We start from the raw sequence: 1,153,433 nt of genomic DNA, 5'->3' as shown, positions 1-1,153,433 counted from the left end.
TCTGAAATACGGGAGCTGCACCGGCAGGGAAGGCAGGAGGATGTGGCTGAGCTGAAAGCCTTCAGGGAGGCCGAGGGGAAGCTCTCTAAGGAGCTGCACCAAGGCACAATCGGTGCAAGGACAGCATATGGACTTGCTCTGCAGACAGACCCAGAAGGAAATACATAATTCCCCGTGTTTGCACAGTGCTATGGAGGGCCAACTTCATCCCCTGGCGCTGGAAAGAGCTAATCGTACCTGCTGGAGCTTCTATTGGTCCTTCAGGGGCTTGGACTTCTTCCTCCCTATGACATTCCAGTGAGCATTTCCATGGAAATGCTTTGAAAAAAAAAAAAAAGGAAAACAGGAAATTGTGATGTGCTTAGCTGTTAATATAGGCACAGACCCATCTTCCTTCTCTGCTACTGTATTTGTTGCACATTTTTGACATGAATAATCAAGACAAAACTTGGAGCCTTCCAGACTCCCACTGCAAAGAAATGCTAGGGAGAGGGCAAGCATTTTTTCTTATCTACCCTATCCCATCCTTCTCAAACATCCCTTTTGGGAAGCCTTTAGCTACGCCAGCATCCTCTTTGGCAACCAGGGAAGACCAAGAGATGTTTGGCCTTCCCCAGCTGGTAGGGAGAAAGGAGACACTTTTCTCCCTTCCTGGGATGCTCTGACCCTCTGCTGCACCCAGCCCCCAACCTCCTGGCGTTGGCTGAGATGCAGACAGCATGTTGAGTTTTAAATGATACTATAGGAATACCAGACTTGTCCAGTCTGCCAAAAATGCAAGTTTGTCCTCTGTATAAATCGGGTGAAAACACCGGTGCCTTTAACTGCTGTCACAAACTCCTCTGGCACGATACACCTCCGAAGAACTCCAGTTTTGCAGTGCTCAGCACCGTCTGGGTCCTTAGCGTGCATCTGCCAACATCCCTCCCAAGCACCCGAGTCCAACGAGTGCTTCAGGGCATCAGCAGGCCAGGGTAGGAGTTGCTACAAGAGCGTCCCTTTCACCCTCCTCATGCCAAAAAGAGGTCCTGTGCTGAAGCCTAGACCACCCTTCTTTCCCCCTACCCATCCAGCCGCCCTGCAACAGACACCAGGAGCCCCGAGCAGACCTGCCTTGCCTCCACTCTTGTTTGCTCCTCACTGACTGAGGGCCCCAGGTGAATTATTTCTCCCACTCCCAGTTCTTTGACTTCAATTTCATGTGGGGACCTTACATATATCACATCCTCTGTCGCCAATGAATCTCTCCTGTTCAAACAGTTCAGTGTGCCCCGGGATCAATATATTTTAGCAGTGTGCAAGGACACTGTGTTATTGCCAATTTCCTGGGTTGTACAGAACAAAAGGTATCACTTTCTTAAAGCCACTGAAAAACGCTCTGGGCCAACTAAGATTACTTCTCTGCCATTAAACAGCTGCATTCAGGACTCTTCCTGTTCACTGTCTCTTCTTACTAGTGATGACATTTTCTCCCAGCCTTCAAGGACAGGAGATCCCAACCCATGGGCCATCCTCACCCTTCCTTGCTCTCATTGTGAATGTTCTGACCTGTGTTTCCCTGCTCCGACGTGTTGGGCACGTCAGTAACACAGTCTGATTTCTCCCGGTTGTCCTCACTGGTGACTAATGAAAATGTAAGATGCTTTACAAATTGGGGTGCCTTTGTGAAGCTGTAGGCACAGAGCATGAACCGTGCAACACAAATGACGAGAAATCCCCTTCCTGCTCATCCTTTCATTTGTAGGATAATTGGGAAATAAACCAAATGAGCATCACAGGGAGCCTCGGCTGAGCTGGGATTAGGTGACCTCTCCCCTCTGTGGATTATGGGTGGAGAGGGAGAGAAAAGTCATGCAAATGTCCTCTCCCCTGAAGGTGTCTGCAAGGCTCGGCTCCCCAGCAGCATCACTGGCGCCCACCCTGGCCCATGACCACTGCATTTCCACAGCTGCTTGCATTCCTCTGCCCTCGCTGAGGCTCACATCTCTGCCCGCAAGGTCCAGGCTGGCCGGAGCTGGCCCATCCTTCCCCCTTTCCCCGGAAAGCTCTGCCACGTGTTGGTGGCCACCCAGGAGCCACTTTGACCAGCTCTGCTGGGCAGTGCTGTCAGGGGGCTTTGCAGGCCCCAGCAGCTGAGTTTCTCCCCATGAGCCCTGGGCATCCCCCTGGACATCCCAAGAGATTCAGGCATTGCATTGGTGCAGCCCTACCCAGTTCCCAAGCCACGATGCTTCCTGGGGTGCTGGGCTGTAAGCTGAGCTGCTCCGGGCCCCTTCGCTCCAGCAGCCCTCCTCTCCCTCTCTTTCTGCCTCCCCAGCCTCAGGTTCAGCCATGCCCTTGGCTCTCCAGGTCCTCCTCCAGCTCTCTGTTGCAGGCCCTCGTCGCAGGTGATGCCAGGGGCTGGAGTTTGGGGTGGAGGCAGCTATTGTTCCAGCTATCTGCAGTGCAATGTTCCTTATGACTGTATTAAATGAAGGGCGGAGGTCACACAGCCCTATTTTAAATTAGGTTTAGGCTGACCTTTAACAATATTACACTCGTGGATCCTCTCATAACTCACGGAATAAACTCCCAGAGGGTTTTACCACCTCCCTCCTTTCTTCCTACTGTAAGGATGCCCGAGGCTTAATGCGCTTCTCTCCAATTTCGCTTTGATTTCTAATCCTATCCCCTTCTCCCCCTTCGCCCCCCCAAATACAGATATATTCACTCCTTTAAAGGTGGGGGGAAAGAACCTGTTCCTTTTCTCTTCTGGGCGACAGCTCTTTCTTTTGTGTCTTTTTCTTCCCTACCCCGCCCCCCTCCTCTTTCTTGACACAATGCACTATTTATTTGCACTGAAGGATAACTAAGAAGCAATTAAAAGATCAAAAGGCACAAGCACAAGTAGACCCAACTTGGCAACTTGTGGGGTGTATTTTGCTGCTGTCGCCGAAGCTGCACCAAAATGCTGGCTTGTTTTTTCCCCCGGCCAGAGGGACACCTCTCTTATTGGGTCGCCTCTTCCTCAGAGCAGACTTTTTTATGATCGCTATTTTTCACCCCCATTGTTTGCTATTGCAGTTGTTTACTGGAAAATCACTTGTTTTTCTCAGGGAGATTAACCCCCTCCAAGCTTTCTTTTGTCTCCTCTCAGGAGGTCCTTGTGGTGAGCTGGGGGAAGGGAAGGGAGCTGGCTCCTTCAGCTATTACTCGCAGCCTGCTTACAGCCCTGCTCACCCCCCTGCTCACTGAGTCCTTTCCTTTGATGGGGTTCTGCTTGCGGTGGGGAGAGGCGCTTGATCTTCCTTAAGGATACCAGCTCTGATGAGCAGTTCAGGCTGGACAGAAGGCGAGACCCCATGGTGTGGATTTTCTAAGTCCTGGGCATCTTGGAGAAACTCCTAAAGCCAATGGAGATGCCTTTCCATGGAGAAGCCTGGAGTTCCAGGATGTACCAGTGGGGCTCCTCAAGTGCTCACTCTCTTTGACAGCCAGGCCACTTTACATACTTAGCTATGGATGTAGGAGCTGAGATTTGATGCCTACGTTTGAGTACGATGGGCACACCGATGCTTTCTCAACATCACATCCCTCCCCCAGGTGTGCCGGCGCTTGCTGCCCTGACCCCAGGTTGCCTGCTGGGTGTGCTATGCAGTGACACAGCCCAGGGGACAGCCCAGAGACGAGCAGGATGCTGGGCAGGGCAGGACCTCCAGAGCCCAGTAGGAAAGGACCAGTCCTGCTCACACCTCACATTTTCTTTGGCACGTTTATGGCAATTCCAGACGTCCAGAGAGGCACCAAGCCCCCATTCTTGAAAGAAACAGGTGCAAACTTGAAAAGAACTTTAAAAAAGTTTCCTTAGCGTGCATCAGAGTGAGGGCTGCTGAGCCCTTGCCCTACCACGCCAACACCACTTGAGATGCAACAACCCGCGGCGCGATTTTGGGCAGCTCTGCCCCTCTCGGCGCCACAGCGGGTGCATGCCTTGCAGTGCAACTTGAGCTGTGCATCCCTGCAAGCAGACGCTCACCCGGGCAGCGGCGAGGATGCGGGCACTCCGGCGCTGCCTTTGCTGCTGGTGGAAAGCAAGGAGGGTCCTTACAGCCCACCTCTGAGGCAGCTGCTTCCCCAGCAGGGCAGGTTTTTGGGAGAAGGGGAGTTTTGCTGGGCGCAGCACGGAGTGACTGCTATGCAGCACCAGCGGAGTGGCGACTGCAACGGGCGTGCGTTCGGATCGCGCACTGCTTCATGGTGAAGCCTGGGAAAAGTCCCCTTGGCTTAAAGGCAACAGCTTGCACAAGCTCAAGCGGAGCGGGGGCAACCCAGAGAGCAGCCACTGATTTCGGGAGGTGCCCTTTGGGGTGCAAAACCTGAGCACCCGTGCCCCACGGAGCGGTACCATCCATGTTGTCCCCAGGGATGCGCACGGGCAGAGTGGGGGGCTCACATCTGATGATGCGGGGGTACTGTAATGCAGGGCATGGCCACAGCTTGAGGCCGGGGGTGGCCGTGCTGCCAGCACCCCCACATCTGCACCTTCAGTGGGGAGCCCTCAGGAGAGGTTTTGGGGTCCAGTGCGGGGTGGGAGGGGTGGCATGGCCACCTGCGCCCTGTGCGCACCTGGAGCGAGACCCAAAAGCTGGCGCTGCAAATCCTGCTGCTCCCTCTGCCTCCCCCCCCCCCCGGGATTTTCTGCTCTCTGGAGGGCGGGAGGGGCGCGCAGGGGGTGCCCCAGCACCTCGGGCAGGGGCTGGCGGCGCAGGCCCCCATCTCCTCCCCTCACCTGCGGGGCGAGGCGGAGGATGCGCGCAGCCCCCGGACACCCCCAGGCCGGGGGCCGGCCGGGGTGGGGTAAAGACCCCTCCCGGGCGGGGAAAGCCTGCGGCTGGAACTTCCCGTCGCTCCCCGAGCTGGACTTCGCAGGGTTACGAAGAAGGGAGGGAGAAAGAGGGAGGGATCGCTCTGCAACATTATTGGCTGCGTGGCCGGGCTGGTGTTCGCTGGGGAAGTCAGAGCATGCCCATTGGGGGGGTATAAAAGGGGGGCAGCCGGAGCGCTTTGCCTGTCTCCTCGCTCGTGGGGCAGCCAGCCGGGAGCAGCGGGCAGCCAGGCAGCCGGCCCCTCCGCCCCGGCCAGGGGGACGCAGTCAGTAAACACCACCACAACAAAAAGTGAGAGCCACCCAAGGGGCAGCCAAAGCAGGAGGAGAGAAAGACGAGGAGGAAAAAAAAAGGCAAAAAAAAAGGGGGAACAAGGAGAAAAAATAACAAAAGAAAAAAAGGAAAAAGAAAAGGAAAAAAAAAAGAAAAGAAAAAAAAGGAAAAAATAGGAGAAGGAAGGAAAGCGCTCGCTTGCTCTCTAGAATAACAAAATACCTAATCGTAACAAAATAACATCCTCCAGACAAATTCAAGCAGGGACTTGACATACCAAAAAGGCAAAGCGAGGAGAGCAAGCCAGGGCGCGGGGAAGGCGAGCCAAAGCCGCGATCGCTGCCAGGGCCGGACAGCAGCATGGCAAGCGCCGGGGCACACACGGATGAGCGCTGCCGGCAGCCTGCCTTCCTCCCCGGCCCGCCGCCGCCAGAAGTTGAGAGTAGCAGCGGCAGCGCCAAGGTAAGCGCCGCTCCGAGCCGCTCCGAGCCGTGCCGAGCTGTGCCACGCCGCGCCCAGCCGTGCCACGCCGCGCGATGCTTGTGCCGCGGGATGCTTGTGCCGCGCCGAGCCGAGCCGTGCCGGCTCCGCTGCCCGCCCTCCCCACGCGTGTCACTAGAGGGACCCCGAGAGCCGGCCCAGCCCGGGCTGCCCGCGGCCAACTTGCGGGCTGTGCGCTGCGGGGGGTGCGGTGCGGTGCGGGGACCCCCCGGGCACCCCCAGGGTACCCGCGCGCCTTTTGGCGATGGGCGTTTTTCCGCCTTTTTTTTTTTTTAAATAATTATTTATTTTTTATTTGCTTAAAAAAATACTATTATTATTATTATTATTATTATTTTTGCGTGGGTGGGGGGCGCGCAGCGCTGCCCGCATCCCCCTGCGAGGCTCCTGCGCGCCCCTTGCGCGGGGCGTGCGCGGAGAGGATGCGGAGAGGGCGGGGGGCGGGGGGAGAGAGGCGTGGAGGGGGCGTGGGGCAGTCCCGGGTGGGCTGGGGGGGCCGGGGGCAGCACGGCGCGTGTGCGGGCAGCCGCGATCGTGCGTGGGCCGGGCTGGCCCCGGCGGCGGGGCCGGGGCTATGCGAGGTCACGGCGGCCCCTGGCTGCCCGGCGCGCTGCGCTCCGCGCCCGGGCTTTGGGAGCGGGGACCCGGCGGGGAGCAGTGTGGAGCTGCTGGGCTCTCATCCGAAAGAACACCGCGGCGTGTTGGGTCCCGGAGGGATAAAAATACAGAGAGGGAAAAACAAGAGAGTGAAGCCAAAATGGAGTGAGAGTTAATGGTTGGCACCGAGCCTTCGACTTTGTGTGATTTTTTTTTGCTTCCTTCCCAATTGCTTTTCCCTACAGTAATTATTTTAAGAGAGCAACTTGGAAGGGTTTTAGCACTCTGTTGAGCAGTGGGGAATTGGGGCACATGAGGAAACTCAGACTTAGCGTAACTGTACCAGCAGATGTGGCTGCCTTGCCTCCAGCCAGCGGTGCCTCGGCAGCGCTTCTGGCCTGCCGGGGCTCGCGCCGGCACCACGGGGCCACCCCACGTGAAAATCAGGTTGGTGGGGGATGTTTCAAGCAAGACACCTCGGGAAAAGCTCTGCTTTAACCCTCAGGTTCAGGCTTCCTACGTGAAGCCTGCAGTTCTCTTCCCAATGCCAGGGTGTGCTTGGGATAGCTCAGTTTTCTTTGTTTTTATTTGTTGTCAGGTTGTGTGTGTGTGTGTGTGTGTGTGGCTTCTTTCGCTTAGCAGGGTTCAGCGTGTTGGGTTTATTTCTCCTCCTCCTGGCTTGATTTACAGTGGAGTTGAGGAGCCTGGGTTGTGAGTTCTGTAGGGGTGACTTTGTGCTAAGGACATCTGGAGGAATAAAACTGACTGACACTCCTGATTTGAGCTCCGCTGAACTGTTTTGGACCCAACTTGACAATTTCGGTGGGGGTGAGCGGGTCAGAGCTGTAAATCTTGCTCCACGTTGTCAACACCCACACGAGTTCACTCAGCCTTTCAAAGGGGCTATCCCAGCTCCTGTGAAAATTCATTAAGGGATAAAAGATTTGACACCGCAGGTCCCCTCCCACCGCCGCATGAAACCGGAGAGCCAAAATGCGTCTGCGTGTGTGTCCCGGCGCTGCTCCTGACAGGTGATCCTTTTTGCAGCCTGCCTGCAAGGCTGCTGCTTTGACCAAGCAACCCAGAGGTGTCGGTGCGTGTCTTGCCATTGATTCCTATAGGCTTTGGAGCAAGCCCTACTTGCCTCGCAGAGCAAAGCACTTCTGTACGTCTTTTCTTTTTTTAAATAAAGCAAACACAGCAGGTGAGGTCTTATTTTTAGAGGGACGGAGGAGCTAGTGCGCTTCCAGAATTGCATACGAGCACTGGAAGTGGCCCACCCTCTCCCGCTCGTGTCCTGGGACTGACCTCTCGGCTCCGTTTTCGGGCTGGCTTCGCTTTTCGAGGCTGCTGTGTCCAAGGGGGCGAAGAGATGCAAAAGGAGGGAGTCAGGGGGGCATGGGGGGAGGGAATCTGTGCTGGAGCCACAGCCTGGCACCGGCAGGGTTAACACAGCTCTGCCAAGGCATAAAGCAAGCTGAATGTGTTGTGGGAATATCACTTGTCAGTAAACTCCAGTCACCACAATTTCTGATTTAACAGCTTAACTTGCTGTTAACTTTCCCTGCTACGCTCCAGGTTTCGGCCGTGGAGGGAGAAAGGCGAGAGGAACAATAAAGAAAGGAGTTAAGTGAGGCTACTAAATCGGACTTAAATCCCTTCCCTGGGTCCTGCCAGCTGTCTTTAGAAGAGTTAAGCAAGATTGCATTTCCCTTTTTTTTTTTTTTTTTTTTTCTGCCGTAAATCAACTGTTTCTGGGCCGCCTACCAAAATTTGTGCAATACTCCCCGGTGGGGTGAGTAAATGGGACTGAATACCCCATTCACCTTTCTGAGCTTGGTTTTTCCGCAGCTCCGGGAGCCCTTGCTGCAGCGCTGCGGGGTGCAGGACGGGAGGAAAGGTGACCCTCGGCACGGGGCTGCTGATGGGGACGAGCGGCGAAGACAAAAAAGCAAGGGCTAAAAATAGAAGCGGCGCTGCCAACCTCAGCCATATAAGTGTCATGCGAGCCAGGTGCCAAGAATCGGGAGGTTTTTTTTTATTGCTGTCAAGCCCAGAGATCAGAGCTGAGCAATGAAACCCCTGGTCCTGGGTGGATTTTATTCACCTCGATGGTCAAAAGTTTTGCAGTTTGAAGCCTGCTTCCTCCAAGACGAGGCTCCGAGGTCGCATCCTTTCTCCTTTAAAAAAAAGTGGAGGCTCTTCTGCAGCCAGGAGCCTCCAGGGATAAGGATTTGGGGAGGGAACACGTGGCCAGGGTGGCAGGAGTGATGTGGGGTGCCCCCGACAGAGGTACGGCACGCGACGGCTGCTCTCCATCGGGTACCACTGGGCGCCTCCCCCCAGCTCCTCCACCCAGGGGGGGATTTTGGCTGCCAAAGGCGCCTGCCAAGGGCTGTCTGTGCATCCCTCTCCGCTCTCAGGAGGAATAACACAGCAATACGCTCCGTCTCGCAGTTGTTGGCAATGTCTGTGTGCTCCCCATGCACATGGGTGCACGGATTTTGGGATGCAAGGGATGCCTTGGCTCCAGCCCCAGTGCTGGGATGAGGATGCTCTCTCTGGGAGTGGGTGCTGCTCACCGCACGAGCACTGGGCATCTCCTGCAGCAGCAATACACCAATCTGCCTGCTTTTTTGGCGGGGTGATGGAGGCTGGGCTGCAAAAATGTGGATTTCCACCCCCCACCCCCCCAGCCCACAGCACTCGTTTAGGCTGACAACTTTCTTGCCCTTTTAGACGCTGCACTGCTCCACAAACTGCAAGATTTGTAATTTATTTATTTATTTTGTTCTGTCCAAATCCAAATTTTGCAGACTGGGCCATCTGTCAATTCCCTCCTACGTTGTTCTGTTCATATTAAATTGTAATGAAGGCCAGACTGAAGGAGGAATTAGGTCAGACAGGAGGTTCAGTATCCGTTTTTTGGGAGATGTTGCCCAAGAGAGGCACCGTGGTTTGGTTGGCTCTGCGCAAGCCTGGATGCAAGGGATGCCTGAGCCTTCCTCTGAGATTTGGCAACCGGGCCTTTTTAGCACATTGTGGCCTCTTGGCCTCCGAATCCCCAGCAGCTGGACAGAAATTGCCTCTCCAGCTGATCATGCAGCAAATCCTTAAAAAATCCTCCAGGCAGCCTTGCGCGGGAGGGCGGCTCCGCTCCGCTGCAGACCTGCCTTCGGGCTCGCTCCCATCACGCTGGTGCTGGTCCAAGGGGACTTTCTCCGTTGGCATGCCACCACCAGTGATCTGGCTGTCACCGGGCTGTGGAGAGGTGCTCGGGGTTCCCTGAGTGCACGGAGCATCCTTCACGTAGCAGCCCCATGGTGAGGGAGCATCTCCACCCACCCAGGGCAGTTTTCTGGTCCCACACGTACTGGTGTGGAGAAGGGAAGGAGAAAGAGCCTTGCATCTGCACAGGAGATTATTTTCTAATTTTTCCTTGTTTTCTGCCCTGGTTCAAACCGCACCCTGAGATGTTTGACCTCTCCCCATGCACATGCCTGGGGGTGGCAGTCAGTATGACCAATTCAGCCCTGTTTTACAAGGGTGAAACTCTGGTGGGCATAGCATCTCCCCTAGTCCTTTAGGAAAACACTGTCACCACATCGTTCCTGTTACCTGTTGCACAAGGGAGGCTCTGCAGTACAAATGAAGGCTCCGAGGGTTTCAACGTGCGATGCTGGGCAGGGATTAAGCCATGGTGACTGAAGCCACATGCAGAGTGTTGGGTACCCGATGGTTGAATTGGGAGGGAAGAGCTTACAGGGTTGTGCTGGGTGTCTTCAGAGTGGTGACAGCATTTGGACCATCCTCATCCTCATGGCTTTGGCCCACATGGCTTCAGGAGGGTTTCCCACTCAGTATTTTGGGCTTGGACACCCTAAAAGAGCTTGCACCTGGAGGCAGGCAAGGCTTGCACCTGCAGCTCGGCTTTTGCAGTAGCCAGTGCTTTGCAAAGGAGAAGTTGTTGTTTTTTTTTTAACCCTGCAGACCATATCAGATCTTCCCAGCACCATATAGTGCATCTATAGCATGATGCTGCCATGCCTCAAGCAACACAGGTGATGCTGTGGTGATGATACCTGCTGCTCGGAAGAGCTCACAGCTCATGAGCACGGCAGCTTTCCAGCACTACTGGTGCGCCGTGCCCATAGAAATTGGTGATAAGGGTGGCTTTGTTGCTGGCAGGACCATAGTGGGGCCCCCGGGGACCTGGGCTAATTTCCTGGCTGCGCTGCAGACTTCCCCTGTGACCTTGGGCGAGTCATTTAATCTATCCCAGGCTTCGGCTCCATCTCCGAGCATCCCGCGGGGGTGAGGTAATATTCATTAACTGATATTATTCTCGAGTTGCTCAGATGCTATGGTGATGAAAGCTGGAGGTGAAACCCAGCACCTCGGCTGAGTGTTAGCGCGGAGAAGGGCTGCTCTGCTGGAGATTTAGCACTTGCCTGCGGGGGCTGCTGTTTTGACACAATTCCCCCCTTCATTTTGAGCTGAGCTCTTGGCCACCACCATTGCTTGTAGCCATGCAGCGATGCTCGTCGCTGAGGGATGACACAGGGATGTTGCATCACCCAGTGGGGCAACAGCATCCCTGTGTTGACACCCCCATGGTCCCCAGCCGCATCTCCCCAGGGACCGCTGTGCTCCCGAGGGATGTCTTTCTGGTCCTGTCCCTCCCAGGCAAACACGGATTGTGCAATCAGCCCCCTGATTGCCTGAGCAGTGCCTTTTGGATGCCTAGGGGCAAAGGCCACTACTCCCTGGCAGAAGCCAGCTTTCCTCAAAAGCGGAAAGTTCATTCGCTCTGGCTTTGGGGAAGTGTGCATTCAGGTAGGGCACGGGAAGCTTTCATCGAAAGCGAAAACAAGCCACCTCCTGACAATCACTTGAATGATTTCCCATTTATAAGGGAAGAAAAATAAATAATGAGGGTGGCGGTGGTGGTGGCAGAGGGGGGGTCTCTGGCGCCACTCTAACACTGTGCCTCCATCCCCAGGTGCAGAGGATGTGCGCGGCCCGGCGGCTGCTGCTGCTGCTGCTGGCCTTCCTGGCCTACGCGTTGGATTCGGCCGCGGCGTACGGCACAGCGGAGACCCTCTGTGGCGGGGAGCTGGTGGACACGCTGCAGTTTGTCTGCGGGGACAGGGGCTTCTACTTCAGTAAGTTTCACGTGCTTATGCGGGATGCTCGGTGCCCGCGCCGTGCGGTGCTGGGACATCCACGCCAGGTGCAGAATGTGCTGGGGGAGGTGGGGTGAGATGGAAAGGACAGGTTCTCCACCCTGCTGCTTTTCGTAATGGCATTGTGCATGGTGAGGAGAGGATTGAGACAAGCGACAAGCTCAGGTGATGCTGAGCACTGTTTTGGGGGACTTGGTCCCGTGGGGAAACGGGGTGCTGAAGTCAGATATCGCTGGGGAGCGGCGATAGGTGGTTGGTTCACTGGTAATGGGAGCAAGTCATCAAAATAATGAAGGTTTCTGCTGAGCTTGGGCTCTGGATTCTTTTAAAACCCAGGCAGGCTGTATCCACAGCTTCTGGTTGCTCCCCAAATACTCCTGGTGGCCTCCTGACTACCTACTGATGACAGTGATGGTGCACCCTTTTCCAGCACAGCTAGTGCCAAAAACCGTGGTGTTGCTGTCATCTGCAGAGTGCAGTGACCTTGAGGACAGTTGCCTGGAGCACACTTTCCCTTGTGGTGTTTTGGGGGTCTGGACCGTCCACATGGGCTGCACAAGAGCTCAGCTGGTGGGCGGGGAGGAGGGGGAGTAAGGCAGCAGCGATGGATGCTCGGCAGTACATGAGCAGGGGAGGGTGCCTTCAGCGTGACGATGGCATTATAGCGGCCCTGAGAGTGAAGACCCCATGTCCTGCAGCCTGCTGGGGACTGAACCCTGTAACAAACTACAGGAGTGATGTGAAGGCAAGCAGCAGGGAAAGGATGCACGCAGCAGCTGCACGGGGTACCATGTGCTTGGCAGGCTTGCCTCTGCTCTGGTTGGCGGAAAATGAATTAAAGCGATGTGCAAGGTCACTCTTGAGTAATGTGGCGAGTTGTTTTTTGGAACAGTGGTACTGAGAGCCACCCTCCCTCTCCTCCCAGTCTGGCCTTTGCAGTGAAAGGGGTGCTGCATGGTCAGGAGAAGATCCTGGGTGCCAGTGCCCAACCAGGCTGGGCTGAGCCCGGCTGAGGTCTGCCCCATCCAGAGGCTGGGCAGGGGGCTGCCAGGTCCAGCTGCCACCAGGGCTCAGCCCGTGTGATGTCCCAAGGGTGGTGGCACTGCAGGTGGCTTTTCCACTAGCCAGGTCCCCTACAAGATGCTTTTGGGCAGGTGGCGATGCTTTTGGGGACACCGTTCCTTTCTCTGTGAGCCCAGCTGGGGGGTCTGCACCATAACTGCCCTTCCTCTCATCTCGCCCTCCACATTTTCTAAAACCACTGAGCGCACACCAGAGCTCAGCTGGGGCAAGGGACACAGGTTTCTCCCTCCCATCTGTGGCAAGTTCCTCTCGTGCTCTCACGCCTCTTCCTCTCCCTCTCTATATAGAGGAGCATCCGTCTCCCTCCCCGTGTCTCTATTCCCTCCTCCCCCTCTCTGGGGATGAAATGGAATGGGGCTTTTGTTTTACAGATAAATTGACCTCCTTTCACCTCGAATAACCCGGCCTCCCAGTCCAAATAAAAACACTTTTGAAGGCAGACAAGTAGCTTCATGCCAAGTGGCCAGTCTGGTGCTTGCAAGAGGATTCTCACTCTTTTTTATTTTTATTTTTCACCTGTCCCCTCCCTTCTAGTTGAATATTTCTGGAGAGCTCAGGTGCCGAGGGATGAAGGAAGCCCCACCAGTCCCATATTTTAACCTCTTCAGCCTTTGGCCAGTCAGCACTGAACACGTATTTGGGTACCAGCTCTACTTGACGAGGGCATGGGCATCCCCAGTTCACCTCTTTCTTCCCTCTAACTCCATCAGTTGATCCAGTAAAGAGATTAATTCTTCTGCCTACATTAGTCTTCACTTCTAGATCCTCATGGCTAACACTATTGCCCCTGCGTAGGCTCTATGGGGCATGCTTATGTTGCATGATCGTGGTTCACGTCCTGAAACTGGGTATGGGATTGTCCTGAGCACTTCTTGGCCTGCTGTTGGTGTCAGAAGTGCAGCCTGACGAGCAACCTGTGCTAACAGCATGGTTCATATGGGAGGTAGATGGCTTTGATGGCCTCATCCTACAGATATGGGTGACCCCACGTGCTGGAAAGGGCTTGCTTCGAACAGCCGCCTGGTAGTCTTGGGAAAAAAAAAAGGAAATGGCATGAAAATCCACCAGAGTTTTTCTGCTGCGGTGGTGATTTTAGCTAAGGCATGCCTTCCCTGCTCTGAGCTGCAGCAGTTTGCATCCAGCTCCAGCACATAAGCGGTGTTTCACACCCCTGGTGTCCCATGGTGGGGACATAGGCAGCCTGGACCCAGGAGGGTGCACCCCAAGGACCATGATGTCCGTCTGTCCATTGGCACAGAGAGGTGCCCCTGGAGGTACCGTGATGGCAGATGCTTGGGACTGAGGATGTTGAAGCTGCCTCCCAAATCCCCTAACTCGGGTACTTCATTGGCTTTATTTGGCATCCCACTACCAGGCTTTTACCATTTCCACTCCTTTTTTTGAGGGATGTAGCAACCATCTGGAGATACATTGCTTTACCTGATCTGTTTGTGAAAGGGACAACACTTTGCATGGCACATCCTTGGGGACGAGTGCCACCGGTCCCATGGCAAGCACTTGGCATGTCCCTGGTGCACCTGAGACCTGCGGCAGTGATGCCGCCAAGAGCTGGGGCTGCAAAGGAGCAGCTCCAACGGGACTGGAGCCTGCAGCTGCGGTCGCTGCCTTGCTCTCCTCTTTCTGCTGCGATCCCCTTCCATGACTGAAGGCTTTTGGGGCTGGCACGCAGGTGTCGGCAAGGTGATGCTGTCCCACAGCATGGCCTCAAGGAGGGAAAAAAAATAAAAAAAAAGAGAGAAAAAAAGGAAAAGGTCAAGAGGAAGCCCCGGTGGTGAATTTGCTGTCATGCACCGCCGGCGGGGAGGGGAGAAGGGGCTGCGGGGGGAGAGGTGTCCGACTTCTCTGTAAACAACAGCTCCTGTTTCCTCCTTTCCAACAGCTGATAAGAATTTAGCTCTTTGCGGCCGCTTGTGCTGACGGGGCACATTCTTGTGCGCCGCTGCTCCTGCGAATAATACTAGGAAAAAGCAGGGGGGAAAGCGCAGTGCCGGGGCCGGGGGAGGGCCAGGCTGGGGGCACTGGGACGGGGCCGGAGCTGCACAAAGGCCCCCTTGTTGCTCCCAACATTCCTGCGTCAGGGGCGCGGGTACTGTTTGCACCCAAAGTCCCCTTCCACTCGGCTTGCCGCCTGATGGACCGGAGGAGAGGGGAGCTGAGGGTGTGGAGGCGCCTTGGTGCAGTGATGCCGGGGAAGGGAGCCTCCTGTCCCCACCCCGGGTGCCACCACCTCTGAGCTGCAGGTATGCAGCTACCACCCCCAGGCTGTCCTGGGAACGCCGTTAGGATGCTCAGCAATCCCTGTCGGGATGCCTGGCAATCGCTGTCGGGATAGCGCGATGCCGCCCAGCACCAGCTGGCAGAGGCTTTTGGTGGAGCATGGGTTGGGGAAAAAGGGAGAATAGCCGTTTTCCGAGTCCCCTGAGAAGGCCGGAAGTACGTTTCCTTGGGAGAAGGTGACAATTGCCGAAATGGGAAGTGGAAGGGGAGTGTGGGAGGAGAAGCGCTTCACCTCCTGCTTTGCCATGTCCCTGGCTTTGGTGGTGACATTAAAGCGAGATGCCACTGATGGGCGAACGCCAGGAAAATCAACCTTTAGTCCATGCGTAAATCGCAGTACGGAACAAACCCCTTTTCCTAATCCAGGTCAGCGGCCATATCGCTGTAAACTAGAAATTTCCTGGCATCTTTTCCCCTGGTTGTTAATCTCCAGGTGCTTTCTGGGGCTAAATCCCAGCTTGTTGTTTGCCAGCTTTTGTTGTTCTTGTTGTTTTCCCTGCAGCAGCACTCCCCTAGAGGATGGGGTTGGCATTTGGTGCTGTGGGCATGGACAATTATGTAATGGGAGATCTGCCCCCCCAGCCCCTCGCCACGATGCTGGCGGCAAGCAAGGGGAACAGCACGTAGGGACTTCATGCAACACACAAAGGGCAGTGCTTGAGGGCTGGGGATGTGTCCATAAGGTGGGCAAAGCAAGGGGCATGGATAGCTGAGGGCTGGCTCTCCCAAAAAGTACCCTTTATGGTGGGCTGTTTGCATGGGTTTAGATGCTCTGGTCCATATGTATATGTGCTTAAATATATATTGCATATATATATTGCATATACGTACAAAGAATATATGCATGTGTCCCCCTTCTCCACTGGGCATCACCACCTGGATTGCCTGCACTGAGGTCACTTATATGGCAGCAGGCAACCAATTCATCCACATGCCTATACGAGGAGGGCCCAATCCAGCATACTTGTGGCCACGAGCATTTTAAAGACAGAAAAACAAACTCCCAGCAGTGCTCCCTTCACTGAGCCTTGGCTGAGACTGAGCTATCCTTCTCACCTTCCCATATAGCTGGCTAAGGGTCATCTCTGAATCTTTCCCAGAGAAAAAGAAAAAAAAATAGGAGGGGGGTGATGCAAGGAGGAAGAATATGGAAAATGAAGCATTTGAGCTGCCTCCCAAAGGTGGGCTGCATGTTATGAGTCAGCCGTCCCATCGTGGTGCACCCGATGCCGCGCTTGCTCTCACGACCTCAGAGCACGGTGGTGATGCTCCAGCGTTGAGCAGAGGGCTCACTGCAAACGGGGCGAGTTTGACAGCTAGCAGGTGCTGTGCTGCCAGGGGCTTTGCTATTGCAGGGTGTGTGTTGAGGTTGGGTCACGGCATTTTGCATGCCAGCGTTGTGCACGCAGTGCTGCACTGCAAATCCGTGCCTGCATTGTGTATTTGGGGTTGCTTTGCACACGCGGGGCTGCGTTGGATGTGCATGGCTTCATTGCAACGTGGGGGGCTGCACTGCAATGTGTGGGGCTGCAATGCACATGCAGAAAGCTGCTGGGCTTTGCATGTTGTCCCGGGGCACTTTGGGTGGGCACCCAGGTGGGGTACCCCTTAGGGAAATCAGCCGGACCCATAAGATCTAAACAGGACAAATATTTGAGTGCCTGCTTCATCTGGAGCGTGTGTGGGGGGACCATGGGTCATGCACGGGGCCAAAGCAGTGTCTCCCTGGCTGGATCCCATCTGCAAACCTCACATGTGCTGCTCTGCCTCTGAGTAGGCTGTGCTCCCCTCTACCTGAGCCCTTCACCTCACCACTCTGTACATGAAAGCACAGAGAAAACCCTCTAGTTTGGGGCCACTATACATTTAGGAAATTGCAGTTCCCGAGCAAATTTGTTTTGCATCTGAAATCCAAATTTGCTCCTCTCTTCTATTTCAAGAGGGGGAGGCACAAAGCAAAACTGGTGTGAGCCTTCCCCCCGGAGTGGTTTGGCTGTGATTAAACACTGGCGCAAGATGCGCTTGGTTGTTGCCGCGCTGGACACTGGCTTTCACATCCTTCTGCAGGGAGAAACGGGAGAGGAACCGTTATTAAAAGATTAAGTTTAATAGCTATTCTTGGCGTGCCGTTGCGAGCCTGTATTCTTTCTGCAGCTGTCTCTGAGCTGTCCCATCTGGTAAAATTTAGCCGCGTTGGTTCGCTTCACCTGCCTGAGCGTCAACACGGCAGAGGGAGGCTGGCAGCCGCAGCGCTGCACTGCTTCTTTCTAATAAAACGCGCTTGCCAGGATCAACATCACAGACGTTCGTGGTAATCGGTGCGGCGTCTGCATCCGGACTGCCGTCCGTGCCGGGCTCGCTAAGGAGCAATAGGAAGGGAATAAATTACAGCAATAGAAAGTGCCCTTAATTAGCATCGTGTGCACGCGGGGAGCCCCGTCAGCATTGAGAGCACTTGTCTGGGGAAGGCTTCATGTGAAGCTCAGGCGTTTTGTAGGCATGTGTTGAAGGAGTTGAGTGTTTTAGGGGAAATGCTGCTGGTTTGGAAGTGTGCGTGCAGCGAGTGGGGGGTGATGGAGCTGGTGGACGTGCTGGTGGGGGTCACCAGTCTGGTCACAGCTGGAGGGATGCCTTCAAGGCAGAGGCTAGAGGGTGACAAGGTCTGGTCTGTATTGATGGCTAACACCGAGGCCTCTGCCCTTGCAGGTAGGCCAGTGGGACGAAATAACAGGAGGATCAACCGCGGCATTGTGGAGGAGTGCTGCTTTCGGAGCTGCGACCTGGCTCTGCTGGAAACCTACTGCGCCAAGTCCGTCAAGTCTGAGCGTGACCTCTCCGCCACCTCCCTCATGGGCCTCCCAGCACTCAACAAGGTAGGGATGGCCCCGGGTTTGGCGTCTCTCCGAAACAAGGAGAGGAAAAGATAGGAAGGCCTTGGAGGGGAGAGGAGAATTGGCTCTAAGATCTGCTGCTTCTGCAGACAAGGCAGCATGCAGAGCCTTCAAGAGTTTATGGCCACGGGGGAGTCAAATAACTTGCAGAAAACAAACTTTTAATCACAGATTGGTTTGTGTTGGATGGGAACCCCGAGGAGCATCTAGTCCAACCCCCCGGCCATGGGCAGGGACATCTTTCACTAGATCACATTGCCCAAAGCCCCATGCAACCCAACTTTGAACACCTCCAAGGATGGGGCATCCACAGCTTCTCTGGGCAACCTGTGCCAGTGCCTCACCACCCTCGTTGTGAAGAAATTCTTCCTTATATCCAATCTTTTCTGGTCTGAAACCATTGCCCCTTCTCCTCTCCCCACAGGCCCTGCTAAAGTCTTTCTCCAGCTGCATTATATATTGACAGGCATTATATATTGACAGGGCAAGGAGCCCCTGGAGCCCTCTCCAGGCTGAAGAGCCCCCAATGCTCTCAGTCTTTCCTCACAGGAGAGGTTCTCCAGCCCCTGATCATTCTCACGGCCGTCCTCCAGACCCAGTCTACCAGGCCCGAGTCCTTCTTGTGCTGCGGGCCCCATAAAACCAGTAATGTGGGGTGGGGCAGACAGAGCTCATGGGCAGGGTCAGCCAGCCATGTTCCTCACGCTGACGCTGACGTTGCTCTTCCCCTCTCCAGGAGAGCCTCCAGAAGCCCTCGCATGCCAAGTACTCCAAGTACGACGTGTGGCAGAAGAAGAGCTCCCAGCGGCTGCAGCGGGAGGTGCCCGGCATCCTACGTGCTCGCCGGTACCGGTGGCAGGCCGAGGGGCTGCAAGCAGCCGAGGAAGCCAGGGCGCTGCATCGCCCCCTCATCTCCTTGCCCAGCCAGCGGCCCCCGGCGCCGCGAGCATCCCCCGAAGCCACCGGCCCCCAGGAATGAACCATGACCGGCCGGCTCCATTTGTGATCTCCCGGGGAGAGACTGGCGAGACCCGGCCCCCCCCGAGCCCCTCCGTCCCCGAGCCGAGGAGCGGGGCGGTGGGGCGCCATCACGCCGCTCCGGCCCCAACCAAACAACTGACACAAGCAAGGAGGGGATGGCGGCGGCGGCGGCGCGCGGCGTCCTCCTTTCGGGGTGGGGGGGAGGGTTGTTTCGTTTCCCAGGCCTGTCTCGTTTCCCCCACGCACCCAGTATTTTTCAAGCCTTGTACTTGCAAAGGGACAGTTGGGCACTTGAACTTTTTTTTGCTGCCGGGCGCTGCGTGACATCCCCGGTGCCAACACCAGAAGACAAAAGAAAGAGCAAGAGGGAAAAAGGATATGAAGTTAACTTTTTTTTTTTTTTTTCTCGAGAAGAGGAGTCCATTCCGTGTCTTTCTTGACAATAAAGTGAAAAACAGAAACAAATGGGGAGAAATGTTGAGGGATGTAACTTTTTTGCCTCATTCCCACCCCACTTTTTTTTTTCCTTTTATTTTGTTTTTGTTGGTAACTTTTCTTAATTTTTATAACTTTCTTTTGCACCTTTAAAAAGAAAACGTAACTGAGACGAAGTTCCGAGGAGACCCATCTGCATTTTTTGTGTGTGCTTAATTACAAGATTCCAAATCGACTTGCACCTTTTTGAAATCATCGCTGACGGGAGAAAGAGAGGAAGAGGAGAGAGAGAGAGAGAGAGAGAAAGAGAGAGAGAAGAAAAAGGAAAGGGGAGAAAGAAAAAAAAAAAAGAAAAAAGTGAGCTGATGCTCACTTTAAATGGAGGAGGCGTCTGCATTGCACATTTGCCACGGATTTAGTTGATTTATATATATAATATATTATATAACTTTTTTGGCAAAAAAAGCACTATTTTTATGGGACATTTTGTGTAGTATCTGAAGAGGGATTGTAATGTTTAAAATGTGTTATGGTGCTAAAGTAAGTTGGAAGGGAAAAAACCCAGAAATAGAAAGGGAGGGTGGGGAGGGAAGGACAAGATAGCGAATACTGAACTTGAAATTTTAGCTTTTCGTTTTAGGAAAAGTGTGATAAATGTGTTTCTTTTCTCTTCTGAAATATAGCTTGGTCATGACCATATGAGCTAGTTGGCTGTCACTCATGTACACAGATGCACGCACACACAGAAATACATCTACACGCATCCTTTACTTTTTTTTGTAGAAAAAACAAAACAAAACAAAACACAACACAACGATTTAGTCTAAAAGGGAACTGTTCTAGAGACAAACTGCTTTGAATGGTGAAGGTATTGCCAGGTTACAACTCCAGGCCCTGCTTCTGCGTGGAGCTCGGCTCCTCCATCCTCCTGACCCTGGCAGCTTGCTTGCGCGAGCCGAGGCCCTGCCGAAGCGCCAGCCCCACCATCTCCTTTTCCTCCTCTTGCCCTTCACGTCCTTCTCGCAGAACCCCCTTGCCCTCCTCCCCTTGCCCCAACGAGCTGGGGCCGTGGAGGATGGCAGCCGGGACTGATGGGGACCCCCCCAACATGGGGCAGCCTCCCCCCCGGCACAGTGGCCTCCGTCAGCACGGTGGCCTCCACCCGCCGGGTGGCTGGGATGGGTTGACGGGAGGGAGGAGAGGCAACTCTCTGGCTTTGAGGCTCAGGACTTGACGAGCAGATGGGTTGGAGAGGTGGGCAGAGGGCTGTAAAATAGGTTGGTTTTTAAAATATATATTATCTGTCTAGGAACCGTAAAGAGGGGGGAATCAATTACATCTCCCTGTGATATACTCTCACTTGCTAATAAAATGGGGACACTCTGTTAACCAGTTCTGTACTTGCTTTGTCTTATATATCCATACATTTAAAACATAAAAAAAAAGACTACTTGAATTGTATTCTATCTCGTGGTTTTGAGGGGAGGGCTAGGGGGAGTCTCGAGAGGGGGAGGATTTTAATGTATAATCCTTTTGTTTGTTATTACCTTGCAATGTTGAGCCATGAAGCCTTTGTTTAAAAAAATGGCACTGCAATACACGACAAAGAAAATCCTTTATTTATTTTATTAAATATATATGGAAAAGAATGAAAATTGGTCCAAATCAAAGGGGGGGGGGGGGGGGGGGAGGGAAGGGAAGCGGGTGGGGTGGGGAAGGCAGAATAAAAAAAGAGCAATTGCAAATAATTGACTTTTTTTTTTTCCTTTTCATGTGTCTTTTTTTAAAAGAAACCTAGTTTTTATTTTTTAAAAAGAGAAGTAAAAGCTTTCCTGGATGCTTTGTACCAAAAAAAAGAAAAATGAAAAAAAAAAAAAAAAAAGAAAATCTGTTAAGCAAATAAATATCCATCCAGAATACGGAGCCTGACTTTTTCCTTTATTTTGGTTTATTTTTGCTCTTGGGGTTGGAGTTGGGTGTGGAGAAGGCCACACCAAGCGACAAGGGACCTTCATCACAAGACGTTTCTAGATTCAGATTTCCTGTTTTCTCTGCTTTCTCGAGGCAGATATCGCCTCTCAATTTTTAGCTGTCCCGCTCAGCTGCTTTTCATCACTTAAAACCATCACGCACCAGTGCAAACGGGAGGTAAAATGCTGTGATATTCTACTTGGTAGTAATTCCCACTGATGTAGAGCGATGGCTGGGCAAAGTAGTGCCAAGGCATCCCCCAAATCCTCAAATTTGGCCAGATGTCATGCCGTCTGTGCAGTCCCACAGGCACAGCCAAAATCCCGGTCCTGTTGTGGGACCTGGCTGGATCCAAGCTCCCCCCACCCCAGACAACCTGGGTTGGAAAAGCTTTACCACCTTGAAAACAGAGTCAAAGATTTAGGCACTTGAAAATGCATATATTAAACCAGTATTTTTTTAAGTTTACAGTAAGCCAAACAGCAGATTTTTTTCTCAGAAAGCTTTTGTATTTTTTTTTTATGGTTAGTCGAGAGGGTTTTCGCACAGATACGGGGCTGGCTGCTTGCTTTGGGCATTTAGAGACGGTTTTAAAAAGAGGTTAAACCTCAGTGACATCTCTTGCCTGCTTCTTCCAGGGAGCAAAGCAAAGCAGCTGGGAGCACTGTAAGGATGCTAATACCGTTTCCAAGCACCACATTGATGCTGCTGGAAGTGGCCTCAGTTCTGGGCAAAGCACTAAAAGTCCTCTCTGTTGGGCAAAATAAAATAAATTATGGACTTTGGTGCTTGCATGGGTGTGCTGAGTTCTCTTCCTTCCTGGGGTGTTGACATGCTTGACACCTTCTGCATCCCCCCATTTGCAGTGGGATTGTTGCATCGGTGGGACAAAAATGCAGAACCATGGTGGGGTTTAGGTAGCCAGGCCAGGGATGCTGGCAAGAGGAGCATGAGCACTTCATGCCCCTGCACAGGAGAAAGTGGCTCATTTTTACCTCTCCTCTCCACCTCATCCTGCCATGGGGCCAGAGCAGAGTGGTGATTTGGGGGCCATTTGTTGGATAACCAGGAAGTTGTTCAAAATGTGCCTTCTTTGGCTTGGTGAGGAGCTGACTGGCTTGCAAGGAGAGATCCAAGCAGCCACAGGGAGCTCTGAGCCTGATCCTGGCCAGCAAGGACCCTTGGGTGGGTGAGACTGGGTGAGATGGGACCTTCACTTCAGCTCAAGTTCCTCCTACTGCTATTGTGGGTCAGCAGATAAATCTCAGGCACAGCTTGGAAATCCCTGGGGAGGAACAGCTTGGTGTAGGTCCGGACACCCAGCAAACCTCCACGTCCATCCCAGGTGGTCCAGCAACCTCCTGCTCTGCTGGCACACGAGAAGACGAGGGGGCAAAGGAAAACACCAGCAGAAAAGTCTGAAATGTTGAGTGCCCCAGGGAGGACTGGGAAAGTCACCCCCTTGGTCTCAGGGTTAGCAGGTAGCTCTGCAGGAGGCAACACTTCACAGGGCATTTTTCCAGTGGGATACATGGTGAGATATGGGGAAAGAGGGAGTGTGCAGCTTGCTGTATCGAGGTGGCCACAGCCTTTGCAAGGTGCATAAATCACTGTCTTGGCTTTATCTGGATATGAGTAGATACAGGGAGAAAAAAACAAACACACACACACACAAAACACCAACCAACACGTACTGTTTATTGTTATTATTTCAATCCAGAAGCAGCTGAGCTGTTTTCCTAGCATTCAATGAGTAGTGCTAGTGCCATCGGGACAGGCTCAGCCTCCAAGCTGCTTCCTCCACCTCCATATCCCCTAAAAATTTCATTCATTTCACTCTTTGGCTCTCAAAAGCTCATCGTTTGTTTGCTTGTTTGTTTTTGGTGATGTACCTAGCTGCACTAAATGAAGGAAAGAACTGCGTTTGTTTGTTTGTTTGAAATAATTTTCTTGTATGTTATTGTCCACTGATGTTTTACATGGCTGTGGGGAAGCCTGGGCAAGGTGTTGATGCATCACGGATTATTTCACTTGTCTGCACTCAGCAATAGGCAAGGCTCAGGCTGCCCGGTTTCTGCACCTATTGTACTTCCCATTTGTAATGCATTATCAATAAAGAAAATCAGTTACAATAAGCTCCTGGCACCTGGTATCTTTTTCTCCCTCTTGCCTTGTTTCTGTGCTCCCAGCTGTGCTCACCCCGAGGAATGCACTTGCTCATTAAGATCAGGTCAGCCTTTGCAGGGAGTCCTGTGAGAGCCTCTTTCCCTGCCTTGTATCTGCCAACAGCAAACCTCTCCTGGGTTTCAGAGCCCTGTGTTTCCTGAGGTGTGGTGAGGACCTCTGGGTAGCAAACTCAAGCCCAGCTTTGCTTTCTTTGTGCACTGCTCATTGACCCTGTTGAAGAAGCTCATAGATTTCTTTGTGTTCATGGACGGTAAGCTGAAATATCAAAGTTTTTATTTTTCTAGAAGCATAAACCAACAAGAGAGTCAATTATTTCCTGTTTCAGGGGAGGAACAAGGTGGGATGGTAGAACTGGGAAGAAGGCATGAACTCAGTGGCCATATTTTTGGCTTGTCATGGTTTGGTCTATGAAGCAGCTACTCAGCCTGCAGTAACGAAGTGAGGGAAGCAGATTCACAGTGAGGCATGCCTGGAAACATCCCCGGCTCCTTAAGCAGACCCCAAAACCGTGAACCGTATGTGCATTTTGGGTACAATTGTCTTAAGCTCCATGACAGGAGCATGGGCACCTGTGGGAGTACACCCCAGCTTCTAGGCCAGAGTATCTCCCCATCATCCCTCCCTAAATATTTCTGGAATAGGAATTTTTGACACTTGATTATCCTGTCCCAAGCCAGAAGGGCACACTGATAATGGCAATCTTTGTTTTCTTCACAGCTGGGGCAGAGCTGCAAAGGGAGGGAGGCGATTAGGAGAATATTAAGACTTCATCTTCCAAGATGTTGTTGCTTCTGTTCCTCCTCCCTCTCCCCTCCATTCCCCATGCTTAGCAAAGAAAGCTGCAGGAGTATTATTTCTTAAGGCCTACAGTGACGTCAATATGCAGGGTATTTATTTATGAAATTGAATCTAACAGTGGGGGAGAGAGGAGCAGAGGAAGATGGACGCGCAGGGCCAGCAGCTGCCAAGTTATAACAGAGCTGTAGCCTCCCAGTATTTTCCTACCCTCTTTCTGGGGGAGGGATGCGGTGCCTACAGCTCCAGAGGCCCAGGAAAAGCAAGGAGAAAAAAGAAAAACAGGAAAGGCCGACTTAGCAGGAAAGGTGCAGTAAGAGGATGGCCTAAAGGAGGTAAATAGCCCCCTTCTGGTGCTGGGGTATTCAGCTTTAGTCCTTCCCCAGGGAGGGCAGCGCTGCAGGCACTGGCCTCCAGGCAGGCTGTGACCAGGTTCGAGCAGCCCTTTGCTCGCAACCTGTTTGATCTTTATAGAGGAAAGTCAGGAAGGGTTGAAACGCCAGCCCAAGAACTAATTTCTCCTTTTTATGCCCCTTCTTCATTCACTGTTTCAGGCCTAGGCAGCAAAAACTCCAATGAGCATCAGGAGAAGATGCCTTTGGGCATCTCCCTCTTTGCGCAGGTGGAAGCTTGGCCAGCAGGGCCCAGGTTTTGGTTTCCTCGGTGGGGTTTGTCCCCAAAAGAGGGGAAGAGGCAGACTGAACACCATCCTCTGCGAGCAGGTGGTCCCTTGCTGGCTTGGAAGAAATGCTCACAGATGGAAGTAGGGGAGGATGGCTTTTGCCTTTCCCAGTAGCATAGACTAGGGTTGGGAAATGAGGAGAGGGAAAGGCAAGCACACAAATATGAGCATGGAAATCAAAATGTGCTAAAGGAGCACCGCAGATCTCCAGGTCTGTTGTCAAAGCCCCGGGTTTCCTGGAATTCCCCTCCTGACTTCCTATAGCCGTGCATGGGGAGGAGGCGATGCCCTGGCAAGCTGCCCCCTGCGAAGGCTTCGCTCAGCTCTGCCACTGCTTTCCGTGCCCTTGCAGACGGCATCAAGGTGTCAGCCAGCCCGGAGCTTATTGTTTATCCAAAATAAGGCAAGACGGACATGTTCTGGGGATCTGTTTACAAGTCAGGCTATCTCCAGTTATATAATGACACAAGCCTTGCTGCCAGCAAATTGTTGCTGCGAGCCGGGGAAGACAATTAGATCGCCTCTCTGGGCGGCGAGCGTGGACAATGCAGGCTTTGTGCCACCCGGCCACCAGCCCCGGCATCCGCGGCATGTCTTCGGAGGAAGAGGTGGCCATGGGGAAGTGGCGCGGGAGGGCTCGGGGGCGCCGGGGCCGGAGCCGGTCTGCGAGCGCCTTCCTGTCCGGGCGGCGAGGGGCTGACGGTAAATTGGCCGTCACGACATGGGGCGAAAGCAGCTCTGACCCCTCGGCTGCAAAATGGGATGGGGAAGTTTTCAGTGTCTGGCTTCCTGCGCTTCCTCCTGGTGTGCTGATGGGTTTGGGTGCTCGCTGAGGCTCTTGGCGCTGCTTGTGGAGTCAGTGGAAAAAATGTGGTAGCTGGAGATGGGAAATACCAAACCTGCTCAGAAATGCACTCGCTTACAAGGGAAAGGTGGTTTCCAGGTGAACTTGTATTCCTGTCATCTGTGGAAATTCAGGAGTGCTGCAATGAAACCTGCAAGGAACGATAGCTGGGATAGCTTCTGACCTCTCAGAAATGGGCCACAACCAGCTTCTAGCAGGGGTCCGGACATGGTCCTGGGCAACCTGATGTCGTCAACAGCCTTAGATTAATTCAGTGAAATTGCTCATTGCATCAAGAAGAAGCTAGGGAAAGAAAAACACTCGAAAAAGAATGCTGCCTGCATGATAAATAAGGGTATGTGTAGCTGAGTTTTCAGGGAAGTGCCAATAAACATCACTAAATCCTCGTGCTTCGAGGAGCTGAGGGCTGGTGGCCTGAGGGCAGAGGACACTTCTGCTGGCAGCTTGCTAGGACCTGTGCTGAGCCCTTTCACTCCATCCTCTGCAGTGCTGCCCACTGGCTTCATGGGAAGCAGAGTGTTTAATTAAATATGCTCCTGCTCTGAACCACTTGGGAGGTTCCTGATCTCCTGGACAAACGTAGATTTACTTTCTGCTGAGAGCATAGTCATGCTGGCTGCAAAAGCTACGTGTGAAGCCATGCTGCACATAACTAGATGCATCGTCTGTTTGCAGAGCTCACTCAGGGCTAGCAAAGCACACCTGATGTGCTTGCCCATTGCACAGTTTCTTGGACCTCCGGTCCATCCAGGTGGCAGGCAGAAGTTACCGGTCGCAGTAGCAACCACGAACCTGCCTGAGACACAATGCTCATCTCGGCCCAGCCCAGAGAAATAATTCCTTCTGGAAGTGAGTCATGTTTCTTCGTCTTTTGAGCCACTTCAAGCAATTTATCTTGCAGACTTTCTGGCTACATTTACATAAAATGCATCCTTCCTTTCTTTCTATTCCTGGTTGCATGCGTGGGGTTATTTTAGATGGTCTGTGCAGAGGTCATAGTGACACCGACACAGCATGGTGAGCACACTAGGCTTTTGGTAGGTGCTCTGCAAGGCCAGGGCAGGTGGCAGCTCCTGGTTTCCCTGGGCACTTGCAATGGATTTACATGTCAGCACAACGAGAAATAAGGCTAAGCTGCTGCTTGCTGCCAGAAACTCCATGAGTTAGCCTACAAAGAGCAAGTTGCAGAGATGAATAACCTCACAAGACCTCTGGAAGTGAAGGGAGTACGGGTTACTGGCAAAGTTAGGGAGGTGTAAGGGAGGATGGGAAAGCGAAGAGGCTTCCAGGAATGGCTTGTGCATGAGTACGGCATGGTTAGGAACTGTTCCTCCCTGAGCTCTGAGTGCAGGCTATTATTTATATCCCCATAGGTCTGCCAAGGCTCGATGCCTGCAGCGTTGGAGCTGGAACTCCAGCTCTGAGCAAGCTGGAGGCTTTCATTCATGCCTACGAGATGCAATCAGACCCTTCGGATTCTGAGGGCAAGCAAGGCTGAGAATAAAAATAGTGCAAGGCCTTCATAAGATCCACCTTACGGCTTGGTTTCCATGCCAAGTAAAGCAGGTATCTTCAGGGTGGAGAAGAAATGACTGGGAGGTGGATGAGAGGCCTGTGAGCAGCGTGGGAGCAGGGATGTGGCAGCCTTTGCAGTCTCGTCCTGTGCAAGAACAGGCAGAGCTACCTGAAGCCAGCTACCTGAGAAACCAACAAAGGGAGATAGCTCTCCATGCACCAGGTAGCAGGTCTGGGGACCTTCTTACCAAAGGGTGTTGTGGATAGAAGTTTACATGGATTCAAGGAGAGTTCACGGAAAAGGAATCCACTGAGAGTTACTAAATACATAGAAGCCATATCTGGCTCAGGAAGTTCCTGAGCTGAAAATAGTTGGAGGCTGGGGAAGTATATGTTTGCCCTTGTTCTTACTTCTCCCTACCACTCGTGGGCTCTGATGGAGGCCGGATGTTAGGTTGGATAGACCTTTGGTCTGACCTAGCGTGGCTGTTTTTATGTCCTTATGTACCTTCATACTCACGAGGGATGGCTTTATCCTGTTCTTGCATGACCACCTCCAAAAGGTCATCGTCTTCAAGCATCCTCACCCACCACATTCACTGCAGCTCAGGCACCGAGTCCACCCTTATTCAGGTCACAGTTGACTGAGATGCTGACTGGTGGCAGAAAAAATCTGCGGGACAGTTTAAGATTTGCAAAGCCTGCTTTATGCATCATTCCCCAGTAGTCCATCACTCTTTGGGTCTGATGTTACCAAGTGTTTGGCAACAAGATTGCTTTCGGACGTTGCCACCCCTCTTGCATCCTTGCTGTCCCATTTGTTTCCACTCCAGCAGACAATGCTGAAAATGCTCTAGACCCAGATGTTTGCATTAAGTTATAATTCTGCTCTAGTCATCGGTTTGCCCACTTCCACTTGGTTTCTGAATCCCTATTGCCACCTGTGCAAGAAAATCCTGAAGCTGCCGAGGCAGCAGGTAGCTCAGATGAACTGCTTTGGCTTCCCAGCAAACACAAGCACTTGGGATTTTATTCATCCTACTTGGTATGTGTTTTAAAGGGTTTATTTGTAGCGATAACAGTTAGAGTCTTTCTCAGCCTTTCTCAGCCTTCTCTTCCCTGGAAAACAGTATTTGAAAGATGAGTCTCCGAATAACAACTGAGCAGCCTTGTTAGCCTTCCCTTTGCATCTTTCCAGCTGGTCCTTTGATGTCTCCTGTCCTGGGTCTCTCACTCTGGCTTTGAGAAACTGCTGAAAACCAAGAGCTATCAGGATGCCAGTGACCCCTGAAAGTTAGGAAGAAAAAAAACCACAACACAACACGAAAAAACCCTTGTCTGGAAAAAAAAAAAAAAAAAAAAAAACAGAAAGGAAAAGAAGGAAAGATGTATATCCTGAGCTCCTTCATCCTGTTCTCTCCTCCAGCTAGAGGGCAAAGCATGCATGGCTACACCAAGAGCTACCTTCTGAAATATTCATCAGTTGAAGATTTTGGGTACTTTACAGCAAGCCATCTCAAAACACCTAGCTCTGTCAATGTTCAAAGCTCTCTGGGGTTGGTGACCTTGGATTATCAGCCTGTTTGCAGTACCAGAGGCATTACTTGGTGCAGGATGCTTACCCTCGCTTTGCTATCCCTTTTGTCACACCAACAGTGGGTCCCACTGAGGAAGCTGCAAAATGAGCCAAGCGCCACCCAAAGACCTCCAGAAGTGGACTGCTGTCGCGACGGGTGGAGTGGGACTTTTGCCTCCGCTGACATTCACATTGTTGATGCTCTTTTTTTTACTTTTTGTCACTGCTCACATAACCGTGGAAGTTATTCTTAGCTGCAGGGAGCCTAATCTTTAAGAAAAAAAAATAAAATAGCCCTCTGTGAGCCATTTCCACAACAATAACTTGTGGCAGGGAGGAAAAAAGGTTGGCCAAAATATGTAGCCCTCTTCACCAAATAAGGACCCTTGTCAAGGCAGCCCTGAGTGCTGCAAGGTTTAGGAAGTACAGGGAGGGCTTTGGAGTGCAAGAATGAATCAGCACAGCCATCACGTCACACCCACATGAATAATACCTCTCACTTCCCTTGAATTGTACATTGTGATAAAGACCTAGCTGCCTTTTTCAGTATTCCAGTGTCTGCTTGAGAAGAGTCAGATATGAAATTAGGTTTCCTGTACCTTAATAGATTAATTTAGTTTGATCTAAAAATGAGGGCACGTGTACTGTCAGGAGCTAAGAAGCCTCAAATGACATATGTTTCCTTTTTTTTCTCCCTTCTTTTGTGCTTGGCTAGTCTAAATGTCAATTAAAATTGATTTTCACCAAATTTTACTACTGTTCCGTCTTCTTTTGGGAAGGCAAGTTATGCTAAGTGAAGGATGCCTACTGCTCTTGCATTTCAGCAAAGTTGGATCCTGCAAAGTCGTGCACGTTAGCTTCAAGTTTAACACTACAAGCAACCCTGCTGGTTTTGCTCCACATAGTGCAGTGAGCGCATGCAAAACTTGGGGTTTTGGGACCCCTTGGAGGTGATTCTGTGGCATTGGAGAAATATTACCTTCTTTTTTGTTGTTCTTGAAGTGTTTTAATTGCTGTGGTTGTCCAGAATTCATCAGCTCTCCTGACTGATTCCTGGCTATCAGAAGGAGAACACTCTGGCTCGTGGTATTCATCCAGTGTGCCTCATGGTAGGAAGGACGCAAACTCTACACCTTATCTGCTGGTGGCTATTACAGCAGAGAGCATGGGTGACAACAGACAAATAGAACCAAGGACAAAACCGTGCTTCCAGTAGGGAATGCATGCACATTGCAAAATCATCACATTTAAATGTTTTGTTTTCCTTCAGAGACCCATAACACGCTTCCCTCTCACACAAAGGACATGGATGGGAATTTCCATGGTGACTGTGAAGACAGAATCCTTATCTCGGGGTAACTCGAGATAAAACGTGCGGAAAAAAGTCTGTGACCTGCTGAAGGCTGCTAAGCATCTCGGACAGTTCTGCACAAACTTTCTCAAACTTTGAAGCCCTGTGCTGTTAAAAGAAGCCTTTGCATTTTTACCACTAGATTAGCACTCCCCCTTTAGTGCTACAGATATAGGACTGCTGTGCCCAGTTCAAAATGAAAACCCAATACTGCTCATTTCACTCAGAGGATGCCAACTAGAGTTTTTAGGACAAGATATAATGACAGAAAGGGGGAAAAATGGTAATAGGGGCACTGAGGGCAAAGGAAAGGGATCGTGTCAAAATCTTCTTCAGGTCTGGATGCCTTATTGTCTTTCTATTTTAAAACAATCACTCCTAGACAATTTCAAGTCAAAATTGGTACAAAACTGATTCATGGACAAGAGACTATGCCATAAGGTCCTCCTGGAGTTTCCATACTTAAAGGATATAGAAACTAGTATCTGTGATATTCTGACGATTCCCTCAAATACCAGAAGGAGTCACAGAGCTTGTCGCCAATTTTTCTGCCATCTCCTTTTTCACCTGTAAATCCCTACCACATTTAGCAACTTGGTGGTATGTTTGGGAGCTGACAGAAGGCTCTTTTCTTGCCAAGTAGAGTCCTGTAATCTCGCAAATTAAACACAAACCTTGTTCATCCCGCCAGCTCTACATTTTGGGAGGTGGAACTGGGTAACCCATCAGGCCTTATGGCACAGGTTTTCCTGCATGGGCTCTCAGATTGCAGTCATAAAACCCTTCCATTCATGCTCATATTATGTGTAGTGGCACAAGTCACCTCGTGCCACAGGTAAAGGCTACACAAGCAAATGGTAGAGCACTCACCAAGGAAGCATCCCGAGACTTCTCAGGGCCCTGCTGTACTTTTATGTACTGGCGTTATCTCCCAAGAGGCTCAAAACTCAAAACTGTGGCTTTCAATAAAATGTGATTCCATGCTGCTATGAAATGCACTGCCACGCTGTATCAACTAGTCCTAACAAAAGATAAAACGTCCTAGCTCTTCGACTGCCTGTGGCTTGCGCTGGCCTTGGTTATCTCCCCTGGTTTCCTCGCCCATGATCAATGCATGTTTGTGGTCACCCGCAGGTGGAGGTGCTAAGCCCCTGGGGCAAGGGTCCTGCACCTCCGGGACCCCTGCCCAGTGCCACGCTCCTCGCCACCACCTCCTCCTCCTCCCCGCCGGCTGGAAGGAGCCAAGCGTTTCCAGCTCTCTTGTCCTTCTTCCTTCTTAAAGTGGAATTTGAAGCGACTATGTCAAGTCAACAGTCTGGGACAAAGACAATAATAATAAAAAAAAAAGCACATCAGGAACACCCTGGAATTTCCTAGTGATTGCTGATAGCAGATGAAAGCCGCTGAAGAACAGCGTCAATGATTACGATGATTAATGTTTCTTTCCATGTGAATACTACTGAAGGAGGAGAGCTCGTGTGCCTTGAGAGAGCAACATTCCTTTGTCTTGCTCATCTGCCCCTCTCACAGACCTTTTCCTTTTCTTACATCCAAAAATGGCTCATAAGAAAATAAGTCCTCCCAGCCTCACAGCTTGTGTCGCTATTCTAAGCCTGTCCTCTGAAGGCTGGTCAAAGTTAAACCGACAGTTTTTCAGGTCTTTTCCCTCCCCTTTATTTCCCCCCTCCTCTAAGGGGACCCCATTTTAATTATTATTTAGGAAAAGACAGCTGCTTCCTGTTTGTATCATTAATTTATTTTGTTTCCTGAAGGGAAGCTTCGGTGAAAAGAATCTGTGGATAGCTGGAACGTCTCGCAAAATATCACTGGCTGCACGGGCCAAGGTTAAATACAATAGCTAGGTTTATTTTTAAATGATTATTATTTTTCTAAGTTCATGCCAAAGCAGAGACTAAAATTCTAGCACACGTAACTAAGCTTTTACAGTAAATTCTGCCTTTTATACATAACTCCCCAGAAGGGAGACAGGCATTCTTAGTTACAACAAAAGCCCAAATGCTAATTTCCCTCCAACTATTATGAAAACCAAGGCCTGAGGGAGATAAGGTGCAGTTCCCTTTCTCCGATTTCTCAAAACCTCACACTCTGGTAAGCTCGGTGTGCTAAAATCATGCCTGACCATCATGCCAGCCTTCTGCAATGAGCTGACTGGCGCAGTGGATGAGGGAAGAGCAGTTGATGTTTATGCCAGTTTTAACAAAACAAGGCTTTCAACACTGTCTCCCATAGCATCCTCATAGAGGAACTGATGAAATATAGATGACATAAATGAGCAGTGAGGTGGCTTGAAAGCTGGCTGAACTATTGAGCTCAAATGGTTGTGATCAGTAGCACGAAGCCCATCTGGAGACCATTCACTGGTGGTGCACCCCAGGGGTTGATACTGGGGCCAGAACTGTTTGACATCTTCATTAATAACTTGGATCATGGAACTGAGGACACCCTCAGCAAATTCACTGCTGAACAGCACTGGGAGGAATGGTTAATAGAGCAGATGGCTGTGGTGGTGCCATTCAGAGGGACCTCGGCAGGCTGGAGGGATGGTGCGAGAGGAACCCCACAAAGTTCAAAGGGAAACACAACGCCCTTTGCCTGGCTAGGAATAACCCCAGGCACCAGTATGAGCTTGGGGCCAACTGCCTGACTGGAGTGTAGCTCTAATAGCTCAGATGGACCTTGCTGTCCTGGTGGACAACGAGCTGACTGTGAACTAGCAATGTGTCCTTATGGCAAAGAAGGCCAAGAGCGTCCTGGGCTGCATTAGGAAGAGCATTAACAGCAGGTACAAGGAGGTGATCCTTCCCCTCTCCTTGGCCCAGAGAGCTGGGTTCAGATTTGGGTGTCCCAATGAAAAACACAGATGTGCTGCAATGACGCAGAAAGATGATTAAGAGATTGCAATATCTGTCATATGAAGAGAGGCTGAGAGAGCTGAGACTGTTCAACCTGGAGAAGAAAGGGCTCAGGAATGGTCTTACCCCTATGCATAAATAAATACCTTACTGGAGGAAGAAAGATGGAGTCAGACTCCTCCCAGTGATGCTCAGTGGCAGGATGAGAGGTGGTGGGCACAACTGGAAAGAAAGGAACTTCCATTTAAATATTAAAAACATCTATTTGTGCTGTGAGGGTGGTTGAACCCCAACACAGGTTGCACAAAGTGGTGCTGAGTCTTCATTCCTGAGATACTCAAAACCCAGCAGGACAGGGTCCTGCATGACCTGATCCTGCTTGAACAGGGCTGTAGGAACATAAGGTCTCATGAAGTGTCTTCCAAACTGAGCTATTCTGAACCCAAGGCTGTGACAAGAGGCCCAGGAACAAATGAGGTTCCAGAGCTCCTCCAGTCTGGTCTCAGACACAAGTCCCATGGCCGATGCCAACAATGACTACACAAGGAGCTGTGAGCCCCACCTCACGCAGAGGTCTGTTACAGCACTTGAAAGCTGCTAACACAGGCCATTCCCAAGCCACTCAGACCCCAAATCAATTTCTCACCATTTTGGCAGTCTGGTTCTTTCCATTCACTTCAGGAGAGAGGCGCCCACCGGCCTCACAGCCTCACTGCCGTCCAGTGTTCCCGCAGCGAGGAGTTATTTGGCACCAGCCCTGCTGACCTTTTCACGAGACCGAAGATTACAGGAGGTTTTATTTATTGCACATGAAGTAACCCCTTGTCCCCCACCCCGTTTTTCCTGGTTTCCTTTCTTACGTTTGGTTCTCTCCTTCTCTAGGAACTTTCACGTGCCAAGTCGCTTTGATGGAAACCACTACTTGAGAAAGAAAAATTGCACAAGCCCTTGCTTCTACTCCCTATTCCTATACTGTGTATAGCTTAAAATTGAATAATGAGCTTTTTTTTTTTTCTTATAAAGAGTATTTAAGGCTGCGAAGTCACCCACGAGGGGTTGGATATGCTAAGATATGCTCCAAAGAATGGAGTAGAAGCTAAACAATAAAATGGGCAAGGTTTTAAATGTAGGGAAAGCTACGCATTATTCCTTACCCTTTCATTGACTGAAATGACTGAAATTTTTCTGCACCTTTCCCTTGGAAAATAAGTTCTTCTTGAACACTTAGCCTGGAAAAGCTGAAAACTACTGAAAAGCAATTAAAAAAAAAAAAAAAACAACCTTATAACCTTTGTTCTAAGCCGACTTTGCTGACAGCAAGCTAGTGCAGGATTTTCGGCAGAAAATCACTGCTGCAAACAGACTTGTGCTAAAGACAGGTGGGATGAGCAATGTGCTTGGGGCCTGAGAAAGCATGTCATCCTGTGCCTCGGAAATGTGGTACCCCTTGGCCCCGTGTGATGAGTAGAATGAATGAGCGAGCACTGCAACCACATGCAGAATTAATAATTCCGCTGCATCCCGGGAAATGCTATTTTTTCCCCAGGAAAGAAATAATATTACAATGTGCACTAATGAGCAGGCAAAGAACCGCCATTTGAAATGGGGATTGAATTTGAGGTTCACCCCCTGGGGCTAAGTGCAACCAGCTGAGATGGTTTCGCAGCTCGTGTCCCGCCGGTTAACACATGCACCGCTGCTCAGCCACTTCCCACCAGCACACGAGTCCGAGGCTGGGCTCCCGCTGTACGGCTGCGGCTGTGTGAGACACAGCCCTTGAATTATAAAAGACTTGAACTTCCTTTTCATCCAGGAGATGGGTGGGAGGCTTTTGATGGTACCATTTCCTGCCAGAGGGACAGAATTGGGAAGAAAAATAAAACTTTAACCTCTTCACTCAACTATGGAGGAGATAGTCTCGCCATTGGGCAAGGTTTATTCTGCTGGGAAGCTTGGGCTATTCCCATCCCGGGTATAGCACAAGGTCAACAGCAGCAGTCTCCAGGAATATTAATCTTTCACCCCTCAGACCGTGCCATGGGTAATTAATCACTTGATTGCATAACTTCTTGTAAGACAGGAAAAATAAGTTGTCTTTGCCAGCTTTTTGGACAAGTTATTTCGCATACATTTGAACTTTCTTCCAGTACTTGTTGGGTTTTGATTGCAATGAATGAATCGCATCCAAACCCTTTCCCAGCCGTGGAGGAGCCAGACAGCGAGGAGGCGCACGATGTCCCAGGGTGATGCCGGGGAGAGGGACACCCCCACGGTTTTGGGGGGATCCCTCCAAGCTCCCAGCAGGTGTGGAGGCCCAGCATTCAACCAAGCAGCTCGGCCTGGGGGGAATAGCAGAGCACAGGGCTTACCCTGCCTTTTACATCTGCATGTAATTGAAAGCAGGATCTGGCCAAGCTGCTGTTAACTCCGGAGAGCTGGAACTCGCTTAGGAGTGGAGAAATCCTGGAGTTTAATCCTAGAAAGTGAAGTTTCGTTGTGCTGTGAGCACCTGGGACATACTGCTGCGATGGGCCCAGCTGCGGGAGACCTTCAGGCGCGGGAGCTCACGGAAAGCTGCAAGGGGTGTTGAGCCAAGCACATTGCTGGAGGGGCTGAGCATCGGCTAAACCCACCTCCCCCTCCATGCTGCGGGACACGTTCTCTCTTTCTTTGTTAAAGAGGGGTGAAAAAGCATGATTTTCTTTAAAAACGTTGTATGGCATACCATGTAATGAAATGGGAAATAAGGTGTCCAGAATCTTCCTCGCTCCTCAGCCCACGTGGACACCAGCCAACCCATTTCCAACCCTGTGTCTCTGACCTCAGGCAGAGGAGGAGGCATCCCTGTGGTCCCTGATGCTGGTGAGCCCTGTGGCAGCCCCAAGCTAAGAGTCCTTAGGCTCTTTGGATTGCCCCAGCTAAATATTTGGTGAAGCTTCACCGTCTCCTTGCATCAGCTCAGATCTCCCAAAGTGGGTCAGCCTGAGACTGGTGGTGATGCGAAGGGACTAAACCCTCAAAAGAAGTCTTGAGTTAGGGCAGTGCCCTCCCAGGTCCTAAAGTGGAGGGCCCTTGGTGATGCATGGAGACAGGGAAGCTGGAAAAAAGTCTGGCGGCCACAGGAATCAGAACTGGTGAGGGCTGATGGATGAAAGCGCTATCCTTTAACAGCTCTTGGAAAAGCAGTCAGGAAGCTTGGTTTGAAAGCATTCCTGCGAAGATCACTTTATCCTTTGGCACTACATAGTCCTTTGGTAAAAACAGAGAAATGTTTCCCTGTTTTAAGTGTTTTGAGATCCTTGCAAGGAAGATGCTAACAAAGCAGATGGTGTAGCCCTGTGTGTTATTAAGTGTTTCTGCATGTTACAGTGTTAGGAGTGACACACGGGGGATCAACACAGTGAAATGCAGTTTTCCAAAACCACATTGACTGAGCGGGGACATGAGAGCAGAGTGGAAATCCCATGAACATATGGTCACACCCACTGCTATATAGGGGTTTTGCTTGTGTCTCTTCTGCTTGACCCGAGGCTCCTTGGTGCTCCCCCCAGCAACCCCATCCCTCTCTGGAAGGAAGGAGGCACTGAGCAGCTCCTCACCTGCCCAGGGTGTTGGAGACCACCAAGAAACAGCCTATACCTTTTCAGCTGGATGCTCTGGCTTGTGCTTTGTGGAGTAAAAGCATCCATCAAGCTTGCTGTGAAGAGAGCTCTGACGTCTTCCCGGCTGTACATGCTAACATGTGCTCCTTGCCATGCAATGTGTGGCCACAGGCGGCTCACGCTCCATCTGGCCATAGTTAAAGGGCTATCAAGAACAGGTCATCCAGATGAATTTCCTCCAAATCTGGTATTGCACCAATGTAATGACATGACGCTGCTGAAACACAGGAAAATTAAAAACAAGGCCAGACGCAGCTATTCCCCAGGTACCATTCACATGAATAAACAAGATAAAGTCTGGGAAGAAAAGCGCAGGAAATGGTTCTATTTACGGCTTGATCACACATCTTCCAAAAGCAAGTGAGCCAGCTGGACAACTTACTATCTTCAACCACTCTCCTGCTGCAGGATGCTGCCCCTCCAGATTGGTTGGCAACGAACTGAAAGTAGCTGAGAAAGCAACCGCCCAGGCAGTTCAGACAGCAGAGCAAAAAAGATAACAGCTTCCAATGGGCGATGGTGAGATGCAGGTAAGTGCAGACTGGAGGGGCTGGTGTCTTCCGCTGAAGGGCAAGTAACAGCAGGCGAGGAGACAGTTTGGAGGAAGCAGCAAGAGAACCAGTAGGAACCAGTTCACCCAAATATCTCGCAGCTCGTGGACCATGAAGTATTCCAGCTTCCATCTGTGGAATCCATGTTGCCAGCTCAGCTTCCTGGAAGGAGAATCTGCTTAAACCAAAGTTTAGCTAGTCCCATGAGAGGCAATGCAGAACCAGCTTAGGTCAGAAGTTAGGAGGCTCAAAGCAGCTGTAAAACTTCTCAAGAAATACTTCCGGTCTGCCTGGTCAGTTCAAGAAAGGTTTTTATGTCCTCTTCCTCACTTCTTTCTCTTGCTCCACATTTAATGGAGGAGAAGGGAAGAGAAGCAGCAGAGTCTAACATGTTGGGGCATCCCCTTATCATGACCGGCTATGGAAAGTTTGGGACAATCATCTGCCAGAGATGCATTTGGGGTGCTCCAACATTTGCACTTGGAGCATTAAAGCTGAGCAAGCCAATGACTGTGTTTTCTTGAGTAAAATTCAAATAGACACCTGATGATGCAGTTGCTGGTCCCTGATGAGTGACGCCCCCCCCCCCCCCTTATCTTGACTCTTGTGCACTGATGGGCAAGGGTGGTTTTCAGCAAGGTGCCCACCATCATCACATCCCTTTGCCTCTTCTACAAGAGGCTGCATGTCAAAGCTCCATGATCTTGGTTTGAATGAATTGCCTTGCTATGATCAGAAACTGTTACCTTCTTCCCCTAAGTGACTGCAAATCAAACATTCCATTCTGATAACATAAAGGTTAAATCACCCTGGATTTTGCACGCACTTGTAAGAGTGTGAGGATGTGCAAGTGTGGGCAGGAATTGTTGAGGACAGCATAATTAGGAAAGCTTCAGGTTGCATAATGTCTGGAGTCTGCAAGCTAATAGGGGAGACTGCTGATGCCTCATGCATTACAAATTTTCCTGAGAAACTTTGTAAGGCATTGGTGCGGTCAAGGAAGATTTTGCTTTTCCTTTTTACAGAGCAGTATAACAAATGAGGCAACTAAACCACCGGCTTTGGTGGGACACCCGCTGCACATAGCAGTGTCCCAGAAATAAAAATGTCTCTGCAGCCCCTTTTGGAAATGACATGAGAGACTAATGAGTGCACTGTAATGCTTGCTTGTGGCTGATGATGAAGATAAAAGGTTGACTTTGTCCCCTCTTCAAGATGGTTGCAAAGAAATTCCAAACTCTGTTAATTATAAATTTCTAAATACCTGTCAAATATTTTAATTGCTACCTGTTTAGAAGAAATATCTCAAGTTTATTTCCAACTCAGACAAAATGAATTTGGATATCTGCTATGAAGATAATATTTTAGTTATGTCTTCATATTTTATTTACTTTCTACTCTTACTTGTTTGCTTTGTGTAAGTTTCTAACATGGTACTTTTTCTATTCTTCCTAGAATTTTCCTTCTCTTGAAGATTTTGATATAGAAACTAGGAAGGATATGAAGAATCATCCGCTACCTGGTAGTACTAGATTGCACGGCATCATAATGGTTTTGCACTTCAGTGGAGAAGGGCACTCTACGATTTCAAGAAAGTGAATGTGTCCATCAAGCCAACATGAACATCATTTAAAAGAGCAAAATAAATAGTTCCTTGAGCAAGGCCTTCAAGGTGTACCAGAAAAGTGATGTTTTGGTCATGATTCTCATTGCCATTCCTAAAGCAAAACCTACTACTAGCAAAGGAATTCATGAAGGGAGAAGAGGATTTCCAGGAATACATGCATCTTTCCAGGGACACCTAGCAGTTATCTTAGCTCCTCTATATTCTAGGCCAGACAGTTGGAAATAATATGAAACAAACCCTGAAGGAGCTTTGCTCAAAACGAGCCAGTCGCTGTGAAGCCGTGAATGCATTGGGCTGGATGGGCGAGCTGAGAATTTGGCTGAGTAACCAAGAAGAACCAATATTGTGGTTGGGAAAACTTCCGATTGCTGGCTTGGTTGGAAGCACTAGACATCCAGAGTTTCTGCCAGGTACCATCAACCCTCTCACCCACCACACCCCAGGCTACGCCCGCTTTCAACCGGAGACCCAGGGCTTTTGCTATTTGTATGACAAAGTTGGTCATAAAATTGTTGCAACGTCAATCAAGGGGAGTCTTGGAGCTAACCCTAACCTTGGCACCATGCTCCTGCCATAATATCCCCCACCGCTCCAGGGTGCGGTGCCTCTGCTTCCACTCCTTGCATGCCAGGAAAAGTGGAGGCATGAGTAAAAATAGGCATTAAACACAGGACAGCTGTTGCCATTGCGTGATAGCAAGCTCACCTCTCTGCTGCTGCAGAAATGGTGCACAGAGGGGACCTGGGTTGTCTCGCAGCCTTTCTTGGTTCGCTTTGTGGGCTAGGTGTACTTTCATTGGAGCGATACACATGGTTTTCCAAGAAAGTTTTGTTTGCAAAAATGTTTCTGGAGCCTGTGCAAATCTTCCTGTCAACCCAAGGGCTTATGAACATGCTCGCGTTGCTGTTCATGCTATCTTGTAGTCAATGCAGCTCCCATAGCACCAAGGGGAGCTTGGTGTGCTAGCTTTCACACCCCAAACCCAACCCGAGCGGTCTGTGTGCCAGCAGCTCATCTTCAGCTCAAATGATCGTGGGGTTGTCCTTCTCCATCAGTCAATGTCATCTTCTAGCCATCAGAGCACAATCACCACATCTGCAAACACACATGGGAAAAGAAATTTTCAATGCTTTTTGGCTCCCACAAGAACCTGAAAAGTGACCAGCAAAAGAGGAAAACTCCACTTGGTCATTAATTTTTATTTTATTTTTGAACTTTTTACAAACCATGTGTTAAAAATGCTTTCCTGCCCAAGGAGACTTCATGCAAGGGAAAAGTAAAGCTAAGTTACAACTTCCTAAAAATAGGACTTAGTGTTTTATAATTCCTTCCCTCCCCCCATGGCTGTGCAGAGCCACCCCACCCACATGAAGTGCTGTCTGACTCACTCCTCTGTCTCGCTTGGAGAGAGAGGCTTTCCACCGACAGGGGCACCTGGTCAAGAACACAACATTCAGGGTGGTGTTGCCTCTTTACACGTCGAACCATTTTAAGTATCTTTACATCTATGACTACAGGGACCTTCACATAGACATAAGCATTACCAGTGGAGGAGACGTTGTCATATCCTTGCTGTAAGGAAAGAGATCAGGTCTTCTGGAAAATTAGCCATCTTTGGCCAAGCTGACTCAATGGCTTGGACAATAAGACATCTCTTCTGTATCAGTTCATTTGCAGTGCTGTGTTCCTCAGGCAGCATTACCCTCTGCTATTCTGGGAACACACATTTGACCTCTATTACACGGGCTTATTGTCAACATGTGTCCACTGGGAGCCTCAGCAACTTCTCCCATTGTCTATTGTCTTATAAACAGGCTTATAAAAGCACTACAGGAAAGCCAATAACACGCCAAAGTGGAAATTGCTGGTAACTCAAAGGCTTTACTTTCAACTTCTGTGTCTTGCAGTGGTAGAAGAGGTGAGGCTCAGGGAAGGGACACAGCCTGCTCTCCTCCGTGTCTCGAAGCCTCAAAACCTAGCTGTGTTGGGATGTAGTGTGGCCCCACAGCTTTAAGCTTGCTAGATGCATCGTGAGAAGGAGCCTGCTGGATGAACTGGGGTTACTGGTCTCCAACGGCTTCAAGGGGAAAATAACAAAAAGAAGAGAGAAAAGCTGGTGGCAAAGAAACTTTGCCGGCTGATCCTAAAGTGAAGTGTAATTTTTTCTTTACCAAAACTCCCTGTTTGTGGCTGGGCTATTGTGGTAAGCTCAGAAAATATGCCTTTTTACAGTTAACAGCACTGAAGTGGCTCCTCTTAAGACAAGAATGACACAAACCCATGGGAGCATCTTCACCCACGGGAAGGCTGGCAGCATCCTTAGGAAATATCCCCATGAGACCAGTTTAGTCATCCTCGGTTTCATAACGTTCAATGTCCGAACTGGGATGTGCAGAGGCAGAATCCCCTCTGATTTAGGGACGGTCCCACTGCTCCCCATTTGCTGCTGTGGCCAAGCAGACGGGGCATTTTGGAAGAGTCATGTTTCCTCCCCGTGGAGAGTGGGGCAGCTCCCACCACCCGAGCAAAAGGCAAGGATGGTCCAGCATCTAACATTAATGGCTTTTCTTGGGCAACCAGGCCTGGCAGAGGGGGCAGGAGCAGAGAAAAATGGGACAACAGAGACCTAAATCAGTGCTGCTGCTAAAGACACCCTGCTCCCTTTGGTGGCAAGGGCAGGGAAAGGGGACACTGCATCCCTCAACAGCCATCAGTAGGTTCCAGAGCCAACGGGACCCCAGCTGGTGGGCTATGCTGTGCTGCCAACTGGCAGTGTTCAGTCAGGATGAGGAGAAGCTGTCAGTGTGGCTAAGGCCAAACAAGCTTGAAGGTAGCAAGATTAAAAAAAATAATTGCAGGAGGCAAACAGAGGAGGGATGCAAAAGAGACACTGGGCTCTGCTGGCAACCTCTGCCACATCTTTCCCCATGTCCCACGGAGGATGGGACATGGAAGGGTCATGGAAGAGTTTTGAGCTTCTCCCTGTATTTTTAATGCTCTCCTGCCCTCAGTGCAACCTTTGCCTTCCTCAGTGGCTCCCCCCAAGCGCTACAGTAGGCACCCTCACTGGATGGGGTCCTGAGCTGTGCTCAGCATTGCAATTTCCCCAGGAAAGCAAAGGCTCCCATCCCAACAGGGACCATTTAAAAGTTGCTTAAGAGGCTGCAAAGGTTGTGTTGCTTTGTTCTCTGAAGGGAAAGCTGCTTTAGCTGGATGAGAAAGAAAACACCCAACAGCAGCAGCACCAAGAAAACAAACCAACCCTGGCGTTTGTTTACAAGAGCACATTCATTGGTGTCTGGAGGGTTGACTCAGTCTGAAATGAAAAGGGGTGGCAGCAGGCGAGCTGTGCTGATACACAAGTCCACCTCCTGCCGGCGGGTGGCCCCCGAGCTGGCTTTCCCCAACTTCGTGGGCATCTTTGCATACTGCAGCCTGGTTCAGCGAACAAAGGGAGCTGGAAAAAGCACCAGGGCACATGCTAGGATGGGTACAGCACACCTACAAGGAAGACTACAGCATAAAAGCATTTGCAGGCACCCGAGGTCTCAGAAATGGCATTAGTAATTGACCGTCCACCCCAACATACAGAAAATCTCTCAAGTGCCACTCACCCCGCAGATGGACAATTGCTTCTGCATTCAGAACACCTTCAAAAGATTAACACGATTAACACCCAGGCGCTTTCTAAAGTCCTTCTTTTTAGCCACTATTAATATTTGAATTTGGGTGTACGAATTGCCCATTCTTTACCCATCAAAATATTATGTCGCTTCACAAAAATGGAGTCGACTTCCTTAAAGTGGTCATTACCATATTAAGGCCAATGCCCTGAGCAGTGAGGAGAACCACCAGTAAAGCTGTGAAGTTGTAATGCTGAAAAAAAAATCCAAAGGAAGGATCAACTCTAGAGAAATCAGCATCTTCATGCCTCAGTGTACCTACAAAGAGAGAGGACTTCACTTTCTCCCTAAGCCCAGACAGTGTGAAGCACACCTTGCTGGTGCGTCTTCTCTAGAAAAATGTCTTCTTCACATCCGACTCGCCAGGAGCTGTGTCTGTGCTGAGACAAGGTGAGGAGAAGAGACATGGGTATTGGGAAGGGAGGTACTGCCTGGCTTTGGGACTGCCCCCATCTTCATGACCACCCTTTCACCCTCCCTTAAGTGGGTATCCAGCTTTGGTCCTACAACTGCCTTGTTCAGCTGATCCTCTCTCGGCTCTGATTTCACTTCTTCAAGCTGCATTACTATTGAAACAAGGAAGTAAAGCAGCTGTTTGGACCCTAAAACTTAAAAACCTCAAGAGTCACAAATCTTCCATTTATGCCTTTCTTTTGTGGTCCAGACACATTTTTCAGGCTTGTAGCATCGTCTGAGCCCTGTTTTCCTTTATTTTGTCTCTGAAATTGGCAGCGAAGTCTGTTTGCACTATGTAACCAAAAGGTATATTTGTCGCTGCAGCAGTACATCTCACATGGAAAATGGTCTCTCTCATTTCTTCCCCCTGTAATTCTTGGAGTGGCTTGGCACTGCCGCGGACAGGTGTTTAAGACATGCTGATATATGGCAATTTCACGTTACTGCGTGAAGCTGAAACTTGTTTGCATACTAATATAACAGAGGACTACTACTGTGCTTCAACTAAATCTTGGATTTATTAACATCATGCAGGCTGGGACTGTGAATGGCTGGCAAACCTGCACGCTCAAGCATCTGTAGAAAGACACTATGAATTAAAAACCCTTATTCCATTAAGAAATGGTTTCAGAAATCCGGAGTACAGGGGGAAAGTGCTGGTTGGCTATTGGTGATGTCAGACGCATGTCAATAATATTACTTAATGGGTTTTCCTTCTTCTTATTCATAAGTTCCATTTCATACAGCTATTGCCCCGAAGGGTAATTATTACACTTTTTGGGTGGTTTTGCTCTTTTGGCCTTTGGACCCATGCCTCAGAAAACCACCCAGGGTATCCAATCTCATAGAAAGGCTTTGTGGCCAGTCGTGTTTTCTGGAGTAAGGGCTTTTTTTCTTTTCTTTCTTTTCTTTTTTTTTTTTTTTTTTCCTAACTTAACTAGGCCACGTAAACGTTTCAAAGTATCTTTGGTTTCCATCGGTCCTAAGACGTCATTGCCCACCCGAAGGGACAGCTACGCCCCACATCTCTGGCAGCACCGGGAGGACGCTCATTTTTCTTGGAGGGAAACAACACATACGAGATCATCTTTTAGGCGAAAGGACATTTTGGAGAAACTGCTTTACTTAACATTGCATATTTACTCAGTTCTCGCATCTTCAACCGTATGGTGCCGTTAGGAGCTTCAGATTGTCCCTGGTGCTGATATTTACCCATTTTAATACGTTTCAGTATTCATTTCATTTATTTATTTATTTATTTATTTATTTATTTTTCCGAAGCTGAACAACAAGACTCTACACGTGCAATTTCAGTTTGCTTCAGATTTGAAGTTGATTTTTATGCCATATTATAACCATATTTATTTAGGTTCCCACATTCTGTCAAAGTCTGTTTACACAAAGAACATTTGTTTTCACTACTGCTTGCGAGGAATGAATATAATAAGTGCCAAGGGATTTTGAGAAGTTGAGAGAATTAGTATTTGGAAACAATACATTCGGCTGTTTCTTAGGGGAAGATTCATGGAGCACAGACACATTCTCCACTAAATCTATCAGGATGAAGTAGTTCTCATGGAGACAAAGCATATTCAGTCTCTTCTCAAGTTTCAAACATTTTATAAAATCAAGAGAGTTTCTGGAAACAACAACAGTGTTTCTTTCTCAGAGAAAAATGGATAAAGTAGGTTAAGATAATTTTCCTTGTTGAAATCAAAATCCAAAGCCTGGCACTGAAAGCCAGGGTCTGCTTGCTGCTGAGCAGCATCCGTTCCCCTTACACTGCATCGCCATGATGTGTGCTGAAGCCAGAGTTACGAGCAAATTACTTGTCAGAGGCTGTTTGCAGTACTTTTAATGCATTCCCATAAATTTCAGCACATACTAGACCTGGCAATTCTGATTTTAAGACTATCATAAAGTATATTTTAGCTCATTGAATGCTGGTCATAGCTCTGAATATGTAGGGATTTGCCTCAACGCTTCTGTCTCGAAGGCTGACGTAATGAAATATCAGGAGTAATTCCGAAGCTTTGGTTTTGCAAATAAAGAAAGGTAAAAAAATAAAATAAAATCCACCTATACCTTATATTGTGGTATTATTTAGAAAATGAATAGATCAGCTTCTTGTAAGGAAATACTTGTGTCATTTGCTATAGAGGTACAGTTTGAGTAATGCTCCTCCAAAATCAACATTAGCATTACTAGTTGCAAGGTCTGACACATCATCAAAATTCATGCTATTTGATTTTAGGTATTGTAATACCCTTTACATTTCAAATATTCCTCAGAGATTTTCTCTGCTATCTGGAAAATAATGAAGTACGTAATGGGTTATTCCCTTCTTGACAGTGTCCTAACAAGCTAGAAACATGCAGCTATTTCCATAGAAGCATAATTAAAATAAAATAAAAAGATAAGCCCTTTTCACTAAGTCTTCAATGGCAATTTATTTTGATGTAAATGCACAGTTGAATTGTTATATTTAAGGTATGAGTGACTACAGGAAAACACTCATATATTCTGTGATCTGTATTAATGTCTTCTAACATTTCTGCAGTACACAGTGGCACATTTGTGTGCTTTCTGATCTTGGTTGTTTTAATTTTTAAAGTCCCTAAGCACCAATGAAACACAAAGTGTTTCTAGAGGTTTGTTGCTGGAAGCTAAGCTAGAATACATTTGCAATCCATTTTGTTTCTCTGCCATCCATTAAACCTGGCCATCCTTAACAAGCCAACGTTTTTTTTTTTTTTTTTTTCCCTGCAGAAACTACCTGAAGCTTTGTGGCATTTACCATCGCCTTTACTCATCAGTGAAAAATTAATTCCCTATTTATTCCAAAGCACAAATCTCCAACTTTCTGGTTGTGGTATTGCTTTAACTCACAACCACCATCACTACCAAGGTCACCAGCTGCATACAGAGGTGAGTTCAGCAATGAAAACCACCAAGATTTTCAGTGTGAATGGCTGGATGCGGCTGGCCAAAAGACCACAGGTACTGCACCCTGTATAAGCAGTTCCTATCCACGTACACTAATTCCTACCACCTCATGCAGTGCCAGATTACCCACGAAAAGTGATTTTTGCATTGCATTGACCATTAAACATGAGACATTGCAGGAAACAGGCAATGCCTCCCAATAAAGGCGTCTGCAAATGACTAAATGATTTTTACGTTGCCATTTTACGAAATTTCTGCCCCTGCCCTCCAGCACTGAGGAGAAGTGTGGAAAAAACAACAACAACAACAACAAAAAAATACACCAGCTCCTCCCTTTCTTCTCCACAGATCATCTTCCAGGAAGGCTCCCTTGCATTTCAAAACTAAGGGCACATAAGGTCCTCTCAGGACCCTTGCACTCAGTTCAGAAGAAGATGTTTTATTTTTCCCCTGGAACAATGTGTTCCTACAATAAAGCAGCCTTTGATTCACAGCCTTGCTTGGTTGGAGAAGCACTGTGACTCGTTCCCTGTGTGTCAGGGAGGCGAGCTTTTCCCAGAGCAGCCCCAAACACCTGTAATTACCATCACTTCTTACCCATGGAAAAACCAAAGTCTTTCCCGCTTAGTAGCCTGCAGGAAAATAGGAACTGTCAGGGATTTTTGCAAAGCAATGTGACAACGAGAGACTTCAGTGGCCCAGACAAAGTTATTAGAGAGAGGACCACGTCCCGTGTCAGCTCGGCATCGCCTGCAATATTCTGCTACCATTTCTGTGGCTCCTCCCTGTGCTCCAGCTCAAGACTTGGCCTCTCTCCTAATCCCACTTGTTTGGGCAATAAATCAGTGACAGTGCACACCTAACTCATTTCTAATGTACAAAGAACACGTGCATTTTAAAGGTTTCCTCCTTCAGTTGCATGGTAAGATGTGAGAGGAGGCTTGCTAACAGGTTGGCCAAGGTGTCTTGTGGAGCTTAGAGATGAACTCGCTCCATCACTGCTGCTTTTTGTGCTCATCTCACCCTGACAAACTCTTGCTCCACAGTTTATTTGCTGGAAACCAGCTCCCAAGGGCCCTAGGCAGGTACCTCTGATGTTTTCCTCCTCCACACTTGCAACACAAGACACATGAGGTAGGAAGCCTTTACAGTACAGATGATGCACAGAAAAATAATGCAACTTGCCTGATGTGTCAACTGCATTGAAACTTATGTGAAAGCGATCACGACCGTGTGGAAAGCGAGCTAAGAGCCTGGTCACTTAAGCCAAGTCACACAACACATTTGTCTCATGACTAGATTGACATGAGCCCAATTCAGGGCTGTTTTTCCAGGCCACAAGCTGGTGCAAAGCAAATTTAATTGTTCTAGGGACATTCTCCTGCATTTGTTTACAGTTTGTCATTTCCACAGGGTTCTCGTTAATAAACAAGTATGCAGGAATACTCGCATAATGTGAACAGCCAGAGGGCATTTGCTGGAAAAACCTGAAAACCAAATCGTTTGATGTCTTTCTATGGATTGAGTCACCAGCCCGCTTGCTCTGTGCTGCTGCTCAGGTTTGCTGGGCTGTCGTGCCAATTTGCAGAGGACAAACAAGGATGGAGCCGCTACCAGAGTGTACTGCGTGGCTTTTTGTGACCCCTGCTCCAGGGATTGTATTTTGGGAGGTTTTAGTAGGAAAACAGCCTGGCAAGGCTGCCACCATTGCTGCCGCAGCCCCCTCTCAGCTGCTGGTTCTGCATCCTAGCCAGGGCGCAGGAGCAGCCCGAAGAGCCCTGTTGGGGGAAAGCACAGCACCAAGCTAAAATAAGAAAAGCTAGTCTCGGTGAGGAGGGAAGAGAGGCAGACTCCTCTAGGTAATAATTCTCAGCATGGCCTAGAATAAGCTAAATCGGGGCGGTCAGGAGTGTCCCCAGAGGTCTGTGCTGCCTCGCTCTGCTGGCATGCAGAGGCAGGAGCAGCAGCCGAGAGCTTTTACAACCAGGCAGACCCAGCCTTCACTTCGGTACATGCCCTACACTGCCTTTCCCTGGCAATAAAAGGGGAAGAAATTTGGGAAATCCCCTGATGGTGCACACTCCAACCATTTGCATCAGTCCCAAAATGTGGCAGGGATGCGCTGAGTTTTCTTTCTCTGCAGGAGTCCGTTCCCAGTTGCAATCGCTTTGGTTATTTAGAATGTAAAGAATAAAATAAAATAAAATAAAATAAAATAAAATAAAATAATAAAAAATAAAATAGTGCAGGAGCAGGTGAAAAGCAGCCCAAGGACTAAGGAAGGTGAGAGCGAGGCGCCCCCCCTGACGGTGCTGTTCCTCGAAATTGGAGGCAGCCACACCTCTTCCCGCACGCGGCTGGGGCCAGGGCGGGCAGCGTGCAGCTTCCCTGGCTTCCTGTTATTAGAAAACCCCGGGATGCTGCAGCAAGAGGCGGTCTTATTAGAGAGGAATCGGGAGAAAAGAAAATAAAGAGAAAAAAAAAAAAAAAGCATGTAAAATGCAATCTTGCTGGTTCTCTGGAAATCCAGGGCTACCTGTCAGCTCTGGTGCCTCAGACTTGTGGGCAGGGCTATGGGGCAACCCACGCTGGGGTTGTTGTGTTGAATACAGCACACAGATGTTGGGGAGCCAATCTGGAATTGGGAATTTTGCGTTTTCATCCTTTTTCTCTCTCCTTGGATTTGGAGCAGACCCAAACAGCCAAGGGATGGGGACGGGGATGGGCTTGCAATGGCCCGGCACTGCGTTGCTGAGGTTGCTGCTGTGCTTAAGGGCTCATCCCTAAATAAACCAAGGGGTTTATTATAAAGCAGTGCTGATGAGATGGTTTGGCTGGGGATCGGGGGCAGAATGACAGTGTGAGACATGATTGCACCCATCACCTGCCCTCCAGTGGGGCAGCAGGCTGAAACCGCCCGACTCATCTCACTTGTGGGCTCACCCAGATGGGTGCCCAAGGAGGCTGGGTGGTGGGAAGGGAGGGAGCGAAATATCTGACTGCACAAACCCGTCAGAAATTTGCAAGAATAACAGGAAACCCAGCTGCTAATTTTCCATCTCGCTTGTTTTCGGGTAGGCACACACCCTGCGGAGTCCGGAGCCAGTGAGCCCTGCAGAGGTGGGGAGGGGTGTGAGATAACTGCAAGTTGCAAAAATTATATTATTATTATTATTATTGCTATTATTATTATTGCTATTATTTCTATTATTACTATTATCTTTAAATAACGATGATGTTGTTGAAGAAGGGGCCGCCCTGGTGTCAGTGGGAGCCCCGATGCTTTTTGCTGCGAGGCGAACAACAACGGTGATGCTGAGAGCCCCTGCAGCCACTGCGGGGAGGGGGGACCCCAGCCCCATTTCACCCCCCCAGGGATGTGGCCGGGGGAGGCAGCCGAGTCCCCAGGCTCCTGCCACGCTCGCTCGGTCGCTCTCCAAGTGTCTGCTGTGCCCGCTCCTCCCTGCGGCCACGCATTATCATCATTTATTCATTCCGTGACCTTGAAATCCCTCTCTCTCACCAGCAAAACAACGAATCCCCATCAGAAGGGTGGGCTTGACAAAAGAGAGGGGAATAAAATAAAATAAAATAAAAATCGTGCAACCTCCCATGTTGCTTGTATTAGGTCAGATGGGAGAACTTATTTAATTAGTGACTTTTATAGGGCTTTATTTTTCGATGCCCAGTGGAGTAGTTAAGATTGGTAATAAGAAAGAAGTCTGGTCCCGTGCCAGCCCTCCTAAGACAATGGTGCAGGGAGGAAAGAGCCAAGCAATATATTTGAATGTTTTCAATGCCTTGGGTTTTCTTTTTTTTTTTTTTTTAAAAACTTTATTTTTCAGTGCCGTATTCTAAAACCATTTGAAGGGTGTACATGGAGGGGAGGGGAAGGAAATTGTTCGGGGCGGCCCGAGGGGAGGCTAACAATGAATAATGGAACGGCGAAGCGGGGAAACTGCAGCTCTCTTGCTCTCTCCCATTTCTCCATGGCCAGAGAAGTTTCCCCCGAATGAGACCTGCTCCAGCACAGGAATAGGATGTCTGGGTGATGGCCAAGTGCCAGGTTTTTGGCATAGATGATGGTGGATTGCTCAGGTGCACAGTGAGGATGGATAACCGTGGGTTTGGATTTCTCAGCTTGCCCAGGGAATTGGGTGCAGGGGGACCTTCCCTGATGGCCCTGGACCACGCACCCCGCATCCCGAGCGGCTCAGGGCTGCTCTCCCGGGATGACATGCAGTGCACATAAAGCGTAAAGCAAACCAGATGCTTCATTAGAAATTGCACAGCTGCGGGGTTCTGCTCTCCTTGGGCCCACGAGTTGTGCTACCCGCTTGCTGCCCATTGATAGGGAAACTCCGCTGCCAAAGGTCTTTGATGCCAAGCGTTTGAAAGACGTCCACAGGCCACCAGCTAAGACAGTAGCCTCACCAGTGGCCAAAAAGCCCCATGCAGCCTGATTGCTCAGTAGCCAAACTTTACTACTTGGGAGAGGAGTCAGCCTGTTTCCTGACAGCAAGAAGAATAATGTAACATCGTTCAATAAATTCCTAGCAAAAGCAAAAAAAAAAAAAAAGGAAGAAGAAGGAAAAAAAAAAAAAAGCAAAAAGCCCCGTTGAGCTTTGTCCTTTGCAAAATGAAAAATATGGTTGTTTTGCTCCGCTGGAGGAAAAGCAGAATCAGCTTTAAAATCGACGGCGGAGTTGGCCAGGTGCCACAGCCCTTTTGGCTTCAGCTTCCTTCCAATCGCCGTCTCCCTGCCAATTCGGAGCGCGCAGGACATGGCTACACACCTGATGATACTCTGAGTAATGGCCTTGGCTTGCGGCTATCTGCTCCATGCAGCAGGGAAGTGGGAGGGTGTTCATTTATCAAAGGCGCTCATCTGAGCAGTTGTGGCCTGCCTGGCACGGGGGCCGGCGCTGCTTCATGCGGGAGGGGATGAGTCTGTTGGAGCCCAGGGGATGCGCGGTGGCCCCCGGGGCTCGGCAGGTGACTGGTGCCAGAAGACACCCCCGAAGATCAAGGCTCTGCCTTGTCCTACTCATGCACAGGCTCAAGAGAGGCCAGAAGGGCCCCCGTGCTGCAGGAGAAACTCTAGGAGCATGGCCTGGTGTCTACATTTATTTGTACCAGGGCACTGACAAGAAGAAGCCTTGGGTCACAGTATTTGGTTCCTTGCTATTCCTGCCTTGGCATCAGCAAGAGACCCGGATCTCCGCAAGGGCATCATAAGATAGGAAAGACAATTAGAAGTTAGAAGGGGAAGGACATGCCATAAAAGCTGTTACCAACCCTTCCCTTCATTCCCTCCACATTTTTCACGGGGAAAAAAGTTCCCTCTGCAAAAACCGATTTGGAAAATTTCCACCTGTTCTACTGGCTGCATCCATGAGAGTATTTCTGCCTCTGGCAATAGCTTCTGCTTGCGGCTTGCTGCGCCGATGAGACATACGGCTCCAACGTATGGCTCCGGTATCTTTCTTGGGCAAGGACTGGTGTGAGCAATACAGCAGGAGGTGCTACAAATAGGCAGAAAGTTTTGCAAAAACATAGAGTGGGAAGACTGTGCTGTTGCAGCTGAAACCCATGCACGCTACATCTAACGCAAACAGTCCCCTGCTTCCCAAATCGCACAAAGCCGGAAGCTAAAATAACTGCTTTTTGACCTTTTTGACTTCTCCCATCTCCTTGCCAGTCCCCTTCTGCCTGCCCCAGCCACCTGCCTTTGTCGTTACGATAATCAGCAGCAATAAACAGGTGGCAGTTTGGTGTTGTGGAAGCCACCTGAGATATTTCAGGCCACGCCAGCCTGGTGGCTTCAGACAAGCCATCGGTAAAGTCACCTTGCCACCCAGCCTGGAAGCTGGCCAGGCTGGAGACAAGCCCCTCTTGGCAGTGGCACCTGAATCAAGAAAAGAAGGGAGAAAAAAAACAGAGGAACCATGGCTGGGACCATGGACAGAGGAGCTGAGCCCGGTGAGGTGCCTGCCGCCCCCCAGCTCCAGGCGAGCTCTCTGCAGAGGCACCTTTAAGGCTCTGGGCCTCGCGTGCTTTAGTCACGTTTTAAAAATAGGACGGGAGGCTTCTACTCCGCTTAGGTATTTTGGAAAATTTTACTCAGCCTTTCTGCAGCTCCTGTCAATCCTTCTCAGCACGTGCTGAGACGCACCCGTGGCATGGACACAAATAGCACGTGTCCCTAGGCCCTCTCAGCCGTATCCGGAGACACCTCGATGGGCTTCCCTGGCTGCCTCTCTAACCTCTGTTACAGGAACACAATGGGGGTAAGGCTCGGGGAGGTATAAATCTGCAAACCAGCCCAAACTGACCCAGCGCTCTGCTCGTTTGACGAGGTGGGATAGGGGTCCCGGCCCAGCAGGATGCGCCTTCAGCCCCAGGGTCACCACAGGAACCCTTCGTCACGAGGGCTGTGGTGGTACACGGCCATGAGCAACCCCAGCAACCCCACACGTGGCTTTCAGTCTGAGCACATCCAAGTGCTTCAGCTCCTGACCCTTGTCCCGGCCATGAACGCTGTCAGTAGGCCAGGCCACGTCATGTCACCTCCTGTGTCACAGGGATGCCTTCTGCATCACAGGGCCTGTGGCAGGGGAGGGGAACCAGAGACAAAAGCATTCTGAAGCTGGTGGATTGAGCGGCCTGATGAAGAGGCAGGACGCTTACGGGATCTTTTCCCCTCATAAAACAATTTCTATTACATTTCCTGAGATGACAACCACGCAGACTTCCCAAGCTTTCTCTTCCATTTATGGTTTACCTGCAAACCAAGAGCAGGAGGGGCTCTTGAGCAAACACAAGCCCCATTCTCCATCCACGGGGAATTTTACCTTGCTATAAACTCCTGCACCCACTGTCTCTGACTACGTATCACCCTTCAGGCAGCCAAATGTAAGATGGCAGATAAGAAAGAAAAGGAGAATGATTTTGAGACTTGAGTCATCATCTCTGATCTGGGGCTTCAACTCCCTTTGACAGATTTGTTAATGACAGGAATTTAAGAAAACCATGTATGTTTTCTTTCTGTGTGTTTTCATTGCTGGGGTGACCATGCTGGGACAACCCATGGTGCAGCCCTTACCTGCTGGCCAGCAGGACGCTTTGGTAGGACATGGAGGCACACTGCATGTCCGAAGCCTCCCATAATAGCACTTTTGCCTCAAGTAGAGGCAGAATGGGCTGCTTAACACTGCTGGGAGCCCCCCCAGCCTGCCCTGCAGACAGGTCACTGCCAGCCCGTCTGCTTCATTTCTCTGATTTCTTGATTTCTGCAGTTTGATTTCTCTGATTGCATTTCCACGTCCCTCTTCTCCATCATTGCCGCAGCATCTGCCCCAGCACTGCAAGCTGCTGGGAGTTAGTGGGGGGAAGGATGTTTCCTACTTGGGCTTTTTCAGATCAGAAAGCTCTGCAAAGTTCAGCTCAGACAGTCCTATCCAGATTGTAGGGACTGTTTGTTCCCAGTTTTGGCAGGGTTGTGAATGATGCATGAATAACAGCATCCCTTAATTAGTGTAATATGCTGTACCAGGTTAGAAAGCACTCTCTGGTTTTGTTTTTCCTTGGTGTGTGTGTGTGTATTTCTCTTTAAAGAAGAAGGGAATGAACAGAAAACATTGCAGTTGTGTTTTTGTTGGTTGGGGCACAGATAAACCCTGTTCTGATCGGGCTGGTTATGAATCACTGGAGAGCCATATCCACACCAAACAGCGCCGTGGCCAACCTGATGTCTGCTTGGCAGTTGTGCTGAGCATAAGCTCCTTAATTACTGTTTTTGCTGTCTGAATCTTGGTGGAATAAAGAGAGAAAAAAAACACCCTTTGTTTCCTTTGAATTTCAGAGGCTGGATGCATCAGCGCGCATACACGTGCATGCGCACCTGCGTGTGCATGCATGCACCGACGCACACGTGGTCTGCTTCGACTTTGGGGAGCGAGGAGGAAGCTCCATCACCAGCTTTATTTCCCTTTGTTTTTCTGCCTCCCTTTCTTCCCTCCCCTGGCTGTTGTTCTTTGGGGTGTTTGCAACGTGCCCATCACATCCCAGCTGTCAGGAATGATGTTTTCATTGTTGTGACCACAAAGGACGTCGCCAGCCCTCCCACCCTTCCTCCCATGGCATTTTTCCCCCAGCACTGCTTCTGCGTACCCAGGAGCTGTGATTCCAGCCCTCGGGCACTGCCTCCACCCTGGTTTCGGGAGGGGCGGCGTGGGGGGGGTGGGAGGGAAACGGACTCTTCCCTTCCCTTCTCTTCCTTTCCCTTCCTATGGGTGCCTTCGGTAGCCGGTGGCACCCATCCCTCACCCTCGTGCCGCCACCACCTGAGCATCCTCCTGCTCCTGCGCCAGGATGAGCGCCGCTGCCCACCCGGGATGCTGGGGTCAGCCCCTTCTCTGACTCATGCTTCTTCCCTGATTTGATGACTCCAAGTCTCCCTCCTTTTTCCCCTTTCCTCCTTCCCAGCAGAAAGGTGCCCTGGCTCGGCATCGCCGCTGCTTTTTCCCTGCGGGAGCGTGGGGGACATCTCCCAAAACCTCGCCTTGCATGGGGACGTCTCCGGCACCGGAGGCTGAGGAGCAGAGCAGCACCGGGGTCCCGGACCGGTGCGGAAAGAGAAAGCTCTCTCCCACTGGGTAACCCGGCAGCAACTGCTATTTCAGTAAACATATCATTTTGTGCTCAGTAAACACACATTCCAGAGGAATGCTCTCATTGTTTTTTTGCTCTGTAATGCATTAATGAAGAAATAAAGTTTAGGTTGTGTAATGGTGACAGCTTGAAGTCATTTTGCCTAGTGTTATTTCTCAGCGAAGGCTCAGCTCTCCCTGGAACGGGAGGAAGAAAAGAAGACCAGATTTCGCTTCAAACTCACCAACATGTGCAAAAAAAATCAAAACACAACAGCAATTAACTTCCCTCCACATGCCCCAATAAAACTACCTCTCTCGCTCGCTCTGAGCTTTGTCACGTATGGGGCTGTTTATGGAGGAGACAATACAAAGTGGGTTTATACAAGGCTCTTGTTTTAATTTTTGTTTTATGTCCACTGGAACCCTCAAGTAGTGAATTCATTTCCTGATATAGTAAACATTTCTGATGGCCAGGATTCTTTCTCTTTTCCCAAATGAACACAAACCCCTGGTCTAACTCACCAGCAGCGCAGTCTATACAAACAGACGTATCAGCTACATTTTCAAAGAATGCATCTTAAGCACGCAGCTATGAAAATAAACAAACAGCAACGCTTTAACGAGAGCCTGCCCGACCCCGCTGCAAGGAGGAAGCAGGGACACTCTTCTCCCTGAAATTTGCTCAACTCCTCAATGGCATGTGGAAAAACTATCAGCTTTTCACTATATTCCAGGAAAAAAAAATCCCGTTCTTGCATTTGCACACCGATGGCTGCCTGCTCCCTGCTAACTAATCTACACATCCCCTCTGATTTGTGACCCTATTTGCACTATGCAAATGTCTTCTGACAGCTCTCTTTTCCTGTCATTAAAACAAACAATGGCCCCTGTAACCAAAAAGGAAATCAGTAACAGGCGAAAGCTGTTCTCTCTAGTTCTTTTCTTTCTTTTTCTTTTTTTTCCTTTTTCTCCCCCCACCCTTTTTTTTCTTTTCTTCTATTTTTTTCATTTTTTCTCCTCTGGTTCTGTGACTAACTGTTAGTAATTACCCTGAAATATTCACAAACTTTTTTGTCTCCCAAACAGCTTTACTCATCCTAGTGGCCAACGCAGCATTTCCAATAAAATCCCTCTTCTAAAAAAACTGAAAATAGGGAAAAAAATAATGTCCTTCTGCTCAACCTTGTAAAAAACACCTTCTGCCTTTTCTTTTATATATATGTAAGTATATATGTATAGATTATATATATATATGTATATAATGACTGGTTTGGGGACCATTGGAATTAGTTCCTAGTCTGCCAGGAATATTTTAAATATTCTGGAGAAACATTAAGGATTTAGAAGGTATTGGTGGCTTGGAGATGATGCGCGTAGGGAGGATGACACACCTGTCTCTCCTCATCCATCCATTCTCCAGTGTTCATCTTATCCTGATCTACATATCCAGCCAAAAAAGAGCATTGCTGGTGGCTGTGCCGTGCCCAGCAACGGCTGGAGGTACCTGGCTCCAACACCTGCTCTGCCTTTGGTTTCCCAGGGAAAAGGGTTGTTTTCAGAGACTTCAGGGTGCTTACCCCCGGGAGCTGCTTCTCTGTCCTTTAAATAATACGATACACATAATCATAAAGTGGGCCAGTTTTCCAGCCCATCACACAAGCCTTGTGCCTGTAGGGCTCGGCTGAAGCCAGTGGTGTTAATGTTGACATAAGACCATGATGACCAAGTGGGAAATTAGTCCCGTAACACTTGATTGTCTTTTACAAAAATTTACTAAACAGTCTTAATGGTTTTGTTTGTGGTACGTGTTGCTCACTCCTGATTGTACTTCTGCCAAGTTGTATTTTCAACTGTAAACACTGGCCTCTCAGAAAATCTGAAGTAAAGCAAAACAGAAAAGATGTTCAAAATAACGTTGCAACCTAATTTAATTTATCCCTTGGTAATTGCATTTGTAGGAAATGAACAACGCAAACAAAACAGAACCCAAGTCTTTCCAGCCATCCCAATTGCTTTCACATGCTGCTGCACCGGGTGCAGCCAGCACACGGTTAACTCTCCGGCTGCGTCGGGGGATGCACGACCGGGGGTTAAAAGCCTTAGTGCAGGGACCCCCAGGTTTGTGCTCACCTCCCAGACCCTGCTCTGGGTCCCTGCCCGTGGCTACCACCTTCTGAAGGCGAGTCCATGGGTGCAGCTCCCCACCAGGCAGCTCTGCCATCGCTCTGCCCTTCCACACCATCCCCATCCCTCGTTCCTTCAGTACCAGTCCCTCTGCTTCACACGTCGGTCCCGAGGACATGCAGCTGGATGACCACTCACCAAGCGCCATGAGCCATGCAGCTGAAATCCCCCCTCACTAAGACATTTACACACTCGCTAATTTTAGTCATATCTGAGAAAACCTTGTTGAGCTTGGGCCTCTGCTTGCAAGGCTGCAGGATCTTGACGAAGGGGGCTGACATTCAGCAAGTGCACGCATGGTTTCTGCAGCCATTTCTACATCTTGGGGTTGCTTGTAAACCACACAGCCTGACCACATTTCAAGTATTTGATATTTGCCTTTTTTTTAATTTGTGCTCTCTTGGTGATCTCAAGCGTGTGCCACTGTTTGCCTCTACCACGTGGCATTGCTTCTCCATTTTGATTCAAGCGGTCCCAGACCCACAATCAACTCTCGGAGCTGTCATGCAAACCCCTCTGTTCACAGACACATGGACAAAGATTTGCACAAGCATTTGTCGGATGGTTCATATTTGCACAAGTATCTGCACCACGACCCCATCCCGTGAATATTTCAGCAAATGTTGTTGTACCTGCCTGATCGCTGGCCAGCGGCAATCACTAGGAGAATCACTGCTGCTGCCAAAATAAACTCATGGTTTTTATTCGCGGGAGTACTTGTAAACAGCATTTTTCTAGTGTTCACCCAGTTCTAAGTGGAACTCCCTGTGTGATGAATGCTGTTTACAGTGCAGCTCTTTGTTGTGAAACGGGGAAAAAAGGCAGTTTCTTGTGCTTCTCCGCAGCACACCAGTGCCGCAGAGGAAGGTACAGCCCCTCCTGCTGTCCTCTTGCACAAAAAGCCATGCCCCACATCTTGCTTGACCTCACGCTAAAAACCCATGCGGGTTTCCGTGTCCTCAGATCAGCAAATCGTACGAAAGATGAATGGGGAAAGTCCTGATTTGGGTGGAGAAGCTTTGACACTTTCCCTACAAGTCTCCCCATGGCTTCACCACTCACGGAGCGTTTAACGGAGAGCTGTGATACGCTCTGCGAGGATCGATGAGCCACATGTGCTGGTGGATTCACAGGCAGGGAAAGCTCATTCCCCACGCAGGGGAAAAGCCGAGGGTTGAATAGGATCACGCAGGAATGCCAGCTCAATTAAGGCCAATGCCATTAGAAATCCGGAGTGACTCCCACAGTGCGAACGGCGTCACTCCAGATTTCTGAGACCCGAACCTGCCTTTGCTCCTTTGCTCCTGTGTTTGATGCAGCCCCAAGGTTTAATTGCTCCCCCCTCAACGCTCGTGGATTAACTGAGATTTGGGAGCCGCACGCTCCTGCTGCTCTGGGAGCCCTTTGGGCTCCAGCCTGGGAAGCTCCTTCTGGCTTTCGAGACGCTCTAACCCTCCCTTTCCATTTGAAGCATGTCCTCTCATCACCCTCACCATTTTTTTTTTTTGATTCCCATATTACAAGGTGATTACTTTGCCTGCTACATTAACCATTCACCTGTTCCTGCAACTGAGGAATGGCTTAAACACTCTTTTGACACAATCCCTTGAAAATGGGTTGCTCTACTGCAGTCAATGAACATAGCGTGGGAAAAACACATTAATACTTCCAGCGGTGACACTGAGGATGGCTATAAATAACCCCCCTATTACAGTATTTATATATTATTACATCATATAGCCACTTAAAACTGAGAGCAATTGGAAGCGTTGAATAATGTAAAGGCAATCGCCTCTACATTAGTTCCACTGTCATGGGCATTACGTGCTGCTTGGTAACATTGCCGTGCTCGTTCTGTCACGCAGCGTTGCGTGACATTGGCGGTGGTGTCGGAGCATCAGCGGGCCCTCTGCAAATGGCACACAGCGCTCCGCAGGGTGCGTGTAGCTCAGCGTTATATAACGAGGGTGCTTCCCTGGAGGGTTTTGTCGGTGCGTGCTTTTTTCCTGGTGATTTCATTCGAATGAGGTGTCCAATTCCAGGTTTGCTTTAAAGTAGCTGTCTAGATGTGCCCACCACACCAGGTTTCAGCACCCTCATACATGGAGAAGGAAGGTTTGCAGTGTGGTGGCCAACCAACCCTCTTATGAATCATATCACAGTGTCCTGGGTGGCTCCTGCCTGCTTCAGTGACTTCTCCAGCCAGAGACATGGCTGAGAAAGTCTGGAAAATGAGCTGCTCAGAGCTTGGCAAGGATGCATTTGAGTATTGAGCCTCAAACTCATGGTTGCCTGAATCTGGTTCTGGGCCACAGGCAAGACTTCATCTTGAAACAAATCAGATTACTTAAAAATGCTATTAAACCATACAACAGTGTCATAATTCATGTTGTTGTTGTTGTTGTTGCGGCTCTTCCTTTTTTGGGGGAAAGGAGAGAGGAGGAGAGCAGTTGGATAGATGCTTGGTGTGACCATGCCCATACCATGGCTTGGTTTCTTGCTAACTATGGATTTCAATTTCCTCAGTTTTGATGAGCTTCCCTTGAAAAGAACCCAGCAAAACAAAAACTCTTTCTCTCCGCTTGAATGTCTCACTACTGGTTTTCATGGCAGGGATGCCCATCTGAATTACAGTGTGGTCAGCAGCGCTCAGTGCCTCATTGATCGTCACTTGTCAAACGAGCTCCTGTGTGGCATTTAGGACCCAGTCTGGAGGAGGATCTCCACCACAGTGGAGCTTGGAAGGGGCTGTTCCAAAAAGCAGTCATTGCAGATGTTGAGAAATCACTTCTCTGAACCTTGTCCTCACATGACATATGACCAATTTCTGCACAAAGATCTGCAGTCAACTTTTATTACAGCTCAGATTCAGCTGCTTCTTTGATTTATCGCAACAATGCACATTCAATATCTTTCTTCTGATCTGGAGGCCAGAAATATAACTCCACTCATATGTTTGTATTCTTAGGATTTGGGATTTCACAGATTCAGAAACTCATTCATAGATTCACAGAGTTTAAGGCCAGAAGAAACCATGAGAACATCTGGTATGACTTCCTATATTTCAAAGCCATTCAATTGCAGCCAGTTAGCCCAGTATTGAGCCCAGTAGTTTTGCTACATCTTCCAGAAAAACATCCAGCTCCAGACATACCGAGATAAGGGGATATGAACATATAAAAAGCTGGAGACTCACCACCTTACTTGATTTAGAAGCTCACAGTAATTAAATGTGCCTTGTTTCTAATGCATTTTTGTTTGGCTTCCCATCTAGCAGTCAGTTCTTCATCTTCTCCCACTTTATAACTGATCAGCATTGCCTGGCAAGCTACAGTCCTCAAACTTTGAAGGGTTTTTGCCTGTCATCTGGACAAAAGGCCAATCTATCTAAAGTATTTGTTAGTCAACTTTAGCCAACTAGTTTTTGCTATTTCATTTTATTTTATTTTATTTTTTGTTTTGTTTTATTTTATTTTATTTTATTTTATTTTATTTATTTCTATTTTATTGCACCAGTGTTTGTGTTATTATTTCTTCCTAAGTAACACAGAGGACATTCACTCCATATTAGAAAACAGAAGTTTGCCTTTAAGAAAATGTTGGTGTGAGAACTTGGGATATTTTAAAAAATATTGTTCAGAATACTTTCATTTTATAAATGAACAGAAATTGAACTTGCTGATTGAATTTGCTGATGTGAAACACAAACTGACATTTCTTGCTGAAACAAGGGTAGTGACTTGCCTTGCCAATGGGCTCACCCATCTCTCTGTACACGCGCTGTATGGCATTACTCTCTCCCCATGCCATTCTGACATGCAGATGGAGCTAGATCTGTCTCTCACACCAAGAAGGCATGTGTGCCAACTTTGAAATTAGTTGTGCAATCTTATTCTGCATCTTTTCTGGTTTTCAGCAGCTATACCATTCTCTGGGACTCCTGATCCAAAAGGGCTTAATCATTGTCACCGTTTGTCCTTCTGGCTATGTGTGAAGGACAGACTTTTCTCACCATTGACTATTTACACCAGAAGCTTTTTTTCTCTCTTTTTTTTCTTTCTTTTTTTTTTAATTCCTTTTTTTTTTTTCCTTTTTCCTTTTTTCTTTTTTTCCCCAGTGTTATCCTTCCTTCTTTCTGAATGGGCAGACATTTTAATGCTACATTAATGGCCTTCTGAAATAGGCTCATTTCAATTTAATTTTTCTGAACTCTATGACTTTCTCCTCTCCATCTATTGGAATCCGTTGGGATTCGTTATTTTTAATGCGCTTAATAAATAACAGCAGCAGAGCTGGGAAGAAGCAAATGTTTCTCTCACATTGATCTCTCCATCTTTTACAGTATATGAAATCCAAGAAAAAATATCCTCCATTTGTCCCTGAATACGTGCCATGACTGCGTGCCTCTGCCAGTAACCACCACCTCAAGGCACAGGTTTCTACCACCTCCGATGAAGGATGCTTTTGAGCTAGAATAGGTGTTAACATCTGAAGCATGTGTATTTACCATTGGCCTTTTGACATGCAGATAATCACTCCGACTTCACCAGTAAAACTTATTGTTAGCTTTGCAAAGAGTGGTTAGATAGGTAGCCACCCACTTATTCCTCCCATCTCCATTCACAGGCAGATGCTTTTTCATGACTGCCTCTTTCTGCATCCACGAATGGCAAGCAGTGCCAAGAAGAGTGATGCGAATAGGTGATGCGGGGCAGAGGCACCCAGGAGGATTTGGCATTACCAGGCTTATTTTGTATACACACCTGTGGCAATCAGAGCTGGAGGGGAAGCCCCTGGCGTTCCTCACGTAACAGATGTCCAGAGGCTGACTTCTAATGGGATTTCCTCAAGATGGAAAGGAAACGTGGCCAGCCTGAGACAGCAAGGGAGGGAGTGACTTTTGAGTCCTTCCCCACCAAGGAGCTTACGCTTATGACTTTGAGACACAAGAAAGCACCCTTGTGCTGCAGAATTTCACTGACAAACTTGCATTGGGTTCCTCCGTTCAAATCCCCTTCTTTCTCCCAAGGAACAGAAGGTGTGGCTTCAAGCCTCTGGGGGCAAAGGAAGGACCTGAGTTGGCATCTCTTGGCTGATGCTGTTGGGCTCCCCGCTAAGAGGCCAGCCTGGGAAGCACCCGCAGCTCTGCATCACCTGGCCTAGGCGAGCCGGCTGTATGGGGTGCTTACATCCAGATATTCTCATTTGGAGAGCCAGGCTTAGGGCTGCAACCATCTCCTCACTGTATTCTTGCGGAAAGCATGGTCTGCTCCATGCAGACCTATCAGCCTGAAAGCAGAGGCAGTGGAAACAGTTTGCAGCTGCTGCTCGGGCGAGGGATGCAGCAGGTGCGTGCTGGCAGGCAAAAACACAGGTAGCACCTAGCCGTTGTGCTGTAGCACTCCTGGCTTTCATTTCATGCTCACACGCTTCCTGAAACGAGCTGTCTCCAGGTTCTCCTGTAGGTTCATTTCATGAACTGAGGGTACCCAAACCCAAGGCTATGAAAAACCAGGCTTTGCTTGAGCCCCTGCTTTTGCTGGTGGGAGGAGAGCACTCGGACAGAGGCAGCCTGCCTGTGAAACCGGACAGGACTTGAAGTCCGGGGCAAAGCCTGTCATTTCTGGAAAATTCTGACCTCCTTCTTGCTAGCTATTTCTGCAGATCCACCACTTATGAAATAGTTGCATGTCCCATGCTGCTAATATACGATCCCCACACGGCCCCTACCAGTTTTACAGGCGGGGAGCTGGTGTACAAAAGTGAAAGAGAAGAGCTGAGGGTTTCAGCCACAGGGGAAGCCTCTGGTGAAGGGAGGAATTTGTTCGCTTCCCCCAGGCCATGCTTGCTTTCTCTTCTAGTCTTGCAACAGCCATGGGGGAGAAATAGCCAAGAAGAACTGCGACCCACTGCTGCGGATCTAGGCTCAGAGGTCTCCAAATGTCGAAAGCATTTTGGTGTGGGTGTGCAGGCTCAACCTCCTCTTCAAAAAATAATAATTTTAAAAAAATGGATAAAAAACTGCTGCGAGGGAGCCAAAAGGGATTTTTTTTTTTTCTTGGCCCTCTTGCTACTTCTGTGGGAACCCAGCAGTATTGTTTCCAGAAGGCTCAGTCTCTGTCACCCAAGTCTTTGGCGTGTTTGGGGACACCCTTACTACTTCCCTTTCCTCCCCTGCAGAAGAGTCCAACGCAGCTTTGACCACAAAGCCCAGGAGGCCTTAGAGTTTGTCTGAAACAAAAGAAAAAGATTGCGAAAGGCGGTGGTGTCAAATAATGCTTCCATTTAGTAGGAATTTTGCTCCCCTTGCATTCCCAGGCAGCACCTGCTGTGTGAGGCTCTTGGCCAGCTCCTCTGAGCCTCTGTGGTAAAACAAACAAAAACAGCAGGGAAAAAAATTCCTCTTTATAACGCCTGTTATCCTCAGGCTACCTTCCAAGACTGCCTCGCCTCCCCATGTCGATGGTAACTCTCCAGGGAAATGCGATACGGCGGGGCCAGAAAGCCTTGTGCAAATGGGCGGTTGAGCAATGGAGGAAGAGACCCTGTCTTATTGAAAACAAGACTGTTTTCCTTCTCTTCCTTCACGTCTAAATGCAGAAAGATCCTTATTGATGTCCCAGCCAGAAAAAAAAAAGGGAGGGGGGGGAGGGGGAGAAAAGAAAAAGTGACATGTTGTTACTTGCATGGCAAAAGCAATCGGGAATTATCCTGCACTATGGGAATATAAAAAAAGGGTTGGGAAGGATAGGGATGGGCTGTCTGTCCAGAAGGCCTGGGGGAAGTGGTCTTTGGAGATGTGAATAATGTGCTGCTCAGCCCTCGCATCGCAAATAGTTACACACTGTTCCTTCTCATGTGCCTTGCTGTTTCAGGATGGTTTGGAAGGTATTTTGTGTTTCAGAGCCTGGTGGAACTGGCTGTGCTGGGGGTCGTCCACATTTAGCTGGTGTCTGGCCAAAATGACCCATCTGCCTGTTACCTGCTCAGCCCCCAGCGCTGCAAAGCTGATGGGCACCTTCCAGCGTGTGGCCTTTGGGAGATGGGCTGGTCTCTCGTGGGAGATAGCAACACCTCACATGCCCCCTCTGACCTCTGCCTGCTCTGCACATGCTCGGCTGAGAAAGAAAAAGCCTTTCAGGACCTTGGTTTTGAGCCCACCTTTTGGCAACACATTCCAGACAGCTGTCCTGAGGCCAAATGGCACGAGGGGTGGTACAGACACAGACTCCCAGGCTCTTCTGGTCACCCAGCTTGACCTTTATAGTACAGCCTGCTGAATAACTGTTGGCATCCAGAGCAGGTACAAGGAGCCTGTAATCCCTGCTCTGTTCAAGCACATTGCCTTGATCTCACCGCAGACAGAGCCTTCTCAATGAGCCTTCAAGTCTGTGCTTTGACCAACTCTCCTTCTCTTTTTTCCTTCTTATTGCATTCCCAACTCAGGGTGAAGGGAAGAAAAGCAAAGATGCAGGAAGATGGAGGCATGTGCTGGGAAATCACGAGTTTTAGAAGTGATGGTAGCTGAACATGGGACTTTCCACTTCCCTTTCACCAGAGCTTTCCCAAGGTGTTGGCCAACACCTGTGTACAACCAGCCAGGGAGCAAGTTCAGGAGTCAGCTCAGCTCCTCACTTCCTCGGAAGCATTTTGGCTCTACAGGCTACCTGTGTGTCTGCCAAGATGCCCCTGCACCTTTCAGGTGGAAGATGCTCTATAAAGGGCTCCTGCTCCTTCTGAGCAGCTGTGCTTGGTGTTCAATGTGCATATCCTCATTTTCCAATGTGCTACTAAAAACATCACAGAAGAAATTCAGGTGTCACCCAGAGACCCTTAACCATCCAAGAGTGAGACATTGCTTCCCTGTGTGAGAGAGTCTGCCTTGGTAGAAGCGGAAATGACTTTTCAAAACCAGCACTGACCTGCAGCCAGGAGTTTTAGGCTTGGTAAGGACACCACTGAATGCCGGCGAGCTGCCCGTGTGAGTCCCAACAGCCCTGTTTGCCTGTAGCAACCCAGACATTATTCCTGTTACACTTCACTAGCACTGTCTGCTTACATCCCCTTGAAACTCTCCTGCCCTGTGAACACAATCCTAATGATTTTGGTGCACGTTGCGTTGATTGTCTATCACTTCATTTTCCTTAGCAGAAAGCTTAACACTAGTCTTAGCACCGGAATTACCATGAGTGCCACTGCCGAAGAAGGTCCCAAGCCACCTGCCATAGTCCTCTCCTCATGCTTGCAGAAGCAAACCTCCTAAGGCTATCCTAGCACGTCCTACATGCAGGGACCTTCACTAAACAAGCATTATCCGGTTGCAATTCCTTTTCCTGACCCCCTTCCTTCCCTCCACACCCCTAAACCCAGCCACGGCACAGTCACTTTGCTCTGCAGCTCAGTAATTTCAGGCTAGAGTTAGCATTTAACCAGTCAGAATGGTGCAAGCCCGCATAATTACTGCTGGGATTGTGCTGCGTCGGCCCCGTGTAACGAACTCTCCTCAAATAACCCAGCTTGAATGTCAGAGCCCGTGCTGTATTGTATTTCACATTCTGGCTGTGGGAGCCTTTCCCCAGCAGGAGTCAGGGTAACAAATCCCTTGCTCTCACAGGAGGGCCCCATAAAATGAATGGTGCTGGATCTCACGCTCCTGAGGAGGTCTCGCTTACTTCAGCCCTCACTGCTCGTAGCAGGAGCGACCATAGGGGACGGAGGGAGGCAAGGGTGGGCTGGCAAGCTTCTCCCCACCATCGCCCCTGTGTTACAGTATTGGGACTCTGCTCTCCCCTTGAATCTATATTTTCATATAAATGTTTAACCAGAAAAAAAGAAAAAGAGAGGATAACCACTGAGGCTGAGCTTGCATTGAATGCGTCTTATGGAAATTCTGCATGAGAACTCCCAGCTCAGCTGCGAGGAGCACTCATGTCAGTATGTTTATGGGGTGGTACCAAACGAGATGGTTCCCCTGCGCTCCACACGTGCTGGTGCCAAAAAATCCCCCATTCCCTCCTGGAGCAGCTGGCAGCATCCCCTCCACCAAGCCCTGCGGCCGCCTCTCCATCCGTGTCAGAAACCTGAACTCCCCCACTTCTCCTTGGGAGAGGGAGGCTGTTCCCTGAACTATCTCCCGTCTCTTGTTATCTTCTTTTCCTCGTCAGCCAGTGAACTGTGAAGCGGCAGCGGAGAGAAAAAATGAACTCTGACCTCATTTTTCCCCCTTACAATTAGCTAGAACCATGCTTTTTATTTTTATTTTTATTTTCCCCTCCCCACTTTCTAAATGATTAATAAGACAATTTGGTCCCTAGCTTCTGCAGTGAGGCGAGTGTGCTGACAAAGCACTGCGATGCTTCTTCCAGGTCACCCGGCAGCAGGCCATGTCTTTATGAAAACATAAAAATTGGAGGGACTTATTTGAGGAATTTGGAGACTGAGACGCAGGAATTTCGCCCTTCAGACCCTGGCAACTGTCTGTCTGCAGTGGTCTCTGAGCACCAGCGCCTGCCATGGAAAGGAGCAGCTGCTTAACAGCAACCTGTGAGCTTTGAAAAACAGATTTTTTCTCTTACATTGTTGTATTTATTTTGAATACTCAGCCACTGCCCTTAACCTGCTTCGTGTGGTGTGCAGCAAGCTGGATCCAATGGCAAAAGACAGACCTCTAAGCACCCTTGATGGCAATGCACCAGGACTCCTCACTCCTGGTTGCTCTTCCACCTCTGCTCATCCCTCTCTTGACTCTCCTAAGCTCCTATTAGGGTGGGAAGAAGGGAATTAAGGTCAGGTGCTGTCTCTTCTCTTGGCTAGTCCTTTCTGTGTCTGTGCCTGCTTTGTGCCACCTGGTGCATGGGGAGAATGAAGAAGCTTGTGTATGCTTTGCTGGGGTGGGGAGGACTGGTGCTGCTCCCAGCAGACCCCACCATATCACTGGGGCTGATGTGTAATATGTTCCTGCATCCTGGTGCCTTTGCTGTGTCACTATCTTGTCCAAGGGACAGCACTGGGGGGACTCACTGAGAGGAGAAGCCAGCATGGAGCCACCTACAGAGCCTCCGAGGCAACAGTGAGCCTTTTATCCCATCCACACGGTTATGTGGCTTTCCAGGCTTGGAAGAGTCTATGTGTGGGGAGCAAAGCTCTCCTGGCTTCACCCATGGAGTGTCAGCCCCGTAGGGTTTCGGTGGGCTTGGTTTCATCCGCCCCCACCTGACCTGCAGGGGACAGGGGCCGCACAGCCTGCTTGGCCTCTCGCAGCCCTCCTGCCCTGTGCTCCAGCCGAGCGCTCCCCTGCCCATCCCAGGAGGCCTGCCGTGCTCCGTGCATCCTTCTGCGAAGAGCTGTTATCTGTCCCGATGTTCAGGACGGGGAGGACTCCATGAGGAGCCTCCTCTGACACCTCCTCCAACACCTCCAACAAGAACCTCTCCTTTCCCCGGCAGATGCTTCCCACTCCTCCCACCATGCAGATGGCGGTGCCCGTGGGGCTGAGGGCCACGGCCTTGTGAGTGGCCATGGCGAGGGGAAGGAGCCACCGCTGCCGCCCCCCGAGCTGTGAAGCGCCGGAGATGCCCTGCTAATCCATGGATGCCACTCAATAATTAAAAGCTCACGTGCAGTTGTTTACTAAATGCTAGTTTTCAGTCACCGTGATGAATTTTTTACTGCAGTGCCTCCCAGGAGCGAGGCCGGTTGGGCTCCCGTCGTGCTCTGCAAGCCGCAAGCAGCCAGGGAGGCTGAATTCCTTTCTCTAGGAGTTGACAGTCCAAATAAACAAGGCAGACAAAAGAGAGGAGGGGAAACAGAAGCTCAGGGGAGGTGAAGTGAGTTGTCCAAGGTCATGCAGCAGGTCAGTGCCAAAGCTGGGAGCAGAACCCACGCTGCCAGCTCCTGCTCTCAGGCCCTATCTCCCCGGGGAAGACGGGGTGAAAATAATTTATGAGACAAAGAGCTTCTATCACATTCCTCCTGGCACCATGAAGTTCTTCAGCTTGTGCAAATAAAACACAGCCAGATAAAGAGGCAACTGGGCACCAGTTGTATTTTGGTTTGCTAGGTCTTTGTTCACATTAGTAATGTTAACTTTACTAATTCTTTAACTAATTCTTTACCAGCTAAACTAACCCATCAGCTGGGCAGAGGTACCAGAGTGGAGAGAGAGCATTGCTTCGGGTTGCTGATCTGGTGGGGTGCTGAGCATGGATGCTATCTGCTGCAAGGAAAGCACTGCTCTCCAGCTCCCAGCCAGCATGGCTTGGAGGTCACAGAATTGTAGGATGGTTTGGGTTGGAAGAGAACTTAAAAATTGTCTAGTTCCAAGCCCCTGCTCATGGAGATAAACTTCCTCCTGCTGCTCACTGGCACCAAGGCTACCGTGGAGGTGCTGAGAAGCAGCTTGGGCTGCTGTGAGGGGAGAGAGGGAAGAGTGCAGTGAGTCAAGTAACCAACCCTGCTCCATCATCCTTCAAAAAGACAGGAACAAACTGGTAAGGCCCAAGCAAGGAGCTTCGTGTGAGTGAGACCAGGCATCGCACCATCTCAATCTGGTTTCAGAGCCTGGTGGAGGTGGCATGGCTGCTGCTCGCAGGGAAAAGGTCCTCTCGGGAACCCCTGTCTCCCCTGAGAAGCAGGAAACACCAGCAAGGAAGCAAAGCAGCTTCCTGAAGGACTGGAGCAGAACTGTTGCACGTGGTGCGCTCTCAGTACCAGTGGAGGCATTGTTGCTTTCACGTTCCATAATTCATGTTTCATCTCTTGCTAGGGAAAATGAGGATCCTGCTGTACACTGCAGCCATCCGAGTGCACACACCTCACCATGAAAATAGTATCAGCCAGCTCTCCCTTTACTCCTTCAGACCACAAGATGTTACATAATCCTTACGTGCATTTTTTTTTCAACTATCTTTTATTAGACTGGGGGTGGTTTGTTCTTACGCTGCCGCGGTGGGGAGGGCTGGAGGCTGGATGAGGACTTCTGACGTGCACATGAGGGGCCATCAAGTTCAGGGCTCAAGCCCCTGAACCGTTGCCTCACCTGCGCAATGAGGCAATAACCTTCCCGAAACCAGACCACCCTCCTGTCCCCGCGCTGCCATCCTTCAGGGAGCATGCTTCTGAGAAGAGCTGCAGCATCACGCAAACACCTGTTTGGGAAGCTGGAGAAATGACTGTTCTTGGTTGTTTTTCTTTCTTTCTTTCTTTATTTTTTTTTCAGTGGATTGGATGATCTTTCCTTAGCAGAAGTTAAACACAGGACCTTCCAGCTCCCCTTCTCCTTCTGCCCCCAGTTAATTTCCTTGCAGAGCAAGGAGGGCCTGATCTGCTTGATGGCAGGGCTAGGCAGCGGGAGCCACTCAAGCCATCCTGGCTGGCTGAAATGTCACCGACTGCTGTTGTTAATTATCTGCAAAAGGTTCATTATCTCCCGCGTAAGGTTTTATTGCTCAGCTGCTTCGAGGACATGTGCCACTTGTGCCCTGGGGTGGCCCTGATGTCCTCAGACCTCCCTCACCCAATCCAAGGCTCAGGAGGTTCTCAGGGCAAGACAAGGAGCACAGCAGCATCTGCATGAGCATATGGTAGCAAATCATTGGAATAGGAAAGATAGCCCACAAGTCCCCAGTTATGCTCTGTGGTATGTCTTTGTGGAAGAGCACTTGTATCAGCTCCCAGCATACTGCCATGTGACTGCCTGACTGATAAAAGAGCAAGGAAAAAAAAAAAGGCAAGCAGAAAGTTAACTAAGTAGCACAGCAGTTCAGCAATGGAGTCCCAGAAAGCCTCGAGGTTTTCCTGGAGGCTGGGCCATCAGGTGTCCCATCTACTGAGGGGCTGCAACAACACTGCCTGGCCACCGGGAAGGCTCAGACAGAGACAGAAGTTGGCAGGAACCATTCATTTCATCCTATGACAGCCTTTGGAAGTCCAATATTTTCCCTCAGCCCAAAATGTGAACGTGAAGCACAGATCCCAGCATCTTTCATGAATCAAAGAGACAGAAAGAAAAAAATAATCCCATCCTAGCAAAAGCTCAGGTTTTGATAAATTGATTATCTGACTGTAAGAGAGAAAAACACATGAAAATTGGACTGGAAAATCCACACAGCTCTGTAAAGAGTCCTGAAGCACGTGGTGACCCTCTGTGTTCTGAGGTCAGATCTGAGCGTACCTAAAGGTTTTTGGTTTAGTTCTGGATTAGCCTGTGAAGTTCCCGGGCCCCGTTAGCTCATCTCTGACAGCAGTGCCAAGAGCACTGTGAGTATGTGGTTAATGTGCAACGTGAACGTTCAGCTACGTGGTGTAAACAGGCAATGGAGAGTGCTGGGGCCATAATCTTCTGTCAGCACAAACTGGCCTGGTGCCACCCAGGTCATCAGAGACGTTTTTGACTGATCACCTGTGAATGAGAGCTCCTGGTCCGGACGCCTGTTTGAACCTTGCCCAAGTGCTTCTTTGGCCTGGAAATGGCAAGAGTTAACCAGAATTGGAAAAACTGGTTTCAGCAGGGTCAGGCATACTGCAAGACAGCATTCCTCAGGGTATTTTGGTTTCTCTACCTCCAGTCAAATCCCAAAGAGGGCAGAGGAATGTGAAAGTTGAAAAAAATGTTGACTGAACTTTACAAACTCAACAGAAGGGTCAAGTGTAGTTTGGTTCAAGTCTCAAGCGAAGAACGGATATGGATCTTCACCTACCGGAGCAGGTTCACACATCCCTGGTTCAAACACAACATCATGACCATCGGCCAGAGGGACGGTGAGGCAGTGGCCTGAACTAAATCCTCACTCAACATCTGACAGCAACAGGAAAAAATGCTTGGTTTAACAAATGCATCCCTCTCAGCACTTTCAGTTCAATGAAGGGCTGAGACAGGGCACAAGATACCTTTCTGCAGCCCCATGGCCAAGCAAAGCCCCCGTGATGCCAGCAGCATCGTGCATGGGTGCCCATGGGGCTGGTACGGCTGCTCCTCCCCTGTGCTAGAAGAAGGGCAGGTGCCCAAGGCCAAAGGGCTGTCCTGAGATTTGGGGAGCTCCAGAAAGTCTCTGTGGCCACCCAACAGCCGCACGCAGGGCACATGTGGGGCATCTGAGAGCTTCAGCTCAATCTCCCGTGCTGCCACCAGTTTCTTGTGAGGTTTGGGGCAAGTCAGTGAGATGTCATTTTTTAAGAAGTCCTCAGGAGACCGTAGGGATAAATAAGAGGCTCTGAGATACCATGGAGGGCAGGGAAGGGTGCCACATAGGCATGAAGGATGGAAGTTATGCACAGATTCACCATTCACCCATTTTGAGGCAAGGCTAAGGACTCTGCTCATTCCTGCACTTCCGAATTCATATAAAAATCCCTTAGCAGGAAGGCCAGTGCCACTTAGAGGTAACCTGGGGTTCTGTTTTAAACAGATGTCTGGAGGAATACAAGCAGAACTTTGGGGTTGTTTTCTCTCCCTTCCTCACTCACCCTCTCACTTCAGAGACTCTGAATTGGCTAGAAACAGCAAGCAAAGTCAGAAAGAGAGCTTAACTATTAGTAAGGGTGGACAGTGGTTAGGGAGGTAGCTAAGTCCTCTGGTTATAGCTAACCAGCCGGCTTCTTGTCTCTGTGTCATTGAGTTTGGGGTTGTTTTCTGGCAAGCTGGCCCTGGCTAAAGTCTTTTGGGGAGTTAATGAGCCAGGAGAGTCATCTCCTCCATGGCCGTGTTTTGAGCCCGCAGTTTTTGCAGTACTCATGGCATATGAGGGTCTCATCTTTGGCTGCCTGGCCATGGCCACATGGGGCAGAAGACTACCAGCAAGGCTGCTCACAGGAAAACCATCCATGGAACTCCCTCCACTTCTCAAAGAAACCTATTTTGTAACATCACAAGATCCATACAACAGCACACATTGGCACCAAAACCTGGCTTCGTTCTTCAGCCGTCTGTTTAGGATCCTCAGAGGGTTATAAAAGAAATAAAAAAGGTGCTCTGATATGCCTCTGGATTGTGTTTGAGATGCTAGTTGTCATACGGTAACAAAAGCAGAGAGAATGTCGGATTCATTGACCTAAAAAAGAAGAAGAAAAGCCAGAATATCTAACACTTAGTGATAACCAGGGATAAGGGTTGGGGCAGCAGCCGGGCAGCTCTTTTGGGGTTGTCACTAAAAATTGGCATTGGGAGGGTGGGTCAGAGTTTGTGGTCAGAGAAATGACTTTAACCAGTTGGGATCTACCGCCTCTGTGCCCCTGGAGTAACATGCAGGTGGCTTTGAGCACTGACAAAAACAAGTTTTCACTCACATCAGCACTCCCAAGCTTGTGCAATGTTAAAAGAGGGAACCACAGGCCCACCAGCAAGGCCACCAGCTGAATCCTCATCTCAGCATCTTTTTTTAGGTGACAGCTTAAAGGCAGGAAGGACAAGCAAAGGAGTATGCATGCACCAAGAGCCACCTGAATCCTCCTCTCAGACGCGAGCTGAAACCCATAATCAACCGTTTCAGAAATTCCAGCAAAGTTCAGAGCTCTGACACGGTCCATATAGTCTGGAAACTTTTAAATAAACATCCTGACTTCTGAATTGCATAGAAGACTGGAAGCAACCTTACTGCTTGCTCAGATACCACGTGAGACTTGCAGCATTACCAGGCAGGGGAAAAATCCACCTTGGCTTAAACTATAAACAGTGTGCTACTTGGTAAAAGGCAGGAGGAATATGGGAACATGTATTTTGAAGGAAATATATCTGGGACTTAAAGCAGTTTTGCTGATTATTGATTCTGGCCTCCTGCTGTGAAGGATGCTGTAGACAGTGGCCCATCAGTTGCTGTCAGAATTGTTTTCCTGTCTTCCAAGCTTTTGAAGCTTTTGTGTGATCCCTGGATCTGCTCACTGTTGATGGACATGGTCGTATCCTCATGAACTGATAGAACTGGGGATGTTGGACTTAAAATGCAAAGGGCCTGGTAGGAATTATCTCAAACTGAGCTCAGAAAGAAAAGGAGTGCGCAAGCCCTGCTGCATTGACAGACTGCTGGTCTTGCTTTGGGAGGGTATCTGCAGAACTCAAGAAAGGAATATGCAGAGGGTTTATTATTACAGAAAACAGCCTCAAGCTCTTTCCCCCCACACCCCAAAATACAACTGCATTTTAAAAACACTTATCAGCATGGAGACGATCTTCATGCCTTGCGTAAAATCTAGCGTTTCCCAAGCGGCATCTGCAAACATGCCCTATTTTCGTCCCACAGGTCTCAGCCTGCTTAGCAGCTGGATCTTGGGGGAAAACGACTGCAGCTTAGAGCCAGACTTCGGTCCCCACGTCTCTGTGTGTGCACTGCTACAGTGCAATGCAAAGAGCCTTGCTGCTTGGAGAATAATCAGTAGACTAAGTGAGAAGCTCAGCTTTTCAATTCTGTGAAAATCACCAGAACCAGAAATGGTGGTGTTTTTTTCTTTCTTCTTCTTTGTTTGTTTTGCTTTCCTGAATCAGGACAAAACCAGGACTCGTATAACTTTATCGAAGTCTGAGTCACAATGAATATGTGAAAAAATCAACAGCAACAAAATGTTGTGTGTCAGCGTTGACCTTTCCCAACTTGTTTTATCTTTTTTGACTCCACATTCACTCTGTTTATAATACTATTACTGAACCTAAAATACTTTCGGTGCAGGATTCCCCAGAGCTGAAACAACTGAGAATGTTTGCATTCACTGCTATTGAAGCTCAGCATTTTTTCCACCAGTAGTTTGGCTTTGGGGTAACTGGCATTTTCAGGCTCCAAAAATTAAACTGTTTTGAAGAACTCCTCACTGCATTGAAGAATGAGACCGACCAAGGGTCCTGTAGCTTGTACACTGAAATAGCCTGCAAGGAGGAGCTCAGCTGCCTGTACAAGAGCATTTTGCCATGCCCCATCACCATCCCTATGACTTACTCAAACCCCCAATGGAGGGACCCCTTCCTTGGCCACAGCAGACAGGTTTTGTGCTGCATGCACGAAGCACACGCAAGACAGGAGGCATACGCAAGTCCCTTCGGACGTGAAGCACCTGCAGATGGATGCTCTGGGATGCAGGATGTGCTTGCTGCAGAGTCTCGGGGTTCACCCTCTGTCTTCACTAAGCGTGCTCCATGCCAGGGGGGAGAAGCCAGGGAATGAGCTGAAACACTGCTTTTTCCCCCAAACCATGCCGTTTGCTGCTGCTGTTTGCTCTGATCTTGATAAACAAAATGCAAACAGCACGAGCCGCTCAGATCGCTTCCTCCCTCTGACGGGGGAATGAGCTCAGCGAGCCCTGATGCCTCAGCCAAATCCCGCAGGGGTAATTTAATCGCATTCCTGCTCTGTCTGCCTCAGTTCCCCCACTTGGCCGTGTTACGTCTCTGCGCTTCCTGTTGTGGCATCCTTGGCATTCCCCACGGCGCTCGCAGCCGCATTGCTTCTCCCCGTACGTCACTGCCCAGCTCTCCTGGCCCCGCACACATGCACTGTCAGAGGCAGGGGGATGCGTTCCTGGGATGGATAGGTAAAAACTCGTTTGGACCTATTCAGCCCAGGAGGTCTGGGCAGGGAATTAATCGTGCATTGGCGTCATCTTGGGAGAAGGGAGCCCCAGGGTGACATTTGCATATAGGTCTGATTTTAGGGGATGGACGGGATCTACACCCCAGGAGGGCGATTTCCTCCTGGTGAAGGCTGCTATTGGAAATTTCGTGAGAGTTTGAGAAAGAGCACAAAACTCACAGGTGCTGAAGGCACACCTCCTAATGAACAAATTAACAGCAGATTCCCAGACCTCATCAGCAAGGGTTCTGCATGCAACCCCAAATGATGGAAAATCTATTTTAGGAATGTTCAGGGAACTTCTCTGGATGTGATTTTTATTATTATTATTTGTGCACCGAAATATAATATTTTGTGCGTTGCTGCAAGTACTATGTCTGCTCAGTGCCCAGGGTCTGGACACAGTAGGCTCTGAAAGACGGTGGGTAGGGGACTTTTGTGGAGTTGTAAGAGATGAGAACCACTTTGGAAGCATCCACCTGCAACCATTATCGGTGTCTTGTCTCATAGGTGGAAATACATTGAACACAAAAGGCTTAATTTTCAAGGTACAACTGATTTGTGCTCTTGTCCACCTAAATACATGGGTGAACGAGGGAGTAATTCATGAGTGACTGGGATAAGAGGTGGAAGATGCTCCACATAAGGGCACAGGACAGAGTGCCAAAAACACCATCAGTTATGTGATACCACTGCCCGTCTTGCCTGAAAAGTCGCATAGGCAAAGTGCATTGTTAGTGTTGCTAATTGGCAAACTGGCAAATGTTTTCTCCATCAAAATTTCCAAAGCTCTTCAAATCTTCATCAATCGTTGGCTGTTGCTTGCACAGTTGCCTCTGGTCCTGCAGCCGCATCCTGCAGGTGTTATTCAAGCTCTTTGGGGCTTCACATGTCATTTGTTGCTCCAGACCGTGCCAGTTCTGGCTGTTCCTCCAACTGCTGGACAGGAGGAGAAGACCCACAAGGTGGGATACTACCCCCTGGGAATCCCGGTGCAAGCACTGGAGGGAAGGTATGTTTGCTGGTGAGGGGAGAAAAGATGGTATGTTTTCTGGTATGTTTTTTCACAGAGAGACAGGATTTTAGATGATACAACTTGCCTTGAGTTTGGCTGAGTCCTATGAAACAATTAAATATTACTGCACGTGGTCAAGCCAGCCCTGGGTTTCTTCCTGACACAATTCATCCACTCTATAATTTCTAATTATCACTCTTGGGGCGAGATTTTTCAGATTCAATCTCTTCCAAAAATTTTTTGTTCTGGAAAGCTTGAGGTCCCAGCAATGTACTTCAGAAGATCCTCTGCATTAGGGAGCCCTTCTAATGATGGATGTGGTGGAGGGAGGCAACCCTACACGAAGAAAGAAGCTGACCTACTGTTTGGATGTAGCTTCAAAAAGCAATGGAAATGTTGAGAAGGTCGACATTGATCCCAGGAGATTTCAGGATATGGATCCCTGGGAAAGCCAGAAAAATAATGCCTCTGATGGATGCAGACCAGGAGAAGTCTTTAAGAACCCGGTGGACTTTACTGACCTGGGCTGCAGCACCCACATGCTTCCTCACTGCAAATAAACTCCAAAAGAGGAAATAAAGGTTCCCACATCCATGTTACGGGGATACATTGGAGCAGTCAGTGCAGGGTTCTTGGGAAGGGAAACACAGGCATACTTTGGTCTGAGATTTGTTTGATATTCTCAGTTATTACAAATCTAGCAAGACTTGTGTAATGGTCCAATCAGCCTTGCCACCGGAGTCTTCAAAAATAAAGGGCAGATCAGTGATGATGCCAGCTTTATGCTGAACATAAACATAACCTGAACAACTATGGTATGAACAGAGGTATCCGGACACCGAGAAGGCAATATCAAGCACTGACAGGTTAGGGAGTTGGAAAGTTGAGACGTAGTCTGTTTATCCCTCATTTCAAGTTGCCAAGTGCAAGATAACAGAGATTGGATGTGTAGCAGTTGTCAGCCTTTGGGACTGGACCTGGAGCCTGCTAAGACCATGCTGAAGATGTGTAAAGAGCTACAAAGAAGCTAAAGAGGAAAATTAAAATGTGGATGACTCATGCTTGGTATTAAAACGAGTGGTTACACTTTGCTGATAATCTCTTGGTACCTCATTTCCCCCACTACGAAATTAGGATAAGAGATTGCCCTTATCTCGCAGGTAAACCACAAAGGCATACTCATTAAAGGCCAGGTAATATTTGTAAAGCCCGCAGACAGCATGTTGAGAGCATCGTGGAAACACCCAGAAACTAAAGCCTGAGTTAAGACAACATTTTCTAAGTGGGAGCCATCACTCTTGTGACAATGTTTACTTACAATGACTTTTATCTCTGCCATGCCAGTCAAGTCACTTAATCATTGCATTTGATAGATGCTGGGGCAGCACGGGCACAATTGCTCATTGTCAGGCTGATACAGGGGTCACAGGCTTTGTGAGGCTGGGGCTCAAAATCCAAAAGCCCCCCTGTCATGTCTGTCAGGAGAAGAATCATAAATTTACTCATTTAGCTTTGGTGTGGGGTAGTAGCTGGTGCCGCCTTTATCTGTTTCTGCTGAAAAAATAAACCCGGCACCACCATCCCCATTGCAGCACGGCAGAGCTGCAAGGCACTGTTAATCTTCCCAGTGCAGGACGGAGCCTTTAGGGGTGACGAGGGAGGGCACAGAGCCGTGGGGTGAGCCAAAATGCCTCCACAGTATTGCCCGGGGCAGGCTGTGGGGCTGGTGGGAGCTGCCAGGTGATGCTGGGGGACCGCAGCCTGCCACTGCTGTTATTTCAAGGACGGAAAGGAAGGAGCTGACGCACTGCTGCTCACCTTTTACAATTTAGTATCCTGTCTGCAGCACTAAGTAGCCCACATAGTTCAGGAAGCATCCAGGAGGGATGCTCAAGAAAGGGGTAAGGAGGATCAGAGGTAGAACAGCTCTGATGCTAGCTGTTAATGCCCAAATATCTTTTTCATTTTTTGGCCATAAAAACATCCCTTTTCCAACTTCTGTTAATGTGCTCTCACAAAGCTGTTAACACCACTGTTACCCACACAGGCACCCATCCTTCATGCACCCAGCTGCACCCCTGGCTCCAGCTCGGTGCTGCTAGCACCACCATTACTGCGGCACTTTTATCTGCCCCACCGCCCCACGTGAGGCACAGGGGAGAGGTCTCAGGGGGCTCCTCGCCCTGGTGACAGCAGCACCAACCTGCAGGAGTGCAGGGCGACTGCTGGACCGCAGCTTGGAGGCAGGTGGGTGGGGGCGAGGGCAAGCAGGAGAAGGAGCAGAAGGGATGGGGCACTGGGTGAGCAGAGGCAGAGGGAGCACCGTGGACTTTATTCTCTGGCTGCCGGAACATGAACATTGACATCTCTGCTTGGATCTGGATTTGTTGACACAAAATCAACTGCCTGGATGCGGGGGGATGGAAGCAATTTATTTACCTGCTACATTCCCAGTGCTGCCTGTCTCAGGAACATAACTCCACGGAGCAGTTGTATTGTATCTGCCTGTCTCTTATCTAATGTGTAACCTCCTGGACTGAAGACATAATGTACTGTCTATCCTTTCTAAGATAAAAATAAAGCATATAAAAACACACACACACACACACAAACCAAGGCCAAAAATTCCCTTCGGGGAACATACTGTGACTAGATAAGAAGGTACTAGCTGGCACGTAGTTACCTCTTCTTTTCCTAACTGGGACACCCAGGGAAAGGGTGGAGTTGGGGCTTCTGGGCTTGCAGTGAAGCAAAAGAACCCAGACTGGCCTCCCAGGGCCACCGAAACCAACCCACTGCTTAGCTTTTCACTCCTCCCAGCTTCTTTGTATTTCCAAAGCAATATAATTGACAGGGGAGAATGGCATCCCTTGGGATCAATACTTAGAGCCAGTATTTGCACAGGAGCTTAGAAACAGTAAGAGCCACACTGGTGCTTCTTATCAACATCTTCTGTTGGCTCCACGGTTTGGCAACAAGCGAGGCAGCAGCAGTCCCCCAGCCATGCTCTTGTACTGCCCTGCCTCCCCTGGGAGACGTGCTGCATTACCTATCTGCCACGTCTGACACCTGGGAGGAACTGGATGATCCAAATCTGTCCCCAGAACACCACCAACAACATCAGAAGCAGCTCCTCAACGCCCCACACCTTAGCCATAATCCCTACGTCACCCCATGTGCTTCTACAGTAGCAGCAAAAACCCTAAAATTCCTTCCTCCCTCAGCTCTTCTGGCCCTTGAGCACTTTCAGGGAGAACAGTACTTAGGAATCCAGCAAAGCCTGACTATATTTTTGATTTATCTCGCTTTCAGACATGATGTGACAACCTGGGTTGTAGCCTGTTTTGCCTCGACACTTCGGTACCCTGCTAAAGATACACGGCACGTGCATGGCTCAGCTGGAAGGAGACTCAAAACAGCCCAAAATATCACAAGCCATGGATAGAGCTCTTTGGAAACATCTTCAGAACTAACCAGGTTAGCCAATGGCTAACACGTGTGTCTCAAAAGAGGGTATCTCATTGCCTCTTAGGTGGTGAACGGGCTAAAGTCCCAAGCTGGAGTAAAAAGCTAAAAGCTTTGGAAACCCCAAGTACTTTAGAAGAACTTAGAACTTCTTTTCCAGGTAGTCTCCTTTTAGTAGGTCTATGAAAAAGTTAATTTCAATTTTAAGAAATGTGCTAGAATGAAGTAGTAAAACATTTGGTTCTGAAAATGTCAATATTACATATTTGGACATTTTCTATGTTGTTGTTGTGCTTTTTTTTTTTTTAACAAACAAAACAAAACACTGGAATTTACATTGGCTTTGCCAAAAAATGTCAGTTTCATCAAAATGACATTTTGCAGTGGGAAACTGTTTTATGCTGTTTTTTTCTATCTCCCTTTCACTGACTGCTTGCGCTGAACTCTTCAGAAAAAAAAGTGGCCATGAGTTACAATGGAAACAACACGTGGTGTGCACGCACAGGTGTTTGCATGTGCAAAAACACCTTCGGTTTTTGCACTGGGAAAAGTTGCTGCACACAGCGGAGCCTTCACCTGCAGTTTGCTCAGGTTGACACTGATGATGCTGGCTCCAGCACTGGTGCTTGTGATAAAGCAACCCAGCTGGTGGATGTGATAAAACAACCCAGCTTGTGGATGGCCCCTCTGGCACAGCCAAACCTGCGCTCGCCCCGTGCGCTCCAGCAGCAGGCGGTGAGAAGGGACAGTGCAGGGACAATCATTAACACAGGTTGCACTGCGAACGCCAGTCTTCAGAGCATTGACTCAGTGAAGCGTACTTCCCACGGGAACTCTTAGTCCTGGCTAACTTGAGGCAGGACCGATTACAGCAGGCAGTAAATATACTTAGCATGCTCAGGAACATACATCTAAAGCTGTTTATACACATTCCTTTGGACCAGCCAGCAACAAAAATGTCCTTACAGCTGTTCCTCCTTCCCTTCTTCCTTCTCTCCCCATGCTGCTTCAAAAATAAAACTCGCTGGCCTCACCTAACCCTTGCTGAATTTACTCCTCTTCATCCCCAAGCCCATCAGGTCTCGTGTCCTACCAGCTCCCCAGCTCCCTGCAGGCTCCCAGCTGTAGCACTTCTGGCTCCCCTGAGGCATTAATAATGCAATAGGAGCCAAGAGGAAAAGGGCTTGCATGTTTCCTTATTGTTGAGGAACTGATAGCTGCTACCAAGTCACCTTCGTCACCACTGGCCACCTTCGTCATCAGGCTGGGGCTTTGCGTACATAGAGCGTTTAATCGGGATGAATGGCATGTTGAAAGCCATTACCCAGGCAATTAGAGCAGTGGGGGACCGCTATCTAACAAGGATGGTCTCAGGGGATCGGGCTGTGGCCACAGGGACAGCTTGTAGGCAACAGAGACCCCAGATGTCACGTCCCAGAGCACTGCCCTACGCACAGGATCGTTCCTCTTCCAAACCAACACCACACTCGATTTGGTCTGTATCGCGTGACAGGTCACATTAGCTACACGGCACGTTTCCTGTTTTCCAGACAGGGGACTGATCCTTTTGTACCCACACCACACTGAATGACAGCAGTTACAATGCAGCAATAGGGCTTAGTCCTAAAGCAAAATCTTCCCACTAAGTTCCACAGTGGACCCAGACATTGTTTTACCAGAAGAAGCAAGGACTCACACCGTAATTTGGACTCACTCAAGATCAGAAGGACTTTTTCTTCAAAGTCAGGACAAAACCCAAATATGACTAAATTCTCTACGAAAAAACAATTCTTCATTTCAAATCTGGTCAAGACACGTTGAACATCTTTACTTTGTATTTTAGATTATCTAATGCTCCACATTTTTAAAAGTTATTCCAGGTTATAAAAAGGAGGACTTTTCATCCTAAAAATGTTTCAGGACATTTGGAGTTTTAACAGAACTGCATTCTCTAAAGGAAGACCTGGTCTTCCTGTGCTTCTGGTACCGACCCTTCTGTGATTCAGTGCACAGCACAAGAGAGATGCCGGCGTGAAGCACCAAGCACCCCAAGGTTCACACCACCCAAAACCAATGCGTGCAGCCAATTACTAGTGCCGGTCACAGGGACGTGGACACGTGAGATTGGAAGAGGACATGGACCTGAAGACACGCTGGTCATCTCTACTTTTGGTACATCCAGTCTCTGTTATCTGGTTTACGGCCCTGTAGCCACTTGAGTCAAGCCACTTTGGAGGTACTGGAGACCAGAAGACAGCTGATGGTCAGGTACCCCAGGACAACAAGGAGCTCTGGGGACAACCAGCCACACAGCACATAGAGCCGAGGAGCAGCATGAAGGAGGTTTTTTGTTCCTTGAGGCCTGCACCTCCAGAACCGGGCAGGCAAAATAATCTGGAAGATGGAGAGAAGACGGAGAGCTGCATTTCCCAGAGCCGAAAGGTCCAGGGAAGGCTTTTGGGTTTCCAAAGCTTTCTCCTGCTGTAGCAGCTGCTCCCAGCGCTGTAAAACCACTGGCTGCCCTCTGCCAGCCGAGCTGGAGAGCAGCTCAGAGAAAGCTACTAGGTGCTGGAGCCACGGGTCCAAGTTTCTGGAAAGAGCTCTCTGCCAAGCTCAAGGAGGCTGAGCCAGAGCATCTGGCTAAAACACACACACACACAAACACACACAAAGGCAATTCTCAGAACTGGTCTAGGACAATATTTGCTCAGAATATTTTAAAGCTTAATTCCAGTGATCCCAGAGGCTTTGTGAGCACGTCTCGCTAATGGAGCAGTTCCAGGCTTTATCTGATCAGCCCTCCTCACCTTCCCTCATGCTTGTGCAGCGCCTCAGGAGCTGGAGGTGATGCAAGGCCTCCCGTTCTGGTCCATGAAGATGGAAGCCCACGGCCTGGATAAGAAAAGGACACGCTCCGGGGTGTGGGGTGTGTTTGTGACTGGAAGTGTAACAGCGGGCAAGGGCTTGAAGGGAGCGGGAGGCAGGAGCAGATGTGCTTGGATGAGCAAGAACGGATGACTTTGTGGTCAGAGTGCAAGACCAGTCACCTGCATTCGCTTCTGGGCTTTGGCACAGGTTGCTGCACATCTCCAGAGCAAGTGAAGTGTCTGTGCAGCCTCTTCAGGGGGGGACTTGGTCTCTCTGAGCTGAGGGCCCAAGTGCCATGGAGGGTTCCCTCTGCATTCAGTGTCTCGCAAACACAACGGAGTGACGAATCCGGCCATGGCTTACATGACCAGAGCACAGTCCACACTGGAAGAAGGAGATGGCAGCCTGATCAAGGTCTTTGCGGAGAAGAAGTTAAGCCCTGCAATTCCACCTGTCTTCCAGATAGATAACACCCCTTCTGAAACAGTGCTTGAAGGCCATGCAGATGATCAGCCAGCCAGGAAACCCCATCCAGGAGGGAGGCTGCTTTCATCTGTGTGAAGTGCAAAGAGATGGAAGAAGGAAGGCAGAGAGGAGAGGCGAATAGAAGAAGCAGTGACCATTTGAGATGACTTGATACAGCAAGAAGGGAATTTTGGATGAGACAGCCAGCAATAATGGACAACAACAAGTCCTGAGGGGGTGGCAAGAGGTAACCAACACTGCCCAGAAGAGGAGATGGCATGCACGGCACAGCAGATCTTACAGCCATCCTGCAGGAGCACCTTCGGGATAAGAAAACCATTCTGTCACTAGCGAATGTGAGCAAAGAGCAGACTTGATGGGAAACAGGTCATTCAGTAAAATCCATGGATTCACAGTGATTGTTGACCTTCCTTGAAAATTTTTCATTATTTTTCTTCTATTGGAAATCTGAAAAGCCTTAAAGTGAAAGATCTTCAACAGCTGAAAACACATCTCTCACTTTCCGATGAAACCTGTAAATTTCCATGGAAAAAGTCAATAAAAACATTTTATCATTGACATCAACATTTTCCAGGGAGGAGGGAGAGGAGAAGGGGAAACATTATTTTTGACAAGGTCTACTGATTGGCAGAGCTCTTTAAAAAATAGATCAGGCCAGAGTGCAGGACTCCAGTACACATGGCAGAACTGCTGGTCCTTGAAAGGCTGATAGAGATCTTGTTGGCTGAGTTTCCCCCTGTGGTTGACAGAGCATTAGCTAAAGACAGGATACAGGCAACCAGTCCTGCTGAGAAGGACTGGATGCCAAACCAATGGCTGGCAAGATCTTTAAAGGCTTAATGACAGAAGGCAAATGCTCACATAGAGACTTGACCAGTAGAGAATTTGTTAGCTGGGGAATGGCAGGCTAGCCACATACCATAACACTAGTTTGCTCTCAAGGAGTAAGAAAAAAAAAAAAGAAAAAAAATACAAAAAAAAAAAAGAAAAAAGAAAGAAAAGAAAAAAGAAGAGTAGTTCTGCTGTGTAAATATTTCCAAGGTGGCTATAACCTTCCTCCAAAGAGGCAAATCCAACATTAAACATCAGGAGAATAAATCAACTACAGAGACTGGCAAAAGGCTGCGAGTCTAAATTACAGCAAGGTCAAGAGGAAGCAGGGGGCTGCTCAGAGAGAGGCAGAGTGAGAAATTCAGCACATCTGGTAGGTACAAAGCAATGCCCTTCGGGCAAACTCGACCCCCAGCCCACCCCTACGCGGTGCCTAGAGCTTGGCGCAGACGGGTCCGAGGGAAATCCGGCTGGTAGACAGGGGGAAAACAAAAGCAGGTGAATAAATGAGAGGCAGCAGTGTAAGGGCGTGCAGCTGCTGCCTCCGCTGGTTTTTAGGGGATGCTCGCTCGCATCCATGCCCGCTCTGGAGCGGGAGCAGGCGCATTCCCAGCCCAGCAAGCAATCCCGCAGAGCTCGCGTGAGAGCGCTGGAGCAGTTCTTCATAAGGCTCAATGCACTTCGACAGTGCTCAACTTTGCAGGGCTCCCTGGGACCTAAAATCAATGTGGGGCATCCTTAAAGCTCCCCTAAATGTCCGTGGGGAGGGAGCAGGTCTGAGCATTGGCTCGGAGAACAGGAGTCCGAGCGGATCTCTGAAGAAGAGAATAAAAGAGGAGCGTGCAGTCGATTTTCCTGTTGATTTGGAGAGACTTCCAGTCAAGCGTCCTTTGGAGGCATAACGGGGTGGGTTGCAGCCAAAAAACATTTACAAGAAAATGTCCATAAAAAGAGTATAGTGCCTGAATGCACATGCAGAGACATGGCATGGAAAGCAAACAGAAAACCAGGGCAAGGAGCTGGAAAAAGAAGAATAGGAAAGGTTTTGTTTAAAAGGAGTTGGAGACAAAAGTAGGTCAGGGACTGATAGCGCTTTGTGGGGATGTATGGCGGCACAAGTCACTGGCATCGTAGCGCCAGTAGCTGTGCTGAGCCCACCTGGGTGGCAGGGCCACCAGAATCCATACCGTCAGGCTCCCCTGTAAGCATCACAGAGGTCTGGATGTCGGTGGGGTTCATGCAAGCAATTTATTGGGGTTCAGTTGGGTGCCTCGCTGGAAGGCTTCTCAGCACTGTATCACCTCAATTTGCTTCGAGCTTTGTACGGTCCCAGACCAATACTTTGACCTCTGCCCGGGTTTAGGCTTGAGTTTGTCACTAATATAAAACAAGAGAAATCCAAACATGGATTCCAAGTGCACCACGTTTGGGAAAATGTTATCAACACTTCAAAGTACTCCACCAACATTTGAATACTTTATAGTGTAAGTTCCTTTTAACATTGCGTTTATCATTTTGTGCTACATTATGTTTTGCTGTTATTGATCACAGTACCATATACAAAGAGGTTGCTATTTGTAATTTAATATAAAAGAGGGGAAGGGAAGTATGCTTTGAGAGGAACATGGATAGGACAGGAAAAAGGGATATACATTCAAGCTAGATCAAAGCTGGAGTTCTGCTTAATGCAGTAGCTTCTACCTGATGGTAGCTAGGAAGGTGCAGGACCCCTGGGGAAAGTCTTTTCCTGAACCCCAAGAGAGCAAACTGATGTTTAGCATCCCTTCCACTGCTCCCCAAAGCACGTGCTGGTACAGTGACAAGCCTCTGTCTCCCAGGCAGGTGGCACCCATCACAGACTGACACCAGGAATGGGTTCTTTCTCCCCAGCTCTTCAGGTCAGCTTTAAACTTATTTGAAGTATATGAACTCTAGGATAAGAATAACACAAGTATTTAAATATACAGAAACATATACAAATCCATCTTATTTAAATATGAATATATCTTTTTAGATCCCCCCCTTTTTTTTCCACTTGTAGCTCACACTGCCAACCTCCCCATCCCACCTGACTCATTGAAACACCACTGAAGCAGCAGCTAACGTCAACATTGTGCTAACGGGTTTAGAGGAAGAGCAGAGGTGCTCCCGCACCAGGAGCATCCTTGCGTTGCCCATGGTGGTCCCCGCTGCAGCCCCAGGGCTGCTGCTGCCCCCCTGGTGCTGGTCCATGCCGGGAAAGGGGAGCAAGGAGGAAGGCTGAGGCACTTAGCACCGCCAGGACGAAGCCAGTCAGGGTCAGAGTCCAGCTTGAAAAGCTCATAAAGAAGCATTTATAAGTTCTCCAGAGTGGATTTAAAGCTGGCTGTGGATACAGTGACTAAGGCTGCGATCCTCAAAGGTATTTAGGCATTTGACTCCCCAGTCAAGCCAAACCTTTGAGGATCTGGGCTCCAGCACAAGGGCTTTCTACCTAGACAAGCATGAATAATAGTTTGGGCAACAGCACTGGCCACGTGGCCCTAGGGCTGAAACCCCAAAGGACATGGGCCTAATTAACAGCTTAGATGCTCCAGGCAGGTGGGTTTGGATTCTCCAAAGCCTCTCCGAGCTGCATGACTTTCCTACGCATCCCAACATTTGCTCATCTCTGCCTTTCTGGGAAGATGAGAAAACGCCGGGAAACCCAGAGACTAATAAAAGACCAAGTTCAGCTGAGGGACCTGATCGAGGAGCTGTTTCAACGCAGGGCTGGAGGTGCATCGTGGGGATGGGAAGAGTCATTAAAGTCCAGGGGCAATGGAAACATTTTAATTAGAGGTGGCTACTGCCTCATCTAGTCAAATGTACCGTTTGGCTAAAGTTGACACATCCCTGTGGAACATTTCAGCTTCAACCAGTTTTATCAGGAAGCTTTTCTTGGGGAAAAGGACTGACTGATGCTGTTTTGCTGGTGTTTAGGACGTTGGCCACGCTTCAAATCCCTGCTCTGCCTGATTCAGAATGATCTCAAAAACCTCTGTGAGCAGGAAAAAAATGAGGCTGGGAGGTGATGGTTTAAAAACACTGCACTGGAATGTTTAAAATATGTCAAAACCTTTTCTTTTTTTCTTTTTTCTTTCTTTTCTTTCCTTTTTTTTTTTTTTTTTTTTAAATGGGAAATTCATCAAACCTGACACTTCCCATGAAGAGCTCTGGCTCCAATGAATCGGTGTATTTGGACGCCCCCTGACCCCCCTCCCTCCCTTCCAGCACCATTTCAGCCAAATATTCTTGGCTGGTTCTAATTATACAGCCATATATTTTTATATACACATACACCCAGCGCGTACACGGGAAGGCTCAGCAATCACAGCTCGGACAGGGAGGGAAGTGTTGATAAGACCTTAGCTGCTCCACAGCACGAAGAAAGAAAAAAATTAAAGTCTGAAAACTTTTTTTTTTTTCTCCCCCATCCTTTACCTCGGCCTCCCAGGAAAGCCCAGCGCCGGGAGTTGGGGGCTCTGCAGATTGCAGCCATATGCAGTGGCTCCCGGGGCCCCCTCTCACCATTTCTGCGCTTTTCTAGTGCCCTCCTCAGGTTTTGCAGAAGTTCACCTGCCTCCACATCTGGTCCTGCTGTCTGGCTGCCAGGCACCCAGCACCCTTGTGGCAAGGTGAGAATTGATCCTCTTCTCATCTGACAGGAGGAGAGGGAGCCCCAAAACCCAGGGAAGGTGATTTACTCAACGATGGATTTCATCGTCAAGACCTTCAGGCTGCAGGAGATGCTTCAGGGTGGGTGCGTGACCCTGAAGAAGGCTGAGAGCCCCCGTGAAATGCAACATGCTTCAGGTCCCGGGACCACCAGTGAGAGCTGAGGGTGCTCAGCACCCAGTAGGATGTGCCCAGCGCCTCTTAGGATCAACCCATCGGATCAGGACTGGTAGGGAGTGCTACCTGAGCCCGACGCTGTAGGTAGGGTTTTGCTGGGGCTTCCTATACCACGTGCACCTTTGAAGGAAGGGGAGTAGGGGAAAGGGTTTCCTCTGCAAATGATGAAACGGTTAAAGTCGAGAGCAAACAGGCCACTCAGCTCTGCCTTTAACCCTACTGCATCAGGAGAGACCTGAGGGCCAGCCAAATCTACCAGTTCTAGGAAATTATTTAAAAAAAAAAAAACAACAACAAAAAAAACCCCAACACAACAACACATACAGAGGGAGGTGGAGGGCAAAAGACCAACCTATTTTCACAAGAATCTGTCCTTGATTAGAGCAGAAATATGGCAGTGAGGAAAGAACCGATTATTCAGCAGCGAGTGCAGAAGAACAAATAAAAAAAAAAAAGGCATATTTGTTCAGGGTGTGATAGAGAGCCTTCCAAAGCGCATGGAGACAATTGGAAATTAGGACTATTGAAGGGGAGGCATTTGCCACTCGGGGTGAGGAATCAAAGGGCAGTCCCCGGGAGGGAGGTGGGTGGGGTGGCCACCCCCGGGTGGCCAGTGACAGGCAGGCTCCAGTCTGTGACCTCTCCTAAAATCCTTCCAGGGGGCTTTCACATATTGTCTAGAGCACAAGCTGATTTCTACACAAGGGGGCTCCTAATGAAGATGTCCTTCAGGAGGCGAGGGGAGGAGACAGGGTAATGAAACCAGCCTGTTTGCCAAGCAGACATTTCCCCCCCCAGCCAAAGGTGGCACGGACGGATAAGGGGGAAACAGATGGAAAAACGGACAGTTCTTCTAACTAAAGGACTGCCACACCACATGCATTAATTCCAAACTCCCCAAAAAGCTAGGGGCCAGAGGGAAGGTCAAGGGTCCGCACGTCCCCGGGTTCTTACTGCAGAGCAGCCCTGGACAGCCTCCCCTGGCTGCTTCACCTCTGGTTAAGCAGCAGTCATCATTTGCCTCGGACTGACCTGGCCAGAGTTTGAACCAGCCCAAGCAGAGATTTATTAACCCTCGCAGCTGGAGATCAATAAATAGCTTCCTCTCAAGCAGGCCAACTGCCTGGAACACAAAAACATGAAACGAGCCCACCACCAATCTGCTCCCCCCCCCCAGTAAAAGGATGCTCTAATTCCCCAACAGACAGCAATTTCTAATTTCTATATCGTTTCGAAGCCAACTGTAATATTCGCATCTAATTACATGGCTCTGGATAGCTGCCACGTAAAGTATGGCTGTTAACAACATGATTTCTACACTTCTCTGGGGTCACTTGGAAACTATCTGGACTTGCAGCCTCCCTTCTCTTCTGCTGGTCACTCAGCTGCACCATACTGCCGAGGGCAAGGTGCACCCATGAGGTTTCTGTATGGGAGCAGAAGGAGCAGATGATGTTCTCGAGGGGCAAAGACACACTGAATTTCATCCATTCAACCCCGCTGTGGTTAAAAGGGAGGCTAAATGGATGATTAAAAGCTGCAGCTGGTGATTATTTTGGTTGAAACTTTGGTGGAAGAAAGGGTGAATGTTTACTTGAAAAAAATAATCTTTTTTTTTTTCAGTCAAAAGTCAAAACCGAGGCTGGCATGTTTGGTCTGGAAGGCAAGCTGGGCATCAGAGAAAGGCAGGGAGAAGCAGGACGATACTGTAACAAACAACATGCCACAGGACATTGTAGGCAGCCTGTAGCTCCAGTAGGCAGCTCCACTTGACTCCGAGCAAGTCACAAACATAAGCTTTTTATCTGTTTATCTGCAATCAGTGTTTTTTCAGATTTGCTAGCATGCCTTCAAACAAGAGGTGCCACTTCTGGCTCACGAAGTCCCTGAGCTGCAAACCTCCGGAGGCTGGGCTCTGCACCACTCACCCTCTGCTTCAAAATGCCCCGGGCACTTGCTGCTGGCCACAGCCAAGTGCTCAGCATGGACCTTCCCACTGAGCCATCCCTAGCTCTTAATTTCCCAATCTTTTCCTCCACGGTGTTCTTCTTCTTCTTTGCTGACTCCCATCTCACATAATTCTGTTTACAAATCCTCCTGGCTGACTCGGAGCTCCTCGCACGTCTCCCTCTCCAAAATATGATGGGCTTTATTTTAGAGAGGTTTAAGAGCTCACGCAGGTGGCAAGCATCAGGAATAGCTCCCTGTTACTCCCTCTTCAGAGGCTATGCAGGGGTGTGACAACATAAGAAAACCCTCCCTGGTAAATCAGATCGCAGCTTTTGACAGTTAGTGTTTTAAGACATACTCTAGCCATAGCTAGAGCTTGGCAGGAAAGACTTTCCCTTTCTCATAAAAGATTTTGAAATTTCAAGCAACGTTCCTTTCCACATCAGAAAGAAATTGGAAGGAAATGCTGAAAATGCTCACAGACCACTAGGCAAAAACAAAAACAAAGCAAAACAAAAATTGGTACAGATAAAAATAATTTCCATATATTTGACCTGGACCTTTTTCTCTATCTTTGTTTAATCTCTTTTCTAGTAAAAATTAACTTAAATTTAAAAATGAGATGGTATTTCAATATTAAAAAAACAAAAACAAAAACCCACAACAAACCTCTAATCATTAAAAAATAAAAAAATGAAAATTGTTTTAGAAGACTTGTAACCTTTTCGTAAGCTGGAAAATCTGTTAAAACCATCCCCTTTCCCACAAACAATTTCAGTTTGAATATATTTGCCTTTTGTGGCAGAAAAAAAACATGTAAAATAATTTTTCCAACCAGTTCTAGCAATGACTTCATGTTTTGCAACACTTTTCAAGGTGAGAGATGCACCAAAATAAACTCCTGACCTTGCCCAGCCCCTGAAACCGGTGGGATTTGGGGATGTTGGCTGGCCCCAAGGAACTGGTGGTCCCAAGGGGGTTGACTGGGGAAAAATTGGTGCTCTGATCTGAACCTGAGCAAAAATGCATGAGTCAGTGAGGGAGATTCACCCTTTCTTTTCTTATCCTGGCTGGTCCAACAGCAAAGGAACGCAGCACAGAGTGGGGAGCCGAGAGTGGCCAAGCTGACATCGGGCAAGCACCCGATGGACGTTGGGAAAGCACCAGATTCGGCAGGGGCTCAGAGGCCAGCAGGGGAGCCAGGAGCCTTGCCCTGCCACTGGCCGTGGCGTGTTTTTCCAGTGGATAAATAACGCTGCTTTCGAGCAATTTCCACCAGCTTTCCAGCGGTTTTCATCTGTGTTCAGTTCTCGATGGGACATCTGACACTTCGTAAATTCTACAAATTGATCCATTTGGGGCAGAAGGGCTCAGAGAAAGAAAATGGTCAGCAGATAGCATGCAAGCCAGCTGTAGTGTTGATGTAAAGGGGAGGTTGCCAAATAGCTGCCGGGGGATGGGACAGTGGTGTGGCAGTCACTTCTCCTTCAGCAGAGCTGGCAAACGGAGACAGAACATATCCGGACTTGCACACGAGGGCTTCCAGGATTCGTTGGCCCTGACATCTTCTGCCAGAAATAGAGGGAGACGTTCTGGAAACCACATCCCTGTTGCTGGGCCGTTGCTGTACCACCCCAGCTCTAAAGCCTGCTGCTCCCCTCTCCCCTTCCCTCTTCTTTGCCAGAGACCCGTACCTACCTCCTGACCCTTGCGGAGGAGGTATCCACATATCCCCTCCAACACAAGCACAAGTGGCTGGGATCAAAGCAACAATTAGCAGAAGAAATTTGGAGGTCTATTTTAACATGGAAGATCCGATTCTGTGATTGTAGCAGCTCCTTTTGGCCACCAAAAGCGATCGGGATGATTTCAGAGTCTGCCGTGTTTCACTTGCACAACTCATAATTACACTAGCAAGCCTTGCAACTCTCCGCTGAATTCACAACACGTACCTAGCAGACACGTTTTGGGTGGGTGGTAGAGTGCTCAGTCAACTGCCAACCCTGCTGAAGGCAGGATTTCATGGAAGAGAAAGTGTTTAAGAGACACATTTGGCAGAAACGCCAAATTTGCTGGGGTCATTTTGCATGTTGACTGCTCAGTGGAGACCACAATGAAAAACAGGAAAGTTCCAAAACCTCATAAGACCATAAATGCCATATTACATAAGACCAAATGTCCAAGTAGTGCAGTGTTTTGGGTCTGACAGTAGCCAGTAACGGGTATGTAAGGAAGAACATAAAGATCAGGAAACGGACAGATTTTCAGCTTCTAGGAAACAGCAATACAGAGACAAAGCAGAAATGGTTGCAGAGTCCCTCAGAGAAATCAGGATCCATTCAGCAACCTCCTCTTCCCCCACAAAACAAGTCACCCAGGGAAATGTGCCCAGTGGCAGCGAAGAAAACATTACAGAAAAGTTGGAGCCTGACTCTAGCTAACCACGGGGCAAGGCGCTTCATCTAGCCCGTGTCTCAGTTCCCACAGCGAGATAAGACGTTGCATCACCACAGGACAGAGACAATAAAACCATGTCATGACTGAAAAGTCCTGAGGTGCGAGGGATGAGGACCAGATGGGCCAGCTCTGGATGGGCAGGCTGCATGGGTGTCCCCTTTCAGTCACTTTCCCTTCAGCATCTGGATTTTAGCCCCAGTGATGTGGAAGCATTGCAAAGACATTGTTCATTACACAAATAACTCGTGACTGCCATCCATTGTACATTATTTCCTCTCCCCTAGTCATCATTTTTTCTTTTTAAGAAAGATAAAAACAGCTGCCCTCGTCCAGACAAGAGAAGGACACAAGACTTTCAGCATCCAGTCAAAACGAGTGAATCATGTTGGCACCCAAGTCGCTAATAATCTGGGGCTGAAACTTGTCTGAAGGGATGATTCGACCAAGTTGTTGCACAGTGGGCAAATTTAGGAAGTTCCTCAAAGCATATGAAGGCCTAAAGGGGAAAGACATCTAATAAATGGATCCCTGTAAATGTTTCACCCAGCTCTAATATCAAATGTTATTAAGTAATACAAGAGCCTGAGCTTGCCTCCTTGTTTGTCAGGTGACGAGTTAGGTGTGCTGCAGATGGGAAAAGTGGATTTTTCACCTTCCCAGCCCAGGCTCACTAAGACCAGGGGATAGGGCTTTTCTTAGTCTACCTTATTGCTCTCAAGCATCTTACACAGAAGTGCAATACCCAAGGAGTGAGAACCAGCCCCTGCCCAAATCGATTACATGCTGAATAAGTAAGAGGCCAAGGGAGCAGTGTTTTCAAGAGAGGAGCTGAGGTGCACCCAGGGGTTCAGTGCTTTGAGCATCACTGCTAGACCCCTTTTCCCTAAAGTAAAAGAGGCTCTAGATTAAATTTGTCCAGGTATCAGAGGAATCTCAGATCTGCTATAGATAAAACCGAACATCGCTTTCTGTTTATAGGTGGACTATTCTAAGCGCTCCTAAACCAGCATGCCTCAGCATCCCAAAATGCATCCTCTCTCCCAAGCATGCCAAGGTTAGCAAGCCAACTTTGTAGTGGCTGTGCAGGGAAGGAGTGGAGCCAAGACCCCCTGAAAACAACCAGACAATAGCTTCACTGTCTGAAACTACTGCACTCAAGATTTGAACTTCAGCCTCTGTGGAAGATACTGTGGACAATCTCACTGCATTTGGCTCAGTAGAGCTGCATCAGAAGTTTGCAGGTTGGCATAGAAGAGGTCAGACTGTCTAGTGAGGTCTTCCGGTTTTAAAAAGTATGAAATTATATGAAGTGGGTATGAAGAAACTGAAGAGAACACACTGCTGTCTGTTCCCTTGCTCTTGATAGGATATGCTCAGAAGGAAAAAATATTAGTCTTTACTTCTTGTTTTCATGTGCCTCTTTTCTTGATTTTTCCATGAGGTTCTGTGTGTCTGAACATATATAGTGACAATGCTGGAAGAGAGCAGAGTTAAGGTTATTTTCAGAGTGTAGCATGAACCTCTACATTTCCCACTTTTCAGAAGTTTAAATTTGCATTAATTTCTCATTTCCTGCTCGGAATAAATCCTTTATGCATTCTGGAACAATACGAGACACCATTAGGCAACATTAACTTCGTGCTGAAGGTTTTGGCATACAATGCTGTATGCTCTAATCTATTTGCAAATCAAAAGCCAATGCTTTGCACACTTCAGTGAAAAGCCAGAGGCAGCCTGCCCCACTAGAAAGGTCACCAGATTAGGACTCAAGGGAACTCTTCGAAGTTCTGCCACTGATTTACTGCTCAGTCATCTTGGCCAAGTCATCTCTCTTCTTTCTGCCTCTAGTTTTGCTCCCATTCTTTGTGTTTTCTATTCAGGCTGCAAGTTCTTCAGGGCAGGAGCAGCCCTCTCGTTACGTGCTGGTCCTGTGCCTCGCACAGCAGGCCCCCCTCCTAGCTGGAGCGCGCCTACTGGATGCTACTGCAACACAAAGAATTCAGAGCCTCAGCAGTTAGGCTTTCACTCCCAGGATCTTCAGTCCCTCTTGCTTGCTTCCTCGACATAAAGCTGTACAGAAGAGGCACCGGTCACCAAGTAAGCGACCAAGTTCCCAGTCAAAGGGTTAAAATAGCCAAGTCCGTTAGATAAAAAAGAGAAAGCTGTAGGAGGAACTCAGATCATATGGCAAGCTAGGTATTAGTTAATCAATAGTATTCAAAGGTGAAGGCCATATGGTGGAGCCAGGAACCATTGCACAAGTTAAGCAAAGTTTAGTGAACAGCAAGCCTGATAAAGCAAAGCTTTAACTATTTTCTGTGAAAAGTTCCACCTTTCCTTTAACCTGGCTCTGGACCAGGGACCACATACGCCAATCTTCTCTGTTACTGACTCATGCACTAGAGGGTTCAGTGGAAGTTTTGAGACCAACCCATGGACAATACCTCTTTATTGCCGTGACAGTTCATATAGTACGTGTTACATATAATTCTCCTATTCACTGGACTCTTGATCCAAACTCTTCTGGTAAAAGGGCTTGTGGGCAGTTTACTTTCTGTCCAATGATTTCATTGCAAAGGATTTTTTTTCTCTCTCTGTTGAGCTTGCCATGTGCAAGCTTTCCTTCCTCTTGTTTCCCTCCTCTTGTTTCCCAGTTTCTGGAAATAATTTGTGGTTTGGAAATGGAAATGCCCTCATAGGCTTCAAAAAGCTTAAAGCCTGCCATGCCAAATCAGTCCACTGGATCCATCTAATCTGCTCTCCTCTTTCCAGCCACGACCAATACCTGGTGCTTCAGAAGACAACACAACTTCATAATGGCAACAGGACACTTCAGTTTTAGACACAGTCCCTGCTCTGAATAGATGAGGAGCTGCTAAAGCATCCTCCCACTTCCACCCTCGACTGCCCTAGATTTTCTGGGAGGGTTCCTCAAGGAATCAACTAAAGGGCAAGCAGAGACCCCCCACAAGGATAAAGAGACTTAAGGGGGCAAAGTACATCGACACATATCAGAAGAGGGCTTCCCAAAACATAGCACAACAAACACAGCTCAGCCCCTTCCAGGACTGGTTTGGCTTCCTTCCCCTGCTCAAAGAAGTTGGCAAGCAAATCTTTATTGTAAGAGACAGAACAGAAGCCGTAAGGGAGGTACTAAAATCTGGGGATAATTCACAAAATCCTGGCCTGTGGTGCAGAAGGAAGCTAATGTTATGTATCTTTCATTTGTACTTTTTGTTATTACTACTAGATTTAAACAGATAAAAGTAACCTATTGATGATCACATCTCATTTTCAGCTAACATTTTTCCTGTCTGCTTTTAAATTAATAGGACACAGGTATAAGCTAAAGCAGACATTTTCTGGCATGTTTATTCATGTCACGGTGGTCTTGTGCTTCACAGATGTCCTATATACTGCAGCAGGATAATTTGTTCAATAAAGTACAACTTAGCATTACAAAGGTAACAGATTCTGTCTCTTAAAAGGCTACCATTTGCCCTAAAGAGCACCACCACCCTTTTGCAGGCCTGGTGACTCCATATGGCCATGGCAGGTCTTTTTCCATGGCCAACCAGGAGTGGCAAAGCCACACAACGGGACTTTGCTCTCTCTCTGGAGACTTGATATCCCCTTGGCCGAGAGCCATCAGGCAGAGCATCCGCATTCACCTCAGTCTGAGCCAGGCTTGCGTTCCCACCTACGATGAGTGTGTGTACCCAAGGACACCGCTCTTGGGATGAGGGAAACTCCAACCAGAGGACATCTTCCAGAAGAGACGACAGAATGCGTGGTGTTACATTGCCACCTTGTGGAGAGCTCCCACTGGAAACGAACAAAGAAAGATGGCTGACTAGCAAGTAGTGGCTCTCCTGCACCATCGTGGGCTGCACGGACACTTCCCCGTTGTTGCAAGCCCATCATCGGCTAAGGGCTTGTACCCTTGCTGCAACTGAATGGGCCGCTACACATTGCTGTTGTTTCTCCTCTAAGTGGTGGAGTGTGGGAGCTCCATGAAAGGCCAATGAGTAGGCAACATCATCCCATTGCTTCAGCGCCTGGATTTGCAGACTCTGTATTACAGTTGGGTACAGATGCAGCCAATGTGAAGCAAGAGGCTGGTCCTAGGCCAGCCTTCAGGGGGTAGGAGGCTGTGTTATCGCAGTTGCCACTAGTTCTTGCAGTGCTGCTATCCACAGCATGGCTCAGCTCTGTGAATCCAGGCCTCCACACGCTCAAGGAGAGAATGAAGGAAAATGTATTTCCTTTCGTTAAGTGCAGAAGATGCCTCTGATGGCAATGCTTTTTATATTAGTGGTGTCCCCAGAGAGGTTCAAATATACAAACAGCATGCTCCTCCTATTTGTGTGACGGAGTGCTGTGCTGACAGACTGGAGGAGAATTACTGACAAGTGCTACCATGTGGTCTCTAGCAGTGATGCCATGCATCGATTCCCATCTGGTGATGATGTGCACTTTTGCGATTGCATTGACACTAAGCTTGCTCTTAAGAATCTGCAGGCTGCATTTTTGGAATGAAGAGTATTAGCATTGTTTGTTATTTATTCAGTGCTACGGAGGTCTGTGACTTTACAGGCCTTTACAATTACAAAGACGGGAAAAAAAAAAAGGCAAAAAGAGAAATCACAGGTCCCTGCTCCACGGCCCTTAGCAAGAGAAGCTAAATGTGACACAGCAAGGAAGACAAACCCAGAGAAAATGGGCTGGTGGGTTCCAGAAGCAGCAACACATGGTGTGAGACATGGATAACTACTTAGTACCTGTGCATCACGTTGGAGAACAGTAATGTCTCCGGAGGAGGGAAAATACATCCAGCACTGATTAGAGGGAGGAAGCTGCCCTTCCAGGTCATCCACTGCCAACCCAATTCTCCGTTGGCTATCTGAAAGTAAATAAGCCTAAACCCTCAGAATTGGGGAATGTGGCAGATTGTACTTACAAGCATCTGAAGTGTGGACTGAAGTTTTCAAGACCATGAGAGAGGAATAGTCTTTGATTTCAAAGAAATCTGATACCTCCTCAAAGAAAGGGTCACATTCTTTGAAATGCAAGATATGGACAACTACAGAGATGCTGGCCAATAACAACAGGAAATGAATGCCAACATCTCTTGATGGGAGTAAAGGCAGTAAATCTGAGCTCCACAGATTTGTGATGGGACTTTTGCTAAATCCTGGTTGCCAGTAATTTCAATGTCTCTCAGAAACAGACCTATTGAGATGTGAAACTGCTCTGCTACTCAGGAGAAGCACAGATTACTACCTTTGTTTGGACAAAGGTCTATCTGATAAAGGTGAAGGCACTAGCAGAGTATATTTGTTTTTCTCCAAGGCATATAATTTGATATCCCATGAGATCTTAGTTAAGAAACAAATACTTTGCACTGTGTGGAAATAGGCATGTATTAGACTAAACAAAATTTATTTCAGTGACAGATCTCAGCTACAAATAATGCAGCTATTAGTGGGGAGGCATTATAATAAATGGGAGTCATTATTAGCAAGATGCTTTGGTAAACTACTTGTTAGTCTAATAAAGCTTAGAATTTTCAGCAACAATTTAGAGAATACAAAATCTGTGATAGTGGGATTTGCAGATGACGTATAGATTACTAAGACAGTAAGGGACAAAAAGGACAGGCTGCATTAGGGGGATACATGAATTACCCACTTGAATTACCACAATCCAACATGTGCATTGCACTGTAGGTAAGTGAACTGTATCGCACCTGGCAATAAAGGCTGAGATCCCACCCTACCCATCTCTTGCCCCTAATGGAGGCATCTAAACTAAGAGCCTAGTTGGCTTAGGCTTCCTCAGGGAAGAAAAGGTGACACCACTGGGGGAAAATCTGGCTGAAGTTTGAAGGGCTGTAGGCAAGGACCTACATTCCAGGTGTAAACCTCTTTCTTGGAAAGCATATATTGAGCAAAGGGCATAAAGAACATCAAAACAGCCCATCTCAGCATGAGATCTCAGAGCAGTGTTTTGATGACTAATACTATCCTCAGGTGTATAAAAAATTGAATTATTGAGTAGAAACAGGAAATTGGTTTTGTCCCTGGGTCAGCCACTATTAAAATCATTAGAAGAATTGTATCTTCAGCCTTGGCATCCCCAATTCAGGCAGCTTATGGATGTCTTCAAGTTCAAAGTCAAGCCACAAAAATGATCTTGTGAGAAATAATAAGTCTTGCAATGCAATGAGTGAAAGCTTTTAACTGAGTTTAGTCAAAACATGACTTGATACTTTTAAATATAGGTACTTTTGTATGGAAAAGACGTCTTACCAAACTTTCCAGTCTTTTAGGCAGAGACATAGAAAGATTCAGAAAGACTTTAAGTTGATGTCAGACAAATGAACTACTTTGAAGGAGAATATGATTTCCTAGCTGTGTCTATAGTTTAACATCAGAAATATAACAAAATCACAAGCCATTTCGAGTTTGTCAGGTGCAAATGGACATTTCAGCACTTTGACAGATATAACGCAGGACTGCTAAGGTTTAAGAGCACGTGCCTGGACAGTCACTCCAGAGCAGCTGATGCATGGTAAGTCATCATCTTAAGGTAACCTGCTCTTGAATCAATATACATCATGAAACATTCACTTTGTAGTAGCTCCTAAGAAAAATTCTTCAATCTATCTATATATCAGAGGAGAAAAACACAGAGGCTCACCATAGTCTATTCTCACCAAGGGATCAAAGAAAAAGAAGTCTAAATTGGAAATAGTGGAGTATCAGGAAAAGAGAAAAAAAAAAAAAGCTGCACATCTTTATATCAAAGCAGTAAGAGCCACTCACAGAGGGTGAGGATGGACAGCTCCGTTACTAGAGGCTTAAAGGCTTCTGCACCTCAAGAGCTCCACGCTGTCCTGAAAAACCCTCCTGGGTTGCCAAACTTTGATTTGGGATCAAAGATACCTCATAAATAGTTGAATACCATTTGTCTGAAGAAGCAGCTCTGAGGGATGACAACTGTCCTTCGTCTGAACTAAGTCTGGCAAAATCTAAGGGCACTGATTTTGATGGCAATTGGGGTGCCCTTACAATTACCCCAGCAAAAAAAATGGCAGTTTTGTATCCTTTCCTTTGCTTTTCTGCTGTTTCTTAAGCCTCCCAAGCCCTTCCTATTCTCTTCTGCCATGGCTGAGCCTCCAGCTTTCTTCCAGATAATCTCTACAAAACAGTTCCACATTCACTACACATAAATCTGTGTGACCCTGCAAGTCGATCATGCGGGGACAACATGAAATAAATGGAATTGAATACCAAGACGACACAGAGGAGATTGTACTTGAGTGTATTATTCATTTCCATATTTAATTCATTACGTTTCTCCTCTTCCTCTTCCCCCCCCCCCCAAATTTATATGGAGCTGCAACACATTTTCCAGCCTGCTGTGCTGGAACGCTGCAGCGTCAAGGGATTTTGCGGTTAAATGTAAGACCTTGTTGTCATATTGTGCACTGGGCCTTTGTCCTCAGGAAACCGACAGCTCCAAGTTAGATAACAACTGGTAAATCATCATCTTTGCTAAGCATTTGCAAAGGCAGGTAGGGGGGCAGGAAGAAGGATTTTTTTTTAGAGCAGGAAAAGAAAGAAACCTTTCTTCCAAGAGATTAACAACTTCTCTGACCACCCATCTTTGAAGTCTCCTCCTAAATCTCTGTCCTTCCCGATACTGCCATTTTTGACCTGCTTTTCAAGTCAGAAGAGAATATTTGTCTAGGGGCTCTCAGTAGGGTGTGAAGGACAGAGGAGAGTGGCTCAGAAAGAGGAAAAGATGCCTTTTCTGGCGGGAAAAAGAAAAAAAAGTGTGTGTGTGTGTGGGGGGGGGGGGGCAAAACAACCACAAGCCAACTTGATTTAGTACTTCAACAATGGTCAGTCATTATTCTCTAAGGGTTAAACCTGCTTGGAAAGCCGATGGGAGGAAGCCTACACTAGTTGGTTGCAGGGACCGGATAAGATGACTTAATACAACATGTTTTCTTTTCCAGCCCTGATTCCCATGATTTTTTAATAAGCCAACCTTTAATCAGCTAGTGAAATTTCCCTTCCCTATTCTTTAAGTCTTCTCTAAATTTATCCTCACACCTCTGGAATGATCCATAATTTTACATTTACTCCTTGAATGAAAAGCATCTGACTTCCCCCCCTGCCTGGGAGTCAGTGCTGTGCTCCTCACACCTCTGCTTCAGCCCTGAGCAGTTTCTACATCAACCCAGCTAAGGCTCCACTTGTACACTGGTAACTTATTATTCATATTTTTGATCATCTGTGTATGAAGTAATAAAGTCCCATGGTGGCATGTTGATGCATGTAGAAGAGAAAAACAAAATACTTAATCCTAGCCAGATGAAAGAGAGAAAAAAGAAAAAAAATCCAAAAAACAAAAACACCCTGAGTTCCTCCACACTCTTGCCTGGTAAATTTTTCTTCTGAAGCCAGCTGTTTGACAGATGGCTTCAAAGTGAAGTTGTGTTCACTACTCTTAGATAGTCTGAGGGTCCTGTTTTGCTCACTCTTTTTTTTTTTTTTTTGGAAAAGATTGGAGTCACTACTCTCCAGCTTCACAACTTCACTGTACAGAGGGAAAAAAAAAAAAAAAGAAAAGCAACAAAACCAACTGCAGTGACTTAAGTCATACTCAGGATACAGCAGTCTGGATCCGAAAGCAGATTAGGCTGGGGAGGAGAGGCAAGTCTGAACAGAGCCTTTCGATTCACTTCCTGCTCTTGAAGTGTCCACAGGCTTGACATGGTAGGAACTGTGTGACAAAGATTTCTGTCACCTTAAACACGATGTTATGCTCTGATATCAGTGGATTTTTTCTTTTTCCATCTCTGATGTTTTTTCAGTGGAGAAAGAGAGATGTGCTAAATCTCCAAACATTTTGCAAGCCAGCAAATTCTAGTTAGATCAGTTGCAATATTTCATTTCAATAACTCCAGGATGTTCTGCTTTGTTCTTGGAACGTAATCTCACCATGGTTCCAGACATTGTCAGCATGTTCTCTGGCCCTTCCATTACTTCTGTACACTTGGTCAGGCTCGCCACCATCTTTGCAGCATCCACCCATTCCTACACATCCTCCTAATGGTTTCACTTCTTAGTCCAAAAAACACCTCTCTGTGCTTTCCCATGGCCTCCTTCTCTTCAACAGATTCCCATAATTTTGTATGAAAGAAAAATTAACCCAAACCTATCTGCTCTTTCAAGCTCCTGAAGGCTGCCCTGCTGCCCATCCAAGCAGCTATGGTTCACCTGATCAGACCACCAGCTATCAGCAGGACTGTCAGATGTGTCCAACACACTGTGAAGATGCAAGGTGCTGGCCCTGGAGGTCAGGATCCATTAAATTCCTATTTCTACCCAGCATAGTAAAGTGAGCTACCACTTGGGTAATAGTAAAACAGGGGGACCGAGAAGAAAGCAGGATGATGCAATTTAGCTCCTGTGATAAGAAAAAAGGTTTTAGTGGGTTTGGATATTCATCCACAAACAAGTACCTTTGTGCATCTGATGTGTCTTCTCCCCATTTCTGGTCTTTTCAGGGCAAGTGTTGTCTATTATTGTATACTTGTATATCATCTGTGCAACCCAAAAGGCATTTCTGAGTCTGGAAATGTTACTGTAGTACTGGTGTTCATCATGGAGAAGGGAAGGACAGAAAGTAGAAGAGGGAACAAAGAGGGCACAGATAGCACGTCTGAAATGAAGCACGGACAAAGGCAGAGAAGAGAGAAAACAAGCAGAACAGAAAAGGGGTGGTGGAAAACTCTCTCGGGACAGCCTGAACGGGTCTGTTTGTACAGCTTGTGTGAGTGTCATACAGGGGCAGGTGAGAGCTGCCATATGGCCAGCCAACAGCGATCGCTATCCGCCGAGGAAAGATGACACCTGGTATGATGTTAGAATATGGATCTGACTTCTCTTGGGCTTTCTCTGCCCACAGCATTTTTTAAATTGTGAGATATGCTTTACTTACTAGCATCTGGAATCAAGAAAATATTCAAGAGACACATCACCATCACACGCTTATTTTTGTTATAATTCCATATCCTATTTCCAGAACTGTCTCGTAACTATGTGGAAAGATACTACAAAGCACTTTGAGAATATTACATGACAGTAAGAGTTACAACACAAGACCGGTTTCTAAATGGAATCATCACATTTTTCTACATGTCCTCAGTATTAATAAACAATGTATTTTCTTGCATGTTCTTACAGAGCAAACGTGGAGCCAACCTGATCAGTGAATCTTGTTTATCCTTTAATCGACACACGCACAATTTACTGTCCGAAAGTCTATCACGAAGCACTACAAACATTACATGGGATCTGCCGTGCTTAAAAGCTTTGTGAAAGAAGTATATTTTGCAGGAAGTACTTGAAAGATGAGATAGAGATTGTTTAGTGTGCAAGGGATTTGCTCCAAAGCCCACTGAGGCTGATGGAATGACTTCAATTGATTCCAATGGTCTTTGGAGCAGAACCAAGGAGGGAAGAACTAGCGCCAAGCATAAAGGGCAACATAAAAGAAGGCGCAAAAAATAAAATTCAAATTCAAGATTAACTATGATGGAAGAAGTCCTGGCCGTACTGAAGTCAAAGACCATTTTTTCCATTAACTTCAAAGAATGAGGACTTCTTCAAGCAATTTGTTAAAAGATACTGTTATGGATCTGTTGTTCAAATGGTCTGCAGTGGTGAAAGGTCCTAGATCCAAACCTTCTCCGTCACCATGATTCATACACTGATACTACAAGTCACTGCACATATTCCTTTAGCGGGAGATAAGGAACCATGCCTAATAAGAAAAATCATCTCCTGTGCCTATGAGGTGGTGACTCTGGTGAGATAGCCCATGTGTGCCAGCTGTTGTGTTTTTCATCTGTCCCATTACACCGACATACTTATTTAATACAGACCACTGCCATCAGATGCCAACAGCTGCAGCTAATCGGTACACGGTTGTTTCTGATGAAATGCTTTTCAGATCAGAATATGCCAATCCATCAAACCCAAGACTTTTGATGGGGGACATATTTCAACCAACTCCCCCCAGTTTTAAATTCCACTTTTGTTTTCAAAATTAAACCACTGGCAGTAAAAGAGTAAAATACAAAGAAGTCAATATCAAAATCAAATGTTTTAGCTGATGCTAGAGAAAAAAAAAAAAAAAAATCAAAACCTGGGTTTTTCATTTTGCAGAAATTTTTGAAATTTTGGCTGTTGGCCCAAGTTTAAAACCCAGGTTCGGTTAAAAAAAATTGTTGAAAATGTTCACAGGATAGGAAAGCCGTTTCCTGCCAACTCTATATTGGCTTACAGTTCTGACGCATGCAAGCTGGGTTTGAATTAGCAGATTAGGCCCAGATCCAAAAAGGGACCTAGGCACTTAAAGTGGGACTGAGGTATGCAAGTCCCAGACAAAGGTCCTCAGTCCCTGGAAACCACCAAGTTTCCAAAATTACTAATTCTGCTTTGGAGCACACCCCAGAGCACCTCAGCCCTGAGAGGCAGCTCCATGCCCACCTCTGTCTTCACCCCACGCTGGCCCTTCCCAGGCTCCCCTGGTGCATGCCCACCAAAACCATGGCCCTTATGATACGCAACATGTCCGTTTTCCTCCAAAAATACAAACAGAGGAAGAGGTGGTGCCACCTTATCGTACAATAGCTCGGTGCTTGGAGCACACACCCAGGCAGAGCTGGGCTGATTTCCCTTCTCCAAAGGGCCTGGTCAAAGCCCTCCCTCTCCTCCTCGCCGCACTGCACTGGCATGCAAGAGAGAACCGGGAGGTGTCCTTCAGTGCCCCTTGCCAAGCTTTGTTTCAACACCTGATCTCATTATTTTCAACATGGAAACACATAAAGCATTCTCAGAAATCCTGGAGCCATGTTTTCTCTTCATGTCTTTGGATTTAAGACAGCTTTGTGCCCTCAGTATTGCCTTTTGCCTGTCTTGGGCAGCTCCACAACCAGCATTGGCCTCTCTGTTTCCTATCTTTCCCCGTTTCAGTGGGTCAGCATGAGGCCCTGTGGGGCTCAGCCCTTGCACTCCACAGCACACACAAGGGCAGTTCAGCTCTCCATCGTGTTTGCTGGCTGGTAAGCCTAGGGAGAGGACACAGCCTGCTGCTAGGCCGTGGAGGCACCCAGCCCCACCGCGCCACTATCCCTGCCTGCACGTATACGGAGCTGGGAATTAGGCTTCCTTGTTTACATCTCCTCCTCTTTTTATCTTTTCCACCCCCCTGCTCTTTCCCTGCTCTTAGTGAAGAATGTTTTTCAAAACAAGTGCCTGCATTCGAGCTGCTGCAAACTCCAGTTTCCTTGGAGAAATGTTTGTGCTCTTTAACTTAAAGAATTTCCGAAACATATAGCAAAGGAATTTCATAAACTGCTCATTGAAAAACATTCCATACATTCCCCTCTCATCCAGAGACACCCGTGTGTGGTCTCCGACAAGGTCAGGTTTGGGGCTACGTAACGGGGACAGAGATTCCAGCACTCGGAAAACAACAGATACCACAGACCGTGAGGCGGGGGGGAAAGACCTCGTGACTCCCCTCGCTGGAGGCTGGGAGACCACCGGAAAAGCTACAGACAGTAAACACTATGCGTTTATCCCGGGGAGGAAAATCCCAGTGAGAACCTCCTGCATATCTGTGAAAGAGTGACATCAGGCTCTGCGCTGCTAAGGAATGGAAAGAAAGGAGAGGAAGCCAGGGGCTCCTGGCTATTACTTCATCTAAGGAAGGTGAAGGCACACAAGGAGGTCCTTTAGAGGTGGACTGGATGCCTAGTGCAAACAGTGGGCAACCAGAGAGGGAGAAAGTTACAGATGGACGCTGGGGTGGCAGTGGGATGAGCACCCTTGTTGCAGATGGCCTCCTCCCTGTGTTGAAATCTGGGAGACACGTCTGCTGGCCCTTCCATCCCTTGGGGTGCTCTGAAGCTCTAGGAATGAGCACTCTGCACATCTTCAGTTTACACTGTTTGCAGAAACCATAACATTGTTATTTCCAAACCGAGTACTCTGAAACACGCCAAAGGCACCGTTCCTAATCCACTATGATGGACATGACTCACGGCAGGTCTTAAAACAGAATTACCCAAAGTGAAGGAAGAAAAAAAACCCAACACATCAGGAAAATAGCCTCTTGGAGAAAGTCCTTCTCTAGTACCTGATGCAATGTCGCAAGAAGTGTTTAATTACACATTTTTCCACTGAAGTTCTCATGCTAGAATTGATTTCTGAATTTAGATCAGCTGGAGACCTGTCAACTCACAGGGGATGTTCTAAGGAAGTCTGATATACAAATAAGTCTGAGCTGAAAGCTGAGGTTTTGTGGAAATTGATAACAAGTCCATAAATATGCACATCAGCACAGATCACATATGACTGGTGGTGCTCTAAAGTAAGAGCGTTTCAATTTGGTAAGGTATTGCTACTTTCTTAGGGCTCATTAATGACCACAAGACATACTGAATGCAATCATGATCCAAACCTTTTCACTTGCTCCCCATGTCACTCATGTAATTAACCAAATCCTTCATCCTCAGCCATGAGTCTCCCTTCAGGGAGACTGGAGCCTAGGCTATGCATTCTTAGACTTAGCTCCATTTGTAAGCACGTGAGCAAAAAAAGGAAGCTTAGGCTGGAGATGTCAGATCTTTAGTCACCTTCACAGAAATATCACATTGCAATAAATTGACTACAAACAATAGCCTGTCTAGGATTCTGTAGTGAATGACAAGGAATGAGAAATAGCTGAGACAACAAACATGCACTCACAACATTACAGTTGCTAAACCCTTTAAATCTGGGATCCTGAGTCAGGAGAAAGGAAGCATGAGGAATAACTCCAAATATCCAACTTCATCTTGTGCATCATCGTGATTGGATGAAACAGCTGGTACAAAGAAAGTCCTGCTAGTGAAACACCATGGATTGCCCTCATTGCTGCTGCTGAAGGTTGTCTCTGCTCTCCTGTTTGTTCTCTCCTAGCTCTTTATAAATTCAATCCAGCTATTAACAATATCCATTAGCTTCTCCAGAAGATTATCTCAGCTTTAGCAACTGGAATGCAGGGATTAGAAAAAAACATTCGGTTTTGTTTTTAATAAAAGTATATGTTGATTTAAACTGATGGCTTTTAACATCTGTTGTGCAAGTCTTTGTGGTAATAACCCTCAGAGATTGTTGGAGAGGGAGATAATTTAGTAGGTAATAAACATCAGTGACTTCATTAATAAAATATTTTAGCATAGACATTACAAATGGGAAGAAACAAGGCTTCCACCTGCTTGATAAGTGCATTGCTGAGGCTAGAACTCTGGCTGTTGTTGGCACAGCAGGAGACGACCCAGTAGCTCTCACCCCAGCTATGGCCATGGCTACTTCAAGAAACACGCGGTGCAAGAGGTGCTGCATCCAGGGACCATCAAGAAGTTTCTGACTATCACCACATGAGGCACTGATTTCGAAATGCTTTACCAATAAGGGGTTGTTCTTAGTTCCTGACATTGCTTTAACCCAGCTGACAACACTTTCTTGGAGCGCTGGATGCCTGTTAGCTGGAAAATGGTGACACAGATTGAGCAGGGAGTACAGAAAGCTGCACTGCCAGCTGCTGGGTCACTCAAGCGGGTCCAAAGAACCACATTTACTGGCAGAAGAGTTAAAAACCTTCCATAGGAATCTTTTTGTCTTCCTCCATGGGGAAAGCTTTTGAATGCAATTTCCAGCCAAAACCAAATTTCTTCTGGAAGTCTTTTTATTGATCATTTGCGTGTGTGAAACAGGGGGGGACCCTTGAGGGAGACGAGCTTTTAAAAACAGAAAAAGAAGTTGAAATCTTCAAAGTTAAAAACTGTAAAGGGGGGAGGAGGGAAAACTGTATCATGGATGGGGCTATCCTGCAGGCATTCGGAGATCCAGACAGTGACTGTGTGATGGGGACATGCCCCACACCACGTGAGGGTGCACGCTGTGGTGTCCGTTCACACCAGCTCTCCTTCCCCTGCACAGCAACGATGATGAGGGCACGAGGGAGGAGTGCTGTGCATTTGGATCCCAATCCAATATGGGACCCAGGACTGCATCCCAGCAGCTAGACACAGACAAGGAGGAGTGGTAAGTTTTCTCCCTTTCCTCCTAGTTCATATAACTGAACCAGCAATCAGGAACAAGTGAGCTGGCGCCTGCTCCTGTCCTACCTGGGATATTTGTCTTATCTCAAGCAAATTAGTGCTGTCCTTTGCCAAGCAAGCATTCAGTCCATTTTTGTATCCTATTCGTTCCTCAGGGAGCAGGACAGGGGCTCTGGGGTGCCCTTCTCCAGCCTTGGCACTGCCACAGAGGTCAGTCCTGCATGTGCAGCACTGCGGCAGGCTCTACATGCTGGGGAGAAGCATCCAAGCCCAATGCTCCCCTGCAAAAAAAATAGATGAAGGGAGCGTGGTTTGTGCCAGAGTGTGCTGAATCAAAAGCATCTGAAAGGTTGTCCTCCCCCGTGGCTTTGCGGCGAGCGTAAACATAACAGCTTGGGAAACTCTTTTCGGGCTGCGCTGAAGGATCCCTTTGAGACTTCCCGCCCGCAGCCGTTTCCTCCCCAGCAAAAAGCTGAGAGGGGCCTCTTGATGCTGGCTCACCCTCCAAGACATTGATTGCTCTCTGCTATCTGGGGTCAGGGAGGGATGGGGTAGCAGGGTGGGGGTTTTCCCTCTCCTTGGTGACCAGGAGCTGACCCAGGTTCCTCTACAAACCTACGGCCACGCAGAAGAAAGAGCTGTGCAGGTCCGCAGGCAGGAGCACGGTCTCTCTGGCTGTCACTTCCAGCCAGGAAGACAGAAAACATTGGTCTTTAGTAGGAAAAAAAAGAGAATTCCCTCAGATTAATGAAAACCTGTTAGTTAGCATGGGTGAGACCAAGTAAATGCCTTGGGAGGACAGAATGGTGTATACATTTTCAGATGAGCTCTCAGGCCAACCTAAAGGCAGCACTATCTTGATGGGGGAAAATTAGGCAAAGCCAGCTCTAGCCATCAAGGCTACAGCTAGGGAGGGGACAAGAAAGAGAGACAGATCACTTATTTTCTTTGTTTAATAAGATGTGACAAACTGTGAGTGGTCCCAGCCCTTAAAGAAACTGTTACCCAACATGTTTCATTCATGCGCTGAGTCTTTGCCTCTTTTGTCATGCAGTGCTCAGAAAGAACAGGCTGTCCCTTGACTCAGAGCTGGCTGTTTTGAGGCTGCAGCTGAACGCCATAGCAGGCTCGTGCTGTGATGCATCCTGAAGTCATGGTGACTGCAGACATGCGGGACAGAACACGGCTGGAGGAGACCCAGCTTATGTGCCCAGGTTTCCATCCCGTGACCACGAGGTCACGTGGAAGAGAAGAGATGGTGCGTGCCTTGACAGGGGGCTCAGGCACAGACCCCATCCACCAGCTAGGACAGAGTTTATCTGGATGTACCATTTACATGCAGCACCTTCTCAAGGGTCACTCATGACCTCCCTGCCCATCCTACCCAAGTTCTGGGCTTCCCAGATGGCACCACAGAGCACCCTGTCCTAATACTGTCTGCTTTCCATGAAAGGGCACTACTAGCACATATCAACTAGCAGAAGTGTTCTTTATCCATCAAAGCTAGATCCATTTGAGGATAGACCCTGTGTTACCCATAAAGTTGTCAAGGATTTTCTGCAGGTTTTATCAGGTATTCTAAGCAGAAGGAATCACTCCTGAAGCTGTTTGGGAATGGATCAGGGAAGGAAACCCCCGTTTTTCTGACTATAGGGAGTTTACACATTTCAAGATGCCACCACTTTAAAAAACAACAACCAAATCCAATGTCATTTAAAAGATATGATTCCTGTCTGTTGGTTTGGAAAATTGTTTTGGTTCTCTCTACAAGACTAAACAATTATTTAGGCATCTAGACCACAAATAAAATGTTGGTAAATATAGGAAAGATTAACTCATTTAGAGCTACTGGTGCCAGTAGCTAACTGCAACGTCAGTTTTCACTGTGGATGCTTTTGCTATGTGGGTGCCTCATTGCTCCTGCTAGCCTCTGCACTCAGCAGCACAGGAAGTAATGGCACAAAATTCAACATTTGCCATTTTAACAAGCCACTGAGAGGAGTCACGGAAATGCAGTGTTGTATGCCTCAAATATTCAAGTCACAACCAAGCTGCTGATTTCCTTTCTTGATACCTTTTGCTTAGCAATTGTAGCTTCGTTCCTGTTTCCACACTTCACAGCAAGGAACCTACATCTGAGAAACATGTTTGCGGCTCAGTCCCTTACGAACCACACACAGGAGGACAATGAAGTGAAATGGTGAAAAAGTGGCCAGTGACAAAGGGAGATACACAAAAAAACCTCTTTGTTCTTGCACATGGGCTGGCCAGAGCTCTTTGATCCAATCACAGCTTTAGTGAGAAGGATGCCTCAGCTGTCCCCAGGCATACAACACCACTGGTGCTGGTGGACTCAGATGCCTGGGGACCCACACCACAAAAGAGAGAAGGAACCTCAGCAAACAGCAGTTGAGGAGGACATACAGTTTTGCTGCTTCTTTTTATCTCCTCTTAACAGCCTAATTGGAGTGTAATGAATTTGGGGTTGGTGCTCACTGCCAGACTTGCTTCTTTGATGTGTTTTTGGCCTCTGCGCTATAAAAATGTGATGGAAACCAAAACCAAGATATTACACCTCCATAAAGTGTCTCTGGGTTTACCATAAGATTCCACCGTTTGTTCCAAATGGCCAAAGCCACTAACAGGCCCCTGCTAGCCAAGATGTTTGGGTAATGAATAAGAAGCAGAGAGAGATGCCACTGTGAATCACAGCTAGGAATGTGTGTTAATGGCAACAGAGGCGGGTCCTGGGCTGTAATGTGGAACAGAAGAGCACTGTGCTTGTGTTCCTCTGCAACCATGTCCAGCAGGAGCTGCTGGTGATGTCTGAAAGCCCCAGTGGGACAGGAGGATTTGGGAAGATAGGTGGCATACCTAGGACATGCTGATGCAGCACCTTGAGCTGGTCATGCCACCAACAGCCAGGCCGCTTCTGTGCCTAAGCACTTTTCCTTGTTGCACTTGGAGGTTGGATTGGAACAATGTTAGATGGTCAGGGCTGTGCAGAGCCCAGAGCTCTCAGTGCCCTTTTCCCACATCTAGGCCTCCTGGCCACGTGGGCCTGGTAAAGGCCCTAGCAAGGAACCTGCCAGAGACACCAGCTTGGAGGGACAGAGGGCTTCTGCAGCTCCAGCTGGACCAAGCACCGGCTGGCTCCACTCCTCTCCATCTATCCACCTCAGTTTCTGTCCAGTTTTGGCCTTCTTCGCACCTGCCACATGCCCCTTTTCCAGCTTTCCTTGGCTTTCTAAGCTGCTGAGCTCGTTCCTCACTGAACCCATATGTGCACACACTCAAAGCGTAGACACACACAGTGGCAGCCAGCAACACAGAGCCCTTCAGTTATGCAAGTCTTTCTTCTACCCTGTGTTTATTGCTCCTCCTTAGCCTATGAGCTTTTTCCAGCCACATCTCTTTCCTACACTGTGACAGCACAAGCCCACCATGCCTTTTTTGTCTCTCAGGGGCCTTTCCCACTGGCACATGGACTCCAGCACATGGACTGCCCCAGTTTGAAGTCAAGACCACCACAAGCTGTACCCCTCTGCCAGGGTCACCATCCTCCCAGTGAGGAGGGCACAAGCACATGAGGCTCTGAAGGGCCTTCCAGGAACACACCTGCAGGTGGGTCCCCACCACCTCACTTGGACTCCTCAGGCCCATGATAACCTCCCCTGGGCACACCTGAGAAACCAGGTGATGCTTAATGACCAAAACATCAAAGGGTCCCACATACAATTCATCTCTGGGGACACAGACAGATCATGAAAAGTTGGTACTGAAACACCTCCACTAAGTACAGATGCTCACCTGTTTCTATTCAAAAATCAACCAAGCAAGCTCACGTTCGATGAACCAACTCATGCGCCCAAAACTCATGGAGACCAGAGAAAAAAAATCCAACTGTGTATCTCTTCGCCTGTCTTCAGTGATCTTGCTCACAATAAAAAACGATGTGCTTGCTTGGAAAAATTCTAGACATCAATAGTTCACATACTTGCAGAGCATCCAGGGCTAAACCCTATTTAAATCAATACAGCTACATCCATTTTAGGGAAGCTACCCCCAATTGACAGATGCCTGGAAACTGGCCCTGAGTCTGCCTCTTCCTAAAACAGCACTTACCCTGTGACTGCATGCTTGAGCCACAGGCTGCTGATAAGATACACTTCTAGCTAAATGCAGCTCTCGTTCAGCTATGATTCACATTTAAGAACAGTTAGCTGGTGCAGCTGTTCTGGACAGAAGCCTGCTTTTTGCAAGAAAAGCACTTTCTGGAATAGGTATACTTGTGCAGCTTCACCGATAAGCAAGTTACATCCCGAAATCCCAGGACGAACTGTGTTCCCGGAGCCTGACACTAGAGGCAGGGACAGTCCCTCTTTTTGCCTTGCAGCGACTACTTTCACCTTAGCTCCATCGGATGCAAGCAGAGAGGTACTTTCTGCCTTGCTCATTACTGAGGAGGGAGTCAGTGAAGAATACAAGAGGCTACAGCTGAATATTAGCCCCGTGGCTCCCCTGAGTCCCAGTGCCCTGCCTGCTGCTCCTGGGGACCATCACTCACCCAGGGCCACAAGCACACCAGACCATACACGTGCAGGCAGACGTACACAGCTGAAGGGCTGGAACAGCTCCTTTTACTGAACATCTGGACTTACACATATAAACTACTCAACACTCTCGTCCAGAATTACAGAGTCTTTCATATCTTATCTCTCAAAAGCCACTTATCAGCCCACGGCTTTCAGACTGCAGTCTCTCCCGTCTGCCAAAGTGGAACCCAGCCATGCACAAACATGAACAACAGCAGCCCCTCTCTCCTCTCCCACGCTGATGGCTGCAGCTCCTCTGATGGGGGCTTGAACTTCAGGAGCAGCGGGAATAGCTCCGTCTACCCTGCTGCCATGGGCTTGTGGAAGAAGTTGAGCAAAGTTTAGCCACAGGGCAACATGAATGCCTCCTCGCAACCCAGGCCAGGGAAGGTGGCAAGCTAAATGCCTGTACTTATGCCCTGCATTATGGTGATAAGCAATAAGGAAATATCTGTAAGCAAACATTGAAGTGTGTTATCCACATTGCTACAGCATCCAGAGGCTTGAAGCATGCCCTGGAACCTCCATGTCCTAGATGCTGTTCAAAGATGGACCGAAAAGACAGGTTTGGGCCCATAAACAAACTTTCAGTAACAGGAACTAGTCTGGATTTTTGTTTAATAGACGTTTCTAATAAAACATCCTTTTTGTTTTTAACTCTAGCAAAATGCTCAAAACAAAACTTCATTAATGGGTTGACATTTTGCAATCTTTGTAAAGGATGGAATACCTTTTTTTTTTTTCTCCATTTTCACTCTCCCTTCATCTTTTAAAGGAAAAAAGGAGCAGAGGATGAAATGCAGGAAAAACTTTTCAGCTTCAGAGCTGTGAAAATACTCTAGGTTTCAAGTTCATTGGGCAAAACATACTTCTTCAAAAAACCTTTTCAATCTTTCCATGAAAATTCTGAAATTAAATGGAAAATTCCTTCTCTGTGTTGTAAGAGGAGACTTACATCACTAGACTTCAACTAAAAACCATGTATTACGACTTACTAGAGCACAAGATACGAGCCTAGACGTCGCAGCAGTAAGAACCCCAGCGGTCCTCCTCTTCGCAAGGAAATGGGGTCGGTGCCATGGCAGACAGGGGGCAGACAGGAACGGGGAGGAGAAAAGCCCTGACATGCTAGCAGGGAGAAGTTTAACATAAACCAGGATTGTTGCTAGCTCCGGACTCGCTGAGCTAACATCGTATTTCTCGGCTGTATGGACCGCACATGGGCCGTACATGGTTTTGTTCAATCCAAGAGAGGTCTGTCGCAAGAACAACCGTCTCTGCATTTGTTATGAAACCGAAGTTCAGGCACAAATCACAGCCGATGGGTCTCGTTCCAGCAGCCGACAATACAGCCCAGGGAATGAAGATAAACTCAATAACTGGGCACCCTTGGGGAAACAGGGGGAATACCATCCCTAATAGTGGTGGCTGGAGGAGAGGGTACAGGTGCCATGCCTTCCCTGCCCTGAGTGTCCCCCAAGCCCACATGCACTTCAGCCCCCATCAGCCAGTCCTTCTCTGGCAAAAAAACATGCTTTCAGATGCTGCTGCCAAACCTCAGAAATGTATATTGCTGTTCTGGCTATGTTCAGGAGGAAGGGGAAGGGAAAGCAGTGTGCAATTTTCAACAGTTTCTCCTTGGAGAGGGGCCCCCTAATTTTCTGAAAGGGGCCATGGAGGAGGGGGAGAAAAAGAGAGAGGCTCTGTCCCGCTTTAATCCCTTTTCCCAAATTAGTTATACATGGGGAATTCATGATGGAGTTCCCCCTTTGGGCTTTTAGCCTTGAATCATTTCAAAACACACAGAGCCCATCTGAAACCTTTTGATCACGTCACTTCTGAGGCTGCCGTGTCTGTGCGTGTGGCTGCACACAGAGGCGGATGGGAAAGGGGAAGACGGGGAGCAGAGGCTCCAGGCACACGCAGCAGGCTCACAAGGGGATACCAGCACTGTGCCAAAGGGGAAAAAACAGAAATAAACAACAACAAAACCAAAACAAAACATCTGCAGGACAAAGACCTGATACTGCTAATTTCTGCAACGAGAGCTCAGCAACATCAGCTGCAAGTCTCCTCTGTGCTGCTGTCAGGATGGAGCTACCTGGACCCTTGTGGGACTGCAAGTGCTGTTTATTCAGCTGGAAATCACCCAGACTACACTGAAACAAGCCAAATTCAGGGCCTTTGCTCAACCCAATGGGCCGCTTTGACTTGAACAGGTCTCACATCACAAATGCGACTCAGCCCCAAGCGGGTGCGCAAGGACATGGTTTCCAAGAGTCCACAATGCCAGTGACAGCATGGCACAAAACCCTCTTTGCTGTGAGGGAATTGAAAAGTTTGGGATTTCGGCTACTCTGTGGCTTCAATTCCCCAAAAATACCATGAATTGCTACCGCGCTTCAATCATTTAGGATCCCACAGCTCTGTCAAAATTATTCAGCCGACCAAGAAGGGTAGAAACCTCCCCTCAGGTTAATAGGAATGAGGTCTGCAAGCCAAGATCCTCAAAGTCATTAGATCCTCTTAGAAATCAGTAGTATTTAGACATTTTAATAAGTGTCTCAAGGCTCTGGACCTAAACACCAATGCCTTAAAGAAAAATTAAGTGTCCAGGAAAGTTTACAAAGGTGACAGAGAGGTGACTGTGCATTGCTGGGAGTCTAAGCAGGGATGTCAGTGTTTTGGCAATTTTTACTCACCACTGGTTATTAAAACAAGAGCTCAACTGGTTTAATTAAAACTCATGGTAAATAGATTTACTTTCTCCAGTGCCAGTGCTCTATATGGACATATTTAAATGCATTTACTTCCATTTAGCTAAACTTGGTAACTGACTCTTCTAAATGTTTCCACATGGTGGCTTGGATTTTTTTTTCTTCAAACTAAATCAATTTTAAACCAATTTTCGTTACATTGGTGGTTTTGCATGTCCACAAGGCCTGCGGGCCTCTTGGATTGGAAAACTTGGCGTGAAATTCAGCCCAAAAGGCCAAGTGCTGAAACCCAATGAAAATGAAACCGCTGTGAGCTATAGAGGAAGCTGTCTGCCCGGGCTGCGAGCACGTTCCTGGGGCACCAGCCCTGCATGGACCAGGGCGCAGGCATGGTTGAAACTTGCCTCTGGACATTGCCACCATGCAGCCCCCAGCAGGTTTGAGATCTGGCAGCAGTGAGCCCAAATCCTGGCTGGTGGGAATCACTTGAAGCACAGCCTGTAGGAAGATCAAAATCTGATCAGGAGCCCTTTTTTTTTTTTTAAAAAAAAAAAGTGGCTTCAAGCTAACTGGAAACCTGGCCCTGGGCTTCTTCAAAAGCTGGCCCAGGGCTTTCCTGCAATTCAGCCCAGGTTTGCAAACTTGGCTGGTGTTAGGTTTATTGCACCTAGTTTGGGGCTTTGCTGTGAACATTTTGCGGAGATCCAGCTCTTGAAATTAAATGGACTCTGCTGTTCTGAGCCTGGACCAGTGTCCCTAACATCCACAAACTCTGCACCAATCTATTTATTGCCATGTAGAAAGTAACTGGGGGTCAGTTACTTTATTGTCAAGGGAGAGGTCATTGCTGTGTATGATCAGTAAATCAAATGACTAAATTCAAAAGCATGAACGGATGAGATGAAGACTACTTAGTGCAGGGCTTTGACTTATCAAAGCAACCTTCTACATAGGTGAGAAGCCAGGTTTGTTACGGTCCTGCTTCTCCACCATGGTGTCTGTAGCGAGCAAACCTCAAGAAGTCTTGGGGGAGCACCGAGCACCTGGCATCCTTCAAAAACAGAAGCAGCAGCTTCAGAAGAAACATTTCTCTTAAAAGATACCAGCCAAGATGGAGATTTTCTGCCTCCTGGTAGGTTTGGGGCAACGAAGAAAGCCAACAATACTTTTGGTTTCCCAACATCAGTGCTTTTAGTACCTCTGCTTCTGTGTGAAGCTAGAAAAGAATGGGTTTATTTACTGTTCAACTGGTATTTTTTCCCCAAAAAACCTCAAAAATGGTGACCATTCAGAGCAGAGCCAAGCTGGCTCTTGGCAAAGGCTCAGCGTGGCTCCTGTTACCGAGCTGAGTGTGGTCATGTTGCTAAGATAGTGGCCTGGGAGTCGGGCCACTGTTCTTGGCTACCCTGCTGCCCCACCGTGTAACCTCAGAAAGTCACGTCTCCCCACTGCAGCTCCACGTTCCTCGCCGTCCCGCGCCTCACGGCTATTGAGGCTGCCAGCTTTATGGTTCAAGGTCTGTCTCTTACTATGCTAGCTACCATCGTAATTATGAGAATTTGATACATGCTGCTTTCCAGCACCCCTTCCCACACAGCTTTGTTAGAGCAGCTCCCTTTGTTTTCATGAGCAGCAGGGCAGAGACACGAGCTCAGACATTTTCTCCACAGAGGATCCTCACCCCCTTCTCAGCAGGCCCCTGCATTCACCCCACACCTGGGGACATCCTCATCTTGTCACCGTTACTCTCATTCCCATCCAACACCCCTCAGGGTCATTTGCAGTCTCATAGCTTCATCGTTGAGTGTGCTCACACTGCTTCCTCCTTGTTCACGTGTGCACCCAGCTGGGAGCAGCTCTCTGCCATCCCTTCCTGGGACATGCATGTGCTATAGGGGACAACCTGGCCCCATCACCCAGCAGAAACACCCCAACATCCTGCCCTAAAGGGACTACAGTCTGGGGAAGCATGGTTTAATGGGGACAAGCAATGCAAAGGCACACACTTGAAGCACAAAGAGCCCACAGCCTCAGCAGAGGAGTCAGAGAAGGGGAAAAAAAAGTGGTATAATGCTGGAGAGATAAGCCTGCAGGGAACTGGGGGAGCTGGGATTCAAACTCAGAGAGCACCAACTACACTGGGACACTCTGCCTTCACTCTTTTAAATGGTACTTCGATGCATTTACATAGATATACATGCATACATTACATATATAAAGATTATCTAACACCAGGACACATGCATACTAGGCAGACCAAGCATGAGTGTGCAAGCACATGCACGTCACCTCTGTAAGTGGCATGCAATTACTTGCTCCTCACTCCCTTCCAAGTGCTCACAGCCACTTACAGAGCACCCGTCCCAGTCTAACCACCAGAATATGTGCCCAGTTTCAGCTCCTACGGGTTAAGCCAGCACAACAAGCTGGGATTTCTGAAGGTGCAGGCGGGACAGGCAGACAATCACACTGAGATGCTATCTCTGCTCCTTCTCAGAGTTTGGCGTTGTGTTTTATCAACAAATAACATGTCTTTACTGCCAGCCCTGCTGAACCACTATAGCTGCAGACAAGCAAGCTGTGTTTGCTTCTCTTTCATTTGTCATCAACACAATGGCCAGCCAAGTTCTCATTCCAGCATCTTACTTGGTAACAAACACGGGCAAAAGAGAAAAAACTGAATTTCAGCTGGCTGCATTGATACAGAAGCACAGGTGAAGTGAAAAAAGCCCAATATAGGGAAAATAAAAACAAACAAAAAAACCACTATTGTAGGGAAGTAAGAGTTTAAAGACAACATAGCTGGCTTGTTCAGGTTCCCAGTCATTGGGGCAGAGCTGTGTACACATGCTCTTCCTTCACCAGCACCCAGTCAGGTCCAGTTTGACACGAGATGTGCAAGCAGTGCTGAAGATGTGCTCCAGCGTATTCTCAGACAGCAGTAACCCTCCCCTCTTACTGAGGAGCAGCGAGGAGGAAGCCCACATCACATCCAGGACTGCCCTGAGGTTTGTTGACACTTGTGAAGCAAACGATATTCAGATAGAAAAGGACCAGACAACTTCACCTCTACACCAAAACCACCCGCTGAGCTGTCCAGAGCACCACAGCTTTCTCCCCCAGCAAGCTGAGTGAAGGCAGGGAGACCTGGGCAAAGCTGGGGAAGCATAAGAAGGAAAGGGCAGTTGTGTGCAGACTGCTCCATTTCCCTTGTCCTGCTTACCCAAGTCCTGCTCGTGCACCCAGCCAGGCTCCTGCTTGCAATTGTGGAACAGAGCAGGCACCATCATCCCGTGCACAGGTGGTACCTGATAGACCAGGGAGCTCTGCACCAAAGCAGCAGATGATAGCCAGGAGAAATGAGTTCCTGAGACAAGAAACTTCTCTACACCATGTCTCTGGACAGGCCGGGTCTCCTGCGTGCACAGCACTACAAAACAAGGTGGGAACAAAGCACACACAGAACATCTCCCCATCCCTCGTGCAGGCTGCGCTTTGCCAGGTGCTTTACCTGGCACCAGCAGGAAGAAGGGCAGCCGAACGGAGTGCTACAGACACCAGAGAGACAGAGCACACAGCATGGATGTAATAATTCCGCTCAGTGTGTTATTGAGTACTTCGGGGCCAGCGCAAGAATAGCACCTACAGTACAGCATGAGGATAGAAGAGGGCTTGACTTGAGATGACAACGTGGCTGAAAGGAGACCAAGAAGCCCTCTGCAAGCATTTGACTCCCCAAGGGCTGTGCTCGGGGGCCATTTCAGGTCTAGATCAAATTCCCCCTGTTCACAGAGCCCAGGGCAGATGGTGAGGGAAAAGGCAGGGAAGGAAGATGAGAGAAAGCTCCGACAGGAAGATCTCCGGAGTATGTTAGTAGGTTGCTGAAAGGGAGGAGCAGTTTTGAAACACGAGCACAGAGATAAAATCTATTCTAAGGTGAGGATGAGCTAAATATGTCAGAGGCCTTTCAGCACAAGCCGGGCACATGTGAAGCGATCTAAGTAGTAAACAACACATTTACTAACGGCCTCCTAATTTATTTATGGAGCCACATTGCCTAGCCAATCTCTGTCATCTGCTCCACACACGAATGGCCCAGGCACCAGGGGAGTGGTGCAGGAGCCCTGCCCTGGTTTCACTACCTGCTTTCAGAGATAACTGCCAAATAACCCAGCCCTGCCAAGCGCCATAAGGCCCACGCTTCAAGATAGTTGACTGAAAATATTCTTTTTCCCAACTGGGGAATGCTTCACAAGCCATCTTAGTGCCTCAGAGCACCTTGGAGCGCGTAGAGTCGGGGAAGGAAGAGGAAATACAACCACAGAAGCATGCAGAAGCCAACACAATCAACCCCGGGGTTGGGGAATCCCTCCTTGTATATATACATCCACATATGTATATATATCCACGCTAGTCACTGCTATGGCAACTAACACAACAAAGATATCCTTTTAAAGGCCCTGCGGTAAGGAGGAAAAATATTTTGCTATATATATCGTCGCCTATTGACGTCAAAATCATTTGAAATAAACTAACCTTTAAGCTCAGATGGCTCCGGTCGTCATTTCTCCTCTGCAGATATTGAAATTACATTCACGTCACAATGAGCATCTGTTACCTTTCACGGAAAAAGTAACCAAAGAGAGCCAGACTAGAAAGTTTTCTATCAAACCCTCCCTCACACCCTCATCAAAGCAAGAGAAAAAAGAAAAAACACCAAACAAACAGCAACAAAAAAACTTCCTAAAACCTCTGAGAGGCCAACTCCTGAGGGTCTCATTTAGTCACTCCTCAGGCAACACCCATGCTGACGTCAGAGGGAAATTGCTAATTTGGGTAATTAGTGAAAATGAAGAACCTGGAGTCGGCTGTGACAATTTAATTCAGCTGAGCATCCGAAGAGTTCACTGGAAAAAGGCAAGCTGACAGGGCTGAGTCTGGGCTGAGCTGTAAAAATAAAGCACTCCATATGAGAGCGATTTGCTTTCCCAGCCAAAAGCTTGTAGATCAGAGCAGCTCTACCTCCGTGCGTGTGTATGTAATACCCCGAGCCTTCAACAAGATTTGCACTAATGTCATCGGTGCAATGCTTCTGATAACGACACTAAGGAATTAGCTGCTGCTATGTACCAAAAAAATACAGGTAAAGGGAGTTAGGAGGCAGAGGGGAAGGTAGGGAATTTAGGATGTCAGTTTGCACTGGGCTGTATGAATACATCTCTACTAAAGTCAAGGTCCAAAAAGCACAGACAATGCAGTGGCATGGCAGCCCCTCAAGGGAAGAGGCTGGATGTTGGTGATATGGGTGGGGCAGGGGACAGCTTGGTGGCTTCCTCCTCAATGCCCAGGATCAATAAATGCAGCATCTCCTGCACTCTGGCTAGTGGGAGAAAGTGAGAAATCCACCTTACCTGGCTATGCTCCTACCCCAAATCATCTGCCTAGCTCCTGCTGGGAAGAGCTACTTCAAACCACCCGTGGCTCAGTAAGGTTTCCGGCTGGCTTGAAGGAGGCTCACTTGCCTGCATGTCCTACCGCAGCCCCGTGGAGTGGGCTGAGGTCACTGCAGAGCACAAGCTAGGCCATGCTTCTCTTGCTAGCAGCAGGGTTATTTCAAAGAAACAGAATTTATTGGATTTTTTTGGTGGTAAATCTCTCTGACTCGACATGGTGAGCTTGAACAGATATACAGATATAGCAAAGGCGGCGAGTCACTTGAGCATTGTGGGCTATTCTACATTATTAAGTCCTCTGCAATCCCATGGTAAACTCATTTGGGATGTGCTATTACATGGCCACTTGAAGCACTATGGATTTGGGTCAGTTCCTTCCCCAACCCTTTTTTCAGGTAGGTCAAGTAGAGCTTACAAACCAAGAAGATTTGGATTGGTCTCATGGAGAAGAACCAGCAACCCCATATGTTTTCAGATGCTTAGAAGTTTCCCTTCTCCCAGGTCACTTGTTCTCCAGAACTTGTAGAGCTGCTGCAATTCTCAACCTTCCTGCCCGTCTGCCAAGTTTGCCTCTAAGCGCGGGGAATCAGACAGCTCAATTTACCCCTGAGCTGATGAGAAGCACTGGGAGCCCAGCTCCAGCACTGCTTCCCCAGGCAGATACAGTCAGGTGCCTCCATAGCATCCTCCTAGTGCTTAGCTCCTAACTGTAGTGTATTAAGATACACACCCTACTTTTCTCACATCTCCTGTTATTCCCCAAATTCTCCTACAGGCTCTCATGCCACCAGCCACTTCAGCTCTCCCCTACAAAAGCCTCCCGAAGTATTTTGCCCACGGATCTCCTGCTGTGGCTCAGCCTGAAGCCTAGACTCACACTGATCAGACACCACAGAAGAGCCCCTGCTTCCAATTCTCTACATCTTCCAGCCTCCCTCTATATCTTCTCTCATCTAATTGAAAAAAACAGACATCTTTCTGAAGACCTCATCCACCCTCCCCTTTACTCATATAGCTTAGGAAGACAACATTCTGCTACTAACTACAGCCTTCTTCAGCACTGATTCATGGATGCTTTCAGAAAAGCTCCTCTGCTATAGCACCATACCTCAGCCTTTTCCTGGAAAACATCTGCTTCTATCGCTACCTCCCTCCTTTATTAGAGGTCATGCAGGTATCCAAAGACCCTTCTCCCTGCTCCTTTCTCCTTTTATTAATACCAGGTGTGAACCCTCCACAGCACCCTAACCAGGTCCAGATGGGATGTGTCCCTGCACCTACATTTTCAAAAGAAGAGCTGTTGTTCCTCTTGGAAGCAGGTGTATCTGAGGCAGGTTTCTCTAAAGCCTGTGCAAGTGTTGGGTGGTTGCTGAACACCAGAATAGGAAAAAAAAAAAAAAAAGAAGAAGTTATAGTTGGTGGCTGAACAAAGCAGTTGGATATTTTACCAGCAATGAAGTACTAAAAATATAGAAAGCTTTTATAGTACTCCATGCTCTACCTAGAAAGCTATAGGATATCTGTAGGACGAGTCAGACAGACAGCCTTATGTCTGACAGCTGCTAGTCCTGAGGTGCTACTTGGCAGGGAGAAAAGCTAGCACTGATACCGCAGGCCAGAAATCAGAGGAATGCCTTTTTCTCTATCCACAAAGAAGAAACATATAAGTGATGTGCTCTAGAGCAGAGATTGCACAAAGAAGGCTAGCCACAGAATAACTTACAACCGATCTCAAGCTGAAGACCAAAACAGGTTGCTTTGAAGATGTCTGTCAAAGCTCCTGGTTGCAGCCCAAAGCGTGGTTAAGATCCAAGAGGGAAAGAAACAGAGAGGGGCTATGGGTAGGCACGGATCTAACAGAGCCATTTGTCAAGAGAATCGAAGTCAAAAGGCAACGTGGAGTTCAAAGCCAGCATCCAGCAAAAAAAAAAAACAAAAAACAACATAGTGTGTGCAGCTGCAAACACGGCCAAAACAAGCCAGAACAAAGACTTGGAGGGACAAACACTAGAGCACAGCCCAGGCCGCACGTGCTTGGGGTGGACAGCAGAGCCCTGCGGGGCTGCAGAGGAGCCAGGCAGGCCCAGGTGGGACGGTGATGAGAAGCCAGCCATGTACATAGCTGACATGCACAGCCTAATACCCCCTCAAACTTGGGAGAGTCCCGAATGTGTGGATTTGGGGTGGCTCCCCACCTTTGGGGTGAACCTCAGCTTGGCTCTGGGTGTTATCCTTATTCGTCTTACTCTAATTTCCAGCCCTACAACAGAGCACGGGCTTGCTCGTCTAAAAGCAGATGGAGTTTGTGTTACCTGAAGCTGGCAACACAGTTAGTTTAGACACTGGTGTCCCGAAAAGAATGGGTTATCCTAACAAGGGGATATCTTTTAGAGATGTCCACAGACATACGCAAATACAAGCTGGCTGCACTGGGGAAGGGAGTGCTGAATGAGGGACAAGACAAAACCAAATGGTAGGCAGAAGGACTAACTTGTTCCTCAAGGAACAGAAAAAGATGGAACTCTCTGCTTGTGCACTCTGAAGCATTAAACATGCTAGAAGAGGATTATCCAGAAACCTCTCAGGATATAGCGTATGCTGCTTCTTTTTTTATGCTGGATGTGTCAGCAAGGTCTTGGCAGGCTGTGGGGAAAAAACAGTGTCTATAGAATTTCAAGGTTGTCACAGATCAGTAACCTCAGTCAAGGTCTGTTATAGTCATTCAGAAATGACCCCATCTCTTCTTTCAACTTAGGGATTCTTCTCCTTTCATCCATTTGCTCCCTTGTCTTCCTTTCCGTGTTTGTCCTGCAAAACAGAACACTGCTGCTGTGCTCCTTCGGTGCAGCTTCTCCAGCCTGCTCCCTTGCAGTGGAGCTTTGCCACGCTGGGGGTGTTCAAGGAAAGGTTGGATGTGGAGCTTAGGGATATGGTTTAGTGGGTGACATTGGTAGTAGGGGGGCGGTTGGACCAGATGATCTTGGAGGTCTTTCCAACCTTATTGATTCTATGTCACAAAGTCACCAGGTAGCAATGCATTGCCATGGAGAGAAGTGGCATGGATGCTAAGGGTGACATAAAGGTGGGACATTTTAGCCATTCCTCCAGGTTGGTTTATAAGATATGGGGAAAGCTCTGCAAAACCAAGTCCTCCCGGGTGGGTGTCAGTCGGGTTGGCTAGATCCTCAGCGGATATAAATTGTCATAGTTCCATACAAATCATCTGGAAAACGATACCACGGTTGGCAAGCTGCTAAGGTAACAAGTATACCACAGGGCAATGCCAACTAACGCTGGCTGTGGATCTGGTCCATTAGCTGTACTGGTAGTATCAGCTTATGTGAACATATTTGCGGCTCTGGTAGACCTGGAAAAAATGACATTTCCATGCGTTTGATGAGAAGTGAAACATTTGATGCTTTGGTCTCAAATTTTCTGCTGTCTTCCACAAGAAACAAAGGACAATGTTTCACGAATGGCCTTCTCTTTTTCCCCCTTTTGGGGCAAATGTAGGAAAATGTGTTATCTGTGGAATTTCAGAGCTTGTTCTTTAATGCAGAACACCAAAACCACCAGAAATAACATTCTCCTGGAAAAACTAAGATTTAACGTTGCCCTAAGCCAAAATAACATACTGATCACTATTCATCATTCTGCCCTCCTGCAGAGGGCATTCTATACATCTCCAAAAGCCTTCCTACGGCAGTCAAGGTTCAAAGACTAGCTGGAAGCAGTCACTTCTTCTGGAGTAGGTAATTCCCCAGGTCCGTGTTCACAATCATCCTTCCCTAGAAGAGACTGGACAGCTGCTCTTTGTTGATACCCAGTCTCCCAGGACTTTCAGCAAACACATTCGGGAACCTGGATTTGGGCTAGGATAACATTTCCTGCCAGACTTGTCAGGATATGCCAGTGTTTTTTTCCAAGTTACCAATGCATGCATGCAACCTGAAGTCCAAAGCACAACTCTGCAGCCCTTGTGCTGTTTGTTGAGCCCTTGGCCTTCCACACCTACACAGCTGCAGAAGAGCCCACTGCAGGATGATGGTCCAGTATTGGAGGGTATCAGAGGAAGGAAGGCAGGCAGGAGATGAGACAGGATGAAGATAAGATGCCAACCACGCACGTAAGACTGTGAAAGCCTCTACAGGTCTTGGGGAAATCCAGAATGTGAGCAGCTTCCCCTCATCCCAGCGGTGGGAGACTTCAAAGGGCTGGTGTGCATTATGGCTTTCTCCACCACCAATACTTTTATTACTCTCTCTCCTTCTATTTTAATGTTGGTAAAATGGGAACAGGAGTTCCCCCTTCAAGGGGGCTAGATTCAGGCTTATTCATCCATGTGAAAGGATTCCTGCAGGTGCCAGTTTAGCTCAGGTCTCAAAGAAGAGCCATGCACATTATTGTAGGTGTGCTCCGTATCACCATTACGTACCCAAGGAGGTCTGAAAGTGGTCTTTGTTGAGGTGTGCCTACAAGAGATGGCATGGGTATGTATTCTCTGCATAAGAGCACAGCACGCAGGGCTGCCAGGTCCGACTCATTTGGAGCAGATTATCTCAGCACATCCTCTGGGCTGCAGCATGTTCATGAGGAGATGGAGCCTTCGGCATTGCACGGGGCTCAGCTAACGCTCTCAGTTCTCAGCCCCAGCTGAGGACAGATGTAGGCACCGCTTTGCTCTCCCCTCCTGGTCCTTGCTCCTGAGCCAACCCCCAGTCTTTGTACCTGAGGCTGTGGCAGAGGATTTAGCAGATCACCTATGACAGGGGACCCTTATTTTTGAGCTAGAGGTGAACTGAAGATATGAGCCTGCCAGCTCATCTGTACAACATGCTGGTGGCAGATGGTATATAAACATGTGTTTTCTTATTACTCAAGAAGGGAAAACAGTTGGGAAAGCAAAAGTTTCTTCATTTTTTTGCAAAAATTTAAGTTAATGAATGGAAAAAAAACCAACAAACTTCTGAAATTCTTTTTGATAAACAGGATTTTGTCTTAAAAAAAAAAAAGGAGGAACTTGGCAGGGCTGAAGGCTGCTACTTCTCATTAGGACAAGATGATGGTATGGCAGGAATGCAGGACAGAGGGGTGCAGATGTGTGAAAGCATTTAGGAAAAGACACCCAGGGATTAGAGAAGTGCCTGTTCCCAAAATGGGTTGATCTGAGGTAAAGGAAACCTTTGGGTTAGGAAGATAGTAACCCTCAACACCCCCCCCCCCCCCCCCCCCCTTTAATAGTGGATATAAACAGTTTTACGGTATTTCCACCAAACAGAAGAATAAGAGAGAGAAAAAAAAAATAAAAAAAAGGTTTCTGCAACACACACATGTTCCCCATTAATTAGGAGGACTGCTGTTAACAACACGTTGCGCCAGAGCTGCCAAGAACTGTCAGACAAAGGACAGGGAAGCCCACGGCGGAGGCTCTGCTGCCTCCCGGGGGGGACCCGCAACCGAGTCCCTGCGGGGCCAGCCCCACACCGTGGCAGGGTGGTGGGGCATGGGGGGCAGCAGGGCTGGGGGCACAGTGAAACACCCGGGCAGCCCCTGTTTGAATCCCTGCCCCCTGCCCCCTCCAGCTACAGACATTTTCCACAGAAATCCTGGCTATGCTCTATTTTGGTTGAGACTTTGGGACTATTTTTGGCTTTTTTAAACCACGCTTAGGGGAGGCGCCTTCTGCTTTTATTCACATAAAGGATCTTTATTTTTATGTATTAAGGGACATTAAAGGAGGAGGGGAGGCAGGGCAAGGGGAGAGCAGCGTTATGCTTTGATTCAACTGTAAAACACCACAAATCTACGCCTAGGCTGCCTTTTCCCCTTTGCCGGCTCCAAATAACGTGCACTTTGCTGCAGCAGAGACCACCCCCTGCATCCCGGTTCTCTCTGGCAGGGCCAGTGCTGGGACAAAGCACTGAGTTCGGGCTCAGCATCTCCCACCTTCGCACCTCCTCGTGGCCACTTAAAGGGCTGGGGGCAGCTCTATCCTGCTACCACATCTTCTTGGCTCCCCCTGTGCCAGTGTGGATGCCCTGCTGGATGTGACCAAGGCTGCATGCTGTTGTGTACACACAGCACTGACTCACATCGGGATGGAAGCAGGGTCCTGAACTATTTTTTCCTCGTTAAACTGGTGTTGGAAATAATGTTGCAATGATGCGGCGAAGTTCAATGTGGGGCCTTATAGGCAGGAGAGAAGATCTTATTTTAGAATCAAAACAATTTCCCTTGCGCTCACATACCCCGAATACTCACAGGCACCAAGATGCTTGTCTCCAGGTGGCCGGCCCAGGATCCTTTTTGAGGATGCTGAGAATGAGACGCCAGCTATCGAGGTCTCCTCACGTCTCCTGGACTCCTCGGAGGTTGGTGATGATGTGCTTGTTTTGGACGTGCCTTTTTGTGCTCTGTAGGAGCTGAGAGGGATTAGCCTCTCCATCCTGTCCCACCTCGGTGAGTCATCTGAATTTACTCACCGTCCTTTGTCTCCCATTTTGGGCATCCTGCGGAGCTGCACGTAGATGTGCAGAGATGCCGACGACCTGCTAGTCTAGGGGCTTTCTTGCAGCCCCCTTCTGCTGTTGCTGTCACTGTGCCAGACAGCCCCTTCAGCCTCGCTCAGGCCAGGGAGCACCTCCGTCACAAGCCTCCACGGAAGGAGCAGAGGGGAAGGCTGAAAACCATTGCTCCTTCCAACAACCGCCCTGCAGATGCCCACGAGCTGATGTCATTTCTTTCCAAACTCTATCCATCCCAGTGCTGGGACGCAGGACTCTACGGTGGTATACACACAGTTCACAAACTAGCAGAACAGCAAAAGCACAACACTGGCATCCATGGTGCAAAGTTTTGGATGCTAAGACACTTTGATGTTCTACCCTTCCTTTCGGATCCCTAAAATGTCACTGCTGAGAACCTCAACCCTGAGGTTTTGTGAGGCTTTATAGCTGCAATGATGCACATGTAAATTAAACACATTCAACTTCATCTCTGCAATGATGCACATGTAAAATCATTTCAACTTCGTCTCTACAAGTATCACACAAGGAAATCCTTGAAGCAGTTGTCCAAAGCATTGCTGTTTTCTTCTTGGAAGGCAAGTCCTTTCAAATATGCTGTGAAATACCCCGGTCTGCATTTTCAAGAGTAGCTAGTGATACAGGTGGGTTCACTGTGACACATCCAAGGCAAGGACATCTGAAGGGCTTTATTTCCAGGTTATGCTACGAGTGCCTTTCTGCTAATGGCCTTCCTGGTAGGTGTCTTGAACAAAGAGTGGAGAAAGACCAGAAGCATCAGGAGTCCTGAATGACTACAGCATACTGGACGTTTTCTTTCTGGGGCTTACATCAAGAGGAGCCCTTTGACGGTGTTAATATAGCACTGCTGGGTCTTGGGGCGTGCTGGGATTGCTCCTCGCATCACCTGCTCTGATCCATGTGAAAGAAGGGGAAGGCTCAACCCAAACTCCTAACAGGCATCACAGTGCTGTTTTGCAGAACACATACCAAGGCTTTCAGTTAAAACACTTCAGTTTGGGATAGTTTATCTTTTGGAAAATGTAAAGGATTTTTAGATAAAGCAGAATTTTTTTCTCTTATGGACACCCAATCCTTTCATTAAAAACTTTTTTTTGGTGGGGAGAAAAAGCAGCCTACGTGAAAACTTAAAACCATGTCTTCAGATAACCCTTCTAATGACATCTGTGAATCTAATTTACCAGTTGGGCCATGCTGCAAGAATCGACGATAGTAACAGTTTGACGTCTGCCTCATTTCGGTGCTGTGGGGAGGAGGGAGGTTTGGCAGAGAGCACTGCTGTCATGTGGGAGTCTCCGCAATGAGTCTTCTCCTGGCGAATGCTCTTGCACTGCGACGGCAAGTCAGACGGCTAGTAGCCACGGCAACAGCCCTGAATCCCTAGCCATTGCCATGGTTATTTCACATCACTTCAGGGCTACCCCAGTTCATCCTGCTATCTATTGCTCAGGGCATTATTTCGTAGTGATTTCACTAAACAAGTGCAATTTGATATATCGATTACACCCACATTTGTTTTATCAGGGATGGTGTCAACTGCACATCTGCCTGTAAATGTAGTCAAGATAAAGCAAGGTCATGCTTTTAAAATACAAGCAGGGGGACAGACGATAGCCCAGAACTGCTCTCTCCTTTATCCCACCTGCAGAACCCATCCTCCTAAGGAAGTATTGGGAAGCAAGTGGGGGCTACGGCATCCTTAACCCCACATCTGTCATGGAGAAATCATTATGACACTATCAACCCTAAGCAAACACGTAGTTTTAGGAACCCTGTCTCTCCCTGGTGAGACGGTGCAAATGAAGGGCAGAGGTAACCATGGCTCTGGAGGACTGGAGCAACTTGACCACAGGCAGAGAAGAAACGAGGAGCAAAAGTACAAAAAGAGCCCAAATTTCCAGGCTACCACATTGCAATGGGTCAGCATGGATTTGCACTGCCTCCTGCATGAAGCCAAGAGTCCTCCTCATAGCTCTTCTTGGGGATGCTTCCAACCAGCGTTTGCTTTCCTGTCTGACTGCACCAATGCCCAAAAAAACTACGACACCCCTGAACTGGCGCTGCATTCCAGCACTGCACAGCTTATTAGAGAACAGGAGATTTCTGCTTTGTCTCCTATGCCCATTTTTATTGCCATTTACTACTCTTTAAAAATGTTGACCAGGTTTCCCAGAGCCAACCCTTGGAGGACCAGGTCCCCCTCCAGCACCAAATTACATAATTTGAGTGTAATATCTGCGCCTGCTCTGACCAAGAAATAGAAGAAAAAAATAAACAAAAAACCCCACACAATAGACAACAGCAATTTCAAAAGATGAGGAACCAGACCCATGTTTCAGAGAATTGAATAATGATGTATTCTGCAAAGTCAAACCCTTTAAAGCATTTCTGGTTTCAGAAATATTCAAAAGAAAAAAAAAAATACAGCATTCCTGGTGCTTTCCAGAGTTATCTGAATTCCTTCAAAAACCCACTCAAGGTTAAAGAAGAAAAACGTTATTCTAATTGTACAAAGCATTACTTTTTTTTTTACTACAAGGTTGGACATACAGTAGTCATAAAAGAGCAAGAAAACCAGAAGTCTCATGTTCAGAATTTATCTTGCGTTAACCTCTTGCTCTTCTTTCCCTTGGGATTTTTTCTCAGGTGTTCATCCACCACAGAGGTGCTTCCAAGCAGCTACTGAAAAAAACCCATCTTCTCTTTACTACCGTAGGAGACCCCATTTTATTCTGCAGCCTCACTTTAGCAGTTGGAGAACCTGCAGGGCAGTGATATCTCTACCTAAGCCCATCATTTCTCTTAGGAAGGTGCAGAACTTGCAGCTAGCAGCCCACATTATAAATATCCCGTGCCTTAAGACCATTTCTGCGTGCAAACAATTTCAGCTCAGTTTCAATGCCGCTCACAACTTCTCACGTTTGTGTCCACCTCCAACGATAAAGCTCACTGGGGCACAGCACAGGGTCCTGGTTATTTACCCATTCGAACAACCCAAACAACCCATCCCAGCTATTTTCGAAAGGCTGATTTCTCGGCAGCTCGAAGGCATAGCTTTTCGCCGTTCCTTGCCCTTCTTTCCCCAGCCGCCTGCTCCTTAGTGGAGATGTTAACACAGAGCAGAGCTGGCAGCAGTCCCCCTGACACCCCAGGGGGTTCCTCCTAGCAGTATGCAGCCAGTCATTAGTCTCCGACTATAGTCTGTCAGCCCAGCCAAGTCACTGGAGCCTCGTCCAAGCCAAATGGGTATGCCACCTCATGCCAAGTCATGCCATAAAATAACAGTAGAAATAACTTACATTTTAAATCCCCAAGGGCAGCTACCGCATCAGACGGACTGATTAGAAAATAGATGCTAAAGCATCAGGAACAGGGCTTTGGGCTCCTGTTTGCACTGCAGTAAAACGGTTTGCCACCAAACAAATGAACAAAAGAAGTGCCTGAGCCAGGTTCAGTCTCAGTCATCCCAGGTACCTAAGTGTTCTGCCTAATTCAGGGCCTTGTTTAAGTAGGAGAATAATATCTTGCCTCAGCTGCCATGATGTGAGGCAACTACAGGTGAGGTTCACTTGGATCTCGGGTGGGATGAACCACCTCCTTGAGCACCCATCTCTTTTGTGTGACTATATGAACCTCTGGGCATTTAGGGGCAGGAGGAACAAGTCTGGGGTGAATGTGTACTAATTAGAGCAGTAGGCATTTTAATGGACTGGAAAAACCACCTGCGGCTAGCACAACGACATGCCACGTAAGCTTCAGATGATACTGCCATGAGGAGCATCCCACGGAAAGATGTACCCATTGGAAAAAGAATACATGATAGTAAGAAGGAAAAAAGGAAAAGAAATGTAACTTGGAACACAAAAAAAAAATCCAATAAAATTATACTTTTCCCTCAAATTGAAATATATTTCCATATTTTTTAATGGGAAGTTTTCCCAAAGTCTATAGGGTTTCAATAGCAAAGCGGGTACTCTTGAGAAGGGATTTTCTGGTAGCAAACTGTTTCTATAAAAATGTGTACATAGCTCTCCCAGGGATCAGTATGATTCAGTGCTGTTGGAAATCTTTAGTAGTTATCTGTAGTGAGATGGCAATATTTGGGTTATTTAGACTTCTTGCGAATATGGATCATTACAAATAGCTCATTATGGAGCATATAAAATGAAGTGGTAACTGGATAACTTGACAACAAATTATTTTCACTATACACGAGTGAAAGACAATCTATATTGGAAAATGATAAATTAAACCATTCATACGCCCTGAATTCACTGTAATCTCTTGGGGGGGGGGGGGGGGGGGGGCGGGTAGGATATCTAGGTTAAATAATGGGCAACTAAACAAAGACATATGTTCAACGTGCATCACAGATCACAAAGGCAATGAGATGCTGGAAATACTGTAACAATAGCTTCCCTCAAGCTGGAGCTGCCAGCCGAAACCGAGGACAGATGAGTGTCTGTCTTTTCCCCTGATAAACCCTTGTAAAGATCCACCTCTCCTTCCCCTCTGGTTCGGCACCAAGAGTGGTGTGCCCCATGGGAGGATGCGCCGCTCCGGTTGCCGTAGGGCAGCGGAGGCAGTCAGGCTCACCAACGCTGGAGGCCGGTAATCAGGCTGGGCCTCCCCCAGCAAGAAGCGAGGCTAGCAGCAGGCCTCCGGCTCCCACCACCGTGCCTTCCCGCTGGGTGCCGGCTGGGCTCGGGACAGAGGGATGCGGAGCAGGCAGAGGTGGCCGGGCAGCCCGGGGCCGGGGCGAGCTGTCCCCATCTCCAAGATGCATGCGTGGCTCTGGCCCGGCTCTTTGTCTGCACAGGAGGGGGGCCGGCGGAGGGCGAGCCAAGTCAGAGCATAGCCAAGCGAGAATGTTCTGGCAGCCCTTTCTGGCGGCCTGAGCAAAGTTATTTATCACTTTGTGCATTTTCCTTCTCATCTGTGTACAGCCGGCTCCAATGGCTCAGCTTGCGTTTGCCTTCCAGAGCCAAGCCAGTCCCTTGGCTGCGCTCTGTCTTGGCTGTCCATTCACACCTTCTGTCTCCTCCAGCTCTGCCTGGAGCAGAGCAGGATCCCGAATTAGGGCTAGGTATCTATAGCCAAGCGAGAGACCGAAGCATCAGCACCCGACACCGATGGCAAAGAGCTCACCTCTCCCCGAGCGCCGCCGTGCTGCTGTTTTCCCTGGCCAAGGGAGTCGCGCGCGGTTGCCGCCGTGCTCCCAACGCAGCCTCCGCTGGGGAGTTCCAGCGCCTGCTGACGGCTACGAGACATTTTCTGCCATTTTTTTCAGGGATCGCGCCTTCGTGCTGGGTTTTCCAAATCAGTGGATGTAACAACAGCAAATTTACAGCAGTTTTTTTCCAGTTCTACAGACTTTTTTTCCATACTGCTTGCGTATTTTGCCAAAACGTCTAACATGGGTGTCTAAATCAGGCTTGAAAAGAATACCAACTGCATTCAGATGCTCATACGGCTGACGTTTGCTCTTGGTAAGGACACCGCACTCCACCAAACACTGAATACTGCAAAAACAAATCAATGCCAACTCTGCCAAGTCTTGTATCAAAGGTCCAGGCTACGGCCTGTCCTAGGTCACAAGACTTTGCCAAAGACAGGACCCCTGAATTCGGATGTCATTCCTCTCCTCCTTCCTGAGCCTCCCCTGCAGCTTTGTCTGGGGCTGATAGGTTCAGCCACAAATCCCTCCGAATAAATGGGAAGTCTGGGTTTCACCTTGCCATGCTTTGGGTAACACAAAGATTACATTTTTCCACTGAACATTGCACTCTAGCAGCTGGTAGATAACTCCCATCTACACAAGGCTGGATCTTGCCTATCTACCTCTATCCATCTCGGTCCCAAGAGGGCAAAACCTCCCATCATTTTGGTCAGGCACTTTTTCTGATTGACAGATAGGAACCAGGAGGAATCGGGGCTGAGGGGGGCACCTGGTCTGCAGTGGCTTCCCAGAAGCGCTCCTGACAGCAAAGTGTGTTGACGAGCAGCTTCCCATCATGAGCCCCTATTTGCACATGCTGAGAACTTTCCAAAATTGGGCTGCAATTTCTCAGATTTGGTCTCTGCCTGAAGGAAGAAGAGGAAGTTGAGTAAAATCCCTTCAGACCTTCTGAAACGAGGAGAGAATGAAAAATTGCATTTTCTTATTGTAATAAAAATTCTAACCATTTCTTTTTCTCTGTAAAAGGCCACATCAAACTGCTTGAAATTTGAAGCATGGTGTGACTATAGCTCTCATTGCAGGCCAGATCCAAAGAAAGCTGAGGTCAACAACTCATTGTTGACTCCCCTTAATTCTGCCTGGCTCTGGCAAACACCCTACAGGTAGGCAAACAATTTGTAGAAAAGAACTGTTTGGAACAGTTGTGCCTATTTTCTACTTGGGAGTTGCTTGGGAACAGGCTCAGATTGTTTGCAATGTATCTAGGGTTTGGATGTATTCACCAAAGCCCAGCTTTGCTCCATCCTCCTCAATTTTTATTTTAGAACCTTGCTCCATGAATAATCTCCTCAGAGAAAATATTCACGAGCAGACGAAAGGACATCTTTAGGTAAAGAATTTGTAACTAAATCATTTCTACACTTTTTTTTTTTTTTTTTATAGCTGGGTCACAAGCAGATGATTTATCAGTATTATGCATCTCTTATACATATCCTGGTGCATCGGAGGTCCTCAAAGCTGTTAATCTCTCAGTGTCCTGCAATGTAGAGCGCTCCTCCATGAGGTACAGCACCACTGACTTCCCACTCAAAGAAGCTTTTGGTGGGGCCGTGGCCTGGCCTCCCCCTCTCCCTGCCGCTCCAGCCTCCGGGCCATCCTCTCTCTTGGTACCGGACCTCCAAGGTCTATCCTTGGTCCTAGAGCTTTGTTAAATTCTACTTCAAGTGCTTTAATTCTGTTTTCTTGCTGGAGTAGGGTTTAGAAAAACAAACAAAACATATTACCAATGTGAATATTCACCATTAATGACAAAACTCTAAAACAGGAAGGTCATTTCTCTGGGAGGGAGACTGGTGTTATTTTGAATGAAGGAAAGAGTGCAAAGATCTTGCAATATTTGCTGTAAATGGGTTGTTATGGTGAACATTCCTGTCAACAAGTTCATTAGCTCAGAGATCCACGAGTGAACAGAGACCAAAAAATGTGTTTAAAAATTCAAGAACAGATTAATGGACAATATTTTGCAATCTTTGTCTAGCTCTGCTTCTCACTGAGAATTAGTAACTTTACTCCAGGCCAGATTCAAAGAGTCTTACTCATGCAGAGCAGTACCATGTTTTATGAGTAACCCCGGTGATATTTAGGGTTGTTTTTTGGAATAAGACTGGAGTCCAAGTAAGACAGTGGGAGGCATGGGCTGAATCACCTTGATTAATCAAGCGTAAGATTATTGTTTTTATACGTGTATATATAAATAAACATAACAGGAGTAAGGAGGCATGCCTGGATTGACAGGCATGTCAGGGAATTTATAACATCTTTTTGAAGCATACAGCAGACTCCTTTTTTTTAGCAGAAGACGACAACACCCAAAAGTTACTTAACATCAGGAAAAAGGGAATTCACACCTTCAGAAACAATAGAAGATCAGGCCATTTTGCGGGTTTTACTCTCAACAGTTCTGGCTGCCTTCTGTAATATTACATAAGGTCTACGCTGCTCTTCATAGAAATGATGGATGAAGTTTTCAGAGCTGCCTGAACGCCTTGAAAGCATATGGCCCATTTTCCAAAATAATAGGGTCCCTGGGATTCTAATCCCATTGAATTTCAGCACTTCTGGGAACGTTCTCATTAGCTTCTAAATCAGTACGCGTTTTTTTCCGTATGTAATGTTCCCTGTTTCGTTTTATCTCAGGACTCCAGCCATCACAATATATCAACAACAAGATAGGCGAAACGTGGTGTTAAAATCCAAAGCACAGTTGTGATCAACTGCTCTGTGAAAAAGCCGCTGAGACGCGCTGTGGACTACTGACATAACCAGCAAGTGAGGAAGGAACCAATTCAAAGCTCACTGATGTAAAGGAAAGTCCACTCATTTCTATGGGCTTCAGTTGGACTTGGATCAGGCCATGGAAGAATAAGGATGACATAAAAATAACATGACGTGTGCCAGATTCACCAATATGCTCTGATGTTTTGCCCGGCCCAATGATGCAAAGCAGATGGAGCGTACTGACAATCCTGGCCCACTTCAATCAGTTATTCTGTCTCTCGTATTAGTTTTCATCAGGCGTTTTATTCATGGTATAAATACATTTATCTCATTAGTGCTTCTGCTACAGTATGTCAGGATAAAGATCACCACTTTTTAGCCTCATCAGAGGAAAAACTTTCCATATTTTATCACCTGTTCACAATGGTTTTTCAATGGGGTTTCTAAGATGCCCATTAGCATGTCTCCGAGTTTTGCTGTACTTACCTGGGGCTTGTAATTAACTGTGTTTAGCTGTCATTAACTGCTGTACTTCTTTGGCACATAACATTTCACAATTGCACAGTTTCACGGTTGCACCCTCAAACAAGGCATTAAGAAAATTATTTTGCAAAAGTACTTATGCTTACCTTTAAGTTTAAGCAGATGCTTAAATCACATCAAAGCTACCCCAAATAAGCATTTGTACATTTTACTGAATCATAGCCACATTTAAAAAGACATATTTAAAAGAACCTGTCCCTCTACAAAAATTACCCTGCTATGTCTCTACCATGCCTATTACTCAAAAAAAAAAAAAAAAAAAAAAAAAAAGGGCTAAAATCCACAGGGAATATTTATACATGACATGTTTGTGCACTCAGTGGTTCAGAAAACAGAAAAGGCATGCCTTGTCTAACACTGTGTGTCAGCAACAGGGACCTCATACCAGCTGTTTTTTTAGTTTGTATGGTTATTTTAAATATAGGCATTAATATACATTAAAAAGTTGCTGAATGACTGAGAACTTAAGTAGATTGGATGATGTCCCTCAAAACGAAATAATCTATATTTGGCTGGTAATTCATTTCTTCTGAGAGGGTTTTTGCTTGACTCTGCACATATTCCTCATTGCAGAATAACTCGGGTGATTGCTGCCTGGCTCTAACCTCCAGCCAGCTAACCCAGGAGTGAGCCTTAGTGCTGAAAGGGCCAGATCTGAGTTTCCATATCCCCACTGGATGCATCTCCAAGAAAATGTCCCAAACAACCTGGATAACAGCTGCACCGTTCAGAGCCTGCTCACTGGCACAGGGACCTGGCTGTATCCAAATTCTCCCCCTGAAGAGAAAGGATTATAATACTTGTCATATCTCACTTGTCATCCGTCCGGACTGCAAATGGATTTGAGGCAGCAACTGTCTCTCTCTGACTACAACAGCCCCACCACAGTCAAGTCCTAGCCATGGCTCAAATGTTACACATCATAACTCTTCCTTCAGACTGAAGTGCAGTTTTGCCATGGTTAATTTTGTGCTATTGCTCCCAGTGTTATAGCAGTTGGCCATACTTCCTCTCCCCTCCATTCTGTTTATTTGTAGAAAGGAAGAAATGCCACAGGATAATGGGTTTGTGCTGCGTGTGAAGGCCAAGGCAGAGTCAAGATGTTGCTGGAAACCAAATACTGAGACAAAGCTGAGACGTTTATTTTCCTGTCGGGGTGCAGTGATGCTGAGTGCATGTCCTAGCATGGTGCATTTTAACTCTCCTACACCAGTACCACATCTAGACCCAATCAACCAGTGGGAATCCAGCTCCCCAAGTCTGAAAGAACTGGACTTAGGTGTTCATATAAGGTGTAATATAGGTGCAGTGAATAAATGGTTGATACTCAATGGAGCTGCCCTAAACAGACCAGCAGAAAGTCCAACTCTGCTTTCCTTTACTACATGAAGGAGCAGACCATTGGCAAGGGAGCAGGAGGTGGTGCCTCCATGCAAGCTAGCAGCACGATCTCTACCTCTAGGAGCTCACTGGTTCTGAGGGAATCCATCCACGAGAGCCATTTCCCATCCAATCTGAACAGAAGTCCCTCTTCTGGTTTCCACCGCGCCTGGTCCCGCTCCTGGGCACTATGGAGAAACAAGAACAAATTGAAGAAAATATCTCTGAGCTAGAAGCAGGCTATGCTGCCAACTCTGCTCAGTTTGAGAGCAAATCCCCGCCCCAGGCACTTCATTGATTCCTGCCTTGCTCCACGGCCCAGCCATATTTATTTATCTTGTTTATTTGTGGAGGCAGAATGTATTTTACACGTTTTGCACGACCTTGGGTGAAGCAGCCTCCTCCAAGGCTCCCCATCCAGACAGGCCAATAAAACAAGTGTCTGCAGTTTCCATGAAGCCTCTGCCCAGCAGCAAGAAAAGCGCTATCAGGAGGTTGTTCAAAAGTTCCCAGAAACAGCCACTGGGGGAGACTTAAGAGGATGCGAGGTAGGGACTGTAAAACATGTTTGATGGAGCATTTTACACTGCTTTAAATTTGGAATTCTTTGGAGAGCATCTGAGGATTTTCAAGAAACAAACACAAGCCTCTTCCCCCATGCACTTCTACACACACACAAAAAGCTCCTTCATCACACGGGGAGCCAGCATCCCGAGGCACTGACCTCAGCTCACTCCTCAACTTTATCAATCATGTTATATAATCGTCGCAGACTGAGCAGCATTTGGAAGGTGGGCTGGGCTTTTTTTCTTTTCTTTCCTTTTTCCCCCATCTAGGGTATTCAAGGAAGAAAGTCTAGAGCTGGGACGTGGCTTGGGAAAGATCTAAGAAGAGCTCTCAGCTTGCGAAAATGAGGTGCTGTGGTGGTATCTTAATAGGAGATTTGGAGTTCCTTCCCCTGGGGTAGATTCTCAGAATATTTTGAGGTTGTCTTTTGGGAAATATAAATAAAAAGTATTTTTGCTGCTTCACAGATTCTTCGCATCCTTGCTTGTCAGTAATCAAGTAAGAACTAAACCACCAGGCAGGATAAAACCCCAAAGAGATGGGCCAAGCTGCAATAGCACAAACAGGCGAGATGTTCGGTGTCAGCAAAGCAGCCTAGCTCCCTGGCAAGGACAACCCTCCCTGAGTCCTTCAGCCACCCCCTGTTCACCTCCGGCTCCAGGCATCACCAGACCCCCAAACAAACCTCTGTGCTCCTTGCAGGGCGAGCCAGCAGCCAAATGTCCTCTCTCTACCCCAGGACTTTTTCACCGGCAAATCAAAACAAACTGCCTGAAGACAAGAGATGTTTTGACTAATTTTCCCAGCTCACCCTCACTTAGTTCTTCCCCTGCATAGCCATTCATAGCCACTCCGAAGTCTTCCCGAGCCTCATAACTCAGCTTTCTCTGCTTTCCACATTCAAGCGTTGGTACGTTTCCTGCACACTGTGTACTCCCAAACATGCTTTGCTTGAAGTCCACACTCAAGGCTTGTCAATGGCAAGGTGACTAGTTGCATCTCAGTGCTCAACACATTACTATCTGCTTTCCTGACCCAGGGATCCCCTTGACCTCAAACAAAGCGCTTCCAGTTATAATCTGGTGGCAGCTGCCTCTAATGACGTACCCCTGCATTAAAGTGACGGCAGGTTGATTGCTCTGCTTAGCTCAATTTACTGCACATGAACATGCAAATTAGCAGCCGGTACTCAGAGCCATGCCCTCTCCTTGCAGCCACGTTAGCTGCTCAGCAAAGCCATTCCTGTCACTGCCAGTGTGCGCAGCGGGACCAATGCACACTGCAGAGCAAACTAGACCTCCAGCAATCCTGCTTAGGTCTTGTCATTTATTATACAGTTAGATATATGCGCACTACTTCAGACAAAACAAAATCAGAGCCAAAACTTCACTTAAAATCTCCAAAAATCCAAATCTTTATTATGAGTCAAAGAAGTTTGACTAATTCCATTGATTTTAAACACATTCTTTGTTGCTTCCTCTCAGCTGGAAGCAGATACACAAAGGGAAAAACCCTTCTGATGTTCTCACAGCCTGACCTAAGTTGTTCTTACAAGATTTCCAATTTCTGTTCTGGATCAAAGACGTGTATTATCCATGAGCCATCAGCAGGGACAGAAACCAAGACTTCGAGCAATGAAAACCACAGGGTCGGGTTGGGTTGTTTGTTTTTTTTTTTTTTGCTTTTGGAGTTAAAGGGCTAAAAAATGGGGTAAATCCTTTCAGCTTCCTTTAACTGCTAGAAATGAGACTCTTAACCACCACAGAGACTAATGATTATAGGGCAACCCAACATATTTGACTAGCGGATTTGGTCACATTACATCAGTCATCAACAAATGGACTTTTCGCTTAGGTCATTGGGAGAGTTCTCATGTGTATGTATGGAATTGGACCCTTAAAACATACATGGTCCCTGGGAGGTCAGGTGATTGTGCCCATTTTACAGGTGAGGAAATGCAGGCACACACTTGCAATTTGTTTTGGATTCTCCTTTGGACCAAGGTGAAATTCACACCTTGCCAGTATAGCTCGTCACCACGAAACCCCCAGCAAGGTGTCCTTTTTGTCTTGTTCTGCTGATTTCTGTCTTGGCACGCTGTTGCTCCCCAGAAGCACCACCTTCATCCCCAGTACAGCACCCACCCAGGAGGACTTGAGCCCATTTCTCCTGGCTGCCATTTCCCTCTCCTGGGTGGCCACCAATGGCACTGCCTTGCTCCAGCTGTGTGGACCAGACAGTCCTTCACTTCTCCCAGTTTTTGTGTCACACATCTAGACAACAAACTCTTCTCCTCCCCTCTTTTGTACAGCAAGGGATGAAAAAAAAAAAAAAAAAAACAACTTTAATGTCAGCTGGAGCCCCTTGGTGCTATTAATAAAAAAAACGATAATAACAAGGGAGGTTTGCAAATTAGCAACCCTTGCTACAAGCAGAGATACACCCATTTAGCACAAATCATTGCAGGCTCTTGCCTGCTTAGTGGCTATTTTAATCACTGGTGACTAATGCCTGTGAGGGCTATTCCAGGGTTTGACGTGCCTCAAACACAAGAAAAAAGGGAAATCTTGTGGGGAGAGAGGGGAGAGGAAGAGGGCGAGGGAAGAAATTGGCCGAAGCCAAAGGTTCATCTCCCAAAAGCGGTCAGTTCGTACCACCCATTTCGCTGCTGCTGCTGCTGCTTTCACTGGGGTCACTGGCTAATTCCTCTCTGAATAACAGCATCCTTTCTCTTCTTTTGGTGTGAATCTAAGAAAAACAGTCATGCTCTGGAACACAAACAAAGGCTACCTGTCCCTTCCTTGGTTATGGAAATGGGGGTCAGCCTTTTTATTTTCAAAGGGGGCAGAGTAAAGGAGCTGGAATGCTGCTTGGCACACCACCAGAAAGGAAATCTCTGCTTAAATATTTGACAGGAAGAGAAAAAAACGAGAGGACAGGAAACAATGCAAACGGGGGGTGGGGAGAGGGAACTTTTGTTTCATGTGAGCACTGCACGGGCAGGAGGAAAAGGGCTGCATAGCACACGAAATGAGGGTCACTTCTGCATGGGGCAGAGCAGCCCTTGCCTTCACTGAGAACCTTTGGGTCAGACCAGTCCTCTTCCTTCTTCTCTCCCAGCTTTCGAAGGACTAAAGGAGTTTGCCTTTCAAGTAAAGCTGAACAAAGAGCCACCAAAACCCAAGTCCCTCAGACAAGGCAAGCGTGTTTACCTAAGCCACGCTGCTCCTCTTCCCAGAGCAGGTTAAGGCTTACAAGCACTTGCTCCCACCTGACGACATCTGGGCCGTATCATTTTGCAACACTGGAAAAAAAATTCCTTTTTGAAAAAGCTTTGGGAAAAATAGATTTTTGAATTTTATTTTTTTGTAGGGAGCGAAAAAAAAAGGCATTCGGTTGGAGTTAAAGGGCAAAACAGTGTTTGATAACATGAGCGACGCAAGCAGGATTTGGTCTAGAGCATCCAACCATCATCATTACATGAAGTCCATCAGATTTGTAATGACCATGGGCAACCAGGACTTCTGCTTTCTCTTTTTGCACTGCATTCGACCAACCAGCAGCATAAAAGCCCTTTACTCAGGTCATACCTGGATAGAAAGCCACCCCTGAGTACTAACACTCCTTCCTCCAGCACCTGCTCATTTCACGACGGCTGAGGAACCCCAGGAACTCTCCTGGACTAAGGTGGTGGAGATGCAACCAAGTAAAAAGACCCTCTCCCCTGGCAGACAAATATTGCAAACAGTAGGTCGAAAAAATAATAAAAATGGTAACTTAGCTTTCAAACAGAAAATGTGGGGAGGATGATTCAAGTCCTCTAGTTGGCTTCTCTATATTACAGCATTGCAAACACACATATACCTTGCAGCCCTGTGAAACCTTTACATTCACTCAGGTCACTGCAGCTTTAGTTTTACAATGCTGGAGGCTCCCAACAGTCCTGATCATAAACAGCTACTTCTGTTTCTTGCTTGTTTGTTTTAAAGAGGGAACACTTTTTGGTTTATTGCTGTTGTGGCTACTGGATATTAGCACTGGAAAGCTAGTTGTCTAAGTTGCCTTGGACCTCTCTCTCAGAGCCTTTTTTTCACTATGTGTTTGTTTACCAACATGGCTCCAGATTGTTGGCTAAGATTTGTAGACCCCTGGTGTGGCTACAGGAAATATTTCTAAAGTGTTCCTCTTCTGAGAAGTCTGCAGCATAATAACCATCTCTTTCCAAGAGGCTTCTGCAACAGCTCATTGCACCAGAAGTGCTTTCCCTGTCTTTTCCCTCCTCTCCACCTCTGTCCTCCCCAGAGGCATATTTTGGAGGTAGCAAAAGTATCACCTCTGTAGGAGGCTGGTAGCTAGGAGCTGTCTCAATCCATCATCTGGTGGAGCCAAAGAGCAAGGCCAACTTTCACTCTTGCAGTTCTGGAGTTATTTCACTTGGCTCTTCCAGTTGTTGCTCTCCCTGTGTTTTCCCTCAAACAACAGAGATGACGGGCTGCCTATATATACTTGTTCTTCACGGATCAGGCAAGAACCTCCTAAGGAGACGAGAGGAGGAACTGGAAGTTCTGTGAGCGGCCATGGCTGGGACAGTACAGACATTCACTAAGTGTGACTTTTGCAGGTGCTACGAGCTCCAGTTTCTCTTCCATTGAGTCCTGTGCACTGCAAGGTGATGACAAAAACTTGAATTTCCCTTTTTTGTCATCCAGAGATGCAGGGGTTCCACGTGCAGAATTGCATCAAAACCAGGAGGTTCCAGCTCTAAGTCAGCTGAACTTTCAAAGATGCCTAAATGATTTGGAAACCTAATTCACATTAAACTTTATGGGAACTGGACATCCAAATTCCCTAGGTGGCTTTGCAAAACACAGCTGTAACTAATTGCTGCACAGAAAGGTTTGGGGGAAAGATTCTGATCTAGAAAAGGAGAGAGATTTCAATGCCAAAAAAGCTTTTGCAATAGATCCTCACATGGTATCCACAGAGCTGATTCTGGGCTACCTCTTCAATGAAGTAAATGGAGCCATTTTACAACAGCTAATCCTCTCTCTGTAACTCTTTACGTGCCTGCAGAGGTTATAAACTAAGTGGGAGAAGGAATTTCTTCTGCAGAGTTTCTAGTAATCCCTGCCACTGCAAACTACAGGGCTGAAAGGTTGAATAAATCAAAACGACTGATGAACAATTCACGCCCAACTCATTCCCATTGAAGAAATTGTCACATTCCATCAGTGAGGCTGGTAAAATCTGTGACCATCTCAACCCTTATCAAGCCTTAATTTCTTCTTCCTGTTTTGGCAATAATTTAACGTTAAAGGTCACAGAGTGAAATGCTCAGAGTCAGGAAGCGGAGGAGCTCTGATTTGATAACAACATTATTTAGCCCCACGAAGCCCCACTTGGTATTTTCTCCTCCTTTGTTCCTTTTCAAGATCACGATCCATCTTCCACTGAAGACAATGGGAGTGTTTCCACTGAATTTAATGAGACTTGGATCAGGCCCTAAATGTCAGTATTACTCTATTAATATTTATGCTGTTGGAAGTATGTCAGAAAATATACAGGATGTGCAGAGTGGCTGAGCGTGCTATGAGAATCATAAATTTTCCTGACTTAGTCATTTCTTCACAAATCCTTAACATTTCTAATCTAACCATGGTAATAATAAAATAGCAGGATTCGAACCTTCTCTTCTTACTGTACGAACTGTAATCTGAGTTGGCTCTGGAGCCGAAAAATCAGCTGCATTGCAACTCCCTATCTAGCTCATGTCCAGTCTCTATCAAACACACACACATGCATATATTCATAAATGTTATTTTAGAAGTTGCACATTAAGTGGCCCAAATTAAAAGACTCAAAACCGACAGGCTGCATGATTTACAGTGTTTAAAGAACCTTAGCTTAGCAGCCTTCAAAGAGGAGATGAAGAGCTAAACCTGTTATTGCAAGGCACCCACAAACATGACAAGTGGCAACCACTCTGAAGAAGGTTTCTCCAGGCTGTTTTCCTTGGGGTTTCCTCTTGACATGAAGAAAGAGCCAGCAGTGTGGCAACAAGGGGAGCCTGCTGGCTTGCTCTGGGAATGCCTGTCAGAGCAGGGTGTGTGGCAACCGCAGCGGTCAGACCCTCTTCATGTAGCTGCTCCAACCTCCCCGTCGCTGGAGAAGTGATGGACAAAACAGTCCCAAAGGCCTGGCATTTCTGGTTCCCTTGAATAAGTCCCCAGACGGGTGGATTCCTCCCTGCCTCACCGCCCCTTCCCAGCGGGCAGAGCTTGCCTGAGTGGGTGGAGGAATGTGGACAAGCTCGCAGCATAACAGCCAACTGACCACCAGAGCTGTAGAGTAAGGTCACTGGGGAAAAACAGTCATTGAAGAATGCGGCTGAGCTATGCCCAAGCTATGTGGGAGGAGGCTTTGTCTCCTTTGGCATGCTGAGCCCGGCCAGGGCCACAAACAGGGTGGCAAGGGGCAGGCAGGCAACGAGGGATGGACAGGAGCTGCTCCGGAGACAACCTGGAAGGGGTGGGCACCAGGTACATCACCTCCTAGCCCTGCTTCGCTACCCACAGGTTGGTCTAGACCGAAGCACAGTGTGAGAGAACATTGAAATTACGTACAAATGGGCTAGGTAGAACATCTAAAGATTAATACAAGCCACTTCTGCAGTCCCGCTGGAGATACACTGCTTCCAGGATCCAGATTAACCCACCGCAGGCTCAGAAACACATTCCGGGCTAAGAGGGCAACAGGGGCACTGCCATGTGTTTGAAGAGCATGGAAGAAGTCAGAAGGGAAAAAAGGCTCTCCCTAACCTCCTCTCAATGGTCTCAGAAGTAGAACACAAGCACATTTCTACACTCCAACTTGACACTTCAACCCCCTTCATCATTTCTTGAGATTTCCCCATTTGTTGCCTCTCCAAACCTTTAGCTATCCAACCCCCAACACATGATCCTAAGAACACAGGCTAGGTGGGGAAAGGTGTCAATGCAGGAAAAGCAACCAGCAAATGTCTTTGCACTTTACTACATTCACACCTTGCTGATTAACCCCCCCCTGTCCCCCCCCCCGCCTCAAATCAGCACCCTTACACTCAAGACTACCAGATATCACCACCAGGACAGCCTCTTTCTCTCCCTACCCAGTGTTCAGCAGCTTGAAAATTACATGTCTCCTTATGTGAGCTGAAACATGTACACCAAGCTTTTTTTTTCCAGGCTCAGCATTATTTGTTGTTTAGCTTGCCCTAGGAGTATCTTGGTTTATTAAGCGAGGCAAGGTTTGAAGGCAAAGGTAGCATCTTTTTTAGACCAGTTGATACTGCTGACCTCGATACAAACCTCTCCACATAGTCAATCACAGCCACAGTAACAATTCCAGGACAATTTGGCTTATCAAAGCACTCCCAAGTTTGGCTGTGAGCAGAAATATCGCACAAAACTTTTCCTACTGGATCCAAAAAAGAGCACTACCTAAGGAATCCAGGACTTAAGGGAACATAAAAACAACCAGACTTGTATCTCTCTCACCCAATATCCTGCCTCCAACAGTGATCAACATCAGATGCTTCAAAAATGCCAGAAAATCCACAGCTGGGTAGATTTTCATTTGTATCTGGGGGGTGATCTGTTCCTGGGGCAGTTTCCTCTTCTCCTGTGAAGTCAGCGGTCCAATCTCTCAGCTTGAGGCTATCAATCCAAAACCCCAAATCTGAGTGACCCGTTCCTTGAAGAGCATTTTTGTTGGGAAAAACATGACATTTCTCATGTTGCTAAATAGCAGCCTATGCAAAAACAAAATCTAAGGACTGAAGCTGAGACTTTCAACCGAGCACAAAAGATTTCAGAAACTGAAACCCTCGAGATGCTGGGCAGCTTACATCAATATGGCCCCTTTGAAATTCCCATTCCATAGTAGCAGCAAGCAAAACCAGCTTCTGTAATATTACTTTTTATTTTTCAAAATAATAGCAGGGTAATTAGTTCCGCAATGCCTTCAGATGGGTGTTTTATCTGTCTAATGATGGGTGAAAGGGCAGGAAGCAGAGGGACAGGATGGAATTTGGAGCATGACCCAAGTCCTGCCAGGACACAGGGGAGGGACGCTTTCCAAAAAAGGGAAAGCTTTGCCATGGGGGAAGTGGGCTGCCTTGCCTCCATATCCTGTGGATCCAAACTTCCCCCTGAGCATGACATCTCTAATGAAAATATGCATGCAGACTTCTCTGACACGCTTCCCACTCCACTCTGGCAGAAAAGTCCATCCATGACAATCTGAGTCGTGGCAAAAATAGGTGTACCCCTGCTGCTCAGGCAGTATTAGTGCAGTGGAAGTTAGGGAAGAATCACACAGCGTTATGGTTTGGCAGGAAGAAGAAAAAGTATTTGATGAGATAAGACAGATCACAGAAATGACCAGCTCTCCTGACTGCTAGAAACTGAAGGTTCAAATAATGGCCCAAAATTCAGTGGGTCATATCAGTTAGGCATTAAGTTTTTCCTTCTTTCTTCTATAGAGTCAACATTTCATCAGGAGAAAAATCCCAGACCAGCCCTCCGTGGTGTGTATCTGTTAAAAGACACTGGTGCTTCACAAAAGCATTCTTTGGTCTTTTCCTCCGTGTTTTTTCTTGGAAAAATCTGATTTTATGTATCTCACTTTGGAGCATCTAACAAGAGATAAGCATTAAACATGTTTCAGAAGTCTTGGCTGGAACTAAGTCAAAGTTTGAGAAGTGGCTTATACGACTTGGGTTAGTATTTCAGTTCCTACGAGTTTATTGAGTATGAAAAATAGCATTCTCCTTCAAGTGTTCTATTTAAATAAAACTGCCATTTTCAGCAATAACAGTTTGGAATAATCTGCATTGAAGGCCAGGCTATTAAATAAGTCATTTCTTTCTTAGTTGTTTTGGAGCTCTTCCACCCCAGCCATTCACTAAGTATTCAATGAACCTCCTTGAAGTTCTTATCAGGCCTTAAACTATAACAAAACTTGGGGAATTTTGCCTAGATTTCAGGCCTGTGTTGAGACGAACTCAATGCTCACAGTCACTCTGGACCACCAGTAGTTCTTTCAGGCACTTTTCTGGTTAGAAAACATAATATGCTAGGAATTTAAACAAAGGTGATGTATCAGCAAATGACCCTCAGACAGTGTGATCTCATCTCTCAGCCACTCAACATTTGGCAAGAGGAATGAAGTTTGTTGCCCTTTAGCAACAGCCCAACAAAGCAGACAACAGCTAAAATACCCATACCATTTGAAACACAAACAAATCTTCTCAAAACTGCCACTTCCCTTCCTCTCCTGCCCCACAGAAGAGAGAAATAGACCATTTGCCATTATTTCTAATAACGCCACTATTATTTCTAATACTTCTGGCAAGCAAGAGGAGGGACATAAGCAGTCATTTCCTGGTTTAGCCATGGAGGCAAACAGTCAACACCTAATTTTGCAGGCACTAACCGCAGCATCGAAGGAGGCTATCTCCAGCATCACCACCAGCTCAGTTACAACCTGGGCCAGCCTTTGGGAGTTCTTAAGAGGCAGCTGGAAGCACATGGCCCCAAAGATGCTTGCTCAGGAGAGAACGAGCTGCAAGCCCTCGAGCCTGGCTGCTAACCTGGCGCATGAACCAGTGACCCAGTTTCCCTTCTCAGCCTGCATTTGATGCTTTAAGCACTTCATATCAGGGATTGTCTATTATGGTCTGTCAAATGGAAAGCACCCAAGACAGCAGGATCCTGATCTCTGTTTGGGCATCTAAACCTATTGCAATACAAATCAAAAATTAATGTTCTCTTGCTGTCACTGAGACTCTGCTTCCATTCCAGGCTTGAACCTGGATGAGCAGGGGTCCCTGGAAATAGAACAAATAAAGAAACGTAGTAAAAGAAAACAAGCAGAAAAAAACTAACAGAACTTGGTATCTGACATATGTGCTGTGTCCAAGAAGCTTCTCCCATGGCTGGGGATATTCCTAAGATGATATCCCTGTGTGACTTTTGGTTACGAAGTACTCAGATTGATGCCCACTAATGGCAAATGTCTCCTTATCAGCTCTAAATTTTGCATGGTATGTGTAAGAACTGGATTATCTTTGAGATTTGTACCCATTTCCCATATTAGGTTGAAAACAGCTAAAATGTCCTGAGGAAGGAGATGGAGGGACAGATACACAAAGCAGGAGCACAAATTCATACACAGAGCACATTTGCATAAAGCTCATTTCTTTAGGAAACCAGCTAAGAAAATATGCAGAAATCCTTTCTCAGCTCTAGGATGCTGGAATTACATCTGGCCTAGCGTGCCTACATCCACCAGCCAAGGTAGCAGGGTTGTGAACATGCCCACTAACACACACAACGAGAAGCTGTCTTTTTTTCTCCTTCAGAGATGAGATCAGGCCACCAAAAGCTGAGGGACATGTAGAAAATGAAGAGTGGCCTTACCAAATCAGGTTGAAAGTTCATAACCCAGTATCTTGTCTCCAACAGCAGCCACAATAGATAGTATTTAGGAGGAATAAAATTCAGTGAACGTATTTGATACTTTCCTCCAGTGTCCTCTTCCAACAATTTTTATTCAAAAAATTCTGAAGCAGAATGCAATCACTATGCACTTAATCTCTATGGCTTTCTCTACAATAAACGTCTCCCCTTGAACTTGTGTATACTTGGAAGTCGCAAATTTTTTGGGATCCAAGGTTTTGCTTGGGCTTGCTGAAGATATGGAAGGTCTTCTGAAGCCTCAGCGAGGAGACAACAGCCACCACACTGTGTCCCACCTTGCTCCTGCTCGCTGGAGGCGTACTGGAGGAGAGCGACTGAGGGTGAACAATCCTTGAGCCGGACTGGGCCAGGAAGAACTGGGCTGGAAGAACGAAACACAAAGCCCTGGAGACTCTGGACTTATTTAGACAACAAGAGGGCTTGCCCTTTGGTGCTTTAACTGCCTCCAAGATAAAACTAAGCTGATTAAAGGACTCCCATCACAGCGCAGGCCCCATTTATGGAGGGTTTCCTGGCACAACCAAGGCAGTCAAGAGCTCGATTCCCTGCAGTTCTGGCACTTGTCTAATGGTGCGAGCAAACCCGACACGCAGAGCTCTGGCTGCGATTCGGCCTCCAGGCCAATGTCAGCTCTGAGCTGGCCACCAAACACCTGCGTTAGCTTTCTGCTGGTTTTCCACAATCTCTCCCCAGCTGGGCCCTGCCCCAACTTCCACCGAAGTCCACGTGGGCGGCTGACCTGCCGTAGGAACCGGGTGGCACCCAGGGTGGCTGAGGGGACTGCCACCAGCTGTCCCACAGCCCCAGGCCTGCCCAGCTCCCAGCCGCCAGGACTTCTGCATTCCCTTCCAGCTTAGCGGGATGACCAGCACCAGCCCTGGCACAAACACAGCCACTCAAATCAGATGTCACCATTCAAGCAAGGCGTGATTGTCATTGTCCCCTGGCACCCCGACCTCTCCCTCCCACCGAGCCGCAAGAGCATGCCGCATCTTGTGCCCACATTTTCTTTCCCAATAAAGCCCCGAGGGGCTTCTTTGGCACAGCTCACGTTGCTGGTGAACAGCTCCCTTCGTCTTCCATGTTTACATCGTTGTGGTTGTTAATTTGAGAGAAGCCTTTTATTTTAGACACCCCTCTCCCCACCCCCTCTCCCTCCGCAGGGGGGAAAAAATGTGACCTTTAGGATTGTTTATACCAATCAACAAGAAGCCCTTGCGCTGCCGGATTCCAAGAAACACGAGACAGTCCTGGAGCTGGAAGAGGGAGGGGAGCCAGGGAAGGAGAGGGAGCAATCAAGGTCAGGAGTTCACAGACAGGATAAAGCCAAGGCAGGCCGAGGAGACAGGGTGGCAGGGCATGCCCTTTCCGTTCGGGGAGGCACCGCCAGCCTTGGCAGCGCGGCAGTGGGTGTGCAGCAGACCAGAACACCGCTCCTGTGTCCCAAGGTGATGGGAGGAAGGAGCTGGTTGCGAAGGGAGGCCTCAAAGGATGAGGGTGTGCGCTTCTTCCCAGCAAAACCCTCGTGGGTCTTCTCCCAGCGTCTGCCGGAGGACCGAGAGGCACCCAAGACAGAGCAGAAATCATCACAGGCCTGTTTTGCAAGCCAGTGCCCGCTGTGATGAAGAAAGTGGTTTGAAAAGACAAGGAGGAAGATGAAAATATTTTCCCACTGTTGAATGCAGAAGTAAATAAATAAGTAAACAGACAAGCATTCAAATCCAGGAATTTCCCTTCATTGCCAGCATTAGCCTTCAAGGGAGTAGCACCACAGATTTTTTCCTACCACTGTGCTGAGCCAAACGAGCAAAGGTTGTGGCTTTGGGGATCCAAACTTCAAGTGGCTAACAAGCAGAGGATGCACGGTTTGCTAACATGTTCCACGGGCAGCTCCGGACTGGTGTGAAGGCCGGGGGTGCCTTGTGCACCAAACGCACTGACAGCAGGGAGAATGCCTTTCAAGTTCAAAGGTGGCCCCAGCCCCAGCCCAGTAGGTTCAAGCCTGGGTGAGAACCGAGGCGTTGAGGGGAGGAAGAAAAGGGGCGAAGGATCAAGAAGAACCGCAGGGGGACAAATGTGGCGGGGCAGCCAGATGCTGCGATACAGCACAGCACTTTTGGGCAGCTGGCCTGGTTCAAGGCAGGGGTTTTCAGGACAGAGGTATGTTTCTTCCTTTGAGCCCGCTCCCCGAACAACACATCACAGTGGCTGTGAAGCTCAGCCCCAAGGTATCTGGCACAGAGCAAGCAGCTTGACAGCTTCAGTCACTTTCTTGTGGTCAAAGCTCTCTATGAATCTATATATTTACAATTATAGGACTAAGTCTTGTTCTCATTTACACTTATCTTCGCCATTGGCTTACACAATATAACCAGAGGTGGTATTTGGCCTATGCATTGCTTTTATTTCTTATGTTGTCTGCCCAGATATATTATTTATGACCCATTAGATACATTTGTTTGTTAACTAATAAACCTCAGAAAATATTTTTAATGAAAGACTGTATTTTTAAACAGCCATGTCGCCACTCCTCTATTAGCACTCGAGGATTAAATAAGACTGTGAGTAGTTGTTAAATAACAATTGGTTACTGAAACACATGTACTGAGGTTTTGGTCTTCCCATTACTGAGGCTAAAGAAACGATGCTTCTACAACCACACTGATGTTGCCCAGCTGAATTCTCATTTCAAAGCACATTTCAAATGCTGAATTTTAAACCACCACATGGATTTCTCGCCCATACCTTCAGCAGCACTGGATATGCTGTGAAGGAGAAAAGCAGATGGATGTCACAGCTGGTCATGCAGAAGTCAAATCTGATTCTCTTTAAATACAATTAGATGGTTTTTCTTTGGGTTTAGGGCTTTTTTCTCTCTCTTTCTATTCTTTCTCTTTTTAAAGCAGTGCTACCACACACTAATTTTTCTGCTGGGTAAAGCAGGGCTTTGATAGCATCTAGGATTTGCAGGCTAGGACAATTACCCCATGCAAGCTGTGCACAGCTGCACTGCTGCTGGAGTGACAGTTGTACTCACTTTCCTTGCTGTACCAAACTGCCAGAAGTCTACTCGTGAAAGTGAGCCTGGAGTAACATTTGTGGGCTGAGATTGGCCACGTCATCTGTGATACCTACATCCACTCATCTGCCAACATGCTGTCTGCAATCCGAAACGTGCTCCCGTTTTATTCCTACATTGTATGGGCGATGAAAGAAAATGCCAGGAGAGAGAGACGGCTAACACAGCCAGCAGTTACTTGTTCTTCCCTGGGTCCTGGTTTCAATATAAGTGCTTGGTTTAGGTTATTGTTTCTCCTTTTTCCTCTTCATTCATTCTGGCATTCCATCTTGCCATGCAATTGGAGCTATTCAACTCAAAGATAAAAAGGATTCATGAAAACGCTCAAAGACCAAGCTGGGTTGCTCACTGACACGGACTGTGTGTCCTGTTTTATATGACTTAGGGAATAGTAGTTCCTCTGAGAAATTATTCTCCATTCAGATCCTCAGCAAATGTGTCCTGATTGGATACAAATGAGAAAAATGAAATGCAGATGATCCCTTTTTAGCTGCAGCTCCGAGGAGTCCTACGCAGCATGTATATCTTTGGTCAGCTATCTCCTGGTTTCTGCCAACAAAAGTGTTGTTCCTACCTGCTCACATCTGCAAGCATCACACCTGTTTTCTGTGACTACCACACCAGCAAGAACACCAAGAGAAGGAAACCATCTCTGCCTCGCCGCTTTTCAAGGTCTTAATTTTGTCAAAAGCTTCTGAAAGTCAAAGTAGCCCAGTTCCAGGAGTCAGCTCGTCCTTACAAATGGAAATGCAGACTCAGCCCTGCCTACCTATTGCCAAACTCCACGTACACTGTTTCCCGTTTGCTGGCACTGGCTCTTCAGAAGTGCCTATGCAGTAAGAAATACTGGGCACAGAGATCTTAGCTGGAAATCAGCAGTGGTCTCGTGAACTGCCACTTCTGCTTCTCTTGCTATTTTGACTTCTCTCGCAGCATTGTCAAGTCAGGAGGAAGCCACGTAAAAGGAAAGAACGCTCAAAAAAACACAGACATTGACACAGCAAGAATTGGGTTCCTCCTTGTTCCCCTAGGCACTAAGATACCAAACCCTAAAGCATACTCCTGCTGTTTCAAGGCAAACATTCACTGGGAATTTTTTCTTTGTTCTATGGCACTTGTCTGTCATACCACAAGACCGTGCATACCTGCACTGGAGAAAAGATTGTGACAGAAAGGCCAAGCACTATCTTCTGTTTCACTTATCACCTCATCCTATCAGCCTAATTTGGTGATCAGTAGAAAACACCAGGAAAAACTTCCTTGTTCAATGAACCTTTCTGTTGTAAGAACAGGGATGCCCTCTTCACACTCCCCCTCTATCCAAAAAAAAAAAAAAGCCAAACAATCTTCAAAAGGCCCCCTGAAATAAATTAGCCTATAGAGGACATAAGATAAACATTTAAATAAATAAATAAATAAATAAATCAGCCTAATAACGAAACTATTCCCAAAACAGAGAGTTTGAAATGTACAAAAGCAGGAGAAAGGATTCCACGGGCTCTAACGTGGGGTTTGCCCCACTGTTGAGTTTGAAAGCATCTCGCACACCACAAAGATGGATAGTAGCATAAAACTAGTGTAAAGGTAGATACATCAGCAGTCTGGTCCATGGCCAAAATCTCATTCCACCCCTGGAAACCCAAAACCGCAAAGGACTGAAGTAAAACTCTAATGATATATCAGAGCTACCTGATACCTCCCGAGCTCTCCGACTCAACAGTCTTTACAGCCAGTGAAGGGGCTCCGAGCTGTACTTTATTTGTGACCATACTCTTAAATGTCCAGTTTAGGTAAAAGAGTTTATGATTCCCAGGCTATGATGGATATCCTTGCTGCAACCACAGCTGTAAAGACACAGTCAGGATTATTTTGAGCATCCATCACCCACCCGACTTGAGCCTTGTGTCTCATCTGTCATCTAAGTAGGGGGTGCAAATCTCATTATAACCACCAGAGCGAGTCATGTGTTACAACTTCTGTGCATGTCCATTACATTCAAGAATAACCTCCCAGCTCCTCCAGTGGGGATGGCAGAGATGGATGGAGATCCCCCTTTGATCTGGGGAGTTCTTCCTCTACCTCCAGTTTGTCTCCAATTGCCTCCAAGGTCATGCTGTCAGGACAGGGACGGCACCCTCCCTTGCATATGAATCCCATCTCCCCTCCTCCAAAACCACAGTCTACACGTGTTTGCTGTTACTTCCAGATGTGTCCACAACTTGAAAGCGGTGATTTGAGAGGAAAAAAAAAAAAACAAAAAAAAAAAACATTTAGAGCTGGAGGAGCTGAATCCCCCTTCCCCTCCCTCCTTTTCCTTCAGCATCTGCCTGGGCTGTCTACACAGTCAACACCAAATCGTTCAAGGGGACTCTATATTCACCACATGTGGAAGGATTAGAGACATAAAGCGACTTTTCCTCTCCCCATTATACTTAAACCCTCTCCTTCACCTCACTGTCTCAGAATTCACTCCTAGAGATCTCTGGCTAAAGCTCCACCAGCAGATATCTAACAAGAAACTCGTTTGGTGTCCTTCCCCGTGCTGGAATGAAACGGATGTCTGCGAAACAATGGAAATGATGGCACTCACTAGGGCTAGATTGCCTGGATGGATGCAACAGCACGTACAACATTAATATATCTTAATCCTACTGTTCTCACTCACGCAACCCTGGCAAAAGGCTCGAGCTCTGTCCTGCAGACATCTCCAACTCTTCAATAGCCAGAGCGGGGGTCCCTTTCAGTGGCTGATCAAGGGGATCGGGATCAGCAGGAGCACAATGTTACTTCTGTGGGGTACTGCAAGCTTTGGATTTTCGCTTGAAGAGGACAGAAAGGGGAGGGAGAAAGGAGCCAGCCTGGCTCATGTGAGCATCTGGAGCACTTGCTCCATCGCCTGAGCACCTCCGACACAAGAAGGGCTCACCCCTGGTTTAGGGAGTCATTTTCAGAGTGGCTCTCTTCCCCATCAGCTGGTGAAGGGCCACCCCCTCCACACTCTGTGCTGTGGGAAGCTAATTTAGAAGCCAGCTTTGCCATCTGTGGACTACCCCATGCTGGGAAAAGCCTCAGCTGGGGAGATGTGCAGACTTTCCAGAGCAGCGCAAAGAAATGGGAGCGTGGGAGAGAGCATGGACTCAAGAATCTTCCTAAGTCCCTAGCAAACTTCTCTGTGCTTCCCCCAGACTCCACCTCTTCCACCAGAAGTACCTAAACGTGTCCCTATAGTGATGGCTGCTGTTGACATCGGAGCAGACTCACAGCAGCACTCCTGCTGCTGCCCTCAGCTGAGTCATGACTCACGAACAAAGGGGATTTTGACCATTGTTATTTTATTATTTTCATTATTTCATTCATCATCTTAATTTCCCTCTCTCACTCCTGGTCAAAAGAGAAAGACATACAAACACATATACACACACAAAAGAAAAAGAGAAGGAAAAAAAGAATGAAAAACTGCCAACATGGTCAACATCTGGAAACTGATTTCCCAACCCCAGAACAAAGAGCTCTGAAACTGTGGCTCCAAGTCTCCTGTTTGTGTTCTCCCATTATGTAAAAAGTCCTATAATAAAATCTAATAGAGAAGAAACCCAAGAGTCGGCAAGAATAATTTGGAATTTATTAGCAAATGAGATCCATTTGGAAGTTCTCGTAGAACTGTACATTGGGCTTACAAAGCTATTAAATCATACACCAGGGCTTGAAAATGCTGCAGGAGTAGGACAGCCTTCAGTTCCAGAAAACCTATCCTTATAGATCAGGCTTGGCTTAAATCACTTCTTTAATCCCGTCTAAAATATTTGTGCCATTTCTGTTACTTCCCATGTTCAGAAATATCATTCTTACCAACGTTTAGTACTGTGCACGGGTGGGGAAAAATTATGGAGACACAGAGAACGCCAGGGGGAGAAAAGGGGAGAAACAGAATTTTGAGATCACCATTCTTCAGCAAGGGAAGGGGAGAGATGCAGTTCCTAAAAGGGTTTAGGACACTAGTCCTTTTTACCAGGAGGAAGTTTCTTAGAACGGGTTAAAAATCTACTACTGACACTTAACAGAAAAGGATTTTGCAAGTCACCAGAAATGTTCGTGTGGGAAAAATATTTTCAAAAACATTCAGTTTTTAATTTAAAAAACTGAAACCCCATACTATTTCAATAGAAAAAAAAAATCATGCATTGTTGAGAAACGGCACAGTGCACCCCACTGGGACAGAAAGAAAAGCGTTATTAGTTGAGAATTGTTGAAGAGAAGACAATTATTTGAGGGCCTCAGAAGATGCTCCTTTGAGCGGCTTGATCACATACAGATATGCCCAAGAGCCGTGTGTACTTCAGCTTCTCTTTCCCCTGATCCTGAAATTTGGGTGCCCTGAAGAGCAGCCCACCACGCTGGCACCACATGGAAAGCCCAGGCTCACGGACAGCAGGATTCATCCTTCACCTCCAAGCCAAAGCGATCTAGGAAGAGACACCACAGCTAGATGCACATAAATGAGTCCACACTGTCCAATAGTCTCCTGGTCACAGCCCTTCCCCCCCCCCTCCCCCCCCGATGTTACTTTGCTGTGCTTATGTGAATCATTGGACCTAGCCTTTCATCTGGGCCCTTGGGATGTGTTACAAGGATGGAAAGAGAAAGGCACTACTTCATAACGCCTTCCAAGTATGAGGGAGAGGAGATTCCTGGAAAATCTGGTTAAAACGGTCCAAAAACCTTCTTCGAAGAAATGTGGCAAACTGTATATAGCTATTTATGGTGGAGATCGAAGTTAGACTACCCTTGAAGACAAGTGGCTGCTGCCCAGAGGTCTTAATCATCATTCCAGTTAGTCATTGAAAATTAAACACGTCATAAGGAGGTGGAGGGAAAGGGCTACTCCAAATAAATAGCCTCATTATTCTGCAGGAACTGTTCTAGCTCATACATGTTTACCTACACTCGCGTTCAAAAAAGAAGGCACCGAGCCAAACCATGGATCCAGAACTTGAATTCTGAAACCAGACTTCTTTCTTCATGCGTGGAATTGCTCAAACAAGAACAGAATTGGTCAAAGCAATGTTTTTCTTTAAACAAAAAGTGGTTTTTCTTCAAAAGAAAATTAATTTATGAGCATTTTCTTCTCCCCTCCCTCAAATTTTTCTAATTTTTCAGTAGAAAAAACAGAAAACAAGAAACATTTTCAGCTTTGGTTTTAGCCTTGTTTTTCTTCATTCCTCCTCTGTTGCCTCCCTTTTCATGGCAAAACAGAATAAAAACAGATGAGAAGGTGAGGGGGATAATAAAGAATTCCACATGTTCATTTATATCTTGAAAACTGAAGTTCTGAGACTTTTTCTATTTCTTTGAGATCAATTCCAATTTTTTCCCTGCTTGCATTTTTACTGTCAAATCAGTAAAGTGAACGTTTTGGGAGTGCTGCTTAAAAGCATCTTCCAAACACTTCCAGGAGATGCTCTTAGGATGTGATCTGTACTGCTCCTGCCTTCCTTCATGCATCCTATCCACGCAATAAGCATTCTTGCTGTCTGCGGGCACGCACAGCTCTCAGATGCAGCCAGGTGAAGCACAATAGCTCAGCACACCGGCCACCACACACTAGCTGCTTTTCTGGGAAAGCAGATGGCAGAGGAACTGCAAGTAACACGTGGCCGCAACCTCTCATTACCAGACCTGCCTCTGCCGTAGCTACCCAGGGTAAAACATCAGCAGCAGAGCACATTCGTAGCCTCGAGCCTCCAGTCCGCAGCCTCCTCAGCTCCACAGTCATCGCTGCTTTCACTTATGAGCAGCAGAAATAGAGCCTGTGGACCTCGACTTCACCAGCTGAAGACAAGGTATTGCATTCCCCATCACTTCCCTGCACTATTTATAACCCAATCAAAATGAAATGTATAATTGTTATTAATAAAAATGTTTCCTAGCCTCTATGCTTGCACAGGAAAACCTGAAGGCAACACCTGAAGGTAGTTACAGGCCCACAAAGTGGTAAAAGAAAAACAGGTACGTATTCCAGCCTCGTGGCTTTTAATCCAGAGTCATGGTTTGTCGACAATTGACTCATGATTTTTGAACGCCGCTGAGGCTGGCAATCCTGACAGTGAACTTGGAGAGGTTTTGCCAGTTTACTGAAAGGGAACTGGGGACTCGAGCTCGTGATGCTGACGCTTTTCAGCGCTGCAAGTCAAGTCTGTCGTGCATCTTGGCTGCATCCTGTCCCATGGAGACAGCACGCACAAGTCTCGTCTTACCCGCTCTTGCCCAAGCCAGACCTCTCCCTCGAGGACACACACGGTGTAGGGCAATCCTCTGTGGGTGCAGAAGCAAGGTCCAGTCCTCCGCTTCACAGGAATTAATGAGAATTTCTGCCTTTGGTGTATTCAGGGAGACAGGGTCTTGCCCAAAGCACATACCAAGGGAATGATTCTTCCAGAAATATGAATTCTCTTTGCCTCATACCAAAACATTCATAGTAAGAGCAGGCAGCGCTCCACAGCGAAATATTGGCAAGAGGAAACGCTAATAAAAGACTAAGACACTAAAAAACACCAAGAAAAACCTCCCAGAAGAAACAAACATAAGAATATGCTGCCCATTCAATAAAAAAAATGCTAACAAATTAATGCTGTCTCATGATGATATTGAACTATTTACAGGAAGAGAGCGCAGAATTTTGGCTGGCGAAGGAGAAAACTATCCATCACAATTATTTTCTGTGCAGAACAAAACAGGGAGGAAACAGAGGAGGAAAAGTGGGGGAGTAAGGGAATGGTGAAAGAGAAGGGACACAAAAACAGAGAGTACAGATTAAGAAATTGATGCAAAAAAAGGAAGAAATGAGGAAGAATGAGAGGGGGACAGAGCAGAGTTAACACTAGGTCTTGCTGCTCACTATTTATCTGCCTGGAGCTAGAGTCATTGGCATCTCCCTTATGGGGCACAGACTCATGCACTTACTCCTCAAAAGCAGTGGCTCCCTAACAGTGCCATCAGCACGAGCAAAACACTCGTGGGCCAGCTGGGGCAAAGTGAGTACAAAGCATATGCCAGTTCCCATTATTAATTTGTTTTATATCCACATCGTTATAGATGATTACATGAGTTGATTTCACAGCCTGGGCCTTTCCCGGCCGGTAGCCCCAGTGATTCACGACACTTTCTGTTAGTGACTTAACCACGTTGCATGGAAAATGCTCCAGAGCTGCACGCGTGTGCTCGCAGTGACTCACTGACTCCTTGGGACGGCATTTAGCAACCTGACCCAAGTCTGCCAGCAAGACAAAGCCACTTCTTGTGCGGCTTCCAAGCTGTATGGGTGGGCACCAAACACCGGAGCACGTGGGAGAAGTCAGGAAAAGGTCATCCTCAAGTATTTAGTTTGTACAGGTAACAGCTGAGAGTGCTGGCACAAGAACTTACTCAAGGCACAGGTTGGCTCTTCCCATCTCTGCCAACAGCCAGCAATGGCAGCGCAGGTCGCAAGGCACGTAGTCCTTTGGGATGCAAGAAGCACCTCAAAGAAAGCAGAAGTGCTCCATGCAGCCCTTGACACCCACGAGGAGGACCGTCCCATGAAGCTCTCAGGAACCACCAAGGCCTTCTCATTCAGAGAGAGGGAGGTATTTCTGCATCAAGAGTCAGCAGGGATGGCAAAACGCTGCAGAACAGCCTGAATTAGAAGATGAAACATCTCACAATATAGCAGTCCGACATTACTCAGGAAGAACACGCAAGCTATGCTGTAAACCCGTGCACATTGGATACGGGAACCTTCAGGGCCAGGCACCAGAGCAGCTCCCTCACAGCCAAACCACCTCCACTCTGCAGGCACCTTAGAAATGGAAGCTCTAACCGAAAGGTTAAATAGATGTTTTCTCCTCCCTTTTGGAGGAAGTGAGGCTGAGAGGGTGCTCAGATTTCCCAACTCCTTCTGCAGTCTTTGGCTAATACTTTGTTTTAAAAAAAATTCAAAAATAAAAGCAGCAGCTTGGAAACAGGGTGTACCATGAACCCAGTCATACCTCCTGCATGAAGAGTGGTGTGCTCAGATGCCCAGAATGGATGCAAAAGGAAAGGTGTCAAGGAAACACTTTCAGCAAGCAATGCTTTTTTTTAGAGGGGATGAAAACAATCATCACACTCCTGCTGGGTTTAGCGCTTTGGTTCTTTCTGACAGAATATAAAGAAGAGTGGGCAAAACTCAAGCCATTTTGTTTTGCCGAAGAAAACCTGAGTTTTTGGTTTGAAATGAGATTCTATCGTGATAGAGACCTGTTGGTTAAAGTATTGACCTCAAGTGCTTCATTCAACACAGAAAAAGAAATCCTCCATTTTTAATTCAGCAAGGAAGCCAGGATTCATCCCACCTTCCCTGCCATTTCAGTAATGCACCAAACACAACCTCCACTTATTTCTGAAGAGGTTATGCCTGCTTCCCACACATCCTGGAACTAAGGCACCCCCAGGGGTCTGTTGGCCACGAGATAAAAACCCTCTAACAAAAGCCTAAGGGGCTGCGGGCAGCTCCAGGACCTCTCAGAAACCAGAGTTAATGCTACGAAGACAGGAACAAGCAAGGTTTCTTGTAGCTACCACAAACTGCTGCTGCTCTGGTTGTATCAATCCATAGGTGCTCTCCATCAGCTCAGAGGGAACAAGGTGCTGAAAGATGTGCATCCCCAAACCAAGGGTTTCCGAGGAGCAGGTAAGGACCCCACTGTTCTCCTGTAGGCCTGTGATGGGCAGCAGCTGAACTGGCAGTTGTTCTCACCTCGTTGGGTCAAGGCTCTGGGGAAATGTGTTTTCCCATCTGACTTTGAACTCTTCCAAGCTGGTCTTGACCCCATGGTGAGAAAAGTCACAGCTGCTGGGCACAGCACCTAATTGTTCACATTTTGCCAAGCTAACAATGCACCAAGGGCAAAGCTCTGTCACTTGAAGGAAGCCCTGGATAGCACTTTAACACTCTCACACCTTCACAAGGGCAGAGGAGAAGGCGTGACAGAGCCAGACCTCCCCGCTGGCCCCCAGGGAACTCTACTCACCACAGCCATGCCCATTTCTTCCCGCATCCCTCTGGCCCTGCTGCAATAAGTGACACCCATTCCCATGGCAGGCACACCACGCTGCTGCTCCCCTGACTGGCGCTACTTGCTACCCTACATCAATACCAAAAAAAAAAATTAAAACATCTCCCTTGGGCATTGGGCAGTGCATTCCAGCTCTTCTCCGGTCACTGTTTGTGCAGTGTTTTAAATACATGAAGCATTATACAAATGCTAACTATTATTATAATGTTCCCCTCCTTCCAATCAACTCCCCCCACAGACCCACAGACGCATTCCCCACCTCCCGTTTTAGCACGTCCACGGCCCCAGAAGTTACCCTGTTTTCATTTACCCTGCCCTTTGCCATCCGATCCCAGCCCTCAGCAGCTTTAAATAGTCTGCATTATTATGAAGGCTTGTTAGAACTTGTCCCTAATCACTCCAGGAATAATCCTTGATGGCTTGTTTCGGGCCGTGTGCGGATGGCTGTGCGACAACAGGGCTCTGGCCAGCCGAGGGCCCTCCTGGAGAGGGAGGCAGAGGCCGGGGCGTGATGCAGGATGAACAGACCCCTGAAATGGAAGCCTACTTTTCAGAAAAGAAGGGGCTGACCGTGTTACATGTTGATAGACGCCAAGCAGCAGAAGCCAACCTGCCCTTTAAAAACAAGGGCATTGGAAACGGTGCCGTCGGTGCCTCCCCAAACTGCGCTCGCTCCTCCTGGTTCTGGGGCTTGCACTGTTTGCCCAGCACACATGAATTCCTCTGCTATATACCTAAATATAAGCTCTTGCTCTGCCAGGGCTACAACCCAATTCCGTGACGGTGATAGATAGAATCATAGAATATCCCGAGTTGGAAGGGACCCATAAGGATCATCAAGTCCAACTCCCGGCACCGCACAGGTCTGCCCAAAAGTTTAGACCATGTGACTAAGTGCACAGTCCAACCTCTTCTTAAATTCAGACAGGCTTGGTGCAGTGACTACTTCACTGGGGAGCCTGTTCCAGTGTGCGACCACCCTCTCGGTGAAGAACCTCTTCCTGATGTCCAGCCTAAACTTCCCCTGCCTCAGCTTCACACCGTTCCCACGGGTCCTGTCACTGGTGATAACAGAGAATAGGTCATCTGCCTCTCCACTCCCTCTCGCGAGGAAGTTGTAGACTGCGATGAGGTCCCCCCTCAGCCTCCTCTTCTCCAGGCTGAACAGGCCCAGTGCCCTCAGCCGCTCCTCATACGTCTTACCCTCTAGGCCCTTCACCATCTTCGTCGCCCTCCTCTGGACACTCTCCAACAGTTTTATGTCCTTTTTGTACTGTGGTGCCCAGAACTGCACATGGTACTCGAGGTGAGGCCACACCAGCGCAGAGTAGAGCGGGACAATCACTTCCCTCAACCGACTAGCAATGCCGTGCTTGATGCACCCCAGGATACGGTTGGTGATAGAGATAACGAAAAGGAAGACAGATCTGGTGCTTAATAAATCTGTTTCTCTAAGTTGGCAATGGTGATTTCAATGTCATTCACAGGAGAAAATCCAAGGCAGAGATAAATCTGCTTTTTTTGGTTTAGGTTCCAGCTGCAAGCTTAGAGGAAAACAAATTACACAGTCCTATGACACCACTGAGACTCTATCCCAAAGCAGGAGTATCTGGCAGGGCAAACAGACAACCAGATAAATGTTTGCCTGGGGTCACGTTAGCCCACCAAGATGAAGCCTCTGGTGTTCACAAATTCTTGTGTTCATATTATGCATAGCCAACATCTCACCGGTTATGTTCTCAAGACACCGTATGCACTAAAGTAGGAAGCAAGAAGCAGCTGAAAAGCACCTGCTGGAATAATACCATGACAAAACGCCTCTGCACCATGGTTCAGCATAGTGCTTGCCCAAACACATGACCATCATGTTTTAGGATGATCTCAGAACACATTGCTGTGCATCTCACCACCTGTAGGACACTAGATGTACCTGAAGGAGCTAAGAAGAACAGAAAGGGTTTGGGGGCTTGTCTTTCATTTCCCAAAAGCTTCACAGGTATCAAAAAAAAAAAAAAAGAAAAAAAAAAAAAGAGACTATTCACAGCCTTTTGGAATCAAGAGGTATTGATCATTGCATCAGATGATGCAAAGCAGATGGTTTGGGGATTTCAGCTGAAATGAGTATCCTGTAACCTAATGCTGGGTCAAAAAGAAAAAGAAAAAAAAAAGTGCAGAGCTTTTACAGCAATTCTGTTTATTATGGGGGCTACAAAGAAGAAATCAGTGCTTGACAAAAAGCTGCCTAAATGGCTGGGTGGAAAAAGGGCAGCAAACTGCAGGATGTATGGTGTGAAGCCATGTGGACTGCAACAGAGATGGGTGTTAAACCTCAAGGTGCTGGGCTCCAGGGGCCCCACACAGTGGCAGTATTGAGGGGACCGCAAGCTGCTAAAAGAAGACACTTGAAAAAGCTTCTGGCCATGCTGGAGCAGGTCCATTTTCTTTACATGGAATTAGCCCACTCACAGGAGTGCTCACCTTCTAATATGGACACAGCAGGAAAAGCTAAGAAATAATATTAAAGAAAACTCTTTAAAGGGAAAATCCTTACATTGCTGTAGTCCACAGAGAATTTTGCAAAGAAAGTTCCATTGTTTTGCACTGCAGACACGCACACAGAGACAGGGAGAGGTGAGTACGTTTTATTTAAAAGCACCCAGCCAAATCAGTGATGGAGCCAAGTATTGAAGAGCTTTGATATTTGGTCATGGAGCAAGATGTGGCTATTCAGTCCCATTTCATGCTTTGCATCCTAGCCCACAAATTCTGGGTCACAGGAGGGTGGACACTCAACACAGGCTCTTTAGAAACCCAGGAACATGTTCTGTTACTCAGCTGGGCTCAAACCAAGTTACAGCAGAAGATGGAGCTGGCTTCATGACGGGCAGAACCACCTGGGAGCCAGCACTGACTGCCCTCCTCAAGGGGCCAGCAAGCAGGGAGGGATCTAAAGCACAAAGGATGTTCTCTGAGGTGCCAAGTCCAGTTACAAACCCAGGGCAGAGACCAGTGAAGCTTGGAGGTCAGGCTCCCAGCAGTGCTGCAGCGGGCAGGCACTCACAGGAACTACAGCAGTGACATGCACACAGTAAAGTTTTCTTCAACACGCACAAGGACACCAAACGTGAAGACGAGACAGAAAAGAGGTCTCCCTAAAAATATCTGCCAAAGTCAGTCCTACCTTGGGTTGGACTGCCAGAAACGCAGTAAGCAGCAGCCATTCCTTGAGAAGCTCTCCTCGAAGAAGAGCCTGAGGACACTGGGAGCAGAGCCTTACTCTAATGGATGTTCAAGTAAACACTTGGGGGGGCTCACACTATTTCACCATGTGGACCTCACTAAGATGTCCACATCAGAAACTGAGACTCCCTGCAAGCTCTAGAGACGGGCACACGTTTTTTGAACATGATTCAGAGCCCAGAGGGTAGGAACCTAGCTCCTGTTCTACTTATGTGGTCCAAACCACTGCCCTGAGGTGCCTTCCCCTCTTCTTAGTCCACCCAGTGCTTAGGCAGGCTGCTATGCTAAATGGCAAATATTACACAATGACAGAAATCCCTGACATCTCCTCTATGTAGCAAGCATGGTATGAGCCCAGGGAAGCTACCTGAGATGGGGAACCTGAGGCTGCCTCGCATGCTGGAATGACAGAGCTGGGGCAAGCTCTACATTTTATTTATTTATTAGTACATTGGTGAAGTCTGGCACATGAAAAATGGAAGAATGATAACCAACTATCACTAGACATGCATACAAAACAGTGCTGCTCTTGGTGGGAGAGACAGTAAAAGCCAGCTAGGACAGAATAAAATCAGATCTTCTATAGAGGTGCTACAGAGAGCATCAGTAACTGGAAATGAGGAACAAAACAATTTACTGATCACTGAAAGACTAAAAGTTGACTAAAGCCATACAAACAGTTGAGGTAGTCCTGGTCGAAACTGAACTTACAAAAAAAAGCAGTTTGGATGCAATGAGCATCACTTGCCACCGCCATGCAGCTCATTAGTTATTTAGCCATAGTTAACTATTGTGTTCCTGACAGGTTATCAGCCAGGAAAGCCTCATTCTCTGCAAGCATAAAAAACCCGCACAGGAACAGCAGAAGTAAAACTGCCGAGCGGGATTTTGTACATGGGACATTGTAACATCTTATCAGGCCCCAGACACATGAGATCAGAAATGCCATCTGGAACCCACAGGGCTTATCTGGGCACTCAGAAGTGTAGGAAGAACGAGAGCCAGAGGAGTTTTATTCTATATGAATCCATGAATGCTGCCATTGTAGATAAGGAGTGAAGTCCCAGGTTCCTCTAAGTCAATGACAAATCTCAGTTTGACTTCATTTGGGCTGGGATTTCCTGCTCAGCATCCAAGTGTAAAAACCATGCTAAACACAGGAAACAGACAGCAGAAAGTCCCAAACCCCCCCACGGCTCCCAACTGCGCTGCTTTCAAGGCCGGCATAAGCCTACCTGCTAGCTGAGAAGGATGGCTGTTTGTGCTCGGCTCGGGCTAGTTTTCTGGGGTTTAGGGTCAGGCTTTTGGGGGGCTGAAGGCCAGTTTTGGTAAGCCAGGATGTTCTCCTGTGCATGAAGTGATGAAGCTGAACCCCAAGTCACAGCTCATCTGCTGTCCAAGGGGCCCTGGGATGACCCAGGCTCTCCAGCCCTGGGGGCAGGAATCCCCAGGGTGTAAATGAAGGCAGTGTCCAACCCCAGAGATACACCAAGAGGAAAGAGCTGTTAAACCGTGAAAAAAAGAAGAAAACAAGCCGAAGCCTGCCATCTTCCACAAGGCACTGGCTTGCTGGAAGGAAGACGAAGGCTTGCAGCAAACAGGATCAGACCGTAGCCCTGCACCCTGCAGGTGGAGGCTCTGCCACCACGCAGCCAGGGACAACCTTCTGCCCCACAGCAACAGAGGAGTTCCCACAGGAATGAGGACAACCTCCTTGTCCTTTCAGCATGTCCAAAACACCACAAGCTATGCTTGATGGCAGTAGGATGCCAACCCCAGAGACAGCAGGAGAAATTCTATAGGTACCGTGCTGTCAGTACTAAAGTAAAAAATCCACCTCTTTTCAATACTAACATCCTACCCTGTTAGGGGGGCCCTAGCTACTGCCAGATGAGACAATAAATAAAATTTAACCTGCAGCAGGCTTTGGGGCTGCTTTTCAGAACAGCCCACATCTCAAGAGAAGGAGAGGCAAGCACTTCTGATGCTCCCATTGCAGCTGTGACATTACAGGAGGGAGGGAGGGACCCCACTAGGGTGCTGCAGGCGCTGGCCCACAAGCTGCCAGCAGAATCCACACCAGGGCCAACAGTGACTCGGAGAACCTCTGCCACCTCTCACCAGCCACCCTGGTGACCTTCATCCCGCTCCAGCCATCCCAACCCCATGCCAGCCAGGAAGGGGGGTCTCCACTGGCCACCTTGGAGCCACCCACAGGGATGCTAGGCATCCCCTGCAGATACCCAGTGCCACCTAAAGATGGGGGCAGGGGCTTGTTTTTGCCCTTCCTCAGTGCCCCCCTGGCTCATACCAGGTGTGTGGGCTTTTCCCGGTGCCAATTAAGTGCAGGCCAGGGCAGAGGGGTTGCACACCGAGGCCCCGTCTCACCGCCTCCGTACTGTCACCTTCCATTAGGCAGCTGGCAGCAGTGACAAGGGGAGGGAAAAGCCAGCAGCATGTTTGGTTTTGCTGTTTTTGTGGGCACTTTACAACTTCAAAGGCTTCCCCCTGGTTCACAGGGGGCAAGGGGCAGAGGTCAGTAGGCACGGTTTGACCTCCCTTTCACCTCCTCCCCAAAAGGGAGAGACACATACACACAGAGGAAGGAGAAGAAAAGGAAGACGAGATCCTGGCAAACACTTTTATCCTCTAATCTTTCTTCGCCTTGGAGCTGCAGAGGCTTTGTCCAGCAGACAAAGTGCCCTTCAGAGGCTGACACTTCCACGGTGGGCTCTTCCTCCTCTCCGAGGAAGTAAAACAAAACCAGCAGCACCACAAAACGAAGAAAGGGAAAAACACTTTATTTTGATACATTATTTCCAGCTAGATATCCATCCATCTATATATAAGCCCTGTGACTGCACACAAGGGAGGGAAGCAAACAGGCACGATTGTTCGAGCCCCAGCCTGGGATGTTGAAAAATGCATTTTCTTGTCGTTAAAGATGAGCATTGCTGCATTTCTTTATTTATTTCTAACGGCGAGGTCACTAGCCCGGGGGCACCGAGGAAGAAGTTGGAGTTTCAGAAAGCTCCCAACAGCTGGTGATTATATCCCTCGCAGTGCCTACAAAGGCATTGGGAAAGCAGCAGAGAAAGTAAACAGTATCACTTCTGGGGTTGGAGGGGGAGACGAGCAGGGGGGCAGAGGAGGAGGAGGAGAGGAGAGTCAGATGAAATTTAAACTGGCGCCCAGCCCAGCCACCAACTTAAAACAATACAGCAAGAGGAAGCCAAAAAGGAAAGAAAAAGAGGGGTGTGTGCGGAGACACGCTGTGTGTGCGCGCGCATGTCAGACAGCGGCAGAGAGCGCGCGAAGGGCTGAGGTCGCAGGCAGAGGTTTCGGGAGCCATCTCCGGGGGTCCGCCGGGGAGCAAAACAGCTTGCAGCAGGCACAGTCATTGTCCCCAGCGTAAATGCAGCTACAGGCATTTCTCATCAAGCTGGCAAAGCACAGCTGTTTACCTCAGGAATGATGAGAGGAGAAAAACCCACAGGGTCCAGAAACAGTCCAGCCTTGTCACCTCCTGGCATCCTCAAAACCAAGAGGAACGAGCAAGGAGCAGGGAGGTCCGGACAGATCTAGTGACCGATGCTCTCTGGGTTGGCACAACTCAGATTTGGGCTACGCTTGGCTTTTGGCTGGCTCTGGGAATCACACTCAGCTCGAGGCAGTTTCATGCTAAGCCGGTGCCTTTCTCGAGCGTTTTGCTTTGACAGTATGGGAGAAAATGCAGAGTCACGGCTGGGTGGTGCTTGGTGTTTACAGCACAGGGCACAAGCTAGATGCTGTTCGGGCCCAGCCTGCACATGCGTGTGGAAGCCCTCCTCGCGCAGACGGGCCCTGGATGCCGACTGAGGCCCTGTCCTCACCTTCCAGAATAGGTCTGGCTATGTTCGATCTTCTCTGGTCACGTTGACCGTGATCTCACTGGAATGAGGTTAGTCATCTTTGCATGGGGAAGGGAGATGCAAGCTTTTTGGAACAGGGAAAGGCTAACAAGCCCTCCTTTACAGATGTCTATATGTGGACCTTGGCAGACGTGCATTTGGAAAGTCTCTGGAGAGAGGCAGTGTACCTTAAAAGGACCAGGCCAGGCTGTTCTTTGGGTTGCCCATCCAGCTTTCTGCTACCTTGCCCACCAGAAGGAGTCAGGCATCCTACAGGTTGACATGTCCTCTGAAGTGCTCCAGTGATACCCTCCTCTTCCAGAAACAACCCAAACTTTAAAGCAGCAGCTGTAGGCCCCTCACAGGGGTGAGAAGCCCCGCAGCTGGCTCTGGCTGAGCTTCAGCATGTTTGGTGGGACAGGTCGGTTAAGTGCCATAAACCTGGGGTGCTTACTGCTTCATGTGCTGTTCCTCTGAAGTGAGGCAATGTGTATCTTGTCTGCAAAGCTTTCCTCAGTTCCCTTTGCCCTGAGTCCTCATGAAGATTTGGTATGGATACCACTGCTCTGGCAGCTTCTTCAAGGACTTCTTACCCCCTCTTCGAGGCAAGGTACAATAAAATAGACATCAAATCTGCTACCTGCAAAAATTTCAGGAGCTATAAACAACCTCTCCAAGTACAGGCTGATGAGGAATGAGATCCTTAGCATCCTATTTGGAACAGCCACCAGCTTAACATTCCCTCTAGAAATAACTGACTGATGGTACTGAGATACCAGTTCGCTGCCATACACCCTCCATTGATCATGCACGGGTTACTCACAGGTAGTTTTGGGCTTGAATGATGCAAGCTACAACAGGGGAAAAATCTGGTTAGATACTAGGAAAAAAATTACATTTATGGTTAGCCAAACACCAGAACTGGCAGTTCAGGGAGGCCAAGGTCTCCATCCCCAGGGGGAGTCAAAATTGGACTGGACAAGGCCCTGAACAGCCTGAACTTGTTTGGCCCTGCTCTGAAGGGGCTTGAACCAGACAGCCTGCGGAGGTCCTTCCCACCTGACATGAGCCTGACCCCAAGGCCACGTCAGAACCTGCCCAGGACCTCACATCCAAGTACAAACATTAGCATGGAGGCCCCCCCGTTGTGGGGTTTCCAATACAAATGTTGCCGTGGTTACCTTTTGATTAAAACAAACCCAGTGCTACTTGTCTGCTGCCCAAGGGTAACCACACAGCCAAGCTGAAATGAGGGATCTGAGTGCACTAAGCCTCCAGGTGTTGAACCTGTGAGCCCACAGCCCCATCCTTATCCCCATCCTGACCCTGCAGAGGGGAGCCCCAATGGCTGAGCCCCGCAGACAGGCACCAGCATGCTTCAGGTGGCCCTGCCACCCCAAACAGGTGCAGGCATGCAGACGAAAGACAAGATTACCAGTCTCCTCTTCACCCAAGCCTTGACCAAAGGCAATCTCACTTTCTCAATGACAACTCCGTTCCTACAGTAAGAGCAAATTGCTTCAGTCCCAACCAAGTGGACCCACACTCACCTTTGCTGGAAGGTCTCTTTGGGAAGGAGGGGGGTAGGGGGAAGTTTTATAGAAAAAAAGTGGTGTCTTCACCTACCTGGGCATGTGGCTAATATATATATATATATATATATATAAAGATCACCATCTAGTGGCTTATAGGCATGATACCATCTGTTATATGTCCGCAACTCTGATGACCAATAAAGTTGTTGTTACAACATATTACTAATGACACCCGCATTCATCTCTTCAGCTAGCTAGGTATGTATGCAGACACAGACATGGACAAGTTTCTGGCTCACAGAAAGCTGACATTCATCCATCCCCCCCAGAACAAACCCTGACCCCCTCCCCCATCACCATTTTCCTCAACTTCCCCTAAATAGGACCTGGGCACACAGTAAGGGGGATACATCTTACTTGAAGGCACAAAAGTTAGGTATCTAGTGTAAACTAGTCAAATTCCATAAAATAGTTAATACAATGAGTCAGATACAACCAGAGGTTGATGCACCCCATCCTTTTGTGTGGGACAAAGCACACTGAGACAACCCCACTGACTACAGATGGGCTTCAGACAATTAGTTTAGGCTAGATGCCAAACACCTGAGGGGGAAAGGCAGATAGGATGAATCCTGTTTATGAAATTCCACAGCCTGGAAAAAGTTACCTAGCAAGCACAGAAGGCTTGGCTGGTGAGCTGCCCATGGGATGGGATAACTTATGCCAGCCCTTTTCCATTTGCCTCTCTGTGAAATCCTTCAGGTCAAAATATTCCCTTGCAGGAAGGAAGATCTGTGACTCCTGACAAAACTTGTTTCACTGAAAGAGTCCTAATGAGCTCTGCTCCCTGTTCTTTGAGAAAAGATGGGGACAGCCATCATTATAGTTGCCTCTCTAAAGCCCTGCTGGGCTCAGGGAGGGTTTTACATTAACATGACTGATGGTCCTAGTACATGAGCTAGCCCAAATGTTTCTTCACATCTCCAGTTGGCCATGCAGACATTTACTTCAGGAACACATCTGAAGGATTAAGTACTACACATGCACAGACCATTTGTTTTTGTAACACTGACGGCCACCAGACAAGGCCAGATTTGAAGCTAACAGAGGTCACAGCTTGGTTCTAGACTGCGTCCTCCAAGGCCTCCCCAGAAGTGGCCCACTATGTTCTTGCTATGCCAATACAGTTGCTTAGTACTAGTGTCAAGTGATATAACTGAAGTGCCATTTTGGCACACCTTCTTACCATGTTCCCAATTTTCCAGGTTACACATGTCAAAAACCATGCTGCTTTGCTCTGGTGAGAATAGAAATTCTCTAAACAGACAATCTGGAGCACGAGCTATAGACTTATACACACTTCTTTATACAGTTTCAGTTATACTTCACATTTCTAATGGCTTCCTTTAAAGCTTTAAGCCTACTTGAAGCCTCAGCGTGAGCAGCTGGCATCGATCCACTGACTTTGTATGGCCCAAGATGAAAATCCAGCCACACATTACACAAATCTGTGGTTAGCTGGAGATAAAGGAGACGGAGTTTCAAAATCCATATTCCTTTGTCAACATACAAGATAAGGAGACCTGCGATCTGTAAAATACAAGAGAAACCCACTTACAGAAGCCACCACATTTGTAAGGCATTCCTGATATCTATCTGTAGCTGACAGAAGTACACATTAATGCTAGTCAGCTAGTCTCCTTTATAACCTCTGGAGAAATTACAGTCCTATGGAAGGAAGTTATCTTGGACACTTTGTGTAAGCTGGGGCAAATGAACCTCTGGGGATACCCATTCCCTTCTCCTTAGGGGGCAGAGAGCTTATATAAACAGCTTCAAAGGTTGAGGTTAGAGAAGAACTCCACACTTTTTGTTTTGGAAGGGATCTGGTATCTCTTCATGGTCTTGGGATCTGAACAGCAATCAGCATGAACAAGAGGGTTATGCCACAGTTCATCAGCATTTCTAGTGGCTACAGTGGCCTCCAGGGGGCTTTGCATCCGGCCCAAACGATGGACAATTTTCCATAGTCTCAGCAATAGCTTTTGTGGGACCTAAAGGCAGGTCCCCTGCAGACCAGAAGTAAGACTTAACTCAGTAAGCCAAGAAACCACTGCATGCCTTTAGCTAAATTTGGCTGCTGAAGGACAGCTCTAGTGGGGTAAGGCAAAGAAGTGTTATTTTCCCTCAAGAAAGCTAGCTTTATTTTCTAAAGGTTAATGAGAAATAGAAGAAAATTAGGCTAGCCAAAAGAATGAAAATAAATGTTTTTTTTTCCCTTCTTCTTTCCCCCTCGTTTTTCAAAAAAAATGCATGGCTTTGGTTTTTCTGCAGGCAGTTGCTTCATATCAATGTACCATGTGGTGACTCAGACATTTTGTTATTATAATCCAAGCCAAAGGGGAGATATATTTTATGAGATCCATGTCTCCCCCTTGTCTGTCCATACTGTATGTTTTCCTGAGTGAGGAGAAACAGTCAAAACTCTGAAGACAGCTCACACTGTCTCTTGGCAGGTTGTAGACTGCCTTTTCCTTCATCTAGCAAAGCTAAAAAGAGTCTCAGGTTTGCAGTGAACTGACATGTAGCATCAGTGTCAGAGTTTCTCAGTCCCATAAAGCAAGGGAACCAGATAGGAGCTCTAACACCTTCCCAGCCTAGTGCAGAGCTGCAGAGGACTATGAGGAAAGGGACTTTGGTGGGAGCTAAGCTAATGCACACATCCTCGCAGCTGGGGTTCAGCTACCTTTGCTCCGCCGACAAGCAGTGAAGTGTTTGGATGCAGTAACTCCAGCGTACTCCAAATTCATGTCCAGAAGAACCAAGAGCACTTGTAAATCAGAGTGCTCCTCTTATATTTCCCCCCTTCTACAAAAACCCTGTGTTCCAGTCGCGCAATCAGGTAAGAACACCAAAAAGCAGTTATGTCTCCTGAAAACACTCCACAAGGCAATTCTTAGTGATGCGAGTGCAAAGGCCAAAAGGTTCCCCAAACCCAGCCCTCCAGCATAAACCCATGGCAAGGGACTACCGTGCAAAACTGATCTAAGGCAGGGGAAAATCCTGGTTCCAGCTAACAAGTTTGTTTCCTAGACACAGGTCTGCCTTTTGAACTCTGAAACCTTTGACCAGCATGAAGCCCAAGGGCACATGGAATAAAAACAGACGACTTGAGGCGCATCTGGTAGAGGCAGTGGTTTCAGAGAGAAACTAAAGAGAAAAAGGGTTGACTGTGCTTGAATGCTGCACAAACCAAAAGTGGTTAACAACCTCCCATCCCTCGCACACAGGTGGAATATCAGAGCTTTTAAAGACCCAAACAGATCAGAAGAGATATCAGATGGCTCCAAGTAACAAAGACATATTCCTTTGAATCAAGTTATGAGAAGTATTTCCTAAGAGAATGCCATAGGAACCATCTGATCTACTAGCTGCTTGTGGCACTTACCACGTGCTTTATGTTCCTTCCCAGAGACAATGTTTCCCTGGCACCGAGAACATCAGCCTGTTCTGCTCAGCCTATTTTGAGAGCCCAGATGTATGCTGCTAAAAAGAAAGTTCAGTAAAATTTCAATTCCCAGCCTTAGATGCCCAAGTTCTGTGAGTGGGAGGAGGGAAGAGGAGAATAATTCCCATTGCATTTCAAGAGGGTTGGGTATTCAAGCATATACCCACATGGGCCAAAGATGCAGGATAAAGAACAAAGGAAAAGTTTTGAATTATTCCAGAAGTCCTTCCACTACCTCACTTCCAGACAGATATGGAGGAGTGACAACACCCTGAAACAAAGAAACACAAACGAAGAGAACATTATCAGATTATTCAGAACAATTGCCATTTTTAGTGGCCTAGAATTAGTGACTTAGAACAACCTAGAATTCAGATCTCAGTGAGTTCTCAAAGCTGCTTAACTCTTTCAGCGGTGTCCCACGTAGTACCACAACAGAGTAGCTTTATTAAACAGGAACTTAAAATGAAAGCATCTCTTTCATCACAACTGAAGACAGATTTACAGGAGGCAGTAGGTGACTTTTACTCCATGTAGCACATTCTCCAAGCAGCATCACTATAACCTGAGAGTGAAGAAAAGCCAGGGATTCCAGACCTGCCAAGCTATTTGGGATTGAATCAGATCCCACATCATGACAATGAGTGATAGTATAAAGCTCAAAGACAGAAAGAAATATTGTATGTTTTAAGTAACTGGCAGGAGCAGATTCCACATTTCAGTGTTTTGGCAGAACACAGTCTGTTCTGGGACTTTATACTCAAACCCTCATTGTTGAAAGCAGAGTATTGCTCACACAGCCTCAGCACGAGGAGAACAGTTAGCAAGTTTATCGATAATATCTTTTGCTGTCTTTTGTATAAGTATACATACCCACTTTTTTCAACTGCTAACTTTCGGGTAAAATTCAATTAAGGGGAAAAAGAAACACTGAGAAAATTATTTATTAGTGTAAAAAGTGCCAAGCAGTAATGTGACATCCTACAAAGACCATGAAAATTGCAAACTTGATGTTATTCAAAGCCAAAGCTGAAAAGCAAGAAGAGAACTGCATCAAAAGCAGCCTGTAGTGACCTGGAAGGAAAATGCCCAAAATAATCTGGTTTGGAGAACACCACTCTATGTGTGTAAGAGGGGGGACCAGAAGCATGCTCCTGTGACTTGCTGCTGACCTGGTGAGAAGCAGCAGGTTTTGGAATTCCCACCAGCATGCCTGGATTTCAGCACTGTGATATGCATTAGGAATGACCACTGTCCCAAAAAAAAAAAATAGGGCATATGATCATATCTCTTTGGAGACCAACAGCATAAAAGCTAAGTTCCCTTGAAACCTCAAGCCATTGGAGATAATCAAGACCTACTTGTAGGCAACGCAGTCCCAGCTGTTAGCTGAACAAGCCTGTAGAACACCCCATGTCTTCTGCTGCATCTTTTTGGTTCCTTGGTACTGAGATACTCGGTGCATATTTCAAGCCAGTAGGTCCTGCCCTATCTCAGTGCATGTGCTTGAGAACACCCTCCTCACTTGAGGCTAAGCCAGAAATCCACAACAGCTTTAGGTACAGTAGGAAAATTACATAGCAGCCCCTCTCAGCCCATCAGCGATAACTGACAGAGTTGGATACTTGGCACATGTGCTTTCTGTCCACCTTCAAAGCGGTTTCCAGCAGAAGAGAAGGCTGACCATGAACCAAGCACTCATGCCAAGATAGACTCTGATGAATCGACGTGGGGATATAATAATGCTGCAAGACAATCACAAGTGATGCAATGCTACAAGCTGAGCTCAGGAAAACCCCCAAAAGATGGATGCTCCCACGAAATGTCTTCCCCTTGCCATAACTCTTTAGGACATGTTAATGAGCGGTTTGACTGTCACTCAAGTATGCAGAAGACACATTCACAATAGACACAGATGCACAAAGACAGCAGAACAAGCACTTGATCCAAGCCATGGCAGCCACCAGCACCAGCTGCCAGGAGCATACCAGTCCACTGTGACAGACATCTTCATCACACTCCACACTAACAGTCCATGAGGAATGAAGGCCTCCATGGAGAGCAGCCAGAGTCACTCTATCTAGGACTGACTCTGGGTCATGCATTTTATTAAAGCCGTTCCTCGAGAAACCAGAAAACGGAGCAGAGAAGAATAGAAACCTCTTAAGAAAAATTAGTGCAAGAAGTTAAAATGCAAACACAGTACAAACATAGCAGACCACTCCTTGGTCGGAGCATGCTGCACTCGCATGAGTGAGATCTCTCTTCACCCCAAATGAGTTGATATGTGAATAAACAATGACATCAACATGGACCACAAGCCCAAAAAGTGACTTGCTAATGGCTCCCTCTAGCATTCTGCCTGCCGACATTATGCATCGCACTGAAGCAAAGACCTTCCTCAACAAAACCCAGAAGATACCACAAGTGCCAGACACCTTGCCCCCAATTCCCCCAGCAGGGACTGCTTTCCTAGACCCCTCCCCAAGGGAAAGTCCCACTGCAGTGAGCTGAGGGGGAACAAAGCGCTCTCTGTAAGAAGTGCCTTCATCTTCGTATGACCTGATGAGACCAACTTCAAAGAGCCGCTACATGTTGGGAGCACGTACAGCCATCTCAGATGTGGGGTACCAAGTCACACAGCAAACCGAGACAAACAGGGGCTTGAGAAGAGCTACAGTAGAGCTGCAGGCCCCGCGTATTTACAAAACAGCTGCTAGCCAGAGACACTTCTGAGCTTGCCCCGCTGCCTGAGGCTAGGGAATGACTGCAGCATGCAACATTTAGCCAAGCCCCCCCCAGCAGATTTTAGTTATACATCTCTGCTTTCATCTCCCCCATCATACACAGCAGTATGAATGCTGCCTCCATCCTCACCATACAACTTGCACAGCTGCAAACATCTCATCTTAGGGCCATGAGACCAGCAGCTTGCTCTTGGATCATTAAATTCCATCTCATTGTATGAGCCTAACACCATATGATTCCCCACCACACCAAAAAACAAACAAACAAAAAACACAACTGATTTTTGCTGTTAACAGCTCCAGAAGCTGACTGCTTGACTGTTTAGGAAATCCATGCATATCCTTCAGTCTTAGGCCTTCACACCTACCCAGCAGAGGTACATCTGAGCTACAGGTATATATTTATTTATCCTCCTGTTTCATTTAAAAATTTACCAACTAGGATCACCAGCCCTTCTACAGCTTGCTGGTTTCTTCTGAAGAAGAAGTAATGCTAAAAGTGACTGAAGTAGGAAGTACCATCTGAAACAACAATCCATCAGCCACTGTTACTAATGTTTTCTGGAGGTTTTTTGATCTATACCTGAGAAATCAAAGCCACTACAACACATTAAATGAGTCTGGGGAGCCTATGGAAGAGCCCCACTGCTAGAAACTCATAACCAAGATTATTTTGGCTATCACACATTCTATTTTGACCCATGTTACCCTTACCAATTTCTTAAGAGAAATGCAGTAAGATTTCTACATGTATAGACAAAGTTATGTTCCAGCCCCTTCCTGAGCAGCTGGTCACATTCAACAACACTTATGTTTTGCTGTTCTTTCAGTTCCCCCAAGATGCTCACTTCCACACCCAGCATGATTAACTGAAACTCCTACATCTTGTTAACCAGGCTCATGATATTTTACATAGGTATTTTTCAAATATACCAATCCAGCTTCATACCCCAGACTAGGTGCTACCTTACAACTAACATATCATCCACACAAATACACTTTCACAGCATCAACATTTTCTTTCTCCTACCCATCCATCTACCCACTGATGTTTATCCATCATTACATGATTATTTACCTGACTTTCCATACCTTTTCAGTGTAGACATTCTCCTGTATATACTGTCCAACTTCCTCTCTGTCATTGCTCCTTCTTAAGCTCCACCTCTCTTCCTGCAGGGACTAATTACTCTTTTCTTTTATGAGATCTCTTTTGTTTCCTTCTTTACTTCACCAAAGCTAACCTTTACTTTCAGGTCCCATCCACTAGCAACTCCCTTCCTCCATTCTGCCCTCATAGGCACACAAACTCAGATCCTTTTCCCCTAGCTGGGCATCTGCCCTTTGTAGTCTTCTGCTTGTTAGGAGAACTCCACCACACCTGTGCCCTCCCTCTGCTCAAGCACACCTGCTGAAGTGGCCTCAGCTGCAGCTCCAGGCTTCAAATCTCTTCCAGACACACAAGCTGTTTCTGGCCTACGTGGCATGTAATATGGGCACCTCCTCTACAGCCTCTCCGGGTTTCTGAGCAAACAGACACAGCTCTGGTGCATGCCAAGTCTCTACATGGGTTTCAGAGCTGGTTCTCTGAATGAACAAGGGCAAGTGACAGCAGCTCTACCTCTGCTAGCAGCTGCTCTATGTGGACCAGAGAATACAGCACCTTTATCCAGCACAGTCATCAGCTCAGGTCCCTTCCACCATCCAGAAGTTCAGTTAGCTGGACCTTCTTTATAGGGATGAAGGGAAATGACTTCTCCCAGCTCCATGGTCTTGACTTACATTCAGAATTCAATACCATGATCACAGTCAGCACTTCTTCCCTCTTCTTACCTCCAGCTGTAAAAGGAGAAAGAAGATATCCTGGGTCCAGACTCCTGGAATGGCCCACCATGGTCAGCAGGCCTCTTCAAAGCTGAGACTTGATTAAGGGTATCAGTAGGTGTCAGAGGGACAAAAATACATTTAAAAAAAAGATGGCAGTTCAGAAACAATGTAGGAGTTAACAAAACCAAGGCAGTTTTTAGGAGGAAGTTCACTGCCATGCTGCCATCAAAGGGATGCACCCGAAGGTCAGACTCCACTGATACTGCTTCACTGACTCCACAAACTGTAACAATTTGCACTCCTGCTGAGATTATACCTGGCCCTATACCTACCTACCTCTTCTTATGATCTAAGATTTACTGGCTAAGCTCTGCCAAAAGCAGTAGGGCTGTGCAGCTATACATTTACAGGAGGATCCAGCTCAAATCTTTCCCTCTTTATCTGGAAAGTCCAGAAAATGTGCCACTGCTTATGGGGAAGGGAAGATGTGAGGAAATTTCCTCTCTTCTGGTACGGTTATGCCTGTTCTCTTCTCTACATTAGGGTAATTGCATTTCAAGCAAAGGCTTTCTAGCCAGCAAAAGGAGGCCCTGCAAAATGAGTTAGAGAAAACCACAAGTTTGGCATCAGAGCCAGCATCCTTCTCTGAATCCTCACGCCGAGTCTGGCTGTCTGAAAAGCTCGGCTTGAAAAGTAGCGTAAGATTTCTTCACATGCCTATGACAACAGCTGTAAATATTTCCCTTTGGTCTATCACATGCACACAAATCCAAGCTCTGGTGAACCCCCAGCAACATGGAAATAGAAGCCATGGTAAGAGCTGCAACAAGCACCTGGGCACCGAGGTGGGCAGGTCCACAGCACCTCCCTGCGAAGACATGCACCCATGGACAGACACAGCTTTCGCCTTGCATCCAGCTGGCAGTCGACTAGGTGTGCTCGCACGCAGTGTTTGTGGATGCCAGGCTGGATGTCAGCCCGGTGAGCTGTGTTGCAGCATGACGTGCAGCGCCCAGGTGGGGCGCGCATCCTTCCAAGCGGTGCAGGGGTGCGCTACCAAGCTGCCACTGCTGTCACGGAAAGGGACTGCAGCTCCTAGCTCTGACAATGGAGGCTTGTCCTTTCGGCTCCAGGTTCAGCTCCCACAGATGATCCACCCAGAGTGGTTGTCAGAGCAACCCTGGCCTTCGAGGCAGGGACTTACTGGAAATGACTTGGTAATTATTTGAGCTCACCCCGGGGAGCAGCCTGAAGTTGTGCACACACAGCCCTCTTCAGTGCGGAGTTGGATGATCTGAAATTCCACCTGGCCACCTATCTGTGCAAGCTTTTTCACAGATCAGAGCCAGAACCGAGCCCTGCGTGATCCCAACACAAAGAAATCTTGACTTGGCACCTTCCACCTCCTTCCCCCTGCCTCCCCGCAGTTACTTCGCAAGGAGTGCCATGCTAGTGGATGCTGCCAGCCCAGCAGCACTGAGGTCTTGTGCTGATCCTTGCTATGGGGAGGACGTCATCCTCTTCTACAAGCATCGCTCTGACCTGCTTGAGTGGGGAGAAAGCTCAGCAACCTCAAGGACTAGCCTCTGTGGTAGCCACTCGGCTACCCTAAAACCCATGGAAGGAGCTGCAGGAGGCAAATTCAGCTGGTTTAGGGCACCACTGGGCAGTCTCTCAAGGGAAAACAAAGAAGAAACAACAGAATCACAGATCAAGAGAGAAAAGGCTGGGGTTAAAATCAGCACAAAAACATGAAACTGCTAGTGCTAAGCATGCTGTGAATTTGTTTACCATGTATTTTAATCATGTAACTGATTGGTCCACTGTAACATACACCACATGTTAAGATAGACGCAGCAGATAAAAAATCAGTCTGATTTCACACAGGAAAAATGTGTACATGAAAACAAATACATTAAATGCATTTCATACAAAGCATTTCTTCTTATCATTTTAAATACATATCCCGATTGTTCAGACCAGTTTGGAGCCCACTTGAACATTCTGGGACTGTCCCAAATCCCATACGGGTCAAGAGCTTGCTGACTCCAGTGGGTGTTGGATCTGATCCTACGAGATCAAAATTCCTGTAAGGACTAGTGTTTCAGTGTGGTCGGGGCTGCATTCCAGCCAGAATACACTGTAGTTACAGCATCCTTACAGTGTAGCTACAGTGTAATGCTAGAGCCCAACGTCTCCAAACACGGGCTGGGGGCGAATTTAGCAGCCTGGATAACAAGCGAGTACAAAATAGGATACAGTCGGTGTCCACCTCTGCTGAGGTTCCTGCGAAGCATCACCAGTGAATATTCAGCTAGTGTATTTTGGCCCCTTCTTCCCCATTCGAGTCATTAATCATTCATCCTAATTATCTCGGTGGTATTTTGTGCTCCTCCCCCACCCACGCCGCCTGTCTGTTTGCGGTATCCATCTGTTATTCCTAATCATATACTTGGACTGCGAGATCTCGGGAGAGAGGGCCATTCGCTGTGACGTGTACTTCGGGCACTCCAGCCTCAGCCACCAGTCGAGACCTCACACTGTGTGTCCCCCCAAATAACGAGCAGCACCTAATGATAATGGTCAGACACACCGCGCACGCACGGCTGCAGATGCACAGATGTGTACGGGTGCAGCACCTGTACCCGTACGTGTATCAGAAATGCACAGGCACATACGAGTCTCCTGGGGATGGAGATATACCTGTAAGCAAGGCAGGTGGCCGTGGGATCAGGGGAAGGAGAAGAGACGGGGGCAAAATGAAAAGTTTCAGATGTGGACTTTTTGCTGCAACCATCTTCTGCCTGCTCACCCCCTCTAGCTGCAGCCCGCAGCCTTGCAGCGCAGGAGCCGGTCACCACACTTTGGCTACAAGGCAGCTGCCCGGGGCAGGAGAAGTACCCTTCTGCCATTGCGCATGATGCAGGGGGACAGCTGACGCTTTCCAGAGTCTGGGGACAAACAGCAAAACTTGCCTGGGCTTCCACGTGAGCAGCGTTAAGGGAACACGTGCTTTTGCAAGGCTCGCCACGTGTGCTGTGGCACGGGAAGGAACAGCAATGGCAGCGAGACTGAGCGAGTGCAAGAAAGTCTCCCCTGGCTTTAAGCTACTTGTCCTTTCAAAAGTTCTTGTCTGGCTTGTTGGACCTAGAAAAAATGGTTTGATATGGTTCTGAGACACATTTCTGCAGGAACTGTACCTGAAATGGAACGTTCGGTGGGACCTGGCCTGAATGGAGGATCAGAAGATTTCCAGCTCCAGCTGTCTTCCACTCGTACCATTTTCCTTTGTGTTTAGCTTGCTGAGGTGCACTCCTGGTTTCCCATAATCAGACTCAGAGATGATAATTCAGGCAAAGACAAAGCAATCTTCTCTCCCTTCTTCCCCATCCTGCAGATGAAGCTCACCTGTGCATCACCTGCCAACCCCAAGATTTAAACCCACTCCTATGTTCAAGCAAAGACAGGCAAAGTCTAGGAGGAGGCACAGAGCAGCAGCAGAGTTTAAGCCCTCGTGTAAACCCATTTACATCCACACAGTAAAGAGGAGACAATCTCACAGGTCAGGCTGGCTGTGCCGTCTCCCTCCAAAACCCCGTGCTCCACGGCAGCAGCATTTGGGACGTGCATGCTCAGAGCTGGCGAGACAGGCGGTGGTTCTGGGCACACAGCCCGTGCCAGCAGCCCAGCCTGAGGGGTCTTGTCCCCTGGCAGGATGTGGAGCACCTCCAACACCTGTGGCACCATCTCCTGCGATGGAAAAGACAACTGGGGAATCTGTTGGCAGGGACAAAGAATTGGTTTGTCCATGAAGAGCCCCTCTGTGTGTTCTGGGAACAAAAGCCTTTGCTCCGAAGAGCTGTCATTCTCCCTCCAACGCTGAAGTCACTTCAGCAGAGATGGACCCAGGGATATAAAAAAAATAATAAAAAAAAAAGCATCAGAACAAGGCATATACAATGGCCCTGTCTGGTACACTGCTAATGACTATCATCTGGGTGCAACAACGGTAGGATGAGAAACTATTTCTTAATGTACACAGAGCAAAGGAAACCCCTTAAGCAAACATACCAGCAGAACAATTAGATGGTTAATCACAACGTTGGCCATGAGAGGTTTTCTCCATTTTCCCACTTCAAAGGAGCAGTAATTAATAAACAGTGTTGCCTCTTCTGGAGAGATGAGTCAGCCCCCTGCCCACGCTGGGGTTATCCTCACACTGCTGCTGCTGCTGCTCAGAGCATGTGAGTGCTCCCCAGGGAGGAGAAAGGCTTCGTTCAGCTTGCCGTGCTCCACGCCAGATCACACAGCATTGCTCCGCACGGCCTCCCTCCTACTGCCGCCCGGGGGGCGCCTTGCCCGTGGGTGGGGAGGAATCTCCAGAGGGGTTCTCCCACATATTCTCAAGCTCCAGGTGAGGACGGTAGAAGAAAAGCTGCTGGATGGATCAGAGGAGCTGTGGTAGGGCTGAGATTTTGCTGTCTGTATCCAACTCTGAGGTAGGACAGCGGCAGGTTGAAAGGCATCGGCATTTACCACGGTCTGTGAGACGAGCTGATCTGCTTCACCCCGAGGAGCAAGGGCAGGTCTGTGCTCCACAGCACTCTCCACCTTCCCCTCAAGGAAAGGTGGGCGTGTGGGCAGAGCGACAGCAGAGAGGCCCGGGCAGCGGCAGGAGACGAACACACGGTGCTGCTGTTGCCTGTCTCAGGAGAGACACCAAAGAGCTGAGAGATGGCTGGGGAAGAATTCCAGACCAAGACGGGGAGGAATTTAACAGAGGATGGGCTTCCACAGAGCTAACCCTCTTCTCCCTTCGCTTCATGGTCTCACACAAGCAGTAGTTACAGAATCCTCCCACCCGGGAGTTGATATCGATGTAAGCTGCTCCGCTGGTGTACAGCCATTCCCCATCTTAATGTGGATTTAGGTTGGATATAACGAAGACGTTTTTCACATTGAGGGTGGTGAGACGCTGGAACAGGTTGCCAATGAGGTTGTGGATGCCCCACTGGAAGCGTTCAAACTCAGGTTGGATGGGGCTTTGAGCATTCTGATCCAGAGAAAGGTGTCCCTGCCCACGGCAGGGGTTGGAAATGGATGGGATTCAGGGGTCCCTTCCAACCCAGACTGTTCTGTGGTCCTATAGTCTTCATAAAACCACACCACTCACCATCCATGGTGCCAAAGGCATGGCCACTGGGATGGCAGGCCCTTCTCAGCCCTGTTCCTCCATCGTCTGTGCTCAGGGCCTCCCACCAGGCCTGAGGTGCTCTGCAGCACTCTGCCAACAAGCCAGGTCCTCATCAAGCCTCTCCCACCACAGAACTACCAAAACTGGTTGAGAACCACCAATTCACACCAGCTGCAAAACAACCCTGATGCTTTAACACTCTCTGAGCCTATTGCTACCCACAGTAGCTGTGAGATAGACATTGGGTCTGCTGCAAAATTTCCTCCTCACCTCTGCTGTGCGCACCCTCAGCTTCCAGGGGCATTGCTGCCCGAAGCACACCATCCCAGCAGCTCCCTGGCTCTCCAGAAGACACCGCACTGAGATGACACTTGTTCCCTTCAGCTGCTCTAATTCTCTTAGCAGGGTTTTTCTTTCTCTGCTGGAGCTCCAGGCGGGAAGAAACAGCCACAGAAGAGCTGGCTTTGCTTAGCAGGGCCTCTGCTCATTTCCTGAGCACTTTTTGACGCGTTCCGTTTGTGACCAAACTTGGGCTGGGATCCCAGCTGATATTTTAACTTCAGCCTCAATAGATTTCAAACTTCAGCCACTGTAAATAATTCCCCGACATGCGCTCCGCCTGCATTTTGGCACTTTCGCTTGTGTACAGTATATTTGACTTTATTTTTTAAAATGTTTCTTAGACTTCTCCATGGAAGCTGTCAAGAGGAGGACGGCATCTTGGTGAAACTGCCTGATCCTTGGTGAAGTCTGGAGACACCAGATTGGTTTGACAACTCCGTGCATAATAATAATCACATTCTCTGCTTAACGAGAGACAGATGAAGTGGTGTGCCATGTTCTAGGAGATGTTTACAGGACAGAGAATATTGGAACAACCACATGGCTTCAAACCAGGGAGTGATCTCCACAAGGAACCTGGTTTCAGCAGCCACCAGGACCAGAAAAAAAGCAGTCTGCAAACAAAAAGGATGCAAAAATTCTCTGGTTGTGGTAGTTAAGAGAAAATTTGACCCACACAGGCTGTTTATTTCTAAGTCTTCTCAGAGTTGTCTTGTGCTTAAGACATCAGTTCCTCATTCAGCCTAGCAAAGCTCTTACCAAGATTATGGTTAATTTTACATATACAGCCAGCTCCAACTGCAGCATTAGCATGCTGAAACGTTTATCGATTCATTGCTAAGGAATCACCCAGGCTGGATTTTACTTAATACAAGTGAGAGAGCTTTTGCACTTTGCTTTGCTTCTGTCATGCCTGTTAGATGAGAAGTAATCCTCTCCTATGACGTATGGAGTGCTGGGTCTCAGCCTGCAGGCTCTCCTGTGATGCAGGTGACAACCATCATTTGGGAACACAGCACTGAAGAGGTTAACAGAGACTGGCCTTCCCCTGGTGACTGCCTTTCCCAGCCATCGCAATGGGGGTTAAACTCTCTGGAAACAAGGATTCTACAGCAAAAAGCCATCGAAAGTGTTGTACACGCCTCTCTTTGGGTGCCGTCCATCCCACTGCTACAGCCTTTCATCAGGGTTCCTTTCACAGCATTTAAGAGCTGCACAGACATCTGAGGCCTCATTCCAGACTCCCCCTTCTTCTGGAGCTTGATCTGAGGGCAAAGAGTGGAAATTCAAAACAAATAGTAAACAAAAGCAAGCTCTCCTAAGTGTAACCCACACGTTTGTTTGGAAGTTCCTCAGCTAATTTTACTCCCTGTCTTATTCTCACTCTGGAATTTCTTTTTTCTTCTTTTTTTTTTCTTTTTTCTTTTTTTCCCTGCCTCAGAAGAACAAGAAGAACAAAGTGTCAGGAAAAAAAAAAAAAGAGAGAAAGGGAAGAAAATTACTCCACAGAGAATGTTTTGTCCTGTGTGAGGGACCTGTCCGGCCCCCCAAATGCATGATTCCATGGATGAGGCAGGCTGGTCTTGTCTCCTACTAGATGCCCATCAGGTGTCCGATGGGAAACCACCTTAAATACTGCTGCTCACTCCAGATTCAATAAGTATTTCTGTTATTGGATGGCCCAAACCAAAGCCCCAAACATCTGGAGAGTTTGGCTCCAAGTCAAGCTGTGATCTGAGCTATCCTAGAAATTCCAGTTTTGCCTGGCCCAGGACTTGTTGGCTATCTGCAGCATGGAAATAGGAGCTGAAACCTGTCATCAAAACACGGGGAAGAAGAGGGTGAATTCTAGGCAAGCTCCTTTAAGTTCTTCAGGCTGGTTTCCCTAATGGAAGAAACCTAGCTTAGCTGCAAGACAGTCAGTGCAACCGCAGGGATTCACACCAACCAAGGATCTAGCCTTTAAAAAACAAACAAAGAAAAAAAACATGGAACTCCAAGTTTTAATGGGCAGCTGATAGAAAACTTGTCATTGACTGAAATGCAATGGCTCTAGGCCTTCAGCTTAGGGTGGGAGGACATTTCCAGTACCCATCAGAGAAGTCCGAGGAGTCCCCCAGCAAGCTGAGGTTCCTGACACCTGCATTGCTCGGTGCAGCACGTCATCTGGGAACACGACCCCTGTTGGGCCTGGGATGGCTCAGGCAGATGGCAAAAAGGTGATCTTCTCCTGCAGAGAGTTCCTAGTTTTCTGAACCCCAGTTTTCTGGTCATTTTCTTGTTCATCCTAAAGGAGCAAAGTACCACAGGTGTGGTACTTGAGAGCCTATCAGACAGTCTTTGCCCAAGGTATTAAACCATTCCCTCTTATGGGGAATGTGGAAAGAAAAGGAAGGTTTGGAGGCTGCTATCCTTATGCCAGTACAGTGCTCCGTCACACCACATTGCTTCCAGTTGCAGTCAGAGGTTGAAGCGTTTTGATGCCACTTTTTTTTTTCACATCCCCTGAAGTTTGTGCTGTCCCAGATGAGACTGTCACAGCTTCCATGTCTCCTAGCCCACACTAGTCCATGATGTGCAGGATTATTTGAATGTGGATTCCAAAAAGCTGAAGAAAATCTCTAAGGTTTGACTTCTTTTTAAAAAGCAGAACTATGCGAGGTGACTCTCCTTATGTGTTACAGTTGTTTGTGTCGGTTAAGAAATCATTAATGTACAGAGCCAGGAAGCAAAGACACCTGGCACTGAGCTGTCATTGAAACGAAAAGCACAGACTGAGCCAGCAGGGTTGAAAATGAAGGGGAATGGAGTGTGCAATATTTTTTTCAAGGAGTAACGGGTGAGCCAGCAACATATCAGTGCCACCACCATATGTCTTCCAGAATGCCCTTTACTACAGATTTCTGTGTCAATAGCTTCTCAAGGTCTGGTCACCAACCAAGAGCTGCAAATATTTGGTCTGCTTTAGAATTATATTGCTCAAGGACTCTGGAGGAAAGTCCTTACTGAGATCCTTAAAGTAACGAAGCCTTGCAGAAGTTATCATGAGCTATTTTTCATTACTCCTGATTCACCAGCAGGGAAACTGAGGCAGCAGGAGGTACTACACAATGCAGCGGTAGAGGAGAAGAGAACACCTCGCCCCAGACATCCAGCCATTTGTCTCTGCCTACCAGACAATGTTGCCTCCTAGGTAAATAATGGAGCTGTCCCACCCAAATGTTATTTATAAACCACGGGGCTGGGTTTGGCACAAACTCCGGCAAAGCACAGCACGACCAAGGGAGTCCTGAGGAACACGCGCCCTACACAGACGGAGCCGCTTTGGGGAACCCTTGTTGTTCTGCTGGGTTTATGCAATTGGTTGAATGGGAGCCCAGACCCCAACCTATCCAGCTGCACAAGAGCACGGGGAGAGCCTGAACGAGGAGGACACGAGGGGCCAGTGGAGCTCCCCCAGCCACCACCTCCTCCACCCTGGTGCCCTGGCCCAAGCCGCGCCGGTCAAATCCATAGGGGGGCAGCAAACCCTTTGCAGTCCTGGGATTTCCTTCCCCAAATGATCCTCTTCCAACCTCTGTCCCTGGGCAGCCAGAGCCCCACACGTACACAGCACCCTTGGGAAGGTCAGCATGGATGCTGCAAGCTCAGGGGAGGGTAGACAGACCTGCGAAGCCTCTTCCAGCCAGCCATGGGTGGCCCGTTCGTCTCAGCTTCTCGGCCAGGGGGGACATTGTGTGCGTGAGACCACTGGTAGGGCTAGCAGGGCGTTGGGAAAGCAAGGGGAGTTGTGCAACACACCTCGGGGGGCGGCTTTGGGTATTAAAACCCACACTTCCACGTCAGGCTGCCAGAACTCTTCAATGGCTGTGGGCTCCCTCTGAGAGATTTGGGGCAAACAGGGTCGAAGATGCTCAGGACTTTCACAGCTGCATCGCTACAGTGGCAATACAAGGATGGCCAGACCGGCTCACAGTAAAGGTCCATCCGCCTCCTTATCCAGCTCCTGCGGTGGCCAGCAAGAGAAGCGGAGGAAAGAGAGTAAGGACAGAGAACAGGAGACACTTCTCCTTTGCGGGCCGCTGCCCTGCCTGCAGCCAGCCTGGTGGTACCCCATCCGTACGCTCCCCTCGCCCAGCTGCAGCTCAGGCACAGAGCGCTCAAGACAGGGAGCCAGGACTTGTATTTAATCTCTTAATGCGGACAGAGCTTGGGTGCAAGGAGCAGGTGAAACTGCACAAAAATGACCGCGACCCCCTGGCCAATTAGAACTAATTAGTCCCCATGTGACCCCGAACCTCAGGGCACAGGCTCTGCTTTAAGGTCTGCACCAACTGCGTCCTCCTCTCCCCCAGCACACCAAGGGCTGCGTCCCCGGCCAGGCACCTCCAGAAGCCCCCCACCGTTGCATGGACACCACCAAGGGCAGGCAGGTGCTGCTACCGCTCTTGGCATCGTGGTGCTGCCAAAAGCCTCGGCGCAGGGGCGTTTGCAGCACAGCCCAAAGCCAGCCTAAAGGACCAGCATACAGAAAAGCCCAAAGCACCCAGCAACACTCGGAGCAGAATTTGCTCTGCTGGCAGGCAAGGGAGGAGAGGCTAGGAAGGCACACAGGTGACTTACCCAATATCCCCCAGGCAGCCAGTGGTGGAGCTGGGGTCAGCTCACAGCTTGCCTGCTTCTCTCCTCCCAAGCTCCGGCCCCGCTGTCTCTGCCCTGCTTGATTCTGCTTCTCTCCACCCAGCTGTCCTTACTGAGCAGGCTGCCTGCCCTGCCTTTGAGGCAGCTGGCAGGTCTGGATGAGTGTCTCCACTCCATGGAATGGGCTGTTCCTCCCTGTGCTGTCCCCGGGTGTGCTGTTAACCCTCATTTCCCACCAAAGTGGCTACGGACCGAGCAAGGCAGAGAGCTCCGTGGCAGCCCCATGGGAGCTCTTCTCGATGGGAGACACGTCGCTCCCCCTTTTCCCCTCTCCACTGAGATCCTTTTGCCTTCAGCTACCTCCCAGGGGAAAAAAAAATCCTCAGTAATCCAGACTAAACAACCCTATTACCCCCCTTCCCCGGCTCACCTGCCTGTGCTGGCCCCTGCCCGCCTGAGCACAGAGCGGAGGCACGGCCGCTGCACTGGCTCCTAAAGCTGTAACGGGCTACCAGGGAGGGGAGGAGAAACAATGCCGTGGGGGGAAGAGAAAGGAAAAGGGAGAGGCTTTGGGAGCAGGTTAAGAAATGAGCCGGCGAAGCAGGGAGACGCACCCCTAGGAGAAGGCAGCATTGGGAAAAGCCCTCACTGTGCCGATGCTGGAGTGGGGAGCCGTCTGCTGTCCCTAGAGTCATCTCAGCCCCTCTGCAGCAGCACCCTACCCAGCCATGTCCCCCAGCTCCCTTCACCTTACCACAGCACAGCATCCTTCCCCCAGCACCCCAGACAGGGATGTTTTTCTGCCTGGCCCCGCTGTGCAGATGCCGAGGACAAACAGAGGAAGAGACTGCGTGACCCCTGTGGAGATGTGCCTTGCTCTGTGCTCAGTGCCGCGCTGCATCAGACCAAGTGACTTTCCTGGCTGCTTCTGGCCACAAGCATCTAAAGGTCTGGGCAGCACCAAGGTTAATGATGGGAGCTTGTGCAGGAGGCTTGCAAAGCCTGAAGATAACTGACTTGCAATTCCCCGAGACTTCACAGGCAGAAAACCACCCTGAGAAATCCTCAAATACCAAATCCCTTGCTCTGCAGGTCAAACAACAAAGGTAGGGCTAGATAAAATTTCCCTCAGCGTTGCTCCCAGTGGTGGAGAACGAGGCTAGATACCTGGCAGATGCAGGGGAAAACAGTCTTCAAGCATTTTTGACTGCGACAAAACCTGGGGTTTGATCCAAGAAGGGGACAGTGCAGAGTACTCTGCGGGCAAAAGAGGTATATCAAGGTCTTTTCTGCCTCTCCTGAAGCTGGTTTTGATTAAAGAAGGAATTACCACCAGTTCCCTTGCCCCAGTTACACATCACACACCATCCCCATCTCCTTCACTGCCAGTTTGTTCTAATAAAAAGCAAAACAACACCTGAAAAGCACGTTGCACAAAGACAGACCCGGCGAGCAGTCACACCAATGCCAGCATGTAGTCAGATGCATGCATGCACAAATCCCTTGCCTGTAAACAAGGCAGATCGCTTTCTCAGCTGCCACATGTGAATCCCAAGCTGCTGGGGAAGAAACCTCTCTCCTCCCGTGTCCTAGCGCCGTATGCAAGGTGATCTGGAAGGGCATACTTGCAGAGCTTTTGTGCCTTTGCAGATCCCAAGTCCTGATGCCTCTTGGCCTGTGAAAGCTCTTCATGGACATCAGGATTTCAGTTCCAGCCTCTGACATTTGAATGGACTTTGCCCGAGCGCCCCCGCAGCTACGGCAGCATCAAGCCCAGGTAGCTTCACTGGCATCCACGTGGCGCCTGGAAGTCACCCCGAAAGGTGCAGCCAGACCTTGCCAGTGCTTTAAGTGGGCTTAGTTGGGTTCAGCACTTACCACATTGTGCTTCTCAGGCCCCAGTTAGCCAACATTTTTATTATACACAAATACAAAGGGCCTGAAAGGAAAGTAAGGGATGGTTTCCTCCACAGCTCTCCTGAGTAACTACCAGTGGAAGAGCTTTGACAGTCAGAGAGACTAAAAACCTTGACAACAGCCATTTCCACCACGCTACAAGTCTGTAGCAAGGGTGTAACTTCTGAAAGCTGTCCGGCAGCATCTACCAGGGGAGAGGAGAGGAACAAAACCCACTGAATGCAGACCCTCTGCCACTGCAAGGCACGGCAGTGAACCAGCGAGGCAGAGAACAGCCTCTGAATTCTTTGTAACACCACGGCACGCCAACGAGGAACAAGAGAGCCAAGTGGCACGAGACCTCCCTCGCAGACAGCGGCAAGTAGCAGGGAAACTTGGCAGCAGCAGCAGTGCTCCTAGGCACCGCTGGCAGCCCAAGGCTGTTTGTTCTCTCCTGTCACTAACGGGGGTAGAGCAACACAAGGGAGATGCTCCTGAGGCAAATGCCAGCTGCACGGGGACAGACTCATGGACAGAGGAGGAGGAAGGAGCTGTGTCTTCTTGTTCAGCCTGCGGTTCCTTGTCCTCGAGTGCCACCAGCAGAGAAGTAGGTGCCCATGGCGTGGAGGTGGGAATGGTAGCCAGAAGGGGCAGCGACTTGTGTGCACGATAATGGCAGTGCCAAACAGCACCAAATCCAGCCTAAAGTCATAGAATTATAGGACGGTTTGGGTTGGAAGGGACCTTAAAGATCATCTAGTCCAGCCCCCTGCCATGGGCAGGGACACCTCCCACCAGCCCAGGCTGCTCAAAGCCCCATCCAGCCTGGTCTTGGGCACTTCCATGATGGAGCACCCACAGCTCCTCTGGGCAGCCTGTTCCAGCACCACCCTCATCATGAAACAGTTCTTCCTGACATACAAAGAGTCCAGAATCTCTGGAAATTAAACTAAACTACCTCCATCTATCTAAACTTCTCTTCTTAAATATGTACCAGGCAATTTGCTCTGATGCTGTGGGCACAGTCCAGCCATGGCTGGCAGAGGCTGAGAGAGGAAGGTTGGGGCAGCCCGACCACAGAGGCTGTGGGGAGCCTGGGCACCACCAGAAAACCATCACAGCCTTCCCTCTCTTCCTTCCCATCCTTTTCTGCTTCTCTTCCCCCATCTCTTCCCCCTCCGCACCAACAAGCAAATCCCAGCAGCTGCGAACCAAACCAAATCCTCCAACCAGCTTCTCATCCTGTGGGACAAGCCTTGAGACACACTGGAAATGGCATTTCCCCCCCTCTAGTCCCCCTTTTTCTGCAGACACACAGAAATGCAGGGTCTTCCCTCTTTTTATCAGTTCCCAGTTTGTTTTCCTCACTCTAGTTCTTAGAGCTCGTTTGGATGCCCATGCAGAAGTCAGTGGATGGGGCACTGAAAGAGAGGGAGATCAAACCACAGCAGTGCATGAATAACTCCATGGCAAGAGTCCCTCGTGGAAAGCACGACTTGAATGTAACAGAAAGGGGTCTTTTTGGAGAGATTTTTGAACCTTGCTATGAAAGGTAGCTGAGAGTCATACCCCAGGTTTTATTAAATTGCCTATAGCGAGGGCTGTGCTAGGGAGCGTTCCAGGCATTTTATAGGTGCCTGGTTGGCCTTGCCAGCTCCACGCACCCAAAGATCATGAGGCATGCTCAAAATATTGAGAGACCAGTTTTACATAATCACAAGCCTTTTATTATTAAAAAACCCAACAGACAGACCTTCCTTTCTTTGCCCTCTGTTTTTCTGAGGTTTTCAGGTTTATGCCATCAAACTGCATGTATAAGGGTGGGGCTTGGTGTGTTTTCTTCGGCTCAGACTTACAGGTCTTATATAAATCCCATGACTCCAGGAGTTCAGTCTTTGGAGAAAAGAAACACCAAACATGAGAAAATTACCCTGAAACTGTCAACCCTGAATTTCCCAAGAAACTATTTTGCATCTTTCTGATGGCAGGTCACAGGTTGCTCAAACCCTATGGCCAGAGGCACCTAAAAGGGACAAGTATTTGGGACAGGGCTTTGAAGAGGAACACTCATGCACATACATCAGAATAACAAAGTGGACATGTTCACCCAAGACTGTCTCTCCTTCCCCTTCTTTTAGCTACATAATGCATGATTAAGAGCACGGACACTGCATCCATTCGTGGTACCTGACTGCGACTAATTTCCACTAGCACTGCAATTGCACCACTGATAAGAGGAACATCAGGCCAGGGTCTCCTGTCCCTCTGGGTACTGTCCTACCAGCCAGCTCCACCTGGTAGAGTAGAACTGTCCTGCCATACACTGGCATAACGAGCATCAAATCCATCCTGCCCTAGGAAACTCTGCTAAACACTGTGGGCCACAAACAGGACCCCAGAGTGCCTTAAACAGGATTAACGTTGTTTGAACTTTGCAGCCCATCTTCAGAAACGTAGAGGCAGAGTGTTGGAACAAGCCCCTGGCAGCATGAAACAGCCAGGCGAGGCTGTCTTACATCACAGGTGAAGGATCTTCCCCAGGAAAAGCAACCATATTGGCACGGAGCCACCACAGTGACACCTAACCTTAGCATCAGCTGCAAAAAAAAGGGAAAGGAGCTGGGGCTGGGCTGTTTGTATTCTCCTTTGATCCTTGCCTGACTCCCCAGGAGTCACTGAGAAGCAGGAGTAATTTATAATAAGCTTTAGGCTGCTCTGATTTATTCCGGGAGCTGAAGCCAGGTGCAAGGAAGTTAAATAGCCAGCATTTCTTGGCTTTCTCTGGGGGAGTGACACGCTAAACATTACAAATCCCCCGTGTGGCATTTTTTAGGCTTTGTCTGCAATGGGCAAAGGGAGCACGACTTAACATTAAGACAGCATGTAAAAAGGAATCAGTCTTTTTGCAGGTAGGATGCACCAATCACTAGTGGTGAACCTTTTATCTAGCTGCAAACACTGACCCTGGAACAGCACTCAAATCATGCCGAGTCTTCAGTAACAGAAATATAAAAAGTACAGGAAAAAAAAATAAAGACAGAAAAGAATTAATTTTTGACTTGCAAACTGAAGCAAATGAGGGTTTTTTTTCCCCCATGTATTTTCAATTTCCTGAAATGACACGCCACGAAATGGACAACACCAAGTTTGTTTCAAAAAGCAGAACTGCAGAAGTTATTCATTATCAGTAGGACTGATTGGAAATTCAGCCGCCGGCTTGGTTGTTTTTTTTTTTTTCCTTCCACTTACAAATTGTTCACAAACGGATCCTAATTTTTCCCAAGTGAATCTACAACTTTCAAAAGTACACCCCTGCGGGCGAGGAAGTCCACAAGCATAATGGGTCAGCAGTACCTAACTCCCTTTGACTTCTTTGAATAACTCAGCCTTCACCAGCCCATTGAACAAAACCAGCTGCTCTCTTGGAGCTCCTCGCATGCTTCCCACTTGGATTTTCACTTTTAGTTGTTCAAGGCACGTCACTGCTCATCTGCACTACACGGTTTGATCCTACATCTCAACTGATGACCAAAGGCTTTTAAAGAAGGAGGATAAGCAAGGCTGAATAATGAAGAAGTCGCTTACAGTTCACATTTTTTTGGACAAAACAAGCTTTTGTGCTAAAGTTTGTGAAGCTTTTAGATTCATAAACATTTTCCCCACTGCTCAAAGGTCATCTGAATACTCATAAATAACCAATAATATCACTCTTTGGAGACCAGCGAAGCCAAGTCAAACTGAGAGTCTGCCAGCATGTCCACAATACTGTTTATTCCGTTAATGCACCAGACCCTGCACTGGAGCACTTGACTCTGCTCCTTCGAAACGAAAGGAGAGAAAAGTCAAACAGAAATCAAACCCCCTCAGAACGAGACGGAGCCCCGCGTGATGACTGTCCCCCTGCAGCCACTCTGCAGCACGCGCTCCCATCACTCTGCACAGGAGATGTCAAGCCAGGCAGCCTGCAAACCCCGCTGTATTATAAATCCCAGCATCCTGTCTCAGTGGATTTGAGGATTTATTTTTTTTTTTAACTGATGTTTTAATTCAAGCCTTACTCCATCAAAACAGCAATGTTACTGGCTGTTTCAGAAGCGAGTGGGTTTGATTCCAAGCATGCCAAAAGGCAGAGGGAGGGAGATAGTAACGGGGAACAGCTTAAATCTTTTAGCTTTCTCTCCTCAGCACCATTGCGAAACATTTCTCTGAAACATAAGATTTGAGTTGCCATGTTTTAAACAAACCATGGTGTGTTATTGCACTCTGCTTCTGAAACGGCGAATGCAGGTCAAGAACTCTTGGACCTCTCAGATTTTAAGGTATACAAGCTCTGGATCATTGCTATCCGGGCCTTTTCTTTTTCTTTTTCATTTCTTTTCTCCCCTTTTCTTTTCCCTTCCTTCCCTTTTTACTTTCCTCTCCTCTCCCTCTCCACTCCACTTTTTTCCCCCTCCCTTTCTCTTTTTTCTTCCTTTCCATTTCTTCTTCCCCATTCCCCTTGCTTTCCCATTTACCTTCCCTCTTCCATTCCCTATCCTGTCCTAACACTGGAAAGCAGCTGCAAGCTGAAACGTCAAATAAAACATTCTGAAAAGCTCCCTTATGTTTATCGACGCATTTTCCATTCTCAGCTTTTCACCCAGTAGGACACAAAACAAGTATTCAAAAAACGTGTGTATTTGCAGATGAGCGTGCATAAATACACCCGTGCACACACAGCATGTGAAAACACATGGAAAAGGTGTTTGCACGCATGTGCTTATGCTTGCGCACAGCTTTTTCTTTGACAGCCTCAGGGAAATTTGCAAGCTGGCTCCCGCAGGTTAGCTCTGTCTGTTACAGACCGTGTCAGGATGAATAATGGGGGCAGACGGTTCTGCCAGAGGGTCACGGAACAGCAAGTGCGTAAAAAGGCGAGGTTGTCCAAGAGCTACATGTGGTATCAGCCCAGCTTTGAAAGGCGGTGCCGGATAGAGACAAAAATCAAGTTATAGACTCGGAGGCCAGCAGAAGCACAAGGCCACTTTCTGCCCAGCTCTTGCAGAGGGCACAGGAATTAGAGAATCCCACAGTTGTGGAATTACAGAATCCCACCCAGAAATACCTCCTGTGGAGGGAGGACTTCCTCTGCAACTGAAAGCACAACAGCACTTAGGCAGGTGTTGGTGGTTGGCTCCCTCAGACCTTAAAACAGACTGTTCTTGGTCTCACTGAGCTAGAAGATCAGGGACGGACCTTCTACTGTTGAAGCCCCCTATATTTTAACTGTTTGCTGGATTATCATGGAGACAAAGATCCAGGCATGATGCGGATACGCAATTCAGTGGCTAGCAGCCAGGAGGGAACGACTATGTCGTGGTAAACAGATGATAGGCTATTCCTCAGACGTAAGGGTATTTTTCCTGGAAACCTCCTTCTTCTGTATCTTTACTCCAGCTAGTGAAAGATGAACACATTTCACTTGATATTTCAAACCGCTCGAACAGCATATGTTTGGGAGTTCAGCAAAAACCTTCTTGGGCCCAAATCTCCACATGAAAGGCTGGAAAAAGCAGCAGAGAAAAAAACACCAAGGAAAGGTTAGCACAAGAAATAGAGCAGAGAGAAAAATCCAGATGAAAAAATACATTCACTCCATACAGTGTTATACCCACAAAGGATGTTATATGCCAGGAGCTGGAAGCCCTGCCAGTGCCAAAATCCAGGTCATTCATGCAGCAATAACTGCTTCCCCTGAACATGCTCATTGTGACACAGCCAGTTTTTTCCACAGGACATCCCAGATCATTCTTCCCTGGTCCCCATCCAAGCCTGAAGTTTTCTGCCCGTCTCCCAAAGCCTGTCCTTGTTCTGCTTCCTTCTGCGCTGCTGCCTCCACAAGTGACTTCCAGTCCTCTTGTGCTTGGTCTTTCCTGAATTTTGAACCTCTTCCGAGCAGCCCGATGTCTCTTGCCCCACCAGCCACCTGATTGTGTATCTCCTCTCTGCCTCCTAGACACCAGCCAAACTGGAGCCACCAAGATCAGCGGAGGGTCAGACAGCCTTTTAACCTCCTCTCTGGCTTCACAGGACCGTGAGCATTGCTGGGAAGGTTCATGGATGAAATGCACCCTCCTGCTTTTGGGACAAGCACTGCAACAATCACAATTCGAATGGACCCAACAGAGAATTTACCAAACTCATCACCACAAACAAACCAAGATCTCTTTTTTTTTTTTTTTTTCCTTTAAAACATATAACATGGCTGAACACAGTCGTGTCTTCACAGGAATAGCAGCAGGTTCCTCCTTAGCCCTACGAATGAGGAGTCCTCTTCAACCAACTTTTCTAAACTCTGTCATGGGTGCAATTCATTTCACCTCCATTGGGTACGTACGTTTTGAATGAACTGATTGAACATGGAACATTCTCTGGAACATGATTGAACATGAACATTCTCTGGAGAGGATGGAGGAAGCTCATCTCAGACAAAAACAAACAAACAAACCTATTTTCTCCTATTTCATTCTTGTGAATGGCTGAGCCGTTTCAGCTGACACCATCCTCCCCAAAATTCACATGCATAGCACCAACAAGAAGGGTTAGAGGCTGGCAAAGTCATAAGAAACGGAACACGGGGTTTTAGGAAATGCTGAAAAACTTCCGAGCATTACTCGTCCTATTTACACCTCAGCCAGGATGCGAGGAGGCAACTCCACCTTGCCTTGACTTGCTTTTGCTCTTCAAGGCGCAGTATGCCACCTCCCTTTCCCTTTAAGAGGGGAATGTGGCATGAAGACAAGTGTGTTTTTTTGTCAAAATGACCGTCCCTCTTGAGGAGAAAGAGTGAGGGAGGAAGGGAGTCGCTAGCTAACTTGGAATTGGGTTACAAGGAAAAATGTGCCTGAAAAGCGGCTTTCTGAAGCCAAGAGCTTTGCAGGAACTCCACCAAGCCTTCCAGCACTATAGGACACACAGATACGTATCCCTCACTGTAACATTCTGCAGGCTCCAGGCCTGGCTTTCCCATAAATATCGAGGGGGCTGTCAAGTGGTTAAAACAGATCACAGCGACTCCTTCCAGGGCAGCCCACGGAGATGCACATCTGCAGACTTGGGTGTGGGGAGGAGAGTGAGCTTTGAGCTGTGTAGGAAAACAATAAGACCAGGGAAATGACATTCCCCTACCCTTTGGCACATCTACACCACAGGGACGAGCCAGGGGGAACCTACTACTAAAGGCAATGTGAAAAAAAAGTGCAAGGAAGCCTACTTTGGTGCCATTTTACACATGGAGAAGGCATCAGGGACAGCACAGTAAACACCTAGCTGTGGTGGTGAGTCCCATCTGGGTCCTCACTGGGGGCAACCAGTGCCTGTCTATTATCAGCAGGATGCAGAGCACAAGAAGCTGTACATAACCTGGGAAGCCCACAACACGCTGTACGCTTCCGGATGCTCCCAAACCACACCGGCTGGCGTTACGAACACCTCGCCAAGCTGAGACAGCCCAGGTCTTCAGGAGAAGATGCCCAAGAGCTGCTCCCAGCCTGCCTACCCCATGCAGCAGCCATGGTTGGTCTCATTTGGTAGGAAATCCTCCTCGGTAAGAAGGGATGCCCCACAGTGCCATTCCAGGGGAAGCTGAAGAGGCCAGGCAACCCTGGCCTCTTCTCTTATGAAAAAGCTTTGGATATAGGCTGCAGCTGTTGCCAGGAAATCTCCTTTGGAGAAATAAGCCTGTTCTGTTAGCAGCCTCCATGCAGCAGCCTCGGCTCTACCTTCCTCGGCTGCTCCGAGGCGTTCCCCTTTTGGAAGATGTGGCCTTTGACAATCAAAATACCAGACACTTCAGGATTTATTGCAAGCCCTCCTGCCCTGGAAAGAGCTGATGAAGGTCCCATTGTGCTCCTAGGCCTGCGAGCTCCAAAACCTCATGCCTGTGGCTTAGCGGTACATAGGCCTGCCTATAGCAGCCACACTCCTCCACCTCTCCCCACAATCCCACAGCCCCCCGGAGGAGCCCTCTGACTCACGGCAGACACTTTTTTTTCCCCCTCTATTTTTCCCTGCATAGTTCGCTTGCTGACGTCCAGAAAGGATTTTTACCTCCTGGAAAACAAACGAGGCAGCTCCTGAGGGCAGAGGGGGGCAGAGCTGCCAAGGGGCCGGGCAGGAGGTGGGAGGCAGGACTGCCCCATCCCATTCCCCATGGGATTCGCCCCCTGACTTTGGGAGAGATACACAAGGGCTAGATCACACTACCATGCCCAAAGACAGTGTTTAATCACCCACATCTTCCTTCACCCTGCTGCAGGAGTTGCCTGGAAGGCACAACAGCTGTCTGCTACATCTGTGTCCTACTCTTTGACACCTTCAAGCCTTCCAGGCCCGGTCCTGCTCTGGTTTTCACCTCCTCCTACTCTTTCCTGCAAGGAATTCCCATTACCCATGACCGGAGGGGCTGTGCAAAAAGACAGCGAGCTCATTTTTAAAGGGAAGAGCAACGTCTAAGTCCATTATTTTTTTTGCAATCGCTCCAAACTCCCCTTTGGACAAACCCTGGGTCAGGGCCTCCCTCCTTCGCAGTGCTGAGGGCAGGGGACCCTCGTCACCCCTCCGCAGCTGCGGCGCTGGCCCCTCACACCTGCTGTGGGGTCCTTGCCCAGTTCAGCAGGCAAAAATTCAGCAAGGTCACAAAGCACGGGCACTGCCACGAGTAGCACGGGGCAGGTCACAGCCCTGAAGGTCTCCTGCAGGTTCTGCCCTGCCATGAGCGTATGACGGGCTAGAGATGGAAGGAGGGCTCTCTCCTTATCTTTAGGGGGGCTTCACCCCAGCCTCTGCCTTGCCCACCTGGAGGAGCACGGCCTCCACGCGGGAGGCTAACGGCTGAGTGCTGGCACCCCAGCCCCGTGCTGCGGGCACCCGTACCACGGGGAGGCTGTCGAGGCCGTCCCATCCCTACAACAATAAAAAAAGGGTCACTTTTCTTCTCCTGCTCCTCTCCTCTCCCTCCCTTCCAGAAAGCCTTGGTTTCATCCCACCGTGGAACGAAAACAAATGTTCTCAACCGCAACATTTTTCACGAACCGGAATTTCTTGCAGTCTGGCCAGCCCTGGTGGATCAATACCAGGCATTTCTTTCCTCCTCTGCTCTGGCCGTTCCCTTCCAGCCTCCTCCCCCCGCCCCACTCACCGAGGGGAATAAGGGAGCCAGAGGTGTCGAACGGAGGAGTCGGGAACGCTCCAGCTCGCTTTTAAAAGGGACAGAAAAAACACTGGCGTCAGCCGGAGCACCAGGGCAGGCGCTGAGACCTTGTTTTGGATTTCGCAGAGACTGTCCCTCGGGAGAGCTGTCTTTCTTTTTTTTTTTTTCTTTCTTTCTCTCTCTCTCTCTTTTTTTTTTTTCTAATGCATGGTTTTGTTTGTAAGTTAAAAGTCTCAGGATTTGCAGCCTTTGAAGCGTGGTCAGCCTGCCAGATGGAATTAGTCAGTGCCTTTCAGTCGGAAATCCCAGGCAGATGAAGCGGGATGGAAGGACAGTGTTTTTCTCATTTACCAGGAAACCCTCTGCCTTGACCCCCACAAATTCAGCCAGAGTGCTCCATGGGACCCCAAAAGCAGGCAGGGCTGAAAGCAGGGAAGCAAGCAGAGGGCTGAACCTTTCACATGCGTAAATCGGTGTGGCACTGCTGAAGCCAGTGGCCCCTGAGCAGATTTATACCGATCAAGATCCAGCCCAGATGTTTTTGCTGGTACTTGCCTGAAGCTATAAGATGTCAGCGGAGTTTCCTCTGCTTAAAAGCAGTGCCGAATTTGGCTCTCCTCACCCCTGACTCATACCAGCTTTCCACCTCTTCCCACCATGGCCTCTCTTGAATCTTCCTGTTGGTGGACTCCTCAAGGTGTGCACTCCTCCCAGGTGAACAGCCTGCTTCTCCCGTATTCCTGAGCGAGTCTTTGCCTTCCTTCACATGCACCCTCAGTTCCACGTCCAAGCCCAGGAACCCAAGTGCCATCTTTGAAGCTTTACCAATCTATTTTCTCCTCTCTTCTGTGTTTTTCTCTTTCCTGAGCCTACCCTTCACCGCTCCCCGTGGCTCTGCTAAAAGCTTTGGGTCATTCCTCAGGCAGTCCCCTGACAAAATCACACTTGGAGAACATCCACTTATTTCCACATCATCCAAACCACCACCCAGGAGGAGAGTTAGGACCGCTTGTTCCAAACATGCGATGTATGGATGACAGCTCACCATAAACACGGAGTGACATCAGTCGATGTGGGAAGAGCACACAAGTGTCAGACTGGAGCTGACGGCTGCCGTGCAAGAGCCTGGCGCTAATCGCTCACCAGCTGGGAGCTCGGCTCATTTCTCCCAAGGCTGGAAGGGGCAGAGAGGCTTGCTGTCGAGCTGCTGCTACCCAAAGCAACCAGTCAGACCCATTCACAGGATTTCTATTTCACCCTGGGGCTCTCCAAATTTCTCAGCAGCACGGTGGTTACCTGGACAGGGAGGTCCAGAGCAGCATCCCTTTAAAGTGACCGTGGTGCTCAAATACTTGAGGAAGGGACTAACCAAGGGGCAATGCATCTCTGAGTGAGTTCTTGTTTTAATAACGCAACAGGAGATAGCTCAAGAGCAACAAGCATGAGGCAACAAGCATCTGCGATAGCTATTGGCACTGTATTAGTAAGTGAGCAAGCAAAGTCAAGGCCAGTTCTTGAAGCCTCTCTCAAATATCTTGCACTCTGCAAAGGTAGATGGAGAGGCAGAGAGGGGACATGACGATCCCGATGATCTTATTGCAGGTGGGTCCTAGTGCCAAGAGCCCGGGCTGCACCCTACTGCCCTAGGGCAGCATAAGCGAGGGGCAGCAGCAGGAGCTGGGGAGAGCATTCAGCAGCGGGATGCAAGGAGCATCCCACATCTGGCCTGGCAGAAAATTAGTGTTGCAGTCTGAGTCAACATAGCATAAAACGAGTCCAAAAGGACTAGCACTTCAGACTGATAGCAGTACAAGGAGAGGGATGTGAAGGCCAGCCGTCACCTGTGACAACTGCAGGGAGGCCGGTTTGCAAGCACGTTTGCAAGCACACATGCCTGTGTTCATCCAAGGCCGAGCAGGGCCCAGCAATTGCAGAACACTTTGCCAGATGAAGCTACAGAGGGATCCTTCCTAATGCTGTAAAACCAATGAGGAAATTGGGCGTTCCCTTCCTAGAGACACCCCTGCCCGTTAGTTATCCCATTTACACACATCTGTGTGTGCTCTGGGCACAACCAAGGCTGGGGACCCCTTACCCCACAGGTCACACTTCTTCACTGCAAACCAAAAGGGAGGAGCAGAGGTGATTTCATACACTGGAGACCTGGAGCCGTTATTTCGTGCACGCCTAAGGGATGCCACCAAGCTGCCAGCAGGGCCCAGAGCTGGGCACAGTGTGAGTAACTCTGTTTTAGAGGAAGAAGCAACAAAAAAAAGAACCTGAGAGGTATGAAAGCAGGAAAACAGGCTTGTTTATGAAGCCAAAAAGAGAATGCAGCGTATTCCGAGGCCAAAGGGAATTTTTCTCGCAACGTTGCTTTGCCTTGGCTACCTGGCCACTTTCACATAAACAATGGAGACACACCAAGAAGGCAAGGAGACTTCACAGAGGTTATAAAAATATCACTTGTGTAATTAGACTGAATCAAAACTCATGACTTTCTGGTTGGAAGGAATGCTTGTGTTTCCCCTCTCATTTCTTTTTCTCTCTCTTTTTTTTTTCCTCGTAAAAATCTAGATAAATAAAAGCCCTAGGATACTGGATGGTTCCTTGCATATTGTTTTAAATGCAGAAACAACAACAACAGCAACCACCATGGTCAGGGGGAGTGTCTGTGACTGGCGTTGCCTAGCCCCTGTTTTTCTGTTTGCAGGAGCTCTTCTCACCCTTGCTCTACCCCACACGACACCCGTCTGGGCTTGCTGTCCGACGCGCAGGGTACCATCGTATCATTAAATGCCTCGCTGCTTCTCCCACCGCCGCAGTGCTGCTCTGTAGGTGGGTCATGGGAAGAGCTGCAGCAAATTGGATTTAAATTCCTGCCTCTCTCCTGCACTTCACAGGCAATTCACTCCCTCCCTTCCTTATAGATGGGTAACAGAAAACAGAAGAGGGGAAAGCAGTGCTGCAGAATCCTATCATGCCTGGTTCATGAACTCTGCGAGGCAGGGGCTGTGTGCTGCCTTGCCCAAGAAGTCCACAGGCCTGCAAGGGGCTACTTGCAATATTACCCCCCCACGCCCACATTCACAATAGCCACTAAAATTGACGAACTTTGTAAAATCCCTTGGATAAAAAGCATGAGTGTTGCCAGTTTTAATCTTTCAAAAATGTTGTGTGTGGCCCTAGAACAGAATGATATAGCCTTCAAAATAATAAGACTTAACCAACCCAAAAGTATTTGGAGTATTTTTCATCTGTTTTCTTATTTGGACCCTCGAGGCTTCATATTTTCAAGTGAAGTTGTTTTCTTCCAGGATCAAGAGAGCTGGAAATGCTAGTCTAAAAAAAATAAAAATAAATAGAAAGCTGAGAATCTCATTCAGCCTCTTGATTCCAGGAGCTCAAATAAAGACCACAAGTCTCAAATAAAATCCACAAACATCACAAGCTTCATGTTGACATTCAACAAGAGATGGCAACGTTCAGTGAGCACAAAATGATAATTCCCACCTTGCTGGATCTGGTTTTATTTTCTTTTTCTCACCTCAGCTCATGTAGCTATTTTTCTCTTCCTATAGGGACTCCATTTCTGGGCGAATAAAATGATTTCCTACCATACAGCAGAGGGTGTAACCCTATCTATCTGTCAATTGCTTTTAAAATTCTTCAGTCCTGGAAGTTACATGAAAACCAATGGTTCAACAGAGAGGGGGAAAAAAGGGAAATAAAAAAACACAAGTAATGATCTTAATGAGAAAAGCTGCATCGCAAGTCCTACATTTATCCTTTCTGTTAGTTTGCTACTGGTCAGGCAGTTCTAGTTTGCCCCCAGGTTGCTTTTTCCTCAGCCAGAGGGTGATGGATATGGGGCCAGAGCTCTGGGGGGCAGACCCACAGGAGCTGAATGTCCCCCTGACCAAACCAGAGACCCTGGGAGGGAGGGACCGCAGGCTCAGTGCCACCTTTGGGGGTTTGAAACAAGACAGTGAGTGGGTTTAACAGGAAGTCTCAGGAAGATTAGCTCTCAGAGGAGCTCTTCTGACTTTTTTTTTTTTTTCATTTTATTTCATGCCAGGCCATCACAGATAAGGAAAAAAGAAACACATTTAGAACAATTTTTTACTTTGCTTCTGTAATCACAGCAGCAAAACCTCTTCTCCCTTAGAAGAGAGCAGGGCTTAACAAATGGCAATCCCTACCTCCTTTATGCATGTGCCCTAAACACATTATAAAATCATGCTATGTTGCTTTAGGGTGCATCTGGCAGTATACAGGGACTTACTGGTAAAGCAAACCCACGGAGAGGGCCACAGAGACACACACTTCGTTTGGGTGACTGCATATAGACATATCATCGCTGCCTTCTAGAGGTGAAATCAAGAAAAGATAGCAGAGTGACACACTGTCGCCAAGTATTCAAATACAAGCAGCTTTAACTGCTCTCAAAAGGTGTCGATCCAACAAAAACATGAAATAGAAGTCAATGGATCCGAGTGGAAAATATTATAGCAGTCAAATAGGCTGCTCCAATAACACCACCTCTACCCACAGGTATGCTTGAAGGAGATGGGGAGAGAAGGGGAAAAGAGAGAAGGTTCTGTGCTGAACATCTGAGAAGTCTGGGCCTGTTTGGGGGTGAGGGGGTCTTTTTTTTTCAGAAATCCCACCCACTGCTAGGGAGCTGCGCGAGACCCAGAATGCCAGAGACTGATGGGTGATGGAAATATCCACCATGAACCCCCACAGGTAACTACAGGGCCTCCCCAGAAATCACTGCAAACTCAAATTAGGGTCAGGAACGTGACAGTAATGGCCCAGCCCTTTCTCCATGCCCATGGCAGAGCGGTGAGGAGTAACACATGACACCTTGCTGTAGGTTATGTATGCCCACCAGCTCCCAGAACAGCCCCAGCTTTCCATAAAGGGACAACACTCTATGGAAAACAGTCACCATGTGCAAAACCCCACACTGTTCCCCACGGGAATAAAAATGAGTTTTCGGCCTAAAAACTTGATTTATGGGCTCTCTCACTCCAAGAAACAGCAACAATCAGTTTGGCAGGTTGCAGCGGTCCCTTTCTAGCCCTGCACACACACATCCACGTCGAGCTCGAGAAGCCCCGGCACACATCGTGTGACTGCAAGAAGACAGCCAAAGACCCCTGCAATGACCTGCTGGATGCAGCAGGGATGGCCAAGAAGAATAGCTCTGTGCAAGGAAGCACAAGTTGCTGTGACGATGGCACAAAAGCAAGGCACAATCTCACCTCCAGCCATCCTTGCCCTGAGGGTTAGCCGTTGATGAGACCTCGAGCTACAGTAGTTATCCAGCACTCCTGTTATCTCTCCGCATGGACAGCTCCTGCTAGTACGATCCATCCCTTATTTTTCCAGGCACCAAAATACACCAAATTCCTTCCTTCTCCCTTAGAAATCTAGCGCTGGCCTAGCTCGCCGCCTCCCTGTTGGACAGCTCAGTCATGCCGAGCTCGTCCCCGCCAATGCTGGTGAGAGACGAAACCAGATCCTGGGGCTCGACAGCCGAAAGCTGGTCGCCCTCCAGGTCCCCGAGAAATCCTTTGCGGTCGCAGAGACGTCACCGCTGAGGTGGGCTCTACCTCAGACCGAGGAGGGCTGCCTCTGGTTGTTATTAGCTGTACTGAGGATTCGAAGGACAAGGAGGCACCAAGCCAGAGCCTACTACAAAATGCAGCGATCTTGCATTTGCAGAACATGCATCTGGCCTTCATTAATGCTTAAATGGTCCAACGTGGGTAGAGGAATCGGAGTGACGGAGGGAGGGGAGCTGAAGTGCTGCAGACTGAATGGGGCAGTCACGGGAGATGCTCAGGCTTTTTTATTTTGAAGATGTTTCTGATTTCAGGGATCGTTTTATCCAACATGCGCACATCATAGCATCAGCAGGACCGTGCGTAGGCCTACACGCATTTGTGGGACAGATGGCCTCCAACAAGGGCTTGGCCTCAAAATTTCTTAGGGTGGCCATCCCAAACATTAGGATGAGAGTCAGGCAGGGACGGGCCAAGGAAGGGCACTGGGAATTCAGCCATGAAATGACGTTGAGAAAGTCTTTCACCCCACCAAAAGGAGGCAACTGCGTTCGGCACGCCAGCATCCTTCCATAGCAGACCTCGGAGCATGTGTGGGCTGGAGAAATGACGTGGTGACATTCACCAGTTCTCACCACAGGGCTGCAGGCATCATCCTCTTCTCCCTATAGCCCTGAACTAACACAAGGCTTGGTTGTGGCTGATCAAACACGCTGCGAGGGCCTATGTTTCATCCAGGATGGAAGAGCTTCCCCCTGCCTTGAGGACATGGGGATGGCAGATTGGAAGAGAACTTCAGGCTGGCTCACGAGGATCAGAGTCCATCTGTGAGCGTGGCTATGAGTGTACACCGAAGGGTGATTCAGCTGCATGAGTATCTCGATAGGTGGGTCGCTGAGCACGCAGCTGAGTGTGCTTGTGTGGGCAGCACAGCACATGGCAGAACGGGGCGCAGGCAGCCCGTGGATAAACAAGCATGGCAGGAGTGAAAGGACATGGCAGGGCAGGGGGCTTGCTTAGAGAAGTGAGTCAAGGGCCGTGCCAAATTCTGGCTTCCATTAAACCTGGCACACCCATTGCTCTGGCATGACAGCACCAAGGTACCGGAGGGGGCAGTGGCCCACAGCCTGTTTCTCCTGGGTGGCATCTGGTGGAGACACTTGCACTGACCTGGTGTTCAGAAACAGGGTAGGCCTCCTGTTGACCTGACCTCCACATGAGCAGAATGGGAGCTGCTGGAAATGACGCTGTAAACAGGAAGGCATGAGATAAATAAGAGACGGTGAGGAAAGAGAGCCATTTAAAGTGGCAGCTGCGTTTTAGCTCTGGTTCCCCTCTTCTGCTCAGCTAGAAATGAAGGCCCCCACCCTTTTCTGCTTGCCTGCCAAGACAGCATATGCTTACTACTTACAACTCTTTCCTAGCCGATGCAAAACTTGCAGCAGACGACTGTTAACCCCACTGCTGAGGCTGCCCAGGAAACTGGGGAGAATGTGTCTACATGCTCCAACAACCTGAAAGAGAAGATGAGCTCGTGCCTTAGGTGAGCCAAAGCTGTTGTATGCAACATCACGATGCCCAGTGATCTGCCCCCCTAAGTGGAGGTTTGTTGAGCTAGATGCTGCACAAGCAGGCGATGCAAATACTTAAGTATTTTGGCTGTTTAGGGACAACGAAGCACATCAGGGAGAGGTGACCAGCTCTATGTGATGTTGCACAGTGGAACAGAGGGGATGAGAGGAAACAGGCCCTCTTCCAGCTCCATCCAGGATCCAGTAACTCTAGGAACTGAACTTTGGAGCTGATCAGTCTGACCTCAACTTCTGCAAACTCAGATCTACGTCCCCTGAGGGCATTATTCTGCCCTGGTGACCTCAGGACACGGATCAGTTTCTAACTTCTGCAGCCTGCTGCAGCTCTAATTTCAAGCCATTTTAAACACAGCAAATCTACATTTAGATATTCAGCATCCAGTTTTGCGCTCCCATTCCCAAACACATGCTTTTCTGATGCACTAGCAATTGGTAAAATAAAACAAAGGGGGGGGCGAGGGGATTCTTTCGGTCAGCGTAAGCGTTTCTGTTGCATTCTCAGAACTGGATGTTCCCCGCCTAGAATGAGATTTCAGCACCGCAATTTCTGATCACTCCTGTTGGCAACTGCTTTCCTTTCACTCAGCTCTCTCCTGATCTCTTCCACGGCAGGGCAAGAGGCAGAAGGTTGTGCCCTGCACTTCCAGGGCAAAACACAGACCAGTCCCACGACAGTTCCCATGTAGAAGAAGAGATCAGTCCCGTTTCTCTGGAAAGACACACAGACAATACACAAAACCTACCCAGCCTTATTACAGCAACCCAGCTAAATAGGCAAGCTAAACAAAATACAATTAGGTTTCCTTTGGCCAGCCTGGAACATATGGTATTCGTCAGCCAGTCGTGTTCCTCTCTCGATTCTGGCAGGAGATAGGTAACTTGTTCCAAGCACTAAGAAAGCTCCTGGAAAGTCAGCATGCTGAGCAAACTTTTGGAGGGGGCTAGCTGGGGATATAATAGCTCCCACAGACACAGATTTGACAGCATTTCTTCCACATTGTTCAGCTAGGCTCTAGGTTACAATGCCTCTGGCTTTAGTACATTCCTGGTTCACATTGTTCCCTGTGGTATTGCATCTGTGAGCCCTCATTTGCTAAGCACACACACACGGCTCTGAGGCCGAGGGCCCCCACCAAAGTAGGCAGGCAAAGGTGCATAAGGAAGAAAGGCTCCTGTGGATTTGGGTTCAGAAAGAAATCCTAAAAAGGCAAATTGCATCAACGATGAGTGCACCAAATCCTTCACTACGTTACCTTTTTGATGCAGATGGGAAATGGCTGCTGCCACCCCACTGTGGATGAGTGGGCAGTGTCCAGCAAGAAAACAGCCATAAATATCACAGTGTTGATTGCTCCAGAAAAGAATAGCCTCTGAATTTGGTTATCTACCAAAAAAAATGCATGAGTCTAGCTCTGCACTAGGAATATTTTGCTCAATTGCAGTTTACAAAGAAGTTGGGAAAGAGCTGATTCACAGAGAAACAAGGCCATGTTTTAACAGGGGGAAGAGGAAACCTTGCTCTGGTAGAGTAATATCTGTGAAACAACTGCCCCAGCAAAATCAGTTACGTCTTATGGGAAAGGGAAGGCTGATAAAGGACTATTGATTTATTCCAGTAACAACAGAGACTTCAGACTGGAAGCAAGAGGAGTGCTTCCCACCACACACTGCAGGCCTGAATAAGAGTTTCAGCTGTGTGACCCCACATAGTTCAGCCTCATCACTGCCAGGGCTGGTCTGACATCTCCTGCAAAGGTTTGCTTGGTCTGCTATAGGCCTTTTTTTTGCAGCAAGGAAGCCAATTTATTCCCTCCAGTGCAGTTCCAAGCCAGCACTGACTCCAAGTTTCTGCACTGCCTTTTATCTTCCCACATACAGTTGGCCTTACTGCGTATCTGTTCCTCCCCTATCCCTGACGACGGACAGCCTGGCTGGCGTGGGGCACTGGAACCTTAGCCCAGTTTTCCTTGGGCAGCGAAAAAGTGGGAAATGTGACTGTAAAAATAGTGCAAGAGGAGTTCTGCTGCATGTTCCTGTGTTCTCTGGTCCTCCTGCTTGTTGCCAAAGCCAGGCTCCCTCCTTCCTTTACCTGCCAGGCACAGTCACTCTTGTTCCTTCCTTGCAGAAGGCTGGGGTATCTCAAACTCTCTAGTATGGCTCTTCAGCAACTTGCCACATCACTAACACTTCAGAATACCTTGACCTTCTCTACCCCCTCCTTGTAATCCTATACCCTTTGTAGCAGGAGGCATTCGCCTGCTTTTTTTTTTCTGCCCCATTTCCTGCTTTTTGACGTCCAAGACTTGGCACGGGTAATAGGCTTCTGTTCGTCCTCACGGCACCCACCACAGACCCTCCTGTCAGGTTTACCAGCAGTAAGCGCACTGGGAAAGCATTTCCCACTCTTCTTGGTTGCTGTTATGAATCAGCAGAACTTGCTGCAATCCCCAGCAATGTGCCGGAGCACCCTGAGGACTGAAGTGCTTGCAGAAACCCTTGCATCTGCTTCTGCTTCGCTTAGCCCCATTGAAATGCTCGGCTGCATCGCACAGCCCTGCCATGGCACTGCTTTGCTTATGTGTACTCACAAGGCCAGCTCACCTCCTTCGCACACTGCCCTATCAGACGTGCTGCTGTTGCTCTAGCTGAAGATTAATGGGCGAGGTTCTCCACCGAGGTTAATGGGCGTAGCATGCTGCTCCCAATCATTTTTGGCACGAGCTGCACTGATGCAGCCAGCCAAGCTGCCTGTCCTTAGCTGGGAGGAACCAGCTGAGTTTTCCTCTCAGGAACCGAAGAATCTACTGTGGCTTCGTCCTTCGAGAACACCATCCATCACCCACCCAGGAGCTCCGCTGAGTGAGGCAACAGCACATCATCATCCCCTCCCCGCCACGCAGAACCGAGTGGGGCTCGCTTTTGTTCTTACCCACATCACAAGGCTTTTGGTGGGCCCTGGTCATCGAGGGCCATTCATCTATTTTGCTCTCAGGTCCTGCTCAGCAGTACCCTCCTGGGCTTTCCTCATCCATCATTCCTGGCAATTTCATCTGTTTCTTGCTGGGCACTTCCTCCCCGTGCCTTTGAATTGGAGTTTTTCTTCTCCCTCAAAGGAGCTTGTAACATTTACTGCATGGTATTGGAATCTCTGGACTGAACTGAGTCATAGTTCAGCAAAATTCGACTGGTTTCATCTTCCTCGCAGTAGGAAACTGGACATACTGCAGCTGTCTTTCTGTTTTCCTGTTTAAACAGTCCCATCTTCCTGCAGCTCTGCCCTCAGTGGCAGCGTAGCTGAGGCACATGGCTTCCAAAACAGGAGATAAAATGGCTGTTGCCAAAGGTTGTGTGCGAAGCTGTTCAAAGCAAGATGGGACTTCACAAAGTTTCCAGTCATTAAGCAGAGTTAACAGCATTTGGCTCCTTCCTGCAGGCTCCCAGTATCTCTCATTAACACCGGTTTACTACTGCTCTTCTGGGAATCGAGAGCGAAATTTCCACCAGCTTCCAGGACGGAGGATGGAGCTTTCTAATGCAAACCCTGTGCAACGTCCCTGCGTGTCCCATTCCCTGCTATGTGACATCCCCAGACACCACAGCACCCCTTGGGAGTGCCGCTTTTAGCTCCGCAGGACTCCACGCATCACTTTGGTTACTTCACAGGTCGGAAAGTATCGTGCAATATTTTAAAGATCTTCAAACCCACGCGAAGGATAAACAATGAAACCGCACGGACAGAAACCTCAAAGTGCACCGTTATGTTGCCCGAGCCTGCGCCAAGCGTTTTCCACCTGCTGTGCACCTGGGATCCCTCCCCTTCGCTGGTAGTTCATTGCAGCCACGCGATTTTATGCAGAAGAGCCCAGGGCCAAATAAATCCTGAGGACATGCTGCCCGCTGGCACAGAGCAGAAGGGCACGCTACACAAGCTGCTCTTTCATGCAGGGACCCGCGTCTCTCTGCAGCTTGCTGTCAAAGACGGGCATGTGCAAACACATGCCACGTTTGTTTGTTTTCTTCCGCAGGCAATACTCAGTAATATCTGCTGCGGGAAAAGCATTTATATGCTGTGAAAACACCTAAGCACAAACATTACATTTGTGTACATGAGCAGAAGAATTTGAGAGCCTGCGTTAGCCACTTGTAAATGACTGCCCACCTCGCTTTAAAAACTGGCCCAGCATGCAAGTAAATGTAAGCATAATAAAAAATAATAGGAAACAGACAGGCAATAGAATTAAGAGCAGCAGCCAGCTGGGATCTTCTAACCAGTGACATCAAGGGATTGCTGAGGTAATACACTGATGGGTTTTAAATTAACTGTAACCACTCAGGAAAAAGATCTAGGCGTCACTGCGGACAGCTCAATGAAAACATCTGCTCCACGCACAGAGGCCATCAAAAAAAAACGAGCCCCAGAATGTTAGGTTGAATAGGATAAAGAACAATACCAACAATGTTATAAATGCCACCACATAAATCAGGGACGTGTTCACACTTTGAGAAGTGAGCTGAAGGCTGCTCACCCTATTTCAGAGTGGGGAGAGCAAAAACGGAGTCCAGAGGGGGTTGCCAAAAATCGTTAGAGGCACAGAAAGGTTTCCAAGGTCATCAGGAGGAGAGATTAAAGTACCATTGGTTCAAAGTAGGTTATGCTAGAAGTGCACAAAACAAATAACGCAGCAAAGGTTTTCCTTTGAAAGAAACGGCGTCCACTTAAGACATCCCCCAAAATATTATTAAAACAGGAAGAAAAGGTGGCCGGTGTTCTGCAGTTTGCCCAGCCACCACGTGGACCTTGCTGCCACAAGATGCCAGGCTGATTTCAGCTGGCACCGAGGGAGGGATCTGCCATCTCTTGCCCTGCTGCCATGCCATGAAACCAAACAAAAGGTGTGCGATACACATGTGCCTGGGCAGTCACTGAACACCTGGGGCCAGGAAGAGGTGATGATGGGCAACCAAAGGCAATGAAGAAAGGCAGGGGGACCAGCAAGGCTGCAGGGAGAGGTTAAAGGAAGAAAACGTGCTTTTCAAGAAAATGTGCTTTTCAAGACCAACCGTATAGGCAAGGTTGGCATAAACACCCTTATGGCCACCGAAATTAAGAATTTTTTCCTTAGCGTTCAGGGATTGTCCCCAAGTTCTCCCCAGCTGCAACAGAGAGTGGTCCCGGCGATCCTATGAACACATGGGAAGCATTAAAGCGTGACACCACACAGCACTTAGCCCCAGCCACCCTGCCCATACATATAACAGAGCACAAGGCTGTCTGCTCCTCTGCCCATCAGCGTGCCTGCGGGATGCTCGTTGCAGGGCTTCCCTGAGCTCATGTGGGGGGCTGGCACTGGCCTTTCTGCTTCACTGGTGATGTGGATGTCCACACAGGCGCACCTGAACTCAAGATGTGCCACCAGGCATGCCACCACAGTGACACGTGGCAGTGGATTTACAAGGATGTGCACATCAAGCAATGGTCCTGGTCCTTGGGTGAGATAATGCCACCAGAGTGGTGCCTCTCATCCATCCCTCCCCTTCAAGGGAACTTGCTGCACAGGCCAGGGACAGCAGACTATAGGTCTTTTTCCTTCTTCCCTCCACCTACCCAACTCCCAAGAAACACAGAGTGCTGCGACCAGCAAAAATAATGGGGAAAAAAAACCAACAGTGACACAAACCCCCCAAACAACCCCACAGCCACCAACACGTGGACAACCTCCACCATCAGGCCGCCTGCTTGCAGCCGATCCCCAGCCCGGGAAGCACAGCGACCCTCTCCTTGCCCGCCACCCAAACCGCTCCGCTCCACACCCCCAAGCCCCCAAACCCCACCTGCCCTCCTTCCCCCAAAACTTCTGCCAGCGGGGAACCCCGCCACCACCATATGCGCAGGCACCATCATAAAGCCACAGGGGCCAGCGTTAAGTAGGGCTTTCATGTGCGTCCAGCATTTCCAAAGGCACAGTACATGCTGTATGCTCGGTGCTGTCGGGCTCTGGGGCTGAATTCTCCAGTGTTTTAGGAAAAAGGTAGGGCGGGGGGAAAGTGTGAGAGGGGGGAACAGACCAAGCTTTGTAGAATTCTTTTTAAGAGCGTATGTATGACTGTATAAAAGAACATTTTTTTTCCTGACCTCAAAAAGACAATATTATTTCACACAGAGCTATTTCCAAGAGTGGCCAAGCTATTTCTACATGAACTGGTGCCTGCTTGAGGCAAAGGCTGTGAAGGGGAAACCCTCTCTCCAAGTACGACATGGAAATTCCTTGACCTCAGCTGCGAAGCCGATCAACACGCGTGCGATGGGCCAATGAAAAAAAAACCTAAAATACCGAAGTGGCCAACGCAGATGAGGGCAGGTGTGTAAGGGAGAAGGCACAGCCTGCTTTTTCCAGGCAGAGAGCCTGACAAAAAAAAAAAAAAAAAAAGGAGACGTGCAGGGGTGGGAAGAAGACGAAAGCAGGGCAAAAGCAAAGGTAACGAGACACTGGTCAGAAAAGCAAAGACTTAAATGCCAGGCAAACAGGTTCTGATTCATACTCTACGGCCTGAAGGTAAAAAGGCAGGGTGAACAGGCAGGGAAGTCAGAAAAAAATATTTATTTTAGGCCACGCTATCATTTGGTGTGTTTCATGGAAAAGGTTGGGTGTTCACTACGAGCCCAGACGGAGGCAAATAGGTTCACCATTAGTCTAGACCTGGTAAAAGTGAGCAGTGACTCCACCACAGACCTGTACCCAACGCTGAACCTGTGTTTGCTCCCTTGGGAGGCCACCGGGGAAAACAGCACCAGAGTGAACCTACTGTTCCTGTCCAGCACTAAGGCCGTGCCAACCTGCTATCTCCATCACCAGACCCCCAAAAAAGCCACCAGAGGATACAAAGCTGCCCAGCATCAACCCACCAGCATTAACTTTCCAAGTCCAGGGGGACAGAGCCCTTCCATTCCCTTCTTGGAGGCCTGGATATCTGCAATTAATGCAGCTGAGCCCTAAAAAAATTGAAAACCCCTACCTTATGATGAGGGCTGAACCTTTTGGTTAGGTGAACCCTGTAAGTTCTCCCTGTGGCAGAAAACTGGCGCGGACCTCACGGACGCTCCGTGCCGGGACTGAATGTGCTGGCGGCCGGGTCATTCGGTGCGTACATGAACTCGGGGCACTTCCCCAGCGCACCAGATGCGCAGTCTGCTCTCTCCCCGGGCTAGATGTCAGTCAGGAGGGATCTCCCACTGCCAGAATCATTTGTCTTGTTCATGGCCTGTTCCCAAGCTAACAGCAGGAGAGAAGACTGCGGGGTCTGGGCCACAGGCCTTCCCAAACTCCAAGCAACCCGCACGAAGCAGAACGGCAAATGCAAAGGGCTCTAATGGCATCTGTAGGTCAGTTTAGGTGTGCACACCGGGACGGGGATGCCAAGCCTTGTCAGGGATGCAAGCTTCGTAAGCTCAGCCTCGGCTGCAAGCCACAGCTACAAACCTTATTACAATGGTGCCCATGTTTAGGATAAGCAGCAAGTAACAGCAGTCTGTATACTTCCATCATTTTCAGCATCCCCAGAAACCCCACGTAAGAATCAGAGTGACATGCACTGCAAGGAATGTTTGCTGGTGCTCAAATGCTCTGCATTAAGAATAAAAGCACCCAGGCCCAATGCAAACTAGATCTGTGCTCCGACACCTAAAATCAGGTCAAAACTTAGCCCACCTTCAACAAGTTCTCAGAAGCCCCACCAGACCTCTCTGCTGCTCATTCAGATACCTCCTGGATTTCTCCAGGAAAAGGCAAGCCCTTGAAAAACAAGAGTGACATCCAAGGAACTTCGCTGTTACTGAATCTCCAGCACAGGCTTCTCGAAGTGCAACACCTGCGTGGGACATATGGCCTTTCCTAACATCCATCGGGATATATCACAGACATCGATCCAGTCTCTCCTCTTCTCCCCTGGTCACCTGCCCCTCTTCTGCTAACGTCAAACTTTCCAAGGTCCCCCAGTGTTCCTAGTCCAGGACAGAAATGTATTTATTAGGGCAAAATGAACAGAGTGTGTATGAATTAGAAAGTGAGTCCAGTCTGTTCAACTAGGGTTGGGCAAGCTTGTTTTGCCTAATTTAGAGGCCATTCAAACATTGTGGGTTTGAACATTACTGCATTAGTGTTTCACTTAGGAAAAACTGTGAAAAAAAAAAAAAGGTGAAGAGAAGGAAAAAAATCCAGCGGAAACATAAATAGAGTATAACGTATATGGGGCACCCACTTGTGCCAGCACAGACCTTCTAAGCCCTAACACATTGCACAGACTTCCCTTCAGCTACAAGTTCCTTTAAATTACTTCAAAGAAAAATTTTTAAAAAAAAATGAATCACCAAAGAGAGGTGGAACAGGTCAGAAGAGATGGGCACACATGCCAGTGACACCTGCCCTGTGTCCATTTACACTCTTAAATCAGGGCTGTGTAGCTGAAGAACAGAGCTACCTTGCAAAGCTCCAAGCCCTCCAGACCACCTCGGGTGCCACATGGCATCAGGACACGTCGCTAATTCCCCATGGGTCCCGCCAGTGGTTCATTAGCTTTATCCATCCCCAGCTGCACGCAGGACTCCCGACCACCCAGCTTCCTGGAGATAATTAGCATCTTTCGTTTTACATCCCTCTTTTCCTTCTTTTGTGTCTCGGGCACAATAATTTGTGTTTGGCTGAAAACTAATGAATTGGGGGCCCCTTCCTCAGGCAGGGTAAATCATTCATTTTAGTGATGTCCACCAAAAAAGCCAAGAGAGCCACAAGAAACGAGGTGGAACCCCGGCCTCTAAGGGGATTTCCTCTCCTCATGCTAGAGATTGTTCTAGGTAAAAATGGAGACCAGAAACAAAGAGATGGAGTGGGCAACAGACTTTGCTTACCTGCCCGTGAGCAAGCTCCGAGGGCAGAGCATGACCTGACCAAGCAGCTCTCACCATGACATCTGCCAGCCCAGGGAAGCCTCATCCAAGGACCAGCTCCCCATAAAACACCGCTCCTCCTCCCCAGGCGCCTGGCTGTGCTCATCCCCTGCGCCCTCTCCCACCTGCGAGCACCCTCCTCACCACCAGGCCCTCAGGCCTTGGGCCCTGCGTGGCCACGATCCCGCACCAGAGGAATCCCTTTCTTTCTCCATACCATCTCCGACCCCCCCACCTAATCTCTGTTTTTTTTCCGGCCCCATGTATACTTTCCAGCTCGTTTCCTCTTGCGGTTCTCATTTCCCGCTCCTAGGAGGTGAGCTCATGCGTTTCTCAATTACCAGCCAAAGAAAGGGAGAGGGAGAAAGCAATCTTATGGAAACAGATGAAGTCATGCCTGTACAATGCCACATTAGGGCTCGTGCTCGTGGAACCATGATGCAGACAGAGCTGGCAGAGATGCCCGGCCTCCCGCTCCCCTTCGTGGCCTCGGGCTCGACTCCTTCGAGAAGGAAGGCACGCCGCCGACACGCGGGGACAGCGGAGCGCCCTCGCCTTCCCCCTCGTCCCCCCCTTCCATCCCTGCGGATCCTTGAGTCACTCGCAGCACGCCACTGAGTCAACAGCGAGCCCACAGAGCACGTGCGAGGCTGCCGGCGCTGCCTGCTCTGCCTACAGCTCTGTGGCCGCCGGAGAAGTCACACAAGGGAAATCTAAAGGCAATTAAAAGCATAATGCGAGTGGTTGTTTAGAAAAGGTGGCGGGGAGGAGAGAATGAAATTAAAATAAATAAAGGAATGTTTTAACGAGGGCAGCAGTGAAAGCGGGATTAGAGGTGCCTGAATGGCATCTCTATATTTCCCGTATGGAAGGGAGGGCCGCCCAGCGCAACCAGAGCTAACGAAAAAAATTAGCTGGGCCTCAGGCTCAGAGAAACATTTGGCGAGAAAGGAAAGAGGGTAATTGCTGCAAATGGAGGCTAAGTGAGGAAGCAGCCAGCCCTACATGGGGCTGGTTTGGTTGCTGTCAGAAGGTTGCGGACGCTTGGTGAAGGCTGGTTGAAAGGGCAGAAAAAAAGCACAGGGAAAGCTTGGGGGGGGGGGGGGGGTGTGAGAAAAAAGAGAGACAAACAAGAAATGGCTCCTTCACATGGTTCGCACATGTTTAGCGGTTCCTCTCCCTCATTCCTCGCTCCACAAGGATGCTTAGGAGCTGCTGGCGCTGCGATGGCCAAGGAGGGAGCCGAGGGCATGTCCCTCCCACCCCACTTCCCCAGGAGAGGAGCTGCCTGCAAGGTGAGGCGCAGGGCACGGAGGATGTGTTTACTCTCATAACACCCCTGTGAGGTGGGGAAGTCAGAGCCCCATCTGACAGATGAGGAACAGAGGCAAAGCGAGATTAAAGGATTAGCCCAAGGTCACGCAGGAAAAGTTTGTAGCAGAAGTGGAAATTAAACCCAGGTCTCTCGGTCCAAGATCAGTGCCTTAAGCGCAAGACCAGACTTTCCTAGAGCTAGTCAACCTTTTATATTTGATAGTTTGTTTTATTTTCAAACAGAAAAACAGTTTATTTTCTAAATATACATTTTCATAGAAAAGGGAGATGGAGGAGCTCATTTCCTGGAGGGAGGAGACGCTTAAGATCTTATTTATTTCTTTTTCACTTAACTTCTTTCAGGTCTTAATGTTCTGATAGGGGGAAAAAAGACCTGCAGAAATTTCAAAGCACAGGAATGTTTCTTTTCATTTATAATTCATCGTGGGCAATACTTTCCACTTTCCAACCAGTTCTGGCTGGCAAAGACATTATTATTATTATTATTATTATTTTTCGTAGCCTCTGTTGGCTTAGAAATCCTGCACCTTCTAAACAGAGGCCTTTGATGGACAACACTACCATCACCAAAAAGCCAGGTACCTTACAAATGATTACAGGACAGGCAACAAGTCCCTGCCTCAACACGAGTAAGCTGCAGGCCCAAACTCAAGTTAGATTCAGCTGCTCCAGGTTCTGCTCATCTAGCCCCTGCCCAGACCATGCCTCCGTCTGCGGCTGCTGGCTCTGTCACTCCCGTTTTGTTCTATTTATTGTGCCACCATGCCCCATCCTTTCTGAAACACATTTCTCTTTCGGCTCTGGAAGCCCCGTTGTCCCACTCCCCTTCACACATGGCCCAGGTGTGGTCTATGGAGGAGTAACTGTGTGTCCATGATCAACCAAGATGCTGGCAGCAGCATCGTGCTGAGAGCTCTGCATCTCCTTGACACAGAGCCTCTCTGCACTTAGACGTGCGCAATTCAGCCCTCACGGAGGCCCCTAGGAATTTACCATCACTATCCAAAATGGGAGGTTTTCACCCCGAGACACTAAGCAGAGAGAAAGTCATACAAAGCAAATGCGGTCTGAGGTTGGCGTATTTAAAGGTGAATTCTGGATGCAGACACCCAAATCTCATGAAAACAAATGGGAATCAGTAGGCAGAAGTGGGCTGGCTTATATTCATGCCAACCAAATGGTTAAAATTAGCCACCATCGGTAAAGTGTTTTGTAGAAAATGTGGAATACATATAAAAGCTGACTGTAGCTCACAAAGATCTCTTTTCCTGTAATTGTTTAATGATCTCTGAAGAACTAGAGAACAATCCACAAGCATGACTACCACCATCACACATGTTCCTGTGACAATGAAGGAATTGGACCGAAACAAAGACTAATACTCTATCCTTACAAGGCAGTTTTCACTCCCACTTTGCTCCTCCCTTTACTTAAAGACTTACACAAGCAGGAAAACTCCTTCTATCAACGAAGTATTTCACCAGTAGGAAAAAAAAAAAAAATACAAAACCACCCATTTTAAGCTACCAGCCCAGCCCATTCCATGTCCTGGAGATACATATCCACTCACCCACCACACACACAATGGTTTTGATCCCCTCCCCAGCTCCCAGCACGTCTGAGGGTACTGGGCTGTGTCTGGCCCACAACAGCTACCCACCACTCTCCCTTGGGCTGGGGAAGGCTAATGTCCAAGCAGAGCTCGGCCAGCAGCACAAGGACACGGAGGCTCTCTTTACTGACCCTCGGGCACTGAGGAGCACAGTAAGGGCTCCAACGAACCCCACCGGTCCAGGGAGGCAAGTTGGTGTTAACGCACAATTCTTCATCTTATTTTGCAGGTCAGGTCTGGATCTAGGACAGAAATAGATGGAGGGAAAGTTCTCAAGCCTGGAGCTAGCGCTATAAAGGCTGAATGCAGTTTTCACTTCTTTGTCCCAAGTTCTGGGTAAGATGAAGTGAATTCCTGGAAACTGAAGGGCTTGGACACTATAGCTGTAGACTTGGAAAAATACTACTTCTAGCTATGATGATTTATTTATAGTTGCAATTAGGGACAAAAAGGCTCTTCAGAGAGGGAGGATGAAGTGGAAACAAGGCCAGGCCTAGAAACCTAAGACTATGGGGATTCCCAGAGCAAAATGAATCAGGGGACTGAGTTGTTTTCTGTTTATTTTTTTTTCCTAAATTGTTATCTCTTTTTATTGGCTTATCTGGCCCGGGGCTTTGCAACAGCTACACTTGTGGTCCCTCCCCATGGGGCCTGAAGCTGGGCCAAAAACTGGAAGTGAGACTGGGGACGGATCTCAAATTCCCAAGAACAGCTCTGTGAGATGGCAGCCCAAGAAAGGCTGCCCTACACCTTACAGCTGGAGCCGCTCTCCGCTTGGCCGCAGCACAGGTAGTGATGGCTTTGGGACGTGGTGGTGGACGGAAAGAGTGTGGCCAGGAATCACCAACTGGCCTGAAGAGTAAGAAAGTGTGAGAAGGCAAGAAGGAAGCCAGAAGTCCTTACATCAACAAAGAGAAATGGACAGCGCGCAGCAGGATTCTCTCCGTGCAGGACTCTGATTTGCAGCCTGCCAGGCTATATATTATTGCAGCTCCTAAAAGAGTGGGTGCGGTGCAAACTCCCAGACAACCTTTTGAGCTGGAACTCTGTAGACATCTCCTTGTCTCTTTTAGATCCAGTTTTTGGCCCTGCAAGTATCCCTTGTTGAATAAAAGCTCTGGCTCCAGTTAACATGACCTGGGTAACAAAGGCAGGGGGGAACTGCAGGCAAATTGGGATGGCAAGACAATTCAAAGAGGTGATCTTTGCTGCCCCAGTGGTTAACAATCCCTTCCTTTGCATGAACCAAGACCCCCAGGCTGGACAGGACCTCTGACCACTGCAGCTCTCAAAAAAGTTCTCAGGGACAATCTTTTCCCTGGGGAAAGTTTCAGAAAAGCCATTACAGCTTTACTACAAGAGACATCAAAGTCACCTCTGTTGGTCCATCCCCCCCATCTGGACTCACCTTCCTTCTCTGGACTGCAGCAAGAACCCTAGACAGCCTCTTGGGTCATTAGCATGTCCAAGTGCATTCAGCTAAAAGACTGCTGCAGGTTGCCTGTTTAACCTGACTTTCCTTTGTTTACTTACTACATTCCAGCCTGGAAGAAGAGGCCGCTACTCACTGTTTATATACACTTTCTCCACGAGAGGTTTTTCAGTCCATTATTGCTGTCTGACTTCTGCGCTGTGACAAGGAGCTGCACTGCGCTGTCTCAACGCTATTTTTCATGCAGCTGATCTCCTCCACAAGTCCAAGGCTCGTGTCTTTAAATGCTCAGCTGCTGCTCACGCATGAAGCACTAACACTGACTTTGATTCAGCTTTTCTATGCGTGGAAACCCACTTGGTTCTTCAGCTGCCCAGGGCTGAAAATGGGAGTGCAACTGAGCGTGGGTGATGTATAGCCACTGGGGACACAGACAAAGGCGTTACTCTCTTCTCCTCATCCATGAGACACTGAAACACGCATGACCTTCTAGCAGCAGTTATCACAAGAAGCACAGCTAAAACCAAAATACTTGAGGGGTATCTCAACCTAAAATGGGGAAGGAGCATGACCTGATGAACTTTAGCTTACAATATTTACAGAATTGGCTGAAACTATGAGGAATTACCTGTCAGCATGGCTGAGGTGCACAGAGAGAACAAAGCAACCTTCGTGCCTAAATTAAGCTAGCTTTTGGATTGCAGGAGGAAGAAAAGTCAGGTTAGCTACAATTCCCAGAAAAAAAAAAGTCTGCAACATAAATAAAAAATGAATAAATACCACAAACATTCGTAAGCACAGAAGATAACAAAGCAAAGACTTAGGCTAATATGGATTTAATCAGAAACAACTTGCATCCAACCAAGCTAATTTCCCTCTGTGACAGGCCTCGTGGATAGCAGAGAGGCTGTTGATGTTACATGCCTTGACTTGTAAAGCTTCAAATGCAAAACATCCTCATAAGACATCAAATAAATGGGCTCAAACAAACCCTCACAGAGTAGATGCAAAACTGACTGGAAATATAATACTTGGACACTAAATATCAATGGGTCAGTGTCAAAACGGAGGGATTAACCCCGTGGAGTTGCACTGTGTTTGTTGTGAATCCAGCTTTCTTCAAAGTTTTCTCTAACAACATGGGCCATGAGATAGATCACATGCTTGTAAAATATGCAGCTGCTATGGAGCTGGGAAGGACTGCCTGAAGACAGGTTTAAATTCTCATCTTGGCAAAGTCGGGAAATTGTCTGAAAAAAATTGGATCACATTCAGTAGAGATAAGGACTGTCCACAATCCTTCAGAAAAATATGGAGGGAGTTGAGATGGACATGAGTCAGCTACAGCTTATTACTACAAAAAAAGGGTGGATATTGTGCTAGGTTGTACAAACATGAGACCAACCTGTAAACCATATGGAGCAACCCTTCTGCTCTGGTCAGCGCGGAAAGGCCTTATCTAGAGCATCCCACCTAGTCTTGGGGCAGTGAACTTCAGAAAAGATGTGGGCCACCTGGAAATAGTCAGGATGAAAGCTACAGGAACTATCAAAGAAAACCCAACCTGCAAGAGCTTTGGACAAACTGGGGTTGTTCATCTTAAAAGAGAAACTCCTCAGGAGGCAGGACACAGCAACAGTCCTTGGATTTGTGAAAGTCACACCTGCCTTTCCTGGGTACTGGACAACCTCATCCTCGGAAACATGCAGGTCATCAGCATGAGCTTCGGGAGAGTGGTTCAGTAGAGACCACAGCATGAACAAGAACTTTTGGCAGCTGCTGGCAAAGAGCATGAGCTACTGATAGCCTTTGCCTTCCCCAGCCCATCCAGAAGTCCCAGTGGAAGGCAGGCTCTGCATCCTGCGAGAGCAGCCAGGCCTGAGTGCGTGTGAGACCTTGATTGGAAACAGGCCGCTCTTCGCATTTCAGCTCTGCTTCTGGCAACGTGAGAGAGCTTCCTCATTCCTGGATGGTCTCCTCATCCCAGATGAGGGAGCTGGTGTCTGGGGAAGACCTTTAGTATTCACTACAAAAATGTTTCCATCCCATCCCCTCATTGGTCTCTTCTCGTTTCACCAAGGCACACGGACAATCCTGTTTGTGAGAAGCACCCACCGACCGTCCCCGGCTCTGGCACGGCTCCGCAGCTGCCTGACTCAACGCCCATCGCCATCAGCGCAAGAGGCTGCCATTGACGGAGAGCTGGTTTTATTGGGGCCCGAAGAGGACCTCAGACAACGCAATGGGAACGACACGTGAGGAGCCCATGGCTTCCACAAGTGACTCACCGGACTTTGGAGCAGGGGGAAAACCCTGAAACACGAGTGGAGGGACGTTACACTGTAAGCCACGCAGAAGGCACAGCGGACCGAACTACAGTGCTCTGTGGGTTTGGGACCCACCTCCCCTCCCCAGACACCCTGAAGAGCCGGCTGCCCTCCTGGGGACGGGATGAAATGCCAGGCCTCGGCAGAGCTGTGACTTCCTCTCCGCAGCGGCAGCAGATGGGGCATGCCACGCTCCCAGCTGGAGGGAGTGAAATGTCTCCAAACACAGAGAGAGGGGCGTCTCCAGTGCTCGCAAAGCCTAGAGGAAGGCCCAGGCAACGAGAACAACAAGCAGCAACCAAAACCCCGTGGAATATGAAAGGGAGAAATAAGTAAAAGCAGATGGAGTTGTGTCACAGAGGGCTCTTCCCTCACATTCCAAGCATACCAGGAACGGTCACCTCCCCTGCCCACAACGTCTCTGTCCTCGCTGAACTGGGCCGCACCGCTCCCAGCTCTGTCTGGCAGCCCTGGGCCGCAGGGAACGCTGAGCTTCGCAGCCCCACACACACGTTGCAGCCCGAATTCAACCGCCGCCCTTGCTCCAAAGCAAAGCCACCGGTGCTGAAGGCCCAGCGTGGCAAATGCACAGCAGGCAAAAAAACAGAGGGGTCGAAAACCTTTGGAAATCTGCATCGTACCACGTTTTCTTCATCGCTTTTCCAACCAGGTTCAAACCTGGTCACACACACGCTGGTCTAGCCATCAATTTAAATATTATTTAATGCAGAATTTTATGTGAATTCACTTAAACCGGGGCAAAAACCTATCTGAACAGGGTCAGTTTGGCCTGAGCTACCTCACCATTTGCTCACATCATATCGCACACTGACTTAACCAAATTTTTAATTTTTTTAAAACAATAACTTCCATTTAACAAATGCATCTTTGTGTGTACATCAATCCTAATTCATGCTTGGTCTGGACTAGATAGATATCTTGTATATTGCACGAGCTGGTATGGATGCATTTCCAGTATAATGATGACATCCCAAGCACAGATCACATCCTTACCCTCACAGAGATACCCATGTTACTTCATCACGACGAGGAGCTGTATGGCTTTAAAAGCAGTAGCCTAAATACAGTGCTGTAATTTTTTTTTTTCCACAAACTCTCAGAAAGCAGGGGACAGTGGTTACATTTGAACTAAGACAACCATACACCAGCGGCACTGGATGATTTCACTTTGCTTTCTGGAAAATGCTGCATTCAAGCTAGGCCAGTAAAGGCAATCCAGTACCTAGGGCATTTTTACCATTTGTTAAAAATGCCAAATTGTCTTTCCAGTTAATTTAATGACAAAAAAACCAGCATATTTTCATTGCTGAGTAATTAGCAAAAATTTAATGGGCCTGTTCTGTAGGTCTGCTCTGAAGCAGGAAACTAACAAAAATGTCTTGGGAAGGCCAGCAAGGCCTTTGCAGATTCAGAACTGCAGCCACCATGGAAAGACTTCACCAGCCTGAGAAGCGTGGCTTTATAGGAGTCCACAAAGAAGCAAATGCACTCATAAATGTAACTTCATACAGTCCTTACCTAGCTGAAAGTGGGGAAGCTTTGCTGTGGTCTGCACAGCAGAGGGTCTACTTCAAAGAGATTATTCCCCAACATAGAACCTATTATGCACGACTTTGTGTTTGCAAAGTCCCAGCATTATGATTTGGTACCAGTAAAAGGAATGGCTTCTGAGGGATAGACACTCAGCCCAGGCTCATCTCAAAAAACTAAGCACATGTGCTTGTCTGTTAATCACCTTGCACAGATACCATGGAAATATAGGCAAAATAATTTTAAGAGATTTTAGGTGACTTGAATGCTTACCCACTAGCTACACTTCGTGACTTAACACATGCATTTTACCCAATGTCTGACTAGGGGCAATTGGTGCTGTTCCATCATCACTGGTGCCGACCTCCATCAACAGGAGATCCCAGGAGTTGGACTTGATGATCCCTGTGGGTCCCTTCCAGCTCGGATATTCTATGATTCTATGGACAGAGGCTATCTGTATTCTGTACAAGTAGCTGCTTGAGACTGCGCAGCAGAGTAAGCTCAGGTATGTTTTATAGTGACTGTAAGGATAAAGAGGGCATCCCCTTCTGATGTTGCTCCCTGTCATGCAGATGCAGCAAAGATGGGCCCAGGTGTGTGACACCTAGCACGGACCTGTGTCTGGAAGCCTGAGCTGAGAAACAGACAGCCCAGGAAGAGCATTTACCACCTCCTGGAGACCGCAGGTTCCTGTGCTCAGCTCACAGGAGCACCAGTTCTTCCCAGAGGTTCCCTGAGCTGACTCCACACAAGCTGGGACATCCAGCCGGCGCTTTGCAGAGCCAAAAAGAGAGGCTAGATTATTCTGAAGAACAGGATAGCCACATCAGCATGGCCCACAGCCAAGCCCAGCCAGCTGCCTGAGCTACTTGGCTCAGCTGCAGACTCACACTGACATAACCACGTCCCCCCAAGCACTGGAGCCACCTTGGGCATCTCCGCGGGGTGCTGCATCACGCCGGGCAGGCGCGCTCCAAGGGAGCACAGTCTAAACAGAGAAAGGACAGGAAAGGGAAGAGAGACATGAAGTAATTCGCCTGAGGTTACACAGCTGGTCCGCTGCGGAGCCAGGTACTGCACCCGACTCAAGCGCGCTGTCCACTTGACCACACGGTCAGCCTGCCAGCAGGGAGCTCAATACACAGCCTAAGCCACTCGCACACATATGGTTGCTGGCACGTTGCTCAGGAGGAGGAGGACAATAACAGACCATCTAAGGATAACGTAATACTGTATATCAGATAATGCCGAGAGGGGCCCGAGCCAAGTATGCTTTTCTTCCCCCCCCCCCCTTCAATGGAATTTTCTTGTGTATGCGTGTTTTATTCTGAAGACGACATTTGTTTGCCTAGGAGAGAAGATAATTCTGCAGACCATTTTGTTTAAAAAAAAAAAAGAGAACCTTCCAGATCACTAAAAAAAAAATTTACAAGTTTTTGAAAAAGAGAAGTCAAATGCAAGAAGAGCACTCAGTGAGAACAAAGTGAAACAACAGAAATAATATCAGAATAATAACAGAAACTCATCTTAAGGTCTGCAGATTAACCCTGCATTTTCTCAGCCACACTACATTCATGGACACTTTCATAACCTGCTTCTCTGCTGCCTCCAGGACCACCCGTTCCTGTCCAGGAAGTCCTTTCACACTTCCCTACCACTAAAGCAACACCTGAAGAGAAACATGGATGAATCTCATCAATAAGATAAATAGTAAAAAATACACGAGTCTCACCTACAAGTCTCACCTACAGCCCTGAGCAGTTTTAATGAGTTTTATGTTTCCAGCTAATGTCATCTCTCCTACTGCTTCATCTCCAATGTCTGTTCCTATAGTCAAACCACAGACTAAGGACAGGCCAGGAAGAGAAATTTTCAGGGAGTAGGACCTTTTCTCTTCTTTCTGTGTCAGTATTTTTCATTACTTTCAGCAAAGGAAAGCTGAAAGCTAGAAGGACAGTGCAAAAGAATCCCGAACCAGAAGCTGGTGAAGTAGCAGGGAGCATTCCCATCACAGTCAACAAGCTTTGAACTGAATCCAGGAAGTGGACAGATGCCACTGTAAGAGGTCTAGAGATGCATTTTCATAGCAGCTTAAGGCAAACAGTTTTTAAAATTTGTCCCTTCACGCATGGATTGTGTAGTGGATCCTTTTCTAATTCCTACTTGCAAATACAACAGCAGAAATCTCACAGAAATATCATTTGGTACTCAAAGAATGCTTGGCGTAAGTTGAGGAGGATATGGTATAATTTTTCACAAGTAATAAATGTTTAAGTCATGCTTGAAGTGCAAAATTCAATTCAACTTTAATTATAGAGGCGTCACTAAAGCTCTTATTATGATTTTATAGGCCACAGAGGAGATCGGATCAAATTCTCAAGTTACGTTGAATGGGGAAGAAAAGGCAAAGAACAGATCATGTGATCACAAGGACAATTCACTTAACCAGCACTGCTAATTTTTGTGCTACCGTTCTAGGGGTGGAGATGAAGGAATGAGAGGAGACGAGACAGGACGTTAATTGAGCTGATCCAGAGATGACTGCTCTTTAAGGATGCCTGGTACAAGCTGCAGGACTACACACACGAGGGCATTGAAGACACTGTTGCTTGTCCTGTACTTTGCCACAGAATAAATATTTTGGCAGAGCTGAGGCACTTTGAGCTAGCTCTGCTAGGATTTTAGCCCACATATGATCAGCCACTTTGCCAGCTGCCGCAGCCCAGCTTTCCTATAGTCTAAGGCTGTTGGTACACGTGCTTTTTTTCCTCAAAAAAAAATAAAACAGACATGCCTGCATTAGCATCAATACGCAAAAATGCACACATCAACCTCCACAGGCGCCACGACAAACTGGATCTCCAGGCATAACCCAGCGAGGGTAAAACAATCCAGGTGGTCCTTCAATGCACAGTGCCAGAGCTCCAGCAACTGCAGCCAAGGGAAAGATACGGTAATCACATCATAACGCACTGCCTGGATTGTTTTATCGAGATTAGGAAATAATAATTCTAATTAAAAATAAAGAGCTGGTCCACGAGGACATGGCCGCGTATATGACATCACTGGTAACCCCCTGAGCATGCGCGTTACAGGGAGACAAGGTTCCTCCATGTTTCACTTCATCTGACACTTAAGGCAATAATTCATTTCTTAACTCTGGCTGAAGACACACAATTTTATGGGAACCACAAATCAAGGCTCTGCATGTTTTAAAGGCTGACAGGATTATTATTTTTTCTAATAAGATTTCTTCTTTGATTAAATAGTCTTCATTTGCAAAAAAAAGTGAAGGAACCATCATGTCTGCAGCAAAATGGTTACGTAGTCACAGCGAGTCCCTACAATAATACTTGACAGTTGTGCACTTTTTTTTTGCATGTGTTGCAAGAATAGTTGGAGAAAACGGGAAAAAAAGAAACCAAAGAAATGTACAGTAAGCCATAGAAAACAGGAGAAAAATGATGTTACAGAAAAATACTAGTCAGAGGAAACATTTGGACAGCCAGAAAAATGTCATCACGCAGTAATGGCATCAGCCTACAAGTGTTTTGCAGCAATGTTATAGCAGTAGGTGTAACAGTGACCCACTTAGGCCAAATGACGATAGGAAACCGTACCTTGGAGAGGTCCCATTGTAAATTGAGAGGTTTGCGTTGCACAGGACTGGTCTGGAATTCTTGACAAGACAAGCAGCAAAAACAGACTCTCCCAGGCTCCTGGGCTCCAAGTGACACCGAATGACATGTGATAGGAGGGTTGAAAAAAAAGTCAGGATAAATGGAATGAAGATTGGAGCAAACAAATTTTTAAAAGCCTTCTGGAAAAACAGAGGTCCGCACAGGGCTTTCCAAAGTATCTGCCCATTCATGCAAATCAAGAGGACGTCAGGGTCTGTTCTACGGCTTCTTTAATCCAGTTATATCAACTTGTCTAATAAAAAAAAAGTCTCTCCTCAGAGCCTTGCCAAGGAAGAAGAAAGGTAAGCTCCCCACAGCTATTTCTGAAGTGCTTTTAAAGCCTCTAGTAACCTCAGGCTACTTGGTACAGCTACCTGGCACGTAACATATTCTGCACAAAAATATCTGCCCTCTAGAAATTGCATCTCCCCCCCAGAATACAAAGCTACTAGTACTTGAAGTGAAAGCACAGCATCCTTTGAGACTGAGTCAAAGCTAAGACACCCAGCCTGCAACCACAGCGCTTGAGCTTCTGAGAAGGGTCCCGAGTACAAGGGGCAGCTGGAGCGGCCAGAGAAAGGCACCCTGGTAAAGCAGTTAGCACTCAGCCAGCCCAGAACAAGTTTTGTGGCACGTGGACAGGGCTCAGACACTGCAGACATGGTAGAAAATGCAAAATAGGCCATACAGAAAGGCGTAGAAGCAGAAAAGAAAACACTAAGCCAAGGGCACTGAAACACTACCTGGAGCATGCAGGAGGTGGGAAAGATCAGACATCTGAACAACAACATGAACCTTTGGAAAACATTTGCGTGTGTAGGGTTTGGGCAAGGAGAACAAGAGGTCCACTGAAAGCAGACCTGCAGCAGAAGCCAAGTGCCTGCCAGCCTGAAACACACAGCAGAATATCAGCCCCTTTTCTGTGTTGTGGCTGTGCAAACACACCCAAACCAAGGAGGTACCAGCCACGGTATTCACATACAGCTGCCACAGGCACAAGGGGGAGATGCAAAGTTCTGGTGATGCTCACCAAGTAAGGACATGAATTGGATCGGAGAAGGGCAAGCTTGTGTGGGTTGGAAAGAAGCTCTTTGCTGCTAATGTCCTCCAAGATACTATATGGAAATATCCTCAGGAAAATTCAGGAAATTACAAATTTAATCCTTTCCCTTCATGGTCAGTTACGGCAGACTCTTTGTTAGCAGTAGCAACACCAGCCTATGGTTATTTGTAGTCTAGACAGAAAGGCAATGGGACGGGATATAAGCAACCTATCTTGCACGCAAACTCTGAAGAAGCCATCTTCAAGGAGAAGACACTGCAGGGCATTACTGTAGCAGGAAGGACAAAAGCCGTGAGCTGTTTCCTTTCATTACTCATCCTTTCTCACCACGTGCCACCGCAGTTACAATTTTCCCTGTGGCAGAATTCCTGGCCAGTGCTGGCAGTGACGTAGAGCAGGGTGGTTATAGCCACACAGATTTACTCTGAAAGAAGGCAGCTGCTGTGCTGTGCTGGAGAGCCTCGTACCATTCCACACGGATGTCACTATGGATGTTCAGCACATTCCCTTGTCTACAGCAGAACAGGTACAAAGGCACCAGACACTCCCAGGACCAGAAGAGCCAGGACAAGAACTCAGTGCTTTGATTTGTCCCACCCCTCCAGATCCCAATGACACATACCACACTTTGTGATGCCTTCCTTCCCACAGAACATCCCATTTTCTGCTTGGTTGCACGCTCTGCTGCTGCATGCCCTCTCTTGCTTGGCTAGACAAGGAACCAATTAGTTAAAGCAATGAGCTGAAACAATTAGGCAACTTGTTCACCTAACCCAAGAGCCCCGACCAGTACAACGGAATGAGCTGAAAACTTTGAAGACAGACAGAGATGTAAGAAAGATCACAGCATTTCTTACCCAACCTTTCTCCTGGGATCAGAGGGGACAGTTGTGAAACATATCAGAATTGTTTTCTTCTTTCCTTCTGTCTGAGGGCTTAATTTTTATTGGGATGGTGTTGCAAACAAGCCAGCTAGGGGCTTCAGGAAATGTCTCTATCCCTTATCCCTCACAAACAAGCCCAAACATTCTTCAGTTGGTCTTTGGAAGTTATCTGAAGCAAAGGGACTTGAACTCTGATGCGGACATGGTTAAAAGCTGTAAGAAGCTTCCTAGACTGGAATGGCACCTACAGGCTTAACGTATTTACATTAATCAAGATTCAATCAAAGGCTTATTGGCACTCTAGGTCTGTGCTCCTGCATTACAAATAGCAATCGAGATTTCTGGGAAGGTTTAGCCAAGGCCTTAGCATAACTTGCAGCTACAGTACAAAAATACATAAACCATATAAGGTTACATACTTCATTAAATGTTAGCAATATGCTTAAGACTAAAGCTATGGCATGCACTTTATATACAATTTTGATTGTCTATAATCCGTGTCAACACAGCTGTGCTACAGACCTCCTAAGTCACTGTTAGCAAGTCCATCTGCTTCACTGAACTGTGTCTAGTTTTCAAATAATGGCAATTTCTTTAACATTTTATGATTCCTGACTGTGAAAACTGCCTCTTGCGTGAGCCGGTGTCAAAATCTGAGTAATGTTGCAAACCGTGTGGTGCAATGTGATTTTGTTGGCAGTTGGAGAAACATAAAAATGTTAAGACACTTTGCAAAAGTTTCAAAAAGGAGTCACTGAATAAATCTTTTAATCTCAAGTAGCACGTACTTCATTACATCAGCATTTTTCAAGGAATGTTCCTATTGTCAATGAAAATTAGCTCCAAGAATTTGAAAGCATGAGGACTTAACAAGGGAACCCAAATCCCAGAATTATGGCTTTTGTGTCAAGCAATCTGTAAAATACCAGACTTCTGAAAAACTGGCTCTTCCTCTCTACAAACACAAGCCTTTACTACCCCAGTATGACCAAAGCAGATAATCTTTACAGGACGATTTTTGATAGCTCTTAGAAAAATGTCATCACGCCCATCTGTTTTGCTCTGTACTATATCCACAGAAACTCCAGTGGAAGAAGGAAGACGGCACAACATCCCAACACTAGTAAGAGGACTGAGGCTTTGGACCTTAATTCCCATGCTAGGCTCCCTACACACCCTACAACAATCAGCGCTTATTCAAGGTTAGCAGAAAGCTGTAACGGAACACTGCACAAAGCAGGTTGCGACTTGCCTTATAGAAAAGTCAGCATTTCTCCATAACAACAAGAACTTCAAATAACTCAGTCACATAAGACAAGAGGCCATGTAGCTGTTGCCTCTTAAAATCACCCTTTATTTTACAAGCTGGAGAACAAATCCAGCACATTTGCAGACTCAGCAATGACCGTGGCCACTTGCCCTGCCTGATATATGGGCACTAGCTAGTGGTGTAGGCGTGCTCCTGGAGACATTCTGCTGCATGACTTACTGTGTGCTTTTTGGACTTTGCTCTGCTCCTTACAGGAAGCCTAGACATTTGTACCTTCAATAGACACTTTCTCGGTTATTATTTCAAGTCGAATGAATAATATCTGGCCAGCTCACTGCTCAGCCGAGAGAACCAAGCAAAGTGATGGGGGTGAGTCAGCAGCTCGGGCTATTGCTCATAAGTGGATACCGAGCTTACATCTCAGACCAGCGTAACACATGCACGGAGGTCTGTCTTCCTGTGCCACGTGCACAGTGGGCTGATCATTACTAAAGAGGCCTTTTTCCTCGCCAAGAACTAACCTTCAGGGTGACCTAAGTTCTCCTCTCTGTGTGAAGGCCAAGGCAAAGCTGCAAGCTTCACAGCCTGGGAGGAGGTCGGGATACATGGGGACCGTCACCCATAGAGCATTCGCTGGGGTGCTTCAGTCACCTCTCTGCTCTCTATTTCCTCGTGCCAAGCAGAAAGGATGAAGCGAGGAGCACTCCATGCACAACTAAACCTCCACAGCCCTTCGCTGCTCTCCTTGGAAAAACGGGGCAGAGCAGAGGCCCTCTTCTCTCCTTCACCCTGCTGACTCACCACGGGGAGACATCCCAGCCTCCGAGCCGTGCCGGGACCGATGTTGTGCTCGGAGCAGGAAAGCAGAGGCCATTGCTCACACTTGCTTCCCAGCACAGCTGTCAGGTGTGCCGATACGGTCCATCGCCACATCTGCTCCATCGCACTCGGAGCTCCGCTGAAGGCACAAAGAGCCAAACTAGACCATTCAAAAGTGGTAATTCAGGAAATAAACTATTTAAAAGAGCCCACTTCTCTCCCATTCTGTTCTTCTAGTTTCTTTACCCCCCTCCCATGGTAATAAATCCATCTGTAATTTTCCTCGCACTGATACTTTGGATACCCAAGGCAGACGTTTCCTGCTCCCGTCAAAGGTGAAAGCACCCAAATCTCCTGCAAGCCATAAAGCCACCTCACCTAAATGCTTTTGCAGTTCTCAGAAAGCCAATGTACTTGGAGTAACTGGAAAGACCTTGACCTGGATGCAAGGGCCCAGTGGTACTGCTCAGGCTGGGATCAGAGAGAGGCAGAGGCAGCGCTCCAAGAGGACTACGCCGTGAGCCAAGATACACACTGAGACTTGGGACCTGTTTTAATTATTGTTTCATTTCTTTCACTGCTCAGGAACATGTAACAAGCTGAAATGTGCGTTGTGCCTGTAAACATTTACTTTCTTTCAGTCTTGTGCAATGCTATGTCTCATTCTCTTGGATGGTGCCTGGAATGCAGGAATAGCCATAACACAGCGGCCGAGCAACCAGCAACTGAGCTGTCCGTCTCCGACAGTGACCAGCACAAGCTGCTTTGAAGGAAGTTGCTAGAAACCCCACACTGGGCAATTGTGCATTAGGTGGCCTCTGAGGGAAGTTTCTTCTTTCTGCCACGCAATTTGTGCTTGACTCACACCCTAAAAATCAGCAAAGGCTGTCTGTCCGTCCTCCAATTCTTTTCCCATGCCGATTCATGCACTAGGGGTGCTTTCTGCTTGCGCACTTGCCAAGAGGAAAAAATTCTGGTGGTGTGCTACATGGAGTTGCACAGGTTAAGCGTGCCCTGCACGGATTACCACGTACCTTGCACAGTCAGCCACGTGGGGCTGCAGTTGCTGTAAGCCTGATGGCACACAGACACAGAAATCTGAGTCAGTCCCAGAGCGCTCCGAGGTCTCTTCGCCAGACCAGCTCACAGATGCACTCTGGCCCTTTGTACCCACAGCCTGTGAGCACGAGGCGTTTGGGGATCCTGCCCCTCTCGCTTACCAGAACGGCTGTTTTCAAGCAGCACAGGGGCATGCACGCCATCAGTGACTTGTGATCTTCTCCAGGCCTTCGGCAGAGAAATTATCTCGCAATTTGGCAAACCTCACCAGAGGCACAAGAGGCTGGCTGGGGCCACAGCAAAGAGCCGACCGGTCCGGGAGCACGGGGGCCTCCCCCATCCCTCCGGCAAGGCCGTCTGCCTCGAGCTGAAAAGGAAGGGAACCTTTGCCCCTTCCTCTCAGTCTGAAGGAGCATCTGCAGGACCGAAACCAATCAAAGCCAGCTGTGTAAAACGAAGGGGGGGCAGGGAAACACTGATTATTATGACTAGGAAAAACGCTATTAAAAAAAATAAAGAAAAGGGAAAAACTGATCCCATATGGGAGGCAAATGAAACACAAATGCAAAACAGGCCATTACGCAGTGTCTGTTGTAAGGCTGCTGCGTCGGGCGCCGCGTTCACGTGTCGGGACGCGGTGCCCCTGGGACCTCCGGAGATGCCCCTCTGCTCTGCGGCGGGGAGAGCGATAGCTTGGAGCATCCTGGGCTGTGACCAGCACGGGGGCTGCGGATTAGCAGCCCTTGCAGGCTGACCGAGAAGCTGTTCGACTCCCCCGCAGACACTCATGGAGAATAACCTCAGGTCTGCCAGACCTCATCATTCCACCAGCCCTCTTCTGCCTTAGCCAGCTATTCCAGGCAATTTCACTGCTGGCCTCTCGCTCCTCTTGAGATGAGTTATTGCCCTCCTCCACTCCCACTGGGTCGCCCACACGGCTGCCCTTTTGTCATTCCCCTTCTCACTCCGCACTTCCCCTTCTTCAGCAGATCATCTCCATCACCCGCTCCATCTGCCCACCCAACATGTGCCCTTCAAGCTGTTCCTGAGCTACAGCCAAGCCCCTGCAGGCTCTCTGGGGCAGCCTTCAGCAACAAGGAGGCTTTAGGGGTGCAGGCAGCAAGCGCAGTCCAATCTCAGCCCCCTTTTATGCTCCCAGGAGGGAATGAAATGCCCACCCTGTGCCAGCCATAATCCCAGACTCACAACGTTACCAAACCAAGGTGCCTGAAAGCCAGCTCTCTTTTCCTTCTTGTTCCTCAGCTGTTTCTTCTGCTGATCTTGAGGCACGAGGACAGTCAGAGCAATGGGGGCTCGCTTCTTTGGTGGTGCTGGTGATCATTGATCCACAGGAAGAAAAACTGGAGGGCAGCAACATGACTTCTCGTGCCTGTGCCCTGTGCTCCCCAGAGAAAAAAAGACTCTCCAGATCTCAAGGGACAGATGGTTGAAGGGTGGCTCAGTCTGCCCTGCTCTTGTGATTCTGTCAAAGACTCACAATATTTGGTACTTTTTTTTTTTTTTTTTTCAAGAGGCCCATGCCCATATGCGAATCTCAGCATCTATTTAAAAGACAAAGAAAGTAATTTCTTGTCTGTAGTGGAGAGAAAATATACAAAAATCTGAACCTCAGAGTTCAATCCACAGAAAAAGAAAAGAAGCTCTAAGAAAATCCATAGGAAACTCTCCCTTAACAAGCCAATCTCACATTTTTGAGTCCAACTCAGCTACACTACAATCCTGCTATGTGAGGGCAGAAGACACTTTGGCCACCCAGATGCCCCGCTCTAAAGACATTCCCAAGCCTGGCTTCTTCACGCACCCTGGGCCAGGGACTGGGCAACCTGTACCTGCTTTTTGAGCACCATCAAAGCTCTTCTCTCACGTGTGCGTCTGGGGAAGAAGCAGGAAAAGCGAGGGCCCTGAAGACATGACACTTCTCAGTACTAGCGTATTCCACAACACGCCCAGGGCCACAGCCAAACGCATTAGACCGCAGCACTCCCAGATCCTACTCAAGAGTCTTCATAATTCCTCTTTTCAAGCCAAGAAAAACAGAGCAAGCAGAAAGCAAATAACAGTGGGCAAGCAGGAGTATTTGTCCCTTACTACAATGGCCTTAAGCAATCAGAGAGGTAGGGCTGATGAACCTTTAATTACTTGTGCAATAACGACCTCTGTTTCCAGCATTCCTTGGCAGGCAGGAAGTGGCTGGAGCAGTCAGGGACCTGTTATGTTCTCCTCTCCACAGGCCTGAAATCGATACGAAGGCCCCTCACCCAGCTGGTTGCGAGTTTCAAGATACACCCTGCACAGAGGTTGTTTATAGCTATTAAAAGCAGCGAAAAGAAAATGCAATAAAAATAAACAGCTTGTCTATTGAGGAGCTATTACTGAACCGCATGTCTCCACAGCTAAGGTGTTCAAAGCTCCGACACTACTTGTTCCAGACAGTTCAAAGAGTGATAGAAAAAGCAAACTAGAAAACCAGACCTCAACCTCAGTTTATTGGTATTTTGTGTACTGCCTCATGCTCAAACATAGAGGGAATGGAGGGGGCACTTTCCACTGCAGACCCCTAAGTGGTTCCCAGACAGACAGAGCAGGGGCACTGGGGAAGTGACTACCCGTAAATAATTTCTACAACAGTAAACCAAGGCAGCAAGGGAGGTTAAGGAATTGATCCAAGCTCAGCCGAGTAGTCTGGATGTGAAGTTGACTCTTCTGATTCATAAGCCACTGAAGTGACCTCTCCTTTGAGGGAAACCTAGGTGACACAACAGAAGGCACTACACCTTCCCACAGGGTCCAACACACAACTTAGACGTACCATAGGCAAGCCAGCTGCCAAACTTGCCAACCTTCCCAAGCTCCATCTTGGCTGGGATTCTGCAACGCGTCAGGCTGACCCAAAGGTCAGAAAAAGAAACACTGCAAAAGACAGCTCACAGGCTATTTTGCTTCCCGAGGAAATAAGTCTCTTCCTATCCCCACCTCCATCTGCTGGAGTCAGCTTATGCCTTGACGCATGTGGCACTGACGACTTCCCAAAGCTCTTGTTCTTTTAGTATTACCATTAGCTCTTTGATATCTTGGTTATCCACAGAAACAGCCAGAGTGTGTCGGCATCCAGCAAAGTTCTTGGCCCTGAAATTCTGTGGCAAGGAATTGCACAACACTAACCTAACCCAGTGTCGAGTGAAAATATTTCTGTGACAGTTTCTATCTTGCCCTCTTTTTTGTTTCTCTGACAGTCCCCATTCACATACATTGTAAAGGGAGGTACTTCTGGATAGCTCACCTCTATTCACGTTCCCTCTACTTCTAGAATGAGCACTTACAGGGTTTTCAATCACTTTGCACAAGAGGTCTTTTTTTCTTTCCTCAACTACAGTCACAGCTGGTTCCTCAGCTCTCCCTCCATTTGGAAACAGAGTTGGCAAGATAACATGGTGTGGCCCAGTATGAAAGGGATCCTTTACAACACAGAAAGATGTCCCAGGACTGTTGAGCAATTTTCTTATTGGTTACAACAGGAAACGGATAAAAGCACTCAGCTCCTACCAGTCAAAGTTTCTCCTTTCTGCTGTGCACCAAGGCCATACAGAAGAACAAAGCAGTGCTACAAAAGAGCTGCTTTGAGAACAAGACTAAGGTTATAGGCAGACCCATCAGTTTCTGGCATCTTACAAGCCAAAAGGGTAAAGAAAGGTAAGAAAACTACAAATGGCAGAACGCTGCGTTGCTCTCGAGTCTGTTCCAACTGAATTATCCATCACTTTCATCAGGCACATTTCTTTCTACTGCACACGGCAGTAAGCTGCCCGCTGCATGCCGTCACTCTCAGCGCTCAGAAACGAGAACACGTGAAAGAAGCACCCCAAGGGATATGCCTGGTTGTTAACCTAAAGACATTCACCTCCCTTGCTCAGCACCCTTAGTTTTCTCCCTGCTGTTTGAGCTCCTAGACTTGTAAGACACAAGGAAGGGCAGCTAGACAAAACTGCCTCACCCCCTGAGATGCCAGCTGAAAGGAAGGGAACAGTAACACAGATCCCCACTCCCCTCGTGCAGTTGGGACACGATCTCTAGCAATAATGGCACAGGTGAAGCCACCTCAAGCTCCAGGCCCAATTCATTCAGAAGGGTTAATGGCGAGGGGGTTGGAGAGAGCTGCACGTCTGGCTTGAAAGCAACCCACCAGAGGATCCTGCAGGCAGAGGGGGGATTAGTAGTGTTAGGTAACTGCTCAGAGCCCCAATGCCAGGTAGGCCCAAGGGCTTCTCAGGCCTCCTCATGCTCCCCCTGTCGAGGTTTGCCTGAGCAGCCCTTAACAGTGGGGCCCACCTTGGAAGTCCATGGCACAACTATGCCTGCACAAGCAGTAGCAGTATCAGGCCCAACATGGGGGCAAAGCAGCAAACAAAACGGTCCACAAGCTCTTGCAGCTCTGTTTCATAAGGGCCTGGAAAGCTCCTCCCCTTCTCTTCCCCTAGCCCCTCCATAAAAGCTTTGCATGCAGAGCTGCGTCTCTTGGGTCCCTCATTCTCTTGAGCAAAGTAAACAGACCTCCCGTGCAGCGACAAATGAACAACAAACAAACAGAGGGGGAAGAAAGAAAGAAAAAAATCTCACTGCCAACTTGGAGATTTTTTTTTGGCATGTTTAATTTTTCAAAAAAAAAAATAAATGTGCAAGCTATGCCCTGGGGGTGACCCTGCACAGAGCTTCCTCCAGTCCCCCTCGCACTGCTGCAGCCACCCCGTCCTTCCCCGGACGCAGGCGCACGCACACAGAGCCCGAAGAGTCCTGGCACCCAGACGGCTTTTTCTTTTTCAGGCATGCCAAAACAAGCTAAGCTCCTAAATCCCTTTTAGAATCTGGCCTTGTGTGGAAATCTGTTTGCCTCCATCCTCTGTTTATTTTCTTTTGTTTTCAGGTTTGTTAGCCCAAGGGCAAATGTTGTTCCTAGCACCAGTTTTGGTTGTTGGGTGTTTTTTTTTTTTTTGGTATTTATCTTTCAATCAAGTGTTCCTCCTTGCAGGGATAAACAGGATGTTTAGAGACTCTGGGTATGACGACCGGTCTCTGACAGCTGTTGTGACACACCACACACTGGGTTTGCCATGTGTGCGAGCATTGGCACAGCCCCGTCCGCAGCAGCCTGCCTGAGGAGATGGACTGCATGACCTAAGAGGCCTTCACCAGCTCTCCATTTCCAGCACAGGCTCATCGCAAACGCACCACCCGACCCAGAGCAACTCCCTGCCCTCTCCCTCCACTTGCCAACCCCACGGCCATCCCACTCCTAGAAGACTCATTTCGCTTCCTTTGCTGCACCTTTACTTGCTACGCTGAATTACGTTTTGCCTCTCAGGCATTTTTTATTTCCAGGTACGTACACATGGACAATAGTCCAAGTGCTTCTAAACCACACCGATTCAACAGAGGGAGTTTCCCCAGCCTTTTTTTAGGAAAGGAACTTTTCCAAACCCTGAATCACTGACATTGGTCTGACTCCTAAGCCCAAAACTTTGCAAAAATGAAGCACAGACAGCATTAAGTAAGGGCCAGATCCCAAGCAAGACCTACCTACCTAGAATACCACGTGTGGCCTAAAGATGCTTTCTGAAGTCCCAGTCACCACAGAAGAAAATGAAATGCCTAATTGCGGACTGCGCGAATACTCCAAAATGGTAATTACTTTCCATTCATTGCCCTTAGAACAGCTGAAGGCAGGAAAGGTTAAGAGACTGATAATTACTTATGTTTTGTAATTACAACAACCAGTTTTGCACCAGGCCCCGGTTCCAGTGTTCTCAGGCCCCAGAATAAATGAAGATGAGGTATCTCCTGCGTTCTGCAAGCTGGGTGTGCCCACATCAGCGCACACTTTGATAAGCCGTACTGTATACAAAGAGCTAAAATCTGTCTAAACAGCCATAAGTCACTCTAAAAGAGATGGCTCGGCAAGGATGTCATCTTAGCTACTCTAAAGCCTTTCACATTTAGAGGAAATATTTATAAAAATTACCTCTCTTCTCCACAAACACATGAATCCTAAACAGCAATGCTCATTTTTCCCCATTACAACCACTTTAAGAAATTCACAGGTCAGATGACAACACGTTGCTGACTTTCGGGCTGCTTGGGCCCAGCTTGTTCAAGAAACTTGGTCCTGCAACACTTGTCAAGTTCAAGCACTGAAATCCATTCCAGGTAACATTCAACCGCAAGCTTCTGGCCTACGCACAGAAACTACGGCATGAAATTTTATGGTCTGTGTTATTCAGGAGGTCAAAAAGGATTATCACAATGTTCCTTTTTACCCATGGTGTCTGTGAGCCTTGGCACATAAGCAAAGGCTCATGTCTGGAAAGCCATTCTCAGACAACTGTTTTAAATTGGACTCCGAGCAGTCCTTGAACTCCACTTTAGTAGAAAGCAGCACTGTCAAGATAACGGTTTTATGGCTTTCAGTCCTTCTAGCAAAAATAGTGCTTGCTTTGTGTACCTTGCCCTGTTTCACACAGTAAGCAGATGTCCTCTACCCAGCCCTTTCCACTCTCTGCAAGCCATTCCACAAACAGGCCAGCGCTGAAGAAGCAATAGTCTCTTACAACCTGAAAACTAAAACAAGTAAAATTATTTTCTTCATTTTTTTTTTTTATTTTTCTTCATTTTTTTTTTTTTTTTTTAATAATTGGGATAACCTGGATGGACCAGAAATTTTCCAGCCATGAACAGTTTCCACAGCAAGACCACTTCGGATAAAGTAAGCATAATTTTCCCACTGTTCCATTGATTCAGAAGTGCTACCAACGGTGGGCCCAATAGACTGTTGAATACCTTTCTGTCAGCAGATCCATACTTAGGGAGTCCCAGTATGGAAGCAGGTATCTGAAGCTCTAAATTATCCATTCTCAGTCATATTCACCCTCAAAAGAGGGTCACTTACCCTCTCAGCGATGTGGCTTTCCATTATACAGAGCAGGAATATTTGCTAAATAGATTACAATATCCCTTCCCTGGAATACACCACAAGGTTGTATTTACTTTTTTCCCCATCATTTATTTTATTTAGCCTTTTCTCTTCTCTTAGCCACCCAGTAGCCTACCATAGGGGGAATGATGCGTAAGACTGAACTGCAGGATATACACCATTTCTGACACGGGGTGCTTATACACAAAAGATGAAACTTTGTGACTTACCAGCTGAGCTGCACTATATGTCTTCCTACTTCAAGTTAGCTGTGAAAATAATCAATTTGCGCTCTCTGAGGTCATATGGTAAGGCTCAGGTGACAAGAGGTTAGAAGACATGGGAATTTTGTCACCTGTACACACCCACATGTTCTTAACATGATCCACAAGGAACCTATCAGCAGGACCTGAGCAGGAACTACAAAGGAAAACTCATTTCAAAACTGTAATACTTATAAAACCAGTTTATGAAGTCACGGTTTCTGTAACTCATTTCAGTTTGATTTAAAAAATAATAAATACAAGCAAACAAAAAAGCAACTGCATGTTCCCTCTGAAGCATACTGGTATTGCTGAGACAACCCTCATCATAGCTGGGTGCCTTTCTCCGCTGGAGTGGCCTACGCAGACAACTGCGCATCTGCTGACTGTTCCAGCACATTGCTCTCTTAGGGGGGTTGCACACGTACAGAGGGGAATGAAACTGCGCTCAGCACCTCCCCTGCACGTCACTGCAGCCAGCAGCTGCAGAGCCGTGCATGCCAAGTGCAGGACGTGGCTTCTCCTGCATCACAGTGAACATCAGCCTCTTCAACCAAGTCATTACTTTGGTCCTTGGAGAAGTTACTCATACGTCTATATGAACCCCCAGCCCGCAGGTACGGCTGTGGACATTGCCAAGGACAGCTCGACACCTCTGAAGCGGGGCTACTCGCAGGATCTGCCGAACCCTTGCATCACCCAAAACAACGGGATGTGCTGGAATGAGCATGATTCAGTCAACACAGCTACAGAACGTGATCCCTTGTTCTCCTCGCTTCGTCACTCATCTGCTGTGCTTCTCTAGTATGTGACACAAACACTGACTCCATATTCAAGCATTGTTTGCATTATCTTCTAACCTACCTGTACAGGTTGGGGGACAGGACCGGTGAAGCGCCATATTATAATAACTGGAACTTCCTCTAAAATACCGGCCAACAAGGGACTGGAAGGAGTTGGCATCTTCATAATCCTGCTTCCATGGAAATGTGGAGCATCAAAGCAAATAGGGCTTTGAATTTTCTTTTTTAAATCTTACCTTTATTTCACAGGTATACTAGCTTAGAGGTAGCTGGTAACAAAAGTTCTCTCTGAAGTAGCTTGAATATCTGCCAGAATTTGGTTGCAGCAACTTCATATAGATACGGGTACACTCATCTCTCTATTTCTTTCCTTTTGTGTCACTCCAGTCAGAAACCTGTTTTGAACATGAGCTAAACATTAATCACCCATGGAGAAATCAGAGCAGCAAAGCATGGTAGACCTGCCCTGTGACTTTTGATACTCACTCAGCCTAGCGCATATTTGGTACTGCAAATAAACTCCTCTCAGCTTGGGTTCTCAATGCCAGTACAGGAGCTGGTGACTCCAACCTCTCCTGAGGACCACAACAGGGAAGGCAGAGAGGCTGATGGTTAATATATTACTTGCTGTTACACCTACCACATGGAGCACAGCCTCATTCATCCAGAACTATCACATACCTGACTGTTTGCTTGCTCAAGGCTGACCAGCCAGCTAGGAAGATATATGGCAGCACTAGATGAATTCTTTTCATTTTATCATCACCATGGTGAAGATGGAGTTACCTATATTGGAAGTCACCACAAAGGAAAGTGATGAAAAAATATCAAACTCTGTAATATTATACCGTAGGAGCAAAGCCCGAGACCCATTACTCTAAACTGAGGTGGGAGTTTGAAAAACAACCTCATTAAAAATGAAAAACAAAAATAAAGGAAGGAGGTTTGGGGGGAAAGCTGTGTACCGCAGGAGAGAAACCCTTTTATCTAGACAAGTTCAGTCCTCCTGCTTTAAAACTGCCGGTCAGCTCCTGATTTAACCTGGAGTTTTACATGTCGCTACAAAACTCTGGAAGTGTTGGCTTTGCAGATATGCCAAACACACAGACTGTTTTCAGGGAACTCAGTATTTTTCCACATCTACTATTGTAACTCTGCTGGCAGGCTAGGAGTAGCAAATCCTCCCTTATCTCCCTCCTCTCTGAGAGCATCTCTCTGTTTAAGCACCAGCTAACTTACACAGATCATCATGCAGATCCCCCCTGGAAGCTGGACAAAGAGGGGGGTGGGAGAATCACTGAAGCTGTAAGCAACAAACCGCAGAAGGAGATGGACTGTCGCGCAGAGGGGAAGTAGCAGGAGGAAAGAGGCGACTAATGAACAGAAGGGGGTGCGTAAAATCCTACTTGGATTGCCTCTCTGGGGAACAGCTGTTTCCTTGTAAACATCTTGCTAGCTGTCCAAACAAGAAGTTCAGACACAGAACAATAATGGAGAGCACCCGGTAGAAGCATTCAAGGCAAGGCTAGGGCTCATTCACTACCCTGCCAATTGAGTGGCAGCATTCAGAAGCAAGGGAAACTTCAGCTGTGTGTTTAACCCTGCACATACTGGCACTGTGGCCAATGGCCTGCAGAAACGCACCCTTCCTTCTATCCACAGCAAAGTCCTCCCTAGCCCTCCTTCCCCCCCCACCCCCCCCACTGTTTCTGACACACTGGCAAAGCACGTTCCTTGACAAAGGCAAAGAGGAAATATCCTCATCAAAGCAAGGAAAAACAGCTGCAGAGCCAAGAAACAAAAAACCTAAACGTGGCAGCCCTGAAGGCCTAGAAAAGTTCTACCACTGCCCTGGCATCAGCAACTTGGAAGTAAAGGGAGTTGCACCAGAAGTAAAAAGAGTCTTTTTACTAGTCCGGAGCACAAAACAGTCTACACTTGCAGAAGCATTTTTATGCCAATACAACTGTGTCTACACAGGACTCTTGCCAGCACTGCAAGGTAGCTGTGGGCAGGGGAAGGAATACTAGCACAACTGTGCCCTGAAACGTTCCTGGGGCAGAGCAGTCACAAAAGGCAACTACCTGCATTCCACAACAGCCAGCAGAGACTGCACTATGTCTGTCCATTCCCTGAAGCTTCTGGGGATCACACACATGCCCAGCCACAAGCCTATCCAATAAAACCTGCCCCAAAATGCCACATGGCCATTAACAAAGGAGTAAAGTCAGGCTACATACACATCCTCAGGAAAGGGGGTCACTTTGGAAGGAAGGCAATGCACAGGACAGTAAAAGACACCATAACTGATAATAAGGGAACCCTACATCCTGAGCCTACAGTCTAATAACCTACAAGTTCTTGTCCACCTCTAGCTGTCTTATCCTGATGTTTTTACGTAACATTCAATGCCAACCACACTTAAGCTGAGAAACGAAATGCCTCTTACTTCCACTCAAATGACCTGTAGAAGCAGGAACAAGGTAAGCACAGTGACACTCTCATTCAGAAACAAGAAGCAATTCCACATTTCAGAAATAGTCCACAAGTTCACAGGGAAGATCTGATGTAGTCAGATTTATTTTACCTTTTTATTTCTTTAGGGCCATTTTGTTGTAGTCGTGCATAAATAGCCAGGAAAATAGACACTCTAGCAAGGGCTGCTCAAGAATAAACCCTTGGTCATTACAAGAAGAGAAGAGTTCAAGTTCTGCTGACCAAAATTCCTCTAAGGCTACAGAAAGGCAGCTGGCTTGTTGCATCAAAGTCCGAACCAATCGGGAACTCCACCTCGTCTGGGGTCACCCTTCTGGATCTGCTGCTCTTTCTCTAGATATTTCTTCCTGAAGTCATCAAAAGAGCGAGCTTCTTCATCTTGTTCTTTCTCTGGAAACAGGTTGGGAAACTGAAAGGTTTGTCCTTTGCCCTAAAGAGAAAACAAATGGTCAAAATGATGCCTCTTAACTCCCAAGATCTCTTTCCACTGCTCTCCCCAAGATACACATATAACCCTCCTCCACAAGCTAACTTTCAGCCTCTTCTCTTCTGTGTGCAAATTAAGACACTGGCATCTTTCTTTACAGAACGAATGGTCAGGAGATGGACACCTCTTCAAGATGCTGAACCACCTCAGAGATGTTGTAGGAGCCACACCGTAAAAGCAAGATGAGCAAAGTAAGTGATTTTGTTAAAGTCACAGCATCGGAGAAAATGCAGGCAGGGCACGCATTCATTATGTTAATACTTAGGATATGAATCGCAGCTATAGCTGTTTAAATCTTGTCTAAGGATCAGAAAGAACATACCTAGCAGCTGTTATTATGGGGTGTAATGTGGGAATACATAGTAACAGATATCAGAGGTCTCTTATCAACAGAAATAAAGTCTGCAGTGTAAAATAATTAGTGGGAACAATCTGTCTAATACATCACTGATGAGATTAAAGTGATTACATCTGCATCAGTCATTCTGCCTAACAGACAAGTCATTTTAGTATAACATCATCATCAGATCTATGTCTCCCACTTGGAAAATAAACATTTGCTTGGTCTCTGGTTTTTATCTAACAGCAGGAAACCATTATTCTGTGGAAATGTTCTATCCCATTAACATTATCTACTTACTTTTTAGTGGTGTTTGCACTAAGCACAACTTCATTACACTCAACAGTATCAGCCCCTTCCATTCCTTTGCATTCCATATGGGACTCTGCATAATAAAACTCATAACTGATAGCTCATAACTCTTAAAATTATTCTCCAGAATAGTTACAAATCTTATCATACATTAACTTTTCTGGCAGAATACTACATATAGAAATCTCAACAAAAGCATGTAATTGCTTCAGATTAAAACAGTTTTTTCAGGTCAGCCACTCTTTCTATTTGTGCAATAAAAATAACTGAACCAGAGGCCCAGTTACAAAATGGTTCTGCAAAAGAGATAAAATAAGCCTTCTACAACACGGCTACCTATACTGCATTTTGAGATAAGAAATGTGACATAATTAAATAAAGAAAAAAAACCCTGCCACCACGTCCCTAACCCAGCTGAATGTGTGCTATGTTCCATTTAGCCATATACACTCAACAGGGTCATTTACAGGTGTGAAAGAATTTAAACCTCAAGCATACACTTTGGAAAGAAAAACCATGACTTATCCCAGTTGAGCTTATCCAGACTAGAATCTAGGAAATATCAACTCATACCCAGCAATGCTCCGGTTGTTTTTGTAGTGCATACTTCTTGGGGGTTTCCTAAGAGCCTGACCATACTACAAAAACAACAAGGGAGCTGCTGTGTACATTGCGCTTTCCTAGATTCTAGTTTGGATAAGATCAAGTGGAACAAATCATGGTTTTCCTTTCCACACCATACACTCGGGGGTTTCAACTCTTTTGTACCTTTAAATTACCACCAGGTATGCTTATAATAGCTGTCCTATGACAACTGAAGCATAGCTCCATTTTGAGGCACAGCAACAGGCCTTATCAATGGCCTTGAACAATCCCAACACCGTAGCCTACTGATGCTCTTCCTGTAGTAGGATCAGCAGCAAGCACCCTTGAGGCAAAGGGCTGCCCAAGAGTTTGGCACGCTGAAGCATTTGGAAAATAATTTGTTTACATTACAAAAAATTACTGCATTTTAACTGCACTGCAGGCAGGTCGCTCCGCCCTGTGGGACCCATAGGACAGAGGAGGCTGATTCTAAGGACTCATCCATCCTGGAGAGGAAGCCATTTTAGTTAAACAAGTTGGAAAACAATTCAGGCTAACATGGTAGGCATACCACCTACGCTGAAAATTTGAGAACTATTTATATTGGTAACAGTGTAGTAAGGGGCTGTTCTTGTTATGCAGCACTTCCATTCTGGTATGCTTCCAGCACCAAAGCACTTCTCTTACTGGAGAGTGAAGGAAAGCTGTCCCTAAAGCATACTAACAACGTTCATGGTTAATTCACTAAGCATTGCAAAACAGTTATTATTTTTAAAAGAGGAAAAAAATTAAAAGGATATGCATAGAAACTGTAGTGAAACCAGGCAAACCTTTCAGCTGTTTATCAAAGTGCTCACAGTTCCCATTTCAAGGCTGGTGAAAGTCAAATATTGAGCTGAAAATGTCAATCTGTATCTGGAGTCTTTTAATAAATCAAAATCAGCACAGACAAGTTGGCTTTTTCCAGCTCTTGTTTTGTGAAGAAATTCTGATTTTGGCTGGCAGCCAGACACGATTCGAAACAGCCAAGACATTACACCCTGAGAACTGAAGGTTGATAAATCTTAAGTAACAATACTATGCAGTAACACTGCACTGTAAGACTCTGGAGTGATGAAAGCTGTATGAAAAATAGCTGTTGTGCATGCTCAGTAGCTAGTTTTCATCTTGGGTATTTCAAAATTTCAGAAATACCAAAAGGCATCGACTTACATAAAAGGCTGAGAGTCTATCCAGGCATATTTACATTCGGTGCATCTTCAACATGATGCCAGAGGCTACCAGTGTTTTAGCTCCTATGCCACCTTCTTAAAACAATGCCTACCAAAGGAATAGAGGGATCATCACTCCCTTATGCAGTCCTGCTTAAAGTAGACTTTTTTCCTTTGTAAAAGTTTTCCCTTCTCTACAGCAACCATCTGCCAGCTAAGATAAATGCCTCCTTCAAATGAAATCCTAACCAAAATAAAGCAAACAACTGAATTTCTACTTTGTTCATCAGTGTGTTTTACCTGGTTTCCAAACTGCTAGAGCATGAACTACTAGCATATTCAACTAGGAAGCAAAATTTTGCATTCTTATTCCTAAACCTTACATTTATTCAGTGTTTTACCTTTTGCAAGCCGTTTAACCAGTCTCCCCTTTCATCGCTGATTTATCGAAATTCATAAGCTGAAATGGCCTCTAAAAAAACTAGGATTTGGTCTTTGTTTAGAACTTCTGCCAGCACAGTTACCTTAGTCAGAAGCACAGAGAAAAGTGGAGAAGATGAGAACAGCCTCCTATCTGACAGTTGTGCTAAAAGAAAGCACCGTAAAAAAAGACAGATGCTGGCAAAAAAAAAAAAAAAGGCTATTTTGCTCAGATAATTTAGTCTGTCTTGGAATTGGATGGTGAAAAAGTTGTCTTACTGGCAGTACCGCAACACGAGGTGATACCTCTGGAGTTTGTCAGGATAAGCTCTACCTCCATATCCTCTAATATCTAAATGAGCTTTTATAATGTTAGACAAAGAAAGATAAATAAATAAATGGAGCAATGAAGTCATAGAAGCATTATTAAAGCACCTAAAAATAAAGTCATTGTGATGATTTTACATGTTGGTATTCTAAATTTAGGGCCTTCCCAGAGACCTCCCCTCTTTCTACAAATTCTAAGGTTATGTATAAGATGTGTGGTCCAGTGTTTAGATTACAGAAATGGGAGCCATTAAACTTCTACTCCTGCACAAATCTAATCCTCGTTTCAGCCTTACCCAAATGTAAAGCTGATTTATATACATGGTCTTATGAGGATTCCTTTATTAAATACTAAAATCCTTCAAGATAACAAGAGACCTAAGCACCAAACATATATTTTCATCTTAGATGTCAAATCTTTTTGGTTATAAAGGTTGAAAACACACCTTGTTTCTTTGAGTTTGCAGAAGGAGTTACAACATGAAGTGGTACAAATTGCCTCCATTCATTTTAATGGGAGGTTAAGTGACCACAATTAGGCCTATGAAGTCAAGTGTTAGCCTTTCCACTGCTGAGCCTCATGTCAGAAAACTTCTAGGAGGATTATCCAGCACAAACTCACTTGTACTTTCTGACCTTTGCGTCCTCTGAAAAGTTTAGGAATGGAAGGTCAGCACAGATATTATTGTGTAGGAATGACGCAGCAAACACTGATCATGTAAACAACTGTGAGGTCTTCTGATTATTTAGATAATTGAAGCACTTACTACTGTCCTTCAGAATTAGGAGAAAAGTGATGTTTATAGTATAGTTAACTAAAAAAATGTTGGACTCCCAACAGCACGGGATTCAGTCCAGCAGTAGCAGCAAATGCAGCTAAGTTTAATAATCCAGTGCATTTCAACAATTCTCCTCCTATTGCACTTGGTAACATCTGATGTTAAAACGTATGACAGAACAGCACAGAAAGCAACTGCAAAACCCACACAGGAATGACACAGCACACAGGGCATCCAAGTTTCCTCTGAATTCATTACATGTCAAACGAAAACTGCTGTCACATCTGATGTGCAAATGGGTTAATTAATATGAACATACAGGACACGCTAAGCAGGGTTTGAGGAGAAAACATTTGCAAAAATGTTCCCAGCGGTGCCATCATTCATGCAGCTAAATAGGTGTTAGTCCTAATGTTGACAAGGTCAGACTCCTTTTTACAGCCATCTCCATTAGATTTCTCAAAACAGGTTTAATTAAAAATAGGTCTGGATTCCAGAGGCTTGTCTACAGTTGGGCTCCCACGGGTGCTAACACCTGTTGAGCTAAAGAGTGAGAACAGTGAAGGAGGAGGAGGGGATGTTGTTGTTTTTTTTAATTTCCCTGATGTTGATGCAACTGTAAAGTTTCCCACTGGCTTTTTTTTTTTTTTTAGTAATATTAGGATAATTACAATTCTATCCGAGTAAAGAGAAAAGCTGCTTTATTACTTTCATTTTAGTTACTTGGAAAAGATACATACTTTTGCTTTTAATTAAAAAATCAAATAGCATTAAAAAGTAGCATTTGATAAGCCTCAAACTTAAACCTTTCTCACCACATTCCAGAAGGGGAAAAAAGGCAGGCAGACTCTGGAATGGTAAGATATTGTTGATCCACAGCCTTCTATGATTTGAGGTATTTTTTTAGTGTGAAAATATTATGCTTGGACTGGTCATGTATTTGTCCAGTTACAGCCTGAGAATAAAGTAAACAGCTCTGAATCTCCAAGAAATAGTATTTGGAAAAGAAAGGACAACAATTCTTACATATGGAGCAGCTGAGGCACTGACACCTAAGGGTGTATTGGCTATGACTTCACGTACCTTCCACCTTTGAGACACTTGCGTTAAGTTATGGATATGTATGTTGTGCTGGGACACATAAGATGATGTTTTATGAAGGAGGCCAGCATAACTAGTCATAAGAAATACACTCAATTTCATTCAGGTAAACCACACCAGGACTGCTTCCAAGTCGCACTGGGAAGAGCAATACTTCCACCTAGTGGGCAAGAGAAAGATCAACCCAAGACCTTCCAAAAACACACACTTATTTTTCCAGCCATAAGCAGTTTTAACTTGAAACTGGATTAATGAGGGAAAACACAGCTGGTAAAAATGGTGGGAAAGCCCTGCTACTCTGACTCACGGCAGATGCAAAATAATTCTAATGAAAAATGGTTTTTACAGTGGTTACCAAACTTTCCTAAATTAGGCAGATATTAACAATGGACTACATGGGGCCTGTTTTGGCCTGAATCACACCATGAATGAAGGGAAAACCTTCAGTTTCAGAAATGACACTGGGTTTCTGGCCTCACCCACTGTTTAAAGCTGGTGTGAACACAGAACTGGGAGCTCATTGTCTGAGACAACAGAACCAGTGATGAAAAGCAAAGAACAAAAGAGGAAAAAAAAAAGACAAACCTAAATGTTAGAGCTCACAGACAGCAACAGTAAGAGAACAGAGAGCAAAGAGGCACAGGATGAGGTGAAAGGAAAACAGGCACACCAAGTTTCACTGACGAAATCTAGATAAATGGTCAGAATTCCCTCACTTGGGATGCTGTACAACGAAAACTAAAATGCAGTCCCCTGACCCCATTCATGGGAGAGATGAAAACGTGGCATTCTTTAGAAATTGAGGATGATATCACTGGATAGGACAACACAGTAAGAGACACCTGCTCTCTCAGGTACCAGAAACACTCCACAGCCACAGTACCACAGGGCTTTGTGCATTTTCCATTCCACTGCAGTTACCCACAAGGTGATGGCAACTATTCTAGGTTCAGAAGTTCGATTTGAAATAAACATTCAAAGGCACTGCCTTAAATGAGTGGCTTCCTCCATAGAATACCACTGAATTTCTCCGTGGGTTGCAGACTGCTTCCCTTCGCAACTCAGCAGACACAGAAACAAGACTGCATTAAACGTAGTAAAATAGAAGTTGAGAACTGACCGAGGTTCACTAGAGATGCATGTCTGCTTCTATCTTGGGAAAAAAGTCTCCAAAAGCAAAGCCATCACCAGCAAGAGGCTATGGCATTGTAAAGTGCCTGCAATTACCTACTAAGGAACAACACCCAGAGAAAGCAACTTGTACAATACAAAATCACTCCTGACATTCAATTCTTCAGCTGTGTTCTTAATAAGTCAGTCATACCTGAACTTTCGCAGACAAAAACACTGCACAGGCAATAGCATTCCCTCCACCAAGGAGAATCTGTCTACCGAAACAGTGCCTATTCCTTGAAAAAGGCATACAATTTTTTGCTATCATAATGTAAATCCTTGTGAAGATGACGTTTTCTTTAACTTCAGCACACTGAATCAAGCTTAGTCCTCATCTAAATATAAAACTGTTATTTCTTATTAACACTGTATTTTATATCGTTCTTTTAAAGATAAGGGCTGTCTACAAAAACAGAGTCCTCACTTTTCTTTCCACTCCCTTCCCTAGAAAGGGCTTAAAGAAAATTTTTCTAAGCTCATTTAAAATCGAAAATTAAAAAAAAATAAATCAGATTTCCCATTGTCTACGCATCTTTAATTTGACCCCAAGTCCTTACAAATTCTTACGCAATCTTTATACTATAAGATCATGCAATGTTCCCTCACACTGACTCCTTGTCCCGGGACAGAGTAACATTGAGCTTGTGTTGCCAACAGCAATTTTGAACTTTTGGTTTTACAACCATAAATAGCATTCCTTTAAAGTCATTTTGGTACCTGAAGGGCTTTTCTATCACTGGTGGTATTTCTTTCTTACTTGTAGACAGGTAAGCCCAAGAGAAGACCGAACTATAATGTGCTCCTGTTATGAAAGAAACTTGTAAGAACATGAAGCACCTTTTCCACTGGGCAACCAATATACATTTCAGAACCCAGTTTAGCCACAAAGCACACTTGTTAGACATGACTAAAAGCTCTCCAGGGAATACGCCTTAAGTCTTCTTGGAGATCCAAAGAGCTTTAATAAGAAGTTCCCCACCCTTACAATATATTCTTTCACTTACTGGACATTTCAGCAATCAACCACACAAGCCGTGAACCTTCCAGCACAGACAGTACAGGGTCAGCATGAAATTCGCTGACAAAGCAGCACCATATGACATGAGGCCCTAACTTACATACAGGCCTCAGACACAAATGGTACTAGAAAACTAACAATTTGCTTAAATTTGTTTTTCAAACTAAGTCATTTAAATTAGTGATTTCCTTTATATGTTCTGGAACGTATTAAAGAAAATGCCTTCATTAGAGGAGTGGAAGATACAGTCAGCTAATTGGACAGTTCACCAAGCATTACTTGTACCTTGGCTGACAAACAGCCCCTTCTTTCCCTGCAAGCATCCGTATTAACTCACCAGCTGTACATAGGCAACCTTGTAATCTGGCTTCTTCACCCTCTGATTCTTGTGGTTCTTCTTGTTGTTCGCACCTGCAGAAATGAACAGTCCAATTTTTAACTTCACAGGACTTCCAAGTACCCCAAAGCAAGGCCAAGCTGAAGGGGGGGAGGGGGGGGGGGGGGCTCACCAGTTTTGATTTATTGTTAAGATGATTACTTCTTCAGTACAAACATAGATACCACACAGCAGTACCAAAATTACTAAAATGTACTGAAGTTGGTAAACTGCTTACATGTAAGGAGAGGAGGCATCACCAGACGCAGGCTGCTGACAGCTGTTGTGCCTTCAAGGTCACAACACAAATTTTGCAAAGAAGCAAGGAGGCAAGACTTCTGAGTAGGGGGGCAGGAGAAATAAACTGTCCTGCCAACATTAACTGCTTCAGAAAGACAAGGAGGGAATGACCACTAAGCAGCTTCAAACTTGTCAATTTTTACTGCTCAGCTAATGAGCAGGCTCTACGCTTTATATATCAGAAAATTACACTCTACACCCCAAAAAAATCAAAGCACCTTCACTTCCTGCAAGTATGCTGGGCACAACTGAGTGGAAGTTCAATTTACTCCTTGCATGTTAGGCAAACATTAAAACTCTTGAATTATAAGACGTTCTAAGCCCCTTTCCTCTTTTATTCCCTGACTATACATATTCTACCACCACTTCCTTAAGTACTGAGGGACTGGACAGTTTTAAGGACAAAAGCAATTATTTTTCAGTGCTGTATGAAATAACGTGTTTGCTCTTAGGATTTCATTTAATTTTATTTTTACATAGACACATTGCAGATGATGTTTTCTTTCTCTTCTTTTATATGCTCTGACTTTTACAACCTTCTCTTGAAGTTTTTTCTTTCATTCTCCATTTTTCACTATGACAGCTCTTTTTCCCTATGCCCTTTCAAATTTGTCACTACTCTTACCATTATAAACACATCAATCGATTCCTTTGCTAGAATCAGTACACGAAAAAGAGGAATCCAACCAAAGATGTCCCAACAAACAAGTCACTCTCCATTTGATTAATGCACTGCCTGGTGATCAAAAACGTACATAATGTAAAAATATATTCCTGACTTTGCACTACATCCAAAATACAGTCAGAGAAACTCTGGGAAGGGAGGCATTCACACGTAAATGTGACTTTGTAGAATTCTAGCCTAGTTCAATCAGAGATGGGTCCCTCTGTTCCAAGTCTGGGTTCAACATAACTTCAATTAAGAATGATTTTTTAATGATTCTTTTGGTGGTGGTGTGAGGTTTTTTGCGCAAGGGTAGTGCAAGGAAGAAACACAGTAAGTGGAAGCATACGAGTCTGTAGCAGAAACGTAGTAACTACAGGTTATGAAAAACTGAAAGTTTGTCAAGATGTGTTTCTGATATTTTGTACTTGTCTAATTAAATAATTTGTTCTCTCTACAAATTTTGACTTCAGTTAGACCATAACACCTCCTCTCTGTGCATGCTAGGTAATCTCAACTCTTATTAGTTCATAAACTTAAAAAATAAGTTTTATTACTAATTTTATTAAAATACATGAAGTAGTTCCTTTTGAAGAGAGGCATCCACCGGTCTTCAAGGAGAAATGGTACCAGCTACCAAAGCATTTGGCATGGGTTAGATACGGGTCAAGATTTTAAGACTTTTTTAATTCATTTTTTTATTTTTAAAAATAAACTTATGTTGTAATCTAATGAAAGTATTCAAATATGAAGCAGTACATACAAAGTGGTACATACTTGTTTTAAGGAACAATAATAAAAAGAACTGAGCTGAAGTTGCCACCAGCAACAAACCTGGAACTAAAGTTTGTAGAAAGCTACCGGACCTTTTGACATGAAAAGCCTCTTCTGGCTGAAAAGATAAACTGCATTTATCCCTTTGAATTACTCAACTGCACTTACCATACTGTATTCTGGTCCTCACAGCAGCTACTGGCACATTATATATTTTTTCAAGGTAATTCTTGATATCCACTTTTGTCATTCTACGCAACAAGAAAACATTTCAGGGAAAGAAAGAAGGAAAAGTAGAAATATTTAACTAAGTTCAGAACAGAGCCACAGTATTTACAGGCAGGTTGATAGTCTGGAATAGATACGTCTTCCCCTTTCAAACAAGGTAGCTTCACCGCACAAATGTATAAACCCAACATAGATCATATGCTGTTACAGCAATTCATAGCCCATAAATTGAAATAATGTTAAACATTTTATTCTCTGGCACCTCAGCAGTCAAAACATGAGGTATCTACTGTACTCAGAGAGCCAGGGTCGGCTTTCTGACTGCCCATGCTGAGAATCCTTTCTAAGCTTCTGAATCTAATTTCTAATGTTTTTGGGACCTGCTGCAGGCATGTGGGCCTTTATGTGTAAAAGCAGAGCAGACAGGACGAGGGAGTCCTGCAAAACTAGCACCTGGACACCACCTCTTTTCCTCCTGGCCACCTCCACCACCTCTCCCTTCTTCCTAACCCCACCTCGGGGCAGGCAGAGCCTCACAGCACCCCGAGAGGAGCCAAGCACAGCTCCTACTTAAACCAGCGCCCTGAAAGCTCTCCCTGGTGAACAATACCCTTCCTTCAGCCACGGGGAGGGCCTTTGAGCACAGGGGGATGCTCCAGAAGCGACGGGGACCCCTGGGCACCCCGCGGCCAGGCTCCGGCCGCCCTCCCCGTGCACTCACTCCATGGAGACGCGGAACTGCACCGTGTCCTCGGGCTGTGGCACGCCGGGCCGCACCGCCAGCATGAAGAAGTTGGGGCGGAAGATCCGCAGCTGGGGGCCGCCCAACTGGAACAGCGGGTACCTGCGGGGAGAGGACGCCCGTAAACCACCGATCGGCGGCCCGACGACCACCGACCCCGACCCCGTCCCTTCCCGGACGCCCATCCCTGCTCACACAGCCCGCCTGCCGCCCACCGCCATGGCCGCAGCCCGGTCCGGAAGCGCCGCCGCCATGGAGGGGCTCCCGCTCTCGCCCTCTGCTGGAGCGGAGGGGTGACGAGGGTGGTTTTTGTGTGTTTTTTTTTGGGGGGTGGTGGTCTCCACCTCATTGGCCCCTGGAGGGGGCAGCGAGGTCTGGCCGTCGCCACAGAGGGGATGTGGTGCTTGGGGTGCGCTAGGCACTGGGCAGGGGTGGGGAATCGTGGCTGCGAAATGGCGTCGTTGAGGGAGTTAGGGAAACGCAGCCCCAAAGTGTGGGACAGCGACAAGCCAGGGGTGGGAGGGACAGGAGGTGTCAGGGGCAGCTCTGCAAGAGCTGTGGAAGCCATCTCTGAGCACCTGACTGCCTGTCCTGCCATCTTGACTTCATGTTGTGGGGTGGGACGCCACCATGATTCTCTTTTCCTCATTGACTGGTGAACCAGAGTGTGTAAGCTGGCACCAGGAAAGGCCAGAAGTTTGGTAGGAAGCCTGGTGGGAAGCCTCCAGTAGGCTTCTTTCCAACCAGGGGCTTCTAAGGTCAGCAAAGTGAACAGCAGGCCTCATGCAACCAACAGCTCACAGCCTGAGTTTGGTGGCAGCCATTTTGTGTCCCTGGCCCCGTTTGACATCTACATAGAAATAACAGAGTAATTCAGGCTTCGCATTGGATTTTAATACTATATGTAGGTTAAGTGTTTCAATAAACATTTTAGTGTAATATTTGAATTAACGGTGCTTTGTGTTGTGCTGTGACATCTGCTTTTAAGAAATGTTGCATACTGAAAACTATGCCACCTGTGAATTCATTCCTTTATACCCAATTCTTTGATTCCATTCATCACTCGATCTTCTAAGTTTGTTTCAAGTACTTTTGGCGTCCAGACTGTCCCACAGATTATGAGATCCCCCAGAACAGAGTTGGCTTTCCTTATTTGCCTGTATGGGGCCTGTAAAACTGGCCTCCAGTCCTGTTTTTTGTTAATGATGCCAAACCTCATTTCCACTTGTAGGGCTGCATTAAATATTAAATAAGGATAGCTAAGGTCCAACTCCCAAATGCCATTTAAAAAAAAATTTTCAAAACACCATTCCAGAAAGCTGTCATTGAAGTAGGTACTGGTTGCGCTTTATTTACAAAATCCAGAGATTTGTACACAGCAATCTACAGGACAGCATAGGGCTGGTATCAGGAGGGTAAAGGACATGCTCAGCAGGAATTGAAGATGCCAGCAAGGAGTCACCTCAGTTCCGCAGGGAACCTGCTTCCTTTTGGCTGAGGAAGCCACCAGACCCCTCCAGGAAGAAAAGGAAGAAAAGCAGCAGCAATAGCCAACCCAGGCTGATGTTGCAATTTTTGTTATCGCTGAGGCACGGGAACACAAGTGGTTTGTGAAGGAAGAAAGAGGAGACCAGCAGCGTTTCGGCATGTCGCTAGGGGCCATCCTGCCTGGTTCTTTACTTCCAGCGCCCACCGACTTTCCCCTTGGCTCCTGCCTTCTTGCTGCTACAATACAAAATGAAAGAAAAACATGTCAGTGTGAAAGAATTGGTCCACTGTGACCACTACTCATTTCTGACTCTCATCTTAGCATCAAGCTTTTACTTTTCACATGTTGGGCATACCCATTATAGAGCACATCCTGAGAAAAACACTGCAGATGTTGTAGAAAGAGGTTCCACCTCAGGCTCTTAGCGAAAGGCTAGGATGTGCATTCCTGAAAGGTAGACCCTTCCAAATTCCTGCATTAACAGGAGACAGGTCTGTGTGATCTCAAAACTAAGTGACAAGCCTATCCAAGCACAGATTTGATGTTTCCTGAATTCAAATTTGCTCTGATCTGGATTTTAGGATTTAGATCTGTTTCTGGAGAAAACTTCCTCCTCATCAGAGAGCTTTAGTCAAGTCCCCTGGATGCCCTAGTCAGAAAAGTGAATGTGGAGACAAAACGCTGAACAGTAATTTATATACAACTAAGAACTGCTTTGCTCTAGCACACCCAGAGTGACTACTTCCTTGCGTCATGACAGCAAGAGTCGCCAAAACTGTGTGGACTTTTTAGGTCACCCCTCACATCAATATTCCCATCTTGCTTATAGCGTGTGTGGGAGCAGTCCAGCTACAGTCCCCACGCAAAGCAAACTCTCTCCAAACAGTATCTTCTTGCACACAGAAGGGCAATCCTGCATGCAAGCCACTTACCTTCTGTCTGAGAAACTGGCACGCCTGGAGCCAGAGAGGGGCCAGGCGTGAAGTTAGTCAGGTTAGATTCTGAACTGGCTCCCATAGGTAAAACCTTGGCACAGCACACCACCAAACCCTTCCATCTCACACATAGGATGAAGAGGCTGCTTCTTGAACAAAAGCGCATGCAAACTGCGGGCACGTCTTTGACACAGAAGAGCATGGGGTTGGGGGGACAGGCATGACATGTTGGGGCCTTGCCATCAACAGGGAGGCCTGCTTTGGAACCAGTGATTCCTCCAGAGGGCAGAGAAAGATGACGAAGACACATCTGGGGAGGTTTTTGTAGTGCTGCCCTATTTGTTCAAGAGCACTAGCCATGTTTATGCGAGGATGTAACACAGTGACACAGACGTACACATAGTGGATACTTTACCTTTTGACCAAGTTAGACTTGATCTATTTGAAAAATTGACCCTTTGCATTAGAGATGGTCGAATGTTTTCTGCTTATTTAAAATTCACCTCAGTGTCCCTTTTTGGCAGACTTCCCACAAGTTCAAAATCCAGTAGAGGAACTGTATAGCTCCTCAAACGAAGGCGGAGTCTTTTTATCTCCACAAACGCCTGTGATGTTTGATGTTATGCCTAACCTTTAGAGTGTGCTTAAGGAGACTTAATAACAGTGTGAAGCAAAAGGATCACTTGATCCTTGTATAACACATCAGCAGACGTTGCTTTGGAATGCTACAGTCTGTTTTGGATAGAAATGCAAATACGCAGAAATCTCATGAGCTGCGGGCTTCCCAGTGCAACCTTTTCAAATGTTCTCCTATTGCACTAAGACTGCGCCATGTCTTTTGGGGGAACAAATACACATTAATGGTACAGCTTTTTGTGGGTGGTGTGGCAGTGCCCCTCAAAAGAGCAGCAACACCCATACAAACCATGACACCACCCAAGTTCACTGCAAAGATGTGGAATAGTTAAAGATATAAGACTCGGAAAAAAAACTAATTAAATAGAAGTCATATGGAGAAGGAAAGTGGGAGAAGAGAGATGAGTGAAAAGAACTCACAACATGATGTTAGTCTTGTTACACACCATTCTCAGCAACCACTTGTTTACCCTTCATAAACAAGGGTTGTCTCCCCTTGTGTTTTCAAAGCACCTCAGTCAGGTGTTTGAAAACCCCAGCAATTAGCAGATGGAGATTTTGCAGACATGGTGTGAAGAAACACAATTTTTCTTTACTAGCTGTTATGTTCACTTCATTTTCCCCTTCATTTTCTCAACATGAGGCAGGATGGGAGTTACCCTTCTATCTTTAGCCTCATTTCATTGCAGCAAGAAAATGTTGGTGTTGAGGCTGAAGTGACTACTTTAAACACTGAGAAGATATCCCCAGCCAGGAGCTAGGAGGGGATATGGGTACTTACTGTTTCTGAGCCTGATCAATCCGGTTCCTGAGGGTGACAATCTGAAAACAACATACATGACCAGGGTTTTTAGAGATAAAGAAACCTTGTTCCCTCACGGAGAGAAGAGTTTTACCTGCTGTAGAGCTGGAAACAGGTGCCTGTGATAGGAATTTATCCTTCCTTTGAAATAAAAGCTCACCCTTGCTTGAAGGAGAAAAATGTTGCTCCTTGGCAATAAATCTTCAAACTAATTTCACATTTCAAGGGAAAGTGAGCTAGAATTTTATAACCCTTATTAGTAGAATCCCAATCCATATGAATTAATTTACTGTGAACTCACATGTCAAACTGCAGACAAGTGAACTCAAATGACTCTCACCTTGGCCAGCTGGAAAGCTGTTGGATGGCCTCATCTCCCCATATGCATTGACCTCATCTTACTTTTCCCCTACTACACATTAGGAAAAGTTTAAGCTTAAAGAGCTTCGGTGGACTTTGGATGGGGACCTCAAGAATGCAGGTCACACATTCTGCCAGAGTGCCTTTGTTGGCTGTCAGAGCAGGAGGTGAGGAGCTTGCAGCAGTCACCATCTTCCTAGCCACTCATCTAATATGAGAGGAAGACTTTTAAAGGGGCTGAAGATGGCAATATTCAAGGAGAGCTTCAGCAACCACAGAGGAAAAGGTTGGAGTGGGGGCTCTGAACATCTTCTCAAGCTCTGGTGGTGACTTCCAGCCACTATGCTCCTGACAAGATGAAGCAAAGATGTGGCTTACCATGGATAAACTGTAGCTTTCAACCTGAAGCATGGAAAAGCAAACACCTACCTTTCACTGCATATTGTGGCCTGACTTAGCGTCTCGATCCTGACCCATAGCCCTGGACTCCCTCCTGAAATCCCAGGACTTCCAGTGCAGATAGCAGACAAGCCCCAAAGAACTAGGGTTCTTTTTCCCTTCACCTTCTTGTTTGTATCCAAGTGAAGGCTCTATCTAGGTTCTACCTAGTTTTCCTTGGGTGAGAAAATGCACTTGCCAAAACATATGCTTTGCTTCTGCTGTTGGTGTAATTCAAAATTCTTCACTGCCTCTGCATGTCCAAGAACTGATGACCCAATATTTCAATATTTTAAGTGGCATTTGACATTCCCCACATGTGAAATGAGAAAAAAAAGTCATACACCCAGGCTGGCCCAACAGTCGGTATTTCCTATCTCATGTCTTTCCATGGCAAACAGAAACAAGAGACTGAAACATTAGCAGGAACAAGACAACACAAGGAAGGAAAGATCAGCAGATCAGTTGCTTTTGTACTTACTTGTGGAAGTTTTATCTGCTGCAGCAGTTTTAAATTGTTTATTGCAACTCAGTATTTTTCCCAGGTGTGGAGGAGAAACAGCTGTGTCTTCAGCTTGACCCAGAGACTTAAGACTTACCTTCACTGACAACCTTGCCATAGTGACCATAACACACTCTCCAAGGAAGCACCAAAGAGCAGCAGACACTAGAGCTGAAGAACAGCTCCATTCCTGCGTGTCCCAATTCCTTCCTTTGTCTCTCCCTTGTGTCCTTGCTTGTCTCCTTCATTCCCTTTGCTGCTTGCACTTACCTTTCCCCTCACTTTCCTTTCCTGCTGTCATCTTCCCTTTGTTCTCCAATTTTTCTTCTCACATCTCAGCTGTGCATTTTCCTTCTACTTTGCAATTCTTTGCACTTTGTGTCCTTGATTCTCTTCATCAGCCACCAATCTCTTTGTCTGTATAGAGGCCTCATGCCACAGCACGTATGTTTCCCCTGCCACTGCCTTAATTCCTGCTGTGCCTCATGTTATCCTTAAACTAGCCTTCTCCAGTATTTTGGGTCTGAGTTAGCACGTGGCCACAAGGTGGAGAATCTTCCACACCCCATACTATTCTTTTCTGTGGAGCCCAAGATGCTACTTGTGCATCCCTAAGCTTCTGCATGTGTCTCAGGTGCATCAGGGTGGCTCTCCTATGCAAATGGAACTGGACATTTGGACAGAGAATTATTTTCAGTGGTGGCCTGCGTGGGTTGCATTTCTTTACCTGCATCCCTGTTGGACCCTGACTCTTCTCCTAAATCACTTCATCTCTTTTCAAAGAACAGAAAGGGAGAGAAAAAGGAAGTGAGGGGAGACATACAAGATTCATTTTCTCTTTTCCCTCTGCACTTGGAGCCAAGTGCCAGTTTCTCTCTGGCACCTGGCCTCCGACCATGCGGCAGGCTCATGCATTTGGTAGCCTTTGCTGCTGCTGTTACACAGGCAAGTTCATTGTACTTACAACTTGGAAAGCTCCTGCAGCCTGCAACGCATTGTTAAAATCTAAGAGAGATTGAGATAGTTACGTTGGTGTTGCTCATTCCCTGTCAATGTGTCTGTGGGATTGGGAATTGAACGGAGAGTAAGATGGAGAGAGATCCAGTAGGATTTCTCAGCCACTGGAACCTGGTGTAGAGGATTGCAGACTGTGACTGTGAAGGAAAGCCATCCACTTTGTGTTACCCTATGACACTGCAGTCAGGTGCTCCTGTCTGGAGACAGGTTTCAGTAACTCCAGAGAGCTCAGTCCACAGGGAATCTGTCTGGGACAGGAATAAAACTTAAAACGTTCAAGTGTGAAGTCGAAGATGGGTTTAAAAATATTACTTTGCAATGGAGATGAACAAATTGAGAGTGTGATTTTTTTTTTAATTTTTTTTTTTGTAACACGGTTACCTATAGATAAACAAGAATGAGCAAGAAGTGTTTGAGTGGGTTCATTTTCCATAAGGATTGGCTTTCTATGAAGGACTGAAAGCCTTGAGAGTGGTCTATACAATTTCAGCCTAAAACGTGAAATCCAGACCAAGTACATTAGGGAAACTGTAGTTCCAGGTGCCTTCTGCTTAAATATTCCAAAAGGTGCACTTGAGAACCAAATCGTATTGCCATTGCATGGCTTTTGCCAGAACAGTCTCAGAGATTCTTACGTTTTGGACCTAGTGCCACTAGAAAAATGGCTTTTTAACTCACCTCATATTTTTTCCTCTTGATCTGCTCTGTAAAGTCATACTTTTCAGTCTCCAGCTGGTATAACCAGTCCCACAGTTCCTTAGCCTTGTCCCTGTGTGTTTATGGGGAGAAGGCAATAGGAGAAACACATCACATCCTGTATTTTCTAGTTTTCACGTCACTTTTTACATTTTATTCAGTGCAGTTCACACGTTATCCTGCAAACCTCTTCTGTCCTCTGAAAGCTACTGACCTCTGAAAGCTAGTCAAGGGCACGTTTCTCACCTTCTCACCTGAGAACCTTTTAGCCTTGCACTCTTGCATGTACCACGCACTAATGTATTTCTGACAGATTTATTTTTCCCCCTAATTCTTAATGAAAGAAAGAGTCCAGGGGAATTAGATGAGAAGGAATAAAGGCTGAATGCCCCAGAGATGAGCAGAGCAGCTGCCATTGTGTAATCTCATCCAATCCAGGGACAAGGTGAGCCAGCCTGGTCCTTCAGTCACATGTAAACTCCAGGGTGTAGAGTCCAGGCCGTCATCTGAAGACTGCTCTGCACCAGATCACTTGGCCCCCAAGCCTTCAGCCTCAGTGGATATCTGTACCAGTACCTTAGCAGCTCTAACTCACTGTGGGAATGCTGTTGTAATACAGATCCCAGTCTGAGGGTTTGTTCAGCTATCTTAGAGCTGGGTTTAGAGTTTGTACCTAGTCCAGTAGATGGCTTCTCTTAATTAGCAGGAGAGGTTAATGGAGCTATACCAACAGCATGGCTAGATGGCTACCAAGCCATTTCAATAATACCCCGTCCCATTTCCCTCTGTTCTCCCGATCAAAGAAAGGCAGAACTTAATGTTGTCCCTTGATGAATTTCAAGGAAGGCCCCCTCCTCTCCCTCGTTCTTTCACTAGAGAAAACCCCAGGACAGTAAGAGCAAATTTCAGTGGATTACATTACAGTGAGTGCGTTTAGGCATGTTACCTCAGCTTGTCTTCATTCAGGTGATCGATGTTCAAGGGCTTGCGCCTCTCCGCCAGGACCTTCTTCTTCGTCTCTCTAGCTGTTTGCTTCTTCCCTCTCTTCTGGTCAGCCTGTTCTCAGAACATAATTAATGTCAGACTGCATTCAGGCTGAATGAAGTAAGTTCAGTGATGGAGAATGTAAGACAAGCCACTAGGGATCCAGAAGAAGGAAAGTCAAGCTTTTTTCTTGACTTGTAATAAAGACAGTCCCCTGTCAACACGGTGGTTTAACGCTTTCATATTTCTTCCACTGATCTGATCCATGCTTTTTACCTTTGCCAGATAGCTGCTGTATGTGGCACCCATGGAGGACAGAGCCTTCTTCTTCTTGAGATCATCCTCGGCCTTTCTCTTGGCATCTTCCTCCTCTCTGCGTGCCTTTTCCTCCTGTGGAGTGCAGCACACAGAAGCACATTACTCGAGGGGAGACCCACAGCCCCTCCAGCAACCAGAGTCACTTCAGGGAACGTGATCGGATAAGGTGTTGAGGGGAACTGGCAACTCCCATGTCCCACCCTTGCTTTAAGAGGGTGGTCATTTCTTCTCTGAGATGCAGATCTCAGCATCAGATCTCCTCCAGTGTGATGCTGAGACAAAGAGACAGACACAAAGACACTTACCGCAAGCCTCGCCTGACGCTCCTTCTCCTTCTCAGCCCGGATTCTCTGTTGCTCTGCTCTTTCAGCTCTGCGCTTCTCCTGCAAGAAGTGGTGACAGAGGCATGGAGCCATCACTGTGGCTTCATATACCTCCCATATTACCCCACCAGCACCGAGAGTTTTGGTATGCAGGGAGTGAGCCACTTGCTCCCCTGCCAGGACGTGGAGGATGGGGCTAACCTGCAATTCCCAGCTGTAAAACTGGGCAGAGAGAGGAGGCAGAGGTGGGAAGAAACCATTTAGGGATGGCATGAACTATCATTTGTATGCATGACAACTCAGTTTTCTACCGAAGTGACTGGATTAATGGATTCAACTTCTCATCCAGATCTCTCAGTCTAGCACAGTGAACAAGCAGTACAAGAACTCACAATTCTCTCCTTGAGGGCAACCAGCTCTTCCTCTTCTTTTCTCCTGGCTTCAAAGTGGCTGTCGATCAAGGCCTGCAGTTCAATCAGATCTTTGTTCTGCCTTTTCTTTTGGATGTCCTAGAAGAGCAGGAGAAAGCTTTAGGCAAGCCCATATTGCTCCAGGATTGTGCCCTGGAGACTCCCAGCACCCCACCTTCCTGCACAGAAACAAAGGCAGGAAGTGTCTGTGGTTATCCATGGATTAGCTTAAGTGGCTCTTGATGCAGGTCAGAGACAGAGACTCATCCAAGTGACAGTCAGGAGACCAGCAGGGAGCAGGATCCACATCTTCTATTTCCCTACACTGAATTTTATCCCTGGCTTTGCTTAGCTGCCTCCTCTTTGCAGGTACAGAGCTCAGCTTGAGGGCTGGGATATGAATCTTACCTAGAAAACATCCCTGCATTTTGGGTACAACAGACATTTCTGCAGAGACTTTTGACACCAGAAGTTCTTCATTTTTCTATCAGCTTTCTATAAAATCATTTGGATCTCTGTTTATTGTTAACTTTTGTTGTCATTTCAGGTAGAGTTTCTCAGCAACAGCTAAGCATAGACCTGCTTTATTTCAATCTGCCCTGTAAGTCTCAAACCATTTACAGTAGTGGGACAGGGGATATGAGAGCTCCTAAAACTCTTTCTCTGTTTTTCATGTGTTAGCTTCAAAGATTTGAGGAGGGAAAAATAAATAAATAAATAAATAGTATTTTAGCTTGATCCTATTAACAAATATATCCAGAGGGCTTCAGGAAGCAGAGGGTAGCCTTTCACTGAAAACAGGCAGCAAAGTATCCATCTTTCTGTCCTTGGCTTTATCCTCAGCTATATCTAATACAGGAGGAGTTATGTGGGTTTCCACACGTGTATGACAGGTATGGACAGACAAACACACGCAGCCTCAGGAATACTTACATCAAAATCTACTTTCTCACCCTCGGGTATTTTAGGAGCAGTTAGTCTGCAGAGAGACAAGGAAAAAAAAAAGAATTTTCTTGTTAAAAAATAGTCAGCTTTTTAAAGAGCAGGTTCTGAACTGATCTGCCCTTGGGAATGATGCTGACAAGGAGAAATGTTAATGGAGATGCAGAGGTGTGAATCAGCAAGTCAACTGAAAACTACTCCAGAAAGCACTAGGGACCTGTGAACTTCATGGAAGGTTGTGCAGGACAGGGAGATGCCCCTAAAAACCCTTTCCATTCCCAAAATCTGTGGTCATTCCCTACCACACAGGTACATGGTGGCCCCCAAGGCTGTCGGTGCAGTGCTGCACGCTTAGTTCTGGGCATTTAGTGCAGTGGGAAAGGAAGGTCCTTAGGAAACCTCCGTTAAGCTCTAGCCAGCCCTGCCTAACATTTGCCATCCTTCCTGTTGTCCACAGCCCTGGATGGATGGGCAGCTTCCCAGCCATGGGCTCTCACAAAGAATTTACTGCAGAGCCACCTCCTTTCCATACAAAGCTGTGAGACTTGGACAATTTCACCAACTCCATCAGGAATTGATCTTAAGACCCTGGCCAGTAACTACTGCTAAGGCATCCTCTGGCAGGAGCAGACAGCCTGGAAAGGCATTCAGGAACGCCTGGATGTTGCACGAGGGAGGGTTGCACAAAGGTTAATGGCCATTTGCCTAACAGACACCGTACGGGCTTCTGCTAGATCAGAAAAAAACTATCCCAGGGTTTTGAAACCCCCTGCCCTTCATACTTACTTTATTCTGGGCTTCTCCTCTGTATTTGGAAGCATGGAGCAAAACAGGAAGGGAAAAAGAGGGAGAACAGTTAGAACAACAGAGATCATGCCAGCTGCTAAAGTAAAAGGAGGGAAGGGAAATTCAATCTTAGGGGAAACATCCCAGAGAAACTGGTTAAATCGCACATACTTCCAAAAGAAACACACACACTCACACAACCCTTTCTGCTAGGAGAGATTGTCTTTTTTACCCTTAAAACAGAATTAGGCAGAAAAGAATCAAGAGATTGTATAAAAATCCCAAACGTAGCATCTGGTAGGCAATGGTTTCATGTAAATGCTAAATTATTTTTCTCAAACCGTCCTGACCAAAGCTCCAAGGAGGACAGATGGGCTGGAGGGTGGAAGAAAACATTGCCTTTTTCAATCAGCACTTCCCCCGCTGAAGTTAACCTGAATTCAGAGTGGCGTCAACGATAAATAGGTTTGGCTTAAATGCCTCAGTTGGGGGCCAGGAGGGAAAAAGCCTGATGCCACACATTTTCTCTATGCCCACTGGCTCATAAGATAGCTTAGGGCACGTAACCCTCAGATATCTTGGTGCCACAGGGAGGATGTTTCTTCTGCACAGTGTGGTGGCCCTCAAACCCAGCCTGCCAAGACCATCCTCTCTTAGTGAGCATCCTCTCCTGCTGAGGTACATGCCAAATTCCTGTAAATGTTAATCATGATGCTCTCCGCATCTCCAGGAAAGGTATAATGGCCTGGTAGGAAGGCTAAACCATCATGGGCTGCCAGCTCTGGGCCCAGCAGCAGTCAGAGGTGTCCCCCTGCCACAAGTGACCTTTCCCTGGCTCTCAGAAATGTGCTGCCCTATGAGCTACTTGCTTAACATTTGTGCTTGCGATCAGTCCCCCTCCCTGCTCTGCTTTTTGAACTTCAGCTGTTAGCCTCAGTGTAATGCCGCTAAGTTCAGCACTGTTGGTCTCACAAATAGAAGTGAATTAAACCTACGTGTTTATTCTGGCCCCGTCTCACAGGGACCCAGGTCGACTTTCATAACCACACGGTACATTTGAACTTTCAGAGATGCTGGATTTTGCTGTACAAGACTCTCCCTGTGTTGGTTCGGTGGGAGGAACTGAAACAAAAAGCTCACAGCCTATTGAATCTGGTAAAAACAGGCAGCTTAGTAAAGGAAAATTAAAACCAGCCTCCCTCAGGAGCGGCTGCATGAGCCTGGTTATCCGTATCATGATACAGAAAGCTATTAGATTTTTTCAAGTGCTTATTTGCATCCATCTATTTTGGGACTGATGGAGGAAATTGGGAATAGCAAGTGGAACGGAGTAGAATAAAATAAAATCAAATATTATAAGGGAATAAACAGAAAAACTGGAACTGAAAAATATTTAGGGGAGATGCTTGCAAGGATGTTGGATAATCAAAACTGGAGGAGATGACTGGAAATAGGCAACTGGAATAATTAAGAGAAAAGATGTGAGAGTTGAATAAAAGATATCAGAAACCAAGCTTTCCTTTCTCTCACACTTTCCCATATCAATTTCAGTAATGAAATTTTGGAAGTAGACACTTTCCTCATTTACTGCAAGAACACTGCCTACCAAAACATATCTCAGCTGAGGCCTCTAAATGCCAAAGCAATGCTAATAAAATAAACAGCAAGTAATTAGAAAAGTGTTTTGGAGCACTCATATAAAGGAAACCACAAATCGCTCCTGAAGAAAAATACTATTAGGCAAAAATGCACTTCTATATTTCTCTGGTTATTTTTTTAATTGTTTTGCTTTTCAAAATAACCAGTGAGCTTCTTAAAATATAAGTTGAATTGTTTTGTTTTAGATCTGGAAAGAGGAAAAGTAGTCACGATTAACCAGTCTACCAGGGATGTTATTCACACAGGATTCCCTTCCCTCATGCCATACCCAGATAATTTTCAGAAACGCTCCTGTTTAACTTAAAGCTGTCAATTAGTAACACTTCACAGAGAGAAAAAGAACAGAGGAAATGACGGATTTTGTTTGTTGACCTTGGCTGCCAGGATTGACACCTGTCTGTCAATGACTGGGTGAATTTGGCTTCAGCCACTAACAAATCAGCATTTTACACATAATTAAACCAACAAACAATTGCCAAAACAATATTAAGATTAGTTAGTTTTCTTGAGAAAAAAAATTGTAGTTATGATATTTAGAGGTACCTCCAGAAAACCAGAAAAGGGGATAACAAAGAAACAGAAGCATTTATTAAAAAAAAGGAGAAGTAATAAACCTGTCCTTTGCAGTGCATGATCCAGCATAGTCCATACTGTATGCACCAAAAGGAGCCCAGGGAAGTGATTTGTTTTGAGATGCCCCATCTTTCAAGACACTGAGTCAAGGAACTGTGCCAAAATTTGTTGACACACAGGAATTGTTGTAGCAAATTCCTGCTCCTGTTGGTGGATTTTGACTGATATTCTGCGCATTCTGCCCATGAAGCACGGGGCTGTGACAAAATCCCCACATACAACCCTGCCAAAAGAAGGCAAGAACCACTGGAAATCCAAGTTCACTGACACGGCGATTAGAGAGAGTCTCTTGGTTTCTGGTTTCCGAAAGGGTTGGCTCCTGGAGAACACACACCACCAAAAATATACCCACTTCTCCTGCCCAGTCTGTGAGACATTCCCACAAATGCTCCCCTTTCTATGAATCCATCTGACCTGCCTTTGCTTCATTCAGAAATCCCTAAACACCCTCCTTCTCCATCCCACTTCTGAGAAGCAGCTTCTCTAACTCACAGTCTGTCCTTGAAAATCAATACGCTAGTGAAAAAAATAAAAGGAAAGAAAGAGAAAAACAAGAGAAAGAAAGAGAGGGAAAGATCCCATTCTGAAGTGAAAATTGCATCAGGGTCTCTGAAAGGTCCTCAGAGGATTTCCCTAAAATTGAAAAAGGAAAAAAAAAAAAAAAAAAAGCCTGAAAATACAGAAAAAGCAAGGTAGTTTCAAGGGATGTTGGGCTTCGTCTTTGGAAACAGCTGGCCAGGTGTTCTAGGGGTTGGGGTCATCTGAACGCAACTGAGCTACCTCAAAGCCTTCAAAGTCCACGAGAGCTTTCTATACCTTGAAAATGATTTTGGATTTGGCCCAGGGACAGTAAGTTATCTGCCCACACACCAGAGCAAAACTGACCCCGTATACATTTAGATTCAGTCCTTCCACAAGTCTTGTTCCCACCTGTGTGCTCCAGGGCCTATTTGACCCAGTGTTGAAGAGCACACTCTTTTAAGCAAAACTTAAAAATTACGACACATCAGTCTGAATAAATTTATTCAGATGCTCCATGTTAAGCCCAATTTTAAGTGCATGGCTGGAGCAGAAGTTTAAATATCTGCAAATTCAAGCCTGGAGAGCATGACTTTCCAGGCTGGGTGGGAAAGGCATGTCCACACAGTGCCCAGCTTCTGTTTTTAATCATGCCTCTGGGATTTGAGAGACTTTCCTGGTTATTTGGATAGGGACATTTTGCTAATGAAAAGTATGATACAACAGGATCTATCTACAAAAAAAAAAAGAAGAACAAGCTTCTAGAGCTGGGTTTTCACAATCTGCCCTCCTAGTGGGGATGTGTAGGCTTCTCAACATGACAGGGATCCCCCCAGGAGTGACTGGATATACACAGTGAGCGATTCTTTGCGGCAGAGATGTTTTGGCCCAGTTCCTGAGTTTAAAATGAGGTGAGGAGCAAAAACAAACAAACAAAGAAAAAGAGTGAGATGTTAGAAAGATGACTCTGTTGTCCTACGACAACACCGAGCTACCATCGTAGTATCCGCCTTCTTCATCAGCTGTAGGTTGAAGGACGAAAGCAAAAGAAAAGAAGCACAGTAGTCAATCCACAACCAGCGCTGTTGTCCTGAGAGCAACTGTCCTCACTCCCTCCCCGCTACGCTCTCTGGAGATGGGATAATGGGGAGGAATATAAAGAAAAGGGTGTCTAGCTCCTTACAACAGCAACGCAACAATATGAAGGAGTGATAAGAGGCGGTACATTTGCCAGCTGTGAAGTTTTAGCTGGAAATGAGTGGACTTAAAACACTGTCACATCCTGATACGAAAATGCCAGATCATGAACCATCAAAATCATGAAATTTGGGTAGGTCCAGAGCTGAATTACAGGTCTACCAGTTTGCAGCAGGTAAAAGTGTGTCCTATAATTTACACCATCCCACATTGCCCAGCACACATGGGCATATCAAGTTATAAGCCAAACTCAGCTTTGTACCTGACAAAAGTTTTGATTTTCTAGCTGATTCTGAAGTTCTGCACTTCTGATCACTAAAATCATCCTGTGAGGAGCTCAATAGCAGGTTTTATGAGAACCTGATAAAAATTAACCATCCTTCCGAAGACTTTCCTGAATGTCTGCTATGAAAGCTGCAGCTTTAGTTATGTGGAAATAATAACAAAGCAATAGATGCAGATTCAGCCTCATAACCAAATCCCAAACTGTCTGGACTTGCGTATCCAAAGAGCAAAACTCTCATGTGTGTGGGAACAAAGCATTCATGTCCCTCAGCCATCAGCTAGGGACTCTCACTTCTCTTTGTCGCTCACTTCTGTCTGTCCATGACAACAAACTACATCAGCCCTTTCTGAAAACAGCCTAGAACACACAACAGAAGGAGATCTGAGCCCTTCTCAACCACACGTTGTGGGCTGTTATCTAGTCAGGACCACCATATAACCCAAGGGACGTACTGACCCACAAGCTTCCAACAACAAAAAGCCTGAGGGCACTGCAGCGAGGCTGAGACCTGCAGCATCTGCAGTGCCCTGCCTGTTTCATGAAGCTCCCGTGCATTTTGGAGGTTCGATTTGGCTAGCAGACAACCCTTTTCTCCATGTTCACCCAAAGCCATCCAGAGAGGCCATTTCCCTCCCGTGCTATCTGTGCTCTTGAAAAAGGTCGGTGTTTTTAACACGGGTTCCCCAGCACTGAAAGAGAAGAAGGGTGAGGGTCTTTAGAGGCATCACGTACCTTCTTCAGGGGCTTCCTCTGCAGGTGTCGAGGCGTGAGCAGTGATGGAAAGACAGGAGATAGGAAGAAGAAGAAAAAAGAACAGATATTTAAAGCTCTTGGAAGCCTGAGGAAGAGACCAGGGAATGCGTGAAGGGGGGGAAAAATAAAGGAATTAGTGAATTAAGCCAAGGAGAAGAGGTATCTGGAGAGGCTGTCGGGAGTTAAAGGTGCTGTAAGGTTAAAGTAGTAGTAAGCGTGGAGATTAAAGGAGAAGAGGGCTGCAAGTGATCATTGTGGTTAATATTTGTTTCTCTTGTTTTGTTCTCTTCTACCAACCCAGGACTCCTGTTCAACACGCACACACTCATGTTGCAACTACACGCAGTAAATCAGAAGTCATATCACATACCTGGCTCATGAACTTCAGGTGTGAAGTGTCATGGAACAAGGTGCGATGGAAAATAAGAGAATGAGAACGAGAAACCTGTTATTTCACACAGCAAGAGAGCTTTCGAGCCAAAGGGGAGGAGGGGTAGAGAGGAAAAGGGGAGAGGGGAACGAGGTTGAGAAGTAAACCTGAGATGAAATAAATCGATTACATTTGAAACAGCATATAAACAGAAGTCACAGGGTGGGATTAGAATTCAGTCGGGTGAAACAGGCAGCTTCATGATAATAGTGCGGTGGTTAAAAAAAATAAATAAATACATAAAACAGCTTAGGAGCATTATATGCGTAAAGCACAACTTGGCAGCACAATGTGCCAAGGTCTACCTCGATTTGAAATATGCACATGAACATTGTCAGCACTCTCAAAGCATTGGATCCATCCTTTTCTACAGCAGCATTCCAGCCATTTGAGATAAACGTGATGTGGTCTGGAAACCTCCTGAAATACCTGCTGTAACTCAGCAGCAGCAGCAGCTAACTTCTAGAGAAGCTCGGTTCTCTTTTCTGGATCTATGGCTCGTGCCATTTTCTTCCTTGAAGACAATCTGGATGTCTGTATAAATCTATTGCTCGTCTTCACATCCATTTGCAATGTAGATTTATAAATGGATTACTTCAGAGGAAGAAAATGTTGATTAAAAGTCTGTGCAGGCCTGCATTTCATTCTTCTGGTTTTGGCAAAGCAAGAATCGATTAGCAGTGCAGATTTGAGGGACAGATTTTGCTTTTCAGCCGTACACACGCTGCTGAATATTTTGCAAAGCAGCCATAAAAATAATGCAAAATTGCACTGTATTTATATTCACTGTGTATAGTCAATGGGTCAAATTCTGCCCCAAGATTTGAAACGAAGCTTTTGCTGTAGGAAAAAATACTCCTTCACTTACTACGGCACAGGATTTAACCCATTCCACACGGATGCATTCTGCTGATCTGCTCTTTCACAATAGTATACGTGTTCCGTGGCTTTTAGTAACATTTTCAAAGAAGAAACTAAAACAATGCAAAACAAGGAGAGAAATCCACAACCCCAAATGTATGCGAGGCACAAGCTCTGATTAACAGCTTGCTCATGATCTCCTGTCAGCGTGTATTTGGCTCCATGCAGGCTGTCCCAGCAGACAGACAGTGGGGAGTTTAGAAGTTAAATCACATACCTGGAGGGGGGGCTTCATTTAGTAGGAAGTGTCAGGGGAAAAGCATCCGAAAGGAAGATAAGAGAATTAGAAGTTATTCAGGGGGGGATCACCTCAAACTTTGGTAAGACCAGGCTGAAGGGGGTGTCATTTGCATACTAGATTATGGGGAGGGGACGTTAATAAGAGGGGAAGAGGAGAACAGTGACAGTGGAGTGTGAAGTAAACAGGGAGGGGATGCCAGAGAGAGGAAGATGAAAGGAATTTGAATGCTTTCTACCCAAGCTGCTCTGTAGTCACAACCCTAAAATCTTGCACGGGCACTAAAACGTCTCTTCTAAGCTTCCTACAAGGTGCCACCCCAGTTACAAATAGTTATCTGTGTTTCCTACAGGGAGAATACATTTTAGGGAATCGTAAGAATGGATTGATTCTTTGTGACTCTGGTTTTCTTCAATATCTTCAAATTCCTATGCACAGGAACACTTCAGATTAATACATAGGAAATTAGATGTCACACACGTGCATTTGGTTAGGTGGAAAGTGTCAGCAAAGAAAAGTAAAGGAATTAGAGGAAGAAACACAACAGCAATAGCTCTGACCTTGTGCAGGACCAGGCTGGGACTCACGAGATGCATTAGACAAAGACAGCATTAACAGCACAGAAACTAAATAATAACAAGGCAGCGTGAAGAGCTGCGAGAGGTTCTCCTTCTGCTTACATCTTTATAAACCTTCCTTTTTGCTCGTGTTGCAGACAGATGGTTACAGGGAAAAGAAAGCATGGGAAGGCTGTAGGTATGGCTTGACTGTTAATTGGATTTCGTTATTAATTTGCACAAATTTCAAGCCGATACATGTGCCCGAGCTTGAGACCAACGCCCAGGACTTTGGAAGGCATGCAGGGGGCAGAGACATACGGGGTGGCTGGGATGGCAGCAAGGAGCTCCAGCTCGTGCAAACCCAGCTCAGGAATGACGTAGCCACAGGTAACGAGGAATTGATATCATTAACGTGGGAAGGGCAGTATGGGAAGCAAGAAGCTGTGCAAGCAGTGTTGAAGTGTTGAAGCATTAAGTCACACCAAATCAATCCCTGCCTGCCGCAGGAGCAGTGCTGCTCTGCTCGAAACCAAGAGGCTGGTCTCCCTCTGCGGACCGCGGAGAGGAACAGCTGGGGTGGACGGCTCTGAGAGATGGCTGATTTAAGAAAGCTGCCCAAAATGGCACAAAACCATTTTCACAGCTCAGAGGGTGCTGCGAGTTCGATTTCTGCTTTTCCACACAATAAACATCCTAACGTTCCCACTCTCAGCATGAGGACGGCTCTGAGGCCACTCAGCAGCTGTCATCACAGTGCACGCACGGAAACATTTGTTCACAAAAACGTTATTACATCTTTCATGCAACAGTTAGCTCATCCTCATTATTATGCACCACAGGGCAGAGGAAAGTATTATTGATGGAAGGTGTAAGGAAGCTGCAAGTTACAGTTTATCGTTAATGTTTTGTATTTTTATCTAGTTCCTTCCACCATCTTCGAATTCCTGAGTATAATATTAGAGTTACTGGTATCGTTTTGTGTCCAAAATCACAGCTCCAAATACATTTCAATATTTCAAAACTCATGTAAATTCAGCTAAGATTTTGGTTAAAAAAAAAAAAAAAAAAAAAATTGAAACAGTTTCACAACCAAAGCTTGCATTGATATTAACATTCTGAAGCAAAATCATCTCATTTTTTTTGCCTTGTGACAATCTCTCATTCCAAATTCATGTTCTTGTGTTGCACTATATATAGTCCACGTTATCCATAAAGCCAATGCTTCAGAACTATTTCCAAATGAATTTTCATTTCAAAAGTTGGAACTCTTCCCAAGAGGAAAGAAAAAAAAAAATCTAAAATGTTGGATCAAAATGTTTAGTTTCACCCAAATAAAAATGAATTTCAATATCTGCCAAAGAAGGCTTTCATTTTCTTCGTTTTTTTTTGTTTGTTTGTTTGTTTGTTTTTAAAGTTTTGGTTTTTGTTTGCAAATTTTCCACTTAGTCCCAACTGAGAATAAAACCCAATTGTGAAATTGCCAAACTGTATTTCCAGCACACAATAACCCTTCAGATTGACGCAGAGGAATTCAGAAGTCACATACCTGGTTCATGGACTTCTTTAAGAGGGAAGTAGCAGGGAAGGAGATGCAAAGAAAGATAATAGAATTAGAGCAAGAAAGAGAGGATCATTGAAAAAACAAACAAAAAAATGCACTTTTTTAGCTAGGGTAGAGGGGTTAAAGGGATAAAAAAACATTAATAAGATTAAAAGAGAAGTCGAGGGGAAAATGGATGTCAATCAAAATCATGGAAAGGAAGGAGAGAGGGTGCTGGGAGATGAGAAATGCAGGAGAATGACGTATACTCATGTTATAAACCACTACCATCAGCGGACATAAAGAATAACTTGTGTTTAAATCAGGTCCACAGGTTTGAACATGTAAAAAGGGCCTAGGCAACCTGTCCTTATTCATGTGCATAGAAATCCCAGCCGCTGCAGAAACCAGCGGGCTCAGGGGAGTGGGTGTTGATTTCCCCAGCAGCCAGGATTTCCACCCTGGTGCGTGGAGCACACACAGGGATGGGAAGGAGAGCACGAGCACCTTTCTGCTCCCTGATCCATGGGGTCACAGCCTAGCTGGGCATGCAAGGAAGGGCTGGGAGGGCAGTTTAAAGGTAAGGTGTTTTTGGGTGGTGGGAGGATGCTCAGGTAAGCATGTTGTACTATTTTGCTAATCGCACAGACCGCCTTGCCAGATCTGGGATTTAATGCACATTGTAAATCAAGAAGAACTGCAACCCTGCTATCCCCATATTTGCATAATGCACATTAAACCAGAAAAAAAAAAAAAAAGAAAAAAAAAGAAAAAAAAAACTCCAGGTCAGCACACGCTTCTGCAAAACTGGGTGTTGTCTCCATGCAGTGACGGGGTGGGAGGCCGAGGGACGTGGCACTGGGGCCAGCTGGGAGGAGATGCTTTGGGGAGCATTATCCCCGTACCAACCGGTACCCCTACGGACAGTCTGGCCGGGAAAATGAGAGCACGGGGGGAAATAAAAGTGCTGCATGCAGCAGGGAAGGCCAACTGGAGCCGCATCGAGAGCAGCAGTGGGAACTGATGCAGCCCATCACCGAGCGAAGCAGCTCTCAGCAAGCGCCCAGAGGATGCTTTCACATCCTCTCCTCTTCGGCCACCGCCAGGACTCCTGCGCACATTACCGCTCTGGACAGAGCTAGAGGGATTTGCAAATGATGGCACATACCTTCCTCATGAGCTTTGGCGGGTGGGAAGAGTCACAGAGCAAAATGCAAAGGAAGACAAGAGCGTTAGAGACATCAGAACAACCTTGCACTTGTACCAAATAGCGGGGAGGGAAGTCTGAGGATATATTGCAGGGAAATAAAATGAACACAGATACAGAAAGCACTACTGAAAGGGAGGGCGCAGATAGTTTGAGGTATTAAGAACATAAAACTTATTTAAGTGGCCATATCAGTGGCATTTGTCTTAAACTCACACTGCTGCTGTTCTGGATGAAGCGTGCACCCTCACAGGGCTGCTGTCTGCCCAGGCTTGGAGCAGATTTACAGCCTGAGGCCAGCACCCTCCTGGTGGCACACGGCTGCACTTGCCACCATGACACAGCAGCCTAGAAATGCCATTGCACGAACATGAAGAAAGCCGTCTTTAACCATTTGCAAAGCTAAAACACAGAATCATCACCTGTTGCTTTACACAGCAGGCTTTAACCTTAGCCGTGGGCACATGGGGAGGCTGCTGTAAGAACAGCACACCCAGCGGGGCACACCTGCAGGTTGCCTGGAGGCCCGACCCTCCCCAAATGGAGGACCAGGACAAGCCTCCCAGCCAGATCCAACCCATCTCAAAGCAGAGGCTTTTCAATCCTTGCAAGAGGTTTACATTTCCCTTCTGTAAACTACTTTACAGAAGTTTCTTTTTAATTTTTCGTGCAGCAATTTCCATGTAGCATCACCAGGACATCAAACATCAGGACAGAACATGAAGGAAGAGAGTACAAAAACCAACACAGTGGCAAGTGCAATTCCACACTGAGGTGCCTGGCTTTAACTCCTGCTTCTTTTACTACCTTACGACCTCATGGCCACAGCAGAGCTTACTCTGAACAATGGGGATTCAGGGGTCATCTCACATACCTTCCTCATGAACTTCTTTAGGTGGGAGGTGCCACAGGACAGGATGCAAAGGAACATTGGGAGAGACACGTTAATACGTAGGCTGATATTGCACAGGCTGAAAACTCTGTCAGGCCAGAGAGAAAAGTTTAATCCCAGTAAGGGATGCACTAATGGCCAGGAAGAGCAGGAATTTGAGATGTAGGTGAGTGGAAAATAACTGCACCGTGTGAAATGAATGGACAAAAACATATTGCTTGGGTGCTCAGGTACAGGCTGGACTTTTCCTCTGAGTTCAGTTTCATGGGAACAGCCTTCTGCCATCATGCAGATTGGCTTTATGGCAGACTGTGCATGGGGTGAGAGGGCAGAGCCTGGGGTGCCAGCAGTGCAGCACCCACGCCAATGTCCAGGGCCTTGTGCCCGGAGCTTTGCCTGCTCTGGTCAGAAAGGGAGCTTGCTACGGCAGCAGACAGCTCCTCCAAAGCACAGATGGGGGAAAAACTGAAGGTCCAGCATCTGGCTTCCGGAGACACGGACCAGAGCAGATTTGCAACTTAAAGTGGGCATTCAGGCAGTTAGGTTTGGTCAGGCAGGAATGTGTTAGCCTACAAAGGAGGAGGTTATGGAGGAAATGTGGAAAGCAAAGGCAACGCCACGTAATCACATCTTGCTTCTCTTGCACCACCCTCGAATTCCTCCCAGTGCTAAGGGGAGGACGGGGAGGATTCAGGAAGGTCACAGCACGTACCTGCTTCATGAACTTCAGCAGCTGGGATGCAGCAGGGAGCAAGAGCAATGAGATGGAAAACGAGAAGTGTTAGACTAAAGGGTGTGTGAACACAACAGGGGAGTCTAAAAAACACAGGGGGGATGAAATAGAGTAACAGAGATGAAATGGAGACAGGCAACCAAAGCACGCACAGACAGAAGAAATGTAAATCCTTCTGGACCTGTGTTCTGCAAAAAACCTGCCAACTGCTACCCCCATTATAAACAGGATTACTGGGGTTTCAAATATGCCCATAGCAGAAAACTTTGCAAATGTGAAGGGAACCGACACACCCTTTGGCTCCTCATACTCGGAGCACCAAGGCCCAAACCTCTCACGTGCAATGGGTGGGTTTCTGTTCCAGCCCCTCTTGTGCCCTGCAAATACCGTGCGCAATGCGGGGAGCCAGCTGGGGTTGCTTGCCAGCCTCTGTATAGGTATGATTAATAACACCTGCATTCTGCAGTGTTATTATTTATATTATATATAATATTATATATTATAGTCTATAACTCATAATATATACAGTATACTATATATAATATTACATATTATCACATATGTACTGTGCAACATGGCTACAAGCATACCTTACCCCAGATGGATTTTGGTTTTAAAATCCATCCGATCATTATCTGCCAAGCTATGCAGGAGAAACCAGTGGACGTGGGATATAAACCTTTATAGCCAGACCCCCCCACAGCGGGCATTACAAACACCCAGGGCTCAAAATCAGCCTGGGAGCTCACTGTGGCCTGCAGGAGGGGATGGTGCCCTCATTTCCCATGCTGCTACCTCCCCAAAACCGCATGGATACGAGTAGGTATGGGGCACCCGCGATGGAGTCCCCAAACTTCTGCAGACACCCTGCTAAACCAGCAGTTTAGGGAAGCAAATGTTGTCAGGTGAGGAATCCTTTGCCACAGCATCCTTCTCTTGCCTCTTGTTTTCTTCTACCACCTTGCAAAACGAGGCGAGCATCAGCTCTGAGCCCTGCTGCAGGAAAGAGCGGGGCTGAGAAGTGCTTTCACCTACCTTCCTCTTGGACCTCTTCTGTGGGTGGGAAACGGCAGGCGGCGAAGGGAACGGGAGAAGAAAATTAAAACAAGAAATATCTTATTTAAACATTCTTGAGGTTTCCCAAGCTCCCAGGCCGTTATGGGTAGAAATACACAATGATGGAATTACAGGATGAGAGAGAAATAAAAATAACATTTTTATGGGCATATTATGGGGTTATAAATGTTACTGAAATATGGGAATATGACCACAAATGAAAACCACATTAAAAAGTCATCCACTACTTCATTCTTTATTAGAGCTGGTTGAAATTTCCTAAAGCTGTCTTTTGATGAAATTTTAATCAAAAATAAAATTGCTCCATTCTTTTTTTTTTTTTTTTTTTTTTTTTTTTAATCTGTGTTTCTTGAATGGGTAAAAATTTTGGCCAACAGTCATCAAATTTTGAAATGTCACAGAAATTCATTCCTGAACACCAAGAGATGGATATCAACTTTGCAGGGTCGACCCCCACATCCCTTTTTTTAAAATCTAATTTTAGGGAGTGAAAGGAGGGGATTTAACACCTTTGTGACAAGAAAGTCTCAGTTTAGTGGAAAAGGTACGCCCAAACAAACATGTTTGTTTCCATACAGATATATAAACACACACATGTATATGCATGCTATAGATGTGTAGTTATATATGGATCTTCTACCCAAAAATGGGTCCAATTTCCTACCAGCTCAATAAGTGACATCAATGGCTGTCATTGCATTGATGTCTGCGGCTCAGGACCGACTTCTGGCCACCAAGTGTGAACTGTTTGCTCTGGATTTCTTCACCCACATTCTTCCTCTGCACCCAGAGAAAGAAAGCAGAAGCCATGTCACATACCTTCTTCCTGAGCTTCAGGGGGCAAGTGTCATGGAACAAGAAGCAGCAGCAAACAGGAAAATGAAAACAGAAAACTGTTAGAAAGTGGTAATTGAGTGAGCTAAGGCCTGGAGAAGTTGTTAGAAAGTGATGGAGAGAAGTTATGTGAAAGGAGATGGGTGGCTTTGGAAGATAACACAGAGGTCAAGCAAAAGTGGAGAGCAATGAGAAGATACAACTTAGAGGAGATGAGCATGCAGATTTATTTTTTTTTAAAAAAAAGCAAAATAGCCACCTGCCTTTTAATTTCATATCATCCTTGAAACCCAAAAGGAGACAGTCAGAGAAGGAAGGAGAGGGGAAAGAAGAAACACTTCTCCTTTTAGGAAGGTTTGTCTGTAGGAATGACGCCCTTTGCTCACTCTTTGGATGTTTGACAAGATGTGAAGAAGGATGGAGCATGAGCAGCACCTTCACCTCCCCGGCTCTGCCCCTCCAGGCAGGTGGCCACTATAGACCTGGAGGCACCTCTGCAATGCATTTGGCTTTTTTTGAGTCCTTGATGCCCCTGGCAGCAATACTGGGAGCATCAGAGACACGAGACACTGGTGTGTCTTAGGGCTGAAACTATTCTGAGCAAGCCCATATTCTCACCTCTGTTCCCATTACCACTGATGGGAATTGGTTGCAGCAATTTGGGGGAACCCATGGCAAATAAAAAGCTGCTGCTGCATATGAAATGGTCAGGTGGGACATTTCTGCACAGGGGAAACATCAGAGCTGGTCTCACACCTTCAGTGGGCAAACATCCTTCCTCCCAGGCAAGGCTTCATTTCCTGGCCCTTTAGAAGGTCTCTCAGACACTAAGGTCAGATCCTGGGAGAAAGCAAAGCTCCTGTGGATGTACCCCAGAGCTTGACCCTCACTTCAGTTCCAGATACCTTGGGAAAACGAAGGACGACAACTGAGAGCTACGCTTGCATGAACGTGTCAAAGGTGCCCAGGAAGGACACTGGTACAGCTCCAAATCCTTCCCCTCCCTGCTCTGAAGCAACTCAGGTGAAAAAACTGAGAGGTATGAAGGGCTTTTCATCCTCCATCTTTCCAAAAATCTCCTCTGTGTCTCCAGCAGCTTGTCAAATCACCGCTTGCCAGCTAAAGGCATGCTAAAAAAACTTCATCTTTGCCAGCCAGTCCCCTGCCTCCCCTTCTCCATCCCTCTCAGCACCCTGTCTGGTGCTAGACAACCCACTCTCCAATTCCAAATTTCAGCTACCAGCTTTATACCCAGCCCCTGTGGCTCCTACAAATCCCATGCTTCACTGTAACGTGAAGTCTCTGCAGGTCATGGTCCCAGTTTGGCTGGTTTTCTTGTTTCAACTGGTGATCGATCAAGTGTTTCAGCTCACCTTTAGCGGCAAGCACCAAAGAGAAGGGTCAAATACAGACAAGGGAAAGGCAGGACCAAGAATCCAGGAAAGATAAACTACGTTCTAAGTGTTTTGTTACCTTCTTCTTCGTATTCCTCTGCATTGATATAGAGGGGAGGAAAAAAAAGGCAGACAAATCAACCACCAGCCTCAGCGCCCAGCACACAGCCTGCGATGGGTGGCACATCAGTAGGACATCACCCACGACAGAGCCCTTTACACTCACATGGACTTGGGGCAAGATGCCCTCAGAGCAGCCACTTCCAAATCAGCAAGAAAAATAGCAAACCACATGACTTTGAGAAAAAAATAAAGAGGTATAAAAGGGAAGGAAGACTATATTATATTGGATATTTTCTTGGGCAACAGGGGCTCAGGCATACAAGCACGTTAGAAAGAAAGGTGGCAAATGAGCATAAGGAAGAACAACAAAGAAAAAATATGTTCGTTTCTACATACATTGCTTGTATGCATTGTGTTTTTATGTTTAAAAACAGAAATTATGTATATGAAACCTTCAATATAAATTGCCAGCAGATGGCAGTGCCCCTACAAAAACTGGCAGCGTCCCCTGCAAACAGGACATCAGTTTTGGGCTGAAATCCCAAAGGCTGCCCACAGCACAAAGACAGCCCCGGTGCTACAAATAGCGTACAGATACCAGAAGCTGGTGACAGGTAGGCAGACAGACAGACACACAAGGAGATAGGTGCACTGACATCTATTTATCCATCAAACAAGGCTAACTGTGCCAGCACATTTTGTTAGCAGACCAACAACAGGCAGACAGGAGAAGATGCACATGGCCAGTGAATGCTGCAGACTGGCGTGGAAGCAATTAGAGACAGATTTCAGACTTACCCTCTCCTTGCTCCCTGCGAGAGAGGGAAAAAGGTTATTGAGACTAAATAAATATTTCTTCCACTCTGTATTATGGCCAGACTATACTGAAGTAACCCAATGTAATTTTGTTTAAAATCTGTGTTGTTTCTTCTTTCCTCCCTGCTCTTGGAAGAGTCATCTGGTTTTTAGATTAGTAAAGTAGCTGCTTTGGATATTTAACGTTTATTTTTAATGATGTTCCTGGTTGCAAATGGAATCTCAGCCAGGAATAATCCTACCACCCCGTGATACTTAGAAGCCAGCACTGTGCAGGGCTGGTGAAGCTGGACCCCATCCCTGGTGCACGGGGCAAGCCTGTGACGATGTCCAGCCATGCTGCAGGCTCCCTGGCCCCTAGAAGTGTTTATCCCATGGCTGTAACACCTTTAACTTTATGCTCAGTTCCCGTTCCTCACCCCTCCTTGCCAGCCTCTCCTGCTCTGCCACCACCTCGCACAAAACCCAAGCCCTGGAGCAGCCACAGGCTGCAGAGCAGGGCAAGGCACAGCACAGAGAGACAGAGCAAGGGACGTGTTATTTTGAGATTGGCCAAAAATGTGCTGAATCTCAACTTTGGATTTTTTGTTTTGTTTTGTGTAAGGGTTAACTGGACAGAATGTCATTTAGCCTCCTCCTCATAACAGGAGAGGAGGGTAAATGACCTTTGCAGGTCTGTCCTTAATGCCTCTGATCCTGTGACTGCCCTAAATCTCCCTCTGTACTTCCTGGTGTATAAGTGCCAAATGAGTTTGGCCACATTTCTCTGGATTTGTTAAAAAGGGAAGAAAGTGTCTCCTCCACTCCACCGGTTTTTATTCAGCCCCTACCACGTGTGGCACCGTGACTACCGAGGACAAGCTGAGCTGGGTCGAGGCGTCAGGAGGACTTCCCTAGTCGGATGAACTTTGATGGGCCCTGTGGCACCCAAAGGCCCTTCTGCAGTGCCCCGGGGGGCTTGGGGCTGTGCACGAGGTGGCACCCATCTCCTCAGCCCCGCGGGGATGCCCTCGGGCGCTGCGTGGAGCCCAGCAAACAGATGAACGTGCAGGCAGCTCCCTCTACTTACACTTCCTCGGTATCAGACATGTTGGCAGCGAGTTTCTAGACAAAAGATGAAAAGAAGAAGAAGAAGAAAAAAAAAAAAGAAAAAAGTGTTATTAGTGAGAGAGCCCGCTAAAAAATGCCAAGGCAGGAGCAGATGGGTTGACATTTGAAGACAAAAAAAGGCAGGCGCCTGCTTCCCCGACACAGCAGCCAATCCCCCACCAACACTGCCATTTTCGGAGCAGCGCTGCCCCCTGCCAGCCGGGTCAGATGAGAAGGAGAGGTGGAAAAAGGAAAAGATCGGCTGGCAAGGCGTGCCCCGTCAACTCAGCCGCTTAGCGCAGATGACCCCAGGGGGTGAAGCCTGGACCTGGCTTTGGGTTACCAAAGCGCCAAAGCTCAGGGAGACGGGCAGAGGCCAGGGTGTCCTTTCTCACCCTGCTGACATTTCCATCACTCCAGCGAGACCAGGGAAATCTCAGAATTGTAGGGGTTGGAAGGGACCTCAGGAGATCATCGGGACCAAACCCCTGCCAAAGCAAGTTCCCTAGAGATATGTTTCCTATGTTTCCTTCTTTTATGCTACTAGAAGTGGGAAGATGCCAGCTCCAAAGCATTAGTCAGAGCTAAATAAAATAAAATAAAATCTCTGCAGATATACCCAGAGATAACTATTTACTTGTCAGCACACAGAAACTGTCACTGAGTACCTTAAGTAATAGCGTCTGGCTTACACAGCTGATTAATAAATGAACAATGGTCTGCTGATTAATTCAGGATGAAAACTGGCCAAATGCATAGTGAGGCAATTCACATCAATACAACCAGTTGTATTTATTACAACACATCCTCGCAGCGCGTGGCAGAGATAACTGCCTTCGCGGCACTTTTTTGGCTTGCGTTTCTGAGCTCGAACGGGTCCAGAGATGGCAGCGGTGCAGGGCTACAGCTCTCCTAAAAGCCTTGTCTGCCCCAAGAGCAGGGGGCAGAGGTGGGGAAGGGCCCCCCAAACTTCCTCCAAACCAGCAGCAGGTCTTAAATTAGAAAGCCAGGCTCCTCCTGGCTGGGAAACCCAAAGCATGGCTTTCAGGACTTCATTACTCAGCTGATATATGAGAGATGTCTTGAAGGAGCAGGTGGACCGATTTAGGTTCAAAAGGAACAACTGCAGCTCAGAGGCTTTCTATTTCAGAGGAAGGCAGTAATCCCAGAGGCTCCAGCTCTGCCCTATAAGGGATCCTCTCCATTCCCCAGCAGTGACCCTGGACACCACGCGTTAGCACCAGCAAGGTTTTAAAAACCCACGTTCTAAACAGGCTGTGCTTTTAGTCTCCTTATTTATCCTTTTTTTGTAACTCAGCATTGCCCAGGGAGTTCTGCCAGCAATGACCACGTTACAGACAGGAGGTAGATCTCTTGCTAGGACACACGAGGTCTGGGTCCTGTGGTCGCTTAGTCTGGGGCTGCCTTTAACTGGGTACCTGTGATCGCCCACACCTCCCCGTGCAGGAGGAAAGGCAGGATTCCTGTTTGTGAGCAGCAGAAAGCTTTGCAAAAAACTTTTCTGCTGCTTGTTTGGATGTAACACCTCTCATCTCTCTCCCCTCATCTTTATCTAGATCATCAAATCCTCAGTATGAAGGCTTCCACTCGCTGTCTGCTCGTGGCTAGCAGTACAAGAGCTTTGCCACCTCATCCCAGCCTCCAAAAACTGCTCAAGCTAATGGCACTAAAGCTTGACAGCATGTTGTTTTATGCAGTGGGACAGCAGAGCTTGTCCTGGCAGAAGCCCACAGAGGGAAGATTCCAGATGCCCAGCTCCTGCCTCCTTCCAAAACCCTTAATCTGTGAGACTGGGGGCAGTGGCCAAACCCTCGTGTGGTTTCTGCCCTTAATTTGTAAAGCCAGATTTCATCCTTCCCAAGGTGAAGCCAAGACTAGAGGACTTTTAAAGGGCTCAGGGTTAACTCTCGATTTCACCCCCCCCCCCCCCGACAGGAAGAGTAATGCTGCTCCGTGCTGGAGAAGAAAATAGCCTGAGAGCCCTCCATGAGCACGCAGAGCCCAGCGCCTGCCTGGTACAGGGCGGGCACGTAACGCGGGGCGTGCTGCTCTTTGCAGGGCAGCTGAAGCCAACGGGAGCCTTGGCAATCAGGCTTGCCATTAACAGCTATTGGAATGAGCTCATCCAGCCTCCAATTTAGCTCTAAGGACATCTTGCCTAGGGTTGTCACATTGGCTGCTCCCCTGCGCCCTTCCATATTTGTTAATCCGAGCGCGGTGAAAGCGAGGGGGGTTTTGCAAGGAATCTGCCCGCCTGCTGGAGGAGCTGGGCAAGAATGCCAAAATCTCTGACACCCAGCGACCCCAGCCCAGAGGAGCTTTCTGAGCCCTGGATAAAGTGAGTCAATAACAAGCCAGATGGTGCCTTGAAGCCAAGGGCAAAACCAGATAGTGACAGAAAGACCCCAGGCCACCCGAGAGCAAAACTGGCTCCTCGATTCCTGCACTGGCCACATAGCTAATCCTGTCGTCAAAGAAGCAAATAAAACCATTTTTGCCTCCAAGAGGTGCTGAAGAAAGCAATCCACTAAGAGCAATTTATTTATTTATTTATTTTTGTTCACTGAAGGCAATGGAAAGTCTCCAGCTGGCTCAGGATTGCCCTTTGGTGGAAATTGCATTACACACAGCAAACGCAGCCTGAGATTAAGGCTGTTAGCACCTTGAGGCAATAACTGGCTTTTGTTCGTACAGTGCCAGAAAAAAAAAAGGGCGTCTGGTCTTGACTGAGGTTTAAGGATGTAATAAAATCAATTAGTTAATAACGCCCACCATTCGGGAGGAAGTCAAAACACAGTATTGCCAGCCCAAGCTTCCTGCCTCCTCCCACCCTTCAGGTAAAGGCAAAGGTTATTTTCCGCATTTAATTCAAGCTAAAAACCTCAAACTCTTTCATTTCTGATTTTATTTGCTGAAGATCCTCAAGTCCTGGTTCTTGTTCCATCCAGAAATGAAATAAAGCCACGCACGCTCGCTTCCCTTTCCAACAAGGGCAGGGATGTGGCAGTTTTATTGCATGCCCTCTTGGCTGGTGGGGCAAATACCCTCTTCCTCATCAACCCCAAATAGCCAGGGGCCGCCACGATGTTGGGCACATTGTCAGCTCATCCCCTTCGACCTCAAACACTTCTGTCCTTGGCTGGAGGCGCGGAGCCCTCACGCCCCAAGAAGCATCTTAGCAGCTGAGAATGCGTCCGCCCAGAGGGGGAACAGGCTGCCTCGTGCCCTGGGACCAGCCCTGGAAATTACCCACCCACCGGCCGGCCCCTCCTGCGCCAGGCTCTGCAGCCATACAAGGGAGGGGAGCTGGCAAGAGCCCTATGGAAAGTGGGGAGGAAGAAAGCGGTGGGAGCCGGCAGGGACGGTGATCGGGCAAGGGGCACGGGTTCCATGCACCAAGCCCCAGATGGCTGTGCATTCCTAGCAGGAGCTGCTGCAAGCCCAACACATATATAAATATATATATATATATATATGAATTATATAAGGCATATTTCTTCCATCCCTCTGCCTCCTCCCTTTGTTTCTGAACTGCTCGGTATTTTCCAGCAGAAAGTGTTTCTCGCTGCAGTGGGGTAGTGGGACTCAATTGCTACCGCACACTCCACCAACACAAAGCAAAATGTCAGTTCTTTGCCCCAAAATGTGCCCTTTAACCCTGTCTTTGGGTCTTGTTGGATCCCTGTGTGGAGTTGGCTGAGAGAAAGAAGTGGACTAAGAGGTAGCAGCCTGCTTGGCGTATACCCCCTGCCTCTTCTCATCCCGTGCCGGCAGGCCGCCAGCCCTGGCCATCGCTTACAGCCTCCCCAGCACACCGCAGCTCCTCCATGTCACTGCACTGGGGGTCAGGCCAGCGATGCACAGGGGTTTGAAGCCACGCATGTGGGGAGCATCCCATAGCCCCAATGAATCCCCCGCCCCCTTCCTCCTGGAGGGGTTCCTTCCCTAATTTTCTTCTTTTCCCATGGGAGGGGGGCAATTTTCCATTACTGTGTCGGTGTTTCTCAGCCCCACACCTCCTTGCCTGGTTGTCCTGCCCTTCATCCCTCCCATCGTGGCCACCCCTTTTTCCCATCAGGGGTTTTCCTGAGCACGACGTATGCCTCCTTGACCCTAAGAGACACTGCTTCATCCCCAGCCTTGGGCTTTAGAAGGATCTTCTCCCCCCCCCCCAGCTGATCCTTGCAAGTCCACAGCACCCAAATCTCCACAGGTGACAGTAGCCTTGTACGATGCCCAACCAAATGGAGGAAGGAGAAGTGCCTTGTCCTCAGCAGAGATGCTCAGAGCTGTGCAGGAACCCAGATCCCACAAAACCCCAGCCCTCCCCTTGATCCTCCTCCATTCAAACCTGCTGCTTACCTGGGAGGAGAGGAGAGAAGCACCGAGCTTCCTTCAGCACGGGCTGGAATCTGCAAGAGTCCCAAGGTGATGCAGCCCTCAAGTTATAGTGACATTCGATCGTCTGGAGGAGCCGATTGGCCCTGGGACCCCACCATGGGCAGGGAAGGGAAGGGAGCGGGGCTTGAGAGGGGAGAGGAGCAAGGGGAAGGGGGGAAGAAAAAGGTCATACCATGTATAGGAGCAGCTGGAGGACTCGCACAGATGATGCTTAGGTGGGAGGGACATGTTTGGTGAAAAAAAAACACAGGGCTTGTGTTTCTATATTTACACTGCCACTAGGCAAGCGAAGCTTGAAGAGGGGTATCTGAGGCAAAGGCAGCTCGGAAACGAAATGTGGGGCCTCCGGAGCTCCATGGTATTGCTTAAAACACAGTCCTGGCACGCTGCTTCCCCTGGTATGAACGCGCAGCAGCTGCCTCCACTCTTCTGGCCGGGCAGGGATCTCCCCTGCTGCTCTCAAAATGCAATCGGCTGTGTTTGCATGTTGTGCTGGAGCTCATGGACCTGCTGCTGCTGCCCAATGCTCTTTAAAATGGATTGCCAAAGGGTGTGCAAGAAGTCAGCAGCACGGGATTTGTGTGCGTGTTGTGTGCGGCGTGGGGCCACCTCTTGCTAAGATGCAAGAGCAGGGCAGGAGCACAGCAAGACAGCGTGCCCAACCTTGAGCCACACTCAGAGCCCTTCTCAGTGTGACAAGAAAGCCCTGTTTAAGCAAGGACATCCCAGAGAGGGCAAGCCCCAGGTGGCTGAACCCCCCCCCCCGCAGTCACCTGAACGCCTGGTCAGGAACCTTTTGGTGCGCGGGGGGACCCACGCAGGCAGCTGCAGAGCCCGGGAGGCTTTCATCCCTCAGCCACCCTCGGCAGTTGCAGGGCTGTGCCGGCAGAGGATCACAGCAGATCACAGTTCCCATTTCACCAGACCTCGCAGGCTTCATCTCCCTGTCCCCTCCCTCCGTCCCCCTTTGGCAGGCATCCCGTGCTGCAGAGCGTGCCCGCCGGTGTGCCTGGCAGCTCGGGCACCCCCTTTCTCCCAGCCTGTAGGAGCAGAGGAAACTTTTAGGAGCTGCAGGGCAGGCGGTATTTTTGGCCCGGGTCGCAGATCGATTCCCGTCCTCTCTTTCCCTGCCACTTGCAGGAAAGGGTCCCCCAGCGAGGATGTAGAGAAGAGCTTTAAAAGACGTGGAGCACGGTGCTGCAGCCTCCCATGCACCAGGTAATGTGCATGAGCAAAAATCCCCTTCTGCAGCTTGTGCTTTCTGGCTGGCCGGCAGCTTATCCCCTCACCTGCCTCCTCAAACCCGGCTTGAGGCAATGCTCTTGTTACTCACTGGGTGGGAAGAGGATGGTGCAGCCAGGTTTGCACCATCCTAGAGCTGGATAGGTGGAAGAGCCACTCTGGGTGCCAGGGAACACGCGGCTGGACCAGGCATCACAGCCTTTTCTCTCCCCAGCCCCAGCTCCCTGAAAGTACCAGCAGAGCAGAGCAGCTTTCAGGCTGCATTTTGGGCATCATTCAGCATTTTTGCCATCTTCCACTGGCTAGGTTTCATCAGCACTCCACCAGCTGGGTACATCTCCAAGAAATACTGTATTTGCCCAAATGAGTAGCAGAGTGGAAATGTGCCAGAGGGGAGTCCCCTGCCTATTTCCCCTTTTATGTTTACCTTCAAGTCTGTTTGGCAGAGGTCTTCCCCAGCCTCCTTCACCTGCCTGTCCTTCATAGATTGTCCCATCAGGAGCAAGGACATCTCAGCTCAGATGCCCCACACCAACAGGTGTTGGCAGAGCCATGCAAAGGGCAAAATAGATGTTGACACAGGCTACAGGAGGGACAGACAGGTAGCCAGCTCTTTTGACCTGCTGCAGCTCTTTGCTTTCCATGGTATTGCTCATGTGTAGGCATCTGGTCTCGGTGCCCTGTTTTATAGGGCACAGCATCCTGGGGATGGAGATGCAGGAGACAGTCTGCTGCCTCTGACAGAAAATAAATCAGATGCAAACATTGCTCCCTGCAGCATCCCCTTAGCTCCCACATGCACGTCTGTGCTGAGCTCCATTCCTGATCTGGACAAGCTGCTCCGGACTAACTCCCATCGTGGTGTAACACAGCATCTCCATGACCTGTCTTTCCCCCCACCTGGCTGCTCAGTACCGTCCTCGGGTTGCCTCCATTGGGAGCAGTCATGTCCACGTCCCATGTCTCGTTCAGGCTGTTCTGAGCTGGGCGTTGTGTTTCCAGTCCCAACTGTTCTGGCTCTCTCTTCCCACTGGAGCAGGGGACCTGTGCCATCCCTCCGAAAGGTGTCTCGTCTGATGCACACATCCTTCCTTTGCTTTGCCATCATCTGCCTCACAAGCAAGGCTTGTTCCCCATAGCCCGCTCCAATGCTTTGTCTTTTCTTCCCTTTGTGGGTCTCTCCATCAGCTTTAGCGTGTAACCATAATCCTCTCCAGCATTTGCTTCATGCCTTAGCCACACACCCCATGCTACCCACACAAACCATATACGCCACATCCTTTACTCACCTCTTGATGCCATACACCAGTTCCACCCACAGCCCATGACATTTCCATTGCCAGCTTTGCCTCAGTTTACTGCAGATCCTCCTGCCCCAGGATATGCACTTCACACATCATCTCTGAGCATCTTCTCCCTGCACCAGCAGCAAAAAGCATGTGTGCCTTTGAGCTGCTGCCATGCAGCCACACCAGCAAAGAAACCACCACCACCTGCCTCGTGTTCCCTACTCTCAGCATCAACCCAACAAGGGAGAGATGACTGCTCGAGTCCAGCTGTGGCCTCATTTCTACCCAAACCTACTGATGTTGCTGGGTGAGGGTACAGTGAGCACCTCTTTAGAGAACCCCCTCTCACCCACCAGGCAGCACCCAGGCTAGGAGACAGCACCGAGGCCACACAGAGCAGGTCACAGGCATGAACCAAGAGCTCAAAGCTCACCAAATCCATCAACCTGCTGACCACAAGCCACAGCCTGACGTGCTTTTACAGTGACAGCATCTCCACCTGGGAGAGGATACAGAAAAACAGCGTTCCTCCTCAGGTAGGGACCAGAGGCTGGGACAGAGACCTGGAGAAGTTTCCACAAGGAAACCTACCCAAATATCACATTTCTTTTGGGTAGGTAGGAGCACCCAGGCTGGTTACTTGAGACAGGCCACAGGAATACGCAGCATAGCAGGGCCGCTTGCACAGGAGCTGAAATCAGCCCTTCTCATCTTTTGTGGCTGTTGGCTGACCTATTGCAGTGGCCCCAGGCACTCAGAGGGGGGAGAGATCCCAGGGCCCCTCATACACTTCAACACGCTCGTGCATGCACATTAGCCCCGATAATTTTACAGCTCTCAGAAAGCTCAGAAAGGCTCATGGCTCAGCCAAACGCTTGCATCTTTCCTTAATCCTGCCAGCCCCCGTGCTCCTTGCGCATTGGTCAATGGGCAGCTGCACGTTCATTAGGGACTGCAGAGTTTGCAAATAAAGTCAGCCACATCCTTCCTATGAAACAGGTAATTACACAGGAGAGACCTAACTCGTGAAATTAATCTCTTATTCACCGGCTGCTGACCCTGAGCAAAGTGATCCAGTATCAAAGCTGATCCCGCTTGGCCAAAGGATCTCCCGAGGTCCTTCCCAAGCCAAGCTGGCCCCTGATTCTGCACTTGCACCCTCACGCTGCAGCTGCAGAGGACCTTGCAGGGACACGTTCGTTCATCTGAAATGGGTTGTTACCGAAAGTGAAACTGCTTGCAAGGAAAATGGGTTTTACTTGCATGCTTCTATCATTTGCAGTCTGAATGTTTCTTTGGTGGGTTTAGTTTTCCCCGCTGAAGTCCTATCTGAATATTTTCAAACCAAAATATTTAGATTTTTTTCTTCCATTTTTGGCACACTCATCTACTTACACAGACACTGTAGCACCTGAAGTTATCCAGGAAAACCCATAGATCTGACTGGGGAAGGGGTGAGAAGTTTTTCTGGTTGGTGACACTTGCAATTATCAACCTTTTACCATGGTTTAAGGCAGGTGAGAAACGGGAGTCAGAAAAGTGGGACAGAAAACTAAATTCTTATCCAGGTTTCCTCCCTTTCTTCTTTCTCACACCCTCAAGAAAGCATTTCTGCACGGGGCTTTGATCAGCAGCTCAAGGTTACAGTAGGTGCCCTGTATGCATGAAACACTCTTTCCAATTTAATTGAAGTAGCTGCCAATAAAAAAAGGCAGATCAGATAGAGACTAAGTAAGTAGCCTCAGAGGAAGGACAGAATATATATAATTAATTATTTTCTGTTCCTGGGTAAAACCCAGTAACCTGTTTTGTGCAGGAGGTCAAGCAGAGATCAGAATAGCCTTAAACTTTAAAATTGCCTCCTCTATTTAAGTCTCAGCAGACCGCTGCCATTTTACTGGTGATGACAGGATCCTGGGGAATGTGAAACACAACTCAGAGGGAATAAACAAAGACCAGGCTCCCCTGGGCTCCTCTAACACCCATGCTTGGTGTTTGGGGTCGGGACCTCAGTAGTTGATGTTTGGTTGCTTGTCTCTCCTTTATCCTAGCCAGAAAGGCCTTGGGGCAGTGCTTGTGACTCTTGAGGAATCCATTCCAATACCCAGCCCTTTCCACAGCCATGCCCAAACCCCATCCCAAGTGTCTCAGAGAGGAGTCATTCAGATCTGTTTTTGCAGGAGAAGCGAAAGGGAAGATAGAGCTGAGAGCAGAGATCCAGAGGCCAGCCCCCAAATCCCACCTGATACTTTCATCTATGAGGAGTGACTGTAGCAGTCAGGAAAGCACAAGGATGAGGGCAGCATCTTTATGTGGTGTGAGGGAGGTTTCAGGCTACAGGAACTCATGAGTGTTCACACAAAACAAGGGCCTTCCTTAAGAGAAGATGGAACAAGTATTTGCAATGGCATGGGTTCACCTACCTGAATCCTGGACTGGAGGGTGGCTGCAGGCTGCCAACACCTTCTCCTGATGGTAGCTCCATAACATCTCTACATCTCCAGGGTATGAAAAGGAGAGTAAAAGGCAAAAAAAAACTAGTTCATATTAGAGAGCAAACTACCTATGTATGTCTGCATCCATCTTCCTGATACCACGGTTTTCCCTGCTGCATCAGGAGAGAGAGATTCAACCAACACTTCCGTAGAGGACACCAGCGTGTCATCCCCTCTGCAAAACCCCATCAGTAGGAGAATGTGCCCCATCTTATCCCCCTCTAAGCCTGCCAGAGAGGGAAAATCTGCAGGCTTGCAAAATAAATAGGGATGAATCCAAAGACCTCTTACTTCAGCATCAGATGCAAATGCAAACCAACCTTGCGCATTGTTCATATGGCGCCTGCTGTGAATGCACTCATTAGGGTCATCTGGTTTCAGTGATGACAGTAGCAGAGCACAGTACAATATGTCCTTAGGCGTTTTTAAATTCTATTTAAGTTCTCCTATTCATAAAGTGTTTTTTGTTGATTTTTTTGTTGTTGTTTTGTTTGTTTTCCTAAGTTTCCAGTTGGATTGCCTCTGCTTGTTATTGGTTTTCTCATTTGTTTGTTTTTCCCAGCAATGTTTTCAGTGTTAGAGATGCACAAAGTCATTAGCATTCCTAAAAGACAGCGGCAGTTTTGAGATGTTAAAGTCATCAGCCAAGGAGGAATTAAGTGCATTAGGGTATTTGCATACAGGACTGAGCATCCACCCCAAATCCTTCCATGGGTCAGCACAGAGCCAGACACGATTTCACCGTTCATTAGAGAGGTAGAGATGGAAAAAGCAAATGGAGAGCTCACCTCCAATAAGAGAGGAGCCAGCCTGGGCCACAGCTTTCCCAGTCCATGTGATGTTTGAACCTATTCACCAACAAGCACCTTCAACACCTGCAGAAGAGTCAGGGTTGAAAGTGACTCTTAAGGACTGGTTTAACCCCAAATCTGTGTTGATACAGCTGATACAAGTGACAGAAAAGCTCCCCTGGTCCTCCAACCAAAATTCACTGCTGCCTGCCCAATCCACCAACTCCAAACCACCTCTCCTCCGCTCCCAGCAGTACACTTTCCATGCTTGCATCCCTGAATACAGCACAAATCATGCCAGGATCAAGGGCGGACATAGCCACGATTCATGCTCTCCCTCTCCAGGCATGGTAACAATCAAAGCACAGCTTCAAATTTGCATTTTGCAACCCTGACTTTTGCAAAACTGTAAATCTGACCAGCAAACTTGAAAAACCTCCAACTGGTTTCACTGCCTGGAGCTATCCTGCTAGAATATCTAACCTGGCACCATCACCATCATCTGCCCTTCACCTCTCTGGTGCCTCAGATGCCAAATTTTGCAGATCCAAAGCTGGAAGCATGCAATGGTGTTACTCGATAGCCCATCTTCATGCTTATTATAGGCAATGGAACCTTTCATGCTTTCAAAAAGGACTAATTTTATTTTTGAGAAACCTCCTGTACTTATTGGCTACTGTAAATACTCTTTTCATATGATGTTTTGAACTTACTTACAGGGCTCTGAAAATCGCAAGAAGACAGCACCTGAAATGACCTTGAAGGAACGATGACCTGTTAGTCCTGTACACCAAACATGAGGCACCCAACATGCAAATGATTGCAGATGGAAAAGAGTTACACATCAGTAAGTACTGAACTTCATCTCTCCTCACTTGATGTTGATTCCCAATTTTTGCAGCAACCTGTTGTTCCATCACTCAGCTGTTTGCTCTGGGAGGTATGCTCGCTCCATCTGCTTTGGACACCCCTGTTGGATTCAGTAGATCCTCCGTGCATGCCCTAAAGCCAGGCTAGATGTCTTTCTGAAGGTAAAGAAAGAGGCTGGGCAATTTGAGACATATCCAGGGTCTTGGTTTCAGGATATTTACCCTTAAGTGGAGGAGGCAGTCTGATAGCAAGGATGAGGCCCAAGCAGCAGGGTGAGGGCCAGGACCAGCGCCTGCAGCTGCTGTTTTGGGCCATCCCTAGAGGAGGCAAGTGAGGCTCCCAGCCCAGCCAAGCACCTTCAGTTTAGTAATTACACTCACACTTTGCTGCTTTCATGCTTTAAAGTGCTTACTCACAGAAATCCCAATTAAATTTTCACCTGAGGTATTTCCAGCCTCCCTCTGTCCTTCCCCTCACTCCTGAAAGCCCCAAGTCTTTCTTTGAAGGACAAAAAGTGCACATCATTAGCATCACTAAACCACTGTCACTTCAAGTTATGAAGAGATTAAGCACCTTCCAGCACCTTTCCGAAATTTATGATCTAAAACTGCTCCGCTACAACCAAAACCCTCTGGGGACCCAATGCAAAAATCACAGGGAAATCACCCGTGGTCTGTCTTGTTAACATCATCAGGATCCTTGTAGGAGGTCCATCATTTTTAAGCAAGTGCTAAATCTAATTAATTTTGTCACTGTCAGATCCATTCTTTATTTACTTAAAAAAAAAAAAAAGGCATTAGGGAAAGTGTGTTGAGCTGGCAAGAGATAGGAATAAGCCACCTCAGAGTCTTGTTCCACAGCCGATCAGCTGCCACCTCATTATTTATAGACGCACTGCTCTTCGGGCTTGTTTATTTCCCTTCCTCAAGGTGGTGGTGGTGGGAGGCAAAGCTCTGACATTCAGGCCCAGGTGCCTCGGACCCTGACCTTTCCTTCAGAGAGCAGGCACATTTCAAGGAAACTTTAGACCCTGGTGTCCACCACCTCACCGGGAGCCTAATGCAGAGCTGCAAGCAAGCAGTGAGCAGGGATCTGTTAACTAGCCAGCATATACTCTTAAGGACAGTCATAAAACGGGCCTATGATTATCTTATACCTGGAAAGTGAAGCAGAAGTAGTCAAGCCCCCGGTTTCGAGGCAGAACAAGCACAATGAAGACATTACATCCAAAAGAGACTTCAGTTTTCCATCAGCTAAGCTTTCCCCAAGTTCAAATGCTGCAGGAAATAGGCATTGCAATAGTTATGGGTAGTGCTTTTCAGTCCCATCTCTCATGCAGAATCATCTGGTAAAGCAAACTGAAAAAAAGCAGCCCTGAAGCCTGCTGCAGAACAAGACAAGTAGTACATTGCTGCAGCTTCATTTGAAGCGATCTCACACAAGCACACTCCAGGGCTTTTCCACACTCTCCACACTGGCAGGAAAATCAGTTTCTGGCTGTTCTTCCCTCCTGCCAGCTGCAGGATGGAGTCAAAACAAAATGCTATGAGCCTTTTGCACCCCAGCAGGCCGCACAGGGCTTTCACCTCAGGCAGGGACGTCTTCATACCCCACACTGCTACTGCTCTGGCCTCGCTTGGAAATCACAGCTCAGCAGAGGATGTGTGGAAGGAACGAAGATGTGGCCAGACACTGGCCGTAGCTCCTCAAATTTCTGCCTCCCCAAGGAGCTGAAGCAGAGGACAGAGGGGGATGGGGGATATCAGTAGGCAACAAGGTGGCAGCAAGAGGAAAGCTTTCTTGTATGGAAAAAAAAAGTAAGGTGAAGTCAGGGAGCTTTCCTGCTCCGAACACTTTCAGAAAGCACAGGCAAGGGTAGCGCAGGCTACGCACTGTCCCTACATGACAGAAGTGCTATTACCTAGAAGGTCACCTCCGTAAAAGGTTTTTCATTAGACGGTTGCAGATAGGGCAGACAGCTCACTGAAGGGCTGCGCGCCCACGCAGACAGCTACATTGGCCACATCTCAGCTGTGTGAGCAGGCTGTAGAGGATTTTTATAGCTGACATCTCCGGTGACTTTGGTTGAAGCCTGATTTCTCAGGTCTATTAGCTGGGCAGCTGAGCTTTCTGCTTCTCCTTGCTGATGGCTCTGGAAAGCCTTCGGCATGCCGCTCCACCTCTCACCCAAACACCACTCATCACATCCTAAGTCATCCCCCCCAGTAACAGGGAAAACAGCAAGACAAGAATCCCTTAAACAGAGCAGGCCTAGGAAAAGCATGTTTTTCCAGCATATATCAAGCTCATTTCATCTTGTTACTCAGCCTGATGTTTCTTTTCCTCCAATTTCTGCTCAGGCAGGGAGTTGCAGGGGTTTTGAGACCAGCTTTGCTGCAGGAATTCCTACATCAACAAAATCCTCAGAGTTACCATTGTTACAACATCTTCCTCAAATTTTATTAAATGCTTACAAAAAAAATAATCCAGGACACGCCATAAATTTAAGCAGAAAGCAAACTGATGCAGGAGGAGAGAGAGGCTGCCCTTCCTCCAGGAGGGCAGAAGCAAATTGCAAAGTTATGTTGAGAGCCTTTGTGAGAAGAGGACAGGAATAAGACTTTAAAGAAGGGGTCAGGGGCATGCTAACACCATGAAGTATGAAGACATGGGAGAGCTCAGGAGCTGGCTTACAGAGCTGAGGCCTGGAAATCAGACTGCCATGCTTCAGGGGCTTGTTTTCCCCATGTCTACAGCAAGCCCTGACCTCTGCCAACAACTCGCGAGGGTGCCATTTCACCTTGGTGGCCCCCAGCATAAGAGAAGCTGTCATTTCCCATATCTCCTGCCCTCCCACAGGAGGGCAACATGCAGGTTATCAGTGTGCCTGACACCTTTGACATTCAGAAGAAAGATTTCAATTGTTTGTTCCCTAACTTGGGGGCTCAAGGAAATCCTTTTCCGAGAGGAGGGAGATGATGCCAGCAACCAACGCTCCTCACCTGGACAAGGAGACCTCACACCCATGATAGACATGGAGAGAAGGCTCAGCTTTTTGAGACAAAGCTGCTATTGCCACTGTTGAGGTGGAAAAGTGGCAGGAACATTGCAGCATGGCTACTTAACTGTGATTAAAGAACAATCTAAAAAAAAGGAGTAAGTCAAATATAATTTGACATACACACAGAGATGGAAGATCTTCGAAGCAGGTGTTGCAGAGGCTGTGCTGTAAACGGGGGAAAGCTTCACCCATGGGGTGACATGGGGTCCTCACCCATCAAAAGCCTTTCAAGCACCAGTTCTCACTGGGTTTCTCGTGAGCTCCCCCCTCTCCCAGCACCCAGCCACCAAGAGTCAGAAGTGGTTCACCATGCAGCAGGAGCCTTGCCGGCTGGGCAGGACAGCAGATCCTCCTCTTCCAGGATGTGAGAAAGAGGGAGCAGAGCCACAGCCTCCTTTCTCCATAGGGGAGCCAGATTTAACAATAACAAAAATAAAAAAAAGCCAAAGAGTCACGTAGGAGGTTAAAACAGGGATTGGTTTTGCCAGCTGATCTCGTTCCTTGCACCCAGCCGGAGGCAGCACAGGGCATTGATCACACCCCAAGAGGAGAGTCAGGCTATACCGAGGCAGACTGACATCAGGCAGGAGGAGAAGAGAAACATCCTTCATTATCTTCTGTGGAGCAGAGGAAATAGTGGCATTGAGGATTGCATCGAGCCAGGACCAAGCTCAGCTGTAAGACAAGAGAAAAAAAAGTTTAAGCATACTTGTAGCAGGGCAAGTAGTAATACCCTGGGCTGTGTTTTGTCTAGCAATTAAAAGTGGCTTTCTCCCACTTGTTTTCAGAGCCCTGTGAACCACTTTGCTGCCCATAACAAGCTTTTGCACTGCAGGGCAGCCAGCTGTACTACATGGCAGGGCAGGAGCTGAGCAGGGTGGCAGAGCTGCAGCCCTGAGCATCCCTGCATCCAGGGCTTGGCCTGATGCCCGGCAGAGGTCACAACTGCCCAGGCAGAGGGAAGGACACGCTCCCACCAGCCTCCTCCACCCCAGGAGGCCATTAGCAGGTTCCCTTCCAAGCCCAAAGCCACTGGAGCACGGAGCATGTTCCTGCAGCCCCTGGCAGCCGCAGCTCCGCCCAGGACCATCTGTGGCCATATCGGGTTCCTGCAGCTCCCGGTCTGCTCCGGGTGGGACAGCTGGCGCTGCCGAGGGACCCGGCACACAAATGCCTTGTCTGCCAGTGACGGATGGCTCCTCCGCTCTGAGACACTCCCTTCTGGTCCCAAGTTGGGGTCCCAGGGTTGGCGACCAAGAGCAGACCAGCTTAACCCTTTAAAAGCCTCTTGACTCAGTTTCCAGTTCTGTTTCTTCCCAGCTCATCACAAGCCCACCCAAGCAGTATGTTTCCCCTCCGTCCCCAGGTTTTCAGCTCCGACCTTCCTGCTGGCAAGAAAGCAAAGCTGTCTTTCCCTTCGCATTTGCTTCATTGTGCAGCCAGGGGGAAGCCGCTCACAAGCCTTGCTGGTTGCAGGATTTCTCCCTAGCGCACAAAGCTCTGAAGGAGCCTCAGACAAAGCCAACCATGACAGGAGAGGCAAACAAATTAAGAGCTGGCTTACTTCTGCTGCCTCATCACATCTCGCTGCTTCTCTATCCAAACACACAGACATGCCATGGATGTTACCAACCATTAGGGCACTCTAATACCCACAGCACAGCAGGTGCCAAGCCAGAGGGATGCTGAGACAGGAGCAAGAGTGATCTTGAGAGCACAGACCACAGATTCTGAGGTCACAGGGCACAAACCAATCTAACTTCTAACAGAGGAAGAGTTTTCCCGGTGCATGCGGACTATGCCTAAATTTCTCTACAACCTTCCCCCCCACACCCCATGCCTTCCTCTGTAGGATCTGGCACAGTTTGCAGCAAGACCCAGATCCTACCCTTTTACCCACGTGAGAAGCCACGTTTTTTCTGGGATGCAGCAGTCCATAGGACAAGAGCACTCAGAGCTGATTAGTCATTGGAACTTCATTGCCCTACCTCTTTAGTATTCACAACACAATGAGCCTGAGCAGTTCAACCTTAAAATTCTGGCTTAGCAATGCTGCTAGACCACAGATCATCTTGTAATGTATGCTGTTCATGGGACCACATTAACCTGGGATGGATGAAATCATTCCACAATCAATCCTAACATCAGGCAAGTATACTAGTTCACACTGCAGCAGATAAAAATGACCCAAGCAGTTTCCAATTCCTGTGCAAACAGAACCAGAATAGCATTGAACAGCAAGTACATCCTCTCCAACTGAGGCTTTTTGGCTTTCTGATCCAGAAAAAGACATATCTACAGTGCTGGGGAAAACAGCAGGTATATGATGGAGTGGGCTCTCAGCCTTTTTTTGGGGCCATCACACACTTGTTTCCAGGAGAAGCTCTTGGAATAGAGCAGGTCCTAATCCCAGCCTTGTGCCTAAGGCACGAAGCTGATAAGCTGCTGGGAATGCTCAACAGTTGTCACCCCAGCTCGCCCAAATCCCCTCGAGCCCCCTCGCCAAAATGCTGGGAGGTTTCTCATAGCTGCAGCTGAAATAAACACACCAGCTGGGAGCGGTGCACCACTTGCTAGGCACTGCCCAGATCATGCCCAGCACAACTTCTGCTTTGGAGGGCAGCTCACCCACATGACAACTCTTTGGTGCTTCTTCCCCTTTTTTCCCCTCCCTCATTCTTTTCTTTTTTGGAAGAGTCATCCTCCTTTCACCTCCTCCATGAACAGTTTTGGCAAATACACTGTCTGCTCAGTGTGGACGAGCTTCCATGAGCCCAACAGCAATGCCAGGTGCTCAAGCACAAATATCCATTCTGCTCTTCTGAGAGCTTTATTTAGGGGTAGTTCTCCTGCACTGTGGTATCACGCTACACCCCTTGCCTCCGGATTGATGCTCGGGCTGGAATCCCACTAAGCAGAGCACATGCAATAGCCCCTCTGGGCAACCCTGACATGACCCTGTCTCCTCTTCCTCATTTCACGATGCTCGGCTGCATCCAGCACTGGGGATTAGGGTGCTCTGTGATTTATGCCTCATTTCATAGCAAAACTCAGCAACTCTGCACTGAGCGAGAGCCAAGGCAGAGTCACATTTCTTTCTGGGAGCTGCCAAATAGTTGTGGCTGGGTGGTTGGTGTTCCCCAGCCTTGCTGAGGAGGAGAAAGAGGAGAACGGGGACTAGGTTTACCTTGCTGCCCCCGGCACAGGGAGTCTGCACAGGGCTCAGCAGAAAGGGATTGGTGGCAGCAGCAAAGTGCTGCTCCAGTGAGCTGGTGGCAGAGAGCTGGGAGAGCCGCTGTGCATCCTGCCACGAGCAGCAGTTTCAGCTGAAGGGGTTCCAGGTGTGATTGCCACTGGAAAGGAGACCCTGTCCAGACCACAGCCTATTTCTGTTTTGCTAGAGAATGTGGGGACTGCTGGGACAACAGCAGCAGTGCTCCTTACCAGAAATGGAAAACTAGGTTTTGTCTTAAAGACTAACGAGTGCAAATAAAGGAGGCTGCCACTGAGCTCGACACAGAAAGGCAACACCAGAGCTAGCATTGTGCTTATCTGGTGGGAAAGTGCCTTGTCATAGCTTTTTAAATCCTGCCTTTCACAGGGATGCCCTTCTGCCAGCTGAAATCAAAGCCAGTATTGACTTGGCCTCAAGTGACACAAGCAGTTTATGGCTGCCCTGCTGCACACAGCACCGTGTCAGAGTATTAATAGCTGGAATTTGGAAAACTATGAGACATTCCTAACTTGCACCCCGGGAAGCGTTAGCCCAGGGGTGAGCCCACGTCTACCCTAAGCTTTGTGCTTCCTTCCAGGAGATGACAATGCTGATCACGGTCTCATCCTCCGTCCACCCCGCTCCCACCCACCACCACCTCTCCCCCCCTCCCACACTCCCAAAGCCCCGCAAGGACAACCTGAGGCTCCAACAGCTGCTGAAGAAGGCAGCCAAGAAGAACACCGTGCTAGCTGCAGAGCAAGCCAAGTCCTTTCGGTCCAGCCTCTCCCCCGTGAACGAGGCCAGCTCTGACCTGGAACACAATGAGAGCCTTCCCCCCACAGAGACCCCCAAAGCTGCAGCTCCCGCCTGTGCCAGCCTCACAGGCCACCTCTCTGTCAGGCCCATCACCCAGCACCGCGTCCCCTCCCCGATCCGGAGGGGCAAGCCTTTCGCCCTGAAGGTCACCGAGCAGAGGCGCATCGCTGAGCACCTCAGGTTCACAACCCTGCCAGCTGAGCCCCCTCCACACAGGCCAGGTGCCCTCAAGACCCCACAGCAGCCCGGAGGCCCAGATGCCCACCTTCCTGCCCCAGAAAACCCTTCAATACTCATTGTCCCCCAGCCTCCTCCTTCCAGTACGCCCAGCGAAGAAAGGGCACCGGAGGTTACCTACATCACCAAGGTGCACACTTATTTCCGCAGCGTCAAGGCGCCCAGGGCCAAGACACCAACAAGCCAGACCCAAGCAACCACCAGCAGTGAAGAAAAAAGATCTTCTCCAGCGCCTGAACCATCTCCAGGGCAGATACCTGCACTGCTTGATGACAGCAAGGCCCCGGCTCCCACACCGGAGCCTCCCTTCCTGCTGCTGCAGAGACAGAGCCCCCTAACCACACTCCCAGGCCTGCCTCTCCTCAAGAGCCCACCACAGCCCCCTTGCCCAAACCCAGCACCTCTGATGCCCACTCCCATAAAGTTACAGCCCATGGAAGTGACACAGAAATACCCGGATCAGAGAGAGCTCCTGAATTGCCCGAGGCAGATGGTGAGAGCTTAAAACCACCAACACCCAGCACTCCCTGGAGGCCAGCACACCCAGAAACAGCAAGCCCTGCCCGAGCTGACAGCACAGGGGCCACGTCTGCAGACATGAAGGCAGAACACATCATGCACCCTCAGCCAGCCCCCAGCTTACCAAACGCCAGCCCTCCCCTCAAAACAGAGCCAGCAGTAGCGTCAGGGGAAGCAGCAAGACCTGGGGCTGATGGCTGGCATCGCCTCAGGAAGCACTTGATGGTGCAGCCAGAAACACCCAGCTTCCCTGAGCCTGAGCCAGAAAAGCAGGGGCAGGACGAAGGGAACAAGAAGGACAGCTCTCAAGAAGTCATCAGTCGAGACATCAGACCATTTAAATCAAGGGCCACAAGGATGTGGGATGCTATTTTATACCAGATGACAGTCAACAAGGAGAGGAAGCAGCAAGCAGAAGAGAAGAAAGCGCAGAAGGAATCAAGCTTCTTCCTTCCCCGCCGCCTGCCCATCCTTCTACACAAACCACGCTTCGATGCCCGGAAACTGAGAGAGCTGGCTGCCAAACCCATGGCGAGGATCAGCACCGTGTTTGAGGTGGGCCGGTATGGACCCCGAGCAGCCAAGGAGCACACCAGGAGCTTTAACCGAACGGCATCGGGGTGGTCAGTCAACTGAAGCAAGCTGCTTGACCAGAGCCATCCTCCAGAGGTTCCTGCGGGGCACCAAGCACAAGAGCACCTACCAGTAAAGAGAGCACCTACCACTAGGTTTTCTGCCTGACAGAGCCTAGTGTCAGGAAAAAAATAAAAATAAAATAAAACCCCTCCAAGCCAGCAGCCTCACACTGAGGGTTTAAGGGTTATTCTGTATATGTACATAAGCTAAATGCCTAACATACCACATCCACAGGTCATGAGTCAGGAAAATAAACACACTTGGTTTAGAAAGAGACAACAAACACTAAGCAGTAATATGTGGCAGGGAGAGGTGACACAGCAAAGAGGAGGAATTGCCTGTAGAAAAAGTCTGTTTTAGAGGAGGAGGATGGAATCTAAATTATTTTACTCTGCTTAAGAGCAAGAGAAATCCTAGAACACAAAGTTGTGGTAGATAAGATGACATGAAGGAATCTGCATTGCTCCACATCTTGTCTAGGGAGTCTTAGAAACTGAACTTTAAGAGCAAACACCTCCTTAGCCTCTCTACTACAAACACTGCACCCTGCAGCAATGCACTAAAGCAAGGTAGAAAACACAACCTTCACCTGAGGACACAAGAAAGGGACAGCATGAAGTCTAATACATCCTACTCTCACACAGCAGTTCCACTGCAAAAATAATTGGGCATTATCATTTCACACCCTTCTAGGTCAGTTCTAGTAAGTTGCAGCACAGAAGACCAGCTTCTTTGCAATAATTAAGTTCTGCTATGTATTTTACTTTTTTTTTTTTTTTAAAGTACTGCTGGGTTTGGTGTTTTCATGACAATCAGCAAGAGCCTGCTTCAGCATGTGAGTATCCAAGTTGGTGTATTTAACAAGGTGCTGTTTTCTGGGGGATCCTGCTAAGCCCATGTAGTCTCGTTTTCAGGGGCCACATTATGACAGTTGCAAACTTACTCGTGCCTGATGTCCTGAAAAAGAGCTAATTAAAACAAATTCCCTGACACCAGCCATCCACAGAGACAACTGTCCTATCCAGCATTATAGCCACCCCTTTGCATCTCCATCACCACCAGGCTTATAAGCAAGAAAGCTGGTGACCAGCTATTTCTGTCTCTCAAGGAACTTTGTCATATGCTGGGATGTTCCTACACAGCTGATATAGGATTGCTATGTTTAGCCCTATAGGAAATTGGATACAGGGCTCTTGACATTCTCTTCACGTACAGAGGATATGGAACTGAGCACAATTTCCCCAAGCCTAACTGGAAATAGACGTGGGGGGAGGGGAGGGGGAACAAAAGCCCTTTTTACTGCTTTGCAGACTTCCAATTTTGTGATGATGCTACCAGGAGAGCTCAGTGAAGTTTCCACTCTGCTAGTCTTATCCTCTGTTTTGTATCCTCTTCCTTATTTCAAGATTCAAGAGGAAAAATAGAGGAAAGCAAAAGCCCAGGTATCTAAAGCTTAGATTTCTCCTCCCTCTGACCTCCAGTTTCAGAAGAAAAAGCTGAAGAGGTAGTTTGGAAACACCTCTGTAATCACAAGTGGATCCTAGGTCAGCTTTGCAGGATAATTCAACATGCTGCAAGACAAGATTATAGAGAAAGATTCACATAGGAACAGAAATCAAACAGACTTCAGCTTAAAACATGTAAAATGCTTAACATTAAAGGCAGATAAAGATGACCTTAGAGTGATGAAGTGGCACCTTGCTGTAGCACAAATAGATGGACACCTATGCACAAGTCTGCATTCAAAGGCAAAACAAAACATTGATTAGAGTTGGGAGATTAACTGTATTGGGACAGAGAACACTATTTCAGAAGCATCTATGCTTTAACCCACTTTATCCTACAGTACCAGTGACCCAGAACAATCCAGAACAATGAGCAGCTCTCACACAAGGCAAAGAGGAGAGGCTTATGCCCTACATCTGCTGGGCTTCCCACCAGGCTGCATCTGCAGCCCAACCCCGGTGCACAGGGATGGAGAACCTTGCCTTCCTCTAATTCCCTGTAGAAGCAAAGTCTGATTCCTGAACATTTGGCCCTTCCTCCCCAAGAGAAAAGGGCCCTGCAGAGACAAACCCTGGCACAAGAGCATTGCAGACAGGAGAACAGATGCCCAGAGGCAACAGGAGATTGCAACCAACACCTCCTATTTCAGAGCCTTTGCAGCACATCACAGCCTGAGCTGCCGTGATGAGCGAGGGAAGGGGAGCACCACTGGGCATGAAGTTCAGCGTCAATGTCAAACAGCCTCAGGCAGTTGGTAAGAGCCCAGATTGCCACTTAGAGAAAACCTCTTACTCGGCAGCCGGCTCAGAGGTCCCGCAGCTCAGGAGGAGGAGAGGAAAAACTGTACCTGCACTCAAGTGACTAGGAAGCTGATGAGATAGTGTTGAGTGAGGGATATGCGGGTAGGACAGAAAGGTTTGGGAGCAGAAGGACATGAGGGGATCATGCAGTAGGGAAAAGGATGAACATAGTCATGGGGAAGAGAATCTGAGGAGCAGGGACCTCTTAGCACATAAAATAACCAGCTAAAAGCTCAAGAATATCAACTAGCCAAGATCCTTCAGCTGCTGCAGTCCTTTTGCCTATTCATAGAGAAGAAAAAACAAAAAAAACACACACATTTATGCAAGTAAGCCCATAGGACAGCAGTGCTGCTCAGTGGCTGTTCAAATGGATCCTAGAGGACTTCCCAAGACAGTCACCAACCTTTTAAGAAATGCTGCTGGAAGAAAGTGAACCTGAGGGCACCTTCCTTTGAACTGCTTGCAGAAACTCAGGTGGGGCAAACAAAACCTGCCAAGATGTTGCTGTTAAAAACTGAAGCCCAGTAGGATCTACCTGGTGCATCAAAAGAGACTTCGGGAGAAAGACGACAACAGATCAAAGAGGAGACCTTAATGGGTTTCTGGAAGCCACGGGCAGAGAAGCAAGTAGAGGACACAAGCCCTGTGGGCTCCTTCTCCCTTATAAAGGAAAAGGTAGCTATGGGAAGGCCTGGGTTTGTACTACTGCCCACCTCAAATTGGCATTCAAGAGAGGTTCTCTTCTAAACGGGCACCACAAAAGCAAGGAAAAACCACAAAAGTAGGGGAAAAAAGCAACATTCAGAAGTCAGCTCCTTGAAGAAGGAAAAAAATAGCAAACCCCCCAGGAGAACTCAGAAACAAAGGTGTTTTGTAGCAGACAGCGCTATTTATAAGCTTGGCTATGAAATAAAGCTTCTTTTTTTATAGTAGAAGGAAAAATGAGCTTGTTTTCACCCCCAGCAACATCCTCTCCATTCAATGCCAGATGCTGCCTGGTTGGATCCAGCCAGTTATCACTTCCCTCTGTGCCATCCCTCCTTATTGCCACATCCCTCTACCATCATCCACTCAAGATAACACCAGGAGATCTATTACCAAACACAACATGAGCATGAGATCCTGAGCTGCAAACACCATTTCAAGAGGTCACACATCCCAGCTTTGCCTCCCCTGCTTGCTGCATACCCAAGGACAGTCTGCTCTGTTGGTCTACCCAGCACAGCAGATGTTCATGTCCTCCCCACCACACCCTACCATGGGCTGGTTCCAAGAGGTCACTGAAATCATTGCAAGTTCCCCCACCCCACCCCACCAAATAACTGGAATTAAAGCCCAGAATCATTTGAATTATTTGAATCTCAGGACTATATCAGTCCCCATGCTCAGCCAGAGTGACCTCCAGCTATGTATTTCTCCTTGCAACATAAGAAGCGTAAATAAGTCCAGCAGAGATACTCCATTTGAGCTTGCAAAGGCAAACACCTTCACCAGAACAACAAATAGCTAAGAGACTTGTTTTGCAGGTTAAACACAGGTACCCAGCTCCCTAGAAGCATCAGGAAAAATCAGAAAACAAGCACACTCTCCTGCTGTGCTCCTTCCAGCCCAAAGCCAGGCATTTGCCCAAGAAGCAAGGCTCCAGCTGTTATTGCATTTTATCTTCCAACTTGCCCAAAGTTTAGCTGGCAGAAATAACCCAAGTGTCCCACCAAAGCAGCGCCAGGAGTTGGTTGTGCAGAGCAAGGTCACACCCCGCCTACCTGGTTAAGGAGTCCTCCAGGCATGCTATTGCTCTGCAGCATCGTCTATCAACACCTTCTTGTACTGGCCATGGCCTGTTGCAACAAATTTGTACTTCTTGCCAGAAGGAGTGGACTGGACAGGAGAGAAGAAATAGCCAAAGTCAGCAGCTTTCTCCCTCAAATAACCAAAGCTAGAGGAACGTGATAGCTGCCTGTAATCCCAGAAGGCTTGGGGATCCTGGTGCTCTGCTGGGTTGGTTTCACCCATGGCAAAAGCCATTTTCATTCCCTGCACACTGGCAGCAATACAGATCCAGGAACAGACAATGTACTTCCATCTTCTCTCAGGCTGGACAGTTTGAACAGCAGCTGCTTGCTGAATTTAATAGCCATTCCACAGAGGTACCAGTAGGCACAACACCCCAGATCCATCTAGAAGCATTGATACTACTTTAGGCCTAACTGCAGATGTTTTTCTTTACTCTCAGGACTAAAAAGCATAACAAGAGCTAAGTAACTCATGTTTGCAGTTCAATTTTAGCTTAGAAGGCTTGGGCTACCAGTCCATTGTCTGAGAAGAACAAGCCATTCAGAAGACCCTTCAGTATTACTGGTTATGTGGATTTGCTGGTTACTGTGGATTTTTTGCCCACATTTTTGCTAGGACTGGAGCTATAAGAGCTCTTCCTAACAGTGACCTCGTGCATGCAATTGCATTGATTAGTTACAGGCAGCCCTTGTCTCTCTATGTCACTGTCTTCTCAGTGCTTCCAACCCAGCTAAGAGCCCTTTCCCTGCTGTGAAAAGTAAAGGACTCCTGCCCCCACACAGCTACCAACTTACCTTGATATTGGTCTCAGGTTTGGGATTGCCCTTCTGTTCCCAAAGGCTTCTTTTACTCACGATGTCCCCAGCCACGATATCCTGAGAAGATGAGGTTCTCATTACCCTCCACCACCAGTGGTGCTGGACGTGCCTCTGTTCACATCTCCAGCCCCATGCATCTGACCTCCTTTTACAGCTACAATATCACATTGTCTGACCTACAGCAGCTGCAGCTAAAACCCAAGACTATGAAAACTTCTTCCTATTCCCTGTATATCCTGTGTTTTCCTCTCTCTCGCTGTCTCCAACAAGAGTCTGGACCAGAGATCCCAGATGTTTATTTTCTTAAGTTTGTTAACTATTTAAGACATGTTAACATCAAGGCTTTTTTGGGCGGAAGGAATTTTACTCATATAAACACAGGCTTACAACCCATGTGTTACAGAACCACCCTTGCTCACAACAACCAAGAAGGTTAAGACCAATCCATAATATCCATTGCATTTTCCAAATTTACAAGATTTATCATCATGGTGATAGACCCAATATTGCTCTCAACAACCGGAGTTGAGCCCTATCTCCTGCAGGATAGATGTATGGTTTCCCCACCAGTGAATTTACCCCTATTTCAAAGGAGGGTCTCAACCAGCATCACAGAGGCTTTCCTAGCTGCACCACTGAGGAACAATTCGGCACCCTAGCAGAGTTTCTCTCCTGCACAAAGCACGACACATCCCACAGTTGCCTTACCTTACAGGCCGGGGTCTTCACAGCAGACTGAGCTGCAACCTCTCCAGTCTCCCAGAGGCTTTTTGTGCTGGCCACCATCATGCTGGTGGTGGGAAGGTCGAGAGAGGGCTGTCGGACGGGCTTTGGAGCCTTTGTGGATGTCTAGAAGAGAGATGGAAAGAGATCACCATTGGGGAACTTAACAGCTCTTAGCATGTTGTTTTTGTTTTTTCCCCTCTAATTGGACGTTCTCAGGGATGATGGGCTTTAAAAGTAGATGTTGGTGGTTCCTGCCGGAGGCTCTCACCCCACAAGCAGGGAACACGAGGAAACAAGGATAGGGCAACTCACTAAAGAAGCTTTCATGCTTTGGAAGGAGACAAAGACAGGAGAAACAGCTGCTCCCATCCAAGGGGAGATGTCTCAGTTGCCACCTCCCAGAAGGTGAGGCTGAGACATGGTGGTAGAGCTACACCCTGCATGGGGGCTCCCTGTAGGCCACAGACAGAGAGCGCAGCACCTCACCTCAATGGCTTGCGTATACTGCTCCAGCCTGTCGTCAATCTTCGACACGGGGAGGGGAGGCTGGCTCTTCTTGATGCTGTTACTGGGGAGAGGAGAAGAGGAATGAGGCGATGCCCTGGTGCCTCAGGGCGGCGGGAGGAGACGAGGGCCACGAGCAGCCTGCTCCTGCCCATCCTGGCAGCATGGCCCTCTGGCACCCCCCAAGCAGAGCAGGGGTCTGCTTCACCCTGAGCCTCACACAACCCTAGAAGTACCTTTTCTTTATCGAGCGGTTCAGAGATTCAGTTCTGTCCGTTATCTAAAGGGGGAGAGAACAGACAAATATTAGGTTTCTGTATGGGCCTCAGGTGGATGTAGGTCACCTTGGCTGACCGTATTTCAAACATTCCCCTTCCCTGCTCTCTCCCCCAGATTTGGGGCACTCAAGCCCACATTCTCATGATGCTCAGAAACAAACATCCCTTCTCCTTACTCCCTCAGCTTGAGGCTGAGGCACTTTGTTTCCTTGCCAGGAAAGAGAGTGGCAAGCACAGAAAGAGAGGGGGAAATTGCAGTTATCGCCAGCCACTGCTGCAGAAGAGGAGCCAAGCACCAGAGCAGCATAGCCACAAGTGACACTAGCTCATCCATACCAGAGGAGCACAGACAGGGCAGTTCAGCACGTGGAGCCACCTGCAAGGCAACCCTTCAGGTCAGGCCACCAGGGAAGAGAGCTTTGCACAAGAGCCTCCTGTGCAAGAGCGCTTTGGCTAAGACAGGAAGGCAAGCAAACACTTCAGACATGGAATAAAGGAAAAGACCAAAGCGTTGCTAAACTTCCCAGCTCTTTTGCGCCACAGAAAACAAGAATGGAGACAATCACTCTCAAGTCAAAGGGTAGTTCTTACAGCAAGGAGCAGCAACCAGATAACAAGAAGCCAAACCCTGTATGCTGCTGTAGGAAACATCACCTACCAAGGCAGCAGGTAAAAAGCAGCATTAAGTGCTTGCTTCAAAGATACGAGTGCTAAATTTTAACTAACCAGAAGACATTATCACAGGAAGGACACACTTAACACCCATACCGAAGAGCTCAAGGCCCGTTAGAGAAGAGCACAGCCACCAATAAATAGCACAACCCTTGCTAATAGAGATGTACCGAAGAGTCACCCTGCAGGGTTCCAGCACAGCAGCATGACAAATATCCCAGCAGCTCCTTCTGGGCAGGCTGTCCGCTTGCTGCCAGCTTGCTTCTCAGCTCAGTGCTGGAGGAATTGAAGCTTGCCTCCAAGCCACGGCTTCAAAAGATTGTCTTGCCCATCCCTCTGGGACACTGGTAGGCAAGGTGGCACCTCATGGGGCACAACAGCACCTAAATGGGCACTCAGATTCCCTGCCCATGTCTCAGCTTCTTGATCACAAGTATTTATCAGCAGGAAAAACCCAGCCAGCCCTTCCACAGAGGAGCTGTACATGTGCAAGTCATCCACAGGTCAAAACCAAGCACCAACCTAAACACAGAGGGGCCAAGGAACAGGCTGCAGGTGACAGGAGATCTCAGCATGACAGATGAGGGAAGGCTTGTTTCCATCTAGACTATTTGCAGACTATCTCCCTCTGCCCATTCAGGCAATTCCTTGCAACAAGAGCCGTGCATTTCTCTAGTTTCAATCACTTTCTAAAGGCCAGAAGAAACCACACTTGCTTACTTACCAACCTCAAAATTCAGCTCACAAGCAGCCTGGGGCTAAATGGTGCTGGTACACGGCTTCCACCTTGCTCCCACATACCCACTTCAGCCCTCTGAGCCCCAAACACCCCATTATACTGCACCCCAACATCCAGCTGTCCCAGACTTGCCCCTGGCCACCACCAGCCACTGCCGGCAGGGGAGCTCCCAGCCCACTGGGAATGTTCTCATCCTATAACCAGGATCTCTGCTGAGCAACCCTATGCCAAACACCTTCTTGGTGGTCAATCTGTGCAATTCTTAGGATTCACATAAAACCCTGCTAGCTGGGGTGTAAAGATCCTCCTTCCTTTGGAAAGATCCCAAGCTCTTATTTTTCCCAAACAGCTTTACTTTCAGCTTTGTGTATTGGTGAGCTCTGACATCACCAATATAAAAAACAGCAACTAGATTTCTAAACCTTTCCCTGGGCTAATCCTAGCAACAGCAGTGAAGCTCGGGTCAGGAAGCTGCGTGTGTTTGGAGGTTGCAGAGAGAGGACTTTCAGCACGTAACAGGCACTGAAGTGCTTCTCACATTTCCCCACTGGTCCCACTCTTGGTATCCACCTAGGCCACCCCCAGCCCACTTTTCAAACCTGACGTTATCACATGGCCTGCACCGAAACCCACTTTTCCTCCTTTTTTTTTGTTTGATTTTAAAAGGTTTCTCTGCAAACAGCAAGAATCTGATGATTGTAGGTGATGAAATCTTCCTCTTGCTGCTATTTACTGTTGCAAGAGGAAGTGCTCGTACAATCCTCCCTGCCCAGGAAATATTGACTAAGAAGCAAACAGCACAGATCTGAATGCAAACAGAAAAGCAAGGATAACACCAACAGCAGGTTAATAGGCTACCCAGGCTCCCCACCACTTCCTTAAGAGCCATATCAGCAAGCCAGGCTTAGAGAGACAAAAAGCCCATTGCTACAGAAACCTTATCTGTGTCTATTGTAAGAGCCACACACCAAAACTGAGGATTTGTGCTAAATGCAACACAGCCACGAGATCGATTCGAGTGGCATTAGAAATGGAAGTTTCACAAGAGCATCATCACATGTAAACGGGCAAGGCAAGGTGTTTCAGAGATCAGGAATCCCGATTGCTTTAAAGAGTTAATTAGAACGGTTAAGCGATATTTTCTATTTTATTGAAGATAGGGAAATTCCATGCTTCATGCTTTAAGTTTCCCTTTTTTTTTTTTAAACGGAAATTTTATTTTCTGATTAAGTTCACGTGTCATTTTTAACCAAAACTTAAAAGACCTTTTATTTGTTTTACTCTGTTCCCTGGCATACTCAATGAAGACTTAAAGATTCACACTGATTGGCAAAGCATACACAGGAAGGCACGGTTACAGCCTCCAACAGCATAAGCAGACAAAGCAGGAGGTCAACAACCAAAGATGAGGGAAACAGATTGATTTGCCCCAGCCTGTAGCAGGATTCACACCCTGTTTTGCCATAAGCCCTGGGACATTTTTCCCTGTCACTAGGTGCCAGAGGGGTCCCCAAACATAGACCTTGGTGGAGCACACTGCGGTGTGGTCAGAGCACAGCTCCTCCTCCTCCAGGCTGGTGGGGCTTGGGGCCTTCTGGCGTTTTTCTGGTGCTTCTTCCTCTTCATTTCTCCTTCTCTTCTTTTCCTGAGTGCAGAAAATGAACAAGCCAGGAAGCGAGCTGGTCAAAATGCTTAGAATGCAAAAAAGAGATTTTTTCCCACCACCCCCCGTCTCCCAGGCTTCCTGCTTTACACTAAATGAATACTCTGACACAGAAACTATGTTAACATTACCTCATTCTGGAACATCCAGGAAGAAGCTTGTGTGCATTTGAAAAAAATAATAAATTCAGAGGACTTTTGCAGGTTTAAGGTTCCAGAATGATGCAAAAGGGGCCCTTGCATCAGTTAAGGGTTCTTACCACTACTGAGATGGGAAAACAGGAGTTTCTCATTTCAGGCCATCAGGAGGAGAGCATCTGCCTTTATTCTAAATGGCAATTCTCAGGCCCCAGGAAGGCAACTTGGCAATGGCAGCTCCATCCCACGTTGTGCCAGGCCAGCACCACCTACATGGGCTGGCACAGGACAAGGCCTGGCACAGACTACCCAGAGGCTGCTGAGTTTCCCTCTTTGGGGATCTTCAAAGCCACGTGGACGTGGCCCTGGGCACCCTGTTGGAGCAGGGCTGGGACCAGATGGACCCAGGGGTCCCTCCCCACCTCAGCCATCCCATCAGAGCCAAGCTCCTCCTGATCTCACCTCCTGCTCAACTCTCTCCTCCTCATGCTGCTCTCGACATGTTCTTCCTCCTGGCACAGCCTCTCTTCCTCCCTAATAGCCACATTCTCCTCCTGGGTCTCCTCCAGGCTTTCCCGGTCCAGCTGGATCTGCTCCAGTTTGACCTCTGCTTCCCTCACACCACTGTCCTCTTCTTCATACGACTGCCGCGGGACCTAGGGGCAGGAGGAGAGGTTAAAGGACCAACATGTTGTTACGAGCCTACAGACACCATCAGGCACCTTCACAGGCAGCGGTAAATCTGTGTCAGTCCCAAACCTCACTTTTACCCAAGCGAATAAATGACACCTCTACTTACGTCCCTAAGGAGAGCCCAGAACCAAAGCAGTCCCAAAGCAACCAGGGTTAAAAAAATAAAAATAGTAAATAAAACAAAATCATAGCAGTTTCACGTGAGGATTCCTACAGCTCTCAGGGGCTGCAAGAAGAGACCCAGCAGTGTTTGAGCAACCCATTTTGCCAAAGCAGAGCAGCCCACGGTGAGTGTACAGAGCCAGCAGGAGCACTTAAACCCCTGAGCCCTCACAGACACACGCCAAGGTGCTATTGCCGTCTTATGGCCCCGGGCTGGAGGCCAACTTTCTCCTCCCACCTATTTCTTAGAAAATTGCCTGGGTTGCTGGCTAGAGAGCTGGCTAGCAGGCTGCTGCCAGAGCCCAGGGTGACTCACTGCTCCTGCCTCACTGGCCAGCAGCTCCAGCTCGGCTTTTCCACCCACCTCCCTGCAGCTGGGAAGGCAGCTTGCAGAACAGCCACCTTCCAGCCCTCCTCGCTGACCCCTCTGGAAAAAAGGCTGATGCATATGCTGGCTCGCTACTGATCATCCTCCCACAACTGCACGGTCACCACCAACAAACAGGCTCTAAAGGTTTTGCAGCCCAGGCGACTAGTTTTTAGCCAAGATGCCTCAGCCAACAACAGCTCCAGCTAAAGAGCAAGCTCGTTTTAAGAATTTTATGCCACTAGACACAATGCAGCATACTGGATGCTTCTTACATAGAGCAATTTTGTATGGGAGGCAGCGAGCCTGACCCCACTGCATCACAGCAGAGGGGCATCCAGCTCCCACCCTCCTGTATGGCTGGCTAGGGCACACATCTCCCCTGCAAAGTGGGAAACCTGACCCCAAAAGAAACTATGGGCTTGCACAAGCTCTCAGGGCACACAAGCTGTTTAGCTCCATCCACCGAGAGCAACCATCTCCCCTCCCTTGTTTGGGGACCAGAGCCTAAATATTCTTCAGATGGAAAAATAGGGCTTGCTCCATGTTCAGTTAAGAAAAAGGGGGTTCGGGAAACCCCACAGCACCACTTGACTCAGCACAGGGCATTCTGGCCAGACACACCTCCTACCTTCACTTGCACTGCAAGCCTGTCCTCAGGCAAGGCAGACAACCCAGGAGGAAAGACAAAGCAGCTGAACAGACTTTATAGGGCACAGCCACCAGCTGGGAAGCCCACCTTTTACAGAGACCCCCTCCAGCCAACAGCAGCAACCTCTCCCGGGGACAAACTCTTTACAAGGGGGGGAAAAATAGAGAGGGGAGGGTGCAGAAAAGCAGCTGGGGCTGATTTCTCATTGCTCCCCCAGCTGTGATCATCAGCTCTGCTGGGAGGTGCTCATGGGGCTGCGAAGGGGAAGGTGCAGCTTGCAGTGTTTGGGTAAAGGAAGAGGTGATTTGTTTGCGCAGCAGTAAATATTAATATTATGCCTTTTTTTTTTTTTCAATCCCACGGGTAAAGAAGGGGTTGTGTCATCGGGGGACAAAGTTCCCCATAAAGCCACGCTGCTGGGACAGCTGAGTCACAGAGTTCACGTGCAGGTACATGGTGTCCAGGGCAGGAGTTAATCAGGAGCACTGCTCAGCTCAGTCAGGGGAGAGGGATGGAAGATGGATCTGGCCCTCGGCTCTTGGGCAGGGACACAAGCGTCCATCTGGGCTCTGTTTTCCACCACTGAGAGAGCAGTCGAGCACGAGGTGGGCTGGGGCCACGACACCCACTCGGCTGACATAAGCCAGGAAGCAGCAATAACTTAGAGCAGCTTTTTTAGGCTGCCTGCATTATGTTATGGGCCGTTTCAGCCCCTGCAGCAGCTCAGGTGGCTTAGATCCGCTGTTGTCACTCCTCCAAGCCCAGGCGTCCTGGCTGGCTGCCATTGCTTGGAGCGCAAAACTGAAGCCAAACATCCGCAAAGTCCGGGGCAGCCCTGCGTCCCTTCCTCCCAGGTACCCAAATCGCAGGCAGAGCGTCTGTCCCCATCCCACCAATGCTCCAGCCTCCCGTCTTGGCATGTACGGCAGGACCTGGCCTTGGTCACCTCATCCTGGGGATGTTGGTGGCTCCAGCTCTGCCCTACCCACCTCTGTTTGCGCTGCTCAAGCTTCTGGGACCAGTCGCTGAACCCCTCGTCCTCCTCCAGCTCTGAGGGCCCGGAGGGCTTAAAGTCATAGCTGAAACATAGCAAGGAGGAAAATTAGGATGAAAGTGACACAAAGGACCCGGCTAGCTCAGTGTGTCCAGCAGAAGCACCCTGCTGCCCAGTCTCTGGGACAGGTGAGCAGAAATAAGAGGCACAGCAAAATGAAGAAGTCTCATGGTTTTCTTCTGCACTGGAGCTCATTTAGACCAGAGGTGTTTCAGGTGTGGTTTCTGCTTGCCCTGTGCCTGCACGCGGCCCCCAGCAAAAGGAACCAGCAGGAGGCAGCCTGAGCAGAGCGCTGCATTAGGAGGGCAGGAAAACTCAAGTGTTCGGGCACAGGCTCGAGTCCTGGGCAGATCCTCACGTTCCCATAGAGCTTTGAAGCAGTCAAATGTGCTTCCAAGATGCTGGCTCCCCATCTGTGAATACCAGTGCTGGTCCTGCCCCATCTGAAAGCGGCATGAAATAAAGGGTGAGGATGAGTGCTGCAGGCGTGGCTTTGAAACTGGGGCCCTGCCTTGCCGCACAGCCAAATATCTACATGGGCATTCCTCATGCTGATGATTCGGGGTTGAGCAGGGGACCACAGCCCAGCCTTGCTCCACCTCACGTCCTCCCCAGCCCCTCTCTGCTGGCTGCAGTTCAAGCTATCAGCATGCTCAGCAGCCCCCCATGGGCCAGGCTGAAACCCAACTGCATCAAAAGCCGCTTTGCTCCCAGCTCAGAGGGAATGGCTCTGTGTGCTGGAGGGGAAAACTACCCCCATCTTTCCTAAATAGGAAAGGAGAGAGGAGGAAACATGTCCATCCTGCAGCACGCTGCCCTCCGGCCCTGGGAGCGCGTTCCCAGGCTGTGATGACAGCCCTCTGCTAGCACATGGCCCCGGCCCACAGACAGACAGACAGATGGAGCAGCAGCCCTCTGGGGTCACACAGCTGCCAGCACCAGCTGGGCACGGGGATTGTTGGGGTTTCCCTATTTCTTTCCTTGCATTCACAACAAGAACTGCCACCCAGGTGGGGCTGCAGGTGGGCGCCCATGTAGCAAGCATCAGCTGGAGGAGGTGGCTTCACGGACACAGGGCGGTCACATCCCCTGGGAACGGCAAGTAGGGTGTGGAGCCCATGGATTAGTCTAAAATTCGCAGATTTGAAATAAGCATGAACAAGCCTTTATTACTATTATTTTCTTTGCCTTTCTGGGCTTTTAGGAGGTGTCAGGAGATGCTTTGCCTTCTCCATAACCCTGGTGGCTAGAGACGCGTGTCATTAGTGGTGGGACTCGGTAGGTCAGGCTGGTGATCCTGAAGGCCTTTCCCAACCCCAAAGCTCCTATGATTCTGTGATTTCTGTGGGATTCAGGAGTCAACTGACCACAGGAACTGAAGGTCTCCAAAAAACACGCACCCTCACCAGGCTCACCCAGAAGGGTAGCAGGGAGTGGGCACCCAAAACTGCTGCTCAGCCACAGCAGTTTGCTGGTTATTTCCTTTTATTTTATTTTTTAACGGGGGAAGGGAAGAGAGCAGCGATGCAGATAGGGTGAGTCCCAGTGCGGGAAGCTCCAGAGGAAGGAGGGGACGGTGTTTACATGGGAGAGAGCACAGATTGCCAGCAGGCTGACCCCGGCTGCCTGAGCGAGCCCAGGTGGCTGTCAGCAGCTGCAGAAGGAACCAGGGGACAGCCGGAGAGGCAGCAGCATCCTTCCCACTGACACCAAAGGTACACGTGCGGCTAAGGCAGGCGCTCCGGCACTCAATTAAATTCAGGCACTGCCAGCACTTTTGTGTCTGGGGCCGCTCACAGCACCCCCCAGTAAATCAGAGCATCTTATCAGCTGCTTCAAAGACCTCCACAAACTGTTTTCCAGCCCCTGTGTGAAAGGGGCCGGGGCGGGGGGGGAGGGTGAATAATAATTATTACTTTCCAGATATGCTGTTTGCTTTTAGGGCAGATCACAGTGGTTTTGTCTGCAGAACATCACTGGGTGCATTGCCATAAAATTTTGAAGCTTCTGTACAACAACAACAAAAAGTCCTGAATAATTTGCAAAATACCTGAGGAAAAAAGAAAACAACAAATCTTTTCATGGGAAAAAAAAATGTGCTTTTTTACTGGTTTCCTAGTGAAATTAAGTTGTTGCTCCTCTTTGGTGGGTGCTTTGCGATCACAAACCCTGCCGTCTTGCAGATGCTCTCCCACTGCTGGTGCAGCATCCTCGATGGAAGAGCAGGGAGCCCAGCCAGGGGAGGCCCTTGCCCCCAGCCCATGAGCTACCGAGGGGCTGTGCATCACACCTTCAGCCATTTGGCTTTCGCTGCCCAAACTGGAAGCATGATCCTTGTTTAACCTGGGTTAAATCCCCCCAGACCTGCTCAGGAGCCCCTCCACCCCCCAAACTGCTTCGAACAACAGATGCCCACCCCGTGGCTGGAGGGTTTTGCTGCCGGGATGTATATATGGGGGTATTTCTTACTGGTTTTCCTGTGCTGAGCCTGCGCTCTCTGAGCAGGAGCCGGTGCCGTTGAAGCCTTCCTCTGCCTGGGACCTCAGCTGCTTCTCCCGCTCCCGCCGCCGCCGCTCTCTCTGCTGCTTCCTCCTCGTCTTCCACGCTCCACTGCGCTGTCAGCCTTGCCAAAACAGAGGGAAACCCATCTCAGTGCCACTGTGAGAGCTTGAACATACTGGTGATAGCCCCCCGAGCTGCTCAGACACCCCTCCGTGCGGGCCGGGGCTCCGCTGGGTGAGTGCTCCCAGCACGGCTGTGACGGTGGCCATCCCGCTGCAGCCTTTGTGCTCCTTTTCCAAGGACAGCAATTCCAGGAGCACGCCAGACCCTTGGTGGAAAGGACTGGTTGCCTGGGACAGACTGGTGTGCAAGTTATGGGATGCACAGGAAGAGACAGCATCGTCCCTATGGGCAGCAGCCTTGGTGTGGGGCACTGCAAAACAATGCCTGCGAGCGGCAGGTCTGTGCCAGGGTACCCGCTGCTGATGCTGCTCACCCCATCCCACTCACCCAGGTCCACAGCAGACTGGGAGGGCTATTTCCCTGTGTCTGCAAGCCTGCTTGCTAAGATGCTCCTGTACAAGGTGTGCAGACGGCAGCAAGGACAGAGATCTGCAGCCTTCTGCCCGGTGCGGGCACACCAGGGGGCTGCTCTCCCTGTAGGACAAACCCATTCGGGAGGACACAAGATGCAATGTCAATTCGGACCGGGCAAAAATCTAATGGAAAGGAATTTATTTTTTTTAAAGGCCCATCTTGAGTGAGTGTGGGGCATTTTCCAGCTGAGCCCAGCTCTGACAGCCTGAGCAGGGCAGCGTGATGGGGGGAACACAGTGAGGATGCCACGGTTGCCCCTCGAGAGCAGAAAACTTGCCCTTGCGTCACTCATCTTGGGTGGGTCTTCTCCTAAATGCCATCAGGTGCCTCTGGCCACACTTTCCTCTCCCCCCACATTGTCCCTCTCCCTCGATGGGAACAAAGAGCCGAAGCCACCCGAGGGGCGGCCAGGTCCCCTCTGCCCCTCCTCATCCCCCACTCATATTTATTGTTTTCCCCCTCTGTTCCCATAGAAACCCTTGTCTGTGGGCCTGGCAGGAAGCCACCGTGTTGTTGTTTTATTTTTTGTGTGCACGCTTTTTTTTTTTTAATATCTAAATGAAGTCATTCATTAAACTCTGCCACGATCTCCCTCCCCTGTATGACAGCTCCAGAGAGTCTCCGATTCCGAAAGGCCCTTAACCCCCTCTCGCCTGGATCGCCCCTCTTACAAGAGCGAGGCCCACATTTCTCCCGAGCAAACCAGATTTTCTTGCAATTCCAACTCCCCAGAAAGCTGTTGTAGGGGACTGTGGTGACCTGGGGGGGTCCCATCTGCATCATGCCAGCTTCCCACACCAGCATTGGTCTGCAGCCCTCTGAGTTTCCCACTTGGATGTGACTAATTCTCTCCCCATGACCTCACCGGCTTGCTATTCTGTCGCTGCATCTTCTGAACGGGCCAAGGACAGCGCCGGGGCGACTGTTTCGGGGAGATGCAGTTTTCTGCAGGGTGGGGGAATGTCTCAGCTCCCAGTGCCAAAGCAAGCTGGCATCCGAGTGCCCGCGGCCATAAGGCACGCGGCTCGGACATGAGGACAGTGGGTGCTTCTCATACACTTTGGGCACAAACAAGTCCCCACCGAGCCCCTCCTTGCCCTGGGTTCAGAAATGCCAGCAAACACCTAAAACCACTTTATCAGCAGATTCAGAGCTCTCTTTTGTGCTCAGACAGGCTGGCACCAGAGCAAGGTTTAGAAAGTGATGCTCTGGGGCTCAGTGCTCAAGCCGACAAGGAGAGGGAAAGTGATTACTCCTTTCCAACTGACCTAGCAGCACAAATATTTGTTTTCAATTAAAAAATAAGCAAACAAGTTAACAAACAAAACCTTGGCAAAGTGCTCACGTTCGGGTCAGCTACAGCGGTTTGCTGAGCTGCAAACTGACCGTGCCATCTCAGCTTGGACAAGCCCAAGCCTTCATCAGCCCCCTCTGTGTGGAGGGGTTGGCTGTGAAATTTCCTCTCAAAGCAAGAAGGTGGAGAGATTTCATTTCAAAACGGTTCGGTTTTCTTCACAAGGAGGCATGGTCTCCTGTTTTTTTCTCCTTGTTGCACAACCATTTTTGCCATTTCTAGAAGCCATCACCCAGTGCTTCGGGAGGCCTGGACAGGCTGGTGGCGCGTAGCTCTGCTCCAGATGGCATTTCCCCAAAATTGGGCGGATATGGGAAGAACCAGGCTCATAGCTGCTGGTGGGACCAAGAGCTGCCCTTGTCATTTAACCCAACACGGGACAAGGAAACCCACAGTGCTGGGCTCACAAGGTGAATTTACAGTGTGCTCCAACCCAAGCAAACTGCCTAAATAGAGGGGGATTTCTCTTCCTGGGGAGGCGAGGAAAGCCTGCAGACCTAGGGCCGGGCTCAAAGCACCCAGGTCCAGATCTGGCTACGCAGCCACAGCTGGCCAAACCTCTGGGATGCTCAGAGTCCTCTGCCTGGGGCTGGCTGCCCGGTTCAGATCCAGCTCTTGACCTCACCTCCCGCTGGACCCCCAGCCCAGGGAGGAGTTTTGTTTCCATTCACCCTACCAAACACCTCCTGCAGAACAGATATGGGCATCCATGCTCCACGTGGCCACTAACGCCTGCTCCAGACAAGCCAGCATCTCTAGGAAGGTCACATTTCCTCTGGGCCATTCCTCATGGGCACTCGAGGAGCTGATAATACACAGGCGAGGGAAATTTCTGGCACCAGCCAAGCTGTGTTTAAGGGAAATGCTGCAGACTCGAGGAGTCTTTTGCACGGCTCGCAGCTCAGAGGAAGTTTTGCTGGCCCCAAACCAACCTTCAACACTAAAGCTAATTCCAGAAAGGAAAGCGAAATGCCTCCCGGAGCCTTTAGGCTTTGCAGACCTGTGCCAGAACCCAGCAACCCTCCACCAGCACACTCGACATTCCTGTCTCCTGAGCTCGCTGGGTCCCAGGCCAGGCCACTGTTGACTTTGGTGGGTGCCCCTGTCGCGCCGGCTGCCCCCGCATACCCAGGGTTCGTGGGGAAAGAGGCTTTGGGAACGGGATTTAGGAGGAGTCATGTTCAACCCCTGGCACTTCTCAAAGGGCAACTTGGTGCAAGCCCTACTGCTGCCAAGGGTAACACCACCATCACCTGCAAAAGCTGCTGTGCTTTCACCTCTGGAAATGTCCCGTGTGAGAAACAGGGCTGCATTAAGGGGAGAAGGTGCCCTGCGTCCCCCAGCAGCCATCACATCATCCTCTTCTGTTGAATTTCAAGGAAAGGGAGAGGAAGATGCAGAAACCTATGCAAGGGCCCTTTCCCTTCCCACATCATCTATTTCAGCCCCTGTTGCCTTGTCACGGGGCCAGCCACAACCTCGGTGCCCTGTGGCCCATCATGGAGAGAGGATGGCATGCTCAAAGCAAAACTACTTCACTACCATCCGGCAAACACCTACAGAAGCTGCCCACCCTTATAAAACTGAACATGTGCTAGGACTGTCCCCAGGTTCATCCTGCTGCCAGGTAGAGCTGCTGGGCTTTATTTCATACCACATTTATCTGCAGTTTGTAAAGCATCCAGGCGTGACTGCAGGGGTCCCAAAGTGTACAGCTCACCCTTGTCACCTGAAATGGAAGAGGACACCCTCAAGAGGCTACAGAGGAGCACCACAGAGTTCAGCATCTCTACCCTTTCCAAAGACCTAGGACCCAGGTCTATTTCCACGTACCAAGACACCTTCAGAAATCTGTCCCCAAGCCCAAGGGCTCATCCAAGGTTGCCACGAAGATGCTGGTAACTCAGCAGAGGTCCAAGCAGCATCCTGACCTCCCCTCCAAGGGCTGCTGCTGATCACCCGAAAGCACAAGTGGCCTCTGTGACACAAGGCTCACTTTCAGGCTGGCCAAATGTCTGTGATGTGGAAATCCCCGAGTCAGATGGCAAACCAGTTCGGTTTCTTGATGGACATGTTTCTGGGGCTTAGAGGTAATGTGGCTTGATAGCAAAAAGGGGTAATCATCCATCCGCCTGGGTAAGGAAGGGGTGTGGATATCGGCACGATACGAGGGACTGGGAAAGAAATAAAACCAGAAGCTATGATGTCACAGCCTGTAGTTTATTTCAGCCCAGTCTCAGGGGATATGGTGATTCCATCTCTGAAGGATCGCCGTGTCATTTGAAGGCAGCCCGCGACGCTGCATGAGCCTCTCCCTCCCAAACATTCATGTAATTCCTCAGCTGCATCGCTCCGGCCAGAGCCCAGGCTGCAGGGTTTGAGCAAGAAAGGGGGTGCAGCGAGGGGAGAAGAAAGGCAAAAAATGCATAGATGCTTCACCCTAAGCCTTTTTCTCATACCAAACCTCCCCGCCCCATCCACAACCCTGCAGCCTCAGTGCTTCCCACTCCTGTAAATCGCGGCAGGCAGCTCGGCTCCCGTCCCCGCTGACCCGCGGAGCTGGGGTGCGGAAAGGCGTCACGCAGGGGCTGATAAGGACACGCCAAGGCATCTGAGCCGAGTAAGATACAGCCTGCGCTTTCATGAAGCAGAAATGGAAGAAAACCCTAGCCAGCATGGCAGAGACCTAGCTTCCCCTTGAAAATTAAAGCAACTCTTTTTTTTTTTTTTTTTTTAAGTGAATCCGGATCTTTCCTTGCAGCAGCATACCTGTTTTCTGCCCAAAGTAAAAAATGCAGCTACACAGCCACACGTGCCAGGTATTCCTGGCACCACCCAGAAGGTGCAGGTGGGACCAGCCCCAGCGTGCAAGGTCCCTGGGAGGGGAAAAGCCTGCACAAAGATGGACCATACAGAAGACAGGAGCAGAAATAGATGCTGCTGTTGGAGTTACAGCATCTCATCACCAACACCCCAAACCTGGACACAAACTCACGCCACGGAGAAGCAGTGGGTCCCTCCCCTACCTATGCCACGGGCTGGGAAGCATCCCACCAGCAGCACTCCAAGCCTGATGGAGCAAGCCTGAGGCCAGCGCCTTTAATAACCCATTTTTCTGTATTTTTTAATCATTTTTAACCACAGCAGACAGACTCCCAACAACTCCTTTACAAGATGATGGATTGCACCCCCAGGACCGTGGGTCCTTAGCACACAGATATGCTGGTGCGGTAATGCATTAACATCACCGGTCTGGAATTTGGAGGCAGAGGGGGGAGAGAAAGGGCTGGGGCTGGAGCCCTCCCAGCACCCTGCGCAGGCTGCAGCGCTCAGGAGGTGTGAGAAATCGGTGCCGCATACGACCCCGAACCATGGCCTTTTCTCACGCTCCCTCTATCTCCGCTGCAAGGTTCGAGAAATCGGCGTCTGCCTAAAGAGGAGGAAGTCTGGGCTCTGTTTTTGGAAGGGAGAGGCACGCCAGAGGAGAAAGCAGGCTTGTCAGGGAGGGTCAGATTGGCTTACTTAGCCTGTGTATTTTTTTTGTCTCTCGATGAGGAAAGCAAGCCTCCCCAGCCTCGCTGCCTTGGCTACCTCCTCGATACACTCATGCTGCAAAGGATGGAGGATAACAATGCTTTGCCCCTGCTTGAAACTGTGATTTCAAGCAAGATTCATATCAGGCGTGCTGCTGCTTACAGCGGGGCTGAGCCTCGAGGACCCACTGGTTCGACCACAAGGCATTTGTTGTAAGGTCCTCGGGGATGCGATTCCCTCGAAGCCCTGCCGCCCAGAGCAGCAGGAGGGAGTTTCCTGACGGAACAGTGACAGGAGACAGCAGGGAGGCCGTGGGAACGCGCTGTGCAGTTCCCTGGGAGAGCTGAGGCTCAATTTGTTTATGGCTAGTGCTGATGAGTTGAGCTGCAACAGGAACCAGGGCCCTCAACAAGCCCTCAGCCTCTGCTGTGCCTTCGAGAAAAAACAACAGGTTTTGCCCCAAAATACTGATTGCAACTCTTGTTCTTAGCCAAGTCACGAAAGGTGGGAAAGGGGGAAAAAAAGCCTCGGGAAGCGGGAAGCCTGTTGTCACACAGCACCCCAGCATCCTGTCCATGGCCCTTGCTGGCCAAACCACCTGCAGATATGCATGGTGGAGCTTCACCCCACCTTCACCCCCTGCAGCTCCCCAAAATTTCCATCACCTCAAGGTCAGGCCCTAAACATCCACTTGCTTTTGGGTGAGTAGAAGCCAGAGACAAGTGAGGCACAATTGGTCTAAAAAGAAGCAAAAAGCATCAGCTGGGCTGCCAAGCTCCTCTTTCCTTCCAGAAAAGGAACATTACACCGCATGGCAGTTGTGGTGCTCCTGGCAAAGCAAGCCCCAGGGCAAGGAAAAGCTGGGAAAGCATCCCCATGGTATGCAGGGGGCTGGCTCAGCCACTGCCATGGGGAGGGAAGGATCTGCTCCCCGCATCTACCCAGGGAACACAGAGGTGAACATGAGCCCAGAGAAGCTGCAATAGCCCCCATGATACCACCACCTCCCTTTCAATGAACTGTGGCCTGGCATCAACCCCCCCAAAAAAATCTCCTTCCCCTTCAAAGCGCCATCCAGCCCTTGCTCTTTCCCAAGCAATTCGAGCTCCTCATTCCCAGCTCGGCCCCAGGCAGATCCTTGCTCTGGAGGTCAAGCAGAAATAGACACCAGAGCAGCATCTTCCCTGCTGAGACACATCCTGGCCACCTCCAGGAGACATCATGCACGGACAGAAGGGAAAGCAAACGCCCGGATTCCCATTGCACCGAGCATTACAGTCACGACATACATGGAAATTCAGGGAGCTGAGGGTATTTTAAAGCTGCCCCACCCCGGCGTGGCTATGGGATCGTGACCACGTCCAGCACGCTGCACGCACGGAGCCTCCATCACCCAGTTTCAGGGAGTGGCGCAGCCGCCAACGCCCGATTTACAAAGAGGCTGATTTGTGGGTTAATTAAACAGCCATCTTCTTTTGTGAAACACTTGAGACTCGATAAATAGAGGGAGAGAAATTCCGGCAGGAACTGATAATGAACTGAATGGATCGACATGACAGGCGCTGGATCCCTATCTTATTTATAGGAATTCATTAGAAGGATAAGGGGAGAACAGACCGCGATAACGAGATAGGGAGGCTTGTGTTTGTAGAGGACTTCAAAAATACAAAGTCTCTGGCGAGCGCAAGGGGTTGGTGCCGTTACCTTGCTACAAAGGGACAAATATTTCCCCAGGGAGGTCCCAGCAGAGAGATTACATCCGAGGGGGGACGTGCAGGGGAAGGAGGGAGGCAGATAGCGCTGCATGGCCCATCCCTGCCGAGCACCCCCCGCAAAGCCACCCGTGCCCTGTGCCTGGGGGAAGCGAGGCACAGAACGGGTTCATTTTTTTTTCCAGCCTGCCGAGAGGTGAAGGATGCTCCCAGGGTGCTGTCACAGCACTTTGTCCCGCTTGGCTCTCCAGCACATCGACCCACCCCAAAGCAAGCCTCAGGGAAGGCAAGTCCCTGGTTAGCCCTGACAGACCCACGGCTCCCTGTAAGCAACACAAAAGGTATATCCTCCCGAATTTCGGTGAGCACAGTGCAAGCCAACAGGTCACCCCAGCAAAGATGCTGGAGAGCCTCGCACCAGGCTCAGAAGGGAGCACGATGCTTGGCATGGAGGAGCGAAGGGTACATCTGGCACCGCAGGGAAATCCCTGATGCTCCAAACAGCCTTTTGTACTCATCTCCAGGTCAGCTACGCACTCCTGCACGTCAGAAGAGCTTCAGACCTATGAAGCATAACCACGCAGCCTGCGGTCACCTTGGGACAGATAAAAGCAGAGCAGAGCACAGTCTTCACAGGGATGTATCTTGAAGCCAGGAGCCTCGAGGCAATCACAGACTGAAGGAGCTTGCACAAGGTTGCAAGCTCCCTGGACAGCTTAAGAGGGAGAAAATACAGCTGCAAGACAGGCTGTGAGCGGAGCAGAGCCTGCCTGCTCTCCTGTTGATTCCTGCGAGTGTTAGTGGAGTTATTTGGGCATAAACAGCGGGTTAAATCCCTTGCACATCTTCACGCCCTAGCTCCTTCCTCCTTCTCTATAAACAGGGATGGAATACACAGCCCCAGAGCCAGACCTAGCCAGATGAAATAGAAACCCCGCTCACGACAAAAGCCATCCCAAAGTTCCTCTGGTAAAAGCCCCTGCACATCTCCGGGACACAAAAAAGTCCCTACTTGAAGCAGGAGGAACTCGGGGACACGGTTACGGAGGGGAAAACACCTCTGGTTGGGCTGTGCCAACTTTGGATGCCACTTGTGCATGTACGAAGCATGCATGCCTCCCTCCTCATGCCCCTTCCCCACCCCAGGGGGCTGTGCCCAGACCAGGAGGTGGCAGGGATGGGGTGCAGTGGCTCTTGGTCCCAACCTCCCCCACCCAGCAAGGAATTCACTGGGGTGAGGTTTGCAGCCTGCATTACCAGGGAAATCCCAAACCGCCTGGGAACATCTGTCCCACCAACCCCGTCTTCCACCACCAGCAGCACGAGGGAGCCTGGAGGTGCCCAGCACGCGGGATGTGAGCCCGGCGCTCCCTAATTCCACCCTCCCCTCGCTCGGGGGCTCAGTTAAATATAAAGAGGGGAGCAGCTTGTCTCTCCTGCCAGGGAAGGACACAAGGGACAGCACGAGCTGCCCCAGCACCAGCTGCTGCTGGTCTCAGGGGGGTATTTCCAGCCCCGGCTCAAAACCAGAGTGAGCGCATGAGAGGGAATCCCAGCACCAGCAGACAATGTGGCCATGCTCCTCTGCTCAGCCTGGGCTGAGAAAAGGAAAAAAACCCAACCCTGCCATCCTCCTCCCTGCCCCGGTAAGGAAGAAAGGTTCCAAGCACTATCGCGATTAATTGAATCAAGGGCACAGCGCCAGCTCGCAGCCCCAGGAGGACCTGGCCCCTCACAGAATTAAGAACGCACATCACAGCAGGCACGGCACAATGCACATTTCGGGGGCTGGGGGGTAAAAAAAGGAAAAAAAAAAGCAGCCGGCTCAGGTGAGTGTCACAGCCCGGCCGTGCTTAGTTATTCCAGTTGTGTGCTCCTGGAAAAGCCATCAGTAAGTTCAGATCTGCTTTTCTCATATTGCTCGGGAAGGGGGGGGATCCATTTGCCTTCCCTCCAGCGCACCGCGAGCGGTCGGGCTGGGGACCAAATCCAGCTGATTTCAAGGGGCGCGGAGCCGGCTCCCGGCACAGGCGTCCCCTCCGTCCCCTCCGTCCTCCCCGCGCCCACCCGGCCCCCGGGGCCGCGGGGCCGGGGGCAGGTGGGCGCTCACCTGATGAGGTTCTGCAGGCCCTGCTTGCTGGAGTTCCTCCTCAGGATCGCGCTGGTCATGGTGGCCAAGGCTGGCGGCTCCCCTTCCCGCAGCTCCCGCCCGGCGCCGCACGCCCTCGCTTCTCCCCCCGGCCCCGTCTTCAGGAAGTTCTGCAGCTGGTTTCCTTTTGTTTCTGCGAGCCCCCCCCGGCCCACCCCCTCTTGTCTCCTCCACCTCCACCTCCTCCTCCTCTGCCTGCTGGAAATGTCAGGGAGAAAGCTTGCCGAGAGCAGCGCTGGATACGAGGCTGGATGCTGCCTGCGAGCGCAGCACAAAGCCCAGCGTCCCCCCCCCGGGCTGCTTCCCTCTCACTTCTATCCCTCCCTCGTTCGTCTTCTCCAGCTCTTCTCCCTCCCCATTTACCCCTTTTTCCTTTTCTTTCTTTTTCTTTTTTTTCTTTTTTTTCCCTTTTTTCCTTTTCCTTTTTTTCCTTTTCCATTTCCTTTTCCTTTTTTTTTCCTTTTCCTTTTTTTCTTTTCATTTTTTCCTTTTCATTTTTTTCCTTCCCCCCCACCTTACCTCCAGCTTTCCCTCCTGCTTTCCCTATTACAAAAACTGGGAACAAAGCCAGCCTGGGTTTGTGCCCTCGGGTTGCAGCTTGCACTCAGGCAGCCCTGCTCTGTTCACATCGGGAGAAGTCTCACCTCCCCACCGTCCCCGTGTGCCCAAAGACAAACCCAGAGCCAGGTTAATGCCGGAGGGGCTTTAGCACTGGGAAACCCTGCGCCAGGGGAAGCTCTTCTCAGGAGATGAGGCTAGCAGCTGGATTTTGGGGGCTACCATCAGGCAGCAGGAGGCACGCACCCTGCTTCTGCACTCACCACTCCTTGCCTGCTCAAGTGACCGACTCTGCCGTGCCTCAGTTTCCCCAAGCATTAAACAGAGGGAGAGCAAAAAATAACCTGGCTTGCCTTCACGAAGCACCAGCACTTCAGGAGGATAAAGAAGCACGTGAGTGGCCGGTGAAGGACTGGGAACGATGTCACCTGCCAACACCGCCTGCCCGCCTGCCATGCTGTCAGATACAGGTGACCGCTCTCGCCTTAATGCTGCCTCATCATGGGAGCGATGTTGGAAAAAATAACAAAATCAGTCTTTCCTCCCTCACCTGCATCCCCTGGTCCACGTGTGACTTTGGGGGGAAGTTTCTTCCATACCAGAGCAGCGGGTACCTGGACTGCACCTACCAAGTCCCAGCCCTATGTTAGCCCCACAGGCAGCGGTGCACATGGCACAGCCTGCCCACCTCCTCCTCATCATGTCTGTCAGGGGGGACCCCCCTGCTCTCACCCTCACCTTCCTTCTGCTCTCAGCCCCCTCTCACCTTACTTACACATTTCAATCACTTCTGCAGAAGTGCTTCTTGAAATGGGGAAGCTGCCCGTGAAATACACCCAGAAATCTCAATAAAAGGAAGTGCGTTGAGCCCAGATCAGAAGGATGTGCCTCTCCTCGGCTTCATTTCGAAACAGTTCATTATTTTTTTCTGCAGGTATTTACCAAACTTCCCCTAAGCGATCACAAACCAAGTGAGCACAGACACTGATCCCGGCCTCGCTCTGTGGCCCCTCTGACGCTGTCACACTGCGTTTGCTGAGCTCGGGGCTGGGGAGACGATGCAAGAGATTCACCACAAAAGGCCTCTGTTGCTCAAAAGGAGCACGTCCCAGCCCTACAAGTACTTACAGAGTAGTTAGGTTCAAGCCAGAGGACGTTCCTCTGGGCTTCATCGCCACTGTCCCCATGCTCCGAATGGCACATGCACCTACAGGGCTTTACTTTTCAGGACAGGACCCGTCTGCTGGGAAACACCAGGAGGGAAGCAAGGAAGAGCCCCCCACATCGCAGCTGGAGGAAAAGCAGTCCCACAGCACCATCCTGCAGAACAGAGGCACTTCTGTCCTCTCTCCTCCCGCGCTCGCCGCCCAGCCCAGGTGCAGCAGCCTGTATCTCACCACACCGCCAAGAACAGCCCCAACCCCACAGCTGCACGCCTCCTTTCGCAGCAGCAAACCTCCTGGTCCCACCAGGAAGCGGGCAGGAGCGCAGCGGACACAGGAAGAAAAACAAAGAATTAATTCATCTCCTTTTTTATTACTTTTCGGTGGGGGTGCGTGGCACGCGCTTAGGAGAACCACCACAAATCCCCGCAGCAAACCCGCACCCCGATACGGGAGCTGGGATGCCCCAAGCACCCCGACAGCCGCTGACAGCCACCGGGGAGCTTCCCAGGGCTGCTCCCAGCAGCAGGGTCAGCGGAGAGGTGAGAGGCCAGGAGGGAGCAAGGCGGGCCGGGCTGCTGCGGGAAGGAGGCGGGAGTCCCCGGGAGATAGGGCCACACCAGTTCCCGTTAATTACACAACCCTCTGCTATGTAGGGCTGGTTGCAAAATCAGTCAGAGGATAACACATGGTCTGGTGGGGGGGGAGGAAAAACTAGGAGAAAAGACTCCATTGCTAACAAAGAAATGCATCCGAAGCAGTTTTCCCCAAATACTCGGCGATGCAAGCAGTACCAGCCAGGCCAAGCAGCAGCATGGGCTCCAACAGGCAGCCGTGCTGAGGATTGGCCCTTTGTAGGGCCAGCGTGGTCTCCAGAAGCCGTGCCCGCATGTCAGAGGGGGGATCCCACCCAGAGCAGACCCCCCCTTGCAGGAACAGCCTCTGCTGCTCCAGCGTGGGCCAAGCCCTGCCCAGCAAGGGCGGCTTTAGGGCCAGAAACCCCGCAGCCTTCTCCCTGCCACCCAACCCTCTCTGCCCATCCTGACACATCCCAGACCTCTTCACCATGGGCAAGCCCCACTTCGAAACCAGCACCTGCCCAGCCTCCCAGGAGCCCCATTTCAGCGGAGAAGGGGCCACCAGCTGGCGCAGGCAGCCCAACAGCCTGATGAAGAGGGTTGCCTGTGTCCCCTCCGTCCCCAGTTCCCACTCGGCACGCTCCGTCAGCACTCGTTTTCGGGCAGCCAAGCGCAAAAGCCAGAACAGGCAGGCAGAGATAATCCAAGGAAATTGGGCGTCTAGCAGCCAAGAGCAGCACAGTATCTCCTTCTCAGCAGAGCAGCCAGTTGCAAGCTCCAGAAGCGTGCTGTCAAGAGGGCCGTGCGTCTCGTCGGCACGGTTAGCTGGGGTGCTGCGATTTCTGGGGAGGGAAGAGCAGGGTCGGAGCGCTGAGGACCTGCCAGGTCTGGCGACACTAGAAAACACCTGGGGTGAAGCAGGGGATGTACAGCCATGCAGAGGTGCCACCAGAAGGCAGAGCAAGCCCTTGGAGGTGGGATCAACCTGCCCTGCCTGCACCCGCAGCTGCCTCTGGCAGCGGCACGAGGATGCTCCCGAGCCAAGGAGTGACCCCAGGGCAGGCAGGGAGGGGATGCAGTGGGCAGGGGCTGCCCTGGCAGGGGCTTTCTCCCAGCCCACGTACCCCAAGGGGCAGCAGGGCAGAGGAGGCGGGAGGTGCTCGGGAAGGGCTCCGCAGCAGGGCGCCTGGCCCTGTGCTCACCCTGCAGCCACGTGGGGCGGCACCACAGGCGAGAGATGTCGGGGGCTGCAGGGGGTCTGGCTCCCAGGAGGAGCACGTATGATTGTGGGCCGAGTCCAAAGAGTCAACAAACACCATGTCAGGAGTCTGAGGAGCTTGGCTCGGGAACAACGATGACTTTCTTCCTATGACATCCAGAGAAGCAGAAACAAAAAGGAGAGAGAGCTGGAGCTGGAAGGAGCAGCCCTCATCCCTCATCCCACCCGCTGCCCTCTCACCCACATGCAGGACAGAGGAGGGACCCATCCTGTTCTGTCCCCTTGGAGCATTTTATGGGCAGATCATAAGCCCAAAATCCCACGGCGTTTGCTTCATCTGCCAGTGAGAGGGGATATGGGAGCCTGCAAGCATGGTGAGAGACGGTGTTGGTGCTCCAGGAGCAATACAATGAGGAAAAGGAATGAGGGGACCGAGGGAGAAGGGAGCAAAAGGAAAATGAAAGATGGGTTTTAAAAAGGGAGAAGGAGGGCAGCAAGCACTGGGGGTGCAAGCATGAGCCAGTGCAGCACCATTAAGAGCAGAGGTGGCCAAGCGACTCTCCCATGGTGTGGCGCTGCCCCATGCAACGCAGGCACTTCTAGCAGCCGCTAATCCCTGCCTCACACTGCCAGGCTGGTTCTCCTGCTAGGGTTAGGTGGGCTAAGGGATAGGAAGGAAGCCCCAGGCATCATCTGGCAATTCCACTTCCAAGCCTCACGGGAAGACAGCTTATCCCAGCTCGCAGAAAGCCAGCATCCATCCATGCCTCCCCTGCTGGAGCCGGGCAAAAAGATGGAGCCACCATGGAGGGGCAGGGAAAAGTGCTGGGGTGCATCCAAAAAGCCTGAAGGCCAGCACATGCCTCCACCAAGTGGGAAAATGGTGATTAATTCTGCAGAGCCAGACCTCATACGGAGCTGGAAGGAGCCTTTCTGCCATTAAAGGTGGATGGATCCAGAAAGATGGATTGGGGCAAACACAAGCAGAAGCTGCATGCAGGACCACGTCAACTGGAGAGGAAAAGAGGAGCGAGAAATGCCGGCCTGAGGAAGGAGAAGCCCCTCAGAGCAGGGGAGCACACAGTGGATAACACATGAGCCTTTCCTCAGGCATAGCTGAGCTCGGGCCCCGCTGCTGTCAGCTCCCTTACGGAAGTTAAGTGGCAACTGCAAGGAGGCGCCTGCTTTGAAACCGTTCCAGCAGCTGGTTTCAATTATTGCTTCCGATTTTATTGCAGGGGGGGAGGAACTTTGCCCTTCACAAATGGATGGCAGTTGTGGTTGCTTGGGATGTGTCAATAGCTCAGGGTTTGTCAATGTTAATGGCTCCAGAGCAACCTTTCGTTGGAAAGGAAACTGCTTTTGCAGCGAGAAAAAAGCACATGCATGCGCATGCACCGAAGGAGAGATCATATTTTCCACCCCGTCTGGCAGGAGCTTGATAAAACAAATTGCACATAGTGTCTATTTAGCAGCAGCAAGCAACAGATACCTAGGGCTGGGAGAGGGGTTGCTTGGTAATGCAGAAAAAATCCCTAGCAAAGGGTTCGTTTGCAAAATGAGCTTGTAAGGGAAAGAACCAAAGACTTCCAGCTGATGCAAACTGGCACAGCTTCACCACAGAGAGTGGGGTGGTGCTGATACACGCTAACCAAAACATCGGGCCTGTATTTCCATGCAATAACAAGAGAAATCCAAATAAATCCAGCTCCAAGTGAACCAACCCTTGCACATCTCAGACCAGGTGCTCCTGGGTGGCTGCAAGCTTTCAGCCCCCCGGTGCCAGTGGGTCACCAGTCCCTGCATGGGGTTCCCTTTGGGTTCGTTAATAAATTCAGCCCACGTGTTTCTCTGCCCATGTAGTCCCTGGACAGCTCTCAGACACGGGGCTGGTGTGAAGCTCCTCTGCGGCAGGGCAAATCCACGTAGCTCCGTCTCCAGACGCCGCTGCTCATCCCATACAACCCAATATTGCACCGTCAGCACCAGCCCTGCCTCCACGCCAGCAGCACACCCCGCAGGTGACTGAACGCAGCCGATAGCAGAAGATGCCCAGCCCGGCAGAGGATGAGGATGGGTGCTGCCAGCCACCCTGCCTGCGTGCTGCGAGCCCCCAGAGACCCCGCTGCAGACCTGCCCGTGAGAAAGGCAGCCCCGAGTGCTGAAACCTGGGATTAAGGCACTCCGGCAGCTGCCTCGCACATCTGGTGCGTGTTAGGAGAGATACATGGCAAGGAAAGCACACACGGGCGCCAAGCAGAGCTAGTTAACCCCTTGGTAGCTGAGCCTCCTCGGAGCACCCAGGCAGCCCGAGGACAGGGATACCTGCTAAGCCTCAACCCAGATCTCAGCAGTGGTCCATGCTCGCTAGGTGATTTGGGAACTCAGCAATTCAGGTGCCTAAACATATGTGCAGTGCCATTGGAGATGCCTCAATCTGTGTAAAACACCTGCTCAAGGCCTGGCAGGTGTCACACAGGTCCGATAAGAACTACCTGTAGCTGGCACCCAACAGAGGGCAAATATCATGGTTAAGGCACCTCTTTCCCTTCGCAAACAAATGGCATCCTTCCAAAGGATGCTGAAACACCTCCCCAGGGGGTCCAAAGCCTCAGTCCTGGGAGGAGCATGTCAGACTCGGGTTAAGAGAGCAGAAACCTCAGCCACAGCTATGGGAGGCCAAAGCTCAGTCCAGACTCCTGGTACTCCTTGTGGCACGGAGGGACATGCTTTAGTGATGCTGGACAAAGGCCGAGCAGAGCTCACCCCCTCCTGGGGTGCGGCCAAAGGATGCTGGAGGGGCTGGGTGACCCCATGGCATGGGCTCCAGCAGTAGGGGGGCTGGCAAAACCTCCTGGATTGGCCCCAGGACACCCAGCCCCACAGCAAGCTGTCTCCAGAACCCACAGAGAAGGGAATCCCACAGGCTTCAGAGCCAGATTTCACCCCAAGTGTTTTTAAACCATTTTAAAATACACAGTTGTGTTTTTTTGTTTGGTTGGTTTTGGTAGTCCATGCTCAGCTAACCCCTCTGGCTAGCACATCCTTCAGTGATTAAAAAAAATCAAATAAAAGCTCCTGGGCAATCCCCTATTAACACTCACCACCCCTAAACCCCCAGCTTTACATTGCAAAATAGGCAAGACAAGCCAGGGTTTCCTGCAAGGAGAAAGGGGCAGCAAAGGCACCTGATACGTCCCTATATTTAGAGGCAGCTCTTCATCCCTTATGCCCCTGCCAGAGCACCTACATCTAATATGGAATGCTGCAATATTGCCCAGCTTCATTAGAGCTTCCAGCTGGAGTCTGCTGGCCCTCCCCTGTGTGTTCCCCCACTCTTCTTCACTCCGATGCTCCCAGCTGGGTCAAACTCGGAGCGGTCACCCCGTGCGGGGCTCAGCCATCCCTCCCCAAGGAATCCCATGTGCCGAGGGCTCTCCCCATATCAGCTTTCCTGGCCACCTCCTTCCAGCCACGGGTATACTTAGCAACAAGACTCATCTTCGCAGGGACCCTCGAGACTCCTCTAAGGATCTGGAGAATTCAAGACAGCTGGGGACAGGACGTGGCTGAGCAAAGCCTGGGGCTTGCTGGTGCGGTGGAGCCCTTCCCTGGGTGCTGACCATACAAGGGCTGCTGAGGGCTTCCTGCAGCTCCCGGGAGGGCAACCCCACAGGGAAGGTAGCAGGGACTCGGGAGAAGCTGGCTTCTCATCTCTGAGCTCCTTGCTCTGCAGCTGGACCTGCTTCGTGAGCCACGCTCAGGTGGCCATGTCCTGCAGGGCAGGCTTCACGTCAGGTGCACAGCCCCGAGCCTCCCCAGAGAGCAAGGGCAGCTCGTGGAAAAGTGTAACTCCAGCTGGTTTTTGGTGGCGTTACACCAGCACAAGCAAGGTTCTGCCAGCATGCCTCCAGTCACACGGGGACAAGGGGTAAGCTGCATCCAGGCTGGGATTGCCTTAACAGTTATACAAGTGTAAGCCTTCCCTACTGTAAATTCCTCCTCTATATACGCTGGGCAGATTTCAAGGCTCATTAAGCAAACCCAACTCCTTTTTTCCTCCCCCATATCTCCAATGTATGCATACATTGCCACCAGAGAGCCTTGGGATTGGCTTCCCTGGCAGCTCCATCCCACTGCTCCCTCCTCCAGCACTCCTCACACTGTCTTAGGTGCACTGCCCTGACTCCATCTATCCATCCATACACTGATGGCCTTGAGAAGAGCTCCTGCCTGAGGTGAGGAGAGCAGAGAGCTGAGCTAACCACAGGCATAGAAGAGGTAGCCCCAGGCAGCAAACACAGACTTCCTTCCTCCCTTTGCGGGGTGGAAATTTTGAGAGCTTGGCAAACATGTAAATAGCGCAAGCAAAAGGAGGAGTTCAGAGCTGCACATGAAACCAGTACACAAATCAGGAGGGAAAGCAATTCTCCATTTTCTTAAACCAAAAAACCAAAAACTACTTTTGTTCTCTATTTTTTTTCCATCCATTAATATTTCATTAAAATTCATCTGAAGGGAAAGGGCTGCACCACCTTTAATCAACATCCATGCACACACTTTATCAGCAAGTTTCAAAAAGACTTTCAATGCTATAAAACAGGTGCCTTCCTATCTGTTTATCTGAAGCTCCAGGAGAAAACAGAGAAAGGAAACACCTAGCCCTGCCCCACCAGGGACTCCTGCTGCATGGCCCTGGTTGAGCCAATATACATGCACCCATTGAAGGGGCTCAGCCACCCCAAAAAGGCTCCTTCCCCCTGCAAGGCAATGAGCACTGCCTGGAATTACACCTCAGCACCCCCCCCCCAGCAGTAAAGCTTTCCCCTTTGTTTCTGCAGGCAGCTATGCACTGAGGCTCCAGCACCTTTTTGAAGCCTCCAGTCAAGCCTTCAGCCAGGGCTAATTGCTGTCAGGTGTCAGCCCAAACACTCAGTGCAGCCGTTAGCAATAGGAGATGACACACCTTTCCCCTCTCCTTGTCACTCAGGGCTGTTTTTTTTCTCTCGACGTGAAGTGTGCTGCCTTTCAGCAGCCTTACGGAGAAATGCTAATGTGAGCTTTGAAGTTGGAGGAGAAAATCAGGCAACCCCCAAGCTCCAAGGATGCTCAGCCTGACCTGGCTGCGTCCAAATCTGAATATTTCTGTAGGATTCCTCGGCCAAGACTATCACTGCCTCCCCCTATTGCAGACAGCTGCAGTTTGGTCTCTGCTGCTGGTCTTTTTCCCCTTAACCCCAATGTAAAACTGCCTGCTGTGGAGTGAACAGAGTACGAATTTTACAATCTGTTGATAAAGCAACAAAGCAGACCGGAGGAATGGGGAGATGTGTAAGCTGACAAAAGACAGCAGCCAGCCTGAAAAATGTCCAGGTTAATTCAGTTTAGAGGTGTAGTGGACACAAAAGAAATCAGACTGCCAAGGCAGCGCCACCTCCCAGCCCCATCCCACAGCCACGTTAGCTCCTGGTGTCACAGATCCTGAGCATGGTCCTCCAAGCAGCAGCAAAGGCAGCAGGTGAGAGCAAAAGGGGTCTGGATATCCCTCCTGCGAGGGGTCTGGCTTCCTCCCGCCTCCCATCTCCTTCCCACCAAAGTCACCACCTGTGCACGCACAGAGAGGACACATCCTGCAGCAGGGTCTGCCCCAATTCACCTTAAAGATAGGGCTAATTTCAACTCTGGAGCACCACGCAGGCCCAGGTCTTGGAGCCAGACCCCTTGCTGGACTTGCATGGGGCTGGAGTCCAGGTTCCCTGCTGGATCAACCCCCCCCAGTGGCTTTGAAGTTTGAAGGAGATGGGTAGGACCTTTAAGAAATCTAAGGCTCTCCCTAGCTGGAGGGCCTCACCAACGCCCTGCCAGGGCATCTGATCACCTTCATGTCCCATGGATCCTCTTCATACCGGCCCCGCTATCCTTCTTCCCCCCCAACACCTCCCCTCCCAGCTCCCCATCCTCCCAGATTCATTGCCACTGGGCTCCCCAGTCCCCAGGCTTCACCTCTCGCTCTCCTGGTGGGATTCATCTCCCACTTGGTCCTCTCCTCCTGCACCCTGGTGGCACTCCTCCGAGTCCGACATCTCCCTCCCAGACAGCACAGTGTCCCCGGGGATGGCTAGGGGCTGGGGGCACAGCGCGCGAGGGTGCCGCCACCGCCGCCGCTTCGCTCTTCCTGCGCTGGGCAGAAGTGAGCTGTGCCGGAAACTTTGTGGGTTTTAGGGGGGATGGGAGAAGGCAAATTATTATTTTTTTTTAAAAAGTTCAGATTATTTTAAGGTTTTTGCCTCTGTCGGCAGCCTCGAAAGAGGGAAGCGCTAAGAAAAAACTGAAGGGAAAGGGAGGAGCATGGACATCCCCCCAGCAGGGAGAAGGGTAACCCACCGCTCCCCATGGCCACCCCTGGTGCTGGCACGGCTCATATGGGGACATCCTGCAGCCCTGAACCACAGCATCCTGTGGTGCATGGGGCATCATCGTCATGGCACGGAGGTGGTCTGGATTCGACACCTCTCACAGCAATAGCCTGCTCCTCTCCGGGTGCTGAGTGTCTGCTGCCCCTCCTGAGGCCTGCAGCCCTGGGGATGACTGCTTTGCACCACCAATGCAGGCTGCATGCCCCCGGTGCCTGGGCATAAAGCTCCTGCCCCCCATCCATCACCCCACATGGAGAGGAGCCACAGCACAGCACCACAGGCATGAACACCAGTTCAAGGACTGACCAGAGCCACCAAGAGGCCACCAAGAAGCACCCAGCACAGGGCTACCACCTCCTGACCCCCACTCGGCCCCCGCTGGGGAAGCAGCAGAAGCAGGAGGAGGTAGAGCAGGCAATGATATCATGCTGTGGCCTCACCCGCTTCCTTCCTCTGGCAGATGGTTCCTCACCACCCCCAAAATCTCCAGCCCTCCTCTGCCTGCCCAAGCAGTGCCCAGGCATGGCAGCTCCTGTGACGGGGCAGGCCGCGGGTCAGAGGATGGAGCTTAGAAGAGAGAAAATGTCCCTTCCTACCCCATCACCACGAGATGGAGGCCAAGAGGAGGGTGGCAGGGGAGCATCCCATGCTGCTGCCCACCGAGCACACCAGGCCAAGGCAGCCCTCCTGCTGGAGATGAGCATCCCCAGGGTGGTCCACCATCACCACAGCACAGAGCCTCCCTGTCCCTAGCATGGCAGGCGACATCCCCTCTCCCACCAAAGCTTTATTTACACCGCTGCTTCCAGACTGCAGCTCTGCACAAACCAGGGAAACAGCACCCGGCCAGTGGGCTCGATGCGTGGCAAGGACTGGTTGGGGCCGGGGGTAGGGGAAGGGTGGCCATGGCCATGGCCGTGTCAGGAGGGGATGGAGGAGGGTGGGAACAGCAGGTGTGAGAGAGAGCGTGCTTAGGACTCGCCGGCCTCGAACATCTTCTTCCTGCCCTCCATGCCAGACTTCTCCTCGATGTTCTCCTCAGTCGCCCACATCGCGGAGGTCCTTCTCCGCAGGAGGGGATGGGCACGTGGTGGGATGGCTCCGCGGGGTGAAATATCCCCCAAGCACAGCCCCTTCACCCCTCCGGCCATGGAAACCTCACCACAGGTTCTCTAACATTTCATCTCCCCTGGACAACCCCATGTCAGCTAGAGGAGCCCAATTCCACCCCTTCTGTATGTCTTTTGGGGCTGCATGCCACATTTTTACACTGGGAGCTGGAGGAGGAATTATGGAGCAGGAAGGACCCTCACCCCCCACCTTGTCTATCACACAGGGAGGCGTCAGTCCCCAGAATCAGGGGCTGATGCCTGTGTGGGAGAGGGAAGGGGTACCTTCTCCGTGTCCTCCTTCTTGACTTGCTTGAGGTTGGCCCGGAGGTCCATGCAGACCTTGTGCTTGGAGCCCAGCAGGGCGCGCAGCATGGCGTCTGCCGACATGCGCACCCGACGCAGGGGTGGCCTCTTGAACTTGCCCCTCAGGTCGAACAGCTTCTGGCTCAAGTCCTCCAGCTGTGGGGAGGAGAAGAAGGGGCAGAGACAGCCCGGTGTGAGTTTCATGCACCGGCAAGAGGCACGGGGAGGAACAAAGGATGAGCCGGAGGCTCTGCCAAGGCAGCTACGGGATGGCCCCGGGGGACGCTCACCTCCTTGGTAGTCTTCTGTAGCTTCACCTCTGTGTCGTACCTTTCCTCATCCACTGACTCTATCTTGGCATGCAGCTTTTTGCACAGGTCCTGGGAGGAAAAACAGAGAGGGATGTTGAGTACTAGGACATGCAGGTTGTTCCTCTCCCCAGACCTCTTCCTTCTCCTCTGTCTCTGAAAGACCCCTCTGCCTCCGAAAATCCCAAAAGCTGGAGGAGGACCAGGCCATCATTCAAGACCATCTGATCCTGGGTGGTGAAGGGTGGCCTGCAGGTGTAAGGATGAAAGAGGTGTTTACCTGAAGTTCCTGCATGGATCCTGGGAGGGACAGAGGAGGGCAATGCTCTGCCAGGTAGTTTTGCTTTTCCACTTCCTTAGCAGCTGCTTCTTTTTCTATTTCAGTGGCAGCGAGCTGGAGCATAGCACTCTGCAAAGCAGCGGGAAGGAGGTCAGCATGGGGGTGGGGCAAAAGGGAGCTCCCCATGGCCAAACCACCTGCATCTCCATGCAGTGGGGATTTAGGGGGACTTCTGAGAAGTTCGGGGGGATGCTGGCTCCAGCCTCCCCCAGCACCAGAGTCCCACTGTGCAGAAGGCTCCCTGTTAAGGGCAGAAAAGTGCACAGGGGACCCCACGTCGTGCACCATGGCCTTTCCTAGGCAGGAGAGTGCTAAGGGGAGCTGGCTTAGGGTAAGAGATGGGACAGTCAGGACACAGCTCGCCCAGCTCAGCAGTGTCACCTACCTTCAGGTGCTGCCGCCGGGCAGTGGCTGCCCTCCTCTTTTTCTGCGGGAGGGAAAAATGATAGAAAAGAAGGTTACAGTGCGTACATTCCCCCATGAGTTTCCTTTCCCCATACAACCCCGCAGCTTGACACACATTTGGTCCCCAAACCAGCTTCATCTTCCCTGTGATGCCAGGTAAGAAATACAGTGCACTCTCAGCTGCATGAAACCCTCACAATTTGGCAAGCCTGGGAGAGCTCTCCTGCCTTTCTGCACCCGCGGTGCACTAGATCAGCATCAGCAGGTCTCCTGCTCAGAGAAGAAACCACAGCCTCGGTCCACCACGGCACTGCAGCTGTGTCCTCAGCCCTTCAGCCAGAGGACAGCGAGCCTGAGTGTGGCTGGGGCAGGGAAACGCACCCTGCATCCGACATGCAGATGTGGGCGAGTAGAAAGCAGCGCTTGGGTGTCAGTCTGCTACGTACAGGAGGAAGTGGATAAGGATCTGTGGAGCGAACTGTAACCAAATCTGACAGATTTTGCATGTACAGATGGTGCTAAGGCCCTCCTGACAGAAGCCAAGGGCTCTGCAGATAAAAGGCATCCAGTGCAGAGAGGCAATGTACCACTGACAGCAGGACCTTGCTCAAAAGGTTCTGGACGTGGGCCACAGGAGATCAGAGCCCTTGAGGACTCCAAGCGCAGGCCTTATATTCCATCTGAAAAGTGCTACCTTAGCAAAGAGTGCCCTCCTGGCCTTCCCACTGGGCTTAGTGGGCAATCAGAGCACCTGCTGGACATCAGCACTGTGGCACAGGGTTTGTGTGCTGCCCTGAAATCCTCTTCTCTAGGTGAGGACAAGCTCTACCTCGTGCTGTTTTGGATGTGTGGGGAGATGGAGGATGGGGCAGCTTGCTCAGAGGAGTTATGGAGCCACGCTGGGTGACTCAGCACCTGATCTTCATTGCTATGGCTCCTGCAGTGACCTGAGGGGAGTTTGGGGTCTAGTGCTGACTTGGAGGCAGCCCAGTGCAGGATCCCCTACTTCTGCCATGACAAAGCCCTTGCCCTGCGTTCCCACGGCCATCCCCGGACTTCAAGGCCATCCCTGCCCCAGTGTCCCCTCGGCATCCTCCTGCTGGCGGAGGAGTTGCAGCTGCCTTCCCGGTGGAGGATCTGTGAGGCAAGGGCTGCAGGGGAGCACCGCTGAAGGCAAAGCCCGCAGGATGCACTTACCTCTTCACTGGTCAGGTAGGGTGGGCAGACAAGGACGGGGAGGAAGAGAAAGGGGAGAAAAGGCAGTTAGCATCCCAATCAGAAACAAGCAGAGGAATCTTAACAAGTGTAAAAAGCTAGCAGCTGGATGAAAGTGTTTAAAGGCCAGCGACATAGTAGAGAGAGAAAATGGGAACTTACTCAGACATCTTGCTTTAGATGGTTGTGAGCCTGCAACGAAAACCGAAAAATAATTTACAATTATTCATGCTGGTGTTGGCTCTCTTGGGTTGAGAAACAAAGCAAGATTACCCGAGACAAAGAAAGAAAAAGAGGAAGGGGTTTGCTCGCATGTCCCAACTTCTCCAAATTCCCATCTCAAGGGGAACTAGGCTGAGGTTTGTAGACGAGAGGCAAGCACGTGCCAGCTCACGGCCACATTTGCACTGGGACAAATGGTGCCAGGCCAGAAAAAGAGATTGTGACAGCGAGCCCTGCAGGGGTGATTCTTCCTTGGACCCCAAGATGCCACTTTATGCAATGAAGGAAGAGGGGGAAAAACTATTTTATATCTGCCACTTGACTCTGTCATACAGTTCTCATCGCATAGGGCTGTAGCAAACTAAATGCAAATATTTTGAGCTTCAACCTCCCTGTCTACAAATGGGGAAAACAGCACTGCCACGCTTCATGGAGGAGACATACCCCAAAGACCATGAAGGCTTTGGGCACTGGGAATGAAACCGGGCAGCAGCCGCAGGTGACAAGGACGTTGGAGGATGCTACTGCCAGCGCACATATGCACTGGATGATGAAACATGCACAGATAATGGGACACAGGGCTGAGAGCTCTTGCTGAGCTGGTGAAGGTATGAACAGCTTCATCAGAGGATTTTTGCATTTGCTGGAAGTGGAAATTTTACAGGCACAACTCAGCATCTTAGGAAGAGAGGGGAAAGCACCTTTGAACGTCGTGCTGTCATTTCCCCATAAATGCAATCGTGCCTTTCTATCAGGGCAATATTTCCTGCTTGTGTCTGCTGATGGAAGGGCGCAGGAGCATTGGCCAAGCCCAAACGAAGCTGCTCCCTTGCAGAGGAGACAATCCCCCAAAACACTGCAATCTGCAGGCCTGGGAGGTGAAGCGTTAATGGGGTCGGTGCCCGAGGGAGGAGGTACAGGCTGCAGGGCCAAGCTCCCCCAGGAAACTTTATCCTGGAAAATGTGCGGGCCCATCACATTACTGGGAAGGGGCGGAGGGGGGAAGAAAAGTGCTTCTAAAAATGGCTGGGGAGCTGCACAAGGAGCTGCAGCTGTCTCCTCAGACGGCAGCCTGGCCCTGGTGCCAGGCCCCGTGACTTGGGGTCGGGGCGACGCAGGGCGACAGCCACCACCGCAGGTGGACGAGGAGCAGGAGCTATTTTTGCCGGTGTTCCTGCACCCCACACTGTGAGCGCCAAGGACGGGAGGAGCAATGCCAGGCTGGGCTGAAATCACCCCCATGACGCTGCCAGTCTGGATGATGGTCCTTGTTTTGGGGTCTCCTGGTGGCGAGGGTGATTTTTGGGGAGAAAAGGGCTGCACAGAGCGGAGGGGTGTGAGTGGGGATTGTTGCGGGGTGCCGCAGCCGAGGATGCTTTTTCCTATGGTCCCATGGAAGTCAGCATTAGGGGGCTTAGGGCAGAGAGCAAAACCAAGTGAGGATGAAAGCAAAAAGAAAATGCAGCTGGGAAAGACAGAGGGAGGCCCCCCGCTGCCAGACCCTCTCCAACAGGCAGAGGACGGAGGTGGCTTTGTCAGCACCCCTAATCCCCCCAGCAGGTCACCCCACCCGGCCTTCACCTCCCCAAAACTCAGGTGAGTGAACCTGCTTCCCCATCACCCCCTGAAGAGCAAGCCAGTCAGTAAGAGACATGCAAAGCAGCTCACCCAAATCCGCAGGAGAAAGACAGAGAGCCCCGCTGGCCGGCCAGGACTGACTGGCGAGCCGAAGCAGCTGGCTGAGTAAGGAGGTATAAAAGGGCTTCTCGGGTGGCTCAGCAGAAAATCCACCTTCTCTTTAAGGGCATGGAGACCTTCTCAGACCAATGATGTGCAAGAGTCCCTGGTGCACCTCCCTTGGCTGGGGCAGGCGAGGCAGCCCCGCAGGAGAGGAGCAGCAGCTCTGCCTGCCCTTGGGGAACGTCGCAGGAAGGAGCTGCGGATCGTGCATCGCCCGCCCCCCCCAAAAACCAACCAGTGGCAGTGTGTGGAAGAGCCATCCCTGAGGGAGCCATCCAGCACTGGCATCTTTTTAGACTCAGTTACCACACAGGGAAACATTTGCAGCTCCTCCCCGTGAGAAATATTTCAACACAACTATATATTTATTTAAAAACAAAACCCAAAATCTGCTGCTGGCTCACTGCAGCACGTGGGGAGCACCTCATGCTACCAGCAAGAAAGGCAACCCCAAGTCTGCTGAGGGGTGCCCCACACCCACATCTCCATGGCCCAAGCAAGAGGCAGATGGAAATGGCACTGGAAATATTCACCAGCCCCATCCAGAGCACATGTAGTGTGTGTGCACGCGTGTGTGTAGGGGATCCCATGGAGACAAGAGCCCAAACAGCTCCTGCCCTCCTCCCACAGACCAGGCGCTCCCTCCCCTGTAGCCAAGGGATTTTGAGCTGATTCAGACACGGTCAGGACAAATTTTCCTCTCACATCATACAAATATCAGCAAATCTGCTGCTGCAGCCTTCCGGTAGCATCACGCGAGCAGTGCTGCAGATGCTGCCAAAGACGACGAAGTTCTTGAGATGGGGCTGGGGTCTTGCTTCGGGGTCCTGTGTGGGCAAGGATGGGTCTGCTCAGGATTAGTCCCTCAAACATCGAGAGCTAGATGGCTCAGGTAGTGAAATCATCACAACCCTCCCACGGGGCAGGAGTCTCGGTATCACTTGGTGCTGGCCTGTAGCTGGGAGATACCCACAAGCACTCCTGGGGTGTCTGCTTGGCCCAGCTAAAGCCGGCTTCTCAGAAAAATAAAGAACGGAGACTACAGTGAGTGCATTTGGGAACAGACAGCAGCCACCCCCAAACGGTCAGCTGCAGAGGTCACCCAGTGAGGCACAGCTTAGCCACTTCACTTTTCCTTCATACTCACTCCAGGAGAGCCACGCTTGACCCTAAAGTTAAACCAACTCTTTATTACTCTTTCCAAAGTGTCTGCAGCCATTTTCTTCAGCTCCCCATGGAACTACACCCGTTCGGGCCCCTGCTGGCTTAACAGACAGCTCTTGAAGGAGAGATTGAAACCAGGGGGTGATGGGTTCAAGAAGTCCCCAGGCCCAAGGAGCTGGGTTGTCTCCTCTTCAGCACCCTGGTAGCATCAAGTGGGCAGGGGCCATGCGGTGACTTCTCCGGCACGACACCAGGTGACATTAAGCCTTGTTTCCAAGGATGATATTGTCAGGAAAAAAAAAAGAAAAAAGAAAAAAACCACAAGCAGCCCAACAGCAGTAGTGCTCACGGTAAAAGCTCAGCAGGATGACTGAGGAATGGGGTGGCTGACTGCCTTTTCCCCAGATCACATCAGACCAAGGCACATAGCTCCCACCCTGCCCAGGACGTCCCCTCCCCTGGCGTGTCCCCAGGAGCTCCCCAAGCTCTACTTCTGCCACAGCACCCTAGGAGCTGCTGCAAAGCAAAGCCATCACCTTTGCATCCTGTGCCAGCACTGTCCTACACACACCCCAGCTACAGTTTTCTCTTTCCGCATGAGATGGGGTTCAGGTTATTTTCCTTTTGGCTCTTCTTCTTCAGGGCTGCTGGCAAACAGCACAGCCACCATGTCCCATTTAGCTCCATGCCATCTTCCTTGACAGGGAGTGCTTCAGGCACACCAAGCTGGCAGTGCCAGGCTGCAGGGACATCTCCAAAGCCACCAGCAGGTCCTGATGGTGCTCCTGGATGTTCAACGGGTACCGTGCCCTCACAAACCCGTAGGCTGCCAGGAGTCCCATGCTGTGCTTGACCATCAGGTACTGGATGACACAAGTAGGACCTAAAGAGTAACCATCCCTGCAGTGGATGAGGACACGCTTCCCTTTCTCCATCGAGGCTTCGATGCACTCATTGATGTCCAGGAAGCAGGGCTGCCCTATTTCGTGATGACCCCCGTGCAGGGAAGCCCTGATATCGACCCTGAGCCGTGGCCAGCTGTGCCTGAAGCCTGCCCGGCCACAGGTGCAGGGGATTGCTCAGGCTGCGGTCCCTGGGCAGGGAGCTCACATCGATGATGCTGTCGATGCCATTCGTGCACAGCGCCCGCCCACTGTAGGCGGCGTTGATGTTCCCCAGGTAGATGCAGTCAGTTATCCGACTGATGATGGGTCCTGCGAAAGGGAAACATGCAGGCTCCTCTGGGTTGGGGCCAGGGTGCTCTTCGGGATTCAGGTTCTTCTTCTTCCAGCTCCCTCTCTGAGGTTTCTTGGGGCCAGCGCAGGGCAGAGGGATGGAGCCAGGCTCGGAGCCCTGTGACAGCAGTGAGAAGAGGGGGAAGCAGCTGGCAAGCTTGGCCTCAGAAGGAGAGGGTGATGGATGAGGCAGGAGAGGAGGAGGAGAGGGACCAGGTCTGAGGGCACAAGGAAGGGATACCAACACTGGGGAGCCCAAGCTGTGCGCTGGTCCTCTGTTGTCAGCCTCCTCCACCTGCAGGACAGGGAAGGACCGGTGAGAGTGCAGAAACTCAGCTCTCGGCTGCTCGAGCGAGGAGACGCGCAGGCATTGGGACCCCAACCCACCCACAGATACTAGAGCCCCCGAGGGCCTTGCACGTCCCCAGTACCCAAACACCCACTCCATTGCCCCGCACAGAGGTACAGGTGTGCGGCAGGTGCCCACCTGGACCCCCAGACCACTCTGCCAGCCCTGGTATGCTGTGCTTTTGGGGCCATCCCTTCCTGCTGACAGTGACCAGCGGGGTGACCGGGGCATCCTGCCAGACTGTGGGGCTGCAGACACCTCCTCCCCGGGCTTCTCTCCTCGTGCCTCACTGCTACTCGTCATCAGGTTTGGGCAAGAGCCTGGAGGAACAGAACAAGTCAGCACAGGCACACAAGTACTGACACACAAGGGCTTTCATGAGCAGCAGCGACATCTGCCCTCTGAACCTGCCTCCAGCGATGGAGAGGACACATTGAGAGCCAAAGCGAGGGGCCCTGAGCTCAGGGCTCACTCCTCGCTGGAGCTTTTCCCACTGCCAACACGTGCACTTCGGCAGAAGGTGCCTTAGCCCCTGCCCTTGAAAAAGCCAACAGCCAACCCCTCGGACTAGCGCTAGTGTACCCAGGAGGTGATCCATCCAGCATTCCCACCAAGCCTGCCCTGGGGTAGAATTACTGCAGTGACCTGACACCTGGGCACGGTCCTCCGTGTGTCTGCACAACCTCAGACCCTGCTAGAGACCAGAGCAGGAGCCAGGACGTGTCTGGAGAGCAGACTGAGACCTCCGTATGATTAAATGAGTACGGTTTCAGCATGCCTCTGCACCCAAAATGTTTTTCAGGCTCTCCGTGCCAAAATGAGGCTGCAGAGAGAATACTTTTTTAGAGTGAAAATAACATAATGAGAAGTGGCAACTGAGATCAAAACAAAGGCGATAAAGCGCTAAGTACTTCCCTCCCCAAGGTTTGCAACTGCCCTGCAAGCCAGTGGCCACATCGGTTATGATCCTTTAGAAATTATCCATTTCAACCCCACTGTTGTTTTTTACATGTAGTTTTGTTATTGTTTGGTGTTTTTTATTTTTTTCCCCCAAGTACCACGTGAGCCAAGAAATCACATTTTAGAAAAACCAGCAGTGGTGAAGCCCCTTGGCGGCCTCACCCACCTGTGCAGCACTGCGGGAGAGCCACGGGAGAAGTCAGCCGCCAGGAGATGGGCCTCTGCAAGGTCCTCTGGAGGTGCTCCATGATTCGGCCTGGGGAGGGAAAGGATGAGCACAGACTGCTGAAAAACTCCGCACCCAGCTGAGTGCCCAGCTGAGCAATGCCCACCCTGCTGGCCTGCGAGAAGTCTCCTGAGGCAGGCACCCACTCACCCGTGACGCCCTTCTTCTTCGGGGGGCACTTTGTGCCCTCCAGCACGACAGCCACAAAGTCTTTGTGCTGGTTCTCCGGCGGCTCCATGCTGCCAAGCCTGAAATATGGAGAAGCAGGAGGTTTGGGTTTCTTTCTGTCTGCCTACAAAACTGAGATAGAAGGAGCTTCTGAGGAGCTGGGGTTATCTCTGCACCCCCGTTATCAGCCCTGGGGTGTTCAGGATGGAGTCATCCTGTGGTGGAAGTGCTCCTGGGGATACCTCCATGCCATGAGTGATCCAGGAGCAACGTGAGCCCAGGCTGGGGCAGGAATAGCCCCAGATACCAGAGCCCCAGCAGCAGGTAGTAAGAGTGGGAAAAAGAGTGGGAGTAGGGATAGGAGAAGGGGCAGGGGACAGGAGACTTAAAAACCTTCATTATCTGCAATTTAAAAGCAAGTATTTCTGTAAGTGGGATGAGAAGGTGACAGCTTACAGAAGCGAGCAGAATAGTGATTATTCAGCACCTCCAAAGAGGTTAGTTTTATTAACACAAATATTTGATGTCCCGGCACTCAGTCTTTTAATTCCCTTGAATGTAGAACCTTAGAGAAACCTTTGCACATTAGTCAAGCTAGCTCTCCCCCAGAATCTGGGCGTAAAACCTTTACAGCTCACAGATCCTTGCATCCCTTTCTTCAGATACCTGCTTGCCTCGAGGCACAAACTACGAGCCACAACAGGGTGCTGGCAGCACAGCACCCAGCTATCGGAGGCACCCAGAAGGGAAGGGGATGAGGAAATGGCAGAGGATGGGAAAAAGTGAAGGGGGTCAGGAAAGGGCTCCTTGCCCCTCTGAGAAACCAGCAGCCTCACCCACGGCAGGCCCACTCCCCCCGGTCGCAGTCCAGCACAAAGACCCCCGCCCCTTCCCGTGCCCCTCGGCGCTTCCCAATCCCCCTTCCCCACAGCAACCGCCCCCACACAGCTTGGGACCCTGCCCTAAAACATCCCCCCACCCAGGCCCGGGGATTTACCGTGGGCAGGGGCACAATGTCAGCGCCTGTGGGGCCGGACCCCCGTCTCGCACCGCAGGGAGCAGCAGCAGCGGGGCAGCCTGGGAGATGTAGTTTGGGGAAGCATCCCGCTCTCAGCACTTTCATTTATTTATTTTTAAATCAACTTTCTTTTCCTCTGAAACCACATAAAAAATGTACACTATAAAAGAAGAAAAGCTACAGCCTGCATAAGGCCCTGTAAACCCAGGAGCTCAGGAGTTTTAGAAGAGGAACGCTTTGCGTGGCAAAAGTTTCACCATAGGATTGTGAGATAAATATTCATTAAGTAACATCATTATAAAATGGGCACACTTACTCCTTGTGAGAGAAGCTTAGATAGTCTCCAGTGCTCAAAAACTGTGAGACCAGCCAAAAAAAATCTGAGGCTGGAGGACAGCCAGCACATAGCCAGGCTGAACGATGACAGCCCATGATCATTTTTGTCTCATGGCAGACGAATGGTGACAAGCATGTATAATGCTCAACATTCACCTGGTGCAGCTCTCCAGGCTGGTTTCCTGAAGCACAGGGACAAGTAATCATAAAATCACTGAGCGAGAGTATAATTCACTTGGGAGGGACTCCTGGAGGTTGCCTGCTGCAGCCCCAGCCCAGGGCAGGGCCACCAGTGGGGTTAGATCCGGAGCGAGGTCCTGCTCAGAGCCAGGGGCAGCATCTCATTGAGGTGTGAACATCCTGGGGGATGGAGATGCCACACCCCTCCCGAGGTTTGGCCCCTCGGGGTGATTGCCGCCTCATAACTAATTGTATGTCCTTTATAATTTGGGTCCACAGCCTCCCGACCTGCCACCCCACAGGCTGAGCCTCCTGGCTTCGGATCTCTTCCTTCCTCGCCCAAACCCACCAGCAAAACCCCCTTTGCCCCGGCAGTACAGGACCAGGCCTTTCTGCCTCGCACCTGTGCTCGTTTGTAGAGGAAGGAGACCTCATGAGGAGGCAGAGCTCTGGCTGGCAGCACAGATGATACAGAGACCCAGATCACAGCACGTACCTGCCCTGCCCTCTAGATGCAGACACGGGAATCCAGCGCAGACATGAGCTGAGGTTGGTTTCCCTCTCACCCAACAGCGCTTCCCATTGCATCTTCCACCAGGGCACCCTCCTCATGAGACTCATTTCCACACTCAGCCCTCCAAGGAACATCGCTTGGACAGGAGACACGGGGCGAGCAGGGGGACAACGGGCCGTGGGGACGTGCTGGTAGGGATACGAGGAGAGGGAAAAGCAACACCAGAGCTAGAAAGCAGCCCTGGCAGGGCATTAAAAGCCAGAGCTGGGTGGATACTATCCCCACCCAGGCACCTTTCCCTCTTGAGCAAACACCTCAGCCAGCGGCCTCTATACCTCCCCGAGGCTCACCTGGGGCAGCATGGAGCCTGCCCAGCTGGGTGCTCACTCCTGGGGTCCCCAGCTGTCCCAAAAATCTCCCACTAGAGCTGCTCCCTTTTGCGCAGCCCCTCCTAGCTTGGTTTAAGGCTGAGGGTTTAATTCACCCAGCGTCCTTTTGCAAGCATTTCTCAGGTGACTTGATTTCCTCCTCTATTTCCTTAAGGGCAGCCAGCTGATGCTGTTTTCCCAGAAGAAGCCCCAGTCTCCTGTCATAGCCATCCCAAAACAGCCCTGTCATTTCTCCCCTCACCACGGCCACAGCGAAGCCCGGGTAACATTTATTAAACAGCAGACATGGCGGCTTTTTATAGTTAAGCTCAGGTCATTAATCTCTATTAAGAGCTTCCATAATCTTCTCCAAGCTTCACCGTATTTGTTTAACTCTCTCATAGTCACTCTGTGGAGCTGGGGATAATTGCAGATTAACCGCTTTTCAATATTAATGGCTCTTCATTAATGCTTGGGGCTCTCCCCCTCCCGAGCCCACGGCTTCCCACAGGCTGCCCGGTGCAAATTACTTTCCTTTTGTCTTTTGAGGCCACATACGGTGATACAAGCCCAAATCTCCACCGTGCTGTGGCTGCTTTGATGCAGAAGGCCAGGAGAAAGGAGGTTTTTTCCAAGCGCATTTCAGAGCAGGAGCAATCCCCTCCGGTGTGCTGGTGCTCAAGTGGGAACAGGAAGGGTCAGGCAGTATCTGAGCCAATCTGGCGTAACTCTTCTCATCTGAAGCAAAGAGGCTCTTCCTTATTAGCTCCTTGAATACTAATTCGGGGAACTAGGAGGCTCCTGGGCTTTGGAGTTAGGCCAACGCAGGGAGCTTCTACCTGCACAGGGCTCGGAGGAGCCACCCTGTCCCAGGAGGGATCTTTCCTTCCGTATCCACCATGTATCTCAAGGCCCCACAAGGCAGGACAGGGGGGCACGAGCGGACTATGTGAACCCACCCTGAACTGAGATGAGGGCTGCAGCCCAGCCTTCATCAGTGTAGGGTGCTCAAAGCATGAAAGCAAGAGGACAAGGTGCACGCTCAGCACCACCCCACCCCAGCAGTGCCTCCAGGTTTGGGTTAAAACCCCATGGACTTGGCTCTGTAGGACTACATGGGGTGGATGGAGCCAGCACTGCAGCTTCATCTGCAGGGTCCATAGGGATGGTTGCTGGTGAGTCCCACCCCCTGGGACACATCTCAGGGTGCACAACCCAGCACGGGCCAAAATGAGGCCAGGAAGAGGCTAAGAGTGAAGCTGTATGGACAACTAGGGGCTGATTTTGCTGTTTCTTTTAGCTTCTTGCCAGGACACAAAGTGTGCTTATCACAGAATCAGTAAAGAGTTAGTCCCGTGTCTCCAATGCTTTCCTCACCAGCCCATCCTCTTCCTCTCCCCCCAAGCCTCTTAGGGTGCTTCAAGATCTTGGTCTCAGTTAAAAACCCTCAAAAATTAAGTTAAAAGCTTCAAAAATACCAGGGACTCAGTGTTTTTCCATGAGTCTTTCTGTATTTGTCCCCCTACCTGCGAGGGGCTGGGATTAGCCAGATCTGCGTCCACACCATCCCCTCCAGCATCCCCCCGGTGCAGATCTGCCCTGCTCTGCATTGCCCAGGGCACGAGCTGCACCAGCAGCCAGCTCCCCTCTTGGCCAAGAAGAGCCCTCAACCCATTTGGGGCTCTCAGCCCCTCTATCTGGTGGCCAGGGGCAGCTTGAGGTGGGACTTCAGCCCCAGGGCTTTGTCCACCACGTCGGCGGGCTGCAGGCTGTGCCACTGGGCCAGGGGCCGGCGCGGGTTGGCCAGCATGTCGGACCAGTGCCGCAGCTGGTTGCCCGTGGCCCGGCAGCCCAGGAAGAGTTTGCCGATGGGCTCGTTCTTGGTCACTCTGTCGTAGTCCCAGATGGAGATGACAACATCCACATTCTGGTGGGGACAGAAGAAAGAGCATCAGTTGGACCCGCATCTGCCCAGGGACCTGCTCAGAGATGGGCGCTGCAGGGAAACCCACCTGAATCTGATTGAAAGGCACCTCAAAGACAAACACCTCGTTGAAGTAAGGGCTCAAGGTGTTTTTCTTCACACTTGTTGTCTTCTTCTTCCATTTCTTCCTGTTCAGGATGAGATGCACCTTGACAAAGGGATCTGAGGAGAGAGAGGACACAGTTCCACACCAAGATCTGCAAAGCCCTGAGAGCTCTCGGTGCTATCATTAGCACCAGGTAGGGAGCCATGAGCATGAGCAGCTCCTGCCAACCTGCCAGCCCATGGGAGTCCATCCGTTTCAGCTTCTTGGCTTCCAGTATGAGCACCGTCAGCTTGCCGGTGCTGGGGACATAGCGCAGCGAGAAGCAGATGTCTCCCAGCTGCTCTTGCTGATGGAGACGTGGGCAATGAGTGGGGGTAGCGGGCACAGGAGGTGCCCTCGAGGCAGACGAGACCCAAGCTTTACCTCTTTAGAGGTTGGCAAGAGGAACTACAACGTGTCCCTCCCGGGGGCTTTTCCCACCAACCTTGACTTTGCTGGCCACTGCCAGGTCGCTCCACTGCTCGATGACGTGCTGCAGGTTGACACTGGCCAGTGGCAGGCGGACCTCACCAATGGTGTCGTGCTTGGCAAAGCGGTTGAAGTCGTGGATCTGCATCACCAGTGTGGACTCGGACACCTCCGCCTGGGGCAGCTGCAGGGGAGGACCCACGCAGGATGGGGTGACAGACACAATGACAGCAAAGGTATCTCCCTGCCTGGAGAGCAGCACCCATGCACTGCTCCCGATGGGATGAAGGAACCATCATCAGCCAGGGCATCCTACCTGGAAAGTGAAGCTCTCATTGAAGACAGGGCTCAGGGTCTTGCGGTAAACCTTGGTCTCATACTTCTTCCTCATATCAGACGTCAGGTAGACGATAACATAAGGGTCAGACGTGCCCCTGTTGTCCATGGCCTTCAGATCAGCTGCTTGCTTCACGCCGACCTTCAGCTTGAAAGGAACGATGCATGAGGTCACCACGCGGAGGAGGATGGGGACAGGTGAAAAGCAAGCAAGCGCACAGGGAAGATGTCACCATGCCATGTCAGCATGAAAGCCAGCAGGGTAGGGACAGGAGGTACAGCAGGGATGGATGTCTGGGTCCTGATGGGCCACGGAGGTACCATGCAAGAGCCCAGCCTCACAGCAGCCCCACCTCCTGCGCGTGGAAGTTGTACTCCAGCGAGTACTGCAGCTTTCCTCGCCCCATCTGCTCCGGGCCCAGCTCCAGGTCCTCCATCTCGGGCTGGACCTGCAGCAGAGAGCAGCACAACCCTCAGGGTGGGGGTCCCAAATGCTCAGGTGTGTCCCCATGCATGGATGGGACCCCCAGCTCTGTTCCCAGCCCATGGGGACCAGGCTGAGTGCTTACGTCCCCGCTGTCTGTCCAGGCACAATGCACTGTGCAGACCAAGATGCTCCAAAGATGAGGTTTTAAAGAGCCATCCCCCAGGAAATCCCATCTACAACCAGTCCACTGCTCTGGGGACCAGGGGGAGAGACGGGCAGCGCAGGGCAAACCACCCTGCTAGGAGGGTGGTGGGGGAAGAAGGGAAAGCAGGACGCACAAGGCTGGCTGTGGTGGAGCTGCTGAGGGTATGCAGGGTGACTTTCTCCTTCTTCTTAGGCTTCTTCTTGGCACAGCAGCACCTGATGATGCAGATGAGGAAGAGGAGGAGGAGAACAGCCACCACCAGCGCCACGGCAATGAGCGCCCATCTGGGTACTGGTGCAACGAGGTGGACAGAAGAGTTTAAAACCAAACAAAAACATGCAGAGTGCATTTATATTCCCCTCCTGGTGTTACAGCACTACAAAGTTGCATTTGGGGGGCTTGACCCTAAAATCCTGAAAAGGCCCAGTGCTAGGAAGCTGCAGGTAGAGACCATGCCTGACACGGGTAACAAGGATCTCTCTTGGGAGGTGTGGGGCTGCTCTGCAGCATGCCTGGCCATAGTTAGCTTCACACCCCTTTGGAAAAAAGGATTTGGAATGGGGGAGAAGAAGGGATGAAACCTGGGACAGAGGCAGGGCCCCTAGGATAACACTTCCGAAGGAGCAGGGCAAGAGCAGCCCCAGCTGTACTCACATGGGATGCGGCCAGCGAAGCCACTGAGGAAGCCCGGCGGAGCCGTGGTGGTCACGGGGCTACCGGGGAGTGGGGAGGCTGTGGCCCCACTGATCCTTGATGCCTTGGCATGGAGAAGTGCAGGTGACCTGGGGAGGCAAACAAAATGAACAGGGTGGGGATTTCCTTTCCAGAAGCACATGTGCTGCTGGTGGCGCAGAGATTTAATGAGTAAACACAATTAAAATCCTAAGATAAAGACCAGAGTAAGCATTTAGGGCTCGGCTGCTTTGGAAATGAGGTGTGAAATGGAGCAGAGCGGTTTCCACAGGCAGGACGGTCTCTGCTCGAGCTGGTTTTTCATTTAATCCCCATCTCCCCTCCGTGGCCAATTCCTTTACTTCAATGCAGCCCTTCCCTCCCCTCTCGCAGGGCTTGGGGTTTGCTCCATCGCTTGCAGCTGGTGGCCACATGATGGGTGCCAGCAGTGCCACCATGCCAGCTCGGAAACTGCGTCAGCCTGGCTGGTGCACATGGCAACGCTGACGTGCATTAAGGGCAGGCTTCACGTTTAAACCAGAACTGGTGTTGTTTTTTTATTATTATTACTTTAATTGATGGGCTCTCCTTGCATGAACGTTTCATTGTAACCTAAGCTTTCTTCTCTCCCTGCTTTGGATGATGAGCAGCAGCAGGGCTGCTATGACTTGGGGTTGAAGGAGCCAGCAGAAGAGCACATCTCATGCTAGAAGCCTCCAAAGGGACCAGAAAACACTCTCCACAGCCTCCTGGAGGCCAGCCTCTAAGGAACCGTGGCCCGGGGCGTGTTCCTCCCAGCACGGTGACGAGGGCCGGCAAGTATGCATGTGTTTACCTTGGCCACACCAGCACTGCAGGGCTCCTTGCACAGGGATGCTCTTTAATTTTATTTTATTATTTTTTAAGACAATAGGGCTCAAAGAAGAGCTCTTTATCCCTGCTGGGGCAGCAGGATGCAGGTTAAATGACTTGCCCAGGGCCATCTGGGACATCGGTGTCATTGGAAACTCACACTCAGCTCACAGCCTCCCCATCAAGTTTTAGTGGTCTTTTTCTCCTGTCCCCACATGCAGAAAGTAGCAGCAGCCTGGTGATGTACCTTCGTTATTCAGGAGGCTCCAGCTTTGGGTAGTGGCAGCTTGGGCAAGCAGATGCCCACCCCGCATGGGTTGAGATGTCTCATCACGTTTTTCCCACCAGAGCCCCATGCTGTCTGGTTTCAGTCCCAGTTAAAAGGAAAAAGCTCAGCCCAGCCCTGTGAGGTGACCTAAGCCACCGTTTTGGGGACAATCGGGACAACCCAGCCACCCCCTGGGAGCACCAAGCATCCCTGCTTCTGCAAAAGGACTTGGGGAGCCCTGCCCTTCTCCCCCATCCCATGCTGACCAGGGTCCCAAAACCAAACTTACCGCAGCGTCTCCTTCCCAGCCTCAGTCTCCCTTCCCTCTGCTTGACCTCCTGGTCCAGCCACGGCACGTGGCAGGGACATGCTGTGGGACAAGACGGGTCCCCAACGGGCACGGGGCTGGGGGCACAGCAGGGACGGTGACTTCCCCATGCACAGCACAGCCGAAACTGGAAAGTCTGCTTTGCCAGCCCCACCTTGCCGCTGACCCAAGCGGTGCTCACGCAGGCGAAAAGCCAGCGGGGAACTCCCTGCCCGAGCAGGAAGCACAACCTGCGCTCCTGGCTGCAGCGAGCTGACCAGCGTCACTGCTGGGGAAAAATCTGAACCTCCAGGCCAGCCTGGCAGCAGTGCCAGGACAGGGCACAGCACGAGGCTCTGTGCACTTAGTGCAAGGGGATGGGTCAGGGGTGATTTCAGCAGCATCCACCCCTCAAACTGATCCTCGTTTCTTCCCCAGCTGTCAATTCAGCCTAAAAACTGCCTTGTCCCTGCAGACATTTAGGGCTGCTGTTGGAAGTGGGGAGCAACATCATGAGCGCCCGATGCCCAAAAGCAGCAGCACACCCAAAAAGTAAGGAGAGGCCCCAGAAACCATGCTGGGTCACCCGTCCCTCCGGATTTTCCTGAAGCCACCAAGGCATTGCCACACCCTAGAGAGGTGCCAGGGATGTCCTTAGCCCCTACAACACAACCCTGCTCACAAGCGCCCTGCCATCCTGCTCCATGGAGAAACATCATCTCCAGGAGCAAGAGATGCTGCAGGAGTGATGCTGCAGCAAGATTTTGGAGAGGGGACACACAGATGCCAAAATACTTTTTTTCCTGAATTGGCAGACCTGGAGGATGTACAGGAGAAACATATAGGGGAAACTGAGGGGGGGAAAAGGGAACACATCCAATAAAATTACTCAGGGAAAGGGGGTTCACACACGCATGCTGAATGCTGAGCTCATCGCCAGCACTTTCAGCTGGCTGTCTGCTGAAGTCAAGCATCTCAGAGAAACAGCTGCATGGCAGCAGGACCCTGCTTGCAGCCTGTGATGTGGGAGGAGATCTGGTAATGCATGGCAATAACCCCAGCTTTCAGAAAAGAAAGGAAAAAGGACCTAAAATGGGTGCAGTAAACTTACAAATGTGAAGAGGCTGCCCTGTGCACACTCTTGAAGAGGTACTCCTGTATTTTGGTCAAAAGCATGACAGCTATGCAAGCGAGGGCTAGGAAATGAGAGGTCCAGAGGCACATTTCAAATAACCCACCTACAAAAATAAACTGAATTACAGTGCTTGTAAGTAGAAGTTGAGAAAAAAAGCTCCCCGGGAGGCCGTCCGGGGCTGATTCGGGAAACGCCGCCCAGGCTGGGCACGAAGCCAGCCCGCAGGGCTGCCTACAAATCCCAGCACGCCGGCAGCAGGGCTGAGCCCCAGCACAGCTCCTGCCTGCTTCCTGCCAGCTCCAGGGAGATATCAACAGCAGCATCTTGGGCGAAGCTGGGCAGAGGTTTGGACACCACACCGGGGAAGGGAGGCAGCGCTAGAGGTGAGTTCGGGCTTTTGTCTCTAGCAAAGCCTCAACACTCTTTCCCAGCTGGAGGTATGCGGTGCACACTCTTTGCTAAGCTGTGGGGTCCAGCAAGCATCTGCCTTAACTATTTGTGTGTGTGGAATTGCGTGCATGTGTGGTGCTTGCAGGAGCTTTGTGCACATGTAAGTGTATGTGTTACATACATATCTGTGTAAGGGCTGTATGTAAACAACGCTTCAATTACTATAGGAAGAGAGAGGGGGGAGAATCAGGCTTGGTTTGCCAGGTTTCAAGGGACAGAGCAGAAATTAGAGAGGTTGCTCTCCCTCTGCGATGTGGATCTCAACTCCTGTCACCTCTTTCACTTTCGCTTTAAGAAAAGAGGCCCCAAAACATTACATATTTTAAGCGCTCCTGCCCGGGTGAAATCCCTTCAGGGGAATTCTCCCTGGTCAGACAGGCTGGCAGCTGTCACCGTGAGGGCTTGGCAGGATGAGACCCTTCCCCACACAGGGTGCAAGTGGAAGAAGCATGGAGATACTCAGCATCTCCTAGGGGAGCAGCCCTGCCGACGGGGCTTTTCACCCCAGGGAGGAATGGGGGAGCACACGTGCAAGAGTATGCCCCTATTTAGATTATATATGAAGTCCTTTCATCCATACATCCAAAGGGACCACTAGATGAGTATCTGAAGTCCTCCAGCAGCAGGCATGGCAGGACAGTAAGGAGGGTGAAGTCCCTGGCAATAAGACATTTGTCAGTGAGATTTTCCCCGTGCAGACCCTGACTCTTCACCCTGTATGCTCTTTCTGGTGTATGCTAGCACAGCCTCTCACCCCATTAATCAGGCAGCACATTAAAGGGGGAAACAAGGTTTTAATTCCCTTGCCATTCCCAGCACTTCCAGGCAGAGCCGTCCTCGCCTCCTCTGCTCTCCAGAGAAACCCCACAGCACATTTTTAGGAGCTGTGGGGTGGAAATAACCCCTGTGGGAACAGGAGCCAGCCCCATCCCACAGGCTGAATCCCGATGTCCACTTATAGCACTAACTAGTACAGAGAGATGAAGTGTACAGCAAGGTGGTTATGGAAACCACAGGACCTGGGCACGCAAAAGTGGAATTTCTTCCTTGGCTACTAGGCACAGGCAGACCATGCAACTCCCCAGGACTTTGGTCTGCCTGCACATATGCCTGTGGCTTATGCATCCTGCACCCAAGCATTCACCACGCATCTCGACTTACTTGGGCCTTTTATACCCACAAAGGAGCTCCTCATGCAGTGAATTTGCTTATCCGGGGATAGAAATTCTCCATTCAGACAAAAAGTAGCAAGAATTGCAGTAAGAATGCAAGCTAGAAGCCTACCTGTAAGATCTTTTACAGGCTTTTAGATTCACTCAATCCCCAAGCCTCATTTAGGGTACATAAAGATTTAGTTTGCTGCGAAAAAAAGTTTGCTGAGAAAAAAGCTTCACAAACTCCTTCAGAAATTCCCAAAGGAAAAATATTCTTTGGGAGGGGGGAAAAGATGATCACTGCTTGAAAAGCCACTCTTCCATTATATTTAATTAGAGCTCTCAGGCCAGGTTTTCTCACAGCAAAGCTGTTGTCAGCAGAAGCAGGCTCATTTTGTTTGGGCAGGATACTCAACCCTCTTTGCCATTTTCTTCTCTATTCTTCCCCCTTTAGACTGGTTGTATTATAATGCATCGATTTAATTGTACATTTTCTCTTGTTTGATGCTGAAACTGGAAGATGGCAGAGCCTGAAAGCACGGTTATAAACCCCAGTGTGAAACAGGTAAGAGTTGCTTGTTACAAAATGCAGATCCTCAGTCTCAAGTACATTTCGAAATGTCACTGTAGGAGATGACACCACAGCCTGAAACTGTGGTGGCCCAAATTGTTGGTGCTTCAGTTGCATGGACAGGACTGATGCATTTGCTCACACTTAATTTTGGAGTGGCCAAGGAGAAAGCAGCAGTTTCTACTTCATCAGTCTCTCCAGAAGAGAGATAAAGTAAGAATAAAGACACCAGGACATGCCCAGCTCAGCCCAAGCAGTTGACTGCAGCTGTGCTGTGCCCACAGATGCACAAATGATGAAGCAATCCCCTCCCGTGTGGGCTGTCCTCAGAGCATACTGTGCTTACCAAACAGGTTGGGGTTTCACAACTGCCTGCTTCCATCCTCGGTGACCTGAAGATGAAGATCAAGTTTGATACCTCTCCTTCAAAGGCTCTCTGGCATCAGCAGAGCCAAGAAGCATGACGCATGGGTGATGCCTCCAATGTCCAGCCCCACTACCCCATGCTTACCCCACCACCCCAAGCTCCTCCGTTGTGTTCCCCCAACCCTTCTTTTCCTCCTTCCCCTGCAGAAAGACCCCAGCAAGGCACTGGTCATTGCTGTGACCACCAGAGCCATCTTCAACCTGGAGGAGGAGCACCAACTCTACCTGGAGAAGGGCAAGGAGGAGTATGTGAGGCATCAGCAGGCCAACCAGGACAGGCCCCTGTCACCAGGCACAGCCTTTGCCTTCATCCAGGTGAGCCCCACGCCAGGCTGGGGGCATATGTCAGCACTCACAGGCCAGGCTGAAGGCTCAGCCTTCCTGGCTGTAGGTCTCAAACCCTACACCAGGGTGCAGGTACAACACTCCTGAGACCTGCTCCTCACCAGTCCCACATCTCCACCTCCTTGCTGGTGCCCTGCTCCCTGCCCTCCCAACTGTGCTTTGCACAGGATGGCTGCTCTCCACCCCATGCTTGTACTGCCATAGGTGGCAGCTGCAGTGCAATGTCCATACTGCTCACATCCTCCCCCCAGCCACTAACCACAGGATTGCAGAATAACCCTCACAGTCATGCCCCTTGCAGAAGGGTCTCGTCTGTTCCTCCCAGGCAGTGCAGTATGTGAACAAGAAGATCCTGGAGAGCAACCCAGCAGAGGAGGACCTCTTTGACATCCTGCTGCTCTCCAACAACAGCCCAGAGAGCGGTGTGCGCATCATTAACAGTGCTAAGCACTACGGTAAGGGGGCACACCCCTGAGGGTGGGTATCTTCTCCCCACGGGGGCTGAGGAGCAGATAAGGCAGTAGTGGTGCATCAGGAGCAGAGACAGGGCCAGGGGAAAGCACACAAAACCTGGGGAGGTGAAAGGGGTTCATAAAGACAAATTAGCCCTGTAACAGACTTTGCTTACATTCCCTGACCCAAAGGCCTGGAGATTTCCAAGTTCTGCTTCGTCAGTGATGAGGACTCCACGCAGTACCTGAAGTCCCATGGGGTCAAGCTCTTCCTCTCAGCTGACAGGACAGACGTCTGCAATGCCCTCCGGAGAGGTGCGTCTCCCCCTCCATCCCACCTCCCCAAGCACAACACACTTTTCCCAAGCAGCAGTGCCAGAGCTCATTCTGTCATGGGTGAGAGGGGATGAATGGCACCCTGGCCACCACCGTAGTCCTGAATGCTGCTTCTGTCCCCACCAGTAGCCCTCAAAGAGCAGGGGTTTACAGACTGCTTCACAACGGAATGTTTTATGTGTAAATCTGGCTGCAGCTCTGCTATGCACAGGTCCTTTCCTGCAGAACATTTAAACCTTTCTAACCCAAATGCTGCTCCCTGGATCAGTGAGGGGAGCATCATCAACTTCCAGGGCTTTGTGAGGATGCTGTGGATACTTGCTTTCTTGGTACATGCAGAGTCCTTAATGATAAATGTAAGCACATGGTTGACCTGGATTTGAGTGCATGCAGCCCCTGACAGTTCTAATGGGGTTAATCTCCTCCTTATTAATTTGCTTGGGTATGAGCACATCAGCTGGCCAAGGTCCTTCAGGTCAGGAGCAAGCCAGCCACAGCCCAGACTTCCCTCAGCTACAAAGCCCAATCCTGAAGTCTCCCTGAAGATCATTACTGCTCTAACAAGTGTCTCATCTGGGGGCCCCAACCCATGGATGAGAGCAGGCAGGGAGCAGCTTGTAGGAAAAGACCTGTAATTAAGCCATTTACCCCAGTCAAGCAGAGGTGCCAGGCCCTATTACTCACAGCACAGAGTGCTAAGTCTGGGCATTAACACCAGGCTTGGCAGAGGGACCGGGCACCAGGAAGAGTGCTGCCCATGCATTAACAACAACCCAGCAGTTCTCCTAGCAGCCCTCAGTGTCCATCCAGTCCCTGATCAGCAGCATTGCCTTGTGCTCCCCAAACAATCCGGCCTTGGAAAGGCCGGGATGACCTCCATGGAAACCCTCCTTGCTTGGAGAGCCCAACCACAGACAGTGCCTTTTCTGGAGACTTTTTTTTTCTGAAGATATTTGTAGCGTTGGATGGGGCCGTGGAGGCATGGAGAGGAGCTGCCCATGCACAAGGTGCCCCCAGGACATGGTGGTTCCCTCATTCCCCCACCAAACCCATCTTGTTCCATCCCACAGGGGTCTCGGCAGCGCTCGTCTTCCAGCAGGAGGTGCAGGCCCCCAGCACCCCGCTGCGCGTGGCCTTCGATGGGGACGCCGTGCTCTTCTCCGATGAGACCGACCAGGTCTTCCGGGAGCAGGGCCTGGAGGGAGCGATGCAGTACGAGCGGGCGATGGAGGCCGTGCCCATGGGAGAGGTGAGCGAGGCGGCCACAGGCCCCATGCCCACCATCAGCATTGCCCCTGCTAGGGCTTTGCTGTGCGTGGCCAAAAAAGCACAAGTTTTTATGGGTTCCCTTTGCATTCAGCACTGCTCTGTCCCAGTGGGGGCTGATCTGGAGTCCCTCCGGAGATGGACCTGGCATGCTGTCTTCTGTAAGCAAGCATCTGCTCCCAAAATTTGGGGCTACGGTTACCCAGAGTGTTCCTGTGGCCTTTTGTAGGCTGGGACAGCTTGCTGTGCCGATCCCCTCACCCAGGGGTGCTGCACCTTCTTGGTTCCCTCAGAATTAGCATGAGCACCAAAAGGCTCACTCACCTTCCTGCTGAGCACCCCAGGGCATGTGTGTGGCCAGTACATAGCACCAGTCCCAGCACTGCCCAAACCTACACCCAACAGGCATTTCTGTGCACTGCAGAGGCCTAAAAGACCTTGAAAGGGGAAAAAGTGGATTGAACAGATGCTTCCTTCCTTCCTACCCACTCTCAAGTGTCTTGCTGTGCTTCCAGGGTCCCATGAAAGCCTTTGCCATGCACCTGGGGAAGATACACAAGAAGTTCAACCGTGAGGAGTGCCCCATCCGCACCTACCTGGTGACTGCCCGCAGCGGCCGGGACATGGGCATCCGAGCCATCAAGACACTCCGGGAATGGGGTCTGGCCATTGACGAGGCCTTCTTCATGGATGGGGCTCCCAAAGGCCCCATCCTCGCCCAGATCCAGCCCCATATTTTCTTTGATGATGGTCTTCATAACATCCAGGGGGCTCAAGATGTGGGGGTACCCTCTGCCTGGGTCCCCTCATGCTGCTGATGGACTAAGGACCAGCAGCTCTCAGGACTGGTCCAGCTGAAGGCCAGCTTGGTGGAATAGGAAAGATTTATTAACCTACAGCAAGCAAACCTCAGGGAAACGGGGTGGGAGCATTGCCTGAGAGCACATACCACCAAGCAAGACTGAATGCTTCTGAGACAAGGTCCTTTAGACCAGAGATGCAGCTGCTCCAGGAAAGACAGACACCTCTGCTGTGACTCCAGGGACTGCCACCTACCTGTCTTGTAGGGCCTGGGGGCTTCCTTCTTCTACAAGGATAAACAAAGCTACTGCCCCACACATGCGGGGAAGGAAGCATGAAAGTAAGCACTAAAAAAGCAAAGTTCAGTGGTACTTAGCCTCCAAGATTTAATCTCAGGAGCTCTGCTCAAAGCAAGTCCCCAAGACCCTGCCTTGGTGGACACACTCAGTGCAGCTTCCTAAGAAGAATGATGCATCACCAAGCCCTCATGCAGCTCTGACCAACAAATTCAGCACAAGGATAGACCCCAAAGCTGTAAAGCACCTATAAGCTTTTAGAAACCAATGAGTAGGTTGAGGAAAGAAGCCCAAACTGTAGCCCCATATGTATTAGAGCACAAATACCCTTTTTTAGGCATTGCTCACAGAGAGTGCCCTTAGGAGGCCCAGACCTGTAGGACACAGCTCCTGGAGCAGCAGGAGATGGACCAGGGACGAGGACAAGGCTGCAAGATAGGTCCATCCAGGAGACCGATGTAGCTCTGTGGTTCCTCCAGGTGAGGGCACTAGAGGCAGCCACCTGCGGCACAAGCTATGCAGGGGGATAGGGCTCAGGGCTGCAGACCATCACCCAAACATCTAAACAGCCCTAGGTGCCAAAGCCTGAGCTTAAATAGGGCTGAGAGTGGAGGGCGTGGGTGGGGGCCCCAGGTGAAGCTGCTCAGGGCAGATGTGGTCCTGGGCAAGCCCAGGACCACCGTGCCTACCCAGTACAAAGCCACCCCTATGCAGGGATGCCTCTCCTCTGGCCCTTTTGACTCTGCTCCTAATTTTACCAGGCAGAAAACAGCCCCAAAACTTCACTTGGAGGTTTCTCTCCCCAGGGCTGGATGTCAGTGATTGCCACTAGAGGCCACTGTGCTGCCCTGCTGCCACCCATGCTGTGGGGGAACAGGACCATTCCCCCAAATCTAACACGTAAAAGCAGCCATGAAAACCACCCTGGTCCCCAGCCCATCCTGAAACTACAAGTTCCCTTTGCTGCATTAATTTTCCATTTTTTTTAATTAAAAAAAAAAAAAGAAAAAAAAGAATGAAATGCAAATTTTATGGCAGAAAGAGAGAAATAATCAGATTTTTTTTAAGGTTTCATCACTCTCACCAATGCTTTTTCCCCCAATAAATAAGTAAACGACACTTGGTGTGATTTGCTGGTGCCCCTGGTTGAGTGTGCTTGGGAAGAGGGGTGCAATATCTTGGAGCTGCTTTGCAGACATGGAGGTTTTTTATCCAGGCCTTACCCAGACGTGTGCACGTGGAGCATGTCAGGCTGGGCTTGATGCTGCTGCGAGCACAGGAAACCTTCAGTGGGTTTTGGATTAGCTCCTTGCAGAGCAAAGGCCATCAAAATCCACACACAAACCTCAGAAAATGCCAAAATCTTTAATTTAAAGCAGTTTTCCCCCCACCCCACGTACCTCCATGCTAGCTCCCACACGCACCTACCCAGGGGATTTTCTCCACCCAGAGCATGGGACCATGGGCAAGGCAGCTGTCCCCATTGTGGGACATGGGGTGGGTGCCGTGTTCCCATCTATGTCCCTACTGTCCCGGTTTTGGGGCAGGTCTCACTCCGGCAAGGGGATCTTCCAGAGGGAACCACCTCCAAAAAAAAACCTTTCTGCCAAGTCCAGATGCTGAAATGAGATGTCTAAAAGCAGTGACATCAACAACATCAGCTCCTAATGATTTGCTAATAATGTTAAGTACTTGTCAGCCTCAATCACTGAGCAAACATTAATTATGGGATGCTCCAAACAAGCGGGGGCAGATGTTCGTCCCACTTGTATGGAGGTCAGATATTTTTGGGCTTGGCAGCTGAGTGCCTGCATCCGGCCTGGTGGCACCTCACGGTGGGGACCTGCAGGTGGTCGCAGATATCCCGGCCACCCTGAGCTGCTCTGACCTTTGCCAATGGCCATGAGGCAATCCCTCACCCCGAGATGAAGCTAAATTTAAGGCTGGCTCGGTCAATGCCTTGGGTGAGGGGGATTAGCTGAGTCAAGACGGCTGGGGACGGGAGCACGTGAGCGGTGGCAGGCCGCGAGGTGCTGAGGCAAGGGGAACAGGCCGCGTGCCTTCCTCCAGCACTGTCAGCACGGCAGGAGGGGGGTGACAAGGCAACATGTGCCCAAAATGGGGAAAAAAGGAAGGAAGCACGGGGTTCAGGGGATTGCTTCACGCAGAACCAAGTGCTGCTGCTTCAGGCTTGTCACCCTATGGCTTTCCCTGCCCTGCTCCGAAGGTGGAGCGTCAGAAACAGCTTCCAGCAAGCACTGCTGCAGCTTAGCCACCTGTCGTGTGGGGAAACTTCTTGCTTCCATCTTACAGACACCTGCAATAAATTCATTAAAGGTTGGGACAATAACGCCATCATCATTGCTTGGGACATTCCTTGGGTCTTGACTTTCCAAGGCATTTGCAAGGGTGCAAGGGGTGCAGAGGGGTGCAGAAGGAGGTTCCTGCTCTTAATTTTGGCTGTTGCTTTCCAGCAAGTGCTTTGGCACCCCACATAGCCCCAGCCAGAGCTGCTTCATGTTACTGTCCCCCCAGTCATTGACCCAACGCTGCTTGGGACACCCCTGGGACCCTAACTCTAAGCCAACAACTCAGCTCCAATCAGCCACGCAAACCCCCAGAAAAGGAGAAAGCTATCAACAGCGTCTTCCACTTCTTTTATTTCCACCCGTATCCCTCCCAAGTGACCCTCACCCTTCCAAGCCAACCCTCCTCCCCAAACCAAAGGGATTTAGTGTTTTGTCACATGGAGGTGCTCTAATTGCATAACCTATGGGCTTTTGGGGGACTGACTGGGTTAGAAATTAAAGGAAATCATTAAAAATAATGCTGGTGAGAAAAATCAGAGGGATAACCCTCGTTATGCCTGCTTGGAGGCACGTCTCATTTGGGTTGGGGCTTCCTGTCTGGGGTCAGGGGGTGCCCATGCTGATTGCACCCCTGCCCGGCTCTGTCCCACGGCAGCTTTTCTCACTGGGTGCCCGCAGGGGCATTGCTCAAGGTATGCAATGCGGGCGCATGGGGTGCCCATCGCTTCCTGGCGTGGGAGGCAATGAATCGACTCTATCATTGCCACTGCCACCCATCCCGTCAGCTGCCTGCCGGGCTTCTTGTCACCCGTACACACACGCAGCTCCTGCCAAAATAAATAAATAAAAAAAATCGGGGCGAGGCAAATACAGCGAGCTCCCTGCCCCGAGGAGAGGATGCGTCCCCATGGTGGGTGCCAGGCGTGGCCCCGGAGCTGGTGGCTGCGGGGGCGGTGGGACAGGGGTGGGGAAGGATGCTCGAGCCCCCATGGGGGTGGAGGGGCTTTGGGCAGGGCCACGGACACGGAGGAAATGGGGACAGGAGATGCGAGGCTTGGCTGCAGCCCAGCGTGGGTGAAGACACCAGGGTCGCTCATGGGCTCAAAGACAGACATTTCCCTAAGCATTTTGCTACATAAAACCATTTTTTCAGGGGAAATAACTCAGGGAAGGCATGCAAAAGCTCAAGTCTCCCAGCTGTGGCCACTAGTGAACTATCCTCGCCTACCACCAGGATTAGGGTTTGCAGCAAGACACCAAAGGAACAACTGCCACCCAGGCTAGCTCAGTGGCAGCCATACTTAGCGTCTCCCCTGGGTCACCACAGCCCCTGCTGGCAGCAGAAGGGTGTTAATGTGTGTGCCCTGCATCCAAAGCAGCCCCAGTCAGTTGGCACCGATGGCACAGGACCGATACCCATCAGCCAGCTCCATCATGGGTGGCTCTTCCTCAACCCTTCTCCCTCGCCTTTGTGTCAAAAAGTGAATTTTTGTGAGTTTCCCACAGGTTTAGGAGATGGCGCTGGGGACGGGCAAGGTCCTGGCACCACGCCAGGAAAAAGTTATCATGGCTTCTCTCTGTGCTTGGGGCTGGTGAATCAGGCGCTGCTAATTAGCTGCATCCATTAACATTGGCACCCGCTGATGTGGAGTCACGGTGTTTTTAACCGTTTCGCCCCACGCCTGCCCAAAGCACAGGACCCACCCGGTCTTGCCGGTGTCACCTGTGGAGGGGACCCCGGTGCGCAGGAGAAGGCGCTCCTTCATCCCGCGCCGGGGCTGAGTCATTTGACTGGGGAATCGCAAGAGGTTGCAAAATGGTGGCCCACTGCCAGGGGCGCGTCACCTGCCACCCACATCCCGCGGCGGTGCCTGCACACCGCTCGCTTTCGGACGGCATCGAGAAGGGAAACGTCGCGGGGGGAGCAAAACCTTTCGCATTTGCATCCCTCGTAGAGATGCTGAGTGGCACCAAAGTGACACCGGGGACAGGTGCATGTGGGTGCAGCCGTGGCAACTCTGAACCCATGGATGCCGAGGCCTGGAGCTGGATTAAACACCACGGGGACACCCCAAAAAAACTTTGGTGCAGCCCCAGCATCGTTGTACACCCAGTCCACGGCCACGCGATGCAGGGCCGGGCCGGTTGGATGGGAAACGCATGCAGAGGAGCATGCGGGGCGCCAGCACCTTTCCCCTCCAGCTCCAGAGGAGGGTTTGTGCCTCTCCCACTCGTCACAAGACGCTGGGAGCACCCCAAGGGGCTGCAGCCCAGTGCCACCCCTGTGTCGTGAGCGATCAGGATCAGACCCTTCACCCACCCACCCCGTGACAGGCAGCAGGCCGTGGGGGGCAGGCGCGACACCTCCTGCTGCCTCAGGACCCACGCAACAGGGACCGGGGCCACCGGGACCCTCAGCCCCAGGTCCCCAAATCCTATCTGAGCAGGGTTTGCTGAGTCACGGGTGCTGGCTCTGCTGACTCATGGTCAGCCGCTCGCCCCGGCCACGTGCCCGCGGGGCAAGAGGGAAGCGGGCCCTGGCCAGCGCCCGGGCAGGACTAACGGGACCTCGTGGCCGGGCTCGCGGGAGGATTTGCTGGGAGCAGCTTTGTTTTATTTTTGGCCCCGAGACGCCGTCCTGGCCCCTTTTGTTTTCTCCAAAAGGAGCTTATGGAGTTTTGGGTTGTTTTTTTTTTTTGTTTATTTGTTTTGGGGGGGGGGCAGGCAATAGTGTGATTTAGTGCCCCAAAAAGTTAAGCCGGCTGGGTGCGGGGCTGCGGTGGGTGCTCCTGGATGAGAAGCTTTTGGTGGCACTTGTGGCACAGACCCAAACTGGGGATGGCGGTGGTGGGGAGGGAGAGCAGGAGGGGTCCCAGGGGGGCACTTCCCAAAATCGCTTCCCAAAAGGGGCACGGAGCGATGGGGGCAAGCTGGGGATGGGGCACCCGGCACAAAGCCCAGGGGGGAGGCAGCGTTTTGGGGAGGAACACGCAAATTTGGGGGGTTTCTTTCTGGGTGGGTGATCCAGGGCGTGAAAGGACCCCATGAGCCCCTGTCTGAACTAAAACAAAGTAAAATGAAATTAAGTAAAACAACATAAGATGAAGTAAAAAAAGAAAAGTAAAATGAAGTAAAACGAAACGGAATGAAGTAAAGCTAAACATGACAAAATGAAGTAAAACAAAGCAAAATAAAAATAAAAGAAAATAAAAGCAAAATAAAATAAAAACAAAATAAAAACTAATAAATGAAAATAAAAACAAATAAATGAAAATAAATCAGAACATAATGTAAAATTAAAATATTAAAAAAAAAAAAAATTAAATCAGCCTGGAGGGATGGACCCACCCAGTGCAAGGTGTCAGGGGGTGCTCTGTATGCTGGGGGACGGGGTGGGGGGGTCAGCAGCAAAAACACGGAAGGAAAATAAAAACTGGGGGAAAAAAATAGAAAAATGGGGGTAAAAAAGAAAAAAAGGGAAAAAAAAAAAGCACTAAAGCCAAGATCAGGCCGCTCGTGACAGCCTCCCGGTGTTTATTCCCCTTTTCCGTGCGGGCTGAGTCACGGGGTGGGATCAGAGAGCGAGGAGGGGGCCGGGGCTGTGCCCCCCCCCCGTCACGTGACAGGTGCGCAGCCCCTCCCCGTCAGCTGACCGGGCCCAGGGCCGCGGCTACAAAGGGGGGGGCGCGGGCGGGGTGGGGCGGGTGCCGCGGCTCTGTGAGGGGACGGGTCCGTGCTGTGGCCGCCATGGGGCCCCGCGTCCTGCTGCTGCTCCTCGCCGCCCTGCTAGGGCCCTGCGCTGCCCTCATACGGTGAGGGGCCGCGGGGGGCTGCGGGAAGGGGGCTGCGAGGGGGTGGAGGGCTGCGGAGTGCTTCCGTGAGGGGGGGCACGCGTGGGGCGGGGGGTGCTGGTTCGTGTTGTAATGGGGTGGGGGCCCTGGTCCGTGCTGTTGCGGGATGGGGATGGGAGTCGGGGTCCTGCCTGGGCTTGTGCTGGGGGATCCAAGTAGTAGAGCTGGGGCTGCTGCTATTTGGGGTTTCTGCCCCCTGGGGGGTGCCCCCATTTGGGATTTTACCCCCCCCACGTGTATCTGGTTGTGAGGGGGATTTTAGGGCTCCCCACCTCCCCTCTGGTTTTCGGGTGGGTGAGGGAGGAGAGGGCTGTAGGGGCTTGGGGGTCCCTGTGTTGTGCGTGCACCCTGCGCTTGGGTGGTGTTCCCAAGGGGGTTATAGGGAGGGAGGCAGTGTGAGTGTGTAAATCCCATAATCACCCCCCTATAGAAGCTCCTGTTAACCAGCTGTCTCATCCTGCAGGATCCCCCTGACCAAATTCCCCTCCATGCGCCGTGTCCTGACTGAGGTGGGCAGTGAGATCCCTGACATGAACGCTGTCACCCAGTTCCTCAAGTTCAAGCTGGGCTTTGCTGACCTGGCTGAGCCCACACCAGAGATCCTGAAGAACTACATGGATGTGAGTACCCCAGCAGGGCACCCGGCCTTGCCGAAAGCTGAAGGAGGGAGAGAAACTTTGTGCACAGAGCTTTGACCTCTTGCTTTCACTTGTAGGGCTACTCCAAGCCTTTTGCAGTTGCTTAACATCATTAAGAAGTTAAAAATAATAAGCTTGGTGCCATGGAGCTGCTGTGTTTGCATCTCCTGTGACCTATTTTCTTTTCCTTTCTCCCTAATTGCTGTGTATAATGGTTGTAAGTAGGGGCCTGTGTGCTTGCTGGTGTTCTTAACCTCTTCTGGCTGGTTTTGGCAATGCCACGCTGTGCTTTGTCACGTGGAGGTGTAAAATTTGTCCCCCCCCATCCTCTTCTGCATGGAAAATCATCCATCCCATAATACCCAGGTAATAAAGATGAGATTTTCCCCATGGCGCAGGTGCTGCTGCCTGGGCAGGTGTCCCATGCACAGCCCTTGCCCGGGGAAAGGGAAGGTGCTGGCCCTGCTCCTTGTGCTTGTCATGTGGCTGGCCCTGTCCCCACCGGGCACCTTGCTGGGGAAGGGCTGTGAGTGTTTAACCAGCGATGTCGAAAGCCTGTAGCACCATGGCATGGGGCTGCCGAGCCCTGTGCTGTTGGAGCTGGGATGTTTGCCTTGCACTCTGGCGTGCTGGAGATGCTCCAGGTGAGGGCTGCTGGGGAACCTTGCCAAAAATTCAGGTGCTGCCCCAGAGCATGCCCAGCAAAAATGCTGTCTTGAGTGTAGGAGGGATGGGAAAGCTCCCATGCTGAAGTGGGGCATCCTGAAACGTTGCTGGCAACAAAGTGAGCCTGTGGCATGAGATAAGGGGCTGCTGGGACCATGCACATCCAGCAAAGCCTGAGGAGCCCTCCTAGCTAGAGAAAAGGCACAGCTACACCTTGCCCACCCCATATGTTCCCCAGCAGGTCTGTATATGGGATTTATGGGGTCACTGCAGCCTTGTCATGCAGTGGTTTGGCCATTTTGTTTGGCAGCAGCCTGTGAGTTTAAACATCCCGTCACTTGGAAGGGGTTTGACCTTGGTGGTAGCTGGTGGTGGTGGAGTGGAAACTTGTAGCGGGTTATTTTTAGGTGGGGTGACTCCAGAGGTAGTGGAAGCAAGCGCTGGCTCCCTGTTGTGGTTAATGGCAATGGGTTATTAATTACTCAGGGAGCAACCCCAAAGGGCTAACTGTTCAGGAGGTGAGCTCAGAGCAGGCAGCTCTGATAATCCTGTCTTGGGATTTTTCCCTTCTAACTGAGTACACCCAGACAAAAACTCAGTTCCCACACACCCCAGGGGCTCACCAGCCAGCACTGAAAACCCCTGTGGCTGTGGCAGGCCCAGCTGCTTGTGACTTGCAGTTCTTCCCCCAGACTTGCCAGCACAGCAGCTTCCCAGCAAGCTTGTGCTGTTCTGGCTTTTCAACAATGCAGGTGCTTTGCCCTGGCCTCCTCCTGTCTTGTTCTTCCCTGCTGTGAACCATGTTTCTGCCTGCCCACCTTCCTGTTTCTGCTGTGTCTTCATGCCCTAAAAGTGCTCCCTACAAATGCCTGTCCTGCTTCTCCCTGATTATCCTTTTCCCACCTGCTGTAATTACATTTGAACATCTGAGGGAGCCTCCCTTATGGAGCATGTCACTGCCACGGGTGAGAGGAGGACAATGTTTATGTAAGAAGCAATCCCCATTTTTGTTCCAAAAAGCTCTGGGAAAGACATTTGTGATTTTTTTCCCCTTGCTGTTACATGCTTTTGTGTTCCCTGGAAGCCTCCAAACCACCAGGACACCCACCACCCTTGTGTGTGGGTACTGGCCGGGGCTCCTGGTGCCTGTCCCTTGCCACTGCAGCGGTTATCTCCGTAGCTCAGAGCAGCTCTGCAGGGCATGCCCTGTTATCAGTGGGCACCTCTGCTCACAGGCCCCTTTCTCTTTTTTGCAGGCCCAGTATTATGGCGAGATTGGTATCGGGACCCCTCCGCAGAAGTTCACTGTGGTCTTTGACACTGGCTCCTCCAACCTGTGGGTGCCATCTGTGCACTGTCACCTGCTGGACATCGCCTGCTGTAAGTGGGATGGCTTATCCTTCCACGCACGATGTAGGCATCAACATCAGGACCAAAATGCAGATCCCACACCCCAATGATTAGCTGAAAGCCCCTGGCTTGCATTGTTATCATGCCTGCCTGTTGAGGGGACAGTTTGGCTAATGCAGAGTAGTTTGTGCAGATGGTAGACCCTGCTGATCCACCTGGAGGGAGGATCTGTACTGGGAGGAGAGGTTTGAGATGGTGCCAAGCCCTCCTTGTCTCTCCGGTTCACGCCCTGTCTCCAAAAGCTTCTCTTCTCCTCTCATCATCACCCACGCACAAGCTCCAGCCTTCCTGAGCAGCCGCAGTCCTGCAGCCAGGAACCAATGAGCACTTCCACAGGTCGCAGGGTTTCTCCCCAAATTATAGACTGTTGTCCCATTGCGCAATGCTGGGGGAAAAAAAAATCAGCTTCTTGCCAGATCTGATAGAAACTGTCCTAGTTTCTGTTTTATTGCTGCATGGAGCATGTGCCTACATGTTCATGGATTTTATAATTAATGAGAACCAGGTAAATGCTGTTTTCTGGGATGAGAATGTCTAAGGAATCACATGCTTTCTCTTTTTTCCTCTTCTGTGGTGTTACTATGTGATAAACCTCCACAGATGCAGGTGTCAAATGTGGCTATGGCAAAGTGCCCCTTAAAAGCCCCAGCTGTGCAGCTTAAGCAGAGTGGAGGACCCTGTGGAGCCAACAAATGTGAGCAGGAGAGGTGACCTCTGGTGGCTGTCAAGGGCAGGGAGGAAACCTGGACCTGTGCCCTCCTCGTACAGCTCTATCATGCCTTGCCAGGCTCCAAAGCAGCGATATGTTACAGTTTCCACCCCCTTCACAGGGACAGGCAGGCTGGGCAGGGGGAAGCCCCAGTTCTGAGAAAATATTTTGTGTTACGTGCAGAAAAGCAATGACTGTAGAAAAATTCTAGCTAGCCTTAGCCAAAAAAAAAAATACAAATACATAAACAGAAGATGTTTGTGTGTGGAGCAGACTGTTTGAAGCTCCCCAGCTCTCCATGGTGTTGTGGGCAGCCATGGGGACATCTGCCTCTCTGCTGCCTAATGTGCCCTGATGCACTAGCCACATATACTCCAAGCTCTTAACGTGCTGTGGCCAAATCCTATTGAAGTGCCAAATTGGATCTCCCCTCCTGATTCCCAGACCTTCTCGTTGCAGACAAACCTGCTTTCTTATTGCTAAGCCTCTGCTTGTCTTGGTGCCCCAGGCGGGTTGTGGGGCTGGGTACTGAGGAGCAGAGGTTTTGTGGCTGGTGTGGAGAAGGCAAACAGCAGTGCAGGTGTTTCCAGTGTTACTTTGGGGGTTGGCTTTCACTTGTGACTGACGCTCGTTTGATGTGTAAAGGAGAATTAATGCCATATGTCCATCTTTCCCACTCCTGGGTTGCAGTGCTACACCACAAGTACGATGCCTCCAAATCCAGCACCTACGTGGAGAACGGCACAGAGTTTGCCATCCACTATGGGACAGGGAGCCTCTCGGGATACCTGAGCCAGGACACGGTCACGGTGAGTAATGGCTGCATTTCTCCCAGCTGCCCCGGCCAGCTTTCGGTAAAAGCACTCAAAGCAGTTTGACTTCAATGGGTCTCACTTCTGGAGTGCCCCACTCCTATCAAGTATGCTTCAGCCCTGTGTTTCTAAGTGCTTTGAAGTGAGGAGGTGACTACAGCAAAGGCAGGCAGGGAAGGGATTAACCGGAGGGTCAGAAAAAGCAGAACTGAGCCTGAGCCATACATACAGTGTTACTGCAGATGTGCTCTGGCTGTCCTCTTCTTCCTGACCCTGGAAAGTTCCCAGCCTCAGTGCATGTCAACCCTGTGGGTTGCTGGGGATGCCCACCTTGCTGCTGGCTGCTGTCATGGCAGCAGACATCCCTGTGGGCAGCTGATGGCCACACCAAGCAGAAATGGGCTCTGCCACCATGGAGCCAGCCCCATCCTCGTTCCACGTGGAGTGGTGCTCATATGTTCAGATGTCTTGGGCATTCTCTTTGCTGGCCTGGCTGGTGGTAAGCTGGTTTGCTAGTAGTTTCTTGTCTCAGTTTCCTTTTCAGTGAGCAAAGGCTGAACTTTCTGCCCTGTGAAGAGTGGGTGCCCTGCCCGAGGGACTCTGGGTATTCCCAGGGACAAGTGAACTCAAGTGTGTCAGCTGCTGAAAGTGCATGGCATGTGCTCCAAGGTTACTTGGCTCTCCTTGCTGGGATAATAAAAGCATATGTTTGTTTAGGGTGGGGAGACCAAGCATTATGAGTAGGCACAGAAATCTAGGTATTTCTGGTTTTGTTAGTTTCAGCTGGAAAGTGTAGGCTTACCAATTTCATAAGGATCGGAGAAAAAGCATCCAAGCTAAAGAAGAGCCTGGAGCTGGGGGCAAGCAAGGAGCAAGCACTCTATAGCTTGTCCTTAGGGCAGGAAAACTTGAAGCTAGCCTTGAAACACCGGATGTGGCTCGTGTGTTGCATATGAAGTTGCCACCAGCTCAAAAGTTACCACCTTTGGGGCAGGTCCATCTCTGGGGGAGAGGATTTTTCATGGGCTCACTGAATCTTGAAAATCAGTGGGGGCTGTGAGGGAGAGCCATGGGGACCACCAGCAGCTTTTTACGCCTGCTCTCTACCTCCTGCCCTTCAAGCCCTCCCAGCTTGAAACCCTTTCAGTTTCACTTTGTGCAATTAGTTTCCTGCATTTTTTGTTTGACTGAGGAAAAAACAAGACAATGGCCTCCTGCCCAAGCTTTTCCATGCCTCTTGCTGCACAAAGACATCTTGCAAGTAGCAGTAATGGTTTCTTATGCCAGCCTTATAAAACACAGGCAGAGATGTTGCCCTGGGCCCTGTGCTGCTGGCTGTTGCCAGCAGGGTTGGTGGCAGAGTGGCTGGGTGCTCTGGGACAAGGTCTGGAAGTTGCTCCTGTGGTCATGGAGTGGGGCAGCGAGGCGAACAGCAGGCTTTATTGTCCTGTGAAAGTGTGGGCTGGTTTAGGCGCTTTCCGGCTTAATGCAGGGGCTGAAGTGAGTCAGAAGGAAAATTGCAGCTTTTTTCTGTAATTATCACCCTAATGCCTGCCTGCTAATTAGCTCTCTGCTTCCCAGCAGCACAGAGGAAGGATTTTGTGCCTGAGCTTGTTAGGGGGAGTGGGGATGGCTGTCGGCAAACAGCGTGGCTGGTAGCATTTGGTTTCTGTCTGGGCAGGAGCAAAAGAAATCTCTTGCATGGGTCATGGGCGGCATCACTCTTCTGGTGCAGGGGAGCAAGGTGGGTTCAGGGACCTTCAGCTTGGATGCCAAGATGTTTCCAGTGCTGGCTCCTTGCTTTCCTTTCCATAGGCAAGTTCACAGTCTGGTGTAGTTCTGAAGTGCAGACACTTTGAAACAACCTTTGGGGTTGCTGTCCAGATGGGTGGAAAGAGCTGCAGAAGCATGTGGTAGCACTGCCACCCTACTGAAAGGCACTGCTTGGTGGGTGGCCCTGAGTCCCTCTGCCACTCAGCCCTGACTTTTGTTCAAAGATGGTGCTGAGCTCCAGCTCTGTGGAGGAGTGATGCTCCATGGCACTGCTCTGCTTGCCCCCCGACAAAGAGCAGGTCCAGTCAGACCTCTGCTGATGGGGAGTCTTGGCTGTGATTGAAGCCCAACCTTAGGGTGTCCTTCAAGGACAGCAGAGGTAACACCCATGGGTGCAGGAGGAGCCCTCTCCACCTCTCTTAGTGCCCTCTCTTAGTGCCTCTGGGTGCCTTCACCTTCATCTGTCTTCACTGCGCACCTCATGCTTCAACTGATAAAAACTTGTGGCTACTCTGTGTCTGGCTGAGAGCCAGCTGAGCGATGGAGACAGCAGATCTGTCATCTGGCATCAGCGCTCCACTTATTATGCACTTGGATTTCAGTCCTGCTCAGGACTGAGCATGGGCAGAGTTTAAACAAGCCTGCTGAGACCCCACTGCCAGGCTGTTATTTGCCTCTTCAATTTCTCTGCATTCTTGAGGAGGACTTCAAACAAACCCAGTCTTATCAGTCTATTTTCCTTCAGTAGAAGCCTTATTGAGCTTTCTGAGCTGCTGCAGGACCAGCTTTGGGTGGCTGCCCTAGGTAGAGAGTGGTCTCTCTGCATTTCTGCTTCAAGAGGCAGAACCTTTTGAAACAGCTTTTGAGATCTCTAGGACTTGTGAGCGGATGTATTACTGTGAGCTGTTCTGGACCACATCCTGCTGTGTGGCTTTAGCTATTGCAAGGCTGAATTGCCCTTTCGAAGCTGCAGATACCATTAAAGCCAGTGCTGCCTGCCTGGTCACAGGCTGTCAAACCCTGAGGGGATGTTTGTCATTTACAGGGATCGTTATCTGCCATCAGGTGGGAGAGACCAAGCTTTTCAGTCCAGCCTTGTTTACTACAGGGCCAATTGCTGGAATCCTAGCACAGACACTAAAATTGCCTGTGGTGAGCCAGAAGCTGGGTGGCTTCGCCAACAGGACAGTTTTCTGCAATTTCCTTCTTCCTGGGGATCTGCCCCCAGTGAGGGGGGAGAGGTGTTTCAGCTTTCCAGTGGAGAACATCAGTCCTTCTCATGGCTGGTGACAGACACGACCTTTGCATTCACCTTGCTCTGACTACTGCTTTTGTGCCAACCTCACTTTCTGGGCTGGGTCTTCCCTTGCCATGGGAGGTGTCTGCAAGTTGGTCATCATTCTGGAAATAAAGTAATACCCTGAGAATATTTATTATACTGGGATGGTTGTGAGTCTGGCAGAGGTGAGGAGAATTTGTGGTCCCAACTAGGTATGGATGTGGCACCCAAGGAGGTGGGACACAGATGAGTTAGAAAAAGCCCAGGTTGAGGAATGATGCAGCACAAGAGCTGCTCAAATTAGGGGGAAAGGATGCAGTAGGCAATAAGGGAAGGGCTGTAGGGGAACGTGAGGTGATACGGTGCCATCTGTGCAATGAGGAAGAGCTGCAAAATGGCATGGCCAATGCCAGGACCCAGCAGGAGGCTGGAAGGGCTGAGGTGGACAGTGAGCAGAGTTTCTGCCTGTGGGGACACGCTGGACTTTGCAGGGACTCAAGGTGCCACTGGGTGACCAGAGTGGACTCTCCCCACCAAGCAGAGTGGCACCAGGATGTCTGATTTTGATGCAAGGGCATCAAATGCAAGGGCAAAAGCATGGTGGTGTGTTGAGCTTGTGTTCAGCAAGACCCCATTTCCACCCTGGTCCTGTGGATCAGTTTTCTTCATGTTTCTTTTTCTTCTGTCCCCACCTCCATACAGCTCGGGAACTTGAAAATCAAGAACCAGATCTTTGGGGAGGCCGTGAAGCAGCCGGGCATCACCTTCATTGCTGCCAAGTTCGATGGTATCCTGGGCATGGCATTCCCCAGGATCTCTGTGGACAAGGTCACTCCTTTTTTCGATAATGTCATGCAGCAGAAGCTGATTGAGAAAAACATCTTCTCCTTCTACCTGAACAGGTACTGTTGGGTTTGGTTGCACTACATCCCATTGCCAGGACAAGCCCCACCTGTGCCAGCACTGCTGGGGAGGTGTCAGTCAGTTCTCCTCGCTGGAGCAGGAGGGCCAAACCCTTTTCTGTGTCAGTGTGAAGTAAGGAAAAGGAGCAGAAAAGCAGCCATTCTACTGATCAAAAAGCTGGGTAGATCTGCTACCTGATTGCTGCTTCTGATGAAGAGAGGGAGGATCTTTCCAGAGGAAATAAAAACAAAGAGGGTTGTGATCACAAGATTGCGTGCAGCTAAAGCAGCACGAGTTAGAGGGTTGAATGCAGCCCTAGCCTGCAGCCAAAATCCACAAGCAACATGGCCTTGCCTTCTTATACAAACACTGTTGATGGGGCTGATTCTTCTTCCTGCCCTGGGAAAGCTATGTAGTGCCTTCCCCCTAGTGCTGCCCACCCCAGGGCACTCTGAGCCAAAAAAGTAGCAGATCTGGAGAGGGGAGGACAGAGGGCTGCTTTTGGCAGCTCCAGCGCCATCGCTCCCCCATCACCATATTTCTTCCCATCTGCTCAGCAGCAACCTTTTATCTGACAGCAACCTTGAGGATCAGGCTCTGAGGCCGCCGGTTGCAACAGAGTTGGGCACAGTTAACCTATGCAGCGTGCTTTGGAAAATATTCCAGTTTCCCCTTCCTCACCTCAGCCTATCTCAGAGTACCTGTCCTTACACTGATATAATATAGTTCAATACCAGTTGTCTCTCTCCAACACTATGAACATGGTGCTATAAACCCCCGAATGTCCTGCTGTGTATTTCAGGGACACCTGGAGGGGTTTTCATCACCTTGCCTCTGTTGGTGATTTTTTGGTTTTTCTTTCAGAGACCCCACAGCTCAGCCAGGCGGCGAGCTGCTGCTTGGGGGCACTGACCCCAAATACTACAGCGGTGACTTCAGCTGGGTGAACGTCACACGCAAAGCCTACTGGCAGGTCCACATGGATGCGTAAGTCCTGTTGTGTGTGCAGACAGCACTGCGTTCCTCATGCCTGGTGCAGGGCTGAAGGCCTCCCATGTGTTAAATGTTGCTGAGCTGCTTGCCAGCAGCTGCGGAGGAGCAGGATGAGGCCCCAGGAAGGCAGCCCTTGCCTGAAGGGCACGGCGCAGCAATCAGCATGCATTGTTGGAGGCAGGGGGAAGGGGAGCGGGCTGCCGGCCGGCGAGCCCCGCTGTCTATTCTGAGCTCTCCCACGTGATGGGAGCTGAGAAGCAGCCTGTGATCAGTGCGTGCCTCTTTCCCAAGGACTGCTGCCCTTCCTGGCGCAGGGTCTTAGTTCTCATCTTCCCCAAGCCATGCTGCGTTGGCAATGCCTGCAGAGATCAAGGCTGGAGGGCTTTATCTGTCTGCACTGCTGTGAAATGTGATGCAGGCAAGGAAGCCAAGCAGCTTCTCTCCTGCCTTTTTAATGTATGTGAATCCTTCCCTTGCCCACAACCCCCCAAGCTGTCTCAGCACCTGGTTAACCCTTTTCTTTTAGCAGTAGCACAAACTTATGAGAAGCACCAGGATTTGAGAGCCCCTAATGCATCACCCTTAGCTTGTCCGTGTGCCCATCAGCTGCGGTGCTTTGCACCAGCATGCAGATAGCAGTCCAGGGTGTCTGCAGAAACACAGTCATGCAGCAAGGCCTCTGTTTAATTGGAGGCATGGAGGGGCTGTGTAGGGTAGAGAAACAAATGTGCTGCATCAAAATTCTGAGCACTCATCCTTCCCAAGGACCTTCCATAAGTGTCTGGTGCAGCCTTCTATGTGTGTCCCTTCTGCCCAGGCTCAGTTTTTGCCTTTTCAGCTCTTCTTTTGCTGTCGCTTTTGCTGGGACATCTCTAAGGGTTGTCTCCTCTCTGGGCATCTCTCCCTAGGGTGGATGTTGCCAATGGGCTGACTCTGTGTAAGGGGGGCTGCGAGGCCATTGTGGACACAGGCACCTCGCTCATCACCGGCCCCACCAAGGAAGTGAAGGAGCTGCAGACAGCAATTGGTGCGAAACCACTCATCAAGGGCCAGGTGAGGCTGGGGAGGGGCACAGCACGAGTCTGTGGCTGTTGTGGCATCTGCAAACTCCCTGCTTTGGGTGTGTTGCACCCAGATGCTTCTAGAGACACTGGTCTCCTGCTTCCCCTGTTCTCTGATCCCAGCCTGTGCTCCTGGAAAAGCTCCCTGCATAGCAGGGACTCCTCTGTCCTTTGGGATGGAAATAAGACAAATAGCAGGGCCTGGGTCTTGTGAACCTTGGGAGGCTTTGGGTCACCTCTGCCATCCCTCTGGAAGGTGGGGGAGAGGGGTGCAAGTTGTGGCTGAGGCCAAGGATTCAAGGATTCATGTTAATGAGAGTCCGGAGGCACTTTAATACAAATGCATTTAATGCAAATGACAGCCCTTCCCTGCCAAGTTTTTAACTGTCGTACTTAATCTCCCAAGGTCGTCTCTCCTCCCTGAAATCCTGGAGGGACAGGGAGCCCCTAGGAAGGATCCTAGGGACTCAGCAGAGCTGGGAACTGAACCTGGCATCCTATGGCTCCATCCCCACAGCCCTGAACTGTCCTTAAAACCCTCTGTCCCCTGTTTGGAGCCTGGAGTGGGAGCAGTGTGCTTGCCCTGGCTCAAGGTTTTTCTGCACCCTGAGATGAGTATTTGGGGAGGATGGGAAAAATGTGGTTCTGCCTGGGGAAGATCTTTCTGTTTCCTGAGGACTTGGGAGCTGCCATCTGAAGCCTTTGCTGTTTCTATTTCAGTATGTGATCCCCTGTGAGAAGGTGTCATCTCTGCCTGTTGTCACCCTCACGCTAGGAGGGAAGCCCTACCAGCTCACCGGAGAGCAGTACGTCTTCAAGGTGCGTCCAGGGCAAATTCTGCCAGCCTGTTCTTCTCCCCAGGGCCTAACTTTTGCCTTCTTTGCTTGGAGCTAAACCAAGAAATCTAAAACCCAAAAGCAAAGCCAGAACAGGCACTTGGTGGCAGGGAGGGGAAAGCATGAAAGATTGTGGTTGTGGCAGTGGCTGCTGGGTCCAGGAAACCTATGTAAGGTCCTGCAGGAACAAGATCCCCTGCACAATGCTCTCTCTGTTGCGGGGAGGAAAGAAGGGCAGGCAGTTATGGAGCTTTCTACAAACCCTCTGCCCTCTTCTGTTGAGTTCTGGTAGCATTAGGCCAGCCTTCTCACAGGGGCTACTGGTCTGGCATGTCAGCCATCCCATGATATGGGATTGACTTCTAGCGCAGAACTTCAGCAGTCTCTCTTAGATTTCACAGCTTTCACAAGGTACAGATCCTGGGCTGTGCAGCTGAAAAGCAGCTGGGGTTGGCAGGTGTTATTGCCAAGCTCCTGAGGTTGGGGAGAGGTGGGGATCTTTGGCTGAAGCTCTCATTTTTCTCCCTAGGTTTCTGTACAAGGAGAGACCATCTGTCTGAGTGGGTTTTCAGGCCTGGACGTCCCACCCCCTGGTGGCCCGCTCTGGATCCTGGGGGATGTCTTCATTGGTCCCTACTACACTGTCTTTGACCGTGATAATGACTCTGTTGGCTTCGCCAAATGTGTCTAAGCGCCTGACCCCCCCCCCACTGCCTCCGCCATACACACACTTGCACACACAGGAGCTGTAGAGAAAGCTTACCAGGATTAGAAACCCAGTCAGTGGAAGAGAAAAAATTGAACTAGATTTAAAGTTATCAGGAAAATAGTCATTGTTAGTGCCCTGCTAGCTACTTTTCCCCCTCTGAATAAGTGGTGCTGGGACATCTTGAGTTGATAATGCCAGCTGGAGTAGCCCCTCTCCTTACTGTTGTATCTCCCGGTATTTAAGATTGAGAAAAATTGTTCAGCTCTAAGAATCAATGTCTCCCAGCACTGGTCTTGCTCCTGGGGAGGCAGCTGGCTGGCCCTGCTCCTGCAGAGGAGCTGTGGGGCTTCTTCACTGGGGGAGAAGGATGGAGACAGCTATCCCACATGTTAGGTTGTACTTCTGGTTTGTCACTGAAGTGGGGGAGTGGAAGGGGAAGGAGTCCCTCACCCCTCTGATGGGTGAGGAAGCAGTTGCTAGACCTCTTCTCAATGAGTTGGTGCTGGCTTGGTCCTGAGAGAGCATGTCCTGGGCTGGAGCAGTGGGGAATCATGTAGCATGCACAGGAGTTGAGTTTTGGAGTCCAAGGGCTCTGTTAGTGTGTCTTTTGTGTTGTGATGACACTAGCGAGAGCTGGGGATGTGATGCGAGCATGCCTGGCTCGAGCCTATTAGACCTAACAGGGCAGGGATTTGTAGGGGGGCTCCAGCCAATGGGACTCTTCAGGGAGTAAGAATATAAGGGGGGGGGGGTCACAATAGTATTTAATAAAAGTCACTTGATTTCATGTCCCTGAAAGCCCAGCTTTCTTCTGGAGGCTGAGCAAAGCCACTTGACCCAAGTTCTCTTGGGTCTGGTGAATTTCTTCCAGTTTTTCCTCCTTAACTTCATCTGGAGCCAGCGAGCTGAAGGTAATGTTTCCCAAAGCAGCTAAGTGATCTACAAGCTTAAATCACATGAGACTTGGAAACATTATCCTCAGTGTTTTGAACTGCCCCGGACTTGAGAGACAGTTGGCAGAGGCAGTGAGGCTTCCAGGCAGGAGGGTGCCATGGAGGCTGTGGGCTTGCATTTGCTCCTTCCACTGCCCAGTTCCAAAACCCAGGGTTTAACACCCCCATACCTGGTATGTCATTCCCATGTAATTAATAGTGAGAGCTCTGTTCATTTACCTTCTGTGCTGCAGACCAAGTGAGGTGCGTTCCTGCTTTGGAGAGGTGGGAGCTGAAGCTGTGCTCACGTTCATGCCTTCCTCCTGGAGATCCAAAATCTGCATGTACAGAGCGGCTTGCTTCACAGGGCTGGCATCAGTAGGCATACATTGGGTGAGCAAGGAGACAAGTAGCTGTGAAGATGGTCAGGTGTCCTAAGTCACAGAGCAGAACAGAGTTTCACAAGGCTCCCAGTCCATGCTGAGGGAGAGAATGTAGTCACGTTGGTTTCCCAGTGTTTTGGATCAGGTCCTGAGGTTAGGGAGGTGAGAGAAAGCTGAGGGTTGCAAGAGAACCAGATCACCACAAGAGGTGACCCCAGACTGGACAGAACAGCTGGTGAAATCCCAGCTAGGGGTTTCCTAGGGGCACCTAGCCTGCAGATGTCTCTTGTCCCCACCTGCTGCAGCTGGTTGGTTTGGCTTTATAACCAGAGCTCATGCCGTGGAGGGGTCTGGCATGGGCAGTAGCGACAGACCTGAGCACACTTCTAATGCATCCGTTGTCCAATGTAACCCTGGGTGTGATTGCTGCTTCCAAAGCTTGCTTTTGCCTGCTCTTAGACCTGTAACCCGGATCTGGATGCCTGAGGACATCTGTTGCAGACTGAGAACAGCATGCTACTGGAAAAAAAAAATAGATGCTGTAAAATCAACAGCTATTCTGGCACCTCTCCAGAGAGCACACTCTTCACATTAAGTGCACTGAGCACCTCGAGGTCCTGCTGAATAAACCCCGAGCTGCAGGATTTATCCAGCACAGTGAGATGGCATCCGCGTACCTGTTAATCAGAGCTGATGTGGTGTGGGTGGTGGGTTTGGGATGTGTTCCGCATCAGATCCTAGTGGGAAGTGCAGAACGTGCCATCATCCAGCAGTCCTGGGGGCTGTGCAATGCCTCGTGCTGCCCATGGGGTAGCCTCCAGGGGAACCTGGCTCTGGGCTGGTGTCTGTCCTCAGCCACAGTGACTGCCTGAGGGAGGAGCGTGGCCCAAAACCATGCCCGAAAACCATGCCCGGGGTGGCATATCATAGGGTAGGCTGGAGGAGCAGTTTATTTGATGTGACTGCGACTGCGTTTGCTGTACAAATCATAACCTTCACTGAGCTGGGTCTCCTCCCCTTGTTCTTTTATCTGCATTTTAAAACCAAACTCTAACTGTGTGACTTTTTTTTAATCTAATTTGCTGTCAGAATTACTGTCTCATCCTAGGAAATTGAAAAGGAAATACAGTATTTTTCCCCCTTAACTGAGTCTGGTCTTTCCTTGAGCAGTTTGAGGGGCTGAATCCTTTCTTGATGTCAGGGGCCTGCCTCCCCCATTCTGTTGGGTCAGTATGTCTGGTGCCTCTCCTGAGTGGACTTCTACATATCCTTTCCTTCCCTTTGACCAGGGAACATGCTGGGAGGCTGTTGGAGTTCTCTGTTTCAAAGTAATGAAAGCAGCCCAGCATCTGTAGGATGATGTGACAGCTCCACTGGCTGGTTCCCTGGTCGTCCGGGCCTGCTAGGACAAGCTCCTGCTGGGCTTGGGACAACGTGTGGCCCTAAAGGGGGCAAAGCAGGAACCCAGTTTCTGATTCCAGCCTGAAACACACTAGGATGTGGAGTTCACACTGAGTCTGGGATGACAAACAGGGTTGTTTTGTGTTTTTTTTTTCAAAACACAGCAAAAATCCCTTTCTCTTGTCTGACTGAGTGATTTTTGAGTCCTAGCGCTGCTGTCCTAGTGCTGGGATCTGGAGTCTCCTATGCAGAACGAAGGCCCCATATGCCAGGTGCAAGATAAGAGCTAATCCCTACTCTGAAAAAAAACATCATCTACATAAGCAAGGCAGATGCAGCCAAGTACCATCCTATTTTCTGAGCGCAGATCTAAGCATGCGGAGAGCTTAACTGATTTCCTTACTGGCAGTCCCAAGCCTCTATTCCCCCAGGATGCCTTAATACCCCAATCAGTCATTGCCCTATGTTAAAGGGATGGATCTAACCCCAAAGGGGCTAGCTGGGTCCCAAAAACCAATCGTGCTGTCTGATGTTCCTCAGTAGCCCAAGGGGTGGAGATGTCACTGATAGAAATAGGAGGATGGGGATTGTGCCTATGCCTTTAAACACACCGTGAGTGTTGAATGTTGCACCTCAGCAGGAACAATCACAGGCTCGATCTTGGCCAAGAGCTGGAGAAGCAGACAGCCAGGACTGTCCTCCTGTGCTTTTCCAGCAGGGCACACAACCCCACAGGCAGCCTGGCCTCAGCCCTGTGTTATCTTGCCCAGCCAACACTCGGGTTTTCATCAGCCACCCTCGGTTACTGCAACATCCCTGCAGAAACTCATCTCTGACAACTTGATAGCCTGCTCCCACGGGACCTGCCCTCACCGCAGGCCATGAGGAAAGGAAGGATCGGGCCCCTTGTTGGTGGAGGTAATGTGCTCCTCTGGCTGGCACATCAATTTGTTGCTTTTAGAAACTATTTTAATAACTGCGAATGACTAAGCACGTTGTTTGGGGCTGGTGACTTTTCCTTTTTATGCTCTTTTTTTTTGATCTGTTTATTTTTAGGTTCCTTTAGGAGGGGAAAAGGAATGCAGCACAGACTGAAACCAGAGGACAGGAGAGAGAAATCAAGGGAGAGCAGGGAGATGGGATTCACCCTCCCAGGCTGCAGACCGCCTTGCTGCTGATGAGGCTCAGCAACCCACTGAGGAATTTCCTAGGGAGGGTAGGAATGAGCCCTGAGGGGCTCGATTACAGGAGAATTATTTTGGGGACAGGAAATATCTTTCTGTTGCAGAGCCCTTAAGGTGGAGGGCTTGTACATGTGAACTTTAAAGACCCACAGAAAATAGGAGCAGTGTTCAAATAATGCAGAATTATATATATATATATTTATTCTTCACATCATTTTTTTAAAGCATCCCATTCACATCAGGACATGCCACATTCCCCAGCACCACCCTGCCACCTCCTCCCACCTCCTCCAGGTCCCCTCTTTGACGTCTCCTCCTGTCCTCGCCCTCCGTCCCTGCCTGACGCTAAGAAGAGGAGCACTACACAACGCTGGCAAGACAAATAAACAACAGGCTCATCTTCAGCTGATGCAAACCTGTTGTTTGCAGGTGGAGGAGCCGATGAGGGAGGAGGACCGGACACACAGGTGGGGCTGTGCCCCATCTGGGCCGGCAGTCCTGCCAGTGGCGCTGCACACTTCAGGGGAAAGCCATGAATGGAATTTGAGGTTCGGGGGATCACAGAGCGAAAGGAAGCTTTGTTCCCTCCTTCTGATCAATGCTGGGAGTCACCCACGCTGAGGTCCTGCCCCTTAGCCACCTGGCTTTGACCTCGCTGATGTCCCCACAGCCTTCTCCAGGCTTGACTACACCAAATAAATGCCATCCGCTGATGTTTTCCGTTCATCATTTACCTTATTTTCGAGTTCATTAGTGACTGTTAAAGATGCTAATTTTCTGGGGGACCACATGGCTCCCTGATGATCATTTTTCACCATGCTGAAGATTGACTTTTCACTCTGGGGCCCTGAATGGTTAGCCAATACCCAGGACCTTGCAATTCATTACCATTAGGAGGGGAATTAATGGTACAATCCGAAATTCAGTGCAATCCCGCTCATTTAAAGGGTTTATCCCCAAGTTCACAGCCAGGACTGCTTCTCAGGATGTTGGCTTTCCAGCTGGTTTCTCCTCTGACACACACACAGAGCAGCGTGGTGTTTAGGACCTTCTGCTTGCTTGCATGGGGCAGCAGCATCTCCTTGGGCAGTCAGCAATCTGCCTACCAGGGGTTTCACTGTTCCTCCTGGGGGAAGGATGCTTTGCACAGCTGCGGGTTGCAAAAAGCCAAGTGAATCAGTCACTATTTCTTAGCTCAGCACTTTGAGGGTAGGCTTAAAGCACTTACAGAGGATTTCCCTTCGCCTGCAGGTAATGCTCGTGTAGACTTTTATTTTACCCGGCTTCTTTACAAGCCTTGCAAAGTCCTGCAAAAAAAAAAAAAAATCCATTTGTAGGATTTCTCTGGTATTTCTCTGCCGCCCTTCCCTGGCACCCTAGCTGCCACCGCAAAGCCGCCTGCATGGGGCTGGGCTGTGGGGTGGCATGTTGTGTCCCTGTGCCACCGCCACATCCTCCCGATGTCCTGCATGCCGTCCCTGCGCCGCACCCGCTGCTCTCCGACACCACATCCCCAGGGGAAGCAGCCTCAGCACCCCAGGTTTTGGCTCCTGGGACGGTTGACAACTGGAGGCAGAAACCCTTTTGCTGATCCCGTGCCAAGCCCGGGCATAGCCAGGTCCTCCTGGGCAACTCCGGCCTTCGTGGCATCCCCACCGCCCTCCCCTAACACAGCCACACGCCCTGCATCCCGCAGCCAACACCATGAGGTGCTCGGTGCCTGCAGGATTTATCCCTTCTCCATCCACCCAAGAGCACGGATGGCACTTCTTGCCCCACCTCGCTTCTGCCACGCCATGTCCTCGTCGCCCTACCACATGGAGCACATTTGGGGGTGCTGCCCATTGACCCCCCCCACCCCCTTGCTGGGGAACCCCCCGGCGCTGCCGTCCCCTCCTCCCCTGACTCCAGCAGCGAGGAAGAGGCAGTGCTGAGCCGGATATGCTGCGGCTCCCCGCATCCCTCCCCGTGAGTATCCCTGCCTCTCCTCCCCATGCCTTCCGAGGAGGCGGATGGATGGACAGACGGGTGGCGAGAGGTGGACTGCTCTCTCCTAATTGCACGGCTACAAGGGGGCTTAGAGGGGCGGGTAACCTCTTCCCACCCCCCCTTCCCCATTCTCTGTCCTCGTCCCCTCTTCCCCTTCTTCCTCCTCCTCTTCCTCCTCGTCTCCGGCCACGATATTCTCCAAAAGGGAGGGGGGGGGAACTGCTGGCAGGTGAAAGGGATTGGGAAACGCAACCCCGTCAGGAATCCCACAGAGATGAGGGCTCAGCAAATAATAATAATAATTAATAGTAATAATAATAATAAAACCAAAGCAGGAGAGAGCGAGGGGGAGCAGGGAGGACGCGGCTGCTGTGCCGCACCGAGCCAGCTCCACCGCACAGCCCGGCAAAGCCCCACGGCGGCCTCCAGCAACCCGCTCCCATCCCAGCATGGGACGGGGAGCAGAAGGCCTGGACGGACGGACGGACAGACAGCCGGACAGCTGGAGGGCTGCAGGCAGGAGCGGGGGGCTGCGCGGCTGTCTGGCAACTCTCCCTGCAGCACCGCCGCCCCCCCACTCTTCCCAAGCGCTTCCCCGCGCCTCGATTTGTTCCTTTCTTTCTGTGCTGCCCCGTAATTTCCCCCTCTCCCCCCACCGATTTCTCCCTTTCCGAGATGCAGCCACGGCTCTGTGGTCCCCTGCTCTCCCCTCCCCTTCCTCCTGCCCTCCCCATCCTCTCCTCTGCCCGCTCCCTCGCTCCTCTGCCCGCTCTCTCCTCTGCCACCCGCTCCCTCTCTCTGCCTCCCGCCTCCCCCCCACATCCCCCCTTTCTGTCCCCCCCCCCGCTCTGCCCCCTGCACCCCGTCACCCCGTCTCCCCTTCCCCTCACCCCCCTTTTTCCCTCCGCCAGGGCAGAGCGCGGTGACGCCGCGGTGGCCGCCACCACGGAGAGGACGCAGGACCCCCCCCTGGGCCCCTCGTGCCCCTTTGAGGGGGCGGCCTGGCCCCCCCGGCCCCCCCAGGGTCCCCCCCAGGGCTGCTTCGCCTGCATCGCCAAGCCCCCGGCTCTCCGGCAGGCATCCCCCGTCCTGTCCCCTTCGTCCGCCGCGCAGCTGATGGAGAGCAAGGGCTGCAAAGGGGACAGCCTGCGGCCGGCGGTCCCGTGCAAGCACTCGGTGGAGAAGAAGACCATGACCAACCCCACCACCGTCATCGAGATCTACCCCGACACCACCGAGGTCAACGACTACTATCTCTGGTCCATCTTCAACTTTGTGTACCTCAACTTCTGCTGCCTCGGCTTCATCGCCCTGGCCTATTCGCTCAAAGTGAGTGCCGAGCGCCCCGGGGAGGGGGGACAGGGACGGGGGGGGGAGCGCTTTGGGATGTCCCTCACATCCCTGCCACCAACGGGAGGGGATGCTCCCTCTGGGTGCTGGGATGGGGACGTGTGTTGGAGCTGGGGGTGTTGGTTTGGGTGGGGAAGGGGTGTTTGGGCTGGCCCCGGTGTCCCCAGGGGCACCTAAAGCAGCAGGGGGCTCCCTGCAGGGGGGCTCAGCTCGTGCTGGATGTGCTCTGGTGCTCGGTCCCCTCTTGGGGGGGGTCAGAGAGCTCAGCAGGATGGGCCCCGGTCCGGCAGCATTGTGTCGTGGGGCAGGAGCGAGGGGAAGCCGCCGGCCAGCATCACCCAGCTGCCGGCAAGCGGGAGGGGGACAGGTTGGCAAAGCACAGAGTAACCCTGCCTCGTTGCTTCCTGCCCTTTCTCTTGTTACAAAACCCCAAAAGAGGAAAGCTGCAGGGGGAGCAGCCCGGCTGGGATGTGGGATTGGGGCACCAGAGCACCTGGTGGCTATGGGAAAGGGCCTGGGGCTGCTCTTCCCTGCCCTGCCCTGCCCCAAACCACCCGAATGTGCACACAGAGAGCCCGGGGGCTGAGGGGCGGCCCCGCTCATGTCAGCTCAGGGACAGCGGCTAGCCGGTGCCTGCTGGCAGCAGCACTTAGTGGGAGGCCAGCGTGCAGGGCGGCCTCGCCACGGAATCAGATTGATTCACCCCAAAGTGAGACCAGAAGTAACCTGGGGCTGGAGCATCGCGCCGGGACAGAGCATCAGTATGCAAAAAGTCTAGAGGGCATAAAATCTGGTGTGAAAAAAAATAACTGGTGAAAGGGAACAGAAATGGGCAAGTTTGCCCTGAAACGGGGAGAGAAAAATAGAAGATGGCTGTGGCAGGCTCTTTTGGGAAGCGGTAACTGCGGGGTGGACGTGGTGGTCCCCGCACGGACATGGCACGGAGCCGAGCTGAGCATGTAGAAGCTGTTCTGCTCTGCTCTGGGAGCTCTCCAGCAGCTGGGACTCCTTGCCAGAGGGGAAAACACCAGGCAAATGTCCCTTGGGGACACAGGTCAGAGCTGGCACATGGCAGGAGGGCTGGCGAGAGCTTGGTGCCTCTCAGGCTGCTGCGGGGCTGGGACGAAACAGGGACACGGAGGTGGCAGCAAAAGGTTTGGGCTAGGGAGCCCCTGGGGTGCTGGGGAAGGCATCAGGGACCTTCTCATAACGCTGTCCCCACCAGGTGGGATGTTAGGGCCACTTGTCCTGAAGCCTGTTTTCATCTCTTCTGCACCCAGCCAGGCTTTGCAGGTACCTCTGCAGCCAGGTGCGAGGGCGGTGGGGCAGCAGCGAGCTGCACCCCAGCTCCTGGGGGATTTCTGTGCTTCGTAGGGCCCGAGCAGTGTGCTGGTAGGGCTTCCCCTCCCCGAGCCCTCCCTGGGACCTCTGAAGGCAGAGCCCTTGGCTGGCAAAGCCCAGGTTTCCTGGTCGAGCTGCAGTCTGTACTCTGGTGGCACCGCACGGCTCCCCGGTGAGGGCTTTTCCATTTCCTTTAAATAACTCACACATCTAGAGACCTCAGAAAGGACTGCTTTTGTTATCACAAACAGCACGCTGCCATGAACGTCACCTGCTCTTGCCAGGCTGATGCTGCTAATAAATCAGGGGCTCCTCTGTGCCCCAGGCCCCGGAGGTGTTCCAGCCGGCACCTCAGCACGCAGCCACCTTCCCACCCGTTTCAGCACTCTCTGGAAGCAGATCAGGGAGCTTCGCTTGGGCTGTGAGGAGATCAAGGCAGCGAGAAGCTCCCGTGGCTCCTTCAGCCCGTGAGGCTGCTCTTGGAGCTTTCCTGCCACCAGGAGACACAGGGTGGCCCGGCACAGCCACCTGAGCTCTCCTTGCCTGCCCCTCAGCACCCTGCCTTGGGTGCTGCTGTTTGCTGTCCCCTCTTGCTGCCCGCTGACCTTCCTGAGTGGAAGCGGACCGGCAGAAATCCCTGGTGTTTATTAACCCTGATGAGCAGGGAGTGCCTCCCAGGCGGGCTCTCAGTCTGCTCTTCAGGAGGAGCAAAGGTTTTTGAGGGGGGAGAAACTGATGGCAACAGCCAGGTGATGGATGGCACAAGGGTGAAACGTGGGCTGGAGAGGTCCCAGGCAATCCACGGAGCAAATAAACCCGAGGATGCCCTCCGGAGCAAGAAGCTCCTGATGCAGAGAGAAGCAGAGCCCTGCTTGTGAATGGGTTTACAGGCAAACCAGCCTCTTCCCAAAGCATCCATCCAACCAGCTGCTGGCTGAATACTAAGCACCAGGCTGCCTTAAATATGGCCTCTTTAGACTCGTTATCAACAAACCATTTGTCTCCTTTGGGAAGCTGACGCAGCACTTTGCACCCACCCGGCAAGCTCTCAGCTCCTAAAAATGAGAGGGGCTGAGCCTGGGAGCAGGGAAAGGAGGTGGAAAGGGAGCGGGAAGCAGCAGGGATGGAAAAGGGGGCTTGCACATCACGTGCGGTGGAAGAGAGGTGGGTGGGTGCAGGCATGGAGTGGGGTTGAAGGAGCTGAGGTGAGGAGCGGGGCGGTGGGAGCCGAGGAGAGCGCTTGAAGAGGAAGGTGATGACAAAACTCCAAGGGGATGAAGGGCAGGGGATGCAGGTGGGAAAGTGGAGAGAAAGAGCCCTTGGGGACCAGCCTGCTGGAGGTGGAGGAAGAGAAGGTGAGCAGCAGGGAGGTGGTAGGCGAGCAGGGGTGGAGGAAAGGCCACTGCCACCTTGTGCTGGTGACATGGAGGAGGGAAGTAGAAATTGCCAAGCTGGGTCAGAGCTAAGCTCTACCTTGGCGGTGTCTCCAGAAAGCCACTGTGCAGTGCTCTGGGGGAGCCCCGCGGTCAGCAGGTGCAGGATAACCATCCCAAGCCTTCTCCGAAATTATTATTATTATTATGTGGGCCAAAATCCCCTAATAATTTCTGGCAAGGTGGTAAGGTCAAAATGACGATGAGAAAAGTAACTGTGACTAAGGAAACACCACATCTGGGCTCAGAGAGGGGGGGGTTGTGACCCTGGGGACCTGTCCCCACCTTGGGAAGGAAGGAGACAGCTTCCAGGCTTTGACCACGAGCAATTTGGAGCAAGAAACACCTCTTCTTTATGCTCGTGTGCTGCAGGGGCTCTGGCACTCGTCTGGAGCTGGTAGGAGGAGCTGGTCCCACAGCAAGGGGGCCAGCAGCAGGCACCAGCCGCACCACTTCACGGGGTTTGTCTTTGGGTTCCCCGGCGGGATGCAGAGCAAGGTTCCCCGAGGCTGCCCTGCACCACTAAGGGCATGCTGCCCCGAGGCAGAGCTCCACATCTCCCAGCATCTCCCCAGGTTTCCAGGAGGATGCGAAATCCCCAGAAATGTTCCCAAGGCGAGTCACGCCGGACACACAGCTGCCAAAAAGGGGCCGCCACGGGCTTGCTGCTGTCCCTTGGGCCATCTCCATCACTGGAAGCACCGTCTTGAGGACTCGGTCCCTCGAACCAGCACGGCCCAGCGGGACTGAGGGGCTCTGCTGCCCGTCCCCATGCTGGGCAAGCGGCACCAGGCTTTCAGGACAGCACTGCGGGAGGGAGGGAGAAAAAAAAAAAAAAAGTGGCTGAGACGTGGTCTGAATGCATCGCAGGATGTTTTCAGAAAGCTCCCGGTCGATAAAAGGCTTTCAGTGTTTCTAGGAGGACTCTGGGGCTGGCTGCGGGATTTCACAGCCTGCCACCGACATCTAGCGTTCAGCTCGCTCCTGCTCCACAGCAAGTGCGGGGTGTGAGAGCAGCACGGCCCTGGGGCCTCTGAGCACGCAGCGAGGCACAGCCCTGCACAATCCTGAGGATGCTCCCACCCTGCTGCGGGAAAGGCAAAAAGGGTCAAAAGGCCCTGGTCCTTCCACCCCACGGCCTCTGGGCTCCAGCTGCCGAGGGCCGGCTGCGGGTTTGGAGAGGGGCACAGAGCCCTGCTAGGAAGGGATGGACAGCACCCCCTGGTCTGGGGTCTGCTGCTGGGCATCTCCATCCCCTGCCTGGTGACACTATCCCCTGCCTGGTGACGCCGTCCACTGCCTGGTGACACCGTCCCCTGCCTGGTGACACTATCCCCTGCCTGGCAGTGCCACCTGCTGCCTGCTGGTGCCACTGCTGCTGCCTGGCAGCCCGGAGGAGGTGTGGACACACGCAAACTCCTGACCCAGCTGGAGACCCACCCCAAGGTGAGCCCACGGGTGTCCCAGCATGCAGGATAACAAGACAGCACCTGTGCTTTAGGGCTGGAAGTCAACAGTGGAGATGCCCCCAGCTGCAGGAGAGCTGCAGAAGGAGCTTGGTACCCCAGGGCTGCCAGCCCAGCCCTCAAGCTGTGGTCGGATCCTGCACCGGCTTTGCACACTGGGTGCCTTGGTGCAGCAGGAGGCACCCAAACACCCCAAGACACCAGCCTTATGGCCCAGATGATGCAAGTCCCAGAGCTGCTAGGATGGCATGGCACGATGAGGAGGATGCAGCAGCACCCAGCTCTCCCTGGGGATGCACTATTATTTTTTAGTACTTTAATTCATGTATTACATAGTAGCACAATACATCTCCCAATTACTTCTCTTTTTTTTTCTGTCTCAGGTCCGGGATAAGAAGCTCCTCAATGACTTAAACGGGGCAGTGGAAGATGCCAAGACTGCCCGGCTTTTTAACATCACCAGCTCAGCCCTCGCCACCTTCTGCATCATCCTCATCTTCATCTTCCTGCGGTACCCCCTCACTGACTACTAGCGCCAGGCCAGCAGCAGCGGCCGCCGCCAGGATGCCTCTATGCCAGAAGTGTCTGCAGTTGTTTCCTGTAGCAAGGACGCAAAAAAATAAAACAACTCCACTTTGATTTAAAAAAAAAAAAAAAAGTAAACACATAAATAAAAGTTAAATGAGTTTATCAGCCCAGCTGAGCCTACTCTTCCTGGCCGTAGACAGTATTTGGGCTGCTGTAGGAAAGGGTTTCACTTGTACAGCAGTGCAGGGAGGAAGGCAGACCAAGAAAAGCTTATTTTATGGCAAATAAAGCTGTGTGACGAGGGCATGCGGAGCTGAGAGCTGAGTGTGACTTGCAGCTGCAAGTATGGCCCTGGGGGTCTGTGGGGTGCAGCGGGGGCTGGGGGCACGGTTGGGGTGCGAGGTGGTGGGAGGAAGGCAATGTGCCTGAGACCCTGAGGCCAGTGGTATGGCAAGGCTCAGAGCACGTCAGGCGTGCTCAGGCTGCCCACCACCTTTCCACACACCTTTTATTTTCCTTTTCTGATGCATTTCTGTTGAATTTCACCTGCCAGTTGAAATAACTTACTGTCCCTGGAGAGCCCCAAAGCCTCCAGATGAACCCCAGTGTGTTAAAGGGCAGATTTCTCCTTGGGATGGCCCAGCAGTGCTGAGAAGGAAGGCGCCTTCTGGGGAAGTCACACACATCCCCCCTAAACCGAGTGCTGCTGTATTTCTGTAAGACGGTCAATAAAGATACCTCTGATGTCTGGTCTGCTGCGCTGACTCTTCAGGTTGTCCTCCCCTCTCCCACTCTGTGCATGAAGAGAAAGAGAAAAATGCCTCAAATGAATGGCAAGAATTGGCCTAAAACCCAAAATGTGTGGGGCAGATTTAGATGTCACCGCAGGACTGAAGTGGGAGGCACCTCCTGAACTACCAAAAATCCGGGAAGCGCATCACCCTCTGTGAGCCCGCACGCCCCGTGGCCACCCTGCGGGTGGTCTTCCAGGGAGCCAGCCCCAACTTCTCACCCTGCTCAGAACACGCAAAAAAAAAAAAAAAAGGAAAAAAAAAAAAGGTAAAATCAGAGCTGGCAAAAATCAGGAGCAACCCAAAGGCAGCCTCTCCTGCCTTTAACCGGCGTGACAAATGGGCTGCCAGCATCTTCCCCCGACGGACAGCCTCTTTAATGAACCAGGGGGAACACTGCACTGACTCCGCAGCATTTCTGCATGCACAAACTGTCAGGGACAGACAGGGTGGACTATTATCAGCAACCCTCACGTTTATTATTTGTTGCTGGCAACACCCACCTTGTACGAGGCATCTCCATGCCAAGGCTGAAGTGTGCTGTGGAGGGGCTGAGGTGCACAGCAACCCTGCAAATTGATTTGGCACATCTCTATTTTATTATATTATATTTATTTATATATTTTATAATAAAATATTATATATTTTATTTTATTTTATTTCATGATTTTATTTTATTTTAATCTTTGAGGGAACAAAGGAAAGAAAAGCAGCAGCCAAATACAACAGGTATTCTCATCGCTTTTTTTTTTTTTTCCTTTTTTCCCAATTGTACAGGAAAATTCTGGAATTTCAGGGTTTGCCAAGGCTGCCACCCAACATAACAGAAGGGAGGATTTCAAGGGCTGCTTCTCTGCCTTTTCACTTCTGCCACTCACAACTTCACTGGGCGCTCTCCAGCTCGCACCTTTTTTTGGCTGCGAAGCCGCAGCCTCTGTTGCATTCAGCAGCAGGAGCGAAAACCAAGCGGAGGGGGTGGAAGAGAGGAACCGTCAGATGCTTGGGAAGCCATTTGATATTGGAAAGGAGTGATGGTCGCATTGCCACATGGAGATTTAATTGTATTCCTCCAGGAAATTTAGCTTGGCAGGTTGATGAGGATTTCTTTTTTTTTTTATTTTTCTTTAGCTCCAGAGGGGGGAAACTGGAAGGGGGGGGGGGGGGGGATTATTTGCCACTAGTCAGTATCGTTAGGTGGTGTCTAAAATATTGCTCCTGGTTTGGGGCCCCCATACATGACAGGCTTTTGGTGGGGGCTCAGGAAAGGCTGCCAAGGCTGGTGATGGGAGGAGAGGCTGAGCCTGGTGAAGAAACTGCTTCAGGGGGGACCTCGGAGCATCAGCAGGGGCTGATGGAGACACGGAGCTGAATTTTTACACATCACGAGGTCCTTCCCGGACCAACATCTGCTCTTCGTGGTCTCTGCAGGCCGACAGCCCCGCCAGCAGTTCGAGGAGCTGCAGCTCCCGCCTGCCTGCAGCCGTGCTGCGGGATGCAGGCAGAGGGCCCCCGCACACCGCTCCGCCGTGGTCCCTGCTGCCCAGCACCACCAGCAAGCCGAGGAGGACAAGAAGGTGGCTTTGGGCACCAGGAACCTCTCGAAATCGCCTTGCAAGGCCGTGCAGAGCAGAGGGGTGTGGGTGCCCTGGCGTGTGAGCAAACACCGCTGCGCTTACGCAAGCCCCGGGCTGGGTGATGCCACCTTCGTGCGAAGGCTGCCGAGCCAGTTTGCAGGCAAATCCCAGCTGGGTTAAACTGGTTTGGATTTCCTCCCGGCAGCAAACGTGACCCCGTGGCTCTCCTACGTCTACACGGGTTGGCTGTGATAAATAGGGCAAGCTGCAGCGCGGCGCTGGCGGCTAATTCGGGTAGCAACCTCCCAGCCCGGCCCAGCAGCTCTGCGTTCCCACGGGGGAAGAGCTGCCAGCCCCCGATTTTGCATCGATACCCAAATTACAGTACAAAGGGGGGCCTTCCCAAAGTCCCTTCACCACCGTATTTTCAAAGCTGTCTCATCGGGCTTCACGGAGCTGCAGCCTTGCCAAGTGCCACTGGGTCCTGGTCTGGCATGGGAGCTGGGCACCGCAGCACCGCTGCAGCTGCAGACCTGCAGATGCAGGGGGAGAAGTGGGGTGCTGATGGAGCTGCCTCTGCCCCCCTCTCCGTGCCGGTATTTGGGGCAGGATAGGGCTGCACAGATCCTGCGGCGCCCAGCTCGCCGCCCGGACCGGTGCGGGGAAGGAGGGGGAGGCACAGATGGCAGCAGATGCTCTCATCAGTGAAAACGATTTAAGCGACATAGGAAACAACAACAACAAAATCCTAGCAACTGGTGAGCAGCTGAACAAAAACCTGCAGAGGGGCAGGGAAAAAGGGTCTGGAGCTGACAGAGCCCTCACCCCTGCACCGAGCCGGGCTGGTTCATATGCAGCAAGGAGCAGTGGGAGAAGAAAGAGGGAAGACCATGCCTTGCCCCCAAGAAGCATGGGGCAAGGATCCTTTTTTAAGGCCTGGCTGTACAGAAACCAAACCGTTTAGCACCTCTCTCCTTCCCCTGGCCCCATCCTCTCCCTCCTGCTGCCCTCAGAGGTGTGAGCATGACCCCAGGCAGCTTCTGGCACACCAAAAAGTGAATTCCTCACTCAGCCTCGCTTTCCAGGGCAAAGCCATGTGCATGACCACAGCATTTCAGCCCGCAGGGAGAAGGGCCAGCCGTGCTAAGGGTTGTCACTGCAAAGCCTCTAGGAGAGTTAGCTGCCACCACCGGCTTTGCATCCTGCAGTGTGCTCACTCCGTGCCCAGTACAAAGGTCCCGCTCCTCCCATCCACTGCCTTTGACCTGTGCTCCGTGCCAAGGGAATTTACTCAACGCATGACTTTGTGCTGCTTTCCCCTTCTCCCTTTGGCAGGAACGCCTGGCAGCACAGAGCCAGGGCTGCAGAAGGAGCGCTGCTGCAGCACGAAGAGGAGCGGCACGGCGTGCAGACCCCCAGCCTCGCACTGCTGCAGTCAACCCGCTGCGCGCTCGCTGCTTCTGCTACATGCACGCGCTGCAGCTGGAAGTGCTGAGCCACGCCGGGCGCATGCAGATATTTTTCTTCTCGGGGAAACCAAGAAAGATAGATACGCTGTGCAGCCCTCCCTGCGAGAAACGAGGCTGCCTCGTGATGCTGCTCGGGGCTTTCTCCTGCTCATGCACTCTGCAGAGCGCGGTGACACCATTTGGGGCTTTGCAGGAGGCAGGCAGCGAGCAGGGCTCCCCCAGGCAGCGCTCCTCCACGCAGGCTGCGCCGATAGCCCGGCACAGAGCACCAGCCGAGAGTAAAAAATACACATATTTGTGCATTTAAAGCAATTGCAGGTTGGTGAACAAGTCTCTCCTTTTTGATGGACTCGTCGGTTTGGCAGCAGTTTCTTTCTCTTGGTTTTTAGTTTCGCACTTGGCCTGCGATGGCAATTACGGGTCTTGGAAAACGTTTTAGCAAAAACTATTACGTGTGCTAGCGCAACTTGCATTCAAACCACGTAGCTGGGATGCAATCAATCTTCAGATGCGCCTGAAATCTGGGGAAGAGGAAAAAGCAGAGTGAGGCGAAGAGGGCGAATTCTTTTTGAAGTGCTTTTTATCTGAAATAAAGCACTCCCCGTGAGCAATGAGCAACTGGCCACAGTGTTTTTGCTCATTCTGAGTGTGCCGGGGAGGGGGGACCCAGCCCCTGGCGGTGACAATGGCTTCACATCTGGTACATGGGAGCCGGGAGCACGACGCTGCTTTGTTCTGCCCGTGTGTGACCATCACAGCACCATCCCAGCTCTCCCTGCTTCATTTCCCCTGTGTAACATAGGGATGCTGAGGGTCTGGTGAGCGTGGATGAGCACCCACGAGCCCTGTCCTCAGCTGAATGCCACGCTGATAGCATCGCAGAGAGTGGGGAGCCCTTCTCGGCTTATCCAGAACCACGACTTTCAGGTCGGATGGGGTCGGGATCTAAATCGGGTTTGCTTGAGGCTTTGAGAGTCAGGTGAAGTTTTGCAAGCCTCCCTCGCCACCTGCTCCTGGCCCCTGCAATCCTGGCAGTGGTTTAGTGCCCGTGAATCATTTGTTTTGCTTTCTCCCCCCAGCCAGGCACAGCAGCAGTGTGTGTGGGAGAGCTGCCCAGCCGTGGGCCTGAGCATCCCATGAGAGCCACGTCCCCAACATCCACTGGCCGGAGGAGCATCTCCCACTCTCCTCCTGTTTGCTGCTTGCTCTGCGGGTCAGACCTCAGCAGGAGTTAGCAGCTCAACCTGTCCCTTCTTTTTCCTTCTTTTGCCCCTGAAAAGGGGTCTTTCTTATTTTTTTTAACCCACGAGTGCTCCAGAGCAGGTAGAGAAGCAAGGCCCCGTGCTAGCACAGCACCTTCCCACCAGTTATGCTACCAGGACCTAAACCCACACAGATTAGAGGCACGTGGTGGAGTAACCCTGGTTTTGCAGAATTTTCCCCACCAACATGCTTTGGACTGATTTTTGTGCCAGCAGAAGAGAAGACAGCGAGATTTTTAGCATCACGGTGTGTCCCAGCAGCCGGGGCTCTACACCCTTGGTGCTCTACAAAAAAAAAAAAAACGACATCGTGTGTTTGGAGAGAAGAGAGTTAATTCCAAAACACCCAGCATCCATATCAGCAGCGGGGAGGAAGGTTCCCTTGATTTCCTAAGCGCCAGCAAAGCTTCTAAACCCTAATCCCTCGCTAAGCTGGAGCTGCCGGGCCACGTCCAAGGACAAACCGCCAGCTCCGTCCTCCACCTGCATGCACATGGGCGGCGTGGCCTCCACGTCCTGCTGAGGTGTGGGATGACGGAGGCCAGGCTGAGGCCAAGCCTTCACACCATATCGGCCTTCATCCTCGTGCCTCCATCGGCCTCATGTTGTGTTGGTCTCCATCGAGTCCGCCTTTGGTGGCCACCAGCGGAGTGCTGGGTGAGGCTGGCAGCGGGGACCGGAGGCCGGACCCCGAAAAAGCCTCCAGGGTGGATGTTAACACCCAGATTTCGGCAGCGGGAAGGCCGGCCTCCCTCAAAGCACCTCCACCTGCCCTCCACTTTGGGGGGTGGGGGCACCCCACCTCTGCGCACCCCCCTTAGCATCCTCTCCGCGCCTCTCCGCGCCCGCGGGGCTGCCGTCACCCTGCCCAGCTCCTCCCGCGCTGATTGGCTGCGGGTGACGTCAACGCTTTTTTTTTTCTTTTTTTTTTTTTCCGTTTTTTTTTTTTTTTCCTTCTCCCCCCCCCCCCCCCTCCTCCTCCCTCCCTCCCGAGGCATGACCTCATCGCCGGCGCATTCCCGGCGGCGCGGAGCGGCGCGGAGCAGCGCGGAGCTGTGCGCACCCGGTGCGCGCCCCGGTGCGGGATGCGGGCCCCGCGGCACCGCCAGCGGCCGCGCCAGCGGAAAACCCGCGGAGCGGCGCGGCTGGCCCCGCCAGGGTCAGTGCGGGCCGGGGGGGGCGGCCGGGGGGGGGCTCTCCATCCCCTCTGGGTGCCCGGAGGGGAAAAACGGGGCGCAAGGAAAAAAAAGAATGAGGTCGGAAAGCATCGAAATGGGGAGTTTGGCGGGGGTTGGGGGGCAGTATTGTAGGGGGAGAGGGTGGGGAGGTGGGGAGGTGGGTGTCCCCAAGGGTATGGGGTGGGTGGGGAGGTGTAGGGTGGCATGGGGTGGGAGGGGATGGGGTGGGAAGGTGTTTCTGCTTGGTGCTGGGGGGAACGTTTGGGTTTGGGGAGGATGAAGGAGCTCGGAGGGGCACTCCGTGTCCTTGGCTTTGAAACGCGGCCGGCGTGGGTTCGGCACCGCTTCGCTGCTGCGGCTCCGAGCGACTGACGAGTTGAGCTGCCCCTTGGAAATCATCCCCTTGACCTCCCCTGATGTGCGGGGAGCAGTTGACCTTCCCCCCAAGTTATCACATAGTGATAAACGTTGGTTTCTGTGTGCAGCGCTGGTCGTTTTTACAAGATCCGTGATTATTTCCCTTATTGATAAATAAGTTCCTTCTCCTTCCTGCTCTGCCCCCCACCCCTTTCTCCTCCCCCAGAATTAAATTCCTGAGCAACAGCAAAAGCTGATGTCAGTGCTTCAGCTCACATTGGGGGAGCTCTGTGCACAGGTCAGTAATTTGCGGTTTTGGTGGAGGGAAGGACGCGGTGCGGTGCTGTTTTGTTAAGGATATTTGGATTTTCAGGGCACGGATGTGTTTGTCGTTTGCACTGCGGCGGTGTCAGCAGCTCCCCGGTGGGCAGCGCAGCTCTGCATGAGCATGTGTCAAAGAGCCCGTCCCTGTCCCAAGCAGCTAGCAGGGACGAGTGACCCCCTCTAACTTGGGGTGCAAAGACAGGGACCCCCCAAGGAATGGTCGAGAAGCCTAGGGAGCAGCAGGCGATGCTGAGGCTCGTGCCTGGCAGCCCAGGGGCCATGTTAACCTTGAAAGCAGGCTGTCCCTGGAGCGGTGTCTGAGGCTGGCTAGTATTGTCTGGTCCTCTGTGAGGGCGAAAGGCTCAGGGCATGGCAGAAGCGGGGCCGCAGGGAGCTTTGTTTTCCAAAGGGCTGGATGCTTGGGGGCTGGATGCTTGGGGGCTGGCGCGTACGGGTTCGGCCTCTGTCAGCTGGCGGAGGGCGGCTGTGCCGGGAGGATGCTCTGCGCTGCAGAAGAGGTTTTGTTGGCTTTGGCTTGCTTTGTTTTTCCTTGCGATGGCTCCCAAAGCAAAATGAGCTGCTGCAGCAAGAAAACCCACCTACCTATAGCTCGATGGATGGGGGATTTCTGGCTAGAATAGCCACGAGGGCTATGCGGACGTCTTCTCCCCGGCTGTGACGGGCACAGCCATGCTGGCAGGGTGTGTTTGGGGAGGGCTGCCCGAGTGGCCGGGACCGGAGGGGACATTTGGGGCTGCCAAGCAGCAGCTGGATGCTGGGATGCCTCTCTGCAATGGCAGAGCCTCGGAATCGCTCTTGAATTGTGCTGCTTGCATCGCTCGGAATTGGTTCGAACAGCACAAACCTGGCTGCGGGTGGTCTGCGAGCGCTGCTGCCGAGATGGCAGCGGTGCACACCAAAGGGGTTTTCACGCGGAGCTTCAGCCCACCCTGGTTTGCGGCTGTCCCTGCCTTGACGCAAGGTAAGGGAACAGGGGAGGAAGCCCTGGATCCAGCACTGCTTTTTGGAATCCAGCTTCAGCTAGGATTGGGAGACCCGAGCAAGGTGGCCGAGCTCCTCAGAAGCATTCACAGCGGGAGACTCACTGCATGGAGATTATGGCAAATATAGCACAGGGTTTGTATGCCCTGCATGTTTTTGCTGGGTGCCAGGCACCTTGCCGAGAAAGCCACTGAGGTGCCCGCATTTGGAGAGTTTGCCCTCTAAAATTCAGCACAATGCAATTATGATTGCCCAAACGCCTGAGAGGGCCGGGTAAGGCTTCTCATAGCGTGTGGCCCACAGAAAACCGGGGTTCCCCCTGTGACCTCCTGCCCAAAAAACCTCCCCAAAGGGGGCTGCGGCTCAGCAGGATTTCTCCAAATGACTTCTCTCAGCACGGGGATGGATTGAGCAAGGTCCTACTCCATCCATCCCACCCCTTTCCCCTGCACCAGCTGTGTTAATCCACGTAACAAACATGGGGTGTGCTAAAGGTGCCTTCCTCTTCTGCTTTGTTCCATTGCCTGTAAGTGAGGCTGCTGGTAGGGATCAGAGGTTAGTTTCTCTGTGGCGCAGCTCTGTTCAGGCTCGGATCCCAAAGCCCTGGCTGTGCGCAGGTGCAGAGCACGTTCACAGTATCTGGGATGGGAGCAGGAAAAGGAGGTGCTCCAGTGCTTGGCAGCCTTGATTTATGGCCCTGGTTTGTAGGACACCGCCGTCATCCTCAAACAGCTTCAGCAAACTCAATCTGCTCGGGTGATAAAAGAAAAGCAGCTTGCAAATGCTGGCACCTCTGCCTGGCGGGGCAGCTGGAAGACCAGCCTAGGAGGTGTGGGTCCTTTTGCCCTCCGCCATGGGATGAATGGCAGCATTTGGGAGAGCTGGCTGCAGGGACCTGCTCCCGTTCCTCTTCTCACCCTGCTCCTCTCCTTGCTGCTATGCAGAGGGAACTCCTGCAGCCAGACCTTCAGCGCCGTCCTCACCCAGCGGGGAAAGCTGGCGAGCGCTCCTCGGCATCCTGCTGCCCTCTGGGTTTTAAAACCTGTTTTTCAAGCCTTAAAATTTCGTCTCTGAAGATACACCTGTCCCACCTGATGCCGAGTGGGAAGGAGGCACCTGACATGCTTGGGGAAGGCAGGCGAGTGGCCTGGGATTGTTCATCAGATAAGGAGCTAAACAAGCTCTCTGCTCAAGATTTTTCTCAAGCTTGCTCAGGGAGCCCTGCGCATGCCTGGCAAGCAGGCTTACAGCACAGCCGAGGGAACGGGGGGGGGCTGTAAAACCCACCGTGCCAATGGGAAATGGAGTCCGAGGCTGCCCGCAGAGCCAGGCAGAGCAGGGAGAGGAGAATCCCCTGCATGGAGGGAGCCTGTGGGTGCTGCAAGGAATGCTCCCGGGGGTTTTGCTGCTGCTCAGGACCTCTGGTTTCCAGCAGTGCCAAGTGGTGCTTGTTTGTAGGACTGGCATTTCAGCAGATAGGTGCAGTGAGAGCCCAGGGACTGGGGGAGAACCTGGAGGTGCTCACGGGAAACTGGTTCCCTGCATGCAGAGTCTGGTAGTGCAAGCAGTGGTGCAGGGGCTGTGCTGTATGAAATAAGCGATGTGCTTTGCACTGACTTCATTTAATTAAGAGCATACCAGCAATGTATATGGGGCAAGAAACCCTTCCTCGACTCTCTTTTTTCGTCCCATTCCTCTCATGCCTTTAATCCATGCTGCTTGCTGTGCATGGAAAGCCCTCGTGATCCCCGTTCGCCCACCTCGGTGTGCATGTGCACGACTTGCCTGCATTCGTTGTAACTTTCCTTTTAAACCAAGCCTTCAGGTTTCTCAGGGCAGAGACCTCGTGTCGTTCAGGAATTTCTCTGGAGCACTTCAGGGTGCCCTCGCAATTTGCAGAGGAGGTTCCCCGGGTGGCATTTCTGTAGGGTGAGTTATGGGGAGCCTCCTTTCTGAGCCTGCTGATGACTGGGAACATGTCATTTGGTGACCAGAAGGACAAGACGACCCATTCTGGTGTTGAAGTCAGGCCTGCTTTGAGGGACAGAGGTTGGACTGGGTTTGCTCCTGAGGCCTTTTCCAACCTAAATGATGCTATGACTGTTCCGTAGCTGCCTTCCTTCCTGCTGCTCCCAGGCTGTTGTAAAATGCCTGTGGTTAGGCAGCGATGGCAAGGGGACCTGAAACGTGGCAGACCACTGCTTTGATCCCGTATGGAGATTGCAGTGACAGCATGGCCCTGGCATCCAGCCCCTATAGCCCGTCCTCCCGCGCTGCTAAAGCTGCGCTACGTCCTTCTGCTCTGTCCCTGCCTCCCGGCCTTACTCAGCTGGCACATAGGTGCGCGGTGTGCCCACATCCACAGCTTTTCATCTGCCTGTTGTTGTGTGGTTTTTTTTGTTTTGTTTTGTTTTGTTTTTTTATAGCAGAGGATTTAGTTCTTTGAGGAGCATTGCTGTCTAAAGCGAGCAAGCGGTAATTCAGCTGATGCTGTAGAAGCCCTGGTGGGAATTTCAGCCTGCTTATTAGGTGCTTGTAGGCTTTTTTCTTCAAGCAAGTCAAGCCGTCCCCACGCATTAAACCTGTATCTGCTTCAATTACACACCTCCCCTTGAAATCCAGCCTCTGCTGGGTAAATCCAGGCCATCTTTGCTCCAAACACCGAGGGTCCCTCGCTCTCCTTCTTTTGAAATGCAGCATCCTCAACTGTTTTCACCTTGCCACCAACAACCCCAGACTCAGAGCTTGTGATGGCAGCCTGGTCCTGCTCGAGCTGTATCTCAAGTGGAGTTATTCATGCCATCTCCTGCTGCTTGGCTGCGAGCCCTGCGTGGGGAGCAGGCGGGCGCATCCCCAGCCTCGCTTGGCACAGGCGGCTGATGAGCGGAGAGCTGGTGCTGAGAGGGTGCCAGCACTGCTGACAGGCGAGCTGGCCCATGGAAAATACATTCACTGCATCTACGTGGGGCAGGAAAGCTGAGCAGTGAATGGCCATCCCCATCTAACACCCCATCTAATGCTCAGCGGACCCTGTAGGGATGTCCCAGGTGGCACTCCGAATTATTCTGCGGGGTGCTAGAGGGACAAAGCGCCTCCAGCACGCCGAGTGGAGTTGGCTGATGGAAAAAAAGAAAAAAAAATGAGGGGGGAAAAAAAAAGAATGCAAATCTCTGACCAGGCAGAATCTCCCTAGACACATCCTTTTGTCGAGCATTTGCATTGTACCATTAAAAATAGATCGGTGCATTCTCCGCTTGCTTGCTGAATGCTGATGCCTGTAATTCTGTGTCATCCTCGCAATCCCTCCTGCTTTGAGCTTGGCTGCCTCTTTGTCTGGCACCTGAGCAGGGTTCATTCAGCAGTAACTGATACAGAGATAAGTGCGAGCTCCGCTGGAGTCGTGCCGGGCAGGTGGGAAGGTGAGGAGGGCTGATCTGGTGGCACCTCGCTGGGGTCAGCCCTACGGGGGCAAGGCTGGGTGTGCTCACACACACTTACAGTCGTGGGGGCCCCACCAGTGATCACTTGGGTCTTCTAGTGTGGAAGCTGGCAGGAGGATGGGGAAGCTTTGGGTTTATGTCCTGATGCACCACTTTATTTATTTATTCATTTTGAAACTGAGAAAATCCCGTGGTACACAACACCGTGATGCCCAGCCAACAGGCTGGCCTGCGGGACTTCTCACACCAGGAGCTGTAGGGGCTGCAGGGCAGCGTGGTCACTAGTCTCGTGCTTGTCTGGTGTGGTGAGGATGGAGGGAGAGCTGCCAAACCCTTTGTCTGACCCCCGTGTCACCTCAGATTAAACAAACGAAACCAGCTGGTGACAAACCACAGCCCCCAGGGCAGGAGGAGGGAGTGGGGTAGGGATGCTAGCTTGGTCATTGCCTGTCCTGGGTGTCTTTTCTTGATAAAGGTAATCCTTTGCAACCCCAAGTTTGTGCTTTCTCATTGTGTCTTGACAAGAGGTAGAGCCCCAGCTGACAAGTGCTAATTCATACCAAACAATTCAGCTATTGTGTGCGTGTAGGAAATTTAGCAAGCCTTGGGCCAGGTCAGGAAAGCCTTGCAAAGCACGTGTTACCGCCCTAGTGGATGTGTCACCCCATGGAAAATCAGCATTTTGGTTGAATTTTGGGCCTCCTAAGAAAAGCCAGAGTTTCAGTGGGCACAGAGTGGCGTAGCTGCTGATGTTTTGAGCTGCTGCCTTGAAGAACCAGAGCCCAACCCTGTCTTTCTTCCCCTCAGCATGTAGGGGTCGTGGGAAATAGTGGGAAGCCTTTCTCCAGGAAACCCAACCTGTACCCAGCAGGTATTTATGGTGTCTGCTGTCCTGGGACAAGGCAGCCAGACCAGCCCTCCTGAAGCATCCAGCTGCATACCTTTCTGGGCTGCCTCTGTCCATTCTTATTGCAAAAAGGCAAACAAACTACTGGAGATCCCAAGATAAGCCCACGGAGCAGTCTCTGCTGGCCCTATCCAGCGGAGATGCAGCGAAGGTGGGGATATCAGGCGGTGGGGATCGAGGGCCCTTAAAGCATCAGTGGGACTGGGTTCCCCTCATCCTACACCTCGTGTCCTCCGCCTTCCAGCCTGCCGTGATGTGTGCCAGGCTGCTCAAAGGGGAAGGTGCTTTCGGCTCGGAGGCATGAGCCTGGCTGCCTCTCAGCTTGGCAGGAGGAGGGTGGAAATGGGATAGCTTTGGTATTAGAAAGCAGCTTGCCTGGGCACTCCGTCCTCAGCATGGGCAAATGGCTGGCTGGTCAGGGATAACCTTCAGTCCTGGCTGTTGTAGGCTTTAAAATGGAAGCTTGTGCTTATGCTATGGGGGAAAAACATAAAAATCATCTTAAAAGTACGAGTCTAAGAGGAGGAGATGGTGGCTTTGTCACCTAGACTCGGGCAGTTTAGCCTGCTGTGCTTCCCCATTGGCTTTTCCTGACCCAGCGGCACTAAGATCTCCAGAAATTGTTCTGGGAGCAGAACCCAAGCCCACCCAAGGTTGCTGGTGCAACCTTCAGCCACATCCTCCGATGGAGGGACTCCTTCCTTCCAGCATCCTCCGTGCAGAGGCTGCCCCTTCCCAAAGCTGCTCTGCACGGAGGGGTTGTGCAGGGACTCTACTCCGGGGAGGGCCTCTTGTCCTGGGGAGAAGGCGCCCGTGGTGTGTAAGAAGTGGAGAATGGGGAAGCGAGATGAGCGTCGATGAGGCTGTGTGGTGCTGGTCTGTCCTGGGAAAGCCACTGTGGGTCTTGGAGGGTGAGAAGAGGGCAGCAGCCACGGACGGACAACCCAGTGCTGCTGTCTCGTCTTCGTGCTCCTTGGGGGTCATGAAATGTCCTTCCTCCCCACCCTTTAGCTTCTCCGGGGAGAGGTGGGCAAGCAGACTTTGTGTCTGGCTTAGTGAATGTGGTTAGTGGTGTTTTTTAACCTCGTTTGGAGGAGGAGGAGGAAAAAAACACTCCATTTTCCCATCTCCAGCAGAGAAATCTTTTGTGCTGCTTTTTAAAGGGATCTTGATCAGCTGCTAAGGGATTGGCAGTTGTTACATCACTTCCAATGCGGCTACTGCAGGCACCTCACAGCTTCGTCCCGCTGCCACCCCAGGGGATCATTCGTGCTCCAAATCCCCCTCGTGCGGAGAAATCCCGCACCCCTCGCTAGGAGGGAGAGGCGGCTGCACCGTTCAGGATGCGCTGTGCGAAGCAGAAGGGGGTCAGTGGATGGGCCGAGCTTAGAAGCAGATGGGATGGAGCAAGGGGAGGCACCCCGGGGTTTCCTAAAGGTTGGTCGTGCCCCGTCCCGCTGAGCTGGAGGCACACGGAGCGAGCATCCCTCTGGGGCTGGGACAGAGCCGAAGGCACCGCGGTGGCATTGCCTCGGGCCGGAGCCGCAGCCGTTGCCTGGCAGCTGCGGGTTTCCAGGGAAACCAGAGGTGCTAACTTGTTAATGAGCCCCGCGTCCCTGATTGCTGCTGCGAAATAATAATAATTAGCCGTAGGCCCGTGATTTAGGAATCCCTCAAATGGCACGAGTCTGCCGAGGGGAGCTTGCTAAGTGCCGAAGGACTTGGAAGAAATGGGGATGGGGATGGAGAAAGGGTGGAGAGCTTGGCAGAGGTGCCACGTTTCACACTGGAAATGGGATTGAGAAGGGTTTGGGTTGGAAGGGACCTTACAGCCCACCCAGTCCCAACCCCCTGCCACGGGCAGAGACACCTACCGTCAGCCCAGGCTGCACCCAGCCCCATCCAGCCTGGCCTTGGGCACCTCCAGGCATGGGGCACTCACAGCTCCTTGGGAGGTTGGTGGGCTCACAGCTGCCTGTCCCCAGGGCATCACTGATCCCTTAGCTCTGTGCTCAGGCACGTGGGTGCTTCTTCCACCACCCCCGTTGCCAGATTTGACCCTTCCCATGTCTTCATGTCTGTGCAGCCCGGCTCGTGGGGCAGATCGCAGCACCTCTGCATCCTCCACCAGCAGTCAGCCCTACCCTACTTCTGCTCTTCAGCTTCTTCATTTTGCAAGTTCTTCTTTGCTAGAAGCAGGTCTGAGTCTCCAAAATGCCTTGGGAGATGAGCAGCAGTGCATCTGAGGTCCTTTGCTGCATGTCCCTGCAGGCTGGGAAGCACCGCTGAATTGTTGTCTGCACTGTGGCTGTTCTCCTGGAGGTGTTTTTCCCTTTCCTCTTCACCTTGGTCACTTCTGCCCCTATTTATTTTGAATGGAAATGCGAAACAGCAGTGAAAAGAAGTGGGAAAGGGCTAGGAGAAGAGGAAAGCATGGAGGAGTAGGAAGCTAGGAGCAGCTCCTGAACTGGACCACGGGTGGAGGGTAGAGATCTCCAGGACACAGCTATGAGCTTGGTGAGATGAGTAGACGCACTGGTTGGTGAGGTTTATGGTTGCTTCAGAAATGTACTGGCCTTCCTGTTAACATCTCTGGTACAAGAGAAACCAGATCCGTGCCCATCCCATAACCACGTACCTCTGCTGGGGCCTTATGCAAGAGAAGTAATTGAGGAAGTGGCCTCCCCCTGGTGACTGCTGGGCCGGCGCAGGGCCGAGCTCCCGTGGTCCGTCCTGCCACGGGGACAGACTCAGGTCAGGGTGTGTTTGGGGTTTTCTTCCTTCTGGCTGACCAGAAGAGGATGGAGAGGGCGTTTGCCCTTAGCCTGGCTCACAGCACCCATCTGTGCCAGGCTCCTGGTGGCACCCTTCACAAAGCACATGTGTCCGTGGAGGTAACAGCAGGGACAGAGTGCCGGTGGTTGCCCAGGCTGTGTGTTAGGCTCTCTGCCCATCTTTCCATCCAGCGTGGCCCCTCCTGCCTTGCTGTCCCCACTCAGCTAAGCCTTGCGCCCATCTCCCTCATTACAGGCACTCCAGGGAGAGGTGGGATTAAAGGATTATGGTAATGTTCTTCGGGAACACTCAAGAAGATTAAGATGGCTTTAATAAACTGATAAGCGAGGGACACAGCTATACTTCTGAAACCCCAATTTAGGTCCCAGGTTAACCTTTTCCCCTGTGCTGGAGACAAGTCCCTGGTCACTGTGGTGGGGTGGCAGGAGACCTCTTACTTTGTGATGCTCCCTGTCTGTGCCTCCTCCTTCCCAATCCCTTGGCATTTGCATTTGGGTTGGCATACAAAAGGGTGACGTGCAAACTTGGAAGGACCCGGTTCCTTCTCAGTCTTGGGTCTACCACCAAGGTTACAGCTGCCTATGGCCACACTCTGTCGGACATCTCCCTCCCTGGGAAAGGCTCCAGGAAGTGGGGGGGGCAGCATGGGCCTGCCTTGCTCTGCATCTCCCTGCTGGAGCTGGGTGTCAGAGCAGGCTTGCTTGTGTCGCCTGTCTCTGCCACCAGCTCTAACTGGCCGTGCTGGAGCAAATGGACGTCTGTCCAGTTGTTTGGGTGGCTGTTAGCGGAGGTGGGGAACCTCTTGTGCCTTCCCTGACTTCACCCCCCTGATCTCCTGGTCACCTGTCAGAACTCGGTGCGTGGAAAGCCTCTTCCAAACAAGCTTCTCCCAGACCTGTTGGGAGATAGGGATCTTCTGGCTTTCCCAAGCCCCTCTAATTGTGTCTGGCCCCCCCAAGGTTCACCCTCACTCGTTATCTGGGGAGCAGATATCCTGTTATCTCGCAGATACTGTGCGACGTGTTCGATGCATCAGATCACTCCTTCCTCCCACTTCAGCCTCGCATTCTTATCCCTCTGCCTCGGCATGATCCCCATCTTTTTGTCTGTCACCTCCCTCTGCTCCCTTTTATTTCTTGGATGTAATTGGAAGAGCTGAGAAGAATTCGCAGCCTGCTGTCCTGATGGGGATGGGAAGCAGAAAGTGATTTGGGGAGTGGGGTGTGAAAGAAAGACGGAGGGGAAAAGCTGGCTAATTTGCATCCTTTCTGAGTGCCCTGGCTCTATAGCCAAGGTACAGCAGGGGGTCTTCTGGCAAGGCGGCAGCGACGTAATGAGGTGTGTCATATCCCAGCAGGAGCCAGCCTCGCTCCCCCTATCACCCCCTAATTAGAACTGTTTCAATTTTAAGCCCCCCCTGGAGGAGTGCTGCAGGGAGGGGAGAGGCGAGGGGGGACCGCGAGCTGCCCGCCGTGGGGCCGGGGGCAGCGGCGCCGCCATGCAACGGGGCTGTGAAGGACTTTGTGCCAGGAGGGGCCAGCGCTGTCGCAGCATTTAGGGGATTTTTTTTTCCCCTTAAGTTGAATAGATGTGCTAACAGCATGCGTGTGATGCAGGGACATCTACCCCCTGCTTTGGGGAGCTGCCCAGGGACGTGGTGGGGCTACTAATGCCAGGGTTGTGGGCCAGAGACCTGCGGATGCTGAAGCCCCCATCCTCATATTCTGCAGCCCCATGTCCTTTCCCTGCGAGCTGGCTGAGTCCTCCAGGTCTGGTGATGGGGAGCAGAGGTCCCTGTCATTTCACCCAGAGATATGGTGCAGTAGAAATGAGTGTTGGGCTTGGTGTAAGGACCTTTTGTTTCCTTGGTGTAAAAGTCCTCATGAGGCTGAGGCATGCAGCACCTTTCCCTGTGCAAGAGGGACAGCACCAGGCACCGTGTAGCCTTGTTGCTGCAGTACCGTGCCCTCCCCAGGCATCTCCGTGGCCTCCTTCGGGGCCTGCACCACGAGGGCTAACGGTGTGGGAGCTTCCAAGAACTGCTGGCTTATCCTGATCAGGGTGCCTCATAAGCCTCCTCCAGTCCATAGACCAAATCCCAGTCCTGCAGAAGCTAATGAAGGTCTTTACGCTGGCCTTTTCAGGCACGGTAGTCATAGTCCTCCTAATTCAGATGCATTAAAGCTCCCATGCAACAGCTTGTGGGTTTGCTCTAAAACACCGTCTGGCAGGAACAAGAGAAGCCTGGTAATAGCCCTGCTTATTTTCTGAATGGCCGCCACAGCATTAAAACCTAATGCCATTAAAACTGTCCTGCAATGATGCGTGCCATTAAAACTTAAGGACTGCCAAAAGGTGCCTGTGTGAGGAGCGGCTCTGCGGGTGCTGTGACCCAAGGGGCTTCCGAGTTGTGAGGTGCACAGGGAGGGCAAACACGGGGCAGGCATGGGTGGCTTCTCCCAGCAGAAGAAACCAGGGTCCCCTGGAGGAGCCCTGAGCCAGCAGGCTTGGGGAAAAACAGGGAAAAGGCTGCTCCCTGCCTGTTAAATCTGACATGGCTTCTAGAAGCTATTAGACAAATTCTTGGAAGAAAGCTCCACTGAGGGCTATTAAACACAAAGAGAAAACCTTTGGCCTGGGAAGCTCTTGAGCCACAGATGCGAGGACATGCCTGGGAAGTGTGTCTGCATCCTTGTGCCCTCCTGAGGTCCTCCTCGAGGACTCAGCCCCAGGTGAGCACCTGGTTTTCCTGCCACCTGACAGCCGTTTTCCCACTTCCCTCTCCCTCCAGGTTCAGCACAATGAGTCGGCACCCTGGGCATTAGCAGCGTGAAGAGCCCGGGACAGGAGCTGCCCTGCTCGCACCTCGCCCCACCGCTGCTTCCCCTCGGGGAGACGGGTGCCGGCCCCTGCCCTGCCCTCGCGCCCCTTGCCCCCGCTCACCACAGAGGGGACGGGCCCGGTATGGCCGGGGACAGGCTCCCACGCAAAGTGATGGATCCGAAGAAGCTGGCCAGCCTCCTGAGGAACGGGGCAGAGGGCACCCTGGTCATCGACAGCCGCTCCTTCGTGGAGTACAACTCCTGGCACGTCCTCAGCTCTGTCAACATCTGCTGCTCCAAGCTGGTCAAGAGGCGGCTCCAGCAGGACAAGGTCTCCATCACGGAGCTCATCCAGCCCGCCTCCAAGATGAAGGTACGGGGTCTGGCCCTCGCCTGTCCTTGTGGAAACCTCTCCCCCAGTAGAAAGATGCAGGGTGGGGGGATGCATTTCCATCCGGCCATGCCTGGCTCATGCGACCCACTCCTCCCTCCCTGCACCCCGTTACCTGCTGGCTTCCCTCTGGCACCCCATCCACCCCTCTGGGAGCTGGAGCACGAGCCCACAGGGCTGTCCTCGGGGATCTGCTCATTGCCCCCACCCCAGTGATGCAAGACCCCCCTCCCCAGGCCAGTCGAACAGGTATGTCAGCCTCAGGGCTTGCCCTGCACTGGCAGACAGCCCCCCAAAGCCTTCCTGGAGCTGTAAGCTTAATCCCTTGCTAAAAACTCTTCCCCTCCCCTCTGTCATCTCTAACTCCATTCAGGGACATGTAATCCTCCTCCCTTGTGACGCCAGGAGCTCTTATCCGGTGTCATGGCATATTATCTCTCCCGGGCTCCTCTCTCTATCTCTCCTGGTTAAATAATAGAGGTGGCTCCGAGCCACGACTGGCTGGCCGAAATAGTGCTGGGTGCCCCTGCGGAGGCTCAGGCAGGGTCCTGCCCTCTGTCAGTGACCAGGGGGAGGGTAGCCTGGCCCCTCTCCTCTCCTGGCTCCCCAGGGACCCGTCACCCCATCCGCCAAGCATCCCCAAAGTGTCACATCCCCTCCGCAGCATGGTTTTGGCAAGGGGACCCCCTGCCTACCCCTGCCCCGCATTTTGGGGTGCTGCACCCCTGCGGCAGCCCGCTCCTTTGCCGATACGCTCCTGCTTTTACCATTCCCCGGCACCCCTCCCATCCCCATAATTTTACGGCAAAACGAGGGTAATTCAGGCGATTAATCAAATGCTGGGCCCAGCTGGAGCCATCTGCGGCATGTCCCCCCCCCCCGCCACCCCGCGAAGCCACCGCGGCCCGCATTGGCTGCCAGTGACATCACCCTGCCAGGATCAAGGAGCCGGGGAGGGGGGGCCCAGCCTTGCTCCAAGCTGCTCCAGCCATGCTGCGGGCTGGGCGCTTCGGAGGGGATTGCGGGGAACGATTCCCCAGTGGCTTGAGCCCTTCGTCAATCCCCTGAGTGAATACAGCAAAGAATAATCAGTTTTGGCGAGCCGGGAGCCGGCGCAGCACGGCCGCCCTCCTCCCGGCCAGGGTCACCTCTGCAGTGGCCGCCGTCACGTGGAGCAGCAGCAGCAGCAGCAGCACAAGCGATGCGACTTTGGGGTGGGGGGAGGAAGAGGAGGATGGGGAGCGCCAAGAGTTAACATCAGCTGATGCAGGTCCGCCTGCAGCGCTGCAGCTCGCAGCCGCAGAGATGCCGCAGCGGGCGGCAGCGGCTCCCAAAGGATGCTCCTGCGCCAGCACAGGTGGCTCCCGCCCCTGCTCTGCCCTGCTAAAGGTTGTCCCCAACCTTCATGGTCACCCGGGGGCTGCTGGTGTCCCCGTGCAGGGAGCAGCCACCTCCTCCTGGTCCTGCATCATTAAGCAGTGCTCCGGGTACCAAGCAGGGATGCGACGCAAACCCCGTAGGTGTTTTGGGGACACTCAGCCCAGGAATTAATTAAGCTTCAGGGTGTTCTTATGAGGTTAAGCCAATTGCCCCCCGGGAAGCTGGGGGGAAAAGGAGGGGGGGGTCACAGCCTTATCCTCAGCTGGCACAAAGCAGGGTGCTGGCTGTGGTTTGGGGTGTTCAAGCCTTTTGTGCCACTGTCCCCATGTGGTGGGTGGCAGGAGGCTGAGCGGTGGCAGCAGGAGGACGGAGACATGGGCACATCCCCTGGGGCAAGAGGGCGGGTCAGGATCTGGGGAAAAACGTGCTGCTTTGGGCAACGTGGAGAGAGGGAGCCTTTATTTTCAGGGCTCGCCGGTGCACCTGCCAAAGGGTGATCAGCAAAGTGGTGGGGACAGGGAGGGACAGGGGCACGGCTGGCGCTAGGAGCAGATGGCAGGAAGGGTGACATCAGTGGCGCAATTGTCCAGCCCCATTATTCCTCCTGACGGGCCTCCCGCCCTCCTCCCGCTTCCTGCTCCCAGCCGGGGCTGCCGAGACAAAGGCGGCCAGGAGCACCACGGTGCTGCCCAGAAGGAAGGGGCACTGCTGGCAGCCCACCTCGACGCACTCCCACCTCGCTTGCATAGCCCAGAAAACCCCAAACCTGCGCATCCCGGCCCCCACCAGGCACCGGTCGTGTTTTGCCCTTTGCCTGGCTGGGCAGAGGGTAACGCAGGGCAGTTTTCGGTCCCGATGTGAAGGGAGGGCACCACTGGCAACCCTCCTAGGTGCACTGCTTTGGGGCAATGCTGCAGGATAACAGCAAGTCTTGGGCAAGGACCTTTTGCTAGGAAAGAAGAAATGGGGAAAAATATATCACCCTTTCTTCTTTCGTCGCAATCTGCCTTTCATCTGCCCTGGAAATGTGGGCACAGATAAAACCACCTCTCCCCGAGCCCTCTTGTGCACTGCACCCCGCTGGGCAGAGATGCTGAACTCCATCGCTGCCCATGGTCCGGGCTAGGAAACTGCAGCAGTAATCCATTTTCCAACAGATTGCTTTTATTTTATTCCCAGGAATTCCAATTATTACAGCAATAGTTGCCCTCAGCACAAAAATGTGCTGTGCTACCTGCTCTGTTTTTGTTTTTAAACCTTTCTCCCGCTATCAGCTGGAATAATTCAGCTCCTTGGTGCCGTTTCAGGGGAAGAGGTTGTGGGAAATTCCTGCTTGGGGGTTTATTTTGATTTCTGGAGGGAAATGCTGAGAAGCTCACTTTTTTAAGATCTCTTTGGAAAGTCTTCCCACATCTTGACCTGTTCTCATTTCCTGAAATGCAGCTGTCTCTGGGAATGGCTACAGCAGCAGCTAGAGGCATGACAACGTTCTACCGGGGCTGTGGGGACATTTATTTATTTACTGGAGGAGCCTGGCCCTGGAAGCAGCTGCCTTGATCAAGGGAAAGCCGGGGCTTAGTTCTGAGCCATGTGCCCGGCTGCTCTTGATGTTTATGGAAGCGGTGTTATTTCAGTGGGGTGATTCACCATGTTTTGAAACAAAATGTGGCTGCGATGTCCGGGGTAATTGGGAAAATAAGAATACTTCACTCTTGTCTTATCCCAGATCACCTGGAGGGCTCAGAGCACTTCACACAAGTGGCATCATCCCTGCTTAGCAGCCAGGGAGCGCGGAGAAGGCAGAGCCAACACCGGGGTGTATCAAACCACCCGGTGCCCAGGACAAAATGTCCATGGGGAGATACCTCCAGGGGAGGTGATGGGCTCCCCAGCAATGTCCCATGGGCTCCCCAAGGATGCTCCTGCAAGGCTTGGGGGCAGAGACATGGGTGTCTTGGTGGGACCATAGCACCTGAAGCAGAATCCTCTAGGTTGGAAAAGACTTTCAAGATCATCAAGTCCAAAGTAGCACCATCAAGGCCAGCTGTGCCTCGTGGCAAGCTGTGTGTCATCCTTTCCAAATGCTGCATCCCACCAGCAACCCTTCAGCATCCTTCCTTTCTTGTGCAGTGGCTCATGGAGGTGTTCACAGGTGGGGCTCGGGCAGCAGAGGAGGGAAATGTTTGGGGATGGGACTTGATGATTGGACTTGGCGATGGTTGGACTTGATGATGTTGGTTGGACTTTATGATGATGGTTGGACTTCACATTGGTTGGACTTGATGATGAGTGGTTGGACTTGATGATGGTTGGACTTATGATGATGGTTGGGCTGAATGATCTTGAAGGTCTTTTCCAACCAAGGTGATTCTAGGGTTGGATGAAATCCCTGTTGTCCCTGCTCCATCTGACCCATGGGACTGGGAATGCCAGCACTGCCACGTGTGATGTGCCACTAGAAAAATGAACCCTTCCCATGCAAAGTGTATTTTTCTTCAAGCTTGTCTCTCCTCTCAGCCCATTTCCGCAGCCCATGCCCCACCGAGCAGGATATTTATTTTCTACAGTCGGGCCACGCAAGGCCAGTGCTTGTTTGGCATTTACATCGAGTGAAACCTTATAACTTTAATAAGATGTAAACCGTGTCACACATATCTGCCGTTGCTCAGCAACCGTGCAGTAATGGCCAAAACAAAGCCTCCCCGTGCAGAGGGAACACTAAATCCTATTGTGGGATAATTCTGCTTGGCCAGAACTGTTATCTCCCCTGCTTGCCCCTCTGCCGGGGGTGCGAGTCCCTGCTCAGTCTTGCCTTGCTTTTGGGGAGATGCTTCAGGCTGGGTTTTCAGGATGCTGTGCTGCTCTGGATGGCAGGAGCAGAGGTTTTCTTGGGATGAGATGTTCCTAAAGGTATGTTCTTGGCTGGTTCACCCCCAGGTGGCTTCCCCGGGTCACCTCTGCTTCTTGTGAGGAGTTTCACCCACGCTGAGCTACCCTTATAAAAACAGCATGGCTTATTATTAATAATGTAAAGAATATTGATGACGCTTAGAGAAACGGCCGCTGATTTTACCCAGGGCACCTTAGGCAATTTTCAATGCCTTATTTTAAAATTCCCCCATCCTTTCCTCCTCCCTCTCCTCCTGCCGCTTCCTTTTCTTCCCTCCGTTCATCCCACTGACCTGCATGGCCAAACTCACTTCCCAGTGCCCTGTGAAGGCAGCGGTGACTTTCGAGGGCACGAAGCTGTCCTCAGCCCTGCGGTGAGCGGCCGCAATGAGCTCAGCTAAATCTGTGCGCGCTGCAGTTTTATTGGGATGTGGCTCATGTTTCAGAGCAGGGAAGCACCTGCAGCAGGGTGTCAAAGCAGCCCAGCTGCTGCTTCACTGTGCCTTGGGCTGGATCTGCCTTGGAAAGACATCTGCACACCTCTGGGTGCTGCAGAAACCTTCTCAAGGGATGGGGGGATTGATTCCAAGCGTTGCGTTTGTGGTTGCTTTAATATCTGTAGTAACCCAAGAGTGGTGAGATAGGGCATGCAAGTGATGGAGCAAAAGGAGGAGAGTGTCTGTGAGTGGTGCTTAGCTTGAGGAGTCTCCTAACGAGGTTTCAGTCCCTGCTGATCAGGTATGCATGGGAAAGGTTGCACTGATCACCACGATGGGAGGCAGCAGCTCCAACCCTCACATTTTAATGGGAGCACAGCACGTGGCAGGGCATTGCACCAGAAGGACTCCCCGTGCCCACAGGGCTGGGCATTATCCAGCTGCTGGATCCCCCTGGCTTTCCAGCCACTGCCCACTCCTCCCACAGTGTGATGGACGTGTTTGCCATCCGTCAGGCTGCTCAGCGGGTGTGCTGAGCCGCGCCTCCCCGGGGGGGGTCTTTTCTTCTCCTGCATGGACCTGCCCATCGGACAGGATGGTGGATGAGCACGGCTGATGGGATGGCTGCACAGGGTGGGGGCATGGGTGACTTCTGGATAAATAATGGCAAACCGATGGTGGGCACTGTGGGGGAGCAGGATTTTAGGTAAGGCACTCAGATTTGCTCGCTGTTGGCATGGCTGCTGCAACTGGCGTTGGTGCTGAAATACCCATTTGTACCTGCGGGGCAGTCTCGGCCATGTAGTACCCCAACCAGTGGGGCTGTCCTCTGGCTGTGGTCGATGTAAATGCTCCATGGGCAGAAGCGAGTCCTCAGTTTCTCCAGCGCCCGTTTTTTTTGCCATTCCCTGCAGGTGGAGGCAGAGGAGCACCAGGACGTGGTGGTCTACGACCAGAGCACGCGGGACGTGACCGGCTTGGCCGCCGACAGCTTCCTCTCCATCCTCCTGGGCAAGCTGGACAGCTGTTTCCACAGCGTCTCCATCCTCACAGGTAGGAGCGGAGCTGCTCGAGGGCAGGCAGTGGTGACGATGATGGTGGTGGTGATGGTGATGATGACTGTGGTGGTGATGGTGCTGCTGCTGGCACCAGAAACGTTGTAGGGTGATGGGCCCCGTGGTGCATCCAGACCACTTCCTACATCTGTCTGGGGCTCTGGGTTACCATTTCACTTGATGCTTGTGCAATTATTCTGGATTTATAGTGTTGTGGCCATGCAGCATGTGTGATGAGCACATCACCTTGAAGGGAAAGTGAAAGCTGCTTTTAATTCCCGGCAGCTGGGATGGCTGCCTGGCCAGCTGTCCACCTCCCAGCTTTGAACTGGAGCTGTGATGGGGAGAGCAGAGAAATAATGGGAATAAAGCACCCAGGTCTGACAGGGTGAGGGTTTCAAAAGCAAGCAAGGACTACTTGAAGTCATGATAAAGAGAACTAGCGTGGAGTTCTGCTGAGGCCACTGCTTGGGGAAGATGCAGTGAGCTTGCCCAAGGTCTTCATGGCATAACCAAGGGCACAGCTTGGTGCATGATGCCGAAAAGGTGAAGGCAGATTGGGTCACCGGGACGGGTCAGAAAGCAGCCATTGCAGTGGACCTGAAAAAAAACCCACACTCTCGTGTGTTGTTAGGATGGTGTCACCGTCACTGCCACCAATGCCCAGCCCATGCAAGCAAACAAGCACTCTCATTTTTTGGCTACCATCTCCATCCTCCCCAGCCGCTGCACCAAAGACCCCCAAGCAGGAGCACATCTGCCTGCACAAGGTGCTAGGTGATGTTTTAAACCCCCCAATTAAAACCTGTTAACAGGTTTCTCAGCCCTTCCCTTCCACCCTGCCTTTCCCCTGCAGAAGCCCTCAAAGAGCCGCGTTCCCAGCTGGTAATTGCTGAGGTTTTGGCAAAGCATCCCCTGCTCCTTGTGCCGCGGCATCGTGAGCCGCGTGGCCCGGAGCCTGCTAATGGGGAACACAGGCTGCTAATGCGTGGAGAGAAAAAAAAAAAAAGGGAACTGAAATGTAGCACACTGGGTCATGGCTGCTGAGTTTTATATGGAAATCATGACTCAAAAACACTGCTGAAAGCATCCAGAGGGAGGCTGGGTGCGCTTTCTGACACACGCAGTTTCCTCCTTCCTGTAATGTGGGCAGCAGCCGGGTTATTTTTGACCCGAGTTTGTGGCGCTTGGGAGGTCTGAGGAGAGGATGTGTACACGGGGCTGGATCCCAATCCCTTGCCAGGACCCTCCCTGCCTCACGAGCACGGTGCGCCAGCCTGGGAGGGTTTGCTGAGGACCCCAGCACCCCACCAGGGCATCAGGTCCGATCTCAACCCGACCCATCCTGGCCCAGGCACCTCATCCTGCCCAGGTTGCTCCCAGTGCCACCCTTTCTGCCCCATCCCCTCCATGGCATCAGGTGTGATGTACGTGCACATGGAGGAATCCAGAGACCTCTTCATTGCTCTGGGTCCAATGCAAGCGGACTATGTATTTATGGGCTAACGAGCTGATCTCTGTCCCTCACTTCATGCTGTGGTTTTAGACCATTAGCGCAAATTTTGTTGCTAAAAATCAACCTTAAGTTTGGCTTCACTCCTTTTCCGCATACAAATGTTAGATCTGCTACCTACAAGCCTTCATTACCCCCACAGATGGGGTTCCCACTGCTAAAAGGTGCTGGGAACTGACTGCTGAGCATCCCCAGACCAGTGTGCCCACCCCAATCACCCTCAAAACAGAGCCATTCAGGTCCCCATCTCACATCATCCCCAGCAGGGTCAGGACCTAGGAGTCCCAACCAGCTTGCTTTAGGCGCATTGTTTTTAGTTTTTCATGCCTCAGTGTCCCCAAACTTCATGCTTGGCCCTTGCTCATTTCTGCGCCGTTTTTCAGATGAACCCGCCTCAGAACAGTTGGTGGAGGCTGGAGGCCAGAGCCCGGGTTGCTGGGGGTGGCAGAAGCGAGGGCAGGGGCTCCTCAAGGGTTAACAACCCCAGAGCAGCAATTCCAGCAGGGGCTCGGAAGGAGGAATCTGAGTCAATTATTCCCAGTCTTGCAAATCATCATCATCTCTCCCCCCCCTTACATTTTTTTTTTAATCGTGTAAGTATAAATAGTGATGCTTGCTGCCCTCCATCCGTGGGAGCAGAAAGCCTGTTGATTTATATGGTTTTCCTGACATCACATGAAGTGGTGGAAAACTGAATGGAGCCAACATTTTTCCTGCATTACGTAATGCCCCCTCCCTCCCTCCAGCCCAGCTTTGCTATTCCTTCAGGAGCCTGACTGTTCTTTAACCTTTGTTTATTTCAGCACAAACCCTTGCTTTTTTTTTTTCCTTTTTTTTTTTTTTTTGCTTTGCTTTTTTTTTTTTTTCCCTTTGCGAGCTCCCACTTTGTTTTTATTAACAGCCATTATCTGTTTATGAAGCGGCAGCAGTCTGGCTCCATCGGCCACTGATGGCTCCAGAGATGCCAGCTCTTGTGCTGGAGCCCGGCCAGAGCCGCGGCACGGTGCTGAGCTGCCGGGTGCTGAGCATCCCCAGCTCCTTGCTGAATGGCAGCAAGCAGAGCCAAATCTCCCTGACCTCCTCCACAGCCGAGTGAAGCGGTGGGTGAGGGACGCTCCTCGGGATGATGCTGGGACCAAGCAGGGCTCTGGGGATGGTGGTGCTCTTCGCTGTGCTGCTTAGCCACGTGCAGCCACTGGTCCCAGTACGGAGCAAGGAGGAAACCGGTGGGGAGCCCTCGGCAGCTCACCTGGAGGGTGGGGGCAGTACCGGTCCCACCACATTGCGCGGGCTCTCTTCGGTCCAGGTTTATCCGTGCTTTATCCATGCAGTGTCGCACACCGACCTGAAACAGGCCCCTTGCTTGCTTTCTGAGCTCCAGTCATGAGCTTTTCATCTGGCTCGGGAGCGCGTGTGAGATCATCTTCAGCCCCCCGCCCCCCTCGCCGTTTGTACCAATTCTTCAAGGAATGTTTAAATTTTCCAGCCCTGTTCTTTCTAAATTTGGAGCGGCTGTTTACTCCCAGGATTCGGAAAGAATGTAACAATATCATCAGTGAGAAATCCCTCCCAGCCCTCCGCTCTCCATCCTCCTCCCACCAGGCTCCTTGGCCATGCTGGCCCTGGCCCAGGTCTTCTCCAGCCCAGCAGTGCCATGGCCAGGAACAGTGGTGGTGTTTGGTTTCAACCCGTTGGTCTTCCCTGCTTGAGGAGGTCTCTTGAAGAACCTCTCCAGTGGAGCTAAAAGCTTGTGGGTGTCCGATTTTTGCCTAAGGTTGGGGAGATGGCTCAACTGGGAGAAGCAGTTGGAAATTGGAAATTTTGGTGTCAGGGAGACAGTGGAGTTGGGAGCATGATGGGATGAGTTATACTGGAAACTCCATCTGCTTTTTGGTGAGGTCCCTCCTCTTCCTATGGGGTAAGCCCTGCCCTCCCCAGGAAGCTGGGGAGCAGAGAGGAGAGAAGGCTCACTCCCATCATCATCATCATCATCATCATCAACAACAACAACAACAACATCATCATCAAGACTGGAGGGCAACAGTGGCAACAGAGTTGTAACCATTCAGTGGGCTTGATCTGGAGGGGGCTGATCTCATTTGCAAGCCTGGAGCAGTTATTTAGGAGATTTGAGAATCGGGGAATTTCAAGGGAATCTTCCAAAGCCAGGTGACTTCAGAGCAGATGAAACAAGTAGTGAAAAAGAAAAGGGAATTTCCATTGCAAGAGCTGAGCTGCTCAGCGCTGACTGGGCTCAGTGCTGGCTAGAATTACTCTAGGAACAAAGACGTGGGGGAAGATGATTAAAAAGAAAAAAAAACACACTTCTTTATTCTTTTTTTTTTTTTTCTGCATAGGGACAGTCCTAAAAGGAGCTCGAAAAACATAGTCTAAAACCCAAAGAAAAAAAGTACCCCAAACACCCATACTTTTGAGTTTAGTTCAGATGACAAAATGTGGCAGGAGCAGCTCCCTGCTGTGGAAAGTGCTTTATTCCGTGCTAGCTGATGGATTTGGTCCTTGGGCTCCAGCAGAGCCTCTGCAGGGTACACAGGCCTGAGGATGCTCGTGGAGGTGAAGTAGGAGGCTGTCTGTAAATGCCCAGATACTCAGAGGGATGCACGTAGAGTGTGATCCGTGGGGGACCGCGGTGGCCGGGGCAGGACAGGGATGCTGCAGTGCTGGCTGCCTTTGGGATGCTGCCACACCGCGCTCTCGCCCTCCAGCCCCATCCCGGTGGGTACCGGTGTCCAGCCCTCGCCACCCAGCCCAGATGTGGCCCTGCATCCCTGCAGAGGAGCGAGGTGGCCTCTTCCCACACCTCTACCATGGCCAGGAGATGTCTGCGAGGGTTTCAGCCCCAGAGGAACCAGCGGCTGCATCCCTGGGAGGGGTTAAGCCAGGTCATGTATGTGTGAGCTGATTGTATTCCAGACCTATGCTCTAAACCTCCCTGTTTAGCAACGCTGTCGTCAGACAACTTGTTTTCCCGATTCTATAATTACCCCGTGGAGCTTCCCTTCCCCCTCCCCGGCCGCGTTTTTAACAATCGGACCCAGAAAAGGCGAGCGAAACGGCACAGAGGAATGGGGCAGAGGGAGGAGATGGGGGCCGTGGAAGAGCAGCCTGCCGGTTGCCAAGGCTTCAAAAGTCATCGTGTAATTTAATTTCCCATTTCTGGAAAGCAGGAGGGAGGGAGGAAGGAAACTTCCCCAGGAGGAGATCGTGATGGGCAGGAACCCATGCCCAGTTATGATTTCCTTCCTTTGGAGAAACCTGCCTCCCCTTTTCCTGAGGCCCTGGCCTACCACGTGTGAAGGCCAGCGATCGCGATTCTGGCAAAGTCCTGGTGCTGGGTGGGGAGAGGAAACGCTGGCCACTGCCCAGAAGACCATAGGCAAGAGGGAACAGGGAGGAGGGCTCTGCCTGGGGAAAGGTGGCTGCAGGTGGCATCTCCACGTGGTTGACCACCTCCTCCTGGAAGTGCCATGCTCAGTTCCCTGGCTGGGGCTCCCAGCAGCTCTGTGCAGAAAACTGGGTCCAAACACAACCTGAAGGTATCTGCCTGTACCAAAATAACTTGTGCCTTGGGCTTCTGCAAGCCTGAGTGAGTCAGTCCCCACCGGCAACCAGAGGGGAGCAAGGGAAGGCAGATACATGCCTGTGGGCTGCTGGGGGGTCAGGTTGAGGACGACACTCCCGATTTCACCACCTGCTTCCTGCATCACCTCCCCTGCGTGGTCTGCTGATGGTTTCCACCCCAGAAGAGCTCCAAAAGCAATGGGTCAGAGCCAAACTGCCCACCGGCATGGAGGTGCCAGTGGAGATGGTAATGGAGATGGCGATGGAGATGGCGATGGAGATGGTGGTGGAGATGGTGATGGAGATGGCAATGGAGATGATGGTGGAGATGGTGATGGAAATAGTGGTGGGGTTGGCAATGGAGTTGTCGATGGAGATGATGATGGAAATGGTGATGGAGATGGCAACGGAGTTGACTTTGGAGATGGCGATGGAGTTGGCAATGGAGATGGCGATGGAGATGGTGATGGAGTTCGCTATGGAGAAGGTGATGGTGATTGTGACAGAAAGGCCTCCACTGCTGTGGCCCAGCAGTAACAAAGGCATCTCCAGCACCGGCAGCCATCCACACTGCCCACCAGCATCTCACATTGCCCTCTGCATCCTCCACTGCGAGGACGGGGGTGGCATACACGGGGCCACCACCGAGAGTGGTGGCACCCTGCACACCCAGGGGAGCTGTGGCAGGAGCCGATCACCCAGTGTTGCTTTGGGGGGAACGCGGCTCCCCTCTCTCCCAGTCCTGCTGGAGCACGCTTCGAATTTTCCCCAACCTCTGCCCCACATCTGATAATCATCAAACCGTATTTGTTACAACAACAAGGCTCATTAGGAGGCTGGCTCCGCGCAGGGTGGGAAGGCGGGTTGGGGGGAGGGGAGAGCTCTTAGTTAATGCCGATGACCTCATCTCATGTGATGTCATTCAAAGGAAAAACACTGAAGTCACTCACATATGGCTCAGCCTGGGCTTTTTCAGCCCGTAAAGCTGCAGATTTTCAAAGGCACAATGCGTGCCCCCCCGCCTCCTCTGCTTACTATAATCCTGAATGATTTTCTGGAGGCCTGGGCTCAGACCCATAAACTTGCAAGGAGCAGCCTGGAGACATATTAAGGAGTCCCACAGGTGGGAAAAGCGGGTGTAAGCAATTTTCCCCCTGTACACGTGCAGAGCAGAGCACTCACCAGCCCTCACCTGCTTCTGAAGTCGCCATGCGGGGACAGACCCCAGTGCGACTGGGGAAGGCCATTCATAAATGCCTCCTCTCGTACTTTTGGATGGGAGGATGCATCTGCTCCAACCCATGCTCTTGCTCCTCCAGGACCAGGCAGATAGATCTGGGTGGGATGGAGCCATGAGCAACCCATCGCAAGAACCTTTCACCTCCAGTTGTTGAGGCTCGAGGGTCTCCAGCTGTTTGAGACCACTCCAGGACTGGTGTCCACCGAGGGTGCCACGCTTGGTGGAGACACCACCAAGGTCTGAGGATAAGGATGAGCTGACGGTCAGGTCCCAGGCTGTGTACTGCTCCATCTCCTGGTATACACCGGAGAAGTAGTTTTAACCTTTCTGCCTCAGTTTCCCCCTTGGTACGGAGGTGGGAGCATTTTTGTTCCTTGTGTTGGGGTTCAGAGCTGACTGCCCCTGTGGGACCATGTTGTGCCCGCAGCATGGGGAAGGGGCACAGCCATGGGGTGCCCATCACCTGCGGGGTCCCGCAGGGATGCTGAGGGGCAGCACGGCCACCCTGGTGACATGTCCCTTTTGTCACTAGCCCCAGCGCTTCCTCCCTCCAACCCCCTGTCCCCAGATTAACCCGACGGGACCGAATCCAGCGGGACGCACAGGTCCTCCTGCAGCAGCAGGGGGCGGAGGGGGGGGGAAACATGGCCGCATCCTTCCGCTCTCCATCAGTCTTTCCATCAGCCAGGGCAGGAGGGAAAAGAGCTGTTGCGCCTTTAAGCAGCGAGCGAAGCATATGTCAGGCGCGCAGCCCCTGAGTTATCCTGCGTGTCTGTGTGCTGAGTAAGGAATGCGGTTGCATGCCTGACCCGTTAGCTATGAGCCGCCGTGGTGGATGGATCAGCAGGGCTGCTGCTCATGTGCTGAGCTCATTCAGGCTGGAGCGGGAGCCGCACACGCAGGGAGCCAGCGCAGAGCAGGCAGGGGAAGGGGCAAAGCCGTCCCCCCCCCAGCCCCACTCCCATCTTTTTAGTTTTTTTGTGTGTTTTTTTTTTTTTTTTCCCGAAAGCTGGCGCAGGGGGGAGGCTTTCAGTGCTTTGCTGCGGGGGCTGCTTTTTTGGCGAGGTGGCTTCAGGGTTTTTTTTGCCCGCCAGCTGTTGTTTTGCTAGGGCGAGAGGTGCCCCCGCGAGCCGCAGCCCAGCTGCCTGGATGCCTGTGGACGTAATGCTCGCCCCGGCCGAGGACCAGTTCTGGACAGACATGCACGAGGGGCAGATGAAGCTGAAAATAAGGGTGCGGAGGATGAAGGAGAGCAGGGACATGCGAGGTTTGTCAGCCGGCCGGCTCCTTTCCTTCCGATGGGGATGGAGGGGGAAGAGGGGGGACACACAGCCTGTCCCTGCTTCACCCGGGGGACGGAGAGCGGCTGACGGGGAGCGGAGCGCGATGGCTGGCCATACAAAGAGAGCAGGCGGCCAGCGAGCAGGGAGATGGAGGCGATCGGCGAGCGTTCGGAGGGGGCGAGAGCATGCACTTCCAGCCACGGGCGATGAGCAGGAGCCATTTGGGAGGCAGCTGGAGGCGAGCAGGCACCACGTCCGGGCGCTGCGCGGTGCTGCTCTGCGGGCACCGGAGCAGACTCTGTCCCGCGGCACCTCCTCAGCAGGGCTCACCAAGGGTGCTGCATCCTCATCCCCAGAGGAGGGCACTGGTGCGAGGGGAGCGCGCGGGGACGAGGATGGGCGAGGGCAGAGAGGTGTGCAAGGAGCAATTGAATAAAACGGCGCTGCAGCACTGCAGCTGCCCGACGGAGCCATTTCGCTTCACTAGCGCGTTTGCTGCATGCCCAGCTGCAGAGGGATTGCTTTCACAGGCAGGCTCGGCAACGTTTTTCAGTGCCAGGGTGAAGGGCAAGCGGAGGAAGGAGATATTAACTGGAGTGGCTTAAAAATACGCTGAGCCTGGGATGACCTAGATTACCGAATGGTTGAATCAAGAAACTTCCCCTCCATCACCACTTAAAATGGGAGCCTGCTAAAAGTGCTTGACAGGTTTTTGTGGCACGAACCACATAACCCAGTGATGGTGTCATTAGTAATAAGTCACTCCTGGAAATGACATGTTTTCCTTTACTTAGAACGAGTAAGGCTGGTCCAAAGCAGACACAGTCACCGGAGGAAAATCAAGCCCAGCAGCTCTGGGAGCGTGTCTGTGTTTGTGTGGGTGGAGGGCTTCCTTTCTGCCTTTCTGCCATTTTTCCTTTTTTTTTTAAGGAAGTTCTCCACTCGTTTGGGAGCAGGGAGAGGGACAGGCAGTGGGAGCAGGCAGGGTGGGGGTCTGGGACCGGTCTGTGAGGTCACCCCAAAGCTGCTGGGGGTGACGCTTCGGGAAATGGGGAATTCACGTGAATCAGGAACAGGGCTGATTCATCGGCTCTCTCATCCCAACCGCTTGGGGAAAAAAAAAAGAAAAAAAAAAAAAAGGAAAAAGAAAGAAGGAGCTGGCAATGGGGGTGATGAAATTCAGTGCCAAATGAAGGGAGGGTGAAAGCAGAGCCCAGGCACAAAGGCTGAGCAGGATGGAGAGGAGGAAGCAGGGGGATGCAGTGTGAGCAGGGAGATGGATGAGCAGGGGGTGTCTCCCTCCATTGCATGGAGATGGGTGGAAGCAGAAAAAACAGGAGAGGGCCCATGCTCATGGCTGGCTGGGGTAGACATAGGGGGACGTTGCAGAATTTGGCTTAGCAGTGATTAGTGCAGAAAGCCTGCTTTGCACTGATGGAGGGCGTAACAGGGAGGCAGTTTATCCCTTGCTGCAGCCAGGAGAGCATCAGCCAGGAGAGGGCGAGTTGACCAGGCTGCAGAACACCGGGATTTCACCCGGTGGGACCGCACTGGGCATCGCCAGTGGGGGAAACAGCAAGAGGACGGCAGAGGGAAAACTCAGTATTTCCTAAGCATTGGGAAGCTCTGAGAAAACCCAGGAGCTTCCTGGAGTGCGGTGAGTAAGGGTGACAGTAAGCAGCATTGCATCATGCTGCCGGCGTGAGCAGGCTCCCACCCAGCACGAGAGGCAGGGAGCCGGCGTTTTGCAGAGAGGGATTTTCCCAGCAGCTCTGGGGATGACGTGTGCAGTGCCTGGCCCCGCCACCACCCTTCCTTCCATTTAACCTGCCGCCAAGATGCCGGGCACAACACGGTCAAGGGCTGGGGTTTTGCATTCCCCCCCCAGTCCTCATCATCCCCTGCCATGCCTCGGTCCAGCGAGGCACGTTAATGCATCACTTTAGGCGCACGTCCTCGCCTTCAGGAGCAGTCACGGCAGCTGAACAAAAACCATGGAGGAGAACAGCCACCTCCATGTCGCTCCAGAAATCCTTAATGCCCCCAGCTCTTGGAAACCCTCTCCAGCACCCCCCTGCCCACCTCTGGGGCTGCTCAGCAGCTCAGCAGCCCGGCTGCCGAGCCGGCACGGCCGGGGGGGAGCCGGCGCCGCTGGAGCAGCCGAGACGCGTGCTGGCTCGCGTGCCCGCTGCCCCTCGCCACGTGCCGCCCTGGCAGCGGCTGCCAGCCACCGCAGGCATTTTAATGAGAGCCGGGCAGAGGCCAGCCTCTCTCAGCCTCCTCTCAGGAGGTTTAAGGGGGACAAGCTGGCGGGGGTGGGGGGGCTCCAGCATGGGGACGGCAGCATCCCTGGACTTGCTGGGCTTTTATCTGGCAGGCTCTTGGGGCTGTGCCAGGCTGCTGAGAAAGCTCCAGCACCTGCCCGGGAAGCCTCATGCAGCTTCTTAACACCCGTTGAGGGAACAACGAGGGTGGGCTATAAAGCACCTCTTTAATGGGGTTTGCGGCTCTGGCTGTGCCTGCTTCCCTCCTCCTTGCTGATGAAGGCTGGTGGCACAGTGGGGTGACGTGTCACCTCTCCCCCTTCCTTATGGGGAGCCTTCAGGCTGGCCGTGTGCACGGGAGGCTGGTGGCAAAGACATGTCCCAGCGGCTCAGTGGGGCACTGCGCATGCAAAGCTTGCTCTCTGAGAGGTATTGAGGAGACTTGTGGGGCTGGGGACACTCCACGGGGCTGGGGACACTCCATGGGGCTGGGCACCTGCAGGTGAGGGGCAATGTCTGTGGCGTTGCCCATTACATGAGCTGGATATCCCCAGAGACCACAAGAAGGTGACAGACAAGGCAGCGGAGGGGTCCCCAGTGCCTCTCCCACCTTCTGGTCACCTTCCATGTCCCAGGCAGGTCCCCAACCAATCCGGTTTCATCACTGATGTGCTCTGGGGGGAGCCTGGTGAAGAGGAGGATGTAAGTGGGAAGATGGGTTTTTTCCCCTCCTCTGTTTGCCACCAGGGACCACCTCATCCCCAGGGCTGTGCAGAGCAAGGCTGGGGGTGATGCTGCTAAGGGTTATTTCTCCAGGGGCTTTGCTGAATGAGCCCCCAAAATTTTGGGGGTTGTTTTCATCCCCCAGCCTTCCCCAGCACCTGCCTAATGCTGTTTTTTGGCTCCTTCCTTCATCTCCAGCAGGAGCATCTGCACCCAGACATCTCCCACTTGTCCTATTGTCCCCATCCCTCACCTCCACCTGACACATGTGACTGTAGGAGACACAGAAATGCCGAGTTTTGCCAAGAAAACACTGTTTTTTTTTGCTGGGAATTGTTTTGAAAGCCCTGAGGAGCCACCAGCAGCCTGTGTGTCCATGCTGCACTGGAAGCAGCTCCTCACCAGCAAGCCAGGCTGGAGGGGAGCATCAGGAAGGTACTGGAGACCCTTAAGCACTCACTTCACCTCTGGAAATCCTTCCTGAGCCTAATTCCCGATGTGCCCAGAGAAAGGAAGACCTCTGGGCGCTGCTGCTCTCTCCGAACAAAGCCATGGCCCAGGGTATGGAGGGGAAAGCCCAGGTATCGGTGGGAGCCCTGCCAGGAACACTCACTGCCTTTGGGATTGTTTGGGAGAGCTGCTTCGCTTTCTAAAAATGCGAGGCATGCTGGAGCAGCCGGCGCGGGTGGGGTGAGAGCCGCGGCGAGGTCGGACTGGTGGCGGGCGCCCGACTCTAGGGTTTCCCCCAAGCAGCTGCCAGCAGCAGGGTGGTGAGTGTGGGGGAAATGAGGACAGGAGGGACGGGGGCACGGCCCGGGGAGGTTTGCTTGGGGCCAGCGAGCTCCCTGTGCCCCTGCTGGTGCTTCCCCGGGCAGAGGCGGGCAAGGGGGAGACAGCGACGCCAGCAAGCGGCAGCATGTCCTGGCCTGCTGCAGCTATGATGTCACCCCACTCCTGGCTTTGGAAGAGGGATTTGAAGCCGTAGGCAGCCCCAGGCGGCTCTTGATGGGTATGAACGAGGGCGAGAGGCTGGGGAACAGAGGAGACACCGTTCTCAGGCTGTACGTGCACCCCGCTCCCCATGAGCACGTTGGATTTCTTTTCCAAACCCTCCACGTTGTTGTGCGCAAGTCAAATGTGCATCCCATTAGACCCCTTCCCCACCATGCAAACCTTCCTGCCCCCACTTCCCCATCCTGCAGTCTGCCCCAGCAGCTCCACATGTGGCAGCTCGAGCCGGGGGTGTCACCCAAATGTGTGCGGGGTGGTGATTTTCGCTCCTCGGCCACGGGGACGCGGCACAGGGGTGAGCGGTAACCGGAGCTGCACTGCACCTGCGCTGGGCCTCCTTCCTTTGCTCTGATTTAATGCCCCAGTTGAGAGGTGATGTCATTTCGGAGGGAGCCAGGGAAAAGGAAGTGCTGGAGAAGATGATAAGGTGCTTTAACTCTTTGCCGGCTGGCTGGGCCAGGTTTGGATGTTGCGGCTGGTGCTAGCCACCAGGAAGATGTAAGCGAGGGAGGAAGAGGTCAGTTGGAGGACGTCTTCTCCTGAGGCTGACACAGGAGCTGCTCCCCTGGAGGAGGCTGTGGCTTGCAAGATGCAAAGAGATTGTGATGGAGGATGACATGAGCATGATTTCGTGCACTGCTCTGGCCTCCCCATCACCTTCACCTCCCAAATGTGGCGGGTGGGTTGTCTGCAGGGCCAGACCCTGCCTGAGCCTGGGCGCCAAGCAGCAGCCAGGGAGGTGCTCCAAGAGGGTCAGCAGAAATGCTGCAAGGGCCTGGAGAAGGTAAACTGAGTGTGCCAAGGCTCCCCTGTCTCCAAGGGGAGAGACTGAATGGAAAGGTCATTAGTGAAGGATTGTTAAAAGGTCTTGTTCAGCTGCAGAGATGGGCAGGGATTCCTGTGGTGCTGGATCCTGAGGCTGGGACTTTCAGAAGGATCTCACGGAGGTGTCCAGGTCCCTATAACAGCTGAAGGCAGTCAAACCCCAAAGTCTTCTCTGGCCTCTGTCCAGCTGCATCTACTCACCTGCATGACAGGGAAAACCTCTGGGGAGGCTGCCTGGGCTGATACAACCCAGGTGCTCTCCATTGCACCAAGCTGCCACCCACTGCTTGTTGCAGTACATTGGGTGAGGCTTGCTGTCACGTTCGGTAAGGTCAGACCATGAAAAATGACAAGGAAATCTGTTTAAGAAAAATTAAATTTCTCCCCTTCTGGCAAAACCTACGCCGCGTCCCCCTCTCCGGTTTTTCAGGCTTCCTTTTCTAATTAGCACCGCTGTACAAAGCAGGCCAGCATTTGGCCATTAGAAAGGCAGGAAATCTGTGAGTGGTGTCGCTGCCAGATTGCGTGAGGATGATGTTCCCAGCTCGAGTGCAATGGCCTGCAGGTCCCCATGTGGTGGTCTGCTCAGAAGTCCCAGGCTTGGGCTTGCTCAGCACAAGCTCACCAAGTCATCCTGTCTCGGTGGGTTTTGCTATCCAAAAGTGATCCTCATTGTCCTCAAGGACTTTCTGTCTTTGTCATTTGTCTGGATGAAGTCATGAAGAGCAGAAGGTGGTACAAGACAGCCCCAAGTTGCACCAGGGGAGGTTTTAACGGGGCATGAGGAAGAAATTTTTCATGGAGAGGTTGGCCAAGCATTGGAATGGAGTGCCTATCAAAGTGGTGGAGTCCCCAGGGTAATGATGGTTGTTGGCTTTTTGCTCTGCAAAGCTCTGCTCTCATTGTCGGGGATTATCACCATTTCACCCCCAGCCCTCTGGGTGCAGGTCCTGATGGTCCCAGCCTGGCTGCTGTGAGCTCAATGTCCCTGTTTTCTTTGCAGGAGGCTTTGCCACCTTCTCGTCCTGCTTCCCGGGGCTCTGCGAGGGGAAGCCTGCTGCCATCCTGCCGATGAGCATCTCCCAGCCGTGCTTGCCCGTGGCCAATGTCGGCCCCACGCGCATCCTGCCGCATCTCTACCTGGGCTCCCAGAAGGACGTCCTGAACAAGGTACAGCCCCACTGAGGGGACACGTCTGGGAGAGGGCTCTGTTCGGGGACCCAAAAGTGGGCAACGTTTGGCCACGGGGAGAGAGAAGAAGAGAGGGACGCTGCCCTTCTAACAGTGCTGGAAGGGCAGCGCCGTGATGGCATGGCAGGGAAGGAATTTTGTTTGGAGGGAAAATAGTAACAGTGAGAAGAAAGGAGAAATCATAGTTAAAATGCCACTGGGCACCTACTGCAGGCAGGAGGGAGCCAGGCAGGCGTCCTCACCCCAGGCAGGAGCAGGGAGAGGGACCGGGGCAATGGAGGGGGGTAGAAAGAGAAAGGAGGGAGAGAGAAATCATATACAGGGAGCAAAGGAAATGAAAGAGAAAAATGCCAAGAATGTGAGCCTGGGAACTGGGCTGGCTCCATCGAGCTGAGTTTGGGCTCTTCAGAGCCTGCTGGGGACGGCCCCACCGCGAGCTGGGGCGGGCAGGGACTGGCCACCAGAGAGCCGCAGCCAAAATGTCCTGAGGTGCCAACGTCAGGCAAGAAAATTGATGGTTTCCTTTCCTCCCCAACTCCTCAGAGGGTTCTGTTCATCTTTTGGAGCCGTGTTTTCTGCCAGCATGGCAGTGAGGTGGCCAGAAGATGATCCGTCAATAGGCAGCAGACCAGGGTCAAGTGCAGATGGTGACATGGGTGACGCTTCTCCTCTCCAGCATGTCGCAAGGCAGAGGTCCCAGGTGGCGGCTCCATGCACTCCCCTGATGTGTGGAAGGACTCCTTTATCCCCATATTTCTTTCCTCCTCCTGTTTAATTCTGGGTCTTCCCTGAAGTAGTGCAGGCCAGGCAGCTGGCACAGATGTTCCCCATTTTTATGTGCAACCTGCCCTTGATTATACAGGTGATAAGTGATCTGATGGGAAGGGGGAGAACAGCTATGAATTTTCTGTCAGCAACACATACAGGCAAAGCTGGCTTTGCCCCAGGAGGGAAGGAACTGAGTTTGGTGTGGATGCAGCACCCCGCAAGTCAGTTCCCTGAGGGGTGGTCCGTGGGTCACCCCCTCTTTGCAATTTTTCGTCTGATCCTCATTATCTAACATCTCGCCTGTGCCATGGCGTTTTATTGAGGCAGAAACAAGGGAAGTGATGGTGGCCATTGAGTGGTTGAAGCAGAAAAATCACAGAAAACGGGTCCGGGTTCACTCCAGAGTCAGAAAGAGGGAAAAGTCGGTTCCTCCTGTGAACCAGAGAAGAGCGTGTGTTCTGAGTTATTGGTGGCTAGAGCCTGAAGTCAGTGGTTTATGTGAGCCTCTTCTGAGCTGAATTCAGCACGAGCTAGTGAAGAACTGTGAACATCTAGCAAACCTGTGAGAACTCCCAATATGTTTTTATACGGGTCAACATTTTTTAACATAGGGTGCCACCGATAACTCGCCCCACTCTGCTGGTGAGGTGCCTCCTCTCTCTCTGAACTGGTACTTTCTGAGCTTTCAGTGAGAGTTTTCATTGGTTCTTTCTCTCATACTGGGGTGCTTGGGCTTTCCCCTCCAGGACCCTCTTCCAAGGCTCTTTGGTCATGCCAATGGGCCAAAGTAAAGATCTACTGAGTTTCAAATGTGTCATCTAAATGGGCACATCCTTCTTAGCCAGTCTGTGCTGAGCATCAGCCAGGTAGCAACAACGGGCTGATGCTGCTTCACGTAGGCCAAGAAGCAGCAGGAGACATGGGGAAAAAATATTCAATGGGTAACATGTGGGAGTGTGTGGAGAGACAGATCTGCAGCACTCTGTGGCAGCTGAACTCAGCCAATTGTTCAATCCTCTCTTTCTCACCAGGACCTGATGACGCAGAACGGGATAAGCTACGTCCTCAACGCCAGCAACTCCTGTCCCAAGCCAGACTTCATCTGTGATAGTCACTTCATGCGCATTCCTGTCAATGACAACTACTGTGAGAAGCTGCTTCCCTGGCTGGACAAATCCATTGAATTCATTGGTGAGCTTTCATTATAATGCTTACAGACCCTTCAGTTGGCCCTCAAAACCTGGGCTTTTCTTCTGGCCTCTTCCACAGTCTTATTCCCAGCAACCCTTGTCCTTTCACACACGGGGGGTTGAGGGCTGGGAAGAGAGGCTAGAGCCATTTTGCTCACCTCATCAACAATTTTCTCTCTGCTTCCTCTACCTTGCTCCAGACAAGGCCAAGGTGTCGAGCTGCCAGGTGATTGTGCACTGCTTGGCAGGGATCTCCCGGTCAGCCACCATTGCCATCGCCTACATCATGAAGACCATGGGTATGTCGTCAGACGATGCTTACAGGTGAGCGTTCCCTGGAGGATGGGGAGGGGTTGTGCTGGTGTGCTTCAGCCCAGGAAAGGAAAGCCATCTCAGCCCAGAAGAAGAGGGTGGGAGCTCTCTGAAGTTTTGTCTTGCCTTGGCTGTGTCCTGGTGAAACCAAACCAAACCTTCCCTTCACATAGTGCATGCATGGAGGAAGGTTGGGAGCAGTAAAATGAGGTGGGAAGGAGTAAAACCCCCAGAGTCTGAGCGGTGCCAGCTTTACGCTAGATCATCCCGAGGCCCAAGGGGTAAAGGTTCCCCAAAACTCCTTTCTTCGGGGGGTCTGGTAGAAGGTCCTGGATGATGCCCCAAAGAGACCGAGAGGGTAGGGGTGACCCACTGAAGGACCAAACACCAAACAGGGTTGTCTGCACCTCTTGGCAGGTTCGTTAAGGACCGCCGCCCATCGATCTCACCCAACTTTAACTTCCTGGGCCAGCTCCTGGAGTACGAGAGGAGCCTGAAGCTCCTCAAGGCCCTGAAAGCCCAGGGCGACCGGGGCGACGGAGAGACCCTGCAGGACCCAGCCGAGGTGTCTGAGGGCGGCAGGCACCCCGCACCGTCTACCTCAGAGAAGGTCGAGGAGGCACCAAGAAGCACAACCTCCGCATCCCCACCCAGCGACCCCGAGAGGCAAGGTGGGCCTCCCAAGATCTTGTCACCCACGGCGCTGCAGCAGGGACTCAACGGCTTGCACCTCTCCTCGGAGCGCATTCAGGACACCAACCGCCTGAAACGCTCCTTCTCCCTGGACATCAAATCTGCCTACTCCCCCGGCCTGCGGCAGGACCCCCCGGGCCCTCCCAGCACCGGGGAGGCCCCCAAGCTCTGCAAGCTGGACAGCCCCTCGGGGCCAAACGGCCAGTTCTCCCCGGTGCCCGACAGCCCCGACCGGCCCAGCGGACCCGACCTCCTGCTGGAGGCCAAGGTGAGGCAGCGGCGCAAACACCGGCACGCGGCGGGCTCACCGGCCCACGGGCTCAGCCTCAACGTCGGCACGGCCCGCAAGAGCCCTGGGACAGAGGACAGCCTCCAGCAGCCACCAAGGCTCAGCCTTCCCGGCCCACCGCCATCTTCCAATGGCTCCTGGGGGGGTGTCCACCTGGAGTCCCCCAGCACCCCGTCCTCCGAGGGAGGCTGGTACTTTGGCACGGACTCAGCCGGTGGTGGCGGCAGTGGTGGTGGCGGTAGCACCAACGGTGGGACGTTGTTCACTGGCGCCAGCCCGTATCCCCCGTTCGGGTGCAACGGGGTGCCGGGGGGCTGCGAGATCAGACTGAGGGACAAGCAGCGGGCAGAGGCACGGGACGGGAGGCACAGCTGGCACGAGGAGGCCAGCGCCGAGAAGCAGTTCAAGAGGAGGAGCTGCCAGATGGAGTTCGAGGAGACCATGTCTGAGGGCAGGTCCCGGGAAGAGCTGGGCAAAATAGGCAAACAGTCAAGCTTTTCGGGCAGCATGGAGATCATCGAGGTGTCCTGACACCCATCACGGGTGCTTGGAGAGCAACGGGGGGCGGGGGGGGGGCATATTTAAGATGGGGAGAGATGTGGGGAGGGCGGGTGGGGAGTATTTATACCCGTGTGTGCATTTTCGGGAGCGCACATGCCAAAACGAAAGCAAAGAGGAATGAATCCACAGTCAGGAAACATCATGGTGAATGCTTAGTGTCCCCCCCATGCCCATCCTGGTCCCTCTCCCCTGCCCCAGCCCTTGGGGACATCACCCTGGGCTTTTGCACATGGAGCGGTGACAGGAGAGCAGCCCTCAGAGCCCCGTGCTCAAATTTGGGGCGTAAAATTCAAGAGGGAAGGGGCAGGAATTACAATTTGGGGTTGGGAGGGTGAGCAGAGCCTGCTCCTGACTTGGGGGGGGGACGTGGTCCCATGGGGACGGGGCACAGCACCGCTCCGTCGAGGTGGGGAAGGGGAACCCCAGCCACCCCCTCCCTGCACCCTGGTGCACTAAGCATGCGCCCCTGTGTTTCTCTGGCTGAGTATCCTAAAGATGCTGCACTAGAGCAGCCCTATACATATATAAATATATATTATATATAATATAAAGAAAACACACACACACAAAGAAAAAAAAAAGGTAAATGGTTTTACTGCGATTTTTATTGAGACGTAAATAATATTTCAATTTTTTTGTTTTGTTTTTAATTTATTGAAGCTGTTTCATTCTGGCAATGATTTGCAGACAATGTGGGGCGGTACTTTCAGCTCTATTTTTACTGTGTATGGTATTTAAATCTGAAATACGAGTTTCTAAGCAATATCTGAGGCCTGTGGCTCCTTCTATAGCTCATGTCGACGACAAAGATTTTCCCCCATTCCCTCCGGGTGCAGCGAAAAGGGGACAGAAAACTCTTCCGAGCACTTTTTCTAGAAATGAACAAGTGAACAAGCAAGCCGTAAAATCTTCTTGTAACACAAACTGAGCCAGAAAATGTCCCTTTCTGGAAGCTGCTGCCGCTTCTTCCGCTCTCCTTAGTCCCTGTTTGCTTCTCCCCATCCCCATCCCGGCCATCGTTCCCATCCCAGACATTGTTCCCATCCTGACCATCGTCCCCATCCCGGCCATCGTCCCCATCCCAGCTGCCACCCCCTTCCCTCCCCTGGGCTGCCCTTCCTGGCAGGAGAGGAAGAGGAGGGAGTCACCCGAAATGGAGGGAAGGGCACTGGGCATCCCTGGGGATGCACAGGGAAGGGGAAGGCATCTGATGCCACCGCAACATCAGGAGGGGAGGTCACTGATGGTTGGGATTTCTTGGTGGGGGTGTTTTGCCTGCTGTCCCCAGCCCTGAAACTCCTGGTCTGAGTTTTTCTTGGGGAATGTGTTTGCGGGTGCTTCCCCCCTTCCCAGCTGCCCATACCCGTGGGGAGCCAAGCCCTTGCCCCTCCAAAGCCCGACTTCAGGCTTGCTGAGAAGCTGCTTGCTGGAGCTGTAGGCACTGAGCTGCCTCTGCTGCAAAGCACATCTCTCCCTGTGGCTGTCTTTGCTTTCTCCCTTGTCTCGCGCTAGTTTGCAAAGCTAATACCTCAGGGGTCTCCGTTCGTGCGTGTCTGTGTCCTGTGTCATCCTTTGAGCAATTTTTCTTTTCTGCATCCGCACAGTTTTTTTTCTCCCTTCCCCTCATTCCTCCTCTCGTTGTTCATTTCTCTCTCTAGATCAAACTACACATGACAAAAACAAGCAATCTCAGGTTTAAAAGTGAACACAGCCCAGAGGCGCACGGGGCTGCGATGATGTGCAGAGGGGCAGCTCGCCCCAGCTGTCTGCTCCCCGACCTCCTCTGCCTCTGTGTGCATGTCCACAGCTGAGGTGAGCCTCCCTGGAGGCTCCTTGCTGTCCTCGGCTTGGCTTTATTTTTCCTGTTTTTTTCAATGGGGCTGTGCTGGGGAGCCCCTGTGTGCTCCCGCCTGGTCCCCCGAGCTCCCTTGAGAGCACACCACCATCCACCATTGCCTCCAGCAAACGCCTCAAACCAGCTCAGTCTTGCTGACCTGAACCTTGGAGTAGGTAGAAAGAGCGTTCCTCCTCCTGGCCGTGTGGCCACAAGTTAACCTGATGGCTTGAGAGAATGACGATGCTGGAAATGTAGCGCCAGGGCTTTTCAGCCTTCGCCTGCTCAGTTTTCAGCCCCTCACACCCTGCTAGTTGTTGCCTGCTCTGCCAACCTCATCCTGACGACAACCTCATCAACCTCATTTACAATCTACCCTTTCTGCCCGTCATTTGTGCTGTGTTCTCATTGGAACTTGAAAAATTTCTCCCTCCTGGCCACAAAAGGTAGACGAAGTCATTCTCGGCCCATCACCTCCTGCTGCCCTGGGTGGTGGCACCTCTTCCCAAGCACAGTGGGGCTGTTGCTTGCTGCTCTGCATCGCCCAGTTCCTGCCCATCCCGTGGTCCTTGAGGGTCGGTACCAGCTCAGGTCAGACAAATTGTTGGCAGGAATCCGTTAGGTGGAGCTTTGGCTGGTGAAGGAAGGAGTAAGGGACTTCTCAAGTGATTTAATAGGAAAAGGAGGACAGGTTGGCACGGCCAGGTGGGAGGATGACAGGAGGCAGCAGCAACTCATCCCGTTAGCAGACGTGGTGTGCTACAGGAGCAAAAAAGCAGCTGGACTAAGTCAAGGAGGAAGGGGAGAGTGCTGTAAATGAGACACTAAATGTCTGCAAAGAAGCAGATATGTGGTTTGCGTTTTGTCATCTCCACCCTGCAGTGCCCCTGGATGCTCCTCAGCTCCGTTTGAGGCTTTGGGCACTGTGGGCTGCTCTCTCCTCTGAAACCAGAGCACAGAGAAACCTTTTAAGACTCATAGATAGATCATAGCTGCCAGGAGACATTCACCACCCACCTCTGCAGCCTTCCTTTGACGTATTTCATATTCATTCTTCCCCTTGATGCTGGGTGTGTGCGCCAGAAGCCCTCTCATGTGCAATATTTTAAGGCTGCATCCAGAAAACACCCCTTGAAGGGGCAGCTCTGCCTGATCATCTAGTGCCAGTGCTGACCCAAAGCCATGAGGGTCACCAAGGGGCTTGCAATTAACTTCAATGTTTTTTTAAATCAGGCTCTGCCTGGTGGACCACTTTGTCCATGAACCAGAGAGTTACCGTGAGGATGGACATGCGGGCTGGTCGCCCGCCCCATCATCTTGTGGCCAAGCCTTTTTACGGGCGCTCCACCCCAATCCGATGAGGGAAGATGCCCTTGCGGTGGCAGGAGGGCAGAGGAGAGGAAAGGTCCCTCCAGACCAACCCTCAGCTTTCCTTTAGGCTAGGAGGGACATGGCGCCCTTCCCTCCAGCCCCAGCCTGCCCCTGGGGCTGAGCCCCATGGCAGGACCCTTCCCACCCGCAGCTTGAAGGCTGAGCACAGATGGAGGGAGGGCAGAGACCAGGTCGGCAACACCGAGCCAGAGGCTTGGGTTGGAGCAGGCTTGTCCCTAGCCTCGGCAGCAGCGTCCCCAGCCCCTGCTGCCTTCCCAGCCCTTCTCTTTTTTTCTTTGGACCTTCATCCCCGTTACGTCTGCCCCTTAGGAGACTGTGCCCCACAGAACCCCCTCCCACTGTCCTGTTCCCCCTACCACTCTTAATACTAATGATAATAAGCTATCAGTGTTGTCATTGCAATCTATGAATGATAGATTTGAGTATTTATGATTATTATTATGATTATTACGGTTATGATTCTGTACTTTTTTGCTTCTTACTCTTTGTATGTTGCTCCTTGTTTCTCTGTTGTGAATAAACGCAAGGCCCCATCACACCTTCTCTCTGCTCCCGAGCCAGAGGAGGCAAACGCTGCCCCGACAGACCCTTGTCGGAGGGTTTGGAGCAGGATGCGTCCCAAGGGTATACAGACATCCAAACCCAGGGCAGACCCATTCTCTTAACTTTTCCCTTCCCTCCCGCGACTCCTCTCCCTCACTCTGCTGCCTGTCTGGAAGGGGCAGGAACCCACCGGCACCAAGGATGGGGAGTTACATGGTGAAACGGTTCAAGTGTTAGCTTCGAGGAGCATCCAGCTCACCAAGGCAGCTCCCTCCAGCTCGTGGTCCTCTCGCCTTCTTCTCTGGCTGCACCTCAAGGCTGCAGCTTCACCCAGAGGGGTGCGGGGTGTGGGTCAGAGGGTTTCCAAGGCCCTGCTCAGCCCTGGTGCTCTGTCCCAGCAAGGTGCCCTGGGTTTTTCTGTCTCAAGTGGCCTCCCTCCACCTGGGACTGATAAACCAGGGTGCCACAAGCAGGCAGAGCCCAGTCCTTGTTTTTTTATCCCCATCCTTACACAGCTCAGAGATTTTGGGGTGACTGGAAGGGGAATATTGTGCCAGGAGGAGACATGAGGGGAAAGGAAGAGGAACCCCATCTGCACCATGGTGTGAAACACGCCCTGCACCATGCACCCCGGGAGGGTCAGCCTAGTCCCAGGGGCTTAACGCTGCCCTTCCCCAGGAGCCCAGACACCGTCTGCTGCCTCCGTCGCGACTTCGCCTCGTCGTGGGCTGGGCTCCTTCCCATCACCCCGTGCTGGACTCATTCCTGGGGCTGCTCCAAGACCATGCCAGAGCTCAGGTCTCGCCCCACTCTCCGGATCCCATGGGGAACCCCTGGGGTCCCACTCCGGCATCACCGTTCCTACCTCACCCGCGCTCGGGGCGGACGGGGAGGGAGCGGGAAGGTGCCCCTCAGGCTTAGCTCCCGCCAGCATCCCCGCAGGATCGGGCCCTTCCTCAGAGAGCACAGCATGGGGACGGGGTCTCCATCCACTGCAGGGGTCCTGAGCAGGGAAGAGATGCTCTGGCCACCAGCCACACCATGTTCCCTCCGTCACTGTTGGTGTGACCAAAGGTGGCTCCGTTCTGCCCCCTCGGACCCAGAGAGACACCCGGCCCCTGCCCCCTCTCTATTTTATTTATTTCCAGCATCTGCTAGCAGCAGGGCTTTTCTACCCTCTCTTTCTTTTCCTTTCTTTTTGTATTTTGGAACAGCGTGTTGTAATAAATACCCAAATAGGTGTTTTAACAGCTGGTGTCGGCCTTGGTTTGTGGGGGGGCTTTTTGGGATGGGGTTGGAGGGTCTTGTTTTGGGGAGGGCGAGAGATTTTTGGCTGCATCCACCAGACCCGGTGGAGAGCTGGACACACAGCCAGACCCACACATATTTATAGGGCCCCATGGCTGGAGCTGGATTAATTCAAAGCAGAAATAAGCGTCACGGCTGAGCGAGCAGGGGGATAAAAACTAATTGGGGCATTTGTGGACCCACAGACAGGCGAACAACCAGGCTGAGGGTGTATAATGGTCTGTGGCTCCCACCATGCTGGTGGCACCGTTTCAGCAGAGGCTCGCAAGAGCGTTTCCTCGCGTCCCCTGCCAGGAGTTTACGTTGGAGGGAGGCAAAGCCGTGAGCAGGCTCCCCGCAGCGCTGGCTCCAGAAAGCTGCAGCACTCATTGAGCCACACGATTATTATTATTGAGCACAGAGGGGATACTCAGCCCCCAGCAGATGCCGAGGCTGCACCCCAGCTAGATCCCCTTGCCTCCTACGAACCCACTCCCCTCACCCTGCTGCAGCCGCTGAGCACTTTCCTCCCCCTGCCTCTCCTTGCGGTTTGCACGGCACAAACCATTACTGCAACAAGAAACCCAGGAACGTCCTTTTTCCAGCTCTCGGGCTTTTATTGACTCGGAGTGGCTGCCAAGCCTATAAATAAATGTTCCTTGCACTAAATATAGCAGCCACTGAAATAGGGCTGCCGTCTATTTATTTAGCTTGTGGCCTCTTTGAAAGCTCGCCAGCCAGCGCTGCCTCTACCTTCGCTGCGTCCCACCCGGGGCTGCGGCCACCCACTGCGGGGGCATGGCTGAGTCAGCATGGGCAGAAGGGGTCACCCAAAGCCAGTGCTGTCCCCAAAGGTCCCTGCGGCTGGGATGTCCCCAGTGTGGCAGCAGAGGGTGCAGCGGACCCCCTAGCCCTTCCCATAGTGCTGGGGTTAACAGGGTGTTTGCTGGGGCTGAACCACAAGGCGTTTTCATCTCCTGGGAGGACTCAGGACCTCAGACGTGAGGACTGCTCTTGCGCTGCAGACACTGCCCCAGCAGCAGAAGAATGACACTTACCTTGGGCTGCGATGATTCCCTTGCAGCCCCATGCCAGCAAAGGGGAAAAAAAACATCACTCCCTGGAAAGCCACATTTGCTCCTGCAGCAATCCAAGACATTAATAATGCTTAGCACTTAGAGCAAGTTTTGCTAAACATGAGCTAATCCTTACAACACCCATGGGAAGGAGAAAAGTAATTATTGTTGTTGGGCTTGATTTTTCCTTTCCCATGTACCCCTGCAGATGAGGATCGGCTCTACCAGTCCCAGATTGCTCTGCAAATCAGAGGAGGATCACACTCAGCCCAGTTTTTGCAAATAGGAAACCTGGAGCAAAGACGGCAGGCTATTTGCCAGAGGCCACACAAGAAGGCAGTGTGCCTGGGGGAAGTCCCGGCCCCTAATCCCGTCCTGTCAAAGGGTCCTGGTCCCCTTGCAGGTCCTCTCCTGTGGGATGCCAGAGGGATGCTTTGTATGGCTGCTTGCCTTCCTCTCCTCCACAGTGCCACGGCACGAGGTGGTGAGACACCCTGCTCTCAGCGGCAGCAGATGCAGATAACATTCATGATGCACCACGCTGCCTGGTTTTAACCCTGGCAGAGCTGAGACGCTGCCGGGGTCCCTGCTGGGTGCAGAGGGCTTGGGTTTGGTTGGGGATCCCCAGGTAAGAGTGGAGGTAGGCACCCAAGTGATGGGCATCACCCTATGAGGGTGGCTTGAGGGCAGAAAAGGGGAGAGGAGGCAAGACAAGCTTGGGGACAGCATTGAGGTGGACTGCAGGCACAGGCAGCTTGGGCCAGCGTCCTGGGGAACACCAGCCTGACCGGGAGAGGGGTGCAAGCTGCTTCCCACCACATACCAAGCAGAAGGCACCCCGGCACGAGGGATGTCCCTACCATTTGGAGGGGCCATTTTATGGACACAGGTGGCATGAGAGAAAGGAGGGGATGCCCCTTTCGCTAATGGCTCTGCAGTAACAGGGGGCACCCCAAAACTGGAGATGTTTTTCAACGCCTTCATTTTGCTCCCCAGCCACGCTCTTCTCTTTGGCTGAGAGCCCTGCGCTCGGTGTCTGAGTGGAAATACCGTCTGTCAGCGGTACCCAGATGATGTCATTTAGTTTTCCAGGCTTCTGGGCTGAGCCAGCAGCTCGAGCCAGTATGACTGGATGGCCTTTATTTAGCAGGAGCCCAAGTGCAGCCGAGCCCGGGTCTTGGCGGCACCTGGCAGCGGGTTGCGCCCTCCACTGCGTCTCCACCGCTGATGCAACTCTGGCTGCGGCAGGGATGGCAGAGTGCCCTGAGAAGGTCGCTTTGGGGAGGCTCAGCCTGGGACCAGGGAGCTGGGCGGGTGGCAGGGGGATGCTCTGGGGAGCAGGGAGGGGCACCGCTCAGTCGTGCTGCCCACCGGCCCCGGGACCCGACCTGCAGTGGGGTGGGAGGCGCGATGGGCACCCACCAGGCATTCTTCTCCCCCTTCAGCTGTGCCCTGCCAACCTGCAGGTCCCTCTGGGCAATGTGTGTGACCGAGGAGCTATCAGAGCCCTGGGTGCTTTATTTCCCTTGAGAAACTCCATCAGAGCGTGGCAGCATCCTCATCCCCGCATTTGCCATCTCCGGGCTGGGTTGCCGTAAACAAGCAAGCAGACTGGCCCTGGGTGCTTTTTAGCTGGAAAGCAAATGGTTTCACCCCTCCTCCTTCCACTAACACCCCCTAACCTGCCTCTTCTCCCTCAGCAGCAGCTCCTGACAGGCGAGTGGCTAAGAATAGCCCTGCTGCTGGCTCCAGGCTGGTGCTGTTTGCTCAGTGACTCAGAGCTGGCCAGGCAGGCACTTACTCAAAGGGCCCCATTACTCATCCGTCTGCATCGCCCCAAGGATGGGGTTTGTGTCTCTCGCTCGCCTCTCCTTTAAAGATGCTTTATTTATTTCTTTTTAATCAAGCTGTCTTCTGCAAAGAGAGGTCATTACCCTGCCATGGATTTACCGCTAAATATGTTTGCCCCGATCCCAAACGCTGCAACCCCCATTTATCATGTTCCCACGCTGACGGCCCCACGGTGTTGCTCCTGCTCAGTGGCCTGTCAGGGGGAAGCTGTGTGGGCAAGAGAAAATGCCTCCCAAAAATCACATTTTGGGGCATCCGTGCTGAATGCTGGCATGGAGCTGGCCGTGCCCAAATCCAGCCAGACCCTTGGATGTTCCCATCCTGCCACAGCCCCCGCTAATTGCAACCCTCCCTCCTCTCCGCCTCACTGTCCAGGGGATGCTGTTGCGTCTGCAGAACACCTTGGCGAATTACAACAGGCCTCCTCCACTTCAAAAAGTGGCTCCAGTGACCAGAACCGAAAAAGACACCATCTTCCCCATCTGGTTTGCTCCCCCGAGGCGCTCTCTGAGTCACAGCCAGCTGTGCTGGGAACAGAGCTGCATACTGCCCGGCTGGCGTGCGCCTGCCGTGACGTGATGGCCATCATTTTCTTCTCCTGCCGCTGTTTCACCCCCATGGTCTCCACTTTTTTTTTTTTTCTCTCCTCCAGGCTCTAGCCCTCTCCCTACCCTATTGCTTCACGGCATCGCTCTTCCCCCATTCCACTGTCGGGGCAGGACCTACTGCACGCACTGGCTCCTCGGCATGCGTAATGGGCTGACATTATCTCCCCGGGTCACTTCGCTTTGGAGGATTACCTCACTGAGAAAACAGGCACCGGCATGCACACTCGTGCACACCCATCTCATGCAAACAGACCCACCCGCACGGGAACAGGCAGCAGCAGAGGAAGGTGCACCAAAGGCCAGGCAATAAAAGGGGTGAACCGGACCAGGTGAGGACTTTGTGGCCCCCATGGGCTGATGGCAGGGAGGTGGTGGCACAGGGTGGTGAAGAAAGAGGCTGCTTTAATTCACAGGTAAGAGAGAAGTGCTAAGATCTGCCCCAGCTACAGTCTTATGGCTCCGTGCAGCCCTGTTGGGTGGAGTTTGTGGTCCCCAGCATCCCTGGGCCGGGTGGGTCTCTGCAAGCAGTCTGGCTGGATTTAGGATGGGGTACCTCTCCTCACCGCCCTGCCCTCTACACAGATGCTAAGAGCCTGATCCTGTGCTGCTAATGTGGGGAGAGCTTCTCCATCCATCCATCCATCCATCCATCCATCCATCCATCCATCCATCCATCCATCCATCCAAAATGAGCTAGCCACCCCACAAAGCCCTGCACGGGAGAGCTGGGGGCTTGTGCCCCGGTGTCCCCAGCTCTGCAGCACCAAGCCCAGCAGCTGGGGACATGTGACAGAGGGAAGCAGGACCCCAGAGCCCTCCGGGACAGTTTTCCCCAGCACCTGCCTCAAAGCTGGGCCCCTAGCGGGGTCCCAGCCGTGCCAGGAGCTGTGTTCTCACCCTGCAGAGCCCCGCAGCCCTGGCAGGGACCAGCCTGCGAGCAGCCTCTAGTGGCAGCTCCTGACAGCTCTCAGGGTTCGTTAAACCACCAAAATTTTGTCTGTGCAACACCAGGTGATGGGAAAGGAAGTTCACCCTCATTTCGGATCCTCCAGGAGCGCTGCTCAGTGTCTCACTGTGCATGCGTCCCAGCCTGTCCCCTTCATTGTCCCCATGGGGTGGAGGGTCCCCGTTGCTTTCCAGATCCAAGCACCAGGAGCTCAGCAGTCCTCCCTGGCTCAGCCCATCATTTATGGTGTGACCCATAATGCTGCAGCCTTCAGCACCCACAGACCTGGCTTCAAGGCTTGGCTTCAGCTTCATGTACATCACAAAGTCAAAGCACTGCCTCTTGCTGCGGTGTGACCCCGGGGAACAGTGGGTTCAGCCCTGGGTGCTGTGAGGGGAGGGAAAAGCTGCTTCCCCCAGTGCCTTGCACCCCTCCAAAGCCAGGCAGCCAGGAATCAGCACTGAGATCTCTTAGGTAGCAGAATAACCTCTTATGGCATGGGAAATCTCCTCCTTCTGGTTATTTAATGGGGTGTTTTAACAGCTATTTAAGAGACAGAGTTATTTAAGAGGCATGAATGTGGCCCTAAAGGACATGGTTTAGTCCTGGAACTCATCAGGTCAGGCTGATGGTTGGACTTGGTGATCTCGAAGGTCTTTTCCAACCTAACTGATTTTATGATTTTATATCAGAGTGGATTGAAAGGGAGGCAGCCAGCAAGATAACCCAGGGAACTGCAAGGAGTCATCTGGCTCGCGTAACCTCTGTGCTTTCACCTGCTCCACCCCTGACAGCTGCTCAGCTGCGCGTCTGACAGCACCTGGCCAAAGACCAAGCCTTGATCCCCCTCCTCACTAGAAAATTGCTCCATGTGCTGAGAAGTGAGGAAAAAGGATCCTTCTGGCCCTGCGCTCCGCCTCGCCACCTCCCAGGGCTGCGCCAGGCAGACCTGCTGACAGATGCAGAGACAGCATCAAGTCTTCCTCCTGCCCAGACTGCCTGCCCTTGGCTCTTGCACCCACCAAAGCTCTTAGCAATGAGCTCACTCCTCTATTATCGCTGATCCAGGAGTCTGGAGGCTCTCGGAAGCGCGGTATCGATCCCTGCCTCTTGCATGGCCCCCCCCAGGGCTGCAGTTTCAGGAAAGCTCTTTGCCTCTCCCTGCTCTGCCTCTCCTTCGTGGCCTCCAGGAATGCGCTTCCAGGGTGAGCTTGGAGCCGGGGGCCAGGACTGCGGTGAGAAGGATGGGGGCTAAGCCTGGCCTCTGTGCTTTGGCTGTCCATGTGCTGGGAAAAGCCACAGTGGGCATTTCACAAACTCAAAGGAAGGTGCAATCTCCCCCTTCCCAGGGGGTTACGGGTGGAGGACCCCTGGTGCCCTGCATGGGACCCAGCCCCGTGTGGTCTCTGCACATCCACGGCACGGACTTTGTGAAGGCAATGTGCCCAAGGCCTCTTCTCTGTCCTCCCTCTCCCAAGCTTGCAGAGGTGCTGGCATGTCTTGTGCCAGCCGGGAAGCAGGTAACAGCAGCGTCCCTGTGCAAACTCACCTGGCGGCGCTCACAGATAAGCCAGCTCATCTGCCAGGCAGCACTCGCTTATGGTAATGGTCAACTCAGCAGCATTCTACTGCCTCTGAAGGGAAACCCTTCTGAGGTGAGGGGGAGGCAGCAGGGCAGGGGATGCTGGTACTTCTCATCCTACCTGGGTACTCTCCCTTGGAGGACAGACAGGGGCCCAGCCTTGCCCTGTTTGCGGGGACTTTTGCCTTGCACACGGGAGTTTTGTGAATGCTGCCAGCACTGTGCCAGAGTAAATAACCCCACTCCACACCCCAAAGGCTGCTTCTCCCATCTGTTCAGGTCCACCTTGCACAAGCAGCCAGGTGGCACCATGAGGAACTGCAAGGCGGTCAAAAGGGGCTGGTAGAGCTGCAGCCAGGAACCAGGGCTCCTTGCCTTGGTATGACACAAACAGTTTGCAGCCCGGCCCCTTACCAAATCCCCAGGAAGGCTTTCAGGTGCCTGGGTATGCTTCATAAATGACTAATGAGCCTTGCAAACATTAGTGCTCTGCAAGCTGCCAGAAGCAGACCGAGATCAAGCCCTCCCTTGCGTCCATCAGCTCCACCCAGGAAGCAGACTTTGACAACAACCACAATAAGAAGCAGGCGGCCAAAGAAGCCCACAGTGCCCTGAGCAGGAGAGCTGTGATGCTTGCATCACAGGAAGGGGCAACTGCTCACAAGGGAGAAAACCTCCCAGGAAGGGGTGACTGTCCACGAGGGAGAAAACTTTGTACCTGGCACCAGTCACCTTCACACTGCTCCTTGAATCACAGCTGTGGTTTCTCCCTGGAGGCAGGTTTGGGCTCGCATGGGGAAGTCTCTCATTTTTGGGGTGGACTTGTAGACAACAGCCTGCGGAGTGGACAGAGGAAATCTCCATGCTCAAAACCAGAGTTTTTCCTTTAAAAATTGCTCCCACGGCTCTGGTTTGCAGATGGGATGCAGGAGCAGATGCTTGATCTTCTAGAAGGACCAACAGGTGGATTTCTGTACCCCTGTGAAGATAAACTCCAAGGACTTATTTCAGCTGATCTCACACGTACAAATGATAGCCCTAAGGCAATGACCCGTGGCATCTGCTCTAGGTGGCAATTCTCTCATGGCACCACTGGATCCCATTACATCTGAGGAACTTGCCCTGGACAAAGAGGTCTTGCCGTCATCCCACCCGCCTGCATTTCATGCACATTAGCACATTATTGCGTGCGGGGGCCAGAATTTAGCTGACTCCTGGCACTTATTGCCCTCACAGCTCTGAGTCAAAGGAGGAAGAGGACAGGTCACCTTCCATTGCTGATGCTACAAACTAGACATGAAATAAACCCGACCTTCATGTACTGCATTTGCTGGAGAAATCAACACTTCCTATACATAGAAAAATCAATGAAATGTGACTTACCAAATGAATCCCTGCCGGTCTTGGCCCAGGACAAAACCACCTGCATGAAGAGGGCCTCACACTGCCACCTTCCAAACACCAAACCCTCCTCACCCCTCCCAAAGCCTGAACTTCCCTCTGTCAGGCCCACCACCCCATCTGCCCCAGCTAGAAACCGTGCTATTGCTTGAGAGCGACCCTGGCAGAAATCTTCCTCCCGTGGCTGCAGGAAGGGCTCCTGCTGTTCTGATGGCCATCAGATGGTGCCATTGAGTCTTCTGTGGAAGCCAAGCCCTGAGGAGCACAGGTTTGCACCAGGGACCGTGCTGTCTTCTTGCTCCATCTCGCCCACTTCCAAAAAAGACCAAGCGAAGAGATTTTTCTAGCATAGTAAAACAAATGTGGTTTTTCTGTTGTTGCCAATGATGTTACCAAGCACCCGTGTCACTGTTTTTAGTGGATTTTGCACCAGTCTTGCAAGACAGGGTGTATTTTTGCAGCTGGACTCCAGTAATACCAGTATAGGAGCAAGTGATAGTAGTTTAGGAGCATTTCGGCCTCATTTTCCCCAAAACAGGTGTGTTTGCTACTGGAAAGATTTAGAAAAGAGGAACCGAGATCAAGCCGGGCAGAAATGAAAGAGCAGCTGCGTTAGCAAAAGCTCCCTTTCTCAGCGATGTGGGATGCGGGACGTGCTCAGGCAGTCCTAGAGAGCTCCCGTTTCGGGCGAGCTCCCAGCCACCTCCCCCTGCTTCTTCCCTTTTTGTTTTTAGCACGGCATACAGTACAAGGAGAGGAGGGTTGTGCATCAGGGCACGCTGCTCGCAACGCTCTCATCACGTCTGACATCTCCCCTCCAGACATGGGGCCAGCATGTCCCAGGGTTTTGAATTAATAATTCTCTTTGAGGCAGGCTGTGGTTTGCAATGGCTAGAGCCTGGCACTGCCGTCCAGCTGAGGTCTTTACCTGGCATTGCAAATATGCACAGATAATAACTGATTACTGCTTTTCCTGGGTTGGCTTTGGGTTTTAATTGCGCAAGATGAGAGAGGAGAAAAATGCCGGCAAGATGAGGAAGGCTGGGGAGGAGGGCAAGGAGAAATCATTACAATTGCATTTAGTCAGTGATACGTGTGGCTGCTGAGCCGGTCTGGGTGCTTTCCAAGCACGGTGGGAGCCAGCTTCAATTTCACAGCATAATCTTTCCTGCGGCCTTAAAATAACTTCTCCCTGCCCCCAGGGTGTCACAGGAGCTGAAGAGCCATGTGTGCCCCTTCCCTGAGCAGTCCCATGCTCAGCGCTGCCTTATCATCACCTGGGGGCTGCGTTGAGAACGATCACATCACACATGTCACACTGAGGCACCGAGCTCTGGAGCAGAAAGGGGACATTTTGCAGACCTATGGTCTCCCCAGGAGGGTGGCAGGCTGGGGACAGTCGGCTGTTTGAGCTCGTCTTCGGTGCCAGCAAAAGAGCAGCTTCCCCGAACCGCTCGGCAGAGATGGGACCTCGTCACTGTCAGGGCTAATTGCTCATGTGAGACGTATTTACAGAAGCAACTGTTTGTGCAGAGCAAGGCAGACAAACAGACTCCTGTTCTGCCAGGCACCCTTTGTAATCGCTGGGGGATGGGAATCTTTCCATGCGAGCATGGGAGGCCTCGTTTGTACCACAGGCACCAATCCTGCACCGGGCTGGATGGCACTGGCAGGATGCTGAGCCCCCATCCTGACTACCAGGAACGAAGGCCAGGTTCTGGCACAGGAGCTTTGCTGTCCCCACAGCTTGCAAATCTGGGGTTTCTGCAGGGATAAATCCTGCCCTGCAGAAGAAGCAGGTGCAGATGGGGGGTGTGGGGGGGACACAGCACCAGCCCTCGCACCGTGCTCCTTCGAGGAGCCAGAAAGTTGTCCTGTGCCTCTGCAAATAATAGCTAAGGATGCTTGCTAAAAAGCATCCAAATAACAGACTTAAATAAATTCTTCAGCCCATTCCTCTGCTGCCTGCTGGGTTTGTTTTGTTGTGTTCATGGTTTTTTGGTTGGTTGGTTGGTTGGTTTTTATGAGGTAGAGGCCTAGTGGGAATTTTGCCATGTGGGAGAGAGATGCAGCATTAGGAAAGTAATGCGATTTTTGGCACCGTCTCCATCTTCCTGCATAACCAGTGGGGATGGGTGATCCCTGCCTTCCACTTCTGTGCACCACCTTGTCCTTGCAGGCAGCCCACAAGTGGATATTCTCCTCCCAGTATGAAAACGGATCCCCTGTTCCCCTCCTCCTGCCCCTTTCTCTGCCCTGCGACAGGCAGGTGGTTAGGATACACTTAGGGAAGAGCTTATCAGTGAGTAAAAGCAACATCACCTACAGCGAGATGTATGGGATCTGATGTGCCAATCCTGCTGCTCCTTTCGGAGTGAATATTCAATTTGGTTAATGCTGGTCGGGCTAAATGAGAGCGTGGCTTTGGGCATGGTTTGCCCACAACGCCGTGGTAGCACCAGCACAGGGCCAAGAGGAAACCTGTGCTCATCAGGTTTACAGAGCTCTCCCCAAACCGTGGTCCAGAGCAGCCTCATGGTGGGCATCGGGATTTACCAAGCTTCATAGCTGTAATTCAAACTTTTAGCTACCATTCACTTCAACATAATTTTGTTTTCTCACAAATGGCCATTATCCCTCAGTAGGAAGAACAGTGACACCTACTTAATTTTGAGCACTCCTAAGCAATGAAGGTTTCAGAGCATTTACCATCATTTCTCACAAGACTTTTGATGTAGAGGGAAGTATTTCTTTTATTTTCCAGATGTGGAAACTGAGGCATGAGGAAGGTATTGCTCAATAATACTCAATTAGTGTGTGTGTGGGGAAATAAAGCTCAGTCACCACTAGTCTCGTGCTTTAACATCCACTCATAAGTTATTCAGTAAAAGAGGAAACATCCAATATTTCTTTTCTCCTGTGACTGGGAGATTGAGAACATTTTTATCTGGAGATTTACTCTCGTCAGCGTCTCTGGAAATGCAGACACCCAAGCACAGATTTTCAGCACGCCTCCCCAGAGTTTCAGCCCTCTCTTAGGCATCTAAACACAAGCTGTATTTCCTAGCTAGTTGTGTTCAATATACCTTTTTTTTTTTTTTTTTTTTTTTTCAGTCTGGTCCTCAGCATGGTTGATAGCCTAGTCGCAAGACAATATCTAAAATGTCTTACTATTATTGGCAGCAATCAATATTTATAACCACTCACGGTGTTTATTTATGAAAAAAATCAAATGTTCCAACCAAGAAGAGATGCTGTTATTAATATCCAGCATGATTAACGATCACATTGCAGGCAGGCCCACGCTGTCAGACTCATGCACTTTGCTTTTTCTAGTGGCTCTGCAGGAATTTGAACCATAACATGTTTCATGCACAGGGACAAAGACGTTTTGTTCCAGGGAAGGAATATGTGGATGTTTTTGACTTAAAGAGCCAGTGCTGCATTCAGAACTTCACAAACACACCATTTTGATCCCAAGTCCATCGGTCTGTCACATCTTTCACTGGATGTGTAGTTCCTTCTGTAGCTGAAGGTCTGGATCTGAGCAGCAGATTTCCAGCCTGCTGAAGGATGCTTTGCTCCCTCTGTGTCAGGGCAGCCACCACCTTCTCTGATTCTCTTCTGCACAGCATCCCTGTGCACTAGAAACCCTTCGGCCAGGCAAATCAATTCACATTTTTCTGCTTGCCGAGGCTTCTCAGCTGCCCAGAATAAGCTGAGCTCCCTGGGAATGATGTTGCCTCAAATCAAGAAGAGAAAAACTGATACATCAATGCTTTCTCCTGCTCCTTAACCATAACCACAGGCACACTTAGGGAGAGAAAAGGGACCGTGCAAAACTCCTGAAACCATTTGGCTTCTTTGCTCTGTTACTCTTGTCGAGGTATCAGCTCTGAGGCCCCTTGGCCCCACACCAAATAGTGGGATGTGGAGGAGGGACAGGTGTTTCTGATGCAATATGCCAGCAAGGGAGCAAAGTTCACTTCCACTCCTTAGTGCTCTGCAGCCTAAGTCGATGTTTGCCCACCTGTGCCTTGCGCTGTTCCTGCTGCAGGAGGCAATGTCAATAAAATCCGAGGCAGTAAAGACAGTTGCAGAGAGCCTGGTGCCTTGATTACTTCCTCATAGCCACTTGTCCCTTGCAGCACCGCTTTATTACCGGCTGGGCAAAGAAGCCAACTGGAAAGCCAATATGAATATCGGCTATATATGACAGACTTTGCACTACTATCAGATGTCCTGTTTTGTACAAATTTGGTCATGAGAACTGCGTGAGTGAAAAATAAGGAAGGAAACGTTCAGGGTGGCTATTCCAAGGCAGCTCTCAGACACCCAGAGCCAGCTTGGGGACTGCAGGACCTCTCTTCAGGGGTTATGGGACCTAAAAGAGCTCTCTGGTAGACCGGGATAGCCCTACATCCATGCTATCCTGTAACTTCCCTTCCTACCACATCTGTATGTCAAGCATTTTCTCTTGTAAAGCATCTTATATTCAAGTCATGCAGACTCCTGCAAGCCTGTTGCCCTGAAAAGGACCAACCTTTTGCTAAGACGTGCATAGGGTCTGGCACAAAAGAGCCCTACAGCCTGCTAGGCTTGCTATTGTCAAACAAATAAAGGCTGCAATGCATTTTTCAGAGGGTTTAGAAACAGAAGGAGAATTACAGAACAACCACTGGAGACTGCTATTGGATTGACACATCCTCTGCTCTTCAGAGATGCTGATGGAGAGATGTCTCAGCAGGGAAGAATGTGAAATAGTGGCTCTGCCAGAGGGATTTCTAAGGTTTCCAATGGCTGAGGGGAGAAGGCAAAAAGCAGTAGCTATATTGTCTGCAGTATCAACTTGACAACTGAAAAGAAATTATAAAATAATCATTTTAAGAGAGATATACATAAATGCCTTGTGACACTGCAAAGTACGTTACAAAATATTAATAAAATAGCTGTCAGTTTCCTGAGTTGCTTTTGCACCAGTAATTCTCCCAGTGCCAGTTGCTGTATGTTTTTCTTGATACAATCAGGAGGAAAACAGCTAATGTGACATGACAAACTCATTGTATTAGAAGTCATCTCTGCTTTAAAATGTGTGTCATATGACTGAACACCCTACCCTGGGTACAATGCACCCCACAGTAAAATTGGATAGAGCTCATCCTTAAATGCCCTGCCAAAAGTGCTCCTAACAAAGGGCAACAAGAAAACATAATTCAAATGAGGGACATCTGTTCTCTAATGTTTGCAGATAATGACTGGATCAAGTGTCTGCATAAAGGATAATTATTTTCTGCAGATGGTTTGATCTGGTGTTTTAAACATTGTAAAAAATCTTTGTCCCAAAAACTCCATAAAGTGTGTGGGCTTTGCTAGTGTGAGACCTCTTTCCTGCTCTCTCGTACATTCTGTATGTGCAAGGGTAGCTAAAAGTATGAAGGATTAAAAAGTGTAGGTGTTAAAGAAAAATATTCAACCTGAACACATACAACACATAATTTTAAGTTCTGGTCTTCCGTTTTCTTTTATATTACATTACTGGATACCCAAATAATTCTCAGTGTGAAGTTTTATTACAGGAGAGTGGCAAAATAAAACACGTATGTGCTGCAAAAAGGGATTCCCGGCAAATTTCACTGGGGAGTTCACTCCAAAATACAATGTCACAGTATTGTTGATCCTCAAGCAGCCTCCAGAAGATGGTGCTTCCCTCAGAAACCTGGTGATCTCAAGCAAGAATGAGCTTACAGAGTCCTAGGATGTAACTATCAACCATCCATAACACAGTTTTTTGGTAATAGGTGTCCAAAGCTTGTGGACACTCCCAGCAGATCTTTCCAGAGGAGGACATCCTTCCCATTTTGCAAATGGCTTGGGGGGGGGGGAGCGGGACTACATTTCCCAGCGTGCCCTCGGGGGGGGCGGGCTGGAGGCAAAAAATGGAGGAGGGGGCGCTTCCGGGTTGGCGGCTGCGGGGCGGTGCCAGCGCCGTGTGTTTACTTCCGGCCGCCCCGGTGCGCGAGTGGCGGCGCGGAGGGGACGCGGGCGACGCGGGACGGAGCCGGAGCCGGAGCCGGAGCGTGGCCGGGAGCGGCCCCGAGCCGCGGCCAGGCCCCGCGGGGACCTCATGAGCCGGCGGTGAGAGGGAGGCGGCGGCCCAGGGGAGCCTCCCGGGGCGGCGGGACCCAGCCATGGACTGGCTCATGGGGTGAGTGGGGCGAGGGCGAGGCGCGGGGGGATCCCTCTCCGTTTTGGGGTACACCCCTCTTTTTTTTTGGGGGGGGGGGCGCCGCCATTTAGGGGCACCCCCCATTTAGAGGCACCCCCTTTGGGGACGGCCCCTTTTTGGGCACCCCATTTTGGGCACCCCCTTCGGGGAAACCCGCTTTTTGGGGCACCCCCCACTTGGGACCGCTTTTGGGGGGGCACCCCGTTTGGGAGCCCCTTTTGGAGACACCCCCCTTTCGGGCTTCCCCTTTGGGGACGGCCCCCCCCCCTTTGGGCTCCCCCTCTGGGGACACCCTCGCCGTGCACCTCCTCTGGACAAGCCCCTCAGGAGGCTGCCAGGAGGCACGGCGGGGCGTGGAGCGGAGCGGCTGCCGGGCGGGCTGTGTGCACTGGAGGTGGCAACCGGGGCTGCATCCTGCCGGGGCACGGGGAGGAAGCGTTAGAAGGCGCCGCCGGAGCAGAGGCAGGACGGCTTCTCCGGGGTAGCCCCGCGGAGCTTGAGGGGAGGCAGAGGTGTGGAGGAGACCTCACCTCGTCTCTCGAGTGGTTGCTGGCTGAAAAAGTGACTTTTCATCCCTTTTTTTGGGGAGTAGGAAGGCCAGGCGTCGCGGGTCTCCCCGCTTCCTACTGGTTCAGCGATTGCCGCAGCACAAGGTTGTTTTCAACCTAGAGGCTTGCCAAGGTTTAAGTGGCTTTCTGTGGGGAGGAAGAAGAGACCTCAGCAGAGATTAAAGCCAAATCAGAGCCACGCCAGGGGGCTCGGATGGCCTGGGATTAATGGTGCTAATTGCTTAGAGACAGGAGGTAGAAAGCACTTTGCTGCGGGTTTTAGGATTGAAAACCTCAGTACGGGAGAGGGTGGTGCAGCTGATGAGAGTGACCTGATGCACTATCGGCGTATAAGGGAGGATAAACTTGGTTGCTGGCAACCTGTGCTTGGGTGAACCGTGAATAATTTCGCTCCAAAATTGCATGAGCAGCGAGTTTATGCTTCAGCAAAACTAGTATTTCGGCGGTGCTCACTGCCCTTCGTTCTTTCTTTACGGTAGTTTGGTCCTGTGCCCGAAAGTGACCTTTATCACCTAGGTTATGTGATGTGCCTGCAATATGAGGTAAAAATCTATTTTGTCACAGTTGCTAGGCCTGGCGTGTTAAGAAGATGGTGTGTGTTGCCTCTTGCCTGCAGCTGAACACCAGTGAAAGTACGGCACTCGTTAATTACCTTCAAACGAGATGCGACCGGCTCTTGAGGCAGCAATACCAGCTAGGCTTTACTGGAAGTGCGTTCCCCCAGTTTAATGGGGTGAGCGCTCGGTGTCAGCGGGGTAGATGTTGATGGCAGGGCTGTCCTCCAGCCCGCAGAGCAGCAGAAATGCAGCATTTGGGATGTGTGAGAGGCTCGGCGTGCCATACACCGCAGCGCTTGTGTCGCGGCCCTCTGGCCTATGCTATTTTTACATGGTCTTAGTGAAAATATTCGTGTAAACGACAAGCTTGTGTTGATATTTTTGATAACTACCACACGGCACAGGTGGTCTGTTTCATTTACTTTGTAAAAGTAAAAGCTGAAGTGTCAAAGGTCCGCTGCAATTACAGAGGAGTTGAACGCAGTACTTGTGCAAGACGTTTAGACGACTCAAACCGTCTCAGTTACGCGGTCTACTTACTTTGTGTCAATTACATTGTAAAGCAGAAAAGAATCAAAACTGACTTGAGCCAAACTGTCAATAAAATGTTTCCTTATGAGAAATACTGTGGGCTTCTTGAAGCTGCTGTGAAAAAAATGGCATTCATGCTGTGTTGTTTTTTTTTTACCCGGAGTGGGTGGATCCATCCACGTGTGGAAAAAGGCTCGCCTGTTTTCCCCATTGTAATGGGAATGGATCCTGAGTCATTTGTACATTACGCGCTTGTTCTCAGCTATTTCCTGGTATGTTTCTTGCCTGACCAAAGCAAGTGCAGTGCTTGAGGTTTTCTCCTTTAAATCTGGGATGTATTTCTGGGGATTTTTTAGGGAGGGACATGGCAGGAAAGCAGAGCCTTGATATTTTGAAGGGGAGAGGGGAGGGAGGCCTGACAGACCTTTTCTTACCCTGCCCAAATTAGTGCTGCTGGTAGCATGTGTGTCTAAATGCAAACATCCTTTTGTTGTTTGTGGAGAAAAACTGAGGGCATTACTCTATCCCGGCTGAAGCTTGAGTCATGTTGCTCGCTCAGCCTTTCTTCAGCGAAAACTTCAGCTGTTCCTGGCCCTTGCGTAGGAAGGGAAGGGCTGCAGAAAAACCTGCAGGGATGGCAGGAAAACAGGTTGCTCCCAGTAACCTCTCAGTCTGTGGCCGTTTCTTGCTGTTCCTCTGTAGAGCAAATTGCATTGGTCTGCTCCTTGGACTTGTCACTCTCTCCTGGATGAGTATTGTCACTAACGAAGTACCTTGATCTTTATTGTTTGGTACTGCTCTGGTAACGTGCTGCTTTGTGATTACAGCTTCATGTGTGCTTGCTCACAAGAACCCTCCTTGTATGCCTCACGTTACCAGCTGGGCTTTCTTAGCATTCAGTATGAGAAACACCCGCTGTATTTTAGCTGCATATTACTGAGATGCTAACCTCCAAGTGCAAGTGTGTTAAATTAGGCAACAGTAACAGTTGCTTCTGTTCTAGATCTCTACCCTTCAAGCTCGTGTCACATTTATCCTATAGAAGATTTAGAGTGCGATCTGCTTTAGTCCTTGCTGGTCCTCCCCTTCGCTTGTGCCCTCTTGGAGAGGGGGAAGGGTAAGTCCTAATCATACTGCTAAGGGCAGCAGCCCAAGTGTCTCTGATCGCCTCCGAGTGCTTAATACACAAAAACGGAAGCTGGAGCTTATGAACAATGGTGAATTTATTGGGGATTAACAAACAGCTATAGGCTTACGTGGTCACACAGCAAAACTTCTCTGGGTGCTGCCTTCTGCTCGGCCAATTGCTTCAAAATCCAGTCAAGTTGTAGGGAAGGAAGCTGAACAAACTGAGCCATTGGCACGTCACAGTACGTCCTCAGCTTAGCATCAAAATAAACCCCAAATCTTCTCCGTGGTTGGTTGGTGTCTTTTACCCTTCTCCTGAGCATGGCCTTAATACTGCTGCTGAGGAAAGCCCATGGTCTCTTCAGTGCATTCTCAATTGAAAAAAAAAAAAAGCCTCTTTTTATTTTTCTACTTTTGTTGTACATAGAAAATATTTTCTAATGCAATTTAGCCTGAAAATCACTGTTGCTTGGTTGTTTCGGTCACCAGCATCTGACAGGTCTATGTTACACTTTGAGATTCCAAACTTTGTGTTACAAATAGCATTGATCTGCTCTTGAAGTTCACTGGAGCAACAAAGACAGGCATTGTTCCTTCAGTTATGAAACTGAAATCTCATAATTTGGTTTTAAATTTGACAATTACAAGGGAAAAGTATATTAATGGTACTAGTAAACCTGATGTGGCCTCAGTTAATCTTCAACTGTTATGTCTAATGCTATAACATGCTTTTCCTAATCAAAGAAAGATTGTGTACTGTAGTCTTTTTTTTTGAACTTTTATAACAGGGGAGAGAGGCAAAGTATTTTACTAACAATTGCCTGTTAAACACGAGACATTTTGGGCTACATCTGTACTATAACTGCAACCATGAGAACTGTAAGAGGTCAGTGTAGTTGTGATGGCAAAAGACTTTAATAGATGCATCTTAAACTTCAGAAGACGCTCTCTTCCAGTTTAGGCTACTGGAAAAGCCTTCAGCATTTAGACTAGCCCTATGGAAAGGGACTGTTGGTGAAGAAAATGTGGAGGGGAGAATGATCTTGCATTTTTTGCTTTGCAAGCCAGCTTCTGTTTCAAAAAGCTGATGGCATTCCTTCTCAATCCTTACCTGAACACATCTGAGCACAAGGAAACCTGTGCATCCTCCAGAAGTGAAATGTTGCCTCTCTGAACTCTTTAGTGAAGGTTATTTTATGTTGTTGGTATATCACTATTTCATCTGCATCAGAGGACTGTGTTATTCTGGGATCAGAGTAAGATCTTTTGTACTTGTGGGCTGCAGTGTCCAGTGCTTTTGCAGGTGGTTCTGGTACCAGTAAATGTCAGCACCTTCATCCGCATGGCTTGGTTTCGCTGTGGTACTCAAGACTTTCTGAGGTAGCTGCAGCACCTAGCAGCTTACTAAAAATAGCTGAACTTCTATTGTATAGCAACTATTTTAACAATAACTTTTTTTCTTTTGGACAGCAGGGTGTCCAGCTCTGGGGGAAGGGGATTTAAGACACTAAGAAAATAAATTGTGGGAGCACGCTAACTTTACTCCAGTGCATTATCTCTCTGCCTTTCTGTGCTTTACGGTGACTTGACAAAGACCCACAGCTCCTTCCCCCTTACTTAGTGGGGAGTGGAGTAAAAGGGAAGGGGCTGTATGCAACAGGGATTTGTCCTGTCTTTGGTTTTCAAGCTGTAGCCCTTGCTGCCCATGCTGTCAGCTACCCATAGTGTCATACCATTCACTGCAGTTATCTGTTTCTCCATATGTTGTCCTGGTGACTTGGAAAGGAGGGCTTAAAAATGATTGAGGGTTATCTTTTTCTCATATCCTGGCCAAACTGCTCCCATATCTTCAGCTTTGAGCACAGTAAGAAAAGCAACGGCCTAGGAAGATCAGAAAAATGCAGATGGAAGAAGAAAGAAGCAAACTCCTGGTGGGAATATTTGTGCCTGAAGACAACACAAGCATCTTCAGTCTGCTCAGGTGCCCTGTCCAGCGAATGGATGCAGCTGTTTACTGAAAAATGTTTAATTCAATATAATAATGGCCTCCACACTTGCAAATTTATGTTGTCACGTCAATCAATCCATTGCAAACGCCACAGATATGCTACCTAGTATAGTCTTCGTCTCACCGGGACAGGTAACTGGGAAGTGTGTTGTGTAGGGACTGTACCATAGCTATGCAAATTGAATCTTTTAGAGTATGTGCTATGCTAAAGATTTTTAACAACACGAGAACTTGTTTAGGTCTGCATACTGGCAGATTCTTCTTGTACAGAAGGCCTGTGTGTCATTGCATTTATTTCATTTAGGTGTAATTGTCAGGTCCCTAAAATAAAACTAGGAGATTTTCCACTCTTTTTTTGGATACAGGATTTTGCAGCATTATCCCAACAATGATTTTGAAGGATAGAAGAAAAACAACACGAACACTGCTGTTTTGCTGTCTCCCATACTGCTTTTATGGCAGTGTCTTTAAGAAACTTCCTCATAAGGCCTTAGGACGCTGTCCAGTTCAAGACACACGCTGGTGAAATATGAGTGATACTGTTATGCAGAGAAGTCCTAGCACTGAGCTGAAACAGCTGAGGACTAGAGGAGAAAAAACACACTAGTGTTGTAGTTCTGAGACAGAAAAAAAAAATCCCATATGCTAATTTACAGCTGTTAGGCTAAATTTTTTATTTAGGCTAAATATTAATTGTAAGGAATGAATCTTGTAGCAGGAGCAGTGAGAAATTAGGCTGTTTGCTTAGCTGCCAGCTTGGCTGCTACGTAATGCAGTTGAAGCAAGAAGAGTGCTGCTGTCTGTGCCTAACGGACCTTTATATATGAAGGTAGCTGATCATTTTCATTCTAGGTACTGCTTGAAACTTCCTAATTATAGCAAATGTTGCTATAAAAAGGAAGAATGCTGGAAGTTCTTCAGCTGCTGCAGCCATGAGGAATGCTTCCCCCTTCGGTCCTCTCCAGTAAGAAGGTCTCCTGCCTTTATAAGGCAGTCTTTTCTCCTAGAAACTCTGCTGCAAACTCCCACCTATCCCAGCTGCACTGTGTAAAGCTATTCTGCTGTTCCACTGACCTCATGACAGGTGTTTCCCCTGCTTTGCATGCCCTGCAAATTCCTGGCTTTGTGGGCTGTTTTCCCTGCTTTGAAAGAGCTGAAAGTAGCTCGGAACCAGTAAAACAGACGTGTCCAGTCCCATTGGGCAGGAAATGTTTACATGTTCCTTATTTACTCCTATTTATAGGTGTAACCTCGTTACCTGTGGGATTCCAGGTTGTTTTCCCTAGATAAGTCTTAGGTCTGTCTGAGCAATTCATGCTCAGCTCACTGTTTGCCAATGAGACTTCAATATTATTTCATGTACTCTTATCAGCCATGAGCCATACGTCTGCTAAACCAGCAGTTACCTGTCAAAACAACTAGCATAACATAGTCCACAGGTAAAAGAGTTTCTCTGTTAAATATTAACCTGTCAGATTCATACAGTGTATGTATAGTAGTGGAAAGGTGCTGTTTGTTTGATATCCCTGGAGACTCATATTCTTCGGTTGTAGAAGAGGCATCAGTACTGGCCAAGAGCCATTAAAACTGCTCACATCTGTTGCACCCTTATGGGTCTCTGGTTCTGAAAGGGCTTTGGTGTATTACCAAGAGTGTTGCTTTTCTGCCATGGTTATCTTTTGGTATTTGTTTTATGCTGCAGAGCCCTATTTGTGGAAGTGTCCTAGCATAATTAATTATTGAAATCTTGCATTTGTTGGAGAAAATGCCAAAGAAATCCTGTATTTTGAAACCTGTGTTATTTTAGCAAACCACAGAACTTGCATCAGTTAGGCAGTTACTTGCCTTTGGTCAGTACAACACACATAAATCCTGGTTTGATTTTGAGAGCATCCTTTTTCCAGCAAGGGTTTTATTTAGGGGGAAGAAGAATAGATCAGTCTCAAGGTTCCTAAAGTAAAATAAACAATTGATTTCCTTGGAAAAAGAGTTGAGTGTTCACAAAGGGTAGCAGTAGTTCTTCCTTATATTTATCTCCATGTTACCTTCTCTGATTTTATGCTGGCATCATTATTCATGAAGGCTGGTAGGGTAAGATGCTCATCAGTCTGAAAACTAATCTGTTTTGTTTTTTTTCCTCTTCCCGTTTTTCCTCTCCAGATTAGTTTTCAGCTAAATGAGTTCCTGTAGCCTGTTTGTGTAGCTGCGTGAGTAATGTTAATGGCACTAGGGAGCTGGTGGGAGCACAAACCTTTGGGAAGAAGAGGGACACTCTTCTGGTGACGGCAAGGCTTTAAATTAATTGAATGTAATCATGAAGTAATGTGATTATTAGTGGTAATTACTCTAAATAAGTAGTGATTTTCTGATGTATCCTTCTGCTTGAACTGTATGGAGGAACTGCAGAATATGTGAAGATGAGATGCTCTGCCTATGCTGGTGCCTTGGAGCAAGCAAGGAGCTCAGAGCTCTATCGGAGTGGCAGTCCTACTTTGGCACATTCACTTTATGGCTAAATTATAAAGACAGTGAACTGGATAGTTATATATAACTCAGCATTTATTATCTACTCCTCAGGTGGAAGAACCCCAATTTGAAGAGCACTGGCTCTCCCACGTGGTGAAGGTAGTGGAAGTTTGGGTGTCGGGCTGAATCCAGCAGTCTGCTTCAAGGCAATTTTCGGGAAGCCTGGTTCTCACACGCAGGCCTATGTAGCTTTGCCATATTTCACTGGTAGCTTCCATCTGTTACATCTACTGGATGTGGGCCCGGAGCAAGCATACTTGAAAGAGTAATAATAAGGGGCTGCAGTTTTTAGATAGCTGTGTATACAAGTTTGAACTCGGTCTTGTCAGATCTGCATATTCTGCAGTCACTGCTGACCTATTAAAGAACTTTAATGCGGGTCTCTGCTCGTGGAATGCTGTTGAAGGAATCTCGTGCATCGCTTTTAACCCATGTTCTGCCTTCTAAAAACAGGGATAAGGCTGCGAAATCTGCTTACTGGGTTCAGTTTCTAAATGCCTGCCTTAGCAGTTTTTCCACCGATCTTATTCTGCAATAAAAATGAAATTTCGCCTGTCTCCTTCAACGTAGGAAACTTTATAATGAATTATTTTATTTGTTTTTGCAATCATGTTGTTGATAGCATTACTGAAGGCTGTTATATCAATGGGGCTACTTAAGGAAGAGCTGTTGTTTCATCACTGGCTGCTTCAGAAAGTTGCACTCTAGGAGCTTTCCTGCTCCTGAGGCTACGTGTGATAATTTAAAGTAATTTAATTTTGGAGTTAGAATGATGAGTGTAACTGTAAATGGCTGAACAGCAGTGCTATTATTTTAGCATTTGGAGGAAAAAAAATGGAAGTTCTGTCTGAAGTCTTTTTTTTATTCTGTCAACCAAGAAAAACCAGTCACGGTGTGAGTTCTTCATCCAATTCACAAAACTGTTCATGACTGTGGAAAAAGAGGGACTACGTGAGCATTGGGCACACTGAAAAATATGAAATGTATAAATTCTGATGCCTATAATTTGTCAAGCACCTGAAGAATGTCAGTCTTTCAACTGGAATCAAGACAGGGATGACTGTCATAGATCAAATTCTTCCTCTGCACACTGAGTACATCCATTAAGCTAAAAGACAAGCATGCAGAAGAGTGTGTTTTTAACAACTGTCCCATGGCTTTGGGGGATAGGGCAGAGGCAGAGGGAGCCAAGCGCCTGAACTCAAGCTCTTTAGAAGTTCTGCTGCATATTTTCACTGCGCAGGTTAGAAAGGTGTGTGCTGAGAATTGTTGGCTTTGGTGGATCGCTGCTCTTTCTTCTCTGTTCTGAAATGTATAGATAGCTGGCACTTTCACCTGGGAAGTTTCCTGGTTATTTATACATAGAGCACAGATTGTGTGTGAAGTAGGCTGTGTAGAGGCAGCCTTGAGATTGATTTTAAGGTTTTGTGTGCTTTTTTTTTTTGAACTCCATAATTTCACAATTTTAATCCTCCAGTATAGAATTCCTTTTGTATTGTGCTTCCTAAACCAGCAGAGAGTTGTTCAGGAAAGACATTGTTTGGTAGAATGAATCTTAGCAGGCTATATAAAACTGGAGAGAGTTGGTTTTTTGCAACAAGATGTTTTGTCTGCTTTTCGGATGAGACTACTTGGGCTCAGGTTGCAGGGTTAACTCCACGGTTTCAAGTTTGTGTCAGGTGTGATAAATAAGTAGCTCTCTTTCCAGTCAATCTTGTCTCTGATGATATGCAGGTGTTGCTGGGACTCTGGTCTGTAGCCTTCATGATTGCTGGGGCTTACAGAGTGCTAGTGTGCAACTGCTTCTCATGGCTTATAAGAGGAACAAGCCCATATTGAGGGTTAGGAACTTCTGTTAGACCAGGAGATGTCCTGGGGGAAGGAAGAAGCAGCATCGGGGTATGCTTGTATTGTTTCTTTATGTTAATAGACTGTCTCGAGCAAAACCAGGTTAATGCTAAGCTCTGTGTTGGCTGGGGAAGTCTTGCCTGCTGATGTAGCAAGGACTGGTATCTTTAAGGAGCTGACCAGCCTACAGTCAGAAAGCCACAGGTGGGCTCTGCCCTTGCCACTGCTAAGGTCATGTAAATCTCTTCTGGGATAGCAAGGAGATTAGAAATTGGAGTATTTGCATGTTCTGGTTTGTTATCTAGAATCCTCAGATATGCCTTATCCCTCCTATGTCTTAGTTTTTGTTCTGCGAGCCACCCTTTCTTGGTTTATTTGTAATCTCTGGCTGGGGTGCATGTGCTAACCTGAAGCTCTGGCACGCTTACTGGTCTCGCTGTGTCTCCTTTTTGTTTGTCAAGGCAGTGACGTTTTCTTAAACCAGCATCAAGCTGATCTTGAAGGTTTGAAAGAAGTTTGGCTGGTAAAAGATGAAAAGAAGAAGCAAAGATGATAGGAAAGCCTAATTGCACTTGCTGGATTTTGCCCAATTGTAGTCTTAATCTTGCAAGGCAGAGGGTTTGTTGGGTGCCCCTATGCTGCTGGCTTTTCAGGCATGAAGTATTGTTTCTTCCTGCAGTGTTCCTCTTATGGATGGGCATGTAGCAGTAGTTCTTATTCTGCTCCTTTCTCACTTGGTTATCATGATGTTGTTGATTTTGAGCAATTTTTGAAGGCCACCCTGACATTTCAGTTATTTCTGATACATTTATTAATGTTTCTCTTTAGGTATACGATGGGCTTTTACTACAAGGTCTGGCAGAGGACAGGCTTTTGCTTAGATTCATGGGTGCTATTCAAAATGCTGCCTTGGGTTTGCATTCTGATAGCCCCAGAGTGTCTGCAGTGTGGGTTTCTCTCCTGCCCCACCCTGCTGAGTGTGGCACGAGTCGCTTGAGCCTGTTGAGGCTTGAGCGGGTGGTGTGAACTGCGATGGAAACTCCTCTTTGAAAGGGGAGATGCTCTGTTAGAGCCTGTAATGCTCTGCTAGGTATTTGGCTTCAAGCTTATAGGCAGTGTGATTGGCTTACTTTTTAGAAGGGTGGCCTTCTGGTTTTTGCATTGCTCTGTAAGGGTATTTTTGTTGTTTTTAAAATGTTTGTGTTTTCCAGCTTGTGTTTCAGGCAGGATGTGCCTAGTCATCTACTGAAATGCACACAGCTGTTGCTGTATGAGGTATAACCTTCCAGGTGGGCACAATATTATTCACATGTGCACAGACTTGCTTTTTCTCCTCATTGTTAAGAGAATCAAGGCTCTTGTTTAAGTCAAGTACATCTTGGTTTCAGGTGGAGTGAAAGCTTATTAGGTTGGTTGGTTAGGAATACTTAAAATTAATTAATCAGCTTGTTAAGGGAGGCTTATTTTCTGTAGTTCTTGAAACACAGGCAGTAAAACCACTGCCTTGCAGGATGAAGTCACTTGCTGGTTTGCTTTTTCAGCAGAAATGTGAGTAGTCTTTTTTTTTTTTTTTTAAGTAAATAGAATAAGAAACATTCTTACTTAGATGTGTTAAATTCCTATTTTCATACATTGTGTTCTAAAAAATGGTCTCTTATTTTCCAGTTGACAAAAATGTCCTGAGAAGGAAGTATCTTTATAACAAAACCAGCCTCAATGCAACACGTTGGTTCTACTTGTTAAGGGTGTGGTGGCTATCCTGAGTGTTTCTGAGCCAAGTCAGAAAAGTCAAATAAAAGGATGTTGAATATTTCTTTGGGCATCGCAAATTAAGCTAATATGGAGGTTGCTTAACTTCTGAATTACAACTTCCGTGAAGGTTTTAATGTGTTTTAACAGCTACAGTTCAAATTCATTCTTTTAACTTAATTTAACTTTCTGTATAGAAGAGCATTTGTACAACCAGAAACAGTAAAAAGGAAGCAAACCTGAGAGTGCATGAGGGATATCAGCAGAGTAATGGTTCAAGGTGTGAAGAACAACAGCGCTTGCTTTTAGAGCAAGCACATAGAATCTGAGTAAAGAGGAAGCAAAAGTGCTTGTGTGTATAAGGCTTTGCTAGCATGCACATCATCACTTCTTAGATGGGTATAATAAAGGAATAGTAATGAGTTTCTATTATCACAAAGACCTTGATAGTTTTGCAAAAATGCTGTGTACAGTAGCATCGTACACAGAATCATTACCTGTAATTCAACTGTAGCACAAAACTTGGATCCTGGGAATTCATACATGCCTGGATCGCTGACCTAAAGGAGCAATTTATCGTTCCTCTAGATAAATGTCTGTGTCCAGATTTGTCACAGGTGCCCATTTTAGAATTGATGCTTGCAGCATGCTACCTGAGTTTCACAGAGTGCTGTCTGCATTGGTGTCTGGTGTGGCTCCTTAGTTGCCCTTGGCGGTGAACTTTATTGCCTTCCCTTTAATCCCAATGCCAATAGTTCCTGTCCCATGGTTTGTATATAATGCATTAGTCTAATCATGGGCTTAGTGTGCTTTTATTTTAACATGTGGATATGGTTTCAGCCTGTTGCTTTACAGACAAAGGTTCTAGTCCTAGGTGTGCTAAAAATCAATATATGCAATTTGATGGAATCACAAGTCTGGCTGAGAGATATTGCTGATCAGTCTCAAGAGCTAAGAAAGATGGAGAAACACAGTTGTCTCGTAAATGATGTGAGATTTGAACCTGAGGGCACCCAACCACCAAGTCAGTCAACGTGCCCTTTGTTGACTGCACGATATGTGAGAGGGGAATAAAGCTTTTATTTTTTTTTCCTCGAGGGCTTGATTTGATAGTGTGATGGAAAAGTAAACGTGATTGAGCTGAAGTGTGCAACTTTGTGCTGAATTGTACTCTGCTGTTTCCTTGGAAGTTAGAATTTAGTAACTGCTCCATGCTTGCTCTTATTCTTATGTTGACTGTAGAATGATTTGGGTTGGAAAGGACCTTACAGCCCATCTAATTCCAGCCCCCTGCCATGGGCAGGGACACCTCCCACCAGCGCAGGCTGCTCCCAGCCCCATCGAGCCTGGCCTTGGGCACATTCAGGGATGGGGCACCCACAGCTTCCCTGGGCAATCTGTGTCAGAGCCTCACTGCCCTCTGAGTGAAGAACTTCCTCCTAACATCCAATCTAAATCTGATAAAGTACTCTAGAAATCAAGCTATGTGTCTGTTAAATGAGCTATGGAATAGTACATGAGGCTTGAAGGAGGTCAGAGGCTCTTGTAATGGAGGAGCCAGGCTGCATGTGCAAACCAAACTACCTGCAGCTTTCTGTTCCTAGCAGAGGGAAATGTGAAGGTGCAATTCTTTTTCCTTAATCCTCTTAATTCTGCTATCCACTATTCTAAATCCCGTACTTTTAAAAAATGGTGCATGCAATGTTACTAGCTAGATGGGGGGGATAGTTAACTTTGCCTGCTTGGTATTGCTGAACAAACAAAGTAGATTCTGTATTAGCTAAAATAAGAAGGATAATGCGTCTTTGCTTTGGTGTTAGATGCAAAATATTGCATTGTCGCAAAAGGATGTTGCCAAGATAAAGTTTCTCGGAGTCAGAGGCTGACTTTCCCCTTGTTCTTTTGCTAGCGTATGCCCAAGTATATACACTTTTTATATCGAAAAAAAAAAAAAGGCAGGACCAAACAACTGTGGGAACAAGTAATCCAAACTGTATCCGTGTTTCCACTGAAATAATAATGTGGCTGCTTACAGGAACTATCCCCTGGCTCTTTTCTCTACAATCCCTGGAGACTAGTGAAGTGGGTGGAGTGCACAGGACACGAAGCAAAAATATTGTAAGATAAACCTGTCCAAAAAGAAGCTTAATCTCCAAGGAAGACAATGGTTATCATAGAGTCATGGGCTACTCATTAACTGGGGGTTGCTAAAACAAATATTATTCTAAGGTGACAGCCAGCCACAGACTTGAAACTGTTACTTTCCTTTTTAATCTCACTTTGGATTTGTTTCTCTGCACCAAGATTTTGGAGTCTAGGAGAAGAATGACAGTGTGAGTATCACAGCAGGCACTGTCTCAGACCTCTAAAGAAAGAATGAATTCTCCAATATGCTCTGGTTACAAAATCAAATCCAGAAGAACTTTAGTTTAACTAGGTTCCAAATAAATACTTGTTCTGCTTCATCATGTGGAAAAGCAAGTTCAAAAATGGGGGGAGAATCAAGGCAGAAGTGACTTTACAAGGCAATTGACTTGGCAGCATACTTTTACAATAAAGAGCAATTTTGATGTCTTGCATAACAATAGAAGGTCGGAATACTAATGCTAAGAGGAATTCTTGTGTACAGCGCCTTGTTACACTGCAGGATTTAAATTATGAGATTGAGGTAAGTAGTACAGCTCTGTAAAGATTAACGACATTAGCAAGGGTATCAGGAGCTGTACGAGCTAGGACAATACTGGTTTTTAGTCTATGCATCAAAACTGAGCAGTCAAGAGCTGGGAAGAAATTTCTCTTGGGATATGGTGTTGGGCAATTAGCTTTGTTTTGAGAGATTTATAGAGTCTTCTGAATCACTCCAGTGTTGGCCGTTGTCAGAAATGGAATACTGGGCTTGCGAGGATGTTGTTTTGCATTATGTATGGTGCTGCGATGCAGAGGTGGATAACCAGAACGTATTGACAAAATAGCATGGTAAAGATTTATCTGTTCTTCTGTTTGCAAATACCTCCCTTCAGCTTCAACAGGAAGTTGAAATGCTTCATAAAAATCTGATCGTTACAAAGGAACAAAAAATAAAACTTCCTTTTACAATAAGTTCTCTAACGCTCATTTCTAATACCTGTTCTTTCTACAGAAATACTAAATATGTTAATTGGTGATTTGATCTTAAGTTTGAAAAACTTCAGGAGGTACAAGTGGAATGCTTTTGCTCCTCCTTTTTCAGTCTGCTTTTTGCATTTGTACTTCCATGTTACCTCTTACAGAAAGATGAAGAAATTGATCCCTTTTTTTTTTTTAAGCGAATACTCTTTGGTCTAAAGTGAATGTTGTCCGATTTATTTTTCATGAAGTCAGCCATCTCTTCAGCATGTTTCATCCTTGTGTTTATTTAGAGGCCCTTGCTTGCAGCATCTGGTTCCTAAGGATGCTGAAGTCGCTCTCTTTCTGGTATTTACTGTTCCCTATTGTTGAAATGTCACCTTTGGGACCTTGGCTGTCATTAGACATATGTTAATTGTTGTACTGACTTATTATCACTGCATTATCAATATCATTATGAGGGGAAAAAGACAAAATTGGTTCTTGGGGGGAAAAGACATGAAATTCTACAGAATGAGAAGCATCCCAGGATGCTAACGTTGAATCGCTGTGGTGCTCTCCCTTTATTACTAGCTTTTTAGAGGTGAAAACACACCAGCTTTTTTCCTCCTGCCAGAGAAAGAAGCAAGAATTAAGACAGAGTCTGTTTTTAACATAGGCAAGAATAGAATGTAAACACAGAAACAAGACCACTTGGATATACATATATATGTGAGCTACATTATCGATCTGCTGTTTTTTTTCTAATCTGTAACTGCATGCTTTTTTATTATAGCTCTTTCTGAAAAGCACGGCTGCTTGGATTGGGGTTGTGTTTTCAGAGATGCCAGATGGTACATTGACCTTCGTCTTCCCCACTTGAATCTGTAGTGCTTCCTGAACAGTTGAAATACTTAAAGCTTGTATGCTCCTCTTGGGTATTCTGAGCTGAAGCTTTAATAAACTTGTGTCAGAATTTGAAGGGTTGAATTCAGTCTACAGTAATTTTCTGGGATTTTTATTTAAGATTTCAATATAACATTAATGTTTAAGCAGAGTTTCTAATTTTAATCCTTCGGTAGGAATTACTTTAGCATCTGGAAACATGGAACAAAAAGGTCGTGGATTGAAGGTGCTTTTCCTAAATATAATTGCCGCTTAAAATTCACTTTTAAACACTAAAGTGAATTTTCTCCCCCACAGAAGGGGAGGATCCATGGTAGAAAAGAATCATAATTGCTGTTTTTTTTGTCTTATTAGGTGCATGTTTTACTTTTTTTTTTTGCGTATGTGCAAGAGAAATGTAAGCATGTGATCTAAATATACCTTGTATTTTTAAAGCTTTATGGCTAGTAACTTGCTGGTTTAGTAATTCCAGCTTTATTTTATTTATGTGACATTAATGCAGGAGAAAAGTCTTGTTTGGAAGACATAAATAGTATCTAAGTAGATGAAGAAAATACAATTCTGCTGGGTACTCCAAAGAGTGATTGATAACAAAGCCAGTTCAAACAGCTGATCAGCCGAACATTACATCTGATTTGTTGGTACCATGCTGAGGATAAATCAGGTTTGTTTAGTGGCTGGAAATGACCTTTTTGTGTTCCTTGGAACCATTTTCACTCAAGGCTTTTGAAAAACCACTGCTCTTCCTGGGCTTCGTTCTTTAGTTTTAAATCAAAATGTTGCAAAACCATTGTGTACACATTAGTGTATGCATAGGTTTTAGGAGAATTTGCATCAGATTAGCTAACTCTGTTCAAAATGTAACTGCAAAGTATGACGGTGGCCAACACTCATCTTACACTGCAGCTCTGTCCGGTGGGGTCCCTTTTTCTTAATAATACAGCAGAACTTGACTAGTTTAGGTATTGTATTCTCCAAAATCTCTTGGAGAAGATTAAGCGCTTTATCTTGCAATTAGATTCTTCTAAAGAATGACCTCATCATATGCCACAGGAGCAAATGAGGCTGTAGCAGCTCGTCCGAGCCTGTATTATGAGAAGCTGCACAGCTTTTATAAGTGCTGCTCTCCTTCATCCTTTTTCTTCTAGCAAGTTTAACTTCTACCAAAACAAGTCAACGAAGAAGTTGCTGATAAATTCTTTGGATAATTTGGAAAACAGTTTACATGTGGGAATGGAAGGAAAAAAAAAATAAAGTTGAAAATAGTGCCTGCTTCCTCAGATGCGCTGTGGCAGCAACATGTTTGTAACCTCCATGACAGATTTCAGTGTGATACATTCTGTTAAAAGAAAAATAAGATTATCTGGATTTTTAGCACAGCTATGTCAAAGGAAGGGAATGTGACTTTTCATGGGGGAGAACTATAGCTTTCTATTGCTCCAGTTTCTTCCTCCAGTAAGTTTACTGAGGACAACACTTTTCTCTCTACACAATGCAATATTTAAAAAGTATAGCTGATGTTTCTATGGGCTGTGAGCCTTTCTAAAGGCTGATCTTAAAACAAAAAGTTGATATCTCATGTCTATCTGCGTTAAATTATAGCTGAGTGTTCTTAGTGTCTTAGGTGCTGCAGTAATTAAATTTTTGTGTTAAAGTTGGTATGATTGTGCATATGCCACAGTAGCCTCTGGTTCCTTCAGTTCTTGTTACTCTACCTGTGAGGGAGATATTTTTACCCTGTGTCTGACAAGCAAATACAAATTTATTTTGTGTGTGTCATTGTCATAGCTTCTTTGTCAAAGCTTGTTATGAGGAGAACAAAAGAAAGCTAGGGACCCTAGTGAGAATGCTAGAGAGGGATTAGCAGAGCCTTGTAGCTATGGAGTTAAGCTGGGCTTCTGTTTTCACTGCCAATGACATCTTGATTTATGCATACTGGGGATGTTTTTAAACAGAGAAGCAGTGGGAAATAAGGCAGTCTGCTTCTAGCCCTTGTTTCCTGTGGGGCTTCTTGGCTTTGCCTTCCGGTTAGACAACAGCATCAGGAGCATACTGTTGTCATTCTTCCTCTTACTGCTGGTTGTTTGGTTTGGCAGTTATGTAAAGCTCCAGGCTTGTGCCTGCTCTCCCCTTTCCCAAATCTTCCTTGAAGATGGAAGTTGGGAATGTACCTGCAAAAAAACCTCCTGTGCACATCCTGTTTGCAAGTGGGGGTGTTTCCTTTGCTCTTGCGCACCTGATGGAGTTGGAGGGTAGACTTGTGCATCTTCAGAAATGGCACAAGAGGTTAGCAACCAGCAAGATAATTCCATCTCAGCTATGAATGTGTAGCTCTCTAGAAGTGTTTTGTGTTATATCTAAGTTATCTCAGTTGTGGGTCTGTGTCCTGTCGTTCCCCCCAGATGCATATTTAGAGAAAAGCAGTCCGAAAGTGGTTTGAATATTCAAGCTGTCATTATGAAAAACTCTAACCACCGATCAATTTGCACAAACACAGAGAGCAAGCAGCAGTCTGGAACAGAAATTTAAATTTCTCCCTTCCTCCTGCTTTGCTTCAGTGTTTGAAATGTGCAGCTGGCCGAGGTGAGCTGCCCGGCCGAGCTGAGAAGGGTTGGCCTTGCTACTTGGTGCATCTAATGTGAAGGCAAGGCAGCTTCCAGCACCGAGGGAGCATTTCTGAGCAGCCTCTGCCTGGTCACCTGCTAAAACAGGGGTGTACTTTGTGATTGTAATAGCATAGCAGCCCTTTGCTGACACGCTGAAAGAGGTTTCAAGTATTTCAACATCTGTTTGCTAAAAATATATTCATGATTTTACTTATGGGTTCAATACGAAAGCGGAATGATTGATGGAAGTGAAGTATTACAAAAGAAGGAGCTTTTAAGCTGTATTGATGGTGTTTTACTAGGAAGATGACTACAATTAACATCTAGCCCAGTTTCAGTGGTCTCTGGTAGTAAATTGCTAATACAAGCTACTGATTAGGATCTTCCTTTTCAGCAAAACAGTATTGCTTCATCTTCTTTAGTAGACTACTGTAAAACAACCTGTTAGCCTAGTGTAGTTCCAGTGCTGATAAAAAGTAAAAAATGCTTTCATCTGTGGAAAAAGCATGCGAGCATAGAAGCTTTCCTGGCCCTAAAGTGGTCTAAAACAAGGTTATTTTTTGCTGAATCTAGCTGCAGTACTGCAGTGAAGTATGGATTTCATCATTTGGCCCTTCCATGGTGTTTGTGTTGCACATTTTTAATACTTTACCTCAAATTTGTTCTGTATCGCCAGGAAGCTGTGGTCTCTGTTCTGGTTGAGATATGCTGAAATTTAGATAGTATTTTTTCCTTCAACAGGGCTTGAGGTTGGATGTACTGAATTATATTGCGAATTTATAACGTTGCCTATTTTTTTGCTTAACTGCCTTATTTTTTTTTCCTATTAGAAGATCCTATTGAGAATATTTTCCATCATTACACAGAAGTGGTGCTAATGTTTGTTTTGTCACATAATGAATAACTCTGCTTTAGAAAGTTCCTCTCCCTAATTCCCATCTTTAAAGCCTTTGTTATGGTTCTAATTAGTAGGTATTAGCATATGTATCAAAATGCAGGATGTTCAAGTACTTATTTGGAAAATTAAATGCTAGGTTTAGCTCGTCATTCTGTATCATTTGGATTTATATTGAACAAAACATTAGCATGCTGAATTATGAAAGCTATAAAATTATGGCATCAAGTCAACATCAGTAAAAACCTGTCTCCTACATGGCTATTCCTCTCATAGTATCCATGAAACTGGGCAAAAAAAAAAAAAGAGTAATATAACAGATCCATTGCTATTCTTCATGACTGAGGGTGGAGGAGGTAAATGTGGAATTATCAGTGTGGAGTTGGAAGTGTGAAAACACCCAAGTGCTCCTGAGGTGTTGAGAGGGAGGAGATGGGTTCCCAGAGATGTGCTCTTCTCACTGCCCCAGCTGCCTGCTCCCCTCTGTTTGGGCAGCTCACATGCTTGAGGGCTCTCATTAGGATCCCGGGATTGATGCAGGTTACAACGAATGGGAAGAAAATAGCATTGAGGTTTAACTGGGATGTGTTCCTGATCCAGTTCGTGGCGGTGCTGCACAAATCCCTCTGCCTGGTGGAGGGGATGGTGTCGGGGGGACCGAGTGACTGGGGTGGTGCACAAAGAGGGCTTGCCTAATGGCTGGGTGGGTTACAATTTTCCTTTTTTGTTAATATGGCCACCCTGCTTGGGTAAGTAGAGTAAAAGTGCCAGGGTAATTCCTGAAGCAAAGCCGGCTGTCGGCTTGCCAGGTATCCCATTAATTGCTGCAGGTCCCGTGTGGGTTTGTGGTGGTGATTTGTACGTACGTGTGTGAAATTTTTTTCTGGAACTGCTAATTAGGTTAATATGTTTTAACAGATGCTATAGCACACTTTCCATAAATGTAGTTTTTAGCTGAGATCTGGCCTTTATAACCTGATTATCATTGTTGGAGCTGTCGTTTGTATGTCAGCTTATTTTCTGCTAAAATTAGACTAGCTCTCTTTTATGTTCAAGTTGCTTTGCTACAGTAAAATGAATGCAAATCAGACACATTCTGTATCGTGTCTTTTGTGTTCCGTCACCCTCTGTGGTAACAGCCAGCAAAGAGCTCAGCTCCAAGTTATGTCTCTCTTGTTAATTTTTCTGCTGGCATAACATTTCCGAACTGGGATGTGTGTATCCTGGGAGTGGACAGGAATGGGTTCCCTTTGTGGGTAGTCAGATGCTATCTTTTGGTAAAGGACTGACTTTGATAAACAATGTGCACAGCCCATTGCTGAATGCAGCTGTTAAGCACAAAATTTGGTTTATTAAATATGTGATTATAGAAGAATAATGCTAAATGTCCTCCCTCTCTGAGCCACAGATGGCAAATCCATGCTGGTCTGGGGACTGAAGAGAAGTTAGAATGGGCATCGCTTTCTACCTATTACCACGTGCTCCCAGCCAGGCGTTTTGTGATATGAAAATCCAGCACGGAACTTACAAACCAAAAATGCCCTTTACTGATAGAAAATGACACACAGTTCTTAACTAAAACCAATTATACCAGAAAGTTATCAATTCGCTTTCTTTGTCAGTTATACTTTGGTTCGTGTGTGACTCACTGAGGATGACTATCACTGCGTTCAACCTGAAGTTACCTAGCTGCTATTCAGCGTATATTCGCTCCTGTGACTCAGTGACTCTATTCACTTTTAAAACTTCTGGTTTTGCTTGCCGTTTTTGGTAATGCTCGCTCTTGCAGGGCGCGAGAGGCAGTGTGTCGATACCCTTGTTACAGGAGCAGCCACGCAGTGCCTGGCCCCAGTGCTTTAAGGTCCCTGCGAAATGCAGCCGTGCAGGTTTATCAGCAGCAGCTGCTTTTGTGCCCTGGACGGATCCATCTCGGGTGGGGGGAGAGAGCGGGTGGCTTTTAGAGATTAGCTGGTGACAGTTTTGCCTGGGAAGTGTACCAAGTGCCAGCAGAGCTGCTGCAACAGAGATAGGAGGGGGAAAGGGACGGGTGCGAAAAACACGAGCTCTACTAATCTTTGTGTCGTAAGAAGCCTTCAGGATTTGGTTATCTGTGTGTGGGTCTAATTGCAGCCTTGATTAGAGGAGTGCCTAACACTTCCTACTGCTGTAAAGATCTGGCTGAGCTGTTACAGCTGTTTGGACGTGGAAGGCCTAGATGAGGAGTCAGAGCAGCTGTGCCCTTGTGGCTGTGAGAGGGAGGCTGTCTGCTTTATTGGATTACCTCTTGTCAGATCATGGCCATGCATGCTTCTTAAATCCCTTGGGATATGGAGGGAGTGCCATAGAAGGGATGGCTTATTTTGGGTAAACTGATTTAGACGACAGTCCGTTTGCATCATGGCTTTTCTGCTGAGAAATGGTGGCACGCTTCACGAGAGGGTAGCATGAAACGGTCACGTCAGGCGTTGGGGTTTTTTGTGGGCAGATGCTGCGTGGCAGGTATGAGGTGGGCAGGGGGCCTCCAACAGCTTGGCTACCTTCTTCACCTGTTTAACTTCAGGAGTGGTGGGGGAGCGCTCCCTTCTGCTGCTGTTCCCACTCCTGCCTCTCCACTTGTCCTTTTTCCTAAGCTGGTGCTAAGGGTTGACAGTCGGCCTTCGTTCAGCTCGCTAATTCCCTTTGTAGTAAAGGGTAACTGGGAAACCTCTCCATGGCAAAAGAGCAGTGAAAGGCTTTTGGCTTTAATTCTTGACTCTTTGAACCTTATGTTTTTGTAGAAAGTGGTACAGGTTTTCTGGGTCTTCATCTTCTGTTGTCTATTACAGAACCACTAGCTGCTCAGGCCTTGTATCAGTTCCTTAATGCATTAAGGCAAACACTTTGGTCTCCAGTTGAGCAGGAGGGACTTGAGAATAATGCCTTTCAAACAAGTACCGCATCGTGGTTGATTATCTTTGTCTTGGAAGGGACAGGCAGGCTCCTGTGCTTCAGGCTGAAGTTCTCTATGGTCTCGTGCTGTGCTTGGAGAACTTCCAGTTGCTGCACAGGGACAGATTCCTCTTCCCTGGCGAGGAAGGTCTCCTGCCTCTTGCAGTTTAGACCCTGGTGATAAAGCACAGGCTGCTCTGAGAGGTGGGGGAATGATAGATATTCCTCAGGACTGTAAGTTAGACATAAGCGGCAATTCAGCAAAGGTAATCTCTGCAGAGGAAAGCATGCAATGCTTGAATTGCTTGGTAGATGTAGTTTGTGTGTTGCAAATGAATAAGAACCTGTTTGCAAATACACTGTGTGGCCATGCCAGTCAGCTTTGTGTCCAGAGTTGTGCAGGTGTTGCAACTGGAGCTCTTAATCTCGTCTTTTAAACACAACAGGCACTTGCTTGGAACTGTTATTAAGCATGACTTGTCACCCCTTTAGAGCACAGTCATAAAAAGGTTGATTTAGGCTGTGATACCGCTGAGGGAAAGGAGGATAGCATTCTTCTGAATCAGCTCTGCCACTAGCGGAGTGTTGCTGCTCAGTCAGATTATCGTCTGCAGGAGGCTGCGAGATGCCACGCCAACAATTTGTGTGACTGTACACGGTGGCTGGGGGACAAGGGCACTGTGGGACGAGAGAGAGAAGAGTTGATGGGGACAAAGAGATCCAGGCGTGCCTTTTAATGTTTGTGGTAACAAACAGCCGTCATTTGTAGATGCTGATAATTAATAATCAGCTATGACTGAGTAGTCCCAGATGTAAACAAACTGTAGAGTTTTAGAAGCTGCTCGAAATGGGTTTGAAGATCATCGCTAATGAAGAGGTCGGTAGCATTTTGATGACTTTTTCATTTAACAAAAAAGTCATTGAAAAACTTGGAAGAAATATTTTGAACTGATCTGTGTGGATTTGAGCTCTTAGGAGCAATGTGCTCTATTCAACTGTCTCACCTACTTCCTAAAACGAAGGCTCACGAAGTCCTGTAGCTTAATTGCAAACTTTGCTTTCTTCTTCCTCCTCCTCACCGTACAGCGCGCTGCCCGCTGTAATTTGGAACGTTTTATAATGGTAATGAACTTGGCAAGGGGAGAGCCCTTTGCCTGCTGCCAAAGTAAAGCAAACAAACAAAATACAGACAACAAAAGCAGCTCCCTCCCAGTCCCTTCGCAGGCTGACCGGCGCGGCTGGCACTGCTGGCTGTGCCGCGGAGGGATGGGAGGGATGTCCTGCTGGCCATGCCTTGCAGCTGGCCTGGAACCCGGCCACCCCAGCGGAGCAGCCAGTGCCCAGCTCTCATCTCAGCCGGGCCACTCGTGATTTAATTGGAAGCTGAGCGGACTTAAAAGTGTAGCGCACCGTAAACTCACACCGTGTTTCCAAACTTTATACAATGGGTTGGGTCTCCTGAGGATTGGCTCTGACCTGTTGTTTGCTCAGGAGAAGGTGAATTTTTCTGCCAGACAAGCCTTAGTTATCTTAACACCTTTCCTCTTTGGGGAATCTTCTAAGAAAGGCTCAGTATCCCCATTGGAAGGGAGCACAGACAAGAGTGTCATTCTGCAGTCACCTCTTCAGACTCTTGCTGAGTGACCTTCTGTTTTCAGGGATGATGAAACGATGCTTCCCTTGTGGCAGATACCAGCTTTGTTTCTTGGGAGCATTCGGGACAGCTGATTGTACTGCCAGGTGGATTTGTATTTATAGCTGTGATACCAATACTCACTGCTGCTATAAAATACTCAGATCCCAGTTCAGAGTTTGTGACTGCAAGTTTCTGCAAGAGTACTGCCAGCTGCGTTCACTTCTGTTTTGTGTGTGAAGATGGACTGCAGAAGTAAGGTGCTGATTTGTGCAAGAGCAGCTTCTCATCCGTGTGTGTCTCGCACGTGGCTCTCAATACCACTGACTTCAATAACAGCTTTGTATCATTAATCACATCTGCAGGTAGCATGAGAGGAGCGGCTCCCTTCCTGTAGCCTACATATTGTTTGGTCAGTCACCATGAAGGAAGCTAAAGCACCGTAACCTTAATTAAAGGATGCAATAATGGTGCTTTGTAGTTATTTAGCAGGCAAAATCCAATGCCATTAAGGAAGTAAAACACCCTGACCTTAACTGAGGGATATGCTAATGATGCTTTGTAGATATTTAATAGGCAAAATCTGTGATTAGTGTCACGTATTGTTTCAGAATCTGGAGAAAGCGTACATCATGTGTTTGTGGAATTAAATAATTTTAGGAAGAAGGTGGAAAATGACATCACCTAATTATACAGTGCTGTGAAATGCTGGCTGGTAGTTTTGTGCTTCCTGATGCTCAGTAAGAAACTGTTCCTCACAACTGGCGGAAATATAAAGCTGGGGCAGGGCTTCCCCCCACAGCTTAACAGCTGGGAAGACAGCACTGTTTAGAAAAGTAAGTTCAAGTCTGTTTCTTGTAAAATATGTCAAGAATGCTATGCAAATCTGTATGTTAGAATAACAAAGCACAAATCAGTTTGTTTTGCTAGAGGTCAATGGCAGCTTAAGGCTAATGCTACCTAGACAGCCAAAGAAAGCCTTGTGAAGCAGGGATGCAGGGGGAAAGGTTAAACTTCTCCAGTATTCTTTGGCTTGCAAGATTGCACAGTGGCCTGATGTTTGTGGGGACTGCAGATTTGAAAGAATGTACCTATGAGCTGGAAGCATTCCCTCGTGATTTAAAAAAAAAAAAAAGCCAGCAACTGTTGGACCTCTCTCTTCAGTGTCTCTACCTGAGCTTGATCCAAGTTTGAGCATCACAGCATGGACCAGTTGGCAATCTCGGCATTGTACTGGGACGTTTCTGGGTTGCAGATGAGTGCCTTGCAATTACTGCTGCGTTACTGTCATGCTGAAGATGAAAATGAAGAAACTCTGCAAAACCAGCAGTATATAAGACATGAATTTGGTTGCTTTTCCAATATTCTTACTACAACCTGAAGTTACAAAGTTAGTTTTGATGGCCTTTTACAAACCTTCACATGAGTGACTGTTGCATAGATCCATTTGCTTTGCTTTTGCATAAACGTGTTTTAATTGCACAAGTTTCGTGCTGGTGTTGTTGGCTATGACTATGCTAGGTTTCTAATTTAATATGAAATGTCTTTTCATCAGTTTAACATTGCTTTCAGATGCAGACAGGAGGATAACTTATTTGCATTGCCAGATAAATGTGTACTTGGCTGCCTGATGAAAAGCTGTATTTTTCACATTTTTCTTCTGTATATATTTCATAATGTGGTGTTCAAAAGTCTCCAAAATGCAATTACCAAAAAGAAATTAATGCTGGATAATTATAAGAGAAATGTATTGCCTGGAGCCCCTTATTCTAATATCACCTTCCTGCTAACTACAGTTAAAAGAAAAAGATTACATTAATCACTTGAAAAGGGCAGCAATCGTGTTTAGCAAACCATGTAGCTTTTTCCACTGTTCTCAGCATCCTGCTCAGTGAAGGAAAGAAGGAAACCTAAAAGCACACTGCACGTTGTGTCGTGAGTCACTGCGTCTTCGTTTGCCAGACTTCTTCCCAGGATTTGCAATCATGGTGTGCTGAATCTATTGAATGATGAGCTTTAATATCTTAAGTTTAGCTGTTCTTCTTGATGATGAATCAATTCGTCTGCCTGCATGGTTTCGAGGAACATCTGTGCCCCTACACCTTCAAGGCCCCCCAATACAAACCAGAGTCCTCCTTCCCAGGCCCAATACCTGCTGGGTGAAGGATGCTTCATCCCCCAGCTTCAGGCTGGCCAGTGGAGAGCATGTGCACACCTGTATTTGAGAGGGCGTAGCTTGCTTCAAAATATGTCTTAAGTTTTCAATAGTCTTCTATTATAAAATTTAACAATTCATTTTCCTGACAAGTGAAGGGTCTGAGTTCTTGAAGCAGCTCCTCTGTGTGAATTAACTAAGTGGAGGGTATTCCAGAAGAGTGTTTTCATTAGGGTTGTGTTATAAAAATCTGTAAAATGAGTAGTAACATAAAATAGGGAAGATTTGGGTTTGGCTTTTTTTTTTTTTTTACTTCTGAAGTGCAGGTTTCTTCTTTCAGCCCTCTTCTTAAATAGCTAAGCATAACTTGTAGAGTAGGAAATGCGTGCAGGCAGGACTCCAGCAATGTGTGGTATGTCTGCTGGGGATGAAATACTGAATAAGAGAAGGTAACAAAGTATTTTGTAGAATATTGTATAGAATTTAAGTAGTTTGTTCAGCATGATTAAAACAGCAACAACAAACTTTGTTCTTGGAAGTTCTTAAATAGCCTGAATCAGGTACAAAGCAGGTACTGTGTAGGTAGCAAAAAATGCCACACATCCTAACACGCCACACATACTAATGCTAACAAGTCCTCCACTAAGCCATATCACTAAGCTCTACATCTAAACATCTTTTAAAGACCTCCAGGGATGGCGACTCAACCACTTCCCTGGGCAGCCCCTTCCAATGCCTAACAACCAAGAATTTTTTTCTAATATCCAACCTAAACTTCCCCTGGCGCAACTTTAGCCCATTCCCCCTCGTCCTGTCACCAGGCACGTGGGAGAACAGACCAACCCTCACCTCCCTACAGCCCTCTTTAAGGTACCTGTAGAGAGCAATAAGGTTGCCCCTGAGCCTTCTCCAGACTGAACAACCACAGTTCCCCCAGTACTTGAGGTGTGGCCTACAGGGGGACAAACACTTCCCTAGACCTGCTGGCCACACTGCTTCTTATACAAGCCAGGATGCTGTTGGCCTTCTTGGCCACCTGAGCACACTGCTGGCTCGTGTTCAGCCGGCTATCAACCAATACTCCCAGGTCCTTCTCTGCCAGGCAGCTTTCTAACCACTCATCTCCCAGCCTGTAGCACTGCTTGGGGTTGTTGTGCCCCAGGTGCAGGACCCAGCACTTGGCCTTGTTGAACTTCATACAGTTGGCCTCAGCCCATCGGTCCAGCCTATCCAGATCCTCCTGCAGAGCCTTCTTGAGCAGATTGACACACGCACGTAACGTGGTGTCGTCTACAAACTTACTGAAGGTGCACTTGATCCCCTCATCCAGATCATCCATAAAGATATTAAAGAGAACTGGCCCGAGTACTGGGCCCTGGGGGACTCCACTAGCGACTGGCCTCCAACTGGATTTGACTCCATTCACCACGACTCTTTGGGCCTGGCTACCCAGCCAGTTTCTAACCCAATGAAGCATAAGCCAGTCCAAGCCAAGAGCAGCCAGTTTCTTGAGGAGAGTGCTGTGGGAAACGGTGTCAAAAGCCTTACTGAAGTCAAGGTAGACCACATCCACAGCCTTTCCCTCATCCACTAAGCATGTCACTTTGTCATAGAAGGAGATCAGGTTTGTCAAGCAGGATATGCCTTTCATAAACCCATGTTGACTGGGCCTGATCGCCTGGTTGCCCTGCAAGTGCTGCGTTATGACACTCAAGATAATCTGTTCCATGAGCTTCCCTGGCACTGAGGTCAAACTAACAGGACTATAGTTTCCTGGGTCTACCTTCTGGCCCTTCTTGTAGATGGGCGTCACATTTGCTAGCTGCCAGTTGACTGGGACCTCTCCTGATAGCCAGGACTCCTGATAAATGGTGGAAAGCGGCTCGGCCAGCTCCTCCGCCAGTTCTCAGTACCCTCGGGTGGATCCCATCTGGCCCCATCCACTTGCGTACATCTAAGTACTGTAGCAGGTTGCCAGCCATTTCCTCGTGGGTTGTGAGGGCCACATCCTGCTCTGCATCCCCTTCCACTAGCTGAGGGTACTGGGTGTCCAGAGAACAACTGGTCTTGCTGCTAAAGACTGAGACAAAGAAGGCATTAAGCACCTCAGCCTTTTCCTCATCTCTCGTCACTAAGCTTCCCCCAGCATCCAGTAAAGGATGGAGATTCTCCTTAGTCCTTCTTTTTGTGTTTATAAAAATGTTTTTTGTTATCTTTAACAGCAGTAGCCAGATTGAGCTCCAGATGAGCTCCCATGTAAGCCTTAGAGATCTTCAGTAAAATTACTAATGCAAGACTTGGATATGACTATGTCCTTGAAATATTTAGTCTGTGTTTTATTAAGCTGGTAAGAAGGCTGGAACACTAGTGGCTATGATAAATCTAGATAAGGAGAGGGACAAAAGAGCTTTTTTTTCCTCCCAGGATGACATTTAGATTAACATGGACCGTGGTACCAATAAATGCAGCACGCCTTTCCTGTTGGGAAAGTGATGTAAAAGTCAGCCCAGCCTGTGGTAGAATGAATGCAGAACAGGCTGAAAGTGATTTGCAGGCTCAAGAAGACCTTTACCAAATGGCAATCTTACAGCAAATAAGTGGTCTTGTGTTGAAAACTACACCTTCTTCAAGAAACAAGCATAATTCTGTCCTCTGCGTGTTGAATTTTGTACCGTGCATCTTCCCTGCCCAGTTCAAGACCAGGCTACATGGGTTGCAGTTTATTTTCAAAGGGTCGGTGTGGGTATAGTTATCTATATGAACTTTGCTCTTACCTATTGATTTTGAAGGAACTTTGTGAGTGCTGGTTTCTTCAAATCTTGGTTACTATATCGCTGAAAGACAGCTTTTCCTCCCCTCTTCCCTTTCATGCTGGCAGGGTTGTGACCTTCATTCTACTAATATCGAGGAGCACGCAACCTACTCTGACCTGTATGGACATACAGACCTGTGCACCACAAGACTGTGAAACTAATTTGCCTTCTTTCAAAGCTAGAACTGGACTCAGGTTCAGGAATAGTAACTTCTGGCTTTTGGTATTTCATGTATGAGATCATTTTGTATTTAGCCTTCTCTTCTACTTAGTGCATGCTGTTTTTTAATGGTGATGATGAATCTAATTTAGATTGGCTTTGTGGTTGATGTCTTTCTGTTGGCCTGTGAAGCTCTCACTCAGTGAGCTCCTGAAAAGATTTATTTGCAAGTTGTTCCTTAGTGCTTCACTTTAAATATTTGTTCAGTAGGCACGACTTGTTTACATCTGTAAGATATGCTTGAGAACATGCAGAAGACAAAAATTACTTCCTATCAGCACTTTGTTTATGTCAACATTTGGGTTGCTTTTCATTTGTTCTGAATTAGCTTGCTATCCACCTGCTCTGTGTTTTACTGATCCATTCCACCCATCGGTTACCAGTAGATCTAGAGAAACTCCAGGCAAAATGGTCCTGGAGGAAGAACCAAGGCTCACCATCTGAAGTATGCTGAAACTGGCCCCGTGCATCTCCAGCAAGCTTGTTCGATGGCTGTCCACTAAACACCTATTTATTGAGGATGGTCACACATACCTACCCAGCGTATGTATTCATTCTCTCTCTAGCATCTGGGCTTCGCAGAAATACTTTGAGCCTATTTCTGACAGATGGACGTCAGTTAAAAAAAAATATTAATCAGCACAATGTGTTGAGATAATTCCGGTCTGTATTTAAACGGGGCGGGGGGGGGGGGGGGGGGGGGGAACAAAGCCTGAAGTTTATTTTGTGCAAACACTGCCTGTAGAGGGAGAAAGGCGTTCTTTTGTTCTTCTGGTTTAATAGAGGAACAATGAACTCAAATCTCCCAGTGACTGCTAGCAGAACACCTGAGTGATGGGTATTAACCTGCATGTACCTTTCCGGCAGCACTTCCGAAGAAGGAGCAGAAGTCAACAGATAGAACTTCTCACCTGCTAGAATCTTGCAAGTAGAATGAAAAGGATATTTTAAAGGTGGCTATTCTGTGTACATCTTGTACTCTTCAGTCTAATAGACCATTTTGCTAAGGTGATGGTTTAATTTGCAGAAGCAATACTGTACATAGTAATGAAGAATCCAAGCACTCTTTGATTCCACCTAAGAAAAAAAAAGTCAGCAAACCATTAGAAGAAACAAGCTGAAATTTGTATGCTCTACATACAAATGTAGATACATATGTAGATACATATCTACATATATGTAGATAAATGTACATACAAATGTCTCTGAGTGGGTTTCTGGAAAACTGGACTTGTACAAATGGAATCTTTTCCCTGTAATCATGAAATTGACTTTCTTGTAAGCCACCCTGTCAAAAATGCTTATTTTGATTAACTGAGTAATAAGAAATAACTGTTCTGTTGTAGCCCATGGAATAACTGATAGTGAGGAAGATGTTTTGAAACATAATGATTTCAATTCAGCTTGGCTTGTTTATTCACTAAAAAAGTAAGTAAGAGTTGGCAATAGAGGTAGTGTTGTATTTTGTTTCTAAGTTATCTGTGAAACACTACCAGGAATTTAAGGTACATCTGGCATTACAATAAGCTGAATGAGTTCTGGCAGCATTTACAGTTGAAAGCTCTAAACAGTGTTTTGAGGACCCTGCTTTTCAGGGTAGATAAATCTCCTCTTTGCACCACATTTTCAAGGCAGCCTCGGAAAAGGCAGTGATGTAGCAGGTTTGTCAAGGAAGTGTACTTTACCATCTTGGCTGTTGTTTTTTGTTTGTTTGTTTGTTTGTTTTTGCCTAGAATATCTCCAGGCCTGAGACAGAGGGAAGGAAATGTGACACTCCCAGGTTCTGTGGCTTCAGCTTAGATTTCCATCTAAGTTGTTACTCAGGTTTTGTGTTTCTTATTGCTGCTTTGCTGGTAACACAGTAACAATGAGCACATTTTTCACTAATAATTTTTCCACCATGGTGTGGGTGATGGCTCTCTGACAAGAGTATAACAGCAAACACCTTCTTTAAAAGTTAGTTTGATGTTGCTTGTATTTAGTTATCTTCAGAAAACTTTCCTTATTAGTAGGTTGGTTTTCATTTTTTAAAAAAATGCATCTTCTCTATCAACTTCTAAATCTGCAATGCACATTAGCCTGTTAGATAACACATGATTTAAAAAAGCTGAGGGCTTCCAAGGGTGATTTCCCTCTGCTGTGGACTGCTGAATCTTTGCAAAGCTTTTTTGCAGTTCCCGAGAAGGTATTTCTTTGAAAGATTCTAGTATCTAAAGAAACAGTTTTTCAGAAAGAAAATAATTTCACGCCGGAAACTTTCTTTACGTGAAATATTGCTACTGACAGGAAGGATCTGAAATATTAATCCATCTCTTCCTGACTTCTAGGTTAATTGTACTTTGCTTTTCAAACTTAGAGCCACATTTCTGCGTGCCATGTGAGAGCAGCACCTGATGTACGAGGTGCATCTCATTAGAAAGTGAGATTTCTGTGAGATCTGAGACCTTTACGGAGTGGAAACTCTTCTCTTGCCTTTTGCTTTGCCGCTGCCCTGTCTTTAAGCTGCTGCCCTAAATTAATAGCCATGCAGATCTGTACAGCTACTTAAGCTTACCAAGTTATAAATGGTGTTCCTCCTAACAACCCCGGGGGGGTGAATGTGGTGGTTCCTGGACATGCACCGAGAGATGGAAAGTGTTGTGCTTTCGTCTCCTTGTGGGTAGGTGTCAGCTTTGGTTTTGTAAATCAGAAACATAAACCTTAGTGCATATTTCCAAAGGAGTAGTATGCAGCCCCAAGCACATGAAGAAGATGCATGTTTACACGCAGGATGTTGCTGCTTCTATCGCTAGTTTAATTCTGGAAGTGTAATGAGAAGGAGAGGAAGTGGAGGACTTCCTGCATTAGTTTTTGTGGTTGCGCGAAGGGGCTCTGTAAACTGCAGCTGAGTTACACAACCGATAAAAGTTTTGTTGGACTGAGATAAGTCTTGAGATGTGAGCTAATATACCTCGTCATGCTGCATGCATCGTGGTTAAATTTGGAAGTGGTTAAAATGGAAGTCAGAAGAGCAGTTATAATGGCTGAGTATGCTGTCTGTCATCTTTTTTTTTTTTCATGATGTACATTACTTTCCCACAAATGTATTCATGGTAGGCTGTGTCCTTAAAATATGACTCACCCTTTTGGGAAAAGCTTCCTGTGTAAACCAAGTACAAGAATGCAAGTAGGTCTGTGTAAGGTGGGAGAAAGAAGGGATTAATGGGGAACCTTTAAGATGGTGATCTATTCCCCTTACAAGTCTCTGAATGAGAAAGGGATAAACACTAAATGGGAAAGGATTCACAGGTTTGGGGAGAAGCTCAGGATGGATGTGATGTGGTGTGCTAGAGAGAATCTCAGTTACTTACTATCCTTGAAACACCCAAGCTACTTTCATGGATCTGATTTCCACATTTTGGGTTGCACTTGTGCAATGCTGTGCTAGATCAGATTTCCTGAATAATGATTGCATTTGACTTGTACACTGTGGGTTTATAAACTGAGTTGATGAAATGTTAGTAAATGTCACTACCAAAAAAATTAGACAACTGTTAAAGTGTTAATTGTGTTTGTTCAATATTTGGTTTTACAATATCTTTGCAGTGGCTTTCATGGATATTTTTCTATTTACTCAACATAGTGTTATGAATTTCTTTGTGCACTTATAAGTTTGTCTGTGTGACTCTCCTTTAATAAAAGGCCTAGGACCTCGACAAACTTCACTGTAGGGCTGAATGGTGATTTTGAGGCCAGTGCGAGACATTTATTTAAGGTACAAGGAGAAATGGAGACCATTTCTCTTCTGCTTTTGACCTCGGTGCTTTTGTGGGGGTGTGCTTTTGTAGCACGTACAGAACAGGGGAAGTGCTTGCAGGTTTTGGAAAGTGCTTTTTTATGTATGTGGATGAGAAGTACACTGTGCTGGTCAGTGAGAGCTTTGCAGAAACAGCAAAGCATGCCAGACATAATTAGCTTAGCCTCGCTGTCTGACATTGATTTTTTTGTTGTTGTTGTTGAATGTTCATAATGGTCACTCAAATGAAATAATTCACAGAATCAAATATTCTGTAGTCATGGTAGGAAAAAAATGTGGGTGAAAATGGCTTGTTGCTGTAGGTGTTTTTTTCAGGGAAAATAGTACCTTCTGCAAATGGACTAGATTTTCCTGTAATTGTGTTCGGTGGATATCCCAGATTAAACCGGGCAAAGCAGAACAGTACAGGTTGCTGTCTTCCCAAAACCCAAGGGCTGTGTGTTTACCTGCAGTAACAGCACTTTAACATCGCATGACCCAAGATAACTGGGATGGGGTCCTCTGCTTTCACTGCAGACTGGCTGGATTAGGTCGTTTTCTGTTAAGGATGTAGTGCTGACGTTGCCAATTAGCTAGACATGAAAGATTTTATGATGAGATAATGATCTAGTGTTTTAGATTATTGTAATAAAAAAATATTAAAGTGGAGACTAAAGACAAGGATGGCAGTTGCACTGGAAATGCTCATCCAATATGAAGAAACATAAGCCGAAAATCAGCAGGAGAAGCTGAATTTGTGGAGTCCAACTGCTTTCCCATGTGCAATCCTGCAGATAATGCAGGAGATAAGATAAATGTGTGTTCAAAACAGTGCTTAAATTTCCAGGTGCATAAAAAGGCTGGACATTTTAACTTCTCTATATGCTTTGCAGGCCAAATGTTTATTTTTTCCCTGTTGATGTCTTTCTCAACAGTTTCATGCAGAGAACCAAAACACAGATTTTTCTCTTAAGAGGCTCATTCGGGAGTTGACCCTTCCCCACAGACTGTATCAGGTGGGACAACTAAGTTTGCTATTGGTTCTTCTTTGGATGGGTTTTGAGTTTTAGTTATTTTAGCTGTGAAGGTGTGGAAATTCAAAACTAGTCTGCCAGCTCAACTGCAAGTGTTATAATTCTTTGGTAGCATTGGGGGAAGACAATGTTCCAGAAAATGTTGGTCTTTTTAGGCTTCAGAAAACAGTATCTCTATGGTCAGGTGGAGTGAATGTGCTAATTAGGAAGATAAATTCATATATCCCCAGTAAATTTTAAAATTTTCATCACTTTTATTGTCATTTCTATTTATTGCACCAATACCACTTTCCAAGAAAGTGACTGAAATTATTTAGTATTTTCTGCAGAGTTTTTTTTCTTTATGAGGAACCTTATGCTAGTTGGATATTTTAAACTGTAGTGGTCAGATGTTGTCACAGTATTGCAAACAAGGGTTTGTTCTTTTTAACTGCTTAACCTCTTCTGCCAGAGTGGTCTTTGGTTCACATCTTCATCCTTTTTTTTATAGCTGAGGGCTGCAGGCACAATAAGCATAACTGCACTTTGTGTGAAGTTTCAGGCAAGGACAGTCAGGATACTGGCAGTAGAATAGTGAAGCATCTTTGGTTATTAAATAGAAAAAAAAATATGTAGGGAAATATATAGGAGAACTAGTCAGTGAGCCATGTAATCTGTCATTGCAGTCCACACTTCTAACCTAACTCCATTTTAAACATAGAGGAGAGGCTTACATGGATTAAAGGTCACGGTACGTATTGCTGTCAGAGTGCATCACTATGGCAAACTGATGCATTTTAGTCTGTGCCCTCGGTCGCTATAGGTTGTAATTTGTATGAAAGCTGGAGACAAATATATGTTTCTTTTTGTTATTGTAGGGTAAAACAAGCATGAGTTTTCTGTGGTTCCCAGCTTTCTGGCCAATTCTTGTAGTTTGAGTGAATTATCTGTCTGTTCTTGTAATAATACTGTTTGCATGTGGCGCTCTGTGCAGCCCAGCAGTCCGAGTTCAACCTTCTATTTATAAAGTTTTGCTCTTTAACTTTTCATGATGGAGAGGACATGCTCAAAAGTGGATTTGGAATATGCTTCTGTTCACAAACATCTCTCTCCTGCGGGTTCCTCGGAAGGATCTTGGGAATTTAATGAATTCTTATTCCTTAGGATAGTAAATCTAATAGAACATTGAGAAGCTGTAGGTTTAAAAATCACACATCGGTTCCTGCTAGCCCTTTCACACGATGGATGCTTTCCTTACGTGTGCAGACTAAGTGGTTCAGCAGGCATAATATCTCCCAGCTGAAGAAACTAAGCATCTGGCAGCTGAAGTAAGAGTGATAAAGCGTAGTGAGGCTGCCAAGCAGAAAGATACCGCTATAGGGACAAAGCATGTGGCAGCACTCAGGCCTTTCAGATACATAATCTAGCTACGACGCTTCTAATTTCTGAGGAAGAAATTGTTAAAACGTTCCTTACTCTACTCTTATCTCACCAATATGGACTTGCTAGGACTAGCTAGGTATGTTGATGCTTCTACTGCTGCAGGAACAATTTGGCTGCATCTGTTTTTAAAAGTGCAATTTACATACCTCCATCCTTCCCTTGTAATAAATACTACAAAAGTTGCTTCTTTCTTTTTCAGCTTTTACACGTTCCTTCAATTTCATTGTGGTGAGACATACCTTTCCACGGATGACGTGGTCTGTCTAGTTTTGAGTGAAGTGATTTGTACTGCAAGTAAACTAAGGCAAAAAAAAAACAAAACAAATTTGTGTGCATATGAGCATAGCCGGAGGAAAGCAGGGGGCAAAAGGAGTTGATCCTTTAAAAACCAGTAGTTTGAGTAGCCTTTTTATTGGGTTCATATGGGGGTCAGAGAGAACAGTGACTTTGAAACTCATGGATTAGATGTCATTTTTGGACTGAAGCTTTGATTTCATGACAAAGAATTATCAAAGTGTGGTTTAAACGAGGGATTTTCACATTCTAGGGATGACTGATACTTTTACTTTGGCATGCCATTTTTTAAAGTCTTTACTGTGTCAGTGTTAAGACACAAAGAGGCTTTTGACCTCCATCCATACACAGTTTTTATATTGTCAATGATTTTGGTCCTGCTCTGTGAACTATAAAAGCTAAGACAAGCTTTTATACTTTGCAGTAAACTGTTTGAGGTAGGGTGTTTTGTGTGTGTGTGGTTTGCTTTGGTTTTGTTTTGAATAAAGACTTTGTAGTTTCGTATTAAAAACTATAGTGTGGGAAGGTAAATTGCTTCACTTTATGTGCTAGGATATATTTAATCTCCAATTGCTTTTTTTTTAAATTGATCATAAATTTCCAGCACTCTGTCATCCTCGCAGTAAAGAAGTGTGTTCTCATATTCAGCTTGGAACATCCTGTGTTTCGGTTTGTGCCCCTTGCCTCTTGTCCTGTCACTGGACAGGACAATGTAGTTACTGCTAATATTCAATTACTAATTATGACATATTTATTAACGCAAACTATTAAATCAATATGGATGTATGTTCTTTAAGTGTCTTGGTTTTACTGCACAAAAATCTCATGACACTCTCATGACTGTTGTATTGCAGAAGATAAAGGAAAGGTTTGAATTAGTTTTTCTGGGGTTATTTTTCTACACCTCAATTTGGTTTTCTTTATTTGCTCTTACACTGTTTGAAAACAGGAACTGCGTGTGCAGTGCTTTAGTACAGCATCTCTTTGATCTCCAGAGTCTATACGTGCTGACATGGTATTGTAGTATGTAGGCTTGTAAACCGATTTGTAGTCTTCATAGCCCTCATGGGGAGGAAGAAGCAGTGTAAAAAAAAAAAAAAAAAAGAACATGATAAAACAGAATGCTGAGTAATGTAAAGGCTTACAGAGAAGAAGAAAAAACAAGGTATGTACGTGAAACAAAACTAGAATGGTATGAAAGTTGCTATAGTTTTCACGTGCAGGGTCCTTTTTCAGCAGAGGGCAGTACTGGTTCAGTTTCTTTCCAAGTCGGGGAGATGCACAGTCATGGGGAAACACTAGCTTTTAGGAATAGCTGGATGTGGATGTTATAATTTAAGTTTGTTCCTAATAGGTGGCTGGAGAAGGCTTGGGAATAGCTTTCGGAATACCTATGTAAAACCAGGGTCAATGTAGTACCAGATTAAGCTCTGTTAATCATTTGTGTGTTCTTAACAGCAGGGTTGCTCCGTTCTTTGGTCATCGACCCATCAGCCAGGTAACTGCAGCAGATCGGTCTGTGGCTGCCTGCTTTCCTGCTCACAGGCAGGTAAGTCCAGAGCCAGCGTATATGGTGAAAGTAAGACCTGCTCTGGACTGCTGCATGTGCTGTCTGCTGGTAAATACAGCCTGACTGCTCTATGTCCACAGAGAGCTTTTTATTTTATTTGTAATCCTCCACTGCTTGTTTTCGTGCTGGAGTAGAATGTATTTAAGAGACTATGGTACTGCTTGGCTGGTGACAAAGTAAGTGTCAAACATATTATTAATTGCAAGTCCTGTTTTTCCTCTGGAGCCCGTTGGTATATCTATTATAAGCATCTTCCACAAGGTGGAGCTTTAAAGCTCTGCAGCTGGGAATTTTTCTCTTTGACTAATAAACAGCAGGATGAATGGAGTTTATGAAATCTTTTAGAGCAGGTATAAAGTGACCGTTTCATTTCTTTTCAAGAAAGTGGGTGGGTTTTAGAAAAACAAAACAAAACAAAAACAGACTCAAAAGATATTTTGGGCTTGGTAACATGAGTCTCTGAAATTAATGTTGTAAAAGAGGATAGGAAGGACTGGAAAAAATTGCTTCATTACCATTATTTATTTATTCTTTTGGAATTACTCTTTTCTTCCAAGCTGATTTGAGAAGTAGCAGAACTAGATAGAGAAAAGCACTAGCAAAAGACTTGCTAAATCTTCTTTTATTGGGAGGAGTGTTTTTCTTTTCTTTTTTTTTTTTTTTTTTTTGGACAGTCCTACCCTAAAAGAAGAGGAGGAAACTTTAGATAACAGCTATTCTGACAGATAAAAGAAAGGCAGAAAACAATTTCTTTCGGACAGCTGTCTTTTTGAGAATGAGCCGTGCGTGCATACACTTTCTCTGGAGGAGAACCTTTTTTGTTTCCCACTGTACTTGCTAGAAGTTGCATCTTGCTGAATTCTGGAGAAGTGCTACCAACATTTCAGGCTGTACTTCAGTAATCAGCTATCTTGTGCATCCCGTATTTCTTTGAGTATCCTAACTGTGTTTTACTCTGCCATCTTGTTGGAAATCCCCCGCTGTTAATTTTGCTGGAATGGAATTCATCATCTGCTCATTGTGCTGCTGTTGGTAAGACAATTTTGTACATTAACTAGCGCAGGCATGTGTGAACATGAGGTGGTACTCTGTGCAGGCAAAAGCTGGAAGAGAACTTACTGGTGGCGAGGAAGAAGCACTGGATGGGTAGCAGCAGAGAGGGAGAAACTCAAGTCTTGTGTGTCTCCTGCCTGGCTTTTCTGTCTCAAGCTAACACTTGTTATTATCAGAAAAGGTTAATAATGTACCTCTGCCATAACTATCTGTATGACACAAAACTTGAAGCAATTTACAGAGTACTCTACAAATACTCTTTCCCTGTCAACTTTATTCAGTAAATTCCTCTGTTACTCAATATGTTTGAACCAATTGATTAGTGTTTTCTGCAGGGTCTCTGCTGTTGCTTCATGCTTGACCTGAGGAGTTGCAGTTGAAAGTTGAAAAACGTTTTCTCAAAGTAAATTATTTGTGTTGTTTCTTTATCCTTTGCAGGTGGCAAGCTAGTGAGCAAGAGATAAGAAATTGGTTATGACTTCATTTGGTGTTTCAGAGAGGCTGCCTAGGTTAACAAGTAGAACCCTGAAGAACTTGGAACAGGAACTGCACGTCAGAAATCCACTTTCTCCTTTTCTAAAATTGCTACCCCCTACTTGATGGCCCTTCCATCTCCAATTTTAAGCACAGGAAATAGCATATGGCAAATGCAATGAAAAGCAGGGGTTCTTATGCCTAATTACAGTGAGTTGAGAGGCTCTCCAGACAGACTGACTACTACTGATTTAGGCTTCATCGAGGTCGATGGCTGGACCAGTTTGTAATGCTACTGGATCTGCTGCAGATCCAAGATAAGAACTCTTCTTTAAAATTCAGTTTCCTTCAGATGCTATGTTTAGAACTATAATTTTTTTCTTTTAGTTCCACCTCTTATTTCTTTGAAACATCCTTGTCATGCAAATTTGTTTAAATGCCAGTCCATTGCTAGCTGATGAGATGTATCTGTTGGTATGGAAGATGTGGTAGGCAATTTGGACAGTTTTATGAAGAGCTCTGCCCTGTAATATAATGTTAGGTTAGATTTCTGAACCACAACCTCAGAATAGAAATCTAGCATGTGTAAAAAAAAAAAAAAAAAAAAAATATAAGTAGGGTGGTGGAGCGAGCTTGAAATTATGATTTTTTTGTTTTATGGGAAGTGTGGTTGTGTACGGGCAAGAATTTTTGCCCTTCCCTCCCACTGCTGCTGCCAACGTGGATGTCCAGTACTCTCAGAGTACTCCACCCGTCTTGATTTCTAGCACTAACGGCAAATTCTGTTCTTTTCTGAAAGCAATAGTAATGTCAATTACCTAAAAAATATTCCAGATACAACCTTTTGCATGATTCTTAAGTTTTGTAACAGTGAGTGGTTCTATCGCAGTCCATTCCAAATTGCAATGGCTGTCTACAGAGTTGGATAAAGCATTACTCATTTTTCACACAGACTTACAGAAGCTGGGTGATTTTGGCAGGAAGCTTTGTGGTGACTGGAGATAATGAAGCTAAGGATACTGAAGGTATGTTTTCTAGGGATAAATATGTATTTTTTCTATTACTCAGGCCAGTGCACTGTTGACAAAAATGCTTTCAGCAGGCAGTTTGGAGGCATTCCTCTGTTGGTAATAGAATACAGTTGTCTTGGAGCAAAGACTTTCTTAACACTTCTTAGCCAAGCTTAATTTAAACAAACTTTGGTATGAAGATATCAAAATAGCAACCCTAAAACATGCTTCCACAGAGTGTGTGTAGAGAGGGGCTAAGCATAGCATAACCAGCCTTTGGATTTGAATAGGCAGTTGGTGACTATTTAGCTGGATTTCTTTATTGTCCCTTTTCTTTGCAAGACACATATTCAGAACAGAAGGTGAAAGAACTGCTGCATAGTCACTTATTTAGCTTCAAATCAGTGTGAAAATCCCTCTGCAAATTACAAAGAGAGAAGGGTGACACAGTAAGTTTTTAGAATAATAGTGGAAGGTGTGATTGGGAAGATAGATGCTGGCCATAATAAAGCCACCTGTGCCTTCAGCATCTGCTTTTTTCAAATATTCCAGTCTATAGCATTACTGCCCCATCGTCTGGATGATTGTTGCCTTATTTCTCGTGTCACTGGTAGACCTAGATGCTTGTAAAACTGAGCAACTATGTAAATTTCACACTTCTGTTCCTGCTCTTGTGTGTTCTTGTCCTGGTCAGTGAAACAGCTGCTGTTAAAGCTGTACGTGTTGAACGCAAAGATAATTTGTTGAAGTGATGCAAGGAGAGTGGCCCTTACGTATGAAGTGGGAACACCCATTGCTAGGCTGATCTTAGCCTTAAAACCAGAGCGAAATACAGGTATGTGGAAGTAATGCTTAAATTCCAGTGCAGCAAACTCTTGTCTCTGCTGCTACTGTGCCAAAAATAGTTGCTGCAAAATCATTGGTCTATACACTCACTGCTAAGGCTATTACAGCCTAGCTGTAATTGCTTGACCCAGCACGTGCACTTCCCTCCCTACTTTAAAAGCAGCACCATGTAGAATTTAAAGGTAAAACAGTTGTCACTTCCATTAATCATAATACGTTTTCATTCATATTTGTTCTTTCTCTCTGTTGATGTATCCTGATATATGATTAAGCGTCTTTTCAGGTATTACTGAAGTCTTTTTGCACCCACTTTCCCTCAGTCATTTTGCTTGGCCTTCTTTATGTACTTAACTGTATTTTTTTTTTTCAAGCTTTTTTTTCAAAGCATGTCTAACTGCAAAAGTTTTAAAACGATTATCATCTCTCTTTTACCATTCATCTCTTTTATAATCTTAGCAAGTTTTTCAAACACGTCCTGGCTAGGGAGCCAACAAGTGAAAGGTCTCTATGAAAGCTCAGCAGCATGGGCATTATCAGATGGCATGGCTTTGGATCGGATGCCACACTTCTCATGCCGTACTTGCTGGATTTGTCAGTTTTCTTTCTGTGAACAGCACTGGGAAGTCTCTAGCTTTCACCTAAGTCTCTGGGTAGCAAACTGTTGACTTAAGAGAGCCCATCTTTCCTGTGGTAAGGGGATGGTGTCTCAAATCACAAAGGGATGGTTTACTCTGTTTATGCAGTAGGACTCTGTAGTTGATGGACTTAATTTTCTGTGATTTTAGTACCTGGCTCACTCGGCCTATTTTTTATTAGATAGCTACTATTAACTGAAGTTTGTAAGTGGTCTGTAACTGATTTCAGTTTCAAATACCATAACTTCTGTATTGAATTTTCTGTTCCTGATATTAGGTAATGTTCTAATAGGAGATACCTATTGGTTGTGGATGTATAGTTAGACTGAGAAATCATTTCTGCTGATGCTACACCTCTTATAATCAGTTGAGAAACTTAAAAAGGGAGGAGATAAAACAGGAACTTAAAACCAGTTTATCAGCTACAGCTATTAGACAGTAAATGACTGTAAATCACACAGTAGACATTTCATAAGAGCAGATAAATCCCAATTAGACAATCCCAAATGTTTTTGGGAGGAGCTATGGGTGCTATCATGTAGTTAGTATATTACCCTAATCAGCAAATAGATCACACCCCTTAAATGAAGGAGTTATCTGAGAAGTGTTTGAGTTTGAACTATCTGAAATTAGTTACGAGTCTTTTATGTGTCTCTCTGATATCTCTTTGTCAGAGAGGATTGAATGGTAAAGATTGCTTTCTAACAATGTACAAATTTTAAGGAAGATAAAAAAGTGGTATACATGATTTAAAAAAAAAAATGGCCAGAGTTTCTAATAGCATTAATAGCATCTGTTTTACAAGCTGTCCCAAGTGATAGATTTTCTTCAGCATACTCCTTGTATGATTTTTGGTCAAAATGAGTCTGAAGATATCCTCACTGTGTTATGATAAATGTAAATGATAAGAGATAGAAGGAGGTAGTGTTTTTTAGCCAAAATCTTGTTCCTTAGACTTGTCATTGATTTTTAAGAGGTAGTCAATGTCTGAAGAAAAACAAGTGCGATAGTGGCATTGCAGTACATAATATTGCCTCTAGATTGTATTGATTTTTTCTGCAGGGGAAAACAGATGTTTTTGGTATTGTTTTCTTTAACTTTCAAAGGACAAGGCCATGTTTTGCCTGATTTTCCTATTGCTTCACTCTTTTCATCAATTTCTTTGAGATGCTGGGTTTTTAAAGTTCTATCTGAAACTGGGAAATTTTCTATCCTGGGGCAGTTTCTGTGATGTCTCCTTTCCTACTCCAACCTTAGGTGGGTTTTGTTCTGCAGCGTGTTCTTTCCCTTGCAGTTTTTTTCTTAAATTAATTTTTCTAGCCAAGAGCTACATCAGAGTCCTCTGATGACTCTAGTCTTTAAATAGGGAACTGGCTTTGCTTACTGCATTTGATTTTAGAATAGTTTATTTAAATGTATTCTCCTCTATAGCATCCAGGTTTGTTTATTTGGGGTTTAAACCTTCTTAGATCTTGGAAGCATTGTTTCATTTATATCTATAATAAGTCAGATAATGTCAGGGCCTTTGATTTGAACAGAGTTAAAAGAATCCTGAGTAAATCTTACTAAAACTTTTTTTTTTTTTTGCAACCATTGTTCAGTGGAGCTTTTGCTGTACCTAAAGGAGTTTTTTGGTGAGAATTTGGACACTTTCAAACAAGATTTATATAGAAGTCATTCCCTGAAGCTTGTATGTGAACATATAGTGTCGGTCGTAACTGGAGGCATCTCTGTCAGTGGTAACGAGGACCAGGGCAGTCCATGGCAGGGGGATGATGATTCAGGCCTTGCTGAATCTGACTGCAAACTGCTGCGTTCCTATCCCATTTCAGAACACCTTCTGCAGATGACAGGGATCAAGAAGACAGAAACCTATCACCTACCTTCGTATTCTGCATCTGCTTGTCAGAATAGCGTCTGCTTTGTGTGTAGTAAAAGCTGAGACTCTGGTTGTCCATTATAGTGTTGTTTAAGGCCCCCTTCCATTGCCTTTTTATTGGCTTTCTGCAGCTTTGTAGGGAGTAGATTGTATAAATCATGCCCCTGGAAAGCAGAGGCCGCTAAAAGGTTTAAGGCAAATTTGTTTGGGGACAAAGAGGGCATTGAGGAGAACTTGAGAGAGAGATTGAAGGGCTTCTGCAGCGCAACAGAGCCTTGTCTGTGCAAGACTCAGCCTGCCTCTAAGTTCCAGCAGGCTGCTGAGAAGCAGGCCAAGAAAAGACTCTCCAAGACCCCGTTCCCTTCATCTGAAGTCTGCCATCTGGACAGAGGATGGCTAGAGGGTTCCTGGAACATATAGAAAGGAATCTTGAGGGCTGAAAATAAATGCTAGTGGAGACAGGAAGCGTCTGAGACATAGGGTTGGAGGAGGGGAGCTGCTTAGCATGACTGCTTCATGGGTCACAGTGGTGGCGAGGAGGAGAGGGGTGAGTAAAGCCTCTGTGCTCAGGCCTTCCTCCGAGGCCTAAACCTGCCCTCCGCTCACCGCTCTGTGCGAGGGCATTTCAGTTGTTTGCTGCAGAAGTTCATCCGAGTGATTTGGACTTTTCCCTTGTAGGAAGGGGTGCGTACGTTGGTAGCTCTTGGCACACCAGGCATTTTAAGATAGACGGGTACCAGCTCTGAGACAAGTTTTCTCTCAGCGCTGCCATGCCTGAGTTGTCACAAGGCTGTGTGTGGTGGCATTGAGGCAGGTGATGTTCTGAGCAGACTATGCTGCTCTTGGTAATTTCTCTCACCTGGAAAAGCTAATGAGCAGGGGTATTTTATTCCTTTGATGTGCTTTAATAAGTGTTATATTACTGGAGAACAGTAGCCTTCCTTTGTGGGTTATGAAGATGGTACAGTCTTTGTACTCCTCTTGGAGCAGAAATGTCAGCTAATCACATCACCCATCTCTTCTTCCTATAAGAGCCTCTTATATGTCCAGAGAAACCTTACACTGAACTTCTTTTTTGCATCACCTGTTGTGCATTTTGAAGGATAACCAGCTGAATAATGATGAATGTTTTTGCTCTGTGGGCTGTCCTGTAAGTATTAAGTTGGAATAAGGTAAGTTCATTTCTCAAGCTATTTCAAAGAATGTGGTCATGAAACAGCTTGTATCCTACTAGTAGGCTTCTCAGTGCCTGCCATAAGCAATCCTACACAAGATTTCTGGGCTATTATCATATAAGGAATGGAGGTAGCTGGCTCTTAGAAGGCCAAGGCGTTGATTCTTGAGAAAGTTAGACTGTAAAAAACAGAGCTCTTTTCCTTCACTTAATGCTTCTGACAAAAAAAAAAAAGTGTTCTCAGTTAGTGTATATCCCATGTGAAGTTGGTGGTACATTTCTTATTCCCGATCTTGCAATTGGAGTGTGCATTAAGAGGCAGCAACACTGGCCTACTTGAATTGAGCAGCAACAGAAAGTGGTTTTGGTGTGAGAAAAAACATTTCCAGAGCAATTATTTTATCAGGCACATTGTAGTCGCAGCCTTCTCAGTGAGATCACTAAGGGTCGTTTATGGTTTGATTGTAACTAAATGTGGTAATAAGGGCATGATATACAAGAGTAGAAGGCACGAGTTTGGAATGAGGATCCTTAAATGTCTTAGGATTGAACAGCAGTAAGCTGGATTTATAGATAACTTTTAGGGGAGTGTCTCATGTTTTTCTTTCTTCCAAGCTTTTTCCTGAATTTCATTAGTCCTTTATTAGAGCATTAGCTTGCCAGAAGAGAAATTTCACTAATTTGCTGGTGTTTAAATGAGTCATCACTGATTCTTTGCTGAAAGTCTTCATTTTTTGTATTGTGACCATTTTTTTTGGCTGCTGTTGCTGTAAATTACCAGCATTTTAGATTGCTGTCACTTCTGCAGCAGTAACTTCAGAAGTTCTGTAATCTCTCTTGGCTTGTGGTGTGTGTAATTGGAGCACAGTGCAGTGTGACAGCAAGGACCAGGCAAATCTCTCTTCGCATATGAGGAAATAGCATGGAAGTAGTTTAGTATAATTTTGAGCTAGGCTTGGAAAATATCCTGTCTTAAGGAGCTTGTTGAATTCATGGCAGTTGTTTTCACTTTTCTGTCATGACAAAAAAATATGGAAAAGACCTTTTAAATTGAATGTCTTTGCACTGTCTACGGAAAGGGACAAACCAAAGCTTAAAGAGATTGTGACAGTTGTTTCTATGACGATTGTTTCTAATACACTTAGCCAGTCTCTTTTCCTCTTTGAACATTTGCTGTTGTTTTTTCATGGAGTTTGTGAAATTTGTCACAAATTTCTTGTGGCACAGAATTGTAGGATTTTAAAATAGCTGCAGGTGAAGGATGGAATTTTGTATTAAAATATTCATGTAGAAATACATGCATGTGCTCTCCTTGTGGCACGTGGTTGCTTTGTGCTCACCCCTAGCATGAACCATCTTTGTCATGGACTCTGCGATAAGCAGGATTGCTGCTCAGTAGCTACAGATAAGGGAAGCAATTCTTTTGTGTGGGATTGTGGTCGACGTGCATTGGGAGTGGAAAAGATGGCCTTTAAAGTAAGCTTGTGTCAAATGTGTGCGGGGGGGAAAACTTGCAATATGTAAACTTGAAGTAATCTTGGTCAATAATGTAGTCAGAAATGGTGACCCATATTAACAAATGTTCAAGTGTTGCAGTGACATTCACTAAATGCAGCTGTGAATATAAAATATCACCCTTTAGGAGACGGGGGGGGGGGGGGGGGGGGGGGGGGGGGGAAGCTGAAAGAGAGAGATTGAAGGGATGGGGCAAGGACTCTGGCCCTGGCTTTGTGCTGTTTGTAGGTGCTTGCATAATTGTTCGTTGGGCATTTGCAGCTTCAGAGGTAGAGATAAGGCAACTTGCGCATGATTATCCAAATTCTTTGGTATATAGTGCTGCATAAGGGTGGTGTATGAGGAGGGTGAAGTGCTGTCACCCTGTAACAAAGCTTTGTAAGAACTCCAACTCCTTACCTCTGGTATAGGATGAAAACTGGCTAGTGCTCTGGTAATGATTCACAAATAACTGAAAATACTCAGTTTTTCAACACAGAAGTTTTTTGTCATTTAAATTTGAAATGAGTATGTTTATGAAGGTCAACAGCAAATGTGCAATAATATCCCTCTCTAGCTTCCACTGCTCAGAGCTGAGCTTTATCATACATTATGGCAATGTGTTGAGGTTTTTTGTTTCTAAAACAAGCAGATAATTCAATGCTGTACTAGGATGTGGGGAGTCCAGTGGTATTTATCAACAGAGTATAATTTTTCCATTGAACTAGTTGTCAGAAGGAAAAGAAATGAAACAGGAATGATCTTCTGAATGACAATCTAGATGGAGTTTTAAAATAAGAAACGGGGTTTGGGGTTGTTGGTGTGCAAGGTGATTTGTAAATAGTGTGTGGGGTTAAAGCACGATGCTTATAGGTGCTCTCAGTACAAACGTGAATAGCCTTGCTGGGAATGCAGTGGTCACTGCTATGGTGACTCTTTGGGGTCTGAATTGAATCAGAAGTAGAGGGCTGTGCTGAGCTTTTTCAGGATTTTTCTTAAGACGTTTGGAGTAGCTGGAAAAAAAGATGAGGATCTGTACGTGCTCTGTTGGAGACAGACAGATTTCCACTTAGAGCATTCCTCCTTTCATCACCTGGAGCTGAACCCAGCAGTCCTCTTTGCCTAGCTTGCTTGTCGAGGCTAGCACAGCAAATGCCATGGCAAAGATGCTGGCATTTCACACTGAAACAGTGTAGTAGCAGTGCCAGCTCAGGTGGCAGGGGTCCATCATAGATCACTAAATTGTGTGTGCTCCCAGGATTTGTGGACATTAGGGTTTTGCAACACAGAATTTACTTTTCAATGTGACTCACAGGAAACATACCAAATCTCTCTTTTGGAGGGAAGAAAATGGTATGATAACGTAGCATGGAAAAACTGGCTCACAATCTGTATGTTCAGCAAGGCTGACTTAAAGGCTGCGGTCTAACTGTTGCATTTTGGAACTTGAGCTGCTTGATGGTGCATGCTCAAAATATGTTTAACGTACATCTTTTTGGATGTATAACGTGGCTGAAAATGCAGGGAAAAGTCTTAGTTATTACACTGGTGATACCCCTTAAAAGTTGTTCTGACTACTACAGTAAACATACTGTTTAAGATTTTGTGAATTGAATTAGAAGAGAATTAGGACAGCTTCTGTGTGTATTTTTTTTGGTTTTGCTTCCAGACATGACAGGTATAGCTGGTGATTATGCATTTACTTATTTTTAAATGATGTGAATGCCAAGATCCAGCCATATACATTCTGTTAATTGGTCTTTTACTTTTCTTTTAAAGGTAAAGAGAGGAGATGTAGTCACAGTATATGTAAATGCTGATATTTCTTGGTGGAGAAGCTTGTTCTGTCTCCTTAAACATCTGACAAGTTAAGTATCAGCTGGGCAAGGGCAGTGTGGAAACGCTCCATTAGGAGCTGCTCAGGCTTCTGCCCAACTAAACTCTTATTCAGCAAGACACTGTGCTATGTGGCCTCAAGCAATTTAATCCATTTTTATCCCTTTTCACTTTCTAAACTTGGAGAATATTCCACATTGCAGAGATGTAAATGGCTTTGCTAATGATGAGATAATTGACCTTTGAAAATCGTTTGCTAATTAGTGTAGCTTTTGCTTTTATCCTGTTCGCAGCAGTATAGGCAAGACTGTGATTATTACTGTAGTTTAATAACTTTAATTACAAAACAATAAACTAAAAAAAGAAAGCCTAATAAATAATAGCAAAAAAACCACTAGATAAGTGGTAGATATTCCAGAATAGCATATAAGGATAATTTTTTCCCTCTTACCTTCTCTCAATTTGCTGGCCAGGCTTTCTTTTGCCCTTTTTTGACCATATCAAGAAATTCTGTTTAGAGTAGGTTTAATGACTGGCTTTTGAATTCATTCTTCTGCTAAACTATGAATGCAAACTAATAGCTCTGTTCCTGTGACCCTAACAGTGCGCTTTATAAAGCCAAAATCTAGGTTAAATCTCCAGTGTGCAAGCTGAAATCCTTATACAAGGGCACGTGCATGGCAGGAACTGCTCACCCAGGTACTGGTCCTCATCGTCAAAGTATGTGCCTAGTCAGGTCTGTGTTTCACCCGCAGTCATTAATGAAGCTGTGTTATAGTCGTGTTTTAGTTCCTCTGTTTTTTTGTTTTTGTTTTTTTGTTTTGTTTTGTTTTGTTTTTGTTTGTTTTTGCCAAAAACTAGTTCTCTCATCTAACCTGGGTCTTTGCAGGAAGCTCAGCCACTCTTAAGTTGCTGACGGCTGTTGTCCTTCTGGGCAGTGGTGCAGTAAAAGCATAAAAAATTCTGGTGGTAGTTTAGAATTTCTGCTTTTCCCATTAGAGTTGCTTTATCTTTTGCCAGGAAGAAAGTATTTTATTTGCCAAAGAGGATTACTTTTCTTTCTTCTCCCAGATCAACTGTTGGCTACTGAAGTAGTGTGCTGTCATATCTTCAAAGACACGTAAGGTCTAGATTCTGAGACATAAGATGTGTGTAGGGATGTGATGCTATGTTACTAAAGACTGAGGGATTGCTTTGTGTTACAGGTTTTCCTGCTGCATAAAATAGGTGGGCTACTTCTCAGGGGAAGTCTATAAAACCAGAAATGTGACCAGGCAGCAGCTGTGCAGTTTCGATGGAATTTAGTGGTGACAGTACAATTCTTATATTTTACCATTCTCGTGTCTCAAAATAAAAAGCAAGAATCTAGTGATAAGGCTATGAATTTGTGTCCCCAACTGAGTTCCTTGATCAATGAAATCTTTAAAGAAAGTACATGCCTGTGCACAGATGACAGAAGGGCGGCTGTTCATAACTGACGTGTGGCTTCTGCCATGTACGAGGTGTTTTGAAAGGCACCAGGCCTAAGCAGTGAGGTTTGAATCGGGAGCTGAGGTCTTCTGAATTATGTTATTCTTTCATTTGGTGCTTGGCTGTCCATGAATCGCTTCAACTAGTAAAACTTTGTGTCTTTTCAGTTCCTGGCTGTCAGAGTGGTTCCCAAAGCATAGTTATTGCTGTTTTATATGTTGGGAATCTGCAATGCCAAAGCTGATGACTGTCTTTCACTGAAATCTTCTGTAAAATGTCGTCCCCCTGGAATCTGACCTCGTGTGGAAGATAAAGCAGCTTTGACCTGATTTAGATGCAGGCAGACTCTTAATTCATGGTCTTGACCTGTATGTTGGGGAGCATTGCATTTAAAGCTCCCAGGCCTCTGAAGCTGAAACTCCAGTATTGTATTCTCGTCTTACTAGTTTTATTTCACATTCACTGCTGTGCCTTAGCTAATACGATGAAAATGCACAGTACAGATGGTACCCTGCGTGTCTTGTCCTTGGTAATGTAGAAGGACAGAAACAGCAATGAGATTTTCATTCCCTTTCCAAACTGTTTCCTTTTATTTGCTCCACTTTTTAGCTGTTTCCTCCTGTTTTTGTCCGATCTTATGGCTGTAACAATCACTGAGGGGACCCAGGTAACAGGGATTGAACACTTTTCCAACGTGCTATGTAGATCTTAGTTAATGCTCAGATATCCTCAGCTATGAGGTAAGACTGTCTTGAGTAAAGTAGTCTTTCCTTTCCCTGACGGATGGATCTCTAAGGTTATGCGTATGTCTACAAGGACTCTTTTTGTTGAACATTTAGGATCTTGTGAAAGTATGAATAATAGCAGCTGAAGTCCATTTTGGCCAGGACTTTGCTAGTATTGCCTAAAAAGCCAGTGTTTAAGTGATTTATGTTGCTGACTTCACCATTGACATGCGGGTTATTTTTTCACTGTGCATGTAATTTCAGAGAGGCCGTTTCAGTACGTGCATTAATTTAGAAGTACAGAAGAATCTGAACACAAAGCTGCTTTTATTTGTTCTGAGGTGGTCGATTAATTCTCTACTCTCTGAAAGTATGTCATCTAAAGCGTGTCTGATAAGTGGTAATGCAGGATGATGTTTTTTATGATCAGAATTTATTCTGCAATGCTTGGTTTTCCACTTCTCTTTTCTTTCCATACCAGTCAGTAACTGAAGGATTAGCTTAAAGCTTCTGGTCATAGTTGTCTCCTGTGCTATGTGTTTGGCTTTACAGTTTTTGGGGTTTATCTTTGGTTCCCTGTTTTGGGGGAGCACATGCTCACGTTTGGCCAACGCTGAGTATATCGCATGGTTTCAGAGGCGTTCATTTGTTTAGGTTTGTGCTCGATAACCTGTTTTTCCTGAGAAAGACACAAATTCTAATCTCTGTGAGTTCTAAAGTAATGCTTTCAGTGTTTTCAGGTTTAAATGAGTTTACTGCAAGTTTGTGAGTAAGCACAAACTCAGAGCTAGACTGTTGGATTCACTTAAATAATAGCGAAGTCTGAAATGTCAGTGGTGACAATGGGATTAACATTCTGCTGGTGCTGGTAGAAGCACCTTCCCTGCAGGAACCTACCTCCAGCACACAATTTAGAACAGGTATGGCCATTGTCTTTGGTATTTGATGCAGCTCAAATGCCATTCTAGATCCTATTAGTCCACGAAGCAGCAAGGACAGTAATAAAAGAGAAGAATGACTCTTTGAGGACACTGGGGAGGATGTGCAAAGCAAGTTCGTAATCAAATTTAAAATGAGATTCGGAGAGAAAGGGCCTGATAATTTTGATTTGTTTCAAATAAACATTTCAGTGCCTGAGCATATAACTGTGTACATACCTGTTGTACTCACTAATCCATGCGTGGCACGCGGTGTCTCTAATAAATTTTGTCCCTGTTATTTGATTGTAGTTCCTGATAACTCTTACTTATAATTGTTCTATATTTGATGAAAATTACAGCCCTTTCCTAATATTTAAAGAATTTTACTTCCTTTCCTGTGTTAAAGGATCTATGTACTAATAGTGTTACTTGTGAAATAGCAGCCGTTTGTATTGGAATCTGGGTAGTTTCATTATTAACAAAAACAATCCAGTGTTAAACTTCTTTTAATAGAAAAATTGTTTGCAGAGTTTAGCACCTTAGTGTGAGACCACTTAGCTAAATTAAAGAGAAAAAGAAAAGGAAAGAAGTGAGGAATGCAGTAGAAAACTTACTATTTTTCTTTCTGCTTGTTTTATAGGCTTCAGGGATTCGTACGTGTCTGATCTGGTGTAGTTAATTTTAGCTAAAGCCTCTTTCTCAGAAATTTCTCTCCTGTTCTCCCTCTGTGGTGCTTCCAGACTTCTCCTGGATTGTATCATTAGCTAAATTTTGCAGCAGAGGCTTTTATACCGGCTGGGACTTCTTGGGTGGGGCGTTTGGTAAGTCACACAGTTGTTTCCTGTTCTTGGGCTGAAGGGGCAGTGCCTGCTCTAAATTACCTGCTCACGGCTTTTGCCAAGAACATCAATCTTCTTGTGCTATTTATTTTGCTCCATGAGCCTTTCTTTGAGATGGACGAGGTCTGTGGACTGATCTGAATGGGGGTCTTCATGCTCTCAAGCCATTTGCCACAGTTGTATAAATGGCTCTTGTCCCTGTGGCTGGTCTTCATGCCCATCTGCACAAAGCAGGGCAACTTTCACTCAAAAATTCATTTGGCCACGGTATTTTATGATAACCCGGTGCAAGGACCTCTCATTAACACAAACTTATTATTAAATTCTATTAAGCTGCATCCGTTTTTAAAAACCAGGTATCATTTAAAAGGTTAAAAACAATGCAATTAAGCACCGTGCAGTCTGATACCAAACTTGCATTTCATTAACTCTTCTGGACAGCCCTTCCAAAGAGTGCTGTGTCCATGTTCATTTGCTCCAAACCTGCCTCCAGGAAACTGCCCAAAAGGGGGATCAAAGCAGGCGGCGTGCCAAAGGTTTGTGTTTCAGACAGTTTGGCACATGCTGAAAGCTTGTTCTTTCCTGTATTAAGCCATGGGCAGATGTCCATTAAGAATGATTAGGCAAAATTTATATAAAAGCCTTGTAAAATGTCTTTTTTTTTATCCTCTCACTTGAGAGGTTTTGTGTGGGCGTGTATTTTTTCTAAATTTATAAACCCTGGCTTTTGCCCTTGTCCGGTAGAGACTGTTCACCCACCCTTTTCCGTTTCCAGGCGGATTGCTTTTCTGTTATTTCAGTTCTGTAACTTTCTCCAACACTGTCCTGTTGTTTGGCATATTATGAAGGGCTTGCAATAACCCTTTCAGTGCCGCTGTCATCTTTGTCTTAATTCAGGACTGGCTGTTGTATTCACTAAAATAAAATACAAATCTCTTCTTAGAAGTAAATTGAAGACTCCTCCTGTTATGGCTTTCTGTTTGCATGCAGGGAACGTGATGTGGCTTTCATTTGTTTATTGACCATTGTAATAGCCTCACACTGGGCTTATTCTTCAATACTAAACCAAAACCCCCACTGAAATCCGATTTCTTAACAGCTTTGGCAAAGGAGTACCTTCAGCTCTGAAGCTGAGGCAGCACTATCTGCCTGTGCAGGATGAGTTAGCAGAATTTGGGAAAAATGTTTCCAGCTATGTCTTAGAGTCAACTTCCCTGTTCTCCTTCTCTTAGTAAAGGTTGCTTACTTCTTCATTCCCTATCTAACAGCAATTGATGTTTGCTTGCTTCTCTAATAATAGTGTTTAAATTAAGCCTGAATTAGCTCAGTAGTGAAGTACAAGTGAAATGAGCCTAACTGACCCGCTGTTTGGTGCCCCGTATGATATATGAACTAATACAAAGTGTTGCAAGTGTACAGTCAGACCAGAAATGTAGACTCAAACCTGCTTCTTCTTACAATTCAGCGTTTTACTGTTTCTCTCACGAATTGATTTGGCCAGCCCTTAGGTGCAAATTGTGATGCAGGACAGCAGGAGATAAAGGCTAAATATTAGGTTGGTAGGTCTTTTCCAGATGGGGTAAGTTATTCTCTTTAATAGTGAGCCCAAATTTAAATAGAATTCCTCAAAAACATTGGGTGGGATGGGTCAAGGATACATGTATAAAATAACACTCCATGCTGTGCAAGTAACTAACACACGTGAAAAAGCCATGACCCTGGAAAACAGGGTACATATGGGCACACTGTCTCCTCTCTTTCCTGATCAGATGTGGATAACTGAGGTTGCTACTGAGCGTTTCTTTTTTAGATGTAGAAAGATGTTTCATTCATATGCAGAACGTCTCCCAGATGAATAATTAAGCTCTGAGTGTACTGTAATCCTTTCCAAGTAGTAGCGGGCTAGCTATTCTCTTCTGTACCCAGCTTTTTATTTGACATGTACATTTCCTTATTAAATGGAGAATTTTTTCATAGTAGTTGAAACAGAGGTCTTTCAATGCTGTTTGCAAAGTAACAAGTGGCTGGGAGACGGCTGAACACGGTAAATCATCCATACTAATTTCTCTTATCTAAAGAACTGTATTTGAGCTAACTTGTAGAACAACTGGGCCAAACGGTCCTGTTGAAATTCCCCACAGAAGCAGAGAGTAATGGGATGAATGTTTAGCCTGGGAGCAAATAATCCATGATAAGGTTGATAGATGCTGCTTGGGGAAAGGAATAAAAAAGAAGTGGACTGTTAAGAATGTTTTATTTGTCAGAAGGGACCTTGAGGAGATGTAAAGATACTTTCCCTCCTCCCATATGTTTTTGCAGCAGTAATGGTGATTCAGCTTGTGTGTGTTTTCTGGAATATGTACGTGTAGAGAGAGGGGAGAAAAGTATTACTTAAGGTGCAGCTAATTGAAAATACCATAGGAGATAATGTGTGTAGCGTATTGCTTCACCATAGAGTGGCCAACTTCAGCAAGTTTATTGTCCTGATTTTTTATGGTGACCAAAAATAAGTTTTTTCATCTTTGTTAACCAACTGCGTTTCTCCAGAAGACCTCTCTGAAGCAGGAATTCATTGTTTCTGAAGCCGTTCTGTTGGCAAGTAGACTTTTGCTGTGTTTCTGTGGTAAGTGCTTTTGTCCATGATAGCATTTTGGGATCCCAGCATCAGTGTGGCTGGCTCAGGCTCTGATTGGAGGGTTTATATTTAGTTGCTGGTTTCTTATAATAGTTTTCAGATGGAGATGTTAAAGAACACATACCCTTGTGCTGCTGTAATCCTTGAAAGAGCATGGGGGAGTGAAAAAGGAAAAAGCATTGATGTGTTTGGGCAGAAGCAGACTTTGGAAAAAACAGCAGCTGCTTGCAGCAACAGAACGCTGAAATTTATTTTTAAGAAATCGGGTAGCCAGTAAAAACAACATGCTCATAAAATCAGCGGGTAAATCATTTGCATTGTGCATCCAGACAGGGGCTTAAAAAGCAATGACACTGGGGAAAGGTCCCTTTTTAATTACAAAAGTTGTGATCTTCCAGGTTACAAGTAGCACTCAATTGCTATTACTTAATAGTCATCGGATACCCCCTTCTGTTAACTCCTGTGTTCTGTATTGCTAGAGCACTTCCAATGCAAATTAGCATGCATCCAAAAACCAGTGGCATATAACTTTTAATTGTACTGTCAGATGCACCTTCTGAGCAGGGCATGATCTTTTCCATCAAAACCCGAAGACCCTACTCTGAGCCTGGGTTTGAAAGCCCCTCTCCGAAGGGCTTCCCCAGAAATCTTTGCTTCCAAAAACAAAACTGAAGTTGAAGTTTTGGGTTGACTTTTAGAATTTATAAAAGATTTTAACATAATTATTTTGACTTTTTAACTTTAACTATTTTTTCTTGTCCAAATTATTAATGAAGTAAATCATCCTAGTTCTCTTTGATATGCTTCCCAGAACATGTCTCCACTTCATCCAGCACCGGTAGGTAGGTAGCTGCCTGCAGGTGTCGAACTTCTTGGTCCTCTGCAGCCACGCTGCATCTTTGCTCCCTGGTGAGGGACAGCAGGGTCTGGCCACCACAACGTGAGGAATCAGGTCTTGGTTCCAGCTGAGACAGGGGTAGGAGCTCTGCAAAGCTGCTGGTTGGGAAGGATGTGAAGTGGAACGCTTTCCCATGATGTATGGTAAAAGCAGAGTGCTGCTACTGCTGTGGTGGTAATGCATTGCACGTCTTGGCAGTCCTGGACAGTATAATTTTTTTTTTTGGGGGGAAAAAAAAAGTCTGAAACGTGCTGTAGTCTGCTTTGACTTGAGCTAGTTTGCCTCATGTGGTTACACAGCACAATTTTCTTTTTTTCTTCCATCCAGTAATAGGAGCAAATCATAGAAAGCTAGGGCCGAGTGAGACCTGTAGAGGTCACCTAGTTAATCCCCAGCTCTGGAGCGAAATCATCTCAAGGGCCTGCAATAATGGAAACTCTGGATCTATTCCTGTACTTAAAAGACAAACAAAATTGTAACACTAACCTGGTTTGTTTCTTGCTTAATTCAAGTCCCTGTATGATGGATAGAGCAGGAAGAACATTTTGTTTCCTTTCTCTTATTGTTTTACATTCCTGGGAGGAGGAGTTACATTGTTTTCCTCCATTGGTTTTCTCATCTTTGGGGAGGATAAATTCCATATTGGTGCCCCGGGGCTCCAGCTAATTCTACATCTGTCTTCAACTAGGGTGCCAAGGGTTGGACCTGGTGCTCTAGATGAGGCCAGGTAGAGGCTGAGAAGAATTGCTTTCTATCTTGCAGAATTAGCATGCTTGTACAGCTCAGTCTCATTGTCTTGTTAGCAAGGTATGATATTGTTGATTCCTTCTCCAAGCCCGTAATCCCTTGTAACCTTGTTTTCTATCAGCATTTGTGATCTAATCAGTCCCTATATTGGTACGGATCAACACACCTGTCTGTGTGGTATCTGGCATCTAGAAAGAAATGGAGCACTTCTACTTTTTAGGCTGCATTTTTTTAAAACTTGTTTTTTCAAACGACAGCTCTGAAAGGACAGCGCAAAGACAGGATCAGGATGAAAATTCACAGTTCGATAAACATAGTGTCTTGAGTCATTTGGGCAAAATCGAGTCCCATTGTACTCAGGCTGGAGTTTTTTGTGCCCCTACACATTGCTTCCCCCTGTTTAGGTAGTAAATATTCAGTCTTTACATTTGGCTAGCATGTTGTTTGCCCACTATCCTAGAGTAGTTTTATCCAGGCCACAAGTGAATCATCTCAATTTTCATTTTTAAAAACATTTTTCATGCAATTTATTACTTGAGTGTTGATTTGCTCACAGCACCTGATCAACAATGACCTGGATGAATTTGTGCCCCGTGGGGTAGGTCTGTACCTCTGGCCCAGGCGTGGAGCTGTGCAGCTGCTTTGTTCCCAGCTATCCGGGATCGGTAGGTGGAACAGAAAAGGGAGCAAAACAGCCGGATCGGAGACAGCGTGACTGGGTGATTTATGCAGGGCAGCCTGCCCAGGACTACACTGGGCTGCTAGAGGATATTTTTCTCTGCAGTGTTCGAGTGTGACTTTAGATGTGCTGGTTTTACCTTTCGGGGGCGGGGGGGGGATGTGGGAAGAGCCTTTAACCACAGGTGGTGTGTCCGTTTCCACGTGTGTAGCTTCCAGCTTGGTATTGGGGGGGGGGGGGGGGAGCGGGGGCGCAGAAGGCTGAATGTTTGTTATTTAGGGCTGGCTTAGTTGCGTTGTGCTGTGAAGGTAGTGATGAATACTGCAGCGATAGTCGCAGCAGGGCTCTTGAGAAGGAGGGATTTTTGTCTGAAGCTGCTCTCAGAGTAATTGGAAGAGCGGCTCACCAATAAAACGCAGTTTTTACGAGGTTTATTCTTGCAAAAGCAGGGTGGTTACGTACTTTGTATTTAAAAAAAAAAAAAAAAAAACACCTTTCTCCGTGTCTCTGCAGCTTTTTCCTGGTGGGTTTGAAGATGCTGTGGGAGGTGGGCTGGGGCCGCTTTACACCTCCAGACCCTCGATGGGTTGCGGGCAGTTTCCTCTGGGCTTCCTGCTAATTGGCTCCAGTGGCAGTTTCTCATTGTTCCTTGCTGATGACTCAGAGAAACAGGAAAGAGATCCCCTGATTAGCAAAAGGCACAGCCACCAAACAGGTGCCTGTATTCTGCTCCAGCAGAGGACAAACCTCCTCAGTCTGGATTTTTTCCTAAGATTCTTATCTGCAAGTATGAGGCTCAAGAGGAATGGTTCATACACGCTGAATGGGTAAGAAAAAGCCTGCATCCTCTTTTTGAATCTTCCTCATTAAAGCTGCACGAAAACGGAAGCCTTTTATTTTTCTTTCTAGTGATGGGGTCTGTGAAGTAGCAACCAAGTGTTCCGTTTCAGAAATGACAGAGGATTGCAGTGTATGAAATGTGCAGCTTGTTTAGCTTGCTTTTTGTAGCTTTTGGTTAGATTTGCTATTAAAGTGTGTGTTGGGAGGGGGGCTAGGGCTGCCTGTGTGGTGATGACATGAGAGGGATCTGATCTAAGAGTGGGAGAAGCTTCTGCTTGGTAAAAGCACCAAAGCACTAGGAACTGTGTGATTCCTGAAGAGATGCCCGTGGTAATTAAAGTGCTTGCCAGTAAGCAGCCCAGGCTCTTGATACAAACAAGGGCTACGCTCATTAAATGTGATGCTCCCTTGATAGTGAACACAGGTGACTTTAAATTTAGTCTGTCTAGAAATCAGTTTAAGTAGCTTCAAGTACTCAAAAGCACTCTGAGATAACATTATGAGTTTTGTAGTTTTAAAAGTCCTGCTTTTTCTCTGCTGTTAAATCCCTTCAATAACAGAGAACATAACTTTCTTGTAAAGAACACAACAAATTAGTTATTTCTTGTTTGAGGAATCTTAACTTTTTTTGTAATAATTGAAATCAGAATTTTTAGGTGAAAATATTTTTTATAATTGCATTTGATGCTACCGATGCAGCTACTGATGCAGAAGCATGTTATGTGTTCAGATGATGCAGGCTTTATTCCTCAGCACAGCATACCTGATCCAAAGGGGACTTGTACTTCACACTGCTGTGTTAACTGTCTGGCTGGTGACCTGACAAATGAAGAACGGTGTTAGTACTCGAGTGGCGTTTCACTTTGCTGCTTTTAACCACCCGTAATGAGTAAGCACTGTGATAAATGCTTCACGGTGCAACTGGCTTAGTACTTCATCCCTGAGGAGCCCAGGTATACTCCAGCGCACAGCGTGGAGCCAAGCACAGAAGTGCCTGCTGGCTGGAAACTCATCGCCCCTTGCACGGCAGGTTGGCAGCCTCTGCACAAGAGACGTAGGTGTGCAAGCAGATCAGGTCAGAAATATTTGGTAGTGGTGTTCAGCTAGTCTGCGCTGTTTTTGCCAGCACTGGCTTTCAGAAGGCCACTTAAAAAGGACCTTTGCTGATACATGCTTAAATTTGATTTTTAAGAAAATAGAAGCCTGTTAGTTTTTTAATAGCAAAGTAGATGGATACTAACATTTTCTTGACTTATCCTTAACATTTTAATAACTGTAATAATTCCACTATCTGTATACAAAGTCAAACATAATTGAAAGTTACTATCTTGCAGTCTTTGGTTTTACGCTGTAAGCTGAGCTTGTCACTCAGTGGGGCTGAGTTTGCAGTAGATGAAGGTTAACAATATACTGGTATTTGTTAGTGTTTTGTTATGGCGTAGGTTTTTGACCCTCTGAGAGATTATCTTAATTGAGAGAGTTATTTAATTAAAGTTGCTGAAATGCAAAATTTAGGGTATATAGTGTTTGTTTAAGGCATTTTTTAGGTTTTAGTTGCACACAGGAAGCACAGTCTTTAATTGATTTGAGGTTTATTAAAAATGGATGCATGCATGGTATAGAACCTACGGGAAATAAGTTGTGCAAGATCACCCTGTGCATCTGTTGGGCCTTGTTCTAACTTGCAAGATGCTGCATAATCATTTTAAGGAATTTCACTTGTGGCCCAGTGCATACCTGGCATTACATTTTATGGCAATCATTTAACTGGAAGCGTTGTATTACAGTGAGTGAAAACCAGTGGCACCCAAATGTTTGCATGAAAAAGAAGCTTCAACCGTGAGTTTGTGGGATACTGCAATATTATCTGATTCTAACATGCTGATGTACTTTGCTCTGTTAAACAGCAGATGCTGAGGAGTGAATTTATCTAATTAAAGAAATTCCTTTTATGTTTATCTCTTGCCCAGATAGTTTAATAATGCAAGGTAATGGAAAAAAAGAGCTTCAAATGTGTTTTCCTGTTCAGCCTCGACTTTTGGCACGTCAGCAGAAAGCTTGTTTTGATCTTTAGGTTTTTTGTTTGGGACAGCGAGTTCCTCTTGCCAGGTGGAGCGGCACCCTGTCGCGCAGGTCACGCCAGGCGAGGGGAGCTCAGTGCTTTGGAATGCTGCAGGGCCGACACGCGGCGGCTGCCCCAGGTATCTGCGCACGGCAAGGGCATAGATGCAGCGGGGCGGCTGTTTGCAATACACAGCATGAGAACCGCCAGCTTCTGTTAGTTAAGAAAGAGAAGAGCAGGTGGTTTGTACAGCCAAACGGGAGTACCTTGAAGCAATCAGATTTACCTGCAGAATGTAGGACGAAACGTCCCGTGCATGCTGCAAATCAGACAGGGTGGTGTTGTGCTAAGCGTTTAATAATGTTAAATCATAGAAGCTGTGCATTTAATCTTCTCTATCAAATGTGACCAGGTTTGGGTTTTAATCTTCTTGTTGCTGGGAGATGTGATGCTGGTATCTTGGGTGAGGCAACCAGATGGGTGACTGGAGAAGCCCAGTTTCTGGGATGGAGGGGTTAAGTGAAAACCCTTGCATCGTTTGCAATAAAGATGCTTGCTTTTCCGTTTAATAGTATTGTCTTAGATGTCATAAGGACATCATAAGACGTCATAGACCTCAAAACTGCAGACACTTGGTCCAGTTTTCAGAAAAACACAACTCTTAATTTTTCTTGTGGATGAGCAAGAGTCATCACAATAATTAGTCTTTTCTTTGGGTATAATTCGGTCAGGCACTGATTGCACTTTGTGAACTCACAAGAGGGATGAAGACCGCAAGGGAAGCGAAGATATTTGAAAATGTTTTCAAACCCAATGCCAGCCAAAAGCTCCCCCTGCCTCACCTTGCTCCTATTTCATTGTACCTTGGTTGATGCTAGTGTTTGAGCTGTATGTGTGTGAATTGGAAACTCACACAAAGTCCAGACTTTCACTTAGGGGCGGTGATTTATAGGTTTTCTTTGTGTTGCTGTCACTGGACGTGGACATGTTTGCTTTTGCTTTTTTAAGCAGGTGATGGTTATGTGTGTTTGTGGAGAGACACCTCTGGTGGGTGAGACCACCTACACCATCTTGCTGAGACTGAAGTAGGAACCTTACCTGCCAGCTTCTTTCTGGCAATGTTAAGTCAGCTTTGCTGTTACAAGCTAGCCTGCAGTGTGCTGGTTCTATTTCTTCGCGTTGCAATATCTCTTTTTAAACAATTTCTTTTGAAGGTCATCTTAAGTTGGATGATATCCCTTTATTTGCTTGTTGCTGTGTTTATTGGCAGTGGAAAATGCACTGGTGCTGTAACTATTTCAGTATGTTTTCTCTTGGCAAATGCTGTGTTTTGGTGTTTTTTAAACTTCTGTCCTGTTCCTTTAGCATTTGGAATTGGTGGCAAAGTCTTTGCACACTGGTAAGGTGTCAGATAGCAAGTGCTGGTTATTGCCCATCTACTTCCGCTATCTTCTCTCCTAGTGACTTAAGGAAGGGTGTAAATCCAAACATGCATCTTACAAGATATGACCTCAACCCACCCGAAGCAAGCATGCAGCTTGAACATTGGTGGGGTGACCTAAGTTTAGTGTGCCTTTCAAAAGCATTATGTATGGGCCCGTGCCTTCCTTCACAGGTGGGGACAAAGCTGTGTCCGTGCCAATGTACTTTCACTCTGCTCACAGTTTTCTGCAATTACAGAAGTGGAGAGCTCCCTTGGGCAGCTGGCAACTTGCTGACCTTGCTTTAAATATCCCAGGATACCCTGAGAAACAGTCTGCTAAGTACAATCGCACCCGAACTGGGATTTCTGGGGGGCACTGCTCTGCGATGCCTCATCACTCTGCTGATTGGCCCAGTTATTTTGGCAAGGAGAACTTGGTCTGCAATATTTTCTAAATCGCTGAAGGTTTAGAGACTTGAAAACAGCCTGAAGATGACTGTTAAGACTGTGAGCAATTATCTCTGCAACTCATGCATAGCAGCCATCCCAAACGGATGGTAATGGAAACCAAACAGCATGTAAAAGAGGTTATTCACTGAAACAAACGTGTAGCAAAAAGTGAAATGTTTAAATGTTAATCAAATTATTTGACCTTCCCTCCTTTCCATTACCAGATTCTGTGCTGCTGAATATTGTCTGTGTGGCATGTTTACCTGGGATGCTTTCAGTGCAAAGGGAACATAGCTAGATTGTGCATTCAGAAATCTGCAGGGAGGAAGACTTGAAAATGACGTGTTTGCAGCTAGCTTCAGTGCTGTCGCTGCTGAGGAGCACTTGCTCAGCTTTCTGGAAAGTTTGTGTTCAGCTTGTCATACCAGGGTCTAACTGAGAAGTCAAATAGCTTGACATCTCCCTGCCCTGTGCTGCCCTGGGTCCTTCTGAAAATGCTCGCTGAGTCCTGGTCTCCAAAAAAAGCAGAACTGGAACAGAACAGTGGAGATGCTTTTTGACACCTTCATCTCAGGACTGTGTGTACTTGAAGGTGATTTTATATAATCAAAGGCAGAAGTAAGCGATGTCTTGAAACAAATCCTGGTTGGACAGGGAAGAAATATTTAGGAATTTCTTAAAGATTAATGGATGTTCAACCAACTCTGATAAAATATTGTTGGCCTCAAGATCTGTTTCCTCTGCTCCGAGCCACTGATTTAAACTAATGACTCTTGATTTTGAGCCAAGCACTGAAATTGAAAAGGAATTTATTTTTCTTGTATGCTTCCCTCTTGTACTGACGCAAAACAAGCCAGGGAGAAAAAGTAGTGTCTTGCATTTCTTTTGCCCAAAAATGTAGAAACAAGAAAGAGCGAAGTAAGTCTATTTCAGAGAGCTTTTTTTTAAGGGTCATTGCAACTGCAGGAAAAACGGTATTAAAGGATGTGACAAGCAGCTCGTGAAAGCCTGTTAAAATAGTTCATCTGGCAGACAGAAGTAATACGAACACCCAAATATCTTATCTGAGGAGAAGCAGCTGTTTGAACTGTTTTACAATCCTCCCAAATTACCGCAGTTCCTACCCTTGAAAAAGGGAAAATGTAAGGGTAGTAATGCAGGCTGTTATCCTTGGAAAGCATAGTAAATGTTTGTCAGCCTAAGGCCGAAAAAATGTGGATTATCCACTTTGGTTTTTGTTGCGTTGGCAATCCGTTTTTGGAGAGTCTTCTTTAAAATGCTTTCTGGTGTCAAACAAGCGTAAGCCGAGATGTCGCGCCAGCACTGGTGACTTGAGGGGACCTCATGCTCTCTTGGTCAGCCACAGCTCTTCATGCTCCCTTGTCGAGGAGCTCCAGGTTTGCTCTTCCGTTTTCTGAAGCTAGCAGTGGTTCTTCTCGAACCGTAACGCTGAGATGACGGAGTATTCCCCACCTTCAGCGACGGGAGAGCTTTTGTAAGGACTGCGGGCACTGGTTTTGTGGCAGCTGTCCTCTGGCTGCTCCGGTAGCGTTTGTCCTACAGCGCAAGATTTATGATCTCACATGTGTTTTCTTTTGGGATTTTTTTTCTTGCATGTTTGAGCAGGCGAAAGTAGTTTAAGCACTTTTATTTTCATTAACGACGTATGTGTAAAGATTTCGACTTTAGGCCTTATACGGGGAAAGTATTATAAACTCAATGCTTCTAAATAGGAGGTTTCATTAGAAGTTGCACTGTGAGTCATTGTTGTTATATTAATAGAGCTATTCCCAAATATGGGTTTGGAACTGAGTCTTCTTCATAGCGAATGCTGCAGATGACTGGGGAAAACATACATTTAACTATAAAATAGTTTTTAGGTAGCCTCTCAATCAACCAGTTACTCGGATCAGTGGAGCATACAGCGTAGACTGATATTGTAATGTAATTCTGAAGCTGAAACACTTGCCAGATGATATTATAGCTGGAAAAATCTTTGTTGCTTTTATGTGGAAAAGTGATTAAGAAATAAAAAATCTCAGGCTATAACATACGAAGATGCTCATTTTAATGCTTACCCTTAACTCTGGCCTCTTCAGTTAGTTTCCTGCAGTTCGAAGCAGTTAAATCAAATAGCCTTTAGGAGTATATATTCATTGCCATAGGTTATCTCTGTGCAGCTAACAGCAGCACCTCTGAAGAACCAGAAACATCTCCAGGATGTGTTGTGGCGTGTGTGTATTCCTGATTTTATTTTCCCCTCTGGTGTGTGCGCTTACTAACTGGAAACGTCTCTCCTTTTGATATAAAACAATGCTGTGGCACAAATTCAGCGAAGCTGTCATCTCTTACACAGAATCTCACACGGTGATAAATGCTCATATTAGGATCTGAGTGCTACAAAGGGCTTGTTACAACCTTGGGCCAGGGCGAGAAACAACAAAACACGTAATTGACACTTGACTTCTGTGTTTGCTTTGGTTTTTGGCACCTTCTGTGTTTTTCTGCCCTCCCTTACTCTAAACAGCCTCATGGAGCGTGTAGTGTGGTCAGGGCTTATAATGAAGGCAGTATACACGCAGGGCAAGAAGTGCCTACTAAAAGTAGCCATGTAATTGATCTCTTCTACACCAGAACTATTAAGGTCCCCATTTATAGCCGCTTAATAATAATTAGAGGCTGTAAATTAACTCTAAACTTTTACACCAGTTGCTGTGAATCGCAGGTTCTGCAGCTTGAGTGCAGCAGGCAGTTTGTTTCTGCTTCTTCCCTCCGAGATGCTGAGAACTAGAGCTTTTAACTGGAATATAGTTACGTGAGATCGTAATGGACAAATGTATTAAATATAGCCATTTTAATTGCTTTTTCAGTGAATTCAAGCTTTCCATTACGATACAATGGGAACTTGTTTTCTTCCTTTACCAGCTGTCACCCTGTACCTACAGTAATGGTGATGTAAGTTGAGGTTTCTTCCCTCATAGCTGTATGAAGGGGATTCTTGAGTATGGTCTACTCTAAAGCCAAAAAAGAAAAATAAAGCAGAACTTGCGAATGGAAGATAAAAGTCATTAATAAAGCTCCGTCCTGCCAAGTATGTAAGACGAAACATCACTCATTTCATTTTGCTGCTAACTCTGCTAAAAGAAAATGTGGCTTCTTTACGATGTGTGGGAGAGAAGAGCAGCGATGCTGAAGGATGCTAAAGATAATGAAGCATCTGCATTGGCAGGAGGGATACTAATGCCGAATGTTAGGTGGCTGACAGCTCCACACTGGCTTTCTGTGTGTCAGGTTTATTGGCTTGCAGCTTTGTTTCATGGCCATCATAAAGCTACTGCAGTACTCCAAAGAGCTAAACCTGTTCTTTTTGCAGACAAGTCTTCGCTTTCCTACTCTGTTCTAGTTATGAGTATATTCTTGGCACAGTAGTACTGTAGTTTTCTGAGGGGAATCTAAACATTTTTTTGTTACAATTTGATTTCGTAGAGCCTGTTTTGAGGGATTTTTGTAGTGGTTGATGCTCAGAGAATGCTTTGAAGAGGAACTATATTGATCACATTTAAATATTTTTATAGGGGTTAAATGATGTGCTCTGTAGTATGCTCAGTATTCTTACTGTACTTAAGTTTATGAAAAAGTCTTTTTTTGGTTCTAAAGGCTATTTCGACCTCAGCAAACAAAAAATGAGGTAGCTATTCAGCAGCTGGAACAAGTTAGGTGTTTTTTACAGGTTCATTCCATCTTTGTCAAATGCAAATTGATTTCTCAGTGGTTGGAATATGGCTTTCTGAGATCAACTCCCCTCTGGGTTAGCGCTGTAAGCAGTTTGAACACAGGAAGCCTTGCGTGCAGGTAGATAACACAGCCATCCCGGTGCGTGGTGCGATGGAGTGGGGAGCCATGGCTTCAGAGGAGGCCAGATGGAGACGTGAGCCATACCTCAGCTCGCATGGCTCCAAAATTACTGAGGTCTCCGGAGGTACCTGAGCACATACTGCACTTTTACATTAACTGTGCTGCCAGAGGAGCGTTGCCCTTTGTTGGTGCCGGTTGTACTGACCCCTCATTTCATAAGGGACCTGTCTCTTTGCGTTGCAGTGTATGGTTTTAAAAAGCGCTGTTTAAAAAATGCGATTTTTCTGGGTCTGTAGCACCTCTTTAACAGAAGAGTACTATTTACTGGCTTCGTTTGTTTCCCTCCTGTCATCCATCATGGCAGGGACTGGACAGATTTACGTATCGGCTGGCTGTTGTTTTAGAGAAGTCTTCATGATCTGAAAACTATCTTTTAGTAGCTTCGGGTATGAAATGCCTTCTGGGGAATGCCTTGAACTCTGAAACCAATGCCAATGCCTTTTGGAGGTGACCTGGGAGCCAAGAGCGGTGCAGGCAAAGCCGTTCCACGCAGGACCCTGTGCCGTGATGCCAGAGGAGGCTGCCTGTGCTGGGAGTAGTTTGTTTCTGGCAGAGCCTGTCTGCCCCGAGCTCCTGACGGTCCCCTTTCTTGGGTGAACCGACCGCATGGCGTGCTCCTTCCCGCTGTCTCTGCAGAGACCAGGAGGTAGAGAAGAAAAGGTAGGCAGCGACGGCAAAGGGCAAGGCAGGAGAGCTTGTTGGCCGGAGACTAGAAGCTGGAGAGAGAGTTGGGTCTTCTTTTTGTGCTTAGAGCTACCTGGAACAGGTGGGGAGCTGGGGATTTGGGTGTGAGGGAAGGGGGACAAACTGATGGAGGGGATGGATGCGTGGACCACACTGGTGTAAGCTGGAGCTTGTGGTAGGTATGCTGTGATGGAGGAATATGTGATTTGGACATAGGTAAATTCATGTTGGAGGCATATGCTAGGGAAGAAAAACATGATTTAAACCACTTTGAGAACTGCTGATTAATTGCAGCCTGTGCACATGGGAGCTGTTCTCAATATAGGCAGGGTAAACTGAAAGAGCTGGATACTGAGCACACTTAAATTTTTTTTCTTCATTTTGCAAGATATCTGGTTTGAGATAGTAATTATATAAAACTTTTTTTTTATCCAGATTGTACCTTCCCCCCATGATTAAAAGCTTTTAAAAAGTTCTAAACCTAGAACTAATTCAGAGTATATTATGAAAAGTGATCTCATACAAACTTCTGTGTTTAAAAGTAGGGGTAGGACATCCCATGTAGAAGCAAAGGCAAACTGAGCTGTGTTCTTGGTACTTGCAGAAATTTTTTGGGTAGCTCATGCAAACACAGTGTCAACCCAGCATCTCAGGATCTTTCAGCGGAGAGTCTTCTGTCTGATCCTGCCAACTCCCCTCCTGTTATTGGTTTTTAATGTAAGACCCTGGAATACATCCGACCAGTGGGAAGATCTCTCTCAGACCTTCCAGCCACCAGAAGTTAACAGCTATCAAGTAACTGACATTCCTAGAAAATCCGCATACTTTTCTGTCCTAACGTTTTTCTTTCCCCCTTGAGCTAAAGACAATATTGCTGCTCATTTATGGCTGCTGAAGTGGAGGTGTGGAACTTTCTGCGTGCTCTGGGGAGCGATATTCTGCACTTGAAACAGTACAGCCTCATTTATAAAATGGGGATAAAATGTCTAGCCACTTTATAAGGAGCTTGTGAACTAATTAACTTGTACAGTTATTTAGGCAGGCATATTTCTTTGCTTTTGTTGCCTTTATGTATAGGTACATAAAGTCTCTGCAAGAGTCTAACCACCTGAAAACTTGGGTAAAAATAAATGATTTTGTACATTTATAAGCAAGCCTGCTTGAATTATAAGTAAATTTGAAAACAGCAGCACCGGAGTGGGTAAACACCGGTAAGCCCAGCCATCCTGTCGCTTACCTTAGAATAATTACTGGTCTGCATTTGAAGAACAAGTCTCAATGTTGCCAAACTCCACCTTTTTCCTGCCCTGTCTGTATGTGGGAGAACCTTTATAAGAATCTATTTCCTGTTTCCCAGACGAGGGAGGGGAAAAAATGTGTTTTCTCCTTGTTCTGAAAAACAAAAGACAGGCAGTGACTCCACGCCCTCATCGGCTGCTGCTGTGGCAGCCTGAAAGCGAGCGTGCAAACAGCGGAAGGCTGCGGCCAGGTCCTCGGCTCAACCCTTGGCAAGGTGGCAGGCAGTCTGGCTCGTGGGGGCTCATTCTGAGAGTTTTGTGGGATAGAGACTATAGGTGATAAAGAGGTGGAAGCATCTTTTTATTATGGCACTTCGACCTAATCTCCAAAGCATAAAAGACATTCTTAATCTTCCCTCTTTTTTTTTGTGGGATGTCATCTTAACCCTGCTGTTTGCAGTTTTACAGGCTGGGTTTTGTCACAGATTATTGAACTTTGAAGGTTTGACTTTTGCAAGGCCCAGAGAAGATAGCGGCGGTGAGGAGTGCATGCTTAAGCCACTCACAAAATAGTCATGGCCCTTTCCAAGTGCAGCGCTAATCAACAGCAATAAAATGGACAGGATAAGAAGAATAGAATGAGTTTTCTTCTGACTTAGAGTACTGGCCACGTCTCATCTTTATGTTCTCCATGTAAGGAAAAAATCATACTTAACATTTGCTCTCTTTGGGAGAATTCTGCAGTCGATACTGAGCAAACATGAGTAACAGAGGCATTGCGGTGCTCAGACACATTAATTTATAGAGTAGCACGTCACTGGGTATTAGAAAGGTCTATGAATTAGTAACAGCTCCCCTAAATATTGCTCGAGGACTAAAAGCTAGGTTTGGGGCTTTTTTAGAGGGCATTTGTGGACTTCGCAGTTCCCTTTCCTCTGTGGTGCTCCTACAAGGATCTGTGTGCATATTTGCTGCTTCTGCTCTGTCCATCAGCTTGCAGCCCGACTGTAGCGGTTCTGTAGGGAGTAGGATTGAGGGAGAGTTTCTTACTGTTGCAGAGGAATTAGCAGACTGGATAAATAATTTGAACTTTTGATATTTTACATGCATTGAAAGTCTAGATAGGTTAATAAGTTTTCAGCCTCGTTACCGTGACTTTCTTGATAGGAGGTAAAAAGTGTCTCCTGTGTGCATCGCATAGTTTATCATAAGTCTGCTCTATAGTATGGTAATGTCTCTAACATAAATGGATTCAAGCTATATTACAATGCAGGTAAAATATTGTCATTGTCTTGAAAAATAATTGCAGTTTCTGTTTTCCAGTAAGCACATTGGAATACAGCGGTGTAACTTCAACATAGATCCATCTGTATCTGAGGGAGGCTTTTAAAACGTTTATAAACTATTTGTTTCTTTAAGCATGTTTCGTCTTGTCCTTAGGAGAGTAATGCTCTGTTCAGAATTAGGTTCAGACATAATGCTTGTGCTTGACTCTTTTTCTCTTATTGTTACCACTTGGACCACTTGGAGCGATCCTTTAGTTTCTGGCTTGTTCCAAGGGTGGTGACACTTTTTGTCAGAAAACTGCAAGACTGGGAGGAGATGAGTGTCTTCTGGGAATCTGCTGTGCTTCTCCAGCTGTTCTGACACTGTGCTGAGCAGCTCCACTGGATTGCCCCTCTCAAGTCCAAGTCTCCTGTTTCTCCAAGTATTTTCCTGTGTTCCGGAGCAGCTTTGACTTCCTCCTACAGTGATATTTAACACAACATCCTTGTAGCATGGAACAATGGATCAAGGAGCTGCGTGTAATTTTTCTCTGTTTACAGTCTTATCACTCTCGTTTGTAGGAACTGATGTAGTTGTACACATTGGGAATTGTTCTTTGTTTTGTTCGCAAGCACGTGTGTGGAGCTATTAGCACAGGCATGCAGTTTGACAGCACAGCGGCAAACCTCCCCTGACTTGACTTCCTATCCCTAGGTGTGTTTCTGCTGTTTGTCTACAGACCAAGCAACTGCAGTCACCCCCACGGTGAGCTATTCCTGGGCTATTTCCATCGCTGTGAAAATGCAGTTTCCAGTTGGGTTGAGCAGGAAGGAAGGAATGGGAAGCGGTTTGGCTCTAGCACCAAAAGATGCCTCGCTGGGTTTCAGAGATCCCAACGAGCATTTTGTGTTGGTAGACTACTGAAGAACACTCTTAAGAGAGGGATCAGTGATACTTTGATTGACTACATAAGCCCTATTGAAATATTAGTTCACTGTTACTGTGGTTTTAGGAATTAAAAAGTTCCATTTAGGTGTCTGAATTATGGTCTGGTAAGGTTTCTCTGTATCCATTCAGCCAATTTTTGAACAACATTGCATCTTTTGGATTCTCTAATATTTATATTTGCACATAGCAGATGTTTGTTGCTTTCATTGCAATGCAGGGCTGTTTCTGAAAGGTTGCACAAGTAGAACAAATGCCAAGCTGCTGATCTGTTTCTCATTGCCAATATGTTTTTCTTAATCAACAGTCTGCTAATAGGAGTTGTGGTACAAAAGCAGATGTGTGCTGTACGGGAGGATGGTCTGGTTTCCTTTGTTGCATGGTGAGACAGCGTGGGCTTTCAAGTTCTGTTGGCAGTTGATTGTCTGGAGTGGAAATGAGCAATAAACGAAGGGGGGGAAACTGCAGCTTTTGCTCAAGGTAGAGGCTCAAGGTGTGGAAGCTGGAAACCTGTGCACGTCCTGACTCGCACGACGGCAGTCTGCTGTGCCCTTTGTTTCTCACCCACCAGGCAGCCCAGCAAGCCTTGAAGTGTGCGGAGTGTGGTGTGGGTAATGCTTTTCAGCGAGCTCAGGGATGGATACGTTTTTCTCCCAAGTTCTGCAGGTTCAGAGTAGCCTTGGTCAAGTGTGACAAGGATGGTATCGAGGGAACGGGGGGCACAACTTGTTCTGGAGGTTCTCTTGCTGCTGCTCAAGTGTGTTCCTTGTAAAGGGTGGCAGAACCCATCTCCTCTTTGAGCCCGAGGGGAGGATGAGGAAGGCATTGGGACAGCAGGCAGGAAAGTGGAACTGAGCAGCTTTCCACGCTAATGGCCGTATTAGCAGATAAGATGCACTCATTCAAGTTTCTGGCTGGATCATCTTTCCCTCTCTCTTCTACAGAGTCCCTCGGGTCAGATAGTTTGCCTTGAATCAGTACTGCTCTTTGCTCGAGGGTATTCAAGGACCGCAGCGGAACCAAGCAGTGATAAAGAGCTATTTCTACCTGGAAGAGGGCAGAACATTTTTGCAATGTGCTCTCCCTTTGTTTCTTGCCACCTGATTTCCAATGATCATGCTGCAGCTTTTTCCCCCTTCTATGACTCTGAATGAGAGAGTGAAGAAAATGGATTTATAAGAAAAAACATTTTTTTTTCTTCTTCAGTTTTTTAATCAAAGGTAGCACAACCCATGTGGGGTGAGATGGTCTTAATTGTTACTAAGCTGATTAAATATTTATAAAACAAGGACTATCTTACATTTATAGCTCTTTTGTCTAGAGAATGAAAGTAAATTGACTTCATAGATTTTTCTTTCCTTGCTCAAATAATGAGTACTAGCATTTTTCCTGGTGCCTTAGGATGTAAGTATTTTCTGAATTTGTAAACGTTAGGAACTTAAACGTTTTAACCTTGCAGCATTATTAAATGAACTAATGTTCTTTTAATCTGTTGGGGAATGAAGATCCAGATAAAGTTCTGTGTGCTTGTTCATCCCTATTAAGATTCAAAGAATAGCTCCAAATCTTTTGATCAGTCATGCTTACGTTGCCTTGAGTAGGCACTTGGATCCCTTCTAAGTTAGAAAGGCGGAAAGGAGCTGCAGTATTTAAAGATTGGAAAAAAAGATCTCTAATAATGAGGCATAAGGAGATTTTTTTTTAAAAAAAAAGAAGGTTAAGAGGTGAATGTGATATCTAGCTAATAAAGTTAAAAAAAAAAGCTATAATCTATTTGTAATTGGTAACAAGAGGATGCTAAAGATAGGATGCTTCAAATATTCAAAGGGTGTGCGTTTTAACAATGGATGTGATCAGCTATTCAAACAAATCATGAAACAGAACTGATTTTTCCTTCTTGTCAGAGTAGAAGTTGAGCCCAGATGCCTTTCTGGAAGGTGTGCTTCAGCTAACGAAGCCTTAGGTTCATTACAGAGGTAAGGAGATGGAAGGCAGAGAAGAACTGGAGGCTTGTCCTGGCCCTGAAGCGTACTGATCTGGTGACTGTGGTGCACCCGAGTGTCTGGGAGCTCATTCAATGGCCCACTCTGAATCGTCCCCGCTTCCCCGAGGGCCCCTGGAAACGACTTATGGACAGAAGATGTCCTGTCTGGGGCAGCCGCCCTGTCTTGGCTGCTATCTTCTGTGGGCTCCCAGACAGGAGGTAGGTGGCTGCATTGTTCCCTGCACGTGCAGCGTGTGTGACTTGCGCAACCCCAGTAAATCAGGCTTTTCGGGGAAGCGCCCGGCAGGTGCCCGGTGTGCTGCTGGAGGAAATGCGTGAGTCATCCGGGGAAAAGCTGGGCGTTACCTGCCTGCATCTTGTCTGTGCTCCAAATGTCTGCTGGCGGCTGTTGGCTGGGCTGTGAAGAAGACTTTTGAGCGTACACCTGCACTGGAAGAAAATCAAGCGTAGTTACAGGCAAAATATATTTTTTAACCAGTATAGCTTGTTTTACTTGGACAGCTCAGAGGCATGGGTGAAGGGTGACTTTCAAAATCCTTGTGCAAAGCACAGATTTCATGGGAAGTGCTGTCTACAGTAGCAGCCGCTCTTTGCTAGCGTATTTCTATTTGTATAGGCAGAATATCTTCTCGGATCAAAAAAGCACGTTTTCAGTGTGAAACAATTAGAATATATAAGCTACAAAAACCATAGTGGGGACATAACTACTTAGTTTGTCTACAAGATTACAACAGTTGAAGTCAACCCCAGGAATGGATATGCAATGCTGATTGTACCTACCTCACAGATCTGGTCACTATTAAATTTTAAGTTGTGATAAGTATTGTGTATTTCAACTTCTCTTTTAAAGCCACTTTACAAGCCATTATCAGAGAAGATGAAGCAAAAGATGAAAGGAGCTATGCATTGTCTGTGTGTTGCATCCATGCCAATTTATTCCTTCTTCAGCTGTCTCTTTAAAAGGTTAAAATTTTATCTGAGGAGGTTTGGCTCCAAAAGAACTTACTGAATCCTCAAACGGCGAAGTACCATTCCTTGTCGCTTTTCTTTCAGTGTAGGAAGTTAACCATCTTTGTTTAGGGGTCTCCCTCCCCTATGCCTTCCCTCCTGTGTTGGGCAGAGCAGAAGGATTTCATGGTCTGCAGTACTGAGCATGTTTGGAAGGTCTGGGAGTAGGGGGGCAATGGGCATCCATCACAGTTCAGCAGATAAATGGCAGAGCTTCACTGCCCAGTGGTGGTATTTCAGGTTCTGCACTATATTTTGCCATGCACCCAAGTTGTGATGGATGCAGATACTGCTTCAGTTAGGTGGCCTTTTATTAGGCTCTTTATAAACTTGGTCACTGGGAAAGGCAAGCAGGAAGATACTTTGTGCAAGAACTGCTGGTCAGAGGTGTGCAGGTAGTGTAGCAGTGTAGCCGCGGTCAGGCCCCAAACATACATGACCGTTCACATGTGAAAAAAAACGAAGCTTAATTTGTGGAGTAAAGTAACTTTATTGCTTTCAAAAGGAGCAGCAACAACATGTTCTGAATGTTTTCTCATTAAAAGCCACAACTGTACTTTTTTATGGTAAAAGGAGGCTTCTTTTCAAAACTTGAATTTAGTTGTCCGTGTGTTCTTTGTATAAACGTAGAACATGAATTGGGAAGCAAATGAAGGTTTTGTTCCACCCCATAGAGTTAAAATGCCTTGTCTTTCTCCTCACTCCTCCCTGGCCCTTTGAAGAAGCTGCACTGTGTTGACTGTGATTTTTCAATTAGGTTAGGATCCCCATTTTTAATTTCCAGTTTAACATACCACTGGAACACAAAGGTAAGTTCTTTTGAAGCTGATAGTTTTATATGCATATCTAACAGCCTGGATGGATGGAGAAGACTGGAACTGGATCCTTAGCAGCATTCATATGCTTTTTTAGATCTAACGCTGAATGTGTAGGAGAGCAATAGTGAGCAGAATCTATATTCTACCATTTTCCAGCCAAATAAATGAAAAACTGGATTTTGAAGTATTACCAAAAGCTTGAATGTGGAGTGCAAATCCATATACCAAGGTTAGCTTATGAGGGCATAATTTCTTCTTAGCTGTTCTGTGTCGTCTTTTAATGCGCTGCTGCTCAGGTGTGGTTACCCTGAGCTGGCTGACTCTTTGATAGAGGTGTGTGCAAGGAAAATGATAGAGGGCTGCATGTGTTCAGAAGAACTTTGCGTGTTTCATACTTCTGGCTGAAGTCTGGAAAAGCTTGCAAAGTTTAGATGGTATCTTCAGAAATCTGCTACATTTTGTTCCCGGTGCTTCTGGGGAACTTGTGTAAACTGGAAATACATCCTGTTTCTTCCTTTGTCAGGTGTGCAGCTATCCATTTTATGAAAACAGGATAAATTCCTGGACAGTCCCCTCTTATGAATACACATTTAGAAGTGAATTATTTTCCTGAAGTTTTAAGGATATTTTGGAATTGATGCCTGTTTTTTATTCCTGTTTTATAGTCTCACCTTCTGGAAAGTTAAGGCAATGATGGTAAAGATAAGGGAAGAATAATCGTGCAAGAAGCTAATCAGAAAAGTTACTACCTGTTTTAAAGCACTAGCAAAAATAAAGCTATTGAAATGAAAGATAACTGTTCCTTTTCTAAAGTGAAAAACAATGAGGAGACTGATGGTGCTGCCCATATGCGGGTGTGTACGTGTTTATGTAACGTGGGAAAAATTTTGTACCAAACTAAGAATAGTGGTTAAATGTTTGTCCTCTTAGTTGCATCCTAGTCATGATGCAATTCTCAGCAAGATGTACTATAATTACACAGGGAAGTTGCTATTTGCATAGTGGAACACAATGTATTTTCCTTAGTTTCCAATATTTTCTAGAACAGAATGTCAAAAGAGAAAGGTTCACATACTGTACTGGAGCGTTTGTCAGGTGCGTATAACGCACCTTCAAAATGCAGAAGTAGCTCAAGGTGCAGGATGAATATATTTATTTGCTTTCACCTCCCTAATAAGAGACCTACAAAAGTACTGAAATACTTCAGGTAATGTGTATCACTTGCATGTCAAACTTTATCTGTGTTCATTTATCTGTGCTTTAGAGAGAGACTCATGCTTTCACTCCCACCTTGGGCTTCTCAAATATCCACTAATTCCTCTGGAGTTCTCCTTCCCCTCTTCTGTTATTGCAAAGTGTTTCTCTCTCTCTGGTCGCTTGCCTGCCCGTGTATCGTAACAGTAATGCTTCTATTTGAGGGCCTTTTCCTAGTCATAAAGCATTTTTCATCAAACATTTAAAAAAAAGTGGCTTTGCCACGTTTGTGGTAATGCTATTTCTCTGTAGTGAAGTAGGAATCATTGTATTTGACATTATCACTCATTTATCCTAGTCTCTGTACTTAGGAACAAAGTCCTGAAAGCAAGTGTTTAGATAACGTATGTAAAATGAGGCATCCAACAAGTAGTTTATAGTAATTTCTTTTTTTGTGGGGTGGGGCAGTGGAACTGGGGTGGAGACAGATTTAGTGAAGTTCATACAGAATAGTCTTGGGATACACAGTAGTTTACTGTCCTTAACTTTGGTCCTGTACCTTAAATGCTCCTTCTTGTACCTTCTTGCTCCTTAAATGTACCTTCTGCTCCTGAGAGCAGGCACGGCTCATTTTCTTATTGCATTACTAAAACATGACAAATGACAATCTTGTCTAACCAGAACAGCCAAGCTCTTCTGTCAGCCATTGCTTTCCTTTGCTTCCTAGTAAATAAACATCAATTCAAGAGCTGTAAGGGATTGTGAGGGGAAAAAGGTGTAAATCTAGCTATAGAACAAATTGTAGGCAAATTGAAGATTTTTGGGCAAGACTGCACAGCTTTATATACAGCACAGCTGTTAAAGAATTCATCTGTGCTTAATGGTGTTATTTTTAAGCCCACTTTTTTTTTCCTCTCCATGCTTGGCTTAATATAATTTTGAAATTCGGGGGTCATCTGATGCGTGTTCTATCATTTCTCTTCTTTTTCCTTGATCAGATGAAATTTGGGTTCATAGGAGCTTCCTTTATTTTATGGTGTTTCTTTCTCGATATAATCCATGCTTACCTCTTAACCAAGGTTTACAGCAGTGCAAGCACATGCCACCATAATAAAATGTGTCCTAATAATGTGTCCTCTGTGATAATTCAGCCATAATTCAGAAGGCAATCTGTCATAAGTAGACCTTTTTGTGACCTCTGTAAGTTTCCAGGAGGATTTTTTTTCTTTTTAGATTACTTTCAAATATTCTGATCCAGAAAAGGATACTTCTGATAGTTTGCAGTAATTCAAGTAATTGAGTGCTTTATTATTTTTGGGTGGAGAAATGATTACTTTCCTTATATTTTATTTTTTTGGACGTTCTTTCTTTTACTACCAGCATGATTTTGCTCAGTGGCTAGCTTGACTTGATTTTGGAGAAATGTTGTTCAAAACCAACAAATGTGATACAAAAGCGACAATCCTATGTGTACCATTTTTAATCCACCAGTTCCGCATTGAACCAGTGAGCTTCCAGCATGTGGTAGTGCTGTGCTTCAACATTGGGCGGGGGAAGAAGAAAAAAAAAAAAAAAAGCTAATCTTAGTGTGCTATCCCACTGCTTCTTGTCCAGACCTGTCCTGAATTTCTATGAGGGGCTTGATCGCAAGGTCATCAGATCACATGGGGTTTCGTAAAGTGCTTGAGGTTTTATACCTGCCGAGTGTGAGGTTCAGATCAAATGGGTAAGTGAATGCACTTAAGCCAATTGATCAGAAAGTAAAAGCATGAAAACTGACTCTATTTTTGTAACAAGCTTTACAAAAATTACGGGCAGGTTATCTCGGCTAGGCAGCATGGTGTGGCCACGCCTCTGTAGGTGGACTTTGCAGGTACAGGGGAGCTCTCGGGCAGGCAGACCTGGCGGGCACAGCCAAGATCCCAGAGCACTGTGTGAGCACATCTTGTGTGCAGCACCTTGACTGTAATGAAGCATCAAGAGTTGCCCTGTAAAGCTTCATTTTTTTTTTCCAGAGAACTTACAAATCTCTCTTTTTGCATGCCAAGAAAGAGCTGATAACTTTTCTGAGTGTCTGAAAAAGCTTAATCAGCAATCCGTTCGGTTTGAATCCTCAAAGGGAAGAATGTCCCTGCCTCTGCTCTCCAGATTGTTTGAAATGCAGCCTTGTCACTTCAGCAGAGGTGAGTCTGTGCTGAGCTACTCATTACAGCAGCCCTGTGTCCATCCAGGAGGCACGTGGGTGCACACACACCAACCCAACAGGTCCGGCTTCGAAGCTGGGAAGCAGCCTCTCCTCGGGGCTGAGCAACGCCAGCAGCACTTGCACAGCTGGGCTGCTGCTGGAAAGCTTTCATTTGTTTTCTAAATCTGAACTATTTCAGGTTTTAAGTCGGGCGGTTCACGGTGTGGTTTGTGTGCCAGAAGCTGTTGCCGGCCTCCCGTGGCTCTGGTCTGTGCTGGGTGTTAGGAAATCCAATTGCAGTGTTTGTGTGTCTTGAATCGTATGTGGAACGCAAACGTGCGCTGGTGTGGGTGTGAACCAAGTCAGTTTGGTGACTTCTGGGTTTTGTGGCCCGGCTCTTTAGAAGTAGTAGCTAAGGGATTATTTTGTAAGTGCCAGGAATTACAATGAATAGTTTCCCGTGTTTAATCTTACATAATGTAGGCTGTGTGCTTCATATTTTATAATGCATGCCTGGAGAAAAACCTCCTAGAATAAATTTCACGCTTATTTCCTGAATTGTTTTTCCCCCTATGCTGTCATCTAAATGTGACATTACCAGATAAAATCATTTGCTGTGCTGAAAAGAGGCCATTCTTAGCACCAAGATGGAGAGAAACTTGTATTTCCTTTGCGGCTCTCCGTCTGTCTGGGAAAACTTTGCAATTTCACTCCCAGCATCTCCCCTTTTTCCTTCTATGCCTTTCCCACCCAAGCACAGATAGTCCTGACCAATAACCATGCTCACACAGATAGCCTCCTTTCCTGTGCTGATTGCAACTTTTACTCCTTAGTCTAGAGTTTCGTGCCAATTTGCAATTAGGGTTTTGTTTTCCATGCCATATTTACGTAAGTCCGTGAAAACAGTAGTTGTGTTGTAACACTTACAGGGAGACTTCTGTGTATGTGTAGCAAGTAGGTCTGAATATGTTAAACAATCCCCAGGGAGAATTTGTTAGCCAAGTTTTAGAAGTTTTGCCTCTTTATATGAAGCTGGAGGTCCAGCATATCTGGGGGAGGGAAGGAGAAGAACAGGAGTCTTTCATTTTAGCTTTGCTGTATCAAATGCATATTGCGCTAATGCTTCCCTGGAGTACAGCCTATTCAAACTTCAAAATCAGGGAAAGAAAATAGAAGGAAGAGTAAAATCCAGGATGAAATTCTCACTTCTTATCTATTATAAGGAAGCAACAGTGGCTACTGTGGCATAACTTGAGCATCTCATGCTTTACAGTGTGCTGTGAGCCCCCCATGAAGCCTGCCTGCAGGTACTCTGTTTGACACGATTTTTGCCTCTGACTCTGCGAGTTGTGCGTGTCAAAAAGCATCTTTTTGGGCACTCGTAATGATAAATGCATTAGCTTCCCAGCTCCAGTGGCATATCTCCACTTTTTTGTGTTTTCTTCTCTCCTCCTTCCCCTCTGAAAGAAAAGGTTTTCATCCTCAGATACAGACTTTGCCCTGTTCCTTGAGCCTCAGTGTCACCTGGAGCTATCGCTAGGCTTTTGCCTAGCAAATTTCATCTCTTTGGAAGACAGTTTTGCAAGGTTTGAGCTGCCAATTTGCAAGTATTTTCCAGCTTATTGTTCCTCTATTGAGTCATGCCAAGCATACTGCTTTGCAAACTAGTAAGAGGAAAGCTCTGCCTCGTGAGGCCCCATCATTGCGGTGTTTGCTGTTTTGGAATGAACTGCTTAACAAAGGTGTAGGGGCTGCCTCATCTGTCCCTGAAATGGGGTGCTGTGCAGTGGGGTACCTCAGCTCAGCACAGAAAGCAAAGAACACTTTCTGTTGAAAGCAGGGAAACTTTAAGCAGAATGCAGTAATCTTGGGACTTGCGCAGGGTTTGGGTTATTCACTTTTTAAAACAAATTATTGTTATAGCAGTGCTAAGTGTTCAGCGATGCTCCATGCTAAGGCCTGAACTTGCTGCGTGTCCCCAGCTCCATGACAATTCACTGACTCGGAGTCCCCTTGCTACAGACGTGCCTGGAAGAGCTGCTCAGGAAACTAGTGTCCTGACTGCAGGTTTTGCAGAGTGGCCTCTGTCACTTGGGGCAGGCTAACTCAGGAGGGCTGACTGGACTGCAGGTGATAAAAATCCGCTCTGCCCTCTATTTCACATCACTTCAGTGGGGAGTCTGAGTGCAAGCATCCTCGCTTCATAGCTCTTGGGTACTTGTTCAGTGCAGGCAGAGTTTAATATCTCCTGCTGAGCTGCTATTAATGCTGCTTCCTTCAACACTTTCATGTTCTTCACATCTCATCTTTGTACACTTCTTGATGAACCTGGGTTAACTTGACATTTGAGGGGATTTCAGAACAATAGATGTGCCTACACATGCCAGAAATACAATACCTTTGGGATCACGATTTCTCTGTTTGGTGCATACAGCAGCATTTACTTTCCTTTTTCTTCTCTCTCTTTTTAATAGAGTCATACTTCTGTTGATCCGAACCCTCCATTCTTCTCATTTTGTGCATCCTTTCCAAAATGCCATCATATAAACTTGTAGGAGTTCCTGGTGAAGCTTTACTGATACTTTGAGGTATTTGGTGTTCTTGCTGTGACTGACTGCTTGTTTCTTAGGTTATCGATAAGGTGAGAATATCGTGTACCATTTTTCTTCTCCGCCTGTTGCTGGAAAAAACCTACAGCACTGATGAGGCCGAAGGTTTTTTTTTGCAGGATGATGGTCACTGACCTGTCATGTTACCAGAACTTTCAATAAAGCACCAGATGTAGGCATCTTGTCGCTTATAAATGTGCTTCTCTTAAGCTCACTCTTTTATGCACGAACTTTCTGACACGTGTGTCGTCATTGCTGATAAGGCTTTTATCACAGCACTCTGTGTGGTCCGGAAGAGCAATTTCTCATGCTATCATCTCAAGAGTGGAGCTGAAGGCATACCCTTGAAATCTTTTTATTTTCCCCTCTGCTATGACCACCTCCAAACCACTTTTTGAAACTGAGTCGACTGATTTCAGTCTGTCTTCTGTCCAAAAATCCGTGTCTTTGCCGCCTATACAGAGCAGAGCTGCTTGTGCCATCTTTGCTGCTGTGGGAGGATTGCAGAATGGAGAGCAGATGTGATCGTGGTTTAAATATTGCTTAGCTGGAGGATAAAGTGTTTTCATGGCTAATATTGAGTGGTTCCAGAGGACTGGGGATGCACTGTGAGGTAAGTGGAAAGGGTGCTTGGCCAGGTAGTGGCAGGGGCACTGAAGTTGAACAGAAGGCTAATTAGCTAGCAAAACTGAAATGTTGTATGTCAGGCAGGGATACACAATAAATTGCGGTTTAATTTAAAACAGAACTTTACAGTCTGATGTTACAAGGCCTCATTTCTTACATGTAGATGCTGAGTACTTTAATCAAAATAATGGCTGCGATTTTTTTTGCCCCTGACATTGTTTGCTTGTCTGGGTTGATACAACTTGCTTTCTTTGCCAAACCTCTGGATGCTAGCACGCGGCCCTGCGGTGGCTGCTTTACACTTAATTTTTATGGAAGCCTAAAAGAGGCAAATAAATATATAATTGTGCAACAGCTGCTTATAAAATCGTTATATATACAAAGCATTATTCATAAAATTTCTAAATACCATTCCTTGACTTGGTTTAAGCTTTAACAAGAAGTTTGAGTGGCATTGACCACAAAGCTTTTTCTCTCTATCCTGTCCTTATAGTGTTAGGATTGGTGTAGAATACTTTCCAGGCGTGTGCAATAAGCGTATGTATTGTGTAAATGGTGGGGAATGGGGTCTGCTCTTCCTACCAAATTGCGTTGTGCCATTGATTCCCCAGGGTGGGTGGTGATGGTGCTATTCTGCTGCAGCTAAAGCAGCTGCAGGTCCACTCACAGGTACTTGCAGTAGGGTTTCCTTGATGACTTCAGTACGTGGCCCCATGATCTTTCAAGCCCAGCAAGGATGTGTAAGAAGCACTTTGCTGCTGTTGAAACCCACTTGTTTCTAAGGTTGGACCCAGCAGTCGCTATGTGCAGGGGTGTTGAGGAAGCAAGTGAGAAAGAAGCTAGTGATAGCTGTAAATAGCCTGACTATCGGGTAGCTCTAAGACACACCCTTGAGGAAATGCAGATATGCTCCCTTCAGAATATGCATGCATGGAGATCATACCAGTGGTTGTGTTCAAATAAATGCATTGCTTTTAGATAGAGTACTCCTCTTTCTGGCTGCAGCAGCTTTCAAGTAAACCCGTCTGTGTCTGCACATATGCTCTAAATCCTTTTAAAATGTGAGAATCCACACTGCACGTGTTTTAAATTACTGTGTGTTGATGCCCTATAAATAAAGCATACGTGCTTAAGTTGTGCTTCCTATAATAAACTTGTTTCAGTTTTATTGTTTTGGAGCACTTAAAGTTGACTTTGAGATACTGAATTGTCCCACAACTTGCATAAAATCTAGTGATGCAGGTGAAGCAGCATGCAGTTGATCCCAAAAGGGGCTGCTGCTTGAAAGGAGGGATCCTGAGAGGTGGAGGAAGGACTATAGAATGGGTGCAGCGGCGCTGTACTGGTGAGCAGAGCAAAGTAAGTGTTGGCTTGATGCAGGAGCTAACAGAGCAGAGAAGTGGGTCACTTATCTAGGTCAAAGTGACAAGATTAACAGCTTTAAAAACTTACTTTCAGCCAATCTATTGGTCCCGATGGCAAAGCATCAGTCCCTAAACTTGGGCCCCCATGCGAGGTCATTGAAGCTCCGTTTTTGGAGAGATGTGCAGCCCTCAGAGTCACAGGGAGGCCAGCTTTCCTAACAACCGTACACCGCAGAGCTGTGTTTATTTTGGTTTGACCCCTGGATTTTTCGTGAATTTACTTTGGATAGACAGAATTTCATTAGAACTTAAGCTGCTTTATGTCCCAGGCTTGTTGTTTTTAGGGTGTTTTTTTAACAAACAAAATTCTCTCTGTGCAGATCTCACTGGTGAACAAACAGAAAGAGGGCAACTTCCCTCTTGGCAGGTGTCCTTCCTGGGTTTGCCAGGACTGCTGCCCAACAGTGGGGCCGTGACAAGTCGGTGTTACTGGGGGAGAAGCCTGAGTGGGCACTGGATTTTTTGGAGATTGGGTAATCTTCTGTACAAGGCACAGGACTGCAGAGTTGGAAAGCTGAGCTCTGTTCTCCGTTCAGCTGCGGGCTTCCTGTGTGCTATCAGTGAAGTCATTAGGACCCCGTCTTAAATGGGTTACTTGGAGGGTGGGAATAAAAATACCTCCTGCTTCACAGGGAGGTGTGGAGGCCTGGCCGTGTGACTTGCAGACAGCAGCACGTCAATGAGAAATACTGCTGCCTGCGTGGGTGCTTTGGGACAGAGTAGCACATATTTCTCCAAGTTGCATCATGTGGCTGTAGTTTCTTGGGTTTGTGCAGAGCAGCCACACTCCTGTCTGCCCTCAGCGAGTGAGGGAGGTGCTGGCAGTGGTAGTGGTGGTGTTTGTGCTGGGTTTAACAGAGAGGACTCTCAGCCTTCTGTTTATGGAGGTGCCAGTTTAGCACACGGACAGGAGAGCTTGGCCGTGTTCCCTTGGGGAACAGTGCTGTCCCGTGCAGCTGGTGTTGTGGGTGTACACAGAGTGGCAAAGCCATGGCGTGTTCGCCAAGACATCCCAGGTTGGTCTTGGGCATGTCAGAATGAGCAGCACCCTCAGGGCTTCTTGTTCTAGGCGGCATCACACCACGTCTGTTGTGTTTTTGTCACAATTTGGCTCTAAATGCTGCGTTGGCCAGCAGTGGGCACAGCTGCCTTCTAGAAAAGTCTGTGCTGGGTGGCGTGGCCGAGGAGCTGGCCGCGTGGCACCCTTCGAGTCTTTGTGCCTGCAGGTGAGGCGGTTTCGTGGTGCGAAGGCAATGTTGTGTGGTGACAGACCTCGAGTTCGGGGACCCCGCTTCCTCACGGGCTGGCACCAAGCACCTGCCTCTCACCCCCGACCTTCACAGCCAGGTGCCTCGTGCTGGCTGCACTTAGACCCCTCCGCAGCTGATCCCCCTACAGCGGGGCTCCCCGCCCGCTCTCGAGCCCCTTCGGCCGGCGTGGAGCCGAGCCAGGCGGGCGGCCGGTCCCTTCCGCCCCACCGCCGCCCCCTCAGCCCCGGGCTGGGCCAGGCCGGGCCGGGCGGAGGAGCCGCGGTGCCGCCCGCCCCCGGCCGCCCATTGGCGGCTCCTGGGCGGGGGCCGGGCCGGGCCGGGCCCGGGGCGGAGAGCGGCGGAGAGGCCGAGCCGAGCCGAGCCGAGCCGAGCCGTGCCGTGCCGTGCCCCGCCGCCGGACCATGGTCGGGGATCACTGTAGCCTCCCCGGCGAACGGCCCGTCCGAGCCCCGAGCCCCAAGGCCGGGCTGAGCTGCAAGATGGTCCTGCAGGCGGTGGGCAAGGTGCTGCGGTAAGGAGAGGGCTGGGGAGAGCCGGAGCTGGGGGCCGGGGGGGCCGGAGCCCGTCCTGCTGCTTCCCTGTGGCTCAGGGCTGGCCGGGGAATGCAGCGCCGCGACCCCAGGGAGCCTCGTCCCTGCCCCGGCTTGATTTTGGTCGTCCCCGTTCCCTGCTGCTAAATGTTTGTCAGCAGGAGCACTAGCCCTTCCCCTGGGGCTCGCAGCTCTCCTTGCCCCAAAAGAGTAGGGGAGCCGGTTATTGAGGCCGAGAGGAGGAGGGCACCATCCTCATCTCAAGGCGGCTGGGCGAGAGCCGCTCGGAGCTGCTCCTGACGTAACTCGCGCTTCTTTCCCTGTAGAAAACATCACTTTAAGGAATTCAGGTTTCTTTCTCAGCTTTTAACGAGTTTAACATCCCTCCTTTATGTATTTTTTTTTTGGGGGGTGGCACCATTCAATACGGTGTTACGCAGCTGGCCATATCATAAAACCCCTTGGCCAGCAGCTTGCTATTCATGCCATGAACCTTTTGAAGTTTTTGGTAGCTGCTCTGCTGGCATCGCTCCCAGATGTAAATAGATGGGTGCCTCTGCAGGGAAGTGGTGCCAAACCTTTTGTTCAGCATCCGTGGCCGTCTATCTGTAAGTATAGGTAACTTCCTGCGGCTTAGCAGGGAAACATCGCTTTGATTTGTTCAGTGTGCATTTTTTCAAATGTATAACAAAAGCTCTTCCTGTCTCCTCCAACTGGAGTACATGCAGAAATTGTGCTGAATTTATTTGCTTTTTTCCCCCAAGGTTTCTTTTCTATGTATGCTATAAAACTTGTGAAAGCAGGAAAAAGTTGCTGTTGTACGTGACATATTTTGGCCTCGGGAATTAATAGCAAACCTTCGTCTTGCTGAAGCTGTTACTAGATGGTAGTGATTAGTATTTTGGAGTATTGTTTACTTTCATGTCTTTTCATTCTGGATTATCTCCATTTAGGGAGTTCTCTAGAGTTAGAAATGTGAACTCACAAAAACTTACTTTAGATGCCAGACTGTTTCTCTTATTTTTCTTCTAGAATATACTTCAGCTGCCTCATCTGACCTCGTGTGTATTGCTTAATTTTGCTTTTCTTTAGTTTTTGTTCTGTAAAATAAAAACTCATCATATTTTGCAAAGAGCTCAGACAGCATAAGAGTGCAGGTACTGGCTAGGAGCCCAGGTAAATACTGAGTCTAATCAAAGCTTCCTTATTGCAGAAGTCAGGTGCTTAAGAAAGGGGGAGCCTAGAGATGGTAAAAGAAAACAAGTGGGACCTGGCTCAGGAAAGCTGTGGAGGGATTTCTCTGAAGGCAGACATCCACAGCTGAGCTTTGTGCACTTTGTTTCTGGTAGAGAAAAGCAGGGAGCTTGAAGACGTGGCTGAATGCAGAGCTGCATTGCCAGCCTGGTAGAGTGTGAGTAGTGTGCACTTGTTGGTGTGGATGTTGTAGCCGTGAAGTCAGATTAATCTTGCACTTAATGTAGTGGCTGACCGTCTACTCCAGAGTAAGTGAAGGATAACGTGTATCAAGTACTGCTTCTAAGCCTGCCCTCCTGGAGCACTGAGTCTCTTGTAGTCTATGCAGACGGTGAATGAATGCTAAACTTTGGATGAAGCGATTTTTCTTCTGTTGATCAGGGCTTCGGGTGGCTTGGGGATGATGTTAAAGGGCATCTTGCTTGTGCATAGCCTGTATTTTAGTCTTGTTTCATGGGTGAAACCGTGAACCTTCACCACTCCTTGCCCCTCCTCCACAGGCCACCAAGCACTTGTAGAACTTCACAGTGGACAAGGGATAGAGTGCCTGTCTTTTTCCCTAACTTGTCCTATATTTCTGTCTCTTTAGGGGTTTAATGGTTGTGACTTATAAAGCTCACTTGTTCCAGTGAGATGCTTAGCCAGGATGACTTTCCTCCATGGCAAACCCATTGCACAGTAATTGAGTTGTGTGTGCCTGTAAGTAAGTTCTCTGGAAACGTTCGACATCCCTGTTGCTTTCACTAGCTGGTGGTGTAGGTCCAGGCCCTCCTAGCTGCTGATGCCAAATCATGCATGTGTCGCACACAGGGAGTAACAGTTGCCAAAGGAGAAATTGGCACTGGGAGGAAGCAAGGAGGGAAACAAAGGGATTCACGAGAAGCAGCAGCAGACTTGAGCACCTGGGAAGTGTTGAAAAGAGTGTGGGGAAAGACGACTGAACCAGAAAGGGCAAAAAATGTAACAAAAGCAACAGATGTGCTCTCAGCCTTTCTAATTAATTTTTTATGAAAGCTACTGTTAGGTTTAATACTCTTTTAAATTATTAGTGATTCAACTATGAAGAACTCTGGAGATGTTAGTATCTTTCATCACATGGGCTAGAAAACTGTATTTAACTTTTAAGGGATGGGACCGAGACTACACGCTTCTAATGATTTAAAGAAATTAAAATACCATTAGAAAAGTGTCATCTCCCCTTTTAAATTAATAGCATAGCTGAGATGAAGTTGTGTGTGTTCCTCAGCCCAGTGCTTAATTAGGGCTTTCGTTTCACTTCAGATGTTTTTGAAATATGTTGATCTCATTTTTTCCCTCTCCTGTAATGAATTATATGTAATTATTCACCCTATGGTTGGGGAGGAAGAAAAAACATGACAAAATGGATGCAATTGTTCTGTTTTTTGTTTTCTGCAAGTTGGTGGTTCTAGAGAGGCGGAAGGGGTAAAGTGAAAAAGAACAATGAAAAAAAAAAAAAGAATATTATTCTATTTTAAAAAACTAATTGTTCCAGCTTTTTGTGAAGTGGCTGATTATTGTTAGCTTCCTTGCAGTGGTGTGCTTTTTACTGGCTTCGAACAGCAGAAGTGGAAGGAAAACTCAAAATTCAGCTATGTGGGAAATCTTCCCTTTTTCGTCCCTGGCTGTGTGCACTCAACTCCTCAGACCTGTGTGCTTGTGACATGTGGACATGGTTTTCACTGCCCATGTCTGAGCTTGGGTCCTGGTTCAGATGCTCAAGTGCAGCTCAGAACTTCAGCGTTTGTGCTGTGGCACTGCAGGTCCTGCACGAATGATTTTCAGAAAATACTCACCGTGCAGCTTCATTGTCAGTGCTCATCCCTTTAAGCTTCCAGTGGAACCTAGTCCCTGTGGGATAGCTGACTAACAGTCGGTGATACGGTGTCATGGAAGAGCAATGATGAGGGCTGCAGAGTTGTGATGTCATGGTCTAGTGACTTCTGATGAAGTACAGTACATTTTACATGTATACATAGTCCAGGACGAGTGTGGGAATAGGTAACTTAAACTCCTTCTCACGAGAGAGCTTCCCTTCTTAGAGCAATGTGCAGGGATTGATTGGGAAACCAAACCAGAATCAAGGCACCCTTCCTGTGTAGATGTGCCTATTGTGGGCAGCACTAATTAAGTGGAATTTTTACAGTCACTTTTCAAGAATTTGTCTTCAGTGGTAGTGTGGTAAGATTGCTTCTATCACAGATAAGTGGACATGTTTGTGTTGGTATCCTGGATGGTGCTGTCTGTTGTTACATCCAGCACTTTGAAATTAAACAAACAAACAAAAAAACTAAGTGTTAAGCATGTTCACGAAACAGGACACATGTGGACAGAAACAGAGCGGGTTTGCTGTGGCTGCCTCTTTTCCACTGGCTTGCATGGCCCAGGACAGCTGCGGCTGGTTGTCAGTGACACTTAGGTGTATCGGCAGGGCTGAGGCAAATATTTAAAAAATAAATCCTGTTTTATCCTTTTTTAGGTTGAAATGTCTTCCAACAGTTTAGTCTGGCCTACACTATTAACAAGTAATTAGTGAGGGCCATGTTTAGTGTTATTAATCTGATTAATGCACAAATCTGAGCAGGGTAGGGAGTAGAGAGGGAGGGGAAGGCAGCGTGCAGGGAAGGGGCTCACAGGCAAAACTATTCAGAACCACATCAGCTATTTTTATCCTGTTCTTGTCCTTTCTCCCTCCCACAACTTTCCATTGTACCAAAATAGTTCAAAATGTTTATGGTTCAGGGCAACTGACATCAGAAACTGACTTGCTGTGCCTCACCGAATATTTCTGTAGCAGGAGATGGCTTCCTGTCAGTGGCAGCCACTGGGCTCGCGCTGAGCGGCTCAGAAAGGGCAAAAGAGCATCTCGTGCTCTAGCAAAGCGTGGCTAGGCACTAGGGGCCTTGTGGCAGCTCTGCTGTGTACAGGAAAGCACAGACGGGCTTTTGGAGATGGTTCTTTGACCCAAGTGTCCTGTCATGGTGACAGAGCAGGTCCTGATGAAGGTAGGCCCCGCGGCCTCACCAGGCCCTTCAGAGGGCCTGTCCCTCAGCGCCATGCACAGGTAGCGAAGTTGCTGCGAAATTCGTGATGTTGTGCTTGAAAATCTGCCCCACTACAAGCCGTAGGTACCTCTATAGAAGGCATGTAACAGCCTCATCTCCTTCTGGAGTTTGGGACTTGAAGCTGTGTCCTGGGAGGAGGCTGTGTCTCATTAAACCTGTGAGCCAGGCACTCCTCCATTTCTTTGGAATCATTGTCACTGGTGTTTACTGCAGGAGTGTCACAATCCCGGTGTGTTTATGAAGCTTGGTAAGCCATGTACAGTGTACTAGCTTAATGAAGAAGCCAGTCTTTGTTCATTCAGAGGTATTTTACAACATCGAGCTGTATTTTGGTTGTGTGTTCTACATCCGGTGAACAGATAGCCAGAGGGAGATGGCTGCTGAAATTCCTCTGTGTGTTGAAATAACCCTCTAAGGTGTCTCCAGAGCTAGTATAAGTTAGTGGAGCCTATTAACACTGAAGCTAGGCTGTTTGAACTTGTCTGAAAATGTTTATTTTCCAAGTTCATTTCTGTTTAGTGCTTCTATACTTGTTTCAATAACAGAAGTGTAGGAGACGACGGGGATTGGTTATAGCAGATGCTCCCCGGGTGAAAGGAACATTGTAGATGTCTCTAATTCCTTTTAATTTAAAAAAAAAAAAAAAAGAAAAGAATTGTCAGTGAGTGCAGCTGGCTGTGCTCAGAAAGACAGGTAGTGACAGAACATAACTCTTAAAACAGCTTAATACACACACAAAAAAAATATCCCATCATGCCATGCAAAGCTGATAGAATTAATGAAGAAAGGTACCTTGGGCTTCTTCATGGTAACCTCAATGCCAGAAAAGATGTTACGTGTCCTTCGTTGCTCCTCTCACATTAGCCACTTACCCAAATTTGCTGTTCAGGCCAATGTGGCCATGTATCCCAGATTCAGAACAGCAGAGGCTTACAGGGACATATGCTGACAATCAGCAGGATGCATTTGGCAAGACAGGAGAAAGGAAATTTGTGCTGAACTAGGTCTTCCTGACTCCTCATTATACAAAGTCCTCGGTTACAACGTGACTGCCTTTTTTTATTTTCTTCAGAACTGACCTGCTTAGGGAAAAGATAGGGTCTTGACCATCTTTATGGGACAGAGGGGAAATTGCATTGTCTCAATTGAAATACTTATTTTTCTGTTGTTTTTCAACATGCAAAACCTGTCTTGTTACGTCATTCAAATGCATCAAAATGAGTGGTTTTTTCCACATCTTATTTAGCAGGTGAGCTAACTGTATCTGTTAACTGACTTGAGTTACAAGCTTTCTGAAAGGGATTCATATTGATTTTTGAAGTAGGGATTTAAGTGTCGAGACTGGATCATCCAGCGATGATATTTAGCTGCTCTCTTGAGAGAGACTTCCTCCTTTGTAGGAGATCATCTTTCATTTCTTTGCGGTGAGATGGCTAACGCAGCTGTGCACCAGTAGGCATGGCTACATCCCTGTGAAACCACTGTGATCTGCCCCTTGCTGCCAGGAACTGAAACGGGGCTTCTCAGGCAAGCACACAGCCTTGTTTGAAAAGGATTAGTCATGACCACCCCTTGTTTTGAGGTGTGATGCTGGGTTAGAAAAGCTGCTGTAAAGCATTACTTCACATTGTGTTTTGAGCAAGAAGCTTAAATACTAGTCTCTGCTTGTGTGAAGTGATTAATTGTAAGTCCCTGTGAGCAGCTAAAGGTATTGCTTGCCATTTGCACGTGCAGCCAAGGGAACAAAACTAATTCAGCACACAACCGTTCATCTAATTCTAATATTTGGTTTGGAAAATTACTAGTCTTCCTTAACCAATTCCTTGCCTGTGCTTTCAGTGTTTAATTAAAAGAATAAGCAAGCAAGCTCTTGAAGGTAATGCTACAAGTTTGAATGCATCTATATTCTTGTGTTTTTTTCTGGTTGCTAATGGATCAGTATGTGTCTACACAAAACTGCTTCTTCTGAAGCTTTTCAGTCTCCCTTGGAGTATCCTGAAAAGTAATAAATTAGAGTCAGGAATCACTACTGTCTCATAAGCTAATTAACAGTGGTTGATCTAACTGTACCAGTAATTAAACTATTATCCACCCTACTATTTTTTCAATCATTCATTCAAATATAATTTTCTTTGACCCATAATTCTGTAGAGTTTATATTTTAAATAGATTAGTCTTCCTCTGCTGTACATAAAGCAAAATTTTGATCTTCTAGGAACTATTGAAAGGACTATAGTATTGATGACAAAACTGAACAGACAGCATTGCATCATTTTTCTGCAAAGCAGTTTAAAAATTAACTAATGGTTAGATTAGTGAATGCTTTGTACATATTATTTGTTAATGAAAGCTATCCAATTATGATAATGCTTTAATTCCTTTTACCTTCAACTCTCTCCTACCTTGTGAGAGGAGACAGTTTGTATCTTCTGTGATTATTTTTTTTTAATAAGACAATTCATATTAAGACTGAAAGATACTGTTTTTATTGCAAAATCTCATCAGAGGTATGCGAGGAGAGGTGGGATTTCCCTGAACTAACTTTAATTTACATCTAAAGCAAAAATAGTAAGAAAAAAAATCAATAATAGGTTTTTTTGTTTTTTTTTTTTGCAAAGCTACCATTGAGTGACCATGACTGTGGTAACTTCTAGCAATTAAATGTTCTTTCTAATAAAAATGCTGTAGTTCACTTCAAACGTAAGAGATGAGTTTGTCAAGCTTGACAAACAGTGGATCTGAATTTCACGTGGGGCTTCTTCACATTGGTATTTCTGTGCCAAACCTGTTCAATAACTAATGACTCTGTAGGTAAATGAACTCTCAGCTGTGTGCCAGTACAAATGCTTTGCAAATAAGTTCATGGGTGCAGGAATGCAAAATTGCTTGTGAATCCTGAAGACAACCTATAATTTTTTCCCTGCTCTATATCAACAGACTTTGTATTGTTTACCTAAGATCCTACACAAAGACTAAGATATTTGAAATAATAGTTAGGTTGCCAGCTGTGTTTCTATGTATGCTCTCACCTGTGGTGCACTAGTGCTCTTCTGGCCTAGTAAATCCTTTTACAGTTTTTTAGATGTGAAACGCTGTTTATCTGAAGGATTCAGCTGCTGAAATCCTGCCCACTGCGTGATTACATAGAGATGATGTTTTCAAAGGTGGAACTGTATATGTAAGGAAGTAGCAAAACAGAGGGAAGAACTTGTTTTCACTCTTCCCAACCAAAGTAGTCAACATAGCCTTCCAATGCAAGTCACGTTTTATGCCTCAATAATCACAACTTGCCCTGTCCTGCCGGAAGTAAAAAGACAGCCCTTCAGTGTTCCTCGCCTCTGGGACTGTGCTCAGCTGCCAGCTGACATGTTGCACCACGTTGAAATGGATTTATCTGTGGAGAGCACTGACTGGGAGCAAGTATTCCCATTAACTGTTTGGGGACTGCATCACGCAGCCTGTATTGCTGCCCTTCGTACTGCACACAGTAGTTACAAAACATATTGTAAAACACTTTTGTACTTGTAAGAGTTCAGAATTATTTCAGATTATAAGTACATTAGACATTACTGTGCTTTGCAGGACAGGGTAGGTGGTGAGCTAGGCTCGCACCTCTAACATACCTCCTTTGTAGGTTTTATTTAGACTGTGGTGGTACCTAAAGCTAGTTAGCACTGGTAGGTGAGTATTTTTGTGGGAAAAGGGCAGAGGGGAAAGTAAAACCATACAAAGACAAACCTGTCTGCACCCTGGTGCTCTGAGCAGAGTAGGCTGTCTGCAGTTGTGTGTCTTGGGCTGTATAGCGAGAAGTCTGCGTGCTAAAGCCAGGTTGCCATGGTGAAATAATTCCTAGCTATTAAAGCACGGTTTTACCCTGAAAAGCAACTCTGTGCAAGCTTCATTGTGAAATCCCACGTTTACGAGGCTGTGAGGTTTCCAAATCAAATTTGCTCAGTTTGGAAATAAAAAGATAGCTTTGCAATCTGCCAGCTCTACAAACTGCCTTTGGCTTGGAAGATAACAAGCAGCGTCTTCAGTGGCTCCTGTGCGCTGGTGGTGAACTCCCTCCCTGCAAAGGTGTACCCAAGTGTACTGCATGTGCTTTCCTGGAAAGATAGCAGGGCTGCCTCGGAATGGCTGGGAGGAGTGGCTGCTGCCAGAACTTGAATTTAACCATAATGCAGAAGTCAAAATAGCTCTTATTTAAGTGTATTCCAGTGGAAGATTGTAGGAGAGAAAGTAACAACAAAAAAAACCTGCCTAAGTTAATAGACATGTCTGAAAGCACACAGGTAATAGATATGTTAATTAAGTTTCCACAGTTTTACTTCAGTACGTCTTACATCCTGCAAGTTGAAAGAAAATGTAAAACCTTGAGAGGTACGGATTTTTTCGTTGTTGTTGATAATTGGGTTGGTTTTACTTTTTCCTTGTTCTCACAAACAGTTGTGCTAGCCTCCAGAATTCCAAATCATGTTGAATAAAACACAACAACAAAGCTGGTAGACCTATATTTGCCTTCTCCATAGTGTAAAAGGGTAAAAGCCACCCTAAAACTTGCTTGTGTTCAAATCTTGGTGCACATCACTTGTTCTTGTGGTTCCTTCTCACAGCTCCTGCTGTGAGAGCTTTCCCCTCTGCAGCATACAGCCTCTGAACGGCAGTAGGCTCTGGATCTCAGCTCTTCTCTGCTCTGAGCTTGGCGCTCCTCCTTCCCCCGTGTGTTTTAATTGAAGAACTTCAAGCCATGCTATGGATCTCTGCCTTGGACTGAGATGTTTTCCAGTATACAGAAAAAGCTATTAATCTCCACTGACTTTAAAAGGGTTTGAGAGAACCAATTCACATGTAAACATTTACATACGGAGCTATCTGTTTGGTGAGATGAGTCCTGTTCCTGCTGTCCAGCTGCAGTACAGGGTATATTTAGCACGCCCCTCGGAGCAGGGCAAGGAAGTGTTTGTGTTGCTATAACACAAATGGTGTTTTCCTCTAAGGGAGGCGAGGATACGGGAGCATCCTTATCTTGGGGCTGACAGCTTTGGAGCGTGCGCCTGGGAACTAAAATGAGCTGCATGTTAACGAGACAAACCCCAGAGCCCAGCACTCCGGCCCCTGTTCTCAGCTGGAAAGCTTGTGAAAGGGCCAGGTGGAGATGCTGCTGGAGAGAGTCACGGCAGCAGAGCCTCTCGTCCCTTCGTGCCCCGTGCTGGGCTCTGCTCAGGGCAGGAGGCATCGCATGGGGCAGAGCACCCCGAGCGCCACCTTCTCCAGCAGCCCTTTGCTCCCTCCCGCTCAGGTTTTGCTTTGCCTTCAGAGCTCGCCCACAGCTGGAGAGCTAAAAACACCACCACAACGAGAAGAAACACCACCCCAAGCCTGTCATACGCTTGGGCCTCTGGCACCTCTGACGCAGTGTTGTGCTCTGTAGCTTGTTCTGAGCGCTGGGTAAATTAATTGTTGCAACACTCTGACTCTGTGACCTACTGCATCTCTTACCACAGCCCTGATCTCGCTCCATGTAGAGCTCTTGAGAATAAACATTAGGAAAGATGTGTCCTTTTACTTTCCTAATCCTCAGATTACCAAGAACCCAGCCCGTGCTAAGTCTCTTGGGAAAAGGACCTTGCTGAGTTTTCCCGTTGGCAACCTCCTGGTTTGGCTACGTGGGGGCTTTTTGGCACGGAGGTAGAACAACAGTTCAAAAGGAAGAACAGGGTGGTTGCTTGGGTAGGATAATTTTCTGCGTTCCTGCTGGTGAGTGGTTCCTTCTAACTCACGTCACGAGTAAATACCCTGCTCTTCTGCCACGTCTCGCTGGGGCTCTGCCCTCTCCCTTGCTGCCTGGGGGGGCCATGACCAACACAAGCAGTGCCCACCCCAAGGCCCCCGTGGAGACAGTGGGGAGGTCAGAGGCACCCTCTCCTGGTCGGGGAGGAGTTCTGGCAGGTACACAGGGAGAAGAAAGGAAGCCCTAGTGCAGCGTGCATTACCACAAGAATGCACGCTGCGCATTTTTGCAGCATTAGCTGAGCCCTTCGCAAGCCCGGCCTTGCCTCCATAGCCGTTCTTCCCAGAGCTGTGCTCTGAAGAAAAGGGGGGGTCCTGCGGCCACCAGCACCTCCCAGGGAGTTGGTGGCTTTCAGAAGGCAAATGACATGTAGCTGCCACCGCAGGGGGGGGCAGGCACGAAGCTTGCAGGGGCTGGACAGGCAGAGGAGAGAGAGGTGTTGGGTGGTGGGAGACCCGGGAAAGGGAAGGGAAGCCGGAGGCACAGCGTGGGCAGGTGCCCCGTGTTCCCCTCGCTTTGCCAGCAGCACCAGCTGGAGCTCGGTTTGGCCCCGCAGAAGTGTTTTGGGCTTTGTGCTGAGAAGCAGCATTATGAAATAAGGTTATGGCACTTGTTGTCCTTAACATGCCTGCCATGCCTTGGCACCGGCTGCGCAGCGCAGCATCCGGAGGCCGAGCAAAGATTCCCTTTTAAGGCAAAGAGCCACTCTGAGAATCCAGGAGAAAAAGTTTCCCTGGCATGGAGGGTACATTCTTCTTTCCTCCTCCCCTTAAGTAAACTATTAGTAACTTTGAAAAACAGAACAAAAATGAAGGAGCAGGGCCAGGAATGCTGCCCAAGACATTTTATTCGGCGCGGCCCCCTTAGAGCTGCGCCGTAACCTGGCCCTGGAACTGACCCAGGGCAGGAGCTGGGAGGAACGGAGCTGGGGTCCCGGGGTCTGTCGGAGACCTGGGGCGAGAGGAAACGAGAGCGGAGATGGTCTGGGAGTGCACAGTCTCCTTCCCATCCCCAGGCCCTGGAGAAACAGTCTGACCACAGCAATCCGTGAGCAATTGTCTTGCAGGATGCAGTGGGTTTGGGCTTGCGTCCTAATACCTTGCAGTCTCCCTTCCCCTGCTAACGGTCTTTTCTTTCCCAGCCCTGAATGCGTGCATGGACGTCCAGGATTCGTGGTCTGGGTGTGCTGTCACGTGGCATTTTCAGCTGAAGGCTTAGTACTGGTCTTGGTTAAAACAGGACCTGTGACTGCAGAAAACTCTCCACAGGGATACTAAATCTGTATGGTTTTAAAGGAAGTCCCTCACTTTCAACTTCAGTGAAGTTCAAACAAGGCTTTTAATTCCATCTTTCGTGCCTGCTGTACAGACAAACAAAGGCACTGAGTTCCCAGAAGGTGACTTTAAGGTGACTGCGGCCTTTAAGCCACCAGTCCTTGCGCCTCTCAGAGGGCAAAAGACTGCGGACTGCTGTGGGAGGTGGGGTGGCTGGGGTAGGAAAACAGTATTTGAGAGTTTGTGGCTGGTGTGACCTGCTGCTTCGCTGCTCGTGCTGGGAGGTTGTTGCTGGGAATGACATTTTAGCTCATAAAACTGTTTCCTTCCTGCCATGAATAGGTTCTGGCGTCCCATACTTGCGCAGAGCGTTTCTGACCAGAATTTAACTGATAACTTCTTTCCGGTAAAGTGCTGTGGAAAAAATAGAAGATAAGCAAAGCTGGGAGCAGTTAGCCTGCTTTTCCTTGCAAAGCTGCAGCCTTCAGGATGGCTGAGAGCTTTGTTTCTTTCCTTTCTGCAAAGGGGGAGTCCGTTAGAGGGAAAGAGCATGAGGATTCAGAGTTTTTACTTTCAGATATTTTGTTTGCTCTCCTGTTCCACGCACTGCCTGTGATTCCTTACCCCGAGAAGGGAAGGGGAGAGAAACTGCAGTGAAAATCTCCAGCATGCTTTTAATTTTGAATTACAACCCCCTATTCACTGCAAGATGTAAAAACGTGAAAGTGGTCATAAGGATTGGCCTAAGAGACACCGTTAAAATGTTGGCTCGCTGCCTCAATAATTCTGCGTTGGCTTGTGTTTTAAGAAGCTAACCCCCATCCTCAGATTACCAAGAAAGTAGGTTTTGCCAAGAGTACTTTGTAATACTTCATCTGTGGAGGATATTTTAAAACATGGTATTTCAGAAAGAAAGGAAAAAATTACAGGATGAAAATCAAAGGCAGAGATAGTTTGATACATGCAGTAATGTGGTAGTCTGGAGGAACACCTGGGCGAGGTGTGATACGGTGTCACTGATGGAGACTGTCATTCTCAGAAGGCTGTTTCCCATGACAATGTTTTGGTCAGGAATGCAACAATTCAACCCTAAAATTTCCCTGCTTGTGAGCCATATAAATTGTAAAGCATAAGCTAGATACTTGAAAATAGCCCACTAAAGCCTTAGGTATATTTTCTTTATATTTTGTAACATTCTGTGGGCATCTTGTTTTTGATCTTCCTTAAAACAGACTTTTCCTTTTGTGCTGCTTCTGTAGGCATTGCTATGAACTTCAGGCTCTCACCCTCCTCTCACCAGCACTGAATACATCAGCTAGATCGTCACACCTGAGAAATGTTCTTTTCTAAATTTTCTGGTGATTCCTGGAATTATACCAGTTAACCTTGGGTAATAAATAATAGCAGTTATTAAAAAATATTAACCACAAAGTAAGCATCTTTGTGTTGCAAGGTTCATAATCTGTGGTAATTTTTATCCCTGCAGACTTGAGGTGCCTTGTGAGTTTTGAAGTTTGCAAGCAGGGAGAAATTCGCCACTTAAGGCCTGCTGGTCTTGCTCTGTTGATTTTCAAAGAGAAACCAGCATCGTTGGGACCTGGCTGGGACCTGAAACTGGTGCAGGATCCACAGGGCACAAAGTTTTGCCTACAGCTCTGGTTCCTTGCCATTATGTTTTTTGGTAGGATATATATATATATATATAAAATATATATATATATATATATTACTTTACACTTTTAAAGTCACTTCAAAGTGACTTTAAAGTCTTTCTAAAGTCACTCTCCCGTATGGTGTTTGTCTCTGGAAACAAACAAACAAAATAACCTTGGATTTGCCACATTAAAAAGAAGAAAGACACTGGTGACTTGTATTTTAAAAAGAAAAACTAAATGGCCGTTCACCCCAGGGTGTAGAGAGTTGGGTGTGAAAGGTGTAGGAGATGGTGACTGAAGCCTCATGGTTTGACCCTGAGAAGGCTGCAGTTTTCGAACTGGTGTCAGAAACTGCCCAGCTTGCTGGAGACAGCAAGATAGGGTTAGAGCAGTGCTGGGCAGCTGGTTCCCTCTGGGAAAAAGGAATCCTGAATTGGTAAAGATCTTAAAATGCACGATCAGTTTAGTGAAGTTTGGCATTTCATAAACCACGGGCGTCCCATCTGTGATCAAACTTGTAATAAATGCGTCTCACATACCAAAACCATGGATGCCTGGTACAATTCCAAAGCGATGTGAACCAAATCAGGTTAAGGAGCATGTCCGCGCTGTGGACGCTGTGTCCCTGACACATCTTCAGCTAAATCAGATTGCTTCCCGTGTGCTTCTTTTGAAACAAACCGTATCAGTTGAAATGGAAGCACGTCCTTAGTGTTTGTACAATGAATAAACTTTGAACCTTACAGCCAGTTTCTGGTATGAAAGGGGAATAATACTTTCCTCCTATGGTTTTAAAACTAAATACCTGGATGGTGCTTTGAAGATGCTCCAGAGAAGGTTTTTAGACCAAGAAACTACTGGGCATCTGATCAAGAAGGAAATGAGAGAGAGAGATTAGAGGAGAATCTTGATTAACTGAGACAGGCTAACAGAGCAACCTGGGAAATTGGCATTTGTGCTTGATCTTAACGAGGCAGTTAGTCCAGGAAAAAGATCATTGTGGCGCAGCGGGCCTGTTACTCGGTGGTGTTGTCTTACACGTCTCTTTCTCCAGTGAGATCCAGGCAAGCTTCCAGCCGCTGTGTTTTCTCAGGTGAACATGAGGCTGAGTACAGGACGCAGCAGGAGCAGCAAGGAACGTTCTCTCTGGCTGGAGCCAGTTCGTGTAACCTGCTGTTAAGACGCTTCACGTGAGCAACCTCTCTTGTGCCATCTCCCATCCCTTCTCCCTCTCTGAAACTTCTTCCTGGGTGTGACTTGGCCTGTGGCATCATACTCAACCGAGTGCCTAACACCAACCACACACAAACCTATCTCCTGGGACTTATCTGAAGGATTAGTTTGTACTCTGGTTTACCTGTCAATGAAAGCTGCTCAGTGCTGTCTCCATAGTTTCCCTAAAGATGTCTCTTTCCTTAATTAGTAGCCAAGCACTGATAGGCAGGCTTTGGGCTAACCTTGGCAGACCTCCACCATGGTGCTGCATAGCAGTTCTTCCTCCAGCTGCTTTGGAGTTGCATTGATCTGACAAATAAGTGCTAAGATACATTGAACAGAATTATCTCTCTCTCTTTTTAAGAAAAACACAGATAAACAGGAATCAGGACTTCTGTTGGCTTCAGTAATGTTTTGAAAGATACTGCCCTTTTTGTGGTCTTGCATGACATTTAGTTACGTTTTCCAGTAAATAATCTGTAGGTGATGGATTGTGGTGTTTCCTGGACAGAACAGTAGGTCTCCACAGCTCTTGACGCTTTTCCTTTCCCTGAAAGCAGGCTGAACGAGCTGGTTTCGAACATGCTGCTTTATGCTCGCTGCTGTAGTCTTCGCTTACAAGGGAGTTCTGGGACACCTCAGAAACGGCAACACAATTTTTCATATTTGTGTGCTTCAAAATGAAAAACTGAGGAAGGCCTCTTGCATGTAAACACGGCAGCACGAAGGGAATAACGGATGGTTCTCTTTGCACACTGCGAGTTGGCTCCACGTAGGTGGTGTTTTCTTACAGGCTTTTGAAACAACAGGAGTTTGGAGGGAGGGGAGAGCAGAAGCAAGGAAGCAGACTTCTGAGCTTTATGCTTTCTGGTACTTCTGTTAATTGTGAACGTCTGAGCCTTGGTTTATCTGGAACACAGAGCTGTTACTTGTTGACTCTTCATCATACAGAATCGTGTTTCTTGAACTGTTTTCTCTGTACTGCTGTATGCTCCAGCTTTGTAAGTCTATAAAGAAAATGCTTTAGTATCGACCACTATTGACAGTTTCTAACCTAAACCTACGGTTTTGCAACCCAGGCTGAGCATGATTAAATTAATACTACAAAGTCTGATTTTACAACCAGAGTCGTGCCTGAGGGAAGATGTGTGGTCCAATTTAAAACCTGGCGATGTTAAGACTGGAATTTATTTTGTTTGTACTTAAAACATTTGAGCCATGTAATATCCCAAGCAGGTCATGAAGATCTGCTGGTAGAAACAATTTTCTGGGGTCTTGTGTTAGTCCTCAGCAGCTGCAAAAGGTTAAAAAGAAGTTTGTGCTGCAGATGATACTCGGACATTCAGGTTTCAGTGGTGTGAGTAAAACCCCCTGGGTATCGGTGACACTTGTGATTAGGGGCCTCATTGCAGGCTCAGTGATGGTATTCACGAGTCCGGCTCTTTCTTAAACCCAGGCAGAGCCTTGGGAAGATATTGTTTGAGGCGATCCAGTTCCAGACTGAGGCAGTTGTGGAAAGCCTTGCAGCCTGTTGAGAAGTGCCTGCATGTACTAATGTGTGGGAATGAGTTGGTTTTGTAAAAGGACCACGTATAATCAGCACATTTGTGAACTCTATCTAGCGTTGAATGTTTGTTGGGTTTCTTGGGGAGAAGATGCTGAAGGGAAGGACAAGGTAAAGGCGATGCACGTGCTCTTGCTGGAAGGCCTGCCTCGGCCTCCCGTGCCTGCCCTGCGTGCTTTCCCTCCAAGGCCTGGCTCCGTCACCTCCCCATCCGTCCGTCTTTGACCCCTGTCCCCTAACCCCTCCTCTCAGAAGCTGCTCTAAGCTGATGTGGTGCAGCCCTGACCTGGGGACCTTGGTTTATCCTGGAGTAAAGCAAAGATACAAACTCCGTTCTGTCCGCACTGCTTCGCACCGATAGCTTTCCTCCCCGGGTGGTTAACGCGGTTTGTCAAACCAGTCTCTTATGTTGAAGGTATTTTCCGCCTCAGTGTTACTGAACTATAACTCTCTTTAGCTTCTTAAAAAATGAACTTATCCTTCAGTGTCAGAATCCTGTTCCTCCCCCCTAGATAAACGAACAAAATGGCAAACCACCCAGCTGAAAAAAAAAAAACAAAACAGCCTAAGAGTATCTTCTGGGTTGACCTTAGTATTGCCTGTCAAAGGCCCAACGAAGATACGGCAGGGAACGTGCCAGGCCTGGCTTTAGCAGCCTAGGAGTAAGGCAGCCTGTGCTTGGAATTAAGCAAATTAGTGGCCTCAAGTATTTTTGACTAGCTCAGGGCCAAGTGCATAGTATCAACTGGATTTATGGTGTTTGCTGTCAGGGTAGGGTGGTTTCAAGTCTTAACATGGTATTCCTGCAGAAGGAAGAGGACAAACATGTTGCTTCATCTATTATAAAGTCAGGTTACAGGCTATCCAGCGAGACTGTTCCTTCATGCCATTATGTTTTCCTTGGGTATTATCAAGTTCTGTGAAAACCTGCAGCCTCACGCCCAAGCATAAATGAAGGACACAGAATCATACCTTTAAATACCTTCAATGCCTTCCTGCAATTCTTTCATGGTCATTTCTTTCTTATCTACAGGTCATTTTTACATGCTGAGGTTCAAAAGCAATCTTGCAAACGTAAGGGTTTGAAGACAAGAATACTTAGCTAAGAACCAGGATCTAAGACATCCCTTTTGGCACCAGCTGTAAGAATTAGCCCAGGTTGTTTCATTAAATCAACCCAAGGGACATACCTTGCCGGCTTCCTTTGAATTGAAGGGCATTGCAGTGGAAAAAGGAGGTGGCAGGGAAATGTGCAAGAGAAGCAGCTACACAGTAAACTAACTGGTCTTTGTAAATACTGGTTTTAGTTTATTCTCCTACTGTATATGTAGTCTTTAAAAGGATATTCATGTCACAGGCACCCTCTCTCTAATGGTGACATTACATGTGTGGAAATGCAGCAGGACCATCTTTTCCCTGCTGGAGAACTCTTTGCGATGGTTCCTGTGCATCTGTGGCTTGTGAATACATTGTGAGGGTGTAAGTGTGTATCATGCTGCCATCATGAAGCTTTCTTTGATTTCTCCTTGCAGATGGCCTTCCTTCCTGGTCATAAAGTCCCTCCAGTCTTAGGTTACTGCTTAGAGGGAAGTATGACAAGGCTCAACCCAAGTTCTAGGCAGTAACCAGTGGCAGTCCCGGTAACTGAGCTGTAGTAAGCTATGGCAGGCATTCCTCTCTTGTAGAAGGCAAATCAAGGTCTCTCCCTACTACTGCAGTGTTGAAGATGTGGACCATGAGTCATTCTGAAGATAGGTTTAATGTACATATCAGTAAAGAGCCCATAAAGAGAGAAATACAAAGAATTATACCTTCTTTGGGGAAAGCACTGATGCGTAAAACACCATCCCAGGAAAAATGTGCATCCCAACCTCATAGCAAAAATCAAGCACTTATCGTAGGGGCGCAGGTGGAAGATTTTTTGAAGTGTGCTAAGAGCCATAATGTGAGGTCAGTTTCCTTTGGATGGGATCCAGATGAGTTTCAGCAGCAAACTTAACACACTCATCTGCAAAGTTGGGCTTGTCTTGATTTCACAGACGCTTAAAAACCTGCTCTTTAACCAAGAAAATCTGGCATTAAAAAAAACCAACATCTCCTTGTGTGTATGTGATAATGCACAGTGAGTATTGCTTACTGCACGTGTCCCTCACCATGAAATACATCTTCTGTTTCTGGTTAGCTGGAATTTATAACTAGAAATGCATGGATTTGCAGCTGTTTGACCACACAGCCTAAAAAAGCCAAAGTGCTGACCCACTGTCCTTCCTCAAATGTCCGTACTGAGCCCGCACCCCAGGAATATTGGTTGGGTACAACAAACGCTTTAGAAAATGGAGAAGAAATATCACAATATGCTGTGGAGGTAAATGCACTTTATGGGGTTCTGGAATGCCCTTTGTCTGCTTTTATAAATACAAGCAGAGGGTTATTTCGTGATGCAGCTCTGCCAGTAGCTTTTTGCATTGGATTTTGCAGGATTTTCAGGGAGAAAAAAAAAAACAAACTGAACTAGGATCAGATATAATGGGAGTTGAGAAAGGAGGTGTTTTTGTAGTTGTCAGTGCTTCTAGCTGAAGTCATAAATGCACGCTTCCAGAAGATGTGTGGAATACCAGAGAATGTAGTGCCACAGCACCGAGAAATGCTGTGGCTCTGAATAAGCAGTGCCAGCACATCGTGTGGAAAGAGCGTTTTTCCAAATGAGAGCTATCTTCTTGCAGCAATCTGCTTTTACTGTCCCTCAAGCTCCCGTTCTGCAGGTGACAGCTACCTGTGATGCAGCAGGTTGTTGGTATACTCACATCAGAGCAGCTCCTTTGGGCACAGTGCCATGCTGCTGTCACGACTGTTCGCAGGTGTACAGAGAGACTGTCACTCTCCCAAATGATTTGCAATCTAAACTGACAAAAGGACAATGGAGACGAAATGGCTCAGTCTCAAGTTTCTTAACCATTCAAAACTTTCCTAGTAACGTGAAAACAGTGATTGAATCAAATGCACTTTCTAAAAAACAATCTTTTGCTTTAATAAACAACAACAAAAAAGGTTAAGTTGATCGGAAGGAAGTCAGGAGGAGCACTATAAACAGGAATAAATATAATAAATACAAATGTATTATAATTTTTTAAAATATAAATACAGGAGTTTGTATAAACCAACTTCTTTCAGGTTTCTATAGCTGTTCATCAGCAGTAGAGGTAACCCTTCTTTTCTTTTTAATCTCTTGCAGGAAGTCCAAGGGAAAGCCAAACGGTAAAAAGCCAGCACCGGAAGAGAAGAAGCTTTACTTAGAGCCAGAATACACAAAATCCAGAATTACTGACTTCGAATTTAAGGAGCTAGTGATGTTACCACGAGAAATAGACCTCAACGAGTGGCTAGCCAGCAACAGTGAGTATTGCGATTGTATAGCTCTGAGGTTGCTGTCCACACCCAAGAAGGCACTCATTCACTGTTTCTTTTTACTGATTTCAGTGCTTAGAAAAACACGCAATGACTATTTATGCGTACTGCATAATGCATGTCATTATACCTTGCATAGTAATTAAGCTGTCTTAACATACAAACCAGCTGTGCTCAGCAGCAGGGGAGGCTTGATGCGTTTCTTCCTTCCAACTCACCCACAGTGGCACTGAGGGCATTAGGGCTTCTGATGCTCTTTTGAGGACCATCGCTTCACCTTCGACTGCTCTGCTAAACCTGCTGGTTCAGCAGGTTTCTGACTCAAGCTATTGGCTTTCCAAAAACACTGTAAAAATGCTTGTTTAGTAAGACTTATATGCAAGGCAGTTATGCTTAAAACCAGACGTTTTGATGTCTTTTGGTTAGATTTCTGTTCTCCATTCCTTCCAAGCTTTGGAGGAATTACTGTGAATTTAAACCATAGTCAGGCCGGAACTCAAAGAAGTGACTGAGTACTGTGACTGAATGCTGTATCTGTGCATCTCAGTTCTGATGTACGATACTTTTATGTGCTGCTGCTTCATCTGCCAGTTCTAACCTGCAGCCTCGACCCAGTCTTGTTTGTATTTTCAACAGTATGTGGTAGTAGCAAGAAAGTTCTTTAAACTGCACCAGGAAGGTTTATAGAGGCTCGTTAAGAAAACTGAGGTGCCCCAGAGGAGTAGCAAAATGTTAAATATCTTAGGAGATTTTAAAAAAGTAGAATTGTACTAGTTTTCATGCTTTTTTTTTAAGATATGTCATTAGGATTGTTAATGTTGTTTTGTAGCCACTGTGCATTTTAAGTCTGACTTCAAAATAATGTAGCAAATCGTTTGCCTTCAGCTTGGAGTAGAGTATTCTGCTGTAAAGGTAAGGCTGATGATCACAGAGACACTTTCCAGTCTTGCTGCTTAGTGAGTAATAACAGCTGATGCATCATGGCGCTTTCATCTTAAATCAAAACAAGAGCTTTCATTCTCTGTACCTCTTTGTTTTGCAGTTCATCATTAGACTCGTTTAACTAAATCATATTTAAATATATACGCAAGCTCCAAGACACTGAGGTCACTTCACTTGATCTATTTAAATAATTGTCTGGAGGACAAGCAGTGTTTGAAAGTACTTCTGAATTTCTTTTCCTTTGTGTTTATTTTTCAGCAACAACTTTCTTTCATCACATCAACTTACAATATAGTACAATCTCAGAATTCTGTACAGGAGAGTCGTGTCAGACCATGGCAGTGTGCAATACGTAAGTCAGTATTTACTATTACGGGCTTTCCGTGAAGTCTTGAGTGTGGCCTGGGGGAGAATATTGGTGTTAGTTGGCACTGGGCAAGCACATCTCTTCATTCAATCAGGATGTGGAAGCTGTGTATCCTTTTCCCTTCCCTCAGTAGTGAAGTGTGGTGGCAATGTGTTTTTGTGAAAGACTAGGAGGACCAGATCTTTGACTGTTCTGAGCTGGTTTTATAAGGTCAGATCAGAGAGGCAAATTGCCATGTGTTTCGCTTGGAGGGAGGAGAAGCAGAAAAAGGCAAAACTGTCCTTACTGGTACCACTGCTGGGATTCCAGAGGAGGCAGGGAAGGATAAATGAATTGTGAAAACCTCAGCGGGTGCTTTTGATATCCAGAGTACTGACAGAGCACCAAGCTGCTGATGGATAACCTCGAGCCTGACGTGAGTCGCTGGCTTTCTGCCTGAGCCCCTGGGCACAGAGGGCACAAGTGGCAGCTTTGCAAAGAGCACAGAAAACGTTTTGGTTTGGCGCTCTCCCTGTGTAGGGCTTAGTGGGCTTTTTAAACATTGACTAACTGTCACTTATGAAAGAAGGCTTTGTAGTTTTGCTGTACATGGTGAATATAAGAAAAAGTTACCATAAACTCCTGCTCTTGATTAGTACAGTCCAACATGATGGAAAATGAGATCCACTTGAGTATGAATAAGTCTGTTGTGTTTTTTTCTCCAGCACATGTGTTGATAGTTCCATTCTTCCCTCCTCTTGCATTTCCTGGGATTAATTTAGTTAAGATGGATTTTAAAACAGAAGACTGAGCTGTTAATGTTATAGTACATCAAACAGGCATCCTAGGAAATGTATGGAACAGAACCAGAGCTCTGTATCGTATCTCTAATGATAATTACTTAGTGCTTAAAAGGAATCCTTGCGTAATGTACTAGGCTATCTTGTACACTTGAAGTTAATATCAGGGGCCTTCTTTGAGAATGCTCTGAAGAATGCAAAGCGTACAGAGGATATTTTTGCATGTAAAAGTTGGAAAGATAACTGTCAGTAGAGAATTAAAGGCTGTGCTAGGGGCTTTGAAAGCAGGCTGGAACAGAAAGTAATAAATCTCTGCTGGACTCAGATTTTATCAAAAGTAGACAGTATGTCTCTAAATGAGAAATGGTGATCAGTAAAATGAGTGTTTTGTTGATTCTTGCTCCCAAGCTTTCTCATGTTTTAATTCCTGATGTAGCACTGGCTGTCCAAAGGACTGAGCTTAACTGTTGATCGGCTTGTCTGATGGGAAATGTTGACTAAAAGGAGATGGTGGTGAGAGGCTAGTCAGCATTGCTCCATTCTGCTGTATTGACTCTCAAACAAGAGTTCTCTGTAAGAATAAATTCTCTGCAAAATAAAGAAAGGAAGTGTCTGTAGGTGGCTCCAGCTGCAGTCTGTATTTTTAGTGGTGAGGACCAATAGCTGAATGTTCCTATCCTTTGTTTGGAAAATTGAAAATTGCACTACTTGGGAATAACAGGAAACATGGCTACACTTGTGTGAAATGCTTGAAATGGTTTGTGTTTAAATCAGAACAACTTCAGTTATCTTCCTGTACTTGGGGGGCTGATGACTGATTCATGTTGCATATTTCATTCTGCTGTGAGGTGTGCAGGTTAATCTAGCTCTATGCCTCGGTGCAGTTCAGTTTAGAAGACCCTGTTCATAATTGTGTTCTCCAAATATCTCCAATGACAATTCTGGATATTCCTTATCTTTATGTTCTGCCTTTCCTCATTCTTCTTTTTTGGAAGAGAGATGCCTAAACACGGAGAACTGCCTCAAAGATGCATGCTTGTTTATGTCCAGCTGTGACTATTACAAAGCTATACGTTCCCCCTGACTTTTTAATTTTAAAATCTTGCCCTAATGAAGTAAGGTTAAACGGGTGCTTGTTGTGTAGGAGAAACACCAGTTGATATGATTTGTCCTGCCTCTGACCTGTCTGTAGTACATGAAGAACATCACCTAAGCATTAGAGTCAGTTGCTGATTAGCCTGACAAGACAGCCCTGGTCTGACCTTTTGTGACTGTGGTGTGTACGCGTTCAGCAGCAGCAGCTACCTCTGTTAGGTTGCCACAGCATGCCAGTATTTTGGAATAAGGGTGATGTTTGCTGGTTTTTGCAGTGTTGATTTCTTTAGCTCAGTGTGAAGTTCTGCATTTGTTCCTCCTATATGCTTTCCTTGCCCAGTTCCCCGAGGCGTGTTTTGGATTACACCCTTCTGGTCATATCTAAGGAAGGCTTTTTGTATTTATGGCTGGGATGTTGAATTAACAATGCAGAACAGGTTGCTTGTCTAGTTCCTTTGCATTCAAACTCACTGCAAATACTCAATCCTAAGTTTAGAGGACTTACTGGCAAAATAAACACAAGTTGCAATTTAACATTGGAGGTAAGGTTTTAACATCTCAGAAGTTCCAGCCAAGTGACAAACTGCAGACAGATGCAGCTTTCAGCTCTCTGTCAGATATATGAGATAACACAGCCATCTGCACACAGTGAGAAAGAGAATTTCTGCCTAGGGTCATAAAGAGACATCTGACCAAAGCTTAGTCTCCTTGTAGGACAGATGGAAGCATTTGCTGGCAAGGTGGGATAATGGCAAGAAAAATACGGGAATGGCCAGTTATCTTTGAAATTTAGTGAGGGTCACCCAAATGTAACTTGGGAAGTCACTTTATTTTGCTCATTAATATGTTTATCGCTTCCTGTAAAGCAGGTACTATATACATTATAGATTATTATTATTAGGCAAGCTAAGGTTCCCCACCATGGCCTGTAAACTGGTTCTCTATAGCTGACATTGGGGCAAAATTTCTAAAAAGTGCTGAAGTGAGTGGATAACTAAGAGCCTGTGTGAGTGCTGTTCACTGGGTTGAGATTACAAAACTCTCCAGGCAGAAATTAAGAAATGATACAAATTTCTAAGCAGCCTACAGATAAGAGTGAAAAGTCTCGTTTTGGTCCATTAAAACCCCTTAAGGAATAAGGAATAAATTCCTTATTACTCATTTTTTTCCCTAATCTTGCAATCTATCTCCTGTCTGCGTTATCCTTAGTGTTCCTGACTACAGAAGTTCTTTGCAACTCAAACTTGCATGTTCTGTAGTGTCTTTTTCTTCAGTTCCCTGAGCTTCTAAACAGTGGCTCTTTTTTCCTTTTTTTTTTCCATCTAAATGTTGTTTTGCCCCATCAAACCATCAAAGCTATTCCAAGTTGCTGCCAAGCACTGTATTACAGCCCTTGCACTTTATACAATTTGCTATCCTTCCTTCTTCATAACCTGTCTTCTGGTATTTATAGCAGGACTGTCTCACCTTCCTTTCCAGACATCGTACCTCTAGCGCATTTGCCTCTCCCTCCTTACAGAAGCTTTTCCTATATGCTAAAGTAGCCTCTGGTCTGCCATGGCTTCTCTGTGCAATCACAGCTGTATGGTCCTCCTTAAACTCGCCAGCACAAAACCAGAATGTTTTGTAGGGAAAGGGATAAAATATGTACACATATTAAGACATGGCACTGTGACTGACTCCGTATTTGTTTTACTTTATTTGTATAACAGGCTTTTCTATGTTAAACCCATTAGTAATTGTTCCCTGGGACTTAGAATGGAGCTGCAAACTCCTTGTGCTCTCCATACTGGGAAAGTTTAAGTTGCCAAAATTTTACATATGGAATGGAATCAAAATCTGTATCATGTAAGCACTTTTTGAAAAGTGCCTTTAAGTGTCTGTCTTCATGTCCTTTTTGCTCCCCATCCCTTGCCTAATATGGGGCTGTGCTGTCACAGAGCCAGTGGTGGAATGCACTCAGACTTCTGTGCCCAGCTGAGCCCCTCGATGGCCCCAACCTGGAGATAACTCCAGCGTGGTGGGAGCTGCTCCCCGCCTGAGATGTTTGTGGCACGCCAGGGGCTCCTTCCTTTCTTTCTTCAAGACACGTGAAGACTTTGTTCACAGAGCTTGAAACACAGGGAAGACAAATGATTCTTATCAAACAGGACAATCCCTGTAGTTATCCCCTTACTCTTAATGATTTTTCTGAATTCCCATTTTGCATAATCAGCTTAACTGTTAAGGAAAGGCAAAAGGGATGTACAGTGGGATGTTGTAGCAGATTTATTCACTTACGTTCTTGTGTAAGTGAACTTGCACAGTTGCCAAACTGTTTCTTTTAACTAAAATCCAATTATCCAGATTTGGGTTTGTGCCTAAGGGCAACTCCAAACTGTTCTGTTTTGTAGTTGAGGATTTCTGCAGCATGTAGGAACTGCTGAGGAGCAGACAGTCCAGTCTGCTGCTGCTCTGGTCTTAAGACCCAAAATAAGTCAAGAGTTGCCTAGAACTGCCTTCCTCCAGCTTAACACAGGGATAGACAAAGGAGGGAACATGGCTTGGGTTTGCACACTACATTGTGCAATTCCCTACACGTGGATTGTATGAAGGAAGTGAGCAGCAATGAGCAGAGCCCAGCCCTAAGGCCCTAAATACTAATGTTGATGCCTGGCATAGCTCTGCAAAGACCTTTTAACTCCTGCTGTTTCCATTCACTTATCTTTTTGTGCCCTTTTGCAGGCCATCCTGCTATCTCCAGTAAACAATGGAATGACCAAGCACCACATGCTGAAAATGCACTGAAAGACCAATTCTAAACCTTAGGTGTCTGCAGAACTACTTTTCAATTGTCTTTCCTCTCTTTAAAGTCTGAGCTGACTTCTGTACTGTTTCCTCTTGTCTTCATATGGCTTGGGGCATGAACTGTTCCTTACTGTCTTCACATCACCCGCCTCAGGTCCCTGAAGAATGTTTCCAGGCAATGAAAACAAGCTGTCAATTAGAACTTTTCAGTTGCTACATACCATTTTTCTTCAGTTGCTTCAGGACTATTCTGCTGGTCAGTATATGTAAAACTCCACTTCCCAAGTGGCACCTATAGGTCCTTCTAGTTTAACACAGTCTAGTCCTGTTAGGTACAGAAAAAAACAACATTGAATCTTTATCTCCTTGCCAAAAAAATAAGTGTCCAAAAGTGGCTAAACTTCCCACTGAAGAAAGAAAAATGTTATCAAGCAACTGAGAAGTCCAGTACAATGGATTTCTTATCAGTCTCATAATGGCCAGCACCTGGAGCTTACACTGTTTGAAGGAAGAGTTCAGGAATTGGAACTCAGATAACTCTAACGTGAAATAGACAAAAAAAAAAGTTTTTCAGATAAGGAAATCAGCAAAACCATTTCTTACAGTGGATAGCTGCTCTTGGTAACAGGCAGCGTGCTTTCAGAGAATCACAGAATGGCTTAGGACATCCACAGCTTCTCTGGGCAGCCTGTTGCAGTGCCTCACCACCCTCAAATTAAGCATCCTTTAATTAACCATGATTTAAAGAAACAAAAAAAGAAGGAACAAAAGTTTGAGTTCTTTTACAGCCTTCAGATTCCTCTCTCAGGTGACTGCAATAGTTATTAGAGAATGTTTCTGTTTTATTTCAGTGGCTGCAGCTGATCAAGATGATAATTACAGTTGCTTTTGAAAAGCCTCACAATATGCTAATTTTTCCTGTTCCTTTAAAATCCAACAGGATTATTCCCTGGTGGCAGTGTAAAATGTAAATTCCACTGGTTTAGGGTGTTTGGAAACAAAGGAGCAGGCTTTTGAGGCACAGATAGGTAGGGATGTCCAAAAGGACCGTGAAAACATTCCCCAGATAGAATTTTGGAACAGGCTTTGTACTGTTCAAAAACACTGCAAGTACCTCAGAGCACCACCTTTGAAAAAGCTGGTGTTTTGGAGCCACCTTCTGTCTATTTAATAATACTACACTACAAGACTAATTTTTGTTTGATGATGTATGATGTTAAGCATTAGAAGTTTTATCACTTTTTAAAAGGCAGCAGCGTTACAATAGTCATATAATGCCTTCCTGTACAGTTTTATGGACTGTAAACCCTCAGTTTGTCATGGATAGGTAGCTATCACTGCCCCTCCTGGGAGACTTCAGCAGCCTTTCTGTGCTTGGTATTACTTGGCAGCGGCAAGTGATGATCTACTTCAGTAATGTTGCAGTTGTTGTTTTATATTATTTAGACACTAACCTCTTAGGAGTTGAGCTGAGGATCCGAGGTACAACGTGGTGACGCTGTCGATTCTCTCCACAGACAGTACTACTGGTATGATGAGCGGGGAAAGAAGATCAAGTGCACTGCTCCTCAGTATGTTGACTTCGTCATGAGTTCTGTGCAGAAACTAGTGACAGATGAGGACGTCTTTCCAACAAAATACGGTAGGCTTACCTTTGGGCAGGTGCCATAAGTAAGGTGGAAGTTGGCATATATGCATTCAGCATACATATTAATACCAGACGACTTCACACTTCTTTTTCGAAGGGAGATTTTAATTTTGGTTCATTTGTACAGTAACAAAGACCTGTGCTGTTGGCATAGGAACTGGGGTGAAAGACTCCCCATCCTGTCCCCTTGGCTTACATTTCATCAGGACATCTTTTTCTTGAAGTGCTTCAAGATCGTCTAGGAAAAAGCCTGTATTGAGAGAGGAGAAAAACTGTCAGTATGTGGGTATTTAACACGGTGCGTTGCTAGTAAAATTTAGCCTTTTTGGTTTTTTATTATATCCTTTAGAGCCTTGATGTATTAAGGGGGAAATAAATTGCATTGTCAGGAATGTGGCTAGTCTTCCTTGCCTGACAGATTGTTTAGAATCTCCTATCCCCTCCAGAAATTCAATAAGAACATGATTTTTAAGGACTGAAAAGAAACAAAAGTAATTTTAACTCAATTTATAACTTAACAAGATAGCTACTTGCAATGCCTTTGATTAAGGGGAAAAAAAACAGAGACTTGTTGAGCAGAAGTTATTGTAGATGGGCTTAATGTGGACTAAAAGCAGCTGGCTTCTTGAGTCCCTTCACCAGATAGCTGGGGAACTAGGATGTTACAGTATCATGCATGTTCAGCCAACAGCATTTACCTATAAGCATCTGGAAGGAGGCAGTGCCCAGTAAGCCAGGTGTAGTTTGAGTTTTTGTTGTTATTTTTGTTATTATTGTTTTAAATATGCTAATTCAAAAGGCAACAAGGCCTTTCATGTAAGTCACTGTGTCCAGGGTGTACTGTAGACCAGTAACATACTTCCTGTTGTGCATCACGCATAGGATGGCAGGTTTTTCTTTTTTGCTTGCCTCAGTTTCACTTTCAGCATCACCAGCAGTGGTTGTCCAACAGTTGTCTTTTACAATGAGGGCAGAGTAATGCTCCAGCAAGAATCACAGAATTGTAGGGGTTGGAAGGGACCTTGAGAGATCATTGGGTCCAACCCCCCTGCCAAAGCAGGTACCCTAGAGCAAATTGCACAGGTAGGCGATCATTTGGATCGCACCTGAGAGAAGGCAGCCAGTATTTCCTTCCATTTCTTCGCCCATTTGATAGAATTTCAATAATGAAATGAGGGAAGTCTGCCAAGTACTTTAGTTTCCATTTCGTGACCTGTTAAATGGTCTCATAACTATTATGCACTTTCAGCAGAAAATCTGTTCCTCCTGGACAAACTAGATAAGAACCCAGAAGAACCTCTCATTATTTTTACAGCCAGTATCAAAAAAATCGTGGTTTAAAGAATGATTACATTTTCTTCCTGATTTTTGAACCTTAGGGTTTAAAAGCTTAACTTTAAATGAAAACACTTAAAACCTTAGACTCCTCCCCTTACGTCTTGTAAAAAGAACATGTTGGGAAGATGATACAGGGCCTGTGAGTTGCCTGTGAAGTTACTGCCTTTATTGCCCATGAGTTGCCTTTAAGGTGGGCTGGTTGCACTTACCCACAACCTGGCCAGGACAAAATGCTGATGTGGAGCTCAAGGTGACCAGCTGGAACTGTCACGGTGTTTCTCTGTCTTCCTTTCAGGCAAGGAATTCCCAAACTCGTTTGAGTCCTTAGTGAAGAAGATCTGCAAGTACCTGTTCCATGTGCTGGCCCATATTTACTCCTCACACTTTAAGGAGACTTTGGCACTGGAGCTGCACGGACATTTAAACACGCTCTACACACACTTTATCCTATTCATCAGGGAGTTCAACCTGGTGGACCCTAAAGAGACCACCATCATGGACGACCTCACAGAGGTCCTCTGCAGCAGCAGTGGGAGCAGCAGTAACGGGAGCGGCAACGGGAGCAGCAACAGCGCAGGAGCACAGAACCACGTGAAAGAGAGATGAGCCCTCCTACAGGATCTAAACTAACATTAAAAACAATATTATATATTATGTGTGTATGTGTATGTATATGTTCAGATATACATACAGACATATACAGCAGTGAAAGCTGAAAGAAATTATGCTGCCACCACAGGACGTGTAGTCATATGGGACTGTATGGAGCTTTGGTTTAATGCGCCATCTGGCAAGAAGTTGCACCAATTTTATTTTATTTTCTGTCCACTCCTCCTTTTACCTATTCAGATGGATGATGAGTGCTGTTTTTAGAGAAGAGCCAAGCTTGAGAGTGGGGCCACTCTTGGCTTTTTTTGTTTTGGTTTGGTTGTTTTGGTTTTTCTTTCTTTGGTCTTGAGTGCAAGCCCTTTGTCTTTCTAGGATGGTGGTCCTGCCATTTTAAAATTATCTATTATATTATAAGAAGTGACTTTTACTTTGAAGTGGCTTAAAATGCAGATTTGTTTGTTTGTTTTTTTTTGGGAGGGGGGTGGGGGGTGGGGTGGGGTGGTTTTTTGTTTGGTTTTCCATAGACTGCCCCTTACCCCCTGCCAAAAACTCCCCCATTGAGTGCATCTTGCCCTTTGCTAGCTTGGAATGGGAAGCAACTCCTGGCTTGACTAGAGTAGCAACTAGGGGCTTGCTACGTGCTGAGAGTGGGCATGATTCTCCAGTTGTCCCATCTACCTGGTCACAACGTGTGAACATGCAAGGGGTCCACAAGCCTTTCTGCTTATCGCTCCTACAAAATATATGCTCTCTTCTCTGCTCCCCCCACCTCCTCTTTTCCCAGGCACATCTCTATCAATAAAAAGCGTGAGATCACTGGAGTCTAAAACTTACCCTGTGAAGAGCCACCACCATTTGCTTCCTGTTGAATGGAGGCCCGGGGAGGGAGGAGAAGGGTATATTGAGTCCGTCACCGCCTGTGCTAGAAAGATGGCTGTTGGCATAAAATTATATTGTTGGCTTATTTTAGTTCATCTGTTCTATAATAATAAAAACAAATCTATCAGCCATAAGTTTTGGTTTTGTGTTTGTAGCGTCAAAAGTCACTGGAATCCACCCCAAGGCTTCCCTTTCACCACTGATGCAGTTAACCTTGCTGTCAGCCAGCTTTATGAACAGTTCTGAGTCTTCCACCCTGTAATCTAGCATTTATAATCAATTTCTTGCCCTTTCTGGTATTGCTAAGAACCTCCTCCCCAGGTAAACCTGCAGACCCAAGGAAAGGGACACATGGAAAAGAGCAAGTTTCCTGTCTTTACATGCTTAAATACTGTAAATCTAGCGGGCTCCTGGATACTTTGCAGCAAATAGTGTATCACAGTATCTGGATCAGTATTGTGTCTGGACAGCAATATTACTCTTTTTCTTACTATGTCCACTGAATTCTGGCACTCCAGATTTCCAGTTGGGAAAATGCCAAATTTTGCTTGCAATTGTGCTTCTACCCAACCTGCAGCAAACACTCTTTGGGAATTGTTTGTTACCGCTTTTAAATCATTAGCCTGAGGTATATACATTATTAATAACTGACATGGCATGAATCCTAGAAAGGTTTCCTGAATGAGCTCTAACTGCACTGGGAGTCAGTGGAAAGGGGAAAAAGAGAGCAAGCTCAAGAGCAATGAGAACAACTGCAAAGAGAATAGACAATGAAAAGTGCAAGTACAAAAAAGCACAAGCAAGAAGGGACGAAAAAAGAAAAAGCTCAGCTAAGAAAAAAGTCTCTGAAGAAGTACGCAAAAGCAACCATAGGTAAAGGAAGAAAAAGGTGCAAGTGAGAATAAAAATCAAGACATCATAAACATGAAGAAAAAAAGAGCAGGAAAAGGGAAGTAGAGGAGCATGTGAGAGAAAACATCCCCAGCTTTGTGGGCCCAGAATTGTCACCTGCTTGTTTCCAGATTGCAGAAGTGTTTGAGGGCACGGCTTCCCCACCACGTCCTCCTGCTGATGCTGTCAAATCCAGATGAAAATTCCCGTTCATTCTCCATTCATGCCGACCTGAGCCTTCCCATAACAATTTCCTACATCAAGGGACAAGCATAGCATCAGCTGGTTTATCAGAAGTGAGCAGAAGCTATCAGAACAATGCCATTTGTAAGGCCCCTGCGCTACTTGCAGTGACAGCATACAGTAGAGATAAAGGTAAGAAGGTAATAGCAAGGCCATCAACCAAAATCCAAGTATTTCTGGTCATTCATTAGCTACTTGTAAAAAAAAATAAAAAAAAAAAAATCACTCACTGTCTTAATAAGAGGCCAGTTAGAAATGACATACCTGGGAAAGGCTCGAGTTGAACAAGAGGCAGTTCAGCTCTCTGGAAAGACTGCCTTAGTAGTGTGTTGTGGTCTCAAACTTCAGCGTGGAAGCTATCAAATGTTTGGCTGTGCCTTACCTTCCCCTAGGAGAACCGACAGGACCGAGCAGTCTGGGAACCCATGCTTGGATGCAAAGCAGCACGCATTGGTTCAGCTACCAGCACAGCGACGTATACTTCCTCCAGGAGAGCCAGCGGTTGGTCGTGGCAGCTGTCCTGAGTTGCGTCTGCAGACATTCAATACCCCTGAAAGTACAGAAGCTTCAGCTAACAGAGTGATCTTTTTTATATTTTACAACCAGCTTAAGAGAAAGCAAATAACAAATCCTATTTTAGCGCAGCCTACCCTGTTGATTTTAGCAGTGGGAATAGGGAAAACACTGAAATAAGTGCCAACACTAACAATCTTCCTGCCAGGAGTAAATATTACTGTAAAGATCAGCCGCAAGGTGTCCCAGCATATTTCAGAGGTTACTGAATTGTGGTGTAATATAATATTATTGATACACAAGTGCCACCAAGCCTGCAAAGTGCAGCCTGTCGGTGAGAGTCTGTGTGTGTCACAGTTTGCCCTGTGGCCAGAGTGTGAGTACTGAGCCCGAAGCCCTTGGCATTTGGAAGAGGGGTGTAGGGCTCCTAACACAGAATTGGCACGTCTGCTTATATGTGTTTTGTAAATTGATCAAAGCTGCTACAACAACAGAGGCACCTAATTAGTCTGCGTTCAGCCCACCCTTCTTCCCCTCCCCTAGTGCTCAATGAAGTACAGTGCCATTGCAGCACGGCTGCTATGTAAAACAAGCACACAAACCAAACCGATACATATCCTGCTAGAAGAAACCTTTCCAGCTATCCCCTTACCCCCAGCACACACCTTTTGCAGGCCTTCCCTCATCAGACAAACTCTCAGCTGTACACCTGCCTCTGCAGTCCCTAACCAATTTTCAGGCCTAAAACCATGGTGATATGAGCTCAAGCCATCACAGGATAAAGTCTTTTTTTCTTAAAAACAACAGTATCTCCATCTATGGTATGTAGGGTTACGTTCCCCGATGTTTGGTGTGCTGGATGCAAGAGTGAGATGCTGAAGAGCTGAGGCTGCATAAAGTAAAAGTAAAGCACAAAACACCAGCAAGCTGAAACTTCTTTTTTCTTTTTGATACAGTCACACAGCTATTTTGTGTTGTGATCAGTCTTTCTTTGAGGCTGATATGTCCTTAACAAATCCAAGCATAAGTATCGGTAAGTAAAACCAGGACAACAGCTGCTTTGCACACAACACCTGGAGCAAACGCCAGCAGCAGGTAAGCAAGCAACAAGGTCAACAGCTCAGTGCCATAACATCAGCTAACTCTGGCCACTGGCAGCAACAGGACATGAGAACAGAGCCACAAGTCTCACAGAGAGAAACAGCCACCTGCAGCACTGACCTCAAGGCAATAAACCATAGGTATCATGGGAACAGCTTCACCCCAACCCAAAGAAAGCCCCAGAAGTGGCAAGGTAGAAATTGAATCAAGCATCATCCAGCGCAACCCAGCAAAAGCATCTCTACACCCTGCTCTCTTGCCTGAGAATTGCAGAAAGTTATCAAGCCTGAGATCCCACAGAGCACTCTCATTTTATGCATGACCAAGCACCTTTTAACCAAGAACTTAAATAAAAATTGACCTTGCATCTTGCGGACCGCTCTGCACTTAGGTAGCACAGCCAAACAGTGAGAGCCAGGCACCTGCTCTGCGGGACCACTGGTGCCAGCCAGATACAGCCACAGTGAGGAGCTGCTGGAAGGGATCTGGGCCTGGTGGGGGAACGCTGTCAGGTAACAGACAGGAGACCAAGAGACTGCCAAAGAAACCAGCACACCCACAAAGGATCGGATGTTACGGGAGCTTACCCAGCATGCCGATCTCACACAGCCACGCTTTGTCAAACAAGCTCACGTCGTCCTCTCACCTCTAAGGCAGCCCTTAGCTCTCTGTCTCATCTGGTTACAGAAGGGCTGGAAGCCACAGACACCCTTCTACCACCTGAACCGAGGCCAGAGACCTAGCCTGTTGGTTCACCTGGCCAAACTTACTACCGGAGGCCGATGTTCCTGCCTGCAGCACGAGTGGCACCACCACCCAGCTCAGAGCTACTTGCACTGTAGCCGTACGCGGCACAGACAGCTCCTGGTACTCCGGATGGAGCTGGTGAAATGAGAACGGCAGCAACCAGCTGGCCATCCCCCCTCAGCATGCTGCTGGGGGTCCCCATTCTTTTCAGGGCAGCAGAACCCCCTGGCTGTGAGCCCAGGCAGTCAGGCTTTCAGGGAGGTCAGCGCATAGCTGAGAGAAAACAGGAATCGATGTGGCTGAGTGCTCAGGTGAGAGTACCCAGAGCTTTCTCTAGCTCACTAGAAAGGATTTCAGATGGGACCTGACAGCAGCAGTATCCCACCCTCACTGCTCCACCAAAGGTTTGACATCTGCTAATAGTCTGTCTTGCAGCCGAAAGGCAGCCATTAGCACACCAGCTCCGACAGGATCCATTCCCTCACAAAGTGGTGCGAGGCCCCTTAACATAAAACTCTTCCTTTTTCTGGTCCCTGGCATAACTGAAACGCAAGGGCACAACGAGCCCGGGCTAGAGGCCTTCCTGCTCAGAGCAGAGCAACCCTCCCCAGCAGCAGCTCGGGCACAGGCAGGCCAAATGCCATCTCATGAGGGACTTAGGCCTCTGTGAAACTGCCGCTTCACCTGCCAGCAGTAAGGCCTAAAGGACACTTGCCCGAAGCAAGCACTGCCTCAAGGACTGCCAAAGGAAACCTACGCAGGGAAAACAGACCAATCTTTGGCAGCAGTCACGGATTTAACCACCGCAGCGGCCCAGTGAAGCGACCTGGGGACCCAGCAGGCATCAGGCTGATTAGGATGTGAACATATATGTTCACAGATATGAACAGCCCCATCAGGCCATGCAGCAGTGAGAAGTCCCCTTCTGCAGGGACTCAGGACCTTAAGGAAAGGCCAGTGCTGTTTCTTAGACTTGAAAGCTCCATTTCCAAGCACATAAGCTTTCCTTTCCCCTCCTAATTGCACTTGACTAAGCATCAAACACAAAAACCTGACATCCACAGGATTTATGCCCTAAATCAACTCAAGGAATTGTCTGTTCCCAAGCATCAAAGCTTGTGGAGCACCTCAGGTAGAAGGCCTGACTCTCATATAAATTCTGGTAAACAAAATACAGAAATTCATCCCCATTCTCTGCCTTGGCCAACCTGGGATTTTCATTTTGCTCTCATCACGTGCTAGTACTAGATCCTTTACTGTCTGTGTCAGGACGGAGTACAGAGGCCTACAGTACATCTGGATTTCAATGACTAAAAGTAAAGGAAATCTACTCTTCTGTAACAAATTCAGGGACACTGGTATCACATGTAGCAAGAGTACTTATATCTGCTTATTAAAAGCATTTATTTTTATTAACAAGGAGAGCTCCATGCTTCACTCTACTTGCAAAGGATAATGCAGAACAGAATGGGAAACTGATACCGAATAATCCGCGTTTCTTACAGTTACATGAAATCTATAGAAAAATTGTAACAGAAAGTAGTATCCCGTCCTTTTCAACAAGGTTTAGTGACACAACAATTCTGGAAAGTAGGCTTGAATCCTTGTGGCTACAAAAAACATTTTGACAGGAGTTAAGATCAGAAACAGAAGATAAATTGTTCTTAAGGATCAGCCGTACCTGCTGGAGCGGAACTGTGAAAGCTTTGGCTAATCTAAGGACATTTTCAAGACAGCCCAAATAATAATAACAAATGTCTTTAAATAACCAGTTTTAAAAACACTTTTAAATTGGCCTAAATCTACAGAACAGGTGCTGTGCAGTGATCGGTCCTGGCACACGAGAAGGACTGCAGCTCGGACAGGTAGGGCTGTGCGAACCTCAGCACGGGTGTGCATTGAGACCTCAGTGAGTGCTATTCTTCACCACTGCGAACTCATTTATTGGTACACCAGCGACACTCATGGCCTGCAGAACTGCAAAGAACCAACATGCACCAACTGAATACGCACCGATTGACCCAAAAGGGTTTGAGCAAGCCCCTCCTTTCACTCCCCAAAGGCTGACCCTGGGAAGTAGGTACCAGGCGGGGTAGCCAGGTGCTGCAAGCTGACATTGGCAGGCATCCTGCCGCCAAACACAACTGGCTGTGTGAGACCCAAATGCTTGGGAAGAATCAGATGGCACGTAGGGCAAAGGAGAGCCAGGCCAGCAGTTCCCAGCTGGACAGATAAGGCTCCTTCCTCATGACATTTTCACCTCGCACCCACCTGAGTTTGAGACACACAAAGTTCAAGCCTGAAGCACCAGAAGACTGCACAGCACCACCTGAACAACAAAGTTCAGCCCCTTGCAATCACAAGCTATTCTGCCACAGCTGCTGGGCATGGTGACAGGCAGCGGGTTTGTGTCCTGCACTCCCAGCCCCAAAGTCCCCACCAGGATGGGCTGCGGGTCCCCTGTGTGCCTTCAGGACTGGGCTCGTGGGCTCTGGCCTGGCCAGGAGGTGGCTGGACACCGGCATGGACCTGGGCTGAGGTTGGTGACAAGATGGCAACCCATGAGTAAAGTCAGTCTCGTGGTGTAACCACTGCTTAAAGGCGAGAGCAGGACAAATACTGCAATCCATCAAGGAATTCTGAGTGGATTAGGAGCCCTCTGCGCTTCATTATAGTCTCCCTGATGAAGGCAAAAAGCGAAACTGCAGCTGGAGGAGAGAGATTAAAAAACCTATTATAACAGTTTAATTATCTGTTATTATTGGATTAACATTCATTGCTGATCCAGGTGCTCCTCAAATAAATAGCTCAGGTGGTTTATAAGAGCATTGTTTTATTTTGCTGGTGAAAGACTTCTGGCCCATGAAATGAAAGCAGGAGCTTTTTTCAAAGCCCAGTATTCAAACCGAAGAAAGTTGAAGTATGCACTCCATCTGCCCAGCTTTTTTTTTAAATTATCATTTTTTTCCCTACCCTGAACTTTTGAACTGTTGGCTCCTTTCAACCAACCCTGTAAGCCTGGTGACAAAGCGATTTAAAAGTTTCTACATGTTTTGCAGAAACAAGCAACCACTGGAAGGGGAGAGACAGCCTGCAAATGAACCTTTAAATTTCCTGCGTAGGGAAATGATTGCAACCTAGGCTCCCATGTTCCTAGATGCCACAGAGCCCACACAAGGACGCACTCATGGAAACCCCCAAACACAAAGGGACAAAGTCAGAGCTCTGAATCAACCATGAGACACAGCAGTCTACACGCTCCTTACCTAGCGGAACTACTTTTAGAACTGCTACATATATATATATATTTTTTTTCTTAAATGCCTGTAGCTGGCCCCTGGTTGGGTCAATAAGCAAAAGCAAGCCCCTACATGCCAGCAACAAGATTAAAAGCTAGAGCTAGTGCATCAAACAAAATTGCTCCACTTAAACTAAGAACATGTCTTAGATTTTCATTCTTCTCAAGTGTAAAATGTGCAGGGTGGACCATCACACAAACTGAGCTGTGGGGTACTGCTTTATAAAGTCAGCCCACTTGAGTTATGAGACCCTTCATTTAAAACTCAGAAGGGAACGCTCAAGGCACTTCTCTGAACTCCCATGTACCACAAGCCACAGGAACAGCCCGAAAGGACCCTGACGCTGCCGAGGAGCTTTTCCCTCAGCAGCACCATTTTGTTCCCTGTAGCTCACAGTTATGTCAGCAAAGCCCAGACGTTTTCCCTGGAACTGCGGGATCCTCCAGCAGCTGTATCAGCTGCTGTGCTCTGAGCTGAGCACACAGAACAGCAAAGAAGAATGAGGCAGAAGTGAGACCTGGAGCCAGAATTATTGTTTGTCTGGAGCCTGAGCTAAAGCTAGTTTAACCCCGTGAGGCCAACGGCCTTGTGCAGATGCCCATCGGCTGAAGCAGCAACTATCAGTCTGTCTCTCTTGAAATATTTCTTATTAAGTTCCCTTTCTGTGTCTTACTGCCATTAACATTGCCACACGGATTTGACCAGCCTACTCAGTCTTTCCTAATGCATAAACCATGGAAATTGCCGGTCCTTTTTAAGCACCAAGCAGTACAATAACCTTACCTCCTCCTTCCCTCAAGGTCGATTTGCGCCTGGGTTGCCCAAAGGACACCTGTGGCTCCCTGTTTGGGCAGCAGCTAAGGGAAAAGCCTGTGCTGTTGCCTTCCCCGAGTCCCTTCTCTGCCCCATGGGGCTGCTGGGGCACCCCCATGGTTATACCCAGGTATAGCACTGCTAGTGCCAGGAAAACCACCAGCACAGTCTGTTTTATGCTAAGTTATGAACTGTTTAGCCTCTGACACCTCACCACCATCTCATGCATTTAACACGAGGCTAGGGGCAGGGAAGAGAGTTGTGCTGTCTTGCTCTGAGATACCTGCTGTGCCATCCAAGTACTGGCAAATAAACGCCTCCAGACTCAGTGAGTAAGGTTAGCTGGTTTTTTGAATCTATATTTTGACAGAAAAATAAAGTTTAGCAGTTTAAGACCAGGATGCCAGCAAGCTACAGCATGTGCCACAGATGCCTGTGCTGGGTCCAGTCCTCCTCGAAGCATTTCTGAGTTATTTCAGTGTAAGCAAAAGGACGTGCCAAAGTCCCACGTGAAGCATAGCTACATCCAAACAGCTCCCATCAAGGTGTCTCCATCAGGAGCCAGCAACTCCAGCATTTATGCACAAAAGAAAGTATCAGGAACCCTGTACGAACTGGAGCAGAGTGCTCCCATAAGCTGATGTGCAGTCTCAGTCAGGACATCATCTGAAATATTGCTAAAAAATGTTTTTTTGCATAGCCTCAGAACATCCCTAACTAATGTAGCTCCAACAGATCCCCTGATGCATTCGATAAACTGTAGCAGAAGCATGGAAGTAATTTGTTTCAGACAGCAGAGAAATCACTATTTCATTATACTATTTATAAAAATAACAGGCCTGACTGAGCCAATTGTCATGAACAGGGTTACCCTGAAATCTAATTTCAGGTAACTCCAGCATGCCCTGGTATTGAGTCAGGAGAGCCTTGTTTCATCCGTTCTGTAAACTGGCTGCATTAGGAATGAAGGTGCTCTCAGAGGAATTATCCAGACAGAACGGACACTGCAATTTGAAGTCACTGTCTCAATCTGAATAGATTTTCAATCGTATATGAGACTTTACTGTAAATACAGATTTTTTTTTCTGACTTACTTTATTTATTTTCTAATCTAAAAGTGCTCCCTGAATCAAGGCTTGCTGCTTCCCTAGATTGATCTCTCTCCTGCTGTTCCAGACAGCACGGAGGGAAGTCCACAGCCATAGCAGGACTGGACCAGGGCTGCCTTCTAGTCCCACCTACGTCCCTACAAGAGATGACGTTCAGCAGGGATGCAAAAGCCACTGCAAAGAGCAGGTCAGTGAGGAGCTGAAGCATGGGAAAACAAGATTTCCCTCCTGTCCCCAGCAGGTGTGTCTGGAACAGGCTGCCCTAAGAGGTTTTGAGCAGGGGTGAGACCACACAGTCCCCAGTGAACCCTTCCAACCTTAGCTGTTGTGTGCTTCTGCCATCCACACGCAGACCCGGCTGCACAGGCAGCGTCCCCAGGAACAGCAGCTACAGAAACACGCACCCTGACTGCAAGCAAGCTCTTCCTCCCTCTAATGCTGTTGATGAGAGCTTGTGTCTTCCCTGACCTTGAAGCTGTGTTATCTGCTTTGGCTGGGAGAAGGCGATAATAGCTCCCGACAATGGGAAGAGTCAGCTCTGAGCCGGTGGAACAGGAAATCCCATTTCTCAAGCCCTTCAAAGCCTGCCAGCCTGCCTGGCACTGTTTCTCTCAGCAGCACTCAGCAAGATTACAGCACTATAAATAACCCACACAATAAGTTGTGCATTAAGGAGAAGAAAGGACTAGCCCTCGATGTGGGTTTCCCTTCCACTTGTGGCCTCAAGTGTCCCCAGCCAGTTGAACTGCTAGGGTTTTGTTCTCCAAATTAAGAAGGAGCTGCAGCTGTTGAAGTGGTTTTAAACAAAATAAGGAGATTAAAGGGTACAACAAAGAGCTAAGATACTTCCCAATTTTAAAACAAGTGTCTCCCTCCCCTCCCCTCCCTGTTGTTTTCTATAATAAGAAACTCAGAACTAAATCTGATTCCTTACCAATCACTCTGCCCTTCTTTCACAAGCTCAGGTACAATCATTAGCATAAAATGAGGCTGAACAATGAAGCCCTGCAGATTTGCATACAACAGACGATCCATGTGGTCGTTCTGCTGCAGCATGTAAGAAAACATCCAAGCCTGTTGGCTTAAAGCTTCATCTGAACCATCAGGAAGAAAGACGCACCTCGTAACAGTAGGCACTAGCATTAGCATGCCTGGAGGCCTTACACAGGTGTTGCTGTTTAACAAACACTGCCCTTGCCTCTGCCTAGCGTGAACCATTAAAGCTCAGCCAGTTGTATCAGATCACTTTCATTAAAGCCAGCCTGAGTAGTGAGGAAATTTTCATGCATCACTTGCACGGCTTGGACAATTTGCATTAATGCTGTCAAACACCACTGACTTCTTTCTCAGCCCCCAAACAGACTGTACGCTGACATGTGGCGATGTGAATTACCCTCACAACTATTGCCTCAGCTGCTCATTTGATGCATATACACAATTTATTGCTTATATAGCACATGTCATGTACTGGTTCAATTAATAACAGTTCACCTTGAGCATAAATGTATTTTTCATGTATGCATTACCTAAACAAACTTCATATGCAAGTGTGCGCAGACAAATAGGACTTGTCAACTGCTGTCTTACACACTTCCCCTGCCTTCAATTTACACTCAGAAGGTTGTTTGTTGTGTTGTTCGCCACGGAAAATCAGAGAGAGAAAGGTTAAATGTAGCAAGTGTTTTAGGTATCCAGCCTGAGCTCTCAAAGAGAACCGGAGAGAGCTCACAACCACAGCAAACGAGGGACAGGTGTCATGGCTGCAGGCAACTTAGCAGGCAGCACCTGGGGGGGTTGGATGAAGACAACTGCCAGCAGACCTCCATCACAGAAGCATTCCAAAATCCTCTGCTGCCTTTACTGCTTGCCTTCTAATTTAAGCTACAACAGAAAAGGGTCTTTTGCAGAGAAGAGGTTAAATGTAACACCTTTCACTCTAAAGCACGCTCTCTCCTATGCATTAAGGATGATAATAAAACGTCAGGTAGCTAGAGAGTGGGTTAAACATGGCCAAATAAGAACGCAGAGTGAATGTGGGTAGGCCCTAAACATGAGGCCCTTCGCTTTACAAACTCATTGTTCTCTACTTATATAGCTTTCAGAGACCATCATTAGCAATAAAAGGGACCATAATTACTTCTGGAGACACAAAAAGACCATACAAATTTGTGAATATGTCTGAAAACAGTGGAAAAGTGAGAGAAATGTTTTAAAGCAGCATAGATCTGCTGCCACATTGCTGTTAAATCCCACTCCCCTGTATCGTGCTCTAGTCCAGCACCTCCTTCCTGCTCCAAAGCTGCGAATGCCACACAGCTAGAGCCCAGTTCTGGGTTTCTGGTGTCACAGAGCCCAAATCCTGCAGCATGTGTGATTCCCTTCATTTTTGGATCGCTGCCATTTTCTCCCCTGCTGCTGCTGTGTCCCCCTTCCCCTCAGGTTTCAGCAGACCAATAAATCCACACGTGCTAAACACTCTGGCTTTTTTCAAGGCAAGAGCTTATTTTTTGTGAATAACATGGCCCTGAAGCGCACGCTCCCGGCCCCACTGCTCCCCACTGGCACAAACACCTCAGGGCCCTCCTGCGACCCCCCCCCCCCGCACAACACCCCAGGAGTTGCTAAGGGCTGAGACCCTCACCTCACCCAGGCACCCTCTTCTTGCTGCCATATGTGCACAGGACGACCTGGAGGAGGTGCTTGTCCACCCCGTGCTGAGCAGGCCGAGGTGGCGGTGGTTCCTTGGTTCCTCAGCCTTCCGCAGCAGCCGGAACCTTCTGGAACCCAGCCCTCAGAGGCATGGCGGCAGCCCAGGCCTAGCACCACCTCACCTCACGACCGTGTGCTGATGCCCAGCAGCAGCCATGCTGTGTGGGTGTCCCCTTCTCTCCCCAGGCCTGCTCCCCAGGCCCCGGTACCCCGTCCTGTGAGCCCTCAGAGCACGGAGCTGTTCTGGAGCAGTGCTGCCAGTGCAGTGACAGGGGAGCACAAGGTGCTGGGGATGGCTGTGGCTAGAGACATCCAGAGAGGTCTTGTTCTCTCAGGTGTGTGCCACCGACCTCTGAGCCTGCAAGGCAAGCAGCCAGGCTGGGGGGAACCCAGCAGTTACAAATCCAGCATTAATGAGAATACCCTGAGGCTGTGAGAGGGGCGCAAGCCACCAGATGCCCAAACCGACCAGCAACACAGCCCAAGGCAACCCAGGGACGTACCTGAAAAGCTTTTTCAAATGTGTCTGACTGAGAGAGTGTTTCAGGCAGGGAGGGTGGAGAAATCCTTCCTATGCTAAATCTGGAAGCAATGTGAGAAGCTCAGGTTAGAGATGAGAACAATCATCATCAGCAACAGTTTTTGGTGCAGAGGTTTTCTTCCGGGCCAGATCTGGGGGTTTTCATTTTCCCTCAATTTGGATTCACCTTTTTCAATGTACTGCTGTGAAAACCAGACCAATGGGGCTGAACTCTGCCTGTGCACAGCGTGCTGAGCGGGGACACTTGGGCACGCTGGGTGCAGCACGAGCAGGCCCCAAAACGCTAATGGGGAGATGTTAATCCCACAGCCAGGATGATGCTGCCTCACACGCCGGCCATCTGCTTCTGCTTCCTCACAGAAAGCAGGGACATGGTACTTACCGGGTTTGACGTTGGTGTGAGGAGGTTCTTTTTCATGGACATAAACAAGACACTCAACAGCTAGTATCTTTACTGAATGAATTTATTGGTTTTTGAACTAAAGTTGCTCACAGTTATTTAACAAGGGATACATCAGATTTTTTTGTCCATTTTAAACCATTAAATAATGTCAGTTTGTGTCTGTATATGTGTGTGTGCGCGCGTGTGTGTCTTCAAAGTACAAAATAGGAAGGATAACAAGAGGTATTGCTTTCATTTATTCTTATATCTTGTGTAAGTAATCCCCTTCCTGCTTGTACCACATGGGTTTTGCTGATATAGGTATTTTTAAATTATTATTATTATTTTGTATTGAAATCCCAGCCTTTTGTAGAGGTACAATGTAACAGAAGCATCAAAATCTATACACAAGGGAAGAGAAAAGAGGGAAAAGAAGGACGGGGGTGATGGGAGGGGAGCTTGGAGGAGAAGTAGAGAGAGGGTGGAGGCAGGAAAGACAACGAAAGCAAAAGAGACTAATTTACAGCAATGTCATGCAATTAAAACTGCCCCCCTCTCCTGCACCCTTGCCTCCCCCCCTCCCCAGCCATCACCCCCTGGTGTCTGACATGCACACAGCAATACGAGAGAAAAGGTTCAGAATAGGGAAAATAAATAAATAAATAAAAACAAAAAATAAAATAAATCCCTCCCATTTGGGGGAATGGGGAAACAGGGCCAAAGTCAAAGGTCTTTGCCCCACTTGTGTCTTTAAAAATTCTTTTTAATCTTCAAACCTATGTACAAGTAAAACTGGTCCAAGAAGGGGAAAAATGATGAAAAAAAACAACGACGACAACAACAACAAAAAAGAACTCATCCAACATTGTCATTAAAAAAAAATAATCTTGCGATACAACATACACCCATAGGAACCCAACGAGCAGCAATCGAAGGTCATAAAAGAGCTGAACACTAATGCTAAGCCTACATTCTTAAAATCTCAGTCAAGAAGTACTTCTCACTGTGTTTTGTCTTCCACGCGTAAAACCACGTTTTTTTTGTTTGTTTAACCTTTGAGCTTGGGCCAGAATAAGTTACACTTGGTCACGTAACTCTTGAGGAGGAGGAAAAAAGGCAGCAATTCTTCTTTCTCAAAGTCACAAGATGAACACTTACAGGGTTTCTGTGTCTTTTTTCGCCCTCCTCCACAAAATAAATAAGAATCCATGTTGCCTCTACACAGTTATTAAACAGAAGATATATCTAACAGCTTATTTTTTTAAATATATATATATGTATATATAAATAACCAAGACCTAGTAACTGAAACACAAAAAAAGGTCCCCATCCACCCAATCCCACCCTCCTCCCCTTCAAACAAAAACAAAAAACAAACAAAAAACAAACAAAAAAACAAACAAAAACAAAACAACAAAACAAAACAAAACTTTATAAAAATATCTTGCAGTAATTTTTAAAGTTTACAGTAGCTTCGTGATTAAGTCTCCCGTTGCCCTGACTCCACCTTGTCTTGCTCAGATGAACTAAGTGCCAGTGATTTGCACACACACACACACAGGAAATAAAACCCAAGATAAGTCTCTTTTCTTCCTCCTCTTCGTCTTCTTTTTTTCTTTTTTTTTTTTTTTTTTTTTTTTTTTTAGAAAAAATCACCCAAGCCAACAAATGAAATTGGTAACTTAAAGAAATAATAATACTGATATCAATGCAGCACTAGCAACACAACAATTGCCTCTAAATGCAGGGTGTGGTGGAGGATCCAGCTGGTGGAAGAAGGTCCCAGCACGGTGGCACAGTGGCAGGGAGCTGACAGATGGGGAGGAAGGTGTCGAAGGAGGAACAGCAGTAGCAGCAGCGGCAACTGTGCCTGGTGGTGGGAGAGACAGTCCTTGGCAGAGTCGTGTCCCTCTTCTTTGCTACCAGAAGTTGCCTTTTCCCTAAGTTTTAATGTTTTGTTTGTATGTGTTTATTCATTGAACCCCCTCTCCCTCCTAAATTTATTCCTTTCCCCTTCCAGCAGGTCAAAAAGCAAAATGATACAGTATAAAAAAAATAAATATTCTGTGTCTATATATATATATGTATGTATGTATGTATATTTATATGAAAATATACACACATATATACATGTATATATAAAAAAGAGGACAAAAGAAAAGGAAAAGGTGGTGGGGAGAAAAAGAAGGTTAAGAAAATCCTGTGATGAAGCTCCCCAATTTTGTCTTGGTTCAACGCTTAGTTTTGAGTTGCTCCTGGCTGGTTTCTGATGAGAACGCGCTCTGGATTCACAAAACACTGCGCTCCCGCTACCCCTTCTCCTTCCCCGCACCCTCCCCTCCGGGCTGTGTTCACCTGCGCGGACAGAAGTTGCCAAGGGTAAAGGTTTCACTCCAACAATTTGAAACCTCCTTTCAGCCCAGACTGTGCAATCCCATAACTGAGCAGATCTCTCTTGTGGAGCACCAAAAAAGAAAAAAGAGAGAGGAAAAAAAAAAAAAAAAGGCGTGCACTGGGGAGGTGTTTGGGGAGAAGTGGGGGAGAAACCCACTTCCCGAAGGGAGAGGGGAGGCTGGGAACCTCAAACAGGACTGGTCCTTGGACAGTCTACATCGGTTGCCTTCCGTCAACAAGTGTCCGCAGAGCACAGAAGGTGAAGCCGTGGCTGACATGTTAACTTTTCGGGATAATTCCTGGTAGCAGAGCGGAAACAAGTGGTGTCGTCAGAAACACAGAGAGAGCATGAACAGAACAAGAAACAAACCAAAAGAAAACAAAAAAATAAAAAAAAATCAGGAAGGAGAAAAAAGAAAAACATTCAAAAAAAGGGAGGAAAAAAAAACAATCAAAAAAACCACAACCCAAGATCTGTCGAACTGGGTTTGTCATCTGTGCTACCTTTTCTTTTCTTTCTTTTCTTTTCATTCTTTTGTTCGTTTGTTTTTGTGTTTGTTTCTGAGATATATATTATATATCATATATAAATATATATATGTATATATATACAGTCATTCCTTCATACAAAATTTGTCTATAGACAGTTTTGTACTGTTGTGGCAAGGTATATACATCCTTCTAGTTTAGAGGCTAGCTTGCTAAGGAATATTCTTTCATTCTTGCTTGCTTTTTTGTTTTTGTTTTTGATTTTTTTTTCTAAGTTATTTAATTTTTATGTGTTTATTTAAGGTTGGTCTTGTAGGCCGACTGATGAGACCATCTTTGCCTTGTCTTTGCCAGCAGGGTACTTATTGTCTCCTCTAGACCCATAGTCATTAGAACCGGAATCGCTCCGCTTGCTGTTTGCGCTATGCTTGGTTGGCGTGCCGGGGGGATGGCTCACCTGCCCGTTCTTCTCGTCTGAAAAAAGTTGTTTAATTACGTCAAAGAAGTTACTCAATGGGCTGCCTGGGTACACAAAACAGAGGAGACAAAAAAAGAAAGAAAGAAAGAAAGAAAGGAAGAAAGAAAAAAAAAACGAGAGGGAAAGAGAGAAAAAGAGGAGAGAAAGAGAGAGAACAAACAAACAAATGAACAATGGGGCTTTTAACGAGAAGAACATGATGAGGAGATCCAGAGCCACGTGCGTGGGGGTGTGTGGGGGATGAAGACAATGAGCAGGAAGAGGAAGAGTGTTTAGGATGGGACACCTACAGAAATAAAGAGGCTGGGAGCACAAAGCACCTAGGTGTTAGGTCCTGGTTTTCTCCTGAGATGGTGGGTACAGCTGTCTCACCTAGCAGGAGGACACAGTACCATGTTGAAATAGTTCAGTCTACTTGGAGTCATTTGGCCACTCCGCAATGAGACGTCAGTGAACGTAATGCTGAGTACAGGCAAATCCCATCTTAGTGCTGCTGTTATATTTTTTTAGAGTGGTCACCAATTGATGCCTTGCTTTGCAGCCCTGCTAAGTTCTCTGGCTGCACTGGGCATTATGCTTTTCTTGCTTGCTTTCTGTTTCGTTCTGAGTAGCTGCTTGCTCATCTTTCAGACACTAAGCCTGAAGTGCCTGAGTGCTCTAAGGAAGAAAATATGTGAAAAATGAGAGACGGCTGACATGACTACTTCCATCTGCATGTGTGATTTATGGCTTGTGCTTGCAAGCCTCTAAGCAAATTCACAACCTTCTTACAACAGGCACCTCAAAATGAAGATACTGAATGCTATGTAGAAGCAGACTTTTCTGGCTGTAAATATTTCTGGGACCTACTAGGGTCAAGAACTACTTCCTCACTGCCCTGAATTTATGTTCTCGCTACAATACAGCCTCCACAACACTGACATGGCTTTCAGTGGAGCTAGGAGCCACAGAAGGGTTTCATGCTGGTGGAAAAGGTATCTCATTAAGCCAGCCACTGGAGCAGGCTGCAGTGTTAACATGGGTTGGGAACTGTGCACATCAGAATACAATCTTTCATGCCATTTGGAAGAGTCTCTTTGCCCGCCATTTCACCTTCTGATCAAATCCAAGATTCACTTTACCAATGCCACTTGCCACTGTGGAGCGTGATGCATCACAGACCCACCTCCAGGGGCCAAAAGGAACAGACAGACCCTGGATTGAATGCAGTGAGTCTTCTTCTAAAACCCTTTGAATGCAGGCATCTGAGACCTCTCAATTCACAAGGCACAAATGATATGTAAGGAGCCTTCACGTGCTTGACTAACAGCTATGTGCTGGATTTAATTATGCAGCTCCAGGGCAATGACATGCAACACCTTGACTGGTGAGAGCCAGACAGTTGACAGTCTTCATTTAATTCCTGTCTGCCGTACATCCAATGCAGTGAAAGACCCAGCTGTATCTCAGCATGAGTGGTACCAACCCAGGAACAGTCCATGGAGGTTTCACAACACAACAGCTTGGGCTGAGGCTGTGCAGCAGGTTCTTTCCTCATGCTGGAGCGCCCACTGTAGTAGTGGCTACACCTCTGTGCCACTGTATTTTTGGACCTCCAGGCAGCAGTGGTGTGTGGTGTTTGTCTAGTCCTGTGTGAGAGGATGTGTAGAAGGTCATACCCAAGGAAAGGTTCTGTGAAGCTACTGAAGGAAATGGACCAGCTACTATCATAAAGGTAGCCCTTGTGAGGTGTTTCTAGTCCCTTGTAATTTTCCTGGACTGGGGGATTAATCCTGACCAGACATCTGAGGGGTCACAATAAATCCTCTGGACATGGATGTTGAAAGGGCTGGTTCTTACCTAACCTACACCATACAGGTGATGACTGTTTGTGATCGTTAAAACCCCATTGTGCTTTTCTCAATATTGGCACTGTTGGCTCCATTGTTCTAACAAATTCAAATCCGCGCATTTACATCCCACCTAAGTAATTTTGTTCTCCGGCTCCCAGAAGGAAAAAGGCTCCTTGCTTCTGACTTGCAGTGATGTGGCATGCTGTGAGGAGTGGGGCCTTCTTTCCCTGAGATGGCAACGTTCAGTCCAGAGCAAAGGGGTTTCTGCATAGCAGAGAGCACCCCTTATTCACAGTTAGTGGACACTGATGACTTATTAATATTCTATTTCCTTTCACTTTTATTATACACACAGGCAAATCAGTTACTACAGCAGGCAAATACTGTCTCTGTGTGTTAACTTTTCTGAAGAGCTTGTTGAGTGCTGTCTTACTCTCTAATGGAAGATACTAGACAGACATCAACTGTTCTTATGCAAAGAAAGTGCAATACGTAGGATTTGTGCCCTGCAAAACAGAATGTGGCACTTTTTCTTCTGCCCCATGCTAGCCAGGTAGTTGTTGCTTTCTTCTGCATGGTAACAGGCACTGAGAGAAACCAAATGGCTGGCAAATAGAGTGAAGGATCTCAGTCTTTCTTATCCAATTCATTCCTTGTCTTCCTGTACTTGCAGTTTTGTGTTTAACTTACTGCTGGCCCTGGTTCTCTCTGTGCATTCAATTATACCCACGCCCCAAGCAAATGGCTGTTAGTTTCTGGAAGGGCATCATTCAGCTAACAGACTGAAGCCTTAGAGACGGGCCTGAACAAACAGCCAGGCAACACATGTATCTCAGTTTCTGGCTAAGATAGGAAAAGCTATCAAACTCTCAGCCATTTCTGGGTCAGAACTCTGTGAGCTCCACCTGCCTCCTTCCACGTGCATGCAAATGCTTTGGAAAGGAGATATCTCTTCCAGATCTATGACGTCTAATTCCAATTTTTCACTAAGCCTCTCTAAAACTGTATTAGGTTTGTGGGTGCATGCTCTGCTCAGACTCTTTTCTATCTACTCAGATTCATTTCTACTTCTTTTAAGTGAATACTCTTTTTCAGAGAAAAAAAAAGCAAACACTCAGCCTTGAATGCAGGAATGTGGGCAGATCTGGCTCTTATGTGGCTTTGGACCTCTCATCTTCATAAGCAAATGGAGTCAGCAGAGAGAATGAAAAAGAGCACTGAAAAAAATGCTGGAGAGGGAAAGACTGCTAGATTGGGAGAAAAGGGGAGGGGAGTATCTCCAATTATTCAGCTGAGCAGTTTATTCAACAAGCTTAGAGGGAAAGAAGAGGGCAGAGTAAGCAGTGCTCTGCAGGAATTGGGGAAATTTTACTTTTCACGTAGACAGGAACAGCAGACAAAAGTACAACTTGCAAGAATGGAGCAATAAAACATTTTAAAAATTGTATGTAAATATCTTGTACTTGATGAGTTCTGATACAGGATTTTTAATCATCCTATTAAAATATGCTGCCCCTGTTTCATCCACCCTTTCTCCTCCCCATGCCCTACTGGCTTTCAAGTGCTTGGAGATTTACTGCAGCAAGAGTATTTAACAGTCTGCTTTTCTTTGCCTGTATCTCTACTGGATTCCTCACAATCAGCATTTTCAGGTAAAATTTTAATGGGAGGTAAGAAATCCTTAGGGATATTTAAAGAGAGCTACTGAAAAACAAAATAGGCCATTTCACTAACCCTTTCCTTTCTTTGCCTTTTGTAGTATCTGGCCTCGTAATTAAATACTTGGTAATAATACTTTCCTATCTTGCAGTCAAGAAAGAACTGATCCTACGCCAAGCACTACAGACAATCACGGCATTGATGTTATCTGCAGGACAGCTTGTTAGCCCACTCTTGGGCTGGTCTAGTTATTGGTCTTTGAATAGACAAAGAGTCCTCACATTTCTCTCTGGGGATATGTAAACACGGGGCAGCTATGCTGGAAGCATGCAAATGGTGAGTGGTGTTGCTCCTCTTAGTTCTCAGTTCCCTTTGGGCTTATACGGCCAGTAAAACAAGACCTGAAAATGCAGGCGATGGTGGATTAGAATAGCTTTTTCAGCAATCTTCCACTCCTAGCATTCAGTGCAAAATATGTGACAGGCTCCTACACCTGCGAGTCCATCTGGGGGCCTCAAAGAGGCTGCCTCTCTTATTTCAGAAGGTGAGATGACATCCCATTTTCTCTGGACAGGGATGAGGGTTTGGCTCACTGATTCTTCAAAACTTCCCTGGCATTTCATGCATCCGTAACTAAGGTCTTCTTTCCCCTTGAGAGCAAACGTTCATCAACACAGAGCAAAGAAGGCGTGAAGGGCAGCAAGGGTGAGAAACTACAAGAAGGATCAGAGGCAGGAGGGGAGGTTCAGAGCATTAGGTTTACATCTGTTAGGAGGAGATGGATATGTGCATTTTTGAGTTAGTCCAAGGAGCTGGATGCTGCAAGATGGGGAAGGGGAATGAGTTTGAAAACAAGCACTGAAGCTTATGAAAGGGTCATGTGTTGAAGGGACACTAAAGAAACAGATTTATGGAGAAGGTACTGGTTTGTGGCACCTGTGTGCAGCTCTGTCATGGCCAAATATCTCAAAAGGAGTCAAAATTGTGAATGTATTTGAATACAACAGGCACTAAAAGGAAGAAGTAAGGCTGGGAACAGACAGAGAGGTAAAAGGAAGCTGGGCAGATGGCTTGTATCAGCCCTCAGAGTACTCTGTATCTCATTTGCTATTCCTAAGAAGTCTGGTGACGTTGACTTAGCCCCAGTGGTGTCACACAAAGTTGAAGTGGCAGAGCCAGGTTAAGAGAGGAAAGAGAGAAGGTGACTCACTCCCAAGCACCAGGAGTGGCACTAGGAGAGGGTGCATCTGCTCTGACCTTGCAAAGACCTTCCAAGTCCTCCAGAGGAAACTAACAGGAGGTGGTGAATAAGCAGCTTCAGGACAACCTTGGAGGCTTCAGTCCCTGACTGGAGCCTGCTGTTTTGTAACATTTTAAGACAGTCAGATAAGGACTTGGTCTTGTTTTCATTCAAGCAAATGGCAACATTCCCATTGCCTTAGTCGAAGCAAACCCTGAGGCACTTTCTTGTCCTGTGAAACCATCTCTCTCACATCCATAACAACTTTTAATGCATTAATCCTTGTGGTGCTGACCACAAAGTTGTATAAAGCAAATATGCCATCTGTGAGATTATTATCCTGTACCTTTCCTTTCTGTATAGCCTGACAAATTTTGAGTTTCTGCATTTTTAGCTTAGGCTTTGAGAGAAAATGAATGGAAAAACATAGGTCTCAACTGGAAACAGAGAGAGACACTTTGTCAACCTGACTTCCCATATTCCTTTTCATGTTGCTTTCACATCCTTTCTGCCTGCTTTCTGCCCTTGTTTTATTGTTGGTTTTTTTTTTTTTCCGTTTTTTTTTTTCATCCCTAGCTTGCTATTTATTTCAATAGCAGCCAAGGTTTCAGTGAATAATGTAGCAAAAATCCAACTCCTTCCACATAATGCATTGAAACATTCTGTTGATGAGTGATAATTCAGTCCCTTTCAAACCCATTTGCTACTTTGACAGAATTCTAGCCCCCTTTTTTAAGACTGGACACTTTCTGTCTGTTTTCTGTTGGCAGAGTCACTTTGCCTTCAATACCAGAAGATTTAAAATAGAGAACCCACTCCAGAAATATTTGCAATGAAAGGAATATCAGAGAGGTAAAACTGGCCTACTCCTCTTCATTTAATTACAATCTCATGTAGGGGTCTTTCTTCAGACTAAGGAGTCCCTGGCCTTGGCACTGTACAAATGCAAATCAGAAAGAGGCCTCATGGAGCTCACTCGCTATCAAAGAAGATGATAAAGAAAACTTTTGCTCAACTTGTTTAAGCTAAATTGGATATATGAGGTCTCCCTCTAGACTGGAGAAGGGTGACTGAAAGGCAGTTGCGATGTCTTGCTGGAGGCCATCACACAGAACTTCCTAATCTATGAACCCATCCTACCCTACTTGAAGTGAGCTGAAGGAACTGCTGAAATCCCAAGACTGGTACTTCTCTAAAAATATAGGAAGTCAGAAAAGCTTTTCAGGAGACAAGTATGTGGTTTCATATTTGCTAGATTTTTAAACTGTCACACAACAGATTGACCAAAACAAGTTCTCCCATTTATTTTTTCCCTGGTAAGTTATATAATTGGACAGCTGTTTTGATTTTATTTTGGTTTAGGATTAGAAAATGGAGGCAGACTGACAGCCCACAAGATAACTTGAGTTTCTTAGCAGGACACCTGAACTGTAACTGGGCAAGACTACTTCCAAAGGAAAGAACAGAGCTTATTTTCCAGAGTCCTTGGATTCTGTAAAAATGCCAGCTGATAACAGTGCTTGCCGAAACAGACTGCTGGTAGGAACTACTCCACTTATCACACACTGTTACTACAGCTGTCCATGCTACCAGCAGGTGGGAACTTTCAGTGGCTACACATCTGGGCAGATCTGAACAACCAACCTGACATTCAAATGCCCTATAACCCACCCTTGTTCCTACTCCCCTAAAACATCCCTTCTCCTGTGCAGGAGGTAGGCCCAATACTTGTGATTAGCCAGATGCATCCAGATGCCCATTCTGCCTCTGTCTCATACGTTTTTTCTCTCTCTCACAGAGAAAATTCAGCCTCTCCTGTTACAGGCAATGCAACTGAGATGGGTACCTCTTGGGTGACTGAGTTAGAGGATGGTGAACACGGCCAGCAAAGACCCAAATAAATGAGGCGTATTCCCTTCCTGCTATCTTCTGCAGAGCTAAGACATGAGTAATTAATTGGAAAACAAACATGTCCATTACTGATGAATACCTCTGGCCACTCCAGCACCACCACATAACTTTCAAAAGAGGAGACATGACGATGGAGAAGAGGGAATCGTGTTCATTTGGACAGCTGGTGGCACTGAAAGAGCAGGCAACAACAGTGCTGTGATGAAGAGATGCCAAATTTTCTTGTGGAATCACACTTCTGGCAAATTGGTTGGTAAAGGAGTCAGCCCAAGAATTCTTTGTATGTCTGTCCTTTTACAAAGATCTGTCTGCACAAGTGTGTGATGAGAGAGTAGGATGACAACCTATACTCACAATGCCACAGTAGATGATAGTATTGCTGCTACCCATTCTCTTAAAGACTTCTGCTGTTTCATTTAATTTTTTGTCCATAAAAATGTCAGAAATGTATTGGCATTTAATAATATGACTTTTTTCCTTTCCTGCCAGAGGGATGTTTATGTGTGACCTTAGGAGCTTTAAGTTCTCTGACCTGTTCCTAAGGAGAGAAATGAACTGTGTATGCTGGTGAAATGTTAATTCCTCATTTCCTCTGAATCAACCCCTTCAAAATATGATTTAACTTTCAGGGGAGGCCATTGCAAATTCAGCTTAGTACAGCAAGGAAATATTCACATGGAGTATTCTGAAGCACTGCCTGCTATAAGTACTGTTATCTTAATTAAGAGAGAAGTGTGCTTTCTGCAATAGGTGTTATTACAGATAAAGAGGAAAAGATCTTGTATTGGACAGCAAAAATCTGGCCACAGTGTCAAAACAGCAACTGATATATAACAAATAGCTTAATATATCTGGATACATCTTTAGTGCCAAGTTGCCATCTTTATTGCTACCTTCTTCTACAGAGCAAAATACGAGTTATGAGTTGGAAAAGAAGTGTGTCCCAAACACAACACAAGAATGAGGAGATACGGCTACAGCGTGGAGGGAATCAAGCACCCATTTGGATAGCAAATAACTGAGAAACTTGGCTTGAGCTCTTTGGAAACTCTGAATTATCTTACTTATCATGATCCACACGTTATGATTGAATATGTGATCTTTCACATATTCAGGTGAAATGAAGGTGGGTTTCTTAATTTGATCTCTCATTGGGTGCCAATTCATACCCATATCCATCGAGAATCAGCCATCCTCAGAAAGACCGGTAGTAAGCACATTTTTCACAAATGCTAATAAAGAGAATATTGTTCTGACAACCTCGCAGTGTAGCAAAGGTGAGGATAGCCTTTGAGCTGGGAGGACAGCATGCATTTTTTTTTTCTGCAGGTCTCAGCATCAGTGTTTCTGCCATCCATTATGACTTTATGAATGCAAATCATCAATCTCTTCCATCGAAGATCAAAAGGCTGCTCTGAAAGAAGCAGGGTTACTCTAACTGATGCTAGTATGGATCACTTCTGAGAGCACCAAATCCAGATATTTGCTGCTGTTAGTAACACGACGAGTCTCTAAATTAGCACTCACTAAGTTACATGCTGTAACTGCAAACCAGAGGTGGTGTAACCAGTTTTAAACTACGGAACCTTTCCTAATTTCTCAAGTAGCTTGGGATAATATTGACCTGGGCTTGCATCTGTATGAATCAAACTGCATTTGCAAGAAGGTAAAAAGAGAGAAGCCTTACTGCAAGTGTGCACAAAGGATCATTGGCCATAGGAGACAATGTCGGATGGCTCAGAATAGGAAGCTCTGTCAATCTCCTAAATACTGGAACCAACAGATTTGAGTGAGATACACTGAAAAGATATGGAAGGCAAGTGAATTTGCCGTGCTTCTGCTTTGGTCAGCTCATTTTGGTGATAGCCATTGGTATACACAAGGATCTGCAAGGCTTTTTGTTTAACTGAAGACAGTTTCAAACTGTGAACAGCAACAGAGTATGTTTAAGCACGACGTCTTCTGACTAGTCTTTTTTCACAGGGTTATGGTTTAAGACTCTGCAAGAAAACATGTTTGTGCAGTGCCAAACACAATCACATGATTTGACTGGAGCTGCATTACTTACACATAATAACCTCTGATCATCACCCATGTTCTTGGAAGTGCCACTGATGTAACTGAAAACTTCCCTGAGAGTCATGAGGGATGGAAAGCAACAAGCAAAGATTGCCTTACTTGGAAATAAAACTCAGCCCCAGACAGCCACAGCAGGGAAACTGGAAAGTTTACAGGCTCCCTGGTAAGGGTTTTTCAGAAGATAACATGAAGAATGAGGCAAGCTTTTCTGAGCTTTCTGCCAGCAGCCAGCACCTTGGTGAAACATGCTTACTGAAGACTACAAAAAACTACGGATTGCTGGGAAAGGGAGCTATTCAAGACTGTATAACAGCTTTACTACTGATTCAACTGCCCAAACAAACTCTGCTCACGAATTAAAGGCTTTAAAGTCATTCAAGTTTGTGAAGACAGACTCTTTTGAACAAGGACTACTGAAATGGCATTGGGCTTCCGTGTGGTATATATCAATGGCTCCAGATCCAATGTGCTCAATCTATAATGAGATTTGCTTTGTGGCTGAAGCTTGATGGCTTTCCAGTTTGAGTATTATTTTGGTTTTATTGTTTTTATTTTTTTATGTAAAGATTCAGGAGGACCTATTAGAACTGCATTGTTAATTATACAATCTATTCTTCAATGAGATAGACATAAATATCAGATTAGATGATAGTAAACAGTTCTCTCAATCCTGCCTTAAAAGAAACAGGATCCAGCTCAGTCTTTTACAGCTGTGTTAAGTTTATAAGGTTTAATGGCAGCACATAAAATAGTAAACCTTATTTGTCACTAAACTGATTTGGCTCTGAATATGCACAAGGGAAAGATCAGCTAAGCTGGAAGGTGTCACTTCTACAGACAATTTTCAGGTTATGGCTGCATTTTAAATGTAAAGAGCTTTTTCAAGGCAAAGTTATTCTTATAAACAGATACTAAAGACTTCATGGAAATCAGTTTAGTCTTCCTGACACTAGAAATGCCCCTTCCCCTGCTGACGTGGGTGGAAAATTAAAATATAATATTCCATCCCAATGTGCATTTCAACTTGATTATGAGCCAAATGTTTTTCTTCTCTAGTGAAATACTAAGAGTTGGCAGCAGTGTGCGCAGGTAGGACCGATACAGCAGCTGCTACGTCATTTGGACATTGGCAGGTCCTCTGACATACCTCTGCCGTTCAACAATAACTTGTTCTTCAATGCTAATAGCTAGATGCAGAATCATTTCTCAGATTGATGACTACTACTAGCATAAGATGAAATAACATTTAAAGGACTAAATAAATTTGCCTTGCTGTTAATTACAATGTTCAGTGCTTTATAGTAGGTGAAGAGATATTCCTCATTCCCACCACAGCTTTCACATGGCTGAGCCAGGCATAATGCATCTCATTTGCTCTTCCTGCTCCAGTGTTAACTCTTGCACAAATGCTTTCCTAAAATGTGGAATGATGATGAGGTCAAAAAAATTCAGTGTAGTTTTTCTTACACTATTGGCTGCTAGTAGATGAATGCTGTGCCAACTCCACAGAGTGCTGCCTGTCCTCAAAGTCAGAGGACAGTACTAGGTTAAATCCTGGCATCATTCCTCTTTACTTCCGATTGAATGTTGGGTGAGCTCCCCTGCACACAACATAGCTCTTCAGTCATATAGGAGGGTGGAATTCAGCACTGTGAACATCACCACAACCTCTGTTTTTTGTGAGCACACCAACAGGAATTTGATTCAAAGGAAGCAGCTCCATTAAACCCCAACACCTCTTCCTATCTCTTCTTTGGATTTATGTATGTACTCTGTTTGTGCTGTAGCTGCCATAAAGTAGTCTCCTTGCTGGCATTCACTTTGTCCTTTTTGTCCCTTGTTGGATGGATGCTGACACTGTGACGGCTGGAAGGCCTGCCTGAGCTGGGAGTGAAAAGTAATGCTCTGTTTAGAGAGTGCAGAGTACTGACTGGTTATCCGTGTAGCTCAATTAATGTGCAAGCAATCAGCAGAATCAGCATTTCAGTATTTTTGTATGATGTGAATGCCAGATAAGGCAAGAAATAAAGGCTTGAGGGAGAACAGAAATTTGCTGTCTGATGCCTTCAAGAAGAAGCTGCAGGTCTGCCTACAAATTAAATGAGTCTTTGTGAAGAGATCAGAAATGGTGTAAACCAGAAAACTCAAATAAGAAATCATATGAGCCCTTCTCAGAGAAAAGGAAAAAATCCTATGACCAAAGCTGCACTTTTAGGGAAAGAGATCATCTGAAATCAGGAAACGGGACAAATTCTGCTCTCAGTCACATGCACATAAACCTAATATTATCTCCACTGTGACAACCTTCCTTCATTGTTACAAAGTGCAGAACAACTCCAGAAGAACTTCCCTCAATATACGAAGAGATGACGCAGGAGTCACAAATCCAGCTGGAGAGCAGTACCAGTTCAGCGATCACTTCCTCAACAGCTTGTGTTCCCTTTCACAGAGATGTCTGAATTCAGCCTAGCTACCAGAATGGAAATCTAAGAGAACAGATTTCTCTTGTACAGAACCTTTCTGTATAAGATAAAAGGAAAAAGAAAAAAACCCTCTCTTATAGTATTTGGGTATTTCCACTATTGTATTTGAAGGAGTCAGGAGAGGCACAGGTAATGAAAGAAAGAATACAGTCCATGTGTGCGTAGAGGGGAGGGAAGGCAAGGGACAAGTTAGCCAAAATTCATGGAACCCCAAGCAAGTTGAGATGCAGGTTTTGCAGGAAACTCCTTTTTTTCTCATTCCTAACAAAATTCTGAACCTGCAATTGTTCACTATTTCTCCAGCTAGGAACACAATGTCCTTCCTCAAAACCAGACTGGAACTATACCAATTTATACCAGCTAACTGTCTGGCAGATAATATGCAGTGTGTCTTATGGAAGATTTAAGAGGGTCTTAGCCAGCAGTGTGCCCTGGCAGCCAGGACAGCCAACCGTATCCTGGGGTGCATCAAGCACGGCATTGCTAGTCGGTCGAGGGAAGTGATTGTCCCGCTCTGCTCTGCGCTGGTGCGGCCTCACCTCGAGTACCGTGTGCAGTTCTGGGCACCACAGTACGAAAAGGACATTAAACTGTTGGAGAGTGTCCAGAGGAGGGCGATGAAGATGGTGAAGGGCCTAGAGGGTAAGACGTATGAGGAGCGGCTGAGGTCACTGGGCCTGTTCAGCCTGGAGAAGAGGAGGCTGAGGGGGGACCTCATCGCAGTCTACAACTTCCTCGCGAGAGGGAGTGGAGAGGCAGATGACCTATTCTCTGTTATCACCAGTGACAGGACCCGTGGGAACGGTGTGAAGCTGAGGCAGGGGAAGTTTAGGCTGGACATCAGGAAGAGGTTCTTCACCGAGAGGGTGGTTGCGCACTGGAACAGGCTCCCCAGTGAAGTAGTCACTGCACCAAGCCTGTCTGAATTTAAGAAGAGATTGGACTGTGCACTTAGTCACATGGTCTAAACTTTTGGGCAGACCTGTGCGGTGCCGGGAGTTGGACTTGATGATCCTTATGTGTCCCTTCCAACTCGGGATATTCTATGATTCTGTGATTCTATGATTCTATACCCCAAGATACACGGGGAAGAAGGGAGTGGATGCAAAAGGGAATTAAATAACACAGCAATCCTGTCTCAATAAATTGCAGGAGAACAAGGGAGACAGCAGCTAGCTGGGCAGCATTCACTGAAGAACCAAGAATCAAAGGCAGCAAGTAAACAACAACAACAACAAAACAGGAAAGAAAATCACTGGCCTGAGTGACAGTGAGGGGGGAATCTGAAGTGCAACACCACACACTTGTGCTATGAAGGGGAAAGCTGTGGTGGAGCCTGTGCATCTGTGCATGGATGGGGAGGATCAGAAAAAGGGGTATGTGCTCATGTCCACCAGGTAAGTGAAAGACATTGTGGGCTGTTACGGGGTGTGCAGTCTTGAAAAGGGCGTGGGAGAGCAGGGATGGGGAAGGGGAACAGGTGGAAGGGACAGGGCGGCGCGTTATTATGTTGCTCAGCAGGGGCTGGGGAAGGAGAAAAGGCAGTAGGGAAGGAAGTTCTTACCACATTTGGAAAGTCTGCCAGTCATCAACTCCATACAGTTAGTGGTGTCTGGATCATAGAACGGAAAGAGGAGGGAGGGAGGGAGAAACATAAAAAAAGGTTTCCATACCTCTGTGCATAAAGTAGTAACTTAGCACATTATTACCTGAAGCAGGAAACATTTACGCATCTTGGACTTCACACAACCCAGGCCAAATTCTGCCACCCATTTTATGCCAGTGAAAACCTGGCCGTGTAACTGGGAGTGGAGCTTGCCTGGTCCTGCTGCTTGCACCCACCTCTTTATCACAGCTAGCGGGATTTCAGAGACGTGGAAATCGTTCTGCTGTTATATTAGCAATCTAAAAGCCTTGAAATACATTGCTTTCACTGGATGGCTTTGCAAGTTATCCTGCAACACCCAGAAAATGTCCAGCCAGCTATGTACATCAAAAGTTTGTGAGAGGGAGGAAATGCAGAACTGTGCTACTGGACATGGGCTAAAGTGGTTACTTACACAGCTCAGAAACATCTTTTAGATCCCAGTGCTCACATCCCTAACAATTCTGCCCTTCTCATTCACGTGTAGTCTCTTACTCTTCTTGCTTTCAATGGCACTATTCACAGGCAACAGAATTACTCCTGGAAAGGGTGGCAGAATCTGGCCCAGTGATATTACTGTCCACTTTGTGTATAGCTCCCCTTGCCACAGCCTCCGAGTGCTTCTTAATGCTGGTGTGATAAGCAGAAGGAGCTTTACATGGGAGTTTTAATGTGGAGAGGACTAGCCCCGCTGGTCTCTTCCCTGTGAAAGCTGCTGGCAAGTGAGACCTGCTGCTGTCAGCCAGGCTGCTGCGGCACCTGGGGCCTCAGCCCATGCTCCCTCTGGAGCCAGTGGGAAACATTTACAGCACTTGGTTCGGTCTTGGGTCTCCTCTTGCCTGGCCTCTCAGTGAGCACTCAGGTATTAAAGAAATAGGCCTCTTGGAAACATGCACACATATGCCCCAAATCCCTGCCTGCCAGGATGCTCTAATTACTCCCTGTCTGCTGAAAGTCTGCAGGAGAGAGGGCAGGACCATTTCTCAGCATGCCTCTCCACAGAAAAGTAATTTTCAAAGAGGAGGAAGGGATGCTGGATATGCCTGGGTATGCTGAACCCACGCTAGAAGAGCATGGCTGTGCTTTCTGACGCGGCCAGGCCTGTGCTGCACAGATCGCCTGGGAAAGCACGGAGTAGTGCTTGGTCCAGTGATGCTGGTCAAAGCATCCGAGGAGAAGTTACATGCTCTCCACCCCAAAGGTCAGAGGCAGGCTGGCAGAGCTGAATGGGAGATTAAACCCATGGAAGGTCTCTCAGAAAGGCACAAGACTGACAGAAAGAGGGGAAAAAGGAAGGAGGTGAAGGAGAAGAGAGGATTCAGGGTTTGGAACAAGGTATCAGAGGTGTCAGAGGCCAGGAGTTCACCTGTTTTTTGTCTATTCTGACTGCGTGAAGGCAGACTAAGCTCCCAAAAAATACTTCTCCCCAAAGATGCCTAACAGGTTTAGAAAGTGCCTACAGGTGCTGATTGAGACAACAACAAGGAGTCACAACCATGACCTCTTTTTTTCTTCTTTAGTAACTTGGAGAAGCCTGTTACCTGATGCCTTGTAGCAGCTCCTGTCCAACCCCTTGTGAGTCAACTACACCCAGCTGCAATAACTACAGATCTACGGCGGCAGAGCTCAGAGCTGTCACTCAGCCATCAGCATAACCTCTGCTTTGAAAGAGTGCAGAAGAACAGGGAAGAAGAGCAAGGAAAGTCTCAAACAGGACTGAAAGATTGTTTCTGACTCCCACTTCCATCACCTGGAATTCTTCTCTCAAGCGTATCCAGACTGACCACACAGTCACTAGCAGTCAAGAAGCAAAAATGGTAGCACTTGGATAATGCCAGAATAGGTAAATATTATGGCTGGTTTACTAAGAGTCTCCTGAAATGAGTATTTCTCTTTCTTTGTGACTTTTTAACATAAATTAATCATGCCTTCTTAAGGTAGTACCTCAGAATATTGTCTTTTTTTCAGCCATCTGTTGTCAGCATAGCTCTTTTAAGTATTTCATTTAAAGCTAATTGTGCAACAGGTCTACATACATTAATCCTGTGATGAGAATACAAACTGAAAGATCCGCAACAGAAAAAAAAGGGATTGTAGGCTTTTTGACAACGTAACACCTTGGGATCTGTAACCCATTTTGTTCCTAAAATACTAATTTTGCAGGTTGTAGAATAGTTTTGGATGGATAGGAAAAAACACAAAGACTCTTTTGAAATATAAGACCATGGAAAAATATCAAAGGAAAACTAATAAAACTTCACAGTTTTCTTTCTTAGAACATTTATGCACAACAAAAACTACAATTTGTGTTCTCTATATTGCCAGGGCCAGTCCCAAGACCTGCACAGTAACTTATTTTTATTTCCAATGTCTTCTTAATACACGATCAGCTGTTTTTTTCCCCATTCCTAAAGGACAGCAAAAATGAGCATGCCAGAAACAGTAGCTGATACCACATCTTCGAAGAGACTAACAGAGTTAATATGCTTTCAGCTTCTCTCTTATAATGATTACTTTAATACTTCCTTCATTTCCATCAACTTGTAACATCTGCTTTAATAAATATTCTGTATGATAAAGTATTTCATGATTTTAAAGGAGAATTTTCATTCTTATCAGAAAGCCGTAGATTCTTGGCAGCAGGCTTCTGCTCACAGATAATAATCCATAACCCAGTGTCTGCAGGATCAAGGTGTTATGTGAGGTGAGTAACACCAGGGTCCAAAAGCTAAATGCTCCCTGAGAAGCATTGATGGGTCATGTAACTACATTTTTAATGTATGCTGTTTAATTTTTTAATTAAAGCAGAGTGGCAGTGCCAGAGCTCAATCCTTCTGATGATAAGGCAATTCCTTATTTCATAAGAATTGCTGGCAGTCCCTCACGCTTCAGATTTGACCAAGACTCTTTCATAAATGACACACAGTTCAGTTCATTAACAGATGACAAATGCTTTGGTTAACATAGGCCCTTCCTGATTGGAACATGAAAAGGTCAAAATGAGCTCTGAATCCATTAAAAAATCCTAGTGTTCTGCTAAATTTTCTTTCCTGAAATTATTTTTTTCAGTAATTTGCATTTCTATTCCTCATAATTTCACAGTCAAACAGCCTGGTTTGTGATGCATCTGGTATCTCTGGGACTGCGACTTGTCCCAGCCCAGGAAATCTCAGACAAACAACTGCTCTCCTGAGATCTCCAAATGCAGGCTAGATCCCAGAAAAGCACTGAGTGTCTCCTGTCAATTGCCAATAGTTCCCAGTAACCACTTACATTAAAGGAGATGATGCCAAGGGAGATACCACTTCCTCTGGTCCAAAGCAGTTACCATTTGGGTTGGAATTCCCCAGCGTTTGGGTGCCTACTTGAAATGCACTGTTCTATAAAAAAATCTGGAGTGCTTGGACTCTTTTTTACATGTTTTATTTCAGGACTACTCAGTTAACTTTAGTGAGGTCTGTTCAATAATAATACTAAAGTTGTTTGTCAAAATGCAGTGTTCTAGCAATCCAACCAGGCATTACACTGTGCCTCTTATAGGTGGGAAGCATGACAGCAAGATAAAGTGATGCCCCAGACACTACAAGAGTGGTTACAACATAAAGGATCCCACAGGAATGCAGGAAACAAGATAAAGCTGGGACCTGGACAAGCCTCAGATAAAACTGAATGGCAGTCCAGTTCCAAACTGACAGTTACATGGTCCCATTTCACGTCTGCAGATGGAAGCTGACCTGGCAAAAGCACTTCATTTGCTCCTTACTCCCTTTTTCTGTCTTTATGATAAAATCCTTTGCACACTTGAAAACGATTTCTTACTATGATTTTTTGTAGCTATATAGGCAACACACAGCTCTTGTGAGCCATAAAGATGAACACCCAGAATGCACAGATCAATACTCCAGCAAAGCCTTTTGAGTCACGTGAACATCTTTTTTTCTTTTTGAGACATAAACCAGCACAGTAAGAGAGATCAGGTGCATATACAGAAGACACATGCAATCAGGAAGAATTTGCACAGCCCTGTTTTGGAGCTGCACATGGTCTCTAAACAGCTGTTTATGCTGATGAAAGGCATTTCCAGCAGTAACGCTGAGAAACTCTGAACTTCTGAGAAGCCGAGGGTTAAAATCTGACATGAAGCCAAGAAATATAGTAAAACATCAGAATACCTATTACAAAGAAGTTTTAAAGGCTATTTCAGCACTGCTGATTGCCTAAAACACAGGAAAAAATGTAAAAAAAATGGGGATATGCAGTACCCCACACTTAAAACCAAAGCCTAAAGAGGCAAGAAAATATTAAGAAAATAAAAATTGATAACCCGTGTATGATCACGGATGGCTTTTGCACGTCCCCATTCACCAGCTGTTTCTATTACTTTTTTGTGCAATGGCACTGGAGGAAAACAGATTATAATTTAATGGAAAGGGTACCGGACTGAAACGAAGGCAAAAATATGTGGTTTTTTTTCCCCCCTCAGGAGATCCCCTTATTCTACCAAAGGGCACCAAGGGATGAAGAGACAAGGCTAGCTGCTCCCATAGATCTTGTTACTCATTCTTCATCCAAGAGGGACTGTCCTTTCAGGGCATCACTGGGCACAATGGATTTTGTGATACCAGTAACAAGAACACATGGACAGCTATTCCAGCTCAGAAAAAAGGCCAAAATCAAATCACCTAGAGCTCTTTCTCCAAAAGCAGCCACACGTGGACATGCAGGAGAGTAACAGCAGACCAAGCATAGAACACTTTCTCATAGCACTGCCTCATTCTCTCATCACTTACGGGTCAGGGATTTCCTGAGTTTGCTGTGGTTTTATCCATTTAGTAGTTCCCATGAAGTTTCCTCTTCCAGGGAGTCATCCAGTCTCCCTGGGAGTAGGAAGTACTCAGGGGAACATAAGCATCTCTGTAAGCTTCAAAACCTGCTTCAGCAAGTTCTACAGGTGTTACCCACTACATGAAGACACACCTTTCAGTATTTGTTTGGTATTTGGCTTCCACTAGCTTCATTTGATGGCTTCTGGTTCTTGTACTGGAAGAAAAAATGAACCATCAACGCCTATCTAATTGTTCTATACCAGTCATAAGTCTGTAGACTGGGTATTGTCTCAGCAGCTATACCACAGAGGATTTCATGTCCTGAAGCATCAAGGTAGAAAGCTGATATGTTGCACTAAATTTGGCCAACTGGACAGCGGCTTTTAAAAGTATTAGATTAGCTTTTGGGATGGATTGCATTTATTTACACATTTATTCCAGTAAGGGAAGGAAGCTGTCTTCCTGCTTCACAGGATGTCAGAAGAAATAAGCACAGCCAGTCTTAGGAAGGGAAAATGGAACTGAATGCAGGGATATCCATGGGGAAGAGAGATTATAGGGTACTCAAGTATGACATAGAAACACATCTGCCTAAATCAGGTACGTATGTGTACACACATAACACACACACAGATGCATGGGCAACATGACATCTACAAACACTGTTGTGAGCTGGAGGAAATGAGAAAGAGAAAAGTACATTCTGAAACCCAGGCAAGCCGGCTTAGTGGGCTGGCATGCTGCATAACGGATCAAAGAGGAGCCAGAGAGAGAATGACTGTCAGTGCCATATGCTTACTAGGCCTTTCTGTTCTCTTTTATACTGTATTCACTGAATCTTGCCCTTCTGCAGGTCTCACATTACAAGCATGCACCTTTCACAGGTGGCTTTCATCATCCCACCTGTAATGGCATCTGAACTATAAGGCAGGGCAGACAACTATACAAAGGATATGTCTGTGCACAATGAGCTAGGAACATCTCCAGTGCTCTGGCAAGGGAACAAACAGGCCAGCGTTGCTGATCAGAGCCAGCAATATCCTCAAAGCCATGGAGGAGGAGAGTCAAAGTGAACTGTAAACTCATTCTGTTGCAGCAGAGGACTGCCTACAGAGCATCCTCCAAACATGAACCTGAACGGGAGTCCAGCCACCACAATTCCTGTGAGGTGTTAAGGGCTGGGAATGTGGGAGAAGAAAGAAATGAAGAACTTGTCTTGTTTCTACGTAAGTAAGAAATACTGAGTCAATTTCTAGGAAGCCCCTATGCAGACCTACCCAACCACAGCCAACCAGCTGAGCAAAGTGCTGAATGTGAACTCTTTGTGGTCTCTTTATCCATTTTTTTCCACTTATTCTCTCACTTTGGATGAGGATGTGAACCATGGGACCCCCCTGCTTTGAACCACGTTTTCTCTTCTGTGGTAACAATCTTTTCCCCGTACTTTCTCTCTTTTCCTTGTACTCTGCTCCAAACTAAGTTTTCAGGTTGAATTACTTCTCTCTTTTTCAAACGTCATGCATCTTACTGATCAGGACAGGTGATAGACACAGGACAGTTTGGCACTGTGTCTCTTGCGAGCTGCCTCGCTTGTTGTTAACACTCCACGTGGAGTTTTCGCTTTCTCCCTGTCTTTAAAGATCAGGCTGGGTTTTCCCTGCTAGAAAGAAATGCTCTCATGTAGCTTTAGGCAGTAGAAAGAGACTCTGCATCTGTAATATGATTTCTCCATTCCAGAACTAGAGCAAAACTGTAGGTCACATACACTTCTTACAGCATGGTTTGCCCTGAATGTCTCCCTGAGCCACAGTCAGATGAATGGTTTTTATTCCTGTTATAATATGACTTTCTTATGGAGATACCCTGCTTCATGTGCAAGTGTGCAACAGGGTCCAACTCTTTCTATATGGCCTCATTAGCTAGCACATGTTAAGGTGAAAAAGTTAAGAGAGATCATATTATTTACCTTTTTTTTAACAGCTTTCCCCTTATCAGAGGGCAAGGGCACACTTCTTTCCCAAAGAGACAAGGGATGCTTGAACATTGTTCACGCAGCAGGGGTAATAGGAACTAGACTCGGAGGATGCTTTTCTGTTAGCTAATTGCCCTCACTCTCGATAGATCCAGCATTTCCCAAGAGAAAGGGCTGGCAGAAAATTCTGGCTGCTTTCTTGAGTTTGATTTTATTTCAGAAGTCCACAGAGCAAAAATCTGAATCAGATCTAGTTCTAATATCCTCACCTTTCCTGTTTCCTAACAGAATAACCCATGTGCTGGGCATCCTTGCAATCCAGCATGCAGAAGGTCAGACAGTGCTGGAGGGCAAAAGCAAAGTGGAAAATAATCTTTCATGAGCTGAGCATACTTTTCTGTCACATAGTGAGCACACACTCTTCTAGACAGAGTTATTTTATCTTCAGCTGTTAAAGCCACACTGTTAGACCAGAAGGATGTAACCCATATGTGCAATGAGCCAAGGAGGCCCAGGATTTAACTGCATGATGCTATGCTGACTTCATTCTCCAATTTTGTCTCGGCTGGTTCACACTAAGGTAAAACATATAACTTAGCTCTTATGTATAATATTTATTTACTACCTTTTCAGCATCATACAATGGAAAAACTCTTCCCATTCCTCCTGCCTCTTCTTCCTGCAGCTTCCACTCTCTGCTTTGCTCCTATTTCTTCCCTGTATCTGTACATTCTTTCTGCTTCTCCCTGTTTTTCCTTCCTTGAAGCACTCCCAGTATCTAAGCTTCCTTAAGTTTTCCATTTTCACCTTCTTCCTTTGTTCTATCCTCTTAAAGGACAGAATTGTTATCATTGATTTTTTTTTAAGTGTCACCACTAGTGTTCAGAGTGAACATTTGCTACATAATGGTGGGATGAGGCGAGTTTCTGTATTATCATCTCAGGCTGCCTGGAGATTCAGATTGATGTCATTGCAAAGGGCCACACTTGTAAAGCTTTCTTTACCAGCGTGAGGAATTGCAACTTATTTTAAAAATCAATAACATAATAGCTTTTGCAGAACCTTAGTATATGATTCATGCTACCACAGTACTGGGCCAAGAATTTGACCACACTACTGGAAACTATTAGCCACCGTCTGACCATCTGAAAATGCTGCTCTTAACAGCTAGTTAAAAGTAGCTCTCAATTTTGTTCTGGGACCCTCCAAAGTTGGAGGTTTCTAAGGCATACCTGAAGGGTTTGTACATCAGGTATCTTCTAGACTGTGTCCCTGTTCTGGGAACTTTTGGACCTTGAGAAAATCTGGAATATCTGTTGATGATGCAGCTTTTGATGGAGAAGTGGGCAAATGGCTCTTTGGGCGGGAGGAGGGCAGAAGCTGTTCAACTAGGGAATGCGCTGGGAGCACTGGAGTGGGAATGAAAGAGGGAGGGTGCAGGAAGTAGGGTGGGTGCGGGGAGTTACTGCTCTGTCTGAATAGAGCTAGGTTCTTGCTGTGATCAGAGGGATGGCCTCCCTCAGCCTCCTGGTACTGAGAGGCACTTCACCTTCCTGTCCCTGCTGAAGCAAGGTGCCCAACAGTAGAAACTACTTACCTGATAACTGCTGCACTGAAGGCTGGTCATGTGTGCTTAACAACTGTGCCTGAATGGTTTCTACTACCCTCTTAAAACGACGGCTTGGACCTGTGAGGAGAGAAGAGGCATGCATGGCTGTGAGAGCAGCAGGAGCCAAATCCCCAGATAACACAGGTTGGAGGGAAAGGATCACAAACATTTTCCCTTCACTCCTGTCCCCAAGACTGTACTGCCAGCATAGCTGTACTTCAGCTGAAGGCACAACTTTGAAGAACTATTATACAGTCCCCCCATGTTAACAGGGACTTTGCAGTGCTACACTCAACAAGAAGGATGGGTTTTGGGCTCCTTTTGTAAAGACAGGCAAGTTTTTTTTTTGTTGTTTTTTTTTGTTAGTTACTTTTAACCCCTGTGTGGAGCACATGATGAGCCAGGAAAAAAGGGTGATTGCACATTTCTGTAAGAAAGAAATCAGTGGCATCACAGTGCCCAGGTGAGATACTGAGACCTTTGAGTGAAACGAGGAGGCAGTACAGGGAGGTATTTCAAATCTGATGCACAGAGCAGCTATTTTAGCACTAATTGTGGTGGTGGCAACTTCACCTCTTTGGGAATCTCTTGCCCTCCCAAGCATGTCTATCACTACCAATGCCATTCTTGTTCCCAGTATCCTCCTTTTACCCACTGTATGGATCTTTCCCCGGAAGACCTCTCTTTGCAGGCCTCCATGTCAGCAAGGACAGAGACAACTTGCACCCATGTTGCAGCTTTGCCATGGTTACCTGATAAGAGTGTGAAAGTGACAGAATAAATCCCATTCTCCTTCTGCGCCTCTCCCCCTTCTGTGTACGTTATGTCCACCTGGAACTTCACTGGCTTCTGGAAGACAGCAGGACCTCCTGTGGACTTGTATTCTGCACGGAAACTTGTCTGTGAGATGACACTGTGACTGAGGCTTGGAATCTGAAACAGGTTGGCAGAAGATAGTAGAACCAGCTCAAAAAGGGAACAATTGCAAAGTTCAGTTTACAGCAATACGTATTTCCAGAATGTGTATTATTTGCTAGATTTGCTTCTGGACTTCAATTTGTAATATTCAGGGCATTCTTGTGAGATCAGTAAGAGTTTAGATTGGTTGGCACCACACAAGAAGGCACTGTTCCTTAAAGGAATGACCTAAATTTAAAGGATAAATACTGATGGAATATCCAGCACGCTTATAAATTCCATGCTGCACAGCTTCATACACTGAGTCTTTCTTTTCCTGCTCATCTACCAGTTTTGAGAAATGCCTTTTGCTTAGTGAGAACTGATATTAAGGGAGGGACTAGAAAAGTCAGTGAGATATAAGACTGGATATAACAACAACCTGAGCAGCCTGGTCTGATCTCATAACTGATCCTGTTTTGAGCAGGAAGTTGGACTATAGACTCCTTTACGTCATTTCCAACCTCAATTGTTTGGTGATTCTATGCTATCAAAGAAACATCGGGACAAGGAGCAGACACTTAGACAAGTGTCTGGGATATCCACAGGGACAGCATGCCTGCTATTCACTTACGCAAATCACAACTCCTATCAATATGTAAAACAGTTTTGAGAAGCTTTCCGGTGTTATCCAATATCTGTATCATCAGACCTCTGGCAGAACTTCACAACTGCCTAATTTTCAAGCAGTCACTATTCACAGATCCTACTAGAATTCTATTTATCGTTTCACAAAAGACAAGATTTTAAAAAAATCCCCCCAAACACTTGGAAATCTGACTTCTAATTTTGGAGGGAAAACGACAGATGAATTCTTTGAGAAGCTTACCTTACAAACTTACTTATCAGGCTCTTACAATACATTTAATTTGAAGTTGGCTGAAAGAGGTGATTCACAGGGTTTGCACACAAATCACCACATCACACCTCGCACCACACATGTAGGGTATGCACAGGATCACTAACATAGGCAGTAATGTACACTATGCTGTACTAAACTCACAAGCATAGCTAAATACAGGGAACTGGTAGAGTAACAGCTGCTTCAAACCAATCTGAGATAGATAACAGTGTTTGATGGATGTTACTATACTGCACTCACTCCCTGCGTGCCTGTACTGTGTACGAACAGTTAAAAGGATTACAGCTGCTTTTTGGGAAGAAATTCATTGTAGCATCATAGAGACTATAAAGGAGAGCAATATTTTGTTGAAAATAACACCAATTCAACAAACAATAAAAGAAATTAAACCGTCTTCTTTTAATACTATTTGAAAAAAGTCTCATTATGCTTCAAAAACCCTTGAATTGAAAAATCTGTCAAATTAGGTTTACTCTGCTGACCTTTTTCTTCACTGGTACTTTTAAATGGTGAGAATAAGGAGGTTCTGTAGGAAAAAAAAAAAGGACATTTTCTCTGCTCACACAGCAGACCTTCTTAGATTGTAAAAAAAGAGCATCTGTAACAACTGATACTCTGCTCACCAGAAGAAATTACCCTTCTATCTGCCATAAAGCACAGAAGAGGAGATCTAAAGTAATAAATGCAGGTGTGAGACAGGCTTTTTGTCTGATTGGTGGAGGGCATACACAGGGAGGCCCAACCTTTTGCACAGATGGTGACTGCAAGATAAGTGTGACAAAGCAGCAAATCAATGTCTTGATATTGCATTGCCAGTGTGCTCTAACTGCACTGATATTCCAAACACTGGTAACCTGGAGAGCCTGGCAAGAAGGTTGAAAACTTTTCTCACCTTACAGAGTACTTTCTATAGTTAGAAGTTTAGACAGAGTACAGTGGAGGCCTGAATTAACATGATGCATAATTTAAATGCACAGAGGATGCATTCGAAGGAACAGAGACCCTGCCCAGTAACATATGGCACAAGGAGGCCTTGGTCTGACCAATGAGCAATGCCTCCAACAGGCAGTTGGGCTGACTTACCGAGAGGAAAGCGTGGACAATATCAGCCTTAATGGAGCTTAGTGGTTTGTCCTTAATGACCACAAAAATCTGTTCTTCTTTCTCCAGGTTGATGAAGTTACCAAACCAGGATTTTTTGGCAAGCCTGACGTGATGAAAAGAAAGAGATGGTTTAGAATATTGAGCACTATTTCTTAGATTTCCCAGCTAGGAAAAAAAAACAACCTGGAGAAGAAAGTATTGATAACACTCCAGATGTGATATTACAATATGTGGCTCACAGAGTCAGAGAACATCCCACTCACTTAGTGAAAACTGTTAAAATAATGGTCCAGTCAGTGCAACTCTGGCAGCAGGTGTGACCAACAATTTAAAACTAGGAGTAACTTTTCTATAAAGTCAATATACCAATTAATACTCCACACATACAATTCATATAAATCTGGGGACATATTTCTGAAATGTCTCCAAGGATCTCTCCATTTTTTTTGTGTCAATATGTGGATGCTGTTAACACAGGGATTTAAGTTCCCTCCTGCCCAGTTTCAATGCCTTTGGTGTTCTTGGACTTCGAAAGTACCATTTCCAAAGGTGTCCTCTTGTACTGACAGTACAATCATATGATATTGCTTTTTAAAGCAAACTAGAGGTTTCACTGGACCTCCAACCTGTCAGAAAGTAAAATCCACTCCTACCCAGAGGAGGGCCAGAACAAACACTGTCCCATTCATTAGTCCCATTCAAAATCTGTCTAAATAATGAGCAAACTCTGGAAAAGAATGAATTTTCAGTACTAAGAGAGAAGATACCAGCACCACAGAAAACACAGCTCAGGCTTTCCACTGATAGCAATCCAACTCCACAGCTCCTTTCAGCATCAGATTTCGGTTTCATCATAAAATGAAACTGCCTTTTTTCACACTGATCATATAAGCAAATGTTTGATTTTGCTTATTGTTTTACCATTGCAGTGCACTTTGTTGAAATTCACTTTCAAGTTAAACAGACTAAAGTAAAAGTAGGGCAGGTATGTTACTGAGGGAAACTACCCAGAACTTGGAGGTAGCACCTCTGAAAGTTAATGTTTTGAGGGGAGAGAAGATGCTGTCAGCCATGATATGTGGGCAAAGAATTGCTGGACCAAGCTAAGTCCAGGAAAAATTCCATTGAAATCAGCCATGTTCTAGCAGAGAAGAATTTAGCATGAAAAAGTCAGAGATGAAAAGACCTGCCTCCAAGAGAGTGCAGGTTTTTCACTCTACAGGGTATTTTATAAAGTCAAGCAATAGGCTTCCACTTTTAGGGGACATTCGCCACTCAACAGAAGAAGACAACCTACAGTTGAGGAAGAATGAGGAAGGGTAGAATGAGAAAGGGCAGAGATGAGGAGAGAAAGGAGTATGGAAACACCACAACTGGAGGACAGCTCGGTTGTGCAAATAATCATTTGTTGCCACCTATTACGGGCAACAGAAGGTAAGAGAACAGAAAGATTCACTTGCAATTTGGTAAACCACCATTCCCCACTCAATTAAAGTGGGCTGGAAAACTGTCACTCCCTAAAATATTCATAGGCAGCTGTAATTAAGCCAGTGAGCCAAAGATTAGCATAGGGAGCAGTAAAGAGAAAGGGCCTCTCATTTAAATGGGTCGTTAAGGAGCCAGGGTTAGAGTGTGAAAGGAAATTACATACTAATTAGCTCGTGTGTCTCACACACACCATAACAACTCTGCAAGCCCCTGGAGAGCTGGGGCAATAGCCCCTGCATGTAAAGGGTCTATGGTAATTAGTAAATTTGCACCTGGTTATCCATCTAAAATGTCTGGTTGTCTTAGGCTTGGATCTATCATACTCCGAACAGTGCTTGGCTATTGGGACTCCAGGGACCCAGTGTATGTCACACATTCTCCTTGGAAGCTGGGCCTAGAAACAGTGTGAATATTTAACTGCAGATCTGCCATCTACTACTTTTTATATTTTTATTTTCATTAATGGTTTTGTGGGAACTTCATTTATAGATCTCTTAATGAGGGTAGGTTAAAAGAGCCCCAGAACACAGGGAGGATTTCTGCTGTTCAGTGTGGAAACTTGGTCTGGAGTCTACAGAGTCAAGGTGGGCTCTTTTCTTTGGCAAGGTTATCCATACTAATACTGACTCTGATAGCCTGGGCTGTGCTCCAGATTGCAAATCCCTTGAATTCAGGACATAATTTTGCTGGTGTTGCATGAGATTTCATAGACGAAATATTCTGTAAGCAGTTGGGAGAAGTCTCACAATCGCTAGCTCTTGCTCTCGTGGGGGACTTCAACTTACCAGATGTCTGCTGGAAATACAGCAGAGAGGAAACAGTCTAGGAGGTTTCTGGAGTGTGTGGGAGATAGCTTCCTGACAGCTGGTAAGTGAGCCAGCTAGGTAAGGTGCCCTGCTGGACCTTTTCTTTGTGAACAGAGAAGGACGTGTGGGTGATGTGAAGGTTGGAGGCCACCTTGGGCACAGTGATCATGAATTAACAGAGGTTTTGATTCTTGGAAAAGTAAGGAGGGGGGTTAGCTTCCAGAGGGCAGACTTTGGCCTGTTCAGAAAACTGGTTGGCAGAGTCCCTTGGGAGGCAGTCCTGAAAGGCAAAGGAGTCCAGGAAGGCTGGACACTTTTCCAGAAGGAAATCCTAAAGACACAGGAGCATGCTGTCTCCATGTGCTAAAAGATGGGCCAGTGGGGAAGAAGACCAGCCTGGATGAGCAGACAGTTTTGGCTAGAGCTCAGGAAAAAAAGAAAAAAAAAAAAAAAAAAAGAGTTTATGACCTTTGGAAGAAGGAGCAGGCCACTCAGGAGGCCTACACAGATGTTGAGGCTGTGCAGGGAGAAAATTAGAAGGGCCAAGGCCCAACTTGATCTCAATCTGGCTACTGCCATTAAGGATAATAAGAAATATTTTTATAAATACATAAACAAGAAAAGGAGGACTAAGGAGAATCTCCATCCTTTATTGGATGTGGGAGAAAACATAGTGACGAGATGAGGAAAAGGCTGAGGTACTTAATGCCTTCTTTGCCTCAGTCTTTAGTAGTAAGACCAGATGTTCTCCGGGTACCCACCCTCCTGAGCTGGTAGGTAGGGACAGGGAGCAGAATGGAGCCCTCATAATCCAAGAGGAAATGATTAGGGACCTGCTACACCACTTAAATGTACACAAGTCTATGGGGCCTGATGGGATCCACCTGAGGGTACTGAGAGAGCTGGCAGAACTGCTCACCAAGCCACTTTCCATCATTTATCAGCACTCCTGGCTAACAGGAGAGACCCAGAGAACTACAGGCCTGTCAGTCTGGCCTTGGTGACAGGGAAGCTCATGGAGCAGATTATCTGGAGTGCCATCAGGCGGCACTTACAGGAGAACCATGTGATTGGGCCCAGTCAGCATGGGGTTACGAAAGGCAGGTCCTGCTTGACGAAACTGATCTCCTTCTGTGACAAGGTGAGACACTTAGTGGATGAGGAAAAGGCTGTGGATGTGGTCGACCTAGATTTTAGTAAAGCTTTTGACACTGTTTACCACAGCATTCTTCTGGAGAAACTGGCTGCTCATGGCTTGGATGGTTGTACGCTTCTCTGAGTAAAAAAATGGCTGGGTGGCTGGACCCAGAGACTCGTAGTGAATGGAGTTAAATCCAGTTGGTGACTGGTCACAAGTGGTGTCCCTGAGGGCTCAGTATTGGGACTAGTTCTCTTTAATATCAGTTATCTGGACGAGGGGGATGGAGTGCACCCTCATTAAGTTTGCAGACAGCACCAAGTTAGGCACGAATGTTGATCTGCTCAAGGGTAGCGGGGGTCTGCAGAGGGATCTGGACAGGCTGGACCGATGGGCTGAGGCCAACGGGATGAGGTTCAACAAGGGCAAGTGCTGGGGCCTGCACATGGGGCACAACCACCCCATGCAATGCTACAGGCTGGGGGAACAGTGGCTGGAAAATTGTCCAGTGGGAAGGGACCTGGGGGGATTGGTCGACAGCTGGCTGAATATGAGCGAGCAGTGTGCTCAGGTGGCCAAGAAGGCCAACAGCATCCTGGCTTATATCAGAAATATCATTGCCAGCAGGACTCTGTGGGCCTCTGTGCTTTGTCTTTCTCCAAACCCTAACCCTAACCCTAGTCAGCATCCAGGTCCAACACAACCTCACTTAGGTCTCCCAGGAAATACTACTCAAAACAGAAGGCTTTTCGTGTATATCTACTTCTTTGGCAGCCCTTCCCCAGCCCCAGTCACAAGCATAGCCTTTGCTTTATCTTTCTCCAAACCCTAATCCAAATCTTTTCTCCTTGAAATCGGCAGAACTAATTGTGCTTGTACACACAGGGCATAATTCCGCTGAAGAAGATGCAGTAGTTTCAGATTAAAATCACGCAATTAAGGTTTCCCCCCTGACAGGGCTTGCTAAGTGCTACTAACTTGGAATAACACAAGTATGAATTGAACATCTTCAGCATCACCTTAGAAAATCAGGCTGTAAGCAGTGAAAAAAGTACTTACAATTAAAATGCTTTTCTTGTGATGAAAAGCCTCGTAAGGGGGAGGCAGGTAAGAGACATGGGAGGGAGGCTGGGTACATAGATTACTCTAGGGAATCTAACCAGGTGTCCAGTTGATGAAAAAAGCAAATAGATTAGCATGAAAATAGAGGCTACTGCTTTATTACTTCACACTGAATTTCCTACTGTTATAATGCTGTTCCATTTTCTACTTTTGGAGTGTCTGAGTGTTTCACCTTTGGAGAGCCTCACTGTTTTCCCTATCTGTCCCTGGGTGCAGGGATCTATAACCTCCAGAAGTTCACTTGCTTGGCATAAATAATAGCATTTCTTTTTCATGTGAGAAAGAATAACATTACCCAGACACGTCAAAGTTTATTACCTAAACATCAGGTTTGTTAAATGAATGGCAGTCATTAAAGAATGCTGTACCAGACCAAGGACACGCATTTTTATCACTCAAACCATGAGGTCAATAGAGCTCTTCATAAGGATATCTTATTTCTTACAGAAAAGAAGAAAATATCAGGAAAAAAAAAAAAGATATGTGGAAGTGGGCACTGAGCAACAAGACACCTACCATTAAAATAAAATCTAGTTCATTATTTTTTATGACTTTTATTATGTTTACTGGAGGGTGCAGTCCAACTGAACTCATTAATTTGGCAATTATACAGAAAAAGAAAAAAGGGCCTTAGGCTTTGACTTGCATCCAAACTGCCTCAAATGACAGACACTACTTCCGTATACCAGCTTTTAAAGGGTGAGTGGGAAGTACAGAAGGCAGTAAATTCACCGAAGAACATCTACCAACATAGAGGGAAGGGAAAGGAAGGGAAGGGACTTCATTTAGTGGCTTTTCTGCTTTAGCAGCCTTAAAAACAATTGAGATGAGAATATCACTTACTTATTCTGTAAGGATATGTTTATTTTATGAAATTCTCTCATGACCCTTATTAGTAAATTCTCCGAAGTGCTGAAAACACAATTTATTCCATTCTTCTTCCTGGATTTCTTTTACTACCCTTTGCTATTTCCTTACTTCTCCCTCTCCCTTTCTTTATTATCCCTGTCCACTCTGCAGCATTAGAAACAGACTGCCCATCAGATACATGCCAGGTCTGGGAAAAGTTCTTAAGGCGATACCATTATCACCAATTACAAAACTTTGGGCCCACAATTTTCATCTATGACTCATGAATATTTCACACAAGTATCTTGACAAAAGGCCAAATTGTCTTGGTTGGCAGGGAAAGTCAATGGGCATTGGGTGCACAAACACAAGCTGTGAAAATAAAAAGGAATTATTTGGCATCTGTTGCATATATTAGGAAGTGTTTGGAGCAGCCATCTCTGGCAGGGGCTTCCAAACCTGCCATGCAGTGACGCACATTGGTGCAGTGAAATGGTTGAAATGTACACTGACTTTAAGGAATGAGTCTGGTGAATATGAAACAGCTTCTGCACCTCCCAGTGTTGCTGCCCAGAATTAATACTGCATTTACTATCCAAGCTAAAGATTCCTTGGAATCATCCTAGCAGAAGCTTCTGCATGTTATTTTGAGGATGCAAACTCTCATGTTCTAAGAAGACTTTTATGGCTTAGTTAGTGCCATTATAAGACATCGACTATCCTCAAGAGTCATCTGCTTGAGAGTCAAATGAAAGAAGAGAACGGGAAGATGTTCCAAGACTAGGAAACTCAGCATGCTGTGACTAAATGAGCTGGTTACTGGGAGACTGTTTCATCACCCACTGACCCCACTGCTATTACTGAAGTACAGATTTTATTCAGGGTCCTTAACAGAGGGACCATTTCACATCTGCACCCACTCGTGAGATAACAGGTTACAATCAGATACTGACTCAGAGCAGAAACAGTCACACTATGACATTCAGGCAAGGAAATGACACTGGTAGGTGGTGGAAAAGAAGTAGCGTACTGGCAATTTACTTACTCTGGGGATGATTCCGGGGTTAAATTGGACATCTCCTCTGGTGTAGGTACTGCCCATGCATGCACAGCCAAAGAGAGGGAGGAAGAAAAGAAATCAATGAATCAGTGCACCTTCCTTTTTCTGCTATTATAAAAATGAAAGAATTCTGACATTTGACCCTCTTTCATCTGCTCATTGACTCTGCAGATTAGTTCTGGCATTTGAACATTGGTCATGTGTCCCTAGATCACTGTATATAAACAGGTGACGCATTTCAACCTACCTTTCCTTAAATCACTAGAAAATCTTGTGCTGGCTTCAATGGTTTCTGGTCCTGACCCAAACACCGTGCCAATCTGATTGCCTTACAATTTGTTTACTATTATTTCATGAGCCAATTCTCACACTGTATGTAATGGGCATTATCCAAAGTCTCTTTCAGTCACTGAGAGTATCAGGAATCCCTGTGGAATTTTCTAACACAAAGTAGAAGTCTGCCACACCAGGCCATTTGGACGCAGCTCAGTCACTGCTGCAACTCTCAGCAGTTCTCTGGCCAACTCTGAGACAATGTCCCTGACCATCACAGTCCAAAACCTAACTCTTCCACAGCTGTAATCCTCCTTTCTGAGAGGATCCTGTAAAAGCACAGGGCATTGGGATAGCTGCTGCTGCTATCTGAGGATAATACATATGACTTCAGGTGCCCTTTGCCTGAATATGAAAAGCCACCTGGAGCTCGAAGAAGACAATTTTGCACATCTCAACAATCTAGAGACTCTGAAAACTGAAACAGGCCAGCAGAAATGAAAACACTGTTTGTATTAGGGCAATTTTCACACCAATTATCCAAGGAGTTAAAAAAAGCACTAACCAACATGAAAGACGCTGCACCTCAGAAGGACAATTTCAGGCTGTTGCCACTGGACATCTTTTTGCAGCAGAAGGCTCAGCCTGTGGCTGCAGAGAGGCAGCAGAGTACAGCCATAGGGGAAATATCAGAGCTCTAGGTTTGCTGGCAAAATAAGGGGTGAGCTGAAGATAAAATTTTCTTGTGTTCTAAGAACCAAGACAGGTATAGTAAGATCTGTACTGCTAGAGTGTGAAGAGGGCTCAGGAGATGCTGTTGGAGCAGGTGCAGTGGATTTACAGAGCCTGCTGACACACGCCTTGGGCTAGGGCTGCCTGACACTACCACTCAACACCAATATTCAGTCCTTGCTACATTAAACTTGCAGAGCCACAGAGAGGCATCGTCTTGCTGCTGAAAGGCTGCCCAAATCAGAACCACCCCGGTACATCTGGACAGAGTACTCACCTTGCAATTTCCGGCGATGGAAGCGAGGAGACCCCAGGAAACTATTCTTGATTGAGTTGAGCCGTGTCCTCCATGGCATTCCTCCAATGCTGGGGCTGGATGGTGGTGTTGGGTTGGGTGTGCCTGCTGGGCTCTCCTTTGGCGTATGGACAGGTGTCCCCTTGGGGGTAGGGAGGGGACTTCCCCTTGGAGAGGGGTGAGGGGTGACCTGTATGATGGGGATAGATTTGGTGCTTGGGTCAGTACTAGAAGGGAGTAACCTAACAGGAGACATAGGGTTGGTCTGCAATTTAGGAACAGCCAGCTGTGGGTTAAAGCCGGCAGCAGGCGTGCGGCCCTGAGCATTCTGCACAGGAGTGTTCTGGGAAGAGGGGGTGCTGGCATTGCTGGAAGGGAGTGGGTTGGATTTAGTAGACTGGAGTGGTTTTTCGGCCAATTTGCTCTTGGATGGCAAAGTCTGCGTCTTTGGGTTGGGCTGAAGTGCTGGCTTTGGTTGGAGTACATGTCCAGGCCTGGAGGCGTTCCTACAAGCATCAGGGTCCAAGGAGACTTGGGGTCGGGGAGAGAAAGGGAGGTCGGAGGTCTGAGGGGGGATGAAGAACTTTCTGATAGGCTACAAGACAGACACAGAGTGTCCATGCACATCAAAAACAGTGAAATACACATAGAGCGGGCGAGCAGAGAAAGGAAAGTCAGAAAAAAAATCCATCCGAGTCACAAAGAGGCATCATGTCATAAGGAGACACAAGAGATGGAGGTGAAGGGGTAGTGGGGGGGAGGGATTTTGCAAAGAAACAAAAACGAACAAACAAACAAAAAACAAACAAACAAAAAAAGACATGCAGTTAGCTGGGAACACAGCATAATCAACAACAGCAGCAGCGGCAGCAGCAAGAACAACAGTGTCATAACAGGCTTCATCATATTAACCAACCATGTGTCAGCAAAGGAAAACAATGGAAAGAAAAGTAAAACAAAGGAAAAGTAAAAAAACAATATGAAAGAAAGTAACCAAGAAAAAAAAAGAAGAGAGAAATGCCATCTCTCTGGGATTGTTCTGATTGCCCTGCAGTGAGAGAAGCACAATGCCGTAGGGAGGTGAGGAAAGGGAAGAAGAACCACTCAAGCCACAGACAAATTGAGATGTGCCAAGAATGGGACCACCTCTTTCAGCTCAAAGTGCCCACGTGCAAACCCAGTGGAGAAATGAAACTCGAAACAGGTGTGTGATACACACGGAGTGGTAGGCGATACACACAGGTTACTGCACACACAGGTCAGAACCTCTGTCCCTCCTCTTTACCCCTGACTCTGGTTTAATGCACACATCAGATGTAGCCACCCTTGCAGAAAGAGGGGGTGGAAAGGGAGAGTGACGCCCTGTTGGCATCCACCCTCCTCCCCTGGACAGTTAAACCGTTCAGCATCTGCTTGGGGACTTCAGAGAATGCAACACCCAAAGGAAAACACGACGTCAGGTTGGTGTTTAATTTGTGAACAGCTATAGCAAGAATTTCAGAGATGGCTGGAAAATTAATTTATCTGGGAAGAGATGGTATTTCCCATCAGACTTTATGCTTCTCCTGCAATATCCCTCATGCCATCGGAGGACAGCTTAGTAATCAGGATTTTTGTCATAAAGTCACAGCAATATTTGATGTTAAGTCCCAATTCTGTGAAGGGGTAGGGGGAACCACTGTTTGTAAGATACGGTTTAAAAAAGAAAAAGACAATTGTAGTTCATAATCCACCAGTGAGTTATCAAAAATGGGATTATGAATGTTTTTTTTTTTTTCCCAAATAATAACATTTATACATGTTACAAGTGTTTTGGGAAAACCATTCCTATGGAGTCAGCAAACAGCAATACACAGACTTGGGAGGACAGAAGCCTTTTTGAGGGATAGTGGCAAGTAAAAGTCACTTTGAAAACAAAAAGAATGTTCTTAAAAATATTGCTGTAAACACCTTAGATTACAAATACTAGCAGAGTTGTAAAAACAGAGATTACTGCTCCAGCTCTTTAGCTTTGGTCTGCATTCACATTCTGATTTTTATAAATTATTAACTATTATAAATTATTTATCACCTTTTATTATTATTATCCATTCTGAATGGACAGAAGCTCTAGCTAGGCACTGTCCAGACATGCCGTGTAAAGGTAACCTTGCCTCAATTGTCCGGTAAGCAAACTCACTAGTAAGTTTACTTTCTGGGTTTGATGGATTAACATAATGCTACCATATTTAGAAAATGCAGAGATGTATTTAAAGCAATGTTTAAAATGGTTTTCCCTAAAGTTTTCTAATGATTTTGAAGAGCTTAGAGTTTGGCCACTTAAAAGAAAATCACTAAATCAAAATATTTTTATTATTATTAGAATTGTAAAGATAAATCAAGCCTCCCATTTTGGTCAGTTCTGATTACCAATGAGAAAGGAAGGGGAAAAGATAAGGGAAGTGGTTAATTTATGGAAGTCGCTATCAGCACCTGACTATTAACCATTGGCAAATGACTCCAGCAGATAAACATCAAAAACTGTTGATCGCAAATGTTTTCTTGCAATTTTTATATCATATGAGTATGATGGTTTGAGAAACAAATTTGAAAGATACGAAGTTGAATTAATCTCCAACTTAATTCATTATGAATCTCTAGCGCACCCTTAATTACCACATTTCTAATAACATAACAAAGAACAAGATTAGGTCTGTCTTTCCGATGGTGCAATGAGGAACTCCGTTAGCAAGTTCTTGTGAGATTTAACAACTCTTAGGTGCTGTTGAATTCAATTGCTCATAGAACTTCACCTAAGCAGTGCATACAGTGAAATGTGTATTTGCTTTTTAAAGTATATTCTCTTTCAATAATCTAAGGTGCTATTTGAAGCATAGGTAAGGACTTAAAAAGAAATAAATGATTTTTATTCCAGCATTACCTTTTAAGCTACAAATGTGACCTGTCTTAAAATGGTTATGATCTGCTGAAAATGCCATCTCGCTGCTAAATCCCTTTGAAGACTATTTAATCAACTGCCTATTAAGTAGTAATGTTAAGATACAGCAACTATGGAACAGATCTTGTCATCCTTATTCTTTGAGATAGTCCTACTGAGATGTCAGAAACCGATCCCAAGAGATCAATTAATGGGATCAAGTCTAAGGTTTGCAGCTCTGGATGCTTATTTTGTGCACAAAACTGTTTTTGTTTGTTTTCAGTACATTCTGCAGAGGCATTTGAGTTCTCAGACATCTGCTTCATTCCACTGCCATCCAGGAGGCCCCAGTGCAGAAACAAGGAAGGAAACGAAATGGATCTTCACTGGTTCCTGGCATGTTAAAGGCACAGGGGAAACTGCAAACATATTTAGCTAGTTGCAAAATAGAGTAACAATTGATAGGAACCCAGAACGTTTCAGAAAACAGTTCAATCAAGCAAGGAGTTGGAAGCCTTATTAGCCTGTAAACTTACACTTGACTGTGTATTCATGTGAAAGAATTACACGCATTATTCAGGAATTACTATTTAAAATATTTGGAATACCGATGGTATCTTCATATAGGTAAGAGAAGATCCATTGGTATATCCATACCCTAACACATGGAATATATCTATGTCCAATGGGGGATGGCACCTTCTCAGGAATTCCTGAAAAGTATGTGTAAAGCCTCCAAAGACTCTGGGTCAGACAATGAGGTACCACGGACTGTCATAGCCCTATAGACTTTGTGGTAAGTTCCAGCCTTTTTGTTAGGACTGAAGTCCTGAAGTGACAAAGTCAACCTTTCCAGACACTAAGAATACTGAAGAAGTTATCAAGGTAGAGGCAGGCCTCTGTCGCTGCACTTAGAAAATAACAACTTTGCAACAGATATACTATCAACTATGTTTGATCTGCTGAGTATCAGTATGTGGTTGACTCCAATCGAATAAGGGCCTGTAGACGTATCTTATTTATAGGGTTTGAGTGTTCTCATCTTAATTAGTCAACTTCTTACTTTCCCTTTAAATTTGCTGGTCCTCAAATCCATAAAACTTATTTTGTCTTACTTTCTAATCCAAGCTACTCTGTGGAAAACTGAATCGAGTTGATTGTAGTCAGCATGGCTTGGTGCTCTACTGTGACTTGATTGAAAGTAGCTGTGAAACAGTTCCTGATACATGGTCTGAAACCATGCCGTATACAGACTTCAGCTGGATATGGCAGTGTTTAGTCATAGCAACGTTATTCAATGCACTTATGAAATTGAAAAAGGACAGGGGCACAGTGAGATCCCTGAAGTACCTCTAACAGTGCAGGGAAAACGTGATAAATTCTCTGCTTGGATTTGTAAATAACATTTCCCTCACCACCCATGAAAATTTACAAGCTGCCAAGGAAAAACAAAACATCCCAGCTAAGAGCCACAGCTCTGCAGCAACAGATGTCGAAAAGCATCAAGCATGTGTGAGTGAATTGGACCAACGGATCTTGAAGCAGCACCACTTACCCTTGGACTGCTGAGGGGACTGGTGGAGAGGCCAGACGATGCTCCGCTGATTGACCGAGACCTGAATGGACACAATAAAGAAAAAGGCCCTCAGAAAACTTAGACGAGTAATAACCCTGAACACCAGCCACCGCAGGCACAGGCATGAAGTGAGGAGGAGGGAGGCTGTCACTGGAAAAGCACATGACTCTTTCCTCTCACTACTCTCACATTTTGCAGTTGTCCCGCCCTCAAAGCAACACTCTTCGAAATGCTGTTTGTTCAAGGAGGATACTATAATCCCTTTTCATTGAGGGAGTTGCTACCTTCTTGGCCTTCAAGCACATCGAAACTACCACATCTGACCTGTGCAAGCTGAACTGCTGAATTCAAAAAGGACTGTCAAGATTCATGCTGGTGCTGAGGATTCTCTTCTGCGCAGTGCTGGTGGACACAGCATGAGACGTTCTCTGTCACAAGCAACACAGAAAGCCACCGTGTGTACAAGGCACAAAGGTGGGGAATTCCTTGACATACTAAGGAACAAATCAAATCTCCATGACCAAGATACATGATCATTTCCTATGCAATAACTTCCCACTGAACTCAAAGCTCACATTGGCCTTTCCAACTTCTCTGCTGGACTTCACAGCTCTGCTCTCCACTAAGATTTCCTGATGTTGCATTAAACAAGCCAGGTCTTCTCTGTGGATAACTAGTTCTGCTGTTGTTGATGACTACACTAATAACATGATAACAGCCCAGGTGCCCTCAAAAAGAGGCCAGTCAACAAAGAATAAACTGTCCTACTTGCTGACAAGGTCACCTGTACTGTAATGCTCTTATGCTCTCCCATGAAGGCCACCTATGAAAAATGTCAGCTGTGGACAATAAAACATATGAATGTGCTATGCTGAACATGCTGAAAGGGCACAAGCAAAATGCACAAACATTTCAGCAGAACAACTTTCCAGGAGGTGGGCTGCCTATTACAAAAAAAAGCACCCTCTGAATGACTGTAAATGAGTGAGCCCCAGAGGCAGCTGCTTTCTGTCCTTTTTAAATAGCAAGACATTTGTCCGGAAGACTGAAATATCTTACAGGAGAGGACTTGACTAAGAACCTAGCTGGCCAACCATCACTATGAAATATGTCAATTCAGCAAAACTACCAATGTTTCATCTATACTAAGAGCAGTGAAAGCAATTATGTGCCTTCAGGTAACAAATATAAAAAGCTGAAATCCTGTAGATGCTCGGAAAACAGAGTGCATGTGTGGATGTGTATTTATGTGTGTCTGTGCATGTGTGTACACATACGTATATTTATAATGGATACAGGTCAGACAGCATCAATTTATACATAACAAGATATTTAGGCCATGAACTGCCTCTGTTTACTAAACTTTTAAATCTGTTAATAGAATAATAAAATAATTTTTAAAAAGTTTCTAAAATGGTGTCCCAGATGTATCCTCCTAAGTAAATTTGAGTAGCAGCATTATTAAAAAGTAAGTAAAACTGCATAAGAGGAGATATTTCCAAGGAAACAATAAGTTAAAACTGAACACAATGGTAGGTCCTATTCTCTCTGTATCCTCTGGACAAACTACATACTGATGGCTTTTCTTCTATCTCATTTCAGTTTGTCCACCACAGCTAAGTAAAACCCAGAAGACTTGGCATGCTTTTTTGCCAGATTAAATCTAAATTTGTGCCATGAAAATCTGAGGCACTCATTCTATGCAGAATCTCCCCCCATGTACCCTGCTGCTGTCTGCCCATCACAGTATAGCAGACGAATACTACAAGCTCAGTCTTGGCATTCTTTTGCACTTGATTAAACCTGAATTTGCACCATCATCATCTGGGGCAGTGATAAAGATTTAAGGAAAGTAACTTTAAGGGGAGAACCATCTGTTCCACTTTTGATAGGCTATTTTATGTGCCTGTCCTATAACTGCAGCAGCTGAGTGCAACACAGGTGTGTCGTGTATGTCAGAACTCCATTTAGTTTAAATCTTCCTTGTATGAGTCATCAGGAAAAGCTTCTTCCAAACTGTAAGTTACAAGAGGAGCCTAAAAATTACCTTGCACAAGATTTGGGAAGTATATAGGTGCCCAGAGATGCAGTTAAACACCTACTTAAGGCATTTAAGTTCCACTAGGAGATGTTCCCACCAACACTTAATTATGGCGGGAAGGTCCTCTCTGACACTCACCTGAATTCCAGGATACTTGATTAAAAGTTCCAATCTGCTATTTCCTCTTTGCAATCAGATGTGTTTCCAACAGTACTGAATTCTCCCCTCCCAGCCCAACTGCCTCCTATTTTTTTTTTTTTTTTTTTTACAAAAATGATCACACACATGGAGGGCAAAACAAGGCAGCTGCCCCTCCCAGCACCCAGTTCCTTATTGGAAACAATATTTGAAAAAGAGTTGCTGTGTACTGTGTTTTCATCCAGCCTAGGAGCCTGAGGTAGGGGACAGAAGAGAGAGTTAGTGTGAAATCCTCCTGGAAATGCATTCAGTATCCACATGATTGCTATCGAACAAGCTTTATTTCTGTTGCTGATTTACATGCAAAATACGTAAGAAGTAGGTCTCATAGCAAATCTTAGTTTGTCCACACTGGAAATCGTATAGAGGAGCAGTGGAAAGAGTTTAAAGAATCACGGGTTAATTTTAAATGTTTGGGTGAAAAGAGAGTTGTACATTTTCAAAACTTTTCCCCTTTACGAGAGCATGTTGGTATGGAATATGACAGCCAGACTGAGGAGTTCTTCCCTGCATCTTCTTCAATTTAATAAATCCCCCAGAATTTACCTTTATAAATGTGACACACTTTCCAAGCTGGCTATAAAAACTCAGAACAGTAGCAGGTTCTATACTCCAGAACAAAAATGCTAACAAGCAAAAATGAGAGATTTTTCCTCCCAACAAGATCATCTTAGCTGGAAATGCTGGAACTGATTTTCAGAAAAAAAAAAAAGAAAAAAAAAAAAAGCAAACACATGCACTGCTCCTGTATTTCAGAGTCAGGTGGACAGAACTGGGACAGGGCCAAAACAAAGTAATGAAAATGTAGCATTATGCTGAAATGTTGCGATGAAAGACCAGAGAGAATTCAAATCTGTATCCCTCTCACCAGAAAACGAAAGTTCGAAGCCCTACGGGCAGCACATTAGTATGGCAGACCCTGGATGATCTTACGTGTGGAAAAAGGAGAAAAATACGAAATCATCTTACATTTAAGACTATGAACAGAGTTTATTTAGTGGGAAATATCTATTAGTGAATAACCTCCGAGGAGTCTCTACAGGCGTTAAATGTCATTCGAAGTATTAAATCTGTAATTATTCCAATAACTTACTACTACATGCAACAAACCAAGAAACTATGAGTGTTATGTGTGACTCAGTTTAATCCGTATTTTGCTTTGCTGTACGCTTGGGCATTAACTCAATGGAAGACACCAAAAAAATGGTGAAAAAACAAGCAGAAAAGTTAATGCAGTTGCTCAGAGAAAGAGCATTCCCTCAAATACAATTGCCAGATTTAGGGATGTAGGAAGAGACTCAAGTCCCATTCAAAGTGATATAATTGCTTTGCCAAGCATGGAGGGAAGAAATAAAAAATAAATCAGTCTTTAGGGATCTAGACCCAAGTCCTAGGAAGGAGAAGCTGTAAAGGGGGCTCTAAGCATAAGGAGGGCACTAAAATCATTGCAGGCTATTCCTCCCATCACAAAGACTCAAACAATAAGCAGGAGACATCTGAGCTATGAAAGAGAGAGGCCAAGCACTGAAAAGAAATGTGCATGTGCGGGCTGCAGTTTGTATATATGACTTTATCCCTCATTCAATCTATTTGATAATTCAGTTAAAAGGTCCTTTGTTTTAAAGTGAGTTTTTACTCATTTTGGTCAGCTGCTGCCAAAGGGGAAGCCATGCAAGGCTCAATTTGTGTTAGGCCAGTTGCTCTCTTACTGGTGAAACTGGGGAGCTGGAATGCAGTTTCCAGACAGTTTAAGAGAAGTGCTGAGTTTCTTACGGGCTCTAAGAGGTGAAGGGCCGAAGCCTGACACTGCTGAGGTGTAGGCAGAGAGAGACACAAGAAAGAAAAGAGCAGCTGACCTGGTAACTGTAGTACACCTATTGCACACACAGAGCACTTCTATATGGCCCTTCACCCAGATAAATTTTCAAGTGCTTTAAACAGTGCATCAGCTACCACACACCAGTATGATATAAAGGACTTGCAGTCAGCATTAAACATTTGGGTCAGATTTGGCATTTGTTTCCTCTTTGAATAAGCATCTCACAGAAAATTTTCCTACAGTCAGAGGGGAGTTTGGTACCTTGCTTCAGTCCCAGCAGAACTTGCTTTCATAGCGCAGCTTTACTAGGATGCTGAATAAAGCCTTTTAGCTGGTCAAGCTGGAGCCATGCTTCCAAGAAGGGGAGCCTGCAGCATGCATGCAGCGTGCAGAAATGCATCTGACTTGTGTCCCTGGGTGAAATGCCTTAGAAATTTTGAATTGGTTTGATTCTGTGGGTAGTTTTGAAAGGCAGAGCCAGAATATCCAGCCAATTTTTGTTTGCTGAAAGCATAAATTGGGTGGCATTTGATACTCCTCTTTGCTTGTTCACTCAAGTTAAAATAAAAAGTCATAAACTATAGTTCAGGGTATGAAACTATTGCTGAATTAGTAAGCAATGGTGAGCATTCAGGCACTGTGTATTACAAAGTTTCATTGTTTGCTCTTGAGTGTCCAAAAGATAAAACTTGTGCTTCCTTGCTCCCTGAAGTTGTTCTAGGGAATAAGAACAGACCACCTCTAATGCTACTCTGTTTCACAGTCCCAACTGTGCAAATAATACCAACCTTAACATCTCTTACTGGGAATACCTATGCCTAAGTCAGAAGGTCTACTCAAGGTAATAACCATTTGGAAGATTAAGCCTTTGCAAAAAGCACAGGGAAAGGACTGTGGGTGTTGATAACACACCTCTTCTTCTTTCCAGTGCACACAGTGGGTGATGTTAAACTGCACCACCTCCCTTAATTGGCCAATTATACTGAACTATAACCATTTATAAATGGTTTAGAAAGAATTAATAAATAGTAAAGCATGTTACAAACATGAGAAGTAAATGTTACTGGTGCTATTTAGCCTTCTCAGTTTGTACCTTCTTGTAAGCTTTTACTGTAGTCTGTAGTGATCTATTAGAATGTTTTTATTAAATCATTTATTAATAAATATTCTCCTTCTGTTAAGTATTTATAAATGGAACCTTAATTCGAAGTGTGACTGCATTCCTAATTGTACCTATATCCTCTTTATTGAAAATAAAGAGCTTTGAAGATATAACAGTCTCTAGGGCCATCTGTTCACCTCTTACAAAAACCTACACTAAAAAGAGAGGAAATACCCAGCATTTTTTTAATAACACAGATGGGACTCAGCTTCATCTTCAAAAAAAAAAAAAAAAGAAGAAAAGAAGATAAATTAGGATCAAAATTAACTGGAAGGTACCAAACAGATACGAAAAGAGCTAAATGGAGAAGGGGGGTTCATTCTCAGGTGTCCTGGTACCTGCACGGTGTCTGAGATTAGTTCTGTGTGCCCACAGACATTGAAACAGACAGACAGAGAACAAAAAAGAACCCCAAATTAAATTATATGGAGTGTGACTCCAACATAAAAGCACACAAACAGGCACAAAAGCACCAAAAATGCTTCTTCCCACATCTCTCTGCCTCTCCCTGCTGTAAAGCCTCATTCACTGACGTATATCCACCTGGACTCTATTTGTAAAATGCAAATGAAAAGTTTCTCTACAAGATACAACAGGTCCCGCAACAGGAATAATCCAAAACCAGAGCTTACCCCAATGGATCAGCACTCGCCATCCTCGGAAAGGGAAAATGAAGAGAGAGGGAAGAGAGAAAGAAAAAGAGAGAGGGATGTGGAGGCAGTTGGAGAAAAGAGTAGGAAAAGCAGAGTGAAATACTGTTTGGAGAACTGCATGGTCATAATTATTGCCACAGGTACCTATGTCTTCAGAGACCAGGAACACTAGGGGGACAGTTTCATTTACTAGAAAGTAACTTTCGTCCTGCTCACAATACTGCAGACACGTCCAACTTTGGCACTGGGGAATATGGAGAGGGACATACGAAGGCTGTAAAAAAAAAATTCCCAGCCAAATCCCAATGAGAGCAGTCAGCAGAGCAATGGGGTTCAGACTTCATGCTGCATTTCTTTTCTGACTTTGACATAAGGCACAGTTATACCAGACTGTTTTAAAGGAAATTGTTCTTTTTGTCCCCATTTTGCTCAGTGTAGTGTCCCTCTGTCCCCCAAGCTGGCCTGGTAAGAAGTACTTTTTTTGCCATGAATGAACTGTGAAACATATTGGTTATTAAAGCATGCATTTCTGAGCCAGCTTGGGAGCCCAGGGTACAAGATTGTAGCTCAAGCTGTGAATCTGCTTTCATACTGGCTTATTAGTCATGATGGTCTTATAGTCAGGAATTCAGATCAGCTAGAACACACCAGCTCAGCAACCCGGCACTTATCTCTGTGGATGCCATCTTGTGCTCCAGGATCTCATTTTTCATTTAAAATAAATTCAGTCTCTGGGTCTTAAAGGTTGCAAGGAAAATCTTTCAAATGTGAATGCAGAATAAATCAATGCTGTGCTGAAAAGAGTCTGAAACAGCAGCTCTAAAAGCAGAATGAATCTCTGACATGTCGACTTTGATGCCTATGGACAATCAAAAACTTCAATATTCTTTATTTTTTGCTGTTAATCAAAGCACTCACGTGGAAAAGAATAGTCAGGATATTGAGTTTTTAGGGGTGCAAGTAAGCAAACTCAGGAAGGTGTCACCACTTCTTCACATTAACAAAGACTAGAATAAGAGTAAAAAAATATCGGGTGTGTTAAGTAAAATTATTTTAAAGTTGGATGCCCTGCTTTTTTTCCTCTCTATCTCTTTCTCTCTCTCCTTCTCTCCATTTTCAATAACAGGCTCCCAAGCTGCCAGAGTTACCTCTGGCTGGGTGAAGAAAATCCATTCTTCACAAGACGGTCACCAACAGAAATGCTAAATTTAATATATGCCCAGTAGATTTCACAGTTTCCTGCTCAGTGCAACTAGCCATGCTTCCGGATACAAGAACATTGCAAATGTTGGGCTGGGCAACACAAGGCAGTTGTGAGAAAAGTTAAAATTAAAACATAGTTAGAATAGAAAGAAAAAGCTGTTGTGCTACACATTGATAGAGAAGTGGAAAGAAGCATTATAGTAAATTCTTTTTCATGTGTTTGAGTGACACTCCATTTGTGATTTGGCCTGGAGTGCAAATTTGGTTAAGATCTAATTCATATATATACAAATACATATACATTGTATATATTTAGGGACAAATGCTGTCCTCAATTGTTGCAGTACAAATCTACCTACATTGATGTAACTGAGAAGAACAAATTGACACCCATTGTATATTGGAACGTGTATGTATAATTATACAGCAAATACACCCATAATCACACATGCAGAATATTAAAATGTAAATAGAATGGGTGCAAGAAGGTTGATTCATTTTTCTTTCAAGTCATTTTCCCAACAGGGAAGGCACTTAAGAGGTTAACAAAGAGAATGGAAAGCAAATTGACAATAGGGAAAAGGAAGAGGGAAATGAGGTTTAAAAAAAATGAACAATCCCAGGACACAATAGACCCAGAAGCGCAGACATGTGCATTCCCTACAATACTGAAGCAAGTGAACTACGGAGCTGCAGCAACCCAGATACAGAAGAAGAGAAGCACTGAAAGAGGGGGTGAAAGAGAAAGTCAGAAAGAAAGAAAAAGAAAAAGAAAGGGACAGTGGCCTCAGCTACTAAGACAACCATGTGCATCTAGAGGGAAGGGACCCTTAAAGATGCAGTATTCCTTTAAAAAAAGACATCATAAAGTTGGATAATTAAACACTGGACAAAAATTTCATGGACCACCATGATTAGCTGGCCCCATTCTGCTGGGTTTCTCTTCACTGCCTATCCCTTCCTTTCATTTGGCTGTGCACAGCTCCAGAATTTGGTTCCTCTCATTTTCCTACCACCGAGGTCCTTCATCCTAACTCTTAAAAGTGGGAGGGAGGTGAGAGAACAGTGCATGTGATCCTTCAAAAATCAGCCTGGCCTTCCACCGAGGGGGACCCTGGGTGATCCTTGTGCACTACCCTAACTTTCACCTCCTGTACTCTGAAAAACACCACCTTCAAAAGGCAACATGAAATGCCTGGGTGTATTTATGAAATTCCCCTAGTGGTTACTGAAGGGTCATTTCCTCTGCTCCTAACACAGCCGTAACACAGCTGCGAGAAGTACAGAGGGACCGTGAAAGGTGCTGGTAACATCTGAAGGACCCTTCTCACACCACAGACAAAATGCAAAGGCACCTCTTTTACTGGACCTGGCTTTTAATTACTGTGGAAGAAATAATCTTTGGAATAGTTTCAGACTAAATTTTAATGCAAGAAGTGCCACGTGTTCCAAGAATGTAATTTATGTATAGGGGGAATCAGAAAGGAACATCAATTTCCATGTCTATGGTAACAGTCCAGGAAAGCCCAGCCACTAAAGACTGCGTCACCTCTCCTTCATGGCTGTGAAACTCTTAGAGGCTTCTAACGGTTTGGGTGCAATGCTTGTACCTAGCTTGCCATCTTAAAAAATGTGCCTTACATATGTGAGGGACAATCTCTCCTGTGGGTACATGTAGTTGGTCTTCACTGTGGCAGGTTCAAGATTTGAAACACTGCCCACAGAGGACTGTCTCAGCCTGCAGAAGGCCAAAACAGGGGCTGTCCTTACATCCTAGGAGTCTCCTGTGTCTTAAACACCACATTTATCTTTAAGTAGAAAGGCTTACATTAAAAGGGGAAATGGAAAGAAGAATGGTTAGCTGAGTCCTCAGGTTGGTTCCTTTAAGGAATTCACTGCTTTCCCCTTTCTGAATCATATGGAATAGTCCTAAATCTCAAGCTGCTGATTTCAGATAAGCTGAATGTTTGTCCAAAATGTGTGAGGATCATATTATAAATGAAGAATTATCCATCCAGATGCCAGCTTTTAACATTAGAGAAGAACTCTCTTCCTCTGAGACTGAAATTTGCAGAATTCCATGTCCACCAACAACCTCCTCTTAAATTTCTTTTTTTGTTCATGGACTCAAACTTAAGTGAGTCCACTAAAACTCCCTAAATCTGGTGTCCTGTATGTCTTCTGCTATGCCTTTATTCACAGTTGGCAGTTACTCTTTTTGTTATTCTTCAGCATCTGTTAGACTGCTAGACTGGAATCATCCTCCAAACCCCCTCTCTTTCAATGATCTTTTCCTCTTGTGTTCTGTGATGCAGCCAGGCTGCTTAAAGAGTTTGGCTCTTACCTAGAGGCACTTAATGTTTTGCTCTGTCAGTGAGGATTTCCAAAGTTTCCTACCACTGCTTTTGCTGACTCAGTTGTACTGCTGTTTCTAGTGCTGGGAATGAAGCACTCCGGCCTTTCTTAGTGTTTTATATTCCCAAAGCAGTCCTAGCAAATACATCTTCTAGCCTGGACATCCTAACTTGGGGCAGGACTGAACCAGAAGTAACGGCAGGATGACATTTTAGTGGGGAAAACAGTACAGTCACAAGCTGCATTGGGGATAGCCTCAAATGTATAGAACTATACAAAAATATATGTAGTGTGGGACTGTAAATATCCCACCCTCTTTGTTTCTCTCTAAGGAGAGAACAGCTATGTCCCCACACAGAGAAGGTAAGTACTGCATCTTTAAGGTCTCAGCAGTGAGGTAGAGGAGAGGAACATATTGTCAGTTTTTATACCTTTCTTCTTTGTTGAATTTGGGATTGGCTTCAGAGATATCCAGGCTTTTACTGAACATTGTTTTACTATGGCAGGAACAAAGCGAGAAAACAGAGTTACTAGTGTGGACATTTATAAAAAAGAGTCACCTGAAGCAATGCTGGACACCCAGCCCCCCAACCCATCCTCCCCTTTTAAAGTAATGCTCTGGAACCTTTCTTTTACTTTCCAACTATGGCTCAAGCCTACACACAGCTGAAGTTCATTATCTCCACCTGACTTCTGAGGTCTAAGATGACTTCACTCAAACATACTTGTAAACCCTGCTCTTCTCTATCCAGTTGAAAACCCAAGTGCAATCTACTTTTTCACATTGTCCAGGGGATATAGAACGTGCCTGAAGGCACAGATTGCATAGCACTTGTTACTCAGACTTCTCTAGCAGATCTCAACGCTAAGCATGATCTGGGAAAAGGTTCAAATTAGGCCACAGAGACTCTTAGACGAAAAGTAATCCATTTTGTATTCTAATTTGTAGGTCTATTACCACTTACTCCCAGCTCTCTTCCCTATACTCAGTGTATAGAGAAATGTCCTTCTTTATAATCTTGGGTGTGAATCCCTGAAGCTTAGAAGCAAAATTCCCTCTGCCTTGCTAAAAGGGCAGCTCTCTGTAACATGTTTCACTGGTAATATGCTTCACTGTTTCGCAGAACACTGTTTTCTAATGTTAGCTGATCTTTCATGCAAGCTATCCACTTCAATAGCCAGAAGAAAATGTATAGTTAATGAAGCCTATTTTAGAACAGTTTTTGGACTCTCACAGAAAAGCTGCTGAAAATTTCTGGCATATCCCCACAGGATTCTAGTTCCCACAGAATTCTCCCTTGTCTGTATGATTTTGGCACAGGGGACAAATCAGCTGGTGTTAAACTATGCTCAGAACCTACCACTTTTCTTTTGACATTTCAGTGAAATATCAGATAGTCTGAGAAGTGTGGATACCAGAAAAGCAGAATCAAATAAGATGCAATTATGAACACTTTTAGTTGACAACTAGTAGCGAAAACCATGAATCAACAATAGTTAGTCACCAGTTTTAGGGTGGCCAGTGTCTGTGCACATTTATTTTGTCACACACAGTCAAAGACCCAGTGAAGAACACTTGGAGAGGTCAGCACAAACATTTCAAGGAGTCTGAAAGCTCAAAAAGTGGTCCTTGTGTTGAATTCCTCTCCTACACTATCCAGAACTAAATCACTAAAGGACTATGTTTTTCACCTAATACTTTGTCAGCCTGTATGACTGCCAAGACTTAAACCTCAATGGAAAGATGTGCCCTTAAACAAGCCAAGACCAGACGCTTGTAAGGACCCCACTTTATTACCAAAAGCACAGTTCATCACACAGACACATAAAACCAGAGGTTACAATCCCCTTTATGCAAGAAAACATCTGTTCACTACTGGGAAAGGGAACATACAACTAAATCACAAGAAACATTGGTGTGTTCTGCCCACTGGTTGGAAGAATCTCTCTGCTACCTTAAGAAAGAAGTAATGTCTCTGTGTCTTCAGATGATTGCACAAGTCATTTGTGTCTAAATAAGAGGCCTGTTTCCATGGTCTACCTCCCTGTTTTCCTAGTATTATAGGATAAAAGCACTGAACAGTCATCTATCCAGAACAAAAAATGTCATTCTTAAAAAAAAGCATCCACTTCTGGGATCTAAGACCTAGTGCTGTAAAATCCACTCTCAGTGGGTCATTTAATGGAAAATAGTATGCAGCTAGCCATTAAAAATCCTTCAGTCTTGGTGGAAAGCACTTGTCATTTTGTTACTGACTGCTCTGACAGATGGTGCCCCATCAGCAATGCATCGTCCCCAGACAATCCCCATGCAGTGGTGTTTGTTAATGAAGCCAGTTCACGTTATAAACGACTGTGCTGCCAGCAACACAAAATGTGCCATTGTCATCTGTGGATGTGGAATGGTATGAATTATGGAAGCTCAGACATAGAGTAAAATAACATCTTCCCTTTAACCCCTTCCAAAACAAGCTCTACCAAGCTCATCATCATCAATCATGGTGTTATTACATCCCTTCCTCCACCCTTAATCACACCTTTATGTCCAGCTCTGAGCTGTGTGGTATGCATTTCCCTCTATCTCTTTTGTGCCTGGCATGTTTCACTTCTTCCTATGAGCCAAAGTCCTTCCTTACCGATATGTCGCTTGGGTATGTGCCTCCTCTGCTTTGCACTCATCTCAGATGTTTGGCTTTAAATGCTTTCTCATCTGCAGAATTGAGCAAGACATTTAAAAGCCAAAGAAATGCTTTGGATAATGAGATGCAGCTTTGCTTCTTCAGCGTTTTTGAATCCAAAAGCAAAGCTGAGAGCTGGAAGAGAAGATTTCAGCTCTCAGAAAATTTCAGGATCAATCTAACACGTTCTAGGCTGGATGAACATGACTGAATCATTACCTTCGATTGTTCATCTCACCCCTTCCTATTTGTTCCGCCCAGTTGGACAGTTACTGCAAACAGCTGCAGAGTACTGCAACTCACAGGCAGCCTTGGGGTGGGGAGAAGTGATTCACCTGTCTGGCTCATTTCTGGGAGCTTCATGGCCCAGACCTCTACTGGATACCAGACTAAACACTAAGTTGAACAAGGAGTGAGCAACTGTCAGTCTTGCATTAATCCCTATCACTTTGAGGCCTATGAGGAACACTGAGAATACACCCTGCCCTAAACGCTTCCTTAGCCCAGACCTCATTAAATATCAAAGCAAACCACACACTCGAGACAGGTTTCCAACCTACAATACAATGAAAAATCTTTCTGGCAGTGTATCTCAAGGCCATGCATCCGGTCTGAAGTCCTAGCAAGATCCTCAAAACCAACATTTTTCCTCCCTGTAGACTGAACTGCAACAGTTGTCAGTAAAACTTTCCAGCAGATCTAGGGGCCTCTGGACATGAAATTATTTAATGTTCTTCACACAGTTCTCAGTCAGCAAAGGGAGTTTCTGAGCAGGCACAGCAAGCTCATTTTGAGTAGATCTTAACAGCTAAACAAAAGTAATCATGTCATAAAGCTGAAACAGAAGTTACAGCATCACCAGCATACACATTTATGAAATGTTCTTTAGTACTGATTGATTTATACAAGTGTAAAACCAAATGCATGTGCTTCCCTTAGGGTAGGCATAGCGATTGAGAAAACAACTTCCATTGTTCATATAAGTGAACTTCCACAGTTCACTTATTCTCCCAGAGCATGCCTTGAGGAAACACCATGCTCCTCTGCTGTTTCTCCACAAGACTAACACTTTCTCTGAGAGAAAAGAAGTAAAATTATACTCATTTCATTGCTTTACAGACAGGTGGTAATTTATGTGGGTCAGATGCATGTTGGCTCTGACAGCACATTTTAGAGGTATCCACAGATGCCTGGACAGGGCTTTCCAGAGTCAAGCTGTTCTAACAACATGGATGGTGAGGTTCATCTCATTTAACTTCGGGTTCCTAAAAGCTAGGTACCTAATCCAAGAGAGTCATCTAGATTCCTGCTGTAGGCTATGGAGACAGAGAAGAATGACCAGAGCATAACTTATCCTAAGATTGTTGGAACAGAGGACATATGTATCTAAGATCTTTCAAAGACCTCATCTGTCCCCACTACCCAGAGTGACAGCCTGTGCATCTAGCTCAGACTGAATCCCTATGTTCTGGACAATTAAAATGAGATGAGATGAATCTTGCCCAGAAGACAGAGCAGTTTCCTGAGAAATAGCTGCAAGCAAACAGAGCTCTTAAGCCCCTGGCAGGGCTTCTGCTCCTGTGTGCATAAGCGCTGTTGGCTGCCAGATCATGTTGCAAGTGTGCTTGGAAGTTGTTATGAGTGCTGCTATGAATAGAAAAGCTCCACAGCTCCTTTGTATGTACAACATAAAAGAGGGTAACAAACCCAGAAGGGACTCTCAGCTCTTGGGTAAAGGAGAGACCCACCTCTGTCCATGTTGTGCCATTTCAATAGCTCTGCGAGCAGGGACTGGGGAGCCGCCATCTGTCACGCTGAGAACCTCCATCGACTTCCTTTCTGGCCGCCGCTTCCCATGCCTGTTCAGCATTGGGGAGTCCACACGCTTCCGGGGGGGATCTTTATGAAAAGAAAACACTGTCAGCTGAATCTGGCTGTGATTTACCTCACAAATGTTGGATCAGTACCCTCTCAACAATCTCACTCTCACACCCCCCTACAGAGATAGGTATCTTTGTGATGGAGATGAACATTTGCGGTCTCTTTTTTTCCAAATTTACAAGCATTAAGACATAAGTTGCAATCCATCTGCAGAAAAAAGGAGTATTGCTACTGTCCTGAATGTATGAGCACTGTAAAATAAAGGTACAACTATAGCACAGCCTGCACAAATTACCTTACAAAGCTGATAACAGTAATAGCAAGATGATAGCATGGGCTATAGCAGAAGCTGTTAGCCAGAGTGTATGCCATCCAGGGATTCTGCATATGCACTCAGGTTGCTAGAGCTTGCTTTCAATGTCCATGCTAGCTAAATTAAACATGACACAAGGACATAAGTAGATTCTAAATTCAGACTTGCATTTTCTTCTGAAAACACATCCTTTTTTTTGCATCTTCAAGATTAGATTTCAGGTTTTCCCTGCTGTGTTATATTTTCCTCCTTCAGCATTACAAATTAAACATTCTTGTCTACCTGAGATGAATCTCCGATGAGAGCTACTGAAGTTTATCTCGGAGGTCATCATACAGCTTTTACTGCTACAGTAACTGAAGTGCTTTATACTTTTTATTGTGTAACATTCCTATGATGTATGGAAGTGCTACTTTCACTCTACAGAGTGAAAACTGGGGTATAAGAATGAGATATTTAAAGGCATTTCATACCTAAAGGTGCAGACAAACATTTACTGCAGTTTTGAGAAGCACCTAAGTTGCTCTGGAAAGAGTCTTTAGATACCAAACTGCATAACAGAAAGTGCTCCAAGGTGACTTGTCAAACCATACACACCTCCATGGTGATGCAGGGAGCCAAATGCAGACCTGCTGAGTTCTTTTATTACTAACTTATCTGATAGCATGAAAACAGTAAAGAGGAAAGCAGAAAAATAAATAGGGAAAGATTTTCTTGCTTTGGTTGGGCTATTTCAGTACCCTGCCTCTGTTTATAGGCGCATTTTTAATTTTAGTGGAGAGTGACCACCTGTAAGAAAAGGCATTCTTCACCTCTTCAGTCAAAAAGAGGCTCACAGTGTCCAGTCCCTAAGGCTTCTTCCTCTGCCAGGATTCCTTTGTAAAACCAATAATGCTATATTTGACAATTATATCACTACTGCCACAGTTACATCACTACCACCTAGTCTGGTATTATTTTCATTACCCTGACCTCCTCAGCCCCTGCCTACTTCCTTGTTTCTTCTCTCTCTTACATCATGCTTTTTAGAATACGGTTCCCTTGACGCAGGGATTATTCTTGAAACAATGAGCATGAGTAAATACAGCCCTAATGCAAACGGGCTAGTAATAACAACTGAGTGTGTTACTATATAAGTATTATTTGTATTATAATAATAATTCTCCTGTTAAAAATGAGTTAGAAAAGAAACAGTTGTATCTCACTCCATTTCGAACTACTTTCAGTAATAAAAATGTACAGTAGGAAAAAATACAGTGCATAAAGTTAAGGAAAAAACAGTGGAAGATAAACCTAACAAAATAGTTGTATTGAGTGACTTCAGTTGCACACAGAGAAGTGGTCAATAATAAGCTAGGACAGGATTTAGACATTTCAAACTCCTGCTTCTTCAAACAAGTTCAAAGAACAAGAAAGGATCCATCCTACAGAACAAATGCTGGTATAGGAAGTGTGATTACAGACGACTAACTCACATAACCAGAATGAAATTAAGTTTGGTATCCACAAGAGAGTAAATATAAAGATTCCTAGAGGGATATGAGACATTAGAAATGAAAGGAAAAAAGTGCAGTTGAATTAAAGACAGGAAAAAAATGAAGTAGGAAGATGATGAAAAAGAATGAAGAAAGAAGATGAAGCAAGCAGCTAAAGTCAAAAGAAAGCAGATGAGTAAGCTCAAACTGCATCAAGGTTAGTTAATAATAGAGTCTAAACAAGAACAAGGAAAAAGGCAAGAAAAACATTATACGAGAAGATATTTTTAAAGGCAATTTCATCCATGCATGTTCAAAACAGAACACTTTAGAAAATGGCAATTCAACCAAGTGACACTTGCAAAAGTGACAGTTACGCCAAATATAAGGTGGACATTAAAAGAGAGCTAAAAAGGAATTTGAAGAAAAATGAGCCAACGATTTGAACAATGTTTTGTACAGCCGTCAAAAAAAGAAAGCTTGAAAAAAGGATAGTAGCCAGAAGGACTATAAGGGAATCAACAGAGCAATTAAAGAAGATAAGGATATTGCTAACAAGCTAAATCATTCTTTTATATCAATCTTTGCTCAGTATGTTGGAAGATACTGATTTCCAATCTGTATTTTAAACTTTCAAATAGAGGGAATAAGCAAAAGGAGCAGGTGGTGAAACACACCCATAAATTCAACAACAGCAATTCACAAAGGTTTGATGGAAAATACATCCAGAAGTTTGCATCGACGTAGTTGGTCTTCTAACAGTGGTATTTGATTCCTCTTTAAATTGGCTACAAACCTACACTATACATGTCTAAGGTTGTCAAGTACTGTACATATTATTTAAAAAGGTCTGAATAAGAAACCACAGGGTACTGAGTCTGTCATCAATGTCAAGTCTAAAGATGCTAAAGTACACAGCCATCCTGCCATAAAGACTAAAGTGGTGGCATATAAGAACAGTTGGAGATTTTGCAGCAGCACAGGAATTAAAGATAGGAAAACCTCCAGAGTGCACACTTCTGTTTTTGAGTCTCTAGAAATATTTCACATGGAAACAAAACAAAAATCCACATTCAAGTCCTGGTCTGGATGTGGTAGTTTTGGAGATGTATTTTCCTTTCATTTCACATCAGAAAAGTGAAGCCATTCTTAAGTTTTGTTTTTTTTTTTTATGGAGGAAGGCAGTATCATGTAGATAATAATCCAATTATAACAGCGTTTATCTGAAAGGCAGGAAAGTTTCATCTTCTGAGTTTGGATGAGGCACCTACATCCTAATAGGGCAACTCTGGCTCAATCTCTTGTTCTCTGGTTTATTAAGAATTTCCACCACACAGAAGCCTTTTGCTCAGGGAGACATTAGTTGACATTCACATATTTTACTGAGAAATTTCTCATTTCCATGTTTTGGAAGAAAGAGGAAAAAGCAAAATATAATGAGGTGCACCTTTTTTATTTTTTTCTCTTGGCAAGAGCTCAGGCAATACATAACTCTCACAAACATGGTTTCTTCAACCTGCTAATATTAAATCCATTACCTTTTCTCTGCTCTTCTCTGTTTGTGCAAAACCATTGCTAATGGCTAATGATGAGATACTCATCAGAAGCATGACTGCTCTTAATTAAACCTTGCCCCATGTTCTCAGAAATACTGCTGGGAACAGAGGAGGTGGAAACCCCCTGTGGAAGACAAAATACAACTTACAAACTCTCAAAGAATAATGCTCCAAGTCTAAAATGTGTTAATGCAGCACAAAGATACATTCACTGTAGTGTTTTCCTGATGGGGAACATTTTCACTCCTTGTACAAAAAAATAAAAAAATAAAATCAGGAGAGAAGAACAGTTCAACACATGAAAATACATGTGTAAGAGATATACATGCTGTGTTACGGTCATAGCTGTGTATTCACTTACATGCTGGATATGAACATTCTAGTCATCTTGCTTCTTTTCTTATGACAGAAGCATTTCTAAAACAAGATGGTGGTGTCTTTACATTGCAGGACAATCTGAGTCAAAAGCTGATGAGTAAAGTGTTAGAAGACAAACTGCACTGAGAAAGGGCCTTTTGACTGGAGCACCCGCAGTAGACACAACAACCCATCTTCGTCAGGATGCTTGCTAACATACTTTCTGCAGCTCCATTCAGGTAAGTGTTTAGAAAATTACTGTGTTGACTCAGAATTTCCATTTCATCCCCCACAGATGAGATTTCCCTGTAAAATTATAGGGCCTGGAGCCTGGAACTTCGATAATGTAATAATTCAGTTCAGTATTAGCAAACGTGTAGTTCAATATACCACTGCCCTGTAGGCCTGGGAGATTACAGGCTTTCCAGTGAGAATGAAGAGCACTTTGCTTCTAGCCTTCAAAGTGCTGAAATACAAGACCTAAAAATCACAACACTAGTATATAAAAATGCTATTTCAGGTCATTGACAGAAGTGAGTAATGCTTTATTAGTTAAACTTTTGTCACTGTACAGAGCAAGAGTCACTTACATAGTTAGCTCCTTAGGGGAGCATTTTTCCTGTTGTCTAGATTAGTGTAGTCCTTGGTGATCAACAGTACTCTAAAATACTAACAAATAATTCTCCAGAAATAAAACATTATCACACAAGTTTTATAAAATATATAATCTTACTGCTATTAAGCTTTTAAAATCTTTTTAAGATTGTCTAAAAACATGGTAGTATAATGTATGTACTATATACAGGCAAGTGATATTACTCATACTTCTAACAGTGTATGCATTTACCTACAGAAAAGAGGATGTGTACACATGTAACTTTATCGGGATGTAATGCTACACAGTCTTACTAGCACAAGTCCAGAAGCAGTGCTTCTGCAATACTGCATGTAGATTAGTAATTAGAAAATTCTGCCACTACATTACAATGCTCCTAAACTTCATCTACTTGCACAGAGGTAGCTTGTGGGTCCACATGGTATTTTTTATGATTTCTGGTTCAAAACCAACTTGGATGTTTCTGCACTGACACAGATTATGTCCAGAAAAATGAAGCCCTGTAACCAGAAAACAGACCTGCCTGCCTCAGGCTGCAGATTCTCACCAGCGCTGTGCACTGTTTCAGTGGGAAAGTAATAGTAATGCTAGGGTTTGGGGATATTAAAAAACAAAAAGATGAAGAGGAACTACTTAAGATGTGTTTGTGATGACAGAGGTCTTATCTGTAGTACCTATTTCATTTCTAGGGGGAAGATCCTCATCTTCATGACTGGGATACCTCTCCTTCCGGTCAAGCAGAAGAAAATAAATCATTTTCTCTTGGTTTTCTCTGAAAAAAAAAGAAAATATCTTTAAATTTGAAGATAAAAAAGCAACAATGTGTAAATAAACGTTTCTCATCAAACAAATAGTTACAGTTATTCTAAATAAGCTGGAAATGCCTGCCAACTAGATATATAACCCACAAAGCTTTTGAGAACCTTGCTGTCTCCAACAAGCAGCTAGTGAGAGAAGGAAATACAATTCCCACATTACACATCTGGAACAGAGCCACAGGATAGATGAAGCATCCACAAGAAGCTGTTTAGTGGCACAAGACATTATTTCCTCAGCCTCTGTGTGCTCTTTCCACCACGTGTCCCTGGTAACACCTCAGGAAACACAGCAGCTCTCAGGCATAAGTTTGAAATAAGTAACGATTTGCCCACAAAGGCATATCCAATGTAAATAGCAGCACCAACACCTCCCCATCTGGACTGCAAGGCCCATCTTTTTGTGAAATGACCATGCCTAGCAGCGAGGGAAGAGACAACAATATTCCTCCACTGACACCAAGTGTTAGGAAAGTTCAGTGACCCCTTGCTCCCTCCCAGAACATCACTGGCTGCTGAGCAGCTAGAGAGTGAGACGTTGCTACAGGTCCCTCATAGCAAGAGACACAGTAAAATGATTTCCACCTTTCCCCAGGTCTGTAAGCATCCCAGCCCCTGGACACCCAACTGATATTAAGACTGAGGAAGTGCTTACTCTTCTGACAACAAGTCCTGTAAGAGTTTATTTCGGTCACGGAAGCAGCCTAATGAGTGCATGCTATCTAACACGTCTGGATCGATATCCTCCAAGGAAGGGAGAGAACGAATCTGCACCTTTCGAGGGATTGGTTGCTCCGGTTCTGGCTCATTCTTACCACCTCTGCAGAAGAAAGAAGATGAGAGAGAGAAAGGGGGGCAGGGAAAGAAGGAGAGAAAAGAAACATGAGTCACAAATGAACCCGTACTCTGAAATACAGCCTGCAGCAACAGATGGAAATAGCTTGTTAAATCCCCACTGAGAGACCAGATCTCACAACCAGACAGATATTCTCTTCAGAAGACACCGCCATGAAGGCTGAGAGTGACCAGCACCTTGTGGATTTGGGTCTTTAATGAGAAATGTCTGCGTTCAGTCAGAAAGGCAGTAGGAACTTCACTTACCAGTGCCCTCATAATGTAAGCAGCTGTTCAGCATCCTAATGCCAAACATTTCTACAACACTACGTGGTTTTAGAGATGCTGTCTCATCAGCAGGCCAGACTCAGGCTGTTGGGCTGGGAAGCGCAAGCTGAACGATTCCCCTTCAAACAACGAGCTGTGAGAACAAACCCTCGCTGCGTTTCACCAGCTCTTTACAACCGGCACTGCAACCATTTCGTACTTAGAAACTTCCAAGGTGATTTAAGAGACCTCACTGTTGAGGTATATATTTAACACACTTTAGAGGATTTTTTTGGGAAACCAGTTTGTTTATTTATATTCCTAAATACAACTCTGCTTCTCTTCAGAAATGCAGATTTGAAACTTCTGGCCCAAATGTGATGCCTGAGGTCAGTGGCAAACCTAGGAACATACATTAGTGGTAGAGCATATTACTCTTTGAAAAGTAGTTAACACAGGCTTCCTGCACAATCCTCTCACTCTATTGACTGGACTCAGGAAATGCAGATTGTTTGTTGCAGTTAAAAGCCCTTATTGTAAGAAACATGTCAAGATGTCATGACATCTATAACAGACCAAATGCTACATATTGCAGGCACCCTGGATAACCTTTGCTTTTGTTTAGCTGGGAAAGGAGCAACCTAGGTCAACTCTACCCACCTAAAGAGGTGGGTTTGGTGGTGGTGGCGTTTTGGTTGGAGAAACTGTCTATCCAGGCTCTTCACTATTTCTCAGTGGATGCTCTGTGTGACGTTGAGGCTTTCATATTCTTCAGGTGAGGTCCTCCCTTTCCTTTATGTGATGTCAATGTGTGACTGTTGGGTCCAGGCTGCGTTTGTTGTTTATGGGGCTGATGCCTCCTTGGAGTCTCACAGAAGTCTCTATGTCTTGTGCAATAACAACATGGTCCTGAATCTAATGGCTAAATTTGGAAATCTTGTCCAACTAAAGAAACATCTTATTCCATGAGTGCCCTGTCTTTAGGAGGTAGCTACTCTTACAGCTGGTTATTAGTCAAAGTGTGTCAAGATTTAGCTCCCAGCAGGTAATAAGCGAAGACTAGACCATAACCTTGGCTATTAAAGCCACTGATGACATTGTCATTAAGATAAATTCTTGCAGGACGGACCTTCGGACAGCAGCTGAGATTTTGTTTTTTAATGATCTGGAGTTCATTTTTAGAAGGAACAGACTTCATTAATAATTTATTACATTAAAAACAGAGGTCCTTAAGGTAATTTAAGAGACTAAGAAGAAATTATTGTTTTGGAAAATTCCCAGAAATTTTGGGTTTCCTACTTGTTGCCCTAGCCTACAGCCAAATATCACCTGCAAGCATCTTTTACAGCTATCAGCTTGGGTGCCATTTCTAGAGAGCACAACTTGGTATCTTCTGTGCAGTGAAAAGTGGCTTTTCCTTATGCCCGGCACCTGGTCAGCCTCAGACATAGGCAGGAATATTCATACCTCCTCATCAGGTACAAGAAAAATCTGCAAAGAGGTGCCTCATCATTTGGCAATGCATTCAGTGCTTTGGGAAATGAAAATCACCAGTCTGTGCTGTGATTGGCATGCCTGTATTGCCTGTTCCATTCTCAGTCTGGTAGAGAGTGACAAATTTGTTGCATTTCAACCCACATAGACATCAAACAATGTCACCCAATGAATACTGCAAATCACGTATATTTTTTAAAGGCCTGCATGAATGTAATTGCTGCTTTTAAACCCTGCCTCTTTTGTGAGGAATGGTGCATACAATGGATGTGATTCCAGAACAGGGCGGACTTTTTCAGTCTCTCCATGAAATTTCCTCGTGAATCTCACTGAGATGCACATTTACATCAGAGCAAAGTGAAGCAGCACTGGTACCATTCTTCTTCTGATTTTAGTAAATTTGGTACCTCCACAATTAGGGCAATAATTCAGTGTTACTGAAGTATGCATTTACCATAATAGCTAAAATTATTTGCCCTCTTGCTTTAGTACAAAAAGGTGAAAACATCTGCTGTTTATTTGCTGATTGAAGATAACCTGTGCTTGAAGTAAAAATAAATTATTTAAATTAAAAAGGCTTAAAAAACCTCACTGAATTAATTTGGGTGGGAGAGTAAGAAGAACTGGAGGTTGGTGATGAAAGGTTTTTCCTTGGTTTTTCTTTTTTATAGGCTTGTGAATCATGATTTCAACTTTCAAGACCTCTTTCTCTGTCCGCTGAGACTGCAATTAAACCTTTTCCCCAGTTTTTTTACAAAATCCTGAATATTTATTTGAAGAATTAAGTTAAATGACTTATTGGGTTCTGAGAACAACCTTCAGGTCAGTAACTTATATATGACAAAGAATAAAGATTTAACATCGGACAGTAGTGTTAAGTGAAATAAGGAGAAAATGAAAGATGTGAGCAAAACAGCTACAGTGTGCAAACACTTGTAACCACTCCTTCTCTGTCAGCATCAGTATTTCCAGGCAAAATGAATGCAAAGAGGCTGTGAAACATTACCAGATGAAAGCAGTAGAGTTTTGGAGGTGGTAAGGTTATTCACAGACTAAATTTAGCCAAAGGAGGTTAACCTCCTTAGGTCAATCCATGGCCAGCAGAGAATGAGAGAGAGCGAGCCTTAAAAACATAGCTTTAAAAAGCTATTTTGAGCAGAAACTTTGTTTTAGGCAATCTGAACAGATTTCTGGAGGAGCCTTTCTCTCTCTTTATTGACTATAGCAGGAGTGTAGGAGGCACTTGCTTTTGCAAAACTCTGCTTATACTTATGAGAATGGCCTCAGATGCCATTTCCGTCGGGGTAAAAACCTGTTCACTGTGCCAGTCATCACAGAATCTGACCTTCATCAAGAAGTGCATGAAAACGTTCTAACGCTTATGTCTGCAAAGAAAAAAATCTTCATATTTAAAATCTAGAATAAAGTCATGAAATAACACCTGACTAATTGTGCACGTGAGCCGGGGACAATAACCCTCTGAGGCAAAAACTTCCAGGTTAAAATCTTGAGGATGGTTACAGTAATAGTAGAAGTGATCAATGACATTTAATTTTATTTCCTATTCCACTTCTGATTAAAGCACAGAGAAACTGAAGTCAGCTGATTTTACTCCATAAAGAAACAAAGGGGATCAGCTGTCCAGTCTTACAGAACCAGAATTTACTTCTGGAATTCCTAGTGTGACTTTACAGGAGGGCTACGTCAGATTTACAATTAGAGATTTTCCCCCTCAATTTCTCTTACATTTATCCATCAGAGCTGAAAAAAAACAAACCTGTAGCAAACAAGACTCATGTCCTTCTCTGATTTTAAAAGGTGCCATGTCAGCCGGTAACTGTAGAGAGCATGAAAAAGCCACAGGCAGAGTGCTACCACCATTTCAGGTGAACTAAGAACAAAACACGTTATTCTACAAACTGTTGAATGCCCTTGGGTCCTATTGAAGTCAGTGAAGCCAGCAAGTGAACAATGCCCATAAGATAGATTTAGAGAAAACAAAACAAATCAAAACAAAGGTGTTTTTTCTTCCTGGTGACAGGCTTAAATATCAGTTCATATCATCCTCAAATATTTCCCAAGAGCAATGAGAGGAGGATTATGAAGGCAGGACTTTTCTTATCACCCACCCAGGGAGTGTGTAGGAACGCTGACCCCCAGAAGCAAGTATCAAAGCATAATTTCCTTATTTAATATCTGCGAAGTATTCTCCTTAGTTTGATTGGGTTATCGTGAGTACAAACAAAAAATGTTATTTACTTAGGTTTCTTGAAATACTATTAGGGCTACACAGAGTGCAAGGTCACTTTTAAAAGCTATCAATCTTCCTTACACCCAAACCACTCAACAGGCATGTACTTTTCTCACAGACCTCCTGTTTCACTGTCAAGACTGCTGCTTTTAATCAAGTCACAGAACTACTCTCACATCAAGAGGTTACAAGGTCAGAAGCAGCCTCTTAGCTTGCTGTGAAGCAGTAGGGATTATGAGACAGAAAATCTCTTGTTCACAGGTGCTTACTTATCAATATAATCATTTTTGTTTCTACTTCAGAGGAAAGCCAAGATGCCAAGAAGGAACAAGCAAAAGCTTTCTTGTCAAGAAGGTATTACAAGGGATTCTCTGGAGCACTTGAAGAGCAAACCAAATATGGCTGTTAGGCTGTGGGTTTTTTCAGTGGTGATGACTTGCAGATATCTTTTTAACACAGCAAGTTGGTGGACTAAATGTTTTATTTCAGACAACTGTTAGTCACTGCATACATATTTCCTAGCTTGAATCTATAGAGATGAAATTATACTAGCAGCAGAGGGTAAAAAAAACCAACACATTAGATGCCTTCCCGTCCTCTGCCCCTTTCTCCACCTGTGTGAAAGCTGCTTTCAAACTCCAATCTCTCTTGTCATAGATCACGAGAATACCAGCCCCCATAACATGATTAATACTGAATGCATGCAAAAGTGAATTTAAAAAGTGTTACTTACATATACCATATGTGTTTCTGAATATGTTCTAGCTGCAAAGAAAAAGAAAACAAGGAATTAACTCTGTAAAACAAAAAAAGGTAACTCCATAAGACATCCTTATTCAAGACTTGCTTGTAGTGAGGACTAAATCCACCATTCCAGAGCTGGATCTGTGTGAACAACAGGAACTTTTTACTGCATAAAGAGCATGTTCATCCTCACCCACCCCACTGTATATGAGATTACTACTCTGGACAGTGGAACAAGTCAGGAGCAAATCCCAGGAAAATGTGCAAGGACAAGGCTTCACCGGCAAGTATTTTGGCCATTTAAGTTTTTCCCTTCCTAAGCCATTCCCCTTGAAAATACAACTGCTCCTATCAGTATGTGCATAATGACTGACAGTTTACAGCAAAAGTTCATTTCTGGTTTTTATTTTGGAAAGAGAGAGAGAAGGAAACAGAAACAGGTTGAAATAGACAATGCACATGAACAAAATAAAATGTGGACATGTGACATAATCTTCTGTCAGGACCCATGCTTGATTAGTGTCAGGTTTACCATTAAAATCTGAAGACCAAGTGGAATTAGGTTCTATGTCAAAAAGATACTATTTATTGTTCCGGCAGCTGAACCCCTGCAAATTTATTTTGCTTCACATGTGAACATTTTACTATGCAATGAAGGACTGACCAAAGCTTAACAGTGGCTTTGTCCACCCATGGAAGGCATATACCAGCAAATGTTACATGATGACCACAATTCCCATGAGCAGAGGGGAAAAAAAATAACATCTTTTTTCCAAGAGAAACCCCAACAGCAGGGAGAACAAACTGTTAACATTATATACTTACAGCAGAACCTTCTAATCCTGTTTTTTTGAAGCATCATCACAATAGAAAAGCACTTTTCATAGATACTCAGGGATTATTCATTATGAGAACAATATGTCTTGTATTTCCCGTTACAAACAGCCTTTGTACATGCAGAGCAATGTGCACTCTCACTGCACACAAGCTTGTGTTTGTGCAACACGCAACTGAGAGGCAGGGGAGAGCTGGAAAAAAACCCAAGTGCCAACAGCTACACGATGAAATCGCAGGCCCATTAAACTGGTCAGGAAGAATGGAGACAGCTGTCCTGCTCCTATTACTTTCCACTTCAATTCCAGAATCAGAGAGCGAAAAAGAAAAAAAAAAAAAAGAGGAATGGACAAACAACAAAATCTCACAGATAGAAAGTGTTCATCACAGAGACGAGTGAATCAGAGGCCTCTGTGCTATGGAACATCAGCTCCTTGCCTGAATGTATGGGGTTCACGTGGCAAGGTTTTGGTAGCAGGGGGCTGCAGGAGTGGCCCCTGTGAGCAGAGCCCAGCAGCTGCCCCATGTTAGGTAAGAGCCAGCTCCAGCTGCTCCAAAGGGACCTGTCACTGGCCAGAGCCCAGCCACGAGCAATGTTGTTTGTCCCTCAGTGAGAGCAGATCTAAGAAAGGGAAAAAAACTGCTGCACAACTGCAGCTAGGAGAGAGGCGTGAGAACCAGTCCTGCAGCCCCCAAGGTCAGTGCAGCAGGCGGGCAGGAGGTGCTCCAGGCATGCAGCAGCAGTTCTCCTGCGGCCTGTGGAGAGGCCCCTGGTGGAGCAGGCTGTCCCCCTGCAGCCATTGGTCCCACATGGAGCAGATCTCCACGCTGCAGCCCGTGGAGGAGCCCCCGGTGGAGCAGGTGGATGTGGCCTGGAGGAGGCTGCGGCCCATGGAGAGCCCCCGCAGGAGCAGGCCCCGGGCCGGAGCTGCAGCCCGTGGAGAGGAGCCCACGCAGGAGCAGGGGGTCTGGGGGGAGCTGCCGCCCGTGGGGGACCCATGCTGGAGCAATTTGCTCCTGACGAATAGGCAATAAATTATACTAATCTCCCTACATTGAGTCTGTTTTGCCTGTGATTATAATTGTTGAGTGATCTCCCTGTCCTATTCTCAACCCTTGAGCCCTTTTTTTTTTTCCATTTCATCACATTTTCTCCCGCTTCCCCTTTGAGGAGGGGGAGTGAGAGAACAGTTATGGTGGAGTTCAGCTGCCCAACTGGGTAAAACCACACTGGGAAGCCCAGAAGATCTCAGATCAGCTCTATATGAGATAATTTTAAAAGTGAGACAGGACTTGTATCAAAAACAAAGAAACAAGGAAAGCTTAGGAAACCATGACAGAAGGTGAGACCTGCATCCTGATGTCACGTCATTTCCAGTCACGGGAACTCTGGTAGTTGGACTGAAGAGACCACAGGGCCACATGTTTTTTTTTTTTTTTTATTATTACTGCTCATACTGGCATTGCATCATATGACACAGAACCCCAGTCTGTGGGCCACAGCTCTGCCACAGGGAGCCCCCATCATCACAGCTCCCCCGTATCAGGTAGTCCTTTCACTCCTGCACTACTAAGAGACAGGTGGAGTATTCATGACACTCTGCCGTCTCCCCTGAGCAGCTTAATTTAAGGAGATAAGGTACATATCTATGTATGTTCCCCTAATAGACTGGAGATGCAGCTCTCTTCCTCTTGCTCTGTGCAAGCTGAGGTACAGAGCCTATTAGAAGAGTCTGTTTTGTACATCTTCCACAGGACAGGGCTGTAACATTTTTAGTTATCAAGTGCACACTACTATGAGGATCTGCTAAGGACTGTGCCTCCTTTGTTTGGTAAAACCACCCTATGAGATTAACGAATGGTTGAGGTGGGAAGGGACCTCTGGAGGTCATCTGGTCCAACCCTTGCTCAAGCAGGGACACCCAGACATGAGGTCTATCTACCATGTCCAGGAGGCTTTTGAAGATCTCCAAGGAGGGAGACTCCACAAGCACTCTGGGCAACCTGTGCCAGGGCGCTGTCACCGAAGTAAAGTGCAGCTTCCTATGTTCAGATGGAACCTCTTGTGTTCCAGTTTGTGCCCACTGTCTCTGGTCCTGGTACTGGGCACCACTGAAAAGAGCCTGAGATGCATATCTACTCTATTTCCTATACACCACATGGAGGATTAGAGACATTAGAGACATGGAGGATAGAGGACAGACAAGATGCAGATGATGCAGCTAAGCAATGTCCAAGTCTCTTTCATGCTTGCTTCTTCTCTTGCATTTTCTGTCTCTCTGGGTCACACTTTTCTTTTGTGCCTGCGATAGGCAGAAAACAGCACTTTGTTCTCTAAGTCAGAGGGGGGGAAGAAAAGAGGGTCACCAGTTCATGTCTTAGTCATGGAACCCTTGGGCTCCTTCAGAGAAGATATGAAAGAGAAATCCCTTCTGTCCATCCTGCTGATCAACCTCCTCCAAGCTAATGATCCCATATAGCGTTTTTCTGAAAGAGAAGTCCCATAGCACCATGATATATATCTGAAGGTGTATGAGAGCTCTCATGTGGGAACAACAATGGCTGCTGTTTACCTACACATCTGCAGTTCCATCCACATCAAAATCATTGCTGTGAAGTACTCAGGGATATCCCAGATACGAAAAGTACTCTACAAAACCAATTTCTATTCTGATTCAAATGTAATTGCATTGAAATGTTATTACAAGTGTACTTGCCGCTGCCAACATCTTCATTGCTTTTTTAAAGGTAATTAATTAATGCTTTGTTGCTTTTCATCTGCATTAAAGTGACAGAAGGGTTATGGGAGGGCGATTGGTTTTGACAAGGAGAAGTCTGTATGCTTTTTACTATGCAGTGCAGGGGAGGGAGATACACAGTGGGAGCTAATCTCACTCCTCCTGCCTTCATTTAAACACAATGTTTAAATGCATTTAAGTGACGAAGGCATTTAACAGCCCTCCCCAGAGGGTTCTTCTTGCTGTTTGCACATGAGTTTGCCAAATTTAATGCCATTTTATGGAAGTTGTTAAAATGCTGCTTCCTAATATCTCCTAGCCACCGCAGACAATTGCCTCATGATGCCATCTCTGAAACAACAAAACATGCTCAGATCCATTGCACATGCACAGTCAGAGGACAGACTTCTGCAAACTAAAATGCTGTGATGGAAGGAGAAAGGGAATTCCTTTATCATGGTTTTACTTAAAATACTTCCAATATATATTAACCTTGTATACTGAAGTAGCATTTAGGAGCCACACTTATAGATCCACTGTGATAAAGAGCTGTATAAATTCATCAGAAAAGGAGGTCTCCTCCCCCAAGGAGCTTACGTCTGAATTCTAAGACCGGGAACAACAGATGGAGACAGACAGGCAGATGGAAAACAAGACAGTGCTGTCTACATCCTCAGCACTGATCTCAGCAGAGTGGTTGCCAAGCTAAAAAGTTCTGACCTGATGAAAAACTTCCTCGAAGTCTGTAGATATGGATGAGGGCTTCTGGGCTTGAACTCATGGCAGTTTCCAAACTTCCCTGTCCAGAAAGTGAACAGTCTCAAACCCATCTGTGCACTAAATCGATCTACACTTCAGATCCTTGTTGTTCAGTTAGAAGATCCTCTAGTCTGGGCTTTAAACCTGCTGTATGATGTCAAGATACAGGCTTTTCCTGACCAAAGGATTCAAGCTGAGCACAAACAGCAGTGGTAGAACTATTATCTTTGTCAGTAGTAGCAGCCATATGATAGCAGCCTCTAGGGACCTTGACAAGGGCAAGGCATCACTGTGCCAAGTGCACATTGTAGGAATAGGCCTTTGGCAGCCAAAAGCATACTGCGTAAATACATCAACTGGACAATTACCTCCATTCTACAGGTGGTGAAGTGAGATAATTTGAATGATGTGATAGGCACCTTACAAAAAGACCTTCTAGAAAAATGAAGAAAGCAAGATAAGTTTTCCCTCAGTTGTTTTTTTAACATTCTTTAGATTCTGTGCTCCAAGCAATAGAGATAACATCATCATTAGCATGCATTAGACCCCAGGAAAAAGAAAAAAAAGGAACAGCAGAGAAGAGATTCTGAAAATTTGGGTAATTTAACTTGGCTAGTATTTCGGACTTAACATCTATGTGGACACCCAATGCAAGTTAAGTCATTTTATTCTGGAATAAAATGTCAGCACTGGGAACAGTAACAGTTTTATCATAATAGCTTATTCTGCAATAACTGATCTGCTCTGATCCAACTTGCTACACATACACAGTTTTGACAATGCTCACCCATCTTTAACAGGAGAGTGGACCAAAAGCTCCTTACTCTCCCCTCTTTGCCTTTGTGTTTCTGCAGAAGAAAACATCAGTGGAGAATGAAATGGATTCTACCACAGGAACTGTAATTCTCCACTGTAGAAATGCTGAATCATTGAAAACATCCAAGGAGAAAACATTCACTTTCCGAAGTGCACATAATCGAAAGGAACTGTATCCTGCAATACTGCAGGCACTGAGAGCACTCATTTTCTTCCATAAACCATATCTAACTGAAAACTAGTTCACTTTGCCCTCCTGATACTACTTCTACTAGAAAGCTGTCCCAGAACCCCACTGATAAAGCTAAAATGCGTTTTCCAATTTCCAGCCTACTTTCACATCAGGCTATTTGACATACATTTGTTTTTGTGCCAGTATCTTCCTTTAGTTTAAATAAACCTCTCCTTGGTAATTACCTCTAATGCATATGAGGATGACTAGTGCATCCTCTCTCACACATCACCTGGGTACACTAATTCGAGCTCTTTTAGACTGTGTTATTCAGACAAGCTCTCTCCAGTTCTGACCACCTTAGTATTCATCCTTTACACCACTGCCAGTTTGATTTAATCTTTCCTGAACACAGGTGGTCAGAAATACCACGCCCAGAAGCTAGGATCTCCTTTTGCAGCCTACTGAAAGAAAAACATGGATTCTTTTACTTAGAGTATGTTTAGGTAATCGAGCCCAGTAAAGGAGTGTGGTCAGGCACATCCCACTGTCTGTTCTTCAGGCTACGTAACACATGGTGAGCATGAAGATTATTCCACTAAGAAATAATGAACTCTTCTTTCCATAAATGAATCATATACACTGAAAGGTAATGCCAATTTCTTAAGGCAGGAAAGGGCCAGCAACAATAATTCCGAGTACTCTCCTCTCCATTAATTGTCTCAAGCTCTACCACTGAAGCCAAATGATGACAGTTGAATGTGAATACTAGTTCTGTTTTTGTTGATCATTTTAACAGATGGACTGGGGAAGGTGTGGGTGTGCTGTGAAATGGCAATTACTGCAGGGAGGGAAATGCAGTTGGAGGAAAAGGAAAAAAAGATACAAATCAAAAAAAAAAAAAAGAAGAAACAAAGCAGAGAGAGGAAAGGAAAAATAGAAGAAAAAAATCTAGTGACCTTACATTCACTATATTTTTCTGCTGAATTCACCAGTAAGATACTGAACGAACGATCACTAAGGGTAACAACTACATCTGTCCTTGTTGTACCCAGGGCACAATTTTGCTCACATCTTCATATTAACATCAAATTGATTCAAGTGAGAAATTTTCCAGGAATAGAGGCTTCCAAATAAACCCATGCTTATATCCTTTCTTCACAGGACACAGCTGAAACAAAATTCAGATCTCTCCTGGAAATAAATTCCCAGCTCCTGTGCAGTAAACAAAGAGCTCCCTTCTGCCTGGCGCTCTAAGCAACCGCAACGCTAACAGCATAGAAAGGGAAGTGTGACAGCAGCAGGGACAGCAAACCAAGACCCTAAAATAATGAAAATAAGATTGCAGCTAGTAACAAAGAGCAATCCTTTTTTCCTCTCATCTCTCAGCTCCTAAAGATATTCTATTTCAAATTCTTATTCACAATCTACTGGTTAGTGCTTGTCCATAACTATCTGATCTGTTTTCTTTCTCCCTAAGGAAATAAGAGCTTCTTTTTGATCAAGAAAAGGGGGAGATCACTATGGGACCTTGATTTACTTTAACGTTCTTCTCTCTTGTGTGTGTACAGTTTCTGCTGTATCGCATAATTCAAAACCTTCAGGCAATACTAAGAAATTGGATTGTTCTATAACAAAATTAAATCATAACAATTTGAAGAAGATCTAATGTCTGATGATCTGCTCACTGGCATACTCAAGGCATCTGTACTAAGATCTTTCAGAGAAAAATAAGAACATCTCATCTGTTCTGCATCATGCTGGTTTCCGGAGCAAGAGCAGCAATGTATGTATCTGGGAAGCAAAGGCAGTACACTCATCATTCAGGGGCTTGTCTACCCACCCCTTGCTGCCTTACTGCCTTGCTCTATCCAGTTTGTGAGGCAGGGAATACTGTTACATTCACCTTATGGAAAGGAAACTGAGATAGAGAAGGACCTAGTGACTTTCTCAGTCACAAAAAACACCTGTCTCACGTCTCAGGGTACAGCTCTAGCCTCTGGAGAATTCTTTGCATAAAAATACTTGAAAAAATATTGTTTTCTCACTTTCTTTAAAAATATAATGAAAAAGGGCTTTTGAAGTGCCTAACACATGTATTTATTTTTCTATCAGTGCTACTCCCATACTGCAATGTGATGGTTACTGTGTTTGCAGAGGTAAGGATACCTGTAATACCATAAAGAACTTTCCACCTACGTCACCAGTGCATGACCTGGTTTTGTAAGGAACAAAATAAAAACCTGGCTGCAGCTGCCAGGTACTACTCTTAAGAGAGTTGAGAAGGGAGCTTCAGTTCACTTCTTAGCAGACAGGTGTGTGCATCCCAAAAGCACCATCACAGCTGGTGGAGACTGATGCTGTTGTTAGCAATCTCAGCAGAGAGGCCAAGCACTGATCTGAGAGTTTATTTATAAATATTTTAGCAGACTGAAGAACCAGTAGGAGTTTTAAATTTACATTTCTTTATACATACTCCCACTCAGAATCTGTGAGCTTAGTAAATCTGTATAAAATCATCACCAGAGCCTGACAATAGGTTTTACAAGGGCAATGTACCCATAAAGGCAGAAGCCTCCACTGACAAGCAGGCAATCTTGCTTTCCAAAATGATTTTAATTGCTAATTTTTTTTAATTCCCCAAAACATTACCACAGTGTTAATGAAGGATACAATAACTACACAGTGCTCACCCTTGCAGGCTCTCTGTTGTAGTGATGGGATGTATCCTTGATGCAAAGATTCAATGCCAAATGCCAGGAGCTCAGCACTGCAGGCCTAATTGTGCTCGGGACCACAGGGCACGACATGGAATAGTGAACTAGAAGATACCCACTCTGAATGCTGCCACAGGATAATGCAGAGCACATTCAGGATAGAATACAATGCAGCTGTGTGGCATGAAGCGAGAAGCCACACTTTTGTTAGAAATGTGAAAAAAACACGTACTCTGCTTAATAGCAAAGCTTCAAAGAACTGTCCTAGCAGTTTTGACCTTCAAACAATTACATCACATCCCTGACAAACTGGTGCACCTACCAGGAAAGCCAGACCACCCAGGTGGACTCCAAAATGTGCTAATGGGTCAGTAGCACTGTGTTGACATCATGAAGGAGTTAGTCTAAATGCCCACTGTGGCATATGAGGGAGAATTATGAAGCTAGAGAAGCAACACAAAGGTAATCTGGCCCCATCATTTAAAAGAGAAGGCATCAAACTTCTTCCCCAGACTCCACTAACTCCACTCATCCTTGGTTCAGGAGGAAACACACAGGACTGGCAGCAAATCAACAAGTTTCCTTAATTATACACCCGCAACTGCAACGAAGTGACCAATGAAGCCTTGGCCACATGGCTTGCAGCAAATGCCTTCTTACCGTGAGACGTTTCGAGGCATCCACTTCAATCATCCCCCGCAAGAGGTTTTGACAGTCCGGGGGGATAAAATGTGGCATGTGGAACACTCCACGTTTCACCTTCTCCAACAGCTGCCTCAAGTTGTCGTCATCGAACGGCAGGGCACCCTGCAGGGATGTGACAGAGTTGGGGATAGGAGAGAGGAGGGCAAGGGAGTTAGTTGGAAAGGGCAAAAGGAGAAAAGCCAAGATAAACATCATGAGAGAAAGGAAAAGAGAAAATCAGCTCATAATGAAGTATTATAATAAGTGAAACAGTCTTTTTATCCACTGAAAATAAATAATTTCTTAGTGCTGCTGTATTTTCTCCAATGCAGGAAAAAAACTGAGGACACAGTATATATATTTTTTTAACCTTTAATTAGAAAATGACTACCAGTATAAAGCATAATACAAAATATGAAATTGCCTTTCCAGGCAAATTCAGCAAAGATGCATGGACTCACTTAAATTCAGCTCAAGCTTTTGATCTGCTGGTATTCCTCCTGGGCATACTTTCACTGCAGCAATGTTTATCGTCTCCTTATTTTTAATCTTCTCGAGACACATTTATTGCAGACATTGGAAAAGAGGTGAACAGCATTTGAGAGACTTTCAGCAAAGAACATCCTCTTTCTGACGGAGCAGCGGAATGACACAGCTGAAAGAAACCCTAACCAACTTTAGCCTTTTGGAAGCAGCAGACGTTCTACCTGGTTAATACACTTCATGCAGTTCCCATGCTGTGGTCAGGTCATCAGTTCCTATTGCTTCCCTACTGTAGCTCACTTACATGAATGGCTTGAGTTTTTTTAGCTGGAATTACATTTTGAATAGATCATCAGCTTGTCACAAAAAGCAGCAAAAGGCCTACCCTTGCTGCAAGGACAAAAAGGAAAAAAAGAAGTTGAAGTCTTTAGGATAACTCCACCGACTGAAGCCAATATCCTCTTATAGCAAGTCTGCACCTTCCTGGATGTTCTCACTTCCCTCTTTCACTGACTAATTCTGGTAGGTGCAGAGCTTCTTCGATTTCCAGGAAGGTTTGTAGGAAGTTGCAAGCTGTCAGCTGCTGTGATAATGAAGCTTTCAGTTGTCAGTGCTGGCACTGCTCTTACTACAGCGAGTACTGCATCTGTATAAGCAGGCCTGTGTCTGGTTTAGTGAGACCAATAGCTCCATTTACAGAAGCCTCGGAAAGCCCACCTGATGGCAACAGCTACTGGGCACTATTTACTTTTGTTTGTTCATTCAAGCAGCCATGAAGAAAGAGCCTCCCTGTCTTCTGCAACCAACCTCCTGAGTTACCTGCTTTTCTCCTAACCATTCCAGACTCACAGGAAAATCAATTCTGATAGTTCAGTACTTTGGCTAACACAATTTAATCCATGATGAAGTCAGCAAGGCTGCTTTGTGGCATTTCCTGAAGGTAACAACTACAGCTCTTTTATTACTACCACCTGCTATTACAGCTTGAGACTTTTTGCAGGGCTTCTCCTGACATAATTGACTGGAGAGCTCTGCACTCTCTGTCAATAATAGACTTATTTCAGTCGTTTTGCAGGCTCATGTATATATGTAGGAACAGATGAAGATGCTTCCCAGCAACAGACAGACACCAAATCTTGACAGAGAATCCACCTGAAAAGGAAAAGCCCACTCCCACAAGTCCTAGCCATCTTGCCACCTTCTCTTGTCTTTTCTTACAAACTCAGTAAGTCATATTAAGAGCTCATTTTATACCTCTGCTTTGTCACCCATGCAAATAGTTGCTCAAGAGCAAGAGATGAACAGGGGATACTTAGTGAGACAGTTAAAACTCTTCCCTTGCAACATCAAGATAATAAATTTTAAAATTAGAAATATCAGAAAATTTTAGTAACCAAAAAAGAAAAACGAACAAAATTTGTTAAGGTGAATTAAAACATCATACTGAGATTATTTCAAGATATTTTGATTTTAACTATTTTTAAAAACTATCAGTATAATTTCTGAAAAAAAAAATCCTTTCTAATTTTCAAGTATTTTAAGCCAAAATTATGAACAGAATCTAACCCTGGCAGAAATTTTTATTTTCACTGAACAAATGCTTTTGTCAAAATAAAACATTTAAGTGAAGAATTAGTAACTAGGTTTACTAATAATCACAAAAGGACATCAAAATTTGGCTTCAGGGTTGTTATTTTTGTAATTGTAGATGATCATTCACACTATTACGAAAAACTAACGTGCACATTAAATCTATTCTCACATATACTATTAATTCTGCATGTAGTAATGTCATACTTACACAAACTTATATCTGTATTTTCCTACACTTAATCATGGAAATTGATAACATGCCAAGCCTATCTGCTTTCAGCTGGACATCCAATTATTGTATGCTTGGGAGTGTTACATTACACTGCAAAACAGAATAAATTCTGCAGAGAACTGAAACTTTGATCGAAAGACGGCTAAGTTACAAGATACTACATTTTGAATACTAAGGAAAGTATTACATCTGAGCCAGATGGGAACTAATTTAAATGTTGTACTACTGGCTTAGTTTTATATTCTCAAGTGAACCAAATAAAAATGTAGCTCAATACTTGCACGAAACAAAATTGTTGCACTTAAATCTTCTCTTGATAAAGGACTGCAGTTAATGTATGCATATACCTACTGAAATGCATATATACATACAGCAGAAAAAAACAAATGCTTCCCAAGCCCAGCCATATTTTAATCCTGTGAAGGGCAACTTATTTGACATTCTCTGTGTCCTGGAGTTGTAACCCTGTGCATTCTTTTGGGTAAAAAAAAATCAGTGTGCTTTGAACAGGGCTCTTCAAAGGGCTGCAATATTACAACACAGCAAAGAACATTTATGGAGGCAAGACTTCAGCACTTGTCTATGCTCTCCCATGCAGAGCAGCCGCATTTCAAAGAAGCAGTGAAATATTCTTCATGCTTTTCCTTTGGGACTGATGTAGAACTAAGAGGAAAGGATGCAACCGAGAGATACAAAAATAGGGGAACTAAAAGGAAAACAATCTGTACATGATGTCAATAGAATCACCATTAAACACAGCAGCATTTTGGGATTTTTCTTTTCTTTTTAAAGGATAGAGCAAGGAAGATGACTCACCACTAGCAACGCAAATAAAATGACTCCACAGCTCCAGACGTCTGCTTTCCTTCCATCGTATTTTTCTCCCTGCACAGCAACGACACAGGTTCAAAAGAGTGCTCACTAGTAAATGAATTAATTACCCTTGAAGAACATGAGAGAGGAGAATGGGAAACCCCACATTTCGGTTCAGCCACCTGCTTCCCAAGGTGGCCTTCCCAACTAGAAGGCCACAGCACAGCCCATTAATTGAATTTTATGAACATCAGTTTACAGTCTTATTTGGGTTCTGCAAGAACAGGGTCAGAAGTGGGGAGCAAGGCAGGAATGGCTGATGACCAGAACAATTTTAGAACTGGCACTTAAACAGAGTCAGAGGTGCATTAAAGACATCAAGAAGGTGTTCTCTTCCTTGGTTCTTCAGGGAGCTCATCACCAGTCACATTATTTGTGAACTCAGGTATTGGTTGGACAGTGTCCTCTGTACACTTCTTGTTTGGCTTTATATTAATGATATGCTCCAAAAGGGTGATAGGCTTCTTTCCTGAGACCTCTCTAGTTCCGGATTCAGCTCCCCAGCATAAGAAGGACATGGACCTGTTGGAGTGAGTCCAGAGGAGGTCACATGGATCCTCAGAGGGCTGGAGTACCTCTCCTACGGAGACAGGCTGAGGGAGCTGGGGTTGTTCAGCCTGGAGGAGAAAAGGCTCCGGGGAGGCCTTATAGCATCCTTCCAGTGCCTAAAGGGGGCTACAGGGTGAATCTTGCCCACTGAAATCTGGGGTACTTATTTTAAAAGGACAAAGGAAGAGTAGGGGGAAAGGATAGTTTATATCACATAAAAGAAACCAACATCACTGACAGCCAACCCCAGTTCTGCTGAAATGACAGCTACATCAGGGAAGGCAAAACATAGAGGACTGCACTCCTTGGGTGGAAAGATCAAGTTAACTGAGGCTACTGCTTTTCTGTCTGAACACATGGCACAAAGGGTACTGTGAGAACAACACCGGATCATTTCCCTCCAATGGTTGATGTGGCTTGATTCAGAGCTGAGCCAAACAACCATGACCACAGTTACATTCACTGTCTCCCTTCCCATGCTGTCTGCCGTGGACAGATTTCTTGTAGAGAGGGTCTATCGGCACATACACAATGAGTGACACTTTAAAATACAGGTACACTGATTTTAATCATCTTACCCGGATAACTTCAGGGCAGGCATAATGTGGTGATCTGAAACACAAAATACAGTTGAATGAGCATGCAACAGTCTGGTATTTATGAATTATTTGCATTTCCATTTTGCTTAACAGAATCAGGATTGGCTTGCTTATACAGAAAGCAAGTGTGCAAAGCCAGCACTTTTTTTCCTTACCTTAATGAGAATATCTTTGTAAGACAAACTCTGAAAACGGTCAACTAGCATAATGCAAAATTCTGTGGCCCTACTACGAATTTCTTAAAAGCTAGAAAGGAAGAGAAGACCAGGCATATTGTGATTATACAAAATTCCAGCCTTCTAACCATGTGTTTTTACTTGACCATGTATCTAACTAGACGGAAGACATGCACTGGAAAGCCTTTTAGGAAAACAAACAAACAAACAAAACAATGTTTTCTGAATAAACACATGCATCCCCAAACATTTTCTTTCATTTCTTCTGCTAAGACTGCTCTCATTTACTCCAGCGGTCATTACAGCTGCCAGTACATGGTTTCAACATGCATTTTTTTTCCTTAAAAAAAAACACACCACACAACCAAAACAAGCAAAAAACAACAACAAAAAGGATAGACAGCAGTACTATTACCTAGTGAGTTAATATATTCTTGTTGTATCCTTCTACCCATATATCTCTGCCTTGATTCCTGGCTGAGAATAGTTAATTACTTCAACTTGCCAGGTAATCATTTTAATTCCTAAAGATTATAGCCAGGGCTATTTATTTTTATAGCCTTCATTAAAGTAACTTGACAAGAAAAAGGGATGCAAACTGCCTGAGACCTGCGTGCCAATCTCACTATTGTTTATACTGACACCTCCCAGCAGTCCCTGAGCCTGTCTTCATTTGTGCATTTGTTTCTTGTGACAAACACAATCATGGCTGGGCAATACCTGTCTCACAAAGTAATGAGCAAAACACAAGCACAGCTCTGTGAACCTTATCATAGGTTCACCGTCTATGGTTCTACGATAAGCATAAGCCTGCTTCAACAGGGCAGCAAACGGAGGGTAGGATGGGAGGTGTAAGGAAGGTGGTAATGTGATTTAAACTTGGAAAAAAAAATATTGTGGCAAAGAGAGTTATAGGAACAGAACCCATAGCACAGCATCCTTCAGCACAATACTGTTTAGGTGGACATGCCACCTGGGGTGTGCTGGATGAGTCATTATCTCAATTTGCAAAGTGCTTCTGAGTTTTTATTTGTATACGATGACTCCAACGAAGACATATTTCAGAATCCTTAATTACAAATGCTGCAGGATACAACCATCTTGACAGCTTTCTGTGCAAACACCCTTGAAAAGAAAAATGTAGGTGTTGTGAAGACCCCAAGATGGGTAGGTGCCCATTTATGAGTCTCTCTAACAAATGCGCTTAAAGCATTTTACTTCCCTGATGTCTCCTGAAGTGCAGTGGAACCTGCCAGGTGTATTTTAAGACACCAGTGAAATTCGACTAAAATTTAGGAGAATGGGCAGAGAAAAAGCTATAATAAATCCTTTCAACAAGTTGGATTGATTCGATCATTCAACAGCTGCACTGCAACTGCCCAGAGAGCACAGGTTTCTGGCATAGCCACTCTGAATTCTTGCCAGCACACACTAGCTAGGTATCTGCAGCATTATCTTGGCGAACAGCTCTAAACGGGATCCTCTGGCCAGCCAGAATCCGTAGAAAACTCATTTCCATGCTGCCAATCACAGAGCAACTTCAACTGCTTTAAAGAGAAAACTCAAATTTAATCAAAAATCTATTTATCTTTCTACAGAGTCATGAATATTTCTTTGGCTCTTATCGCTAATTATTCAATATACGTGTGTCAGAGCGACATTCCCTGCCTTTTCCCCTAGGCCATCTCCTCATCTTTCAGCTACATCTCTGTGCAGCAGAAGCCACAATCTGCCCTTGATAACAAATAAGTATATCGCTCAGCAAGATCAAGAAGCAGTTGCTGCCTGCGGGTACTGCTGCAAAAAAGCTCCGATGCTGGCAGTGTTTATTTCAAGGGTGATGTTGATTTTCCCTATCTAGCCTGCCTGGGGCAGGAAGGGCTCTCTGAGCGGTCATTCACAGCTGTGACTCTTGGACACAAGAATCTTAAAAGATCTTGGGAGCCCTTAGCAAAGCATTTATGTGGGACTTTGACCAGAGGAAATAAGCCAGAGTGCATTGGTGACATCCAGGACAACCTTAAACAAGGGTCATGCATGCAGAGAGAAATGGATATATCCTTGGTGCATCTATCCTGAATCTCATCTGAAAAAATAGAGAAGTCATTTCTGATCTGTGCATAGCAAGATACGGTGATCCTACAGCAGATCTAAGACAACCAGTGCCGTATCTTCAGTGCAGATGTGATGTGCCTCTGACTTGTGCAAGCAGTTCTGACCTACTGTCTCCTTACACAGGTAAGAGAGACCTGCACTGTGCACACACAGTCTGCCTGCCTGTGTATGGCTTCTGCAGCAACTGCTTTTCCAGAGAAGCAGTGGGTTGATCAGGGAGCACAGGGAGAGGTGTTCTGTATGACCCTACTCCACAGAGTGACAAGTCATCTATTGCACTTCCTGACAGTTCCCAGGTCCCATCAAAGATGAGTGTCCATGTTGGGGCCTTTGGATCCATGACTTAAGCAGATACGATTTGGGGAACAAGAAATGCTTCTCCGACTGCCATTCTTCAGACCTCACAGCTGGAGGCAGTGTTTCTTCAGAAAGGAAGAAAGTCTCGCTCTCTCTGTTTTCCTATGCATGAAGATACCTTGATAAAGTGGACGCAATGAAGTCCTCCTGTGTCTGGCTGGTTTTGCTGTTGCTCAGATGCTAGAGTCCCTTCTACCTCCATGTTATTCACTATTTCCAAGCCGGCTTTCAGAAACAGAAGCCACTCGCTAGTGTAAAAGGCTGCCTGTACTTTCCCCGTGTTCTGGGTAGCAAAGGGCTGAGATGAAGGGGAACACCAGAGGAGCAGCAAAATATATAAGTTCTTCAGGAGTTCTTCAGAAGATTGCATGCTAGAACATCCTGAGTGGAGAAAGTAACAGCCACAGATCACACAGGAAAGTAATGCAGGGAAGAAACGGTTCCAGGAGCAGCGGCTAGTTAGGGCTGCAGTGAAGGCAGTAGCTGTAGGTAGGGCTGTAATTAAAGTGCGAGCTGTGGTTAAGGTTGAGTGCTGTTTTGCAATTACATCTTCAATTCAGACATTGAGCTCTGTATGAGAAAACTCAGCATCTAGCCCTCAGCCAAGCCATCTTACAGCTGTTTACTCCCCAAGTGTAAGTAGACTTTCTGGGAATTTGCAAATCATTTCATTAATTAATATGTGAGTTCAAATTGTTAAGACTTGGATCCTTTAAGAGATTTAATTGAAAAACTGAAACAGACTGCTTTATTAAAAGGGCACAAAGATTGCAAAATTCAATATTCAAAAGCTAAGAATTGCTAAAGCTTGGTTGCTTGGTGCCATGAAGGACAACTTCGGGATAGATCCATCTGGTTGGCTTACTGGAGAATCAAACTCTCTGACCCTCTCCTGGAATCCATCTGTGAAGGCACATGAAAAGGCGCCTTAAACTGAGACATTTACAACTAATCTCAATCTGCAGGTTCCCCAATTTTCAGTATAGTGAATATTTGTAAATTTAAGACTGAGATGAAAATCCTACCTAGCATTCATAGCAAGGCTTCAATGTGGTGAGTAGAAATTATAAATAGATCCATAAAATGAACAATGAGGAAAAATCAAATATTAAATAGCTATTTAAAAAAAAAACAACACAAAAACAAAAACGAAACAACACACCACCATCAAAACACCAAATGAGACAAATGATTTGGTGAAAAAGAACTGTACAAGCTTGTAATTAAAGGCCATATTCTAATGTGCATGAATGTTCTGGGGCCAAGCTAATTTTATACTGGCAACTTAAAGAGTAGCATATCTTATCTCAGCGCTTTATTTTGCAGAATTAAAACTCTTTTAACATACCTTGGGATGTATTATAGGCAAGGCCAGTATTATTCCTTATTAATAAAGTTGTCTGATATTTCCCTTCATAATCCTCATTTTAAATTGCTTATGGCTTACCATCAATTTAACGTCTCTGAGATTTTCTCTGCCGGTTGTCTGCCTCAGACTGGTTTCATGTTTGTGTATGCATGTGTGCTGCTTACAAGCCAAAACATTTCCACTATTTAAATCTAATTTAAGTTAAATATGTTTTCTCCCATAAAAAAAGGAAAATTTCTAGCATCCTCAAATGCAAATGGAAAACTTAATGATTTGTTCACATTCTCTGGAAAAATGTATTCAAACATAACCACTAGAAAACCACAGTTTGCATTTACTGGTGGAAATTTTCCAGAGCATCAGGATGAAAATTCAACCAGCACTGGCAACACTTCCCAGACCAAACTTTTTATCTAAAACTGATACCCAGCTAACTGCAAAAATAACAGGAGTTAGATCTGGGACTGAGAGCAACAGATTGGGACAACCAACTAGGGGAAACTAGAGCTGGAATTTAGCAAAAGAGTAAAGGATCTGGGACATGGGACCAAATATGGAGCAGAAATGACTGGCAGAATTTGCTAAGAATGGAGTGGAAAACAGAGAAGGAGATGGAAATGGAGTGCTGGTAATGGAAGCTCTTGGTGAGATGGGGTAAAAATTGCTAATTCTGGCATTTTCCAAGTTTAAGAGCCTAAATTTGCAACACTATCAGTATCTGGATGCAGGACACTTGCATATGTTTTAGATAACATGCACACATTTGTATACACAACTATATAAAGTGGAAAGAATATGTGCAGCATCATGCCTTGTCATTAAAATCAGAAGCGGTGCTTGGACACTGAGGTGTACGGCAGCTGAGTACTGCACCACCCTTCTGAATTAATCTCATCATGGGTGTGGTGATCCGCCAAATACAAGGTGTACGGGAACCAGGAGCTAGATGAAATCTGTTAACTTTTTTAACAAACACACAGCGCACTGAATGTTCCAAATACCCTGAGCTCAGAGAGAGCCAATGACCAATTCTAATGAGAACAGGTGCTTTTTTGATGTATACAGACAGCCAGTGCGTCTACAAAGTGTTGCTGGGAATTGCTACAGAGAGCTGAGAGCAGAGGAATGCACGGTGCTGGTGTTGGAAGTTGCTGTCTTCTCTTCCATCATTATGCCACTGGCAGGCACAACGGCTTTCTTCTCACTCAATAAAATTAGAGGTCATAATCAGCATTGTTCTCCCACAGGCACACAGCTTTCTGGATCAGGCCAGGGTTTCCCTACGGAGACACTACTATGTGGGGACTGCTGCACATACACCCAGTTAATTGTGGGCCTGCCAGCAGTGGTGGCAGTCTGTGTACCAACTGCCTCTTTACAGATCAGGTCTGGTGCTACAGCAAGCTACCTTTATATTGGCTTTGTCTTAGCTCTCAGTTGTTTGGGATAGAGAGATTTGGAGGCAGCACAGAGAGCAGTTCTGCTGTGGGGTTCTCCCATCTCCTGGCAGCCTGCAGCAATCTCCTTCCAGTGGGACGCGGCATTTCACAAATGAAATGAAGTGAGGAGATGGCAAAAATGTGCTTTGTCAGCTTTCTGTAAGGAGCAATGGGGAATTAGGAAGGATCATTACAAAATCCCAAGAATTGTACCTCAACAGTATTTCCCTCAATCTTTCAGTTTAGCAATGAGTCCTCTTTGTTCAAGAATAGAGAACAAGGCCCAGAGAATTTCCCAACCCTTCCTACTTTTCCAAGACTCCTTTAGAAATGATTGCAGTTTATGTTCAGAGCAACTTGGGCACTGCAATGACTCGTTAAGATGAAGAACTGAAGCACAGAAAGGTAATGTGTCTTGTATAAGACCACCCTGAATGCCTGCAGCAAAGACAGAAATCAAGCTCAGATCACCTGGGTCCCAGTCCAGAGGTTTAACCGTAAGACACTCATTCTTCTTGCCTAGTGACAAGTCAGGAGGGATTGGACAGCATCTACCATTCCACAGCATTGCGAGGCAGCATGCTGGGAAGAATCACTGTGAAAAGAGATGGGGGAGTGCCTCTGCATGCCACTGCCTGGAAGGGTAAAGAGGAGGAAGAGTCGACAAGTTCTGAACTAACAAAAGCAGCATCCTACCACATTCTCTGCTTCCTTCGCAGTCTGCTGTTTGCTCACAGAGCTGCTCCTGGAGGGATGCACAGACTCGTCCTGTTACTTGGGCATTTCAAGGACCATCTCTCCATGAGACTGCCTTGTTGTGTAGTTTCTGCAGTAAGCAGAATTATTCATACAGCTCCTCTTCCATTCAAAGGTCTAAAGATGCATGTTTAAAACTACAGTTTGTTCCTCTGTGCTGTGTATACACAGGATTTGTGCAATACAGGATTCTAGTAATGGCGATTCATCACAAGCACGGCCTGATTTGCAGTCTGCCAGTGACAAATGATGTCAATGAAACAGCCAGTCTGTCCTTAGCTCCCTCTCCTACACAAACACAACTGGACTGAACTTTTACCACGTTCTCCAGGTAGCCATTGATACTACTGAAAACTATGGTGATTGATCTAAGGAGTAGCTCCCATCAGACTGACTCTGTGGTTTGCCATTTGGCGTATCTCAGGCTGCGTGAATATCTTGGTGAGGCCCGCTGAGGATCTGGGATGACCTAAAGCCTATCCAAACTTTGGACTCAGCAGTTCACTTGTGGCAGCAATGGATTTTTGACTGCACTGTAACTGCTCTGCTGTACTGACGAAGTTCCTTGCATCATGCTGCTACACCCCAGCTGATCCTCCCACTCTGCCTGACAGAAATACCTGGAAACTCCTTGCCTGACTGTCAGTGCAAGTGTTACAGTTTCATCTCATTATCGGTGTTCACAGCACAGATAAAACCATTCTGGAAATTAACTTCTGGGTGCATGGAGGAACATCTCATTAAAGCTCAGTATCTCAGCCACGATTCGGTCTGTCTTGCTCCTTTTCATGCTGGCTCTAAGTACCAGCTACAAGGGGAGGTGAAATTGTTGCCTCAAAAAGCTCTGAGGTTGGTTACTCTGCTCTCCAAGGGAAAGGGAGTCATAACTGGATTGCCTTTCTTTGTGAACAGTGTGGCACACTGTTATATACTCCTCCCTTCCTTCCTCCCTTCACCCCCCAAACCGGATAGATCACAAGACACCAGTACCAGCCATGCTGGGCTCCATGCCAGGAGAATTAATGAAGTGGTGTAATAGCTCACATGGAGGCCTAGTGATTGGCACCACGCTTAAAATGCATCTGCAAGGCAGGAGATCATAGTGTTGCTGCTGTGTTCTGTTTATTACAGGCACGTCTCTTCCGTTCCATTGATTTCTTTATTAGCGCGTTTTAAGGCCGCATCGTGGGGGCTGGCTCTGCTTCAAGCATGGAGGCTTGAATTCCAGCACTGTTTATGGAAAGGAAATCTCCCTTTGAGATTCTAGACTTGGATGACAGAGCCCACTGCTAACAAGAACAGGAACCCTACCAAGAGGTTCCCAGGGAGTCTGAAAAATCCTGCAGGGCAATGTGAGACTGGGTTGGGTTTTATACTTCTGGTTGTTTTTTTCAAGGAAGGAAGGGAGAAAATGTTCTTTAAAGAGTAGAGAGGCTTTGTGGTAACTGCAGTGAGGACTTCATTTCTTAGTCTAGAGGGGAGGTTTGAAAGCAGCTGCAAGCAACAGATGTGCAGACTCATAGCTCCCTGCTTCTCATCTGCGCTGTTAAGAGGTCAAATCTTGCCTTGACACAGACAGGAAGGAACGGGTGCATCTCAGTGTTCTCATCAACCACCATTCGATCACATCATCAGCTTCAAACAATTTTGCGATCCATTATTCAAGACCTGGAAAGCAGAGCCGTACAGCTCAGGACTGAGAGGCAGTGGCTGCGCTGTGCAGGGAACCAGGACGGCTCCACGAATTGCCTCGCCTCAGGGCACAGACTGAAAAAACACAGACTGTAGCAGGCTGAGGATGGAGATGGGCTGCAGTCATCAAATTTACACTGCCAGGGGCCAAGAAGAGTAGATCTACACCGGAGGAGGTGCAAAGCTGCTGGTACTGCCTGCAACTCCAGTTGCTGAGCTCACGGCTATTACAAATTCAGACGCCACGAAAAGCTGGCGTAGTGGTGCCAGGCTGCAGCAGCTCGATGCAGCTGCTGCCCTGCCACAACTCACTGCAGCATTACAATGCACAGTCAACGTGGCATAGGGCCACGGCTGCGGGGGGGCTGTGGTCCTATGGGTGCCTGCAGTGTCCCTAGAGGTGATGGGGATCAGAGGGTATTGCCCCTCAAGAGCTAGCCCTGTCCCCAGCGAGGCACCAGGGCTTCAGTTGGCTGTTGGGCTTATTGCTGGCTCCCTTGGACATTCCTAGAAAGCTCCTGCTGGCAACCAAATTAACATGGAAGTGTTTTTATACTGCCCCTGCAGTATTCCTCCAAGCAGCCTCCTTTGTATCTGCATTCATGCCCTGCTTGTAATTGCAAAGGAGCCTCTGCTGCCTCCCTGTCAATCCTGGATGTGAGCCGAAATGAAGCAGAGTGGAGCACAAACAGGAAAAGCTGAAAGCAGGCAGCCTGAACGCAACACACAAATTCCATTTCAGATCTCATAGATTCATTTTTTTTCTACCCCCCAATATTTTTAAAGCCACTTCTTAAAACAGCTACCACTACTGCTTTAATTTCCCAAACATATGTCCAGTGAAAGCAAACAAGCCAGCATAGGCAGATGAGTCCAAACTTGAAAGCTTTGATTTTTATATCCACATATGACATCTACAGAAGCCTACTTTTCACTGTGAAACACTTAAAAAAAAAAAAAAACACAAAAAACCAACAACAACAAAAACACTTCTTTTAGCTAACTTATACACTACATACATTTTATCAATTTACTAACTTCCTAGGAAATAATGAGTCACAGTGTAAGCTTGCAGGTCTTCCTCAACCCCCCTGCTATTGACAACTTTTATGCCTGGAATCCACCACTGATTATTTGCAATATGTTCTGAGACACTCACCCACAACTGGTTTCTAACAAGCTGTCCCCAACCTGCAGCGATGCCATTCCGAAGTCTGCTATCCGGATGTTGTTCTTTTCATCCAGCAGTAGGTTTTCTGGTTTTAAGTCCCTGTGGCTGCAAAGAAAGGATAAAAATGTGAGTTAAATTATCCCTGACAGCTTTCCCACTCCAAGACTTGTTTTTTTATCCAGTATAGCATCCAACCTATTATATTTTAATTGATTTCATTCTTTTTCTCTCCCAGATAGGAGAACACACATATCCAAGATCCAATCTTTGCAATACTCTATCTCCCAAATGCCCACTCCTGATGAATGCAAGGCTTGAGACTGCACTGCCCTGATAGGAAATGAATATCTGCACCTTCCAACAATATCAAGATAATTTGAGGGAGGAACTGAGGGAAATCAGGAAATTTTCAGTTTGGATTTAGAGCTGATGTATTCCATCAAATGCCAACTCCTTAAGGTAGGAGTGAACATCATCAGTGTATTCTGTCAACAACAGGAAACAGGATTAGTGATATCTAGAGGAGAAAAAGCAGACTTGTTAAAGCTGCTGCAGAAAGACCCTATTAGGAATTGTTTACATAGGGATATGGCTTTGAAATCATTTCGGGCAGCTAGTTCTGATGGAGAAACCCCTTGAGCCCAGCACTGCTTATAACTGAGGGTGTCAGCACTGCGAAGGAAGAGAGAGGATTGCCTCCTTTCAAGCAAAGCTCAATTTTCTTATTATTTGGCAACATGGGAACAGCCAGGCAGCCACGCTGCTGTAACATGGTAAACATGTAAAGCAGGATGGCAACTCCTGCTTTAAATCAAAGCAATTGCATATTGCCTAATTTATTAATTTCCATTACCCAGAGCCAACACCACCATGCACCCGTCTGCTTCTTAGAACTCAAGTACTTTTGCACAACTGTTACATTTACTTGATTTTATATGCACAGAGAAAAACGTTGTACAAAATTTGTGATGATTTTGCTTTTTTTGCCTTTTATTTGCAACTCTTCGAGAGTCACAGAGATGAGAGAAGCACTTCAGGCAAGCTGGAGAAGCAGCTCTTCTCTTGTTTTTGTTTATGAGAAGGCAAAATGTCCGTCTTTGATGTTTTGCTTGATAAAAGGTGCAAATCGGAGAAAACTCTTCCAACGCAGAGCAGCGAGTTCAGGTACTCAGTTTTAACACAAACCTGTTGGAAACGGCTGATTGACAACACGTGTGTCAGGCAAACAACAGCCATTTGCTACAATGGTTTGGTAAAACAGCTGCCTGCCCAGAAAGTGAACTCTGCAGAAGACCCAGCATTAGCACAGCCTAGTGCAGCGACACCAGTAGCAGAGCTCTGCCCTATCTTTATGCCATTTTCTCTTCACCTCTAATTACATCCTCTAGCACTGCCCATGCACACAAGTGTAACTCTACCCCTAAACACCTGTAAAGGCGGTCAGTCTGTATCCTCTCAGAGGAACATACGGAGCATGACAATGCCTTGGAAATGATCTCTTATCTGAACAGAAGTCTGGAATGATCAATCAGAGACAACTTGTAAATAATGCAGGCCAGCTCTATGCAAAACCAGAGCATGCTGTAATAGGACACTTGGCGAGTGTAACGGATAGAGCTAAAGGAGGCTTCCAGCAAAATAGCACATGTTCCAAACAGATACCGGCCATTTACCTTATCACTGAGTCCTAGGATTGCTCTTCCCTTCCTTTTTTAAAGAGCATAAAACTTGGTCTCCAGTCTTGCATAAACATGATGAACCCTGCATGTTAATGCTGTCTTGTTAATCATGAGCAAACAATCTGGTAAATAACTAAGCGGCATGATTCAGATTTGTGAATATTTTCATCTGAAAAAGCAAAAGGTACTCTATAAAATCTCTCTTTCTTATAGAAATCAAAGTTTCAAGGTACCTGGGGAGAGAAGACTCATCCATCATGCAACAAATACCAAGACAGCCATAACTACTTGACAAAAAAAGTTGGGGATGAGTGACAATGAAATGTTTCAGGACTGGGAATGACCAGTTAGTGGTCAGGAAAAGAGGCCCTGAATGCCCTTGCCAAGGACAGCAGTCCTGGACAAAGGCAGCATTTGGCGACACCTGCCAAATCTGAACATGCTCCAGCCCCTGCAGTGAAAAGGACAGAAGAGCCCACCGTCCTAAGGCAAGCTTGGAAAACCGGACACTAATGAGACGGTGGTGTGTGATTTAATCTTTCCTCCAGCAGACATCCTGGGCAGCTCTCATCTCACAACTGGTTTCACTAATTGGGTGCTGGGAAGACCTCATCTGACCAGGGGGACGCACAGAAGTTCTCTGGTCTGAGTACTAGGGCCCAGTGGCAAGTAGCAATTCCCTGTAAAGTGAGCGGTGCTTGCCTGATGCTATGAAACAAGAAACCTCCCCATAGTGCAAGCTGAGTGTGTGACCTTTGCTTTGTGCGGCTTTTTAAATGGTTTTGGTTGTTTTCCAGTCTTGGTGACCGCTCCTAGCCAAATGCTGAACAGACGCATGGTGTGGATGCTGAGGGTGCTGCTGTCCATGCCTGTTAGCCTGCAAGGAGCAGCACTTGCTGATACTGTAGATGTGATGTTCATTCTATAGCAGGCATCCCGCTGCCTGCCTAAAAAGATTGCAATTCTTTGCTCATCCTAAAATCGTACAGCTTTATTTAGAGAGAAGGAAGAGCATTTGAAGGAATGTCTGTTCACCATGGCTGGAGCGAGTCTCCTCAGTGCTGGTGGCCCTGCTCATTGCCTGGTCAGCTCTCAGCCTGCTAGCTGGTAAGGTCAGTAAGGATGCCAACTAACTAATGCCAGTCATATCGACAGTTTCTTTAGGAACAATACTAATGAAAAACTGAAGCTCCTCTAACGTGGCAAATAATTTTTATTTTTGGAGAGCCGCGGGAAGAGAGAGAGGATAGAGGATGCCTTCATCCACACTCCAGATGTGAAGTAAGCTCCACCTCGCTGTGCTGTGCAATGCTTTGTCCTGAAGAGTCAGCCTACCTGGGCTGATGGAGCTCTTTGGATAGAGGTCCTGGCCCACCTCACAGAGACCATTTTGGAAGCCTTACATTGGACCTCAGGATCGGTGGGACTAGGATGGTTGGATAATGTGTGTGGAAGGAAATCTGGAGTGGCATCAGCCCTTAAAGTTTTGGTTTTTAGTCTCTAGACTCTCGCCAAAATAAAACCAAGGAAAATTACCATCTTTTCTCTACAGCCCACACAGCAGAGGGGAGAGCGTGGACTCTGACAAGAATTGAAATGTTTCCTTCTGACTAGGCGCTGAAATACCTGAAATTGCAGCTCTCTGACCCTCCCCATCCCTCCTTTAACACAGTCCCTAGTGTCAGGCATGGATGGTGAGCACAGGAACCCATGGCAGCCCTGAGCATTTTTTGTTGTGGCAGCACTCCTCTCGGGATCAGGGTGCCAATGGGATCAGGCAGTGCTTGCACATTCAACCACAGGAGAATTTTATGCCCCAGACGGAATTTTTCTTCTAGCTGGGACATTCCCCTGCTATCTATCTTTGGACCATTTTGAATTTGAGGAGCATCTTGGGGATGGTATTGAGGCCAGGAGCCTGCACCAGAGTGGCAGAAGCAGCATCCCTGCCACTGGGAATGAGACCTCCTCTCCGCATTTGCATTTCCCATCTCTGCACTGCCAGCTTTCCAAAGGCCAGAAGGAAGGGAGAGGAACATATGGGAATAGGGAAGGCTTGTTATAATTTACCTAAGAGCCCAGCCACCCGGACGGCCTCATGCATTCATATTTGGAAAGAATTCTCTTGTGCCAAAACAAAACAAAACACAAAAATCCCACTGTATATGGTAATTACTTGGCGTTAATGGAACATTGCAGAGTAAACGCCTTTACTTTGGTCCCTTTCCAGCTGATCTCTCTGGCTCTCCATGTCTTCTATGACTGCATCAACTCCTCTTTTTGCAGGTGAACAGAGGACTCGTTACCCCTTTCATTGTTCTAAAGGTGGTAAAGCTATGGGGGCTTCAGCACATGGCTGGGAAATAAGAATAGAAGAAAGCAGCTCCTTTAGTGACAAACAGGCAAACTTTCCTCTTGAGTCCTGCGTATGCTGAGAAGGCACACAAAAGGAAATGCAGCCCTGCAGGAGAAGTCAGTGTGCCCCTGACCCAGGGTGGCCACAGAGTGCCCAGAGCTCCTCGCCCAAGACAACGGAGCGGGAAGTCAGCTCCACCAGCCTGCATGCAGCAGGCTTTTGAAGGGAGAGCCTGTGAGTGAAAGGGAGCCACTGAACACGCCATGACAGGGAAAGTACACACTGCTCTCGGCATCATCCCTCTTTTACATAATGCAACAAAAGCTTTACAGTTCCCTTGCAGCACAAGATGAGGAGAGGGGGAGAGAGAAAGAGAGATTTCTGAAAAAATGGTCCTGTGGAAATTGGCACAGATCTCATAGGTGGTGCAGAGAAAATGAAAGGCACGCACATGCATTAACGTGTTCCAGCTTCCCACTCACACGCTGGCCAAGCTTCCTTTCTGGTCGCTCCCAGTGATGCTATTCAGCTTCCTTCACTCACCTCTCCAGTCTGTCCTCCTGCTCTGGGGATATCCCCGTAGCTGTACTGCAGGCAGTCACAGCACACTTAAAAAAGAGAAGTAAAACAACCACCTTCTCCCCATCACCTAGGGTTGGCAGAAGATTTCTGGTATAGAGACAGATTCGAGATCTTGGATTCAAAGAAACTATGTCACTTCGCACGAGATGATGAACTAACCCATTATTTTAAAGTGATTTTTGAGCTGAAACGTTCATATCAGTTTCCATGACAACTCGTTGTAGGTCACAGATTTCTAACCCAAGAAACCTCCTAATTGGAGTAGTTGCAGGTCATTTGTACTAATCAAATTGTTGGCTACTTTGCAAATGCTTTTCTTACTGACCCCAAACTCCCAGAAGGGCACGACCACAGAATAATTGTTCTGCAGTATCCTCTTAAAAGTGCTTAGCACAAGCCTGATGTGATGCAAATAATTTACCAGTAATAATTAATAGTATGAGAAGCAGTATTTTTAATTTTCATGAGCAGAAAAAGCCTTTCATCTTATTTTCTCTTGCTTCTGCAAATGAGATCCAAACGTGTAACTTGCATCTACCTACAGAGGAATCTTCGTTTAGAGTCATGGTTGCTATGCTCAAATTTAGGTATTTTTTTTCACAGAATCCTGCAGAACAAGTAAATATAGTTATAGCTAGGAAAAAGGACAACATCTATAAACATATCAGGAGACCTGAAAAAGGGCTTGAATGCCTGAAACCCTGTCTGCTTTTTATACAATTATTTCCACTGATCTTTTAAAATATATTACCCCTCCTTGAAAACGGAGCCTCAAAACATATACTCATGTATTCCAAAGCCAGAGCCGACTGTCAGGTCTCATCACTACAAATGTACTTGCCAAAGACTGTTACCTGGTTATGCTTACAATAAGACTATGCCATTTTTGAGTTTCCAGTGGCTTACGTAAAGAAATAAACTTACAAAAATACACGTCCTCTGACTTTAGCTGAGCTGGTAATTTTGCCTGTAACATTGCAGCTGCTGTACTTGATGTTTTTTCTCCAGTTTCCTGTACAAGGAAAACATGAAGATTCCTCACTGTTTGGAGTGAGTCTCAACCATAGACCTGCAGCTCCTAGATTCAGGCAATGACTGGCAAATCTCAGCACTCAACAGTAGAAAAAGGCACCTTTTGAATTTGATAGTCTGAAAGAAAACTTCAAAATCTAAGGGCTCAAGGACCCCAGGAAGAAATAACAGAAACCAACGTTATTAAGTTTTGTGATTTCTAACACAGTGTCACATCTAGAGGCCCTGTGTCATGATTTCAAAGTGTCCAGCTGCAGTAATCTTAATTATTCAGCAGACCATCTCTGCACAACAGTGTAGCATCCTCCTTCTAAAAGAAGCAAGGCAAAGCTGGAATCACTAGGAGGGTGGGACTATCTAACAGAAAAGGTTTCTCATGGCACCTGGCATTCCTCGGCTTTCTCTGCTTCTTGAAGACATTCCAGGTTTCTTCCTAAAAGCGTGCTTCCTTTATTGACAGTGCTCTGCAGCTCCTGCCTGCAGTAATATACCAGAGATTTTGGCACTACCGCTGTGAAATCTTGAAGTGCTATTTTATAAGGAGCCATTTCCCCTCCTGCACCAATGGGAAGAACACCAGGCGAAGCCAAACAAAGCTCTTATTCATTGCCTTAGCCCCCTAAGTCACACACCCCCATGCGTACGCAGGCACACACAGACACACTCCAGCGAGAGCCTTGTGCGTACTCAAGCAGGCACAGCCCCAGGCAATGAAAGGAGAAAGGGCCCTCATAATTGCCATTTATCAATATTCATAAAGAACCTGCCTTAACCCCCCTTGTGCATACTCGGGGAAAAAAAAAAGAAGAAAAAAAACACAACACAAAATGAAACCCAACCAAAATAAAAATAAAATGAAATAATAATCTTGCTGCTCATTACCGCAGGGGATTTCCTCTCAATGTCACCACTGCCCTGTGCAGTAATTGGCATTATCTGTTATCTCTGAAGCCATAATAAGGTTTGCCACGGGGCATTTTCTGTAATCATATTTTTATTTGTCAGCTTGTGAGATACAGGCACTGAATATGAGCTTGACCAAAGCACAAACCCAACGCACAAAATCCGGCCGCGGCCAATCCCGGCGTTTGGCGGTGATGTCACCCACAGCCAATGCGGCACCCGCCAGCTCCCCCTGCCCCGCGCCCACCTCCTCCGCGCTGCAGCATTCCCTTGCTGCACCTAACAGCCTCTTCCCGAGGAAAGCAAGAATTTGAGACCTACCCCAGTACATGCTCCTCTACTGCTTTTTGCAGAAAATATAGGCAGTGCTCAATTAGCTGAGAGCTCTGGATGCAGGCTATGCAAAAGGGCTATTGATTTGGGGCATCCAGCTGAGACAACTTACAGGTCCTGACATAAGAGAGTAGGCACCCAGCATTTGGTAGCCTAGGAAAAAATTATTAGCTACATCCAGAGAAAACCTCCCGAGCTAGAAAGGTCTGACACCAATGCCCAAGGGACCCCAGGTTCCTCTGCCATTTCTTGTACCACCTCTGAGCATGCCTGCACTGTGTGCTGCAGCACAGAGCCCTCGGAGCTCGCTGAGTTGGGAGCAGAAGCAGTGATGCTGCATCACTGAGCTCACCGATCTGCTTGCTAGCTCGGGCAAAGCACCAAGGTAACACACACACACTGTTTGCAGGATGCCACGTAATACCTTGGCACAGCACTATCTGTTTTGTTTTTAAATGGGTGCTATGCCACCCATGGAAGCCCTGAGAGAACCCTCCAGCAGGTTACCTGAGAGCTTCCCCCCATGGCCAAATGCACCACGAAACTCCATAAGTAACTGCACCTCAGAGTGAGCTACCTCAAATCTTTGTCCCCAGTTTCCACTAAACAGAGTAACAGAAAGCTCCTGCATTTTTTTAAAACAACATCCAAACACACTGAAGCTCCAAGTCTATTTTGCTTCTTTGTCTGAACTGCTTGTTTGGAGACACCTTCTCAGACACAGGTGATCTCTCCACAGAGAAGCAGAAGTCTTTTATTGACGGGAGCACTGGGGAATCCTTTCTGATTCTTTGATCCAGGAATTCTAACGCATCAATACATTTTGAGCAGGGAAAGCTGAATGTGGTTACTTACTGCAGTAAAAGTAAGCCATGGATATTTCTGTGTTTTGGGAGGTAATGGAAGACAATCAGATGATGATATGGGTCTGGGGACACCAGGCTATCAATCTATCCTGCCAGTGGGTTACAGGCACCCACGTTTAGTCATTAACCAAAGCAGAAGCCTTCATTTTTCAATGTGGTCATAACTGGATAACCTGGCTGATGAGATGATTTGTCATTTCACTGCCCCACGACAGGACAAGGTCAGGCTTCATTGCTTAGGAAAGCACATTAACTTTTTTACTCACACACACGCACACAAATACATTTATGCATGCTCTGATTTTCAAAAAGGGTTTAATGACAACTGTTCAGAATATCACCCAGATCCTAGCATAACACAGACCACACAAGACTCAGAGTGACCGGCAGGGAAGGAGAGCTTATGATTTACTGCTAGCTTATTCAGCACTAGATGCTAGTCGAGTGGGAGTTGGGAAGGAGACAGGGGATTTACTTCTAAACAAGACTACTGCCCACAATCCAATATATTTAATAGAGGAAAATGGACTCCTCAAGAGAGACGTGCACTCTGCCTTGGAAATTCCACATCCCCTTAAACCTCCAGAAGTGCTTGTCTGTCGTGGTGACAGCCTTACCGTGATCCTCGCTCAGTTTATTAAAGTCAGACACGTCAAGAGGTACCCAACACAAGCCCAAAGGACTAGCGTGTATGTGTATATACATATGCTTTCTGAGAAACTTCTATCCCAACTGTGAATCACATTTCTCTGGCATATTCATTCGAAAGAGCAAAATTACTTTTCTTCAGTTGTAGTTAAACATATTTTGAGTGTTCTTGGATTGGGTATCTAAGTGTTAAGCCAAGTAGGGAACAGAAACACCTATGTATACAAACCACTGCCCGGTCAGAATACATAAAAAGTTACACTTGTACAGCCTACGAAGGATTGTATTGATTATGAGAAGGTCATGATCCCTCAAACCAGTTGATTAGCAGGGAGGAAAAATTGTGGAATTCATAGAACAAAACTCCTCCAAGGTATCTGCCAACAGAGAAAACTTAGATCCTCTAGTCAGGGCAAACAACCTGCTCTCAGTTTCTCTGGAAATTTCTCTGGCTATTATAAACCTGCCTGTGCCAGGTAGGCATCGTCCTCAGGACGTTCCCACCCAGACCTACTGTCTTTGGACTGCTGCTTCCACTAACCGTATACTCTTCTTAATATGTCCTCTAGAAAGGCTCTTATTTCCCTTTCCATTTATTAGAAATATGCTCTCTTTCAAATTAATATTGCATGTTGACTTGAGTCAGAGACATAAAGGGAGCAGGCTAAAAGACCGAGTGAAATATTTAGGCATCCATTTTTGCTGCAGCCATTTGTGCTGCAGACATCTGGGTTGGGAGTTCGCCGCACAAAACTGGGGGTACAGAAATCACTGTATGGTTACCGAGAGGCAGCCACATGGTGATTATGCAAATCCTTCTGCTGCAATATCTAACAGCAGCCCTTGGCCTCCTGGAGAGGGTAGGTCTGTGGCTGGCTGTGGCTATGGAGAAGCAGCCACGCAAACATAATGTAAATGGTATCCCCCAGCCAATCTAACTGGGGGGAGCTACATTTCTCAGAAATAAGCAGGTCAGCAGCTGCACAGAAACTTCGTGCTCAGACTGATCATAACAACTTAATTTCAGTATAATTTAAATTACCTAAACTTGCTGAAGATGAAGTGGAAACTAGTCCAATGTAAACCACCACCTGAATGCACAGGTTAAACCATACTCTATGGTTAAATCGACTGATGGAGCTAGTTAATATCAATTGCAGTCAGATCAAGGAAGTTCTTCCCTACTGGAAAGGAAATCAAAGGCAAAAATGACTCAAATGCCCAGAAGGGACTCAGTCAAAGTTGCCAAAAGCCAGCGGGCTTCCAAAAACTGAAGGATGCCATAAAATGACTTGTCTGTATTGGTAACTGTCCCAAGTTTCTTCAGGGATTCGTTTTGAAATACTGTTTGTAATTCTCAGTTATTAGCAAGTGCCACCATGAATGATGGAAATTAAACAGCTTTTCCCTGACGGTTTTGGTTTTCCTGGTTAAAGCATTCCCTGTGAATGAATTCTCTTCCAGTGAGAAATGAAGGACAATGTACTCCATGAAAGGTCTCTCTCTCACTGGTGCAGTCTCACCGACAGCCACGTATTTAAAATATGCCAGCACTTAATGCCTTTAGAGCTTTACAACATCAGTTATTTAATAGTAAATAAAAGTGTCAAGAAATAAGATGCCTTTAACATGTGCTTTTATGAACAGGTAACACCTGCTGGAAATGGCTGTACTCACCATATTGAATGACTATGGCAGAAGTCTAAAGCAGAGATGATTTGTCGGAAGAACTTCCTGGCTTCTTTTGGTGTCAATCTTCCCTTTTTTACAAGATAGTCAAAGAGCTCCCCACCTGACACGTGTTCTAGCACCAAATACCTAGAAAAAGACAAAGCCAGGATTTTGTAAGCAAGCTATCATACAGCCTCTCTCACACACACACAGTTATATAAACACCTCTATTTACACATGGCCAAGGAGAACACTTCTGGAAAGAACAGTAGAAGACGATTAAAATTTTAAAATCAGGGGAGAGTAATATTTTTAACACAGGTGCCCCTGCAGATTAACAGGGGTTCTGCAAACTTTAGACAAGCGAATTATTTGAAACTAATCAGCCTTTCATTGATTTGTTGGATTTGGTGTTTCATAGTCTAGTGAGAGATAATGTGGAAGCCAAAAATGACCCAAGAAACCAGGAGGGGAAGAAGAGAATAATCAGGTATAAGCTGATGTGCTTATACCTACTGTGGAGTGAGGCTGCATACTAGGAAGGCGCAGGTCCCCTAACCGAGGTGACAGTTCCTTTATAAAACAGCCTTGGCAAAGCTGCGCTCACATACTGCTCTGTCTTAGACACCTGGGAACCAGACAGATGTCAACAAACTAGAGGGAGTTCAGGAAAAAAAAAGGTGAATAGTTTAAATTATGAGAAAAGATCAAAAGAACTACATGTGTGCAGCCTCAATAAAGGGCTTCAGCTCTTGCTGCTGAACAGCAGTTATTTGCTGGAGCAGCTGTTCCCCCCCAACTCACATGTTAAGAACTGAGTGAATAAATGTGGCACAACAGGGGCCTAGGAGCAAGAGAGGAAAACCCCAGTCCTCACATAGCACTCTTAACAATCGAAGAGAGAAAAGTGAAATCTTTGGGAAGGAAAGCACTTGCCATGGATGGACCATCTTCCTGTTGTAAGCAGGTGTAATGAAAGGCAGCCAAGCAGAAGAAAACTTATAAAAAATAAAATAAATTTAATAAAACATATTAAAACAAATCTCTAGAGATGTTGCGTAATAGTGGAAAGGAAATAGTTTCCCTAAGGGAGTGGCACAAACACCATCAACCGAAACATTTAAAAATAAATTAGATATAATCTGGACTAAACTGTAGACTTCTATTGGCGAGAGGATTGTTTGAAACCTCCATGGACTTCTTCCATCTCCACTGCTGCTCTGAGCTCTCCTGTCTCCTTGCCTGATTGCCCAGCATATACTATTCTAACACAGAATGAAAAATTATGCAGTGAGATTATTTGGTTTTATTGCTCAGGGTCTGGAATGACAATGATAAACAACAAATGATTTTTTAAAACTGAAAATTCACTTTTGTTCTTTGTCTCAAGCAGCTCAGCTGGCTTTTATGCCCTTCAGCTTTGTAAGAGGGGCAGAACCACACTCCCCCTTCACTGCCTAGCTCCTCTGAAGGCAGTTTCAGGGCTTCGTGGCCAGGCAGGCGATTGGAAAGGTGACTTCTGTAAGGCAATAAAGCAATGGGGCTTTCAAACCTTTGGCAGTTTGTTTGAGAGCCATCACTGGAAAACTTGCAAACAAGAATTGGAGTTTTTTTCCAAATTTGGAGTGTGTGTCTCTGTTCTTATACCAACAAGGCTCAGGGTGGTCAGCACAACAGATCGGGCTGGTCAGTATGTGCAGTATGATCCCCATCTCTCGAGGCTTTGCTGTACAGCAAAGTAGTTTTATTTCTGGTATTAATCCAACTCTTCAAATTTCAGAGGACAATGACAAAATTAATCCAGGATACTGTCTTTCTGTACCTCAAGCAATGTAATCTTCAAGGAAATCTCTGGAATGGAAGAGGGAATAGTTCATAAACTTGGGGGCTTAATTATTCCTGTTTTCAGAGTTTCCAAAAAGATGGAATAGGAGAAGGAGTACAAGCTAGTCTGAGGAAAGTAAAATTGGCTTAATAATAATGGCATTAGCCTTCAAGTTGCAGAAGTGGGACCTGAGCTCCAGTTTCAGCAGCAGCTCCTGTGCATCAGCCACGTTTCATATCCCAGCCAGAAAAAGAGACAGCATTTCGTGGAGCCCCAGAGCCATCTGAGCACTTCCCTTTCTTACACAAATGCAGCAGAGAATGCAGCAAGGGACGGGCATTAACACTGTCTTGACAGTTAGGTGAGTAGGATGGAAGCACAAAAATGTGAACAATGAAATGAATTTCTAAATTTTAGGGAATCATAACTATATTTTCAGCGTTTTTTAACAAGATAGAAACAATTCTAAAAATATGGCAGTATTGACAATTTTTCATTAAAATGAGTAAAAAAGAGAAAAATCTCGATTCAAAAATCACTTTTTGAATATCTGGATTACCTTCTCTCCTGGAAGAGATAGGTACTGGCCAGACTGTCTGCTGAGTACACCCTGATAATATGGAGACCACCTTTCCTTTGCATTATGTTTTTTCAGCAAGACATTGAAACACTCAGAAGAAAGCTGACATGCAGTAGCCATGGGCACTGTGCTGTCCACAAATTCAAGTCCCAGTCCTCGCTTTCCAAATCCTAGCTAACAGACACTGTCCTACGAGGGTTTGCTATATAATTCATTCTCCCTCTCATACTAGAGACAGATTTGGCTAAATATCCCATATGGCAGACCCAAACCTGGCACAGAATCAATCCTAAAATTCTTCTTGACAGCTCCTTCTCTCACTGTGCCCAGCAGAAGCTGGATACGGCAGTGCATCTTGCCCCCAAAATTCAAATAGCTGTTTTCTTCTCCTGGGAGGAATTTTATGAAGATGATTGCAGTTACAGGCATACAGAAAACCCTCTCCACTGGTTTCAAATGCACAGTTTTGGAAAATTACAGACCCAGCATTTCTGTCACCCACAGCAGGAACTGCAAAGCAATTTATTTTCATCAACTTCATCTTATTAAAAACACTCAACAAAAATGCACTGACATGTTGTACGAAAAATAAAACAAATTGAAAGACAGGGAGCATTTACAAGGTTATTCATTTCTGCTTGCCACCCAGAAGCACCAGATATAATAATGCAAGTGAACAGGGGAGAACATCTGAAAAAGATTTGTGCCTATGACAAGCTAAGGGACATAGAGAAGCACAGCGACGATGTATCCTGATCTGACAAAGCCCCTAACGTGACAGGAGTTAGAAGGACGACAAACACATTCCCTAGTGGTCAAGCGCAAGAAATAAATGCTGCAGGGATTGTTCCACAAGTACGATGTGGTTATGTTGCATCCAGCATTTCTGAGCTCAGATTTGCAGCTGGTCACCCGCCAACCCTATTCCCTCCAGTACAACTGTGTTATGGTTTTTTTTTTTTAGGATAGCCCCCAACTAGGAGATTTTTGATTAAACAAGGACACCATTCAGCACCTGCCTCCATCTCGGTGCCAGCCAAGGTTTTGCTGGCACGTGATGGGGCACAGTAGCAGTCAGTACACATGCTATTTCCAAACAGGCCAGCGAGGGGGGTTTCAACATTTTCAAGTGTTGCACCAGTTCTAACCACCACCATGCAGCTTACCCAATCCCCACTAAATACTACGTATACATATTTCTGTCTCTCTCTCTATTTTTATGTGAATAACTCCATAAAGGAAAAACATACACATTCTGAAAGGCTTTCAAGCCAAACAGAAAGAACAAATGAAAGAAAGAGCATCATGCCAGAGGCTGGAAAATAAGGCGTACAGACACAAAATCTTTCCTGAATCTGTGGCACAGAAGAGAATCCAGATCTCCTGAGTCCACACCAGTGACTAAAATCCTTTACTTGTGTAAAGTGCTATGGGATTGGAAGCATGCCAGTGCCAGCTCTTGGAGGACCTAGGAAAAGGTAAATAGCATAGAGCCTGAAGGAGAGAAAACACTAAGAAGTATTTTCCTGTGTCTCTCCTTCCCTTTTTATCTTTCCCAGATACAACATGCTCTCATCTCACTCTACTACTGTTTTTTCCCTTTTTTCAGAGCAAGGGAACGAATTCTAAAAACCCAGAAGAGTTGCCAGCACTACACTCCTATTACATTAGAAGATGAAAAGTGACTTACAGGTGAAGGAAGTGTTTTTCAAATCCTGCCTACGTAAGACTGATGGCATCAGTCTTCCCACTGTAAAAATGGAACAAGCCCTGCTCTGTAATTGCCATCGCAAGGAAGGCTCAAGGAAAGGCAAGGCTGGCAGCAGGCACCCCACCTGCAGGGATAATACAGAGAGGGGCCACATTAGGACAAAAGACTCCATAAGAGCACTTAGCTCTCACCTCTTGGATGCTCCAGGCACACACCAGCTCTTCTAATCCTTGCATTTCACATGAGACAACCGTTGCGAGCATTACCTCCTGTTCTTTACAGTCACTCAGTATCTGAGCTGGGCTTCGTCCCTGTTGTCTCTTGCCCCTTCTACCTGATGCTGTCCCCACCAGCTTCCTCTCTGCTTGCTAGGACTGGAAAAGTGAGAAACCAACAGGCTTCTGCAGCTTGATATGAAGCCTTTTGCACATGGTGTTAAAAATAAATTCTCAGTCAAGGCTTTTCCTCACTAGATAATATTCTTTAAGAGGTTGCAAAAGTTTTTGCAGGCCATAGCTTGCTTTCATAAGGACACCAAGGCACAAGGCTTGCATGGTATTTCTTCATGCCCCTGCTACAAGCCAAGACATGAAACAAAACATCTCTGGTGAAGTTTCTGAGCTTCAAGGAGACAACACTGGTTTTTCAAGACAAAGAAGCTAAATGCTTAATGCAAGAATGGTTTCACTGCTGGAGGGGAGCTGAGAGATTGCATGCAGCTGTGTTTCATCTATTCCCTTTGCAATCTTTCCATCTGCATCGCAGCATCACCACCTCCCCAGTAAAAGCTAGTAAGTTCCTAACCTCAGATGACCCACTACACACCAAATCAGAAGCATGCACACAGCTTAGAAAAGTAATAACCCTAGACTATTTTCTTTCTTTTTCCCTTTCTTTCTTTTCTCATTCTTCCTGTTTCACTTTATTTACTCTTTCAGGGACCCAAACAGTAAACAAATAATAACAGAAACCAAACGGTACTGCAAAGGAGGGACGATTTCTGCATGTAAAAAAGATGGAGTAGCCAAGATGAATATAAAGAAATGGCCTTAAACCACCTTTGCATCTCTCAGATTCTGGTTGTATCAGGAACCAGCAGAGACCTCACAGAAATTCTTCCTCATATCTGATCTAAACCTCCCCTTGTGCAATTTGAGGCTGTTAAATGTTAAAAATTCTTGTCTAATTTTAGCTAGATAACTTCTATATTGATTGATTTATCATCTTCTCTTTCATTTTGATATATTCTTGCCCTACTACTAGCAAATTCAAAATACATATAGGATCATCACTGCAATATCATTTTCTTAGCTTTCCACTTCGACCACTCCTTCCATGTCTCCACTATCACCTTCTTTTGTTAAATTTCCATGCATTTGTTAAATTTCCAGGCAAATAATTCTGTGCTTTCACAACATCCCCTACTCTTGGAAGGACACCATTCTTCTTAACCACAGAGCTACGTCATTGTTTTTCTTCAGCTCATTCCTGAAGACCGTTCTTTGCCGAAATGCTTGACAACAGCTTGACTTGCCCATCATCAGCAGTTGCTTTGTGATCTGAATTCCAAGCTGACTGGTACACAGATTCTCTTTTTGCCCCCTTCTTGTCCAGTGCCAGTACAGTGAGGTCTTTTCCATGATCAGATTGCCTTTGTGCTGCAACACTACAAAGACATCACTTAAAACAGCTGTGAAGACATGATGACTTCTCCTTCCCACCTGGTGGATTATGTTACACCTTATTAAAGGATGTCTCTGCCCAGGCCTTGGGGGAACTTTGAGAACTAACTCACAGTACTCCCACTGAGGCAATACTGCTACATGCTACCTCTAAAGCAGGGCTGCAACAAAATAAACAGGCTGGCTCTGAGCAATGCCTGGAAAAATGCTGTTAAAGAAAGACCGTCTGGCACAGAAAACACCAGGATCGTGCATTACCAGATATCTATGGCAGAATAATAACAACAAAAACAAACACCCCACTTATAATTTGTAGAAGATGAAAAGCTGTCTGTAAACCATTAGCAGGAATGGTGTGAAATACTAAAATTCGTGCCAGATGGGATTGCCCACAGCAGCCCATCACTATACATCCTAGTGTGGGTATGCAGTTCCTGTTTTCTCAGCCTTATAGATGAAGAAAATTTATGAGACATTCACAGCTACACAAATTAGATCCTCTGGGGCGATACAAATGTATTTATTACTATAAAAGTATTAAATGGATAGAGATCTTTTGATGAAAGCTCATACTGAAACACAAGGTATTTCAGGTAAATGTTATAAATGCTAAAATAATACAAGTAACAAGAATAGTCTCTGGTGCCCTAGGAATGGTAGTCAATTCATGCAGCTTCTTGTTTTGGTCAGGCAACAGGTTCAACAGGGCATGTGATTAGCTGCCCGTTAGGGAAGCAGTTAATATTCCATTTTTTATTGAATGGTACAATATTTACCCATATGATGCACAACCTCAATTAAACCTAAACAAGTAGGTTGGTCTTCTACATGTGCCTGAATTTAGTCACCGCTGGGTGATGTTCTAGGGCTTTTACTATGCCAGAAATTAGACTGGGTATTCATGTGGGGCTGGCTAGCTTTTAAGATGCACAAATTCAGGTGTGCACTACGAGATGTATAACCCAGATACAATTATACAGGATGAGATACAGACAAAAAGAAGGAAAATCAGCGGAGCTCCTGCTTATTTCCTCCATGCTCAGGAGTTTACTGCTTTGTGGTACAATGCCTATGGGTAAGGAACTTTGTGAAATGACCATATGTGCTGAGATGCTCATCTACTCTTGTCATATCATTTAATAGATGATGATTATATGAAAATCATGAGAATAATAATATGAAGACCAGGGAACATGGCATAGATTAAGACAATCTGGAGTTGACACAGATGTCCAAGCAATTACTGAGGCCAGGGACACAAGTCAAGCAGGAATCTCCTTTATAAAAACAGATATATCTTTAGCTCTTTCCTGTCCCTACACTTCTTAGAGCCCGTACATGTAAAAAGCTCCTGCTCTATTCCACAAAGATCAGCCACAGAATCATACACAAACCAAAAGAGCCACACCACAAATGCCATTTGCTAGGCACCAGCACCAATCCTGTTGAAGTGTGAACCATCCCACAGGAAACCAAAATCCCCAGCAGATGACTCATCAAAAACGAACTACTTTCAGCTAAGAGCTAGAAAACTCAACACATTTCAAAGCTGTGGTGAATCAGTAAGAGATCTGTCTGGAATGACAGACTGCCAAAGAAAAGCCTCTAGAAAAAAAAAGTCCTGGCAATTCCTCTCCCATGCTACCACTCCGTTTGTAAAACACCCTTTCATGCATATATATGAAACAACATCTCAATAGCAGAGGAAGGGTTAAAAGCTGCCCAGCCCTGACTGACAAGCTTTAATTCTTTGACGGCTTTTTCCCTGCACTGTTTTCTATTGATTAAATAATCTCTATCAGATATTAAGCCCCTTGTTATTGGCGCAGCCTATAAATTATTCAGAAGTTATATAAATTCTTATGGCGGGCATGAATTTTTAAACCCTAATTTGGCACCAGGCCAGGAACTCCTTATTTTTTATTTTTTTCCTTGCCTGCAAGAAAATGTGCACGCATTAGATTTCTTTTTCCAAAAGACAAGTTTAACTGTGATCTGCTTGTTTGAGTGGAGATCATATTGGGTTGCTAATTCTGTTTGGACACGTAGAGAGTGGGGGTTTTAGAGAGGAAAGAGAGGTAGCAGGAATTGATGCTGTTGCGCTCTGTACCTGTGACTTACTGGGGATGAAAAGTGTTTCGAGCACTGCCTTCACGGAGAGCAGTCACGCATGCCAAGGCACCACAGCATCTCCTGAATGGGCCCACAAGATGGAAGAGACCAGAGGGATCCTCTGTGCAGGACGGGCTGAGCTGAGTCACCATGCGTCGGCTCACCACTGCAAGTCTGCCAGAGACCGTACACTTCTGGGGTTTATTCTTAAGTGCTGAGAGGCCTTTCCTTTAATGACAAAGGCCTGGATACACCCAAAGTTGCACACAAATTCTCTGAAGGATAATTTCAGCCCTTAAATACGCTGAGGATGTGGAATTGCATCTCCCCTTTGCCGTTGCTTGTGTGAGAGAATTGCCATGCTGAGGGCCTGCTTCCCAATGCCAGGCCAAGAGGCCCAACACCACGGATGTTCACCACATCACGTGTCAGGCAGTGAGCAGAGGACACCATCAGGCTTTTGGGCAGAGCTTATTAAGGCCGTGTTGCACCACCCCATGCCAGGCTGGCGTCCCACAGGCCGTGACACCATCCCGGGCTCAGCACCCGCTCCCCTCGGCCTCCCGCCAGCTCTGCGGCCCCAGGCCCACCTGCGATGCCCAGCCCCATACGCACTGGCTCTGCTCCCAACTCCAACCGCCCCCGTGCCTCTAATTCTTGGCAGTACTAAAACACCTCAGCAGCAGAAGAAAAGGGGCCAAAGTGGCTGGTTGTGAACATTTCTCTCATTTCTAACCGTGGCCCAGATGGGACATCATTTTGTCTTCCAGTCATGTTTTGTCTTCTTTCCCTGTGTCCACAGCATCTGACCCCCCATGACCAGACTACCAAGAAGCATGCCTATCAAGAAATTAATTTTCAGTGCTGAGCCCTTGGAGCCACTCCAACTTTCTGAACCCTCCTTCTGCCTTTTGACAGCTTTTCCCCACAGATGGATCGATTGCCAAAGTCCTGGGCTACCGATAACAAAAAAACAAGCAGAATCCTTTCTTCTCTTTCTCGCATCCTCTGTCACCTCACAATTAGTTTTTAACAAAAAGGGAACAGAATTACAGGAAAACCCTGCAGGAAAGGACTGGCAGCATGAATGCCTCTGCAGACAGCACTGGAGCTGTAAGTCTTTGACACCTACTGGCAGCTGGTCTTGTCTAAGCCAGAACCGTAAGCTGTGGTGGGTAGGAGGACATTTTAATTTTGTTATCTGGCTCATTGGGAAGCACCTTCACCTCTGAAATCAGGAGGTGGCGTGTTGTGTACATTGCAACGAGGCTTGGGCACTTGCCCAGTGATAGCACGGTCCTGCTGAATGATGAGAAGGGGAACTGTTGTGCTCGGAAAAAGAGCTGATGCATGGTGCATTTCAGAGAATGGGAGACGATGCCAATATTCTGATGTCCACTCTTTCTCTCAGAACAGATTCTTCTTTAAAATGCTGATCAAGTTGAACAACAGGGAGATTAAAATAAATGTTCCGACAAAATTTGAAAAAAAATCAGAAGCGTAAAGATTAAAAAATGCCTGGATATAAATATATACATATATATACAAATAACTACATGCACCTGTGAGTAGAAATTTACTGGTATATATACAGCCATATTGATGGAAAGGGAATCGAGACGTACTAGTAAAAACATCCACAAGAAAAGGGCACAGAGTGGTCCAAGGATGTCTTTATTCTATCTCATTCCCACCCCCTGCCAAAACTCCACTAATTTAAACCGAACAGATGATGAAATGAGATTGAACAGATAATGCCAGCTCTGTCAGGACTTCTCCAGCAAAACTGTATCAATGTGACATATCTGCTTTGGAAAGGGAAGGTCCTTTCCCTCTGGACTCTATGATGGCAATTCTGTTGCATGCAAACAGTTCCTCCAGCAGTGGGACAATTGCTTTTATAAGACCATGAGGAAAACTGAGTTTACTGCATAAATGTACATTATCAGAGATCTAAAAATAAAATGTAAGATTGTTTCCTAGAAAAAACCTTCAATCATGCAGGTTTTTCTCCCCTTATTTAATCCTCAATGCCTGTTCATGAGAACCTCGTGCTCATTCACAGTGGTAGAGCTGTTAATAATGTATAAACTCCTCCCTTCTCTGCTACACAAAATTCCATCTTGGGCCAATTCAGGGAAGACCTTTTCTATATGTAGCACAGAGGAAAGAGGACCATCACCCCAGTTAATGTGGTTTATTTGCCACACAGAAACCATAAGACTAAAGGACTGTTTCCCCTCCACTGTGCATTAAAGAACGTGTCTAAAACTCAGCTTTGCTGTTACCTTGCTCATTCCCTTAGTTTATTTACATTTCCCTACAATTCCTGACCATCTGAACCTGGTTAGTCATAATTACCGGTGCACACTCAAATTTTGGTAGCTCATTGATCACTCCCTATTATGAGTCAGCAATATAAGTTGTTAGAGTGCTCTGGACTTACCCCACACCAGCCTGCTTTACCTCACTCTCTATCTTTAAAATGGGAGGATGACCTCCCTGCCCATCTTTCCAGGCTGTTTTGTCCCTTAACATTATCTGTTGGGAGACAGGGAGGCACAGATTGCCTATAGCTATTTCTAAATTACCTGTTACTGTGGGGTCCCAATCTTGCTTAAAGGCTGTCAGTGTGATCATGCAACAAATACAAGATAGAACAACTGTCTGCAATAATACTATTTTAGCCAATGTAATGTGTATCTGGTGTGGTGTATCAGCACACATACAGAGAGCTGCTGTGGAGCTGCGTTTTTCCCCTCTGTATCTAGAATTGCTGTCCACAGTCTTATGGCTAAGTACAACAACTCAAAATATAGCATATAGAGCTCAAAGTCTTAGGGCTCATAACCATCTCCATCTCTCCAACCACCTTGATAAAACCAGTAATACCGCCACCACCAACAAAACAAATGGAAAATGACTGCTAGGCTAACACAGATATGCTAACAAATTTTTGTTATTATTTTTTGAAACTCATTTTCAGTGTTAAATAAACTGTGGAAAAAGGACTTGATTCATGGTTGCATTAGGAATCTACTCAACCAAAGCCCCTTGTCACAAATTAAATCATAAACCAAAAGTCAAACATGATTTGTGAAATTAACATTAATCGAGGAAATATTCCCTGGTGCTGCATCGTGATTAGTCTCTGGCATCTGAAATATCACCCATAATTCACAAGCTCCTCTGAAACCATGCCACTATCATTACTGCTGAGATGGCAGGCATGATGGAAAGGTGCTGCCACAACCAGAGAGCAATCCTTCTTTTGGTGCTGGTGAGAACTAGAAGTCACAGTGTCTTATTATTTGGGAAAGTACGTGCATATGCACTTCTCATCCCACACACACTTCACCCCTCCACAGGCACTCTCTTCTAACTCTTAGTTTTTATCCAAGACTATGATTGTTTCTAATTTTGAACAGGAAGGCTTGGCAACAGCTCTGCATTATGCCCTTTCTTTAAAATAGTGACTAATAAAAAATGAAATGTATTAGGAGTCACTGGCACTTTCAGGGAGTTAGTGTCTTTCAGCAGAGGGATTCAGTGCCTTAGTGCGGAGAGGCAGACAGCAGCTCTGACACAGCTCTGACGGGAGCAATGGCACAAAGATGACTTTGTGTCACTGGCAAAGCCCGATTTGGAGCCCAACATGTTTTAGAAGCCAGGAATTCCAGATACAGCTTAAAGATATGGGACGCTTTCCCTTTACAAGGTGATCTTCAGCAGGAAGATAACTTGTCTGCCAAGAAATGCAGTCATTTTTGGAAGTCTTGGTGTAAGACCATCCCCACTGCTCTGAACACTAGATATTCTTTGTTTGGAGCAAAATATGCCCCAAGCCTTTCAGGGGAAAGAAGGATTGTTCAGCTCAGCTTCTGACTTCACTGGTGTTCAGAGCAACAAAAATGCTTCAGTACCTCTATAACCCCTCTCTTCACTCCAAGTGATGATCACGGCCTTCGTCCTTCAGGTATTCCTACGTTGTCTGCACCACACGGGTATACCACACCTACCTGGAACACATCAGCTGCACGCTGGGTTAGGGCATGTGTTGGTGTGTGTGTGTACACCTAAAATACACAACATCCAAATAAACAAGAATCACAAAGAATATTCCTTCTCTCTTAACTGAAGAAAAGCCTGGGGCCTGATCCAACCCACACTGAAAGCAGAAAACAGAGGCGTGCACTCTTACAAATGGCACCACCCCTTCTTCTCTGGATTAAAGGACAATATCCTGGCTGTTAAGCCTCATTTCCCTTTCCTATCCCTCTCCTGCACACACAGCAGTCTGCATCACATCTAGGCCTCCGTCCTCAGCTGGGGCAAACCAGGTTTAATGGAGCCATGACCATTTGTGCCACTGAGGACAGAGCGCTCAGCATCCAGCTCAGAAAGCATCTGAGCCAGCCTCCACCCCCTGCCTGCACGAGTGCACTCTGGCAAACCCACTTCACCACAAATGGCAGGCGCTGCCCCAGAGGAGGACAGGAAATCCAAAAGAAATTACTGCCTGCTCTACTAAGCTAACCCTTTGGCACAGAGGCCTCACTTCCTAGAACAGGAATTCATTGCTCCAGTAACAAGGCTGGCTGAAAAGTCCACGAGGGATTGTTACCTCCATTCAACACACTTTCTTTGGGTAAACAGTTATTCCCTTCTTGTGTTGTGACATTAAGGAGAGGTCACTGATGGATGGTGGTTCTTAAAAATAGTTTAATTTTTTTTAAACACTCTCTTCTACTTACAATAACCTGTTAAAAAGCTGAAAATAACATTGAGTTCCCTACTGGTTTGCCCTTTTCCATTTGGAGAGCATTGATTTTTTTTCCTGTTGTGCCAAGATTAATGTGGCCTGTTTGTTTGACAACAGATTCAACATATCTAGTGCACTGTCAAGCTAAAATGACTCTGTCTGTGGGCAACATCCCTGCTTGGAACTGGCAATGATCTGGGAAAGAAAGGCTTTGCTAGTTAACTCTTACTGCTGAACCATGACCAGATTTCAGTGGCCCTCAAAACCGAAATTTATTATTGATGGCAAATTTAAAACACTGCCAGTGAGAGTCAAGGGATTCAATGAAGACTATTAGGCAAGGGAGGTTATCCAAAACATTCACTTAACAATCTGTTACGGCTTTGATTCCAAATGGTTCCAGATCTTACAGGTACAAACCTTCCTCTCCTCTTGCTCCTTGATAGAAAAAATTGGTTTGTTCTCTCTCCTCCATTTTAAGTAGAAAAAGAAACAGCATATAAGCAAAGTACAAAGAAGAAAAGGAGAAAAGCCAAGAAGATATGGACTGTTCCTTCCTCATTCAAATATCAGATACGACATGGAGACCAGATGAAGGTGAACCCTCCCCCCCCCCCCCCCATTCTTTTGGAAGTGACACCGAGTCCAAAACCCTCCTCTCCCTCCCATCCTTCATCCTTCCCTTCCCCTTTCTCTGGCAAAAGCCAGTAATACCTACAAATATTTTTTATTTTCGTAAACATCATGCAGCTTTAAAACGTGGGGATGTTCTATCAACTTCAGGATGGCTATTTCCCGCTCCACCTGGAAGAAACAAAAAGAAATACAGAAGATCAGAAGTTAGGTATTAGAACGTATTACATACCGCCACACATTTTTTCCCATTTATCCATTTCCCACTACTCTACATATGCTGGGGATTCTTCGACTTATAACCATGTATAATGTTTAGCAATCAGATATTTTAAGAAAAAATAATTTATTCAGCCTCAGCACTCCTTGCCCTGCAGGACAGAAAAAAAGCAAAGTTTCAAAGTTCAAAGAAAAGTCCCAAGTCTACCAAAGGGAGTCAACGGCAGGAGCAAGATGAGCATCCAAAGCTGCCCCTGCCTCACAACCCAAAGCGGTGACAAATTCCCAAAGTATGGAAGCTCCAGCACGGCATTTAGGGCTCTCCTGACCTCCCACAGGCACAGGAGTGGCCACATGGCACTATGTATTGCATACTCCACTAATACAATAAAATTCCCGTTCTGAAGAACTTGACGTGTATGTAGGGAGACAAAGAGTGGAAGAGCAATGTGATTTAATAGCTGCAGAACTGAGGCACAGAAAGAGAAAGAAAGAAAAGAAGTGACATAAAAAGTACAAGGCACAACAAGAAATTAAACCCGATTACTGGAACCTCGGTGTTCAGAGCCTTAAGCATAAGACCGTGTTTTCTCTCCATTCCCAATCTGTCTAAGCACGGCTACTTCTAAGAGCGTGTCTTTAACACTGAGTTAATAAGTTGTGACTAAGTCCCTGTAATTAGCACAAGTCTTGTTCTTACCCAAAATTCCTATCATGACTGCAATGTGGTTTGAACTTGAATTTACTAAGGGTATTCATTAGAGATGAAGTCAGTGCAATTCCTCAGCTGCTAGCAAAATTGCTCTGTGCTGCTCAAAGCCACACTGTAACCGCTCTGATTTGACCTAGGCTAACTTGAAGGGAGAGAACGTAGCACTGTGGAGACTGTAGATAACCGAAATAAACTCTGCAACAAGACACAGTCTAAGCAATGCACAGTCAGGCATGACAAATTTCCAGGAATCCACAAAGGCAAGAAAATGACCTAAAGATGAAGACACGAACAACTAGGTAGGTTTTTTTTTTTTTTTAGTCCTTTAAATAACTGATTGTCCTGAAGCTGCTATCCTAACAATCTATCCTAACAATCAAAACATGAACAAACTACAAAACCACCCATGAACACCTCCTCAGCAGGGATCAGATGAGTAATTAGGAACTTGTGCCTTAATTCTTGATGTCCTTTAATTTCCTGAGATGTCATCCTCCACCAAACCCAAACACAGCCAACTTCCCTTGAGTGCAAGTCAGATACTCGACAGGAAATCAGAAGGTGCTAGTTTTCCAGAACTGTGAAGAGGACAAGGGTTTACTGGCACACTGGTTGCCACCCCAGATCTCTCTTCCTTGATACCACCACACAAAAACAACAAAAGCAACTCCAGCACCACATCACACTTGACCTTCCTTGTGTATCAGGATGGAGGAAAGGGTTTTTGCACATGTATCAGTCTTATTCTTTCAAAGATATGCTGCAGACTCAAAAGCCATTTGACAGATCCACTTCCACATCTAGGATCTCTGGAAGAAGCTACTTCAAGAACTGGTGAAAAGTATATCAGGAGGCTCTAACGGATTCATGTATGTGCCTCAGCATATAAACAAGTATGTACACAGGTCAGTGCTTCCACAACTGCCATGAATTCAGTGATACACAGTACCTGATGGCGACAGCTCTGTAGGCATAACTGGCTCATGACCAGCACTTAGATCAAAGCCACTTATACAGTAGGAAACCAGAGCTGGGTAGATCTCAACTGTACAGCTACTCCACCAAAAAAACAGGAGGAGAGCTCCTTTATGTCATTTTTGTCTCCTCCTCTAAAAGACCTGTTACTCTTTTCTTCTATGAGATATGCACTGATATTTGCAGAGAGCTGTGTAAGCTGAATTTGCTTCAAGAAAGAAGAAAAACCAAACAGAAGCAGCACCCACTCCCACAGCAATCCTCCAGTGGTACCGAGATTCAGACATCAGCATCATGCACCGTAACCATTCAGAAACTGAAACTCCAACAGCAAAGTTCCCTTTGGATGAGGGAGACCAGCTGTTTCAAGGGGAACGGGACCACCACACTAGCTATGGCAGTGATCATCCAACCCAGTTCTCCCTCCTGGGCATCTCCTGCTTGCAGAAGATGAAATTCCCTGCAGATTTGCTCTCTGACTGCACAGGAGACTCTCTTCTGAAAACCTCTTGGTGGGTGCTGTGGTGGCACACGTTCAGACCCAGTGAGTGACGGATGGCAGCATCCAGTCACGGCCCAGCTTGGTGGCTGTCCTACAGCAAGAGATGAGGCAGTGATTTATGACTACTGCTCAGAGAAAGGAGTTCAGTTACAGCACTGCATGGCCTGTGTTCAGTAAGAGAAAATCAGACAAGAAAGCAAATACACACTTCCTACCTGCATACTTACGCAAGAAACCAACTAAAAGGAAATAGCCTGAGTTACTTTACTTTCGTTGCTTTCAGTGTATGAGTATGGAAGGTCCTGCGCATATTTTTAATTTCCTGGAAACTAAATTCTGAGAGGAAATAGTTTCAGAGGTCATAATTTCAACCTCAGGTATGCAAAAAGCATCTGGCTTGATGCGCCTGTGGCAGCGCTTCCCCACAACGTATTCAGTTCAGCCTTGTGCTGCACTCCCCAGCACAGGCAGCAGCCTGCTTTCCACAGTCTGCTGCCTTCTCTAGCTGTAATCCAGGGATAAAACTAACCTACTACTCATCCAAGTAGGACTTTTGCAAGTCCTTTGTGCAAGCCTTCAGGGCTTTATGAAGGGGAAGTGTTACTACTTTACTTCTCCTAGTTCAGGCTTTGGCCACTGTGTGGCAAGACAGCAGTGGCTGCACTTCAACAACGACAGATTCCCAGCTCTTGGAACAGCAATCTGATAAAGATCATCCTCAAAGCCCTTCCAGCAGTGCCGTGCCTCTTCTCCCCTCCAAAGGAACACAACAGTTCCCAAAAGGCAGCAACGGACCACGCTCATGACATGACTCCTGCAGGTGCTGTCACTGGGGGGCTCTCTTGGCTCTTATCCCCCCAGAGAAGCCAGAAATTGGTAGGGGTTGGACACCAACTGGGGGTCTCAGTAGTGGTTTTCTGCTCAGGAGGATGGAGCGCCAAAGGAGAGGAATCTCCTTTATACAAAAAAAAAGGAGGCCTGAAGCACCAAGCGGCTTTGCCTTCCTCCCCAGAGCTGTGCCAGCTGCTGGCAGGCCTTTTCTGCGCAGCCCTGGCCTTGCAGGGTGCTGTCCAGCAGAGCTGGCAAGGCTGGGGGAGCAGAGAAACCCTGCAGGGGTGTTTGCCTGGATGCAGATGCAATTATCAGAAAGCAGGCCAAGCTTGGAATAGCATGTCTAGAGAGGCTCAGAGTCTGTGCTAAACAGGAAACATGGAGAAACATTTGCATAACAGTTAAAAGGGAAAGAAAAAAAGTGGAGCCCTCTGCATCACACGAACACCAGGGCATGTGATGGGATCCCAGCGATAGCCTGGGTTGCCTCATGCCACGGCGGGTTATCGACCATGTAGCACTCCAGTGCCTTGGCGCTGGGGGAAAAGCTGTGAAAGGCAGTGCAGGGCAAACAGAGACACTCTGCTAACTTGTAACCTTGCAGGTGCCAATTAGGGGCTTTAAAAATCTATGCAGGAGGCTGATTTGACAGGATGCTCCAGTGATTCAGCTAATGACAAAGAGCAACATGAGGGCAACACAACCCTTAGAGGAATAATGCAAAGCTCCGGTTCCTCTCCTCTGCCTCTAATTCACCCTCCTTCTTCGCCCCAGAGGAACTCGCATCTCTCTGGTTTAAGCCCATCTCATCAGCACAGTTTCCTCTGACGACAAGTGCTCTGCTCCCTCGCCTTCCACACCACAGACACACGGGGTGCTCATTCACCTACAAGGCACGGAGAGCAGGTGGAGGGAGCCGTATGCCATCCTCATCGCGTATCTCAGTGATGAAGGAAGGTTCCTTTTCTCTTGTATCCCTGTCCTCAGTAACAATTGGGTCACTCATCACCCATGCGGTACTGTATTTGAAAAATGCGGTGGAAAGCTGTCTCACATTACCAGGCTGTATTTTACCCACCAAATCTGCCTAAGCACTAGGCCGGTCATTAAGAGCTGTATTTCTCAAAGACCAGCTATGCCCCAAAAGCTGGGGGACAGCTGATGACACTTCTCCTTGGATGCTTTGAAGTTCACCAGCAGCACTCCACAAAGCTCCCTCTTTCTCCAGTGACACCGGTGACTCCTGTATTGTTCAAAAAGGTGGCCTGAGAAGGAGCTGCAGAGCTGGTGAGGAGAAAAAAGCCCTGCAGGCTATACATTTGTTGTGTTGTTTCCCCTAATCTCAACAAAATGGTGCGTAGCAGGAGAGGAGGCAGGCTTTCATCTAAAACTCAAGCTCTCTAATGTTGACCCTGCTATGGTTTGAAGTAATTAATGAAATAATGTTCAAGACTGTCCCTCAGTTGCTAGAAACTCAGTCTGGACATGAACTTTCACCAAGTTCAAAATTATTCTGACTCGAGAAGAACTTCAAAGGATGCAAAGATTTGGATGCTTATCTAACTCCTCAGGCTAGAATTCTGGCTGGAAACCTTGTACCAAAATACTTAATTTCTCCAGTGTCTGGCCTGCTGCAGAGTAATTTGCATTTCCATGATGAGAGCACAGAAAGTACAAAGTAAATCACTGTGATAGTATTTCCACCCACTTCACTGAGCTGAATTGGCAAAAACAAAGGTACGAGACAGCAAGAATGTAATCTCAAGTTCTCTGTAAGGTCTGCGTTTTTGCCATACCAGAAACATCTCATGAACAGACCCCAGGATTTCATTACTTTGGTATTTTTGCTTCCATGAAGCTCGTGTGGAACTGAAAGTTAAAAATGATGAAAAAAGACTGGCTTTGGTGAAGCCCACCTAAGTCACTTTCTCACATTTTTCCATGATAACAGAATAAAAAGGCTATTCTTGAAACGAGAGAACAGCATTAAAATAGAAATAGTTTTATACAAATAACAGTAGACCCAGGGTCACTGCTGTGGGGATATCATTCTTCCAAACAAACTTAAGCCACTACAATATCTAAGCAATTCCGTGTTGTATCAGTTGCATCCTTAATTTCAATGGGAGCATAAATAGCATGTAAGTGGAAAAAAATAGCTTTTAAATGATGAAACATTAAAATATCTTCCTCTGCAGCTCTGAATTTCATTGCTTTTTCACCGAAAGTGGCCTTTCATTACATTTATCCAAAACTTCTTCAGCACGCCATTACGGAAGCAAATGGAGAACCACAGAAGTTGGCCATCCACAGAGAGTATTTCCTGCTGCTATTGTAGCCATTAGCTTCAAATTTCTGAATATACTGAGCCAGATTCACAATGCACTGAAGTCAACAAAAGACATCAATTGACTTAAGTGGGCTTTGAAACAGACCTTCTAATGATCATTAAGTGGTATCTGGAAAAAATCTTCTATTACACAATTTTGACTAATTAAATGCTTTAGCATGAATTCAGGTTTTCTGCTAAGTACTAGTAATTATAAGAAGATTCTGTAAAAAGGGGATAAATGCGGGGGGGAAACTAGATTTAGATATCCACAGAATCAGGCAGCCAGACAATGCTGCACAAAATACAACAGACAAAATTACTGGAAAGCTGAGCAATTCTTCATTTTATTGAAAGCTCTATTATGGGCTCATTCTACCACAATTTTTGTTTGTATGTGTGCTTTTCAAAGTTATTTCCCCATAAATGAAAATGAAAATAGGTATGTATGAGAAGCAAGCGAGTTGCATACTTGATGTTAAAATTTGCATGTGCAAACTTTTACACCACAAGGCTCTGGTAGGGAAATTCATTTTCCACAAACTGCCGTTATAATAGGATGTCAGTTTCTACTTGTCTTTATTGAAACAAGTACCTTTCCCTAGTGCCTTCAAAATCGCATTGCTAGATGCTGCAGTGAATTTTGAACTTGGGCCTGAAGTCTGAGGGCACGAGACCAGCTGAAGCAGTATGGCGAGAGTTTTCATGGTGCCCTTCCTGCTGGCTTCCCCATCCCTCCACAAGACGAGAGGACACCTGGCCTGGCCAGGCCCACTGATTGCAAGCTCCTGACGTGACGGGCTTTGGAGCCTACAGGTTATCTAACCACGGCAAATCCCTCCCAGGACCTTCATGGTTTAACTCAGCAGTTACCACCTGCAGCGTTTCTCGGCACTCTGCCATAGGCTACCAAGTAAATACGGCACTTAGCCTCATCCGCAGCGTATGCTGCTTTAAGAAGCATTGGGGCTTCATACGAGGGACACTGATGGGACCTGACAAGGAGTGGATTTCTTCTTTCAGCACTTGAGATTATCTGCTGCCCGGTGGTACGCAGCTACCCAGTGACTGACGTGCGAGCCTCTGCCAGCAGTCAGCAGAGTGGGCCCCTTTACACCGGAGGGCAAATAGCCTCCCTGGGCCTCCTGTCACCTTCCGTGAGTGCCACATCCTGGCTGCCATCACCGGGCAGCGCGGGGGACAGGGCACAAACCAACAGCCTTTCTGCAGGGGAAAGGACCTGATATTTCACTTCCTTTTTTTTTTTTTTCCCTCCCTTATCCTTGCTTTTAGCTTTAATGCACACTGTGCTTGCTTTCACCCAAAGCAGAATGCTTGCACAGCTGTTTTTTTTTCTGAAAAAAAAAATACAAAACAACCCAGGTGCAGCCTGGTCGTTATGAGAAACCGACTACCCCGAACAAGAAGGCTGAGCCAAGTCTTTGTGAACAGTGATAGCTGCTGCCCCAAAGCTCTCTTTGCCACCCCAAATCCACAGGGCTCACCCCAAACTTAGGAGCTGAAGCCTGCCCCCCCACAAGCCATGCTGTAGGCAGGACTCACCTGAAGCTTTTTTCCTGAGGGACCTACAGAGTTATGCCCGTGACACAGCTCTCATGAATGCTCAGTTGCTCACTTCAGGGATGTATACACTAAAGACCCCAAGAGCAGGAAGCCTAACAGGCCCTGTGCGGGGACACACTGCAGTTCTTTGCCCATTTTGCTCCAGAAGAAGGCAGAGCTACTCAAATGCCTTGTGGGAGGCTGCGCCCAGCTATGGAAGCACGACCACTACCCAGAGAGGAGAAACAAGCTGCAAAACTGAGGGGTATGGAGAGCTCAGCCTCAAAAAATGTGAGTGCAGAGCTCCAAACACAGAGCTGAGAGGGAGGGATAGAGACATTACAGATTTAGTATGTGCAGCACCGAACACAAACTGGAATGGCTGAGCCAAAGAGAGGGTGGAGGATGCAGGAGATGCTGAATCCCATAAGGGAATATGGGCAAGCACAAAAGGCTTGGTGTAGCACAGCAGAGCATGATGTCCTGCCAAAAACACAGTGCAGTGCTTCTGAAAGCATTGGTTGAGGCATGTGATAAGGCAGAGGGGTTCCCAAGAGCATGAAGAGCGTCCGGGAAAGGGACTGAGACAGTGAAGAGATGCCCACGGCACCACGGACTGGCTCCTTCAGGGAGTCCACCGTTAAGTACGAAGAGAAATTTAGAAGGACAGTTTTGGAAAAGCTTCAAAGGATAAACTCTCCACTATTTCCTGTGTGTCTTGGCTAGCTTCTTTCTCCCTCTTTCACTTTTTCTCCATTAGTCATACTGGCCTTGTTTAGCTCTTTGGCATTGTATTACACAAATGTCCTTTACACTTTCTCCTTAATACTCTTCCTGAAGTAATCAATAGGATTGCTACTGTTTTCTTCTCTGAATCTTTCCTTAACGGCCATCTCTGGTTCCCTAAGAAACAAGGCAGGTAAGGAATGCTCCAGGAGAGGGCAGAATAGCTGGAGCTGTGCAGAGTCTGATGCAGAAAGCCAGACTTCAACCCTGCCCTGTGCTACTCCACAAAAAGCCTGATGACATCAACCATTTCAAAGAGTGGAAAACATATAATAGGGGTTTTGTTATTCTACTACATCCTTCATTTTTGGGTGCCCTTGACTCTTGGGTGGATATTTGTATATTAGGGTCTGGTTTCAGCTGAGTTAGCGAAGTTATGGAGATGCAAATGGTAGGGAGCTAGGATGGTAGGGAGCTAGGAGGGATTCTCCACCGCTGACAGCCCCGCATGGCTGGCAGCAATGGAAGCAGAGGCTGAAGCAACCCACAGCTCTCCCCCTCACTTCCATTTTCTAACATGCTGCTGAAGCACATCTGCACCTCCCAGAGGGGCATGGTCCCAGACAAACGACAGCACGGATCTCATCCAGGAACTGCGAAAAGGCCAAGGGCAGCGCAGCCCCACAAAGTTCATGTTTGCACTTCGCTTTGCAGTAATGAGGGAGCCTTGAGGGGCAGCCTGGCAGCAGCAGACAGAGGAGGCGACAGCCAGCTCTCTGCCAAACCGCGGCACCAGCAGCTGCGTGCTCAGGGAGGCCATGCAACCCTTCAGCCCCACTCTTCTTGGCCAGCAGGTCTGCAGCAGCTTGTGTCACACTGCAGTGAGAACAGCCCCAGCCTGACCTGTGCTGGCTCTCCATCACCACTTCTGTCCGTCCATCCTGGCTTAGGTTTGCTGATCCCAAGAGCTATTTATTTAAGGTGTTGGAATTAGTCTGCTTTATCCTAAAATAAGCACTCCAAACACTGAGGAAGGCGCTTGTTTGGACACTGTCTCCACTGTGGTCTCTGCCTATGCATTCTCCGCATTTCCTCCGTGTAGGTTGGCTTGAAGGAGAAACAGTAAGCGAGATCCCATTCAAGGTTCTTCCTAGATCAATCAGTCTCCTATCCATGCACTTTTCTAGAGTAAGAGAGATGTGGAATATGAATCTGGATGATAACACCAGAGAGGCATTCAGTAAGCATAACCCTGGGGCAGACCTCAATATTTCATATTTGATATGGGTTCCTCCCAACAAATGTGGTCCCTTTAATAGGTGCTAAGGCCTCAAAAAATGGATGTATCTCTGCAAGAACATGAACCAGCACTTCATTCCCAAATATCCCTTCCCACTCATATACATATGGGATTATAACTTTCTAATGCAGACCCACCTAAACCACAAACATGTCTTTTTGTATCTTGCAAGGCAGGCCTGAACAGCATGGGAAATCAGCAGTGATCTCGAAGTATCTTCATCTCTGGGCTACCTGTCTGAATCTAGGCAGTAGCAGAGGGGCTCAAAACCTATTACCCGCAGCTCTTTGGTGACCCACAGAGCAACATGATCTTCATGGACTCAGTCCCATTCCCAGGTCAGGAGGGAACTCCTGATGGACAGTTCGATGGATATTGCAAAACTCTCCCCTTCCTCCAACTCCCGCACCTCAGTGCTGAGAGTGACACAAGCTTTCCAGATGACACCAGCCCCGATGCAATAGCTTTCTGGCTGCTGCTTCTGCTTCTCCCTTTGACATCACGGAGGCAGCAGAGACAGGAACAGAGGCTGGGAGCTTGCTATTGGGTTTCAGTCTGCAAAAAGAACATCTAATGAGGCAGAAATTGTAGTACAAAGCAAGAGGCAGAGAGGAGACGGAGAAATAAAATTGCACATTTTGCCTCAGTCTTGAGGCTGGCCGTGCTTATTCACTGTCTCTCCTCAGGTTCAGCCTGCACCAGAAGACATTATGGCAACACTTGTACTCCCCTCAGAGAAGACAATGTCTTGCTCTGTTTTGTACAAGCAACAGAAGCCGCAGAAAATTAGTCAATTGCTGCCATCAGCATCCAGGATCTCTCACAGCTGGGAGTTAAGAGATCAAAGACAGCAATGAAGGAACATTTTGTTTCTCAGCTATTTTATCTCTGCTTTTCTCCTATCCTTCCTATCGCACACCAGCCCCTTATTGCTGGAGGTGCTGAGGACATCTTGCAGCCAACCTACATCAATATCGGGATCAAGAAACCTCTTGGCAAGGGAGTTTTGCAAACAACACTGTAAGGAGAGGCTCTTGAGCGTCTCCAAACAGGTGATGAGGATAAACAAAGTCATTCCTTCTCCACAGTGTCCAAACCTCCTAGAGGTTCAAATCAGAGCTCAGACACCTTTGGGTACATCCTTATAACAGGGTCCAGTCAAACTAACTCTAGTGGTCATTAAGTCAAAGAATGAGGTTCCCCCTCTTCCCCTACAACCCCTTGCCAAACCTAAAACAAAACTGCTCACAATCAGACAGCACTAAAAGACTGGTCATGTCTTGGATCTTTACTGAATGTCCCCAAGCTCACCAAGGCAGAAATCCTTTCTTGCTGTTCAAAGGAACTCAGCACCAAACCACAGAAGGCATACCCCACCTCCAGGTTATATCTATAGCTTACAAACAGTCACGGACTAGTCTGGAACCAAAAAATCTTGATGCAAAACCTTAGAGCGTGACTTGGGAGGTAGCTCACAGCTGTCCAGGTACAGTGCTGTGCTTGTGGAGAAGGGGCAGGTAGGCATCTCAAAGTACTTTGACTGTCCCACATGCCTGGTGACATGTCCCCGAGACAACAGCTTTCTGGGTGCACACTGGTGAGCCTCCTTGAGGTCCTGCTGAGACTAAGCTGCGCATGACACCTACAAGCCTTTCAGTCCCTCAGTCTTGCTCTTCAGGAAGCTCTCCTCTATGAAAATTACAAAAGGTTGTCACCTTCAGAAAAGAGAACGCTGTTCTTCCTGGTTTGATACAATTAGACATAGATTATTAAAAATGGATTGAGATTACAGAAGAAAAGCAATAGGAAATACCTATAAAGTTTTCAAGCATATTCTCTGGAGTCAAATATTTTTTTCCACATTTTCATTATACTTTCCAATGCATTATTCAGCCTGGTTGGACTCCCAGGAGCACTTAGCTTTGGCCTACCTCTTTATCTCAAGATCTGTGGGACTTCTGCTACTAAATGAGACCAGAGTTAGGCAGCAATGAATGGCAAACTCCATCTTTTAGTTCTGTGTCTCTAGAGATGGGTCTTGCAATGTCAGGTCTGCCTCGCTATTTATGAAGATAAGTCTGGAACATTACTTCCCAGATCCCACTGATAACCACACTGCAGTATTTCTGAGCACTTCTGAGTCATGACACTGAACTCTTTAGCTTTACCAGATTAAACCTGAGCTGAAGACATTCCCTATCCTAACACAGATGATCTTTAGCCACCTCCGCAGTGTAGAAAATTTCTCCCTTGAATTACCTGGGTCAACCACATTTTTATGACCAGCAGTATACTGCAATGCAGATGCACCCATCAGCACAGCATTACTGCACGGAGACCAGGAACAGCAAAGAAACGAAGGCATTTTGAACTTGAGAAAGGTGTTGTGGATCCTGCATCTTCAGAACGGTTGTCTTTAAGTGTCGGTGCTTAAGTCTTTTCCTATTCCTTCATATCTGCCTTATACAACACATCTAACACAGAGTTCAAAGATATCTGGCTTCAGATAAAGAGCAAAGACAGGATGCAACACTTTGTTATGTCAGGGATAATGCATCGCTAAAGAAAGTGCTAATGACTAAACAATTACATAGAAAAAGCTATAGGAAAGTCCAAATGATAAGCAAATGAGCTTAATTCTATGAAAAGAATGGACCTGGCTGGACATGCTTACTCTAGCTATTCCGGAAAGTGGCAAAGCAATCATTATAAAAACAGAAGAAAATCTGAAAGTCGAGGTTCACTTAAATCACACCATCTTAGGCCCATATGCATTGGGATGCTTCGGCACATAGAGCAGCATCCCACTTTCAGAAGCTAATCGAAAACCCCTTGCATTTGCCAAATACTTACAATAACACTCACACGTGCAGATTAAAAAGTGCTCACCAACAATTTGTTAAGAAAATAGCAGGCTAAATTTGAAACCAGAAATGTAAGAAATGGACAGCTGGGCTAGATCTACCCACCTACCCCCCAACTTCTCAGCATTTTCTGCCAGAGTACACATTCATCAGTCAGCTGAACCTTGTTCCCAGATGTTTGGAACATGCAAAAAACAACCTGTGAATTGGGGAGTTTTCCAAGACTCAGCAATATGGTCGCAACACAGTTTTGGAATGAAAAGGCGAGGGATGCGGTTCGTGTCATCCTCACTCAACAGAAAGGAAAACCAATTACACCTCTTTATAGGAGACATAATTAGCTCCCTTCTTTCCAATCGAGAAAGCCTTTCCCTCCATGAAAACCCTCTGCTGCCTCCCACTCAACCATGGGGCAGACAAAAACCTCCACCAAAATCCTGCTGAGGCAGATGCCACGCTGAGGAAACCCAGCAGTATCCTCAGATAGGAGGAGATGGTGCCCATGCTGCTTGGCTCACGTGTCGAGTCCTGACTTAGCAAAGTACTGCAGAGATGCTGTGTGTGCACCAAACACAACCCTGTGAGTTTGGATGCAAAACCTCAAGGCATTTAGGGGTAGCTGATCATTACATTATTATGAGGGCGGGGATTATGCTGTATCACACCGCTACGTAACAGGGATTTGAATGGGGCTCAGAAATTTCATTTGTGCACTGTGTCCTACTCTTAAGCTGACTCCTGCACCAATGCAGCAACAATCGCTATTCACAGTCCCTCCTCAGAGCAGGAAATGTGCACTCCAGGTGAAGAATTGGCCTTCTGCACTTTGTTGCTAAACACCATAGGACAGCAGGGCAGCGCTCTTCCATGTGCTCTGTGAACTGAGGGCTTCTGCAAAGCATCCTCGCAGGGCACTCAGGAAAGCTCAGTGGACGTTTGCCCCCAACTATCTCATATTTTATTTGCCAGAGGAACACAGTAACATGAAGAGGTTCTTTTTCTTTCCAAGGGTCCTAAAATTATTGCTGCGTGCCATTCAGTGAGAAGGGATGAAATAGCAGGTGACACTGAACCATGGTGATTTTTGGAGACCAGACCTTTTCTCTGCAGAGATCTATGTAACCATTAAATACAGTGGAGGTGATTTTCCCTGCCCTAGGTCTTACTCCATCCCATGTGGACAACTAGAGGGTTATCCAGAGTTCTGTCATGCCCTTCAGTATCACTCTGCTGCCTACATGTTCCTGTATTTAGGGCAGGGTAATGTCACACACCCAAACTGGAGCCTGCCTTTTGCTTTGGAGTGGCTTCCTTATGCCACCACAGAAGCCACTCAATCACACTCTGAAGTCCTAGGGATTGTGAGGGCCTTTTCCTGACTTCTGTTTTTGCATTCTTATGCTTGTGTATGTTTCTAAACCATTAATATTTTCTCTTCCATGCTACTTTTTTTTCTGAGGCAGATGTGATTTTTCCTCCAGACCCTTCCTGTGTTCCCTTCATGGTGGCTGTGGATATGAACTTGGAGAAAATCTCTGACTTCCACTTCAACAGTGTTTAAAGTGCTTGCTTTAGTCTCCACCTCTATTACATAGTCTGGGGTCTACTTGTAAGCCATAGAAAGACAGTGAAGTAATGTAAGAAGGTGAAGAAAACATCGCCTTGTAACTTCTAGCAAACAAATATGAAAGAAACAGTCTGAAAGCTTGTGCTGGCCAATGTGGATGTTCCTGGTGGCCAAGCAAGTAGTGGGGACAGTTTTTACTTCTGACACATTCAACACACATCTTGCAGGGCTGCTCGCGGTGAGATTCCTTTGGACAAGTCTTCATTTACCCAAGGAGCCAGGTGCTGCTGTCCCTGTCCCCTCTGTGGGAAGTGACCTGTTTGAGAAAGCCGAGATGTCTCCACAGGGTGTAATTTAGCACTCTCCAGGCATCCCAAGGTCCCTGAAGCACTTTTGCGTCTCTCTGATCCCTTATCTTGCTCATGATCTGCAGATGATCAGTCACTTAAAGCCCACAGGAGAGGGGAAGGCTGCCTACCTACTGAAGGCCTGAGTCCATCAGTTCCAGCTTCAAACACGAGCAGAAGCTTCACTTCAGGAAAACACATACAGCACACAGCGCTGATACATGCTCATTAGGGAAATATGAAGCAGTTCTTTAAACAAGAAACAGAAAATGAGCAAAAGAGGAAAAAACAGAGCAAACAGCCCTCCCTTGAAAGTAGTCTGAATATTTTCAAGCACGACAACACTCCTTGCAGAGGGAAAGGGAATTTGTGGCACATTGCTGCGTCCTTTCCTTGATCTGAACCAGAATGGCTCCTCCACATTCCCTTCCATGGCACGTGTGTGTATTGTGGCCTCTTCTAAGCTGGCCTCCGGTGGGAGCCATCACCCCTGTTCAACTCCCCAGTGGGATCTCTCTGCTGTTGATCTCCTTCAGACCCAAATCCCTGCCTTACCACACCGCCCTGCGGGCTCCTCTTTCCTGGGAGAAGCAGCTGATGCTCCCCGAGAGCCCAGGACCTCAGCGATGAGACAGGGCTGTACGAAACCACAGAGAGCTTACATGAATGGACAAGTTCGATTTTCAAAATTAGGCCAGGAGCAGCTTGCCCAGCCTAATTTTTTCTCCCTCATGCTGTTTATTCAACCGAAAGGCTTTTCAGATGACCTAAGGCAATTGCCTTCATGGGTGAGTGTGCATTTTACCAGAAGCCCTGTTTGGCAGAAGGACTTTGTTATAAGCACTTTAGTTCTGTTGCCCCCACTGCATGCTGCTTTTCCTGGCCACTGGCTGTCTCCAAGTCCTACACAAACTTCCCTCTTCCAACACACAGGGACCTAGCAGACACACAGACCACGTCGCTGAACAATCTGAGGCTTTATGCCTCAGCTGCTGCCCAACAGTTTATTGTACAATTGCCCTTCTGCTACATAAAACCAGGGTGCCATTCAAGAAATGCCCTCATTCTGCTCAAAACACCACCTGGATTTTGCAGCAGTGGTCCTAAACCAGCAGAATGAGTCAGGCAAGGGGTTAAAAAAGGATTTCTATTTTATTTTTATCCAGGGCTGGAGAATTCCCTTCTTCTCCTCCCATTGTGACACCTCTTTAAATAGAGTTGCTTCTTCCAGCCCCAAGCCCACCTAAAGCCAAGGGGTCAAGCAATGTTTCTTAACTCCTTTGTTCACCGGAGCAGAACGGGGGTGCGAGATAAGTCCTTCCCGAAGCCACCGAGGCAGGCTGCCGATGAAGACATCAGCACCATTAAGAGCTGCTGCCTCCTGTGCCGGCAGCTCCCTCCCAGCCGCCCCCAGAGCCCTGCGGTGTGGGAGCAGCCGCCTCTCCCCGGGGCATCCCCACCGCAGCGGGGCTGGAGCTCTGCTCCCAGTGTGCAGCCTGTCTGCTCGTTCATCTCTCGGGATGTGGCTACCACCACTGCTGCAGACGCCTGAAGACTGAGGATGTTGTCTCCTCCTCGCTACGCAAGGCTTTTCTCCCTTCCCTGACTGCTTTTAAAGGGAAACATCCTTTTTTTGTGTGTGTGTGCTGCAACATGGGAATGTAGGTTCTGACCTTAAAAAATGTGACAATGGCTTGCACTGCAGTCCTCGCAGTGGCTGCAGCTGGCTCTCTGGTACAGGGATGTTCTGGCAGAGTGTGTGCCTGGGAGCAACCTGCCATGCAGAAGCCCACTGTGATCTCTGCAGAGCTGGACCAAAGACTCTGCACCAGTTTCCCCCCAGGTACAGTATGGACGCATGGAAGTGCCTGGCTGCTGGGTGAAGCACAACTGCTGTTCTCTTTCAGTCCCCAGAGTAAAAAACTCTGGGAAGCAAAGAGAAGTCAGAGAATTTGCGAGGCTATTCTAATCTCCCTTTGGAGACAAGAATCTTTATCTCTGCACGCTCTCTAACGCAGCAGAAAGACTGGGAAAGCAGGCTGTGCCCTTCAAGCTACAGATAATGCAGCCGCTTGGCAAAATGCAGTGTGCAATACCAAAAGGGAAGGCCTCTTCCAGTAATGGCTTTTCCAAACCAAAGATCAGTCAGCAGATAGGACAGTACCAGAGCATCCCTGAAATGTGAGGCACGCCCCCAGTTTGCAGCTAATCAACAGAAAAACGAGGGCGTTCCACACGACCTGATGGCACAAAGCAGATGCAGTGATGTCAGAGCTCCCAGCCCCTCTGCAACACTGACCGGGCACAAACAGCAGCAACAAACGCTCCAGTGTCACAGACGACCCTTACAATGAGGGTATTTTGTCCTGCAGGACAAACAGAGAGAATCCAGAGAGAAATGAAGAAAACTGACCGCTTTCCAAAGACCCTCAGGGCAGCTCTGATGCGCTTGGGTGCTTCTCCTGCCTTTGCACAGGGCTTTGCCCATACAGCAGCTCCACTCAAACCCAGCGAGAGAGGATTCAGTGGTTATTTGGTGGTAACTCATGCTTGCCTATCTTCCTTCCTCTCCAGGTAAAAAAGCTCCCACAGAGCTGCTCTGGGAACAGCCAGGCACAAGGTGGTCTTTTGGGGAACAACCCTCATCCTTCTTCTGCTTCATTCCTTTGCCCTTTCCAACCAGTTTTTTTCTTCCAGAGCAGTCACATCATGAGGGCAGTGACTCCAGTACCCTCGAGCACACGCGAGCAGGCTGTCTTTTCTTCTAAAATGAGTTTGTTTTTTTTTCCCCAGAAGTGCTATGGTTACAATCTTTGTGAAAAATCATCATTGAGAAACACTAAAAAGCATTCTGCAAATACTGCTCCCAGTTGATGTTTGTTTCCCCCTGGGAGTTCAGGTACTGCCAGTGGGAGCTACATGAGATGTTGACCACTCCTCCCTCAGGAACACCATGAAGCAGAAGGACACGTCCCCTCTGGCAGCTCTCCTGGGTCTGGCAAAACCCCTCCAGTAGGCACGGCACCAGCAGCGGGTTGCTCTGCCCAGGGAGCACCCCGAAGGGCATGAGGTTAAGGCGCTGATATGGGACTCAGGAAGTCTGGCTTTGCTTTCCAACTTTTGATAGCTTTTTTTTTTTGCCCTGGATGGGTCAATTTATCTCTGCCTTATTTAGAGGATGGAGAAAATCAGACATTTGACTCTTCTCACATTTCTCCGCCCTTTTGCATGCATTGCCTGTTTAGACTGTAAATGCCTCAGGTCAGCGATGGCCCCTTGCTTTGTTTTTAAACGCGTATAGAGCACCTGGTATGCTAGGGCACTGACATTGGCCTAACACATGGGAAGACGCACCCTCTGCCAAACACAGAGGGAAGATGGTATTTCCAACACCAAATGTCATCGTAACACAACTCACAGCCTGAGAGAACGAAGCGGCACGGTGCGAAGTCTGCGCGGGGCGAAGTCAGAGGGAGCAAAGCGCATGCTGAAAGCATGCTGCCACGGCTGAGCACTGCCTCTGGTTGGCTCCAGCGTGCTCCTCTACTGCCCTGGCTCTGAAATGGCACCGCGACAGCAGCATTTGTCCCTGTGCAGGCCAGAAGTGAGCAGCCACAGCACAGGAAAACACCGTGCCTTGTACGCTAGGAGGGAGGGCAGGCGGCATTACAGGTAGACCGGTAATAGCAGAGCGAGCTTCATGCTGAAAAGCAGGGAACCTTTGTCATGACAACAGAGAGATGCTCAACTCCACACCACACGCGAGGAGCGTACAGTGAGGCAGTGCTCTGGGTCTCCTGCTCGCAGCAGGGAGGTACCGGCAGCACCGCAGCACTGAGGGATGGTTTATTTTTAACAGCAGTTTCTAAAGCCGGAGCTAGTGATTTTGTTTGTTCGTCACTTTTCATTCCATCCAATGCTCTGGGTGGATACCCGCTCCTTTTACAGGGTTTATTTATTTATTTATTGTTTCTCCTTGAAGCAGGGACTGCGAATGCTGTGATAAGTACACTGAAAGGTTCACTTAGTTTCAGCTGCAGTTTCCCTAAGTGCTTCTGTGTCCCCTGCTGAACTGCTGTTTTGTAACCCTGGAGGTGGAGCACGTTTTGGGGATATTCCACCACTCTCCTGCCTCCACCGCAAACGCACTCAGCCACACCACGGTGCATCTGCCCTCTCCCCTTCCCTTCCTGCAAGAAGAATCAAGAAAGAGGGGTGGACCCTCACCTTCACCGACCTTTTGAACCCAAACCATTAACTGAGCAGCTCCGTGCTTCACTCCTGCCCCACGTCCTTCAGGGGGCACAAACACAGCTTGCTGCACTCACAAGCCACACAGCCACCGCTGCAGTGAGGCCGGCGCAGGGGAGGATCTGGAGCTGCAGCTCAGTGGGCTGAGGAAGGAGCACTGCCAGTTTGTGCCCCTTCGTAACGGGCAGAGAGCACGAAGGGCAAGTGCAGCAAGGCAGGAGACCAGGGGTTGTCTAGGGAGTCGTACAGCACAATTGCTGGGCTTTGCAGTCCGTAATAGGGTGAGTCAGACTCTGAAGTGCTGCGCTGCTATCTTGGTTACAGAGGATGCTAATTCAGCTGGTCGGGTAAAGTGTGCTCCAGGAGGCTAATAGCAGTGAGCGTAGTGAGGCCTGGGACTTCTCCAGGGCTCGCAGTTGCCCAGCCCATCACACAGAAGAAGCACCTATGAAATGCAAGTCCATGCGAGGACCGGGATGCCAAATGTCCCGCAGATCTTTGCTGGGTGGAGACAGCACTGAACTGGGCACTTCACCCAGAGCCCTTCTGCCAGCTTCACGAAAACGCGTGTGGAAACTTTTAAGAGGCTGATTTCCAAAGAGGGAGTAAAACACTGGGGCGGAATGACAGTGCTCCCTGCCCTGCTTCTTACATACCCAGCAGGATTTGAGGGGGTTCTTTACAGGTCGCAGTGCCCAACCTAAAGCCTTCTGCAAGCAACTCGGAGGACTGGGACTGACTCTGGTGGTTACCAAATCAGGTCCCTGAAGCTTTCAGACTCTCGCTAGCAGACCTGCAAACACTTCACATGGAGGGGAGATGGCAGAGGGGGGGGCTGAAGGGAAACTGGCCTTGAAGCCAGGCAGTCGCTGGTGTATGAAGCAGAACAGACACCGCTCTCCCCTCCTGGAGCTGTGTGGGCCCTGCAGGGCTGGCAGGACCAACGGCTGTTGTTTGTCAGCTAACTCAGCAGCTGTGTCTCCGGCACCACACGGACAGCGGGCACGGGAACACACAGGGTGCAGTTTTTAGGGTTATTTTGTTCAGACTGGACCTGTGCCCCAGCCCCTCAGGAGCTGACCCTCTGCCGGAGGTGGCACGAGAGTGGAGGTGAGATTCCCAGCCGAGACATCAGCGCCGAGCTGTTTTCTGAGCCACTCTTTGTTGCTGGCTCTTCGCAAGCCTGCAGCCTCCACTCCCTCCTCCCCTTCCCAAAAATAAAGCTCCATGATGTAAAAACATTCCTTTGGGGCTGGAGGTGGAAAAAGTAGGACATCACAGTTCGGAAAACGCTCAACACCGCATGAAATATTCACTATCAACTGAAACAGGTTTACCCGGAGGAGGGTATGATGAAGAGGGAACGGGGAATCAATTTCACTGTCCTATGGTTTGTTATTCTGGTTTCTTCTTCTCTTCTCCAAATAAGCTAAGCTTTTTGGAAGCTTCTGGCTGACCCAGTTCTCACTCCCTCGCTTTCCAGTCTCTCTATCCTTTCCGTTTTATGAGCAAGTCAACATGCATCCTATAGGCACGATCCTAAAGACTGCTGCTCTCTAGAACAGGGCTAACAATGTAATAAGGCATTGGAGAGAGAAGGAGAGAGCATGTGCAGTTGGAGCAATCCATCATTTGAGCATCAGGGGGATGGGGAAGCACAGAGTGGTGCCACCAGTCCCTTTAAAGGGCTTTCCCGTTCCCTTAGCAGAACCAGCAAGAACAAACCAAAGGTTACAGGAACTGCTATTGCTCTCCTCTCTGTACTTCAGGATCGGGAATGAAGCAGAATACTTCTCTCTGTAACCAACTGCCAACTTTCTGGTACTGTTTTTTGCTAGACACAAATGACAGCAAGAAGCTTGGAAAATATGGAAAGCAGGAGAAAAGGCTCTGGTGACATATCAGCCTTCAGCATTAGCATGTTATCTGCTGCAGTTACACCAGTCCAGTGCAGCCCCAGCCCAAAGAAAAATTAACTTTGTGTCCCGACTTACAGGGTGTTCAGCCTCATCGCCAGAATCACGACACCCCAGGCAAGAGCTGGGTGCTCCGACAGTGCCATGGGAGAACGGAGAAGCTCAGGAGAGGCGAAGCAGCGGATGACATGAGATCCATCTGTGGTTCTCTGGGGCCACGCCGGGATGGGGATGAAGGCAAAGCCCAAGTGCCCAGGCAGAGCCACACGGGAGGATTGTGCAGTTGTCTGCCTGGGATACAACCCCTGTGCAACCAGTATCAGTGCCCAGCAGGACCTGACCACCCCCTCCGAGTCCTTCAGCACTCGGTGCATTCAGACAACACATAGGGGAAATCACACATTTAATTTTTTTTCCCAATGAGCCCTCACAGAGAATGGGCCTTATACAAAAAGCCAAGCTCCCATACTCTGACAGCTTCAGAAAAAGCTACGACTGAAAGCTAATCTGCAATGAATACATTTTCCGCTCAACCAAACCCCAAATGTGTTTTATCAAACAAAGGAGCTCCTTAAATGATCACCTGCTCCAAAGGGCATTTTCCTAATGACAAAGAGCACGCGTGCTAGCCGTTTCTTTCCACTGCCAGCGAACACGGAGCCAGCCACCCTACAAACGGGGACACCCCAGGGAAGCTGCACCCGCCTCACTCGCCGCCTGCCACCCTCTGAGCTGGAGCCGCGCTGCTCACTCGTGCTGCACACGGATGGGATGCAACAGCGCATCCCTCCGAGACATCCTTACTGCCCATGGGGCTGGACAGGCATCACAGGCCCGAGCAGAGCAGAAACAAGCATGACCAGATGCCCACAGTCAGCCCCAAGTTGGCCGATGCCATAGTAAAAAGCAAGATTTGTTCATTCTTCTGAGTCTGGGCTTGTGGTTTAGTTCTGGTTAAGTCAGTGCTGATGAAATCGATTTTAAAAATATTTATCAATTATAATTCTATGATTCCTATTTTTCTAAGCCCCATTTAACATCACACTTCTGTTTTGAAGCAGGTAAGCACAAAAACCAGACGGCTCTAGCCTTACCGAGCCTGGGGAAGGAGCAGAGGCAGACCTCGGAGCAAAGGTCTGGCTAGCCCTGGGGTGCCCCAAGAGATGCAGCCGGCCCCTGCTTATGGAAACGCGCCAACATGCGGAGCAACTACGGAGCGATTTTTCCCTGGCTTACCTGCCCTCAGCTTCTGGCAGCATGACAAGGCTGCCTGGCCTGGAGCATCTACCCAAAGGGCGCTCTGACTCTTGAAACTTCGCATGCTTCAGGCTTCCACTACTTGGTGTAATTTCATGATGTGGTTTTCGTTCCCTTTAAAGCTCCTGCCTCCATCATTTAACTGATTTCCCGCTCATGCTGGCGGATCGTTTCCTAATCGCTTCTCAGAACCTGTGCTCTCGTCACAGGCCCATGGTCAGCAGTAGGCCAGGACTTGGACTCCAATTTCTAAAAGTATTTGGGAATTCAGATCACAGAATCACAGAATTGTAGGGGTTGGAAGGGACCTAGAAAGATCATTGGGTTCAACCCCCCTGCCAAAGCAGGTTCCTTAGAGCAGGCTGCCCAGGTAGGCATCCAGACGGGCCTTGAATATCTCCAGAGAAGGAGACTCCACAACCTCCCTGGGCAGTCTGTTCCAGTGCTCTGTCACCCTCACTGTGAAGAAGTTCTTTCTCATGTTGGTGCGGAACTTCCTGTGATCCATTTTGTGGCCATTGCCCCTTGTCCTGTCCCCACAAACCACTGAGAAGAGGTTGGCCAAATACCTCTGTCTCCCACACCTAAGATATTTGTAAACATTGGTAAGATCCCCTCTCAGTCTTCTTTTCTCAAGGTTGAACAGACCCAGGTCTCTCAGCCTTTCCTCAAAGGGGAGATGCTCCAGGCCCCATATCATCCTTGTGGCCCTTCGCTGGACTCTTTCTAGGAGATCCCTGTCTTTTTTGTACCGGGGAGCCCAGAACTGGACACAGTACTCCAGGTGAGGCCTGACCATGGCAGAGTAGAGGGGGAGGATCACCTCCCTTGACCTGCTGGCCATGCTCCTTTTAATGCATGCTAGGATCCCATTGGCCCTCTTGGCCACCAGGGCACACTGCTGGTTCATGGTCAACCTGTCGTCCACCAGAATCCCCAGGTCCTTCTCCTCAGAGCTCCTCTCCAGCAGGTCATCCCCCAGCCTGTACTGATACGTCCGGTTGTTCCTTCCCAGGTGCAGGACTCTACACTTGCTCTTATTAAACCTCATTTGGTTTCTTCCTGCCCATCTCTCCAGCTGGTCCAGGTCTCGCTGAATGGCAGCACAGCCTTCTGGCATGTCAGCTACTGCTCCCAGCTTTGTGTCATCGGCGTACTTGCTGAGGACAGACACTATTCCCTCATCAAGGTCATCGATGAAGATGTTGAACAAGACCAGACCCAGCACCAACCCCTGAGGAACACTGCTAGTCACAGGTCTCCAGATGAAGACCACCTATGTGGATCCATTTTTGTATTTTTCCCAAATGTTCACTCACTTCAGGAATTCCTTACTCACCAAAACCAGCAGTGTTTTCTGCTCTATTAATTGATGTATAGATGATTATATGTATTTGTCTTTCTCTTTTATCCATAAGAACAGAAAAATCTTTCTCCATCCACTGATGGGAAGCTCCTAAATGACAATGTTAGCTCTCTTCAGATGCTTTTCTAGAGAAGTAATCATTAGAAAGAAAGGATTCTGTAATCAGAAGCAGATGACAATGCAGTGAGTGGATGGGTAACAAAAGGTAAACGTTCCCCCTAGCTGAGCTGGAGGGAGAGGACTGGCAGAGAAAACTCCCAGATGAGCTCATATTTATACCAGTGAATTATGGTGGTATTTACTTACTTGCAACGCTGTGAAATAGCTAGTTCTTTTTACTACCTGCTGCTAGTATTTGCTTTTAGGAATAAAGCTGGCCTTTATGATCTGATCACTTGCTCTTTTATTTCAATTAAAACACATAAGGAGCTTTTAAAGAGGTGCTCCCTCTGAACAAGGTCAGTTCTCTGCCATGCCCCAGGGGAACTGACACAGGAGGAGCTATGGATGGTACCCCCCTGAGGGGCACCGGCTGAACAGTGTCACTGTATTTGAGGAACTGCACATTTTCACTGCACAGGCAGTCACTCTTCAGGCTAGCTGGCTCACCAGGGGATTGTGTATTTGCTCTCGGTGCAATGTCAGGAACATGGAGAAGCCACATGGCCACGGCTCTATTCAAAATTACAGTGCCTGCTGGATGGAAACGAGCAAAGCGTCACTACCTGCACGAACAACTCCTCCGGTTGCTTCTGACAGATCCTGCAAGAAAAATCAAGAACGCTCCTGGGGGTTTACAAACTGCTTAAAGAGACACTGTCTAATTCCTATATACTCTGCAGGGCTTATTAAAATCCTCCAGGAGAAAGTCACAAGCACAATTAGAGCCGGTTCCAGTAGCACACAGCTGCATCCTGTGATAAGCAGGGGATTGAGTGCATGGCAACACAATTTGACTCAGCCAAAACGGCTATCAGAGGGACTGATCATCACTACCTTCTCTTCCACTTGTAGTAGGCTGTCACTGTGCTGGCAGCAGCAAACTTCACAGGGAATAAGCACACCTGGGACAGGGCTGAATTTGGCAGGCACCTGAAACTCAGCAGATGTCAGGTGTTTTATATAGCATGCATTTTCCCTGGAAAGTCAGTCTGTTTGGATAAACATGCACTGATATAAATCGAGCCACCAACCCTCTTCTCCTCCACCCGCTAGCTGCGTTATCTGCAAAGGTCTGGCTACTTTTTCTTAGTATTTCTGAGGAATCTCCCTGAGAGAGGATCCACATCCTTGTGTCTCCAACCAGGAGTCACCACCGCATGATCCTCCAGGGACAGCCCTGGTTTGCCTTCCATCACTAACAGCAGGCACGGGGGCCAAGCTGAGCTGCCTACACCATATTTTGGGCTCTGTTACCTTTCACCAGTCAAAATGCCCTATAGTCTTTTGAGCACTCGTGTAGCCTAAAACCACAAGAGTTTGGGATTTCTGGGGCAGAGACAAGAGGCTGGGAAGGAAAGGAAGAGAAGCCACCCAGGGAGCAGAAGAATAATCAGTTCTGAGGACTGTCATCTGCCCTGTCTCGTTCTGTTTACGTATTTTCGATATAAACGATATCGGATTAGTAAGTGTCTGCCAGAAATAGAGAAGGCCAGCCCCTGTGCAGCTGCCCAAGGAGAGCTCTGGAGATAAAGAGCTCAGCTATTTCTAACTGGCAAATATTGTTCTATGGGATTATTAATGCCTGCTGCAAACTTGGCTTCCAGGGGGTGCCTTTTCTGGGATCAGTGGGTGTTCACAAAGCTTCTCCCCTGCAGAAGGTGTTAACAGCTCTGCTTACAAGCAACATCCCCAGTGTCTGTATTGTCATGGGGATTTCTGCAGATGGCTCACAGTCATGACTGTTGGTAATTTATTACTGCTCCCTGCTCTTCTTCCTACCCTTCCCTCTCTGCAAGCTCTTCCTAATGTTGGCCCTCTTTTCCTTTAGCTGTAGCAGGCAGCCTGCAGGAAGCACTGGCAAACAGGGGAAAGGAAGAATGAGCTGGGCAGAGCACCTCAGACAGGTGCATGGCTCAGGGGCAAGCGACTGCACAGCCCCAAGTCACACACGTCAGCCCTGGATTAGATAAACTGGCAGCCAGCCGCCAAGATAAAGTGCCTGCCTCTGAATCCAGCAATGTCAGTTGTCACAATGTTAAAAGGGGAGGGAGCAGGGAGAGCGAGGATGGCACAAGCTAGTGAATACAGGCAGGTGAACCAAACTGGACAGATTAAAAAAAAAGACAAAGACAATACATGTTAAACATACTCCATGGCAGCAAGCTCTGTCCTGCTGCCCTTGGCCAATGATTAATGTTCCTTTGGAGCACACAGGGGTCTGCTCTTAATGGGACTCCCCCTCTGGACTGCAACTGGGAAAAACGCCACTGAGGCTGCATGGTGGAATTTGAGAGGAGTAAAATCAATCTTTTTTTGCCATTTAAATAATTTTGTTTCTGGCTGTACTTTATGCCTCAATTTTAGACTGTGCAACTTTCTTCCTCTAGACCAAGTATCACACCTCCCTCTGTTAATTTACCAGAAAAATCTGAATGGTGAGAGTTGAGGAGAGGCTCAGGATGTCGATGGGAGAAGCCCGCAGGAGGAGATGATGTGGGCTGGAAAGCAGCAGCCTGGAGACACGGGCCTGAAGTCCCAGTGGGGGTCCTGATCCGGTGTCTGACACCAGGCCACAAGAGAAGCTGTCTGAAAGCAACTTGTGCATCTCCAGACTATGTCCTGTGTAGCTCTAGCTAACTCACAAGCTGACCACATGTGCGAGAACGTTTCAAAAGAAATAGCAGACGCAGGGGCTAAAACTTCCTCTTTTCACTTGCTTTTCTTCCTGAGATTTGCTTTTACATTCCTGTGTTTGTAGCATCTAATCCCTTCCCCTCCTCCCCTACAGAATTCAGATCGCTGAGTTCTGCTCAGCTGACCTCATAGCTTCTTGATATTCCAGCAAAATCAGGGATGCCCCACAGAAGGAAGCTCAGATCTTTAAGGAATACCCCAGAAAAGGCCTCCTCACGCAAGCTCAGCAGCCATTCTCTGAAGCCTGGTCACAGCTGTCTGCTACCTCTCACATGAACATAGCATGTGCCCGGCCTGAGACCAAACCTGAGCAGGTTTTTCCCCAGGGAGCGCTGCCATCAATTTCTGTCACCATCTTCTATGTGCACCTGGGCACCAGCTATTTGCACCAGTTGGCACTTAACCATCATCCAAATACTTGCCATAATTCATGAGCCTGGAGCAGTGAACACCCACCTTCCTGCCATTTCTGTCTTTCCCCAGGAGAGCTCTGCTCAGACACAGCACTGAGATTTCTGCTTTTTACCCAATTTTCCAGCTGGGTTAACTGAGGCATGCTGAGGTCAAGTGACTCGCCCAAGGCCACGCAGTCAGCTGCTCAGTCAGCGCTGCATCCCAGGCGCCACCAGTCTCGGGGACATTTGCTCCAGCCGCTGGGCCGTAAGGCTTCCCTCTGAACTGTTGGGTGGCGTGCACGATACCTACAGGCCAGAGGAATCTTCAGCTTTGGCTTCCAGCTCTACAATGCTTAGGAAGGAAGGGAAGCGAGCGGGAGGCAGCGCGGTGGGGATGTCACAGTAATGAGGGCAGGCGCAGGTGTGGGAATTCTCATTTAGGAGACAAACAGCTGCTGGTGGTGACAGACGGTGCCTATAACTGATTAGCTTTAATAAGAATGACTTATAAGTATGCATTAGAGCCTCGGACAGGCAGAACCATGTCGCTTGCTAAAGATGTGCCTTCCGTAGCCCCCCAAAACAGCGAGCATCAATGGGAAAGCAGGTTTAGACTGTGCTGGGAACTCTTCAAATGGCTGACCTCAGCTCACAGGAAAAGCAGCTCCCACAGAGAAGAGAGAGAGGCAGAAGCTGCACCACCTTTCACCTACGGGTTTTATTAATGATAGAGATACGGGAAGAGAAGGCTTCACAGACTGTGCTCAGAGACTTCTCCTGCCTTTTGGGAGAAGCCAAACTACATACCTTCCTCTGTTTATTTAAAATACATAGAGCAAAACGTGTCAAATAAATGTGAGGAAGGATTGTGGCCCAAATTAAAGCCAAACCTGCTCTGCTCCAAGAGCGCTGCTTGCACTTACTCTCCCTCAGCCCAACAACACATTACAGGGAAGAGCCTACTCTCTCCTTAGGATCAATAACCTTTTGACACAAAACCAGGCAGAGTTTTCCTAGGGATTGTAATTGCAGCTGCAGCCCTAACCCTTACCTTCCTCTGGTTAGCACCTCCTGGTGTGCCTTCTGTGCGCTCCCAGGCACATGATGGAGTTGCAGTCACATGGCTGCACTTATTAGGATTTGGGAACGCGACCAGATCAGTCTTGGAAATTTATCATAGCAGGCCACTCATTTGCAATGGGTAGTGTTTATGCTCCTGCACCTTTCAATTTGCCTTTGGTTTCTTCCAGGGACTGGATTTTTCCAAAGAAGGTTTTTTCGCTCTCTAGACTGTCAAGGCCAGAACACATTCCCCTCACATCTACACGTCTAGTCCCTTCTCTACACAAGAAAGCGAATTTTAAAAGAAATCAGTACTATCAAATTGCTCTGCACAGGGAATAGACTAAAGACTGTCTTTTTCTATTCAGCATGAATTTGAAAGGGTATTAAATTTTATGACAAAACCAAATTCTTGGTTCAGAAAGAGAGGTTTTACATGCAGAGCCGGTTCTGAGGTGCTGCAAGGGAAGCTCATGTTTCAATACCTATTCAAGCCAGCTTACTTATCTATACAAATCCTATGGGTAATCTCCCAAAATTTCAAGTAATCTGCCGGAGAACTATTATTCTTGCCTGCCACCGCGTTCCACACTGAGGCCAGCATGTCTGTCCATATAAATCACCACCTGGTGATTAAAATCTAGACCTGAGAGCCAAGATTCTAGAAAGGTTTTGGGTTTGACCTTCAGAAAGTCACCTTGCTTCTCACTGCTTGCCTTCACCTGTACAATAGGGAACGTGACCAGTGCTAGAGGCAGTGAAGTCCGCTATGAAATATCTCCCTGCATAAAACCAGCTGCCACTGAGGTGTTAAGAGGGTGAGGCAGCTAGCGCCTCCCTCTTACCTTCACTGGTCTGTTGACAGTGCTTGCTACCACATACCCACTTTTTTCTCCTGCAGCACAATCAACCCAAGTGAGCCCTGTGCCTGCACCTCAGCAACCCCCATGCGCTGTCCAGCATATCAATTTAAACCACAAGTAATGGTAAATGGACACATCTGGTGCACATTCTCTTCTGTCACTTCTGCAATGGAGACAGTAACGAGCAACAGGAGGATGCAAATACCTTAAGCCACTGTAGCTGTTTGCTTAGTGATCTGGGCCTGAGCCCCTGGTCCTGCCTGGTGGGGACACTGCAGGGGGCTTTGGCTGTCTGCTAAGTTAGATTACTAGTAAAGTATCTGGAGATCGTTTCTTTTCTCTCACATTCAGCCTCTCTGTCTTGAGCTGAATATCCTTAAAAAACCCAAGTTGATTTAGCACATTATGAATCTATAAAAGAAAGAGAAGAGCTGAGAAACAGAAGTTTTAAGGGCATCATACCAAAGACAAATGCCCCCAGAAAGCACATGACTGCAAGACTGTAGCTCCATCTCAGTGGTGCAGCCCATGAGCTACAAGGGAAAGCTTTCAGCCCTTTCTCCTGACCTCCACCCTCCTCCTTCACACCACAAGGCTCCTTCTACATCTCCAGTCATTATTTCACTTGATGTTGGCTGCTGAACAGTCAAAATCAACAATTAATAAGAAGGCTATGCCTGGAGGTTTAGGTCAGCAAGCTGGGGCATTGGTTCTTTGGCAACAACCTGAATGTGTTAGGGCATCCCCAACTTCCCATTTACATGTGCCCTAGTCTGCTGTCTGTAACTCTGGTCCCACCCCCATTACAGGAAACTGAATTGACTGTGGAAGCGGATTCTCAGTGACATAGGTGGGAATAGGATAGTGCTGCTGCAATCAGGTGCTCTGCAACAGCCCTTTCTTCTTCACCAAGCCTGTGCATGCTCCTAGCTCCTGCTTTTTACCTTTAGTTTCAGTTAGGAGATATGTTTGAGTAACCATTATTATTATGTAGGAATAAAGCAGTCAAACACTGCGAATGCCAGTGCAGAGCCTACCGGTCACTTGGCTCACAAAGTCTGTGCCCACTGCCATCTGGTCTTTCTAAGACCCTCAGGCAAAGATGTTTTCACCTTGGCTGAGGGACTGCATTATTTTCTGGGCAAATCCACTAGTTATGTGAGAAGAAGGGCATATACTGCTCATTATTTACCATGACAAACTTTTCTCTTGCCTGCTTCAAAAGTTATCATCAGCCAATGAAAGGGTAACTCGTGTAACTGAGATAACAAGGGACCTAAACCAGGAACAGTGAATATAAAACAGCAACCAGTATGAATGGTTTTGCTAATAAAGTATTTCTGAAAAATTAACTTCAAAAGAGTCACTTTAATACTGACAAACAAGGGGTTTCATACAAACCTCAGTAAATTCACAAACCTCAGTAAATTCACAAACTAGCATCCTGATCAGGAAATTGTAAGCAGAAAGCGGACATAAATCTACTGTCAAATACATTTGAAATGAGCATCATAACCTAATCTGCTGAGGAATATACTTCAGGGAACCTTGCATATTAGGTCTGTGGGAAAGACAACAGAGATTAAAAGGGTGTTTCCCATTTCATACTTCTTCTATCACCAGCACAACTTAAAGCCAAGAGTATCTCTTTCCAACCTAATTACTACTGAAGGTATACTGTAAGAAAAGCAATGTATTGATCTGTATCTCACTGACTGCCAGCCAGGAGGAGGTGTGCTGTACAGAGACCTCTAACACCAGGCAGTTTATCACTGAAATGAAGAAAGAAACCACAAAGGAAAATCTCTGAGGAGCAGCAGAAATGCATTTCGGTGCCGCATGACATGAAGCTGGGTGCTGCCTGAAAGGCTCCCAGGTGGATGTAAGCAGCTGCACTGAGTTACAGCCTAGCACAGCAGTGGGTGCAGATTGCACTTGTGCTGACAGAGGCAAAATAACTCCTGGAAATGAGATGCCAGCCAGTACAGGGCAAAAGGCAGATGAAGGCTCCTAAAGTGCTTCAGATTGGAAATTGCATCCTCCTCTGCTGCATGAATAATGGTCTGGCCTCCATTAGGAATCATCTCCATTTCTATCACAGTTCTCTTGATATAAACACGCTTCTTTGTTAACAACGCAGACACTTCTCTCCCCAATGGTCTTGGTTTACCCCTTGGTGCCAAAAGGCAAAATATCTCCTGTCTGCTGGCTATAAAGTCAGGTAAAAGACAGCCATAACAAAATGGAGTAGTAAACTCTGCACAAGCAGAAGCAAAAGGCTTTGGAAATTAGCTCCTCCTCATGCAAAGTGTCTAATGCTTTCACGTGAGATGTTAGCTCGAGCTAAAAGCACAGTATTTTCAGAAAAGCAGACTTTAGTTTTTAAGGAGCCTTGGAATTAAGGCAGGCAAACTTTCAGTGCATGGTCTGCAAGTGGTGAGGCAAAGGCTGCAGAGAGCGTAAGTCAGAAGCTTGGAGTGCCTTTATTCAACTGACTGGTAACTTTTAACGCCACATATTTATGCACCCAGCTATCAGGTATGTTGGTATCTCAGAAGGTTAGTTAGCCTTGAACATCTGAGGGTAAATGGCCAATTTAAGACAGCACTATGATTTGGTATTGGAGAAGAGGATTTTTAAAAGCAACTACCCAAAAACTGAACCCCCTGTCTGACCTTGTGGAGAGAGGTGTACTTCCATCGGAGGTTGCTCCCCTTCTATCTTGAGAACAAAAGACAGCTGACCACGTTGAAACCATTTGTTCTGGCTGAAGACGACGTGTACGTATGTACATAGGAAGAGAGGGAGCACAGGACTCTGCAGACAGACTTCCTACCCCAATATCTCTTTCACTACGAACTTGTATGGTGAGAGGGCCTGTGCCAGGCCACAAATGCTGTTAAGAGTTGTTGCAGCACCTTTGCATCTTCTATAAAGCCCACTTGCACAAAAAGATACACAACATGCTGCTGGATTTTTATCCCAGGCTTTGCCTTCTGCTCCTGCTCTGCAGTTCACAGTTATCATGTCAAAACCAAAGACACCAACAATTTACTACAGAGAGATTAATTTTTCTTTGTATGGGCTGATAGAAAAAGATGACTATGGCAAAGTTTCCTCTGATGCCAATCGGAGCTGAACTTACTGGTTAATTATTTTGTTCCTGCCCATGTCAGTGGCATTAAAACTCCTGTCCAAGAGCAGGAACAGATCTTTAAAATGCTGAAAACAATTATTACAATACCTTTCCAAAGCTCCAAACTGTAGTGAAACACAGGTGTTAAAAAGAATTATTTGCTCCTAACAAGTTAAACTTTATTCAAACTTCAGAAAGAGGCCCTACGAACACTGCTTTTAGAGGAGCAGTTTTTTCAACAGAGACCAAGAAAAAAATAAGTGACAACAAACCATTAACATCATGTGTTCACTCAGCATAACCAGAATTAAATAGATCGAAAGAAATTAAAAATAAATTTCAATACTATAAATTAAAAGATGCCACAGAAGGTATGTAAATTGCATGCCACAAGGTCTTGTTTTTTGTTTACGAAGAATGTGTTTTCAGTTTGATGGAGAGGCATCATTACAGAGGGAATTTGAGGCATTTTAAACAGCAGAAGCACTCATTAAGAATTCATTTTTAACAGGAAGACTGAAAAAAAAAATTAAAATTAATGAGCAGGATGGAGGGAGGGGGGACTTTGAAGATGTCAGCTTCTTGCTAAAAAAAGGCCCACTTGATATTAATCACAAGCGGTTCACATACATGCATTACCCCTAACTCCACTGCCAGAGTCTCCAGGACTGATTCACAGCTGCTTCATGCTCACTTTGCGGCAAAGCGCCATGCAGCCCCTCAGCCCAGGTGGCAATAAAGAGGAGGAAGAAATCCCTGGGCTAAGGACGCGACCCAGGCTGTTTTAAACCCAAGTGATTCCATATTCCTGTGGTGGCATCTCCGTGAAACCTTTGGGAAGAGCTACAGCTACAGGCTATACCAAAAGCTCAAACTGACTAGAGCAGTTTCTGAGCAGGGGAGCACAAGGACTCCTGCTATACCCCTACTGGGCATTTTCTATAAATGAATGAAATTTAGCTGCAACAACTTTTAATTGGCAAATTAAAACACTATAGCACCTTCCAAGCCTCTTCAAAAATCCGTCTGGTTTAGGAACTCATAATCTGGACATCAGAGAGATTTTCTCCAACATCTGTTCCTATCTCTTCGTCTTAAAAGAGGAAAACCACCCTCCTTAACAAGGAGGAAAACCACTTCAAACATACCGGTACACGAACACAGACACATATATACACGGGCTAGACTAGTAAACTGCTGCACAGCAACACAGAAGTTGGAAATTCAACGTTGTGCAACCATCAATTTATTCTTCAATACCCTCACACAGTGGAATAAAGCTTTGATTATTCCTCCTGTAAAATTTTGTGTTTGTTTCTTTTGAATGCAGGTATTCTTGAGAAAGGGTTTTGTGGGGGACCCTGCTTCGGGCTTGCTATAAAAAGTGGTAATTACAGAGTTACAATGAGGCAACATGGGAAAGACTTTGCTCTCTGGAGAGAACTACCTCTTAGTTTAGGTAAAAAAAAAAAAAAAAAAAGGCAAAAAAAAAAAAAAAGTCCTGAAGATAGATCTGGAAGAGAAGAGACTAATCCAAGCTGAACTGACACCGGCACTGGAGGGCATCCTGAACGAGTCTGAAAAGCCTGGGACAAAGAAGCAAAAGCATCAATGCAGAAATTACTGGAGTGGAGCAGGAATTGCATGAAGAAATCTGAGGGAATAAGTGTGTGATGTGTGTCTCACTTCACACAGAGAACGTGCCAGAATATCACTTCATGCTAAGCATCCTTCCTACTAACGTGTTCCCACAGTGTGATACTTCTCTGCATTTCAGCATTGTCGCTGTCCTCCCTGAGCTGCTTGTATTTCCTTCTGACCACGCACAACGCCGTGCCGAAGAGGTGCCCTGCATGCCAGCCAAGCACAACTCTACAGAGGGACAGCGGGCTGAAAACACCATCTGGATCTGGTCCAAAGCCCGCAGAAATCAGCAGAAAGACTTTTCTCGAATGCAGGGAGCTGGGGATCAGGCCGAGGTAAAGCCTGAACTCGTTCAGAGGAGCTCTAGGGAACGCCGATGCTGGTTTTAGCAGCAGCAACACAACAGGCAGTTTACTATTAGATGATTATTTCTTTTTAATATTTGTCCCTTTAAGGTTTGGCATCTTTGGCAACCGTGTCTGAAAACAGGCTGAAAAGACTGCACGAAAATTCTCCTTTAGGACTGAGCTGACCCAAATACACAGTGCTCCTGCTCTGAATTCCCCTACATGGCGCAGGAGACAAACTGCTCTGTTTTCCTCACTCTCTCTCTCGCCGCTTTTTTTTTTTTTTTTCCTTCCATAATGCTGCACTGCAGGACTAAATTTTCTGATTATCATGCAGTATCTTATTTTGATTTTTCCTCTCCCCAAATTAAATGACTCTGGTGCTCTCGGGACAGTCAGGAAAGATGTGTCTCCTGTTAGGAAGGGACAGATAGCACCTCTCTGGAACAGGTGAGCTACAAAGCAGATGTACAGTCAGAAATGTGGTTGTACTTCAGAGTGCTGCCAGCACGACTATATCAGACAGTGGCATGACAACTTGCAGCTAAAAAAAGCCCTGACCACAGAAACCGCTACTATAGATAGCGTGACAGCACGAAAACACAAATTTCACTGGTTTAACTTGCCTTGTGTAGGCTGAGGGTAACTAGTGGGGCTGTATTCCCAGCAGCAGTGCTGCACTGGTATTGCATAAGTATTTTGACAGTACAGCAGGCACAGCTTTCAAAAAAACCTCCTCTTGCTCCCCACTGTGTATTTGTAGACAATCCTGCAGAACTAAATGACACAGGCAAGACTTGAGCACTTTTATCATCTCTGCAGAATAAGCACAGCCATGACAGAAGGAGTAATATCTACTTTGGTTCTTCTATCAGTAAAGCTAACCAGCAAACCTTCAGTTGTAGAAGCTTTACCTTTGGGTATCTTTACCAAGTGAGTGAGCTCCTGAAACTAGCAATAGAACATCCTTTCTTTCACTTGCAAGGTTGGACATATTTGATCTACAAGCCATGGAGAGAAAACAAACAGGAAAGCCTCAAATGCGGTCATACTGCAAAACTGGCTCTTTGTGCTCCTCAGGAAACCTGCACAAGCATTTAACAACTGCAAGAACATTCAAGGTCAAAGGCTGGCTCTTTTAGGAGATGAGTTGCCTTCTAACTTTAGTGTTCAAGTCTGCAAAGCAGAGCCTGTATTGCAGATAAGATGACTGGGAGATCCCTAAATCATCAGCAAGATCTGTGAACCGTGTACATAAATAAGAGCTTTATGGAGCCCTGTGTCTGAATACACAACATCAGAATTGATGTGGGAAAGCTGATTATTGGTCTGATTCAATGGATCAGCATATGCCAGCAGCAGGCCTGCTCCTGTCACTCAGCAAAGTACATGCTGCCTTTCAAGACCCCAAAGGCATGGGCAGAGAGGAAAGCACAAGTTACACTTTGCTTCCACCAAGCTAGCCCTTTGCCAACTTTCACCAAAACTGCTAGAACGGACACTGCACAGGTATCTATGTGGTGCTGAATGAAACTCCTCAAGTCCCATCTCAGTATATCTCAGGACCAGAGAACAGGCAGATTGCTGCGAGGTCAGAGGTTTGGTTGCTCCAAAGTGCTGGGCCGATGTGTCGCAGCGGTGCAGGATGCTGCTCCTCCTGCAACTTTACCACTCCACCGAAGCAGGAATGCTCTCCTACAATAACGTAAAGCGTACCTGTAGACAGTGAGAAGTTCTGCAGATGAAAAAAACAAGAATCTGGTTTTGGCATTTGTTTTGTTTTCCTATGAAAAGATATGCTGGGGTAGAGTGTGAGCCATGCTACTTGCAGGTACTCAGCAAGTAACTTGAACACGGAGCAAATTCTGGAAAAAGGGAGCAGTCTGTGGTTGGAAAACAAGGAGGGAAGGCCTGACATTGAAGGAAATGTCTTACAGGAAACAAATGGTAATGAAGCCTCAGAAGAGCATTGTTTGACCTTTGGGCTGCGTAGTTTTCTACAGTAGTCTCAGCTGAGATGGGACTGTCATGTGCCACTGAAGAAGGAAAAAAGGCTTCTGGGAGCCTGGTTAGTCACTCACAGTGCTTCTGACACTGTTGTGACATGAAGAACTACTTGGAAAGTCTGATGAGTTATTTGCACAAAGAGTCAGGCTAGCGGGAAAGGATGGAACGGGAACGGTCTGTCGGTGAGTATATCGCTCGTCCAGCTCGTGGTGGAAGAAGAACGAAAAGGAAAATCCCAGAAATTAGCTGTGGATGTGCTATCAGACTACAGCCAGAGTCCAGCGTGAGCCAGGGCGCAGATTTTTCCCATTTCTCATGGAGAAATGAATGCTGTAGCAAAGCTGCTCCAACTTGCCTGGTTTCTTGCTCTCCAAAATCAAGGCAATAATCTGTCTCGGCCTGCTTCATGCCTCTAACAGGTATGGTCTTCCCACCAGAAGCTTCAAGTTAACAAGCAGTTTATAACGCTCCAGCACAGGAGCCCTAACATGCAAGCAGAATCCACGAGCTGATGCATCAACAGAGAGAATACCAAAGAAACGCAGTGCGCTCGCAGATACTCACCCCAAGTTCGATGGCAGGGCTGGGGAAACACAAAAGGATGGGAAGACGAAGACACACCTAGCGTACAGTTCAGAGGCTAAACTGCTCTGGCATGAAGAAAGTTTAGCCTTTGCCTATGATTAAGTGGTTGCTTCTGCAAAGCTGGGCAGGTATCAAGAACTGGTTAATTGAGGGCAAGAGAGAGTGAGAGTACAAAGCGAAAACAGAGCAGTCAAGGGGAGAAAAACAGCTGCCACAAAGTCTGTTTTCCCTGAGGGTTTCTAGTTATAATTCGAAGATAAATACACTTTTCAACTAAGCTATTCTGCGAAGCTAATTCCCTAGGAGTGCTACTAATACTGTTGCCTGATGTGCTCAGGAGCTGATGGGTCTATGCCTGTGTAATGTCCATTCAGCCTGTGCTAGGGCACATCCACTGTTAAACCTACTAAAAACTGAAATAATACAGCTGTGATGAAAGCACTGTATACATATCTTTACTCATCCCTCACAGCAGATGGCCAGTAGACATCCCAAAGCAAGTGCCAGACATAACAGTGTGTATTTGTGTAACAACGTGTGTAAGAGCACAGAGGAATTAAAGGCAAGTTCCTACACAAAGAGGGACAAACCTGCCTCCTTAGGTTTTGCAGCTGTGCAGAGCTGAAGGAAAACAGCCCATCTGATTAAATAATGAGATCTTTGCCACCTCCGAAGTTTGCTTTTCATGAGGCAGCCACACTCCCTCCCCAGGAATTAAATCTTTATAGATAGCAAGAGGTACAATAGGCTGGGTCTGTGTTGCTCTGCAGTATAATTTGGCAAAGCACTGTCCACTTTACTTGTATGCTGCTTCTACAAGGCATAGTTTCTAAGGTATGCGTATGAATTTACAAACAACTGATTAAAACTTACTCTTGTTCTACTCCGTTTTTCTGATCTATCTATTTTTGTGATTGCATTGCACCAGCAGGCCCCTCGGGGGAACTCAAGTCTACGGGAAGAGACAAATTTCACGAACCCACACAGTCCATGCCCTTTGGTGCTTTGGGTGCGACATCAAGATCTCACAGAAAACTCCGCATTTCTTCTTGCATCACTGTGGCACACACAGAGAAGGAGGTACCCAGAAGCAAAGAACATTTAGCATAATGAGTTGGATGGGTGGTCAGCAGTTTAAACCAGCCACTTGATGTTACTGTAATGAGGTCTCAGTTTAACAGTTGTTGTGCATGCACAAAAATCCCCTCCATCCCCAGGAAATCACTTAGAAATATAACAAATGAAAATCAAATTGTCTGTTTGAGAAGAAGGATGTTATGGTTTGGAAAATGCATATAATGGGTGCAGAAAAAATGGCCATGGATGAGTAAAAATTATTTCTCATAGCAACAGGATCAGGGAGCCTCCAAGCTTTACCTCAGGGACAGAACAGTGTAAATAAAGCTCACATTAAGACCTGTAGGAAATACCTGCACTTCTGCAGAATCCAGGAGGAGTAAAATCCTCCTAGGATAACTCAAGAGCTTAGGTCAGTGTGTTTTATACACACTTTGAGCCACAGAAGTCTTACTTGAAAATGAATGAAAATTATTTCCATGTTCGTTAGCAAAATTATGTCACATGGCGCCTCCTCACAGGCAACAATTACATGTTCTGTACCGTCTCCTAAATCAGTTAGAACATTCCCGTCCAGCATCAACACATTCTGATGCATATGGGAGCAACCTCGATCATTCCACTACTACATCATTAGCTTCCTGAGTCTCGTATCCAAGACTAACTCATTAAAACATATTCTCGGGAACGTGCATGGCCCATAAACCCCTGAAATACATTCTTAATTTCACTAGGCTTTAAGTATTGGCCTTAAGCTCTGGATATCTAAACATCTATACATGCATTGAATCTACCTAGACCTAATCTTTCTGCCAGGCTCTGAATCCTTCAGTTCTGCTCAGGTCTCTCACTTTTCCCATTGCACTGTGTGCTGTGGGTCTAGGTATTCACAGTCCTTATCATAAGAATAATGCTAAAGCTACTGACATATACTGGTTAAATATCATAACTTTTAAAATTCGTACCTGCAGATGCAAATAAAGGAGCTGATTATTTTGACTGTCTATTAACAGTATTTTCTTTAGATCAGGCTGTGCTAAACTCTGCATTCATTTATTCTGAAGTTTGCAGAGCTGGTATGAAACCACTAGACATGACAGCAGGATGCATGGCATCTTATTTCAGGTTAAGAATGCACAACAAATAGACTCTAGTTTTGCACCATTGAAAAACAGGGACTTGGGCAGATGAACAGCTCTTAAGACATATGGGAATATTAGGAGATTGCAGCAAAAGGCTGGACTGCGGTGTGAGGACATGGTCAACAGAGCTGCCAGACGGCTTATAACTGCAGCAGCTGCAAAGGATGATGGCTGTGGGGTATTTCTCTAGAGAGGTACATACAAGACCCTGAATAAAAACAGGAGAAGAAAACTGTATTTGCAACAGTAGCCGACAATTATAGCAACGGGGAGGAAGAAATGGAGGATGATGTGAATGGCATTGCTGGTCTAAAGATGTGTAAAAATAAGGGGAGAGAAACCAAGCATCTCTAACTGGATCTGCACCTGCAAAACAAGTGGAAGAGAAACAGAGACTGTAATGAAAAGGACAGCTGGAGAGATGATATCAGAGGATGGAGGTCAAGCCTCTGTGAGAGCCAGCAATTTGAGAGAGTGAGAAATGAGAGAGTCAGAAATAGCGAAGACCTCTTTAGAAGGGCAGTGAAGGTATATCAATATGCTGGTTATTTCATCTACAGGCTGCTAGCTGTTTCTCAAAGTTTACTTACAGAACTTGCTCTATATTTAAAATTTGATTTACATCCAACACTTAAATTGCAGAATTTCGGTAATCACATCTTTCATTCCAGCCCAGTGCATTTATGAGCCCACTTCCAGTGTTCCCTCCAACGGACCACTGGGTTCTCAAGACTCCAGGCAGACTCCAAGAAGGCATGCCTGTTGAGATGCATTTGCTCTCTTGTTGGTATTCAAAACAAGATGTGATCATTACATAGGTTCATTTAGGATACTTAAGCCTCAGAGCCCCCTCAGCACAGCAGCCTTTGAACCAGAGTCCTAAATCCTCTTCATTCTGTTGCTGTAATGTTTACTTTCACCTGCTGAGACCCCCACTCTTTGGATTCTACTCTGCTGATTGTTGATTCTCAGTTTTACTTATCAGCTTAGTTTCTACTGACCTTTTTCACACTGAATTTTCCTGACATGGCTCCTTCATTCACTCGTTCCTTCCATGAGGCTGAAGCATCCAGTATTGCCTCCGCAGTTCTCCAAGGACTGTTTTTCTTACAGCTGATATATATATACATATATATATGAATTTATATATATATATTTCATTCTTCTAAGTCTGGTCATGATATTTGGCCAATCTCTTTCAACACATCTGCACTAGGGTTCAGGTTAGACACCAGGGGAAAAATAAAATCACTAGGATTGTAATGTAGCACTGGAACGGGCTATCTAGAGAGGCCAAGGAATCTCAATTCCTTAAGGTTTTCAAACCAAGACAGAGAAAGCCATGGCTGACCTATGCCCCTTGTTTGAGGGGGAGGATGGACTACATAAACCCTCACAAGTCCCTTCTGACCCTTATTTCTATGATTTTACACATTTCTCCAATATTTCACTCTCTCCCCTACTTAGGAACTCTAACAGTCTGGTTATCCTAGATTTCACCTTCCTTGATATCCCCTCTATTCTTCAAGCAGTATGTCATCAACTCCAGTCTGGTCCAATTTACATCGTGGTCCATTTGCAGCCAAAAGTACGCACAGAGACATTGAATCATTCATATCTGCCCAAAAAATGCACTGAGAGGTTGCCAGGTGGCAGGATGGCTCCATAAACTACACGTCACCTTGGTACCTGAGCAGCCAGCAGCTGTAGCCAGCACTGACCACATCCTGTGTCCTCAGGTAACTGGTAGCTTTTTCTCCTCAATAGTATAATAAAACAACTTTCATCAGTGCTGTTGCTCAGCTTCTACATGTCAGCACCCTTGAAATGCATCTTTTTATTCTGCTAGACTACTAGACAGGGCCCAGGTGCCTTGTCTCTTATAGCTGCGATATTCTGGTACTACAGAGCAGTCAAATCCAAAATTTGCACTGCTCTGCTGCCCAGAAGGAGTTTGGCACTCTTAGGCATCCACACACAACTAATCCTTCCTATGCTATGTACTTCTTTAGCCACGTTCTTCTGTGACTGCTAAATTTAACTTACACCCCTCTATAAGAAATGAAAATATGACCCTAGATGACTGGGAAGACAGCTGTGTACTACTCTGCCCTGTGTCCAGCAATCTTACTTACTTGTTCCTAAGTAAATGTTGTTTTGTGGATTTGATAAATCAGGGATTGATTTAAGAGGTGGAAATGAGGATGAAATGAATACGTCATATCTAGAGGGTAATATGCACTCTCATGCTGCATGTGTCTTTCCTTTCTGCTTTCAGAGTGCTGCCATGGACAGCAAGGGACAACAGGAGGTTAACAAAGAACAGAAGGGATATAGGAAGGAAATTCAGGGACAGCTGCGGGAGCAGGAGTCAAGGGAGAAAATTCATCAAAGAAAAGAGATAAGAACATTAGACTGAGGGGATTTATTTCAGGGTATTAGGAAGGAAATATAAGAAGAAAAATCTCAAAAAAAATAACTTTATGTTAAAGTGTTTCACAGCTGGGGGGAAATTATTCTGTCTCTATTGATATTCTAGTACTAGTTCAGCAGGTACTATCTGCTGGACCAGCTCCACGCATGTGAATCTAGACAGGCATACTGCCCTTTTGCCCACAGAGCAACAGTTGCTCACTTCCAGTCTGTTACAAAGATCCATGGTGACAAGTTCCTGACAGACAGCAGAACACAACTTCCAGAACGTCACAGTGTGTCATTTACTAGCAATTCTTCCATGAAAACTGTAGGTGTGTATTCCAAACCTGTTGAAAAACTGCTTCAGATGCAACAGGGAAAAACTAGTATATTTTCATATTCTTCATCTCCTTGTACATTTGTTGTGGCAGTTTTTGCATGTTCTGGTGGCTCTTCTTCATTTTACATCTTCTAGCCTTGGTTACTTTGTTATATAGAGCTGTACAGAAGGGCACAGAAAGTTCTTGGGATGTAGAGAAATGAGCTAAAATACACACCCCATTAAAAGAGAGGAGCATTCCTTATGAGCAGACCTGAGAAGCAACTGTGTATTCCTGTCTTTATTAAACAGTTTCCTAATATTTATTTACTATAGACAGGCCTCCATTTGAGAGAGGCAGAAGATAAGGTAGGAAACCCCAAAGTAGATAAAACTACAGGGTTACACTCCGTTGTGTTACCCCTTGCAACAGTGACATTTCCTTACCACTTCTCTGCTGAATGTATATTAGAGGAGGCACTTGTTGCTAGAACTGCAAGCGACGTAAGATGTTTCTGCCTGCGGTATATGCCAGGAACCAAACCACAAACAAGTGACTGTATTTCATAGACCATATTTCCTTCTTGAGTGTTGACGAATTCGCAACTGTCCCCCTGCCTTAGCAAAACATTCTAAAACAAGATTTTGAATGTTAATTTTAGCAGAAGCTCGAGCGTCAGTGCCAAATTTCCAGAAAGGACTGGGAGTTTGGTTGTCTGACTTTTTCAAGTTATCACTGGATATTCTTGAAAAATCCAGCCTGCCACTTGGTTTGGCACCCCAGAATTTCTTGCCACTTTCAAAAGTCCCTATTTCCACCAGAGGCAACGCATGATAACGTAACAGAGATGTTACTGAGCAATCATTACACGCTGAGAGACCGGAACAGATGCAGAAGTTCGAGATTAAACCCACTCTTTCCTTCCCTATGGTTTGCAAAGAATTAAGGTAAAATCTCTATTATCGCTCTCACAACACAAAGCCATTGGTGCTGCCTCCTTGTGCAGCTCAGAGCACACCATGGTATATTACTCCGTACAGTTCAAGAGCACCAAATGTTCTGACAAGGCTGCGATTGCTTCTCCCACATCGGAGCAGAATCGACCACACCATGACTGCAATTCTGGCACTGCATGGCAGCTGGACCACTGGAGCACAGGTGTGAGCTCTCCTAGCATTAATGCACCTGGACGATTCTCTTGGAGTTGGAGAAGAAACACCACTTTGAACTAAACATCGGGCAGCTCCTCTCTATACGAAGCACGTGTATCCATGGGAGGACAGCAGAGGAATACAAACAAGGCTTTATTGCTGTGGGAGTGTTCTTCATGAACAAACCTGCATATTAAATGCACGCACACCATGGATGCAAAACAGTGACTTCAAAGACAGCAGTTGGTAAGAGAGAAAATGATGAACTACCTAAAAACTTACCACTAGAGAGGTCAGCAGGCTCTAAGAGCAGCAAAGCAAACCCATGGCATATTGTATCCAGCTCCAGCTGACAGCTCTGGAACTAACAGTTAATTGTGCTGGGATTGAGCCTTCGCAGAGTTTTCCAAAATTCATGCCAACTATTTAAATAGCACAAACTGCAGGGATAGACCATGACAGGTCCGGTTTACACTTAACAAATGACCAACAGAACTTTAATGTTGGATATAAAAATGGAGAACAAACAAAAAGAGTCCACATCCCCTAACTGACAGTGCAATGCCATGCCCTAGCTCACAGCTGTGCTCGTTGAAATATCCCATAGATGACACATTTTATTTGGGTTGGGAAACTCTTAACAGCTATACCAAGCTAAGAAATCCTGATGCCATAAGGCACCACACAGTTGTATCAGCAAAATCTTAAGATAAACTTTGAACCAAGTCTTTGCTGAGATGGCTTGCCTGCTATAAACAGGGATGGACTATATCCCGTAAGTGGGATGGATCAGTGTATTGATGTTTATGGTGCTTATTATTCTAGATGACAGATGCAGAGTCAAACATCTGAGCCAATTCAGGTCTCAGTCAATCTACTTGAGGATTGATGTCCCATTACTGCTGGAGCTCTTCTGATGTAATTCTGGTTCTTTCCAGGAGAAAAGAAAAAATAATTGAAAGGTTTCTAGACAAGATTCTGGAATGTGAAGTACAAGCCAATGTGAAATGGAGTCTTTCCATCTGCACCCCAGAAAAAGAGTTTAAGGCAGAAAAGAAAACATAGACCAACCTAAACCACACATACTGAGTTACCCTTGGTCCTCAATGAAATCAGCACATGCTGTGCTGCAGCACTGAGATGCCAGCATCTTCCTCCTCCTAAACTGTTGACAAACTTTTGCAGTGACACTGAGCAAACACTGGCATGACAGAGTCGTGAAAACAGGATATAGCAGTTTCTAAAAACCCGAACCTATCCTGGTATGACACATATACATATACACATATACAAACACAGTGCAATTACAGTGGTAACAGTTAAAGAGAGAGTTGAACACAAAGGGTTTTTAGAGGCTGATTACTGACAGCAGCTTCGCAGGTGGATAAGGACTGGATGGCCAAGCACATCTACACACCTCACCTCCGAGAGTCGTTATTTTTCTACCCATGCATGATGGTTATGATCAACTAAAATCAATGGCAAAAGTATTCCTTGGTTTCAGCTAGCTCTAGCTGGGGCTTAGGAAGGACATTTATTGCTGCATGACCAAGGCAGCGCATGAGGATGTTAGACTGCCTGTGTCTGTGTGTTTGCACGCACGGGGCTGTGGATAGAATTTGTCTGGTAAAAGAGATTTAAGCCAGACAGTCACAATAAAATTCTGTGGAATTAAAAGTAGGGTGAAAAAAATAGGACCAATTATTTTTATAGCTTGCCCAAATGCCTCAATTGATCACACTAACTTTAGAAAGCAAAAGGCACTGTGCACACTTGACAGGTTTGTTCCTGTGACAGGTACATCATGTGCTCGTGATTCCTGTTTAACTTCCTTCCTAAAGAATACCTCAAACTGTGCTCCTTGTGGGTGTGGTGGAAAGTGGAGGCGGAGAATGATTCTTCTCTGAAGGAAAATACAATTATTCAACTTCTTTAACTGCTCAAACAGATGACAAGTGAACAGGCTTTCAGTGCTCCCCACCAGCTCCAGTTTAAAACAAAACACCCTGCATTATACATTCAGTAACAGATCCCTAGTCCCAAACTCCCTATAGCAGAAGGGAGCCAGGGAAAACAGGCCCCTTTTATTTGCCTGTGGTTTTCAGATCGCAAGGTGATTTTTGTCTCTTTGAACTAGAAGACAGACTCTCACACGTGAAGCTGTGCTGTGCTAAATGGGTTGCTACTGGCATACCAACCAGGGCCAGAGAGGCAGGGGGGAGGCTGTGTTTGTGTGCTCGTGTTCCTTGATGAGTGTCAGTTATTCCTGCAGCTTGGTCACCACCTACACAGAGTCAAACACGCACGCAGACACGCGCACGCTCCTCATCTCTTCTCTTCCAGCACTGAAAGCAGACAAACGTGGGGTAATTCTCCAGGTTGAAGATGAATCAAAGCAAGGGTGAGTGTGTGCATTTATAACATAAATTTCATCCAGTGCTCAAGTAGGCTGAGCATTTCTACTTTTAATCTGTCTACCTACAGCTTCCAACTATTACTTTCCAACAAGCTTTCTGCCCCCAGGACTGCAGTATCTTCTATTATCAAATGCCTATCATCCTTATCAGTATTTACAGACTGTGGTTAAGTTCTCTCTTAACCTTCTCATTGATTAACTAGGTAGATTGAATCCTCTGAGTGTCTCATAAAGCATGAGCTCTGATTGTTTACTTGTTCCCTCACATCTTTCCTGAACTGTGCCCTATTTTAAAACATTTTCCTTGAAGAATGGACACCTCAACCAGGTTGCATTTTAGCATTTTTAGTAACAAAACAGTGGCAGCTAATGCACGGCTTCCCACAGCAAAAGGAGAAAAGAGAAAGTAAAAAAAAATATCACTGAACGTGAGAGAATAGAATAATGAAAGGGGCTAAAAAGGAGGCAAAAATAACTGAAAGAAAATGGGGAAGGAAGGAAAGAAAGTCAGATGAGCTAGTAAAGAAACAACCAGCTTTAGAAATAGAAGCTCTTGAAGAACCACAAGATGACAAAAAGACTGTGCACAGCCATACCTATTTACACGAGGGCTCTCCTAAGTTATCCTGACTGCTCCAAGAAGCTGACAAACCATCCTGCTACCTGTCCCTCCATTCAACTACTCCAGGCAATACGGGGTCTCCGATGCTGATGGCTGCATGATCCTCCCTGCCTAAGAACTTAGGATTTTTGGAAGCAGAGCTCATTGGCAGCACAGGGCACTACAACACCCCCCGAACCCACCATCCATCATTCAAACCAGCCCCACAGGAGAGGCGTGGAAGGGAGCGGGTCGCTTTCCATCCCCCAGCCTGGAAATACCTGCCTCGCTTCAAGGCCAGAGCGGAGGATTCAGTGAGAATGAACAAAAGGCGCACACACACAAAGCACACATATGGAGCTCCGGGCTCCAGTCATCAAGCCTGGGACATCTGCATCTTTCTCAGGATGTCTGCGTGTGCAAATAATTAGGCTAAGACCAGCTGTCCCCTTCTCACTCTTCACCCTTTATGCTCCCATTGCTTCTGCTACCGTTGCCTTTCCGAAGAGTATTTCGTCAGGCAGATCACCAAAAGAGGAGGCGTTTCTTTTCGCTTATTCTGGTGAGGGATTGGTGAGGTGGTAAAGAGGAAAGTACTCCTCCGAGGACATCTTACGAGACTCCTCCACATTTCCAAGCAAGCTTTTGCCACATCAGAGGAAAGATTTGCCTTAAGTCTTAAATTCTGAAGTTATAAACTCCAAACGCTCGCGCTGGTACTGCAAATGCAACCATCAACAGCGAGGCTGCATGTTCAGGAACACTTACTGCTTTACGGCCACATTTAGCTCACGTATTCTGGGCTTAATTTCCTTCTCTCCTCAAGCAGTGATCCAGAAGTAATTCAGTGAAATTAATGAACCCTACTCAATCTCCACATGCTCCCTCTAATCCACTCACTTCTGAGGCCCTTCTCCGGGTTCGTGCTGGAGTGAGCTGAAGGTCCCTCGGGAGGCAGGCCTCCAGCCCAGCGGGACGAAGAACACGCCGCCAAAGACACCCAGCCAAAGCATTTACCAGCTGCGTGAAAGCAGGAGCGAGAACAAAACCAGGACTTCTGTTCTCAGCTGTGAAATTTGTAGCTTTGCCCCCAAATGGCGCTCCCAAGCAGGCTCCAGCTGGGCCTGGCGAGGGAACACGGCTCCCCAGCCTGCGGTTAGCAAGGCAGGGCGCCACAAAGTGGAAAGCTCACAGGCACGCCGAGCAGCCCCATCCTCCGATAGGGCAGCGGGAGCTTGGATGATGCATTTAGTGCAGCCTGCGCTGCAGCATGCCCACCCGTGTATCATCTCCATAGCAGCAGTTCCGTTAATTGAGACCAGCTGCTTCAACTCCAGATTCTTCTCTCCAGAAATATTGATACTACTACGTTATGATTAGAAAGCACTTTACCAAATGCCTCTCAATTTTGCACAGCTCAGATGAAGAGCAGCTGCAGAAAGAAGGGACAGTTCCCTGACTGCACAGAATAAAAGAAATGCTCGCTGCAAAAACGCTGGAGAAATGAAGGCTGTAAGTAGCAAGTCAAAATAGCATAACAATGGCAGGAGAAAGCAGCCTGCTGCATGTGCTCGTGCCTGTCATTTTAGATGTTGAAAGGACTCTGAGCAGACTTCTTCCTTATGCTCTAGGATAAATGGCCACAGCACTGTGGTTTTACAGCTCCATGCGGCAGGTGTGCGGATTTGTCAGATCCAGTTTTTCTGTCCAAGGATGGATTAAAGCAAAACCCATCAATCTGGGCCTGGCTTGGAAGAGTAGCTGTGGTCTTGATGCGGCTCCAGAGTCTGTTCTGCACAGCCCACTGGCAAAGAGTCACTGGAGCTGATAAGCGAGCGGGAAGATTTGCGAAGCAGGAATGCCACCACACCACCACAGCTTGGCTTCCCTGGTGGCTGCTCCCCTGCGGCTGCTGACTCCTCTGCCTGGCAATGGTCATGCTGGGACTGCTGAAAGCTGAAGCATTTTTCCCCAGCAGCCAGGCTGGATTAAGCTGGCTAACAGTACAGTTCAATTCCAAATTCACTTAGAAGTCTCGAGCCCTGTCTCTGACCATGAGACACAGGGCGTTCCTGAAAAGACATCTGGTTACCGAGTTTCTGCAAGATCTGGGCTAACCACTTCAACCCCATCTGCTGTTCCAGCCTCCTTAGTATGGAGAACAGAATCCTTGAAAGAGAAAATCTCACCATGAATGGTCTGAAAATGAGGATCACGATACAACGCATGGTTTCCTCTGAGAAGGATGTTGTACAAGCTTACAGAAAACATGGCACTCTTCAGCACGTGGCTGTGCAAACAAGGGCCTAGCCATCACCTCATTACTCAGATTTCATACTACAACTGAGGTAATGCAACAAAACGAAAGCAGAGCTCACTTTGCTATGCTCTGTGATTTGCCTCCTACTCTGAAAATCCATGAGGTAAATAAAGTCTTTGATACAGATACCACCCAGAGTGTCTCTCAGCTAACATAATGCTCATGTTTTTAAAAAATATTCCTACTGTGTTGCTCTGGAAAATATTCAAAGTTTTTAGAGTCTCATTCAGATGTTACCATTTACACACTTCTTTCATTTTCATTATGTTCCACTCATCTGGTGAATCTCCCTTTAAGGTTGCAGTTTTCTTATCTATTTCACTTTCTAATTTCTGGTCTCTACTATAACACTGTTTGAATCCACAGTGCTGCAGGAGAAGGAATACTTCAATGAAATTCCACAAGGATAAGTCTGAGCACATTACAATTGAGTATCAACTTTCAGAATCATTCTTTGAACAAATAAACTTACATTGTACACCTAGCATTCACTGTTTGCATCTTCCTTTAATCTCCTTTTTCTTTTTGCTCCTTAAGGTCGCCATACTTACTTGTGCTTGAAAACAGCTGGCAGAGACACGTACATACAAGAAATGGCAGCGTAAAGATATATGCTACATGTGCTCACAGGGAAGTTACCTCAATGATGTCTGCAGATCCATTAGTTGTTTTTGGAGGTGACAGCTTGATGGAATTCTGTTGATTGCAGTGCAGTTCTGCTCAATCCCACAAGCTGAATTTAGCCCCTTGTGTCACCAAATCACATGAATAAACTTTTATGCAAGTAGGTTTTTATTATTATTATTATTTTTAGGTTTCCAAGATCAGTCAATGACATTTGTGTAAGGAAATGTATATCACAAGACTAGGTAAAGAATGAATTAAGCTCTTCTGAACACTACTGTCATTGGGACAGACTCTGGTCGCTTCCAATGCCACAGCTCTGTGGATTGTTAACAGAATTACGCCAGCTTAAAAACAATTGTGGACCCCAGCACATCAGATCATAACGAACCCATGCAGAAGAGCGAGCAGTAGGAGTATACAAACAAGAGATTTACCAACCTCACTGAAATCTCTTCCCACTGACATGTGAACCCCTCTGTCTGCAACATACTGCAACCACTCTGCCCTGCTCCAGCGGTGAAACTCACGATGCCCAACACACAGCTGCCCCAGCAGAGAAGTAACAACTCTGCAGCTGACCATTAATTTTGTTCTCAAAGCACAGGAGTGCTCCCGTTTAATTTCAGCTGCTCTCGCCTCCCCCATAACTGAATTATTGTTATTATGCTCTGCATAATCCTAGTACTGACAGGGATGTTTGTTAAACGTAATTAAAGATATTAATTTTGCATGGAACAGAAGACAGCGCCAAGAACTTATTTTTTTTTTAATCTCCCATTAGAAAATTACCTTCATTAGCACCGACTCGCTGAGCTTCTCTCTGTTGACAATTTTTATCGCGACCTTCTGACATGTGACACAGTGAACCCCCAACTTCACAAGCCCTGCAGGAGAAACAGCAAAACAGAAAGAAACAATTGGTTAAAGCTATCGACTGTTGAGGTTTTTGCTATTTGTACGTTACCCAGCAGTTGGCTATTTATACGCAAATTTCCATTAGCCCCTCCTCCTGTCAGATGAAATCTTGTGAGTAATGAAGACCCCGCAGCCCACACTGTGACCACTTGGCAGTGAAGCTGCCAGCATCCTTAACGCCACTGCAATTTCTCCCATCAAAGCTGTATTGTTGCTGAAATGCTGTTCTATCGGTAAGAAGTAAACTTCTGCCAATTTAACTGCACTAGGCTGGGGGCTTCTGCCAACACCTGACATCACTGAAAGCTCAGAAATCCACCAGACTGGATGGTCAAATGGCTGCAGAGTAGACATGGTCACTACATTTCTTCCAGCCCCTTTCAAAGCTTTCAGGTTCATAATAAAAACTTAATCAGGTACTTAATCGAGTTTTCTCCTCCTATTTTAAACTTATCCTGCTGTATAAGGTTAACACCGTGATGAATGCCACACAGGAATGGAGGAACATCAGCATGTGCTGATACAATACTAAGTTGTTCTTATTTGTTACTATTTACTATATCCTTGTTAATATCTACATCCTCACACAGGAGTGCAGCTAAATGGTTATATTTGCAAAAGGATACCAGTATTCCCATTAGGATCAGGATGTCTGAGCTATCAGAAATGTGGAATAAAACTCCAAGAATTAAAAGAAAGAGGTAAGTAACATAAAGTATTACCGTCTGCAGAATTTTGATCTGAATCTGCTGACTCGCATTAAAGTACATCAAGAGATCTCCCATGAGTGAGTTAAACATAGTCTCCCGAGCTCTCAACTCTATCTCCATTAACAAAATTTCTGCCCTGAAAAATTTTACTTTGCTGGCCTATTCAAGTGAGATCTGTTTGCTTCAGCTTTTACTCCCGTCAAATGTGCGCACGCAGCACACCACCTAACAGGCTGGACTCCGTCCCACTCCACACGCAATGTGCCAAGCTGGCATTTGGCTTAACTCAGTTATAACCTGAGGAAGAAATGGCACCTCCCCGGTGGCACTAAGACCTGCAGGGCTTCGCAGAGCATTTATGAGCAGTAAGAAAAAGTCCAGCTCAACCTGCAGCTCCTGCGTTGGGTGCCTTTTAAGATCCTGACCTCAATCCCTGTCCCAAACGCCAAAGCCAAAAGTGTTGCTTTATCTGCAAAGTGAGCACAACAGATCTGCAGGCCAGAGAAATGACAACCACAGGACTTCACGCTTTCTCTTCGAGGGATGAAGCACAAAGACCACTGCCTTACTTCAAGCTGTCCCCAGAGAGGTGAACTGGAGTTTCATCAGGGGCTCTAGCAATCTCCTACAGATATTTGTTCATCTTTTTGCTGCACGGTTAATGACAGATGCTGAACAATTAAGCACGGGTTATTATGCCGAGAAATAACCTCCCAACTCACTTCCAGTCATCTCTCTTTTACGGTGCGCTCAAGTTTTCTGGATATTTCCAGTCATGTAATCCTTCAGTCTCATCTGGTTAAGTGCTGACACCCTCACTTTCAGCCATGACACAACCGAGTCACAAAAATTAAGAACGCAACGCGCTGACAGCTCCATCTGAAACTGCGCGTGGCAACGGGCTGTCCTCTGCCTCGAGCAGCAGGGGAGCACAGCTGGGGGAAGATGCCATGATGTCCAGCAAATCCTCACTCTTACGCCTGAATTTTGTCCACTCAGTACATTTATTTTATTACCTGTAGCACCATGGGCTCTGTGTTCACCATTCCCAGCCTCTGCAGCCTCACTTCTGCTTCTCTTTGGCTTTGCTCTGTGTTTGGACAGTGCCTGCCTGACACTTCTTTGGTGTAAGCGCACAGCTTCAACCCGTGCCTACTGCTTTCTTCCAACACAAATCACAGCTCTGCATCACGTTCTTTGCATCACTCTGAACTCCCTCCCCTTACATTGCCAAATCTTTGCAGGAGTTCTAGCTCAGTCATTTATATGCAGACTCCCAGGATATGTGACATGGTGCTGCATTGTACCATGCGGCAGACTCATTATTTTAAGAGTTCAATAAAGGTGGTGAACAGCTACTTTCTCTTCCCCCAAAGAAAATGGAACCTCACATTTCAAGACTTGATTTTAAATGTTGCTCCTCCCAAGTCAAGACATCTGTCCCACTGCACCTGGCTGATCTGTAAACTACTTTTTCCTTTGTCCTCGCTGCAGCATCCTGCCATTGAGTCACTGAAGCCAAAGACACCACCAACTCCTGGGACACCATCATATCTCACAGGTGATCTTCACAGCATCCCTTCAGCTACTCACCTACCACAGAAACTGAGAAATTAAGATTAAACCATTCTGTTTACTCTGATAATGACGTAAATCAACAATTAGAAGGCCTTACACACCTCACAAAATTACACTGATACTATCACAATGATTTTAGATTGAATTAATTCCACCAACCTCAGGAAGTCATTTCTGATTTACACCAGTGTACCAGAGAACAAAATGAGAAAATGCCTGTCAGATCTAACGCATTTTTCCTCTTTTCTTAATACATACATTAAAAAGTGAGAAAAAAATATACTGTCACCATTATCTGTTTTGTGGAGATAACTCTGAGACAACCTTCTGAACAGCCCAAGACAGCACTTTTCACAGCAGTAAATTCAGTGAATGCAATTTTTGGATAAAAATAAAACCTGTCGCTCTGCTGTGCCTCCCCGCCTTCCCCGCCTTTGACATCTGCATGCCACCCTAGCAAAATAAAACCCTGACAGTAGCCCACCTATAGGAGAATGTCCTACTAGTACTAGGAGAAAATCCTAAGTGAGCTGGGGCAATGAAGGACTTGTATTCTGGACTTCAGCTTTGGTCCTGGCAATTCCAGCCTACGGAGTTACAACTCAGAGATGACTTACAGGCATCTGACTCCTGTGAGCTCCTGATGGTCAGCATGGCTCTTTACTGGCATACAAAACATAAAACATTCACGATGTATTATATATCAGTACAATGACAGATCCTTAGAGAGAATAAGAAGCAACCACGTGAGTAAACTGCTGAGCTATTACTGAAATGGAAATAGCAGAACACATGCTCAGAAACAAGTGGCTAAGGTACTGTTTGTAGGGCTCTGGTAGGGGCTGGTGGTCTTCCAGTTCACCTTTGGCTGCATACGCTGCTGCTAATGAGCACCTCAGGTCTACAGTGAACCCCCAGCACCAGTGTGTCAATATGTTAGGTGCTTACTTGTACAGCTTATCTGTATGTTTGGCCCGGCAGAAGTTCCTGTGTGGTCCCCAAAGGAGAAGAACCAAGGCTGCCGCTAAGAGGGCATTTCGCCTTGGCTTGGCTCAAGGCAAGGCTACCAAGGCAACAAACAGAGTTTGAACTTGTCTGCTTCAGACGCGATTAACCCTCAAATGCAGGCGAGTAATCTTCACAACTGTAAAAGCCAACTCTGGTCTGTCCTGGCAGGAAATCTGAGAAACTGGGGGAATGGAGCGCTTGCAGACGGATGTTTCCCCAGCGCCCCATGTAGCTGCCAGGCACTCGCTCCTCCTGGCGGACTGCAGCTCTGCATCCACAAGCAGCTCTGGGCACTGACACCCTGGGGCTCTCAAACGGGCTGCCACTTCTTACCAGCTGCGAACACTGGGCTGCTTTTGATCTTAGCCACTGAACTGCACCCAAACAGCTCCGTAATTTCAGGCTGGGGAGTCAAGAAGGAAAAATGAACACACTGAAAAGCAAGGGGATGCGTAAGCTAACACTGGCCTTTCATTTATAATTAAAAGTCACAGGTTTTAAACAACGAGCAACAGGAACTCCAGATGGCACAAGGGAAAGATGGCTTACAAGGAAGAAGAGCACAGGAAAGCTTGTGGTATGCTCCGTGTTAACAAATAATGCTCCCACAATTTTTTAGAAATGTTAAACAAAAGTAACACTTTTTTAACCATAAGGCCTGTAGTTACTTCAACAAGTGGAATAAATTATTACTTACATTTGCTACATTTAATAAATGTGATTTTTCCATTGGCAAATGGAGGCCTTTCATTTTCATTTGAAATTAAACCAACCCTAAGCCCTGTCTGGAAGTATCGGTAAATTTCTGCCATAGGGAAACCAGTCCCTGATTTCAGAAGATCCTCTGCATGTCTCCTGTCACTTGTTCATTTTATGACAAAGCACAGTGTCAAAAAACTTCTCCTTAAAAAAAGCAAAGCGGAAAGCCCCGGTCTGGCCGGTAGTATCTCTTTTGGCTGGATGAGCAATGAATGGAATGTCTAGAGAGAAGTATTACTCCTAACGTGAGCTAGCTAATTGCCAATTAATTCAAGTCACTGAATACCCAACAAATATTAATCTAGGCACTGCAGGACACAAGCATTTGTGGTTTACATTAGGGCTCAAACTAGTATGGTAACAAACTATTTGAATTAAAAGAGGAACAAAAATCTTAGGCTGGACAAACCCAAGAACACTGTTTTTTAAACAGCTCAGTATGCATACACAGTTGCTGCATATGAGCTTTGTACATATGATTTTTAACACAAGTAATGTGATTTATCCCCACAAATTGGAGGCTGCTGTTATAAATCTTAGAATTATTTACAGGTATGAGATACCTGAAAACTACACGCACTGATATTTGCAAGATCTGCAGACCTTCAAGGATGCCAGTTTAGAGAATCAATCCTTAAAGCAAACAAAAGCATTAAAATAACTCAAGTAAAGCATAGTAATATTAAAGTAATATTCTTGCTCCTTATTCTCAACAGCTGTCTTCTCAAATACTCTAGTTTCAAGTAGGGTAAATCAGTTCAGTTACAGTGCCTAACTCTGCTGACTGCACTGAAGTTGCTTTAGATCTACAACAGTGGAAGACGGATTAAAATGTGGCCCACAGCAACACGATTTCCATAGCCGTAAAATAAGGATAATGACACTTACTTGCCTTGCAAGGACTGTAGATAGATTAACTGATTAATCCTTACAAAGAATGTTGGAAGTGAGGGGAGGGGTTTTAAAATGCTATGCAAGTTTTACATATTACACCCAGGAAAATTGCATCTTAAATATAATCTGGAAAGAAAACTCTAGATTATTTCTTAGTAATAGTTTCCATTTTACGTCCCAAGTTTTCTAGCCCACTGTTTTTCTGGTTTCCTACAACATACATCTTATGCTCGTCTTGGCTGCACTGGAAAGGACTTTGTTACCGAGCATCCTACTTATGGAAACCATTAATTGCCCTTAATTACTCAAGTCTTCTCGTTGAGCAGATGTTTATTTTTCTATAGCAATTGTTATCTCTAATTACTGACTTTAAAATAAACAGTCTTATATCAAGTGACACACAAATTGCACAGTATCAATTTATAATTGCATGTGGGGAAAGGAGGTATAGGGTTGTCTACAAATCTAAAAGGATGAGGATGGAGCTACCCACACTGGTAATGAAATAATTTGACCATGAGCTGTTCTACAGAGAGATTCTAGTGCTAAAAGGCTGTTCTGAGGGCTCACGCAATAACCATTTCTAAATTAAATAAACTGTAATTACAGTAGGACTAAAGCCAAAGTTCAAACGCTCAGCAGGAGCGTGGAAGGAGATGTTCATCAGTGCTGGGATTCACACGCCTCAGCTCGGAGCCCAGGGAAGCTGTGCACTGAATTGCTACAGCCCAGGTTTATTCTCCTGAGCTGCAAGCACTGCCAAACGTGTGTGGCCCAGGCAGCCCAAGGGACGCGCGCCTACGCTCGGAGATGGGCAAGAGCAACGCATCAGCTCAGATGTGACTGGATCCCCATGCCTGATACTAGAGAACAAGAGACACAGACACATACATAGATAAACAGCAGCTCACCGGGAGCTGGTTTTACACTGTATGCCTCAGAGATTATGGTAGGATCATCCTCTGAGCTCAGCAGGATCAAAACACACAGAACCAACATCACCTCTATTGATTTTTATCTTGGTCTCTTTCTTACAATATTTCATAAATCAATACTTCTCAGAAATTCTTTGTGCCCGCTGAATATAGTGAAGAACGTGGCTGTTGAGTCCCTCTGACATGCCGCCTTTCCCATCTTGCCACGCACACCCACACGACTGAAGCGGCCCCCCAGGGGAGCAGGATACAAAGCTTGGTGGACACAGCCATGCTGCTTTTGTAAAATGCTGCTACTCATCAGCCAAACCCCAACAAACTCCTGAAGTCCTCTGGGAGCTCTCAGCAGCTTGTGATGTCCAGTGGGCTGAGCTTCTGTTTCAGCTCAAGGCTTTGTTCCCATACAAACCCACCCGAGAGACTAAGCTTTGCTGCCACCAGCGAGGTATGGACCTCAGCTTCCTGGGCGTGTGAAAGCCTTGGGGTGGCACCCCCACCCCTGCCGACAGGGACACAGATGAGTGGCTTCCCGGCTTTCAAATGAAAAAGAAAGAAAAGGAAATATATATATATAATTTTCCATCCCTGAGTCTGCAGACCCAGCAGCCAGAGCTGCACATCTCCTTGCAAAGCCCTCCTTGAGGAACGCGGAGCCGCACGCCCCCCTTCAGACCTCGTTACTTGTTTGTCAGGAGATGACCAAAACCGGCCATTTTCAGGTAGAGCAGGAAGCCAGCAGAGCTCTGTCTATCCTGCCTAAGATATCCTTTAGGAAACATGTCACTAGAATTAGGTAACGTCTGGGTAATGAGCCATGGTATCCAGTGATCCACTGAGCAGGACTGATGCACTAATAATGAGGGAACACTGCAAGAAGGGCAAGAGGAAGTGAGGAAGAAAAGACAGGAGGAGAAAGAGGCGAAAAACAGTTCCTCACGTGTGCTTTTAGCTCATGTTAATCCCATTTTCCACGTTCATTTCTCCCATCTCCTTCTCCTCACCACCCTTCCATCCCACCTCCACTTGCCTCCTCCTGACGGCCTCCCGACCCTCCCAGCAGCCGGGCTTGTTTCAGCCAGGCTCTGTGTATATTAAGAACTTCATTAAAAAGAGGGGCTAGCAAGGAAAGCCTTTCTACAGAAGACAGAGGTCGTGCTCTTCACAAGATGAGGCTCACTGCAAAACACTTCATCTACTGCTGCAGCTTACCCTGCCCTCTGACATCCCTTAATCACCCCCTGACGAGTTCCTACAGGGCTGTGCGCTGACTGTCGGTGTGCTGCGCTTCACCAGTGCCTCAAGAAGTGACGGAGCTTAGCTCTGCCTGCACCCATGCCATGAACACAGCGCCCAACGCAGGTCCTGTGCGCATGCAGCACCTCCCGCTGCCCCAAATTCCCAAAGGGCTTCTTGAGGGCAGTGGGATAGGACTCATATGCAGCCAGGGTAGAACTAGACTGGGCAGCTCTTGCACCCTCCAGATGGTTTTACAGTGACAATTTTTCCCAACGACAACTTGCTCTGCACCCAGCAGAAGTAGGGGCTGATCTTGGATTTCCAAGCGGAGCTCCCTTGGATTTCCCTCTCCGATTTGGGACTTTCTTCCTTACTCAGCCAACAGCCTCCAAAGGAGCTGGAAAGGGCTTCATTATCTTGGGAAGACTTTGAGCCAGTGAGACTTTTACACTGATATAATTTCATTTATTTTCAGGGGGGTTCTCCCACCACACACTAACTACCCCATTATCATGTACAAGAAGTGAGTCAGGCCCAGATTTGGGTAAGAGCACAGTGGGGACATCTCATCTTCCCTGCTCTGTGTGTGGCTCCCAGATACAGAAAAAGGCCTCAGTCTTTTTCAAAATGATACTGAGACCTTCCAAGAGGGTGTGGAAGAAATCCCCTTCATAAGATTCTGATTTTTAATGTGACTCCTACAGCCCTACACGTGGGCCTATGCAGTCCCAGTTTCAGCAAACGGTTTAAGAGCTTTCTGCCCTCCGTAGTGGCGTGAGTGCATCACGTTGTCTAACACTGTGAGAGCAGAGAGCTTATGACAATTGTGATGGACCGCTTTTCCCACTTCCTAAGATGTTCCTCTGTACAAAGTATAGGAAATCTAGCATATACATTTTTTTAATTATACTGAATATGAGAAAGAAACCCCAAGCCTCTGGCTTAGGACAATGGGAAGAAAGACCACTTGAAAACTGATCTCTGGCTTAAGAAAAGGAAAGTCAAAGCAAAAGGAATTAAAGGTCAGAATAATTAGACTATTATCATTTTAATGAACAGAAACAAGCATATAAAACCCCCAATTTTCAAAAGTATTTTCTTTAATGTGAGACTAATGGCTCAGGTCACAGCATGGAGCTGAAAGCATTTATCGACTTCTACACCGAGAACAGGAGCTGCCTGCTCATGTAGTACAAACTTCACTACAACCAGTTCGCTGTGTTCCTTACCGAGGGAGGAAAGCAGGGGGTCATATTCAATACACCTGCACAGAAAAGGCCCAAGCTCCTCGTTAATTTAAGGTAAGGTTTATGAGAAACAATGTAATACCTAGAGAGAAAGCTCAGCTGTGCCTCCACAAAGAAGAAAGAAAATAAAGTGAATTTAATTTCCTTTCAAAAGAAAGGTGGCTGGATAAACACAAACATGCACACCCCAACCCACCTTCTGATACACAGCTTCATCACTTGGATATTCGTACCGGAGCAGCTGTGGCTAAGTATGTCCTGAAATACAGTGCAATTTCCAACTCAGGCAGGAGCCGTCGATTATAAGAGGACAGTGGCATGAGAACTGCACTGCCAAAACACATCTTTGTGTCATGCTCCTGTTCCAGAATTTCTATGCAACAATCCCTACCTGGGTTGGTGGGAGATCCCACAGTGAATTTCTCTCTTCTGGAAGAATTCACTGGAGGGGATGGTGAACAACGAAATCTGTACAGACTCACCTGTTTAAGCAATCTGCAGATGAGTTTGTTCATCAGCAAACTACAGCTATGCAGACCTTGCTTCCTCTAACGGTGCTGCTGCAGAGAATGAGGAAAGCTGAAAGATCTGGCTGTAGAAGAGCTCACAGCTATGCCAGATGTTCTCAACTGTTACCATGTTATACTACCACCACTAAGGCAAAACAAACCTGCAGGGATTGTTGTTCTCAAATCTACAGGGCCTGTTACTGCTCCACTTCCCGACACAGGAATGGGTTCTGCCTTTACTCAGACTGGTAATTTCTTGGTATCAGCAAACCATCCTGAAATTTCACTCCACACAAACACTAGTTCAAGGCCAAAGCTACAATAAAGATGGATAAAGAGTGAATGAGCTGATCTAGATGTCAACAGAGAATCTCATCCCCAGGGTTTTTCCCTGATGCTTACTATTCTGTTTCTATTTCATGGCCCCACAGAGTTAGCACGAAGTGTCAGAAGACTCAAGAAGATTCAATCCAAAAAATCAGCTTAAGCAGAAAGACAAGCTGTAAGCCTGGATAAGTAGATAGAAAGAAGCAAAAGACCAGTAAGCATCTTCTCCATACAAGCTACAAAGTCTAGGGAAAGTTAAAAACCCCAACCCTCAGGACATTCCCAGATGAGGATCTGGTTCTCCCCACAAGCACACTGCTGTGATGCCACCGACTTCCTTGGGATCCTCCAAATCCTACTGCCAGAGACGAGCCGCGGCCCTGCCAGCCCCTCCGAGGAGGCTGCACAGCACAGCTCAGGCTCAAGCAAGAGCCACAGAGAAGCTCGCTGTTGACTCAGAGCCACTCACGCTCAGAAGAGGAGGCGGCTCACAAATAATTGAGATTGCTGTGCCTGTTCAGCATCCCGACGTACACAGGGGATAAACACACCAAGACAATAGTGTACACTACCGGCAATAATGGCATTAGACAAATCATGGATCACTTTCTGCAAAAACACTGGCCTTAAGGGATCCTGCCTGCAAAGAAAACAGAAAATATCGTCTGGCGCTTAGGAACATTACACACTTTGGCTTTATGTTATGAGCCTCCTAAATGAGTAGGAAGTGCCATGCTATTCCTCACTTGTACTGCGGGTCAGGCCTCTCGCACCTCAAGGCTACAGCAAGTTGCATAGGGTAGGGGATGTGAGAGTCTCTCCCTGAGCAAGGGAATCATCATCAGTTGTACAGCATTCATCTGGCAGGGCAGGCATCCAGCAGGAACATTATTTCTCTGTGACCCTCTGTGCTCTAGATACTAAAGGCTAGAGGTTGTAGTCCAAATGTTATTATGGGAATAATTAAAAAAGAAACACAACATGGAAAGGACTGAAAAAGACCTTTAAAAGAGAATTGAGAACTCTAGCAAAGGACAAACGAACGAAAGCATCAGTCTCCAAACAGAGCTGGGAAGTCTGATGCTGGTAACTCAGCTGCAAAACACTGCCCGTGGTTCAGCTGGACAGAAAAGCACAGGATGGGAAGCACTGCAAGCTGGAGTGACTTGCATAACGTCACAAAATGGTGTAACTGCACAGCCATAAACAGAGGATCTGCTTCCTGAGACCCACCCCAGGTCCACAACATGTCCTTTTGAGGTAGACTACTGTAGTGGGTTTACGTGGCAAGGTTTTGGTAGCAGGGGGCCATAGGAGTGGCTTCTGTGAGAAGGATCTAGAAGCTGCCCCATGTTTGGTAAGGGCCCCATTGCTGACCAGAGCCGAGCCAATAAGTGATGTTGTTTGCACCTCTGTGAAAGCAGATTTAAGACAGGGAAAAAAACGCTGTGCCACACAGCAGCTGGGAGAGTGAGAGGAGTGAGGACCAGCCTTGCAGGCGCCAAGGTCAGTGAAGAAGGAGGGGGAGAGGTGCTCCAGGTGCCGGAGCAGAAGTCCCCTGCGGCCTGTGGTGAGGACCATGGTGAAGCAGGTTGTCCCCCTGCAGCCCATGGAGTACCACGGTGGAACAGGCTTCCACCCTGCAGCCTGTGGAGGAGACCACGGTGGAGCAGGTGGACCTGCACCGACGGAGACTGCAGCCTGTGGAAGACCCCTGCCAGAGCAGATTCCGGGCCGGACCTGTAGCCCGTGGAGAGGAGACCACACAGGAGCAGGTGACCTGGCAGGAGCTGCTGCCTGTGGGGGATCCAGGTTGGAGCAGTTCGCTCCTGAGGGATGGACCCCAGGGTACAGACCCATATCTGGAGCAGTTCTTGAAGAGCTGCTGCCTGTGGGCAGCCCATGCCGGATCAGTTCATCAAGGACTGCATCCCGTGGGAGGGACCCCACAGCACAGGGGACGAGAGTGACCGAGAAGGAGCCGCGGCAAAGAAGCGCTATAGACTGACCATAACCCCCATTCCCCCGTTCCCCTGCGCTGCTCGGGGGGAGGAGGTGGAAGAGGGTGGATGGGGGGGAAGGTGCTTTTGGTTTCTTTCCTTTGTTTCTCGCTTCTCTAGCTTGTTAGTAACAGGCAATAAATCTCACTATCTCCCTATGCTGAGTCTGTTTTGCCCGTCACAATAATTACTGTGCGATCTCCTCGTCCTTATCTCAACCCTTGAGCCCTTTTCATTGTATTTTCTCCCCGTTCCTCTTTGAGGAGGGGGCGTGAGAGAGCAGTTGTGGTGGAGCTCGGCCGCCCACCCGAGTAAAACCACCACAACTACTGGCTACAAACAAGAGAAACACGGGCCTGAAAGCACATCTGTAACATAATTTGAACCTTAACAATGGTACAGCGTGGAACAGATTTAACCCCCCAGACTTCAGCTGCAGGAGGCCATGTATAAAGTTTTTTGTATAAAGTTTCCTGAGGGACCATTTATACTTGCAGGTACACAACTTGTAGAGTCCTTAGCACCAGATCCCTTCCCTTCCCCAGGACAGAAGCCCCAGCAGGCTCCAGGCGACAGAAGCGCAGTCTTGCTTCTCACACAGCGTTTGTCTAAACTAAGGCCGAGCACGGTCGCAGCTGAGTACAGCAGAGCTGAGAAAGAGCAAGAGGTGCTCTCCTCTGCTCAGATTAAAGGGAATTAAGGCACGTCTGTGTCCTGTGTGCTTAAACTGTCAAAAATGAAGAAGGATTCCCTCTGACGACATCATCAGCTGTAAATCCTACTAACAACTACATGAAGATGCCTGAAATAAAGAACTGAAACACCCCTGGACGCAAGGTGTCTGGCTACAGGTACCTGACACGCTGGCATAACTGTTTAAAACAAGCAGTTTTGTTTTCCTTCCTTTTATGTTTATTCCGAAATGGAACAATCACAGTTGGATAATAAACAATGGCTCTTAAGCTTTTGTATCAATTTGATGCCACTTGAATTTCCAATCCAAAGAGATGTTCATGCAAATTAACCAATAAAGAATGTGTGTCCATCTACAGCGAGTAGAAAACGGCAGTTGATCTATAATGAAAAAACTCTTTTGTAAAAGCATGCAAACAATTGCGCATTAACTACATTATAGTGTCAGTGAATGGACACTTGTGGAGAATGTCTTCCTAACCACAGAAAAAGAATACTGAATTTTGTATAGAGATTTTTTTTTCTTTGCATATCAACATACCTAGACAGCCACCAACTTGAAAATTAACCTTTCATTAGGGAAAGAGAGAAAACCTACAAATGACAAATAAAAATGGAATCCATAAACGAAATCAAGCTTTTGTCCTTGCTGATTTAAACAATAATAAAAAGCTGCTACTTAAATCACCTTGATTTAAATATAACTGATTTCAATTCATCAATTCTGCTCTTCCGCTAATCCTCCTCTTCACAGCCAGGAGAAGAGCCCCAGGTCAGAACCTCCCCACACAAGAGTGCTCTGCTACAGCCGAGCCTCCGCTGCATCCTTGCCACGTCTGCACTCACGTACTGGCACCTGGAACCCTGCCTTGTGGTTCAAGGACTCGGTCCTGAGCTGCTGCCGAATGCGGGGACTCAGCTCTTGAAGATGGGGAAATAGGGGTGTGATTGGGAAATCTAAACTCAGTTTGGTTACCTTTAAGACAAAGAGAAGTGTCTAGGAAGCGGTGGAGCTACTGAGGTATACCAGGTAGAACCAATGCTAACCAAGGAGCAAAGAGGTTCATATTTACACATAAATGGGAATTTGCACTCTCACCCACCTCTCTTACCCCCATACGAGCACGCTTCAAAGCATGAGGTGATACCCAGGCTGCCACAGGGGAAGTCTAACATTATGACACATTTATCACAAGAATAGGATGCTGCAGAAAATAATTGGTTTCCCTAATAATTTTCAAGCCTCATAAACATATTTCAGGACAGTTTTTAAAAAGAAAATACGTAATAGAATTAACATGAATGAGAGCCCTGTGGAATTCTTATTGCTGCTCGTATTGGAAGACTCAACCCCAAACCAGAAGTCTGCTCTGGTAACCGTCACGCATCCACAGCACCGGTGCTACCCCTGCCTTGGGGTAGACAGTTATGATCCAAATAGTTAAAGCTGCCAAAGGGTGAGTGTATAATCATACACCATTTCTCTGCTTGAACATAAAGGCTTGAGGCACATAGAAACTGGGTAACTTGCGGAGGGTCACAGTGAAACCCTGTTGCAGAGCTGGGAACCAAGGACATACCACAATCATCTTTTAAGTCGGTGTGAGCAGGTAAAAACTGAAAGGGAGAAAAAAAGGGAAAAAAGGGCAAATTGGCCAGAACACCATCATTTCTATTAAATTTTACACAACCCCCAACTCTGCCAGAGCAGGATAAAAGGAGAATAATTCCATTTGTGTCACCAGATCCATTCCAGAGCTACAGCAGAAAAGCCGAGAGTGAAAGTGGGGTCCTTCCTGTGTGATACACAAATGCATACATTTGGGGGGAGAGCTTTCAAATTTATGATCCACTAAATGAAAACAACAGCAAAGAAACTGCAATGGTATATTTCAGCTAGGATAAAGGATGCTGATTTCTGGAAGCGATGACAGAAGAACAGAAAAAGCAGCAAAGGAAAATCTCTCTGCTCTTCCCCGCCACTTCACTTGCTGTGCCCCAGGAAAAGGGCTGGTCCACAGCACAGTGACAGGCAGCATGGTTACAGCGAGCTATTCCGATGGGAAGGGTTAAGCTGCCTGTGTCAGGAAGGGGAAGGAAGACTGAGAACCATCGGGTGCCCACGGCAGGATCCCATGGGTGGCAGCAGAATGGCTGCCACGGCTCTGTTTCGGCTTGTGCAGGGTGGCCGAGCATCCCCTCAGCTCCACGCCGGGGCTGGGGTGGGTTCAGCACCATGCGGCGTGCTGCGGGACGAGTGGGATGATGGTGATGAGACGTGCCACGGGAGTACTGCTTGCACACGCGGGGAAGCGCAGGACAATAATCTCCCATCTGCACGATACGGCTTTGAATCCCGTCCTTTACAGCTCAATAGGTGCATCTGCTGCCCCTCTGCTAATCCTCAACAGCATTTAAAATGCAGATCAGCGGAGATCATGCTTTTTCTCTCCCATTACAGACCACAACCTAATAAAAGAGCTTTAATCACAGAGACAATATTCTATCTCCTGCAAGGTCTGCTGCCTCATTTGCCTCTATGCCTTTGTTTGGAAACCAGATCTTTGTCAGGCGCCAGCAGCAGCAGAAAATAATTGCGCAATACAAGGTTTGAAGGCGGTTGAAGCGCTTAAAACCTTTCCCAAAACTGTGCCATTGTAATCAGGAAATTGTGACCGCAAAAGGTAAACAGCAGGGAACTCGGGGCAGGGGAACCCCCTGAGAAAATGCATCTTAAACCCCTGGATGTGTTGCAGGATTTTAAATGGAAAAAGCAGCATCAGCAGACTTGCTTACATGTCTTTGTTTCCCTAGCACTAATGCGCTACGACATCTTTTTCCAAGTCAGAAAGTACAAGGGCTGCCGAGGAAAGCCATGACTAGTTATGTGACTGCAGGTCGAGAAATATTACTGAGTATATTTCATGCACAGCACATGTATGTGAGTATATATATATGGATGTGGAAATGCTAACCTGAAGTAACTAGCTCATTCCAGACAATTCTGTGGCCAAATAAATGACCAAGTAAGCTGAGAAGCTGCTCTTGCTTTGACGAGAGCAAGTCATCAACATAAAAATGAGGCTGTGAGATCCACTGTAGTTAAACCCTGCTCCAGCTCAGAGTCTTCTTGGGTAGAGGTGAGCTGCCAGAGTCCTCCTTTCTGTGGTTTTTGCCACCAGTGTATTACAGAGGGAAGGGCCAGCCTGGAAGTCTCCTCAAATATGTTTACTCTTAGATTAATATTCTTCCCCAGGAACCTTCGCTCTTGCAAACAACTATACAGCATAATACAATAAATCTTGCCTCTCCCTGTATTTATATACTGCAGCAAGAAAGATAGGCAAACCAATTACTTCACGGATCAGGGTATGCCTGTCCTCTACAAATGCACAACATATAGTGGAGGGGGCGCCAAAGGAATCCTTCCTGTGTTCTTACCTTCCAAGAATTAGACACAAACATGTTCATAGCATGACAACAAATAACGTAGCACAGCACTTCCCAGCCACAGGGAGCAAGAGAAATACTGAAGGAATAAAACCACACCAGGGGCTAAAAAAAGAATGCGCTCCTTGCCATTAATGCTTCTTGAGTCACCAGATTCCCCACGAGACCAACCGAGGACAACCCATTGCTTGCAAGACATGTGGATGCTATTTGGAGCTTGGCAAGCCCCAGACCTGCACTTGGGGAAACACCGGCTGCTCTGCAGGGACACTCCACTGCAGCACAGCCAGCTGGGCAACGCAGAGGGTCTCTGATGGCATGGTCCTGTGGGCAGCCACAGGCCAAAACCACCCCAGCAACTCCTCGCCATAAATACACACGATCTGCTCACTAATGAAGCCTGGGCAGACGCTGTGCTAGCCACTGACTTCTTAGCAGGAAACCCAGCATGTTCTGAGCTATTTCAACATCTGTACAGGAACTGTTGGAAGCAGCAGTCCTGTCCTCCGGGGCCTCTTTTATTTGAGCTCACTGGAGTCCCTAACAGTAGCTCTGTCTGCTAGATTTGCTGATCAAGGACAGCCCAGCACGTGGTCCTCTTCTGCCAGTTGCCATCACAGCAATTAAAGGGAAAAAGACTATGGGACAAGTCATTTCTGCAGTGCACAAATGCATATATTACTTGTCTCATTATGTAGACACAATGTGATTTTCAATTAGCTGTCTAACAGTATGATCGAACACAAAATAATTATGTATTTCATGGACATGCTTCAAAGGTGCTGTTTCATTCTCAAAATAATTAGCTGCATGCACAGGAAACTTAGTTCCAGAGGGCCTGTGGTGGATCTTTCTGAAGATCCAGAGAGTTATTTGAGTTTCCTGAAATGAAAAAGGCTCCAGGGGCAGGATAACCACACCTAATGTATCTGTGTTGAATTACAGGTGCACGTGCGTGTACAGTTGGGCTCCTGAAGAAACATGGAAAGTGGTCCCTACCTGCCATATGACATGATGTTTCCCAACAGCCCTGATTGTGAATTGCAGGTCTTGCAGGGGAGCCTTTGATGAAGCATCACAGGATGTGCAGCTTTGTGTGGGAGCACACCTCCCTGCAGCCTACCTGCACCGAATTCAGGAATGCAGAAGCGCACTGGGGCTGAAGGGGGCAAAAGGTGGGGAAAGGCTGGCCCTGAACCACCGAAGCCGTGCCACAGTTGCTTCTCTCACTGAGCAGCGGTGCTGACCTACGCTAGCAGTGTCTCATCTGGTGTTTGTATAAGCAGTAGGAAATTACTACCTCCTGGTGAAAAAGGAAGAAGGTGAAGAAGGCCAGGAAGATGCTACGAAACAAGTTTTCTCCAATTAATAAAGCCTCCCAGGATCACTTATACACTGTCCCCTCCTAATGAGGGCACCCAAAGTCAGAATCCAGTTCTCCTCTATTATTAACATGTGTAATTACTAGTATACAACACTACGCCTTAACAAACGGCGTTATGCAGAACATCAAACATTTATATCTGCCCTTTTATACGTACTGGATGTAAAGCATGCAAGTTTCATAGCAAAAAATCCATTTTGCTCACACTAGGAACCCCAGACTTCCACGTCTACTGCTGGCTAAAATATCTGAGTACTTCTACCAGAGGCCAGAGAGAAGGTTAAGCTCTGGCAACGCTACACGAGCATATGTGCGTACGAATCGATTTTCTTGTTATAAATAGTAATGTCTTGAATACCCCCACCTGTCAATGATCTCCACCAAGGTGACCAGATGACATGCACCTCAACATAGCTACATTTTTTTTCTTAAACACCTCTTCTGGGCCTGATGAAAATAGTGCCAAAAGGAATTAGGAGCATTAACTGAACTGGTAAAAATGACAAGTATAAATGTTGTCCAAGGATAATTATTGTTACTGCAACCAGAATGCCAGGCGACATCTCTCTCAAGAAAACAGTCAACTTTTACACTAACTGCTCAATAACTCCATTATCTATGTCAATGTCAAGGCAGGGCTCTGCCCCTTCTCGTCCTTTGTCATATGCATTTACCTCCTCCTCCATCACAGCAGTCCTGCTGGCCTTAGGAAAGAGATCCCTTGGTGGAAACGAGGCCTGACAGGAAAACAAGGCAAAGCTTCTGAAAGCACAGAGGCATCTTTTGTAATTAAGGGTTTTGGTTGTTTTTCCTGTAGGTATTTATAAGAGGTTTGTTTGTTTGTTTGTTTGTGAAGTGAAGCTACTGAGCTTCAGGGAATCGTTTCAAAAATTGTTACTCCTTCAAATTTAGAGATTTTTCCACTGCTGAGTTCTCTGTAAATTATCACGTAGGGAATGGAAGGAGGTAGCATGTACCTCCAGAATGTGTGAGATGGCCAGGGGATCCTCAGTCAGTGAAAATGTCAGTGAATCTCATTGGCACCAGGTGCCTGATTCCATCAAGGATGGGTGCATCAGTACCTAAGACACAAAGTAAAGCAAAGGAAAAAAAACACATTTAGCAACACAAAACTTTAGACAGAGTTGCGTGCTGTAGTTTCACATGCACTTTAATGCTACAAGCAGCAGTTCAGTCTCCTCATTGTCAATTGTGTCTTGTCCATGTAGCAGACCAGCTCACAGAACTGATGCAGGTGCAAGCTAAGCCAGGAAAAAAAAGGGGGTTAACTAGCTCAGGCCTGTACCTAAACCCAGCTCACTGAAGAATCACACAGCCTGTATCATGCTTTCCCTGCCAACATGTGCATGCACCGTGCTACATCTATTGCTCCAGAATGTCCAAATCCAACTCCTTTTTCTGTCATGAACTCCCTTTGCATCAACACTCACTCTCTTTCTTACCAAGCCTCAAATCCCCACCCGTGACATGGGGCAGCATTATTTCCTTCACTCTGTCTGCTCAGGGTGTAGGGCATTTAGCACAGGGCGATGAGTTGGTACAATCTGCACCGCAACAAGTACAGCAGATCTCCAGTTCTGATGGAAAATCGCAGGCACCACTGTGCTACGATTAAGATACAACAGCAAAGGAGAGCTGACAAGTATGCTTCTACATGATTGAAAGCTGCTGTGACTTAATGAATGTGATACCAGTTCTTCTGCAGGACAGCTAAGATGAGCTATGTCTCTCTCACGTGTTTTGTTCTGGTGCCAAATACGAGAAGGCATTTTATCAGGACTATGGCTGACGATAAATGGGACAGTGACATGTATCTTGTTAAGGCACAGAACTCAAACTCCCAAGACCTATATTCCCAGATGTAAGGAAGGGGCCCTATGGGTTAAGTGCACCAGCCAGCACGGACCTAACGACCTCAACACCCCTCTGAATCAGGGCATTGGTCTTCCTACACCTTTGTTTATTCCACTGGTAACATTAACCGGCCATACAGAAACAGTAAGGATTAACGCATGCAGGTTGGTAAAAGGTTACAAGTACCTCTAAGGTGTTTTTGAAAGGCTTCTTTTCTTTCTCCTTAGAATTGAGTAGAAAAGACAGTTTGCTTATTTCCTACTTCTGATTATTCTACAGTGGCAGACGCACAGAACCCATCAATCCGCACTGACCAGTCTGCACCTGTAACATGTCCACCCCAAATTCATGGTTCAGTCTTTACATAACACATCATGCTCCACATAGATTGTGCCCCCGAGCACCAGAGTGAGTCAGCGAATTGGGTAAGCATCCAGGTATCTTCTTGCAAAATTCAGACCTTCACTAAAACGAGTTACTCTTTCAACATCAGTCCTTGGAAATCTCAGAGGTACGGCTAGATTAAACGTGGCTAAGTCAGATCTAATCATACACATCATTCATAACTGCTTAAATTGATGGCTTGTTTGCTTTAGTGATTTCTTTTGGAAGTTGCTTCTCCAAAATGAATACATCTCATAAAAAGGCAGTCAGTCTGTGCTGGCTACTACATAGGAGCATGTCTCACCAAGAGACAGAAACACGTCTTCCTCCTTTATGCTTCTGACACAGCTCTGCGTTCCCTACTTAAATAATCCAGAACCACGCTGTGCAACTTACTGACAGCAAGTGCTCTTGTTGTTTGACCTTTACCATGCATTCCCCTCTTCTGCATTAGAAGCCTTTCCCCATCCTATTAGGAAATCACCAAGGACATCCTTCCCAAGCAGCACACCAGAGCTTCCAGCTATGCAATGAACGATGTATCAGGCTTCATAAGCTACATATTTATGTTGGTGACACTGACAGCAGTAAAACAACTGAGCTCAAGTCAATAAACAAAAGAGATGAGACAAAAAAAATCACACATGGTCGTGGTTAAAAGCATGGGAACAAGGAGAAGAGTAACTGAGGTTAGTGGAACTACTGCTGAGTTGGACCAGCACTAATCAGGGAGGGCTACGAGCGCCCTTTGTAAGCAGCTGGGAAGGCTGACAGCACCCTGACGCTGCGGGACGAGTTGATAACCCATCTCCTCAGCAGAGGAAGCCACACCAAAGATTTTATCCAACTGAAAGCCAAGAGGCTAAAAGCTGCATATATCCCATTCACTTATGGAATGGGAAATCCACTTTTAGACCTGTGCTTCCTAATGCTCAGTCTACAGATTAATTTTAAGCTTATTTTGAATTTAAAAAAATCCCAAGGAAATATGTTTCAGTCTGCAGAGCAGAAAGGCATCACCAATTAATAACTGGGATCCCTTTAACGGAGACAGTCAAGCTCTAAGCTTTCTGTGAAGGATACGGAGCACATGCACACAAATAGAAAGGTTATGCAGATCAAAAGCCATGAGATTATGCAAACAAACAAGACTTTACTACATTACAGTCTTCATGACAGCCACACATCATGCTAAGCCCAGCTCTCACCAAATTAAAAGATGGTTGAAGAAGGACCCATGGCTACACACACATCACACCACAGCCAACTTTGCCAACAGGGCTCTACAGGCCACTTCCCCCTAAGCAACCCAGCAAGATTTTCACCATAGCTGCAAACAGGAGGCAATAAGGGCCAAAACCTGCTATGCTCTACACCAGCATAAAGCAAGAATGACCCCAGTCACTTCAGGCAGGTTTACCTAAACTTGTACAAGAACAGTGTTGAACCTGTCCAAATGCTCCATACAGTACTGTGGGTTTCCCTAACTCTTCCAGGTGATTTTCATATCGAATTTATTCAATTCATAACGCTAAGAATGGCAGGCATGTGGCAACGGTATCTTTTCTCTGTGTAACATTACCAACAGTCTTCATTTGGGGGGAAAAAAACACGGAAGAGTTACAGGCTCATCTTGACATTACTGAAGGCTCTCTGACTTCTCAGCATCCAAATAATCCGTCCCTCCAATTTTAGGTCTGTTTAAAGTAGACAGCCTGGCTTCTTCATGATTAAAACAGGGTAAAGATCTTAACTGTCCATGCCAACTGTCTCAAGTCTGAGGTACCAAAAAGCTTTGATGACATGGCCCTAATGAAAGTAGCTGCACCTTTTTTGTAAACTGGCTTCTTAATGGGCCCCCAAGCATGTGACTGAGCTCCTAGTTTTGGGGCTGAAAGCTCTTCAGGGCATGTTTTCCCTTAGTTAAGCCAATTCTTTAGTGCGGGCTGTCATATTCACATATTTAAGAATTACGAGGGATCTTCTGCACTGACTTCAGCAGTATCTGGCCTCACTGAAGGCATGAGGTACCAGCAGTAAAGTGTCTCAGCTTGGTGGCTCTGCCTCAGATCTGTCAAAATCAGAGCGGACCACTGAGAATTTTATTTGAGGAACTGGCAGAAGCAGCACCTTGAGCACAAGCTAGGTGAACCCAAGCCCCAGAGGACTTAGTAAATTGCTGGGCATTAAGGAACTAGATTGCCACAGAAGAGACTCAGCATGTTCTCACTTGGGCTCCCTGCTTGTATTTCAGAAACCAGAATTCACCCCCAACCCACCTGATTTTGCTGACAGAATAAACAATCCTGCACAGACACCAAATGAGGGCAGTTAAAGAAAAACCGCAGTTGAACTTTCATGTCTGAACGAGTTTGCTGATAGAGGTTACCCTCAAACCCAGGCCATGCCTGAATGATTCCACTACTACGAGTATCATCTAATTCTCCTCTGCCAACTCTCCGACTCACTCTGCAGCCCAGTTTAACATGCTGTTTACATCAAAAAAAGTGAAAGAAAGAAAATCGAAATCTCTGGCAGTGCCCTCCTACTTGTCAAGCACCAGGAACAACTGCCAGAAATGCAAGTAACTTAGGTGAGCTCAATTTGATCTGCATATCATAGCACACAAGCACTGCTGAATTTCTCTCTGCATCCAATTCAAGGAAATCGCATTGGCGGGGAACCTCCCCTTCAGGCAAACTCCGCTAAAAGACTTCAGTAGCGCTCAGCATCTTTTGGCCAATCTACCAAGCTTGATGTTTTCTGTACAGAAGTGCCTAAATAATAAAAAAGCCAGTGAACAGGCAGCAGAGGCAGTTAGGAAAACAGTTTCGTAGTGAAGAGCATGAAAAATGGCCCAAGAGTCACAAACTCCACTTTGCACGTTCTTATCCAGAGGCATTCATGCATTCCTTGGAAGGTGGTGGTGGATTTTTCTCCACTCCCTAATGATTTTGCTTTCAACTTCCACAAATGCAGACCTGCAACACTTCCAGCCCTCCCCTCTATTCTCTGCCCCCGTCGTACTTTGGATGCTTTCAGAGCAGCTTAAAGGCTCCTTGAAGAAAAGTGGAGTGATAACGCACGCTTCGAAATCATACCAATAAATTGTGGCAGGGCTGCAGACCCCGATGAAAAGAGAGAAGCAGCACACATTGCCTCAAAGTCAAATTTATTTAAGCCAAGGCAGGAATAAAGATTTGCCTCTGGCAAAGAGGCAGGGCTTGCATTCCACTGCCTGCCATGTTACAGGGCTAATCCATCTTTCTACAAATCTCACTGTACATACTCTACATTAAACCCAACTAATAAGCAAAGTGTGAAGCAGAAAGAAACAATTTAGTTTAGTTTCCCAGGGAGATGAATGGCCAACTGAGCCATTCTCTGGATTTCACTTTCCAAACTAAAAGAGCAGCTCCAAGGCCTGGAGGGGAAAAAAAAAAATCAACTCAGCAGTAGCTGTTCAAAGAGATATCTTAAAATCTCTTATGAATAAAAGCTATTTTTGTCTAAAAAGAGGATGTTCTCTATTGCCTCCCAGCCTCTTCTCAAATGTGCTGACAAAGAAACCTGAATGGGTGAATGGGAGCTGCTCTCCCAGAAAGTGCCTGTAAGGACCGGAGTTTGGCAGGTGGAGATGCAAGATCAAGAAACAAGGGGGTCAAATCACACCACTGACTTCAGTCAAAGATCAGATTAAAAATTCTTTCTTGTGTCTAGAAACCCAAACCTGAAGTAGAGGTGACGGGTAACTGCAGATCAGCCTCCTCAGCCTCTTTCCTGCTCTGACCTGCTCTTAACAAAGATGGCCGGGGGACTCCTGCCTGCTACCGAATAAACGTGAGCTTAACTCAACAATACACTTACCCAAACTCCAAATCAATGGTGCTCAGAGATAAGCAGCCCTTTAAATGAGCAGATTCGCTTTTCTAAAATCGAGACAAAGAAAGAGATCCATAGCTACCGATGGACAATACAATTTGTTCAAAATTACTTTTCACAATCCAGTTATTGGTAACAAAAAGACACTTTCAAATTCACCATCTTTCTGCCAAACAGTTCAGAACATTATTAAAACAATAAATGGAAAAACATGTTCTTTATGAAATCTATTTTTACACTTCTCTTTGCCCAGAACACACTCGTCACTGCCACTGGCTTTTCAGAAGAATGCTTTAAAGTGCCTAATTTTAAATCTTTTCTGTTATTTTTGCTTTCTACTCTTCTTGACAAGCCTAAAGAATAGCAGATGTGCAGGGAAACAACACGAATAAAAAGCCCTATGTTGCTAATACATTGTCTGATGAAATAAAACCAATTCGGAGGGCTTTTTCCACCCTACAGCGTGCAATAGCATTAACATTCTCCCAGGAAAGATGCATTTCTCTTCTAGGTCACGGAGCCATCTGACCCTAATTTGACTCAAAAAAAACAAGCCCTCCAACTCTTGACCACCTCACAGCATAGCAGAGGAAAACATTGAGGTCACACAATCCTGTCTCATCCAATTTGGATGCAGTTCTTCCAAGGATATAAATTCATTAGAGACAGGTTGTAAACAAACATACACATGCAGAAGAAAAATATGCAGACAGATTCTGCCTGCTCACTTTGCATATATATGACTACTTGACCCAGAAACCAAAGGTATTACCATCCAGTCACTGGGTTAAAATCATTCACCATAACTAACTCACTCAAGAAACTGTGCCTCCCATCCACCTTACCAAATGTTACACAGTTTTTCAGCTTTTTCCTCCCATTTATTGGAGAAAAAATAAATAACCAGCCTGGTGTGGCATTACGTACCAGGAATTAGTGTTTTACTCCACTGGGAACCCCAATTCTGGAAGTACTGTTAAACTCTGGAAGTTTAACAGTAAGCAAGCAGTACTGACAGCACCGGCATCTAGTGCTGGATTATTCCTAAGATTTTTAATCATTCCAGAGAGAGTAAAAATAATTTGCACCAAGTTCTGAATATATAATACCTGAAACGGAGACAATACTGGTTAGTTGTAATTATCTTAAGGGTTAGATCCCAGCAATTCACCTCCTAGGAAAGACTAACTTATTTACCCCAATCCACTGAGCACAGTTTTCAAAATTAGGAGAAGGGCTGAGGGCGATGTCTGGACCTTTGGACTTCTTGCAGAAAGCTCCATCTTCTTCTTTAGTGAAGAAATAGAAAATAATGCCACGTGAGGGATCTAAAAGTACCTCTGCTTCTTCTCTTAGTCACCTGTGCCTTACCCAAGACGTAGCTGCAGAAAACACTGAGCTGTAATAAGCTGATGTCAACCACAAAAGAACATAGGTCAGATTTTCCTCTTGCAACTTCCAACCAAAAATCACTTCTCATACCTGGACAGTTGCAACTGCAAGGGTATTTTTGGATCACTGGTATTTCCATCAAGTTGCCTTTGCCAGGGCTCCCAAGGAGCCCAGATCCAAACGCTGCATCCTGCCCAACTCTGTCATGCTGAAACATCCTATGTGGGTTACTGCATGTACTGCCTTGCTATTTTCTGTCATCACTACAATGAGAGACACACCGTAATTAATTGGGCATGCACACTGCTCCCGCTCACGCTGCTGTCTAGCACAATTAATTACCTGTGCAGGGTTTGGAAAAGTTGATCATCCCACTATTCCCTGTCCCACAGGAAGCACAGCACTCAGTAAATAACTCTGAACAAATACAGGAGACGCACGTTAAGGAAAAGTTCTGCAGTCCCAGACCAATTTCATTCTTGATAACAAAAAAGAAAGAAAAAAGATGAAAACCAAACATCGTAAATCTTTCTATGCTAGCTTAACAACCAAGAAACCATTTAATTGAAGCTAAACTGATGCATTTCCTTCATATATGCAGTACTTTATACATATTTCCTGTAGAAAATTCCTGAAACCCGCAATACTGAAGTTTATTCAATCCAAGTTGTATTTTGTTATCCAAAACAAACCACAATGCTCCACCATATGCTCAAGGAGCACGGGGAATCCTACCCTGCCAACGTGAGGCGTTCATCCGTTGTTGCAGCAAGTCCGAGACAGCACAGGATGCATCCCCATCTGCTGAGGAATTTTGCTTCAGCTAGCAAGGCTAATAAATTTCCCGATCCTTTTGCCCCATCAGTTCCCTTAAGGGCAGCACACAAGTCAAGCGCAGCCTGGCGAACGCTTTCTGTCCACACAGGCAATCAGGGCAGCAGTGGTGTATGAATGGACAAGAAGCAGCTGAGCTACCCGATGGGAAGACAATGCACGCCACAGCCTCCCCAGTCCCTGTCTGAAACAGCACTGTGATGACAGAGCCTCAGGGGCTGACACAGGGGGCAACAGCCCCCTGCAGCTCCAGCAGCTTTGAGGCCGGACTGGAAGCCAAATACCTCTTCGGGCATAAGACTGCGTGGTTGAAGCACTTTGGGAACAGGCCAGTGACTCAGCTGCGATGAAGAGGATAACTGTGGTGTTCCCTGCTCACAGAAGGAAATCCAGACATTCACGCTGAGAACAGGGAACTCCCCCCTGTGAGCTATGGGGTGAGAGACAGTCTTCTCCTTTTCCCCATGGCTGGTATAAAGATCTACGGGCATTTGAAATGCTGCTTACCTTCTAGGTGCTACATTATTTTGTAAAGAACCTCACCATCTGTTTCACATCTTAGTTACACATGAACAAACGGCATATATAAATAAATAAATTTAAAAATATATTTTATGCATGTGTGTATAAATACATACATATGTATATATTTGCATATATGCTTATATATACAATTGCTCCATTTGTCTTCACTTACATACCACAAGACAGATTCAGACTTCTTGTTTGTAAGCCAAAAAAAGATTTTTAAAATATAAGAGAAAGTCATGAAACATGGGACAGCCCATAAGATTCAAAGGTGCTCCTCAAAATGCCATTTCTGTATGGTTTCCTAAATTTAATTAAAAATAAAATAAATGCATATTTTGCCTTTTCTTTACAGTAATTAATACACTGGGGGCTTAAGGACCTTTATTAACACTGCGGGAATTTATGTTTGTGGTAGCAGTGTTGTTCTTTTTTCCCTTCAAAAAGACGTTCACAAATCAGAGGAGAAACCCTTTGAAGTATGCGGTGGGGACTTCTGCCCACTCCTTATGCATAACTCTTCCAACAGCATCTGACCGAGCTGCAGTTTTCCCCCTGCAGCCCTCGGCAGCATGAATCTTACATCAGTCGGGCAGGGAGGAGCGCGCAGCCCAGCACCGTGCAGCCACTGGAGCAAGGGATGAGAGAGGCGATGCTCTCCGGGGGCTCGGCCGCTCTGCAGCCTGCCCACAGCACAGATACCCCAAGGTGGGTTCAGCCTGTGATGTCACAGGGCTGTGACACATCACAAGCCTTTTCTTGACACAACCCACAGACACAAACTAAGCTGGCAGCAAAAAGGTGGGAAGGGGATGATTAATTTTGCCAAGCTTTCAGTTTAACTTTCATTATAAGTCATCTAGTTCAGAGACAGACGCTCTTCAAACCTGGCTGGCATTTTACGTAAGCCACTGCATCGGGGTGATTTGACTCCATGAGCTGTCTTGCATTTCTCATGCCAGGGAGACAAAGGGGTGGCATTTATATGTATCCTCTGGATAGGAAAATCAGCATTAATGGAAGTCGTGACAGCTTCTATTTGGGGAAGAGTAGCTGCATTTGCAGAAGCAGAAGCTGCTTTCTAGAGAAATGCACCATTCTCTCCAGCTTGTGGTGGCTTCAGTGGAAATGAGATGAAGCCCCTCAGAACAAGAAAACTGGTCACTAGTGCTCACTCTTAAAAACTCAGAGGGATTCGCACGGAAGAAGGAAGTGCTGGTAAGTCTAAGAGAGCCAAAGGGCCATGCTCTTCTAACTTGGGTCAGAAGGGGGCGGAGGGGGAAAGAATATTTTTGCTGTTCTGTCTACACATAGCTATCCACTTTGTCCTGATTAAATGGGACTGGGTCTTTCTCAAAGTCCAGTCCATTGACTGCCGCATGTCCTTTGGGAAGTGAACTATCATCAAGTCCCTGCCCAGGCGGAGGTTGTGCTGGGACAGCCTGGAGAACAGTTAACACAGCTACGTTAAGCTAACATAAGCATGTGAGATGTGCACATCATGATCGAGAGAAAGCTTCAGCCTTCTCCCAGCTCCTCATGCTCTGCTGCCTCCTAGCAAGGCCAGGGGGCCCTCTCCCACATCCTAGAGACCAGCCGAACACAAACAGGGAAGAGCTCCAAAGCAGCTCCAAGGCTGAGTGGAGTTTGGATGCTTATGGATTCTCTTCACAATTTTTTTTTTTTTAAAGTAGCAGCTTAGTCTACATTATTGCTGCTACAAAGCCTTTTCCACACCATGCAGAGCCCCCATCATGTGAAGACACAGCTCTTCTGCTGGCAGCACAGCTCCTTCTTCTTCCTGTGCCTCCTGCTAGCCAACAAGGTGAGCACTGTTCCTGTGCAGGCCACATCCTAAAAGGTGTTTGGATTGGCCACATCCAGATTGCACCCAAGCTAAACACAGATCTTCCCATGCCCAGGCTGGTACCTTACAGGAAAAACAGGAGCAGAAATGAACATGGATGTCAAGAAGAAGGAATGAACTCTTTGATAGAGCAGTTCCTGTGCAGCTCTTACAGCTCCTGTAGGACAGGACAGCAGCTCTCCCAAAGGGGCACTTGAAGTCTTGGTTTACTATATCCTGATCAGCATTTAAGACTTGTAATCCCAAATTATTTTTTGCTTGTCCTTGGGCTATTTGGCAACGAAGTACGAGGCAGGAAGGCAGAAGCCCAGTTCTCATGAGCCAGGTTGGTGCTTCAGGGCTGAGGATAGCAGAAACTAGTTTTGACAGGTTAGCCATGCAAATATTATGCACCAGTCATTGAGCAAGTATCTCCCTGCTGCTCTCCTGTGTCACTTTCACAGAGCCTGATACACTGCGACATCCTTCATACCCACAGTTAGGCTCAACTCACTTCAACCATGCTTTAAAACAAAGAGAATTAACACCAAAATCCTAATGCACAAAATAAATACTAAAAGTTTAGAGAGGCAGAACATCTACGAGGAAATCCAGATACCCCTCACAGTAAGAACCCCAAAGCTGTCTGTCCACCTGTACTGCTGGTGGCCTCACCAATGCAGCAAGCTTTAACCTACCTTTGTGCTCTCCCACAGCCTCCCTGGCACGTGTACCTTACCTTGGCATACGCTGGGTGCAGGTAAAATGCTGCAGAACTTCTGTGTGCTTTGGTTATGAGCAACTAGGGGTAGGGACATGAAATATCCATACACCAGCCAGCACAGCACAGCCCTGCTCTTCCTTGTGAACCTCTAAGCATCACCATACTATAAATAACCTATTACAGCAGTCAACGAGAAACAGGAATGAGAAGAACAGCCTGCCACAACTGGACAAGGTCTCATGCTGCAATTAGCCAAGCACAGTTTAAATAAAATCCTGATTAATTAACATTTGCCAGAGGACCTCACCTCTTGTTCAAAAACTGTGCTTTTCCAGCCAATGCAGAAATGGCACACCTCTTCAATGGAGGATGAAATAGGTCATTCTAGTGACATCTCCTCATAGGACAGAATGGCAGCATAGGCAACAACAAGAAAGCAAAAACAAAACCCCACACCCCAGAAACAAGGATTACGCTTCAGAACCACATCCAAAGAGCAGAGGCCACACCACAGCCTCTCTGGTTTCCACCAAAGGTCCATTTGGGTGAATTAAGCTGAAGAAGACTCATGCCTTGATTTTTCAGCACTTCTCCAGGTCCTGGGAGTTATGTTTGGGCATGTAGGTAAGAGCCTTACTTCTGCACGCCATGCACTGTGTTTCAAGCAGCGGAGGCACATGCTACTTTTGTAAGGCCAGCACGAAGGCCCGGCTGGATGCAGTGAACTCTCTGCCCTTCCAAGGTGAGGCTGAAAGCCACGGCCACCGTTTTGCTCTGTGACGGAGGGCAGATGATCTGCCACAGCCAGAAATCAGGCAGGCTCCCTCCCTCTGTCTATTAGTGATGGACACTTAACTCCATTTCATTCAAAATGGGGCACAACCTGATCCTAGGGCTTTCTACTTTAAATGGCAGCACGCAGCTTACAGCAACGATGTCGATAGCCTCAGCCATGAGGTAGAAACATAAGGACACCGGAGCCACGGAACCTACAAAACATCACCAGCAGCAGCAGTCTTATTATTTATACTTACAGAGAAGCCAGCGTGATTCTTGTTCACAGACAAGAAATATTCTGGTAGACAAGCATGAGATAGTCTGGTAGACAAGAAAATATTTTAAACTCAGTGGTAAATTCTTCCTATCCCAACAGCTTACCTTTTCAATGGGTGTGAAAGGCTTCATAAAGAACAAAGATCTATGTCAGGTATTAGACAAGGAAAGAAAGAAGAGGGATGGGAACCAATAATTTCCAGTTACATTAACCCCCTTCTGCTTCAAAGATCTTTATTTTAAACTGTTGAGGGGTATTAGAAAGCTCCAGCTTGGTTTCCCATTACATTCTCCCTGTGTCATTGCACCTAATAACACAGAAAGCTTTAGAAATGTTTTCGCTTTCATTATTTTCTCCTACTGGATGCCTTGTTGTTTAATAACTTTATCGTTGTACAGTTATTTGTATTCAGAATAATCTGTAAATCAAATTCACATGTAACAGCACAAAGTGGGGGCAGAGAAAAATAATTTTTTAGCATGGTCTGGAGTAATAACTCAGTTTAATGTGATAGAAATAGCAAACGAAAATGTAGGTTAAGTATCAGGAACCATCTCCTAGCAGCAAGATCTGCCAGACTGAAAACCAACCTCCCACAGAAAAGGAGGAATCTTTTCCGCTTGCTCTCAAACAGGACGGAGGATGGCAGTGGAGAGGACACCACAAGGCACCACGTGTGAAAGGAAGGTGACTTAAACCAGCTTCCACTTGTGTCCTCTTAGAGTGATTTGCAGTCTGAAAGGAGGAAACCTTGTACGGAACATCTTCTATCCCACCTCAGCTAAGTGGAGAGCCCAGCCTGCCACGCACACAGGGGCCAGAGCTTGTCACCGTGCCTGCAGAACGCAACAGCAAAGCCACCTCTAGCAGCGAACCAACACCGGCGACGCCCCGGCTGACCCTGTATTGTTTCTTATCCTGCTAACCATTTTGCTCCAGTCCTGCTCTTTAGGACTCCAGCTGGGAAGTCGGCCATGCCATGAACATGTTTAAGTCCCAGTTCAAGTTTCCTGAAATTGCAGCTGTTTAATTACTTACTCATCTTAAGTTTGCTTCTAACTTGCGTGCTGACCACAAGCTTCCTGATGGGCTTTCCTGACTTGAGGCCCTTCGGCTTAAGATGATGGCAGAAAAACAACTTACTGTGCATGCATATCTACATAGGTATCTAATATACATGCATGTATTATTAAATGATATGCATTTATTATTTATTATTAAATGATGCAACATTTACTTGCTGTAGCCACCACAGTCTGTGCTTTCTAATTCATGGAGAGAGGATGCCTACTAAAAACTTTTTCAAATTCTGTGGAAGTTTATTAAGTGAAAACGTAGTCTCAAATGAAGATGTGGTCATCCCCCAAAGACAAAAAAAAAAAAAAAAAGTACTGTGAGTGTATCTATTTATTTACATCCATCACCAGATTTTAACTAAGTGATTCCACAATAACCGAAGGAGTTTTCACCTCCATTTTGCAGGTGAGAAGACCGAGGCTCACAAAGATTAAGTGACTTGCCCAAGCCCATACTGTAAAGCTAGCAACAAAGATTCATGTGTGGTTAGGAGCATATCTAATTTATTTCTAATTTTTTATTACACTCTGGAGCATAGTATTTCAGTTCTTTACAGTACTCGCAATCAATAAATCCTTGCATTTTTCCTGTCAGAAGGGACTTGCGACTTTCACCATTACAGAAGGAAGCAATGAAGACACAGAGGCATGTGCTGACTTGGCCAAAGGAAGTTACCCAGAGGAGTTCATGCCTGAGGCAAGAACAGAGGCCCAGCACTTACCTTCACATCACTCCTTTCCTATGAAAAGTCTTTTTTTTTTTTTTCCCCATTCCCTTTTTCTCTCTTAAGTGGCTCTAATAATCAATGAGATTTTCCTGGAGATTCTCTCACTACATTTTTCACCAAAAAGGCATTGATACGTACAAGAATGAAACCAAATTGATAGCTGGCAAAAATGTGAAAAAGCCGTGTTGATTGGTGAGAGACCACCACCAGCAGTGGGGAGGGAGGGCGTGTCACGGCTTAAATACCTCTCTCCAGGTCCGTCACCAGAACAAGCCTAAAGGATTGACCTCAAGATCCTTTTCTGAGTGGTTCACGTAAGCCTCTCACTTCACTTGGCCACATCCTACAGTTGGAGGGGAAATGAAATGGGGGCTACTGAGTTCTGCCCGACTCACGCACGGATGTATCACCAAGTGCTGCATGTACAATAAACCCCCTAACTCCAGCTGACTCTCATTCCTACCGCTTCTGTAAGCACGGAGTACTCAGACACCAACAGGCCCAGGGAAGTCGCTGCTTACTGCAGGGTGCCTCAGAGACCTCTTCCCAGCCTCTGGGTACTAAAGTACAGGGCAAGAAAATTTGCTATGCAGAAGTAAAACTCGTCACTTTTTTTTATTTTAAACCTTTTACTCCAGCAAATAGCTCACAGAAGACCAAACTGTTTGATGTTTTAATGTTGCAATACATATCCTACGGCACGAGCTGGATTTAAGGAACTAGCTATGGCTTTACTCAGTGCTCACAGTAATCAACCTTAAGTAACGTCATACTGTAAAGATGGCCCAGAAATAGCATTAAGATGTGGCCAGCGGTGAGTTTTCTGAACTGCTGAGCAAGGCAGAAAGGCAGGCCTGCAACCAGCTTCTGGAAACACCAGCTGGGACCGCAATGCATCACCTTCCCAGCCCAGGGGTGGTTGGTTACCCAGCTGGCACTACAGGAACAAACCACTCTTTTGTAGTTCTCCTCTAACACATCCCCCTAGTCCTCCAAATCACCTTTTCTGAAGGGGAAAAGGCAAGAAACAGTCCGTGCTCTGCTGGCTTAACCTTGCGCCATCCAAAGCATTTCACAAAGCTGTGGGTGGCAACGCACTGAAGAGAAACCCTCAAGCAGCAGGGCAGGTTTTCAGGACCTACCGTGCTCTGTCGTTTGGTCTTTCTCAGTTCTCTCAGTTAACTGTAGAATAGGTCACCTCAGCACTTGGGATCCACGACAGGCCTGCTACCCAAAACCCTGTTCCCAATTTAAAAACAACGTGAGCTGAGCAGCCGCAACCCTTCATCCTCTGATGAGCTGGAACAAGGCCCCTAAGTGGCCAACAGGCAGAACTCTCCAATAGGTTTTGCAGGACAAAAAGGAGGTGAAGTAATGAGATCTTGTGGTAGCCATGGACTTAGAAAAAAAAAAAAAAAAAGCTTATTAATAAATCAGCATCGGAAACAAATTGTGTGTGTCTGTTGGCACAATGGCAAATTTGAGCAGGGATGGGAATTTGAAGATTTCTCAGTCACAAGAAAAGAGTTGGTGCACTGCACTGGAAATTCTTTTCTTGGCATAAAAATTGTTAATCGCACCCTACTTTCAGGATCTGTGCATGTAAACTTTCAGCAGTGATGGGCATTTCAGTTGCTGAGGTTTCCATAAATAAAGAAAAGCAGAAAGAAGCATAACATCAACACGTTGTGCTGGTTTAACCTCCCTTTGAAACGCACCCTTTAACAAGACATTTTCTCTCCTCTCTTTTTAAGCTACAGTCAACTGGCCAAAATTTAATCACTTTCTTTTAATCACTGCCATAAGCTCTAACAATATATTTTCAAAAATACCTCTGATTGGTAGCTGCCCTCACGCAGCAAGCCTCTGCCAGTGGTTAGTTACCTGCTCTAATTGTGAACTGCAGATGAGGGGGAGATCCCAAACTCTTACACTGCTATGGTGCCTGATGGGCTGAAGCTCATTTACGACATTAGGGTTTTCTTTGTAATGCAATATTTTTATTACACATTTCCAAACCACAAAACAATTTAACTATAAAGCTGTCATGATACAAAACCTGTATTTTTAAAATTGCTTTCTGCTGCAACCATCACATTACATTATCAAATTGGAAAAACTATTAAGACTAAATTACGCTTTACCATTTACTTGCTGCTAGTTGATTACTTATCATTTTTTCCCTCAACTTAGACAAGAAGGCAGCCACATTCATGTTTGTTACATTATATTTTAAATATAGTGCTGCATTTCCAGTTTTACACAGAAATACTTAGACTAAAATCTTCCAAATTCTTCTAATTCTGCATATTCCCTACCAATTTCCACATGCAAGAAAAAATATGTCCAATGTTACTGCAGATTTATTTAAATTCTTACCATGAAAGATCACTCCAGTGATTGCTCCATTTGGTTGTACAATTGGGTTGTCTGGTAGTGAGGAAATGGGAACAGAGCTCTGAAGCCTCAGTTCTGAAGCTGTTTGCTTTCTTTTATACTGTGGCCAAGCAGATAATTTTGTGGGGCCTCAGTTTCCCATTTACACAGGAGGGCATGTTGCTCTTTGCACCTTCCTTGCCTCTTCTCAACATGCTCACTACATAGTATCAACAAAATATCCATCCTACGTCACATTAGCATTTAAAAGCTAAAATTAGGAATTTTGCTTTCACTAAACACACTCTTCCAACATCTCAAAATAAGTAAAAAAAAAAAAAAATAGAAAACACAAATACACCTTTTGGCTAAGGAAAAAAAATAAATATCCAGGACATTCGAGCATTTGTTCTGGATTGGCTGAATGCACAGAAAGTACAGATTTAGAATTACAATGACAACTTGAGCATAACTGTAATGAAAACTGACAATAAGTAGGTGCATTCAATCCAGAAAAGATAAAAACGGCAGTGTGACGTAGGTAGAGAAGCATTCTGAAAGGTAACCAAGAAAATAAAATCAAGTGAAAGATTATTCTTGTTCGTAAAGAATCTATTCCAGTGAGAAATGGAACCATGACCCATGAATCCAAAAGCAGTGAAGGAACCTACCAAACAAAGGTAAATGGGCTTTTGTTCCCAGCAAAGGGATCTGAGACCTGTAAACAGCAGAGTAGGAACAAAAGCTCTGTATGAGCAGACTCTTTTCTCAGCCTTACAAATTTCTTATCCGAGTGCCATCTAGATGAGACATTGCTTTTCTTTTGTAACTCATAGAAACCCCAGACACTCAAAGCACAGTCTCATTCGGTCACACATCCTCTGCTCCCACACCTCCAGCCCCACAGGTAGCAACCAGAGGGCAGAGCCCGGCCTCTGAGGAGCAGCCAGAGCACTTTGTGAGTACCCAGACAAGGCAGAGCTGCATGCAGCCAGCTCCCAGACTTGCAATTCTTTGACATGAAATGCTGCTAGGTCCAACTGTTCTCCCTTTCTCCATCCGCTCCCTGCACCTCTCTATTTAAAAAGAAGGTGAAAATGTTGCCAGGCTTCAATAGACGCTAAGACCTAATTCAGCAAAGCACATTGGTACAGTCCTTGTACCAAAGCTGCCTCATTAAATGAAGATCTTGAAAGTTACAGAGATGACCTACACAGAGCTAGACCATATTGTTCACAAACATCCCCCACTTTAAGATAGGTGTGCTCCATCCCGTGGACAAAGAAGGCAAGCAGAGCCAGGGCTCCCATGCACTTTTCCTCGTAGCCTCTTTCAGCTCAGCAGCACAGTGGCTGAAACAACTTTCCTATCTGTGCCAAACCATGCACACGGTTACGAAAAGCCATAGCAGAGGCAATGCCCAGGAACTGTGTGCTAATTCCTGTAGGTGTGTGCGGCTGCATAGCATCAGGTAAAATCAGCCTCTGAGCAAATAAATTAACAAAAAGGAAAAGGCATTTAGTTTCCTTCAGGATTACAATTCTCACACACTTTGAGTTAGTCTATCCCTTTCAAGGGAAAAAGAAAAATCACTCCAAGAAATTACCATTGCTATTTAAGAAAAACAAGTTTCTCATCTATGCATACCTCTGCTCCTTGGCAGAAAGCAAATACGGAGATTTCAGTTTGAAAGGTATTGTTCTGGGAAAGTTGGAAATGACAGAGAATATAAGGCTGCTGATGAAAACGCCATCTCAACCTTAAGTATAGCATTGCTACAGCAAGACTGTAATGAAATGATAAAGTGGCTGCTGGCTGAGGGGAGACAGAGGATTGAGTCAAGTAGAAAAGACAAACGTGAGCAGTCATTTCTTTGCTATTCAAAGGTTTGAAAAAAGACCAACAGCATCTTTCCCCACATGAACGAATTTCATCCTTGTATAATAAATTTCAAAAGGGAAATGTCAATACCGCAAGTATTAACACAACTTTCAGATTGCATTTAAAAAAAAAAAAAAAAAAAGAAGAAGAAAGGAATTAAGCACTCGCATGGTAGATTTGTGAGAGTAGTAATCAGAGATTTACTACGCACTTGCAGGCTGGATGTTGTACACTACCCATACTCACCCTTTCAGATCACTGTTAGCATGCCAGTATTAACACAGCAAAACCCAGCAGGGTATAGACACCGCCATTAGCACTATTAGATATGCTATATGCACTAATAAAGAATTGTTGCTTTCTCCACCAAAAAACCTGCTTTTGTTCTTCACACAGCTCTGGGACCCACTTTCAAGCTTTTGTCTAATTTTTGCTCCTTCACACAGAAAACTAAAACCATTCCCAGTGCTTTGGGTGTGTATGTTAGCATTTTCTGGATCAGGGATTTTTCTGGTTTTATAATTTCTTGCATTTAGACTAGGAGTGGAAGCTGGAAAGTAGCGAAGCGAGAACTTGATGTAAACGAGAAACAGTAGAGTAGGGAAACAGTGGGCACTGTTACTGAGAGCATTTGGGAGACTGCCCTCGCTTGCAAACAGCTCCAAAATATGACAATATCCCTACAGTTCTGCAGAAAAGAAGGGAGCATGTGGTGTCAGAGCCCCTCTGCAATCTGCCCTCCCACAGCAGTGAACTGGCATTGCAGCTGAGCCCTCAGGACCTCCCAGCACCAGCCTTTTGCCATATAAATGCCCTACGCCCATTTACTAAAAATTCCACCTAAAACACTACTGTGTTGTGCACAGGGAAGCCAAATGTACCTCAGGGGGCCGACCTGCTCTAAGACGAGGGGAGACTATTTCAGGAGCCCATTTGCTGCTGACGGCACATACTTGCTGTGCTTTTCATAGGGTGCCCAGTGCCACAGTTGTACTCAGAGATCTTGCACAGATGTATTGCTGTTGTATCCACGTGCTAGCTTGCCTTTAATCTCTTGGCATCTTTCCTGCTTTTCTCTGGAGCTGAAAAACATGTTTTTCTGCTTTGTGTATTCCTCTACTCACTTTTCAAAGGCTTTTCCCAGTTGGTTTCAATCACTAAAACAAGATGCTTTAAAATTTTGGATAAAGAGTCCCTTCACTACAGGTAACATTTCAGTGCCCCCCTAAGCCACCATATCAGAGGGAAGGGATCTGAAACAACACATAGCTCTGAGATTGCATGAGTAATGAAAAGAAGCACCCGAGACATTTTATTTCAAGCAAAGCAGCAGAAAAAATTGCCTGAAAAGATGCTTTAAAATATTTTAAGGACATTTTGATCTGTCTATTTTTAGGATCCTTAAGGCAGAAGTTTTCCTACAAATGATTTAGTATATCTTCAACTTTTAATAAATGTGATAGGCTAGTATTATAAATTAATGATGAACAGTAATGAAATGAGGGAATCGCACAGATAATGCTCAAAATCACGTAAGTAAAGACAGTAAGAAAGACTGCAGAACACTTTTCCAGTAGTATTGCTGTGGTCAAACAACCAAGGAAGCAAATGCCCGTTGAGCTGAAGCTTGATGTATTTTTGTAAAAAGATTAGCTGCCATGGCTGTCTAAAATAGCAGAGGAATAACTTCAGTTACTGCAATATCCCTTCCAATGCCTTGTTTTAAGCTATGATTGTGTAATGATTACAGAATCTTGTAAAAACAGTACGTTGAAGCATAACTCCCCTTACTCTGACAGGACTGTACTTTAAAAATTCTGAAGGAATTGCAGGGATAACCAGAACTCGGGTTTAATTCTCCCCAGGTACTGACATTCTCTCTAGGCAGGTGTTTTCTGGATTTCTGCGGGAAGTCATGAACAGAGACATCTCTGTATATCATCCATCTACCTGTCCTGCTGCACCGAGCTTCCAACAGGCTGGACCGGCATTCTTTTAGGTGAAGGACACAGCGGACATTAATTAAACCAGGTAGAAAAACTTGTCTTTGTCAGAAAAGTGCTAGGGCACCCATAATTAGTACCAGAATAAAGATTTCAAGACAGACAGACAGAAAGTCCAGCCGAAAAGGGCAGGAGAATTTCCAGCCCTGCCAGCTCCAAGCGCAGTCAGAGGAGAGCAGGCAGCACCAGGCTCAGGCGCAGTGCCAGGCCAGGGACAGAGCCAGTTTCTGCCATGCTTCACACCCGTGCGAAGAGAAACCTGCACATAAAGGCTGCTGGTGAGATGTTCATTTGCTAATGCAACTGTTTGATGACAAAATCATTAAAACGGCCTGAAATCCAAGTCACTGGGGCATTAGGAAGCACATAGGAGCTGGCATTCACTACTATTTATGGTGATGTTGTTTAACTTGCTTGCAACGTAAATCTATTTTCCATAGGCAACAAGAGCTGGGAAAACAAGGGCTGTTATTTTTAGACGTATTTGCTTGATTAAAGCAAACTGTTTTTTTTCTTGTGATTTTATTTTTTTCCCCCTCTTAGAAAAGGAAGAGAACTGAAAGCTACAGACAAAGATGACTCCTAGTCCATCACTCCTGTTGGCTAGTTATTGCAAAATCCAGCTTCCAAAATTGAGGAGCAAAAGGTCAAACCTGAAACCTTACTTTTGAACTTTCTACATCCCCAATAACTGAGTCAGATGAAAGATCCGAACTCAAGCCACCAGTAACAGCTTCTGGGAGATGCAGGCAAGAGGGAGTGTGAAAAATCCAACTAAGCTCATTTTAAGACACGGTGCTTTGGGGACTGTTAACACTATTGTTAATCTTTCGTCTGCTCACAGATAGGAAGTAGTAGCAAAGGACAACTATTCTGTGGTGGAAGAAACGAGGTAGAAACAAGAAATTTTTTTCATGAAATGTGAAATAATCAAGAAACAGGATATATTATCTCAGGCCTTGATCCCATGCAGCTTTCCTCTGGCACTCACGTATCTATAACTTGAAAAGCACATTACTCTAAGATGCTCTGTTGAAATCACAAGCAAAGGACTTACAGAATCCTACAGTCATTCAGGTTGGACATGACCTCAAAGATCCTCTAGTTCAACCTTTAACCTGGTACTGACAAGTCCACCACTAAACCATGTCACTAAGTTCTACATCTACACGTTTCTGGAAAACCTCCCGGGATGGTGACTCCACCACTTCCCTGGGCAGCCCATTCCAATGCCACACAATCCTTCCTGTAAAGAAATTTCTCCTAAAATCCAACCTAAACCTCCCCTGGTGCAACTTGAGGCCATTCCCCCTCATCTTCTCACTTGGTGTGTGGGAGAAAAGCCTGATCCCCACCTTGCTACAACCTCCTTTAAGGCCATTGTAAAGCACAAGTCTCCCCTGAGCCTCCTTTTCTCCAGGCTCAACAACCTCAGCTCCCTCAGCAGCTCCCCCCAAGACCTGTTCTCCAGACCCTTCACCAGCTTCATTGCCTTTCTGTGTGCACAACAAACAAACTCGTAAAAGAATGGCAGGATTGCTCTCTTGGTTGCAATGAACCAGACTGTCTGAGTCAAACTGAATGCTGCTGTTATTCCACCACTTCAGTGCATTTACTCCACATTTGCATGAAGCCTAGTGAGTGGAGAAATAGAGGGCTGGATGGTACCGAACGCTCCTGTCAGCAGCCGACCCTGGACCACCGGGGTGTGCAAACATGCACTTCCCGCAGCCAGCCTCCTCTCCTGGACCTCCATAACCCAGCACCCCTAGGGTTGCGTTAAGTTGGGTTTTCTGCTGTTACACAACAGTTACCAAGGGATTTCTAGTAACTGAAAAGATTGTCTTGAATGGCAACTTACACTTTTATATGCTTTCAGCAGAAAATAAGCATGACTCAGGCCCTGAAAACAAGTTACTTCCTTCAAAGAGGGGAAAACTCAATCAGAAAATGAATTGTGGAAATGAATGTTTTATCCTGCTGCTTGCCAAACCTTAAGGAATGCAATTCACCACATGGTGACTGCCAGTATGAGTGAACTTGCCATCTTAAATGAATACACAAAGGGATCACAAAGGACTCAGGTCTGAACATTACAAACACTTCTCTCTGTACCCCACTACCAGGTGTGCTGCTACGAGGGACCTTTGCTGTCACTGAAGTTACAAAGAAGAATGGTAGTCTGCAATGAGCAAGCTGTTCTCCTGGTTAACTGAAGTTAAATTCTGTTTCAAAGGCTTTCTTTTCCTGTTTTCAGTTTGATTTTTCCCCCCCCCCAAACTCACCAGCATTGCTTTATAAACCTGTAATTCTCTATTGCATTAAAACCAAGGAAGTCTATCCCTGGAAAGGTACAGACCATTACTTCTTTGTTTTCCATTAAAAGAAAATGAAACCAAACTGTGCTCGTTCGAGTGTGTGGAATAGGAGAGTATAAAATTAAGTCAGAAAACGCGACACCTCCTGCTTTCTATAGTTGGTGAGGTCCCTGATGCAGCTCTTTTATATTTATTATCTTTCAAATGAACTCTTGTTCTAAAGTTAACATCTTCCTCAGACCCCAACAAGATACGGACAGAAAGTTATCTCATTTCCACTGTAGTTTAATAAAAATAAACTTGTTAAGATATACGAATAGGTACAAAATCTAGACACACCACTTGGTGGTGGCTGCAGCAGTTGACATCTTGACTAATATTGCAAAGGCAGTGCTTGGCAGATTTAATCATGATACCAGACTCAAGGGGCAACAGAGGTGTGAATAAAAGTAGTTGTGGCCATAGTTCATTCCATCAGTTAGGCTATGACCAGCTGATAGAGACGATCACAACTCTTCCTTGACCCCACTAGAAGGCTTTCATAGATCATGAAATCCTGTTGCACTGTTCTTGTAAAGAGAGCAGTTCTAGGGGAAACAATGACATTGGCTACTCTTAAACATGAGCTTCTTCCTCTGATGTTTCTAGTCCCCATTCACCTTGTTAATCTGGTGTATCCTATTACCATGTTCTTTAACAATTTAAAATAATGAGATCCTATAGCACCCTACAGTTGTTTGGATTGAATTAAACCTGACATGGTAACAAGCACGATGACAAAACCAAAGGGGTAGTGACATAGCGATGTAGCGGTTCTCCTGCCCCAGCCTGCAAGACAGGGAATGCAGCATTTACCTCTCAGAAGCACACATCCGCTTTCACATAGCTCACAACTTGAAAATGTTACTGAACACACAAGGAATTGCTTTGATTTATAGTCTATATGCGTCAACAAAGTTACCTGAAGTGCATGTCAGTTAGGATCTGATCCTACAGTGCCCATGGATACTAGGAAGAGAGTTTTCACAGACTTAGTGAAGGCTAAAATCCTGGAAAATACTGGTGTCTGCTGGAAAGAGACGAATCCATCTGGTTGCCAGAAAAAGCCATGATGCTTCAGCGCCACAGCACAGACACGGAATCAACACTTAATGAAACAGAAAAAGCGTTAGACACTACACAAGAATAGTTTTCGTAAAAAGCCGGAGGCCATCCCATACATATTCAAAAGGACTTGGATAATTTATTTGACCTATGCTCCAGAACACACAGAGTTGCTTCTGGTTCATCATTTATGATATATAATGGCAAAACATCTCCTCCACTCTGCAGAGCGAAATGAAAGTAGAATACACACTACTCAAACATTCCCTTTTTTCTAACTGAGAAAGGAGAAAAAACAGGAAAGTAATTAACAACTGGTAACAAAAATAATATAAAGTACAAGCTCTATGGGGTCCAGATCACAGCCCTACTTCAAATGTAGCATTAGAAGTCCAGAGAAGGAGAGAGATCTAAAGGAAGTGCAAATATGAATAAATAAAACCAAGCACTCACCCCGCTTGCTACTTGTGCATGGGGAAAGGCTACAGCTAGGCGACTTCCCGATTCACTATTGGTTGTGTACATACTCAGGGGTTAAGCCTTTGCAGTACTCTTCCAACATATACTAATTCAGGATAGGCAGCAAATTAGGAGATGGAGCAAAGGATGAGCTCCTGATGTGTGACAGGGCTCTAGAGAGGCGCTGGAAGAAGGGTGCAGCAAAGAGATACAGGTCTGTATCACCACCCCGCTGCATATCCTGCTGGTGTGTTCCTGTTCGTAACACTGGGTCACAGGACGCACCAGAGCAGCCAGAAGGTTTTGGTGCCAGGGAACAGCATCCTTCATTCCGCAGCAACTTTAAGCCTCCCCCATACAGCCACTGCCAGCGAGGCTGCCGGCCAGGTACCAGCTCCGCCAGTGTTGGTACAGAGCAGGACATCTGGTGAGCGACAAGGAGCCGCTGATCCTAAACACTCCGTGTTAAGTTATCCATCATCTTTTCCTCCCCTCTGCTCAATGGCACCAGCTTCCAAACGAAGCGCTGGCCTGGGTTTTGCAGTCTGTGTTGCACCCAAGGTGGCATATGCAGCACCGAGACCCAGATCGGGAGTTTGTAAGCACTGATATACGGCGGATAAACCCTCCAGTGCATAACGGCGACAGCACCTCCTCGCTAGGTTTGTGTATTGATGCCTTCCAAATTGTTGCTGTCCCTCTCGCTTCTGCTTGCTCTCACTCCAGCCAGCCTCGGAATAACAGGTGCCGTTCTTAAGTCATCACGGAAGCCTGAGATTAATGAAAGCCGGGAGGGAACACGAAGGAGAGGCAGAGGTGATGTATTCAGGCCCACTTGTTTCACTCAGCCAACACAAAGGAGCTAGATAATATGAGTAAATCTGTCTTAAAGTCTTAATCTAATAAACTTCAACAGTCATCCAGAAAGATGAGGAACTGCTGACTAGCCTAATCGAGCAAATTCCCTAACCCTGACAGGAGAAAAATGCTCCCCATCCACAGTTCACAGGCAACAGACACAGACTCGCAGAACTGCAAACAGCCCCTGTTCATTTTACCCACTGAATCTCTACACCTGCGCAATGCCTGTCACGATGAAAGGCACTAGAACTAAATTACAGAAAACAATTAAGTTTAGCAGCAATCCTATGAAGAGCTTCATTCCCATTGAACACAAAAAAGAGGCCTGTGGAACTTCACTAGCTTTCTGAGGTTACGCAGGAATTTTCCAGAACAGCCAGGAAGAGAAAGCAGAATCGAAACCTTTCTTTGTGTCTCCGGCCCAGCTATCTTTTACCACGAACAGCAAGACAGGACATGCAGCCAATAAAGAATGCTGTGGGATAAGAAGAAACACCAACAAGTAAGGGAAAACAATCTGTAGCTTCCTTGCAAGAGGATGTAGCGTTTCTCCCCCAAACCAATTTATATTTCCTGACACTTCCTTACAACTCTTCTTTTATGCCAAGCAGCCAGGTGAGAGAACAAAAGTGATCAGTGTATAACCAAAATACAATGCTAAAATAAACTTCCATCACAAACTAAAACCCAGAAAGCTAAAATATCCTAAAACGTATTAATATGGGACATGAAATTGCAAAAGTTTGCAGAAAGCCCGACAGAACAAAACCATATTCCGAATTATGCAAATAAACAACACAGCTACCGTCTAGTACTCCAGAAGCGTTGCATGCTCTCTCATGGCACTTCCCAATGTCGTTGAGCAACCAGAAATTCTGCTTTTCAGAGAAAAGAAGCTGTGCTCATTAACAAAACCTCAGCAACTAAATCCCTGTCTTGCTGCCTTTTGTTAGACTTCCCTGGTTATTAATTGTTTGTTGCTGAGTGTCTCTCCCATGAAGCCAATTTCCATGACTGAAATCAGTAAAGCTCTGCCCGTGTCAGGGCTTACAGAAGTGCTCAGGCAGCGCGACAATTGGCTATCTTATTGAAATGTATGCAAATAGACCTTAAACAAATTAATAAAGGTCTAGACCTACACAGGTTCTTTCAAATATGCCAACTGAAATATTTATGGTTTTCTCTGCTTTTCCTCAACAGCCTTCAATTATACGATAAAACACTGAATACTTCTCATGTAAAAAAAAAAAAAATGCTTGATGATTGAGCAGCCAGGCCTGTATCTCTTACAATCCTCACAACTAACCAAGAATTCCAGGACACATCTCTCCTAACACAGGTAGAACAAAACCTGCCAAGATGACAGCCTGGTGACCAACTCCCTGCTCCCAGTAGTCCCCAGCTAGCAAACCTCAAGCACTCAAGCATTAACAGAAAAGGTCCACACCAATTGTTGCTTGTGCACAGGAGTATTTGTGAGCACTTCCCTGCTCTCAGTCTCACTCCTGTTTTGTTTTATAGCCCACGGATTATGTGCAGCAGAGGAAACTGAGAGCATGGCACACAGCACTGTACAGGAAAACTCCCTGGCATCTCAGGTGCTTCACCTCAAGAGGAAGAGAAGCCAAAGAAGGAGTATAATGAGTCTAAATGGACCATAGCAGTTTATAGGCCATTTTAATAATTAAATGCTGGGTGTGCTATTAGCACCTTCTCAGCATCCCCACCCACAGGTTCTTTAATCAGCCTGCATCAGGGAACTCCTGTCTCAAGGTTTGTGTTCTCACTGCGCTGTGTGGGGCACAGAGCACTGTGGGGCCCTGCAATAGGACCCCTGGGGTGGAAAGCGCAGAGCTCACCATCACCTGCAGAAGGAAGTAAGGAGGCACACAAAAAGAGAATAGTGCCAAGCAACGCTCGCAGTCCTGACCATCCACAGCAACACAGGCACCGGCCGTGAGACAAGCGATACCTGCTGCTCTGGAGATGAAAAGGGGTTCAGACCGACACGTTTCATTACTTTCAAGGCTACCAGTGACCACTTCCCAAGGAAGAAAACCCCCGGCTTAATTAGGCTCCTCTGGTAATATCAAAAAGGTGGCTATCCATCCTCCGCCCACCCTTCGCAGCAGACACTTGGGGCGCTTTCTGCACGGCTGACAATGAAGGTGTTTTGCTTTGATAGGCTCGCAACGCAGCAAGAAGCCATCTGCAGCCCGGGAAGACAGAGGGCAGAGCCTGATTAGCAATTCTGTGCAGGTTTCCTATCTTCCATCCCCGTTCTCCCCTCCCCCCCTTTGCACTCCCTAGGGAGACCAGTTCCATATTCAAAGCAGCCTGGGGTCTTCAAGCAGAGAAATGTGCATGATTTGTACTTGGCATTAAAGCAGGGAAAGAACTCCAAAATTACAGCAGCTGCATCCAGCCCCTGAGACGGCCCGGCACCGATAAGGGATTCAGAGGGTCGCATAATTCATTTCACCTGCAGCAGTAGCATCAGGGGAGGTTAAATGTGTCACTCCATCACAGCAAGGCAATGGGTTGGGGGAAGCCTTCATCATTCATCCTGTCAGCGCCACACCTCCCCTCGCCTCGCAGCAGCAGGGGGAAATGGGGAAGATTTTCTATAAGCATATGAACAACACAGTGGGGGATGTGATGACCTTATGAGTTCCCCCTCCTAATTCAGGAATTAATTGTCAACACCTGCCCTGCCCTACCAGCTCTGCTCCCTGCACTCCATCCTTCTCCCAGTGCAATGGGCCTGATCCTGCAGCACTTACTCCAGGATGTGAGCTCAGTGCCCTCCTGGGACCACGTGTGCAAATGACACTGCAAAAAGGTCAGTGTTGCAGGATGAGATGCCCTGTCCCAATACCAAGATCCCTGTGTAACAGCGTAGGGACTTGGTTCCTGGACACGTACCTCTCTCTCATTTGGCTTCCCTAAGAAACAAAGGTATTCTCTCATTAGTTTTTACTTGTGCTGAATCCTTTTGATGATTCTTGTCAATCTGAGGGTCTTTCACAACTAAAATTTTCTGAGTAGATCTCCTCTCCAGCAATTTTCCACAGAGACCTAACACTACTCCCTTCTTGACTGCATTCCTTGCCAGAGCTCAACCGCAAGCACTTCAGGAGAGGATGTCTATCTTCACCTACTCCAACCTACCCTTTACCTACTGCACCAGTTCACCGATACTTGCAATCGTGTACAGTAACTAACAGCTTGCCCGTGACAGCGCCTTTGGGAATGTAGTCATCTCACCTCTGGATTTTCTCTTGAGAATTCAGCTTTTGAGGGATTTCTGAGACATGTCAGCAGTCCGTGACCACTGTGCAATCAATGCAAAAGTGATACCAAACTAAAGAAAGAATAAAGGCAGCAGCTGAGCTCTAAACCCTGCCATCACAAAGATCTGTTTGGTACATAGCACAGATCACCTACCTTTAAAAAAAAAAAAGGGTGTTTAATTTCATAAATAACAATATAGCATAGGTTTTCAGTAAGAAAAGACATTTATACCAGAAATTGAAACATCTAAATATCTAAGTGCACAGGAAAGCAGCAAGTCCTTAGAAATTAAGAGGAATATTTTCACTTAGAATAAAATTCAAACAAAGCAAAAGCAGGGAGTCAGCTGAAATAAGTGCACAATTAAATACTGTTTAAATTCAACGACTGAAACACAAAGTGTGCAAAAACTTTTTCCTTTCTGTTCTATCCTGGGCATACAGAGCTTTATATACAAGTATTAAGAGATGTGCTTATAGCTATATCTGTACCTACAGATTCAATCTTCAGGCATTCATGAAGAGCTCATTCTGTTTCATTCCAGAAGCTACACTCTTAAGGAAAGAACTACTCCATTAGCCTCCTGCAGGAAAATTCAGCATAAAGCATTTTTTGATGTCTTGACAAAGATAAAATGTAGTCTCATTTGATGCTTTTAAATACAAAAATAACGTTTCAAGAAGTCGCTTTTCATTCCTTAAGGCTACATCTTTGACTTTTTCTCACTGTATTTTTTCCCCTGGCTTGAGCTACTAAACTCAGTAGCCGTGGGTCTCTGGCATCCTGCTCTGCTCTGCCACTGGTACTAATCCCAACCGACAACTGAAGGATGAAGGGAGCATTCATAATCAAATGCATACTGGGAAAAAGTTTTTTTTGTTTATGCCAGCTACCTGCAGCTCACGCACACATATCTGTAAACAAAATGATACGTCAGCAGGTCTTTAGTTCAAAGCACCCTTTATTTCTCAACTCACTTTTCACTCTTGGACTACGGAGCAGCAGGCAACCTGAGCACGATTTCCATGCAGTGAGTTTAAAAGAGATTCAGGGAGAGATGGAGGGAGAATAAAATGCCTAGCTACTCCATCCTCCAGAAGCTGTCTGAGCCGCGGGCTGGCCTGGCACTCGGTCCTGACGCCAGCTTTGCTCACGCAGCACCTCTGACTCACAGCTGTGAGTCATTCACTAAATCCAATGGGATTGCAACAAGGCCAATGGGAAAATGAGCTCACACCTGTTCCATGGTACATACATGCTCAGAGGTCCCAGCCTGGCAAATGATGGCTGCTGAGCCCCACTTCACAACAGGGAACAATTTCCAGTCTCTTTCAGAGCTACGCAGAGCAAAGGAGAGCAGAGCTGCCGACAGCTGCATTGCAGAGAGGGGACAAGTGCATGTAGTGCCTGGAAACCTCCCTCTGTAAGTCCTGCCTGTGTGTTTTACATGGGCAAGGACCCAGCAGCATCAGACTTCAAGGCAGCTGTGGGCCAACTACAGAGAATTCAAAGGAGTACGAAAGAAATAATATACAAAGGTATTTTACTTGAATCAGAATGAAAGTTGTACCCAACCAAATCCAAAGTAGTTGATGAGCAGCGACTAGAGCATACACAGAGAAGCAAGGCTTTTCTTCTGTTAGCCATGGGAAGTCTTGAAGCACAGCACGCACAGAGAGTTATGTCCTACAGCTTCACCTCCGCTGCAGGACCGACTTCGTTCTCCATCAAACACCCCAAATGACAACTACCATGCTCCACCAGTACTCCCTTGACAAAGCGGAAAAACTCCAAACCTGCCACATATAGAACAACGATGGCTCCAGTTTGTTCAGGATCCCAGAAGATCGCCTGCACGCCTATGTTCCTGAGCATTCCTGAAAATCCCAGAATGCTGCTGTACAGCAGCAGCAACAGCCATCGTGCGTGTCATTAAGTTCAAGCCTTCTAATTGGGACCAGGACCTAAGTCTACAAGGACTGAAACGGACAGGCCACCGATTTAAGAAGTTTAGAACTGCATTACAAAACATACGAAAATAGAAGACTTGGATACAGGGTGAGAGGCAAGATGAAAATAAGAATAAGGTTACCCAGGTCAGCTAATCACAATCAACTGCGTGTTTTATCTTCCACAAGGAGCATGAATAAATAAATACCATTAGCAATCCCTGGTCTGCTGCTGAACTTAGCCATCATTAGTGAGCTGATTGCTGCCAGGCTGTAACGCAGGAGTCTGTATTAAGGACGTCTTGAAGGAGGGGAGATGATGTCAGGTGGGCAACTGGGCATAAAGGACACTGCCACAGGCAGCGAAGGCAACAAGACTGATAAACATATCCATGGCAAAAAAAAAAAAAGGGGGGGGGGGAAAAGGAGGGGAAAAGAGAGACAGAAGGAGGGAAAACAATGGGCTCTGGAGGTGGGAAACAGAAGCTTGAATTTGATATGGTAAAAAAGAGAGCAACTGGGAGATTCAGAGAGACTGTGACATGATCAGAGTGACAGGCAAGGACAAGGAGTTTAGCACACGCAAACCAAAGTGGGGGTGCCAGAGGTGGTAAGAGAGGCCCGAGAGAAAAAGGTTTCTGTGATTAATATGGGGTGGGAGGAAGAAAACAGAACTACAGTTTTAAAAACACAGGCAGATTTTCAGAGTTTAGGTTTGCAGCAGAGAGAAAGAGAAGCCATTCCTCAGAGCTCAGCTCCCTGGATTTGCCTAATGATGTTCTCCAATGAGAAACACTGGGCATTTAAAAGAAGTTCCTGTGTCACGATCCCCTCACTGCCTTAAAAAGCTTTAAGAAAAGCAAAACTTTCAATCTTGAACTGGTGGCAGGCAGCTTACGAGAGCTTGCATGAGAATTATTCACCTGGGGGCATCCTCTTTGGGCACTTTCTTTGTTCAAAAATCTGAACAGCTCAATCAACAAACTTACTTGTGAAGAACTATTTCAGCAAGTTATACATAAAGATGATGTAGTGGGAATACAAAATGCCTCTTACACAATTTCTTTTATTTATTCTATGATCTTTCAACTACATTAATGTCTTCTTATTTTAAAGTGATGGAATGTGAGTAAGAGCTAGAAGCATCAGGCAAACCTTGGTTTCTCTCCTGTAAGATGAACTTGCCAAGAAAACAGCTCCATCAGAACCCAACCCACTACGTGCACAGAAATCACAAGAACGCTCATGTTGAAGTCTGCAAAAACAGGCAGGTGCCACGGACACCTGAGAAAGACATAAAGGGGAAAATTACATGGAATAATCTCTAAAAAGATATTATTACAAGAGAGAGTCCAGTGGAGTCTGACAGCTTCTGATTGCCTCTCCTGTTTTGATGGTACCTTCACTGCCTCTGCATTTTAAAACTATTTACTGTACTATTTACTGTCTGTTGTGACTGCAGTAGAACCTTGAGTTTTAGGCTTAGTATGTTAAAACAGACCACCAGCCCTTATCAAAGGCTATAAAATTTGTTGGGAGGGGGTGTGTGAACAAAATCTATTTAAACTGGTATAGAGTAGTAGTTTGAGGCAGCATAGAGTAGCATGCATTGTACTAAGGTTTCTGGAACGTAAATCACTGGCTAACAACTTTCTAACTAGTCAATCTGTTAACTGGGCTCAACTGTTCTCAGAGAGCTGGGCAATCTCTGCACAAAAGCTGCCTTCAGCCGAACCACCAGCCCTTCCCTCACCTTGTCCCAAGAGAGCAAAGCAAACTAAACACCCACAAAGGCAAAAGAAGTTCAAGAGAGGGTGAGCAATGTGAGTTTTCATCTTTTCTCTCTCAGAAGCACTGCAGTTGATGCAGTTGATGAAGTGAGGCAAACTTACTGTTAACAGCTCAGTGATTTTAAGTGTCTTGCCTAGGCATGCGACTGGGACTGCTGGACAGCATCTTGTATTTATTTGTTTTTAAAACCACCTTTTTCTTCTTTCTGAAACTCATCTCTGAATGTCATGCTCACAATCATCTACGTATCCAACCATGACCATGGATCTTCTGCTCTGAGTGGTTGTTCAGCCTTCTTTAACACTGCTGATGGGGTGGCATTTAAACAAAATACTAAAAAAATATCAGTGAGAGATCCTAACAAAAAAGCAACCAATTCACCCATACAACTCCAGACTACAAGCCTGTGAATATATTCCTCTTGCTTTTCTCAAGAAGGAAAGCAAATGTGAGATACTGTACAGTAATCAACCAACGATTCCAGTCCCAGCACAACTTCTTACTGTCGCTGCTCTCAGGTGGCTAACCACAAACACATTCACAGGAAAACAACGTCTACAATCTCTTTCACAGTAAAGACAACAAAGGACCCAACATGAAATTATCAGCCTCAGACTAGAGAACCACAACAGGAGGTTTTGCTTGGTTTTAGGTCTGTGGCTGATCTCGGTAAAGCACAGTCAGAGAGGTGCATGAACTAGTTAAGTGAACTGAAGCACTGCGGGGGAAAAAGTAAGAGGCTAGAGGATAGGAGTGAAGAAATCTGGTTGTAACATAAATTACAGTTTATTAGTCTCAGTGTAGAATGGATAAACTGTGACACCACAACTAAGTCAAGAGGGAACCTGAAACAACGCAACAGCTGCTAGTGTGGGAAAATATTAATGTTACTCATTACAGAGACTAGACAAGACTATACTTCTGTTTTCCATATCTTGTTGTTTGTTGTTTTTTAAAAAAAGGGATTGCATAATGTGATTATTTACATCTCCATGTAGTAGTACCTACAATCACCATCTTTCAAGTTCTCAATAAAAAAAGCATATAGGCAAGTCAATGGCAGAATTTCTGTGTATTATTACAAAAGTGCCCCTTAGTTTCCAAATACAAACATCTGAGCATCTGGAAGCTTGTGACTGAACCATCAGTCCCACTTGTTCCTGCACCTTAACAAGAGCCCATGGGTTCTCATGGCAATACAGGCCATCATGGAAAGACAGCCTGACAGCAAGTCCTCTAAAGCAGCGAAACATCAGACACTCACTGTGTCACCTTGAGTTGCTGAACTGCTTCAGCAGCCCCAAAAATACATTGGAGTGCACGGCACAGCCTTCCATGAGTAGGACTTTGACTAGATGAATTACTGCAAGTATATGCAGTCTCTACTTTCCCTGAATAAGTGCATGATTTGCACTACTACCCCCAAAGACAGGAAACCAAAAGGCATTTGTAGGGAGTGCAGCAGCAGTGACATCTGAAGAGGTGATTAAGTAGCTTCTTGCTACACAGCAAACTCTCGTTACATAAAGATTTTAATTCTTGGCTTACCTCTAATCACAGCAAACTACAGCCCGGCAAGCATTTGGGATCAAACAGACACACACCTGACTCAAAGCTGAGAGATGTAACTCAGGTTTCGTCAATTCAATGGTACAAGACCTTGGGCCTGAAGTTCTGACAAATAAGTCAAAACCATTTCTCTGCTCCTATCCCTTGTGTATCTGAACATCAGTGTATTCTTCTTGAAGTTCTCGGAAGGGTTTTTCCTTGCTGCGTTTGGTTTATGCACACCAGTGGTTTCACTTCAAGCAGGAACCCTCCAATTTTGACTTTAATATCATCTTCTGGTGTTCTAAAGGAGTATGTAATACAAGTACTAGTAATATCTTGCCCATATTTCACACCATTAGAAGTGCAAGCTACCAAAATTAAATGAAATCTTCAGAGATATCCCAATCACAAAACCCATTCTACCTCTTATTAGTACCTTGATACATTTGGGTAATCACCACTTGCTTACAGCCCTGACACAGGAGCAGGTTACAGTAGCAGTTCTGGAGCCCTGGCTCTGCTCCCTTCCAAAGGGCTGGAGGGGCCACAGCTCTGCTCGAAGGCTGACATGAAGGGGTTGTCCTTGGTCTCAGCAAGGGAACGGGTGGCAGACGTCAGGAAACAACTGCAAAAAATCCTCTCCTTCTGATAGGCCCTATGGATCTACTGACACTGCCTAATTGACAAAGCTCTTCTCACTACGGAAAGCCATGGAAGACAGTTTCTGCCTCCTCCCCACACAAATCAGAATGGGGAAACAGTAAAAAAAAATTTAAGCATTCTCCAAAACATTACTCTGAATTGCATTTCAGCTCCATTCACGCCTGCTTCAAAACCCTTATTTATTTTTCTTCCATCTCATCCTTCCTTTCCCCAAAGTCCCAGGGAACATAAAATTAAGTGTAATAAAATATCCATACCTATTAATCTAAACCAAAAAAGTTCTTTTGTCTGGGATTTGGATTTTGATGAACTGAGGCCTTCCAGGACCTTCACATTGATGCTTCCAGAAACATCAAAAGATCAGGCTTGTTATCAACATCATTAGCACGGCCTGAAGATGTTTAATACTCCAGCATATAATGAAAATGCAGCACAGAATGCCCCAATGGACTTTGCCTTGTTTTTCATTCCTTCTTTTTTAATTTTATTTTTAAATGCTTTGCATTTCTCAGTCAGAGCCCCTCGTCTCTCTCCCACCCTACCCTATGCTCTCATTAATTCACCAGGAAAGCTTTCTGGTGCTGACCTATCCCCCTCCCCTAAGGGAATGTAATGAAGTCTTCCCTCCCATATAACGATAAAACGCACAGCAGACCTCCCACGAGCGCTTACCGCCGTACACAGAAACATCACGCGTCTCTTCAGTTAGTTTGCTGAAATAAGGCAGAAGAAGTTTGGGCTTTGTTTTGTTTCGAACATCTTGTTTTTCAATACAGGTATAAATTTCAAGAAAGACTTGAAGGGAAAAATGAGGGGGAAAAAGTAGAATTTGGATTCCTCCCAAGGAAAAAGCAGGAAACCTGTGGTGCTGTGTCTTTTAATTTGGGGAAATCTGTTTCCCAGCCATATTTTAATTTAGACCAAGTACAAAGTTAATACAAGAATACACTGAGCTCTTCCACAGGTGTTTCTTTGATATGAAAAGCACCATCCCTAGATCAAGCCCTCAGCTGTTCAAAGCAGACACAGGTTTACAAAGATGTCTGCTGTTGTCACAAAATCTAGGGAGCGATCACAACACCTGCTTCTGCACCTTCTCCCAGGAGGCGGTGCAGTTATTTCTCCACCAATATGTAACACAAAGGAACTGCAGCATATAAATCTCCCTACGAGGCTCCATAGAACTAATGGACTTACTGTACAAAAATCCTGCAGCTAGGCTCCTCTCCCAGTCACCCTGAGGTTTCTCCACAACCAGGACAGGTGTCGTGCCAGAGACTGACACCTGCTTCCCATGCCCTGCCTCTTCCCTTGGCTCTTTCAGGGCCCCGTACTTTTCCCCGTTAAATGCCAAAGCAGTGGCAACCTAACAGTTTTATTTTTTTTTCCTGAAATAGCCACTTTTTGCTGAGCAGCCAGTCACTTTATGCACAGAAGCACAGGGAGAGACCCAGTGAAATCAACCAAACTGTGTGCATTTTAATTTAAAATGCTGGCATCAGACTGAGCTTGTAGCTTGATGCTCGCTTTTGTCCTATCAGCTCTAAGAATCAAGCAATATTTTTTGAGGACTGGTCAAGCAGAGAGATTTATTCCAATACTATCAGACTTCTTTTATTGCAGGCAACATCATTATAAAAATATCACTGCATGAAAGGATCTACCAGTGACAAAAGCGATACAGGCTAACTCACTCTGCTCTGCTGTCCTCGATGAAGCAGTTTCATGTAATCATCTGAAAGAACTAACGCCTTCTGTACTCCTCTGCCATGAACAATGTCATCCATCTGATTCTCCTCTATAAAGCTATCAAGATCTGTTTGGTTATAAGATGCACAATATTTGTGTAAGGTTGTAGCTGCTTAAAGGAGGAAACTGAACTGGTCATCATGTACCAAGCTGTACTTCGGAGAAGTACATCAAAGCCGGGATGATGATGAATAAGCAAATGGATTCAAGTTCTAATTTATGGATTTTGTGGGCTGCAATCTCTCGCTGGTCTGTCTAGAAGTAGCGGTGCTACATTTACATAAACTAATGAAAGCATGACTGCCACACAGGCCCCCAACTGCATGCCCGTTACTCCACGAGCCACCATAGAGTTGGCATGGGCATACTAGCACTGCAAACAGACTGTTTGCTGGCTGCACCAGTACAGCTCGGTGACAAAACCACTGAAATATCTAGGACAACCAAATGGGTTTTCCCCCATCTTTTGTTATAGTGACCTTGGATTCAAATTTGCCATAGAAAACAGCTGAAATGCATCTGGAAGGAGTGTAGAGTATATTTAAGAGAATACACATACCCTTCCCATAAAGGCATTTGGTGCTTCAGTGTGAGCACTCATTGTTGCTACAAAGCAGAAAGGCACAGACCGGATCCATTGGGGGGCACTTTGCAGGTCCAGGGAGTAGCAAATGCTTGACAGAACAGCCTGTGGAGAAACTTGCACCGGAGCTGCCTGCAGGACTCTATGCCTGACCTTGTAAAGACCTACAGTAAATATTTCTCACTTGGAAATATCCCTCAGACAACAAAATTCAACCACAATGCTTTAAAAAGAGTACAAAAGGAAAAACGGATAGGACAGAATTTTTATTAAGTGATTAGGGGAAATTATTACCGCAGAATCCATCTGTCACATGCTTTTAATAGCACAGTAGCTATGACTGGTAGCTTCCAGAAGCACTGTATTGTTACAGGTGTAGCTCTCTGATATAAATAGATCACTTTATAATGTGTCTGCACTCTGCCCTTTAAGGACTGTGTTCTTCCTACCATTTGCTACACTCAGTTTAATAGCACATTGTCCAGAATTGCTGAACAACTGGAAGACTGCCATTCGGCACACTCCGCACTGATACTTTTGGCTGACCGAGCGAGCAGCAGCACTGCTCTGCTGCCCAAGAGGATGGGCCAAATTCAGAGCTTTTTTAGGCTGACGTGCACGGTCTGTTGATCTCTGCGGAGTCATGTCTCTGCATCCTGGAACGTGGGTACACAGCAGATTTAAGAGTGGTGCTGGGAGACACTTAGCCATTCCAGTACCAAACTGAATGCATCAAAAAGGGCTAAGCTGTTTGTAACAGTGGTTAAGAATACAAATGTGAGCTACAGAAAAGCATTCCTCATAACTCTCTGGCTCCATGCTCCCCACCTTTAGCGCAGTAGTGTGACCCCCTGTCAATAGGCACAAGTCAGTGTACTTGAGACATAAGCTTTATTTGTGCTTGTGTCAGTGGCCTGCTGCATCACACTTCCCCTCCATAATTCAGTTCCCTTGTCTGAGGAATGGAATTAACAGTATTTGCTTTCCATATGAACTGCTTTGAGAGCTACCTTTTACAGCTGCTACATAAAAGCATTACTATTAAAGTCATTGTTCTGTGTATACGTAGGAACTCTGTGTGAAGTGCTGGAGAACATTTCTATTTCAGTAGGATACTACAAGACCCCTTGTCTCACTGGAACAGCCTTAATGAGCTACTGGAAGTAGTTCAGTACATGTTTCTGCTGCATAACTTGTCCATACATCAAACAATCTTGGAATATTTACCTTCTTTTCTCTGAACCCTCTTGGCTGCAAAGATACAAAGGCTATTCGTGTGGCTGGCAGTGTGCCAGCATGAAAATCTGGGCAGCCTAACAACTTCCTGCAAGACGTGTGAAGATAAGGTGGCATCGAGACAATGGGAGACAAATTAAATTCCCCAAACTCAGTCCTTCTGTGAACTGGAAATTAAAGAACCACTTTCCAGATCAAAGATTTCATGGAGAAACAGAGGGCACAGGTTCCTATTTCATTCTCCATTACTGGTTGTCATAGCTTGATGAAAAGATTAAGCAGTAAGAATAGCCAAGGGTTGTTACTATATTATTCTGAAATCCTGTTGTTTGGGTTAGGCTAAAGTAGTTATTTAAAACTGCAACTACTGAGGCCTGGTACAAAACCAGAATATTTCTGTGACAGTGTTGCTTTTGCATCACAGAGAGAAAATAATCTTTCTTGTCCCTATGCTCTTACACTACTTTGACACTGCAGGAAACTGAACAACAGATGCTGTAACAATTAGCAAAAATTGTGTTAGGGCAAAGCATGAACTTAGAGAATCTGGGAAGGCTATACACAGTTCTTGGTTCATTCTAAGAAATCCCAGATTAAAACAATCCAAGAGACTCTCTCGTCTTACCACATGCAAGGAACAAAGTTTCCACCTGCAGGAGACCCCTGCGGTGTTTTCACCTGAGCACCTTGTTGGCAGTGCTTTCAGACAGATTCCTAGTTCCCTGCTCCTGACATCTCATGGTATCTTTCTGTTCATCTCCCCCACCCAAACGCACACGTGCAGGGCTACAGCCTCAAGCAGGGTATAGCGGTGGCTGCTGTGTCACCAGCAACTCACCAGGAGGGAGAAGCAGATAGCAAAGGGGAGATGGGAGGCAGCAGACATCATTAGCAGCTTCCTCCTCTGCTCACATCCACGGTGGAACTGTGTGCCTATAAGCCAGGGAAATGAAACAACGAGCCTTTCATTAGCATTCCCAGCCATCTGAAACCCGAAGATGTCGTTGCGAAGCCTGTCAGTACTAACCATCTGCATCTGCGCTAGGAACAAAACACACAGACATGAGAGGGGGAAACACAAATGGGATTCTTTCTGCCGGAGCCTGCGGTGGAAGGGAAGGGAGGCAGGGGCACGTCTCTCCTGTGAGACGCTTGCAAAGACCGATTCAAAGGCAGTGTGCCTGCAGATTCCCTCCCCCTGAAACAAACCTTGGGGGGGATTCTTGAATCTAAACAAAATCCATCCTTCCAAGCTGTTCAAACAGTACTAGCGGACAGGAAGCACAAAAAATGGTGCCAAAATAAATATACAAATGAAATGGAAATTACCTCAAGGAAAGTTAACTGAAATACAAAGGCAAGAGATAAGAAGTAGAGGCAGAATCACCAGCTTCAGAGGAATTACACCAGCTTAGACCAGTTGTGACAGAGGACAAAGTGTGGACAGAATACAAAGTCAGACTGGAGTAGACTAACAGCGTGTTTCATGGGGCAGGGGAAAACATAAAACCACAGAAGTCAATTTTTTGGATAATACCTTTTTCCCCCAAGGCCTCTCTAGTTTACTCACTCCTACCTCCACGATTTATCTTTCTACTCTTCCATTTGTAAACTGGAGAATGTAATACCATAATAAAACTCCTTAAAAGCTATAGATAAAAATGCTAATACAGGAGTAAAGAATTGTTATTGTTAGTGCCGCTGTTATTGAGGATGCTGATTCACAAGCAAAACCAATCTTGTTCTTGACTCCAGTCAAGACTTTGTGCTTGGGAGCTCACCTCTAGCTATTTTTGCAGAAAACGTGATGCATCACAGTATTTGCAAACTAAGGAGAACCACAACTACGTTACAACTTATTGGAAAGAAAAACAGAGCCTAAGCAATCACCGCGATTACTATTTGAAAACACGACGAAGTTCACCACAAGCTACAGACTCGAGTCACCCATACAATCCTGTTACCATGGGACGGTGCAACACTGTCAGATTGAGTGGATTCACACAAGCATTAGCAGGATTAACATACCGGTTTATCAGCCACTACACATGCCATTCCCCATAGGACACAGAGTTCCCCTCCCTGGGATGAAGCATGGCAATTATTTAGCAGCACACGGCAATATTGCACGGCCCTTTGAGATCCAGGATAAAGGCTCCTACACACAGGTAGCTCTGAGGGGGGGATTCTGGCCAGGCAGAACGGATTCTCTGTGGACACTGAAGTCAGGAACTCAGAAGTTGTTACCTTTTGATGCCTATGAACACACACAGCCTCAGCTCAACTCCTCGTTTAAAGTACTGGGGCTCCTGTATCAGATTGTTGTGCTGAATATGGGTAAAAAGGGCTGCCTTCTGTTTCAGTGACCCCCAAAGCAGAATTTCTTTGTTGATAGATACACTAAGCCACTACTGACCTCAACCAACCTTGCTTAAGATACAAGACTTTAAATCTGATGCTGCCTGTTCACTTAAAAAGGACCACAAAACTTATTCTAAACATTGAAGTGCCATCAGAATCCAAAGCCATCCTGCCAAAGACCTTGTTCAAGGACCACTGCCAACAAAGGGGACTGCTCAATTTTAGTAAAACACCTTGAAAGCAAAGCATGGCTGATAGCGAAGTGAGAACCCGTTTTATGGAAATAAAATCAGCACTGCCACAAACCTGCATGGTGCACAGGATGGTCAGCTTGATTCCACCTTACCTCTCTCCTGAACACAGCCCTCTCCATGTCAGGTAGATATCTCTGCCACTACTGTGTCCTTGTACCTAGCAGCTTCCTCCTTAAGCCCCAAGCAAAGGTGTTCCCTTCTTCAAAAGCTAAGATCCCTGTATCAGCAGCACCTAGCAGGGGAGCTCACAGAATCACTCCCTGGATGCCTTCCCACATCCCGCTCTCTAGAGGGGCAGGAACAGCGATGGGGAAGTGGACAAAGCACACAAAGGGTGAGATCGGTCAAGCGAAGATGAAAGAGATGAGTGATACTGCGATGAGAGAGGTACCTCAGAGCAGCCAAGGTAAACCAGAGGGAAGAAACACAGAAGGAAGAAACCCTGAGAGAAACAGGTATCAAAGGATAAGGTAGAATGTGCAAGGAGTGTGCTGGCACACTGAGGAAGAGCAGAGCTAACGTTATTACTCCAGGCTTCCTCACATTTGATATCCAGCTACTGGAAAGGAATCCGTGACTGCTTCCCAGGGGTTCATGTCCAACCCTGCCTGCACAAGCAAGATACAGGCACTAATGAGGTTTTTACAGTTTAAATTACTTCTTTTAGAGCAAAATGAAGACTAGTACTTACTGGGTTACAGTGACCTCCGCTTATTGATCCAGTAACTTGAACACATTCTCAAAAAAAAAAAAAAAGGACCCCAAGATCACTCACTCAACTTTGCATGCACTACAGCAAATGGCTTCCTGACCTGGCAAGCTAAGGTACAAATCGGTCAGTTTTGTCAGCAGAGAAGAGGCAGAATTGAAAACTCACAGAGCTTAGGGTGGTAGGGAAAACACCAGGATTAAGCTGACACTTCGTCCCAAGGTTGTGACAATAAACTGAGTACCAGTACAGGCAGATTTCAATAGTTTAGTCTTAATGTTCAGCAACATTAGGTTCCTAGCATGCAATTAAAATTAAGCATTAAGAGTAGGGAGTTGGTTAAGATCTAGATTAGGATAGTACAGGTCTGAGTTTAAAAATGCCACTATAGTATGAAAAGTCCCCCATGTGTAAAGTAAAATCTAAGATTTGCCATCGGAACAAGACAGGTTGGTGAGCCCAGGCCATCACTTTGGTTTGCAGTCTCTAAGGGTAGGATGACTGATGGCATCATTAGATGTCAGTGTTTTATTCCTCGTTTTGGGCAAGACCAAGTGCTTAGTGTTTACTCACACCCAGGGTTTGGATCTGAAAGGTAAGGTTTGAGATATATGGGATGAAGAATATCTACGTACTGCTGTTAATAGGCAGCCCCAGAGCTAGATAAGCAGTATTAACAGAATACTTTATGCTTAATTTTCAGCAACCATAAGCCCCTACTTTAGGGAAAAGTCTGCAGGAACACAAATTAAGAATAGCATTTAAAAGAGTCAAAAATACAGAGCCAGAGATATTGCTTTCTATTCTGAGATTAACAGAGGTAAACTGAGAGCATGCTAACAGGAAATGTTAGCATTTCATTCATCATCTCGAAGTAGTGCTGAGTGCCAGTGTACAAGCCCAGAATTAGGTTTGAGTTTGGAACATCTACGAATGGGAAAGCTTGGCTCACTTCTCACTTATGCAAATTTTGCCTAACAAGCCAAGGGAAAATACCAATAGTTTGACAATCTTATTCTAAAATTAGGGGCAGCGCTAGTGATCCATTGTTCAAAGCTACACATACACTACTATCTTACACAACATGGAGCAGAAGTAAGGTATGCACTCCTCACCAAAAGCTAGACATAAAGCCTGAGTTAGGTTTAGAGTCTGTGGCAACAGAAACAAGATTATGACTTCATGGTTCACAAATTACAGAATTAAGCTGAGGATGGGCATCAGATGATCCGAATGTCTTACTGTTCATGTATGTGAGCACTCAATACATACACGAGCTTAGTCTCCAGGAACAGGCATTCACATATGATCAAAGCTGGAGTTAGGTTTTGGGTTTTGCACAGGATGAAAGATGGAAATACTCCTTCTTTTTCTGCAAGGTCCAAGGAGGTAGATTTTTGGGGGTCATCTTTTTGGACCTAGCTTATTTTTAAACCTAGGGCTATGGTCAGGCTTGGAACAATTTGGTCTGGAAAGTGATCACCCATCTTTGTGTGAATGCACTGTTAATAATTTTCAGGCAGCAAACAATACTTAACACCATACTAAATCTTACAGTTAGGGCACACACACACACACACACTACTAAGGTTCAGTATAGAAGGATAAAAACTGGAACTACTGTTTCATTTTGAAAGGTAAGATGTAATTTGCATATTTTTAGTGTTGGAGAACTGGTTGGTACATAGTTTATACTAACCACAAAGACAGGAACAGGTTATAGTATCGGGATGCAAACGTCTCAAAGTTTCCCTATGATCTGTAGAGGTAAATTGAGAGAAACTATTAGTAAAATTAAGTATTTTATTATTCTTAATTTGGGGGCAGCTGTGGACACCTTACTTTAGGTTTTATAAACTTAGAGGTATGGACAAGATGACAAGCAATATCAAGACAGGACTGGTTTTTTTTGTTTGTTTTTTTTTAATTTGATAGATTTCTTTCACAAGATCATACAAGAGGGTTTTATTGTTGTTGTTACAGTAAACTCAGGACCACTGTAAATTCATTTACATATCGTAATCCTGGGTTTTAGGCATCAATATTTTTTCTATACATTCAAGACACAGGTTTGAATCAGGAGCAGGGGATTGATGGTCGGAGTGGAGCTTTGTTCAAGCTTTATTTTGCCCCTTACTTGAAGTTATTTTCAAATATTTCATTCTTATAGCACTGTACAGAATGATCTTCATGTGTTTTTTTTTCTGCTCAAAAGATGCATGGAAGAGGGTAATGACAAAGGTCTCCCTCCAACTGTAAGGAATTAACAAGAGAGGTGACAAGGAGGAGTGAGATGTGGTGCCAGCAAGGACTGGAACATAGTAAAGTCAGGTACTCTGACCACTTCTTCTGCAGGTGTCCAGACACAAATCTGCAACAACCTGCAGGAGAGCATTACACTATTCTGACAGGCTTTGGACCTGAACGGTAACTGGGGAGGTGACAACATAACAATTTTCTAATTCCTTAAAGCACCAAACTGCTTATAAACATTTGGGGGAAATAAATAAACAAACCTGATCTCTAGTCAACTTCTGAGGAGAGAGAAAATGAATGAGTAATGCTCTGCGAGTGAATGAGGTCGCACACTTTGAAACACCAATTAAAGTCTTCAAAAGCTAAAACAACGATGCTCTGCTAAGTGCTAATTCTTCTATTGAAGAGGGAGATGGCTGAGGGGGTAAGATGTTTAAATTATTAATATGACCCCATGCTAGTCTGCTTCATTGGAACAATGAGATGAATTATAGTGAGGGCAATGTTATTTTAAATTACTCTCAGCAAGGTGTGGAGCACTTACTCATTTCCCATGGGCTGATGCTTACATGTGTTCATGCACTCCCCTTATACTCCTCCTATATATATATATATATGTATTGATCTAACTCAAAACCATTTCACACATCTAGAAGAAAAAAAAGTTAATTACTGAAAGACCAGATTCACCCAAGAAAAATAATCTCTCTGCTGAAATAGCATTGTTACAAGAAGGCTGGAGCTCATAAGCCCTCAAGGCAAAGCCCTGTGTGACAGGAGACAAGGAAGAGCTATGAGGGATGCCTTGGTGAATGAGACACTGGGTTGGGATTCAGGACACCTGGGCTCAAGCCCTCTTCAGTTAGTGATTCTCTGTGTGACTTTGAACAAGTTGCTTAATTTATTACATCCTTCAGTTTCTTCTTTGTGTAATGAAGATAATGGCTTCACATCTCACAGGGTGGGGAGTAAAATCTAATGATTCAATGACTCCAAGGCAATCAGACACCATTAATTACTTTAAATTTTGTTCTGCCAAACAGGCTTGGAAATGCTGAACGACTCTTCCGGAAGTATTGCCCTGGGTATGCAATGCTTTGTCTGTCACAATTTCCACCAGCATGTTCTGCACTCCTTGCTACTACTTATTCTGTGAACAACTCTCCAAATCCCAGTAAAAGTCTTCTTGGAAGGAGAAGATGCAGGCTGAATTTCCTTAGGTTTGCATCGATGCAAGTGAAACGAGGATCAAGTCCAAATCTACTGCTATCCTGAAACACTTCGAAAGGGCACACATATACATACCTCAAAAGTACCAAACATGAAAAGACAGCAGCCACTGCTACATGTGGTACACTATGTGTCAGACTACAAACTGAGATTAAATGAGTGTATTTCCTCCTCCACTTGCTATTTAAACTATACTATACTCTGAGCAGTGAAAATAAATTATGTTAAGCACAGACTGGGTTGCATGGGATCTGTATATTCCTCTTGTGATTCTGCCACCAGGTTTCCGATCTTTCACACTTGCACTCTGCTCGCATCATCTCCCACCTTTACCACCCAAAAAGCATAAAACTATTTAAAGTATTTTGTTCTGCAAACAGGAATACACAAAGCACAAGTATTTGAACCCCACAAAAAAACCCTGACATTCAGCTTTTTCTACATCCATCTTACAAGCTGACAAACCCTGATGAGCTCTCTCCTTCAGCACGGTTCCACTTGAGCCGACTCCACTTCCACAGAAACCACCTCTGCTGGCCTTACTTCTTCAAAAACCAGAAAGCAGTTGCAGTAAAAGTTGGTACAACCCAGGGGAAGACAGAAAGAGCTGATAAAGCAGTATATATGAGCAGTATATATTCCCTTGGAACTACACAAACCAGAAATAATAATTTCTAAAAGAAGTGGTAACTTTTCAACCAAGCACTCAATTACAAATGCAGAAGATAGCCCATGCAAATGCAATACCACTGCCTGGGTAGGGCAATGTCAGACCTTGCACCCCCGCCTCCATCCCTTCTTAGAAACATGTAATTAGGTATGTCATTGATCAGGCCCCTCAGTCGTCCCTGGATGCATCTACAGTCTCCCAAGATGGAGAAGGTGCAATGCTGCTGCTATTCCTGTTGCTCAATGTATTTCAAAACATTTTCTTTTGCTTTTCTTCAGTCTCGACTGCCAGCACATAACGAAAAGATCAAACGCAGCAGTAGACAGGCTGCAACTACAAGTTTAACAACAGCAAAAAGACAGCCCAGCTAGGAACAATCCTGCAGAGCTACTCTGCCCATCTCTTTCATACAAGCACATTCGTGTGTGCATGTATGTACATAAAAGTGTTTTTTTTCTTCCTTTTTTTTTTTTTTTAAACAGCTTTTTTAGCACAGCACAGAAGTGCAGAGCTTACTTCTCTCGCCAGAATGCATATCGGCATGCTAGTGCTCCAAGCACCTTCCTTATGACACCTCTTACATTTTTAATCTCCTTTCTGGTAGTGCAGAATGGGTGTTAATGTCTGATTCACATTCTGTACATAGAACATAATGTTCCCACCACTCCTCATCTAAACCAATGGAGACCAAAATTTTTCAACTTTTTTGAGTGTTTTTATCTGTATTTCCCTGTTCTATCACTTCTACTTCCTTCACCTCAACCTGAAAGAAAAATCTAAAATAGCAGCCATTACCTACAGAAAACCATGATTATTTATCACTTTCCAAGTCTGGATACCAAAAATAGCAAAATGTTGAAGTATGTCTTTTAGGATTTATTTAGAAAAAATATGTTTTTCAAATCCTTGTAGTAAATTTCTGCAACCCATTCTTTCTCTCCATCATTATGTGCACTCTTAAAAACCTTGAACATCTTGAAGTATGAGGTTTCAAACTGTTATTTCACACTCTCAGTGGCCCCTCTCAGACCACTATGGACCAGTCTCCCAGTCCTGACAACAGGGGCCTGTCACTCAGCACATTTGGGACTGCATAAATTCTAAGAATAAAAGAGGAAAAGAAAAATCTGCACCGAACTATAAAGTAGTGTCAGAGAAGTGCCAAACCGTTTTATTATTTTATTTCCACTCCCTGAAATATGCAAGCATTCCAAATTGTCCCTGAAATGAGCATGGCTGCTGTGCCTGTGGGGACAGCTGGGAACTGGGACGCAGCTCCTGAGCCAGCCACTTCCTTTCCACCTCCCTTAACACCACCTGTTGCGATAGTGAGACTCAAGCTATCTTTATAAAGTCTATCCTACTGCTTATCCTGGTTCCCCTTTTCTCCCCTTTCTCCTCTCCTGTGTAGAGCCCATGGCATTTTAACATCACTGCTTTATGGGACTTGGTAAAATGGGTTTCTGATACAGATTAGAAACTTACACTCGAGAAACATCACAGAAATGCTCTGGGGACTTGTACCAAAGAACACCAAGCTTCTTTCTTGCACCGCCAGGTGTGAATTTTGTTCACTACAAGATTTATGGTGAAAAAAAAAGGAAGACAGTCTGGCATTATAAACAAGGTATATTTTGAAAAGATTCCTGCTTCCCCTTCTTACCCCTCCCCCCCCCTAAAAATTCATCACACATTTAGTCCTCCTCCCACTTTCCTAACACCAACTTTTTAATGCAGATGCCCTCAAGCAAATAAACTTAGGCTCTTAGTCGCAATTTTGACTTGCGTAAAAAGCCATAAAAAAATCTGTAGAGACTCCTGAACTGAGGGTTTCTGGCTATAGAAGAGCTGCCTACGGCCTGCCAGATCTCCTGCGTGACTGAAACAACCACCCTAGAAAGCCCTGGCGGCGAAAACGATCAAATAATGCACTTCTGTCTGTACCTGGATCGCTCAGCGCAGGCACGGTGTGGCAATGCGTGCAGAAAAGCCTGCTGCTCCCAGCTATGTTAGCAATGATGGAAAACTGCAGCTGGACCACGCACCTGAACGCCGCCCAAGTGCGCATCAGTGAAGTGCGATGCGGAGAAGTGAGATGCACGAGAGAACTTTCACTTGAAATCATCGCACGCAAAGTTATTCAGCAGAACTAGCTCTCCCCCTCTGCATTAATTAATTACTACTTTCACAAGAAACACCCTGTCTCTTTCGGGCAACAATTTTCTTAAGCAGCCAACAGTCGCATTATGTGCACCAGCTGAAAAAGGAGCATTTTATCAAACGAGCCATGAAATCCATTTCACTTTTCTGCCACTAGTATGTCAGAAACTCTACGTCGCCTTTAATAAACTTCTCCAAATGAGCATGCTGATAACTAAACAACATGACATTTCTAATAGTGAGGAGGCAGAAAACCAGAAACAATTACATTAAGAAATGAAGGGGGAAGGGGGAAAGCAAGCTGGAAACATCTTGCTTCAAGTAAAGTCTCGTTACGTTAGGATCTCGTGCTTTCAGGGAGAAAGACTTGGAGGTCTAAGAGGGGCCATGTGCCAGGTCTCCTGTCCCAGTACAATGGTTATTTTACTGAAGTGACATCCAGGTCACTGTGTTAAAATTAGTATGGTGGGTCCAGAAAAGGGAGCGTAAGAAGCAAAAATGATAAAAGTACTTGAAGATACTTCGGCCACATTGATGCTCAAAAGATGTACTTTTTTTATACGAAAAAAAAGAAAAAAAAAGAGAAATACTGAAAAAATGGTAACAGAAAGAATGCACCATTTGTGGAACCAAAAAACTCCAAGCTGACTTCTTCTCATCTTTTTAGTCACTGATACTCTGTTCCTTCATATTCTCTTTTATACCAACAAAAATACAAAAAGCAAACCTAAAAATGAAAAGAAGACAAGCATGCCACAAAGCATAAGTAAAACAAAACGTTTTTGTTTTTTTTTCCCCAAAAATATGAAAAGTCTCCTCCTTTTTGAAACAAATGGAACTAAAACAAAGCAGGTATCTTCAGCTAGCTCATTTTTTGTCATTGCCATTTCCTGTTTTTCAATCAGCTCTAATCCTTGGCTGGAGACTTGAATGGAGCTATGTCAATTTATATTAGCTAAGGATTTGGTGCATCATATTAAGCATTTCCCAGCGCGATCATCTCTCTAAATAATTAAAACATTTCATGCAAATAGCTGCAGACTCTATATTTCAGTTTCTTGACTGATCCCAGCACAGCCCAAAGGGCTCCAATTTTCCTCAAACAAATGAATTGGAACATTTATTTGTACACTGAGACTTCTAGTCCCATACCCATGGTGTCTGAATACTTCTGTACACCAGATACACCCCCTTGAAATAAAATGGGAAACACTGACTTGCAATTCATACCTTCACCTCCTTTTATAAAATCACCTAAGTACTCCTCAAGCAGCCCTCTTCCTCTTGTCTAACACATCACAGCAGCCCGCCGTCTAGACTAAATCTGTACAATCAACCCAAATATAAGACAGTCCTCCACAGGGCTCATTTTTACCTCCCTGACATTTCAAAGTGACTTCTGTCCTGGGAAGTGAATTACAGCAGGGCAAGGGGCGTTATGGCTGGTACCTTGATTACCAGTGGACTGCAGGGATTAAAGCGTTCGGAGGTGAATTTCACTGCAAGAAGAAAAAGGGGGAAAGGCAAGGGGAAAGCAAAAATGAATGTTTTCAATTTTGACTCTATTTTTGTTTGCTTTGACTCAGTAACGGGTTTCATTACAGCTTAGTGAATGCTGTATCTAAAAAGTTTTATATTTGGTTTAATGCTACCTCCTAACCACTGGGTATACTCACACATTCTCACCTAGAACAGAAATTTTGTCTCTGTCAAATCTGTTGAACAAATTACAAAGGGACAATCCACTGCAGACTTTTTTTTAATTATTTTATTTTACTCTATTACGCAAAATAGACTCTGGCAAACTTTTGCTGTGATGAAAGAAGAGAGCCCTCGCTTTGGGTCTGAAAAGGAATGTAGAGAATGATTTAAAAAGAAAATTAGCAGAAAGCCATTTTGGACATTTAGATTTCATCTCAAGCCACAGAATCTATAGAATTCCTTTTTTTTTTTTTTTTTTGACCATTGCAGCCCTGGATCCAGCCCTTTACGAGCTGGATCTTTGAAGAACATTAGATATTCAATTTGATCTATCTTAGTTGCTAGCATCTAACCTTGCTCTGTCCATTTACCTCTCAGAAACGCAGGCTGTGACAAAACAACTGCATAAATAAGAACCCCAAATCAAGGAAATGGTAGCAATGAGACAGGAAAAGCTGTTCCTAAAAGGAGGCTGAAAGGATGCAAAACTAAACTGCAAGGAGAGTAAAGAAAATCACCATAAAAATGACAGGGTTGGGAGAAAAATTAACAAGTCTGTAATTTTACTTAAGAAAGAAAAAACCACAGCTGACAGCAAGTTACCAAGTATTTCTACTTCAGTTCATGCTGGTGGCAATTTATTTTCCCAGTGTGTTCCCTTGGCTTTAATAACTTGAGGTCTCAAAAGCTTTTCCTTTTCTACCCTGAGTGTCATGGCAAATTCTGGCAAACTGTCTGACCACAGGAAACTTCTAAAACAACCTCAGGATGTTCAGAAGCACAAAATAAGGGGGAGAAAGTACTTTTACAGACTCAGGCACAAATTACAGGAAGAGTAAGGACAGAAGAATGGATTTCCTTAATCTCCCCCCACACTACCCTAATGTGGAAAAAAAGACCATCAGGTGGCTCAAAACAGCATCTCCAGTCTGAAGATCCCCATTGTCTTGCTATTTAGGTAAAAGATTTAAGGCCAGAAAGGACCACTACCTACCTCATCCAATATCCTGCAAAATAACCTGCAAACTGTGATCAGGATCACAGGCTGTATCATTTGAAAGACATCCATCTTGATTTACGAGGGGAAAACTCCTCATCAGTTTCTACCACCAATAAAATACCGTAACTGTAATAAAAATAAAAATAGCACCTTACTCCCAGTTCACGATTGCCTGCCTCTGTCTCTCCTGTCATGTCTTCGGCAAGTTCTCCAGTAAGACAGACCAAAGATAACCAACATACCTGTCTTATCTACAGCAACTGCTTTATCATAAAAACACACTAAGAACATCCCTGGCACTGCCAGGGCGTTTGGCAGAGCACGGCCCAGCACTTGCCCAGCCACAGAGCCGGTAACAACTGCCACCCAGGCCAGGCTTGTGGCAGTAAAACCTCTCTACTCTGCTTTGAAAAAAAGATTTTGAATGCTCATCTTCAAGGGAGGAAAGGGGAAAACCCAAGACTGATCAAAGACACTGCACGTTGCCTGGTCTGCTCCAGTCTACCCAACACAAATTGTAGAGTGAGAGATCACCGGTTTCGGTTCTTCTTTGGGGGATCTCTACTGGGCACGCATGATGAATGAAAAACTCCTAAATGCCCACGCAATTTGCCAAAGAGAGCATTTACTTACCACACTACTGCTGTAGGAATAGACAGATTGGGGGTTTTAAATCTATAAAAGACTATTTTTACATGTGTTTGTGATTAAGCTCATTTACATATGGAAATAAACGTTCAGAGCACATAAAAATAAGGCATCAAGTTGGGGCCACTTTGAAAACCTGACCGTGGCATGCAATTATCTCTCTCGTACACAAACTACATCATGCTGTTCAAGCACTCACCAGTAAAGTCAGTGCAGACACGGAGCTAACCCCATGGCAGAACAGCAGCACTGGATTTGCCTTTCTGCCATCCACATAATTCCAGAAGTTTCAGAACCTTCTGGCTTTGTACAAGGCTGCCAGAGCTTTCACAGATGCTGGCAACCAAGCCAGTGAAAAAGAAAAGGAACATTAGAAGACAGCTGTGAGAGGACACTGGCATCACTGCATATTCTTTTCCAGTGAAAAGCAATTAAGGTGCAAGAGAGAGGGATATGAAGAAAAAGGAATCGTGTGAACCATGAGTGGAAAGCAGTAAAAGGCAGAGCTGTATTTCAGAGAGAAATAAAAAGACTAGCATTCAGTGTGCAGCATCAGAAAAGCACTGTATTTTGTGGTGAAAACCAAGGAGATTAAAAGGCTGGATTCACTGGTTTGTTCCCATCTTTGTCACTGATATGCTTTTATCTCCAGTTTTGATCCCACTGCCCTTTTCTATCAGTAAGGGTCACAGCTTTGGCTCCAGTGCTCATAGCATACCTACCTATTCATGGATGTAAGGGCTGAATTGCAGAAGTGCTTAGTACTGCAACTCCAAATTCAGACAAGTGCTAGATGTATCCAAAAACTTCTAGGGGAAAAAAAACATTCCAAAAAAAAAAAACAGGTCTCTAATGCTTTACCTTCAGGATGTTGTAGGGATTAATTAACCAATGCCTGCAAAACATGTAGGGATTCTCAGATAAAATGCTGCATACGTCAGAAAAATAACTTAAATCGAATGTCACGTAATCACTGAATGCATTTGGGGGAAAATACCAGGCTTGCAAATTACAAAGAAACACTATGCTGGCTAAGAGGAAAGAGGAAAAGCAGATAAAACGCTACAGAATTTGTTTCAGCAATGGGATGAACACAAAGCTGAGCTATAAAGCTAAAGAGCTGAAAAAAAAAAACTTAGCTTGTATAAAACATGGACGACATTCTGCTCAGATGTCAAAGTCCAGTGGAAATCAGAAGAATAAGACCTGTGCAGGAGCCAGGCCTTACTTCCCATCATGGCACAGCAGCAGGACAAAAGCAGGACCAGAAGAGACGTGAGCAGCACCAGCTGCCCACCGCTCCCCCCCGGCCCTGCCCCACACACCCACACGCATAGATTGCCATCTTTCACCCGATTAATCCTCTCCCAGGACAGATTAATGCTTATCTGCTCAATATCCATCTGCTTTGTGATTTCTGTAGATTGTAACCAATCCGAAGGCCTTATCGGCGCCTCTCCCCCACAGGCAGATGGGAAAAGATGGAAATCATCGTGTTCTATTAGGCAGTGACAACAGGCGAACGCAGCTGCCTCTCTCCCTTGTTTCCTCATGCAGGCTCTGCAGCACAAAGGTTGGAGCATGGCAACACAGGCAAAGCCACCTTCTCCCTCTGCTTGCTCCCCATCTGAATGAGTTTGGAGAGGATAGCAAGAGTCAAATGTTTCTTCTGAGATTTCATACAGGAGCGCTGCTGTCTCTGCCCTGGCAAACAGATCAGAATAGATTATGGAGGCAGAAGGCAGAAAGGAAAGCCTCTAATTATTTAGGTTTAGGCACTGCAGACATCTGAGGATGCGTAGTACAGAAACCAGCAAACAGAACTGTTACAGCACGATGCTATTCTCTGACCGTCCTCTCTTGTACACGAAACAACGTAGACCCATCCTCTGGACTCCCTACCTGCAGGTTTCTCTCTCCAGCTCTTCTGGGCTGTATACATCCTCTAATTCTAAGTGTGAACACAAGGTATCAAGTCGTACAGTTCATTTGCAAAGCAAACATGCTTTCAGCTGTGCACGTGAGTGGAGGTACGGCCTTTACATTCCTACAAATGGAAGAAATTGATTTCTGCTCTTCCATGTTCCTCGCCCTTTTGTGCTGCCTCTAGGAAGAGTACAGCAATGATTTTACTTGCAGAAAGACAAAGGGGGGAAGTGAAGGGGCATAAACATTTTAAAGGAACACCATCACATGAAAAGCCAGACTTCTGTTTTAAAATCTTAGAGAAACCCATAGCTTTTCCTGAAAGCTTGCAATCTTCCTTTGTTTCTCTTTATTCTGGGGAGTCAACACATGTACCTTACCCAAGACCTCCACTAAAATGCTTGGCTAGGCAAGATAAATCCCACTCTAGAATAAATAATTGGATTCAAGTATCCAAACAAAATAACACACTGATCAGATTTCAAACGCTGAATACTCACATCAAATTGCAATGATTTTTAATGTGCAAGCACAACAAGCAAATGCATGCTAAACATTGTTTGGCTGCCCACTGGCAGCAGAAATTAACAGAAATATCTATAATCCCAGCACACAGACATGGAATGCTTAAAACCTACACGAATATATTCTTAGTCAGTGAACACAGTCCTGAAATCCAGTAGGATGTGTAAGCCTGAAGTCATACCTGGCATCTCTTCCTGGAAACAAGACAAGCTTCCTAATCTGATGAAGTGGTTAAACAAACCCCTACAGAGACAAAACACATATTTGTATGGGATTTATCTACACGATTCCCAAAGCGCTTTTCAAAAGGTGAGTATTGGAACTGCTTCTTCTCTCGCTGAAATGCAGTATCTTTTACAGTGAAATGTGATAGCTGTTCACTAAAATAGGCCCATACTACAAGACTGCTTAAGACACAGAGTGAAAGGCGGGGAGAAGAAATTAACAAAAACAAAAAAAAATTAAAAAGCTTGATTTCCCAGCCTAGAATTCTTCCCAGAAAACTGGGTCTACCATCTCTTCTTAAATTGAATGACTCCATGGACTCTTTCCTACCTCCGAGTGGGTGAGACCTGATCTCCAGGTACACAGAAATTCAGTCGTAAATGTGCTATTTGAAGTAACAAACAAAAATCAAAGAAAAAGAACACAACAGACACTGTACACAAAGCAGACACGCACTGTCTGAAGAAGCAATACAGAACATGAGAATATCCTACATTGTTTCTAAAATATCTTCTAGACACACGTACAAAGCTCTTTTCCCCGAAGGTCAGCTGCATTCTGCACCCAAACAGCAAAGCCCACAAAATAGAGGAAACATTGTGTTTTTAATAATGTAGAAGGTCACCGTAAGGCAGGTCAACAATCCATTAACTCTCCTGTGACAGCCCATTGTTCCAGCTCCTTATGAAGTGAGGTGGTAGGTGGCTGATACATGGATAGGGTGTGATATTGATCTGCTCCTGTTCTAATAAATATGGACTACTCCCTGCCATTGCTAGGGTAATAGAGTGCCTTACAATCTTTTGTATATTTATCCTTATAATAAACATGAGGTATTATTTACTCCTTTTTTTTTTCCCCAGAGACGAGGAAGGAGGTATTTAAGAAGCTGTATTTCACTGTTTTGCATGGAAAACAGATGCTTATATGTCTTTGACGGTCTGGGTTTTTGCGAGTAAGAGAAGAAAAATAAATAAATCCCAAAATGGACCTACCGAGGACCAGGAAGTCCTACATCCCACCCACTGGTGTGGCCTCACCTGCTTTTTACCAGCCTGTGTAGCTTGAGAATGAAATACCTGTTATCTGCTTCCAGTGACTCTCCACAACAACAGATCGAAGAAGCGAAAGGAACGACCACTAAGCGAAACAAGCCTGGAGACCTCTCTTGGCCCAGGGCCCAGGACTGGAATCCTGCAGGGGGAGGAATCTTTTTCACAAGCAATATTCATGAAGGAATCCTATGAAATCTGGCCTCGGGGTGGGGTTACCTCCCGTGACATGGAAGGTACAAGGGCAAGGACAAAGGAAGTAAGATGGATGTATAAATTATTTACCATGGAAGAGAACCAAGCTAGATATTGTCTACGTGTCTAGGAAGAACTTAGCCCTAATGATAATTCTGAGGAAATCTATGCCTTGTATGCTTAAAGAAGCTGCACATGGGTCTTGTCTTGATTTAGAAAAGCACTTTGGTATGCCCACTTTGTGAGTGCTGACCAACTTCTCTGAGATAAAAAAGGTGCAGCTCCTTAAAATGCCAGCCTAGAAAATAAAGTACCGCCCTAATGGGAGCTAAGAGACTTCATATTCCTGCCTAACATCTCCCTTCCATCAGAGAGAGGGAAAATCCAGTCTCACAGCGGGGCACTGCTGTTCTCAGATGCACAGGTATACATTATGAATGACCGATTTAAGGAGTCTCAGCAGAAGACATCCTCTACAACAAAATCACCAGGTAACCCTCCTCAACTTGTTAACATCCCCACTGTTCCCTACTTCAAAGCTTGTAAAAGAACCATAAATAAAGAGTAAACAAATTAATATTTTTTTAAAGAGTTTTTATCAAAACCTGAAAAAAAAGCTTTGATTTAAAGATTTTCATTTAAATATTTAAAGATTTTATCGAATGGAGGAGGAATGATAAAGCTTTAACTCTTGACAAGTATTTTAAAATGATGTGAAAAAGGAGATCAAGTTGAAAGAAGAAAGCCCCTTATCTAGAGTTCAGTTTCGAGGCTGCAATGCTTGGCACTGGCCTGCATATTCCATTGCTTTAAGGAAACTTCCCACATTTTCCCTAGTCCAAAAACTTAATTTCTGACTGTAGCTTTGGCATTACTCACTTCAGGCATGTGCAGGTTACTACCTGTTACATGAAAGCACCCTGAATGATTTGCTTGAGTTCACTGGTAAATACATCTTCTGAAAATTTTCTTCTACCCTATAGTCAAGCGTTAGTTATGGAGAATCTCAGATTCATACAGGCAAACCAGAACGCCCATATTGCCATCTGCCCAGGTTATCCTTTTATTTCATTTCAAATTTTCTGAAACATGATTGATGGATTTTTTTATCCTACTCGACCACAAGTTCCACGCTTCTGTCAATGGTCTCACTAATTAAGAGCCACAATATGTGATTTAATTTGGTCCCTTTCTAATGTTATCTTACCTTCTCGCTTGCTTCATGTGGGAGGAGCTACCAGCTACAGGTTCAGATGCTCCAGTCTGGTACGAGATGCCCAGTGCTTTGGGTTATGCTGCGTCTAGAAAATAATCCTGTGGCAAAAGCTATTGCACGTCTTCAGTGAGGCCCTTTGATCTGCTTCTCACACTGTACGTTCTCCTTGGCCTGTTAATTGACTACACTCAGGCACTGCTCATGCAGCACAACACTGCTGACACACTCGAGCTCGTCATCACAGCTTCTGGTACCTGCGCGATCCATCTGCGAGGAGAACTTCAAACCTGGTAAATGCAGTGGTCAACACCGCATGGTAGCACTGGCACCAGTGATCACGCTTGCCTTCTGCGGGAATATCTTTCCATTCGCATTTCCCCCCCTGCCCTGGCTCTATCTTGAACCATCTGGATTACTGCATTTCTTCTTCAATGGTATCTTACTCAAGCCTTGAGATAACTACTGTTCCACAAACACTTGATATCAGGCAAGACTTAATTCACGCTTTCTTGTCAAGCCTCTGCCTTTTCCGTATCCTTCATCTCCTTTCCTCACTTTTCCTTTCTTCCATACCACCTTGTGCAGCACAGCTTGCCAGTTAACACACACTGTATTCCTCTTTCTCCTCTACTCTCCAGCAAGCATCTCAAAATGTAACTGGCCTAGCAAAGACTTTAACTTCAGTAACAGCATCACGCAGCGGTTGTTTATGTATTTCTATTGCCCCAACTCGTATTTTTCATCTGTCACCTCCTCGCAGCCTTTGTCCCTCTCATGCAGCCTACCATCTCTTTACACATGCGAGCAACAGCACTGCTCCTTGTTCTCATTTTCAATTCACCAACGTGTGAGATGCAGTCTGATGCGCTGCATGACTTGTCACGTCCTCCTGGTCACAACCGCATCTTGATTATTGACACTACAAACTGGGCACCTGTCAAATTGCTGTAGCCATCAGATTAATATTTTCTCTTGTTCTCAAAAAAAACAAACAAGATTCTTCAGATGGCAAACTTTATACAATTACATTGCAAGTCAAGGTATTTTAGGTCTTTTAGTGAGCATTATTTGGTGGCTTTGTCTACTGGGATCCCTACTCTTGCTGACTTCCCACTGTTCTTTTGGCATACAAACCAAGCTATAGGCATCGGTCCGTATTTCCTACTCTCTCCGAGAACGGTTTGTGCTTTTCCATCTGCTCGTCTGACTGGATGGATGTCTAGGAATAGTAATGGCTCCGACTCCTTTGCCCACATCCTACATATTTTAAGGCTTCACTGGGGAGAAATGATGCCATTTTGCACTATTTGTTTCACAAGGAACTACGTCAAGGATGGGGTCAAAAATGGCAAGGCAGCAGCTGGCTAGTCTCTTCAGGAGTTTGGCTGTACTATTTCTTCCGTCTTCTCAGAAAGTGCTGAATGAAAGATTTTTACTTCCACAAGGGAGAACCTGATAATCCCCTGGTGGGCGATGCCATCTGTCTGCTCAGGAACACATCCTTACATCAGAGATACGCAGAATGGTACGATACACCGAGTTCTGGGCTCCACAGAGCGCTCACCGCTGGGCATCCACCCCATGCGGAGCAGTCCCACTTATAGTCACTGCCTTAGCTTCTGGTAGTAAAACAATTTAAAGGATTTGAGTCTGTTCTTACTCACTGAAGTCAATGGGAGCGGTGGTAATCAACACCAGCTGAGGTAAGGGGTAGGCAACTTCAGAGCAGATGCAGAACTGGGCCCAAAACTGCAAGTCCTCGTGGGGTCTGTTTGGGCAACTGCCATTCTAATACAGCTGATGGAGTGAGGGGCTGCAGCTTAGAATAAAAGACCAGAAAAGAGGTGAGGGCAATGGGAAAGGAGGTTAATATTCTGCAACGGCAATTACTAAATCTTACTTTCCCAATGGATGTTCTCAAGTGTATGTTTAACTGATATACCTCCAGCTAGAGCACTTACTGCTTTACTCCATCAGGATTGCTGCTTTACAGCGTTACAGGAGATGGAAAGATGAAACAGGCAGGATTCAGCACTAATGGAGTAAGTCATTCCTGTGCTCCTGCCTTTCCTTCTGTCTACAGGTGACAATATAGTCAATAGAACTATTGGTTATTTTAAACATTATGTATAAAAATTTACTAAAATATAAAAAAGTATATTACAAAAACATAAACGATACGTTGTTTTTATTGACTTTCTGTTACTGTCAGTGCATGGCATGTCACCCTTAGGATGACTGGATTAACTTTCAGAGAGAAAGAAACTTTCCTATGCCACGGAGCACTGAGAAGAGCATTGTTTAGCTCAGCCATGGGGAAGAGTAATCAATAAATAAATTAAACCAAAAATATTTACAAGAGTTTAACCACTAGAGCTTTCAAAGTACGAACTGCAGGCGAGTTTGGACCAGATAAAGGCTTCTTACATAGCTGGCAAAAGACCTGTTTAATAGTGGGCTTCCTCAATAGAATCAGATAAAAGTCGAATCTGCACTGGAGTCCCTGAGCAGTGCCTCCAGGAGGCAAAGGGCTGGCTGATCACAGCACTGGAGCTGTCAGCCAGTGCCCCAGTGGCCGTGTCAGCCAAATGGAGCCCAGGAACACTGCCTACTGCAGAGCGTGACTGCTCCCAGCACTCTCTGATCACTGCGCATTGCAGTGAGACGCTAGACCTGAAGGGAGTAGGTCCTGGTAAGTTTCAACCTTCAAGGACAGCGGGAGAGGGAACAGCCCGACTGTGAGGAATGGCTGCATCCAGCAGCCTTTCGAACCTCTTCATGGTGACTAGGGAGTCCAAATAGAGGCTTTTTGTCTTCATGCTCTCTGATGACATTAAATGAACAAATGAACAAAGTAGTAGACGAACTTTTCCCATTGCTAATTCAAGGCAGAGATAACGTGCCTGCTTGCCCAGCAGCTTGCACAGCCCTAAAGAAACACAAGCTTAATTCGCCATTCCTTGTGTTCCTATTTGTTCTTTATCCTAATGCTTTAAAAGCAATCACTGATAGGCACTTATAGCTGGATGGCTACAATGGATGTGGTGATAATGGATGTGCCTATAAAAAAAAAAGTGTTGTGGAATTGCCTGAGTAACCTTGAGATCTACCAGTCAGCAAGTCCTCTCTTAATCAGACTGGCATCCACAATCTCACTGAAGGAAGTCCCAACACTACAGCATGCTAATGTCTTCAAAAGTAAGATCACATTTCTGCAAAACTGGTAGGTTCACAGTCTAATGGCCAGCACAAACCTGTTTAGGCTTCGAAGTATAAGAAAGCACATGACTTTTCCTTTTACCTTCTGAATTCCCAGAGGACTGAGACTGTTCTCCTCAGTGCTGCAGTAAGAAAGGAATATGACTTCCATCAAACCAGCAGGTGGGGGCCAACAGGACTACAAGGTCAGGAAAAAGGATGAATCTTTGTTGCTCTTGTCTGTTGGAAGTGGCAATTAAACGTGTACACCATAATACTAGATGTATCCACAAGGCTTGACTGCAAAAATGCTTTATTAGATCTAAAAAAAGGCTTTTTGATGACTTTCTACAGCTATTGCAAGTTCTGTATCCTCAGCCATTTCTTTTCCTATGGACCTATGGAGGCTACTAGGAAGGCTTCAGTATGAGGACAGCTTTTAGTGCTGCCCTAACTAACGCTGACTTGCAGACATTTTACTGGAAGACCTATGGTGTTGCCTCAACAAAGTTGAAGACCTAGCAGTCCCAAGGTATATATTTGTGATAATGAACAAATGATATGTAGATAAAAGCTTGTTATCAGCTAGTAGCAATTACCACCACTATTTTTTTTTAATGTCCAGAGCAGATATCAGCTGTTATTCACACAGTAGTAGGGTTGCAGTCCAAAATTACTCCTCCCTTGCCCTTCTTTCCACTGCAGTTACTGTATATAAAGCAGAGATATTAACAGTGCTTGTAATTATACAGCTCTAAATACATATGCAGCTGTGGATCCAATTCTGCAAGGTGCTTTGCACTGTCAAGTCTCATCTAAATCTTATTTATTTGTCTACCTTTTGGACAAATGCTGTGGAGTATGCTTTTTCTTTATTTTTAATAATAAAATTTATTATAATCCTTCTCCTTGAAAGGAATGTTTTCTAATTACACACACAATGCGGGGGGGAGCAGAGAAGAGAAAGGAAAGATGCAATAACTTTTCACAGTAAGGTTGTGGCAACCTTGACTGCTATTTTAAGGAAAGAAATGGCATCCTATCTTCTGGAGCCTTACACATACCACAAGGCTCTATTTGCAGTTAGCTCTGAAAACCTTATGTCACCAGACACTAGTCACTGCAGCGCAGTGCTCATGCAACACAAGATTTACATGAGAGAAGGGAGCAGAGTGAAGGAGCGGTGACACAAGGAACAAACATCCATGTCATTTTTAAAATGTGTTCAGCAGAAATTAACTTCATTGATGTTAGCTCCAGCTCCAAGCCTGGAAAGCCCCAGCCCCTGCTGCTATGATCCATGCTGGGTCATCTGCCTGTGCGACAAGGAAGCCAGGGGTTGATGGTGCAGACCCACGGAAGCTAAGTGCTACTGTGTAAAATTGCTTTGCAATGCACGTGTCCTGCTCAAAGCCGCCTCTGCTCCCTGCACCTTGAGCATCAGAAGGGATTTAATTTCCCTGCGAGGGCCCATGAGAAATGAACAATACAGTGTGCACAGTGGGCATAATCCTTGACTTCTGTTGACGCCACACAGAAATCCATTCTGTCTTCTTCTAATCCTTGGGCACAGCCGAAGCTTGCATGATGAAGCTGAAGGGACAGGAGCTATTTATAGCCTTTAATTTCATCCTGCATCAGTGGATTTTCAGGCAAAGGAAACAGCTTTTAGCTTGTTTCCCTTTTTAACCTGTTCAGTTACAAGTCACAGCTTGAAGAAGTCAAAATAGGTTTATTTCCGAGTCATTTGGTGGTTTAGGAAGATAAATATATAGAAATAGATTGAAAATGGTCACAGTTCAAACCCACTGTTTACTGACAGGACAGGAGCAATGCAGCGTTTCCCACTGCTGCCCCTACAGTTCTGCAGATGAACCGTAATGAGGGAATACGCAAAGCAATGGAGATCATCGTGCTGTTGCCCACAACAGGGGCAAGCTGCCAGGAGAAGGGCATACCCATCCCCTCTCCCCTGCTTGGGCCTCGGCCCTCAGTTTCTGGTTTACTTTCCCTTTTGTTCCTTGCTACTGTCAAGTCGATGTTTCTCCCCTGCTCCACTGGCACCATTTTCAATATGGTTGCACCATTACAGTGGGTGAGTTTCATGCAGGTACACAAAGCAGGCAGAGAGCTGCCTGCATGAGATAACAGACCTCCAGAGAGAGTAGAGCCTCCTTAAGCCCCCTAATCCACAAGCCACGCAGCACTAGCCTCTTGCAAACAATTTGGAACAGCTAAGACATTTCACGAAGTTCACGCTTCTTGTTTGCATACTGTAATTTTTACAAGCTCATTGCCTATTCAGTGGTATTTGTTGTTACTGTTGTTTCCTGTGATTTGACATTTGAAATCTATGATGTGATCTATTTTGTTTTGTTAGGCATGAGTGAATCAGGCACAAGGACTCTTTTTCCTTGCTTTTTTTTGTGAACACATCTCTGCTAAAAGCTGCTGCTGAACACGAATTTGTATCGCCTTTGTCGATGAGCACCCATTCCCAAACAACTCCACAGCCTAACGTATGCATGTAAAGCATATGCAGGAAGAGTATAAACAGACAAGTTCTAATAAACATTCATGGAAGACATCAATAATTTGAAACCAGTCAGCAAGAAACTAAAAGAAACATGAGGAAGAAAATGAAAAGAGGAAATATAGTTAATAAAATTACACAGTTACAGTGGTTAGAGTGTTGTTGCTAAGTCAATACTCCTTTAAATAAGTATTGCATTCATCCCGCTGGTCACTCTACACGGCCATTGCTGGTGACACTAACAATAGGAGCTCAGGGCGCTCTCTGACACATCTGAAACCACCCTGACACTGACAGCCAAACAGGCCAGCTGAACTAGTTCTCTAATGGTTGGCAATCCCAAATCAGTGCTGTGTCCCTGCCTGACAAATCACCAAGAGAAAGCAAACCGTAAGACAAACACAGACAGGACAGACACTTCGAGACCTGCCTTTGGGACCTCAGGTTGCACACTGTAAAGTTTTTCAAAGCTTTGTTGTGTTTCTAATTCCTCCAGCCAAGGGCATGGGAGGCAATTCTGATGTCTGAATATCAACATAACACTTCTTCCCTCCTCCCTTTGTATTTCCTCTCATCTTGATCTTCTCTTAATTTCTGAAGAGCCTCTGTAGGGGGACATACTTTAAACTTACTAAGCCAACTGACTGAGGGTAGAAACCACTGTAGCTCCAGTAAAGTCCACAGAACTTTACCACTTTTTTTAAATCAAAGTGTATTATTCAATTTCTTCCTCCCTTCTGTAAGTTTTGAATCATACATTTTACCAAGGATTACAAAGCCAACCTTAGTTCCTACCCAAATGTTAATATTCACACTCGGTAAGATTTTTAAATCAGTTTACGGAAATTAAGCACCCTATGGCCATTGCCCTTCAATGAGAATTGGTACCTTACTCCCTCAGGAGCTTAAAAAATCCCAGAGGTAGTCAAATCCTTCTTTCAATTACACTAGCAAAGAAGCAGAGTTATTCAGAGGGGTCCTGCAGATATGTCACAGATGCAGTGAGATCAGATTTAATTTCCGGAGAGTGACATGTACAATATACCTTTCCTGACCTGCAACATTTGAGGAAGTATTGATCAGATTAAACTACTGGACTGGAAATAAGAATAGATTTTAAAGGGAGATGCATGCAGACATGCACACAAATATAAAGCTATATAAAAGCTACATCTCTACTGTCACTGCTATATTACATAAACAGACAGCATTTCCCCAGCAAACAGTAACCTACCTCAACATAACTGTTGTGATGTCTAGTTAATTAGAAGCACTGAGTTTATATAAAGAAAGCTCATGGATCTCTTCTGCCCTACCCAAATGCAGGCTGCATGCAGGTGGTTCATATGTGCTCCTTGCCCCCGACCCTCAGAAAGAGCATTTGTTTACAAACAGAATAAACAAAGCAAGGAGCCCCTTGAATCCACAGAAGAAAACTTGCTTTAATACAGAAGAAAGCCTGGAGGGATGAACTTGCTTTGGCTGGTGGACAGGCATGAGATCAATAGGCACATATAAAGATTCCATGACCAGATTTGCAAAAATAAAAGCCATTTTTCTATGAGCTTCTCCTCTGAGCTTGTTATCAACTCTTCTGTCAAAGAGCCAATGAAATTTAGATAAAGACTTATGCTTTAATAAAGAATTTTCTCACTCCCCATCTACCTGCCCTTAATCCTGCCTTTTCTCTCCTACCAGTTCTCTTAAGAGGTCATAATCTTCTAGCTGTGACACCGGTGTCTGCTCCTGCGGGGAATGGTTGCAATATCATTAATACAGGATTATGGTCAGCACGCTGCCGTGCACGCCAAGCAAGCACATAGATGAGGGGAAAGATCCTGAGCTGCATCTAAATGCTTGCTTCTTCTCCAGCTCCCCACTGGAATGACAGACCCCACAGGGCCACAGAATGGCTCCGCAGGAAGATGGTGCTTACCCACGGGACGAGCCATCACACCGGGACCAATTCCACACAGGCAGCTGAAATCCTGAATGGTTTCTCCATCCCACCCCTTTTCAGAAGTAAGCTTGGGAGGTTGGGCTGGCTGTCCTTGTTGCAGGGCCTCCTGAGGGTCTGTTCCAAGTCTCTGCATGGCCTCCCCTCATCAATATCCTTATTTTCTTACCCAATATCTGCATGTTGTGATACTGCATAAGTGAAACTCTGGAGGTATAATTCTTCCAAATGCCCTGCATCTGTGACATGAACGTAGTATCTATATCTGAAACAGAAGCCAGTTGAATTCAGATCTTCCTGCCACATAAAATGTATGAACATGACAAGTTTTCCTGCATTGTACATACAATTGACAAACAGGAAAAGCGTATTCCAGGCTTAGAGGTATAAATAATATGCTATACATTGGAAACTAGCCCTAAAACTAAAATGCATTTTCAAAAAATCAAACTGGAACAGATCCAGTTATTGGCAGTGCAATTCTCTCTCTGCTCTTCTAAGAGAGCTACTTCTAAAGTAGTTCTTTGCACACATAAGGCATAACAAGAATCATCCCAGAAGAAATTTTCTGTTCTTGTCCACAATCCTTCAAGGAATATTCTCCTTACCAGGTATTCATTTATACAGTTGGTTATGAATGAGTAATGATAGTAGCACGTAAGATACATTTGGGATATCACAGACCAAATCTTCATTAAGTGAAGAAACCGAAGTAGGCAAAATGAAAAGCAAATTCCTGCACACTCTGCAGTTCAGAATGGCTTCACGATCTATGTGCTGAGATGCTGTCTTTTTGGTCTGTTACTGTAAGCCTTTCCAACATAACGAATAATTAAAAGCAGATAGATTACATGGTATATCACACTGATGACCAGAAGACAGGGTTTGTATCACGTGCCCATTTTAATCCCCATAGCACTGCTGACCCCAGTCCCCTCCTGAGCGTTATTCCCATCTAACCTACTCCCTACAGCTTGGGACCAAAAGGAGTAGTTACATCCAGCTTATAATGGCACACAGCTTAAACCAGAAGGCATCACCAATGCCATCTTCCATGTGGAAAGTCGTGCTGCTGGTGTTCTCCAGCTGGGAACTGCAGTACCACTTACTGACTGCACCTTCCCCAGTAAATTACAAAGGGTTTCATGAGGTCATTTCTCGAGGTTTTTGGCCTGCAATAGCATGCTGCTTGGCATAGTCCAAGCATGGGAAAGTTTAATCCTAAAGGTAACGCCTCTCATCAGTTGGTGGAAGTGTGATAACTTCCTGCGTGTGACCAACATTCTTTGCCATATTCTTTTCTGAAGATTCTCACTGAAGAATAGTCAGTCCTTAAGAGTTACCAGAGAAGAAGGAAAGAAAGGAAAAAAATAGACTTTTAGTGGAGGGGCATGTCTGTGCTCTATCTGCTGTGCAGCAGTATGCACACTATCCATAGTAAAGAATTTAGCCTGAAGTCAGTTAAGTCCCCAATTAGATTGTGCAGTATCAAAGCACAATGCCAAAGAGAGAGGAATATGTTATCAAGAGGAGAATTAGCATGACAGCACCGCCTGAAAACTATTTGCTGGAAATGGCATTTCTCTTCTCTAAAAAGCAGACATTTTATATTGTTTCTAGTGCATACCAGCTTCTGCTTGAAGGCCCCTTCCCTATTTTTTTCAGGCTATACAGGAATAAAAGTCAAAAATTTTGCAGATTGTGGAATTTCAACTATTTACAGCATACCCAATTACAGAAAAAAAAAATGTGTATCCTCCACATCTGCCATCACTCTGCAGGCAAAAGAAAAAATCCAAGATATGCAACAAGATTCCCAGCATTTGAGTTGCAATGATGTATTTGAAACACAACATCACGGCTACAAGCAGCCCTACAGGGGCATAAACAGATGGTTTGATATTATTCTCCAGACCTTGGATTGCCAAGTGTTAATAGGGTTGTAAATCATCACTGTAAAATCAGAGATTGGAAGTGTAAATGTGTGTTTTTATTTCTCTATCAAAATGTGCATGATATATCTATATTGCTACTCATTGTATAAATACGTTCCTTTTCAAGGAGTTCTTCATCTAATGTTTTGGCTTCACAACCGGCCAGCCTCCAGTAGTCCAGAGAAGCAGCAACTGGTTGCAGTTACTAGTCAGAAGCATAAGCCACGCTGCAGCAGAAGGAGATGAGATGCATTCAAATTCTGCTGTGTTGAACCACAATCACCTCAGCTCTCAAACTACCACAGTCCTACGAGCTACCCTCATGAAATACAGCAGAGGAAATGTTTCTCTCCACTTCTCAGAACAACAACATCTTTCTAACCCCTAAAATCTTCCCTGCTTATACAGTAGCCCAAGCTATGACTAACCTGAGACTCCAGCCACTGCCAAAGAGCACTTGGTTAGCTTGTCTTTACCTGCTCCAAAGACCAATGGTTGTGGATCAGACTTTGTAGATTCCATGGAGGCTGTACCCCTGCTCAGATCTGGTACTTTACTTCACTTCTTCTATAAATTAATTCAGTCCACTGAGTCTGAGGGGTTTTAGATAGTGTTGACATTAATCTAAGGGAAGGTAACGTTTCACAATTGAATATTTGAAACTACAGACTTTTTTTTGTCCGAATTATTAAAAAAAAGAAGTTGTTCCATGTATTATAATTTTTCATTGTGACAACAAAGTGCCTAAAAAAGAAGCTGACCACAAACTGAGCCAACTTTTGAAGTAGGGAGGGGAGAGAAAGCACTCTCCCTATACAGCTAGAAAAATGACAATATCTCACACAGGAAAATGAGGCCCAAATTCAGAGCTCCTGTAACTGCTGATCAAGATGTCTCGAAGATATGTTACCTTGCCTTTTCATTCCCACTTCCTCGCCAGGAGGTATACATGTCACCTTCCCTCCCTTCTGTCTCCACAAGGTCAGGGAGCTTTCCACCCTCCTTCCCAGGGCAATGACTCCAAAACATGCCTGTTCAGCATACTTCACCACAGAGCCTATTGATCTCTGCAGCTGTGCTCAAGTCAAAGAGCCCACAGAAATCCCATGGCTGCAAGAAGGTGCTACGGGCTGATGGCAGCCCTCTAGGAAAGTGACCTGTGGTGAGTGCTGCTCAACTAGAGGAGCACTGGCAGGAAAATATTTGCAAGTATGATTCTGGAAGGGGCTAGGAGAATCTTCCCTTAGAATAATTCGGGCAAAGAATAACACAAAACAAAATTCATACTGTTTTTGTGGTGGCCAATTTCAAAGGGAAGAGACTAATCACACTTCACTCGACATCTAGCTTGTCTTGGGGTTAGCCCAACAAAGAATCAGAACACCTGTATTTCTGGTATGGGTACTGTGGCAAGCTTGGAGCACGAGCCACCGCTTTATGCCTCCAAAGAACAAATAATGCTAACACTGTAAAGGCCAACTGTTAAGTTTCTAATGGCTAGTACTTAACTCCGTTTCTTAATCAGTCAATTTGTTAGCAAATTGGTTTTTCAGAAGTATAATAACTAATCACCAAGATTTAAAATATTGGCCTTGAATGAAAGATGATTAAAGATTTTTTTTTATTAAATCTATAAATAGACTCAAAAATTAGCCTAGTTTTTAATTCTCACTGCTATGCCAAACAAGACAACCATTTCATCTACAAGAACACTTTAATTGTCTTAGCAACTAGGACAGACACCAAAATCTCTCGTCAGTACACAGCTGCTTCATTAGGACATTCAGCTAAGCAAGTACAAACAACTGCTTCCTTTGGTTGTACCTAACTTAGCCCTTGTGTTTTTCAGAAAAGCTAGATGATTGATCTCAATTAGATGCATTTACACTGTCGCTTTATAACAGGAGTAAGAACAGTTGTAAAGATGAAGGGAGACCCACAGAAGTAGCTACAAGAATCGCTGCCATTTGGAAGCACCAGCACCATGGTTCATTGAAATCAACATAAGGATGAATCTGATAGAATTATTCAATGAATCAATAAAGTAACAGCTAGACAGATCTTCTGAATAAAACTTTCCAGGCCTCCATAACAATACAGCACCCCGGTTTTCAGCTTGCAGAGTAAAGGGAACAGGCAAAACTCAAGAGCTAGAGGTAAGGATAAGCTTAGGTAAAGAGCGAAAGGGCAATTTGGATTTTCTCACTGTCACAACAAAAGGAAGGCTCAAACCCGATCTCTTCCAGGCATTCTCACACAGATGGCATTGGGATATTGCACAACAGCCAAGCGTATTACATTGCACTTGGAAGGGGGCCTGCTCAAGTGCACAACAGTTCTCACTCCACACATGTAAGAGCAGATTCACAATCCTTCCCCAACTGAGCACAGAAACCCTGTCCAAGTAAAACCCAAGGCTTTGACCCAACTCGCCTAAGAATGCGAGAGGAATCGTAGCCCCGTGTCAGGTAATCCACATGACGCTTTCCAGGAGCAGAGCAGCAAATGCATGAGCGCACGCGTGTCTGGCCGAGCAGACAGGCAGGCACACATGGAGACAGCTCCATCCTTGCATACGCAGTCAGAGCTCCTGCGACAGCTATGCCCGTGGGTGGATCTGCTCTGCAGAGCCCCGTAACCTCGCTGAAACCCAGGGAGCGACGCCACTGTGCAGCAGAGGGGGATCTGAATCTTACTGCACCTTTGAAGCCTGCTTGACTGAAGGGTTTTACAAGGGAGGGAATTCCTTTTCCTTCAGCTTATTTAAGTGCTCTGCAGTTACTATGGTTACTCTTAAGGCATTTGAAATCTGCCTGCATGATGCAATTGGTGAAATGACAAGGCACAAAAACTGATGTTCCTGTGAAACAGGCTGTTCTTCCAGGACAGAAAAGCAGAGGGTTGTAAATGCCCTGATCCTCTGATGCTGAAGATCTCGCATTTGGCCCTCTGGCTCCACAGCAAACACTTGCAGTGCTATCACATCAGCATTGCCCCTGTCGTGCTCGCAGTGACATGGGGCACAAGTGCTTTTGTTTCAACAAAGCCCACTGTGTTGAGATCACTCCGCTGAGGCTTTAAGACAATAGAGAAATGTCATTCAAAGCGCAGGAAACAACAAGCGATTATTTATCTCATTTATCTGGCCTACCTATCAGGCAGGGAGTAAGAAATTCTTGTTCCTTTAACAAATCATGTCATAAACTGTGAAAGAGGCTGCAAACCCTCTCCCTTCTCACTCACCCTGCTACGGTGGTACTTGGAAGGATACATTCTCCGAGTGTTTGTGCTTGCCCATTTTTCCCCCATATTTCAGATCAAAATACCACAACCAGCATTAGAACAAAAGCCCTGTTAAGCTGTAATGAGTTAATGAACGAAATATGGGAATACACAAGCAGCCACCCACCCCTCTCCAACACTGCTATTTATACAAACACCAGCGTAGATATATTCAGCCCAATAAATCCTGTTATTTCAACAATTTGGAAAGTGTCGGAGTAACATTCTTTTCACGCACATTTTAATTCCCTAACCTGCCCCAGGCTGACTACTCAGTAACTTACCATTTCTTCTTTATCTTTAGCCTGGTGCCATCTGTGACAACAAAACAAGAAGGGTGGAGGGAAAAAGAAATGTTTGTTAAATAAAATCTAACCAATGGATTCAGGTACATGTTTTCCATTATTAAAAGGAACCACTGTGTTACTTCTCCAAACTACAAGCCTGCAATACTGATTTCAATAAGCATGAGCTGAATACAAAATAGACAGTCCTGCTTCTTTTATTCAGCAACTGAGAACGAGGTTCAGAATGTCCCCTTTTTGCCCTGTAGCAGAAGATGTCAGGATGCATCTCCAGTAAGGCAGGGAATTGCCGCTTTGTGCCCTGATCCTACAACACTGATGCCCCTGAGAGCTGGGCACTGACTTCCCAGGTCTTGGGATCAAGCCTTCAGGTGCCAGCTCAGTTGTTACACACCACAGAGGAAATACCAACTAAAGGCTTCTGGCAGCAAGGGACAACAAAGTTCATGGTTAGAAGCCACTCACTTGGCCTTCCAGAGCTCCCACTTTCGGTATCACCCCTCAAGAGCTGTGTCATGTGTCAGTGCTTGCAAATCTGGAGGCAATAAGGTATCCGCAGTGTCCCCAGACATAAGAAAATTTTAGAAACAAACGAAAGATCTTCCAATGAACTCTCCAAAGAGAAATGCTTCAATGTTAAGTTAAATGTAAATAAAAATCAAGTGAAAAACATCACCTCTGGGATTCAGAAGCTGCACTCCAAATAACAGGTGATCCCTTTTGACTCATTGTCTCTAGTACATGTTAATTCACCAAACACCATTTCAATCTGATAATTTCAGCTTTAACAGCTCTGCTTCTTGCTAAACCTACTTTATGACATACACATACCCCAAATTATCTCCTTATCCCAGCACTGTCTGAAAGCTTTGTTTGTAAGAAGTCTTTCTAGACCTCTGCATTTGTAGGACTAGGGGTACAAATTCCATTTTTTTTTATAGCACCTACATCAAACAGCAGTAACCAACCCTAAATCCACAGGCAAAAGCCTTCTGCTCCTCTAGTCTCCACAGGGCCAAGAAACATTTGTCCTATTCGGTTTCATCAGATACATAAGGCTGCAAATAAGGAAAAGTAAAACACACTTCAGGCAAACCTTGGACTGCAGATTTGGGATGGAATGACACTCCAAACTCAGCAGCAAAGCATCAACCACATCCTTAGACACATCTCCCACTCCTAATGGTTTACAAGGCCCCGAGCCCTTTACGTGCTTAATGCAGGGATCTTCATATATACATATGCAGGTCATGTAAACGCAGGGAGGAGGGCTAAGCGGAGGGGCCCTGAACACTTCTTCAAGCTTTTGCATAGCACGCTGTATTGTTAAGCAACAGCAGGAGTGTGAAAACCCTGGCTGTACAGCAGCTGTTCCTGTTGCAGCAGGCAGAAGATGGCTGGCTAGGCTACAGAATAAGCAGCAGGAATCCTTGCGCTGCCAGTCCAGCCCTACCTTGCAGAAAAGGAGATGAGCAGGAGCTCTCCCCGGTCCCTGTGCCCTCCAGGTTGCTGCAATGTGAAGCCTGCACTCAGCACTTCACAACCTAAGTGATTCTGCTCTGGAAGGCGGCTGGCCAAGTGGCAGCCCAGAAAGATAAAGAAACGTTCAGGGAAATCATCAGAGAATGAAACCCTGTTTCTAATAAAAAAAATATGGTATATTCAACAACTGTTAAGTCACTCTCCTGCACAAAGGGCCTCGCTGTGATTCTCTGTATTTGTATTTCCTCTGGCTTACAAGAGCTGAAGTAATTTTTTAGTGCAAAAGATAGGAATTGTACTTCCCAAAGGACCTGGCAAACCACCATTATAAACACAACTGGTATCTTTGATCGCACAAGTATTATCTACAGTGTAATCTGTCACACATTCTAGTCTATAAATCTTGCCATCCAGTCCCACAGGTTCCTCAAAACAGTGATGTTAGAGCACCAGGGGAAACGAGGAGCAGGTAGAAAAAAAAGACAGAAAAATCCCCTCCCAAAACACACCCTAGAAGGCAACTTCAGCAGCTATCAAAAGGCCGAATTAATGGTGAGTTGATTTAGGGGAGATATTTCCAAAGGATTAGAGTCCAGCTTTCCAAAGAACTATTTGGTAATTTAAGAACTAAAGATGCTGCTCTCATAACCCAGACCAGCAGACACACTGTTATCCTTCAGATTCCGTGTTTCCTTCAGAACAGTTTTATGGCTACGGCTTCACAAAATAATGGAAAGGCCACAGCAGTCGCTGAAAAAACTGAACCCATACAAGGTGCTGGACATTAAATGACTAATCAGCCAAACAGAATGCTGCAGAGGGGTTTGTACCAGTGAACCTGAATACTAATGCTATCCAGGGTGTATATACTGTTCTTTTCTGTCTGCATATGGCTCTCCACCTGCACAAATAGTGGATAACCTATCAGCAGATACTTTTCTGATGAAACATTTAAAAAAAAGCATTGCACATTAGCAGAGTCCCCAGACTAGGAAAATAAAGTATCTTGGTGTTCCATTTGATTCTTTCTTTGTGGTTATTTTTAAAATTAAAGCAGTATTTCTCCCCACAGTCCTAGTACTTGCATCTCACATTCCACAAATCTCTTCATATGCTTCTTATGTGCTCCTTAGACTCAGTTTGTTTACTCCAGCAAAAATCCTGTTGGCACAAATGGAATTTAAATGCACATAGTGACTACACGCTTAAGTTCATGATTAGCAAATCACTTCACTGACATTTCTGAAACGTAGAAGACCAACCTGTTGCTGTAAATTTTCTCCTTTCTCTGGAGTTTTGTCAGAAGACAGTTTTGTATTATCTCCAAAATTAGAGAGCAAAGGACAGCGACCCTCTGAAAGACAGGGCCTGGATACAGCAGGGGACTGAAAATGCACCCAGTCAAAAGATTCAAGATTTTGACAATTCCATCCCTTGTTCACATCAACTTGCACAAAGGTCACATCCTACATAACATTATGCTATGAGTATTTGCCTGTATTTCAATATCTCAGAGTCTCTCATGGAGCTGGGCCATAACAAAGACAAGGCACTGAACATGCTTCCATGCTAAAACTCTCCCAGCTGCAGATGAAGGAAGAAACCTGACAGTATCTGAATTTGGAGCACTCTACTACAGCCATTTTGGTAAGACACTGAAAGCAAAAATTCTTTTCATCCCTTTCTTAGAATGCTTATAGTTACATAAGTCCTTCTGGACTAATACATATATCACAGCCAGAGATTAAAACGTACATGTATTTACATAATATACCCATTTATATATCTGTAAGTACATTAGCTCTCTAGTATTATACCAGAGGCACAGAAAAAACGGTACAATGATCCACATAGCACCAAAGACTTTATGAAAATGCAATAATCATAGATGAGAATCAGAGTGTTACTTAACTTTTCATCTTTTTCTCTGATCCAGAATAAAACGGATCAACCTCTAGGCCGCCACGCACGCATGTACACACATGCACACATTTTTCCTTGCCTGTCAATAATAGAGAGATATGTCTCAAGAAAGGCTCTGACATTCCCTGACAGCTTTGACAGCCACTGTCATTACAGCTTATCAGAAAGAGGACATAGTACGACACCAGTATGTTAAAATCCCTTCCTCACTTCTGCCCTTTCCTTGACATTTCTTATCATTTGCTGCCAACAGTCTTTTACATTTTAAGATCATCACTGACACATCATTTCAGAGTAAAATTTACAACAAATTAAAAACCTTGTTCTCTTTGTCATCTATTAATTTAGAGAAGCATGAGTTCTATAAGAGCGCTACCCTACTCAAAGGTGAAGCTCCGATGATGGAAGCTACAGAGAAACTCAGGTGTATCTGTGTTTGCAGAAGCTTGAAAAGTGGTAGCAAGTGAAATAGGACTTTTCCCAGGTTCAAAGCAGAACGTTTCTTGTTTTGGTTTAAATTCTGGTTTGATTGTACTTGATCTTTTAATTCTACTGCCTTTTTCTTGGCTGGATGTAAATGAAGACCTGGAAAGGGTCCATATTTGAGGGCTCATATGTACCTTCAGTGAAAGTAAATAAACAAATGTTAATAAGCCACAAACCTGCTTAACCTTAGGCCAGTTACCATCTCCTTTTTCTTCACAGCAAGCCAAGCTACATTTGAGTTGGACTAAAAACCACTATCTGCATCATCCCACAGGCTACTTGGATGAGAACAGTGTTACCTTATCTCCAGCAGAGACAGATACCAACTTTTTTGTTCAAGCCTGAAAATGAAGAATAGCTGACTTTTTTGGGACACGTATGAAAAAACATTAACATACCCGAAATACAGACACACAGCAAAAAAAGCAGCACTCAGACACTGGCAAGGAGTAGGTGGGAAAGTAGGCAAGGACTATGCGCAAGCATTTCTGATAGCATCACCCACATCACACACCTCACTTGCACAATGATCCATGAATTAGTTACAAAACTGCACTAAGACATAAGACTGAGAGTTTGACTTAGATTTATCTGCTACTCGAGGACTTTAAAACTTGTTTTAAGCAATTGTAGGTCCCTTCCACTAGAAGTAGCTTTAAATTAAAAAAAGAAACTTCTCAGGAATGGTCTGACCTATTCTATTATCCAACAATTGCAGTGAACTGATTTTATACTTTGCTTACTATGACCCGATCAACATGAAATAAATGGACATTCCACTAGGAACTCTGTGGTAGTGTAAAGTTGTGTACTTAAAAATAGGAGGGGGAGGACTTGTGAGAGTTATTTCAAATTCAGATTAGTACACACATTAAATTAAATTGGTTCTCTTAAACTGGCCCCAGGGATCTTTGCCTACCTCACATAAAATTCTCTCAGACAGGTAAGCACAGCTGTAAGCTCTCACAATGGACACATTTGTTCCACCAATGAGCAAACTAAGACATGCTGGCAGAGTAAGGTAAGGGAAACTCATATCGACTTCAAAAATTGCTGTAAATCTCAACTATACTTGGGCATTACAGTTCACCACAGCTTTACATAACAGAGAGGATTCGCTGAGAAAGAGATCTGCTTCCCAGTCCAGGTGTGACATACTAAAGTCAGTCTGGCACACAGAAGCACCAGTGATGAACATTTCCATTGTAAAAAAAAAAATAAATAAATTTTAAAATAGCAGGATCTGGTCATTAGAACAGCATGCTAAGATGCAGAAAACTAGAGTTCAACTCACAGCTATGTCACAGACTTCCTTAGGAAGTCTGGAAAGTCATTTAATGCCTTTTTGATTACAATCAGTGGTGTTTATTTCTGTACATTTTACAGTATCTGTTTGGAAAAGAAATATTTCTGCATTTAGGAAGTCTAGCAAAACAGGCTGAATCACATTTCAAGCCCTGCAGTATTAAGTTCTGAGACCAATTCCTCACCATGGGAGGTCAGCCAGGAAAGGAAGCTGTGGCTATAAAATCCATCTGCAAGTGCCCCTCTACAAAATCAGTTGCATGCTGTCTGCCCTATCAGTAAGAAAGGGACATCCTCAGATCTGCTGAACGACCCCCGGACGCAACCCGTCCCTGCGGCAACACCAGGTGAAGTCTGCAGTACCAGGACCACGCACCTAGCATGGTTCTGTAGGATCTTCAGGGCTACTGTCTATCACGCAGACACACCGCTCACCGAGCAATAAGCAGTGACAAAAGCACATAATATCAACCAACCATCCTAAAAGCATTGTTTCTCCCCAGCGTATCATGGTGCAGATTACCGCAAGAGAAGACGTTATTTCTCCAACCTCTGGAAACCTGCCACAGAAGCAATCCAAAGGGAATCCCAATACTCTGATTCTGCTCAAGCTTGGTTCCAGCAAGACCCGTACCTGTGAAATGCCTCCGATACCCACACAGACATTGTACTGAGTTCCACGGGGACGTCTCTATTCTACAGGTGCTACACAGCCAAAAGACCAAACAAGTAAGACCATAAGGAAAGGAAGTGAAGTCTCCTATGGATTTGGGTGCCAGCTGGTTTCCAACAAGCAGCAAACGAACTCAAGATTTCTGTTACAATTCTCACTCACAACAGAGCTTTTTCACTTGTATTGTCCAGTGTCTGCTAAAGGTTACACCTGTGATGCTGTTTCCTCAGCAGAGCACTAAGGGCATCCCCTCTCCTCCACTACAAAGGCCATTACTTTTGTTGTCAAATTTGGATTAAAACACCCAACAGGTCCACAGCTGGAAGGGGTAAAAGACTGGTGGCAACCAAGGATGGTAACATTGCTGATGATCACATACACCTTGGTTCTATTGCAAAGCTAGGTTTAAGATGCTGTGCCGAAACTCAGAGCATTTTAGCCCACTAATCTTAACTCTTTGCACAATACCTCTGAGGTTCCCAAAGGTGGTTCAATAAACCAGACTTTAACAAAGTGCAAGTAGAAAACGGACAGCAGGGGGGAAGATGATGGAAAAGGAGACAGAATTAGTGCTCTGTACTACTTCCTGCTTCAGTATGTTAGCCTTTCTCTCTGCCCTCCACTTCCCTTTAGTTACTCACCACAAAATAAGTCTTTTAATTGCTATGTAACTAAAGCCATCTTTCTCACAGATTGACTGAGAAGGCCAAGCTGGCGTCCAGGGACTGCAGGCCCTTTGGTGACAGTTTTAATTCTGGTCAGAGAAGTCAATAAATCATTCTCACAGAAGTCATTACTGACCCTGAGCAAGTCCTGGGAGAAGAGATGTAATCTCTATTCACTATAAAATAAAGACCTGTTTTTTTTTTTTGTTTGCCTTTTTTTTTTTCTTCTTTTAAACTTACAGATAACAAACAAGAAAAAAGTTTGAGAAGGGCAAGAAGTGCAAAGCCAAGCCTGCAGTGACCAAGGTGAAGAGAACATCGATAGAGTTCTGCTGCATGTGAAGCCAGGGCTGACCCACCTGGACAGCAGGCAGCAGAGCTGTGTTGCTGGTATTTCAGAACACTGACCCAAAACTCAAGCAGGCAATCACCATACAGCCAGCCTTCTTGCATTGTCCCTGTGCATTCTGCATTTTCTTGATGATACAGGAGGTTCTATTGGTCAAATTCATTTTTCTTCCTTTTCTTGAGATTTAGACAATTTTTTCTTAGAGTTTGAAAGTATTTTTTTTGGAAATCAGCCATGTCATTATTATTTTGGTGGAAATATGCTAATTAAGACTAGGTAAGGCATCCCTCAGAGTGTAAATAAATACCAGTTCATTGCACAATTTTTCTTTCTCTCCCATACAAATCCTCTTTGTGGGCTTTGGTGAAAGTGGATGTTACACACCTCCAAGCAGGCTTTATATCCACATTTACACAGCAGATTAATATTAACTTGAGTACTTGTTTCATATGCACCTGCTACACATCTACAGTTAATGGTCTTCAGAGAACAGGTGAAAATGAGAAACCACCAGACTGAAAACGCTTTTCACAACAGCATTATTTGAAAAGCAACAGCCAGCAATTGCCTCCTACAAGCAATACACAATGTATCGTATAAATGCTACATGTATATAATGTATACATGTATATAATGCTACATGTATAAATGTATAAAATGCAACATCTGTGCAATTACGTTTCAGGCTTTCTAGATTTTGCAGCAAGGATAAAACCCACTTTTCATCAACAAGTTGAGTAGTACAAGTTTCCCATGCTAAACAAAGTATGCTTGAGATGCTATCATCTTAATATCATAAGGACAAAGCTCCTTTGGAAATACCAGCAAGTAGATAAGCAATATTTAGTAACAGATGTAAACACTGTGTCTTAACATTTCATACTTGCACAGTATTTATTTTAGACGTTTGTTTAGCCAATATGAATTTTAGTACTGGCTTCACCAGAAACAAGAATAAGCTTGTTACAAAGAAAGGCCCAAAACCATGTTTCCATGATGCCAAAGTGAAAAATGAAGCAAGAAGGATAAGAACAGCACATAAGAGTGGGCTGCAAAGGACAAATGCAGCAGCTAACAGCAGTTACTGCTGTAATCCTACATTGTTTTACTTTCGGAGAAAGATTACTTCTCTACTATGCTTGGCATATCTAAAAAAATTACAATGGCGTGTCCAAGTCACAGCAGAGGTAAAGAAAGCAAACCCAACACATACACGCTTTATTATCGCTTCACTTCATCATCGACTAGAACACAAGAAAATCAATAAGAATCCTATACGAACACATCCACCATAATAAAATATGTGGCTTACATATATCAAATCCTAACAAGTGTGCTTGCATGCTCAGTAGAGAAAATCACTTCATAAAACAAGCCCAGGAGAGATCTAAAAACAAAAAAGGCATCTAAGGAAGCGACAAAACCGAATGATATATCTGAAATACAAAAAAGATAACCAGAACAACGCTTTATTAATATACTGTACTTGACAGGCCAATGTATATATTCATTATTCTGCATCTTAGTTAGCTTCATACATCCTGAGAGCCATGTGCATTTTTGTCTATGCTAGAATCAGTGAATTGAAGTGACTAGTGTCCATTCCTGCCCCTCTAATTCATCTGATTTCTTACAGAAACAGCCATTGTTAAATAAAAAAGACTACCCATCTGGGACTCAATCATCTCCTCTGTAAGGTGAGCGCACTGCATAATGGGTCCTGCTTCAAGAACTGCCTCGGGAAGTGCAGCTCCATGGAGTTGGAAAATTTGAATAAAACCTCACTCTAGCTTTAAAGTCCTGCTAGTCCAATCACTCCTCTAAGACGTGAAAAGAAGTCAGGTTCTATTGTATGATCCAGCTTAAAAAAATATACGGAATAAAACCTAAAGTTGGCCATTAGCCACAATGGTTTTTAGTTGTTCTGATTTGCCACAGTAACAATAATTTGCTCGTTGTCCTGTACATTGTGAATTTCAATTTACCTGATGAAGGATTTCTCTGTTAAAGCCTAGTATTCTAGCTCAGAATCTTTCTCAAGTGGTTATCTATAACCTTCTCAAGATTAAGTTCTGCAAACCTCCAGCAAGTCAGCCAAAACATTAAGAAGAACTGCATCAGTCAGAAGAATCACATTACCCTAGGAAAGTCAAAAATCTGTTCATGTAATCAGCAGTGTTACTGACCAGGAGAGAGTAGACAAGACATACTTTGTTTGCAATTTTAAAATTTATTGTATTGTCTTCTATTTAGTTCACTTCTTCGGCACATTTAGCAACTTCTTCCTGAAGCCACCACCACCATTTTTTTCAGTAGCATGCATCGTTTCCTAGATATGAGAAGGACACTTGATCGAAAACTATTACCAGCAGAAGTGAGACAGAAGATATTTCAGCAAGAAAGAGATAATGAAGAAAAAGAGAAAGAATGGGCCTGAGCATAGTCATGCTATCAGGGCTTGCAGACTTTTCCAAGAGACCTACCACGAAAAACAAAATAATAAAAATCTAATACTCAAAAAAATGTCCTACCATTAATCTGCTCTCTACTGTTGGGTTGTTTTCCTAACCAGTTAAAACACAAATTCAAAGTGAGAGTGCCCCTTGAATGTTCACCTGTTCCAATTTCCTTGATTTTGGCTACTGCCTATTACTCACATTGCTTTTACAACATCCTTTTATTGAGCTTTCTTTTCACCACTGTCCCGTAAGGCCAGAGACAAATCAATTATCAGTGCACCTGAATCAATTTCTGAAGCTCACCATGTCAAGGGAGCAACTTTTTTGTTGTTGCTGAGATCAGAGCTGGTCATGTGTGTCTTTAATGCATGGCATTAAATTTCTTCTGTAATTCAGTAGCAGGCTTTAAACCTAGCACAGACACTAGCCGTAACACATCCTTGTAAAAACAGTGAGCAGGATATGAACTCACTTTACAGGTATTACAGCAGCATACATTTAACACAACAGTCCCCTTCTATTGTGAAAACAACCATGGGGAGTCCCGGTTTCTCACAGCTAGATCCTGACATTTGGGCATAACTCCTCACAAAGCACAGGCCTATGGATTAGTGTTGCATCACAGAAATAGGACCCGAACCCTTAATAATGGTATTTCAAGATAAAGAACAAAACCAAGTGATTTCTTGGGTTCACAGTAAGATTTTAGGTCAGTTTCTAGCAGAATAGCTAGTGTACCCAGGAAGACGAGCTTCTTTCTCTCACCTAAGAAGGGAGAATGACATATAATTTATTAACAAATGAAGTCTAGGGAAATTCAGAAAGTGCTGCATCTCTGTGAGGATCCTCCAGGACCTGTACTGGGGACCCTCACACCTCAATTCAGGATCTCTGTCCCAAGAGGAGCAAGCCGGCAGAGGCTCAGTCCTACCCTCACAAATCTGATGCCCCTAGGAGGGGCAGCCAGTGGTGATGATGATTTCCTCCCCAAAATATACTAACTTCTAGTTCTTTGTGGACAGTCCTGAATATGCTATTATTCATCCTCTACTTTTCCCCACCAGATGTTTTTTTTTTTTTTCTTTTTTTCTGTATTTGCTACAACACCCTCATGAGATCAGAAGAAGTATCATTTGCCACCGTGCCATTCCTCCATTCAGTTAAGACAGAAGATGCTCTGAACTTATAAACGGAAACTTGAAACACAGCAGCTTTGAAGCGTCTCTCCACAGATTCAGCCCTCTTAAGTGAGGGCTACTCAGCAGTAATTTCTTGTGGTCAAACCAGCACCTTTTATTATATGACATGGTATTTACACAGTAAGTTGAGGGCTTGTAAACACGGCAAATGACTCCTGGTTGGTGCTTACATTTTGGATGTTATTTATCAGTTACATGCCTCAAAACAGTATTTCCTTAAGAACACTTGGGAACAGAATGGAAAAAGTTTGGGAAAGTAGAAAAACACGGTATCGCATTCACCTATTGCTATTATTCGCAGGTCAGTTTAGTGCAAGTAGAGTAGCTCTTCATCTTCAAGAGCTCCAAATTATCTTTCACCATTAACAAAGAAATGAACAGTTACCAAATTACAAGCTTTCTTTCAGCTTTATATTTAGGTGAACGCTTTTAATTATATACCTGTTATATATATGTGTGTGTGTACATTTTGATATACAAATATGTGCTTATCCTGAAGCCCTCATCTACACAAAAAGAGAGAGAGAAATAGGCAAAGATGTAGATGGATAAAGACTTACTTCTTTTTTATGCCTTTCTAGCACAAGGCTCAAATGCAATGGAAGCCGAGCTTCTAGAAGAAATGGCTGGGATGAACATCAGTGTAACAACTGTGCCTGCACAGCAGAGCCAAGGAGAAGAGAACCGACCAGAAAGGAGCCAGTTGAGCCACTCCTCAACCTAGAAAAGCTTTTGCCTACTGTAGGAGTTTCCAGTGACATTCAGTCACCTTTTGTGGGGATTTTTCCCTCCTTTTTTTTTTAAAAGGAGCTTTCAATGCTCGTCAGTCTGACCAGAGGCTTCTGCTTTGGAATAAGATCAAGAGGACACCCTCTCTGTTTCATTTTGTTCAACAGCACAGCTGGAGTCACGTTGCAGTGGTTTGTAATCCCATCACGGCACAGCACTGAAACTGACAAACAGAACCCAGAGACATGGGGCAAGTTTTGCAGATACAAATCTGGCACTATATGAAACGCATCTTAAAACACACCTTTGAATCAGTTTTGAACTAATGCCTTGTTTTAATGGTATGGGAGAACATATTGATCTACCTCAAACTCAGGAAATCATAAAAGCCCACTTCTAGTCAAATCTAAGGACGCATCATTGTATCTCCGCTGCTGAGCACACTAATCACTACTTCCTAACCTTCACATTTCCTTGAAGAGACATCATTAGAACAGTCTCTACTTCCCACTTCAAAAAATGTCTCAGTTTGCAAGCAGCCAGAGAGACTACATTTTATAATTCAACTCCTGAGTTTTTGTAACATGTTTATTTTGGTACTTTTTACACAAATAAGATTATTACCTCCTGCTAAGCACACTTCACTCTGCTTTCAGTAGATTAAGTCCTTTGAAGTAGGCTTATATGCACAGGGGAACTTGTGATTCTCTCCATACAGGAGAGCAGTTACATTGGTTTGTTAGACACCTCCCTAATGCCCTGAGTTTGTTTTCTAAGCTGCAGTAAGGAGGGAATCAGTCACCATGAAGTAAGGGGACACCTTCTTGCTCTTAAGAAGGCCCACACTGCCACCAGTCACTGCCTACAGCTGTTTCCTTCCTCTGTGCTGCTGAGCTCGGCACCCAAGCAGGGTGGGAGGCTATCTGCAGCGAACAGGCAGAGACAGAGGGTAATATTGGAGCTGAGGGAGTCTGACAGCCCATGAAGGCAGGGAGAGAAATTCAGAGGATGGTTTTGGCCAGAAGTGACATAGATCCAGTGAAGAACAAAAACATCTGTTTCTTCATTCACATTCCAAGGCGCTAATTCAGCAAAGCAGACAGACACTTCAGAATCTTGCTAGTTAGCAGCATCAGTCCTTGAAGAAATCTTTGGACAAACTCAAGTTAACTTGGAAGATTTTATTTACAGGACCAGTTTTAGCTTCCACCCCTTAGACCTCACTCCTGTTTTTAATGGCACAAAGAAGTGATGATGCTTAAAGGAGCATGTCCAGAAAAGCATTTGCAGTGCTGTTGGCTCATCTTTCTACTAGTCTATGACACAATACCACAAATGTGAGGCGACACAAATAGCAGTAAAACCAGTGGCTAAGAAGGGGACTTCAGGAAGGAGAGTCCTGCACTCCTCACTGCAGTCATGCAGCACTAACTCCACTGCAATACATACTAGCTGATTTCACTGCAGAACTCCCACCTGCTTCCAAATGATGCCATATCCACCTCCCTGAATGTCTCATGCTGTTTCAATACGTATCAATACACTAGGATTTTAACTCACGCATTCACTCAAACATTTCTGCAAGCACTACGGTGTCGGGCAGCGTCAACATGTACAGCACTGCAATTCTGCTAACATAGAGGAACAGGAGAGTCAAAGACGAAGAACATTACACTGCTCTAGTTCTTAGAAAAAAGCACCAGTTCCCGAGACACCTCCTAGAAAGAAATCCGGTGGATTTTATCATAGTTCAATATTTGTTATGCACAAAATCCTGAAGAATTCATGCTTAAAACACCACACAGCACTCCAAGGATCCGAGAAACAGAAGAGGAAGGATATGCAAAACATTGCAACTTTTTTCCCCCACTCACATCCAATTACAACTAAAATAAGCAACCACAGCACAAAGATTTTTTTAGTATGTAAAAAAAAAGTACAGAGGAAAATATGCAATCCTTATCTACATCTACTGAAGATCTACAGGATTATTTATGAATATTTTAGTGAGCAAACATTATTCAAAGCAACATAGATGTAAGAGAATTTCACTGAAGGCCAACCCTGCAGTGCGTTTCTTGCTGTGGTCTTACAAGCACACAGAAATCCATTAAACTTAATGGGGTCTGGACATAACAGCATTCTCCCATACCAAAAGGGAGGTGTGCAATTCAGGAATAATTTTGGAAGAAGTTGCATAAAACAAAGTATGGAGGGGCTGAAAATATACATCACAAAATGTAACTTTCATTTATGCAAGTGCTTTACACCTACAGTTCCATAAATGTACTTAGTGCTTTACAGAAAGTTAGTTAATTCCCCTGACTCTAGGAGCTTATGTTCCAGGTTCAATACTTCTAATACATCTTAGAAATATTAAATTTACCACAGGTCTTTTAAGAAGTAAAGAAGCCTTAGAAAGCAAGACTATAGAGCAGAACCTTGCTCTATAGCAATGATTCAAACTATAATATCCCTCTGATCTAATGCTTCTTGGCATAGCTGAAGGCACTTATATTCCAGGAAAAATACGAACTAGTTAGCACTTCACCAAGTATCTAAAAGCTCTTTAAAAATTCAGTGCTGCATATGCAATAGTCCTTCTGAATGTCACCCACAACAGAAGTGTTATTGTATATGAAACAGTACATGACAACTATTTAACAACACATGACATTATACAAATTATATTTTTATTTAGGAACAGGATACAGACAGGCCATTTGACAGAAATTCTGGTCAGAATTAAAAAAACCAAACTAATGGTTTGAGCCAAAATCCTCTGAAGGCTTTTCCCCACTGTCACCAATAAATCATGGTGTTTTCAAGGGGAAAACAATGCACCAATAACTGACAAATGGGAAGTAATTTAGACGAAAAGGAGGAGGGAAAAGTAGAAATCTACTGTGGAGATAATCTAGCACTCAGATACTCAGATACTCGTGCCAAAGTGGCCAGGACTGAGGAAAAAATGAGGAAGAGAAGAAAAGTTTGGAGCACATCGCCTGTGAACACAGGGCAGCAAGTGCATCAGGCAGCAGCTCTCTGCACGGCCTCCAGCCTTTGCTGTGCTGCTTTTGCAGCTGTTGGTAGCAGCTGGTGTGCCTGCCTGCTCGCTCCCTGCAGGTGTTTCCTCAGACCCCACAGCCAGGCAGGGAGGGGAGAAGGCACAGCCACTGTCCTAGTGCTACCTATGTGGTGGGTGTCATGGGGCTGCACGTCCCACAAAGAGGGGAGAAGCTGGCGTCCAGTCCAGCCAAGCCAGTGTTTGACTCTGCTGGGAGCCCTTCATCTGGTTCCAGGCACTCCGGTCCCAAAAGAGATACTGGCACAACTTGAAGGTTATCAAAGACAGAAAACAGTACCTGCTTGGAAGGACTATTTTGCTGGTATTTACAACTAAACAAATAAGAAAGTCCACGCATGCACCTAGATATGCAGAGCTTGCCTAATAAAGAGTGCATTATAAAACAGAAATACAGGAAAAGCATATGCAGCAATAACAGAAAGGAATTACTACACTAAACGCAATTATGAATGAGATAAGGGAGAAAATTGTGTGACAAACAGAAACATCTAGGAAAGAAATAGCAACTCCGTAACACTCTCCACCTTAAGAGAGTAAAGTTCCAATATTCAAAGTTAATAAAACCAAGTGTAGACCAAAAAATACACTTAAATAACAAAAAGTGTCTCAAAAAGTGTGCAATATACAACAATCCTCCAATGACAGTGTTGCCTGGATGATCTAAGGTAGCTAACACCTATTTGCTGATTGCAGTTAGACTGAAGACGAGCACTGCAGACTATACAAATGTAATCGAATGCTGGCATTCTTAGCTTAATCTCCCCTCCCTCTTACAAACAATGCTATTGAGTAATAACCTCAGAACTTCAAGACACCTACATGCAGTAAACAGGAGCACTCAGAAATGAAAATATACTTACATTCCTTACTTCACAATTCGGATTGTAAGTCTAGAAGAGGGAACTTGGTACTACTACTATGACGTTACTTCCAGTTCATAATTTGATGTTTCCCACATAACAAACAAAAAAAAGTTGGTAACGTTCCTTTAAGCAGGGCAGATTTACAAAGACAATTTATGGCATATACCCTGTAATTTACTTCAGCATCATTATATATTTTTTATAGCACAGCTTGATTAAATATATGGATGATTAAAAAAAGAAAATTAAATCAAGCTCTACAGTATAAAGGGAAATGCTAGGGAAAATTTCTCCTACCGTAACAAGATCATACCATTAATGCTCCACTGCCTGCAACTTACAAGTCATTTTCTTGCTTTATGGGATATTGTCCTTCATTCATACACAGACTCCATTATGCATTATAGATAATGTATATAGTAGACTAAATGGAAGAAATTGCAATAAGTATTTCATACAAGATAATGGAATGGATGTGTGATATAAGGGAGACTCGGCATGGACGAAGAAATCCCCTTAACGGGCCCTCCACAGCATTCCAGCTATTTATGTAAAGTTTAACCATTGTTATCTGGAGAAGGGGGGCAAAGGGAAGAACTCAGAGGAACAAGGTTATTCACTCGCTCTAGTAAGCCTGTGTGATAAACCGTTACTCACATTCCCCACAACCGTAGTTTTCAAAGACTTACCTTTCTCCGAGACTCCAGGCTCTCTCCTGAAGTTATCCTGACAGTAAGAATGATGTGGTTGATGCCATTACTATATACTTGTGTGGAGGTGCAGAGCAGGAACTGGCAACGGCAGTGTAGAATTTAACAGATACATTTACACGATGGCAAAGACATTTTATCACTACAAAATCCCCAATCCTGTTAAAGTTCCCTTCAGTGTCAGCCAAGCACAATTAGGAATCCAAGTTCTACTGGGTCATAAATGAAAAAACCTTCTCTCTGGAATACATACTATTCAACTTTTCTCATCATTGGTAAGGTTTGATCTAAATTAAACCACACTGGCTCTCCAGTCCACCAACTGATTTTAATAAGAACCAGACCAGACTTTTGGAATTTAGCCCAATCTCACATGTTTAGCTAAAACAAGAATCACTACAATTTGAAGACTGAACCTGTGTTTTTGCTCGAGTTGTTAGTCAACGGATGTTTCCCAGGCTTCTGGGCCAGGTCTCTCTCTCTTCCATCACATATTCAGTCATTCCCACTATCTTTCCGAACTCAGTCTGTGAACTATGAAGGTCTGCAGTCCCGAAACAATCTGGGGGCATGAAGGGCACACCCACCTGAAGATGACAATCCTAAAGCTCTAGGCTGTTTTACCTGGCCAGAACCACTTCACCAGCAGACATCACAAGACACAGATATTCCCACTTTTCACACTTCTTCTCAGCAACATCCTGCTCCATAAACTTTCAAAGCAGTGGCAGAAATGTGGTGGATTGCTTGGAAACTAAATTTAGCATATTGTTGTCAACAGGGCTTTACAACTTACAGAAGAATGTTCCTGAAACACTGGCTGCCAGGGTCTCTACTTTTAATCCCTGTTTTATGACCTTCACAGTCAGTAAGTCAGACACACAGCACGTTACCTTATTACCTCATCCAGTGTCCATGCCACGGGCATATCTTCTACGTAGGACTTGTTCTTGCATTCACTGAGAAGTTTTGCTACTAACAGCACTGACACACAGGCCTCTTTAATTACCAGGAGCCACCCTTAGTTCTCTTTATAAACGCTGCTTAATACAGACAAGTTTAAAAAAACCACTGATGTCTGCAGTCCCTCTCTGCTCAGGTTTTCATACTCAGGTTTTCCATACTCAGGTTTTCAGTGGCAATGCACTAACACAATAGACCCCAATACACCATAATAAAAAAGTAATTTAAAAGATATTTTCATTAATAGAATACTCATCTGTTATTAGACGCTCAACCTCTCAAACAAGTGACAAGGGTGTCACTTAAAATCTTGTGGTAAGTGAGGAATTCAAAAAGGACAACAAAGTTTATAGCTCATATAAGAGGAAAGCTTCAAAACAAATGGCTCCTGCACTTGAAAAAAAAAAAAAAAAAAGAAACAACCCTCTACTGGCTTGACTGTCAGCGTGGGCTCAAGTGACCATGAGTGGTGTGGTGGCAGAGAGGACCCTCAGGGAGCTACAGGGAATTCACATACATAGTAAGAAGTAACACTCAAACATCAGAAACTCACAAAAAATGATTCCAGCTTCAAATTATATACAACCTCATTTACAAACATAGACACACAGGGGAATAGATATGCATAGATGCAGAACACAGGTGTACACCTATAATTGAAAGTTAAGGAGGGATACACAGAACAAGCAAACAACCTTGAAAAATACAGGGGTAATACCACACTGATAAATACTCCTTCTGGAATAACCAGATGCTGCATTTCACGAAAAGAAATTGCCTTAAAATTACACGCCATTAATTTTGAGTGCACCCTATACTATACTGTTTTGGTCTCAGGGTCAGAAAACCCTAACAAAGGTAGGTAAAAGAGACAGGAACCAACTGGTAAAACCTTTTTCATTTTCTAGCGTGTGTGACTGCCCCTCTTAGAATGCCATAGCCCTTGTGCTGGCAGCAAACCAACAATGTGAAGCAGGTTAACTAAATCCCTAGGGATTATTTTGCTTTTAATCTCATTTGGAATTGTTTCAAAAAAAAAAAAAAAAAGAAAACACTTAAGTACTGATACAATGAGAACTACAGGCACTGGTAAGCAGAATAGGTGCAGATACTTCCATTAACTAAAACCCACCTCTCTGAAATCTGGGTTCAGGTTCACCCCATGGTACAAGGATACAATCTTCAAAAGCACTTAAGTCATGTTTCAGCCCCCTAGACAGGGCCTCCTTTCAAAACCTGAGCCTTTCAGAAGGCTCTTAAGCATGGGTGTAAAATGCTCCTTTGTGGATCAGTGACAAAACCAATCTCCGACACTTGTGCATGCCCCAAAGCCACACTGGAGCTTTATTTTAAGGAGTCAGCATACTTGGAGATAATGGCCTGTAAATGTTAAGCCTAAAGGAAGGTCACAGTGTTGCACATCCAGGCTTCCTCAACTTACTAACTGGAAACAATTTTGCTTCCCCCCCCCACCCGGGTACAGAGCTACTTGTAGTTCAATGCTCTGAGAGGAAGTAAGGGATATGAGGATATCAGTTAGCACAACCAGGTGCCTTTCAGGATTTCCTACATGACTTCGCATTTCTGAGCTGAGGAAATGTAAAAAAAAAAAAAAAAAAAAGAGAGACTGTTAAGCAACCCTAAAGAACATTGATCTTCTCTCTCTTATTTAAAGGATGACAGATTTGGGGGCAAACAATTTTTCAGTTGTCCTGACTCAAATGCAGAAAAAGTTTAATGAGATCAAGTCATTTGGAAGGGGTGTGCTCAACTGATGACTCCTCAGAAATAATCAGCATACATATAGCCACCCACAGCATGCACTGGAGCTGTAGGAGCAGAGTGGAGATTACCTGCACACACACACCCACACTTACCCCTCCACTCCTTCCCCTCTCTCCACTCCAAGGTGATGAGAAGCCACTCTGAGTTTGGCATGTGAAATCTCAAGCTCCTGGTCTTACTCTAACAGGTAAGGCGCTACCTAATAGCAAAGAGGGAAAAGCGACCTGATCAGAGACGTAAAGAAACTGCCACAAACAGCCTGTGCATTTCTGATGCTATGCCAGAGCTGTGAACAGGCCAACTTCTGTCACAAGGAAAGGAAATCGTGCCCTACAGATTTGCATCTCTCAGGAAACCGCTGCCTCGTCAGTGACAGAACACAGCACTAGCAAGAACGATCTTATTTTGGAAGAAAGAACACTTTTAGCTAACATGGCCACACAGGCCACCAAAAATAAAAGCCACAAGCAAATCAAGTACCAAAATTTCTGCTTCCTCACCAGCTGACCCGTAGTGGACCATGCTTACACCCCCGTGTCGGCACCAACTTCTCCTCTTTTGTTCACTTCACATTTGCCTTTTCTCAAGTAATTTCTTCCCCAGTCTCTGGTTTTCTCTTAGACATAGTGAAAAGCAAACTAAAATACCTATTAATGCAGCACTAATAATTCTGAAATCCTGGTTAAAACTCCTCCATACTTTAAAAAAGGACCTGTTTACCAGGCCTTTCAAAGACTGAACAGCACAGGGTGTTACACAGTCTGTGAAAGGTGTGATGATTTAAAACGTATTTACTAGTACAGGAGAAAAAAACAAGACAACATAAGATTGCCAAGCCTTCGTCTTTGTATCAGAAGCCTCAGAATATATAAAGAACTTATTTTCCCCACTGCCAAGCACTAAAAGCTTAGGTCAGACATATTTTATTCAAGACATCTCACCTTAGTTTAAATAAACAAACATACTGCTACACCAACAGGGCTGAAATCAAAATAGAAGGTTTTTGTGTTTATTGAGGAACAGGGGGGTGGAAGCACAAAGAAAACCACTTCAGCACACTACTAAAAATGCAGCAAGACAGCAAAAGCAATTGAGAACAATCCCAAAAGGCTGCAGCAAAGTTGTACCTTCTCCTACTATCTCAATTCAAAATAGCTACAACTCAGAGAAGGACAGCAACTCACAGACTTCCTTATTACATATTTACCTGCTATCACTCCCTCATCAGCCCCCATAAACCCACAAATCCCACTCAAAGCTATTTTGCATTGCATTTCCTGAATAATTACCAACTAGTTAGTGCTCCCATGTATTTCTGCAGTTCACACAGACCGCGGTCCACGCCAGGTCATGCCTTCTGACCACTCCCCTTCCCAAAGTGCTGGTACGTTCTTCCTCCACATCTGAAGACGTTCCGATCTGACAGTCTACCTTGGCTTGCTGCACAAAAACACAGCATGCTGCAACAGCTAACCCGCTTGCCAGTAATGCTACCGTACTGTCCCTTCCTTAAGGAGAAAGGAAAAACATTCTAAATAAATACAGATACATTACAGACCGCTGTTACGGTGGCGACATATATCACAGAGAGATAAAAGAATTTTAGGAGGTTTAAAATATCCCCAAAATTGCATACAGCAGTTATCTGAAATAATACAGCAGAAGATTATTCTTGCCTAAATATCATAAATACTCTCCCGTTTCCTGCTATCCAGATAAACAGCTCTGGGGACGCTTTCCAAAACAATTCTTTTTAATACAGCATTTGGTTTTAGTAATTCAGATTAAAAGAAATAGGGATATTTTGAGACTAGTGAAATATAACTTCTGTGGGGACTTGCAGCCATTGTTTCAAAGACAGCTCTTGCAGAGCTCAGTATTGACTGAGATACATTGCAAAAATACCACCAAATCTCATTATTGCTAGTAATTCATTTCTACTGGTAAGGCATCAGCAAAAAAGCACCATTTCTACGGCATACATTACAGACTTAAGGGACTCAATGGCTTTTCACAGTCACCTATAACTGCTGTAAGCAAGCTTTTATGCAAAGGGCTGCACCTCTTGAGTCCTTCTCTAAAGCAAATCAAAGATTTTCCTCCGTCCCTCCTCCACTTTCTTCAATAAAAAAAAGTTTAAATAATCCCCCCTGCAGTCTCCTAAACATGACAGTGCAGATTACATTACACATCCCAACTCTGCTCCCCAGGGAATTGTTTTAGTAATAAATATACAATACAGAGAGTACCTGACTCCAGCAGATTTAGTCTTGATAGCAAGCCTCGAATAAAGAAGAATATAAACTTGGACAAAATAGCAAACACAGCCAAATCCTTCAGAGCAGTACTCGGTCACAGAAAACTCAGCTTTATTTGTGTGAAATGCAATTACCAGAAACTCACATGAAACCAGTTGTACTAGATAAATGCATCAGATTTCAATTTAGTCATTGAAGTCTGCATGTGTGACTGACACAGAAGTCTCACTTAGCATACGAACAGGAAGACCACAGCCAGAATTCACGCGTTGCTGGAGGAGAAGCCAAGACCAGAAGAGTGGGCAGATGCAAGCAGCAGCGGCTGCACGGCCCCATCTGCCACAGCCACCCTGCATGATGGAGCTCAGATCAGGCTATACTTACGTTGGGAAGTAAATTGATGCAACAGGAATAGGCCACCAGCCTGAAGTAGGTAGTGCTACACCCAGTCAGGCATTTAGTTTCACCATCAATTAGCCGGCACCCAGAAACAACTGTTACCAGCACAGGAGTGGCTTGCAGCTCTCTGCAGGATCAGGCATTGGCTCAGCCCCTTCAGGATCCCATTAAAAGTTGCAAAAGGGCTTAGTAGCACCTTATTTATGCCTAAATATTTTACATTTAGGAAGGAAAAGCAGTAATCTCTCCTGTAGTCACACCTATATGGTTATGTTTAATATTATTCTAGCTTCTAGTAATGAGCAGTGGGTAGGAACCAATATGAACATTTACACTAAGATCATGACTTTAAACATGCACACCCTCAAGGAAAGTCAGCATGTATGACATACATGTTTGGACCTCTTACGTACACAAATTACACCAAAAGGTCAGTCGGCTTTCTACTTCAGAGAAAGCCTTCAGCACAGAAAATCTTTAGCAACCTGTGCACACACGCAGACCCAAACAAATCACTCCCAAACAAAATTTCCATGCCAGGCAAAGCTTACGGTTCCAGAGCCTGATCTTATAATTGGGGCCTTCGGTAAACTAAAAAGAGTAATGCCCAATTTCACAGATTGGTCATGGTGAAATACAAGAAATTTCACAGTTTTAGTCTGAAAATGAGAAGAGAAGGGGTGAGAGGTTTGGTAGGTTATTTTATTTTTTAAAAATTATTCCTACACATAGTGCTGGATCTTTTTTCTGCAGATGTTTTAAGATGCAGCTGAATAGAGAAGAGAATAAAATAATCTTACGAACGCAGAAAGCACGTAACAAGGTGACTTCTCCAGGGACATAAGAATTGCCACACTAACTTAGGCCAGTGGTCCAAGTCTGACAACAGCCAGCTGGTTTGCTGACCAAACCAAGTAGCTAGAAACGCGTATCCACTGTGTTCTTCTCCATCCCTCCTGTTTTTGGCTTTGTCCTGTCACCTATTATTTCAGCATCTGAACATGTTCCATCTCTTCTCTACATGTCAGCAACACAGATCTCTCTGAGACTTCAGGGATGCAACAGATGAAAGTTGCGTGTGTTTCCATTAAGAGGACAGAGGGCTAACTGATGCTGTGAACACTGCTGGTAGAAAAGCTTTAGCAAAATAGAAAGGTTTTGCAACATTTCCTAAGAATAGTTACAGGGATTTGTATAATCTTCTCTCTGAATCTGTCCACAGCCATACACATATGTCCAGAGCCACATACACAGATCTAAAGTTTTTTTTATGTTATTCTAAGTTTTGTTATTTACAATTTGCCAGAGAACAGTAGCCACAGGCTGCCCTGTAAACCCTGCTATAACAGAGTAAGGGATCTGACCCATTAATGACTGTGGCAGGGGAAAGAAGACCTCAGAGGTGATCCATAATCCTGATAAAGCACTGGAACATATCCACAAAGTAAGAAAAACAACACTGCTTTGCTTCAGCAAAATTTTCAATACAAATTCACCTTCCTCAAACACAGCACATATTTCTGAGATGGAAGGTAAAGGAGGCTCTCACTAACAGTGGAAGTTCTTGGGCCAAAATCACACCTTCAGCCAGAAGGCAGCCCCCTCACTCTCCTTAAAATACATCACATAAGCGGACTGCTCCGCTTGATTCCAGTACAAGCTTCTTTCCACGTGATCCAGAACCTCCCTTTGTCATACTGCTTTACGGTGTCAGTATTCTGCACTAAGAGAAGAGGCATTGATTTGAAAGCAACTGTTTTGGTAGGGCTGTTTTCATTCTGTTTGACTTTTTAGTCTTGCTTTTGAAGAGGAACAATCCCAACCTCCATAGGGAGTTCTAGCATTGAAGATGCCAAGAAATAGATTTCATTTGTTTCCTGCCAAAGCATATTTGCACACCAGGCCTTCCACAGCTGACTCGAAGCTGCAAAGACCTTTTTTCTTTGCGCTCCCTTCAAAGCTTGATTGCAACTTGTAAGAGCTCAGCAGGAAGCCAGGCTCCTCCAGGCAGCTCTCAGAGACACTAGGAGAGCTGCCCACCACAACTCCACATCAGTGGGAAACTCCTACAGTTACAGTAGCAGCAGTCACCTTTGGAGAGATCTTCATAGACAGGTTTTTTTTTTTTAATTATTGTATGGGTTTTTATCTTTTTTTTCCTCCTATAACCAGCCAAGAACAGAAACTGTAACTCCAAAGCCTCAACAGATAAGTCAGAAACATACAAATGGGAAGAGAATTTTTAGAAACCCTCCCTGCTTGTCTCCAAATACACAAGCTACACCTTGGAAGTCTCCAGTGGACAGCCAAATGTTTTAATACAATAATGTATGTCACAGCCAAGAGCAACTGCTGATCTTCAACAAAAATCATCAACTGTATTTGGATACTTCCCAAAAGTCACAACTCCCACACTTTATTTGGACGAAGCTTGTGTATGGAATTTCTTCTTATGTTAGAGGTAGTGGGCATTCCTACTTAAGTGCAGCATCTTTCTTAATTACTTTATTCTTCCTAGATACCCCAAGATGCCATCAGGTGAACTAAGCACTTACCACCTTGGGAAACTCAGACTGAATAGTTGTAGAGACAGGTGAGATGCTCAGTCGGAATACACCAAGCAGCCAGCGTTTACCTGCTTTTAGGTAAAAATAAGTTATGTGAGCAGCACCATTTCCTGCAGATATGGATTTAATGGCAGATTCTCCTGTTTCTAGAAGGAATAAGGTCACATCAGACTTTTCTGCAGCTGAGCCACGTGAAATCTCTCTCACTTACAGATTCTCTGTTATCTAAAAAAAGTTCAGCTTCCACCACAGGATTTCCCTCAAATGGAGAACTAATCTGTTTTCCTTCCTCTATCCAAGATGATATTTTCAACAAAATTTTAGAAATTTAGTATTTGTGACTCTTACCTCTGTCCTCCCCATGCGACTAGCCAACATGATTGTAGCTTTAAAAGGCATGTGGAAAGCTGCATTCCTTATACTGAATCACGGGACAGTATTTCAGAGATGTCAGAGAAGTACAGCAAGTCCTGGACCAGGTATTACAACTACACCAACTGACAAACAGATTGCAAATGACAGGAAGGGCAATTTTGAAATCCACCAAGCTATACTGGGAAAAAGCAGCCGAAGCGCTGTTTCTATTAGGGGCGCAATAGGCATTTCCCAGATGTCACCATCACTACAAGTTTTTGCTTACATACCACTAGGAGTCAACAAATAAACTTTATCACAGGCACAATCACCACATGGCGTGATTTCAGCACCACCAGAGATCAGTGTAATCCAACACTAACACAGCTCAACCGTGCTGAGGTGGCAGCGATAATCCTCAGCTGTTCCAGCCAGTGGTGAGTACCAGCTACAGGTGTACACTCAGGTGCAAACCTTCAGCAGGGGCATCCTAAATGTTACGCTGACTGACAGCGCCTGTCTGACACCCGTCCTTACAGCAAACAACATAACCAGATGCTGTGCTGTCAACAGAACGGTACGGCATGGTGTGTAATTAAATAACGCATAAGCACACTAACAGTAAAAGTGTTCCCAAACTGTTCCTTTCAAACATTAATTTCTTCCATTTGTTAATGACACTGCACCATAATCCCTCTGCTCCATAAAACCAGGAAGCTGGCACACAGTCCTGATTTTTGAAATATCTAGGAAAGCTGTGGCTCTGTAAAAGATAGAACAGGTCCATTTGAACATCAGCTTGCAGTTACTAGTGTCCACTTCGCCATCCTCACCCCCTGCCAAACATTCAAGTTTCATCCTATTGATCCCTCCCCCCATTTCTCCAGATACCTATAGACTGCAAAATACAGACACAATTTTTTGAAACTAGATCTCCATACACTGTCAGGAGCTGAAATAACACTCCTAGCATTGAGCTCTGCACCTCAAAGCTGTCCTGGGAACTCTGGACAAAACCCACACAAACTGCCATAAAAATGAAGATGAATTTCAGAATGCTGCCCTCTATTTCTCTGACTGTCAGTAACCTTTCATCTTCAATAAGAAGTGAAGGAACTGGACAAAGGAACTACTAGGAAGGAGGGGGAAAAGGGAGGAAAGAAGCTTTTTTACAGATGAAGAACTTCTGATGGAGCCAAAATTGAAGAAAAAATGCCTTCTTCCTGCAGACAAAAGCAGCAGTGCTGTTCAGCCACAGGTGTGATTTGCTACTTCTCAGTCTCATGACTAGTGCAAGGTGCAAAACGAGAACCAGAAAGGATTTATTACCTTCTTTCTCAGATTCAGTTTCCTCCATTAGTTTCATTATTATTTGGATTATGACACTATAGAAGCTTCAGTCAAAATCATGTATTCTTTCCTCTAGTCACTAAGAAAACAGAAGTGAGAGAAAGGAAGCTTCATTCACTTTCATTTCACAGAATGGGAGCTAAGACCTGCAAAATGGGGGATGAGCCCAAGCAAACACACTTTGTAGAAGAGACAAACTTGAACACGGAACTCAAGAGAACCGAAAGGACCCATTTCCTATCTTGTTTCACTGCAGGAAGTAGACAAAGGTTTGAAGAAACAAGAAACATGTTTGTCTGTACAAGGATAGCTCCTCTGCACTAGAAAGAAATGATTTCTTTGGTTAACTTAGACAGGCCTCTCAAAAAAAAAACTTTTTGTTTGGTTGGTTTCAGTTTGTTGTGTGGCTGTTATGGGTAGGAGGACAAGTAATGAGAACATGATTAAATGCAGATCAGTTTAGAAAATGGGAATTCAGCTCTTCTTAAATGATGATTGAAAATTAAGACTTTTATCCTCCCCCAATCTATGGGTGCTTCTGCAAACCTGAGGAACTGCAGTTCCGTCAGAACTATACTTTTCTTGAGTGCAAAGTTCAAGAAAGCTTTAATTGCAAATAGAGTTCAAATAAAATGATAGAGATGAGAAAGTGCATTAAGAAAAGAGAAAAAAGAGCAACAAAATGCCTCCATTTCCTACCACTTCCTGTACAGCTGTTAGAGATCTCAATCGATGATACTGCACAGAGGACAACAGCTTTAAGCAATCTCCCTGGTTTCTGAGAAGCAGCCTGAAGATGGTCTCAGTTCTGTGGACACTGCTAGAACAAACGCTCAAATTGTTCAGGTGATTACTTATCCTCTTTCCCTCCCCATACGGATATTGTCCAACATCAGACCTTTTTTGAAATATAAGAATGTGTAGCAATAACAAAGGAGTTGTTTCAGAGAACTTGCAAGGTAGGCTAAAGGTTTTGGTAAAATGAAATATAGAAAGCCGATGGGGAAACAAGATTTTTATTCTAGGCTGCCTCGTCAAAAGGATGCTTCATTTTGTGGATACAACACTGCAAAGGACTAGAAACATGACACGACCCCAACATTTTCAATAAGCTTTAGTTCAAATCCCCACATAATGTTCCTAATTCCATCACCAATTTCTGTAGGCCTCACAAATTCAGTTTCCCCGCTTGTGAAATATGAAGTTATGTGTGCTTAATCTGAATGCTATTATGAAACTAAGACTATCATTTCTAAAGTGCTTTGAGATCCTTGAGTAGAAGTTGCTATAGAAACATACCTAGTGTGTTATTAATAGTGATTAAGAAACTGAAAATGCGATGAGAAAGCATTCACACGCAGAGCGTGTGAATCCTTAAGGTAAATCCTTACCTGAAATCAGAAACAGTAGAGAAATAAGCGAATCTCAAATACTCTTGCATGCATGTAAAATGCACAATCTACTGCTGAGGCACTAAAATGTTGGACTGTAATAGTAAAATAAATACAGCAAACCACGCTCCTCAGGTTATATTTATCAAAACTCTAATAACCTGCCTTTTGCTCAGAAGAACCTCGCAACCACCTCACTATCACTTTTTATCAAAGTAGCCAACACTAAGAACTGTTGCAAACCCCAGTTACAGTTGACATTTCTATATAGAAAATGTATCATTGTTAAACAGGGCTATTGTCTCTTTCATTTCAGAAAGTGGACAGACCAAAGAATTCCTAGTGCTATACTGAAGAGCAGAAATAAAAACATCCTTGCTGCCATTAATAGCTGCCAGTATATTCACAGGATGAAAAATCTCAGATTGTAACAGCATATTTGGCAGCAAATTCAAAAGGAAGAGCAAGAGAAGCAAAGAGAAAAACACAGACGAAATTCAAAGTGTATTCCAACTTTTTTTGTAAGGTTAAGTACTAGGCACCTGTGTTGTGATACTTGTGGAGCATTTTTTTTTTTTTTAAATCCTCACATGAGTAATCTAACATGGGTGAGGTAGATGAGTACAACTTTCTCTTCCACCTAAGGAAGGATGAAGCTGAGTCAGCAGGTACAATTTTCAGTGACTATAATTTTAATTTATTAAATTCTAGGTGCGAGTGCCCAAGGGAATCAAATTGAACCTTAACAGCATATGATATGAACTCGGGTGACTGAAGATTTTGTACAATGTCACAGTAGCTTAACAGCAGAGAGAGGTATAGAACCCCAAATCTAACCTGCTTCATCCTCATTCCAGTTGTAACCTCCCTCCCTTCCTTGACTTGGAAGCTGAAGTCCCAATTTAACTTTGAATACTTGAAATGCTAAGCAGTCAACAAACTCAGATGGTAAAATACAGATTTTTCTATTTAGATTCCTCCTAGCAACTCAGACACCAGATCACAACGAAAATCTATAAATACCAAACTAGTAACAGAACATCCAAAACAGCAGAGTTTGAATGGACATGGTCTTGCTGCTAAAGAAAGCAACAAAAGACATCTCTTAATTCCAGAAAAACAGAAAAGGACCAATTAATCACTCCATTTATGCTCAACATGTGGGTTTTATGCATTTTTGGCTAACTTTTTCTGGCTTAAATTACTATTCCATTAAGTTACTATTACTATTTTTGGCCAAAATTATTATTTTGTCCCCTCCCAAGTATGAAACTGTATGCAATACCCCTTAAGCACCTGAAAACTTGCAAAATGACCAGGCAATGCCAGATTTCACATAAATAACAGGTTCATGCTGACGATTATTTTTTTTTTGAAGGAAAAAAGTATATTTCCATGGCTAAATATCAATTTCAGAGGCCCAGACTATAGATATATTTACCCAGCTGGAAACTTGCAGGCTGGTTCCTGCTATCTGAGTAAACATGATACTATTTAATAGTACAGGCATTCATTACATAGCTATTGCTGAACCAAACACGTTACCTTTATCTGTTATATAATAACTGAAGCTCACTGCATTATTTAAATTAGAAACAAAATAGCTTTTAACAGGCCTTCATATTTACAAGAGAAATTCTCTGAATGCAACTGTAGGCATTTTAAAAGTAACGGAAATTTGGAACAGTTTGTTTTATTCTTTCCCTTCATCTGGAAAGAACTTTTAAGTACGTGCATTGAAAAGTTGCACCTAATCAAATGAACTTATACCTAACTTTTTAGTGAGTCTTGACAATGGGGTAGAAGTTTTGTAAAAACAGAAGGTCATAATTATCTGATCAATGAGGCTGACAACAAAAACTTATTACCATCTCTGGTTCAGCCATTATAATCAAAATAAAGATTAAAAAGCTTATTTCTAATACCTACATTGCAGTTACATGTGTTGTATTACTATTAAGCTGTGGAAGGGGCTTCTGCATAGCTAGAGAAGCAATGGTAATTAGCAGAATGCTTTTTTTGGTTCACTAATTAAAATAAGTGTTCTAAAAGCTGGTGCCCCATATGGAACTGCAAAAGGTTTTCCAAAAGTGAATAGAAAACTGGCATACAACACCCAGCATCTTTCCAAAAAGAGTTTAAATGGTGGTTTTTTTTGTGTGGTTTTTGTTGTTTTTTTTTGAGCAGGGGGTGGAATGAAGAGGGGTGTTGTTTTGTTGTTGTTTAAATTCTTTGAAGACTTCATGCATGCATGTGTATCAAAAATTATCTATTTCCTAGCTGCACTTTTTCTGTAGCAAACACCTCCTAAAGTCATTGCATTACTGTGACCGAAACCAGGCAGAATGCAATCTTAGCTAACCCACTCCTCCAGGCAATAGGCTACAGCTATAAATCAGCTCTCTGCCCCCAGCCCTCGCAGATCGATGTCACAAGCAGCTATCTAGGGAACAGCAGGGAAGCCAGGCTGGTGACCGTGTTCAAACACTCCAATGGGTTATTGAGAAGTGGTGTTAGGTGCCGCAGTCCAACAAATCTGTTGTGTTTCTCCCCCTTAACACCAGTGCTCCAGAGTAGTTCATCAGGAAAACAACAGCATGAGGCTGCTTTCATATCACCTTCCTTTAGCAGGAACTACTCAAAGGTCAGCAAGTCAGACAAGCAAAAGTTAAAAAAAAAAAAAAAGGAAAAAAGTTAGCAGCGCACGATGTATAGATGGGACAGAATATCAAAGCCATCTCAAATAAATGCTCTCTAGGGCCTCTTCGCAGTTTTTTTTAGACAGTTGGTCTCTCTCACTGCTATGATCACTGGCACTTTCCTCACATATGAGCAAAATAATGAAGACTGCTTCTTCCCTTTTTGTGTAATACAAGTATCAATTGCTCTACTTAGTCTTTCACTCAAGTCCCACAACAAGAAGAGAAAACAACACAAGAAAATGGGACAAACATTGCATCTTATGCTGCCTGAGAGGACACAAAGTATTTGATAGCCCTATTATCATTAACTGATACAACTGTAATTTGGTTTCATTCATAAGACATAATCCATAGCCAAATACAGTTAAGTGGGAAGGGTTTTTGTTTGTTTGTTTTTACAGATTTCAGCTGGCTCCAGACCAGGCTCAGGGCGATGCAGATCAAGGATGCACTCCCTAATTATGGGGCATGCTGAGCACCACCTGCAAATCACCAGCTGGACTGAACCTCCAGTGACTTCAGGGCAAACAGCAGACACCATAACCCCACAAAGCTATCTTCTATGCACAAGCCTGGTAAAAAAGCCTAGCAGAATGAAGCTATGAATGAACTTTGACTCATAAAGCATAGCTTGCACATCATAAAGATAAGGAGGAAACACTTTTGGCACGTCCCTTACTAAGGGCCCTTCCTTGTTACTAACAAAGCAGGCTGACTTAAGGAACAGTCAGTAAAACCTTACAGCATTTTGCTGCTTGGGGCGCCTCTGCAGAAGCCTGGTGAACCTCCCTGGTCCCGCAGCCGTCTTAAGGTTTATGCTCGTCTTTGCTCTCATTTGGCTCAGTCCAATGCACAGGCAGTGCTGCTTAATGCTCTGCGAGAGGCTTGCAGTTCTTACTTAACAAAGCTTTCCTCCCACATGTCATATGTATTCAGGCTACAGTCTGTTTATCTAATATCTCCCTCTTTCTCTTCCCTTCTCCCCCTCCCCCTGCTTTCCACCCCCTCGTCCCCAGAAGAGAATAACCATAATGTGCCTATCGCTTGCAGAAACAGACAGCTCAGCTCCCCCTTGCCATCTGGTCATACTTTGGTCTCTCAGCTGTCGTCAACATACAAATCCCGTTGTTTTGACTAGTGGGGTCCCAAGGAACAAGCAACAGTGCAGATTGCAGGGAATCAGGATGCCCTTTTCTCTCTTCCTTAAACCAAAAAGCAGCCCACGTAATTAGTGACTGAAAGAGTGTTTGTGAAACGCAATAGAAGGCACAATCCTTCCACCTTTGCTCATGTGATGGGAATTATGCCAGCCACCCCAGGCTATTCTCTAACTCAGCAAATTACAGCATTTACATATTGACTAAACTTGAAGACACATTTTGCTGCCTTCATCACCAGCAGGTGACCATCCCTTCCTGCTTACTCCTCAACCTTTCACCTCTTAAAAAAAAAAAAAAATCAAAATCAAGTTCCCATAAAAGACAAAGGTAAAAATATAAAGCCTTAAACTGTAAGAGTTTGTCTTCCAAAGAACCTGGAAGATTTTCAAAGACACCTCAAAGTTAGCACTGGCTGGTAAAAGTGTGTGGGGGAAGAGGTAAAAAAAAAAAGTGTGGCTACTTAGCTTATGAAATATTGAAGTTTCCACTAAACCAAAATGATTAGCATTATTTCTAGCCTGAACAACATTAGTGATTTGTGTTGATGATATAATTACAATGCCTTTTGTTTTTTTAAAAGCACCAAGAGCCAAAGTTGGTTCTTTGCCCTGTATACTGGCAATGCAGTGGATCTACAGAGTTCCAAACCACTCAGCAGCATTACAGAACAAGCCTGACCCCTGATCTTGGCCAAATGATTGGCTTGTGCCCCCTCTTTTGCCAAAATGGAGTCACTGAAATTCCCAATAAGCATCTCAGTCTTTCCACGCTGATCCTCCAGTGGGTTCATCTGAGGACTGCTGAAAGGAAGCACAACATGAAACTTCACGTTCATATTCAGAAGATGACATAACTTAGAAAAGTGCTTCGAAAGCCCTGCTCAGACTCAGTATCTCCCTACAAAGTTTGAGAGCACGCTTTATTTTTTCATAACATGTTCAGGACAGCTCTGTGAAAACCTCCTAAGATGTGTTTCTGAATCATACTTTTCAAAAGCCAGGGTTTCACGTAAACCAAGTTGCCGCTCTCCCTCTGTATCATTCAAATTATTCACCTTGTGATGTCTTATTCAATCAGGACTGTCTTGTGTCGCAACAGTACAACCTGTGCAGGTTCATTAGTTCAGCAACTGCTGTGTGTTTAAACTTCTGTTTTAAATGTTAGGTATATCACAATATATGCAAATAGAGAAAGAAAACAAAAGATAATTTTAAATTATATTCACATGAAACATTCCATTTCCTCTCATGCAACATGCAGAGAGAAGGGTATCATGAAGCTTTGTCAGAGCAACAGCTGGACAACCCAAGAGATACAGTATTATTCGAGCCCTTTGTCCCTCACACCATGACTACACAACCAAAGGTATTATCACAAGTAGCTCACTATCAGCTTTCAGGATTCAAAGTGTGGTCAAAGTTCACCTTTCAATGAGTAACACTGTAAGGCTTACATCTTGCACCTGTACCGTGGCAGGTACCTGCCCACCTGAGCACAGTTCCAAAAAGCAGCAGAAGCAGCCCAGGCCTCAGCATGGCTTTAGGGGCTTTGTGATTCAAACGCTTGAGGTTCTGGGCAGGTTTATCCTGCCCAGCTCTGCAGTGCCACAGCTTCAGTCTCCAGCTCACTGACCTAGTACGATGAAGGATGGTTTAAGGATGCCTGCAGGTTGCAGTCACAGCTCCTATGGCATGGTAGATGTACTGTATGCTGTAGAACAAACACTAAAATTTCCAGGAGTGAATAGGCCATAGAGACTACAAGTAGGCAAACAACTTCAAAATGGTTCTTTCAGACTGCTGCAATACACAGGCAGGACAACAGACGTTTTCTACCACTGCCCACATGGTACCTGTTTTAAAACTCAGCTCAACCTGCTGAACAACTGTCAAACACTACAAGTTAACATGAAAATTTAAGAACAATATCAAGTATTGTCATCTCCTTCACTAACTGCAAAACACAGAACAAAACTTGCATCCTCTGCGTTCCAAATACCGCCGCCCAGGGCTGCCTGATGGCTGCTGTAGTTTAGAGCAGCCCACAGTTTTGGCTATTTCTGCCACGGATCATCCTGCAACTACAACAAGTCATGTCCTCAAGCATGCTACCCATGCCGGGGCCAGTTCTGCAGCCAAAGGGCATGCCCTACTCAATATTCAGCAAGAGTCACACCTACAGGTATTTCCCCACACAGACATAAAAAAACAACATGTTTTTAAATGTCCTTCCTGGTACAGCAAAAGGACCTTTAATTCACATAAAATACATATTTATTTATACTTATGTCCTTTTATACATGACATAACTCACTATAACATTTTTCAGAGTTTTTTTTTTTTTTTAATCTATGCTGTTTTATGATTAACTGTAAATCCCTTAGGATTTTTTGATCTAAATTAAATAAACCATAAGTCTGAGAGGAGCCCTCCGCCTCCTTACAGATAAACCAGCATGTAACCCCACTTCTTATCTGTCCAGTGCAGCAGCCTCTCCCACCCTCCCATACAATCAGAAAATATATTTCTTATCAGTACGAAGACAAGCCTCCGACAAGGCTCATCCCCTTTCAAACGTCACCATCATTCCAGTCACCTTTCTTTCTCCCTCCCCCTGCCTTGTCATTTACTAGGGCAACGTTCTCCAAGAACTACCAAAGTTGCTGTATTCCAAAATTATACATGTGGGTAGCATTTCCTCTGCTTTTAGTGGTTCCCCATTTTGTTGTCGGCACCAAATGGCAAGGCACAATAAAAAAACCCTCAGTCAGTCTGGCTACTGGGCTAATTTGCGGGTGGCAGAAGTAATGCAGCACAGCTAGCTCTCTTCCCATAATCTACTCAGGCTAATCAAGATATTTAGGTTCACAACTCTTCATTAAGACATCCTTAAATAAGCAGCCAATTTGCCTCTCAGACTGCTTTGGTATAAACCAACATTTTACTGCAGGGAGTAGAAAACACATTTATTTCCAATGGAACTTGTAACATGAAAATTTGATATCAAAGCAATGCATGTAATTCAGAATGACTGGAAGGCTATTCTTAAAATACACCAAGGATCAAAATGTTTAAACCAAGCTACTTTTCAGTCCTAAAAATAAGAGCAGCAAAAATGGGCTCACCCTGCTTGGGAGAATGTGGTGCGTTTGGCAAAGCACTGATGGCAACTTTGCTCCTCCAGCTGGCTGCATGACACCTGGCTCAGATGAAGTAAGTGGGAAGCAGGAGAGGATTCCAGTTCCCAGAACTGCCTTTAACCACTCGGGATGACAACTCACCATAAGTTTGTGAGTACTCAGAAGACAATTTCTCACCCAGCTGTAATTTACTACAAGTAAACATGATGTGTAGGTATTATAAGTTCACTGCAACACAGCTCCCACTTTAAGATCTTATCTTCCATCCCTTAGTTCCTGCAGCAGATATTCAAAAATAGTACTGATGGAAATTTAGACATCGCAATGATGCATAATGGCTAGGCATTTTGGGACACTCAAGGTTAGAAACCCTTGAAAGCTGCTGTTGACAAACAAGTTTTCCCAGAGCACTGTTCTACATTACAGCCTGCATAACCAAAGCCACAAAGCAGACTTGGCACCACATACTATTCTGCAGTGCTGGCGAGGCTTTTTTTTGTTTGTGTTTGTTTTTAAACACACAAAAAGTGATACCATGCATAGAGATCCAATTGTAAAGCTCGTTGGCAGAAAATACAAAGGTGTCAGTAATAAACTTATCACCCCCTCTGCTACACAGGTCAACATGAAGCTCAGACAAATCTCTGAAGAAATATCTCCTCCTGAATTACATTATACAGAGGCCGCTGCTCTAAAGCAAATTGCAGAGAGCGAGGACTTTGCTGCTGCACAACTCAGATTCAGGTTTGATGAAAACCTGATATAATACAGCAACGAGCAGCTTTGAAGACCTTTAGGAGACTATCAGAAATTTGCCAGTAGACCTTTAAGGACGATTCTGCAGAGTCATTCCAAACTAACAGCTAATGGTATGCTCTTTTTTCCTTTGATAGCTCTTTTATAACTAGCTGATGATAACCAACTGCTAAGAGGGAAGACTATTTTATGACTCATTAATTTTGAAATTTTTAAGATGGCTTTTGATAACAAGCAAATTGAATCCATAAACCAAGTACTATACCTCTCTTTCCCTTTCTTTTCATCGTCACTGATTTTGTCAACTATGCCATAGCTTAGAAACAACTCTGTATTATTTAACCTGACTACCCAAATGCATCATAGTTTATCACTGCTTTTAAAATACATTTTGTACCCTTTCACAAACTCAAAAGTTTTCAGAATTTTCATAAGGAAATTCAGAAGTTAAAGCTTTAGTCGCTTTTGCACTGCATCTACTAGAACTAGGCTACAAACAGTATTTGTCTTTGCCAGTATCTGCCTTCTCTCTCAACATATATATCTATAAAGATATATAAACACATGTACTCCGTGTATAGATAAATATTTCAAAGATATGATAGGCTTTTAAGGCACTGAAGGGCAACATTAAAAGCCACTTCAAGTTTATCAGTGTTTTAACACATTCAGCTTGGAAAATGCTGGACAGTTCCTTTTGTTTGCCAGAAGCAAAGCTTTACCACTCCCACATGGTTTTCCTGCAGCTAAAAGAAAAAATTACAGATGGGTTAGTTCCTTACAATCAAGAACATTACTGAAAAACTGAAAGGTGGAGCAAATGCAGTACAATCCATCACAGTGCTAACAATCCATAAATTGCATGTAGTGTTATCTCCCCCTGCGTTTAGGTTGGTTTTCAACAAAAATAAATATACATGTGGTATTAAATGCTAGATATACATATCTATATACATATATTCAACGTGCAATGATAAACAGAAACAAAAGTCTGATTAAAGGATGCAGCATCAGTGGAAAAAGGTGAGAAGTTTTCGTATTCTGCTGGGCACTCAATAGCTGTTGCAGTTCAGAAAATTACTGGAAAATGTCAGTAACACAAAAACAGTGTTATCAAACCACAAAAAACTGTCTTAAGCAGCACAAATTTATGGCAATACATGTAGTTAGACAAAGAAACAGAAAAGAACTTAGCACAAATATGAAATTCGCTAGTGAATTTTTGAATACTGGAAGCTCCTGTTTAAAAATATGTGAAATAGTCCAGTCATGATGAAAGATGGTTTAAAATTGTCAGTTACTCATATTATGGAAGAATTTAGTAGAGCAGGGCATCAATATGCAAGGGTTTTTGTATGTTTTGCAAGAATGAAAATACATTTATTTTTAAATGAGTCTTTTTGGCCTCTGGCAGTACTTAATATCCATGAAGTTTAATATTCAGAGTGCATGTTTCTCAGGGTAGCAACTGCTCAGCCAGGATGAGGCTCCCCAAGAGGGTGGGTCCCAAGATGTTTATATAATATGAAAACAGTAACAATTATCATCAGATGTTTATCTCAGCTTCAGCTTAGTGCATTGATTCTAGATCTCTGATGGCTGAACAGTTGAGAATATGGGAAGTGTTCAAGAATAAGGTGGAAAATAAAGCAATGATTTACATTACCAGCCCGTGCCAGAAATCACCCTTTACTGTGATAATCAGGTGTCCATGTTATCATTTTTCTGTGACCTTTCTATACATTGCACGAAGTTAATAGGAATTTTATTATAACCACATTACAGAGCTATGCTCTAGCCATGTTAAAAAACAGGTGTCCGAACTCTCAGTTTGTGGTATTCCCAGAACAGTGTGCAACTCCTACCTCCGGAAGAGCTATCCACATCCTGCAAAGGGGAGAATTGGCCCCAGGGCTGTAATACATTTCAGTACTATCATTTCAACATGGCATGGGCCCAACTAGAGAGGCAAAAAAAACAGCTAGAATGGCAAAAACATAAGCAAGTCTAACTACCACTGGAAGCATGGCTTGGCCTCACGTAATTTTTGTCTACGCATTTTCTTTTTCAAAACAGCTATTGCTCCTGATCCACGACATATAAAGAAAAGCAGAATCTCCCTCCTGTCTCTCCAGACTAGATAGGAGCACGGTTTGATTTCAGGAGTCTTAATGGTCTTCCTCCCTCCATCATTTAAACTGAAGTCAAAGAGGAAGTCCATCCGCCTTCCCCCAACCCTTGCCGGGGTAAGAAACAACCATCACTGCCACTGGATGATGTGGTAAGGGATTTGATTCATGACCCAGATGTAACGACACCTTTCCCAGTTCGTCTGAAGTCCACAGAAGCATGGCCAACATGAGCAGGAAGGTTTTATTTTGCCCTATAGTATTTCTAAAGAAAAAAGGTGTAACAACGATGATCCCTCCTAGAGGTGTAAGTGTCAGATTGGAAGGGGTGTTCTGATCACCCCATCAGATTCCCAATGCCATGAAGTAAGAAGGAGGACTTCACAGGAATCTAAGTGGAATTTATGCAACAAAAGAGAAGGAATGGAAAAAAGAAAAAGTTCCTGTAGTAATATAAAACTGAGAAGAAAGTTTTTAGATATAACTGAAGACTCCAACAGTTATTTAGCAGCCATAACGTGGGATAAGGGAACTGAAGAGCAGAACTATTCTCCTCAGAAAGTTCCTTCTGTATTAACTCTCAGCTGTGAGAGTTTGCAGGAGTTGCAAAACCCTGAAGGTCCTCATGATTCATGGCTTCAGCAAGTCTGAGTGGCTGAAGAGTAGGTTCTGCAATTCTTCCAGAAAAAAAAAAAAGGAAAAAAAGTCTTGGGTGCTTCTTAGATACTTCTTTTTGTGAGCCCATTTGCTGCATGCAGCCCTCTACCCTGGCTTCATGTTTCTAATTCCCCTGCCACTCATCCAGCTCCTGTGTGGCCCGGTGAGCCCAGGAAGAGTTCTCTGGAAGCAGCAGCTTTTGCAGTCCTTGCAATGTCCAGAAGCCAACTCAGACACACAAAGAATTGTGTTTCAGTCAGTGAGGCTACAAGAGATCTGGATCAAGATTCTGATAAGGAGGTCACATTGGTGAGAACTCATTCCCAAGCTGAGGGAGCATAATCAGGAAAAAGGTTCACAATACAAACCTGATAAGTAACTATAATAAGACACACTGCAATCTCATGGCAAGTGAACACATTATTTATAATACCAAGCCCTTTAAGATCTTGGTTTTTTTTCACCTTTATACTCTTAAAAATTTCTAGATAGAAAATAATATTCCTGAGCATTTGCACATAATCCAGATGTTGCTGTTCTCCACTGCCGAGTCTAAATCTTAATCCTCCATCCTGATGACCCAAACATTCCCCTTCAATAATGGACTGCGATGTTAGCATCAATGAGCATGACCAGTATTAGCAAACCAGAAAAACAGTTGTTTTAGGAAACTGAAATGCAACATTAACGAGAACTCATCTAGCACCATAGCACCATAAGTAAAATTAGTATAAAAAGGTGATTATTTGCAAGACAAACCTGGTTTAACTAGAATAGCTTGACTTCACACACAAGTGATTTACCAAGTCCTGAAGTTTGTTTGCAAGGTTCTAAACTTGCTTTATATCTGATTTCTTACAGTTCTTTTTCCATATACTGCCCACGATGGAGTCAAGCACCAGCACAGCCTGCAGTGTATGCTACTTAGAAGAGTCTAACAGTTATTTCCTTTCAGTAACAATTTTCCCTTTTTCTCTAGAAAGATGCATCCATTTTTATTTTCTTTCTAAACTCAACAGGGGGATAAAGAGGCTTCAGGAGCCTCAGACACAGCACTTACTGGTTTTGTGCCGTTTCACCAGAATGTTTAACTCACGGTGACATGCAGGATAGGCAAAGATCTTCTGATATGCAAGGTCATTCCTGAACCACAAATATTATTACCGAGAGCTTCGAAGTCCCTAAAATGTCATGTCAGAAGGCATCTGTCACTAGTTAATAGGAGCTATGGACTGTCATTTAAAGGTCCTATTTGTCTCCTCCCTCCTTGCAATTTCACAAAGATTAAAAAATAAAGACTCATAAATAAATCAAAACAACATACACAATACCCAGGACGGGCAGCAGGCAAACAGACTAAGCCTTGCCTTACATAGATCCTGAAGCCAGCACTTTCAGGGGATGGGGAGCAAAACACATAGGAGGAGAAAGGAGGAGGTTGCTCATTAAATAATCATGGTTTTCAGTCTAAATTGTTAAGTAAAAGAGTCGCTGCATGTTTAGCAGATGCTACTGTGTAAAACTAAATCAACTAACATACCAGTACATTCCTCTCTTTCTCCCTGCTCTACTTCCTAAGCAGGATTTCCACAAGCAGACAGGCAGCCACTGAACAGCTGGGCACAGTTTGCCGATTTTGCAGCAATCAGTGATCACTGAACCCATCAAGTTCTTTCCCCAAACCAGAATAATAATAATGCTTGCAGGGATGAAAAAACTTCCCATCTGTTCACATATTTTTACACCCCTTATACTACAGTTTTCTTTAGTTTGGGTATTTTTTGGAAGTAGAAGAATTATCTTCATAGCTTTGTATTTTCCTCTTCATTTTGCAGATATGGCAAAGGCCTCTTATTTGGTCTGTCAATTTGTTGATATTTTTGTTGAGCAAAAGACAAATCAAACGTCAGCAAATCCTGTTATATATGATGATAGGCTATGCGTCAATAAAAACTCCAGCTTTTATAAGACACCAGGCCTGCAGCTCTCAAAGCAGTTTGTGTAAGGAACATAATAATCTTTTTACAGGCAAAAAAAACACGGAAGTGTCAAAAAACAAGGCTCAGAGATAACTAAAACTTCCTAATCTTGAATCCAACCCTTTGCTAACCTACCTACAAAACTCTGCAGGAAACAGCAAAGAAATTGATTTTCCTTTTAACAAAAGTAAAGAGATAGATGAACAAAACTAAGTAGCATAAAATAGTCACTTCTTCAAAATGCTACTAAATGTTTTAGGCTTTGGGAGAACCATTATTGGCTTTTGAAAAAAGTTATGTTACAAAAAAACAACAGTAAATGGAAAATAAATAAATAAATAAAAGTATGTACGTTTGAAAACCAACAAATCTCTCAGCCCCAGGATATAGTAATTGCAACCTTTTCAAGCTCAGGATACCTCCATAGCCAGCAGATTGCTACTTCTGTGTTTCCCCTATGGTAGTACCAAGCTAGATCACCAGAACTTTTAAACTACAGATCATAATCCATCAGCTTTGTGGTAGACATTCTAGATATGGCATCATCACTTAATTCAGTTCTGAAGGGGTTAATAGGGAAATTTGATCCTTTCTGTTGCCCTAGGAAATGCAGGGTACATCCCTGATTAATGTGACAGGATGCATCAGTTCATAAAGGGTGAAGTTTACCCTTGCACAGCAGGCTAGCACAAGACTAACATATCAGTTAAGTCCCACTAAAGCACTTAAAGAAACATCAAAACTTGGTGGATGGACAGCATGGCTGTAAATGAAATTCAGTTTTGACAAATGCCCAATAGAAAGAATAATGTGAACCTATAACAGATATTGCTGACTCCTAAATTAACCAGAGCCATTAAAAGACTTGCTGTCACTTCAGGCAGCTTAAAAAATATCAACTCAATGTGCAGAGGTAACCAAAAGTGCCAAAGTGTTGAATAAGATCAAAAATTATACCTGAGAATGTGATAATGCCATTGTATAAATCATTGATAAATCCTGTTGGAACACTGTCCTCAAAAAAAAAAAAATGCACTGCAAGAATAGGTGACATTAAGAATCAAGCAGCAAAAACAATAAATGCATAAGGATTGTATCAGGGCAGAATGAAAAGATATGTTGCCAGTTTGGAAGACCTGAGTGCAAAGAGACATTATTTAATGTTAGATGAACAGAGGATGACGATAAGTATAAAGATGACAAATCAAGAATGCCTACTTTTCTGAATACAATGATAGCTAGATAAAGTAAAAGGGAACAAACAGAAAAGGAAGTATTGGAAAATAGGATTTAAGTGTTCTGCATTCTTCATTTGGGGGGTTTACACAATATACAACCACAGTAAGTCGCTGCCACATAATATCAGGAGGAGTTTAAAAGATCTGAAAAACAGATGGATATTGGGAATAGATTCGTATTCCTGTATTACGAATAAAAACCAGCCAAGAGATAAGCTTTGACACATCCAGATGGAAGTCAATTATGAACTAGCAGATAGTGGGGGAAAAAAATCTTACTATTGGTGATTCTAAAGTCAGATGCTGCAACTTTTTAAACTGTCCACGGAACAAGCATCTACTACACCATACTGGAACAAGACGGACCACTGATCTGATACAAACAAGCTGTTTTATCACAACAGTCTCATTGTGCTCATCAAGAACTAAGGTGTCTAAAACTCTGTGATTGCAATGTAGAGTAGGGATAACCAAGACATTTTCAGATTAGGAAATTCAGGTATCAGTCTGAATCACAGCAACCTGAAGCCCTCCTCCTTGCTTGGATAGCAACCGCAGTGCAGGCACGCACAAAGTTGAACTACGAGTGAAAGGCTGACATCTGGGCTTCGCAATGCCAAAGGTCCTTTTACAGTTTTGTATCTTATGCGGATGAAAACTAAGTATGTGGTTCTGTTCAGTTGTGAAACAAAAATCACTTTTCCCCTACAAGGTCCCTCCTGAAGTTCAAAGATTTTGAAAATGCAAATTTAAAGTAACTCTGACAGTACCTCTTTAACTGTGCAAGTTTCAGATTCATGAATGTTAATACCAAATTAACACCTTCCAGGTTTTCTAAAGAAAAGGAAATAAAGTACAGAAATTATGAATCCTGATGTGGATAGAACCAAGTACAGGAAAACAACTGAGTATACCTTAAATGAAGGATAATCCTTTTCTCAGAGATTTAATTCCAGCAAGGAATGGAACAAGTGACCTTCCTTCCCTTACCACCTCCTGCCACCAAAAGTCAGATAAAATAAACCTAGTCATAAAGATTTTTATCAAGATCTCTTGAGAGAGAAAGAAGTCATTTTTGGACTAGAGGCCAAGCATAAGAACCTTAAGCCAAAAGGTCAATTTTCTAAGAGAATTGCAAGCACTTGCGAATATCTTAAAATGGAGGTAATATCCAAGTTGTGGATATTATATTAACATAGAAACACAGCTGTTATAAATTCAGAGATCATTTACTTTTTTAAAAAAAGAAGAGAAATGGGAGGATTACAGAAAGGGTTTTCCAAAGGCAGAAACAATACATGACTATTTGCAGAACAGGTGCAAAATCGAAATCTTCAGGCAGCATAACCTTTCATAGTGTATGTGGTTTTGTTTTTCTCTTAACTAGCAGTGTTTAAGAGAGAATCCAATATCTAGGCCCCTTCCCAAATTTAAAAATCTATACTCTTTGTCCTTATATAGAAGATCAAATCCATAACAAGGGTAAACCAATGCAGTGGTATGGAGCTCAAGGCCCTCACCCAAACGATTCCAGTTGAGGATCTAGGCCATAATGCCACAGAACCTGACCCTTCCTTCGGTTATGCTGGGACCAGGCAACTCCACGGAAGCTGCCAGGATCCAACCTCAGGCTGTTTCCAGTGTAACGCATCATCAATTTGCATTTTCTGGGCAGCTGCCTAAGCGTAGAGTAAAACCCAATAGTCTCAGAACAGTCAGGCCCTTTTTCCAGCAACATAAGGGAAACACCAGTTTGCCTGTGGAGAGAGGACGACTCTGGGCTTCTTCATGAACGCACATATCCCACTTTTACAGCCTGTCATTACACCAACTACCCTTAAGTTTTTGTAATGGTGAGTGAGCTTATAGTCAATCACACTCTGTGGTGCTGAGCATGCAACAGCAGCATGGATCAAGACCTTTCCATTCCCTTTGAAATCCAAGTCTGGATTGCTTCAGCTTGTTTTTCAATAGACCAGTTGCTTTCAAATGCTGCAGTTCGATTTTACAATGCTGTTGGCGAGGTTGGGAATCAAACTAAATCCAGATGCACCCAGCAGAGAAAGTTGCCACAGGGAAAGAGTGAAAAATCAAAGGGTGAGCAGTAAGGTGATCCTACACCACTGACCTGCTGAATGCCAGTCAAAGAATAAAGGTTTAATATAGCATCAGAGGAATTAAAAAACAACAAAAAGTTATTTTCAATATTGTCAATACTTGTTACTATGAGAAGCAGAGATGGGCTTTTTGGAAGCACAAAAACAGGGAAAAAATGCTGCTGCATATGTATTGCCTCTTAGTCACCCACTTACATTTCAATTATTAAGTGCTTCTCTTCAGCAGTATGTCATTTTAAATAAACATCACAGTTGACAATAAGAGAACGTATAAGGTTGAGGTTTTTTTGGTACAGTTTAAATCAAATCTCATTTTACTAGTATTTCCATACATACCCCTTATATCAATGCTCACGTAATAAATTATTTGCTTAAGCTGTTTAGTCTACATATAATGCAGGAGCAGAAGTTACAAAATATTTTCACTTCAAACAGATTTCTGGCAGCACCCCCTTGCAGACTTGCATGTAGTGACTCTGTGGACATTATTGTCTTTCATTAAGGTCCACAGTAAGGCATTGGACTGCTCTGCTGCATCAAACTACTGTAAACCCAAAGAAACGTCAATGAAGCACTGGAGTCGCAACAGGGAATGAAAAAGAAGTGTAGCGTGAACAAAAAAAATGACCCATTATTCTGGAAGAATTTATATATAAAACAAGCTCTTAACAAAAAGACAAATGATGCAAATTGGATGACCAGGGAGAAATTTAGACTCACATAAAAAAGCCTGTTACGCCAAGAAGAAAAAAAAAATATTCCAGGACAGCAATGTGTCAGCTTAAAACCTATGTTTAAGTATTGTTTTGTGTATGAACTGGCTCACATTACAGAACATCCAAAACGTAGTGAAATAGCATGTATATACACTACTTCACAGCAGGATAAATATTAGGATAGCAAAAGCTGCAAAGGTCATGTTACTAAACACATCCAGGAACAAAACCAGAGCCACTAAGAGGGCAGCTCCCTTTCAAATCTCAGTCTTCTGCAGGTTAGGAGATAACAGCAAACCAAAAAAAAAAGTGCTGATCGCAATGTGGAGGGCACATCAGGCTACTGATACTATAATTTTAGCTGCTTCTCTATTAAGGTTAGGGAATAGAGTCTTGGAGATTAAAGTCTTCCTAAAATGCATGTACTGCTACACTGGGATCAAACCAGAAGTCTATTGAGTTCAACACCTTCCCTCCAGCAGCAGACAAACCACTTGAATTCATTTTTAAGCTGGAAATAAACAAAATCTGAGTTTTCTTCTGGTAAAAGCATGTATATAGAATAATCAAGATGGGGCAAGGTGAAGGTGTTTACTATTTGAAATATGACTCATTTTCACTTAAGTTCAATTTTCATAACTTAAGAGTTATTCAGTTATTTCTGAAGTTTTGAACTGGCATACACTTGAAGCAAAACCTTGGTCTTAAAGAAATGCAGAGAGCTGAAAGGGTTCTGAAGCGCCCTAGCACCGGCCACTTGGGTGAATTTCATCCTTGGTTTATTGTACCAGCACACAAGATTAAAAAATAATAATCCTCATTTTAAGCCATTACATTTTAAACATTATTCAATGATTCCATGGCTTGTCAAACTGGAGGACCTAATGTCATGGGTTTTTATTATTTTATTTATTTTTTGAAAACAATGCCCAAGTTGGCAATAACCCTGCCTCCAATAAATGATCAGCAAACCACTACAGCTATGTGTTACAATAGCACATGCTTTTAAACTACAAACAAGAAGCTGAGTAAGCAAAAATAAAATCATGTTTTGGAGACTGGGGGTTATTCACTCAAGAAGAGCTAGTGATGCCTTGGCCTCTACTACCATTCTCCATTTATTAAATGTTTAAAAAAATAGCCCTAAGGTGACAAAAGCTATGAGTCTTACATTGAAAGATGATCCAAAATCCCTCCTTTACCACATCTTTTTAACTTACTAATTATTGTAAATTGGAGGGGGTGGGGATTTACTTCTAGATTTCCCCTTTCATTTCACATTAACTGTAAGAATTAAAAGTCAGAACCTGACCCATCCCAGTAACACAGAATCTACTGTGCAAGTGAAAGTCCACTAACCTGGACTTGCTCCTTACCTGATGCAAACCTGGCATGACAACAGAAAAACAAAAAGCACAAAAAACACACCCACAACCAACTGCATAAACCAACAAATAATTCAGATTTACACCCCCCAGATTAGCACGGCTGGAACAATACTTTCACACGGTGTATCTTATCTATTGAAAGTTGCTAGCAAGTATACCACAGGTGACCCAAAGCATTATCCAGTAGTAAGGCGACAAATTTATACCATCTTCTGTCCACAGAATGAAGTCGAAAGGCTCATTTACTAGAATAATTGCCTAAAACTTAAGGTAATAGAATTTATTTTGTATCTTAAAGTTTTCTATTAGCCCTATTAAAAAAGATACACACGTGCAAACAGATTCATTCAGTACATTGTTTCACTTTGTAGATATACCACAGGTCTCAGATATCACACTCAAAAATCAGTGATTTTAAAACATTTTAAATGAAATTATTTGCCCTAAAACCTGAAAATGCAGAAATTATTTCTGTTCAGCCTCAGCTATATAGAAGCTTGGGTTTTTTCCCCCCTCTGTAAAAGACAACTTCAGGCTTTAACCATAACAGAACCATGTCTTCCTACCAAGACAGGTTATTTACACAGTAATATAGTTGCAGACACAGCATGATTTTGACATTTACTATAGTCCTCAAATGGGAACAAACCAAACGTGTCCCTGTCACAACTTCAGTAATTCCAGAAAAATCTGCACAGAACTCTGGCTTACCATCTCAAAAAAAATTGTAAGGAGTAACATTTACTTCATCTATTCTCTAAACACCCATTTTAGCTTCCCAGTACATTGCTTAGTCCTTCAAAATAGGGCTTCAGTGGGACTCAAATGATAGCTGACTCTCGGGCTAGCAAAAGGATAAATTTCACTTCTAAAGCACTGATGAGAGGATTCTCCTTCCCCGTTAGCTGAAGTATTTTTCCAGGCAGTAACTTGCAATATAACTATCATTAACGTCCATAACACAGACTTGTAAGGTCACCCCTTTAAAAAAAATAATTCTTTGATATTTCAACTTTGAAGTTCATCATCAGCCTCCTCAGAAATGCCTGCATTCCGAACAATTCAGCCAGTCTGCAGAACAACCGATTAGCCTCGCCACCCACTTCGCACCGACCTATACCCTTTTCCAGGCAATAGTTCTGCAAGCTGAAGCTTACTGAAATAGCATTTGGTAAATACCACTTAGCCAAATAAGACTGTTGCTATTATCAAGTGGGTGCATTTATTAACCTTGCTTTGCCTTTTACATTTCACTTTCAAATTTAGATGCGGGTGGCAATGAGGTGAGGACTGGCGATGAGGTGAGGACTGGAAAGGAAAGGAGAGGAGAAGATTAGGAGTGTGCAGCAGCTGAATTTCAGGCATTTTGAAAGGCTTCCCTATCAGTCTGTCAGAATTTCCGAAGATGACTTGGGAGAGAGAAAAAAAAGACACCGCCACCAGAGGGCTGTTGCCTGCAAGAAAATGAAACTGCTGCATTTTAACACTGCAATATAATTCTACTGGCTTCACAGGAGCATAAATAAAAGTGACCAAGTTATAAATCTTTTGTAACTAGAACACATAGCATCATACAAACGTAGTTTTACTCAGTGACATTTTGTTTTAGAGATCAGGGACAAATGTCCCTAAGGAAAGAAGCAACAAAAGTCAGCATAGTTACAAATTGTCAAAATGGGAACATCAAAGCAATTCTTCTATTTTATTGAAGAGTTAAACCAACTTTAGATTTAAACTGCGGCCACAGAAATTTCAGCATTTACATATCAAGATTGCAATAATCAAAAGGAGAAGCTATGGAAAACAAATACAGCATGAAAAGGTATCATCACCTGGAATAAACAGGCTGTATCCTGGCCTCCTTTATCATCAGGAGACGAAAACCAAGAGAGATGCATTAAATGAAAGGAAGCTACATACGAGAATACTAGGCAAAACTAAAAAAAAAAAAAAAAGGAAAAAATCACTGGGCCTAAAAAGGTAGGGTTATCCTAGGCCCTTCCATGCTGCTTTCTATTTCTTAAAAAGGTATCAATACTATCTGGCTAATCCTGTCAGTCCCCAAAGGGAAGTCAAGTATTATCTTAGTTTCACAGCAGGGCATCATGAAAAAAAAAAGAAAGATTAACTTGCCAGACACTCCACCCCGAGTCAATGGCAGAGCCTGTTAGGGCCAGTGACGACTACACAGTTATTGCTTTTGAGTAATCTGCATTATACTGCACAAGGACATGAACAGAGCCTGTTTTGTACAAGTGCCTCTACTGCTCTTCCCCAAGAAATCACCCAGATAGGACTTGATAGCATTTTAGAGAGCACAGGAGTACAAATCGGGATGCAATCCTTTGAGAAGTTGAGTACCTTTAATCCAATAGGAGTTGAGAGCACAGAATAATCTTTCACAGCAGATTTAGAACTCCACAGAATCAAGCACAAGGTTGGTATTTTGCACACACACAAGAAAACAACCCTGAAATGAAATCATACAGAAAGTGCACAGTCCATTATGTATACAAACAACTCATCCACTTCCGACACAGCCACACCACGGTGATTTCTAGCTGATGCAGGGTTTGGCAGGAGAGCAAAACAAAGGCACAAATGGTACAAATGCAATTTCAGGTAGAGATCGGGAAGCCTGGATTTCTGCACAGGGCAAGGGTCTTAGGTAGACTCATCCAACGCTCACACAGCCTTCCTTGCCCCATTTTCAGGGCTGTTTGTTCAAGGAGAAAGAGTTATTTAGTGGTGTTACTGTCGGTCCTCCCATCGTAAGGTAGACGCGCCCTCTGATGAAGATAATTTGCTTTGCCACGTTTTCATATCCCACCAGTTCAACAAGGAGAACAATGCCTATAGTCCTCTGGTGGACTCTTCAGAAACATCCAGTAGAGAAGCAGACAGTTGAGCAGCAAATATGAGGTTAACTTTGCTATTCTAACCAATCTTATCATGAATGCCCAAAAAGCAGTCCATGAACCACCTGGTTCCCCCGGTACTAAAGCACCAACAAGTAAGTATGGGTGAAGCTGAAAAGGTTCTCAACTGCCACTCACCTGAATCAATGGTGATAAGGGCAATGGTGATGACAGTGTTACAGCTCAGATCTTGAAAGAATGCCTGTATCTGCAGCATTCCCTCTGAGCAGGAAGAGCCACCTGGCAACAAGATGGTGACTGTCCCAGCCACACCAGTAGTTCAGCCGTGTCTGTCCCTAGCAAAGGCGCAGCAATGCTAAATATAAGGACATCTTCTACGTCCTGACATATAGACTGGTCAGGTGATTTCAGTACATGTAAGTGAGAGAATATTAAAGAATTACTGCTGGAAGTATTCAAACATTCGCCTACCTTTATTTGTCTTTGCTGAGCAGACAGACTTCTGCTTTAAGGATAAAGGACAGTAATGTGTAAAACGTGCCTGTATTTTCAGTTTGAATTGAATTCACTTACAGCATCATTCCACTTTGTGCTCTAATTTGTTTGAATATTCACTGCAGAGGAGATGCATTCCTAGGCTGTTCTTAACTAGAACACTGCCAGAGGTCTGCCTCTGCTATCATCAATGAGCAGCTTGCTCACGGGTCAAACTCCCCTCTCAGACAAACTTGAGTAGGGCCTTGAAGTCACTGGGGCTGCACAGATGAAACAGAGTGGGGAATTTGACTAAGTAATGTCTTCAGCACAATCAGCAAACAACCAGAAGCAAAAGAGATGCAATTTCACAAATACGAGCAATGAACTAAACCACAGACCCAGAAGAAAAGCAGCACCAGACAAAACCTAGAAACACTAGGACAGATCTTCTTTCTTGTTGACAATTGCTAAGTTTAAACAAGCTTTACAGATTTATAGGAGTGGGAAGTTTGGGAGAAAAGGAGAAGTGTAGATTTAACTAATTTCAAAAGCTAACGAAAAACTATTTAAGGCTGCTGCTCACAAAGCAGAAGGATCCTTAAAAGCTGTGCCACTCATGGCCATGCCTTTTCAACAACACAAATGCCCGCGTTTAATAGGGCTATGGCACTTGTGTCATTGCCAAGTTTTAATATAATACTTGGCTTTGTCTTTGGTGACCATTTTTGTACAGACAGGCATTGCAAACACACAAACAGCTCTCAGTCTTCCTCTCAGCTTTCTGCAGGAAAGGACTACTTCAAATACTGCCACTGTACCAACATGGATACACAGAGGAAATACAGCGAGGGCTCCCTTCTTCCCACCTTCCCCAGTCATCCAACTCAGCTTGCAAACAGAAAGGAGTTCGAGCCTCCTCCCTTCCCGCTTTGCAGTGCTCCAGCAGCAGCAAGTAGGCAGAAGTCCATCTTATCAAGATAACTGGGGATTCCCCCAGCATTAGGGGATCACAATGAGCCACTTTAGAACCACTTTTTTCCCCCAGCTTCGGTGTAAGAGTTTTAACCAAGGTGAGGGGCAGTATCTGAAGAGTAGCTGTACTCCAGCAATCCCAATCTGCTATAGCAGCATCTCATGACTTTCAAAATGCAATTTAGACAAACAGCACTGTTTATGACAGCTTTGCTTCAGTCTGCTTTCTTAAGGAAACAAAATTTAGATGTTCAGGCTGTTTGTCTGTAACTCCTCCCATCACATCAAAATCTATTAGCCGATTTCATTGAAGTTTGAAGTCTCAGATTTCCTAAGTTTCGTGCTGAATGCCTGGAGAAAAAAAGATACAAACGATTGCTCCTACAAAGGAAAGACTGACTAGGATTTAATCCTTAATCTAGTCCAAGAGAAAGCAAAAAGATGGACAGCTAGCAGAGCAAGATCCAAATCAGCCACAAACGCAGTTCTCATCTAGCCCAAGAGAGAGGAGACTTGAGAGAGATCAGGAGGATGAGGGAACACAAGGTACAAAACTGCAGGAAACAGCTTTCCTTAGTTTCACAGTGTACTAAAAATGTTACAGTTCAGCTGTACAGGATAACACAGAATCGCAGAATAGCTGAGGTTGGGAGGAATCTCTGGAGATCATCAAATCCAACCCGCTTGGTCACAGCAGAAACAGCTGGAGCAGGCTGTGCCCAGTAAGGGTTTTAATATCTCCAAGGATGGAGATTCTACAACCTCTCTGGACAACCTGTGACAGGTTCAACCACCCTCCCAGTTTCTTCTCTGAAAAAAGAGAAGTTTCTTATAGTGTTGAGATGGAATTTCTAAACACAAAAAGACCCATCTGAGATCAGTGCCTTACCATGAAAGGGATTATATGCACGTAACGTAACACAAGTTATTCTTCCTATCAGTTCACAACCTAGAAAAGACGCATGAAAGGTAGAAATCGTACATAACAAAAATTTTCCAAGGGCACACCATGTATTAGTATTAATTTTCCAAAGATGATACAACTGTACATAATATGGGAGAAAAATCCAGAATTCACTTATTTTTTCATTCCACCATGACTATATAATTTGAAAAGACTTCAAAAAGAATCTATGTTTCTTTAGAGATAGGCTACGTGTCTGCTTTTGAGTATCTCTAGCAGCTCTTCTAGCAGTAATCATCAACCTACTTAAATAGGACTGAAATGATTAAGGAACTCAGTCTTGGAACACCAAAATTTTTCTCAGAATTCCCTCCTAAGGCCTTCATTAATTTGCTCGAGGAGACTGCAGCTGTAGAAAAACCTAATACCCATCCAGCATCCTCTAGATTAGGAACTAGTTTCTAGTTTGAAGAGGCAAGGCAACTGAAGTAAAAACAGAGATGACCAGAACTGTAAGAGGAGAACTGAGCTCAATCCTTTACCTGCTGGCAGCAAATCATCTGGATGTGACAGCCGAACTACCCATCGCTTACAACCTGAAGTTGAGAGCTTCAGAATAGAACACTGGGAGAGATGAAGAGATTCCAGGAAGGTAAAAATCTGAGTCAAATCCATTCCTTAAACGTAGGGACAAGTCACAGGTATTAAAAGAAATCCACACAGTCACTCAATGAAACTTACCCTGGGCAAGTGGCAGGTAAGATGAGTAACTCAACTCCCAGCTGACACTGAGTCAGCACAAGGCGTGAGAAATTTTGAAACATGCCACACAGTGCATATCACTCCACAAGGACCTGGAACTTGAAGTCTTCTTTTCCTACTAGTGCTTTAATTCAAATGCAATAAAATGGTGGTCTTAGAATAGTCATGATAGCCTAGCTTAACCTTTAGTAGAGCAGGATGTTGTTTAAAAAAAAAAGGAAATTGTATATCAGCCTATGTTTAGCTGCAAGTATGTTATGGCTCTTTCTCACCAACTATATTGTCATAGGGCTGACAAACCAACATCATGAAGCAGGGCTACAGGTACCTCATCTAGTACCAACACAGATAAACACTCACTTTTCCAATGAGAGCATTTGAGCAGAAATTCAGCGTCTACATTGCCAGCCACACAGAAGAAAGAAAGAGAGTCAAAGAAGAGAAAAAGCTAAGTAATTCCACCACCAACCTCTGCTGGGTCGGTATGAAGACCCGGCACACTCACATGCAGTGAAAGACCAGGGCTCAACCTTCGGCAGACAAATTTGCAGGTCCAAGGGCAGCCTTCAGAGAGAAAACTAATACATTTTTGGTCCAGACCAGTTTACTTCTCCCAGAAACCAGCTCCATTATTTTGTTCCAGTCAATAGTGCTTTTAATATCTAAATGACAGGGCACTCAGCTTATGCTACATAAGGCTGAATACACAGATGAATGATGCTGCAAAAGCAGGGCTTGTTAATACATCTGTAATGCAGACATTATTTAAAAAATATATACCAGGTATCACAATTTCTTTTCCTCCCACATTAAACATATACTGCAAAAGACAGCAAATCAAAATTGCAATAGCCTGAGGATATAAAGAGAGTATGTTGTTTGCTAAGCAGACGAAGGCAGCCAGAATAGCACTTACTAAATGAATGCCTGAAAACAGTTTTCCATCAACCTTTTTTTCAAAACAAAAATAAAAAAAAGTACTTCACTGGAAATATTATCATGTCTATACCATGCCCACATAGTATTGCAACATTTTAAGTGTATATATATATACACACACACACACGCATTTGCACACCCTAAGCCACTTGATTCTCATTTCCCTCGACACCCTCCAACCCCAGCATGAACCCATTTACTCTCAGTTGATGTTACAAATCTTGAGCACAGTTTTTACCAGCAATAACCTCCTTTAGCCAGTTACCAGAAAGCTATACTTTTTTTCCCCCAAAATTCCTTAATTGCCAAATCACTCATTATCAATAGATAAATGTTAGATAAAACCTAGAAGAGCCTTTTAGCAGTGGTAAGCTACAAAAGCAAATGTCCCTTCCAGTCTAACCTCATCCCTTGTATCACTGCAAATGAAAAATATTTCTTTAAACAAGAAATTGAAAAATATTTCTTTTCTTCTTATGTATGCAGTAATATTTATGCAAGGAAGCCAACAGAACAAACAGCAAAAGTTAAACACAGAAACAGACTGGCACAGAAAATTCAGCTATTAGGACTCTTTGAAAGAGTAATTTAGGGCAGCTTTAGGGCTACTTCAATTTATGCCAGTTGACTATGATCTCTGTGCCCTTCAGGAAATAAATAAATAAATTTCTCAAAATATAACTGTAAGAGCTGACAAACCAAGATAAATATTCTGCTCTACCCAATCCAGTGCTGAGTACATCAGCTGCTTCCATCTGCCTGAAGGTTACTCTGAACTACTACAAAGACTGTCCCATTTGCAAGAGAATCTATCTGGATTTATTTATTTTTTTTTAAACACCAACATTTACCATTCTGATCCATCTTGCTCTTTATTCTCAAAGCCTTCCAATCAGAACTTTAATATTAACATTTCAGCCAAACCCTTTCTAAATATATCTTGCTTCCTCTGTCCATGTCCTTGGCAATATTTTCAGTTGTTGATGCACACTTCCATTTATTAGCCTGTAAAAACTGTATCCCAAGGTCACTGTGAAATAAACAGTATATTCCCACTTGTACAGTTCATAGGACAACAGCAATCTCCTAGGCATCTGTGTCACAAATCATGACTATGAAAAACACGCTTGCAGCAACATCAGTGTGTAACACACTTATGAAATGAACCAACATAATTTCCTCTGTTCCACCTAAATTCCATTTAAACCTAATTTCTAAAAACTCTGACTTAACAAAGAAATCTTAGGGGTAGACTGTTTGCTTGAATTTTATCAGAATTTTATTAGCAATAGTTCTAATGTGTAAACATAGGCACCTTTGCCTATTTATCAGGGGTTTGATGAACTTCCTAATGAAGTCAGCTCAGCTTGGCCAACTGACTTCACAGGGGCAGTTCACAGTACCTCAGCATGTGAAAAAGAGCATTCCTTGAGCATCCATTTGTGTGCCTGCCTTGACTCCACTGCTCTGGAAATCTACATCCAGGCTTCCATCTCTTCTTACTCTGACTGTTCTCCTAAGGTCATAATAGGTAGTCCATGCAATATCTCTTACCTCAGAGGGCATTAATTCCAAATCTCTCATCTCTTTTCAAATTCTGTTTGACAGCTAGATTTCTTTCACCACCTACATTTGTTCTGTATTACCCACCTCTTAATTTTGAGGGCAACATCAATATTCATTACCACCATTGCAATTATTGTTTAACTCTATAAAGCATATAACATTAAAATTTACTCCATATGTTGTATTTTATGGAGTTTTATGGTATACTGAAAAATATTGTAGTGTTGGAGAATCCAAAACATTCACTGGCTGTTCCGCTGCAATTTATAAAAACTACTGTAAAGACCTTTTTAAGAATACCATGTTTGCTCTTGTTATGGAGTCACACGCTTTCTCAAGATCAGAAAGAATTCCCCTCTCAACAAAGTTTACCTCTGAACATTTTTGATTTCTCCAGCCTTTCTTACCATTCCAATATAGCCCTTCCCACTGTAGTGGTGCTGACAGCGAGTAGAAAGTAAAACATTAGAACAGGGCAAAAACTCTGAGAAATCACTGCTTCCGTAGCTCCTGCTGACGTCTGGAATGTAGGTATATAAATAGTCATAAAATCCTACTCATTTGACAGCGTATCTGAATTCTAACAACTCTTCAGTGAGAAAGCTTACTGTGTTTTACAAAGAAAAACAAACCACTAGAGCCTACTCCCGTTTCATCAAGTCCATAATGGTTTTGCTACTTAAACTGGGATAAAGACTGATGGCATGCCTCCACAAAGTTCATAGAAGGATGAAGGGTAAAAGTCCATTTTCACTGTAGTTGGCAAAAAGGAGTTTGCAGATAAAAAAGTGAAAGTCTTAAAAGGGAAGCCTGGACTTGTAAGTCCAGACAGAAGGCACAATGCTCAAGGTAATACTAGTTTACTTCAGTCACAAATGCAGGCACATGATACTTTTGAACAATCAGACCAAAGGTAACTCAAATTAAGAGCAACTACATCTCCCAAAACCCATAACCATTCCTGGAAGGCCCATTAAGTCTAAGTCACTATGATCTAATCTTCCTGGCAAAATTTCACTAGAAGTTTTTTCTTAAGACCTCTAATGCCCATAGTATTGCTTGCAATACTGGATTTCTATTATTACTATTATTAATTAACCGTTTAAGTCCTCACAGATTATCACTGCAAAGGATGCAGACTCACTGTTTTGAAAGCAACTCTCATAAGGAAAACAAATACATGAAAACATATATAGAATATATATTTTTTAAAAAGGTGATGATTTATGATTTACACCTCTATAACTATATATTCATCTAGACAGCTAAACTGAATAAAGCTGTACCCATTCAGAATCGTCTCTAGATCCAACACAGTGGCACAAAAAATACTATAGCACTGTGGATAAAAAAGACAGACTTTGTTTAGCCCACTTACCTAAAGGAACCGGGCTTCTGAGATCTCATTGTCTACCCAACGCTCCTCCAATAGATTTGAAGCTTTCAATTTCAACCAAGTATGACACACAAAAAATTAACAAATTTCAGTTTCTGACGGTGTCATGGAAACAGGTGGTTAAGGCTGTAAAGAAACATCCTGTTCAAGCCCTTGCTGAATCAAAGGCTATTAAATTTGCTAAGACTCAAATGTAATGATCTCTCTTATATAACCGAATAGCAGATTGCTCAACGCTTTACTGATGGCTCATGCAGATAACACATTATATAAAGAAATAGCTGAAAGTTACATGGTATACAAGTCAGAAAGGTGATCCCTACACTTTTTGCAAAGGTCGAAGTGCCATGAGTTTCCAGCAGCATTCTTTGTATTGAATGCAGGACTGAGCTTAAAATGGAATGAAAGGAACAAGACAAAATGGATCAGCAACACCGAGATTATCTTGGTAAAAAAACTACAGTGAATAGGGTAACAACCACTTCGAGCCGGTCTCTTATTACTTGTAGACAGCACAGTGTTTTGGAAATCTCAACCAGACATTGATTTGGTGCCATAGCAAACAATGATGGTGAAGTCCATAAAGCAATTATCAAATGAAAATACAAGAAAACCCTCTGAAATGCTGCAGCCTTCACGTGAAATAGTACTTCAGTTCCTCATCTTTGACTCTAGTGAATATTTATTAATGACTGCAATCTGAGTTACTATTAAGAATTTCAAGGGTGAAATAGGGGTTAATGAGGCCAGGAGAAACACATGAGCAAAAATATTTGTGGAATAAAAAATAATTAAATAAGGAGAGAGGAATACAAAAGAAGCTGATTTCACACAAAATTAGCGGCAAATGGAAAACTGTCTGAGCTAAGAAAACTAGAACAGTATTTCATGTTTAGGTATGATTGGGGTTTCTTAAGGCACACTGTTTCCACGTGTGTTATCGTAACATGACACACATCCTTTTCCTCATTACTGTTAATTACAATGGAAACCTCCTACAATTAACTGTAGTAGAATGTAATTCAATGAAACTTACATAAACCAACCTTTCCCCACACACTCATATATATAGTAATAATCTTTTGCACTGAGATTTCTATAAAATAAAATGTTTTGAGTATAATAATTCAAATTATGCTGCTGCTTCTATTCCTGTAAAACCATACAAATAGAGATTCCATGACCTATTTGTCAAGCTGCAACTAAATAAGGGAAATGCTCAGAATTCATGCTATTACAAAAGCAAACAGGCAACAGAAAACCACCTCACTAGAACACGCAAATAATGTTAAATTCTTATGCTACATTAATGAAAATAATTCTCTATCATTCCCACTCTCAGAAAAGGTGTAAGCACGCGCATCTTTCAGATCTGCCCCATGCAGCCCTTTTGGGACTTCTCTGACTAAGAGGCCCTAATCCTCTATTTGTGGCATCAGTCACCCTCAGCAAGCTCGAAACACCAGCCAAGAAGGCCGCTGAGGACAAATTTTGCATACCCTATTTTGAATCCTACTCAACGCTTTCAGCACCGTCTGCTACCATCAATCTGAATTAAAGGCTTTTCCATGTGGGTTTTGCCCACCCACAGACAGATGTGACCAGGTTCCACTGACAGCACAGTCACAGCATCTGGACCCTTCTGCAGGACCCAGTAGGCTGCTGGTGGTGAATGTTTTTTTCAGCTGTTAAGAAGGTAATCCGTGAGAACGTCATGGAGAGAGAGCTAAGGGAGAGTTCTACTTACCATCTAGTTCCCCTTCCACGGTGCCCTTTCTAAGGCTGCCCTGAACTGTGAACCCAGGCTTTTCCCCAAGACCCTCTTCTTTGGATCTCAGCAAAAGCAGGTTAGAGTGATTAACAGATTTGTGCATCAGTGTATCTGGGAGCAAAGCTACAGCTGCATAACTGAAATAGTCAGAATTTTACTCAAAATAAAAATGACGACTATGAAGATCACTGTAAAATGAATAGGACATTGCAACACAACTTAAGCTTTCTTTCCATTCATCATTACATTTTGCAGGATTTTTCTCTCTTTCCTATCTCCCTAGAAATATATACATACATATGCCAAGCTATTACCTCCTAATCTTCCAGGCTTAAAATTCAAGCTCTAAAGGAATAATTACAGCCACTATTTTCAGACTTAGGCCACTGCAACACAAATTCAAAGTTACCCACCATGACAACACAGTATGGCGAATCAGGCCCTCACACTGCGCTTGTTGTCCTCCCCCTAAAACACTGCAGGTTGCCTGCTCACCCTCCAAAACAAGCTGGAAGAAGACTAGCTACTACCACACACTGTTCATACCATTCTGCATGCTCCCAAATGTGATTAGCACAGAAAATGCGAGAAGACCAGAAGGCTTCTTTCCATATTTAGCCACGTATGTTTAACACCAAGCTAGATTTCACCTCAGTGCATTACTCTGTTGATGAAGGGCGGGTATAGCAAGGAAGACATAGGCTGACATCAGCTACTTTTAAGCTTTCTCTCCCCCCCAAGCTTCTATGACATCATGCATTGTACATTTATGTGCTCTCATGTGTGCAGGCAGCACAGACTTATCTATAAAGATCAGTTATATGGTAAAACTGCAAAAGGAAACTTTCACCCTTGTCCAGCTGGTTGAATAACTGCAGAGGCTGACAGCAGGCTCTAAATACATGCTCTCCTTCTCTCTCCACCCCCACGTCTCTAATCACTTAGGAGGAAGATAGGAAGATTAGCAGAGAGGAAAAGAATAACCAAAGCTGCAGATAACCCTTTAGGACCACAACGTCAGGCTGTAAGATTTGGAGCAAAAGGTTAATGCAGTTGTATTTTCAGGAATCTTAGACAATTGTATTTTATAGGAAAGGGAGGGGTGCTGAGAAGGTGAGAGAAAAGGAAATGGTGATGAAGACAAAAATGAATTTGTCATCCACAGCTGGCTCTTTGATCACCTGGAGTATCCAGGAAAAAGATTACCAGCAGAAATAGGTCAGTTTTATTATCAATACACTGCAATTTTTTGGTGGAGTATTTTCATTACCATCATCAGAGCAGATTTCAGTAAGAATATAGCTGCCCAAGTAAGGGCTTATTGAGCTGTGCAAAGAATAAAGGTTGTAACCAAAACACTGTCAGAAAGCTACCTTTAGCAGCTGATACACTGAAAAGATTTGAAAAAACAAAAAACAAAAATATAAATAAAAGTCACTTTCACTGGAAGACAATGTCATCTTCATCCCTGTCTCTGAACGGTTGCTATGGGGTTGTGAAGAGGAGGGGAAGGATGGGGGGAGTTATAATCAATCATCTCAGAAGAGCATTGCTTCTTACAGAGAAAGATCTGGATTTTGACTGTGTCCCTAAGAAAATTGCGGACTGCAGAGCTGCTGCCACGCAGGGCAATGAGGAAGCAGGCAGAGCAGAGGCAGCAGCTGGGGATGGAAACGCCTATTAAATCCTTTAGACAACAGATGGGCAAAGCTCGGCTGGGTTTAAAAAAAAAAAAAGAAAAGAAAAGAAAAACCACCACACCACAATGCATCATGTTTTATTGTCCCACCATAATGAACAACACTTAATACCCACATGCCCAAAGAAGCCCCCCTATGGCTGATTTCCCCTTTCCCTAAATTATCATCTGAAGTCTCAATCCACTTTTGGGGGTCTCCCAACGCAATGAAATTGCCAGATCCCATCGCTTATTGCACCTGTTACTAGAAAAAAGAACAACACCAAAACCAACAAAAAAAAAAACAGGAAAGACATTTTGGCATTTTTTAAAGGTTTTCCTTTCAATTAAAGCTCCCCTGCCCTTGAAGTGAATATGCTATCTAAGCAAGCAACAGCAAGTCCAGATCTTGAACGCATTTAGGGGATCTAATTATGTCATGTAGGGCAGAAGCACCTGCTCTCTGTTAATTCCCTCCACTCTGTTTCCTCTTTTTAATATTTCTTACCATTGTTCCATTCAGGAAAATCTGCTGGGGGCGAGTTTCATAAACAAGCTTTAAGAGAAATAATTAAATAAACTCCCCTCCCCCCCATCCCTCCCACAAAAACACAGGGTATCCAGAATGAATCCTGCTACCGATCCTCTATTTTTCCTTTTATTTCAGATGCTCCCCACAAAAAACACCAGCTCATCCATCCATATTTGCTTAATGCCCATAGCAGTCAGTGCCACAGACATACTGTACATATTTCCCACCATCACCACCAACTGCACCTTAAGGACTACACCCTTTTCAATCATGATGTCATGAAATACTGCTGGTGACTCCCCCACTACCACCACCACCACCTCCTTGGTACTACAGGCTGTGAACCTTTCATTTCAATATAATTTGATTAAAAAGAAAAGACTCCTAAGTAGGGCAGCGAAGAAATTGATGTGAAATCCAGCAACAGCAGACCATCTATTTTTTCCTCTGCATGCACTCTTGCTGTCATCAGAACAACACCCATTAGCAGGAGTAATGGGCATAAAGCATCCTGGGCTTTTCTTTGGTTTTTCAAAAATAAATAGGAAAAAAATAAAATGAAAACTAAAAAATTAATATTCATAAAGGATTTTTGCCTCTATTTTCTCCACTAAAACACCAAATGGGAAAACCTAAACCCTCATATAACCCATCCCCAACATCTCACTGGCTGCTACAGCACCTTCCCCCTAGTGCGGGTGCTGCTGCAAAAGAACCAACCTGTCTGTCCTTTTCCTAGGGTTTTCTCCAAACGATAGGGTCCAACATATTGTGCATGTTGAGCTCCGCTGCCTTCTTTCCCTGTTGATGTCATTTCTACCTGGATCTGTAATTCTGCAATGTGTATGTGCTGATGAGCTGGAATTTCTCTCTCTGCAGTTCTTTAAATTCCCACTTTGCAGCTGTGCAAGCAAAGCACTCTCTTTGCTTTAGTCCACTTGGTCGCAGATTTTTCTCTTCCTCCTCTTTCTTTTCTTTCTCTCTCACGTGTGCGTTCTCTCGCAGGGTCTGTCTGGGACGCTGATGGACGAAGGAGTTATTTTACCGTTCAAAGAGGGGGATCTATGATCCAAGCCCAAGGAGCATGATGCTGGTGATCTGAGCTCCACACGCCTTGTTCTCTCTAGGAGCTGTTCAAGGGAGAGCCAGAGCTAGAGCAGCGGAAGAGCCGGGGCCCGCAGCTCTGACTGACATTAAAAGCAGCCAATCTCTCGTCTCTCAGCTCCTTCTCCCCTCCTCCTTCCACTATCTTTTCTTTTCCATCAGCAGCAGTTACTGCTTCTGCCTGCTACAGAGCATCATAATCAATGCTAACAGCAAACACCTAAGTTTATCAGGCTATTGATAAGGCACAATTAAATATAATTAAGGAGTTTTTATTATTTTAAATCACAGGCATACACATTTTTTTGAATTATACTCCACCATACAGCTGTACTTCCACAGTACTGAATAAAGGCTGAGACTGTGTCAGGAAATAGGAAAGAAAAAAAATCTAGTTTGGAAAATGAGCTTGAGAAATTCATTAATTCTGTTTGATCCTGCATCTTCCATAGGTTTTACCCTTTAAAGAAAGCATTTGGGGGAAAACAAAAAGAAAAAATGATGGGGAAAAACAGGGCCAAACCTGTAGCTACTGAACTCTGTGACAGACTCGCTTTTGAATTTGATGAGAGCAAATAGACTTTAGGTCCTTAGGTGAAGAGACCAAAAATGGCATGGCCGCTATCTTCATTAGAAGCGCATCAGAAAATCCAAATATTAAATGAGAATGGGAAATGATTGTCAGATACACAGGTGATGCCTTCACAGACTCTATACTAGCAGCATAAGAAAACCTACATTGTCTTTGTTGAAATACTTACACAGGTCTTTAACCCTGAGAGCTAAAAGCATTTGTTGAAATAAATAAATAAATAAAAAATATATGCTGCAAGATAGGCACAAGCCTACTTTGTGGACTCAGGGCCATACAATTTCAGACTCCACGGCTACTAAACTGAAACCTATACCACACAGAAGTTCCATTTGTACCTTCTCTGCTCCGCTCCAGGCAGACAACTGGTCAAGATATCCTTACTGAATCACAACTGAGACACAACAAACAGCAAGGATTCTTCAGTCAGAGCAGAAAGCCATGACAAGCCTGTAAAAGAAAGGAAAAGTAGTGATGGAAAAAAAAAAAAAGGGGGGGGGGGGGTATCCTTTACCTGAAATAGTCATTTCTTTCAATAAGCAACATATAATGATTTTTTTTTTTGAAAGAGGGAAAAATATTCTGTTAATACTTAAATCTACATATAACACCTGCTAATGGAAATTGGAAGAACACTAGAAATTGGCTCTGGAGCAGTAACACAGGCAGCACAACTCCACACAACAGGTTGCAGAGTAACAAGAAGAGAATATGTGAGGAAACCAGGCCAGCAGACTGAAACCTTAAACCAGTTCCAAGGTGTCCTCCTGTTTCCGTGAAGAAATAACCCCCTCCAGTTTTGACCTTCCTCTGCTTTGTGGTTTATGGTTCATCTTTAGTTACTTCCAAAGCATGCTGTTACAGCTACCTGCTGGTAAAACCACAGGGGGGTGCACCCCAAGCTGCCCCTATTTCTCCACGCCCCCCAGCCCTCACCTGTATGTCTGTCAGCTAATGGCTGCTGCTCTGCTGAGAGGCCTGGCTTTACCGTTCACCTACAGCAACCTCCAGCCCCCGCGGGGGGCTTACCTCCCCTACGACCTCACTTTTGCTAAACTAGAAATTGTCATTTCTCCAGTCTTTAATTAAATATTGCTCGTTCTCCACTTAATGCAACCCCAGCAGCTGCTCCGGCCTCACCCCCCCAAAACCCATCACACTCCTGCCCTCTCTCTCCCCTCAGAGTCATGGCACGACACCTCACCCACCTGAGCCGTCCATCCCTCACTGAGAATGGAAGAAAAAGCACTCGGGGAAAACCCCACTGACACTGGGGTGACATTTCCCCTCACCCTGCTCACCTTCCCTCTACCCTAAACCCTAGGGAGGAGGAAAGAGGGTGCAGCAGCCCTGCTGGCAGCCATGGCAACATGGCGGTGGCTTGGCCTCGCTCTTCCCGCCAAAAGTGCTGAGGTGATGGTGGCAGCATGGCGGCCCTCATCGGGGCAGTGTGGGGCTGGCTGTCAGGGCTGACAGCTAACCAGGCTCAAAACCCCCAAAATACGAAGCTTGGGCTCAAAATCCTCAAAGTATGAGGCCTGGGCTCAAAACCCCCAAAGTATGAGGCTTGAAGACATCAGGAGGGCTTCACAACAGAGCAATCAAAAGGACTGGGCTCCTGGAAGCACTGTCAGCCACAGAAATTGAGTGTTGGAGAAAATGGAAATGCGCTGATTTTCAGACTTTTAACACTAAAAATGGTGAGTCTTTCTCCTGCTGCCCCCACTGTTAAAGGACACTACACACACAGAAAGGGGGGACTGAACATGAACGTTACATTACATGAAATATTCAATTAGAGGAACACAAGCATAAATTTCAGAAAGTGGAAAAGTCAGTTTATTTGTCTGAATTAGTAAATTATCCACGCTACCGTATTAGCAATGCAGGGGGTGAATATCAGTGTGGATCTTTACACTTAACAGCTTTTTAAAATTATATTTTGAAGGGCATTTAATTGGAGATTATGATGTTTGTATGTAGATAAAACGTGCCTGGGTCATGATATTAATAGAAAGATGAATAATCAAACAATGTTGTCTGTAAAAGACCCAACTTGCGTATTTTACAGTTTGCTTACATTGTGCTTTGGGGAAAATGAATTACAGTTCCCTGAATATTGCAAATCCCTACATTCTGACACAAAATATGTGCCAGTGTCATGGCTGGAATAATAATAAAAACATTCAGATGACCCTGACAAAAAGATCAGTGAGCTCAAAAAACAAACCAAAAAAACTTGTTGGTGTCATTTAGTTATTTGTTATTTTCATTCCATAAGAGTATACTGTTGTATGGCCTATTGCAACAATTTTGACCTTTCAACCTAAACTCTTTTCAAAAAAAATATTTGGACACCTCTTGATTCCTGAATAACCAAATGCTGGTTATTTCATTTGTTCGTATAGAGTAAAATCCAATTTATCTGTACCCCTTTGATCTGAAACTCACTCCTTTGAATCTAGGTTATGTCCCCCTGGTGTGAATTACTTATACAATAACTCCCTCAATTATTTGAAGCCCTGTTTATCCAAATGTTTTGATGTTCCAAAAGTATTTTGAATAAACAGGGCTTTGCTGTCATTGGATATATCAGATATCTTTGGGGATGCATACAGGATGATTTCCCCTGACCTTGTTTTGTATCATCTTGGGCTTAAATGAACAGGCAATGTAAACTTAAGTGTACAGTTAGCATATCATCACCATCTTTAGTACTTTTACTCCTGTCACCATTAATGATTTCACTTTTATTCTCATTAAAGGCCTAAAACTGAGAAATTTCACTCAGGAAGGACTTAACACAGATGCCAGTGAAGGTGTTGCTTGAGTAAGGAGTGAATAAAAGAAAAAAATGATCTAGAATTTTCCTCAGTTTTATCATACTTCTGAAAGAAAGTAGAGCAAAATTATTCTACCATTTCTTCATTTTTAGTCACTCCCATTAACACTAGCTTGTGTCTTCTGAAAGTCCTCGTGTTCATTTATTTTCTTAGGTACTTGCCATTACCTTTCTTCTTATTCCTATGAGAATCTTACGGGTAAAGGTGGATCATGAAACGATGCAAGAAACTAGAGGAAACACGGGCCCATGAGGCTATTATATACAATATTTTACACTTGTTCAGTTGAATGTATTCATGGAGTTACTAAAAAGGGAAGTGTCAGGCTTCCAAGAAAAGGCATCAATAAACTTGTGTAATTAGCATAGAATGAGTCAATAGTCTTCTCCTGGTAAGAATAATTTAACAAAAACTAGGGGTTTGTTTACAATCAGGAGAGCCTAATAGCTAATACCAATGATAAAGGCACATTAACAATAAATGGTGCAATGATATTCAGCATTTGCAATGTCAACATCCATTATCACATCGTCGATGTTCCATCCACAAACCTATGGATGCATGACATCTTTGATAAGTGGTATTGGGAATAAAATGTTTTGCATATTAAGTTGATTACATAGGTACATCATAAGAAACTAAGCAAGGTGTTTGCAGGACCTTTAGGCATCAGTTCTGTTGACAAACTGAAAACCTATGTTGAGAATAATGATATACAGCTGCCACATCTCCAAACAGATGCTGTCTAAAATTGAGAATCTGTCCCCTTTATACTAGATATCTACCATCTTTCTAAGAAGTCTGGATAGACCCTAAGAAAAGAAAGGGATTTCAGTAATGTAAGTGTGTGGTGTTTCACATTGTTAGAATACCCTCACAAGTCAGGTTCTTTCTACTATCCAGGATTTGCTGCGGAAATTAAACTAGTTAACACTGGTTACTGGAAGGTAGTGCTTCCGTAAAGAAACTGGTCCACATTGCTCAATAGAGGTATATACCATGATAGGATTTAGACAGACACTTTGGAGAGTTGTTTCTTCTTGTTATTATGTATTTGGCTACTGTTATGGGGATTTTCAGCATTCTGTATATTCTAGTACCTCATTTTAAGGTTCCCCCAAAAGAACTGTTAGCTTGCCATCTACATATCATCTTTATTTCAAGCCAGATTAAGGTAAAAGTATGTAAAATGTTTAATAACAAAATAGATAGTAGTGTTACAAAGACTTAAAAGGATGCTGGAGAGAGAAAGAAGAGATGTTTATATTTAAGCTAAATACTAAATCCAAATGACTTTTTTTTGCCATTTCTTTATCTAAATGACAACCTATTAACACTTACCTAGCATACCTAACAGTTATTTAATACTTCTGCACCTTCCATTGTCCGCAGGTTGCTTTCTCGAGAGAATCCCACAGTCTGGGGAAGCATCCTCTGTATGCTCCCACTCTATAGTCTCTTCTGGGAGATTTCAATTCAAATTCACTTGTTCTTGAGACAATCGGGAATCGTTGATAAATGTTCAAGAATCTTAAAAAGTTTTCTTTTTCTTTTTCTTTTTTTTTTTTTAATTAAAAAAAACGAGTGAGGCAATCTTCTTGAAATCTTGCAGCTGTATGGAGCAGTTCCAGCTGCAAGGTGACTGCTCAGAAGGAAACGTAGAAACGGTAGAGCTCAGGAACCAGAGAATTTGGTGATTAAGACATAGAAAATTGGTATGTTGAAACAAAAACAATTTTTGCTGTTCTTTACTGTTTTGGATCAATTCAGTTTCTACTACAGAGTGTGTGCAGCCTGATCACAACCTGATGGACTCTGCTGAGTGACTGTTGAGCATGTATTAGCAGCTATCATGAATGTTTTATTGGCACTCTAACAATATGCAGTGAACTTGTTTGATGTCAGATAACTGAATAAAATAAATTTTCAAGAGTTTAACACAGATGATTCAGTGGAGTAGTCAGTCACCATCCTAGAATATCTGCATTTCTCTGCAGAGATTTCAAGTAGCCTAAGAAGTTTTGACCAGGATGAACAAGTGAAAATATTAATTCTCTAGACCACAGGGGAGTTTTTAGCAGAGAAAGTAAGAGGTACAGTTTGAGTTAGACACGCACAGTGGTTTTAGCTATATGTGCGATGTAAGATTTTGATGAAAAAGGAATCAGCAGTAACTGTACAACTTCTCAGAACTGGTATGGATGTTTCATTTGTGCACATAGGGGTATTCATGAGACAATCCAGGGAATGTATCTGTTGGGCTGACAGGAATGCGCAAATGACCTGGAGCAATTCAAGATACGGGTCTTACAGGAAAATGTATCATGCCAGATCTACCAGTCTGAGAGAGGTGAGGCTGCTGCAGCTCTACATGCACAGGTCCAGCCATTAGCAAAGCTAAAAATGTGTTTCAAGCAGACATGCACACACAAAACACACATTTACATTACACATAGATGTGCTACATATCTAAATGGCTAGCCACACAGTTCACATAGATCCCTGCCCAGTATCCGGCCTCTAGATCCCAAATGCCCATGTACTGGCACCTGGATATGCAAGCCTCCATGGCTGCAGCCCTCCTCCAGCTGTATGCGTGTACAATAATAAAATGAAACTGTTTTTTAAAAAGGAACTGTGATGCCCAAGATGTCAGCATTGTTTGCCTCTAGGACAGATACAAATAGGAGTGTAAGCTTTGTATTTGTCCTGGTGTTTCTGGAACTCTACATTAGGAAGTTTTTCTTGCAATATTCCCTAATTCCACACTTATGTAATGAAGGAATACTTTTAATGTCAAATTTAAGACAGCAATCTTGAATATCCAGTACATTTGTATGCAGTCCTCCTTAATTTTTCTCTAAAATTATAAACTATGGAACTGAAAGTTTAATACATGCGTAGTTATCAAAGGCTCACATCCAAACAAAAATAAAATCAGATAATCTCAAAGGGAATTTCATGAGACTGAATTTTAACCTCCAGCTTTGGAGGTGGAGTGGTTTGTTAGATATTCTGTACATATGCACCCTACAGTTCTACATTACAAATTTATTACATATGTAAAACATTCCAAAGCAACATGGCTGATACAGACATGCACACAGAATAGGGAGCCCTCGCACAGGACAGCATTAGGAAGGAATTTAGTGATAGAACAGGCTGCACTGATCACGGGCAGGGGATAGCCACACAGGTGTTCAGACTAGCCAACAACAGTTTATATGCAACTGGCCCTTTTTATCTACTTACACCTTTATTTTCCCACTCTTGCTCTTACCTAAACACCTTTCTTTCCGTATCTTTGATTCTTTAAACATCCCATAACAAGTCCCCATGGCTGTAAACCCCCACTGCAACCACTTAAGTCCACAAGGTGATTGGAGAGCCCCCAGTTTGGGTTTCTGCCTTCCCTTCCTTTTATCACATAACATTTTAAATGTCATTCTGTTGGGTAATTAGTGTTTTAATTACAAGAGGCACTTGGTTTCTTGGTTCCAATAGCCTGCCATTCCTACTGCAGGGAGAATTATAGAAATGACCCTTAGGCAGGAATTGTGATCCTGAGGCATGCCATACCTCTTGGAAGATATTGCATAGCTGGCATTTGACACAGAGTGGGAAATAGCAAAGCACACAGATTTTAGCAATTTTGCACCCCTGGGGACTGAGAAGAATACATTCAACCCTATGTTCTCACAAAACGTTGAAAGGAAGAGTTAGAGGGAAATACAGGCCAGAGACTGATGGCTATGGCAAGATGATAAAAGGGTCCCTTGCTCCAGAAACACACGTTCCCAAGTATTTGGTAAAAGATGAGCAAAGAGATTGATGAGATGAAGAAGTGGGTCTTTGCTTTTTGTATTCACAGCAGTCTCTCAGAAAACAAAAGGCATTACTCAAAAAAGAGTGCCAAGTTAAGCAGTAGGCAAATAGAACAAAGGAGCCAAGAACCCGAGGCCACTATGCACCAGTGGGCAGATCTATATCTATTCATCAAATTGCCACACACAGCAGTGGCAAACGCAAAAGACAAGCTTTTAAGGAAAATAGATCACAGGAGGTAGTTCCTGACTTAGGACGATAGTTGGGATGAAAACTGCAAGGCAGATGTAGGTTGGCAGTAGCCAGCACACCTGACAGCTGAGTTGAGCATAAAGCAAAAGGAAGAGTTTCGTCTAGTGAAGGAAAGTAAAGAAATGAAGAACATCTGAAGGGTAAGCAGGAAATTGCTCATCAAAAGGAAAGGAACTCCAGGATTCTTGTTCCACCAATTGCACAGGCAAGACATGAGAGGTTGCTTTGAAGATTTGCATACCGAGGCTTACTCATTGGCACGAGTAGTTTCTTAGGTTGGTCAAACCATTGGTTTTATATCACAAAAGAAGAACAACATCCTTAAAATGTATGTCCTAACTATACCAGTAATTTGTTCAGTTGGAAAAACACAAAACTAACAGCACTCACTGAAATGCTAACACCTTCCTGAGCAACTGATTTTTCTTTGGAGCCTTTCTCCTCAGTAACAAAGAAGTCCCCACACATTCATAGGGGGAGCACCATCAGTGGGATACCAGAACAATATTTAGAAGACTGGGCTATGATAATGCTGCTAACATAAAAGTATAATTAGCATTTATCAAAAACTGAAAAATCCAGCTCCAAAATCCATGAGGTTATTGAACAGAGCAGTCCAGAATACCAAATGCTGAAAGACTTTCTCTGCCTGCCCAAAGAGCAAGGAATTGTAGGAAGGGATTTCAAACTCTATAAATCTGAGCTTTAATAACTTTTTGAGAAAATAAAAAAGGAGAAAGGAAAGGAGAAGGGAAAGCAAAGGGAAAAGGAAGGGAGAAAAGAAAAAAAGAAAAAAAAAAAAAGGAAATGAAGTTCTGAAATTTCTGTAGAACCATTCAAGCACCAGAAGGTCACATTTCATAGCTCCACAGGTGATGCAGCTTTTCAGAGAAAAAGCCAGCCTGTTGGGAAAGCCTCTAGCAAAATAAAACAATACACAGATGAAAGTTATGAGGATGACCAAAAGGTGAACAGCAAAGTGCTTTTTAAATCCCCACCTGCTGGCGATATAAAATGCTGAAACAAAGTATAGTATTGTAGTGATTAAATGATTCAGCTGGAACAGGAAGAAAGTGTTACAAACTGGTTGACTAAACAAACTTTAGAAAGCAGGACTCTGTCCTGTTGTACAGGTTTCACTTTTGATTTACTGTATGAGCTTGGGCAAGTCACTTTGACCAGGAATTCCCAAACCGACTAGTAAGTTTATGTGTCACAGACATTTGCCACTCTGCTGCCAGAGTCCCAGTTACCAAAAACTGCAAAGCCCCTGCCCTCTGAAACATTGGACCTATTTAAATTGGCTAAAGCTAGGCAGCCCAAAATTGAGATATCTAAAATCCCATTATTGCCCTTAGTTTCCCTTGCTTTATTTCCTTCATTTTCAGAAAATGTTTCTAACTTACCTACCCTATGATTTACATTGAGATCTTTGAAAGGATCAATTAAAATATAGAGACCTTGAAAAGTTTTATCGGAAATGCTTTCTCGGCATATTACTTACTCTTTTTCACCTGCCCAGAAATGGGAACAGCAAACACTCCAACAGCTGGACTGAACAGTCTTCTGAATATGGTCAGTTCTGTGCTGACCTTTTCAACAATTTTGCTGAAAAACTGGTGGGAAACTGCTCTGAAGAATGGTCCATGAAACCCTTGGGAGTAGCAGCACACGCATTAGAATGAGCGCTGCCTTCAAATTTATCCTGCCAAGGCAAAAGTTATTCTCTCAGAAAAGCAGTAAATCAGATCACCTGCTCTTTTTTCATTGTGGTTAGTAGGTCACATACACTTAAGGATAGATTGTGCCCTCTAGGCATGGGCTCGCCGCAGATACAGTACAGCATGTACTATAACAGGAGAGTCCCAGAAGGCTTTTTTTTTTTCCTTGCCTTTCCTACCATGATCTTCTTACATCCCCCTTTTATGTCATCCCTTTTTAAGTGTCCAGAATGTCAGAAAATGCTAGGAAAATGGCCTGGATTGATATAACGTTGTTTCTTTGAGAGCTTCTTAGAAGCAAAATTACAAATGTCATCCTTACTCTTTTTACACCTAAATAAGAGTAAAAAAGGGTCTAGCTAGTGATTCACTATTAAAACCTCCAATAAGACCCTACAGGATTTCCACATTGTTCATCATCACCTGGGAGACTTTCCTCAGCCTTTTTTTAACACAGCCCTTGAGATGGAGCTAGTTGATTTCAGAATGGCAAATATCTAAATACAAAATGAAAAAAATATATGTCCTGGAGAAGTCCTGAAATTTTTGGTAAATCTACAGTGTTTGTTAAGGCAGGATAGGGTAGAAAAAAAAAGTCTCCAGGGCTTCCCTCATGGCAACGCTTGCATGACACTTGTTAATAAAGAAAAAGAGAATTTTGAATTCAATGTGTGTCCTCATCAGCTCATACACATAGATCCCAGTAATGTTAATGAAAATTACGTAGATGTTCCAATGGGACGCGAGACCCCTGGTTGAGTTAAAAGCATCTGCAGAAAGAGGAGCACAATAATAGTGTCTGTACAATGTGTCTTCTCCCAGCGCTCCAAAAGATGTTTTTAAATACCCTAACTCAACTGTAGTTTTGTGCTTTTTCAGTGATAGGAATTTTCAACCCGCAAGTTATTTCATTAGGTAACACCACCTGTATTTAAAATGTCAGACTCAACTGCATTTCCCAGTGTGGAAGCTGAATACCAGTGCCTGAAGGAAAGTTTTATAGCATCGATTAACTGCAACCATTTGTAGAACTGACAAAGAGCTGCGTAAAAGGTTTATTCTGACTTTTAGATGTGAGTATTGTGCATCATTTTTATAACATGCAAGCCAACAATGATGTACTTTGTTACTGCAGGTCAGAACAACTTCACCCCAGCAAATAAATCACAGAGATTGGCATTAGCAGTGCCAGAACATACAAGGCACAGGATAAGAGAAGACATAGAAGAGGTATTTCATTGGTTTTTCCATTTATCCCACTTGTAATATGAAAAACAAAATATTCCTAAAATGAAGAACACAGAACTCACATGGAAAGAACGAATAGTGAAAGAGGCCTGAGGTGGAATGGAGGAAGAGTGTAAAATACCTGCAGTGAACTTGGATGGAAATACTGTCCTATGTCTAAGGACCAGGTCCTGAGCAGGTATAAACAGGTTTTTAAAAAATATGTCAGGTAAACTAACATCAGTGGTGGTAAAGTCAAGACCTAGACTTAAAACTCTTCTCATGCTGGCTGACATTTTTAGTAAAAAGAACAATCTTTTTTTTTTTTTTTAAAAAAAAAAAAAGTGGAATTCCCACTGCGTGTATGTTGTTCATGTCAGCATTTTCCAGATTATTAAATTTTATGTTATACTTTAACATAGACCTCCAAACCCAAGTAAGAGCTGTGTTTTAAGATGTGCTGGACAGACATAAGACAATCCCTCTCCCAGCAATGACTCTCCCCAGTTTACAAGATGATACAGAGAGAGAAAATGATTTACCCATCATCACTTGAGAGGTCTACAACTGAAGCAAGATTGAAAACAGGTTTGGAGTCCCAGTTCAGCAGCCACAAGGAAGCTTTTTTTTCTTTTTTTTTTTTTTTCTTTTTTTTCCCCTGTATTTCATGCCAAAAGCCGTGAAATCCTGGGACACACACAAAAAAAAACACAACATAATACTTTCTGCTAAAACTTAGTGACTTAGTATGTGTTATAAAGTCAGTCTGATTATCAGTGATGTGAAATCAAGTTGTCTCAAAGGAGGCAAGTAGAAACAAATACACTTCTAAATCAGAGGAAATCAGGAGGAAGAGTTGAAAACCAAAAGGGTCAAGATACTGTTTTTATTCTCACTATAACAAAAATATGCTAACAATAACAACAGTGGAAGATTCTTCTTACTCGTAAGCACTGTGGAGAGAGCCCTAGGTGACACAAACAGGAACAGGGACACACACAGTAAGACAAATGAGAAAAAGACATACAGAGATAGGGAAATATTTATGTCTGTAGACAAACTATACTGAATCATACTGTTTAAGAGGTCCTTCTGCAAAATGTACCTGCTTATATAAATATAGCAGACTTCTGGCTACTTTTTGACAGCAGCGCAGCTGTGTGTATAAACCTAAGTCAGATGTTTGAGTACCAAGATCACTTAAAAAATTTCCATCCCACCTGTAAAGATTTGTGTAATTACATGTCAGAAATTTCTTGCCTTCTCATGCAGAAATCATGCTGGTAGCTCTGCCTGCATTAGTGACAGTACAGTGCATTTAAGCTATTCCTAGCTACCCATAGAACTGTGGAAAATAATGTGGCATGTTACCTTTGTGTTCTGCATTGTCTAAACCATGGACTTGAAAACAAATATGCACATGACTAACTTCAAACATGGAATTTCATAGCTGGTTCTCTTAACTGGCCAATAATTTTGGATCTCACAGGTACACAGTAGCAAATAATTGCCTATACATTGATGCATGGTTTAAGTTCTGGAAAGCACAACACACGTTTGTGAGGTCTGTTACCTTCTCCATGTACACCAGAGGTCTTTTTTATCTTCTTACACATCTTACTCCATTTCCCCATCCATAAAGCACCTAGTGCAAATGTATGTGACTTCCCTCTAGTGGTCAACGTGGCAAAGTCAAGTCTTTCTGCTAAACACAGCTGAGGCACAGGGGTCCTCATCTCAGATTGCAGACAAGTTTTGCAGCTAATAACGTTGGGATTCACCCCCAAAATGCATTTGTCTGACAGCACTGAAGCCTGTAAGCATGTGACAAGTTCTATTACATACATGTGAGTTCTTCTAGCCTGCAGGGGTAGGATGGATGCAGTGGAGATACAGGTAATAAATAACTCTATTAAAATCCATAGAGGCCATAAGGTCCTCTTTGCTTACACCTGTGGAGCCCCCTCTAATGGCATCTTCAAAATTCTTCTGGGTCTTTTCTGTTGCTTGCTAAGGTGTTTGCACACCAGATCCCTGTGGCTGCATCTAATCATAGCTCACTGTCAATCACTGTTCAGCATTGGCAGCAGTCATTTTCTATTGTCAATTCCAACTCCTTTAAGTATTTGTGTAATATACAGCATGGCATGAATACTGTAGGGGTCTGGAAATATACACAGACAAGCTCGGTTCTTTAGCTGGTGTAAATTAGTATCAGTACCACAGACCTCACAGCCATATTATTTGAAGTGAAAGCTTACTAAGCTTACTGTGCCTTTTCACCAAAAGAAAATCCTCTGTCCAATGAATATTTAGGCTTTTTTTAGAGCATAGCCACTGGTAAATTCACACATACTTGTTTTATTCTTTATTACTATTATTATTATTATTATTATTTATTTTATTTTAACAGCACTTACCTACAGTTCCCTGAAATACTTAAATATTTAAGCATCCTCTGACCATGAATTGGTTAACCATGAGAAAACAACACTACAAAAGACCTGAGCAGGGCCAGTTCAGCTTCCTTGACTGGACTAATGCCAAAGCTATAAACCACTGTCTTGGTGCCGAAGCTATAAACAGCTACCTGAGTGGCTTAGGACTGCATCTTAAGAACAATTTGTATGCATTATTCTGCATAACTATACATCTGGTGACAATAGAAAACATGGTGCATAAACAGGCGCAGCCAGGGTTTCAGACAATAAATTTGGGTAATTGCTGCCCTTCTCTGCATTGAAGATTTTGTGGTTCCCTGTAAGAGCCGAACTGCACTGGTACAAAACGAGCACTAACAACCTTCTAGGGCAGACAGCAAGTGAAAAGCCACTAACAAATTGGCTGTACTGTTTTGGGGAGGAATGGGTCAAGGCCATGGGACAGAACAGCATCTGTGGGCTTTCTCACTTCCCTTCAACTTCCATTAGCTGCAAGCAACAAGATTTTAGCTTTCTCTCTCTGTCACCGTGGAGACCATGGTTCTTTCAACTGTGCAATGCACAGGACAGTACTCGCCTCTGTGAAATGGGGGGAAATATCCCTTTCAGCCTGCCAGAGGCACGGTGAGGTTGGCAACATGGGACAAAGAACCAAAATGAGAAATAATCACTGGGAAATTACTGCAGTAAAACTGTGTTTTATGCTGTGGTATCCATTTACAGTAGGAGGAAAAGAAGGCTCTCTCCATGACATTCAGCTCATGAGTTCCAATTGCTGACGTAGGTATTTTTTATCCATAGAAATACAAATTTCTGAAGAACTTGGATTGCTCTGGAACTAGAAAGTTCTGCTTACAAGACACGCAGACATTTCCTGGAGAGTACAGTACTGCAGAAGTCAGAGTGCAGGGGGAAGACATAAAGAAGAATCTTTCTTTAAAAGCATCGTGTGGAGGTGCTGCCTTTTTTGTTTGTTTTTGTTTTCCCAAACCAAGCTCTTACTGTGGATAATGAAAATTAAAGTGATACTGCATATTTCCAAAAGAAGAAATCTGTTTCTCTTAGGTGTAATGACATCTTTAGGTCAGGACAGGCAGAGGTGCAGTTAGCATATGGTGGAGAGTCTGGTGTTTGAGCTGTAGGTGGTGGTGTTGCTTTATGGGAGTTCAGGTTCGGTGAGGATGGACTACTTAAAGGCATGTAAACAGAGGCCAGTTGGGGTAGCCAATGGATCAATTTCCTTTGGTTGCCTGAAAATAGTCACCTTCCCTCCATGCCCAGTGCACTTGCTTGCACAATGTATATGAAAAATGTGAATACATTGAAAGTCTTACTTTTTAACAAGTCTTACTTTTTAACATGATTTACAGACAGCAGAATAGCATTTATAGCATGAGTGGAAAGATCCCAGTCAAATAACGCAAGAGGTTCTCTTTATCAATACGGTGCCTAATGACAATTCTTTTTTATTATTTTGCCTTTTTTATGCAAACTGTTGTTCTTCAGTTAGGAGGTGGCTTAGTCTTCAAGGCACCTTTCACAGAAGTCTTGGTTTTGGTTACAGTCAACATATAGCAATTTGTCTTGCAGACAGAGTCTAATCTAATTCCCAGGACAGACAATTGATTTGGCTGAGTTTTGCATACTCAGGAATCCCATTGATTTAGTGTCTGTATACAAATTGAAGAATTAAACCTTACATCTCTAATCTCTCCATGAACATATACAGCCACGGTTCCCACTTAAATGAGTTTTGACTTACTGTGTGGATTAGAACCTGTCTGTAAATACATGTCTCACCTCATTTGTAACTTATTCCTGCTTATTTACCATGGCAGAAAGGAGGCAAGCACTGAGGCCTCTGTTTTTGCTAGATGACAAAAAAAAGAAAAAAAAAAAAAAAAGGTATTTTCAGCTCCAATCCATAAACTGGTAATGAAGTGGCTTCCTTGTAGGCCGTCAAACTGACAGAGCATAGGAATATTATCATTCTCTTCAACATAGCTGCTGCCAGTTGCCTGTCAGTAAAACTCTCCCATCCCACCATCGCTTGTGGGCAGACCCGTGGCCAACAAGTCGGTGATGAATGGGAAGAACAGCCCTACTTCTGCCCTGCGGCTGTTGATATGAAGCCTTACATGAGTTCACTTTATCCAAAATAAAACCTTTCCCAAACCAGAAACAACAAAAAAATGCAAATATACCCTGTGTGGTAGCTGAGTTCTGTTAACAGGCTGGTCACCCAGAGCACCTACTATGGATATTAAAGTGATCGTGTTTAATGTAATTCATGCAGATCAGCATTACATTACCTCAGATCAAAGTCTATTTCTTTATTACTCCTGATTAACAGGAGTTGGACACCTGGCATGCAGAGGACTTTTTCTTCAGCCTCTGAGACTTGGCATGGGGATACTGTCTCCCTGCAGCATTACAGACAATGGCATGGTCCATCTCTTTGCTCAACACAATAGCTTGGCCACAGGGGCATTGAGACACAGTGGGTGGAGTGTTTCCAAAGATCTGCAGATGGAGGATGTACTATGGAAAAAAAGAAGAGAAAACAAGGAATATATAGGGTATGCTAGAGTCCCTTTGTCTTTCTAGAAAGGTTGTCATGTTCACCATGCTTTTGTCTGAAGGCACCTTAAAGAGCAGCAGCATGAGAACAGACACTACTTAGACATCACTCTTGGGACAATGATTTCAGACATGATGTTTAACCTAGGTTTTTCCTACAGCAGCATGCTCTGAGGAAGCCTGCATCGCTCCCATCTCTTCTGGGCAAACAGAAAAGAGAATATGAGGATATTGGTAGCTGCCAGTCTCTTAGGCTGTGGTTTTGTTTTTCTTCCCTCATGACAGTGTCCTCCTGGCAGCCACTATTCAGCTAAATCAGCATTTAAACTGCCAGTTTCTTACCCTTGTGAGTCCTCATGCCAGCTAACAGTTTTATAGGTGCTTTTGCCTGAGCGGACTGAGACATTCAGACCCCTCCTTCACTCCTTCACTTGATCTCCCCAGATGCTGACACATGCTAACTTCACTCAAGCTTGTCACTGGCCTAAATAATCATAACAATTGCTAACTTCCATTTAATGTCTTCAAAGAGGGGATTTTGGTAATTTTTTGCTATCTGAAATGTTGAAAGTAACTATGTTATTTGTAAGGAAGGTCATTCAAGTCCAAATCAAAAGAGTCACAGATGATAGATCTCTGGTAGGACCCTATTTTTAATTAATTTCACCTAATCTACTTATAGGATTTACTTGTAAGTTATAAGAAAATTCATTCAGAGCTTATGAGCTGTAAGTTCTGGGATGATACATGCAGTCTTTTTACATACTGCATAGAGGCTGAGTCCTTATTTTTTAAAATTACAATGTTTTGGAATTGTACTCAGCAGCGTATTTGCAGTTTTTCATGCAAATAGGCACTAGTTTCATCACTAAGGCTGCAAAGCCAGACAGCTTGAAGTTGGGAAGTTCCTGAGTTTAAGATGATCATAGTGCAACACAATCTCAGTTCCGAATTTTATTTTCAGGTGACTGTACCTCTTTTAGTCCAAGAGTGTTTACTTTTAGCTAACAAACGTTAATTTTATTCTCATTGCTCACTGGTTAGCAGGTCAGGTATTTACTGAATATTAAACAAATTCTTATAAAAATACAATTATTAATTTCCCTCTTGGTTTTCCTGTCCATGGCACTCATCACTGTACCACGCCAGTACTTCATATGTTTTCTCCCGCAGCATTCTTGTTATTTTTATTCATTCTCCAGATGGAAATTGAGACAGAGTGATTTAGATGCAAATTGTTTATTCACTTTGTGTTGGGCATTATAAATTAAATAGTTCTCATTTATGCTAATTTTAGCTGCAAGTTCCTAGCACATCTGATCAGATACTTAAGGAGTAGGAAGTAATTAATGAACCCATGTCAAATATGTGACTTCTTATCTTGCAGCATGCTATCTGAGGTCTGTCACAGGGGCAGGGAAAGAATATGGTTTCTCAAGGTATCATTGATTACCTTAAGCATGAGGCCATCCTCTCCTCCTCTTAACATCCACTACTTACCCTCCAGCATAGGCAGCAAACAGGGGATTGTCCTCTGGAACCAAGCCGTGAAATTCAAACTGGCCTATATAAAAAGAATAGAAGAGTTGGTATTTAGTTGTAAAGAACTCAGAGGGATTATTTATTAAAGCCACCAAAACCAGATAGGCTCCTTAACTCCCCAGTTATTACATTTGGGGCTTCTGGTCAGCAGCAAGTTGAATACGAGCCAGCCTTGGCAGGCAACAAGGGTGTGCATCAGGCACAGCACTGCTCGCCAGTCGAGGGAAGGGGTTGTCCTGCTCTGCTCTGTGCTGGAGCAGCTTTACCTTGAGCACTGTGTGCAGGTTTGGGCACCACAAGATCAGGAGATAAAACTGCCTCTGGACTCACTCTAATATGTCCTCGTCCACGTCCTCCTTGTGCAGGGGGCCACAGAGCTGAACGCAGGGCTCCAGGTGGGGCCTCATGAGCGCAGAGCAGAGAAGGACAATCCCCTCCCTTGCCCTGCTGTCCATGCTGCTTTTGGTGCAGCCCAGGGGACAGGAGGCTTTCTGGGCTGCAAGTGCACATTGCCAGCTCATATTGAGCTTCACATCAAGCAGCACCTCCAAGTCCTTTTCATCAGGGCTGTTCTCAATCAAATCTTCACCCAGCATGTATTTGTGCTTGGGATTGCCCCGGCTCAGCTGCAGGATCTTGCACTTGGCCTTGTCAAACTTCACTGTTTGGACAAACACTCTCAGACATACAGTTTGGTTTTTGGGTGGTCCTTTGTGGAGCCAGGAGTTGGACTTGATGATCCTTGCAGATCCTTCCAACTCAGGATGTTCTATGATTCATGTGCTGTCCAGCAGCTAGCTGTATTGCCAAAAAAGGGCCAAATGTCTGCTTGAATTTGTAGACAATAATCTCTGAAGCAAATGCATTGATTTATGCTTCGTTTAGGTTTGTGCTGCCAGTGAGAACCCAGCCCAGGAATACTCAGCTCCTGACTAGCACGACAGTTAAAGGACTACCGAATGCCCAGGGTGGCAACGGCTCATATTAAGGCTAACTGAGAAGAAAGGTGGAGCAGAGTTTCTGTGTTGCCATGACAATAGGAATCATAAATCAATGAAAAGTAGGAAAGATCTAAGTAAACTAAACTTAAATAAAACAAAGAAAACAAAATACCCAAGCCCTAAATTAAAGAACCACGTGCAAAATACTGTAATATTGGGGGGTGGGCGCTGCTTGTTTTCTTTTCCATTTTGCCTCTGAATTCACCAAGAAAGAGTTGATGAAGAAAACAACCGTGGCAAAAGCAATTGGGCATAAAATAAATGGCACTGTGCATACTCATCTGATTGATAATGGCTTATATCAAAACCTAATATTGTTTATACTCAACTGAGATGTGGTTTAATATTCCATGCAATTTTAGTATGACTGTCTTTGTATTTACTTGTTTAATGAAATGTGGATCTTGAGACCTTTTGCAATGCTCCTTCTTCTGAAGAAACTCTGTGAAGTGGAAGGTGAATATGCTCAGCCATGTAATAAGATCATTTATTTATGTTTTTAATTAATTTTTTTAGTTTTTCAGAATTAGAAGTGTATTACATACCAAACATTATATGAAAGACAACATGTGGAGGTGCAAGTAGTCGTAATAAAAAGCTCTTTAGATGAAAGTAATAGAAAAATATTGAGCAATTATGCAAAGCATTCAAGATCTATATAATTCATTGCATGGAGATAATACCTCTGTAGCTCTGTTTGCTTTATCAAAATACTATTATTCTGTACAGCAGTTGTCAACATTTAACTAGCTTGGATTTCTTGTAAGAGTTTTGCCATGGCTGTTCTTTTCAGGAGAAGTGATCTAGAGCCACAGAAGCTAAATGGGGATTTTTCAGGTGAAAGTGGATTGGACCCAATATTATACATAGATTGCACATTTCAATCTAAACAAGGCAAAGAAAGTGTTCTGATTGCACACCCCATTCCATTTGCCCTGTTTATTATCCTCAAGGATGGTTCCTCACTGTAGCAAGATTCAAAACTCCCTAGCGTAGGTGAAAGGAATAAAGCGAGGTTTTGATGCTCCACCATAGCTGGGCCAGTTTGGCCACCCTGCCACGAGCAACGGCTGCAGAATGCCCCCAGCACCGCAGCCAATGCCCAGAAATTTTAGCAGGGCAAGCCACGAAGTTTTCTCTGGGGAGAGGGACTTAAGGGGGAGCTGAGGCAGTTGTGCCAGCCAAGGATTCATGTATATTGGGGTAGGAAACCTAAGTGCAACTGCTTTGCACCAGAAAATCAGTACTCTGCTTCTTGCCTCAAAGCCCTAAACACGTAGCAGAAATTAAATGCATATAAATTCATAAAAGCTGCTGCGTAGACTCATGCTTTCCAGTTCATTCCTATCCTATGGACTACAGATATTTATAGTTTGTAGTAAAACTGCTCTAAACAATTCCTTTTTCTTTTACGAAATATAGACTCTGTCCAGGTATCTCTAGCACTTAGCCCATCCCCGTGAAAGGCATTCTGTCTGTGACCTCCTTTATTTATACTCAGAGAATTCCCACTGAAACATCCCTGGAAATCTCCGTCAGGACAGTTGCAAAGGAATCAAGAGGCAGTCCCTCTGGTAATCATATCCCATAAATTTAGGGATTTACAGATTGATCCTAGTATTTTAAACCCCATCTAGAAACCTACTGGCAGGTGCTGCAGACCCAGGAATATTGGTATAATATTTTTGTCATGATGCTGCTTTGAAAACTGGTTGTAGACGTGTTCCTCAGATGGAGTTTCCCAGGGGCATTAAGGTAAAGCCCCATGCAAAGGGTAAAGCAGCTAAGTAATCTTGAAGTGATAGAAATAGGGATTACTCTGGCAGGGATTACCTCTGAAAGAAAGAGTCACACACTGCTCACCTGATACAGATGAAAATATGTATAAGAAATCTGATTGAGAAAAGTTTTAGCATCCTTCTGTTTTACCTAAGCAGTAGAACTGAGCTGACATCTTTCCAAGCTAATGAGGCCATCGTGTAGGACGCTTTCATGACGGCTGTGCTGCACTAGAGAATCTGGCTCAGTCCTTAGCTGGCATAAATCAGCTCTGTTATCTTCTCACTAAATTGGCAAGTACTGTCATTCCCAAAGCCTCCAATAGCTTCAAGAATCAAGCTGCCATCCCTAACTTTATATGTCTGCTTCAGGACAAAATGAAAGTGCTTCTCTTAATGCCTACAAATCCCCTGTCCTCACTCTGCTCATTATTACAATGTCTTGAAATTCAGACAGAATGCTTAAGTAACTGAAGAATAATCTCCAGAGATTAAGAGATCTGCAGCAAAAACAATAGGCAAGTGATCCCTAGAGTAAGGGGCTTTGTGACTCTTCCTGTGCTTATGTAAGTCCACAGCAGCTTCACAGAAGTTACAACAGAAGAATCAAATGTGAAGAGCATCCAGCCCTGCAATTACTGCTATTTACATCTTGAAAAATGAGGACTTTCAAACGTAGAAGGGGAATTTGAAGGTGGATGGAAAGACTTGTATGAGTTTTCTCACATAAGGCTCTTGTTTTTCTCGTTACCTGTTGATCTGCTCTCGCATTGTTGTTTGTTTTTTTTTTGGTTTTTGTTTTGTTTTTTCCTCAGTGATGGGGAAGAGATTTGGGCATTAGCCTTTTTACCAGACCACTGTAAAAGCTAGAAATGATGGGCACAAGCTTATAAATCTGCACAGTGGGCATAGACTCTTCTTCCCTATAAACTGAGAGCTAAACACCTGTTCAAGTTTTCATCAAGTGTTTAACATACAGCTCCAGAGATATTTGCACTATCTCTATAGACAGACAAGGTTGCCCCTTTCTTGGCAGGCAGTTGTTTCCCTCTCGTGCCAGGCTGAGCAGAGACATAGGTCTCAGATTTGCTCAGGCCAGAGGTTAAATCGCATTTAAACAGCTCTGCAATTATAACATTTTCTTCTCTTCCCCCTGCTCACCTTTCAGGTATGCTTCCTACAGAACCTCCTTTAGTTTCAGAATTCTGCTAATTTCTTGCTTCTGTTTTAAGCAGACCAGCCCCAAGCATCCTCCTTTCCATGACCCATTTCTTTTCGAAGCAGACAGATTTTTTATTTTTTTCCCCTGGATCTTTTCCAGTCTTCATTTGCTGTCTAGCATGGCTTTCAGTCAGTCTTCATGACAAATCCACTCTCACTGTGCTCCCAAAACCTGGCTTTTGATCCCGTGCTAAGCCATTTCACCTCCAGGCTTCCAGTCCTGTAACTTGGAAGATATGGCAATACAGCAAGCACAACTAAGAATAATCCCTGAAATGGACTAGATTATTCTCCCTCCTATTCTCCCCAAGGCAAACACATTGACATTTTGAGTTAAGTTATATTCTGACTGTATATAAAAAAACCCAAAGCTCACCTATAAAGTTTGCAGTGGCTAGCATTATGAGTCTCTCAGAGGGCAAAAACTGGGGCTGAACTTGGTCCTATTGCTGAAAATTCATAGTCAATTTTTCTGGGTAATGTCAGGGAAATCATTCTTCCACTACATAACCAAATTTTAACTGCACTCGGGCATTCTGAGGAAAGCTATTAATCTTGGACCTGATCCATCTTGTGCTAGTGTAAATCAGAAAGAAGTCCTCTGAAGTCAGAGGAGTTACAAAAACGCACTAAAAAAAAAAAAAAAGTTTTATTATTACTGAGGCCAGGAGCCCTGTTATGAAAATAAGGTCTAAGTGCCTCCACACATTTGGTATTTCTAAACTTGTTAACATGAGGAGTGATGAGATCTAGCAGGCAAAGCCCAGAAATAAGAGCTGGGAGGCCTTGACTCTGTTCCTGGCTCTGACAGTGACTTATTAGGTGACAATGAGGAGATCATTTCACTTCCATAAGCCAACACTTCCCCTTTCACCTTTGGTCTTGTTGGTCTGTAAATTCTTTGGTCTCAATGGGACTTTGTAAGTATTCTCATAATGTACATAATAACAAACTCATCCTTGCAAAGAAAATTAAATGGAGCTTACATGCACTGGAGTTACTTAAGAGAAATAACGTATCAAGGCATTGTTTATTAGGACTGGGATTACATAACTCTGTAGAAATAAGGCTGGTTTGTTACCCCAAGACTCATTTGTCACCACCAGTCACAATGGTTTCTTAAAATGACAAGAGATCAGTCTATCTAACTTGCAATTAGGGATAAAAAAAATGCTTGACAAAAAGATTTGACCTTAATTTAAAAAATTAACACCGTGGCAAAAAGCAAACGAAGTGCATTTTCAGTTTAATTAAAATGCCACAATTACAACGTAAATAATTATGTTTTATTAATCATCAGCATTCAAGCTTGAGACTGCAGTGATACTAAAGATAATTAAGTTGCTGGTGCTGAGTATGGTGCCTTAATAATTACATAGTAGTTAATACAGAATGCTAACTAAAACTGGGAAGTTCTGCATAGCAATTATGTTATCTAAGGCTGCTAATTACTCATATTAATTTAGAATTACTTTAGTTTCCTGTGTAGACTAGGCTCGCTAAGCTGCAAGTCCCCATTGTCACTTCTGTCAGATGCAACAGAACTGGGGCTCTCTCGCTTCTCTCGTTGAAGTGTTCACACCATGTTTCACATCATCGAAGTGTGTACAGGAGACAGAACCTTGCGTTGTGCCTGTTGTTAGTTGTCTGGGATGGGATGGGGACTTACCAGCAGGTTCGTAGCTTGGGATGCTAAATTGTTGTGAGGACCTTCTGATTGTTCATGTCAAGGCAGAGTCCACTTTTTAAAGTTGTTCTCATTAGTTCTAATTTCCAGATGGAAAAAGAAGGTTATTTTAAGGAGCATGACGAGAATGATGACATGAAACTAAGCTGAGCCAGGGATAGACCAGAGACAATATAAAATCATAGTTAATTCCTGCATAAACTCATAATATTGAGGACTGTGTTTTAAGGTCTGGCCTCCTGAGTCAGGATATGGGAAGGAGCTGTGAAGCCTGAAATGCTGAATCAGTTGAGCTGAGTGTAGTATAAAGTAGACATTGCAAATAGCTCGAGTGCACAAGGTCTCAAAGGTAAAAAGGAACTGAGAAAATATACTGCAAAGGAAAGTGAACTGGTCAAAAGGCCCCATTTGTCAATTTAAAATTCTCCAGAAATGTGGAAATGCAATGGAGGAAGATTAATGAGTGCTCTTCCTGTTTCTGAGAAGGAAGAAGAGAACTAGGGAGAAGTTTTAATCAGGCAGTTAAAAAATATATGTAAAGGAAGGACACTGAATTGGGTTTTAATTGGTCTCTGGCAAGTAAGCCAACTTCTAATTTTGCAAGCTCAGTCCCTGGGAAAGAATCAGATTATGGTGGGGAACTAGAATTAAAAAAATAAAATAAAATCCAGGAGAAGCTGGTAGAGGTGCAAAAGCAAAGCCTAGATAGAGAGCTTGGGATGCGGCTGGGAGAAGCGGCTGGGGCAGTGGAGGAACGGGACTTCAGTCCATGCTGGATGAGGGGACAGAGCTGGGTTGCACAGGAGGAGGAGCAGAGCAAACCCATGGTTGCTGGGACATCTGTTGGCACATGCCAGCACAGGGAGCAATCGCAGCAGAAAGTGGCTGGGAGTCAGTAAGCTGATGTGCCCGTCTCCTGTTACCACCCCGTGACAGGGTGGCCCTCCCCCAGTTAGGGGACAGGAATCCCAGAACAGGGGATAGGAATCAAGATTTTACAGTAACGCAATGGCAGCGTCAAAAGTTTTAAACCTTGATCTTCTGTTTTTTTAAAAACAAATTTATATTCCATGTTGACTGCCTCCTTCTAGTGTGAGAATAAGTTTCTAACATGTTACTCTGAGCTTGTTTGAAAAGGCACTGTGGCTGTGGGGAATCTCCAGAGACGATGGAACAAAAGAATGCGTCTCTCTCTTCACTCAGCCTTCAAGCATGAAGGAGCTATTTTTAATATCACAAATCAATGCATATGGGGAAACAGATCCTCTCGGCAATGGAGTGTCAGCAGCATCTGAGAGAAAGATGCAGAGAAGCAGGGCTAGCGACTCTAAGGGATCTCCAATATGGCATAACCCACAAGTCTTGATTGGACAATTAGCTGTCTCTAATGTTTTGCTGCCCTTGGTAGCCCTATAGACAGGGCTGGCCTCCCAAAGAAGTTAAGTGCAGCAGAAGAGATCAGTGCTGCTCTTTCTCTCAGAACTGGCCCTTCCTTCACAGCTCAGAGTCCTGCTTATCAGCTGTTGAAGGTGTGGCTGCTTTAACTTACCTTTATTCCTTGGTGACTTTATTAGATTTTGATCTAGATCAGAAGTTCATAATTTGTGTTTTCATAAAACATCTGAGTGAGGACCAAAGTCTGCTCTGATCACTTCTATGTGATATAATTCAAAAGCATTGCATCCGAATGTATGAAATTAGTTCCATGTGGGGCATATTAACTTTAGTTTAGGACCTCATAATCATTATGAACTTTGGAGTCCATGTCAGAAATCATCAGCACTGCAAAAACATATTTTTTGTCTTCCTCAGAAAGCTACCTGAGTGGAGACATGAAACTTAATCCTGCCATTATGTTTGCAGATTTGTCTCTGGACTTGTTTTTTCACAGAAGCAAAATTATTTTTTCAAGGAGCAAACACTACTCACAGAGGCTGACTTCTGTTTGCTGTGGACCATCCCAGATCTGTGTAACTTTTCCTGAGTACCCATAACCCCAGAGGCATTGAGACCACTCTTTCAAGCTGCTCATTAATTATTAAGGCCCCAGTTTTACCAAACATGCAGATAAAAAGCCTGAAAAATTCACTTACGTTGTCCTCTTGATCTGGTTTCACTCCAGTGTTCTGTCAAAACTAGGGTGAAGTAAAGCACCCTACATTCTCATAGATATAGAAAGCACTCCTTGTACTCATTAATTTCCCTTGCAGTATCACAAAGCATTTTGTAAACATAAGCTAATTACGTCACCCCGGGAAGATGGATATCTCAACTGCAGATTCACAAACAAGGAAACCAAGGCCCAGAAGAGTTAAGTAAATCAATTATGAGGAAGTTTCTGGTTAAAACAAAGACTAGAAATCTTTACCAAGTTCCTCATGCTCTAACTGCTGGGCTACACTTGTAAAGGGATTCTCCCCCACAGCACTGCTGCTTTACAACAGCTCTCCTAACTATCTGCCGCAGCCCATCAGGTCCCTGTCTGAGTTTGGTTATTTTCATTGTCTGGTGCAGTGTCAGCAGATGTAGTTCATGTCTGTGTTCTGCATGTACAAGCAGGAGGGTCTGCTTTAGGAAATGCACCCATCCATTGCTAGCTGCATGTGTACCACCATGGATATCAGCACTTCGGTCCAGGAAATTTTGAAGTAAGTGACTTAGAAAGCAGCCCCTGCATGGGAGCTCTGTCTAGAAATTTAGAATGCAAAACATTCCAAGGGCTGAACTGCCCTCATAGATAAACCATTTCCAAGTGCCTTTACTCATGCATTTCATACCCATGCAAGTGCATTTCCTCAGTGCCTTTACCACAGAGTAAGAGCAATTAGCACGCTTCCGCTGACGTGCAGCAAGGTCATGCCCAGCTTGTTTCTGTATCTTCGGCTCAGAGCACACATCGGGCCATTTTGGAAATTTGGGCTTTTGTCTGAAGACAGGTCAGCCTGCATCTGCTTCCCCCTCAAATCTCCCCCAAAGTACAGACATCTGGACTTTTTCAAAGGCATGGAAGGAAAATTTGGCATCCAGCTCCAAATGTTTCTCAAAATCTTCCCCACAAACCCTTAGAAACACGGACCCTTGTGCTCACGCTGTTCTCCATGTGCTGAAATCAGTGGAATTACACCACTGTAAGACAGAAGTAAGGGAAGGAAATGGCCCCGTGAGAGGCCCTTCTGGATAGCAATGGTGAAAATGAAGCCGTTAATCATCATATTGCATGGTGATGAGACTTGGCTGTCAGGCTAATAAATACTCTGATCCAGTGTGGTATGGATGCGCAGCCAGATGTGTTCTTGTCTGCAGAGGCAGCAGAGGGATTTCAAGGTCTACAGTGGGTCTGCTGGAGACAGAGGAATTATTAACACTGCTAGCAATTTGAAGTCAAATTGATGAGGGGCTCAGGGAAAATGTCAGTAAATTAGAAATCATTAGAGGCATTTTGAAAAGCACTAAGGTTGAGAATTTTGTTAAAGGACGTGTTTGTTACAAAGATGACTGAACCCTGTTAGAAATGAAAAGACATTTTATAATATCACTTGACTGAAAGAACAAGGGCATACATGTGTCTGTAAGTGCACGCACACACACACACACAGGCAAGGTTTTAAAAGAGCGAAGTTTCAGAAAACAAAATGAGGGCAAGAATTTGAACAGGATGGGGAGTTGAAACAGAAGCTTTTAATTGCTTCCTGATTGCTTGGGTCAAGTGTTGAATATGATAAAAGGGAAAGCAGAACAACATGATTTTCTGTTTGATTCTCTCTCCTGCTGTTCTCTGAATGGATATGGTGACGCACCAGGGAGGGGGAAGAGATGGGAGAGAGAAGAGAAGGAAATGGCTTCTCCAGACTTTCTACTTCTGTGCATGAAAAGTTGAAATATTGTAATTTTTATTTTTTTTTTTACCATAATCAGCAGTAATCATCCATCTCTATAATGTTTTGTAACCTCTTGATTAGCACAAAGTTTATTTGGTGCTTATCAGTCCAAAGCAAAGGGAACATGAAATTAACTTAGGGTCAAATCTTGGTTTCCCTCCTTCACCAGCTTCCTTTTGACATATGTAGTAATATTGTTGAATAAGGAATGAGTTTAAACTATGCATTTCCATGTTATTCAACACAACATTTTTCTTTTGAGCATTTTACTTTAGCCAACCCAAACCTTCTGAATACTCCCGTAAATACAGGAGGCTCTGGGCTCTGGTGTAACTGTCTGGCCTTTCAACTTTCTTTCAAATAGAAAATTAGAATTTCAGACTTCTGATCGTGTAATTCCAGTAGATGAACTGATGTTGAATGTAGATATTTCTTTTCCAGTTTTATGACAAGCCACGCTGGTCCAAGGAGCATTTCCCTTCCATTTTGAAAGCTGAACCTTTTTATTCTCCTCAAATGGGAATATTCCCACATTGTTGTCTACAGGAGTTTGTCTTTCTCTCCTGCATCTGTATACAACACAGGCAGGGAGGCTGCACATCTGAAACAGCTACAGGGAGTCCTCAGGAGGCATCCTGAAGCCGTGTGAGGAGTCATCAGCAGGGATTTTCAGTGATGATCACTTGCCAAAATCTCCCTTGGGTTTTATGAAGCCGGTGGAGTGCTGCTTTAGTGAGCCTTAGCTGTGATGAACAAATCCTGTATGGGTTAAAATAAGTTGGGACATCGCCTCCTGTCCTCCCAACTAGGCTTTCCTTCCATAGAATTTCACTGCACATCTCTGAATCCCCTTCTCTCTCCCCACACTCTTTTTTGTGAGGCATGTATAAAGGGATGTTGTTCAAAGATATTTTAATAAAAGTGACTCAGAGCTGCTGTATGTTCCAAACTTATTAAAAACAATAATGATTTTGCACACTGAAAATGAGGCTGACAAGTTCAAACTTTACAATGCAAAACTTGACAATCTTCCTTGCCCCTATTGCCTTCTCTCCCCTGCGAGGTTAGTGGACAGTCCCATTCAAGAGGGCAGTTTCTGAGGCATTTAAAAAGGTCAGTTTTTTGAGGCCAGCTGGAGTTGGGTTATTGATACATATGATATCCCTACAGGGATCTAATTTGCAACATGGGGCTTTGTAATTTCATGCTAGAACAGCATAAAATGGAAGAATAACTCATCCAGAAGGAGGGGATTATGTAACAGTAGTGAAGGAGAATTTGCACAGACAGTAAAGATCCTTTGGAAAGTTATGTTGCTGGTTCTGCAGTGCCATACACCCGCTAATTGGTTTCTAACAACGGGGAGATACATTACCAGCAAGCAGAAAAAAAGAAGGGAAGAAAATAGCTTGGTATTAATACAGCTCACCTTTGAAACTCGCTCAGACAAAACTATATTGCAGCTGAATAAAATCCTCCGGTATTGCCCAGGCTCCAACTAATGAATGCCTGCATTTCCTTCTCCTTTCCTTTTCTTTCCCATGGTGTTACTGACTGCGACAAAAACAGGATCTTTGGTGTCACTGGAGTGCTTCAGCCACCGAGAATGCAGAATGAGACGTTTGGCGCAGGGATGCACACAGCCTGTTACAGGTCATGTCAGATAGAAGCAGTACGTGCGCTGAGAGGCACAACACGCTGCATCGAGGATTTGGTGTGGAAGTATGCCGAGTTAATGGAAGCTGCAGGCTCTGCCCTGGAAATGACACTTGATAGCAACAGCAGAAGAACTGCTGACATGCAGAAAAAACTTTGAAGGTTGATGAGCTGGATTCAGAAACCTCATTAATTATTCCAACACACAGATGCTCTAAAGGTGCTGCAGATCTTCACTGGAGAGTAGGGTAGACAGCATTACACAGCCCGCTTTGCTTGCCCTGGAACTGGAGCACCAGAGGATGGGGATGATGTGAAAGTAGCAATGACAGTGCTGTATACAGCTAGTCTAGGCTGCTCCTAATTTTAAAATAGCCGCAGTAGAGGTACAAATAAAATAGTGTAGGTGTGGGGCAGCTTTAGTTTATTTGGGGGTTGCTGTAGGCCATGGATCAGTCCAGAATCTGAGTGGAATCTAACTGAAAGACAGAGAAAACAAGATCAAACAGGTAGAACTGCAGAGTAGAGATCTGGATAAAAATCAATGAACAACTGAAGGCAGAGATCATGGGAATGTCCTGCTGGATTTCTGCATGCTGGGATAGTAACTAGTATAAAGGGAAAGATATAGTAGGAATGAGGAATATGCTTGAAAATGAGAGGCATTTGGAACACCTGCAAATCAAACTGGCATTGAAGGAGAAGATGTATAAGCAAGAAAAACTCCGAGTCCACCAGTTAAGGAATGTATTAGAAGAATTTGACAAGCTCAGGAAAGTTCAGAGAAATTGCATTGTGCAGATGAAAGTCAGACTAGAAGAATATGCTGAGAAAGCTGCACTTTTGGTGGTAGCGAATGAAAACAGATCCCAGGCATGCTTTTTTTTACTGCAAGAGTCTGCTGGAGCCAAACTTCTGGAGGACTTGCTCCCTTTGGTTAAAAAAAAACAAAAATTCTTCTGTTGCATTTGGAGCATCATAATGCTCCTGCTGTTAGTAGCAGCTTGCTTTGGAGTTCTCAGTTACTGTTTTATCATGAGCAACATTCCAGTATTGTTTAGTGGCCATACATTTGATACACTGATGGAAGTGTTGTACCCGTACTTAAGTTTTGAATGTGCAGGACTATTACTATTTTAAGAATAGTTACAAAGGCACTGCAGAGTTGTCCACATTGATTTAATAATCTCCTCTTCCATGCCTTCATGCATAAGTTCACTCGTTTTTTTTTAGAATTTAAGGAAAATTTAGGTTCTGACCATAGCTATTTTTGAATGAAATCGTTACTGTGAATATATTTTACAGTATCTAGCTGCATGCAGTAAAACTCAACAGAGGATTCTCTGCCTCAGGCAAAGGAGACAAAAAAATTGCACTTTGTGCTAATTTGACTGAAAGTAGGAATGTGCAATACTTGATCCTGGAATTTGCTTCCCTACTAGAGTGCCATCTTCCAAGTTTTTTCAGCAGTGGGTCACATTGCAGAATATATCTTTTCTCCGGACTTTGGGGAAGAGCATGGAAGAATGTCAAGATGTAGGAGAGCTTCGTGTGTTAGTTTAGGTTGGTTATGAAGGGCTTTCATCAGTGGGCATTAATTCAGACAGTGCATATTTATGTTTAGCTAAAACCTTTTGTTTGTACATCTAGAGACAATAGGCAGAGGAACTTTTTAAATACAAATAAATAAATAAATGCCACTTTGTGGATGGAAAATTAAATCCTAAAGACCAACATGGCAGCTGGCCAACTGGTAATCATGCTGAGCCTTCAGAATTATCCCTGACATTTATGCACAAAGCAAGTAGACGAAGCTTGCCAGGCAGGAGCTAGCAAACAAACAGTACGCTGAACAAATATGATACTGGGAAAAAACAAACAACAACAACAACAACAAAACACCTTTGTCAGCGAAGCGAAAGCTGTGATTCCAGGACATCATTTTTGCTAGTGATATATGCAGCAGCTTGCAGCAGTAGCAGTGAAGAAAAGTTCCAGAGATGAAAAGGCTAGAACAACCTCTTAATCTCCTTCGTGCCTGTCTTGTGTGACAAGAAAGTCTCCCTTTGAAATGAGAAGAGATACAGCCTAGAATTGGAAAGTTTGAGCATAAAGAGATTGGGCAACACTCAGAGCTAAGGTGAAGTCAGAACAAAGAGGGTTTCTATTTAAGATGCTGAACTGTGACTCAGAGGAACTAAATTTTCTTCCTGCATCCTTCCTCCTTTTCCTCTGGCAACTCACTTAATCTCTCTGTATCTCAGTTCCCCAACTGAATAATGAGGGAGTAATATTAAAGAGTGTCTCTTTTGATACTTGAGAGCATTTTTTTTTTGTTGTTATTATTTTTTTGAAACTTGAATCATTTTACAGAACCGAGGGAGGGGATGATAGGGTGTACAGTTAAAAGAGCAGAGCAGAGGCAGGGAATATCCCCTTGCAAAAAAGGAGCAGTAACAAAAGGCTGAGGGTAGGAATCTGTTAGCCTGGATCAACGTCATCAGTCAGAACAGTTTATGTACACACAAAAAGGCCAGCTTTAGTCAGAGAAAAAGCCTGGTGCAATTAGGACCCAATCTAGAGACCTTGAAGTAATAATGTAATTGCATAATACTAATAGTAAGACTATTACTGCCTCTGTGGCAGTACTACTGCCTCTATTACTATTATAACTGCCTCTGTGGGGGCACCTGCGCCGAGGTAGTCTGAACTGGCATTTCACTGACAACTGCAGCAATGCAAAGCTAGACTGATATTATTTAATTTTTCTTGTCCACTTCCACAGGGAAAGCCATGAGGAAAACAAATGTTTGGTGGGGACAAAGGGAAAAACGAAACATGGCCACCAAGAAAGGGTTCCAGAACTGGGTAGGGTTACTGGAGGTAACTGCAACGGGGTGGATAGCTGTGTTGCTGTAAATTTTCAAGAGATCTTCTCAACCAGCTTCAGCTGCTGTCCTGTATGCGTAACACACCCAAAATCTGATGGTGGCATATATAAAACTTAAGAGGCTTCTGTAGGAGCTGATGGCAGCATTACAGTTTGCATATGTATTTTCAGTATGAAACCGTTGCTTCACATAACACATAAATATGTGATGAATTCTGCAGAGAGGAAACATCTCCCTGTTTTTGATAAACTGTTTCAATAACAGTATTTACAGGTGACACAAAAATAAGGTTTATCTGTTAAACTAGGGTTAAAGAACCAGAATGAGCCAAAAAATAACATATGCAGTACTGTCCTTTCTACACTTGGCAGTCTTTATGAATGATATGTAGAAGGCTCAGATAATCCTATGATGTTTCTGTCTTTCCTGTCTTTATTTTAGGGGGAAAAAAATATATGCTTGGTTATAACAAAAAAAGCAAAGTTGTATTTTTAATTCACACATTTTTTATGCTTTGAATGTAGTTATACGGCTGAATTCCTGCAGGGGAAATCTGTGCAATTACAGTAGGTGACAACACCTTTCCATTGAAGATAACATATGTACCAGAAGGCGCTACACAATGCTATAAGCAGCAAAGAAGCTGAGCAGGAAATGACTTGAAACAGGTATGTAAGCATGTGTTACACAGATATATTTGTGTGTTATACAGACTCCTTTATTTACAATTCATTATACGTTTAGTTAAATCTATATTTAAAGCAGCAACACATTGATTTTAAACATTAATTTTCTTTGTCTGAAAATTTTATGTACAATGGTGAAAACTAGCTTTTCTTGCCCGCCTTATTTCATTTGCACTCTGATTGCATTTGTTACTTTTCTGGCATTTGTTCTTTCCAGGTGCGTTCTTCCATACAATTTGAGGTGTACATGAGGTCTCATGAGGGTTCACATGCATACCCACTTTTACAGAGATTCTAACTGGAAGAGCACTGTATGTTAAGGAGTTAGTGATCTGTCATAGCTAACCTGAGAAGGTGCAGGCCTGTGCTGTCCTGTCCTGTCCATACACATTGGTATTTGGGTCTGTGTTGCGCTGCATGTGCGCTTTGGCAGCAGGAAAAACTTAGCCTGCTAATTGTACTGAAGAAGCCCTTTGGCAGTTCCCACTTGGCACCAGTGATTACACCACCTGCATGTCCTGTATTTATCTTTTAGTGAAGCAATGTGTTTACATACGAATGTCCTTTTATTTGACAGTAGAAATGATGAAAATAGCTATTTTATTCTAAGAAAATTCTGGAAAAGCTCAGGAAAATCATACCAAAATGCCAGTGACCTTCTTCATGGATGGGGTCTGCAACATATACCAAGTCCTGACTGGAGATCTATCCAATGGTGCACAATTCAGAGTTTCCTGGCCTTTGAAGGCATATACTGTTATCTATAGTATCTTCTTTTTCCTTATAGTGTTGTCAGCTGCAATAAATTGAATTCTAGTTAATACCTCTCAGAGAATCACTCACTGAGTGACTTTCTTACTGGGGTCTTAAGAAAATACTTCCATTGCTCTAACTTTCTCCCATCTGCTAAATGATGGAAAGAATGAAGTACACTCTCTAAATATATGGTCCGTAATTTCTCCCTGTAAATTGCACTATGTATATTATATCCTGCAGTAAATGCTCGAGACCTTGAGCACACTCTCACCTTTTGTGCATGTTTATTGACACAGAGTCCTTCCCCTAAGGGTGCCAAATTGTAACATACGGCAGGTGTGGTAATATCCCCATCTTTGGGAGTGAAGAGGATGTGTGATGAGATCCAACTTACTTTCCAAGATCACATAGCCTACGGAAACTGAACTTAGATCTTCAGCAAGTCTAATAAGATGAGTATTGCTTTTGTGTTTAAAGCAATTAGCTCTAAACAAAAGACCAGTACCTCATTAGAAGTCTCCCTTGTACAAAGAAAATAAGTTCCTTCTTTCAGATAGTTGCGTGACTGAACACTGAGGTGACACCTCATATGATGACACCTAATGATCAGTGAACAGAAATAGGAATCCAGAACTTCTTGACATATTTAGCTACAGATGTAGGCTCATCCAGTCCAGATGTTTGAGAGCAGCGAAGCTTTGGCTGACCCAGATTCTTCTTTTCCTCAGGCCTGCCTCTTGTACCATAACAGCTTTGAGGCTGTTGGAAGAAACTTGCTAAAAAGTTGCAAAATATGCATTTTTAGCAGTGTTGCACTCCCGCAGCTCCTACTGATTTCCCATGAGGCTGAGGTAAGGCAGTTTTGCAGAGAGGTTCCAGACCCTCTGTATATATTGGTGCTGACTTCAAAGGAGGCTGAGGATCTGACACTAGAGAAACAAGAACAAATACATACAAGAATCCTTCCACTGCAGGCACCAAGTGTATTTCTGTGCAACTTACCTGTCTCCCATAAATTGTCACATTCAGCAAGAAAGAACCTGGAGGAAAGATGGAAATAGTACATCAAGCCATTGTATCATTTGAAAATAATCTTTTCCAAAGGGAATATTGGCTAGGGACTTTTTTAAGAAGATGGAACTTCACAGGTGACAAATGTACCTAATATGTCAATGTAGTAATGAAGTTAGTTCTGCACCGTTTGGAAAACAGCAAATTTCCTTGCAAGGTTTGTGATTAAACATCTAACAGAAAATAATGATTTCTTTGCAGGCACTTAGGCACAAAATATAAAGACAAAAAAGGAGAGACAACCAGAGAAAGAACCTGCTAAATATCACTATTGAAAGCCACCATTAGAGTCTTCTTAATATTCACTGTTCATTATAAAAACTAGTATCTATAAAACTGAAGTACCCAGTGGGAGAAAGTATGACTTTTAACTTGCAGAATGCCTTCTCCCTTCAATTCTTTTTCTCACACAAAACTGACGCTTATTTTGTAAAGAACAGTTCAGGAGAGGAGAAAGGTAGCATATTGATTTGGATGTGTATCTTGTTATTGAGGAGGAGCAACAGACTAGCTGAATTACAAAAGAGAAAAACTGTATTTTGCTGCATGTAAGCAAAGATTTCTATAATGAGCTTGAGTAAGTACGAGAGCAATATTGACTTGCATGGGGATGGAGTGGGAGAGAAAGGATTTCTGCCCACTGTGATGAGCATGGGGAACTAGCTGTACCTTTCAGAAGCCCTTGCCTGAACCTGCTGGAAAGGTTTGTTATGTTGAACAGAGATTCACATTTGCACTGCTTGAATGTACACAAAATATTAGAACAAATGGGAAACAGAGAACAAATCGAGTATGAAATATTTTGAAGAAATCTGAACAAACAATGTTTTGAAGGAAGTTGTTGCTTCTTCCTGCATCATTTCACTCTTATTTTTCATTGTTTCTCTCTGTCCTTCTCCTAATTTATATTCTGATGAGGAAAAAACAAAAAACAATACCTTCACTTTTCTACATATATATTTTATTTTCTGAGAAACCCTTTCAAAAAGAGAAAAAAGGAAACAAACGCATGGAAAATGGTGCAACATGTAGACAGGATTTCTACTGTAATGTCTACTTACTGACTGGCATGGTGGTAGATACAAACTTGGGTATAAGAACCCAAAAGGCTGTATGCCCTTCTGAGATTCTAGAATGCAAAAATCTAAGTGCCTTAGCCTGTATTTTCAAATAAAGGCTTCCAAAGTCTGTCTTTTTAAAAATGAGGCAGTGGGAATTCCCTTATCTGAGAAATAAACTAGATAAAAATGATAATCTGCATCGATAAAAAAAAAAAGAAGATTTCATTTGGTAGACTTCTCCTTAGAGAAGAGACCAGCTTCTTTTTAAATAAACAAGCATGTTGATTTATTCATAATTACTGTGGATAGATATTTTTGCCAATCAAACATAACAATATAATAATAATAAGTAGAACAACTCCATAAGGAGTTGAGAGGATGCAACTCATTAAAAGCAAACAGGTCACTGCATTCAGGCAAGAATAATGAAATGCAAAAACAAAAGGTGAGGAAGGACAAGCTAAGTAACAGCATGGCAGAAAAAGATTTGGATGTTAACATACATCATAGGCTGAATGGGAGTAAACAATGTCATGCAGCTGTGAAAAAAAAAAGCAAACACTTACTGCAATTTTTAGCCAGTGGTATCACCTACAAAACATCTAGCAATTCTTCAGCTCTCCTTCAAGATGCTTATGCCCCAGCTGGGATGCTGTGTCCAATCTGGGGTACTTTAAGGAAGGTATGATCCTATTGGGGAAAAACAAACAAACAATCAAACAAACAAAAACAACAGAGGAAGACACCAGTGATTACCAAGCTTCATGGAAGTATAATTGTAAGTAAAGGCTAAAGGAATCGTCTTAAGTTTAGACTAAGCTTAGTCTGAACGGCTGAACATCAGAGAAAAGAAAACTAAGAGGTAAAACAATAGCAGCCTTCAAATACATAAAAAGTAATTTCAGTGAGAGGAACAAACTGCCTTCTGTGTCCTCTTCATTTTGCTTTCATAACTGTTTGCTCATCACTTTTGAAGTACTGCTTGGAAATCAACGTTACCCAAATAATACTAAGTACAGTCTTTGCACTACTACCATTTTCCTGGTGCATTATAAATACACTTAAGAAATACAATTTGGGAAAGGCAAGGCAGAATGGGAAAAAAATCTTTTCCATGATTGCAGATTGCTCTCCTCCTCTAAAGCAGCTGCTGTCAGAAATTGTTTTCAACGAACCTTCGCCTCACCTCTATGCTGACTGAGCTTACAGGAAAAGCTGGCATGAGCTTGATTTGAAATGAAATAACTCCCATTTTGGAGTGGACTGTGTGATGAAGATGTAGTTATAAAATAAATAATGATTCAGCTCTAACTTTCAATTTTGTCCTTATTAAGTTGCTCAACCAGGTGTTGAAGCCAATAGAATTTGCTTTTTCCCCTGTTGGAAAGCTATTTTGAGTGCAGCATGACTGAAGAACAGCCACTTATTAGCTGCTCGGCAGTGCTTTCGGCTTTTCTGCTAGAATCCCCCGCAATTGCTCAAACAACACTTTTGCCAATACTCATCTAGCTCAATCAGTACCTATAACACTGGGGTATGAAATTATGTGGTGGTTGCGGTGGTGGTAAATTGCCTGCTGTTTAACATCTCTGTTTCATGGCCTGGTGCTGGGAGGGATGCAATGCTGATTTTGAGCTCCAGTTTGTATTTAATTCTTTCTCTCTTCACTCTATCCACTTGAATTCCCCTGTAGTTTCAGTGCAGTATGCATCCTGGCAGAAATTCCTGAATAATGTTGCAGAGTTGCCATGGTTTGTTCTGGAGCTATCTTTCCTTCAGTGACGAGGGATGTAATCCTTCTGCATTCCAACTGGACTGTGAGGATTAATTAAAGTTTGCAATGCGCTGTGAGTTCCTTGCATGCTACTGAAGTGGAAATTATTGTTTGTTACAGCCAGTTTGAATGCCATCTGGGATTTCCACGTTAGTGTTGCAGCTCTGTTGTGCGTCACCAGGCTGGAGCTGGTACCATGAACGAAAGATTAGCACTGCACTCTGTTGCTGTGTATTTGGTGCTGTGTTCAGAGCCTACTTAAGGACAAATACTTCCTGAGAAGCTGAACTCAGGACACTGGCACTCCATGGGCTTTTCTATAGATTGAAGCCTGCAACATCCCTTTCCTTTTGCTGTGCGCCCACTCTGCTATGGGCTGGATCCACACAACAGCAGATCCCTTCGACCTTCTCCACCACCACCCTTGCCAGCTTTGAGAGACTGTGCAAGAAATGACGGAGGAACTGGGCTCTGCACTTTGCAATAGATGCTTTCTCCCATGCAACAGAATTGTACCTTTCTGTTGCATCTAAACCTGTCAGGGACATGGCAGAAGGGACTGATCTTAGCCGAAACCCAAGCACAGCGATTCCGCAATATTCTTGTATGCTTTTAACACCTACAGAAATGAACCTAAAACTTGCTTTGCTAATTTGCAGGGCCAAATGAATGTCTGTGTACTAAACAGCACAGCCATGATTTGTTACTCTGCTTTTATTATCCAGCTTTAGTTCAGCTCAGAGAGCGTTTTAAAACACACCCGTGTGCCTTCAGTCTTTGCAAGCCCCAACAAACAAACCAGGTTTAAATGAATGCGGGAACTCCCCCGGTATCCTGACACATGCTCATTATTGACAGAGAAAATGACATAAAATGTAACCACCCAGTTTGCTTCTGAGGATTCCCTGCAAAAGATAAGCTAACAGTTTGAAATTCACTTCCTAGATGAAGGAGTCTCTTTTGTTTCTTACACTGGGATATAAATAAACTGGGAGGATTGGCTTTCCAAAAAGGGTGCTATTAAAGAGGTACAAATATAGAACTGTCACCACGTTATTGTTGTTAATATTATCATATATGTTAATATTATCATATAACTTAGCATAACTTGGCAGATTTCAATCTTACAGTTAAGACCCCAGTGCTGAACGCTAAATAAACACTTGCCAAAAGTTAGATGCTGTCCCAATGAGCTTCCTGTGCCCTCCCTCCCCCATAGCATCAGACTCTTCAGCCTTTGCAGTGTCCCCTCTGGTTTTGTGAACAAGCACCAAATGGAATTGGCAGGAATTTTGCAGCAGTGGTTCTTCATTGAGGACATTACAACAAATTTGTCAAAAGCAAAGTTAAATAGAAATATTTAAATATAGTTAAATAGAAAAATGTAGGAGACAAAACAGAGGGACAAAGCAAAAGAGGGGATGGAGAGGAGCAAAAGCGGTAGATGAATGTAGGAAAGAACAGACAGGACGAAGGAAAAAAAAGGCAGATTTGGGGAGAAGAAATTAGAGGAGAGACATGAGAAGAACTGAGAAGGACAGAGAAGGAACTGGGAATGAAAATGAAAGAATGACACAGGAGAAACTGGCATTAAAATTTTTATTATAAGTGTAATTTATTGTCATTAGAGCTCCTTTAATTACCTTTCAACCTTTTTTTAATGATGCCCATATGTTGCTTGTAACAGGGTTTTATGACTTTTGTTCTCCCACCTTTCCCATGGCTTACATTCCTACTTTAATTACTAGATTGACATCAGATGCCTCGCCTAATGTTTTCGCACCAGTGCTTCTATTCGTGGTGATGCTGTATTTGGGGAAGAAAAAACACCTGCCTCTCCTGGTCGAAGGCTACTTGCTGTTCTTGAGGATCTCCACCAGATGGCAAAGCCGATATTTTTGTGGAGTTTCCAGGCCACCTTTAGATAATAATTCACCCTAGGAGGAGTAGTAACAACAGATCCTTTACTGCATGGATTAAACATGGTGATTAAAAATCACTGAGTAGATTCTATGTGGAAAAACTTGTATTTCCTGGGAATAATAACAAAACAGGAAAATAAAAGATTCAGTTACAAAATGGTAATGCTATTGGGAAAGCACAATGTTCACTCTTTTCTCTGCAAATCTCTATACGAGCAATGCAAATCTCAAGATTCTTTGAGATAGTATTACTACTTTTTCAGTTGAAATAAAATTTTATGGAGAAAATAATGTTTTCTCATGTTTAATCTCTGAAATTTTTGTGGCTAGCCCAGGCCTCCTCAGTCTGAATGTAATCCAAGGTAAGTAGGTAAGCAAGAGGCAGTTACAATAAGATATAATTTCTTAGTCTGTGTAATTACAAACATAAGAAGTACAATGAGGTTTGCTGTCATTTTTTTCCCTCCAACATGCCCTTATGACAAAGATTGTAATTGTGAAGACAATCACTGATTTTCTTCCCTTACCTCTGTGGGGTTTACATACCATTTTAACCACACTGCTTCAAGAAACTGATTTCATCACTGAAACTTGGTTGCACATACATAATTATACAGTATGAAGAAATGCAAAGAAGCAAATCAACCAAAAGAGGCTATATCTAGATGGCATTTGTAATAAATTAATGTATCAGTACACAGGCTTTGTACACACAGGCCACATACCTGACATTATAAGACACTCAATGTTCTTTATCGCTCAATTTTACATTGTACCGCTCCTTCATGTAGTGCACTATATCTGCTGAAAGACCTACAGGAGGAAAAAGGCAATAAAACATTGCCTTTAGCTTCCTCCAAGAAATTGGCCTCTTGTCTGTGCCCAAAATAAGCCTGTATCAAGAAATTTTTTAGCAACTATTAAAAAAAAAAAAAAAAAGGTGAATTTACCCTTCTTTTTTAAGAACAAAATCATTTATTTTTTAGGAACAAAATGATTTCTTTCAGATTTGGCTTCTTTTCTATCAGCAGGAGGAAGGGAAGGATTATTTACTTCTTCAATAGTTCTGTAGGTTGACCCAAATTTTACTTCCAACTGTTGACAGTGATGACAAGGAATATTAGAGCCTCTCTCTACTGCTGCCTGGTTGAGTTACATCTGGCATCAACTATATTTGTTCAATGGCTCCCGATCAATTACATCCTGTAGTACTCATTTTTCTGAGTATCAAGACAAGTAAAAAGATGAGGCTGTTCCCACTCCATGTGGATGAGATGGTAGCGTGAAAAAAGTCAGCGCTATATTTGGAGTGTTCCTAATTGCACTGTTCTATTTCCAGCTGCCGAAATCTGCACTAGAATTTTAATTAAGGGCTAAATTCATGCAGCAGATCCTGACAACAGGAAACAGTTATGTTATTTAAATAGGCTTTGCAACGATCAGATTTTATCTCCCAAAGCAGCACTCAGATGAATATTAAAGCCACTTTTGTTCTTCTGGAAAGAACCGCGATCACACGCAGAGAGCCAAAGGAGGTCAAATCCTCGGCTGAGGAAAAGCCATTAAAGCTGGGGCAGCTCTCCAGACGATGACTGAGGTTTAAAACAAAATAATAATAAAAAAAAAAATAAAGCTGCCTTCTTGCACACAAACGGCCGGGAGTACTCCGACAGAAGTCAGAGGCACGCCGTGGGAGCGGATATCTTCCCTCAGGGCGCCCCGACAGCCACAAAGCCGGTGGCCGCGGCGCCTGCGCCCACAAAATGGCGGCCGCGAGGCCCCGTCCCCAGCTCCGCGGCGCCCCCAAATGGCGGCCGGCGGCGCGCCGCGCTGCGGAGGCCGCAGCGCCGAAGTGCGCATGCGCGCGGCCGGCTCCTCTTCCCCCTCCCTTCCCTGCCGCTGAGCGAGCGCATGCGTACACGAGGCTGGGGCGTTGCGTTCCTTCCAACCCGGCCGGTGGCTTTGTTTTGTGCGCATGCGCGCGGGGCTGCTCTGGAAAGGGCCAGAAGGGGCGGGGCTCGGTCAGGTGACGCGGGCGCCTCGCGCTGGGGCCGTTGGAGCCGTAACGGCCGGGCCCGGGCCTGGGGGAGGTGCTATGGCCACCACCGTCAGCACCCAGCGGGGCCCGGTGAGTGCCGCCCGGGGCCTGCCCCGGCGCCTTACCTTCCCGAGCCCCCGGCGGAGGGCAGAGAGGAGCCCCCCGGCCTTCTCCCGGCCGCCGCCGTGCGCCCTGCCCGGCGGAGAGGCTGCGGGAGCGGGGGGGGTTCGGGGGGGCTCTCTGCTTTCGGGCTGGGCAGGCTCAGGCAGCCGTCTGTGAAAGCTGTGGGGTGAAACGTGCTGAAAGGGGCGCCCGGTGGTGGTGTGCAGTCGCGGGGGGAAAGCAACTGAACAGTCCGGTCTAACAGTCTTAACAGTCTTGGGAGCTCGTGCTCAGGGTTAATGGGGAATGTTTAATTGCATGGCGGCGCTCTGGAATCATCTTCCCTTATGCTAGGATGTTTTGTGGTGTGGTGTGTAAGTTTGGTGGTATAACATCTTTCTACATATGCGTTGTTTCTCTCTGGAAGGGTCTGGTAGTAATGGGCAGTATGATGTTGCTCTGCAGGTGAAGTAAGATTTTTTTTTCTTAATTAATTTACATTTCTGGTCTTCATTTCTTTCAAACAGCTGCTTTCTTTGCTTTGCTTTCCTGAGAGACCAGAGGACTGAATTATTAAATTACTAATCTTGAAAAGCTGAATTTCTGTATGTTATTATCTTATGGTAGTAATGCTATTTGATCCTCAATTTAATTCATTAAAATGCCTTACTTGTCAGATCTTTAAGAAAGGATTCCTTTTTCAATTGTTTTTAATCATAGTTCTGTTGTTGGGATAAAAGTTTTCAATGAGGAATTACGGTAGAAAGCGTGAATTAAGACTTCTGCTATCTCTTGATGATATTGTGAAAAGATAACAGCTGATAAATTAGGTAGTGTCTATCCTCAGAGGCTTGGTGTTTGTGAGTTTATTGCTTGATTAAACCAAATACTATTCTTTCAATATGTGACAGATTTTATTAAATATAGAGACAAGTGACATAACAGAGTTTATTTCTAGGTATCCCTTAGCTGATGTTTGGAAATGGCTGGGGAGATGGAAGGGAACTGGTGCTTGAAGAGGATTCACAGGGACTGGTAACAAACAGTGGTGATGTGGCTGAAGCTGGACAAAGGGCCTGGCTGCAGTCCTGACCTGCTGAGAGGTGATACTGTGCAGGTGCTCGCTGAAATGGAGAGGCATTTCTTTCCAAGAGAAGTTTTACTTGCACGAGGTGCTAAACACCTTGTTGATATTCAGCAGAGTACTTTAATCTCTGCTTGTTTTAGTTTGTTGAAATCCTCTTGGGTTGAGAAGGTTTTAGTGAGAACTTTCTTGGACTTAACTATAATCTCACAGTTTGAAGATCATAATTTCTTTGGTTTTATTAAGTGTTTTAAAGGAACCGCATCTCAACATCTAGGATGTTATACTGGATGTCGTGTCTTACAATTACGCAGGTAGTCCTATAGAATCTCTTGGCAGTATTTTGTTACTTAGAATTGATTTAGACCTGACAGGTAGAAAGGTGTATGTGGGTTTATCTTGTACAGCGTTGGCTTTCTCTTTTTTTTTCTCATGTACTCCACACATTGTGCATGCTTTTCTTCTTTGTCTTAAGCACTTCAGAGATTTGAATGATTTCAAATGAACGATTATATTATACAGTATTGAAAAACTCCCATTCACAGATGAGAATGCTGATCCAGTACGTAACACACCTTTCTTAATTTTCTCTAGAGCAGAAGATAGAATTCTGCTTGTTTCTATGTATACAACTGCATTACAGATGAATAGCCACTAAATGGTGCTAAAGGATAGAGAAACACTTTTTCTTCAGTGCTGCAGAGAGCAGTTCTCATGTCTCTTTCAGTTTGAACAGGCAAGAAAATATTCAAGGTTGTTCTAGTTCCATGCAGATAAGAAAACAAAGTATGCTGCTATACCATTGCCAATCTTGTTTTTATACCTATGCTTTCTAGTTTGTGTGACTATGCCTCTTTGATGAGGAATTAAAAATTCTGATTGACCTTGAGTTTTTTAGATGAAAGAGAACTGGAATTCTGTCTGCTAATGGTAGATACTCTGCTAGAATATAGATTTATGGTCACAGTGATAGGAGATTAGTATGAATTCATGTTGTGTGGTATTCTTGAGAACAAAACAGCTTTTGAAATCTAAACTACAGCTGAATACAGAACGGCTGCTAAATGATACCTTTTCCAGGTGAGGGATATTGCTAAACAGTCTGGTCAGGCTTTAGGTTGAGTCTCAGGTCTGAGACATCAAGACCTCGTATTTGTGATATGTCAGCTAGCCTAGCACAGCCAAAATGGATGACTCTGATTATTCATAATGCTGGCAAGTGCCAGATCCTCCAAAATTTAGATCAAGTGCCAAGCTAGGATACGTAGATTTCTGCTCCTACGGTTTCCCTAATAATCACTGCTTTCATGATTGGAAATTTTCTAATGAGCAGCTTGTATGTGCGATTACCTCTTTTCTTGTTCTAATACTGCAATTTAACTACATAAGCCTTGTCATCTCTAATTTTACTTGGTTTTGTTTTGAAATATAGCTCAAGAATGCAGTAAACACTTCTTGAATTTGAGATGTCTGTAGACGTTAATTTTATCTTCGCTTTGTAACTCTCGTTTGAATATGACAGTTCCTGCCATACTTAGCCTTCAAATCACAAAAGATTCCCATTTTGCAAATTTCTTCTTCCCTGAAACCGCATCAGTCTTTTTCTTTGTTAATGGCAGTACTTTTGCTCTGTGGAATGTATTTTGCAGATCTTTCAATGTTAATGTCCTGGACAAATTTAGATGCGCTGGGAAAAGCCAGTAGCAATAGCTTGTGGCAAAATGCTCAGTCAGGACTAAATATAGTTGGTATACTTGGCAGAAAGGGAAAAATACTGTCAAGGTGATGACTGTAGACTCGTAAAGTGCTTACAGGTAAACATATGGAAGCAAAGGAAGTAAGTAAGTAGATGAGTCTTTCAGTTAAAAAGAAAGGATCGTGATAATGAGGTAAGAAATGTCTGGTAATTTTGTTGAAAAAAATAGAAAGTGAAATTTGCTCCTACCTGTGGCTGTCCCTGCATCTCCCCCTCACCCCCAAAACTTCCCCTGTTCCAGTTGGACAACTGAATTCTCTCTTCTTGCCCTGTATCTACAAAGAGAACCTGGCTCCGTTTTCTCAGCTCCTCATAGTTACTGGAAAGCTCCTAAGAGGTAGATCTGAAGATTCCTCTGCTCTAGACAAATGGTCTGCCTTTCCTCACAAGTCCTGTGCTACAGCCCTTTCTGTGGGCCCAAACTGGATGCACTATTCCAGATGTGCTCTAACCAGTTGTGAATAAAGGGAAACAACTGCTTTTCACAGTTTACTGGCTAGACTTCTGTTGATGCAGTGTAGTATGCTGCTTGGTTTTGTTCTGGGAATGCACTGCTCATTCACCTTTCACTTTGCACTTCCATGGATTTCCCCCTGCTGCCCTGCCAGTTGTTCTTTAGGCTGTACCAGTGCCAGGGATTTTCCTGTCCAAAGTACAGGACTTTATGCTTGTTGTTGAATTTCATGAGTTTCCGGCCAGTGTATCTCTCAGACACTGTGGTTGTTGGCTATGTCTTCAAACATACCACCATTCTCCTCCAAATTTAACATCATCCTCAAAGACTGATGAACGTATACCCTGTCCTCATCTCTGGTCACTGAAAAGAAAAAATAAAAACATGAGGCACACGTGTTAGGTCTCAGACCCATGCCTGTTAGGTACACACCTCTGAGAAACTTTGCTTTTAACCCACTTCCAGTGTCATTGACCACTGAACTTCAACTCCTGAGCTCTGTAATCTGGGCAGTTTTTCCTCTGTCCAGTGGTCAACCCACATGTGGATTGTAATAACTGAGCTTTGATACTGAGATGTGGTCGGTGACCTTTTTGAAAGCCTTTTGTGAAAATCAAGGTAAACAAACCTACTGTTCTCTACTTATTCACAGGTCTACTAATTTTATCATAGAAAGCGGTCAGTTTCAATTAGGCATTTTGTACCCCTGGTAAATGTTGACTATTCCTTGTACCCTCTTTCATGAGCCTGGACATAGCTCTCAGAAGGACTCCTTGCTCTGTGAATTTCCTGGCAACTGGAGTGAAACTGACTTGCATGTTGTTTCACACATCATCCTTTCTGCCCTTTTCAAAGATGGGTGCGACATTTGTCTTTCTACGGTTATGGGGGACAACTTCTAATCTCCATGACCTTTCAAAAATGATAGAGAGCAGCCTTGAAAAATAGCATCAGCTAGCTCTTTCAGCACCTTTGGATGCATCCAATCTGGTCCCAGTTTTTTTCTTCAGCATGCAAAACGTAGAATAGTTCAAAATTCTCTTATTCAGTCGGTGGTTCTTCTTTCTTAAAAACAGTGAAACCATTTAAAGATAAACGTGTAGAACTTTTTTGAGTAGTTAAGGTGTTTTATAGCTCTTTAGCATGAAACTTCTCTGAAACCTACTATCAGAACTTCTGGTGTTATTTGCAAGTGTAGAAACCTTAATTACATTTCTCCAAAGGTATCGTGGTTCCCAAAGTCAGAGCATTTGTGCTTGTCCTTGGGCCATGTTGCCTTTCCCTCCATTATGGAGGAAATTGCATCATCAGTTAGAGAGTCAGGTAAGGTGCCTGATGACTTCCCCTCCTCTTTCCTTTACCTCCAACCCTTATTGCATTTTCTTTTGTTCAGCCCTATGTGGTAGCTTACTTAACAGTGGCATTGGCACCACCTAATCTTGCATGAGAAATGAGAGTGAGAAGGAACAGGAGGATGAAACTGACTGCCCAGTCCTGTGTTAGGCTGGACAGCTGTGGAGCACCACGCTGCATTCGGTTTGAAGGAGTGGGTTGAGATGGGTTTTTTCACCTGCAACATTTCACTCTAAAGATCCTCAAAACAAGAGGTTACATGGCTTTAGTGGACAGAAGGGGCAATATTTTTGTCTAGATAACTCATTTTTGATAGTAATGCTGTCAGTGAAGCTTATTAAGAAGTGATTACTAGGTAGGCTTATTTTTATGAAGGCCTGCTAAATGTCTGTCTTCAGAATTGTAGTTTTGTCATGATGCTGTCATATTTGTCTTGATTCACTTTTCAAGCTAGTACAATTCAGATTGGAACGTTTTGTTCTGCAATTGATGGTAGCGTGGAGTTGAATTTCACATTCTTCTTTAAATGTTACAATAGTAGAGGGAAGTGTGTGTGTTTTTAAATGGGATATCGAGCAGGATACAAGCTTGTCTCTGATGTCTGCCTTGCTTTAAAAATAAACTGTGGTCGAATTCAGGTTATACAACTATTTTTGATTGGGATTTGGAGGTGGCAATTACTTCTAAATACTTTGAAGGGGAAAAATTTCTGTTTTCTCTACAGATAAAGATTGTACACTATTGGTTTGTCTCCATCTATATGGAATCAACTGATAACCAGCATGAGAACTTACTGATTAATGTATTTTCCTCCATGAGCATCTCTGCTGGGTGCTTATGGAATGTAGCACTGGGACTTCTGTACCAGATCTCACTCAGAGCTGAGAATTTAAGATGGGAGTGTATACATCTCCTGTTCCCCACTATTTCTCTTGAGGGGTTTGCCATTCAGATCTTTTAAGAATTTAATTACACTATTGGTTTTCAGTTTCTGGCTATGTCTGTTCTACAGTTTTAGGGTAAGAGTGTAGCTTTGTGTGAGATAGCTGAATGGCCTAACAGCAGCTTAGATGCTGTGAGAAAGCTTTGGTCTCCCTTACAGATTTTGTCTTGTCTCTTTTGGACCTCAGTGCGGAGACTGGTTTATATGTTTAACTTTGGAGCAGTATCTGGGTGACCTTAATAATAAAAAGTTATAGTGTTTTTCACTTGTCTGACCATCATGAATGAATGAAGTTTTCCAATGTCCACGTTAAGACAGTTGTACCAAATAAAATATGCTATCCTGTTTTCTGAGAAGCTGGCAGAGGCAGCCAGAACATATGGCAGTGTAGTTCCAGAGCTGCAGCCACCACTTCTGGCTAGAGGAAATCTTTATGATGCATGTTTTTAAAGATGCTAAAAATTCCAGATTTGAAACTTTCTGGATGTTGTTGAGGATTGGAGGGGACCTGCTATGTTGCAAATGCCATTCACTGCCTTTCTAATTCTGGTACTGTTTCAAATCTTTCCTAAATGGACTATGTTTTCCTTTAAAATAGTGGTGTTTTTTTTTTAAATAATGTATATTCTAATAAGAAGGCTGCTACAGGACCTGTCATATTTCCAACCTAACTTAAATAAGCTTTCTTTCAAGATTAGCATGGTATTTTAGCTCAGTCTTCTCCCTCTTTCTACCCGTTTCCCCCCACACTTCTTAAAATTTAAGCTACTGGTTGCTGTCTTGGTAGAAGTAACTTATGCTCTTCTGGCTTGATTTCTTAAAGCATTCAATTTATTTGGCTATCCGGGAAGGATTGTTTGTGTGCCCGATTCAGTCCAAATTATTGTCTTCCAGGTCGGCTACCAGAATTTTAGACTATGTAGCAAATGAGGCCTCATATATATACTGTGGCATTCATTTGTATCCTGTTTAATGATGGTGGAATGTCCTAGAAATCAGTGTTAGCCTGTTTTTATCATGATAGTCATTACTCAAGCATCAATAAAGCAAATGTTTGATTGGTGAATAAAAATATTTTATGGGTAAACATATTAAAGACTGGAAAGGCTGATGAAAGCTCAGCTATCAGCTGAGGATCATTAGTTTACATACTGGTTGATAATACTATTAGAGTGCTACTAAATAACCAATAAAGTCTTCTGCAAATAGCTTATTTAATAGCTTTTAATTTATTTATGGAGTTATTTTCTTCAGGAAGCAAGCTATTATGAGGAATCCAAATGTCAAACTTGCGTGGTTGTGACAAGATAACGTATGAGGTGCATACTCTCTGTAAGGAATATTTTTTGTAGTTCTCTGTTCTCTCCTTTGAGAGCTATTTTCAGCACTGCCACAATGCCTAGGTAATGCCTTCAGCGAAGTGGTGCTCCATGAAAAAGGAATTTGTTGTTTTAACAAAGTAGGAGTCTAATAAACATGAGCAAAGCATTCACTTCTAAATCAGTGTTCTTAATGTATACTGTCAATTAACTATTTTTAAAGTTCCCTTTAAAATGTACACCTTCTGTAACAATTGCTTTTCATTGTAAGATTTTAAGACATGGGTAAGCAAAACTGATTCTCTTCCCTCCCTCGTTAATAGCCTGGCAGCAGGCATTCAGTATTCTTCCTTGGCTGCTTTGATAACTTTCTTTCTGGCATGTAACACCTACTGTTGCCAGGATCCCTGAGGCTCTTGAGCAGAAATGGTGTCTCTTGCCAAATTGCATTTCATATGACTGTTGCTATCTCAAAGATGCAATCCCGGCATGCAAGCGCTGTCTAATCTTCAGAAGCTATGTCCTCAGGGCCTTTTAACTTCCTAAAGTATGTTGTTCTGTGGGCATGCGTTTGCCAGATACGCAATTGAGTAATCTTGTCTGGGATAGTAACATAAGAGATTACACTTTCTTTTGTCTTGATGCAGTGGACAGTTATGTATTAAATATATAAACATCTCTAGAGACAACAGAAGTGAGCTTAATTATGAGTTTTCTATGCTGCTTATTACATTATACTCTCTATTTTAGTGTGGTGATCCATCTGAGTGTATTGGTGGCAGTGTTCACTGAGCATTTAAAACCTAGAAACAAGCAGAGTTGTTGAATTGACAAGTAACAGGTAGAAACTTATCTTTCTTATACCATAAACATTACATAAATTAAATGGTGACTGTTGATTCACATTACCACGTGTGACAGAGTTCCCCTCAAACTCTTCTACTTAAGATTTTTCATCATTGTGCATTTCTGTGGTAAGCCAAATTTGGAATTCCTGCGTTATTTTGAGTATGGTGGGATTCTATCCCCAAAATTGACAAAGTTAGTTGCAGGCTGCGTGTAACGTTTGAAGAGGATTAGGACATCTTTCTGTTAAAGGATTTGATTTATAGGAAATGTTGTCTTTGTGATCTGTCTTGAGGATGAGTGTGAAGATGACCCTTTCAAATAGTGCGTTGCGCCATGTATTTTGGAAAGATTTATGCAGCAATTGCATCTGCTGTGGGTGTGTGTAAAAATACTGGAAACTTCATTGAGCAGTAGCTTGCATTAATGGTAATGAAAGCATATTGGACTTTATCACCTCTATTTCAGTGCTCTTTCATACTGAAGGAGTGTCAAGTACCATCTTGTCACAGGACTGATCAGCTAGAGCAAGCGATGGATAAGTGAAAGAACTGGGTGGCATCGGATGTAATTTGTGAATGGGATGTAAGACTTGGTAGATCTGACCTTTGTGTGGACTAGTTAAATGGCTAGCTGTAGAGCAGCCTGGGTTCTGTATATTCAACTCTTTTTTTTCCAGAGGCTTATATTGGAAATTAGTATTTTTGAAAGAGAGCATGAGTACATTTGTCATGTGAGTTGGCAGTTCTGTCATTTAACTAGTTCTTTGTTTATGCTGTCAAAACAGAGTAAAATGCTGCTGAATGTTTTTGCTCTGCTTTTGATATTTTTTTCGTTCTTTCCCATTGTTCATTATGAAAGTGGAAGACAAGTTTAAAGATGTTTTTTTTCTTTTTTAAGGTATATGTTGGTGAGCTTCCTCAAGACTTTCTTCGCATTACTCCAACCCAGCAGCAACAGCAAATCCAACTGGATGCCCAAGCAGCTCAACAGCTACAGTATGGAGGACCAATGGGTACAGTAGGCAGACTCAGCATTACTGTGGTACAGGTAAAAATCATACCATCTTTGTGAAACAAACTTTAATCCTTTTCTGTCAGTGGCCATAAAAGACTGTTGGAATTTGAGTTACTAAATTACTTTTGTATAGGAAGTGAGTTCTTACCATTTTTTCTATCTTCATGTTTCTGTATGTCAGTGCTTTTTCAATTTTTTTCTTATCTGTGTCATGCATGGCACAGCAATTTCCTATAAAGCTTGTTATTATAGCAGATAATAAAATTAATGTTTTTCTTACAGTGAACAGATTTTTTTCTAAGAACTTCACTTAAGAAGACTTCCTGTAGAAACACTGAGTGTTGGAAGACATTAGCAATTTTGAGTCTATTGTAGGAAATTGCAGTTGGCTTACGTATTTTTCCTTAAGTGGCGGCATTGTTCCATCCCTGCTTTCTTTAAGATCTTTTGCTGCTTTTTTTCCAGTACTTCATGCAGGTTTCCTTATTAATTATGAGTATAGTCCTGGCTTTTTATTTTCTGCTTCCTCTTTTCCGTAGTTATCCCTCTTCTGATCTCTTGGCAGTACTTTATTGCTGCCTTCATTATAAGATTTCAGTTTTTACAAATGTTCCATCTTAATACAATTCTGTAATATCTACATTAGCATACCAGATGTCCCTCACGTGAACTTAACACGCCTCATCTATTTACAAGTGCTGTTTTCATGTCATTTTTGAAAAGTATACCAAAGATATGTTTAGCCTCAAATTTTAGCATGAAGACTGGTATAGTGGGTATGGTTAGAGCTTTAATGGTGAGGTGAGGTCCTTACTGGGGAGGAAAACCACAGGATCTCACAGGAAAAGAGGTATCATTCCTTCCTTTCTATCTGTATCTTTCAGTGGTCAGTTTCTTCCGTCACAACCTATGCAAGAAAAACCCAAGCAGCCAACAGCTAGTCAGTCTCACCTCTGTGTCTGGAGAGATCATGGAGTAGATCCTCCTGGAAACTATGCTAAGGCATGTGGAAAGTAAGGAGGTGATTGGTGACAGCCAACATGGCTTCACTAATGGCAGATTGTATGGTGTCCCAAAACTGTCTGTGCCTGCCTGGGAATTTATGCAAGATTGCTGCAGCAATCTTGGCTGCATATTAAGGCATGTGGTACTCTGGATAGGAGACTCACCATGGCATAGTTAACCTGTGGAGCACGAAAAGCTGGCTGAAGTATTTTGTATTTATTTAAATACCTGTTGATTAAGTACATGCACTGATTCTGCTACTAATAAACTGGAGAGAGATCAGAAAATGTTTTTTTGGAAGGTATGTACAGCTTTTTTTCTTGAAGATACACAGAAATAGTGATGAGTTTATTTAAGCACAATTGATTATATACTCGTAATCTGTCAGTCTAGTAATTTAAATACTCTGTTTTCTTTTGGTAACACTTTATGGTAATCTTTTTAATCTCTGGACTTCGGAGTCGAGAGAGAAGAATGATTTGGGTGCTAACTTTCCTACTTTAATTGCAAAACCCAGACTTACAAGAAACAGTGTGAGATATTTCTCACCAGTGCTAGTATGTGAATTACTGAACTAGTGTGTACCCTGAAGGAGTAAAGGGCCTTCCAGGATGGAGCTACACCTGTTGTGACTAAATCTGTTGCAAGTCTCAACTGTTTGAACTCCTTAAATCTCCTGCCGGTGGGAGACATAGGCACCACTTTGTCACTTCTCTTTCTGTAAAAAAGAAAAAAAGAAAGGCTACTTCATACAAGCCAGAAACGTGTCAAATTTTGATTTCTACTTTGGTGCACTTACGCAGCAGTACTCAGTGTTGTCTTTAGGACTGTTATCAACTTGTTTTTTTTCTGTTCCTCTGTTACAGCAAAAGTAAGTTGGCTATCTTATGATTATATACTGCATCTGTCTTTATAGTAGCGTAGAACTTAATTTGTCCACTGAACTAAGTAATATCAATTGCACACATCAGATTATTTTGTATTTCTGAAAAGAATAAATAACTAGATTTTACCTGAATTGAATTGATTTTGTGAAGAAAACCTTGTGATATTCTCAAAGCTATTGTATTTCTGTATTTCATCCTTTAAAAGTACTTCAGGTGAAGAGGATAGGTTACCTATCACATGAAGCTTGTAACTGCATATTGGATGGCAGAAACCAAGGCAAAAATTGAACTTTTCTTTCCTTATAATTGTGCATCTGTTGTTTTTTATTAAGTAACTTAAACATCTTCACCACAAGTGTTTTCTACAGCAGACAGTTTGAAAGGAGAATCTCTTTTTAAAGATTCTCTTAAAGATTCTCCCCCGTTGGCATTACAATTCATTATTGTCCTTTTTGTCCTCTGATTCTCTTTGTGAAGTAATAATAATTACTTCACTAGTTAATGTAAACATTATGCACTTAAAGGTTCTTTTCTCTTTCAGGCAAAATTGGCAAAGAACTATGGAATGACCCGCATGGATCCATATTGTCGAATACGTCTGGGGTATGCTGTGTATGAAACCCCCACAGCACATAATGGAGCCAAGAACCCCCGCTGGAACAAAGTTATTCAGTGCACTGTTCCCCCGGGTGTGGATTCTTTTTACCTAGAGATATTTGATGAGGTCAGAATGAGTATATTTTCTCTTCTTCATCCCCTGTTTGGGCTGAGGTTTGGGTAGATCTTGGAAGGTAGGATTGAGTTAGCAAAGGTTCTTAGCTGTGCTCTCTGGGAAATGATGCAGATTTCTCAGAATCCCAAGATCAGCAATGCATAAGGCTTTGCTCTGCCCCAAGAATGTCACAGCTTGGTAGCTGAATATTAGCAGGGCTTCCTGCAAAGAAGGAGAAGCAAAAGAGTCTGAGGAGTGTCTTTAAGTTCCTTTTCACTATCAAAATGCTCTGTAGCCTTATATTCTGTAATGTTCCGATTAAATAGCATGTTTATACAATGCTGGTTTAGACAAAAATTTCTCATTTTTGTTCTAACCCAGGAAGAGCTTATATGCAAGCTCATAAATGCTAATAAAGCAGTCATATATATAATGCGTAGTCACTGGAATTTATTAGCAGAAACGTAACTTAGATCTGGGAATGAAATTCAGGCCAGTATGGTAGGCATATAGGCTCTTGCATGTGTTTTACTTAACACAGTGTTAATAAATTCCTACCTTGTACAAAGGTTACCTAGAAGAGTAGTACTACCTTGAATTCTAGTATGTTCTTCTGCTAGATGTTGTTATTGGTAGCAGGGAATATGTGCCGCCTCCGCAGTTGTTCCAGTTCAGGGTATTGACTTTGACTTAGCACAGATGTGCTTTCTCAGATAATCTAAGAGGCTATGACTTGGTTGAAGTTTGTTTCATTGCTGCAACAGGGGTGGCACATCAGTCCTTGTATCTGCTCTTGAATCACTGGAGTTCACAGCCTATTTTAACAGTGTAAGCAGGAGCTGATTCTTACTTAGTAGTGTATTGACTGCTCACCAGTGATTGTCGTTTACAGATACAGGCCTGTTTACATACCTTCTGCCTTACAGGTAGAACCTTCTGCATTCTGGCTGATTAATCAGATGGAGACTTGAAATACTATGTAAAATATTTCTGTATCTGTTGTTTGTTTTACGTCAATTCAGGCAAGGAAAAAAAAAAGGTTTTGATGCTGTTTCTCACGGTATCCTTCTGGACAAAATGTCCAGCGTAGAGCTAGACAAATACATAATACAATGGGCAAACAATTGGCTGACGGGTCAGACTAAAAGGGTTCTAGTAAATGGGGTTACATCAGGCTGGTGGCCAGTCGCTAGTGGGATTCTCCAGGGCTCCATTTTGGGGCCAGTTCTCTTCAGTGTTTTTAGAAATGATCTGGACACCTGACTTAAATGCATACTAAGTAAGTTTGCAAATGATACTAAATTAGGGGGAACTACTGACTCCCTCAAGGGTAGAGAGGCCTTGCAGAGAGATCTTGACAGACTAGAGCACTGGGCAATCACCAACCATAGGAAGTTCAACAAGAGTAAATGCCAGATTCTGCACCTGGGACAGGGCAACCCTAGCTATATGTACAGATGGGGTATGGGAGGCTGGAGGGCAGCCCCACAGAAAGGGATCTGGGGGTTCTGGTCAGCAGCAAGTAGAATACAAGCCAGCAGAGTGCCTTGGCAGCCAACAAGGCCAACCGCACCCTGGGGTGTATCAGGCACAGCACTGCTCGCTGATTGAGGGAAGGGATTGTCCCGCTCCGCTCTGGGGTGGCCCTCACCTCGAGCACGGTGTGTGGGTTTGGGCACCACAATATCAGAAGGAGATAAAATCATTAGAGTGTACAGAGGAGCACCACAAAGATAGTGGTAGATCTAGAGGAGGGGAAGACACATGAGGAGCAGTTGAGGTCAATTGGTTTGTTCAGCCTAGAGAAGAAGAGACTGAGAGGAGACCTCACGGTGGTCTGTGCTGCGACATTCTATATATAACATGTACAGATATATAGCAGTAAGGTAACATGGAGTGACACGATGTGACTAAATTCCCACAGACTATGCTGATGTTAGTAAGTTGTACTTCTAAAAGTGTTGTGCTGTAGATTTTCAATTTTTACATGTTAAATACCTGCTATTGATCTGTCATCCATAAGAAAGCAATCCATCATTCATAAGAACACAAAGCTCCCTTCATCCCAACTGGAAAGGAGATGGTTAAAACACCTACTCTTTAGTAATTTCCTACTCTTACTCTTTTAGTAACTTACCTACTCTTTCAATAGGTATTTATAGAATAATAGAATAATTTCAAAAGTAGTAATTATAAAACTGCCAAAATATAATAGCATAAAACTGAAGAATCAAGAATCAGTAGTCAAGAATCAACTTCAGATTTATTTTTTTTTCCTTTCAGCGAGCCTTTTCAATGGATGACCGCATTGCTTGGACACACATTACAATTCCCGAGTCTCTGAAACAAGGAAATGTGGAGGATGAATGGTATAGCCTGAGTGGAAGGCAGGGTGATGACAAAGAAGGAATGATTAATCTGGTGATGTCGTACACGGTAAGATAAGTTAGGGGTGAGAAGAAGAGGGGTTACAGAAGGGGGTATTTGAGGTTAAAGTAGAAGTATTTCCATTGTATCTTACTATATTTTTGTGTGTGCATGTGTTAGTGTTTAAAATAATTATACTTACCTTTGGGAAGAGCAGACAAAAATACTAGTTAAGGCAGTACTTCGTTGGTGAGGTGGTAGATGAATACTTATTTGGTTTTGTAATTATTAAAACATTCAGATAACTTCTGTGTTCCTGCCCTTAAATACTTAGAAAGACATGTCAATTTAAAAGGAGAACTAAGGACAACTCTTCTGTCTTAAGTCTTTCTGGAAAGTTTGAATGGTCTTTCTGGTGACTGCAATTTTTACTTCCATTCTTGTTCATTTGGTCTTGAACTATTAACTTACTGTTATCCATTTAGTAGCTTCTGGGCTGTTCTCTAGCCTGTCATCTTTGGCATAAGTAGTTGTTGGATAGCATGGTCACCCCTGAATACTTCCTACTGTGCTTGCACATGATCAGAAGTTCCAGGTTGCTGCTGAGTGCAGAAGAGCAAACAGGTGCTGTTCAAGATTCACATTTGGCCCCAGAGCTAAACAGTTTTTCCCTTCACCCGTAGGATAAAGGATTTTTTTATGAACCTTTAAAACTGTCTGCAAGTGAATGTGCTACACAGAGAATCTGACCTGCTAATATCGTCCAGGATCAAAGTGAACAGGAATTGTGGTAGTAAAAGGGGATATACTTGAACTGATGCTTTATTTGAAGTACTGGTTTACCTCAAAAATTGATTTGAACTAGTATTTGCTTCTAGAAGCAGTATATCACTCTTAATAAAATTCAGTTTTGCTTTAAGTTTTCATTTGATGAATATAGAATATGCTTTATTCTTGTGAAATAAGAAAACTAATAAAGCCATTTTTAAAACTTGCTTCAGGAATGAATTTTCAGTGGCCGGTTTTATCAAGCTGCTGTGAAAGGATAGTTTGATATGATGTGATTATGCTGATTTACACTCAAATCAGTTGTAAATTAAAATGACTGTAGTTGAGTTAATTTGCTAGAGAATTTGCTTTCTATAGATTAGGTAGGCCTTATTACAGTCATATTGAAAGTCTGTATTTCATAGTCAGTATCACAGTATAGCTTTTAACAAATGCCATTTTAATTGCTGTTCTGGTCATGTTGCCCCCCCCCCTTCCCCCTGGAGTTGTTCTATTATCTGTTGTGCTTTTTTTTGTCAAGTCTTTGCCAGCAGCCATGATGATGCAGCCCCAGCCAGTGGTCCTGATGCCTACTGTATACCAGCAAGGAGTGGGATATGTGCCTATAGCAGGTATGTTTTTTTCCTTGAAGACTCTTAAAACTTCCAGATAAAGGGTTTTACAGAGATAAGTACCAAACTTTTATTGTTTTTCAGGATGTAAGGGGAAGCTATAAATGACTTTGCCCATTTTTCCGTGGTATTTTTTTTTGAGAGAAAAGCAAGTGAATTAAGTGTAGGTCTGATTTCAGTCTTGTACCTTGTTTAAGAGAGCTGCATAAGTTTGGCTAAATGGGTTAAAATAGCAATAAAGTCAGAACAAGTAGTTTGAAGGCTACTCTTTCTGCATATGTAATTTAGATTTATTGGTCATTGCATATCTAAGTATCTGGCAGGCCACACTGTAATACATTGTGTGCTTTTAAATGCTGGCAATTCAGGTGAGAAACTGCTCAGGCTTCAGAAAGTGTGTCAAATGATTTCTGCTGTCAGAACTGCAGCTTAAATAGACTATGAAGGTATGGTCCTTTCTGTGGTCCTTGAAGTTACTCTGTTGGAAACTTGCTACACAGCACATGAGCTCTGTAGCATTCTGAATGAGAAATGTTAGGGAGCTCTGAGATGTGGAAATATGTCAAGGCAAGCTAAAGCAGATGTCAGTTGTCTTAGTCTGTGCAAATTAAGTTGTGGACTTGTATAGAAAAATGTTAACTTCAGGTTTTGTAATTTTGCTGTCAGAGATGAGAAGCTTAAAGTATATAAATAACCATGTGGTTGCCTTACCTAGGTAACAGGTAAGTAAAGTTCGTTTTTTTCTATTTTACTTAGAGCCCTTAAAAGATCCAGTTTGTACATGAATTCAGCAGGATACATACTTCTTAGGGAAAACAATCTTGTAATCAACATATTTAGTTTCTTTTCATACATTTATATGAATGAGTGAGTGTATGGGACACAGATCTGACACAACAGATTTTTCTCTTCTAGAGTCAATCCCTGATTAGGGAGAATGAAGTTTAAATTCAAAAGCAAACTTCCACAATAGAAGATGTGTAACTTAAGGAATAATACTTCCTGTTTCATTTTCAGAGTTAAATTAAAGCAAAACATGGAAAGGTTTTGCTATATGCTTTACTCCCTGATGTAAAACATGCAATATGCTTCATTTAATGTGTTTTCATTGCTATAGTTTAATTCTCAGGAGTTAAGAATTTCTTGGCCAATAGTATAAATTAGTGTGTGTATCCTGTAGTATGCTTCTGTTGTGGTAAGCCAAACTTCTGCGTAGCATTTCTGTGTTTGAATTAGATGATGCATCTTTTTACTTTTAGCTTCATCCCATCCCTATACACTGAAACAGTTAGTGAACTTCAAACTTAGTATCTTGTGTGTGGTTAAATGAAAATTAATTGCTGGGGTGGTACCTATAGTAATATAATAGAACTATAGAATTTCTTTGACAGATCATACCAACAATGTTAACATAGCAAAATTACTGGGCTAGTCAGACTGTGATCAGTGAAAATGAAGCAGAGACCAGTTTCAGATATAACTGAAACTGGACATCCAGTTGAAGAGGTAGAACTGAAACTCAACCCACAGAGTTGAAAAACAAGTACAGTGGTGTATCTTGGTGTTCTGTAAATTTGTGTTGACCTTGACTGTTTTCAGGTATACTTTATTAAATTGTCTTGGACAAGTGAACAAGCAACTTATGTTTAGTGCATGTGATTGATAAAAGGTCAGGTGTTACATATGAATGTTACCTTTATGTAGCAGTCTTATTGATGTGTATGTTGGAGTATTTCCCATCTTCAAAGATGCAGCATATTTGTTTCAGTTACTGTTATGATAACCTTTATTAAAAATTCTTCCTGATTCTGTAACTTATATTTTTAAAACATTGTGAAGTCCCATCGCTCCGTTAGAACTTTTCTCAGAACAAAGAAAACTTGAATGTACTTCCTTAATTTCATAAATGTCAAACTAACTTATTATAATCCACCCTTGGTCTAGTTAGATTTTCTGTATTTTTGATGAAAAAATTTGAATATTACTGTGCTTTGTGTTTGCTGTTCCAGAATTTCTGTGGGCACCATGAAAATTTCTCAAAGCACTGAGTTTTTAAAGCTTCTGCCTGTTCGCTAATCCAATGACCCAGTCATAATTATAAAATTTAATATAAATACAAAAATTAATAAAGGTAATTTTGAATGATAAATGGAACTGACAGCACATCTTGGAAGACATGAAGTATTGTCACAGTGTTTTCTGTGTACTAAACTAGATGTTCCCCCTGGGTTCTGTAAACTCTTTCAGGAAGATGTTTGTATCCGTGTAAACAACTGGCCTATGACAAGCTGAATTGACTGTATCTTCTGGGGAAACTCATGATATACTTTCTTTGGAATATTGTACAGGGATTTCTCTCTTTTTAAGACTGATTACTTAAAGAAGGGCAGTGGTAAGACATCAGTATATTCCACAGGAATATATTTACCTTCCCATCTTTTCAGTTCCGTTTTTCAGCCTGTCCACTTAAATGAGCATAGTCAATAAGCAAGTTCTATTTGTTTCCTTGAGAAAAGTGGAAGAGCAGTGCTGAAGGTAGCCTATTGCATCTGAAATGGAGAGGATTCTGTTGGTGGGCAAGACAGAATATAAATCTTGTCTAAGATGAAAAATAGATTCAGTGGGTGGACTGGAATGCTTATCCAGAACAGTATAACACTGATTTGTGGAAATTGTCCAAAATTATTGAGCTTTACAGTGAGATGGTGTTAAGTCAAATTTAGCTGTGTCATGAAGGCCAAACTGTTTTTTTTTCTGCAGGTAACAGAATATTCTGTTCAGAACTTAGCATATGTGATAACTAATCTTCTAATTAAAGTGAAAGCAACTGATTTTACTTACACTCCCCTCTATCATACAAACGGAGGTGAATAGTAGCAGCAAGCAGTTAAACACTGTGGTAAGCAGATGAGGCTTGAAATGCTAGCACAAGTAATGTGTTGGTCTTTTCCCCACATTTTATGGTAGGGATGAGATTGTGGTGAAAGCAGAAATGACCTTGGAATATTTTTGTACGGTGTTAATTCATTTTTAAAATTTTCAAAATGAAAAACTCTGATGCTAGTTGCTATAAGCTATAGTTGTCACGGATGTTATCTCTGGGATGGGTTTGGGAAAACCTGAACTTCTGTTTTAATCTTCTAAAAGTTGGCTTTCTCTATACTCTTCCAGTTGCCTTTTCTAAAGTTTAGTGGATTTAGCATTGGTTGCTTACAGTCCAAGCTGATCTGTGATAGGATGTGAAAGGCAGTAAGCTGAGCGCAGTTGGTTCAGTGAACCTGTATTTCCAATCTCTTCTTTTTTCCCATGGGATACATAGGAAATGTCTGCACATGACTTAAAAACACCTGCATAAGAAGTAGGTTTAAAAAAAGTTCAGAGTCCAGCATATCAGTTCCATTGAGGTAAACTTGTACCTTTATGTAAATTACACCTTTAGGTGTCAGTATTGGGTTTCATGTGTTAGCTTATGATGGTGTTGATATGTTAGAATGCCATGGATGTATGTTGTCCTTTTTGGACTACAAAATATAAACCTTGCTAAAACACCTATTAGCTTATTTTGATTTTCTGTTCCCTCTAATTGCTATTTCTATAAAAATAGCACACTGAGAAGCTTGCTCAGAGTGCTGAAGCAAATTAGTTGTGGGACTTGAATCCCTAGCAGCATTTTGTTTTTGATATTAGGTAATTTAGTTTTTACGCAGTTACCGCAGTTTATCCAACTTTCACATTTAGAAACTGAATGGTTCATTTTCTTTTAAAAATAGATTAATATTTCTTTCCCGTGTCTTATTCCTTTTCCCTCGTCCCTTCATTTCCACCTATCTATAGGGCTTGAGTACTTTGCTTTGGGTAAGTTTCCAAGCTCTTTTTTCACTCCCATCCTCATTGACCTGAGTCTTTGCATGAATTCATGTAGACAGCTTTATTTACGTTACAGCAGACTGTATCACAAGGTACTGCCACTTGGATGTCACAATAGAATAACTTAATGCATCTCGAAATTGTTAAAGCCCTTCTAATCTGTGGGAAATTCCTTAAAGTCTTCTACTCAGCATCAAGCTATAAAGCTTAAAGCAGGTGGTGATGGTGTTGATGGATAAGATGTGATGATTCTTCTGAAATTGTTTGATGCCAGTGAGCTATTTTAAGTGACAGTACTGGTTTCCTGGAAGACAAACTTTAATCTTGCGGTTGTTCTGCGACTGAGAGATCTGGGAGAAGGAGGTAATGTCATGACTTCTTGTAAACTTGAAAATGAAGAACTCAGCTCTGCAATAACATTCTGACAAGACAGCCTGTCAATTACCTTCTGTTACTCTTCAAATGAGCTTTTATTCCCAAAAAACAGTAACACTTTTTCATCAGTATGCATCTTTCATACACATCTATTTTAGATTCATGTGAAATTAAGCATTTGATATGATTTTGAATGAACTCTAAAGGTGAATTATGTTACAGAAAATCAAATTTTCTTCAGTTAGGCTTGCTTTACTATGACACATTTGACTTTGAATTGTGCAAAGATATTGTGACATCCTTCAATACAGGCACTGGTGTTCAATCAAGTATGTTCAGAAAATTCTAGAACTATGTCTTGTGAAATATAACGTCATTTCTTGATGCTCTGAATTTCAGAAGAATGCTGTAAACATAACTGGTGTGGCTATTGCCGTGTATTTAGTTTCATCAGAGCAGTGGAATTGTAAAAATTCTGTGGGTCCATACTGTTCATTTTACGTGGCAGTTTGTGAACAAGAAACACTTTATGGATGCCATCATCTTTTTTTTAGTTTTAGAACTGTTTTTTCTGAAGCAAGTATCATTAAGTCATGTTTGAATATGATTTAAAAAAAGTGGTGCTGATTTCTTTAAATTAAAGAACTTGTTCTGAGGAGGTTCCTGAGAGTTTATTTTGGAAGGATCTGTGCATGGGGCAGTAATAATGAATTATTACATGGAGTACTTGACTGAACAACAAAATAAGTGTGTAATGCCTTGTGTGCAGGTGGAAAAAGTTTACCTTGTTAAGGCTTTGATGCTTCATCGCTGCTTGTAGCAACTGACTTGCTGCTGTACATACTCATTTCATTTATTGGAATGCCATTGCTTATGCCAGCATGTTTGCCATTGCCATTTCACTGAACTAGAAAACAGCTCTCCATTCTTCTGATTTATAAAACTTAGTCCCTGAGAGCAATGCAGGAGCATTGGGTTCCATTTATAGAGGATGCTAATGTGGGTTAGTTTGTCTTCCACTGTTAGTGGAATGAGCTGTTTAATATGTAAGGCAGCTTTTTACTGAACATTGAAAAATCTGAAGTTTATTTTAACTGTTGTCTGATAATTGTGTATGTATGTTAAATTATGTAGTGTCTAAGTTTAAGTCTTGCTTACTATTTTGTAAATCAGTAATGATGGATGCTTTTAGTCAGTGGTAGGGAAAACAATAGAGAAAGGGGGGGGAAAAAGGCAAGCTACTGTTCAAATTGGTAATTACATAGCTTGAATGTTGAGCTTCATGAAAAGTAAACACTTACCATGGTAAATATTTATTAAGTATCACTGTGGTTCTTACATTTTTGTATAGTGTGAATGTAGAGAACATTAAATAATTATATTAATATATAAGAGCTGAGGAAAATGGAGTTTTAAAATTGTTAATGTAGATCAATACTGAGGAGACATCTTGTCTCTAAATTCAAGTGTTCAGACTGAAAATAGTTGGTTGCCTGTGCAGATGTTTGGCCTCACAATTATTTTTTTGATAAAAGCAGTAAGAAAATCGTGTGACCTTCATGTTTTTTGACAAGACGCTGAAACTTTATTTGTAAGCTATAGGATGCTGTGGTAGTTGAGAATTGAACTTGATGTTTCATTTGGGTTAATGCTTTAAACGGGCCTTTTTTATGGACAGTTCTTACGCAAGCTGATAGTTGGATAATCTTTGCGTGCTGATGACTTACTGAAGAAAATTAGGAAGCTCAGGTTAAAAGTAAAGCATAACTTGTATTGCTCTGTTCTTTCAGGCACTTTTCAACTTTATTTTTGAGGCCACACATCTTTGTTCACATTTTGTATATGTCTAGATTGTTTGTAGGAAGAGTGAGGAGAGAGTTGAGTGTTGAAGCTACAGAAGAGGAAACCCGAAATGCTGTTGGATGTGGTTGAGTAAAGAGTTGTATTCATAGTTTTGGTGAGGACTACTTTGTGGATTGCCTCTGAGGTACTACCACGGTCTGATTTGCCAGATGTTCAGACAATCTCATAGTGCTAAGCAGAATCCCAGGGACCATGGCTGAAACGACATATGAAGCTCCAGAGCCAAAGCATAGGTTGTTGTGGAAGAAAGTATAGATATCCTTTGTAGGGGTGTGATGCATATGGCTGGGCAAAGATGTGGTTCCAGTGTATGGGTAATAAAATTAGAATGAGAGGGGGCTTGTACTTAGTTGCCAGTGTGAATCTTTTCAAATAGATGCAGCCTGTACCCTAGACTTAAAGCATCTAGGTTCCTTTTTTTACTTCTAATAAAGCTTGAGAAGATTACAAGAGGAATTTTTAAGTCAGAGAAGACTGATTAGTATGGAGACACTTTACAATTCAGTAATGCACCCCTGTATCGAGTTGGATAGGAAGGAAGTCCAAACTGAAGAAAGTACGTTGAATAAAATCACAATTGCAATACACAGTCAAACTATATTCAATTACAGTGTATTGTCAACCAGAGTTGATTCAGATGTGTTTAGCTGATCCAACCTAGAGTTTACAAGTAATTAATAAGATGATCAGTAAGAAAATGCAGGTAAGATAACATTTACCAGGTATTGTTTTTTATGTTTTTTGGGGGGGAACCAAATGTCATATGTGATCTATTACTTGATGTAGTTTTGCTTCTAGACGAGTGGAGGATAGCAAACTGAAATTTATTGAGAAACAGTTCTGGGGTAAATGTTTTCATGATAAACCATGAGCTAATTAAAACCTATGAAGATTAGAAGTCTTTGATTTAGAAACAACAACAAAAACCACTCAGGTAAACTCTAGGAGGAGTTGACATGGTTGCGTAGGAAAAGCACATAGCTTGCAAATTGTGAGTCTGTGTGTGTGTAGGTCAGGATGATGTGGTCGCTGTATGTCATGTTGTCAGCAGCATTGTTGACAATGTCATTTGCTAAAGATTCTTATACTAAGATATCATATGGTAGGAGTAAAGGTTCTTTTCTGGTTTAGTATCTGTTTTGAAAATCTGCTGAACAAATGAAAATGAGCAGCAAGCGATCGTGTAATGGAGGGAGGCTGTTAGTGGGGTGTATCGTATTTTTAAAGATGTAATCAAGAGAAGGGGACTAATAGATAACTTGTCAAAACAAAAACTCTTAGTTTTCTAAGTCTCTTTGACTGCAGTAGGTTGCTGAAAAATCTCATGTTACTAAGTAAATGGGACATAGTGACATACTTTAACATTATAATATTATGTGTAAAGATTAAAAATAGGTGGTAAAAATAAAATACTTGGTGCTTTTTTGTTTGACTATTGCTACACATACAGATCTTTGAATTACTGTGGACTACTCCATGAAAATATCAGGTGAATAGCGGTCAAAAAAAGTGGATAAAATGTTTGAAAGGGAGTAGAGAGCAAATGTGAAGACTTTATTGTGCTGAGTTATGAATTGGTGCCATGTTTGCATCTAGATGCAGGTAGTTCTTCTTGCCCTATTTTAAAAACAATATGGCAGAACTGAAGTAGTGCATAAAAATGTGGGACTAAGATAATCAGGGCTGGCTTTTAGTGAAATAGAGGATTTTATAATTTCTGAAAATAACCTAAATGTACTACTATTACTTGGTTTCAGTTCTATAAAAACAAGTGGTAGTTTTTCAGCAACAGATCTAGTCTGAATTAGTGGTAGAACTTGTCAAGTGATGAAAAGGGCCTTTTGTCTAGTAATTCTTTTTAATCAGAATTCAAAACCCCATTTTCTAAAACTGTCTTTTTAAACCAACAGTGCTTTAATTTCACACAGCAATAAAGTCCATTAAAAACGTCACATGAATTTTGCACTCTGGCAGAGGTACAGCGAAAACAGTGTGTACCCCTATGGGCATAAGAGGGATTTCTTTTTTGCTACTTTGTGACTTTGCAGGCTGGACTAGATGGAACTTTAACCAGGAAAAAACATTTGCTTAAGATTTGTTTCCGAATATGGTCCAGTCTCTTAGTGGACCTAACTTCCTTTTTAATGCAACAGAGATTGCATTCATTGAATGTCTACTTACCAGTCATGTATAATGCTGAAGTAAAAATACCTTGTTCATCACACCATAGGACCTAAATATGTTTAGGGTTTGGTTAGTGATTCATGTATAAACCTGCTTAATACAGGTTATATCTAATTCTGAGCTGTACCTGTTGTCATATTGCTTTTGGAACATAACTTGGACAGAGGTCCAGTTCTAGAAAAATGTGTTCTGATTGCAACAGTCTTTGCAATCTCTTTTCCAGAGTAGATTAAAAAAAATAAATGCTGAAGTTGGTGGGTTAGTGGGGAGGGATGAGCCACTTTCTTCTTCAGAATCATTAATTTTCCTCACATGCTTGCGTTGTGTTTTTTTCTGTGTGCAGGGATGCCTGCAGTCTGCAATCCAGACATGATACCTGTGGCAATACCACCTCCTGCAGTCAACCCTCAGCACCTGTGTAACGAAGAGGACCTGAAGTCTATCCAGGACATGTTTCCCAACATGGACAGAGAAGTTATCCGCTCTGTGTTAGAAGCTCAGAGGGGGAACAAGAATGCAGCTATCAACTCCTTGCTTCAGATGGCTGAAGAATCATAGATCCCCACTTCCTGCATTCTCCCTGCCCTCAATGCCACTTATTTTTACTTGCCAAGCCAGGGATTTAGCTAGAGGAAGAATTTCCTAACAGTTTTGTTAGTGCATCCTATGTGAAAGATTATACCCACTTTCCTCTTTGGACATTTGGATCTTTTCACCTTCTTTCTCTACCTGTATATACTCAGTTTAGTGCATGTCCTACAGTACAGCATTGAAGCATCTTCACTATCAGCTGTGCCCTGTGTGGCTGTATTCTAATGGGGGATAGGAAGTAATGCTGCTTTTTTTCCTTTCTCTCCCCCTTTTCAAAAACTTGTTCTTAAAAAGTAACTCTATGCAGTACAGGATTTACTACTGTTCGTTAGATTGAAAAAAAAATTGCTTTTCCATTGAAGGGTTTGCTTTTTAAACATAATTTGTTAAAGTATTTAGGTTTAATCAAGCAACCTGTTTCTGCCAGAAATTAAAAGAAAGGCTTTTTCCTTGTCCTATGGTGGTTAGTTATTGCTGTGATACATTCAACTGTTTCTGATTGATAGAAGCTTTTTGCTTTTAATAAGCTAAATGTTTAGGTTACACTGTTGGTATATGTAATGAGCATCTTTGATATAGCCATCAAGCACCAAAGCAGTATGTTATCTGGTGTGTATTTTGGGGCTTTATCCTGCGATATAGTATGGTCATGTATCTGTAAAATCTTAACAGGTAACTTTTCAACTTAGTCTGTACTGCTGTAGCAGAGAACAGGACAGAACCCTAATGTACTCCCACTGCGAATTGCACTCTTACTACTACTACTTCTGTGTTCCTGTGGCTATTCAAAAGGATGAGTGCAGAAGGAAAGATTTTGTACCTGGGAAATTAATGAAGCCGTAAAGAACTACTTAAGGTATTGTCATTTATTTAAAAAAAAAAAAAAAAAAAAAAAACACTATGATCTGATCATAAGGCTTCTTTCTTTATGTTTCAGCAAAGTTATATATTGTATTAGGAAAAACTATTACGTTTTTTCATGTAATTTGAAATCAGAAGCATGAAAAATAGCTTCAGAATCTTTGAATGGCATTATGAGTTGCCCAGTGACTTACTAATTATGGTTGCTCTAATCACAGAATGGCTGAGGTTGGAAGGGACCTCTGGAGGTCATCTGGTCCAACCCAGTTTATTATGATTTGATGCAGATGAAAATAAATTCTTTGTGGGAGACAATGTAACATATCTGAATTAGTCTGATCCTCTGAGGAGGTTAGAGGTCGCTTGTATTTATTATTAGTGTTAATTTTTCAGATAACAGTTCATCTTGGAACTGCAGAATCTTACAGAACTCACCAGTTAGACTTGTTGGTTAAATTTCTGCAGTGTCTGTGTAGATGGTAAAATAATGCACTTTAAGTAGAATGCACCAGTTTATTTTTTCCAGTGATGTGCAATGTTGCTGTTTTATCTTTTTAATGTTTGTGTTCAAATACTTTCTATGATAGCCATACTCTTACATTTTCAAGAGTTGGAATGAATGTACATTTGAAATCCAGGCTCTTGAGTGATTCATGAGAACTTTAAAGCCAGGTTTGGAATAGGGAAAAGGGACCCTTATTCTCTTCTTCCCCATACTTTGTTGGGTGTCCCACACTTAAAATATTCTTTTTCATATCTGCTGAAAAGCTGATTTTTCCCAACTTACATTTAAGAAGTCTTTTGGTAGCACTGATGGTAGAGTATGAATATTTATTTTTTTATGATTAAAAATGATACTGAAACTTTTAAAATATAGTACCAAAAATCATCCCAGTTCCTGATCTTTTAAAGCTGTCTTTTCATAATGTACAATTTTACGTTTTGTTACAAATCCCTTATGGTCTTAAATTTACCTTTGAGAGCCTAAATGTCTTTATACATCCTACCATTGTCTTTCCAGTAATGAGATTCAAGGCTGCAGTTTCTTTGTGCTTTAGTAGTAGAGTCACCACATCTTGTTTTTCTAAACTAAAACGGGTGTTCATCAAGAAACTAGTCTTGTACCTTCTCTGCAATCAATGTAAATTTTGTGGTTGAATAGGTGTGGAGGCGTTTGGCCTTTATCTTCATAGCACAGAGACTTGTGACATCATTAATCAAGAGGGTAAATCTTGGTAAAGATATAATGCTTAGCTGTCTCCAGGAAGAGTCCCTTGCTCTAACTTACTCAGCGTGAATTGATAGGAATGGAACAATTCAGGGAAAATGTATATATTTAAATTTTTATATTAAAATGTTGGGATCTGCTATAACAGCTTTTTATAAAAGCAAGCAGTCATGGTTCAACTTAATGGCTAGTAAATTGTACTGCGTCCTATAGCTCTATTTCAAGCAGAGAATAAACACCTTTCAGTTCTAACAATCAGGAGAGATAAGTGAGAATGTTAGCTGGACTTACTCATGTACAACGTTCCAGGCCTCTGAGCGAGCTGTAGCTCCTGTTCTTAGTTCTTTTTGTTGGTATTGGTGGCTTGTTTTATGCAACTGTTACGCAAAACGAAGTTGGTATGAGTTGAAGATGGGGCACGTAGGAGCAGTATGGCCAGTAGAGGGATTTCTGCATGTTAAACTACACTTAAATATTCTGGGGATTTGTCTTGATTTAATTGAGCATTATAGCTGAAATTCTGATTTCAAGATGTTTTACTCTTTAAAAACAGAACAAAACACTGTTCGTGAGCCTGCTTGGCTTTTTCACATACATATCCTCTCAGTCAAACTGCTCGTCATCAGGTTTGAATTGGAGAGAGATCAAAAAAGGCAGGGAGTAGTTGGTTTTTCTGGGGTCTGTGAAGTGAAGGCATTGGAACCAAAAGTCTGTTTCTTGATGTAGATAAATTGTCACTCATTATGACTGTAGCTTTTGATGAAATGCGAGTGGGATAATACTGTTTGACACTGCTCTTCTGCTCAACAGCTTCAAGCAGCTTGGAGCCAAAGCCAGATGTGAGACTGGCATCTGCTAAAAGTTAACGCTTTTAGTACTAGTTTGAGTACTGCCAAGAGCCTGAACTTGCTGAAGATAGGAACATTTTTTGTCTAGCTAGATCCTTGCTGCTTTCTTCTCTACTGCTGTTTGCATCTGCTGATGGTACTGAATGTTTTTTCCCCTTACAAATGTTATTGCTTGTTTGGTTGATCTGTAATACTGTACAGAGGATGTTTTTTTGCTGTAATAATTCTGAAGACATTGTTTCTCTCTGTATCGAGGTCCAGTGTCCGAATGTTTCTTGCACTCTAGAATACAATAACTTTTTCATTCTAATTTAATAAATGTATCATCTAAATGAAACTGTATTACATCTCTCTTTGGAGAACGCCAGAAGTTGGGTATCTGTAGACTGATACAGAATTCACTAAGTACTAATTACTCTTTGATATGGTGTCGAATGTTTGTTAAGAAGCTACACTTACATTCTTAATGTGATCATCAGGTGGGACTAGCACTGTAAATGCTCAGAAGTATTTTAAGCACTTCCAGGTATATACCTGTTTCTAACTCCTCTAGGTGCTATTCCAGAAAATGTTATGATATTGCAGGTGTAGAGGGCAGAATGAGGGTGTAGTGGGGTTGCAGTGTTCAAAGGATGGAGTTGGGGGAGTAAGGGAGGACCGTTGTGTGTGGGGTTGGAGGAAGTACTGCGCAGTGTGAAGGGAATGAGAATTCTCTAGGAAAGAGTGGCGTCCTGGTGAAGAGGTACAAAACAAACCTTGTTATGTGCTATTTTAGGTACAACATGAACTGGCTTTGTGCTAGTATTTAAATTAATGAATTTCAAAGATGTTTTCTTAGTAACTAATTTGAAATGAAATCGAGTTCAAATTGTGCTTTCTTGTAACCATTGAGTGGCAGTGCCTATCCTGATTTGTGTTCTGAAACTTACCGTTTGCTCTCACATTTCTCCAGCATGCTGTGAGAGATGAGGAAAGTGTGAATTAATTTATGTAAGCAAATGTTGGCTTTCCTGTGATTGCTAAAACATCTATTTAACATGTTAGTATTTATTAGCATTTTAATTTCAATGCTAATCAACCAGTGATGGTATTTGGGGGTGTAAGGAGAAATCAGTGTATTTTGAATTCTTAAAACATGTAAGTATATCAGTGAAAGCAAGGCCTCTAGGAAGAAATGCAAATACGAGTTTTTTTTGTTTGCTTTTTTTTTTTTTGGAGTAAGCAGGAGAAATAAGCCTTATTAGCAGTCTTCTCTGCTGCAGTTTTTAAGTTGTAGCCTGCTGGAGATTTCAGCCTTCTTTCCCAGGTCTTCAGGAAGCTTGTTCAGAAACCCAAGTTGAACTATTTCCATACTACTGTTTGTATCCATCAGAAGTTTTTTTTTTTTTTTTACTGTTTGCCAAAATGCAGAATTAATTTTGTAAGGAAAAGAGGCTGTACTTGATAGTACACCTTAACTTTTGAAGAAAAAGCTGCATATAAATTTCAATAGTGAAGTTATAGAAGCAAGTAGATTGAAATAGATCTTCGCTACATCTGTATTTGCATGTGTGGGAGAACCGTGAAAATACTGCTGTTTGAAATATTTGAAGAATTCATTTAGAACATATTTTTGAAGTATTCAGTGTAATAATCTGGAATATGAAGCAGACTGAGGAACCTTTTTAATTGTAATGCATTCTTCATTGGAAGTGAATGAGGGATGATTGAATTTACTTTAAATATATTTCCAATTATAAAATAAGTTTATTGTATTTTTTAACTCACTGTGCTGTTTAGCTTCCATGTCTGTGCTGTCCATGTTTCTTTTTGGATTAGTTTCAGTAGTTTGGCTCTTGGTCATGGCTTTCCCCCCTACAATGTACAATTTCTGTAATAGTACTCAGCTTAATGTGAGGGATTCAGGTTAATATGAAATGCTTAATTCACTTTTTATTTTAAAACACAAAAAGAAATGAATCACTAAGTAATTTTTAAAGAGGTGCTACAACACATGCTTTAGAGCCAGCTCACAAAATGGAATTCCCTTTATAAACACTATTTATTCTGTTCTTTATCAAAACAGTGTGAAATAAGCTTGCTTATTATCACTAGATTCTTTTTTAAATTTAATCTTGTGCAAGTAAGCTGGCAACAATTTCAGTTTAATTTAGGGCTTGATTACTTCATTTAATAAAAATTTACAGAATGAAAATACTGGTCTGCTGTAGGTGTGTTCAAACTCAAACAACAGACCAATTACAAAAGTTTTTATCAGTCTGCCTCATGTTTTTTGATCATCACACAATGGTTGCTTTTTTGCAGATAGTGAGAGGCATTGAAGAACAGAAAGAAGAATCAGATATGCAGTTCCAGCAATGCAGTATCACTACTGAAGAAAATATAAAACTTAAAAGGCTATGACAGCATGGTTTTAATGGCATGGAATTTTGTAGTAAGTTCTAAATTCCTTCTAACTTAAATGGTGCCAGAAAATATGGAGAAACTTGTAAACAAGTGCGGTGGGGGTATTGCTGTTTTTCATCTTTTTACTTCAAGAGTTACAGTGAAGTGTTGAAAAACGTTCATTTTTTACTAGTACTTCTAACTATTCTTAACGTTATGAAGAAAATTACTACTTGAGTTATTTTTACAAAGTGTAAATTCGGATTTAATTGAATACCATTAAAATCTCTAATTGGTTAGAAAGGGCACGTTTGTGTACAGTTTAGATACTGTAAGAACTTAAAATAGGTGAGACTGAGAAATTCTATGCAGATGATAATCTGATTGCAAGGGATTTCTCATGTCCTGTTTCACGTCGCTTTTGAGGTATGGTACCAAGAGTAGGCTGTGTCAGCTCTCCATGAATATACTTGCATCTTCAAGTATATATCAGTATATTTTCTTGGAAAAACACAGTCTAATTAGAGAAGGAAAATGGATTTCAGTATTGTGTGCTGGAACCGTCTTTTGTAATGAGATGTATATGCAGCCAAGAAATAGTAATGCTTCCAACAAGTCTGAGAAGTATTTAAGAAGCAGCTTTCTTATGGCAATTGAGTAGCAAATCTACTCAGTTTAGTCATGAGAATAAGGCTGCAGTACCTAAGCTTGTTAGTATTACTAGAACTGAATCAGCACTTTCAGGGGTGAGGTACTTAATGTAAACAACATTGCCTTTTTCCTTAAATGCGGGGTTTGATTCAAAGCAGCCTGGTATCAAAGGGATATTTTCACAAAACTTACTGTTTCGGATCAGGCCCTTTTTCAATGCAGATCACGTGGTAAGCACTGCTGCATGAGAAACTTTTGGTTATTGGTAGATTTTTCAAGTGTTTAACCATCAACTACGTATTCTTAATTGGTAATTAACCACATATAGAAAGCTGTAATATATATCCTTTTGGATATTTCATTTTCATTTGAGCCCTAACAGGAATAAGGCTGGCAGTCAGTCCAGCCTATGTACTGGTGCTGGCAGAAACTGATACTGAGATCACTGCATAGAAAATAACCCTGTGAGGTACGTGCCTTGTGTCTTTTTTTATAATACTGGTAAGAGAAAGTTGCAAAATGAGATTTTTTTTCACAGCTCTAATTAAAAATCAGCATATGGCCTGTAGCATGAGGTTTAAAAATTTGTGTGGGGTTATCAAAATAACCTGAAACTGAAACAGACTTTTCATCCTATATTTACCATAATGAAGTATACTGATGTTTCATGTAAACTTAGCAGAGAAAAGCATTTGCCTATGTTAGGAAATAAGTAATTTCTCTAGTTAACTAACTATGGTGGACTTGTGCATTAGGGAAGGTCATGTGGTAATATGCATATATGGTGAAACTACCAAGTTAGTACAATTTACTGATGTGGCAATGTTCTGACATTTAAACAAATCTGTGGAGTGTATTGAGAATTTAAGTGTGTCCCATTAGCAACTAATTCAAAGGTTTTATTGTCTGATCTCACGTTAGAACTGGGCAAATATAAGTGCTTGGTAAAAGTCAGTGTATTTGTGGAACTGTAGTACTTACACATAAGACACTTGCAAGTTTCAAAGGAGCATCCATAATATACAGCCAGAGTTCATAACTGGGAGAACAGAACTTAGTTATCACCGAATTGAACTGGATGAGGTATTTGCAGAGCATTCATTTACAAGGCCCTTTGCCTTCCACATTGATTTACTTACACTTGCTCTAGGCTTTCCAAAAGAGAAACTACCGACAACGTTCAGTCAGATGGAGGACTAGAAAATAGCCAAATAGATTAAAAGTAATTTAAAAGATTCAATGAAATTGAATTGATGCTGTAAACTGGGAACAGCTCCCAGTTATTACGGTGAATTTTCCTATTTCTCAATTCTTCTCCAAGTCCCAAGAAAACTTTGAAGAAAGAGCATAATCTGGTAATATCAAGAGGAGAAATTTCCCTTAAAAAATATGCGAAACTGTGTTTTAAGGACATCAGAGAAAATTCAGTGGTTTCTAGCATTTTCCAAAGGACTGGTTTTAAAGTACAAAAAAAAAAAAAACCACAACACCACACCTGAACTACAATCATATTTTCTGACCTGTCAATTATGGTGTTACTTCTTTTCTATGAATGTGGTACATGCCCATTGAGGACCCCAGTGAGATCTCATTTGGTATCTAGCTTTGAGGAATAACCTCTTCATCTTCCATAGTTTACATTGAATTGAAATATTTTTAACTGCTACTATTATTGATCTCTGATGGATGAAGATGCTCTATGAAGCTTAATATCTCCAGTAGAATTAAGGAAATAGGTCCTGTGTTAGTTCTCCTTAAAGTAAATGACCATTAGAGGGCAGTTTAAGACTCAAACGTCCTATTAATGTGCTAACACAGTACTTCAGTTCAGGAAAACCAGCAGCCCAGGAAAAGTTAGGGAAGCTTTGTAAATTGTGAACATGGTACTAAACACTTGGAGTATAGGGATTAGGGAGGTGGAGAGGAAGGGGAAATGCACCCAAATTTCACTGGTTTGTCTGAACTCAAAGGCAACTTCAGAAGTGTTTAGATTTTGTTTTTATGTTACTGTCACTGGGATTTTGAGTTCTGCACCCAGTGACCTGTGAACTCTGCAGGCATTGATTTGCTCAACCCAAATTTTGATTGCTAGCTCAGCATTATAATGCCAGGTTTCACATGGCCAGTGTATGTGAATGCCTCTTACACAGCAAGCCCTCCCATGGCAGGTGTGCTGGTTATGCATGCCACCACAGTTCTAGATCCCAGCAGGCTCACTCTGTTCCTGTCATGGTATGCCCAAAGCTCTAAACACTGCGGAAGCCAGAGATATGGGAAGCTGCACTGAAGCTGTCAAACTGCTTGACCCACCAGTCACTCTTCTGATGTCTCCTCACAGTGATACCTGGGGTTTAGGGTCTGAGAATGCAGTGGTGAAATTGTGGAACAGACAGAGCATGGCTGGTCTGGCTCCAGCCCGTGTTCCCAATGACAAGCGCCTTTATCAGAGATCGGAGAAGGCGCAGCAAGTACTGTTTGCTCTGCTGTCATAGGTAGTAACCTTGCTTGAAGCCTGCTTTCCCACTGTGGGTCTGGCAAACTCTGTACTTGTGATATGGAGTTCAATGCTAAAATGTAAAGCCTCCCTCTGGATAATCCCACTATGAGATCAGGTCCTGCCTGTGAAGGCCAATAGAGAGAGTGCTACTGATTTCATTCAGGGATTGAATTTAACTTCTAAATAAACATGTATAAGATGTGTAATTATTTGATCAATCAGTTCCTCCTTTGTTTTTCAGCCAAGCCTTCAGGTCAGATATCAGGCTTTGTGTTATAACAGATACTGATAGGGTAAGTGCTCCAAACAGTTCAGGTAAACATGATGAACTACTGTGGGAAAATGCAACCACATTTCTCTCTAGTGTAAATCCATTCAAAAACTTTTAGATAATACAGGAAACTGAGATTACACTCATCTGATCTTATAAAACCAACAAAAAACCCAACACAGAAGTCTGATGTCATTAACTTCCCATCATTTAGATAGTGAGCACAAGTATCAAAGTCACCACTCATGCATTTGAAAAATGCTGAAAGTTTTATTGATTAAATAAGAGACAAAATGAACAGCAAAACAGTCTTTCCTCTGTCACTGTGTGATGTCTGTCAAGAGCATTACATCCATGAAAATGCTATCCAATAAAACTTTCTCTAGTCACAAGAGTTAAGTGCAATGTAGCTACACTGTTCTCTGGTTTTGTTTTCAGAGCCCTTTTAGTCTTTTTGTAGAATGTCAGTTTTGTGATCTGTGATGGCACTGATGCATACTGGCCTATTTGCATAATGTACAGCAAGATATTTTACATGGTCATTTATTTTTCACTTTCAAAACGGTATCACTTAAATAAAAAAAATTAACTCTTTGTTTTTACAAAAAAAGGTAAGATAAAAGAAAAGAAACTGAAATAGTATCAGTTAAAGAAGGAGTGCAGGTTATTTTCAGGAAGATGTGATTCTAGCTTCCCTAGGCTCTCTCTGTTTTCTTTTTGCAATGATCATGTCAGTTTTTCACTGATTTTTGATTGGTAACCATCTATTTGAGAGATCTGTGAAGTGCACGCGTTCATACACTGGCACTGTTCCACATAGACATAGTTATAATTTATGCTTGTTCCATTTTGGCAAGTCAGGGTCACCTCTCTTGTTTGGCTGCTGAACTCCTGGCAGCAACTACACTCATGTTGCATCTGGTTTGCTTCAAGAGAATACCTGCATTTTGCCAGAAAAAGAAAGCATATATTCTCATTAAAAATCAACACCCAGGAACCCCGTAGTGACTTTTTTTTCACACATACCCCCCTCCCTCACCATCCTATGACTGTGATTTTAATAACTTATATTTTCAATAGTGAAACTGTTCTTTGAGTCTGATTCTACTCAATGGAATTGTGAACATGTGAACTTTGTTGCTATTCTGTGATGAAGTTAACAGAAACCACGCTATAAATGAAGCTAAAGAGATGCTAAATTATTTTTTTGGAACTTACACAGAGGAGCCAGGACAAGTCCCTTCACAATAGGCCAGCTCAACAGGTTCAGAAGATTCACAGTCTTCGTGTCGGATCACAGTTTTCGTGCTGTAAGCTTTGCAGTTTGTAGCTTCAGAAGAACAGGAAAAAATAAACAGATGCTTCAAACCTCCAGTTTAGAACTACATGCTTAAACAACTTCACTGTGCATGAGGTCTTATTATTGAGAATATATGTACAGTATGCAACAGTAGGGGATACTGTGTAATGTGTTTAGGGATTTCAAGTTATTCTTTGATCTCAGCTGTACAGTGTATTTGGAAGATAGTGCTGAGGCTTGAGCATCGGTGGCTTGAGTTGTGGTATTCAATATCAGCAAGCATTTGTTTTTTCCTTTTGAAGAAACTGAAACAAAGGGTCTTGATAAATAGAATAAGTGAAAACTGGAGGAGTGATGAATCCTTCCACCCGAATATAGACAGAAGTTGAACAATAGCTGTTTAGAAGTGGAAAACATGAACACAGTATTACTTACGTTTACATGTCTTGCAGCAGCCATCAGGAGTAGTCTCTGCTTCATCCTTTGCAGAAGTAAAGAAAGGATTTGTGTTAAAGCATGGATGACAATCAGGAGTATGAATACAAGTTAGCATTACTAATACTGGGAAGAAGGCTCCTCTGTGATGAACAAAATGAAACCATGGGTGTCTTACTGGCTGAGTCCCCACCACAAAAGTCTTGAATCCTTGTAGGCTCATGTAAAAATACTAAGCTTCTCTCAATAGTATTGTTACAGCAAGATTAATTTCATTCTGCAACTTTAATGAAAGTGATTTGTTGCCTTCTTTCTTGCTTCCCTGCCCCCCTTGAGCTTTTAAGCTGCATTTGATAGATGAAGAATTGATTAAAACTTACAGTATCACACTCTGTTGGATCGAATTCAGGGCACACTTTTTTAGTTTGGACTGTAACATATTGATCTTCAATTTTTTCACATTTGTAGTAGCTGCAGAGATCAAGTGGCAGAATCTCATCAACCTATGATTTTAAGAGAAAAAAATCCATTGAGATCAAGTATAGTGTGGTTACTTCAAAAATGTCTGGCTAATTAAGGTCTCACACTTCAATGATTCTGAGATGCATCTGAAGATCTTTCAAGCGGCAAATGGGAAAAGCCAAATTTTGCAAACTGGCTTGCTTGAAAGCCAAAATCCTAGATCTGAATGGTTACCATTACCCAGTTAATCGCAAATATCAAGAATTTCTTTTTTCAAGTGAGTCTTCAGAAAACTCTGTAGTTCTCAGAGTGATTTCAATGTTAAATGGATTCTTACTAGGAAGGGATACATTGATTGAGATATGAAATTGAATAGAATACTTACACTGAGCACCTGAATAGTGTTGTTACTTAGTTTGATTTTGCAAGCTACTTCAACACACTTCCCACAGCAGTCTCCGTCCTCAATCTTATATTCATGACCCTACTCGCATAGAGATGAAAGAGAAAGTATGTTGAGTTGGTGGTGGCTAATTCTAGTCTTACTGTAATTGAGGGCTGATGAGACATCCTAGAGAATCAGAACTCACCAGTGGGCAAGATGTTTCACATTGCACTGGTTCACACTGCACAATATTTTTACTAGTCACTGGATCTTTCTCAGAACTGCAGGCACATTTCTTACATGAATCAATTGCTATGGTCATTCCAGGCTGGAAGAGAGAGGGGATGGGAACAACATTAAAATCTAAACAGTGTCCTTATAGTTTACCAGCAGGGTTGAAAGCATTGTTGTGTACTATTAATGGTTGCTGAAATGGAAATGTGAGTTTCTCAATTCTCTTTGAATATAGAATTGTTTGACTTTATGCTTTACGAGAAAACATTAGGAGGAATCTAAACAAAGTGATATAAAAAAGTAACTAATAAAATGCAGGTATGACCAGTTTGTACAACCTCAGTATTTTACCAGCTTTTCAATGCTCTGTTTAAGATTTTTTTCTCATGTAAGATATTTTCAGAGGTTATAAAACAATTATAACTTACAAAGGGAGATTAAAATAAATAGAGATATATAAGCAGTGATACAAATTCACAGGTGGATTTTAGTCTTTTTAAAATGTGTCCCCACAAGGCTGTGGTGCTGCTGTTTAAATTTTGAAAAAGACTTAGGTATCAATTTCAGCAAAATGTTTATGTATCAGTTAAAGCAAAAATCCTGGCTTTATTTTTGAAGGTTTTCAGTGCTTATTTCAAATAACAGCTGAGCTCAGGTGATGCATTAGATCTTCTGAAAAAAAAAATAATAATTCCACAACTAGGGGAATGCTTTTTTTAAAAAAGTAGGTCACTAAAAATGACACACTCTTGTTTTACACTCCCTCTCGAGGAGCTCTTCTGGGACAGTTTTGGTTTTGACATTAGAAAAAGAAAAAAAACACATTCAGTTTAGGGTTAGAGATGGAATGACATGAATTGGGAAAAGAATTTTCTCAAGGGCTTTTGTGGTGAAAAGGGTGTACATTTCAGTTCTGTTAATAGGGCATTGTAAGTATCATTCTCACCATATACATTGTGCCATTAACCACACAGATGTCGGGTATTTGTTCTGAAAAACAACAAAAAATCCAAAGTAAACTTAAGTTGTGAGATTTTCAGAGAAGTCAAGATGTTATCAAGGTTTGTTAAAAACGCAGAGATTATGGAAAACTTGAATTCAAGCCCTGTGTGGTTAGACCTCATTTTTACAGTATAGCTAGATATCAAAATAATAACCACATCTGTTAATTAGATAGAAGAATTGAGCAGAAATAGCATCAAACTGGAGCTATATGTGAAAAATCCCCTTCTTTCCCTGGGTTTACTTCAAATTAAAGTAGTTTCCTCTTTGAACCCTCTAAGTCCAGTAGTCTTCAAAGATGCCTTTGTTATTGATACTACTCAGAGTGAAGCTTGGATGGAAAATCAAGTGGAAAAGTGGTATTTCTTACTATAGTAATATAGTAACATGGCAAATTCCATTCATAGCTTTCACAGAATTACTTCAAGCCTTGCAGTTCCTTTCTGATCTCCCTACTTCAGGCTTAATTTATGGTTATCTTTTGGTTTTGATTCATTTATAAAAAAATATATATACATTGAATTGTTAAATTTTCATCAGTGTTCTACAATAGCATGTATAATTGTTTTTTTGTACTTCAGTTACTGATTGTGATTCACTTTGTTGCTTCGTGTTACCTACTTTAGCAGTTAAATATAAAGCTGTCTGCTGGCTCATCCTTATGTTTATTCATCTTTGTTTAGATGTAGTTAGGCCAATATTAATGTGCTTCAATATTACACTAATAACATAAAATACGTTAATAACCTTAATAGCCAGATACAGAGAGACTTGAGGTACATCAAATACTTGAAGGGTCAGAGTGTTATCCTGCTCTTCCACCTGCTCCAATTCTCAGCAGACTTCATTGAAAATAACGTTTTGTTTTAAGACGAACTTCTAATGCATATTTAGCAAAAAATTGATGTGTGTTCACTGAGTGAGAGCAATTTAAGGAAGGTTTTGCTGTTACTGTGATATATGTAGAACCTGCTTAGATATTAACAGCAGCGCAAGTGTTGTTTCCCACAGTGTGTAGCTTGGTGTGTGCATATGTATTTTTAATACTCACTGCATTCAAATTCAGGACAACATGGGTCTTTTGATGGTAATACAGGTGTGGAAACAAATCCTATTTCACAAATTGGTGTCTGAGCTGTTTGGCATGGGAGTGGCTGACATTGCACAGTAGAAGTGAGTGGGTCACAGACACAGTCCTGGCATTCACTTGTCCATTTCTCTCCAGGCTGAAAATACATAAATCATTTATTCTTAAGTGCTCTTTCACTCTAATTATTCTGGGTCAACCTGCGTTAGACTCTCAAGATTGGTAAGGATTTCAGATTAGAAATTTGTTAGGATATGATTTCAGGCCTTAAGAGCAGGCAAGCTGAGAACAATCACAGAATTCTCTGTAGAAGGAAGGCCATTCTAACATTTTCATAGCAGGTCTACTTATTGCCATGACACTTGAATCTTTTAAATAAAAAAGTCTCTGCCATGATATTAATGAGCTTTTCCATCTCCAGGGGATTTAAAAGCCTAATGGTACCAGTTTTAAGTGCTATAAGGCCATTTATAACATGACCACCTTTGTTACTGAAATACATGCAGATGATTTGAATTGGCTAATAGAAGACAGACACTGGGCAGTTTTTGCAAAGGTCATATATTAGAAAAAATAACAGTAACCACCTTTCGTGGAGGACTGACATTAGTACAGTTTCTTTCTGCTGCAGTTGTGAGGGATGTTGCTGTGGTTGGTGAGACAGAAGAAAATATGTGTTCTGTGGATGAGGAGGCCTGTGTTGTTTCTGAGGACTCTGAAGTTAAAGGAGTTGTTGGAGGACATGGCCCTTGAAATGGGGCAATTTCGCATTCGTTGCTGCAAAGCGCATAAAAATTACATCCAGCCCTATCTGTTCTGTTGTATACAACTTCCCCTGTAGAGAAAAGATGAAGGAGAAATTAAGAGACTAATGAAAAGACTTTGGAAAAAAAAAAAAGTGAGAATATGAAGTAAATAGTGAATAATATATCTATTAAAAGATCTATGTTTGGATGATTTTGAGTAGTTGTCTGTAATTGAATACACTATTAAGGATTCATATTGCTTTAGAAAATTTTTACAACCACAAAGTAGGAAACTCACCAGGAGAAAACAAATCACCAAAGACGTGACAAAAACATGGAGTTGGTCTGCTTAATGTAACAATTGTACTTGCTTCTGTTGTGAAAGCTGTGGTGAGGGAAGAACTGAAGATCGCAGAAGTGCTTGTTGTTATGTGGCTTGACTGTGAGGTACCAGATGTAGATACTGTTAAGCACAAAACATAGTTTAGTTCACAGCACAGGTTTTGGTTCAAATAATTCCAACATAGTGCAGGGGACTGTTCAACATTCAGGCAACTAAAGGCAACATTTGGTTGCATTCCACTATTTGACCCACTTTTGTTAAATGGAGATTGGGGATATTTTACAACTCTACACCAAGTATCATCTGGATTTTGTAAATGTTAAAATCTTTGGCTCTAATATTTTCAGAAGTTTCAGACTCACCACTGTCACAACTGTGAGAAAAATCTCAATAATTTTTTCAGACATGTTTTTCTGTGAAGCTATTGTATTTGCAATTGCAATGGCGAGCCTCCTACAAGGAGGAGCACACAGTAAAAGTATACCATAACCTTATATTCCCTATTATCCAATGCTTGATTCCTCATGTTTCCCCTGACTCAGGATAAGTATTATCAAACCATGGAATCCACTCAAAGATTTAACACAGCTACAAGTAGCAAAGGGACTAATGGAATAAAAAATGGTTTGTGTTAAAAGAAGCATGGATGACTGTGGAAAAAGTCACAGAAGATCATAGAATCATAGAATGGCTCAGGTTGGAAGGGACCATAAAGATCATCTAACTCCAAACCCCTGCCATAGGCAGGGATGCCACCCACTAGATCAGGCTGGCTATCCAGCCTGGCCTTGAGCACCTCCAGGGATGGAGCATCCACAGTTTCTCTGTGCAGCCTGTGCCAGTGCCTCACCATCCTTACAGTGAAGAATTTCCTCCTAATGTCTAATTTAAATCTATCCTCTTTAGTTTAAAACTATTCCCCCTTGTCCTATCATTATCTACCTGAGTGAAGAGTCCTTCTCCATCCTTTTTATAAGACCCCTTTTAAGTACTCAAAGGCTGTGATGAGGTCTCCCCAGAGCCTTCTCTTCTCCAGGCTGAACATCCCCAGCTCTCTCATCATCTCTTTATAGGAGAGGTATCCCAGCCCTCTGATCATCTTTGTGGCCCTCCTCCGGACTCAGTCTAAGAGGTCTCATCTTTCTTGTGCTGGGGCTCCAAACCTGGATGCAGTATTCCAGGCAGGGCCTCATGAGGGCAGAGTACAGGGGAACAATCATCTTCCTGGACCTGCTGGTCACAACTCTTTTGATGTAGCCCAGGACTCAGTTGGGCTTCTGGACTCCAAACACAAACTGCTGGTTCATGGCGAGCCTTTTGACCACTAGAACCCTCAAGTCCCTGTCTGGATTCTGCTCTCAATGAGTTCGTCCCCCAGTCTGTAATCCTCTCTGGGATAGACCCAACCCAGAAGCAGCACCTTGAACTTGGTGATAAACTTGGTGATAATGATAGCAATGCTCTTATAACAGTGTACTTGCTTCCAAACATAAGAGAGATTGACAATGACATACCTGGGCTACCAGTGGTGGTAAACCTAGTGGGAAATACAGAGGTGGTGGTACTTTGGCTGGTAGAAGAAACAGAAGTTGGAAGAATAACTGTAGTCCCTGTCTTCCATGGAATCGTTGCATTGGGGAGGGTAGAGGCAGTAGTGCCTGATGATGGAGTCTGGGTAGCCACAGTGGATGTTTCCACCAGAATGGATGTTGTGGAGGACGTTGGTGTGGTGATGATGGTGGTTGTGGGCTCTGTCACAGGGGGAGAGGTCTTGATGGTGGTGGCACTGCTTGTAGGCGCGATGGGCTGTGTTGGTGTGGTTATGATGATGGTGGTTGTGGGCTCTGTCACAGGGGTGGAGGCCTTGGCGGTGCGGGCACTGCTTGGGGCTGTGAATGTGGTTGTGCTCTGTGCCGGAGAGGTGGAGGTCCTGCTGGTCACCGTGGTGCTGGTGGTGGTCGTCATCGTTGACTGGGGAAGGGTAGAGGCAGTAGTGGGTGATGCTGGAGTAGGTGTTGCCGCAGTGGACGTTTCGACCGGAATGGATGTTGTGGAGGACGTTGTGGTCGTTTCTGCAGTGGTCGTGGGTCTGCTTTTACTGCTGGTGGGTGAGGTGGGCGCTGTGGATGTGCTGATGATGGTCGTGCCCCGTGTTGCAGGGACGCTGGTCTTGAGCACAACCGTGGTGCCAGCACTGGTTGGTGTTGTCGGCTCGGGTAGAGTAGAGGAAGGAGTGGGTGGTGCGGGAGTCTGGGTTGTCTCAGTGGACGTTTCTGCAGGAGTGGGTGTAGCTGAGGAGCTTGGTGTGGTGCTTGGTGTTGTCTCGCAGTGTTTGCGGTCACAGCACAGCGCACTGACCTGGTAGTTGTAGCACATGGGGTACTTGCTGATCTGATCCTTGTTTCTGCACACAAGGCCTTTTTCGACGCTGCACTCCAGTACCTGGCCCAGGCTCTCCAGGCTCCTGTTGGGGTAGTTTTCAGCACGGCAGTTGATGTCCTGTGGCTTCACGCACACTTCAAACCCAGCAGCTCGGATACTTGCAAACGTCTCTATGTCTCCATCGTCGCTACCAGAGGCTGGGTAGTCCACGTCAAACCACTGTGTCCAGGCACAGCGCTCGTGGCAGCTGCCCGTGGTGGCGGAGGTGCTGGCGGTACTGGTACTGGTGGGTGAGGTGGGCGCTGTTGGTGTGATGGTGGTGGTGCCTTCTGTCACAGGGGGGGAGGTCTTGATGGTGCTGGCACTGCTGGTAGGTGTGGTGACGGTGGTGGTCGTGCCTTCTGTCAGAGGGGTGGAGGCCTTGGCGGTGCTGGCACTGCTGGTAGATGCAATGGGCTCTGTTGGTGTGGTGATGATGGTGGTTGTGGGCTCTGTCACAGGGGGAGAGGTCTTGATGGTGGTGGCACTGCTTGTAGGCGCGATGGGCTGTGTTGGTGTGGTTATGATGATGGTGGTTGTGGGCTCTGTCACAGGGGTGGAGGCCTTGGCGGTGCGGGCACTGCTTGGGGCTGTGAATGTGGTTGTGCTCTGTGCCGGAGAGGTGGAGGTCCTGCTGATCACCGTGGTGCTGGTGGTGGTCGTCATCGTTGACTGGGGAAGGGTAGAGGCAGTAGTGGGTGATGCTGGAGTAGGTGTTGCCGCAGTGGACGTTTCGACCGGAATGGATGTTGTGGAGGACGTTGTGGTCGTTTCTGCAGTGGTCGTGGGTCTGCTTTTACTGCTGGTGGGTGAGGTGGGCGCTGTGGATGTGCTGATGATGGTCGTGCCCCGTGTTGCAGGGACGCTGGTCTTGAGCACAACCGTGGTGCCAGCACTGGTTGGCGTTGTCGGCTCGGGTAGAGTAGAGGAAGGAGTGGGTGGTGCGGGAGTCTGGGTTGTCTCAGTGGACGTTTCTGCAGGAGTGGGCGTAGCTGAGGAGCTTGGTGTGGTGCTTGGTGTTGTCTCGCAGTGTTTGCGGTCACAGCACAGCGCACTGACCTGGTAGTTGTAGCACATGGGGTACTTGCTGATCTGATCCTTGTTTCTGCACACAAGGCCTTTTTCGACGCTGCACTCCAGTACCTGGCCCAGGCTCTCCAGGCTCCTGTTGGGGTAGTTTTCAGCACGGCAGTTGATGTCCTGTGGCTTCACGCACACTTCAAACCCAGCAGCTCGGATACTTGCAAACGTCTCTATGTCTCCATCGTCGCTACCAGAGGCTGGGTAGTCCACGTCAAACCACTGTGTCCAGGCACAGCGCTCGTGGCAGCTGCCCGTGGTGGCGGAGGTGCTGGCGGTACTGGTACTGGTGGGTGAGGTGGGCGCTGTTGGTGTGATGGTGGTGGTGCCTTCTGTCACAGGGGGGGAGGTCTTGATGGTGCTGGCACTGCTGGTAGGTGTGGTGACGGTGGTGGTCGTGCCTTCTGTCAGAGGGGTGGAGGCCTTGGCAGTGCTGGCACTGCTGGTAGATGCAATGGGCTCTGTTGGTGTGGTGATGATGGTGGTTGTGGGCTCTGTCACAGGGGGAGAGGTCTTGATGGTGGTGGCACTGCTTGTAGGCGCGATGGGCTGTGTTGGTGTGGTTATGATGATGGTGGTTGTGGGCTCTGTCACAGGGGTGGAGGCCTCGGCGGTGCGGGCACTGCTTGGGGCTGTGAATGTGGTTGTGCTCTGTGCCGGAGAGGTGGAGGTCCTGCTGATCACCGTGGTGCTGGTGGTGGTCGTCATCGTTGACTGGGGAAGGGTAGAGGCAGTAGTGGGTGATGCTGGAGTAGGTGTTGCCGCAGTGGACGTTTCGACCGGAATGGATGTTGTGGAGGACGTTGTGGTCGTTTCTGCAGTGGTCGTGGGTCTGCTTTTACTGCTGGTGGGTGAGGTGGGCGCTGTGGATGTGCTGATGATGGTCGTGCCCCGTGTTGCAGGGACGCTGGTCTTGAGCACAACCGTGGTGCCAGCACTGGTTGGTGTTGTCGGCTCGGGTAGAGCAGAGGAAGGAGTGGGTGGTGCGGGAGTCTGGGTTGTCTCAGTGGACGTTTCTGCAGGAGTGGGCGTAGCTGAGGAGCTTGGTGTGGTGCTTGGTGTTGTCTCGCAGTGTTTGCGGTCACAGCACAGCGCACTGACCTGGTAGTTGTAGCACATGGGGTACTTGCTGATCTGATCCTTGTTTCTGCACACAAGGCCTTTTTCGACGCTGCACTCCAGTACCTGGCCCAGGCTCTCCAGGCTCCTGTTGGGGTAGTTTTCAGCACGGCAGTTGATGTCCTGTGGCTTCACGCACACTTCAAACCCAGCAGCTCGGATACTTGCAAACGTCTCTATGTCTCCATCGTCGCTACCAGAGGCTGGGTAGTCCACGTCAAACCACTGTGTCCAGGCACAGCGCTCGTGGCAGCTGCCCGTGGTGGCGGAGGTGCTGGCGGTACTGGTACTGGTGGGTGAGGTGGGCGCTGTTGGTGTGATGGTGGTGGTGCCTTCTGTCACAGGGGGGGAGGTCTTGATGGTGCTGGCACTGCTGGTAGGTGTGGTGACGGTGGTGGTCGTGCCTTCTGTCAGAGGGGTGGAGGCCTTGGCGGTGCTGGCACTGCTGGTAGATGCAATGGGCTCTGTTGGTGTGGTGATGATGGTGGTTGTGGGCTCTGTCACAGGGGGAGAGGTCTTGATGGTGGTGGCACTGCTTGTAGGCGCGATGGGCTGTGTTGGTGTGGTTATGATGATGGTGGTTGTGGGCTCTGTCACAGGGGTGGAGGCCTCGGCGGTGCGGGCACTGCTTGGGGCTGTGAATGTGGTTGTGCTCTGTGCCGGAGAGGTGGAGGTCCTGCTGATCACCGTGGTGCTGGTGGTGGTCGTCATCGTTGACTGGGGAAGGGTAGAGGCAGTAGTGGGTGATGCTGGAGTAGGTGTTGCCGCAGTGGACGTTTCGACCGGAATGGATGTTGTGGAGGACGTTGTGGTCGTTTCTGCAGTGGTCGTGGGTCTGCTTTTACTGCTGGTGGGTGAGGTGGGCGCTGTGGATGTGCTGATGATGGTCGTGCCCCGTGTTGCAGGGACGCTGGTCTTGAGCACAACCGTGGTGCCAGCACTGGTTGGCGTTGTCGGCTCGGGTAGAGTAGAGGAAGGAGTGGGTGGTGCGGGAGTCTGGGTTGTCTCAGTGGACGTTTCTGCAGGAGTGGGCGTAGCTGAGGAGCTTGGTGTGGTGCTTGGTGTTGTCTCGCAGTGTTTGCGGTCACAGCACAGCGCACTGACCTGGTAGTTGTAGCACATGGGGTACTTGCTGATCTGATCCTTGTTTCTGCACACAAGGCCTTTTTCGACGCTGCACTCCAGTACCTGGCCCAGGCTCTCCAGGCTCCTGTTGGGGTAGTTTTCAGCACGGCAGTTGATGTCCTGTGGCTTCACGCACACTTCAAACCCAGCAGCTCGGATACTTGCAAACGTCTCTATGTCTCCATCGTCGCTACCAGAGGCTGGGTAGTCCACGTCAAACCACTGTGTCCAGGCACAGCGCTCGTGGCAGCTGCCCGTGGTGGCGGAGGTGCTGGCGGTACTGGTACTGGTGGGTGAGGTGGGCGCTGTTGGTGTGATGGTGGTGGTGCCTTCTGTCACAGGGGGGGAGGTCTTGATGGTGCTGGCACTGCTGGTAGGTGTGGTGACGGTGGTGGTCGTGCCTTCTGTCAGAGGGGTGGAGGCCTTGGCAGTGCTGACACTGCTGGTAGATGCAATGGGCTCTGTTGGTGTGGTGATGATGGTGGTTGTGGGCTCTGTCACAGGGGGAGAGGTCTTGATGGTGGTGGCACTGCTTGTAGGCGCGATGGGCTGTGTTGGTGTGGTTATGATGATGGTGGTTGTGGGCTCTGTCACAGGGGTGGAGGCCTTGGCGGTGCGGGCACTGCTTGGGGCTGTGAATGTGGTTGTGCTCTGTGCCGGAGAGGTGGAGGTCCTGCTGATCACCGTGGTGCTGGTGGTGGTCGTCATCGTTGACTGGGGAAGGGTAGAGGCAGTAGTGGGTGATGCTGGAGTAGGTGTTGCCGCAGTGGACGTTTCGACCGGAATGGATGTTGTGGAGGACGTTGTGGTCGTTTCTGCAGTGGTCGTGGGTCTGCTTTTACTGCTGGTGGGTGAGGTGGGCGCTGTGGATGTGCTGATGATGGTCGTGCCCCGTGTTGCAGGGACGCTGGTCTTGAGCACAACCGTGGTGCCAGCACTGGTTGGCGTTGTCGGCTCGGGTAGAGTAGAGGAAGGAGTGGGTGGTGCGGGAGTCTGGGTTGTCTCAGTGGACGTTTCTGCAGGAGTGGGCGTAGCTGAGGAGCTTGGTGTGGTGCTTGGTGTTGTCTCGCAGTGTTTGCGGTCACAGCACAGCGCACTGACCTGGTAGTTGAAGCACATGGGGTACTTGCTGATCTGATCCTTGTTTCTGCACACAAGGCCTTTTTCGACGCTGCACTCCAGTACCTGGCCCAGGCTCTCCAGGCTCCTGTTGGGGTAGTTTTCAGCACGGCAGTTGATGTCCTGTGGCTTCACGCACACTTCAAACCCAGCAGCTCGGATACTTGCAAACGTCTCTATGTCTCCATCGTCGCTACCAGAGGCTGGGTAGTCCACGTCAAACCACTGTGTCCAGGCACAGCGCTCGTGGCAGCTGCCCGTGGTGGCGGAGGTGCTGGCGGTACTGGTACTGGTGGGTGAGGTGGGCGCTGTTGGTGTGATGGTGGTGGTGCCTTTTGTCACAGGGGGAGAGGTCTTGATGGTGCTGGCCATGCTGGTAGGTGTGGTGACGGTGGTGGTCGTGCCTTCTGTCAGAGGGGTGGAGGCCTTGGCGGTGCTGGCACTGCTGGTAGATGCAATGGGCTCTGTTGGTGTGGTGATGATGGTGGTTGTGGGCTCTGTCACAGGGGGAGAGGTCTTGATGGTGGTGGCACTGCTTGTAGGCGCGATGGGCTGTGTTGGTGTGGTTATGATGATGGTGGTTGTGGGCTCTGTCACAGGGGTGGAGGCCTTGGCGGTGCGGGCACTGCTTGGGGCTGTGAATGTGGTTGTGCTCTGTGCCGGAGAGGTGGAGGTCCTGCTGATCACCGTGGTGCTGGTGGTGGTCGTCATCGTTGACTGGGGAAGGGTAGAGGCAGTAGTGGGTGATGCTGGAGTAGGTGTTGCCGCAGTGGACGTTTCGACCGGAATGGATGTTGTGGAGGACGTTGTGGTCGTTTCTGCAGTGGTCGTGGGTCTGCTTTTACTGCTGGTGGGTGAGGTGGGCGCTGTGGATGTGCTGATGATGGTCGTGCCCCGTGTTGCAGGGACGCTGGTCTTGAGCACAACCGTGGTGCCAGCACTGGTTGGCGTTGTCGGCTCGGGTAGAGTAGAGGAAGGAGTGGGTGGTGCGGGAGTCTGGGTTGTCTCAGTGGACGTTTCTGCAGGAGTGGGCGTAGCTGAGGAGCTTGGTGTGGTGCTTGGTGTTGTCTCGCAGTGTTTGCGGTCACAGCACAGCGCACTGACCTGGTAGTTGTAGCACATGGGGTACTTGCTGATCTGATCCTTGTTTCTGCACACAAGGCCTTTTTCGACGCTGCACTCCAGTACCTGGCCCAGGCTCTCCAGGCTCCTGTTGGGGTAGTTTTCAGCACGGCAGTTGATGTCCTGTGGCTTCACGCACACTTCAAACCCAGCAGCTCGGATACTTGCAAACGTCTCTATGTCTCCATCGTCGCTACCAGAGGCTGGGTAGTCCACATCAAACCACTGTGTCCAGGCACAGCGCTCGTGGCAGCTGCCCGTGGTGGCAGAGGTGCTGGCGGTACTGGTACTGGTGGGTGAGGTGGGCGCTGTTGGTGTGATGGTGGTGGTGCTTTTTGTCACAGGGGGAGAGGTCTTGATGGTGCTGGCACTGCTGGTAGGTGTGGTGACGGTGGTGGTCGTGCCTTCTGTCAGAGGGGTGGAGGCCTTGGCGGTGCTGGCACTGCTGGTAGATGCAATGGGCTCTGTTGGTGTGGTGATGATGGTGGTTGTGGGCTCTGTCACAGGGGGAGAGGTCTTGATGGTGGTGGCACTGCTTGTAGGCGCGATGGGCTGTGTTGGTGTGGTTATGATGATGGTGGTTGTGGGCTCTGTCACAGGGGTGGAGGCCTTGGCGGTGCGGGCACTGCTTGGGGCTGTGAATGTGGTTGTGCTCTGTGCCGGAGAGGTGGAGGTCCTGCTGATCACCGTGGTGCTGGTGGTGGTCGTCATCGTTGACTGGGGAAGGGTAGAGGCAGTAGTGGGTGATGCTGGAGTAGGTGTTGCCGCAGTGGACGTTTCGACCGGAATGGATGTTGTGGAGGACGTTGTGGTCGTTTCTGCAGTGGTCGTGGGTCTGCTTTTACTGCTGGTGGGTGAGGTGGGCGCTGTGGATGTGCTGATGATGGTCGTGCCCCGTGTTGCAGGGACGCTGGTCTTGAGCACAACCGTGGTGCCAGCACTGGTTGGCGTTGTCGGCTCGGGTAGAGTAGAGGAAGGAGTGGGTGGTGCGGGAGTCTGGGTTGTCTCAGTGGACGTTTCTGCAGGAGTGGGCGTAGCTGAGGAGCTTGGTGTGGTGCTTGGTGTTGTCTCGCAGTGTTTGCGGTCACAGCACAGCGCGCTGACCTGGTAGTTGAAGCACATGGGGTACTTGCTGATCTGATCCTTGTTTCTGCACACAAGGCCTTTTTCGACGCTGCACTCCAGTACCTGGCCCAGGCTCTCCAGGCTCCTGTTGGGGTAGTTTTCAGCACGGCAGTTGATGTCCTGTGGCTTCACGCACACTTCAAACCCAGCAGCTCGGATACTTGCAAACGTCTCTATGTCTCCATCGTCGCTACCAGAGGCTGGGTAGTCCACGTCAAACCACTGTGTCCAGGCACAGCGCTCGTGGCAGCTGCCCGTGGTGGCGGAGGTGCTGGCGGTACTGGTACTGGTGGGTGAGGTGGGCGCTGTTGGTGTGATGGTGGTGGTGCCTTTTGTCACAGGGGGAGAGGTCTTGATGGTGCTGGCCATGCTGGTAGGTGTGGTGACGGTGGTGGTCGTGCCTTCTGTCAGAGGGGTGGAGGCCTTGGCGGTGCTGGCACTGCTGGTAGATGCAATGGGCTCTGTTGGTGTGGTGATGATGGTGGTTGTGGGCTCTGTCACAGGGGGAGAGGTCTTGATGGTGGTGGCACTGCTTGTAGGCGCGATGGGCTGTGTTGGTGTGGTTATGATGATGGTGGTTGTGGGCTCTGTCACAGGGGTGGAGGCCTTGGCGGTGCGGGCACTGCTTGGGGCTGTGAATGTGGTTGTGCTCTGTGCCGGAGAGGTGGAGGTCCTGCTGATCACCGTGGTGCTGGTGGTGGTCGTCATTGTTGACTGGGGAAGGGTAGAGGCAGTAGTGGGTGATGCTGGAGTAGGTGTTGCCGCAGTGGACGTTTCGACCGGAATGGATGTTGTGGAGGACGTTGTGGTCGTTTCTGCAGTGGTCGTGGGTCTGCTTTTACTGCTGGTGGGTGAGGTGGGCGCTGTGGATGTGCTGATGATGGTCGTGCCCCGTGTTGCAGGGACGCTGGTCTTGAGCACAACCGTGGTGCCAGCACTGGTTGGCGTTGTCGGCTCGGGTAGAGTAGAGGAAGGAGTGGGTGGTGCGGGAGTCTGGGTTGTCTCAGTGGACGTTTCTGCAGGAGTGGGCGTAGCTGAGGAGCTTGGTGTGGTGCTTGGTGTTGTCTCGCAGTGTTTGCGGTCACAGCACAGCGCACTGACCTGGTAGTTGTAGCACATGGGGTACTTGCTGATCTGATCCTTGTTTCTGCACACAAGGCCTTTTTCGACGCTGCACTCCAGTACCTGGCCCAGGCTCTCCAGGCTCCTGTTGGGGTAGTTTTCAGCACGGCAGTTGATGTCCTGTGGCTTCACGCACACTTCAAACCCAGCAGCTCGGATACTTGCAAACGTCTCTATGTCTCCATCGTCGCTACCAGAGGCTGGGTAGTCCACGTCAAACCACTGTGTCCAGGCACAGCGCTCGTGGCAGCTGCCCGTGGTGGCGGAGGTGCTGGCGGTACTGGTACTGGTGGGTGAGGTGGGCGCTGTTGGTGTGATGGTGGTGGTGCCTTCTGTCACAGGGGGGGAGGTCTTGATGGTGCTGGCACTGCTGGTAGGTGTGGTGACGGTGGTGGTCGTGCCTTCCGTCAGAGGGGTGGAGGCCTTGGCAGTGCTGGCACTGCTGGTAGATGCAATGGGCTCTGTTGGTGTGGTGATGATGGTGGTTGTGGGCTCTGTCACAGGGGGAGAGGTCTTGATGGTGGTGGCACTGCTTGTAGGCGCGATGGGCTGTGTTGGTGTGGTTATGATGATGGTGGTTGTGGGCTCTGTCACAGGGGTGGAGGCCTTGGCGGTGCGGGCACTGCTTGGGGCTGTGAATGTGGTTGTGCTCTGTGCCGGAGAGGTGGAGGTCCTGCTGATCACCGTGGTGCTGGTGGTTGTCGTCATCGTTGACTGGGGAAGGGTAGAGGCAGTAGTGGGTGATGCTGGAGTAGGTGTTGCCGCAGTGGACGTTTCGACCGGAATGGATGTTGTGGAGGACGTTGTGGTCGTTTCTGCAGTGGTCGTGGGTCTGCTTTTACTGCTGGTGGGTGAGGTGGGCGCTGTGGATGTGCTGATGATGGTCGTGCCCCGTGTTGCAGGGACGCTGGTCTTGAGCACAACCGTGGTGCCAGCACTGGTTGGCGTTGTCGGCTCGGGTAGAGTAGAGGAAGGAGTGGGTGGTGCGGGAGTCTGGGTTGTCTCAGTGGATGTTTCTGCAGGAGTGGGCGTAGCTGAGGAGCTTGGTGTGGTGCTTGGTGTTGTCTCGCAGTGTTTGCGGTCACAGCACAGCGCACTGACCTGGTAGTTGTAGCACATGGGGTACTTGCTGATCTGATCCTTGTTTCTGCACACAAGGCCTTTTTCGACGCTGCACTCCAGTACCTGGCCCAGGCTCTCCAGGCTCCTGTTGGGGTAGTTTTCAGCACGGCAGTTGATGTCCTGTGGCTTCACGCACACTTCAAACCCAGCAGCTCGGATACTTGCAAACGTCTCTATGTCTCCATCGTCGCTACCAGAGGCTGGGTAGTCCACGTCAAACCACTGTGTCCAGGCACAGCGCTCGTGGCAGCTGCCCGTGGTGGCGGAGGTGCTGGCGGTACTGGTACTGGTGGGTGAGGTGGGCGCTGTTGGTGTGATGGTGGTGGTGCCTTCTGTCACAGGGGGGGAGGTCTTGATGGTGCTGGCACTGCTGGTAGGTGTGGTGACGGTGGTGGTCGTGCCTTCTGTCAGAGGGGTGGAGGCCTTGGCGGTGCTGGCACTGCTGGTAGATGCAATGGGCTCTGTTGGTGTGGTGATGATGGTGGTTGTGGGCTCTGTCACAGGGGGAGAGGTCTTGATGGTGGTGGCACTGCTTGTAGGCGCGATGGGCTGTGTTGGTGTGGTTATGATGATGGTGGTTGTGGGCTCTGTCACAGGGGTGGAGGCCTTGGCGGTGCGGGCACTGCTTGGGGCTGTGAATGTGGTTGTGCTCTGTGCCGGAGAGGTGGAGGTCCTGCTGATCACCGTGGTGCTGGTGGTGGTCGTCATTGTTGACTGGGGAAGGGTAGAGGCAGTAGTGGGTGATGCTGGAGTAGGTGTTGCCGCAGTGGACGTTTCGACCGGAATGGATGTTGTGGAGGACGTTGTGGTCGTTTCTGCAGTGGTCGTGGGTCTGCTTTTACTGCTGGTGGGTGAGGTGGGCGCTGTGGATGTGCTGATGATGGTCGTGCCCCGTGTTGCAGGGACGCTGGTCTTGAGCACAACCGTGGTGCCAGCACTGGTTGGCGTTGTCGGCTCGGGTAGAGTAGAGGAAGGAGTGGGTGGTGCGGGAGTCTGGGTTGTCTCAGTGGACGTTTCTGCAGGAGTGGGCGTAGCTGAGGAGCTTGGTGTGGTGCTTGGTGTTGTCTCGCAGTGTTTGCGGTCACAGCACAGCGCACTGACCTGGTAGTTGTAGCACATGGGGTACTTGCTGATCTGATCCTTGTTTCTGCACACAAGGCCTTTTTCGACGCTGCACTCCAGTACCTGGCCCAGGCTCTCCAGGCTCCTGTTGGGGTAGTTTTCAGCACGGCAGTTGATGTCCTGTGGCTTCACGCACACTTCAAACCCAGCAGCTCGGATACTTGCAAACGTCTCTATGTCTCCATCGTCGCTACCAGAGGCTGGGTAGTCCACGTCAAACCACTGTGTCCAGGCACAGCGCTCGTGGCAGCTGCCCGTGGTGGCGGAGGTGCTGGCGGTACTGGTACTGGTGGGTGAGGTGGGCGCTGTTGGTGTGATGGTGGTGGTGCCTTCTGTCACAGGGGGGGAGGTCTTGATGGTGCTGGCACTGCTGGTAGGTGTGGTGACGGTGGTGGTCGTGCCTTCTGTCAGAGGGGTGGAGGCCTTGGCGGTGCTGGCACTGCTGGTAGATGCAATGGGCTCTGTTGGTGTGGTGATGATGGTGGTTGTGGGCTCTGTCACAGGGGGAGAGGTCTTGATGGTGGTGGCACTGCTTGTAGGCGCGATGGGCTGTGTTGGTGTGGTTATGATGATGGTGGTTGTGGGCTCTGTCACAGGGGTGGAGGCCTTGGCGGTGCGGGCACTGCTTGGGGCTGTGAATGTGGTTGTGCTCTGTGCCGGAGAGGTGGAGGTCCTGCTGATCACCGTGGTGCTGGTGGTTGTCGTCATCGTTGACTGGGGAAGGGTAGAGGCAGTAGTGGGTGATGCTGGAGTAGGTGTTGCCGCAGTGGACGTTTCGACCGGAATGGATGTTGTGGAGGACGTTGTGGTCGTTTCTGCAGTGGTCGTGGGTCTGCTTTTACTGCTGGTGGGTGAGGTGGGCGCTGTGGATGTGCTGATGATGGTCGTGCCCCGTGTTGCAGGGACGCTGGTCTTGAGCACAACCGTGGTGCCAGCACTGGTTGGCGTTGTCGGCTCGGGTAGAGTAGAGGAAGGAGTGGGTGGTGCGGGAGTCTGGGTTGTCTCAGTGGATGTTTCTGCAGGAGTGGGCGTAGCTGAGGAGCTTGGTGTGGTGCTTGGTGTTGTCTCGCAGTGTTTGCGGTCACAGCACAGCGCACTGACCTGGTAGTTGTAGCACATGGGGTACTTGCTGATCTGATCCTTGTTTCTGCACACAAGGCCTTTTTCGACGCTGCACTCCAGTACCTGGCCCAGGCTCTCCAGGCTCCTGTTGGGGTAGTTTTCAGCACGGCAGTTGATGTCCTGTGGCTTCACGCACACTTCAAACCCAGCAGCTCGGATACTTGCAAACGTCTCTATGTCTCCATCGTCGCTACCAGAGGCTGGGTAGTCCACGTCAAACCACTGTGTCCAGGCACAGCGCTCGTGGCAGCTGCCCGTGGTGGCGGAGGTGCTGGCGGTACTGGTACTGGTGGGTGAGGTGGGCGCTGTTGGTGTGATGGTGGTGGTGCCTTCTGTCACAGGGGGGGAGGTCTTGATGGTGCTGGCACTGCTGGTAGGTGTGGTGACGGTGGTGGTCGTGCCTTCTGTCAGAGGGGTGGAGGCCTTGGCGGTGCTGACACTGCTGGTAGATGCAATGGGCTCTGTTGGTGTGGTGATGATGGTGGTTGTGGGCTCTGTCACAGGGGGAGAGGTCTTGATGGTGGTGGCACTGCTTGTAGGCGCGATGGGCTGTGTTGGTGTGGTTATGATGATGGTGGTTGTGGGCTCTGTCACAGGGGTGGAGGCCTTGGCGGTGCGGGCACTGCTTGGGGCTGTGAATGTGGTTGTGCTCTGTGCCGGAGAGGTGGAGGTCCTGCTGATCACCGTGGTGCTGGTGGTGGTCGTCATCGTTGACTGGGGAAGGGTAGAGGCAGTAGTGGGTGATGCTGGAGTAGGTGTTGCCGCAGTGGACGTTTCGACCGGAATGGATGTTGTGGAGGACGTTGTGGTCGTTTCTGCAGTGGTCGTGGGTCTGCTTTTACTGCTGGTGGGTGAGGTGGGCGCTGTGGATGTGCTGATGATGGTCGTGCCCCGTGTTGCAGGGACGCTGGTCTTGAGCACAACCGTGGTGCCAGCACTGGTTGGCGTTGTCGGCTCGGGTAGAGTAGAGGAAGGAGTGGGTGGTGCGGGAGTCTGGGTTGTCTCAGTGGACGTTTCTGCAGGAGTGGGTGTAGCTGAGGAGCTTGGTGTGGTGCTTGGTGTTGTCTCGCAGTGTTTGCGGTCACAGCACAGCGCACTGACCTGGTAGTTGTAGCACATGGGGTACTTGCTGATCTGATCCTTGTTTCTGCACACAAGGCCTTTTTCGACGCTGCACTCCAGTACCTGGCCCAGGCTCTCCAGGCTCCTGTTGGGGTAGTTTTCAGCACGGCAGTTGATGTCCTGTGGCTTCACGCACACTTCAAACCCAGCAGCTCGGATACTTGCAAACGTCTCTATGTCTCCATCGTCGCTACCAGAGGCTGGGTAGTCCACGTCAAACCACTGTGTCCAGGCACAGCGCTCGTGGCAGCTGCCCGTGGTGGCGGAGGTGCTGGCGGTACTGGTACTGGTGGGTGAGGTGGGCGCTGTTGGTGTGATGGTGGTGGTGCCTTCTGTCACAGGGGGGGAGGTCTTGATGGTGCTGGCACTGCTGGTAGGTGTGGTGACGGTGGTGGTCGTGCCTTCTGTCAGAGGGGTGGAGGCCTTGGTGGTGCTGGCACTGCTGGTAGATGCAATGGGCTCTGTTGGTGTGGTGATGATGGTGGTTGTGCCTTTTGTGACAGGGGGAGAGGTTTTGATGGTACTGGCACTACTGCTAGTTGTGGTGGGTTGCTTTGGTGTGGTTGTGCTTTCTGTTATCTCTGTGACGTTTGGTGTTAATGTTGTTATAGCTGTTTTTCGAGCTTCTGTTTGTTTTCCTGTAGTTGGTGGTTGTGTCTTTGTCTGTATTGTAAATGGTGTTTCTATAGCAGTAGTTGTTTTTATTTCTGAACATGGTTTATAACTACAGCATAGTATTCTGATGTTGTAGTTATAGCATTGCTTAGATTCTTGGTCTTTGTTATTGCATATCAATCCTCTGGTTTGACTGCATTCTACTATTTGATCAAGATATTCTGTTTCTATATCTGGGTGTTCTTCTGCTCTGCATTGAACTCCGCTTGGGTTTTTACAAACACTGTATCCGTTCTTTTTTAGATTTTCAAAATTTTCGTAGTCTCCACTGTCCTCTCCGGTTTTAGGCCGTGTGCTATCATACCATTCTGACCATTCACATACGTTCTTCACACATACAGTTGTCACTGGTGTTGTGGTTGTGATTTCTGTAATTAAAAGGAAGAAATATAAGTCTTGTTTTCTGTTACTGAAGTGACAGTAATTATTTATTTTCATATATTTTAATGTTTTACGTAATAGTATATATGTTCATATAGTATTTTAATTTTAATAAACTTTCTTTGACAGCCTTTAGTTTCATTTCTAAGGTAGGTTTCTATCTCATCTCTGTATTTTTTTCTAGTTGTATTTAATCTGACATTAAAAAATTGTATTTAAATATAGTTAATGTAACATGCGTTATGTGGAATGTTGATAGATAAGATAATGTGATCTCATGCCTGTTACAATAGAAGAGGATTTTTTATTTTTCATACTATTATCTCTAGTTATTTATGCTTAGCTACGTAACTACACATAGTGTAAAATATTTTTACAGGTTAATGACTTTTCTACTTAGTATTATAACATGTCACATATTTGTAAACTGCTAATATAAACTAATAGTTTAGCTTCATATAATAGTTTATAGTAGTTTATACAGTTGAAATAATAAACATATGAAAAATATTTAGGATATAATTTAATATATACATAGTTTCTTCTTATTTAATAACATTTCTTGGCATATTCTTAACATTATGAAAATACGCATATGGAATATGTACCACTTTCTCCATATCAATGTTACATCTGCTTAATAGAAGACTTACATTTAATTGTACAGTTCTTGTTGTAGTATTGTATAATTTTCTTGAAATATTTCTCAATTTTTCACAATTAGATGGCCAGTACAATGAGTTAACTACAGGAATAATGTAGAAGTGCATTGCAGGAATACGATATTGTTAAAGATTAACAATTAGGAATGGTTTCAAAGAATGGTTTTAAGTAATTTGAGTATACGTTCAAACTGAATTTGTTATTTTCATTTTGCGCTAATATGGTCAGTAATTTTTAAAATGGTTCTAACTGTCTTTTGTGTGTTCAGACTTTGGTTTAGAATTGCTCTTTTTTATTTGCAGGGAAGTGAGGAGATTGTCCAGATTGCAATAACTAATAAGCTCTGTTGTTTTTCCACTGGAAAAAACACGGTGAAACAGTGGAGACTGACTTTGTAAGAAATGCTATGCATTTCTACATCCTTGATTATGGTCTAAAAAGCATCTGATGCTGGTCAGCTGAATCGGTTGAATTGGAAATTCTTCCAGAAGAAGTCATAGAATCACAGAATCGTCTAGGTTGGAAGAGACCTCTAAGATCATCTAGTCCAACCTCTGTCCTAACACTAACAAGTCCACCACTAAACCATATCACTAAGGACTACATCTAAACGTCTTTTAAAGACCTCCAGGGATGGCGACTCAACCACTTCCCTGGGCAGCCCATTCCAATGCCTCACAACCCTTTCAGTAAAGAAGTTCTTCCTAATATCCAACCTAAACCTCCCCTGGCACAACTTTAGCCCATTCCCCCTCGTCCTGTCACCAGGCACGTGGGAGAATAGACCAACCCCCACCTCTCTACAGCCTCCTTTAAGGTACCTATAGAGAGCGATGAGGTCTCCCCTGAGCCTCCTCTTCTCCAGGCTAAACAACCCCAGCTCCCTCAGCTGCTCCTCGTAAGACTTGTTCTCCAGACCCCACACCAGCCTCATTGCCCTTTTCTGGACTCTCTCAAGCACCTCCATGCCCTTCTTGTAGCGAGGGGCCCAAAACTGAACACAGTACTCGAGGTGCGGCCTCACCAGAGCCGAGTACAGGGGGACAATCACCTCCCTAGACCTGCTGGCCACACTGCTTCTTATACAAGCCAGGATGCTGTTGGCCTTCTTGGCCACCTGAGCACACTGCTGGCTCATATTCAGCTGCCTATCAACCAGTATTCCCAGGTCCTTCTCGGCCAGGCAGCTTTCCAACCACTCATCTCCCAGCCTGTAGCGCTGCTTGGGGTTGTTGCGCCCCAGGTGCAGGACCTGGCACTTGGCCTTGTTGAACTTCATACAGTTGACCTCAGCCCATCGGTCCAGCCTATCCAGATCCTCCTGCAGAGCCTTCCTTCCCTCGAGCAGATTGACACATGCACCTAACTTGGTGTCATCTGCAAACTTACTGAGGGTGCACTCGATCCCCTCGTCCAGGTCATCGATAAAGATATTAAAGAGGACCGGCCCCAGCACTGAGCCCTGGGGGACTCCACTAGTAACCGGCCTCCAACTGGATTTGACTCCATTCACCACAACTCTTTGGGCCCGGCCATCCAGCCAGTTTTTAACCCAACGAAGCGTACGCCAGTCCAAGCCACGAGCAGCCAGTTTCTTGAGGAGAATGTTGTGGGAAACAGTGTCAAAAGCCTTACTGAAGTCAAGGTAGATCACATCCACAGTCTTCCCCTCATCCACCAGGCGCATCACTTGGTCATAGAAGGAGATCAGGTTCGTCAAGCAGGACCTACCTTTCATAAACCCATGCTGACTGGGCCTGATCGCCTGCTTGCCCTTCAAGTGCCGCGTGACGACATTCAAGATAATCTGCTCCATGAGCTTCCCTGGCACTGAGGTCAAACTAACAGGCCTATAGTTCCCTGGGTCTACCCTCCGGCCCTTCTTGTAGATGGGCGTCACATTTGCTAGCCGCCAGTCAACTGGGACCTCTCCTGATAGCCAGGACTGCCAATAAATGATGGAAAGCGGCTTGGCCAGCTCCTCCGCCAGTTTGCTCAGTACCCTCGGGTGGATCCCATCTGGCCCCATCGACTTGCGTACATCCAAGTCAATAGTTGCGTACATCCAAGTCAATAGTTTCAAGTAAAAGTGTGTGTCATTAACTGATGAAAAGGCTCTGCCTTTCAGGCAAGTTTTAATCCCTTCCAGAGATTTTTCAGTTATTTTAAAGAGTATTGATGCATACCTGAAGCAGTAGTTGTGGGTTGACTTGTAGAAAATGTAAATGGGGTTGTTGTTGAGATGCCACATCTAAAGATACTTCTGTTTATTGTTCCATTGACATCGCACATTGCACTGAAACACCATCCCGTTCCATCTGTGGTGTTGTAGATGAGTTCATTATATTTATATGTGTTCCCTTCATAAATGCAGTTACATGCTGTAATTCAGAAGGTTTTTGTCAGTCATCTATGAAAAGATAATATCTAGTACTTCATTTTCTTATTAATACTTAATAGCTGTCTTACCTTTATCATCAAACTTGCACTGTAAACCTTCTGATGTGCATTCACTGAAATAAAAAATAGAAAAAAAAACACATTTTTTTATTATGACCTGATTTTATTACTGTCATCTTTCTGCCAGATACTAGCATCAAGTGTCAAGGATTGAACAATTGTGAATGAGAACTTGGTTGATTCAGTTACTCGGATTCAAATGGGCATGTTGCCTAAATTCCAGCTAATTAGTAACTGCTTGTTCCAGGCCTTATTTATACACAGGCATCATAAAACTTTCACGACTCCTGTCATGAAACAGAAACATGCAATTTTCCATTACTGGTTTGTTCATTTTTCCTTGTGCATAATTAGGCTGGTATGTTAAGCCTTACCATAATTGACATTCATCACGTCTATATATCTTCCCATCTTCATTATCATAACAGTCACAGAGACTGACGCACTTCATCTGATCCTCATGAAAATATGGCTTGTCTGGTGGGCAGTTAGGGTAGCAGCCTGAAGCAAGGAAAGGGCATACATAAGGTAGAAAACATGCAAATGAGATACAGTCAGGAAAAGTTTTATTTGTTCAGAATGTGTTTGCAGGTCTTGTTTTTAATAGTCACAATTTTTGCTACTTATTTCTTCCAACAATCCTAGAAAGTAATGCAGAGAACTAATATTAGCACAGCCCACAAGGACTTAGCCCCAGAGATGTTTTTAGCTCCATTTTCCAGGCTTGTCTTCCTTCATGTGAATGCAATGTTGTTGAAGAGAATTAAATGGTGGAAAAACAGCTGATAGAGAAAATAGACTCCATTAAAGGCAATTAAAAAATATAATAAAATACACCCACTTAAGAGTACTTGCAGCTCTTTTTACCTTCTAAACCTGGCAAGTTATGGAGGCATTTTCCGCTTGGGTTCCTACAGGTCTTCATACAGGAGGCTCCACAAGGCTTATAGTGCCATTCACATTCCCCTTGTTGATTATAGTAATCACAGAACAGTGCTAAGGAGAAACAGAAATTTGGATGTGTTCAGAAAAGAACAACCTCTTTTGATTCATGTCTGTTCATCAGATCCCTGATATGTTGCTTGAACAGTCTTGAAAACAAACTTGAAAACCACGAATAGGTGAAAGCATGTGAGCATCGTAACAGTGCAAAAAGTCTAAAGTCTACACAGTAAGATTATAAGGCATGTACATGAGATACCCAGAGTGTGTGTTCAAGCATATAAGCAAGGCGTGACTGTGTATTTACACTCTCAGGAACAGTGTATATAAGATAAAACTCACGACAGATTGATGGGGTTCTCCAGGCTATGCAGACACCAACTTCACTACATGCTTGAGCATAGGCAGCTACTGCTGTACAGAAGCAATCACAGTCTCCTCCAGAGTCACAGGCACAAGCATCTGTCACACATGCCTGGTAATATTTTGCTGGTTCAACCTGTTATAAAAAAGAAATGTTATATTATACATCCTGTCTTCTAAATTCTTTCTTAGTTTTGCTAGACTAGTTTTCTTAAAATTGTAGCATCTCAGAAGGAAGACCTACATCAGTAATTTATGTTTATATACACTGTTAAATACCAAAGGTAATGCCAGATAATATATCCAAATCATCTATTGACACAGTTTTAGACATCTAGACTTGTGTTCCAATGAAAGATTAGATTCATGTTCCCAAGCAGTATTAGGCAGCCCCCCTTGAAAATGGTCTCTAGCAGTGGAAAGAACTAAGGTAATACGAAGAGCACAGAGTTATTCTGCATTGTTGATATGTACTAAGTGTCAGTTAAGGCTATGCTGATCATAGAATCACAGAATCATAGAATCATTAAGGTTGGAAAAGACCTCCAAAATCACCTGGTCCAACTGTCCCCCTACCACCAAATATCACCCACTAAACCATGTCCCTAAATACCACGTCCAACCTTTCCTTAAACATCCCCAGGGACGGTGACTCCACCACCTCCCTGGGCAACCTATTCCAATATGCCTGACTACTCTTTCTGAGAAGAAATTTCTCTTAATTTCCAATCTGAACCTCCCCTGATGCAACTTGAGGCCATTCCCTCTAGTCCTATCACTAGTTATCTGCAAGAAGAGGCCGAACCCCATCTCCCCACACCTTCCTTTCAGGTAATTGTAGAGAGCAATAAGGTCTCCCCTGAGCCTCCTCTTCTCCAGACTAAACAACCCCAGTTCCCTCAGCTGCTCCCACAGGACTTGTGTTCCAGACCCTTCACCAGATTTGTAGCCCTTCTCTGGACATGCTCCAGGGCCTCAATGTCCTTCTTGTACTGAGGGGCCCAAAACTGAACAGTACTCGAGGTGCAGCCTCACCAGAGTTGAATACAGGGGGACGATCACCTCTCTGGTCCTGCTGGGTACACTATTCCTGATACAAGCCAGGATGCCATTGGCCTTGTTGGCCACCTGGGCACACTGCTGGCTCATGTTCAGGCAAGCATCGACCGACACCCCGAGATCCTTTTCCTCTGCACAGCTTTCCAGCCACTCTGATGCTTCAATACTACCCCAAAATGTTATTATTGCGTTGAGCTTGTGTTCTGTACATGGTACGTGACTTTTATTCAAGTCACACCACAGGAAATCCATAGTAATTCTGAAATTCTTCTTTCCCAATAACTGAAAGAATAAATATTCTTTTCCAAGTCAATATTATTTCCTATGAACTCAATGGCCTATTACTTTTTACAATTAGGGGCTATAAATCTGTCCTATTGAGCAAGATTCAGACTGAAGTTTTCCTGACGCAATTTGAAATGAAATATGCTGGTTAAGGAATGAGGTATGTTTGGCAGAATTTTTGGGGATAGCCTTCTTTTTAGCTTCAGTAATGCACATACTTAGTCTTCACAGAGTAAACACCTGCCCTGGTAATACCTGAGAGTGACAGGCAGCAAAGACATTGCTGTTGATGAGGCTACACTGCTTTTCTGACCAGGACTTTCGATAAGGGTTGGTAGAACATGGGTCCTTTATGATGTTAGCATCAGGACATGTAGAAGATACTTTCCAGCTGTTTCCAAACTCTAGGACATTCTCTACTACAGACAGACTCCTTGTAGTAAAGTCATTTATGCCGTTGCCATCATAATTTCCACAGAGGCCACAGATCTGGCCCTGCAAAAGGAAATAAAATAATGATGATTGTGAGAAAACTTGAAGCAAAATCTGAAACTGAACGAACACATGAAATTCAGCTCTTAGAGTGGTGCCATTCTATTCTAACTTTCCCGAACCTTCTCATCCTTTGAAGATACAGGTTTAGATATTTTGGAAAAACAGCCGTCTGTTTCCTCAGCAACAGAACATGACCACTAAGACTAGAAACTACTATTGACTTTTCTTCTTTTAAATCTGAACAATACTGGCTTGGTCATTTTCTCCTACCATCTTTGATGTACATGTTTAACAAGGAATTGAGGACTCAACTGACAACACAGCTGACTACACTTTTAATTTATGCCTTGTTTTATCCAATAAATGTATGTATAAAAGACAGTCTTACAGAGCTATCATAAATACTACCAGTCCAGCCATGTAACCTACTAATTGAGTCTGTACTGTTATGACTGCAGACAGGTGGAAAAAGAAATGACATTTTCCTTGCACATCCAGAAGTAGCTCTCATTCCAAATTTATGGGTATGTAACATGGTGATAGGCTACAATGGATGCTATGATTTCTCTATGAATCTAAGGTGCATACTTTCCATATTGCTACTGTTCCTATAATGTGCCAGTGGGCTAGGCAGCAAAAGAACCTGTGGTACTAAAATGAACTTTTGTACCTAGTTCTAAATTGCACTTAGATTTGTGTACACATAATTGAAATGTCACTGTGGTATTCAGTCAGATAGCAAATTCCTAATCTACGACAGTTTTTAGTTCTTACATACCATAAGCTGTAAGAGAGAGCATGACAACAGGAATATACTTTCCTTATCACCAGTTCAGATACATGCTTGAAAAATCCATGACAGAGTTTTACAAGAGGCTTTCACTCATAATATTTTACTTCCTTGTTCTTGAAGTACAATAATTTGATTTGTGTATCACTGTGTACTGGAAACAATGGATTACTTCCAAGATCAAGACTACTCAGTTGATTTCTACACATGTAGCTATGTAATTTTAATTAGGTCTGATAATCTTTACTGAGGTTCACTGGGTAATTTTAATGAAGTCAAGTCTGCAAAAGCAGTTTGCCAGCTCAAGTTCTGTCAGGCCAAATAGGCACTAAACACTGCCTTAGTAGATCCAAACAGCAGCAGGATGCTGCAATGGCTTCCTAAGATACCAGAGGAATGTAAAACAACATATGATGTATGTCCCGTAGGAATGTGAGAGACATCGCCTGTTCTTGGGATCTTGGTTAGGTCTCACCAAAATTCACACCCAGTACAAATCTACACTTAAACTGCCATTGAATTGCTAGTTTCACACCTTAAAATCAGGGCTGAGCTTGATGAAGATGCTGGTTTTCTTGTCCCACATGAGAATCAGTCCGCTGGTGGTCTCAATTACCAAGTACATACCCATATAGCGGACTGTGTATGGCACCTCACCATCTTGTCCTCTCTTTACCACACTGACATGCTCCTCACCAAGTATCAGTTCGTAGCTCTGAAACAGGAGAAAAAGGTGATTAGAAATGAATCCAATAGCTACAGCTGTGCTATTAAGTATGTCTTCCCACTTTTAAGAGTACTAAAAGCAGTTTCAATAATGAAAATTAATAATACAAATGCAATAAATCTAAATGATATGGTTCAAATCTCAGGTTCCGTAAATGGTGGTAAAAATGTATTTTAAATGGTGTAGATTGAAAAGGGTTTCTCGGTAGTCATGGGTGAAATACATTGCACAGAATAAAAGAATATTCTGACATGATAGGCCAAATTTCTGCTAAAGACAGTTTTCCTCTAGAGATGTAGTTTGCACAAGGGTAGTAGTATAAGATAGCTTTGTAAGGGTGGGAAGTGGAAAAGACAGAAAGCTAGGAAGTTCTACCAAATATTTCACCTGATTTTGATTTAAGTTTAATTTACAAGTTGACTTGCTTTTTAAAACATTTTCTCCAACTTCTTTGCAGCGATGGCTATTTGACTTCTCCTAAGTCTTACACAGATACAGAACAAAACTGGTCTGTATGCAGTACCTACTTACCTCTAGGAAAACTTTGATAGATTTTGAGCAAGTTGTCCCAGTGTTACCACAGGGAATATTTTCAGTGACAACCCGGAAGGTCCCATTGACTGTGCCACTCTTCCCACAGTGGTCCTGGGTAGAGAATAAAATTTAAAAATGTATCATTGCTGTAGACAGGATCAAGACTACATTACATTTTGTTATTGCAATTATCAGTACCTGGACTAGTGTATATTCACAGTTTCCATTGAAGCTGAATCTTTTGTCATCAAAGGTGATATAATGCCCATCTCCATAAACAGCACAAGTACCCAGACATTGATCTTCGGTGCATTCCCACATCCTATCCTTGCACATGCTAGGAATGAGAATTAAGCATTTTAATAGTAAAACAGCTCACTGTTCTGTGTAGACATCCTTAAAACTTAGTATTTGTTTGTCACCTGATCCCTGGTAAATGTTATACTGATTCTGCAGTTAAAATAGTCTTTTACATTTCTCATGTGAAGAATTAAAGCAAAGTTCTGTTCTGCTATTCTGAACTCATGATCTGCAGAATAGGATAATACTTAATGACACTGCAGTCCCAAAGATTTCCTTCCATTCTGTGTTTTGGCCATCTGCCTACAACAGAAGAAAACTTGCTAATACTACTGAATCCAAAATTAAATGATCCATCAGTTGATGAAATGCATAGTCCAAATCTTTCCTCACTGCTGAACTACTTAAGATCTTTTAAAAGACAAATGATGGAACCAGGAATGCAACTTCCCAGGAAATACTTACCAGGTATTACAGTCAACGTTGATCTTTTCCCCAGGCTGATACATGGCTTCGTTGTGAATACATGGACATTCCTCTTCAGGAATACAACCACCCTTCCCATCTAACACAAGCCCAGATGGGCACACACAGCCAGATATACACTGTGTGCTATACTGGAAAAGTCAGGAGGAAGATATAATTTCAGAATGAAATAATTACAATAGACAAAAGAAGATTAAATTATTATACAATGTCTTTGTATTGTCTTATTTCTGCCCAGCTTAAATAAGAGAGGACAATGAAGTACTAATAGGCCTCGAGAACAATGAGGAAGTTATTAGCCATTGATTTAATAGAATATAAATCTGTTAAATGTTTTATTTATTCTACTCCTGATTGCTGTGTTGGAGTGTGTGTGAAATTTGAAACATATTCAAATCTTAAGTCTTGCTCTTGTTTGCTGAAGAAGACTTACACTTTGTAAAGGGTGAACTGTGATTGAATGAATGGAGCTTCAGAAAGAAAATAAGTAAATTTTGTTTGTTTGTTTGGGTGAGTTACATTGAAAACTGATTTATCAGATTTGTGGTACTTCTTTACGAAATGTAATATGGCTATCATATACCTCAATGGAGTGATAATTATATATAATTAGGTGTGCAAGAAATTCACAATTGCATCATGGTATGGGAAAGAATGATTGCTCCTGGCCATCTTATAGCAGGTAATTTTCTCCTAAATCAGTAAAACATGTGGCAAAGCCCTTGATATTTTTACTACTAAGTACTGTTATATGCAGTAGCTGAAGAAAGTTTGACACTGATCTTAAAATTTAAATTGGATGTTACTTTATTACATTTTGGTCTAAGGATCCTATTGTTAATGCTTCATAACAAGGTTCGGGGATTTTACTATAAGAACAAAGTATCTGTGTTGTAAATTCACATTAGAAGAGTTAGATCAGCAACGATTGTAGCACCAAGGCCAGGGACAAAACCTGGAAGTGCCATTTCATCCTGCCATGACATACTTACACACTTCATATCCAGAGTCTGGCAACTTTTTTGACATTCTGCACCAGTTGTTCCTGCAGTGGTGTTTGTGCAGTCAAAGTAGACCATGGGAGATTTACAAACTAGAGGAAGGAAAAAAACATAAGAGCAATAAGAAACGGCATGGGGTTTAACCCACAGCAGTAGCTGTAAAAAAAACTTCTAGAAATTCTTGGAATTTTCACATTTCAGTTAGTAGGGACTTCTGTCCCTATTCAATCTGCTAAATAGGAATCCAATTTTAGATTCACTTCAGAGCACTGAATTCTCAGAACTTCCCATGGTATTTCAGAAAAAAAATCTTTTAGAGCAACAGGTTTTACCATGAATCTAGGTTCACTTCTGCCTTTTACAATAACTGCTGCACTATAACTATAAAAGAAAGACTTCTATTATTTAAAAATCCATTAAGAAGTATCAGTTGTATCAATTATTTCTGTCCAAAACCTGGCACAGAAAAAAGACAAGTGGAAGATTTTTTATTTTTATTTTTTACCTGGAATTGGATCAGGTGCTCCAATGCAATCCAGTCTTCCCTGTGTGCAAGTGCTGTAAGAAAGGGAAAAAGATTTTTTTTTTTCCTCTCAACCCTGTATTGAGACTGAGAGCTACTTCTATCTTGACAAATTTCAGTACTTTCTAAGGAATACATTGAATTCAAGAATGCTATTTTGCAATCCTAGGAAAGAATTTCTCTCAACACCACTACCAATGGTGCTTTCATATGATATCCATTACTGCTTAAACGGAAAAAATCATAGCTTAAAATGGGTGTATGTCTCTGCTTGTTGCTTACTTTCTCATTAGATCTCCCGTTGCTGGTTCTGTCATATATTTTATGCTTGAAAAATCATGGAATTAAATAAAAAATACACCTAAATACAATTGCTTTATCAATCTGGATGTATGCAACATTCTTAAAAGTTGAAAAAAAAAAGTTTATGAGAGCACTGTATTGAATCTCAGGCAGGGTGAGGCCAATTTAAATGCAGCATATTTTAATGAGAAAATACTTATACTATTGCTTGAGTGCTTTGCAAAAGCTCCCCTTACCATACAAGCCCATTGTCATGGACAGCTTCTCCAAGTGGTATGGGAGATCCTCTGTAGTAACAGGGGCATTCATTAGAAGGCACACATTTGCCACTTTCATCCATGTACGTTCCATTTATGCAGGTGCAGCCATCAAGCGGGACAAACTTAATGTTGCATGTGACATCAGGCTCACTCAGAGAGCGACAAGTGGGTTGGCAGGAATCGATGTTATAACTGTAACTTAGGGATTTGGGACATGAGGTGGTGTATTTTACTTGAGAGAGTTAGAAAAAAAAATAAAGAATAGGTTTGTTAATTACAGATGGTAATTTTTGGTGGGAAGAAACAAACAGTAGGCAGTAAAAATAACAGGTAAACAATACTGTACACCTCTGCCTATGTTGTATCTTTCATATAAATGTATTTTTGAACACTTCCAGAGTTAGACCTGAAAAGCTACTGTACATGTCGAGTAAGCCAAGTGATGTATGCAATAAAGAAAATATTTTTTTCAAGTGAAGTTTGGAAAGACAGCTCCATTTGACATTGCTGTTCATTGCTGAGACTTTTAAACTTCTGATGTATGAGCCAAGATGTCTCCCTGAATGTCTTCTGGTATGCTGAAAACAGACCTACCGGATCAGTGGAACCTGGCTTGAAGACATCTTTAATTTTCCAGTCTTCTGGTTAGTATTACTAATGCTGTTATTCCAATATATCACGTTTATCTCTACGACAACTTGTGATACATAAAGCTATAGTTAGATTCAAAGTTGTGCAGAAACTGGTGAAGGCACATCATTGACAACAGTCTCTTTCCTAGGAGAGCTGTCTCCCATCTATTTATACTTACTCTTGCTAGTAATGGATTGATTCTAAGGTAACAGCAGAGAATTACTTCCAGGAGTGCATTTAACAAAATCCCTTCCTCAACACTTACCATGTTTGCCTAGAAATCACAATAAAACAATCTTTGATCAACAGTTTTTATTGATAGGTGCTCTTAAGAAAGGGAATAGTGTTAAGTACTTACAACAGACATCAGTCCTCCATCCACTTATCTGGATTCCTCTTGCAGCACAAGCTCTCACATAGGAAGAGAGGGCTGCGCACAGACAATCCTCACTGTTTTGACAGTTACATGTGTCAAACATGCAGTTCTGGGAATGAACAGAAAAATAAAGTCTCATTTGCATGACTGTCAATCTAAAAAAAAAAAAGTTATCTATCTGATTTCATGCACAAATACTTCCTCAGATATGCTCAGTCACACTAACATCCAATTACTTTCCAATCATTATCTAAGTTTCCTGGCTGGAGAGAATGAAGCTAATGGAAATACAATTGATGTTTAAAGTTATTATTGGGAAATAATAGTTTTAAAGTCTGTTACACATTTAACAGCTTCATCTGAACCCATATTTATGAATATGCAGCACAATATCATACAAGCTCTATTTACATTATGCAGTCTAGACACATCATTTCATCAGCATCAATATCTCGATTCATAGTGAGAAGAAGGATTGGCAATACACTGACAACAGAATGGTGATAATTAGGCACTGAGCTTTCTGTGCCAAGTAGTTATTAATGAGATATGAGATTGGTGAGATAATTCACTGTAATATTCAAATAAGCATTTGATATGCCTTTATATAAATTTCCTACTATATGTGTAAGTCCATCCAGGCATAAATAGGCTGCCTTTGCATTTACAAGCAGGTCAGGGTGACAAAGCCAAGACTGACAATTGAAATAAGGTAATGTTACAACATAAAACAGAGACACATTGAAATGAAGAAGAGCAGTGCAGAAATGAAAATGCAGGCATTGCATAAGACCATGAGAGACATGTCTGTGACAGTGTCTTCCTGGTAGCTAGTTGTAATGATCCTATTTCTATAGTTTCTAAGGAGGAAAACAGCCTAACAAACTACCGTGTGGTAAGTAGAAGGATTCACTGCATAGTGACAATCAGCAAAAGGTCCTTCACTGTCAGTTAGTAGTCCACACCAATGCTGAGCATATTTTTCTGTGAAAAGAACAAACAGTGCAAATGCTCATTACTCTTTGTATTTCATCACTGACAAAAACCCACTGCCCAGGTTTGTGAAAACAGTTCTGAAGTTACATCAAAACTCTCCTCCTATTTTTTTTTTCCACTCAGCTTGTGGACTAAGGTTACTAAAACCAAAGGTGCATTGAAATGGAGTTGCTGAAGAACTTGAATTAAGCAATTTCCAAAGATGCTCCTGTGATCCACTCCTCTGACACACTTATGTTTCCAGGACTCTTCCTTTACCTCATTACCTATCCCTTTTGTTTTCACTGTGAATATTCTGATTTCTGATTTTCAACAAATATACAAGTGTTCATTCTCTTATCTTCTCTTTCTAACAGATGTGTTTTCCTTAGTGATGAGGAAAAATAACCTAGAAAAAAATCTAGAATGAAAAAAAAAGAGAAAACAATGTTAAGAAGTATTTACCATTATCAATGCTGAGTGCGCAAGGGTTCTCAAAACTGCTCTGGATATTAGGGCATGAAGCCTGAGTTTTCCATGTATTAGCAAATGCTGCTGCTGTTCCTTCAACTACTCCACTCATAGCCTTGAAGTCATCAGTTTGGACATTATTGAAATTTCCACAGAGACCTGTTGAAAAACAGTGAAAAGTTTATACTGTCTGTACTAGACAAAAGACATTAAGCAAGATGTTCTTAAATTTCATTCTTAAATTTCATTCACTTACCACAGGTTTGGTCTTTGAACTGAGGATCAATTCTAATGAACACTTGCATGATGGGTGTGATTTGGATTTCAAGCTGGAGACCAAAATTTGTCTGCATGATGATGAAGAATGATGAAGGTCTGAAGATGATGACATTGGCTATAAAAGAAAAACAGAATGCTCATTTTCTGGATGAGGCTAAATGAAGGAAACAGTGCATGATTATACAATTCTTATTGAATTTCTATTGCAATTGTTGCAAATTCCTAGCTAAAATAAAGACAATCTTTTCAAAAATTATTCAGAGATATAGATCAAAATGTACAGTTAAGAATTTGCTTGTAGCTACCAAGTTGTTAACTTTATTCACTGTCTCAATATTAAGCATTTGGGGATTACTCTTGAGAGTATAAGAAGGAAAAGCTGTATGGCATGGCATTACCAAAAAAAACAAACGAACAAAAAACCACACACACAAAAAGAAAATGGAACAAACAAACACACACACACACACAAAAATAATCTGTTTTTGTTCCTAAGCATACTTCAGGCCCTCACTCCATTGGACAGGGAAAATAAGCAGGATCTGGAAGTCAGAGATATAAGGTAGTATCATTAGTTTTTGAGACATCAAAAATCAAATTTATATCTGAGTTGTGGGAGTACAGCGTTAAGTTAAAACAAACAAACAAAAAACAACAGTAAGTAATCAGCTGTCTTTCATGTTCTGTTTTGGGCAGTGAGAATGAAGTAAATTTTACAGAGACCAAAATCAGTAGAGTGTAAAAATGGTTTACTTCTATTTGAACTCTTGCCTATGCTTGTACTGTCTCACATTCATTTCTGACACCGAACTTCACACTTCTACTTTAAAAGCACTTGCACAACTCAGAAAATATCCCAAAGGGAACCAAGGTTAGAGCATGCAGGTTCTGAACAACTCCCAGTCCTCTCATGTTCTGTTGTTTAAGACAACAAGCAGGTGTAGAGTTGAAGTTCTGAGCTTATCACTCATAGGCTGTTAGAGGAAAAAAAATACCTGCTGAGATGGGCAGCTGGGTGTAGATCAAGTTCACAAACACGCCACCGTCAGGTTTGACCACAATGAGCTGTTAAGGAAGAGGAATAAGAACCAGCCAGGTGAAGGATTACTATAGTCCAAAGAGTAATAATAATTATGACTCCAGTGATATTAATTAAAGAACTTTTAATTAAAGGGGATAGTTTTTGTGATTTCACCTCCTGTTCTACTTTGTACACTTTACTATTTTCCCTGCCAAAACAGAATTGCTTTTAAAGAGTCTTTCTCAACTCATCAGTGAATTACATCATTTGGTTTCTATGAACACAACTTTGTGATGAATTACACCCCTTACTGTTGTACTTGTAGCTTGTAACCTACAAGCTCATATTTTTTCATCTGATTGGCAGAGAAAAGTGTTTTTTTCCTGCTTTTTAATGAACTTCCAGAAAGGCAGATTTACTACTTATTTCATTTTGATAATAAAATAAATTTATTTTCATTTAATTAAAAAGTAGCATGTACTTATTCCATATGTTGAGAGAGAAATGCAGTTCCCTGACTAAGACCTAGCTTCTTTGCTGTCTACATTTTTAATAGTTGTTTCTCATGCTTATTTTGCATTCTTACAGTTTGTCCTTTATTCATGCTGAGGGCCACTGTCTTTAAGCATGTTTCAGTGTCTGTCAGGCCACACTTGCGTAGTTCTGCCAGGATGGTGAATGTTTCATCTTCACAGTGCTGAGAAAAAGAAGTCAACTGTTATTTAAGGAAAGGCTAAATACAGAAGCTTTCCCTGTCAAATTCTCTCTCAACTCTGAAAAAAATATTTCTGTTTCTGGATTCTCCTGAATACTAAGCCTGCTTTGGCCTAAGATTCAGTTTTGCCTTTTGTAATGTTTAGGAACCAAAAAAGAATTTGAATCTGTTTCTGCATTTAATTGATAATATCCATATTCAGAGTTTTTATTCATAGCTAATTCTAATGTTTGATTCAATTACACTGTATCTTTCATCCTTCTGGAGATGGTATCAAGCTAGACAAAAATTTCAGATAAAACATTTTTCAGGAAAACAGCAATAAATATTGATGTTTTTTGAACTGAATTGTGCAAATAGGGAAAAAAGAAAGCAAAGAAGAAGTACAAGAAGCCCCCAAAGATCAAACCATTTCACTTGCACATTGCTGTAATGAAATGTTTTGGTTATAATTAACTTTTAATTTCTCTATTTCTTTCGATTCATCTTTAGAACAGTTCAAAACCTAAATGAAACGTATCAGTCGACTTGAACTGATTTTTCTGTATTTGAACTCCCTAGAAATGAATGAAAAATGTTAGTCTTATTTATTAAAGATTATTTTCCTTTTATTTCTCTGAACTGTTAGTGTAAGTTTTCAGACTTGGCATACAATTTGGCCCAATGCCATAAAATACAGTTACAGGGTAAAATTATGCAACCCAGTAAGAGAGCTGGATTAATCACACTGAAGAATGTAGATTAACCAATAACTTAAAAATCAGTGCTCTTCAGCAATTGTTATATCACAGAATTGGAAACTCTCTGGAAACTACCATATACTGTTGCATGACATCATAATAGTTAACTAATAATAAAGTAATTTGAATGGCAGCATATGTTCCTGTAAGCATCTGGTTAAGTGAGAAGAAATTCAATGTATATATGCCAAAAGAGGTAAGTTTCCAAAGTGTTGATTGAGATCACCTTTCCTTTCTACAAATGTATAAGGCTTTATCATCAAGTAATATTTCATTCCCACCTTAGAAAGGACATACATGCAGTCTCCATGGACATCATACTGTTTTTGATCGTATGTGGAAATGTGTGAGCCTCCCTCTACTGAACATATTCCTGGGCATGACATGTCTGTGCAACTCCATTGGCCTCCGTTACATGTACTGGAAGAGAAAGGATAAAATTAGCTGAAATCAGTAATAGCAGTCCAGAGTGAAAAAGGAATTACAATGACATTAGGTTCAGCTATTTTAGTACAATTTTTCCTTCAATCTATAGATTAAATACACAGTAAGTCCAGGTTTAAGGACAGTAAGTCCAGGTTTATTCACAAAATATTGTGAATATGTGATGTAAAGCATTAAAAGGAGTAACAGGTGAACTCTATAGCAACAAGTACTGGATGCATAATTGCTTGTCCTTTGCAACTAACTTAAAGCACAATACCAAATTAAAACATTTTCTGTTTTGTTTCATAAATATATCAGAAACAGAAATGTAGCCCCAAATCTACTCCTGATACAGAGTATATGTGTTTTCTGAGGTAACGTGGTACTGAACAGGTACTGGAACAAAAATTGTGAAACTGAGGTTGTTATTATCACCTCTTGTTTTCTGCAGAGAAAATAAATATTTGCAAATACATAAATTACTGCAACTTCATTCCCCTTAGAGAAGCCCAAATGTTTGAACAAAATAAACAAAGAGGAAGCACTTTAATTCACTGGTGAGAAATCTAAACATTGTAAATCCTTACTTTGATCACTTTGAGGTTGAGTGCAAAGATAGTTAAGGTTGTTGCTAAATAAAACAAAGAATGTTCTTTAGGGTTATTTTGGAACTGTAGTGGTCAGTTAAATACACAGATCTATTACCAATGATGTAATTGCAAATAGTAAACCATTAAACTCATTAAATATATTAGAGGAAATAGTAAGTTTAAAAAAAAAAAAGGTTACCAGGAATGGCACTGGTCTGAAAAAGAAGTTCCTGGAGTGTAGGTTTTGTCATTGTAAATACAAGAGCACTGTTGACGGGAGATGCAGCCAGAATTGTTTATGTCATCAAACACAGTTCCTTAAATTAAAAAAAAAAAAAAAAATAGTCAGTTGAAGAGACATTTCCTATGTTTGGGGAAAATATTTTTGTTTGTTTGCTTGTTAGTAATCCTAAATAATGTTTTGGAGACAGAGCTCCAGCTGTTGTGAATGGTCATGCCAATGCTGAGGACAGTAGAACTATGCAGACCGAAGGATTCAACCTTTGTATTCTTAAATTCCACCTGTTTTGAAAGAGGGAGTTACTATAGTACAGGTGGTGTGTTGAGAGATTAGTCATGTTGTGTTTGCTGTTCTGCTTTCCTGCTTTCTAAATATTGCACGTGTACTGGCAATCAATTCAGATGTCTTTCCTCAGTTGATAAATGATAAATGCTTGTCACTTGCAGGTATGAAAAATGTAAATATAGGAGCTCTAAGCTCCATGGAACTTGCCCAAATCCTGTAGGTAGGCTGTTGTTTTTGAGATCAAAGACGTGAGTATATAAGAACTTGCCTGGGGGGCAGAAACAGCCATCCATACAGTGCTCTTCACAAAACTGAGATCGTTCAGGATTGGTGCATGTGTCAGTGCAGGGGGAGCTGCACTCCAAGTACTCCATGTTGTAAGGACACGTCTTGGCTGAAATGTTAAAGAAAGAGAGATTTTTTTCTTTCAGTCAAAAGTGCTTCTTGTTTACTGTATATGAAAAATATATGTGTGTGTGTTCATTTACATTTTTTCAGCTAGATGTAAAACCACACTAAACTGCAGATCCATCCCCACCTCTCAAAATTTGAAAGCTTATTCACCCAGATCCATGTTTTACAGTTGAGATTTGCTTTTCATGAGTGTGTCTAAAGACTTAACTGGTCTGAATTGGGGGCACAATTACTGGATTTCCAGGGACACCAAGATAATGACCCCGGACAGCTAGCGAGGTTTCTGTTGAAGGCACCTTTTTCAAGAACACCTGTATTACTAGGGAAATGTAAGACTCAAGTTCTTAAGGCTTTATTATATTTGGATTTTTAAGATACCATTGGAAGGACAAATAGTACACTAGGGGATTTTATTTTGGAACAAACATTGGTGACAGTATCAACAGCTGCACCCCATAATGATCTGTGTTTAATTCAGTGCAAACAGTGGTGCAAACTACCAAGCAACAAGAGGTAAATAAGTGCTTAACCAGACAAACGCCTGTGAAGACTCAATCATTTAATTAATGAGGGTAAAACACACTGTAGCCACCATGAGAAAAGGAGAGAAACAGGAATGTAAGCAAATGACCTTTCTTCTTTCCCCTTTATTTGCTTCTTTTATTGTTCCAGTTAATTCAATAGCACTTCAACTCTGAGTAAGTGTATCCATTTAAGCGTGTTTAAACCAGTTTGCGTTAAAACCCTTAGTTCCTTTTTCTGAAGTCTTGCTGGAGCTTGTATATCAGAACCCTCTGGAGAATAGTCTTGAATTGCTTGTAATTTCCCGTGCATCTTTAGCATCATTTGAGAACGTATTGTTTTTTATTTGTTGAGCATAAAGTAAGTCTATCTCCAGTGATACTTACGGCACAGTTTTGAGGTTCTCCAGTTCAGAGGTTCCCCACCAGCATGAGCACACTGTCGGGAGTATTCAGCAAAGGTGTCACAGATACACGAAGCATTTTTTGACTCTTCAGAGCGGCACAAATCTTCTTGGCAAGCCATAATGTACTCACTAACATCAACTAGATCATTACATTCTGCAAATGAAGAGCTGGTCAATGTTTTCTGGCATATGTCATCCTTGGGAGGAAAAAAAAAAAAAAAACTTTCAGAAAATAGAAAGGAGCAGATTTTTTTTAGCATTGCTACTCTGGTAAATTATTCTTTAATAGAATTTCGTTTCCCTCTTTACTTTCTATTGTCCTTAAGTCTTTTCCTATTGACCGCTCTGAAGCTGTAGAAGGGTACAGATAAATTTGAAAGAAAAATAAACGAATAATCAAAAAGATCCTTACAAAAATATCTGTGCAATTATCTGGCAGGGAAGTAGTGGGGTCTTCACAGTTTTCTGTTGGCCCATTCATTTTCTGCATATTCCCAAACTGTAAGGCTGTCATTTTCATATCTGTGTGAAAGAAGTTTAATAATGAGGGGGTTTATTATCATTATTATTTGTTTGTTTGTTTAATTATCTTTTTCTCCTGTCAAGAATTTGGTTCAAAACTGGCCAAGGCAGCCAGCCTTAAGTCTTTTTCCTTTGATCATCATCCCTTCCAAAATAAACACTGACATCACTGTCTCAATATACCTTGCACAGCACCCTGGAAAAAAAAAAAAACATTAGAAAACAATTCTCAGCCTATTACATATAGATGCAAACCAAGACTTTTACTGGAAAATAACAAACTATGATTCTATGAAACTATTTTCAGATAATATTGAGACCATGCAGGGAAGAGAGAAAATAATTAAAACAGGGACGTGGACAATGGGAAATGCTGAGGTACAAGGTTTAGGAAAAGACTCAAACTGAGAATGAACAAAATAATAGAGAGAAGATCATATACAGATTATGCATATCAGGAGGCAAACATGGATGTAACTCGTGGAATGGCATTACATATTCAAGATTGTGATGTTGTGCCCAATAGGCTCATTAATTGTAAACCAGAAGCTATTTCCTGGGCTTTTCAAATCAGAATCAATATGTTATTATTAGAAGCATTTCTAATTTTAAGAGAGAAATGAAACAATAAATGTACTGACTAGAAAATATAACCACCTTTTATTTTATTAGACATATTTCTATATTTACTTATGTTATTAGTGAGAATCTGGCTTATCTTTATGGGGTTAGCTGATTAGGTAAATAAAACCATATCATACAAGAAATAAGCAGTCTGTTGTTAGCACAAGTATTATATTTACACTTTAAGTATTAAATGACGTTATCTGATCTCTGTAATATATATTTTGGAACAGAGATTGAATCATAACCTCTGACTAAATCCTTTAACATGATAGGAAAGAGGAATGATCATGATGTTAGAGCTAAAAGAATGCAAAATACATGTTGGAGACCAGAAACCATGTTTTTTTGTTATTTAGAAGACTTACTGTTAGAATAGAACTCATTGTAAATTGGAATGCCATTGAAGTCTCCACAAAGCCCACAGGTCTGATTAGCATATTTCTCATGCAGTTCCAGCTAAAATGATAGGCATTAAGTTGATAGAAGTTAGTATACACATTCTAAAATATATTCAAGATCACTGAAATCACGTGCATCTGCTGCCCTTAAAAATTTTTCATCAGAGCTATGTAAATTTATTTAGCAATCTAATTTAAACCTGGGGGATAGAATGAAGAGCTTGCTTGGACTGGATTTAGAACAGATTCCAAGCTACTGATGCAGACATAAGTTTTCATTGCAATATCTAAGGAGCTCTTAGCCTTTTTCTCTCTATTTATTCTTCAGAAAGAAAATCAAATCCACAATGAAGAGAGAGAAATTCTGCTCAAAATTATATTTGAAGAGGTAAGTAGGACCTGTAATGATGCTAATATGTCAATGATATAATGTAAGTGGTTTTTCACCCCATTTTAAGCAGAAGTCTATCAATGAGAAGTAAATCCACATAATTTTCTTTAGGCCTACCTAGATGCAAATCTGTCTTTATTAAAGAAGAATTGCTCAACAGTATGAGATGAGAAGGCAATAATAAACCCCAAACAGGTAGGGATTAGCTTAATCAAAGGCATGCTCTTTGGGCTTTGAAGGTGTAGACAGGTCCAGGAGCTGTTCTTACCAGAATACTGTCATCTTCATTCCACATAAATACAACACCCATTTTGCTGACAACTTTCACATAAATGCTGCTTCTCTCTATTGTAATTCCAGCCTGGCTGTGTGGCAGTTGAACTCTAGAAACAGGCAGAAGGAATACTAAATATTTTCTGATCCAGATGTTTGATAAAGAGAAAAAGAAATGGCTTGTGTGATCCAGCATCTATAAAAGATTCAACTATAATTCAGCTGCGTTGAAAGAAAAGCAATTAAAAAATAAAATGGTCCAACATCATCAAATGTGGATTTGAATTTTGACCCAGCTTCCCAGGATTTTTCATCCAAATTTTGTTTTTGAGTTAGTCTTTAAAGAAGTGATTGATTTACTATGAGTGGAATTAACAGCAACTTACTCATTATTTCTATGGGTAAAATTGTCAGATTTATTGAAGAATGCATATTTTTTCCCCAGAATACAAGAAAGTACTTGGCCAGTTAGAAAAAAACATATATCTGTGTTACCAAACAAGTGTTATGAATAAACTTACCTGTTGCTATCGACCATGACAACATCCTTTGTTAGCTCAACGGCTACACCTTCAAGTTTCATGGCAATACGGCTGATTGTTGGAGTATTTTCTACCACCGTACGTCTCATCTGGATGTTGAAATCCTCATAGGGAGTGTTGCAATGGGATGCAAAAACATAATTGCAGAGCCCAGGGAAGTAGAAGATGTCTCCATCAAAGGTCTTGAAGTGGAAGTTGCCCCATGTGCTGCACACGTGGCCATTGTGAGCAGGGTTGGAAGCTGTGAATTTAAAATTAGCTGTAAAAAATGACTTAAAATTCCCAGTCTTAATGTGGCGAATCAACTTGTCCAAGGCTTCATTTTGTCATTGAATATTTTTCCCCTGCCCACCTCTTTAGTTATTTTCTGTCCATCTATGCATTATAAAACTAGTCACTATGTGTTCATTCTTATTCATTCTCGGTCTGCTATTCATCATATATACCCCTATAAATGGTCTTAGTTATGTACAGGTATTTAATTGTCCATATTTAATCTGATATAACAGTTCAACATTATACTGTTTCTTAACCATTCTCTTTCTCCTCTTATGACCCCATGACTACCTTTACTAGTGCATTTCCCTGTTTGTATTAAATTCCTCTATTTCCTCTAAAACTGAATACCTACTGGATACATTTAATTTCCTTTACTTACGTGTTATTATTGGATTTGTCAGCATTGTCTGGATGATGTTGACCTTAGATGAAACTGTAGCAGAAACTAGAAAAAAAAATAAGAAAGAAAACCAAAGCTAGTATAACAATACCAAAACTTGCATCTAAAACTGACCTAGAACGAAAAGACTAGCAAGTTAATATGACAGATCCAATGAAATAATGTTAAGCCTGGTGTTGTTTCACATGGGCCTTGGATCATATTAAAATTCAAAATCAGGACAGTTAAATAATAACTTGCTTTCAGCTGTCATGATCTGCATTTTCTACCTCATAGTTTGACCCTTTTATGAAACTCTGTATTGTATTAGGAGAGGCAGAAAGTCACAGCTCTGAATATTGCAGTGTTTCAGACACACTGACCAATACAAAGGGTTAAGCTCTACTAAATTAGCCTGTTGCTAGTACAAAAGCACAGCTGTCTTCTAATTACACCTCCTCTGTCTGAGGAGGAAATAAAATTTTTGATTATAATTCACTCTCTATTATTTTTCTGTTAAGAGAGTGGAAACCCTTAGAAATGACCACAAATCCATTGTACAGGATGATCACTAGTCATTATATAGTAAAAATCAATGAAGCTGGGTTACCATCTTGATTTCTCATCAACCACTGACTGTATATCTTGCCAAAGTAGTCTCAATTCCTGTGTATAAGGAACCAAATATCCTGCATGTATATTCCACTTTGGTTTTATATATACAAATTCATGCACATCTGCATGTGTTACACTCTCTATGAACATACATCTATTTTCTTATTCACCTGTTATTATGCAAATATAGCCATACTGCATGTTTAGTAATAGGTATCTAATGAAGACATTACAGTTCTTCTACACAGTGGCTTCCTAAAACATTTATCTTTAATTTACATCACTAGCAATTTGCTAAAGAGGTTTTTAGGCATTTTTATTGCTTAGTAGAGATGTGCCAAATAAATACAAATACACATGCACACAGTATAAACCAACGTACTGTTTTGTTCCTGCTGAACAACCTCAGTGTAGATACTTCCTGTTTCCTGCTGGATTTCAGTCTGAGCTCCTGTGAAGAAATAGTAAAAAGCATTTTAAGTACAATGTCCTATATCTGAACTTTTTAAGTTAAGCATTTAGATAGGATCAAAGGACCCAGATACATCTCTGTAAGACAAAGGGGAGAGTCCTTTGTAACATGAGAGAAAATGAACCTGACCCAAAGAGGAAGTAAAATGTAATTACAGAAAGAGACTTTCTATTACAAATACATTGAGTTTGAAATCCAAATAACCTTTCATATATATCTGCTTTTTTGTTTCCCTTAAAACTCAGTACAAGGAATTGTAATGACTGGATCACAGCCCTTATTTCACTGCTGCACTAAATCTCACTAATATGTGAAAATTGTAGCAAGAATTCACAAAATACAAGAAAGTCATTTATTAAAATTGCTGTATAGAATTTACATAGTTTTAAGAAAAAGCACAGAACTGGTTAAAAAAAAATAAGGGATTTAGTGCTAGATCAAGTGATGGCTGCAGATACTTCACTAGTTTCTTTAGTGCCTAAGCACAGGGCTTTTGCCTTTGGAGGCAATCCAAAGCCTCAGTCAGTGATCTAGATTTGCATGACAGCAGGATGCAATAAGGCACCCCTGACTGATGTGCATACACACTGAGCAGTAATCCAGGAGAAGTAAGCAGAGCACTAAACCCAGTCTTACTCCACATGTTTTAAGCATCACTGCTTGACTAAAGGCTGCATGAGGACTGCCCATCTGTTCAAGAGCCTGCAGGGTGCCATAGTCAGTGTGTGCAAGAATGAGACACTCTCATACTTCTCTTCTAAAACACAACTGCTAAAGGAGATATTTCCTCACTGTTTTATACAACAGCCTGGCAGTTTAAGCATTCACCCAAAGAGCAGAAAACCTGGTCCTGTCCCTCTTCTCACTCTGAAATGGCTCAAATTTGTGGCTTCTCCGGAGAAAACCTTAAGCATCGGGCTGTAAGTCTATCTGATCAAGGATTCTTGCTAACCAACCTGAAGCTGAGACATGGTGCTGAAAAGCGTGGGATGATGGCAAAGGTGGGAAAAACAGGACATGTGGCCACATGATTAAGGCACTCAGCTACATCTAAACTGTCTTACTCGTGCTCTGCCTCATGGATTATTTTTGTATCTCCAGTTAAATGGGTACTGGCTCAACTACATGAATTGTCCTCCAGATGAGTTCCCCTCTCTATTCTGTCTCCGTGAGTTTTGAATTCCTTGCCATGCATGGCTCAGCTGGAAGAGGATGTACTGGCAAGGAATTTTGGGAGATGACAAATCAACACTTTCATGATTAGAAAACAAAACAAAACCAAACACCTGATCCTGGGCTCTAAGTGGTTTGGTGCTCTAAGCTCTTGGTTTTTATAAGTAAATACGGCAGGCAGTTCCCATTTAAGAACAATGGCTACAACTTTATCTTGCAAAGGAATCGATCCTCCCAGAATGCAAAAACCATGCTAGGAACATGTTGACTAACAGTTACCTATAACATGCCAAGTCTTAATCTTCAGAGGACTTAGGCTATGAAATGACTAATAGCTGAATCCTGATTGGGATTATGTGAATGAGCACTCTTGGTGTCTAGAGAATTTGTCAGTTGAAGAGGAGCTGGCTGTGTAATTTAATTACATCGCCTTTCTGCTCATACAATAGATGGGGAGAGTCCACAGACTCAGAACTGGATTTGTAACACCCATCTTACCAAATAGGGAAGGATTTCTAATGTAAATGGTGTCCCTGCCCACCATGTAAGCAGACAGAGTACTTGATCCCAGAGCCGAAGGATGCCTGCCTGAAGGGATTAAATACCCCACTCCAAAAGAGGACCCCAAGAGACTGTTGGCTTTGGAGGAGAGGTTTCTGGGCAGCCTCACCATCTTTAGAAGCTGTCCTAGTATCTACTAAAGTTTATTCTCAGACCTAAGCTTTTGTTCTTTTCCCATTTATCTTTGTGAGTGACCACTAGTGATGTACAAAGAAGTAACTTTATGCTTTTCCCACTTCCTCTTTGTCTTTCAGTATCACAGATGATATGATTATGTAAATACATTTATATCATTACAATTGTTGAGAAAATCTAAAAAATGCCTCTGTAAGTCTTAATAATAGGCCAGAATTTGCTCTCACGCAACACCTAGGAACTTCAGCGGGTATAAAATCATCCTGACTTCATGTGAGAGCCAACCTATATTGTGAATGTTTTTTTTATTCTACTGTGAGAACCTTTGTAACAGAGCAAAACAGTATATACACATATTTTGGTCTGTTAATTTTTCTCAAGGAAATAACATGGGCTTTTGTTTATTTAGCAGATATAGTTTTCAAGGAAATTCTAGCTGCATTGGTTTATCTAGCAATTGCACAATGCCACATTGTTGACCATTATAAAAATAAGTGCCTCTCACCTCCAAGAATATGAAAGATAATTTAGTCTTTGATTATTTGGAAACTGAGCAAATCATTAGGAATATTTCTGGATGCACCTTGCCAGGCCTATATCCATCTGCCGATTCAAATACACAATTCCCCTTACAATCAATTCATAAAACTTGGAATTTGACCTAGAATATAAAGTCAGGCACAAAATGTTTGTGAAGACAGCATGGAATTAGGCCAATATTCTGTAGTCAGTCAGGACATCTGAAAATATTTTTCACAGAGTGAGATTTGAATGAAGAGGAGTTCACTGGACTTGGTCTAACCACTATTCATTTATCAAAGCAATTTGTCAGGTTAACATTGCACCTTACAAATAACTTGCTTGTTCAGCGAAGGGCTGAGGATGATTTGACTGATGTTGTATAACTCTAAGAGTGTAAGCTTACACTCAAAGTGACTGTTGTATTTTTGCTTAAATCAACTTACCATGTTTATCAACTTATACATGTTTATTTCATAAATATGAAGTAGCCAAAATTATATTTGCACTTGTTAATGTTTTTAAAATGATATGAAATATAAATTCAGAGGCAATCTGAAGATTTTAAAAAGTTAACTGACAGGGCAGAAATTACTGTACACGAATGGAATTGACTGAACAAGCTTGTACTCATGCAAGTAATTTCTATTTGAGTGGTCCGATTAACTGAACAGGACTTAATAAAATCTGACAAGATCAGCCCTGATTAATGTAATATTATCAGGAGAAAAAAAAATCCACACACACAAAATGATGGATTGCATACATCAGATAAACCTCCCAGTCCTGCTCATACTCAAAACCAACAATTTACATAAATGTCACACCTAATGTACTATCAATGTACAATCGTTACTGAAAATCATTGCCACATGAATATACCCTTCCAGTCTCTTTTGCAAAAGGAGATGCAAGAATTCTTGAGGAATCTGATACTAGCTCCTAGTTGGTGGAAAAGAATGACCAGTGGTCTGGTCTAGCAATGGGGAAATGTAGTGTTTTAAATTGCATAAAAAGAACATAACATTCATAATCTCACTACAAAATACAAAAGAAATAAAATGCTTTTGTAAGGCATAGGCAGTACTGAACAACTGGCACTTGAATGAATGGACATGAATAATGGTTCTTTTTGGTTTGCTCTGCAAGACTACCTTCCAAATGTAGTTATATTCAGTGGCTTGAGGGAACATTAAATTAATCAGCCCAGTTAATAGGCAGACACTAAATATTTGATGAAAGTAACATACAAAGAAGTCTCATTTAAGTGCAACCATTTTTTAAGTGAAACAACAAAATGAGTTTAGTTGCTTAAAATATATTAATAGGTCTAAAAAGCAGCAACAAAAAAAAACAAAGAAAACAACTCCTTACCTGTCTGATGGATACAGCAAACTGCTAACAGGAAGGCCCATTCTGTTACCCGTATCCTCCTGCCAAACCCCATCTTGAGTGGAGTCTGGCACAAGGATGCTGGGTCTAAGGTTGGTCAGGAGGAGTAGTTCACCTGTGTTCTCTCAGTCTTATATAGCAGGTGACTTTGGCTTCAGTCCCAGATTGATTCAGAGAATCTAGAAAGGTGGGGTTTGGGGGATTTTAGCAAATGAACGGGTAAACAGAGGATGCTCTTCCTTCCTCTGCAACTGGCCAATGGTATTTGCATTTTGGGAGGAGTATATACATATATGTACGTATATTTTGTTAAGGTTCAGTCTAAGAAAGAAACATAACATGACTGCAAATAAAACACAACTCATCCTCCACAAAAAAACAGGTCCTGGAACAAATAGAGTTTGATGTTGCTTTAGTTATGCAGATGGTATGTAAGTAACTATTCTAAGTTTTTCAATAGTGACAGTCAGCTCCTGGGCAAAACACAACATAACAACAAACTGCTGATTTATGAAGTCAGAGAAAGTGTGGAGTATTTTAAGTTGGGGAACCCAGCATTAGGGAGTCACTGTGTCTTTGGGGGCAGCTAATCTTGTAAAAAGAACAAATAACCTTGAAGGGTCCTGCACGATCTCAGAGTCACAATGCATGTATGCCATGAAAAGCCCTGTGTAGCACTGACAAGCATTAGGCACCTATCTAATGAACAATAAGGCAGCTTTACCTGGACTGTATCCTATATTTGTTAGAGACATGTTCAGACCTTGCCATCTGCTTCTGAATTGTCTGCAGAGTCTAATTTTGCCTTCTTGTAGAAAATAGCAGGAGTAATTTCAGACAGTCAGCCAGCTTCACCACAGCTTCGTAGGACAGAAAAGTTAGACTGATAATGGCCTGCGACCACATTATTTCAGTACCATTCCTGTGCAATTCCATTCATATGCATGGAGTCATGACGCCTACACATTAGAGAAACAAGCAATGAATCAGTCCTATAAGGGTTAAATAAACCCTTAAATATTTAACAGTAAATATTTAACACTTTTTTTTCCCTGATCATTGATTTTTTGCAGTTCTACTGGGTTATCATTTCATAAGCACAAATGAATGTATACTTCACAAAACAGACAGGATTGCTGTTTCATGCCCCCTTCTCTTTTTAGCTTGACATTAAAGATAGGTAGGATAAGTTGCTCAGGGCAGATTTTTCTCTCTTTCCAAAGTCAATAGATCTTACTTTAACTTGGTTAAACGTGGACAAAAAGTTCAAAGTTAGCGATACAATTCTTTTAAAACTGCTGTTTGGTAAAAACAATGCAGAGTCCAGCACTTCGTGTGCGCATAACATTTGCCCTCAGTTCATCTTCAGCCTCCTGCTGGTCTATAAGAATGAAGGTAGCTGCTGCTCAGTGGGGAATTTAGCAACAGGCACCTGGGAGATGTAATAGGGGTGGCTGAGCTACAGGAGAATTAAGCAGCTAACAAAAAACATCATGCATACTAGGATGTAGAGATTGCAGAAAGGACTTTCTTTGAATAAAATGGGGCAGTATTACCTTCTGCATGTCTGGCAAGATTCGGTTCAGCAATCTTTACTGATGTTTGTCATTTCTGCTGAAGAAGAAGACAAAGTTGGGAAGTTTACTAATTGTAAAATGTGATCTCAATTGGATGCCTAATTCCTCTGGGCTCTTACTGAAATCCTAACCCGTGATTATAAATTCATAAACAGTTCCTAAAAGAATAGGGGAATATAATCACATATCCCATTCAGGTGTTACTCAACTGACTTGTGTCAACTTTTTGTCAGTTCATTTACAGTCCATATTTCCACTTTTGTTTCGAACTAAATATAGTGGATCCTCACTCACTCAGTATTATAAAATAAACCAAAAAGAGTACCTTTATAGAGTGTTTTCTGGACTTTTGGATTGAAATCAGTGGTAGCTTATTATGGCAATGTTAGGGTACTTAAGTCAATATATTAGCCTGTTATAGTATGGAACATGTTCCCTATCGAAATATCCAGGATGTTTAATGAAGTTACATCTTCATAATCAGCAGTAAGCTGTTTACACACCCTAGATCTATATCTTCATGCTTCAGCAGACCAGGAGAAAAGAAAAGACTGGATTTCCTGCCCGTACAACATTGTTTTATTCTGTGCCAGTACTCATAATGAAAGTAAATTCATCTGTACATACAGAAGGCAAATGATATCTTATTTACATGACCAGTTAGATGTATTAAATAAATATACACCAGTCTCACTTAAGAAATTAAACAAGCTACCCATCATACGAGGCTTTCAGCAGCTACTGTGCATATACCTGTAGCAATGGGCTACACGTGATGCTCAAAAGTAGCAGAGCTTTTCTTCTGCCAAACTTGATGTCCCATGGATAGCTGAGCAGTGGATCCCCTTCTTTTAAATTTCTGAGAGTTAATTATAAAAATTATTCCAGTAAAGCAGACTCTGCAACTGCTTCAGAAAGCAGAGATTTCCAGCCATTAGACAACTAATCAGAGCCAAGAATGAGAAAAAAAAATTGGAAATAGTTTCTTTCTTCACATGGGGTATAACAGAGCAAGGGATTAGAGATAAAGGGAGGTATTTTCTGAGGGTGGAATTAGTGCTTCTGATACTCATTGGGGGATAGTGAGGAGGGTGTCCATAGCTAGGATGACTTGGTATGTCAGTGGAGTCGAGGCTGGTTTTGTCTTCTGCTCTGTCTCTTTTGCTCAACTCCTTGCTAAGCAGAGAAAGAACAGCTACCCAGTTCTTTCTTCTTCTCAGACAGTTTTTAGTTTTCACTCACTGTAACTCTGTGTGACTAGAACAATGCATGTCAACCTTAAATACACTGCCTGACTAAGCATTTACTGAGCACGTTGTATGGCCGTTGTGAGAATTGTCCCAGTTGTATTTGTAGATGTTCTTCAAAAGATGTTGCTCAAATCTTCTAATGAAAATTTTATGTAGTTTGGAATTGTTATGATTGCTACTGCTCACACTGATTTTTCTGTTCTACAAGGAGTAGTGACTTTCAAATGGTGTTCCCATGTTCAGCTTATCCACCCATATAGGCTCTTTCTCTCCCACCCTCTCTACCACAAGGAGTGGGTGAAATTGATAATAACAAAAGAGGTATAGAAGAAATTTGGGTGACTCCAAGAGATAGCTAATGAAATTCTGAACGTTATCAGGTTATGTGATCGGACTGATTGCTGGGGAAATCTTATCTGGAGATGAACTTGACATTGTTACAAAAAACAGAAGGGTTTAAGTAAAGGTGTTTATTGGTAACGTGGGCAGGTGCTCCAAGTGGTTCCTGTAGATTAAAGAACAAGCAGTTGGAGGACTTTGGAGTCCCCCCAACGGTATGGTGAAAAGAACTTAACCATGCAGGTAGGGTGGAGCAAGTTCACCTCTCCAGTTGTGTAAGGGCAAAGAAACCCCAGAAGCAAGTTTTGAAGTATTTTAATAATAGAAACTTAAGCAGCAGTATTTACTGTTAATGTATACCAGGAATCCATTTAGAGACCACAGTTTTCATGCTGCCTGGCACTAAAACAAAGCACTTTTGTTTGCAGGAAGAAATGTTTAGGGAGGTGTTAAAAGCATTTTTGTTTCTTTCCTGCATTTTTTTTGTCTGTTTTTCTCAGTTTTTAATGCTATGTAAAACCCAGAAACTTGTGACATATCAGTGTCAAATAGCATGGACATTAATGTAGAATAGATCTGTAAAGTTGCTATAGACTAGCTCTTTTTATAGGAGGTTAATGGAGATGAATTACAAGAGCCAAGGATCTGGATGACAAATATACTTATTTTTTATTTTAAATGTCTACGAAAAAACTATACCAGTGGATTGGTCAATGACAGCAGCTTTTGTAACAAGAAATCCAAAATAATGTGTTTTTTGACTCATAATTCTGAAAATGGATATAATTTCCAATTTTACCTTTTCATCTTGGTTTCTTGCATAAAAGTGGGGACAAAAAAAATAAGATATTGATTTTACTAATTTAATGTAAATATTTCAAATGCCAGATAAAATGTGGATATCATATGAACGCTATCACTGCAGCCTGAAAATAGACCATATAATTACAAGAGCGGCAAGCATTCAGAAGTTAGGAAGGGGTAATATTAAGGCAATTACTGAAACCAGAATTCATCTTCCTTCTGTGTTCAAAATAGAACTCCATTAGGTGTTGAGAACTACCTCCTCACAAGCATGACAAACCAGATGAATCAGGGACCTGGGTAACTCTGCATTGTGCCCCAGATCCGTATAGTCCTTGCTTACCATATGAACTGGGAAAATGAGTGAACAGCTGTGCTGGTCAGAAGTTGAGAATATTTATTGTGATGTGGAAAGCAATGTAAAGTAATGACAAACACTCTGAAATTAATGTAAAACAAGTCGGCATTAACTTAAGCGGAGGACCATAACACCCTTCCCACCTATCTCTGTAGAGAGGTTATCTGTTCTCCCTGGCTTGTGCTGCTCATGGTCTTCCCACCTTTCTCTCATTTTCCTTTTTTCCAATACCCTGTTAACTTCCCCCTACTGAATATATGCACTGCCACTGTGGAAGACTACAATGGACTCTGATCATGGGCTCATTTCCCTGGATCTTGGAACAGACGATGCAGTCTGTTGCCAGCTTAGTATAACATGTCACACCACCTGAGAAATCTCAGGGAGGTTTCTCCATGAAAAACAAAGCTGCATGCAGCTTCACAGTGAAAGGCATGTGGAGAGGGTTAAACTCTTATGGTGGATAGCAGATGAGCTGTGTATTGTATATGGTTATTATCATTTCTTAGTTTCATAGTTAAAATAGTTTTAGCAATGATTACAAAGGTACTATGAAAAGTGGAAGAAAATCTCTGGCTGTGGAGATTAGATCATTGAAACAGAAAACCAGTGAGAGAACACTGGTGAAGGTTAGAAGAAATGAAGTAACTTGCCTCATTTCTCAGTGACGGTAGTCATAGTTTCAGAATGATATCTTAAGTGCACAGTTGTGCTCTCTTCCCTCTTTTTTTGCGTGTATTTTAAAGGATTTGGAAGAGAAGCTTGCAATAGGTATCTTGTACTGTTGACAGACAAGGAAGAGCAGCTGAGCTGTCACTTTGCTCATCTTAACTAAGGGGAAAGAAAGATGCAATGAAAGAAATGAAACTCATGACTAATACCTTGGCAACAACAGCTTCTGCGCATATCAGACTGCATTAATATGTGCCCGTTCACCTTGTGGTTTTCACATGTAATAGCTCTTCTTAAGTACATGGTTTGCTTGACGTCTGTGTGGTCAGTATTTAACCCAGGTGAGCTCAACACCTTCTTCAATCCCTTGGGTTTTAATGCTGTGAGTACTCAGCTGTACTGGATGAATCATTTTATTGCCTAATCTCCATCCTCCAAAAACATCTGGATAAGCTTTGAATAGCTTTGCTGCCAGAAAGCTGCTGCACCTTCTCTTATCTCAGTATTTTTGATTGTTGTGTGGTATTTTTTTAAAGCAGAAAAATGTATATATGTATGTGGTGAATCATTCTTACAAGGTTGAATATCTCTAGGCTCTTCATGCACTTAATTCAGCCGAAAGCATAACTTTTCCATTGCACATACCATCTGAAAACTCACCTGGTAGATTTTTTTTCTTCAGTTTGCAGTATACTCGGTTCTCACAGTGTTAGACTGGTGCTGTTTGTAGCTTCCATTTGGTTTGTCTGGATGGATTGCAGTTTTGCTTTTCTCTTCCGCATAGTACTGATGATGCCTTTCTGGACAATATCACTGATGGTTTATTATCTGTTTGGCATTCACTGTCCTGTATCTTATTAAGCTTTTTCCTTGTCTGCACACATTTCCTTCATTTCATAAAATGCTTATTCAGTGGGACAGTAAAGACTCAAATGAGCTAAATCTGATCTTTTGAATCACTGATGGTGACTTAGACAAAGTTTATTTTTCCGTTGTTTTTCTTCACGAGCTTTGGCATTTCTCCTGCCCCGGCAATTGCATGTGGCCCCTCACTTTTTTCACTTTTTTTTTTTTTTTTTTCCAAAGCACTCTCATGCTTTCATTAACATCTCTTTGTCATCTTCAGAATCTGCTGTTGAATACGTTTTGGTGTATTTTTCCTTCTGTCATGAGGCTTTTTCAGTGCTGCCTGATGAGTCATTTCTGCATCTGCTCCACAAAAAGTTGTTCAGATGTGGGTGTGCTCATTAGTGCTGCACATAGCTCAACCCATGATAGACTAAATTTATGCCAATATTGACAGGTTACTCTAAGTTTAGTCTGAAGACTGTATGCACGGACCAGGTTATAATTTCGACTCCTGTCTGCAGTGCTGACTGAGTTTAGTGGCTCAGATGAACTTCTGCTCCCTTATCTCCTCATCTGCCCTATTCTTCAGATTGATGAAAGTTACCTGGTATCCGTCCTAAGCAAACACCAGTGCAACAATTTTGTTTTCAGTTCATGGCTCTTCTGCTCCCTCTTTCCCTCTCTACCACCCATGCAGAGTAGAAGACAAACCTACAAGTCGAGAAAAGTCTTATACACACTAACTCCTGAAAGAGCTTGATTTGCAAATAAAAGCACAATATAGATAGTTGTGGGCTACCAAGTCTGTTTTGGGATGACTGACACTAATGGTCAGCGGAGATGACCACAGGCACTGCTGTCCTTCGTGACATCATGTTCTATACCATTAGTTAAGGTGGGGTTCCCAGGAAGTTCAAACCCACCTAAAGCACAGCTGCTGCTACCTCCTGTTCCTCAGCACTGGCTACACATGTTCACTCCCACCCTCCAAAATTTTGTTGCTCTTTTGTGCAAGGTTATGCATCATGAATTCAAATATTTTCTAAAGTTTTGACAATCATAAGGATCTTTTTTTTTTTTTTTTTTTTTTTTTTTGTGGCTTGCGGCCTATTATTTTTCCAAATTCTGGGTTACATACACTGAAAAACACACCTAACATGACGTATTTGTGGCATGAAGATTTTTGGAGGGAGCTTCTATGATTTCATACAAGCCCTTGTTGTTTTCTCAGAGCACATCTAGATGTTACAGCAGCACTTGTAAGCCTTTTCCCCCATCTAGTAATTCTGTTTCATTCTTCCTTTTTCTTACACATTCCTACCTCAATTTCAGATCTCTTAAATATTAGAAAAATCACCAGGAGATTGTTAAGTGCACTTCTTTCTGCTCAGGGACAGGGAATCAGTGTTCTAGTTTAATTCTTTATGTATATATATATATGTATGTATTTGATCTTTCATCAAATGCTTCCTAAAAGTAGGATTTTCCGAAACTCTAGGCATTGTCCTGTACATAAGTCATCAAAAGGGCTGCTGTATCCTTGGAGGAGAGGGGCTGTGAGCCATGTAGCTGTGGCGATATTATCCTGTGGCAATGCTCTCCATATGCTATCCGTGAAAACAGACTGGTGGTGAGTACAGACCATGCTCTCTAATTATGCTGTAGCCAGCAAGCAGAATAAGAGAAGCAAAGAATGGATGTAAATTTGGTATTATTTCTCTTGCCCCAACCTAACTGCACAAAGGAGCTAGGCAGATATAAGAGTAACCGAGCCTGCGTTCTGTGGACTGCAACAGCATCCTTTATATTAAAACCAAGCAAAGTGCTGCCTGTCAACTCAGGATGTTTCTCTGACTGCACAGTTTGACTGGTCCCTCTTTCAGGGAAAGGTTCCAGAGTAACTGAACTGTATTACTTATTGGATTTTTTTATTATTTTTTTTTTTACTGCTGAGGTGAGTTTTAATTTTTGTTCTTTCCTTGCAAACAGAAAGAACATGCAAAGCAATTTGCACTTGGTTTAAATTAATTGCCATTCTGCATATGGTATTTAAGGGCAGTCAAAGCAGAATGTTGATGGATCTCATGCAATCAGGCTTTGCTTTGGGAGAGGCTGCAAGTCACCCATTCTATTTATTGTTTGCATGTCATAACCTTTCAGTGTATGTTTGTATATGCATGCTGTTTTGCTAGTTTACCATAAGGAATACATTGCAAGTGCTGAGAAGTGCTGTAATAGAGTTTGTTTCTTCACTTCTAGTTTCAAATTCCCAAAGAGAATTTGAATTGAACCAGGCTCCATTTATTCTTATCTCTGTGGCACACATCAGTGAAGAAGAAAGGAGTCTCCAGATCTTTAACAATTACACCTCATCCAAACTTGACTGTATTTTAGGACTACATTCAGTAATGGTGCTGACTGATTTGTATAAACATTGCAATGTAATGCCTACTCTTGAAGATTTTTGCACATAATGAGCAAGATTCTGATCTCACTTACATTCCTGTATGTCACAGCAAAGAGTACACAGGTACCCTGCTTAAAGATAAGAAGCTTGAGAATCAGATTACATGCAGATAGTGTGCTATTAAAGTGGCTTAGTGAAGACAAGATGCTGGTCTGAGATCCTGAAGGTCAGTATCCTAATAAGTGTCCAACACAGGTTCTTTATGAAACGCATGTCGCTGCACATAAGATCTCTTCAAATTTTTTGGTTAAAGTACGAAGTGCTTGGGTCCCATGGAGGAAGGGTAGAATTTAACATGGAAATCATTCATTAGGAATAAAAGTGTTGCTGCTGTTTCATTGCTGAGCTTGCTGGTTCTCTGTCAGGAAACACCAGGCAGTGTTGTGAAGGGCTACACACTGCTATGGATTTTCTCTACCACTTGACTTTTTCTTTGCTGATGCATTTCTATAGAATCATAGAATGATTTGGATTGTAAGGGAACTTAAAGATCACCTATTTCCAACCCCTCTGCCACGGGCAGGGACACCTTCCACTAGATGAGGTTGCTTAAAGCCCCATCCAGCCTGGCCTTGGACACTTCCAGGGTTGGGGCATCCACAGCTTCTCTGTACAGACTGTTCCAATGCCTCACTACTCTCACAGTAAAGAGTTTTTTCTGGATATTTAATCTAAACCTACCCTTTTTCAGTTTAAAACCATTACCCCTTGTCCTATCATTACAAGCTCTTGTAAAATGTCTCTCTCCATCTTTCTTGTAGGCCCCCTTTAAGTACTGGGATCATTGCAGGAATCTGCAGGGTCTGTGGTCTCCTACAGAAGTGGCTGTGGCAATATGCTGAGAGCCAGGAGTCCTTGGATTTCTTTTCACCTTTACGATTTCCTTGCAGAACACCACTGGGTAAGATTCCTCTGTGTCTGATATCCCATTTATCTTCAGCCTGGCTAATATAATTTGATTATAAATACCTCAAGAAGGAACTAACAAATTCTACATCTACATACTAGTGTGACAGGAATGTGAAAATGGTTGCTAATGGATTTTATTTTATTTTATTTTTTAAATAAGGAAATAGCTAGCTAAAAATACTAATCTTTTTCCCCAGATTTTGCTCTGGTGTGTAGGAATGGCCTCTTCCACCTGCAGTGACTTCGTTACATCTTGGCACTAGAAGCAAATTATAGTATCTTTCAGACTGTTCTAATCTGGGCAAAGGAACAAATATCAAAGTAATATTTAATGTTTTAAGCACAAACTTGTCCAACTCTAGTACTTTTTAGGTGTGCTTTATATATTTGAGATAAACTGAACTCTTTTCTGTTCCTGTTCAAGTCAATAAGAAGTTTAACCCTTGTATTCAGTTTGAACATAATCATGTCAACAGTGAGGGAATCTTTTGAGACTTTTGTACGTAATAAAATGTATTGTTGGATTAACATCAGACACCTTAATTGTGAAGACAATGGTGGTCTCAACCATAGAGCATGCTGTACTTACACAATGGACAATCCAGTGGGTTTTTCCATTTTGCGTTATTTTGCTCCTAACAGAAGCAACATCCTGTATAGACAAGTACAAGTAGGGCTTTGGGAAAGAGTTCCAGTTTGACCACTCGTGAAAGAACTGAATGAGCTCATTCTGTACGTCAGAGACATTAGCTGTATCCAAGAAGACATCTGGCTGTAGAATTATTTGCTAGGATATCTGTGGATCAAAACTATATAAAAGTTCTGAATGGAACAAAACATTTGGTGTGTTATATTTTGAAACCAAGGAGAACAGAATGGAGGGTCAGGAAACTCTCATGGTTATTCTTTTGGGCGTATCTGCTAATCCGTCACTATTTTAGCTAATATTTGCTCATAAAGGAATGTAAGTGCATTTATTCAGTTTTAAACAAAAACATATTTTAAAAATCAATGGCTCTTGAATTTTAATATAGGGAAGTTGTTCCTGTAGGCTGAGGCAGGAACATTTTCTAAACTGATTTTGTGAAGAATACTTTGGGAAAAAACTGTGTTCAGGTATTTTTCTTCTGTGGTCCAGAGATCACAAAAATGAAAGTCACGACATAGATATATGAAAATTATTATTTTTAAAAAATTACGATAATTTGCTAAAATATAAGAACTTGCATTTACAGTGATTAACCTTAGAGATCCTCTATTCTTCACAGTCTGGTAAGAATTTGGTCTCTGTAGAACATTATTCACTTCCCACTGAAGAGACTTCTGTGGAAGCTCATACAAATTTTATTAATTCTTTAATAATGTACACTTTGCTGATGATTGCATCCCTTCGCAGACTGGCTTACTATGTGGGCAAAATGCTTCCTATCCCAAGGCAATGTATAATGCAGACTCCTGGAACCTGAATGACTGCATATCTACTGATACGAACTCTTGAACCATTGGTTACCCATTAGCTAGAACATGACCGACTAGTTTTGATTTGTTCCTGAATTTGTCTTATGAAAGCTTTACCTTATAGCACTGCCAGATGTGATTAAAACATTTTCCATTCTAAGACCCTCTTTCCAATTGCTATGGCTTTGTCAATCTTTTAATTGTTTAGTTGATATTTTACAGGCTTTTTATATACTTGCATCAAATATTTTTGGAAGAGGAAGATGGAAATATTTCAGTCAGAATGGTCCAGCTGTTCAGAATGAGACAAGAGAACAAATTGCTTGGTGTATCATTTAACATGTCAAGGTGTTGCAGGATATGGGAGTCTGGGAGGATCTTGCTTCTGTTTAAAAAGTATATCCTGTCAACTACATTTGTAAAGCAAAACACTGCTTCATTGGAATTTATCGGAATTCAAGTTGTTCATACAAGTTTTGATGCCATCCTAAGGTGTTATTTTTTTAGCTCAAAAAGATCCTGATATTTCTATTGTGTGGTAAAGCATTTACTGAATGCCAAATCAAACTCTTAACCTTTCTGTAATTCAGCTGAAAAGTAAACTAGATACTAGGAAACAGAATCAAGCCTTTCTGATAAATACCTGTTTGCTTTGTTAATGTGTAGTTTTTATTTTTCCCAGAACTAATGTAAAGAATGTAGGTAAGTGGTTGCTGGTTTTACCCAACATGAGAACTACTTTCACCCTCTTCCTTTACCATAAGAATAACCACAGCAGATAAGAGGAAGCTTTCATCCAACCCAATACCCTGTCTGTGGCAGTGGCCAACACTGGATGTCAAGGAGAAAGAACTGAGCAAGCACAAAGTGATTAACCCCCATAAATCCCACCCTACTCCACAACTATGTAGGTCAGAGTATCCTGCCTTTGGTTTGAATATCTCTATGGCTTTTTTCTTTTGTAGTTATTTTTTGTTTGTTTTGTTATTACTTTTAAGTCAAAAGGGGATATAGATCATGGTTCCAGTCAATCTGGTAAAGAAGCAAGCTTAAAATTGGAGTTAAAGACCTCGAAGACTGACCAATTTCATTCTCTTCATGACATTTTGTGGCAGATTAGCTGTTGCCAGCAAATGAGCTTCCTCTTCACTGTCTCTTTTCCTTTTGCCTTTTGCTGTTGCTGCTGCCATCAGCACCAGGCTAAAAGAGTGACAGCTTCCTCTTACAGAAGCCAATGGGAGATGAAAAGTGGAGCACTGACTGAAACAGAGGGGAGAGAAAAAATGTGGGACTGGGGGATCATAAAGGGAGAACACCTACGAAGAATGAATGAGGAGACAGAATGCAGAGAGGTGCTAGAGAGAAATGGGTATGTACAAGTGAGGAAGATGAGAATGAGTATAAGTTAGCAAGTGAAAAAATTAATGGGATAATATAGCTATTTGTACCTCTAACTTAAACACAACTAAAGATACTGGCTGGTCTTTGTGACTGAAAGAGTTAAACATCTTGGTATAAGTAATTCCCTTCTGTGCTGTTCTGTGCAAGCCATGGAAAGGACGTCATGCTATTGAATTTTATTTGTCTTGGAGGTGGTGCACGGACATCCTTGTATCTCGGAGTCTCCTTTAAATGACATTGCTTTCTGGAGTTTAAGAAAAGTTTCTGTCCCTAGCCAACTTTGATCTCCCCCTGGCTTGTGGCTAATGTACTAAAACTAGCAGAGCAGGGGCCACATTATTACAGAAATAACTAGCAAATTCTCATTTTCAGGTATTTGTCTGTTTCCTTTAAGCTTCATAAATAGCATATGTAACCTTAGATGCCTATTACTGTTCTTTCTTTCCTCTCTTCCGTGTCTTTATATTACCTTTTATCTCTAAGAATTCTCATATTTTGTGTTTGTACAGCACAGCAGAGCATAATGGTATGCCATTCTACAGCAAGCACTACCATGGCTTAATAAATATCTAGATAAATAATAACAGGACAATGCAGAGAGATGTAAGCAAAATGAAACTCTAATCTAGTTTGGCAAAGCATGTATAGGAATGTTTCAAAGAACTGATTCAGAGCATAGTTTATTATTTTGTCTAGCACAGGAAAATCCTGGTCTGTGTGAGTAGGATTCTTAACTGTTAGGGCAACACGATGCCAAAGCAAGCTTTTAGTTTATTCTGAAACGCGTATGTTCTTACACTACCTTTCTGAATAAGTATGTGGAATTGAATTGGGTATTAGGTGTAATCTGACATTGCAGACACAAGCAATCCCAGTTGTTTTAACAGAGCTATTCATGAGCTTAGAGTTTAACAAACTCTCAAGAAGTTTGCTGAGTTTGCACCTAAGAACCAATACCCCACAGACCCCAAATGGGAATGTTCTTAATGCAAGAGAATCAGAAAACTAGAAAAAGGCAACACCCAGTGGAGGGGAAGGGAGGAAGGAAAAAACGGAGAGAGAAAAGAGTAGACTTACCCTTTCACTGCTACTCATTCCCTTCTATAAAGGAATGTTGCTTAATGTATTGCATGATTTTTACAGAAATATTTCAACCAAAACTTCCAGTCTTTTTACTGTATTCCTGTATCCTTCAAATGGCTATCCAACTGAACGTCTTGATGGCTTATATTCTGATCTCTTCATTAGAAAGTACATTTTTGATGAGGATTTACTTTAGCTACTAGCGATTATTTTACAAGGTTCTAATCTGTCAGCATGTACATTGTTTTGGGGCTGAGCCAAGACCACACCTCATGAACATTTTTAGGCACAAGGCTGAAGGTAACACAACTCATCTACAATGCCAGTCTCTGTCTAACTGTTTGCTCTGTATGGATTCAGTTTGTGTGACGCTTGATAAACATCTAAGCCTTCGTCAAAATGAATAGGAGATTTATTAGCAGGGCTAAAATGACAACTACCCTCAACCTTTGCAGAACTCAAGGGCAAAGCAGTTTTTCCAGTTAGAAGGAGCACTATGTCTGCTACCAGCAGCTAATGATGTCACAAGCATGGGTAGACTCGGAGGATCCTGAACGAACCTATAATCAAATCAGATTCGGTGAAATAAGCAACTACCACTGTCCCAACCACCCCAACGTTAATACCAGAGGGACCAATTCTTTCTGCTGGGAGCAATTCCTCAAGAGGCAGAAGCATTGTAAGAAAGTGTTTACAGATAATACGCTGACTGCTTGTTTACAATTTGTTTGCAAGGTTGTTGCATATATGTGTGTTACATGTTACATGCAATGTACAGACGTGTAAATGTAACACTACAGTATGCCCTACTGGAAACAAAAAGATACCCTTGCATCACTACAGCCTGTGGGAGTGAGTTCTACAAATCCCTTTTTACATCTATCAACATATCTATATCACAGTAGCAATACTAACTGCTTAGAGTGTCTATAGTGACATAGAAGTACGTGGAAGAAGCAAGCATTTAAACACATTGCTAAAATATTGCAAGACTTTTCTTCAAGTGTCAATGATGCAAGTATTTTCATGATGCTGACTTTGGGCCAAATTTTGTCCTGACTGCACAAATCCAGTCCTCTTGGCTTCAGCTAAATTGGCTAGGAGAGTAGGATTTGGCTTTGTTACATCCACTTAGGTAGGCACGTCTAATAACTCTCTGATGGCAAAATAATTAGTCATCTTTTTAGAAGCTGTCTGAAGGCTTTGTGTGCTGAAAATTTTGCCTAATTTTTCTAATTTATACCATCTAAATCAATAAAGCATGTTATTTCCACCTACAAATCTTATGGTACATATGACCTTCACTGGAGAGAGAGAAGGCTGTATAGATGACCAGGAAGGTGAATGTCCCCCTGCACCTGGATCTGGTGAGGCCACGCGTCTGAGTCCTGTGTTCAGTTTTGGGCCTCTCAGTACAAGAAGGACATTGAGGCCCTGGAGCATGTCCAGAGAAGGGCTACAAATCCGGTGAAGGGTCTGGAACACAAGTCCTGTGAGGAGCGACTGAGGGAACTGGGGTTGTTTAGTCTGGAGAAGAGGAGGGTCAGGGGAGACCTTATTGCTCTCTACAACTACCTGAAAGGAAGGTGTGGGGAGATGGGGTTCGGCCTCTTCTTGCAGATAACTAGTGATAGGACTAGAGGGAATGGCCTCAAGTTGCATCAGAGGAGGTTCAAGTTGGAAACTAGGAGAAATTTCTTCTCAGGAAGAGTAGTCAGGCATATTGGAACGGGTTGCCCAGGGAGGTGGTGGAGTCACCGTCCCTGGGGATGTTTAAGGAAAGGTCGGATGTGGTACTTAGGGACTTGGCTTAGTGGGTGATATTGGTGGTAGGGGGACTGTTGGAACGGATGATTTTGGAGGTCTTTTCTATCCTTAATGATCCTATGATTTCAGAGAAGCAATGATAAAAGTAGCTCCAAACTGATTACTGGAAGGAACAGGAAAAAAAATGGTTGAAATAACAAATTTAAAGAGACAACAAATGTACATTCTTTTTGTAGATCCTTTTACCTTTGGCATCCTTATGCACTAATCAAAGAAAGTATTCTTAATGTGCGAGCTTATATATATATATGTATGCATATCAATGCAATTGCCTAAAACAGATGAAGTATCTGAGGTGCATCCTAGATTACACACAAGTATTTGGGAGAAAGGAGCAAAATAATCTGTAGCCTCAAGCAAACAGCCTTTTGCTATTGTATTGTACTGAAGCTTAACTTTGTCAAGGTAGACCACTCATCCTCTGTGTAACTGCTGATAGGTGAATAAATCAAATGCACAGCTGTTAAGCTTCATATGCAGATCCAAAAGCAGACAGCTATATTTACCAGAGACAAAAAATATGGTTTCAGCTTCTTTGAAAAGTGAAAGCTTATGGATTTAAGTATATTTTAAAAAATTATGTGTAAAATATCTATTTGGAAACTTTAAGAAAACAAACGTCATTAAACAGAATGAAACAGTCAATAGCCATGTCATGTAACACAAGAAATGCAATATATAATCATCTCTACAAATACGCATTAAGCTGCCCAACACAATGGATATTAAAAGTAAAACAAAGAATAAATAACAAGAAAATAATAGCCTCAAGAAATATAAGGGTAGAATTTCTATTTTAGTAATGTGGCAAATGTGCTGTCCTCGCATATGTTCTGGTGTTTCCTTGAAAGCTACCTGTTGATCTTGACAGCCATCACTTTTGTAGTCAGGAGGCCTGTGTTCATTTGTATGAGACATGAAATTCTCAGCAGTGCCAGAAAAACAGTTTGGCACACCTTATGGAGAGGAACACGTACAACTCCAATCCTTCCCTATATTGTCTGTTGTCTAAACTGACACAAACCTCAGCCTTGCCTGAAGGCCCTGTCAGCAGAGCAGGAATGGGCACCAGACAGAGGCAGTGGGGGCACCTGTGAAGGCACACAGGTGTCTGTAAAGTGCAATACCAATGAAACTTTCTGCAGGGAGTGTTGGGGGACACTTCGTCACCTGTGCTTTTCTACCTGTCAAATTTAATCTCCCCTGCAGTGCTGGGGTAGCAGGTTACCTTGGCACAGTGAATTAGCTTGTGCTGAGGCATTTTGGGTGGAAAGACTGGGATTTCATTTGTGGTTCCTGCTTGCATGAGGGAACGGGTTTCACCCTGAATTCCTGTCAGGAAAAAAAAAAAAAAAAGAAAAGAAAAAAAAAAGAAAAAAAGAACAATGAAACAACGAATAGAAATAATAATAATAATAATAATAATAATAATAATAGAACAAGGCCCCCTTCAAGCACAATTTTGGTTGCTGCCCCAGAAGCAGAAATACAAGAAATACAGCAGACATACTACACAAGTCCTCTCAGAAGAGGTTTCCCAATAAGGCAGGAGTACCTCTGTACATACCTTGCTGCCTTTCTCCTGAAGAAGCAGGAACAATGTTGAATTGCCATCTCCAGAGCTGAAGGCACCCCGCGTGTGTGACGCAGGGCCCTGCCGCAGGAGTGCCTGTCACCCCTCAGTGCTGTGTGCTGAGGCAAAGTATGCATGCCAGTCCCCAGCAAGGGCTGTGCTGTCCACAGGAGGTCTGGTGATGCTTTGCTTTCAGGCAGACATCATCTCTGAGGTGTCGCTTAAGCTCGATGCTGGCCAGGACGAAGCACGGCCTGCCTCAGCCACTCTGCTCCCAGGTACAGCAGAGCAAAGCCTTCCCTGCAGTCAGGGCCTGTCAGCCTGAGGAGACCCCGCAGCTTTAAGAGGGTGTACCCAAAGGCCACCTGAGGAAGGGGTCCTGTCTCTGCTGTGTTTCTCAGTATTTCCCTTGTCACTGCTACATGAGGTCACTCCCGGAGCTTGGTGAGTTTTGGGTTAGGCCCTGGGAATGACAAAACCTCCTTTTGCCAGGCTCCTCATGGCTCCTGCAGTGCTGCTTATTTCCAGCATTATCTTGAGCTGTTTGTGGCAGCTCTGGTCATGTTTTAAGCACATAAAGCTCTCTGAAGGTAGTGGATTGTTGTTCTCTCTCCTCCCTCCCAAATTGCTCTTACATCATGGACAAACGTGGTGTATTCAACTAAATTGTTTCATCCCCTTCTGTTTCCTCTTAGACCTTGTAAAAATGGTTTTCAAAGAGCTGTGCAGGGCTTGATTCTTTGTTATTTAATAGCATTTGGGACTAAATTATTTGTAAAAAAATATTTTTAGTGCATTACATTAATTCTGCCTTTGATATAAGCTTTTAAAAACAGTCCTCAGATTAAAGCAATTTGTTACCAGACAGCTTTATTATGTGCAGTTTCTAAATGCTTTTCCTGCCAAGGCTGCCAGATCAGATTAATCTCACATTGCTTAAAGTGAATTGTCCGTTTGAATAACTAAACCTGCCTTTAAAAAGATGGTCACTTCTTTATTGTTGCTATTATAAGAAAGATAATAATCCTCATGCTGTATGTAGTTTGATTCCCAGAATGCAAGGTCTGTCCACTGGGGCCCCTGGGGACCCAAAGGGGGTCACCGGGGGTTGTCCGCTGGAGCACCCGGGTCACGCTGGGGGTCACCGGGGGGTGTCCACTGGGGCACCCGTGGGCTCACAGGGCGTCACCGAGGGCAAGAGTCAGGCGCCCGTGGTTTCCAACAGGGGTTGCCGGGGTGGTGTCCACCAGGGCAACCCGTGGTGCCCGCCGGGGGTTGCCCGGGGGTGTCCACCCGTGCACACAGGGGACCCAACAGGGGTCACCGGGGGGTGTCCGCGCGGGGTGCCCGGAGTCCCAAAGGGGGTCACCGGGGGGTGTCCGCTGGGGCCACCCATGGGCTCACAGGCGGTCACCGGGGGCGAGAGTCGGGGCAACCCGGGGGTCCCAACTTGATTCTCCTTTATTGTGTGTTAGCAGACTTGTGGAATAATGCCCATGTGACTATACCAGAATGAGTGAACAAGATAGAAGAAAGTCTCTGTCTGTGTATGGTAGTTGAAGAACTGATGCGCAGCTAAGCACCACCATGCCACTCTCTTTCTCCCCCCTCCTCTAAGGGCAGGGGTTAGAAAATACGATGGAAAACAGCTCATGGGTTGAGATATGGACAGGGAGATCACTCATCAGTTACTGTCACAGTCAAACAGACTCAGCATAAGGGAGATTAATGTAATTATTGCATATTGATTAATAGATTAGAGCAATGAGAACTAAAAGCAAACCTTAAAACACCTTCCCCTCAGCCACTCTCTTCTTCCTCCGCACACCGAGTGGCATAGGGAATGGTGTTGGAGTCAGTCCATAATGATTCATCTCTGCTGCTCCTTCATCCTACTCTCCATCCTTCCTGAACTGATTTTATATGGGCTTTTCCCACAGACTGCAGTTCTTCAAGAACTGCTCCAACATGGGTCTATACCACAGGGTGCAGTCCTTCAAGGACAATGCTGCTCCAGCGTGGGTCCCAAACAGGCAGCAGCTCCTGACGACCTCCTGTTCCATCCTAGGCTCCTCCACAAGCTGCAGGCGTGGAGATCTGCTCTGCTGTGGGACCCATGGGCTGCAGGGGGACAGCCTGCTCCTCCAGGGGCCTCTCCACAGGCCGCAGGGGAACTTCTGCTGCGTGCCTGGAGCACCTCCTGCCCCTTCTTCTTCAATGACCTTGCTGTCTGCAGGGTTGTTTCTCTCACATTTTCCCACCTCTGTCTCCCAGCTGCTGTTTTGCGGCATTTTTTCCCTTTACTCAATATGCTTTCACAGAGGTGCTGTCAATGTCACTCCTTGGCTCAGCTGTGGCAAGCTGCAGGTCTCTTTTCATGTTAGCTGGAACTGGCTCTTATCTAACTCTTCTCACAGAGGCCACCCCTGCAGCCCGCCTGTTACCAAAACCTTGCCCTGTAAGCCCAGTACACTATGGTAGCTATAGTCTATTTATTTCTAATCTTTGTGTCTTGCTCAAATGCATTTCCTCAATTGGGTAAGTGAGTGTACTTACTAATACATTTGGGATGTTCAGTCATTTTTCATTTGGAATGGATGGACTGTAAAAAAGTCTCTGTAGTTTCCTGAAAGTCTCAGAGATTAGTCATAGTGCATATTTGTATTTTACTGTGAGGTAAATTGACATCCTGCTAATATATCCACTGTAGTGCAATGCTGACAGGTTTTTCTGTCTATTGCAGTGCGGGTTAGCTTTGATGACGTTCTGGTTTATGATTGTTGATTTGTATGAATTTCTGTTTCAGGAGTGCAAAAATGTCTTCTTTGATATTGATGCAGAACAGCTTTTGAGCTTTGTGACGTTCGCAGGAGTTCAGCAGACTTCAGCTATTCTTTATTCTATCCCTGCAGTGTACTCTGAGCCTGGAGAGCTGAAAAGAGGCAAATTAGAGTAGTTCATGTAGCCTTTTAATCAGCTGAAGTCTTCCTTGCATTAGGTGAGTCCCTGACTGATGATTTAAATCAATTTTATAGTGTAGTTTTATCTCAGTAAAAGTTACCAGAATTTTATTATAAACAAAGATTAGGTCCCGATTTTATGCAAATAAGTCCGTACATTTAACATAAAAAGGCAATCTATAAGATCAAGTACTCCTGTGAGGTGCACTGTTTAATTATGTTCACCCTGCTACCTGGCTTTTTTTTTTGTGGATCTTCAAAGTAACCACAGAGTATAAGTTTACCCTCTTTTCCAGGATGTGATTCAACAGTGACTATGCAGATTTTACAAGGACATGACTGAGGCTTTAGTCTCCCACTGCTGTGGAAGACCTTCCTTTTACGGCTCACTTCTTCCACTTGTGGAAAGGCACATGTGAACCTGTGCTGTCTGATGACTGACTGAAAAGCCCATGCTTTTTGGTGGCACTCCTCCTTTTCCCTTAAGCCCACTGTTCCTTTCACAAAGATGGAGACATAGATGAATTCTTCAGAAAAGAGTTTAAGAGCAGATCTAATAAATGAATGGTAAACTAATATGGTAAGAGAGTATTCTTTGTTTATGTAAAAAGCCAGATTTTCTGAAGTCTCTGCTAAATGGTTGTATTCTGCTGCGAAGCTTGCTCAGAGATGCATTTTCTCCAGGACCTCTAGCTTGTTAGGTTGGAACAAAATTACAGGCTTTTCTTTTATTTCTGGTTACCAATTGCTCTGAATTAACAGACTGTGTGTATGAAGCCTCTGGTGCCTGCCACACAGCTAAGCATTTCAGACTGAAGATAAAAGATAACTGGGAGTAGGATTGTTGATGAGTTTGTCCTCTAAATCATTTTCCTGGTCTTTATACACACAAATATATAAAAAAAATATAGTATCTATCATAATGTAGTATACATTTACAGTAACAACTTTTTTTTTCTTTTATAAAAGCCTAGAGTATATTAGAGAACTGAGAATGGTTTATGTTGAAAAACTGCTTCTGATGCAATCTCAGCTGAGACTGAAAGACTGTTTGTTGAAATATTATTAGTCATTAAAATCCTGTCTAGGATTATTGAGGGATGGATTATATTGAACCCAGAGCTTCCTTGCTAAAGGGAAAGGTTTTTTACATGTCTTGGTTAAATCAAGTGTACTGTGACAGCTTCTCTATTATGAATGCTAAGTAACACAGCACCTTGCCACAAGGTATGTGGTTCAGTATTTTTTGTTATCTTCAGTCAACACAAATTCTGTGCAATTATAATGCTCATTTCCTGTAAAATAACAGATATGTGAACAATGGACCTAGATTTTTGTTAGAATTAATTCATAAAGCACAAAAGCATTAATAACAGGGCAAGTGATAAAATTGCATCAGGTAGAATAATTCTCCAGAAAACAGAGCAATGACCAACTAATGCAAATAAGAAGGTTAGTTCTGCTATGGCAAGAGATCATTCCATGATGGTGTTTATTACACCTTTTTGGCAGATTCTATATCATCTACTGTCATGTTTTGTATGCCACTTCTCACATTGTGCCTGTGCTGCAATTGGCAGGCATATGACTCAGCAGATGTGACATGGAGCAATGTGATAAAGCCCAGCTTTGGCTGAGCCCACCCCACCGCTAAAGGTTAGCTAAAGTGGAATGAGAGGTGTTAACTGGCTTATTGCTGAGGCAGGGATCCTCTGCGGAGTCCACATCTGATATTCTTCAGAGCTTAAGCCAGGTTCCAAATATGATATGGAATCAGGCTCTTCTCAAATGTCTCATATGTCCTCCCCTCTAGACCTGCCACCATCTTTGTGGCCCTCCTTTGGACACTCTAATAGTTTTATCTTCTTCTGATGCTGTGGTGCCCAAACCTACACGCAGTGTTCAAGGTGAGGCCGCCTCAGCGCAGAGCGGAGCGGGACAATCCCTTCCCTCAATCAGCGAGCAGTGCTGTGCCTGATACACCCCAGGGTGCGGTTGGCCTTGTTGGCTGCCAAGGCACTCTGCTGGCTTGTATTCTACTTGCTGCTGACCAGAACCCCCAGATCCCTTTCTGTGGGGCTGCCCTCCAGCCTCTTGTCCCCCATCTGTACGTACAGCTAGGGTTGCCCTGTCTCAAGTGCAGAATCCAGCACTTGCTCTTGTTAAACTTTATATGGTTGGTGATTGCCCAGTGCTCTAGTCTGCGAAGATCTCTCTGCAAGGCTTCTCTACCCCTGAGGGAGTCAGTAGTTCCCCCTAATTTAGTATCATTTGCAAATATACTTAGTATGCATTTGAGTCATGTGTCCAGATCTCTTGGATTGTGCAATAAACAATGCTAAGTCTTTAGGACTAAGCTGTTTCCAGAATGTAATATGGCTTAAAAGCTGGCTGTCATGTACTTTTACAGTCAAATAAAGTACTTGAAGTGGGATTCCTAGGTGGAAAATATGAGTAGACTCAGAATTTCATATATTACTCATTGTTACAAAGTGTAGTTGAAAAGTGACTCTTAGTGATTAGTTATTTATACTACTGAGTTTTAAAATGGTGTGTAGAAAAGGGGGAAAAAAGCTGGTCATGCCAATAGTTAGGCCATGTAGCAAAAGTCCTGAACAGGGACGAAATTATGAATCCCCAGGGAAGGACCTCTGATGGCCAGTATTGAACTTAGACACAAAGCCTTTGAATGTTTTTTATACAGATAGAATAAATTCTGTGATTTGTGTTTCAAAGATGACCAGATAAGGGAAAAAAAATAAAAATAGTGACATAAGTCTTGGGACATTGTTTAGAATGGATGCCTGTAGATTCAAGAGATAATTAAGACCAAAATTTATCTTGATGATTGGAAACCAAAGCAATAGTTATTATGTGGCATATTTCAAAGCGCTTTGGAAGAAATCCTATTGAAAGAACACCTTTTCATTTAGGCTTTGTAAACTGTGAGCCTAGAGCCATCTAGTGTTAAGGTAATATACATTAATTATCTACAGTAATGAAGTTCAGTGTGACCTGCACAGTATTCTGACTTCTGTCAGTAAAGGGCTACCAAGCCAATCACTTTCTTCCACGTAATTGTTTATTGACTTTAATATTTATGTATAGTTTACAAAATTAGTAATTAATTTATGAGAGGTGTAACTGATCACATCCATCCCAGTTTTTAGGAGGGAGTCATTGATTTACTTTGGAGCTATTACCTCACGTGTCAGCAATATTTCAGAGCAAAGACAGCTTCTATGTAAAGGAAAATTTAGGAAGCCTGTAATGCTGGGAAGCAAAAAGGCTGAAGACAGGAAAAAAAGGTTTTGTGAAAAGCCAAAACCAGACAGTGAAGTAACAACTTGTCAGCAGGAAACTGGGAGGAATTAGGGCAGATTGTTGCCAGGAGGAAGTAAGTTACTGGTCATCCTCACAGACAACCAAGTGCTCACCTCTGAATGGGCAAGTATACGGGTAGTTCCTGTTCTGTAAAGAAAACAGGTGAGAAAAGCAGCCTAAGCAGGGCATCTGCAGAAATCCTATGTTGTTACCCAATTAATCCTGATACAACTAAGAAGGAAATGTTACTGAGTTGTCCAAACTGTAAGTTAGGAAAAAGCTCATCACCCTTAATTTTTACTGTTCCCTCTACTGGGCCTAGAGGAGTCATTTTTAAATTGTGTAAAACTTGTCATTATACAATGATCAGTCAGATCTGTGGTAGCTGGTTCAAAGTATAGCTGCATGGTAACTTGCCAGAACGTGTAAATTTGCAGCAATGCAATTTCAGGGTTGTTTGAGATTTATGTCGGTTTCAGTGTGCACTAAAATATGAGATTGACTAGTTTAGAGGACTTTAGGTAGTTTCAGTCAGTAAGATAAAGAACTTTCAGAGTTATAAAATATGTACAGACCCAAAACATGGTTGCTTACTGAAAGCTCACTAATTGATAGCATCAGAAGTGATATGCTTGGAACACTTTCAGTATCTGCTTTTGAGTGTCTTTCATTCAAAGCAGTATCAAAACTCTACAGGGGGTTAGGTACCACAGCCCAGACTGACTTTTGACTTGGAAATCAAAAGTGTCTTGTGGACAACATGAAACTAGGGGGAGTGGCTGACTCCCCAGAGGGCCACAGAGCCATCCAGAGGGACTTGGACAGGTTGGAGAAGACGGTGGACAAGAATATTAAGAAGTGCAACCAGGAGAATTGCATGGTCCTGTACATGGGGAGGAACAACTCCAGGCACCAGCACATGCTGGGGGCCACCCAGCTGGAAAGCAGCTCAGCCAAAAAGGACCTGGGGGTCCTGGTAGACACCAAGTTGAACATGAGCCAGCAGTATGTCCTTGCCGCTAAGAAGGCTGATGGTATTCTTGGCTGGGTTAGGAAGAATGTCACTAGCAGGTTGAGGGAGGTGGTCCTTCCCCTCTGCCTAGCACTGGTGAGGCCACACCTGGAATACTGAGTCCAGTTCTGGGTCCCCCGGTACAACACAGACATCGACATACTGAAAAGAATCCAGCACAAGGCCACCAAGATGACCAAGGGCCTGGAGCTCCTCTCCTGTGAGGAGAGGCTGGGAGAGCTGGGCCTGCTCAGCCTGGGGAAGAGGCGGCTCAGAGGGATTTCATCAGTGTCTGTCAGTACCTGAGGGGACGGATCCAGGCTCCTGTCAGTGGTGCCCAGTGCCAGGACCAGAGGCAATAGGCACAAACTGGAACACAAGGGTTTTCATCTGAACATAGGAAGCACTTCTATGCTCTGCAGGTGCCTGAGCACTGGCACAGGTTGCCCAGAGAGGTTGTGGGTCTTGAGCTGCGTGGACGTGGTCATGGGCAATCTTCTCTAGGTGTTCCTACTAGAGTAGGGGGGTTGGACCAGATGACCTCCAGAGGTCCCTTCCTACCTCAACTATTCTGTGATTCTGTGGACCTATTGAAGTATGGATGTAGTAGAGTGGGAAGCAAATATCTTTTAGGGCCAGCAACGCTCATGTGAGTGATTCAGAGAAAAGACAGAGGACACATGCTGTAAAATGCTTAAAATTTATTAATCATCATTCCTTTTTTCATAAAGAACAAAAAAAAAACAATATTTCAAAACAAAATGGAAGAAGAAAATACACCACACCCAGATAACATGACTAAGACTAAGAAATGGGGTAACATTAATTCTGAAATAAATGGCCCAATAAATCAATTTTCCAAAAACAAAATAAATAGCAATGGTACAACTTTTAAAAAGCTTCCTAGGAAAGAATTTACATATATTATTATTATTATTATTATTGTTTACAAAAATCCTTCATATGCCCCTGTTGGCAATATATATATATATATATATATATACTTCTTCTGTAAACAGTTAACCACAAACAAAAAAAAAATTCCAAATTTTCATACAGTTAATATGCTGATGGTGTTATGTAAACAAAGAGTAGTATGCAGCAGCTTCTCATGACAGGCTTTCTATCTTTCAGTCTTTCTTCCTTTCCGTCTGTCTGTCTGTCTTTCTCACAAGCATAGATAGGGAAAATGCCCTGTAAATTGTTTATAATATTGAATTTTACAGTTTTGAGAAGGTATGGCTTTTTGCAGACTAAATTTTCCATAATGCAAAAAAAGAAAAAGAAAGAAAAAGAGAGGTACAGTTTTCTTCCTTTTTTTTTTTCCCTAGCTTTTGATCTGTCTCAGTAAACTGGAATGAAGATGTTACAAAATAAGTCAGTCTACCTCAATGGAAATCTTAGATATTGTCAAGCGATTGCAGAATGCAATGACCAGCAAAACTTTTTTTTTCCTATGCAGTAAAGTTTATTTTATGCCTATACAGTGTATATTAATAATGTGACCATAGGAAAGCGTCAAGCCAGAAAAGAATGTTGACATTGTGTAAGTGTAAGCTCTCAGTCTTATGGTATAGTGCTTTCCAGAAGACATAAAAACTAGCAACAAATGTCAAAATGATCTTACACTGTACCTCTCAAGATGTGAAAGAAAAGACATGAAAACCAGTATGAGAGACAATGGTAATGAAAACTGAAATAATGTAGACAGATATATTGAGCTTGTATGCAGAAAATATCATCTGTTTGTCCAAAATTTTAGCTGCTTTTGTTACTTGTTTTTTTTTTTTTTCCCAAAGGTTAGTTTTAGTCTATGTTCAACTCTTGTTTGGCTTCTCTTTAGTTCTAATTTTAGACGTTTCCTTTTTCTTGAGAGGTCTTTGCCTCATATATTGCCTGTTTGCTGTTGTTGGTTGACAGTGTCTTGGGGAATGCACTCAGCACCCACACAGCTGCATTGCTCCACGTAGGTGTATGAGTGATCAAGGTGGGTTCCATCACTGCATGTCAGAGTCACCTTTCTTATGCTAGTCTGGACTTCCTGACAACATGAGCATTTATGTTCCATCATGTTTGCCTCTTGAGAATATCTGATTGGAAAACCAACAGAAGAGAAAGATTCAGAAATGATGTGAGACATATCGATTCCCCTTTCACCCATTACTAAGTATAACCAATTGTTGTGTGTTTCCATGTGAGGATATGGCTTGATATTACTATTCTTAGAGGATTTTGGTGACATAGAAGTTGCTCCTCATTGTAAAAATGGATGAATCTAGCTCTTTATCCTAATCCAATGGAAAGTGTGTCAGGGGGTTGGAACTAGATGATCTTTAAATGTCCCTTCCAACCCAAACAGTTCTATGATTCTATGATTCATTAAGACACAGAAAAAGTGAATGAAATAATCCAGATCATATATCAAGCCAGTCCAAAATGAGAGACTAGTACGAAACAAATAACATTACTTTTACGTGGGCAAGATCATAATTCAGGTCTGTTCACTATCACATTGAACAGACTATTGGTGAGTCTTGAGGTAATAAAGCTAATATAGCATCGTGTCTGTTAAAAATTCTAGTTAGCACAACAGGAACAGTTGATGGCTGGGTGGGTTTTGGACATACTAGAAAATAACTAGAAATTTGCTTTATGTCACTGTTGTAATGAATAGAAGACAGGAGACCACAATTGTCTGTTATACCACTTACCGTGAGTAAGCATCACAGCTGCCTTCACAGTATGTCATCTCAACAGGTGAAGGAGATACACATCCGCGGTGCTTGATGACAGTAGTGGTATTGTGCTTCTTACAACCTGTTTTTGCCACAAACCAAGAGAAAATATTTTAAAATATATGTCCATGTAGATAGATACCTGTATATGATAGGCAATTCATAGTAGAAAACTGAGATGGATGGAGCTGAAATAGAAAATTAGGTCACAATGCATTTCTCTTTTAATTGCTTATAGCTAAATGATGGCTTTTTTTTTTTTTTTTTTTTTTTTGCTTGTTTTAGCAACAAATAGAAAACTACTTTTCCCTTATGCAGCATTGGTGCAGAATGTAGAAATCAAGAACAGTGCTGTGGCAACTGCTTGATGCACACCCACCTCCCAGGACCATCTTCACTTTCTTCCTTAAAGAGAACGTATCTGTGGAAATTGGAGAATAGACAGAGTCCTCTCCATCTCATTAAGAGGCTCATATGTAACAGTAAGTGATGGGAAAGTTCTCCATATCCATGTTTTCAAAAGCCCTAAAATGTGTGCTGGAAACATTCTGTCCCTTACCATCTTTCTCACCCCAGTGCAAGACAGTTGTCCCAGACTTGGTCTATTCACCGTTTCTGTCTTTACATGTACTGTGTAAGTTGGACTAATACACCTAATAAGGCACATATGGTGCTTTTACTCAAAATTATCATTACTTACCTGTCGGTACTATCGAGCACTCTCTACAGCATCCATCATCTGATAGCTTGATGGTATTCTTGAGTGAGAAAACAGAAAAAGGTAACTTACATTTCATATCTGCATACTAATGCAGAGACTTTCCCTGCTTCCTAGGTTTCTCTAGTGCCAGAAAGTTCTTTGTATTGACATGGAATCTAATTTCAAGCAGGGCTCAATATTAAAGGCACATAACTACTACTACAACTGAATATTGAGTTGTTTGCAAGCAGACGTTGGGGGAGACTGTAATTACTTTGCTATCATCAGAATTCAGTAGTAAAATTTCAAAATAAAGCTTGTAGCACGTGTAGGATATTTTGAAGGACCGAAGTCTGTGCTGATGAAGGATTATGTCAGACACAGTAACACAGTTAATGAAATACTGAATCCCCAGATGTCTGGGGCTGGTTCTGATCTACCCTGACCTGTATTAAATTGACTAATGTTGTGAACCGAAATAGCTTGTTTTCCTTCGCCTTTGCAGTCAATGGCTGAATTCTAAAAAATAAATTGAAAGCCTAAATAATTTAGGAAAAAAAATCCCATTATTTTCTGTTAAGATTCTTGCTCCTAGTCACTTGGCACTTTTAGGAATCCAAAACATTACGCTGTGATCTTTTTGCTTCAGTGAGGATGTATGGACCTTTTGAATATCAATTTGCTTTTTAGAAGTGAAATTTGATGGGGACCAGATTCACAGAAGATAAAATTGTGATGCTTCTTCTAGGTATTTTCACTGGACATCATGATCCTGCTATCACTGGTGCTAACCACTGCAATCTTTTCAATCAAACATGAGAACAGGTAGAAGAGTACTTACTGGATCACAGTCATCAGGGTTAAAGTAGGGACAGGTTTTCTTTACGATGACTGTAATGAACTGTCCGTTGTGTTTTTCACATGTGTAGGCTGTACAGTTATTACCAGGCTGATTCCAGTATTCTCCAATCTGAAAGTAATTAAATTAGATAAAGGTGAATAAAAATCTTCTTGCATAAAAATGAAACAACCCGCCCCTCCCAAACAACCAGTGTTCTGTCATTGCTGTGTATTGCAATGTGATTATTTTGAACAATGTCCTTGAATTGCAGCTGATGGTTACTTGTCATATTATCATACTGCCGTAAGTCTTCTTCATTAACCAAGCAAAGAGGCTGTATTTTTATCTAGATATGGTAATGCTTTTTTGTATACATGGGAAAAGTATGTGGACTCATCTGGAAAGACTAATTTGTGTTGTGAGAATTTATGGCATGACATAATCCCATGCAGATACATGGCAGAATTTCTGCTATTTTCATTGACGTACTCTGTCCCAAAGCTCTCAGCTACCTCGAGACTCACTGTTTGGAGCAGAAACTGCCTCCACAGACAGAAAAACAAAATTATCCTTTGAGCAAAATCTGTGTTGCCTTTTCAGAGCTGAAGGCAAATAAGGTAACCCATTGCCTTCACATATATATATATTTTTTGAGTTCTGAAAGCCACTGTTCAGTATCACAGTTGCTTCCAGAAGCCTCAGCCTCATGGCTGAGGTGCTGTTCAAGCCATGTGAGACAGTTCATCCCATCTGAATAAGCATTAGTCTAACATGAGAAAAGACCTGGGAAGTGAATGTGATAGAGACAAGGAAAGAGTGGAAAGGCTAACAGTTCACCAAAAGTGAACTGAAACAGAGTTAGTTACCTTGAGCACGTGTGTAGTGTTGTCTCCCATGGTCACTATACAGGCCTCTGCCTTGCATGTGCCGCAGCACTTTCCAGGTTCCACTGTATACTTATATCCCTGGTTTAAAAGAAAGAGAGAGGAAATGCCATTGAGCCAGGACACTGACCGTGTTTGCAGCTACTTGAACTGAGTGTGGTAGGAATTACTGACTGCGAAATAGTACTCACCATTGGGCAGTAGGTGTCACAGATAACAGGCTGGCACTTGACAGCAACCTGCTGAAGGCTTGAGTAAGGGAATTCAGAGCAGGTACAGGTTTCACAGGGGCCTGATGGTATCGCAGCTCCAGGCTGGGGAAAGTCAGAAGAAAAATCATTATTAGTGAAAGCAAGTTGCTTTCTGTATGTACATCACAGACCAAAGCTGAACTGTGCGTATGGGCTAAACTATCCTTAAATACTTTTTTTTTTAATTTACCATTTTGTTTGTTTAACTTAAGCAGAGTTTCCGTTGTTGGTAATATCCATGCTTCTCATTTTCTAAGTAAATTCTACTAATATATAAAGTAGAGCAGAAAATGTTCTTGCTTGTAGGAGGGGTGTTGGTATGCTGGCCTCAATTAATAATGTTTTATCTCAGGCCTTTCTGCCAAATGTGGTCTATGATAGTGATCTCAAAAATGTTGCACTGTGAACCTATGTAAAGTTGTATTTTATTGAGTTACTCTTTGTACTTACTGCATAGTAGGTTTCATTGACTACACAGCCATGTCCTGGAAAGAAGGAAGAAAGAGTGTCATAGAGGTACAAAATTTAAGAAGCAGAAGTATGTGAAGAAACTGCTGCTTTGTTGGCCCCATATAATATCACTGATAACTTGCGTCTTTCTCTTTCAAGGTTTTTGTATTCATAGCTCTGAGTAACACATTGAAAAAAGTACATGGTACTTACTGCATTCAAAGGTAGGACAGCATTTTCCAGGCTGTGTTACTGTGATTATTTCCTGTCCCTCTAAGCACTGGTGTGTGGCCTCAGGGCAGAGGCTGGTATTACAGTCTGTATAATGTAAAAAAGATAGAAAATAGTGAACTCAGAATTTTTAAACAAAAGCAAGTTTGTTTTTTATGAACTTCAGAAGTTTTTCAATGAGGCAGATACGATGTTGTAGATAAAAATTTACACAAACTAGTTTAATGCCTATTTCAGTATATTTGCCCAGATATTTTTTAAAGTGAACGGCCTTTTCTATAACCTTTGCAAAACAAAGCATTCGCTGAGAAGAATAGAGCGGTGATTGCTGGAAAGACATATTTCTAAAGAGAAATCTGTGCTGACTGGAAAATCTGATGACTCTCCAGAGGCTCAGGAACTCTCTTGAACAATTTTTAAAAATTCAAGAGATCTTTTAAGGTAAGATAAACAGTTTATGCTGGTCTTTGAAAAAGAAGAGGTTTTGAATAGCTTTTGGATATTGTTTCAGGTGGTGGCAGCGTTAAAGTTTTTTTTTTCCTTCCAAAAGTCAAATTGCAGATTTACAGTTACTTTTCTGTGTCTATCTAGGTAAAATCTATTCATCTTTATTTTTGTTCTCTTCTGGCATCTAGTAAATACTTTGCAAGAAAACCTTAAGAAAGCATTATGAGATTAATGCAAAGTATAAAAAAAAGAGAAATCACTGCTGTAGTTCCCCCAGATGAATATAGTATATTTCCCATTATAAAGAACTGAGACAGTACTTACAGCACTCAGTCCTGGTACAGCATGGATCTTCTGGTATCTGTATCTGAACAGGCATGTAACCTGGTTCGTAACAAGCTTTTTGCTGTGGCATAGAACATACGTGTTTTGTACACTGCACTCTGAGAGTGTATCTGTCACAGACGCATTCCTGGCAATTTGTTGTCCATTTTTCTCCTGGCTGTATGAAAAAAAAAACAAAAGTAAGTTCAAAACAAAATCAATTTATTTGTTGCTAGTTGTCTTAGTCATGGATACGGAGATACCTAATAACATCAGCCTTTTCATGGTTCTAGTATTTTGATAAGAAACCCTCAAAGTGAATCTAATTAAGAGAAGATCCTGGAGGCCACTAAGGTTCTCAGCATGTTTCGCGTGTTCACACAGCTTACAATTTCTATTTACTAGTAGTGTTAGTCCGAGGGATACAGGGATCTAAAGGAGAAGGAATTGAACTCTGCATGCATTTTTGAATAAGAAACTATCATATGACATATTCATTTACACATTAGATTACAGAGATAAATTTCTATAATTTGTATGCAGTTGAGGAACTAAGAATGCAGACAGTCAGCATTATCAGCAACAGGTAAAGTTTGTTACCCATCTGCAACTTTGTCTCTAGTTACTTTAATAGACCAAATTTGAGGAAATAAAAGAAGCAGATGGCCAAAGTTCCACTAATACCATCTGTCTGTTTTCCCTTTTTTTGTGAGGTGATGGTTATTGAAAGAATATCCCATTATTTGCTGTTTAATTTCTTAGGAAGTAATGTGGTTTCCGCTTTCACACTCAGAATTATTTTTTTAAGATTGAAGGGGAACAAATGTTTGAAAAAACCCGAAAGTCTCTCCAAACTTAAGCATAACTTTGTTCTTGTGAAACCCCAAAAGTCCTCTTGCTTCACCTGTCTGTACTTTATAAATCAAGTTGATAGTGATACTCACCCCTCTGTATACTCCATTTGGTTCCCTACAAGCTGAAAAAAAAAAAAGGAATGGGAGATTTATACTACTGAAAAGTGACAAAATTAATAAGTTTGTGCAGTTTCAAATAGAAATACTATGAAGATAAATCTAACAAGAAAATGAATATGCAGACTAGTTCTTATGAAATATAAATGACAGAATTCTTCCATCTTGCCAAGTCTCATGTAAGTAAAGATGGAGAAAAAGTGGTATTGTTTATTATTCTATTTTAGATGGGAGATTAGAGGAGCTTAAATAAATCAAATTGCCCATGAACTGACCATGTAAAAGATGGCAGTAGAACTCAGGCCTCATAACCACCAATCCAGACCTCTATTTATTCCCCAAACCAGTTACAGAGTACTTACAACATTCAGAAACACAGATGCTGCTGTCTTCACTCAGGAGTGTTGTTCCTTCAGGACAGAAACATCCTTCAGTTACTCCATAGCCCGGATGGTCCACAGAGCTAGAGTGGGAGGAATGTATATATTTGAATATCATGTTTTTTTTCACTAAAGCTGGAGAGAGAAAGAGGCATGTACAGAAGGTCGCCATGCCAGTTAAAAAGGAGACAAAGGAATTTACTTTTCCAAAGTGCAACAGCAAGTGCATTTTCATAGTGCTGACTGATATATATAAATCTTGAATAAAGTATGCAAATTCATGAGATGTTTAATTATGAAATAGTTCAATTTAGTAAGGGAAGTAGGTAGGTAAAAGTAGAAAAAAGACAAAGAGAAGCAGTTGTTTTTTTTGGTCTTTCCATACCTTTGCTCACAGGTAGCAGGATTAATGGACCCACATGGCTTGTATTCCATGTTTGCTGGACAGTTGTATGCTGTATGGGAAAAAAGGACAAAAGATTAAAAGTTGAAATGGGATCTAATGGTAGATAGTAGGTAAAAAATTGATAGTAGATCATCTTGCAGCCAAAGTGACTCTGGCATTGCTGCCTTCATCTGGGTTTTTTGTCAATAAGGAATTTTTGTAGGTAAAATATGATAGTCAATTGTAAGATGCACGATGTGCTTACTGAATAAAACACTAATTATTACTGTTTTACACACACATTTTTGAGTTCTGCAATACTTACGGCAGGTGTTGTTTGTCTTTCCTCTCCAGTCAATGCAGACACCTCTAAAACCACACTCTGTACTATACATCTCCAGACTGGAACACTGCATGGATTCATCAGTCATGCGACACCCATCAAAAACGCATCCTTTGAAAAATGGTTCTGGGGGTATCACATCATGGCATTTTGCAAAAACTCTGCAGACAGAAAAGAAACCAAAAGCCTTTAATGTTAACAAGTCATTATATACAAACAGTTAAGTGTAAAAATGGCCACTAATGTGGGAGATAGACTCAGGAAGGGAAAGTCTAGGAAGTTGGAATCTCTACTTTTTTGTAAAGAGGCTAATAGTTATTGTGTGTATGTAAGTGTACATAACTTTTCATCAGCCTGACATCAGAAATTTCATGAAGAAGGCAATTGCATCAGATAGATGAAAAAAGGATGCTAAGAGTATCCAAGAGACAGAAAAATTGCACATAGAATAGCTCATAACTTATTAGACACTACAGTGAGTGTGCAGACAATGGCCTTTATAAATGACACAGTTGAAATAAAACTTGCCAGAGCTCACACAAGCATAGGAAATACTGCAGGAAACAGACCTTTGTTGGTGTTGGATCTCCGTATTGCACCTAGCATATACAAAGACTGAAAGACACTTTGGCTGAGATGTTTCTACCTGCTTTGTTATCCTTGTTGGTAACCAAGTTCTTTACCTTTAGGACTAATGGCTCACTTCAATTTTAAAGTTCAGTCCTTACTTTAATAGTGAGACTAAGAGTGAGTAAACATACTCTGGAAAGCAGAGGGAGAAATGCTTGTGATAGCAACTCAGGAATTAAGAACTTCAGTGCTGGCTGTCTCCCTCATTTTCTGATTTCACCTCTCCTTGCTCAGCTATCTTTGGGTGCATGTCCTTAAAGGAGAGGAGGTTTTTTTCAGAGGCACTTTACTATATATTTCCTGACATTAGGCTGAGGTTTTCAGCTATAATTACATGGTAGGGCTACATTTCTTACTCATTTCATAGGATACTGAGACATTTCTGTCTGGAAAGAGCAAATTCATTCATTTTTTTTTTCTTACTTGCTCAGGATAATCTTGCAGAGTTCGGGAACTTTACACTGAGGCCTTGGTGGAGGTGTGGTTATGAGTGGTGATGGTGTTACTCCACTGCAAGATTTGTTGTTACCAACAAGCCAGTGATGAGCCATTTGGGGACAGGAAGAAATGATCTTACCACTTGGCAAGCGGCATTCATCTGCTTCATTATTTGTACATGTTCCTGGAAGATATCAGAGACAAGCTATATAAGCCTCATACTCCACATCTGCGATATGTGATGATGATCTACATCATCACACATTATTGTGCTGATGTCAAGTTTAGACGTGATGTGCTCATGAAATGTGTAAGGTGTCCTGCTTCACAAGGACTGCTTTCTTTACAGTCATATGAGTTTTAATTTAGTTAACAAACCCCAAACCCAAATCCCAAATCAAAAAGCAGGTTGCTGAAATAATAAACGTTTGGTCTTACAGAAGATGAAGACCAGAAATGTTCTTGATTCTATTTTACTACTGTTCAAAATATTTCTGTCTATCATGATCCTTCATAGCCAGAGTGGGTGAGATTAACTATGAGAGGGTGGGGAAAATACCATTAATATATCTATCTTACCACATTGTCCTTCAGTATTGTTGCCAAATTTGCTGTACGGAAGTTTCACGGAGAAAATCAGCCCACTAAAGGTGATGGTTGCACCAATTTCTGGTATTTCAACAATCATATTGATGCCAAGTGTGGAGAAATAAATGCCATCCTTATTAAAGCCTGGTTGGACAATATTTTTGTTGAAGTACATCTGAATGCAGAGTTAAAAAAAAAAAAAAAAGCACAACTTCACAATAAGCACTGCTTCTGTGTTTTCAATAATGCATTTTATAATCTTCATAATCATGCTTAACTCAGTATTGTTGCGCATCATATCCAATCCCTTTTGCATTTCAGTAACAACATATAATGCATTAATTTGTCAGCTTGTATTGCTAAGTTGCTATAGTGTGACAAAATAACCTAAGTGGCTTCTAAGTACTGTGTTTGTGCAGGTTGTGTGCTAATGTACAGCATTCTAAACTCAAGTATTTTGTTTGTATCCCTCATAATTTTGTTTAATGTAAATATTCTTCATATAAAAAATGACTGGTAGTTTTCTTTAGCTACAGAAATATTCCTGCCATTATTGTGTAATAACTTTGCTGCAAAATCACACCATTCCTATACTACACGTTGTGTGGCGTTGGAAGAGTTGTATAAACTCAAAATTAAGTCAAATGTCCCGATTGCCAATTTTACCTAGTGATCATGTTTATTCTTTAATCTAAGCTGTTCCATTTGTAGTCTGTGTTTTATAAGAGGTGGACATACTCATTTAATAACTTTTTGTCAGGAATTATTCTGCAACTTTCTTATAATTGAATTGAAATAAAGTCAGAGAACAGTCAGTTACTGTTCTCTTTCACAGGGAATCACTGGACTGATTATTTCAGCTTGACTTTCTGGTTGTAAGTAAGGAGAGGTTCGCCTGGCTCAGAAGAGGGAGAATGCATATTAAGACAAACTAATCGTCTCACCTCTTTCTGTTCTCTAACCACCTAATAAATCTACCAGCGTAACACTGGGACTGACTTCTGTTTTTCATTGGCTGTCAACACTGAGTTAGGATCTTAAAATGAAGTGACACCCCTGGTCTCCCCTCTTCTTCAGCTATACCACTCTTCCCAGCAAGGGATCAGAGAAGGAATCATGTTATAGCTTTGTGTTGTGCCTGAAGTTCTCCATGCAAAGGAAGCAATTCCTAGTCAGCCAGCCACTATGGGATACATACCAGTCTGACCACGAGAGAAGGATGATGCTTGCAATTTGCATTTGTGTTTATTCATAATGTGTTTGCTTACATAAGTGAAAGGCACAGTGCATTAGTTTTTATGAAACATGGATCAAGTAGCAGTGTAAGCATTCTTTCTGTCTTCAGCTGTATTAATCTGTTTCCTAGTGTCATTTATATACATGCAAATACACATATAATGTATTCATACCTGCGTAGTGCTAAGCTGTTTGTGACACTAAGTTTGAAGAAAGTAGTATAATCATTTTTTAAACTAATGATTTCTTCTACCCTTGTCACCTCTGTGATCTGATATTCTTAACAGGCTATATTTCAAATGAAAATCAGTAAGGCCTATGGACCTTATTCGTCTTTTTCAAAAATACAGAAATAATTAAAAAAAATATTTTACCACATTCGTCATCAGTTCACGGGTCAGCACCACTTCTGCAGATTTGTAGAAAATAATAATCGATTTAGGACAGGAAAGTCCATCTTTTGAATCGCAGTAATAATTGTCAATGTAAACACGGAAGTTGTCGTATTTAGGTACAATCTGTTTCACCAGGACATAAGTGCAGTTTTCAAGGAAAGTATAGTAGGTTCCATCAAAAGTAATATAATGAGGATCACCCCATCCACTGCACACACCTGGTGGGGAGAAAATATTTAGAGGATTAACATGAAAGTTAATGTAGAAGAAAGAATTTAGGGAATGAAGTGAATATACTACAATTTCAAGAGCAAACTTAGGAAAACAAACTCCCTACATATTCTGTGCAAAGTTTTGCTTATTTCCAAAAATGTAATTCCTTAATCTCTACTGGTACTTACATTGACACTCGTAGTGGTAACAGCAGCGATTTTCATCAGGTACCAGTATTGGTGGATATTTGTTTGCACAGGTAATTTCCTTTACAGGTGGGCAGATTGTTTGAACTACTTTTATTTTGTTGTCTCCCTCACAGATGATTTCTGTACAGTTGGATAATTTGTATCTCTGGCCAGGCTGCGAAATAAACAAGAATTGCTATCACAGGAATTTGCAAACAGGTATGAATTTTACTCATATTTGTAGTTCAATTGTGTAATGTTTCCAGTGACAGTGTTGTTGGAAAGCAAATGAATATATAAGTTCCTTCTTTTGAATTTGTGGTACTAATGATTTAAGATGTTGACCAGAGGTATTCATTCTTCTGACCACGATATGGAGAATCGGAAATTGTTTTGCTTTCCAAATCTGGAACAAGAACTGAAATGAAAATCTTCACTGGCAGCAGCAGGTTTACAGTGTTCTGCACAATTCAATTTTTTTATACTAGAAGGAGGTAAAGCCTTAATTCCAGCTATTCATTCTGCATTAGGAGCTCTTCTGAGAGTTTGTGAGATAGGTTTTAAGTTAAGGGAACTGATATCCTTTGTACTGGATAAGTATACATGTATATGCATACTGTACTTCACTATCAGCACAGACAATCACCATTAAAAAAAAAAAGGACTGGTAAGAGGATAGGAGAACAGAAACAGTTACAAATTTCCATGGTAGCTTAGATTTTTCCATTTAATCAAGAGGGAAAATACACAAGAAAATTTGCTTTTTTATTTCACTAAGAAGGTTTGTTACTTATGCAATGCAGTGCATCAAAAAGCATGTTTTGCTATCACTGAAATCATAAGAAAAAAAAAGTGCATTTTTCTTAGTTTGCAATATATATATATACATAAAGTAGGCACAAAAAAATTTTATGTTGTATATTGTCCATCACTAGCAACAGTTATTCTGACAATCTGGATGTGTAAGTTTTAAAGACTGCTGACAGTTCTTTTCTGGTATCAAACTACCACCAATGTTATTTCAGCAATCATAATATAACACAGGAACTACATACCTGTAGGGGAGGGTAAGTACTAGAAACACAACCTGAAGGAGGAGATGGAGCTGATGTTGTTACAGGAGGTGTCTGAGGGGAAGTAGTAGTTACAGGAGTAGTAACATTACAAGGTCCGGTGTATCGTTCAACTGAACATGCTTGACTGCAAATGGCATAAAATCTACATCCATCACTGTCCATTCTGTTGTAAATCACATCACCTGAAGAAAGAAAGAAAATGCAGTCAGAAAGAGACAGAAAATAATAAAAAATCAAAATTTAACAAGACATTACATTTCCAGGTGTCCTGGTTTCATCTGGGACAGAGTTAATATTTTTCATAGCAGCAGGTATGGTGCTGTGTTTTGTATTTAGGATGAAAATAATGGTGATAAAACACTGATGTTTTAGTTGTGGCTGAGCAGTGCTGACACCAACTATAGGACTTAGCAGCTCCTCAGGCTGCCCTGCCAATGAAGAGGCTGGGGGTGTAAAAGAAGGTGAGAGTGGACATCACAAGGCATCATGCTGTACAATAGAACTGGAAGAGTAGGCCAGGGGGCCTCTATTGCTGGGGAATGGGATGGGCATTGCTCTAATGGTGCTGAGCTGTTCGACTATGCATATGTTGTTCTGTTTACTCTTTCTATCATGATAGACATTTTTCTTGTTTTTGTTTCATAAAGGCATATGAACATAAAAAAATGTAAAACGTAAAGACAATGAAAAATATAGTGATAAATGAAGGAAATCTGTAAAATGAAAATAAATAAAAAAAAGAAAATTTACCAGGTGAATAAATGTCATCTCCAATTTTACAGAAACATGGTGTAGACGTAGGAATAGAAGTAGTATAACTGGTGGTTTCTGATGCTGTAGGGATGGTTGAAGGGGCATGGGATGGTGTGGTAGATTGTGGGCAGTTGTAGTTAGGGGTGCAGCAGAGGACACGGATCTTATAGTTGAAGCACATCTTGAATTTACCAGGCTGGTCTTCGTTCTTACACACCAGTCCAAAGTGGATGTCACACTGTACAACCTGCCCGATGTTTTCGATGGAAATCTCGGGGTAGTCTTCCGCCTGGCACTGGATTTGTTTGGGCTGTTGACAGACTTCCTTCCCGGCAGCCCGGATGTGCTGGTATGTTTCAAAGTCTCCCTGGTTAGGTCCTGAGGCGGGGAAGTCAACGTCGAACCATTCCGTCCAGGAGCACAGTTCAGGCTGACAGATGGTAGTGGGCTCAGTGCGGTAAGTCGTGCTGGTTGAGGGGATGACAGTAGGGGTTGGCGTGAAGGTGCTGGTGCTGGTGGAGCTTAGTGGTGTTGATTGTGAGGAGGTGGGCGCTGTGGTGGTGGAGTAGCTAGTAGAGGTGGAGGTCGTGACCGTGGTGGGTGATGTGACGGTGCTTGGGATGATGGTGCTGGTGGGGCTGGTGGTAGGTGAGGTGGTGGGTGGGCAGTTGTAGTTAGGGGTGCAGCAGAGGACACGGATCTTATAGTTGAGGCACATCTTGAATTTACCAGGCTGGTCTTCATTCTTACACACCAGTCCAAAGTGGATGTCACACTGTACAACCTGCCCGATGTTTTCGATGGAAATCTCGGGGTAGTCCTCCGCCTGGCACTGGATTTGTTTGGGCTGTTGACAGACATCCTTACCGGCAGCCCGGATGTGCTGGTATGTTTCAAAGTCTCCCTGGTTAGGTCCTGAGGCGGGGAAGTCAACGTCGAACCATTCCGTCCAGGAGCACAGTTCAGGTTGACAGATGGTAGTGGGCTCAGTGCGGTAAGTCGTGCTGGTTGAGGGGATGACAGTAGGGGTCGGCGTGAAGGTGCTGGTGCTGGTGGAACTTGGTGGTGTTGATTGTGAGGAGATGGGTGCTGTGGTGGTGGAGTAGCTAGTGGAGGTGGAGGTCGTGACTGTGGTGGGTGATGTGATGGTGGTGGTGCTGGTGGGGCCGGTGGTAGGTGAGGTGGTGGGTGGGCAGTTGTAGTTAGGGGTGCAGCAGAGGACGCGGATCTTGTAGTTGAGGCACATCTTGAATTTACCAGGCTGGTCTTCGTTCTTGCACACCAGTCCAAAGTGGATGTCACACTGTACAACCTGCCCGATGTTTTCGATGGAAATCTCAGGGTAGTCCTCCGCCTGGCACTGGATTTGTTTCGGCTGTTGACAGACATCCTTCCCGGCAGCCCGGATGTGCTGGTATGTTTCAAAGTCTCCCTGGTTAGGTCCTGAGGCGGGGAAGTCAACGTCGAACCATTCCGTCCAGGAGCACAGTTCAGGTTGACAGATGGTAGTGGCTTCCGTGCGGTAAGTCGTGCTGGTTGAGGGGATGACAGTAGGGGTCGGCGTGAAGGTGCTGGTGCTGGTGGAACTTGGTGGTGTTGATTGTGAGGAGATGGGTGCTGTGGTGGTGGAGTAGCTAGTGGAGGTGGAGGTCGTGACTGTGGTGGGTGATGTGATGGTGGTGGTGCTGGTGGGGCTGGTGGTAGGTGAGGTGGTGGGTGGGCAGTTGTAGTTAGGGGTGCAGCAGAGGACACGGATCTTGTAGTTGAGGCACATCTTGAATCTGCTGGGCTGGTCTTCGTTCTTGCACACCAGTCCAAAGTGGACATCGCACTGTACAACCTGCCCGATGTTTTCGATGGAAATCTCGGGGTAGTCCTCCGCCTGGCACTGGATTTGTTGGGCTGTTGACAGACTTCCTTCCCGGCAGCCCGGATGTGCTGGTATGTTTCGAAGTCTCCCTGGTTTGGTCCTGAGGCGGGGAAGTCAACGTCAAACCATTCCGTCCAGGAGCACAGTTCAGGTTGACAGATGGTAGTGGCTTCCGTGCGGTAAGTCGTGCTGGTTGAGGGGATGACAGTAGGGGTTGTCGTGAAGGTGCTGGTGCTGGTGGAGCTTAGTGGTGTTGATTGTGAGGAGGTGGGCGCTGTGGTGGTGGAGTAGCTAGTAGAGGTGGAGGTCGTGACCGTGGTGGGTGATGTGACGGTGCTTGGGATGATGGTGCTGGTGGGGCTGGTGGTAGGTGAGGTGGTGGGTGGGCAGTTGTAGTTAGGGGTGCAGCAGAGGACACGGATCTTGTAGTTGAGGCACATCTTGAATCTGCTGGGCTGGTCTTCGTTCTTACACACCAGTCCAAAGTGGACATCGCACTGTACAACCTGCCCGATGTTTTCGATGGAAATCTCGGGGTAGTCCTCCGCCTGGCACTGGATTTGTTTGGGCTGTTGACAGACTTCCTTCCCGGCAGCCCGGATGTGCTGGTATGTTTCGAAGTCTCCCTGGTTTGGTCCCGAGGCGGGGAAGTCAACATCGAACCATTCCGTCCAGGAGCACAGTTCAGGTTGACAGATGGTAGTGGCTTCCGTGCGGTAAGTCGTGCTGGTTGAGGGGATGACAGTAGGGGTTGGCGTGAAGGTGCTGGTGCTGGTGGAGCTTAGTGGTGTTGATTGTGAGGAGGTGGGTGCTGTGGTGGTGGAGTAGCTAGTAGAGGTGGAGGTCGTGACCGTGGTGGGTGATGTGACGGTGCTTGGGATGATGGTGCTGGTGGGGCTGGTGGTAGGTGAGGTGGTGGGTGGGCAGTTGTAGTTAGGGGTGCAGCAGAGGACGCGGATCTTGTAGTTGAGGCACATCTTGAATCTGCCGGGCTGGTCTTCGTTCTTGCACACCAGTCCAAAGTGGACATCGCACTGTACAACCTGCCCGATGTTTTCGATGGAAATCTCGGGGTAGTCCTCCGCCTGGCACTGGATTTGTTTGGGCTGTTGACAGACTTCCTTCCCGGCAGCCCGGATGTGCTGGTAGGTTTCGAAGTCTCCCTGGTTAGGTCCTGAGGCGGGGAAGTCAACGTCGAACCATTCCGTCCAGGAGCACAGTTCAGGTTGACAGATGGTAGTGGCTTCCGTGCGGTAAGTCGTGCTGGTTGAGGGGATGACAGTAGGGGTTGTCGTGAAGGTGCTGGTGCTGGTGGAGCTTAGTGGTGTTGATTGTGAGGAGGTGGGCGCTGTGGTGGTGGAGTAGCTAGTAGAGGTGGAGGTCGTGACCGTGGTGGGTGATGTGACGGTGCTTGGGATGATGGTGCTGGTGGGGCTGGTGGTAGGTGAGGTGGTGGGTGGGCAGTTGTAGTTAACGGTGCAGCAGAGGACACGGATCTTATAGTTGAGGCACATCTTGAATCTGCTGGGCTGGTCTTCGTTCTTACACACCAGTCCAAAGTGGACATCGCACTGTACAACCTGCCCGATGTTTTCGATGGAAATCTCGGGGTAGTCCTCCGCCTGGCACTGGATTTGTTTGGGCTGTTGACAGACTTCCTTCCCGGCAGCCCGGATGTGCTGGTAGGTTTCGAAGTCTCCCTGGTTTGGTCCTGAGGCGGGGAAGTCAACATCGAACCATTCCGTCCAGGAGCACAGTTCAGGTTGACAGATGGTAGTGGCTTCCGTGCGGTAAGTCATGCTGGTTGAGGGGATGACAGTAGGGGTTGGCGTGAAGGTGCTGGTGCTGGTGGAGCTTAGTGGTGTTGATTGTGAGGAGGTGGGCGCTGTGGTGGTGGAGTAGCTAGTAGAGGTGGAGGTCGTGACCGTGGTGGGTGATGTGACGGTGCTTGGGATGATGGTGCTGGTGGGGCTGGTGGTAGGTGAGGTGGTGGGTGGGCAGTTGTAGTTAACGGTGCAGCAGAGGACACGGATCTTATAGTTGAGGCACATCTTGAATCTGCTGGGCTGGTCTTCGTTCTTACACACCAGTCCAAAGTGGACATCGCACTGTACAACCTGCCCGATGTTTTCGATGGAAATCTCGGGGTAGTCCTCCGCCTGGCACTGGATTTGTTTGGGCTGTTGACAGACTTCCTTCCCGGCAGCCCGGATGTGCTGGTATGTTTCGAAGTCTCCCTGGTTAGGTCCTGAGGCGGGGAAGTCAACGTCGAACCATTCCGTCCAGGAGCACAGTTCAGGTTGACAGATGGTAGTGGCTTCCGTGCGGTAAGTCGTGCTGGTTGAGGGGATGACAGTAGGGGTTGGCGTGAAGGTGCTGGTGCTGGTGGAGCTTAGTGGTGTTGATTGTGAGGAGGTGGGCGCTGTGGTGGTGGAGTAGCTAGTAGAGGTGGAGGTCGTGACCGTGGTGGGTGATGTGACGGTGCTTGGGATGATGGTGCTGGTGGGGCTGGTGGTAGGTGAGGTGGTGGGTGGGCAGTTGTAGTTAACGGTGCAGCAGAGGACACGGATCTTATAGTTGAGGCACATCTTGAATCTGCTGGGCTGGTCTTCGTTCTTACACACCAGTCCAAAGTGGACATCGCACTGTACAACCTGCCCGATGTTTTCGATGGAAATCTCGGGGTAGTCCTCCGCCTGGCACTGGATTTGTTTGGGCTGTTGACAGACTTCCTTCCCGGCAGCCCGGATGTGCTGGTATGTTTCGAAGTCTCCCTGGTTAGGTCCTGAGGCGGGGAAGTCAACGTCGAACCATTCCGTCCAGGAGCACAGTTCAGGTTGACAGATGGTAGTGGCTTCCGTGCGGTAAGTCGTGCTGGTTGAGGGGATGACAGTAGGGGTTGTCGTGAAGGTGCTGGTGCTGGTGGAGCTTAGTGGTGTTGATTGTGAGGAGGTGGGCGCTGTGGTGGTGGAGTAGCTAGTAGAGGTGGAGGTCGTGACCGTGGTGGGTGATGTGACGGTGCTTGGGATGATGGTGCTGGTGGGGCTGGTGGTAGGTGAGGTGGTGGGTGGGCAGTTGTAGTTAGGGGTGCAGCAGAGGACACGGATCTTATAGTTGAGGCACATCTTGAATCTGCCGGGCTGGTCTTCGTTCTTACACACCAGTCCAAAGTGGACATCGCACTGTACAACCTGCCCGATGTTTTCGATGGAAATCTCGGGGTAGTCCTCTGCCTGGCACTGGATTTGTTTGGGCTGTTGACAGACTTCCTTCCCGGCAGCCCGGATGTGCTGGTATGTTTCGAAGTCTCCCTGGTTAGGTCCTGAGGCGGGGAAGTCAACGTCGAACCATTCCGTCCAGGAGCACAGTTCAGGTTGACAGATGGTAGTGGCTTCCGTGCGGTAAGTCGTGCTGGTTGAGGGGATGACAGTAGGGGTTGTCGTGAAGGTGCTGGTGCTGGTGGAGCTTAGTGGTGTTGATTGTGAGGAGGTGGGCGCTGTGGTGGTGGAGTAGCTAGTAGAGGTGGAGGTCGTGACCGTGGTGGGTGATGTGACGGTGCTTGGGATGATGGTGCTGGTGGGGCCGGTGGTAGGTGAGGTGGTGGGTGGGCAGTTGTAGTTAGGGGTGCAGCAGAGGACACGGATCTTATAGTTGAGGCACATCTTGAATCTGCTGGGCTGGTCTTCGTTCTTACACACCAGTCCAAAGTGGACATCGCACTGTACAACCTGCCCGATGTTTTCGATGGAAATCTCGGGGTAGTCCTCCGCCTGGCACTGGATTTGTTTGGGCTGTTGACAGACTTCCTTCCCGGCAGCCCGGATGTGCTGGTATGTTTCGAAGTCTCCCTGGTTTGGTCCTGAGGCGGGGAAGTCAACGTCAAACCATTCCGTCCAGGAGCACAGTTCAGGTTGACAGATGGTAGTGGCTTCCGTGCGGTAAGTCGTGCTGGTTGAGGGGATGACAGTAGGGGTTGTCGTGAAGGTGCTGGTGCTGGTGGAGCTTAGTGGTGTTGATTGTGAGGAGGTAGGCGCTGTGGTGGTGGAGTAGCTAGTAGAGGTGGAGGTCGTGACCGTGGTGGGTGATGTGATGGTGCTTGGGATGATGGTGCTGGTGGGGCTGGTGGTAGGTGAGGTGGTGGGTGGGCAGTTGTAGTTAGGGGTGCAGCAGAGGACACGGATCTTATAGTTGAGGCACATCTTGAATCTGCTGGGCTGGTCTTCGTTCTTGCACACCAGTCCAAAGTGGACATCGCACTGTACAACCTGCCCGATGTTTTCGATGGAAACCTCGGGGTAGTCCTCCGCCTGGCACTGAATTTGTTTGGGCTGTTGACAGACTTCCTTCCCGGCAGCCCGGATGTGCTGGTATGTTTCGAAGTCTCCCTGGTTTGGTCCCGAGGCGGGGAAGTCAACATCGAACCATTCCGTCCAGGAGCACAGTTCAGGTTGACAGATGGTAGTGGCTTCCGTGCGGTAAGTCGTGCTGGTTGAGGGGATGACAGTAGGGGTTGGCGTGAAGGTGCTGGTGCTGGTGGAGCTTAATGGTGTTGATTGTGAGGAGGTGGGCGCTGTGGTGGTGGAGTAGCTAGTAGAGGTGGAGGTCGTGACCGTGGTGGGTGATGTGATGGTGCTTGGGATGATGGTGCTGGTGGGGCTGGTGGTAGGTGAGGTGGTGGGTGGGCAGTTGTAGTTAGGGGTGCAGCAGAGGACGCGGATCTTATAGTTGAGGCACATCTTGAATCTGCTGGGCTGGTCTTCGTTCTTACACACCAGTCCAAAGTGGACGTCGCACTGTACAACCTGCCCGATGTTTTCGATGGAAATCTCGGGGTAGTCCTCCGCCTGGCACTGGATTTGTTTGGGCTGTTGACAGACTTCCTTCCCGGCAGCCCGGATGTGCTGGTAGGTTTCGAAGTCTCCCTGGTTAGGTCCTGAGGCGGGGAAGTCAACATCGAACCATTCCGTCCAGGAGCACAGTTCAGGTTGACAGATGGTAGTGGCTTCCGTGCGGTAAGTCGTGCTGGTTGAGGGGATGACAGTAGGGGTTGGCGTGAAGGTGCTGGTGCTGGTGGAGCTTAGTGGTGTTGATTGTGAGGAGGTGGGCGCTGTGGTGGTGGAGTAGCTAGTAGAGGTGGAGGTCGTGACCGTGGTGGGTGATGTGACGGTGCTTGGGATGATGGTGCTGGTGGGGCTGGTGGTAGGTGAGGTGGTGGGTGGGCAGTTGTAGTTAGGGGTGCAGCAGAGGACACGGATCTTGTAGTTGAGGCACATCTTGAATCTGCTGGGCTGGTCTTCGTTCTTGCACACCAGTCCAAAGTGGACATCGCACTGTACAACCTGCCCGATGTTTTCGATGGAAATCTCGGGGTAGTCCTCCGCCTGGCACTGGATTTGTTTGGGCTGTTGACAGACTTCCTTCCCGGCAGCCCGGATGTGCTGGTAGGTTTCGAAGTCTCCCTGGTTTGGTCCTGAGGCGGGGAAGTCAACGTCAAACCATTCCGTCCAGGAGCACAGTTCAGGTTGACAGATGGTAGTGGCTTCCGTGCGGTAAGTCGTGCTGGTTGAGGGGATGACAGTAGGGGTTGGCGTGAAGGTGCTGGTGCTGGTGGAGCTTAGTGGTGTTGATTGTGAGGAGGTGGGCGCTGTGGTGGTTGAGTAGCTAGTAGAGGTGGAGGTCGTGACCGTGGTGGGTGATGTGACGGTGCTTGGGATGATGGTGCTGGTGGGGCTGGTGGTAGGTGAGGTGGTGGGTGGGCAGTTGTAGTTAGGGGTGCAGCAGAGGACACGGATCTTGTAGTTGAGGCACATCTTGAATCTGCTGGGCTGGTCTTCGTTCTTGCACACCAGTCCAAAGTGGACATCGCACTGTACAACCTGCCCGATGTTTTCGATGGAAATCTCGGGGTAGTCCTCCGCCTGGCACTGAATTTGTTTGGGCTGTTGACAGACTTCCTTCCCGGCAGCCCGGATGTGCTGGTATGTTTCGAAGTCTCCCTGGTTTGGTCCCGAGGCGGGGAAGTCAACGTCGAACCATTCCGTCCAGGAGCACAGTTCAGGTTGACAGATGGTAGTGGCTTCCGTGCGGTAAGTCGTGCTGGTTGAGGGGATGACAGTAGGGGTTGGCGTGAAGGTGCTGGTGCTGGTGGAGCTTAATGGTGTTGATTGTGAGGAGGTGGGCGCTGTGGTGGTGGAGTAGCTAGTAGAGGTGGAGGTCTTGACCGTGGTGGGTGATGTGATGGTGCTTGGGATGATAGTGCTGGTGGGGCTGGTGGTAGGTGAGGTGGTGGGTGGGCAGTTGTAGTTAGGGGTGCAGCAGAGGACGCGGATCTTATAGTTGAGGCACATCTTGAATCTGCTGGGCTGGTCTTCGTTCTTACACACCAGTCCAAAGTGGACGTCGCACTGTACAACCTGCCCGATGTTTTCGATGGAAATCTCGGGGTAGTCCTCCGCCTGGCACTGGATTTGTTTGGGCTGTTGACAGACTTCCTTCCCGGCAGCCCGGATGTGCTGGTAGGTTTCGAAGTCTCCCTGGTTAGGTCCTGAGGCGGGGAAGTCAACATCGAACCATTCCGTCCAGGAGCACAGTTCAGGTTGACAGATGGTAGTGGCTTCCGTGCGGTAAGTCGTGCTGGTTGAGGGGATGACAGTAGGGGTTGGCGTGAAGGTGCTGGTGCTGGTGGAGCTTAGTGGTGTTGATTGTGAGGAGGTGGGCGCTGTGGTGGTGGAGTAGCTAGTAGAGGTGGAGGTCGTGACCGTGGTGGGTGATGTGACGGTGCTTGGGATGATGGTGCTGGTGGGGCTGGTGGTAGGTGAGGTGGTGGGTGGGCAGTTGTAGTTAGGGGTGCAGCAGAGGACACGGATCTTGTAGTTGAGGCACATCTTGAATCTGCTGGGCTGGTCTTCGTTCTTGCACACCAGTCCAAAGTGGACATCGCACTGTACAACCTGCCCGATGTTTTCGATGGAAATCTCGGGGTAGTCCTCCGCCTGGCACTGGATTTGTTTGGGCTGTTGACAGACTTCCTTCCCGGCAGCCCGGATGTGCTGGTATGTTTCGAAGTCTCCCTGGTTTGGTCCTGAGGCGGGGAAGTCAACGTCAAACCATTCCGTCCAGGAGCACAGTTCAGGTTGACAGATGGTAGTGGCTTCCGTGCGGTAAGTCGTGCTGGTTGAGGGGATGACAGTAGGGGTTGTCGTGAAGGTGCTGGTGCTGGTGGAGCTTAGTGGTGTTGATTGTGAGGAGGTGGGCGCTGTGGTGGTTGAGTAGCTAGTAGAGGTGGAGGTCGTGACCGTGGTGGGTGATGTGACGGTGCTTGGGATGATGGTGCTGGTGGGGCTGGTGGTAGGTGAGGTGGTGGGTGGGCAGTTGTAGTTAGGGGTGCAGCAGAGGACACGGATCTTGTAGTTGAGGCACATCTTGAATCTGCTGGGCTGGTCTTCGTTCTTGCACACCAGTCCAAAGTGGACATCGCACTGTACAACCTGCCCGATGTTTTCGATGGAAATCTCGGGGTAGTCCTCCGCCTGGCACTGAATTTGTTTGGGCTGTTGACAGACTTCCTTCCCGGCAGCCCGGATGTGCTGGTATGTTTCGAAGTCTCCCTGGTTTGGTCCCGAGGCGGGGAAGTCAACGTCAAACCATTCCGTCCAGGAGCACAGTTCAGGTTGACAGATGGTAGTGGCTTCCGTGCGGTAAGTCGTGCTGGTTGAGGGGATGACAGTAGGGGTTGGCGTGAAGGTGCTGGTGCTGGTGGAGCTTAATGGTGTTGATTGTGAGGAGGTGGGCGCTGTGGTGGTGGAGTAGCTAGTAGAGGTGGAGGTCGTGACCGTGGTGGGTGATGTGATGGTGCTTGGGATGATAGTGCTGGTGGGGCTGGTGGTAGGTGAGGTGGTGGGTGGGCAGTTGTAGTTAGGGGTGCAGCAGAGGACGCGGATCTTGTAGTTGAAGCACATCTTGAATCTGCTGGGCTGGTCTTCGTTCTTACACACCAGTCCAAAGTGGACGTCGCACTGTACAACCTGCCCGATGTTTTCGATGGAAATCTCGGGGTAGTCCTCCGCCTGGCACTGGATTTGTTTGGGCTGTTGACAGACTTCCTTCCCGGCAGCCCGGATGTGCTGGTATGTTTCGAAGTCTCCCTGGTTAGGTCCTGAGGCGGGGAAGTCAACATCGAACCATTCCGTCCAGGAGCACAGTTCAGGTTGACAGATGGTAGTGGCTTCCGTGCGGTAAGTCGTGCTGGTTGAGGGGATGACAGTAGGGGTTGGCGTGAAGGTGCTGGTGCTGGTGGAGCTTAGTGGTGTTGATTGTGAGGAGGTGGGCGCTGTGGTGGTGGAGTAGCTAGTAGAGGTGGAGGTCGTGACCGTGGTGGGTGATGTGACGGTGCTTGGGATGATGGTGCTGGTGGGGCTGGTGGTAGGTGAGGTGGTGGGTGGGCAGTTGTAGTTAGGGGTGCAGCAGAGGACGCGGATCTTGTAGTTGAGGCACATCTTGAATCTGCTGGGCTGTTCTTCGTTCTTACACACCAGTCCAAAGTGGACATCGCACTGTACAACCTGCCCGATGTTTTCGATGGAAATCTCGGGGTAGTCCTCTGCCTGGCACTGGATTTGTTTGGGCTGTTGACAGACTTCCTTCCCGGCAGCCCGGATGTGCTGGTATGTTTCGAAGTCTCCCTGGTTAGGTCCTGAGGCGGGGAAGTCAACATCGAACCATTCCGTCCAGGAGCACAGTTCAGGTTGACAGATGGTAGTGGCTTCCGTGCGGTAAGTCGTGCTGGTTGAGGGGATGACAGTAGGGGTTGTCGTGAAGGTGCTGGTGCTGGTGGAGCTTAGTGGTGTTGATTGTGAGGAGGTGGGCGCTGTGGTGGTGGAGTAGCTAGTAGAGGTGGAGGTCGTGACCGTGGTGGGTGATGTGACGGTGCTTGGGATGATGGTGCTGGTGGGGCTGGTGGTAGGTGAGGTGGTGGGTGGGCAGTTGTAGTTAACGGTGCAGCAGAGGACGCGGATCTTGTAGTTGAAGCACATCTTGAATTTACCAGGCTGGTCTTCGTTCTTACACACCAGTCCAAAGTGGACGTCGCACTGTACAACCTGCCCGATGTTTTCGATGGAAATCTCGGGGTAGTCCTCCGCCTGGCACTGGATTTGTTTGGGCTGTTGACAGACTTCCTTCCCGGCAGCCCGGATGTGCTGGTAGGTTTCGAAGTCTCCCTGGTTAGGTCCTGAGGCGGGGAAGTCAACATCGAACCATTCCGTCCAGGAGCACAGTTCAGGTTGACAGATGGTAGTGGCTTCCGTGCGGTAAGTCGTGCTGGTTGAGGGGATGACAGTAGGGGTTGTCGTGAAGGTGCTGGTGCTGGTGGAGCTTAGTGGTGTTGATTGTGAGGAGGTGGGCGCTGTGGTGGTGGAGTAGCTAGTAGAGGTGGAGGTCGTGACCGTGGTGGGTGATGTGATGGTGCTTGGGATGATGGTGCTGGTGGGGCTGGTGGTAGGTGAGGTGGTGGGTGGGCAGTTGTAGTTAGGGGTGCAGCAGAGGACGCGGATCTTGTAGTTGAAGCACATCTTGAATTTACCAGGCTGTTCTTCGTTCTTACACACCAGTCCAAAGTGGACATCGCACTGTACAACCTGCCCGATGTTTTCGATGGAAATCTCGGGGTAGTCCTCCGCCTGGCACTGGATTTGTTTGGGCTGTTGACAGACTTCCTTCCCGGCAGCCCGGATGTGCTGGTATGTTTCGAAGTCTCCCTGGTTAGGTCCTGAGGCGGGGAAGTCAACGTCGAACCATTCCGTCCAGGAGCACAGTTCAGGTTGACAGATGGTAGTGGCTTCCGTGCGGTAAGTCGTGCTGGTTGAGGGGATGACAGTAGGGGTTGGCGTGAAGGTGCTGGTGCTGGTGGAGCTTAGTGGTGTTGATTGTGAGGAGGTGGGCGCTGTGGTGGTGGAGTAGCTAGTAGAGGTGGAGGTCGTGACCGTGGTGGGTGATGTGACGGTGCTTGGGATGATGGTGCTGGTGGGGCTGGTGGTAGGTGAGGTGGTGGGTGGGCAGTTGTAGTTAGGGGTGCAGCAGAGGACGCGGATCTTGTAGTTGAAGCACATCTTGAATTTACCAGGCTGTTCTTCGTTCTTACACACCAGTCCAAAGTGGACATCGCACTGTACAACCTGCCCGATGTTTTCGATGGAAATCTCGGGGTAGTCCTCCGCCTGGCACTGGATTTGTTTGGGCTGTTGACAGACTTCCTTCCCGGCAGCCCGGATGTGCTGGTATGTTTCGAAGTCTCCCTGGTTTGGTCCTGAGGCGGGGAAGTCAACATCGAACCATTCCGTCCAGGAGCACAGTTCAGGTTGACAGATGGTAGTGGCTTCCGTGCGGTAAGTCGTGCTGGTTGAGGGGATGACAGTAGGGGTTGGTGTGAAGGTGCTGGTGCTAGTTGAGCTGGGTGCTGTTGGTTGTGAGGAGGTGGGCGCTGTCGAGGTGGAGGTCGTGACCGTGGTTGGTAATGTGGTATATGTGGTCTTTTTTTCTGTTTGTGTTTGTGTTGTTGGTGTTGATGTAGTTTTGCTATGAATATGTTCTGTTTCTGGTGGTATTGTTGATGCAGTGGTTGTTTTATGTTTGGTGTGCAATTCTGGTGTAGTTTCTGTCGTTGATATTTCCGTGTATTGTGTAGTTAGAGTTGTAGAATATGTCACTGTTGTTGACTCTTGTGTGGTTGAATATGGCGTTTGAGTTGTTTTGCATGGTACTGTTATGTTTCTACAGCATTTAAATCTTATTTCATAATTATAGCAAATTGGTGGTAGCTGGTCTTTATTGTAGCATGTTAATCCTTCTTCAGTGTTGCATGTAATGTGTTGCTCCAGAAGAGGATACGGTGTGTCAGGGAACCTTACTGCTCTGCATTCCACAGCCTTTCTGTTAGCACAGACTTTGTATCCATGTTTTATAATGTTCTCAACTGTGTCAAAATCTCCATCATTATATCCAGATCCTGGATAACTAACGTCATACCATATTGACCAGTCACATTCCTCTTTTATGCAACCAGGAGCTGTTGAAGGAGTTGTGGTGACTGGTGTCGTTTCCGTTGTGGTTGTTGTTATTTCTTTAGTAACTGAAGGTGTGAATGTTGAAGTTTCAGAAGTTGTAGGAATTGTTGATGGTGTACTGGCAGAAGTTTCCATTGATACAGTAGGTGTCACTCTTGTTGTTAGACAGTGGCTGTAGTCATCACAACAGAGTACTTTTATCTGATAGTTAAGACATATATGCAGTTCTCCTTTTTGATCCTCATTTCTGCAGATAAGTCCAAATGATACATTGCAATGAACAACCTGGCCAATTTCTTCAATGGATTTACGTGGGTATTTTTCTGCTCTGCATTGTATTTTTTCAGGATGTCTGCAGATTGCTTTTCCAGCTGATCTAACGTCATGGTAAGTTTCATAATCTCCTTTGTTCTGCAAAGTCGGGAAATGGACATCATACCATTGGGACCATTTGCACTTTGGTTGGCAAGGCATTGTACTGGTTATGGGCTCAGTGGAAGTACTTGTTGTTTCCAGAGATGTTTCTGAAGGAGTACTTGTTCTGATAATTGGACTTGTTTTTTCTGTGCTTGTAGCTGAAGTTGTGACACTGGTACTTGCTGTTGTGGTTGTCATTTCTGGAATTGGGATATGTGTGGTCGGTGTTGAAGTCTCATAAGGTGTTGTGATGAAAGGTGTGGAAGAGCATGGTACAAAAACACAACATAAGATTCTGATTTCATAATTGTAGCACATTGTTGAAATTTGATCTTTGTTGTAACATATAAGTCCAGATGTTGTACTGCATTCTACTCTTTGGCCAAGGTCTTTCAGTGGTATGTTAGGAAATTTCTCTGCTCTGCACTGAACAGCCTTTGGAGCTCTACAGACTTCATAACCTTTAGCTCTCAAATCATCAAACGTTTCAAAATCTCCACCATCAAATCCAGGTATTAGTAGACTTCCATCATACCATTCTGACCACTGACAGACTTCATGAACGCATACTGATGTTGTTGGTGATGCTGTAACTGAAAGAGTAAAAGAAAATACCATGAAACTTAGAATGAAAATTTCAATATCTCAATGCCATTATCTGAGTAGTCCACTTAGTACTGTAATTACACATACCATGTACCCTACCAGGAATTCTAGACAAAGTAATCATTTGGTAATTTAATAGGAAACATAATGAGTCATCTATTCATTCAGTAAAGATTATTCCAGGTATAGAAATAGTTACATTTAGAGATAATAAATGTCATACTGTTTCCTTATTGTTTGCCATGAAAACAAATGAAATAATAGTATCAAAGCAGTGTGAAGTGGTTTCCATTTTGTTGTTTTGGAAGTTATTTTATTTTCTATATTTATTTGTTTGTATTAATTTGATTGCTAAATATTGACTGAAAACAAATGCCAATAAAAAATGAGATTTAGTGGTTATATTGTAGCTATATTTTACTCACTAATGAATAGAATAAGCTCTTAGAGGCTATAAAGTATGTACCTGTGGAAGTAGTGGCAGGTGGCGTAGTGCTGAATTGAAATGGTGTGGGTGATGCTGAGATTGGACAGTCATACACAACCCTTTGCAGTGTTCCATTGGGACCACAGATTGCAACAATACACCCTCCTATGCCATCTGTAGTATTGTAGATCACGTCGTTATAGTTATATGTCTGTCCTTCATAAATGCAGATGCATTCTGTAAATCAAAAGAGGATGTTATTCTTTGGTATCTGACACACAGAGTAGAGTGCTTTCAGTGTACCCTACCAAGATGAAAACAACTTTGTCAACATACCATGTTCATCATATTTGCATTTTTTGCCATGGTTTGTGCATTCACTGGAAAAGAGGAAAAAGCATATGATGAATGTGAATATATTAGTTAAAAATAGCACTGTGTTCTTCTTGATAGAAGGCTTAGCAGGACTTTCCCAACCTGTATAGCTATATTCAGCAGTTCTTACAGAATTTATAGGAATACTTGCTGACTTTTGGAAATATGCAAGTGCCACTGGAGTAACAGAAACAAGCTCAAAATAATGAAGATTAGTTGTCTACTAACTTCTAAATAATTATTTAGGCATATCTTAATATAAGTGCTAAGATTATTGCCGTAACTGTTATTATTTTAATTTGTTTTTACTTAATAATGATAATAATAATTTACAAATACTTCAGTAAGAATTCAGAATAAGTAGTAAATTAATCTCTCTACAATAAAATGTTTCATCATGTCATCTTTTATGTTTCTGGGAACAGAAGAAAATTAAACACTACTCAGCAGCCTATGACTGGCCTAGTTCTGGTTAGCAAACAAATAACTGAGTGCGTGAAGAATTAAGTTATGCAAATTTCAACTCAACATTTAAAAATCTTTACTAATCCTACCATGATTGACAATTCTGCTTTGAAGGCATCTGCATTCCTGGCTTGTAATGTTTTCCATTTTCATAGCAACCACAATTAGAAACACAAGTCATGGTTTCTTCATCAAAATAGGGCTTATTCTTTGGACAGTGTGGATAACAGCCTGCAATAAAAACGAGAGTTGTGTTGACCCTGGGCTTTCCCAGACAGAAGTAACTCTATACTCTGTCAATATCTGATCTCTTGAAATTATTCCAGTAATATAGTATATATTCCAGTAATATAGAAAGTGGAATTTCATCCTCCCATTACTGCTATTGCATTGATTACACATTAAGCTTTGAAGCATTTTTTCTTCATCTTCACTTCAAACAAGTGCATGATTAATTAGGGAGTTAGACATTAATTAGAAAATCTCATAATTTCTAATATAAACATTTCATACACTGAGCAATATAAATTTTGTTCATCACAGTCCATTTTATCTTTATATAAATAGAATGAGATATGCATAATTATGTTTACCTTCCAAACCTCTCAACTCATGAAGGCATTTCCCACTTGGATTATTGCATGTCTTCATACAAGGAGCTCCACATGGCTTGTAGTGCCACTCACATTCCCCTTGTGGATTGTAGTAATCACAGAACAGAGCTAGAGGAAAGAGAAATGACAGAAAAAGACCTTTAATTTTTATTGCTCCAAGGTCTTTCATTGCTATAATTTTCCTGGGTAAAAATCCCATGTCATCAACATAAACATGTAAGTGGTAAACAGTATGTTGTCTCGTTTAATACTATTTTAAATACTATTTTAATACTATTTAATACTATTGTTATGCTACCACATTTTGATACCAATAATGCTATAAAGCATCAAACACTTAGACATTAAGCATGAAAAAAACAATTGATTAAATCACAAATATTAGCTGAAATCCACTAGTATTTATTTACAGTGTATTTGATGTAGACAGCTAGGAGTATAATATGATACTTTAGTTTGCCACTTGTCTGTCATGACTGACAATTAAATAAGACACTGATAACACCACCAGTAAAGTTACTAGCACATGATTTCTTTTTAAGTAATTTTCCAATGATTTACTCAAGCAATGTCTCTTATAAATACAATGTAATCCTTCTTTCTTTCTTTTCCCTCCTTGTTTGTTTTTTTTTTGGTTTGTTTGTTTGTTCTCTATTTTCTTTCCCTCTAGACCCCTTCAAAAAGTCATGGAGTGAGACTTACGACAAATGGATGGGGTTCTCCATGAAATGCAGATGTCCAGCTCATTGCATGCTTGAGCATAGGCAGCTACTGCTGTACAGAAACATTCACAGTCTCCTCCGGTGTCGCAAGCACATGCATCATCCACACATGCTTGATAATATTCATTTGGTTCAACCTGTTGGAGAAAACCTTTGAATTGGATTTCTTGCACTTGCCCACTTTGAAAAGGCATTTCCTGTCCTAAAAATGCTGAGGAAATACCTGAAACTGGCAACTCTATTTGTGTGAGAAAGATAAGAAATGAAGAAATTGTGAGAATATTTTGAAAAATCAAGAGAAATATGTAGAATACAGCTATTAGGAGTAAATCATAACTGTAGGAACTACTTGATGTTAAAGACATTAGAAGAAAGAGTATTGTTACATTACTACACAGTAGCACATAATCATAGATATCAGGTGGCTGATATTGATATTAATAGAAAATGATGCCATTAAAAATTAAGCATATCTTGAGATTTATCTGTGATTGTCCCTTCTATGACACAAACAAACAAACAAACCCTATGAATTTCTGTACTGCACTGGTTACGGCAAAAGCTGAGGAAATTGAAGTGAAAATCCTTTCTATGCAGTCTCCCTGGAACTTGGTTTCACTTCACTTTATCAGGTGTGACATAGTCCGAATCCTAGTGCATTTTCAGCTACCCTGCATAAAAATGTATGTAATCTCCATCTTGAGAATTACAGACTGAAGCTGTACCATACCTGGGAGTGACACTTTGCAAATACTTCACTGGTAATGATGCTGCATTGTTTCTGTGCCCAGGATTTCCTGTATGGGTTTGCAGTACATGGATCCTTGGTTTGATTGGCATTTGGGCAAGTAGAAGACACTTTCCAGCTATTAGCAAACTCCAGCACATTTCCTACCACAGACTGGCTGCGGGTAGTGAAGTCATTGTTTCCATTGCCATCATAATTTCCACAAAGGCCACAGACATGTCCCTGCATGGGGATAAACAAAATATCAATGATCAGTAAGGTACAGTTTCTCAGTATCTGTGAGTAACACGCCTCAGGATGAATTTTATTTAAGATGATGTGGGTTTCTTCAGCAAAAGTCTTGGACGTTCTCATAAAACATCTTTTATGAAGAGGGGTACCCCTAACTCGTTAGGAAGGATAGGGAAAGAAGCAGAGTAGAGCTGTGGGTTTTGTTCTTAATATCGTAGCTTAGTATTGAGCTAGTTTTATCTAATCCTGAATGTACCTCTTCAGTGAGGATTTTTCATGAAGGAAATATTGATATAGCTGCTGTTATGCTATTGTTGAATAACATAATTTATGGAAAAATGTGTATACAGAATCTAAGTCAATACTATAAGGACAACAATAGGCAATCACTGCTCTTTCAGTGTTCCAGTTGCAGCCTAAATTTCCTTCTTTTCCTGTGAGAGATAGCATGAATATGGATCAGAAATTGTTGGCTTCAGGTTTTGGATTTTAAAATGTACCTGAAAGCTGGGGCTAAGTTTGATGAATATGCTGGTTTTCTTGTCCCACATGAGTATCAAGCCAACAGTAGTGTCAACAACCAGGTAGATGCCCATGGAACGGATTTGGAATGGCATTTCTCCTCCAGGTGTTCTCTGGATGACATCAGAACGTCCATCGCTGAGTACCAATTCATAGTTCTGGGACAGAAGAACAAAAAGAGACCAATTTAAAAAGTCACCTTTTGGTTTCCAGTTTTTTATATATTACCAGTAACTGTTACTGAAATAATTAATCTATTATCATCAAAATGGCTCTATTCAAAAAACTCATGTTAATCTATTTCTCTTTAGAATTCCCTCCTTTGCTTTCCCTAGCAGAGAGCAGAATTGTTTGGCAGTGACCAAGAAACTGTAGTAACATTTTTACAGTCCTGCAGGACACTTTTATGATGCAGTCTACCTGGGACAACCTGTTTCATCCTTCCAGCATGTTAGGCTTGGATCACAACTTACTGAAGAGCACACTTACCCCCAGGAAAACTTTAATAGACTTAGAGCAGGTGGTTCCTGTAGTGCCACATGGAATGTTCTCAGTGATGACTCTGAAGGTTCCCTGGTCCAAACCTTTTTTGCCACAGTAGTTCTGAAACAGGGGAATGATATTCGGTGTTAATGATGCTCTGTGCTCATATGTAAAATGCAAGGTACTTTGGCAGTGCAAAAATCTGGGAAGGACTCTGTTACCTGGATCAGAACATATTCACAGTCTCCTTCAAAATCAAAGCGTTTGCCATCAAAGGTGGTGTAATGCCCATCTCCATAAACTGAACAGGTTTCCAGGCAAGGTTCCTCAGAGCAGTGCCACTTTCTGTTTCTACATGTGCTGTATAAGATGAAAAGGACTTTAAATGTAAAAAAAAATAAAATAATAGACATGTACATAACATACCTGTGCATGTATTTCTGTACGCACATTCATGTTTTTAATTTCAGTGTGTTAAGCCCATAGTGAAAAAATAAGGTTTATTTATTCTCAGAAATACAGCATAGACATAGACAGTCTTTAGGATTTACCCAAAGACTGTTACTTCTTGATGCCATGAATAATTTGGGTTAGAAAAAACTTTGAATGTTCCACATTTCTAAATCTTGTTGGATATATTGAAATGTAAGGATGGCCTGAGAGGATAAAAAGCTTTATTGACTGTAACGAATATGACAGCATCTAAAACCACATTGCTCTTCTGACCACATGCAATTTCTGTGCTGTGTGCCACTGCAAAAACAGGTGGAACTTGCTTTTTAGGTACTAAGTAGATAAGATTCTTTCCTATAAATCTTGATACTGCTAGAGTGATAAGCTGTAATTCACCTAGAGTTAAACTATCCCCTTCCAGGTGCTTGAAAATCATGTTTCAATATTATTTACCAGTTGTAATTCTTACCAGTTGTTACAGCCAACTCTGATTGATTCTCCTGGACTGTAGGAATCCCCGTTGTGAACACATGGACACTCTTCAGGAGCTATACAACCACCTTTGCCATCTAATACGTAATTATGAGGACATACACAGCCAGAGACACAGTGGGTTTTGTACTGTAAGGACCACATAGAAAACAAGACTTGAAACATTGCCCTGATGGAAGAGTCCATCTACAGCTGGTAAGTGTAAAAGTGATCTAGATAAATATGCTTTCAACTGGGTGTAAAGGGTCTGTACTTACACACTCCATGTCTAGAGTCTGACAGCTCTTCTGGCACTCTGCTCCTGCCACACCTGCAGTGGCATTGCCACAGTCAACATAGACCATGGGAGATGCACAGACTGGAAGACAGAAAAGCCATGAGAAATGTGAGATGAACCATGTATTTATATCTTTGTGTTTCTTTAAAAACTGGAAAAAAAATCCTTTGTGAAATATATGAACCTTAATAGAATGCATTTGACAAGAAAGAGAAACATGTTGTTTTGAAGTCACACTCATCTTCTCATCTTTTTTTTTTATGCTTTTGCTTGGACTGCTCATAGAAACTACCGTTTAGTTAGCTTTATGAAACACTTCTTTCAACAAAAAACAACTCCCCAAAAAGAGAAAGCCACACAAGAAAACAAAGATACTATTTTATTCTATATGTTTGAGGTGACTGGCTTTTAGTCCTTTTATTTTATATAAAAAAAATATAAAATATGGTTGTTTTTCTCCTCGCATTTAGTGAGGTGACCAAATGTTCTTTTCCCCTTGGTAACCCAGGAGATTATAACTTGTTTCTGCCATTTGAAAGTGAAAAGTGCTTCTTTACAGTTAGGGAATGTCATTACAGAAACCATCTGTTCATTTTCCTGTTTGATTTCAGACTTGTAAAATTTGCATCATTATGACAAAAAGAGATAACTGGAAAAGGTGAAGATGGAAAAGGAGAATTAAATAAAATCTTAAGTGGTATGTTACCTGGCTGTGGTTTTTCTCCAATGCAGCTCAGCTTTCCATAGGTGCAAGTGCTATAAAAGAGAGAACGGAGTTATGTTTGTTTCTCTTAAGTTTCAACTTGTTTCCTAATGAATTTGAAATAATGAAACAAACACTGTGATAAAATGGAGAAGACATACCCTTCGTCAGAATAGTCTGTACTATTAAAAATTATTTTACATTAGAGCAGACCAATATACGATTATGTTCTATATAAGGACAGGTGTGCTCTGTCCACTTGCCTAATTAAAAGTTGTCCTTCAGAATATTCCAGATTCCACTCATAATGTTAATCCTAATAGGATTATCAAGTTTGTAGTATCTTTCACTGTGAAACAAGTCTTTTATGGTCATAGATGTGAAATTGTTTGGCATAGAGTATGTGGGTGAGAGTTTGGCTGTTAGCCAAGGCTAACTCACCACAGTATGGTTTGTTCGACTGCTTTCTAAGTACAATTTTCCAAACATATATAGCCCTTACAATTTTTAAGAATTTCTGGTTTTCTGTGTTGAAATTATTGGGCAGAGAAATGCATTTGATTTGAATTGATTGCAAGAGCTATATATGGTTTCATGATTGCCCATATCTGGTCTCATTCTTTTGTTCACAAAACTTACCAGACAATGCCATTATCATGAATGACTTCCCCAGGAGACAGAGGCATTCCTTTGTAGTAACAAGGACAGCTAGAAGCAGGCACACATTTGCCACTTTCATCCATGTAGGTTCCATTTATGCAGGTGCAGCCATCAACTGGGACAAACTTGATGTTGCATGTGACATCAGGCTCACTCAGAGAGCGACAAGTGGGTTGACAGGAATCAATATTGTAAGTGTACTTCAGGGATTTCGGACACATGTTGGTGTATTTCGCTTGAGAGAGTAAAATAAGTTATGTTTGTAGTTAATTTAAGGATCAATGTAGGCATAAATGCAGTATTTGAGGTAAAGTATATATGATAAAAGTGGCATTGTATATAGACATGCTTTTCTGATGTGTGAATACTGTGATTATTTTTTATGGTTAAAGCAAAATATATAAATGTATCCCCTATAAATGTATCAAAAATACAAATATTTTGTCCAGGTAAAAAAAGGAAAAAAGCTCAGTTATATTATTGCATCGTGTGTTTTTTCTTCATTGCTATTTTTATATTTTATGTCAATGTAAATTGAGAAACACTCTAGTTATTTTATTGCTATTACAGGAGTATTGAATTCCATGTTGCTTCTTCTAATTCTGAGCAAGTAATCTAACAAAGCCTATTTTTTATATTTCACCCTGCTTACTGCTTCGCTTTTGTGGCATTCCTCTCCTCCCCAAATTCTTGAAAGTAAATTCTATACTTAAAAAACAATTGAACGCAATTTACTCTGGGAATTCCATATATCCTGAAAGCTCATTTGTGGAGCCTACAGGATGATGATTTTCAGGAGGCAAGGGGATGTAAAACTTACTGCAGACTTTGTTCCTCCATCCATTGAGGAGAACTCCTTTCACAGCACAGGCTCTGACGTAGCTGGAGAGGGCAGCACACATGCAGTCCTCAGTGTTCTCACAGTTACATGTGTCAAACATGCAGTTCTAGGGATAGAGGATGACATACGATCATCAGATTGTCATTTCAGAGCCATGGCTCTTTATACTTTTTAGAGTGTCATGTTCATTAGAGCTAAAAGCAAGTGAAGTTCATATATGTAAGTAAGCATATGCTCATTTTTCATTCGAAGATTTCCTTGAGTCCTTTCAGAAAAGATTCTTTTCAAGGAGAGATAGTAATCAGAGGACCAGAGTTTAAACTTATTTTTCCTTTTGGTTGTTCTTCTTTACTTTTGCAAGTGGTGGTAGCTTTCCCAGCTACTTCCAATTTCTAGCCACAGTGCCATGGTTACTTAGTGGGACAAGCAGAGGTTATTTGCACCTGACTTTTAGTACTTTTATTTGAAGCTTGGGCACTTTGCATCAGAGGAACAAAGAAAACAAGAAGTCACTTAATCTGTTACTGTGCCAAGTAAGGCCACAATAATATGGCCATTCCAAGGGATTTGTTAAACATACTCTTACAGATATCCAAGATCCCCAAGAAGTTCCAGAGCTTCATCATTTTGAATTGCTGGAACATTTTTTTCCCATAATCTCTCTGCTGCTTTGTGCATGCATTTATTGCCTTGTCCTTGGATATATGCAAAAGTAGATGCCTCCTGAGAGCAACTATCCGAAGTACTAGTTAAGCTCCTGACTAAAGCTTTCCTTATATCTCAGGAAAGGAGGCTTCTTCCTTTGATCTAATAAGGAATCCAGACAGTCCAAGCAGTCCAAGCTGATTAGGCATTTAGCAGCACGAAAATGCCTGTAAGTTTATCCTCCTTTGAATGGAAAGAAAGATACCTTTAAAAAGAAGTAAGTATTATGATGTGTAATGGGCTTCAGGCTTCAAAAGAAATGTAATGAATGCATCTCCACCTGATTGGCAAGTTGTTCTCTCAGGTGTTAGAATCAGAAGTCCAAGTCTTATTCTTCCAAACATGAAAAAGTTAAAACCAAGTACCTTCTGGTAAACTTCTGGATTCACTGTTGAGTGACATTCAGCAAAAGGTCCCGTGGTATCAGAGAGCAGGCCACACCAGTGCTGAGCGTACTTGTCTGTGAATTTAAAATATACAAATTTGTATTGCACTTCATTGTCTAAATTCTTGGTTTTGTGTAACAATACTTCCTACGGGGAAATTGCAGAGGCTTAACTGAATAGAATTCAGCTCTTTTTTTTTTTTTTTTTTTTTCCCTGGAAATTGAACAGTATTTCACTTTGTCTACACAGAAATAAGAATTCTTCATAAACTGAATGCTCTCAATTCATGGTAGTTGTAATGGAATAAACTAATACATCCTTAGATGTATTGTGGATGCTCAAATCTTATGTATTTCATTGCTTGAAATTCTTAACAGCCTGACAGCTATGAAGTCATAAACTGTAAGACTGGTTCATATTTTGACAGTGGAAGGACCACACTGAGGTCATCCAGCCTTCAGTGGGGCTAAGCTCAGCTTTTTTCCTATATGACAATCAGAGCTTTCAAGGAACGTATTCCTTATATGCTAAATGGTTCTGGTTCCCCTTAAGTAAACTTGCAAAAACAACACTTGCTTTCTTTAGCCAAAGGAATATTTTTGAAGATCCAAAATATTGTATTAGTTATTATTTATTAATTGAAGATTTATTGTGTCTACTGAGGAAAATAGTGTGCGTTTGCAAAGGGTCCACTGTTATTTTGGCTAAATGCTTTATGGTTGATCAGCTTATTTCTTCTTCCTATCTTAAAAGAGAACAGAAGAGTTTGCTATATGGTGAGCTTACCATTTTCTATGCTGAGGGTACAGGGGTTCTCAAAGGTGATTTTGGCATCAGGACAATCAGCCCGTGTTTTCCAAGTATTGCCAAAGGCAGCTGAAGTACCCTCTATTACACCACTGGTGGTTTTGAAGTCATCAGTCTGGACATCATTGAAATTTCCACAGAGACCTAGAAGGAAGCAGATGGGTCAGATGGAAGCAGATTGAACCTACAGAATCAAGTGTACAGATGAAGGCAGTTGTAAGATCACTTACCACAGGTCTGCCCTTTATGTGATGGGTCTAAGTTTATAAAAAGTTGCATGAGAGGGGTAAGCTGGATCTGTAGCTGAAGACCAAAGGCTGTTTGTAAAATGATGAAGAACGATGATGGTCTGAAGATGGTGACATTTGCTGGGGACAATGAACATAAGAGTTATAATTTTATCTAAGATGAACAGTTGAAACTACTGTTCATTACATAGGAGGATTGTACAGCTGTGTGTGATCCTAGTTGTTGAAGAACTATATATATATATATATATATATATCAATTAAGATTTCAAATCCAGCACTAAAGTGGACTGTCTTTACCTTAAAAAAATGTAAAAAACTCCACCTTCCATCAGCTGTTTTGAAATAAGGGGAAAAACATACACTTCTGTGACTATTGAAAAGACCACCTTTGCTTGATGAAAATTCTTTAGGATGATTTAGTGGTAGCCTCTAACCTCCAACTATTCTGTCATTTATGCTTTCTGTTCAGGTGCAGCAGTTATCTGAGGACTGGTGGCAGAGAAAATCTCCAGTGATGAATGTACATCATACAAAGAGACACAGGGGACACAGGAGAACTAAACAACTTGGGAAATTGAATTCCTGTTGCAAATCAGAATTTTTATTTCCTCTCTTATGGCAATATTTGGATCTGGAAGTGTCCAATGATACTATTTGTCTGAACTGAATCTCCATTTGATCAGATCTTACTAAAATCAGACCATAATTTTGCTAAAATTAGAGCAGAGTTGATTAGGCAAACCCTCTTTATTTAAAAATGAGAGGCTATACTCTGAGTACCTTGGGTTTGCTGTAGTGTAAGCAAAGGCAGAATTTGGCAGCAGATGAAGAAATACAGTATTTTAAATTCAAAGACAAACATCAGAGGAGTCTTCCAAAGGAACTTACCTGCAGAGAAGGGCAGCTGTGTGTAGATCATATTCACAAATACGCTGCCAGAAGGCTGGATCACAATGTTCTGTCCACAAGAAGAGGGAATGATTATCAAGCATACTTAGGAAAGGTAAAACACTTTCCAAATGTTGTATATCTAGTATCATTAAAGATAGAGGAAGGAAAATGGTGTGTGGGGAGGAAAGACTCAGGGTCTAGTGATTTTCTGATTCCCTTACTATTTCAGTGATCTTTATTATAGAGGTCCATTAACTGCTCCCCCCCGCCCCCGGCCCGAAAGAAAGAAAGAAAGAAAGAAAGAAAGAAAGAAAGACAACAAACACCAAACAAATAAAACCCCGAAGATAACTAAATGACAGAAAACTATCAGGATCTTGACTTCCAATATACCTACTTTATTCTTTTCTTTTTTCTTTGATTAACGTTCAAATGAGATAAAACAAAAATCAGTGCAGATTTCCTGTCTGTGCTGTTATGTGTCATTTGCATACAACTTGCCTATTAAGTTTTGTAAACATCCCTCCAGAATGCCAGGTATTTGCATTTGCTACTTACAGTTTGTCCTCCACTTAGGCTGATGGCTACACCCTTGAGGCATGTCTCAGTGTCAGTCAGGCCACATTTGTGGATGTCTCCCAGGACAGTGAAATCATTGCTGTCACAGAGCTAGAAGAAGAAAACAAAAAAAGTCTATTGTACTAGAAAGGATCACACTCAAATGGTGTTCTTATTAAAGTGAGTCTTTTAAAATGTTGATTATTCCTTTTCTTCTCATTTCTTGCATATCCATATGTAGTCAGCAAAGTAATCTGATGTTCTTATATGTTACACAGTGTAAGCTATCAATTACTGCTGATGTTCAGTGGCAAGTTAGACATGTTAAACCGAACATTAAAACTTCAGAATGTTTAGGTAGTACTAGTTTAATCTGCTAGAGAAGAAGCAAGTGTGCCTTTCTTGCTCATTGGTTATGGTGTTTACCTGGGAAAGGGAAAAAAAATTGCTTCCAATCTTTTCTGCACTGAATAGATTATCAAAAAGCCTGGCCATTTGGACATTCTTTTAACAAGTAGGAAACATGCATTTAAATATCCTCTCACAGGAGAAAATTGAGCTAAGATCACCATTCATTGAGATACCGAATAAAGGCAAACTGCATTTTTTTCTCTTGGTTCTGATTTTTCACAGACTGTGTTCTGTGAGCTATATTCAAAGTGTGCCTAATGAACAAAACATTACAGGGAAACAGAAAGAAGGCTATGGATTTGAACTTGTCTTATCATTTTCTTGACATTAACAAGACTAAATTGAGAACAGCAGAAATGCAGAATTACAGCCGTGTAGAAATTTAATGTTAAAATTGTGGGCTTTTAAACCTTTTCTGTCCAGGTTTAAGGTTTTCCTGTACCTCCAAAGGTATGCACCCATTGTTGATCCAGCTTGTGATTCTCATTGAAAATCATCATAGATTTTATCTAGTTTATTTCTAAATTACCTTATTTTCGTTCATTTCTGAGTTTTTATGGTTCTCTTTCCTGGTAACGTTCAGCCTGAGCTCTTTGAGAACAGGTTTTTTTTTAATATGAAGCCTTTATGAGATTTTTTTTTTACATTGCTCACCCGATACAAATCAACAGCTAAAAAACATAGCATTCTGAAATTTGCAATTTGTAGTCGTTACTTTAGACATACCTACTTAGAATTCAGTCCCTACTAATCTTAGAAGTCCAGTAAATTTATTATTTTTTTTAATTAATTTTTGATGCTTTAGAATACATGTATGACTTATTAACTTTTGCTTTTAAATTCTAAAGTCTTATATTTTTACTGGGAAAGACTGTTTGGAAGGTTGATCATCTTAATGAAATATCTCCTCCCATGAATTCTGTGTAATAATTTCAACCTGAATACTGTTAATCAAATAAGCCACTGAACTATATGAACTGTGACAAAAAGAACAGTACCAATGAAGGATATGAGCATTTTTCAGAAAGAAATAGTTACAGAGCACCAGACAGGGAATATTGCATTTAAAAATTAATGGGGAGCATTGTTTCATGGAACCTGAACATGGAACTCAGTGCAATTCTTAAGCATTGATCAAAGTACATGAGAGTACTATAATATATTTATTTAATATAAAACTAACAGAAAGCCCACTGGAATCTATTTAAGGCTCCATGTTGTTCCTTTAAATTGCAGAAAATTGACGTGATTACTAGTAGTTTAAATCAAACATATTTAATAAAAGCATTTTCCTTTAGCATATTGCTTTAGCAAAGAATGTGACTGATTTTTTACCTTGGTTAGGACATAGCTACAGTCTCCAAAGAAGGAATAATATTTTTCATCAAATGTTGAGATGTGGGAACCTCCTTCAATACTGCAAGTTCCAGGACACGACTGGGTGACGCAAGCCCATTCACCTCCAGCACAGGTACTGAAATGAAGACGACATTCTGTAGCCTTGGGTAGTGCAAGTATAAACGAAATAAGAGACAATAAGGGCAGCTGATGCCTTAATTTTCCTCTTGAAGGAAAAGAATGCTTACAAAGAAGCCACATTTCTTTGAAATCTCAGAATAAGTATCAAAAAGTCACATTTATATTGATGATATCTTTTATATAACGCTTTTGATTTCCAGTCCCTGGACAAAATTCAGTCCTTTTGAATCTGGTGTCCATTCTGCTGCATATGAAGGATTGCCCCTCATCTCCATTAGCATGACTTTAGCTTCAGATGTGTTATGTATTTCTTGAAAAGTAATATGTTTGTGATTTTTGCATCATCAACATATAGATAGGTGCATTTGCATATACATATGCAGTGAGACTTAAGTAATTATAGTGAAATTGAAAAAATATACATCATATCTGCCAAACATGCCTCTCAAACATGATGTCCCAGCGTGCATGATGCAGCATGTTCCTGAATATCATAGCCCTCGACTCCAGTATTTACACGACTGCCCCAGTGTTACGCTGTAGTGCTGCAAAGGATGTAACACAGCAATTCACATTTCTGTATGGCTTTTCAGTCTCCAATATGTGAATTTGATTGTCTCCTTTAGGTGATTATTCCTGAAACTGGAACACTTATATCTAAACTTAATTTTTTTTTCTATTTGTGAGGAGAAAACAGATATATAAAAATCTTCCAAAAAATATAATCAAAGAAGTTCAGTTAGTAAGTAGTTCTTCATATATTTTTAAGGAGCAATTAGTCATTTTTTCCTGTCTCCAAAATGTCCAGGTAATGCACCTAAAAAAGAAATATGAGAAAGGGAATATTTTACCATGATCTGCATTTAGATGAGAAGGAGGTACCAGGAGCATAAGTTTCACTTTCATAGGTACAGTGACATTCCTTACGGGGAATACAGCCAGCACCATTAATGTCATCAAATACCATTCCTAGGGAAAGAAATTGTCTGTTACTCATTCCGTGCGCTCCAGAACCTACTTCTGTACACATATCTGTCAGATGCATTAAAGCATTTTGCATTTCTCCTGCGTTACATGGAAAACGGAAAGCCACTTCCTTATTTTAAGGAAGGATGTCAGCTATGTAGGGATTGAAGGAACTATATTCCATTAAAGCCTATCTAAAATCTTCTGGTGATCATAAGGGACTTCTAGGGAAATACCTTTTTGTTATGAGCTTCGTTAGATTGCAATTAGGATTAAAAATACTAGATAGCAAGATGGAATAGATGAACCTTTTGTAAGACTGCCTGGTGACATGTTTTCACAGTACATGTATATATGCCGAAAGGCAGAGGATTATCTAAGAGGAGTCAATGATACTATATAAACAAGTGATGGTGAATTCTGTGAGACAACATGGAAGACGGGCAGAAGATTTGCAATGGGAGAAGATCATACCGTACTGTCACTCACAACAGCAAAAATTCTCAGCCACAGAAATAAGTGCGCACAAAGCAAACATATTTGTATCATTCATCTTGTACTGATACTCAGTTCTCAGATGTAAGTCTGTGAAACACTAGAATTTATAAACTGCCTGGTCATCTCTCTGCTCCTTGTTGTTTAGATACACAGCACTGGACATGGAAGGGTGTGGTAATGTGGGGTACCAGACACAGCTTTGCTAACACCAGGGCAGAATGCAATTAAATGTTACACACTTTCTATTAACTGAGTATGGATGCTGGGAACAGGAAACTTCATCTTATCATGAGTAGTGACGTATCTTATACGCAGTTCAGTCGTTACATACATGTGTCAGGCACATGTTCGAAAGGGTGTTTTTATTAACCTGGATATAAATAGTGCATGTATGTCAAGGAAGAAGCATAGTTATTACTATGTTGCTATGATAATAACAACAATGACATGGCAAGAATGATAGAGTAGGAAAGTTTTGATGGTTGTGACTATGAGAAAAGGGTATAAAGTAACTTGCCTGGAGGACAGACACAGCCATCTGTACAATGATCTTCACAAAGTGCAGATCTTTCGGGGTTGCTGCAGGTATCAGAGCAGGGGGAGCCACATTCCTGGTGTTGCATGTTGAAGGGACATGATTTGGCTGAAAGTAGAAAGAGTAGTATAATGCTGACTTTTCCTTTGAAATGTTGAGAAAACAGTATTTACTATCTAGGATGTTTTCTGTCAAGATACAATGGAGAGTAACCAACTGGAAGGTGCAAGATTTTAGATCTTCTGAAATATACTGAAAACCTTCAGTAATGCAATATCCCAAAAGTCTTGAATATGCTCAGAATAAAGCCAATTTCATGAAAATTACATCCACTTTTAAATGGCTGTCTTCTTCAGGAAAAAAAAAAAAATCACATATTTGAAGTTTACTAGATATAAGTAGGGAACACAACTGAAAGTCTCTTCCAGAGATACTTACGGCACAATTCTGAGGTTCTCCAGTTCAGAGGCTGTCCACCAGCATGAGCACACTGCCGTGAGTATTCAGCAAAGGTGTTGCACATGCAGAAGTCAGCCATAGAGGTATCACAGTGGCATAAGTCTTGTATGCAAGTTTCAATGTAGTCCTGAACATCCACAAGTACATTACAGCTTGTGAATGCTTCACTGGTTAATACTGTCTCACAGATAGAAGCCTGGAAGGGAAAACAGTGAAAGTAAAACAATTGTGTTTAGAAAATGTGAAGATGATTATTTCCTTTAAGGCATGTAGTAAAACAAGGTCCTTCTGGTCCAAAAACCTGTCCAGCAGTAACCATAATCAGATGTGAACTCATATAATTTTTTAGCCTTCACTTTAGCAAAGAATTAGAAAAATAATTTTGGAAACATTTTCCTTCCAGACCCATGGCTGGGTTATATTCATGCTGTACTTTTTCCTATCCTGGCAGATACTCTCCAAAGAGAGAAAGGGATAATATATGCTGAACTGGAAAAACAAATTCTGAAACAGAGATTCTTACAAATTCACTTGAGCAGTTCTTCAGAACAGCAGGAGGAATAGGGTCATCACACTGCTCTGTGGGTCCATCTATCTTCTGCCTATTCCCAAACTGAACGGCAGTCAGTTTTGTATCTGTACAAAACAGTCAAAGTATTAGAATAATATTTACTGCTTTACTGGCTTCTGCATGGCGGTATTTTCTTTTGTGACGCTACCCATTAAAAGCAGATATGCAAAGGCAAAAGGAGATGAAGCAGGTATATAAAGGACTGGAGACTAACTGTTGAAAAAAGAAGAAAGTTACATGTGGCAGGTTTTAAAAGATGTAACAGTGATGGAAGCAGCCTAATGCATCCGAAAGCCCTGACTCTGTTACTTAAGTATTAAAACTGACGTCATAAAAACATATACTGAAAAAAGTATCCCTGGTTTTGCAGTTAATACAACCCACAACCTCTGTGACTGTGTAAGGCTAAAACAAAGAAAAACAGCGCCAATACTTAATAATGCTTTTTATTACTTACTCTGTGAAATAAACTCATTATTGGTTGGAATTCCATTGAAGTCCCCACACAGTCCGCAAGTTTGATTGGCATATTTCTTATCTAGTTCCACCTAAAAGAAATGAGGAAAGCAAGTTTAGGTTCACAGCAACATCACCCCTTGTGGTTAGAAACACAGCCTACACCGATATTCCTTGCGTACTCAAAATTTGACATATGTGTGCTGTGCAGGCTGTGAGGTGTGGTAGGCACCATTGGGAAGGTCAACGACCACCAAGAAAAGCTTAGTCTTAGTCTAGCACTGGGACTGTGAACATCAGAGCATTGCCAGGTCTGGAATCTGGGATTAGTCCATTGTGTTGTGGGGACTTTATAATATGGGGGTATATTGACTCTGAGCAGAACTCACTGGAAAAAAAAAAAAAAAAAGGAAAACTAGGAGAAGACTGGAATATAGCCCAGTACACTAAAAATTAGTACAGACCCCTAAGTAACTAATGTCTGCCTGACTGATTAAGATTGCAAAGATGTCAATGGACTATTTTCAAAATACAGCCTAACTGCCATGGTTTGGATGTTTTCTTACCAGGAGGGCATCCTCTTCATTCCAAAGGAAGGTCAGTCCTAACTTGGCAGAAACTTTTAGATAGCTGTTGCTTCTCTCTACCAAGACTCCCATATGGTTGTAGGGCATCTGAACCCTGGGGAAAGATCACTATAATTCAGTGGGGGTAGGGACAGAATATCCACATTGATACCCATTCTCACTCTTTTTGAGTGAGAATTTGAGTGAGAACTCTTTTTTTGCACTCTTCAACATGCAAAGATGAGAAAACTAGTCAGTGCAATAACTAAATGCAAACAATACACATTTGTAACATTTTGGCTGTTTCGATTGTTTCTTTGTGCACAAATGGATCAGCCTTGCTTTCCCTGTTGTTCCTTTTGGCTATTTCTGTTAGTTGTGTTTTGGTAGGTAAAATGTTGGCATGTCTTCAGTTATATTGTTCAAAAAAAGTTCTGGGAAGTTCTGTTTTGCAGGCAGTATGCTTCAGGATATTACTATTTATTCCTTAAAGCTCTTGATAATAAAGAGATACTCTTCGTGCTTCCTGTGGCATGAGTGCCATTCACAAAGATGTACTCCAGATAGCCTTTCTACTAGCTTGCTATATATAGCTGCTGTAATACACATATCATTGTGGCATAGCTGTCCAAATATTTACCCAAACTTTTGGACAAGTTTCACACCCTTTGCCAAAATCAATGCTATCATTACTACATAGATAGGAAGTTCCCAGACTAGCTTGTTTAAAATGAGCCCAGGTGCAAGCTGCAGTTGCAGTGTGCTTAACTGCACAGTCTTCAGAGCAAGGACAAGAGCAGTCAGAAATTCCTTGCAGGGCTCCTGTTCTGGTAAAGTTAATGGAAAGTAGAAACTTAAAGGGTGTAAAAGCCTAACACTTTGACTAAATCCAACTTATACATTTGATTGTATTATGTTTATACATATATGCTTATCCATATATGTTTATACTAGAGGGGGGCAGCATCTGGGTTATAGCTCATCTGAATAAAATGAACAAGAATAATCTATAGAAATGACAGCTCACTGTCAGGCCCTCTTATTTTTGTTGGTGCCTCAGGAAGGACATGAGTCCTACAGCTGCGTGGGAGCAATATGAGATGAGATGAAAGAAAGGGATCCTTGCTCAAAGAGCCTTCTGAGAGCAAGAGCAGTCATGGCAATTTCAGTTCATAGCAGAAGATATGAACATACTGTTGGCCATTGACCAGGACGGATGTGCGGGTCAGTTCAACCACTGCTCCTTCCAGCTTCATGACGACGTGGGTGATCATGGTAGCATTTTCCACCATTGTACGCCTAATCTGGATGTTGAAATCCTCATAGGCAGATTTGCAGTTGGATGCAAAGATGTAATTGCAGACCCCAGGGAAATAAAAGATGTCCCCATCGAAGTTCTTGAAGTGGAAGTTACCCCATGTGCTGCACACACGGCCATTGTGAGAGGGGTTGCCAGCTGTGGATTCAAAATGAGCCATAAGAATTTTCTGCAATTTGCCATAGATACCCTCCTCTTAAGTTGCCTAGATAAGGTATCTCACCAATGTTTTGAGCACATTATCATTTCCCTTTCTTTAAAGGAAATAGTGTGCATGATTTATCCAAGTATTACATGTGCTTTTTTTTTTTTTTTCAGCCTCATCATATTAACAATATACAAGCTGAGCATCAAGCCACATATAGATTATCATTATTTGATGAACTGACTGCTTTTCTTGTTCATTTTTTATTTTATGAGGCTAAAGGATCTTACACAATTTACCAATCTGTTCAGTTCACTCCATATTCTTTCTACGTGTTTGATCAACAAATACATATCTGAGCCATGACATTTGTTGAACTTACCCTTAACTTTCAGCATGTTTTGAAGAGGTGGAATGATTGTCAATCCATGGGATTTAGTACCCAGCGGAAGACCTATGAGGAGAAAAACGATCAAGTTTAATCTCATAAGAAGTCCTAAAATGTGGCTAGAGGTTGCTTAGTTTCTTTAGTGATTAATATTTCTTAGTACTAGTTACTCCCTAGGGAGAATTTCCACAAGGATTTATTGATGTATTTTAAACAGTGCTTTGTGTTCTGTCTTTCCATGTGTCTTTCCACTAACAGCCAAATCCCAAAGACCATCCTCTTTGGCTGTAGTTCTTTTTTCCATTATTTGTTCAAGACTCCCATCTGATGCAGGCCCTGCTGATCTGAACTCAAAAGTAGCAATCTAATCCTTAGACTGCTGTGTTGTAATAGAGGTGGGGAAAAAACAATGCTAATGTCTTTGTCCAAACCTCTGCCTCTCAGTACACTTAGAAAGTTACAGAAGAATCTTAGAGGATAAGAAACAACAGTTTTTTTTTTTTTCTTTTTTGCTTTTTTTTCCCTGAAGCTTGTATCTTTCTCTGTGCTGAGTCATGCAACTTTGCACAACCAACTGCAAGCAGATTTTTTTTTAGAAAATGCCATTGAAAGTCTGCATAACTTTAATCGTGTACTTTTCATGGAAAGACTTCTATTTGTAGGTTACAGCCCTAAATTTTCTATGTCCAAATCCAATGTTTTCTCTTGAGATCCAGCTATGAAGGGGAGAGAATACTTAGAAAACCTGCTATGTATTTTCTTTACATGAGAGTTTGAGGACTTGCTGCATTTTTTTCCTATGAAAATATCAAAATTGAAAGTATCAAAATATCATTCAATGACTTCCAAACTGTAGACTGTGGAATATCAGCCATTGACTTCTCCATTTAGATCAAAACATATCACTAAGACAAATACGTGTTTTAGGAAGACAATTTGGTTAAGTCTTGATGTAAGAATTTGAAGTGTAAACACACATACTACCTTACTTGACAATCTGTTCCAATAATTAAATGCACACTTATTAAATAATTTGAGGTATACTTCCAGTTTGGGTGTACCACTGTTTTAATTGCCAGCTAGTGACTTCACAAATTGCAGTTTGCATTGCAGGCTAAATGATTAATTATTTTAGCCTTTCATCAGTAATATACCAGTAGGTGTTTTATCCTTCCACCTTATTTTGCTGTGTACCGTTAGTGTGTTACAGTATGTGTCATAAAACTGTTTTTTATACATGATTATTTAGTGCTTAATCATTCTAATGTTTAAGGTAGTTACAGTTCTGTTATTCTCACTTGTGAGTGATGTGGTCATATTTACACAGAATAAAAAATGTGTGTTTTATTACCTACTATCAGGTATCTTGATGATACGTATGTATACACACTCCCTTCTGAAAATACACTTTTAGATAGATGGTATGTACCTTTCATGAAGTTAAAGATTAGATAACTGTATCACATCAGTAGACCAGATCTACTGGGCTGGATCTCAGAGGAATTTCTCGCTGAGACTTGGATGTATCGTACACAGATTTTCTCTCTCTCTTTATATATATATATATATATATTTTTTTTTTTTTTTTGTAAAAGGAATGGATGTTCTAGGAATATTCTTCTTTATCAGTTTAATTTGGGGCAAAATATTAGAAACATCTCAGAAAAAAATTACTTACTGTTTTTTCTCTGCAGGAAGGATTGAGAATCATAGTTTGATTGTGATCGTTGTTCTTCGCCCCGGACTTGAACTGTATAAAGAGGAGTAGAAGAGGAAAACGTAAATGTTTAATTTGTATGAGTTCCTTCATCATTTTTTCCATTATATTTGTTTAAACTTGCAAAGTCAGTATATCAAAAATTGGCAAAGCTATGTTCATATACTGAAGGTCAGACTTACATCAGAACTTGTGCTACATGCAATCATGATGGCCATATACCACTCCTTGAGCTATTTGTTTTTTCAGTAGGCTAATAAATTGTTGAAAGGAAGCCATTAAAAATGTGCCAGTGAGAATTTGAGCAGATCCTTATTCTGTTTTTGTCATAATAGCCTCTGGATGCTCTCATATACTTTTTAGACAGAAGAACCCCTTTTTTAACTAGAGGAATGGTCTCTGTCCTCTCTTATGGAAAGCCAAAGTTACTCTTTATTTTATGGTTTCATGCACTTTTTATAATAAACAGCAGAAGAAAAATAAACCCACAAGTCACACAGAAAGAAATAGGCCTTTCCAATAGATACATTCCTGATTTTGCCCCAAAGCAAAACTTTCTGTTTACAGTGGTGAAATCATTTTTCTGTCCGTTCCACTTCAGCTTCAGAATAGGAATACACACAAAATCTGCAGGGCCAAGGAGGGCTTTTAATGCACTGCTTGTTGAGAGTTCATCAGATACAGGGCAGGTTGCAGGGGAGGCCATGCCAGCTGGAGAAAACCCAGATGGCAGGCTGACTGTCTGCTGCATCCCACAACAGGGCAGTCCATGGGTGGCACCACTAGAGGAGCTAATGCTAAAATTAGAGCTGCAGGGAGCTCCATAAATCCCTTTCTTCTTGCACCAGCTGGACATCTGCAGCTGGCGTTGGAAGGACACATTGTGCCCCTTCTGGAGATGTGAACCATTTGGTGCTTCTGAGTTCCTCTCCTATCTATTCTCAGACAGTTTTTTGCTTCGTTTTTCATGTGTGGTATGGCTTCAACACTATGCCTGGTGCCACATTCATCCCAGATTCCCATTCCCTTACCATTTCATTGCATGGTATGGTAATGCTACAGCTAGCCTTCTGATGAACTGCTCTTAGCACTATTTTTTATCATGTTAGTGTGGAATTTTCTGGAAGTAGGAAAAAATAACTCAATTGAATCTGCATCTGAGATCAAAACACACTAAAAACTAATATTTCTGTCACCTTAAACCTTAAGGGAAATTAACAGGAGGAGTATGAGTAAAAAAACCTTTCTACCCATCTGTGAGAATTAAGTGTCCTTTTATAATGCTTAAGGCAGATCCATTTATTTTCACTCCCTCAATAAACAAGCCTGTGCTCTAAGCTTTTGTAGAATCTCATGTGTGAGGACAAATTAACTTTTAAAATCTGATGTCCCACATTTGTCAGGCAAAATACTTAGTGTATCACGAGCTGATAAAACGAAACAAAAAAATCTTTAATAATGCAGACTCCACTAGTTTGATCATTCTTAAATGTATTTTTGCCACTTTTGGCTTGTGCTTTTACGCATACTATACTTTCAAATGTGGACATCAAAAACTAAATGCCAATCTTGAGGCACAGTGGTAGAAATAAGAATTATTCCTGATTTCAAATGGAGAAAATACATTAAGAGCATCAAGTAGGTTATGAAGTTTGAAAATAATTATTTTCCTCTTCTTAGGAAAGAAAGTATTTGTAACAGAAAATAAAATCTTGCATAAAGGTAAAAGGTTCATTAGCTTCACAAAGCCGAGAAAAAAGGTTTCAAACTCTGACGCAGGCAATAAATTCTTTGAAACTGTAAAAATGCCAAGCAAATAAATCCTCCTACCTTTGATCTGTATGAAGGCAAGTGCTAGTATTGATATCCATAGTGGTATTCGCGTCCCGCTACCTGTGCCCATCTTCTGGAAGTCCGGTAGAAACTACCGAACAACCTGCCTCTGAGAAAATACCTGTCTGCTCCTGAGTTTTATATAGTGAGAGAGCAAGTTTTGGCTCAGTTCCCAGATTGTTTCACAAGGTTCTTAAAAGGTGGGGCTTCAGACGTTTTACTTTTCCTTTGCAGGTGTACAGGTAAATAGAGGATGCTCTGACTTTCCTAAGGTATTTGCACTCTAGGAGGAGTCTTCTTTCTACAAGTCCTTAAGATGAAATGTCAAGAGGTGAGCAGGAAGAAGTTTTGCTCAGAATTAGTTCTCCAAAATTGTTAATATTACGGGATAAATATAATTTAAGGGAATTTTGAGTAACTTGTGAGTGGGACCTTGGAATGAATGGCTTCACATGTTTTTAATTTCCTCCTTATAGTTAAAGATAGCAACTTCTCAAAACAAATAAACAAACAAACAAAAAAAAAACACAAAGAAACAAACAAAAACAAACAAACACCAAACACACACAAAAAAGGAAGCTCCATCTGACACATTTTTAATGAGTTTGCACCTGTGTACGTGGCTACTTTGCCTGTGAAAATGGAAAAGATCAAAGGCCATCTAAGGTAATACGGACCCTTCCTTGAAGGTTCCTTTCTTTTCATATGTGCAATTTTAGTGCTAGATCAGCAGTTTCCCTTCTGAGTAAACATGGTTTCACCACAACAACTAAAACTGATTCTATCTACAATTAATATATATATAATATAAACTTAATTTACAGGAATGTCCTTTGGAATGTTCATTATCTTGAGCAATGAGAGTGAATGATGTTTTGTGAACATGTTAAAATATTAATTTAAAGATATATTGCTATCATGAATTAAACTTTTAAAGTGTTTTACCCTGGGCTGTACGGAAACAGTCTTTCAGAAGAAGGATGAATTGAAAGTTCCTGCAAAGCAGTAAGTACTAAGATAATTTCCGTATTCACTGAGAACAGGACAAGATGTAATTAGATTTAAAACCAGGAAAGACTTTTAGGTTAGACAATGAGGACAAAAAAAATTTTTACGGGTATGGTGAAGTACTTATATAGGTTGCCTGAGAACACTGTTGAAGTTCCATCACTGGTGGTTTTCAAGAACAGGTTAGACAGACACCTGCCTGAGGACAGTGTAAGTGCAGCTGATAGTGCCCTCAGGCAGGGGAACGGACTAAATGGCCATTTTAGATTCCTGTGAACTCGATTTTCTATGATTTTTCTGAAAATATCTAAATAAAATCAGAAGCGTTGTCTGCTTTCAGTTGTGCGTACCTCTGACAACTTTACTGACATACAAATCAACGTAGAATTAACTTTAGTATTATCTGAATGAGGAAAAGAAGGTGACTACAAGATAGTTGTATGTAAAGAAATATACACAGTGCAAAATTAAAGTAAATGTTACCATTTTGGTTATTATCAAGGTACCAAGATGAAGAGCTGAAAACGAAAAATGTTAACAGAGGTAACTGGTGCGCAGGTAAAGTCATGATGAAAGAGGTAAGGTAAACTCAGCTGGGTAACACACGTAAGTTTATTAGGTGATTCTGATGAAGTAATGCAACTTCATGCTAGTGAGAGGAAAATATGCTTTATGAATCATTACATTGCTTACCACTGAAAAATCAATTCATATCAACAGTTGCTATGCTGTAGTTTCAAATACACAACTTAACATTTCCTGCACAGTCAGAGAAGTACCGTGACCTCTCAAAGGTCCCAGTTTGGTCACTGCTGATGATTCCCTTTGTATGGCCATCATAAATTAGGCTGAAACAAGTTTACACTTAAATTTAACTCATTTGACCTTTAAGGCACCATCAAAAGTGGTTCCATATGTCTGCATTTTTTTGTTGAAAGTCTCAAATCTCTTATATGTCATGGATCAGATTATTCTTACACTCCTAAATGGTTACTTCATTGATTAGTCCTTTTGCCAAGTTAACTCATTACCTTGTATTGGGTCTTTTCAGAAATGATTATGAAATATATCAAAATATGTGAGACTTGTGAAAATAATTTCCAAATATTTATGATAATTTAATTTTGTAGTATTACAAATTATTCATAGAAATTCTTCCTCTTTGTTTTATTTCATCTCCATTCACTCAAGAGACCTACACAGGCAACATGGAAGAGAATTTTTTTAATTGGTTTGGGGTAACATGTCCAGATTTGTATAATTGTTTATGATCAAATCTGTGTACAGTCAACTGCATAAGCAGAAGTGTTAATAGCTAAGGATAATTTATTGATGCATGTTATTGTTTTCTGTCAGAAAAAAATGAAACATCCTGACAACAACAGCTTCTCTTTCTTTTTCACAGGATCATATCCCTACTCTGCATCTGCAGTATTCAGTTGAACAAGAACATTTCAGTAGAAGAGTTGCTTGCACTTTCAGATCCATTCTTTTTAATCCTGTATGATCAAATATTCCACAGTAATGATGTTACTCATGCATCTTACTTAAGATTTCTGAATCTGATTCTTCAAAAGAAAAAATGAGACCATCATATCTTATTTTCATACATCCTCTCTATTGAAGGCAAATAAAATTTCCTAGCAAATTTGGCTAGCTTTGGGGTGCACTAATGGTTTAAATCAGTGTCTCCATTTTTATTCTAACAGATAGAATGACTGGCTCATAGTTAGATGCAGGTCATAAGGGATTTCTTGCTAATATCTAATCTAAATCTATGCGCTTTTATTATAAAACTAGAATGCCATGTCATCTGGTAGATTTTGTGCCACTCATCACAACACTTTGAGCCTGGCTGTTGAGCCACATTTCCACGAACCTTTTTGTCCACTTATCCAGTGCAAATCTCATCAGTTTGAGGAAACTATAGGAGCCTTAGTCCAATGAGTTGAAGAAAAGGAGACAGCATTTTTCTATAAATATGGGGTCAGACTGGAAGAAGAGTTTTTATTTACTTAATTTCTTTGCCTTTGATAACACATATGAAGGCTGGAATACCTAAAATTGGAATAGCTTCATTTTAGAGGGAAGGACAAAATCATTCGTGATTGATAGAAACTGTGGTACTTCCTCTGTGCTAGCTCTAAAATGCAAGAGATCATCAACAATGATCTGTCTGCTGGACTCTTTTCTGTCTGGCCATTAGCCTAGCGCTGAGATTGAGTTCTTGCTCCAGAATCAGTGCTGGGACATGAGGCTTTGCATTCAGCTGAAGAACGATTCCAACTGTCCCTGATTTTTTAGTCTGCACAGATTCAAACACAAGCTTTAATCAGAAAATATCCAAGGGAATGTAAGGCTACCGATCAGTTTCTACTCAAAAGTTGTACATTAACTTTTCAGGTCTTATTCTCTTAATTATATGATGATGAACTGCATTTCGAACAGTTGCAGTAGATATTTTATAGTACGATATGATATGATCTATCTAAATAAAGCTATAGTTAAAGACTACAATAGGGATAAATTCTTTTGTGTCCTTTGCTAGATCTTAGTAAAACATGGTGTCACTGATCCATTCATTTGCTTCCAAATGCTTAGATAAAACTCATTGGATTGAAAATTGGATGTTAATAACTGAGATTTGAAACCCCATTTCATTAACATGAGTAGTTCTATATAACATTGCGAACTTTTCAGTACAGTTTCTGTCTTTGGGTGTGCACATTCTAAAGGACCAAGCACATAATACTCTGATATTCACTGCAGCCTCTGTGCTTTAGTGTAAATAGATAATGCATAATATGCGTAGTTTCTATTTCTATTATGTGTCCATTTCAAAGGTTGCAGTGTCATTTAGAAGAACCCAAGCAAAGTGGAACAAGTGAAATCAGGCATTGAAAGCTGTCTAGCTGCAACTTAAGACACTAGTTTACACCAGCATAACAAGAAAGTAAAACACAGTGAGTACCTCTCATTTTATTTACCAGATTTCCTTTGGGAAGAAGTTCAGCCACAGAAAATCTTACGGTATTATTACAGTATTATTATATACTATTACAGTAGTATATACATGTATTAGGAAATTCCTCCTATTCAAGGCTAGTAAAAAGACAGCATTTTTAAGTATCGTATTTCAAATATACCCACGCTCTTATAGTAACAAAACTTTTCTTGTGAAAGATCTGAAATGCCATGACTGATGTTGACTGTCAAGTGGACAATAGCATTAGTATTAGCACAGTAATGTGACATTACCGCAAGTTCACAGAGTAACCTTGTTGGTAACTGGTAGAGGTGTTTTTCCTGCAATAAAACATTCAGAGGTTGAACAGTATTGTTTTAGCCCCAGCCTTCCTTCACACCTTCTCTGTAAGTCCAGTGCCAAATTTCAGGTTGTCACAGGATTTTTATATATAGAATAACCCTTCTAGTGACTGACTGCTTCTGGCAACTGGCTCTTCACGGCAGCTCTACCTGCAGTCGATGCTGCTTTGCTTTCTTCCCTTCCTCTTTTCTTCTTCTTCCAATATCCTTTATCTTCCTTTTCTTGACATACACGCTCTCCTTCTAGTTTTTGCTTTCACTAAATTTGCCTTGCCTTCCTTCCTCTCCCACAGTGGAGGGAAAAGGGAAAGAGATGTCTTTCAGGAGCTTGGGACCTTCAGACTGGATATTAGGTAAAATTTCTTTACTGAGAGGGTGGCTAAACACTGGAACAGGCTTCCTAGTGAGATTGTTGATACCCCATGCTTGCCAGTGTTCAAGAAGCATTTGGACAACGTCCTCAGTGATATGCTTTAACTTTTGGTTAGCCCTGAAGTGGTCAGGCTTTTGGACCTGATGATCCCAATTCCATTCTATTCTTCTCCACAGCAAACAGCTTAGCACTTGTGTTTCTTGCTTTCAATATAGTTGTGATGAAATGCAGAAATGCTTTTTTAAAACAGGCGAAGACCAACAAAATACGTTATTTCTTTTCTGCAGAGACAAAGCACTTAGTTCCTTTTGTGGGCTTCTATTCTAAAACCAAGCCCCATTTATTGGCCTGGCTTGTTCCTTGAATCCACAATGCTGTTGAGAGTTCATATTCAGTCTTTTATGGCAGGTTTTCCATGCAGATGCCAAGAGTGCAGTTTAACAATTGTCTTTTACAATAGTTGTGGAAATTCTTGAGGAATTCTGTTAGGGCTGTTGTTTAGCACTTGTTAGTATGGTATCAAGCCATTTGGATACCTCAGGAAATCTCTCACAGGCTATTTGTAGGTAGTTTGCAGGCACTTTTGGTGTTGCCTACCAGCTGTCCAACAACATGGAAGGTAGAGGATCCAAGACACTCTTTAGAGTGTTTTCTGAGGCTTGTGTAGCCATGGTCTGAGATTGCAAAATCACTTGTTCAAAATCAGAAAATGCCACAATTTAGATTGCTTGTACAGTTCTCTGTTGGGCAAGTGAATTGTGATCCAATCTTAATTTTCGTGATAAAATGTGCATTATGTAATGGCAAATGACTTTTCCAGAAGACCCTCACACAGTTGAATCTCTATAGTTGTCACTTCCTGGTCAAGGAACAGCAATGCTGTACTTTGTTTATACTTACGCAGTACAGGAACAAATCTTGTTTACTGGTTTCTGTTCACACCTTTCTCTGCTAACAGAATAACTTGTTTCCTCAAATAGGATTCTGTAGTGCTATCACTGCTATCACTGTAGCAACTGATTGCTTCACAAATTATTATTACCAAAATTACAGCAAATGAAGAAATATATCTAAATTCCGGCCGATTGTACTACTAAGTTTGGGTGCACAGTTGAAGTGAGTGCTCAGTACTTCTACACATTCAGCATTTCATCCTGATCACTCAGCTCATTCAGCTGATTGTCAAGAAAATGAAGAATGCACAGTTAAAAATTGTGATTATAATTTGATACAAATCTTTTAGCCAGTGTCACAAATGAAGTTCGTGGTACACAAACAGCTTGGTGATGTTGTCCTTTCTCTTTTCAGCATTTCCCTCATTCAGTTGCTTCAAATTTAAATTCTGCAATAAAGAAACAAAGCAGGAAATCTTATGGGCAATATTTTCCTTTTGTACTTAAGCTTACTTCTTTACCAGAAAAATCCTGCAATGCACTGAGTAAGAGAAGATTCTGTAGGAAAAAAAATAACATGCATCCTGCACCATGGGGAGTATGAACGCAGGTGCCAGAGTAAGGTTACCATGTCACCTGAATGTATCCAGGATATCTCTGTGTATAAAGAGGATAAACACTTAATCCTCTTTATAGCTTGTAAACACAGACACTACAACTCTGCATAGTGATGTTTGCTATTGATAAATTAAAATATGCATGTACACACACATATTTGAGGACATATTTACATTGTGCAGTGGTGCATGTTGCAGACATCCTTCTGCTAACATCAGCCAAGACAAATTTATAATACAAAATAGTGATATGAAGTTGTGGCTAAAAGAATTTGCCTTTCTCTGAGGCACTGATACTGCAGCATCATGCTTGGGATCTGAGCTGATACCTCTAAGCAGGGCTATATGCTTGTAGCAGCACTGCCAAAAGCCTGCTGAAAGCTGGACTCTGTTATGAAGCAACGTTGTGTCCAAAAAGTCAAAAATCAATCTTTAGAAGCAATTGTTAATGTATGCACACTCAATAGAAACAGAGAAATAAATAGCATGACTATTTCAAGAGAAATAACTGGAATAACTAGTACAAAAGTAAGTCGGTGAAATGGAGTGCTGAACTGAGTAGCACTATACCCTCAAGGGGACAATAGTGATACACAACCTCAAAAAAGTCTACACATTGGAATGCTTCGGTGGACATCATTCTGCTTAATGACACTCAGATATTTTTCTAATGCTAGAAAGAACAGACTATGTAGGAAGTGGATATATAGAGATATATGTCATTACCACTCTATATACTTACATATGCACAATCCATGTTGATACATAGAATTATACAACTGCTTCCCCAAATACTAAGGTTTCCCACTTCCTTTGAACTGTTCAGGTTTCATACCTTTTGTGAGATGCTTACTCTCCTGCACTCATAACAATTCCTCCTTTCTTTTACTCCCTAATAGGTTATTTTGGCAGCAGGATGTTAGGAAAATCTCAGAAAGCTAGACTGCATTTGTTGCTATTTGTCACTGGATCGTCAGCAACAATATTGAGCTAGCAGCGTATTTGTAGGCTTGTTTGGCTTATTTTGTTGGCTTCACTTTAATTTTTTCTTGGGGGTGTGAGAAATATCTGAGTGTCTTGCCCTATGCCATCTTTGCAGTATATCAGAAAGTGAGTCAATCTATGTGGCGACATCTGCGTGCCACATTTGTTCCTCAACAGGCAACATTTCCAGGCAATGAGAGATCGGTCTGTGGACAACAGTCACGCTCACAACATGCTCTCATCCATCCTTGAATCCGGGTTCACGCTCCCTACACCAGGTGCATGCTGTGCACCAAGTGAAATATTTCTATATCCCGCAGAGAACAGCGGGATCTGATCATGTAATTGGAGGTTGTGTAATACCTTGTACACACAAAGATGGCACATTATGGCTTCAGATAGCCTGCAGCCATTATTCATATAGGCAATACTTTCTCAGTGAGTCTGAGTAAGTTAAGGAAAACTTCTCATGAGAAATCCTTATGTCTCTGGGCTCTGTGTTGTAGCTTATCATAGACTGTGGTTTGATATATTCGCAAAATACGCATCACGGAGGTGACTAATTGGTGTGCATGTTTTGCTAAGGCAAGCTGTCAGCATGCTTATCATTTTGGAATGTCAAAGTATGATACAAAACAAAAATGCTGTCAAACTTGAGCAGCTAGACTTGTACAGCATTGAACATTAAATACGTCAGTGGATGAATTGTCTGCTGACCTTTTTATAGTCTTTTTTTGGTTTTATTGTTCAGAAAACTATGAAAATCCTTATCTGCCTTGATTTGTTGCTGCAGGTAACTGAAAGTAGTGTTCCATACTAATCTTTTGCAAAACAGAACAGCACTGAGTGAAATTGCTTCCTGTGACCTGAAATGCCTGCCAAAATTATGGATGAGTAGATGATTATGCTCTTTTCTATTCTCATAATCAGGCAAACTTAATCAATGGCAGCTCGACTGTCAAGCGGTCTTCATAGGAGTATGATGGTGTAAGCTGGTAGCAATTACTATAGCCATTGTCTAGTTTTGACGGAGTATATCTTCAAACTCTGCAGCTCCTTTGGATGCTAAAAGCATTTGGTTTTGTATTATGACTGAATGAAGGCAAAGTCTGTATTACTGGTAATAAAGTGAACTGAGAAAACCCACATAGACTTCAGAGCTGAAGAGCCTGGTGAGCTGCTGATTAGGAAATTAAGAGTGAATTACAAATTTTTTATAGTCGCCCTAGAAATCAAAAAAACAATATTTCTAGATTTCCTGGACAGTGCCAAATTCACCTAGTTTTCATAAGACAATACTTAATTTCTAGAGGATAGATTTGCCTTTTCATTTTATACTCCAGGTTCTCAAACACTTGATTTTCTTCCATATCTCATCTGTCTGTTGATACAGTAGCCATTGTGGTACAGTGAAATATGTGGAATTTTTTTTTGTCTATTTTATCTTCCTGATACTTTTGTCCTATACTGTTATCTTAAGACTGTGTGCAGTTCGTTCTGATACATGCTTGTGCAGTGGAGCCATTATACTGGTACAGAACAGAAGAGCTATGATTCTTTTTGTATAATATGACAAAGCACATTTATCTCTTGTTTATATTGCCCCACAGCTAGCTTTAGGGAAACATCCCTCTATCAGTTGTTCATGTGCCCTCAGTATTTTTTCTCCTTCTTCTTACAATATGGTATGTGATAGAACAACTGTAATTTGTGCTAGAATGTATTTAACTTCACTGCAATATAGTATTTGTGTATGTTTCAATTTTATGACTGAAATAATAGTAGATGCTGCTTAATGGTGAAAACACCGAGCTCTGTTGCTGACTAATTTAAAGTAGTTCTGTGGAAGCAATTTTTTGATTGTTGACTCAAACTAAGCTCAACGCTATTATCCTTCCCCATCTTAATAAAATACTAATGTTGCTACTATGCTTCTGGAAATCTTTCTGGATAGTGCAATTTAAAATGCTGTATTAGAGTGAATAAGACATACAATAATGAATCAAAATCAGATCTTAACTGACAATACCTTACAGTTTCTATGCAGTGGGTGTCAAAGAGTTCTGAAGAAAGCTTGTCTACAGTGGAATTTATTAGGAATTCACGGAAATGACTTCACTAAGAGGCTGACATTTTTTTGGAAACTGAAAGTGAATTAGATTCTTTTATAAATTTTATCACAGATTAATATTGACACAAAGGGTTGTCTTCCATTATTAGCTTTATCAATGCAATAACATTTTTGATAGAGAAAATGAGGAGTCATTTTTTCTGTCTTTATGAGCGAGAAAAAATAAGTTAGTCTCCTACAATCCCCAAAATAAAAAAAAAAAAAGAAAATATTGCTGTATGTTTCATAGCAGACAATGAGCTCTTAAGCTTTCTGAAACAATCACAATCCAGAAACCTGTCCATATTCATTTTCTTTTTTCTGTCCAACATGAAGAGAAACAGGAAAAGTAAGTTTGCTTTTATGGTGTGGATCCTGCAGTTTTGGAACTCCTTTGTATGCTCATTTGTTCTCTCTGAATCATTCATGCAAACAGGTGGGGAGCGCTTTCTTTTCTTACAGTTTTTGGATTGAATTCAAGACTCCAGGAAACTCAAGTCTTCCGTGCTGGTGTACTTTCAAAGTAGCTCAGCATAGCTCTGTGGAACTGCGCAGAAGTAAACCTGAAGCATGAGTTGCACACTCTTCCAATGATATTCAAAACTACTTCTAATACATTTCAAGACTCAAAGATTTAAAGCAATCAGAGATCATTGTGATCATTTTTGTTGAAGCAGATGACGTCTTTAATAAGACTACACTCTCATGCACTTTTTATCCTGTATTTTTTTCATGTAAATTACCAGTTTACATTTGATTTAGGGCAAATCATTTAGACCAATGTCCTCTCTTGACTCAGAGATTCCCAATGACAGAGAATTGTCTCCAAAACACAGTCTTATTTTTCTAAGGGAAGAGTTGAAGGGAGGAAGCATATACACATCAGTAAATGAAGTGTTGCCCAGCTGAGTGCTACTTAGGCAGTTTGACAAAGACTGATCTCAAAATTTGGCTAAAATAGGTTTGACAGCCTTGTTTTTCACAGAACTTTTCAGCTCCCAGGACCTCAGTCCAGTTTTATCCTGCACCAAGTGAAGGTAGGTCAGATCAAGACAAAATAGTGCCTGTAGGTGAAAATAGGGAGAAAAGCCACTCACTGTGTTGGGAGTCATTTTGGTTGCATGTAACCAGATGTATTTTGACCATGTTGGAGCTGTACAATGGTTACTTCAGCACATTCATTTAGGCTTTGTGTTATATTGAACTTTGCTGTAACCATTGCTTATCAAAAGGCTTAAATGATTTTGTGTTTTGTCTTACAATTTGTAAAACACTTAATCCAATAGATAATGACTATGCTATTTATGTACATACATCAAGCTAGAATCCTGATTTGAAGCAGCTTGTCATGGCTCACATAAATTCATTGCATTTGCACTGATTATACACTAGCTGAGGAAATTCAAGGTGTTTTCTTTCTGTGATCACTACCACAGATATTATCTGAACTTATAAATATTAACAGGAGTTCATAATGCAAATTCTGTACACTTTCAGAACAACAACATTAAAATACCCTAGATTGTCAGGTAGTAGAAGCAGATTTCAGTGTGTCTGACCTATAAGATCGGCTACTCAATTAAACTTTATCCACGGAACAATTCCTTTGCAGATATTCACAAAACTTCCCACGTTGTTCTCAAAGCAAAAAGTAAAACCTTTGCTCAGCTTGCCCTAAAGTCTACTGGAAGTAATGATTATGTCTTTGTTGTGCAACCCATTAAACCTAGTGGTCCTGGGAGATGACCCACCTTGGTAATATCAATCTGCTTTGACAGTCTACTTTTCTATGAGAGAACCAAGGGGAAAATTCCATGGGCTTGTAATGAGTCTTTTTAACTTCTTAACTACAACAGGTGGGTTTTTTTTGTCTGTTTGTTTATTTTTTGTTGGTGGTTGTATTTTTTTTAATTTTATTTTTTTTAGTGGGAGGGGGGTGGTTGCATGTTAAATAAAAACAGATTTGCAGAGTTAGCTTCTTGCTCAGAAGTTTAAAAATTAGAGGCACTGAAAATATATTTGTGCTGGTTCACACCCTGGAAAATAAAGGGTTAGGGTAGAGACACCTGAGAAACCTGGTCAGAGCCAGAATTGTAAATGAATAGGTAAATATATTGGTCTAAGGACACTTCCCTTATGTAAAGAGCAATGACTGTTTTACACTTTACAGCTCCAACATATAAGATTAGCCAGGAAAAATCCCATTAAAATCTTAAATACACAACAAGCCCTAGCCACTGTCTAGGGCAATGCATAACAAAGCTCAGTATTTAATAACCCAGGATGGCAGGTTAAATGCTAAGAGAGGGTGGAGGCTAGAGCTTATGGCACTGATGAATATTTTAAGTGCCCACACTCTTGGTGCACAAATTCAATCCCTCTTCAATTTGACATATTTGAAAACAAGGCGCTTAGATCTCAAAGCCACATTTTGTAGTGTGAAAGCTGTGTTTGTTGAAATGCTGGAAGTCTGAAACAATGCTTTTGTTGGCAGCCTTCTTGACACATGCTGATTTAAACCAGGGAAGAAATGGTGTGATAGTCTGTTTTGGAGAAACAGCTCCAGATAAAGATCTCCTCTGCATTGCTTTTTCTCTTTGTCCCTGAAAACACAAAGGATAAAGCTACACTTGATGGAAGTGCTGCCTCAGAATATGCCCTGGCAGGCATTCTGAGAATTTTCTGGTGTCCCCCTCATGGGAATTTTGGGAGAGAAGTGAAGAAAAGTGGAAGGAAGTATCCTGTAGACTGGCAATGTTGCATCTTAAGCTCTGGCCATGATCACAAAAGAGATTTGTGTATGGCATACTGTTTCTTGAGGGTACCGCAGCACTGGTTAAGATGAGCTAAAAGAGCACCTTCTGGAAATGCAATTGAGAGGGCCAAACTGATCTGAAAGTGTTATGAACAGGCCTTTTTGTTCATGTGTCTCTACCATAACCTGCAAGTTGCAATTAATAATGTATATATGTAGTCATGCAGCCTACTGGCAATTGCTCCTCATGTCCCCAGCGCTTTGGGTCTCATTAATATATCCTTGACTGCTTTATTTGAGGATAACTATAAGTCTGATCATGATTTCAGACACTCTACTGTTGCCAGCAGGAAATGTAATTGTAGTAAGAACCACTGGTAGTTACAGGTTGAAGTCTAATTTGGTAGTTTTTCTAACAAGGATGAAGCTGCAGTATAAATTCCTGGTAGGTTGCATCCATTAGATTGTGTGGTACTGCTTTGGAAGCATAAGAGTCTCAAATTTATTCAGTGGTAAACAAGGAATAACTGAATGGAACTTAATATGATGCTGTTTTACTAACATGCTAACTGGAAATTATAGCAAACTGTATGCCACTTTCCTGGCTGATTTTTGGTACCTAATTTCCTCTGAATTTCCTATGTTCCTTCCACCAACCACAAATCAACAGTTCAAATAATCTTTATGATCTGGTCTTAATTTTAGATATTTTTTCAGCTTATCTGGATAATTTTGATGTCAATTCTTTTTTTTTTTTTTTTTTTTTTTTTTTCCAGTGTACCTGTTTACCGTCCAAGGTTGGTATCATCAAGAAATACCATTATCCAAATCATGAAGAAAACACTGAATGGAACTATGTCCAGAACAGATACCAATTTATAAGTTTGTACAAAGAGCTATAATGATTTAATATCAAAAATGAAAATTAGTTCTATACTTCTAAGATAAGCATTCCGGCTTTACATATAACTATGTAAATTTGCAGATACATTTAATAGTGTTATTAGTAATACTTTATTACTAATATATTCTTAGTAACTCATAAATTTTCTATATTGTTTTAATAAACAATGAATTTACAGAGTTCTGGTCTTAGCGATTTCCCATTCTGTTAGTTATTAGTGGAAAATCTGCTGTTTGACTACATCAGTATTTTACATTGGAGTGAAGGGGAGATTCTTACCATGACAGTATCGTAAAAGAAAATATTTAGTAAGCAAACAGATATAGAGAATGCACAGTACTGCCAAAAAGTTGTTCTCTGTGGTGCCAAAACACTAAAGAAACAACTTTGAGCCAAGCATCTGTGAAAACAAAGACTCATCTATTCAAACCATTATCTAGAAGAACAGTAACAATAGCAAAGAATACCATTTGTTGGTTGGTTTCCATCCAGAAGTGTATGTTTAATTCTAAGCTGTGCTGTGTAGACAAGAAGCTGAAAGGAAATTTCTAATTTTCTGGAAGAAAATAAGTACAGAACACCCACTTCATTTTACCCCAAATAAATACCACACCTCCTCTTAATAATAACCATATAGCCCATAAACATACAGGTTCCAAATCTGAAATTCTTCAGCTAAAATTTCACTGGTGTGAAGTATTACAATGTCAAATGCATTTGTTTCTGCTATTATTGCCAAAATAAAATTAAAAAATAAAAATAAAATAAAATAAAATAAAATAAAATAAAATAAAATAAAATAAAATTAAATAAAATTAAATTAAATTAAGTAAGTTTTACTTGAAGGAATTTCCTAGTAAATCTAATGCAAATAGAAGAATCATTTTTTCCTGGAGGTTAAATATACTGAGCTGAATGTAAGAGTCAGCCAGTGTATATGCAGAGCTCGCCAATTTACATTTGGCTTCTTTTATGTGATATGAAAGACAAATGATATTGTCTCTGTCACAGGTACTTGGAAAAAATCTTGAACATCACTATGAACTTCTTTCTTGGCTGACTAGATGTGGAGCAACACACCTGAAAGATGTTCTGGCTGATAGCTAAGAAGAGGTGCAGCAAAGGTAAGGAAATAAACAGAGCCCATGGAAATCTGTCTTGCCACTGCATGTGCCCCATGTTCTCTTCGTAATTACATTCACTTGCAGATCAACACCTTTCACTCAGGAAATTTAAGTCTATTTTGAATCAAAATACAGTAGTCAGGGTAAGACCTGGTATTGAGACATTGTTCAAGCATCCAGGGATGAAGTTAGGAAAGCTAAAGTCCAAATAGAATTGAATCTGGCCAGGAATGCAAAAGACAACAAGAAGGGCTTCTCTAAGATATTGGTGACAAAAGGAAGACTAGGGAAAATGTGGGCCTATTGCTGAATGACCTGATTACACAGGACATGGAACAGGCTGAGATACTGAATTCTTTTTTTTCCTCCATCTTTACTAGGAAGACTAGTCCTCGGGAATCCTAAGTCCTAGAAACCAGGGGGAAGAGCGGGACCAAGGAAGATATGTCCTCATCAGAAGACGATCAGGTTATGTGGTTATTCTGTCTCGGTTTTCAGTAAAATCTACTGTTGAAACAATAGAATATATTGGTCCTGTAGTTAATTATATCAGACATCTGTGTAAGTATCCCAAGACTTCTGATTGAAGCTGGGCTGTTTGAAATCATGACTACCTGGAGTGTGCATGTTCCTGTTGACAATATTATGCATTTTCATTACGTGGGAAAGTAATCCTTTAAATTCAGAAAATACTCTTGTGCTGTCCCAGTGAAATTCAGTGCAAATCAAGCCTTGTTCATAGATCCATTTTCTACCTGTTTGGCTGATGAGTGTGGAGTATGTCTCCTAGCAGGGATACATGGAGATATCAAGACTCTTTACAACTGGGGGAAGTCAGAGCCTCTCTTTAACTGCTTTTCTGTACTGGCAGTGAGTGAAGTAGGGATTCAAGGAGCGAAGTTTGTGTGAATAGAATGGTGATGAGGGTGGTTTGGATGAACATGCTCTTTCTGTTCAAAAAAGGTAATTTTTCTAGTTAGTAGGCTCGGAAAATGAGGGAGGAGGGTTTTGACACTTCTCACCATAACGCATTTCATTTTCAAATACCATTTACAGAGGGAATTCTGCATTCTCATAAACTTAATGATTGATAGTCATGGCTAGACGTGCTTATTCCAACAATTGTTTGTTTCAATGTACAGCTGCCAGGTTGCCTATTTCTATCTAACATCTTTAGGAATTATAGAGTATTTGTCTACTTGTGTCCCACGTGCCTGGTGACAGGACGAGGGGGAATGGGCTGAAGTTGCACCAGGGGAGGTTTGGGTTGGATATTAGGAAGAACTTCTTTACTGAAAGGGTTGTTAGGAATTGGAATAGGCTGCCCAGGGAAGTGGTTCAGTCACCATCCCTGGAGGTCTTTAAAAGACATTTAGATGTAGAGCTTAGTGATATGGTTTAGTGGAGGACTTGTTAGTGATAGGTCAGAGGTTGGACTAGGTGATCTTGGAGGTCTCTTCCAACCTAGATGATTCTGTGATTCTGTGATCCTGTGTTTGTTTAAGTCTCTCTATTTGTTCAAGGTCCCAGCTTGGAAATTTCATTTGTACAGAAAATAATGCCTACCTAACCATGGAAAAATTCTAGTTTGAATTACTAATTACTGGGAAAACAGGGAAAAGTGGTGCTTTCCTTTCCACACTATAATGCCATCTAGGGATTATATAAAAGAGTCATGTTTATTCCTGTTTTGAGAGGGAAACAGGATTCACCAGTAAAATCCAACTAGAAGCAAATAGAGGAGCCCAGTGGAGATTTCCAAGGCAAAAGGTGAATTGCCTGAAAGTGCTGCATCACTACACTAAAGGATAGAGATGATGAGTAGTTAGTGCTTGCAGTGAGGCACCTCAGTCTCTTGCAGCACATAGCAACCAGCAGTGCAAAAGGTTGGAAGGAGAGTTCTGGTATCCCAGAGGCTGAAGCAAACAAGAAGGGCTGCCAGGAGGCATATCAGTCATGCAGATCTCTTGCCGGAGGAGGAGAAAATCACCTTTGTCTCAAACAAGATGGAAGGAAAACACAAAACTTTAGGGAAAAGGAAGTTATCACATCTTATTTTTCATATGAATGTGAGGGATGGAAGTTGTTTTTTCTGCAGGGCTCTTAGTTCCTGTTTTCATCTGCTGTTTGACTCTTAGCTGGCTGAATCAAGGAAGGCAGTGCCATGGACTAGCCAACAATGGATTTTTCTGCCACCTTAGGCCCTCTGGCTCCTTTGCAAAATTGTTTCCTGTGACATTTGGTAATCTCATTTAATATCCTGGTAACCAGCCTTCCAGAAGTATCTGACCACTCTGCAGATAGCAAGGCAAGAGTCTGCTTGAGACAGAAACCTTTGAAAAGCTTGGGTCTCTGGAACCATTTCAACCTCTGCTGAATATTTGTAGAGAGTGACTTCGAGGAACTCCTGCTGACAATGTTTAATTTGGTTTATAACTGTGTAAGCATATAGCCTTTAAAAATAAAATAAAGGTATTTATAACTTAGGTCATTTGGAAAGACTGAAAAAGCCTCCTTTAAAGGAAAAAAAAATATAGATATCAAAAAAAAACAAACCCCTAAAGAAATTCAAACTAGGACTTGAAGTACAGCTCAGCTTAACTTGCATGTTAGACCTTGCCAAGTAACTGTTGGCCAATTCAGGTTTGTTGTGAATGGACATAAATCCATTGACTTTGTTTTAAAAGCACCTAGAACTAGGTTTACATTTAGCCTACTTTGTAACAGGGAATAATTATTATACCTGCATACAGACAATTGTTAAACTATTCAAAGAATTATAATATTTCCTTTAACCCAAATTCAGTGAATGCGACACCTGCCTATAAAAAAAACGTATTTCTTATATGATCTTCCTAAACTGGGGATCACATTGGACACCTAAGCAAGGACAAAGGTTGTTCTACATTTTGGTCTCATACTTAGGCCTTTGAAATATTTAAGGCTAAACCAGGATTCTGTGAGAGCATTTCTTGCTGTCTGTCCATGAAAAGTAAATTTAAGCCAATGAGAGTATCTCTAAGCCTGTGACAGTCCTGCGATCTGGTAATACTGTTCTGGTATAAATTGTCCCTAAACCCCTGAAATTTGACATAAATAGGTTTTAAATTAATATTTACATCAAATATCATAGGAAGCCACTGTCTGGAAGCACTTGCCTAGAAAATTTCTGTGCTGTTACCAAAAACTGCTACCATTTATGGAGACGAATTCTTGAGTATTGTAAACCAGCCCTACTTACTTAAATCTAGCTCTACCGATTTAATTAAATTATGAGTCTAGTCCATGCAGTACGGTAACAGAGGTGCACACAACCCCTACAGCTAGCCTTTAGAAGAGATGCTAAAGTAGGGTTCTCTGCCATACATTGTGACAATTAATTTGAATCGCCCCCAGGACATTACATTGAATGTACCCTGGAACATTAACACTGAAATGCTGATTTACATCTTCTCAAAGCCTGAGCAAGTTTGGATCTGGGTCCCACTCTTTTCTCTTACCACTGGTTACAGATTGGGCTTTGCTTTCTCCAATTTTATGTCAGGCAGTCTGTTGCTTTAAAATACATAGCTCAGATTATATGTCTAGAAAAAGTGAAGTGTTAGGAATTCAGGAAAGATGGCACACTACAGGAACAATGAATCGAGAAATACAGGAGGGGAAGGAGCCAGGTACACTACAGCCAGTCTTGGAGTACTGTGGAAGTACTGTGTTGCTGTGGAAGGAGGTACAAAGAGATGAGCAGATAGAAAGCAGCTGAACTGCTGTCTTATCTATCTATCTATCTATCTATTTCAATACAAAAGTCTGCTCTGCTGGACGTGTAATTATTAGGCAAAAGATTCCTCTCTGCCACAAAAGTCTCACAACCAAAGAGCAAAACAACAGACAGCAAAGTAGGCTGTGGGTGGCACGTAAGTAATAGCATACAGGAAACCAGATAGCGGTCTTGGAAATAAGTGCAAATGCCAGAATGCATTGAAGTAGGGTATAGTGCAGCTGTTCCCTGGAATATACACAGAGAATTCTTTGAGTAAATATTAGCAAAGAATTACCACAGATGTTTATCCAGGGCCAATGAAAATGGACATGTGTGTGAAATCAGCTGATCTACTCAGCCACTACACTGTTCTCTGGAAAGAGCAAGTGCAAGACTGAAATGCTGAAACACCCTGCCTCAGCCTGTTCCGCCAGGCTCACAGAATTGCATAAGACACTCATAAAAGGAGAAACTCATGAAACTGCGTGCAAAATGAGAATACCCTGCAGGAAAAACATCTGCCCCCACTGAGCATTTACCTCCAAGAACCAAAAGTTCTGGTGTTAGGGAGGTTTTTATGATTCATTTATAAAGCTCAGTGAATTATTAATGCATTAGCAGGGTGGTATAACTCCAAATGATTTTTTTTTTGCCCTTCACAAGTATACATCTTCGTATTTTGCAAAATTACTGATCTTTTGCTAGCAATCAACTACATTTCTTACCTACCTGAGGTTAGTATTCAGCTAGTTGCCTCCTGGAAACTAGGCATAAGCATTGCATATTACATTTGTGTGTTCTTTTGTGGAGTCCACTTTGAAAGCATATTTCTCATTAGAAAGAAAAAAAAAAGATATTTCACAATAAAGTACACAGGGCAATGTTTAGAGTTCTCAATATATAATGTACAGTACAAATGTATCAGTCAAGAACTGTCACGTATCTAAGCTTATCAACTCTCTACCCCTCTTCCCCTGTTTTCCTTCCTGGCCCCCAGATCACATCACGGTATCTTCAGGCAACACTTTTCATTCCCCCTCCTAGTCTGGAATTTTTGTGACAGTAACTCTTGACAGAGTCTTAGCACACCTAACTTTAGTTTGAATCCTGCACTCAGCTCTGTCAGGCGCAATGACTGTTTACCAGTAACCACTCAGCTGTCATAATACCATTTGACAGTAAAGACTATTTATGAGAACAGCTTATAAAGAAATAATTCACATCCACCTTTATACAGAGATAAAGTCAGAGGTCACCAATTAACCATCTGGGATCCTTGTTTGTCTCAGTGGCTTCTGGAAATAAAGTTATACCAATTGTAGGTTTAAAGAACAGTCCCTGCTCCATGTCAGCCCAAGGTCTTTGTCCTCCTATTAGTTCTGTGCATGTATGGATGGGTGGTGGATCATATGCAGATCTCTGGAAGGAAGCAGAGCATCTCCAAGTATTTCATACCATTGGAAATTTACAGTAATTACACCTCGTTAATGCTTCATAGAATGAAAAGATGCATAAAACTTAACAGATGTAACACGCTCCAGTTTAACTATGTCTGAAGTCCCTGAGTCTTCCAGCCAGCAGTTCCCCTAAAATTCAGATTCAAAACCCAAAGCTACTGGATAATACAGTTTTACCTTTTCAAGAATGCCAGGTTGAGCTGTATTTCTGTACTCACCTTGCAGAGGAACAGAGGCAACACTTTAGCCTGTTGCCTGGGACAGTATCTAGTGATGGATTCCTGCTGGTTGTGGAACTCACCCATAGCAGCTCCTTGTCTGGGCCTGCTCTTTGGATTTTGTGTGTATAGCCAGGAAGAAGGGATATCAGCATCACCAGCAGCAGGAAAGGAAAAAGCAGAAAAAATCTTGAAGCATGCAGGCCCTCCACTGAGCAGTTGTTTTTGCTGATTTACTAAAATATGGCCAGAGGATTTTGGCACAGCTAGTGTGATTTTCTGGAACTCTGAAAAGATGCTGCCTACCAGCTATAGTTATTGCACCTGATTTGGGGGAATAAGCTGATTATTTGCTCATTTGCATATCAGAATAGCAGCCAAAACTAGAAGAAATATTAAGCCACGGCAGTAAGGACACTTCATAGATAATTGTAGGATGTGGTATATGCTCCCAACATGTAGAATAAAGGTGCCAAAATAGGTTACTATGGCTCTGCATACTTTATATCCTAATAGCATATTTGTTAGCATACAGAGGCCTAACATCTTTTACTAATGCCTGTTATTTAGAAAACAGATAGACCATTTTTAATAGCTAATAAAACAAAAGCAACTTCATTTACTCTTTCTTTCTATACACTAACGCATTAGAAGATAGAGCTCATGTTCTCTATCTTGCCAATACAAATGCCAGCGATATATGGAAACGTAAAGAGAGTAGTACGTTCCTTTAAAAAGAACACAAGAAAGATGGGACTTACAAGGAAAAGGGAAATAAAACAATTGTCATTAGTTGAGAAAATATCAAGCAGCAAGTTGCCTGGCTTAAAATATATTAGAAAACAGAAATTCATACATTTTTAAAGAAAAAATATGGACAGAGGAAAGAAAAATTTGTTATCCTCTGTTCACCTCTGCAATACTTTTCCCTTAAAGCTCTGTTCATTTTAAGGTATGAACCACTGTTGTATGAAAATTTGTACAGTGAGTAGAAAATGTGATGTAAAATCACCTGTCCACTGGATATGTAACAAAGACATGTAAGGGGTGTCAAATAAACAACTTCAGTACATTCTTCTTCATCTCTTTTCAGATCTTTATGAAAATGGGAAAAAAAGTCATTTTTCTTTTTTTTTTTCACATCCATTGTAGTAATTTCCTTTTTTTTTAAAGTGAATTATCATTTACTCAAAGAAAACCATTTTTTACTTTAAATTAAATTCAATGGGATATCCTTTTACTATCATATTATTTACTATATCTAGAAAAGTAAAAGAAGTATATTTTTTTCCTGATGTAATCTATTTTTTTGTCTTTTGACCGTGTCCCTGAGATGATGTTCCTACAATATGTCTGTGGTAAATCACCAGAGTGAGAAAGGAGCATTAGATCTTTCAAGTGAATGTAGTCAAATTTATCTTACACCCTCTGTGATCTGATAACAACAAATTTAACATGCAAACCTTTGCAGAGACATATACATGCAGGTAATTTATTTATTTCTAGACTAGAACAAATATTGTCAGAAGAAACACCATACTTGTGGGTAATGCCCCACTACACTGATGACAGACCGGTGTCCTAACTAGAGCTTGTGTGTACGTACAAGGCTTAGCTCCATATTTCCAGCAGTGTAATGAGTTTTTTTCCTCCTACATTAAAATTGATTGAGTCAAAGGAACAGCACTGAGCTGCCTGAATCAAACATCAGAAGTTACTTCTGAATGCTCTTGCAATGATGTTTACTACAGAAATGGTAATTTCAGGTGCCCTGAACGTGTACTGCACATTCCAGTCAGATATTAGGTGGCCCAAATATCCTCCTGGGGGTTCTCTCTCCATTCTTAATACAGCAGGACCAAGAAGCCTTAAATCCAGCTGCTGTATTTAGGAGGCTGTTACATGTCTTTAGATCTCTAGGTTTTTCACATCCTGCATGTAATATCTGATTCCATTTTGGGTAGAATGAAGTAAGTTAGGTGTGAGAAGTATTTTTAGACCAATGTAAACCAGAATGCATGTGAAATCCCTTCTGTAAACTACTTTTTGGAAAATCATCCATCCAGTTATATAGCTGTTAGAGTTTTTGACATGATATCTATACCAAAAACATCCTACATTTTGGAATGACTATCATCTCATCTTTTTTTTCTATATAGAGAAAAGTTTAAGAATGTAGCAAGTAGTCTTTTTGTAATCACAATGATGTGAAGACACATGTAGGGCAAAGTTTGTAGGGAAAGATGGAAAATGGATGAAAATTCTTAAGCTAGATAATTCTCTCTCTAGCTGGGAGAAGATTGGATACCTGCAGCTTCCTAAGTTGCGTATAATAACTTTCTGCTTCCACTCTGATTCTTTAGCCTGGAGGTCCAATCAGAAAAAAAGGATATTGAGTCTGAAATGTATCATAGAAATTCACCAGAGGGAAAGCTTCAACATCAGCACCAGCAAACAAAGACATTACAGGTCGATTTCCTCAGACCCTGTGTTGCCCACCCACCCTCCACCCCCAAACTTTTTTTCATACAGATTTGGGGTGAACATTTCCTCCAAGCACCTTTTACTTTTTTCTTTTTTTGATCAGAAAGGTAAATCTGGGTTTAATCCATCTCTAATTATGTTCGATAACTTGCCAAGGAGAAGCTACAACTGTACATTTTGTGAGGAAGGTGGACCAGCATTTCTATCTGTTTGCACCCAAAGGCTTGTGTCCTCCTGATACCCTTGGCTGAGGACTGCTAAAGGAAGTCTGTGAAGGAAAGTCTTCTCTTATCGCTTGGCATTTCAGACTTGCTAATCTGATTTCAAAGTAAAACTGTTTATAGGAGTTCCTGGTTCAGATCCTCTTCCTTGCTGAAGTTGATGTCAAAGCATGCACAACATCAGTAACTGGATGAGCAAGTCAAGCTTGCTGCATTCAGACCCAGATATGCTAACAATTTACTGATTTAGTAGTTAATAACTAAATAACAACCCATGCAAAGTTAAGAAAATCTGGCTTCCTCCTAGTCTGATGCCAAAGAACAAGTCCAGGTGATGTCCGAACTCTGTGGAAATGATTGTATTTACCTGATGCCCTGATGGCTAGATGAGCAGATAAAAAAAATGTGTTTTCTCCCCTCCAACTCCCCATCCTTTTACTTCCCATTGCTACTCAAGCAGTTTTATTACCCGTACAGTGTGTCTCTTGCAGCATGGTCTGACTGGGCAAGTGATATGGTAAAAGAGAAGGATATCACAGGCTATTCAGCCTTTTCTAGGTAGCAAGGCAGAAGTACCATCAGTAGTAGTGTTCACCTGGACGCATCAGAGAAAGTACCTGTTAGTCAAAACTGTGTTGAGAGGGAAGAATCTAAACTGTACACTTCAAAGGACCAAATGGTTATAGTTAGAGCTATGTGTTGATAAGGCCACACCTTGGACAGAATAGTCAACATTTTCCAGATGTTTAATTTGTGCCCCAAATCAGGTGTCCAGTTCAGTTTTTAATAGTCTATATTCCTGACAACACACAATATGGATTGCAGAAAATACACGCAGTCAGTAAGAATTTTTATGTTGATTCCCCTGGGGATCCCCATCAGCAGACAGCTCCGATCACTCAGGGTTAACAAGGAGGTGGAAATCTTTTGGGAGACCACAGGGCTCTATTCCACATGGCTGTTGGCAGCACTCAGAGCCCCTGGGGTCAGTTGGTCAGCGTGTCTGTGCTCATGGCCATTGGCAAGCCATACTCCTTCCTGGTAAAGCTGACTGTACATCAGTTGCCTGCAGAAAAAGTACATGTGACCCCGGAGGTGGGCCATTTGCATCCTGTTGGCACGGTCCACAATCAGGGCTGTTTCAGTTTGGCTCCTTTCCCTTGGAGAGACGAGGAGCAGCTGTGCAGGAAATAAGCAATGCCCACACCACCGAATGCTTCCTCCTGCACAAATGGTGAGCTGCACAGCTTGGGTAAAGGCATGCACAGTAGGGCTGGAATCAATTCTACTCATGTGCATGGCCACATGACACCAAATGAGGGCTGCCACAACTTGTGGGCAGTCTAGAGACATCCCATAGCTGAGATCTAGCCTCCACTGCTGCCAGTATTGCAGAGGCCTGGGAATGGCAACTTGACATGTCCATCTCTTGGGCAGCAGCCCCACAGAGCAAGTAAAACAGGGGCTGCTTTTCTTGCATGAAAACTTCAAGAGGTTTATTTTTCAGAGTTGGTTCCAGTTTTCTACCAAAATAGCAAAAAAAAATCAGTTGCTGAAAAGTTTTAACCTTTAATTTCATTATAAAAAGCTTTTAATCCCTTTTCCACAGGTTATTCTAAAATGAGCCGTATGTGAGGTTGTTCCTTTAATTGTTCTTTCATTTGCCACTACAGTTTATCAGAACTTTCAAAAAGGGAAATGAAAATCCTTTTGTGCCACATCATTATTCCAACACAGAGCGAGAAGGTAATGGGATATAAACCCAAAATTACAGAAGAAATGTAAGTAAAAGAACCTCTCTCTTCTTATTATAATTGTTTTAAAGAGGGAAAGAAGGGTTTGGAGATAGGGAAAGGAAAGAAGTCAAAGGAGGAAATAAAAATCTGATCATCTGAAATATACAAAAGAATATTTTCTGAGCATGCTTGAAGGAATTAAAGTATGTTGGACTTCAGTATAAAACAATTTCAAATGTCTATGTCTGTGCATGTGTGTATGTATGTATTGAACTGTAGAGATGAGTAAAGTATTTGCCTTTAGAAAATACTTTATCCAATGTGTGAGAAGCCAGGTTTTAGCTGTGTGATAATTACAAAGGAGAGTGAAATTAGTCTGTGGACATACACACCATGCTCCGCCTTCACAGTTGAAGGCATCGTCTAAACAATCTCTGTGGCCAAGGCTAGTTTCCTCTGGAGCAGACTGGCCATATTCATGTTGGGAAGCTCTTGACCTGGATTTGCTCTGGGCGCCTTGTGAGGTTTCTGTGGCCCTAAGACATATTAATTCTCTGTTTGGCTTGGGCCTTTCTCAGTCTAAAATGCACAAATCAATGAGAGGAGAGCCAAACAGCTGAGCTGTGAATCTCAGGCGTGGCACTAGGAGATCTGACGATTCAAGTCCTAGTTGGATAATGCTAAAGAACCATGTAGAGCACAGAGAGCTGGTCTTAACATGGGCACCTCCATTCCACCTTGGGAGGGAAACTCCCAAAGGGAAGTATCCCTCTAATCCAAGTTTCACCCTGGGTGGAGTTAGTTTCTGAAAAGAGGCTGGGAGTAAACTGGCATACATGCAGTGTGAGCAAGTGATCAAAACCACGTCTCAGGAGTGAATATGAGGGTGTAGAAACTCAATTAGGTTTATTGTAAATGAAGACCTAACTAACATCTAACTTCTCATATTCACGGCACCAGGGATTTGGACAAATTAGACTTAAAATAATTTTTCAGCATTAACTTTGTTCCTTTGTTTCTGCACTGACTTCTCTGGTAAACTGCCCGCAGGCCAATTTTTGTTTGCCTGCAGAGCCCTATTAGTCTTGGGACTGAACTGCTGTTAAGGACTTTTCAAAGCCAAGGGTGGATTTTGTCCAGGTAACAAACACACTGAGCCATTAAAAGCAGTCTTCTTTAAAGTAGTAAGTATCTCTCTACCTGGAAATCCCCATTTCTTTTTGGTCAAAGTATGAGCAAATATTTGAAGCAACACGGAAATGAGATCCTACATATTTTTTATGGCAACTTGTTGCTCTGAGCAAAAACATAGCATTCATTAGTAATGAAACATATGCTTCCTTACTTGTAAAAGGTTGGGTAGTTTTCATTAAATGCATGAGACACAAGGTAGCATATGAGATTGGTTTTGTGAGATTCAATTTGCTTTACAGCACACATATCAGTGGATTTTTCTAGTAGCTGTAGATATGGTAGAACATGCCAACTCAGTAATGCAGCAGTTTTCAAAATACCAGGTTGTCACTCACAGCTTCTCCTCTACTGAGACATTAGCTTTCTTCTTTTGTTTCTTAGCTTGAGTTCTCTTCTTTAATTTACCTGCAAGTTGAAAATAAGCATTCTGGGGAGAAAATTATTTTAGAATTTTATAAAATTATTTAGAATTAAGTAGAAACAGTGTGGTTGAACTATTTTTTACTTGTCTGATTTGGGATATTTTGCACCAGGATGTTGAATTTGTTAGACCACTATAACATCTCCCATGAACCTAACACTTTAGGTTTTCATTTACACCAAACAACAGAAAAAGATACTCCAAATTCTTTTTATTCCCCTGTAATGTTAATGTGGAAAAATTAGGCTTAAAGAATGAATATTATTGGTGTAAGAGAAGGGAAAGCTATTACTTGCCAACTTGCTTTCGATCAATAATTGTAATTTCATTTTTTTGAATTTTATTGATTTAGATTTTATTTATATTTTCATGTGGTAATTACAATAGACTATGGATACTGTTGAAGTTCTGTCAGGGATTACAGAAGAGGTTTCCCACAGTGTAAAGGGAGTGGACTTCTACTTACCATGAGAATTCAAACTCAGCAGATTGTCAGCACCAAGCCTTTTTTTCCTGATATAAATGCCCAAGTCAAAGTGGATTTCAGAGCCCATGGAAACTCACTGGAAGGTATTAGGAGCTTGTACAGAAGTTAGAAGGCAGGATTCTTCCTCTTGCTGCAATATGTTGGGAGGTCATCAAATGTTACTATTCTGAAAAAAAGGTATTGCCTTTTTCATTCTTCAAGAATGTTCCTTTATAATCTTTGGCAAATAAATTAAATAAAAATACCTCCTGAGATATCTATTTAATTACTCTATACTTGTGAGCCAAACTAACAGTACCTTGGGCTCAGAATACAATAAGACAATATAGGTTGCCTTTGTCTACGCCTCTTGAAAACAGGAGCACTAATTTTCCATGGGCTCTGTCAATGCTGGGTCAGAATATACTGGATATGTATGGATGACACAGCATTTTATGGTTATAAATGATGCATTGCGTTACATTTTTCCTTTGTGTTTTTGTATGTTCTTGTGTCTTCTTTTCCAAATAGGGCTGAAAATGCAACCTGTTATCACTCTGGAAAATTAATTGGCTTATTAGCAGGGAGTTGTTACTTGAAATTGAGACCAAATGCTTTCTCTCTTGGCACTTCATTATCTTTTTACATGTGGGAGCGCTGGAGACTGCCAGACACAGCCTGATTTTAAACACCTTTCCTGAGACCCTGGAAGTAGGATTCAGTTGCCCGAATGCAGTGCCACTGAATATGGCCTTGTGACCCTTCAAATAGTCTAAGATGGCTGGGAGGCATGAACAAGGAACTTGTACACTTGTACAGCAGTAGCCACATCCTTGCAGAGGGCACTGGGTGTTTGTATTCGTGTAGTTGTATCCCACTCCTGCTGGTGCTAGTGGAGAAGAGCAGAAATCTGAGTTCGGTATTGTAAATGTTACCCTGGAGGAGCTTGCTTTCCTCCATTGGCCTTAGAGAGCACCTGTTCTTCCAACTCGGGTGGTTGAGTTGCAGCTCTGGAGACAAATTTTGTGACAATTCACTGTTGCTGTGGAGCTGACCACCTGAGAGAAGACAACAAACTTAGAACTTCCTGATGGCTACTGCTGTGAAACCAAGCCACCCACAGCATTGCCTTAGATCACTTTGACTCACTTTGTCCCTCTGTCCCACTGACAGCGGGAAAAGAATTCAAACCTCTGGAAAGAGGAGGTGAAAGAGGGATTGAATGGGTTGTTTGCTTTTGTCTTATTTTAGTATCACCTGTATTAATTTACCACTGCAAGGGTTATTAAGCCAGGCTGTGTAACTTCAAGTCAAGCAATGAGCTCAAAATCTGCCTGAAACTCTCTAAAAATAGAGAACTTTCTTGCCTGTCATCTTTATGCCAGCATTTCTTCCCTGCTGGCATAAAGATGCTATCATAGTAATCTGCTGATTAAGTACCTCTCTCAGGTTCTTAAGATTAGCAGTGTAATCTTCTATATACAGTTGGAGGAACATCATTAAAAATGTGAGCTCCAACGGGGTGGCCTTGGAAACCTGGAAATTAGGTTATTGTATATGACCATATAGAGTTGCCTTTCTGTGCAGCTGTTGGCAAAGTAGTGGAAAGAAGACATTTGCCCTAATAGGAAGCTATTGGACTATGGCATAGGTTTCACTGTACCGCGTAGTAGTCAGGAGATGGTAGATGACAGTCAATGGAATTAAGGCTCAGAGTTGCCTAAGGAAAATAAGACTTTGCATTTCAGTATTAGTTCGTTACGCAGGATAAACCTGCGTAATGTGAGATAATCCAATTCTTATCTGGAAAATATACCATTGGTTTATATCTCAATTACACCAACGAGGTGAACTAATCTTCTTTTAAATTTACTGCTGCACTGGTCTTTAGTATGATGCACTTAACTGGTGATACAATTAACTCCTTTCCATATGCATACATCATGAAATGGAATTGATTTGCAACCTTCCTTAGGTGGCATTATAAGGACAGTGGAGCTGTCAAATTCCCTCTCTCTGTCTCTTTTTTTTTTTTACTACTATATTTGCATAATTTTATGTTAAAAAGCATTTTAAAGGGCTTAAAAGTGAAACAAGATATTTCTAATATACACACAGGATGTTTTAATCAACTGAAGGATTTTGTTTTTTGTTTAAAAAATAGTTTCAGAAATAAAATTATTTGCATGTTGTGATTGGCTTTCAATTTGCATCTGGTAACTGACTTTTGTAACGTACCAACAAATCAAAGTTCCATTCAGCACCTTGGAAATGTGGAAATTAGGTCATTGCACATGACCATATAAAGGGTTACCTTTCTGTGAGGCTGTTGGCAATGTTGTAGGTTGAAGGCAGTTGCCCTAGTAGGAAGCCAATGGACTACAGCATAGTTTGCACTGTACCAGGCAGCAGTCAGAAATTGGTAAATGACAGTCAATGGAACTAAGGCTCAGAAGTGCATTGTTTTTTCTGACTTAAAGCATTAGTAGCTAGATGACAGCACTAGTATGCAAGGTGGTTTATTTATTTATTTGTATATTTGAGTGGATTTTACTAGGATCCTTGTAACTATTGGCTGAATGCCTTGGTTTTGTTAATGGACTCAGTTTCCCAGTGTCTTCATGAGGAAAAGAAGTGAACTTCCATTTTAATTAATAGATAAAAACAAACAAACAAACAAACAAAAACCCACTAGTAAAACACCAAAGAGTTAGACACCTAAGAACTGTAGTAAATCAAAGCAAAAGACTTGCCAGAAGTTCTAAAAGAATTCCGGAACAAAAGCAGGTGTTACCTCAGTCAGATCTCTAATATAAGTCCAGTGCTGACCAGTAGCAATTACGGAGATACAATTTCAGTTAAAAGTGAGATACTTCGTTCACAGTATTCATTTTTCTTCACCTAAACTGGGTGAGTTTGTTGCCAGCTTAACCACACAAAGCTCAGTGTTCAGAGAACAAATTCAGCATAGCTAAATCAAAATCTCAGCTGAGGCTACGCACCAATTGAAAATCAGTAGAACTAGAGTTGCTTATGAGAAATTAGACCATGGTCTCAAAATGTCACACTGCCTTGCCAAGGAAGCAATATCAAATTGTGATTAGCAGAATTACTCTGAACAGTAGCCATAGTTTAAAACGGGGTTAAAACACCTTTTTATGAAGGTCGAAGAGGGCCACAGCATTCACCAGTTACTTTTAAGTAAACTGCACCTACAATACCTTTAGAGTCTATAATGCATAGCATCGCCTTTGTGCTAGATATCCTATTGACTCTGTGTGACTCATATTTTATGACCTCACCAAGGAGATAACACCTTCATTTGATAAAAGGCTACATCAATTAAGAAAAGCTCTGCTGTCTGATAACCTGATTAAGAGCTGAGTACTCAGGGTGGTGTTGTGGGACCTTTCATTTCTAATCGCATCTGGCTTCTTGTTGAGCAGCTTTGTGGAATTATCCAACCTTTGGCAAACTTGCGTATGAAAGATGCTTATTGCACCCAAAGATAATTTATTCTTTATTTGTTCACTTTCCTGCAAGGTGGGGCCCATCTGCTTATAGGGATCAGTTTTCTAAAGACTGGGTATCAGAAGGTTCTTTTTTCCATTTGAGGTTCTTTTTCCACTTGAGTACGCTCAGGGCTTTTCTATTTTTAGAAGTCAAAAAAAGAGAAAAAAAACTAGCACAGAAAATTGAGTTTTAAGGACACAGATTCATGTTTGTATATTATCTGACCAGAAATGTCAGTAATTCGAACAAAATATGAGAAAAAAAATCCAAAATCCAGAAGTGGAAATAAGGTTTTCATTGTTTATGTGATTCAGTAACTGTAGATTGTAAAATCCATTGGTTATTCTCACAATAAGGCCAAACCCTTCCCTCTGTGAAACTCGTCACACACCACTATCAGAAAGTAATGGAAAATTTGATACATATCGTGAGACATGCTATTAAGGTTTATGTTCCCTTTTCCAAGGGTGGAAACATCTATGAAGAAAATGCCTTGTAGTCTACTTCATCGTTTGGTTTTCCTTCTTTTGTTGCTCCCCTTCAGATGTCTAATCTTTGGATCTGTGTTGAACTTCTGCTAACATGACCCTTAACAAAGCACCTGTGTAGGAAAGAGATGTGTCCCTTTTTTCTGTTTCAGTTTAAACAAGAAAAACTTCTGATAGCACTAGTGTAGATAGCAGTGAGGTTTTGCTCCTTGGTAACCTGCAGTGTTTTGTGATGGCAGCAGGACCTCCAGGCAGCTCTGGAAGCCATTGGTGGAGCACTGGGACTCAGGATAAGCCAGTCTCCACCCTGTCTGAAAACACGTGGGCAAAACAGAAAGCACCATGCTACTTTTTTTTTTGTTTTGTTTTGTTTTTTTTAAGGTTCAAACCCATCTGTTTCGAATCTGTTTCTGAGCTTGCTTTTGCTTTTAGGGTGGCTGCGGTTTTATTTGGTCAGCTGAGATGCAGTTTAGAGAGTTTTTCCTCTGATAGCGACCTTGTTCAACTATTTTATAAGCAAATAGACAGCATCCCCCCTCTTAGTCAAAGACTTTGTCCAGCTGAGCCCCTCCCAGGACCTCCCCATTTCAATCCAAGTCCCTGTGTCCTTTCTTAGAGAAAGTGTGGATCAGGTCACGTCCTTTGTTCAAATCAGAGCCTTCTTTTTTCTCTCTGGTCCTTTTCATATTTTCATATTTTCTGAACCACAGATGTGGTTCCAAGAATCAATGTTTAGGTGGAAGATACCTGCAGACATCCAACACTAGTATAGCTTCTTGCACAAAGTCTGCCTTAGTTGGCTCACCTGAGCAGAAAAGCAGTTGTTTACAGACATGTAACAGTTATAACTATGATACAATAATCTTTAAATATTCTGTGTTCATACATCAATCACATCTGAGTAAATGTTTGAACAGTTCATAATTTTACAAGTTTATCCTGTCTTCAGAATAATTTATATGAGAGCCTGAAGGCGGAAAATCAGATACTGCTAACAGGCCTCAAAGGAAGAGTGTGCCAAAAGAGTTTTTGCAGGTTCTGGACAGCATGCAGCCAGGTGCAAACTACAGTATAAGTAGATCAGTGTTAGAGAAGGACAAGATGGGCTCCCAGACCTATTTTAGAAATCCTTGCTTCATCAGTGACTTGTTATGGTATGCTGTTTGTCTAACTGTGAAAATTGAAAGAACATGTACCCCTGTACAGTGATATAGGTAATGTTTTAGCTTAAGAACATTTTCAGCAGTAAAATATATAAAAAATGCTCTAAAGAATGGACTGTCTTTCTCCAAGGAATAATGTATAAAGAACCTGTAGGTCTTTGTGCTGTCACGTAGCAATGGTGAGCAAATGACGAAAGACTTTCTATTATCTTCTCCAAAACAGAAGAAAAGTGAGTTTGATGCAGAAAGAGATGAGCATGCCTGCAGTAGTGGAGTCACGGAGGTTCTGGGTATTGCTATTCCAAATACAACAAGCCTATAGCAAGATGCTATTTTGTTACATGCAGACAGAAACCAGGAAAAGCAATAAATTTTACACCACAATTAAGCACAGCATGGCAAGCACAACTCCGGAGATGCTGAAGATTCCCAACTAGAGGAAAAGATTGCTGGAGGGATGGGGTTCAGGTTTACAAGAAAATTTACCATAGCCTGCAAAACAAAACGAAACAAAATGAGCAAAAAAACAAGGACAGCTGAACTGTGCAGGGATAGGATGAAAAAAAAACATTTGCCATTCCTGGCAGAAGTGAAGACCGAGGTGTGAATAACAGTGTGAATAGCAGATTATAAGAGAATATTGTAAGCACAGGGCATATTATTCCCCTGGGATATCTCAGTCATGCCCAATGATAAACAGTTTAGAAACTTCCTGGGACATAAAAAGTAGCAACAAGATAAACCCTCGGATACTTATACACATGGATAAGACACCCCCTGAGCCTTCTCTTCTGAGGCTGCGCAGTTCCAGTCTTTTCTCATATGAGAGATGCTCCAGTCCCTTAATCAACTGTGTGGCCTCACCTCTGTGGCCTTTTGCTGGACTTGCTCCAATGGCTCTGGACGCCTCTCATAGGGGGGAGCTCAGGGTTGGACACAACACTCTGGATGCACTTCACCAGTGCTGAGTAGAGGGGAGGGATCACCTCCCTTACCCTGCTGGCAACACTTCTCCTAATGCAGCCTGGGGGGCTGATAAACCAGAAATTGTGCTGGCAGCATGTGGATAGGTGGGGCGATGTACAATAAAAATGTTCTGAGACAGTGGGCAAATGCAGATCAGTAATCAAAAGCTAATGAGATAGCTCACAAGGGGTTTATTACCCCTGCTGGATGGGAGTACCACCCAATACTGAGCAGAAGCATAACAGAAACTGGAATCAAACTCAGGATATCAACATAAGATCTGAGGCACAAGTACTGTAATGATGGACCACACCCAGACTTGTACCAGGATGCAAGGACATATGGCAAGGAGACAGTCCAATGCAGTTATGACCAGACATCTTTGAGATTATATTAATTACATGATTATATTATATCATATCTAGATATGGAGATTCTGGGTCAAGAGTCAGCAGGAGAACACCGGAAGAGCAGCACAAAAGATCTGTTGGAGGGACAGCACATCAGGGCATAGGCAATCCAGGAGGTTCCTGGAATACATCGATAACAACTTCCTTCTCCATGTGATAGAGGAGCCAACGAGGATGCTATACCTCATTCTCACCTTGTACTAGACCTATGCTAGACCTCCTTCTCACCAGCAAGGAGGGACTGGTGAGGAATGTGAATCTTAAGGGTGGCCTTGACTGCACTGACCATGAAACGGTGCAGTTTAGCATCCTAAGGACAGCAAGGAGGCATAACAGGAAGTTTGCTACTCTGGACTTTGGGAGAGCAGACTGTGGCCTCCAGGGATCTGCTAAGTAGAGTACGATGGGACAAAGCCCTGGAGGGAAGAGAGGCCCAAGAAAGCTGCTTAATATTCAAGGATCACCTCCTCCAAGCTCAGGAGCAATGTGTCCCAACAAAGAGGAAGTCGGGCAAAAACACCAGGAGACCTGCATGGATGAACAAGGAGCTCCTGGCCCAACTCAAGTAGAAAAAGGAGGCCTACAGAGGGTGAAAGCAAGGACAGATAGCTTGTGAGGGATACAGAGACATTGTCTGAGCAGACAGGGATGAGGTTAGGAAAGCTAAAGCCCTGTTAGAATTAAGTTTAGCCAGGACATCAAGGGCAACAAAAACGGCTTCTATAGGTATGTTAGTGCTAAAAGGAACACTAGGGAAATTGTGGGCTCTCTCCGGAAGGAAATGGGAGACCTGGTCACCCAGGACATAAATAGTTCCAATTTTGCAAGAAGTAAACACCAGAGAAGAGTCAGGCCAGAACCTTATTATCAAACAGATGAGGGCAGTGTACATTTATGTTCAAAATAGAGAACTGAGGCCATGTTTGTTGGTTCTGGAATTAAGCAGTAAGGAAAATGCTTATTCAAAACTAGAGGATGGGAGCCCAACAGTTTTTGAGATCTTTATAAATTATGCACACACCATTCTTGTCCTGCAGTTTGGTTTCTCCCACAAGTGATTTTATTTTATTTATTTTTTCCCATGGAGTTATTTGACAGATATGGAAATGTTAAACCCTGTGAACATTCAAAAAATGACTTTATTTTCTTACCTTACTGAATACTAACCAGCTTGTGCCTGCAGAAACCATGTCTTCCAGAAGCAGCACTAAGTATGCCAAGACACGTGCTTTGCTTTACTAAGGGCAATCGCCAAAGCATTGTCAGAGAAAAGAAACATTCCTGGTCAGTCGAATCACTCCAAACTTTATCATTAGGAGGTAGTAGAAGAGATTCCCTTTTTAAGTAATGACCTCTTCATTATGGAAAATGTTTTATACAGTAATAATATGCTTCTTGGTGTGAATATTTGTTTGTCTGTCCCCCAGAACTTTTTCTGGAACTTTGGCTGATTTCAATCAAACTTGGCAGACGGCTAGTGTCTCGAAGACATTACATTTCTGTAAGGGTAGAGAAAGTAGTCAGCCAAATAAAAGAAAGTAACTTCATTAGGAAATCTCTGTTAAACACATTCCACTGTAGGAGAAGCTTCAATGTGAAGTTATCCCTTATTGCACGCAGAATCAACACAAGAGTTTAACATCAAAATGTTTACCTGCTGGAAATCAATTTAATTTCCTCACACCTGAAAACCTAAAGGGTGCATTTTGTGATGGTTAGGAAGATGTATACACTGACTGCAAGTTGGTGCATCCATAACAGCTTGGATGGATGATCTAAGTGTGATTCAATTAAAATTCAATTTAGTGTAACTCACTTAAAGTTTCAGGAGACCAAGAAGACAGAAAACCCTAGGAAACCAGACCCTATTAAGTCTGATGCCTGTGTAACTACTTTTTGGGCTCTTTTTTTTTTTTTTTTCCACTGGAATGAAATGAATCCACTATGGATTCAACACTTATTATTCAATACAATTCTGAAAGCATTGAATAAGCTTGTCTTTTAGCCCTTGTTTGAAAGCTGTACTTTCTTATGTAAACATTTATTTTCAGCAGCTGTGAGTCATGAAGGCACTTCAGCTCCCCTGTCCTTTCTTCCCCATCCTTCCTTATCTCCCAGACTGAGATTGTCCTGTTTGTCTCACCTAGCTCTTGTGCTCTGATATGCCATCTGTATACACCAGGATAATGGTCTTGCTTGTTTGTGACTTTGACCTTCACTCACCTTCCTACTTTTAGGTCTTTCTTCTTGGTATTTATATCAAACCACTATTTCTGCTTTATAAATTCAGTCTGAAATTTGAATTTTTCTTTTGTTTGGCATCAATATAAATTCTTAACTCTTAATTTCAAATTTGTTTCCTCAGTATTCAGTTAGTTCTTCCGTAGCTTTCTCTTTAGGTTGCAATGTATGTAGGAGGTTATTGTGAGAGAGACAAGACTTTAGGGATCCCAACTTGAGGTTCTGCTGCCTCTACTGGTATCGTATCCCAGGAAGCTTTTTCCAGGTGAGTCCATGGATATATTTACCATGGCATTCACTCAAACGAAACGGAATGGGTTGCCCAGGGAAGTGACGATAATCATCGTCCCTGGGGGTGTTCAAGGAAAGGTTGGACGTGGTGCTTAGGGACATGGCTTAGTGGGTGACATTGGTGGTAGGGTAATGCTTGGACCAGATGATCTTGAAGGTCTTTTCCAACCTTAAAGGTTCTATGATTCTATCAAAAACCTGCCCAACATAGTGCTGTACACAAAAGCTTTGCATTTTGTCTCCCTGCAAGCAGGGGTCTTACTACCTTGCTGAAATTACACATAGCCATCTTCTAGACAGTATTTTGGATTTATCGCATAATCAAAGCCGAATCCCAAAGGTGACTTCCTGCCAATCTTCAGCATTGTACAAGAAATAGACCTCTTTCATGTGTAACCACCTGAGAGTTCAGTCATACTGACCACAGCTTTCAGGATGCAGGGGCTGCTCTGTCATCCTCATAGTGCACAGGAATGACTTTACAGAGTGTTGGAAAGTTGGGTTTGAATTTGTGTGAGTGGACAGGTGCTACTATCTTAGTCAAATGCTGGATGAGGAATGGGAAGGATTCTGGTGTTTCTGTTGGAGAATCAAGTGGAAAAGGCCGCAAAGAGACACGCCTCTCACAGACCCTGGAGAAACTGGGAAGCAGGCTGAGGAATTTTAGCTCTTCATTTGATAGTGTTTTGGCTTGTGTTGTTCCTGGTGTGACAACCACATTTTCCCCTTTCCTCCCCTCTCTTCGATCCACAAGCAAAGGTGAAAGAAAATTTGTTCATGAATGATTTCTCCAAGTGCTATGTGAGGGTCAGTCCTTCTGGTGGATTTGTCAGGCAATGTGACATACCATATTTCAGTACTTGACTTAATGGCCTATGTCCTGGGGGCGGACCGGGGGGGCATGGGTGGCGGGGGGAGCTGTTTGTGTTACCAGCTGGGTAAATTTTACCGCAGACCCTGTGTGGCATGGGGATTCAGATTCTCTTCCTGGTTCTGTGAAGTTATGCATTTGTAAATGCCACCACAGTGAGTCCTTCAGCAGTTGAGAAGGAAATGTCTCTGGCTGACCGTCAGTCACAACAAAAAGGTTTGCTGGTTCAGTGGGGTGAATAATGATGAAAACTCCCTTGACTTTAGTGCAGTAGTGGAGCACATGGTCTGAAAGATCAACAGCCTGTGGCATTAGCAGCTGGGAAGGGGCAAACAGGGAATGAACAAGGGTTGTTGTTCCTTCTGCTTTCTGAGAACACAGGGAAGGAGAAAAGAGTGTCAGGGACCAAGTAACTGAGAACAAGTGGGACAAATTCAGAGGCAGATTAAAAAAAAATAAGGAAGCTGTTTCAAAACTGGTCTGAATTGAAGAGAGCAGAACTAGAAGCAAATGATTCATGTGCTTAAATTTCCCAGAGCAGCTTCAAAATTCTGAAGGGTTTATAGTTTCATAGGGTGAGGCACAGTTCCTTCTGCTCATTTCGCTTGGGTCTCTCGGAGAAAACAGTAAGATGTTTAAAAAAATGGACCATAGCTTTGGCAAAAAGAGATGGACTTAGAATAAATCTAAAAACTTAGAATAAATGTTTGCATCCATTTTACCTATTTCTTATTTTTTCTAGGCTATGGTCTTTGTGGGGAAGATTTTTCTGAAAATGGGATTGAGAAAGGTAAGTTAGAAGCCCGGCTTTCTGAAAAATGACCTTCTGGTTATCAAAAAATAGGAAAATTAATAGTGAAGTGAGTTTCAATGCGATACCAAATAACATCTTTCTTTTGCTGGTAGGAGGAAGGTGGCTAATACATTTTTCTTCTTAGCATAATGAAGCCCATGACTGTATTTATCTTACTGACTTATACATGGCTGATGCCTCCATTCCCCTGTATTTCATATAACTGTGACTCACTTATTAAATAATAACCTTATTTATATCATTTCTCTCAATCTTCTATTTTATCTATATATTTAGCTAGGGAGGCAACATTTCATACAAGTTACCAAACAGAAAACATGTTCAACAGATGAAGATTGCAAAAATTACATGAGTGAAGTAAACACAAGAAACATATATATATGAAACATATATATAAAATGGTTTTTGATCTCCAGCCTGCCTAGGCAGATGCAACTCTATAACTCTTATCCATTTTACCCTTTTCTCCTACAGTGAAATAAAATTGTTTGGTACATGGGAATTTTGGAGATCCTTGCCTGCTTATCTGACTTCTCTACCTCATTTTCTGTCAAAAAGGCAAGAAAAAATAGGCATGCCTTGAAGCAGGCATCCGAACTAGGGATAACAGGCCATATCTGCAATTGTTGTCAGCAACCCTTGCTCTTTCAGTTTCACTAGACTTACCTTGAGTTTTGGCTAGTGGAGGATCCAGTCCATTAAAATATTTCATTGAGATACGCTCCATGTCAAAGTTTAACTCCCCACTGAGAGTTTTTGTAAAGATTTGCTGCTGATGGAGTAAATGTATAACAAGAAAGTACTTCTTTCCTTTTCCTGGTTCTAGTTTTTTATTTGTGAGACTGTTTAGGTAAGTTCCAATCAAAAATGTGAGATAAAGATACAGAATCTTTACATGCATCTCTAGCAATTGCACAAACTGACTAAAGAGAAAGTCTGTGATGCTGAGACAAGCAGGGGAGCAACTCTGCCATCTATCTCTCCAGTAAAATGTGCTCACAAAGCAGTGCTGACATACAGAAAAGTATGTTAAAATATTACTGAGTTACAGATATGTGGAAAAAGACCACATTTCTGTTGGAATTTGGGAATATTAGCACATCCTGGAAAATAAGTTGGGAGCTGGGTTTTTAGGTATGTATAGGGGAAAAGGAAAAATCTGAGCAAGGTTTTCTACAGAACATCCAAAAACGTGAAAATATAAAGAAGCTGGCTTTTCTGCTAAGAGTTTTCCTTTCTCCTGATTTTTTATTTTTTTTCTCTCTGTCTGGATAGATTTGGACCTGTGTATAATAAGCTATATGGAGAGATAAAGCTTCTATTTGCATACTATTTTAATTTCAGTTTGTATGCCTTTGATTTGTATGTTTTAAGGGAATGGATTATGAAAGGGAATACTTTTAGTCATTTAGGTTTCTAAATTAGACATTGTTGAGAGTTAAAGAAAACCACTAGTGTCTTAAGGAACAAGAAACCCAAAAATCTAAACCTGAAGTCATCCTCAGTGCTCACAGACAGAGATGTCCTCCTTCACAGGGATACAGCCATCTGCTGCTCTTCTCTCCTACCCACACTCTGGCCTACCAGGACTTTCTTGCTTCTCTGCACATTTTGTCTCTCAGGGCTATAAAATAGCATTTCCCCTTGGAATATGAGGAAGGGGCTATAGCAAACTCCCAAGTACAGTCTTCTCAGCTGCTGGCAATCCAAGAAGACCTTCTGTGGTTTCTTGGAATTGCTGCCATGCAGTTACAGTAGGAAAACACCAGGGACACATTTGCAAGGGAATGCGTCAGACTAACTCTGGCAGCCAAACCTGCAAATCCCGTAAGTTGCATTTGGCAATGGCTGGCTAAGTAGTGCTTTCCAACGAAAGTACGAGAAACCTGACAACAGACAGTGAAGCAACAGCTCACCAGTAAGATGAATGTATTCCTATCCCTCCTCAAGCAATGAAGCCGGAAGGTTTGTATTACACCATCTTCAGTAGCTGTCTACTGGCCAGAGAGATCTGATAGCTGCAGTGTGTGGGGCTGGGGGCTGGGAAGCTTTATTTACTGCTGTCGATGTGATGTTTCCTGATGACTCTTCACTGATGTTGATGTAGCTGTGACATAGCTGAGCTATGTAAAGGAGCTTCGTTGATACTCCAAATCGAGGAAAATACTATCCAAAGGAGCAGTAGAGGCATGGGGAGTGGCAAGCTTGAGGCAGGAATTGGTATTTCTGGTGGAATTCATGGTGATGAGTGAGGAAGGATGAAGACAGAGCAGGCTGTGTACAATTGTGACTGTTTTGTCTTTGTGCAGAAGCCTTTGTTAAAGCCTTTGTTAAAACCTTTTTAAAATGATAACCCGATCTTTGCATGTCTTCTGACCCTTATTTTCCTCTGGAGACAAAGTTGCTCATATCCTTTTGTACTCCAGACATAGGAGGTTGGGCAGTGAAAACACTAAAATGATTCAAACCATAACAGGTGAACACCTCTGATGAACCAAGGGGATCCTTGATATTTTACCTTGGGGCTAGACTGCACTAGCTTTGTTGATCTCAGAAATAATTCTACTACTGTAATGTAACAAAACCTCTAGATTGAGAGAAATACTCCATCTGTAAGTAAACATGTTGGGTCAAAAGCATAAATGTGCTACTGTTCACGTAAGTGGTGTTATATCAGTTTGCTTAAGTGCTGACTCTTAACTTACAGGGCTGAATTTGCCATATGATACACTCAACTTCGAGAAACTGCTTGTAGCTGTAAATAAACATTTCTGATGTAGACTGATAAGTCTCAAAGCCACAAAACCATTTTTGTTTGCCATTTAAGAATCAGTGGCCTGAAGAAAAAGTAGATAAGGAAACATATTTGTTCTTTACAAACAGCTTCTTTTTATGTTTGGTAGTTCACGCAGATTTGAGATAAACACCAGATAAACAGGGATGGTTTCTAATTCTTGCTACATAGCACCCAAGAAAGGGAAACAATGCCTTCAAGGTTTTGTGTTACCTTTTTAACTGTTATTTCTTTCAGAATGGCATTTTTTAGGCAGTTTTCAGGACAGAAATGTGAATTGTTCCTTCTTTCTGGAGCTGAAGGGCCAGAAGTAATTGAAATTGTGCTGCAGTCCCTCGTCACGGGGGCAGGTGCCTCTATGTAGAAAGTCTGGCAGCTGAACAGTACTGCATACCTTCTGTACTCCATCACAGCATGATAAATTTCTCTTGCTTTCCTATTCCTCTTATGTAGCCCTCTTGCTCACATGAAAAGATCTCTTCTTCAGAGTCATCACCTTATCTCTGTGCTACCACTTTCTGTCCTGCATTTCAAGGATGGGTACAATGCCTACAAACATTAGATTCATGGGAAGAATGCAAGCAGTCCTGTTAAAATGCAGGAATTATTAACACCTGACAAAAATACATAAGGGGTGGTAGTCTGTCACATAATTTACAACAAATCCTGCTGCTTTCATATTCTACAGTCCATACAGAAAGGAATTAATTTCTGATCACTACAGGGGATATTCATTAATAAAGAGTCTTTTCTGTACAACTTAGTAAGTCAGAATTAAAATTGGAACAGGAGTGCACCATGTATCCATGCCCATTTTATAAATACTCAAAAATTAAGAAGTGAATACTAAATACTTGCAAGATATGCAAGATATGCTTGTCATAAATATGAAGTTATAAACATGTACACCTTACTAGAGAAAATACTGTTGTTGTACATAAACTAAGTACTTTTTAATGAGCAATCAGAGAATATCAGAAACAACCTAAGCCATGATGATTTTTGCTATGTATTGTCTATTTCTTTTCCATGGCTTTATTTCAGTTATTCATATTGGCTGACAAGTGCAATATAAATTTGTAAGTAGGTAGTACACTTATGCAGCACTCAATGGTGTACACCCAGTAGTACTCAGCTTACATTCAGCACACTCACTGTCGAGTCTTGTACACTCTCCATGCCTTGCATGAATCACTGAAAAAACTGACATCCCATTTCCTGAAGGCATGTCTACTCTGCTGTCACTCCACCAACAATGAAATTCAGACATACCACAAAACCTATGTAAAAAGAGTGTAAATTAGATTGTACTACTGCAGCTGATTTCTAAAAGTATCCAGATTTTTTGCATAAGACAAAATCTCTAAGGGATACATGCCATCATGTTAGGTTGGGTTCCTTTTACCTAACCTGAATGTCCTGAAGATAGAACTCTGGCCTTATGGTTCATACAGATCTTCCTTTGTCTGTAGAGAGAGATGGGCTCCTCTAGAAGATGATTCCTTTCTCTTGGGGTGACTAGGATAGGTGAGTTGAGGTGTTTGTGTGATCTTACGTGCCCAAATTTAATAACCTCAAAGTCTAGTGAAAAAAACCTCATGCAATGTGGTTGCTCTGTGTTTCTACCCTGTTACTGTATACTCACACATCCTTCCAAATCAGGGCTAAACCAGTTTTTCATGTGACATGAAAGCCCACTTAGGGTCTGTGTCCCCAGTGAAGGTCCTAACACAATTCTACAAAGAACAAAGTCACCGTTGTGGACATCGTCTGACGTGACATGGAACATATATAATGAGTGCTGAAATTAGCAGCCTGTATCAGGCTTTTCAATACATCAGTGTGTGAAGGTAGATGGCAGTCAGCTGGTCATATAGAGGTATTTATTCACTATATTAAAGCTTTTAACTCTAATGGCCATAGAACTGTGCAAATAGAAACCAATTAGTGTTTGAGTGGTTTTGCTAAAGGCTGCATAATTGCTCGAACAGACAAGAGGGTATGAACACTGAACATGAGACTAAAATAAGTATATTATGGTTTACCTTAATATAAGGACAGTCACATGGCTGCCTTTAAAGGAAAAAATATGAGCAATTAATCTTGTAGTACATTCATGTGGTAAGACTGAAATCTTTATAAATTATGCAGTAAAGGTATTTAGCATCAAATATCCTTTTAAGTCAAGCAGTATTTTTCAAAACATTTACACAGTTAGTATTTGACATAAAGTTTCTAGTGATATTGATAATAGAAAAGTGATGTAATTATAACGTTAACCAATAAAATAAGGGGTATAAAATACAGAACCAATGCAAGTACTTTAAAACATATTAGATTTTTTTTTAAATAATCAAATAACTCTTCTTTCCAACATCTGCTCTTCTTGCTTCACGTAAGAAAAAATCTTTGTGAGTATGAGAAAAAAAAACTGTTGTGATATGATGTTATTACTAAAAGCTCCTAGACTATTAGAATTGTTTAAAATAGTTCCTAATGTACTGTAATAAATACTGAAAATACATTTTTTTTAAATAGCTTTTTAACTAAACTGTCATTACTGAATATTCTATGCATGTATTTCTGTATCTTTGCATTTAAATAGTTTGAATAGTTTTAGAGACTTATTTACTTCTGTAACTTTTACTCCACATTTTCCATGTCGGAAATCTTTGATTTTTGTTAAAGTTGAGCATTCCTGATATTCCTAATGTCCAATATGTCTTGACACTCTGGCTATGAATTTGCACTTTAACAAATGTTTTTATGGGTTTTCATGACTGCTGTCTTCATGTGTGTGCAGGTAAAATGCATAACTTTAAACGTTTAACAAATACTTCTTAAGTCTGTGTTTTGACAGGCTCATGATCAAGAAATCCAATACATAAACAAACTCTGCTCCCTTTCAAAGCAAATAGTATAGTGTATTGTTTTCATGTAAACCTGAAACCTTTTGGAAAGATCCATCTGTGCCAGAGAACTGGCTGGGGGAGCCTCACTTTTAACAAAGCCCCATGCTGAAGAACCCAAATTTGCTAAGTGAAAATAGCTCTCCTGAGTATCATTTTAACTGAGTAACTGTGGCATCCTGGGGATATACTAGTATTTTGAAAACACTATATGCTATCTCATGAATTAAAGTTTTCTTTGAATTTCCTTCTTTTTCTTTTCTTTTCTTTTTTTTTTTTTTTTTTCCTTTTGATCCAGTTTGGTCTAAAACTCCTTCTTTCTTCTTTATCAGCATTAATGGTCACACTAAATCACTGGACTGATGCTGAATTATTTTTTGCAGAGCTTAGATGTATAAATATCTGTATATATATCTGTAACTAGATATATGGTAGATACTAATTTAATATATTTGTGTTTGGTGACAGCTGAAGGCAAATATTCATAGCTTAGTTATATTTGCTGAAAAGTGAAGACAGCAAAGTAGTAAAGACGTGAACAGTATTATTGTAGGTTATTGTATAGAGTACCTATACTTGGAAGAAAATATAGACCTGGTATGGTCACATTCAATGTCTATATTCTGATCCTTTCCCTGCAGTCCTCATTTTGGTGTTATTTTTAGACTTGGATCATTCAAGAAATACAGCCATGCTGTCCATGTGCTCATTTCCTCTCTTTACTTATTGCCGTATGGGAGTCCAAGAAAAACTTTGATTGCTGTTTCAGCAGTGACCACCAACTTTTGGTGAGATGCACTCTTAATGTCAGAAAAGTGGCCACTTGTAATGTTCAAAATGCTTTCATGGCTGTAAAAAAAAAAAAAAATCACTTAGCAATTGCACAAGGATTTGTTTATGCCTTAGAAGAAAGGTTGTTATGTATTGACGAGAAAAGCCTATCCCTTATTTTGTATTAAATGTACTCTAACATCCCAGCAGTAAATGTGTCTTTAGTCAATGTGGTCAGTGCCTCTGCATATCTTCATCCTTGAGTCTTGCTAAAATTCTTCAAAGTCACAAATCAAGATAAGGGTAACAGACTTTTAAAACCATTTTCCTGATCCCCCCTTCTCCTCTCTCCTAAAGCCGATCATTGAAAGTCTGCAAATCAGATTAGAGCAATTGCAGCTCATTCCCCGGAAAGTTGTAAGATACTGAGGCAATCGCTCCTGGAAAATGCATTGCAAGACCGCAAGACCTAGTCAAGATTTTACAGGCTTATATCTACTATGCATTTGAAAGGGATTGTTCAGCAAGGTCAACTCCAGGAGCTCTTCATCTGTGTCCCTTCTTAAAACATCAAAAAATTGTTGCAAGTTTTTACTCTAAAACTGTCATGGGATGCGTAGGGTTAATCGCTCTTTCTGTATGCTAAAGAGCTAGGAAACATTGGCAGGCTGAAATTGTAACTTTTTTTTTTTTTTTAAACAACCCAAATATGTCTAATTCCCTTGCTATTTGAACAGTCCCAGGTGGCAGAAAACAATGTGATATCATCTTGCAGCTCCCCATGGACCCTTTTACATCTTGGAAATGAGTAAGGGACTGAAGGCAGTTGAGAATGGGCTGAAAGGAGTGCAGTCTTTGGTCCTTGTAGTTGGGCCTGTTTTGTTTCTGTGTCACACGGGACTAAAGGGGATGCTAGGAGAGAAATGCCATGTTAGAGAGACTTGTTTTGCTCCAACACAGAGTCAGTGTACAAGGACTGTTTGAAACAGATGAACCTACCTGTTAGGTGCTGCAAAGTATGTGACCTAGCTGTGCTGTCATCTTTTGCTGGGGAGTCTCTCATTCGAAGGTTTCCTTCCCTCTCCAGCTTTTTACACCATTCCTTGGTGCTGCAAGGCAACTGATCCTGGGGGGAGGGGGAATCTTGCTGGGTGATTGTGATCTTCCAAGTGAAGGGACTCTTTGTATAGGTGTGTGAAGTTCATTGCCCAGGAGTGTATAAAGAGTCAGTGCGGGAGGAAACCTTGGGCTCCCTCCTTGCCCAGGTAAAGCAACAAACCTTTCATTGCTGTCTTGCCTCATTGCTCCTCAGACACCATAGTCTCCTCACGCCTGCTGTTCTATGTGATGGCTGTAGGACTGCTGAGAAAACTGCATCAGCACCACAGGTCACTGCTCGGTATAGGTCACTCCTTCTTGGCTCTGCTGTGGGGGTCTGTCAGAGAACATGGACTGTCGAGTACCACAGGGCTTTTCTGGAGATTCAGCTGTGCTAAGTGCAGTTTTGCATCTCTACCTTTAAGGTCTTTTTCTACCCCAGGTTACGGTGCTCCACTTCACAGATGTATGGAACTTGGGAACAGAAGGAGGAACAGAAAAGCAGATTATCGGACAAATGTACATTTAAGTGAGTATAAAGACCTGCTGCTTCCATCTGACTATTGAATAAAACCTCTCTCTTCTTCTTGCCTTATTGTGTGAGCTCAACCCTCATTACCCATCACAGAAGCCAAAAACTAATCACCAGTCATGCAGACCTGCATGAAACCTGACCTGGTAAAAATAAAAACAGCTCACTGGACATGTTTTTCTCCTCACAGACTTTACTAAATTGTAGATGTATCCCTCCAAGTGGACAATGTATTTTGGTTATTTGTTGTTTTTCAGGCTTGCTTTGTCTGCACATAGAAGTCATATACTTTTACCAGAATAAAATATCTAACGTGGATGTAATTTGAGTGATGTCTAGAATTTATTTCTACACTTGCAATAGAGTGTTATACCTCTATACTGCTATAGTCATGGTCACACTAAGGGCTGTACTGGTGCAGGAGTAACAAATCATGCCTCTTGAGAAGGTGGCTGATTATTTTTCCTAATTGAAATGATGAATATTTCTCCACATGAACTTGCCCACAAGTAAGATGAACCGATGTACTATTAAAAAGGCAAATGATTTTAAATACTTATAAATAATGGATTTTCACTTATCTAGAGGTTGCAGCTAATTTCACATGGGTAATCACCCATCTGGCACGTATTTTCCCCTCACATTTCAACACTTGAGATGGGCACTGGTTTGATTTTTGTTGTATTTATAATATTTATTTTTTATTGGGGGAACATATTTCACATAATCCAAGGTTGATCTTTCTTAAAAATCTGTTCTGCACTACACCATCATGTGGTCCATGTTTCAGTTCCTATGTGTGCATGTATGATGTGCATTACAGACTTTCAGATACTCCTAAAAAAATTTACTAGTGGAGTTATTTAATACAGGGCATTTAAAAATAGATCTGTGTTATTTCAAACCATATCTGTCAGATTCAGACCTGGTGATCCATTAAGCTAGGTGTGCAGATGAGAGATATTGTTCCTCTTTTGCTCCTCTGACTGTGCATGCCACTCAAAGTCACATACAGCGATCATTCTCCTTTTGACAAAGTATTTACCCCATTGACTCAATGGTACCAGGAGATACCGTACCCATGCATGAACAAAACCATGAGGCAAAAGTTGCCTCAAAAAAGGCAGGGGGTAGATGTGTAGATCCTTATCTTTTGTAACCACAACAAACCTCACTACATTGCATTGTATTGCATATTTTTATGTTAACAAAATTGAATGAAAGGGGACTACGTACAGGAGCACCTCCCAGTAGATCTGCAACAAGGATAACAGTTTACACATATGGCTGCTATTTCTAGAATGTGATTGATTAGACAAAAGAAAAAAAAAAAAAGTGGACTTCATCTTGCCCCCTGTTGGATGTCTACAGTGGTTGCACAGGATGTCTTTGTTTCTCTTTGTAGTGACTGGACAGAAACAGGCTCTTTTATAGTACTATTCAAGCAATATAATTCATAACACAGTATTGAAAGAAGATCAGATGAACTGTATCATAAAAGTTGCAGGCTCAGGACTCATGGAAAAGAGGTTGTGTAAAGGAATGCAGTACAGCTAGCCCTTCTCAAATATTGTACCATCTCACTACACTTTTGACTATTTCCCATATACTTTGAGAAAATCAAATTACCTGAAAACACAGTTAAAGAAACAGTGAGAACATTTATATGCAATTATCTAGTTTATTCTGATGATGATTTATTTCTCTTTTTGATGATAAATAGTCTGCAGTAAAAAAATATTAGTTTCATAAGTTTAGTTCCACCCTTCACTTCAGCAGTGTTTGTGGGCATAGTTTTATCTGCTTATATCTTTTACTAATCATGGAAGGTCTTTATCACATTTCTAAGATTATTTTCAAAGGTGCTCAAATTTCCATTTTCTCACACAAATGTCAGTGTTTTCTCCACAGCACCAGCCTTTCTTGAACTTGTTTCAGCCTGCTGGATTTCAGTTAGATGTTGAGAAGCATTGATTGAAACTGACAGCAAAGAGAACTTCCTCTAATATAGATAATACTGCAGTATTCATGAACTTCAGCAAAAATGTTTCATCTTCCTGATGCATGGCTAGCAGGTTGTCTGTGCATAGATGTAGATGGACTGCCTGCTAACTCATTTTGGTTTGGTTATATACTAAAAGCATTGATCAATAAATAGTTGTATGGCCAAGGAATGAACAATGTACCGAAGTCAATGGAAATACGCACAGTAATGTCACTGGCTTTTGGAGCATGTCCCACCTAAGGAAGTAAAGCTCAGTCTCTCATGTTTGGGCCAGCAACAGGTAGGCAACTGAAAGTTTATTGTGAAAACAGGTCAACACAACTGCAAAGAAGGTCACATCCAGTTAGTTCACTGGCACGTTACTTTGATGTGAGAGAAAAAAAAATAAAGGATTTTCCAAATTGTTCAAAACATTACTTACTGTGTGTGACTAACAAATAAATAAGGCAATTATAGGAGGAATTTGCTGCAGCAAACCAGGAGCTGGTTGCTGTAAGAAATTTCCAAATTAATATTAAATTGTCCTTCTGGATGGAAATCTGATGGGATGTCACTGTAAATCAAAAGCACTCAGAACTGTACTAGACATGAACCAAAACCTGTTGAGCCACTTTAGTACAGTCACGCAACTCTCATTTACAGTATCTCATCTGTGATTAGACTATGGTACGTGAATGTTTCCATGAACCTTGCTGTCCAGGTAATAACAGAGAACCAACAGCAAGGTATAAGTAAATATCCCTAGAAATTAAATGACAGTGTATATTGGTCAAAGTGAATGCCAGTAGCAGAGTTTAGGGAAAGGTCTTCAGACAGAAGTATTGGGCATGTTGCTCTTTTCTCTTTTGGTCTCTCTGAAGTTTAATCACTGAAGATAGTGGGATAACACTTGATATTTTCAAGATGATCTCTACATTCCTAAATATACTTATACTGTACCAGTAATACTTCAAAAATTCAGAGCAGTACTCCAAACTAATTTGCCACATAGAATTGCTTCGCTATTTTTGTTATTGTTGTTGATTTTCCAGTAAAGCTAAAAATACCATGAATCTTGACTATTCAACAACAACAAAAAAGTACTGGGCAAACAAGGCAGAAGTGGTCCTTGGCTCATTTGAATAGCACCTTTTAGAGACCCTTAATAGGTGACATAAATGATTCAGTGACTCATTCAGCTTTTATCCCAGCATTGGACATTGTTCCCATCTATCATGCATATCACTAGAAGATGATGTTTTGCATAAAGAACAATTTTACAGATCAAAATTTAAGATTACACATAAATTCAGTGAAGGAGAAGTTACTAATCTCATGGAGGTCTGATTCCAGTTTGGAGTAAATTTTATGTCTGTGAAACTTGCCAACTATTTTCAGCTAAACATAGTGCTATTATTATCTTCTACTCTGCAGTTTTTCCTCTGTGCTCTGCATTTCTACAAATAGAAATCACCAATCCACACAATATTCTTAAAAAAACTTGTGAAGCTGAGCATTAAAAGATGAGAGGCCCTGAATTAAGGTGAGATAGTGTCATTATTGGACATGTGTATGTACTTGGAGTGTAGAAAATGCTGCAGGTTGGACAGTAGAAACACTTATTCCAGTAGTTTTCATTCTGTTTCTGGTCCATTTTTTTTTTTTTTTTTTTCCCTGTAGAAATTATCACTTGGAAAAGGTTTTCTGGAGGAAGACAATAAATTGCTGCTTTCCCTAAAGCTTAACCACTGCCAACAGTGAGGTGAAAGAATATATTCAGTGAAGAATCTGTCCTCATCTGTTCTTACCTAGTTTTGCATAATTCTGCTATGTCACTAAAGGTATAGTAGAAGTTACATTGTCCTTAATGCTAGCCTTGGGCCCATATCTGCCTTGCATCTCAACCTGAAGATGTTTTACTTGACCCCTAACAGTCTGACCATGGAGGGAGGTCTGTTCACCTCCACGTAGCAGGCTGACCCTGATGCTGACTTGCCAGCTAGCCCCTCCCTGCAGGGTGTTGGGAGTTCACCCACGTGCAGATCTTAACGCAGAAAGCTGATGGACAGGAATTGCATAATTCCTTGTTCCTGGCTTCTGACCTGTCAGCATACCATCTCTCTTATTCTGCATGGAGTAGAGAGATGCATGGAGGAGAAGCAAGTTCCTGCAGAGACATTCCTTGCAGGGATGGAGATCACATGGCAAGAGGATGCCCCTTTGGCATCATAAAACCTTTGGCAGGAATCTTGGTGCTGACTCAAGAAAAGCACATGGTGTGCACGGGTTCAGTGCAGGATACAGGACCTCATGTAAACGGAGGAAGGTGGCTGGTGGAAGGCAAAACAAACCAACTCTTATCAGTACAACAATATCAGCACAGATACCTTCTAAGTGATCTTCATTCTTTGGCAAATGTGGAAAGCACGTGAATTGAAGCCAGCTTCCGATCTACTTCCAAAATAAGACCAAATAGTTCCGGCACACAGAACACTTCTAGTCCTGTGTATATAAATTGGTGTATGCATCCTTTAAAGCACACAGCAAGAGTGACCGAACTCTTTGTGAGCAAGTTAGACAGATCTTTTCAAATAGGTTGCAGATGCAGCATCATATTGTTCTCAGTGGCACAAAATGGGTGAATTTGGCCAGCAGAGACTCCCAGGTCTGACAGGGACAGGGACTGCTGGAAGCCATGTTACAAAGAAAGCTGTAGTCAAAGCTGATGATGGTAGTGACAAGACCTCTTTTGAATATGATAGGCTTTGAATGAAGACAACAACCAGTTTCTTTTCTGTTCTCTCTTCTCTCTCAAAAAAAATTTACATTTAGATAGTACCTCTCACAGAATCACAGAATGGTTGAGACAAGAAGGTACCTCTGTATCCATCTGGTACAACCTCTGCTCCAGCAGGGCCACGCAGAGCTGGCTGGCCAGGATCACGTCCAGGTGGCTTTTGAAGATCTCCAAGGAGGGAGACTCTACAAGCTCTCTGGACAACCTGTGCCCATGCTTGTGCACCCGCACAGTACAAAAGAGCTTCCTATGTTCGGATGAAAACTGTTGTGTTACAGTTAGTGTCCATTGCCTCTGGTCCTGGCACCAGGCACCACTGACAAGAGGCTGGCTCTATCTTTTTTACATTCTCCCTTCAGATTCTTACAGACATTGATAAGATCCTCCTAAGCCGCCTCTTCTCCAGGCTGACCAGGCCCAGCTCTCCCAGCCTCTCCTCACAGGAGAGGTGCTCTAAGCCCTTCATCATCTTGTGGCCCTCTACTGGACTCTTCCCAGTATGTCCAGGCTTGTCTTGTACTGAGGGCCCCAGAACTGGACATAGTACTCCAGGTACATCCTCACCAGCGCGGAGCAGAGGGGAAGGATCACCTCCCTTGTTCTGCTGGCGATACTTATCAGATTGGTCAGGCATGACATCTCCATGGTCAAGCCATGCTGACTACTCTTTGTGATTTGCTTCTTCACGTGCCTGGAAATGGTTTCCAGGATTAGCTGTCCCATCACCTTACCAGGGACAGAGGTGAGGCTGACTGGTCTGTAGTTCCCTGGGCCCTCCTTCTTGCCCTTTTGGAATATAGGAGTGGTATTTGCTTTCCTCCAGTCTTTGGGAAGTTCTTCCAGTTGCCATGATCAAGCAAAGAGTATAGAGAGTGGCCTTGCAATCACCTCTGCCAGTTCCCTCAGCACTTGTGGGTGCATCCTATCAGAGCCCGTGGACTTGTGAATGTCCAGTCTGCTCAAGTGTTCCCTGACCTGATTCTTTTCCACCAAAGACACATCTTCCTTGCCCAGGTCATTCAGCCTAGCCTCTGGACATGGGATTCCTTTCATCAAAAAGGATCCCCAAAGTGATTCACCAGTATTACATGCATGCAAGAAAGCAGCATCATACAAACAGCAAAATGAAGCCAGAGAAATGCATCAGATAATTTCTCATTCCTTGGGTAGAAATATGCATAGATTTAAACTGCATGCCACAGGCCTCCCAGGAGTTTGCATCTATCTAAAATTTCATAGCAGGGGAGATATCATAAAAGGCAAATGCCAAAATGGTACGTAAAGGAAAGTAAAACCTTAAAGGACATATTAATTGCTCATGTCCTCATCAAGCTTAACCATCTGTATTTAGCCAGTGTTACTGTTGCAAATAAGTTTGTGCCTTATCAGATTGACCACAGAGGTTAATTAAACTCCTTTCTGGATCTGATATTTTTCTAAGAACATGTAGCACATACTTTGTAGAGACTAGTCAGTTTGCCACAAGTAATGCTGTTATACACAGCGAAAGAGAAATCATTCAGGGCACAGTGAAAACCTATCAAAAGTCTGTCAGGAAAAGACGGAAGAGGTTATAGTTGCATGAAATTTCCTCATGTGAAGGAGAATATATGCTTAAAGCCAGGCTTGGCATCACTCGCTATTTCACAAGCCTCAAAGTCCTCTGGTGCCTGTCATAAAGCAAACATGGCTGATGTTGAGAGGATGTAAATCTCGGCTTTCCATTAAGTGCAGTGGACATCTGCAGGGTTTGACATAGATCCTCTGACTTGTTCTCTGGTTGGTACTTTTTCCATGGTAATCTATATTAATTCCCATAGTAATTGTTCAGTGATTATATTGATCTTCACAAATTACTAAGTTCTCTTCATCGTGTGTAGGATAAACCTGAACTAAATTGTTTCTATGCAGCTGTATGCATATTAGAGGGATTTTAACAGGTCAACATGCAATACAAATACTAGCTTTAAAGATTTGTACTTGTTGGAAAACATGTTCAGAGATGATGCACACATACCAGGTTCCTCCTAACCAAGGAATGGCTACAGAATAGCTTTAAGCATTACTGCTCTCTCTGATGTCCCTGCATTAGGTCCAGACACATCAGAACATTGTGGAGGACTATCATTAACTCATAATTACAAATAATGTTGGATAAATAATAAAGGTATCACGTCAAGTTAAATGAATTCATTTTTAAGGCAAAAAGTACTATTTTTCCATTAGAAATCATAATCCATTTCTGGATTTTAGCAGTTACCATTTCAGAATATCTAATAGGAGTTTAGAGCAAATGTTGCACATAGTAGTAGTATGCTATCATTTCATCCCAAACCACTGTGAAAATACAGAATACTAAAGGCAAAATGTCTTAAAGCGTATGAACTGGAGTTAATCTGTAAAATATTAATTAAAATGTCATTGAAGGATTTTTCCCTTAGAAAGAAAAAAAAAAAAAAAAAAGGAAATATTTTGAAAGACTGTGACAAAGAAAATGATACTTTTAATCAGGAAAAAATGTTTCAGCAAGGTAAAAATACAACTTTTAGTGGCTTTAACTTACATTAATTTTGCTTACATTTTATGTTTTGGGACGTAAAGTATATTGTAATAATAAATTATATCAGTATAAACAATATGTGGATTATATTTAAAATTAAGAAAAAACACATTTATGGTTGTATGGTTATATATAGGCATTTAAATAAACTTAAACTGCAATACTATAACAAATAAACTGAAAACTGAGGGAAAAAAAAACTTTTTTCCCTTTTACTATGTTGAAAGTCTCATTTTAAACCAATGTGGGTGTTGGATATCTCTTGGTTTGGTTTTTCCATTGAAATCCAATCAGTGAACTAACCAGCTATGTCACTTATAAACTTCCATGGCTCAGGACTAGTTGACAAATGACAAATTGCTGAAGAGGAGTTCTGTCCATTTGTCAAGGAACACTGACAGATTAAGACATAATGCCTCTTTATCCAAGACTGTGTGGATAGTTTTTTGCACAGACAGCTTTGTTACTGATTTTTTTTTATGACAAGCAAACAGTGCTTTAAAAAAAAGGGATTTAATAAGATATATAGGAAAGCCTACCTTCTGGTTTCCTGAAAGTGTCAACACTGCTAAATCCTTCTATTGTATACACTTTGTTATACTCTTAAATGGCACTTGTCTAATCTTTGCTATTCACATAACCTGATAAGGAACTATTGAGGCATGTAACTTGTTATAAATGCTTTATCTTTTTTTTTTTTTCCACTTGTAATCTTCTTATGCTACCATCAGATAGACTCTGAAACTTATTTATTAGTTCTACTTGAGTTTTCTGTTTGCTCTAACATAACAATCTATGTATTCCTGTTGGAAACATAGGAACTTCTTACATGGTTGTCAGGTGTCCAAGAAGCCCAGTGGAAATACCTAGACACTTAGCAGTTTTCCAAATGTGGTATTTTTCTGACATAATTAAGGTCATCTTTACTTATTGATTGATTATCAGGTAAGCTACCACAAGTTCAGCCAAATCAACACCACTTTCCTGTATCTGAATGAAATCTGCAGACTACCTCCGGTCATACTGAAATTTAACCTTTTAAGATTTTGCCAAATTCAGCACTCTTTAGCATCTCCAGGATTAAGAATTTCACATGTAGAATTAACCCATTCATTTCACACTGCCTTAGGGTAGCACTGCTCCAGCAGATTTTGTAGTACTTTAACTTTTGGAGTGATACATCCTCTTTAATTTAAAATAAAACAAGATCCTGCCTTTTAGATAACAAAAAGGAGAGATCCTTTGAGTAATTTATTTATTTATTTATTTCTGCTCTGTTATCAGGGTTTTGCTGTTCTACCCTCCCCATCTCGTTGCAGCACACTTTGTGAACTTGGTAGTCCCGCTCTGTAGTGGTGCTTTGACAGCTCCAAGACAAACTGAGATTGGTTTGGGGTAAGGGGCAACTTAGGTTAATGGTTTCATGTAAGTATTTCGAAAAACATTTGGAATGAAATGCATAATGATTTCCTGAGAAATAAGCACCTTAGTTCTCTATAGCTAGCTAATCTGTCATTGTTAAGCCATTGATCTTACTGGCTTTCAAAGTCCCTTGACAACTCACATTTAGCTGTAAACCAGATTGTTTTGAATATGGAGAAGAGAAGCTGTAAACATACAAAATAAATGACTCCTGGCCATTCCAGTGGTGTAACATTTTTGTCAGGAGCCTGTTTATACCAGACTTTTAAGTATCCTGACCAAAAAAATGTATGATTTATGGTACCTTTACCCTGATAGCTGTCACGTAAGTAGCCAGAATGAAGCAAATGATATGTTGTACTTTTTAACTACTTAGGCTACTGGGCAGGTTTCCCTGGGGGCAAAGTAACCTCACTAACCTACAACTGATCACGTTTCCTTCACTTCCCCTTTCCTAGGGCACATGCCTGATTGATTTTGGTATAACAGCTGCTCATTCTCCCTACACTTATTCATCTCCAGCCCTGCCTGCTCTGAAGTAATTCCTGCAGGAATAGGCAAGGATTTCTTCCTGGAAGAAGTATTCCATGGTGAACTCCATATTCCTCTTCAAGCTCCTAGACTGTTCAAGCTTGTATCAGTAGGATTTCCAACGTTGATCTGCTGCTGCAAAACAGAGTCCTGGCCTTAAATGTCCATCTGATGAACATTGATGTACTCCCCATTGGCAGAACATTTGTGATCTTAAAAATTAAGGAGATACCTCATAGGAAAATAATTCTATACAGGAACGTTCACCACTAAGAGAAACCTTGTCCTTACAGTTCAGTAATTTCTCCCTTGTTCCTCTCCAATCCCTATGCAAAACCAGGATGGGGGATGGGAGGGGTCTATCTTCATGAGGAATCAGGGAAATATATAGGATAATGAAGGGACCAGAAGTAGTACTGCTGACCATACTAAACCTCCATGTCCCTGGCTGGTTCAAACATCTGATTAGGTCTAAATTGAACAGTCTAAATCATCCCCTTGGGGTTACCCCAGCTATGCTTCATTTAGCCAGTCAAAGCAGACTTTTTAGCATAGACTTGAACAAGTTTATGTTTAAATGGGTAACAGTGTCCAAAAAAGGGGAATCTCCTGGTCTGAGTACAGATATGCAAATATAAAACACATTGTTTCATTACTGTGGAAATTTTATCTACCTATTCCCTTTTATTAACCTATGACTTCATCTCCTCCCCTACCCCCAAAGGGAAGTCATTAACATTCATCAATGCACATTTAGTTTTGCATAACAAATAATGATCATATAAAAATATAGGAATGTTTGCTTAAGCTGTACTTAATCAGGGTGTTTTTAATCTAAGAAACAAACAAAGTTGAAGAAAGAAATGTTCTGAATTTGTCTGAAGAAACAACAAAATCCTAACATATAAAGATCGTGGGTTAATAGTATTGTTCTCCGAGCCTAATAGTAACCATACCCTATATAATTATATCCCAGAATTCACAGGAAAACCTAATCCATAAAGAATGGTTTCATTTTCCTGGGTCCTGCTAAGTCACTCATAAATTTTATTGAAAGTTGGTAGACAGGTAGAGGTCAAAAGCAGGCCCAAAAATCCAGCAACTCAGTAGCTGGGAACTGTACTTTAAAAAGGATTAGCCTTCATTAAGTGACACATCATCTTTATAAAGCAGCATGAAATATGGTATGAAGATCCCCAGTGTCCTGATAACACTGACAAAGGATTCCAGTAAGTGCAAGCTTGCTGTGATAGATGGGATTAAGGGAGAGAGCTGAGAGAGAAAATCACAGTGCAAACTTTTTCATGGAAAAAAAGGAAGCTGGATGAACTGATGCTAATAAAGGTGGAGAGCCCTGACACTGCAAAAATAAATATTCTTTATAATTTGTTTCAGTCATATTTTAGGAAAGTTCCTATGTATTTACTACTGCTACCACTGTTTACTAGCAGAGGCTGATAAGAATAAATGCGACGACATGAAGCATAATGGGTGGCCCACTTTGCTGCTGAGTTATTCGCACTGTGCTGCTGAAGAAGGCCCTTTGATTTCCTGCTTGCCTGGCACAGGACTTTCTTCCTGACACCCTGTGTTACACATAGCTACAGCCCTATTTTAGAGCACTTTGTGTCAGCTGATAAACAAGACTGCCAGAGGCAGTGAAATGAGGATGACAGGTGGATCCAAACCCAGCTGTAGTCAATGAAGATCTTTCCATTGACTTCTCTGCCCTTGAGATATAATGCTTTGTATTAAATGAACTCCTACACTCAGGAAGATAAAACCATCCCAAGATACTGATATACGGTCTTTCCTGGAAGCTCACGTCTGCTGGCTTGAGCTTGCATCCATGAAATGTTACTGATCACAAGAATATGCTTGACAAGGGTGACACTGTGATTGTGTGGCTTTGTGGGACTAAGAGATGGGAATTAGTGACTGCTGTCAGAAGTCAAAGTAGTACTTAACTTGATATTTGCTGACAGCACAACTGACCTCTAGTTTCCCAAAGTTATGGAAAATTTCCATGATCATGAAGTAACTCCAATGTTTATGCTGTTTTCCCAATCTTTAGTGAGAGCCTGTAATCTCCAAAAAGCCCTGTCTCAGGATTTGTTGTGTTTATTGCTGTGTTTATTCTGTTTGAGTTTTGTCAGGAGCTCCTTGCTCATCCATGCAGATCTTCTGCCCCCTTTGCTTGTCTTCTTACTCATAGAGATACATTGATCTTGAACTTGGAGGAAGTGATGCTTGAATACTGACACACTCTCATGGATCCCCCATCCTTCTAGGGCTCTAACCCATGGGATTCTTTCATGTAGGTCCCAAAGTGTTCCTGACACTCAGAAAATTTGTATTCGTGTAAAGTCACATTGAACTAGGGAGGAATCCTTGAGGTCTGCAGCTGTGAACTACTGCCTAAGACCTGAAAGCTAGGAGTTTCTTTCAAGCTTAAACATTATAAAGTTATTTACAACAGACGTTTTCTTCTGTTTTACATGGCTATGATCCAGCATGCATTTTTTTGGATGGTCCCTTCCTAATCTCCATCAAGCAAACTTGTGCTCCTGCTCTTCTTCTTAGGCACCTGGCTCAGGTAAACCTAGGAGCAGATGGAGCAAGGATCTACGTGGTATTGTACATCAGGCTCCACAAAATTTGTGACCGAAGTTGGTCTTATGCCAGCCTACAATTATGCAGGGTAGGTCAAGCAGCAGGTTGTATTTTCTCATTAAATTAATTTATACCACTGTTCCCATGGAACCAAACTGCTGAGTACCTTCATGAATAATGTAAGTCTTTAGAAATCATCTTAGTGACCTTAGGAAGAAACAATCATCTAAGAAAAGACAAGGCATGCTGTGGAAGAGAAAAAAAAAAAAAAAAAAAAAAAAAAAGGACCAAAAATGAGATCTACTGGTCAAAAAGTAGGTAAACGGACTGTCATGTGTTGTTTGGTACTGGCAAGTCTGTGTATCACTGTTCCTGGAGGAATTTCTTCCAGCTGTGCTAATTTTCTTTTCTAAAGATAAATTTATTTTTGAAGATAGTTATTCATAACAGATGATGCTGTCCTGACAAACCTGATAACATCTTTCTTAGAAGAGGAATTTAACACAATGTTAATACAACGGATAGATATTTTTAGTGATTCACTGTTAAGATTTATTTATTTTTTAATGTGTAACACAAGATGCTTTGGTTACACTTCTAAACACTCTTCCCTTTCATCTCCTACTGTCCTTCTCCATTGTTAGCAGAGCAAGAAGAAAAAGGCTTACATATATCCATCCAGCATATTTCCAGCACCATTTGCAGCCTTGCAACTCTGATCACAGTTGTTGAACAGCACAGTTCTGATCACAAGTGTTAAACCATATGATATATTGGGAGAAGGAATAAACAATTTGGTAAGTTTTAGCTTACTTGAAGTTGTTTGGAGTAAATTACTATTTTATTTTTATTTTTATTTTTTTCTAAGTATGAGCAGACCCTGTACCAATCCCAACTGCCTATAACAGGAAAAGCTTTTAATTTCCTTTCTGTGTACGAACCATTAATTCAGAACACAATGCCTCAATTCTTGACATCTCTCCCTCTTCTCAAGTTGCTTGTTGCCATTTACTCTTCATTAACTCTTCCAGCTCTATAAGTGCAGTAGTCTTGGAGCTACAACATCTCTGCTGTGAGCATGGACTGTGAGGCCACGTGCTGTTCATGCGTTTGCATCACAAGCACATGGTATGGGAAAGAATGAGCAGAGGAATGAAGATAAATGGTGGAAGAGGCAATTCAAAAAGAGCTTTAAGGCCTGCAATGTGTAGAAAAATGCCATCCTTCTATTTTCTCTTTAAGGGCAGCTGTGAAATAGGGAAGGGTCCCATATATGTGAAATCACAGAGCAGAATTTGAACATCTTCAAAGTTTGTTTTTGGTTTGAGGATCTGGTTTGAAAAACACCTGAAATCCTAGTTTGTTTTGGGAGAACGGGTTCTGTCCTTAGGCATAAGGAACTGCATGTACACACAGAAGGCCTCTGCTTATTTAGTAACTGAAATAGCGAGTTGTAAACGCAATTCTAATTACTCTCACTTACAGCTTTATGAGTTGTAAATCTTCTCCTTCATTTTCCTAGAGAGAAATCCCAACTGTTGCAAAGGAAGATTATTTAGCTCATTCCAGACTCCTTATTCTACTGCAAAGATAAAAGTGACCCAAACAACAGCAGGAATGGCCACTGGAGACTGGTAATTTGGAAGGATCTCATATCATATAAGTGTAACCATATGAAATGAGTTGGGAAGGGCACTGCACCCTGAGGAGTCTTTTACCTGCAGCATAGTTTTGAACATGCTTGAACTGGCCTGTTTACACCAAAGATAGACAGGTCCCAGCTAGAGCAAGATCTTTATTCAAGGAGTGTATTTTTTTATCTGTTTCACTTTAGGACTGTATTCCACTGGTTTCACATAGTCTTTTTCAACTGAGGACCAGCAAGTATTGTTTTTAGCTTTTTTTCTCTTTTATATTATATTTCAGCAACTCTGATCTTTTTGCCCTTGCTTTCCTTTGGGGAAAAAAAAAAAATGTACTACAGGCCAATAGTAACTCTGGTTATAAGCTGCTGGTGTTCTTGGCAATGAATGCAGGGAGACTGGAAAATGATTTTACCAACGGAATTTCCTCAATACCTTTAGCATTAGACACAATGGAGAGAACATGACTTTGACGTAATAAATCCACTAGGGTATTTGCTTACGGCCAGCCCTCCATGACTCGAACATACCACAATCAGAAGGGTATGGGGTAGAAGCACAGTAATATGACTTTTTAAAGGAAAAATGTTTTGTTGTTGTTGTTGTTTTTCTTTTCTTCTGAAATATAGAAAGCTTTAGGCTCTTTAAAGGCAATAGGTTGACAAACTAAGGATTTTTCATTATTAGGTCAGGCATTGTCCGTCAAACACTTGATACTTCTGATACAGTATCAGCAAAAAAGGAAAGCAACTTCCTGGTACTGTGCTTTGATGTAATAGGACTGCATGTTGTGACCCTTTAAAGAACTGAGAAATTTCTCCGTAAATGTAACAGGACTGGTTTTATTTTTGTCTTAGACCTGTCTTTACCTCCTCCTACTAACTCCTGCTTCTTGCACTAATTAGCAAAGGAGTGGCAGCTACGCTGGATTTGAAAGAGACCAGGCATAGAGAACTATCAGTTAGTGACTGGTCCAAAACAAGACTGCATGATGACTAAAAGGTAATGGCAGCCAGTTTTCACTTACTTTCCTAAAAATGGCTAGAGTTCAGAGCAGTGGAATTTTCCTAAAGCAGAACTAAAATTTTCAGATGGGTGGTAGCGGTCTTAGACAATACTGAGTGCCAGAGGGTACAGAGAAAGGAAAGGAGTAAATTATTGTCGTCCAGAAGCCTGTTTCTGACTACAAACACAGGTAAGGTCAAATAAAATTTATTTGGAGGTGAAAGAGTCCGACTTTCTGAAAAGCTGAAAGACTTCAGCTGTTTCACAGCAATTTCTTATCTACAGGCCCCTTAACTAGGGGACCTACAAAGTACAAAAAATGCAGGAGTGGGGGGATAGGGGAGGTGAGGAAGACTCCGTGCAGGTGCATGCTGTGAAGTTGGTGGCCTAATGTACTTTGGTGAAGGGTAGAAATGACCTACAGGACTAGACGAAGGTCAGGACTCTAGGCAGTGGCTTGTATTGCTTGTACCTGGGGCTACCAGCAACTGATCCATGGGCTAGAAGGAGGTTCTTGGATAATAGGGATCATCTTGTAGCTGCTGCTTCCCTTCCACCCACCCCAGACACTCCCATGATTTGCCCATGAGGCAGTTGGGATAAAGGAATTGCTCTCAGAGGGTACTCCCAGCTGGTGAGGAAAAGGAGAATGGGTAGTGCATACAGACTTCCAAAGTATCACTACCAAAGCTCCCCCCGCCCCCTCACCATGTCGCTTTTTGTGCTGTTTAAAGAGGAAATGTGTTGACAAGTCTTAGCAACGTCTGACTCAGATTGCCATAAATTCAGAGCATCCGTTGGACTGGAGATCCTGCAGAGCAGATGATGACGCTGGGGGTGGTGATGAAAAAGCAGCACTACGACTATTTCACTTCTTCTGAGAGTGGAGCCATGCCAAGCACATGTAATTGAGGGACAAAGGAAAAAACTAGCTGTAAAATCCCCATCTACCTGGGGAAGCTTAGAGCCAAATGGGCTCAGTGTAGGGCCCAAATGCATCAGGCTGGGGACTATCCCCTTCTGTGATAGATACACACAAGCAAAACACTGTTCTACTTTTTTTTTTTCCTGCAGTAAATTAAAAATATTTGTCATGAGCAGTGGAGTGAAAAATGTTATCACTGCCTTTAAAAGACCGTAGGACATGGAACAGAAAGGGTTTTCCCCTTGGCTCACATGTACCAGGAGCAGTATGCAACCCTATTTTGTAAGCACAGTCTTCTAGCACTGAAAAAAGAAAAAAAAAAAGGTAACGGCAAAAAATGGGAGAGCCAGGAATGTATTATACAGGAATGGTTCTAGCCAAAGTAAGCAAAATCCAAACATCCCACACTTCCCAAATTATCTTCCTTTCCTGCTTAATGCACTGTAAATGAAATTCAGTTGGACTTTGCCATTATTAAGGACTGGATTTAATCACATTCAAATTGTACATAGATAGGAATTGATGATAAAGTAATATTGTTTGAACAAATAGCTCACTTCCTTTGCAGTAATTCTTACTATTGTTAACATATTAATAATGATAATCATGTGCTGCATTTATAATAGAGCCTTTCTTCACCAAGAATCCTAACGCTCATGTGAAATAAACTGATTATACTGTACATATGCTATCTTAACTGAAAACATATCCAACATCACAGCTCTTCCTGTAAACCATTCTTTAAAACACAAGAAGGTTAACTTTCCTACCAAATCATTGCATTTTCAATACCTTTTTTATTGTTAAACATGCCTCTGCTCATTCCTCTATAAAGCTTATAAAATGTTTTCCACAAAAATAAAGCTGCAGGAAATCTGTAGTTTTAGGCAGTCTTCCCAAGGGAAGGCTGCATTTATTTTCAGTGCTGCAGCCATTTCTCTTAAGTTTGTTTTCCTTTGATTTTCATAAAAACAAGACAAAACTCAGTGGTGCAAAAAGACTGCTCATTGAACAATATTAGTATTTCAATGCTTCCATTCAGCCATAACTGTTGACACTTTGGGTGTGCAGAAAACATGAGGTAAGACTTCATTGCCCAGTCTTGAATGAAATAGGAAGGTGTATGCTTTGTTTTGCTCAAGAAAGCTATCTGAGGTTAGTCCTGGGAAAAAGAACCTAAGTAGCTCATGCTGCTTAATGCCATTAGACTATAAGTCTTGGTGATTTAGATTAGGCATCTCAATTGGAAAAAAAATAAAAAATAAATTTAAAAAAATCTCTATATCTGTATGTAGATGAAAAAAAAAATTGTCTTAAATCTAATTCAGGGGGCTCTAAGCCCACAGCTGTGGGCTAAGTAACTCATTCATTAATTTACAAATAATCTTTGGCTTTCTTGATTCAATAAACTTGGACAGGCTTGTAAAACTCTTAGTTATGTTTAGGTCCACAGGGACAGTCACACCAGAAACCAAAATATATGGATAGCTGTGTTTTTCTTTAAATTCAGAAGTAAAATGTTTCTGCAAAAAAACTTAATATGAATGGTTCCTCTTCCTCTTGCTGCTCAAGTTTTTAAAGAAGGATGCTTTGGAGGAGTTAGAAACTGTACAGTGAAATCCTTTCCACCAGGTATGACATTTCTTAGCTATTGTAAATTGAGACTGACCCATCATTGCCATTGCTGCTGAAACATCTCTGAGTGATAGAGATATGTGTATACAGAACCTGTGGCACTTTCTTAGGTAAATATTGAATAGTTAAAAGAATGAGGGAAAGGTGGTGTTGGCCAAATCATTTTGTGCAAGGTTGATATAATGAGCTTTCTTTACCAACTAGGTGTACTAACAGTACAAACCATAGGAATGCCCTGCCTGTGAATCCACAGACTGACAACACAGCTATTTGCCATTTAGAACAACAAGAAGCAAATGCTTTGGTTACAGAAACTGAATCTACAGGGCTAACATGGGTAAACAAAATGGAATCATGCATTCTGGAATATATCCAGGAATCCAGGTTCTTAACAAAAAATGCCATAAATACTGTAATGTTCAACAAGTAAGGAAGAATTGTTACTCCTGTCAGAGATGCAATATTATTCACGGAAGGAATACAGAGACTTAGCAGCAGCAGCAATGTGTCTTTTGTTTCAACTGTTATCAACTCTTGTGGGAGCTCTTTATAGAAAAGTTGGGGGGTTCATTTTTAATGCTTTATAGGGCCAATAGCACAGCCCTTGTCCTCCATCCCTTCCTGCCTCTTTTGAGCATCTCATGCTAGAACTTGCATTTATTCCTTTTGTGACCCTGTTTGCACAGAATAGGCATAGATTTATAGATTAAGGTAATTCAGAAAAATGTTTTCTGGAGCTGGAAAGAGTGTCTTATTCTGAATTAGCTTTGTCCACAGACCACTCTTTATTTGCAGATAAGAGCAATCACTCAGGAAGCCAATCACTGACAAGCAGCACAGTTCGAATTCTTGCACACACCCTTAATCCAAATTCATTTCCGTGAGAAGATAAGCTTTCAGTAAGTTCACTAATCAACCAGTATAAGTTTAGAAAGCAGAACAGGAGGTGCAGTTTCACTACTCAGTTTATTTTCCAGGATTTACATTTTAATTTAAGACAAAGGTAAAATGAGTGAAGTACTCCCATACTAGTTTCCATCAGAAACATGTATCTTTTAACAAGACAGCATTTGCTCATTTGCTGCTAAACACAGTCAGGAAAAAAAAAAAAAAAGCAAAACATTGAGACCCAACACATAAAATGTTCTCAAAATTATAAGCAACCATTGATAGGGACAAGCTGAATACAAATGAAAGAAAAAAAAAAAAAGAGGAACCTCACTAGGCAGCAGCTTTTCCAAAGACATTGGTACTTTATTGTATAGCCAAACCATTCAGGATATTGGTTGATATGTAATATATCTGACAACCTTACAGGCAAACTCTTCTGCAGTTATCCTAACATTTGGCTCTGCAGAGACTCACCTGTGGTAGGCCGTCAAAATAAACTGGATTATTCTAGAGGTATGAGGAATCTTTAGTAAGATGACCATGAGAAAACATGGAGGCAGCTAGTTTTAGCCCATCACGTAGGAATTTTGTTGTACATGAACTTTTCCAGATTGTGAAACTGAGGTACAGTTCAAAAGAGAGGACATAGTTTCATTGTCCGTGCAATGAAGTTGCTTCCTTAGGTCTGAGTCATTCTCACAGGGAAAGAGCTGTCCACATCTATCAAACCTGGGTTTGTCTCATTACTGCTCTATTAGCAACCCCAATAAGCACATGAAAATTCTTTTGCATCAATACCTTTGTGCAGCATTGGCCCTTGTCATCTTTCACTGGATGTGTTTTGAGTGACAGGCAACAGGACCTCTTCAGTCCCATGAAGATCATCTGATGCTCCCCAGACAGCTTCTGTTATGTACGCTGACACTGCAAGTGTATTAAACTCTTAATTTGTTCACCTTTGACATAGAGCTCACTCGCACATGGTGAAGAAGACTCAGGACTGGACATGGATAGGAAGAATTAAGTCTCTAGTGCTTTTTTAAGGCATTCAAAAGCACTTGCTCTGTTAGAGAACATAAATGTTTTGTCTGGTAGCACTTTGTCCTGTTTTCAGAAATGCAATGACTTAAATTGTAGCTGCTTCCTTATAATTAACTGAACACAAAAGCCAAAACCATGGAAATTGTACAGTAAACACTACTGCTTACTGGCATAGTGGAAAGAACAATGAGGGCACAGCCTCCCATGTTAAAACCTGAGAACAACACAATATATTGTATTTTGGGGTGATTCCATTGTGCCGGTATATTTGATTTAGGAAGAAATAGAAGTTTTTGCCAACACAGAAACAAATTCACCCCTACCATTATGTTTGGGCCCCTTTTCAGCTCTCCCATGTACAGTGTTTGCTGAAGTCTGCCTGATCAATTAAGCAGGAGGTTAGCTGTGCTGCAGCAGACATGTGAAAAGTAATTTAATGACTTATTTAATCTACTGAATGCAGGTTTTGAAAAGCAAACGTTGTCCAGTGCAAAACACCATCAGTGGCACATAGCAGTTTATTTCAATAGTGTTCTCCTTTAGGAACTCCCAAAGCATGTTAGAATACACCTGGAGTAACATTTGGTCACACAGGCTATACTATCTTGAAAATAATAATAATAATATTAACAAGGCCAAGCTAGGATGAAGGAGATACAGTCACCTTTTTTTGCAGTACGAGCACCCAAGAGAACCTCTGATTTCATGACAGTGAATTTCAAACAACACGTGAACCATGGAATGGAGACGGTCTTACAAGCCTCCACATCTTCTTGTCAGGCCCAGCAAAAAAGGCCAGGTCACTTGATTTAACTTCAGGCCTTGAGATCTGCAGGTTATTGGTGAAGAACGGGTCATAGATAAGACAAGGCAACACTCAGTGACGTTGCTTCAATTAGAATAGAAAATGTAAAGCTAGTACTAAAAAAAACAGAATAGGAGCTGGGTAAGGAATGCTAACTCAGGACGTAAGCTGTGTTAAATGTTCAGTTTGGCAAAGGTCCTGGACATGCCGTTGCTGCCATGATTTATGTCAAATCATATATTGAAGGCAAGAGGATGAAGTTTAACTTGGCTGTCTGTATAGAACAGTCAGGAACATGTTGTTCAAACAAGCAAGATAGACTTCAACGTGTACTAAAAGCATCAACATGGCCCTCTTGACTTGGGCCACTAAAACTCTTGTCTACAAGTGAAATTTGTTAAGAACCTTGAAATGGAAGCAAACTCTCAGGTCATCAGATCCCCTTCTGGCATCCAGGAGGAATGGTAGGTAATCTCTCAAAAATGTGTTGATCTCCACCTTACGCCCTATAGTTTTCTTGCCTTTGCCATTCCCTAAGAAAAATTGTTTCTGAGCCTTTAACTTGCGATGGCTTACAAACTGTATCTGATTTCCAGATTAAGAAAAAGGAAAAAGAAAAGCAAATGCCTTTGCAAAAGCTGTTGATTATTCCACCCTCCTCATGTTGACTTTCTGGGTGTAGATGGTGTGTGCACCAAAATATGCAAATTGGCTCTATGTCCTTTACCTAAAAAAAGCTCTGTCAGCACCAGATGTTTTTGGTTCTCAAGAAACATTTGTATTTACAGTCATAAGGATTATGGTTGTATGTGGGAATTACAAGAACTAGAAAAATAGGATGCATAAAATAAGAGGATTGGTATGCAGTCACATGGATGTATCACTAATGAATCTAATGCTTTACTGTAAACAAAAGACTAAATGTCTCTTTACATAGTTGTTTTGTTTTATTTTGGCCTCACTAAATCTCTATTTACTTGAATTAATTTTTTCCTGGCTTATGTTGGCCTGAATAAAAACAGAAGTGCAACCAGTAACATTTGCAATTAAAATATAACATCATTTCAAGTGGACCTTAAGGGAAAATCAATCAGCAGTATTTAGTATTTTCTCCCTGCATGAATTTCCTATGCTAAAATTGACGCAAAGTAATCCACAATAAGATGTTCCATAACTAATTATATAAATATATTGAGAGAATGCCATTAGTAATGTGACTTCATTAGACCCTGGTGCAAGCAGAAGGAAAAAAAAAATCTAGTAGGAAATCAGAAATTATATCTAAAAGAATGAAAAAGTATTTAAGAATATTTTAGTGTATCTATAATGATTGCAAATAAAATTCCCATCACTCTAAATATTATGATATTAAATGAAATGGAAGGTCTTCAAGCGCTTTGTCTTCAGGACTGATCTAAAAAGATTTTTTTTCCTCCATGTTTCCCTTAAATCCAAAACTAATTTCCAGTAAATCACAAAAATGTTTACTTGGGACTGACACATGGTCAAATTATATCCTCTTTTCTTAAAATTTCACTTCCATGGATGCAGTTCTATCTGTTCCTCTATCAAAACATAAGAATGCATCTTGGTACTTCTTGTAAGTGTAATAAAAACTTATGGCTTTTAATTTGCTCTGTTAAGTGTGTTGTTATAGATGTGGCCTCTTGATTTTGTAAAGGAGAGAATACCAGAATGAATGAACTGGCAATTTACAAAGTTTCATTTCTGGAATGCCAACAATCCTCCTGGTACAATTTAAGAGCCAGAGTACAAATAATATTATGAATATAGCAATATAATAATCTAATCTAAGTCAAACAGGTTTTTAAAAAATCACTTCTGGAATTTTTTTCACCTTGGCTGTTTGTCACATTTAAAAATACTGCAAATGGTTCAGATCAAGGTTGTTTCCTGACACAGTGCCAGGATTTGTGTAAAATCAACCGAACAAGATGCCTTGCTGAGGACTAGTGGTGAGCTCAGGAGTAACAATGCCATTGAAGGAGAAAGACAGATTGCCAAGGGGGCTCTGTTTCCGTGATGCAATTGTGCATTAAAAATTTTAATACTAGAAATGAATACAACTCATGGTTACTAATGTTTTGTGGGACAAAAGACTGAGGTGTGACTCTGCAAAAAGACTGACACCAGCTGCAAGCTAATCAGCTGCAAACAATGGCATGCCTTGGTGTGGAGAAAAAGCAAGAAGGGAGGTTTGGGGATGGTGAGAGGCACTGAAATGGTTTCCTCTGCCTAACAGGGATGCAGAGTACTGCCAGGCCAAGCACCAGTCTTTGTGTTGATTCAAAATAAAAGCCTCCAAAGTAACCATTACTGATTTTCGGTTTGGTGAAAACAGGTTCTGTTTGTTGCACACTCTGCTAGTGTGTCTCTGTAGTGAAGGATACTTGTTGCAGGCTGGAGCAGACCCCCTCCAGGATGGGGAGATAATTCCTTCCCTGACAATAACGGCACAGGCTTAGCTGAGAGAAGATTTGGGAGGGCAAACGCAGCTAGAGTGGGTGTGAGAGATATGGGATGAACCTGCAATGGGAGTGCAGCTAGGGAGAAGAGGAGCAGGGGCCTTCTGCAGCCAGGAGCCGACCAAAAGCCAGACTTCAGAGGTGAAAGGTGAGAAGGCGGCCTCCCAGGGACCCTGAGGAGACCTGGCAACCACAGCAGGGGCCTGGGGGAAAGGACCCACTCTTCACCAACACAGCTGAAAGGGGACCTATTTAATCCAACCTTTGAAAATCAGCATGGCCCAATGGCTCTGCAGTTCCTCTTCTGGGAGCCACCCTCTTGCAAATTATTATTTCGTACTCTAGTGGGTCTAGACTGGAAGTATCTGGTATTTTCTTGGCATGGGAGAGCCCTTTTTGCTTTAAAAACATTCCACTTCAGTGAACTGGCTGGGGATCTTGTCACACCATGTTTCTGTCACATCATAACACTGCTTTCCACGTCAGCTCGTACCAAATGACAGGCTCAGAGAGAGAAAGGACTTTCCTCATTCTGAGATTCTGCTGGTACAGGCTTACATTTCCCTCTAAAAGACGGTACTGAGCCATTTCCAGCTATAGTGTGGACTGAACACATAATGAATTTGTATTTCCTTCAAAGCAAGCTGTGCAGATGAAGCAGGACCTGCTAGTCCAGTCAGGATCCATTAGCAACAAAGATTACATATTTCAATGTTCGCTCTGTTGTTTTGACTGCAGGAACAAGGAGAAACAGTTCTTAATTACTAATAATCCTTTGCATGCATTATTGACAGACTATTTTGTTCAAATAGTTGGAGCTTGCAGTTTTTAAAGTGTTCCATGTACAAAGTATTCATCTTTTCTAGTGGAAATTAAAAACTTTGTTATTGTTTTGTTAAGAGAATCTTTCTTGTGCAAGGTAGAACATTTCACAAGGGAAATAAAAACTAAGAATGTAGTTTGTTTTTAATCCTCTAAAAAATGCTGCTTTATATATACATATAAACGTTCCTGAATTATTCCAGATTTATATGCTAGAAGCTAGGAAGAGAATCAGGTCCAGAGATATTAGAAATTGGAGAATTCAAAGGGATTCAGTACCAGGGAAATGTAACTATATTTTGGAACCCCCCAGTATGTAGCAGCAAGAAAGACGTTACAGAGTGATGTGGGACTATTCATCAAATAAAATAATGACTTATTTCATTAGGATTTTTGGAGAACAGACTATTTTGTTGTCATAAGTGTCATGGTATCCCAGGATAAATATCAGCTAGGTTGATCTAAGACAGTGGTAATACCACTGATCTCTCTGGTAACCAGTGACAGGACCCAAGGGAATGGCACAAAGCTGCAACAGGTGAGGTTCAGGCTGGATAGCAGAAAAAGATTCTTCAATGAGAGTGTGGTTAGGGACTGGAACAGGCTCCTCAGGGCAGTGGTCATGGCACTGAGCCTGCCAGAGCTCAAGAAGTGTTTGGACAATGCTCTCAGATTCTGTGATTCAACGATACTCATGTCCATGATGCAAAGAAACTACTTGCACTGAGTCTTACTCTGAAGTGAAAAAATCACCATCAACTGCAAGCTACTTAATTCATTAGTTATTATTAAAAACACATCGGACAAGTTGAGCACTCTCTTGAGCTCTGAAAGCAAAATATGAGACCTCTGGGAAAAACTTTACTTTTTATTTTTTTCTTCAGCTGTTTTCCACTCAGTAAGCTTGAGGGAGGGAAAGGTGAATTAATAGGCATGGCTCCTGTTTCTGCCAGAAATCTTTGTATGACCAGTAATTGAATACCTAATCATCCAATTATGAAAGTGTAGATGAAGGGTGAGAATGTGCCTGAAACTGCTTTTCAGTTTAGGAAGGCTTAAAGGTGTATTATTAAAAGCTAGTCTAAGCAGCACAACACAGGCTGCACAAATGTCACCCAATGAACAACTTGTTACTGGAAATGCACAGATGTCTTCAGGAAAATGTCCAACCCCATTCATTTGGCAATGGAGAAGAACACACCCACAGTGATACCACAGGGCTGATCTGGTTCTTGGGTAAGTGGTCTTTAGATGGGCACTTCACCATACAGAAGAAGTGTTACAGACTACATAAATTCTTTGAAGGATTGACAAGTCTACTTACTGAGGAAGGGTGTGATGAATGTAGCAGTTCCTGAAAATTTTCCTGGGGTAACACTAAAGAAAACTGGATTTATAGGACATACCACACACCCAGAAAAACATTCTGTGCCTTAGCCTGAAATGATTGCATCTGAAAATCTGAAAAAGCTAGAGAACATCATCAAAAGCAAACAGAAATTGGAACTTGGAACTGGTAGAGCTAGAAGTAAGTTGGAGTACTTGGGGAAGTAAAGGTATCTGCTGCAGCCCTTGAGATAATTTCAGACCATAAAGCAGCAGTGTTAGTAATGATTTACTGGCATGGCTACATAGCACTAGGCTAACCTTTTGTTTGTAGAACAATGCTCACTGAGGGTCAGATTAAACTCTGTTTTTTAGCCAGGGTTATAGGATATTACAGGAAATCAATAGGTTAATACAGAAAAATATCTGGATACACAGAGGAGTGAAGACAAGAAGCTGTAAAGGTGCGGCAAAGGACTTGCCTTGTGGCTGTCTTAGAACAGCAGTGTAGGGAAAGGTAGTGACTTGGAAAAAAAATGCTTCAGAGCTGGAACACAAGAGGGTTGATGGACTTCTTCACTGACCTTCAGAAATTTAAGCTGGATCTAACTGACACAAAACACAGGAGTGGAAGCAAAATCCCTGTCTGTCAAGTTAGCCCCATTTTAAGCTCTTTGATTTGCAGAAGTAATGCTAAGAGGCACTGGGGGAGTAGTTCAAAACATCACTCACTCTGTGACAAGGCTGAGAATGAGGTTAGATAATATGGACCACTCTTTCTTTTTTTTTTTTTTTTTAAGGGAGTAAAAGCAAGCACTACAAATGTTAAAGGTAAGTGAGATGGTGCCCACCCCAAAGAACATACTGAAAATAATGAAGCTGTTCTCAGCATCATTCTTGTTAAACATCAGGGTGAAAGAATCTTTCACTAAAAGTCCTGAAGATGGTTGAGCTGTTTGAGGCAGGGCATAGGGTTTGCAGAATTTGAGGTAAATTTCTGGCACTTCTCATTAGGAATATATAAAATTGGCACTGGGGATCAACTTCTTACATTGCTTTAGAGAATTTGGACAAGGTAAGTCTGTACTTACCTTAGTCTGCCTATGAAGTCAAGAGGGTTAGGTAGGAATCAGTCCAGAAGACAGTTGAGCTCTTAGGTGAAGCGCATATCTATTTTCAGTATATACTGAAAGTTCACAGTGCTTCAAGTCCCAGTTTTGATTCATATTTATTTTGCCTGAAGGTAGATGGGATGAACTAAAGTATAGCTACCCCATCTTTCTTCTACCCAGTCATATCAATGGGAGACTTCACTGGATTTTATTTTCAGGAGGATCAGTAATTAAATAATTTCCTTTCCTACAAGAAGTATATTTTTAAAACACACCTTCACAGAAAGCAAGCTGAGTGAAATAATATAATCCATAAAGAGAGCTCAGCCTAAACGTACAGGAAGCCACTAGCCAGATTCCCTTTGAATTAAAAAAAAAATCATTAAACTGTCCTAGAGGCTACTGACGAAAAGTGGGTCTTCACATCTAGAAAAAAATAAAGTGTGTAAAAAATTAGAACGTTGTAGTTTCATGATCAAACCTTGGCCTACTTTGACACTAAGCCAGTTGCCTGGGCACACCCTCAGTGGTGTTACTTTCCTAAGATAGGAATTGGTGTTGTCAAAGAATTAAATGGATGTGAGAATGGCCTTCTACAATGTAAACTGAGACTTAAAACCCATTGTTGCCCTAAAGATATTGAATAATCAGATCCTTTGAAGTGTAAAAACCAGAAAGATTTTCACAACCGATACTTTTGTCTTGGTGTCTTTGGCATATTGTCACACTTTTTCTTGTAAAGGATGTTTGGGATGCCTGACAGAAGCAAACCCTTCAGGTTTGTAAATGACACGTTATATACTCATGCAAAAAGTTTTATGAACTGAAATATTACAACTGCATAAAAGAAACAGGGCCCTACCCTTATCCTTATCTGGGATCAGAAAGGAAATATAAACAAGGCCAAGAACGTGTATGTGAGCACACAAACCTGTAGAAGTGTCACAGCTCTCAGACCACCCAATGCTTGGTCTTCCCCTTACCTGCAAGATAATCTCTTATTTGTTACATTATTTTCTTTCCTGGCTCATTACTAATCATGTAACTTTCCCAAGTGATACTTAGACAAATTTTTCCACCTTCACATTGCAACTTTCTCATTCTAATTGTTAAGCTAGCACACTGAAACAAAATAGGTGCTGCATTCTTTTAAACAATCCCTTCTGTATTAGAGGGCATGTACAGTTCATAGACTTTGTTTTCAACTCAAGATTGTAGATACCAGAATAGATTGATATCGGTACAGCACACTGCAGATAAAGCTAGAGGTCTGATTCCACAGCCAGGGGATCCACTCTAAGAAAAAGTGTGGAAAAGGACAAAAGGACAGTCTCTCTCCCCAAATAAAAATTCAGAGCAAACTTCTAACATTCTCCTCTTTGCAAACACCAATAATCATTAACAAAAGCCCAACAAAAATTTAGCCAAACTACGTCAAACTAGTATTGGGAATTGAGCTTTCCAAGCCATAAACTAATAGGCAAATAAGTCAGAGCTCATGTCGTAATAGCAACCCAGCTCAGTGCACACCAGTGACATGATAATGTGTCTTCAAACTTGTTTACCTGACACAGCACAGTATCTCTGGCAAATATTTATTTTAGTGATATGGGGCAGTTCTTCCTGGTGTGTTTTCTCAGAACTGCTCAGCATATGGAGTACCATCATCTCATGATAAGAACAGAATGGCTACAAGCTGAAACCAGTTGAGCCCCGGCCTGACTGGCTCATCTGAAGGCTGGTCCTCCTGGGGCTACCCTAGTAAAGTGGATGCTGGTGCAAAGAATTCACACAGAAGGAAAGAAACAGTACTTGGAGCAATGCCAGTGATTTTTCTTGTGTTATGCCAGGAAAGTGTTTGACGTTCAGACTGGTCACTAGCTGGAAGAGATGCCCTGGGGCTACAGATGAGTGTTAGAGCAAGCACACATGAGAAACAACCACACAGCAGCTCCAGCAGGATCATGCCCAAGTTGAGTGATCACAGGAATAAAACAACATTTAACCCACTGATTGTATTTGACCCATTGACTGTCTATGGGCTGAGGAAGCTGAAAGTTTGCATTAAAGCGACTTTGTCTTGCTGGCTGCATCTTGTCTAACTAGGACTCTGCATCTATGAACAGAAGATGAACACATTCAGTTCAACACCTGGCCACTGGAGCTAGAAATAGTACAGCACAGGGTGGTTAGATACCAGACTGAGTAAATGAAGAATCAGGCATAATCAGGAGTGGAGAAGGGGAACGTGGGGTTTCACATGATCAACAGCCATCTGTAGATGGGAATAAGCTGTTGGTTCCAGCTCTAAGCTAAAATAATTTCACTTGCCTGTAAAGCAAAATGCATGCCAAAAATGAACAGAAAAGTATACCTTCAAATCAATTCCATTCTCAAATTCCGCATAAAGTCTCATCACCAGTAAAAACACAGGAGAGTGGACTTTTAAGTGTACCTCATAAGATTAGATCATGTTTTATTGCCCTTCTCCCACCTGAAGACAAAGCAGATATGGAAAAGATTTCCACTAGTATTCTAGCTAAGCCATCCTATTGAGAATGATTGATTTGCAAGGTTTACTGGAGTTTGTATCTGACTACTTAAGAGCCTGTTTACTCTTCTGATGACGAAAGCACTCAAGAATGATTTCTTCCCCCTCAGGGAAAGGCAAGGAGGAAAGGAACGAATGTCCTTTCTTGCTGCTGCTCTTTGCATTGCAAAAATCAGGCATGCACTTGATTTGTATCAGTAAGAATATTTTCTGAGCTAATGTGAAATTTGTACGTGAGCCTCAATGTCAAACAATTGCAACACACGCCTTCCATGGGAGTTGCATTACACTGACAGTTATCTGAATTATTTGGGGATTCCTATCATTTGTAATCAAGCAAACTGGTCCAGTGACCAGGACAGAGGCTGGGAATGGAAGAGTTAGTTGTAATTCATCAACAGCACAAACATCGTGTTGAATTTTATTCCCCATGTTTCCCAAAGATTTCTGCACTTCACTGTTCCCATTGCAACTGCTTACTCCCACTGTAATTGTTAGGAACACTCAGTCTCTCTTTTATTATTTTTAAATAAATAAATAAAAACAAAGGATGATATTCACCTCCTCTGTCTTCAGCTGTCTAAGCTGCCTATCCTGGATCTCAAAATACCCAGTGCTGAGGAACTGATACCTTCACAAGGGCTCTTACACACCAGTCTAGGCTGAGACAAACTATTCCAGAAAGGGGCTGGAGAACTGATATATTAAAATGAGCTGAGCTCCACAGAAACACAATAGGGGCTGTGCTACTGCATCACAGTGATGACCCAATAAGCATGGGCCTATCAGATACGAGTGAAGAATAACGTATATCTTTCAACTCCTATGCCTATTCAAAGTCAAGGATTCCAGCAATTTTAAGATCAGTAATACCCTAATGAAACAGTACATGTGTAAGTAACCTGACATCAACTACAATGATTTATTATGAAAAAGAATTAAATGACAGACTACTCGGAACTCAATAGCTGCAGCATTTTAAAATTGAAAGCTAAAGGTTAGCACACTTAATAGCTACTCTATCAGTTCAAAAGTATTCCCTCTAAAACATTTCCCCAAAGTCTCTACTTGGCAGGTTGTAGGACACTGCACTCACAGCCCTTAGTTCCCATTCAGGTCACAAAAAGACCAAGTTGTTCAAGCAGCAAAAACATCTGTCTTCCCTGCATACTCTGAAGGTATTGCTGAGCTTTTTCGACCCCTGTCCACATAAGATACTGTCACAAACACTATGTCCCATTGAACATGCTAGCTGGGAATTAATTGTTTGTGACATAAATCATAGTCACGTAACAAGATGTGGATCTGAACATCAGTCTCTCACGAGACACACAGCTCCAAGTTTGATCTTGGTAAATTACAAAACCCACCAGTGATAAAAGACTCACTATAAGGGTGTGAATATGTTCGTTTTCTAGCACGCATTTAAGGCACATTTTTACACTCCTGCTGTAGTGCTTACAGCACAGAAGGAGAAAAGAATCTTGCTTTGCTCCAGTGACCCAGATTGTCAGCAGAAGTAGGTGTAGAACCACTGGGGAGAAGAACAAGGTGCCCCTGAGCTGAGTCCTGCCTCTCTGACTGAACCACACCTGTGGAAGCAATTGCTGTTTCCCTTCTGAGGGAAATGAGTTGAAGCACGTAGTTATGGTTTTATAATACACACTTCCATCAGGAAGGACTTTTGAAGGGCATCGTCTGTCTCTGGAGTGCCTTGTAATAACCTTGGTTTATACACCAATATGGGATTAAAGAAATTAACCTCCTTGCCCCTTTAGCAGCATCACTGAAACAAGAAAACAAGTCCTCTTTGAAATGCAGTTTATTCTACAAACATTTAGAGCAAAATCCTCAGCTAATTTCCATAACTGCATATAATACCAGAAGGAAAAAAGCACAGGAGAGAAGTATGGTCACTTCAAGGTTAGTCACAGCTGCTTTCTAAACTACTCACTTGCTAGGGAAGCATTAAATGGGAGCTGAAATGTCTCCTTTGTCTCACGTTCTCCTCTTTGGGCATTTGGTTTCTATACATCCACATTCATCTACATGCACATATGTGAATTCAACTGTCTTATGCTCAGAGCAAACCAGATCCACCTTCACTGTGTGACTCCTTTTTTCATGGCAGCAAATGCATTTGTGTTCCATTTCATTGGCCTCAAAGGAATACCTATAGAAATGAGATTTGCACATGAGTCCACCATCTGTTTTCTTCCCTATGTGATCTGTATTCGCTCCTCCAAATACTGCAACTATTGAAGTTTTTATTGAAGGGTACAACTAATGAAGAAAAAACAAGATTTCCTATTTGTTTTTCTGCTTATTCATAATGGTCTTTCCTCAGGATGCTACTAGCTAAGCAGGGCCAGATCCTCTGAGATCAGTGAGGAAAATCCCAATAAATTTGGTGGGTTTTGATTAAGGACATTCTGACAACACAGAAATGAACAATTCACGCAGAGACCAAAGAGCAGGAAGAAACTCCATCAACCCCCAGAGCTGTTCGTAAATACACATAAGGACAGGAAGGTAATACATTTAGATGGTCTCTTTGCAGAGGGACCTATTATCCTAAGATAAAGCATTCCCATCACACTAAAGGCATTTCATCACATTGACAACTGCTGCTGTTCTCACACCCAGTTTCCCAATCAGGTCCTTTTAAACAAGAACCCAGGAAGACCAGACAGGTGAGGACAGAGAAAAGTTTCCTACTTACACAGAATACGTACTGCATGTCCCTTCGCAGAAGGGCATTGGGACCGGAGCAGCAGACTTACAGTTGTTGTGAACAATATACTGCTCTTTCACACTGCGTTTGCATTTATGTGGCAGGTCAACACCTGTGTGGGAAAATATTTCTGTTACACTTCTTCAGACTGGGGAGCAAAAGAAGTTTTGAAAGACACCTGCTGGGAAGCCAAGAGCAGATCATCTTACTGAAACCTCTTGTAGTTTAAATGCATAACAAAACAAATACACACACACACCACACACAAATAATAAATAAATAAGGAGAGTGCAAATAGGCACTAATTCAGCAAAAACAACTCCCCACTTGTCTAGATACTTTTCTGTTCAGGGACTGGCTCAAATGAAGACATGTATAAGTTCATGTAAAGGTACTACCGAACTAAGACCAAAAGGAGATATTAAGGTGTTTTTGTTCTTGTTTTTAAGTGCTACGAATGGTATTTGTTAACATTTGTGACTGTAACAACCTCCAGTTTCTGGGTGGATGATATAGAAGAAAAAACTTTTTTTTCCCATGTAACTTTCAAATGGAAAAAGACAGAACGTAATTCCTACAAATTCTCTCATTGGAAGCATAGTTCAAACTAACAGTATTTCAGTCTTTTAAAAATGCAGAAAGAAGAAAAATTTTTTAGTGTCTCCCTTGGAAGAACAAAGCAATTTTTGAGCCTTGGCTGTAAGGTACAAAACTGCTCTGCTGATACATGGACAGAGCCTTCTGGTCTGTCGAAGTTCTTGGTGCATGCAGAAGAAAGGCTACAAGTAGTGGAGAACCTAGCAGTATTTTAGTAGGGAATCAATGATTTAACACACTCACATGTCTTACAACAGCCGTCTGAAGTCATGTCAACTGTCCCCTATATAGAAAGCAAAGAACCAGAGAAGTTTAGATACTGTAGTCTAGTGTACGTATATTGCTAAGCAGCTAGTAGCAACACATAGGGTTCAGATACATACCCCTCATCTCTAACCAACACACTAATTCCTCTTCAGACTTGTTTGTGTACCAGTTGTATACAAAACAGCTTTAAAATGTCCAGTAGGGACTGAATATTCTCACAACTATATCCACTCATAAGCCAGGGGGAATGTTCTGTAATGTATGCTTGATGTGATGTAGATCCAGCTGAAGCCAGCACAAAAGCCAACTCCAAACCAGACAATGACACCTGCTCCTGGAATTGAACAGCCTGCAAAGCCCTTTCTGGAAGTTCCTGGAAACCACTGGTCACTGAAAGCCTGTCACTAATGCTCCCCGTTGCTCATTCATCTACCACTTACTTGCTTAACGATGCACCCCATAGTAGAAGAGACTACGTTCATTGGTTCCCCGACAGGTCCATTTTAGGTCATCATTTTTTCAATTGCATTTTGTAACACTGGTGTTTCTTAAGTAATGAAAAATCCCACTGTGCCATTGCCCCAGCGCTCCTCTATTTCAAGTTCCAGTGTCTAACTTCACAAGAAGTAAAATATGTGGATTTCTTAGAAAGTATAACTTTTGTTATACCTCCATGCTCCATGGGACATTCCATTCAGGGCTGAAAAAGCACATTTCTTTCACGCAAGGATGACCAACTCAGAAAGGTCAAGAAACACTGACATGACTCTCAAAACAGTACAGAAGCCTCCCAGAGCACTGGCAGGGCTCATTTCAGACGGCTTTTTTTTTTTTTCTGGTGTTAAAATACTTACTGGGACACAGTTTGATTCCTCAAATGGCAAGCAGACCTTTACTGTACTAGTCAAGGAAAACAGCCCCCCTGATTCAGTGCACATGTACTGAGTACAGTTATCATACGGTGCTTTATAACTTTGTCCAACCTAAAAACAACAGACAAATAAATTGCAATGTAATATAACAATATAAATAGAACAATGCAATAGTAATACAGTCAATGAACTAGCAGAGGGGCTGGGATGTTCATATTATCCTGGAATTCACATCTACTGAGCTCACCCACGTCCTGGTTGCAGAATGAGCATAGAGATAGGAGCAGAAATGCTAAGAGACACTACGAAGTACAGAAGATGGGTCTGTTAATAGAGGTGGGATAGAATCTCACAGGTTGGAAGAGACCTCCAAGATCACCTAGTCCAACCTCTGACCTATCACTAACAAGTCCTCCACTAAACCATATCACTAAGCTCTACATCTAAATGTCTTTTAAAGACCTCCAGGGATGGTGACTGAACCACTTCCCTGGGCAGCCTATTCCAATGCCTAACAACCCTTTCAGTAAAGAAGTTCTTCCTAATATCCAACCTAAACCTCCCCTGGCACAACTTTAGCCCATTCCCCCTCGTCCTATCACCGGGCATGTGGGAGGATAGACCAAGCCCCACCTTGCCACAGCCTCCTTTAAAGGTACCTATAGAGCATGATAAGGTCGCCCCTGAGCCTCCTTGTCTCCAGGCTGAACAATCCCAGCTCCCTCAGCCGCTCCTCGTAAGACTGTTCTCCAGACCCCACACCAGCTTCATTGCTGTTCTCTGGACACGCTCAAGTACCTCCATGTCCTTCTTGTAGCGAGGGGCCCAAAACTGAACACAATACTTGAGGTGCGGCCTCACCAGACCTGAGTACGGGGGAACGATCACTTCCCTAGCCCTGCTGGCCACACTGTTTCTTATACAAGCCAGGATGCTGTTGGCCTTCTTGGCCACCTGAGCACACTGCTGGCTCATGTTCAGCCGACTATCAAACATTACCCCCAGGTCCTTCTCTGCCAGGCAGCTTTCTAACCACTCATCTCCCAGCCTGTAGCACTGCTTATATGCAAAAGAAAAAATTCTTCTACAGGTTTTGAAGATTTTTAATAGATGGAAGAAAAGTAAGAACTATGAAAGAGGAAAATACTCTTCCTAATAGAGGTTAATGGATAAATGCAAAGTTTCTTTGTGGTAACCACCT

At 45.0% G+C, this 1,153,433-nt stretch overlaps 17 protein-coding genes and 2 long non-coding RNA genes across 57 annotated transcripts in view; 8 read left to right on the top strand and 11 right to left on the bottom strand.

Annotated features, from left to right (window-relative positions):
• Positions 1 to 5,042: 5,042 nt before the first annotated feature.
• IGF2 (insulin like growth factor 2) lies at positions 5,043 to 20,722 on the top strand. Of its 2 annotated transcripts, none has more exons than XM_040559165.1 (4): positions 5,043 to 5,600; positions 11,239 to 11,401; positions 17,510 to 17,676; positions 18,431 to 20,722. In XM_040559165.1, the coding sequence occupies exons 1-4, from the start codon at positions 5,499 to 5,501 to the stop codon at positions 18,671 to 18,673; spliced, it is 675 nt and encodes a 224-aa protein (XP_040415099.1). In that variant the 5' UTR covers positions 5,043 to 5,498; the 3' UTR covers positions 18,674 to 20,722. The 2 variants fall into 2 exon arrangements, with proteins under 2 accessions (XP_040415099.1, XP_040415098.1); XM_040559164.1 differs by lacking the exon at positions 5,043 to 5,600 and adding an exon at positions 6,463 to 6,683.
• A 219,881-nt stretch (positions 20,723 to 240,603) lies between these two features.
• Positions 240,604 to 251,703, bottom strand: MRPL23 (mitochondrial ribosomal protein L23). The gene is made up of 5 exons (XM_040559599.1): positions 251,551 to 251,703; positions 251,335 to 251,457; positions 250,554 to 250,636; positions 248,609 to 248,682; positions 240,604 to 240,948 (listed from the first exon to the last, which is right to left on the bottom strand). Exons 1-5 carry the CDS (start codon positions 251,607 to 251,609, stop codon positions 240,784 to 240,786), a joined length of 504 nt encoding a protein of 167 aa, XP_040415533.1. The 5' UTR covers positions 251,610 to 251,703; the 3' UTR covers positions 240,604 to 240,783.
• Positions 251,704 to 252,680: 977 nt separating this feature from the next.
• On the bottom strand, positions 252,681 to 283,345 carry TNNT3 (troponin T3, fast skeletal type). Of its 13 annotated transcripts, XM_040559585.1 has the most exons (18): positions 283,218 to 283,345; positions 278,815 to 278,849; positions 277,728 to 277,741; positions 276,946 to 276,963; positions 274,597 to 274,614; positions 270,736 to 270,750; positions 268,609 to 268,620; positions 267,411 to 267,422; positions 267,020 to 267,037; positions 261,994 to 262,012; positions 261,199 to 261,244; positions 260,248 to 260,364; positions 259,838 to 259,915; positions 259,491 to 259,604; positions 259,177 to 259,286; positions 258,213 to 258,303; positions 255,197 to 255,237; positions 252,681 to 253,080 (listed from the first exon to the last, which is right to left on the bottom strand). In XM_040559585.1, the coding sequence occupies exons 2-18, from the start codon at positions 278,832 to 278,834 to the stop codon at positions 253,032 to 253,034; spliced, it is 792 nt and encodes a 263-aa protein (XP_040415519.1). In that variant the 5' UTR covers positions 278,835 to 278,849; positions 283,218 to 283,345; the 3' UTR covers positions 252,681 to 253,031. The 13 variants fall into 13 exon arrangements, with proteins under 13 accessions (XP_040415519.1, XP_040415522.1, XP_040415521.1 ...); XM_040559588.1 differs by lacking the exons at positions 268,609 to 268,620; positions 270,736 to 270,750 and adding an exon at positions 271,898 to 271,909 and having other exon boundaries at positions 283,218 to 283,344; XM_040559587.1 differs by lacking the exon at positions 267,411 to 267,422 and having other exon boundaries at positions 283,218 to 283,344.
• A 9,027-nt stretch (positions 283,346 to 292,372) lies between these two features.
• LSP1 (lymphocyte specific protein 1) lies at positions 292,373 to 332,557 on the bottom strand. The gene is given in 13 exon segments (XM_040559583.1): positions 292,373 to 293,679; positions 302,502 to 302,616; positions 303,327 to 303,407; positions 304,059 to 304,199; positions 304,563 to 304,644; positions 304,817 to 304,860; positions 307,792 to 307,914; positions 308,532 to 308,566; positions 308,569 to 308,725; positions 310,929 to 311,022; positions 313,467 to 313,576; positions 313,578 to 313,620; positions 332,367 to 332,557. Coding segments are annotated over 12 exon segments (1,080 nt in total). The 5' UTR covers positions 332,447 to 332,557; the 3' UTR covers positions 292,373 to 293,679; positions 302,502 to 302,526.
• LOC121071354 lies at positions 323,322 to 332,359 on the top strand. Of its 4 annotated transcripts, XM_040559581.1 has the most exons (3): positions 323,322 to 323,873; positions 324,444 to 324,534; positions 324,632 to 332,359. In XM_040559581.1, the coding sequence occupies exons 1-3, from the start codon at positions 323,595 to 323,597 to the stop codon at positions 325,249 to 325,251; spliced, it is 990 nt and encodes a 329-aa protein (XP_040415515.1). In that variant the 5' UTR covers positions 323,322 to 323,594; the 3' UTR covers positions 325,252 to 332,359. The 4 variants fall into 4 exon arrangements, 1 of the variants encoding a protein (XP_040415515.1); XR_005820548.1 differs by lacking the exon at positions 324,444 to 324,534; XR_005820547.1 differs by having other exon boundaries at positions 324,338 to 332,359.
• On the bottom strand, positions 330,454 to 345,148 carry LOC121071353. Of its 2 annotated transcripts, XR_005820545.1 has the most exons (7): positions 344,925 to 345,148; positions 344,557 to 344,762; positions 342,509 to 342,606; positions 342,299 to 342,388; positions 341,311 to 341,492; positions 339,700 to 341,118; positions 330,454 to 330,466 (listed from the first exon to the last, which is right to left on the bottom strand). XR_005820545.1 is itself a non-coding variant. In XM_040559580.1 (6 exons), the coding sequence occupies exons 1-6, from the start codon at positions 344,934 to 344,936 to the stop codon at positions 340,540 to 340,542; spliced, it is 1,167 nt and encodes a 388-aa protein (XP_040415514.1). In that variant the 5' UTR covers positions 344,937 to 345,148; the 3' UTR covers positions 339,596 to 340,539. The 2 variants fall into 2 exon arrangements, 1 of the variants encoding a protein (XP_040415514.1); XM_040559580.1 differs by lacking the exon at positions 330,454 to 330,466 and having other exon boundaries at positions 339,596 to 341,118.
• TNNI2 (troponin I2, fast skeletal type) lies at positions 333,552 to 338,726 on the bottom strand. The gene is given in 9 exon segments (XM_040559584.1): positions 333,552 to 333,820; positions 333,822 to 333,841; positions 334,174 to 334,350; positions 334,485 to 334,574; positions 334,783 to 334,911; positions 335,228 to 335,269; positions 336,445 to 336,451; positions 336,625 to 336,654; positions 338,353 to 338,726. Coding segments are annotated over 8 exon segments (543 nt in total). The 5' UTR covers positions 336,633 to 336,654; positions 338,353 to 338,726; the 3' UTR covers positions 333,552 to 333,750.
• A 1,290-nt stretch (positions 345,149 to 346,438) lies between the features above and the next one.
• On the bottom strand, positions 346,439 to 350,651 carry SYT8 (synaptotagmin 8). Its single transcript, XM_040559506.1, has 9 exons — positions 350,490 to 350,651; positions 349,063 to 349,190; positions 348,542 to 348,699; positions 348,130 to 348,225; positions 347,757 to 347,924; positions 347,457 to 347,624; positions 347,201 to 347,318; positions 346,955 to 347,088; positions 346,439 to 346,869 (listed from the first exon to the last, which is right to left on the bottom strand). Exons 1-9 carry the CDS (start codon positions 350,636 to 350,638, stop codon positions 346,636 to 346,638), a joined length of 1,353 nt encoding a protein of 450 aa, XP_040415440.1. The 5' UTR covers positions 350,639 to 350,651; the 3' UTR covers positions 346,439 to 346,635.
• A 1,210-nt stretch (positions 350,652 to 351,861) lies between these two features.
• On the top strand, positions 351,862 to 358,857 carry LOC121071279 (cytosolic 5'-nucleotidase 1A-like). Of its 2 annotated transcripts, none has more exons than XM_040559503.1 (7): positions 351,862 to 352,025; positions 353,767 to 353,811; positions 354,391 to 354,558; positions 354,914 to 355,043; positions 355,233 to 355,355; positions 356,447 to 356,625; positions 357,158 to 358,857. In XM_040559503.1, exons 2-7 carry the CDS (start codon positions 353,767 to 353,769, stop codon positions 357,458 to 357,460), a joined length of 948 nt encoding a protein of 315 aa, XP_040415437.1. In that variant the 5' UTR covers positions 351,862 to 352,025; the 3' UTR covers positions 357,461 to 358,857. The 2 variants fall into 2 exon arrangements, with proteins under 2 accessions (XP_040415437.1, XP_040415438.1); XM_040559504.1 differs by having other exon boundaries at positions 351,940 to 352,025; positions 353,701 to 353,811.
• Positions 358,858 to 363,575: 4,718 nt separating this feature from the next.
• Positions 363,576 to 378,148, top strand: CTSD (cathepsin D). Its single transcript, XM_040559224.1, has 9 exons — positions 363,576 to 363,860; positions 364,363 to 364,519; positions 366,460 to 366,583; positions 368,013 to 368,131; positions 371,889 to 372,088; positions 372,954 to 373,076; positions 373,991 to 374,135; positions 374,864 to 374,962; positions 375,509 to 378,148. Exons 1-9 carry the CDS (start codon positions 363,796 to 363,798, stop codon positions 375,668 to 375,670), a joined length of 1,194 nt encoding a protein of 397 aa, XP_040415158.1. The 5' UTR covers positions 363,576 to 363,795; the 3' UTR covers positions 375,671 to 378,148.
• A 3,392-nt stretch (positions 378,149 to 381,540) lies between these two features.
• On the top strand, positions 381,541 to 387,863 carry IFITM10 (interferon induced transmembrane protein 10). The gene is made up of 3 exons (XM_040559866.1): positions 381,541 to 381,626; positions 382,489 to 382,906; positions 387,551 to 387,863. The coding sequence occupies exons 1-3, from the start codon at positions 381,601 to 381,603 to the stop codon at positions 387,698 to 387,700; spliced, it is 594 nt and encodes a 197-aa protein (XP_040415800.1). The 5' UTR covers positions 381,541 to 381,600; the 3' UTR covers positions 387,701 to 387,863.
• Positions 387,864 to 393,798: 5,935 nt separating this feature from the next.
• On the top strand, positions 393,799 to 432,807 carry DUSP8 (dual specificity phosphatase 8). Of its 3 annotated transcripts, XM_040558685.1 has the most exons (8): positions 393,800 to 393,950; positions 394,553 to 394,624; positions 405,587 to 405,990; positions 411,629 to 411,767; positions 425,214 to 425,380; positions 427,201 to 427,360; positions 427,560 to 427,683; positions 428,089 to 429,258. In XM_040558685.1, exons 3-8 carry the CDS (start codon positions 405,760 to 405,762, stop codon positions 429,182 to 429,184), a joined length of 1,917 nt encoding a protein of 638 aa, XP_040414619.1. In that variant the 5' UTR covers positions 393,800 to 393,950; positions 394,553 to 394,624; positions 405,587 to 405,759; the 3' UTR covers positions 429,185 to 429,258. The 3 variants fall into 3 exon arrangements, with proteins under 3 accessions (XP_040414618.1, XP_040414619.1, XP_040414620.1); XM_040558684.1 differs by lacking the exon at positions 394,553 to 394,624 and having other exon boundaries at positions 393,799 to 393,950; positions 428,089 to 432,807; XM_040558686.1 differs by lacking the exons at positions 393,800 to 393,950; positions 394,553 to 394,624; positions 405,587 to 405,990; positions 411,629 to 411,767 and adding an exon at positions 418,820 to 419,371.
• Positions 432,808 to 447,795: 14,988 nt separating this feature from the next.
• MOB2 (MOB kinase activator 2) lies at positions 447,796 to 559,837 on the top strand. Of its 7 annotated transcripts, none has more exons than XM_040559859.1 (5): positions 447,796 to 447,939; positions 549,087 to 549,247; positions 550,460 to 550,553; positions 556,747 to 556,871; positions 558,511 to 559,837. In XM_040559859.1, the coding sequence occupies exons 1-5, from the start codon at positions 447,923 to 447,925 to the stop codon at positions 558,819 to 558,821; spliced, it is 708 nt and encodes a 235-aa protein (XP_040415793.1). In that variant the 5' UTR covers positions 447,796 to 447,922; the 3' UTR covers positions 558,822 to 559,837. The 7 variants fall into 7 exon arrangements, with proteins under 7 accessions (XP_040415793.1, XP_040415792.1, XP_040415787.1 ...); XM_040559858.1 differs by lacking the exon at positions 447,796 to 447,939 and adding an exon at positions 484,980 to 485,242; XM_040559853.1 differs by lacking the exon at positions 447,796 to 447,939 and adding an exon at positions 504,299 to 504,351.
• Positions 556,888 to 558,503, bottom strand: LOC121071535. Its single transcript, XR_005820676.1, has 2 exons — positions 557,984 to 558,503; positions 556,888 to 557,127 (listed from the first exon to the last, which is right to left on the bottom strand). It is a non-coding gene; the product is annotated as an uncharacterized LOC121071535 (long non-coding RNA).
• BRSK2 (BR serine/threonine kinase 2) lies at positions 559,304 to 878,823 on the bottom strand. 10 transcript variants are annotated; one of them, XM_040559843.1, is made up of 25 exons: positions 878,723 to 878,823; positions 876,446 to 877,871; positions 730,537 to 730,631; positions 682,144 to 682,229; positions 668,760 to 668,900; positions 658,672 to 658,788; positions 649,588 to 649,621; positions 648,404 to 648,472; positions 645,256 to 645,402; positions 636,549 to 636,580; positions 631,625 to 631,789; positions 630,829 to 630,926; positions 625,705 to 625,855; positions 621,710 to 621,775; positions 611,827 to 611,887; positions 607,337 to 607,949; positions 606,040 to 606,088; positions 599,571 to 599,694; positions 597,421 to 597,601; positions 596,657 to 596,746; positions 571,061 to 574,744; positions 569,354 to 569,493; positions 561,220 to 561,387; positions 560,712 to 560,848; positions 559,304 to 559,758 (listed from the first exon to the last, which is right to left on the bottom strand). In XM_040559843.1, the coding sequence occupies exons 2-21, from the start codon at positions 876,537 to 876,539 to the stop codon at positions 574,725 to 574,727; spliced, it is 2,433 nt and encodes an 810-aa protein (XP_040415777.1). In that variant the 5' UTR covers positions 876,540 to 877,871; positions 878,723 to 878,823; the 3' UTR covers positions 559,304 to 559,758; positions 560,712 to 560,848; positions 561,220 to 561,387; positions 569,354 to 569,493; positions 571,061 to 574,724. The 10 variants fall into 10 exon arrangements, with proteins under 10 accessions (XP_040415777.1, XP_040415779.1, XP_040415776.1 ...); XM_040559845.1 differs by lacking the exons at positions 569,354 to 569,493; positions 878,723 to 878,823 and adding exons at positions 588,181 to 588,228; positions 617,700 to 617,723 and having other exon boundaries at positions 571,061 to 575,408; positions 607,337 to 607,544; positions 876,446 to 877,254; XM_040559842.1 differs by lacking the exon at positions 569,354 to 569,493.
• A 12,850-nt stretch (positions 878,824 to 891,673) lies between these two features.
• Positions 891,674 to 912,298, bottom strand: LOC121071518. Of its 3 annotated transcripts, XR_005820664.1 has the most exons (5): positions 912,105 to 912,298; positions 910,409 to 910,446; positions 908,997 to 910,335; positions 893,811 to 893,874; positions 891,674 to 892,271 (listed from the first exon to the last, which is right to left on the bottom strand). It is a non-coding gene; the product is annotated as an uncharacterized LOC121071518 (long non-coding RNA). The 3 variants fall into 3 exon arrangements; XR_005820665.1 differs by lacking the exons at positions 891,674 to 892,271; positions 893,811 to 893,874 and having other exon boundaries at positions 908,486 to 909,446; positions 909,912 to 910,335; XR_005820663.1 differs by lacking the exons at positions 891,674 to 892,271; positions 893,811 to 893,874 and having other exon boundaries at positions 908,486 to 910,335; positions 912,105 to 912,285.
• A 4,846-nt stretch (positions 912,299 to 917,144) lies between these two features.
• On the top strand, positions 917,145 to 944,666 carry LOC121071800 (toll interacting protein). 2 transcript variants are annotated; one of them, XM_040560552.1, is made up of 7 exons: positions 917,207 to 917,362; positions 926,030 to 926,179; positions 928,580 to 928,762; positions 931,034 to 931,186; positions 932,427 to 932,517; positions 936,352 to 936,372; positions 941,150 to 944,666. In XM_040560552.1, exons 1-7 carry the CDS (start codon positions 917,210 to 917,212, stop codon positions 941,362 to 941,364), a joined length of 966 nt encoding a protein of 321 aa, XP_040416486.1. In that variant the 5' UTR covers positions 917,207 to 917,209; the 3' UTR covers positions 941,365 to 944,666. The 2 variants fall into 2 exon arrangements, with proteins under 2 accessions (XP_040416487.1, XP_040416486.1); XM_040560553.1 differs by lacking the exon at positions 936,352 to 936,372 and having other exon boundaries at positions 917,145 to 917,362.
• Positions 944,667 to 947,121: 2,455 nt separating this feature from the next.
• LOC121070591 (mucin-5B-like) lies at positions 947,122 to 999,527 on the bottom strand. Its single transcript, XM_040557953.1, has 39 exons — positions 999,455 to 999,527; positions 995,603 to 995,671; positions 994,606 to 994,671; positions 993,927 to 994,188; positions 993,401 to 993,515; positions 992,709 to 992,799; positions 991,607 to 991,716; positions 991,175 to 991,391; positions 990,121 to 990,246; positions 989,526 to 989,643; positions 988,592 to 988,730; positions 987,442 to 987,552; positions 986,830 to 986,899; positions 985,812 to 985,949; positions 985,550 to 985,714; positions 984,999 to 985,093; positions 984,092 to 984,218; positions 983,077 to 983,332; positions 982,520 to 982,572; positions 982,006 to 982,106; positions 980,993 to 981,144; positions 980,426 to 980,564; positions 980,225 to 980,338; positions 979,502 to 979,681; positions 977,937 to 978,176; positions 976,317 to 976,473; positions 975,900 to 976,028; positions 975,407 to 975,533; positions 975,042 to 975,085; positions 974,759 to 974,953; positions 973,729 to 973,743; positions 957,296 to 971,875; positions 956,088 to 956,450; positions 955,613 to 955,878; positions 955,008 to 955,182; positions 953,901 to 953,944; positions 952,721 to 952,819; positions 952,254 to 952,376; positions 947,122 to 951,514 (listed from the first exon to the last, which is right to left on the bottom strand). Exons 1-39 carry the CDS (start codon positions 999,525 to 999,527, stop codon positions 951,353 to 951,355), a joined length of 19,806 nt encoding a protein of 6,601 aa, XP_040413887.1. The 3' UTR covers positions 947,122 to 951,352.
• Positions 999,528 to 1,025,211: 25,684 nt separating this feature from the next.
• Positions 1,025,212 to 1,153,433, bottom strand: part of LOC121070590 (mucin-5AC-like) — a 168,781-nt gene continuing 40,559 nt past the window's right edge. Inside the window, 52 exon segments of the mRNA XM_040557952.1 lie at positions 1,025,212 to 1,025,425; positions 1,026,047 to 1,026,152; positions 1,026,771 to 1,026,828; positions 1,027,612 to 1,027,740; positions 1,028,478 to 1,028,576; positions 1,028,687 to 1,028,809; positions 1,029,197 to 1,029,231; positions 1,029,410 to 1,029,514; positions 1,030,199 to 1,030,376; positions 1,031,143 to 1,031,174; positions 1,031,532 to 1,031,635; positions 1,031,794 to 1,032,004; positions 1,032,260 to 1,032,438; positions 1,033,331 to 1,033,529; positions 1,033,925 to 1,034,108; positions 1,035,544 to 1,035,782; positions 1,035,966 to 1,036,140; positions 1,037,021 to 1,037,223; positions 1,037,792 to 1,039,505; positions 1,039,508 to 1,044,883; positions 1,044,886 to 1,044,929; positions 1,044,961 to 1,051,728; positions 1,052,214 to 1,052,411; positions 1,052,511 to 1,052,554; positions 1,053,104 to 1,053,279; positions 1,053,594 to 1,053,736; positions 1,054,331 to 1,054,487; positions 1,055,081 to 1,055,320; positions 1,055,830 to 1,056,009; positions 1,056,341 to 1,056,454; positions 1,056,556 to 1,056,694; positions 1,057,257 to 1,057,408; positions 1,057,537 to 1,057,637; positions 1,058,263 to 1,058,312; positions 1,058,899 to 1,059,154; positions 1,059,740 to 1,059,866; positions 1,060,831 to 1,060,925; positions 1,061,638 to 1,061,802; positions 1,061,889 to 1,062,026; positions 1,062,798 to 1,062,867; positions 1,063,359 to 1,063,458; positions 1,065,094 to 1,065,243; positions 1,066,100 to 1,066,217; positions 1,067,230 to 1,067,355; positions 1,067,686 to 1,067,902; positions 1,068,230 to 1,068,342; positions 1,068,735 to 1,068,825; positions 1,069,300 to 1,069,414; positions 1,070,494 to 1,070,755; positions 1,071,145 to 1,071,216; positions 1,072,829 to 1,072,900; positions 1,112,176 to 1,112,351. Of these exon segments, the coding sequence (XP_040413886.1) occupies positions 1,025,221 to 1,025,425; positions 1,026,047 to 1,026,152; positions 1,026,771 to 1,026,828; positions 1,027,612 to 1,027,740; positions 1,028,478 to 1,028,576; positions 1,028,687 to 1,028,809; positions 1,029,197 to 1,029,231; positions 1,029,410 to 1,029,514; positions 1,030,199 to 1,030,376; positions 1,031,143 to 1,031,174; positions 1,031,532 to 1,031,635; positions 1,031,794 to 1,032,004; positions 1,032,260 to 1,032,438; positions 1,033,331 to 1,033,529; positions 1,033,925 to 1,034,108; positions 1,035,544 to 1,035,782; positions 1,035,966 to 1,036,140; positions 1,037,021 to 1,037,223; positions 1,037,792 to 1,039,505; positions 1,039,508 to 1,044,883; positions 1,044,886 to 1,044,929; positions 1,044,961 to 1,051,728; positions 1,052,214 to 1,052,411; positions 1,052,511 to 1,052,554; positions 1,053,104 to 1,053,279; positions 1,053,594 to 1,053,736; positions 1,054,331 to 1,054,487; positions 1,055,081 to 1,055,320; positions 1,055,830 to 1,056,009; positions 1,056,341 to 1,056,454; positions 1,056,556 to 1,056,694; positions 1,057,257 to 1,057,408; positions 1,057,537 to 1,057,637; positions 1,058,263 to 1,058,312; positions 1,058,899 to 1,059,154; positions 1,059,740 to 1,059,866; positions 1,060,831 to 1,060,925; positions 1,061,638 to 1,061,802; positions 1,061,889 to 1,062,026; positions 1,062,798 to 1,062,867; positions 1,063,359 to 1,063,458; positions 1,065,094 to 1,065,243; positions 1,066,100 to 1,066,217; positions 1,067,230 to 1,067,355; positions 1,067,686 to 1,067,902; positions 1,068,230 to 1,068,342; positions 1,068,735 to 1,068,825; positions 1,069,300 to 1,069,414; positions 1,070,494 to 1,070,755; positions 1,071,145 to 1,071,216; positions 1,072,829 to 1,072,900; positions 1,112,176 to 1,112,351 (20,623 nt within the window). The 3' untranslated portion in view covers positions 1,025,212 to 1,025,220.

Source organism: Cygnus olor, chromosome 5, assembly GCF_009769625.2.
Source record: "Cygnus olor isolate bCygOlo1 chromosome 5, bCygOlo1.pri.v2, whole genome shotgun sequence".
NCBI lineage: Eukaryota > Metazoa > Chordata > Aves > Anseriformes > Anatidae > Cygnus > Cygnus olor.
Note: the sequence above shows the minus strand (reverse complement) of the source record. Positions and strands in the feature narration are given on the sequence as shown.

Coding starts and splice junctions, on each gene's coding strand:
- IGF2 (XM_040559164.1), top strand. CDS start 6,549: ATGAGGAAACTCAGACTTAGCGTAACTGTACCAGCAGATGTGGCTGCC. Junction 6,684..11,238: donor CCACCCCACGTGAAAATCAG/GTTGGTGGGGGA, acceptor CTCCATCCCCAG/GTGCAGAGGATGTGCGCGGC. Junction 17,677..18,430: donor GCCTCCCAGCACTCAACAAG/GTAGGGATGGCC, acceptor TCCCCTCTCCAG/GAGAGCCTCCAGAAGCCCTC.
- MRPL23 (XM_040559599.1), bottom strand. CDS start 251,609: ATGGCGGCGGCGCTTCCGGACCGGGCTGCGGCCATGGCGGTGGGCGGC. Junction 251,458..251,550: donor GTGGGCGGCAGGCGGGCTGT/GTGAGCAGGGAT, acceptor CTCTCCCCGCAG/GTACCCGCTGTTCCAGTTGG. Junction 250,637..251,334: donor CAGTTCCGCGTCTCCATGGA/GTGAGTGCACGG, acceptor CTTGTTGCGTAG/AATGACAAAAGTGGATATCA.
- TNNT3 (XM_040559585.1), bottom strand. CDS start 278,834: ATGTCTGATACCGAGGAAGT. Junction 259,287..259,490: donor ACAGCAGCTATCTGGCAAAG/GTAAAAAGCATG, acceptor TTCTGAGAACAG/GCTGACCAGAAGAGAGGGAA. Junction 255,238..258,212: donor TCAAGAGGAAAAAATATGAG/GTGAGTTAAAAA, acceptor TGTTGTTTTCAG/ATTGTCACCCTCAGGAACCG.
- LOC121071354 (XM_040559581.1), top strand. CDS start 323,595: ATGAGGCTAGCAGCTGGATTTTGGGGGCTACCATCAGGCAGCAGGAGG. Junction 323,874..324,443: donor TGCCATGCTGTCAGATACAG/GTGACCGCTCTC, acceptor GCGTTTGCTGAG/CTCGGGGCTGGGGAGACGAT. Junction 324,535..324,631: donor GCCCTACAAGTACTTACAGA/GTAGTTAGGTTC, acceptor TTTACTTTTCAG/GACAGGACCCGTCTGCTGGG.
- LOC121071353 (XM_040559580.1), bottom strand. Junction 342,607..344,556: donor GCATCTAGAGGGCAGGGCAG/GTACGTGCTGTG, acceptor TCCATATTTCAG/GCTTGGCAGCATGGAGCCGC. Junction 341,119..341,310: donor AGAGTGGTCTGGGGGTCCAG/GTGGGCACCTGC, acceptor CCTGTCCTGCAG/GTGGAGGAGGCTGACAACAG.
- SYT8 (XM_040559506.1), bottom strand. CDS start 350,638: ATGGGGAAGTCACCGTCCCTGCTGTGCCCCCAGCCCCGTGCCCGTTGG. Junction 348,226..348,541: donor GCTCCACCACAGCCAGCCTT/GTGCGTCCTGCT, acceptor TCTCTGCTGCAG/GTCCAGCCCGAGATGGAGGA. Junction 347,089..347,200: donor GGACTCCCATGGGCTGGCAG/GTTGGCAGGAGC, acceptor CTCTCTCCTCAG/ATCCCTTTGTCAAGGTGCAT.
- LOC121071279 (XM_040559503.1), top strand. CDS start 353,767: ATGGCAGAGCCTGAAAGCACGGTTATAAACCCCAGTGTGAAACAG. Junction 354,559..354,913: donor CAGCCTTTGCCTTCATCCAG/GTGAGCCCCACG, acceptor TGTTCCTCCCAG/GCAGTGCAGTATGTGAACAA. Junction 355,356..356,446: donor CTGCAATGCCCTCCGGAGAG/GTGCGTCTCCCC, acceptor TCCATCCCACAG/GGGTCTCGGCAGCGCTCGTC.
- CTSD (XM_040559224.1), top strand. CDS start 363,796: ATGGGGCCCCGCGTCCTGCTGCTGCTCCTCGCCGCCCTGCTAGGGCCC. Junction 368,132..371,888: donor TGAGCCAGGACACGGTCACG/GTGAGTAATGGC, acceptor ACCTCCATACAG/CTCGGGAACTTGAAAATCAA. Junction 374,963..375,508: donor GAGAGCAGTACGTCTTCAAG/GTGCGTCCAGGG, acceptor TTTTCTCCCTAG/GTTTCTGTACAAGGAGAGAC.
- IFITM10 (XM_040559866.1), top strand. CDS start 381,601: ATGGATGGACAGACGGGTGGCGAGAG. Junction 381,627..382,488: donor GGACAGACGGGTGGCGAGAG/GTGGACTGCTCT, acceptor TCCCTCCGCCAG/GGCAGAGCGCGGTGACGCCG. Junction 382,907..387,550: donor CCCTGGCCTATTCGCTCAAA/GTGAGTGCCGAG, acceptor TTTCTGTCTCAG/GTCCGGGATAAGAAGCTCCT.
- DUSP8 (XM_040558684.1), top strand. CDS start 405,760: ATGGCCGGGGACAGGCTCCCACGCAAAGTGATGGATCCGAAGAAGCTG. Junction 405,991..411,628: donor AGCCCGCCTCCAAGATGAAG/GTACGGGGTCTG, acceptor CATTCCCTGCAG/GTGGAGGCAGAGGAGCACCA. Junction 411,768..425,213: donor CAGCGTCTCCATCCTCACAG/GTAGGAGCGGAG, acceptor TTTTCTTTGCAG/GAGGCTTTGCCACCTTCTCG.
- MOB2 (XM_040559855.1), top strand. CDS start 529,890: ATGGTCGGGGATCACTGTAGCCTCCCCGGCGAACGGCCCGTCCGAGCC. Junction 530,000..549,086: donor GCGGTGGGCAAGGTGCTGCG/GTAAGGAGAGGG, acceptor AATCTCTTGCAG/GAAGTCCAAGGGAAAGCCAA. Junction 549,248..550,459: donor CGAGTGGCTAGCCAGCAACA/GTGAGTATTGCG, acceptor TTTATTTTTCAG/CAACAACTTTCTTTCATCAC.
- BRSK2 (XM_040559843.1), bottom strand. CDS start 876,539: ATGACATCAACAGGGAAAGAAGGCAGCGGAGCTCAACATGCACAATAT. Junction 658,789..668,759: donor TGCCATAGTCATTCAATATG/GTGAGTACAGCC, acceptor CTTTCTTTGCAG/CCACAGGGACTTAAAACCAG. Junction 636,581..645,255: donor ATGCCTCGAAACGTCTCACG/GTAAGAAGGCAT, acceptor TTTTCTTTGCAG/CTAGAACATATTCAGAAACA.
- LOC121071800 (XM_040560552.1), top strand. CDS start 917,210: ATGCGCGCGGGGCTGCTCTGGAAAGGGCCAGAAGGGGCGGGGCTCGGT. Junction 926,180..928,579: donor TCAGCATTACTGTGGTACAG/GTAAAAATCATA, acceptor TTTCTCTTTCAG/GCAAAATTGGCAAAGAACTA. Junction 928,763..931,033: donor ACCTAGAGATATTTGATGAG/GTCAGAATGAGT, acceptor TTTTCCTTTCAG/CGAGCCTTTTCAATGGATGA.
- LOC121070591 (XM_040557953.1), bottom strand. CDS start 999,527: ATGGGGTTTGGCAGGAGGATACGGGTAACAGAATGGGCCTTCCTGTTA. Junction 989,644..990,120: donor TGGCTGTTTCTGCCCCCCAG/GCAAGTTCTTAT, acceptor TTTTAATTTAAG/GAACTGTGTTTGATGACATA. Junction 985,094..985,549: donor CGCACTCAGCATTGATAATG/GTAAATACTTCT, acceptor TTCTTTTCACAG/AAAAATATGCTCAGCATTGG.